The following is a 1,018,145-nucleotide window of genomic DNA, read 5'->3' as shown; positions in this document are numbered from 1 at the left end:
CGCTCCGCAGGGGCAGGGGGGAGGGGACGAAGCTACTCGCCGCCATCTTGTTTATGGGCTGCCTCCAGGCGCGGCCTCTGCGCCGGGCCGTGGAGACGTCACGCGGGAGGCCGCGAGCCGGCCAGACGCTCCCTCTTTTTCACAACAGGTGCACCCAGCCATTCGCCGACGGTTGTGGAGGTCTCGCTAGCGGGTGGGCTTGGCTCTCTACTCGTTGTCCCCGAGCAGCCCTCAAGTCTGGATGTCGGTGAGCCCGAGGAGGACAGCGGGGACGGGGACGACCCCCCGCCCATCGCTCCCACCCCCGGCAGCCTTGTCCTGCCGTCCCCGCCCCCGCCCCGGTCTGGCCTGCCAGCGCAGGGTGAGCCCGGTCGGGTTGTCACTCGACGCCCACTAGTGGCTGAGGAGGCTCCAGTGCGCAGGCTCGGGGCACCGGATAAAAGTGGAGCTGGCGAGTCCGGCGCCGTCACGATGGAGGAGCAAGAAACGGAAGAGGTCAGGGGGAGAAGCCGCAGAAAAAAGTGCAGCCATCGTCAGCGCCGCCTCCCTGCCACCGTGTACGGGGTAAAAGCCGCCGTTGCCGCTGCCGGTGCCGCCGCCGCCGCCGCCGCCGCCTAGACTCCTTAGCGGCGGGGAAGGATTCCCCAGCCGCGGAACAGTGTGCTGGGGGGGGAGCGGGAGTTCGTTTGTGTGGCGGTGATTAAACGGGGGAGGGGGCAGAGCTGCTTTCTCGGAGCGAAAAGGGGATACCAAGGAATAAAACGGGTTTCCCCACTAAAGTCACACAGCGATCACGGATCTGGCTTTGGGGCCTTTCCCCGAAATGGCGGTTTCCGTCCTCCTGGCCCACGGCACGACCTTGGGTGCTCTGGAAGAGGAGTGGGGAGAGGCAGAGCGGTGTCGGCAGCCAATCGGCGCCTGGTGGCTTGTGTCGGGTGCGTCAGGATTGGCTGGCGATGACCTCATGCTGCAGCAGCGGGTGGGGCCAGAGTCGCCGGGGGAGTCTGTAGCGAAGGCAGAGAGGGAGAAGTGATGACGGCGATCGTTGTCGCCGCGGCCTCTTTGGAACCCAAGCAGTGGCGAAGGAAGTCTCAAGGCTCTTCCCTGATCATTTGCTCCTCTCCCTGCGCGAGGTGAGGGCCATGGCTCGGCCTCTGCGAGACTTTGGGGCGCTAGCGCGGCCGTGGAGGCGCAGTTTCTCCTATGACTTTTGTAACTGCGTCAGGGCAAGATGGCGCTTGGTCTCCTTGGGGCGCGGGGGGAGAGGCACGTCCACCGCCGCCGCAGCGCATGTGATCGGCTGCATTCCTGTGGGGTTTGGCTGCGACCCAGGCTGGGGCGGGGGAGGGGACGGTGGCGCGGTCGGCGTTGGCTGCCTCAAGAGGAAGAAATGACTGTTTGAAAGCGCTTCCCCTCCCCCGCACAGCGGAACAGCTGCGTCTCCCGGGGGAAAGCCCCCAAGAGGGACACTCCTTTCGGGGTGTGCCAGCTGTTAGTGGAGGAGAAGGTTTGACGCCCTATTTCCTCGTCTGCCTTTCTCCTTGCTAGGTGTACTTATGTAAGGTGACAGTTCCCTCCCGTGAACCAACTGGGAAGCCCCGAGGGTCACTGGGCTGGGTAACAAGGACAGGCTAGACCTGTTGGTTCTTTCAGGCAAAACACGAGGTTTCTCAGCTCTGAATAGAATAATACCGTGTACTCAAAGTTTGGAAGCAAGTGAGTAACACTCAGGAACACTTCAGTTTCCTAGACTAGACAAGCAGTGAAAGACTGTATCCTAGTCAGAATTTAAGGGCCCTTTCAAACTTTCTTTTTCTTATATACTTTGTATTCATTTCCCTCCCTAACTGAACATCCGGTTTGAATGTTGAACCTCTTACTGGTGAGGGTTGCTTTTCAAATATAGGTATCCTTAGTAATAGGGAATGCCAGCTGCTGGTATTTTGTTCTGTATGAAACCAAAAGGTCGTTTTCAATACCTGATATTGCATTTATATCGTCCTTATTTTTAAAAATAAAAAAAATGGAATTACAGATGCTTCTGGTAAATATTATTCGCTAAAGTTCTCGAACCTGCATCTTTAAAGCACATTTGTAATAGCATAAGGTGTATTTTTAGTGGGATATAAGGGATGAGGGTGAGATTGGGTTTTGCTTTTTAATAGTCTAGGCTGGATTGGAACTCACACGCCTGCTCACTCCTATTAATAGGATTGCAGATTCTATCTACCTGGGTTAGACAATATGTTACTTCCTTTATTTTTTAGTTGTAGGGTCTTTTTATAGTTGGAAAACAAGATTTGGTTTGTAGCATTGTTTCTGTGGATGTTTTTGTTGTTAAGTAACAATGTGAGTGAACTAAAAGAAACAGTATTTTAAATGTAAATAGTTACCCATACAAAGAGTTGAACAAATTCATAGCTCCCCACCCCCACCCCTTTATTTAAACCGGTATTTTGTTTTCTGTGTGTAAATCCCATTGCTCCTTTACAATCATTTTTTTTTAGAAAGAAGTTAAATAGGAAGACATAATTTTTTCCAAAGGATTCTCAAATTTTGTTTTAATAAGGAAGAGAAGCCATTTTCTAGGCTAATGGAAACAAATCCTTTGTACTCCTTGCTCTCATTCTTTCTGATTGTTGACTCCCATGAAGTTCATGAACTCTTAATTTTTCTTTAAATTTTTTAAAATGGCATTTTCAAACTCTGGAGAGCTGGGCATGGTTGCACAAGCTTAATCCCAGCTTTTGGGAAGCAGGGACAGGAGAATCATGAGATTCGAGAACATTTTTTTCTACACAGTTGAGTTAGGGGGCCAGCCTATGCATGTGACCATGTCAACAACTTAGGATTACTTTTCATTCATCATATAAATTTTCTCGTTTTGTGACTATTCTCACTTCTATTGTTCTAGCTTCGGAGCTGTAGATTCATTGTTAAAGCTTCAGGGACTAGAGGCTTTCTGAAGTTATTAAAAATTCCAAGCTTGTTTCTTGTATTAAGAACTTTCTTTTTCGTCAGGCGGTGGTGGCGCACGCCTTTAATCCCAGCACTCGGGAGGCAGAGGCAGGTGGTGGATCTCTGTGAGTTCGAAGCCAGCCTGGGCTACAGAGTGAGTTCCAGGATAGGCTCCAAAGCTACACAGAGAAACCCTGTCTCGAAAAACAAAAACAAAAACAAAAAAAAAAGGAAAGGGAAGGAAGAAAAAGAAGAAAAAAAAAAAGAACTTTCTTTTCCAGTAATCTCAAAAAATTGCCATATACCACCTTTATTTTTATTTAAATGTTTGTCTCTTGCTTGCTTGTAATCTTAACTGGGACCATACATAACAGATTTGCTGATGTGCTAAAATACCATCTCAAAATGTCATATCTGTGCATTTGTCCCACTGTCTGGAATAAACCATCCCACTTCCAGATGACGCAGCATTACCATGCCTCTTAAAACTTCTCTACTCCTAAATGCTTAGAACCATTGTTCATATTGGTGACCAGTCCCACTGATGAGTGTTTGGGTGTGCATGCTCCTTTAGAGATTATAAGATTAAACACTAGTGGACTATAGACTGTAAAAATACTGGCTCTCAAACTTTTCAAAAAGCTGTTTTGACCAGAGTTTCGATGAGAGGAAAAGATAATGTGAGGCAAGCAGGGCGGGCTGGGAGCAGCTGATGGGCCAGAGATAATTCTGCAAAATGCTGAGAAGAAAAAGTATTTTTAGTGTTCTTATTAAATGTAGAGGGCAGTTTCATCTACAGACTTAACAGTAGTATATAAAACAAATGGGTACATGGATGGGTTTATGATTTCTTGATATATTTGGAAGTTTATCAAGGTAAAGAGCATTGTTTACTCAAATATTAGATTCAATTTGCAGTGGCCTTGTTTAATTCTGTTGCTTAAATTATGTCAGTGTGACAGCTTCTAGTAGCTGTGGGTTTTAGTGAACAGAAGATTGCTGGTCCAGTAAGAGGGTTTATTAACATGATAGATAATGTGAAACTGAAAACTCAATCAAGTCTGAATATTGCATGTTCATTGTCTGCTCTTAGAGCTTTGTGTGTATATTATATGTATTCATTTGACACATTTACCAAAATAAATGAGACATTCAGAGTAAGAAAACATTCCACGTTAACTTAGAACTGGTCTTTTGAAATTCCTCTGTATGTTTCACCCATGCCCCTGACATTTAGTGTCCTCTTGAAAATACAAACGATGTAGAGCTTCATATCTGAAGATGATTGGAACTGAAATCATTTGATAGACAAATACGATGTTATGGTTCGTTGGGGTTGGTGGCAGATGCCTGTAATCACAGTGCTTAGGAGGTGGAGTAAGAGATGTCACAAGTTCAGGGCCATCTTGAGCTACATGAGATCCTGTTTCAGACAGATTATAGCACATTATATGCACATGGTCTTTTGAGTTTGTCTTTTAAGAAGATGAATTAGATGTTACCTGCCTGTTCCTGGATAATATGTTTTAATAGTAACTACTCAATTCCATATTTGCAGATAGGGCTCTTAAGATCCTTAAATATTTAATAAGAGTTGTAGATACCTTGAACCCAGTTCTATTTTTTGTTTGTTTTTTAATGAAAAGTAACCCAGCAGAGAGGTGGAGGCAGGAGGATCAAGGGGTTCAAGGCCAGCCTGGGCTACATGAGACCCTGTTTCAAAAATAGTTACAACAGAAAAAACAAACAAAAAACAGTAAATTTATTCCTAAATAACCAAAAACATCTTGGAAGTTTTCTACATGCTGCTAGCCAAAAGGTGGATTCCATAATCCCTGGGCCATTTTAACGTTTAGATCATTCAGCTGCGCAGTAGTGGTGCAAACCTTTAATCCCAGCACTCAGAGAAGAAGCAGGCGGGTCTCAGTGAGTTCGAGGCCAGCCTGGTCTATAGAGCTAGTTCCAGGACAGCTAGCTAGGGCTGTTAAACAGAGAAACCTTGTCTTGAAAAACCAATAAAATAAAATAAAATAAAAACTTTAAATAATTCTGTTTCTCAGAATGGAATTTCATCTGAGAATGAAAGGAACCAGTATTATACCATTTCACTTAAATGAAGCAAAATAGGAAGGTAACAAGCATAGAGACCCCATAGTTCTCTGAAATTATTTTTAGGTGAGCTAATGTCATATTTATTATTCTGACTCTAAAGCTTTATACTTCTATAAATATGTGTTAACCATATATGTAGTAAAAAAGAGGAGGGGTGATTCTTTAATATCCAGTATAAATTCTATACTTTGAATTCTGAAACAGCTAGTAAGGAAGGACATTCGTTTGCTTGGAGAAGTGAGCAGTACTTCAGATAAAATTTCTAAATGTACAAAGTTTGTGAGTATTTTGTCCTATTAAGAGTTTATGGTTGGATTGTTTCTGATTTTGTGTTTCTTGGCATTTTCCTTCCATGGTTATGTTGCCATAAATGTTACATTATGCATTTATATATTATATATAACGTAAAATTTTTGAGTTTTGTTTTTTTCTCCTTTAGTGTAAACACTGCTACAAAACAGAATTTTCTTTGTATATATTTATGTGTTTGTGCACACACAGGAGCCATAAATGTGTGCAGATGTACACAGAGGCCAGAGGTCAACAGCAACAGTACCATTCCTCAGCTGCATCCACTTTTTAAATGTTTGAGACAGCTTCTTACTCCCTTAGAACAATTGGGCCTGGCTGGCTGGCCTCCAAGCCCCAGTAATCTTCCTGTCTCTCCAACACCCCCATATACCCTGGTTCTGAGGATCCAATTCAAGTACTTAAAAACATGACAATACTTTACCAACTAAGCTATCTCTATCCCTAATAACTTTTTATGTATAGCAGTTTTTATATAATAAACCGAGTTGAGTATAACCTATAGTTAGATGCTGTTTTATACAACTTAACCCAAAATTGTTCAGTCATTATAGGAATTTATTACTAGAGATTGTGATTTTAATAGTCCTTGTTCTCAAGAGATTTTATTTTAAAATTGTCTTTCCCAAGTACATCAGTGTTAGTGTCAAAGCTATAGTCTGGCTTTCCCCTCTATTTCTGTATTCCTGAGGAAAATGGGCACTGTGGCCTTGATTTCAGTCAACAGACAACCAAATTCCTAGCTTTACATCTTAGGTTGATTTAAGCTAAGTAATTAGAACTTCCAACCTTCCTATCTAAATGTTTGTCATTTCCTTCTAGTCTTTATTTTGCCTGTTAAAACTTAGCTCAGTTTTTGTGCCATTTGCATTTCCTAATGAATTGTTTGCTGTGTTGCTAACAACAGCAAAGCTAAAGGAATGATCACTGGTTAATGAGAGTCTTGTTAATTTGAAGTAAGAACTTGTTATGAGACTTTGGGGTTGTTTGTTCTTTAGCTAGGTGGGCCACCCCAGGTTATTGATAGTGGTTTAGTGAGAAGTTTTTGTTTCGTTTTAAAGGCCAGAACTTAGCAACTAAAGTTCTAGACAAAGTGAATGAACCCATTTACATTTAAAAAGTTTTCTTTATAGACCATTTATTCCCTTCTATAAATGCTAAATGTCACACTCCTGCTGTATTTTTGACAAGCTTTACTGTTGAATCAAGAAAGAACCTCTTCTTCAAGGTTAGCCTCATCTTTATTAAATTTTTCAGGCCGGGCAGTGGTGGCGCACACTTTTAAGGAGGCAGAGCCAGGTGGATCTCTGTGAGTTTGAAGCCAGCCTGGTCTACAGAGTGAGGTCCAGGACAGGCACCAAAACTACACAGAGAAACCCTGTCTTAAAAAAAATTCCATGAAAGGTCTGCTTAGATGACAGCTTACTCCAAAGAAAACTTGAAACATCAAATTAGTTTGTTGTATTTTTGTTTGTTTTGTTTTTCTTTTATCTAGTAGGTGCTCTGTTAACTGATACTTTGATTTTGTGTACCTACTTTGACCATTTAAAGAGCAAATGAAGCAAAAAGAATTCAAGAGGATACCTCAAATCCTTTTTGTTTTGGCCTGCTGAGGCTCAAATCCAAGGTCATCTAAGTGCAAGTGCTCTACCACCAACCTACATTTCCACCTCACTTGTGTTGTGTTATATTTTGATTGCATTTTGACAATAAAGTTTAGTTTGAATCAGAGAGTGGAGCTAGCCACTAGCTGACCAAAATTAACATTTTGGAGGACTGAGGAAGTAGTAAAGCGGGCTTAATTAGGATCTTGGCCCCTTTGTAAGAAGGAACTGAAGAGGTAGCTTCTTTGATCATTCAGGTTCTTACTCCAATATCTGACTCTGATTTTTTTTATTGATAAAGAATAATTAGTTAAATGCTTCACACTTTGGAGATTTTAATAGTAAAAAGCTGACTTCTTTTCCACAGTTTCAAGTAGGGAAATGGCTGACTAGAATCTCAGTGGACTAATGAATGGAAAGCTAGGCTTGGACTTCAAAAAAAAAAAAACAAAACCAAAAATGCTGTTCTAATCCACATAGAAAACAGGGCAGCCTGTAAAAGCTGTAGTGTGCTGGGTTATAGATTTCATTAATTCCTAATCTTGCCCTCCTCACCCCACCCCCACCCCAGGACTGGAAGGAATTAAGGAAGAGGATCAAGTTACAGGCCAGCCTGAGTTACATACACATGAGTTCTGACATTTTAAATTCCATCCTTAGAATCTATGCAACAGACAAGTCTGTATTTAGCAAAAGCCAAAACTTAACCATACATTTTGCTCCTGCATCAGAAAATTCTGATTTTTTTTTTACTGATTTTATTCATTCTATTCTCTTACTAAAGGGTTTCATGGAGTGGGCAAGATATAGGTCACTGGGTAAAGGTTTTTGTCTTATGATTTGAGTGCTGGGATCAAAAGGTATGTAACCATACCTGGCAAGAAAGATAACAGCAGCCATAAAAACTGGTGTTTTAGAGCTCAGTAATTAACGATCATACCAGCTGACTTACTAAATTAGGGGCTCTGTAACTTTCAGATAAATACGCAAGCTTATAGGCCTTCTTTAGAGCAAATAAGAGTTTTGGTTGAGTGAAGGTCTCATTATGTAGGCAGGATAAGTGCTGGGATCATAGTCCTCCATTGTCATGTTCAGTCCTCTTTCCTCCATCCCACATCTATATCTCCATCTCTTTTCCTTGTTTGTTTTTAGATAGTTTTGACATTGCAAGGTTTTGACATTGCAAGGGCATACTTTGATTGTAAACTTTGCAGCTTTTCTGGAAGAACTGATCTTGTTTATTTTGATAGTTGATACTTGTCAAGGAGAGCATTGTGGATTAAAAGACTGAGCTGCTTGAGGGGGACGTGCTTAGATAATAATGGCAGGGTACTTATTAATCATAATACACAGTCTTTGTCAAGTTATATAAATGTCTTATTTATTAGTCATAATTAGTACCTTGATAGCTTCTAGACAAGTTGGATTGTTAAAAGCAGGGGTGGAATGATAGGAAGAAGATATATATATATATATATGAATGAGATCCATTAGTATAAAGAAATGAAGGGATCACTTTCTCTGGGACCCAGAATACAAGTGTTCAGAACTGGTTAATGGATAGGAGATAATTACATACATTATGTCCCAGCCATTAGGTGGAATAATATGCAGTCATTAAATTTATTGCTTGGTTGAGCGGCTGTGGTGCACGCCTTTAAGCCCAGCACTTAGGAGGCAGAGTCAGGCAGATCTCTGTGAGTTTGAGGCCAGCCTGGTCTACAGAGTGAGTTCCAAGACAGGCACCAAAGCTACACAGAGAAACCCTGTCTCAAAAAAACCAAAAAAAAAAAAAGTCTATTGCTGGGTGGTGGGACAATTGCCCATCCTATGTGAGACCCTGGGTTCAGTTCCTAGCACCACAAAAAAAGTAGATTTTATTGTCATATTTGGGGGTAGCCAGGTGATAGTCCCAGCACCTGAGAGGTTGCAAGCAAGAAGGTCAGGAGTTCAAGGCCAGCTTGGGCTGTCTAAGACTGTGTCGTTAAAAAGAAACCCAACAGCCCAGTAAGTTTAAACTGTGTTATTAATAAAAGATACACCATCACAGCAACTAGAAAATACAGGTATGCTAGCTGTACATCTCTAGCAGGGTCTTCTGTAACCTTATTCCTAGATAGTAGGTGATACAACAACATTCTCTGGGGTGTTACCAACATCTTTCCTGATTTTTAAGAAAATGCGAGCTAAAATAGGCTTGGTAAGTGAGGTAACTGATATTTATATAAAAAAAAATTGCTTTCTCACTGAGATTTGACCTTTAAGACTACAAAGTTAAAGTTTAATGCAATGAACCTACTAATTAGTATGAATACTTTATTACTTGGCAGGCTACTAATAAAGTTAAATCAGACATAATAAACACAGTAAAAATTTTCCCATAATATGATGGACTCTAACTGAGGCGTAAGCATTTTATAAAGTAATTATCAAAGCTATATTAGACTTAAAAATTGGCCATAAGCACATACCCCACAAGCATTTTTCCTCCTTGGACAGCCTTCAACTGTGATGCAAATTTTAAAAGCAAAGACTGTCAACCAGGCCTGGTAACACATGCCATATTAATCCCAGCATTGCAGAGGCAGGTGGATCTCTTAAATTCAAGGCCCTCAAGGTCTACATAGTTCCAGGTCAGACAGGACTAATGCAGTAAGACCCTCTCAGGAAAGTTGGGGGTGGGGGTAAGAAGGTGACAAAGGTGGGGTTGTTGGTTTTGTTTTTTTAATCATGGTCCTTAAAAGGAAAATAAGCATTTTTTTTTTTTCTGATTGCTTTGCAGATGAGGTTGATGCCTGTGTTTAAGTTGTAAAACTAGGACTGGAGAGTTGGCTTAGTGGTTAAAAGCACTTGCTTTGTCAGAGACCTTTGAAGTCCACCTCTTACATACACAGTTCACACAGTTGCCTCCAAAGATGGTTGTGTGAGAGGGGAAGGGGGAAGGTTGATTAAAAAGCCTTTCTTAGGTGGAGTATCTTAGCAATTGAGGGCAGTATACAAATTTAGCAAGTGTATTTTTATATGTACTCAGAAGAAGCAAATATCTGTTCTACCATGTGGGGACAAGCCTAGTAAGTGTTACGGAGGGACACTGCCATATGTGAAAGCATCAGTTTTATGTTGGGGATCATCTCACGTAAAACTGATACTTTCATAGATGGCGGTTTTATTGATGGTACACATTCTTACCTTTTTATTCCAGTCCTGCTTTATCCTTGAAAAGCCTTTTTTCCCCCCATGACTTGAGCTTGTTATCAGCCTAGGCCCCAAGTCAGTATTATCTAAAGTAATAAGAAATTAAGTTTTAAACCAGGTGTAGTAGCTCAAATCTCTTGAGTTCAAGGACAGCCCTCAGAGCTACATAGTGAGACCCTGTCTCCAAAACAAACCAAAAAGATTTTTTTCTTTTAATTTTAATCATGAATAAATAAGTAGTGGAGAACTTAAATTCATTTTGTATACTTGGGGTATATTGTTTCAGAGCTTTAGTGCCTTAACCAAGAACTTTTGTGGTATGAATTTTTCTATGAAAAGACCACAATTACAGATAGTCAAGTGCATGGTATAAACTAATAAAGAGGAGCATCTGTTGAGTAGTCACTGGCTTTTAGAGACCCTATTCTCTGTGCCTTTGAATGGAAAAATTGCATGCCTTAAAATCATATTTTAATTATTAGTAGAGATCAGAGACTGACACTTGTAAAGATTATATAGGGAGGGGATTCACCCACCCAAATGAATTAACAGATTAAAAGAAAGTGCCTGCTTCTGGAGGAGCAGCATGCTCAGTGGGGTGTGCAGTCTCAGGTGAGGTTGGTAATTCTTCTTTGTTGCCTCTTTAAAAACTTGGTGGTTATTTGCAGTTATTTCAGAATGATGTAGCTGCTTCGGGTCCTTTTCTCCTGGTCCCTGTGCTGGCTGACTCCATCCGAGCAGACATTCCTGGGGAGCAGAGGTGCCCAGCGATGGATCAGCTGTGGGAAGACCCTGGAGTCTTAGTTTTGCACATTTCTTTTTGAGAGTGTTACTTGAATCTGTTTGAATTGCGGGAGAGAATTGAGGTAATAGAGGAGACTTGACGAGTGTCACCACTGGCGGGGCCGGGTAGACAGAGGGAAGGAGCATGGGGCAGAAACTGAGGGCGGGAGGTGGTCCTCCTCCTCTTCCCTTGCGACTGTGTCTCCAGTCGGGGTGGCACTGTGTGAGCATTAAAGTCTGTGACCGCTTGTCACCAGCTGTCCCCCGTGTGTCTTCATTTCTCACTGTGCACTTGATGTTACCATATTTATTTTAAGGAAGCACTAAAATGTAATAAAGTAACGAGCTGGCTTTCTGTTAAAAAAAAAAAAAAAAAAAGTGCCTGTTTACATAGTTCAGTTCAGCATTAACTGTTAGGCTACAAGAAAAGGTCATTTATTGGGCTCTTAAAAAGTGTCCAGGGCTTTGGTTATAGCTTTATGGTAGGGCTTAGTATGCTTCAGGTCATGGGTTTGATTTCTGGCTTTGTTTTGTTTGGGGGGAAAGTGCTCACTGTGTAGTCCCTGACTGGCCTGGAATTTGCTTTGTAGACCAGGCTGGCTTCAAAATCAGAGATCACCTGCCTTTGAGTACTGAGTTTAAATATATTCTGTCATGCCTGGCATGGGTTTAAGAGTACTGGGGGAGTGGGAGGGGTTGGGGTTAGGAGCTTAGGTATAGCTCTGGTAAAGCACTGGGTTCTGTCTCCCACACCAAAAAAAGAAAAGTTTACTGTAGGGTAGTAGTCTGTGAGCCCAACCATAACGGAAAACAGAACTGGGCATAGTGGCTTAGCTTTGACAAAGTCAGAGCAAGGCTTTTAATAAGATTGGTTCCACAGTCCACAGAAAATGAGCTTAAATGACCTGACCTCAGAGTGGTTACTCTCAGTAGGTAACTCATACTGACCACCAACTCACTACCGCCTCGAAGGTTATAGGCTTGCCACAATACCCTAACTAGAAATGCATCTTTATTAATGCTTTTAAAATGTGGATACCTTCTTGGAATGCTGTTGTTGTGCATTACATAGTGCACACATCCTCTTAAATTCTACCTGAGCACTTCTGCTTAGAAATCTTTTGCAGCGGGAGGGGGGTGGGGTGGGGGGTGGGGGTCAAGATCATGCAGGAGGAAACCCAGAGACAGCTGACCCAAGCTTGTGGGAGCTCAGGGACTCTAGACCTACAGCTAGGGAGCCTGCATGGGACCAACCTAGGCACTCTGCATGTGGGAGACAGTTGTGTAGCTTGGTCTGTTTTGGGGCCCCTAGCAATGGGACCAAGATCTGTCCCTGGCTCATGAGCTTGCTTTTTGGAACCTACTACCTATGGTGGAATGCCTCACTCAGCCTTGATGGAGGAGGGAGAAGCTTGGTTCTGCCAAAACTTGATATGCCGTGCTTTGTTGACTCCCATGGGAGGCCTTACCCTTTCTGAATGGAGAAATGGGAGGAGTGGATGGGGAGGGATATAAAAGGGAGGTGGAGGGAGGGGAAACTAGTTGGTATGTAAAAGAAAGAAAAATCCTTTGCAGGGTGTTGAGATTCTAAGAGAACTGACAATGAACCTTAGATGGAATGGTGTTCCACGCCCTATATAGGTCAAAAGTTAATTTTTTTTAAGGTGAGATGTGATTCATGTAACTCAGACTGGCCTCGAAATCACTTTGTAGTCAAGGATGACGGTGAACTGATCTTACTATATATTGGTGTCTCTAGTGCTGAGATTACAGGCATGTACCACCACACACAGCTCTTCTAGTGACTGACTCCTACCATCAACTGACATATTAGAAACTAGTCCAGTTAAAGTGGCTGAAGTGAAAAGCTGCAGGGAGGGATTTTTCTTTAGTAAGAAATACTGAGGTTCCATCCTCTTGAGCCCGGTTTGACTGACGAGAGGTTCTGTAGCTTAGTTTTTACCTTTTGTGGCAAATAGTGCTTTTATGCATAATATTTATAATTGACATGTCCTATCCATGAACAAACCCAAGCTCCCCTGTTGGGGCTGCCACTTTACACCTAAGGAAAAACACTTTTTGGCGGAGCATAGAGTGGCTTTGTGCCACAGAGCAAGGCGTTTCCCCGGCACTGCCTGCATCACAGGGGGGGCTGCCTTTCCGCCCCAGAAAGGGGAAAGAAAGGGTGTCACTGGAAAGCGGCCGGGGTGGGGTGGGGCATCTGTGGGCCGTCTGTGAGTGCACCGTACTGCGATCTGGGGCCGCATTTTCCGGGACCTTCCCTGGCGCTTGAGCTGGGAAGCAAAAAACCTGGAGCTTACCCCTTTCTTCCTTTAGTTCTTCTCCCTTACAAGAAAGCACTGCCCTGCCACTCCCAAACCCTCCCCCACCCCCCTTGCTTCGGTGCTTACCGCTCACATTTTGAGCTCGATGCTGCCACCGTCTTCTGGAAATGCTGGTAGGGGCTAGTCTGTTAGTTGTTCTGTGTGGGAAATGTCTTTTTTTTTTTTTTTTTTTTTTTTTAGGTCTTGCGTTTGGCCCAACCCTCCGGAGTACTAAGGTTACAGACATACATCATGTCTGGTTAGTTTCTTGATGTTCAGTTTAGAAAAGCAGAAGCTGTGACCCTGCGGTGGGTCTGGCCTACTTGAATGCTCTCTTACAATTCTTGTACAGATTGAAAAGATAATTAATCTCTCTACGACAGTCTTTTCTCACTTAAGTTAGACTGGTGTATTAAATGAGATAATGCATGCAAAGTCGGTACATTATATCAGGCCTACAATAGTACCTGACAGAGTAAACAAGGGGAATGGAGTGATGCATGTATCGCCACCTAAAAATGAGGAGGAAGAGGAAAAGCTACGGGAAAAGCTACGGAGAAACATGCTGTGGCCTCTGACCTGTAATACAACAACATATATTTTGACAGCTCTTCAATATGGCTGACCTATCCAAAGCAGTCTTTACTTGTCTGTTTTCTAAAGATACTTCTTTTTTCGTGACTTACTCCTTTTTTGTAGGTCTTTACCGAAGGAATATATTGTAGGGTGATGGATAAGTCAAAGTTTGGTAGTTCCATCATGGTTCTACTTTACAGGAAAAAACAAATTTAAAATACATTGTAGGTTTTTAGGTGATGGCAGGCTGCACTACCCTTTTTTTTCCCCACACACACCCTTTTTATGGTGTTGCTTCATTATATTGTAGCTAGCTAGTTTAGAATACATTAGGGGGCAAAAGGAAGAGAGAAAAAAAATTTTAAGGTGTGCTGATGATGTAGCAGCTGTCTGTAATTGTGATAAGTTACAAGGCAATGATGAAGATTTAAACACTAGAAGAGATTATTGTATGCCACCAAAAATAAATAACCCGAAACTTATGATTTATCCCTGATCCACTGAGTCTTAATATACTTAGGAACAATTTGAGCATTTCCATTTTAGGCTCTGTTGTTAATCTCTGCAGAAGATCAAACCATGATTCCCTTTAGACACTATTCTCAGGGGCCCATAAGATATTGAATGAGGGGTGGGAGAGATGAGATGGCTCAGAGGTTAAGAACACTGGCTGTTCTTCCAGAGGTCCTGAGTTCAATTCTCAGCAACCACATGGTGGATCATAACCATCTCTACTGGAATCTGTTGCCCTCTTCTGGCATAAAGTCCTACATGCAGATAGAGCACTCATATACATTAAATGAATAATCTTTTTTTAAAAAAAAGATACTGAATGATACAATTAACTACAGTTCACAGTGAAGTAAAAATTTCAGATCACCTCATCAATTGAACTGGAGGTTCAATTAGAATGTTTAATGGAAAAGTGTATATGAACTTTAAAAGTGTAAGTACTGGCCGGGCGGTGGTGGCACATGCCTTTAATCCCAGCACTCGGGAGGCAAAGCCAGGCGGATCTCTGTGAGTTCGAGGCCAGCCTGGGCTACCAAGTGAGTCCCAGGAAAGGCGCAAAGCTACACAGAGAAACCCTGTCTCGAACCCCCCCCCCAAAAAAAAAAGTGTAAGTACAATCTATGATAGGGATTAGAAGAGCCCTTGTGTTTAAAGCCGTATTGATGAGGAGGAAGCCATAGGATATAGCTGTACATTTGCATAGAATAGTTGACCTAATAAATACTTAGGACATGCTTTTTTTTTTTTTTTTTTTAAATTAGAGGCTTGAGCCACTACCCAGTGCAGATGATGGCTTATGCCTGTAATCCCGGTAGTGGAACACTCTTTTTTTTTTAATATTTATTTATTTTTTTATTTATTTATTATGAATACAGAAGAGGGAGCCAGATCTCATTACAGATGGTTGTAAGCCACCATGTCAGTGCTGGGAATTGAGCTCAGGACCTCTGGAAGAGCAGTCAGTGCTCTTAACCTCTGAGCCATCTCTCCAGCCCTAGGATATGCTTTTTTATGTAAGCTATGTTGATGGTAAAAATACAAAACAAAAGCAAAACAAAGGTGGTGGAGAAATGTGGCTCAGTGGGTAGCCCTGCTGGCAGTGCTTTAAGAAAAAAAATTTTAGATATTATGATGTTGCTGGGTGGTGGTGGCACACGCCTTTAATCCCAGCACTCGGGAGGCAGAGCCAGGCGGATCTCTGTGAGTTTGAGGCCAGCCTGGGCTTAAAAATCAGTTCCAGGAAAGGTGCAAAACTACACAGAGAAACCCTGTCTTGGAAAAAAACAAAAACAAAAAAATGTATGTATATATATGTGTGTGTATTATAATGTGGAAAGCTGGTTATCATATAGACTAATGAAATGATATAAGGTAATCCTATTTTTGCAAAACCCAGTTTGTGTATTTGTGTGCATGTATTAATATGTTGATGCCTGTACCAGTTGGCGTGGTGGGGACTTGCATTGCCTGTCTTTATTTCTGATCTTTAAATGTTCTGTGCTGATAATGTTTTGTAACAATGCAAAATAATAAAATGTATTTCATAAATCTGGTTGCTTGCAAAAGATGAGTATTCTGTTGAGGAAAGAAAAGATGGAACTTTGACAAATCAAAAAATAAAAATATTCAGAAATCTGGAATTCTGGGTAGATGTTTTCTCTAGATTTTAGTTAGGTATGAATATTTGCTTCAAGTGCGCATGTTTTATTTGTCTAAAATAAAATTTAAAAGATGAAATGTGTCTATATTTAACTTTTAAAAATTGTTTTTAGGGCTGGAATTGTAGCTCAGTAGTAGGGTATGTGCATTTCCCAGCACCGCACACTAAATAAATAGATGGTGTGAACTTAATTGAATAAAGTTATTTATTATAAGTTATAAAATAAAGTATTTTCGTCCAAGTTACTTGTGCTTTCTCTTTGCCACACACTTCGCAGGCAGAGCAAAGAAAACGCCTAAGTAAAAGGCACCTTGAACAGCAATCAGTATCAAGTAGAGACAAATTTTGAATTGCTCAAACTTACAGCATGAGGCTTTGTTTTTGTTTGTTTTCTAACTTAGTTGGAGGAATAAGAACACAACTTCTTAGTTACCATAAAATGCATCAGGCTTCAATTTGGTGAGGGCCTTTTTTGACTTGAATCCATTGCTGATTATCTTGTACCACTGCAGGAACTGCAAACAGTTGTCACAGTTTATGTGTTTAGCACCCTCTAGTGTTTTATTTTCTCATTACAAAAGCATAGTTTATTTTTACTAAGCTTTAGCTAAAAGAAATGTGCATTTGTTTGCCATCCTAGTGTGACTTGTTTTACTTTTCATTACATCCAAAGAGACTCCCTTGTGCTACGCTCCTCAATCTTTATAGGTTTCAGTTTGTTAGTGTAAAATGAAGTGCCAGGTTGGGATTGTCTAAGAATTAAATGTAAATAGATCCAGTCAATGTTATAGGACTGAAGATAAAGAATTGGGTGTCATAATCCTGCTAGTTGAGAGAACAAGAAAAGTAAAGAATAAATCCTAGGTATAATTCTAATTTCTCCAGTACCATCTTTATTAAGCTGTCGGGGGAGTCAGAGGACAACTTTGTAGAATCTGTTCTCTCCTACCTTGATGTGAATTCTGGGGATCAAAATCAGGTCACCAGGTTTGCAAGGCAAAGTGCTTTTACCTGCTGAGCCATGTCACAAGCTGGTTATTGCTGAGACAATTTGTACCATTTCTACAGTCTGGGAGCATGTGGTTTTATTTGCATCTGTCACAGTGCCTATAATTGCTCGTGCTCAACAACTAAACTTGTCTTTTAATGTTAAAATTTGACTGTATGGTTGATCTTAGAAAACAGAAGACAAAGAATGGTAGCTAATAGCATAAAATGGAGCCGGGTGCGGTAACAGCATCCTGTAATCCAGCACCCAGGAAACAGACACAGAAGGATCACAAGTTTGAAGCCTTGCCCATTCTACACAGCAAGGTCCAGGCCAGTCTAGACTACAAAGTGAGACCCTATCTCAAAACAGTAATAATAATTAATTGACTATTTTGATTCTACTTTCTGTTTTTCAAGCCAGAGGCTTTTGGAGTAGGTAACTTCTGAAAAGCTGTGAGCAAGGTTTGTTGGCATGTGCAAGCACAGTTAGCAGTAGCCCATGTGAGTCCTGATTTACAAACCAACCCTTGGTCACAGGCTGCCTGTTCTCACATGTTCTCTCATGTCCTCTCATGTCTAGTACTGCTGAACTACAGCTAGAATTTATTTCTCCAGGAACAGCCCAAAAGATACAGTCTCTGTAGTTCTTTTCCTTGGTACTTAACACTACTGGACCCCCCGGGAACCCATGTACCTCAAAAAAGGACTAGCTTGCTTATGACTTCTGAGTGCTCAGTCTTTGACCAAGCCAAATGTCCCTATGCCCATTATTCCTTTGTGCCATGTGTTAGCCATGTAACTATTGTCTCAGTTTCCCTTGTGTTGCCTTTGGATTAATGCTAACCCAAATTAGTTTTCTCATAAAATGGTTAATTTGAGCCCCTGTTAATATTAGGGTGTTATTACTAACTTTCACAGCTATGACTAGTATGATATACAAGGTATGGTCCCCATTTTCCACACAAAATTTCTAGTGGCTCTGTTAAGTGGCAGAGTCAGACTTCTAACCTGAAGTTGCCTTTGTTTAAAGCCAGCTATCAGAAACATTGCAAAGAGAATTTTGAGTGAAAGCGATTTGGGGAATTATGAGAATCTTGAAGCTTCGTTGAGGTACTAAGCCCAGTGGTTTTTTAAATTTCTTGATTCCAAGGAAGCCCACGTGTCTGACCTTGCTGTAATGGTCATTGTGGCTCATGATGTAGCCACACCACAGTTTTGGAAGGCTGGCACTCAGGTTCTGACATTTTTTTCTTGGGAACCTTTTGCATTTGTCATCCTCTAAGCTGGGGAGGCAAGCTCTTTTCTAGCAGAATAATGCAGCTGCTATTATTTATCCCTCAGGGATAAGCAGCAAATCCCAAGCCTTACAGCTGGGAAAACTTCGGTCTGTCTGTGCAAGCATATAAAAGGTGGGTTCACACGCCAGCCATCCTGCTTACAGTGCTTTGGGCAATGAGTTCTCTGAGGCAAGCTGTACTGCAGAACTGAAAGCTCTATCTTGATGGACATATATTCTGCAGTCCTTGGGGAGGGTGGGTCAGGGCAGGGAGCTCTTCTATACCCATGTTCCCTTTCACTTAGGCTAAGCACATTATTTCTTTTAATTACCTTTCCTCTCTCTGACATTCAGCCCTAACACTCCTGTTCTTAAAAGCTTTCCTCTGCTTTACACTTGAGTCTCTTTGAAGGATCTTAGTCAATGTTAGAGTTCCTGTGGGTGGGTGGTTAGCAATCAAAGCCACAGACACTGGTGTGGGGGTGGAACTAGTCAGGGTGGAGGGACCACAGCTTGAAAACAAATGAGCCTCTTTCATAATCCCAGTAAGAGTTTTGTGGACTTTTAAGGTCTGCTGTTTTGGCAGGGCACTAGAGTTTCTGGAACTTTTAGAAAGAATAAGCAGGAACTAGTTTCCCATCTCTAACAGTTTCAGCAAAACTTTTGTGTCCAAGTAAAGCCTGTTTATTGTTTTTTTGGTTTAGTTTGGTTTGGTTTTTAAGTCTGTTCCTCTTTCAGCAAACTAGGCTTGGCACTTTCAAAGCAGCATAAAGCAGAGCATCTAACCTGGAAGTTTTGCAGAATGATGAATGGGCTCAAATTTGAGATGACTGAATGTCTTTTAAGAAAAATCAAATCTGAGAGTGTTCAGTATATGTGCTAATGGAGGAACCAGAGAGAATCCCACAGAGCCTTTAATTCACTGTTCATTTGCACTTGAGGTTATGAGACACTTTGGTAATTAACATTTTAATATGGGTGTGCCTGTGGTTCTGGAAATTTACAGCTGTTTACAGCAAATAACAAAGCTACCCATTGAAGATGCTGACTGGGCAGGAATACTATCTAATGACTTTTCCAGCCTCTGGACCAACTCAGGTCTGGAAACAAAATGAGTTTTGGCTTCACATGGAGCTTTAAATTCTGATGCTTTGCAACTTTTCAGATTTCTCCTTTGGAAACAGAGGAAGTGAAACAATAGCAAGCACCTTTCCCTGAGGTCAAAGAATGCCCTCAGAAACTTTGAGAGAATTCTCTAGGCCATGAACTGCATTTGGCATTCAATTTGTAATCCCAGTGAGTTGGCAAACAACCCTAAATCTAATGGGAGAGCTTGAAATCAACCCATCTTTAAGTTATGGCACTTTAGCTGAAAATTATAAACCAGCCCCTTTGAGACCCAGAAAGGTCCCACCCAAAACTCTCTGGCCAGTGAGCAACCTCAGCTAGGAGAGCAAATATATTTTGTACTCCTAGACCCAGCCCCCAAGTTGAAGATTTCTATTAAGTTGCTGTTGGCTGGAGGACCTAGGTTAAGTGTTTCAAGGTAGCTTTTAAAATGTTGCTGCTCCATAGTTTGTCTTATCTGTGTGCTAAGACCTGAACAATTGCAACCACCAAATTCATTTGAATTGTTATAATAGGCTTGAGTTCTCCAACTTAGCCTAAGAGGCCAGGTGGCAAGAAGACTCACTTGCACAGCTTTCCTGCATAAACCTCTTTGTTCCAGGTACATTTTGTCTTGAGGAGCTGGTGGTAGTTAGACTCCAGAAGAACTGGAAACTTAAGTGCCCAGGTGTGTATGATCTGAAAATGTGACGTGCATTCTGTTGTGTCTTTCCTCTCCCTATTACATCACACACCACAGAGTCAGAAGACACTCCATTACTAAAGTAGAATTGGGTTCTTGTGCCCGAACACAAAGCTTGATAAACAGAAATATACATTCTTTCCACAAAGCACATTGGCTTTTAGGTCAGGAAGTCAGAGCACTGTTCTGTTAAATGTTCAGGTCTGGTATTACTTTGGATATGTGTATAGACAGATGGTATAATACAGCACCAGTTCAGTAATGTCAGGCTATGCTCTCATTTTCAACACATGGCTTCCATTTTGCAGTTCAAGATAGTTCCAGCTCCCACTCTGTAACAGAAAGGGAGAGAATGAAGACACTCCTCCCCTGTAAGGGTAATGGACTCCCACCTGACCATATCTAGCTACAAAGGAGGTAGAGAAATTGCATGACCATGTGCCCACATAAAAAGTCTATTTAAGAAGAGACTGGGCAAAGAATGGCAATGACCCCTTGTAGTTCCAGCTGTTTGTGAGGGTAAGGCAAGAGGATCACTTGTTGAGACCAGCCTGAGTAGCACAGAGAACTCAAGAGAAAGCAAGACAGATACAGATTGGAGAAGAGCCACAATTCTCTCTTAGTGGTTTACCACTTCAGACATACCTATTAATAATTCAAAGTGTTGAGTTAGAAGCCCATTGTGTTCCTTGAATAAAAGAAAATGTTAAAAACTGGAAGTCATCCTATTCCCTCTATTTTTGGATAGCATAGAAACTAGGTGTTAGTAGAACTTAAGAATTATTGTCATGAGGGGCTAGATGACTCAGTGGTTAAAAGCACCTGTTGCTTTTACAGAGGACTTTAGTTTGGTTACCAGCCCCTACATCAGTTGTGTCATAACTACATGTAAATCCAGGCCCGGGGGCCCAATGCTCTCATCTGGTCTCTTTGAGCACCTGCACACATATGGCACATATATGTCAAATTCTAATTGGTCTTAATAAAAACCTGGAGTCGGATATTGGGGTAAGTGCTGAAAGAGCAGAGAAGTAAAGGAGCAGCCAAAGTCACCTCTTACTCTCTGAGCCAGGCTTCTGTCTCCACCCACCTTATATTCCCCTCTCTGCCCAGCCATATCACTTCTTGTCTGTACACCACTGAGGGGGCCTACCAACTACCCATCATGCATCTTCTCTGGCCAATGTGAGTGAGGAAGTAGGAGACCACGTAGTCAGATAGGAATATAAGGTCTAGCCTGAACTACTGATATCCCCTCCATCCACTTGTCAGCCTCGTGCTAATCAGCATTGCCTGGTTTTATCTTGTCCCTTCTATTTGTTCTAACCTCTGACTGGGAAGTGGGAAAACAGATTTACAGAAGTCAGTAAAAAAGACTATTGTTAAAAGGCACTGTTCCATTTCTAGATCCAAGAAAAACTTCCTGTTTTGTTAAGGCCCTTCTTAGGAGCGGAAACTAGCGCTCTCAAAAGAAAACCACAATAAATAATTTCACTGATGTACCCTATGTGTTTAGCAAGACTTAAATCCCAAGAGTTATGTGGTGAATAAGAAGAGAAACCATCAGATACAAACCACTGACTTCCTTCCCTCTCTACCACTCCCTGAAGGAACAGTGACAGCTCCAGAAACAAAGGCATTTAGGATAATCTCGAAAGGTAACTAGGCAAAGCCTCACTCAAGGACTGTGTGACTCAAATTGCTCATGCTTTCTCCATGTGGAGTTTCCGTTTTTTCCAAAAAGATCTAGAAAAGCTGCTGGTTGGCCTACACTTTCCTGTAGTAACAGAAGTTTGGTTCATCACAAGTTTGTATCTTGCTTTTGTTTTGTGACCCATCCTGACTGATGGTAGTATGATGTCGGTGACAGGGAAATGCCAGTCAAGAGCCCTGCTTATATATAAGTACCTGGACTTTGTATCTTCATCAGTGGAACCTTTGGCCTCCACCATCCTGACTATGGAGGAAGAAAATTCATATGTGCTCATCTGTGCCTCAGCCTAGAATTGATAATTCTGTCTTAGTGGTTGAAACAAATAAATGAAGAATGGAAGAGTTAAGGAACCACATGAATATTTAATGCGGGCAGCCTGTGGGGGGTTGGAGAGGGCAGTGCCTCTTCTACAACATTTTAATGAAACATGCTTTCTCCAACATGTTAAAGCATCAGATCATCTTTGTCTTAACTAATACTCAACTAGTCTCTAAGCATCCTAACAGGCGGGCCTAGGGTGAAAAATAGTCTACCCCACTTGAGGGTGGCTTCTATGAAAAGGTTTTATTCATGAGCAATTCTGCTGAGTTATTTTCTTTTTTGTTGTGTTGTTGTAGTCTAATTTGCTGCCCCAGAGGAACTAGCAGCTCAGTGCAGGTCTGACATAGCTTGTTGTCCTGAAAATATATTGATTAGTAGCTGAAATCAAAGGTAGTGTATATGTGTGTTTGTTTATTGATCCCAGAGGTCAGGTATGATAGTTACATGCCTATTATCCCAGTACTCAGGTAGCTGAAACAGGAGCAGCACATACTCATCCTGTGAGTATGAGGCCAGTCTGGGCTACAAACAAAGACCATCTCAAACTAGACAAATTCTTAACCATCCATATTTAATGTTAAAATAATGACAGCAGCTGGGTGGTAGTGTTGAACATCTTTAATCCCAGTACTCAAGGGAAGCAGAGGCAGGCAGATCTCTGAGTTCAAAGCCAGCCTTGTCTACAGAGTGAGTTCCAGGACAGCAGTGCTACACAGAGAAATCCTGTCTCAGAAAAAAAAAAAAAAAAAAAGCCAATAAATAAATAATGATACATAAAACTGAAGAGTAGTGGTGGTCAATGAGATGGTTCACCAGGTAAAGGCGCTTGCTACATTTGCCTGGTTATTTGAGCTCCTTCCCCAGAATCCATGTAAAAGTGGAAGTAGAGAAGTGACTCCACAAAGTTGTTCTCTGATCTTCATACACATACATGCTCCCCTCATGCAATAAATAAAATAATAAAAATGTTTTAAACTGAAGAATGACACCAGTGCACACAATAGAGCTCTAGACTCTGGGATTAAAAGATAAAGAAGGGATGTGAAGTTGGGAGGGAAATGTGTTGGGGGTTGAGGGGAGTTGAAAGGGAATTGAGATAAATACCAAAACACATTGTACATATATCTGAAATTCCCAGAATAAATAAAAAAAAAAAATAGAAAAAAAAAAAAAAAAACTGAAGACGTCCTGAAGGATTGTTCACCAAACTGTTCAAAATATATGATTCAAGCTTCCTCTTACTGTTGACTCATGTTTGACTCTTGATGGGTGTCTTGACATCAGGGAGAATGCTCTGTGTTCATCACTATCATCAGTTACATAGGTACACAGTTCACACATGTGTACAGTGCTCGTGAATGAGCTTGAATGCCTTTGCCAGGACAGTTAAAAATCCTCCAACTGGCAGTCTTACCAGGGCTCGGGCTTGCTCTGGAGACATTTTGTCATTCACTGAAAAGGCAGGAGAGCAAAGGAAATACGGATGAGTTCAAAGCAGGCTTACTTCACAGGGTGGGTCTCTGCTGCTTTGTTTGAGTTGGCCTGCTTTGGAGCTGTTTCAGGACATGAGGCTCTCCAACCAGGAGGCCCTTTCCAGACCTGATTTCCCCTTGGAACGACACAGTATCCTCCCTTCAAATGTGGCAACTGTAAATTCCTGTCTGGGGAGCAGCAATTGCTTTGAATTACAAGCTATTTGGATAAGCCAGTATTGGGTTAACAAGGCTACACTGTCCTGCAGCCCTTTATTGAAATCTGTTATAGTCATTTCTGATGACATTATATTCCTCTGCCTAGCATTTGACTGCAAAGGAATACCTTTTCTACGCTTTGACTGGATCTTTTTTAGTTGTATGTAATAGAAACTTCTTTTCACCATTTTATCAACACTGAACATAAAATTCTGGTATCTTTTTTTTTTACTTTAATTTTTACTTTTTTTTTGACATCTCTGATAATTCTATGCCTTAGAGATTTCTCAGATTTGAGGTACCCAAAATAATACTTCATAATTGTTATGCACATACAGTGGGGCACCCAGTATATTCACCCAAATTAAAATTTTCTTCTTTATAATGTGTGCATATTCTACTTACTAAATAGATCCACGGGAGCCCAGATTAAAACAGCAATAAACCTGCTCATGTTACACTCTCATCATTGCTTTGCAAGCACTTTAAATATGTTTTCATGGGGCTGAAGAGATGGCTTAGCATCTAACTGTTCATACTGCTTTTGTAGAGGAACCAGGTTTGATTACTAGCATCTACATCCATTGGCTTACAATTATGTGTAACTCTAGCTCCAAGGGATCTGTCTGCTCTGGCCCCTGATGTCTGTGGGCACCTACACTTAATATGCAAATATCCACATATATACATATAAATATGTATATAAATAATTTTTAACTTTTATTTTTTGGGTGTAGGTGTTTTATCTGCTTATGTCTGTGCACCATGAGCTTGTAGTGCCCACAAAGACCAGAAGAGGGCATCATTTCCCCAGGAACTGGAGTTATAGAAGTTGTTAGCCACTATATGGGTGCTGGGAATGAAACCCTGTCCTCTAGAGAAGAGCAACCAGTACTCTTAACTGCTGAGCCATCTCTCTCCAGCCCCTAGAATAAATCTTTTAAAAATGTTTTTTGAGGGTTGGAGAGATGGCTCAGAGGTTAAGAGCACTGCTTGCTCTTCCAAAGGTCCTGAGTTCAATTCCCAGCAAACACATGGTGGCTCACAACCATCTGTAATAAGATCTGGTGCCCTCTTCTGGCCTGTGGGGATATGTATAGACAGAACAATGTATACATAATGAATAAATAAATCTTTAAAAAAAATGAAAAAAAATGTTTTTTGATAATTGAGGTCAATCTACATTTAGTTAAACCCACCCCCCCTTTCATTTTTTTTTTTTTTTTGAGAAATGGGGCCTCATTGTGTAGCCCTGGCTGGCTAAAACTTGCTGTGTAGATCAGGCTGACCTCAAACACACAGACACCTGCTTGCATTTGCCTCCAGAGTGCTGAGATTAAAGCTATTGGATACCAGACTTGGCCCCCTTTCTATTTTCATTCAGTCAGAGACTCAAGCCACTGCCCACCTTTAGGTTAGGTCTTCTCCTTGACCAATGTAATCTAGATAATCATCAGATAAGCCAGACATTTTTCTTCAGTGATTCTAGATCCTGTAAAGTTGGCAATATTAACATAATCCTATTCTTTGTCAATTTAACACCCAAACATCACTTTTAGGCAATAGCCTTCATCCCCTATCCCCATAAGTCCATGGCCATTTCATAATGCAAAATGAATTCAGTCCAATTTCAAAAGTTGCTATGGCTGGGTGTGGTGGCGCATGCCTAGGCAGGCAGAACTCTGAGTTCGAGGCTAGCCTAAAACTGTAGAGGAACAACTTTACAGAGTGAGTTCCAGGTAGCCAGGCCTACACAGAGAAACTCTGTCTTGAAGAACTTTTTTTAAAGTTGCCATGAATCTTAACAATTTTAACACTGTTTTAAAGACCAAAGTCTTGGGCTGTGAGATGGTTCAATGGGTGGAAGCAAGCCTGAGTTCAATCCCTTAGAAGCCATGGCAGAAGGTGAGAACTGTCTCCCATAAGTTGTTCTCTGACTTCCACATAGGCATGCATCAGCACTCAAACACACATTATATAGGAAATTTTTTTACATCCAAAGTTTCTTCTGACACTCTCTTAACTGTACCTATGACATCACAAACAAGTTACATTCTTCCAATATACACAGAATAAACATTCCCATTCCAAAATAGAGAATTGAGGTACTACTTCTGCAGCAACATGTCTAGTATCTAGAGTTTGTAATGGAATCATCTGGGCACCAAAGGGCTTAACAGTAGCCCCACCCCTCCAACTCTGCTCCTGCAGCACACTCAACTCCTCGAGCCAGCTGTACTAGATCCATGCAGCTATCCTTGGCAAATTTGCCCTTGGCAAATGTTCTGGCATCTCCAATACCTTGGTGTCTTCATTGCAACTTGGGCTTCACCTTTATGGTTTCATACAATGGCCATGCAAAGCCTCCTTGCAGGAATTCCAGCTTTACCACACTTTGCCTGTCCTCAGCAGTCCTCCAAAACCATGGTCCAAGATTCCATGATCCTCTCAATGTTGCATCTTTCATAGCTGCATAACCAGTACCATTTGGGTAGTCAGCTTTAGATGGAACCTGACCCTTTTGGATCACAGTTTATAGCAGCCTCTGTGCTGTGCCTGGGGAAATACTTCCTTAGATAGTTGCTTTCCACGAACAGGGCAGCAGCATCCTCAGTTCAGATGCTCTCCTTTCAAGTGAATTCACATTTTCAAATTTCCATGGGTATCTCCCCCAACCCATCCCTCACCCTCCACCCCCCATGCAAAGCAGGAACTTCTCTTTTTAACAGTTATGGCCACTTTTTCTGCAGCTTTAAACACACGAGCTCTTTTCCATGAAAAACTACACACTTTCTATATCTTCCTGCCCCACTTGTTAGTGCTTTTCACTGTAGTTCTGAATAAGAATGGTGAGCAATCACCATCTCACAGCCTGCATGCTGCTATCCTCCACCATACAAAGTGTCATCATCACTCCTATATTGAGTGTCTCTTGTCTTTTCACGACATGGCCGGAATGCAGCTGGATTCTTTGCCATAACCCAAGTGACCTCTAGCCCAGTTTCCAATGGAGTCCTTGCTCCTCATTCTGAAACTTCATGAACCAAGCTTCCATTTTATACATTTCTCTTGATCCTCTGGCCCATTAAGTTCTGCTTGCAGAATTCAAGAGCTTTTCTAGTCCAAAGTTTCAAACTTTTCCATATTCTTCCTTCAAGTCAGTTACAAAGGCCTACCACCCAGATGGCCAGGTTCATCACGGCAGCAGTCCCATTTCTCTTTACCAGTTTTTTTTTTTTTTTAACTAGGTATTTGTCTTGTCACTGTAACAAAATACCTAACAAAAGTGACTTAAAGAAAGGGGTTTATTTTGGCTTAAAGTTCTAGGAAGTCCAGTCCATCCTGACAGCGATTGGCAGGGCAGCAGAAGCAGGGGCACATCTTGTTCACATCCGGGAAGCAGAAAGTGATGAATGTTCTTTGTTTGTTTCAACCTTCACTGTATATCCCTAGCTGTCCTGGAACTCAAAGATCTGTCCACCTCTTAGGTGCTGGGATTCAAGGTGTGTGCCCCCACACCCAGATGAATGTATTTACTTTTTGATTTTGAAATAGTCTCTCTCATCCATCCCAGACTGGCCCTGAATTTGAGTTGCAGCCACCCAGTCTTCCAAGTGTTAGGATTACAAGCATGTGCAGCCATTCCTGGATTCTCTCTCTCTCTCATATATATAAATGCAGTAGACTTTTTTTTTTTAAATAACCCCAGCTACTGAGAAGACTGAAGCAAGAGGATGGAAAGTCTGAGGACATCCTGACTACACAGCAAATTCAAGACCAGATTAAACTGCACAGGGAAATGCTCAAAAACCCAAAGACTGTACATTTGTTTAGCATTGGCAAGGTCTTGGGTTCCATTTCTGGCAATACAAAACAAAAGAAACAAGAAAAAATCTAAATAAACAATGATTATAAAAGTACAATTTGAAAATATTTCTTTCTCGGTTTTTTATTTAATCATCTACAAGTAAAACTTAATATCAAAGAATAGACCTGCCAATATTTACTTCCTAACTAGCATTATTTCTAACAACCCAACTGGAATCTGTTTGCAGTGATAATTGCTGAAGGTAGGACAGCAAAAATACTGATGCCAAGATATTTAACAAGGCTTTAAGTAGCCAATAGAATAGACCTATAGGAAAGGTTCTGGTTCAAAGAATATAAAACCAATATATTAAAGCCATCATAGAGTCTTTTCTAGCTGGTTTTGGGCCTGTTAAACCTAATAAGGATTATGAAGATAGAAACTTGAAGCCAAAATAAGCATTGAGAACATTGTGTCCCATTAATAGTAATGAAATTAAATTTGTGTACCACTGAATAAAAATATAAACTCTACTTACTTATCCACATAGAGTATCTGGGCTTACACTGCTGTCACTCCTCCAACAATAACAGCCTGATACCAGGTAGTGTTTTTGAAACAGGCTTTGATAAATGCACAAAGGAGTAATCTTAACCACTTTGTACCCAAACCATCTTCCCAAATCTTATGTCTTAGATGAAACTTTTGTGCAGGATGAAGTTGAAAGATATTTCAGATATAGTTATATTATCAGAAGTACAATAGACTATTTTGAAGTCTTTAGACAATGACCATGAACACTTCACAGAAACAAATCTGTCATGCACCCGAAGAATTTTACTCCATAAAGTAGTAAGCCAGCATCTCCCATTTTCCAAGCCAGAAACTGTTTTGAAGCTTTTCTTTTTGTTTGATTGTTGAGGCAGGGTCTCACTATATAGTCCTGGGTGAAGCATTTCATATTAGAAAAAAAGAGATAAGTGATTATTGCTGTTAATTATAGAATTAGAAGATCAATAGAACTGCTTCTTTTAGTGTCAGGTCCCAAAGATATCTGGAACAAGGTTCACATAGTACCTGTGGCTCCTCCAGGCACTTCTCACCCCGCTCCCTACCCTAAACCTCTCCAGCCCAGGGGTTGAATCTCACATCCCTTTCCCCAGCTTCTCATTCCTATATAAACCTGCCATTTTAGCCATGTGTTCTCTTGGTCTTTGGTCTCTCCCCTCTTGGTCCCTTGCTCTCTCTTCTCTTCCTCTTTTGTCCTCTGTTCCACTCTCTCTTCTCATGGCCCAGTTCAGTCTGGACTCCTCCAGATCCCTCATGAAGGGTTCACAACACGCCCCCATGGTCGGGCGTGTTTGCATATGCCTGGCGGACACTTCCGCCTAGCCAGTTCCAGGTCAAGATAGCCATTTCCGGGTCAAGGCGTCTCGCGTGACCAGGGTCCGTGACGTTTCATGGCAACATAAGCGTGCAACGTGGTCATGTGATCTACGCACATGCATGGAGTAGTGACATGACCTGGGCATGCCCAGCCTTTAAAAAAACAGGCGCCATGTTTCTGGTTCCTCCTCCTTCTTCTTCACACACGTGTCTCTCCCACAGGCCTGCGCACTCTGTCCCTTTATCTCTAATAACACTCTTATTAGCATATTCTGTCGTGTTTTGTGACATTTCCTTGCAGGGTAAGAACACAACGTGGCCAAATAACACCTCATGTCTACAATAAAACCTTCTCCTTAACTATACCTTGGAGTGGTCATGGCCTCATTTTCATTCATTTGGGAAACTCATTTCAAAGTTGAATTGTAGCTAAATTCTCATGGCACACATTTTAAGTCAGGTGACTTAAACAGACATTTGACTCATAGACAACATAAATCAAAAGCCCGTAAGGTTAAATAAAGACACAGATAGAGGACAGATATTTTAAGCTATTAGCCTAAAGAGACTTTAAAACAAACCAAAGAAATCTCATAAGCAGTTAGAAAAATCAGTCTGAAATATAGAAAAACTGCCGTCTAGCTGAGATTTTTTTTTTTCCCTACAGGAGTAGTTCATGCCTTCAAAACAAATAAGTAGAAAAAGAAAAATGACAGGAAATTTGAAACACAGATTTCCAGGCTACTGCCAACACAGTTTGTAATAGACTCCTGTATTCAGAGTTGCCTCTAAATTAAAACAAAACAATAACAATAACAACAGAAACATTGAGCCCAGAGTTTCTCATATTTGGTAAACTATTTGGGAAATTTCACAAAATCTGCAGGCCAAGTGCTTTTGTTTACTCTCAACAATCCAACCTTTCCATTTTGCTTTGTTTTCAGCCATTGTAATAAAACCAAAGAGACAGCTGGTATAAACCTAGGCACTCTCTTTTCTAAGAACAGATGACACATATATCCTAGGCATATAAGAAAAGTCTTTTTCTTCCACATTCAGGCCCTTGTTACTGTTGAGAAATGCTTTTCACGTTCCTGTTTGCTGCAGATTGCCATGTCCTGACCACTTGTGCCTCCCAGAATACCGGATTACCATCCATTAGGAGCTGTGTTCTAGCAGAGGGACAGCTCGCACTGAGTCACTGGTAGCCACAGCTGCTTTAGCAAGGACCTGGGAGGCTCAGCCCCACCAAGCTTATAATTAGCTTCATAGTTTACAGGAGAGCTTTCAGAGCCCAGCAGATCTCCCTTGTTGCCCAGCCGACCTTCCACTATGCAGCGACCTAGTTCATCAGACCACCCACTGCCTCAGTTTGTCTTCTCAGCATGGGAGCCTTGCCCCTTGCCTGGGGTAAAGTCATCCTATTTTGCTTTTAACTAGAGACATGCCTTCCTATTTATCTTCCAGCTTCCCCCACCTGGCTGGGACTCTGCTTAAAGTGAGTCAATGCCTAAGAACTTTTTTTAGGTGTTGGTATACCATCCAGACTATCCCAATCATTCCAGCTTAGTTTGCTCTCCAAAGATCCTATAATTGCTCAAAGCCGGTCTGTCCAGCCAGGTGAGGTTCCTTGTGGTAACCTATCACCTGATTCTGGATCCACCCTACTCCCACCAGCTGGTGTTGTTAAAATGTTGATGATGGCAGCAATCAATGCTAATTAAGACCTTTGTCAGGAACTGTCTCTGGTACTTGATGTACTTAAATTCCTTTCATTACAATTACTATGCAAGGAGAAACTAAGGTTGGAAGAAGTACATTGGGTTGCTCAGGCTTACCCAAATAGAAAGAAGCACAGCCAGGACTTGTTTAGACTTGGGATGCCAAGCACAGGCCGAGGGCTCTACATGTTCACTTTGCTTCTGCAGCATTCCAATACACAGCACAGTTGTTGAAGGGTGTTTCCTTCAGAGCTTCCCAACAGGCCTTGAGTTTGGACAAAGGCACTGTATACCATCCATTAGAAGAGTTTGCTATCTCTGCCTCTTAATCACATTCTTCTTCAGCTGGCTTCAGTATTGTCTTAGTTACTTTCCTCTTGCTGTGATAAAACACTCTGACCCACGCAAAGCTACACAGAGAAACCCTGTCTCAAAAAAAAAAAAAAAAACAAAAAAAACAGTGACTCAAAGCAGCTTGGAGAATGGGGTTATTTTGCTTTTAATTCCAAGTCATACTCTAGTGTTGAGGAGAATCAGGTCAGGAACTCAAGGCAGGGAATCTGGAGGTAGGAACCATAGAGGAATATTACTTACTGACTCACTGGCTCATGCTCACCTAGCTTTCTCATGTAGCCCAAGCCAACCTGCCTAGGGATGGTGCCACCCACAATGGGCAAGGCCCTCTCACATCAATCATTAGTCAAGACAGTCTCTCACAGACATGGCCACAGGACAATCTGATTGAAGCAATTCTGTGATTGAGGTTCCCACTTCCCAGGTCACTTTCGGTTGCATGGAGTAGACAATGAAAACTAACCAGGACAACTGCCAACAGGAATGCTTTATTGTCAACTATCAAATGTCATTGTTTAGTGCAGTCATTTGTCAGGCCTCTGAGGAGTACAAGTTTCCCTAGCATCTCCAGAAGCTCCAAATCATGAGGTTCTAGATCAAAGCCTTCTATGTCAGTACTGAGAACGAAAGCTAGAGAAGTAATTTGTTTTAGGTTTTACAAAGAGTTAATGGCAGAACTACCTTATTAGTAACTTGTTCCATTGCTATCATGAAATAGAAATGATACAAGTAATTTAAGAAAGGGTTTGTTTTGGCTCATGGTTTCAGGGTATAGTCATCCCTGCAGGGGTAGGGGTGTTGGTCATGGCTTTGGAGCTTTGAGGCAACTCTTTACATGGCACCTACAGTCAAGAGCAGAAAGATGAATTCTTGCAGTTCAGGACTTCAGCCCATGGAATGACTCCTTTCTCAATCCAATCTAGATAATAATCTCTCACAAACTTGCCCAAAGGCAACCCAGTATAGATATTTTAAAGGCATGCTCAGATTCTTTTAAAAATGACCTCTGTCAGTCAGTCAGGCAGTGGTGGTGCATGCCTTTAATCCCAGCACTTGGGAGGCAGAAGCAGGCAGATCTCTGAGTTTGAGGTCAGCCTGGTCTACAAAGCAAGTTCCAGGACAGCCAAGGCTGCACAGAAAAGACCTGTCTCAGGGGGAAAAAATGACCTCTGCCTCTGAGCTTTAATCTGACATACAGCAGCAAAGGGGGGCTAGCTAAAATGATAGTTAATGTAGTTTATAAGGAAAAAAATTGTTGGGCAAGTGTAGCTAGAGTTTTCCTGCCTTGCCCACAGTCAGGACAAATCTTTGTCACCCACCAGTCCCACAGCTGCTCAGACCCAAACAAGTAAACACAGACACTTATATTGCTTACAAACTGTATGGCCGTGGCAGGCTTCTTGCTAACTGTTCTTATAGCTTAAATTAATCCATTTCCATAAATCTATACCTTGCCACGTGGCTGGTGGCTTACCGGTGTCTTCACATGCTGCTGGTCATGGCGGCAGCTGGCAGTGTCTCTCTGCCTCAGCCTTCCACTTCCCAGAATTCTCCTCTCTCCTTGTCCCACCTACTTCCTGCCTGGCCACTGGCCAATCAGTGTTTTATTTATTGACCAATCAGAACAATTTGACATACAGACCATCCCACAGCAGGCAAGAATTGCTGTTACCAATCTGTCTCTGGCAAAGACTGGGAACTTCTGTGTCCATATACCAGTCTAGAGTCCAGAAAAAGGCTCACAAGTTTATTTGTATAACTATCTCATTTATACCACAAGACAAAAATCAGTATCATAATAAAAGCAACCTTTGAGAGAGCCAGATATGATGTCTCATGCCTGTATCCCCAGCATTCAGGAAGTTGAGGCAGGAGGATCAAGAATTTGAAGGCAAGACCTGGAAATAGCTCAACAGTTAAGAGCACTTCTAGAAGATCAGGATTAGATTCTCAGCACTCACATGGTGTCTCCCAACCATCTGTAGCTCCAGTGCCAGGGAAACTGATGCCTTCTTCTAGCCTCCTCAGGCACCAGGCACCCATAGAGTGCACAGGCATACATGTAGGCAAAACACCCCTACACATGAAATTTTAAGAATTAATAATAATAAAGATTTTTTAAGCCAATGTGGACAACATATTAAGGTTCAATTTTTCTTAAAGCACAGAAAAATAAACAAAAGAACTAGTAACCCCTTTAACACTTTACTACATGCCGGTGAGTGCTCCAAAGAAGCACTCCTGTGTACTAGTTTATTCCCACAGTGAGCCTAGGAAGTTGATGCTTTGTTATTCTCATTTTATGGATAAGAAAACAAGGAGCCAGAGATGGTAAAGAATGTGTCTAAGACTACACAGATGGAGGGACACAGAACCAGGATCTGGATGAAGCTGTCTTCTTCTTCTTCTTCTTCTTCTTCTTCTTCTTCTTCTCCTCCTCCTCCTCCTCCTCCTCCTCCTCCTCCTCCTCCTCCTCCTCCTTCTTCTTCTTCTTCTTCTTCTTCTTCTTGATGAAGCTGTCTACTTCTTCTTCTTCTTCTTCTTTTTCTTCTTCTTTTTTTTTTTTTTTTTTTTGGTTTTTTCGAGACAGGGTTTCTCTGTGTAGCTTTGTGCCTTTTCCTGGAACTCACTTGGTAGCCCAGGCTGGCCTCGAACTCACAGAGATCCACCTGGCTCTGCCTCCCGAGTGCTGGGATTAAAGGCGTGCGCCACCACCGCCCGGCTCAAAGCTGTCTACTTCTAAGCTCCACACCCCTAACTCTTACTCCAGATTAGCTTTCCTAGGAAACACGCATGGGAGGTTTGAAGATGCTCAGAAAGATAGAATGACCTGAAACCTTCTGTCTTGGAAGAAGAGCAAATAAATACCCAGTAGTCACAGGCACTCACAGCTCCTCAGCTGAAAGTTTACCTACCTGCTGAGTGTGGACCTTGGTGGTCCTCCATGAACTCTTCAGGGTTTATCATTTTACCCCATATGGTGTCTAGGCCACTCTCAGAGTGCTTTATAATCATTAATATTCCTGAGTTTAAAACTTAGAGCACACAAGATGCAGAGAAAGGAACCAAATAAAACTAACAATAAACTTTGGCAATTTTCGATTTTTGTTGCACAACTCCTTGCTTGGGAAGAAATGCTCAAAGATCAACAAAAAAATAAAAATAAAAAACAGGATGTTAAAAAGCACTTTTATTGTTATGTTTTCAGTAGTTTACTGCCAGACTTAGACCACTCCTGCCAAAAATAACTGCTCTCTCCTACAACCTACACAATTTTGCATTTGCTAGGAATTTGTTAGGATTTTCAACATGAGACCATATTTTATTTAAAAAAAAAAAAAAAAAAAAAGAATGTCCCAGACATTAGCAAAAGGAAAGAACCCCTGGGTGGAACTAGGAGCCCTGCAGTCCCAGGAAACTTTGAGATCAGCATCTGAAATGGAGTTTCTTTGGTGTGCTCATAGTTGTTTTGGGTATCTGATTGAAGGTTTCTATTCTGTGGGCTAGTAACACAAGATGAAACCAGATCAAAAAGATGTGGGAAGGACCTGAGACCAAGAATTAAACAAAGCTGAGCTCAAATCCCAGGATTAACAGATTCTAGTGGTGTGACCCTTCTGAACATCTACCCCTTATATGTAAATGAGAAGCAAAGTACCATTCTGTGGTCATGAGGGTTAAGGAGGTATTGTGTGTACACCTAGAAGGGGGTGAGGACCGTATAAATAGTGATTATAATCATATGTGCACTGCTCAGCAAAGTGTCGAAAGTTCTAGAGAAGGTTGGATAGACACAAATGATGAATGCTAAGAAGAGACAGAGGGAAACAGGCAATGAGCAGAGGGTTAAGGAGAGAAGACTAAAGTTTGAAAACCATTGTTCTAGGTCCTTAGTGGACTGGAGAGGCCTTCAGCAAAGCTCATTAGCAGGTCTAGAAAACAACTACAGGCTGAGGGCTGACAAAGAAGAGAGGTGATAATGCAGACATAGGGACAGGCAGATAGGGCTAGATCTGAGTGCTGACCTATAGCTAAGGAAGCTCTAACTCTGACCTATGCTAAATGGCAATGCTAAGTGACAGGCAAAAGAAGATGTTGGGTCTTGAGACCTCACTATTCTTTATGGAGGATCTCTCTTTGATACATCCTGTTTATTAGCCCTGGTGTTGTGTGTGTGTGTGTGTGTGTGTGTGTGTGTGTGTGTAGACTCCTAATGTTATAGCAGGGAAGAGAAGGATACTGAGTTGATTTTGGATATAGCTAAAAAGAACCAAGTCAAGGTTACCCCTGAACCCAGACAAAGACAATTATTAACCATTGCTTGTACTGGAAATGACTGACACTCAGCATCCATTCCCACCTCTTTCTAGGGTATCCTGCATTGAAGAGGCTGAACATTTTTAAAACTTCATTTTCCAGACTTCCTTGCAGTTTGGCTATGCAAGTCACTTACTGAGTGAGTTTCAGATGGTGGGGGTAAAGCAGAAATCATTAGCCACCCTTCTTGGCTTATTTGGTCAAGTTTTATGCCTATTACTAAGTAACAGAGGGAAATTGTCTCATGTTCTTGTGTTCTTGGCCCCACTTGCCTCCGGTGCAGTTACTTCCTCACAGTCTCTCTTCTAGGTCCCTCTCCCCACCCTTTATATGGTCGCCTCTGAAAATCTTGTGTAGGAGTTGAGGATGAAGCTCAACGCTAGACTGCCTGTCTAGCATGCACAAACTGCTGGTTTGATCCCCAGCATCCCACAGATTTTAAACAGAAGTATATGCCTGTAATTCTTATACTCAAGAGAACCAGAAGTCAGGCTGCATGAGTTTGAGGCCAGCTTGTGCTGTGTGAGAGCCTGTCTCAAACATAACAGCAAAATCATGTATAAGAGGAATGAGGTAGAAGAGGAATCCTGGGCTGGAAGTTATTTAGGGAATGCTGGGCTTAAAATCTGTTCTCCCAAATTCCCAGCTGGTATCTATCTTCAGACCAAACTAGAAAACTCCTTTTTCCCTCAGTTACTTCCACAGTAACTTTCCACTTGAGGGTCTGGGATATTTTTCCAGCCTCCACCAACACCTCAGCCTTGAAACCCAAGTTTAGCCAAACACTGTCCCTCCAGCTCATCAGCCTTCCAGGCACCAGCACATGTCCCAAACTTCCTGAGTCCATATGTGTGGTTGAATTGAGCCATGGTGACATTAGTCATGTTTATTGTTTATTGAAAACAAGGATATGTAGTAGCCAAGGACTCACTGTGGTTTCTGACTTCATAGTTGCTCACTAACTATAACAAGACTATGAAAATGACCAAAATAGACACTAAGTATATAGTAAAAGTAGATAGGATAAGAGACTAGACTCTTCTCTGCCGGTAGTAAGAAAAGGGGTGGGGGATTTTCTCCTTTACTATAGTGAAGCCATGTAACATGTCTTACTCAATTTCACATGAATATTCTTGTTTTGTTTTAACATTGGGTTTTGATATTTAGCCCAGGCTGACCTCAAACTCACTGTACAGCTAAGGCTGACCCTGAATTCATAATCTTCCTACCTCAGTCTCCCAAACTGAGATTACAAGCATTTATCATCAGACTCAGCCCATTAAAACAACAAAGCTAAGCCTGGGGGGTGGCTCAGAGGTTAAGAATGCTCAATATGTAAGGAAGCACAGGGATCTGAGTTCCATCCTAGAACCATGTGAAAAACTAGGCATGGCTGGCCACACAGGCAACTGTGACTCCAGGGCTGTGAGAGGCTGAGGCAGGAGGATTACTAGGGCTTGCTGGCTACCAGTCTATCTGAAGCAGCAAGTTCCGGGTTCAATGAGAGATTCTGTTTCAAAGGAAAAAGGACAGCCAATGATAGGACTGACATCCTCCCCTGGCCTTGGCGTATGAGCACAGATGAGCAAACACACACACACCCTTCCCTCCTGCCCCCCATGAAGTAGCTCAATTGATAGAATCCTGCTTGACCAGCATGCACAAAGCCCCAACACTGCAATCCCAGCACCTGGGAGATGGAGGCAGGATGATCAGAATCCAAGGCATTCTTGGCTACATAGCTAGTTCAAGGCTAGCCTAGACTACTTGATACAAAACAAAAAGTTTCATGAAGATACAATTCACATTTCATACAAATTGTCCATATAAAATGTACACTTTTTAAGTGACTTTATTTGTGGAACCCAATTATAAGACATTTTATAAAACCATATGTCCAGAAGCCTTTACATCTATATCCCTCCAAAATCCCCAGACCTTAGCAGAAATTAATTCTAGACACTTGGCTTTCTTAATAAAATTGTTTAGATTCATTTGTTTTATTTTAACAAGTATAAGAGTATTTTTCCTGCGTGTATATATGCATACCATATGCACACCTGTTGCTAGAGTTTTCCTGCCTTGCCCACAGTCAGGACAAATCTCTGTCACCCGCCAGTCCCACAGCCGCTCCGACACAACCAAGCAAACACAGAGACTTATATTACTTATAAACTGTATGGCCGTGGCAGGCTTCTTGCTAACTGTGCTTATAGCTTAAATTAGTCCATTTCCATAAATCTATACCTTGCCACGTTGCTGGTGGCCCACCAGCATCTTCACATGCTGCTGGTCATGGCGGCATCTGGCAGTCAGTCCTTCTGCCTTCCTGTCCTTTTATTTCTCCTCTCTGTTAGTCCCGCCTATCCTTCCTGCCTAGCCACAGCCGATCAGGTTTTATTTATTGATCAATCAGAACAACTTGACATACAGACCATCCCCCAGCACAGCCAAGTGCAGACCATCTCAGACACCTGCACTCAGGCCCATGGTCCTAATCATCCTCTATGCGGACCTGCTGGGTAACGCCACAAAGAACCCAAGAAGGGCTCCCACAGGACATACAGAACATCCCACAGCACACACCTGGTGCCAAGGTAAGTCAGAAGAAGGTGTTAGATTCCCTGGAATGGGAGTTACAGAGGGTTGTGAACCATGGAGATGCTGGGAACTGAACCTGGGTCTTATGCAAGAGCAACAAGTGCTCTTAACCATGAAGACATCTCTCCAACCCATAATTCCAGAACATTTTCTATAAATGGGATCAGACAATATCTGGTTTTAACAGATTTTTTTTTATAAAGGCAAAATATGCTTAGCTCTTGTTACAAAGTCAAGAAAATTAAATGAAACTGGAGATGCCAGGTAAATGTGACTTTACAGTCAAAGAAGGACTTAAGAAGACTATTGGTGAAATTATTAAGGCCACTCCATGTAGTTAAAAGGAGGTTTATTTAGTGGCATAACTTACAAATGAAGGGGTAGGTAGGTTGCAGGGCCTGGGAAAGACATAGTGCAGTCCGGCAGTGTTCTCTGGAGAATTCTGCTCAGTCTACCTCAAGCATCCAGGGTCCAGAAACCAAGAGAAGGCGACACATCTGGATCTTGGGTCTTCAGGGCCCTCTCTTGGCCCCGCCTTGTAGGCGTGATTGTTACCGAAGCCTCAATGGGGGTTGGAACTTCCAGACCAAAGCTGGAATGGCTTCCCACTACAGAGGACTTTAATGAGCAAGGCATTTTCATATGAAGATCCATCAAACATTCAGTGGGGGCAGTCTGGGTGTTTGTCCAGTTTCCTACAGGCCAGCTGTACTCTTTAAAGTGTGGTTTTTGAGGGAAATTAATTCTGCAACTATTTGCAATATACTCTCAAGGGGGCTGTATATATTAATTTTCTCATTGGTGTGATGAAATACCTGATAAAAAAACAACTTAAGGAAAAATATAGGTTTATTTTGGCTTACCCTTTGAAGGAATATGGTCCCTGTCTTAGTTAAAGTTCTATTGTGAAGAGACACCACAGCCATGGCAACTCTTATGAAGGAAAATATTAAATTGTGGCTGGCTTACAGTTCAGAGGTTTAGTCCATTATCATAATGGTAGGAAGCATGGTGGCATACAGGAGACATGGTGCTGGAACAGGAGCTGAGAGTTCTACATCCAGATTGGTAGGCAGCAGGAAGAGAGAGTGAGATACTAGGCCTGGCCTGAGCATCTGAGACCCCAAAGCCCACCCCCAGTGACACACTTCCTCTAACAAGACCACATCTACTCCCACAAGGCCACACCTCCTAATAGTGCCACTGCCTATGTGTCTATGGGGGACATTTTTATTCATGCCACCACCGTCCATTATGGTGAGAAAGGGAGAACATGCATCAGGGGACCTTACATCTGGGCAGAGAGGAAGAAGTGCTGGACTTCTATGGGCTTCCTCCTTTTCTTCTTATTCAGTCCAGAGAACCCAGCTAATATGATGATACTACTACACACATTTATGATGGGATTTTCCCCCTGAGCAAAAACTCCCTGGAAACATTCTCAAAGTCGAATCCAGAGCTATGTCTCCTAGGCTGTTCCAAGTCCGTCAGTTGACAGTAAAGACTAATCATTACAGGGGTTTTGCTAAGTATGAAGTAGATGTGTTTTTTTCACACCCAAGGACATATGGGAGTTACCAACAGTGTTATGCAGCTATATGTCCTGTGAATCAGCAATGGCATAGCGGCTCTAATTTATTGGGGATCACCAACAGCTTTCTAGTTGCACTTCGGGACCACACAATAGGAGGGAAGGCACACTTGATACTGTAAACCTAGCCAAAGATGTAGCTGGAGGGATCCTAGGTCCTAAAGGTGACTCTACTACTATCATCTTGATAAATTAATATAGATCCCAACTGCCTTCTAAATATTTATTCTTATTCTATAGGCATGTGCACTCTCACCCCTCATTACAGAAACTCCATTTTGCAGTGGACAGGGGCTACTACAGACAACTAAAACTAGTCAAAATGCAGAGAAGAAGAAACCATGGAGTGTCCAGCCTGAAATGGAACATACTCAACACAATCCCTACAACCAAGGCTTAGGGAACATCCAGAAATAGGGAGTAGAAAGACTGTATGAGCCAGAAGACTGGGAGGATTGCAGTGAGGTAGTGTCTTCTGAACATGCAGGGATGTTGCATATATTAGCTCTCAACAGCATGGTTATCTACACCAGTTGAGGTGTCAGCATGGTTGTGGGAAAGGTTCACAAGGTCAACTCCACCACTAGTTGAATAGCCAGATAGTCAATGACAGCTAAGAGTGAGTTTTCTTCTGGGACAAGCACTCTGATAAGTTGTCCAAGCCTAAATAGACAGTGCTAAACACGTGCACACAGGCAAAACTAACTGGACTCAATAGTGTGTATGTGAGTGCATGAGCACACATGTACTTTAGTGTGTGTAGAGATAAACAGGTCAGAATTTGAAAGTGGGTATGGTGGTGGGGGTGACATGAGAGGAGTTGGAGGGGAGAGGAAATACTGGAAATTACATAAATATAGTATACTCATGTATGAAATTCTCAAAAATTAAAAAAATGTGAGGGCTGGAGTGGTTCATTGGTTAAGAACACTGACCGCTTTTCCAGAAGACCAGGATTCAATTCCCAGTGAATGCACATGGCAGCTCACAACTAACTGTAACTCCAGTTCTAGGAGATCCAATGCCCTCTTATAGCTTCCAAGAGCACCAGGCATGTGAATTGTGTACATACATACATGCAGGCAAAACATTCATCACATAAAAATAATAAAATTTAATAAACTATTCATGAGCAATGGGGGGGGCACATAGGGTGTGTAAAGTCTAGTGTACATCTTGGGAAATCATAGCTTCTCATCATAACCCCGTAATTAAGATTCCAAATCATTTTTCCCTCCCTTCCTCTCCCCTGGCTGCCTGCTGTTGGGAGGAGAGCTAACCCAGCCCCCCACCAACTGAAGCACTCAGGATATCAGGCCTGCACTTTGCCTAGGCAGCACAATAGAACTGACCCTGTTGATGGGGGCACTCATGAGCCAGCCCTGAGAACATGAGAGATTTGGCCCCATCCCTCATCTGCCAGAGATGGTGGGCTAGGGAGAGATATCCTCCCTGCACCCCCCCACCCCCCCCACTCCCACCCCCCACCCCCACCCCCGCCTATGGCTGGTAGAAGAGCTGTCCCTTCCCAGCACCAGCTGCAGCGCAGCACTTGGGAAGAGTGGTCCCTGCATCTCACATGGGCAACAAAGTAGAGCTGGCCCTGGTGGTATAGGTGTGGGTGAGTAGGCCTTAGGGTGTGAGAACAGGAGAACCAGCCACACTCTGTGATTTTTAAGGCATAAGGTGAGCTAACTGGAACAGTGCTGGAGAGCTTACCCTGGTGGTGAGAATGAGGGAGAGCTGGGGCGGGGGTTGACTAACCTAGCAACTACCCAGGCCCAGAACCAGGGCTATGAGTTGACCCATTCCAACATCCACCCACCTATGATCTCCTGGAGCTTGTGAAGGGACTGGTCCTACAATCCCCAAATTGCAGGATCTCCATGACAAGGGACAACAGAATATGTTCCAGTGAGAGCCCAGTATTGATAGTATAGCAGAAACCAGAAGCTTAGAACCAGACCAATAACTCATTGCAATGAACACTTTCAAATAAAGATGTATGGACTAAAGGGTATAATATGTGACTCACTGTGTCACACTACATGATGAGATTTTTCTTTCTCTTTTTTTCTTTTCTTATAAATTTTATTTTATATTTGAGGGTAGTTTGCAAGGACAGAGAGCAGATGTGAAGGGACAGAGAGATGAATGGGATCAAGATGCATAATTTGAAATCCCCTCCCCCAAATTAATAAAAAGTTAAATTAGAAAAAAAGCATCCAATTCAATCCTATGATGCTGTACATCTAATAATTAATAAGAACAAAAATCTTGTAAGTTATAGTAAGTGCTTTAAAATTATGAGACAATTAAGTAGCAAGCTTTAAATTATTTGTCTCTTAGGAACTCCACTGCTCTGGTGCAGTCCACACCAGCTGGCAAGCAGGTGAGAGACCCACCTCCAGGCTGCACCATCACCCTTGCCACCCACTGGACTCTGTCCCTTCAAGACCCACTCCAACCATCAAACCCCATGCACCTGAACATCCTCCCCCATGGCCAGCCCTCCCCTGCAATCCCAGCAGACTACATAGGCACAGGCACAACCCACACCAGTTAGAAGAACAGATGAGTAAACACCAGAGTAAGAATAAATTCAACAACTGAAAGAGCAATGTGGCACCACCAGAACCCAGTGATCCTACAACAGCAAGACTTGAACATTCCAATGCAGCTGAAACACAAGAAAATGACCTTAAAACTAACTCTATGAAGATGATAGAGGCCTTTAAAGAGGAAATGAAAAATTCCCTTAAAGATATCAAGGAAAAGACAAACAAAAAATTTGGGAGAAATCAATAATCCCTTAAAGATAGCCAAGAAAAAACAAACAGGTGAAGGAAACAGTTCAAGACTTGAAAATTGAAATAGAAACAACAAAACATGAACTGAATTCTGGAAATGGAAAATCTGGGGAAGTGAACAGGAACTACAGATGCAAACATCACCAACAATGTAGCAATAACGCCCGCACTACCACCACCCGTTCACCATGTCTGAGCGAAGGGCTGTGGATTGAAAAACAGAGACAAAAGACAGCGGGTCATTCGCCTCAGCAGAATGCCAAATGCCGTTTATTGAAAGAGGGGGGAAACCTTAAATACAGGCTTACATCACAATGGGAGAACCTCAGAGGGCAGAAGTTCGCTACTGAACGTTCTACATTCTTGCATCTAAGTTGTTAATGCCCAATATGCAGGATACACAAACAAGGAACTTCCCTTAAGTATTCAGGAGGGTGGATACCGGCAGGAAATTAGCATAGGGAGGACATCTGGTCAAGGTTGGCAAGCAGGCAAACAGTTTACTCAAACATGGGGAGCCAGGGCCCTACAGATCCCCCCTTTTTACTAAAAAATGAGCTTCTGACTTAGGTTGTGTGGGACGTCAGCAGGTCACCTTACCCATCATGGAGAAACCTGCCCAGGCCACACAAGTGCTCTGTCTTAGGTTGGTGAGCACCCCCCCCAAGCATTACCCGTCTCTGAATACTCATCATCATACAGACTCAACCACATGAGCTGTAGAGTAACTGCTGCCAAAGATCTCAAAGTGGTGCTGGGCTTGCAATCTGTGCGACACAGAAAAGACCAACAGAAGTCCTAACCCACCCATAGCCAGGAGGCTAAAGGCAATTGAGCCATTCCCTTCCTTCGAGCCTTATGCAAATTGGAGTCCTCATAAGATGGTATCCCAAAAGCAAATGGAACTTGAGTTTTAAATTTTACAACTTACAAAGCCAATTCAAATGTATATAATTGTTGAATTAAGTTTATCATGCCCAATAGAATGAAAGATTAACTGTGGTAGCTACTTTTGCTGCCAGGGTCTCCATTGTGCTAGCTGTAGTAACCAATTATGAAATAGCAATCCCAGAAACAGTAGCAGCAGTGGCCACCACCGCTATGATGGCAACAGCAATGTCAGATTCTCTTCTGGAGCGTGTGGGCATCCACTGGCATGGACACGACTCCAGGAACACAAACCACCAAGGCCCATTTTTCTTGATCCCCGCACGACTTAAGCTGGCAGCTCTGCAAAAGAACAACTAAGAACCATAAAGGAAAAAAAGACAGCACACAAGGAGCAGAACTAATGGTCTCAATAATGACTACATTCAGGCTCACAAATTTTAAAGGTGTCTTCAAAGGAGGCTAAATTAATTTCAAGAGGCCAATAAATGTTGCACTCCTGAAAAGTAGGTACTACAACAGCTAGAAGAGGATTGCAAAACGTGAAAAGGCTTAGCTGGCATGCTATTGTTAACAAATAGAGGTCAGTAACCTTCATGGTTATCCTTAAACTCCCAGGTGTCTGGGTGACACATTCTCAAACATGCTTGAAAGAGCAGTTACCAGCCGGGTGGTGGTGGCGGCGGCGGCACACGCCTTTAATCCCAGCACTTGGGAGGCAGAGGCAGGTGGATCTCTGTGAGTTTAAGGCCAGCCTGGGCTACCAAGTGAGTTCCAGCAAAGGCACAAAGCTACACAGAGAAACCCTGTCTTGAAAAACCAAAAAAAAAAAAAAAAAAAAAAAAAGAGCAGTTACCATACATTACCTTCTGAAGAATCCAACCACATGGCTACAGTTCCTAGGCTTATGTTAATGTTTGCCAAGGCTAGCCATATTGGGCTCTCAATCCCCATTGGCATCAGAAGGGGAGAGTTCTTCACAAAGGCCCAATAAGTCTCTGCCATGTTGAGATTCAGCAGCAGCCACAGGGTGCACACAGCACTCAGGAGCCCAAAGAGGAACCTCATTGTCCTGCGGGAAGATACAAACAGATCCCCAGGCCCACACCAACACCGGATCAGGTCCCCTCCAAGTGCCAGTAGAAAGATCCTTCCATCGCACCAGAGGGTGATTTGCAACAGGAGCCCTCCAGTGCTTATCTGCAGCGGATACTCCAGCAGAATCCACTGCTAAAAAATTTAAAATATATAAAACAAGGGAAAGAATAGAATGTGGAGAGGAGAGATGAGCCCCTAGCTCCCCCCTTCTTACTTTAGCAATATATGCTTTTAAGGTATGATGGCAGCATTCTACTATAGCCTGCCCTTGAGGATTATAAGGAATACCAGTCTTATTAATGATAGAAAAAATCTTGGCAGAGTTTTGAAAATCCCATACTGCTGTAGGTGGGACCATTATCAGTCTTTATGCATTTTGGCACTCCCATATAAGCAAAAGCATGAAGACAATGATTCTTTACATTCTTAACCTTTTCCCCTGAATGGGCAGAAGCAAAAATTAGAGAAGAATATGTATCAATAGATACATGGACATATTGTAATTTTCCAAAGGAAGGCACGTGTGTGACGTCCATCTGCCACACATGATTAGGTAAAAGTCTTTGGGGATTAACTCCCAAATAGGAAAAGGTAAAAATTCAACACAAATAGGACATGTTTTAACTATCTGGATGGCTTGTTCCCAGGTAATGCCCGTATGATGATGAAGAGATCCAGCATTAAGATGATAACGTTGATGCAACTGAGTAGCCTTATCAAAGGCAGAACAAACTAATGTGACAGCCATATGAGTAATGGCATCAGCCCTCTGATTACCTTCGCTTAGAGGTCCGGGCAATTGAGTATGAGCTCTAATATGGCCCACATAAAAGGTTATGTGAGCGGGACCATATGAGTCCTTGTACTTGCAATAAATATTCATGAATGGGAGAAAGAGATGGTATGTAGGCTGTTGTCTCCAAAGGCATAATGGCATGTGCCACATATTGACTATCAGTATAAATATTTACACTCTCATCAGAAAACATCTGTAAAGCAAGCAACAGTGCCTGTACCTCTGCTATCTGGGCAGAAGTGCCCTGGACTTTCATTTTCTTCACTATGTTACCAGAAACCACCCCAGCAAAACCACGTGAAGTGCCATCAATAAATACCACACAGGCCTGAGGAATAGGAGTCATCTGTACTATCTTGGGAAATACAACAGGATGCAATTTAAAAAAAATTGACACACATCATCGGAGAGGTAGTGAGTATCAAACCGACCCTGCATGGAGCATGTCAGTATGGTCCAATCATCATTAGCTTGCAACCATGCTATTTGAGACTGGGTGTATGTGGTCACCACAATATCTGGCTCCTTACCAAAAGTTTGAACACTGATTTTGATTCCCTTAAATATAATCTGAGCAACAGCCTGAGGATAAGGAGTGATGATTTTTGCTGGAGAAGCTGGGGAATGTACCCATAGAATAGGACCTGTTTGCCAAAACACTCCAGTAGGTGAATGAGAAAAACAAAATATCAAATACAATAAGGGAGAAGAAAGATCTATATACTGCATGTGAGCGTGTTCCAGGGCCTCTTGCACTCGTTGTAGGGCTACACGTCCTTCAGCTGTTAATTTACCGGGAGATAAAGTGTCAGGGTCGCCCTTTAAGACATCATACAAAGGACTAAGTTGACCTGTTGGAATCTTTAAAGTGGACCGAAGTCATTGAATATCTGCCAGAAAGGTTTGGAAATCATTAAGCGTGTGTAGCTGATCTGTATGCAGAGTAATCTTTTGTGGACGTATGCCTGTGCGTAACAATTCATGTCCTAAATAATGATAGGGAAAGGATACCTGTACCTTTTCTGGGGCTATTTGTAAATTAGTCAGGCTAAGAACTTCTTGTAATCTAGAAAAGGCATCAAAAGCAAGTTTTTTATCTTTAGCAGCCAATAATATATCATCCATATAAGTCAGTCACAATTAAATGTCAATGCTTAGAAATTGCCACAGGGCCAGGCAAACCAGGCTGTGTTGCTCCCATGAGAAGTATGGTTTTATTTATAGCTCTAAGATCTTGTAATAGCCACCATTTTTCTGACTTCTTTAAGAGGCCAGTTGGGATCTCAGGATTCTTGTGAAATTATAGATATATCCAGCACCAGAATCCAATAATCTTTCAATCTCAATCCCATATAATTTTATTTTTAATTTAGGCTGTTTATCACTGATAACTGTTTGTCAAAACACCTTTTCTCCTGTACTTCCAAAGCCTCCAGTTCTACATATAGACTCCATTTTGCATTTAAAATATGAAAGCAATAATAATTGAACAATTCCACCATCAGCTTCTATTTCTATGGTCCTTTTTACATGTGCCAATTATAAAAGCATTAAATACAATCTCTATAGGATTTGAAGAAGTAACTTTAGGTAATACTCTTCTAGAATATTTTTATAAAATCTTAAAAAGAGGATCCTTTTTTATAGATTTCAAGTAACACATTAGTACAAATAGCCAATTATTTACAATGTGAACCAAACAATTTATTTGTATTTTATTTACTGGAAAAATAATTTTGTAACCTCTTTATCAGTAAGAGATTATTTTTATGGGTTTATCTTAGCAATATTATTTAATAAGCTAACAACCCAATACATTTTAGGTGTTAAATTTCTATAGAGTTCTAGAAAGCAACTTAAAGAGCAGAGCCAAATTTTCAGTAGTGATCAACAGACAAGAGCATACCTAATATATAGTTAAAAATTATGATTTCTGTTCCTTTAGTTTATCTACCATGAAAATCAAACATTCATCCAAATATTTATTAAGACAATCAAAAGAACAGAACATCCTTTATTCACACAGCATTGACTTAGGGGTCCATGTCTTGACCAAAACCATTTTACACCAGAAGTTGGGCCTGTTTATACTTTTAGCTCTAGTCCCTTCCCATGCCTCTGCTCGCTTGGAGCAAGCTGAGGCTGCAGTTTAGCTTTGGCTCCACGGGCTCTAGTGCTGGTGCCTGTCCAGGCCGCGCCCCATTGCAGCTCTGCCTCCCACTATCACATACCTATCCGCCCCCTGCTCCGGGCTATCTCACACACGCCTTTGTCCGCTGCCACACTGGGCATGCGCCCCTCGCACACACAAACTCACGTTTAAACTTCCTACTCCCATGAAGGGACTACCTAATAATGAGTTATTCCCACCATAAGGGAAAAACAGAAAAACATTTCCCATGACGGGATCCTAAATTGAATTATTCCCACTCTGAGGGAAAAATAAACATTTAAACCAAAATAAGCAAACAGACAGCAAAACTTTAAGCTCTGGGCTTGCTTGCTGTTCAGCCAGCAGCAATGAGGCCTACCTGCCGACTCTTTGTAATTCGGATGCTGGCGTGCTACACTGGCAGGCAGAAAGAGCTCAGAGTTTCAGCTATCCTGAAAATTTTATATTGGAAAGAGACTTTTCTTCCTCCATTACCACTGGGAAGAGGTTTTTCTCTGTCCTTCATCCTTCCTCTGTGGGGCCTTAAAAATCTTTAGGCCTAGTTTCAAAATTTTTCCCCTATTTACGGGGAAAATCTTTTTTTCTTGATTAAATTTTCTCTCCCTTTTCTAATGGGAAATTTCCTTTGCTTCCCTCTTCTCTATTGGGAAGATTTCCTTTTTTATTTAAAATCTTTAGCTGTCTTGCCCTATCTTAACTTTGGTGCTCTCCTGCTTCAGCAGTCCAATTAACTGACCGTGAGCTAGCTGCACCGATTTCAATTCACCCTTATCTTTTCTTTTTTCTTTAAATTGCTGGCCAGCCTTACCTTTCGGGTGTCCATCAGTGATGTCCCTTCTTTCTCAGATCTCGGTAGGGACCTCCATTTGTAGAGATAATGCCCGCGCTGCCACCACCTGTTCACCATGTCCGAGCAAGGGGCTGTGGATCGAAAAACAGAGACAAAAGACAGCGGGTCATTTGCCTCAGCAGAATGCCAAATGCCGTTTATTGAAATAGGGAGGAAACCTTAAATACAGGCTTACATCACAATGGGAGAACCTCAGAGGGCAGAAGTTCGCTACTGAACGTTCTACATTCTTGCATCTAAGTTGTTAATGCCCAATATGCAGGATACACAAACAAGGAACTTTCCTTAAGCATTCAGGAGGGTGGATACTGGCAGGGAATTAGCATAGGGAGGATATCTGGTCAAGGTTGGCAAGCAGGCAAACAGTTTACTCAAACATGGGGAGCCAGGGCCCTACACAACAGAATATAAGAGAAAGAAGAGAGAATCACAGACACTGAACACTTAATAGAGGAAATAGATTCATCAGTCAAAGAAAATATTAAATCCAATAAATTCCTAATACAAAACATCCAGGAAATCTGGGACACCATGAAAAGACCAAACCTAAGAATAGGGATAGAAGAAAGAAGAATCCCAGATCAAAGGCACAGAAAACCTATTCAACAAAATCATAGAAGAAAACTTTTCCAACCTAAAAAATTCTCAACAGAATAATCTCAATGGCTAAGAAACAGTTAAAGAATTATTCAACATCCTTAGCTATCAGGGAAATGCAAATCAAAATGACCTGAGATACCAATTTACACCTGTCAGAATGGCTAAGATCAAAAACATTAATGGACAGCCTATGTTGGAGAGGATGTAGAGTAAGGGGAACACTCCTCCACTGTTGGTAGGAGTGCAATCTTGTACAGCTACTCTGGAAATCAGTATGGCAGTTTCTCAGAAAATTGGGAGTCAATCTACTCTTGGGCATATACCCAAAGGATGCTCAATCATACCACACTTGCTCAACTATGTTAATAGCAATGTTATTCATAATAGCCGGAACCTGGAAACAACCTAGATGCCCCTCAACCACAGATTGGATAAAAAAAAAAAATGTGGTGCATACGCAGAGGAGTATTACTCAGTAGTAAAAAGAATGACATTTTGAAATTTGCAGGTAAATGAATAGAACTAGAAAAAAAATCATCCTGAGTAAGGTAACCCAGACCCAGAAAGACAAACACAGTATGTACTCACTCAAAAATGGATATTAGATGTAAAGCAAAGGATAAGCAGGCTACAGTCCACAGCCCCAGAGAAGCTAGCTAACAAGGAGGATCCAAAGAGGAACATATGGATTTCCCTGAGAAGGGGAGATAGATGAGATCTCCTGGATAAACTGGGGGCAGGAGGTGATGGAGAGGAGGGGATGGGAGACAGGAACATGAGAGATCGGGTTGGTCGAGTTGTGGGCAAAATGAAGGGGGAGAGTAAAAACAATTCTTATAATCCTGGGGCATAGTTATTTAATTTGTTGTCATAACCTTTGTATTTGCACCTTTGTATTTTAAGTTATTCAGTCATAGCTACAAAGTATAATGATACATGGTGAGCTACAGGAAGCAAGTGAGACATCTTTTTACTTAGGGATATATTTGTGAATTTTCAAACTTAAATTTGTCTGATTTAAATTTTCACCTTAAATTTCATGTCTTATGTAAAGGTTGATATATATACTGTAATTTTATTATAGTTTTAAATTCCAAGAAAAAAACTGCCTCTATGGGCCATGGAGTATTATCTTTCTTTCTCATATATTTAGAATTATGAAATATTTGTTAGCAGTAAATGTAACTTGGGGCTGGTGGTTAAAAGCATTTGTTGCTCTTGTAGGGGACCTGGTTTCAATGATTCCCAGCATCCACATTATGATTCACATATCTGCAGCTCCAGTTTCAGGGACTCTGCCTCCTCTTCTGACTGCTGACGGCCCTTGCATGCATGTGGTACATATACATATACACACAAAATACATAAACAAATATTGTTATAAATAAATGTCACTCGAATTTTAGAATCCTTTGGTAAATATATGCAGCCAATCAAGGACTTACATCTGTAACAAGGCTCACTACAGCCTTCACAGCATAGAGATTCCAGGAGGTTGGCTCATTAGGAAGAGCAACTGTCTAGTTACATGAATTTTAGCTTGAAGTGAAGGAGTGATTGAACTAGTGCATGAGCAATGGCTGAAGTGAGAGAAAGGAGAGAAGGGTAGAGAATGTCCCTGACAGTGGCTTGTCCCAAGATACAACATTCACTCTCAGTAAAATGTTCCAGTGACGTCTGAGGCCTGTGCAGAAGGCCCTGTGGCAGAAGAGCATGGCCCTCTCTTCTCTGCCATAAACATGAATACAGTTATTTCATAGTCCCTGAAAAGGGCCAGATTGCCTTCTTAGCCCCACACTCAGTCAACAAGAAATCATGAAAGCAAATCACTGTCTAACTAGTTACTTAATCTTGTAGACAAATGTAAGTCCTAGTGAAAGGAGAAATTGGAACATGGTAATAACCATAACTGCACACGCACTCATGAGCATACACACATATGACATTTCTCACACACACTTTTTTTTTTTTTTGGTTTTTCGAGACAGGGTTTCTCTGTGTAGCTTTGGCACCTTTCCTAGAACTCACTCTGTAGCCCAGGCTGGCCTCAAACTCACAGAGATCCACCTGGCTCTGCCTCCCGAGTGCTGGGATTAAAGGTGTGCGCCACCACCGCCCGGCGACATACGACATTTCTCAATCACTACCAGGAAAATGCAAAATACCACCTCACCTCAATAAGAATAACTCATCAAAAAGATAAAAGATAATAAGTATTGGAGAGGATGTGAAGAAAAAAAAGAGTCCTTGCCCACATTGTTGGTAGAAATGTAAATGAATACAGTTCTTATGGATATAATATGGCAGTATTATATATTGTGCACAAGTGTAATTTTAGCACTCAGGAGGTGGAGGCAGGAGATCATGAGTTTGAGGCCAGCCTGGGCTATATATTGAGTTCAGGATATCCTGGGCTACAAAGTGAGATACTATCTCAAAAAAGCCAAAAGGGGAGTGGTGGAAAAAGGTGAAAATAGAACTACAATTTGACCTGGCAATCCCACTACAGGGTATATATTGAAAGGAACTAAAGTCCGTTTGTTAAATATCTACATCCCATGTTTATTGAGTACTATTGATAAAAAACAAAAAGAGAACAACTTAAATGTCCACCAACTAATGAAGAACCAGGCACCCAAAGACAAGCACCAGGTTATCCCACTCACACATGGTGGTTTTCAGCGGTGGTGAGAGGAGAGTGCCATGGTGCACGGTTTAATCATTAGGTACTAGGTTACAATTAGCTAGGAGCAAGACTTTCTGGTAGCTGCTGTGCTGCTGGTAGACTGCCTGCTCCTGCCTCCTGAGTGCTGGGACTAAAGGCGTGCACCACCAACACCCGGTGGTATCTCTTAATATATCCAGTTTTTATACTTTTGTTCCAGCTAAAATTAATTTAATCAGACAAACGACAGGCCTCAATATATTTCAGGGATCGTTATTAACACACAAAGCAACTTGTCATTGCTTTTTTTAGCTGCAAAATATTCTATTGTGGCTGTCTTGTACAGCTGGACAATGTATTGTTTCTGGTCTTTTACTATTGCCTAAAGTGTGCTTGTAGCTTTCATACACAAAAGAGAGAATTTAATTAAATCTGCCAGGATCCTCCACCCATCCTTGTTTCAAAGTTCACGTGATTGCTAGAATGTTGTCATGTTTCACTTTTTGGTTATCTTACTTTGCATAGGAAAGAACTCAGCTATTACATTCAAATAACGCCCACAGAGTTTGTTTGGAAGGTGGGAAAGCAGCAATCGATAGTTCTCTATGTTACTACTATTCAGCAGACTGTCCTCACCTTTAAGGGCCAGTCAGGACTATACAAATGCCTTGTTTCAAGATTCTTAGATCTGCCTCATCCAGTTCTCAGGAGTGAGATCACATTGCCTAAGTGCTTCGTCCCCACAGCGGTGTAGAAAGCTATCTGCTCTACTAACTTCAACAAATCTAGAAATATGTACTGTGTGCAAGGCTCCATGTTGTGTACCATAAAAAACAAAACAAAAACAAAAACAAAAACCAGTGACTGTGGCACACACCCACTGTCTGCTCTAGACCCCTGATAGCAACTCTAAGATGCTGTGACTGGCTCAGCCATTTCAGTCAACACACGGAACATCACTTACTTACTTTTTTTTTTTTTTTGGTTTTTTGAAACAGGGTTTTCCCGTGTAGCCCTGTCTGTCCTGGAACTCACTCTGTAGACCAGGCTGGCCTCAAACTCAGAGATCTGCCTGCCTTTGCCTCCCAAGTGATAGGATTAAAGTCATGTGCCACCACAGCCTGGCCCCTAATTTTTTTTTTTAAAGTGCAAAGCCTCATCACATTGCTACTTTCCTGAGATGAACATCATGCTGTTTCTCTTCATTTCTTGGAAAGTACTTGGAAAGTAATGAAAAGGGGCCCATAGAGTTTATTACTTTGAGATAGGGCTTCACTCCCAAGGGTAAACTAGGGACACCTGCCTCCCACCTGCCTCCCAGCTATCTAGAGTCTAATTCTAAGGAATAGTAACTGTGCTGGCTTGTTTTATGTTAACTTGATATAAACTAGCATAGTTAGAGGGAGCCTCAGTTGAGAAAATGCCTCCTTAAGATGAGGCTGCAGGCAAGCCTGCAGGGTATGTAGATGTAAGTCTAAACAGTCTTATTAAATAAGAAACACAGAGCCAAATACAGAGTTAAAAGCCCAAGAGGTCAGAGCACTAGCAAATAGTCTTTAGCTTACCAGCTGCTGCCGTCCGTCCTTCCCCTGAGAAAAGAGAGCTACTTACCATGTGTCTGTATTTTTTATTGACTTTCTGTCTTGCCTTCTCATTGGTTCTAAACTCAACCAAATGACTTCTTCCGTCACTGCCTGTCTATACAGACCTCAAGGTCTCTATGGTTGGTACTTGGATTAAAGGCATGTCACCAAGCTGGCTGTGTCCTTGAACACACAGACTTGGCCTGCCATGTGATTGGATTAAGGGCATGTGCTACCACTGCCACACTTCTGCTTGCTATTAGCTCTGACCCCCAGGCAACTTTATTTATTAACATACAAATAAAATCACATTTCAGCACAAATAAAATATCACCATAGGGTATTTTCTGAATTACTGATCAATGGGGGAGGGCCCAGCCCATTGTGGGTGGTGCCACCCTGGGCTGGTGGTCCTGGGTTTTATAAGAAAGCAGGATGAGCAAGCCAGTAAGCAGCACTATGCTCCTGCTCCAGCTTCCTGCTGCTTATTTTCCTGTTCCGACTTCCTTCAGTGAACTGTGATATAGAAGTATAAGCCAAATAAACCATTTCTTCCCCAAGGGTGGTTGTGGTGTTTCATCTCAGCAATAGTAATCCTAAGACAGAAATCAACCTTTCCTTTACACACCTCTCTAAATCAATTATGTCTCATTCTTTTACATTTATTTTGCTTTGAACTCCCAAGTTCTTTTTATTATCATAGTCACTATGCACTAAATATTTACTGGGTTCCAGGCACCATGCCAATCCTGTATACTAAAGTCATGTAATCCTCCCTGATAAAGGGTAAGTGCTATTATATATGTTGTGAGGAGGAGGAAAGCTGGACTTAGTGAAGTTGAGTAACTTGTGTGGTGATAGATTGTGCACCCGAGTAAAGCTTGCATGGGGATCAGAGGACACAGTCAGCCACTAGATTAAACATAGAGGTCAGGCAGTCGTAGCTTACGCCTTTAATCCTAGCATTTGGGAGGCAGAGATCCATTCAGATCTCTGTGAGTTCAAGGCCACACTGGGAACAAAGCCAGACATTGTGGCACACACCTTTAATCCCAACACTAGGAAGGAAGGAAGACGGCAGGGCACAGAAAGGCAGTCTTTCTCCTGAGGCTGAGGATTTCATAGAGATAAGAACATGGCTGGATTGTTCTGTTTCTCTGATCTTTCAGCTTTCACCCCAATATCTGGCTCTGGGTTTTCTATTAATAAGTCCGTTTAGCAATTTGTGTTACAAACTTGCCCAGGGGTGCATGTAAGGATTATGTCCTTAATTACATCAACAGCCTGCAACAGCGTCCCAGCCTAAAAAGTGGGCGTGTCCTCTCTGTGCCCCCCCACTGCCCCCCATCCTCTCCTTCCATATTCTCTCCCCTCCGCGAGGTCTCTCTCTCTCTCTCTCTCTCTCTCTCTCTCTCTCTCTCTCTCTCTTCCTCCCTCCCTCCCTCTCTTCCTCCCTCCCTCCCTCTCTTCCTCCCTCCCTCCCTCCCTCCCTCCCTCCCAATAAAGCTCTAGAAAGGTAACCATGGCTTGTGATTCTTCCATCACTTCCATGTGGAAGAAGCACCCATCTGACTTGTTCCTCCCCTGGAAGAGAGGTGAAGTGCTGACAGAGTGGTGGTGGTGGAAGAAAGTGGAACTGGGAGAGGAACAAATTCTTATTCTGCCACCTCCTCTCCTCCTCCTTCCTTTTCCTCTTCTTCCTCTTCTGCCTCTTCTTTAATAATGTGATTCTTTATTGGTTCTTTGGGAATTTCACATCATGTACCCCAATCTTGCTCATCTCTCAGTCACCCCATGCCCTTCCCTCACCTCTGTAGCATACCTCCCCCAGAAGAACCCCCTCCCCCAATTAATTAAAAACAAAACAAAAAAACCCACTTCACTTCTCCATCTGTCCAGCACCTCTTCATCCATCCTAGTGGCATTTGGTGCTGTTGTATGTCACTCAGGCCCACCCACAAATGTTCATTGCTGAGTCACTGGTCTGGTTCAAGGCCTCTGGCACACCATCATCACTAGACTCTCACTGAAACTCCTCTCTGATATCCTGCTGTTGTCCCAAGTCATGGGGATCCTGCAGTTATCATTGATGGGGTAGATGTTAGGGTGGGCCAACCCAATGCCCAGGATGTGGGTCTGGGTGGTAGCTGAACTGGTTGGTCTTGGTCACTGGGACTGCCCCCCTCAGGTGAGGGGCAGAGCCTGCTCTCCTAGGCCCAAGCCATTAGGGCCAGCTTTCTGATGCCCATGGTGAGGTATGGGGCCATCTCTCTGAGAATGTATGTGTGGGACTGCTCTCCCATGGGGGGTAGGGTCAACTCTCCTGCTGCAGTGTCCAGCAAGGTGCAGGGCCAGCTATTCCAAGGTCAGCGAGGGGTGGGGCTGGCTCAGCACAGCCCTCAGATTTCATCATGCATGGTTCCTATGATCCCCTGTGGCAACATGGGCCATGGACATCATCACAGATCCCAGCTGCAACAGGAACATAGACCCAGACATGGCCCTTGGTAGCAGCAAAGACCTCAGACCTTGGCTGCTGCTGGGCCATGGATTCAGACATGGCCTTAGGCAGAACCTTAGGCCTGAATGATACCATGGCCCTGTGTGTAGCACAGGCCACCCAGATTGGCAAGAGCCCGGTGGTAGCATGGCCCTCAGACACCATGGCCAAAGGTTGCAGCCTGGACCTTGGGCATCCTTGTGGCCTTTGGTGTGACTATAGGCCATGATATCAACACAGCCCCTGGCTGTAGTAGGACCATGGACCCAGACATAGTCCTCAGTAGCAGCCTGGGCCCAGATGTCAGCATGGCCCCAAGTAGCAGTGCAGGCCACCCAGATTGACATGGCCCCCATGGCAGTGTGGCCCCTAGACACCAACATGGTCCCAGGTGGCAGCCCAGACCCCTGGCCTTCGATAGTATCAGGAGCCACAGACATCAACACAGACCCTGGCTGCAGTAGGACCACAGACTCAGACATGGCCTTGGATAACAACCTGGGCCCAGGTGACAAGCAGGCTACCAATATCAGCCCATTCCTCACTTCTTTAGTTCTGCCTCTAACCATAGCACATGAACCATTCTGCCTTTCTTTTTCTCCCATTTCTCCACCATATACCTGCTCATCAGAATGGTACCTACCTGCCTAGTGCCACAAGGCAGGTGGATGCCTTCAGGCAGCCCAGACTGTGAAGACCCAGGCTGCCTCATGGGTATCTTTCCATTGCCTGAGACTAATGGCCAGGAGCAATTTCTCAATTCTGATTTGAGGAGAGAACTGGGAGCATGTAGCTCAGACACTCTTTATCAGGTGGCAGCCAGACTGCTCCTGCCCTACAAAGTTAGTCCCTAGAAAGCAGGAAGGGAGAGAACAGGAGAGGTAAGGAGAGGGAGAGAGAGAGAGAGGAAGGAGAGAGAAACCTGAAGTATACAAAATCCCAAGGGTGAAAAAGGAGTAACTCAGAAATTATAGTAAGAGGTGAGTAGATCCACGTCTTCCTTCTGCTCTGAGGAGAGGGCATAGGGGTCACTGAAGTAGCAGAGGAAGATTTGGTGTCCATCAAGATTGTCCAGTGAAGTTTGAGAAAGACGTTGACTTTGAAAGTGCAAATGCACAATCCGCCCCCCCCCCCCCCGACAGGGTTTCTCTGTTCTCTGTGTAGTTTTGCACCTTTCCTGGAACTCACTTTGTAGACCAGGCTGGCCTCGAACTCACAGAGATCCTCCTGGCTCTGCCTCCCAAGTGCTGGGATTAAAGGCGTGTGCCACCACCGCCCAGCACAAATGTACAATTTAACAAGGAAATTAACAGAGTCAGAGAGTTTCATAATAAACAAGTTAAAAGAAGAGAAACTTCTCTTTGTAAGGCTCCTAGCAGTGAGATCAGGACCTGTCCCTGGCGCTTAGCAGCCTTTTGGGAACCTGTTCTCCATGCTGGATTACCTTGCCAAGCCTTGATGCAGGGGGAGGAGCTCAGTCCTGCTTCAACTTGATGTGCCATGAGCTGCCGGCCCCTTTTTGAATAAAGATGGAGGAGGAATGGAAGGGGAGGGGTAGATGGGAAATGGGGAGGACTGGGAGGAGAGGAGGGGAGGGGAACTGCTGTCTGTATGTAAAAGAAATGAAAAATATTAGTAGTAGTCACCAAGGGACCTTCACTGTCCCTGGAATGGATTCAGAGGCAGTCATGGAGGCAAAGAATTTGCAGATTTTGAATATAGGAAAGACAATAAAGTCACTGTATAGTCTACAGGCAAGTCTTTGAAAACAGGTGACTCCTAGTTCTTCATCGTTTTGGAAAGAGGCTTCAGTCTTTGTGAAGAATGAAGAGGTGAAGTTGCTGCTGTCTATCACCAGCACCAAATGTCTATTTTCCCCTTTATTTCAAAGCTACACTACAGTTGCTTTGGGAGCAGGAAGGCTTGTCTTAAAACATGAGCCCAAAGCATATATGAAGCAGTGGAAGGTTGTGGTAGAGTAGCACAGAGTTGAACAAAAGCGAGCTGAGAGGAATTGCTAACTATTCTTTCATTACTGAAAGGATTTTATCACTAATAGTATTTGGCAATTACTGTGAGTTGTCTACAGATACTGTGGTTTTTAACCACAGAAGGTTGTAATTGTGTTTGTGTGTGTGCGTGCATGACTATCTGTATCTTTTTATTCCTTTTTGGAGATCCTATGAGGTAGTTTATTTCGACAATTAGAGCCCTGGATGGTAGACAGATGAATGGTAGACGCATAGGTAGATATTGTTTCTTAGGCAAAGGCAACTTTTTTACACAGTTGTTAAATTACATTATATTCTGTTGCCAGTGAAACATTAAGAACTTTGTATAGCTGTTTAAAAAGCAACTAATTTTTTTAAAGAATAGACGTTTTAAAGTTTAAAAGGCAGGCAGGATTGGGGCGTGGGGATGGGGGATGAAGGGGTATGTGTGGGGTGTCTGGCTAGCTGCTCTTGGCAGTTCTTTCCTGCTCAAACGTTCTGACTGAGAATCAATGATGACTAGACGTTGACAGCGTCCTCTTGGCTTCCTCTGCGTCATCGAGTCCGTTTAAATGCTGACATTTCCCCGTTAGAGTTAGGCCCAGTCCCTAGGGGACACAGCCACTTGAAACTCCCTGCGGTTTGAATGGGCTAGCCCAGCTGGCGGAGGTCTGCAGCTGTGTTGCCTTTAGTTGCATAGCAACACAGTACCCCACCCATCTCCTGTTCCTCAGAGCTGATGATCTAGCTAGGCTGCAATGGCTCTGTCTGCCCTTGCTGCCTCACAAGGACCAGATGAGAGGAAACACCAGTCAGTACCGGGGATTTGTGATGGAAAAATATTTTCCCATTTCGGCTAAGTCGCCTTCGGGAAATCACTCAGGCTCAGTATTGAGACTGATTCAGGGCAGTGAGTGGTGTTTTCGAGCAGATTTTTTTGCTTGTCAAGAAATGCCTGCCCTTCAAAAAAAAAAAAAAAAAAAAAAAAAAAAAAAAAAAAACCGATTGGCATCAGGCAACCTAATTGACAAAGCTTGGGGCAGGCCTTTGATAAATTTCATCTGCTTCTGAAACTCGGCGGTTTCACACCTGAACACTGCAAAACAGACAAGAAACAGGAAGTGGAAAAACTATTTCTACCTAATGGAAACTACCTTTCGCTCACCTGCCTTCCTGTGCAACATCATTCAAATTAGCGCAGATGTCTACTCTTCTAGGGACTATCTCCAGATGGTATGTACCCTAGAGAGGCTTTGTCGTTGAATCTGGTGTCAGAAGACCGTGTCTTCTTCCTGTCACCACAACAAAATCTCTCATTCTCTTTTGTCCTCCTCAGAAAAGAAACAGCTTGCCCATTGCCTGGAGGAAGTAAGTTCAGAGCTAGGGCAAAGTTTTTTTTTTTTTTTTTTTTTTCCGAGACAGGGTTTCTCTGCGTAGCTTTGCGCCTTTCCTGGAGCTCACTTGGTAGCCCAGGCTGGCCTCGAACTCACAGAGATCCGCCTGGCTCTGCCTCCCGAGTGCTGGGATTAAAGGCGTGCGCCACCACCGCCCGGCTAGGGCAAAGTTTTAAACCAGCGCAATAAACTTGTTTATTTTTATTTTTTTGAGACAGGCTCTCTGTAACCTAGGCTAGCTTGGGAACTCAGCCACACAGCTGAGGATGACTTTGAACTCATCTGATCCTCCTGTCTTTACCTCCCAAATGCCAGGTTTATAGGCATGCCCTGTGCCACCCTGGCTAGCTTCGAAGCTCTTCCAGTGTAATTGTTGATTAGCTCCTGAATAGTGAAGGACAGAGATGTGGTTGTCTTTGGCCAGTGAGGGGGCAGAGACAAGAAGAGTAAGATGAGGTCAATTTGAAGGTGTATGTCAGAGGGTACCAAGGGAAAAGACGGGCTAACCAGGGTAAGAACTCCTTTTCCTCTGATACCTGCCTTCACAGAACCTGCCAGCACCAGCATACACCTTCTCACTAAGGTGGGGGAGGGTGGCTGAGGCCCTTCGTGGCATTGTGCCCAGAATAGAAAATGTGGTTTTTGGCAACCGTATCAAAGGCCACAGCTCTGATCATCCAGAAACCTTTACACCTCTGATTACCAGATCACAGAGCTCAAGGGGCCAACCAAGGCCCGTGGAAACTTTGGAACAATACCCGTCCCCGTCCCCGTCCCCTTCCCCCCCCCCCCCGCCCGCCCCTGCATGTCACCTATGTGTGTGTTAGCTTTTTCTCTTTAAAGATGGGATCTGGATGCTCTTTCAATGTACGGCAGTTCAAATCCTAGCACCCACAAGATGGCTAACAAGTGTCTGTAACTCAGTTTGAGGGCATCTGATGCCCTCTTCTGGTCTCCTTGGGTAGTGTGAAAATACGGCTCAAAGACATAAGAGCTTGCAAAACTCATACACGTAAAATAAAGATTAAAAAAATACACATATAGGGGCTGGAGAGATGGCTCAGTGGTTAAGAGCACTGGCTGTTCTTCTAGAGGACCTGGGTTCAATTCCCACATGGCATCTCACAACTGTCTGTAATTCCAGTTCCAGGGCTTCTGACACCTTCACACAGACATACATACATGTAGGCAAAACACCAACACACATAAAAATAAATAAATCTTAAAAAACATAATAAATATACATAATAAGTAAATACACATAATAAGTAAATATACATAATAAATAAATACACATAAAATAAAAATAGATAAATATTGGAAAAAATTTAGTTTTTTAATTTATTTATGTGTATGAATGTTTTGCTCCCTTGTATGTCTGTGTACTACATGCATACATGGTGCCCATGGAGATCAGATGAGAGCATCAAATTCCTTCTCACTGAAGTTACAGATGTTTGTGAGGTACATGTGGGTGCTAAGGCCTCTGCAAGAACAACCAGTACTCTTTTTTTCATTAAGAAATTTTTTTTTGTTCATTTTACATACCAAGCACAGATCCCCTCTTCCCTCCTCCCACCCCTGAAGCCTCTCCCCAACCCACCCCTCATTCCCTCCTACAAGAAGGTAAGGCCTCCCATGGGGAGTCAGCAGAGCCTGGTACATTCAGTAGAGGCAGGTCCAAGGCCCTCCTGCTGCCTCAAGGCTGTGCAAGGTGTCGCACCATAGGTAGTGGGCTCCAAAAAGCCAGGTCATGCACCAGGGATGAATCCTGATCCTAGTGCCAGGGGCCCCTTAAGCTACACAACTGTCTCGCTTATGTAGAGGGCCTAGTCCAGTCCTATGCAAGTTCCACACATGTTGGTCTAAATTTCATGAGTTCCCACTGTTAGCTATTTGGCGGCGCTCTTGCCCTGCGAGGAAATGTCATGAAACACGACAGAATCCACTAACAAGAGTTTTATTAAGATAAGAGAGAGAGAGACAGACGTGACAGGCCTGTGGGAAAGACACATGCATAAAGAAAGAAGCCGGGAATATGGCGCTGGCTTATAAAGGCTGGGCTGCGCATGTGTACACAGGCTCATGTGGCTACTTCATACATGTGCATAGATCACATGGTTGTGCTGCACATTTTACGCAACCATGCAAAGCCATGGGGTTCTGGTCACGGAGATGTTTTGACCTGGAACTGGCTATTTTGACCCGAAACTGGCTATTTTGACCCGGAATTGGCTAAGCGGAAGTGTCTAGGTCCACCGGGCATGCCCAACTGTGGGGGCATGTTGTGAATCTATCACCTACTAGTTTGATTTTATTGTCCCTATAGGTTTCCCCACCATGATCTTGTTGCCTCTTGCTCATAGAATCCCTCTTCTCTGTCTTCAACTGGACTTCTGGAGCTCGGCCTAGTGTTTGGTTGTGGATCTCTGCATCTAAGAGCAGCTGGTACTCTGAAAAACTAAGCTATCTCTCCAGTTCCACACCCTCAATTATTGTTTTCCTCAATTATTTAAAAAAAAGATTTACTTTTGTGTGTGTGTGTGTGTGTGTGTGTGTGTGTGTGTGTGTCTGTGAACACTCATGCATAGGTGCCCACTAAGGCCAGAGGGGGATACTGGATACTGTGGAGCTGGAGTTACAGGCATTTGTGAGACACCTGTGTGGGGGCCAAAGAGGTCAGATGAGATGTGACCTTACTCAAGGCCACAGAATCTGAGCTTGCTTTACCCAGCAGGGCTGCATAATGGGATGATTTGGCTATGGGTGTGGTTACCAGGTGTTTTGAAGGGTCTACACTTGGGTGTGCATTGTGCTCTGATCTTGAAAGGGGAAGGTCTTTTGCCTCTCCCCTTGGTAGTGTATAAAAAGCCCATGAGAATAAAGGATGAGGTGACTAGGTATTGACCCAGGGACCTCCAAAAGCTATCCCATGTCTCTGTTTTTCTTTCTGTCTAGGTCTATATTTTCTAATACTTCTTCCTTCCTCTCTCCTCCCCCCCAAAACCCTTCTACAGGTGGGAGCTGGTCTCCCACGGACTCCTATACACCTGATATGGATGCTGAGGTCCAAACTCCAGGTCTCTGATACAGCCATAAGTGCTTTTCGCTGCAGAACTGTCTCTAGCTCCACCAACTTTTCTCTGCTTAGGTCTGCAGGGCCTCAGGTAAGTGTCTTAACCTCTGAGGGTTTGAGTGTTGTCTCTGTAGAGAGTAGCATCACTTGTTGGACTGTACCAAGCACTAGGATGCTACATCTGGAGCAGGTTCACCTGATCAGGTCTGGAAGAGGCTACTGTGGCCTGATAATTCTGACCTGAAGGTATTTGAGCCCCTAAAATCCCTTATCAGCCTGAAAACAGAGCTTCCCAAGGAACTCAACTCTTCTTCCCTTAATCGCTTCTTTTAGACAAAGGAAAAAGTGGCAATTCTAGGGGGCTTGATTGTAGATGTAACAGTCTTGTTAAATAAGAAACACAGAACCAATGCAGAGTTAAAAGCTCAAGAGGGTCAGAGCAGTAGTTAAGAGCTGATACTAAAAAACCTTTCTTACCTTTTGCTCCCACTATCATCCTTCCCTTCAGAAAGAGACCTACTTCCTGTGTCCTGTCTTTTTATTGACTTTCTGTTCTGCCTTCTCATTGGTTGTAAACCCAACCACATGACCTCCTCATCACTGCCTGTCTATACAGACCTCAGGTCTCTGTGGTTGGCATTGAGATTAAAGGCATGTGTCTCCATGCTGGCTGTATCCTTGAACACACAGAGATGTGTCTGTCATGTGATCGGGATTAAAGGTGTGCACCACCACTGCCCAGCTTCTGCTATGGTTTGCTATTAGCTCTGACCCCCCAGGTAATTTTATTAACACATTTCAGTACAAATAAAATATCACCATACTTGATAGCTTCCTTGTATTTTTTTTTAAAAGCGTCTGGATCTGTCCATCAGAAGGCTGCCTGTAGCCTTACACTGCTGACTTCCCCTTCCAAATGCAGAACTAAAACTTTTCTTGGAGATGTTTTCAGTCTTAGGTGGGCCAACTCCTGACCAGCCACTCTCCCTAGCTGTTGGCTCTTTGCAGCCTGGTTGTGGTTCCTATCCTCCTGGCCAGGGAATCTTGGAGAGTTTTGCCCTTGGAAATTGTGGCCTCTGATTTGGAATGGGCCTTCCTTTGAAGGCCCTTGTGTTGCTTACAGAAAGGATCTCAAGTCTAGTGGGTGGTGCATATATCTGTAGCCCCAGCTACCAGGGAGGCTGGGATAGGAGAATGGCTTGAGGTAAGGAGTTAGGGTTGATGTGGGGACTATAGAAAGACCTAGTCTCATAAAAAACAAAAGAGAACAGTACCATACAGTTCAGCCTGGGAGGCACAGAACAATAGAAATGTATTGTCTCATGGTTCTGGAGGCTAGGAGACCACTAAAACTCCTCTGGGATATCCTGTGGTCACCTTGATTCATGGAAATCCTACAGATATTGTTACAAAGGATCAGTCCCTTCATGAGCTCCAGCAGGTCCTAGATGAGGTACGTGGTGGGCCAACCCAAGGCCCAGCTGTGGGCCTGGGTGGTAGCTGAGTTGGTCAGTCAGGGCCACTGGGACCACCCACCTCAGGTAAGAGGGCTGAGCCAGCTCCCCTATGCTCATAAAATACGTATTTATTTACTTTTTAAACATATATATACCTTTGTGAGTTTATGTGCACCACATGCTTGCAAACCCACAGAGGCCAAAGGAGGACTGTGGGTCCACTGCAACTGGAGTTACAGATGTTTGTGGGCTGCCAGGAAGGTGCTGGGAATTATCTTCTACAAGAGCAGCTAATGCTCCTAACTGCTGAACCACCTCCACAAACCCTATGGCCCTTTTCTTAAGTGTTGTCCTAAATATATAAACAAAACCTGCTCAGTCTATGTAATGTTACTTGAATGTATATGATTTCAGGACTGACTACTTGGAATTAGATTACATATTGCTGTGCTCTTTCTTGGGGAAGTCTATTTCTTCTACTCTTTTTTTTTATTAAGAAATTTTCTAAGCCGGGCGGTGGTGGCGCACGCCTTTAATCCCAGCACTCGGGAGGCAGAGCCAGGCGGATCTCTGTGAGTTCGAGGCCAGCCTGGGCTACCAAGTGAGCTCCAGGAAAGGCGCAAAGCTGCAGAGAAACCCTGTCTCGAAAAACCAAAAAAAAAAAAAAAAAAAAAAAAAAAAAAAAATTTTCTACTCACCCTACATATCACCCACAGATCCCACCTTCTCCCTCCTCCCACCCCCAACCCTCCCTCCCAAGCCACCCCACATCCCCACATCCTCCAAATCGAGGTCTCCCATGGGGAGTCAGCAGAGCCCGGCACACCGAGTCAAGGCAGGTCTATTTCTTCTACTCTTAGCATTCCTAATTTGTCTGTAAATCTTTGTTTAGGGTTGGGGCCCTGGTGAGGTTTTCCCCTTCCATGTTAGCATGTCTTATCAGGAGTGATTGTCATGAGCTATTGCAGGCCATGATGTAATCACAACTTATAGCAATTGATAATTCAGATGTCAACTCACCAGAGGAATCATTCTCTTGATGGGGTACCCTGTCAGCAAGGCTTACATATCACTGACTCTGAAAACTGTTGCTTTCACCTGTAATTTCACTTGTGATAACAGCTATGATATCTCCCCATTTATCTTTCATTTTCATGTAATGTGTATATGTAATCTCATGATTACATCTTAATCTTATGGGCACACATATTTGTGAATGCTCAGGAAGATGACTTCTAATTTAACCGTATAATTTTGATGAATAGAAACATTCTAAAATAAGCTTCATAACTATATCTATTATTCCATGTGGACTGAAGACACTTAGAAGTCTTGTTCTCCATCCTTGGCTTGCTGACAGGGCAAATTGGCCAAACAAAGTGTCCTTGGGGTAGATTACAGGCAGAACTTTCACAGCTTTTATTCATGAGCAAAATTACAGATGCATCAAAGTCCTTCAAAAGATTTATGGTAGACTAGAGTGATATTGCAGGTGTCTGGCCCTGTTATATTTTAGGCCTACAGCACCTATGTTGCCCTAAGCTTCCTCCACTGGCACCTTCCACTCTGATTCAAAAAGCAATTAACACTTTGCATATACTTCTACACTAGTTTTAATGCAAGATTTTAGGCTCAATAGACTGTTTAGGTCCTGAGATTCAGGTGATTATTAGGAAAAGGCTATTAATACACTAACCATGTCCTGATATTATTAATAACACTTAAAAAATGTGATATAGTACACATATTCTTTGCCTCTTTCTTAGACCTTTCATTGGTTCAGTTCCTTCCCTTTGTAACCCTTGTAACTATCCCTTTAAGGGAGAGCCAAAACTTTTATAACCTGCAGCTGTTGTCAGGCACTAATTAAGCTGACCAAGCTTTTGCCACATGAGACTCTTATCGTATCTGCAAAGAATGCTGGTCCCTGAGAGTTTGCTTTGTAGTTTTTCTTTTTATTACTAACAAGTTGTTAATGAATGGACATATACATACATACATACATACATACATACATACATTTGGGAATTTGTAATGGGTAGAAGAATAAAGGTGAAGAGAAGAGAGCAAAGATGAAGAAGAAATAAGAACATGGAATAATAAAGAGCACACATGTGAGCTAATTCATTACCCTCAGATACTTTGCTTTGCTGTAGTGTCCAAAGTGAACCCTGGAAGGGGTCCTGGAGCTGGCCCTGAAAGACACTGAAATTGTCTGCTGGTGTTCTCCTTGTTCAGGTCTTATTTAGGCAGCCATGTTGAGACTACATGAGTGTAGCTTCTCTGACATTTCTAGGAGACACAACCTCACAGCAAGCTTCCTGTTGCTCTAACTCTTATAGACAGTCTTTCTGTCCCCTCTTCCAAGATGTTCTCTGAGCCTTACATGTAGGAGTTGTGTTGTAGATGTATGGGTTGGGGCTGAGCACACAATGGTGCATTTTGATCAGTTGTGTTTTCATATAATATGAAAAGGACCAGCCTTAATATTATACTTTCCAGGGGCTCAGAAGAGAGAACTGCAAATGGTGAGAATTATTTTTGGGAAACAAATCTAAGTACACCAAGCTCTTTGCCTATCTGCTTTATTCCTCTGAGATAACATCCTATCTACACAGCTTCTGTTCTTGTGCCTAGCTCCTTTCTTGCCTGATTTCTCTCTGCCTTTATCTACTGTTCCCTCTAAGTTCTACCTTATTCTGCCTCATCTAGGTCCTTCTCATCTCATTCTTACCCAGCTAGTACTTCCCCATTTGGCTCTTCCTCATCTTCCATCTTGTCCACATGTTCTCTCTGGTGAAAATCCTCCTTATCCCTCTCAGTTCTCTGTCCTCAAGTTCTCCACTCTTGTTTTCCTCTCCAGCTCCTTAAACCTCTAAGTCCTCTCAAGTCTATGAGGTGTTCAGTTATAAACCCAGGCAATAATGATCCTCTGCCAGAGCAAGGTCACCAGGCTTGAATTCTTATGGGGTCATAAAGGTAGGTAAGAATTTTCCTCAGGCAGTGACTGACAGGCTTTCTTTTACAACCCAAAATGGGAGTGGTAAAAGACAAGGTCAACTGAGTGCTAATGACCGGTTAGTACATCAAAAAGGGGATCTATGTGCTTAATCTACATTCCTAGAAGTGATTAGGTAAGAAGTTAGGGGTCCATTAGTAAGGGTGTATAAGAAAGGAGGGTCTCACCCTAAATAGCACAAGAAATAAAGCTATCCACCTGACCTAGAAGACAGGTGTTGTTTCATTTGGCCGCAGCTACATTTGTCTGCAGGTGTAAGAATAGCTATTTAGAATGTAGCTAGGAATTATGCTAGTAAATATTTAGTAAAGTAGTGGTTAGTTGTAGGACCTAATCTCCTTTTAGGTCCATGACTTTACTAGCCCTATGTAGTTGACTAGGTTTCTAGTACCAGACATGATTTCCCTCTTGTTGAGCAGGTCTTAAGTATGACTAGAGAGCTGTTGTTTACCTTCAGTATATTTCTGCCACTGTTGCACCCTTAGGGTTATTGTATGGTGCTGGTCATTGTTGTAGTTCATAGACATCATAGCTGGCTAGGACTAATGGTTGTTTCTCTCCCTTGGAAGCTTGCCTGGCACTTTTTGGTACCATGGAAGTTAGGTCTCAGGGAGGAGGCTTTCAGGTCAGATCCAGCTCAGGCCCTCCTGGATCCTGTGTCTGAAGCACATGGTGTTTTCAGCTATAGGCATGTATTACTTTCAATCTCTGGGAAGCAACCAAGAGCAACAACAATAGTTTATTTTGGGGGTCTCAGCCAACCCTAACTGACAATTTTAAAAATAAGCTACTCATGCCTGGTATTGGGGATTTTGTTAGATAATCTATGGCTCTTGGGGAAAACGTTGTCAGTCCAGGTGGGGAAATTTCATTTAAACTCTATGTGTTTGTGTGTGTGTGTGTGTGTGTGTGTGTGTGTGTGTGTGTGTGTGTAATATGTAATTTAACTAAACAGATAATATGATTCCTTATGACTTTTTCAGATGTCCTGTTATTTTACTCTCCTCCCTCACCCTCCTTCTGTATTGACCTCTCCTTCTCTAAAGTGCTTCATTTTCCTCATTTTCCCCTTCAAATCACTTGTACCTTGCTATTCCCTTCTGTATTGCCCCCCCCTTACCCAGTCTCTTTTTACTTTACTGTTGTAGGCATTTACTCCAAGTTGTATACTCATGTTTGAAGAGTTAGAGCTAGTAATCATGGATAAGAGAGAACATGGGATCCTTGTCTTTCTGGGTCTGTGTTACCTCACTTACTATGTTCCATCTATTTACCTACAAATTTCATACTTTTGTTTTTCATTACAGCTGAATAGTATTCCATAGTGTATATGTACCACATTTTTATTACATTTTATCGGTTGAAAGACATTTAGATTGTTCCCATTTCCTAACTACTGTGACTAGAGCAGCAGTGAACATGGCTGAGCAAGTATTTGTGGAGTAGGATGTGGAGTCTTTTGGGCATACACCGAGGAATGGTATAGTTGAGTCATATGATAGATTTATTTTAGCTTTTTGAGGACTCTCCATACTGATTTCCAGAATGGCTGGACCAGTTTGTAATCCCATCAACAGTGAATGAAGGCTCCCTACCCCGACATCCTCTCCAGCATTTGTTTTAGTCATCAGATCTGTAGCCAATTTCTTGAATGGGTCTTTTGGTTTTGTGACTCTTTGTTTTCTTGAGCTCTTTATATATTCTACATATTAATCCTCTGTCAGATGTATAGCTGGCAAAGGTTCTCTCCCATTCTGTGGACTTTCTCTTCACTCAATTGTTTCTTTACCTATGTAGAAACTTTTTATTTTTATGAGGTTCTGCTTGTCAACTGTTGGCTTTAATGCCTGGGCAAATAGAATCTTATTCAGAAAGTCCTTTCCTACACTTATGTCTGGTGGGGTACTGTCTTTGTTTTCTCTTGGATCTTTCAGTGTTTCATGTTTCACATTTAAGTCTTGATCCATTTGAAGTTAGTTTTTATGCAAGGTGATAAATATGAATCTGATTTCATTCTTCTACATGTGGAGTCCAGTTTTCCCAGCACCATTGTCAAAGGTGCTGTCTTTCACCCAGTGTATGTTTTTGGTATCTTTGTTGAATATTAGATGGCTCTAGTTACACATACTCATGTTTGGGTCTTTTATTTTGTTTGATTGTTTTGTGTCTGTTTTTGTATCAGTAACACATTGTTTTTATTACTATGATTCTGTAAAATATCTTGAGATCTGGAATAGTATAAGCAAAAAAGACCCTTTCCTCCCCAACTTGCTTTTTGGTCGTGATATTTTCTCAAAGCAATAGAAATCCTAACTAATACAAGTTGGTACCAGGGAGTGGAGTATTGCTGTGACAGATTTTACTCTGTTTGGGGTAGGATTATAGAAGGATTTTGGAACTTTGGGATAGAAAAGTCACTGAGTGTTAAGAGCTCAGTGGGATGTTCTTTAGTAGCTTGAAAGATAAGAATGTTGAAAGCAGTGCAGATGATAGAGGTCTGCCTTGTGAAGTTTCAGAAGGAAGCAAAGACTCTGTCAGGGCTATTTACTAATTTGAATTAAGATCCTGTAGTTCTGGTCAGCTGGGACTGAAGAGTCAGCTGTGATTAACAAGAGACCAGCACTATTGAAGTGAAAGCTTTACGTTACTGGGACAATTGATGCTGGTCAGGTGGAGCTAAGAAAGTAGTGGTGATGAAGAGACGAGCATCATTGAGGTGAACACTTCTGGGAAGTTTTCTCAGGGTCAGAACACAGAAGCTGTGTTCCCAAACTGGCTGAGGTTGTATCTCATGCTGGCAGTCAAACTTAGTAGTGTTAAGTGTCATCCAGGTGGTACTGGTTTTGAAGGCATAAAGGGGTCATTGAGAGCAGCTGAGATTTGGCACTGTGAGAGGCCAGAAGAGGCCATTGGTGAAGGTGCAGCCTCAGTGGTAGTTGAAAACCCAGGACTGAAGGGGTAATGCGGAGAAGTTCAAGTTTGGCACCACGAAGAGAACCTATGAGAGGCTGCAGCAGAAGACTCCAGTATTTTGGAGATACCAGCACCATGGGATGATCACCAAGAACAGCAGTAGCCTTGGAGTAGAGCCAGCTGCAGTTTAGAAGACAAGCTATTTGTGCTGCAGAGGACAGAGCTGGAGAAGTGACCCAAGCCTCCTGGAGGAGCCCAGAGAACTGTGAGTGGATTCACATATTGGACACTGAGTTATTTATACTTTTGGAGTTTGGTTTTGCTTTGATTTGGTTGTGACTCTGCCCTAGTTCTTCTCTCTTAAAGTAAGAAAGTATTTATTTTTGATTTTACTACAGCCCACAGTTGAGAGAGAGACTTTGGATTTTACAAGATTTGCTATTTTAAAGGGGCTACAATTTTAATGTATTTGAATTTGTAAAGACTGTGGGACTTTCAAAGTTATTTATGATTTTAATGTGAGATCTTGGAGACAAATAAGAAATGAAGGGTTGTGGCTTAATAGTGATGTGTTTGTGTGTCAAGTTGACAAGGAGTCAGTTGTGCTGGCTAGTCTTGTGTCAACTTGACACAAACTAGAGTTACCTGAAAGGACGAGGAACATCAATTGAGGAAATTCCTCCATCAGGTCCAGCTGTCAGGCATTTTCTTCATTAGTGATTGATGGGAGAAGATCCAGCCCATGGTGGATGGTGCCATCCCTGTCCTGGGATCTATAAGAAAGCAGGCTGAGCAAACCATGGAAGCAAGCCAATGAGTGACACCCCTCATGGCCTCTGCATCAGGTCCTGCCTCCAGGTTCCTGCCCTGTTTGATTTCCTTTGATGATGAACAGCAATATGGAAGTGTAAGCCAAATAAACCCTTTCCTCCCCAGCTTGCTTACTGGTCATGGTGTTTCCTCACAGCAATAGAATAGAAATCCTAACGAAGACAGTTATCTCTCTAGTATTATTCTTTTTGCACAGAGCTGTTTTGTCTATCTGGAGTCTTTTATGATTTCATATGAATTTTAGTTTTTTTCCCCCTTTTTCTGTGAAGAATGAGATGGGGAGTTTGACTGGGATTGCATTGAATTTGTAAATGGCATTTGGTAGAATGTTTTCACAATTCACAAATATGGGATGTCTTTCTGGATCTTTCTTCAGAGATTTAAAAGTTTCATTGTAGAGGTCCTTCACTTTGATTAGGTTTATTCCTAGATATTTCAATTTCTTTGAGGCTATTTGAGAATATTGTGATCTCTTCTCTGTTTCTTATTGGTGTATTTAAAAAAAGCTATTGATTTTTTTTTTAAGCTGACTCTTTATCCTGCCACTTTGCTGAAATTGTTGATCATTTCCCAAAGATTTCTGGTTCAATTTTTGGGATCTCTTATATATAATATCCTATCATCTGCAAGTAGAGATAGTTTGATTTCTTCTTTTCCTATCTGTAACCTTTTTATTCCCTTCTCTTGCTTTGATTGCTTCAGCTACTACTTGAAACACATTATTGAACAGCAGATATGGAAAGCATAGTCCCATTCTTGATTTCAGTGGGATTGTTTCAAGTTTTCCCTCTAGGATGTTGGCTATGGGTTTCTCATATTATTATATTGAGGTGTGTATTCCCTCAGTCCTACTCTAAGACTTTTATCATGAAGATGTTAGGTGTTGCTAGACATATTGAAAGTCCTTTTCAGCATCTATTGAGATGATCATGTAATTTTTGCCTTTAAGTCCATTTATTTGGTTTGTTACATTTATTGATTTATAATGAACTATTCTTGTATTTCTGTGCAAAGCTAACTTGGTCATGGTGGATAATCTTTTTTATGTATGTCTGTGTTTGGTTGACAAATATTTTATTGAGAATTTTTGAGTCTATGTTTATCAGGGATATGGACCTGTAGTTTTCTTTTCTGTATTTTTTCCCCATAGCCTATTTTGGGTATTGGAATGATACTGACTTAATTGAAGGAGTTTGGGAGTGCTCTTTTAAAAAAATTTAAGAAGCATTGGCTGTAGATCATTGAAAGTCTGGTAGAATTCTTCTGTGAGTGCATCTGGACTATTTTTTTTTTTAAGCCAGGAGGCTTTTAATTATGGTTTAAATCTCATTTGTTTGGGGTCTGTTTATGTTGTTGATCTCTTCTTGGTTTAATTTTGGTGGTTTGGATGAATCTAGAAATTTGTCTATTTCTTTTGCACCTGCAAACACACACAAAAAGAAGCTGTACTTGGACTGGGCATGTAGCTCAGCTGGTAATTTAACCCCCATTACCACCTACTCTGGGCATGGTGGCACACACCTGTAATCCCAGCACTAACATCAGAAAGTGAGGCAGGAACATCAGGAGTTCATCAGCTTTTCCTCCTCTACTACATAGTGAGTTTGAGCCAGCCTGAGATACACAAAAGCCCATCTGAAACAACAAAAGAAAATAACAACAAAGCCCAATCTGAGGAGGAGCATCAGTCCTGTGCTCTCAAACTCCTTTGACATTGGCATGCAGTGTCAAATGGGGCAGAGTTAGACTCACTGTGTTCAGCCTGCAGGTTCCATCCAACTGTTTTTCCTCTGAAAAGTGTGAGCTATGACTTTGTCTCTTTATGGACACTTTTTGTCTCCCAGTGTAAAGGCTCTGGAGCAGGCTTGCTCTAGTATATGTGTACTTGTGTATATATGTTCATGTCTTAGCATTTCTTCCTCTCTGTAGGTGTTTCAGCTCCCCGATAACCAGTTGCAGGGTCTCCAGTCTAAGCAGATGGGAAATTCCAATAGATGTGTGTGCATGTTCACAATGAAATAGGGAAATTGAGTTCCACTATACAATACTACATTCTGCAAATACACTTCAGATGAAGCCACCTGTTTGCCTTAGCCATGGTCTGTTTTCTTTAAGAGATAAGAGGAAGAACAAGTAAGGTAAGACACACCCTGTAACACATTTATGGATGGAGCACAGACAATGAAGCATCTGAAATTCTGCCAGGTTAAGCCTAGGCAAACTTATGCAGAAATGCAGAGTAGCCAAAGTGGACTGAGTCAGTAGGCTGGCTGGTGGGTAGGATAATGGGGTTGAGGACTGTTAAATAGGATGGGAAATCACCTCCTTAGTCTCTGCTTGATACTCCAAAAGGAATTTAAGTTTTCTTACAAGCAATCTAAATCTAAATGCATAGAGACAGGGAATTGATTTAAACTGTTATCTCTTGTGCATATGATAAAGCATACCTTAACCATTTAGAAGAATTAAATAGTAAGTTTGTTGATGAGGAAAAAGATGTATATGCTCTATTGTTGGAAATGTGTTTTATCTGGTTTTTTGTGCATGAAAACCATGCATATGAAATGCTAAAAGTGATTACGTGCCTATTATATTATAGCATATATTCGTATATGTATTAGAGTCATGTGATACTATTAAATTATAGTATATATTCTGTATATGTATTAAAATTATTTACCTATTATATTATAGTATACATTCTGTATATATATTAGAATTCTGTGATATGTGATTTCTATTTTTTTCAATGAAAAAATATGCCCTCCTTGTGCCATCTAAAAATAAATAAAATCATTTAATAAAAACATATAACCCTTGTGGCTGCATTCCTGCTGAGCTGCACCTGGCCTGGCTCCAGAGAGTAGCACCTAACCTTAATCCATCTTTTGCTGAGAAGACACCTTTTGTTTCCCTTGTTGCCCTCTATGTGAATCCTGTCCCCAAGGATACAAAGGCCTATGCAAAACTTGGTTCAGGAAACCTGGAAAACTGTGGTACCTGACAAATTAAGGAATTTGCACTTGGCATTGTATTGTTGGGAGCTCCTTTCAGGTTGCTTTGAGCATATGGAAATTAACTGGCTAAATTGTAATGGAGAGAAATAAAAATACCCAAGGTGAAGGAAAGGGGCTTCAGTCCTTCGAGGCTGGACCCTCCTGCAGCCATGAAAGGCTGTATTTATTCTTAAAATGCCTCTGAGTCTTCATTCCACAGAGCCGCATGAACCCACACACAGCAATAAACCCTTAAGGGTATTTCTCTGGTATTTAATTGGAAAGTGGAATTACACAATGTGTGTTCTTGACTGTGGGCCTGGATTCTTCCCCTCCCCTCCTGATTGCTTTCCATCTCAAAGCTCCTTTTCGTGGATCACCCCCATAGAGCCCCTCAGTGAAGGGTGGGAGCTGTGATAAGTACTGTCTCCTTTATTAGGAGAGAGGACAGGAGGTCTTAGGCAGGCTGAGACTGGCTTTGAAATCTCCAGTCCAGCCATCTGTAGGAGGTAGAGCCTGGTCTGCCTTCCTTTTCTCAGTCTGTTTCCAGCTGCCAGCTGCTTCTCTCATGAATAGGTTTTCTTCTGGTTTCAGTCCCATGACTTTGTTTTCCCAGTGCTATTGTGCTGGACATCTAGCTTAACAGGACTGGTTTTTAGGATTAGAGGGCCTTTAGATCACACAGGGGTTAAGAACCACAGGAAAGATTAAAAAAAAAAAGAATGTCACCAGAAAATTAGAGAGCAGGGCTCGGGTGAAAAGAGATGGGCGGGGCTCGGGTGAAAAGAGATGGGCGGGGCTCGGGTGAAAAGAGATGGGCGGGGCTCGGGTGAAAAGAGATGGGCGGGGCTCGGGTGAAAAGAGATGGGCGGGGCTCGGGTGAAAAGAGATGGGCGGGGCTCGGGTGAAAAGAGATGGCCTCCCTGGATATATGTGGTCTGAGCTGGAGGTCAAGATGGTGGGCTGCCAAACCCCTGCAGTCAAACCTTCCGTGCCTGAGGTGTTCTTCTGAGAGCCTTTGAGAAGTTTGAAAGGTCTGTCAGTTACTTGACATCAGCAGCTGCTGTGGATATTGTTCTATATAAATAAAACACTGATGGCCAGTGACCAGGCAGGAAGTAGGTTGCCAGACAAGAAGTAGGTGGGACAAGGAGAGAGGAGAATTCTGGGAAGCGGAAGGCTGAGGGGGGAGACACTGCAGCCACTGCCAGGACAAGCAGCATGTGAAGACGCTGGTAAGCCACCAGCCACGTGGCAAGGTATAGATTTATAGAAATGGGTTAAATTAAGATAAAAGAACAGTTAACAAGAAGCCTGCCATGGCTATACAGTTTATAAGTGATATAAGCGTCTGAGTGATTATTTTATAAGTGGATTGTGGGACTGCGGGGCTTGGGGAACCTGGAGAGAAGCCCTCCAGCAACAAGCAGCTCAAGGAAGGGTTTGCTTTGCTTCTAGTTTGTGTGTCCAGATCATGTGAGAAAACTGTGACAGCAAGAATAAATTCTGTGATGACAGGAGAGGTGGCTGGTCACAAGTCTGTAGTCAGGAAACAGGTTTTCAGGTCACTTTCAACCCTTTTCCCCTTTTCATTCAACTGTGACCCCAACCCAAGGGGTGGTGTTGCTCATATGCAGGAATGTTTCCCTCCTCATTTAGACCGCTAAAGAAACATTCACAAATGCAGAGGGCATGATCTTCAATCCAGTCAAGTTGATAGTCAGCCACATACTCGGCCCTGACGTGCACTCCAAGGGGTTTTGGACCGCCAGAAGCTCCCGAAACAGCTATGTTTAGTAACTGGACTGCTTACTCTTGGTCTCAGTGTCTTACCCAGAAGAGGAGCTCTGAGAACCCCCAGACACCTCAGAACCCTGGACTGCATTTTCTTAAGATAAGTAATGCAGAAAACATGCAGATAACTGATAAAAAACTATTTATTAAAGGATTATATTGGGGGGGGACTCACTAATACAGGATATGTCAGATCCTGGATGGCTGAGAACCGGTTCTACACTGCTTCATGCTGCCAGATTTGATCTCCACCATCCAAGAGCATGGGAGAGAAGGGACCCTTGTATGTGCTCCCCAGGTCTTAAGCTAGCCAAGAGGCCACACCCTAGGGGCTGGTACCCCAAGGTCATAGATGGAACGAATACCACTACAATTTCCCCTTTTTGTCTAAATAAGAAAGTTCTAAACCTAATATAAAACTACACACAATAAGAATGATTATCAAATATTGTCCAGGAGAAGGAAAAGGTAATAACAAACAAAAATGGAAATACAACCAACAAGAACAACATCAAGCAAGAAACACATGTTAAATGTCCAGACTATAGTTAAATGACAAATTACAGAGATTACTCCAATAGCTGTCATATCCTAAATCTAGTATTTGATATGTTCTTAGCGAAGATATGAGAGGATTGTAGCTATAAGTATCTAGTCTTCAACCCTATCATAAGACCTGAGAAGGAAAATATTACCTGAGTAAACAGGAAATGCAAGCGAGCAACTTCTGAAAAATGGCAAGAACTGAGAGAGACACCTGTCAGCTTGGACAGTCACCTGATGTTTCTCAGCACCATTGGAGCATCCATTTTTTGGCTATAGGCCTAGAATATCTGACAGATCATCTTCAGAAGCAGGAATTTTGAGAGACTGTCTTACCCTGTCTTGGCAAGGTTCAGCAGTTGCTTTTCCTTGTGTCCTGCTTGTCCAGATTGGAATGTGTGCTTATTGTCAGCAGTTGAGGCAAGGGCAGTTTTTTGCCCAACAGGCCATTTTTTTTTTTTGCCAAGAGGAAGATAAATTCCATATGGAGTGTCTTCAATGCCCAACATCATCTCAGGAGTAGATCGGCGCTCTCATGTCAACAGAATTCTAAGTTATTAGAACATTTAAATGCCAAATTCTCTAGGTCTATGAAGTGTTTCCTATCCATCTGACATATATTTCTGTATTATTCCAAATTGACATGACTATAAATATAACAAGCATGGGTGACTATTAACCTGTAAATCTTATCAACCTAAATAGCTTAGACTAAGGCTTCACATTATAAGAATAAACAATCTGTAAACAGATGTACAGTATAAATACAATGACCTTGAAATTGTGACAATATACAAAATATCTTAATCAGAGGTAGAAATGTATAGTGTGATATGACAACAATATCCTTAATATGTATCAATATACAGAATATCCTAAATAGGTAGAACATGATAGGAATTCCAGCCATGCCCCCATGGTCACTCATGCCCCAGTGGGACACTTAGTCATTATTTCTGGGTCATATGTCCTACATAACCCATGCGCGGTCACATAATCATGTACGGCATAACCACATGATTTATGCGTATGCATGGAGTAGCCACGTGGGCCTGTGTGCGTATATGCAGGGTAGCCCTTAAAAAGGCAGGCCTCATGTCCCTCCCACCCCCTTCTCCCACATGTGTCCTTTCAGCAGGCCTGATCACATCTGCCTCTTTCTCCTTGTCTTAATAAAACTCTTCTTATTAGTGGACTCTGTTGTGTTTTGTGACTTTTCCTCAAAGGGTAAGAACGCCACTAAAAACCTTCATTGATGCCGTGCACAACAGGCACTCTCGGCACTTTGCACCTGGGAACCTGTACCAGGGGAGTCTGCTCCGTCCACAACAGCCCACTGTCCATTTGCCTGGCTGTGGGATCCTACACACAACACTGGCCACTTTGATTGTGAGATTTGCCAAAAAGCAGACCCCAATACCAAGTACAGAAGTCAGCCTTTTCCCACCCACCAGGCTAGAAGTTCCCTTCCAGGGACTGAATGGCAGCTCGATTTTACCCATATGCCCACCATCAAGAAATTAAATATCTCCTTGTGATGGTGGACTCATTTTCAAATTGGGTGGAGGCATACCCGGTTTCTACTAAGAGGGCTCAGACAGTTGCAGATCTCCTTCTCTGAGAAAATATTCCTCGGTTTGGGATTCCTGCCTCCCTTCAGTCTGACAATGGCCCGGTGCCACACCAACTCCAGTATCGTCCGTGTGACATGAACAATTATGTCAATAAAAGCAGACGGGAGATACGTGTCCCACGGGACTAAGTTCCCTGGAGGTCCCTGGCAGAGTGCCCGCATTATGCCTCCTTCTTGAAGGAGACGTGCTTCACAGATCATGAGCTCTCTGGGCTATGAGTTCTATATAACTGCTTTTCTGATAATGTTCTAATTAATTTATGAAGCACAGCCAAAATTAATGAATGCTTGGGTTGTGAACTATGGAGGGAAGGGGAAGCTGGACATGGACTTTATTTAGATATAGCAGAATGAGCTATTCCTTAAAGACCCCAAGCCGCTAGATAACAGAAAGTATAATAGTTCAGGCACTTCTAGGGAATGAACACTCACCCACTAGGAATCCTTTAGGAATCCCAACTAAAGCGATTTATGGTAGAAAACATTATCTCATAGGAGGCAGATGGTGGGCCCCTCTGTTGAGGAAGTTCAGCATGGGAAACTTAAGGACTACAGCAGAACCCCTCCCCCTTACAGGTGTAAAAGTACAAGAGTCCATATTCCAGCAGGTAAAAAGTTTTATATTAAAACAGATATGTGAGCCGGGCGGTGGTGGCACACACCTTTAATCCCAGCACTCCGGAGGCAGAGGCAGGCAGATCTCTGTGAGTTCGAGGCCAGCCTGGGCTACCAAGTGAGTTCCAGGAAAGGCGCAAAGCTACACAGAGAAACCCTGTCTCAAAAAACCAAAAAAAGAAAAAAGAAAAAAAAAAAACAGATATGTGATAAAAGAACTGAAGAAAGACTTAGGATCTGCAACATCCAAATTGGCTAAATGGGTCATGAGAACCAGAAAAGTAAAATGAATAATAAACTAGCGAGCAGCTGAGATAAAGATGAAGGACACAGCCACAACTGCAAAGAAGCCTTCACAAGTCTAGGGACTGTACTAAGTTTAAAAAACACAGACTGCTCTTTGGGTCATAAAGTTCTTGTGAGTGAAGGAATATGTCTAGCACCGATTAATAACTGTGTGCTTGATGTTTTTTTAAAGATGATGTAATTGAATTATTGCCAAGCTCTTGTTGTTCCTTGTATGACTTGATAGTTTTCTTTTCTGTATATAAACTACTGATTTGCAGAAGTGAAATTGCAGCAGATTCAAACCACTTCTGAGTGTGTTGTCTGTCATTCGCCGAATCCTTGCCTTCCTGACTACCTAAGCCCTGGTCCCCCTACGGTCGTGGTACCCCCGATGAGCCAGTCCGTGGCAGCCTGGAGTTCATCTCTCAGATTTCTCAGATACTAGCTAAGGCTCTTAACATTTCTTGGCATTTTCATATCCCATATCATCCTCAGTCCTCAGGAAAGGTGGAGTGCACCAACCAGTCTTTAAAATCTATTCTTACTTAAGATGTCACAAGAACTTCACCTCAACTGGGTAAGATTATTGCCTCTAGCTCTTCTCAGGCTCAGAGCTCTTTGTAAAAAGCCTCTTTCACTTTCTTCATTTGAACTAATGTATGGAAGGCAAAATCTTAACACCAGGCTTTCTATCCAACCCTTCAACCATTCCAGACAGGCTGTTAGCTCCCCTGCTGTGTCACCTAAGGTCTGTCCTGTGGAACTTCACAGACCATTCCTTACCTCAGCCATGTGACAGTCCTTGCCCACCGACAATCCACATTGGGGATCAGGTTCTTCTTTCCCCTCCAGGCCAGCACCCTTCCCTGCTTCCCCCTAAATGTCAGGGACCCTTCAAGGTAATTCTTGTAACCCCACAGCTGCTAAACTTGAGAGCTTTCCTTACTGGGTTCTCCTGTGTCATCTGAAACCTTGTATCTCACCTCCATTCCAGAAAAACATATACATATACATATACATATACATATACATATACATATACATATATCACTCCATAAGCTCTTCCTTTCCTAATTAGCCACTCAGCTAATTGTTATAGGGCCACCACAGAGCTGGAGGCAAAAGGACCATCAGATGTATCCAGTCAGTAAGGAAAAAACAGTAATAATCAAAAGGTATTTATACCCCCAGACCCAAAAGTGTCTGGGCTCTGCAAAAACAGACTCTATTGTAACAGTCTATCACTGTTGAATGCTCTCAGCAATTAATCACCTGTGTCTCCTGAATGCTAAACTAATAAAGGAAACAGGTGCCTTAAATAATCTACCTCTAATAAAGCTTATCTCAGGTAAAAGTTAAGCAGAGTACCAAACACTACAATGGTCACTAATTTTCTCATGGCTGCTTCTTAACATGTTCAAAAATTTCCCTAAGCTCCAGAAACCAGCTTAAATCCATCTGGACAGGTCAGATCTACTTTAGGTAAGTGCCAAACTCAAACTTCCCTGATCTGGGAACACTCCAAAGAAAATAAAAATAATGATGATTCTTTTTTCCTAAGCTTTTTCTGTCTCACCAGTATCCTGTCAGCCAAAAAGTTCCAAGCCAGAAAGGATGGGCAACTCCAGGGCAGCAGACAACAGTCCACAATCCCAGGACACCTGTCTACTTCAGAAGCCCCCTTCCTTATCTCCCCCAAGACCAACCAACACCCACCAAGTCAGCTGGAAGCAGTTTTTTGGAGAAATGACACCCCATACCCACTCATCTTTGCTGGGGATGTCTTTCTGTTTGCTGTGAATGTGTTGCTCTGATTGATTGATCAATAAAGTGCTGATTGGCCAGTAGCCAGGCAGGAAGTATAGTATAGGCAGGATAAGCAGAGAGGAGCATTCTGGGAAGTGGAAGGCTGAGTCAGGAGACACTGCCAGCTGCCGCCACCATGAGAAGTAAGATATAAAGTACCTGTAAGCCACAAGCTATGTGGCAACTTACAGATTAATAGAAACGGGTTAATTTAAGATACAAGAACTAGATAGCAAGAAGCCTGCCACGGCCATACAGTTTACAAGCAATATAAGTCTCTGTGTTTACTTGAGTCTGAGCAGCTGCAGGCCTGCATGGGACTGGAGAAAACTCCAGCTACACATCTGCCATCTTTATAAAAACAAAGAGTCTGGGATGATAGGAATTCCAGCCACAACCCCATGGTTGTGCATGCCCTGGTGGGACACTTTGTCATTTCTGCCTATTCATTTCTGGGTCATATGTCCTATGTAACCCATGAGCAGTCACATAATTGCATGCTGCATGACCTTGTGATCTATGCGCATGTGTGGAGTAGCCATGTGGGCCTGTGTGTGTGTATGTGCTGGGTGGCCCTTAAAAAGGCAGGCCCCATGTCCCCCCAATGCCCTTCTCCCACATGTGTCCTTTCAGCAGGCCTGATCACATCTGTCCCTTTCTCCTTGTCTTAGTCTTATATGCAGTATGACAAATACAATTTTACATTTGTATCAATATATAAAATACTTCAAACAGGAGTAGGAACATATGTACTATATGGCAAATATAGTTTTGTATTTGTATCAATATACAAATTATATTAAACAGGAATAGAAAGATAATTTTACTTTTGTATTAATATACAAGAACCTATACCAATGCAAATTATCTAAAGTGGATAGTTACTGATTTAGTTTACAAGTAGATACAATAATCTATCTTATTATCCTATCCCATCTATTTCCCCCTTTCTTTTTTTTCCAAAAGAGAATTCTGAGCCTATATTATTGTTCTATCCCCAGCCCTAATATAATTTATAATCAACCCCTAACAGAAGGGACCCACATACATGTTCCCCAGGTCTTAGGCTAGTGAAGAGGCCATGCCCTAGGGGCTGGTACCCCAAGGTCATAGATGAAACGAATACCCATTACAGATAAGGACTTCCATGGGCTAGAGGTGAGGATGGGAAACACTGAGCTGATTCAGAACTCTGCCCTTCAACTGCCTGTGGCTTTGGGCTAGTTATGTAATTTCTCTGAGCCCCAGTTTCATCATATGTGAAAGGACATTTCTTTCTTCTTTTTCTCCTTCTTCTTCTTCTTCTTCTTCTTCTTCTTCTTCTTCTTCTTCTTCTTCTTCTTCTTCTTCTTCTTCTTCTTCTTCTTCTTCTTCAGATTTATTTATTTATTATGTATACAGTGTTCTGTCTGCACATATCCCTGCAAGCCAGAAGAGGGCATCAGATCTCATTACAGATGGTTGTGAGCCACCATGTGGTCGCTGGGAATTGAACTCAGGACCTCTGGAAGAGTAAGCAAGTGCTCTTAACCTCTGAGCCATCTCTCCAGCCCCTTCTTCTTCTTCTTCTTCTTCCTTCTTCTTCTTCTTCTTCTTCTTCTTCTTCTTCTTCTTCTTCTTCTTCTTCTTCTTCTTCTTCTTCTTCTTCTTTTTTGGTTTTTTCAAGACAGGCTTTCTCTGTGTAGTCCTGGCTGTCCTGGAACTCACTCTGTAGACCAGGCTGGCCTTTAACTCACTGAGATCCACCTGCCTCAAAGGTGTGTGCCACCACTGACTGGTCGTGAAAGGACATGTTTACAGTACATGGTTTGACTGCTATGAGGTAATGTATCATAAACAATTGAGATGGCAGTGCTGGGATCATACTAAATGAGATGAACTTGAAAAGCTTGTTAGAGCAGAGGCAGTATCCCTCTTTTTATATGAAAGGTCAAGACTGTGCACAGCAGATTACAGAGGCTCTTTGGGTGCTGGGCACTAAGCCACTGATGGCTAGATTATGAGAAATTTCCTTCCAGAGAGAGGCTATGCGAAGAGAGGAGGGGTGCACTTATCAAATCTGAAGTTGTTTAAATAATTCAATAATTAAATATGACTGCATTCTACCTTAATAGTAATTATATTTTTAAATATTAGTAAATAGTCATTATTAATATAAATATTAGTTATGGGTTTTTTATAAGCTAGATTCTTTTTTAAAAATTATTTTACTTTTGTGTGTATGAGTTCTTTGTCTTCATGTAAGTATGTGTACCACATATGTGCCTAGTGCCTGCAGAGGTCAGAATAGAGCATAAGGTCTGCTAGAATTGGAGTTACAGACAGTTGTTACCATCATGTTGGGGCTGGGAACTGAACCTGGATCCTCTGCAAGAGCAACAAATGCTCTTAACTGCTGAGCCAACTCTTCAGCCCCCATAAGCTATATTATTTCTCTCCAGCATGTCCTTGCATGAAAAATGAGGACATGATGCTCCCAGATTTGGTTGAGGAGATGGTTTATTGTAGATATAAAGAACAGCATTGGCAGAGGCATCTGGAAGGGTCCAGAAGGAACCAGGTAAACAGACTGAATTGAGCCATGAGAGGAGAGAGAGGAAGAGAAAAGGAGAGGAAGAGAAGAGGGAGAAAGAGGAAAAGACTGCACAGGAACCAAGAGACCAAGAGCACAGAGGGGATGTGTAGCCAAGATGGCTGAATTATATAGGGAAGAGAACCAGGGGGAAGGGAAATGAGGCTCGAGGCTGGGAGGTTGAGGGGTGCAGGGTATGCTAGCCAGGAGGATGCTGCAACAGACTGCTAGTCAGTATTGGCTTTGATATGTTAAATAGGCACCTTAATTAGCCACTTGTCCTGAGTTTCTTTGAAACCTGACAATTCTGTCTCCCATATCTTATTAACCTTTTTTGTTTGTTTGAAACAGTGGCTTACTGGGTAGCCCTGGCTGACGTGGAATTTACAGAGATCTGCCTACCTCCACCTCCTGAGTGCTGGGATTAAAGGCGTGCACCACTATGTCCATCTCTTATTAACTTTTGAGACAAAAATCCTAGCAAGCACAGAGGAAAATGAAGGCCAACAAGTGTCACAGTTGAATTCCAGATGTTCAGATGGGTGACACTTGGGGATCCTGGACATTGCTTCCTGATAGTCAAAGCTTCAAGTGCCAGCTGTCTGGGTTCTGCTTTGTGTGGACTCTGCAGTTATCAGGCTGTTGTTTCATGGGGAAATAGAGTGAGTAATGAGGAAAGACTCCATTGCTTTGCTGGCAAATTAGGAATTCTATATTGTTCTGTTAGGTACTGTGGTCTGAATGTCTGTATCCCCTCGAATTCATAGAATGGAACTTGACACCAAATGTTATTAAAATGCATTGCCATTACAATGTAAAATACGCCAAATGAATTAAAGGCCATGGCCTTTTCAAATCATGAGACCACCCCCATTTACCTAAGGGGTAAGAGTCTATCATCATATGGTAGGTTTTGGGATTAAGGTAGCAAGCTGAGAGCTCACATCTTTTGTTTTATTATTTGAGACAGAGTTTCTCTGTGGAGCCTTAGCTGTCCTGGAACTCTGTAGACCAGCTGGCCTCAAACTCAGAAATCTATCTGCCTCTGCCTCCTGAGTTTAGGGTTAAAAGTGTATGCCACCATTGCCCAGCAAGAGCTCACATCTTAAAATTACAAGCAGGAAGCAGAGAAAGTAAACTTGAAATGTGTAAATTAGGCACGGAGGCACTGTCTGTAAGGCAGAGAGCAGCCCTCCCCTAGTCCTGATTCTGCAGATGCCTTCCCTACCCACAGAGTTCTGAGCAATACATTTCTGTTGTTTATAAATCAACCTCCCACCAGGTGTTTGTTATAGTATCCTATATAAAAGCACCAGGGCTGCCTTAAGAACATACCACACACTGGGTGACTTCAACAATAGAAATCAATTTTCTCAGCTGTGGGGATAGAAGCTGTAGTCATGTGATTTTATTTCCCACTGGATGGGGCATAAGGTAATCCTTTAACTTTACTCAGAACATTTTAAATAATGTACATTTAAAAAAGTATCTCAAATTGTTCTGCAATCTAACTATGCAACATGTTGATTAACATTTAGAAAGTAAAAGCCAGCTGGGTGGTGGTGGTGATGCATGCCTTTAATCCCAGCACTCAGGAGGCAGAGGCAGATGGAGCTCTGTGAGTTCAAGGCCAGCCTGGTCTACAAAACAAATTCAAGCTCCAGGACAGCCAAGGCTATACAGAGAAACCCTGTCTGGAAAAACAAAACAAAAAGAAAAAAAAAAAACAAGTGTAAAAAGACAGATTAAAGCAACTGGAACAACACATGATTGTTATAGAGCAGATTTTACTGTTTTCTTTTCTTTTCTTTCTTTCTTTCTTTCTTTCTTTCTTTCTTTCTTTCTTTCTTTCTTTCTTTCTTTCTTTCTTTCTTTCTTTCTTTTTTTTTTTTTTTGAGACAGTGTTTCTCTGTGTAGTTTTGGTGCCTGTTCTGGATCCCACTCTGCAGTCCAGCCTGGTTTCAAACTCACAGCAATCCACCTAGCTCTGCCTCCTGAGTGCTGGGATTAAAGGAGTGTGCCACCACTGCCTGGCTTCTGTTTTCTTTTCTTTAAATTTATTTTTAATTTTAATTGTGTCTATGTGTTTGTCTTTGTGAATGTGTGTGAATATAAGTACAGTCGCCCATGCAGGTAAGATGATTGAGTGGGGATATTCTTGGAGCTGGAGTTCCAGGCAGTTGTTTTTATAATTCCCAGCCACTCCCCAGCTACATGACCATTCATGCACTGCCCATCAGCAGGCAGAATGCTTAGTCATCCCATGGTTTTGTGTCCCACATAATCTGTGTAATACACGATCATGTAATCTGCGTGCAGTGTAATTATGTCATCTACATGCATGGGTGGCACAGCTATGCAAGCCCACATGGGCATGTGCAGGATGGGGTGGGGCTCTGCCTACAAAAGCAGATTCCATCTGTTCTCCCGCCCCTCTCCTCTGCACCATTCATTTCTACCTACTACACAATTCCACTTTACCCTCCCCTAATAAAACTCTTATAGTGGGGTTTGTTGTACCTTGTGTTTTCTCTCGAATGGTAAGTAGTGCTGCAAATAAATAACAGTTATGAGTTGCTGGAGGCTGAACTTGGGTCCTCTGTGAGAGCAGTGAACTCTCTTCACCACTGAGCCATCCCTCTAGTCCCTTTATGGTTTTCTTTTCTTTTCTTTTTTTTTTTTTAAATAATGAACAATTCTTTTTTTTTTTTTTTTTTAAAGATTTTATTTATTTATCATGTATACAGTGAGTGTTCGGCCTGCAGGCCAGAAGAGGGCACCGGATCTCATTGTAGATGGTTGTGAGCCACCATGTGGTTGTTGGAAATTGAACTCAGGACCTCTGGAAGAACAGCCAGTGTTCTTAACCTCTGAGCCATCTCTCCAGCCCCCTTTATGGTCTTACTGCATCAACATCATCAGAAATCTGTTTATTTGCTGGTTCCATTGTTCTGTCTTTACTTTCCACTTATATCCAGATCCATCTGATATTCGATAATATCAATCTAGAGCCTTGCTCTGAGCTCTGTGCTCTGCTGTACCCCATTCCCCAGTCTCAGACATGACCTCTGCACTGCGTTTCGCTTGGAAGATGCTACAGTTCTCAGTTTCCCCAGCCTTTCATTTCTTTACAGTATTTTTTTTTTCCCTGGCAGCTAGCCTTTTCACTCTAACTGTTTTTTAACTTTACTGTCAGAATTGCTTCCTAAGAGCTTGAGGAAACAAGTTTCCTCCATTTAGACAGGGCTCTACTTCGGCTAATAGTCTGCTGCTCATTCTCCTGTTTTGGTTTTTAGAGGCAGGGTCTCTTATGTAGCTGAGACTGGACTCAGACTTACTTACTATGTAGCTGAAGATGACCTCAAGCTCCTGATCCCTCAGCCTCTGTCTCTCCAGTGCTGAGTTCAAGGACATGCACTACTGTTCTGCTGGAAGCCTCACCTTTATGCCCAGACCCTGCCCCTCAGAAAGTCCCACCAAATACAGCTCTTCCCCAGAGCTGCTTAAGACCACTCCCACAGAGTATTTAAACTGCACCTCAGAAAACATACATGTGGGTTTTCGGTCTCTTGTCCCTGTCTCTTCTCTGGGGGGGCCAGAGAATCACCCAGCAATGTTTTACCCATTAAACTGGGGCTTTTTCTAGCCGGGCGGTGGTGGCGCACGCCTTTAATCCCAGCACTCGGGAGGCAGAGCCAGGCGGATCGCTGTGAGTTCGAGGCCAGCCTGGGCTACCAAGTGAGCTCCAGGAAAGGCGCAAAACTACGCAGAGAAACCCTGTCTCGAAAAACCAAAAAAAAAAAAAAAAAAAAAAAAAAAAAAAAAAACTGGGGCTTTTTCTAATTTGGTCTGATTTGGATTGCTGCATCGACAGAGAGGCTTATTGGGGTCCAAAAACTTTTCATCTGCAGGTCCATCAAGGGGGCTGATTTTCCCCCCACGGGCCCAGGGCCATGTGGTGGGAAAACATCTTTCTCTCTCATACCTGCTTTCTGATAGACAAAGATTGGCTTTCGACTGGGTAAGTTGTCCATTCTGAGTTATTGACTTAGAGGCTCAGGACCTCCTCCGATTTTCAGGGTGTCCTGCCAAAGATGCAGCTGTGCCAGGCCCCTGACCTGTTTCTGGAGCAAAGACCTGCCTTTGTTCCACAGGACCCCTTCTTTAGAGGACGTTCTGTTGAAGGGAATTTCCCACACTCCCCTTTTTTTGACCCAAAGCTGACCACAGTGGACACATTGCACTAGGCTTCAGGTCCCAGCACAGACTTGTGAAACAGGCACTTGCAGTTCAAAGCCAGATCCACAAACACCTACAATCTATTCAAATTAGGGCTATCTGATACTATCTGTCCTAATTGCTCCATTTCTCTGAGCACTAAGGCCTGGCCACAGTACACTCTTGACAACAAGTGGGGTGGCCTCCAGAGAGAACCTTGGAAATTTCCATTCTCCAAGATCTTGAAAATTTTTGTTGGCATGGAGATAAATGGACAGAACTGCCCTATGGTCCATGGTTTTTGAGTTCTGTATTCCTGCCCTCCTTACAGTAGCCAGTGTCCCACAGCACTGGTCTTGTTGGCTAGGGTCATGGCACCTCCAATGTCCCACTTATCTGGGAACTGGGATCCAGAAAATTCTGCCCTGACCATGCTGCTAGAGACACTGGTCCCTTCCCCACTTTCCCAAGCTTTACCTACCCACCCACTCCTATACGGCCACATGTTCCATTCAGTGGTCAGCATTCCTTAGACTGCTCTCCTCTATCCCCCAATGCCTCAACCTACATCTTGGTCCCCTTCTGCACACTGGACTAATGCCCCCGAATTTTCCCCAGTTTCTTCTCATACTCAGTCTCACCAGGCTCCTACCCTACTCTGCCCTCTCTGAGAGATAGCTGGAGATGATGGAATTGTCCAAGTCCATGAGTCCTTTTCTCTTCTGGATCTCTCACAAATAGAAAAGCAATTGGGTTCCTTCTGTGCTAATCCTGTTTATATCAAGGAGTACTATTATCTGTCCCAGGCCTATGATCTGACTTGGCATGACTTTTATGTGATCTAGGCCTCCACTCTCACTCCTGAGGAGCTTACTTGAGTTTAGGCAGCAGCTAGGAAGTATGCAGACCAAACCCACCTAGTGGACAATATAGTCCCTGTGGGTGACATGGTGGTGCCAGCTACAGAGCCCTACTGGGATTACCAACCAGGTCTAAATGGCTGCCAGAGGAGACCTCATGGTTCATTGCCTCCTCCAAGTCACCTAGGAGGCCATGCCCTCTCTGCTGACATCCTGGACACTGGAGATCTGAATGCCCCCATGCAGGCTCGTTCTCTATGCCACATCACAGAGCTCCAGCCTCATCAACATTGGCAACTGAGACTCCTCCGGCCTTTGAACTTCTAAGCCTGTTAGAGGACTGACAAGGCCAAGATTTGGTGACTCCCATTGCCCTCTTTGAGGCTAGGGTGATGCTGCAGATGGCAGGCAAGTCCATTGACTTTCTCTTGAACATGGGAGCTACTTATTCTGTTTTGATATCTCACTCGGGTCCTACAGTTTCCTTGCCAATTTCTGTCACAGGGGTGGGTGGGATCCCTTCTTTCCCACTTAAGACCCAGTCACTTCTCATTTTTGCAGGGTGATTCTCACACTGTTTTTCCAGTCATACCTGCTTGCCCCACACTCTGCTTGGTGGTAATATTCTCAGCTGTTTGGGGACCACACTCACTTTGGCCACTATGCTCTCTTCTGAGCATTTCACAGGTGTGTGCCAAGGCCAGTCCACAGGAGACCCTCCAGATGTATCAGCCTCTGCATCAGCTTTGAGGATACCAACTGGGCAAAGATTGGAAGAGAAACAGCAGATTTGGTGGCCCAAGTACTCCTGGAACATATCGTTCCTAGACTTGGCTTGCCACAGACCATACAAGTGGACAATGGGCCAGCCTTGACTTCCAGGGTCATGGAGCTTGTGTCGGGATGCTCTCAACATTTCCTGGAAGCTTCACATTCCTTATTGCCCACAAACCTTGGGAAAGGTTGAGAAGGCCAATGGATTCATCAAACAACAGCTCACTAAGCTCTCCATTGAACTCAGGTTATCTTGGCCCTCCCTTCTCCCCATTGCCTTACCTGCCTCCAGGCCACCCCACGTTGTCCCATAGGCCTGAGCCCGTTTGAGCTCCCTTACAGAAGGTCCTTCTGCAATCATCACCCCCCAGCTCAAACTCCCCCACTGACTGGGTACCTCTCCTATCTTTCCATTCTGAGGTCCTTTTTCTGTTAACATGCTGACAGCTATCTCCCTACCCCGACACCAACAGACCCAACTGCCCCTGAGCCTGGCCCACTCTCCCCAGGGGACAGAGTACTCCTCAAACAGCTAGTTCCTAAGTCTCTCGAGCCCTGATGGACAGGACCTTATACTGTGATCCTCACCACCCCCTCAGCTGCCAAGCTTCTGGGACATCCAAGTTAGTACCATCTCTCCAGGCTCAAGTGGGCACCTATTCAGAATACATGGTCTGTCCAGCGGCTGGGACTCTCCACCCTCCAGTTTTCCAAGATGTCCCAATGAAGGGCCTATCTGCTCTTTTGCTCTGTACATTCATCTTTACAGTACAACTAGGGCAGATGTTAATGATCTATTTTTTCCCTAGCAACTTGCCTTCCCTTCTTCAAGAAACAGATGCCTGAGGTCTCCAGGATGACAATTAACCAGATGCTCCTCCACTCACACCTCCTGCTGTATGTGGGCCACCACCTCATGACTCCTCCCTTTTCCGCATCACTCCATGCTCAGAGGAAGTAGCTAGATTTGAACCAGCACCCCTATACCCAAAGGGACTGGAATGTTCTGGTGGAAGCTCTACCTCAGCCCCTGGCACCCTGGCATCCATATACCCAAAGAGTCTGGAATGTTCTGGTGGAAGTCCTGCCTCTGTGCTCAGACCCTACCCCTCAGAAAGACCCACTAAACACAGCTCCTTCCTCAGAGATACTCAAGAACACTCCCACAGGGTATTTAAACTGCATCCCTGTCTCCTCTCGGGGGGCTGGAGAATCACCCAGGAATGCTTTACCCATTAAATCAGGGTTTTTTCAAATTCGGTCTGGTTTAGTCTGATTTGGATTGCTGTGTCAGCAGAGAGGCTTATCAGGGTGCAGATACTTTTCAGTTATTACTCTTGGTTTATATGATTCCTAGGGAATAAATCACAGGGCTTTGCCTGTGCTGCTAGGCAAGCACACTACCCACTGGGCTGTATTTCCAGTCCCCAGAATTCTTACACTGTCTTCAAAATGTCTTAGAATTATTTCCTTCAGACCAGAAACATCAAAATTCATGTATTACAAATGGCTATATCTCCTCAATGCCTTTGTTGTCTTTTATGGTCATGAGGATCCCCAATTCTTATTTTTATGACATTTACTCTGTATACATTAAGCCACATTAGTATGTTCCACATTTGGGATGGTTTAGTCTTCTCTCTTCAGGCAATATTTTCTTTCAGGAAGCTATAATAGACACATTAACCATTTATTATTTAAAAAAATTACACTTATTTATTTATGTGTATAGATTCATGTGTGTCGCATTTTTGTTTGTGTGTGTATCTGTGTGTGTGTGTTTGTGTGTGTGTGTGTGTGTGTGTGTGTGTGTGTGTGTGTGTGTGTGTGTGTGTGTGTGTGTATAGGTCAGAAAACAACCTTCAGGAGTCACTTCTCTTCCACCATGTGACTCCAGGGCTAGAACTCAGGTTGTCATATTTGGCAGCAAGCACCATTACCTTCTGAGTCCTCTCATCATTCTCAAATCATTTATTTGCTGTCAAATAGTTATTGAACAATTTAGTGTGGCATGTATACCTATAATCCCAGCACTTGGGATGTGGAGGCACCTATCTCCCCTCAAAACAAATCAAACCATTGTAATTTACACAATAACTGGGGTTTATTCTATGGCTGACAGGTTCATTTCTCCTCATTCCTCAAAAGGCTTATATTCTATTTTGTTAAGTCTATAGTATATTTTTTAAATTGCTAATCCTCTTCAGATCTGTTCCTTGTAAATATGCAGGAGAGCTAGTAGGATGGCCCAGGGGTTAAGAACACCAACTGCTCTTCCCAAGGACAGAGCTTTGATTCCTAGCACCTACACAGAAGCTCACAGCCATCTGTAGCTCTTGTCCTAGAGGATCTGATGCCCTCTTCTGGCCTCCAGGATCACCAGGCATGCCTGTGGTAGACAGACATACAAGTGGAATAAAAACTCAAACATCTGATTTTCCAGACATATCTGCTATGGAGGCTGCAGTTAGTTGTTCCAGGGAGCCTCTGCAGAGTGCTCTGTTCCTTTAAGACAGCCATAGTTTAAGGGTGTCCTTACTTTGACAATAGCAGGAAGTTTATTGCACCTTTTAAAGTGACCTTGGCTTTCCCCAAGTTCCTTTGGTATTTTTGCAAGTACCTGCCAATGTTTACTGATTGTCAAGCACTGTGCCAGACAAAGTGAGAAGCCCAAAGAAGTCATTTATTGTAACTCATAGAGGATAGGATGTATATAGATCCTTATTTCTTTGAGGTCTCAATACCACTTGAGTCCAGGACTTGAGCAGACTCTCCTAGTAATATTGGTGGAAACTGATATCCAGAAACACCATTGAATGGCTGCTCCTAGGTATAGTTGAGAAGGGTTAATTGTAGAAATGAGGGAGAGCACAGCCAGAGGTATTTGGAAGGGTCCAGACTGGATCAAGCCAGTAGAATAGATCTGGTCACAGGGGTTGTGGAGGTGAGAAAGGAAGAGAGAGGAATCAAGAGGCCAAGAACAGACACAAGAGCACCAAGAGAGCATGTAGCCCAAACAGTTGAGATCACATATGAAAGAGAAGCCAAGCTTAGGGTCTGGAGAGGTTTAGGGTAGGTTTTGTGTGTGTGTGTGTGTGTGTGTGTGTGTGTGTGTAGTGCTGGGAAGAGCCAAGACTGTGTAACAGGCACTGAGAGATGCTGGGAGAACCTGGTTGGTTGCTAGTGTCCACTTTGATATTAAATAGGTGCCTCAGTTAGCTGTTTGTCTTGAGTTTCTTAAGATCTGACAACAACTGTTTTTAATGATTGTTTATTGTTCAGGTGTCATTGTATCTTAGTGAGTTCTCACTTATATTCGCAATATGAGTTTTAGTGTCCATGCTTTTTTAGAGCAGACACCTTTTCAGAGATGCTAAGTAACTTACCTTCATTTCCATTACTGAGGAGAGAATCTAAGATTTGAACCTTCGTCCTAAACTCATTCTTTAATCATATGTTTCATTATCTGCACTTTGGTCCTTGAGCAGCAGAAAATAAGACTGGAAAAACCTGCTGCTAAACACAGTGAGGGGCAAGAAAGCTGGTCACTGTGATCTCACTTCCCTATTTTTCTTGACCCTAGGCTGAGGTGACCTCAGAGAACCTCAGCAGCTAGTGAGTGCCCCTAACAGTTCATAGCTCAGCAGCAACACCAGCTGGCCACAGAGGCTTCCTCCAGGAGGTCTCACTCACAGCTGCTCCTGCTCTGTCCTGGCTTAAGGAAAGCATTAGAATCCTGGTCCCACACAGCCTGCAAGAACTCAGGGGCTTATTCAGTTAAATGCATAGGGATCTGTCAGCAGAACTTTTTCCCACCCAATCGCTGCTGACTCTGCTAATGGGCTGGAAAGACCGTCCAGGGTGCAGTCTTTTTGAACTTGGAAGGGCAGTGTCTAGCTCTGGAATTGTGATGTTAGGGAGTGAAGTCTTGGGTTCAATCTCCATCACTAAAACACCAGCTAGCCAAATAACAAAGATTCTGCCCTGAGCTTGAGGAGATCCTTGAAATTCTAGACACACTTTGCTTTCTGGGGAAGAGGAACCCCAATTATTATCAGAGGGGACCTTGGCTCCTTAACATTAAGAATCATTACTTTGGGGTTAATTCAGGTATGTTCTGTTGACACTATTAGCTTGAACTAGTTGAGTTTATCTTTCCTAAGAGATTTGTGTTCAGGTGGCTTGGGACCTGACTAGGTGCCAGGAAATGTTGTACAGAGTGAATGGGTATCATCGATTAGCTAGTGGAAGCTTATGTTTGGTTTCAAGGCTCTTCCCTTGGTCAAGCTATTTAAGTGCTCTGAACTTTGCTCTCCTCTGTATGAACTTACACAGTATTAGGTAACTCCTTCATGGGGTGGGGATGATGACCGCTGCTACTTCATAGCATTGTGAGGAATGAGATGAAATAAACAATGTCGGTTAGCACCATACAAGGCGAGCCAGTTTATTGTTTGTGGTCTCATTTCCTCCATATGTCAGACAGGCTAGTTTTCCCATCTCAGCCACTTTTTCTCCTCGTGGACCACGAGGACAGTGTCATCAAATCCAGCATGTTGAAGAGCCACACCCCCAGACCCCTGCTTTGTTTTTTAGATAAAGTTGTGTTGTCCAGCTCTAGCGATTGTCAGGCTTCAGCCATCCCTGGGTTTAATCCTTAGCCCTACGGACCTAACTAAAATAATAACAGCACTATACCTCCCAAACTACATTCTCAGTATGTTCCAGTACATGTCACATTGTAGCTCAGTCTGTAAGCCAGACTAGACAGCATCTAGTCCCCATATAAAAGCATGCATATCGATTGTATGTTAGAAATGGAATGTTCTTCCTACACTAAGTATCACGCCCCCACCCCTCATCACTTGGTAAGGAATAAGTCTTAGCTAAAATGGAGAAGTGATTCATTGGTCTGTACAATTGTTTGAAGCATACCTTAAAAAAAAAAAACTTCATTATAGGCAAGTGATTTTTTTTTTTTTTGAGACAGAGTTTCCCTGCATAGCCCTGGCTGTCCTGGAACTCTGTAGACCAGGCTGGCCTGGCCACCTGCTTCTGCCTCCAGAGTGCTGGGATTAAAGGTGTGTGCCACCACCGCCTGGCGTGAGTGATTATTCTTAAATCCACAAAGCCAGTGACTAGCAAATCTGAGATTAAGGTCCATATAATCAAACCAGCTCAGCCTGCTGTATTATTTAATATTTACTTTCTTATATCTTCACTTACAATGTTATAGTATTGAGATATTCATGTAATGTCTTAAATTTTTTAGTTAGTACACAAAATAACAGGTTTCATAATATTTTCATACATATATACCATTATGTCCTGTTCATATTCATAGCCATCCTACTGGTGTCCATTCTTTCCCCTTCAGCTTTCATGTCATATATGTGTGTGGATACATAAATATTTAACTCTAATTCCAAGTATGGTAGAAAACAGGTGCTATATTACCTTTCTCTCCCCACTCCTATTACCCTCTGATTCTCCTTTCCTCACTTTCTTTTTAAATAAATTTATTATAGGGGACTGGAGAGACAGCTCATAAGTTAAGAGCACTTACTGCTCTTGCAGAGAATCAAGGTTTGGTCCCCAGCACCATCAGTTAACCCTCTGGCTTCCAAGGACACCTGCACACAAGTAGCACACTTAAACTCACACAAGCATGCATGGGTGCACATGCGTGTGGGGGGCCACACACACAAATGCTTACAAATCTGAAAATTTGTTTACTGTGTGTGTGTTTGCTGGAGTGGTGTCACAGTGTGAGTGTGGAGGTCAGAGGACATCTTGTGTGCACTAGTTTTTTAATCTTTTATGATGTGAGATCTGGAAATTGAATACAGGCTGTTGGAGTTATCAGCCATTTGTCTTCTTTTGAGAATGGTGTGTTCATTCATTTGACCATTTATAAATTGTATGATTCTTTGATGTTTGATTTTTAGAGTTCCTTATAGATTTTAAATACAAATCCTTTGTCAGATGCACAGTTGGCAAAGATTCTCTCCCATTCTATCTCTTAACTAGTCCATCTCTTAACTAAGGTCTTTTTAAAAATTCTGTTCCAAAGCTTTTTAATTCCATGCATTCTCATTCGTTAGTTTCTGAGGCTATTTCCTGAGCTATTTGAGTCCTTTTCAGAAAGTCCTTCCTGATCTTGTGTGTTGGGCCATCACTGGATCATGGTCAACCTACCAGCAACCATACCCTTAAAGATTCCCTTTCTCAAAGGTCGTCAATCATCAACTGCTCCTTAGTTAGGGGTGGAAGCTTGTAACCCCCATCCCTCTTTCATTCTGGAATGTTGACTACCTTGATGATGTGCAGGTCTATGCAGGTAACCCCTCTGCAGTGAGTTCACAGTGCAGTGACTCCATCACGTCCAGAAGATACTTTTGCTCTGGTCCTTGCTGACCTCTGGCTGTTACAGTCCTTCCTCTCTGTCTTCCACAATGGTCACTGAGCCTTGGGGGTGGTGGTAAAATACCTGTCACATTTGCAGTTGAATACTCCAATAACATTTATTCTCTTTGCTTTGATCAGCGGTAAGTTTCTGTGTTGACCCCCATGCACTGTGTGAAGAAACTTACCTGATGAAGACTGAGAGCTATACTAATTCATCTATGGGCAGAGAGATACAAATTCAGAAAGCAGTTTGATATGTCTATTTAGCAGAATAGTAGTAGTAGTAGGTTCACCCTTGGATCTGTGAGCTACCTAACCATGGGTTCTTTGTCAAATTTATAGTACCAAGCACGTGTTTACTCCTGTTGAGGAGGCAGAAAGCAGTTGGTTATTGCAATTCACAGGGTCCGCAGCTGGATGACTTCTCCCTGCCAGCAGCCAACATAGCACCTTCCAGTACTATGAAAAGCTAGGCAGCAGGGGGAAACTTCCCAGTCATTACCAACTTAATTTGTGTTATAAATCAGGTGCTCTGTCAGTCTGCCCCTCAGGAACTCAGTGACTAAGCAGCTGCATCATCATTAGTTGTCAACCCTTTAGAAGGTCCCCACCATCTCAGATTGCTCTCTCATTTTCTCTGTCTTCCAATCTCTCTTTCTGTCTGTCTGTCTGTCTCTATCTCTATCTCTCATGTCTCTACTCTGAGAAAGCCTTTGCGCCCCCTTCTCTCAATAAACCTCTTAGGAGAGATCTGTTGTGTGGTATGACCTATGCAGCATACTTTGGCTTGGACCTGCCAAGGTGCCCTGTAGTGGGTAGCCATTCCAGCTTTGGTCTGGAAGTCCCAACCCCCATTGAGGCTTTGGTAACTATCATGCCTACAAGGTGGGGCCAAGGGAGGGCCCTGAAGACCTGAGATCAGAATGCACCGTGCTCTCTTTCTTCTTGGACCATGGATGCTAGAGGTAGACAGAGGAGAGTTCTCCAGAGTCTTTCACAGAACCCGCCACCTACCTATCCCTTCATTTGTAACGTGTAGTGGCCTTAATAATTTCACCAATATCTGGCGCTCACGTGGGGCAAATTCCAAAGGCCTGGGTGGCTTGCGCCCTCAGCTTCCTCCCCAGTTGGCGGGTGCTTGAAGCTGCAGGTTATTGCCTGCAGAGTTCCATGAAACCAGGAAAAACCTACACGGTTCCATTCCTAAAAAGGAACTAATCCTGGGGCAAGTTTAGCCCCAGACCAGTGGAATCGCTGTGAGTAGGGCTCCCTGAGTGCTGGCTCCTTGCCCTAGCCTGAGGCTTCCATAGTTTCACCTAGTTAAAATAGACAGGGCACTGTCCTTTGCCCCAGCGGGGGTTTGGAGCCATGCCTGCTGGCAGATCTATTGTCTGTAGAGGCAGAGAGGGGCTTAGATCAGCCTGGAAGTCTCCACGCCCTGAAGCTCCAGGGGGTTACTGGAAAAACTGCCGGCTGACTGTGCTCACTCTGCTGCTAGCCAAGGCATTCAACAGGACCTGCTTCAGCGCTATACCAATGCCTCCTTCTGCCTAAAAAGTGCTACTACACCCCCCAGAACCTCGGAAAGGTAAGATTAGGCAAAGCAGTGTCTTATTTCAAGTAAAAGTACCCTTCACTGATTTTTTTTACAAAGGCTGAACACAGCTATAACAAAAGCTGTATCAGATAAAGAATTAAGAAAAGTATTAACTGAGTCCTTGGCATTCGACAATGCTAATGCAGAATGCAAAAGAATACTTACACCATTAAAGATCAGGTCAGCTCTTTTGGAAGAATGGATTCAGTATACTAATGGTGTTGAGTCTCTTAACTACAGTAATGAGGCTTGGATAAGAGAGACAAATCCCAGAGGTGAAAGAAGGCCCCATGGTACCAAAGTTTTAATTGTGGTACACTAGGTCATATAAGTAAAAACTGTACTTGGGGTACTTCTAGAAGTAATACTCCTTTTAGGAATAGCCTAAACAGGAGACCCCAACCACCTCCTGGATTATATAGAAGGTATGGCAAAGGCCAACATTGGACCAGTGAGTGCAGATCAAAAATAGATATACGAGGCAACCCTTTACTGACGGGAAATGCCTCAGCAGGCATTTCTTCTTGCAGGCCCCCAAATCAAACATAGTATGAACATTCCCAGCCACTGTGGAAGAAATTCCTCTCCAGGACAACTGAATAAACCAATACTTAATGTAAAAACTGATACTGCAATGGATAATAAAACAGCACTGATAGATGGATCACAGTTTACAAAGAACACTGTAAAACAAATATTCTGGAAGACTTCCATAAATGAACAAAGACCAAAGCTTAGAATTCGAATTAATGGCCTGGTTCTGGAGGGCCTGGTAGACACAGGTGCAGATGTGACTATAATTACACCAAAATCATGGCCTACGAATTGGCCTCTTCAAGAGGTAGATGTCCAACTTTTAGGGATTGGCACCCTATCTCAGATAAAACAGAGTTAGAGATGGGTTGAATGCATAGGGCCAGAAGGACAGAGAGGAAGGCTGAAGCCATATGTAGCAAATGTAGCAGTAAATCTTTGGGCCCGAGATCTGTTACAACAGTGGAATACCTAGATTAAAATTCCTACACTCTCAGAAAAGGAATACAGACCAATGCATGTTTCTAGGAATAATATAAATGCTATAAAAATCAGTCACCAACCATTCAGGCTCTACACAAACAGAGCATGGCTGCTGTTGAACTCTCAGAAATACCAACTGCCTTACCTTTAAAATGGCTAACTAATAAACCTGTCTGGGTTGGACAGTGGCCTTTGACACTACAAGCTTTAGAACAGTTGGTTCAAGAGCAGTTAAATGCTCAACACATTGAAGAATCTACCAGCCCTTGGAATTCTCCTGTACTTGTTATTTTAAAAAGTCTGGTAATTAGAGAATGCTGACAGATCTGAGAGCTATTAATAAAGTAATTCAGCCAATGGGCTCCCTACAGACTGGGATGCCCCTGCCTTCTCTGCTACTCAAAGAATGGCCTGTAATAGTTACTGACTTAAAAGACTGTTTCTTTACCATACCCTTACAAGAAAATGATAGAGAAAAATTTGCCTTCACAGTACCTAATTATAACAATTCTCAGGCAGTCAAGAGATATCAATGGAAGGTCCTCCCACAGGGAATGTTAAACAGCCCTACTTTGTGCCAATACTTTGTGCAAAATCCACTGGAGATAATTCATGTAAAGTTTCCACAATCCATAATTTATCACTATATGGATGATATCCTATTAGCTGATCCAAAGTTAGATACATTAGAAAGCATGTTTGAAGAAGTAAAAAAAGTTTTTCCTTGCTGGGGAATGCAAATTGCTCCTGAAAAAATACAAAGAGGAGATTCTATTAATTACTTAGGATATAAGATAGAGCTACAAAAAATTAGACCCCAAAAGATACAACTAAGGAGAGATCGAATCATTGAAGACTCTTAATGATTTTCAAAAGTTATTAGGAACCATTTCCAACTTACTGGGTATCATGGGAATACCCAAAGATGGACTACAAAATTTGGCTAATACTCTAGAAGGGAACAAAGAAATACATAGTCCAAGAGAATTATCAGCCGAAACTGAGAAGGAATTGGCTCTAGTAGAAAAGACAGTTCAAGAAGCACATGTGGATCATGTGGATCCAGAACTTAACTACATTCTTGTCATATTCTCCTCCAGACATTCCTCAACAGGTATTTTGATGCAGAGGGAACATGTTATATTGGAATGGATATTCCTACCATGTAAACCAAATAAGAAATTAAAGACTTATATAGAAAAGATCTACGATTTGATTCAAAAAGGTAAATTAAGACTTCGCCAGTTGACAGGAATGGACCCAGCAGAAATTGTAGTACCTTTAACTAATGAGAAAATTTCATCACTATGGAAAGATAATGAATACTGGCAGAGAGCCTGCATTAACTTTTTGGGAGAGATCAACAACCACTATCCCCAAAGCAAGAGAATAGAATTCATAAAGAAGACTGAATGGGTCCTTCCTCACACTGTATGACAAAAGCCAATTTCTGGAGTCCTCACATTCTATACCGATGCAAATTAATCAGGGAAAGCAGGATATAAATCAGGAGACTTAAGTAAAGTGGTACAAAGTCCATACAGCTTTGTACAAAAGGCAGAACTGTATGCCATTTTTATGGTACTGATGGACTTCACAGAACCCCTCAATATAGTCACTGACTTTCAATATGCAGAGAGAGTTGTTTTACATCTTGAAGGTGCTGAATTTATTCCTGATAATACAGAATTAACTTCATTATTCATACAATTGCAGGAAATCATCAGAAAAAGGGAACATCCTATATATATAACACATATCAGATTCCATACAGGTCTGCCAGGACCTCTAGCACAAGGTAATGATGAGCTTGATCAGTTCCTAATAGGTAATGTGCTAAAAGCCTCAGAATTTCATAAGAAATACCATGTAAATAGCAAATGTTTGAAGAAGAATTTCTCCATCACTCGGAAACAGGCTAAGGATATTGTGAAAAAATGTCCTACTTGTTCCATCTATAACCAAACTCCATTACCTGCAGGGAGCAATCCAAAAGGTATACAAAGAAATGAAATTTGGCAGATGGATGTGTTTCATTTTGCAGAATTTGGAAGATTAAAGTATGTACATCATACCATTGACACCTATTCAGGATTTCAATGGGCAACTCCTATGAGTTCTGAAAAGGCTGATTCTGTGATTACACACCTATTAGAAGTTACGGCCATCATGGGAATACCTGTACAAATTAAGACAGACAATGCCCCAGCATATGTCTCCAATAGAATGAGACAATTCTTTGCTTATTACAATCTAAAGCATGTTATAGGTATACCACACAATCCCACAGGCCAAGCAGTCATAGAAAGATCCAATTGACCTTTAAAGGATATGCTAAATAAACAGCAACAGCTAACAATGACTCCTAGAAATAGATTGCATAGTGCTTTATTAACCTTGAATTTTCTCAATGCTGGTGAGAAAGGAACAACAGCTGCAGAGAGACATTGGATGACATACAAAACTCCTGAGCTAAACCAACCGGTTTATTTCAAGGATGTGCTGACCTCAGAATGGAAACCTGGATATATTCTATGTTGGGGAAGAGGTTTTGCTTTTGTTTCTGCAGGAGAAGAAAAGCTATGGATACCAACAAAATTAATAAAAATTCGATTGAAACAGGAAAAACCCCTTGATGAAGAGAAGTAAAAGATCATCCACCAATGTGACATCTCTACAAGTTGTAAGAAAAATTTAATAATCAAAGGTTGTGGTAGGGTTCTGTTTCTGTCTTTCCAGGATAATGGGAATACCCATCTACCAGAAATCATAAGGCCTTGGATATCCGGATGTTTAAAGCAGAAAGAAAGAATCTATTGGTACCAATCTACACACGGTAAAATCTCACTGTCCAACATCTATATCTCTATCAATCTAGAAAAGTTGTGGTTCCAATTCAATTATAAGCCAAGCTGGCTTTGGAGATGAAATTGTCTCACTTCTTCTCTAAACCCAAGCATATTGCTAAAAGAAAAGGTTGAGAGATTCTTCAGTCCCATATCAGAAGAGCCCTCTGGTTAATAAAAAGGGACCATTGTCTTCAAGATTTAAATTCTCTCCATGCTTACTCTTGATTTCTCAGAATCCTTTCTTACATGTTATGTCCTTTTTAAATCTAAACTTTCCATTTTGATAACAAATAAGTTTTTCTAATAGCAATCTCTGAAGTCTCCAGAAGGAAGATGGGACCCCAACAACAACAACTCTACCCAATCCAGAATGATACTATGGTAATCATCATACTACACTTCTTGCCAGAATTTCAGACACTCTTACCCATTACTCTAAGACTTACTGTGGAACCTACAGTTAGTCTAACTGAGATTTAACTATCTGAGCTTTCTCACAGTACCCAACAGAGATATCATCACCCCCTAAACAGCAGGAAGCAATTCTAAGAAAACGATGTCCCTTCTCCCTAAGATTTCATATTTCTTAGGGTTATGGATGATGGTTATAGTGTTGGGGATGGAAGAAAATATTAGACTCAGTATTCTAAAAAAAAAGGAAAAGAAGAAATGGAATGGATAGGTATAAGATATTATGGTAGATTATTGTATATATTAGTAAACAAATTTAGTAAAATAGCAGCTTTAGATAATTTGCACTGTTACGGATTCTTATATGTTGATACAAATGTAAACTATTTTTATATTCCTGTTTAAGATAATTTGTATATTGATACAAATACAGAACTATATTTGTTATAATGTACATATATTTCTACTTTTATTTGAAATATGTGTATATTGATACAAATGTAAATTTATATCTGTCATACTTTATGTATGTTCTACTTCTGTTTAGGATATTCTGTATATAAATATATATTTAAGATTATTGCCATATTGTATACTTCACTATATATTCCTACCTCTGTTATAAATATCTTGTGTATTGTCACAAATTTGAAGTCATTGTTCTTTACAATACATTTGCTTATAGACTGTTTACCTTGTTTACATGAAGCCTTAGTCCTTAGGTTATTTTAGTAGGTAAGACTTACATATTTATATCTATGCTTGTCATCTCTATAGTTAAGTTAGTTAGGTTATCCAGATTTACAGATACATAGGTCAGATGGACAGGTAATCTTCAAACACTTCATAGACCTAGAGAATATGGCATTTAAATAATTTAGAATTCTATTGATATGAGAGAGATAATTGCTCCTGGCAGCACCAATTTGATCCCAAGAGAATGTTGAGCTTCTAAGACATTTCCATTTGGAAGTTTGCCTTCTTGGCACAAAATGGCCTACTGGGCAAAGAACTGCCCTTGCCTCGACTGCTGACCGTACGAATGTTGTCCTTTCTGGACAAGCGGGACACAGAGAAAGAGACCACTATACTCTGCTAAGGCAGGGTAAGATGGTCTTTCAGAATTCCTGCTTCTGAAAATGGTCTGTCAGATACTCTAGGTCTGTAGCCAGTTTGAATGCACCAACAATACTGAGAAACATTAGGTGACTGTCCAGGCTGCCAGCTGTCTCAGTCTACTCTTGCAAGATTCCTGAAAGTTGCTTGCATCCATCTACCATTTCTCAGGTACTATTATATTCCTTCTCATGTCTTTGATGGGATTGAAGACTAGCAGTTATAGTTACAACTTTATATATATATATATATGAATCTTAGATAGAACATATTAAGTATTAGATTCAGGTTCTTTAGGATAGGACGCCTTTTGGAATGATCTTTGTAACATACCATTTACCTATGCTCTAGACTTCTCTGGATTTTAGTATGTGTTTCTTGCTTGATATTGTTTGCATTGTAGTTCCATCTTACTTAGGTCATTATCCCTCATTACTCCTGAACAATATTTGATAACCATTCCTTTGTATATAGTCTTGTATTAAGTTAGAACCTTCTTATTAAGACAAAAAGGGGGAGATGTAGTGGGTAGCCATTCCAGCTTTGGTCTGGAAGTCCCAACCCTCATTGAGGCTTCGGTAACTATCATGCCTACAAGGTGGGGCCAAGGGAGGGCCCTGAAGACCTGAGATCAGAATGCACCGTGCTCTCTTCCTTCTTGGACCATGGACACTAGAGGTAGACTGAGGAGAGTTCTCCAGAGAACATCGCCGGACTGTGCTTCATCTTTCACAAAACCCACCACCTACCTATCCCTTTATTTGTAAGTTATGCCATTAAATAAATCTCCCCTTTAACAATGTGTAGTAGCCTTAATAATTTCACCAATAGTGCCCTGCCACTAAATCCTGTGACCAAAGTGTCCAGCACGCCTCTAGTATTCTTGGAGTTGGAGGTACCCCCCAGCCATGGACTTTAAGGCTACAGTTGACCCTTTTCACTGACACCCACTTCTGATCATTTCCCTTGGATGGGGCTTCATTTTTTAGCTCAGTTTTCACCTTATGGCTTCAATTGAAAGTTCTGGTACCAGGCATTCATCCATTTTTCCTTGAACTGTAGGTAATGACTCACTGTTCTACTTGTGCCTTTATTTCTTCCTCCACAAGTCCTTGGGATGCCTTGGACTTCCAGCCTTAGACCTTCTCGTCTACTTCACCCATGGGAACTATGTCCTTGACTGGACCTCCAGGCTCCCCCTTGGGATGCCCTTTGGAGAACCTCCACCCTTCTACCTAGTGCCCAACTTAAGGGCCTTTAAACTTATCCACTCTTCCAGTCGAATCTGGCTTCAATATCCCTTAGATAATCAATTCCAATGTAGCCGACTAACAGTACCCTAGATGCCATTATCCCGGACCCTTACAAATACTGCAAAAGATAGGTGAGTGGCAAAAAATCCCCCATTCCTATTTTTGTGTTTGTCTGGGCTTCCTCCCAATATTGTGTAAATGTCCTGTCTTTAAGTTATGGCTGATGGATTTGTAAGTTTGTTGTGAAGTGGGAGCTGGAGCTGGACCTAGCAGGGACAGGGGGAAAAGCAAATGAGCAGGCCAGCTGCAGGTGCACACACCTGCTCTTCCCACAGTGTCAGCTCTGAATCAAGTTGCTGATCTAACTCTAGGAACACACCTAAACAGTCTTGCACTTTTGTATTTCCTATCTCTCTGCTACAAGCCACAGAAATATGAAGTAGGGATTCAGCTGGCAAAAGTTATACCTGGAAAAAGCCAAGCCTTTTGGAGTCTTGGTGATACTGGCTTTTTGAATATTAGCTGTTTCCTGCTGTAAATTTCTCGTGTGCTATTGATCATTCTTTGGGCACAGTTTTTCCCTATACAATTAGGTATTTGGATAACCGTCACACAGGCAAGACTTCCTTCTTCCCGTTTTTTTTTTTTTTTTTTTTTTTTTTTTTTTTTTTTAGCACTAGAAACAGATATCTCCTTTAGCTAGCATCCAAGGCCAGGGCCCACTCTGGACAAAAGCATTTTATCTGAGATACCTCTCAAACATCCAAGGACAAATGGCAGGCAGAATAAGAATTCCAAACTACCTGCTACTCTCTTAAATTAAAATAAATGTCTATACAGAGACACTTCCTAGGCAAGATGGACATTAGGTTCATAGCTTTGTTTCTTGTGCAAATTAAGCTCATACCCTTCTTTCTTACACAGTCTTAATGGTATCTCTAGACTTCTTATTTGACATTTAACTTAGAACAAAAGGGCTTTTGCATACCAGGTACATCAAGCTGTGACACAGGTTGCCTAACTACCCCTGCCCTGGAAGATAATAATGCAGCGAGTTTTACAGGGACAGTTGTGGCCCCTAAATAAATATAGGCAGTTTTATTTTTACTCATGATTTATATTAACATTGTAAATGCCTAACATTTTACTTAACCACTTCTAGGAATGTAGTTTGAGCACATAAGTTCCCTTTTTCTGACATAGTAACTGATTTTAGGTCTTAATTGACCCCACATCCTTGAACCACTCCCTTTTTGGGTTGTAAAAGAAAGTCGACAGTCACTGCCTGAGGTAAACTCTTGTCTGCTTTTATGACCCTGGAATGATTCAAGCCTGGATGACCTTGTTTGGCCAGAGAATTGTTGCTTTGTATGGGTCTATAACTGAAAGCCTCAGAGACTTGAGAGGACTTGAAGAATGAGCTAAGATGAGGAATGAAGATGAAGGAATGTAGATAGAACAATGAGAGGACAGGAGAGGAAGGGATAGAGAGGAGCTAAGTATGAGAACAGAACTGAAGCTGTGTAGAGAGATTTTGACTTAGAAGAATAAAGTGAATGGACTAAAGACTTTCGTGTATGTAGATTCATTTGATATCCTTCAGATTAGTATCCCAGCCCCTGTACTGTCTTCTCCAGAACTCTGGGAAAAATCTCCTCAGGGCAGGCACCTGAGGGGAATTTGATACCTCACTTCCTCCATAGACTCATATTTTATTATGGCAGCTTGGCCTCAGTACAGATCAATGGCCAAAAATTATTCTCCTCTCATATATTACATCCTGATTGCAGTTTTCCCTTCCTCCCTTACCCCCACTTCTCCTCTTCCTCAGATTCCCACCCCCTTGACTGCTTTCCCTCAGAAAAGAGTAGGTCTCCCAGGGACATCAACCAAACATGGCATAAACAAGCTACAATAAGACCAGGCACATACCATCACATCAAGGCTGGCTTCCTCCCCATTCTCCACAAGATTCCCCTGAGCTCTGCTTAATATTTGGCTGTGGGACTTTGCATCTGCTCTCATCAGTTGCTGGATGGAATCTTTCCAGTCTTTTTGATGACTATTCTGCAAGATCTGGTCCCAGAACATTCTGCAGGTAGGTGAAGATTTTGTGGCTGAGTTGGTGTCTCAACCATTCCACTTGAGGCCTTGCCTGGTTATAGAAGATGACCAGTTTCAGACTTCATGTCCCCTATTACTAGGAGTCTTTGATAGTTTTTTTTGTAAATTCCATGGAATTTCCATTGCACTAGGTTTCCACCCTATACCTGAAATGCCCCCCAATTCTAGTTGATTCTCCTCCCAATTCTAGTTGATTTTCCATTCACCCACTTGATCCCTTCAGTTCACAACCCCACCTGTGCCCAATCCACCCAAGAAATCTATTCTATTTCTCCTTTCCAGGGAGATCCTTGAATCCTCCTTTAATATTCTTGTAATAGGATGGAGTGCCTTTTAAGTATATGCCCAGGAGTGGTATAGCTGGGTCTTCAAGTTGACAGATTGCCAATTTTCTGAGAAACTGCCATATTGATTTCCAGAGTGGCTGTACAAGTTTGTACTCCCACCAGCAGTGGAAGAGTGTTTCCCTTGTTCCACATCCTTGCCAGCATGAGCTGTCACTTGTGTTTTTTATTTTATTTTTTAATTTATTTTATTTATTTTTTTATTTTATTTTATTTTACAATACCATTCAGTTCTACATATCAGCCACGGGTTCCCCTATTCTCCCCCCTCCCACCCCCTCCCCTTACCCCCAGCCCACCCCCCATTCCCACCTCCTCCAGGGCAAATCCTCCCCTGAGGACTGCAATCAACCTGGTAGACTCAGTCCAGGCAGGTCCAGTCCCTTCCTCCCAGACTGAGCCAGTGTCCCTGCGTAAGCTCCAGGTTTCAAACAGCCAACTCATGCAATGAGCACAGGACTTGGTCCCACTGCCTAGTTGCCTCCCAAACTGATCAAGCCAATCAACTGTATCACCTATTCAGAGGGCCTGATCCAGCTGGGGGCCCCTCAGCCTTTGGTTCATAGTTCATGTGTTTCCATTCATTTGGCTATTTTTTTCAATAATTGAGTAAAACCAAAATTTATTATAAGCCACAGTCGTCCTAGGGACCTCCGTGCTATATATATAGCCTCCATGGTTCTATGGGTTGTGGTCTGATTGTTATTTATATCTAGAATCCACTTATGAGTGAGTATATACCATGGCTGTCTTTCTGGGTTTGGGTTACCTTACTCAGGATGATTTTTTCTAGTTCCATCCATTTGCCTGCAAATTTCATACTTTCATTGTTTTTCTCTGCTGAGTAGTACTCCATTGTGTATATTTTTTTTCATCCATTCTTCCATTGATGGGCATCTAGGTTGTTTCCAGGTTCTGGCTATTACAAATAGTGCTGCTATGAACATAGCTGAGTATGTATCTTTATGGTATGAATCAGCATTCCTTGGGTATATGTCCAAGAGTGGGATGGCTGGGTCTTGAGGTAGTTCAATTCCTAATTTTCTGAGAAACTGCCATACTGATTTCCACAGTGGTTGTACAAGTTTACATTCCCACCAACAGTGGAGGAGTGTTCCCTTTGCTCCACATCCTCTCCAACATTGACTGTCATTGGTGTTTTTGATCATAGCCATTCTGACAGATGTAAGGTGGTATCTCAGAGTTGTTTTGATTTGTATTTCTCTGATGATTAAGGATGTTGAGCATTTCTTTAAATGTCTTTTAGCCATTTGTGATTCTTGTTTTGTGAATTCTCTGTTTAACTCTTTAGCCCATTTTTTAATTGGACTGTTTAGTATTTTGATGTCTAGTTTCTTGAGTTCTTTATATACTATGGAGATCAATCTTCTGTCAGATGTGGGGTTGGTGAAGATCTTTTTCCATTCTGTTGGCTGTCTTTTTGTCTTATTGACTGTGTCTTTTGCCCTGCAAAAGGTAGTGTCTGTATCTGAGAGTGCCTCCCTTGTTCTAATTTTTAGTCTTGTATCACTAGGATTTCTTGGTTAAATTGGTGCTATTGGGCTGTTTCTTCAGGGGCAGCTGATCTCAGTTGGTGTTGTATATACTTATAATTCTGGTGATCTGGTTTGGTGGCTGGGCAGTGCCTTCTTCTGTATTCCCAAGTCACGTTTTGTTTATTTGTCAACTCCTCAGCTGATCTTGTTTCTTCAGACTTCAAACTGTAGGGATCTGAATCCTCTCTCTGATGGATTTCAGCTGAGCGGGGTAGTCTCACCAACACCTCCAAGTTGTTGGTTTTTGCAGGACCAGCACCTAGGCCCTGGGTTGTCCTCAGATGGAGTGTTCAGATTCGTTCTGGTTCTGTCCCATGGAGATAGCTTCTTCCCCGGGTGTTGGGGTTAGAGGCGTCCCTGTTCCAAGCTTTTGATTAAGAGTTTGTTTTCACTAGCTCTTCAGTGGGTAACAGCTCTGTTTCTGGTCTTTATTGTGACTGTGTTTTGGCTGTCACCTGCTGTGCCTGCCTGCCTCCACTCTGGGCCTGCCTGCCTCTGACGGGCCTATCTACCTCTGCGGACTGCCGCCAGGCCTGTATGTCTCTGCCGGCTGCCGCCTTGGGCCTACCTGCCTCTGCTTGTCACCCACTGTGGTGCCAGTCTAGCTCTGTGGACCGCCGCTGGGCCTGTATGTCCCTACCGGCCACCGCCAGGCCTGTATATCTCTGCCGGCTGCCGCTGCGGGCCTACCTGCCTCTGCTTGTCACCCACTGTGGTGCCCATCTACCTCTGTGGGCTGCCGCCGGGCCTGTATGTTTCTGTCAGCGGCTGCCGGGCCTGTATGTCCCTGTAGGCCGCAGCCGCTGTGTCCGTCTACCTCTGCGGGCCACTGCTGCTGGGCCTGTATGTCTCTGCTGGCTGCTGCCTTGGGCCTACCTGCCTCTGCTTGTTGCCAACTGCGGTGCCTGTCTACTCACTTGTATTTTTGATTCTAGACATTCTGGTAGGTATAAGATAGAATATCAAATTACTCTGTATTTGTATTTCCATGATGGCTAAGTATGTTGAACATTTCTTTATTTCTCAGCCATTTTAGATTCCTCTGTTGAGAATTCTCTGTATCCCATTTTTAGATCTGTACCTCATTTTTAAATTGGTGGTTTGTTGATGTCTAGTTTCTTCAGTTCTTGATATATTTTAGATATTAGCTGAAAGGGAAAAATCAGTAGCCATCTTAAGAGATGCTTCTCCCTCCCCTCCTCCAAAGGTATTTGCTGACCAGCAGTTTTAGAAGTGATAAAAAATTGAACTTATAAGGCTGGGATAATAAATCTATGTATCCTGGACTTGGAAAAACAAGATATGGGAAGTAATGGACTCAACTGACCAGAAGTTGACCTTAGAGGACTATAGGACTGCAACAATAAATCTGAATATGTCAACAAAAGCAGGATAGGGAATAAAAATTTATGTCTCTATAAATACCCTGAATCCTGTTAGCAATTAGTAACCTTATGCTTACCTTACTCCTAGCCCCCTTGTCCAATTCCAAGCTGCATGTAAACTTTTCCTATATAAACTCCTTAAAATGAGTGCTTGGGGCATTCTCCTCCACCCACTGTGTTGGATGCTGGATGGCGGCCAAGCTTGTTTTGTTAAAAAAAAAAAAAACACCTCTGTGTGCTTGCATCAGATAATGGCTCTTTGGTGGTCTTGCTTGGGGTCTTGTGACCTGGGCACAACATTAGCCCTATGTCAGATGTGGGGTTGGTGAAAATCTTTTCCCAATCTGTGGACTGCTGTTTTATCCTATTGACAGTGTCCTTTGCCTTATCACAGAAGCTTCTCAGTTTCTTAAGGTCCCATTTATTGTCAGTCTTACTGCCTATGCTATTGCTACTCTGTTTAGGAAGATGTCTCCTATGCCAATGTGTTCAAGGCTATTCCCCACTTTCTCTTCTATCAGGTTCAGTATATCTAGGTTTTTTAAAAAAGATTTATTTATTTATTAATTATACAGTGGTCTGCCTGCATGTATGCCTGCAGGCCAGAACAGGGAACCAGATCTCATTGTAAATAGTTGTGAGCCACCATGTGGTCGCTGGGAATTGAACTCAGGACCTCTGGTAGAGCAAGCAGCCAGTGCTCATTACCTCTGAGCCATCTCTCCAGCCTCAGTGTTTCTAGTTTTATGTTGAGGTCTTTCATTCACTTGTATGGAGTATGCAGGGTCCAAGGGCTTAGCTACATCTGACACGGGATATTTGAGAGAAAAAAAATCGACGTACACTATGTTCTTATGTCTGTTAGCTTTATTCCTCTAAGACAAAATTCTATCAGTACAGCTGTAGCTCCATCAGGCATTTAAGGCAGGAATAACTCTAGACATACCAAGCTCTATATCCATCTACTTTATTTCTCTGGGATAAAATCCTGTCTCCATAACTACAGTTCCATCCAGTTCCCTGCTCATAGTCCTGCTAACAACTATGCTTCCAGCCTCATCTTTGTCCTCTGTATTCTCTTTCTCCATCTCTGCTACTCTCCACTCCTGACACTCAGAAAACTCTACCCAAGATCTGCTTACCCTCTACAGAACCTCTGTCATCCTCTTTTCTTTCTGTTCTGTTTCTACAGAAAATGCCTGTCTTTTCTTTCCCTGGGCATGTGGTTCTCTGCCTCCTCAGGAATGTTGTTTTACTTCCCACCTAGGTATGTAAAAACATCTTTTGTTCTCAGTCAATTGCTTTGGAGAACCACTAGTCTTCCTCAAGCTGAGGAAATGGTCTGAGCTTCATTAGCACAAGAAACAAAGCTGCCAGCTTGTCTCCTAAGCTTAGCAGGGCAGTTAGTAACTTAGTAGGTTTAGCAGGTCTAGGGAGCTGAACTGTTTACCAATTGGCCTGGGCACACAAGGATTTCATAGCAGAAGACAGCTGGACTATTAAAGGCTGGATAACACCAAATTTTCGTAATAAATGGCTTTGCCTTTTGAGAGATCCATGGCTGGTCAAAGTTTAGCTTTAATACACAACTGAATTTCTATGATATATTCTTGCAGCTTGCAAGACACTTGGACTTGAGTTTTGTGTAGGGTGATTATAATATGAATCTTAAAAGATCTTATTAACAGAAAACCCAGAGCCAGATATTGGGGTGAAAGCTGAAAGATCAGAGAAGCAGAACAGCTAGCCATTAGCTTACCTCTACAAAATCCTCAGCTTCAAGAGAGAGAGTTACTGTTTCCTCATGCTTTATACACCTTTCTTTGCCCAGACATCACTTCCTGTGATGAAAGATGTGTGTGCTTTCCAGTACTGGGATTAAAGGTATGCCACCACTGCCTGACCTCTATGTCTAATCTAGTGGCTGGCTCTGTCCTCAGGCAAGTTTATTAGGGAACACAGTATATCACCACATTTCCCCTTTTTTGTCTAAAATAATAGAAAGGTTATAACTAATATAAGAAAAACTATATACAAAAAGTACAATAAGTATATACAATATATACAGTCAAGAATTACATTAACAATATTCAGTCCATTAACATTTGACAAATTCAGAGAAAACACTCCATTATTTATCCTATTTTGGTGAGTCCAAAATGTTGTGTCTAATTCACTTCCTATCCTAACTTGTATTACCAACTGAAAATTATCTTTTGATGTCTTTCAATCTTATACACTTTACACATTTTTAGTGAGTTTCTTTTCTGCATTTGTTAACAAGGAAAACTATAACTATCTAGTCTTCAACTCCATCAGAGACCTGAGAAGGAAATAATAACACCTAAGTAAACAGGAAGTGCATGAAAGCAACTTCCAAAAAATGTGAGAAATGACAGAAACAGCTGGATGCCTGGACAGTCACCCAAGGTTCCTCTGCAATGTTGGGGCATCCATCTTTGGCCTACAAGCCTAGCATATCTGACAGATTCATTTGTGAAGCAGAATTTTCTGAAGGGCCTTCCTATCTTGTCTTGGCAAGGTTCAGTGGTCCTTTCTTCTGGGACCTGCTTGTCCATTTTGGACAGCATACCTTTTTTTTTTTTTTTTGGATTAAATAGTTGTTTTTTGTCCTATCATTTCTGTATCATACATTTTTATATCATATCCCCCTTTCTTCTTTTAGAAAGAGGTTGACTATGACCAATAACAATTTGTAACCAACTGCCTAAACAAAGACAAACATCAATAATCCATATCTTGGAAATGTGGGCTTAGTGTTCCAGGCTACTTCCTGCTGATTAGGGGTGCTGTTAATCTATCCTGACTAGATTAATCTGTGAGGCTGGATCATCTCAGCCAGTTGCCTTGAAGTTGTTCTGAATGTTGGATTATCTGGAAACCTCTCATGGGGTCTTCCTTGATGGAACCATATTAACCTGGAAGGAATCCACAGCTTCTCCTCTTCTGTGGAAACAAAACCAGAACCACTTTTCCAAAGCAACATCTCCCTAGACCCACATTTTGAAGTAAAAAATACCATATATATATATATATATATATATATATATATATATATATTTAACTCATCAGACTTTACAATCAAATGTTTCTCTCGAGTTAAAAATCCCAAAGACAATATAATAATATGCAGTATCCAGATTCATTATGTAAGTTCCATCTTTATGTGGCTTAACTTTTATATTACTTTTACTGTCTCTTTAAAGACTTTATTTTTTAAAACCATTTCTTTATATAGTCCTTTTCCTCTCTCTTATAAGCCTGTGCACATTTTTACATCCCTTGTAAACTGTAGCTGGAAAGTTTCTCTCTGAGTCCTACCAAGCCCCTGCAGTCCTGCAGCCTACTTATAAAATAATCACTCAGAAGTTTATATTAATTAAAATTGCTTGGCCATATCTCAGGGTTATTATTGACTAGCTCTTACACTTAAATTAACCCATAATTCTTATTTACGTTTAGCCACGTGGCTTGGTACCTTTTCTCAGTTCTACCTTCACATCTTGCTTCCTCTGTGTTTGGTTGGCGTCTCCTGACTCAGCCTTACTCTTCCCAGAATTCTCCTTGTCTGTTTATCCCTCCTATACTTCCTGCCTGGCTACTGGCCAATCAGCATTTTATTTATCAACCAATAGAAACAACACATTCACAGCATGCAGAGCACCATCACCCATCAGTAAACTGTTTAGAATTTTTTTTTAGTCTAAATCTGTCCTATTGTCTATTTGTAATTCTGCCTGACCAGGAGAGATTTTAAACTGTTAAGCTGCATGGCTAGGATGAAAGTGGCAGCAGCCCTGGCTGCTGGTTCCACCCTCTTGGCTTTTCAACATGGCATAGTTACCGAGTCATGCTTACCTCCTTATTCTGGGAAGCAGTATTAAACTGTATGCCTATGTTCTTAAGCCCAAGGCTGTGCTCCTAAGCCTACAAGCAGTAGTTGGGCAAAGCCTTTTTGTATCATGACTTGTGAGATACTGCAGGAGCCTACCATGTTGCCACTGAAGACAACTGCAACGAGGGGACATGTCTCTGTACTGTTGCTGTTCTTGGCTTCATTCCAGACTCCTTTTTTGAGTTTTCTCAGGTTCTAGGTGGAAACTCTTGCACCACATATGGGCACCATTTGTAGTCCAATGTTCCTTGGCCCTGCCTGGTCCTGTGGTCTGGACAAATCTCTTCTGTCCGTGGTCTCACAGCCACTTATAAAATAATCATTCTTAGGCTTATATTAATTACAAACTGTATGGCCTATGGCTTCAGCTTCTTGTTAGCCAGCTCGTTCATCTTAAATTAACCCATTCCTTTTTATTTTTATATTGCCATGTGGCTGTGGCATTACCAGTCTGTTAGCATTTTGTTGCTCCTTGGGTGGCAGGCCGGCATCTCTTTCCACTCTCCTTTCTTCTATCACTATCTCTCTTGGATTTTCTTGCCTGGCTCCATCCTGCCCTGCTATAGGCCAATGCATCTTTATTTATCAACCAATCAGAGCAACACATATTCACAGCATACAGAAAGATATCTCACAGCAGTATATTTTGTGTTTGGCTGAAATGTTCTGTCATTATCTGTTAGGTCCATTTGAGTCATAATGTCTGTTAGCTCTACTATTTCTCTGTTTAGTTTTTGTCTGGATGACCTGTTTGTTGAAGAGAATGGGGTATTCTTGCACTATTAATGTGTGAAGTTCAAAGCATGATTTAAGCTTTAGTAATGTTTCTTTTACAAATGTGGGTGTCCTTATGTATGTGGTATAGATGCTAAGAATTGAAATGACATTTTGGTGGACTTTTTTATTGGTGAGTATGAAATATCCTCTATCACTTTTGATTAATTTTAGTTTGAATTCTAATTTGTTAGATATTAGAATAGCTACACAAGCTTGCTTTTTGGATCTATTTGCTTGGAAAATCTTTTTCTTACTCTATCTGAGGTAATGTCTATCTTTGATATAGAGGTGTGTTTCATGTATGCAGTAGAACGATGAATCCTATTTTCGTATCCATTCTGTTATCCTGTGTCTTTTTATTGGGAGAATTGAGTTCATTGATATTGAGAAATACCAATGGCCAATATTATTAATTCCTGTTAATTTGTTGCTGTGGTTGTGCACGCTCATGTGTGTTTTTTCTTTTGATTTGCTGGTGTGAGATTATTTATTTCCTTTGTTTTCATGGGTATAGTTAACCACCTTCGTTGGAGTTTTTGTAGTGGGTAGCCATTCCAGCTTTGATCTGGAAGTTCCAATCCCCATTGAGGCTTCAGCAACTGTCATGCCTACAAGTCGGGGCCAAGGGAGGCACCTGGACACCCGAGATCTACCTGTCCCTTCATTTGCAAATTACCCACTAAATAAATCTTCCTTTTAACTATGTAGAGTAGCCTTAATAATTTCACCAATAGTTTTTCTTCTAGCACCTTCTTTAGGGCTGAGTTGGTGGAGAGATGCTGTTCATGGAATACCTTGTTTTCTCCATCTATGGTATTTGAAAGTTTTGATGGTTATAGTGGTCTGGACTAGCATCTGTGGTCTCTTAGAGTCTACAGAACAGCCTTCTGGGTTTTAGAGTCTCCATTGAGAAGTCTGGTGTAATTCTGACAGGTCCGCCTTTATATGTTAATTGATTTTTTCCCCTAGCAGCTTTTAAAAAAAACATTTTTTCTTATTTTATGTAAATTGGTGTTTTGCCTGCATGTATGTCTGTGTGAGGGTGTCAGATCTTGGAGTTACAGACAGTTGTTAGCTGCCACATGGTTGTTGGTAATTGAACCTGGGACCATTGGAAGAGCAGTCAGTGCTCTTATCCACTGAGCCATCTCTGCAGCCCCTCCCTTACAGCTTTTACTATTCTTTCTTTGTTCTGTAGTTTAGTGTTTTGATTATTATGTGGTAGGGGGACTTTTCTTTTCTAGTCTGTTTGGTGTTCTGTAAGCTTCTTGTACCTTTATTTCCCTTTTCAGGTTAGGAAAACTTTTTTCTATGATTTTGTTGAAGATATTTTCAGGGCCACTGAGCTAAGAATTTTCTCCTTCTATTACTATTATTCTTGTTTGGTCTTTTCATAGTATCCTAAATTTTCTATATGTTTTATGTTAGGATTTTTTTTTTTTAGATTTAACATTTTCTTTGACTGATGAATCTATTTTTTCTATTGTATCTTCAATGTCTGAGATTCTCTCTTCCATCTCTTATATTCTGTTGGTGATGCTTGCATCTGTAGTTCCTGTTCATTTTTCTATTTTCAGAATTATCTCAGTTTGTTTTTGTTTGCTTGTTCCTTTTATTTCCATTTTCTGGTCTTGAACAACTTCCTTCACCTGTTTTTTCTTGGCTTTCTTTAAGGGATTTATTGATTTCTTCCAAATTTTTATTTTCCTCAATTTCTTTAAGGTTTTTTTTATTTCCTCTTTAAGGACCTCTATCATATTCATTAAGTTGGTTTTAAGGTTGTTTTCTTGGGTTTCAGCTGTGTTAGGCTATTCAGGTTTTACTGTCATAGGATAGCTGGGCTCTGGTGATGCCATATTGCCTTGGCTGTTGTTGATTGCTTTTTCACAATGGTGTTTAGGCATTTGGGTTTGGGATGATTATAAATCTAGGTGCTTTTTTTCTGAGCTTGTCTTTGTTGGATGGGTGTTTTCTTCCTTGGCTTCTTTTACTCTTTGGTCTTCTGGTCTTTGTGGCCTGGATTTCTGGCAGCCAGAGTGACCTCTGATGCCAGAGTCTCTATCCTAGTTGGGGCGGGATTTCCAGTATTTAGCTTGGCCTTTGGTACAACAGGGGGTCTTTGCCTGGGATATGGTGATGAGGAAGGTCGTGGGGGTTGGAGGCACTGAGTTTACCTATCTGTTTTTCTGGCTTGCTTGGCCTGCACATGTTCTTATAACTGACATAGCTTGCTCCTGGGCGGTGGAAATCTGCCTGAGTTGGGGATGGGGGCACAGCAGCAGGAGGGATTGCAGTGGGGTGGGATGGGGAGGTGGTGGAATGGGACTCTGGGAACTGGATCTAGGGAGTGGGGCAGTTCAGCTAGCAGGCAGGTAACCTACCTTTATGACTGCTGTAGCCTGCACCTGAAGAGCAGAAGGCCTTCAGGAGTTCGGAGCATGCTGTAAACTCTGATCTTAGGATTTGTAAGTTACTCATCAGGTATGGTTTAAAATCTATATAATCTGTAACAAAAGTTGGCTTTAAAATTGTAACAAAGGCTTATAATAAAAAATCTCTACATTGATATATATGTATACATATACATATGTATATTATAACTTTTGTTTAGGATGTGTGTGTGTGTGTATGTGTATGTAACTCAGATTCAACTCTGTGTATATGTGTATGTAACTTTGATTCAATTCTCATTAAAAATCTTTCTCTCTCTCTCTCTCTCTCTCTCTCTCGGATGTTTTTAAATAGCACTGTGTAGCTCTCCTCCTCTCCTCCATCCTGCCTGATGACCTCATCAAGATATAAGCAACCACTTGGCTAGCAACCATTTGTACTAAGGTGAAAGAATACATGTCATGTGACTTAACTACTGTCTTCAGATGACCATGTGGTGTAGAGCAACAATTGTAAAATTTCTTAGTCCTAATGAGTTCTCTGTTTATTGTGGTGATATTTTAATTGTGCTGAAATGTGATTTTATTTGTATGTTAATAAATAAAGTTTGCCTGCAGATCAGAGGTCACATAGAGAGCCATAAGCAGAAGTCTGGAGGTGGTAGCACACGGCCTTAATCCGATCACATGGTGCCCCGGCCAGCGGGGTGTCAATGGGGGCCACCCACCTGTGGGAGAGAATGAAAGGGATGGGGAGTCATGAAGGAAGACAGCAAGACAGGGTTCTGATCAAGCTGCAAATTTTATTCTCCTCAGCAAGGCTTATATAGCATGGAAGGGAGAGGGGGCAGGAAGGAGGGAAGGGGTGCACGATGTGCTGGACATGCAGGTGAAGGGAGACGGGTAAGTTGTGAGGCTGCAGGGTGTTGTGCTAGGTGGTAAGATCACTGGTCAGGGCCCATTGTTCTGTTGCTATGCTACCTGACCTACCTGACCTGTTCTTTATTTTTCAGGGCATCTGGCTTATGGCCTGTGGCTTGTTCTCTGGCCTAGCTAGTACTTTTCCATGGTTCATGTTTGGTTCCTGACAACACAGCAGGCAGAATCTCTATGTGGTCAAGGACACAGCCAAGTGTGGTGACATGAGCCTTTAATTCCAGTACCAACCATAGAGACTTGGAGGTCTGTATAGACAGGCAGTGATGAGGAAGTCATGTGGTTGGACTTAAGCCAATGAGAAAGCAGAACAGAAAGGCAATAAAAACACAGGTTACACAGGAAGAAGCTCTCTCTGGGGAAGTGACGGCAGTGAGGTGGTAAGATAAGGTAGTCATGGCTCTTTGCTAGTTCTCTGATCTCTTTGGCTATCACCTCTGTATTTGGCTCTATGTTTCTTATTTAATAAGACTGTTTAGAAATTTGACTACAGTTTATCATTGAACCTCTTTTTAGACTAAGGAAGCAACAAGTCTCAAATATTTTGAATTGGTATGGACTTTTTATATGATGATAAAAAGTTAAAGTTATATTTACTGTAACATACTATATATGTGATTTCCCTCTGGCTTAGAATATAATGTATATGATGATAAAACTTTAAGGTTATAAAGGTCTACTTAGATTAACAAATGCTGGTTTAAGATATATGTCTAACTACTTATGTCTTTGCTAACTGGTCAACACCAAGCTACTAGAAAATTTAGACAAGTAACAACATATATTTGATAAATTAAATGTATTTGATAATCAAGATTATAAACTCCTAAGGTCTACTCAGGTTCACAGCAATATTTGCCTAGCTTCTTCATCTTTGTTCATTTTGTTAAACTTTAGATATTTAGATAAACCAAGCCAAGCAAAAACTGCAATATTCCATAATGGTGCACTATAAAAGGATCAGCAAAGTTGCCAGTCTCTCTATGGAATGTATCTATAATTGAAAGTTTTATTTTGATACTAGAAGAGCTTCAATTAAAAAATTGTTATTTTTAAGGGTAAACCTAATAGGGATGGATGTAAAGTTCTAGTCTCATAAAAGCTACTAACTTACTGTAAATTGTTAAGAATAATTAAGACATACAAGTCACCTTATAAATCATCAAATTCTTTAATGTGTTCAGACTAATATAATTAATTACAGCAATAAGGCGTATTTAGCCTCACATATATATTTTTAAAGTTAAGCCTAAAACAAGTAACTAGAAACAAGCAAAATCTGTTTAGTTTAGATATACCTAATAGACAGATGGTCCTCAAATGTTTCAGAGATCTGCTGAATATGGCATTTAAAATGTTTAATAAAAAAGACCCTTTTTTGTAATAGAGAGAAGTGCCAGCACCTGGAAGCACCCCTAATCTCCTCCAAAGAAGATGATGGGGTGCAGAAGAACCTCCACCTGGAGTTTGCTTTAAATGTGGCAAAGTAGGCCACTGGGTGAAAACCTGCCCTTTACCTCACCAGACACTGGGTTGTTGATTGTCTCACTCTGCCTAGACATAGTAGATCGGTTCCATCAAGTTCCTATTCCACAAGAAAGTCTATTGGATCATTTTGACCTCAAAGCTGAAGACTGATGCTTCTCTGGGACCTCTGTCCCCAATGACCATGGAGGAAACTAGGTAGCCAGTAAGTCTCTGTTGTCCTTTTCTTTAAAAAAAAAAATTGTTGTTGCCTTTAAAGCCACAACTGTCTAAATCACCAACTGCAACTCCACTGCTACCAGCAGCGGTTAGGCCACAAGGACATTAGCCAGAGGGAAGTCTCTTCCCTCAGACTCTGACTCTTGCAAAGCTATGAAGGGAACTTAACTAAATCTCTGTCCCTCTAAAGAACTCAAGATTCAAAGGTTAAAGTGAAATTCTGATCTTCAGAGAGGCTGAATATGAAGTAGCTCACCTCCTCTCCTTGCTTGTGTTCTCCAAAAAGCCCTCATGCTTCTCTTTGCCCCTCCTTAAAAACCTTTCTTCACCTGGCTCCTCCTTACAACTTCCTGTCAGCTAGTTGCTGACTTAACCTCCTGATCTCAGGTGAATTTTATTTAATCAAACACATCTTTTCATCATTAAACAAATGTTCCAGAGCATAAACAAAAGTGACATACCTTAAAACAATATTCTGCAACATTTCCTCCTTTTTGTCTAAACAAAAAATGAAAGGTTTTTAACTTTAACATAATAAGAATATACACAATAAGAACAATTACCAAGTAAAGATTACATTCACAGTGTAATGAATTCCAGTTCATTTGCATTTGGCAAATTAACAGAAAATACTCCATTATCTATTCTATCTTAATGAATCTAGTTTTATACCTAAATTACTCTCTATAATAACTAAGGAAAACTGCAACTAGTTATATTCTGGTCTTTAATTTCATCAAGAGCCCCAGAAGGATAATATTATTGGAGTTGACAAAAAGTGCATTGCAAACAACTTCCAAAACTCTAGCAATAAGAGAGACATTTGACTGCCTGGACAGTCACCCAAAGTTTCTTCTGCAACATTGGGGCATCTATTTTCAGCCTATAGGCCCATAGTATATTGCAGACTTCTCACTGAAGCAGGAATTTTGAAGGACTGTCCTGCTTGTTTTGGCAAAGTTCAACAGTCGCTTTCCTCTGTCCTACAGAATATCTGACAGACTCTTCTGTGAAGCAGAATTTTTGAACGACTGTTCTGCCTTGTTTTGGCTAAGTTTAACAGTCTTTTCCCTGTGTCCTGCATGTACAGTCTGCACAGCATATTGTCAGCAGTCAAAGGTAAGAGCAGTTCCTTTGCCCAGTGTCTAACCTTACCACAATGATAGCAAACTCCATAAGGAGTTTCTTCAATGCCCATCATCTTCTCTGAAGTAAATTGGTGCTGCCAGAAGCACATGTGTCTCATTGTCATGAAAATTCTTAAGTTAACAAAACATTTTTTTTTTGTGATTTTTTTTCCCATCACAGGCAATTTATTTTGTTCTATTCATTCACAGTTAATACAGAAAATACTTGGAAACATTTCCATATAATGTTTGACACAGAAATCATCAAATAGAAGTATACAATGTTGACAGGAGACAGTACATTTATAATTTATAACCCCAAATGTATTTATAAATTAGAAATGGAAAGATCTACAAATGAAATTATGAAGGTTCACCAAAGTCATTTAATCTGTCAGTTTCTCATTCATTTTTATGTCTTAATAATATTCTATTGTATGAATAAGCCACATTTTATTTCTCTCCAGTATTTGATAGCTATTTGAGTTGTTTTAACTTTTTTACTATTAGCAACACACTGCTGTAAACCTTCATATACATGTTTCATAGGTGCACATTTTCAGTAGTTTGAGGATATATTCCTAAGGGTAGAATTGTTGAGTAACAGAGTAACAATGTTTTGCATTTTGACCAACCACCAAACTGTTTTGCCAAAGTGGCACACCATTTTACAATCTCACCAAATCCTTGTTTTTAAGGCTCTGATTTTTGTACAAAAGCATTCAATCGTTCTGTCAGACCAAACCAGGAAAAGTAAGCTATAGTTCAGAGCTGTTCTATTCCATTTACTATGCAAAGCCATTCTTGGCGTTTGCAACTCTCAGCCCTTTTGAGTATTCTTGCAGTGTTCACCTTTTCCTCCACCACTTTTTTTTTCTTCTTTTTTTCTGGTTTATTTCTATCTATTACAAATGTATAAAAAATCTCCCATCAACGCTGCTGTTAGCAGCAGAATCTTGAGAAATATACCTTTGGTTTGCCTCAGAAAAGGAACACATATTGCACTGTAAAGTTTATAAAGTTGGCGCAAAACATTGTGATAATGTTACAATACCAGTTTTAAGAGTTCAGTGACTAATGGGGAGCCGATGGGATACATACAGAACTGTGAAAGCGATCTCACTTAGCCAGCTGTACACGTAGACTGTAAATCTACATTCAGATCATTTCTGAACTAAGACTATCATCTCAGTTTATCTGTTGAGGTCAACCAGGGAACCCTAGAATATACCTTGATTTTTGCAAAAAACAAAATAGGGGGAGGGGTTTCTTCAGCATTTCAGTCCACGAGTAACAGTATCCTAACAGGCAAAGTGTTCTCTCACTGTCAACATAGAATGAATTGCTGCTGGAGGTCAACTTGGGCTTTAATTTGCATTAGCACTTACATGCATAGTAGTCCAAGTTGTTGACCTCATGACTTTAAAAAGTAACTCTAAAAAAGTAAAATGGCCCTTCTTGGAAGACTAAAGAAAGACATCCAGCCACAGTTGTAAAAAGTCTCATCAAAACAATATACCCTTTTATGAATTATGCCTCAATTAAAAAAAAAAGTAGCCCCAAATAAGAAGCAGCTCTGAAAAAGAAAATATAACTTAAGATATTTGAAAAAAACAAGGTGAATACAGGTTCAAAAATAATTAAGATACATTTTCTTAAGGCTACCTAGAATTAGGCTTTAAAGAATTCTACCATTTCAAGTTTACCACTAGTTACTAGATACCTATTTATAAACAAGTTGTTGACCTTTTTTGTTCCTTTATCAAGAGAAAAATCTACCTTCAGACTATGAGGGTGGTGATGGGGAGGGACTAGAAAACAAGATTCAAACAATCCCATGCAAATATCACATTTTTCAAATGGAAGAACTCCAAACTGCACTAGAAGTTCCAATCACTAAGACACTTTCCATTGAAATGATTTAAGTACAACTACATGGCACCAAGGTTTAGGCCTAATATAGGCCTGACAACCAAGTCCTTGTTTTCTGGAAGAAAGGCCTCAAAAGTCCCACTCAATTCCACATAACAATACTTCAAAGATCAATTAGGTTTTCCTTTCCTTAATATTTTTGTTTTTGACTTCTAATCTTAAAGACTAGATTAAAACTTAGCTCATTTCCCAGAAGGCATTGCTTCCCTTTGCTCTATGAAAGAGTCCACCAAGACCTCTTCCTCAAAACCATCTAGCCCCCAGCCTCCAGCCTGTGCTTGTGATGCATCTTTCTCAACATCCTGAAAAGGTAATGCAGGTAAAATATGCTCATAAACATTAAAACTAGTTGTTAGAAAGACGTAACTAGCTTTATAATTTAAGTTTTAAAACATAAATACTTGCAGCTTAATCTGCACTGACAATGATTGTCGAAGCCTAGAATTCAACATTTACAAATTCTCATTCACACACACAAAACATACTATTATCATACAACTTGTGTCTTGAGAGAATCTTCTGCTTTTTAAATCTTTGGCCTCCCAGTCAATCCCAAGTTCAACCAACTTTTCCGAGTTCTGGTAGTTACCTGGACCACTGAGGCATTGCCACAAGACTTCTTCTCTTTTGAAACATCCTTTTTCTTTAGATATTAGGATAGCTACACCAGCTTGTTTCTGTGGTGTGGGATTATCTATTGCTTGATTTTTCATGGATGTGTTTAGCTTCTTTGGGTTGAATTTTCCCTTCTAGTGCTTTCTGTAGGGCTGGGTTTGTAGACAGGTATTGATTAAATCTGGTTTTATCCTGGAATATTTAACAAAACATTTTAAATGCCATATTCTATAGGTCTCTGAAGTATTTGAAGACCATCTATCTAAAAATATATCTATTTAACCTAGAAAACATACCTAATATATCTACAAATTTGATTGTTATGAATGACTAACTACTGATCTATGTTTCTTGATTGTCCTATATAGTTTTATATTTATATTTATATAAATTTTATAAATTTATAAATATATTTATAATAATCACTTTCAAAAACTAGAACTTTACCTTACATTTTTAAATGAACTGCATGGGTACAATACCTTAAACAAGAGTAGAAACATATACATAATGTGTGGTAATTAAAGCAATCTTAAATTTGTATCAATACACAAAAACCCTTTAGACAAGAGAAGAAACATATATATGGTATAACAAAAATAACTTTAAATTTATATCAATATACAAAAATACTTTAAATAAAAGTAGAAATTATATATATATAATATACAGTGTGTTGTAACAAAAATTACATAAAAATTTGTATCAATATACAAAAATCCTTATAAATACAAAATACTTGACATCAATAGTTGTCTCTTAGTTTATATTAGATTCAATAATCTACCCTATTATTTAAAATAGATTCAACAATCTACCCTTCCATCTTATCATTCCTATATCCTGCTCTCTTTCTTTTTCCTTTTTTCTTTTTTTTCAAAGAGATCCCTGAATATAATATTATTTTCATAACTTCTTCTCTTGCCAATACCAGTAACAATTAATAAACAACCCCCAAAATAATGACAAGCATCTATAATATACAAAATGTCCAGATACCATCCTCCCCACTTCTGAGGAATATGGACATCATCCTCAAAATTACTCCCTGTTTTCTGGGGATGATGATTTTCTGAAAGAACTGAAATGTTGGCCAAGTCCTGAGAAAATATTGTTATCCATATAGAATCATTGTTGTGGGCCATATCATCTTCTTGAATTCGGAGATTGCTGTTAAGGGAATTTATTGTTCACTGTGGAAAACCAAAATATTATTAATATCTAAATGGAAAGTTTAAATTTTGAAAACTAATATATTATTAATATCTAAATTGAAAGATTAAATTTTAAGACAGTAATATACCTAAAGAAAAGTTTTAAAAAGTAAAAATAAATTTTAGGGTAAAGAAATTTGTGACAACAGTAGTCCTTAGATTTTGGTTTTCTTCTGTCCCATACCATGGCTCTTCCGATATGAGACAGAGACTCTGAATTTTCTTTTATAAATATGTTTGGGTTTAGAGAAGAAGAGAGCCACACTTCAACTCCAAAGGCAGCTTTCGCTTATAATTGAGTCAGGACAACAAATATTTTGAGAGCTAAAGAGATTTTCCTCTGTAGAAAGTAATTATATCATCATACCAGATTATTTCTTTTCTTGGTATTTTTTTTTCTGGACAGTTCTCCCTCCTTCTTTAGATGTCTATCTGTCCAAAGGTCCTTGAAATCAACATGGATATATTTTCCTGAAAAGATAAAAACAAGACCCTGTCCCACCCCTAATTTTGTGCGTTTTTCCTTTTGACATGGTAAATTGCCACCTTATTTGATGAACTATAAGTCTCCTGATCAAAAAGTCTCTCTTGTTTCCTGTGGAAACAAAAGCAATGTATATATCCTAGTTTCCATTCTGAGGTCAACACATATTTAAAGTACACAGGCTGAATTAATTCAGTAGTTTTTTCTACTGTCCAATATCTCTCTGCAGCTGTCGATCCTTTCTCATTAGAATTTAGAAAATTTAAAATTAACAAGGCATTATGCAATCTATCTCTGGGGGTATTTGTTACTCCCTTCTGTTTATTAATCATTTCTTTTAAAGTTTGATTAGACCTTTCTATAACTGCTTATTTTGTAGGTTTGTGCCGCATACCTGTAATATGCTTTGTTTTATAATATAGAAAAAACTGTTTCATTTTAGTAGACACATATGCTGGAGCATTGTCACTCTTAATTTGTACAGCTATCACCATAATGGCCATGACTTCTAATAGATGTGTAATTACAGAATCAGCCTTTTCAGAACTCAAAACATTTACCCATTGAAATCCTGAATATGTATTTATAGTGTGGTACACATATTTTAATTTCCCAAATTCTGCAAAATCAAACATATCCATTTGCCAAATTTCATTTCTTTGTGTACCCTTTGGGTTACTTCTTGCAAGTAGTAGAGTTTGGTTATACAAGGAACAAGTAGGACATTTTTTTTATATTTTCCTTGGCTTGATGCCAAGTGATGGAAAAATCCTTTTTTAAACTCTTGCTACTGACATGATTTTTTTTTTTTATGAAACTCTGAGGCCTCCAGCACATTTCTCATTAATAACTGATCAATTTCATCATTACCTTTTGCTAGAGGCCTGGTAGACCTGTATGGGATACAAAATGTGTTATATATATATGATACATGTATATATATATGATGATTCCTATTCCTATTTCCTGTAATTTTATAAATGATTAAGTTAATTCTGAATAATCAGGAATAAATTCAGCAGTTTCAATATATAAGACAACTTTTTCTGCATATTGATAATCAGTAATTATATTAAAAGATTCTGAAAAATTTAATAATACCATAAGAATAGCATATAACTCTGATTTCTGAACTGAATCATAAGGACTTTGAGCCACTTTACTTATTTTTCCCGACTTATAACCTGCCTTTCCTGATCTATTTGCATCAGTATAAAATGTAGGGGCTCCAGAAATTTGGGTGCCTTTTACTATATGAGGTAAAATCCAATTAGTCTTTTTTATAAACTGAAATCTCTTACTTTTTAAATATTTGTTACTTATCTCTCCTCAAAATTACTGTAGGCTCTTTGCCAATTTTCATTTTCTCCCCATAATGAAGCAACATCAGCATTAGTAAAAGGTACTACAATTTCTGCTGGATCTATTCCTATCAATTGACAAACTCTTAATTTTCCTTTTAGAATCAACTCAGACATCTTTTCCACATATGTCTTTAATTTTTTACTCCATGTGGTAAAAATATCCACTCTAAGATAATATCTTCCTTCTCTATTAAAATCCCTGTAGGGGAATGCATAGAGAGTAAAATAACCAGGATGCAATCAAGCTCTGAATCCAAATGATCCACATTCTATAATTTTTTTTTCCACCAAGCCAATTGTCTTTCAGCTTCAGCTGATATTTCTCTTGGACTATTTAAATCACTATCACCTTCTAAGGTTTGAAACAAATTACTCAGGCCTTGAGTTGATACTCTAATAGGCTCTAGATAGGAAATATCTCCCAGCAATTTTTGAAAGTCATCGAGAGTCCTCAATTGTTCTCTCCTTTATTTGTACCTTTTGGGGTTGAATTTTTTGTAAACCTATTTTATATCCTAAGTTATCAATAGAATATCCTCTTTGTATTTTTTCAGAAGCAATTTGAAATTTCCAGCAAGAAAAATTTTCTTTACTTCTTGTAGTCAGAAGGTTTCTCTGGTCCTGACCAGCCCCATGGTCCCACAACCGCTTATAAAATAATCACTCAGAGGCTTAATATTATTTACAAACTGTGTAGTCTATGGCAGACCTCTTGTTAACTAGCTCTTATATCTTAAATTAAGCGATTTCTATTAATCTATGTTTTGCAATGTGTTCTGTGGCTTACCAGTCTGCTGGCATGTTGTTCCTTGGGTGGCAGGCTGGCATCTCTCTCCAGACTCTGCCTTTCTCTTTCCTGTCTCTCTCCTTTCCCACCTGCCTGAGTTGCCTTGCCATAGACCAAAGCAGCTTATTTATTAACCAATAGGAGCAACATACATTCACAGCATACAAAAAGATATCCCCTGTAACATGAATCTTAAAACGTCTTATTAATAAAAACAAACCTGGAGGTATTAGGGTGAATGCTGAAAGATCAGAGAAGCAGAACAAGCCACAGCTAACCTCACTTCGCCAACTTCTCAGCTGATCCTGTTTCCTCAAACTGGAAGCTTCAGTGTCCTCATCCAAATGGATCTCAGCTGAACTGCTGCTAAAAGCCTAAAAGCTTAAAAATCCTAAAATAGCCTCTAGTTCCTGGTCCTCGTGCCTTATATACCTTTCTGCTTCCTGCCATCAGTTCCTGGGATTAAAGGCGTGTGTCATCATACCTGGTGGTTTCCAGTGTGGCTTGAACTCACAGATGGATCTCTGCATCCCAAGTGATAGGATTAAAGGTGTGTGTGCCACCATTTCCTGCCTCTATATCTGTCTAGTAGGTGTTCTGTTCTCTGACCCCAGATAAGTTTATTAGAGTGCACAACATATTGGGGGACACAATATCACCACATCCCCCAGTACTTCCCCTTTCCAATCTCATCAAAAGGTAAGGTTTTAGCTTTAATATAGTAAAATTATATATAATGAACAGTTATCAAGCAAGAATTACAGTTACAATATCTAGTGTATTTGTATTTGGCAAAATTAAATAAAATATTTTATAATCTATCCTATATTTTTGAGTCTAAAGTTTCATAGCTAATTTATCTTTTATCATAACCAAGGAAAATTATAACTATCTAGTCTTCAACTACATCAAAGACCCCAGAAGAATATAATTTTACCTAAGTAAACAGGAAATGCATTGTAAGCAACTTCAAAAAATCTAGAATGACAGATTGCCTGCCTGGACAGTCTTCAAGGTTTGTCTGTAACATTGGGGTATCCATCTTCAGCCAATAGGGCTAGAGTTTTTTAGTCACTTCTCTCTGCGTCCTGTGGAATATTTAACAGTCTCCTCTGTGAAGCAGGAACCTGAAGGACCATTTCACCATATTTTGGCAAATTCAGTGGTCATTTTCCTATGGGTCCTGCATGTTCACTTTATACAACATATTATCAGCAGTCCAGGAAAGAGCATCCTCTTGCCAAAATGGCTATTTTTGCCAAGAAGAAGATAAACTCCATATGGAGTGTCTTTGATGCCATCATCTTCCTTGAAGTAATTGGTGCTGCCAGGAGCAGATGTCTCATTGTCCAGAAAAGTCTGAGTTTTAAAAATATTTTAAATGCCTTATTCTGTAGGTCTTTGAAGTGTTTGAAAATTACCTACCTTAGTGAAATATGTCTATGTATATCTCGAAAACTTTAATATGACTACATGTGTAATTATCATAGATGACTAATTATTAATCTGTATTTCTTAATTATACATTACAATTCCAAAGGAGTTGCATAAACATAATACCTTACACAAAAGTAGAAATATACATAGTATAACAAAATTAACTTGAAATTTGTATCAATAAACTAAAATCCATAGCAATGTAAAACATTTTAAACAAGTTGTTGCTCTTTAAAAGTAGATTCAATAATCTACCCTTTTATCCTATCCATATCTATAATATTCCCCTTTCTTTTTTAGAAAGAGATTGCATTTATAATCAACCCCCTTTAAATAAAAATAAACATTTATAAATAATATTTTGGGAATTTGGGCATAGCTTCACATACTACTTCCTACTGGTTTGGGGTGCTGGTAATCTTATGGGGATCCTGAGAAAATTAAGAATTGTAGTTAAATCTTGGCTGTAGTAGTCTGTGAGGATGGATCTTCTCAACCAGTTGCTTTGAAGCTGATTTTCAGGGCGTCTTGGCTGATCAAACAATATTAGCCTGGAAAAAATCCACAGGTTCTCATCTTCTGTGAAAACAAAAGCAGAACCTCTTTTCCACAGCAACATGTCCTTAGACACAAATTTTGAAGTCAAGATAATATATATATATATATATATATATATATATATATATATATATATGTATATATTAACTCAGCAGCCTTTACAAACAAATTTCTTTCTGTAGTAAAAAAAAATCCCAAATATAATCCAGACTCTCTGTGTAATTTACATCTTTATGTGGCTTATTTTTTATATTATTTTTATTGTCTCTTTAAAGACTTTATTTTTAAAAATTATCTATTGTTTGATATAACTGTATGTCCTTCTGTTCCAAGACTACATTCATTTTTACATACATTATAAACTGTTTAGAGTTTATTCCATCTGAATTTGTCTATTGTGAATCTATTGTTTTAAATTATAGTATGGCTAGGACTGAAGTGGTGGCTTTGGCTGCTGATTCCTCCCATCTTGGCTTCCCAATATGGTGGAGGTACCTTGCCCACCAGCTCTGGGAGCTAGGTGCAACACCAATTCTCAGAAGCAGTGGGTCTATGCATCCATCAAAGTAGAAACCATTTTCTTCTTTACTAGCAAAAGCTAAATCTGACAAGTGGCTTGGAGATGCCTCTGTGTGCTGCATCAGGAATCTGCCATGCTGTATTCAAGCTTGCATGCCCTGAGCTCACCATGTTGTAGCTCATAGCTTGCCTCAGACACAACTAGGAAGCTGTTTTTAACTCTGTTTTAGACTTTAATCCCAGCACTCAGGAAGCAGAGGCAGGCAGATTTCTGTGAGTTTGAGGCCAGCCTGGGCTACAGACTGAGTTCCAGGAAAGGCTCCAAAGCTACACAGAGAAACCCTGTCTCAACCCTACCCCCCCCCCCAAAAAAAAATAGAATCTCTTATTAAGTTCTCTCAGGTTTTATGTAGAAACTCAAGCCAACATATTGGGCAGCCAAGTGTAGTCAGAAGGTTTCTCCAGTCCTGCCTAGCCCCATGGTTCTGTAGCCACTTATAAAATAATCACTCAGAGGCTTAATTTTATTTACAAAACTGTATGGTCTATGGAAGGCTTCTTTCTAGCTACCATTTATATTTTAAATTAAGCCATTTCTATTAATCTATGTTTTGCCACATGTTCTGTGGCTTGCTGGTCTGCTGGTATGTTGTTCCTTGGGTGGCAGGCTGGTGTTTTTCTGCAGACTTTACCTTTCTCTTTCCTGTCTCTCTCCTTTCCCACCTGCCTCTAAGCTGCCTTTCCATAGGCCAAAGAAGCTTATTTATTAACCAATAGGAACAACATATATTCATATCATACAGAAAAACACCCCCAGCAACTTCTTCAAACATTTTTTTCTAACGTGTCTACATTTGAATCAGCTAATAAGATATCATCCATATAATGATAAATTATATTGATTTAGATTTTCTAATCTATAAATTAGATTGAAGAAACTGTACAGATATTATTTCCAATGGCTGTCATACAAAATATTGGCATAGGGTGGGGCTGTTAAACATCACTTGTGGGAGGACCTTCCATTGATATTTCTTAACAGGCTGACAATTATTATAAGTAGGCACTGTGAAGGCAATTTTTCTCTATCTTGTTATTGTAATGGTATAGTAAAAAAGCAGGCTTTTAAATTAATCACTATAATAGGGCATCCCTTAGGTAAGAAAGAAGGCAAGGGAATTCCAGACTGTAAAGAGCCCACTGGCTGAATCACTTTATTATGGCTCTTAGATCTGTTACCATTTTCCATTTTCCAGATTTCTTTTTAATAAAAAATACAGGAGAATTCCAAGAACTGGTTGATTCTACAATATGTTGAGCATTTAACTTCTCCTCTACTAGCTGTTTTAAGGCCTGTAATTTTTCTGATGTAAAAGGCTATTGTTCCACCCAAACAGATTTTTCAGTTAACCATCTTAAAGGTAGGGCTGTTGGTCGCTTTGAAATACCCACAGCTTTTGTGTCTTGCTTATGTACAGCTTGAATGGTCTGTGACTGTCCTAGAGAGTATCTTTTGATATTTCTCTCATAAGTATTCCTTATTTTATAGCTTGTTTCTGAGATTGGGGGAATGTTAATCTACATTTTCCATTGCTGCAATAAATTACATCCCCATAATTTCATTGTTACTTTAGCCACATATGGTTTCAATTTTCCTATCTTTCCTTCTGGTCTTATACAGTCAACCCATCTTGCACTTGTTGTATTTGAGAAATACTGCCAATCCCTAAAAGCTGAACCTTTTTTTTCTTCCTGAATGCCTTGATTTTGGTGAATTACTGTTATGTCTGCACCTGTGTCTACCAAATCTTCAAGTTCTATGCCATTTATTTGTATTTTTAACTTTGGCCTTTGATCATTTATAGAAGTTTGCCAAAATCTTTGATTTATGGTTTCTCCTGAAATTTTTGTTTTATTTTCTAAAGCTGTTCTGACATCCAGAGCCATGTGGTTTTTAGCAACAGGCATTATATCATTTAATCATTTGATGAAGGGTTTTCTCCAATGCTGGCAGGAAATTATTGAACTACATTTGATATTGGGGCCTGTGTGAGGTACCACATGGTGTTTCCCAATGATAAAGGGTTATCTTGCCTGTCTCTTGTTGATCTACATTCACTAGTCCAATGCTGGCCTTTGGCACACCTTCTGCACACTCTAAAAGTCTGGGGCCTCCTTTTGAATTATTTCTATAGTAAACATTATTTATAGGAGTAATTTGCCTTCACTCTCTTTTTACATGACCTTGTCTACCCCAATTAAAACCCCTAATATTAGGTTTTTCTTCATATTTTTAGATAGTAATGCTCCTATCCAAATATCATCATCATAAGTATGGGGGCCTGTGTTGATATGTTGTGTACCCTATTAAAGCTTTCGTGAGGATCAGAAGACAGAACCAGCCACTAGATTAGACACAGAAGCCCGACAGTCCTGGCACACACCCTTAATCCTTTCACTTGGGAGACAAAGATCTGTCTAGATCTAGGTGAGTTCAAGGCCACACTGGAAACAGAGCCAGGCAGTGGTGGCACACAGCTTTAATCCCAATACTGGGAAGCACATATTATTTTAATCTCAGGAAGTGATGGCAGGGTGGAGAAAGGTTTATAAAGCATGAGAAAACAGGAACTACAGCAGTTCAGCTGAGATTCTTTTGGATGAGGACTCAGAGGCTTTCAGTCTGAGGAAATAGGATTGGTTGAGGAGTTGGTGAGGTGAGTTTAATTGTGGCTTGCTTTGCTTCTCTGATCTTTCAACTTTCACCTCAATATTAGTTAAAAGAAAGTTTTTTTTTCCCACATTAAAATATGGGAAACATTTTACAATGGAGAGTGTTTGGTCTCTGATAATATAATTGATGTTCTGAAAATGGAACAATGAAATGAGAGAATAATTAATGTTGATGGGATAGATGTAATATAAATTATAAATATTATTTGTTTGATCAATTTTGTTTTATTATTAAAAAAGTTGGTTAATATGAGTGCCAAGGTAAAAATTTTTAGAAACACTTGTTAAAACAGATCATAGAGAAATTGAGACCCAGACAGAAGAATTTAAAGTTCAACCAATCTCAGCATTACATTATACAGTAACAGAAACAGCCTAAGGCTTTCAAACAGCCAACCTTAATCTATTCAGTAACCTTATAGGAACTGCCAAATGCTCAAGGCTGTGTAAGAGCTGACTGGACTCCTATGCAAATGTTGGACTAGAGATTCAAAGAAGCTTTAGTGTCATATGGTATACATTCCCCATTTGTGAAGAAGATGTTAAACTCACGGTCAACTTGTAATATAATTATCCCTCAAGACTGGAAAGACTGGGATACAGCTGTCTTAGAAGCTGGTCCCTAATTACAATGGAGGATCTGGTAGCAGGATGAGGCTAATACCATTAAACAATGATGTAGTTCTAGAAGTATAGAAATCTGCCAAAATCAACTTCTTGGAGAGGGACATTATGCTATTGTAGAAAGACAGGCTTATATGATGACTATACCCTAGCTTTATGCCAAATGGCAGCCTTGAATGCTTGGGACAAAATTGAGGAAGTAGGAAAGAAATTTGAGTCATTTACAAAAGTTATACAAGGCCCAAAAGAAACCTTCACTGATTTCTTACAAAGGCTGTCTTCAGCAGAATACCAAATTAAGAAGCTAGACAGATAATAGTTGAATCTGCACAATGCAAAAGGATAATTAGGCCATTAAGGATAAGATCAAGCACCCTTGGAGGAATGGATCTAAGATACAATGAATATTTAATCTCATGACCATGATGATACTTGCATAGAAGAGGTGATTTCCACAGGTTCGTAGAAAAATAGTAATGTCACATGTTTCAATTGTGGTAAACAAGGTCACCTAAAAAGGGACTGTAAACAGGGCATTCCTACAAACAATGTTTTTTCAAGGAACAATGGCAACAGAATGCCCCTCCCTTCTGGATTATGCAGAAGGTGTGGCAAAGGCAAACATTGGACTAATGAATGTAGATCAACAAGGGACAGACAAGGCAATCCTTTGCCTTTGCCATCAGGAAACTCCCTAAGGGGCTTCTTTCAGGGCCTCCTGACAAATTCAGTTTAGTCTTTTTCTGTCATCATGGAAGAAACTTTTTCCCATAGCAATTAAGGAACCTAATTCCTATTGTAAAAAACCATACAGTTTGGGGTGATAGAACAGCAAAAGAAGAGAGAACAAAAAATTCGGGGGAAACCACAAAGTGAATTTTTGGCAAACTTTTATAAATGAAAAAAGAGCAAAATTAAAAATACAAATAAATGTTGTTCTCATTGAAGGGCTTGTATACATAGGTGTGGATGTAACAACTGCACCAGAATCTTGGTGTCTAAATTGGCCTCTTTAGGAAGTAAATGTCCAGCTTTTAGGGATTGGAACATTATCCCAAGTGAAACAGAGTGCAAGATGGGTCAAATGTATAGGGACAGAAGGACAGAGAGATAAATTAAAGCTATATGTGGCTAATATAGGTATGAATCTATGGGTCCATAATTTATTACAACAATGGAATACTCAAATTAACATTCCTCTAATCTCAGAAATAAACTAACATATGTTTCTGAGAAAAATGTTAGAAGGTATTATAATGAACATTCAGTGACCATCAAGATTGTATAAGAACAGGGCACAACAGCTGCTGATCTTTGAAAGGCACTAACAGCCCTACCTTTAAAATGCTTAACAGTCAAGATTGTATGGGTTCAGTAATGGCCTTTAGCAAAAGAGAAATTACAGGCCTTAGAAGAGCTGGTACAAGAGCAGTTAAATGCTCAGCATATTGAAGAATCAATCAGGCCTTGGAATTCTCCTGTATTTGTTATTAAAAAGAAATCTGGTAAGTAGAGAATGGTAACAGATATAAGAAATATTAACAAGGTAATTCAGCCTATGGGCTCTCTATAATCTGGAATTCCTTTGTCTACTCTATTACCTAAAGGATGGCCTCTTACAGTTATTGACTTAAAAGACTGTTTCTTCTTAATACCCTTACAAGAAAAAGACAGAGAAAAATTTGCCTTCACAATGCCTACTTATATTAATTCTCAACCTGTTAAAAGATATCAATGGAAGGTTCTTCCACAGGGAATGTTAAATAGCCCAATCCTGTGCCAATATTTTGTACAACAGCCATTGGAAGTAATATGTAAAAAAATTCCTTAATCTATAATTTACCATTACATGGATGATATTTTACTAGCTGATTCAAATGTAGATACTTTAGAAAGAATATTTGAAGAAGTAAAGGCAATTTTGCCTTGTTGGGGATTACAACTTGCTCATGAAAAGATACAAAGAGGAGATTCTATTACTTATTTAGGATGTAAAATAGGATTACAAAAAAAATCAGACCCTGAAAGGTACAAATTAGGAGAGATTGATTACAGACTCTTAAACTTTTAAATTTCATTAGGAGACATTTCCAATCAATGGACTGCTAATGGGGTAAAAAAAATGGTGAACTGAGTAACTTGTTTAAAACCTTAGAGAGTGACAAGGACTTAAATAGTCCAAGAGAATTATCAGCTGAAGCTGAGAGAGAATTGGCTTTGGTGGAAAAGAAAATACAGGATGCACATGTGGATCATTTTGATCCAAAGTTTGATTGCAATTTGGTTATTTTACCCTCTAAGCTTTCTCTTACAGAAATTTTAATGCAGAGAGAAGATATTATATTGGAATGGATACTTCCACTAAATAAACAGAGTAAAAATATAAAAATTATGTGGAAAAGATTTCTGAATTGATTTTAAAAGGAAAATCAGGACTTCAACAATTCATAGGAATAGACCCAGCAAAAATTGTAATACCTTTAATTAATAATGAAATTGACAAATTATGGGCAGAAAGTGAATCTTGGCAAAGAGCTTGCTGTAAATTTTTGGGAGAGATTAACAACAAATATTCCAAATGTGATAGAATTAAACTTATAAAGAGAGCTAACTGGATCCTGCCTTGCATTGTATGGGAAACACCCATATCTGGAACCCCTACATTTTGTACAGATGCAAATAAAAAAGGAAAGGCAGGTTACAAATCAGAAAATTTAAGTAAAGTAGTTCAAAGTCCTTAAATTCTGTGCAAAAATTAGAATTATATGCCATTCTGATGATATTAATGGATTTTTTTTTCAGAAACTCTCAACATAGTTACTGACTCTCAGTATGCCAAAAGAGTGGCCTTACATATTGAAACTGCTGAATTTATCTCTGATGAGTCAGAATTAACTTTGTTATTTATTCATTTACAATAAATAATCAGGAATAGGAATCATCCCTTATATATAACTCACATCCAATCTCATATGGGTCTGCCAGGCCCTCTAGCACAAGGTAATGGTGAGATTAATAAACTATTGATAGGAAATGTGCTGGAGGCTTCAGAATTTTATAAAAATCATCATGTCAATAGTAAGGCTTTAAAAAAGGTTTTTTTTCATAACCTGGCAACAAGCCAAGGAAATTATAAGGAAATGTCCTACTTGATCTTTATACAATCAAACTCCACTACTAGCAGGATGTAACCCAAATGGCACTCAGAGGAATGAAATCTGGCAGATGGACATGTTTCATTTTGTAGAATTTGGAAAATTAAAATATGTATACCACACCATTGATATCTATTCAGGATTTCAATGGGCAACTTCTCTGAGTTCTGAAAAGTCTGATTCTGTAATCATAAATTTGCTATAAGTTATGGCCATCCTGGGTATACCTGTACAAATTAAAATTGACAATGATCCAGCATATGTCTTTGGTAAAATAAAACAGTTTTTTGTTTATTGCAATATAAAGCATATTACAGGTATACCTTACAATTCTACAGGCCAAGCAGTCATAGAAAGATCAAATCAAACTCTGAAGAATATGCTAAATAAACAGAAAGGGATAACAAAAATGTTGCTGTATATTGCGAAGTGGGTGTGTGAGTTCATGCAGATCCATGAAATGAAGATTCAGGGGCATCTTAAGAAGGAATCTAGCCTTTCATGGCTGCAGGGGGTCCAGCCTTGAAGGACTAAAGCACTATCCCTTTGCCTAGGACATTTCTCCTCAGTACATTTTTGCCAGTTAATTTCCATATGCTCATAACAACCTGAAAGGAGCTCCCAACAATACAAATCCAAGTACAAATTACTGGATTTGTCAGGTACCACGGTTTTCTGGGTTTCCTGAATCAAGTTTTGCACAGGCCTTTGTATCCTTGGGAAACTCTGAGACAAGATTCACATAGAGGGCAACAAGGGAAACAAAAGGTGTCTGCTAAACAAACGATGGATTAGGGCTAGGTGCTACTCTCAGGAGCCAGGTCAGGTGCAGCTCAGCAGGAATGCTACTACACAAAAACACCCAGAAATAGATTACATGATATGTTATTAACTTTGAATTTTCTCAAAGAGACAACAGCTGTGGAGAGACATTGGATATTAGAAAAAAACTAAAGAATTAAATCAGCCTATATACTTTAAAGATGTGCTGACCTCAGAATGGAAACCAGGATATGTGTAATGTTAGGGACAAGGTTTTGCTTTTGTTTCCATGGGAAAAGAATTGCTATGGATACCAGCAAAACTGATAAAGATTTGAACAAGAGAGACCTCTTAATTAGAAGAGGTGATTAATAGTTCATCAACTAGCACGACCATTCAATTTAAATTAACTTATACAACTAACAAATGCTTTTCAATTGCTCAGCTATAACTTGCCAAAACAAAACCCCCCAAAGGGTTGGGGAAGAATTTTGTTTTTGTCTTTCAGGAGAATGAAGGCTAAGGAATCTGAAGAACACTGGACAAATGAAACATGTAAAGAAAAAGGACAAATCATCCACAAAAAAAAATGTCCCAAGAAAAAAGAGTAAATTGGCCTATTAGTATATCACATATCTAACAGGATAGAATTTCTGCTGTTCTCTACAGACATATAATACAAATAGTTTTTATGTAGTTCCAGTTCAATTAAAAATTAAATCTGGCTTTGGAGTTGGAATGTGGCTCTCTCCTTCTCAAAACTCAAGCATGCTTGTTAAAACAAAATGCAAAATCTCTGTTGTTGAGCCCTGACTCCTCCCTCTCCCTTGGTTAGCTGTTGCCTTGCTTGTTGACCTTGATCAGATGTCCTCCATATGCTAATTCCCTGCTGGTTTCCTTCCTCCTACACAGCTTACCAGAGGTTCCTTGTTTGTGTATGCTGCACTTTGGTGTAAACAACTAGGATGAAAGAATGTAAAACATCTGTAGTGAACTTCTGCCCTCCAGGGTTCTCCCACTGTGCTGTAAGCCTGTATTTAAGGCCTCTTCCCTCCTTCAATAAAGGGCATTCTACTGAGACAAATGACCCACTGTCTTGTCTCTGTTTTAATCCTCAGCCCCTCACTCGGACATGGTGAACAGGTAGTAGCATGGGTGCTACACTCTATATCATGTCAGAAGAGCCACCTGATATAGGACAGAAGAAAAAACAAAATTAAGGGACTAACCTTTGGTTTTATTTTGGGTCTTTAAAAATTTCCTAAGGTATGAATTGTATATCAAAATTTATAAGATTTATACACACACACGCACACACACACACACACACACACACACACACACACACATACATTAAACGTTGGTCATGATATTAATGGTCATATAGAGTTAACTAATCATAGAAAAAGGCTTCATCTAGCTTTATGTACATGATTTTGGGTTTGGGTCTCTATCCATTTTCTGCAGTGAATCATGACCATGCCTAACAGCAACTTTGAAGTCCCCCAAAAGGTGATGGGACCCCATAACAATGATTCCATCAGGATTATAATACCGCTAAGCTGACAAACACTACCCAAAGATCAGCTTTGGACTACAAACTGTTCAGGACAATTTTGAGATAGCTAGCTGAGATGATCCAGCTTTAGACTACTTGAGCAAGGACTTGAGACAAGTCATGAAGTTTCCCATTATGCAGAGAGTGGACAACAAATGATATAGCTACCTCTCCCAGGACTTGACAATTAACCCTAAATTTTTCTTTTTAGGATCCCCTAAAGATGCCATAGCCACCAGACAGCAGGAAGTAATTTTAAGAAGATGACACCCACATTCCCAAGAGGTGGGGTGGGTAGTTTTGATCATTTAATGGGTTATGGATAATTGTCATTGTTTAGGATAGTTGGTTACAAGTTGTTAATTGATAATGATTAGGAAAAAGCTAAACAAAAGAGATTAGATTCAGGGTTCTTATCTGAAAAAAAAAAAGAAAAGATATAGATAAGAGGCAGATCATTGAATCTACTCTAAAATATAGAAATGATGGGATTAAAGGGTAGATTATTGAATCTACTCTAAAAGAAAAAAAAGAGGATATAGATATGATAAGATAAAAGGTAATTATTGAATAATCTACCTTTAGAAAGCAACTACTTGTTTTCAATATTTTACATTGGATTGGAGTTTTGTATATTGTATATAAATTATATGATACATATTTGAGATTGATTTTGTTAGAAAATATGGTACATATATTTCTACTCTTGTTCAAGGTATTGTACCTATACAGCTCATTTAACAATGTAATGCAAATTGCTAGTCCTTGAAAGTTATTATTACCAACTATTAGGATATAAAGAAATGCAAGTTAGTATTTAGTCACCTGTGGGAGCCCGTTCTGGGGTTCCTCGTGGTTTTACCCAGCAGGTCCAAATAGAGGATGATCAGGACCACGGGCCTGAGTGCAGGTGTCTGAGATGGTCTGCACTTGGCTGTGCTGGGGGAGGAGGTCTTTTGCTCCACCCCTTGGCGTCTCTATAAAAACCCTGGACCAGAGACAGTCCGGGCCCGTTGGAATAGGTTCCAGGCCCTCTCGAGGCTATCCTTTATTTTCTATCTGTTTATCTCCACAAGATTCTCCACTATAAATCCTTCTATCTAATATTTCCTGCTGCTCGCACTCAAGAAAACTCTGGGAAGCTGTGGGGGTGATGGGTAAACGCCCCACAGTCACCTAATACAATCCAACTTGTAGTCATGTTAGGTATGTTTTCAAGGTCAAACCAAAATATATTTTGGATAAATAAGTGATCTTCAAACACTTCAGAGATCTACAGAATATGGCATTTAAGATGTTTTAATAAGATAGATTTTTAAAAAATTTATTTTAATTTCTATGTTAAGAAATTTTCTACTCACTCCTCATGCTATCCACAGACCCTCCCCCTCCTCCCACCTCACAGCCCTCTTTCCAAAGCCACTCCACATCCCCACATCCCCCAAATTGAGGTCTCCTATGGGGAGTCAGCAGAGCCCAGCACACTGAGCCTAGGCAGGTCGAAGCTCCTTCTCACTGTACCAAAGCTGTGCAAGGTGTCACATGACAGGCACTGGATTCCCAGATGCCTGCCCATGCACCTGGGGCAGAACCCAATCCCCCTGTCTGGGTGCCCCCCAAACAGTTTGAGCCAAACAACTGTCTTCCATGTCTAGAGGGCCTAGTCCAGTTCCATGGGGGCTCCACAGCCACCAGTCCACAGTTCATGGGTTTCCACTAGTGTGGCCAGTCATCTCTGCACATCCTCCCATCATGATCTTGACGTCCCTTGCCTGTAGTATCTCTCCTCTCTCTGATCAATTGGATTCCTGGAACTCAGCCTGGCACCTGGCCGTGGATCTGCCTCCATCTGTCACTGGACAAAGGCTCTATGATGACAGCTAGGTTATTTGCTAGGGTGGTCACCAGAGTAGACCAGTCCAGGCACCCTCTGGACTCCTGCCAGCAGACCAAGGTGGGGTCAACCTTGTGGATTTCTGAGAGCCTCCCCAGAACCCTGCCTTTACCTATTCCCATGATGTCCTCATCTATCATGGTAATAATATAGATTTTTTTTTTATGACAACGATACATGTCTGCTCCTGGCAGCACTAATCAATTTCAGAAAAGATGATGGGCATCAAAGAAACTCCATATAGAGTTTACTTTCTTTGTGGCAAATTAGCACTGGACAAGAAAATGCCTCTGTCCCAACTGCTGATGGTGTGCTTTCCAAAATGGACAAGCAGGACACAAAAGAAAGACTGCCAAACCTTGCCAAGACAAGGTAGGAAGCCCTTTGGAAAATCTTGCCTCACAGATGAGTCTGTCAGATACGCTAGTCCTATAGGCTGAAGATGGATGCCCCAATGTTGCAGAGAAATCTTCAATGACTGTCCAGGCATCCAGCTGTTTCTTTCATTTCTCACATTTTTTGGAAGTCACTTGTTTGCATTTCCTGCTTACTTAGGTAATATTATTTCCTTCTCGGGTCTCTGAGGGAGTTGAAGATTAGATATTTATAGTTATAGTTTTCCTTGTTACTTACTGAAGAGGTGTAAAGTGTATAAGATTGAAAGACATCAAAAGATATATTTTTTTTTTTTTTGGTTTTTCGAGACAGGGTTTCTCTGTGTAGCTTTGAGCCTTTCCTGGAACTCGCTTTGTAGACCAGGTTGGCCTCAAACTCACAGAGATCCGCCTGGCTCTGCCTCCTGAGTGCTGGGATTAAAGGCGTGTGCCACCACCGCCCGGCCAAAAGATATTTTTGATTGGTAATACAAATTAGGATAGAATGTGAATAAGGTACAACACTTTGGAGTCACAAAAATAGCATAGATAATGAAGTATTTTCTCTGAATTTGTCAAATGTTTTTGGATTGGACATTGTTAATGTAACTCTTTAATATTGTACATATTATTGTACTTATTGTACATAGTTTTTCTTATATTAGTTATAACCTCCTTTTATTATTTTAGACAAGAAAGGGGAAATGTGATATACTGTGTACCCTAATAAAGCTTGCCTGTGGATCAGAGAACAGCACCAGCCACTAGATTAGACACAGAGGCCAGACAGTGGTGGCACACACCCTTAATCCTATCATTTGGGAGGCAGAGATCCATCTTGATCTCTCTGAGTTCAAGGCCACACTGGAAACAGAGCCAGGCAGTGGTGGCACATACCTTTAATCCCAGTACTGGGAAGCGCATATGATTTTAATCTCAGGAAGTGATGGCAGGGTGGAGAAAGGTGTATAAAGCATAAGAAAACAGGAACTACAGCAGTTCAGCTGAGACTTTTTTGGATGAGGACTCAGAGGCTTTCAGTCTGAGGAAACAGGATTGGGTTGAAGAGTTGGTGAGGTGAAGTTGGCTGTGGCTTGCTCTGTTTCTAAGATCTTTCAGCTTTCACCTCAATATTTGGCTCTGGGTTTTTTATTATAAAAATAGTTAACTTTTAAACAATAGGGGCCGATATCAACTGTATGCATGATCCATTCTTCTATGGATACTGATTTTGCTCATAAAGGCCTAATCACCATTTTACATTCCACATTAGCATTTTCAAAAGCCAAAGATTCAATTAATATTTGCCTAGTGTCTGGATCATATATCATTCTATTTACAGTTGATGTTAATCCATGCAAAAAAACAGTGAGAGCTTGTATAAAGGCCTTGTGTAATATTAGTAAATGATTCAATACTTTTTCCTGACTCTTCAACCCTGTCCCAAACATTCAAAGCTTCTATATGACACAGAATCAGAGTGTTATGATCCAACATACACTGTCTTTGCAAATCAGCATACTGACCCTCACCAAGAATTTGGTCATGACCTCTATCCCTACCTCATTGTTCCAAGGCCCTAGATTCCTCTCTCCACCAAGTTCTCTATTGTAATTGAGGACCAGCTTCTAATACTTCTGAAACTAAGTCCTTCCAGTCTTGTGGAATAATTCTATTCTTAGTTGCCCATGAATTTAACATCTGTCTTACAAAGGGTGAATGCATACCATATGAAACTACTGCTTCCTTAACTCTCTTTAAGTCTAACATATCTATAGGATTCCAATTAACTTCTGAGTAGCCTTGGGGCTACATATCATCTGGTTGTGGTTGCTGAACAGTAACCGGATATATTAAAGTTGGTGTTCCAATAACATTAGGCCATTCCTCTCCAGTTTCACAATGCAATAGTATGGCAAATTATGCTCTAAATTCCTCAATTTGTGTCTGAACATTTTTTTCCATTAATATATCTTTCCAAGGCCTGTATCCTATTAATGCACTTGTCATAGTTAGCACAAAAAACCACTGAGGCTATTATTGATAATATATGAATTACCATATTGATAGTATGATCAGTATTATATCAGTGTAAACTAAATCATCAGTCTTCCCATATTCTGCTTCTAACTTTAAGCCTTCTGAGGTAGCAGTATGGAGAGCCCTAGCACGCTGCATTGTTATGCTTCCCATTCTTAACATAGAAAAAATAATTCTCTTCAATATTATTTAATTCTCTCCTATTCCGCTAAAGGATTTACCAAGTCTCTTACCAATTTTGTTGACTTCTCTGGGCAGGCAGCAGCTGACTGCTAGCATGGAGAAGTTCGAAAGGCAGATGCAGCAGAGCTGGCAGTTGAGAGCCCCAGATGTCAAATACAGCTGAGCCAGCTGGTGTATCTCCTCCTTTCATGTGGTTCTATCACCCTTTGGTGCACCAATTGTTATCCTTTAAAAAATTGTTGTTGCCTTTAAAGCCACAACTGTCTAAATCACCAACTGCAACTCCACTGCTACCAGCAGCGGTTAGGCCACAAGGACATTAGCCAGAGGGAAGTCTCTTCCCTCAGACTCTGACTCTTGCAAAGCTATGAAGGGAACTTAACTAAATCTCTGTCCCTCTAAAGAACTCAAGATTCAAAGGTTAAAGTGGAATTCTGATCTTCAGAGAGGCTGAATATCAAGTAGCTCACCTCCTCTCCTTGCTTGTGTTCTCCAAAAAGCCCTCATGCTTCTCTTTGCCCCTCCTTAAAAACCCTTCTCCACCTGGCTTCTCCCTACCACTTCCTGTCAGCTAGTTGCTGACTTGGCCTCCTGACCTCAGGTAAATTTTATTTCATCAAACACATCTTTTCATCATTAAACAAATGTTCCAGAGCATAAACAAAAGTAACACACCTTAAAATAATATTCTGCACCAGGCAGTGGTGGCACATGCCTTTAATCCCAGTACTCAGGAGGCAGAGCAGGCAGATCAGGCATATCTCTGTGAATTTGAGGCCAGCCTGGTCTACAGAGCAAGATCCAGGACAGGAACCAAAACTACACAGAGAAACCCTGTCTTGAAAAACCAAAAACAAACAAACAAACAAATAAAAGTATTCTGCAACAAGTCTGTCATTTTTAATAGATTCAGAGCGGCTTGGTCTGTACTTCCTGCTTACTCAGGTAAGATTTCCCCTTCTCTGGTCTCTGATGGCCTTGATGACTTGGCTAGTGACAGCTTTGTCAGTTTAACAGCAGCAACCAAGGCTTCAGCTGCCTCCTCAGTTCTCTTTATATGTAAAAATCAGGCCTCAGGCCTCACTTTCCTAAAGTAACTACTAATCCTAGATACAGTTTACTTGCTAAAAGTAAAACCCCCAAAAGCAGATAGCCTCACAAAACAGATTTCAAAGTAACTTTTTTCTATTCCTTTATTTGACAAAACTCACTTTACAATAATTGCTCTCAGTAATCAACCATCTGTGTCTTGTGGTGAATGACAGGACAGAAAAAGGTAGAAAGTTTATGTGAGGTCTGAGGATATGAAAGCTTTAGTTGTGATAAGAAAGTGACTTAAGGAATGTAAATGCAATTTGTTTTTTTTTTTTTTTTTTTTTTTTTTTGGTTTTTTCGAGACAGGGTTTCTCTGTGTAGCTTTGCGCCTTTCCTGGAACTCACTTGGTAGCCCAGGCTGGCCTCGAACTCACAAAGATCCGCCTGCCTCTGCCTCCCGAGTGCTGGGATTAAAGGCGTGCGCCACCACCGCCCGGCTGTAAATGCAATTTGTAAAGGTATAAGAAAGTGACTTAACCCATACTTTTAGTCCCAGCACTTGGAAAGCAGAGGCAGTGGATCTCTTGGTTTGAGGCCAACTTGTTCTACTGAGTGAGTTCCACAACAGCCAAGGATACATAGAGAAACCCTGTCTCAAAAAACTATTAAACAAGCAAGAAAGAAAGAAACTTAGGTATTAAAAAAAATGAATACTTCAGATTTCTTTCTCCTTCTGTTATTGTTATATTAAGACTTCAAAAGTTCAGAGTTTTATCATTAACCAATGGAGTTCTGATAAGGTATTAAATTAGTTTTGGTAAACTCTGACATAGTCACAAGCTCAAGATTTTAAATTTCCTTTTGTTGTCTTCTAAGTAGAGCCTTAAAAGTGATTCTCATTGTGCTAAAAATGTCTGTCTAATCTACGTACACCCAGTCTTCTGGATAGAGAAGAAGGCATGGCATATATTTATATTGACAATCAAGATCAATCCAGCTTTTGCCCTTCTGCTCCATAGGAGGTTTCTGTCCTCTCTGAGTTTGCCTTGAAGAGCATTCATGCTTATTGGTGGAAGTATTAAGGCAACTCTACGTAGTTAAAAGGGAGGTTTATTTTGTGGGGTAACTTACAAGTAAAGGGATAGGTTACAGGGTCCTGGAAAGGTGTAGCGCAGTCCAGTGGTGTTGTCTGGAGAACTCTGCTCTATCTACCTCCCACGTCCAGGATCCAGGAACCAAGAGAGCAGGCACATCTGGATCTCAGGTCTTAGGGCTCCTGTCTCGGCCCCTCATAGGTGTGACAGTTACCAGAAGCCTCAATGGGGATAGCACTTCCAGGTCAAAGCTGGAACAGCTACCCACTACATCTCCCCCTTTTGTCTAAATAAGAAATTTCTAACCTAATACAAAACTATACACAATAGGAATGATTATCAAATATTGTTCAGGAGGAATAAGGGATAATGACCTTGACAAGATGGAACTACAATCAACATGAATAATATCAAACAAGAGACACATACTAAAATCTAGAGAAGTCTGGAGCATGGATAGATGGCAAGTTACAGAGATCATTCCAAAAGGTACCCTATCCTGAAGAACCTGAATCTAATACTTAATATGTTCTAGCTAAGTTAGAAGATTATAATTATAACTGTTAAGTCTTCAATCCCATCAAAGACCTACAGAATACAGCATTTAAAATGTTTAAAAAATTTAGACTTTCTGGATAGTGAAATGTGTCTGCTCCTGGCAGTACCAATTTACTTCAGAGAGGAGTATGGGCATTGAAGATACTCTATATGGAGTTTATCTTCTTCTTGGCAAAAATAGCCATTTGGGCAAGAAACTGTTCTTGCCTGGACTGGTTGATCAAATGGACATGCAGGACCCATAGGAAGGTGACCACTGAACTTTACTTGGCAAAATGGTCCTTCAGGTTCCTGATTCTCAGAGGAAACTGCCAGACATTCTACAGGACACAGAGAGAAGTGACTGAGAGACTCTAGGCATATGGGCTGAAGACAGATGCCCCAACTTTACAGAGGAACTTTAGATGACTGTCCAGGCTCCCAGCTGTCTCTGTCTACTCTCACAAGACTCCTGAAAGTTCCCTGCATTCTTCCATTTCTCTGGTAATAGTATATCCTTCTGAGGTCTTTGATGTAGTTGAAGACTAGATAGTTATAATTTTCCTTAGTTATGATAAAAGATAAGTTAGATATGAAACCTTAGACTCACAAATATAGGATAGATAGGATATCTTCTTTAATTTTGTCAAATACAAATAGACTAGATATTATAACTATAATTCTTGCTTGATAATTGTTTTGTTATATGTAATTTTACTACATTAAAGTTAAAACCTTCCCTTTTGAAAAAAAGAAAAGGGGAAGTGCTGTGGATATCGCTCTGTGCGCTATGGATGTGTTGCTCTGATTAGTTAATAAATAAAGTGCTGATTGGCCAGTAGCCAGGCAGGAAGTATAGGTGGGACAAAGAGAGAGGAGAATTCTGGGAACAGGAAGGCTGAGTCAGGAGTCACCAGACACAGAGGAAGCAAGATGTAAAGATACCAGTAAGCGGGACATTCAGGCCCGGTGGCAGCCGGCAGAGACATTCAGGCCCAGCGGTGGCCCACAGAGGTAGACAGGCCCAGCGGCAGAGACAAGCAGACGCAGGTAGGCCTGTGGCGGTGGCCCGTGGAGGTAGACGGGCCCAGTGGCAGCAGCTGACAGGGATACTCAGACCCAGCGGCAGCCGGCAGAGACATTCAGGCCCAGCGGCGGCCCACAGAGGTAGACAGGCCCGGCGGCAGAGACAAGGAGACGCAGGTAGGCCTGCGGCGGCGGCCCGCAAAGGTAGACGTGCCCAGCGGCGGCAGCCGACAGGGATATTCAGGCCCGGTGGCAGCCGGCAGAGACATTCAGGCCCAGCGGTGGCCCACAGAGGTAGACAGGCCCGGCGGCAGAGACAAGCAGATGCAGGTAGGCCTGTGGCGGCAGCCCGTGGAGGTAGATGGGCCCAGTGGCGGCAGCCGACAGGGATACTCAGACCCGGCGGCAGCCGGCAGAGACATTCAGGCCCAGTGGTGGCCCACAGAGGTAGACGGGCCCGGCGGAAGCAGCCGACAGGGACATTCAGTCCCGGCTGCAGCGGCCGACAGGGACATTCAGTCCCGGCTGCAGCCGGTAGAGACATTCAGGCCCGGTGGCGGCCCCCAGAGGCAGACAGACCCAGCGGCAGCAGACAGGGACATACAGGCCCGGCGGCGGACCACAGAGGTAGACAGGCCCAGGGACAGAGACAAGCAGACGCAGCTTGGAACAGGGACGCCCCTAACCCCAACATCTGGGGAAGAAGCTGTCTCCGTGGGTCAGAACCAGAACGAATCTGAACACTCTGTCTGAGGACAACCCAGTGCCCAGCTGCTGATCCTGTGAAACCCAACAACTCGGAGGTGTTGGTGAGACTACCCTGCTCAGCTGAAACCCATCTGGGAGAGGATTCAGATGCCTACAGTTTAAAGTCTGAAGAAACAAGATCAGCTGAGTAGTTGACAAATGAACAAAACATGACCTGGGAACACAGAAGAAGGCGCTACCCAGACACCAAACCAGATCACCAGAATCACAAGGATATAATTCACCGATTGAAATCAGCTGCCCCTGAAGAAATAGCCCAATAGCACCAATTTAACCAAGAACCCCTACTAAACCAAGACAAAAAATTAGAACAAGAGAGGCACTCTCAGACCCAGACACCACCTGCACCGCACAGAGGAAGAGATGAGTAGACGCCAGTGCAAAAATACAGGCAACAACATAAAGACCTATATGGCAACATCAGAACCTAGTGATTCTACACCTGCAAGACCTAAACATACCATGACAGAAGAAACAGAAGAAATCAACCCTAAAAATGACATTAAGAAGATGATAGAGGCCCTTAAAGAAGAAATAAAACATTCCCTCAATGAGGAAATAAAAACTTTCCTTAAAGAGGAAATGAAAAACTACCTTAAAGAGGAAATAAAAACTTTCTTTAAAGAGGAAATAAAAAACTCCCTTAAAGAGGAAATAAAAACTTCCCTTAAAGAGGAAATGAAAAACTCCATTAAAGAGGAAATAAAAAACTCCCTTAAAGAAATGGAAGAAAAAACAAACAAAAAATGGGAAGAAATCAAATCAAGCCAAGAAAAAGCAATTAAACAGATGAAAGAAACATTCCAAGATCTGAAAAATGAATTGGAGACAATAAAGAAAACACATGCTGAGGGAATGCTGGAAATAGAAATCCTGACTAAACGAACAGGAACTACAGAAACAAGCATAACCAACCGATTGCAAGAGATGGAACAGAGAATCTCTGACACTGAAGACACGATAGAGAAAATAGATTTGTCAGTCAAAGAAAACACTAAAGACAAAAAAGTCCTAACACAAAACGTCCAGGAAATTTGGGACACCATGAAAAGACCAAAACTAAGAATAATAGGGATAGAAGAAGGAGAAGAATACCAACTCAAAGTCACAGAAAATATATTCAACAAAATCATAGAAGAAAACTTTCCTAACCTAAAGAAAGAAATACATATGAAGATACAAGAAGCTTACAGAACACCGAATAGGCTGGATCCAAAAAAAAAGTCCCCTCTCCACATAATAATCAAAACACTAAACACACAGAACAAAGAAAAAATATTAAGAGCCGCAAAGGAAAAAGACCAAGTAACATATAAAGGCAAACCCATCAGAATAACACCAGACTACTCAATAGAGACTATGAAAGCTAGAAGATCATGGACAAACCTCATGCAGACACTAAGAGACCACGGATGCCAACCCAGACTATTATACCCAGCAAAACTCTCAATCACCATAGGCGGAGTAAACAAAATATTACAGGATAAAACCAGATTTAATCAATACCTGTCCACAAACCCAGCCCTACAGAAAGCACTAGAAGGGAAAATCCAGCCCAAAGAAGCTAAACACATCCATGAAAAATCAAGCAATAGATAATCCTACACCAACATACACCACAGAAGGACAACACAACACAACCACAAAAAATAACAAGAATTAACAATCACTGGTCATTAATATCCATCAATATCAATGGTCTCAACTCACCTATAAAAAGACACAGGCTAACAGAATGGATAAGAAAACAGGACCCATCCATATGCTGCATACAAGAAACACACCTTAATTCCAAAGACAGACACTACCTCCGAGTAAAGGGCTGGGAAAAGGTTTTCCAAGCAAATGGACCTAAGAAATAAGCTGGTGTAGCTATCCTAATATCTAATAAAATAGACTTCAAACTAAAATCAATCAAAAGAGACCAGGATGGACATTACATATTCATCACGGGAAAAATCCACCAAGATGAAGTCTCAATTCTAAACATTTATGCTCCAAATACAAAAGCACCCACATTCATAAAAGAAACACTACTAAAGTTTAAAACGCACATCAAACCCCACACATTAGTAGTGGGAGATTTTAACACACCACTCTCACCAAAAGACAGATCTACCAGACTGAAACTTAACAAAGAAATAAAGGACCTAACAGATGTTATGACTCAAATGGACCTAATAGATATCTACAGAATATTCCATCCTAACACAAAAGAATTTACATTCTTCTCAGCACCCCATGGAACCTTCTCAAAAATTGACCACATGCTTGGACACAAATCAAATCTCAACAGATACAAAAAAATTGGAATAACCTCCTGTATCTTATCAGACCACCATGCCTTAAAGTTAGAACTCAATAACAACAAAAATTATAGAAAACCCACAAACTCATGGAAACTGAATAATGCCCACCTGAAACATCAATGGGTCAAGGAAGAAATAAAGACAGAAATTAAAGAGTTCCTAGAATTCAATGAAAATGAAAGTACAACATACCCAAACTTATGGGACACTATGAAAGCAGTGCTAAGAGGAAAATTCATAGCTCTAAATGCACACATAAAGAAGATGGAGCAATCCCATACCAATGAATTAACAGCACAACTGAAAGCTCTAGAGCAAAAAGAAACAAACTCACTCAGGAGAAATAGACACCAGGAAATAATCAAATTGAGGGCTGAAATCAACGAAATAGAAAACAAGAGAACAATACAAAAAAATCAATGAAACAAAGAGTTGGTTCTTTGAAAAAATAAACAAGATAGACAAACCACTAGCCAAATTAACCAAAAGGCAAAGAGAGAGCACCCAAATTCACAAAATCAGAAATGAAAACGGAGACATAACAACAGACAATGAGGAAATCCAGAGAATCATCAGATCATACTTCAAAAACCTGTACTCCACAAAAAATGGAAAACCAGGAAGAAATGGACAATTTTCTGGATAAATACCACATACCAAAATTAAATCAAGACCAGATAAACCATTTAAATAGACCAATAACCCCTAAAGAAATAGAAACAGTCATCAAAAGTCTCCCATCCAAAAAAAGCCCAGGACCAGATGGTTTCAGTGCAGAATTCTACCAAACTTTCAAAGAAGAACTAATACCAATCCTCTTCAAAGTGTTCCACACAATAGAAACAGAAGGAACACTACCAAACTATTTTTATGAGGCTACAATTACCCTGATACCCAAACCACACAAAGATGCAACAAAGAAAGAGAACTACAAACCAATCTCCCTCATGAACATTGATGCAAAAATACTCAACAAAATATTGGCAAACCGAATCCAAGAATACATCAAAACAATCATCCATCACGACCAAGTAGGATTCATCCCAGGGATGCAAGGATGGTTCAACATACGGAAATCAGTCAATGTAATACACCATATAAACAAACTGAAAGAAAAAAACCACATGATCATCTCCTTAGATGCTGAAAAAGCCTTTGGCAAAATCCAACACCCCTTCATGATAAAGGTCTTAGAAAGATTAGGAATACAAGGAATAATTTCTAAACATAATAAAAGCAATTTATAGCAAGCCAACAGCAAACATCAAATTAAATGGAGAGAAACTCAAAGCGATACCACTAAATTCAGGAACAAGACAAGGCTGTCCACTCTCCCCATATTTATTCAATATAGTACTAGAAATTCTAGCTACAGCAATAAGACAATAAAAGGAGATCAAAGGGATACAAATTGGCAAGGAAGAAGTCAAACTTTCACTATTTGCAGATGATATGATAGTATACATAAGTGACCCCAAAACTCTACCAGGGAACTCCTACAGCTGATAAACTCCTTCAGTAAAGTGGCAGGATACAAGATCAACTCAAAAAAATCAGTAGCCCTCCTATACACAAATGATGAAAGGGCTGAGAAAGAAGTCAGAGAAACATCACCCTTTACAATAGCCACAAATAATATAAAATACCTTGGGATAACACTAACTAAACAAGTGAAAGATCTTTTTGATAAGAACTTTAAATCTCTAAAGAAAGAAATTGAAGAAGATATCAGAAAATGGAAGGATCTCCTATGCTCATGGATAGGTAGGATTAACATAGTAAAAATGGCAATCTTACCAAAAGCAATCTACAGATTCGATGCAATCCCCATCAAAATCCCAACACAATTCTTCACAGACTTGGAAAGAAAAATACTCAACTTTATATGGAAAAACAAAAGACCCAGGATAGCTAAAAGAATCCTATACGATAAAGCAACCCTTGGAGGCATCACCATCCCTGACCTCAAACTCTACTATAGAGCTATAGTAATAAAAACAGCTTGGTACTGGTATAAAAACCGACATACGGACCAATGGAATTGAATTGAAGACCCTGACATTAATCCATGCACATATGAACACCTGGTTTTTGACAAAGGAGCCAAAACTATACAATGGAAAAAAGAAAGTATCTTCAACAAATGGTGCTGGCATAACTGGATTCAATATGTAAAAGATTACAAATAGATCCATATCTGTCACCATGCACAAAACTCAAGTCCAAGTGGATCAAAGACCTAAACATAAATCCAGTTACACTAAACTTAATAGAAAAGAAAATAGGAAGCACTCTTGAACGCATTGGCACCGGAGACCATTTCCTAAATAAAACACCGACAGCACAGACCCTGAGCACAACCATTAATAAATGGGACCTCTCGAAACTGAGAAGCTTTTGCAGGGCAAAAGACACAGTCAATAAGACAAAAAGACAGCCAACAGATTGGGAAAAGATCTTCACCAACCCCACATCTGACAGAGGATTGATCTCCACAATATATAAAGAACTCAAGAAACTAGACATCAAAGCACTGAACAGTCCAATTAAAAAATGGGCTAAAGAGCTAAACAGAGAATTCACAAAACAAGAACTACAAATGGCTGAAAGACATTTAAAGAAATGCTCAACATCCTTAATCATCAGAGAAATGCAAATCAAAACGACTCTGAGATACCACCTTACACCTGTTAGAATGGCTACGATCAAAAACACCAATGACAATCAATGTTGGAGAGGATGTGGAGCAAAGGGAACACTCCTCCACTGTTGGTGGGAATGTAAACTTGTACAACCACTGTGGAAATCAGTATGGCGGTTTCTCAGAAAATTAGGAATCTAACTACCTCAAGACCCAGCCATCCCACTCTTGGGCATATACCCAAGGAATGCTGATTCATACCATAAAGATACATGCTCAGCTATGTTCATAGCAGCACTATTTGTAATAGCCAGAACCTGGAAACAACCTAGATGCCCATCAATGGAAGAATGGATGAAAAAAAATATACACAATGGAGTACTACTCAGCAGAGAAAAACAATGAAAGCATGAAATTTGCAGGCAAATGGATGGAACTAGAAAAAATCATCCTGAGTGAAGTAACCCATACCCAGAAAGACAGTTATGGTATGTACTCACTCATTGGTGGATTCTAGATATAAAATAAAGAACAATCAGACCACAACCCATAGAACCATAGAGGCTATATATATAGCATGGAGGTCCCCAGGACGACTGTGGCATATAATAAATTTCAGTTTTACTCAATTATTAAAAAAAATAGCCAAATGAATGGAAACACATGAACTATGAACCAAAGGCTGAGGGGCCCCCAGCTGGATCAGGCCCTCTGAATAGGTGATACAGTTGATTGGCTTGATCAGTTTGGGAGGCAACTAGGCAGTGGGACCAAGTCCTGTGCTCATTGCATGAGTTGGCTGTTTGAAACCTGGAACTTATGCAGGGACACTTGGCTCAGTCTGGGAGGAAGGGACTGGACCTCCCTGGACTGAGTCTACCAAGTTGATCACAGTCCTCGGGGAAGGACTTGTCCTGGAGGAGGTGGGAATGGGGGGTGGGCTGGGGGTAAGGGGAGGGGGGAGAATAGGGGAACCCATGGCTGATATGTAGAACTGAATGGTATTGTAAAATAAAATATATATATATATATAAAAGATACCAGTAAGCCATGAGCCATGTGGCAAGGTATAGTTTTATAGAAATGGGTTAATTTAAGATGTAAGATCTAGCTAACAAGAAGCCTGAGCCATTAGGCCATACAGCTTTAATTAATATAAACATCTGTTTGTTTACTTGGGTCTGAACAGCTGCAGGACTGGTGGGTGAGAGAAATTTGTCCTGACCATAGGCCAGGCAAGACACAGGAAAACTTTAGCTACACATGCTTTTAATCTATTTTCTTCAAAGTCCTCCCATGATACAAAGGTATGAGTCTACTGACTTTTCTACAGTATGGATTTCTGTACAGATTACTAACAGTGGTAATGCTAGCATATCTAGAACTCATCTCTTTTTGTAAACTTACTAATTTCTTGTAAGCTTCAGGGAATTCGCTTGAATCCACCTCCCTTGGGTCAAGTGGACTCCAGATAAGTACTCCTGTCAATCAACAGCCTGTTCCCCCCTGCCTATTCCACTTACACCTTAGGATGGGATCTCCCCCTTTCCCTAGTTTTGGGACTTCCTTCCCTCAAGTACCAGGGCCTAAAAGTTTCAAATATACACCTAAGGAAAAAATGTCCCCCTAAACTTCTTAACTTTATCTTTCGTCCCTAATATATATATATCTGTTCCAGCATCCTGCCATCTCCAGGTATTTCCTTCAAATCTGCATCCTGGACAGCTTCAAAATGTGTAGCCCCAGGTGGTCCAGTCTCACAAAGTGCTCCAATTGCTGCCTGCGCTTTCCTACCCCCAGAAAGTTCTGCAGAACCGTGACAACAAATGAAATAGTCTGCTCTTCCAGGACTTGGCCAGCATCCCAGCTTTCTTGGTTCCCCAAAAAAGTCAACACCTCCAGGCAACAGGAGGTTGTCTAAAAAGAACAACATCCCAATTCCTGCCTCACCATCACCCCTTCCTATTTCCTTACCTTTTATAATAAACAAAAGGGATGACTATTATAAATCAGGTGTTCTACCAGCCTCCCCGTCCCATCCCCAGTTCATGTTAACTGCTGTGTATTTTATTTTTCCACATTTCTGCCTTTCCAAACAGTGTGGGCATTGAATTAATCAACCACAAGTTGAGTTTATTTGTGTTAGAGAAATAAACTTATGTGGGACAGTTAAGGTAAAAACCAAATATCTAAGAAAAAGCAAGAAGCCCATTAGTTTCTATGGTCTATGGGAATTCTGGTTTTTTTCCCTGTATTTATATTAATTTTTTCTTAGTCTATAAAGCATATGGGAAAGCTAGATGTCTAATTTGTAAGTATAATCTATAGTTGTTATTTCTCCCCACATTTTAAGGATTTATTTCTATTATTTTAAGTTATATGTGTGTGTATCTATGTGTGGGTATAAGCACATGAGTGCAGGTGTCCAAGGCAGGGCACTAATCCCCATGGAAGAGAGAGAGAGAGAGAGAGAGAGAGAGAGAGAGAGAGAGAGAGAGAGACCCAGCCCCACACATTCTTTGTCCCTATTTCCTTCCATTATTACATATATATATATATATATATATATACATATATATATATATATATATATATACATATATATATATATATAGTAGCTAGTCAGGGATAGCAGCCAGGATACAGTAAGAGCTCAAAGAGAGCCCATAGTCTTTTGAGCTTACCCAACACACACACACACACACACACACACACACGCACGCACACACGCACGCACGCACACATGCGCGCGCACGCAGTCACCTTTTTTCTATTACCTCTTGATTGAGGGAGGAAGAGGAAGCAACTTTCTCGAGTCTTGGAGAACTGTTAGCATTTAAATAACAATAGTGCTTTGATTCTAATTTAAACCTTTACTTTCCTCTGTTGCTGGTATGGTATAAATATTATACTTTTTTTCCCCCTAAGGCAAGGTCTCATCTATAGTCTAGGTTTGTCTGGAACTTATGTAGCTCAGGCTAGTCTTGCTCATGACAATCATCCTGCTTCAGCCTCCCAAATGCTGATATTACAGGTGTGAGCTACCATTCCTAGCTAAAATTAAATGTTTTAAGAGAAGGAAAATATCAGATCATAATTTTATGTGCATATATTTGTGTGCACATAAAAATATATTTGTGTGTATAGCATTGGATGAATATGGACACTTTCAGTGCCTAGTGATTAATGCTATGACACAGCATAAATAAACCACTGAAACAAAAACAAACCAGATCCCCCTGGAGCTCAAGTTACTTACATACAGTAAGTAGTTATGAACTGGTTGATATGGGTGCTGGGAACTGAACCTGGGTTCTCAGTGTCCAAGTTCGCTTTTTATTGCTATGAGAAAATTCTAAGATGAAAAACAACTTGGGGACAAAATGGTTTATCTCAGTTTACATTTTACAGTCCATCTGAGGTGAAGTCAGGACAGGAACTGAAATAGAAGCCTTGAAGAGTGCTGCTTACTGGCTTGCTCCTGCATGGAGAAAGCTCGGCCTGTTTTCTTATAGCACCTAGGACCACCTGCCAAGGGGCAGCACTGCCCTCAGTGGGCTGGACCCTCCCACATGAATTGTTAACCAGACTTGCCTGTAGGACAATCTGACAGAGGCATTTTCTCAGTTGAGGCTCTCCTTCCCAGGTATTTCTAGGATTGTATCAAGTTGACAAAAATGAACCAGAACATTCTCAAGAGCAGCGTATGCGCTAACCATGGAGCTCCTATTTTCACATTTTTAATGAGTTTTTTAAACAAAGTGATGGGTTCCATTATGGCATTTCATAACGCTTTTCTATTGCTCTGCATGTTGGTGTTAGCCCCCCCCCCCCCAAAGCCCTCTCTGCTTTCATGTCACATGTACTTTGTTATGCTGCTGTTGGTTGCTTTTTTTTTTTTTTTTTCTTTACTCCTTTGGCTCTTTGCTCTTTGGAGTTTTTTTGGGGCCCACCACCCAGTCCCAAATAAATCATGCATGGAGGCTTAGTCTTACTTATGAATGCCTAGTCTTAACTTGGCTTGTTTCTTGTTAGCTTTTCTTAACTTTAAATTATCCCATCTACCTTTTGCCTCTGAGTTCTTTCCTTTTCTTACTTCTGTAACCTTACTTTCACTCTTCCTCCGTGGCTGGCTGTGTGGCTGTGTAGCTAGGTGGTTGTGTGGCTGTGTGGCTGGGTGGCTGGGTGACTGGCCGGCTGGCCTCCTCTCCTTGTTCTCTTGCTCCTTCTTCTTCTTCTTCTCCTCCTCCCAGATTTCTCATTCTATTTATCCTCTCTGCCTGCCAGCCCTGCCTTTCCTTTCTCCTGCTTTGCTATTGGCCATTCAGCTCTTTATTAGACCATCAAGTATTTTAGACAGGTAATGTAACAGCCTCACAGAGTTAAACAAATGCAACATAAAAGAATGTAACACATCTTTGCATCATTAAATAAATGTTCTACAGCACGAACAAATTAACACATCTTAATAAAATTACCCTCATTTTTTTTTCGACAAGTTCTTACTATATATCACTGGCTGGCCTAGAACTTGCCATAAAGGCCAGACTAGCCTCAACTCATACGTATCTGCCTGAATGCACCACCATGTTCGGTTCTTCTATTTTTTTCTTTCCCAGCCTTCTCTTCCCTACTCTCATGGTCCCTTTTTTTAGTTTCATGACCTACACAACCCCATTGTGTTTATTTGTTTATATTTTTTAACTTTCTTTTTTTATTTATTCTTTGTGTCTTTTATGTCATACTTCTTCATCTCATTTATTTCCCCATCCCTTCATATCTGCCCTCTGCTTTTGCAACCTCCTCCCCAAATAAAATAAAATTTAAGAGAAAAAAAAAAGGAGAACTGGGTGGTGGTGTACACCTTTAATCCCAGCACTCAGGAGGCAGAGGCAGGCAGATCTCTTATGAGTTCAAGGCCAGCCTGGTCTACAGAGTGAGTTCTAGGACAGTCAGGGCTGTTACACAGAGAAACCCTGTCTCAAAAAACAAAAACAAAAACAAAAAAAAGGGAAAATATAAAAAAGAAAAATCAACCTCGTCTTGGAAGCTTCAGTGTGACATAGTGAGTCATACAGTAACCCCCTTTATCCATATATCTTTACTTGCACGTGTTCATTGTAATGAGTCTGGTCCGAGGCCTCTGGTTTCTGCTACACTAAACATGCTGATCCCTCACTGGAACTCCTGTTAGATATCCTATTGTTGCCCTGTGTCATGGAGACCCTGCAGCTTTGGATCTGCAGGACCTGGACCCTTCACATGTTTCAGCAAATCACAGTTGGGGTGGATGCTGGGGTGGGCCAACTCATAACTCTGGTTCTGGGCCTGGGTAGTTGCAGGGTTGGTCAGCCTGCCAGCTGTCCCTTGTCTTCTCCACTGGGTTGATGTCTCTTGCATTGCCCCTGCTAGCTCATGCTATGCTGTAGTCAGATGCTTTCCTTTGGTCCCTCTGGCCCCGAAGTCCTGCAGCTGCTTATAAAATAATCACTCAGAAGCTTATATTAATTATAACTGCTCAGCCATTAGTTCAGGCTTATTACTGACTAACTCTTACACTTAAATTAACCCATAATTCTTATTTACATTTAGCCACGTGGCTTGGTACCTTTTCTCAGTCTGCCTTGTCATCTTGCTTCCTTTGTGTCTGGATGGAGGCTCTTGACTCTGCCCTTCCTCTTCCTGTCTCTCTCCTGGATTTTCTACCTGGCGATAACCTGACTCGCCATAGGCCAGAGCAGCTTCTTTATTAACCAGTCATAGCAACACATATTCACAGGGTCACAAAGACATCCCACAGCACTATGTAGCAATGAGCAAGGGGCAGGGCCAGTTCTCCTGCATTTATGCTCTCAGCGTTGGCTCATCAACACCTACAGCATCAGGGCCAGCTCTACTGTGGCTCTTATGACCTCACAGCCAGCTTTCCCACCTGCCACAGGTGTTGACGGGCTGGGGTGGGGTGGGCTGGGGGAGGGCATTTCTTCCCTGCCCATGCCACCACATGGCAGATGAATAATGAGTTGGCTCCTCTGTGCTGCTCAGGCAAGGTTAAGGGACTCCTCTCTCGAGAGTTGTGCATGTATTTATAACACACATATAAAATTAAAACCAAGATCTACATACAAGAAAAATGTTCAGTATTTGCATTTTTGAATCCCTAATGCTTCCTTTAGCATAATAATAAGCTCCATCCATTTTTCTATAAATGTCATGATCTCATTTTTTTTTTTTTTTTTTTTTTTAGACATTGTTTCTCTGTGTAGCCCTGGCTGTCCTGGAACTCACTTTGTAGACCAGGCTGGCCTGGAACTCATAGAGATCCGCTTGCCTGTGCCTCGAGTGCTGGGTTTAAGACATGTGCCAGTGCCACCTGGTCACTTCAATTTTCTTTATGGGTGACTAAAATTCCACTGAGTGTTTGCATCATATTTTCATTTTCCATCTGTCTGTTAATAAACATTGAGACTGTTTCCATTTCTTACCTTTTGTGAATAATGCAGCAGTGAACATGAACACACAAGTGCATCTGTGGAGTATTCAGAGTCCTTTGAGCTGTACTCAGGAATGGTGTGACTAGTTCTATGCTAGTTCTATGGTTGGTTTTTTGAGAGACTTCCATACTATACACCTGCTATTTACAATGTATTATTTTGCTGCTCTAAATATAGTGTGTTGAACTTTTCATTTAATGGCTAGATGTGGTGATTCACTTCTATAACATTAGAGTTTTGGAGGCAGAGACAGTAGGATTATTGTGAATTTAAGGCTGGACTAGAATTGAGTTGAGACTGTGTCTTAAAAAACAAACTAAACAAACCTAAGCCAACACTAAAACCAATTTATGGAAATACATCACTAGATGGCGGTGCAGATCAAATTTTAAACCATCCAACTGCTTTCAAAGCTGCAGCAAATTGAAGAAAGTCATTTTTGATGTCAGCGCAGTTTCACTTGTTACAGAATATGCTTTAATGACTTAGAGGAACTCTTGAGCTTTATTAGGCAGAGGACATTAGAAGAAGTATACAGCTTTTTTTCGCCCCCAAGACAGGGTTTCTCTGTGTAGCCCTGGCTGTCCTGGAACTCACAGAGATCCACCTGCGTCCGCCTCCGGAGGGCTGGGATTAAAGGTGTGCTTCTCCATAGCTGCTCCACTATCACTGGCAGATTTTTTTTATTTGTACCAGCTTTTAATTAAAGCTGCTTCTGGGGCTGCAGAGATGGCTCAGTGGTTAAGAGCACCGACTGTTCTTCCAGAGGTGCTGAGTTCAATTCCCAGCAACTACATGGTGGCTCACAACTATCCGTAATGAGATCTGATGCTCTCTTCTGGCCTGCAGACATACATGCAGACAGAACACTGTATACATAATAAATACCACTGTATACATAATAAATAAATACATGTTAAAAAAAAGCTGCTTCTAACAGTTTTAGACATTCTTTCTTTGAAGGAAGATGAAGTTTTTTGTTGTTACTTCTTATCTGTTTGTTTTTATTTTTTGAGACAGGATCTCATTCTATAGTCTAGGCAAGTCTGTAACTTACTACACAGAACAGTCTGGCCTTGAATTTGTGGCAGTCCTTTGAGGTTCTGAGATTGTAGGGCTGTGTCATGATGCCCAGTTTACGGAGCTGGAAGGTAAGAACTGTGATGCAAACATATTGACTTGGGAACTTTTGCATCAGCAATGCTGCTATCCACTATTCTTTGATTCACTAGCTTTGTTTGGCTAAGAATCAGTAGTTAGTTCAAAACTGCAAATAAAGCAGCCAGCTTAATTCTTGGGAATTTCCTTTTGGTTGATGGCAGGGGAAATCAGTGCTTAAGTAATTTGTGAAGTTAAGACTGACTTTTAGTAGGTTGTTTTGACATTTGGGCCTCTATTTAAATTAACTTTTGGTTGAAATAAGGAAATAGATTTTTCCTATCAGAAGGAAATCCCATTATTATTATTATTATTATTATTATTATTATTGTTATTATTATTATTATCATTATTATTATTATTTTATTATCATTTATAGTAGTAGGTAGCAGGCAATGAAAGGGAAGGTAAGTTGACTGATCTCAGAACACCAACATTTGGCAGTCATAGGACAAATCCAAATGACTGTGTTAGTAACTTTTCTGGCTGGTTCATCAACTGAAGGGAAGGGGGCTTATCTGGGTTCATAGTTCAGAAGCTTTGGTGCATCTCAGCAGAGTAGGCATGCATATACTGAACTGGTGAGGAGGAAGACTGTTCCTTACTGGAGCTCCAGAGGCACATCCTTAGTGACCTGCTTCCACCTACTTCCACATCATTTTTGCTTCATCTGCCATGTGAAGTTATTAGTCTCTTCCAGAAGGATTACAGGACACCATCATCCTGAAAACAGAAACCAGTTAATCCCCCAAGGAGCTGAAGTTTCAGGACATTGCTTTTGAAAGGCAAACAAACATTGGTTAATTCATTTTTACACAGGACACCAGTGACCAAAAATATACCTGTAAACCGTCGTGAAAGTCAGCAGGTGAGTCTGCCAGATTCAAACAGACATAAATGACTTATTGTAAAAGTTGTCCATGTTGCTATTTTTTTTAAAAAAAAGATTTATTTGGAGCTGGAGATATGGGACAACAGTCAAAAGCACTGGCAGCTCTTCCAGAGGACTGGGGTTCAACTAGCATCTACATGGGGCTCATAACTGTCTCTGTAACTCTACTTCCAGGGGATCTGATTCCCTCTTAGGGCCTTCAAGGGTACCAGGCATACATGTGGTGCAGACATGCATGCAGGTAAAACACCTATTATATAAAATAAAAATAAATAAAAAAAATTTAAAAATTCAGTTTATGTGTGCACACATGTATACATGTGCTGTGGGGGTCAGAAGGGTATGTCAGATTGCCTGAAACTTTAGTTACAGGCACTTGTGAACTGCCTGATGTAAATACTGGCATCTGAACCTGAGTCTCTGCAAGTGCTCTTAGTCGATGAACCATTTCTCCAATCTTAATTTTTTTTTCCAGATCACTGCTTCTATTGTTATTTCAGCTACTTCAGGAAGACACACTGTATCACTAGTAACCTCCAAATGGTCTTTTCTTTGTCTTGCTTTCAGGGCACTTTTTTCTCCTTCCTTCCTTCCTTCCTTCCTTCCTTCCTTCCTTCCTTCCTTCCTTCCTTCCTTCCTTCCTTCCTTCCTTCCTTCCTTCCTTCCTTTCTTTCTTTCTTTCTTTTCTTCCTTCATTCCTTCATTTCTTCTTTTTTTTTTTTTTGTCACAAGATTTCAGTTTGTAGTCTAGGCTGTTCTGGCACTCACTTTCTTGCTGTGTAGCCTAGGGTGGCCTCAAGTTTATGGCAATCCTCCTGCCTCGGTCTTGCAAGTGCTGGAGTTACAGACATAAGTCACCAGCATTTGACAACCCCTCTACCTTTGGAAATAATTCTCTCTCTTCAGGATTCCCATGTTGTGTGTCCTTCTTGGCCTCTTTTGTTGACCGCTGTTGTCTGTTTCACTTCTAAAGTCAGAGTCTCTTGGGCTTGGTCTGAAATTCCTTCTGTAGTTGTATATTCTCCCTAGATCTTTATATTGAATGCCTGAGCTTTAAAAACCATCCATTTGCTGAGACTATTAAGCTGGGTTCCTAGTCTACATATTTCCCTAGAACGATACTTTAGTTTTTTCTTTTCAGTGCTGATGTTGGAACCAGAGGCTCCATGAATGCTAGGTGAGTTGCAATGGTTTGAATATGATTGTCCTCTATAGACTAAGGTTTTGATACTTGGTTCCCAACTGGTGGTGCTGTTTTGGGAGGTGCAGCCCTGCTGTAGAGAGTACATCACTAGAGGTGGTCTTTAAGAGCGTTAGGCCTCACTCTGCTCCCACTTCACTCTTTCTGCTTCATGCATATAGTTCAAGATATGAACGTTCAACTTTCTGTTCTAGCTGCCATGCTTGCTGCTTGCTACCACACTGGCCCTGCCATCATGGACTCTAACCCTATGGAACTATAAGCCAAAATAAATTCTTGGCTTCTCTTAATTGCTTTGGTCATGGTGTTTTATCACTGCAACAGAAAAGTAACCAGTAGGCAAGTGTTCTACCCATAAACCCCAGCCCCAGCTTAGAACCCTACCTGTCTATTCCTGACTGGTTACCTAACATTGAATAATGGATTGAAGTTTTATGTTTCTTGAGTTAAAAAAATCATAAGAGAGAAGTTTGGGGTTTTCATCTACTAAACCCACTCCTCATCTTCCTTTCATAGCTCATGGCACTGTTATCCTTCAGAGCAAAAAAATCTAGTCACTCTCTCTCTCTTTATCTTCCACATTCAATTCAACGTCAAGTTCACCAAACTCAAGGTCCTCCTTAGGACTGGGTGGCTGGAAGCCTGCATCTCACAGCTCTTTATCTTATTTGGAAATTTCCCTCAGCTGAAAAGAGTCACCTTGTCCAACATCACAGCTGCTGTGGTCCAGCAGCTTCTGGCAATATGAGAGGTTATAGCTTATATCTTGCAACAAAATGCCTGCCTGTTACCAGCCTATTTTGTAGTCACAGGGATCAGGAAGCTATATCCTGAGGGAAAACTCCCCCACTAGTTACTAGAAACTTGGTATCAGACTTTGTGGATACCTTCAGGCCCACAGCAAGGACAAACTCCATTTTCACCGTTGCAGTCTTCTGCCAGTTGTGAACAACCCAGGAGCCATCTGTAACTCATAGAAACTGGACCCTGCAACTCTTCACTTTCCTTTGAAAGGCTTTTTGCCATGTGATAAGGATCTGTTTGAACCACAGGATGCTTTGTTGAGATATGTATTGGAGCAGCCTTATTCCAGGGAGATGGTCTGCAATATGCTAGGTTTAAATAAGCAGTTTGCCAGTTTTCCACATATGGTTCTTTCTCTCCATCAGAAGTTAGCAGGGTGAGGACTGATTAAAGGCAGAGATCATCTGATGTAGGCTCTGATCCAATTCATTTCTGGAAGTATTCAGAAAAATGCACTTAGTTTTTTTTTCCTGTCATGAAGTGCTTTGATCTACTGTATCCAGAAAAGGAATGTATTCCAGTTCCTGATATTAACACACCCCAGTCAACACATGCCTTTGCAATGACTTGCATTGGATTTATCTTAATAGAAAAGCTCAAAATGACAACTCCAAGCTCCAGATTACAAATCCCATTCCCTGAAGCTTCACCATGAGTTCCTACAGCAGAGTCTGAAGAATAAAAGTTTACAGATGAACGACTATAAGATTGCCCTGTTGTGTAATGCATAATCCACAAATTCAGAGTGCTATATGCTACATATGAGGGTGGTAGTAGAAATTATCTAGAGAAATAGAATTATGAGAGTACCTTTTCCTGGAACAAGCTGCCTGACTAGCTCAGTAGGTAGAGCATAACACTCTTAATTTTAGGGTCATAAGTTTGTGCCTCCCATTGGGCGCCAAATCTTGTTTTATCTTTGGCACAGTGGCTGCACCTTAATCTACTGCTATTTCAGCCAGCAACTGCAACTCTGCAGTTACTGGCCTGCTTCTGTGGCCTGGCTGCTCAGACTGTAACCTGGTGGGTATTCTATTCCTGCAGGCACTTGCCCTGTCACTGCTGCTCAAGGTAGCTTTATTTAAATTTCTATCATTCTACTTATAAGCGAGACTCGAGATTCAAAGACTGAGGTGAAAACCCGTGAGCTGAGAGAGGCTGAGTAGCAGCTAACTAACCCTCTGTCCTTGTTGGCATCTCTGACAGCCTGTGCTTCCACTTCACAAAAACAGAGAAAGCCACACCATTCCAAATCCCTCTGCACTACTTACTTCCCGTGTCTCCTGGATGCCCTCTGATACTCTATGGTTATTTTCTGTCAAACTAGTTGCTAACTCAGCCTCATGATCCAAGGTTAATTTTATTTAATCAATGCAAATGCAAACTCAGACTTCACAGTGTGATCAAATATCCCCCAACACACAGCCTCCTATGGTTGCCAGCATCCTACCTACCTAGAACTGATGTTAGACAGCACAGCCTGTGACACAGACAACTCTGAAGTGTGATTCTAGCGTTAGAGCTCCTGTGGGGTCCGCTGAGCTTCACTGAGAGTGCCTCACAGCCCAGATCCCCTTGTTTCATCTTTTTTCCCTTCTCTTCCTTTCTCTTTCACAGTTGTTGATCCTGAAAATCCTGCACAGTGAACATCTTGCCCCTCTGTCAGTGAGCTATCTGTTGACTGGGGTTTGTTAATATATGCTTAAGATAACATAAAAGGAGAATTTATTTTGGCTCATAATTCCCGAGGTTCTAGGCCATGGTGGCTTGGTGCCTTGGCTTTGGGCATGTGGTGTCACAGCACATCATGATGGGAATAGAGGTGGAGGAGTCTGTTCACCTTAAGGTGTCAGGAAGCAGAGAACTAGGGGAAGGGGCTGGGTCCCGGATCTCCCCATTAAGGATTCCCTGGTCTCCTCAGTGATATAGCTTCCTTCCACTGGGCCCTTCCTCCTAAAGGTTCTGTGTTTTCCCAGTAGTGACACAGGCTACTCACCTAGGCTTTAGGGATATGTAAGGTCTTAACCCCTACTATCAAGCTAGTCCTCAGAGTCAACATTGCAGATAATCCAACTTGTAATACTATCCCAAACACAGCCACCTCTTTATTTCTCCACTGTTATTACATGAGTGTAAGCCATCACACTCTCACCTTGGCTGCTGAAAGAGCCTCCCCCAAACTCCCGATGCTTTTGTTGGCCTCTAATATCTCTTTTACTCATAATTATTATTAATATTCAATTTCTTGTCATAATGTTCAACTGAATTTATTTATTTATTTAGATTGAGACAAGGTTTCTCTTTGTAGGCCTGGCTGTTCTGGAATTTGCTCTGTAGACCAGGCTGGTCTTGAACTCAGAGATCTGCCTCTGCAGTGGAGGAAATTAAGGCCTATGCCAACACACCTGGCATAAATTTTCAGTTCAATTTATTTTATCATATTTCATTTCACTTGATTTTTTTTTAGATAGGGCATTATTTAGTTCCAAAGATGACCTTGAACTTCTTATCTTCCTGCTTCTATTTCCCTAAGTGCTAGATTATAGGCACATAATATCACATCTAGTTTATATGTGCTGCTGGGGATCAAATCCAGGGCTTCATACATAGAAGCAAGCACTCTACAAATGGAGAATATATCCCTAGCTATAATTGACTTTTTTTGTTTGTTTGTTTGTTTTGTTTTTTTGAGACAGGGTTTCTCTGTGTAGCTTTGTGCCTCTCCAGGAACTCACTTGGTAGCCCAGGCTGGCCTCAAACTCACAGAGATCTACCAGCCTCTGCCTCCCGAGTGCTGGGATTAAAGGCGTGTGCCACCACTGCCTTTGAAATTAACTTTGAAATGAGGTGTGTGGTGTGTGTGTGTGTGTGTGTGTGTGTGTGTGTGTGTGTAATTTCATAAAGTAAGTGAAGTTATGAACTCTGATATCTACTTAAGCTCTCAACTACTGAGTGATCCATACAGCATTCTCCGTTTGCAACCCATATTTACTTTCTAAGAATGTCTATTGTTCACTCAACATTATATTATGAATGTAATATGTTGATGTTTGTAACTGAGGTTTATTCATTTCCATACTTATGACAGTGTTGAATGAATTAATTATACGACAAAATCTATAATTTATCTATGCCTTATTGATGAGCATTTGGTTTTTCTTTTTTTCTTTCCTTTTTACATGCTTTTGATGTTTATTTGTAAGAATTTCTTCAGTATTTATAACTGAAGCAGAAGAATTTAGTACATGAAAATGTTCCATTTATTTTTATTTATATATATATATTTTGTGTGTGTGTGTGTGTGTGTGTGTGTGTGTGTGTGTTTGTGGTTTGTATGTGTGGTATATGTTTGTGTGTGTGTGGGCCTGTATGTATAGGGAGAGGCTAGAGAAGGATGGTGGTTGCCACTCTGTTCCTTTGAGGTATGGTCTGTCACTGCACCCGGAGTTAGGCCATTGGTCTTCTTGTCTCCATAGAACTGGGGTCGCAGCTGTGTGGAGTCATGCCTGTTTTTTAATATGGGTTCTGGGGATTTAAAAATGCATTCATTTATTTTACATACATTTGTTTATATATGATATGTGTACATGTGAGTATGTGTTTGTGTGTGTGTTGGGGTATGTGTAGTCCATGGCATGCCTGTGGAGGTCAGAGGACACTTGGGTATTGATCCTTGCATCTCACCTCGTTGTTTGCCACTGTCCTGTGTGCTCAAGACTAGCTGGCTTGTGCTTCTGGGGGGACTTTCCTGCCTCTGTCCCCAGTCTCACCTCTGGATTACAGATATGTGTCACCATGTCTGGCTTTCATGTGGGTTCTGGTAATCTGAACTCAAATTCAGGCTAGATACCATCAGCCCTTTCACCTGCTGAGCCATCCCCCAGCTCCAGATCTTCAATATTATAAGCTAATGCCACTGGTGCTTGGTGTGGTCAGACTTTTAATTTATGCTAATCATATGATACTATTATTTTATACATGTAATTCATATTTGGTTACTAAATGGGAGCCAAGGAGGAGTTATCATGAGTGACTGTCTGGTATGATTGATGTGCTTGGATTGTATGAACTTTTGCTGACTGCACATGTCCCTCCCCATGATGCTCAATCAATGCATAGGCATAAGATGGTAAATAGGGGTTATTCCCTGAGTTCATTCAGAGGACACAGTTGGCATTTTTATGCATGTGCTCCAAACCAGTTTTATCAAATTGCCTCCCTGGCTCCCATACCTAGATTTATTCTGTAGTATGTTAGAATGGAAACTGATGACAAAATGGGAGTTATTAATGGTTGTTAGGGGAGGGAACATTTATTCCATTGTTTTGAGTGGGGTACATGTGCAGCTTTATGCACATGAGGTACCTATGTTGTTGGGTGCACTATCAGAATCTTCCAGATGCCATTTTAATTTTTTTAGTGCATAAACTATGGCTACTTTATATTCATTATCTGGCAATTCCAGCTTCTAAAACCTTTGGGGCAATACACCTGTTGTTAGTTATTTCTGCCAATTATTTCTTATGATTTATTGCTATATTTAGCAATTTTAATATCATGAGTGCATATCTTGCTGAGGTTAGTTGATAAAATTTATATTACAGGTAATTTCTTTCATTTTCAATACTTTTGTCACTGTGGCAACTGTCTGAAATAAACAACTTAAAAGGAAGAAAGATTTATTCTGCTTCATGATTTCAGAGGTCTTAGACTATGGTCAGCTGCACTCCATTGTTTCTAGGCCATAGAAAGGCAGAAGCTCATGCCAGGGAACATATGGTGGAGACAAGCTGTTTACCTCAGGAGGCCAAGAGCAGGAGACTTGGAGAGAAATTTTCCTGGGACAAGATAGTGCCTTCAAAGACATTCTGCCAGTGATGCACTTTCTGTAATAGTCCATTCAGCCATGAGACCATAAATGGATCAATTAATTTCTGGCTTAAAGATTTTCCAGGGTCACTATTCCTAAGGTTGCATTATCTTTAAGTATCCTGGCTTACAATGGAATCGTTGGATTTAGCTCTCCTACTCCCAATGGTCCAAGACTTAATCTTCCATTCCATGTTCTGATACACAGATTTATCTTTGGTTTTTGCATTTGTTTATACTTCACACTCAGGTGTCAGCCCTCTTTTTTTCTCTGCCATTCTTAGTCTTTAGTGTTCTTCTTACTTCCTTGCAAGCTAAGCCATGTATTAAAAATAAACTCATGGCAACTTATCGGAGTCCCTTCAAGGGTGTTGAGTTTAATTTGTCTTAGAGCCTTTAGACCGTGGGTCTGCTTGCCTGGCACCCTTTCTTTTGTTCACATGGCTAAGTTTGTATTACTGAGCTTTCACTTTAAACAAGGCTTTTACTTCTAGCACCTACATAGCTCTGTCATATCACCCTGTTTTGGTTCTTTCAGGACATCTCTTTGAGAAAGCCTTTATCATTTATTGTCTGAATTCTATTAGAGCACAAAACCTGTGAGAGCAGGAACTTTGTGGGCATCGTTCTCTTCTTCTGACTAAAATAGCTCTTGGCATACATAGCTGTTTATCCCTTTGGACAGACAGGTCCTGGTCTCTTCAGGGCCCCATTGTTCCAGGCTTTCCTGTTATCTTCCCTGTGGGAGCCCACAGAAGTTTCCCTGTGAGATCTGAGTTTGCATGACACAGCAGAACTGCATAAGTGGATGATTTGACCATGGGCAAGGTTGCCAGGTGGTTGGAAGGGTCTGCACTTGGCTGTGCCTGGGGGAAGGTTTTTTGTTCCTCCCCTTGGCATTCCTTTAAAAGCCCTTTGGCAGATACAGCCAGAGCCGGATGGATAAGGATCCAGGCCCTCCCAAGGCTATTATGTGCTTCTGTCTGTCTCTCCTTAGCTATTATTCTATCTAATATTTCCTTCTGCTCTTGCTCCAGAGTACCCTGGGGGAAAAGTGGGGGTGGGATGGCCCCCACAGATGGCATCAGTAAACAGGGACAAGACAAAGACAAAAAGAAAAAGAAACCAGAGTACTTGGCAAAAGCGGGAGTTAGGTCTTGCAAGAAAGCAGTTGGATCTGTTGGGTTTTGTAGTGAAAAAAGAAAAATGAGGGTTTATCCTTGGAAGAAAAAGAAAAAGAAAAAAGGGACTGAAAGGGATGTCCAAAAGAAGGCTGCAGCATACAACCTTCTTTATCAAGGTTTCTTTCTTTCTCTTTCTTCTAACTTTTATTTATAAAAATTAAGGAAGGTAGAGTGTAGTAATATAGTGTAGAAAAAACTTAGAAAAGTAGAATGTAGGAATGCATCATAAATAAAAAAATTAGGGTAAAGTAGGATATAATAAGCAACTAGACATAGAAACTATGTTCTTGATTTTCCAACTATGAACGCAAAATCCTGGGGAAGAATTGAAAAAAAAAAAAACAACTCTATCAAAGAGAAGAAATGGGGAGAAAAAGATTCCAGTGGGAGCTTTTGGCCTGGGGACAGCAAAAAATGCTAAGTCCCAGCAGCTGGGGAAATAATTTTCCCTGAGGCAAAGGCAAGTGAAATAAAACTTTTCACTCTGCAGACATTGCCACTGTATGGAAACACTGTACCATCAGAATTAGTTTCTTCTTGGCCATGAAGCCAAAGTTTAGAGAACAGAAGCCTTGGGAAAATGTGGTGGTCTTTCTCTCTCAAAAACTAAATGCTTTCTTGGGAAAAACTTGATCTCTCTCTAAAAACTAAAAGCCTTTCTGAACTTTCTTTCTCAGATTTCTTTCTGTAAGGACAAATTTAGATCCACCTGGATCTCTATGGGGAAATCACCTGTGGTTCTCTCTAAGAAAAAACAAAATGACCTCTTAGAACTAGACAAATTTTCTCTGCTAGCACTGTCTCTTTCAAGGTGAAGGGAGGGGCTGCTGGTGCAGAGGAAGCAGAAGCTGAGCTGTGGCTTGGGCATCAGATTCAGTGTCAGGGACTCTATCTGGGGGAGGATCTGAGCCAGGACAGGACAGAGAAGGGACAGATTGCTCCCCAAAAGGTGCAGGAGTTGGAGAAGGCTGCTAGCATAAAAAAGCAGGGTCTTACTTCCAAGTAGTAGCTGCAATGGCAGCATGGGAAAAGCTGAGGTAGAATCAGCGAGAAAAGCCCCTACCTCCAGAAGCAGTTAGCAGAGGAACAGATACCATAGCAGAGGTATCTGAAGCTCTGAATCCGGGGAGAAGGAACAAGCAGGATGAGATAAAGATCTAGATCTAACATGGAAAAAGTCTCTTTGAAATGGCTGTGAAAAATCTTTATCTTTTTTTTTTTTTTGGTTTTTTCCAGACAGGGTTTCTCTGTAGGTTTGGAGCCTTTCCTGGAACTCACTTTGATTCCCTAACTGACCAGGAGAACAGAAATCTCCTGATCTCCTCTGGTGAAAAAGCAAAAAGCTTGACTCAAACTCACCCCCCATCCCCACCCCTCCCGTGCTGAAAGCAGAAACTTGACTTTAACTGTGTAAAGTGGTGGGCCCAAGAGGCATTATGGGAAAGGTAGTTTGTAGCGTGCCAATATAGAGAAAGGCAGCTTGGAAAATGAAGTCTGAAAATTAGCTTTGCTCTAGAGAAAGGCATCCTGGGAAATGTAGTGCATAGAAGCAAGACAGCACAGGCAAACTGGTATGGAGAAAAGGCAAACTGGGACAAAAACTTTCAGACACTCATCTTAAAACATTGCTTTCTTCCAAGCGCTGCTAAAAAGCTTGGCTATACCTCCCTAAAAACAAGAAAAAGGTGATCAAAAGCTTGCCTCTCAGGAGACATTTTGAAACCCTTAAAGCAAAGGACAGCGATTCCTACACTGGGGAATTAGATATGGGAAGGACGAATTAGAATAATCAGAAGTTCTGCAGGAGTGATTCTGTTGCAAATCTAATAGGGGAACAAGGAAACATACATTCAGTAACAAATGATTGAGTTACAGATGGGGATCAAACTCCAGAAAATCTAGCTGTCTTACTAAAAGCTGAAAGGCTACAACTACAGTCTGAATTAAATAACTGATGGTTAGAGTATGTCACAGCTGCTAATAAAAATAACACCAGGGTTTGAGAAGCTAATGAAGTGACAATACTAAATCATGAAAATGTTCTTCCTCAAAGTATGAAGGATGCATTTCATGAAACATCTATGTTCTGGACTCCTTTGAACAGTAGCAGTTTTGGTGAACAAATAACCTTGCCAGAAATAAAAATCTATCAGAAACATCAGCATTGTTAAAAGAACTCTCATGGATGATACAGTTTTAAAAAATTAAGGGGGTGTGTGTGATAATTGTCTGAGAGTTTGGTAAGGATTGTAGAACAGAGGAAGGTCAGCTCCAATGATATTCTTATAGAAGAACTGGAATGAAAATGGCTGAATTAGTGTTTCTGACATTAAGATCCCATCTCAAAGTTCTGGGGAAGGCAGGAGACTTAGAGGGCCCTCAGACTGTTGAGGATTTTTGGAATGGAGGTTTTGTCACTGCTTAATACAAACTAAAAGGAAACGGACCTTGGAGTTGCATGGCTTTTGATCAGCAGTGGATTGATAGAGGCTCCTTTGAGAATGTGCCTATATTGCCTAATAGCTGCTCAGAGTGTTTTTTATATGGTAGTTTCACCTTGCCCTAAACAGGTGTTTTTTTTTGTTTTGTTTTGTTTTGTTGTTGTTTTTTTAAATAGTAGTTGGGTGAAGGTAGCAATGGCTGTTTGATTGTTTGATTTGTGGTGATCAGGGGAGCTGTGATAAGCTTGGGAAAAATGACAGTCCCTAGCTAAGAAGCCATCTACTGAAGGATACTTCTCTGCTGGTTTTGGAATGGCTGAGAGAACCTGGTAGGAAAGGTGACTGGGGAAAAATAGCTTTATTGCAAGGATTACAGCCTTACCAATGATACTATATTGTACAAAGAGCCACCTATAAGGGCAATGAAGTCACTTAGATATATATTAAGCTTTCAAGGCAAATAGTCTAGCAGGGGAACCTGCTGAATGACGCAGGTTTGGAACCCCATTCCCACTTAGACAATCATGGAAAGTTGACTGTTGTAGATTTGCTAACTGAGCAATTCAGAAACAGAATGTCCTTAGTAGGTTTTTCTTCTCCTTCTCTTTTCTTCCTTTTTGGGTTTGATAACTGTTTAGTCTTATTTCTACTTTCTAAATGAAGTCCAAAGAAAATTACTCTCTGTCTTGTTGGAAGATAATGTAACATCTTTTCTAAATGTTAAGAAATCTTTTCTAAATCTCTTCTAGGTGTTAAGAAATCTCGGGCCGGCAGAGACAGGCCCGGTGGCAGTAGTCGGCAGAGACAAACAGGCCCGGCAGCGGCCCGCAGAGATAGACAGGCACTGCTGCGGCGACAGGCAGAGGCAGGTAGGCCCGGCAGAGGCAGACAAGCCTGGTGCGGAGGCAGGCAGGCCCAGCAGGCGGTGGCCAAAACACAGTTGCAATAAAGACCATTAACTGAGCTATTACCCACTGAAGAGCTAGTGAAAACAAGCTTTTAATCAAGAGCTTGGAACAGGGACGCCTTTAACCCCAACACCTGGGGAAGAAGCTATCTCCGTGGGACGGAACCAGAATGAATCTGAACACTCTGTCTGAGGCCAACCCAGGGCCCAGCTGCTGATCCTGCAAAACCCAACAACTTGGAGGTGTTGGTGAGATTATCCCACTCAGCTGAAATACATCCGGGAGAGGATTCAGATCCCTATAGTTTGAAGTCTGAAGAAACAAGATCAGCTGAGGAGTTGACGAATGAACAAAACATGACCTGGGAACACAGAAGAAGGTGCTGCCCAGCCACCAAACCAGATCATCAGAATCATAAGTATATACTTCACCGACTGAGATCAGCTGCTCCTTAAGAAACAGCCCAATAGCACCTTAACCAAGAACTCCTAGTGAACCAAGACTAAAAATTAGAACAAGAGAGGCACTCTCAGACACAGACACCACCTGCACTGCACAGAGGAAGAGATGAGTAAACGCCAGTGCAAAAATACAGGCAACAACATAAAGACCTATATGGCAACATCAGAACCCAGTGATTCTACACCTGCAAGACCTGAACATACCAAGACAGAAGAAACAGAAGAAATCAATCCTAAAAACGACTTTAAGAAGATGATAGAGGCCCTTAAAGAAGAAATAAAAAATTCCCTTAAAGAGGAAATGAAAAACTCCATTAAAGAGGAAATAAAAACTTCCCTTAAAGAGGAAATGAAAAACCCCATTAAAGAGGAAATAAAAAACTCCCTTAAAGAAATGGAAGAAAAAAAAAAGGGAACAAAAAAATGGGAAGAAATCAAAGAAAGCCAAGAAAAAGCAATTAAACAGATGAAAGAAACATTCCAAGATCTAAAAAATGAATTGGAGACAATAAAGAAAACACATGCTGAGGGAATGCTGGAAATAGAAATCCTGACTAAACGAACAGGAACTACAGAAACAAGCATAACCAACCGATTGCAAGAGATGGAACAGAGAATCTCTGACACTGAAGACACAATAGAGAAAATAGATTTGTCAGTCAAAGAAAACACTAAAGACAAAAAAGTCCTAACACAAAACGTCCAGGAAATTTGGGACACCATGAAAAGACCAAACCTAAGAATAATAGGGATAGAAGAAGGAGAAGAATACCAACTCAAAGTCACAGAAAATATATTCAACAAAATCATAGAAGAAAACTTTCCTAACCTAAAGAAAGAAATACCTATGAAGATACAAGAAGCTTACAGAACACCAAATAGGCTGGATGAACAAAAAAAAGTCCCCTCGCCACATAATAATCAAAACACTAAATACACAGAACAAAGAAAAAATATTAAGAGCTGCAAAGGAAAAAGACCAAGTAACATATAAAGGCAAACCCATCAGAATAACACCAGACTTCTCAATAGAGACTATGAAAGCTAGAAGGTCATGGATAAATCTTATGCAGACACTAAGAGACCACGGATGCCAACCCAGACTATTATACCCCGCAAAACTCCGAATTACCATAGGAGGGGTAAACAAAATATTCCAGGATAAAACCAGATTTAATCAATACCTGTCCACAAACCCAGCCCTACAGAAAGCACTAGAAGGGAAAATCCAACCCAAAGAGGCTAAACACATCCATGAAAAATCAAGCAATAGATAATCCCACACCAACATACACCACAGAAGGACAACACAACACAACCACAAAAAATAACAGGAATTAACAGTCACTGGTCATTAATATCCATCAATATCAATGGTCTCAACTCACCTATAAAAAGACACAGGCTAACAGAATGGATAAGAAAACAGGACCAATCCATCGGCTGCATACAAGAAACACACCTTAACTTCAAAGACAGACACTACCTCCGAGTAAAGGGCTTGGAAAAGGCTTTCCAACCAAATGGACCTAAGAAACAAGCTGGTGTAGCTATCCTAATATGTAATAAAATAGACTTCAACCTAAAATCGATCAAAAGAGATCAGGATGGACATTACATATTTATCATGGGAAAAATCCACCAAGATGAAGTCTCAATTCTAAACATTTATGCTCCAAATACAAAAGCACCCACATTCATAAAAGAAACACTACTAAAGTTTAAAACGCACATCAAACCCCACACATTAGTAGTGGGAGATTTTAACACACCACTCTCACCAAAAGACAGATCTACCAGACTGAAACTTAACAAAGAAATAAAGGACCTAACAGATGTTATGACTCAAATGGACTTAATAGATCTCTACAGAAAATTCCATCCTAACATAAAAGAATATACCTTCTTCTCAGCACCCCATGGAACCTTCTCAAAAATTGACCACATGCTTGGACACAAAACAAATCTCAACAGATAAAAAAAAAATTGGAATAATCTCCTGTATCTTATCAGACCACCATGCCTTAAAGTTAGACCTCAACAACAACAAAAATTATAGAAAACCCACAAACTCATGGAAACTGAATGATGCCCACCTAAAACATCAATGGGTCAAGGAAGAAATAAAGAAAGAAATTAAAGATTTCCTAGAGTTCAATGAAAATGAAAGTACAACATACCCAAACTTATGGGACACTATGAAAGCAGTGCTAAGAGGAAAATTCATCGCTCTAAATGCACACATAAAGAAGATGGAGCAATCCCATACCAACGAATTAACAGCACAACTGAAAGCTCTAGAACAAAAAGAAACAAACTCACCCAGGAGAAATAGACACCAGGAAATAATCAAATTGAGGGCTGAAATCAACGAAATAGAAAACAAGAGAACAATACAAAGAAATCAATAAAACAAAGAGTTGGTTCTTTGAAAAAACAAACAAGATAGACAAACCCCTAGCCAAATTAACCAAAAAGCATAGAGAGAGCACCCAAATTAACAAAATCAGAAATGAAAAGGGAGACATAACAACAGACAACGAGGAAATCCAGAGAATCATCAGATCATACTTCAAAAACCTGTACTCCACAAAAATGGAAAACCAGGAAGAAATGGACAATTTTCTGGATAAATACCACATACCAAAATTAAATCAAGACCAGATAAACCATTTAAATAGACTAATAACCCCTAAAGAAATAGAAGCAGTCATCAAAAGTCTCCCAACCAAAAAAAAAAAAAAAAAAAAAAAAAAACAAAGCCCAGGACCAGATGGTTTCAGTGTAGAATTCTACCAGACTTTCAAAGATGAACTAATACCAATACTCTTCAAAGTGTTCCACACAATAGAAACAGAAGGAACACTACCAAACTCTTTATGAGGCTACAATTACTCTTGATACCCAAACCACACAAAGATGCAACAAAGAAAGAGAACTACAGACCAATCTCCCTCATGAACATTGATGCAAAAATACTCAACAAAATATTGGCAAACCAAATCCAAGAATACATCAAAACAATTATCCATCATGACCAAGTAGGATTCATCCCAGGGATGCAAGGATGGTTCAACATACAAAAATCAGTCAATGTAATATACCATATAAAGAAACTGAAAGAAAAAAACTACATGATCATCTCCTTAGATGCTGAAAAAGCCTTTGACAAAATCCAACACCCCTTCATGATAAAGGTCTTAGAAAGATCAGGAATACAAGGAACATTCCTAAACATAATAAAGGCAATTTATAGCAAGCCAACAGCAAATATCAAATTAAACAGAGAGAAACTCAAAGCGATACCACTAAATTCAGTAACAAGACAAGGTTGTCTCTCCCAATATTTATTCAATATAGTACTAGAAGTTCTAGCTAGAGCAATAAGACAATAAAAGGAGATCAAAGGGATACAAATTGGCAAGGAAGAAGTCAAACTTTCACTATTTGCAGATGATATGATAGTATACATAAGTGACCCCAAAAACTCTACCAGGGAACTCCTACAGCTGATAAACTCCTTCAATAAAGTGGCAGGATACAAGATCAACTCAAAAAAATCAGTAGCCCTCCTATACACAAATGATAAAAGGGCTGAGAAAGAAGTCAGAGAAACATCACCCTTTACAATAGCCACAAATAATATAAAATACCTTGAGATAATACTAACTAAACAAGTGAAAGACCTTTTTGATAAGAACTTTAAATCTCTAAAGAAAGAAATTGAAGAAGATATCAGAAAATGGAAGGATCTCCCATGCTCATGGATAGGTAGGATTAACATAGTAAAAATGGCAATCTTACCAAAAGCAATCTACAGATTCGATGCAATCCCCATCAAAATCCCAACACAATTCTTCACAGACTTGGAAAGAAAAAGACTGAACTTCATATGGAAAAACAAAAGACCCAGGATAGCTAAAAGAATCCTATATGATAAAGCAACCTTTGGAGGCATCACCATCCCTGACCTCAAACTCTACTATAGAGCTGTAGTAATAAAAGCAGCTTGGTACTGGTATAAAAACTGACATACAGACCAATGGAATCGAATTGAAGACCCTGAAATTAATCCATGCACATATGAACACCTGGTTTTTGACAAAGGAGCCAAAACTATACAATGGAAAAAAGAAAGTATCTTCAACAAATGGTGCTGGCATAACTGGATCTCAATATGTAAAAGATTACAAATAGATCCATATCTGTCACCATGCACAAAACTCAAGTCCAAGTGGATCAAAGACCTGAACATAAATCCAGTTACACTAAACTTAATAGAAAAGAAAGTAGGAAGCACTCTTGAACGCATTGGCACCGGAGACCACTTCCTAAATATAACACCAGCAGCACAGACCGTGAGCACAACAATTAATAAATGTGACCTCTCGAAATTGAGAAGCTTTTGCAGGGCAAAAGACACAGTCAATAAGACAAAAAGACAGCCAACAGAATTGGAAAAGATCTTCACCAACTCCACATCTGACAGAGGATTGATCTCCACAGTATATAAAGAACTCAAGAAACTGGACATCAAAATACTAAACAGTCCAATTAAAAAATGGGCTAAAGAGCTAAACAGAGAATTCACAAAACAAGAAACACAAATGGCTGAAAGACATTTAAAGAAATGCTCAACATCCTTAATCATCAGAGAAATGCAAATCAAAACGACTCTGAGATACCACCTTACACCTGTCAGAATGGCTATGATCAAAAACACCAATGACAGTCAATGTTGGAGAGGATGTGGAGCAAAGGGAACACTCCTCCACAGTTGGTGGGAATGTAAACTTGTACAACCACTGTGGGAATCAGTATGGCGGTTTCTCAGAAAATTAGGAATCTAACTACCTCAAGACCCAGCTATCCCACTCTTGGGCAATACCCAAGGAATGCTGATTTATACTATAAAGATACATGCTCAGCTATGTTCATAGCAGCACTATTTGTAATAGCCAGAACCTGGAAACAACCTAGATGCCTGTCAACAGAAGAATGGATGAAAAAAATGTGGTACATATACACAATGGAGTACTACTCTGCAAAGAAAAACAATGAAATTTGCAGGCAAATGGATGGAACAAAAAAAAAATCATCCTGAGTGAGGTAACCCAAACCCAGAAAGACAGTCATGGTATGTACTCACTCATAAGTGGATTCTAGATATAAAATAAATAACAATCAGACCACAACCCATAGAACCATGGAGGCTATATATATAGCATGGAGGTCCCTAGGACGACTGTGGCTTATAACAAATTTCGGTTTTACTCAATTACTGAGCAAGCCTCAATGAAACATCTCACTATTAAGATAAGGATACAGCCGGGCGGTGGTGGCACACGCCTTTAATCCCAGCACTCGGGAGGCAGAGCCAGGCAGATCTTTGTGAGTTCAAGGCCAGCCTGGTCTACAGAGTGAGAGCCAGGAAAGGTGCAAAGCTACACAGAGAAACCCTGTCTTAAAAAAACCAAAAAAAAAAAAAAGATAAGAATACATACTCTATCAAGATGATAATAGAAAAATAAACAAATAAATTTTAAAAAATAAAAAATAAATAAAAATAGAAAAATTTAAAATATTAAACAAACAAACAAACATTTTACTAAAGTTAAAAAAAGGAGAACTAGGGATTCATCATTCCTCTCCACATTCTATTCTTTCCCTTGTTTTATATATTTTAAATTTTTTTATCAGTGGATTCTGCTGGAGTTTATTGGTGGATTCTGCTGGAGGATCTGATGCAGATAAGTACTGGAGGGCTCCTGTTGCAAATCACCCTCTGGAGCGATGGATCTTTCTACTAGCACCTGGAGGATACCTGATCTACTTTTGGTGTGGCCCCGGAGTTTGGTTTATGTCTTTCCTCAGGACAATGAGGTTCCTCTTTGGATTCCTGAGCACTGAACGTGCCCTGTGGCTGCTGCTGAAGCCCAACATGACAGAGACCTAATGAAAAAATGAAAAAATCTACCCTTCTGATGCTAGTGGAGATTGAGAGCCCAATATGGCCAGCTTTGGCAAGCATTAATGTAAGCCTAGGAACTGTAGCCATGAGATTGGATTCTCCAGAAGAACTGCCAGCCAAAGTCATGCTGGGATGAAGAAAAACGGGTCTTGGCAGTTTGTGTTCCTGGAGTTGTATCCATGCCAGTGGATGTCCACACAATCCAGAAGAGAATTTGACATTGCTGCTGCCGCTGTTGCTGTTATAACAATGGTGCACACTGCTGCTACTGTTTCTGGGATTACCATTTCATAATTGCTTACTACAGCTAGCACAGTGGAGACCCTGGCAACAAAAGTAGCTACTACAGTTAGTTAATCTTTCATTCTATTGGGCATGATAAATTTAATTCAGTAGTTATATACATCTCGATTGGCTTTGAAAATTATAAATTTATAAACTCAAGTTCCAGTTGCTTTTGGGATACTATCTTACAAGGACTTCAATGTACAGTATGGCACGATAAGGAAGGGAATGGCTCAGTTGCCTTTAGCCCACTGGCTGTGGGTGAGATAGGACCTCTGTTGATCTTTTCTGTATCGAACACACAGATTGCAAGTCCAGTGCCACTTTGAGATCTTTGGCAGCAATTAACTATGCAGCTCACACACGATTGAGCCGGCATGATAATGAGTATTCAGAGACGGGTAATGCCTGGGGGGCACTCACCAACCTAAGACAGAGCACCTGTATGGCCTGGGCAGGCGTCTCCATGACGGGTAAGGTGACCTGCTGACGTCCCACGCAACCCAAGTCAGAAGCTCATTTTTTAATAAAAGGGGGACCTGCAGGGCCCTGGCCCCCGTTTTGGGTAACTGTTGCCTTGCTTGCGGACCTTGACCTTGATATCCTCCCAATGCTAATTCCCTGCCAGGTTCCACTCTCCTGAATGCTTAAGGGAAGTTCCTTGTCTGTGTATCCTGAATAGTGTGCATTAACAGCTTAGATGTAAGATTGTAAAACATCAGTAGTGAACTTCTGCCCTCCGGGGTCCTCCCATTGTGCTGTAAGCCTATAATTAAGACCTCCTACCCCCTTCAAGAAATGACATTAGACATTTAAAATTAAATATATATATATATATGTATATATATATATATGTGATTAATATCATGAGTGTAATTTAAAAAATAAATAAATAAATTTTAAAAAAGGCAAAAAAAAAAAGAAATCTCTTTTAGGTGTTTGCTAAGTTAGATATTTGCTAATGGTTGTAGCTCTATAGAGAGGCTTAAATATAAGTTGGGTCTGCTAAGAGAGTCTTTCTAGTGTAAGCTAGTTCTATTAAGAGAGTCTTTCTAATAGTTCTTATCAATATAAGTTTGTAAAATAAATCTATAGATTTTCTTTATGAATATAAGCTTATAAGAGGAATAAATAAGCATATGTTGAATGTGAATTTTGTAAGAAGTGTAAGTGTTGAATGTGAGTCTAAATGTTTAATGCAAGTTTGTAAAATGTAAATATGTATAGTGATAATAGTAAATATGTATATTGATGATAGGTCTGTTAGAGAGTTGTAAATATGTATTGCAGTGTTCAGAATTATGTTGGTATTACTGAACCAGAGCTGGGCAAAAAGCTAAGGGAGTCTTTAAGCTTGATGAAGTTTATCTGATGTGGATTGCATCAAGAGTTTTTAAGAAAGGGCTTGGCAAAGCTAGGGCTGTTATAGACATCTTAAAACCCATTCCAATAAAGATATACCATCTTTATTGGGGGTGTGGCAGCTATGGAGATCGCTGTGGATGTTTGTAAGCTAAGGGGAAACGTGGGCAGAACTGAGATAAGCTCCCCTCCTGACAGAGGCTGAGTACCCAGGAAGACAGATCTCAGTCTACCAAAAGGGGCTTGAGAGGCTCTTTAAAAAATTAAAAGGGGGCCGGGCGGTGGTGGTGCACGCCTTTAATCCCAGCACTCGGGAGGCAGAGGCAGGTGGATCTCTGTGAGTTCGAGGCCAGCCTGGGCTACCAAGTGAGCTCCAGGAAAGGTGCAAAGCTACGCAGAGAAACCCTGTCTGGAAAAACCAATAAATAAATAAATAAATAAATAAATAAATAAATAAATAAATAAATAAATAAATAAATAAATAAATAAAATAAAAAATTAAAAGGGAGCCGGGCAGGAAAGGCGCAAAGCTACTCAGGGAAACCCTGTCTGGAAAAACCAATAAATAAATAAATAAATAAATAAATAAATAAATAAATAAATAAATAAATAAATAAAAATAAAAATAAAAAAATAAAAAACTAAAAAATTAAAAGGGAGCCGGGCAGTGGTGGCGCAGGCCTTTAATCCCAGCACTCGGGAGGCAGAGCCAGGCAGATCTCTGTGAGTTCAAGGCCAGCCTGGGCTACCAAGTGAGTTCCAGGAAAGGCGCAAAGCAGAGAAACCCTGTCTCGAAAAACAAAACAAAAAAAAAAAAAAAAAAAAAAAAAAAAAAAAATTAAAAGGGGCTAGGCCTCTGGATAAGCGAGACAGTTGTTTAGCTTGAACTGTTTAGAGGGCCCACAGGTAATGGGAACGGGACCTGTCCCTAGTGCATGAGCTGGCTTTTTGTAGCCTAGTGCCTATGGTGAGATACTTTGTGCAGCCTTGGTGCAGGGAGGAGAGGCTTGGACTTGCCTCAACTGAATGCACCAGGCTCTGCTGACTCCCCATGGGAGACCTTGCTTTGGAGAGGGTGGGAGTTGGGGTGGGGCGGGATTGGGAGGATGGCTGGGGGGTGGGAGGAGGGAAGACAGGGGAATCTGTGGTTGATAATGTAAAATGAATAGAAAATCTCTTAATAAAAAAAAAAAAAGGAGAAAAAAATTAAGAGAGTGACCTGTGGGAGCTCACAGAAGTTTCCTTGTGAGTTTGCCTGACAGAGCTGCATAAGGGGATGATTTGACCATGGGCAAGGTTGCCAGGTGCTTGGAAGGGTCTGCACTTGGCTGTGCCTGGGGGAAGGTTTTTTGCTCCTCCCCTAGGCATTCCTTTAAAAGTCCTTTGGCAGATACAGCCAGGGCCCGATGGATTAGGATCTAGGCCTCCTGAAGCTATTCTATGTTTCTGTCTGTCTTCTAGCTATATTTCTATCTAATATTTCCTGCTGCTCCTGTTCAAGAATACCCTGGGGATAAGTGAGGGTGGGATGGCTCCCCACACTTCCCAGCATAGTTGGCCTTGTTAATCTCCTTATATATGGGGTCTCAGTATGGATTTCACTATGTAGCTCTGGTTAGCCTGAACTCACTACATAGACACCCTGGCCTCAAACTCACAGAGATATGCCTACTTTCTACCCTGTAAGTGTTGGGCTTAAAGATGTATGCCACCACACCCAGATTTCTTTTATTCTTTCTTTTTTTTAAGATTTATTTATTCTTATTTTATGTGTATAGATGTTTTACCTACATGTATGCCTGTTTACCTGGTGCCTGTGGGGGCTAAAAGAAAGTGTCAAATCCCCTGGAACTGGAATTACAGATTGTGAGCTATCATGTTGGTGTTGGGAACCAAAACTGGGTCTCCTGTAAGAGGAGTCAATGTTCTTAACCACTGAGCCATCTCTCCAGCTCCTTTTTTTGTTTTTAGTGTCATACATAGTAGGAAGTGGGAAGAGGAGGAAAGAACATACATTGAATATCTCCTACCTGTCAAGCACAACATTCTGATTCATTTTATATATTCACAACAATACTGTATGACTGAATATTATTTATATTCATGTTGTAGATGAAAAAAAAACAAAGGTTCAGAGTTTTATAGGGTAATGTAATAAACCAGTATCTGGGATTGAAATACACCTGAACAATACATAACCTGTGTGAAGTATTGTGCAAGGCCTGGCTGCTCATATCTGAGGTACAAGAGTAGAGATTGAGTAATTGGATATTTCAGGAAAGCATTATTTGAGCAGCTTAGCTATTTATTTAGTTGACAGTTTCACTGGACCCAATGGAAGTATGTCTGTACTGGGTAGAAGAGGGAGGCCTTGGAGATGATGATCATGTCCTACACATGAGTGCCATGAATATCTAATCAGCTTCTGTTATTGGCAACATTATGGAATGCAAGGAGAGTTTCTGAAAATTGTTACTTCAATCGAACCATTAATTCACACTGATGTGGTAGTTTGGATTTGAAATGTCCCTTGTAGGCTCACATGTTCAAACACTTGGTCTCCAGCTGTTGCCAACATCTGGAAGTTTGTAGAACCTTTAGGAGGTGGAGCTTTGCTAGAGGAAGTGAGTCATGACAGGCCATGAGGTTCTGCATAGTGGCTCTACTTCCTTTCTGCTGTCTGCTTCCTGAGTGTGGATACAACATGACCAGCAGTCCCGTTGCTTTGACTTACTTTTCATCACTGACTGTGTTCCTTCTTAAATTTATTTTGTAAGCCAAAATAAAACTGCACTCCCTTAAGGTGTTGTTTGCCAAGTATTTATCATAGCAATGAGAGATACATAATATGCAGGATCACTGGGCAAAAAGGAAAATGAATGAGTACATGCTGCCAAGTATTTCTTTTTTAAGTAACAAAATCTTATTTTTATTTTTTTACTGAAATTCAGATATTCCAACAAATTTCTTTACATTTCCTGGACCTTAAAAAAATTGCACACAACTTTTGGACATAATATAACAGAACAGAATGAGAAAGGGTTTTTTTTTTTTAAGATAAAAACATATTTCTTATACTTAACATTTGGTGATTTACATGTGTATTATCTATATACAAATGGTATATCATCAATGATCCATTTTCATAGCACTATGGTATGCTAAATTACACTTGGGTTTTATGGCAAAAACTTATTAAAGACATTTGCATGTGGAGAGGAAGAACATTTCATTTTTTAAAACAACACTTCTAGTGATGTAGGACCCCAGACAGAACCATAATTTACATGGGTTAGAGGAATCTAATACCTTCTGTTTTTAGTGTATATATAGAGATGCCTCCCCTTAAATAAAAATAAATTTTTAAAAAGTTGTGTGTAGTTTGAGGCCAGCCTGGTCTTCAGAGTGAGTTCCAGGATAGCTAGGGCTACACAGAGAAACCCTGTCTTGAAAAATGAAACAAAACAAAAGTTGTGTGTAATTAAATTTAGTAAGTAGGGTATTCTGAATGCATCAGGACAACTACTACTTTTTAAGCAACAAATGGCCCCCAGAAGGACTATAGTTATACTATAGTTATAGAGACTAAGTGTCCCCTTAATACAGCTCCTTATGAAAGCCACACCTCTGTGAACTGGGTTTACTTACTTGAGCACTTGAGTGTACCTGTAATATACTTTTAGCCATTTGAAACATTTGGTTCACGGTGAAAACATGGCTAAAAATATGAATGTGGCCTTGTGCAAGCACAGGAGAAGGCAACCCTGATTGTTTGTTATGCTCCAGCTGATGATCTAGTGACAGATGCTAATTCAACCCTATTCTGAGCCTGTGAGTGAAGACATTCTATATGTGTGTTTTCTGCTCAGGTATATAGTATGGGCCGGCTTCCACTGAGCCCCCTACATGTGCACTTCAGCTTGTGTTTATCCTTAGACAATGGATTACTTCAATATTAAATGTTTCTCTGTTGTTGGATTTAGGCAAGAGATGTTATGAGGGCAATGGTTAGGGGATCCTGGGAGGAAAAGATCCTTTAAAGACAGCTGGTTAGTTGTAACTACTACCAAGTATTGGCTAACCAAAAGGAAAAAACAAGATATGAGAATTTTCAAAATCATTAATAAACAAAAGGTGATTTATTCCTATCAAGTTCCTTTGACATGTATAAGTATATAGTTATTTTCTTCTAAGGCTATAAAGTTTTTATTTATTTTGTTAGTACCACTTACTACCATTTAGAAGTAGATTTAATGGAATAATTTCTTTTATCAAAACAAAAATGAGTATATGTCAGTAAAGGAAATAAAGGATATGGATTTCTAATGACATATGGAATGAAGAAATAGAAAACTCATATTTTAGATATCTATTTATAAAGTATATTAAATTCCTATGCATATACTAGGGGGGATTAGAAAAAGTGTTTATTTGACAGCAGTCTATTACATGAGAGAGCATTCAAGTGAAAATAAACTTTCTATATTGTTCAGAGTTCCTTGATGATGTTTCATCAATGACAGGGAAATCTATGTTGTTTGGGAACCTATGATGTAATGGTGTACTTCCTATGATTCACAGTTTTGATGGAGTGGTAGCACATGGCAGAAACATTTCCTTGGTGACAACTCGTACAGACAGATTAAATTGAACACACACTTGGTAAGAAGGTTGAAGGGTTACACTCTTAATAACCAAGTGGTGTAATTAATTGCACAGTGAAATGAGTGGACAGTAGCGATGAGGAACCAAGGATCAGAGGCAATTCTCAATAAATGACATTTGATCAGCCTCTTGGCTACTGAGACAGGAATAATCTAGAACTAACTGCCCCTTTGTTTCTTTTAATATTATTGAAAGATTAAAGCTTTTTTTGTTTTCGGTTTGATTTAAAAAGGACAGTTTATAAACCTCAGTACATATATATTTTACACATTAATTCTAGCACGTTTGTATTCTTCTTTCTTAAACTATTTCCTGAATATGATTTTAATGAATGCTATCTGATCTTATTTAATGACAGTTTCCAATGAGCTGGTGTTTAATCCGTGATCATAGCTCCTTCCAGAAAATCACTTGCAGCTCTGCAGATCTAGAATCAGAAGGTGCTTTGACGAGTGGATGTTTCACTTTTGTGCATATTCGTCTCTGGACTCTGATCTCTCCCAAGTGTCTTCCTTCTTGATGTTGATGTACAAAGCTGTTTGTTTAGCTGTTATTTGACTTGTTTTGTGCTCATTCTAGAGAATATTGGCTTAGCAGAACTGTAAAGAGGAGGGGCAGGAGAGAGAGAAAGGGATGGGGAAAGAGAAAAAAATACATCATTTTCTGATAGCAAGATTTTCACATATTCATCATGGGACAATAATACCACAACTGGGCCTAGGTAGAGGGCTTCCTTAGCATGCACAGGCATGGTGATGCATGCTTGTCGTTCTAGCACTTAGGCAGTGGAGGGAAGAAGCTCTGAAATTCAAGCTCATCTTTAGGTTCATAGTAAGTTTGAGGCCAGCCTTTGCTGCATGAAGCCATGTCTCAAAAACAAAATACCCTTCTCATGCCAATATACCACTCAAATGCACTTTGGATTTACTACCAAAGACTTTGTGCAATCTGTTCCATTATATACACAGTACATTATTCTCAACAGGGGGCTTCATAAAATCCAAATATCCATCTGAGTTGAGACTGTAGGCTGCTTCAAAGAAGTGGGGAAGAACACAGAGCTATCCCAAGCATCACTATCTTGCCTGGCATAGGAAAGGTTTTCTATGTTTCAGTTGTTTTCCTTTTCTTTCTGTTTTATTTATTCTACATGATGCTGTGACATGTGCAAAAAATGACTATATCACTCACAAATCCAATCACCTTTAAATACCAACTGTTTTGTTCTCATGTTTCTTTATATTTCTTATGCAAATGTGCTCTTATTTTATAAGGTTGGAATCACAGTACAGATGACACTGTTTAACATTTTTCACATTACATTAAACAGTCTATATCATTATATCAGCTTCTAATGGCTGTATAAGATTTCATTCTACCTTTTTTCAAAAGATGCTTGCTACCAGGCCCGACAACTTTATAATTTATTTATTTTTTATTTTTATGTACATTGGTGGTTTGCCTGCATGTGTTCCTGTATTCGGGTATCCCCTGGAGCAGGAGTTATAGACAGTGGTGAGCTGCCATGTGGGTGCTGCAAATAGAACCTGGGTCCTCTGAAGGTCAGACAGTACTCTTAACCACTGAGCCATCTCTCCGGTCCCCTGCCATTCTACTTTCCTTTCTCTACAATCTTGTTCAACATTCCATTCTCCACTATTCCACTATTTTCAGATCTCCAGGCAGATTTTGATTTCTTTCATCTTAGGGGATGATGTTTGTTGAGATCACAGGGTCTCACTATGTAGTCCAGACTGGTCTCAAACTCATGATCATTTTGCTTCAGCTTTCTGAGTTCTGGAATTTCAGATGGTCTCCTGCACAACAAGCTGGCATAGATTTTTATTTGTTTGTTATTATAAACAATGGACCTTTTTGCATCTAGAAATCTTTGTTCTTTAGGAAAGAGTCTTAGGGAGTGGATGCTGTTCACTTTCTCCAATAAATTGAAGACTATACTTGTGTTGCCATAACTAGACCCTCAGTTGTATGGTCAGCTCTTTGCTTGGGTTGATTATCATAGACTTTGGCTCAAAGATACTGTGTAGAATGGGGGTTTGGGTCTGTGGACTAACTGGCTGTGGTGTGTCAAAGACCACAACCTGCTCGGTGTTGCAGCACAGTACTTAGAAATGCTGCTGAAAGATTCTGCTGTTATCTGCAGGGCTTCCTCCCTCAACTTCTGCCACCCTTAAGACATCTTGGTCACATTATGATCTTAATGAACTTGTCTCAGCAAGACAATTTGGTAACTTTAATGTACCCAGAGCACAGATTATAATTGAAATATGTTCATGTTATAATGATGACAATTTTGTGAGACTGAGTCATGGTGGCAGAAATCTTACAGAAAGGAATGCTATCTTTAGAAAGCATTAAAATTATACAGGGAATGGTGGTTTTTATACAGTGCTGTACACGGTCCTGAACTTCAAATGCCCTGCTGTGCCACCTTGAGCAGAGCCCAGAGCCTAGGTTTGTGGGTCCAGGGTTCTACTAGGTTTGGATACCTTACTCTAAAGATCTTATTATTTAAAGTCTACATAGATGAATGCCTAAGTTTTCCAGTTGGATTATGTCAAGTGCTAGCCAAGGATGGGAGAAAAGGAAACATAGGAAGTGCAATATGGAAATGGGTGTTTAAAAGAGGGTGGTGGGGGCTTGAGAAATGGCTCAGGGGTTAAGAACACTGGCTACTCTTCCAGAGGACCAGGGTTTGATTCTCAGCACCCACATGGCAGTGGGTAACCATCTGTAACTCTAGTCCCAGGGGACCTGATTCTCTCTTCTGGCCTCCATGGGCACCTGATATGAACGTGAGGTACAGACATATATGCAGGCAAAAGTAACCATATACATAAAATAAAAAATGTTGTTGGGCAGCGCATGCTTTGAATCTCAACACTTGGGAGGAGAGGCAGGTGATTCTTTGGATTTGGGGCCAGCCTGGTCTACAGAGTGAGTTCCAGGACAGCCAGGGCTACACAGAGAAACCCTGTCTCAATAACAAAAGCAAGCAAACAAGCAATAAACAAAAACAAAAAGAAAAAGGAAAAAGTTTAAAAAGCAGTTAGCCACATGGAGGAAATGATAGCACACCAAAGTGCTGGAAGTTCTGCTTGTGTGTGATGAAGAGCTAGAAGATTCACAGCCGCCCCCCCCCCTTTTGATGGTCATAAAGACACCAACCACTATAGAGAATCATGCTTTCCTCTGAGTCATTTGTGAATAACTATGAACTAGATACCATTTGTTTCTTTTCCTTTAGCTCTAAGCTGCTGAGATTGGCTTTATGTTTACAGCATCATGGCATGAAGCAAAAATATGAGGTTATCAGGGAGGAAGTGGGCTGGATAAGGTCCAATCTCAGTGGACTGGAAGAAATGGGTGTTGGAAAGGATTTTGATCATCCCTCAGAGCAGTATGCTCATACCCAGAAGAGAAGGAAGCTATCTGCAGGGTAGGTGTCTCTTTGTGAAGATCCTGAGCCTTTTTGTGGGAACAGACACTTGTGGTTAATCTCATAAGAGCCACATAGCCATCTCCTCACTATCTGGGCCCACATCCTAGTGCCTAGCTAGGACAGATTACTGGTCAATTAGTCTTTGGTCTCCTTTTTCTTGGCTCACCTATGGCTTTCACTTGGCTAAATCTCTTACTGGTTCATTATCAACCACTCAAGTTTTATTCTCCTAAATGGTCTGGTTTGTTTTTGTTTGTTTGTTTTTTCCTTTACTTTGATGAACACTGGGTCTCCTCACCTAGAGTATCAAGGAGCTGAGGAATGAATGGGAAAATTATGGCAGGAGGCCAATGAGTTGGGTTTCTATCAGGACAAAGCAAGTTCAGTGCCTAAATTTCAAATGTATTCTGTATTCTGAGGTTGACTCATGTCAGTCAGGGTAGGATGTCCTCACATTTTGTATATCAGGTGTTCTACTTGCCCATCCTTGGTCCTGGCCCTGCATTTCCATGCAGGTTGCTCATTATAAGGTTTCCTGAGCATGTTTGCCTGAGTCTGAATTACTTATGCCTTGTATTTTTTCTTTCTAGTGCACGACACCACTATGCAATGACAACCTCAGGGCATGTGAGAGTTCTGTAGATCACTCAGCTGAAAATAACCAGAGTATTGGCTCCAATGGGGCTCAGAACACAAACAAAAGCCACTTCGCTTGGGAAGTGATATTAGAATGTTATTACTCTTGCTCACACCAAGTACACAGTGGGGCATTCCCACCTGAAAACCTGACAAGGGCTAGCTCTTCACATAGGTTTGTGAAGGGTGTAGGCAGAAGGGAATAATAAAAGGCAAGGCTTTCCTCTCCTCTTGTGACCGACCATTCCTCCTCCTGTTGTAAGCTTATGAGCTACCAGGGCAGTCTGCAGAACTAACTGGGAACCTCAATATGGCCACACTGTAATCACTGCCTTGTAAAACATTCTGCTCTTTTCAAAGTTTTGCTAACATTTTTCATGCACCATGGATATCACTTACTATGGAGGTAATTTAAAAGATGTCACACTCTCCCAAATTTGTACTGAGCAGGGCTGAATAAATAAGTCATTTAATGCTGCTTTAGATCTTTGTTCTGTCGGGTTTGACCTTGTAACATGTCATGGGCTCTGAGTTGCCCATGTTCCACTGTCAAGGGGCTCTTTGCAAATTCTTTCTGAGGCTGTCATTTGAATCACTGCTCATGAGAGTAGCATGTATAATAGCCTCACTGTCCAGGCCATCTAAACAGTACTTTGTTAACTTTTCTACATGTTTATGAATGCCGAAAGGTCTCCCCCAGTTGGTTCTTGCTGACAGTTCCTATCTAACCTATATAATTAGGGTCTGGAGCTGCCTCAGTCAGGACAGCTAGGGGGGGGGGGGGCGGGTCCTCTGAGTAGTGAGGGAGGCCAGGCTTTTTGGGACAATGGCTAATGAATCCCAATTGTGAAAATGAGTAAGGGGGGCAGATTCCAGCCTGCTTTTTCTCATCAACAAGTTTTGCCATTTTCTCCTGCTCTAGTGTCTGGAACTATGTCTGCTTCTGACAGGGACCTGTGAGTCCCTTTATCTCTAGAAGGTGGATTACAGTCCCTCATGATCAGTTACAAACTGTCATGTTTTCTCTTTTTCCATTAGCAGAATTTGATCTCTCTGTCAAGGTCTTCTGTGTTCCAATCCCCCAGTTCCAAGCCAGCCAGTCTGATCTTTAAGTGCTTGCTGAACAAATGGAGGAAAGTAGAAATAGAAGAATCCTTCCATCATTAACAGCCCATTCACTCAATGCTTCTTATGCCTCAATATGCATGAGACTCACCTGGGTATCCTGTAAAAGTGTGAAGATTTTGACTTGGTATTTCTGGAGCAGGCCTGAGACCTTGTATTGCTAATCTCCCAGGTGTAGCTGATGCTGGTGGTCAAGTACCAGGCTCTGAGACATGAGGCATTAGACTTAACTCTGCATGGCAGAATGGTCTACACATCTTTGAATTCTCAGCCTAAAAAGGTGCTTGATATAACTCAAAATGTATTTGTTGAGGTGGCACACGCCACCTGTAAACCTCTGGAAGCAGGGGCAGGAAGATTTCTGTGTTGGAGGCCAGCCTGGTCTACATGTGAGTTCCAGGCCAGCCAAGGCCACATAATGAGAACCTGTCTCTAAACAAACAAGCAAGCAAGCAAGCAAGCAAGCAAACAAACAAAACCAAAACCAAACAACAACAAAAAACCTCCAAACCAAAAAAGGTATTTTTGAAAATGCACAGGAATCTACAACAATCTGGTGATGAAAACCTTCATCAACTGGTAGAAGCCTGCTGCTTCAGAACTTCTGGAACTTATAATTCCTTTAATTCCCTCCACATCTACTAATGTCCTGAGCCAAGGGAACAAAATGGGTGGGGTGCTCTCTCATCCTGGGTCTACATGGGAAGATTTTTCCCCATCTTTTTTTAACACTAACTTTTCCCCAGTGTATATAGACAGGCATTGAAGAAATGGGCTAAAAGTATATGCCTTGAGATAGTCCTATGACATTTCTTTCTTCCCATAGCTTTATTTTTTTAATTAAAAAATATTGCATTCATTTGTTTTCAAGGCTGTGGGTCAGTGCATGCCATGGCATGTATGTGTAGGTCAGAGGGCAGCTTGTGGGAGCTGATTCTCTCCTTCCCCATGTGAGTTCTGGGGGTTGAAACTCCAGCTGGAACTCCACCTTGGAGTTAAGAGCCTTATTTACCGAGCATCTTACCAGTCCCATCTTCTCTGTACAAATCTGCACTCTTCCTGGCCCTCTTCCTTGTCACATTTCTTTGTCTCCTAATTCTCAATCTGATGTACTGAAGTTAGCACAAGCATAATGTGTGCTAAAATGACCTTCTGGCCACTGTGCAAGCACTTTGCTGGGAAGGGGTGAGTCTGGGTTACAATGGGCTGGTCTGTAAATGTGTGACAATTAGACTTGGGTGCCAGGCACAACGTTTGCTCACATGATCTTTCTCACCAAGTAACTCATGAGAAGGGGTTAACTCATGAAGCTCTTTCTCTTTTTTTCCTTATCCACATTAGGGAAATCTGTAAAATCTATTAAAGTGAGAAGACAGGCCCACTTACTTGGTAGACCTTCCCTTTGCATACCGAGTGGATTTGTTACTGATATGTGAGTCTAGATGATATCCTCTGTCCAGGCCGAAAGGCTCTCCCTACAAGGCCCACAAGAAAGGCCTAAAGCAGGGTGAGACTATAGAGTTCTTGGCTTTCAGTATGTGTTCAGGTGACTTAATGTGCCCACCTATGTCTACATCAGGCAGCATTAGGCACCCACTTGCTATCTTTGTAAGCCCTTTGCCTTCCCATCTGGTGATCTAAACCACAAACACTTCACCATGTCTGTGGCCATCCTTCAGAAATATAAGTGAACCAAACTCAATTGGGTGTTACCACACATGGAGTTCAAATCTGAATTGGATTTTCTTATAATAAACCCATCTCTGTTGCCATTGAATAGTCAGCCTCACATACCTCCTCTGTACTTCCTTCCTTTTCAAGGCTACTGGTTTTCTCTACTGCTCAAACTATTCTTCTGGTCTGTGGGTTTTTGTTATAGCTCTCCTTTCATCTTCTTCTCACCCCAAATGTGACAGACAGACAGACAGACAGACAGACAGACACACACACACACACACACACACACACACACACTTTGTTTCTTTTTGCAAACGGTTCTAATAGTAGCTGGTTGACCTTCTTTGAGACTGTCTCCTGCTTGTCTTAGAGGCAAGCAGTTTAGTGGTTTAGTGTTTCCAAGCTGGATGATTTCCCTCCTTTTCATGCTGCCTTCCTTTCAGTTACAAAATAACCTTCTGTCATGAAGACAGGAGTGGCTTGTTTTGGGTATAAAAGCAATTAACTAATACAGTGATTGGGTAAATTTAGGAAGCAATACATGGTGTAGTCATGTATCTTACTTTAGAACTGACTATTGTCTATCTTGAGAACTTGAATATAATTGGTTGTATCAGTTTGACTATATAAAGAAAATATTTCATCAATTAAAAATGGGGAACAGAAGCCAGGCAGTGGTGGCACATGCCTTTAATCTCAGCACTTGGGAGGCAGAGGCAGGTGGATCTCTATGAGTTTGAGGCCAGCCTGGTCTACAAATCCAGTTCCAGGACAGCCAGGACTACGCAGTGAAACCCTGTCTCCAAAAACCAAAAATAAAAAGGAGGGGCACAGATTTAAAGAGAGAATTCTCAATGGAGGAAATTCAAAATGGCTGAGAAACACTTAAAGAAATACTCAACATCCTTAGTCATCAGGGAAATACAAGTCAAAACTACTTTGAGATCCCATCTTACATCTGTCAGAATGGCTAGAATCAAAAACACAAGTGACAGCTCATGCTGGCAAGGATGTAGGGCAAAGGGAACACTCCTCCACTGCTGGTCTGAGTACAAACTTGTACATCCACTATGGAAATAAATATGGCAGTTTTTCAGTAAGTTGGGAATTGATTTACCTCAGGATCCAGCTATACCACTCCTGGGCATATACCCAAAGGATGCTCCATCCTACCACAAGGACACTTGCTTATCTATGTTCATAGCAGCTTTATTCATAATAGTCAAGAATTGGAAACAGCCTAAATGTTCCTCAACTGAAGAATAGTTAAAGAAAATGTGGTGCATTTACACAATGCAATATTACTCAGCTGTTAAGAATGACATCATGAAATTTGTTGGCAAATGGTTGGAACTAGAAAATATAATCTTGAGTGAGGTGATCCAAACCCAGAAAGACAAACATGGTATGTACTCACTTGTAAATAGATATTAGTTGTAAAGTAAAGAATAATCATGCTACAATCCACAGACCCAGAGAGGCTAAGTAACAAGGAGGGATAAAGGGGGAGTGGTGGTGCATGAATTTCCCTAGGAAGGGGAAATACAGTAGATTTTGTGGGTGGACTGGGGGTCAGTGGGGATGGGAACAACAGGGATCAGGTGGGGGTGGGGGTGGAAGGGACAGAGAAGAGCATTGGGAGAGATGACTGGAATTGCGGGGCATTTTGGGGGTCATGTTAAAACATAGTGCCATGGAAACTCCCTGGAATCTACAAGAGTGACCCTAGTAAAGACTCCTAGTAATGTGGGGTACAGAGCCTGAACTAGCCACCTTCTGTAACCAGGCAAGGCTTCCAGTGGAGGGATCAGGAGACCAATCCAGTCACAAAGCCTTCGACCTTCAATTTGTCCTGCCTGCAAGATGTGTTCCGGTAAAGGTGGTGTAGAACTTGTGGGAGTGGCCAACCAATGGGTGGCCAACTTGCCACTATGCCAAGGATGGAGCCCAGGCCCAACACTGCCTGAAAGGCCAGGAATCACAGGCTGGACAGCCCAGAGACCTAGGATAGAACCAAACATGACAGGCACACACAAAAAAAGTTAATGAAATGATTCCTAATGATGCTCTGCTGTACTTGTAGACTGGAATCTAGCACAAGAGAGGCTTCATCCAGCAACTGATGGGAGCAGAGACCCACAGCCAAACACTAGGCATAGTTTGGGGATTCCTGTTGAAGTAGAGGATGAAGGATTGTAGGAGCCAGAGGGACCAAGGACATCACAAGAAAATGGCCTACAGAATCAGCTAACCAGGGCTCATAAGGGTTCACAGAGACTGAAACAGCAATCACAGAACCTATATGGGTCTGAGCTATGTCCCCTACATATAAGGCATATCATATGGTTGTGTAGCTTGGTGTTCTTGTGGGACTCCCAACATTGAGAGTGGAGGGTGTCTCTGACTCTTTAGCCTGCTCTTGGGACCCTTATTCTCTTACTGGATTGCTTCATCCAGCCCTGATATGAGGGTTTATGCTTAGTCTTATTGTAACTTGCTATGCTATGTTTGATTGATATTTTTTGAAGGGAAACAAAGGAGGAGTGGATCTGGGGGAGAGGGTAGGTAGTGAGGAGGGACTAGGAGGAAAGGAGGGAGAAGAAACTGCAGTTGGGATGTAATATATGAGAGAATAAATAAGAAAATGAAAAATAAAAATAAAAGAAATTCTCAGAGAGCTATAGAATCAGTTTTACTAGTAATCAGATGACTAAGAATTACCCATAAAAAACAAATGATGTTCTCCCCTTTCCATTTCAACTATTCTACTAGCTTCAGGGATATTGTGGTACGATATGGCTCTTCAAAACTATGCTCATATATGCAGGAGCTGTTACATAGATGGGGCTGGGTTCTATTTGTGTAGGTGTATGTATATACATATGTACATACATATACATGAAACAATATTGATCAGAGAAAAAGACCTGGGAGAAGGTGATGGGAGGAGTGTGAGGGAATGTCTCTGAAGGGGGCTGGAAGGGAGGAAAGGGAGCTGAAAGTCATCTCTAATTCTATTTGAATAAAAATATTAAAAAACCTCACATTCATTCCTCCAGGAAGCTGGATAATTTCTCAATTCACAGAACTGTGGTCTTGAACAAGTCTAAGTGGGCAGAGAGTTCAGAATCATAAGGCTTTATGTGCCTTTATTATCACAAATTTAATTAATAGTCTTGGTCATAATTGCCCATATGAGTCTTTGCTGTAATGAAATAAGACTTTAAAGTATGATGTTCCCCTCTAGAACAAAGAAAGTGGACTGCAGAGTCTAGAAGGCAAATTATAATCAAGATCTAGTGAAACCTACCACCTGGGCCCCTCTAGCAACATAACCAAGAATGAAGGCATTTAGTAGCTGTGTAATCTATCTCTATCTAGCTACAATGGTTAGCCACAAATGATGGAGCAAAGGCAGCCCGAGATGGGCTAACCCACAGAGGTTTGGGATTTTCTAAAATACAAATGTGACAGATTGTTCTTCAGCTTGAAACTCTCTAGAAGCAACACTTTGCTCCTGGTTAGTCCAATCGCTTAGCACAGTCTCTTGTAGCCATGCTAACTTCACTATGACAACCTTCTTCTCAGGTCCCCACCTCATCATGTCCTAATTTAGACTCTGTTGCCTTCTGTTGGGAATGTAGGGTAATATTACATATGATTCAACTCCCCAAATTGTTTCCTGGACTGCTCCCTTCCCTTTCCAGGGTTCCAGTCTTCTTGACAGCGGGTGCCGGGGCAGCACAAATGATGTTGGATATACCTGTATCCCCAGCATGTGGTAGGCAGATGCCTAGACGAGATTACCAGATGAAAAGCTGAGAGTAGAATCCAGCTCCTCTAAACAGTGCTCTCCAGTGCATCTTTTCATTCCATTTAAGAGCTTTTAAAAGCACGTATTTGAGGAATCCAGCTCTGTGTATAAAACAGACCTGAGGGTGACCACTCCAGCTAAGGGGTAGAGCTCTACCTTCCCAGCCTTGCCCTCCTTCCCATTGCATTGCTGCTGCTAAGGGATGAGGGAATTATTTTAGGAACTACTATATAGCCCCATGCTGTGCCTTCTGTACAGGTTCACAGGCTTCTCCGTTAGCGAGTGCTCTCACACTGACTCAGGGCACTGGAAACCTGTGGAGAAGTAGCAGAACCAACTGTTAGTAGAGGATAAGGCAAGCTGGATTGGGGATGTATGATTAGGGCTTCAGAGAGACTCTATCCTGAGGGTAGTGCAGGCTGGCATGCAGCTTGCCAAGTCTTGAGTCTCCAGCATGGCAAAACAAACTCAAACAAAAACTAAAAGCAAATGGGATATAGCAGAATCGTCCAGAAACCAGGCAGGGATGACTCAAACTTGATCCTGAATGTTTTTGTAAGTTAGCTATCGAAAACACATAGCTATACTGAAATTTTTGGAAAGTTTCTTTAATGATGATCATAAAAAAAAAAGCCTTGGTCTTAGGGAACTCTTCTCATAAACTAGACTCATAGCTAAGGAAGTGCTTTTCTAATTGTGGCCCCTGTACCTTCTTAGCTCTTAGTTACATGAGTACTTGTGACTATGCAGATCTCAGACTCCCACCTCAGCCTACTAGATCAACAGCAAACACTCTGAGAATGCTCATTCAAGTTCAATATTTAGAGTGCCTGAGTTTAGAAAATTTGATGGGGATTTGGATCTTGGGTTGTCTGTGGTGTTTCGCTTAGCACAGCTTCTGTTTTTCATTTGGAAAATGAACATGGCACCTATCTCTTACAGTGCTTTGAGGAGTCAAGTTAGCATTTAAATATTTTCTGGTAAAAAGAGAAGGGAAGGAACAAAATAGTGTGGAATTGACAACATTTGTATCCCTGGAAAGTCTTTATTTTAATAAATGACAAAGAAATCTTTTGAGTTTTTCAGGATTATTTGAAATGAAGCACCTAAAAATAACTCTCGAGGGCTTTGTAGGATGATGTCCCAGGGATAGGGACACACTACCTGTGGAAAGCCTCTGCCTGGAAGGTAGAGTCAGATGCCAACACATTTTACTTCAGGGGGGAAGTGTTTAGTTTCACTTTTTTTGAGACAGGGTCTCACTATGAACCCAAGGATGGCCTGGAACTTGTGATCCTCGTGCCTCAGCTTACCAAGTTTTAGAATTCCAGGTGTGAATGACCGTATCTGGCTTGTTTTCTGTTTTATGGGTATAGTCAGGTCAGTCTCAGTTTAGAAATCAGGGAGATCCCTGTTGCCTTAAGATCTTTGGCTGAGACTAAGGTTTCTCTGGGAGGATGCTTGCTATCTTTGCTAAGCACTGGTCCAGAGCCAGATAGCTATGTTATTGAATGTTATGACATTCAATCTCTATAAACAATTTCAAGGTAGCAAGTTGCTGTGGGATGTCTTTCTGTATGCTGTGAATATGTGTTGCTCTGATTGGTTGATAAATAAAGCTGCATTGGTCTATGGCAAAGCAGCTTAGAGGCAGATGGGAAATCCAAGTAGATATATGGAGAGAAGAAAGGATAGGGTACAGAAACTCCAGCCACCATGGAAGGAGCAGCAAGATGCCAGCAGACCAGTAATGCCAGGGCCAGGTGACAACTTATAGGTTAATAAAAATGGGTTAAGTTATAAGAGCTTCTTGCGGGCTGCAAGAATACATCATAGAGATTCAGCTGTGTATTAAAGCTGAACTTTGACTGGCCAAGGGTCTGTCAAATGGGAAAACCATTTATTATGAATATTTGGTGTTACCCAGACTTTAATATTTCAGCTGTCTTCTGCTATGGAATTCTTGTGTGCCCTGACCAATTGGTAAACAGTTCAGCTCCCCAGACCTGCTGAACCTACTAAGTTACTAACTGTCCTGCTGAGCTTAGGAGACAAACTGGCCAAAGCCCACCAGCTTTGTTTCCTGTGCTGATGAAGCTCAGACCATCCCCTCAGCTTGAGGAGGCCTAGTGGTTCTCCAGAGCAATTGACAAAAGAGGTTTTTACATATCAAGGTGGGAAGTAAAACAACATTCCCGAGGAGGAAGGGGGGGCCCAGGGACAGAGAACAGCACCGGGGGGGGGGGGGGGGGACGGACACGATGGACAGACGGACGAGAGAGGATGAGAGAGGTTCCGTAAAGGGTAAGCAGACCTTGGGTAGAGTTTTCTGAGTGCCAGGAGTGGAGAGCAGCATAGATGGAGAAAGAGGATATAGAGGACAAAGTTGAGGCTGAAAGCATAGGAGTTTAGTTGTTAGCAGGACTATGAGCTAGGGAACTGGACGGAACTGCAGTTATGGAGACAGGATTTCATCCCAGAGAAATAAAGGGATATAGAGCCTGGTATGTCTAGAGTAATTCCTGCCTTGAATGCCTGGTGGAGCTATAGCTAAATTGATAGAATTTTGTCTTAGAGGAATAAAGTTAACAGACATAAGAACATAGTGCATGTAGATTTTTTTTTTCCCCAAATATCCCACGCTGGACATAGCAAAGTCCCTTTGGACCCTGGGGAATCGATAAGAGCTAGCTAGGAAGAAGCCTGCCATAGGCCATGCAATTGCTAATTAATTTTAAGCCTGTGAATGATAAGTGGCTTCGGGGCTGGGAGGGACTGAAAAAACCTTCCAGCTACGGCAAGTGATATAATTAATTTCATTTCATTTATTATTATTTATTTATCTATTATTTTTTGTGGTGCTGGGAACTGAGCACAGTGTTTTCTCCTAGGCAAGAGCTCTAGCATCATGTTATGTGCCTGGTCCTAGCAATCCCATTTTATTAATGAGAAAAGCATTTGAGGCTTAAAAAGCCAAGGAATAGCTATACCACTGTAAGGACAACAAAGAGACAGGTCAGACAAGCTCTGAATTTGCTGTGTTCTTGAGCTTTTCAATGTGATTTCACTCCAGATGAGGTGACCTTTCCCACACTCATCCAGTCTCCTTTAAACACATGAAGACTAGGCTTCTAATTTGTACTGTCAGCTTGAAGTCTAATGAATAATATTCGATAAATTAAAAAAAAACTGGAGATAATTCTCATAAAAACATAATACAGTTGTAAACACAAGATTGTTTACTTATCACAGCCAAAAAAATTGAAAATAACTTTAATAGCTCAAAGAAGAAATTGGTTAAATAAGCTGTGGGGGTTTTATACATATATCTGTATAAAATGTGGAAGTTAGTATCTGATGGCACAGGAGTCTGAGGCAGGAGATCAGGCCAGTGTGGTCTATGTGGCAAGATCTACTTCAAAATATTAAGTAAAATTAGAGTTTGTAGGACTGTGATTATAGCTCAATGGCCAGCAGTGATGTACAAGGTCCTGGGTTCAATTCCCAGAACCGCAATATATATATATATTTTTTAAAAGATTGATTTATTGATTATGTATAGTGTTCTGCCTGCATGTACTCCTGCAGGCCAGAAGAGGGCACCAGATCTCATTGTAGATGGTTGTGAGCCACCATGTGGTTGCTGGGAATTGAACTCGGGACCTCTGGAAGAGCAGTCAGTGTTCTCAACCTTTGAGCCACCTCTTCAGCCCGAACCGCAATATTTTAAAATAAGTAAAAATAAAATAAAGTGACATTCATGACATTAAATAAGAAAAAGAAGAATATGAAATAGCATGTATGTAATCCTGCTTTGGAAAATCAAATACATTTGTAGTCATATATACATTAGAAGGTAAAAATGTTATATCCTATAATATATAGGCAGTTGAACTGTGAGAAATTATCCCCCCCCCACTCTGAGTATGTGTTACTTTTATAACCAGGAAAAAGTGTACCATTGCCACTCAGAATTTCAGAATTCTGTGCCTTGGAAAAAAAACAGAAAATAGAATGAAACATCCAGTATCTTCAGAGTCTTCATGGGTTTGGGTCTGATTCCCAAGCAAGTGATTAAAATGATTAGGAATCACTCTGAAAACTGGGCATCACTAAAGGCCAGCCTTGTGTGTGGTGATGTGTCAATAGACTGTTCAGGCTTCTTGTGTGTGTGTGTGTGTGTGTGTGTTGGTGATTGAACCTGAGTGTGCTCTATCATGGACACATACTCCTTGCCTTTCTATACATTCTTGGTGAATGAATGTTGTACACTGAAAGGAAAACCTGTGATCTACATGCCAAGTGTTGTAAAAGGAGAACACTTTGATAAGGACAGGAAACAGTTACAACAGTAAAGGCATGGCCCACTTTCTTTTTCTTATGATTCCCTGCAGAATTAATATGTTCAAAGTAACTAGATGAGGCAGAACAAAGTGGGATTGATGTCACTGTTAGAGCTGTTCCTACAGACATGTTGAACCAACCAATTTACACCATCTCTTTTCTTCATTAATGTTGCCTTTGTGGCTGTCACAAATAGAAGGGCTGAATGACGTCCTCAGCCATACAGGCCATTCTCTCTTCGTCCGTTGCTTGTTCACTGTTATAGGACATTCTTGCAAACATAGAACAGCTTCCTTGTTCACAGAGAGGCTTCCAATTCTAACCCATCCTTGATGACTCAGGGGACTGTCTTTGCCAATGAATGAGAATGGCATTTAAGGGACCATGCAAACCAGACCCTCAACTTGGCAACTGGATGCCTCTGACAGGAGAGGGAGCAAGTGTGGGAGTTTGGACCTAGATCTGTTGAATGGCTCTGCAGATTTTTTGCCACTTCTTTAATACATGTGTTAGGGCCGTGAGAAAAATAGAAATTATCTACATGGGGGAATTAAAATCAATAAAAGCAAATAATAAAATTCAGTGTCTGCCTCTCTGGGGCACGTCCTCTACAGGCCTTGTCCCAGGAGCTTCATTCAACTTCAGAGAAAAAGATGAAAACCATGAAAGTGGTTCTGGCTGTGACCTAGACCTGGTGTCAGCTTAGCCCCAAGTGAGGGAAGCCCATTTGTGAAGTGCCTTGTATCCCAGCTGTTCTTCAGTGATCACGGGCTTGGGTCATTCCCTATCTGTTGGAAGTTTGTCTCAGCTTAGGCAGTGTTCAGAATCTACTGAGGGGGCAGGGTTTCTTATGGAAAGGGGTAAGCATAGCACTTTACCAGATTCTCCCCACAAGTAAACCAAGGTGCTCCTGGTCAGGACTTATCTTCAAGGCATCAGGGCTGTTTGCCCCTGAGCTCTGCAGGCAGTTGCAATGCAGAGCCAGGGAAGAAGGGGCGAAGTAATGATTTGGATACTCTAGCAAAAGTTTGGTGACCAACTAGAGCCACCTTAGGGTCTCTGGTCTGCTCTGTAGGGGTGGACAGGGAAGCTTCCTCCTGGAGTTCTCATCATTCCAAGGAGTCAACAATGAGAAGAGAGGGAAGGAGGTGATAATTCTAAGAGGATTGTTTCTCTCTCTCTCTCTCTCTCTCTCTCTCTCTCTCTCTCTCTCTCTCTCTCTCATTCTCTCTCTTTCTTTTTTTTCTTCCAAGACATGGCTTCTCTGTGTAGCCCTGGCTGTCCTGGAGCTCATTCTGTAGACCATGCTGGCCTCAAACACACAGAGATTCACTGCTTCTGCCTCCCAGGTGCTGGGATTAAAGGTGTGCACCACCATTGCCCAGCTTGTCTGTCTGTCTGTCTGTCTGACTGTTCACCCCTTTCCCCCCTCTCTTTCCGATTGCTCTTTGGTGAGCAAAAACTGAACATTGAGATGGTATAATGTATCAGGTGGCACTCCTGAACTTGAATTTCTAAATATTTATTTTATCAAGGTGATGTGTATTTTTTTAATATCAAACTGTACAACCCTATTGTGGTGGTTTGGATAAGAATGGCCCCCATAGGCTCATAGATTTGAATACTTTATCACCAGGGAGTGGCGCTATTTGAGAGGACTAGAAGGTGTGGCCTTGTGAGAGGAAGTATGACACTGGGGGCAGGCTTTGAGGTTTCAAAAGCCCATTCCAAGCCCAGAGTTTGGCTTTTCCTGCTGCCTGTGGATCTGGATGTAGAACTCTCAGTACATCTCCAGCACCATGTCTACGTATGTGCTGTTCGACCCACCCTGATGAGAGTAGACTGAATCTCTGCAACTGGGAGCAAGCCTCAATTAAATGCTTTCTTTTATAAGAGTTGCCTACATCAAGGGTCTCTTCAGCAACAGAACCCTGACTAAAATACCTTCCCTACCCAGCCCGGCTCATTGGATGTGATGACCTCCTTTAATATTTCCCAACTTTGTGACATTAGTTACTTCAATGGTCCAAGAACATGTTATTCTTCAGAGTTCACTTGTCAACTCTAGGCAATGCCTAGAAATTTAAGGATCATTCTCTCCTTGTATTCATTCTCTCTCAAGTTTGAGTTGGTTGCCATTGGGAGTTTTAATAATTGCATCTCTTTTTGGGGTGACACTATTATGTGACTGTTCCTTTTATCCATCTACTTCTTATTGGTCTTTTAAAATAATTTTTAGGGGTTGGGGATATAGGTCAGTGGTAGAGTGCTTGCTTAGCAAGCACAAGGCCCTGGGTTTGGTCCTCAGCTCTGTGTGATAATAGTGTGTTTTGTGTGTGTGAATGAGAATTTGTAAATGTTGAATTCTAGGCTCCGACAATCATTGTCAGTGCAGATCAAGCTGCAAGTATTTATGTTTAAAAACTTAAATTATAAAGCTAGTTACGTCTTTCTAACAACTAGTTTTAATGTTTATGAGCATATTTTACCTATATTACCTTTTCAGGATGTTGAGAAAGATGCATCACAAGCACAGGCTGGAGGCTGGGGGCTAGATGGTTTTGAGGAAGAGGTCTTGGTGGACTCTTTCATAGAGCAAAGGGAAGCAATGCCTTCTGGGAAATGAGCTAAGTTTAAATCTAGTCTTTAAGATTAGAAGTCAAAACTAAAAATATTAAGGAAATGAAAACCTAATTGATCTTTGAAGCATTGTTATGTGGAATTGAGTGGGACTTTTGAGGCCTTTCTTCCAGAAAACAAGGACTTGGTTGTCAGGCCTATATTAGGCCTAAACCTTGGTGCCATGTAGTTGTACTTAAATCATTTCAATGGAAAGTGTCTTAGTGATTGGAACTTCTAGTGCAGTTTGGAGTTCTTCCATTTGAAAAATGTGATATTTGCATGGGATTGTTTGAATCTTGTTTTCTAGTCCCTCCCCATCACCACCCTCATAGTCTGAAGGTAGATTTTTCTCTTGATAAAGGAACAAAAAAAGTGAACATCTTGTTTGTAAATAGGTATCTAGTAACTAGTGGTAAACTTGAAATGGTAGAATTCTTTAAAGCCTAATTCTAGGTAGCCTTAGGAAAATGTATCTTAATTATTTTTGAACCTGTATCCACCTTGTTTTTTTCAAATATCTTAAGTTATACTTTCTTTTTCAGAGCTGCTTCTTATTTGGGGCTACTTTTTTTTTTTTTAAATTGAGGCGTAATTCATAAAAGGGTATATTGTTTTGATGAGACTTTTTACAACTGTGGCTGGATGTCTTTCTTTAGTCTTCCAAGAAGGGCCATTTTACTTTTTTAGAGTTACTTTTTAAAGTCATGAGGTCAACAACTTGGACTGCTATGCATGTAAGTGCTAATGCAAATTAAAGCCCAAGTTGACCTCCAGCAGCAGTTCATTCTATGTTGACAGTGAGAGAACACTTTGCCTGTTAGGATACTGTTACTCATGGACTGAAATGCTGAAGAAACCCCTCCCCCTATTTTGTTTTTTGCAAAAATCAAGGTATATTCTAGGGTTTCCTGGTTGACCTCAACAGATAAACTGAGCTGATAGTCTTAGTTCAGAAATGATCTGAATGTAGATTTACAGTCTACGTGTACAGCTGGCTAAGTGAGATCGCTTTCACAGTTCTGCATGTATCCCATCGGCTCCCCATTAGTCACTGAACTCTTAAAACTGGTATTGTAACATTATCACAATGTTTTGCGCCAATTTTATAAACTTTACAGTGCAATATGTGTTTCTTTTCTGAGGCAAACCAAAGGTATATTTCTCAAGATTCTGCTGCTATCAGCAGCATTGATGGAGGATTTTTTATACATTTGTAATAGATAGAAATAAACCAGAAAAAAAGAAGAAAAAAAGTGGTGGAGGAAAAAGTGAACACTGAAAGAATACTCAAAAGGGCTGAGAGTTGCAAACACCAAGAATGGCTTTGCATAGTAAATGGAATAGAACAGCTCTGAACTATAGCTTACTTTTCCTGGTTTGGTCTGACAGAATGATTGAATGCTTGTGTACAAAAATCAGAGCCTTAAAAACAAGGATTTGGTGAGATTGTAAAATGGTGTGCCACTTTGGCAAAACAGTTTGGTAGTTGGTCAAAATGCAAAACATTATTAATCTGTTACTCAACAATTCTACCCTTAGGAATATATCCTCAAACTACTGAAAATGTGCACCTATGAAACATGTATATGAAGGTTTACAGCAGTGTGTTGCTAATAGTACAAAAGTTAAAACAACTCAAGTAGCTATCAAATACTGGAGAGAAATAAAATGTGGCTTATTCATACAATAGAATATTATTAAGACATAAAAATGAATGAGAAACTGACAGATTAAATGACTTTGGTGAACCTTCATAATTTCATTTGTAGATCTTTCCATTTCTAATTTATAAATACATTTGGGGTTATAAATTATAAATGTACTGTCTCCTGTCAACATTGTATACTTCTATTTGATGATTTCTGTGTCAAACATTATATGGAAATGTTTCCAAGTATTTTCTGTATTAACTGTGAATGAATAGAACAAAATAAATTGCCTGTGATGGAAAAAAAATTAAATTGCCTAACATGCAAAAATAAATAATAATAATAATAATAATAATAATAATAATAATTTTTAAAATGAAGTTTTGGGTTAGTGTGCATTGCACTGGATTTGGATTTGTTCCGGTGTCTTCTCTCAAATGTGTTGTTACACTTTGTTCTCCTTTGTTTCCCACTCCACTTCTGTCCTGTGCCCCCCTTCTGCTGGTTCTCTTCCTTGTTTAATCAGTTCCTACTTTTGCTTTTTTATCAAATGTATTCCCATTGCTCTCTCACCTCCTTAAGATCTCTTCTCTTATCTCAAGAGCTCCATTTCATATCAAACACATACATAAAACAAACAAATAAAACAAACTTTAACTCTCGGGTCCACATATGAGAAAACATTCAGCATTTGTCCTTCTGTGTCTGGCTTATGATTTCCAGTTCCATCCATTTTTTTTTCCCTACAGATGTCACAATCTTATGTATCTGGGCACATACACATTACCTTGATTTTCTGATTTCTGAGCTAACCAGTGCAGCTCATTGGTAGAGTGCTTGCCCAAGATATATGAGGTGTGATCTCCAGTATACACACACACACACACACACACACACACACACACACACACACACCACCCCACACCAAATGAACCTTTCAGAAGAAAACAGAACAAACCCTTGACTATCCATATGGACATTTGGACAGATAAATCAGTGGAAACAATGCAGAGAAGAGACCTCTTCTTCCTCCTGGAAGACTTAGCCTCATTGTATATATCTAATTATCCCTTGAGAAAGTTTTTAAATGTTTATCAAGGTTAGTTTAAGATGTCTATCTTTTACATGTCTACACATGATTATTCATACATACGACAGTGACTCCACTCTAGCATGACATACCTGTTACTTACAGAGGCATCTTCTTTACTGACTTTGTGTGTGCCTTAATGGGAAGAATCAGCCATTTTGTCTTTTCAGTTCTTTGCACAGCAGGCCCTCATGCTATGTGAATGTGTGTGTGTGTGTGTGTGTGTGTGTGTGTGTGTGTGTGTGTGTGTGTGTTATATACATGTCTGTATGGGTGAGACCAAAATAGGAAAAATATACCTTGCAGGTTAAGGTTTCTGTTTATAGTTAAAAAATAAGTTCCAAAAGGGTTTGGGAGGGGGAAGATCTGCCTGGGAAGGAGAAATAAAAGAGATTTTGTGAGTGAGCTGTGAGTGGGTGGGGATGGGAACATGAGTGATTGTGGTGGTATTCTAATTGTACTGAAATGTGATTTTGATTGTATGTTAATAAATAAAGTTGCCCGGGGGTCAGAGCTATTAGAGCCATAGACAGAGTGTGGCGGTGGTGGCACACGCCTTTAATCCCATAGATCTCTGTGTGTTCAGGGATACAGCCAGCATTGGAGACATATGCCTTTAAGACCTAGGGGGCTGTACATTCAGACAGTGACGAGGCAGTCACGTGTTTGGGTTTACAACGAATGAGAAGGCAGAATGACTAGAAAAATGACTTACACACAGGAAATAGCTCTCTCTTTCACGAAGCTGGGACAGCAGGAGGAAGGGTGAGATTTTAGCTCTGAGTTCTGACCTCTTGGCTTTCTCTTTTACATTGTTTCTGTGTTTCTTATTTAATAAGACGGTTGGTTACATCTACAAGTGATCAGGCTATAGGGGAGTGGGGGAGAGAGAATATTGAAAGAGACTACTGGAAAGGAGGGGTATTTTGGGGTCAGGTAAAAACCCGGTGCAATGGAATCTTCCAGGAATCTACAAGGATGTCTTCAGCTAAGTCTAGCAATAGCAGATACATAGACTGAACTGGCCATTTCCTGTGTCCAGGTAAGACTTCAAGTGGAGGGACTGGAACACCAACCCTGCCACATAACCTTCAGTCTTTCCTGCCTATGGGATGTGCTGGGGTAAGGTGGCCTAGAGATTAAGGGAGTGACTAACCAAAACCCATGTCAGGAGGATAAGCCCACCCGATACTGCCTGGTACACCAGGATTCACAGGCTGGATGATTCAGAGACCTAAGATAGAACAAAACATGACTAGAGGGAAAAAATGTCAATGTAATGATATCTAACAATATTCTGCTATACTCATAGATTGGTGCCTAGCCCAATTGTCATCAGAGAGGCATCATCCAGCAACTGGTGAAAACAGATATAGACCCACAGCCAAACATTTCACAGAGCTTGGGAAATCCTGCAGAAGAGGGGGAGAAAAGATTGTAGGAACCAGAGGGGTCAAGGACACCACAAGAAAACCCATACAATCAACTAACCTGGGCTCATAGGAGCTCATAGAGACTGAACTGACAATGAGGAAGCCTGCATGGGACTGACCTAGACACTCTGCATATATGTTACAGTTGTGTAGCTTGGTCCTCTTGTGGGACTCCTAACAGTGAGAACAGGGATTGTCTCTGACTCATTTACTGGCTTTTGGGACCCTACTCCTTTTTGGGACCACAATGGGTCACCTTGCCCAGCCTTAATACACGGGGAGGTGCTTAGTCCTACTTGAGATGTCATGTTTTGTTGATATACATGGGAGACCTGCCCTTTCCTAAATAGAAACAGAGATGGAGTGGATTGGGAGCTGAGAACAGGGGTAAGGATGGGGGGAGGGACTGGGAGGAGAGGAGGGAGGGGAAACTGAGGCTAGGATGTAAAATATGTAAAATAAATAAATACATAAATAAATAAGAAAATAAGTTCGTGTTTGTCCTGTGCTAAGTCCTTGCAAGTTAAAGTTTCTATTAAGAATAAGTTCCTTTTTCTTAGATTTGATGTAAATTGCAAAACATGTTTTTCAACCTACACTAAACTTGTGACCCCATTCACATGATGTATATCTTGACCCTTGTTCCTTCCCTTTCATTGTATTTTTCTAACAATGTGTACCAGCTGCCCCTCTTGCCCCTGTGAACACCTTATCTCTCCTAGAAAAAGAACCTCAAGAGGCCAGCAGTGGCTGTACTTCAAATCCTGACTTAGAGTGAGACAGCTAGCTGGTCAGACCCTGGTGCACCCTAAAATACAGCTTGCTCTGATTGGACATTCATGGATTTGGACTCTTCTCCTCCTGATTCTCAGGCTTCACTGGGTGAATATACACCTGGGGGCAAAAGGATATCTCTGGAGGTGCTACTCAGTCGCTCCCGTCTTACTCTTTTGAGAATTATTCCTTATTCCTTTCAGTGAAAGAACTTTCACTGAACATGGAGCTAGGCTGGTAGCCAGCAAACCTTGGCTATTACTCCCGCCAGACCATCCCCAGATTCATTGAAGACCCTTATCTCACTTTCTCATCTCTCCTGTTTTCTGGAATTTACTTCTTAAAAAGATTCTTACATTTAAATCATTGGAATTCTAGATGAGAGGACTTATTACAGGGATACCCATGTTCATTATCTTTTTGCCTAAGTCTCCTGAGTACAGGGATTACAGGTACAGGCCACTGTGCCCAGCTGATAAGGCTCTAATGTGACAATCTAGATAGCCGTTTACCCTTCACCTCAGTTATTTCCTTTGAGGAGTCATCTTGCCTCTTGCCATGTACTGTGTAACAAATGACAATGGTAGTGGGTTAATGGCCATCTCTGTGCTCACATGTGTGAGGAGATGGCTGCCAACACAACAGGTATAAAAAGAGAAGACACCATGGCTTTTCTCTGAGGCTCAGGAAGAAAGTCCACATGTGGAGTCAGCCAGATCCACTCTATGTGTTGAAAGTGAGTGAGCTGCTCTGTAGAGTGCCATCAGTCTTCCCTGCCTGACCCTAGAGACACACAGAGGACTGAGAGAGTTCTAATGGGATTTCTGGAATGTGCTTAACTTTCAGCAAGAATAGTTCAGACCCTGGGAGATTCCATTAATATAATTTTGCAATAGAAAAGCTTCCTATTGCCTAATCTCATTAGTTCTGTTTTATGTTCAGCTAAAGGGTAAAAGCCGATTTCATAATTCCTAACACATAATTTTGAGCACTAAGAGTGTGGAATAAAAAAAGTTTTCTTTCTTTCTTTCTTTCTTTCTTTCTTTCTTTCTTTCTTTCTTTCTTTCTTTCTTTCTTTCTTTCTTTCTTTCTTTCTTCCTTCCTCCCTCCCTCCCTCCCTCCCTCCCTCCCTCCCTCCCTCCCTCCCTCCCTCCCTCCCTCCCTCCCTCCCTTCTTTCTTTCTTTCTTTCTTTCTTTCTTTCTTTCTTTCTTTCTTTCTTTCTTTCTTTCTTTCTTTCTTTCTTTCTTTCCTAATGTGTGCAAACAGGAGGTCCTGAACTTCTCAAATACCATTGATTAGAATGAAATAGGGGCATGCCTTATAGCTCATGTACCATAAATCATGAAGGGATAGAGAGAGCAAACAGTAGCTTTGCTCTTTCTTCCAGCTTTCCTGCTAGAACTTTCATGTAACTTTCCAGTCAGCAGCCATCATTCCTATATCTCTTAGTTTTGTTCCACTCATTGAACAGATGTTGACTGAGTACCCATGAGAGGTCAGGTACTGTTTGTTCTAGGCATGGGCATTCAGTGGTGAGCAAAAGAGAGCAAGTCTTAACTCTCATGAAGTTCATATTCAAATTGGCAAAAACAATAACGAATATATGTAGTACATATGGGAAAGTGATATGAAGGAAAATACATTGGGGCAAGGGGCTTGCTGCTTATTTTAGGGTAGGTGATCAGGGAAAGTGAGGGTGTAAGAAATACAGAGGCTGGGCACCTTCCGGATGTGGCATCAGTGAATCAGCAGGAGCAAAGGCAGGAGGCATGGTCAAAGCCAGGGGAGCAGGAAAGAAGAGAAAGGTGTCAGTGTTGATGTGCAAATTCTGGAAGACTCAGGCTGAGGTACCGCACTTTGAATTTCTGTTCTTTTCCATTCCCTTCCAAACCCCAGCACCAAGTATTGCATCTTGGGTCTTGTGCATACATAGTCTAAATGCAATGAAAAACCACTGGATTGCAAGAGAAGGGGTTTGGAGAGGAGAACTGAACTGTGGTGAGAAAGGCTCATGGCAGCCAGATTATAAGGGTAAGAGTGAAGGCAGTGAAGTGGTCTAGGTGGGAGATGCTGCTGCTGCTGCTGCTGCTGCTGCTGCTGCTGCTGCTTGGGCCAGGCTAGGAGCTGTGGGGGTGTCAGCTTCAAGGTGCTTTTTTAGGCTGGGTGTGATGGCTCATACTTGGGATACCCCAGCACTTGGAAGGCTGAAGCAGGAGGATTTGAATGAGTTTGAGGTCATCTTGGTCTATGTAGTGAGATATTACTAGATATTTGTGTAAATGTTTAAGTTGTAGATAGCAGGGTTTTGTGAGGGGAGTGTGTGTGTATATGTGTGTGTGTGTGTGTGTGTGTGTGTGTGTGTGTGTGTGTGTGTGTGAAAAGGGAGATGGTAGGGTTGGGAGGGAGAGAAGGGTAAGAGAAAGTTAGAATTATATGATGACCAAGTATTTGATCCTTTTATTTTATAGAAAGTGAGGTATCTGACCCCCACAATAGACTGCTGGCAATGGTCGAGAGACAGCCCGAACTGACCTACTCTGGTGATGGGATGACCAAACATCCTAATTGTCGTGCTAGAAACCCCGTCCAATGACTGAGGGAACTGGATGCAGAGATCCACGGCTAGGCCCCAGGTGGAGCTCCGGGAGTCTAATTAGTGAGAAAGAGGAGGGTTTATATGAGCAAGAATTGTTGAGACCAAGGTTGGATAAAGCACAGGGACAAATAGCCAAACGAATGGAAACACATGAACTATGAACCAAAGGCTGAGGGGCCCCCAACTGGATCAGGCCCTCTGAATAGGTGAGACAGTTGATTGGCTTGATCTGTTTGGGAGGCATCCAGGCAGTGGGACCAGGTCCTGTACTCATTGCATGAGTTGGCTGTTTGAAACCTGGGGCTTATGCAGGGTTGCTTGGCTTGGCCTGGGAGGAGGGGACTAGACCTGCCTGGACTGAGTCTACCAGGTTGATCTCAGTCCTTGGGGGAGGCTTTGCCTTGGAGGAGGTGGGAATAGGGGGTAGGCTGGGGGGAAGGGGAGGGGGGCGGGAGGGGGGAGAACAAGGGAATCCATGGCTGATATGTAGAACTGAATTGTATTGTAAAATAAAATAAAATTAAATTTAAAAAAAGATAATAAAAAGGAAAGAAAGTGAGGTATCTGAGGATAGCCATCAGATAGGCCATTAGACAGAAAGATCAGGATTTCAGGGGAGATTTAAGACTGGAGACACATATTTGGGAGTCATCAGTTATACAAAGAGTACTAAAAACTGTGAGAGTAGAAGAGTCTACTGAGGGGTGGTTGGAAGAGAAGGGGTAAGCCAAGGTGTCCTAGCTAGGGCTTCTTTTGCTGTGATAAAGCAGTGTGACCGTAAACAACTTGGGGGGAATTTATTTTTTTTTTTTTTTTGTGAGACAGGGTTTCTCTGTGTAGTTTTGGTGCCAGTCCTAGATCTCGCTCTGTAGACAAGGCTGGCTCTGCCTCCTGAGTGCTGGGATTAAAGGTGTATGCCACCACCGCCCGGCTGGGGAGGGAAATTTATTTCAGCTTACACTTCCACATCACAGTCAAAGGGAGTCATTGGACAGGAACTCAAACAGGGCAGGGACCTGGAATCAGGAGCTGATGCAGAGGCCATGGAAAGAGTGCTGCCTACTGGCTTGCTCAGTTTGCTTTCTTTTACACTCCAGGACCAGATGGCCAGAGGTGGCACCAATCACTAATTAAGAAAATATCTCACAGGCTTGCTCACAGGTCAATATGGAGAGAGCATTTTTTTTAACTGTTCCCTCTTCTAAATAATGATTCCAGTTTGTGTCAAGTTGACATAAAAGTGGACATCACACATGACCCAGATCCTTGCTGAACTTTTGGAGGGAGGAGAAGTGGCTTATGCTGTGGGCTGCAGGAATATATCATAAGAACTCAGCTGGTTATGGCAAAGTCACTACCTGGAGGAATCAGGGAATTCCTCCAGAGGAAGCCAAATCCCAAGGAGTTTTTGGTGTTACTTGGCTTGTTATATATCAGCTGTATTCTGTTATGAAAATCATGTGTGCCTTCATAGTTTTCCCAATTGATTTTTCCCTAAGAAGGGCTAACAATGTGGACTGATCACTCTTTAGACATACACATTCCAGGCATTTGGAGAACAGCCTCAGGAAAGGGTTTCTCTGGAATCAGATAACTCCCCTAGCCACTTTCAAGGACTAAAGGAGACATCACCCAGGTGGTCACCTAATTTCTGAGGATTAACAGTGATAACAACCCACAGGCGAGAGAACTGACTTAAGGTAAATTCCACAAGGAGACACCACCTAGGTCAGGTGGACGTTAAGTAATAGCTTTACACAATTTAGCTCAGACCCCTCCTTTCTTACAGCCTTACTAACTTTATAGACCTCTAACTACTTACCTAACCACTTCTAGGAATATTTAGATAACCTTCTGTGCTAACAGCTATGCTCAGCCAGAATTCCCAGTTCAAGCCTCACTGTAATTACCATTATTGGTAGCATCCGGCCAGGTCCATCACCAGATGGAGGAAAGTACCTTATCAGAGATACCTCTGTACTCTCTAAGAACAGACTTAAGCATCCAGGCTACCTGTTTGAGAAGGCCTGGTGGATGTGCTAATTAAGCTTAACTTCCTCCTTTCCCAAATCTTACCTCCAGTTCCAGATCTCCCTTTAACTATCACCAGAGGCATCTACCTGTACACAGGTTGCCTAGAGACTGAGCACACTTTCCCCCACCCTGCAGAAAAACGGCAGACAGCTTGGACAGATAGGAGCCACAGGAAAAAAGAAGACACTTTTATTTTCTCCCATTGACCTAGCAACTTATAGATTTTTAACATTTTCTACCAAACACATTTAAGATTATAGTTGTGCACGTAAGATCCCTCTTCTTAGATATTACCCATATTTAGCCTTTAGTTAATTCATTAGTCACTTCCCCTTTGGGTCACAAATGGTAATTAACAACTAGTGCCCCTCTTTGTAATTCTTATCAACCCTCCATTTGACCCTGATAGCGGACAATCACTGCCTGAGGAAGTTCAGACTGAGTGTCCTGGGTGGAGGGGAGGATTGTGATTTTGGGGAGATATATAACTGTAAAGCAGAGGACAGAGGGAAGAGAAGAGAATGGAAGAACTAGATGGGTAAGAACCTGAGAGGAACAAACTGAGATGGGGAAGAAGTAGATTGAAGGGCTACAGGAGAGTACTAGAGGAACGAGATGGAAGATGAGGAAGAGCCAGATGAGAGAGAAGGAGACAGGAGAGGAAATGATATGGGAAGGAACAAGATGGATGAGAACCTAGAAGGGGCAGAACTAGATGAAGGAATTAAGATAGAACTTAGAGGGGATCACAGACAAGTGCAGAGAGAAATCAGGCTAAAGGTGACCTAAATATGAGAGCAGAATATAAGCTTATAACTGTCACAGAATAATAAAGTATATGGACTAAGGAGTTTCGTGTACATAGATTCATTTCTTTTCATCAAAGATTAATTATCAGCTGGTTGGATATTCTTCCCGGACCCTGGGAGGGGACTATCGAGGGGCTGGACCCCCGAAGTCCACGATAGGCTTAGAAGTGGCAAAGAGCTTGGACTTCTGCCCCTCAATCAACTCAGCAGCTTCAACACATCATATGGATGTTTCAGGTCTTTCCTCGCCTGGCACACAGTGGGAAGGAAAGCTGAGGGTTCTTTCTATCTGCACAGGCTGGAAGCACTGACGGGGAGCTGGAGGATTTGAGAAGATTGTCCCTCTCTCCTGCTGCCTTTCCTCTCCTTCCACTCTTTCTCTATGTCTTATCCTCCTCATTGGCCTTCTGCCTCACTCCTCCTTTTCTCTATCAGTGAGCATTCTTGGGGCAGAATGTCTGGTGGGTGCAGGGCTGCCTGCACCTGCTACCAAGTTCCCCAGGAAAGCTTCATTCCCTGAGGCCAGGGCCACAGAGAAGGGTTTTTTGGTTTTTGTTTTCTTTAAACATCCATACCACACATTTCACTAATTGGAAATTCATTAGAGCTTGCAAAATGTCAAAATGCAAATTCTCCTAAAAGTGGAGTTTATTCGTTCACGGTTCAGTGTGAATTACTTTAATCAGTTAATCAACTAATTTCCCAGCTAACAGCTGGTTGAGATCACCTACACTACATTCTATTTTTAAAAATCTTGCTATGGTGCTCATGAGGTGACTGGGTGGGTGAAAGGCACTTGCCACCAAACTGAATGATCTGAGTTTGATCACCAGAACTCACATAGTGGAAGGAGAGACGCACCTTCTGCGAGTTGTGCCACATGCACTCCACGTGGCACATGTGCTATCCACATACACCCACACTCTCGAACACAAATAAACGTATAAAAGATTTTTAAAAAATCTCACTTAGATATAGCAGAGATTCTCAAGCTTTTCCATGTGTAAGATTCATTTAGAAAACCCATTAAGCGCAGATTCCTAGATCGTGTCTCTAGAAATTTCAGCTTATAGAGCCCAGATGCTTTGACACGGAGCGGCTTTGAACTGCACTGGGGCATGTTGAGGGAGGGAGAAACAGACCGAACTTTGGGGATCTGTGTGGGGAGGATCTGTATGAAAAGGTGCCAAAACAAAGACTTTCCGATGGACAAGTAGGTCTTAACATGAATCCGAGGAAAGAGAGGGAAGCCGAGAGGCCACAGAAAGGCGTGGAATCAAGTGTGGTGGTGCTGGCCCACCACGAGCTCACTACAGCTCCAGGTTTTGTGGGGTACTCCGCAGAATTGAGTGGCTAACACGCAACAGGTATAGTATTGGGGAGTAACCCGATTCCAGGCAGCATCTGGGAGTGCTTGCTCTCTGACTGAAAGAGGTCCTTATGGGTATTTGCATTCTAGAGAAGGCAGCCTGGAACCCAGTTCTCAGCTCAGCCACTATGCGCACTGTAGACAGCACAGCCAAGGTTATGAAGCCCAGTGACTGGTGAGGGGCAGGCAGCGGGGAGAGGAAGTGGTGATTCAGCCAGGCTAGTGCTTTCCCCTATGGGGCGCAAAGATGTCCTGGCGAGAACACTCAAGAGGAACTGAATCATAGTTCTGAGGAAGGAAATAGGAAAGATTTCTTTTCACCAGGATCAAGCTCAGGGATATGACCTCGGAGACCTGAACAATGACAGGAAGCCCCCCCCCCCCACCAGCTGTGTTTCCCAGCCTCTGCCTCGCTGACGCTTTGCACAGGAATTTCCGAAGTACATGACGCAGTCTGGTACCCCCATCACAGCTGCACACACCTTTCCTCCAGTCAAGGCTGGAGAACCTGCTTCATTTTCATTCATCAGCAAGGAAACCCTTCAGGCGCCCTGTCCTCTGCAGGCTGCAGAAACAGTGGGCTAAAAATAGAAAGGTTTGTAAAACCATTCAGCGTGTATCCACTGCCAGTATAATTTAATTTAATCCTATCCAAGATGAAATACCTTTAAGAAACACATTATTTCAAGTGACTATTAATGTCAGTTTTTTTTTTTTTTTGAGTTCTCCAATGCAAGCTCTTTGACAAATACTTTGGAAAGGAGAAAATATGAGAATGTTATGAAGAGGTCTGTCTAAAATTACCGTGTCACAGTCCTAGTGAAAGCTTTGCGAATGCTCTCTTAAACTGTGTTGTATTTTATTGATTGATTGATTGATTGATTGATTGATTGTGTGTGTGTGTGTGTGTGTGTGTGTGTGTGTGTGTGTGTGTATGTATCAGAGCATAACTGTCAGAAATCGATTCTCTCTACCTGGGACCCAGCTCAGGTGATGTCCAACTCAGGTGGGCCATCTTTCCAGTCCTCATCTAACTTAGATTCTTCTGGGTTCTTCTTGTTTCTAGTCCATAGTGAACATAAAGTGTGTCTGTATCTTTAGTACTTAACTACTTCATCACAGCGGAGATAATATTTGAAATGAAGATAGAACCAATACCTGATCAACCCAGGAATCCAGGTATGGTTGTTGAGTATTTATTTATTTTTGCACATCATGTGATTGAAAGACTCCTAAGAGGCTTGTTAAAATTGGGGTTGGGGAGCTCCATTGTTGTAACTAACATTAGCATCACCATTAAACATGTCTAAGACTTCAGAGGTCTTGGTTAACATGAGACTGTTTTGTCTGGAATTATCTGGGAGGAATTAACAAGCAATTAGCTGCTGGGTGGCAATTGACCATGAATAGACTCACTTAGATGGGCATCACTGTTTTGTGTTTGGATGGAGGGAAGGGGGCAGAAGATATGAGAATTTGGGAGTGGGGGATAGAGAGACACTGATTAAGGTCAAGGAAAGAAACCACAGGCAGACTTGAACTTCACAGCTGTGCCTGAAGCTTGCCATAGTCATGTGGAATGAGCGTTTTGCTTCATAAAACAGAGAGGATAATTAACATGGGTATGTTGTGAGGTAATGAGTGACCAGAAATTCACATGTGTATCTTGTGGCCCTGAGACACCCTCCCTCCTCATGGGGGCAGAGATCAAACCCATGTTGTTTCATATGCTAAGAAACACTCTACCACTCAGCTAATCCCTATTATTTCCTCTGTTTTTAAAATAAAAATCAAACAAACAAAAAACAGCACAAAATAACTAAGGGGACTAAGACACGGCTAGGTAATAGGGCAGCTGCCTAGCATGCCTGAGGCCTTGGGTTCCAGTCCTAGTATCTCTAACAATCAGAAAACACCCCAAACACTCCCATCTCCAAACTATAACTAGCACTTAATTACATGTGGCAGTGGAAAGCCGGGCTTGTCAGGAAAGGAGCCCGAGACAGCATTGCCTCTGGAGGAACAGCAATCAAAATGAAGATTACATTTTCCTGTTTGCTTCAGGCTGGATTCTTAGTGTACTTTTTATGTGTCAGTATCAAACCCAGAGACCAGGGTACAAGGTTATTTAAATATTTGATTTAATTTCCTAGTTCTTAGTGAAAACAGAAGGAGAGTGTCAGGAGAAAGAGAGAGAGAGAGAGAGAGAGAGAGAGAGAGAGAGAGAGAGAGAGAGAGAGAGAGAGAGCTAGAGAGTCAGAGAGAGACCCACCCACTAGCAGAGCTTGGAATTTCCTCTATAAATAATTTACATTCTAGAGGTAAAATATTCATCTTAAGTCTATGCTGTGCAGTCACCTCTTAAGGTGCTGAGCATGGGCCTGTTTCTCCCTGTGGGCTGTGGTGGGAGCAGGGAGCACCTGGGAGCTTTTGGGCATAGTTAACAAGAGGAAGAGGGTGACAGAAAGGGACCCTCCAAGTCCACCCTGCAGCTGCCTTTGAGACTGCAGTGGAGAGCTGAGGGCTCTGTTGAGCTTGTACATATCCACTAATTCTCAGGGTGTCATCATCAACGTCCTTTATTAGCGGTACAGTGCTTGTGCATATCCACTAATTCTCAGGGTGTCATCATCAACGTCCTTTATTAGTGGTACAGTGCTTGATCAGCCTGGATGAACTGACTTAGCAAACCATCGGTCTTCAGAGTAATAACAAACACACTGCATGAGTAACCACATCACAGCACCAATGTTTTTCACCAAATACCATCCATAAGAGGCCAGTATTATATACTCTGAAGACCTCTAGTTTAAACATCTTTATTGGCCACCAGATTTTCTCTTGTGTAAATTTCTTATTCTTTTTCTTTTCTGTTAAACAGTTACAGATTTTTCAAAAAAAAAAAATTCTTTTTCTGAGACTCTCTGTGTAGCCCAGTGTAGTGCTGACTGGCTTCAAACATGGAAATCCCCCAGCCTCAACTTCTCAAGTAGCTGAGATCATAGGCCAGCACCACCAGGTCTGGCTATATAAGTTATTATTAGTTTTAAAATGTGAGTTATTTACTTACTTATTTAATCTTATGTATATGAGTAATTTGCTTACATATGTGTATGTGTACCACCCGTGTGCCTGGTGTCTGTGGAAGCCAGAAGAGGGGATTGGGTCTCCTGGAACTGGAATTACAGGTGGTTGTGAGCCACTGTGTGTGTGAGTTGGGAACTGAACCTAGTTCTCCGAAAGAGCAGCAAGTGCCTCTAATTGCTGAGCTGTCTCTCCAGTCCCCATATAAATTCTTTACACAAAATCCATGTTCTGGTTTTAATCTGGGCTGTCCTCCACTGGTTCCTGCTTGAAACACTTGTCCCTCAGCTGGTATGCTGTTTTGAGAGGCTATGGAGCCTTCAAAAGGTAGGACCAGTTGGTTGATGGATGGACCTTTGAATGTTAACTGCCTGGCCTCTGATTATGGCATCTCTCTGTTTTCTTGCCCACCATTATGTGTTGTGAGGAGCCGTGTGTTTCTGTTTCCATGAATGCCACATGTCTTCCCACCATGATAGACTGGAACTCTCTGAAAACCACGAGCCAACACAAACTTCTCCTTCTTTATTTTTGTAAGATATTTTTGTCACAGAAGCACAAAGGAACTTCACCATCTGAATAAAGTCCTTAGCTGGTTGGGAAATATCTGGAAAAATATGCTTTCCAGAACTAACAGACTATCTTTTTGGATATAATATCATTGGTTTTACATAGAGACTGAAACTTTTAATGTAGTTATATGTACCACGATTTCATTTATATTTTATATTTTACTAAGACAAACTCTACACACATACACATAAAGACTGTATATATTTGGATTGTGTACATAGCAATAGTCTACATTTCTTCCAGAAGGTTTAAGTCGTGTACTCATTGTCTTTATATTCATTTGTAATTGTCGTGTGATGTGAAGCAGGGAGCCTTTTTCCTCCCATTTGGACAGTGGCTGTTCAGTATGAGTAATTAAAAAGTTCACCTTAAACAAGAAACAAATTTGTAATGTGACTTTTTGTCATATTCCAAAAATCTCTAAATATGTATATTTTAGGATTTTTGTGGTGTTCTTGATTTTTAATTCTTTTTTAAGATCAACTTGTTAAGTGTTTAGAAAGCCACAAAGCAATATCATCAAGAAGTGGTTGTATCTGCAGATCCATAATTTAGAATTGACACAGTTAAGATTATGAGTCTTTCCACAGATGGACATTTTCTAATGAGATGTTTATCTTTGTGGGTCTGCCTTTTTTCACTTAACAGGGTGACCTCCAGATCCATCCAGTTTTCCTAATGACACAATTTTGATCTTTATGGCTGAATAACATACACACATACCCCACATATCACAAACACCACACACACACACACACACACACACACACACACACACACACACACACACACACTTTGTCTGTTTACCTGTTGACAGTACCTAGCTGGTTCCATAATTTGCTTGTTGTGAATACTGTTACAACAAATATAGATATTCAGGTATTTCTATTGTATGCTGACTTTGATTTCTTTGGTATATGTCTAGAAATGGTATAGGTAGATCATATAGTAACTCCAGTTTTGGTTTTTTGGGGAATCTTGATACTGATTTCCACAATGGCTGTATTAAATTCTAGTCCTATCACTGGTATATACCCTTCTCTTCTCTGCCTTTCAAATTGTCAATACCTTTTGTTTTCATTTGTTTTTGTGTTAATAGCCATTCTGAGTGGGTGAGATGAAACCTTGCAGTTTTTAGATCTGCATTTTTTCATATATTTCTGCCAATTTTTTTTTAGTTATTTCCTTATAATGGATTAAGGAAATTCTCCTGTATTTCTAAGTTGTTTAATCTTAAATATTTTCTTAAGTTTATGGATATATTTTGGCTGTGGCATGAATATTGGCTTTTTCATATTTAATATGTTGCATGATGAGTTCTTACTTGGACATGTATTCATGAGTATGGACATCAATGGCAGACTTGAAAGGAAGAACCAGAATTTCCATTTCTACATACTCACTGCTTCCCTGAACACTCCATCTCATGTTCTGCTGCTCAGAGAGTGAGAACATTTCTTGTGGATCCATGCTGGATCAGTAATGCATGGAACCTACCACAGAACAGAGACAGCCCTTTGGACATGGCCATGGGATATCTCTTAGTTACTTCATGTTCCTACTTATGTCTACCAAGTCTTTCTTTGAATATTGTGTCTAGAACTGAAATCAGAACCACAGTCCCAAGTCAAATGCTGTTACTTAAGGATATTGCTTCCTTGCTCCAGCCAGGGATTTGATTTGCTTAAAAAACAAAACAAAATGATCTATCTATCTATCTATCTATCTATCTATCATCTTTTTTCCTTTCTCCTTCCCTCCCTCCCTCCCTCCCTCCCTCCCTCCCTCCCTCCCTCCCTTCTTTCTTTCCTTTCATGTGTGTGTGTGTGTGTGTGTGTGTGTGTGTGTGTGTGTGTGTGTGTATGTGTGTGCCTGCCATTGTCATTTTGTGCATGTCAGAAGAAAACTCTTGGTATTTGGTTCTCTCCTTCTGCCATGTGGGTCCTAGAACTGAAACTCAGGTCTTCAGGCCTGGTAACAAATATCATTATCAAATGAGTCATCTCTCCAGCCCCGATTTGCCTTTTCCTGTGTTCAAAATGACCTGGCACTTAACTGAACACAGCCTTTTCCTGTGTTCAAAATGACCTGGCACTTAACTCTAACTTTTGTAGCTTTTATTTATGTAATTCATGACATATGACCCCTCTAGTCACTTGTTTGGGAATTAAGAGCCATGGTTAGGTTCTTACATTGATTCTTGTAAATTTTTATTATAAAAATTTTTTATCAACTTGTCAATTTTAAAAATCAATATTCAGTTATGTCCTTCACACAGCTCTGTTCTTCTGAATTTGGTAGCCCCTAACTCCACCTGAGTCACTCCTGAGAATGGCAAACACAACAGGACTGCAGATAGAGTCCTGAGCTGTGCTGGTCTGAGGTGCTGCTAGGATGATGTTAGACTGTTAGATGCAATGAAAACTTGGGAGTAGAGTGTGGGTAAAATATTATCTGAGAATCATTGAGAGGCAAACCAAGGGACTTGGGTAATATAGAGGAGAGAGAAATAGAAGAGCAAAGGTCAGAAAGGGAAGGAGGGATAAGGGAGCTAGAGAAGGCATCAGATGTGTGTGTGTGTGTGTGTGTGTGTGTGTGTGTGTGTGTGTGTGTGTTGGGAATGGGGAGAGCCCAGGGCTAAGTAGCATGAGAAAAGATGGCTTCATGGAAGAGCTAATAATGATGCAAAGAATGCCTGAGAATAAATGACCGTTGTGTGTGCATGTGTGTACATGTCTGGGTGGTTGTAGTGGAAAGATTAGGGACAAAATTAAATCCTAGCCCAGCTAGAGAATATTGGTAATGCTTTTTCCCTGAAGCTACAGGATGAGTGTCCATGACATCATTATTTATATCAACTTTCTTTTTAGAGCAGTTTCAGGTGCACAGCAAAGTTAAGTAGAAGGAATGGAGAGACTGTATAACTTCTCCCTTCTCACACATGTGCACCTTCCTCCACTGTCAGCATCTGTAAATTTGCAACAAGCGATGAACTCATCGGTTATATTAGGGCTCACTCTCAGCACAATGATATGTTTCCACCATTATACACACTAAGTGGTTTCACTGCCCCCAAATCCTGTGTGCTCTGGCCCTTCACTCCTCTATCTATATGTTTTTGAGGACAGGTACATCAGAGTTGAGACAAAGTCTTATAGCCTAGGCTTGCCTCAAACTCACTAGGTAGCTGAGGATGAACTTGAACTTATCATCCTGCTTCCATATCCCAAGTACTAGGCTTACACACATGTACCACAAAACTTAGATTATATATACTTGTTTAAGTGTAAGAAGTATCTTTTCTCAAAACAAAAAAATAGTAATGTTAAAGTATAGAAAATAGTTTTTTTTTTTTAAATGACAAGGGTTCACTTTGTAGCCCAGGCTGGCTCAGAAGTCACTATATAGCCCAAACAAGTTTTGAGTTTAAGCCAATCTTCTTGCCTTTCAAGTGCTAGGATTACTGGTGAGTACCTAGCACTTGAATGTCTGGCTGAGTCCAATCCTTGTTAGGATCTGCCTAAGAACTCTGGAGGAAATACAGGATTTGGGGTAGAAATAGGATTTGAAAGAGAGACCAAATGATAAAGAAGTAAAAATAATAAAAAGTAAAGCAATAGAGGGAATTTGGAGAATTTTTGCTAGTTAAGTTTTATCAGTGTGTTGTACACAGGCTTGGGAAGAGAAGAGGTTTGGAGTCCCTTCTGGAAGTCGTGGGAGGTGCCCAGAAGGAAGGAACGGAACTGTTGTCAGTCAACAGGCAGCGCTGGTCAAGCTAAGTGTGGAAGCAGAGAGAAGCAGCTCTGCGGAGAGCCTTTATCCAGCAATGCCCTGCTGCACAGAAGTGGGAAGAGCCTGGGTGTGGGTGGTGGTCCTGCACTGAGGGCTTTCAAGGCGGCACAGTTTGGGGTGCTGGCACAGTCCATGCCAGTCAGGTTGAGCGTGGTCTATGTTGGTGTTTGGGTGTCTTTTGAGGTAGTTTTGTTCTCAGGGATCAAGGCGTGAAGGGTAGGAGGTGTGCAAATCTGTCTGATAAGCTTGTTGCAGATGCTGCAGCCTGGCAAGGAGTCCTAGGGTGGGGTTTGGAGCTGGACCATTCCTAGGAATCTCTGTAATGCTGGGGAAAATCCTTACAGGTTGGTTTGGGCTAAAAGAAATCTTCATGGCTCATTTTCCTCAGGACAACTCTAATAGGTCTTTAAGGCATCCTAAACAGCATTCATGTTAACAGTAAGATCTGGAATGGATTCATCTGTCAGAACAGGATGCAGCCTAGGGGACACAACTATAATTTGCCAACTTAATTTTAGTTGTAGAAGCAGCTGTGTAGTAATAATGATTGGAGATCTGGCTCCTTTCCTGCAGAATTTTTAGCTAGCCAACTCCTGTTGCTCTTGTATATGGTTTCACTCCTTATTTATTAGGGATTATATTGAGAGTGCCAGTTTGGGGAGCTTACTTCTAGCATTCAGAAAGAAGGAAAATGATGAAATCTCCGTACAATGAAAGGTGCTGAAGAAGTTGTTTTCCTTCAGATTTCACGACAGAGGGGATTTAGTTCTGAAATTCACTGACCCAGGAAAGATTTTGCTTGAGTGAGGCCAAACTGGCAGAGTTATTCTAACATCATAGGAGTGTAGGAGGGTTGTCAAGAGATATTCCTGGGAGTGTTTTAGAAAGGCAGGCCAGCATCAAAACAGCCTCAGGATTGGTGAAGAGGTTGGAGTTCGAGGGTCTGCCTCAGGATACCATGTGACTGAATATCTTTGAAACTGGAGCTTCTTGAGAAATATCTTTCTTCATCTTGTGTTCCCAGAACCTGGCAAAGCTTGGCACATACTGCCTGTTTCATAGATTTAAGGCAGAATGAATTGCCATTATGTAGAAATCAGGAGGCCACACGAGAGCACACAATGGTTGCTTGTCAAAGCATCATGTCCTAGAGCTTCTTATTTGGGAAAGGAAACCCGTGAGGTCAGAAGGGAGGTGAATTGAGTCTGTGTGCTGGAGACAGGCTGCCAGGAGCTTTGGGCATCTGTGAGATGGTGACAACAGGCTTGTAGGTCTTTCATGTGTTATTCTGAGAGTAGTCAGAATCCTGAGCACATAGAAAAATCACAGTAATGTGAGAGGAGCCAGGAGTCTCCCAGCTGATACTATCCTTTTGTCTCTAAAAATGTTTATGTGTGTGAGTGTTTTGTCTGTATACCATGTGTATGCCTGGTGCCCATAGAGTTCATAGAGGGCATTGGCTTCCCTGGAACAGTTACAAATTGCCATCTGAACCTGGGTCCTTTGCAAGAACAGTGCTCTGAAACCATAGCCACTTCTCCAGCCTCAGTATCTTTTTTTTTTTTTTTTTTTTTGTCTTGTCAAATCTTTCTTCCCTTTAGGTCTACCCGAGGTTGGCCAGTGTGCATCAAGCATGTAGGATGCCATTGTTCACAGAGAGACGGTGGTTAGTTAGCTGGCTCAGGTCTGTGTTTGTAGTGGGTCCTCTATCCTTGATGACTATGAAGAGAACTGTTGAAGAAAATTTGCTTTCAACTTCTGGCTATTTTGAGGCATACAAATTACTAAAAGATCTTACATATATAACCAATGCAATGTTTAGATTCTTAGATTTTTTTTATAAATACAATTATTACTGAAATTAATGAGACTGGCAGTTTGTTGTTTCTCAAATTGTGCTGAATCAACAGCCTCCTGCTTAATTCAGAAATTCCCAAGAGGTCAGAACAGTAGCCCTGGGCAGGGTGCAGGTACTACCAATTTACCATATTTCCTAGAGGGCTGTAGTTGTACACTTCAGGGAAGCTTCCAGATAGCCATTAAGAAATGCTAGGGGTTGTCTAAAAGTGGAGCAATCACTCATCTAAATATCATTTTCTTCTTTTCCTTTTCCTTCAATGAATAGAAAGATGACAGAATTATAGTTAATTACAATAGTAAACAGGTATGGTCTGGTATGATACAGGATGGACACACTTGGATCGTTCTGTAAAAATCTCAAGTTATTTAGATAAACATTTGTTTGAAAAATGTCCAGAAGGAAAATTTGGATTGGTAAGCTTGGGACCTCTCTTACTTTCCAATGTGGCATTTCAGGACAGTATTTTCTGCTTCAGGATTAAATGGAGAAATATTCCTCAATACTGTTATAAATAATTCAAAACCTAAGAGAGCTCAATGTGAACCATTAAGAATGTGACCTGCAGTCACTCACCAAGTACAAGAAGAAAGCATCTAGATCATATATTACCAGGAAATGGCGGGAGGCCCATCAGTCCACAGCGGAGTCCTTTCTGTGCATTTTTATGGCAGAGTTGTAAGGATTTAAACTATCCCAGAGTCTGGACTCCGCATTTAACCTCTAGTTGAGGTCATCAGTGTTCTCATGTCATCATGACATGGTGGTGCATGGCACAACTCTCCCTCCCCACTAAGCTGTCCTTGCAAATGTTGTCTCGAAAGGGTCTTAAGATTCAATTATCTATCAGAACCCATTTAGGCTGTTGATGCCAGGAATGATTTTTTTTTTCAATTTGCAAAGCTGGGATAAGCTGATCAAGGAGAATGGCATACTTTCATAGGAAACACATTAAGACTGCCAGGGTGTCTAAAGAGCTTACTGAGGCTTAGGTGAGTGCAGAGAAAGGTGTGTTTAGGTAGATGCATTATTAGGGAACGGAGAATAATTAAGAAGAATTTATAAGCCATAGTGAGCCTCACTTTAGATGAAGTTTCTTGACCTGGAAAGTAAATCACTTTACTTTCTCTTCTCAAAATCTCATTTAGAATGTAGCCCTGTGCAGTTTTACTTAGCAAATAGCACCTGATAAGTATATAACAGAAATGATGTTCTTTGCACTTAATTCTTTTTCTCCCCTCAAATTATGAACTTCTAGAAATGTTGTCTTCTGAGGTGCCAGACTTCAGACATAAAGGTGATGAATATCCTAAATCATTTGTGATATGCTAGAAACATACAATTTGTATTAAGCATAAGAATCTGTGTTGACTCAGAAGGACAAACATGGTATGTACTCACTCATAAGTGGATACTAGATGTAAAGCAAAGGATAATCAGACTGCAACCCACAGTTCCAGAGAAGCTAGATAACAAGGAGGACCCAAAGAGGGACACATGGATTGTCCTGGGAAAAGGAAATAGATTGAGATCTCCATGAGTAAACTGCGGATGAGGGGGCAATGGAGGGTAGGGGATGGGGATGAGAACATAAGGGAACAGGATGGTCGAGCTGGAACAGGGACAGAGTGGGAGAGCAGTGAAAGAGATACCGTGATAGAGGAAGTCATCATGGGGATAGGGAGAAACCTGGTGCTAGGGAAGTTCCCAGGAATCCACAAGGATGACCCTAGCTTAGATTACTAGCAATAGTGGAGAGGGTGTCTGAGCTGGCTTACCCGAGTAATCAGATTGGTAAATACCCTAAATGTCATCATAGAGCCTTTCTCTAGTAAGTGATGTAAGCAGATACCAGGCCGAGCTCCAGGAGTCCAGTTGAAAAGAGAGAAGAGGGATTCTATGAGCAAGGGGCATCAAGATCATGATGAGGAAACCTACAGAGACAAAAAAAACATGGGAACTCATGAAACTTAGATCAACAGCTGTGAAGCTTCCATGGGACTGGACTAGGCCTTCTGCATGAGCAAGACAGTTGTGTAGCTTGAACTGCTTACAGGCCCTCCTGGCAGTGGGATCAGGATCTGTCCCTGGTGCATGAGCTGGCTTTTTGAAGCCCACTATCTGTGGTGGGACACCTCGAACAGCCTGCAGGCAGGGGCAGGGGCTTGGACCTGCCTCTACTGAATGGACCAGGCTCCACTGGAGACCTTACCTTCTTGTGGGAGGGAATGGGGAGTGGGCTGGAGGGGGGAAAGCTGAAGGGGTGGGGTGGCAGGAGGGAAGAGGGGGATCTGTGATTGGTATGTAAAGTGAATAAAAAATTTCTTAATTAAAAAAAAAATCTGTGTTGTTAGTGAGTTCCAGGACAGCCAGGGCTACAGAGAAAGACCTTGTCTCAAAATACCAAACAAACAAACAAACAAACAAATAAAAAACAAAAACCCAACAACAAACAAAACAAAACAAAACAAAAAACCAAAAAACTAATACAAAACCAAACCAAACTAACCAACCAAAACACCTAAAACTATGTTGTTTGAGGAGGGTCTTTCATAATTGATGAGCTGAGCTATGGAATGGGAATACTTACTCTGCTTTCTGCATGTAGGAGGTGGGTTACCTTAAGAAAGAGGTGGGTGTTACAGAAGCCTTGAGTATACAATTCCAAATATACCTTTTTGGCATAAGAGAGATTTTGATTGGCTGGGTGGTGGTGGCACAAGCCTGTAATACCAGCAGAGGCACATGAATTTCTGAGTTTGAGGAGAGGGAGAAGGGAGAGGGGAGAGGGGAGAGGGGAGGGGGAGGGGGAGGGGAGAGGGGAGAGGGGAGAGGGAAGAGGGAGAGGGGAGAGGGGAGAGGGAGAGGGGAGAGGGGAGAGGGAGAGGGAGAGGTTTTGAGCTAATTATTTTGACACATTAGATGTAGGAGAAGCTCTGGAGAGTAGAAGCCATCTTTTGTGAGAGTCATTTATGTGGATAAAAGAATCACCTCTCTGCAACAGGGAGTAAAAGATGCCTCTATACATCAGAGACATGTGAGAACATGGACAACCGCGCAGAAGTCATTGTGGAATTCACTACTGAGTTTCTGCTTATCTCTCTATCACTGCCTTCTAGTTTAAAATGGTAAGACCAAACTCATCACATCTTTGAGATTTCCTTAGGTCTCTGTGTAGCTCCCACATATACACAGGTGTAGACATTAATAAACCTGTTTATGTTTTGTTTGTTAACTTGTCTTTTGCTTTGCAGGTATATCTCAACTAAGAGTTCAGGGTGATAAAAGGAATTATTTTTCTTCCTTTATAGTTTTGTTCTGTCATTTCTAGTTTTCTTCCTTTTCTTTTTCTTCTGTAGGTGAATAGGTAAGACATTAAAATTTAATGCTATTTTTAGTAGTATATACTAGGTATGGTGGCACTCGGGGAGGCTGAGACAGGAGGATTTTATGTTGGATGTTAGCCTGAGCTATACAGTGAATTTGAGGCCAGTCAGAGAAACTTAGTGAGGCCCTGTTTTAAAAACACAAAGTAAGCTCTCCATAGAAACAAAACAAAAACTTCGGCAAAACAAGACTGACAAAGCCTCAAAAGGCAGAAATGAGCTTCTCCTCATCTCTGTCACTGTGCAGGGACACATGCGGTCATCCTCAGTTCAGAGGAGACTGGCACTGCCTAGATCTGTGGACCAGGCACAAATGAAAACTTCAGAGAGCAGGGAAAAGTGCTAAGGAAGTATTGAACTATAAAACCTTTCCCTCCCTTCTCATGCACTCCTCCACCTTGTCACAGAGTTTTCATTTTTCTATTTAATGCCATTTTAAGTAAATGAAAATAAATTCTTATCATTTTGCTGTTCATCTTTACATTGGACAACACCTGCTTTAATTGCAAGTGTGTTTACTCATTTTTATAGTCACTAACATCTAAGTGGCACAGTCTGTATTTTGTCCCTGCAGGGTGTTTTGAACTAGCTAAGGAAAACAAACAAACAAGCAAACAAGCAAACAAGCAAACAAACAAACAAACAAACAAACAAACAAAGCAAAGTCAGGAGGCAGAATGAGTTCCCCTAGGGGCAAAGAGGCTCAAAACAGCTGCTCAGGAGTGCTCTACACGGCTTAGGACAGAGAAGACCCTCAGAGATTGTTGCTCAGGCCTTTTGGCTTTTCAAATTCACCTTCCTGTTAAGTCGTTAGTTCAACACATTGTCTCCTGTTTTGGAACACCCTAGAGAGGAAAGCTCCTCCTCACTGGTGTTATGTATAACCCATAGCAGATAGGTTGCCTCAAAGGTATTGGAAACTCCCTTACTAGGTAATTGGGTCAGAGGTGAGCAGTGGGCTTTCTTCTTCTTCTTCTTCTTCTTCTTCTTCTTCTTCTTCTTCTTCTTCTTCTTCTTCTTCTTCTTCTTCTTCTTCTTCTTCTTCTTCTTCTTCTCCTCCTCCTCCTCCTCCTCCTCCTCCTCCTCCTCCTCCTCCTCCCCCTCCCCCTCCCCCTCCCCCTCCCCCTCCCCCTCCCCCTCCCCCTCCCCCTCCCCCTTCTCCTCCTTCTTTTTATGTTTTACATAATTTTTTGATGTAAATTATATGGAAGTTAGACACTAGCATAGGTCATAATTTTTTTTCATTTTTTTTATTAAGAATTTTTTTACTCACCCTACATACCACCCACAGATCCCACCTCCTCCCTCTTCCTACCCCCCAGCCCTCCCTCCCAAGCCAACCCCCATCCCCACATCCTCCAAATCAAGGTCTCCCATAGGGAGTCAGCAGAGCCCAGCGCACTGAGCCGAGGCAGGTCCAAGCCCCTCCCCGCCGCACTTAGGCTGCAAGCAAGGTGTCCCACCACAGGCACCGGGTTCCCAAAAGCCTGGTGGCCTTGTTTCTTACTGAGCTGTGACATCCTGTCCACTGTCTACCAGACATACTGCTGCCCTGCCACCAACAGTTAAGGATGGCCACTTTGCTCTCAGTCTTGTCAGCAAAGGTTTAGCCTGATAGGTCCTGATGGTCCAGAGTGCAGGAAGGTAGGCAGGAACCTGCTCCGCAGTTGGAGGGGAGGTAGGAAAAGGAGTAAGAGGGACTCATCTGTTCTTTCTCTCCCTCTCTCCCTCTCTCCCTCTCTCCCTCTCTCTCTCCCTCCCTCCCTCTCTCCCTCCCTCCCTCTCTCCCTCCCTCCCTCCCTCCCTCTCTCCCTCCCTCCCTCCCTCCCTCCCTCCCTCCCTCCCTCCTCCCTCTCTTTCTTCTTTCCTTGCTGACTCATCATTTTCAGCGTAGAGCTGACCTCTCAGCTGTGTGTCTGTGACTGTGTGTGTATGTGTGTGTGTGTAGAAGTTTTGATGCTTTTCTGGATACAAAGAAAATTTCCACAAATGAATATTTCCCATCCTACATTTGTAGCTTCTCTGGACCGTACTTTTTTGCTATTCTCCTTTCCTTTCCCCTTTCTCTACCTCTGCCTTTTAATTATTTGTTTATAGGTAATTAAAAGTTCTCCTTTTCTGACTGGATGAGGTAGTCTCAGCGCTCAGTGCTGGGGAGGTTTCCATCTGGGTATATTCGGGGAGTGCTTGTTTCCCAGGACTGCAGGGAGCCCAACAGGAAGAAGGGAGAAAGCTAGAGCAGGGAAGGAAGAGTGGGAGAACAGATAAGAGCAATCAGGGAGAACAGAGAGAGGAATGGAAGTGGAAAGGAGGAGAGGGAAGAGGGATGGGAGAGGAGCCAGCCTCTCACTTGCTGTCCTTACAGGCTTTGTGCAGAGCAGGGGCCCTGCCTGGTTGAAGGCAGATGCAGTGGGAGTCCCTGGGTGGCCAGTGACCTCAAGTCTTACTCTGCCTGCTTTGGATGTTTGAAATGGTGACCACACACATTCCGAGTCTCTCCAGACAGACTAGCACTCTGAACAGGTGTGGGTGCCTGAAAAGTACTGGGGTGAGGATGGGCTTAGATGTTAAAATCACATGGAACAGAAGAAAAATGGTGAGTTCCACTTCAGGACTTCCCCTGAAGTCCTAGGAGGCGTCCACAAGATCATCACCAACAGGAACTTTTTTTCCAGTGTGACTAATGCCACAGCTGTAAAAGCCAAGAGTATTTATACCCCCCCCCCTTTTTTTTAAAGCATTGATCATGCAGTCCAGGTTGGCTTCCAATCTGCTGTGTAGCGTTGGATGACCTTGAACTTCTGATCCTTCTACCTCTATCTCCTCAGTGCTGGGTTATCCTGTGCACCACTTGTTAATATTCTGACCCCAAGGCGCTGGCCTGTGTCCTGATGTAAAAGCCTCATTCTAAGGAAAAACTCCTCCCCTTCCCCTCTCTCTCCTCTCTCTCTCTCTCTCTCTCTCTCTCTCTCTCTCTCTCTCTCTCTCTCTCTCTCTCCCTCTCTCTCTTGCACTTCCTCCTACAAGGTGCTTACCTCCTCTCTCTCTCTCTCTCTCTCTCTCTCTCTCTCTCTCTCTCTCTCTCTCTCCTGTCTTTCTCTTCATAACTCGATTATAATAAACTCTCCATGTGGATGCAGTGTCTGGGTTGTGAATTACTGGTGATGTACTACCCTGGTATTATCTGTGATACCTCAGTAAAACCCCCCACTCTATCCCCTACAGACAAAGAGAAGCTTAAACCAGGATTCCTAAATGTGGATAAGAACTTAGACCCCTTTTCCCCAGGTGGCTGTATCTGCTACAGGGACTTTGGAAAACACAGAGTCAGGATATTCAACCAAAAGACTAAAATAGGGAGGCGAGTTAAAATAAATTATATGGTCTGTGCCTTTAAGAACTAGCCTCACAAAGAAAGGGGTGTGCTCCTTCCAACCTCCCTGCTGCAAGTGAGAGATTTGGAATGAGCCTCCCTGCCAAGGCTTGTAAACTTAGAATATACCTTGCTTATGCATTCTGTACCTGAAGTCTCCAGTGGCAGCTTTGGGGACACGATCTGGGCATAACACAGGCCAGTTTGGGCTATAGAGATCCTGTCTCAAGACCAAATGGGATGGGAATATGGTGGCACATGCCTTTAATCTCAGCACTGGAGATAAAAGACCCAGACACAGTTTCCCCAGAAACCCAAAAGAGCTGAGGAAAGAGATATCTTAAAAATGAGTCAGTTCCCCCTTCCTGGAGAGGGTGAAGTCAGGTGTTTTCAAAAGAACAAAGTTAGGATGTCTGATGGTAACCAATTAACCACAAGATGCCCCTCTCCAGAGATAACATGACCAGATCCCGGAGATGAGTTGTAAAACTTCTGACAGGGCAAACAGATAAGCTAGAATAAGATAAAGTCCAGGCCCAGGAAAAACTGGACCAATCAAGGATGGACCCGTAGTAAACCCCTCCCCTCTAAGAAATTTTATGGGTTTTGCCTATAAAAACTAACTTCCCCAAGAAAGAGTAACTCTTCCCTGCCTCACTTGAGATGGCTTGAGATGAATTCCCTGTCATGACTTGCAGCAGAAGTAAACCTTGCTTTTGCATTCTGGTATGCTTGTCCTTGGTAGTCTCTCTGGGGGTTACAATGTGGGCACAACATTATCCTGTGCTACGGACTGAACCCGCAGCTTCATGCATGCTGGTCAAGCTCTCTATCAACTGAGCTACATCCCAGCCTATAACTTTAAAGTCTAAAAACTAATTAAAAACATTTTTTTTTAGTGGCATTACAATAAACTTTCCTCTTGGGCCCTGCTGGAGAGTGCCTGTAGGTGTGGGGAGAGAAAGAGGTACTCGTGCCTGGGTGAGACTTCTAGCCTGCCATGATTCTCAGTATCAGTCTAGAGATTCAGACACAAGAGCCGGCTCTGTCCAGAAATCCCCACGCACCAGCATCCTTGTCTTGCTGGTCTCCCAGCAGGGCACATCTCCCCTCCCCCACTGACCTCCAAAGCCTACTTCACTGTGATTCCCCTCTGGTGGCAGCAAGGAAGGACTAATTTTTCCAAAGGGCAATAGGATCCCATCTACAGTCCCGGAGAACCTGAGGTACTTCAGACTCTTCCAGGCCTGGTAAGAAGTTAGAATGTTTATTTCCATCTTCAGAGAGAATGCTAAAGAACTGCAGAGAAGGCTTCCTTTCTCCAGAGCAAAGTTTGTCTAAGTGGAGACTGTGGGCTCCTCTCACAGAATCACAGCAGACACTTAGTTAAGAATGGAGTTCTACTGCATCTCTGTGAAGGCGGTGCCAGAAACCACGTTTGAAGTAAACTGAGTTGCTCTCTTCTGTCTTGGACATTTGCAAATCAGTGTGTGGCAGTGGCCTCACACGGTCACTTGGACAGTACCTAGGACAGACTGCCAGCATGTTTAATTCCTAGGTCTGGAGCTTAATAATGTACATTTCGACCTAACTTCTAGATGATGCTGTTGCTTATCTGGGGGCTGTGTTTGGAGAACAATTAAAACAATCTGGACTCCTGTCTGTCAGGCATAATGTACTTTCCAGGAAGCCCCCAGAATCAGCGCTGGAGGCAGTAGTGGTGGCAGGTTTGCTTCCTGTCTGTGTGGAAGGGCAAGGACAGGGACTGCACTGCAAGGCCATTGCCCCAGGCATCAGGCCAGCCTGCAGGACTCTAGGTGGACAAGTGTGAGTGGGTTGACCCCAAGGTTCTGTGGGTTGTCTCTTGTGACTCTTGGAGGTCCAGTTTGGTTTCAGGCCTCCCTAGGAAAAAGAAACAAAGGACTGGAGAATCTAAAGCCTTCTCAGTAGGTCCCAGAACTGTTCTGGAGTAACTGTACATACTTAAGGTAGGCAGAGTTCTCTGTGATTTCTGAAACGATGGCTGGACGTATTCACGTGGTGAAAGGTGATATTCAGAGGTCTCAGGAGCAGTGCCTCCTTTCTTCCATCTAGGAGGAGTTTCAGGCTGAGGCTGTGGGTCAGCGGTAGGATGTTACAGGAGCTCATCTTCCCTCCCTTTCTCCCTTTCTTCCTCCCATTCCTTTTCTTTCCCTTTCTTCACCCGCAGTTCCCAATTTCACCACTTGAGGTCTCAATAGGACAGCGATTTTCTTAGACCTCACTTGCTTAGGATGGATTTGGAACAAACCTTTAAAAAATGAATAAAAAATAGCCCCTACTCCTTCCTAACTCTTTACTGGCTGATTAGTTCAGGGGGAGCTCTCTGAAAGTCAAAGAAGTATTGGGCAAGGAGCTGACATCTGATCTGTTCAGCATCCTTAATGGGATGACTGGCCCTGTGGCTTCCTGAAGATGCTGTTTTCCTTTTCCGAAAGTGGTATAGCTCTCCTAAGTGGAAGACTAGTAACACCAAGACATTGATGCTCCCTAACAAGAGGCTGGTAGATTATTTCTTCAATTTCTAGTTGCTGCAGTCTCCACATAACAGGTTGTATTTGTCAGTCTTAAGCAAAATGCCATGAGATGTAGCTTTAAGAATCCCTCCACACTTCCCTGCCAGATGGATCACTTCCAAGCCTCTTCTTGACCAAAATTTGGAGCTCAAATTTTATCCTGTCAATACTTCTCTAAGTCACAGTGTTTTTACTTTTCTGTATTTTACCCAGTGGCTTCTGAACCTAAGATGTCAACACCAAATTAACTCTGCGACATTCCATATCTGGTTCTCTCCTCCCAGTCAGCTTTTAATCACCATCAGATTCATGGAGGGTCCCTGCAAACTATTTTGGGAAAAGTTACATTTAAAACTAAAATGGGCCAAACTGTTAAATTCAGTGATGATTCTTTGCCCCTAAAAATGGTTCACCAAAAGGTCCATGTATTTGCTATGGAAAAGAAACCTATGAAAAGGACATTGCATATTTACTCAATATTTACATTTTCATAATTGTACACATGAAGGGATGTAGCTAAGAACTGAGGTGAACACTGACACATGTATGCTTCTATTGTTGCCCTTTTGGCTTTTAGGTTATTCTGTATTGCAGAGTTCCTGGCCTTCTTAATTTAACAACATACTGGAAAAGAGAGGCTGTGACCTTCACCTACTGGGTTCCAGAGCTCAGTTAGTGAGCAGTATCTTGGGAGATTGACACCAGTTGATCTGTACATTTCATAAAATGCTTCCAGATTTCAGAAATCAGATGGCTAAACCTGAAACATGCATGTCCATGTGAGTTTGTTAAGATCATGTCTCACTTGCACTTTTCCTCCTTGGCCTTGTTTTTCTTCAGTTAACAACAGATACAGCTCTTGTTTTTCAAGGCTGTCCCTACCTGCACAGCCTAACCAACTTTCCCTGTAACATACTGTGGAAAATGCAGGTGGAAGCTTCCCCCAAACCAGCCCAATGAGCAAGTTTGTGTTAATTAAGCAATTAATGAGCAAATTTGTCACATGTACTTCTTTTAGTCAGCTGTTCTGAATTTACAAACAAGGACTCCATGATTCAGAGAGCCACATTACCTCAGTTTGCCCATGTCTCCAGTGGCAGAGCCATGAAAGGACCTGGAACCCTTTCTGGGGACGCAGACCCATTTAGTTCTATTTTTACAAAGTTGCTCTGGAGCTCTGTATATTATTCTGTCCAGAGAGAAAGGATTTCTAACTCTGTACTGATGGGATGCTTTGGTGGAAAGGGAAGAATGAGGTTTTAATGTGCCTCCAATCTATCCAGGACAAACTACTTTCTCTTGTGAGGTCCCAATCAGTTAAGGGGTCGGAGCAAAAGATCCATCCCTAATAAGTTTTGGCTTTCTGCATGTCTAAACGATGGGTTGAGTTCTCAACGTTGCAGAGTTTGAGTCTCAAACACTGTTTGGTCAGATGTCATAAGAGCATTTTCAATTTTAAATTCTTATCATTTCAGAAAATACAACTCAATAAGTTCAACACACACTGAACATTTAAGTGAAATTGAGAACATGAGGCAGTTTTAGACTCCAAACTACCGTCAGGTATGTGCACACAGCAAGTGTGCAGGTATGTGGCAGGGAACAAACGGCAAGGCAGGACTGTATTTATTTTATGTGGGTGCTGGGGATTGAACCTGGGGCCTCATTCAAGCCAGGCAGGCGCTTTACCACAGGACTATATCTCCAGCCCCAGAGCTGTATTTTGATATTTCCAGATATACTCTTGTTAGATACAACTATCTCCCCTCATCAATTTTCTTATTCTAGAAATGTAACTTGCCCTATATTAAATTTACTTAGAGTGCAAATATAGTTTGTGTAGGATCAAGGGACACCAAGAGGAGTAGTGAGTATATGTGTGTGTGTACAGTGAAGGCCTGCTTTACTCATGTCTAACTTAAGGCCATTATCCTTTCTCTTTTATAATATGTTTTATTCTCCACATATGTGTGCTTGTTTATCACATACTTATGTGCAGAGAGAAAATAAATAAATGAAAATATTCCTACCCCTCTCCATATCCCGTTACCCGGTGTGATGGACTCCTATGGACAGAGCAGCAGTCCATTTAAGACCCCTGCCCCGAACAGGTCTGGGAGTTGGTGAAGGTCATGGCCTGTGTAGAGCAGCCTTTGCAGGTCTCCACCTTGGAGTGGTCTATTGCAGTTAGGCATGGGTAAATGCCTAGCATTCTTGAAGCTTACAATCCCCAACTTATTGCCAGATAATAGCAATCCATTGTATTCCCAGGACTCCTAGCTCGCCGGGAAGATACCAGGCAGACAGTTGTGTGTTCTCTGTTTCTTGCCCTGTGCTGGACTTTGTGTGTGGGTAAAACTCAAGTATAAAATCAGGAACAAAGACACAGGATCTATGGCTTAAAAAACAGTTCATGCGACCCAAGTGCCAAGCGCTGGAAGCGGGAATCGGAGAACAGCGGAGCAAACATGCGGGAACACAAGGCAGAAGCGCATAAAACATACGGTACCCACAAAGAGCCATGCTCACACTTACATGGTGTGGTCTCACACTACCTTAGTCTGCCTTAAGCATTTCCATCATCTGAGAGTGTGGGAGGGAAAAACAGAATAGTTAAAGGTAAAATAAGTTAAGAGCTCACTGCTATCTTCTTAGAGACCAAAAGCAACACTCCTGTTCATAATTCCATTCACACTATGCAGGGACACATATTGTGGGGGAGAGGTTTGTAATGAGCAAAAGCTCAGTCCTGAGAACCCGGATGCTGGGGTCATTCCCTGGCCCTGACTCTTGCTAGCTGTTTGACGCTGGGCAATTGTTTTTATCTTTTTGTTTTTTCATTTTCTTATCTGCAAATGCATCTAACAGTAGCACTTACCTCATGAGGTGAGGATGCCTGTTGAGTGTCACACATAAAGCAGCACTCAGGACAGTCCAAGTAAGTCAGTACCCAGAATTCTCCAAGTATTCAAAACAATGATGTCATTGTTAACTGTATCTTTGGCTACTTTTGGCAATGCAGCTGAGACCAGAGGAATAAAAATGCATAGGAAGCCAAAGACTCAGATAATTTAGTTATTTAGTAAGAAAAAGAACCAAGGAGAGGACAAAGTAAAAAAGGCATGGGGTGAGAAATAGCTGTGTGTCATTACAGTTCTTTGAGGGCATCGTTTCAAATTCTAGATTATCCCAAAGTAAATCATAGTGTGATTTGAAGAATAATAAATAAAAATCAATTGTATACACATAGATCAATTAGCCTGAAAGCCTGTTTCACACCCAATAATTCAAGCTCTATTTACATCCTCAGGTTTTGTACTCTGGTTAGATGAGATGCCATTCTGCATGTTCTCTGTTGCTTGAATCCTGTGGCTCTCAGAGAACTGCCGAAAGGTGCATGTGGAGACCAGAGTGGCAGTGAGTACCTCTTGCTGGTCCAGGCATACAGGAGGGAAGCCTTCTGTCTCCGTTCTTTCTCAGAGCCATCTAATCAGCATTCACCTCACTTGGCAGGGTCTTGTGGTCCAAAGAGAAAGAATGGGACTCTGAGAGGGAGGTGACATTTTAGCTTAAAGGAAACTTTCAAGCAAAATGCCCTTGGATGACCTTGATGGAGTGTGCCTCCTCTCACTATCCCCTGTGGTCATGTTGTGAAACTTTGTGCTCTGAGCATGGCATGGCTATGATGAAATAAGAACAGCCGTGATCACCCTTAAAAAAGATTGGGCCCAGTACTATTCCCAGTACTATTCCCTCGTGGGAGGAAGGGAGGAATCACCAGGCCCTTGAAGGATACACTGTTTAGGGGAGGGAGAGAAGATTAATAGGTTTTGTAACTGTTGGTACATTGACATGCCATGTAACTCTAGTCAAACAAACTGGCTCATCAGGCTGAACTGGGGTGGAATCATTTCTTTGGTTTGTTATTCTCTATTTCTCTGGGGTAAGCAGAAATAGACCATAACCCACAGAACAAGTGTTAGTTGGGCAGTGTACAATTAGTTCTTTACTTTTTAAGTGAGTTCCACTCTCTCCATCTCCCAATGGTAAACTTGTGCATGTACATGCCTTCAAAACTAGATCTCACAAAACACCCATGGAAATAGCATGGATCTCCCAGTAATGAGCTCCCTGTGTCCCAAGTATATGCAGTTCCTCCCTCTTCAGTGATTCTGGCTTTATAGATGTTCAACCCCCTAGCTTTCCACGTGATCCTTTTCTTTATGTTTTTTCTTATTGTTATTCTATATATCACCGATCTAAAAACATTTTCAGGGAAGAAGACCAAGGCCTGTTTTCTAACTGTTCTTTTTCAAAGTGACAAGAAAGCATGGAATTCCTGTGCTGGCTCATTTTCTGTTATTTGGTAAATGGCTCATGCATTTGGGCAAAGAGACTTGACTTTTGAAAGTTGGACACTAGAGCCATCCTTCATGTGAAATGAAAAGTCATTGTAAATTTACAGCTGGTGGACTGTAGAAGGGAAGGATAATGGAGAACATGCTAGAATATGTTTAGTAGTCTAGCTCTTTCCTTTTTGCCAGAACAGGTGAGACACAAGTTTGTCCCTGAAAGGACATAGCTGTCTTGTTCAGCTTTAAGCAGTGTAGCTTCCTCCCTCACACAGGGTCTGTGGTCCACTGTGATGTCCTAAGATCACTGCTTTGAGCAAGGTTTTAGTTTTGTTTTTTTTTTTTCCCTAGGAAATTGTGGGCTCCCAAGTCTATGCTTCAGTTTCTCATACAGCCTCTCACTATGCCAAGTGCAGCATGCCTCTTGCTGTGGGAGTGGCCTAGGGTGGCTGTGATCACAGCTTCAGGGCTACAGCATGGAAGCTGGCTTTTAAAAGACACAGTCTTAGATCTTTCCCATCACAGGTACTGTTTCAAGGACATGGATTACATTACTCAGGCTACAGAACACAAAGAGACACCTTGATCTGCTCAACACCTTTTTGAAGGGATTCCATTTGCATCAATAGAATGTGGCTCAGGCAGCAGGTACCTGGGAAGAAGGGACAGCGGAGACTCAAGGAAACAAGGGGGTCTTTCAACCTGAAAAACCAGGCCTAATGAATTGATACTTGCAGAGATAATGACATTTAAACAGAATTATTAAGCAATTAGTCAAATTATAGTTAGGATGGGAAGTAGGCGATTTCAAAGGAAATCATTAAAAGAAAGCTATTATTGTGCTTTGGAGTTTTCATCCTCCATCATCACCCTGCATTTTCTTCCACATGAAATGAAGGTCATTATTTTGGCCAAAAGGTATGCTTTTGTTTGTTTGCTTTCTTGTGGTACAAAGGAGCCATATCTCTTGGGGGTGGGGATGGTATCAGTGAGCTTCTTAGCTCACAGGGGCACACCTGAAGGTCTGTAGCCATTGATGCAGTGAAGACAACTCTTGGCATCATTATCAAGCACAGGATGCATTTTAGTAAAGTGTTCAATACTAGTGACTTTTGAGTTCGGTTCTGGCTCGCAATCCATTCCCAAGGCAAGTCAGAGGTCTCTCCAGGTATTAACTGTCAGCTTGACAGAACCCAGAATCATATGGGAGATTGGCCTCTTGGGACTGTCTTGATTACATTAACTGAGGTGGGAAGACCCATACAGTGTGAGTGGCACCATTTTCTTACTGGGATGCTGGACTGAATAAACGAAAAGGGAAACTGAGTAGAAGCACCCATGCATTGATTACTGCCATTTCCTGATGCATACAATGTGAATAGCTCTCTCAAGCTCCTGCTAATGTGACTTCCCTTCTGTGATTGAACTGTGAGATGAAATAAATCCTTTCTCCCTTAAGATGCTTTTGTCAGGGTATTTTTACATGTTAGTATCACAGCAATAGGAAAGGAAACTACAGCAGCAGGCATAGGCTGTTTCTATGGAGGAAATGATAGAACAGGTTTCACCACTAGACGAAAGCTGATGCCTGGGTAACCATGAGAATCTTTCTGTGTCCTATGTTCATCTCATCACAATGGCTGACTTTTTATTTTTAAAGATTCATTTTATTTTATGAAATAAATAAAAACAGCGACAGACAAAAACTGTGGTTTTTGTTTATCTCAGGAGCAGAAAAACCTGTTTTGCCTGCATGCATGTATATGCATCATATGCACGCCCCATGCTGATGGAACCAGAAGAGGGCATCAGATCCCTTAGAACTGGAATTAAGGACAGGTAGGAACTGCCATATGGGTGCTAGAAACTGAATTTGGATCCTTTGCAAGGGCAGCAATTGCTGTAGAGCTCTGAGGCATCTCTCCAGTCCCATAATAACTTAGTACCTTCTAAGGGGCGAGTGTGTGTGTGTGTGTGTGTGTGTGTGTGTGTGTGTGTGTGTGTGTGTGTGTGTGTGTGAGAGAGAGAGAGAGAGAGAGAGAGAGAGAGAGAGAGAGAGAGAGAGAGAGAGAGAGAGACCCCGGAGGACCGCTGGTTGGTGGCAGTTGGGAACAGTAATGAATCAGTCTCAGCCCTCTGTGTAGGTAGGCAGTGTAGGAAAGATGAAGTATTCATGGTGCAGAAGGGAAGGAGCACTGGGGAGATGAGGACGGGGAGGATAAACATGGGAGGGCAGAGCAGGGAGCGATCCCTCTGACTGTGCTGGATGATGGATGAAGACCTACCTGCCGTTTCTCATCCCCAATCTAGCTTTCTCTGATGTCAGGAATGGTGACATTGTTTTCCTGTGATCTAATGATAGCACAGAGAACAAACATGAGGATCTCATCAAGAAAGTGTAACTCTCTTTTGGGACTATGAGACACCTCATTTGCTACCTTTTTGAATTATAATAGGGCATGAAGTTAGCTGTTGCAGAAATTATTTTAAAGATCATTTCACTTTTATATTAGCACTACAAATAAGAGGTAGCTGGAAAACATATTGAGCTAGTCATCAGGGAGATTCATGGAATAGGCAGAAAAAGATAACAATGAAAGGTCTGCACACAGGAAGATATGTGTGGGAAAGGAGACTTCTAAGTGCTTAGGAACAGCTGCATAATGGTAATCAACACATGCATGCATAACACGCAATACATACTAGACTTCAGAGAGGACTGGGGTTGTAGCTCTGTGCTTAGAAAGCAGATGTCATTCTTGGTCTCACTCTACTTTCCACAGTTTCTTTTAAAGTCTTTTGCTGCATATTCACAAGGAGAGGCACAGGAAATGATGCTCCTGAGATAAACAAAGCAAGCTGACTAGGAGAGTCACCAGGAAAGTTCTACCTTAGCTATGTGGTCAGGCCTCAGAATAAACTTCCATGTCCCTTTGGGCCCTGAAAGTGATTCCTCAGACCATGGATCTCTGAGAGTTCTCACTGGAAAAAATATCTTTTATTTTTATCATTGGTAAGATAAAACACAGACATTTTTTTTTTCTGAACCCAAAGACTCCTATGTTCTAGCCAAGACAAAGGCAGTGGTGTACAGTTTTTATCTGTCTTTCCATAGTATGGAAGATGGGAGATGGTGGTTTTTGTTCATTTGTTCTTAGAAAAGGCATAGCGTTAACCCCACAGAAGGCAGTCTTTTTTGTGTATCTTACAGGTAGGCCTTTTTGCTAGTCAAAGGATTCACTAAACATAATAATAATAATAATAATAATAATAATAATAATAATAATAATTAACATTCTGAAATTCTGTTTATTAAATGGCATCATTTATAGTACCCAAGACATTAAAAAGACAGTTGTTATGTTTCCATTGATTTAACATGAGCTTGAGTGAGCAGCTTTCTCATTTATTTGAAACTTTAAAAAAAATAACTAAATGTCCCTCTGAATATTTTTATGTTTTACTTATTTTTTTTTTTTTATATCTGGGTGAGTTACAATACGCTCTAGGAGTTTGGGTTCTATGATTTAATTTTCCACTTCCCAGGTGGTGGTAGATAATAGGTGGAATGATGACTGTTGACCAGTTTTTCTCCTTCAAATGCCTTGCTTCCAGCCTTCAGTGTTTATTGGTGAAAGGGAGCCATGAAAAGAACATACATGAAATAAAGTCCTAGTGAAACTCATTTTCAGTTGAGAGGCCCCTCAGGGAAGAAATACAGGGGGATGCTACAATTTAATGTTGGAATCAAAGAGACCTACCTAAGGTTTGACAAGATCTTGGCCACCAATTACCCTGTCAGCTTTCTTCATTTTATAGAGTAGGAAATAGAAACTCTGGGCAGATATACCCTTCTGGGGACAGAGACAGTGGTAGACTTCTTAATTTAGGATCTAGGATTCCCTATCACAATGTTTCCCATTTTTTACTGTAGAAGAACATTTAAAAATCAATGATATAAATCAGGTAACTAGGTTAAATATCTATATCAGACATGCTTTGGACTAATATTTTTATATTTTAGAATATTTCCAAACACAAAATTCATTTGTTTTTCATGTACGCACAACCTCAGGTAATTTGGCACAATAGTTTTAGTTTGCCTGTTTGGATTGTGATTCATCTCATGAGGTCTGGTCTGGAATTTTCCACTTTTCACAAATTGATGCCCCAAAGTGTCAGATTTTGGAGGATTTGAGATATTTACACTAAGGATGTTCAACTTGTATAGTATGAGTAGTACACCGTGCTTGCCCTCTGAGTTTACAGAGATTTCATCTCTTTGTAAGGAAGCTAAGAGTAAAGTTAGAAAACTTAACTTTTCTGATAAAATAAAGGAGAATGGTGTTTCTTCCATTGAGATCACTACACTCAAAATCTAAACAAAACACAGACTCCTTTAGAGTCTTCTGCTAAGTTTTCTCAACTTGTATTTGAAAAACATTTACTTTAGAAATCTAAAGTTTTATTCTATACATGACTTTCAAATGAGAATTTTCATTGAAAAAAGCTCTACATTTTATTCTTATAATTAGTAAAGCAAAACAAAAACATTCTTATTGAGCCACGACTCCCCCAGAGCATATCCTTGAAGTTAAATCTAAGAAACACTGGTCTTGCTAGAATGTATTTCTGTTGTCTTCTCTTGTCTGTGAACTTCTTCCTTTAGTTTGTATTACTTCCACATCCACTTTTTTAGTTGATACCCCTCTTACATGAGATGGATTTGTTTAGCTCATAATTTTATGATGGAGCCTGTTTCCTGGATATTTAAAGGCTTATGTTTAAATTTACATTCATGGGCTGGACAGATAGTACAGTCAGTGGTCGGGAGCACTTGTTGCTCTTCCAGAGGATCTGAGCTTGAATCATAGCACCCACAAGGTGGCCCATAAACATCTGTAACTCCAGTTCCATGGGGTTTGACCCCTTTTTCTGAGCTCTGCAGGCACCAGGCATGTACATGGTGCAGAAACATACACTCAGGCCAAACACTCATAAACATAAAGTAAGATCAATAAATCTAGAAAAAGTTGGGGGGAAAAACATGATCAAAATATGCTGTATGAAATATTTTTAAATAAAGAAGATGAAAATTACATCTATCTATCTATCTATCTATCTATCTATCTATCTATCTATCTATCTATCTATTTATTTATTTATTTATTTTTGCATGTATGAGTGTGTTTGGGGGTGCGTGTGCCATGACCCACGTGTTAGGACCAGAGCACAGTTTGCAGGCATTGCTTCTATCTTTCAGATGGACACCAGGTTGTGAGGCTTGGCTCAGCAAGTGTCTTTACATGCTGAACCATCTTGCTGGCCTATGTCTGTATCCACTTTGTGATTATCAAAAATTTAACTGACAGTGAAAATCCAGCATAAGTCTGCTTTTATGAAGTGATGTTTTTAATGAAAATGTTAGCTTGATATAACACAAGAGTCTGGGTTTAGAGTCTATCATATAGGTGGCATGAACTACCCTCTGGGTTTCGGGAATGAAATTGTGTCACTTAAAATGCACCTGAAACATCTCATCAGGCCCAGGTTAGTAAACTTCACTGTTTTAAAATCCCACCAATTTAACACTGCCACCCTGTCCTCTCCCTGGGGTGACGTGGCTAAAAACGCATTTAGATTTTTCTCTGAAGAGTATTGCTTTCTCTTTGACAGTCTCTCTCTGTTGTGTGTCTCACAGCCGACTAAGAACTTGCCAGAGAGCTCCCTGAAGGAGGGTCCCTTCCCCGGCTAACTGCCTTTGTCTCCTCTCAGGTTAGAATCTTCTTCTGCTGTCAGAATTCATCCCCTGGTGGAAATATAAATGTGTTAGAATTTCTTTTGGGCTATTAGAGCATTGTTGCTGTTTTCAAAAGCCATTAAAAAAAAAAAGAATGTGTTTTTGGTTAAAAACATGAAAAGATGTTTCTCTGTATGTGTACTTTTTAGTAGTGTAGATATTAGCCACACATGTGTATTTAAACTTCATTTCCTAAGTTTCTCTAGACACATGCCATTTTCTCAAGGGTCACATGTGTCTTGGGTATGATATTAGGCAAACTAGATACAGAAGTTTTTCATCATTGTCTACAGGGCAATGCTGTTCTAAGACACTGATTGTACTTTAATAAAATCAGAATGTAAACTGAATACTATTACTACAAACTGAGTTCTGAAAAAGGAAAAATGAAATAGAAACATGTCACAATTCATCCATAAAATGCAGAAGATAATTATTTCAAGAACAATGCTTAGGATTCTAGTTATCTTTATGGACATGTGATCCTCACTGAGCCTCATCACTTAATTGAGAGCCCAAGAGTTCAGCCTTCAATTAAATAAACAGACAGAACTAACTTATACTAAAGCAGAGGTTCTTTTCAATATAGGTGTGTATGTGGTTGGGATACCTGGGAACTTTGCCAAACTAGATATCCTCTCCTATCTAGATAGGGTTGAGATTCCTTGGGGAATGAAGGTGTGGCATGAGGAGCTTTTCTGTAGATTGAAAAGACTCCCCACATGGGGCCTATGCATCATCTTTCCTTCTCCTTCAGTTAAGAACCAAAAGACAGCTAGTTTCAAAAGGACAAGGGATATTTATGTAGGTTAATAACTTAAGACTTTATTATAGGTTAAGCCCTGATTTCTTGGATTGCCTTTAAGAGCAGTTCTATACCATGTTGATAGCGTGGGTAAGACTTCTGGTTAGTAAGGTTGCATGGCTTTTCCAAAGCAGTGTGTTAAGTACTGAAGGCAAGTTAGGAGTAAACATTCATTTATTCTAGAATCACTTATTTAGAAACAGGAAGATTATGAGTTTAAGACTAGCCTGGGCTATATGGCAAAATTCTGTATATTAAAAAAATCACTCACATAGCTGGATATGATGGTGCCTACCTTTAATTTCAGTACTTGGGAAGCAGAGACAGGTGGATTTCTGTGAGTTCAAGGCTAGCCTGGCCTATACAGTGAATTCTAGGACAGCCAGGGCTACATAGTGAGACCCTGTCTCCAAAAATATCACTTGCTTAGTTTTCAAATAATGTCTGTCAAATACTATGACACATGTTTCAGAGTGTGGCAGCTAATATCTTACATGGGCTTTGTAGCCAACCTCTGTTTAAATTTGGTATTTTTTTCTGTATGTCCTGAGCCAAATTATTTAATGCTGGTAAGGTTCAGTTTCTTGTATTAAACTGGGGATAATGCTAGCACTTACTTCATGGGATTACTATGAGAATTAAATGATATAAAATGCAATGTAAAATATAGTCAACTTTAATGACTATAGAATTGCTGAAAAGTATTTAGGGACTGGGGTGTATTTCACTTATTTAGCTAGCATGAGAATCTGGGTTTGATCCCTAACATGAAAAGTAAATGTATGTAACTTAATGAAAAACACAAATCCACTTAATCCATACTTTTCACTACAGAAAGGACTTATTTGATTGATAACAAAGTGAAGTTATAGGAAACCAAAGGTATACAGTAATCCCTGTGTGGTTTGATTAGCTATGGGTAGACCAGATATCCCTGTTTGTAGCCCTGCCATTCTATAAATGATGATCAAGAAATCAGTGATAGTAAATGGACAACTAGACATTATGGTTAAGAATGATCCAAGATAATACCCAAGTGCCTTCTTTCAGAGATGAGTAGACTGGCAGAGCTGATGTACTTTTCCAAACTTTAAACAAAACTAACTGTTTGGTGAGCTAAAGTCAGAACCAGGGATTCCTGATTACACCCCTAGTGTTCATTGTGTTTATAGTGAACATTCCCTCAGAGAACAGAAATCTTCATCACCATGAAATATTGGGAGAGATGTTTGTTATCTTACTGTCATTGAACTGTGGGGTTATTTCCAAACATATTTTTAGGATCCAAATATCAGATTGGTACAATTTTCATTTGTCCTGAGGTACTAACTTGCTATCCCTTGAGCTGTGGTCTCAAAGTAGTGTCCAGCCTTTTCCCAGCTCTGATTGCATTCCACATTTCTCTCCCTCCTACTCACCACCAAGTTCAATCAAACTCTCCTTTCCCTATTCCTCCTTCTTATCTGTAATTGAATGATCAATCAGTTGGTTGTTGCACTTGCTCTTCCCTCTACCTGGAATTCCTTCCGTTTAATTTTTGTCAAGCCAACTTTTCCACATTTTAGATGAAGGAGGCCATGTCAAAGGTCTTCCCTGAATACAACCAGGGCAGTCACTTGGTTGCTGTCTAGTGTGTCACCTGCCTTAAATTCTTCATTCTCTGCACAGCACTTTTCGTTCTCAGAGATGATCTTGCTACTTAAATGTTTTTACTGTCTGCCTCTCTCATTAGACAACAAACTTCCATGTAATAAGATTTTTATATATTTGGTTCACTACTTTCTCCTCATTTTCTAAAACCATGTCTAGCACATAGTAAGTGAATTGACCTGAATTCATGAGAGTGTGTGTGGGTACCACTCCAGGATCACAGCTAGTCTATGCTTACCTTCTTGTTGGTAATGTTCAAGTCTATAGAGACTCACAGGCTCTAGATTCTGCCTAAAGCAATGTGTGGGGCATCAGGGAGAGAAACCCTGAAAGTCTCTTTAACTGATAGAGCACACAGAAAAAATATGGGTAAATTAGAAAATACTTAAGGAGTAGTTGTTCTCATTCTTGTTAATGAAAATCAGTGAGCTGACATCTAAATGGTTAAGTGCCTAAGTGCACATAGCTAATAAATTGAAGGGCCAGGCTTTGAACCTAGGGTATCTGACTTCCAAGAGTACACTGTTAACTGCTATATGAAATCATAGTAGGGGCTATAATAGTGAAAAATAAATACAAGGTAGGTCAAATGGCTAAGAGAAAATGAAAATCTCTAAATGTTTAATGAATATGTAAGGATACGAATTAGGCTATAGATATCTCCTACCTGCATCAAATTAAAAGGTATCTATCTCTACCTTCTCAAGGCTACAGGGGTCTTCAGTGACTTGAAAACATCAATGGAGATGAACACATTTTGCAGCACTAGAATTTTGATACAGGAAGTCCTTGGGTATGTTCTATCCAATTTATTATCAGAATTAAGCTCTCCTCTCTGCATTCAGGGCCAGGCAGGACATGCTGAATGGATCATGTACATGTGACTTGACTGGTAAGTCAATGGAGAGGTGGAGGCTGTGAGCCTGCTTTTATTTACCTCCCATTTGTACAATTGCAAGGATTTGTTTCTTACCTCGCGGTCAGACTTGCTATCTTGGTCCCCTGTTCAGCCAGATCCCAGTGATGTCTAACAGACCTAGACTGATAATTCTAAGAAGTAAATGATGCTGTGGAATATTGATGTCAGGATCCAGAGGCTGGGAGTCATAGAAGAGAGGGGTAGTGGGTGATTCAGAAGGAGTTGAAGGCTGGCCTCTGCTGTGATTTAGTTAGGACAGCTTGCTGATTAAGGTATCCTTACTGTCTTGTTTGACCTTTTCACCAAGAAACACTGAACAGAAAGATTCTAAGGCAAAATGGTGGGTCATAGGAGGGTAAGAGCTGTCTGAGGTGGATGTTATTTCTATATAAGAAATAATAGAGAAGAAAATGCTTTAGGACTCAATTCACTAGTTAAATATGCTTTACAGGGGTATTACTCTATATTGCATTTGGACAGAATGACCACTATTTGTGGAGAAATCCATCTCCGTCAATCTACTCACCTAATCTCTAGAAATTAAGGTCTCAGAGTGTGTTCTTGTCACTGAAATTTGGCCTTTTATAGTTGTTTCTTTTCTTAATGTTCAATGGATATCTCCCTATTAAAGGCATTAACATTTCCTCATTGAATGGTGGCCAATATAAGCAACCTTAGATTTTTTTAAAACCTTTTATTGATTCTTTGTGTTTTTCAAGACAAAGTTTCTCTGCATAGCCCTGGCTGTCCTGGAACTCATTTTGTAGACCAGACTGGCCTTGAACTCACAGAAACCCACCTGCCTCTGCCTCCTGAGTGCTGTGTGACCACTGCTAGATTTTTCCAACAAAAAATGGTGGTGATAACTAGCTACATGTGTTTATATCTCCAGTCTTTCCAGTCTAGCTTCTGTATTAAGCTCTTTTACTGGAGCTAAAATTAACACAGAGCAATTCTGATTTCTATGAATTTCACTCCATTTCAAACTTATTTTACTTTTAGCTTCATTTCACTAATATGCATTGAAATGGCAAAGAAAAAAGAACAGGAGAAAGGAAGCATCTGGAAAATTAGACACAGTGCTTACATCCTTAGTCTTCACATGTCAAAGAGAGGGGCTGGAGGTTGGCTCCTGTTTGGTGGGCATTTCTGTGATGGCCTGGAGAGCAAGTATCATTACCTCTTCTTTGACAGATGAAAGCTGTGGGCCCAAAGTGCTTCAGGCCACTAGCCAGGGCTACCCGACTAATAGCCAGGTTTGATGAAGGTTCAAATTCAGATCTAGCTACTGTAAACAGTGTTTTATGAATGCTCACCCCATGTCATCTGAGGTATCTTCTGATGTATGTAAGGTGTTCATAAAGCATTACTCCATGCATCTTCATGATCTTTTCTGTGAAGCAGGAAACCTTGGCTGCATTTTTTTTTTCCCAGTGAGAAAACTTGTGTGGGGAGATTCTCAGAAAGTCTGGAAATCCTACTGTGGTGCTTGGCAATTTTATAAGGAAGGTAGATGTTGGGTCTACGAGAGGAAATGGTGATCAGTGGTGCTCTGGAGGGGAGTGTGTGCCAGGGCTGCTGTTTTCTTCCCTTGTCTCTCCCAGAACAGGAAGCGGTTCTACCTAGGGTGACTTACAGCTCCAAGTTGTACATGCTGCTTCTTCCTTCGTCTTTTACCATTTTTGTTTTTTCTTAAGGAAGAAACAAACTCAGTTTTTCTTAAGGAAAAGAACACTTTTAAGAACAGAAAACTTTTGAGTGTGTAACTGACCACATTCTCTCCAAAGTTTCTTTACATGAGTTGGAATTACTTGAATCAAATTTTCTAGCAACTAGGAGAATGAAGGACCAGACAGACCACATTTTCATGGAAAGTCTCTAGCTAATTTCAGATTCACTTTATGCATGGATAATGCATTTTTCATTAAGAATAAAAGCACAGCTCAATGGTATACTATTTTGACTTAGCCTAAGTAAGAGTATAATTTAAGCTTTTTAAAATTATAAGTTACAGGAGAAAATTAAAAAAAAAACTTTTTTTATTTTTTCTAGTGTTTTCCAAAATAGTCACTATGTCATTTGTTGTTCAATCAAGTTGCTTTTGAGAGTAAAAGTGGGTGCTATTAATAGTCATATCAGATCCCAGCTGTCCTAGGTAAACGAGGATAAATACCCAATCTATCCAAAAGGAAAGCCTCTCTTTCTCCTTTGTATTTTGTGAGAAGCCCGCAATCCATGTCTTAAAGGGCACTAGACTCGTTAGCACTCTTCACAGTGGGCCCATTGATTTTTTTCTCTGGTCTCTTCTTTTAGATCACCCATTTGCCTCCTTCTGACCCTTAGTGACACCCCTTTGTGAGTGCCTTGGTGACACTGGGCCGTCTGCCTTGGGAATGAGAACTAGGCTTACTTTGGCACTAGGATTGAGCTACATCATGCTCTGAATCTTGAGTCTGAGTCGGGGCTTTGCAGCAGTTATGCTTTCCCACACCCACCGTTTACCAGTGGACTTCCCTGCTGCTCTGTCTTTTGGAAGAATCATCACACAACACCCCTGCAGCTGGGAGACAGGAGGACCAACTGGCTGTGGATCTCTGGCTGTGTCTCCTTCTGGGAAGGACTACCAGAATACTCTTTCCTCGCCCTTGGCCCTGGGAACATTGATCTTTTGCTGGAAGGGCATTTTGCAGCTCTTGGCTTAAGATACAGGGCAAAGCTGGGTGGAGGTGGTGCACGCCTTTAATCCCAGCACTGGGGAGGCAGAGCCAGGCGGATCTCTGTGAGTTCAAGGCCAGCCTGGTCTACAAAGCGAGACCCAGGACAGACACCAAAACTACACAGAAAAATCCTGTCTCAAAACAACCAAAACAAACAAACAAACAAACAAACAAACAAACAAACAAACAAACGAGGGCAGAGGTACTTGCTGGGGTAGTGGTGTTCCCCTGCCCATCCTGTAAGCCTGTGTTCTTGGCCCTCTCACTTGCTAGTTCAGGGAGCAGACCGTATTCTCTGGCTGGCTTGAAAGTTTGAACATGGTGGCCCTGAGACTCAGGGGCTCTGTCTCTCTGCTCTGAGGGCACAGAGTCCCCAAAGATGGACAGTTATTATTATTACTATTTTTTAAGATAATCTCATAGAGAGAAGACTGGATTATCTCTAAGCCTTTGATAGAGTTCTCCATGAGCCAGCTATGCAGGATGAAACTGCAAGGCAAGAGCACTTAACTAGGGGACTGACAGGCCACCTCTGTCACTTGGTCCCCAGATCTGTACTTTTATGGTCATTGTGGGAGCCATACCCCAAGGAAGTTCTAGTCCTGAGAAGACTGTTCAGGATTTGTGACAACAGAGGACCTGTCAGTCTGAGGTTGAGGTGATGTGCTGAGCCCAGGACAACTCTTCTCACATCTGCAAAGGCTACTTACTGTATGGAAGAGGGTCTTACCTTCTCTTGTTTGGTTTCCATTTGGGGAAATCAGCATAGTGGATAATTCAAGTGTTTTCAAAATAGCTTCAATAGTAAATTAAACCATTATAGTTATGCTCCAAGTTTTTTGTTTTTGCTGGGCATGTTGTACACTACCAAAGAGACTAGTAATTAATGGTCTAAAATCTATCTTCTTTTTCTCCCTATAGTGTTGGGGGTACCAATATGTCCACTTAAAGTCTAAACTTTTCTAGTTCCCTTTGAAGATAAGTGTGACCAGAGAGTTATAAGTAGAAGGTTGTTGAGTGGGGACATCCAGAAAAACTCTTTACAGGGTGTTCATTTCACTGAGAGACAGGTTTCTTTTTGTCTTTTTTCTCTGTCTGAAATGTTGTCATTTGTTCACCATTTTAAGATTACAAATTGATCTTGAGATTGACAGCTATGCACTATAGGCGGCACAAAAAACTATGAGGCAGCTGAGGCATTTCTGGTACTGTGAGGCCTTCTGCTGAACCTCTCACGAGATTTCACATTATATGGATGAAAACCAATCTCTATTGTGTTATTTAGATATTTTGTGCTATACATAGCTGAATCAATCTCAAAACACACATGTTATTTCATTTAATCACCAGAAATTCCAAACTACACATCTTTGCAGCTTCTAGTGGGTTAAATAGCTTGTCCAGGACCACCAAACAAAAAGTGACAGATCTGGGTCATTCTGATTTCAAGTTCAAGAGCAGCTAATGTGTGACAGCAAATTCCCTATCAGTTCTTTGCAGACACTTGCTGTCCAAACATGCTTCAGTCTATTGGTTCACTGTTGCTGATTGCTCAAAGCCATCTTGAGTGGGGAGAAGTAAAGGTATTTGTATTCTTCTGACCCCAGTCCTAGGTCCCTCCACGGTCAGTCTCTCTGTCACTCTGCACCCCACAACACCTTCCTCTCTCAGATCCATATATGTCTGTTGAATGTGGATAAAACTACATGCTGTTTGAGTCACAAAGCTAGAATAATTCAAAGCAGACAAGAGATGAGTCATCAGCTGGGGCCTTGTGCTTTTCAAGCTCCTAAATCTTGTGTGAACAGTTCATTAGGTCTCTTTCTCCCTGTCCCTTTCCTTTTCTGATTAGTGGCCACATCAGCAAACATGTAGGTTGATTCATAGTTTGTACTTGTGTGCTCTTTGAAATGAAGTGAAAAACTAAAAAGCTTATGTCAAGCCCGTTCATTCACTCAAGACCAAATTAATTTTAAAGCATTTATGGGCTCTTTAATGTTTTGGGTTGTGCTTTATAAATTTGTAGTGATGTTTATGGCAGAATGTCTATTTCAAGCCAAAGCTATTACAAACTCAGAAATATAATTTTATATAAGACATTCTGGGATTAACTGCATCATAGGATGGGAAATGAATCTCAGAACTGATGGAACCTCACACTGCTTATTACACTAAATGCAATCATTTGAAGTCAACCAAAGTTCTCGGAGTCATAGGTCAGCTGGAAAGTCCTTAGCAGCCATCTGCCTAGCCTTCTCATTTTAGAAATGGAAGAGCCAAGGTCTAGAGCAGCTGATTGACATAAAGAAGATAGGGACTGGACTGGGTCCAGACCCTGGGGCCCTCAAACCCTTCATGCAGAAGATACCTATAGTAGGAAACATTTCAGCAATAGGAAACATTTGGAATGAGTAATTTCTTCTTTATCTGAAATGACTATTAAGCTTGGGTGTTACTAGTCACATTCTTCACACTGTACTCAGGGCCTTACCTAAGTCCCACAGTGCACATTGGTGCATACCCTGTGCATCTGTGTATCACACACTACTATGGACTGTTCAATTGTTGGACATGTCTAACATGACTTCCTCATGTAGGCTGTGGTTTTCTAGGTTGAGGATTCCATTTCACTCTGGTTTTGTATTCTTCACATGGTAGACACTGGGATAATGAACAATGAAAATGAATCCAGGTATAGGTGTAAGCCTCTTTAATATCCTGCCTTTAAACATTACCTTCATACTCACTGCTTTCTGCCCTTTGGTTCTCTTTGCCTTAACTCTTTGCTGAAGACAATAGTTACTTTGGAACGCTGGCCCATCTGGGATTCCTCCAGGCTTATGTGGTCTACTTGGTTTTGGGGTGTCATAGGGTGCATGGCCATCTTTATGTGTGTTAGAAAGAGTCACCCCTTCCTTAAAGAGAATGCCTTCTTCCTGGTTATCAGCCAGGAGAAATTTTAGGGGGACACTGGCCAATGACTAGGGACCTGTGTGGTACAACTAATAGAGGACAAGGGCACTACACAGTGCCTTACACCCATAGGGAAACTTCTCATGGAGGAATTAGCCGGGTAAAAAGCCTTGCAGCACAAGCTCAGAGTAAAGCTGGCATAAATTTCATGGATTTTGTTAATACCTGATAAACATAGTAAGTTGGGACGCCTGTATCAGATACCCACTTATACCAAGACCCAACACAAATATAGATATTGGTTTTTTAGAGACAGGGTTTCTCCCTGTAGCCCTGGCTGTCCTGGAACTCCCTCTGTAGCCCAGGCTGGTCTCAAACTCACAGAGATCTGCCTGGCTCTGCCTCCCGAGTGCTGGGATTAAAAATGTACACCACCATTGCCTGGTTCTGTTTTTATATTTTTTTTAATGTACCAACATTATAACTCTAGATTTGCCAACAGCTTTTCATTTCCCACCTTTGAGACAAACCCTTGTAACAGCATTGCTCTGGAACACAGCATGAGCAGGAGTCTAGACAGCACGAGCAGGTGTCTGCTGAGATCAGGCTCCATCACCAGTCTCTCAGGAACCCCTGCCCTCTGCCTATAAGAATATAGACCAACACACTGTATCATTCAAAGACCCTTTTCTGCCCCTTTCTTCTTCCGGGTGACATTCTCTCTGATTTTCAAGTTACAGACCCCTTAAGCTTCACGAAATAACCCTCTTTTCTCCAAGGGGTTGATCTTTATTTTTTCAAAATAATTTTCCTTTATATGTATAGGTGTTTTGCCTGCATGTATATCTGTGTACCACATATATGCATTGCCCGTGAAGGCCAAAAGAGGATATTAGATGTCCTGGAACTGAGTTCCAGATGGCTGCTATGTGGATTCTGGTAATCTAAACCAGGTCCTCTGGAAGAGCAGTCAGTGATCTTTAACTACTGAGCCATCTTTACACTCGAAGCTGATATTCTCAATACAAGCAGGAAGTTATCACTATCCTACAATCTGGGCAGCAGAGTAGCTCTTAACTCCTGTTAAGTTTACTAGCCTTTGATTACAAACAACCTGTGTTTGTAAAGTGTCTTGCCTATGTCCTCTCTGCATAGTTTCTTGTATTTATGTTTCACTTGGACCTGGAAGAACTGGTGATTTTGCTCAGTCTCCATCATCCACTGCTTTCAAAGATGGCAGATGCAATTAGAGCAGTGAGCTGAAATGGAACACAGCTTATGTCGGGTTTCCAGACTTTAACATCCTACTCACATGGATGCCTTTAAAAGGGGCCAATCTTCATTTTCTAGAACTTTGAGAACATAAATTTCTAGTTACTGGGACTTGAAGGTTTAGTATTTTTCTGGAGAGTAGCAGACAGATAAATGTACTTGAGGGGCACCTCAGAATTTGATTTCAGAATCAACAGAATATTCTGTACTTGAGCCCTTAACCTCATTGTAAATTTGCATTAAATTGTGTCTTGCTCAAGTGCTACTGAATGGGAACTCTCCACTTGTCTGTCTGTGTTCCTGAGCATAGGCAGTATCTCAGGATGGAGTTTCCGGAGGGAGGTGGACAGTGCTATTCCAGAGTGATCCACAGAGCCTGGGGGAGACATGGTCTACTCATGTCCTTACCACTTAGAGACATAGCTTGGATATTCCCTGGTAATCACTTCATGTCATGTGATGATATTTTATTTGTATTCTAATAAATAGAATTTACCTGATGATCAGAGGACAGAGCCAGATTAAACCTAGAGGCCAGACAGTGGTGGCACCACACCTTTAATCCTAGCATGTGGGAGGCAGAGATCCATTGGATATCTGTGAGTTCAAAGCCACCCTGGACTATACAAGATTAATCCAGTCTAAAAGAGAAACAGAGCAGGGAGAGGTGGCATACACCTTTAACCCTAGCACTTGGGATCTCGTGTCTTTGCTCCCTGTATTTGGGAAGTACACACCATTAATCCCAGCACTAGGAAGGTTGAGACAAGAAATGATATGGCTGGGCAGAGAAAGGCATATAAGATGGGAGGAGACAGGAACTCAGTCTTTTTTGGCTGAGGACTCAGGGCCATGCAATCTGAGGATTTGTGGAGATAGGATCTTCCCCTTTAGGCTGAGGAGTTGGCGAGGTGAGAAGTGGTTGTGCTTGTTTCCTCTGATCTTTCAGCACTTACCCCAATGTTTGGCTCTGGGTTTTTATTATAAGACCAATTAGGATTTGTGCTACAATGCCACATTAAAAATAATTGAACATAATGATGATGGAAGTTTTTAAAAGCAGAAAACACAGGATCAAGATTAGTCTCAGGGATACTTTGGATGTTTTATTCGGTGAATGAGCAGTTCAGGGTTAGCACGGAGAAGTAAGTACCTGTCAGGTGTTTGAAATTCTCAGGGGAAGGTGAAACAGTTTGATGTATCTTTTTAGGAGCCTCTTCTGCGACCAGATCCTGGAGAATCTTAAGAGCAATGCCAGGACAAATTGGTTACGAAGTTAATGGTTTGCTTTCCTAGGCAGTGGGATTATTCTAAGGAGTGGAAGGTATTTTTCCTCTATCCTCTGGAGAATGTATAGCAAGAACCTTATAACCAAGAAGTCTCTTCTTTACCTGGTGTGGGGTTTAAAGTGTCCACTACAACTGTGATCACTGAGGCAGGGAAGCGCAGCCTGACTTGGAGTGATGGAGGCTGCTTGGTGGAGGGAGCTGAACTCTCCACATCTGTGGGAGAGTGCTGGTGCTGTATTTCTGTACGTGCTGGACCTTTGTGCTTTTCTTATTCTTGCGGGCCACAAGAATAGAGATTCAGCTGTGTATTAAAGCTAAACTTTGAATGGCCAAGGGTCTGTCAAAAGGCAAGCCATTTATTATGAATATTTGGTTCATAATGTTCATATTGTTACCCAGACTTTAATATTTCAGCTGTCTTCTGCTATGGAATTCTTGTGTGCCCAGACCAATTGGTAAACAGTTCAGCTCCCCAGACCTGCTGAACCTACTAAGTTACTAACTGCACTGCTGAGCTTAGGAGACAAGCTGGCCAAAGCCCACCAGCTTTGTTTCCTGTGCTAATGAAGCTCAGACCATCCCCTCAGCTTGAGGAGGCCTAGTGGTTCTCCAGAGCAATTGACTGAGAACAAAAGAGGTTTTTACATATCAAGATGAGAGATAAAACAACATTCCTGATGATGCAGAGAACCACATGCCCAGGGAAAGCAAGGGCAGGCATCTTCTGTAGAAACAGACAGAATGGCATGGAGAGAGAGAAGAGAGGATGACAGAGGTTCCGTAAAGGATAAGCAGATCTTGGGTAGAGTTTTCTGAGTGTCAGGAGTGGAGAGTAGCAGAGATGTGGAAAGAAGATATAGAGGACGAAGATGAGGCCAAAAGCATGGGAGTTTAGTTGTAAGCAGGACTATGAGCTAGGGAACTAGATGGAACTGTAGTTATGGAGACAGGATTTCATCCTAGAGAAATAAAGTAGATGGATATAGAGCTTGGTATGTCTAGAATTATTCTTGCCTTGAATGCCTGGTGGAGCTATAGCTGAATTGATAGAATTTTGTCTTAGAGGAATAAAGTTAACAGACATAAGAACATAGTGTATGTAGATTTTTTTCCCCTCAGATATTCCACGCCAGATGTAGTTAAGCCCCTGGACCCTGGATACTTCCATATCTTATGAAATGGAGAAAGGTGGGCATGAGGTGAGCTGCTTAGGATCCTGGGAAACACCCAGCCATCAGCTTATTGTTTGTGCCACATGCTTCAGTCCAGCTGGACACCCCTGCCAATGTAATCTTGGTCTGGTTTGACAAGATGTGGTTGTTGGTTTATAAAAACATATCCTTGGCATGCAGTTCACATATCTTTGTGTATCTCCCTTTCTCTAATCAAAACTCGGAGAGGCATTGCAGCTGTTCAGAGGCTGAGCAGAAGCACTGGGACTTTAATCTGGAGCCCTGGTACATTATTAGCACTTGGCTCACCTTTTCATTCATTGGCTTTTTTTCCCCAGAAGAAGCTGCCTGTACAATTTCTTTCACTGAGAATGACAAATGGGCTTGGCGTTTCCCACTTCTAGATTTTGCATGCTCTGTGAATGCACTTTCATTTTCCAATTTTCAGATATAACAAGTCCAGATGTGTGTGAGTGAGAAGGTGCAACATCCCAATGAGCTCAATTTTCCTGGAGAGAATTCTGCAAGACAATACAGTGTTCAAATTGAGGGACATATAGGCGAAAGAGCAGAGATGGAGCTTCCTCACTCATTAAAATAAGTCACAATTTGTTCATTAAAAAAAAAAAGACATTATTTTGATCCATCATATTAAGACCCTGGTGGAAGCTGGGTAGCCAAGCCATGTGGGTTTCTATAACATTTGCAACTGCTTGCCCCTTGAGGAACTGAGTGCCCTTAAAAATACAGGCTGCAGTGATGGGTCTGTAAACATGGCCTGAATCTATTAAAGTGTATAAATACCAGCAAGCACCAACATAATTGGCTGGAATTTTGAATGTTGTGATTGCTTTCCAGCAAGGGCTTCCCTGAGAATGGCATTTAAAGTGATTAATCTGTCTGCTAGGATTTGGGACATGAGGAATGAGACACATACATTATAAGAATGATGCAACTGCTGGGATTTTTTGTTTTTGTTTTGAGAAGGCAAAGGCACAGGCTTTTTACACTTGGGATATTGAGACATAATTCAGAAGGGAAGGTCAGAACTTGTGTGTATAATCAGGTGGGAGGCCGCTGAGCAAGGCTGAAAGTAAGTGATTGAGAGAACAGCATTTTCTTTTCTAGATCTAAATGGTCAAGAGGAATGTCATATTCTGTGTATCTGTGTGAGTGTGTGTGAGTTCACGCATGTGCAGGTGTGCTCACACATGTGGGCACATATGGAACACAGGGTTGACCCTGGGCATCTTCCTCTGTCATTCTTCACTGTATTTTTGGTCTTTCAGTGAACCTGGAATTCAGATTCACCAGGACTGGCTTGTCAGAGAGCCCCTGGGATCTGCTGGCCTCTGCCTCACCCTCAGGACTGGGGTTTGAGGCACACCCCTCCACACTGGCTTTTATGTGGTTGCTGGGGGTCTGAACTCAAGGGAGGATGCCTGCACAGCAAGCATATTATCACCACACCATCTCCACAGCCCTGGAACATATTCTTTTCAAGGCGGATAAAGGCAGCAGGAGATGTTTGCATGGAAGTGAACTGTGGTGAGCCTTGGTGAATTTGTAGTGGTGAAATGATAATTGTAAGTAGGTACCATCTGTTTTAGTGTTATTAATAGAAATGAAAACACATTCTTTGTCATTTATGTGATTTACTATTTTTCTTAGCAGGATCAAAATGAAAGATTCTTGGTTGCATTTACAGGGATCGAAGTAAGTTGATTTTAAATCCATTTAGTAATGCCATGCATGATTTGGGGCTTTGCTTAATGCTTGGAGTCATGAGAAATAAACATCATGGATGATGACAGGGGTCCATGACACATTTTCTCTCAGAGCTCTATATTGCTATAAATTATACAGGCAACTTTTTCTATGCATCTGGCATATGATGAGAGAAAGAATCTCAAAGTTGGTGATGACAGGACTGGAGAGAGGAAAAGAGGAGAGAGACAAAAAGTGAGTAGTTAAAGATGAATGAGAGAGAGAGAGAGAGAGAGAGAGAGAGAGAGAGAGAGAGAGAGAGAGAGAGAGAACTTTCAAATGACAACATAATCAACAACACACAAACACATTCTCAAATACAACACACAAAGAACCAGCACCACAGAGGACATGGAATGTCTTCTTTGTTCTTCTGGCTTTGCTCCAGGCTTCTCTCTTACAGTACTTTTGAATATCTGAAATTTAGGCCACTGAATATTTTATTTATAAACTGAGGTCGGTGATGACATGCTCACCTCTGGCTCATGTATTTAGAACTATCTGTGATGTGATGTGTAACCGAATGTGCAGCACCTGGTTTAAAAATCACAGATGTGCAGATCTTGGAGTGACCCAGTCAGCTGCTCTCTGTAGGCAAGGAGTTCTATGGACAAGTCTGAGAGTCCAGGCACAGCTCCTTGCCCATGCTGATCCCAACAGTTCTGGTAGATTCAACAGAGGGTGGTCAGAAGACTCTTGTTGAAAGTGGTGGAACAGGAAGAGGACCCACTTTACTTCTCTGAGGACTTCAGGTGCAGACATTCCTAAGAGCCTTGAAGTGAATTGTGTGGTCTTTGCTGGCTCATTATAGCTTTCCTGCTGCTCCCTCATTCTGTTTCTTGCTTGGGTCATGTCAATCTCATCATTCTACCTCCTTCTTTTTAAAAAAATTTAAAGTTAAAATTTTATTTGTGTATATATGTGTGTCACAATGTCTGTGTGGAGGTCAGAAGACAACTTTGGATGTTAGTTGTCTCTTTCTACCACCAAACTCAGACCATTAGGTTTGCTACAATTGTCTTTGCCTTCTAAGCCATATGTATTGTTCCATTTTTAAAAATGTTAGTGAACATGTAATTCTGCACTGTCCAAAATGGTAAGTCACATGTGTCTATAGGGTACTTGAAATGTAGCCAGGATGACTGCTTTGGAAACCATATTTCAGCTTGAAAAATTTGAATTCAAATAGCCAGCCTAAGTGCCAGTCTAAGTGCTTGGTATTGGAATAGAATTTTAACTAAATATTTAAGATGAGTCAGCCAAAGGAGGATTGCAAAGGACAGTTGACAGTGTGGTTCAAGGAAGGACCGTAGGGAGGAGCATTCATGGGAATCAAATCAACCAAAAGTTCTGAGGGAGGAGGCTTCTGTGATGCTGTCAGTGAGTGAAGGTGGTCTTGGAGTACCATGAGGTATGAGAGTCTCAGGCACACACACACACACACACACACACACACACACACACACACACACACATGCACACACACAGACCACACATGCATACACATACACGTGCACATACACACCATTATTATTTTCCTCAGGGATCGTTGAAAAATGAGAATGGGAACAAGATAGAATAGAGTATTTTATTCACCTAAACACAATCACTCAAGTGTTGTAGGAGATTCAGAAAATGATGGGTTTCAGAGACTGTTGAAAGGTAAGATCACTGAAAAATATAGAAGATGCTGTTTACATGAGAAAACTCAGGGAAAGGAAGCCCTTCTCTTTTCTGATTTGGATGGGCAGGACCAAGGCAGCAGGCAGATCAGATGAAGTGAGGAGGAAATACCCTTCCCGGGTTGAATGCTGTGGGTTGAGGTTAAAAATAATTGGCACCTGGTACTTGGTACAAGGACTGGCGTAAATAGCAATGCAAAATGGTAATCTAATGGAATTGAATCTAATGCTTAGAGAGACAGAGACAGAGAAGCATCCAGCCTCACATCAGGCAGGGTCCTTGTGGGCTACGGTGTCCAGGATATGATGAAACGGGCTGAGTAGAAAGTGGAAGAGGGAGAAAGAAAAAAGGTCCCCAGGATGACAGGAGAAGCTCGTCATTTGAAAATTAGGTCATGATCAGAAATTAAGCCTGGGCCAGAAGATGAGGGGAAGGGGAAGACAGGCTTGGAAAATGGATTTTCTTGATAAGTGTAGTGGTGTTAAAATGGTCACAAGTGGCCTGAGGGGAGGAGTTACTTGTGGCAAGGTGAGATGTTTTCATACCCGAGAAAAGGCTGTTCAGGCTTATGTCATTGTCACAGTAGTTCTGACAGCTTTTGAAGGCTGGCTCTGACTTTCATTTTATATGTGAGTTTCTACCCAGACCAGTGCAACATTTCAGATGGGGCTTAAGAGATTAACCCAACATCTTCTTTATGCAACTGCCCAGAGCAATTGAAAGAAGGATTTTGGAAACCATGGTTACTATAGAGGACTAAAATTAAGATCAAAGGTGATGACTTCAAATCCAAGGAAACAGAATAGGTTTGAACTACAGCTGGCATTTGAGCATTGTATGGACTATCTGCTCATCTTTGGTGAATGCATCTCATTATGGAGCAATATCAGCAGACAGGGTGGTTCATGCAGCCCTGAGACTTAGTCAGAGTCCCAAGTCTTGGGCAGCAAGATGGAATCCTGTGAGGCTGGAAAGAAGCCAGTTTTAGAATCTGTGTGATTTTTTTTAGGCATCTGAGATTTTTTTTTTCTCTTTTTCTTTTTTTTAAATACCTTAGACTCTATTGGCAAACATGCTTTCTCTTAAATGTTTTTCCCCTGAAGAGGTTTAAGAATGAAGATTTCCAGTTGGGCAGTGATACCTTTAATCCTAGCACTTGGGAGGGAGTGGCAGTCGGATGGATCTCTGTGAGTTCAAGGCCAGCCTTGGTGAATTCCAGGAAAGGCACCAAAGGTACACAGAGAAACCCTGTCTCGAAAAACCAAAAACCAACCAACCAATCAATCAACCAACCAACCAAACAAACAAACAAACAAAACCCAAAAAACCCCAAAAACAAAACAAAACAAAAAATAAATAAACAAAGATTTCTCATGAGATGTAGTTTTTAAAGCTGTTTGGACAGAACCTCTATCTTATATTCAAAATTAGAGTGAAAACTGTTGTATATCTCCCAGAACAGGTAATAGCACACTGTGGAACTAAATCCTGTTTGACTGTGGGAGGGTTGTCCTGTATGGAGTGTGGTCAGCTGCAGGAAGAAGGGGTTTGGTGTCTCCATTCTGAATAACAAAGTAGTTCCAAACATGAACCCCTCATTCTTTGGACAGTAAGATGGGAGGTATCCTTGAGAGTCCCAACCACAGACTCTCTTTCTCCATGTACTGGCATGAGTTTGGTGCTCACATTCCCATATTCTGCAAGCCAGGCCTGCAATTTGTTAAGAAGTGACCTCCCTGTGTACCAGAAACCAGTACCAAGAGAGAATCCAGGGCATGGAACATGGGTAGAAAGGGCCTCTGGAAAGGAGGAGAAAGAGGCCCAGCTGGAGGAGCCTTTGGACAAAGCATTGTAATTAGAACATTAAAATGTACATATTTAGTTTCTCCCATATCCCTAGTCACATGGTCTTTTTATCATTCTGAAAATTTGTGTTTGTGTATGAAAAAGTACCCTTTCAGACAAGTACATAGAACACAAGTACACACTCTAACAAGTAGCTAAGTAGTGAACACATGTGTAACCCCTGGCCAGGTCAAGAGTTAGGACACTGCATTGCTATTATCCTAGAAATTCCAAGTCCCTTACCAGTTACAGGTCATATTTTTCTCCTGAAGTAACCATTATCCTGACTTTCACAATAGTCTCCTCCTTGGATTTCCTTGTGGGGTGGTCAGTTATGTCCATATCCCCCAAACACACCAAGTCCAATTTTGATCTGTATGTATTCTTTTCATTTTCTTCTTTCACTAAGCAGTGTCCATTCACCCATGTTAATGTAGATACCTATGGTTCCTTTATTTCTCCTGCTGTATAGTGCAATGTCATTGCAGCTGTTTCTCTTTCCTTTTGAGATCATGCCATTCTCAGCAGCTACTGACTGTCTGTTAGTGGTAGTCATGCTAATAAACAAATGGATTGAAGTTCAGATGTAAACATTCTAGATCACAATGAAGATCACCAAGAAAGAGTTATCAATCCCTCTCCAGATGAGACAGCATCTACAATAGAAACAAGGCTCATGGTGACTCGTGGAGCGAAGCCTAAGTGACTGTGATGGCTACTCTTGAATGCCCACTTTTTTCCCCCTTTAGAAGCAATCCTTTGTATTATTACACTCAGGTTAACAAATTATTACTGGTGGAACATATTGGTTCTGCAGACTCATTGTAAAAATCCTCATCGTTGTATGCATTGCTTTCTCTCACATTTTATATAATCCGCTAGGAGGTAACAGCATTAAGTACCTTCATTATATTTCAGATGATCATGAACTAAAAGTGGAAAGAATTTTAATGTATGCATCCATTTGTGCTAGCACTGGCAAGGACTGATGCTTAGCACCAGCATGGCATCTGTCATAATAATAATGATAATTGCTAATGACTGCAACAGCCACAGAAAACATGCTGTCATCTAGACAGAAAATGATGCCGTTAATGCAGAGTCAGTACACTGTCTCTTTTTTTTTGACCATTTTTTTTTTCCTTTTTGTGATTGAGAGGGAATGTGTGCTTATCAGCCTTTGCTTTCTTGGTGGGCCTCCCTTAGAAGGAGGCAGAGTGCCTTTTATCAGATTTTATCCTGACTCTAGCTTCAATACAAAGATATTTGCCTTGGGCACACACAGGATATTTTGGACTATTGAATATAAGATGCACTATAAGGAAATGACAAAGCAGTGATCTTCAGATGCCCGTTCTCTTTGGCATTTATCATGACAACATCCATAAGTGTGCCTTAATTAAACATCACAAAGCAATTGGAAACAATTTCCTTAAATGGCTTCCTGATGGAAAACACTTCAGTAATTTCTTCTTAAGCTCAGAACCATACATCTACTGTCTGCTTGGCATCTTCATTTGATTATCCTAACTTTCTGTGTATATCTCATTGGTCTCTCTTCAATATATCATGCTGGAGATCATGATTGCTAGGGATGGATTTAATTTATGTTGCCCCTTGCAGCAGCAATATTATATTTCATTTCTAAATATGTGCCCATTTGGACAAAAATGATGGAGTTACCCTACCAAAAGTAACTTATACCTCTCTCCATGTACTCTTCCTCTGCTTCCCCAACTTACTGCCCAATGGATACGCCTTTTCTTAGTCACCTGAAAATCATCTTTCCAGTGGCTCAAGCCTGTGGAGTCTACCTCAAGCCTCCTTTCAACCAAGTTTTTCTCTCCATGTCCTTCTTACCTACTTCTCTACGTATCATTTTCTCTTGCCTGGGCTCCTCAATGTAGCCTCCCCTTGAGTACCCTTATTTCTAGTCTTGTTCTCTGCAACTTGGTTTCCATTTGTTTCTGGGCCTTAGTGGGATCATACCACCTGATTTAACCCCTGAAATGATTTAATTGTTGCCCTTGAGATCCTTATCCCACAGGGCACGTCATGGAGAGCCTCTGTCCACTCTCTTGCATCCTCATGGTACCCTTGCCCTTGCAAGCACTGGGCTCCTCAGGAACTGCTATGTCCACATATAGCCTTCTTCTTTGCTATTGGAACATTTATTACCAGTTACTTCAATTGCTTTCGTGTAGACTATGCTCTTTGGTGGAGCTGTGTCCATTTGCTCATCATTGTGTCCCAGCACCTGACACTGCATAGCACATTGCTACTGCTCAGAAAAGATTCACCACCCAAACAAATGGATGACATTCAACACAGGATATCTGAGCTTTGACAACAAGGGAGTTCTGTTAGGATCCTGTACATGTGTAGCATCAGGGGGCGCGGGCAACTACGTGGTCACGCAATCTGTGCCTTAAAATGTGGGATGCAGACACCACCCTCTCTCTCTGTTCCCTCTCTGCTCTCTCTCTGTACCCTACTTTGCCCAGCTCCTGTCATCTTTCTCTTTCTCCAGGGCTGACTCTCCCTTCTATCCCCTCCTTCCTCCTAAAGCTCTCTATAACTCTGGCAGTCGTGGCTGTGGCTCATGACTTTTCCGCCACCAGCACTGTTCATCCTATCCAGTCCCCTCTATGCTGATGGATCAGACTTCTTTTGCCTTTCACAGTAAAGTTTTTAGGCTATTCATATATTATATACACATAATATATACATAATATATTATGAATTTCATTTGATATATTACAAAAGATTATCCATAGGAAAAATAAATGTTAATAATTCAAAGTTTGCTATTCTAAGGATGCCAGTAATGCAGTTTAAGAATCAAGCTGAATTGGTCAATGTAGCAGTCTCTGGTCAGGGCTTCAGGACTTTCCTAGTGGAAAATTTCTCTGCATCCAGTCTCAGACTCTCAGGGGCAGACTGTGGATGGCCATACAGTATGGACGGCAGCATTAGCCTGTCTGATATCTCAAATGGAAGGTAGAAAGCACTTTTCACATTTTGCTCACTCTCTTACCACATGCTAAGATTTCAAAGCATATGTGTGTCTTCTGCCTGTCTCAGGATGTGATTCAAAGAAAAGGATGTTAAATAAGGAATATATTTTGGCGTTGAAAAACCCATATTTTCATGTTTTCCAAGTGTTATTTATTTTAATTAAAATATAATTACATAATTTTTCTCATTCCAACTTCTCCAGTGTCAATTCCTCTACTTCCTCTCACAACTCTATCCCCTTACTCTATCTCAAATTCATGGCCTCTCTTTTTTTTATTATTACTTACATATATTTGTGTTTTATACATAAACACTTAAATACAAACTTGCTGAATCTTTTAGTGTTGCTTGTGTGTATATGATTTCAGGACTGGCCACTTGGTACTGGACAACCAATTGGGACTCATCTGCGGGGAAGGCTGATTCTCCTTCTCTCAGCAGTAGATCTTTGTCTAGGGGTGGGGTTTGGGAGATTTTCTCCTTCTATATTAGCATGTCTGTGTGTTGTCACTGTTAGGGGCTTGTTTAGGTGGCTATCTTGTTGATATCCTGCGTGTAGCTTCTGTGTCATTTCTAAGAGATATAATCTCACAGGATTCTTCCCCATCCTCTGGCCCTTAGAAATCTTTCTGGCCACCCTTGCAAGATGTTCCCCAAGCCTTAGGTGCAGAAGTTGTGATGTTCACAGACCTATTGAGGCTGGACATCCAGTAATCAGTTTCTCTGTATTCTGACCAGTTGTGGTTTTCTGTGATAAGACTAATATTTTATATTTGTTAAAGCTTTTCTTTCTTCTTTAAAAAAGGATTTATTTTTATTTTTATTTATGTGTGTGCTTGTATGAATGTATGCTACTGTGGGAATGTCCATGGAGATCAGAAAAGCTGAGCTTGCAGGCAGCTATGAGCAACCTGACACTGGTTCTTGGAACCAAATTTGCACCTTCTGGAAGAATAAGAAGTGCTCTTAACTACTGAGCCATCTCTCCAGAACCACAAAATACTGATTACCAGGGATGTTATCAGGGGCAGGTGGATCTCTGTGAGTTTGAGGCCAGCCTGTTCTACATAGCGAGCTCCAGGACAAACAGGACTACATAGAAAGATCCTGTCTCAAAAAAAAAAAAAAAAAAAAAAAAAAAAAAAAAAAAACCCAAAAAAAAAAAACAAAACCAAAAAAACAAAACAAAACAAAACAAAAACAAAAAAACAAACAAAACCAACCAACAAACAAAATCTTTATTGATCACGTAGGCATAATTCCAGGTATTGGGCTATAAGCATGTCAGTTATAAGTAAAAATCCCAGGTCTGGACTGCCTAATGTCCCTGATATTGATGTTGGGCAATCCAATCTTGCCATCTATCTAGTATTTTTTGACCTGGGAGTAATAAATAATACTAATACTTCTTCCATGCTGGAAGTAGGGCTTGGTAGGATCAAATAGAGAAATGAGAACAAAGAAAGGATCTGATAGTATTTTGATGTATCTAGCAGATGTTTGATATAGTACCATTTTGAATAACCTGGGCACTCCGGTTCCTGTAGGCCATTGACATCTATGCTTCCTCATTTCTATCAGAGGGAGCATGTGGCTGAAGGGGAAGAATAGGCTGAGAGTCAGAGCACTGCTGCTTAAATCCCCAGACAGCTTTTGTTTGAACTTACCAGCCACCTTTCTTCTTTGACTTAGAGAACAGGGCTAGTAATGAGGCAATGTTTCCAACCGACTCAATAATTTCTTACACTGAATGCACAAAGAGTCTAGGAACCATGATTTCCTCTCAAGGGTAGCCGTTTGTGAGTAAATTCCAGCTGTCCACCAGTGTGCTCAGCAAGGACAAACATTCCAAAGATTCAATAATGAATCTGCTTGGGCTTTTGATCTGGGGATGTGTGTGTGGGTAGAGGAAGTGCAAAGACAGGAAAGACATATATCTGGCTGAGGCTGTTTACATTTTTTATACCTCACATAGAGGATCCAGGCTGGCAGATTCATTCTTTTCTTTGTGCTACTGCTGATTTTCTTCCTCTTCCTGCCTCTTCTCCTGCACTAGTGCCGGCTTCATCTTCAAACAGTGATAATGGCAACAAGGCATTGGTGGCAGCAGTGCCATGAACTCTTCATTCTTTTTGTTTCCATGACAAGGTCTCATGTTGCGCAGCTGGCCTGTAACTCACTATGTAGTTGAGGATTCTGAATTCCTCACCCTTGTGCCTCCACCTCTAGAGTATTGGGATTACAGGTGTGGACCATCACACTCAGTTTATGCAATGTTAGGACCGAATTTGGGACTTTGTGCATGCTTGGCAAGCACTCCACTAATGGAGGTATGCATTAGGCTAAATAAACCCTTCATATGAGTTTGAAAAACTTGTGTGTTCCTTTGTCAGTCAGGCAGTTTGAAAGTTGTGGTTTCTATTCTCTCCCTCTCCCTCTCTCTGTGTGTGTTGCAATTGGGCAGTTTGGAGGAGGATTTTGAACTGGAAGTAATAATTCAAAAGTTGGAGCCCTGAGTTAGTCCTCTTGTGTTTCCATAACAAGAACCACAGATGGTGTGTCTTATACACCAGACATTAATTGTCTTACAGTGCTGGAGGCTTGATGTCTGAGATCAATGTGTTGGCAGGGTCAGGCTCAGATCTTTCTGAGGATTGAGACAAAGAAGCTGTCTCATGCCTCTTCCTAGCTTCTGGGACAATGCTGACAGTTCCTGACATTATCCGGCCTCTGTAAGCATTGTCCTGGTCTTTCCTTCCATCTTCATATGTTCTTCTCTCTGTATGTGTCTGTCCAGATAACTCTACCTTCACCTTTTTGGAGTCTACATAAACAGTACTATGTCAACTGTAAAGACTCTATTTCCAAATAAGTTCACATTCTGAGATACTAAGGTTAGGATTTACTATTTTCTTATGGGTTCAATTCACAGCAGGTTGTAGAAATAGATGAAATTATCAGGAAGAAGCAGAGAACTGAGAGAAAGAGAAGAGAGTTTCTAAAACATGCTTAATGCATGAGATGAATTATGTGTAAAAGGAGGCCGGGGCTCTGGCAGTTGAGTAGTAAAGGCCAAGGCTTGATCTCAAGTATGGTGACACCAAGTCTTCCCTGGGCAGCCTTTCAACACTCATTCCATGATAGGCTCATTGTAAATATTGTGTTCACACTGAATGAAGGCAAAACTAATTGCATGCATATAACCTTGATTCTAGAACTATCAATAGAATTTAATTCATTTGCTGACTTTTTCATTTTAAAACCATCTAGATGTTCACATCAGAGAACTTAATAGATATGCATCCTGAGACAATCCAAAGCTCCCACCTAATAGACACTAAAGAGAAAATGATCACAGTGGCCAAGGCAGCACATGTTGTGACTATGAGGAGTTTTAGACTCTTGGTTTCCCAGTGTCTAGAAATTGCATATGTATCAAACACAACTTTGGGATAATGCAATCCTTTTTATCAGTTTAGTAATATCTAGAGATATAACGACTTAAGAATTCTCTGAATAAATTGTGGTAAAATACTTTCCCGTAACGGAAGGAGTTTTATCTGGACTTAATAATTTAAAAGATGTAATACATTTATTTAAGGAATCTAAGAATAACTTACTCCAAAATTGTTTCTGACACATCTGAGTGAAATCATTGTTTATGGCATGTAGGTATCTAAATGACTTAAATTTCACTTAAAAAATTAGGCAGCTTCCCTAACTCTTGTTCTCCATGTAAAACTTTAAGGAGCAATAGTCATGTGACAGGCAGAGCTGCTTCTTCACTGGGATTGCTGTATTTCTGCACTGTCAGTCTTGTACATTTTAACACTGTGCAGTGGGCTTTAATTACTCACAAATGTACCACGTATCTCCTTTTTAGTACTCATCACAAAAGATATCACTATTTACTGTGCAATGAGATTGAAACACTGTGCTTAGTTGCAGAACCATAGACTCTACAGAAGAGAGGCCAGAGTTCAGGTAAAACAATGGGGTGGTGTCCTATTCTCTGAGGGTTATTTAGTGGAATCTGGTCTGAAAACTAGCTTGGATCAGAAAAGAGATAGGTATGAGAAAAGACAGAGTTTGGGTTTAGTCTAAAAATCCACATAAGAAAGCTCCCATGTTGGGTGATAGTTTCCCAAAGATGTGGGAAACCATGAAGCCTGGTTGAAGGAAAGGTCTTGTGATTTGGCAGTTGGAAGCTTTTGTGCAGCCCAGGAAACCTCTTTCGGCACTTTGGTCTGGGCCCTTTGAGGCTGCATTCCTGGAAGCAGAGAAAATCAGGGGCAGGAAGAAGCTGAAAACAGAAGGAAGGCTGGTATGGGACTAAGTAGATCAATTCTGCCCTTCCATGTGACTTTTAGATTGGAGGGAACCTCAAAAAGACTGACATGTGACAACTGTTTACTTCATTAAAGACAGTAGCAATAAGCTACCATTAAGAAAGACTACATATTCATTTTAGTTATTTCTTTCTCAAAAGGAAGTTTTGTTGGAGTTCTAAATTCTTCCATATTTTGTAGCTTTGTACCCTTACATGATGTGATCAGGCACTCCCCTTTGTGGTTAAGCTTAAGGGTTTCAGGAAGCTCCCAGATGCTATCACTGTGACAGTGTGATTCTTGCTTGGATGAAAACAGAGGAACTTCTGACAATTAGCACTGTTAGATGTGTCCTCTGAATAACAAACTGAGGTCAACACACAGGGACACAGAGTACTGGGCCTTTCCTGGGTTCTGGAAACCTACTTGGAGCCCTGTAGAGAACTTTTTGGCTTCTCATATTAGGCCTGGGTACTGGATACAAGTACCAAAGCACATATGAGGAGACTCTGCCTGGGCTGTGGGAAGGGAAAGGGCTGTGTTAGTTGTCTACTTCTGTGTAACAATGCTGTCACAAGCCTCATGACTTAACACGCATACACATTGTTACCTTAGTTTCTATAAATCAGGAGATGGTCAAGGATTTTCTACTTCCATTGCCAAAGTATCTTTCACAAGACAACAATCAAGGAATTGGTCAGGACTTATTTATCATTTAAAAGCTCAACTACATTGTTAGCAAGATTCATTTCTTTGAGGGACAGTGGATAAGATAGCCTCAGTTCCTAGCCAAAGTGTCAACATCAGTTCCTTGCAATGCAATTCTCCTTAGCACGACATCTGACTCCATGAAAAAATTGTAAGCCAAGAAGAAAATAAGAGTCTATTACCAAGACAGAAGTCACGATCTTATCTAACTTCATCATGGAGGTAGTATCTCATACTTTTTGCCACATGCTATTGGGAAGAAGTGAATCACAAACTTCAAGTATTCTCAGAGGGAGAACATTACAAAAGGACAGAATTCCAGCAGATGGGAATTCTGGGGTCACCTTGAGGCTGCCTGCCATGGAGAAGAGGGAAGAATGGCAGCCATCTGCTGTTTTCTCCTGGTTGCTATCAATTCATCCTTCTAGCAGCTATGTCTAGATTTTCCTTTGAGGGACAGCTTTCTTAATTTTGCTAAAGATTTCTGAAAGTTCCAGAGTAAATATATGACTTAAGGCCACAGGCCAGGGTATCACGTATTTGGGCTCGTTGTGGTTAGTTTGGAAGTATACATATGACCTACCAAGAGCCAGTGAAACTTCCTTGGAAACCCTGGAAAAATATGCTCCATATTTTAGAATGACAGAAAACAAACAAACAAAAAATTAGAGAGGGGCTAGGAGCTGAATGTGCTGATATGAAGTCAAGATTGGAGATGACAGTGTGGGAGAACCAAGAGTCATATGGAATCCTGATGCCACTGTCCAGAGAGTTTTGAATTCAGTCATAGCTCAAGTGAATTATTCCTAGAGTGCTCAGTTCAGCTTAAACCAGGCTTTCTGTGAGCTGCACTCAAAGTGTATCTTATGTTGGCCTTGAACTTCCTAAGCAGACCAGTCTGGTCTTGAATTCATGACCCTCCTTGCTTATGTCTCTCAGATGCTCAGATGTGTATGACAGCATATCTGGCCCACATCTCTTTTGAAGACAATTTCTTTCCTCATTTTAATTTTTATTTGTGGGGCGTGTGTGTGTGTGTGTGTGTGTGTGTGTGTGTGTGTGTGTGTGTGTGTGTGCTTGCCTGTGGAAGCCAGAAGAGGGCATTGGATATCCTGGTGCTGGAGACTACATAGGTGCCAGAAACTGAGGTTGGGTTCTCTGTAAGATGAGCAAGTGCTCTCAACAACTGATCCATCTTTCTAGTGGCCCTAAGCAACTCTTACAGTTTTTTATAATTTTTAAAAATAATTAATTTTGTTGAGAATTTCTTATATGAGTGCACTGTATTCACATTTCTATCCCTCCCTCTTCCCCTCTAATTCCTTGTTTCCCCACTTATATCCTCCTCTGTAATCCATGACCTCTTCTACTATAGTTATTATTTTTACACACACACACATGCACACATACCCACACACACCCTACTGAGTCCAATTAGTGTTGCCTGTGTGTACATATGTATAGAGATAACTCATTGGGACTGGATAATTGGCTAGGGGGCTCATCTCTGAAGAAAACTGATTATCCCTCCCTCAGAAGCCACTGACTGTCTATAGATCTTCAACTAGTTGTGAGGCTCTGTGAAATTTTCCTATATCTATGTTGGCATGTCAGCTGTTGTGGACATTGTGTAGATCTTGTGCAGGTAACTGCATTGCTTAGATTTCATAGATTTCATCTCTGTCCTGTCTTGAAGATACCATCTAACAGCAAATGTCCTGGTCCTTTGACTCTTTCTATCCCATCCTTTATGATGTTTCCTGAGCCTTAGGTGTACAGGTTGTATTGTAGATGTCCCAATCATTTTTGGGCATATTGTGGTCATTTATTTTCTGTATTTTAACCAGTTGTGGATATCTGTAGCAGCCTAAATCTGTTTTTTTTAAAAGTTTCTTTGTTAAGGAGTGAGAGCCACACTTATCTATAAATGTAAAGCTAAGTATTTAGTAAACAAGAAAAATGGTAGGTATATTCTCCTCTACAGTCTATTATCTCTTTAGTCATGGGTTTCTTGGCCAGGTTTATAGCACCAGGCATGAGTTCTCTTCTATTTAGTGGATGTTATGTCCATTTAGGCAGCTGTTGGCTATCTCCATGATGTAAGTACCACTATTGCACTAGTCATATCATCCACAGTTTTATTTAGTGATAATGTACATTATTTTATAAAGGATGATATATTTAACGTATAGAGATTTTCCTAAATTGAGGCAAATAATGTTTCATCCAGTTATGACACAGTTATATTTTATCAGTTACTACATTGCTTCTGTAATTTCACTTTTACTCCAGTTTTCACTTTGGTTTTGCTGTATTTTTAGTAGTGTAGAGAAATACAAGGGTATTGGGATGCTAGAGGTATATAATTACATTTCCTACAAAGATTTTCTAAATGCTAATCTGCTTGTTAGTTAGAATTAGTATACTTTTAAAAAGTAGTACTCAAGCCAGCTGTGGTACTTGCATAAGATCTACATGAAATAAAGCCAATCAAAATTCTAGCATAGACAGGAGGTGCTCTCCAGTTCTACCCTTTACTGAGGAGTTAGCTACTGAGGGAGGAAGAATCATATCTGCATATCAAATGTGTTGCTCTGATTGGTCAATAAATAAAACACTGATTGGCCAGTGGCCAGGCAGGAAGTATAGGTGGGACTAACAGAGAGGAGAACTGAGAGAACAGGAAGGTGGAGGGAGACACTGCCAGTCACCACCATGACAAGCAGCATGTGAAGACGCCGGTAAGCCACAAGCTTACAAGGTAAGATTTATAGAAATGGATTAATTTAAGATGTAAGAACTAGATAGCTAGAAGCCTGAGCCATTAAGCCAAATAGTTTAAATAATATAAGCATCTGTGTGTTTATTTTATAAGTGGACTGTTGGTGGGACCGGAGAGAAAACTCTCCAGCTACAGTTTTCCTATGCCCCATTGGATGGTCCAATGGTAATGCTCATGAATATATTAGCAGCACTAATTGGACTTAGTGGGTTATCAAAGAAAAAGATACAAAGCTTGGGGGGGGGCGTGGAATAGAAGGATTTAGGGGGAAATTTCAGGAGGATATGATTGTGCTTTTTATATGTATGAGTTACATTCTTAAGAATAAATAAAAATTATTAATACAAACTGATAATGTAGTTCAATGTCTTTCTTGATGTACATTGTTCCTTTATAGGTCCTGAAACCTTCCTTTTGATTTTTTTATAATATGAATGAAGGGGCTAATTTTAGCATGTAGATTTATTTAAACTCATGTCAGTCTTTTGTTGGCTTTGCCCGTGTGCTATTTGCTGAGTGAGTGAACAAGTTTTATAAGTGGTGGGGGCACATGTAAACTGATTGAGTTTTAGAGCCATTAGCAAGAAATAAGCAGATGTATAATTTAATAAGCCATAAATATATGGGCTGTTATTTTTATGATGCAGTCAATTAGGACCTAAAATCTAGTTCTTGAATATGGTTCACTTATTTTCAGCAACAAGGCAGGGTTAACACTTACATTGCAATTATTAAAGGAATTGTAGTACAATTTCAAATATTAGCTCAAATATATTTAATAAACACATTGGACACCTATGCTGAATGTATGCTACAATAAGTTTTTCAATCATGCTGTAAATACCATTGCACAGTAACTCTCTATGACTAAGACCAATAGTAATTTATCAATGGCATATTAAAGAATACTGTATGACTCTTTCCTATAGTAGAGTAGTTTGGGCACTGTGCGTAGGTACACACTCAAGAAGGTAAGTCAACCTTTTGTCTTACTGTGAGAGAAGATCATTCTTGGGCAGGGTGTTGCATGTTTGGAAATTGGCCATGTTCCCCTGCTTAACTGAATGTGGAAGGAGTAAGCAGAATGGAAAAGTGTGGCTGTGAAGAGAAACACATACATGAATCATAGTTGAGGAGTTTCATTATGGGCAGTGTTAGATGTGCCAACTCAAGATCAATGCTAAAATATGGTAATGGCCAATAATCATTCTGGAACATGTAGAACATGCTAGAACTATAAGTTGAAGAATACAGTTAACAGATAGTTTCCTTTCTAATTTGTGAATGAAATAGAATATTTGAAATTGGTACTGATGGCTTTCTGATTTTCATAGATTTAAATAAGGGAACAAAGGAATTGGTGATAAGTTTGGGGAAATACATGACAATACAGATTTCAGTGAAGTGATATAATTGTTCTAGATCTTTACTTAGATTTTAAAACAGGGATGTAATATTTTAGAAAGATCCAGAAATGTGAACAAAGATAAACTTCAGAGGAACTGGAGGATGGATATCATTCAGGGTTATGCCATACAAAAAAGAAATGCCCAGGGTGAATCTTGATCCTGGGAATGGAAAGAACTAAACATAAATGTGAGCTAGTTCAGAGATATGGTCTGTGCTAGATAAAGGTTGTCTTAGTTCATGGGGGTTGTGATGAAAAATGCTTTACACTGGAACATCAGTAACAGAAATTTATTTCTCACTGGTACTGGTAATTCAGTGTTTGATCAGGAGCTGTTCCTTATAATGGTGTCCTCTCTGTTTCCTCATGGAGGAATGGGGGTAGATCCTCTCAGTTTCTATTATAAGGATACTCAATCCATTCATGGGAGCAAAACCCTTATGGCATAGTTATGTCCTAAAGGGTCTACCTCTTAGTATTATCACACTTCAGATTATGTTCTAATATTTAAATTTTGGGTAAGGAGGGGGGTGGGGGAGAGAAAATAGCTGTGATACTTTTGGTATAGCAATATCAAAATCATCCTACTACAACTCAAGTCGGGACAAATGAATAGGTTTTTTTAAATTGCCTATTGGTTGGCTAATTATTCTTGATAGTTCTTTTTACTTTTTTAATATGAAGAAGATATTTTTATTTGTGTATCAAGGATTCTTAGTTAACAGTTGGTGTCAAGACAAAAAAGGTTTGAAAAGCAATAGATAATCACTGTTGGCTTCAATCTCCCTTGATTATTTTACAGAGCATTTGATGGGCTCCCAACTGAAACACGGTGTGTCCAGATGACAGAATCAGGGCTCCCTTCCATTGGTCCTCAGTGTCTTTTTTTCTTTTTCTTCATTTTTTTTTCTCTACTAGGAACTGCTGTGCTGTGCATGGCTCTTCCTTGGAAAGTGGCTCTTCTTTAATGTGTTTCTTTTTATCCTTCTTCTTTACAGATGGCTCCTTTTCTACAACCAATTCTTTCTCCTCTGCTGCCTCTATCTGCACCTCCTCCTCTAACTGTGATAGTTTTTAAATGTGGTCAGGAAGAAAAAACATGAACCAATGAGAGGTTCCAACCACAGGTGTCTCAGCAGATTCTAAGGTGAAGCAGTTCCTTTCAGAATAACTCCTATGTCCTCAGGTTACACCTGGACTCCGGTTTCTTTTTCCTTTGTATTACACCCGTTGATTTCCCTGGTGTGCTTGTGGAGGCAAGCTTCTCTGTCTTCATGGTCATAGGGAGGGATGATAGCTGTCCTGACTATGGGAGTCCTGGCTGGGACATTTAAATATTATATATATATATATATATATATATATATTAGATTGGATAACCAAGATTTTTACCATGCAACTCACAAGAGGGTATAGTGTACAGTGTAGATATACTGGGCTTCATATCCCAGACAGAATGGAGTGGAACAAGTGAGATTTCATCAGAGAAGTCTAAAATTTCAAACTTTGCACTTATTTCTGGGTTTTTTGATTTAGTGTTTTGGAACTTAGATTGACTGTGAGTAAATGAAATCCAAGAAGGGAAACTCTGGATGAGGACGTATGCTGTATCCCAAGATACCCTGTACTTGGTAATTGGGAATAAGGTTTAGAGATCAAGGTGGCTGTGGCCTGAGTTGGCGGTTATGGATATTACAGCAATAGACATGGATACATTTAAGGAGGACACACAGGAGGAAGAAACGTCATTCAAGAGGAGATGGAGCTGAGGAATGGCTGGGGAAGTAAGAAGAGACCACAAGGCTCTCATGTTCATTCTTTCAGGAGTAAAGCTGAAGCCTGTGGCAGGCCCCAAACCTCAGAAATCTCACTTAAACACCAGCCCTTACAGTTCATTTTTTTCCTTTGGACTAAGGAAAGAGTGTGCTAGACAAGCTGAGGTGTAGACTCTATTATATGTAGTAGAATTTCAAAGGAAGGCAACACTAGCCTTAGTTTTTCCCTTTCCTTTCCTTTCCTTTCCTTTCCTTTCCTTTCCTTTCCTTTCCTTTCCTTTCCTTTCCTTTCCTTTCCTTTCCTTTCCTTTCCTTTCCTTTCCTTTCCTTTCCTTTCTCCTTTCCTTTCTCCTTTCCTTTCTCCTTTCCTTTCTCCTTTCCTTTCTCCTTTCCTTTCTCCTTTCCTTTCTCCTTTCCTTTCTCCTTTCCTTTCTCCTTTCCTTTCTCCTTTCCTTTCTCCTTTCCTTTCTCCTTTCCTTTCTCCTTTCCTTTCTCCTTTCCTTTCTCCTTTCCTTTCTCCTTTCCTTTCTCCTTTCCTTTCTCCTTTCCTTTCTCCTTTCCTTTCTCCTTTCCTTTCTCCTTTCCTTTCTCCTTTCCTTTCTCCTTTCCTTTCTCCTTTCCTTTCTCCTTTCCTTTCTCCTTTCCTTTCTCCTTTCCTTTCTCCTTTCCTTTCCTTTCCTTTCCTTTCCTTTCCTTTCCTTTCCTTTCCTTCCCTTCCCTTCCCTTCCCTTCCCTTCCCTTCCCTTCCTTCCTTCCCTTCCCTTCCTTCCCCTTTCCTTCCTTTCCCTTCCCTTCCTTTCCCCTTTCCTTTTTTTCCTTTTCTTTTTGAGACAAGGTTTCTGTGTAACATTCTTGGCTGTTCTGGAACTCTGTTTGTAGACCAGGCTGGCCTCAAACTCACAGAGATTTGCCTGTCTCTGCTTCCCAAATGCTGGGATTAAAGGCGTGCGCCACCACTGACCAACTCAGCCTTAGTTTTAAGGAAATCTTGGGTTTGGGGGACTGTGGTAGGGTTAGGGTTAGGGAATTCTACAGGCCTGCCCTTGTAGTTATTTTAAATTTCAGCTCATATCATAGAAAAGGAGCAAGCTAGTCCTGGCACCTTACACTGGCCAAAAAGAAGATTGCTTAGAAAGGCGAAAGAAGAGCCCCTAGCCCTTAATGGATGTGGGTCTGGAGAAGGAAGGCTGCTGTGTAGATGCTGAGAAGAAAAATGAAAAACAATTCTCAGAGCTCATAAGAGCTTAGTGCTTGCCTGAGCAGTGACTAGAGGATGGAGTTGTGGGAAGGTAAACTTATGAAAGGCATTAATTAAGCAAAAGGAAAATGAGATGTTTCAAGGCACAGTGTGTGGGTAGCCGCAGCAAGATGGAAATTACTATGTGAGATGCCCACACCTTCCCTGTCCAGAAAGCTCTTTTGTCAGTAGGGTCTCTGCTTCCAGCTCCTGTGGTAGGATTATCAGTTCCAGGCTGACCCCAGCAGAGGCGTTCCTTCCCCATCTGTGCCATGAGGTAGGAGGAGACCAGGGTTAGGAACATTGAAGTGTTTCCTCCCAGGCTGTCAGGAGAGAACTCTGCAAGGCATGGGTAAAGTTGGTGCCTCCCTGTTGAATGGACAGATCCATGAAGGTCATTTGTCAAAGGACAAGTAACTCTTCCCAAGAAGAGGCAGGTTCCTGGATGAAATGCTCCAATTTTCCTAGCAGCAAGCCTCACAGATTTTATCTCCATCCATTCATCCCTGCCCCCTAGGACTGGAGTCCAGGGCCTGAGTCTCTTGATTCCTAGGTTATAACCTTTGCAAAGCTTGCATTCAATAACAATTTTATGTCTTTATATTTTCATCCCTGGATGGAGGATAGTAAAAACAGCACACAAGTACGGAATTATGATCTTATTGAATAAAAAAATGAAACATCTGAAAATTGAGCATCTTGTCACTAGGCAATTGTTATGTGTTTTGAAGATTATGACCTAATCAGAGCCACCCAGGTATTCTGTGCTGGAATTTCACAATAAGACTGGATGTCTTTGAATGCACTAGTAGGAATTATTTATAGAAAAAAACCCCACTGAATCTTAAACAGAGAGCGGAGTGGGGTGAACTCCAAGTCATTCTCAGCTAAACCAAGAAATTTTACACAATTTGTTCCTGTTGATGTGGGTCATGAAACTGGGTACTATGCAAGGTCACTTAAACAGTAGTACTTAACCTCAAAAAGCAGGACTTCAGAAAGAAACATGTTGGCTTTAAAAACTTTTTTGAGACAGGGTCTCCTGGTATAACTCAGCTATGATAGAACTTTCTATGTGGCTCAGACCTCCATTGACCTGCTTTTGCCCCTCAAGTGTGAGGGTTAAAGGTGTATATCACCACACAAGGTCCTAAACAGTTTTTTAAAAATTATATGGGTGAGATTATAGAATAAAATAGTTCTTCATCTCTATATTTGAAGATTTTAATACTTTTTTCCTTGAAAAACAGGCTTTTAGAAATAAAAATATCCACTTTTTTGGATTATGATAATTTATGCTGTTATGTTATTATGTTAGATAATTTCTCTGTTTTTCAGAATATTATAATTTTAGAAAAAAGGTAAATCATTATCAACTTAAAACTTTTTTAAGTTGACTACACTAAAGTGACAGATATTATATGTGTCCAATATCAGTGACAATGTTCATATTTTAAAAGGGTATTTCCAAAGCCTAAAATGTTTTGATAGATACAGTACTTAAAATCTTCACTTTCTACTTTTGAGTCATTTTTACATGGCTATGTTTTTTGGGTTTCTTTTGGTTATTACTCTTCTCTGGACCCTGTGTTCAATAGTTTCAGCCAGGTAGGCGAGATGAGCCCGCTGGGGCCACGGTAGCAAGTCTACTGCAGCAACAAACAACCACTCTCTGAGTGGACTTGATGTCTGCTCCACAGGGAGAAATTCTTGTTTGGTGTCCTAAACCTGGTCAAAAGTCCAAGGCTGGGAGGTCATAGGCCCTAGTGGGGAAGCTACCACTGTTGTTTTGTTAAATAGACATGATATTCCTGTCAAATTGCCTTCCAAATAAGCATGTATATTTACAGAGTACAGTGCTTCTGTCAGCTTTGGTTAGAGAAGCTTCCTTTTGCAGTGATTGGTTGGTAGTGATTAGAGACTCATAACTGGTTGAAGCATTGAGAATAAAGGATTGCTAAGTGCCCAGCCATAAGTGGACCATTTATATTAACCCCCCCAAAGGCTCAGGGAATGTCAGAAAATAATGGACAGAAGAATGTAAGAATTGCAGGGGTGAGCAAGATGGCTAAGCAGGCAAAGGTGTTTGCTGCCAAGCCTGGTGACTTGATTTCAGTTCCCAGAATCTACATGGCAGGAGAGAACTGACTCCCCCCAAATGTTCTCTAACCTCCACATACATGCTGTGTGCTCGTGTGTGCGTGTGTGCATATTGTATATACATGCTGTGTTGTGTGTGTGTGCATGTGTGTGTGTGTGTGTGTGTGTGTGTGTCTGTATGCACAATAAGTAAATGTAAAACACTTAAAAGAATGTAAGAGCTGGATGAAGATGGGGGAATAGGGGTGTAATACTGACTTGTAGGCATGATACGAGTGTTGCACTGTTGAATTCAAAACGGTTGTGCTTACCTGTAAAGGATCTATACAAGACTGAACCTGTCAACACCTTTTCATGGGTGGGGGAGGGGCTCTTAGTAGCCTAACCTTCTGTGAAGATGTATTTGCAGGTAATGATGGGGAAGTGGGCGGGGGTGGTGGTGGGTTGCGGGGATAACAATAGACTTTCTTCAGTGATGTAGCCATGGGCAATTTGCCCATGCTCCTGCAAACAAACTCTTACCTACTCCTGTAAACAATCCCGATAATTCATAGGGATGGACACACACACACACACACACATACACACACACACACACACACACACACACACAGAGAAAAACACACACATATATACACACATACACACACACACAAACACATACACAGACACAGACACACACAGACACAGAAAAACACACACATATATACACACATACACACACACACATACACACACAGACACACACACAGACACAGAAAAACACACACACATATACACACATGCATACATACACACATAGCATGAAAGTGGAAGGGGTTATTTGGGGAGAAGAAAGGTATTAATGGGAGTTGGAGGGGGACAAGAGAGGATAATGTGGAGTGAAGATGAATGAAATTCATTCATTATATGTGTGTGCATGTGAAAATGTTATAATGAAACTCACTATTATTATTATATAATTAATATATGTTAATAAGAAAGTTTATAAATAAATGTTAAAAGAGAAGGGACTTTGAATGGTTTTTAGAAAACAAGCCCAGTGTTGGCTCTGAGAGGATGCCAGGGTTGCAGCCATCTTAGAGAAGGGTTGGATGGGGGCAGCAGGCCCTGGGACAAATTGTTCTAAAAAACCCACCGGAGGAGGTGCTGCCCCTCCGCCCCTAGACCCAGACAATTAGGAGCTGCCCAGTGGACATTTCCTGCCCTAACCTAAAGGATATATTATAACACAACTGTCATAATAAACAAAGCACCAGATATGTCCTGTGGGGTGTTTTCTATTGTTATGGATTGTATACCATAGCTATCAGAGGGAATGAGTTTCCTGCAGATAAAGATGGGAAGTCTAACTACCAGAGGAAATGGATCTGCTGGCAAAAATATATACAATAACACAGATTGATAGAGGAGATAGCAATTTTCTTGCAGCTGCAACTCTCCAATCAGTTCAAACCAAGTTTCTCTAACCTGAAGTGAGCACCAATCCTGAGCTTGTAACTATCTAGAGTTGGAATTCCCCCAGATCCCTTACCCTAACCATTATAAAAACCCTGCTTGATTGCTATTTAGGGTCTCTCCTGCTCAGCTCCTGCATCAGACAGATGGAGAGACCCAGGCTAACTCGCAACAATAAAAAGACTCTTTGCTGGATTTGGTCTCTTGGAGGTCTTTGAGGGACGCTGGGTACAACAGGCTACATCATCCTCCCCAACTTTGCATAGTGGCTTGTTAGAGCAAGTATAAAAACTTTTAAGTGGTTTGTCAGCAGCCCTCCCTCTCCCCCTCCCCTGTATGTGTGTTGGGAGCAAACCAGTAAAGCAGTTCTTTTAATTGTTGTTTCCTGCTTCTTGGACAGTGCTGACATATTGTACTTATTGAACAAATAAAACAATGACTGGAAAAATCATCTACTTATTCTAGTCTCCAAGCAAATAGTTTATAAAATACATAAAAAGACAAATTTGGAATAATCTTTGTTTTGTTTCTCTTGAGGAAATGGACTAAAGGCATAGTCCTGTCCAAAAGAAAAAACTCTCAGGGAAACCAAACTTTTCTAAGTTGCTTCTATTATGTACTCGTACCTAACTGGTCTCATAAAGCATGTGATACTGGTATCTTCTTCATGTAGTCTCCTAACCCAGAAAGAGATGCTGACATCAGTCAATGACATGCATGTTGTTCATAGTTGGATCAAGGATAGATTAAGTATGTCCAAAGGAAAAGTTATCTTAAGTGGATACACACACACACACACACACACACACACACACACACACACACACACAAACACACACACTTAGACAGGGCCTCACTATGTAGTCCAGAATAGACTTGAACTCATAACCTTCCTGTTTTAGCCTCCCGAGCTATGTGCCACTGTGTCTGGTGTTAAGTAGATTTTATAACAGATGTATTTCTTGTTTATCATCATTATGATTTGGCTAGGGGTGCTGCTCATTCAGTCATGTGTGCTGAAGGGATAGCTACCATCTTGAACACTAAATAATCTCTAAAGTAGCATTGGAGATGGCTTCTCCAGATTCACTTTGGTTTTTAGTTTCTGGATTGGTGGTTGCTCAGAATTCATTGGTTGCAATGTACTCAAGGCCCATTTACCATTAGCAGCCAGGAAGTTGAATGCCAGGAAGGTGGAAGGTAGGAAGCCAGAAATGGCTGTTAAGCAGCATTTATGAATATGGCAATTGTCCACTCATCATACACACTTCTTTCTTCTTCCTAGGAGATTTCTGACTTTGATAGTTATCTACTTCTTCCTCCAGGCTGCTCATTCATTTTGGCAAAGGTGACTCCATTTCCTGTTCCAGGAATGGACTTAGACACATGCAAATCATAAAGCCAAGTGGTCCTTGCTGTGATTGGTTTAGGAAGGAGCACAATTCAGGCCAATGGTGTGTTGCAAGAATGTTCCTACTTATTGTCCCATGACATTCTCCTAGACACACCTCCAAACACCTCCACCCCTTATTCCCTGGATGCCAATGAGAAAGATGGAAATTGAGATGAGACCGAAAAAGAGAATCAGTCACACTATGAAGCTGACACCAGGGTACATGAATAGATGAAAAGTCCTTGGTGAATTATAGGTCATTGTATCAGCCACAGTCTCTTGGCCCCCAAACTGTGCTCAATGCTTTAGATTCTTTGAACTGAAGTCTCTGTTGCCTGCAGCCCCAAACATCTGCATTTCTATGCCCCTTAGCTAGAGGTTCTGTCATCTTTCCTCTTTGCTTTGCAGCATCTGCTTCCAAGTTGGCCTCATTGTAAGTACCTTCCTGGCTGCCAGTTTCTTTCTTCTCACGGTTAACTTGGAAATAGAATATGGACTTCAAAGGTCTGGTAACATATGCGTCCCTCCTCTTTCCTCAGTTCATGACCTTCAAAAATGGTCCAAAATTTACCTCTGCCAGGTTCCTCTAGCTACTTGGACCACTCCTCACCTTCCTTGGCTAGAAGCTTCCAGTCTAGTGGTAACAGGGAGGCAGGCTTTTTTGCTTGTTGAAGAAATACCTGGAACTAATTGGGAACAGGTAAGGAAGGCCCCATCTCCAGACTGGGCAGACCAGTTCTATAGCCCCTAGGCCCGGGGGCACATTCTATGCCCCTCCACCCATCCATTGGAGCCCCAGGTACCAGGCAGCTGCCTCTTCCCCCACCCCCTCTCCAAGCCAATCATCCCCTGTAACACCAGTGACCACTGGAGCCATAAGACCACCTTGTACTGATTGGGAATAGGTAAGGCCCCATCTCCGGACTGGGCAGACCAGGTCTCTATCCCCTAGGCCCTAGGGGCATGTTCTGTGCCCCTCTCCCTGCACCTGAGCCACTGCAGCCCCAGAGACTAGGCAGAAGATTCCTCCCCCATCCTACTTGCAAATCCAATCATCCCCCATGGCACCAGTGACCACCAGGGGCATAAGCCCACCCTGCATGGATTGAGAATAGCTGCTTCCTGAGTCAGAGCCACTAGCACTGATTGGACCAAGAGCTCCGATTAGACCAAGAGCTCCCATAGGACCAAAAGAGGCTCCCTCAGACACAGACAATGCTCTTGCACTGAGTGGAGGAAGAGATGGGTAGACGCCTGTTAAAAAATACAGTCAACAACATAAATATCAATATGACACTACCAGAACCTAGTGGTTCTACATCAGCTGTCTGCATCTACATCTACATCTGGTGGGCCCCTCCATTGAGGAAGTTCAGTGTGGGACACTTAAGGACTACAGCAGAACCCCTTCCCCTTACAGGTGTAAAAGTACAAAAGTCCATATTCCAGTAGGCAAAAAGGTTTTATATTAAAAGAGATATGTGATGGAAAAACTAAAGAAGGACTTAGAGAGGGTCTGCAGCATCCAAATTGGCTAAGTGGGTCATGAGAACCAGAAAAGTAGAAGTGTATAATAAACTAGATAAGATGAAGGACACAGCTGCAACCACAAAGAAGTCTACACGAGTCTAGGGACTGTATTAAGTTTAAAAAACACAGACTGCTCTTTGGGTCATAAAGTTCTTGTGGGTGAAGGGATATGTCTAGCGCCGATTAATAATTGTGTGCTTGCTATTTTTTTAAAGATGATGTGATTGAATTATTGCCAAGCTCTTGTTGTTCCTTGTATGACTTGATACTTTTCTTTTCTGTATATAAACTACTGATTTACAGAAGTAAAATTGCAGCAGATTCAAACCACTTCTGAGTGTGTTGTCTGCCTGTCGTTTGCCAAATCCTTGCCTTCCTGACTACCCAAGCCCTGGTTCTCCTATGGTCATGGTACCCCCAGTGGGCCAGTCCATGGCAAACATCCCAACACAGAAGAAGCAGAAGAAATCAACCTTAAGAATGACTTTAAGAAGATGATAGAGGCCTTTAAAGAGGAAATGAAAAATTCTCTTAAAAAATCAAGGAAAAGACAAACAAAAAATTGGAAGAAATCAATAAATCCCTTAAAGAAAGCCAAGAAAAACCAAACAGGTGAAGGAAACAGTTCAAGACTTGAAAACCAAAATAGAGGCAATAAAGAAGACACAAACTGAGGGAATGCTGGAAATGGAAAATCTGAGTAAACAGACAGGAACTACAGATGCAAGCATAACCAACAGAATGCAAGAAATGGAAGACAGAATTTCTGGCATTGAAGATATGATAGAGGAAATAGATTCATTAGTCAAAGAAAACACAAAAGCCAAAAAGCCATAACACAAAACATACAGGAAATTTGGGACACCATGAAAAGACCAAATATAATAATAATAGGGATAGAAGAAAGAGAATACCAACTCAAAGGCACAGAAAATATATTCAACAAAATCATAGAAGAGAACTTTCCAACTTAAAGAAGGAAATGCCTATGATGATAAAAGAAGCATACAGAACATCAAATAGACTGGATCCAAAGAAAAATTCCCCTTACAACATAATTATCAAACCACTAAACATACAGAATAAAGAAAAAATATTAAGAGCTGCAAAGGAGAAAGGCCAACTAACATATAAAGGCAGACCCATCAGAATAACACTTGACTTCTCAATGGAGACTCTGAAAGCCAGAAGGTCCTGGACAGATGTTATGCAGACACTAAGAGACCATGGATGCCAACCCAGAATATTATACCCAGCAAAACTTTCAATAGCCATAGATGGAGTAAACAAAAAATTCCATGATAAAACCAGATTTAAACAATACCTATCCACAAATTCAGCCCAAAGAAAGCACTAGAAGAAAAACTCCACCCAAAGGAAGTTAGATACACCCGTGAAAACACAGGCAATAGATAACCCCACACCAACAAATACCAAAGAAAGGAAACACACAACACTCCCCCCCCCAAAAAAAAACCAAAAACCAAAACCAAACAAACCAAAAAACCAAACAACTAGGAATTAACAATCACTGGTCATCAATATCCATTAATATAAATGGTGTCAATTCACCTATAAAAAGTCACAGGCTAACAGAATGGATACAAAAACAGGATCCATCCTTCTGCTGCATACAAGAAACACACCTCAACTACAAAGACAGACATTACCACAGAGTAAAAGGCTGGGAAAAGACTTTCCAATCAAACGGACTTAAGAAGCAAGCTGGTGTAGCTATCCTAATATCTAAAAAAATAGACTTCAAACTAAAATCAATAAAAAGATATTGGGAAAGACATTATATATTTATCGCAGGGAACATTCATCAAGATGAAGTCTCAATTCTGAATATTTATACCCCAAATACAAGGGCACTGACATTTGTAAAAGAGATATTACTAAAGGTTAAATTGCACACCAAACCCCCCACACTAGTAGTGGGAGATTTTAATACCCCACTCTCACCAATGGACAGGTCTGCCAGACAGAAACTTAACAGAGAAATAAGGGAAATAACAGACATTATGACTCAGATGGACTTAATAGATATCTACAGAAAAGAATATATCTTCTTCTCAGCACCCCATGGAACCGTCTCTAAAACTGACCACATGATTGGTCACAAAGCAAATCTCAACAGGCACAAAAAAAAGAAAAATTGGAATAACTTGTATTTTGTTGGACCACCATGGCTTAAAGTTAGATTTCAACAACAACAAAAATTACAGAAAGCCTACAATCTCATGGAAACTGAATAGTGCCCAACTGAATCAGCAATGGGCCAAGGAAGAAATAAAGAAAGAAATTCAAGATTTCCTAGAATTCAATGAAAATGAAAGTACAACATAACCAATGTTATGGGACACTATGAAAGCAGTGCTAAGAGGAAATTTCATAGCACTAAATGCCCACATAAAGAAGATGGATAAATCTCACACAAGAGACTGAACAGTACAACTGAAAGCTCTAGAACAAAAAGAAGCAAACTCACCCAGGAAGAATAGACACCAGGAAATAAGCAAATTGATGACTAAAATCAATAAAATAGAAACAAAGAGAACAATACAAAGAACCAATGAAACAAAGAGTTGGTTCTTTGAGAAAGTCAATAAGATAGACAAGCCCTTATCCAAATTAATCAAAAGGCAGAGAGAGAGAGAGAGAGAGAGAGAGAGAGAGAGAGAGAGAGAGAGAGAGAGAGAGAGAACCCAAATTAACAAAATCAGAAATGCAAAGGGAGACATAACAACAGACAATGAGGGAAACCAGAGAATTATCAGGTCATACTTCAAAAACCTGTACTCCACAAAATTTGAAAAATCTGAAAGAACTGGACAATTTTCTGGATAGATACCCCATACCAAAGTTAAATCAAGACCAGATAAACTATTTAAACAGACCATCAACCCCTAAGGAAATAGAAATACTCATTAAAAGTTTCCCAACCAAAAAAAGCCCAGGACCAGATGGTTTCAGCACAGAATTCTACCAGGTTTTTAAAGAAGAGCTAATTCTATTACTCTTAAAATTGTTCCACACAATAGAAACAGAAAGAACATTACCAAACTTTTTTTTTTAATGAGGCTACAGTTACCCTGATAACCAAACCATACAAAGATGCAACAAAGAAAGAGAATTACAGACCAATTTCCCACATGAAAATTGATGCAAAAATACTCAATAAAATATTGGCAAACCGAATCCAAGAACACATCAAAAAATTATCCACCATAACCAAGTAAGCTTCATCCCAGGGATGCAAGGATAGTTCAACATACAAAAATCTGTCAATGTAATACACCATCTAAACAAACTGAAAGAAAAAAAAACCCACATGATCATCTCATTAGATGTTGAAAAAGCCTTTGACAAAATCCAACACCCCTTCATGATAAAGGTCCTAGAGAGATCAGGAATACAAGGAGCATACCTAAACAGAATAAAGGCAATTTACAGCAAGCCAATAGCCAACATCAAATAAAATGCAGAGAAACTTGCTGTGGATATCGCTCTGCATAAATAAAATGCTGATTGGCCAGTAGCCAGGCAGGAAGTATAGACGGGACAAGCAGAGAAGAGAATTCTGGAAACAGTAAGGCTGAGTCAGGTGCCAGCCACTGCCATGAGTACCTACATATAAGATACTGGTAAGCCATGGGCCATGTGGCAAGGTATAGCTTTATAGAAATGGGTTAATTTAAGATGTAAGAACTAGATAGCTATCAGCCTGAGCCATTAGGCCAAACAGTTTAAATAATATAAGAGTCTGTGTGTTTATTTTATAAGTGGGCTGCGGGACTGATGGGGCTTGGCAGGAGCTGGAGAAAAACTCTAGCTAGAAACTCAAAGTGATTCCACTAAAATCAGGAACAAGACAAGGCTGTACACTCTCCCCATATTCATTCAATATAGTACTTGAAGTTCTAGATAGAGCAATAAGACAACAAAAGGAGATCAAAGGGATAGAAATGGGAAAGGAAGAAATCAAACTTTTTTTTTGTAGATGATATGATAGTATACATAAGTGATCCCAAAAAATTCTACTAGGGAACTCCTACAGCTGATAAACTCTTTCAGTAATGTGGCAGGACACAAGATTAACTAAAAAACAAAACAAAACAAAACAAAAAACCAGTAGCCCTCCTATATACAAATGATAGATGGGCTGAGAAAGAAATCAGAGAAACATCACCCTTTACAATAGCCACAAATAATATAAAATACCTTAGGGTTACTCTAACTAAGCAAGTGAAGGAACTGTATGATAAGAACTTTAAGAAACTTTCTCTGAAGAAAGAAATTGAAGAAAATATCAGAAAATGAAAGATCTCCCATGTTCATGAATAGGTAGGATTAACATAGTAAAAATGGCAATCTTACCAAAAGCAATCTACAGATTCAATCCAATCCCCATCAAAACCCTAATACAAAAAAACAAACAAACAAACAAAAAAAACCAAAAACCAAAAAACAAAAAAAAACACCTAATACAATTCTTCAAAGACTTGGAAAGAACAATATGCTGTGGGATGGTCTGTATGTCAAATTGCTCTGATTGGTCAATAAATAAAACACTGATTGGCCAGTGGCCAGGCACGAAGTAGGTGGGACAAGGAGAGGAGAATTCTGGGAAGCAGAAGGCTGAGGCAGAGAGACACTGCCAGCCGCTGCCATGACCAGCAGCATGTGAAAACGCTGGTAAGCCACCAGCCACGTGGCAAGGTATAGATTTATGGAAATGGATTAATTTAATCTATAAGAACAGTTAGCAAGAAGCTTGCCATGGCCATATAGTTTGTATGCAATATAAGTCTCTGTGTTCACTTGGTTGGGTCTGAGCGGCTGTGGGACTGGCGGGTGACAGAGATTTGTCCTAACTGTGGGCAAGTCTGGAAAACTCTAGCTACAACAATACTCAACTTCATATAGAAAAACAAAAAACCTAGGATAGCTAAAAGAATTCTGTACAATAAAGCAACCTCTGCAGGCATCACGATCTCTGACCTCAAGCTCTACTATAGAGCTATAGTAATAAAAATAGCTTGGTACTGGCATAAAAACTGACATGTGGACGAGTGGAATAGAATTGAAGACCCTTATATTAATCCACACACCTATGAACATCTGATTTTTGACAAAGAAGCCAAAAATGTACAATAGAAAAAAGAAAGCATCTTCAACAAATGGTGCTGGCATAACTGGATGTCAACATGCAGAAGATTGCAAATAGATCCATATCTGTTACCATGCACAAAACTCAAGTCCAAGTGGATCAAAGACCTCAACATAAATCCAGTTACACTGAACTTGATAGAAGAGAAAGTAGGAAGTAGTCTTGAGTGCACTGGAGACCACTTCCTAAATATGACATCTGTAGCACAGACACTGAGAGCAACAATTAATAAATGGGACCTCCTAAAACTGAGAAGCTTTTTTAGGGCAAAAGACATGGTCAATAAGGCAAAATGACAGCCTACAGAATGGGAAAAGGTCTTCACCAACTCCAAATCTGACAGAGGGCTGATCTCCAAAATATATAAAGAATTCAAGAAACTAAACATCAAAATACTGAACAATCCAATTAAAAAAATGGGCCACAGAGCTAAACAGAGAATTATTAAAAGAATCTCAAATGGCTGAAAGACATTTAAAAAATTGCTCAACATCCTGAGTCATCAGGGAAATGCAAAACAACTCTGAGATACCATCTTACACCTGTCAGAATGGCTATGATCAAAAACACTGATGACAGCTTATGTTGGAAAGAATATGGAGCAAGGGGACCACTCCTTTACTCTTGGTGGGAGTGCAAACTTGTACAACCACTTAGGAAATCAGTATGGTGGTTTCTCAGAAAATTGAGAATCAATCTTCCTCAAGACCTAGCTATACCACTCTTGGGCATATACCCAAGGATTGCTCAATCATATCACAAGGACACATGCTCAACTATGTTCATATCAGCATTTTTCATAATCACCAGAACCTGGAAACAACCTAGATGCCCCTCAACTGAAGAATGGATAAAAAAAAATGTGGCAAAAATACACAATGGAGTACTACTCAGTAATAAAAAACAACAGTATCATAAAATTTGCAGACAAATGGATGGATCTAGAAAATATCATCTTAAGTGAGGTAACCCAGACTCAGAAGAACAAACATGGTATGTTCTCATTCATAATTGGATACTAGGTGTAAAGCAAAGGATAACCAGACTACAACCCACAGCTCCAGAGAAGCTAGTTAACAAGGAGGACTCTAAGAAGGACACATAGATAGCCTAGTGAAGGAAAAATAGATGAGATCTCCATGAACAAACTGGGCATGAAGGGAGGGTAATGGAGGGCTAGGGATGGGGGATGAGAACATAAGGGAACTGGAGGTTTGAGCTGGAACAAGGACAGAGTGGGAGAGCAATGAAAGAGATAGCATGATAAATGAAGACATCATGGGAATAGGGAGAAACAGGGTACTAGGGAACTTCTCAGGAATCCACAAGGATGACCCCACCTTAGACTACTAATAGTCGAGAGGGTACCTGAACTGGCCTACTCAGATAATCAGATTAGTAAATACCCTAACTGTCATCATAGAGCCTTAACCCAGTTATTGATGGAAGCAGATGCAGAGATCCATGGCTAGGCACCAGGCTGAGCTCCAGGAGTCCAATCGATGAGAGAGAGGAGGGATTCTATGAGTAAGGGACATTGAGATCATGATGGGAAAATGTACAGAGATGGCCAGCCAAACTAGTGGAAATGCATGAACTGTGGGCCAATAGCTGTGGAGTGCCCCATGGTACTGGACTAGGCCCTGTGGATAGGCAAGATAGTTATTTAGCTTGAACTGTTTAGGGGACCCCCAGGCAGAGGGATTGGAATCTATCCCTCAGGCATAAGTAGGCTTTTTGAAGCCCAGTGCCTATGGTGGGATACCTTACTCAGTCTTGGTGCACGGAGGAGGGGCTTGGACTTGCCTCAACTGAATGTACCAGGCTCTGCTGACTTTACATGGGAGACCTTGCCTTGGAGGAGGTGGGAATGGGGGGTTGAAGTGGGGGGGGGAGGTTTGGGGGCAGGAGGAGGGAGGAGAGGGGGAATCTGTGGTTGGTATGTAAAATAAATAGAAAATTTCTTAATAATTAAAAGAAAGAAAGAAAAAAGAAATACCCTTTTTTCTTGCTAAACTTAATTTCTCCTACACACTGGTTCAAATCAAGCAGCCCATCATGCCAAATGCTATGAGACACAAAGGTCAGTAGAGTTGACCTCTACTGTTTTGGCTGCATGTACTGTCACTGACTTAATGACTTGCTCACTTGAGCCCTAACTCAGGGCTGTACTATTCAGGCCTCATTTAGCTGATTGAAAGCTGCCACTGGCACATTCCATCAACTCCCTACATGAGCTGATGAGTGACAGGGGATCTAATTTTTATGGTACTTGTCACAGCAAAAGACAGAAGTCCTGGCACTAATTTGGCAAGGACATGTTTTTTAGATCTAGATTTTAATGGGCACATTTTAGATGAATTCAAATACACATTTTGTACATATCCCAGTCTGGCTCATTTAACACTATAAATGTAAAAAGCTATGCCAAAAGTAACTTACCTCAAATAGTTTGGGAAAATTCAGGAACAAGATAATGCTAGAAGTATTAGAGGAAAAAGAACTATTCTAGGAGCTGTATACAGGTGGAGGGACAGTGGTCCTCCTGATGTGACTAGACAGGTGGTGTGGAGCTGGTCTTTTCTGAATTATTAATACTTTCTAAATCACACCACAGAATAATTGGACCTTTTAGATTTACTGTCCTTGCATCCAACAAGGGCAAATCCAGAAAGATTTCTGGCAGTTTCTATGAAGTCATTCCAAGATTGACAGTTGCTTTAGGGAATAAAAAGACAGCATGTGCCTGCTCTTCTTTTTTTTTCTTTTCTTTTTTCTTTTTGCCTTTTCTTTAGCTCATTTTATGTAGTCATACTTCTGTAGCAGAGCTTTCACTAGTACAATTGGGGCTTGCAAATGGTTGGAAGGATCGCTGCCTCAATAAACATCATTTACAGAGCAGAGGAAGAAAGGAAGAGACAAGCAGCGAAGAGAAAGAACAGAAGGCTGTTATCTTCTCTGTTTGGCTCTCTCTCATCCAGAAGCCTGACTTTCCGGCAGTGAAGAAGGGAGGTGGGTCAAATTATGGTAATTAGGATCTTATGTGGCAGCTCATGATTTGCATTTCCTTCATTTCATTGTTTCTCTTTTTGTTTGCTGGAAGACTAAATAATACACTTCTATGTTTGTACCAAAGAATTTTCCTTGGGATTCCAAAGAGGAAGGGTCATTGTGCATATTCAGGCTGTCTTTTACCGGAACTGTTTTCAGCGGGATCGAGGCAGGTGTCTGAACTGAATCAGGTGACTGGTTTCCAGCGAACTTCAGAGACTTCAGAAAAAGATCATGAGATTGTAAGGATCTATTATGCAGGTGCTGACCACCTTGTTTGTGCAGTGGATTATTAAACGTTGTTTATTTTTCTTTCTGCCTCTTGCTAGACATTTTACTTTCTGAGAGACTCACATTGTAGGAAAAAGTCCTAAGGAGATGTGCGGTTCATTTACTTATCAAGTGGAGGTCACAGTAATTTCTCCTGTCACTTTTCCAAGTATCCTTTAGTTCAGGATTCTGGCTTTTTCTTATTTACTGTGAGATGTAATTGTCAGCTTCTCACTGACTGTCCTTTTCTGCCAATCAATCACCACATTTAAGTTCGCATTATATTAAACAAGAAAGGGAAAAAAAAACTGCTTAAAATGAGGAACTGAAGGGTTGGTGGAAAGTCCTTATAGTCTGTTTTAACAGGAGCATAATTCCCAGCAGCTATTTTTGAGAAGAAGCTATCAGAGAAATACTGGCTATTGAATTTAAGGACTCACACCTGGCACCAGCTTCTTGACGAACATCTACTTCTAAAGTGTAAGCACACACTGAAAGCCCTTCATTCTCCTTTGCTATCAGCACGAAGCCTGTAGTGCCAGTGACTCAGTATCATTCTCCCTGTGGAAAATTTATGCAGCCTACAGTTCATTGCCTTTTCTTAAAGGCCTGTGGCAACTTTGCCCATACTCTGATTCTGATTCCAGTCACTGATGGCAGGAACACTAATGCTATTCATCATGTGCCAGTAATGGTGGTGCTGGAAAGCAGCTCCAGGGCTGGGTCATCTTGTCTACCTTCTCATTTTGTAACACATCCTAAAAAGGATTCAATTGACTGCTCCTACATCTGTGGGCTATTTAAACAAGATCTGGAGAAAGAATGCAAACTATTTTTAAAGTAAATAATTGAAGTCTAATGTCCACCATACTTCTGTAGCATATGTAATGAAGAGTGCAGGTTTATGTGAGTGCTTAAATGAATTTACAAAGTGACGGAACACTCATTTCATCAGTGCCCAGCTCTGAAACCAGAACCAGGAACCTTATTGTCTCTTGTCTGCCACACTCCTGTTACCTTACATTGATTTACCTCAATTTCTTTGGGCTCCACATTATCCTAACAAAGACAGCACAAAAGAGGTGAGTTCCTAAAGAGAGACTTGGAAGAAGCAAACAGTCTTGCTCACACATTTCCATCATGCTTTGCTTGCATTTCAACAACCTCTTGTCATTAAAGACATGACTGCTTCATTAGAGTCAAAATGTGGAAAGCCCCCAGATCTACATAGCTCAGCTCCTGTCTGGGCCATGGTGAGTGTGGGTCTATGTTAGTGCTGCCTGGCTATTTTGTTGACAGTTCTAATTCTTTAAGGGTGGGATCAAATCATTCTTTAGAAGAATTGATTACGTGTGTGTGTGTGTGTGTGTGTGTGTGTGTGTGTGTCTGCTATTGATTCTCACTCTGTTATATTACTATGCTTGACAATATCACTTTTTCACCACTGACATCTTATTAGAACCAGAGACAGAAATATCACTAGACTGCTTTCAAATTTTCTGCACAATGAACAGCCCACTTTCTGCATTTTGTTCTCTGTAATGTGATGTTAGCCATTCTGTTCATTTTCATTTTGATTTAAACACTTAGTTTTCTATTATAGACATTCCCCATTGCTCCTCTGTCTGATACCCTCAATTTCTAGGAGGCATCATAAGTCTATATGCTTTATCTGCCACCCAGTGTGTTGTGGTTCTGGCTATATCTTACACATGACAGCAAATAACAGGATCAGATTCAACTCCACAGTCAGCTCACAGGGTAGGCATCAGATTTGCTTCTGTTGTTCACATATTTCTCTGTGCAGTCAGATACTTACTTCCCAAGGCAGATTTTTTTTTCTGATTATATATCTAAATTATTTATTTAGTATTTTAATGCATACTATTTTCACTACAGAAGATGATGCTGAGTTTCCAAGTCTTTTCCCTATGGAAGTCCATTGATGCACTCAGGGTTATGCACGATTACCAGAATCACAGGAATAATTTCTCTTCCTTTGTGGTCAAGAAAGTACACCAGAATGTGAGTGAGTGACAGCAATATTATATGAGTATCCTTGAATTCTCCATAACGTTTAAAATCACAGGAGACAGTTTACCAACTTCAGTACTTATCTTCGGTAGTTTAAACCAATCGTTCTACATTTCAAAGCCGGTGATCACAAGCTCAGTAGAGCCCACAGGGACGCGGGTCCTATTTAAATCATGGAGATTTAATTTTATTTTTTGAATGGAAGATGGAACTTATTTTAAGATAGTTAGTTTTTCTAGTGCTCCTCAAGTTATACAAGAAGGCATTAAAAATATGCTAAAAGATACATAGATGCAGGATTCAGTTTGCCAGCTCTCCAAAATCTTTCAGCATATCCAAGGATCATCTCATTGATTTTGCTCTGCAAGTTACTGAAGATGGAAAAACACAAGAGACTGTCCAGGTTTAGTGAACGAAGGGCAAAGTGACAGCAGTAAAACATGTAAAACACTTAGCAGGAACAAAATGTCTGGAGACTCTCCCAAGGGCGTGTGTACAGCCAGGTACCTTCTTCCTCAGAAACAGCAGAATCGGAGCTTGAAGAACAGGAAAAACCAATAGGGGACATTTACAGTCATGCATCGTACTGTCCCAAATTGAACTACCATAAGCAGCAATGACAGAGGAAATTAATTCATTTGTAACTGAGTTTGGATTCACAGAGAATTCTGGTAGGTTCAAATGGAAGAGAGAGACATGTGACTTCTGGTCCAGGTACTAGAATGGGTTATCCATTTAGAATTTTTTATCTGTGTTATGAAGGGCTGTCAGCGTTCTAGCTGAGGAGGAGGCTAGAAACACATACCATTTTCTACTTTCTTTCTCAAGAACCTGCATGCCTTTTTATTAGTTGGGTGATTGGAGATAGCAAGCCTCTGTAATGGGGGTGAGGGAAGGAGAAAGAGTGAGCAAGTCAACAGGATGTCACTAGTGGGGACAGTCTGTCTTTGACTCTGAGAAGCAATGTGATGCTTTCCTTACAAACCTGCTACTGAATATTTGCTGTTCTGAACTTTTTAAAGGCATAGTACCTCCCTATAAAATTCATAGCAATCTCCAGTGTGACTAAATCCATCCAGACACACTCTTAGGATCCTGGGAACATAGTATCTGAAGGAGAAAAACCTGGAATTGTCTTGTAGCCACAACAAAGGCTCTCTCTTTCTTTCTCCCTCCTCCTTTTCCTGTCCCCCTCCCCCTCTGATTTTTTTTTGTTGTTTCATTTTTTGAAATAAGATTTTTCTATGTAGTCCTGGTTGATTTACTATTTACTGTGTTCTTAAATTTGGAGCAATCTTTCTGTTGTGGTTTCCAGAGTGATGGTATGCATTGCCATGCCTACCCTGGAAGCTCTCTTAAGAGCTGACTTGTAGATGCCCTAGTCTGATAGACCATTGCAATCAAGGCATACTCAGGATACAAAGTCCTGTGCTGCTGGGGGAATAATACTTTCAATCAGGGATTCTACCCTCAAGGTCCTTAAAATTAGTTAACTTTTTTTATTTTATGTGTATGTCTGTATGTCTGTGTCAGTACACGCTACATGGATGTGGGTGCCCAAGGAGGCCAGAAGCGGGTGTTGGATCTCCTGGATCTGGACTTGTGAGCCACTTGACATGAGTGCCAGGAACTGAACTTCAGTCCTCTGGAAAAGGAGCAAGCGCTCTTAATCACTGAACCGCTTCTCTAGCCCCAGGCTGCTAATAATAATAATAATAATAATATAAAAAATTCTTTGGCAGAAATGACAGTAGTCCAAAGAAATTATGACTGCTAAGGGTGACAAGGGAACCAGCAGTTCAGGCTATCCTCCGGAGATCCAGAGAAGACATAGGCAGAAGGACCCTCACAGAGACCACACAGTTGAAGGCTAGAAATACCAAGAGGCTTACAATAATGAGAGAGAAACAGTTTCTTCCAGGGTTCTAATGCTCTCACCCTGAGAATGTAAATTCTGTGATGAATTAAATTCCTTAAATTATGCCAGAATTAGCTCTGTCAGTAGAAATTCTGCCCACAGGCTTGGTTCTAGGCCCTTTAAACTTTTCTTTGTCCTTTTGTGTTTGTTTTGTGAGCAATCAGAAAGTTTCCCTGAAGTCAAAGACATCTGAGCCAATGACCCCCACTTCCTTAGACTAGGGCACACAGTGGTGATTGCATGGTTATTGGAGAAAAATCACCTCAGAAAAATGGCTCAAGTTACAGCATCAGGAGGTATAAAAGAAAATGTTAGAGAAACCATAAAATGTGAAACATAAAAACAATAATAAAGGCTAGAATTTGTGTAAGATCCCCCAGAAAGCTCATGATATTCCATCTATGTTTATGGCAAGAGTGTGGAGAAAGACAGGTGACTTGACATGCAACCATTTGAACTGTATTTTAAAGATATGAATCCCCTCTTTATTGTCCTATCTCATTTGATGTCTTTATGTAAACCTGGGAAATAGAATGGCATATACTTCACACATACTCCTCATTTTGTAGATCAGGAAAATGGAACTTGAAAACGTTATATGATTTGTCCTTAATTATCAGTGACCAGAAATCTGTCTTCCAGCAACTAGCAGGTGTAAATTTCAGTGTGATAGGATGGCCAAGTCTTTCCTGTTCAACATATTCTAGAAAGGGGAATTCTTTAATGGTCTTGGTATCCTGCCATGATTCAAATAATAACAGAGATGACTCTGGCCTGCTGTAGGCTCCATGAACTTCAAATGAGAATAAGATGTGATTCACAATCAAGATGAGGAGAAGGGTCCTGAGACAAGATACTATAAAATGAAAGAGGTGAGGGAGAAGATGAGAGGGAAGAACATTTCAGAATTGAAACATGAGGATGGCAGAGAGGAGGCAGGAGCCACATGAACTAGGGTTATGCCTCTGGGGAGTTAAGTTCTCTTTATGCATTCTCTTCTAACACCAGATATTTATCAAGAAGGTGGGTAGGGGGCAGGAGACATAGGGAGGGTGGGAAAGAGGGAAGGAGGGAGGGAGGTCTATTTATGGATAACAGTGCTATTAGTGAGCATCTGAAAGGAGTTGTGTGTTCTACTCTTTTTCAACCTATCTCAGTTCTTCTGTGCTTTTCTAGTGTGTCTTATTGTGATGTATGTTTTCAAATTTAAATGTATTTATTTATTATTTGTTTACTTAAAAGAAAGTCTATGAATACATGAAGGATGCTCAACCAAAACATGGTAAGTGCTTTCAGTGTCGGTGGAAAGACAAGTTTGTTAAACTCAGGAGAGATGCCAGTGCCCTCTTATAGGGGTTTCAGATGTGACTTCAGCACTGTGCAGTGTTTTCCTTGTTTACTTATTTTAGACTTAACCCACAAGCCTTGTGTAAATGTAGTCTTGTGGAGAATGATATATGGAATGAATGAAATGCCGAGGACCATGGAAGTGGCCAATGTGACTAGATAACTCTCCCTCACGCTGGTGAAGATCCTCATTCTAGTGGTCATCTGCCCCAGTGGTTGCTGTGGGAATCTTCAGATTTCAACAATTCTTACAACTTCTCACAAGAGGAAGGCAGGGAGAAGGCAGCTTATTCCCACTAAACAAAGAAAATAATGAATGCTACAGACAGGCCTTGGTCTCTAAGGGGCGTGAAAACTTGAACTCCAGACTTGGCTTATCTTCTCACATGCAGAATTTAAGATTGAAATAGGCAACTTTCTCGAGCATATGAAAGCAATGATAACAGAAAATCTGGTCTTATGACTCTGTTGGATGAAGCCTTATGACTGATGGAGAAGATGAGGCATTAAATGGAATGTGGCAAGAATGAGCTGGGTTAATGGAGGAGTTAGTCTGAGGGGCTGGTGCTGGCAGGGTTCAGGATGGTGCCTCATTGATGTCTTCTGAGGAACAGTCTGGAAAGCCCATTTGATTCCCTCGGCACTCATGTCTTGAACTCTTGTGGTCATGTTGGAAGTGAATCTGCTTTAGTTATTAGATCACACATTGATTGATCTGAATTTAGTTATTAGTATTAGACCATACATTGATTGATCTAAATTGTGTGCCAAAGATTCTAGGACTAGGACCAGGAAATCTGCTTAAGAATACTTTTCTGAAGGAATCACAATGCCTCCCAAGTATGAGTAGTAAGAAATGGTTTCTACTCTTGCAAGTCATGATGTACAATTTGTACAAGTAGATCAAATCTTGATTGAGTTTCAGGGCTTAAAAACCCAACGAGAACAATTTCAAGGGGGATAATTGTTATAGACAGAATGCTGTGTTCTTCAAAAGTGTGTTGAATTCTGAACCCTCAAGGCAATGGTAGAGACTTTTAGGGTGGTTCAGTTAGGACTGGAGAGCCTCATGGATGGGATGAATGGTCTATGAAGAGAGACCCTGGAGAGCTCTCTAACTCCCTTCATGCCCTGTGCCTGTGAAGATGCAGTCACAGATGGTCATCTATGAGTGAGGAAGTGGGTCCTTACCAGATGCTGACTCTGTTGGCAACTTGTCTTGGATCTCTTAGCCTCTGGAATTGTTAGAAACTAATTTTTGTTATTTTAAGCCACTTTTTGTGATATTTTGTTACAGTATCCAGACTAATACTAAAACTATCCCAATCTGCAGTTTTCATGATCCCTAAAGTTCCAGAACTCCCAACTGCATTAACAATCAGATGACATTAATTTCCTGCCACACAGCTGCTTTGTGTCCACAAGTCACCTGAATTATATTGAAGGCAATGGCAAGGTCTTCCTGTAATTGGGCCTGAGAACATATGCAGAATAACTTGGCTTCAGTCACAATTTTTTTCCTGAGAGGTTCCTAATACCACTGTGAGGACGGCTTATTTTGGGATTGGGAAACTGTTGTAAAGCCTTGTGGTTAACAAAACAAAACAAAACAAAACAAAACAAAACAAAACAAAACAAAACAAAACAAAACAAAACAAAACAAAACAAAACAAAACAAAACAACCAATTAAGAATAATCAAACGTAAGTAGAAGCAGCCTGTAGTAGCATGGGTGTACCACAATAATTTCAAGTTGCAAACAAGCCAGGCTGTACTCAGGATACAGGCAAATAATATAAACTATTGAAAGCTATTGGGATCCAGCCTCTTGATAGCCTTCACCCACAGTTCCAGAAGTGATGTTACTGGTGGTGGATTAATCTGAGGGATTCACTAATAAATCTATGTACACACTTTAGTCCATGCACTATTCTTCTGAGTTAGTTCTCTCTCTACACAGCTTCTATTCTGCTCTCATGCCTAGCTCCTTTCTTGCTAGATTTCTCTCTACATTTATCTGCTGTTCCCTCTAAATGCTATCTTGATTCCTTCATCTTAGCTCTGCCCCATTTTGGTCTTTCTCATCTTATTCTTACCCGCCTAGTTCTTCCCAGTCAGGCTCTTTCTCATCTCCCATCTTGTCCTTCTAGTTCTCCATCCAGTTCTCCAATCAAGTCCCCCAAGTCTCTGAAGTTTATAGTTATATACCCATGTAGTAGCAGTGCTCTGGCTAAGGCAAGGTCACCAGGCCTGAATTCTTACAGGGTCATAAAGGTAGATAAGAATTTTCCTCTTATCTACCATTAGGCTCTCTTTTACAACCCAAAAGGGGAGTGGTAAAGGGAGGAGGTCAACTAAGAGCTAAAATTGGTTAATATATCAGAAAAAGGGAATTTATGTGCTCAAACTATATTTCTAGAAGTGGTTAGGTAAAATGTTAGGAGTCTATAATGTTAGTAGAAATACCACTAAGACTGTATAAGAAAGGAATGTCTGGGCTTAATTTGCACAAGAAACAAAGCTATGCACCTAATGTTTGCCTGTCTCCTAGGCCTAGGAAACAGGAAGTGTTTCAGGAGACTCAGTGGTTGGTCTGAAATGCTTTGTCCTATCTGCCTTCAGGCTTTGGATGCTAGAGAAGTATATTAGATAAAATACACTGTTAGAAGTCCTTGGGGAAGGTATGAGAGCACATAAGAAATTCATATCAGGAAATAGCTGATATATTAAAAGTTGAATAACACCAAATACTCCTTGAGATTTGAGTTCCTCTCGAAGAATTTCTTGATTCTTTGAGGTGGAGCTTTACCACATTCAGCTGAATTCCTACTACAGTCCTGTGGCTCATAGCAATAAATAATATTATTTTATTTTCCTTTCATTTTCTCCTTCTACTCTTTTACATTTTTAAAGAAAATACTTTTAAAAGATTTATTTATTTTTCTTTTACATATATGAGGTGTTTTTTTTTTTTTCTCCTGGCATGTATGTAAGTGGATAACATGTGTGCAGTTCCCATGGAGGCCAGAAGAGAGCATTAGATCCCCTGGAACTGGAGCTATGGATTGTGAACACCCATGTGGGTGCTAGGAATTGAACCTGAGTTTTCTGCAAGATCAGCCAGTTCTCTTAACTGCTGAGCCATCTCTCCAACTGCTTAATTTATTTGTCTCTCTGTGTATGTTCCTGCCATAGCATGTGTGTGTGGGTCAGAGGGGAGCTTTCAGGAGTCAGCTCTCTGTGTGTGTGTGTGTTCCTTCCATAGCATATATGTGGGTCAGAGGGCAGCTTTCAGGAGTCAGCTCTGTGTGTGTGTGTTCCTTCCATAGCATGTGTGTGGGTCAGAGGGGAGCTTTCAGGAGTCAGCTCTCTTTTCACCATGCTTATTCTAAGATTGAACTTAGGCCATCAGTCTTGGCAGCAAACACCTTCATCTGCTGAGCTACTTCTTTCTTCTTTCTCCTGCTCCCTCTCTTTCCCTGTGACAAGGTTTACCTCTGTAACTAAGAATGGCCTGCGGCTTACTACACAGTGCAGGTTGGCTGGGAACTCATAGCTATTCTCCTGCCTCAGCCTCCTTAATGCTGCTATTAGTGACATGAACCAACACCAGCAGTTTTGTCAGAGAATTTTCTAGAATTTTCTGGTTGGTTCTGAACAACTTTGGAATATTAGCAAATAGATAATTTTATTTCTTTAAAGACCATTTTTCTAATAATACAAATGCATCCATATGATCTGGGCAATTGAATTAATTATGCAGTTAAAACAACGAGGAGAACTAGGCTTGGATTAACCATATTTAACAGAATGATTAGTTACATAAGTCTTCAGGATTTACATGAAATATACACACATACATGGATGTGATTTTGTCTTGCCTTATTGGACCTTGAATCTTTATCTTAGCATGTTTAATGTAGCACCTGTTATTTTCAGTTCTCTTACTCCTTTGCCTACAAGCAATTACACAGTGGTGCTAGAGATGATAATGAGGTCTGTTAGTGATAATACATGCCTCAGCAGTAGATTAAGAGGGCCGATTCTATGATAATAATAACAACGACTTCCATTTATGAAGATTACACCACACCAGGTGTTGGGTTAACCACTATGTATTCATTAACAATGTGGACATGGGCTACTCTGTTACAGGTGCTGTTAATGTTCTGGGTTCTGAAAAATATGCTACACTGATACAATTAATTATTATACTAATAAAAACTGTTACTTCACACCTCTGCTCCATGTCCTTGCATCTTTTCTTTGTGATACCTGAATTTTGCAAGAACATTTCAGTCTGTCAGGAGGTAGGGTGGCTGGACCATTGTGCTAGGGAAGAACAATTTTCCAGATTAAATTGCTTCCATTATAGCTGTGTGGCTTATTTTTGGGTGCATATTCAATGCCCAGGCAGCATGAGCTGTTTCCAGGAAAAGAAGGCTAGAGGCGGTGGGGAGCCTGTCTGTAGTATACATAGAATTACAGAAGTGGGTAGTGGAAGGAGAGTATCCAGAAAGAGTGGGGGGCAGAATAAGGGGTTTGTAAGCCCTGCTGAGTGTGGAATTGACTCTGGACAGACAGAAAACTATGATGGTACTTACTGGCTACATGATGAGATTTAATGTTCAGAAAGGAAAACCTATCATGACTGGAGAATGAGATTAGAGGAGCAAATAGAGATTAAGGAGAATGCTCCTGGAATTGCCCAGCTGATAAGTAATGAACTCCAAGACAAGGAGAAAGGTGGCCAGATCTGCAAGACACCTCTAGGGAAAGAGCAACAGAGTTTATACACCATGTGAGAGCAGATTGAAAGAATATTGATGAAAATATTGCCAAAAACAAGAGGAGGGATTTAAAAATTTCCCCTAGAAGTTAAACAAATTAGGGTTAAGATATGTTAAATTTGGGAGACCCATAGGATAGTCAGATGGAGGTGGACAGAAAGTGGTTGGAAACTGTTCTAGAGCTTGATCTGGATAGGGAATGGGGAATCAGTTGCTTGTTTGCCCAGCACATGCACAGATCATGGTTTAGACTTGGGCAGAGCAGTGAGCAATAGTCATTTGCATGTAAGGGGCAGACAAAGCTGGAGAATTAGATGGAATCAGGTGTGAGAGCAAAAGGAGAGGATGACCCAGAGTGAAACTTGGCAACTTCAGTTACTCGCCAACAAGTGGGAGAGGTGAGTGAGGGGAGGGGCTGAGAGAGTGGAAGGGGCCAGATCATATGGTATTAGAGGGAGCACATAGAAAGGACTGAGTTTAACTTGTTCAGTGTTAAAATTACATTTTAAAAATGTGGTGACAAAACTCCCACATAATCCCAAACTTGACATTTTACCTATATTTTTAAGTGAAATGTTTAAGTAGTATCTGCACACATTATGCAATGGATTTCTCCAACTTTTTTTGATTTTGTAAAATTGAACTCTATACTCATTGAACAACTTCCTTCCCCATTACCCACCAGGTAATTATCATTCTATCTTCTCTGAAAGTTTGACAGTTCTACATATATGTGACATCATATAGTATTTGACATTTTGTGGCTATATTTTTCACTTAGCAAAATATTCTCTAGTTTCTTCCACATTGTAGTAGCATGTGACTGTTTCCTTTCTGTAAAGCTGAATAACATTGTATTATGTGTGTAGTCATTGCTTATCCTTCCATCTGTCAATGGACATTTGGATTAACTTTACTTCTTGGCTATTATGAATAAGTATGTGCATATCTCTTTGAGATTGAAATAACCTCTTGGATTACTTTAAATGTATACTTAGAAATACGATGACTGAATCATATAACAATTCTGTTTTAGTTTATGAAACTGCCATGTTGTTCTCCATAGTCTGTGTGTGTGTGTGTGTGTGTGTGTGTGTGTGTGTGTGTTTTAATTTAATTTTTTTGAGACAGGGTTTTATAGAATCCAGAAAGGCCTTGAATTTGTTATATAGCCGAGGCTGGCTTGAATCCCTGATCCTTGCCTTTTCCTCCCAAGTGCTGGGATTACAGGCATGAGTTACTATGCCTGTTGTCTAATTGGTACTTTTAAATTATGTTACTGTCTAGTTTTGAGTAGGAAGAACAGGAAGATAGTTACTTTGCATATTAGCTACATACTTGTTAAAGTACGTGCAATGTACTTTACTTATTACCACTCAGAAGAGCTTTAATTATTGTGCTGTGAAGTCAAAGAGCAGAAATGCTCACTAGGTCACACAGTTAAGATCTGAGACTCATTCAGCTCTCTTGATATTCAGAAGCCAATTTGGCATTTCATTTCTATTTGAGAAGGGGTCCTTCTTCCCAAGTTCCCAAACAATTCATGAAATGTTTTTCATGATTTGTAGAGCACTTTGTGAACAATAAGGTTGTATTTAAGAGGACCAAGAGCCAGTAATTGTATCACTACACTCATGAGTCTAACCTCCAATTCTTAAATAGTCCTGTCTGCCTAAGCAGAATGCAGAGGCAGTTCATTCCTACTCACTGTTGACAGCACTTCAGGTTCACACCACATCGAGTCTCCCATCTTCAGCTTGGTGTCTGCACTGTACCCGGTTGCTGTTACTGTCCAGTATTAATGAGTAGTTGCAAACTAGCATAGCTTCTGTGGAAGTTGATAGACATGTTAATTATACCTTATTTAGATTTCACAGTTGCATGATTCAGATTCTTCTTTTCTGCCAAATTTTGAAAGATTCACTGGCATTGTGGAAATGCCAGTAAACATAGTTAGTATATTAAAATGCAAGCAATGGAGGAACTGGCCATGCAGGGATGGTGAACTATTATCTTGGGTCATCTGACTTTAGGCCTAGAGTCTTGTGGCCCATTTTCAGGGCTTTAGGTAGAGTCAACAGCACACATAGTTGTCCTCCTTTGTGGTTATATACTCTGCACCTACTCAGCACCTCCTTTCCAGTATATGAAAGTCTATATAGTACAATAATATCAGAACAACAAGTCCACTGAATCCTGATCTTAGCTGCTGGCTACAAATACCCTCAGTGCATGGCACTCTTGTTCTTGGTGTTTGTAGTATATCTTTGTATGAGAGTGGGATGAAGGCACATGGCTTCACAACTTCTCAGCTCTTACTGTGGTATGGGTTGTATAGATGCTGGAGACACAGCTATAAACAGGGTCGAGACTGTGAGAGGGGGAGGGAGGGAGAGGGACAGAGGGGAGAGGGGGGTGTTAGTAAACTATTTGGCAGTTGTACCAGCTTGTGATGAGGGCTATGATTAGGTTAAGGATGAGACACAGAAACATTCAAGAAAGTGGTAAGACACAGTCATTGATGAAGAATTAGGGTAGAGAAAGTTTCCTGGAGGAAGTGCTATACAACCCAGTGATTCTTAGATTTAGAGTGCATTAGATTCACCTGGGGGAGAACTGCTAAAATCATGACTTCTACTTAATCCTTTACCATTTAATTTTATTTATATTGTTAAAGATTTTGTACAAGAATATATTATATGTTGGGTGTATTTTACCTCATACAAAAATTATAATTTCTGAGCCACACTTAGAAAGCTTTTTAACTCGTCCATTAAATAGAGAATAGGGCCTGAAACTTTGCTTTTTCTAAGGTGTTTCCAATCAATGTTAGTTTTGTCTGCTCTGGGACTACAAGAGATTTAAGAGGTTGAAAGAGGACAATGAGTGTGGAAGTGTGCATTTGTGCTCACCCATGGGAGATGGGGCATGGGGCAGGGTGATGGTCAGAAGAATATCCCAAAGGAAACAATACAAAAAGGCTTGGAAATAAAAGAAATCATGACATGCACAGAGTTAGAGTTTAAGAGAAATGTAGTAAAAGGTGAAAAATTTATACGAGCTGAAGAGAAACCAGAGTATTGTTTGGCTTGAACTGTTTGGGGGCCACCCAGGCAGGGGGATCGGGATCTGTCCCTGGTGCATGGGCAGGCTTTTGGGAATCCGGTGCTTGTGGTGTGACACCTTGTGCAGTCTTGGTGCAGTGGGAAGGGGCTTGGACCTGCCTAGGCTCAGTATGCCGGGCTCTGCTGACTCCCCATGGGAGACCTCAATTTGGGGGATGTGGGGTGGCTTGGGAGGGAGGAATGGAGGGTGGGAGGAAGGAGGAGATGGGATCTGTGGGTGGTATGTAGAGTGAGTAGAAAATTTCTTAATAAAGAAAAATGAAAAAAAAAAAAAACAGAGAAAAGTAGTGAAGGTAAACGCAGAGGTCGTTGTGTGAAGGAGTTTGGGCTTTCCTCTAAGGTAATGGGCAATGTAAAAGAGCTTTAACCAGGTGAGCGACACGACGTGATATGTGTGATTCAAAGGCTGCTCTGACTTCATTAGGATAACAAGATGGAAGGGGCAGCATGGAGCAGGAGATAAGAGGACAGTATAATGTTCCAGGTGGGCACTGACAGGGACTGCAGAGATGAGGAGAAGGTGTCTGTAGTACTATAGGTGGCCGCAGATTCTTGGCTCTCCCTCTCATTGGGCATTTCTATCCCCTCCTCCTGAATCCACAGAATCAGGAGTACTGCTGTGCTGGACGCAGGCTTAGGTCCTTGGTCAGTCAGCCTTTCCTTTCTGTCTCTTGCAATATCTGTTTTTGGATTTTTGAACTGCCTTATGACAAGGCTGGCACTCTTGCTGGAGAGATCATGCTGAAAAGCTGCAGAGACATAGATTTCTAACTTTCTGATCACTTCTGCCAAGGTGCCCAGAACCACTTTATTGGCCAAACCATGAACTGAAAGACTACGTGTGTTCTATTCAATGCTATGGGGAGCAGAAGAGTTGCTATAGTGCCTGGCCCCTGATGTCTTGACCATGATTGCTACTTTAGGACACTGAGTTTTGGGGTCATTTGTTCTATGATAATAGCTGGAGCAATCTCTCTTTCTCTCGGGCCCGTGGTGCCAGCAAGATGGGCAAGTGTCATGGTCTCCGTACTGCCAGGAAGCTCCGCAGCCACCGATGGGACCAGAAGTGGCATGATAAACAATACAAGAAAGCCCACTTGGGCACAGCCCTGAAGGCCAATCCGTTTGGAAGTGCCTCTTATGCCAAGGGAATTGTGCTGGAAAAAGTAGGGGTTGAAGCCAAACAGCCAAATTCTGCCATCAGAAAGTGTGTCAGGGTGCAGCTCATCAAGAACGGCAAGAAGACCACAGCTTTCATGCCCAACGATGGCTGCTTAAACTTCATTGAGGAAAATGATGAAGTTCTGGTTGCTGGATTTGGTCGAAAAGGTCATGCTGTAGGTGATATTCCTGGAGTCCGCTTTAAGGTTGTTAAAGTAGCTAATGTGTCCCTTTTGGCCCTGTACAAAGCCAAGAAGGAAAGACCAAGATCCTAAATTTTGACAGCGGAAATGCAATAATAAATTTTCATATTCTGAAAAAAAAATAACTGGAGCAAGTTCCAATCATTGAATCACAATGAACATAAATATTAAGTGGCAAACAGAAGAAGCAAGGCCTTCCAAGCAGCAAGAATTCTAAAGAAAGAGGAAGTGGATGTGATATGAGAGAAGGAAAAAGGAGAGAACTTTGAGTAAGAGGGAACAGTGGTCAGGGTTCAATACTGCAGAAAAGGACTGAAGAGCATCCTTTGGACTTAGTGGCACAGGCATCACTTGTGACATTTGTGAGCATCTTGTACACAAGCCAGAGACAGTGTGCAAGTTAGGAAGTGGCAGCTGAAGTGAAAGTGACTCTGTCAAAAAGTTTCATGGTAAAGAAGGAGGGTAGAGATGGAGTGAGAAAATATTTTAAAAATATTTTTAAATCATTAGACTCCAGGACATTTCAGGGATATGGAGAATGTGCAGGAAAGTGTAGGGGGCACAAGGTCCTTGCATTCACAGATAAGCACTAGAGAAACCAGGAATGTTCAACATGCAGGGGTGTCTCTTCAAAGGAAGAGATGTATACCTGTTTTCTGTCCAGAAGGCTAGGAATGGATGTAGTTGACAGCCTGGTGACTTGTGCTACCTGTAGGGCCAGGAAAACTGAGTCCCCCAGACTGTTATGTTTACCTCAGACTCTACTTCTCCAGACCTTTATTTTGAACATCGCTTCTCAGTCAGTAGAACCCATCTTTATGGAAGAGGTCATATGTAGAGAGCTGCGTGCAGCCGCGCCTCAAAGATGGCGCTGGCTTCCGCCTTCCACCCTCCCAACGGTGAGTGCTCTCTGTGATAAACAACTCCTTATTTGGCTAAGGCTAAGGATTTGGCTTGCTTCTGCGTACCTGGACCTATCCGCAGTACCCACGTGGCAGATTGGGGTTGGCTGCCCAGAAGCTATTTAGGTTGTGGGTTGGCTTTCTCCAGGGTCAGAAGTCAGAAGATTGTTTCAAGGTTCCTGAATAAACTGCTTGGAGAAGAGCCTGGTGTTGCGTCTTCCTTGCTGGTCGAGGCGGACGCGACAAGTGGTGGCCCGTATGGGGAGCCTTTACCTTCCCTGTCTCTTGAAGGCTCAGAACTCTTCGCGGTCAGGGCAGTGCACTGGTAAGTCCCCAGGTAAGGTAGGGATCCGCAACAAAAGCGGGGATATTGCTCTTCTCTGTAGACAAAGAGAGAGCGAAGAAAGTTCGCATTGTGGCGAACCGAAAGTAAATAGGTCGCGGATGAGCGAACCAAAAGGTAGATAAATTTTAGTACTAATTATGGGCACCTCTTCTTCGCATTCAATTTTTTTGGCTCTTAATGAGCTGCTCAGATCAAAGAACTTAAAAGTCAAGAAAAGTACCTTAGAGAGATTCCTAGAGGAGTGTGACGTTGTATTTCCCTGGTTTGCAGTTTCACAGATTAATAAGATTGGTATTAAAGCCTGGAAGTCACTCCCAAACAAAGGTGAAGTCAGTGGCAATCTTACCAAGATCTTACAGGGCCCTACAGAGCCTTTTTCAGATCTTGTAGCTCGCATGGTTGAGGCTGCAGGCAGAATTTTTGGGGATCCTGACACAGTCATGCCCCTGATTAAGCAACCGATTTATGAGCAATGTACAAAATAATGTAGGGCTGCCATAACCCTGTATAAGAACAGGGGCTAGAGGTATGGATGAAGGTTTGCCAAGAACTAGGGGGGGGGCCCTGACTAATGCTGGTCTAGCAACAGCTGTGGTTCAGCTAACTCAAAATAAAAGAGGAAGTTCAGGTGCTCGCTTTTTATGTTGTTAATGCTCTTAAGGTATTAGAAGCAGCTGGACCTATTAAAAGTTCTAGCCCTGTTTGCTCTTTATTTCAACAATTACAGCAGTTGATTTGGCAAAGAACACTTCCCTTTTATCTTATAATTTCACATATGCAGCAAATTTATCTAAAGAATTGTCTAGCTATCTTTTAGGTAATTGGTCTGGAGAATTTGACAATATGATGGAGCAATTGAGGATGGCCATTGTCACTGTGAATTCTACCTGAGTGGACGCTGGACTGGCAGAGGGACTGTCCTCGTGGAACTCGATGACCATGAATCATCTTAAGGAATGGGCAGGCATAGGGGCTTTAGCTGGCCTTCTGGTGCTGGTTTCTCTGGTTTGCCTATGGTGTATCTGCCGGCTTAGGATCTCTCAGCGTTGCAATGCAGCCATGATCATTCAAGCCTTTACAGCTGTCGAGGCGGGCCAGTCCCCTCAAACATGGTTGGCCACCATGAAGCATTAAGTTCCCTAGCACAGGATGCAAGGCTTAAGCACTGCACTTGGGGCCCATTGCATATCGGACCCCAAGGAGAGCACGCCTGATTGCATGTGGGTTGATACCTCATGTCCCACCTCTGTGAAAAGGGTATCGGACAGGTCTGGCACTAGGGTGGCTGATGCCTGAGTGAGAGTCAGTACAATGTCCCTGATTCATTCTTATAGAGATCAGGCCTCTACTCTTGCCTGTTGCAATAAATAAAAAAGGGGGAACTGTAGAGAGCTGCGTGCAGCCGCGCCTCAAAGATGGCGCTGGCTTCCGCCTTCCACCCTCCCGATGGTGAGTGCTCTCTGTGATAAACAACTCCTTATTTGGCTAAGGCTAAGGATTTGGCTTGCTTCTGCGTACCTGGACCTATCCACAGTACCCACGTGGCAGATTGGGGTTGGCTGCCCAGAAGCTATTTAGGTTGTGGGTTGGCTTTCTCCAGGGTCAGAAGTCAGAACTGAAAGTGATTTCAGAGACTGTTAGAGTGCTATATAGCCTGCTAACCTCTTTTTTTTTTTCAGCATAATATTTTAATTGATTATTTGGGAGTCTCACATAATGCATCCTAATCACATTCAATTCTCCATATTCCCAGGTCCATGTCCCTTCTCCTGTGACCTCCCCCAAAGAAAAGAAGAATAAAAGAAAAAATACCAAGTCCAATTTGTGTTGCCTATATACTCAAGTGGAGCATGGTCAAACTCCCAGTGGCCAGCCCCTTAAAGAAAACCAAGTCCTTCCCACCCCACCCCATCCAGAAGCCATCAACTGTGAAGAGCTACACTTCAGGATCCCTATCACAATTTTTAAGAGTTGTCTTAATGGATTCCTGTCTAGATTGTTTCTTTTGGGGGAGTGGGAGTAGGGAGAGAGGTTCTCACAAAAGCCTTCTATGTTTCTCATTCTCAACTGTGACTCTGTAGTCATAAATACCACTACAAAAGAAGCTGCCTCTCCCTTTGCAGTCAGTTACAGCACAAGTCATGGACATGCTTTCTGGAAGCCTTACAGACCACAGATATCATCATGGTCCTTGGTTACAGCATGGACCATGGAAACCATCATAGCCCTTGGAGGTGGCAGCACAGGTCATGGACCTCAATTTGGTCTCTGGTGGCAACATTGGACACAGGCCTTAACATTGTCTCTGGCAGCACCATATACTATGGACATCAACATGGACTCTAGTGGGACCAGAGGCCATGGACATCCACATGGCCTCTGTCTGCAGCATAGAACACCATCATGGCCCTTGGTGGCTGTCTAACCATTTGAACCTGGTTTTCTAGGAGCCTTGGGAGTAAAACCTCAAATTTGGCTCATTTCCAAACTTTAACAAGTAAATAGCAGGGATCCAGTAAAAAACATCCAGACAACACTGACCTTTGAGAAGTTGTTGAAGGAAAAAGACAACAATATTTCCATATGTCAAGGCAGAAAATGAAGACAAGGGAGGAGACTGCTTTTCCTCCAGCCACACAATAATCTCTAAGACCACACGATAATCTGTGATGTTGTACGTAAGCTCTTAGCATCTTCTCCCCTTGGCCTAGACATACTGAGACTACTAGAGAGGATCATGCTCTTCAGAGGACATGGGAACAACATTTCTTTAGATGAAGGGACCCCATAGAGAGTTTGCTAAACTGAACACCATTTCAATTTTTAAGTGGGGGTTTTCATAGTTGAATGGCAGTGGGGTGAGGGGCTAGTGGTGAGGAGTTTCAGCCAGAATTAGGTTATTTCTTTCTCTCCTTTTAAAAGTCTGTTCTGGTGATTTATAATAACATGGCACTGATAACACCTTTTATCCTGTCTGTGGAAAAGGAAACCAAATAGAAATACACAACAAAAGTGACACACCTAAATACCACTATAATCATTTTTGTGACTATTGAAATGGCACTCTCTTGTTCTTTTATGACGGAGGTTCTCAAAGTATGGTTCTGGCAATAGCAGACCCTGCCAACTCAGCCCTTGTTAGAAGTGCACGCTCACAGGTCTCACCCTAGACTTGCAGAACCAGAAACTACCAGTGTTGACCAGAAGAGGTGGGAGCTCAAAAGCCACTGGCTGAGTGTCAGGCCTGCTGATCTGTGAGGACCCCTGGATAAGACAGACATGAGTAAAGATGGAACAGTTAGAAATTCTCCCTCCTGGACAAAGATTTTACAGTGTTTCAGACATGGGATATTTTTTCTATGCTGCATGTAGTGATCTAAAGGAACCATTCTATACACCACTAAAACTATGTGTACCAGGCTAACACATCATATTTTCAAATGCACTTTTCTTATCAATATGGGCATATAGTTTTAGTAGTAGCCTAAACAACTTTGGGCTCCCTGAGGGACTTCTTACTTGTTTATATCTAGGACATGTCCTGCATTCAGTCAATTAAAAACTCAATGACATTTATATTCATCATTTTCATTTTAAAGGTCTGGTACAAACCAGTCTGTACACCTGAACTTGAAAATATAGGGATAGGCTATTTTGGAATTAGGTTTTTTCCTTCCAAACAATGCATTTCCAGATTCTGATATAAGCGAGACACCTTTTAGAATACACATGGACAATGAAGAGCCAGAAGGAACATGAGCATGAATTTCTTTATGTTCTGATAAGCTGAGAAAAAAAGATGTAAGAGAAAGTTCAGAGACTCTAGAAGAAGAAATCCTGAATAAGCCTTTTATGTTGCTTTTATTCAAAAGATTTACATTTTTAAAGTTGGTGACTAATGTAATAAAAGGTTCCAGTTAAATTATTACAGTAGCTGCTTGCTTCAGGGCAAGTAGAAAATCTTTGAGGTTTTAAATTATGTTCTTCAGTCTAGCATGAGAAGATATTTCAAACTCCTGCAAACTATTTCTAACATTATAGAAAGTTGTACTCCCTAGCTTTTCTCTATCTGGTTCTTAATTCTCACAAAATTATGGTAATTATTTTTCTTTGTACAAAAACATTTTGTATTGGGGCACAAATTGGTAATACCAAGAGATAGGAGAAGCTCCAGTTCTCTTGGGAATATTATCTGGTTAATAGGCTATGAAACTGATAGCTGTGTTTAACTGCCTGAGGTGCAGCATGTGATGGTTAACCTGAGTTTTGAGCCTTGGTGGCATGGAACCTCTGACTTGTATGCTTGCACAGGGCCAGACCCTTGGAATCAAACTTGCTCCAGAAAAGCCAGCCATTTGCTGTGATGGCTTTACCCCGGTAAAGAGGCTCACTGTTGGCCTTGCATCAAAGGGGAGGCCAAGTAAAAATTTTACACTGCAGATCTGCTCTAATGTATGAAGATATGAAGACTTGCATCCTGAAGAGGTCTTTAATCCTGCATGCTCTTTTTACTGCAGAGATCCTCAGAGCAAATGCCATAAAAGGAATATGATCAGAAAGAACCAGCTATAGAAAAGTACTTGAATAAGTTGGATCATATCTTGATTCTAAGTAATCAAAGCACTCTTTTTTCTAAAGAGTGGATGTTTTAGAAAAACACTGGGGCACAGTGACACACATTTGTTTAGGGGCTCCACTGAGGTTTAATCACTGCAAAGCCGAGGGGTGTATTTGACCTTGCTGTCCAGATGCTTTCATCTCCCAGTGGAAGGAATGGAAATAGGTAGTGAAGTGGTTACAATTGGATTCTGAATTGGCTGCCAGTGGCCAAGTGCTGGCCACACTGAGTTTTAGGTGTGTGCACTGACATGTTTTATAAGTGTTTATGTTGGCTTCCACATCAGTACATTGAGGATTCACCGTTAAGGTTAGGGGATGGGTCACATAGCAAAGGCTTAACAAATTTAGCATTTTTGGCCAATATCCTTTAAAATTTCATTTATGAGAGTTCTACAAAAAATAGGAGAGGGTACATTACATCCTCTCCCATTTTCTCTTCCTCTAGCCACCCTTCTCTCTTCCCATGTCATTTCCCCATCATCTGCCAAGAGGGTTCTGAAGATGAGCTGACACTGGGTGTTTGGTGAACAGAGCACGGGCTGCAGGCCAGAGGCTTGATTTCTCTCCCTGGCTTCACTGCTAACTAGCTGCTTCACTCAGGGAAGCGGTCTGATCTTCTGGTTAGTTTCCTAGGGCGGCTGTAACAAAATACCATAACCTGGTGACTTAAGCAACAGCAATTGATTGTCTTAGGGTTCTGGGGGTTAGAAGTCTGAACCAGTTTGGTTCACTCTGAAGGTTTCCAAGGAGAAGTTATTATACCCTGTGTCCTAGCTTCTGGTGGTCTGGTGAAAATCTTCATAGTACTCTATCTTGAGGAAGAATACTTCTGATCTTTGTCTTCAAGTTTACACGGTGTCCTCCTTGTGTGGGTATCTCTGTCCACATGTTCTTTTTTGATGAGGCAGGGTTTCACACTATGGCTCCAGTTGTCTGGAACTCAGTATGCATCTCAGGGTGGCCTCAGACTCATGGCAATTCAGTCCCAGTCTCCAGAGTGCTGGGAACACAAGCATGAACTATCATGCCTGGTTTACATTTCCTCTTTTTATATGGCATGGATTAAGAGCTCACACAGCATCATTGCAATCTTAACTAATTTCACATGTGACAGCCTTATTCTCACATTCTGAGGTTTGGACTTCAACAAAGGAAATATTTTGGGGAGACACAATACCAATCAGTAACAGCAAGGGGCAGAATCAGAATCCTGTGAATGTGGCTATGCCTCACAGTTCTTTAAGAGAAGCTTGAAGTCTGCCTCATGTATTCTCAAATTTACCTAACAAGAGAACTGTAACTGCAAAATCCTGGAGGCTTCATGCTAAGATTACATGCCCTCTTTGGGGTTGCTGATCATGAATATGGACAACCAGGGCTGACTAGCCAGACATAGGTAGTCTGTCTTTTGTCTCAGGGCAGAACTCATCCAATCCCTTCCCTAGTGGTACCCTGATGTCCTTGACTAGCTTGCCAGGTGGTGGTGCCTCACTGCCCTGACAATTCCTGGGTGAATAAGAAAACCATCAGGGAATTTCCCTGGCTCAGAGGCAGCTGGCCTGGATGACAGGGAGGCTGGGCAGCTGCATTTTCATTTTAACAGCTGTGGCCCCATGCAAAGGACAAGGGAAAGCCCAAGGGGGAAATGGCTTTATAAAATTTTAATAAATGGTAACCCTGCCTCAGCTTCTCTTTGTATTGCTGTCAGAAAGCACATCTCTTGTAAGCTGACATCCTCATCAACAGTGATGTCAAAAGCACTCTAAATCAGGTAATTACCCAATAAAGTTAATGTTACTCAAATTGCAAAGAACTTAAATTAAAAATATATCTGATTGCAGGATGGAAGCCTGAGTCATGAGTCTTATCCACCAAACACTGTAATCTGCCTGCCTGAGAGTGGGAAACAGCATGGGAAAAGAGGCTGCCATTAAAATTCTGGAGGTGAACCCACCCTCAGGAGGAAGAGCCCAAAGAATGCTTTCTTCTCTACCTCTAGGCAGCAGGGGAATGTGATTTTTGCTTTCTTCCTTATCTGTCCTGACATTTCCATCCTCTGTAGTGCAGCTGTGCTGTCTAACACAGCCACTCTTTCCCGTGGTGAATGAGCTGAGGAGGCAATGGGACCAGAAAGGACTCTGCTGCTGAATCTGAAGTCCTTGTGGGTTGTCATGAGGAGGCAATCTGAGCTCCATATCCTGAGAGCTTCCTGGCTGCCAGACAACACATAAGGCCATAAGGTTTGAGCAGAATGAATGAAAGACTGGATCAAAAGACCCTCTGTTAGGTTGTAGGGTCCAAGAGGGTGATGCTGAATGAGGGGTTCCTTTCAGACAAAGGTCTTTAATCATGGTGGCTGCACATCAGTGTCTGAGGTAGGGAACTTCAAGCCAAAGAGACTAATCAAGGTGTCTTCTATTAGAGGTCTCTGAGGGGATAGCAATGAAGTGGAAGGACTTCATCATGAAGAATCATATTTAGTTAATATGTGGCCTATGCTACCTGACAAGCGTCACTTTTTCTCTGAACAGGAAATAGGGACTTGTGGGACATGAAAGTAGCCAGAATGCTTTCAGCCTCTAGGGGGGCAGGTGCGTGTTCTTGTCCTGGTGGCCATCTGAGGGCCAGGGTTCTAACAGGTTCTAATAGTGACTAAGTCAGTATTCAGTAGGATGACTTTGACAAGTCAGTCCCCTTTTAGGTACCTCCTCTTTTCCTTCTCATCTGTCAAATAGAGGTTACAAAATTTGCTTCTTTCCTCTGGATTGAGATAATACCAATAAACAAAGAAATGCTGTAATTATAAGCAGTTATTTATATGATTAAGTAAGCCAACATTAGCCAGTAGAGAGCTAAAAAAAAAAGTGACAAAACCAAAACAAACAGGTATTGAAAATAAAACTGAAGGAAAATTTTGGATATAAGGAGAAAGAATTCAGTCTTGTAGAAGAGTAGGGAAATCTTGCAGGGATAAGGGCTGTGAGTAGCCTGAGCAGTTTTATTAAGTACAAAATGGGGGCAAAATAGCAATATTCATTGGGCTGAAATACTAGTTTTCTTTTAAAAATATCTAGTAAAATACTCAAAATATAGTATAACCACAATTGTACAACTAGTCTATTATTTCTGAACCCTATAGACTGGACTAATATGACATATACTTAATGGAGGCAAATAATGTCTCAAGTGGTAGCAGCATCTAATGAAATGAGCTCGGTCTTGAGCAGACAATGTGACTCCGACACAGACAAATGAAGAGAAAACCACCTCTGTGACCTTGCTCCTATGCCATAGTCTCTGTGAGCTTACATGCACACCAGTCCTGTAGTGTCTGGAAGACACTGTTTCCTTGGAGTCCTCCATTCCCTCTGACTCCCAAAATCTTTTTGCTTCCTCTTCCACATGGCTTCCTGAGCCCTGAGGGGAGAGATATGTTTGATGAAGATATCTCATTTAGGACTGATATTTCTATACACTGTTCAGTTGTCGGTCTCTGTATTGGTTCCCATCTACTGCAAAAAGAAGCTTCTCTGATGATGGCTGAGAGAGACACTCATCTATGGGTATAGCAGAATACTGTTAGGAATAATTTTATTACTATGTTTCTTTAGCAGAACAGTAGTATTTCCCCCCTAGACCCATGGCCTATCCAGTTTCAGGTTTTGGGCCCCAAGTAGGAGTCAGGCATGGGTTCCATCTCACAGAGTGGGACTTTAATTCAATCAGAAAGTGGTTGGTCACTCCTACAACAGCTGCACCACTATTTCTTGCAGGCAGGTTACTGTTGTAGATTGTAGGGTTTATAGCTGGGTTAACAGTTAACTGTTCTCTTCTGGCAATGTGTTGTTATTCTGATTTAATTCAGTAAGCATGGATTGAGGGGTCACAGGTAGAGCGAGACAAATTAGGTAGATATGTTACCCATCTTGTGTGGATACATGAAGCAAGAGGATAAAGAGGTGGATTTTCATTGCTCTTAGCTGCCTATGAAAACTTGATGGTAAGATCCTGTTACTGAAGATACCATACATATTAGTCACAGAACATGGAGACATCAAATTGGTACTGACCAGAAAGCTTCTTCTCTCCTGGCCAGCTTTCATAGTATTGGAAGGTTCTATATAGGCTGCTGGGAGGAAAGTTATCAGTAGTCTTATCCAGCTGTGAATATAGGCTGCTAGAGGAAAAAAAATCATCAGCAGTCTTACCTGACTATGAACCTAGTGACTACAATAATGGCCAGTGTGACGAGATAAACCAATGGGTGCAATAGTGGCATGAGATAGCCAGTTTCTTTCTGATTGGGTTTATGGACCATTCTACAGGAAGAAACACGTGCCTGGTACTATAAACTGCCCCCAAGAGCTCATGGTTGGGGAGATAACAGTTCCATTTATTAATCTACTACTACTACCATTCTAGTATATAGACACAGTATCAAATTGCCCTCTAAATTTGTGTCCCTGCCTATAGATTAGTGAAGCTCTCAGACATTGTAAGAGAAGCTTCTTTGTAGATGGCAGTTAATATTACTATTCACAACTGGTCCAAGAGCAGAGAATAAGTGCCAGTGGAGTGCTCAGCTACAAATGGGACCTCTGTATCACCTCCTTTCTCAAGGCTCAAGGACCATCATGGAAGGAGGGGGAGACTGTAAGATGCAGAGGCCAGGGAGGATTGGAGGGAAACTGTCTTCTGCACATGGCAGGACCTCTACACTTAGGAACTCACAGCAGCTGTGGTTGCCTGCTTAAGACTTGTACAAGATGAAGCCAGTCAACATTCTAACATGGAAGGGGAAAGTGTTCATGAGCCTACACCCCTAACTGAGGAGCTATGGATGGCTGATGAATTCTCAAGGAGGGAGGGTTAGTTTTCTTTAAGGATGTGGCCCTTGATAGGCCATTCATACTTCAGTAGATGACCCAGAAGTGTATGGCCAGCACAAATTCACTCCACAAATTTTAAAAGAAAGAAGAAATGAAGTTGGGGGTTAGGAAGGTGAGAGTAGGTCTGGGAGTTAAAGGGAGAAATAGAAATGAATATTATAAAAATACATCATATGAAATTCTCAAAAATTAATACACATATTTTTATGAAATAGCTTTTCATGAGGAGGGCTGGGGAGGTTATGTTACAGAGATGAGTTACTGAAAACTCTATACAAACAAAAGATTTAAACTATTGAAGAAAGGTTTATTTATCCTATAAATATTTGTTGAGCTCCAAGCCCTTGACAAGCACTGTTCTAGGTCCTTGGGAACTCATCAGTGAGCACAAAGAAGATTCTCATGTTTAAAGAACTCGTTATAGCAGAAGAAGAAGGCAAAGTTGAATGAAGAGACATTAAGTTGCAAAAGCAAAGAGATTTTATTAAGAAGAAGATAACAGCTTTAACACTGGAGGGGATCTCAGCAGCAGTCTAGAAAACAGGTTGTACCTTTGCCTTTCCTTCAGAGTATGTGCTAGTGGCTCTTACATTGAGGATGATTTTGAAACTTTTTTCTTGCTTAGGTGAAAGACTACCAGGATTGATTAATTATGTCTGTCGTGGTTGTGAAAGTGGAGAACTGAAGCATCTATGTTTCATAGTTGTCACTCCCAGGTCCCCTGTTATATCTGTGCCATTCTGGTCTGTTTTCTTTCGGTCTTTTGAGAATGTTATAAAGCTCAACAAGGAAGAAGTATTTATAAAATATAGCATTCATGTGAATGTAAAAGTTACTTGGATATTTTAAATATTAGAGTTAATGGCCAATTCCTTCAATCTTTATAATTTTTACAGAAGATTGCAAAGAGGCAATCTTAACAAAATCAAAGTAGCTACTTTTGCTTGTTCGCTTTTTGAAAAGGCTTTACTTTCTGCTCAGTCCTTAATGAGACCAAGAATAGATGCTTGTTGACCTCTTTTCTCCTCACATGGGGAGCACTCCTGGACATCCTTCAGCTTAGCTTTTAAAGTAACCTGAAGCCTCTATTGTATTCACTGGTTGGATAGAAAAAGTATTTAATGAGAAACTCTCGCAATGTTTGAAATGATATCCACATATCTACTTCTTTCCCAAATGACAAAGAACATTTTCATTCCTGTATTAATTATTGACTAATACATGTGTTTGATAGTTTAGGGGTTTCTTCAGGAAAAGTAGGCTGGATGTTTTGCCCTGGTACATATGTACATGTGAATACTGAGATATATATATATATATATATATATATATATATATATATATATATATATATATATATGATGTTGTAGTGGATTCACAATTGTATGAAGGACTGCAGTCAACTAAACTAAGAGTGCTGCAGATTCTGGAAAAAGGAATTTTCAGTTTGACAGAGATTGGCAGCAAACATGTCTTCTAAAAGGAGGTCTGCTGTTTTGTTCATAGAAACAAGTTAATCCAGTTGCTTTGTGCCAGGGGCTCTGCTAGACCCATTTCTTACCATCTGACAATTGCCAGTTGTGGAAAGTCAACCAGCTGCCAAATTAGGAGATTCTGTCTGCTGGGGAGTTCTGTATAAGTGACAAGGAGACACTAAGGGCCCTTGGGATTTTTTTAAACTTTCTTTTTATTTATTCTTTGTGTGTTTCACATCATGCATCTTGATCCTATTCATTTTATATCCCCGTGTATCCACCCTCTGCCCTTGCAGACCACCCCCCCCCTATAAAATTTAAGAGAAAAAAGAAAAAAGGGTGGTGGTGGAAATCTCATCATGGAAGCTGTAGTGTGACACAGTGAGTCACACAGTAAACCCCTTCATTCATATATCTTTACTTGCAAGTGTTCCTTACAAAGAGTCATTGGTCTGGTTCGAGGCCTCTGGTTTCTGCTACACTGTCAATGCTGGGCCCTCCCTGGGACTCTTCTTGGATATCCTGTTGTTGCCCTGTGCCTTGAGAATTCTTTGCATTGATATCTCATATAGCATAGCTGCAGAACACTTCAGCTGTGCGCTGAAGGAGGCCCAAGTTCAGATCTGCCGATTTCACTATGGAAATACAGGTGGTGAGAGTTGTTTTCAGTCCCCAGAGAGTATAGTGTGAGTTGTGAGTTCAGTTCACAGAAGGTCAATGTGATGTTGACCTCTTATGTCAGCTTTTTCTCACTGAGGAGGAAAGCATTTCCAGCAACTTCTAAGACTATTTTAGTCAACTGACCAGGTCACTGCACTCAATGACAACATAGAAAAATGAAGATCAAGATGAAGAAGCCATATATTTCCAGGAAGAGGAGAGAAGACAGAAGGAATGCTTCTGTCCCAATCACTTCCTCCTCCCTTTCCTCCCCTCCCCTCCTTTTCTCCTCTCTTTCTCCCCTCCCTCCTTACCACTCTCCTCCCTTCTCCTCTTCTTTGAAAAATTTCCAAACTAGAGGAATGAGAAGAGTGTTTGGATGTCCACTTCAGTATTTCACAAATAGTCCCCTTGAAGACAGAGGGGAAGGCATCACAGCTCCCTTTTCTTAGCTGGAAAAGTCATTATCTCAGAGATTCAGGGGTTAGAAAACAAGATGCCAGGAGGTGGGGAAGACAGGATTGGAAACAGAAGCTATGAGTATTTGCTTTTAAGCACAGATGAAATCACATAATGTTTCTTTCTATGGTTCTCCCATTTCTTTAAAGGTGATACCACATGAAGATAGTGTACACACAAATTATCTTACATGTGGGAGAAATACATAAATAAAATCTGATAGTGGGATTGATCAGCGAGGGAATTGATGCCAATGAACTTGTAGCTTTTATTTTCAACCCAACCACACAGATTTGGTAGGACAGTGTGGTCATTCCATATTCAACTTTTACATCTTTTCCAACAAAATCACTCCTTCCTCATGATAAAGTTGTGAGGTTGATTTAATCAATGTTTTGTATTTTGAGAGGCTCAAAGGAAAATACTTAAATATATGAGGGAATAGCAAGTGGTATAAATCAGAATATTTTATGAAAATATTGAAAACCGTACATAGGGCACATAAAAATAATTTTAGAGGCGACAAAAATGTAAACTTCACCAGAGACTACCTAGATACCAGGTACAGAGACTGAAATCAGCTTCCCTGGCTCTCACCCAACAGAGATGATCACGGGCTGTTCACTTTGAGTCTCTGACTGTCACCTGACTCTGCAGGCTGTCTTTCTTGGAAACACTTCAGGGGTTTGAGGCCCCCAGCATTGGTGGTACATCTTTCCCGCTCACACCCTGACTGCAGGGCCAACTATCCATCTCAGCCTCATCTCACCCAGCAGCTCCAGTCCTGACAGCTTCTGTTTGACCTCTGCTACTTTCGCTACTGAAGGCTTAAACTAGATGACTGCAGAGTCTGCACCGTGGTTACCTTGAAAAATGTCACCTTCATCACATCCTTTGCCATCAGAACGTAATGACTTCACACATAACTTAGAGACATCCACTGGTTCCTTTGGCTTTTTAAAAAGAAGCCTCAAATTTTTTAAGATAAAGGTAAGTAATTATAATACCATTTAGATTATAAACTGCTAAATACAAGTAATAATGGAAATATGATAGATTTTTATGCTAAAACCCCTTGAAGTGGTTTTCCTTTCCAAAAATATAACTTCATATGTTTTTAGTAGAATTTTCTATTACAAAATCATATTTTATTAGTATGATTGCACAGCAATTATTAATTTATTGATTGATATGAACTAATATTAATATTATTCTGTTTTGTATGATTTTCTATTATTCTCTCAAAACCCTCATTTTGAATGAGATAGAAGTAAGACTGAGGGAAAAGGATCTTAGTGAGGGAAATTTGGGTGTGAAGTAGAGGAGAGGATGAAAGCAGAAAAGGATAATGACAAGCTCCTGACCTTTATCTTAGGAAACAGACCTTGAAGGTCACACATAAGCATAATCTGAAGTATAGTGGTGGTTATAGCTGTGTGCCAAGGAATCCCATATGGCCTTCTCATTATGGGGAGAGAGGACAAAGCAAAAATGGCATTCTTGGGAGAGAGTCAACTATAGTTTTTTAGGCAAAATTCAACCCATTTAGTATTTCAGGTTTAAAGTTGAAATCAGTATAAATTTATATATATATATATATATATATATAATATAGAAGGTGGGAAAAATTAACATCAATTAGAAGCAGCCCCCAACTGGCTGAACTTTTCAAATAGATCTAAGGGTCTCACAGAGGATCACTTTCTGCCAAACTGGTATCTGGCAAAACCTTGCATCTGTGAATTCAGATTTTCAAATACAGTCATATCAGATCTGATGACCCACTCCCTCATTGTCTCCTGCATCTTATGTTTCCTTTCTTCTCTAGAAAACTAAGATGCTAACTGTTGTGGAATATTTAACTATGCAAAGATGTATTACATTTGTTTATGCTGTGGAATATTACTTTAACTATGTAAAGATGTGTTACATTTGTTTCTGCTGCATTTGTTTAATTATAAAAAGATGTGTTGCTGTTTCACCTTGCCTGCCTAGGGTACCTGACCGGTCTAGTAAAGAACTAAATGGCCAATAGCTAGGCAGAAGAGGGACCGGTGCAGTGGCAGGCAGAGAGAATAAATAAGAGGAAAAATCTAGGCTTGGAGAAGAAAAAGAGAAGAGAAGAAAAGAAAAGAGAAGATTAACTAAGAGAATGAGGGAGAAAAAGAGGGAGATGCCCAGGTCCAGCCAGCCAGCAGACAGACAGACATGGAAGAAGCAGGAAAAGTAGCACATACAGAAAATCAAGGTAAAGAGATCTAAGGCAAAAGAGAAATAGGCTAATTTAAGGTAAAAGAGCTGGCCAAAAGTTAGCCTAAGCTAGTCTGAGCATTCATAATTAATACTAATTCTCTGTGCCATGATTTGGGAGCTAGTTGGTGGCCCAAAGTGAAAGCCTGCTACAGCTAACTGTGGTAGTTTGAATGTAATTGGCCCCCCTAATCTCACAAGGAGTGGCACTATTAAGATGTGTAGCTTTGTTGGAGTAGGTATGGCCTTGTTAGAGGAAATGTGTTACAGTGGGGGTGGGCTTTGAGGTTTCCTATGATCAGGATACCGTCCAGTGTCTCAGGCAACTTCCTGTTGTATGCAAGATGTAGGATCTCAGCTACTACTCTAGCACCACATCTGCCTACACACCACCATGCTCCCTGCCATGATGATAATGGACTGAACTTCTGAAACTATAAGTGAGCTCCCTCAGTTAAATATTTTCCTTATAAGAGTTGCTGTGGTTATAGTGTCTCTTCACAGCAATAAAAACCCTTACTAAGACAGTAACAAAATTCAACTTCACCATTCATAGAAATTATTTTATAGTAATTTCAGAGGATCATAGATTTCTGCCCCAATTCAGGAACTTACAGGAGATTTTGTTATACAATGATGTTATAGCAGAAAAGACACCAAAGCAAGCCACAATACAGTAGTTTTAGCAAATCATGACAACTGATTATAATGAAAAGGCAAGACTGTGATGGAGGGTTTGTTGTTGTTTGTTTTATTTTTGTTTTTTCAAGACAGGGCTTCTCTGTGTAACCCTGGCTGTCAAGGAACTCATTCTGTAGACCAGGCTGGCCCCAACTAATAGAGATCCACCTTCCTCTGCCTCCCCAGTGCTGGGATTAAAGGTGTGCACCACTACTGCACAGCCATGCAGGAGTTTTAAATAAGCTTTCAAACAAGTCTCTAGGTATGGTCAGAAGTGTGATGATTTGAAAGGTTTGATGTTGTCAAGGAGATGTGGGAACTTTTCAGGAGGATGGGGCTTCCTTCAATGGACCACAGAGTAACCTGATCTGTATTGTACATAGATGATGGAGAGGGGAAACAGAAATGCCTACTGAGGGCCCTGATGCAGGAGAGTTATAGCAATAGCCTTTGATTCTAGTTTAGCCCTGATGCCACAGGCTGTAACAGGAGATGCAATGGAGCAGCTTGTAAGAACTTTGAAGTAGTGGTTCATTTGCACTTCTGGTATTGCACTTCTTATGCTCGCAACTCAACCATCAGGTAAAGATGAGGCATGGAATGTTTTTGTAATTTCTTCAGAGAAATGACTTTCTTTGAAAAAGTTAGGTTGAAAGGAAAGCATAATTACCTTTAAAAGTCATGGCAAGAAGCAAGGATGAATGCTTCATGCTAATGCACTCCCTAACCAGTAAAAACCATTCCCAAGGTATATTAAAATTGTAGGTGATCTAGTTATCTCTTCATAGATCAGCAAAACTACCATAAAGTTTTTGGCCAAATGGTAAATCAACAGAATTATACAGTCCACACTGGGCCTTAAACTCTGGGGAAAAAACCATCTAATCACTATTTCTGGCATGTTTATTCATTCACATTCTTGATTTGCTTTGGGTCAGGGAGAGGTGTTGCAAGAATCCCTTTCTGGTATCCAGGTGATTCTTTCCCTGGTTGTTGAGCCAGCTCAGGGACCTGGAAAGAGCACAGCCTATGAATCATTTGTTCTGCCTATTACTAGGTGAGGACTTTAGGTCAGATAAGGAATCTTTCTGAATCTTGGTATTTCTTTAAATGGAATAGAATAAAAATGTCTTCTGCACAAATCTTTGAAAACTATATGAAACAATGCATACAGAGGCCTTTGTAACAGAGGCTAGCAAAGCATGCATACTAATGTTTCTTTAGAGCTGAGTTTCCATATCTCTGAGCTCTACTACATTTTGGAAGCTCTAGCTTTGGAATTGAATCCTTATCTGGTTATCTTTGCTTTGATATGTATCTTAATTCTCTAACATCCTTTGTCTTGACTGGGATCCATGTCTCTTTTCTGTCCTCTCCTTCGCCCCCTTATCTCCTCTTCACTTATGTGATTAGATAACTGCTGCTCAGAGACAGGTTTCTCAGCTGCCTGTCTGCACCGCTATCAGCATTTAAGAGCCTCCATTGCACACAGCATTTCTTCAATGACCATGGCATCTCAATTTCTACCAGTCACACTGTTGTCAAGATGCCGAGTCCCACTGCTTTTCTCTTGTCTCTTGTGGTTGGGTCCTTACTTTTCCTCCTCTTACCTGCATTTCCTGTCTTCCTCTTCCATTCCAATGAACATGTCAAGTTTTAGATCCTGGATCTTAACCATCTCACTCCAGGTGAGATGATATGAAACAGAATTGTTTGCTTGCTACTGACAATGTCCTGTATTTGTATCCTTGGAGCATATTAGACATGCAGAATCTCCTAAACCAGAGTTCACATTTCACAAGATTTCAAGGTGGTTGACAGACATGAAAGTTTGCAAAGTACTTTGCTATCAGCAAAGACTTGTAGCTAGATTAGAAAGCAAATCTCATGATGCTCTACAAATGGCTGCTTCCTAATATGGCTTGCTGGTAGTTATAGTAAAAGGACTAGAATATGTTATTCTTTTCATCCAGGGCTCAGGTTTTGTGCTTAATGGCTGAAGTCCAAGCTGAGTCAAGGTATAATTAAATGAAAATTCAGGCAGGCTACTGATTTGAGGAAATTCATTGTAAGACTATTGTAAGGATTATGTCCTTAATTACCTCACCAGACTGCAACGGTGTCCCAGCCTAAAAAGCAGGCATGCCCTCTCTCCCTCTCTTTCTGTATCACCTCTCCTTCCGTATTCTCTCTCCTCCACATGGTCTCTCTCTCTCTCTCTCTCTCTCTCTCCCTCCCTCCCTCTCAATAAAGCTGTAGAAACCTAACCATGGCTCGTGACTCTTCCACCACTGCAACATCTGTTGGCATGGCTGTGAGTACCACCGCTTAATCAACAACTGTTCTACCAGCTTTTGAATCAAACACATCAAATGAAGGGATTATGCATTCTTGAACTGTGTAATGAAGAGGAAGAACTCTTGATATGCAGTTTTTTAAATCTACAGTGTTTCCTTTCTTCATTTCCAAACGTAAGTTCCTCTGGAAGCAACACCTGAATACATAGCAGAGCACAGTGGTTGTGGGCAAAATAGGGAAGACTTTGAGGAGTGTCAAGTACTTTGAGAGACATGTTTGAGTGGGTGGCCCTTTCTCCTAAAATTTTCATTCAAAATGTCTTTGTGACAAGGTCATTATTATTCTTTTCTGTTTATTATTATTCTGTTTCTTTTATTCAAATGCATCCTGCTATGGTTTGATAACAGATTCTCCTCAGGTGCCTGCCCTGAGGAGATTTCTACCAGGGTCCAGAACAGATGCTACAGGCAGCTGGGATACTAATTTGAGGGATAACAAATGAATCTAAGCACATTGAGCTCTTTAGTCCATTCACTTTGTTCTTCTAAATCAATTCTATCTACAGAACTTCTTTTCTGTTCTTATACTTAGCTCCTCTCTGTCCCTTCTGCTGTTTTCTCATTGTTCTAAACTTAGTTCTTCCCATCTTCATTCTCAACTTCATTCTCCTCCAAGCATCCACATCTATCTATCTATCTATCTATCTATCTATCTATCTATCTATCTAACCATTCATTAACAGCTTGTTAATAAAAACTACAAAGTAAACTCTCAGGGACAAGTATTCTGATAAGAGTCACACTTGGCAAAGACTTAGTCAGCTTAATTGGTGACTGACAACAGCTGTAGGTTGTAAAAAGTTCTGGCTATCTCTTAAATGGGTTACAAGGAAAGAAATTAAACCAATGAGAGATTTAAGGAAAAAGCAAAGAATATGTGTACTATTTTATGTGATAAATAATATCCAGATATGGTTAGTCAGTTAACAGCCTTTTCTGTTAATCACCTGGATCTCAGGACCTATACATAATTAGTCTACTGAGTCTAAAATCTTGCATTAAAAACTGGTGTAGAAATAAATACAAAGTGTTAATTGTTTTTTGAATCAGAATGGGGGAGGAGCCTGTGGAGGAAGCTTAGGGCAACATAGGTGCTGTTGATCTCTTGAAGGACTAAGATATACCCAGGCCAGACACCTGCACTGTCACTTCCGGTTCACTATAATTCTTCTGAAGAGTTTTGATCTAACAAGGCCAGGCACCTGCAATTCTGTTTTGTGAAAGTTCTATGAGGACACTTTGGCCAATTTTGCCTTGTCAGTGGCTAAGAATGGAGAACAAGACCTCTGAGTGTCTATAGTCTACATGGAACAATAGACCTAGTTATGAAGCATATTTTAGTATGTTTCTAATTATAGAAATTGTATAGTTAAATAAGAAACCGTCTTCTAGACTATCCACAATTATGTGTACCCATAAGATAGAGATGTAATCATGAGATTACATGTACACATAACATGGAAATGCATGGTAAATGGGGAGATATCATAGCTGTTATTGCACAAGAAGTTTACAACAAGAAACAGCCAATTCATTCAAAAGGCAGTAATTCCATAACACCTTGCGTGATGGTTTCCTCCAACAGAACCTGTGGTTCTTATAGGTTGACCTTCTGAGAACTAGTTAGTTGTCACTTGCTGTATACTCCCATGGTCTTTTGCTACCAGCAGCTCTCAATAGTTTGAATCTGAAATGCCCCTATAGGAATCACATTCTGTTTTCCTATTCTCCAGCTTGTGGCACTATTTTAGGAGGCTGAGCCTAGCTGGCAGAATTAGGTCACTTCTGGTGGGCCATTGAAGGCTATACCTGGCTCCTAGTTCTGGTCTCACTCATTCTGTTTCCTTATCTGATTTGATGTGAAAGGCCTCTACCACATGTTCCTACTGCCCTGAACCCAGCTGTCCCACCATGCCATCTCTGCCTTGAGGGACTAAAATTCTTTGAAGCCACGAGGTAACACACACACACACACACACACACACACACATACACACACACACACACACACGCACATAAACACATTTTCTCTTTAAATTGTTTCTGTCATGAAAGTAACCAAAACACACCCAAGCCCTGCCCTTTTCCTTGTGGGTATGAGAGCTATAAGAACAATTATCACAGAAATCTTAACCCTTCTTCTCTAACATCAAACAACTCACATTCTGATGAAGAAATAGTCTTAAAGCATGTGCTATGAAAGGCCGATCTAGGCTGTGAATGATACTGAAAGTTCTAGGTGGCCTTTGCAGCTGGAGCTCACCATTTCACTCTTTTATATTGTTATTTAGATGACTGAAAAGAGAACACACAGCATGTCTCTTTTTTCAGTTTTGAACATACTAATGTTCTCCATGTTTCTGATGTACCATCTATTAAAGATGACTTCAATTATTTGTGCCAATATCAGTTTGACCTTATCTTGTCCCGGTAGTACACCTGGGTCCTCTGTCATCTTATACTGTGATGGGCTCCACGTTAGGTGCAAGTAATTTTTTTTTTTTTGATGAGGCTTGGGAGATGAGATAAAAGAAAAGGCTTAAAGTTATTAGAAATAAATAAAAGGAATGGAAAGGATGGCTCTTGCAGGAGTGAAAAGGACCAGAGGTCAATGGCTAAGAAGACTGAAAATGTCTCCAAGCCACTTAATAAATCAAAAAGTGGGAGAACTTATATTTAGGTGAAATTGTTGCTTCTCTCGCATAGCAGTAGTGGTGGTTAAAATATAATATGTTACATTTAAGACTTGGATAGGACATTTATAAACTGTAGCACTATGCAGTGACTATCATTACTTGTAAAAATGTCACCAGGAAATTTATGATGTGACTATACCCTAGAAAAAATGCTATATGAACTTTTCAAAAGTAATGATGACTTGAAAGTGTATATACTTTGAGAAAGACTACCAAATGTTCACATGGTCCAAGTCATTTCTTCTTATATGAGGGAATTGAGTGAGGGGATGAATGCTTTCTTATTGTAATAAGGGACTTTAGTTCAATGATTAATTTAAAATGAAAAAGAGGGGGGCTCATAACGGGTGTACCCATTCCACGTGCACTATTTGGTTCCCAGTTTGACCTGACAAAGGGAAACAACAACAGAGTAGATCAATAAATCAAAGTTTGGTTTCTGAAAGTATAGGTAATTATCAATATTAGATTAAAGCATGTGGACTCCTATTCAAGTAATCATATCCCATCTCTCCAGCCAACTTTCAGTGTGGTCTGAGGAACTATTAGCATTAACATTTCCCAGGAACTTGGCAGAAATGCAGATATTCAGGCTCCAGTCTCATTTGCTGGATCAGAAACTGTGGCCTAGCAACCAAGCCTTTTATAGACATCTTTCCCATGATTTAGATGCCTCCCAGTCTAAGAACCACTGCTACCCAGCAGTCTCTGGGAATGGTGAGAAGTCTTGAGTTTCATCTTAGCTTTGCTATCATTAGCTGAATGACTTTGACAAGTCCTTGATTCCATGAACCCTAACTTTCTTCTCTGCAAAATATGGGTCATCTTTTGTGCTCCATGATATGCTGTTGGACAAGAGAGATTAGATAAGCTCTTGTTCTCAAACTAGCTGCTCAAATTACTCTATTTCTCTTTCCTTTCTTGAAGCTGAATTCCTGATGAAAAGATGTCAGAGTTAGGAGTTATCAATATTATAGAGAATTAAAAGTGCCTTTACAGACTTGGGAATATTACTCAATGAAAATCAGATGTTCTGTGTAATCTGTTGTGCTGTACTATACAGAACTAGCCATACCTGAATTGAGATGAACTAATGTATAAAATACACATTGGATAAGGACAATATGGAAAAATTAACTTAAATTTGTATATTGTTGTAGGCTCTTGAGATCTTGTTCCTCAGGTGATGGCATTATTTTGGGAGGTTCTGGAAACTTAGAACATAGAATTTAGCTGAAAGAAGTATGTCACTGGAGGTAGGTCCTTGGGAGTATCCTGTCTCTAACTCCTTCCTATGTGCTCTAATATGAACTGCTTTCTCTTCCATGATGGAATAAATCCTCTGAAACTATTAGCAAAACAAATCTTTTTTTCTTTTTGTTGGTTTTGCAAGTATTTTGGCTGTAGCAAATGAAAAATTCTTATAAAAATGAATACCAGAGAAGTGAAGTCACTGTTGTGATTAAACCTGACCATACCTTTAGAAATTATTGATAGGAGGAATTTGGATGAGTTCAGAGAAGGTGAGAAAAAGGCTAAAATGCGATAAGTAGAGTTTTATGGGCAGTTCTTCTAGAAGATCAGATAATTAGAGTGCCAGTGGGCATAAGAAAAGTGAAAGTCTTTTGCAGTTTCAGATGGGAATTAGACTCTTTTGGAAATTGGTATACAGGTCATGCAGATTACATTCCGGCCAAGAATTTGTCCAAATTTTGTCATTGTCCTGAGACTTTGCATGGAGTTGAGTTTAAAGATGACAGACTTGTTCATATGGCAGAGGGAATTTCATATATGACCAATTTTTGAGTTGTGGCATGGCTATTGTTGGATGCTTTTAGACAAATTTATAGTAAGGACTGGGAATAAAAAGAAAAACAGAAACTCGAAAGGATTGCAATTTAGGAAAGATGGTATAAAGTTGGGACTAAGGAAGGCAGTTTCTATTTTTGGTTGTGAGCCTAGCCTTTAAAGGCTGAGCCATCTCTCCAGCCCAGGAAGGCAGCTTCTAAAGAGTCTAGTCCATGAAAGAGAAGCCAAGTTATTTGCATCAGAACCATAGAAAAGATACTTTGAAGGTCCCACAGGAATTAGTACTTATGCACTCTAGGTTTAAAGGTTTAAAATAAGTAAATAAATAAATGAATGGTAAATAAATAAACTACCTTGGGAGAGAGTGTTTCTTAAGTGTTCTGCTCATGCAGGACCACCTAGAAAGTTATTTTTCTGGGTTTCACCTTGCAATATTCAGTCATCCAGGAACTCAGAGGCTGCTGCAACTATGGCCCAAAGAGGCATGGCTACTGCTGGAGCTGATGGTAGAACATGGTGTTGGTTGTATGATGCTGGTTTTGCAGGCATGCAGAATGCAAGAGTTTGGACTCAGTTTTCACAGAAAGGCATGGGAGGTTAAGCAATGTAGTCAGGCTTTGAGAGGTCAATGTGTGAAGTTGTGGGTTGAAGGCCAAGCTGCAGTTGAGAACTCAGGAAATTAGAGATGCAGGAATCTAGAATATTTGCTGAAAAGCCACAGGTAGGGAGTAGAACCAACCCAGGAGAGAGGATGAGTGTCAAGGTCACAGGGGCAGGAATGCCCAAACCCATTGGTGCTCTCATACCACAGATGCCAGGCATGGAGCTATGGATTTAGTGTTTGCCTGGCAGAGATTCTTAGTCTAAGCCTTTGTTCTGCTTCTTTGTAATAGGATCATTTATTCTATGCTATAGTATCTTTGAAATAGGTAACTTTCTTTTTAATTTTATAAGGGTTCACAACTAAGAGTTTGCTTTGAGTCTCAGAAGAGATTTTGATTTGGATTTTTGAACAACATTAGGACTGTCAGTATTTGAGTACTTTTCAAGATTGACTGAACGAATCTTGGATTACAAGATCTTCATGGGTGTTTAGAGACTGGGGCAGACTGATAGGCTATATCATCTACAGACACATGTCTTAGGGACTTGGTCTTCAGTTGGTGGTGGTATTTTAGGATCTTCTGGAAACTTTAAGAGGTGGGATGTGGCTGAGGAAGAACCCTGGGGTTGGGTCTTTGGGAGCAATGTTGTCTCTAGCTCCTTCTCATTGTATTCTCTGCTTTCTAGATGCCATGATGTAAGCTGTCCTATCACCATGGGCCACATCCTGTGGAGCCACAAGCAAAACAAATTTTCCTTTTTTGTTTTCTCAGGTATTTTGATAACAGAACATAAAGTCTCACTAACACAGAGTACACATCAAAGTGAAGTTTGGGATGACAGTAAGCTAAGTACATCATCTTTTTGAGACTTTAAAAATTTGTATACTGGGGGGCTGGAGAAATGGCTCAGTGGTTAAGAGCACTGGCTGCTCTCCCAGAGGACTTGGGTTCAATTCCCAGCACCCACATGGCAGCTCACAACTGTCTCTAACTCCAGTTCCAGGGGATCTGACACCTTCATACCAACACACATAAAATAAAGTTAAATAAATAAAAAAAAAATTGTATACTAGGAAATGTGAAAGCATGTGGTTCACACCATATGTCTGTTTGGTGATACTGGTCTAGATGTCTTACGGTGGTGTTACTTCATTGTCTTACTGGCAGACCCCAGGACAAAGGAAGAGCCATTCGATAAGAATTGTTAGTTTTTGCTGGAGAGATGGCTCAGAGGTTAAGATCACTGACTGCTCTTCCAGAGGTCCTGAGTTCAATTCCCAGCAACCACATGGTGGCTCATGACCATCTGTAATGAGATCTGGTGCCCTCTTCTGGCCTGCAGGGATACATGCAGACAGAACACTGTATACATAATAAATAAATCTTTAAAAAAAATTGTTAGTTTCTTGGTTGCAGATCTCCACACAGTTTTTCCTCATTATTTATCTTTGTAGTGTTTTGTAGCTGCGAAGAGTTCCAGAGGGTTTGCGTCAATTATTCTTCATGATACATTCATATGGCAGGCCACTGCTGAATTTGGAACCCCATTGGAGAAATCTTCATGGTTCTAAGTTCAGTGGATGTATGTGTGAATATGCACAAATGTGTGCATGCACATACACACACACACACACACACACACACACACACACACACACACACACACATACACATACACACTCACATGCATGGAAACATGCACATACATACACACACACACACAGCACATGCACACAGACCTGCACACACACACACACACACACACACACACACACACACACACACACACCATTAGGCCACAGAATGATGAAACTATTTTGAAAGAACCACAGACCAGAGGCTTGAGTGGGAAGCAAATGCAGATTGGAGCTGCCCTTTGGTAACTGAGGCTGTTAACAATGCTCTTAATGATCACTGACAAACTTCTGTGTAACTTGCATTGTGCCTGCCCCTTCCATGGTGCTTTCCTGCAGGCAGACTCTAGAGACTTGATTACCTCTGCAGACATTTAGAGTTCTTATTTTGTCTTTCTTTTTTTTTTAAAGCCCACTCTGTCTTCCTCCACTTAATGAAAGGCAAAGAAACAGCAGTTCTCCCAGATGTCTGTTTGTCCTTGGCTTGATTTTAAAATTGGCTGTGGAAATCATCTGCCAATCAAATACATTATAGAGAGAAACTCAGGAACTACCTGAGTTGAGATGTTTCAGATGGCAACTTCTTATTTGCACTTCTTCAATTATTCAAGACAATACAGACCTGCTGTGATCTTTAAAAAGATTTTAGGATTACAGGAACCTGCAGTTTGTGTTTTAAATATTTAGTCTTATTTTACAAGCTCACTCTTATAGGAGACGCAGACTCATTCCAATAATGGAAACAAGCCCCTCTGTGTGGGGATGTGGGACTGGTGATCGGAATCTGTTTCTTGGCTTTCTTGGGGGATGGTGCACTGTGAAAAGCAATCCGTTACATGAGCAATGGGCCAGATGGTAAAGACAGACGGCTCCAAGCCTGGAGAAGCGCAGGAGAAATGGTTTCATTCCAGTTATTTTCTTTTTGGTGGGGAGGGCAAGTTGGTACAGAAAGTTTTCAGTTAGTGAAACTCAAATAAACAGGGTTTTGCCAGATATTAGTACAGTAGAAGCAGACCAGAAAGAGACAGAGGCCTACTTCTGTCTGGATTAAAACAGAACTAGATGTCAGTCTCTCTGCATAGCTTGATGGTGACTGGGTTTCACCTATAGGGCTCTCTTCTCTTTCTACTTGGATGGCACCATTTTGATACAGCAGTGCTACATTTTTAAAAATTAAAAGTCATATTTAAATTAAATTCTAGCAGAAAAATACATTTTGCGCACAGCAGAGGAAAAAAATTCATCACAATCTGGAGCTGGCATTCAAACCAGGAATGTTTTTTTTGTGTGTGAATGAATGTTTCCCTGAATGCTAAAACTGAGTATTTTATATTATAATGGGTCCATATTTCAAACTGTTTAAGATGTCCTTACCTTGGGACAAAAGATTGGTTTTTGTTTTTCGGAAGACATGGTAAGCTGTGAATACTTATTCATCCACTAGAAACTGACTATTTTGTATTCATATTTTGTATGTGCTAAACTGTATCTGTTGATATTAGGACAAACATCATTAGGTTGTGACAATAAAGCGATCAAGGGTGGGAGTAAAGGATGGTTAGTTAAAAGTCAGGAAGAACTCTAATATTTGTGAACTTGTCTTGGCCCTTAGTGAATTCCTTCATATCATCCATTTTGTATTCTAGAAATTATTCTTATTTGTATTCTAGAATTATTATTTTTAATCTTTCCAAATAGTGCACTTTATTCAATTGTCTACTTCCTCCAGGACATCTCCATACCACTCCAACCTCTGGTCCTATCTCAATTCTGTCCTAACTTCAGTTACCAAGCTAATACAATGTGTACATTTTTCTTTTTCTCTCTGACTCACTCGCTTACTTTCTGGCTCACCTCTACTGTTTCCCTCTCTCTAATGTGCATGGGAGAGCGAGAACACGGGGGCGTTGGTCTTCTTTTTGTGAGTTGGCTTTGAAACAACTTCCTACTTCCCAGCTGTGTGTTTCTTTTCTCCTGTCATTCCTAGAAGACTGTGGCTCCCTGAGTTGACTACATGAGTATCCTCAATTCCACCCCCTCTTCTGTGCCTTCTTCCTCTGTGTGTGGATTCCAAGGCCACAACAAGTTGGCAAACAGAATGTGAGACACAACAGAAATTTCACAAGTCCTTGGGATGTTTGGTTGACTGTTCTGTGTCCCTGTTATCAGAAGGACAAGGTACAAGAAAGCCTGTTGCCAGGCAGCAGTGGCATACGCCTTTAATCCCAGCACTTGGGAGGCAGAGCCAGGCATTTCTCTGTGAGTTCAAGTCTAGCCTGGGCTACAGAGTGAGTTCCAGGAAAGGCACCAAAACTACTCAAAGAAACCCTGTCTCAAAAAACAAAACAAAACAAAGCAAAACAAACAAACAACAACAAAAAGAAAGCCTATTAATTCTAGGAAGAGTCTAGGAGGCACAGGAGGCTCTAGAATTGCCTCCCCAAGGTGTGTCCAGCCCAAATACTCTAAGTCTCAGGCACAGGCTTGGGAGTGTTGGGACGGTCTCCACAGCAACCAACTTATTCTTTTTTCACACATTTTCACATTTTGATTTCTTTTCTTTCCTGTATTACTTCACTCTGCCCTAACACTGGATGGCCAAAGGTCAGAATTTCTGAGAGAAGAAAAGGAGGGGAAAAAAAAAGGTTAAAAGGAGAAGAACATGTTTATGCCAACCATGGGGTCCTTATAGGAAATACAGAAGTTTCATGGTCACATAGCTTCTCTTGCTTCCAAACCTGCCACCCCATAACCTTTTCTGACCTTAGCCCTCACTTCCCATCCTTCATTTTTAGTGTTCCCATTACTGACCTGCACAATGAGGCTAGGGGCCTGGCTTAGTTTTTGCTAACATTTACTGAACAGTATTCTAGATTAAGCACTGAGCTGAGTGGTTTATTTGGATTATGTCTTTTAACCTTCTCTCTGATACTTTATTCCTTCTGTGAAGTGTTTTGTCTTCAAGATCGTTGGAGGTTGCTATGTGCTCATTTAATTTGTTGTGCCTTCATTGCTGCAGAGTACTGCATGGTTTCCAACTGCCTTGAATTCATTATCCTCTCTCTTCAATGAACAATTAGATTTCTTGAAATTACCTACTACAAATAATGCTTCAGTAAACAACACCATACATAGTCTGTTATTGCCTTAGAAAGAAATTTCTAGATACAAGTCTAGAAGTGGACGAGGTAGGGCAGAGGGAGTATTTGATCAGTTGGATTGGACTTTGGTTCCCATGGCCTATATTCCACTAGCACTACAAGAAGGCAAATCCTTGCCTACCACCCTGTCTAAACTCTGCCAGCATAGCAGGTGTGAATTGATGGCTCATTGTTGCTTTAATTTGCATTTCTGTAATAATGAATGATTTAGGACAATTTACTTCATATGCTGATTTTTGAGTTTCCTCTTCTACAAATTACCCCTTCATAGTCTACTCATTTTGTAATTTATAAATGAGTTTTTCCTTCTTATTGGTTTGGAGGAATTCTTTGATTATTACAAGTAATTTTCAATTTGAAAAATTCAAGATAAAATCCACCAGCACTTTGTTGTTTTCATGACATGGCCCCTATTTTGATATAATTCAATGAATACACATTTTTGGCTTATAGTTTGTACCTTGGAAGTTTGGTTTAAAAGTCTTCCTTGCCACTAATTCTTAAATACATTATTTTTTGGGTGTGTGTGTGTATGTGTGGCTTTTACATTTTGTCTGTAAGCTTTTTGTGTTTACACACACACACACACACACACACACACACACACACATATTGTTTTTTCGAGACAGGGTTTCTCTGTGTAGCTTTGTACCTTTCCTGGAACTCACTTTGTAGTCTAGGCTGGCCTGGAACTCACAGAGATCTGCCTGGCTCTGCCTCCTGAGTGCTGGGATTAAAGGCGTGTGCCACCACTGCCCGGCTGGGTTTACATTTTTTAATGTCTCTCTCTCTCTTCTTTTTTTAATGTGATTGCTTGAGTAGTCTTATTTCTGTGACATTGTAAGTAAGAGACTCAAGAGATCCAGTGCAATCCTTGATAAATTTTTAGTAAGGCACAAGGACTAGATTTTTTTTTATGTCAATTGTTTCTAAGAAAAATATGTGCTCTGACTTCCCAAACATCAATTTAGAAGTGGGATTTGGAGCAGAGCTCATTTAAAAATTGAAGGTTGCCAAAATATTTCTAAGGAAGAACATTAAAGTAACAACACTGGCCTGCCCCCCAGCCATTGGCGTCACCATCTTTATATTATAACTACACTATTAAGATTATGTATGACCTACAACATTATTGTTTAAAGGGACTGTGGTCCTCAAAAAAATGTGTCACATTTCTTAAAGTGTTTGGTGAAAATAAAGATATCATTTGTCAAAACCCATAAAGCAAGTTGGGTGTGGGAGTGCATACTAGTAAACCCATTAAGATCAGCTTAGGCTATCTCTATCTTAACTCTTTCCCTTTCTCCAAAAAAAAACCCACCCCCTAAAAAACCCCACAACAACTAACAAACAAAAACAAAACCCATAGAATGCATAATATGGAGTCTTGATTAAACATGCCTAACACTGGTTCTTCCATTGTAGCATGGACCACACTGACACTGAGTGCTGTTGAAAGGGAGGTGAGGTGATAGAGAAGGGAATGTGTTGGGAATCTCTTTACTTTCTGTTCAGCTTTTCTATAAACCTAGAAGCTCTGTATGAAATTAAGTTCATTAATTACAAGAGATTTCAGAGCTGTCCTTCAGAATAAATGATTAAAAGAATTTCTTTTTGAAGACAGGGTCTTGCTATGTGACCTAGGCTGGCTTTGAACTTTCAATCCTTCTGTTTCTGACTAAAGAGTTCTGGGATTCCAAGAATACCCAGGCAAAATTTGTATTATAATATAAAATAAGCATCCCTGGTAAATATTATACATACAGAAATGTGATGGTTACTGCTTGAAATTTATTATCTTAATCATAATGATGATTATTGCATGGCTTGCTATAGAAGCTACTAAGTGGATGTGAACTACCTAGTAAGAAAAAAATCGTGTTAAATTATATCCCGAGAGACAGCCAAGGAGAAATAGGTTTTTAAGAGGTAGAATCTCCCAGGATTTATTTTAACTTCTAATAAAACTTTTATTACTTATATTTGTTTCATACGACTTTTATATGAAATGTTTATGGTGAAAAAATAAAGATGTGTTTTGACCCAAAATACAGAGACCTAGTAGACAAGTTGATATTAATTTTTATTGCCCCATGGATGAACTAAAGTGATAGTTCCCCTGCATTCAGGGGGTTTTGTCTTTACTGCTGCTTCTGCCTGGGAAGAATCTCTCCTCTCTACTGCTTTTGAAGGACACCTCTTTAGACATTTTTAAGACTTGACGTTGCTCCTCATCTGTCTGACTATACTACAAAGGAATTCTCACCTGGACTGAAAATGAGTAACATTGTGAGAAAGTCATATTTCTATCAGGGAAACAAGTGCTCTCCTTGGTGATTGTCATTGAACTCACCGAAATAGTTACACGGTTTGAGTTCTGTGGATAGCAAAGGCTGTAGGGCAACAAACATTGCCAAAGAGTACTCTTCTGATCCCTCCTCTCTCTAGATACAGGCATATGTGAGAAGACTGCAGAGAAACATCTAGCCAGCTGACATACTTACCCTAACTAATCCCTAATTAAAGCTATGCAATGTCCATGACATGGAAAGGCACTCTGCAAGCTACTAAACTAGAAAAGTAAACACAATCCAACCACAAAACCTTTGCTCTCTAATCTGTCATGCCTGCAAATTATGCTAGGGCAATGAGGGTACAAACGTTGTAGGAGTAACCAACTGACATTTGATTTGACTTACAGCCACTTCATTGGATGGAACCCATATCCAACACTGCTTGGGTGACCAAGAACCAGAGTCTAGATAGCCCAGAGACCTAGGGTAAAACCAAATATTCCTGGCAAACAACAACAACAACAACAACAACAACAACAAAAACCCAAATACAGAACAAAACAAAACAGAACGAAAAAAGCCACCCAGCACCACCACCACCACCACCAAAACCAAAAAAACTACACACAAAGCTACCAGATGACAAAATCATATTTAAGCAAGTGGAAGAAGCGAACCTCATCTCTTAATGGGGCCTCCATTAAAACTAAGTGTAGCTGGGAACAAAGAGACACAGCAGGGCAAAGTAGTTAGGGGCATGGGCTCTCCATGACACAAACCAAGCACTATTTGTGAAATATAAAATACAAAGAATAACAATACCCATTAGATGCTAGGCATTATGGCGCTTTATATACTTTTCCTAATTTCCCCCTACAGAATCCCTGTAAGTCAGGCTCTTTGGATGTCCTTTAGAGATGAGACAAGTTAGGCTTGTCCAAGTTTTCAGAGCTAACAGGTAACAAATCAGTTTCCCTAGGCTAGAAGAGAACTATTTCCCAAAAAGCCAGCAATGGACTCTTCAGAGAAGTGGATGTTTTAGCTTATTACTGACTGAAGCTTACCTGGGGCATAGACTGCCAACTGGTCTCAATTATAGTAATTCCTATTGTGAGATGTCCTTCATTTCCTCTTTCTCAGCCTTAGTCTCTTCTATAGAGGAAGGAATAGGTGAACCCAATGTTCCTCCACCCTGGCTGTACATTAGAATCCCCTTTAGAGTTCTCTCTCATATCTGGACTCACTTCCTGCCAACTGAATAAATGCTTCCAGGATGAGACCCTGAACTGGAGTAACTCTGAGAGCTCCCCAGATAAGTGTAAGGTTCCAGGGTCTTTATGTGTCTAAGCATCTGCCCTTTGTCATCACCATACCTGTAGCTTGATCCCCAGCAGAGTTGAGAAGACATCAGAAAGGCCTTTAAAATTTACCAAATATAAAACACAAGAGCTGCTCATGCTCTTAGAGCATTTTTCTGAAAGAGGGGGATATCTTCATCTGTTACCAGGGATCAACACACACAGTCTCTTTGTAATACATCCCCTAAAGTCTGGGAACACCATCAACTGCATCTCTCTTACCTGACAGAGAATGTCTGAGGTGTTGTATGTTGGCACCAAAAGGCCAGCCTCTCGTGAGATGTCAGGCTGTAAGATGGCATCTGCTTGTGGAACTTTACTTGTCACCTTCTCTTGTGCAAGAGATCGTTATTTTAGACTTTCTTTGGAGAAGACCTGTCTGTCTTTACAGGGCTCTGCACCAGAGCTGGTTTCAGTGAGCCTGTCTGCGCCCTTTTCCATTTGGATTCTCTCCAGGAAGCCATCTTGTCTAGCTGCTCTGTCAGAACACTTGTTGGGGTTGTTGATTTGCACACCACAGCTGCTCTTCTTCCTGGTCTTGGGTGAAGGTCTCCCCATCTCTTGACAGTGTTGTCACTCTTGCTTGTGTGGATACTGACAGCATATCACTTTGCAGATACATCTCAGAGTAGTTGCTAGCTTTCTCCTTTTACTTTTTGATTATTCTAGGTATATCAACTGAGGTGAATGGTCAAGTTAAGCTAGAAAGAGTGTCTCAAGTCAAGCCAAGCTTCATTTCCATGCTAGTGAATTTGAGGCCTTCTGTTTGTCCAGTGCAGTGCATGGATCTAGCACCTGCCTGTACCTGCTGCTGGCTATCTTCAAAGATGTGACCAAAGAGTCATGCTGGCAGTTACAAAGTACTTTCTCCAGTGATGTTTATAGAGATAAAATGTTAAGTCATCTCTTGTGAAATCAGTACTTCAAGTAAAAGACTTCCTCACCTCTGCTCTGCTTCTTATGCTTTCTATTGCACAATATGTCTATAATATTTTCCATTTTTCATCATTGTTCCCCCCTTTGCTTTGTTTGCTACTAATAATATACTAATAATACTCTTATTTTTCCTACAGGCTAATTTTTTCAAAAGCCTCCCAGAAGATGAATATTTCTATGTCAAATTATCCTTGGGAAGTAGTCTCTGCTTATTAAACCATAATTTTTCACTGATGCTAGTGTACATCAGCTGTTAGCAAAGAGCATTCACTCATTTTAAACAGAGATTCCCCAATAAGGTGCCTTTATGAATCTGTAAATGTCAGAACAGAACTGGATTTCAGAAATACACTTAGTACCCACAGCACTAAATGCTCTCATCAAAGATGATAAACCCTGTCCAACTCAATTTTGAATCCCCCAGGGATTGTCAACAGACATGGCATGCATTCTGTATATAGGAAATGTTTGGTGGGGTCCAGTTGAATGCCATTTGTTGTCCCTTACATTGAATAAATGCAATGTGCATTTTTGTGGCTCCTAACATAAGAGCCTAAGAAGTGAGTTTGCTTACCTAAGGAGGCAGAGTTGTGTATTGTTCTAATCAACCATATACCTGCGGGATCTTTTTAAAAATATTTTATCAATTCTCCAAGGGAAGACACAGATTAGCAGACCAGATTATAAAACAGGATTCATCCTTTTCCCGCCTCTAAGAAACACACCAAACTATCAACAGTATATACCACCTTAAGGTAAAAGGATGGAAAAAGGTATTTGGAGCAAATGGAACAATGAGTCTTTAAAAAAATCCATGTTGCTAGCAGGTAATTTACAGTTGAGTTTATTTCCTTTGCAAACTGTTTCTTGTATGAAAGAGGTAAGTGGAAACATTAACAATTTCCATAAAGTTTTTTTTATTAAATTTATTAAGTAGCAAATGCTAAGGTTTATTCAGACTTCTATAACTAGGAATTTAAACACTGGATATAACATGAAAAAGATACAGTTTCTTGCTTGCTTTCAAGACTCTGAAGTGTAAGAAGTGGATCTACAGGTTTATTTTCAGGTGGAGACAGATTTGGGGAAGCATTTCCAGAGACAATACATTTCTGTCAGTAGCCCAAATTCATTTGCCATGACTGTATTTTGTTTGTCTCTGTTCAGAATGAGGAGAACAACCGTTTCTCCCTTGCAGGGGCAAATGAGATGAAATGATTGTATCTATGTCTATGTGTGCTTTGACCTCAAAGTGGAGTCATTGAATATATGGTAAGAATGGAGAGATCTGTTTTTCTAAAAAAAAGTTTTATGAACATGAAAAAAATTTGAGTAGAGAACCTGGAGCCCCAGGGGATTGACTAGAATTATACTCATGGAGACTAGTATTTTCTTCATGTATGCTCTTCTCTTTACAAGGTACATCAAGAAAAATCCAGAGACTGCAGCATGGATGAGAGAAGCTAGCAGGGGAAACAAATAAGATCAGTGAAAAACTAAACTGGCATATGTTGTTAGCATATTGGAGAAAAAGCTTTAATAGATATAATTATGGTAGAAGCTTAATGACTACATCTATTGAAAGACTAGAGCCAGTCATGTTGGTGCATGCCCGTGATCTCAACAGTCAGCAGATTGAGGCAGGAGGATCACCAGTTACAGCTACAGCAAGATGCACAGCAGAAGCTGGCTCAAAAAGCAATAAATAAATAAATAAATAAATAAATAAATAAATAAATAAATAAATAAGACTAGAAGTGTTGATTCCAAATAGAAGTAGCTGAATTAATGAATGGATTTATGTTATATGTTAATTTATAAAGAGAAAACTGATCACTAATGCAGCTCAAATCCTAAATTGTCTGGTGAAGCTACATGGGGCATCCTGTCTTATGAAAGAAAACAGGACTGTGTACAGATAAGTGACTTAGAAATAAATACAAGTCACTGTAACATGAAATTCTAATAGGTCTTTTAATAAAAAAACCTGGAGCCAGATATTAGGTAAATGCTGAAAGATCAGAGAGACAAAGGAACAAGCCATTTCCACATCTTACCTCTAAGACTCCTCAGCCTGAAAAGGCTTTAGTTCTGGTCTCCTTTCGCCTTTCTCAGCCCAGCCATCACTTCATTCATAGTGCTGGGATTAATGGAGTGTGTGCTTCCCAAATACGGGGATTAAAGGTGTGTGCCACCACTGCCTGGTTCTGTTTCTCTCCTAGACTGAGTCAATCTCATGTAGCCCAGGGTGGCTTTGAATGCACAGAGATCCAGACAGATCTCTGCCTCCTGAATGCTAGGATTAAAGGTGTGTGCCACCATTGCTTGGCATCTTTGTTTAATCTAGTGGCTTCTTCTGTCTCTGATCTTCAGGCAAATTTTATTAGGGTACACAATATATCACCACACTCCCCCTTTTTTGTCTAAAATAATAAAAGATTATAACTAATATAAGAAACACTATGTACAATAAGTATAATACATATATACAATATATAAATGAAGAATTACTTTAACAATGTCTAGTCCATAAACATTTGACAAATTCAGAGAAAACACTCCATTATCTATCCTATTTTGGTGAGACCAAAATGTTGTATCTAATTCACTTTCTATTCTAACTTGTATTACCAAACGAAAACTATCTTTTGATGTCTTTCAAATGTATACACTTTACACCTCTTTAGTGAGTTTCTTTTCTGAATCTGATAAAAAAGAAAACTATAACTATAACTATCTAATCTTCAACTCCATCAGAGACCCAAGAAGGAAATATTAACTGAGTAAGCAGGAAGTACGAACAAGTGACTTCCAAAAAAATGTGAGAAATGACAGAAATAGTTGGCTGCCTGGACAGTCACCCAATGTTCCTCTGCAATGTTGGGGCATCCATCTTTGGCCTACAGGCCCAGCATATCTGACAGACTCATCTGTGAAGCAGGCTTTTCTAAATGGCCTTCCTACCTTGTCTTGGCAAGGTTCGGCATTCCTTTCTTTTGTGTCCTCCTTGTCCCATTTTGGACAGCATCTGTCAGCAGTCGAGGCAAGGGCACTTTCTTGCCCAGGGGCTTACTTTTGCCACAAAGAAAGTAAACTCCACATAGAGTTTCTTTGATGCCCATCATCTTCTCTGAAGTAAATTGGTGCTTCCAGGAGCAGACATGTATTGTTGTCATAAAAAAGAATCTATGTCATTAAAATATCTTAAATGCCATATTATATAGGTCGCTGAAGTGTTTGAAGATGACCTGTCTATCTAAAACTAAAATATATCTGTTTGACCTTGAAAACATACCTAATATTGCTACAAGTTTGATTGTAATAACTAATTACTAACTTTCATTTCTTTATATCCTAATTAGTTGGTAGTAATAACTTTCAAGGACTAGCAATTTGCATTACATTGCTAAATGAACTGTATAAGTACAATACCTTGAACAAGATTAGAAATGCATGTACAGTATTTTCTAACAAAATTAGTCTCAACTTTGTATCAATATACAAAATTTGTATACCTATATAAAAGTCCAATCCAGTGTAAAATATTTAAACCTAGTAGTTGTTTTTTAAAAGTATATTCAATAATCTACCTGTTTATCTTATATCCATATTCTCTTTTTTCTTCAGAGTAGATTCAGTGGTCTACCCTTTTATCCTGTTATTTCTATTTTTTTCCAGAGTAGATTCAATAATCTACCTCCTTTTGAGCTTCATAAAGATTGGTCACATTCACTGTTTCCATTCCTTGAGAGTAAGATGCCAAATGGGGATGGAGAGGAAGTCTCTCTGTCTCTCTCTGTCTCTGTCTCTCTCTCTCTCTCTCTCTCTCTCTCTCTCTCTCTCTCTCTCTCTCTCTCTCTCTCTCTCTCTCTCTCTCTCTCTCTCTCTCTGTCTTTCCCTTTCTTTCTCTCCCCTCCTCCTTTTCTCTCATCCTCTGCCTTCTTATTCTTTCTCCTTGTCTACCTTTTCCTCTTAAAAACAACAAACCTCAAGTTCTTTCCTTTCTTTTAACTGGTTTGATATTTTCTGAGAGATTCTTGGCTCTCCAGGCCTTATTTCAAGGACCAAAAATAGCATTGAAATGGTAAATTTTTTTGGTTCTGGAAACAGTTGATAATGGTATTGCTTGGGTCAACCTCTTAGTCAGCTCTGGCTTTGTTTTCAGATTCCTAAGCAACTTCAACTGGAAGTCAGCTACTTGGGAAAAACAGAGCAAATCTCCACAACTGGAGGTTGGGTACTGGTCATATAGGAAGCTCTCTTTTAGAGCAAACCACAGCGCATGAATGATTTTGGCACATAGTTTTTGAATGGATGACAGTGTCCTACTTTTAGATGTTTTCCAAGTTACCTGTAGCCTAGAAGGGTAAATCAAAGAAGACAATCTCCAATTGCATATTTGTAAGCAGTTCCCGTGAAGTTCTCCTACCACCACCGTTAGCATTCAGGCACTATGCTGGCCTGCACAGGGTTCTCACATGCAGCCACTAAGAGCACCCTCTGTGTGCACACACTTGCTAACATTCAGGCAGGTACACTAGCCAGTCCAGGGTCCTATGGCCATTGAGTCACTAAATAATCTCTGTGCGCATATGCCAAGCCCCCTTTAAAACTGAGCTCCATCCATTCCCCCCTCTCTTTTCCTGCTGCTTCTCCCCAGAGGCTGGTCTCTGCCCCCTTTCCTTTCTCTCAATAAACCTCCCACTGTGTTTGTTTGGTGTGATTCCTTCTCACTGAAGATAACTCAGCTGGCCCTCCTGGTGCTCCCTCCTGCCCACCAGCAGTCTGAGGCACACTGGGACCCTGGACCTAGTCCACCTGTGACAGCCTCAGTTTTCCAATTAACCATCACTGGGCCCACCATCCAAAACCAGCACAGTTGGTGAGTTCCCCTTATCCCTGTCAGTATAAATGCTTTCCTGAGCCTGTGGGAGTGATTGTTGAGCATCTGCCACCCCACTGCTGCCCTTGGAGACGGGGTTGGGGAGGAACCACAGGCAAAGCTATGTAAGAGCTTAAAGCATAAAGAGGCTATGGGCCCCTTCACCGACAACCCCTGGCCATTCCCCATGAGTGAGGCTCTCAACCATGTTTTCTCACCTGCCCTGGTACCAGGCATCCACATATCTCTCTTGGGGCTCAGAGCCCCTCAGCCCCTGCCTTTTGGGTGATGACCCAGCCTGTGCCTCCTCAAATTGATCCTCACTGAATATTTGGGATGCTAGAAATTCTAGGCCTTTGGATCTTGCTTTTTTCTGCCTCACTCATGGGAACTGTGCCTAGCAGCATAAGCCCAACCTCCCCTCTGGGATGCTTTTTAGAAAACCTCAAACCTCTTTGCTTAGTGCCCGACTTAAGGGCTTCTAAATTTATCTGCCTTTGCAGTCAGACCTGGCCCAAATACCCTTTAGATAACAATCAAAATGGCCACCTAGTGGCAGTTTAGACCCCAATGTTATACGAGATTTTTCCAACTTCTGCCAGTAGTCATATAAGTGGAAAGAGTACCCTCCATTCAAGTCTTCTCTTACCTGAGCTCTAAACCAGCCTCCCTCCCTCTGTTCTTCCTGCTCACCTACTCACATCCTCCAGGCTATGCAGTCTGAACTAGAGGAACCCTCCACGACTCTGGACCCTGATAATGAACCTCCACTATTGCGACCTCAATGTACAACCGCTCCTTCAGCTCCTCTAGCCCCTCCTCCTCTCCAGTAATGGGTTGTTCTAACCCTTTGACTCTGGAACCCACTTTCACTCCTCCTGCTATTTGCTCTTGTGCCACTATGGGATCCCTCCATCCCTCTCTACCCAACCCAACCCAGCAACAGTTCTCCCTTTGTGAGAGGCTGCTGGGGAATATGGACTGGTTAAGGTACATGTCCACTTCTCATTAAGTGAACTCTCTCAAATAGGGAAAAAACTGGGGTCTTAAATGTCCAACTCTACCTCTTTCATTAAAAAATTCCAATATATCCCCCAATCATATAGTGTTACCTAAGCTTAAGCATCTGGAGAGAGGCCCCTAACCCCACAGGCAGAAGTCTCAGTGCTGGCCTTTAAGGTGTACTTGGGAGAGACGAAAAATCCCATAAACAGAAACACCAAATGCTAGCCAAGGCCATCTGACCAGCCTCAGTGACTGCCCAGGCTCCCTTAGCCCCTAGGACTTGAGTCCCTGCTTCAAATGTGGTCAGGAAGGTCACTGGGCCTGGGCTTGCCCTAATCCCTGCAGGCCACCCAGGATGTGTTCAAAGTGCCACTAAGAGGGACATTGGGCTGTTGACTGCTCCAGCACCCCTCATGGCATGGGGACATCAGACACAGACCCCCCACCAGCCAACCTTTTAGGCCTGGCCATTGATGACTGAGGGGACCCAGCCTCTCTTGACCCAACCACTGTCATCTCTGACAGGGAGCCCCAGGTACTCATCACGGTATCTGGGGGCCCATCTCCTTCCTCTTGGCCGCTTACTTAGTCCTGAGTGAGTTTAGGGGACTCACCTTTCCTTCTCATCTCCCTATTGTTGAGGGGGCAGCCTTACCTACCTCACCAGACCCCACCACTCAATTGCATTTTCAGGGGTGTTCCTCTAACTTGTTCATTTCTGGCGGCATCAACTTGTCCTGTATCCTTAACTGAGAAGTGATCTTTTAGCCAAAGTGTGAGCTTCTATTTCTTTTGCTCCCCCCATTTGCCTGACCCCAGACTCACCAGCAGCCCCTCTCCTCCTCCACCTAGCCACCCACCCTACTGGTTCCAACATGTCATTTCCTATGCCAGCCTCTCAGGTGGACCCCCAAGTCTGGGACACCCAAAATCCCTCTGTTGCTCAATACCATTCCCCCATTATCATCCAATTACAGGACCCTACCTGGTACATTACCCAAGCCCAGTACCCACTCTCACTCCAGAGCCTTAGAGGACTTAAACCTATCATCTCTGACCTCCTAAGGAAAAAAAAAAAACTACTTTGTCCTACATCTTCTTCTTTTAACACCCACTATACTTGTAGTTAAGAAACCTAAAGGGACCTATTGCCCGGTTCAAGACCTCTCTATCCCGTGGTGCCTAACCCTTACACACTTCTCTCCAGTATCCCCTTGGGAATCTCCCATTTCTCAGTTCTGGATCTCAAGGACTCTTTCTTCTCTATCCCTCTTGGCACTCAGTCTCAAAATATCTTTGCTTTCACCTGTACTGACCCTGACATCTACCTCTCCACCCAGCTCACTTGTACTGTCCTACCCCAGGGGTTCTGGGATAGCCCACACCTATTTTGTCTGACCCTAGCTTCTGATCTTTGTCTCTCCCCAAATCTAAACTCATACAGTATATAGATGACCTCCTCTGCAACCCATCCCTAAAAATTAGCCAAACTAACACCTCTGCTCTTCTAAATTTCTTGTCCAACTTGGGTTATCGAGTCTCACTTTCCAAGGTCCAACTGTCCCCTCCTCAGGTCACCTACTTGGGACTAACTATTACCTCAACCCACAAAGCCATTACTTTGGATAGAAAACACCTAATCCAGTCTCTCACAGTCCTCTCTACTAAAGAGATTTTATCATTCCTAGGAATAGCTGGCTTCTTACGTTGTTCCTGGATCCCCTCTTTTTCCCTCCTTGCCAGCCCCTTATATGAGACAGCCCTTGACCCCTCACATGATCACCCCCATTACTAAGCCCTTTCAGAAGCTCCAATAGGCCATTCTCTAGACTCCAGCACTTCATCTCCGAGACATAATCCATCCCTTCTCCCTCTATGTAACAGAAAAGGAGGGATGTGCCCTTGGGGTCCTAGGTCACCAGCTGGGACCTTCCTTTGTACCCATAGCATACCTGTCAAAACACTAGACTGTAACACCCAGGGATGGGCACCCTGCATATGCACTTTAGCAGCTGCTGAGCTCCTCATTCATGAATCAAAGAAACTACCCTCTGGGTCACCCACCACTGTCTTCTCCTCCCACAACCTGTCCCATCTCTCAACTTGTAAAGGCTTACAAACTCTACCTCCTTCCCAGGTTCTTTTTCTTCAGGTGGCACTAGTAGAAGATGCCACACTTATTTTCCAATTTGCCATTTTTCAATATCTCAGATCTTCCTTGACCAAACACTGACCAATCCCCATCTCATTCTTACATTGAAACTGTAGAGGAACTATGGCCCCATCCTGTACACATACAGGAGGGCACATTACCTCAGGCCATCTGTACCTTGTACAGAGATGGCAGCTTCTTTTTACATGAGGGGACCCGAAAAGCAGTCTATGCCATACTCAGATATTGGGGTGATTGAGGCACAGACACTCCCCACCCATACCACTAGCCAACAGGCTCTCACCTGTGTCTTCCAATTGGCACAAGGACAATCCCTAAATGTTTACACAGAGTCCTAACATGCTTTTCATATCCTCCTGTCTCACACTGCCATCTAGAAGGAGTGTGGGCTACTTAGAACAAAAGGATGGTCCATAACTAACTTAGGTCAAATTATGGACATGATAAAAGCCAAAGCTATGGATTATTCACTGCTGGTCTCATCAGACTGACAACTCCATCACCTCTAAGGGAACTAACCAAGGTGATGAGGCAGCTAGAGCTGTAGCCCTCCAAGGCCCAGACTCACCTCACCCACACGGGATCCTTGCACTACAGCCCACCGTCACTCTCAGACACTCGACGAATTCTGTCCTACCTACACCGGCTCTTTCATCCTGATAGCCAAGCTCTGTCTCACTTTGTCAAGGCTCATCTGCAGCTTACCCCTGAGGACTTGCATCTCTTAAGAACTATTACTGCCTCTTGTAAAATCTGTCAAATGTCAGACCCCCAACTCCAGAGACTGCAGCCCCCCTTTTCCTACCCACCAGGCCAGAGGCTCTCTCCTGGTGACTGACTGGTAACTTGACTTTCCCCACATGCCCACAGTTAGATGAGTTAAGTGCCTCCTGGTGCTAGTGGACACATTCTCAGACTGGGTGTAGGCATTTCCAACCACTAACAAAAGACCTCCTTCTCAAGGAGATTATTCCCCCTGCCTCCCTTCAGTCAGACAATGGTCCTGAATTCACCTCACAGATTTCCCAAACCTTATCTAGTGCCCTCAGCATTCCTTGGCATTGTCATATCCCACACCATCCCCAGTCCTCAGGAAAGGTAGAATGAAATAACCACTCCTTAAAAAACACTTTTGTTAAAATGTCAAAGGAACTTCACTTTGACTGGACAAAGCTCCTGCCTCTGGCTCTTTTCAGGGTTTTGGCTCTCCTCAAGTGACCCCTTTCAATCTCTCCATTTGAACTCATGTATAGGAAGCCAGTTCTAACCCTCTCTCTCCCATCCAAACCATCACTTCTCCTTGATCACCTACTTACTCTGTCAGCTCTGCTCTCTCTTATGGAACTTTACTGATCACTCCCTACCCCGACCATGCTCTAACCCCTGTAGATCCCCAGTCAACATTGGGGATCATGTCCTTCTCTCTCCTCCAGACCAACATCCCTCATCCTTTTCCCCTAGATGGCAGGGCCCCTTCAAGGTAATTCTTGTAACCCCCACAGTTGCTAAGCTCGAGGGCCTCTCCCATTGGATTCACTTATCCCACCTCAAGCCCTTTACTCTCCCACCTCAAGACAAACCTCCTTCATACACATCAACCCCAACAGGACCCTGCTCCCTTAAGTTTTAGAGGACAACGAGATCAACCGCCTTGTCCACAATTCCAGAAGAATGAGACTTCACCCCACAGCTGTACTCAACTCTACTGGATTGGGAACTCCATATGGAAGTGGATGCTTTCCTTCCTGACCTCTCTGTATTTTCCTGTCTCCACTAATCACACCCTGCTTCATCAAGTCCTTCTCTGTATATCTCCAATGACATATTCAAAATCTCCAATTAAACAATGAATTAGCTGTTGTTACGGGACTACCAACCATTAGCCACAGAACTAGAGGCATGAAGACTACCAAACATGCCCGGGTGGTAAGAAACAACTACACCCAGCAGATATCCACACTCCCAGACTCAAAAAAGGAGACTCACGGAACAGATTTCAATATAACTTTTTACTATTGACTGCCCTCAGCAATCAACCACCTGTGTCTCCTGGGCATCAAAGTGATACTGTGGTGATGGGAAAGGAATAGGTGCACTGTTTATTTATATGAAGATAGAAAAACTTTAGTGATGATAAGGAAAAGTGATTTGAGATGTATAGAAGAATGAAACATGCTCCAGATTCCTCTTTCTCACTGTGTTACTGTTCATAACTTTAACACTAACTGATGGAATTCTGACAAGCTGTTAATCCAGCTCTGGAGAGCACTACCCATTATACTACACCACTGTATTACCACAGCCACAGCTCAAGATTTTAAATTCCCTTTGGTTGCTTTTGAATGTGTCTAAAACTTACCTCTTTTTGTAAACTTGAAACTTCTTATAAGCTCCAGGGAGTTGACTTGGATTCACCCCAAACAAGTCAGATGCACTCCAGGTAAGTACTATCCCCACCTTCCCCTGGCCTTGGGACTCCCCTCTACCAAGTACCAAGACATAAGGAAAAATAACACCTTTTTCCCCATAAACTTAACTTTATCTTCTGCCCTACCAGCATCTTTCCAGGTCCAAATGGCGCTGGATGGTTCCACAGAGCCTGGATAGCAGTGAAACAACCAGGTTCCACAGGACATGGCCAGCACCCCAGCTTCCTCAGGTCCTCCAAAGATGACTGACTTCCCCGTAGGTCAACAGGAAGCAGTCTTGAGAACTCAGTGCCCTCATTCCGCCTTACCTGCTACCCTTAATTCCTCACCTTTTTATAATAAACAACAGGGAAGAATATCAGCATTCAGGCACTATGCTGGCCTGCACAGGGTCCTCACTGCAGCCACTAAGAGCACCCCTTGTGTAAACAAATGCACTTGCTAACGTTCAGGCAGGTACACTGGTCAGCCCAGGGTCCTACAGCCACCGCGTCACTACATAGTATCTGTGCACATGCTCTAAGCCCCTTTTAAAAGCGAGCTCGACCTGTTCCCCTCTCTCTTTTCCTGCCACTTCTCCCCAGAGGCCAGTCTCTGCCCCTTTCCCTTTTTGCCAATAAACCTCCCATGTGAATTCTTTGTTTGGTATGATTCCTTCTCGCTGACGCTAAACCACAACAATCACAATTTTTGTTGTCCTCTCCATCTCCCTCGTCCCACCACACCTTTGGATGTTCTCTCCGCCCCCCTCTTCCCACCAATGGTGGTGCTCATCCCTAGTTCCTTTTTGTGGGTAGTAGACAGTACTGACAACATGATGCTAAAAACCATGGCACCCCGTGTCCTGGTGAATGTGTTATCATACCTATTACCAACACAGTAACTATTTTTGAATAACTCAGTGGTTTAAAGTAGAAGAGAAAGCGGCAATGGATAGACATTATAAAGAAACACATATCAACTCCACCAAAGCAAACCCTTTTTATGCTTAAGATCTGTGCAACCATATTATGAGAGGAGGGATGGAATTCATTTAGTAATTCACTCATTTGACATGTAGCCATTGAGAGTTGACATATGCCAGATATTATTCAAATATTGAGTATTTGCAGTAGTAAACAAAAGAGAAAACTCTGCCTGTGTCTTCCCTGGGGAGACATAAAATAATTAAGATGAGGCAGTGTGCTCCTCAGAGAGGTGACATTTGGGTAAATCCGAAGAGGAGGCGGGAACAAACCTTATGGTTTTGCAGGAGAATATTCAAGTAAGAGGAAATAACAAAAGCAGAGGCTGGCACTGGGAGTGGCCCCAAGTATCTGAAGAGCAAGAAATGTACAATGGTTAAGAAGAGAACTAGATGGCAAAGATGAAGGGAAGTTTGCCAGAGCTGTGTAGAACACAGAAAATGACTTTTGATTTTTGAGAGTGAGATCACCAAGTCACCAGAGATCCTTAAGTTGAGAATAGTGTGAGCATTGCCTGTACGTGCACCATACTGGATGTCCTGGGGTTAAAACAGTGTGGCCATTGCCTGGACCTGCACCATACTGGATGCCCTGAGGTTAGACTGAAGAGGACAAGGATTCTAGGGGTTGAGGATGATAGTCTGGACTGGGATAGCAACAGGTATGGGGGTAAAGTGTTGGGAAGTGTTTACTCTTTCTTTTTTTTTTTTTTTCAACAAATGGCTTCTCTGAGTAGCCCTGGCTGTCCTAGAACTCACTCTGCAGACCAGGCTGGTCTCAGACTCAGAGATCTGCCTGCCAAGTCCCACGTGCTGGGTTTAAATGTGTGTGGGAGTTGGGTATGTAAGATCAGACTTCATTGGAGAGGTGTGTGTAGGAGTTAAACCTGGGAGTCATAAGAATATAAATGTCGTTTAAAAGCTATGGTACCAAACAAGATCAGCAGAAAGTAAGTGCAGCTAAGGATACCCCAGTGTGAGTGGAAGATGGGGAAAACCAGCAAAGGAGTTTGTGCAGGAAGAGCTGGAGGCAGGGTAGTTTGGTAAGGCCATCCATAGGACTCCAATCAAGTCACAGCTTCAAGGTGTGAAAAACACAAGTTTTGAAACTGAACTATGGAATCCAGCAGGCAAGAGGCTGGGAGGGATGCTTGACAAGACGGTGCCTGTGAAATGCTGAGGGTGAACTGCATGGTTCAAATGTGGGAAGAGGAGAACAAGTGCAGTACAAGACAGCCGTCCCCACAAGGACCCCTCAGCTTCAGTATCTAGCATAGTTTTAGCCCCTCTGAAAAAGTGCCAGGATGCATACAGTCTCCATTCAGGTCCATTCTAAGATCTTGTGAAGACAACAAGGACTATTGTTTCCATTAGGAAACAGGCAATTCACTGTGACTTCATTTAAGTTTTAGTTCAAAACAGTTGAAGATGCTTTCCCCCCCACCCCCACCCTATCCCCTGGGTTCCTGATCTTACTTCGCTTGGTTTTAACAAAATTTTATAGCTCAGTAGCAACATGGATTTTATAAACTGTTTTCAAGTGTATTAAACATTGGATTATATAACCTTTTTCTAAAAAGCAACCAAATGGAAACAAGACTGAACTTCACTGCTTCTGCGGGGCTCACTGGTCAAGTTGAAAGCAATAGAAATACATCTTTTAAGAATGGATTACATGATGCTGGACCAAAGACAAGACTTGAAATTATGAGATAAACGAGTTAAGCCCATTCCTTCTTATCTCTGAAAATGTAGACACTATCTTTCTGTATACCACAGGGCTCGGCAGAACTGGGATGATGGTGACTCTTATTTTGAAGGTCACATGAAATTTCTCATGAAAAGCCGATGCTAGCCCTCTTGCTGATAAATACTCCCACCCTCAGGCTTTGGTTGAACTCTTGCAGTAAGCCTAAGAGGTAGACTGGATACTCTCATTTTACTGAGATGAGGCTGAGGCTCTGAGATGCTTAAGGACTAAACCAAAGGCACTGAGACCAGAAACAAAGTATCTGTCCTGATATTCAAGTCACAATCAAGATGCCCACATGTGTGGTAATATTGTGTTCCCCAAAATATTGTGCGCCCTAATAAACTTGTCTAGGGTCAGAGAACAGAACAGTCACTAGATATAGAGGCCAGAAAATGGTGGCGCACACGCCTATAATCCTAGCATTCCAGAGGCAGAGATCCATCTGGATCTCTGAGTTCAAAGCCACATTGGAAACAGCCAAGCATGGTGACCCACACCTTTAATCCCAGGAAGTGATGGCAGAAAGGTATTTAAGGCGTGAGGACCAGGAACTAGCCTGGTTAAGCTTTTAGGCTTTTGAGCAGCACAGTTCAGCTGAGATTCATTCTGGATGAGGACACAGAGGCTTCCAGTCTGAGGAAACAGGATCAGCTGAGGAATTGGCGAGGTGAGGCTTGTGGCTTGTTCTGCTTCTCTGATCTTCCAGCTTTAACCCCAATACCTGGCTACAGGTTTGTTTTAATTAATAAGACCATTTAAGATTCATGCTACACACATGCTTACCACATGGTGCCACAATCTGCTAACTCTGACTCACTCTGCTCTTGGGACTATGAATGAGCCAGTGAGTGATGAATAGGTCCCTGGGATTGCACACGCTGGAGAGAGAAAAGACTCAAGGTATTCCAGAACCTCATCCCTTGACCTCTGAATTTCCCTTTCTCTAGACACCCCTGCCTCCCAACAAGCTCTAGAAAGTATCAGTTGTGTTCACGGCTGTGAGGACAGGGGCCCTTACCACCCTCATATCTCTGAGTCCTGGGAAGAACCTCAGATGCTGCTTGTATAAGCACTGCATTTTATGGACTAGGAGGGTTAATTGTGGAACCATCAAGGTGTTGGTCTCAGCTAGTATCAGGGATAGTACCACTGCTGGGCAGCTAGAAGTCCGTACAATTTTTTTCTACTGCACTATACCACACTGTAACTCACAGTGTGGTCATAGCATAATATGATATCTAAAATCAAAATTCCAAAGGACTTCTCAATTAGGTAAGTAAGAAAAATTTATTCTCCTTCCCCTATTATAGCATTAAAAGGTGCTTAAAGCACTTAATAAATGGTTGCTTGAGTCGCCTCTAGATCAAGTTTCCTTATTTGCAGTGCTGAAAAGACAAAGTGACTTCAAGGCTGCTCATGAGAGGACTCGATTATCTGAGAAACACACACACAGAAACACACACACACACACACACACACACACACACACACACACACACACACACACAGACCTCTTCATAAATGATGTCTGACAAGGAACGAGACGTTTGTAGCATAGGAGCTCTGGAAAACATAATTATTTATCCTTTCACAGCTAATGAAAGAAATTGAAATTGAAGCTTTCATTTCAAATCCTTTTTATCTGGGTGAAACTTTAATTTTACATAATTAAATTGACTTCACAGTTCAGTGTGTTAAAATATGCAATTAAACAGCATATCAAGGTTAAATGCCGACTGCTGTTGGCTCATTTAGAAATCATGCTTCTGCACTCCTAAACAAGAAGAAACACCTGTCTAGCACTGTAATCCCTGTGCTGGGGACCACACAGCCTGCAGGCCTGTGTCCCCCACGTCCCCCGCGTCCCCCGCATCGCATGGTCAGAGCAGGAGGAGAGGCTGGTTTTTTTTTTTTTTTTTTTTTTTTTTTTTTTTTTTACCCTAATGGGCCAAATCTGGTACAAGGTTAACTGGATTTAAAATTTTTATTTCCCTTTGTTTTTCAGTGGAACTTTTTTCCCATTAAAAATTACTCTGTCACTTCCATCAAGCTCCACACCCGATCCTCTATGAGAACACTTGGATCTTCCAAGTAGTGATTTTCTGTAAAACAGAGATTGTACACAACAACTAAACGTTAGTTTAGTTGAAGGTATGGAAAAATGCCTCTGCTTTCATTTTTTTTCCACTCCACAATTTACAATCTGTTCCAGTTGAGGTGTCTTTCAAGTGATCTTTGTGCCTCTGGAAAAGGAGAGCCTCAAGAAATACTTCAGGATGTGCTGAAGAGGGCCTGGGGCAAGGACACTGGAAATGTGTTGTGGGAGATGGCTGTAGCTGGCTGAGGTGTGGACTTTTAGTTACCTGCCCCTTCCTTGTTTTCTTTGTGGTGATTAATTTATGATTCAGTAGCATCTTATATTCCCTTTATCTTAAGATCCTATGAGTGGAGGAGGGTCAATAATGAGAACCAAGTTCCTTTCCTTGACTGATTCTATAACTGATGTAGCAGTGATTTTGTTTTATCTCATTAGAGTGGCTGCTAAGCAAGATTCATGGATCTAAGCATTTTCTTGCTATAACAATACACAGAAAACCTAGATCTATACGGTGGCTCTTCCACATACAGCAGGGGATATGTGTTGAGTTAATTACAGCAGCCCCAAAGAAGACATGGTCCTTAGAGTCCTTAGTGGTCTATTACATGTCATGATCATATCTTGTTCCTTGTTATGCATCTGCTACCTATAAGATACATGTTGATACGGCTGGTAGGCTATAACACTGAAAGATGATAGAAGATGTTGCAATGTGTAGTGATACTGATATTAAAAATGTATAAATTGTTTGCTCTTTTGAGTCATGGCTTCACATATAGCACTGTCTGGCTCCTTAGAACCAGAAATCATCCTAGGACATATACATTCTTTTACAACAACTTGAGGTATATACATTCTTCTGAAATTCTGAGCCAGGACTAGGTTCATCTACAGTTCAATGTATTACCACAAAATCAAAACAAAGATTTCTTCCCCCAGTGCACATTTTGGTATTTTTATCAGTAACAACTACATAGTGGAAAATACTTTTATTAGTCCACAGTGATATTAGTATATCCATGAAATTATAATGTTGCCAATTCAGGATTGTAAATTAGGCTTATGCCCATCACATATAGAGTCATTAGTTGGTCTCAGATAATCTGAGTTCAGAAGTTTCAACTCTGAACAAATTATTAAGTAATACCAAACAACAAAGTTTTCTTGTTAAATTTTACATGAAGCTTAGAAATCTGACTTGATTTATAGAGAATCCAGTGCATAAGGTTCTGACAAGTCTGTAGTGCAAAGCTTTTATCTTCCCAGAGCCTCACATTAAGGATTTTGGATTGAGAAACTGAAATGTTTCATTGTATGGTTTGATGCTTTCTGTATTTCCTTGGATATCTGATCTGTGCCAGATGAATGACTACTGACTTTAACTTTTCTGAATTCTCTTGTATTGTGGTCAAAGAAGATCTGTTCAATGTTCAAAAGTTTTCAGTATAACTTTGAACATCAAAGGAAAAAATACCATTCTGGGCCATACTAGAGGCTGGAGGAATTCAAGTATTTGCAGAACAAATTAGCCATAACTCATTCCTTCCAGAAATGTAATTTGGCAAATTTCAGCTATTCTTAAATCTGAAGCAAAGAAGACAGAAAACCAAGTGTATCCAACAGACCACAGAGACAGACAAGAGCTCCACACAATGAGTGCATGACTAATGTGTATGTACCTATGAAAGCAAATGTATGTGTGGGTACTGTATAGCATACAGAAAAGAGAAAAAGACAAGCTAAATACAAGGAGATGAGAAAGAACTGAATGCAGGTAATGGGCACAAGTTATGAAAAAGAATATAAAGCTATTTTTTTCTAGTTCTAATTTTATCATGGATTTTTTTTTGGTTTTGGTGATGGGTAAATACATAAAATATATTCAATACTGAATGTGTAAAATCTAATGTGAAGCATCACAGCTTCTATTTAGAGTGCTAATTCTAACTGTATATGAGTTCTTTAAGTTGTATAGACTTTGGGTCTGGTTAATTTTAGTGTGTGATGTTTTTTATTTATTTGAAAGTTTTTTTTAAAAAATAAGTTTATAAAAAATGACTAATGAATGCACAGAAAGTACTAAATCTGTAACATAAAACCATAATTATTATCTTCATATTGAGTGCTTTTTTTTTATAGAGAGGGGGTAACTCTGAGGGAAAGGCTTTTTTTTTTTTAAGATTTCTTTATTTAATGTGCACATTGGTGTTTTGCCTGTATAAACTCTGTGTGAGGGTGTCAGATTCCTTGGAACTGGACTTACAGACAGTTGTGAGCTGCTATGTGGGTGCTGAGAATTGAACCTGGTCCTCTGGAAGAGCAGCCATGTCTCTTAACCACTGAACCGTCTCTCCAGCCCTGGTAGTTCTGTTTTTAGGAAGTTTTAGCAGCATTCCCTGTGGAAGTTATTTTTGTGCTTAGAACATTCTTGATAGGATTAAGTAAATAATGCATTCGGTGTCTATACACCAGGGAGTGAAAGTTTCTGGGTGTCTGCTGCCCTCTTGGTGACTTCATTTACCTTTTCATAATCCTACTTGACAAGCATGGACAGTGATGGCTACCTGTGAAGCTGGCTGTGTGACCATTACATGAGATGTTCATTAGAGGCCTTGTTAAAAATAGTGAGGGATGCTTCAAATTAACAGCTACCTGTAGCTAGAGTTTTCCTGGTCCTGCCTGGTCCACGGTCAGGACAAATCTCTCTCACCTGCCAGTCCTGCAGCTGCTCAGAGCCAACCAAGTAAACACACAGAGACTTATGTTACTTATAAACTGTATGGCCGTGGCAGGCTTCTTGCTAACTGTTCTTTTTCTTAAATCAACCCATTTCTATTAATCTATCTATAGGTTGCCACATGGATCGTGGCTTACCGGTATCTCAACATCTTCTCATGGTGGTGGCTGGCAGCTCTCTCTGCCTCAGCCTTCCACTTCCCAGAATTCTCTTCTCTCCTTGTCCCACCTATACTTCCTGCCTGGCCAATCAGTGTTTTATTTATTAACCAATCAGAGCAACACATTTAACAAACAGAACATCCCACAGCAGCTACCTGAAGTAATATCTAAGTTTTATAATTCAAGGATGGATTTAGCTTCTTATTAAGAACAAAAAGCTATAAGGAGCCACTCAGCTGATGGCGATAATGTAACTGCAAAGCATAAAGATTAAAGATAACATGCAGAGCCAGGCATGGTGGCACAAGCTCAGTCTGGGGACTGAGGAGGCTGCATGAGGAGAGGGAGATCAGGGGTGTGAGGTCAATCTGGGTTACAGAGCAAGACCTTATCTCAAAAATCAACCAACCACCAACAAAAGGAACCCCCAGCTTCATGGGGATTAAATACATTAAACAAATCTAAGGCTATAACAAATACTTGTCATTAAAGTTCTACTGCAAAGAATAGGTTTAACAATATGAAAGAAAAATTACAAGATTTCACCTTGAATAATGACATACTCTTAGTCACCTACTCTAATATACTCTGGTATATTAGGACACCAGTCAATGTCCTATTCTTTCTCTCAATTTCCTAGTATGTCACTAGACAATTTCCTTTTGGGAAGAAATCTGAGCAGTTGGTTACCCAGATAACACATTGAAAAGTCCAGCCAATTGGGGTACTACTGTAATCTCTGTAACTACTTGGGGGTGGGGATCTCTCTCTCTGATAGAAAGAGTTTGAATTTAAATCCAGTGGTTATGATGGTTGTGAGAGATTTCTCAGATATTTATTTTACTCTAGAAAAATAGCTGTATCCACAGAGAGGAAGCACATTCCAGTCATTCAAACAGACACCCTTCCCCAAGTGTTGCCTCCTATTCATTAACTCCTGATACCTAAGGCATTAGAGAGAAGGAAGAGGAAACTGGAAAAATACTTAAACAGTCACAATGGACTTAGAGAGTACCTAAGAAGGATGAGAAAATGCCATGCTGTACTTCAGTCTTGCAAACATCTTGAGGCTATGGAGAAGTCTTAGACTCCAGGGCATTAACATGAAGCAAATGAGAGCTTTAGGGAAAGAGGACCTGGTGGGCAAGATTAAGGACTGCTGTTTTGGGCTATGTTTTGTGCTTGAGGCATCCACTAAGAATCCCTTAAGTAATCTTACCTTTGTTTTCTGCCTTCAGTTCCTCCGCCATCAAGCTGTCTTGTCGGTTCCCAAGCACAAATGCGAGAAATGAGAGGATCAGGGCATCCAATATTCCAATGATAGCCAGGATATACGCCCAGCGGACAGAGCAGGCCCCAAGAGTGTACTTGTCTGTCTTTTCTCCACACATCCGTTTTACTTCATCTGAATCCCAGCCATCAGGGAAAATCATACAGCCAAGCACAAGACAGGCAGCTTAGAGAGAGGAGGACAAAAGGAAAAAGAATTAAGCATTTTGTTTAAAATTTTTTTTCCATTGTTTGTCAAACATTTCAAATGATTGATTTTGAGAGTAGCAAGTCTCAGTACCATTTCCTGCCCACCCCCTCCTTCTTAACAGAAAAGCAGGCCCTGAAGTCTGCAGCAGAGAAATTCAGGGCCTGGACTATATGAGCCCATGCACTCTGAGATAAGTTAACGTGAATTTAGCTATGAGAAAAACACTAAGAAATTGAATTTTTGTGCATGTTTGCAGGAAGCCTTCCATTGCAAATAGCCCAGAAGGAATCATCACACTGCAGGATGACAATTCAATGCTGGCTTTGAAGAGCAGTGACAGCAGCCAGATAAGGATTTAGGATAACATGGAGAATATCAGAGAGTTGATTGACTTTGACTCTTTGGGAAACATAACATTGTGATCCTCATCTCCAGTGTCCAGACATTTCTTGAAATTCTTACCATTGATACTTTCTATTCTAGTCTCTATTTTATTTCATTTTTGAAACATATATATATATATATATATTTCAATTATAATTACATCATATATTCTTTTCTTTCATCCCTCCAAACTCTACCAAGAACTCTCTTGCTCTCACTCAAATTATTGGTTCTCTCTCTCTCTCTCTCTCTCTCTCTCTCTCTCTCTCTCTCTCTCTCTCTCTGTGTGTGTTCTGTCTATAGCTCTCTTTATCTCTATATATACATTTCCATTATACATTCCTAAATACATAAATACAACCTGCTTAGTATGCATCAAGCTACACACATAGTTCAGGGCTGACCATTTGCTATTAGATAACCAATTGCTATGCTCTTCCCTTGAGGAGACCATTTCTCTTATTCTCAGCATTCCTTAGCTGCCTGTAGTTCTCTGTGTAGGGCTGAGGTTTCCTGAGCTGTTCTTATCCATGTTAGCATGTCTAATGGTGTTATCCTTGTTTAGGTCATGTTTAGGTGGCTCTGCTAAAAAAAAAAAAAAAAAAAAAAAAAAAAAAAAAAAAAAAAAAAGCCTGCAAATCACAGTAGCACAGTGTGACAATGCAGACTTTTAATAGAAATTAACAGAGCTAGGGAGAGAATTATTTTCTATATTTCAAATATCACTGCATATGGATACCTCCCCCTTTGTGTGTATGTGTGTGTGTGTGTGTGTGTGTGTGTGTGTGTGTGTGTTGTGTGTGCATTCATGCACTCGTAGATGCATGTGCAGGCTGGAGGTCAATGTCATGTCTTTACTCAGTTGCTGTCTACCTTTATTTTTTTTTTTATATATTTTAAGTTTATTCTTCTCTCATACATTACATCCCCACTTATCCAATCTCAGATCTTTATTGCTTGTGTATCAAGGACTTTTCTGACTGAACCATTATATCACATTGCCCTTTTTATTTTCTTTTGAGACAATCTGGCTATGCAGTCCAAGCTGGCTTTGACTCATGATCTTTCCACCCCAGCCCATGAAGTTCTGTGATTACAGGCACATGCTGTTATACCTAGTTCCAAATTCTTTTTCATTTAGAACACTGTCCTTCTAGGAGCTCTCACAGCTGTTGTTTATACTTAGCTTAGAACCTTTGTTCCTCTTGTGTGCTGTTAAGGTTATTTATTTATAACTACTGTCTCAAATAAAAGACTTAGCTTCCCAAGAAAAGAAACTTTGGTCATTTGTCGTATTTATAGAATGTAAAACAATGTCTTGAACAAAACAGGCACTAAAATACATGTGAATGGGGAAAATGGAAGATAAATGGATTATAATATCTGGGCCCTATACTCTAAAATGTAGTTAGTAGCAGTCAATACCACTACCATTAGTCAATGGCACAAATCTAGTGAAAGAGAGATTTAAATTTGGTGGCATTCATAGCCAGTTTTGTTATGACTATACAATAAATTACAAGTACTTGGGGTGGATTTAAATACAGTGAGCTGGTGAATTGAAAATATTTTCACATCGTGGCTTTGTCTTAGAACTTAGTACATAGCATGCTCTTTACAGCATTATTTAGAACAGATTATCCACAATCTAAAAAAATATGGTTTACATGAACAGAATTAATTTTATTTTGGACAATGCAGAAGATCTTTGTGTCTAAATTATATTTGAAAAGTTTCTAAATTACTTTGAACATTCCAAAAATATTATATATATATATATATATATATATTTTTTTTTTTTTTTCATCAGTTGAAGGACATCTAAGTTTTTCCCATTTCCCATCTATTGTCATTAGAGCAGCACTGAGCATGGCTGAGTAGGGGGCACTGTAGTAGTCTATTGAATTCTTAGGGTACATGCCAAGAAATGGTATAACTGATGAAAATGTGATACATATACACAATGGAATCTATTCAGCTGTAAAAAAATGAATTCATGAAATTTTCAGGTAAATGGATAGAAATGGAAAATATTATATTGAGTAAAGTAACCCAGACCAAGAAAGACAAATGCCTCATGGTCTCTCTTATTTCTGCATCCTAGTTCCCAATTGAATCTTTATATTTGATTATATAACTTGTAGTTACTTGTAGTAACTGAAGTGTGTGTGTGTGTGTGTGTGTGTGTGTGTGTGTGTGTGTGTGTGTGCGCGCGCGTGCATGCACAAACTCTAGAGTTGGGGATAGTAGGACACAGGTACTGTGAAGGGGGACACCAGAGCAGGGAAACTAAAAGAGGCATAGAAGAGAAGCAGAGATAAATAAAAACAAGGATGTTTGACAAAGCCACAGGGAAACATTCTTTTATAAGCTCACTTAAAATACATATATAGTATATGCATACATAAACACACACGCACGCGTGTGTGCGCGCGCGCGTGCACACACACAGAAAGAGAGAGAGAGAGTTTAAATGGAATTATACCACACAGAATAACATTCCCTCTGCAACAGCCACAAATTATTTAACAAAAATCCTAGTGTCGGGCATGGGAAACTTCTCTTTGCATTGTTGGTCACAGGGATTTGAGAGACTCCTTGCAAAATATAGGCTATTGCCATTGCCTCAATTGTCTCCCAGAACTTGAAGATAAGATCCTACTGCTGAAGACACTACACACCTAGAATACAGGATTTGGAATAATTGAACTCTCATAGAATCAGAAGGTGCTATACAAGTTGTCAAGGGAGGAAAACCATCAATGGTACTCCCTAGCTGTGAAGTCTGTGAACCACCACAACAACTGACCTGATGGAATAGAATATCCCTAATGGGGCAATAGTGGTACTTTTATCTTGGGGGCAACCAATAGCTCTGGACTGAAGTCCAGATCAATGGGAGTGGATTTGTGCCTGGTACTGCAAACCTACTGGTGCTGGCCACATCATATACCTGAGAGGACACCCAATTACTGCTATTTTCTAAAAACCAATATAATTTCTGACTGTATTTTCAATGTTTACTTATACCCATAAATAAGTGTAGTTCCTACTCTTCACCAAAGAATCTTCTTTGTGTAGCAGATAGAAACAACTACAGAGGTCCGCAACTGGAGGGAAATCCAAAATGGAGGGAATAAGTTACTGTGGAATGCCTAGCCCCAGTTAGTACATCTAAAACACAACCTAAGGCTTAGGGAGCATTGTGGAAGAGGGGGAAGAAAGATTATAGGAGCCAGAAGACCAGGATTTCTGTGAGACACTGTCTTTTAGACATGACAAGGAAGTTTGCACCCATGAAATCTCAACAATAAAGTTGCCTAAACAAGATGTGCACAATGACAATACCAGTTGTGCTGGCTAGTTTTATGTCAACAGACACAAGAAAGAGTCATTTGGGAAGAGAGAATCTCAGTTATGGTTTCTATTGCTGCAACAAAACACCATGACTGAAAATCAAGATGGGGAGGAAAGGGTGTATTTGGCTTACACTTTAGCATTGCTGTTCATTACTGAAGGAAGTCAGGACAGTAACTCAAACAGGGCAGGATCCTGGAGGCAGGAGCTGATGCAAAGGCCATGGGAGGATGCTGCTATTGGCTTGCTTCCCCTGGCTTGCTCAGCCCACCTTCTTGTAGAACCCAGGACCACCAGCCCAGGGATGGCACCACCTACCATGGGCTGGGACCTCCCCCATTGGTCACTAATTGAAAAAATGACTTATAGCTGGATCTCATGGAGACATTTTCTCAACTGAGGCTCCTTCCTCTCTGATGATTCTAACTTGTGTCAAGTCAACACACAAACCAGCCAGTATAGAAGGCAAGCTGATCAAGCTCTGAGAAGCAAGCCAGAAAGCCACACAAGAGTGTGGTCTCTGAGTCAGTTCCTGCCTCTAGATTTCTGCCTTGAAGTTTTGCTCTGACTTCCCTCAGTGATGAAGTGTGACCTGAGAGTTATAAAGTTATAAGGTTAAATAAGTCCTTTCCTCTCCAATAGCAGTAGAAACCCTAAGATACATACATACATAGAAGCAACACCACATGAATTTGGGAGGTTATATATATATATATATATATATATATATATATATATATATATGTGTGTGTGTGTGTGTGTGTGTGTGTGTGTGTGTATAAATGTAATTACATAAGAAAGGTTCTTGAATTTAAGAGTGGGGGCATGGAAGAGTTGGAGGAGAGGGAGGGGTAGAAATGATGTAAATAAAGTACTCATATATGAAAATAAAAAGAAAACTGACCATGCAGAAACACCTTTCTCTTTTGAATACACAAGCCCCTGTAGGTTTCCTAATGCCTGACTGACCTGACACAGCTCAGAACAACGAAACACATCAGGGCACAGATGAACAATGCTCATTTAAAGTCCTTTGTGCTTCATTTCTCCACCCAGAAGGCAGGAGAACCAGGCCTCCCTGCTTGCCAATCACAGCACAGTAAGAGATTTTGTGTTTTCTTTCTTAGATCAATTAGATCCATGTCATTTGCTAATGCAACCAATTTCCTAATGCTTAAGAGCAGTTAATATCACATAGAGAAATACTTTGGGCCCAGCTAAGCCTAGAGTAGGTTTCTGGGCTCCCCACCCTGATTGTCTCCATAGGGAAGACCAATGTGCCCGACTCTGAACATGATGAGCTGCAGCTGGACACCCGGACACTTTAGGACAAGTAGAACATGGTGCTAGTAGGGATACATACTGGGGAATATTGAGGAGCATTTCAACAATTTCAAAATTAGGTAGTCTTTACAGAATTGAGTTAAAACAAATGGTCATAATGGAAAGGTTAAGTGTCAGAGAAGTACACAGCCACAAATGGACAGCCTGGCTAGACTGCAGGTTTGGGGGATGGTGTCATCAAATAGACTTTTTTTTTTTAAAGCTCTTCCTGCTTCAAAGGTAGACTCAACTATCTTTTAAATTTGTATTTCCGCAAATTCTGAGTTACAACTTGCAACTGACAAAAAAGTAGAGGTGGAATATCCCCAAACCACCAGAGAACTGGAATAGAAATCCAGTGCTCTCTTTTCCAAGTGCATCACTCCCCACATTAAGTTCTCAGTGAAGAACATGCAAACAGATGGACAAAACAGTGTGTAACTGTTCTTTGTGCAATGGACACTTTCCTGAAAAACTGTGGTTGCAATGTTCTGAGATGATTTTTGTAGCTAGAGTTTTCCTGCCTGGCCCACAGTCAGGACAAATCTCTCTCACCTGCCAATCCCGCAGCTGCTCAGACCCAACCAAGTAAACACAGAGACTTATATTGCTTACAAACTGTATGGCCGTTGGCAGGCTTCTTGCTAACTGTTCTTATATCTTAAATTAATCCATTTCTATTAATCTGTATGTTGCAAAGCAGCTCATGGCTTACTGGTATCTTTTTTTTTTTTTTTTTTTTTTTGGTTTTTCAAGACAGGGTTTCTCTGTGTGGCTTTGTGCCTTTCCTGGATCTCGCTCTGTAGACCAGGCTGGCCTCAAACTCACAAAGATCTGCCTGCCTCTTCTTCCCGAGTGCTGGGATTAAAGGCATGTGCCACCACCGCCGCCGACTTACCCATATCTTAACATGTTGCTTCTCATCATGGCGGCTGGCAGTGTCTCTCTGACTCAGCCTTCCTGTGCCCAGAATTCTCTTCTCTGCTTGTCCCACCTATACTTCCTGCCTGGCTACTGACCAATCAGCATTTTATTTATACAGAGTGATATCCACAGCAGATTTTTATTTTCAATAATCTAAAGGAGGTGGGGGGTTTAGAAAAATTATAAAAAGCTGAGCAGGAAGGTTAGGGTTTGAGCTCCTCTAGAAAACTGTTTAGGTCTACCTGGCTAGGACACCCTGGTCTCATACAAGCTGTAGCACCCTGATATGTACCCAGGTTTTCCATTTTTTTTTTGTCAACCTTTCCTTAACATGAACTTTTTGATATTTTCTAGTTGATCTGTTTTGAAATGTAAATTGATGTAAATTAGGATTAAAAATACCACAAATGCATTTAAATGCTTTAAAATTGAAGATAGCTCTCATATAACAAAAGCTCCCCCAACAATGTATTATCAAAACATGCTTCTTTACCTTCCTCCTTCTCCTTAGCTGTTTTAGTTGTGAAAGGGAAGGCCCTCCAATTTTAGTGCATTTAACTTAAGTTATGAAAACAGATGAGGCTCTGTTGGCTTCCTTGAATCAATGCTTGGGTGCTGTGATAAATCCTGTTTTCTTGCAATCTATTAGCCATACTTTCCTAGTCTGCATGATGTGTATAGTCAATAGACACTAACAGCTGTTCTCAGTCCTGAGTAGGAAGTCCCTGCAAGACCCCTAGCTGCCTTAGTTGGAATAGAAGAAACAGTGCTCTTCTTGGCTTTATATTAACTATTTGTAAGTCAGTCAACCCTAAGATAATGTGCCATCTCTACAGTAAACAAGGGTCCAGAATATCTGACTAATTCACACATTGTGTCCTGACCACCAGGGATAGGAGAGAATAAATCCAATTGGGAAATTATTTTTTTTTTTAAAAAGACTTTTTTATTATAATGCCTAACTTCCTTGCAACTAGATATTCCTTCATTTTTGCAACAACTTTACTGGGTGTATAGCAGAGAACATTCTTCAATGCTCAGGAGAAACTGAAGCTCACATGTTGGAGGTAAGCATGCAAAGGTGGAAAGAAACCACAGCTCTATTATATGGTGCCATATGTCCTCCTGATTTAGAAGATGTAAGGTGTCTTTTTGAGGGTTTCAGTGTGTTCCAAGTGATTTAAAAGTGTCCACATTCTACAATGGCACTCTGATCAAGGCTGCTGATCCCACATGAGTTCTGAAATAGTTCAGAAATGGTTCCCAAGAGCCACTAATTACAGTGGCATTTTTCTTGTTAAAGAGCTGAATGTGATCTCTGTGGAGGAAACATCCTTAGATAAACCCACAAGCCTTTGCAGTAGGCTCTGTCTCCAAAGGGAAATGGAGGAAGATGGGAAAAGCAGCGAAAGGGGGGTTTCTTGGGTCTGCTTTTGTGCTTGTCTCACTGTCCCACCAGGGCTTTGAAGGCTGTAAACTAAGAACTACCCATTTCTAAACAGAAAGAGAAACCTAAATTCTTCCTTTAAGGAAATCCCTGAACTGCTCACAAGCAAGATAAATTGCCTCATGTTGCTGAGGCACTTGAGGGGAACAAGATAAAAAAGAGGGACCAGCATTCACTTAACTCTATCAATTATTTGGGCATACAGTTACTGGAAAAATAGATGCTGGCAGAGGCTTCTGGGCCATGGAGGGCAAACATTCACACAGGATTGTCACTGAACACCTGGTAAAAAGAGACAGATGCCTCCCTCCCACCACTTCCCCATCAGCTCATGGCCAGCCATCTTGAGCTAGGCTATTTATATCTCTGGAGAAAGGTTTAATATTTACAGCTCAGTTTACTTCTGGAGTTACTTGATGACCCAGGACATGAACTACTGTGGTTTTGAGTGTGGCTGAGAAAACAAGTTGTATCCTGGAAGATTATGGTTTTATACAACATATTTTTGTGGTCATTTAATTTGGGGTCATAACATGAAAGACATAATAGCTTTGAGAATGGTTTGGTTAAGAGAAAATATAAACAGATTCTAGGTTGTCAGAAGATGAGAGTCAGTAAGTGGCATCTAGTGATAAGAAAAGCTGCTATACCCTGCCAGCCACTTAGCTCCAACTTTCTTGAATAAAGGGTTCCATAATATAATACTAATGGTGTTGTGAGAATTTGGCATCCACTCACACCTGCAGAGACAAGCTCTACAGTTAGTGGAGAAAAAGTTTTTTATAGAATAGGATGCCAAACAAAAGGAAAAGTGCTTGATTGTATGATATCAGTTTAAATCCATCTAGGTCTTGAGGGTTAGCTACATAAGAGGATAGTGGTATGGCTGAGTCAGACAATACTTGTCTAACATCAGCAAGGTACATGGCTCAACCCAGCCTGGAAAAAAGTCACATATAATAAAAATTAGAATCTAGAATGTAAAAACATTTAAAAGGCCATTCTAATCAGCACAACACTGCTAGATGAGTTGATTTATAATGTATCACAGGTCCAAATTATATGAAATCCTGAATGTTGTTGTTGACTGTTTTTCATTATTTACAGTGGCTGTCCCTTAAGCAACTGCTGTCCTGATCAGAGACTGAACCTCCACTGTTACTAGCAGTGGTTCAGCTGCAAGGGTCATAGCCTGAGGGAATTCTGTTCCCTCAGGCACCCACTCTTTCAAAGCTAGTAAGGGAAACTTTAACTAGATCTCTATCCCTTTAAAAAAACTCACTGTTCAAAGACTGAGGTGGATTCTGTTCACTCAAAGAGCCTGAATAGCAAGTAGCTAACCTTCTCCCTTTGCTTGTGCCTTCCAAAAAATTGGGCGTCTCTCTGCTCAGCCCCCACTTGAGAACCCTAGCTACAGGTGGTTCTTCCTTACCACTTCTATCAGCTACTTGCTGACTCAGCCTCCTGATTGAAGGTTAATTTTTTTTAATCAAACAAATGTAACACATCTTTGCATTGTTTAACAAAAGCAGTAGGAAAAAATGCAACACAAAAATAATATTCCACAACAGAATGTGGTATCATTAATAGAAAATACAGTGTAAGAATAGCTACTGTTTATTGAATGCGTCTTAAATATGAGTACACTTTATATGAATTTTCTCATTTAATCCTTAAGTAAAGATCAGAGAAACAAGAGAATTCTTCTTTCCAACTCAGTCTGTTTCCACAGAGAGGCATTTTCCTGTAAACATTCTCAACCCCTTAGCCCCATTCCTCATCTTCCACAGAGGTAATATATGAAGGAGAGAACTGGGCTTATCTGCCCCAACCCCTTCCTGATTTACCTTATGAGTTTTTGAGTTCTGCCTGTATCAACCAGTTTTGCACTACTCTAATGAAATGCCCAAGGCAGCCTACTTGTGAAGAAGAAAGGTTTATTTACTCTATAGCTTTAGAAGCTTTTAGTTTGGGTTGCTCTGTTAGTTAAGCTTCTGGTGAGGCCCTAATGGTGGAAGCATTCTGGTGGAAACAATTGACAATTCAAGGCAGTAAGCCTGAAATAAAGCCTCAGAGTTAGGCTCAGTCTTTTACAACTTACACCCCAGATACCAGCTTTCACTTTGCTGGCAGAACTCTTAACTAAGGGCTTCCCACTAGGCCCAAGCTCTTAGAGATTTTACCACTTCTCTTTTCTTTTCTTTTTTAAACTTTTTATTGATTCTTTGTGGATTTTCCATTGTGTATCCCAATCCCATTCACCTCTCCATCCCTTTATAACTGTCCTCTGCCCTTGCAACCTCCCCCCATTAAAATAAAATTTAAAAGAAAAACAAAAGACAAAAACAAATAAACAAACAAAAAAAGAAAGTAAAAAGAAAAAAAGGTCTCAGCATGGAAGCTGTAGTGTGGCACAGTGACACAGTTTACCCTCTAGTCCACACATCTTTTCTTGTAAGTGTTCACTTCAATGAGTCATTGGTCTGCTTTGAGGCCTCTGGCTTCTGCTACACTGCCAATTTTAGGCTTTCACTGGGACTCCTCTTGGATTTACTGTTGTTGCCTTGTGTCATGGAGATCCTGTAGCTTTGAATCTGCAGGTACTGCCCCACCACATGCTCCAACAATTCATAGATGAAGTGGATGTTGGGGTGGGCCAACTCATAGCCTTGGTTCTGGGCCCCGGTTGCAGTTGAGTTAGTCATCCTGCCAGCTTTTCTTCATGGTCACCCCCAGGGCAAGCTCTCCAGCACTGCCCCAGCTAGTTCACCCACTGCAGCAGGCAGCAGGAGCCAGTTCGGTTCTCCTGCTCTCATGCCTTCAGGTGGCTCGCCTACACAGCACCCACACCTCCATGGCCAGCTCTATTGTTTTGCTCAGGTGAGGTGCAGGGCCCACTCTCCTGAGCTCTGCATCCAGTGAGGTACAGCACCAGCTCTCCCACTCTCATACCTTCGGGCCAGCTCAGATCTATAGTGCTGTCCAGGTGAGGTGCAGGGCAAAGGGTCAGATCTACAGTGCTGTCCAGGTGAGGTGCAGGGCAAAGGGTCAGATCTACAGTGCTGTCCAGGTGAGGTGCAGGGCAAAGGGTCAGATCTACAGTGCTGTCCAGGTGAGGTGCAGGGCAAAGGGTCAGATCTACAGTGCTGTCCAGGTGAGGTGCAGGGCAAAGGGTCAGATCTACAGTGCTGTCCAGGTGAGGTGCAGGGCAAAGGGTCAGATCTACAGTGCTGTCCAGGTGAGGTGCAGGGCAAAGGGTCAGATCTACAGTGCTGTCCAGGTGAGGTGCAGGAAAAAGGGTCAGATCTATAGTGCTGTCCAGGTGAGGTGCAGGGCCAGTCCTTCTGTGTGCTGCAGTTGGTGACCACCTTTCTTAATGGCACCAAGTCTTCAACACTTGTCCTAACCAACAACTTTTCATGACAAAAATTCTCAATAAATTAAGAATAAATATAATATGACACAAACATAATAAAAGTCATCCACAAGAACTCACAGTCCACATTATACTCAATGATGAAAACCTGAAAGCTTCTAAGATCACAAGACATGAATGCTTATTCTTATTATTTCAAGTCAACATCTACTTAAAAGTAATATTTTAATGTTTTCAAAACTGGAAAGTTCAAAAATTGTTTAAATAAAATGCATGAAAATATTGTGTACTAAAACTACTGGAAATGTAACTAATCTCAAAAGAAGACATTCTCTTGCCACCCTTCATCAGAAAGGACCTTACTTAGGGGGACACCATATTAATACATGCACACATTGTAACAGGTGAAGGGACTCTGGCCTTCTCGAGGGTGGGGAGCGTGGCTCTGGCAGACTGGGCCCTTCTCTCCCATTCTCTCTGCCTTGCTAAAAACCATCAGATTACATTTCTGAAGCAAGGCCCAATGTCTATTCCCTTAGTTGGCCACTTCCTCCTCCTGAGGCTGATTGCCAAGGTCCAGCTATCAAAATGTTAAAATCCAGCAATCAATCCCTTTGGCTCACCTAATAAATGTGCCCAATCAAAATGTGCCACCACATTCTAGACCATTCTAACACAGACCTCCCCCTTTTCTCTTCTTAAGAATGACACCTGCGAGGTCATTGGCTGCTGTTTTTCTGCCTGAGTCAGAAAGAAGCCACTTTAACATTTCCTCCCCACTTAATAAAGGAGTTCTCTGTGAAAATTGGTGTTTGCGTGGGGTTTTCACCCCACCAGATTAGGGGTGCCTAATCTGAAGTCCAGGAGGAAGTCCCTGTTGTGCAAGGTGGAGGGGGTGTCATCTCCTTCAACAGATACCTAGGTGGTGCTTCTTCACACAGTTCAGTCTTTCTCTTCCCATGTACACATACAAACACCCACCCATCCAATCCCCACTCACATCCCCTCCCCAGTTCATACCCTCACAACCACCCCCACACTCATTCAGAGCTCCTTACCCTCCCACATCTACCCAGCCTCCCCAACACCAACATATATGTATACCCTTCTCTCTCAAGTGCTGGTCTTTACAGTTTAAGAACTGCATAATCTGTACAGCAGCTGTCAATGTCCCTATAGAGAGAGCTAGTTATGTCATTCAGGAAGATATAATCCAGTCTAGATCTTGATTTTTCACTGGAAAAGGGTAGAACAACACCATGGGTTTTGGATACCAAAACCTTGAGCGAACTGTTCCCTGTAATTTTCTTGTCTTCAGTTCCATGGGATTCTTCAATCTCATCTCATAGGTGCTTAGAGATAAAGGTTATGAAGACTCCAAGGGGCTGATTTATTTATTACATTTAAAACAAAAAACCGTGAGTTGCCTCAATATTTTTTTTGTCTCTATACTTCCACTGCCCCTTTGCAACTATTTATTGGGGAACTAAAAATAAGTAAGATATACAGGTAAGATTTTCCAGTAACTTCTGTGTTGAAAATGCTGTTTCTTTAGGATAAGAAGCTGTCCCTGGAAGAAATAGAATTGGAAAGGCAATAGGTGTGAAAAATATTGGATAAAAACCACAGAAGAGAGTAAGAAAAATCAGCATGCTAAATGTTCTGTCAAAAAATTTTCACATATCTTTCAACTTCATATTTTAGCAGCAGTAGTCAAAAGTTTATAGATAGAACCTCACCAGTAGGACATTTGAAGAATAGTGCCTGAGTCAGAACAATGCCTTCCTTTGACTGAAATGGAATTTGACCCAGTCATTCTTAACTGGCCTGTGAAATGTCCAGAAGGTGATTTTGCTTTGAACATGGGTATTGAATGGCTCCAGGCAGAGCAGTCAGGAGGTTTTGGAAGATGCACGGGGAGCTAAGATTTGCATCCTGCCTTGAGTGATCCTTGTTACCTTGGTACTTGTTATTTTTGTCCTTTAACCATTGCCCCCAGGGTCCTTCATGCCATTTGAAAATCTGCTGTGATTCATTCATCACTCTCATGAGACTGGGCTATGGCTGATAGAATTATAGACTTTGATGCTCTGAAGCATTTTAAATTCTGGAATGCCCTTATGTGAATTACTGGCAAACTTAGAGGTATTAATTCTTACTGGGGATCAGCATATGGTCATCAGTAGCCCTTCAAGTTTCTTCTTCTTCTTCTGCCTCCTCTTCTTGTTAAATGAAAACTGAGACCATCTAGAACAGCCAGAGTTGGTCTTGATTGCTCGTTTCCTGGCCACAGTGATAGAAAAACATGTATTTACTGTTGTCTAATGCTGCCCACTTCCTCTCTCCAAGGTATTGTTTGTATTCTTCAAAGGGAAGTTGATTCATGCATTTATGTGTGGTGTGTGTGGTTTATGTACTTGTCATATTGGTGTGTGCATGTGCATGGGGAAGCCAGGGCTGATGTCAAGTATTTTTCCTGATTGCTTCCACCTTCAGTTTTTGAGACAGGGTCTCTCACTGAACCTAAAGTTAATTGATTTGAACTTCAAGAATCCACCAGCACTGGAGTTATAGGATATCTGCTGCCATGCCCACTTTTTTCCTCTAGGTGCTAGGGATATGAATTTAGTCAGGTTGCTTTCATGACAGGAATTTTACTGGCAGCCATTTCTTCAGCCCTGGAAGTTGAGTTTTATATACAAAAGAAATACATTGGATTTTGTTGATTCTAAAACATCAATAATACATAGGTTAAACATTTTCTAACTTGTGATATGTATTGATTTTCTGTTGCTGAGATAAAAACCACTGAAAACACAATGGCTTAACTTACATAATAGGAGAAAATCTTTGCCAGCTATACTTCTTCAGAAAAGGGATTACTATCTAAACTACATAAAGAACTATAAAAATCAAACAGCAGGGAACAAAACTTCTATCTAAGGAATAGGCTAATGAACTCAACAGACAATTCTAGAATGAGAAACATAAATGACCAATAAATATTTTTAAAAAGATTCAACATCCTTAGTCATCAGGGAAGCATAAGATTAAACCACTTTGAGATTTCATTGGGTATCATCAAGGAAACAAAGCCAACAAATGCCAATAAGGATATGGGGAAAGAAGAACTGATTGGACTTTAATTGGTGCAGCCACTATGGAAATCATGTGGAGGCTTCTAAAACATAAAAAGTAGAACTACATCTGATTCAGCTATACCATTGTGGGGAATGTACACGAAAGATTTTTACCACTAAGATATTTGCATTGCATATCTGTGTTTATTAATGCTCTAGTCACAATACCAAGAACATGGAATTAGCTTAGATACCCATCAACATATGAAAGGATAAGGAAAACAAGGCTAATATACACAATAACATTTTATTCAACAATAAAGAAAATAAAGCTTAAGGTTCACAGGAAAATAATTAGATCTGGAAATTACTAAATGAAGTGACTCAGACTTACAAAGACAAATACTGCATATTCTCTCTCATATGCAGACACTAGTTTTAAATATGTGTGCATGTGGTGGAAATACGGGACATGAAAAATAGGACATGAAACTAAACGGGACAACTCAAAGGGAAACAGGATTTGAGGAAGGATTGACAGGATATGAAACAGGAATAGTCAACTACTGGGTCTAAAAGGAACAAAAGTCTACAGAGGAATCAAGGAAGGAAGATCACAGAAAATGTGCAGAAAAATGCTGTAATGAAATCTATTAATTAATTTGTAAAAAATCTATTAATTTATACACACAGAACATTTATGCTTTAAAACAATATACACTTATTAGCCTATTGCTTTATAGAACAGAATTTCAACATGCATCTCAGAGACAAAAATAATGTTTTGATAGGATTGTATTCCTTTCCAGAGGTTCTAGGGAACAATCTACTCCTTTCACTTTTCAGCTTCTTAATAATTCACTCTCAAACATCCCTTGGGTCACAAGAGCATTCATTTTCATCTTTAAAACCAGCATTGGTAGCTATGGTGGGTTGAATGTTCGTATATCCTCTGAAACCAAACACAGAACCCTAATCCCCCATGCAATGGTATCTGGTGGTGAAATATTCGGAACATAATTAAATTATGAGGGTAGAGTTCTCATGAATGGAGTTAGCTCCTTTATTAAAAGAAACCACACAAGGCAATAATGAGAAGACAGCCATCTTCAAAACAGGTACCCTCACTGGACACTGGAACTGTGGCATTTTTATCTTGCATTTCACACCCTCTAGACTCATGAGAAATGTATCAGTGGTTGAAGGTGTCCAGTACAAGGTACTTTGTTATTGCAGTCTAATGAAAAAAGAGTGTGATTAGTCTGTCTCATGTAGCATTTCTCTCTCTCTCTCTCTCTCTCTCTCTCTCTCTCTCCTCTTTTACCTTTACCACTGTAAAGGCCCACTCAGATATTATAAACTCTCCATCATAAGGCCAGTTGATTAGTCCCAGACCATTACTCTTTCAATCAGACCCAAGAATTGGAAAGGGAATGAGGCTTGGGGACTAAGAGTTACAGAATGGAAAAACAACATGTGAATGTGTGTGTGTGTGGGGGGGCAAAAGTTGTTTAATTAGAGCATGTAAATACTAAAATACAGGTGTGAATACAACTATTAAGAATAGGAAGATAACTAGCATCAACAAAAAAAAAATACAGTATAGCTGACCATCTTAAGGGGAGACAAAACAAATAGCTTTTAAATGCTAATAATTATAGCCAAAGAAATGAGATCTTACTAGTAGACTCAAACTGAGGAGATCTAGGGTTGTACATTACACAATAACATTTGAATTCAATCTCTCTACATCAACATCAGTGTTTATCTCTTCTACTGGATGTGTAGCAAATACCAGAATTGATCAGGAGTGGCCATCTCTAGTCAGGGTATTTTTCCTGGATAGATTCCTCCAGATAACAGGAAAAAAATGATTTTCCATTCTTGAATTTGGATGAGGAAACTGTATATATTTTTCTAGTGTCAGGTCATAGAATGCTGCCTAGAAACCTCAAGTGATGCATGGATTGCAGAAGCTGGCAAGGACCCTTGGGCCTTCTATATAGTGACAAGCATTTAGTTTCTACCAACCAGCCAAGCTTATCCTTGAGAACAGGGAAAAGAATTCTAGACACAAAAATGTCTGCCTTCTTCTTGCCCTTTCTTTGTTTCTGATATATTTTAAGTCTTTGGCCTCTCTGATTTGCCTTAGAATTTCCCTGTTGCGGCATATTAGTTAAAGATGTGTTACATTCTTTAATGCTGTGGAATGTTTGCTCAATGATGCAAAATTGTGTTGCATTCTTTTATGTTGCATTTATTTAACTCTGTAAAGTTGTGTTGCTTTGCCTGTCTAAAAACACCTGACTGGTCTAATAAACAGCTGAATGGCCAATAGCTAAGCAGGAGAGAGAAATAGTTGGGGCTACAATGTAGAGAGACTAAATATGAGGATCAAGAAAAGGAGAAGGAGGAGGATGCCAGACACCTGCCACCCAGCAGCCCAGCCACCCAGTCAGCTATGGAGTAAGAAGAAAAGAAGGGTACATAGAATGGAGAAAGGTAAAATCCGAGAAGCAAAAGATAGATGGGGTGATTTAAGTTAAGAAAAGCTGGCTAGAAACAAGCCAAGCTAAGGCTGGGCATTCATAAGTAAGAATAACCTCCATGTATTTATTTGGGAGCTGGGTGGCTGGCCCTCAAAGAGTAAAACAAAACAAAACAAAACAAAAAAAACAACTACATTTCCCTCTTATTAGTTTTGTAATTAAACAATGTTACATGGTTTTATACTATTCTTGCCTCTCAGCCATGGCCATGTTTGACTTGGCATTATGTATGACTAAGCATTATGCTTAAATCTCCAGCTCCCATCCTCCAAACCTTACCTCATCTTGGATGCATCCCTTTCTGCATTGGGTAGAGAATCTTATTGATTTCTTACATTCTATTCCATAGGAAGTTTTTTCAGTCATTTCAGTGGGATCAATAGAGAGCTCAACAAGGCCTTTATATCCCAGAAGAGAGCTAAATATAGAAAAGTCTAAAACATGACTAGAGGAAGCAGAAAAGACACAGTTCCATGTAGAATTTCTCCAGTGATGGAGAGGAAGTGAGAGACAGAAGGATGGACAGACAGACAGACAGACACACACGCGCACGCGCACACACCCACACACACACCATCTGAACACCTTTTGTGAGGACCCATTAGGGTGTCTGTCAAAGACAGTGAACTGAAGACACCAGAGGCCCCTTGAGTTTCTCAGTGGATGTGGCCTTTTCAGGACACAATTGCTGTAACAGATTATTTTCATCTGGTGTGTGGTCATTGTGTTCTGGTGGTTCCTAGAAGGACCCAGTTTGTATGTCAAACTTCATCAGGGAATTTTCAAAGCTGGTTGGGAGTGGGGTTTGTTTTTTTATTTCTGGCTGACAGCCCTGAACTTGCTGAAATACGTATTTTTAGTGTACTAGCTGAAATGCTAGCTTCTGTTGTTTCTGATTCTTACCTGACTGAACATTATGTACTCTATTAAGTGGTGAGCTCTAGAGTGAATTAAGCCTAATGGAGCGTGAACCTAGGTCTCCATTTATTGCCTGTCAAGCACATAGCTGTACTGGATTTGATTTGACATGGTGCTTTAGATGTGGCTGACTGATGATGTAACTGCTCCTCTGGATACTGGTCATCATCATATGCTAGTCTATCTGGATGTCTCCATCATATGCTAGTCTATCTGGATGTCAGCATCATATGCTAGTCTATCTGGATGTCTGTCCTTGTTGACATCATCTCTTTTTCTCCCTAGAATGTCACAATTGAAGTTACTCAGGCTTATTAGCATCTTTTTTTTTCCTTTTTAAATAGATGTTGTCAAGAATTGGATGTTACAGGCTGCTTAATCTCCAATGCTATTAATTAATTTTAATACTGGTCATTCAAGTACAATCATAAAAACAAATATTATCCATATAATTGTCCAGTAGATATCTAACTCCCATTTTAGAGCTAGTATACAAAGTAAGTTGTCATTAGGTGTTTTATAAATATCCTTTCTCCTTCAACCTGAAAACTGACTTCCTGTTAGTAATTTACCTATAGACTTCTTAGTAGCCTGATCCAGTAAGTTCTTTTACTTAAAGAAGGGAGAAAGTAAACAATACTTTTAAAATGTGATTCTTTGATGCTAAGATAAAAACCAACAACAAAAAGGAGATGATTGAATGTTATGGTTGGGGAGGGGAAACAGCCTAAACTTCTGTCAGCTAATGAATGGATCATAAAAATGTAATGTATTTACACAATGAGCTATTAGTAGTTAAGAAAAATGAAATTATGAAGTTTGCAGGCAAATGGATGAGCTAAAAACAAACATTTTGAGAAAGTAACCAAGATCTCAAAAGAAAAACATTGAATATTTTCTCTCATTTGTGAGTGTGAGCTTTGAATTTTCAGATACATATGATTTATTTGGAACACACAAATAAGTCAGGAAATTAGTAACGGTCCATGGGTGTATTTCAAAAGAAGGGAGATAGAATACAGTGTTACAAAGGATTAAAAGGAATGGTGGAAGGAATATGGAGAGGGCAACTAATGATACACGTTTTGAAAAAGTCATATAGAAATATACTACTGTAGAAATTTCCTAAATTATATACTTATACACATATAAAAGTAGTCTAAATGAAGTTTCTCTATAATGGGCCATACCCCTACCAGAGGCTAACAAAGAAAAGTCCAATGTCAGGAACGGTTTACCTCTTTTGAAGTTGTTGGTCAATGAATTTTCATAGATCCACAAATATTACTAGTTTAGGTTATTGCCAATGCTCTTGGTCACTTTCTAGACCCAATTTCTAAAGATACAACATACTTCAGTCATAGAACATGGGAAAATCAACCTGATATCAACCTGGAAGCTTCATCTCTACCAACTAGGTTTTATAGTGCTGCAAGATGCTATGCATGTAACCAGAGGAAAAAGTCATCATCAGTCTTTCCCAGCTGCAAACACTGTGCGTCAACAATGACTGGCCTTACAAGACATGCCCATCAGTGCAATTGTGGTACGGATGTTATAGGAATAACCAACCACTTTTTGATTGCATTAAAGGCCCATTCTACAAGATGAAACCCACTGTTAGTGGGCCTATAACGTGTGGCCAAACAGGTCATAGGCTCTAGGGAAGAACCTACTACTATCATTCTGCTAAATGGACCTAGTATTAAACTGATTCCTAGTGAATTATTGGTATACTCGTGGATTGGTACATCCCTTAACTCTCACCAGAGGAGCTTCTTTTTGTAGCACATGAGGATTAATATACCCACAACTGGTCAAGGAAGGTATAGAGAACACTCAACACTAAATAGGATATTTATATCACATGTCCTTGTATTGAGCTCAGGAGTCATTGCAGAAGAGGGGCGGAAAGATTGTAAGAGGCAGAGGCACTGGTGAAGCTGTTCACTTTTATACATGGTGGAGGAATGCTGTTTTGACCACAGCTGCGGGAGCAAAGGTGAGCCCTGGGAACTGAAGTCCATGGATTAGAACTTCCAAACTAACCAAAGTGGAACAAGGAGAGAGATGACAGGACTCAAGAGTAAGGAGAGTTGAAAAGAACAAAGTATGCTAAGCAGTAAATCTAAAATACACAGAAGAAATAGCTAGAAAACCAGTAACCACAGTAAATACAAACATCTTGGATTTCCTTCACCAAAATGTTTGTCATATCTAGTGAAACAATTTTTATGTAAATGTTAAGTGAGAATCAGAGTTAAAAATAGTAATAAAGTTAGATTGAAAATAATGGTACAAAGAAAACCTAGCAAATAAATGAAAGGAGAGTAGAAGAACTCAGAATAAAAGACGTGAGTAGAGTGAAGTAGTTCAGGTGCTGATAAAGATGCTTTCCTATAGTGGTATTTGCTCCGCCCATGACCTTGGGATACAGGACCTGAAGGAAGCAGTGCTTCCTGCCCTTGTATATAACCTCTTATAAGGGAAGGGCAAAGGGTCACATGCCCCTCTCTCTGTTCCTGCCCGCGAGGTGGATTCGCTCCCAGTAAGATCAGAGGATGACTTCACTTGTCTACTTCATTCTGTATTCGTGAATGTGTTTCCTCAATTTATATCTTAATAAATTCTGTTACCCATTTAATAGGCTCACATGGATTGATTGTAATAAGTGGTGCCCATGTGATAAAAAGACCCCATACTCCCTGTAGCTCCTGCCTGCAGCCTCTGCAGCAGCGGCAGCAGGTTTTTTGGACTCACTAAAATATGATAAATAATGGAGTATTTTCTCTGAATCTGTCAAATGTAAATGGACTGGACATTATTAATGTACTTCTTGACTGTATATATTGTATATAGTTATTGTACTTATTGTATATAGTTTTTATTTTAGTTATAAGCTTCTTTTCTTATTTTAGACAAAAAAAGGGAAAATGTGCCAGGCGATGGTGGCACACGTCTTTAATCCTAGCACTTGGGAGGCAGAGCCAGGAGGATCTCTGTGAGTTCAAGGCCAGCCTGGTCTATAGAGCAAGAGCCAGGACAGACTTCAAAAGCTACACAGAGACACCCTGTCTAAAAAAAACAAAAACAAAAAACAAAACAAAACAACCCCCCCCCCAAAAAAAAAACAAGAAAGAAAAGAAAAAAAGGGGAAATGTAGTGATATGTTGTGTACCCTAGTAAACTTGCCTGGGGATCAGAGGACAGAGCCAGCCACTGGATTAGACATAGAGTCCAGGCAGTGGTGGCACACACCCTTAACCCTGTCTGTCACTCGGGAGGCAGAGATCCATCTGGATTTCTGAGAGTTCAAGGCCACGCTGGAAACAGAGCCAGGCAGTGGTGGCACACACCTTTAATCCTATCACCTTGCTGGCACCCCTGAGCCACTTGGTCCCAACCACGTGGATCTGAGTGAGCCCCACATGTCCCCACTGGGGCTACTTACATGACCAAACTCTAATGCACATGGCAGCTGCTGGGAGTCCGTGCAGCCCCAAACCCCCAGAAATGGCCTGAACCCTGCTTAGGTGAACAGTTGCATACAGCAGCCCTCCAGGGAACCTGTAGACCAGGCAGCTCATGTGGCACGTGAATCAGTCACTCTCTGGCCAGACAACTCAAGGCAGCAGTTCTTGTAACCACTGCCAGAAGCACATGCATTCTGTGGTGGATAGAACCAGAGAAAGGTACCCGCACTAGGTGCCTTTCCAGTTCTGTGCTTGTAGAGGCCAGATCGGGTCAGACCCCCGCCTGGTTAGAGACTACCAGCAGACTTTACTTTTAAAACTGATCCGTGTAGCTGCTGCCGACTCCATCTTTTGGAACTCCTGCTGCCGCTGCCATTTTGTGCCTCTGCTGCCATTCTGTGCACAGCCGCCACAGACTGCATGCACGCAGCCAGCCCTGCAGAGTGCCTGCAGGTGTTCCAGGCAGTGCTTCTGATTGTTCATTTGGTGTATTGCCTCATCTGTTGCGATCCCGGCAGCTCTGCCTAGTACCAGGTGGGGGTTGCCTACTTAAGTGCTTAATTCATAGGAGCCATCCAGGGAGCCTGAGTCAGCTCACATCAGACCTGTTTTGGTGCTAGACCTGCGACACCTACTGGCTAAGCAACAGTACTACATCCAAAAATTATCGAATGAATCAGCCATTTCCCTACTGGTTAATACCAGGAACATCTGGACACGTAGGACAATCTTTCAAGGATTTTATCCGAGATAAATTACTTAATAATTTTACACTTTAAACTGATTAATAAAGAAACAAATTAATGAAAGTTTTCTTTACAATTTTTTTTTTTGGTCGAGTCAGGGTTTCTCTGTGTAGTTTTGTGCCTTTCCTGGAACTCACTCTATAGCCCAGGCTGGCCTCAAACTCACAAAGATCTGCCTGCTTCTGCCTCTCAGGTGCTGAGATCAAGGGTGTGCGCCACTACTGCCTGGCTTTCTTTACAAATTTTGAATATTTCTCAAAAAAGGGCAAATAATTTCACCACTCAGGGATTTAAAAACCTTTTGTTTGTACTATGAATGAAATATTACAGGACATATAGGACCTTCCTGGGACATATATAATGTTCATTCAGCATGCTAGCAACAAGTATAGTCATTCAGTTCATACCACTGAAAAACTGGTTTAATAATAACCACAAAAATGAGACATTAATGGGACGGATACAGGACTTAAATAGAAAGATTCTTTCTTTGGAATCTGCTAATTTACCACAAGAATTTCAGTCCATTAATAATAACTGGACATCTGGATTTAATTCTATTGACCATAAATATGAATACTTAATGGGTAAAACAATAACTCTTCAGAGCAATCAATGCCATTCAGATAATTTATAAGGAGGAAAGATCACCACTAATTGATCTAATAAAGTCTGTGGAATTATATGTTTCTGATGAACATAAAAAATTGTATGATTTCATGAAATCTCTAGAATCCTTTACAACACAGGAGCTTAAAACACTACAGAAAGTGGTAGTTAATTGATTTCAAACTCTGGAGGAGTCTCTCAGTAAGGATAATAAAGGAACTAATAAGCAGAAGGGCAGAGCCATACAAGTAATAGCATCACCAGGTAGCTCTTATAAAATGGCTTATCCTGTCACTATCTGTGAGAAGCCATCCTGAAGAATATATAGAATATATCTTGCAACTTGTTCATATGAGAGATTTAAAAAAATATTAAGGAAGTGATATTCACCTATGGAATACATTCAACATATGTAAAACAGTTGTTAAATACATGGTCTTCTAAAAATAGAGTTATACCAGATGACTGGAATCAGTTAGTCTCAGCTGTGTTAGAACATAGCCAGCAGTTACAATGGAAAAGCTGGTTTAGAGAAGAGGCTAAGGTCCTTGAACAGCAAGGTAAAATCAGAGTTTTTGAGAACCCCCAACATTAAATTCTTGGTGAGGGCCATTTTGCTGATTTAAATGTACAAACTACCACGGGTGAGCATACATTATCCCTATGTTGTATGGTAGCTTTAAATGCTTGGGAAAGAATTCCAGAACCAGGGAAGCCAACTGAGCTATATTTGAAGGTTTTCTAAGGGTCAAAAGAACTGTTTACTAAATTTTTACAAAGGCTGACCACAGCTGTAAACAAGGCAATATCAGACCCATAATTAAGATAAGCATTAACTCAATCTTTGACTTTTGATAATGCTAATACAGAATACAAAAGAGTAGATAGTTCACCTTTAAAGGTCAGGTGAACACCTTTGGAAGAATGGATTCAACATACAAATGGTGTTGAGTCTCTTAACTATGGTAATGAGGCTTGGATAGGAGAGGCAATTTCCAAAGGTGGAAGGAGGTATCAAGGTAACATGTTTTAACTGTGGTACACCAGGTCATACAAGAAGAATTTGTGCACAGGGTGCTCCTAGAAGCAGTGCTTCTTCTAGAAATAACCGAAACAGGAGGTCCCAACTTTCTGGATTATGCAGAAGATGTGGCAAAGGCAGACAATGGACCAATGAATGTAGATCAATAAGAGACATGCAAGGCAAGCCTTTACCCATTGAACATGGTCCAAATATTTCCAATCACTATAAAGGAAATTCCAGGACAATTAACTAACCCAGTGCCTAACATAAAGAGCGATACTGCTCTGGATGATAGTGCAACTTTGACAGATGAATCAAAAATTCTAAAAATACCATAAAACAGATATATTGGCAGACTTCCATAAATGAACAAAGGCCAAAGCTTAAATGCTAATTAATAACATTTGTCCTTAAAGGATTAGTGGACACAGATGTGGATGTGTCTATAATTACATCCAAATCATGGCACCTGAATTGGCCTTTTCAAGAGATAGATGCCCAGTTCCTAGGGATTGAAACCCTATCTCAGGTAAAACAAAGTTTGAGATAGGTTGAATGCATAGTGCCAGAAGAACAAAGAGGAAGGCTGAAGCCATATTTGGCAAATGTAGCAGGGAATCTTTAGGTCTGAGATCTGTTATAGCAGTGGAATACCCAACTTAAAATTCCTCCAATTTCAGGTGTGGAATATAGACCAATTCATGTTTCTGGGAATAATATTATAAGATACTATAAAAAAAACCAGCCACCAACCAATCAGGCTGTATATAAACAGAGCATAACTGCCACTGAACTCTCAGAAGTGCCAATGGCCCTACCTTTGAAATGGCTAACTGATAGACCTGTCTAGGTTGGACAATGGCATATGACACAAGAGAAACTACAAGCTTTAGAACACTTGGTTCAGGAGCAGTTAAATGCTCAAAACATTGAAGGATCTACCAGCCCTTGGAATTCTTCTGTATTTGTTATTAAAAAGAAATTTGGTAAATGGAGAATGCTGACAGATCTTAAAGCCATCAATAAAGTAATTCAGCCTAAGGGCTTCCTATGGAATGGGATGCTCTTACCCTCTCTGTTACCTAAAGAATGGCCTATTATAGTTATTGACTTAAAAGACTATTTCTTTACCATACCTCTACAAGAAAAGGATAGAGAAAAATTTGCCTTCACAGTATCTACTTATAAAAATTCCCAGCTAGTCAAGAGATATCTATGGAAGGTCCTCTCACAGGGAATGTTAAATAGCCCTACCCTGTGCCAATATTTTGTGCAAAAACCATTGGAAATAATTCATGTAAAATTTCCACAATCTATAATCTACCATTATATGGATGATATCTTATTAGCTGATCAAAAGTTAAGTACCTTAGAAAACATGTTTGAAGAAGTAAAGAAAGTTTTGCCTCACTGGGGATTACAAATTGTTCCTGAAAAAATACAAAGAGGAAATTCTACTAATTACTTAGGATATAAGATAGATCTACAAAAAATTAAACCCCAAAAGTTACAACTCAGGAGAGATTGATTGTGGACTCTTAATGATTTTCAAAAATAGTTAGGAAGCATTTCCAACTTATAGACCATGATTAGAATACCTAAAGATGGACTAGTAAATTTGACCAATACCCTAAAAGGGGACAAGGACTTAAATAATCCAAAAGAATTATCAGCTGAAGCTGAGAAGGAATTGGCTCTAGTAGAAGAGAAAATATGAGAGGCATATGTAGATCATGTGAATCCAGAACTTAACTGCATTCTGCTCATACTTCTCTCCAGACATCCCCACCACAGGAATTTTGATGCAGAGGGAAGATATTATATTGGAATGGATATTTCTACCACATAAACAGAGTAAGAAGTTAAAAACTTTTGTATAAAAGATCTCTGATTTGATTCTAAAAGGAAAATTAAAACTTCATCAGTTGACAGGAATGGACCCAGCAGAAATTGTGATACTTTTAACTAATGAGAAAATTTCCTCTTTGTGGAAAAACAATGAATACTGGCAGAGAGCCTGCAGTAACTTTTTGGGAGAGATTAACAACTGTTATTCCCAAAGCAAGAGAACAGAATTCATAAACAGAACTGAATGGGTCCTTCCTCACATTGTACAGCAAAAACCAATCTCTGGAGTCCCCACCTTCTATACTGATGAAATAAATCAGGAAATGCAGGAGACTTAAGTCAAGTGGTTCAAAACCCCTACAGTTCCGTACAAAAGGCATTCTGTATGCCATTCTTGTAGTACTAATGGACTTCACAGAACCTCTCAATATTATCACTGACTCTCAGTATGCAGAGAGAGTTGTTTTATATATTAAAATTGCTGAATTTATACTTGATAACACAGAATAAATCTCATTATTTATAAATTACAGGAAATCATAAGGAATAGGGAACATTATATGTATATATATACACATCAGATCCCATATGGGTCTGCCAGGTCCTCTGGCACAAGATAATAATAAGATTGATCAGTTATTATTCTGTGCTAGAAGCCTCAGAATTTCATAAGAAACACCATGTAAACAGCAAAGATTTGAAAAAGGACTTTTCCATCACTTGGCAATAAGCTAAGGAAATTGTAAAAAAAATGTCCTACTTGTTCCTTCTAAAACTCCATTACCTGTAGGAAGAAATCCTAAAGGTGCTGTGGGATGTCTTTCTGTATGCTGTGAATATGTGTTACTCTGATTTATTGATAAATAAAGCTGCACTGGCCTATGGCAAGGCAGCTTAGAGGCAAGTGGGAAATCCAAGCAGATATACAGAGAGAAGAAAGGAGAGGCAGAAGAGATGTCAGCCACCACCAAAGGAACAGCAAGATGCCAGCAGACTGGTAATGCCAGGGCCACATGACAACTTGTAGATTAATATAAATGGGTAAAGTTATAAAAGCTAGCTAGCAAGAAGCCTGCCATAGGTTGGTAATTAATATTAATCCTCTGAATGACTATTTTATAAGCAGCAGAGGGACCATAGGACTTGGTGGAACCAGAGGAACATGGGACTGTAGGGCTGGGTGGGACCTGAAAAAACTTACAGCTACATAAAGGTATACAAAGAAATGAAATTTGGCAGGTGGATGTGTTTTATTTTGCAGAATTTGGAAGATTAAAATATGTACATCATACCATTGACACCTATTCAGGATTTCAGTGGGCAAGTCTTATGAGTTCTGAAAAGGCTGATTCTGATCATACACCTATCTGAAGTTATGGCCATCATGGGAATACCTGTACAAATTAAGACTGACAATGCTCTAGCATATGTCTCAAATAAGATGAGATAGTTTTATGCTTGTTACAATATAAAGCATGTTACAGGTATACCACACAGTCCTACAGTCCAAGCAGTCATAGAAAGATCTAATTGAACTTTAAAGGATATGCTAAATATACATAAATACATAACAATGACTCCTAGAAATAGATTACATAATGCTTTATTAACCTTGAATTTTCTCAATCAATGCTAATGAGAAAGGAACAACAGCTGTGGAGAGACATTGGACAACAAAAAAAATCTCCTGAGTTAAACCGACCAGTTTACTTCAAAGATATGTTGGTTTCGAAATGGAAATCAAGTTACATTGGGGAATGGGTTTTGCTTTTGTTTCTGCAGGAGAAGAAAAGCTATGGATACCAACAAAATTAATAAAAATTTGCTTTGAGCAGGAGAAACCCCTTGATGAGGAGAAGTAAAAGCTCATCCACTGATGTGACCACTCTACAAGTTGTAAGGAAAACTCAACAAACAAGGGTTGGGGCGGGGTTCTGGTTTTTTTTTTTTTTTACAAGATAATAGGAATAACCATCTTCAAGAAATCATAAGGCCTTGGATACCTAGACATCTACTGCATAAAGGAAGGACCTATTGTTACCAATATATTCTATGGGGTAATATCCCACTGCCTAACATCTATATCTCTTTAATTCTACAGTAGTTGTGGTCCTGATTCAATTATAAATCAAGCTGGTTTTGGAGTTGAAATGTGGCTCTCTCCTCTAAACCCAAGCATGTTGTTAAAAGAAAAAATTAAGAGATTCTGTCTCATATCAGAAGAGCCAACTGGTGTGAAACAGAAGAAAACCAATAATCTAAGGACCATTGATATCAAGATCTTTTTTTCTCCATGCTTATTCTTGATTTCTCAGAATCCTTCCCTACATATCATGTAATCTTTAAATCTAACCTTTCCATTTTGATATTAATAATGTTCAATTTTTCCTCAGTGAAAAATAAGTCTTCCCAATAGCGATGTCTGAAATCTCCAGAAAGGAAGATGGGGCCCCACAACAAAGATTCTACTTAGTCCAGAAAGATGCCATTACACCTAAGAACATTACTCAATGATCAGCCTTGGACTGAAAATTCTGTCTATTATCATAAGAATTTTGGAAATTGCTTCCTTGCATTTTCAATTTTCTCAGGTATTATTATTTTCCTTCTCAGGTCTTTGATTATAGTTACAGTTACAGTGTTCTCATATTAGAATGCATAATACTAGAGTTAGAGTCTTCAAGATAGGACAGCTATTAGAGTAATCTTGGTAATTTGCCATTTACCTATGTTCTGGACATTTCTGGACATTTAGCATGCCTTGTTTGATGTTATTCTTGTTGGTTGTAGTTTCATTTTTGTTTATGTTATTACCCTTTGTTTTTCCTAGACAATGTTTGATAATAATTCTTATTGTATATAGTTTGCATTAAGATTAGAACCTTCTTATTTAGACAAAAAGGGGAAATGTAGTGGTATTTGCTCTGCGCATGACCTTGGGCTATAGGGCCTGAAGGAGGCAGTGCTGCCTGCCATTGTGGTGACCTCTTACAATGGAAGGGAGAAGACTCATGAGTCCTTTCTCCCTGCTCCTGCCTGCAAGGTGGATTTACTCCTGGTCAGATCATAGGACGACTTCAGCTATCTTCTCCACTCTGTATTCATAAGTGTATTTCCTCAATTTATATCTTAATAAATTCTGTTACCCATTTAATAGACTCACATGGATTGATCACAATAGCTTCCATAAATGAAAAACTTTTATGCACAAACACAGAAAGAAAAATTTTCCAAAAAGTTTGAAGGGAAGATGACAAATCCACAATGGGATATTTTGATAAACTTCTTTCATGATTTGTAAGATAAACAGACTAAAAAAAAATTCCAAAGGATTTGAAGAACATAATTAACAAGGTTAAGTTAATTGACACTTATAGAAATTATATCCTACGAAAAGGATACATGATCTAAGCCCACAGAATACTTACAAACATCAATTCAGTGATAAAAAGCCCAACTAAATTCATTACAGTTGGGATTTAAAAAGCTACATCTTGATTTGAAAAGACAAGAAATCAACAATAGAGAAATAACCAAAAACTACTTGGAAATTAAATAGACACTTGAAGTGAAAATTAAATAGAAGAAATGAAATGTTTACTTCATTGTTCTCCTGAGACACTAATTAAATTGACAGTACCAGAAAAAAGATATATTCTCATACTAAAAGGGGAAATAGATGAGATGGAAAGACTGTTATTGGCAGCTGAGTACTTTTGGAATTTTCTTGAAGCTGGAAGCAGTTGGCATAATGGCAAATGATGAAACTAAGGAAGAGACCACAGCTGAGAACATGAGACAGGTGACCAGATGTGGGGCCAGACACAGACACCAGGAAAGCCAGACAGAACTGTGGTGAGAGCATGACTTAAGGTGTCTATAGGAGCTATTGACCCGTTCCTTTCCTACTTCCATGATTACAGCTGATCAGGAGTTTATGGCCCAGGAAAAAATTAGAGAGTTTTCTCCTAGAAATTGGGCAAATTGTTAGAGAACTAAGACAATCAGTAAGTACTGGCCTTTAAGGGCAAAGGTCTCCTTGTTGGAAGTATTTCTGTTCCTTAGCCCAGTGGTCAGCATACTACTTGCTCATTCTACAGAGAAGCTCAGCAATTAATAAGCCCTATTTAGGGTTTATCAGGGATTAATTTCTCCCCTTTTATGAGTTTTGAAGACAAAATTAGAATTAGAAGCTACTTGAGGAAAGCTTGTGTCATGAGTGAGAGCAAGAAAAAAAAAGAAGAAGAAGACAGGGAAAGAATGAGAAATTACTCAGCAACTGGATAATCCAAAAACACAATAGAATAGAATTCAACCTGTTATCTTTGACATACAGAGAAATTTATGATTAAGATCTTATAAAGAGTTAAAGATGTCACAGACTCTAAAACAAAAGGAGTTTCAAGAAATTTAAAACTTGTCAGAGAAGAAAGATGTGAAGTCTTAAAGTGAAAATTTACAATGTGCTGAACAGGAGGAACAAAATACATGATACAAGAGTCACAAAACTGGAAAACAGCACAATGATTCTTTAAATATTCTAAGGAAAAATGTTCTCAACCTAGGTTTTTACACCTGGACCAACTGTTCATCAAGTGGGAGGCAGGGTAAACACACTGGCAGACAACTCAAAGGTTATCATCCACACACCTCTTCTTAGGACACAGTTAAGTAAATGCAGATGAAGAGGAACACAGGAGATCTGAAGCAGTGGCTCCACACCTGGTGAGCAGCTCATGGATACCAACTTATGGAATGTGCAGTGTGGCTGGAGGCAAACGGGGACAGCATGGATAGGATGAGGGGCTCTAGAAAAAAGGAATTGGATAAAACACACTAAATTGGCCGGGCGGTGGTGGCGCACGCCTTTAATCCCAGCACTCGGGAGGCAGAGGTAGGCGGATCTTTGTGAGTTCGAGGCCAGCCTGGGCTACCAAGTGAGTTCCAGGAAAGGCGCAAAGCTACACAGAGAAACCCTGTCTCGAAAAACCAAAAAAAAAAAAAAAAAACAAAAAAAAAACAAAACAAAAAAACACTAAATTGATGCTCAGAAAAGACGAAGGATACTGGATAACATTGAATAATGGAAGACAAAAAGTCAGTTAACCAGGAAAACCAAAACTGCAAACAAAACAACAGCATGAATTTAAATAACTAATGGATTATGAGAAAAATGAGTCCATTAACCACAGTGCTAAAAATACATAGAGAAGGAAATGTAATCAAATACACCATGTGGTCCTACTCGGATGACATTTGCAAGTCATATCAACATACAGGCACTTCATACATTTCCAACTTTTTGATTCAGCTAGTAAACAAAGTACAGGTTACTTGATTATTCTTTCAGGACATGTCATAGAGGAAGTCACATATTTGCTGCATCTGGTGAAGGAGTGGAGGCACTTTCCTGCTAGTGGAATCAAGAGAAAAAGAGAGCCAGGGTTAATGAGTGAAGAAAACTGAAGACTTGCATGAACCAAGGAGCTCTGTCAATATGTCTTTGATTGTTAATCAATTGGAGATTATGAAACTCAGGTAGGCTAAGAAGGCAGCCAGAAAATGGATGGGATAAGCTCTCTGAGACAACATGGGAAAGAGAAGGAGAAAATTGAATGGCTGTATGGTATGTTGACTCAAGAAAGAACTCAAGTGTTTAGTGCTTCTGTATGACCTGTAGAGTCTAGATGGTTCTCACATGTGGGAGGTGCTGGCATGCTGATTGATGTGTTTTTCAGCAGGAGGGGCCACTGCAAGAAAAGGTGAAGAGATTTTATATAATCAAAGCCTGTAGGGAGACACCTACCCACTGAATGAATAAAGAATGCAGTTGACCCTAGAATATATATTGTTAAAATTGGGGGCTACTCATTAGAGGAAGACAGCAACTTCTTTGAGAGGAATAATCCTGAGAAAAGATATTATAATGTTGAAGGCAGTATGGACATAGCTCCCTGAGATGGAGACACTTCAAGTGATGATAGCATGTAAATCAGGGAGCTGATACCAATGTTATGAAGCCAACCAAGTTTTCTCTGATAAGGGCCACCAGGGAGCTGGAAGTAGCAGGGAAAATTGGCAAATGAGGGAAAAACTGCCCTTAGGGTTATTTTTATGGTAAAATACATATAGCTAAAGTGTATCTCAGGTTATTTTAAGTGTAGAGTTCTATACTATTAACTACACTCATATTGTTATGCAATTATCTCCACCATACATCTCCAGCACTTTCTAATGATTCCCAACTAAAACTTCATACCAGTTATGCACCACATTCTATTTATCTTTCTCCCAGTTCTTGGCAACTGGGATGCTGATTCATTGATTGGATGTTCTCTTCACAGCTCATGCTCCATGAGAAAAAATTAAAGGTGCTGTTAAACTGGCATTTCCCCTTATATTTAAGAACAAATATTCTATTAGTACTAGACTAAAACTCAATAATGAAGACAGGTTAGATGAAAGCTCAAAATGAAAACTTTGTTCTACACTTTTGTAAAGCTCCAAAATGAAATCTGGTGTAGTTATTTTTATTTATGAAAAGTCAAATGATTATCATTTTTACATTCTTGCCCTGCTTTATAGCCAATTTGTTTTCTGTTGTATTTGTGCTTCTAAGAAGGTTGCAATATTTTTGTAAGGAAACATCAATTTGTACTTTATTTATTTTAAATTGTATTATTAGTACACTCAGGCAGAAAATTGTTCAGCCTCTTTTTATGGTGCTCAAGACACGTCACTTATGTGATACTCCTTATATATCTGCTGGCTTGTAATAGACTTCAGGACTAGTGTTCCAACACTCACATTGTTTAGTCATTCTTTGCTCAGAAACCTTCATTGACTAATGTCTTTTTTTTTTTAAATTTTCAGTGAGAGGCTATTTGTTATTGACTGAATATTTGTGCTCCCTCTCTATTTATATGTCAAAAACCTATCCCCTAAAGTAATAGTAGTAGGTGATTGGACCACAAGGAGAGCCCTCTTGAATGGAATTCATATCCTAACAGAAATTAATGCACAGAGCTCCAACATCCTCCCACCATAGAAGGACCCTATTTGAAGACAGCCATTCGGCAACCAAAAAGTCATCCTCACATCCAATCTGCTGGTGTTGAGAGTTTGGACTTCTCAACCCCTAGAAGTGTGAAAAATAATTTCTACTGTTTATAAGCCATCTAGCCTAAGGCACTTTGTGATAATAGCCCAAATAGATGGGCACACCTTGGCACGTTTTATCTGTTTGTTTATAAAGCTACTCAAATGTCAACTCCTAAAAACATTCTGTTTAGAACTGCATAGGGAAGTGGTTCTCAACACTCCACCCACTTAGCTAACGTTCCAGCCACTTAGCTAACTGCACCCATATATACCCAACACTCATTTTCAGTTTAACAGCAATAAAAATCTGTGAACCCCAACTCCATCCAGCATACATTAGATATTGGTTCTGAACAGATTATGTATTCTTATTTAATCCTCAAAACAGTCTTGTAAATGGTGACTAATCCTGGCTTACAAATGAAAGATTTCAGATTCAGAATTCAAGTCAGCTGGCAAAGGACCCCACATACAGAGTGTAGGGTAGGGACATGAGCCTGCCTGCATCCTCCTTTCATAGCTATTGTTCTTGCACTTGGCGTTTCATAAAGTTTCCAGACCTCCTTGAGGCTTATTGTCTGTTTTAGTTTGCTTGTCCTTATTTATCTAAGCTAGATACATTCTATATTTAAGAAGTTTATTGTCTATAAGTCCATTGTGTAGGTGGTAATCTTCCTTTGGACACTTCCTATCCCTCGTCACCTTATTTCATCTGTGTAGACCTCACCCAAGAGACAATATGTAGATCTCCCAGTCTGGAACACTTGGGTGCAAAGCCTCAGCAATTTCCCGTCTTTGCTTATAAATTAGGTAGTTTGCTCCTGTTTAACAGTATTTTCCATTAACCAGTTGATTGTTTTTTAACCAGAAAACCAAGGATCCAAAAGGCCAGCAGGTAAGGCTATAACCTCTTGAGAAGGTGTTCATCTGATGTGCTTTAGTATACATTTGGTTTGGGACAGTTCTGTGTTTAGATCTTAAAAATCCCTAGAACTTCCTGAGAAATAAAAGTGTCTTTTGTTTGTTAGTGCAATGACTGGTATCTGAGGTCCCTAGACAGCTAGATGATCATCACCGGAGAGAAAGGGGGAAAGAAAGCCTCAGTCCTGCCTCCCAACCTCTACTGAGGGGAGAAGGGCTAGAAGTATGAATTGCTGGCCAATGATTTCATCAGTCACACCTACCTAATGAAGCCTTATTTTGAAATAAATATGAGAGAAGAAAGTTCTGAGAGCTACTGACAGCTGAGTACAAGGAAGTGCTCCTGGAGAGAGCACGATGACTGCTACCTGTCCTATACCTTGCCCTGTGAATCTTCTCCATTTCTATGAATTGTAATACCCTTTATAATAAATGGACAAACATTCGTTTTGATGGAAGTTGACACTATATCCCTTGATTTAGTAACCCCTTTTCTTGGGGGAGTCCTTACTAAGAAGTCATCAACAACAAAGACTCATGAAGAATGCTCATCACACATGATTTAAATACTGAACAAAATTAGAACAGACTCTCTCAATTAGGGGTGGCTAAATTTTGGTAGAATCAGAACAATAGAGATTCATCTAATTATACTCAAGTTACACAATGTTCAGACAGGTAAAAAATGTCAGATAATAAGAGTTATAGGTAAAATTTCATTTTTGCTTGAAATAAGATTAGTAAAAACATGCCAATCAGTAGTGTGTGTTTTTTTAGCTAGTTTATAATAAGAATGCATTACTTTTATACTTAGACATAAATAAGTATCATATAAAGAAAATAATTCCATATGAGCCAAATACAGACTTGAATTTAAGATTGCATATAAAAATCAATGTCAAAACACACAGCACTGTTGATCTCTCACAATGGCTCAGCAATTGAGAGGATAAAAATAAGCTTGCAAATACAGAGAAGAGCAGCAGAAGGGACCACATTTATTTCCAAACCTGAGTCTCACTGGCACCATTGCATTCCAGGGTTGCTTAAGGCCCGACCCTTACATGCATCTTGTAGCACAGGAACACTTGGATCTCCCCCAGAGGTTCCAGGTTACTGTTACTGCAGGAATGGAGGAGGTGTGAGAAAAAAAAATGCTTCACTGGTACTAGGTCAACTGTTTGAATGCTCACATTTGCCAGCTGTGATAGCTGACCTTAAGAGCTGGGTTTTTCAAAATTCAGCGTGTCAATGAGTCACTTTTGTGTATATATGCACATGTGGATATGTGTATGCATGTGTACATATGTTCACATGCGTATGGACATGAGAGGTGGATGTTGAGTATCTTTCTTAGTTGCTTTCCCTGTGTGTGTATGTGTGTGTGTGTGTGTGTGTGTGTGTGTGTGTGTGTGTGTGTATTACCAGGGGTCAAACCCAGGGCTTCATGTATTCCAGGCAAATTTGGCTAGGCTGGCTGGCCAATGAGCTCTGGGGATCGGCTTCTATCTGTCTTCAAAGTTCTAGGAGTACAGATGCACATTCAGGCCTTTGTATGTGAGAGCAAATCTGTGGGTCTGGCATGAGCCTGGAGATTGCATTTCTAGCAAGCTCCCAGGCGAATACTATGCTGTAGGTTCATGGAATGCTTTGAAGAACAGAGGCTCACAGAAGGGAGGTCTCTTGTCCAAAGGTGTACAGCTGGTAAAAATAGGAGTGATAATCTCTACTTTTTTGACTGCTATTCAAAAAAGCAAAACGAATATGAGAAGAAGGAGATGGGAAACATGGCTGCCTACATGAAGCATTTTCCATAGCAACATAGGCTACTGTTAGTGATGTTTGTCAATTGTATAGTCTGTTATGATTTTAAGGCCTGTCTATAACTATTCATTTGCTAATCTACCAATTTTTCTTTTTTTTCATATTTGAACAGTTTAATAAAATTTGGAGCATATAATGCTCAGCTTGTGTATGTCACAGAATTTATAAATCACATTACTTAAACATACAATTACAATAAGAGATATATTCTTCGTCTTGATCACCTGGTTTTTTGTTGTTGTTTATAAAATTAATCACAGTTAGCAGGGCAGAAATCGCTTTGAGCTTCGTGAATGACTTCCAAGAGATGGGAAAGGATTAGTTCTCAGTTGCTGCCAGTTATAACGCCAGGTGGCTTTTTCTGCAGTGAAGGTGTTACCGATAATCCCATTAAACTGGTACTAAATCTTGCAGACATCAAAATTATCACCAAGGTTCCTTTTCATCCCATCCTTTCCAAATGACTGGAAGAAAGATGCAGCTGTTTGCCAGAACTCAGCACTCCACTCTAGATCAGCCATGTGGCCATGATGGCTTTCTCACAAGTGATATTCTCTCTAGTTTAAATGATAATCATGTTGGGCTACAGATTTGCTATTTCCAAGGATGACTTGGAGTTCATCACTCATCACTTGATTTGAGTAACCATCCCAACATCAACCATCTATTGAAAAAAGAAACTCTTCAAAGAATGACTTCTCACTCTGTAAGAAATAAGCTAGAAACAGCAAAGTAAAAAAAACTCTAATGACTGATACTGAGATTAAATTGTGTTCAATATGGGATCTAGTGGCTTACTGCAAAAAACAGACCCGGAGAGCTGTAGAATTACACATATGCTCACCATCAAAATAACTTACATGAAACTGCTTCTGGCATAGATCAAGAGGTTAAGATTAAAAAAATAAAAACAATGGATTGAACATGCATGTTCCATTGCTCATAAACTTGCACACACTATTGTTCTGCAAAAAAGACAACTGCAGCAAAGAAAAATGGCCCTTTTGCAAACAAGCCTAAAAGTAACCCCCAAAAAGAAAAAAATAACATGCATATATGTATAAAGTGTTACTATTAAACACAATGCTACCTCTGGGGGGGGGAATTAACTGCATAGGTTAAAAAAGAAAAACAAAAAACCATGTGCAACATTTTAAGCCAGTAAAGCACCAAAATTTAAAAAAAAATTTTTAAAAACCCACCAAAAATCACATTTCATAATGATTAACATAGAAGCACAAAATATCAACCATAAGTCAGGAAGCAATTACCTGGACAGATACAATATCCACTGTTGAAAGAATTTTTCTTCAATTTAAATGTCTTTTCTCATCTCTAAAGAAACCTTAAAGTGCTAACTTTACTTATATAAAGCAGGCAAATTCTTCAAGTAATTTGCTACACCAATTTTTATCAGCCTAAACAAGGAACTAAAAATAGCAAGTGAAGTGAAAAGGGCAGAACACCCGACCGGTTCCACACAGGTAGACACCCCGGAGAACGTCACCTACCATCCCACCTTTCTTCACTGCACTGCACAAGCTAACAGATTAAGTATCTGTTTTCTTACATTAACTCCCTAGGATTTGCTAAGGTTTTTGCAAGTCACTAGGTAACACATACAGTCCTAAGGAAATAATGTCACTTAAAAATCAGCACTGGACATTAATTAAAGCGAGCTTGTGTGTGTCTACTGCCTTAAACTAAAAGTGAGGCATTGCTTACAAACTGTGACGAGCTGCCCTCCACTGGCCGGCTCACTACTCCTGCCCCTCGGCTGCTTTTTCAAGGAAGTATACATTAACCAGATGGCGCTTGAGGTGCTTGCTGTAATCCTTTTCCTTTCTGAAAGACCGATCACAGAAAATACAAACAAACTCTCCCTCGGTTATTTTAACTGCCAACCCCTCCTTCCCACTTTTTGAACTTGCTTCTTGAGGCACTGGCCGAGACCCATGCAGCCCAGAATCATCACTTCCCTCAGACATATTATCACTCAGGTCACTTCCATCATGGCTGTGGATGCCTTTGTCTTCATCAATGTCCGGTGACTCGTTTTCAGCCAAAGTGATAGGAGGCGAGGCCGTTATGGTTGGTGATGGGACAGGAGGCAATGGTGACGCCGGTTCAGGTGCTGAGGCTTTCAAAGGGACACTGTCTGGGTTCTGCTCAGTGTCCACTTCCATTTCACAAAGCCCAGCTGAACCAGTCTGACACTTAGCATGTAATGTTTCACCACCTGACCCATTTGAGTTTTGTTCCGAGGATAAGACACTGGTAGATTCCTTGGGAGCAGCAAGCATAGCTAGACTCTTGCCAGCTTCCTCTGTTCCCACTTTCTTGAGAGGGGCCATTTTATTTCCTTCCCCATCAGAGCCAATTTCTTGGTCCTTGGGTGTCTCGTCTCTTCTTGAGTTTCCCTTTGGAAGATCCTGTGCGCTTCTGCTTCCCTTCAGAAGCTGGCTATCTCTAACAGGCACTAAGCCAACTTCAATAAGGACTTGCTCCTGCTGCACCACCTCACTCCGCATGCCCGACTTCTCCTTGGTACTCTCTTTTCGGGAAGAAGACCTGTTGGTGACTGGTTTCACTTGAAGAGGTGGCTCCATGACAGCAGGAGGCTCCTTCTGAACAGATCCCATGTGAGGAGGCCCTGTCTGAGCAACCTCCACCTGAGCATGGTCCAAAGGACAAAGCAGCTTCTTCTGACAATGTCCCCGCTGAGACTCCATGGGAGGAGGCGGCTCCATCTGATCAGGCTCCATGGGAGGAGGAGGCTCCATCTGATCAGGCTCCATGGGAGGAGGCTGTTCCATCTGAGTAAGCTCCATGGGAAGAGGCTGCTCCATCTTTGGAGGCTCTGTGGGAGGAGGTGGCTCCCTCTGAGGAAGCTCCAGGGGAGAAGGCAGCTCCCTCTGAGCAGGCTCCAGGGGAGGAGGCAGCTCCCTCTGAGCAGGCTCCAGGGGAGAAGGCAGCTCCATCTGAGCAGGCCCAGTCTGAGCAATATCCATGGGAGAAGGAAGCCCAGGCCGAGTAAAGCCTGTAGGGGTGACCACCACCTGAGTGAGCACAGGACTGGAAGAGACCTCCTCCTGAGCCAGCTCCATGGAGGGAGGCTCTGCCGGAGCCGTCTCCTTCTGCGTCTCCTGAGCAGGTCTGCTGCCTTTCTTACTTGATTTACCTTTTTGAGGTTTCTTCTTTGCACCTTTTTTAATGGAAGTATTTTGCTTTTTATTGTCCCCCATAGTCTCCTCCGTCTTGCTGTCATCCTTTGGCACCTCGGTACTATTTTTGGATTTGCTTTCCATCTTCTTTTTCTTTTTTGTCACTGGTTCCTCGTTCACAGGCTCATCTGACGGATGGGCTTCAGCATCCACCTTTCTTTTGTTCTTCTTGGCTTTACTGACTTTTTCTTTATTATTTCCTGTATGTACATCTATGTGTTTCATCTCTGCTGCCTCAGTCTCTGTCGCGGATTTCCGAGTTCTGGTAGTTACCTGGACCACTGAGGCATTGCCACAAGACTTCTTCTCTTTTGAAACATCCTTTTTCTCTAGATATTAGGATACCTACACCAGCTTGTTTCTTAGGTCCATTTGCTTGGAAAGCCTTTTCCCAGCCCTTTACTCGGAGGTAGTGTCTGTCTTTGAAGTTAAGGTGTGTTTCTTGTATGCAGCAGATGGATGGGTTCTGTTTTCTTATCCATTCTGTTAGCCTGTGTCTTTTTATAGGTGAGTTGAGACTATTGATATTGATGGATATTAATGACCAGTGATTGTTAATTCCTGTTATTTTTTGTGGTTGTGCTATGTTGTCCTTCTGTGGTGTATGTTGGTGTGGGATTATCTATTGCTTGATTTTTCATGGATGTGTTTAGCTTCTTTGGGTTGAATTTTCCCTTCTAGTGCTTTCTGTAGGGCTGGGTTTGTGGACAGGTATTGATTAAATCTGGTTTTATCCTGGAATATTTTGTTTACTCCGCCTATGGTGATTGAGAGTTTTGCTGGGTATAATAGTCTGGGTTGGCATCTATGGTCTCTTAGTGTCTGCATGAGATTTGTCCATGATCTTCTAGCTTTCATAGTCTCTATTGAGTAGTCTGGTGTTATTCTGATGGGTTTACCTTTATATGTTACTTGGTGTTTTTCCTTTTCGCCTCTTAATATTTTTTCTTTGTTCTGTGTGTTTAGTGTTTTGATTATTATGTGGTGAGGGGACTTTTTTTTTTGGATCCAGCCTATTCGGTGTTCTGTAAGCTTCTTGTATCTTCATAGGTATTTCTTTCTTTAGGTTAGGAAAGTTTTCTTCTATGATTTTGTTGAATATATTTTCTGTGCCTTTGAGTTGGTATTCTTCTCCTTCTTCTATCCCTATTATTCTTAGGTTTGGTCTTTTCATGGTGTCCCAAATTTCCTGGATGTTTTGTGTTATGACTTTTTTGTCTTTAGTGTTTTCTTTGACTGACGAATCTATTTTCTCTATCGTGTCTTCAGTGTCAGAGATTCTCTGTTCCATCTCTTGCAATCGGTTTGTTATGCTTGTTTCTGTAGTTCCTGTTCGTTTAGTCAGGATTTCTATTTCCAGCATTCCCTCAGCATGTGTTTTCTTTATTGTCTCAAATTCATTTTTCAGATCTTGGAATTGTTTCTTTCATCTGTTTAATTGCTTTTTCTTGGCTTGATTTGATTTCTTCCCATTTTTTGTTCATTTTTTCTTCCATTTCTTTAAGGGAGTTTTTTATTTCCTCTTTAATGGAGTTTTTCATTTCCTCTTTAAGGGAAGTTTTTATTTCCTCTTTAAGGGAAGTTTTTATTTCCTCTTTATGGGAGTTTTTCATTTCTTCTTTAAGGAAAGTTTTTATTTCCTCTTTAAGGTAGTTTTTCATTTCCTCTTTAAGGAAAGTTTTTATTTCCTCTTTGAGGGAATGTTTTATTTCTTCTTTAAGGGCCTCTATCATCTTCTTAAAGACATTTTTAGGGTTGATTTCTTCTGTTTCTTCTGTCATGGTATGTTTAGGTCTTGCAGGTGTAGGTTCTGATGTTGCCATATTGGTCTTTATGTTGTTGCCTGTATTTTTGCACTGGCGTCTACTCATCTCTTCCTCTGTGCAGTGCAGGTGGTGTCTGTGTCTGAGAGTGCCTCTCTTGTTCTAATTTTTAGTCTTGGTTTAGTAGGGGTTCTTGGTTAAATTGGGCTCTTTCTTCAGGGACAGCTGATTTCAGTCGGTGAATTATATACTTATGATTCTGGTGGTCTGGTTTGGTGGCTGGGTAGCGCCTTCTTCTGTGTTCCCAGGTCACGTTTTGTTCATTTGTCAACTCCTCAGCTGATCTTGTTTCTTCAGACTTCAAACTTAGGCATCTGAATCCTCTCCCAGATGGGTTTCAGCTGAGCAGGGTAGTCTCACCAACACCTCCAAGTTGTTGGGTTTCACAGGATCAGCAGTTGGGCCCTGGGCTGTCCTCAGACGGAGTGTTCAGATTCGTTCTGGTTCCGACCCACGGAGATAGCTTCTTCCCCAGGTGTTGGGGCTAGGGGCGTTCCTGTTCCAAGCTGCGTCTGCTTGTCTCCGTCCCTGGGCCTGTCTACCTCTGCGGTCTGCTGCCACAGGCCTACCTGCGTCTGCTTGTCTCTGCCGCCGGGCCCTTCACTGCTGCTGTTGTCCTTCCCTGGCACTTTACATCTTCCTTGTCCTGGCGGCGGCTCCAGGCAGTGACTCCTTCTGCCTTCCTGTTCTTTTATTTCTCCTCTCTGTTAATCTTGCCTATACTTCCTTGCTAATAGCAAAAGGTAGACTATTTATCACCTTTAAAGAAAAGGGAGACTAAGCTGGACATGGTAAAATATAGTCAACAGTCTCAGGATGCTTGAGTCCAGGAATGTGAAACCATCAATAGTTAGACTCCCATCACATAGGTCTGTTCTACAATTCATTCAACTTCAGCGTAGTTGTAAGCCCTCCAGGAAAACTGAAATCTAAAGCAGGTCTTGAAGCATATGTGAGTCATCCATGGCTATGGAGTCCTGCGTCCCCCAACACCAACAGAAGTTCCTCAACCAGAACTCAAGCGGACCTCGTTCCCAATTTTTCTTAGAGTGATAACTACCACTGTCTGTGCATTATGGTCCAGTTAATTGTATACAGTGTCTCCAGAACCTCTCAATAACTGAAGGCAGAATCTGGATTAAACTCAAGATGCTTGAGATAATGTACAAGGGATACACATTCGAGGATCTAAATCAGGACCCCACGTCCCAAGGTCTGGCCTGTGTATACCCTAGTGCCGTGTCTCTAAGGAAAGAAGAATGATGTTTATTAGAAAATATATGTGGGAAGAAAGCCCTTAGTTGGAGATGTGTTTTAGGCAATTAATTTGCTTTCTAAGTCTCAACATCTTTATGATGCCTACCTGCATCATAAAGACTGACAAAGTGCTGGGAGGATCACGTTTGATAATACATTATTCACCTCCCTCCTCTCCCTATCCTGCCCGCCCTCCCACAACCCCCTTTCTGTCTGCTGCACTTGGGTTTGGTGCGGGGCTTGGCGCTCATCCCATTGCTTTCCTTCTTGCCTGTAACTCTTAAGGCAACATTTAGCTTTAGACATAATGGGTTTGAGAAGGTGATTGGTCATCTCAGGGGCATGTTGATCTGACACTACACACGTCTGCATCAGGGAGAGCCCTAGGCTCCAGGTAAAAATGTGAACTTGGCTGAATTGCATGAGACACTCAGGGAAAGTATAAGGGTAAGAGTTATTTCACACAGATGTCTGTGTTTGTTAGCACAAATACACAGGGTACCCACTATCATAGTCTCTGGCCCTTTTCTTAAGAAATGACACATCTGAGTTTTCTTGAGCTTTCATTCACGAAGAATCTTGTAGAAATCTTAGAATATATTTTCCTTAGTGGGAAAATAGGAATCAGACAATATTATGACTCTAGTATGACAAGCCTTGGAACACTGGGAAGAAATACATATAGCTCAAATCTGAGGTTTGGCCAAATCTCAGAACGTAAGTTCTTCACAGATTCAAAGTATACCTTAGGCTCTTAGGTCATAATGTAACCAAGACTGACCCATCAAGACAATAAACAACTGAACTGGTACTTTACTCAGTGCTGTGACTGGTTTATTTTGGCTCATGCTTTGAGGATCTATTGTGGTGGGAAGATATAGCAGCAGGAGCATCTCTTGACTGTGGTCACAAGAACATGAGGCTTCTTGTTCACAACTGGGAAAACTGGGAAGCAGAAAGAAGGAGAATGCTCACACTCAGCAGGCTTTCTCTTTTTTATTTAGTCTGGGCATCCAGCCCATGGGATAATGCCATCTGCATTAAAGTTGAGTACATGCACACACACACACACACACACACACACACACACACACACACACACACGCTTGTGTGTGCACACACATTCCTAAATATTTACATACAACCTGCTCAATCTGTATAATGTTACTTATATATATGTTTTCAGAGCTGACTATTTGTTCTTGGATAACCATTTGGTGTGCTCTTCCCTGAGGAAGACTATTTCTCCTCCTCTCAGTATCCCTTAGTTGCCTGAGTTCTTTGTCTAGGGTGAAGGCCTCTAGAGTTTCTCCTTCCACTTTAGAATGTCTATTGGTGTTCCCCTGTTCAGGTCATGTACGGAAGAGAGGCCCATATATTGACATCACGTTTTCTGTAGTCAGAAGGAACTGAGTTGTCTTGCTAACAGTGACATTGGAAATGCTCAGGTTCTGCCTATGGATGATCACAGTACTGACTGACTGACAGTCTAACTAAGGACTCAGGCAAGGTTTGAGTGACCACCACTTGATTAAGCTACTTGGGGATCCTCACTGTTGTTGCTTGAATACAAAATATCCTTTACAGCTCCAGAAGAGGTCATCAGGTCCCCTGGAGCTGGAGTTACAGATGTTGGGAACAGAACCTGGGTCCTCTGCAAGAGCACTAATTGCCCTTCACCACTGAGCTATCTCTCCAGCCCTAAAATGTCCGGTTTGGTGTTAGATGTCTAAACTGGACAAGATCTAGAGCATTGGTCCCACTGGACTTTGACTCCTTACCAGACTCCTAAGAGAAGCTAGTTTATTTCCAAGCTCTAGTGTGTGGACTTTCCACTCTGTAGACTTCAGAGATGCATGTAATTTAGGTATTAGCAAAAACTCCTGTGGTGATATTTTATTTGTGCTGAAATGTGATATTTTATTTGTGTGTTAATAAATAAAGTTTGCCTGGAGATCAGAGGTCATAGCTAGCCATAAAGAGAAGTCAGGCAGTGGTGGCACATGCCCTTAATCTGATCCCATGGCAGGCAGAGTCTCTGTGTGCTCAAGGACACAGCCGAGCATGGTGACACTCACCTTTAATCCCAGTACCAACCATAGAGACCTGGAGGTCTGAATAGACAGGCAGTGACGAGCAAGTGAGGTGGCTGGGTTAAGAGTCAATGAGAAGGCAGAACAGGAAGGCAATAAAGGCAATAAAGACGCAGGTCAGACAGGAAGAGGCTCTCCTGGGAAGCTATGGTGAGGTGGTGAGCTAAGGTTACTTGGTGGCTATTGTTCTGATCTCTATGGCTTGCACCCTTGTATTTGGCTTTGTGTTTCTTATTTAATAATACTGTTCAGAAATTCATCTACAAAACCCCACTCTAGAGTGTAGACTTTTCTTAGTTTATATATTTGACTGTTATCATTTTTTAATTTTCTAATTATAGAACTTTTTCAAAGCTTTGTATGAAAAGAATTCTGGATAGGGTGAATGCTCCCTAACACTACAGACTAGATTCTGGTGTATCAAGTAAATGACTAGCACACTTTCCAAATGTTAGTTTTATTTTATTTGCTGTTTGTTTTTCTAGAGAGAGTCTTGTTATGTAAGACTTTAACTCACCTGGCAGTGGTGTCGCATGCCTTTAATCCCAGCACTCGGGAGGCAGAGACAGGGAGATCTCTGTGAGTTCGAGGCCAGCCTGGTCTACAAAGTGAATTCCAGGAAAGGCACCAAAACTACACAGAGAAACCCTGTCTTGAAAAAACCAAAAAAAAGACTTTAACTCATGGCAATATTCTTGTCTGTCTCTCGAGCAGTGGGATTACTGACATAAGACATTATGCTCAGTTCTAAGGTTGCTTTTTATTAGCAATGCATGAGTGATAATGAGTAGAGTGACATGATGAACTACCTTGGAGTGGCCACTTAAAATAAACAGAAAAATGTTTCTTTTCCTGGTCCCTATACTTCAGCTTGTATTTTAAAAGCTGTTTTTCTCCAGGTCAAATTTAATATATTTAAGAGCTTTAAAAAGTACATACTCTCTTTTCTTCACTAGAAAAAAAGACACAATTCTTAATTCTTTTTAACCAGGATTATTAGATTTTATAGCACTTAAGATAATATATCTATTATACTCTAATGGGAGCATAATGTTTTAGTAATAATGAAATTATGGCAGAAGCATTTAGACGTAATTATATAGCCAGAATAAAATTTTCAATTAGGCTTTCATTATATTGCAATTAACTCTTCATTTGAACACTAACATTAGTGTGGCTAGTTTTACTTGTTTCTTGCCTTGTAAAAATTGTACTTTTTTTCCTTTTTTGTTCATACTGGTCTGAGGAGGTGTCTGGAAGATTAAATTAAAATATTGGTGATTTTGAAAACATGAACAGAATGTAAAAGAAAACATATTTCAAATTACTCTACTAATTTTGTGTTGTGTGAATTATCTGTTGCTGTTTGGGAGGCAGAGGCAGGTAGATCTCTGTGAGTTCCAGGCCAGCCTGGTCTACAGAACAAGTTCTAGGACAGGCAGGACTGTTAAACAGAGAAACCTTGTCTGAAAAGAAAAAAAAAATAAAAACAAACAAGCCTTCATTGGTTAAAGCACTTATAGTCACATGGATGGGCTCCTGCCTGAACATGGTACACAGAAACTCATGCAGGCACACACACGCATCACATAAAAATAACAAATAAATAAATCTTAGAAAACAAAACTCAGATTCACTTATTCTTTTCTCTATGTTCCAGGCCAATTCACTACAGAAAACCAATGTCCAGTGCAGTTGTGTCTGTCTGTTCATGTGGATCCATAAATTTAAATCAATAGGTTAAAATCACCTTCTCCATAAACAAAGAAGCTTGTTCACTCAATATCATTTTTGTCACAAGCATCTAAGTCTGTGCTGGCCTTAAAAAACAAAAGGAATTTTTATTCTTGTTCATTAGGAACCCCCCCCCCACCCCCACTTCTTAGCTGAACTAGTCACACTGCACATACTCAATAGGCAAGTGGGGTGGTAGTTAGGCTCTGGACAGCACAGATATAGACTATTTTCCTCACTGCAGAGCAATCTAACAGACAACACTACCCTAAATGTTGCTTTTGTGTCCTCTTTGCATAACATCTCTAGCCTTCTCTGTAATTGCTCCATATGCAAATGTAATTAATAAGTATATGGTAGTCAAATTAGAACAGAACACATTATATGCATGTGTTAAATTCTCAATTCAATAAAAAATTCAGAACAATCAGATCTAATAAACTTAAAATCAAGAGTGTGCCAGCACCCAGTTGGACTAAGAGGTGAGTCTTTATCCTCATACCCAAAGACCCCAGCCCCTAGGCTTTGGGCCCAGGGGCACAACCCTGTGCCCCTACCCACCACTCATTGCAGTCCCAGTTTGAGGCCAGTTGGCAGGCAGACCCCCTGCTGACAGGTCAGACTACCACCATCTACCATGTGCTAAAACTGCACGGAGGCAGAGTACACTAGCACCAATTGGACCAAGAGCTGCTCCCTGAGACAAACAGTCCATCAGCATCGACTAGACCAAGAGCTCCCACTGGACCAAGAGTATCGATCAGACCAAGAGAGGCTCCCTCAGACACAGACACTACTTGCACCAAGTGGAAAAAGAGATGGGTAGATGACAATGGAAAAATACAGTCAACAACATGAAAACCAATATGGCTCCATCAGAACCTACATCTGCAAGACCTGAACATCCCAACACAGAAGAAACAGAAGATATTGAACATAAAAATGACTTTAAGAAGATATTAGAGATCTTAAAAGAGGAAATGAAAAATTCCCTTAAAGAAATCAAGGAAAAGTCAAACAAAAAATGAGAAGAAATCAGTAAATCCCTTGAAAGCCAAGAGAAAGCAATTAAACAAGTGAGGGAAGCAGTTCAAGATTTGAAAAATGAAATCGAGACAATAAAGAAGACACAAACTGAGGGACTGCTGGAAGTGGAAAATCTGAGTAAATGAACAGGAACTACAGATGCAAGCATAACCAACAAAATGCAAGAGATGGAAGAGCAGATCTCTGGCATTGAAGATACGGTAGAGGAAATGTATTCATCAGTCAAAGAAAACACTAAAGCCAACAAAGTCATGACCCAAAATGTCCAGGAAGTTTGGGACACCATGAAAAGACCAAACTTAAGAATAATAGGGATGGAAGAAGGAGAAGAATACCAACTCAAAGGCACAGAAAATATATTCAACAAAATCATAGAAGAAAACTTTCCCAACTTAAGGAAGGAAATGCCTATGAAGATACAAGAAGGTTACAGAACACCAAATAGACTGGATCAAAAAAAAAAGTCCCCTTGCCACATAATAACCAAACCACTAAACATACAGAATAAAGAAAAAATATTAAGAGCTGCAAAGAGAAAAGGCCAAGTAACATATAAAGGCAGACCCATAAGAATAAGCCTCAATGGAGACTCTGAAAGCCAGAACATCCTGGACAGACGTTTTGCAGACACTAAGAGACAATGGTTGCCAACCCAGACTATCATATCCAGCAAAACTCTCAATCAACATAAGTGGAATAAGCAAAATATTCCATGATAAAACCAGATTTAAACAATATCTCTCCATAAATCCAAAACCACAGAAAGCACTAGAATGAAAAATCCAACCTAAGGAAGTTAGATACACCCACGAAAACACAGACAATAGATAGTCCAACACCAACAAATACCAAAGAAGGGAAACATACAACACTACCACCAAAAAATAACAGGAATTAACAATAACTGGTCATTAATATCCATTAGTATCAATGGTGTCAATTCACCTATAAAAAGACACAGGCTAATAGAATGGATATGAAAACAAGATCCATCCATTTGCTACATACAAGAAACACCTAAAGTTCAAAGACAGACACTACCTCAGAATAAAAGTCTGGGAAAAGACTTTCCAATTACATGGATTTAAGAAGCAAGCTGGTTTAGCTATCCTAATATCCAATAAAATAGACTTCAAACTAAAATTAGTCGAAAGAGATCTGGAAGGACATTGCATATTATCACAGGGAAAATCAGACAAGATGAAGTCTCAATTCTGAATATTTATGCCCCAAATACAAGGGCACCTACATTCAAAAAAGAAACATTACTAAAGCTTAAATCGCACATCAAACCCCATACACGAGTAGTGGGAAACTTCATCTTCCCTCTCTCACCAATGGACAGGTCTGCCAAACAGAAACTTAACAGAGAAATAAGGGAATTAACAGACATTATGACTCAAATAGACTTAATAGATATCTACAGAATAGTACACCCTAACACAGAAGACTATACCTTCTTTTCAGCACCCCATGGAACCTTCTCCAAAACTGACTACATCCTTGGTCACAAAGCAAATCTCAACAGATACAAAAAATTGAAATAACCTCCTGTATCTTATTAGACCACCATGGCTGAAAGTTAGATTTCAACAACAACAAAAATTACAGAAGCCTACAATCTCATGGAAACTAAAAAATGCCCAATTGAATCACCAATGGGCCAAGGAAGAAATAAAGAAAGAAATTAAATATTTCCTAGAATTCAATGAAAATGAATGTACAACATACACAAACTTATGGGACATTATGAAAGCAGTGCTAAGAGGAAAATACATAGCTCTAAATGCCCATATAAAGAAGCTAGAGAAATCTCACACTAGTGACTTAACAGCACAACTGAAAGCTCTGGAACAAGAAGAAGCAAACTCACCCAGGAGAAACAGATGCCACGAAATAATCAAACTGAGGGCTGAAATCAATAAAATAGAAACAAAGAATACAATACAAAGAATTAATGAAACAAAGAGTTAGTTCTTTGAGAAAATCAACAAGATAGACAAGCCATTATCCAAATTAACCAAAAGGCAGAGAGAGAGAGAGCATCCAAATTAACAGAATCAGAAAAGAAAAGGGAGACATAACAACAGACAATGAGGAAATCCAGAGAATCATCAGGTCATACTTCAAAAACCTGTACTCCACAAAATTGAAAAATCTGAAAGAAATGGACAATTTTCTGGATAGGTACACCATACCAAAGTTAAATCAAAACCAGATAAACTATTTAAACAGATCATCAAACCCTAAAAAAATAGAAACCGTCATTAAAAGTCTCCCAACCAAAAAAAGCCCAGGACCAGATGGTTTCAGCACAGAATTCTACCAGATTTTCAAAGAAGAGCTAATATCAATACTTTTCAAATTGTTCCACTCAATAGAAACAGAAGGAATATTACCAGATTCTTTTTATGAGGCTACAGTTATCCTGATACACAAACCATACAAAGATGCCATAAAGAAAGAGAATTACAGACACTAATTTCCCTCACGAACATTGATGCAAAAATACTCAATAAAATACTTGCTAACCAAATCCAGGAACACATCAAAAACATTATCCACCATGACCAAGTAGGCTTCATCCCAGGGATGCAAGGATAGTTCAACATGCAAAAATCTGTCAAAGTAATACACCATATAAACAAACTGAAAGAAAAACACCACATGGTCATCTCATTGGATGTTGAAAATCCTTTGACAAAATCCAACACCCTTTCATGATAAAGGCCGTAGAGAGATCAGGAATACAGGGAACATACCTAAACATAATAAAGGCAATTTACAGCAAGCCAACAGCCAACATCAAATTAAATGGAGAGAAACTCAAAGCGATACCACTAAAATCAGGAATGAGGCAAGGCTGTCCACTCTCCCCATACTTATTCAACACAGTACTTGAAGTTCTGGCTAGAGCAATAAGACAACAATGGAGATCAAGGGAATACAAATTGGAAAGGAAGAAGTCAAACTTTCGCTGTTTGCAGATGATATGATAGTGTACATAAGTGACCCCCAAAAATTCTACCAGGGAACTCCTACAGCTGATAAATTCCTTCAGTAAGGTGGCAGGATGCAAGATTAACTAAAAAAAATCAGTAGCTCTCCTATATACAAATGATAAATGGGCTGAGAAAGAAATCAGAGAAACATCACCCTTTACAATAGCCACAAATAATATAAAATACCACTAACTCTCACTAAGCAAGTGAAAGACCTGTATGATAAGAACTTTAAGTCTCTGAAGAAAGAAATAGAAGATATCAGAAAATTTAAAAATCTCCCATGCTCATGAATAGGTAGAATTAACATAGTAAAAATGGCAATCTTACCAAAAGCAATCTACAGATTCAATGCAATCCCCATCAAAATCCCAACACAGTTCTTCACAGACTTGGAAAGAAAAATACTCAACTTTATATGGAAAAACAAAAAACCTAGGATAGCTAAAAGAATCCTGTACAATAAAGCAACCTCTGGAGGCATCACGATCCCTGATCTCAAGCTCTACTATAGAGCTATAGTAATAAAAACAGGTTGGTACTGGCGTAAAAACCGACATGTGGACCAATGGAATTGAATTGAAGACCCTGACATTAATCCACACACCTATGAACATATGATTTTTGACAAAGAAGCCAAAACTGTACCATGGAAAAAAGAAAGCATCTTCAACAAATGATGCTGGCTTAATTGAATGTCAACATGCAGAAGACTGCAAATAGATCCATATCTGTCACCATTCACAAAACTCAAGTCCAAGTGGGTCAAAGACCTCAACATAAATCCAGTTATACTGAACTTGATAGAAGAGAAAGTTGGAAGTAGTCTGGAACGCATTGGCACAGGAGACCACTTCCTAAATATAACACCAGTAGCACAGACACTGAGAGTGACAATTAATAAATGGGACCTCCTGAAACTGAGAAGCTTTTGTAGAGCAAAGGACATGGTCAACAAGACAAAATGACAGCCTACAGAATGGGAAAAGATCTTCACCAACCCCACATCTGACAAAGGGCTGATCTCCAAAATATATAAAGAACTCAAAAAAGCTAGACTTCAAAATACTGAACAATCTAATTGAAAAATGGGCTACAGAGCTTAACAGAGAATTCTCAACAGAAGAATCTCAAATGGCTAAACGACGTTTAAGGAATTGCTCAACATCCTTAGTCAACAGGGAAATGCAAATTGAAACAACTCTGAGATACCATCTTACACCTGTCAGAATGGCTAAGATCAAAAACACTGAAGACAGCTTATGTTGGAGAAGATGTGGAGCAAGGGGAACACTCTTCCACTGTTGGTGGGAATGCAAACTTGTACAGCCACTCTGGAAATCAGTATGGTGCTTTCTCAGAAAATTGGGAATAAGTCTTCTTCAAGACCCAGCTATACCACTCTTGGGCATATACCCAAGAAATGCTCAATCTTACCACAAGGACACATGCTCAACTATGTTCATAGCATCATTATTCATAATAGCAAGAACATGAAAACAACCTAGATGCCCCTCAACTGAAGAATGGATAAAGAAAATGTGGCACATATACACAATGGAGTACTACTCAGCAGTAAAAAACAATGATATGAAATTTGCAGGCAAATGGATGGAACTAGAAAATATCATCTTGAGTGAGGTAACCCAGACTCAGAAGGACAAACATAGTATGTACTCACTCATAAGTGGATACTAGATGTGAGGGAAGGAATGGCCAGACTGCAGCCCACAGCTCCAGAGATGCTAGCTAACAGGGAAAGACCCTAGGAGGGACACATGAATGACCCTGCGAAGGAGAAGTGGATGAGATCTACATGAGTGGACTGGGTGTGTGTGGGATGGCTGTAGCATGAATCTTAAAAGTTCTTATTAATAAAATCAAACTTGGAGCCAGGTATTGGGGTGAACGCTGGAAGATCAGAGAAACAGAATAAGCCACATCTTCCTCACCTTGCCAATTCCTCAGCTGATCCTGTTTCCTCAGACTGGAAGCCTTAAGTTCTCATCCAAATGGATCTCAGCTGAACTGCTGCTAAAAGCTGAAAAGCTTAACCAGGCTCTAGTTCCTCGTCCTCATGCCTTAAATACCTTTCTGCTTCCTATCATCACTTCCTGGGATTAAAGGCTCTTGTTACCACGCCTAGCTGTTTCCAGTGTGGCTTTGTACTCACAGAGATCCTGATGGATCTCTGCCTCTGGAATGCGAGGATTAAAGGTGTGTGTGCCACCATTTTCTGGCTGCTATATCTAGTGGCTGTTCTGTTTTCTGACCGCATCTAAGTTTATTACGGTGCACAATATATTGGGAACACAGTATCACCACAGGTGGCAGTGGGTGAGGAGTGGGGGAAGAGAACATAGGGAAATGGGAGGGTCAAGCTGGAACAGGGAAAGAGTGGGAGGGCAGGGAGGGAGATACCATGATAGATGAGGACATCATGGGAATAGGAAGAGGCATGGTGCTGGGAAGGCTCTCAGGAATCCACAAGGTTGACCCCACCTTGGTCTGCTAGCAGTGGTCCAGAGGGTGCCTGTACTGGTCTACTCTAGTGTCCAGCTTAGCAAATAACCTAGCTGCCATCATAGAGCCTTTGTCCAGTGACTAATGGAGGCAGACGCAGAGATCCACAGCCAGGCACCAGGCTGAGCTCTGGGAATCCAATTGATGAGAGAGAGGAGGGATTCTGCAGGTGGGTGAGGTCGTGATCATGATGGGAGGACATGCAGAGATGACCGGCCATACTAGTGGAAGCCCATGAACTGTGGACTGGTGGCTATGGAGCCCCCATGGGACTGGACTAGGTCCTCTGGTTATGGAAGATGGTTGTTTGGCTCAAACTGTTTGATGGGTACCCAGGCAGGGGGATCGGCATCTGTCTCTGTTGCATAGGCAGGCTTCTGGGAATCTGGTGCCTGTTGTGTGACGCCTTGCACAACCTTGCAGTGGGAAGGGGCTTGGACCTGCGTAGGCTCAGTGTGCTGGGCTCTGCTGACTCCCCATGGGAGACCTTGATTTGGGAGATGTAGGGCGGCTTGGGAGAAAGGGCTGGGGGATGGGTCAAGGGAGGAGGGGGGATCTGTGGGTGGTATGTGGAGTGAGTAGAAAATTTCTTAATAAAGAAAAATGAAAAAAAAAATCATTTATCTTTTCTCATCAAGACATGGGTATGGCATTTTGGCATCTTTTATCTTAGTCTATTTTCTAGGCATATGTAAATAGAGATGAGTCATGCAGTCTCATTGTATTAGAACATTTTTATGCCACTGATTCTGTGATACTGCTTTTAACTGCTATGTATTATTTTATCATAAGACATTCTAGTGTTATTTAGGCAATTTTATACTGACTATGTTGTGTGAAACTTCAATTTATATTATAATATTATACTAGATAAATTTGTCCTCTTCTGTAATTGATTCTCCCAGAATCAGAACTTTTAATCAAATTAAAATTTGACTTCTAGGGTCTAAGAAATTGCCAGTTTGCAGGATTTTGATATAAATTCATACACTCACCAAGAAAACATACATGTTTATAAAACATCAGCATGATTTCAGAAAAACTATTTTTCTGTCTTATCAACTCTGAAATTATTTTTGTCCATTTTTGGATTCTATGCCATTTTGATATACATTTATTAATAAATGAGGGTAAATATTCCAAATCCTCACCAGTGGCATTTCTAGGTGGCTTTGCTTGACCTAATATAGCTGTCAGATGATTTTGTAAAAGACCAGGCATGCTTGATAAAATATTTTATATGAGAAAAGAATGTGTGCATCCCATCCACATCATACAGGACAGCCACTGCTGAGACTTTTCATTCCAAATTCATCCTTACACTTGGTTGAATACTTAAGTTTTTTGTTTTCGTTATTTGGAGGCCAAATAACTTTAAATTATGTGTATATGTATGTCTGTGTGTGAATGTGTGCATGTGAGCATAGGTGCCAGTGAGGGCCAGAAGAGGGTGTCAGATCCCCTGAAGCTGGATTTACAGCTGGTTGTGACTACCTGCTATGGGGGCTGGGAACTGAACTTGGGGTCTCTGAAAGGGTAGCAGGTGCTTTTAACTGCTGAGTCATCTTTCCAGCTCCTAAACTTACAGGTTTTAAAGTAAAAAGATAATAAACTAGAGTTTGCAATTTTCTGACTTCACATTTGCTCAAGTTTATAGGCTTCTACTGAAGTGCTAAAATGCCTCAGGGAGTTTTCAGTTCTTTATGGACCAGGGACATTAGCCCTTTGTTTAAAGTTTTTCTTTTGATCTTAGTCTTTGTCTTTAGATTGAACATGTAGTAAAAACACTTCCTAAGCATACATGACTAAGGCAACACAAAGCATTGGAGCAAATAATGAAGCCATGCACCTTTCATCTGTCTGCACAAAATGTTACTCTTCTATGTTTTTTTTTTTGTTTTTTGTTTTGTTTTTCCCACTGATCCTGCTCATCTGTTGGGCTCTCGGTGTTGCAGCAGTAGTCAGGCTGAGATTCAGTGTTTCCTTTCTCTTTGTATTCACCACTTGGCAAAGATTATCTCTTATTCCAGGCTTTAAAAACATCCATAGCCCAGGGACTTCCCATGCCTACCTAAAGTCCTTCCCCTTACACTTAGCTCCAGACTCCCACATTCAATCGATTTGGAGGCATACCTCAACTGTAACATATCTATGAGCAAATTGCTGATGTTTTTCTCTCTCAAGCCACTTAGTTTTCCCAAACCTGAAAATCATTCATCTGCCTGAGCTAAAAAGCAAAAAGTCAAAACCCAGGTGTTATTCACTTCTCTTTTCCACTTTCTGCTTTGGATCCTTTAGCAGTATTTGTATTATCCTCCTGTAAAATTAAAATCTGATGACTTCTTTCCACCTTCTCTGTTATCACTGGTCCAAGCTGCTGCAATATGTGGCAATTGCCTCCTAATTGCCTTCTCTTATTTAGCTTTTGCTGCCTCCATCAGTTTCCCACACAACAAATGGAATGGCGATCCTTATAAACTTTAAGCCATGTTTTGTCAGTCCTCTACTCAAAAAAATAGTAAGGCTTCCATCTCTCTCTTTCATAGTTAAGGCAGAAACTCCAGAGTGGCAGGGCAGAGCTGATTGCTCTGTTGTCCTGACTCACTGGCCACTGCTCTCCCATCTCTCCACTACGCTCTAGTGACTCCTGCTTTGAAGATGATGCTCCAGAGTCAGCCGTGGGACATTTCAACTTGCTGTTGCTTATTAAAACCTCTATTTCAATACTACCTGGCATGTATTTCTGCTTTCTTTCTTTCAAATGCTACCTTCTTAGAGAAGTGCACAACTCACCCCCAGGCCTCTTTCTATTCTGCTCAATTATTCTCCAAGTTATATCACCATCTGACACATTATCTATTTAACTTTTAAAATTTGTTCTTCATCTGATTTTCATATCAAATATTTCCCCTATTCTTCTGTCTGCCATGATATCCCATGGCACAGAGGAGGTCTCTGATGTATATTTGGTGTTTGCATAGTGAGTGCTTTTGTACGTCTTCTCCTGTGGACTTCTCAAATTAGCCACTCTCTTCCTTTTTCAGCTTTCAAGGTTTCTTCTCAATGGTTTATAGGACTGGTTTATATTTTGAATATGTTAAATTTGTTGTTGGAAATGGCTATAGTCAGGATTTAAAAATGTCCATATCTTTAAGGTCCTTGGGCTGGTGATATTGGAGGTGTTGAACTTTAAGATGTCTCCGGGTCACTGAGGACATTCTCTGAAGGGGTCTGTGGACCTTGGCCTCATTCTTGTTCTTCCTCTATTTTTTCATTACCTATTTGAGAGTTTCATATAACATTTTTGATCATATTCACTCCTTTCCCCAACTCTAGATCTAACCCCTTTCTTTAGCCACCCAACTTTGTGTTCTTTAAAAATTACACACACACACACACACACACACACACACACACACACACACACACACACGTATAAAAACATATGCATAATTGAGAGCGCTATGTGACTTGGGTTAAGTGGAAGTCAGGCCTCTTTTTTGTGGCACCTTCTAGGCAGTCGGCTGTGTCAAGATGAAGCTGAATATCTCCTTTCCTGCCACCAGCATCAGAAACCCATTGAAGTATATAATGAGTGCAAGCTTTGAACGTTCTATGAGAAGTGCATGGCCACAGAATTAGCTGCTGATGCTCTGGGTGAAGAGTGCAAGGGTTATGTGGTCCAAATCAGTGGTGGGAATGACAAACAAGGTTTTCCCATGAAATAAGGCATTTTGACCTATGGCAGAGTATGCCTGCTCTTGAGTAAGGGGCATTCTTGTTATAGACCAAAGAGAACGGGAGAGAGAAAGTACAAGTCTGTTCGAGGATGCATCGTGGATGCTAATCTCAGTGTTCTTAACTTGGTTATTGTAAAAAAAAAAAAAAAAAACAAAAAGGAGAGAAGGATATTCCTGGACTGACAGATACTATTGTGCCTCATTGGTTGGGACCTAAAATAGCTAACAGAATCTGGAAAGCTTTTTAATCTTTCTAAAGAAGATGATGTCTGCCAATACATGGTCAGAATGCCATTAAACAAAGAAGGTAAGGAACCAGCCCAGCACCAAAGCACCCAAGATTCAGCGTCTTGTCACCTACGTGTCCTGAAACACAAACACCATCATATTGCTCTAAAGAATCAGCAAACAAAGAAAAACAAGGAGGAGGCTTCAGAATATGCTAAACCTTTGGCCAAGAGAATGAAGGAAGCCAAAGAAAACCGCCAGGAACAGATCGCCAAGAGACATAGGCTGTCCTCTCTGGGAGCTTCTACTTCTGAGTCCAGTCAAAAATAAGTCTTTAAAGGTAACAAATAAATGATCATACCTTAAAAATATGCATATATTTTTTGGGATTATAATCCAATTACATCATTTCTCCCTTCCCTTTTCACCTTACAAAACCTTCATTGTTACCCCCTTCATTTTGATCTCTTTTAAATTTATAGACTCTTTTTCATAAATTGTCATTACACACACACACAACTTTCTTGATTGTCTAATGTTACTTGTAATTATGTGTTTTTAGGGCTGACCCAATTGATGTGCTCTTCCCTAGGGAAGACCAATTCTTCTGCTCTTAACATTCCATTGTTGCCTGTAGTTCTTTGGAACCAGTTTCCATATGCTTATTTCAAAAGGTCCTTAGTGTTATTTGTGCTTCCCTATACTTCTCTTCTACTCTTCCCATCCCAGTTCAGCCCATCTCTTCTCATTATTGCCTTACACCAGTGCATCCAGTCTCATCTCCCTTGAAAGCTCCTCCTCACAGCCCTGAGTGAGTTCCTGACCTCTGTGGGTGTTCCAAAGACCATCCCTCTTGTTTTGCTCTCTGGCATGTGCTGTAGACAGGATGGCTCTGTTGCACATTCCTCCATGACAATGCTTTCCCACAGGCCTAAAGCAATCACATCAGCTGATCATCAACTAGAATGCCCAACACCATTAAGCAGAATAAAACTTCTCTCTTTATAAGTTTATCTCAGGTATTTTGTATACTGACAAAAAACTTATTTACATAAAAACATTTTTCTAATTTTCTAAGAGCCATTTCATGCATAAGACTGTATAAAATCAATGGCCCTCCAAAAAGGGTAGGTGAGAACACATAGCAGAGACCCTTTCAAGTTATCTTGTATTTAATATTCTAGTTTTGGAACTTCTTAAATCAAATAAAAACTTCATATCATGTGTAGCTAAATCATCCTGGATTTGTATATAAAATCTTTTCTATTTTCCTACAATGTTAAAATTGTTTTTTTATTCAAATTTTCTTTATGATATTCTCTGTAGTTTGGAGACACTAAAATTTCATGTAGTCATTTTTCACCATAGTTTAACTCTTGACTTTTAGGCTGCAACAAATCACTTTGCCATGTCAAACTGAATCAAATAACTACATTTTTTTTAAAGAAACGTTTTTAAAATTTTGAGCTTGAAAAAGAAATACCCTGTCTGGGATCTCATTTGCTGTGTGGTGTGATTGGCAGTGAGACTGGTATGTGAGAACTGACCAGACCAAGAAGAAAAGCCAGGGATTTCAGAACATACGATTGCTTCTGGAATGACAGAATGTGTTCTGAGCTTTTCCTAACAATGCAATGACAGTGTCCTAGTATCTGTTGTTGGGCTCTCATGTCCTTGAAAAGCCTCAACTGCAAGAAGGTCTGGCTGAAAACTGAGCACATCCAGTCAGTCTCCTTCCCAGGGACTGTAAAAGACTTTAGCTGCTAAAGTCTTCTTCAACAACCCAGTTTCTTCATTTCTTAGATGGGACAGGCAGTAATGTTTGGTGGACTGTAGTGGGTAGCTGCTCCAGCTTTGACCTGGAAGTACTACCCTTAGTGAGGTTTCTGGTAACTGCCATGCACACTCTGGGGTGGGGCTGAGATGGGAGCCCTTTGGACCTGAGATCAGACTTGCTGGCTCTCTTGGTTCCTGATGATACTGGATTCTGGATGGTAGGCTGAGCAGAGTTCTTCAGAGAACCCTGCTGGTCTACACCTCACCTCCTCCAGATCCTATAACCAACCCCTTTACTGGCTGTTAGTTACCCCAAAATAAACCTCCTTTTTAACTACGTGGAGTTGCCTTGTTAATCCCCACAATAGTGTACTGGACATGCAGAGGAGCTGAGAGCCACACAGACAGTTCTAACACAGATGGGCTACAGGTGCTACATGGTTTTGTCACTCTCTGGGACAGTGGAAGCTCTAACTTCAAAACACAAATATTTGTCTTTATCATTTTCTTGAAGTTTGAAGCTTTTGATACCACTTGACAATGGTCTAGCTTTAACCTGTAAGACCCACCACTTTTTATGAGCAATGTCTTCTAGCTCATATGGCAGTTACAGTCTAGAGACTGTAACAGGTAATCACTGGATCGTTTCCTAGAGTGTGCTCTCTTTGTTCCATGTGTGATGCCCATTTCCCCAAAGAAAAACAAAAGCTCCCCTTCCCATCCAATATACATTGCTTTTGAAAAGCATCAGAAAGCCTCACATTTGGCTTCACTGAGCTCAGATTTCATGCAGTGCATGTGGCAAAGGGTAGAGATGGGTGGTAACCACTAGCCAGAAGGTTCCCTGCATGCTGCCTTTGATCACAAGGGTCTCTGATCGTGCACCAGCCATTTCAAGCATAAGACTGTGTAAAGTCCATGGCCCTTCAAAAGTGTTAGATGAGAACACACGGCAGAGACAAAAGCAAGTTATCTTATATTTAAAATTCTAACTTTGGAACTTCTTAAATCAAACAAAAACTTCATGAATGTGTAGCTAAGGTCCTCTGCTCTTGTGTATAAAATCTTTCCTAAAGTTAAAAATATGATTTACATTTGATTTCAAAGCATTCATAGCCTTTTAAACTATAAAGCCTCATTTGAAGGGCAAGCTGTGAACTCACGAGAGGTCTGTTGGCTAGCATAATGAGATTCATACATAAATATAAATTAATCAGTAAGAGAGCAATAACTGAAAAGGTTAAGTGGGGAGCAATTTTTGCAGATGAGAATAAGTGAGAAGTGACATGTTTTCTGTTTTTTTTTAAATTTTTTTATTCATTTTTCCATACCAATCACAGATCCCCGTCATGTTTTTGTTTTTGACTAGGCAGAGAAAAAGATGCAGGAATCCCAAGAGTGTGGTTGCTCTCTGCAACAGTTTTTGTAACAGTTTTTATGAAGGCAGGGACAGGGTGGTGGTAGCGGGAGTGGTGCAGGGGAAAGAAAACTGAACAAACTCCATGAGAGTTGAGGGTGATTGGCAAGGTGTCCACATGTGCCATGACTGCTGCACTAAGCTGTGCTCAGGCCCAAGGTGCGTATCTCCACTTGACTGAAAGGACAAGAGTGAGTCACTGGCACTGGGGCTAAGTGTCTGGCAGAGTCACCATCTTACAATGCTATTTCCTTCATCATCAAGACAAAGGAGAGGAGCCTGAGTCGTCTTTGCCACTTTCTAGAAGGTAACCTGGAAGAGATTAGTCATTGCTCTCAGCCTTAGCTTCTTGTCACTCTTCAGTCATTTATCACTTACTCAAGCTTTCATTAAATACCATCACTGTCTTAGGGGCAGAGAATACAAACAGGAAGTAGGATATGAACTCTGGCCTCAAGAGCTGCCCCATCTATCTATAGACCCTTTCTAGCAGCTGAGTTATAAAATAAGATGGTTATTGTAACTAGAACAGAGCAGTTGTGTGAGCTAAGATCATTTATCCCAGATCAAAATAAAAAGTAGCATGATGCTGATGAGTTGGAGGGGTACAGCTGTGAAAAACCAAACTGTCCACCCACCACCTCATACATTCCATGCTCACTGCTGAGCTGAATGTTAGTCCTGTATACACCCTAGATTAAGTTGTTCCCTGGAATTTTTAATAAGCAACTACTGCACTCCCAATAAAAAAAGCTGGAAATTAAAGTCAAAAATTTAAATGATATTAAAAGTAAACTTTTTCCTACTTTCTTGCATGAACAACTCTTGTATATGTCCACTATAATCTATTAATGTAATGGGAGGAAATAAAAATTACTATAAATAAAATATGGTACCAATGCTAGAAGAGAAGGAGAAATGCAAACATCGATTTACCACATAAATTATAAAACTAGTATAATAATGTCTTGGTGGATCATTAGAAACACAGTAATGACTAGAGAAAGGCCATTCCCATCCTTAGTCCCTGCAGATCCTGAGTGAATTAGGACTATTCATACTTTTCTCTTTCAGATAGGAAAACTGAGGCTGAGATGGGAAGTTTAAAAAACTGATTAGTCGTTAGTATGGCTAGTGCTGGAGCTAGACTTTGATGTCAGTATATGACCATACAGCGGAAAGGTATACAGAGTAAAAATACTTCTATAAGTTGTAAACTGTTATCCTTGGCTGTGGTGATAAGTTCAATGTTGTGCACTAAATGAATAACAAACATTAACTGTTCAAGCTGTTGACTCAGTTATGGAGGCCTTACAGGAAGATAAGTTAATCAGGCCACAGGTTCATCACTCAGATGGTTTTGATCCTACTTGGGCAGCTAATCTAAATTACAGGCACAAACACCCAGGGGATAGAAGCGGCCACTGGGATATGAGCCTTGAAAAGTCAAATCTATAAAGTGACAGCAATGGCCCATGGCATGTGATATTTAATACAGGCAGTGAGCGTGAAAGTGATTTGCGACGACAAGAATGTGGGCATAGCCACCATGGAACACCTTATGTGCCTTTATGTAACAAGTACCACACAAGCCAATTAGGAAACCCCCCTCTTGAAAAGAATAATTATGGGAGGGGATCTGCCATAGCAAATTTGCACCTGTATAAAAGTTCAGCCAGGTGGTGGTGGTGGTGGCGGCGGCGGCGGCGGCGGCGGCGGCGGCGGCGGCGCACGCCTTTAATCCCAGCACTCGGGAGGCAGAGCCAGGCGGATCTCTGTGAGTTCGAGGCCAGCCTGGGCTACCAAGTGAGTTCCAGGAAAGGCGCAAAGCTACACAGAGAAACCTTGTCTCGAAAAACCAAAAAAAAAAAAAAAGAAAGAAAGAAAAAAAAAAAGTTCCATCAGAAACTATTTCAGTGCTTTGAATCAGATTCGTAAAGGTAAAGCAAAGAAAACCTGCCACAGGTTTGTGGTTTAATGTCTAAGGGAGAACTCTGAGCAGGACATTAGCAGTTTGGAGCAATCACAACATGACACAGAGGCAGGAAGTCTTCCCTACTAGCTAAGAAAAAAAGTCAAGACAAAACAGATCCATTCTTCCCTCATTCATAGTCCACGGGAGATAGGTCATTCTTTTCTCACATATATAAAGAAACTCAGCTTTGAGTAGAGATGACACATGTAAATCATTACAGAAATGTCTCATCTCATGCCAAACAAGCTATGACCAAAGCGTATGTGTGAACTGATTTACGCAGTCACAGCTCTTTCTGCCTTAGACACAGATCCAGTCTTAATACAATAGTTTTGTAGTCATTCAAAACAGGATTTACATACATGGAAGATTCAGTCACTGAGCAAATTACTTACAATTTCTTGATTTTTTTTTTTAAAATGAAAAGTCTCAATATTATAGTTTTAATTGAATGAAACTAATACTAGGCTCTGCTATTTAGTCCGAGACATATTTTTCTTTTCTCCTACAGGAAGCACTTTAGTCACAAAAACACTTCAGTGTGATCTTCAGTCTTTGGACTCACCTGTTGAGTAGTCTAGAGAAAACTGTATAGAAGAGCCAATTGGTAATTATAAATACACAAACCACTGCTGCGGTAGTTTGAATGAGAAATGCCTCTCAAGGGTCCACATATTGAACACTTGGTTCCCAGTCAGTGTTGCTGTGTATAGAGGTTATGGACCCTCTAGGAGATAGAATTGTGCTGGAGGAACGTTGTCACTGGAAGCAGGCTTTGAGGTTTTGTAGCATGGCTCCACTTTATGTTATCTCTCTCTGCTTTTTTCTGAGTAGATAAATGTGATCTCTGCTTCCTAACTCCCAGGTCACCCCCCAGCCTGCAGCCACTCCTTCACTGCTGAGATAGGAGCTAAAATAAACTATTTTTTCCTTAAAGTTGCTTTTGGTCATGGTATTTTATCACAGTAACTAATAATACTTTTTATTTCATACTACATTCATAGATTAATAACAATCTTTCAATTAAAACCAGAAAACTAGTGATTAAGTGCTAAAATATGGCATTGCTGTTAAGAAATCTGGAAGTCAGTGTGCATTCCTCTTATAGGGCCAACAGGACCATTGGTATGAATGTGATATTTCTGTGGCTGAGATATCTAAATGTCTGTGTTTCTCTTCTGTGATGTAGAGCTGTGTTGGGAAGTGGCTTTCCATCTACATGCTACATTTCACAGGAACCAGTGCATAAGGATAGAGCCGAGAGATGCATAAACACTCATCAGTGGAAGATGAATGTGGCACGTCGCAGGCCAGACGGTTTCAGGAGAGAGAGTGTTTGTATCTCTTCTTATATTCTAACGAGGACTCAAAGACCGAAGGGCAGGGGTCAGCAAACCACAGCATGTGGGTGGAACACAGCAAGCTACTTGTTCTGTAAATAGTTTTACTGGAACAAACCATGCTCTGTCATTGTCTTCGGCTGCCTTCTGGGTTAGGGATACAGACTTGAGAAGCTGTTTCTCCAGTCCCTACAGTGGAGCTCCTTATAGTGACTTAAAGAAAGGAGTGAGTAAAGTTACTATGGGTACCCAACTGGCTAATGTCCCAGGACAGTAAAAATATGACTTTTTGGTTGTCTTTTCTATGGTACACATTTTTTTCTATTTGTACTGGATAAAATTCATTGCAATATTATCACGCTAGAATGATTTTTATCATGCTCAGTCTTCTGAATGCCTGTATCGGCCTCTAGTCTATAGTAAATAGCAAGTCACACCAAGGAGTGTACACCTAGAGAATAGATAACTCCAGAGGAGATCTTCTGGCTCTATGTCTATCATTACTGAAAACACACAAAATAAAGTCTTTTGTGTATTTTAAAATTTGGATGCTCTTATGAATACAGTGAACGAAAGCGGTGTGAATAACGTAATACTGAGCACCCATCTCCAGTGACCTCTTGTTCACATAGGCCTAACTCTAGAATACAGGTTTTCTGTAGCAGCAGATGTATTTGTTTTTATAATATATAAGATCTCAGATTTTTAGCTTTCAGGTTGTTGTTTCTGCATGTGGCATGTACTTAGAAGAAAGGATTCCGAATGTTTTCACCATACAGAAATGATATTTAAGGAGATAGGTATGCTAAAACTAATTTAAAACCACTTATAATATATACATGGCAAATATCACATGATCACTAATATGTATAATATAATTTTTATGTTTTATGTATTAGTTAAAAATCAATTCAGTTTTAATTAAAATAGCACACACACTTTTTCTGTGTTGTTTCCTAAACTTTCCTACATGGTTACCTGGACAATTTGGCATATATTCCAACCTCATCCGGTTTCTTGATGATGATGCTGCTAGCAGAGAATCCAACTTCAGAATGTATGGCCATGTTTCATTTGTGATACGCAGATTGGATCAACGCTGAGTGACAGGTGAGTGAACAGTGGTCCTTCTCAAGGTGAAGCATTGCAGACAAGGTTGGGCTTGGTGTTTAGCTGGGAACCTCTAGAAGAATGCGCAATTCTTCCTAGGTTTGAGTGCTAACATATACTACCCATAGATGCTGGGGGAAAGGGGCTCTTGTTCCTGCATTTGCTATTGTAGATTTTTGTAGGATTTTGTTTTGTTTTCTTTGTTTAGATGTATGAATGGGTCTTATCTATAGTGTGTAGTTAAAATAACTGTTTTAAGAACTGTACAAAGAATATATGTACTCTAAATGAATTTACCTAGAAATGCAAGAAGATTAACTAGAAAACTTTCAAGTTCCTGAATTTGGTCAAAGTTACTATTTGATTTTCTGTTCTGTAATTAGCTTTGGTAGAACTAGAATTCAAACAAATACTGTGTTATAATATCAATCATGGTTAAGTTAGAGAGGTTATTGATCTTAATTAAATTGAAATGAATAGAAAAGCGTTTTTAAGCAGCAATGGCTATGACAGTTGAGATAACTGTGAGACTATCAGTTCTGAAAGGCTATAGTCTTTCTGGAAAATTATATATTTTGTTTGATTCAAAATATTAAAAATCAGTTATTTAATAGCAACCACACATTGATTTTTGCCATTAAGTTATGCTGAGCCAATATTTGGGAAGATCCTTTCCCCAAATTTACAAAGTGTGAATTAAAAGATCCTTACAAACTCAGGGCACCCATTTTCTCTCTGTAAGATAGTCCAATGTACTTGCATTTGTTCTCTCTTTGCATCGCCCATTAGACAACGTTCTACCAAGTGCCTAGACATTGCTCTGTGTATTTCATATGTGACACATGGGCACAAAAATAACTGTCTCAGAAGATAAGCTGACTGAATTCAACTCTAGGTACATCATTTATTAGCTATGTAAACTTCTAAATCTTATCAAAAATCTCTGTGCCCTGCGTTCATCTGGAAAATAGAAATTAACAATAACAGCATCTATATTGTGTCCCTGGGAGGATTAACTAAAATAATCTTTGAAAAACACCTGGACCACTGAAAGGCACCCCAAGTAGTAATAGATGTCAACAATTATCATCTGTAAGAAGCTTCAGTTTGAGCACACCATCAGAACTACACACACAGCTGTGATCTGCTCTCAAGGTGTCCTTTATGTTAAGAAGGACACCAACTACTGTTCTGTGTCCTCATCTCAAAGTAGCACAGGAGTATCTTTTCCTCCTCTCTCAACAAGGTAAATTGAGACAAGAATCAGGGCTTAGGTACTTTCTCTTCTGATTTCATTGTAGTTCACAGGAGAAGCATACAGGAGGGGTGGTCAGTATTCTTCTCATTTTGTCCAAAATGAGTCAGGGCATTTTGCTGCAATATTGACACTGCACTTATTTAAGAAAATGTGTTCCCACTACTTTGGTTCGGTCGTCTCTATGTTTCTCCATCATGATCTTGATGCCTCTTGCTCACAGAATCCCTCCTCTCTCTCTCTTTGACTGGACTCCTGGAGCTTGGCCAGGTGCTTGGCTTTGTGTCTCTGCATCTGCTTCCATCAGTTACTGGATGGAGGCTCTATGATGACAGCTAGTGTGTTCACCAATCTGATTACCAGAGTAGGCCAGTTCAGGTACCCTCTTCACTATTTCTAGTAGTCTAAGGTGGGGTCATCTTTGTGTATTCCTGGGAACTTTCCTAGCACCCTGTTTCTCCCTGTTCCCTTGATGTCTCCCTCTATCATGGTATCTCTTTCCTTGCTCTCCCACCTGTCCCTGTTTCAGCCCAACCATCCCATTCCCTTATGTTCTCATCCCCTATCCCATACCCTCCATTGACACCCTCACCCCCAGTTTGTTCATGGAGAACTCATCTATTTCCCCTTCCCAGGGCAATCCCTGCATCCCTCTTAGGGTTTTCCTTATTAGCTAGCTTCTCTGGAGCTGTGGGTTGTAGTCTGGTTAGCCTTTGCTTTACATCTAGTACCCACTTATGAGTGAGTACATACCATGTTTGTCCTTCTGAGTCAACACAGATTCTTATGCTTAATACAAATTATATGTTTCCAGCATATCACAAATGATTTAGGATATTCATCACCTTTATGTCTGAAGTCACTTTGAGCCTTTGAGCTTATAATTGAAGTTGTAGGAATTTATCCTACAGATAGACTAGAACATCTAAAAAAATATATTTAGTAGGTTAGTTGTTGCAACTTTAAGGTATTATAAACTAAATTGTCATCAAGTGGGAGTAGTTATATCATGATACATTTAGACACTAGAATATAGTGCATTTGTGAATGGCTACAAGGTGAATGAAGTATGTTGAATGCTTGGAGTTAAAGAATGTGTGTGTGTGTGTGTGTGTGTGTGTGTGTGTGTGTGTGTGTGTGTGTACATTTGTAGTTATTTGGTTTTGCTTTAAGTCTCTCTGAAAGACTAGAAACTAACTTCATCATCTTCACCTTATTAGTGGAAGGAGAGCAAATGAAGAGATGAGGAGAGTGGTAGGAGGTAGGTATATATAATCAGCATCAGATTTTATATCTGAGCCATACAAGATATTACACTCTAGTCAAAAATCTCAATAGCTACATCTTTGAAAAAATAAGCCTAGACACAACATGTTGGTCCAAAATGCATTTGCATACATTTTTTTTTGGTTTTTCGAGGCAGGGTTTCTCTGTGTAGTTTTGAAGCCTGTCCTGGATCTCACTCTGAAGACCAGGCTGGACTCGAACTCACAGAGATTCACCTGCCTCTGCCTCCTGAGTACTGGGATTAAAGGTGTGCGCCACAACCACCCAGCGCATACATTTAAAAAAAAATAAATTAAAAGGAGCTGGGAGATGGGTATTTGGATAAAGTGTTTGATTTACAAGCATGAGAACCTGAGTTTGAATTTCCAGAAGTCATGTAAAATTGGGTAGTGTGCTCCTGCAATAACAGTGCTGCTATAGGGAGATGGGAGGAGAGACAGCAAAACCTTCAGGAGGTTGTGAGCCAGCTATGTGGTGTGCTTCGCAGGGAAAAAGAAAAAGATCCCATCTTAGACAAGGTGGAATAAAAAGACAGAAACCCAAGGCTGTCCTCTGATATCCACAGGCACCCACCCACACATGCACACACAATCAAATACACAAACACATACACATAAGCACATACATACACATCATACACACATAAAAATTAAAGCAAGTGCCTTCATGTTTTTATTAATTTAATACTAATCTTGATCTGTTTTGATTGACATTCTAAATCATACATAGCCCTAGTACTCAGTGAAATCATTCCATATAAGTTCATTCTTCACTGGACCTTACTTAGAAATAAAAAACTAGACTAATGCCTGACTTGCCCATATAAAATATAATTGCCTGGTTTTAAAATATTCAATTGATATATATGTCCCCTAAGAATCACTGAATTAAATAAATAAATAGTGTAAAGTATTCTGTGAAGGAAATTATTTATATACATGGCAGAGACACATGTCTACATCCTGGTGGGAAGTGGAGGAACTCTCCTGACATAGCCCATGGAGTGAGTTTTCCTAAGGCAGAATGTTCCAGCAGGCCTGCGCTTTGGAATCAGGCTGTTTATTTTCTGAAGAGCCCCTCTTCAGCTATCTGGACAGGATTTTGTAGTGGGAAGGGTTGGAGGCTGGACTTGACTCCAAGCACTACCTCTTACTAATTGAGTAACCAAGAATGAAGTCCGGACTCTCTGATCCTCATGATGCTTTATAGTCATTGTCAACCTGATTGCATTTGAAACCACCTAGGAGACACACTTCTGGGCATGTCTGTGAGGGTGTTTCCAGAGTTTTCATGAGGAAGGAAGACTCAGCCTGGATGTGGACAGCTCCATCCCATGGGCTGGGGTCATAGACTCAATCAGAAAAAAAAAAAAAGCAGGGGAGCAAATGGAATGCCATGCCAGTATTCATCCTTCCTGACCAAGGATGCAGTGTGACCAGCCACTCTCTCCTTCCACCAAGCCTTCTCTAAAGCCCTTCAAACTGGGAGGCAGAATAAGCCCTTTCTCCACACTGCTTCTGTCGGGTGTGTTGTCTCAAAGATGAGGAAATAACTGATACACCTGGTTATATCTGTAAGATTTTAAGGAGGTGATAATGCTATTCTGATTTCATTCTGTTGTGAGACAAATGACATGACCAGGCTTATATTCCCAGGTCACGGGCTATCACCAAGGGAAGAGTAAGAACTCAGCAGAAACTGAGGACAGGACTTCTTGCAACATTACCTTCAAACAGGGAACCCACAGCCACAAACACAGAGCAGAAAGCATGGAGAAATGTTGCTTGCTGTTTCACTCCAGGCTTATGTGCAGATGGCTTCCTATTCAGTTAAAAACTACCTGCCAACTAAACAGCACTCCCACACCAACTAACAAGAAAAATATCTTCCACAGGTATGTCCACAGGCCACTCTGACCTAGCCAATCCCTCAATTGAGAAGGCCTTTTCAGATGACTCTAGGTTGTGTCAAGTTGAGAGCTAAGGCTGATGCAAAGCTCAAGTAAATTAGGCAGAGCAATGACTCCAAAGCCAGATGCATTGTAAGTGCATCAGTAAGTCAGCTGTTTGGTTTACAAACATACTTTAAAAATTGGTAGCTGCTTATTTGGACTCTAAGTTTTCTTTTGCGTAGTATACTTTGTGTACCATTAACATTCTCTGAATTATCAGTAGCATCATTGTAAATGAAGGAAAATAGCAATATATGTATATACTGAGGAATTATGAGTCAAGGTTTATTTCTGTGAAATAGAATACATGAATTGAAAATGAAATCAGAACTGTTAAGCTGGCATTATCTGGTTCCTGTTGGGAAAACAGATCTACACTCAGTGAGAAAATGATTTGAACTGAGAACACTCTCCAAGCTTACTGGTAATGTGCATCATGCTAAAGCAAATTAAATGGACAGGCAGGTTTCGTGCTTGACCTAATCTAACATCAACATAATTACAGAAGACTGTGTTAGTAAATGTGTGTGTGACCTGCCATTAGTCACTAGGCTGATATTCTACAAGTATAATATGTTCAGAGGACAGCAAGGAAACTCAAATTACCAACTCACTGCTAATATAAAATGCTTCTTTTGCCACGTGGTGGTAGCACACACCTTTAATGCCAGTGCTCAGAAGGCAGAGAGAGGCAAATCTCAGAGTTTGAGGCTAGCCTAGTCGATGTAGAGAGTTCCAGAACAGCTATAGCTACACAGTGAAACCCTCTTACAAAGAGGGGGGGGGGAGAAAAGAAAAGAAAATAGTGCTTTTCCAAGGTTTTCCTGTTTGACAAAAGGCTTTGATAAGCTTTGAGAATATATATTTCCTACTTAAAACAGGCAACAACAAAATAAAAGTGAAATTCAAAAAAAAAAAAAAAAAGAAGAAGAAAATAGTGCTTCTCTTATTCAGTCTAGGCAAACCTCTGCTGAACACCAGACTGCACTAAGTACCAGGACACTGAGGCGAATATACCTAGTTCCTGTCCCACCCTCCATCCTCCAGGCACTTGTGATGCCAGGAACATAGGAACATGAGTTCTATAAACATAAACAGGCACTGTTTACCCCAGAATCATGAATCCTGTCCTATGCCAAGTTAAAAGTATCATAAATGCCATCAGTACCTGGGGCAGCTATGACGTCTAGGAGCAGATTTGTCCAGTCATTCCTTTTCATTTATCTGATTGGCAACATCAGAACACCTTTTCACTATGTAACATAGCAGCTGAAGCTATGGGTTGTTCACTTGAGTTTTCAAGAATAGGAAATCCATTTGTAAGGGTCAGGTCTAGAATGTTGTATACACATGCGCGTGTGCGCGCACACACACACACACACACACACACACACACACACACACACACACACACACCCTGCTGAGAAATGTCTGCAGTCTTCAGCACTCAGTGCAATACTCTGAGCTATCACAGACCCACTGCCAGTGCAGAGCAGTTCTTGACTTTTGAACACTGAATTTAGCTTGGGCTAGTGACTCCTGCCTAAGGAAAATATTTGTCAAGCCTCCAAGGAAACACAGGGAATTAGACTTGACCTAAGCCTGAGTTCTCCAGGCATCTGGGAGGAAACGTGAAAGATCTGTCTGTCTTCCTTTTGCTGCATTGGTCCATATCACATTCACAGTGCTTCCCCACACATTTGTTTCTTCTGTGCCATATGATTCAAGAATGTGTTCTGATGTGAGCAGCAGTCAACCAGGGAAACTCAAAGGGTCTTAATTTCTTCCATTCTAAGAACTTAAAAACAGCCAGTGTAAGAATTTCCTCCATTCTCCTATTTTCCTCATTGTCCTTGGTAATTGTAGTTCCTGACATATTTCTTATGTGCCTTCAGGGAAAATGAGGAAGAGAAATGCATGACATTTGAAATAAGAAAGCAAAACTTGCTAGAAAGCCTACAGGATACATTTGCTAACAACCCAGTGGCTACACAGGAGGAACATAGCTGAGAAGGGGGATGGGTCAGCCAACCACTTTCAAGGCTCCTAAAGAACTCCTGATCAACAGGACACACTGGGTGGAGCAGACTCTGCACATTCATCTCACAGATGCAGATGATTTGAGGTGGATGGACAGAGATTAAAATAGATTGAGTTCTATTGGCACTGCTGTCTGACTTCCCAGGAAGGCTTCAGTGAGCTGACTGGAAAGAAATGCCAGGTATCTAAATATCTGATCTCAGCTTCTTTACTGACCCGTGTTGGTATCTCCAGATCAAAGCATGGAGATAATTATCCCTGAAGGACCACTTTTCTATGCAGGAAGCCATTGGCACAGTACTGAGCACATTACTCCAACTTATTGGCTGCTTAGGTTCTCAACAGAGACAGTAACAGCTGTGTGCCCTGTGTGCTTACTGCCATACACTCTGTGTTCAGGAGCTCCCAGGGAACTGTTCATGAGCCACACTGAGCACCAACACTTCCTCAGTTCTGAGACACAGCTCTCCTGTGACGTGTTCTGTTGACATCTTCTTTCTGTAAACCTTCACAAAAAGGAAGTTTGCCCAGTATCAGTGAAGCATCAGAGGATTAAGAAAATGTAATAGAAACTAATAATAATAAAATAATAAAATAATAATAATAATAATAATAATAATAATAATAATAATAATAATATAAATTGTTCCTATCTGATGTTTTAAAGATGCCAAGGTAAAGTAAGGTTTGCTAACTTCTCTTGTGTCTTTCCAGCTGGAAACCAAGCTTGTTTTATTAGTCTTTCTCAAGGGAATGGTAATAGGCAACATGATAACTACAATATGGATGATGCTTACTTTGTGCCAGCCCTGACATACATGCTGGTCATACATAAACCTACAGCTACCTGTAGGGAGCTCTATCAGGCAAACATGTCTTAAAATTAGCTTTGCTTGCTCAGACTTCAGCCAGCCCATCTGATCCATGGTGCCATTCTCTTCATGGCAATGGAGCACTGCCCCTCAGCAAACGTGTAAGAATATGTCATCCTGCCACATTTGATACATCTTTTTAAGTGCCCGGTCCCAAAATCACAGGATCTGTGTAGACAAATCTTGCTTGGACCTTCCATGTTCTTGTTATTTGTCTTCACTCCTTGGCTGCTTATCTATTGGGCAGATGGACTGCTATGGGATGTTCTGTATGTCAAATGTGTTGCTCTGATTGGTTAATAAATAAAACACTGATTGGCCAGTAGCCAGGCAGGAAGTATAGGCGGGACAAGCAGAGAAGAGAATTCTGGGAAGTAGAAGGCTGAGGCAGAGAGACACTGCCAGCCACTGCCATAACAAGGGATGTGTAAGGTACTGGTAAGCCATGAGCCACATGGCAAAATATAGCTTAATAGAAATGGGTTAATTTAAGATAGAAGAACTAGATAACAAGAGGCCTGCCACAGCCATACAGTTTATAAGCAGTATAAGTCTCTGTGTGTTTACTTGGTTGGGTCTAGGCAGTTGTAAGACTGGTGGGTGACAGAGTTTTGTCCTGACTGTGGGCCAGGCAGAAAAACTCTAGCCACAATGGACAGTAACAGTGGATGGTGCCATGCAATCTAGGAGTAAAGAGAGAGCTTCACTCTACTGATGAGCCATACATTTGAAGGCAGAATTCCCTTTATTCCATTAATTTGAAGAGCAGAGAAAGGCACTGGGTTGTGTTCTAGGAGTGACAATGTGCTATTAGAGCATATAGAGCATATAGAGGAATGGAATAGGGAAATGAAGGAAATAAATCAGACCTGCCCAGGAAGCATTGGAAGAAGAGAGAAGTTAGCAACCCTGTCTGGGGAATCCAGAGAGCTTTCCAGAGAAGGTGCTGTAGGTCACTCAGCACTCAAGGCTGGGTGAAAAAGACTCCTGTTAAGGTGCAGTATGAACAAGAACCCTGAGGAATGCAGGAATGGGGTGGATTTTGGTACCAAGAGATGGAAGAAGCTGAACCATAGTGAACTCCCAGTTCACTATTTGCTTCCAGGAAGGCGAGTGTGACAAGGGATGAGAGTGGGACATCAGTCCAGAGAAGTAGAGGCATAATGTTTTGACAAACTGACTGCAATTTCCTGTTTGGAGGCCACAAGAATGTCATTTAAATTCTAGGGGAGGAACTAGAAAGATGGTGAGGGGGAGGGAAAGATCTTAGGGGCTGGGAAGTGATGTGATGAAATGTGTGTGGCAAAAAAGGGCAGAAAGGGTCTCTTATAAGATGAAAGGGAATCAACTGGAGATCGGAGGCATGGAAGAAGGCAATAGAAGAGGGGGGTAAATGGTGAGTGACATAGATGATGAAAAGATGCCGTGATGAAACTAGTTGCTTTATATTCTAGTCTTAAAAGTTAAATTTTAAAAATTAAGCTTTGTGCCAGTGAGCTGGCTCATTGTATAAGGGAGCTTGTCACCAAGCCTGACAATGTGCATTCAGTCCCTGAAACTAACATAATGGGAGGAAAGAACTTACTCCTACAAGCACTGTGGCATGTGCAACACACACATACACACATAAGCACTCAGCACTTGCATGTGCACACACTAAATACATTAAGTAATTTTTTAAGTTAAGCATCTAAATAAACAACTTCAAGGAGATGAGTCATGTAGGACAGCAGGTAGAGAGAAAGCACTTCTGTGTTCTAAATTAGAATCTGAACTTTCCTTGAGGGGCTCCACTTAGATGCTTTCTATGGTGTCCCGGTGTCATTGAACCCAAGGCCTTAAATTCAGAAGTGTAGTAGTTGGTCCACATAGACAGAACTGAAGTGTGTTTAAGAAAGCAGAATCTCAATCCTGTCTGAGAGACCCGCTGAGCATCTCAGCAGGATCCTTACAAAACTTCAATGAGCATACTTAGTAGATCTAGGAGCACTTGTCTAGCACCCAGAGGCAGGGAGAAAGCCTTGTCACAGCCCCTTTTTTAATGCCCTCCAAGCAGTTAGTTCCAGTAGAAGGTTTACATGCAGGAAATACAGCAAGGGGAATACACACCCACAGCTGCCCATATGGAGGGAAAGAGTTGTGATCAGATGCTCTGTGCTATGGGGCAATGAACTTAGAAGCAGCATGAACAAGAGCCTATCCTTAAGCCACCATAATATGAAACTGGCTTCCTCAGGTGTGACAGGAATTGCTAAACAGTCTTATTAATAAAAAATCTAGAGCAAGACATTGGGGTGAAAGCTGAAAGATCAGAGAAACAGAACAAGTCAGCCACATTCTTACATCTATGAAATCCTCAACCTCAAGAGAGATAGTTCCTGTTTATTCATACCTTATATACCTTTCTGTGTCTTGCCATCTTACTTCCTTCCTAGTACTGGGATTAAAGGCATGGGTCACCACACCTGGCTCTGTTCCCACTGTGGCCTTGAACTCACAGAGATCCAGATGGATCTCTGCCTCCCGAATGCTAGGATTAAAGGCATGTGCTACCACTGCCTGACCTCTATGTTTAATACAGTGGCTGGCTTTGTCCTCTGATCCCTAGTCAAGCTTTATTGAGGTACATAATATATCACCACACTCAAGGACAGATGGTGAAGCCTCAGAAGATGCTGGAGAACCATACTCGCGAGCCTCCAGGGAAGAGGCACATCAATAGACAGCTCCCATGTACAAAGAACAAGGGTAGAAAGAAGTACTATTCCTCAGTGCTTCCTCCTTTTTAGTGGATAGCTTTTCTAGAAGAGCTCACTAATTCTCTGCTTACTAGATCTGCAAGCATTTTATAGTGAAAACAGTGACAATATATGGCTGTCACTAAGCAAAATTACAGTACCATCCTTATAGTTAGTAAATTCATGCTGAAAGCATAGTCTCCATCACTCCTCAGTACTAGAGCCTGTAGACTCAGAAGGCTTTTTCAGCCTGATGAAGGAGAACATTCATGCTGTAAGTTACTGGCTGACTACTGCTGTGGGATGGTCTGTATGTCAAATGTGTTGCTCTGATTGGTCAATAAATAAAACACTGATTGGCCAGTAGCCAGGCAGGAAGTATAGGCGGGACTAACAGAGAGGAGAATTGAGAGAACAGGAAGGCGAAGGGAGTCACTGCCAGCCAGCACCATGACAAGCAGCATGTGAAGATGCCAGTAAGCCATGAGCCACGTGGCAAGGTATAGATTTATACAAATGGATTAATTTAAGATATAAGAATTAGATAGCTAGAAGCCTGAGCCATTAGGCCAAAGAGTTTAAATAATATAAGCATTTGTGTGTTTATTTTATAAGTGGGCTATCAGACTGCCGGGGCTTGGTGGGACCTGGAGAGAAAACTCTCCAGCTACAGACTACCCTTTGCTTTTGTTTAAAAAGAAGTTTGGAGAGTAGAGACTCACAACACATAAAGAACAAATGGTGCCCTGGAAAACATGGGGTTAATGTAAAAGAAGCCAACCACAAGAGAAAGGGGAGAGGTTGTAAAAATGAAACAGGCAACGACTTAAAGTGATTCAAAAATTCTATGGGGCATCACAATGGAATCTGTAAATGAATGATTCATATTGTTAGAGTTTGGGTTTAAAAAAATCACAGTTGTCAGTGACTTGCTTCAGTATGAGTCTGTCTTCATCTCAAAGGACTTTTAAGAGTCTAACTAACCATCTTCATGTGACAGCAGGGTCACTTCATAATGCAGCAGCTGGGTATGGGAGCAGCCACCACAAGAATAAGTCAGACTGCATAACCCAGCAGGGGTTATAGGATGAGTGAACTTGAGGGAAGCCATAGAGAGGAGTTTATCAGATCTTTGAATAGTGGGAACCAGGCTGCAATTTAATGGACCACACTGAGAAGTACATTCTGTGATGATACGATTTCTTTCCAAGAGCTAAAATTTCAAACTTCCCCAAGCTCTATAACTGGTAGACATTTGAGCAAAAATTCGATTGTCTGGACTGCTTACAGGCAGGATTTTGAAAAGATCTTTAAGAATAGGACAGCTGACATTGACTAGAGTCACTGTGATCTGTGTAAACCCAAGGTGCTCAAAGGACTGACAACCCCATCCTGAGAAACATGATGGTGTTCAGCAGTACCTTGGGGCCTTGCCACCTGCTCCATGGTACCTCTGGGCCTGGCAAGAAATCAAACTCTTTCCTTGGCATTTGCTTGGCATATAAAGGAAAGTGGGCAGGAGCCTCCTTTGTTTTTCATGCAGGTATGGCTGAGTTTCTGAGATCTCTGGCAACATAATTATTTCATAGACATATATAAAAGTGATGAAGTTATATGAGTCACATATTCACATGTTTGTCTCCAAGTCTGTGCTGTAATAATGATACATTTTGGGTTTCACATTCTACTCTTCCAGCTTATATGATCTCTTTGATCTTGCCCATGGAGCACGTGCTAGCAAACATTCCTGAGTACCTCTGTCCTTCATTAGCAGTGAGCTTAGAAAAGTAAGCTCATCTGAGCCTCAGTTTGTATATTTATAAAATGGTAGACTCAGGAGTTGTTGTGAGGATTGATGGCATTACATGTGTAAAGTATAGAACATGGTAGAGGGTAAATAGAGTTGGTTGTCTATATTCCCTATAAGATTTTGGGGATTTTATAATAAGATATGGTAGAGGAGGGACAGTTTGAATTTTAAGTGTCTGAATATCTAAGACTGGCTACTAGCTTAATAGAGATGCTCTTAGCTGAGAAGGGAAGTACAGGATGAAATCTGGAGACAAGAGGGTATTTGGTTTGACACACTAAATTTGACAGAACAAGATGTTCACATACTTGAAAATTGAATTGGTAACATAGAGATATAGGTGATGTTGATTGAAATCATTGGTTAGGGTGTGGAGCATGTGGAAAAGAGCTCAGGCTAGCCCCAAGCAGCATCAATGTTGAAAGGTAGATGTAGAAAAGAAAACAAATTATCAGAAGCAGGTATAAACCCAGGCGGTGGACACTTAGGGAGATTCATAAAAGAAATTCTGAGCACAGGTCCCAGTAATTTATCCACTCAGGAATATATGTACTAATAGTGACTTCCGAAAGGTCAGAGATTATGGTGTTCTGGAGATATATCTCTTATTTCTATGGATTCATGGGGTGTGTGGTAAGAGCTGGTGTATGAGGGCCACTGCAAAGCCAAAGATGCAACAGTTGTGTCAGAGAGAAGCACTGGCTAAAGGTGGTAAAAACAGATTTTGCTCATAACTGTGTTGGGATGAAAATCCTGTGAGAAGTAAGCCCAGACTATGCAGCGGTGACCAGGCATCTTGAGAGAATGAGAAAGGGGAATCAGGACAAGCAGAAACTGGAGCAGAGCTATGCTGTGGGATGGTCTGTATGTCAAATTGTTCTGATTGGTCAATAAATAAAACACTGATTGGCCAGTGGCCAGGCAGGAAGTAGGTGGGACAAGGAGAGAGGAGAATTCTGGGAAGTGGAAGGCTGAGGCAGAGAGACACTGCCAGACGCCGCCATGACCAGCAGCATGTGAAGATGCCGGTAAGCCACCAGCCACGTGGCAAGGCATAGATTTATGGAAATAGATTAATTTAAGCTATAAGAACAGTTAGCAAGAAGCCTGCCACGGCCATACAGTTTGTAAGCAATATAAGTCTCTGTGTTTACTTGGTTGGTCTGAGCGGCTGTGGGACTGGCGGGTGACAAAGATTTGTCCTGACTGTGGGCAAGGCAGGAAAATTCTAGCTACAGAGCTAGCCAAGTGGAAAATCACAGACACCAGGGAGATAAGCTGGCTGATAAGGTTGACTGTCTGAGTCTATTAACTGCTGTTTCTCAGAGCTGGGTTCCTACAGGACACCAGGGTTCTAGCCCAGGGTTGGCTGGTCCAACAGTCATTCCAGTCACATGGCCTTGAGCTACTAAAAAACATGAATGGAGCCATTCAGTGTGTGTGGTCCTTACCCTAGTATTGAAGATATCTCAGTAGAGCCTGAGTGAGGGCAAGGAGAGAGCTTAACAGAGAAGGCTGAATTGTAGATGGAAAGATTCTATAGAGAAAAAAAAGATGGACACAGAAATTAATGTCAGGTTTTAAAAAGTGACCATACATCCAGTACGAGGCCCAGGAGGGACCACAGAAGCATGGTTCAAAAAGACCCCTGAAGTTTTTCTTTGAAATATTGGATAGTAAATATTCTAGGTCATATGTAATCTTTTATAATCTTTCTTTTCTTTTATCATCCCTTTTTAAATGTAAGCATTATGCCAGGAAGATGGCTCAGCAGTTAAGACACTCTTCACACCAGGAAGAGGACTGTGGTTTAGAACCCCAGAACCCATGTCTGTGCCAGATGGGCATGAGAGCATGCCTATTATTCCAGCCTCAGAAGCAGGGATATCATTGGATCATTAAAGTGGCTAGTAGTGTGTAGTGTGTTTGATAACCCCGACTCAAAGAATAGGGCTGAAGAGCTCTTGAGGAAAATTCCTGGGCCCACACACACACACACACACACACACACACACACACACACACACACATATACACACACACATACACACACACATATACACACACACACATATACACACACACACACACACACACACACACACACACACGCACGCACACACGCACACACCTGTGCACATGTATACACACATGTGAATACACATATACACACAAATACATACCACACACACAAGCATGAAAAGAACAAAAGAAAGTGTAAAAGCTACTGGACAGAGTAAAAATCCCAGCACTCAGGAAACTGAGGCAGAAAGATTACTGTGAGTGTGAGACTAGCCTGGGCTATAGTGTGAGACCCTGCCCAAAGGTCATTATTAGCCTGTAGATTGGTTCACCTAGAAAGACTGCAGCTGGACTTAGTATCTTCCACCTGCTCGTCTCAGACATAGATTGGCTTGACCCAATGTACGTAAGAAACTCACCTTTTGCATCCCTCACACTCGCACAAAGAACACTTTGGCATTCCACCTGCCTATGAGGATTTCTCAGAACATTTACCCATAAAAGTTCACCCCCTTCTTCCAGCCAAGAAAAAGAAATTACAGCCTCATCTTCTAGATGCAGAACTAATTTGTTGCTTGGCATTGCCCCAAGTCCACAGGCCTGATTCACTCTGTCAAGCTGTGTGCCAGCAGTCTCTGTTCAAAGCCAGGTGATTCTGTGTCTCTGGAGACAGTGCTTTTTGCCCACTACTTAAGCTTAATTGGGAGCAACTTCCTGCATGACAATGCTCACATTAAAAATACCTTAGGATGGCACCTAAGGTCTGCACATTCACTTGGTGCCAAGAAATTCCTGACTTGATTCCAAGCAGCAACCACAAGTTGGCAGCTCCAGGTCCCCTTGGGTTCCACTGCACATGCCCTGTAATTAACCGGCTTCTTAGTCAGTTGTTTAAGAATGGAACTGGGAAGCAGGTGTGGCACTCATTGTGCTGTTTCCTTCACTTGGTAGCATTAGTGGGAACTTCAAACCCTGGCTTCTCTCAAATGATGAGACTGTTCAATATCTTTTGTTTTGTTTTGTTTTGTTTGTTTGTTTGTCTTGTGGATTTTGTTGCTGTTTCTTTTTTTGTTTGTTTGTTTGTTTGAAATATACAGACATGTTTCCAGGACTAGAGGGATGAAAATGGCCTGACATGAGCAAACGACTTCTTGAAATCAGGAGCCTCTGAAATGGGTCTCCCAGGAAAACAGTGTCTTATAGAAGGTATTGTGGTTTGAATGAGAATGCCCTCATAAGCTCATGTATTTGAATACTTGGTCCCCAGTTGGTGGAACTGTTTAAGAAGAATTGGGCCTTTTTGGAGGAAGTGTGTCCGGGAGCCATTCCATGTTAGTTCTCTCTCCCAGTTACTGTCTCAAAATGTTAGCTCTCAGTTACTGCTCCAGAATCATGCCCTCCTGCCTGCTGCCATGTTCCCCACCGTGATGATCATGGACTCTAGCCCTCTGAAACTGTAGGCTCAAATAAACACTGTCTTGACTAAATTGCCTTGGTCATGATGTCTTCTCACAGCAATAAGAAAATCTCTAAGTCAGAGGGAACAGCCTAGTTTGGGAATTGGACTTGTATCTGCAGTCCTGTGTCAGGCCTGTTTGACCTTGGAAGTCAGCTGACTTCTACAAAGCATAGCTTCTCATCTGTAATATGGGATAGTTAGTTGTATCTACCTTGTGAGATATGAAGACAAGACATACTATTCATAACCTTCTGAGGGAGGTTCTTGGCACCCAGAAAGCACTTGATAAATGTTGTAATAATAATATACATATGATCATAGAATCTCATCTCAGAAAATAGAAAAAGAAATGAGGTGACATTTATGTATAGTGGTTTGCATATTTGTCTGCCTGGAAATGAAGGGCTGTTTTATTTTTTCTAATATTCCCCTTCCATTCCAATTCTATAAACATCTAATCACATGCTTCTTTACCCCACCAGCTCTTACCTATAGTTCAAATTACACTGTATGAAAAGCTATGCAAGCCTTGCAGCACACACATACACTTGCAAACACACGTTGGCACACTCATTCCCTTGCCTCAAGCACTAACTGTTCACAATTATTTCTAAGGAATCACACCTGACATACTTTCCAATTAGAATCTTCTTACAGCTGCTTCTAGCCCCCGTCTCTTCTTCCTCCTTCAGCTCCTTGTGGAGGTTGCCCAAGTAAACGCTGACTCTTGTTCCACTCACCACCTATCCACACACTGTGTGCAGCTAGCTGGAAAGTACAGTGCCTATTTTCTGTTTTTTGTTTTTTTTCCAAGTCAATTGTTTTTATTCCCACTGTATATTTGCCATGTCTCTTAAGTGTGGTTCCTGAGCCCACAGTGCTGTTTCTTCTTCTCTTATCTTTCTACTCCATGGACAGTTGGCATACTGTGACTGATTTTGACTGGTCATTAAAATGCATCAAGATAGCTGTGTGGAAAGGCAGTTGGATCTGCATCTTGAATTAGCATAATTGACAGTGCTATATTCAAGGAGTGAAGACTTGGTCATCACAAAAGCAAGTCAGTATTTAAACATTTGGTGTTCATGTTAGAATGACAATCCTTGAGAATGAAACTGGGTATCCCTAAAGAGCCACAGACAGAATGAAATACCAAATTGGCTTTATTATCACTATAACTCCAAAAGTTAAAGATATGTATTACCATGTTGCTGGTAACTGTGGATTTCATCCAAGGAATCGGGAAGGTGTAGCTTGTGCAGGTACTACCTCAGTCCTGCCTCAGTACAGCTTTCCATGTAGTGGGATTTAACCTGTGTTGCTTTATCTTCCTCCTGCTTCTTCTTATCTAGCTTTGAATGAGTTCCAGTGACACTCAGCCATTCGCCGTTAGTTTCCTTGGTTACCAAAGGTTTTCATTTGTAGGTTTCTGGTGTTAAACAAAATATCTCTCTGCTTTTGTGTTGTATTGAAAAAGGTTAGAATGAGTGATGGTGCTTTTGTCTCCAGAAAAGCATTGCATTTTGTTTTTTCAATAAAATCAGTACAGTAACAAAAGACTAGAAAAGGCCCATGGGAGTCTTCCTTGTTGGAGAGTTTCATTTCTCTTGTCACAGATTTCAGAATTTTGACATTTAATTTAAAACTCTATATAATCAGTCTGATTGTGCCCCAAAAGAGCAATTTGAGCATCTCTAACTAAATAAAATATATAAGACTACCACTGCTAATATATATATATTTTAAATCCAACCTCCTTGAAAGGGCTAAATGTGCTTTATGTTAATTCTAGGGGGAGCAGGTGAAATGGAAACCAAGGAGTATGGATAAGGCATACATTTTGGTGCAATTGCTAAGTACCACTCTTCACAACAGTCATTTTAAATGAGCTTTGCCCTAGTGAAACCAGGCGTGGGCCACAGTGAAATGAACTGGAATGGCTCTTGCTGGCAATTAAGTGTCTTGGGGCTGGGAACTGCTTTCCAGAGCATGACACTGCTGATTCACAAGCCCTGGACCTGCTGACCAGATCTCCCAGAAGAAGCTGATGTGCAGCTCTGGGGGAGTGGGGATAAGTGACCCCTTCGTGCTTCCAGAGAGGACATACAGGGTGTCCTTATGGACACAGGCCAACATGAGGAGGGGCTTTCCAGAGGAAATCCATAGCTGGTGACCACAAGTTTATCCAGACCGCCCACCTTGGAACATGTACCTTTGAACTCCTTAGACTCCTGGAGACTCATTGAAAGGCACGGGCCTGTCTGGCTGAATGCCTCCCAAGACCATTCTCAGACATAGTTTATTTTCCTTTCAAGATGCCACACAGCTAAAGTGACTATTGTCCTAAGACAATAAAATAGCAAACACTGGTGAGAAAGGGAGCCTTTCGATTCTGTTTGTGGGATGTAAATTAATACAGCTACCATGGAGAACAGTATACAGAGTCTTCAAAAAACTTAAAATAAACTGCCATGTGCTCTAGCTCTAGTACCTGAGGTGTAAATGAAATCAACATATCAAAGATTTAGCTGTGTATTGATGCACTATTTGCAACAGCCAAAATATGAAATCAAGCTAAGTGCTCATCAAAAAAGGAATAAGATACAAAAACTAAGTTACACATAATGGAATGTTATCTGACCACAAAAAAAAAAAAAAAAGAATGAAAGCCTATCACTTGCAACAAAATAGATGGAACTGGCGAACACCATTTTAAACAAATCAGCACAGCCCCAGAGAACAAGTTGTAATGGTTTGAATGCACAAAGTCTCCCATAGGTTCCTGTTTGAACACTTGAGCCCAAGCTGTGATGCTCTTTTAAGATGTGAGGCCTAATTGACGGAACTAGGTAACTGAGGAGCAGGCCTTCTGAGCTACAGCCTGGTCCACGTCTTCCCACTTCCTTGTCCATTGAAATGTGAACAAGTGGAGCCTTGTGTCCCTGCTGCCATGAGTTCTACTACTCCTCCATGATGGAACCAGAATAAATTCTTCTTCCCTTAAATCGTTCCCACGAGTCCTTTTGTCATAGCAATAAGAGGAGTAATGAACACACAGTGTCACATGGTCTCTTTCATATGTGGAAATGTAAACATTACAAAAAGGAAAAGAAGAGAGGAGAGCTCAAGAGACAAAGAGGAAAGTAACCTTCAGGGAAAGAGGGATTTCTAAGGAAGGGAAGCTGTTGGGCGTGAGAGTGGAGTAGAAGAATGATGGGTGGACATGATCAATGCAATGGTCCTGCTGGTTTCTATAATCAACTTGTTTTAACAGTTGTAGTTAAGAACACCATGCAGATGAATTTTCTGTGTGGACATCATAGTTCATTGCTCTTTTAAGGGACTGTCACAGTGGACATCACTTCCCTTTGGAGCCCAAGTCACTCACATTTTCTAAACCTTTGTCTATCTATAAGTCCATACATGATAAAATGTACATAGCTAGAAATTCCTAGCCTCTTGCCTACCCTTCTTGAAGGTAATTCCTCCTGCCTTAGCTTTGTGAGTGTTGTGATTACAGACATGTACCACCAAGCCTGGCCTTGCTGATTCTGGTTGCTCAGTGTCTCCACATATCTCTATCTATCTATCTATCTATCTATCTATCTATCTATCTATCTATCTATCTATCTATTTTTAATTATGCATAACCTAACAACTGCTAGAGCTAAGAAGTTTGGTATGCATGCTAACTGTTGTTTTGAACCTCTTCAAGTGGTCTTCAAGCATCAAAATATTGTCACCAACACATTTTATAGCCAGGTATACTTTAAAATAGTAGCAATTTATATAACCAGTCTTTGAAAATTTTAGAATAAATGGGATGCTGCCCATAGAATCTCTGCCTCTAAAAGCATGCCCTGGTACCTGTCTATCAGTAGCATCAACTCTTCTAAGGCTTGTGGAATTGGGAAGGTTAAGTTCAAGTTTGATTGTTTGGGCAGAAATCTACTCCAAGTATCAAAAATAAAATCTAGTTTTTAAAAGTTTTCTGTTGCATGTATAGAATCTAGCTTAAAAGCTACCCTTTCTTTAATGGGGACAAACTGCAAACTGAATCTTCAGAGCAGCCCAGTGAGGCAGACAGTGTTCCTGTTGCACTGGAGAAACTGACACTCATGTAGCTGATTGCTTGGCCAAATGCAGAAGGCACCTGAATGACAATACTACCTTGCTTCTAGCCCCACAGCCTTTCCAAACTGACTTATGACCCCATTTTCTAATCTCCTCCTCTCTCCACCCCTCCTCCCTCCCCATCCCTCTGACTTCACACACACACACACACACACACACACACATACACACACACACACACACACACACCTCTTCCTTTCTATCCCTTCCACCTGCCTCCTCCCTCTTTCCCTCTCATCACCTTCCACTCTCCCTCACCCTCATCCCTCATCTTCCTTCCCCAAAGCCCTTTTCTTAATCTACTACAAACCTCCCCTTCCCAGATCAGAGAGGCCATAGCTTTAAACTCTTTCCACTGTGTTGAAAATGCCCGTAATCATATTCAACTTGAACTACTGTAACAATAGTAAATCCTCTGTTCTGACAATTGAATAATAACCCATTTTATTTGGCTAGTAACTTGCCAGTAGAGAGCAATTATGGTGATATGTGGGCCACTTAATCAAGTATTTTTACAGACATACTAGTACAGTTTTCTCAATGCTAAGATTTTTGCAGAAAAAAAAATAAGGGCATAATATTAAATCAAAGTGTTCGGTGGAAGAAAAAATACATAATTTCAAGTAAAATTATGGAGAGCACTCAAACTCCTTGCTGCTCTGAAGTTAGAATTGCTTAGTATTTAGTGCTACTTATATAATATTCATATAACACTTTATGTATCATTAAATATAGATGCACACACAAATATATTTACTCTTGCAAGTTCTCAGTTCTGACGACTTTTAAATATAATGTTCATTTTTAAGATAGACCAGGAAGGAAGACCCAGGGGAAATACCTTTTCCTAATGTTGTACAATACATCTTTCTATATTTTTTGTTCCAGTATAACTATTTATTTTTATTTTTATTTATTTATTTTTTGTTATGTTTTTTGAGACAGGGTTTCTCCGTGTAGTTTTGGTGCCTTTCCTGGAACTTACTCTGTAGCTCAGGCTGGCCTTAAACTCACAGAGATCTTCCTACCTCTGCCTCCTGAGTGCTGGTATTAAAGGCGTGTGCCACCACTGCCCAGCTCCAGTATAACTTTAAAACATGCTGACCTAGTCCTTCAACTACACAATGAGTCTGTGAAATCAGTTTTGCTCATCTATGAATTACTCAGAATCTGCACGGATGGCCATCAGTGGTCCTCCATCTTCAGTACCTGGAATATGTATTTTAAAAGGCAGCTCATTGGGTTACACCCCCCAGATTCAAATTTAATGTATCTATATTGGACTCAAGAATCTGAATTTCTTACAAGTACTCCAGGCAACTCTGGCACCAGTAGTCCCCAGATGCAACTTCAAAAAATGCTACATGAGATGAAAGAGCAAATACAACAAACCCTACTTATTGGATTAAAGACTGTATGTGAGGTTGAGATTTACTGAGGCTCACAGGGGTCCTTCTCCTACACCAGCAATCCAGAGCGTGCCTGCACTACAGTTGTGTGCCTTGCCACATGATCTTCCCATGCTGAAACCCGCTTCTTCTCCTATGCGTGGTAGAAAACCCAGGTGTACCTCAGAGCCACCTTGGGATAGTCAGAGTGTAGCATCTTTTCACTACTCAAAGCATCTTGCCTTGTTCTGATATTTGACATGTGCCACATTGAAAATATGGGTAGTTCTAGATCCATGCATGCCCCATTAATTGGTTGTTCCTCTAGAGCAGGCTTCATCTCATAAACACAGTGATCCTCTAGCCCTCATGCCTCGAACTTAGAAAGTGTCTCCTATGTATACACCCAGGCTGTAGAGCTACAGTCTGGTCCGCCATCATCTTTCAGCTGCTTGGTGCTCTTCTGACAACACAGCCCCTAGTTTTCCTAGCCCTTTGGACATCCATAGTCATCTCATTTTGCATAAAACTTTCAGATGCCCTCCAGGATAGCCCTTGACGTATGGATTAGCCGTGTGTGTTTTTTCTCTGGATGCTGTGCTAACCTAAATACACAGATGTAGGGGAATTTCTTAGATAAATTAGGGGAATTATTTGAGAATCCCAAACAGAATGCTTTTCAATACAAAAATAAAAACCACTAGCCTAAATACCCTAGTGTAATGCTTTAAATGAACAATTTGGACTGAATACTAAATGACCTTCTCAGCTGTTGCTTCTCAAAACCCCAGACAGCACAATCAGAGTTTAAGAAGCTGCTTTTCTTCAGCTTGGCTTAGCCACAGCCAGACAGTACTTCTATTAGAGGGAAAGTTTAGAAATAGCCCCTAATGTGCCTGTTCTGACCATCTCTCCCCTCATTGTCACATTCTTCCATGATCATAATGAGTTGTTGCACATATGTTTCTTTCCAGTCCTTGAATTTCTCATCTTTTTGTGTAGTTGAAACTGATACACAGCAAGTGATCAGGTCACCATCTGCTTTGTCAGCACAACCAGCCTACCTCCCCATCTCCGATTCCTGGCTGAGATCCTTTCTGAATCAATTTTGGCTTGAAGAAATAATGCGTTTTTCCCTTCACCAGGATTGGGAGGTTATTAGTCATGCAGTACTGCCTGTTTGTACTATGCCAGGTTGTCTATTTCTATCAACTAGATACAAGTTTAGCAGAAGGTGCATGATTTGTGGGTCGGAGTGGGTTAGAAAGTTGCTATACAAATACTGCAGTGTGGACTTCCTGTTCACCTTCTGTTGTGTGTGAAGGAATAAGTTACTCATTAGTCAATGTCAATAAAATCATCCTTGAAGAGTTTCATCTTTGCCCTGAAGGTTCTATTTATAAACACATTTGCATAGTTTTTTTTTTTTTTAAATTTTCCAAAAACTGCTACAGCTGGCCTCACAACATAGCCCTTTGGACATCCATAGTCATCTCATTTTGCATAAAGCAGAAGTCAAATGGTTTCCCAAGTACTCCAGCAAATACCTTTATTCTGCTCCTCTTTTCATTATACTAGACCATTTTCTCTAAAGCAGATGCCACACACATATGCACAGTACACTAAGAACAGAACCTCAGGTAGCCTGGATCTTAAGACTTGAGCTGTTGCTTGCTGGCTGTGTGGTCATGGATATACCTTCTATTAGTGACACAGCTGTTTTTCCTGGTGGACAGTGTGCTTCAGTAGCAGATTGTGTGAGCATTGGTTTTAGGAAGGCTCAGCATGGGCTGCAGAAATGGTCCATGAGGTTTTTGAGCCTGTGATTCAGTGGCAGTAAGACGATGTCAAAGGAAATTTAGGTTCTTGTGAGGAGGTAATGGCAGCTGATGTGGTTGTGAACTACACAGAGAAACCTCATTGGTTCCTGTCACCTGATAAACACATTTGCATAACATTTTTTTTTTTTCCAAAAACTGCTACATTTGGCCTCACGGCATAGCCATTTGGGCATCCACAGTCACTTCGTTTTGCATAATGCAGAAGTCAAATGATTTCCCAAGTACTCTATTATACACCTTTACTCTGCTCCTCTTTTCTGAGGGGTGGCTGCCCTACTACTATTAGGATAAGAATTTGTACTGTATCAAGCTGATAACAGAAAAATAAATAAATAAATAAATAAATAAATAAAAATGAAAAAAAAATTTCCTCCCTCTACTTCCTACATGCTGGGATTCCTGTGTACCTGAATGGCCCAACCTTATTTTTCCCCTTAAACAAAAGATACTATTCATCATAGAAAATAAAAATGAGAAACCATTCACTAGCTTATGATTCAGGTACATGTATTTCTAGATCTTTTTATTTATAAATGTTCCTTAAAATTAAAATGATTTTATGCTGTACATACTATTTTTGTGTGTATAATGGGTGTTTAAGGTATGTGTGTGTATGTTCTGGTGAGTGCTTACTAAGGCACACATGTGGAGGGCAGAAGATAATCCCAATTGTCAAAATCCACCTTTCATTGTGCTTAAGATCTCTGCTGTACATGCCAGGCCAGCTGGGATGTGAGCTTCAGGATTCTCCTGTCCTGACCTCCCATCTTACTGTAGAGACGTTGGAATCACGGATGTTCGCTCTCTCTTTTGCCTGTTTTTTGTGTGAGTTCTAGGGATGTGAACTTAGGTTCTCATACGTGCACAGTAAGTATTTTGCCCACTCAGCCATCTCCTAGCCCTGTGCGTACCATTATTTGATGTAATCTTGTTTATTCGAACTTATTAGCATGCATAGTATGACAGGAGTTAAATTGACTTTTTCAAAATTGCATTAATTGTCCTAACACCACTTAAAATAATTATTACTTTAATTGTACAAATTTATAAGGCAAAATATAATAGTTCGAGACATGGATCTGATATGGAATGATCAAATATTTCCATTTTCTTAAATACTTAGTGTTTTTGTTAACATATAATAACTGTACATATTTATAAAATCATTTGTTGACTAGCTCATCCTATTGATGCACAGTGTTGTCTTCTGTATATAAATGTCATATATATGGTGTCTATTGTTGAATTCTTTATTTGTTTTCTTTGGTGTGGTAGTTTATTCATGTTCTGGTCTTTCCTAGGCTGCATGCTTTCCTCTTAATCCTATTGAATATCTTGGGATGTTCTAGGGAAAGTCAGGCAGCTTCAGGGAGTTGATCAACTTAGCCAGTTAGTGCTGCCATGTAAAATGATTGATCCTAATTCTCTAATATGGAGAAATTGAAAAAACAAAACCCTCCAAATTGAAAAAGTCTGTTAAAACTTTTAACAGTGATAGCAATGAACTTCCATTGCATTCTTTTTTAAAAAATATATTTATTTAAATTTTTTCATTTTGCATATTAATCCCAGTTCCCCTTCCTTCCCCTTCTCCCAGCCTCCCCACCTCCCCCAATCCCATGCCCCATCTACCCCTCAGAGAAGGTAGGGCCTCCCATTGAGTTTAAGCATTTTGTGTATTGTCTCATTCAGTAGGTACACCAAGTCAATCTTGTTTTATGGATGTGGACACTGGGGCAAAGGTAGGTTAAATAAGTTGCCTGCTCACTGTTTGGAGAAAGTTAAGGTTCAGACCCAGGCCCTAGAGTTTCTTACAGGAGCTTCAGGGCCTCCATTATTTCCTTTACCTCCTGAGAGATAGCGGGAAAGGTTAAGCCACTTTGTTCTGGAGGCTAGTGTGTTCTTCTGTGCTGTACCCACCAGGCTTCCTGGGGCAGATCTCTTTGCTGTCTGCTCTTGGATAGAAGAGATAGGGTAGAGGAGTTAGCCTGAGTAAAACATGCAGTCATTCAGCAAAGCTTAGCCTGACAGGCAACAGGTCTGGCTACCAAGAGAAATGAAATTGTCCTCTCTCAATTCCTGCCCCCAAATTTACAGATTCAGTTCTCAGATCTTGACCCAAGTCAAGTTCAATCACTTGAGGCCAGGCCTATGTTTCATAAAACATCCATGGGGATGTTGCCACTAAATGTGGGGTTGGAGGAAGAGGAGGGCCCAAAGGAAGAACTAAACGTACAACTTTGGGCTGAGGAGACAGCTCAGTTGGCAAAGCACTTGCTATAGTAAGCAGGATGTCCTGAGTTCAATACACTCACATAAAAAGCCAGGCACGGTGACATACACTTGTAATCCCAGCACTGGAAAGTGATAGCACATGATCCCTGGAGCTCACTACCCAGCTAGTCTATCCCAATCAGTGAACTTTGGGTTTCAATGATAGATCCTGCCTCCAAAACAAACGAAACAAAACCTAACCAATCAATCAGATAACAAGAATAAAACTCAAGATGAATGACTCTTGAGGAATGACACCTGCAGTGTACATGCAGGCATGGTGTGCATACACTCACAAACATACACACAGGCATACACACACACACACACACACACACACGCGCACGCGCACGTGCACACATACATACACACAAGCACACACATGCATACACGCACAACACACACACACAAACACACACACAGACATACATACACACACATGCACACACACACACACACACACACACACACACACACACACGCACATGCACACGCGCGCACACACACACACATGCACACACACACAGGTCCACAGAATATGCATATGTACATGCATATGCACATCTTCACTTACCCTCACATATACATGCCCACACATCTTCACCCAAAATAGAGAATTTATGCTATAGGTACAACCCTTTCAAATCCTTAAGAAGGGGCTGGAGGATTATTTACTATGCAAATAAGTATCTGCGTTTTTCAGGAGTGCACACAACAGTTGGCATTAAATGAAATAGTTATTCCACAAAACAAACGCAGAGCTCCCTGACACCAAGTCCCTGTAAGATGAGGGATGCTTCTGTGCCCTTAATCTGATTTCAAGAGCTTATTGCTTTTTTCATCTTTGGGTCATATCTTTCCAACACACCCTTGACCCAGTTTTGTTCCTTTTATAAAAAATGACAATAAGTAGGAAGAACAATAAACAAATTAATAGATTAATTGCTAGGCAAAATTAATTTTTGTGAATCAAAATAGTATAGGAAAATAAAATGGGAGTTAAGACAATTCCCATGATGGAATTGTCTCTGGTGTAACTTCTTTCAGGAAGTGTCTAGCCAACCCAATGTTACTCTGCAGATGTGTGATAAACAGGACAGGCTGTGTCTCCACAGGCAAAGCCATAAAGAGAATCTAGACAATCAGATATAAAGTTCAACTGAGAAACTTGGAATGATGGGAATAATTTCTTTATTGTGTTATCAGAGCAAAGGCAGGGAAGTTCACAGGGGATGTGGGATGGGATGATGGAGGAGAGACACGGGTCTGTGAACCTCAATAACTGATACTTTTCAAAACCGGAAGGGCAGTTTTTAAAAAATGCCAGTGGCTAGAGTTTTTGTTTTATTGATCTGGCAATGAAGCGTGGAACTCCCATAGTTTAAAAGTTCCACTAGTTTAGATTTGGTTGAGTCTTGGAAACAAATAGGATGGATGATAGACATGTGAGCAGCAGGGACTGAGGAGACAGAGTGTCCTAAGGGAAGTAGGGGCTCTGACAGCTACAGTAAAGGATTCCTCCTGTTGAATGGTGCATGCTGCTGGGTACCAAGGAATCTTTCTACAGTCCTGAGCATCATACAATGTTCAGTTTGGTACATGAAGAAAATAGTACTAACTAATGTCTTAGAATTGATTCTAGATGTTGCTTTCTCAGGAGTGAGCAGAGGCTCATCTTTGCTTTAGTGTGTCAGCACTCTCATAATCATTCCATCCATTTCTGTGGTGATGTTCTTGGCAGTGACTGGGAGAAAAGGACTCCTTGGGAGTCTGTGGAGTTAAAAAGATCTAGTAAAGAACTCTGAGCATTGGCAGGCTGCACTCAGACGTGCTGGGATGAGAGGTCTGAGTGAGAAGATGTGGAGGAGGTGAGGTTTTATATCTGTAGCCATAAGATTAACCACTCCCCAGTTCAGGTGTCATAGTCTATTAGAAAGATTAAAAACTTCAATTGTATTTTATGATGGCACCAGTGAAATATTTATCTGGTAAGGAAAAAGACACTTGACAATTAGTATTTTAACTAGTTTGTGACATTAGTGACAAGCTATTTTGATTACTGACAATTCAGAAATGTGAAATATTTTATCAATGGCTATAGGTAATATTCAGCAAAGATGACATTCACTAATAATGCTTGGATCTGAGTGACTTAAGCTTACCAGGCCATTAAGTGATTTTGCAAAATTTTCCATGGAGAAGATCATGGTTCTGTGATTAGCATCCTCTATCAAAAGACAGGGCAGTTCACAACAGAAGTAAGAATAATTCCTTTTGAATTGACTATGTATTGGTATCCTTGGAAGGTAAAATGGTAAAAATGTATCTGTTACTCAAATGAACCTATTGTAAAGAGAAACTGCTGTGGATGATTGATTAATAAATAAAACACTGATTGGCCAGTAGCCAGGCAGGAAGTATAGGTGGGACAAGGAGAGAGGAGAATTCTGGGAAGTGGAAGACTGGAGAGACGCTGCCAGCTGCCGCCATGAAAAGCGAGATGTAAGACACCGGTAAGCCACAAGCCACATGGCAAGGTATAGATTAACAGAAATGGGTTAATTTAAGATAGAAAAACTAGATAGGAAGAAGTCTGCCACGGTCAAACAGTTTGTAAGCAATATAAGTCTCTGTGTGTTTACTTGGTTGGGTCTGAACAGCTGCAGGACTGCCGGGTCAGGGAAATTTGTCCTGACCATGGGCCAGGCAGGAAAACTCCAGCTACAAGAAACAGCAGTTTCCAGCCATGAGTACCCATTGGAATCACACACGGAAGTTTTGTTGGGCCCAGACTGCATTCCATACCAAATAATTTAATACCTCTTGGGGTGGAGTCAAAGTACTAATGGTTTATACAGTTTCTGTATAAATTATTCTGACATGCAGCCAGGATGAAGTTCTACTCACCTACAGCCCTTTATGGGATACTTAATTTCTTTAGTGCTCAAGTTTTACTCTGGAGGTCTCAAGATAAAGGTAGGAATTTCAAGAAAATCCATATGAAAAATGATAATGGAGATGCATTATGACAGGCTGTCATGACAGTTAAAAGTAGCAAGATAATAATGCTAACATTATAAATGATCTCATTCATCCTAAGAGAACACCAAAGCAGATACTATTAATGTTCTTTCAGATGTGCAAACACTGTTTTATGTAAGCTGTGGTATCACTAAGAAGATTCAGAGAAGCCTCTCTTCTGTATTCCTTTACAATTTTCTGTGTCAGACAAGGGGTTGACAGGAAACAAGATCCAGAAAGGTTTCCTTCTCATAGAAGAGGCAGAAGAATAAATCAAAGGTGTACCAGCAAGAGTGATTTAGGGAGATTTGATGGACCAATGCCTTCTTGATGAGATGTTAAACAACGTTTAGATGGCAACTTCTGGTAGGTATTTCTGCCACCTCTGCAGAGCAAACACAAAACTGAGTCTGTATGGAAAATACTTTGAATAAAAGAAGTAAACAAGAAATTCCAAACTCTTGGTTCAATATAATTGATGTTAGAAATGAAAGAGTGTAAACTTTTAAGTATATAAGACTGAAGAAAATCACTGAACTTTGCAAGATTAAAAACACCCCTAAGGAGGCAGTGGCTCTGATCCAAGTGCTGGGTTGTGTAGTTCAATGGCCTTTAGGCATTCAGAGTGCCAACTGGTAACACAGCTTTCAAAAGCTGAGACCATGCCTTCAAATCTCCAGCACATGGAAACTAGGCATACCCATCCTCTCCTGTCACTCCTGTGTAGGGGGTGGGGCCGAAGTTATCGGGAAGAAGAAGGGGGTTTTGTCTTTTACACAGAAGGAAGAATTTTTACAAGGAAGAAGAAGAAAAGAGAAAATTCACAAGAGCCGCTATTTTGTAAACATGAGACATAATGGTTCTGGAAATTCAAGCAGAGACTAAAACAAAAGTTTTCAACTGGGACACTTTCACTTGCATTTGTTTTCTGTTATACTTATTTTTTGGAACAACCAGATTACTCCAAGGAAGGAATGAAAAATCCCACCACAAAGCAATTTAAGCATTTCTCCAAAGAAATTTCAAGGAGCAAAGCCAAAATTAGTATTTTAGCATTTGTTTTTACCATGTCTGGGCACAAAACTTGGGTTGCTTTTAATCATCTTCAGAAGCATTAGCTAATACAGTAAGGAGAGGAGGCCAGATAGCCACCAAATCCATGAGGAAGTTTTGTTTTGCTTTTCCTCTCTCAGAAAACAAAACAAAACGAGTTTGGGTAGAACCTAATTCCTGGAGGATGTGAGTAGGTAGTCCTGTCAACATTTCGGCACAAAGCTTTGATTGCTACCATTTGCCTTTCCTTTCAGGCCATGATTGCATCACTCAGTTTAAGAAGGAAAAGGTCACTAAAACTGCATTATTTATTAGTGACCAAGGAAACCCCCTGATTTTTTTAAACTTATGGGAAATTTCCCAGAAAAAAGAATTATTTCCTTGGAGACTGTCTCGCCAGAAGAAATCAGTTTTGGTTTCTAGAGTACCTCAAACGAAAATGGAACAAATAAGGACTATTGAGTGAGAGATGTACTAGTATATAATTATTCCTTATAGTTATTCCATAGCATTGGCCAGGCTATCCTTAAGACACAAATGAGCTCATTCACGTACCTCTGCACGTGATATCCTAACTCCCCATGGCTATGCTAAGCTAAGCACACTCCCACTCAACTGGGAAGCTACTCATAATTCTAAGTTGACTCATGGGTTGGTGATATAAAGTTGGGCCTTGTCAGCTTTTTCTGCCATATAACTTGTCTGATATATTTGGACATTCAAACTTTATTGTTGTTGGTTATTCATAAGTTTTTTGCCATCCTATTTGGAAAGAAGATGGACCAGAAAATGGTGCTTTATCAAAACGTTCAACACACACCTAGATTCATAGTCTACTAACTATTACCTTTCTCTGGGTCCCTCATCCACAGAATATGTTCTCTTGGAAAATAAAAGCCCTCCTTTAACATTTGTTTTCCTAAGTAAAGATCATGTAAGGGGCAAATATACTTCAGAGGTGATGTGATATGTCAGTATCTAACATAGGTATTTTTTCATTCACTGTTTCAGGTGATCTGTGCAAGGTCCTTCTTGAATAGAGTTAACTAAGAGTTGACAGTCAAATGTCCAGGATGACTTCAGATTATCCTAATTTAGGGAATAAAGCCTTTTACAGAAATCATGCAAACTCTTAAGGATTGCAGGTTTCTCAAGAACTCTGATTCTGTCAAAAACCCTGTGTCATTTATAAGTGCCTGGTGTCCAGCTGTGCTTCAGAGGAGGCTGGTATAGGTTGTCTGATGGAGCATTATTTCCCCATCATACTATTTTCCTAACACCTTAAAACAAACAAATAGACTTCCCTGCTAAACCACAAGCCATACCAGGTAGGTTACCCAAAGACATTCTCCTCTTTCTCTGTTCCCCGAGACCCAAATCTGCAGTCTTGTCCCTAGCTCTGTAACAGAACACCAGATGCAGCTTTCCCTCTCCACTACCCACTGTGGATCCCACAGACCATCCCCTCTTAACCTCCCTCCCCCAGACCCCAACTCCAGCAGACACCTCCTGCTAATCCAAAAGCCTATCCTCCCAGGGCAACCATAAGGAAGAAGGCAGACCCATACCTCTCCTATTGATCTTGAGATCCAATACCTTTAACTCATCATTCTCAGCTCTGTAGCAGGAAACTTGCTTTGGTTTCCCTTTCCTCTCTAATCTCATCCCCAATGGGTCATAAAGATCTTCTCTTATCTTCCTTCCCCCAACTCTTCTAGTATCGCAGCCACTAATAACACCAGCAGACATTCCCTGAGAACACACCAGCTGAACACGCCAGGAAAACATGGCAACACACAGCTATCACACTCTTTAAAAATCCAGAAAGGAAACAGAAACCACAGAACAAAACATCTACCCACCCAACAAAGATAAATCCAGAAATCAGCACCTAGACCTTTAATCACCCCAAAGCCAGATGCTTAGATGCCAACATAAAAACACAATCAACAACAGCCAGGGCAGTATGTCTCCATTAGAGCCAAGCTAATTTACCACAGCAGGCCCTGAATAGTCCAACATAGCTTAAGCATAAGAAAAAAGACCCCAAAACAACTTTTATGATGATGATAGAGGTATTTAAAGAGGAAATTAATACATTCCTTAAAGAAATCCAGGAACACACAAACAATGTAATGTAAGGATATAAATAAAGCTGTTCAAGACTTGAAATTGGAAATAGAATCAATACAGAAAACCCAAACTCAGAGAATTCTGGAAATGAAAAATTTAGGAACTACAGAGGCCAGCTTCAACAACACAAAACAAGAGATGGAAGAGAGAATCTCAGGCATTAGATACAATAGAATAAATGGATATATTAATCAAAAAGAAAAATGTTAAATTTAAAAAACTCTTCACATAAAACATCCAAGTAATCTGGGACGCTATGATAGGAATAGAGGAAGGAGAAGAAAGCCAGCTCAAAGGCCCAGAAAATGTTTTCAACAAAATCATGGAAGAAAATTTCCTAACCTAAAGAAAGAGATGCCCTAGAAAGGTACAAGAAACATACAGCATACCAAACAGATTGGATCAGAAGTGAAAATCCCCTCACTACATAATAATCAAACACCAACGTACAGAAAAAAGAAAGAATATTTAAAGCTACAAGAAAAAAGACCAAGTAACATATAAGGACAGACCTATTAGAATTACACTGACTTCTCAATGGAGACTATAAAAGCCAGAAGGGAGTGGACAGGTGTGCTGCAGACTCTAAGAGAACACAGACACCAGCCCAAACTACTATACCCTGAAAAGCTTTCAATCACCATAGATGGCAAACACAAGATATTCCACGATAAAGTAAAATTCAAACAATATCTAGCCACAAACCCAACCCTACAGAGGTACTAGGAAAACTCCAACTTAAGGAAGTTAACTACATCCATGAATAATCTCACACCAGTGAAACCAAAAGAAGAGAAACACACATCACCACCACCACCACCACCACCAACAACAACAACAGCAAAATAACGGGGATCAACAATCATTAATCACTGATATCTCTTAGTATCAAGTGTCAAATTCCCCAATAAAAAGACATAAACAGAATGGATGCAAAAATGGGATTCATCCTTCTGCTGTATACAAGAAACACACCTCAAAATCAAGACTAGACATTGCCTCAGGGTGAAGGGTTGGAAAAAGATATTCCAAGCAAATGAGCCTAAGAATTAAACTGTGTAGCCATTTAAATATGTGGCAGTTTGAATGTAATTGGCTCCCAAATCTCACAGGGAGTGGCATTACGAGGAGGTATAGCTTTGCTGGAGTGGGTATTGTATTTGGAACATTTCTCCAGTCCCACCCAGCCATGCAGGCCCTCAGCTGCTTATACAATAATCATTCAGAGGTTAAATATTAATTGCCAACTGCATGACCTATGGCAGGCTTCTTGTTAGTTATCTTTTATAACTTAACCCATTGCTATTAATCTGTAAGTTTAATTGTGGTCACAGCATTACCAGTCTCCTGGCATCTTGCTGTTCCTTCCAGGGTGGCAGCTGGCATCTCTCTCCCCTCTGTCTTTCTTCTTCCCTATCTGTCTCTCTTCTTTCCCATATGCCTCTAAGCTGCCTTGCCACAGGCCAGAACAACTTTACTTATTAGCCAATGGGAGCAATACATATTCACAGCATATAGAAAGACACCCCTAGCAGGATATGTTCTTGTTGGAGGAAGTGTGTCATTGTGGATGCAGGCTTTGAGGTTTCCTGTGCTCAGGTGATGGGGGATATTGCCAGACATTCCAAAGGACACAGAGAAAAGTGACTGAGAGTCTCTAGGCCTATGGGCTGAAGATGGATGGATGCCCCAACATCACAGAGGAACTTTGGATGACTGTCCAGGCAGGCAGCTATCTGTCATTCTAGATTTTTCAAAGTTGCTTACAATACACTTCCTGTTTACTTAGGTAATATTATATCCTTCTGAGGTCTTTGATGTAGTTGAAGACTAGATAGCTATAATTTTCCTTGGTTATGATAAAAGATAAATTAGATATGAAACCTTAGACACACAAATATAAGATAGATAAAAAATTTTATTTAATTTTTCAAAATACAAATAGACTAGATATTGTAACTGCAATTCTTGCTTGATAACTGTTTTGTTATATGTAATTATAATAGGTTAAAGTTAAAACCTTCCTTTTGCTTAGACAGAAAAGGGAAAGTGATGGGAGAATGTCTTTCTGTAGGCTGCAAATCTGTGTTTCTCTGATTGGTTGATAAATAAAGCCACTTGGCCTATGGCAAGGCAGCTTAGAGGCAGGCAGGAAATTCAAAAGGAGAGACAGGAAGAAGAGGGGAGACACCAGTGAGCAGCCCAAGGAGCAACATGTAATGGGACGCAGATATGGCCACAGAACATGTGGTGATACATAGATTAATAGTAATGGATAGAGAAGCCCTTATCCAAATTAACCAAAAGGCAGAGAGAGAGAGAGAGAGAGAGAGAGAGAGAGAGAGAGAGAGAGAGAGAATCCAAATTAACAAATTTAGAAATGAAAAGGGGGACATATGATAGACAATAAGGAAATACAGAGAATCATCAGGTCATACTTCAAAAACCTGTACTTCACAAAATTGAAAAATCTGAAAGAAATGGATGATTTTCTGGATAGGTACCCCATACCTAAGTTAAATCAAGACCAGATAAACTATTTAAATAGACCAATAACCCCTAAGGAAATAGAAACAGACATTAAAAGTCTCCCAACCAAAAAAAGCCCAGGACCAGATGGTTTCAGCACAGAATTCTACCAGATTTTCAAAAAAGAGCTAATACCAATACTCTTCAAATTGTTCCACACAATAGAAACAGAAAGAACATTACCAAATTCTTTTTATGAGGCTGCAGTTACCCTGATACCCAAAGCACACAAAGATGCAACAAAGAAAGGGGATTGCAGACCAATCTCCCTCATGAACATTGATGCAAAAATACTCAATAAAATACTGGCTAACCAAATCCAGGAACACATCAAAAAAATGATCCACCATGACCAAGTAGGCTTCATCCCAGGGATGCAAGGATGGTTCAACATATGAAAATCTGTCAATGTAATACACCATATAAACAAACTGAAAGAAAAAAAACCACATGGAAATCTCATTGGATGCTGAAAAAGCCTTTGATAAAATCCAACACCCTTTCATGATAAAGGTTGTAGAGAGATCAGGAATACAGGGAACATACCTAAACATAATAAAGGCAATTTACAGTAAGCCGACAACAAACATCAAATTAAATGGAGAGAAACTCAAAGCTAAAATCAGGAACAAGACAAGGCTGTCCACTCTCCCCATACTTATTCAACATAGTACTTGAAGTTCTGGCTAGAGCAATAAGACAAGAAGAAGATATCAAGGGGATACAAATTGGAAAGGAAGAAGTCAAAATTTTATTATTTGCAGATGATATGATAGTATACATAAGTGACCCCAAATATTCTACCAGGGAACTCCTACAGCTAATAAACTCCTTCAGTAAGGTGGCAGGATACAAGATTAACTAAAAAAAAATCAGTAGCCCTTCTATATGCAAATGAAAAAGGGGCTGAGAAAGAAATCAGAGAAACATCACCCTTTACAATAGCCACAAATAACATAAAATACCCTGGTGTAACTCTCACTAAGCAAGTGAATGACCTGTATGATAAGAACTTTAAGTCTCTGAAGAAAGAAATCAAAGAAGACATCAGAAAATTTAAAGATCTCCCATGCTCATGAATAGGTAGAATTAACATAGTAAAAATGGCAATCTTACCAAAAGCAATCTACAGATTCAATGCAATCCCCATCAAAATCCCAAAACAGTTCTTCACAGACTTGGAAAGAACAATACTTAACTTTATATGGAAAAACAAAAAACCTAGGATAGCTAAAAGAATCCTGTACAATAAAGCAACCTCTGGAGGCATCATGATCCCTGATCTCAAGCTCTACTATAGAGCTATAGTAATAAAAACAGGTTGGTACTGGAGTAAAAACTGACATGTGGACCAATGGAATTGAATTGAAGACCCTGACATTAATCCACACACCTATGAACATATGATTTTTGACAAAGAAGCCAAAACTGTACCATGGAAAAAAGAAAGCATCTTCAACAAATGATGCTGGCATAACTGGATGTCAATATGCAGAAGACTGCAAATAGATCTATATCTGTCACCATTCACAAAACTCAAGTCCAAGTAGATCAAAGACCTCAACATAAATCCAGTTACACTGAACTTGATAGAAGAGAAAGTTGAAAGTAGTCTGGAACGCATTGGCACAGGAGACCACTTCCTAAATATAACACCAGTATCACAGACACTGAGAGTGACAATTAATAAATGGGACCTCCTGAAACTGAGAAGCTTTTGTAGAGCAAAGGACACAGTCAATAAGACCAAACGACAGCCTACAGAATGGGAAAAGATCTTCACCAACTCCACATCTGACAGAGGGCTGATCTCCAAAATATATAAAGAACTCAAAAAGCTAGACATCAAAATACTGAACAATCCAATTAAAAAATGGGCTACAGAGCTTAACAGAGAATTCTCAACAGAAGAATCTCAAATGGCTGAAAGGCATTTAAGGAATTGCTCAACATCCTTTGTCATCAGGGAAATGCAAATCAAAACAACTGTGAGATACCATCTTACACCTGTCAGAATGGCTAGGATCAAAAACACTGAAGACAGCTTATGTTGGAGAGGATGTGGAGCAAGGGGAACACTCCTCCACTGTTGGTGGGAATGCAAACTTGTACAGCCACTCTGGAAATCAGTATGGTGCTTTCTCAGAAAAGTGGAAATCAATCTTCCTCAAGACCCAGCTATACCACTTTTGGGCATATACCCAAGGAATGCTCAATCTTACCACAAGAACACATGCTCAACTATGTTCATAGCAGCATTATTCATAACAGCAAGAACCTGGAAACAGCCTAGATGCCCCTCAACTGAAGAATGGATAAAGAAAATATGGCACATATACACAATAGAGTACTACTCAGCAATAAAAAACAATGATATCATGAAATTTGCAGGCAAATAGATGGAACTAGAAAATATCATCTTGAGTGAGGTAACCCAGACTCAGAAGGACAAACATGGTATGGACTCACACATAAGTGGATACTAAATGTGAGGGAAGGAATGGCCAGACTGCAGCCCACAACTCCAGAGAGGCTAGCTAACAGGAAAAGACCCTAGGAGGGACACATGGATGATCCTGTGAAGGAGAAGTGGATGAGCTCTATATGAGTGGACTGGGTGTGGTGGGATGGCAGAGGACAAGGAGTGGGGGAAGAGAACATAGGGAAATGGGAGGGCCAAGCTGGAATAGGGACAGAGTGGGAGGACAGGGAGGAAGATACCATGATAGATGAGGACATCATGGGAATAGGAAGAGGCAGGGTGCTGGGGAGGCTCTCAGGAATCCACAAGGTTGAACCCACCTTGGTCTGCTGGCAGTGGTCCAGAGGGTATCTGGACCAGTCTACTCTGGTGACCAGCCTAGCAAATGACCTAGCTGCCATCATAGAGCCTTTGTCCAGTGACAGATGGAGGCAGATACAGAGATCCATGGCCAGGGATCAGACTGAGATTCTGGAATCCAATTGATTAGAGAGAGGAGAGATATTGTAGGCCAGGGATGTTGAGATCATGATGGGAGGACGTGCAGAGGTGACCAGCCACACTAGTGGAAGCCCATGAACTGGTGGCTGTGGAGCCCCCATGAGACTGGAGTAGGCCTCTGTATACAGAAGATGGTTGTTTGGCACAAACTGTTTGGGGGATACCAAGGCAGGGAGATCGGGATCTGTCCCTGGTCTATGGGCAGGCTTCTGGAATTCGGTGCCTGTGGTGTGACACCTTGCACAATCTTGGTGTAGTGGGAAGAGGCTTGGATCTGCCTAGGCTCAGTGTGCTGGGCTCTGCTGACTCCCCATGGGAGACCTCAATTTAGGGGATGTGGGGTTGCGGGGTGGCTTGGTAAAGATGGCTGGGGGGTGGGAGGAGGGAGGAGGGAGGAGGAAGTTTGTAGATAGTATGTGGAGTGAGTAGAAAATTTCTTAATAAAGAAAAATGAAAAAAAAAGGAGGTGGGCTGAGCACTAACATGTATCTCTTTGTTCTCAGGCTGTAGAGGCAATATAACTAGTGATCTCCACTTCCTCACTATTGTGTACTGTATCCTCAAACTTGAGATTAAATAAATCATTATTTCTTAAAAAAAGAAAATTATTGTGTTGTCCAAAAATTTTGGACACTCCTTAGGACATTTATTCTGGCTTTGGCTACTTTTGCAATTACTCACAAAAACTGAGGAATGTTGGTAGCCTCAAAATAAACTTTAGATTCGTGTGTGTATGTGTGTGTGTGTGTGTGTGTGTGTGTGTGTGTGTGTTGTGACATATTTCCCATGTCTGCACAAATGATCAAACCAAAACTAATGAAGAGATAGGGAAGGATACTTCATACTCATCAAAGGAAAAATCCATCAAGATTGTATTTCAATTCCTAATATCTATGTCCTGAACAAAAGGGCACCCACTTTTGTAAAACAGACACTATTAAAGCTTAAATCACATATTGACCCTCACATACCAATAGTGGGAGACTTTACTCTCATCAATAGACAGGTTACCCATACAAAAACTAAACAAAGAAATATTGAAGCTAACAGATGTTATAAACCAAATGGACCTAGCAGATATTTATGGAACATTTCACCCAAACACAAAAGAATATACCTTTTGCTCAGCACCTCATGGAACTTTCTCCAAAATTGACCTCACACTTACCTTAACAGATGCAAGAATATGGAAATAACCCCTGGATCCTATCAGATCACCATGGATTAAAACTGGATTTCAACAACAGAAAGTTTATAAACTCATGGAAACTGAACAACTCTTTACTGAATGAAAAATGGGTCAAGACAGAAATATACAAAGAAATTAAAGACATTTTAGAATTCAATGAAAGTGGAAATTCATCCCCAAACTTATGGGACACCATGAAAGCAGTGTTAAGGGAAAGTTCATACCACTAAGTGCCTTTATAAAGAATTTGCAGTGATTTTACGCAAGCAACTTAATAGCACGCCTGAGAGTTCTAGAACAAAAACAAGTAATGACAGCCAAGATCAGTAGATAGCAAGAAACAATCAAATGGAAGGCTGGAATAAAATAGAAACAAAGAATCAATGAAACAAAGTCTTGGTTCTTTGAGGAAGTCAACAAGATAGACAAACCCTAATCGAAACCAACTAAGACACAGAGAGAATATCTAAATTAGCAAAATCAGAAATGAAAAGGGGGACATAAAAATAGTGAGGAAATCCAGAGAATCACAAGCACATACTTTAAAAATCTGTACCCCACCACATTGGAAAAATCTAAAAGAAATGGTTAATTTTCTTAATAGTACCACTTATGAAAGTTAAATCAAGATAAGATAAACAATTTAAATGACCTATAACCCTTAGTGGAACCAAAGCAGTCATTAAAAGTCTCCTAACCAAAGAAAAGTCTAGGGCCAGATGGTTTTAATGCAGAATTCTACCACACTTTCAAAGAGAAGTTAATGATAAACTCCTCAAATTATTCCACAAAATAGAAACAGAAGGAACACAAGGATGTGTGGAGAGAAGAGGCAATGATTGAGTCACTGGCAGGGCTTGTTTGTGTAACAGCCCTGGCTGTCCTGGAACTCACTCTGAAGACTAGGCTAGCTTGAAACTCACAGAGATCCACCTGCCTCTGCTTCTTGAGAGGGGGATTAAAGTTGTGAGCCATGATCCTCTGAGACCACAGCTGCTCCCTGAGACAGACCAAGAGAGCCTTCATCCAGTAACTGATGGAAGCAGATGCAGAGATCTACAACCATGCACCAGGCTGAAGAGTCCAGTTGAAGAGAGGGAAGAGAGATTACATGAGCAAGGGGGGTTCAAGATCTTGATGGGGAAATCTACAGAGACAATTGAACCAAGCTCAAAGGAACTCATGAACTTTAGAGCAACAGCTATTTCCATAGCCACATGTTACCAAACTAGACCTTCTGCATGTGGGAGACAGTTGTGTAGCTTGGTTTGTTTGAGGGGCTCCTGGCAGTGTGATCAGGATCTATCCCTGGTGCATGAGCTGGCTTTCTGGATCCCCTTACCTATGGTTGGACACTTTGCTCATCCCTGATAAAGCAGGGAGGGGCTTGGTCCTGACTCAACTGAAGACACCAAGCTTACTTAGCTATTCTCCCATGGGAGAACTTACCATGTTGTATGAGGGGATGGGGAAGTGGGGAGCAGAAGGAGGGATGAGAGGAGGATCTATAGTTGGTAAATAAAATGAATTGAAAAAAAAAAGTTATGAGCCACCACTGGCCACTGGCCTTGAACTAAAAATATGGAATGCTTTATAAATTTTCATGTTCATCCTTCTAATCTAATCTTAATAGCAATCTTATTAATCTTACTATTAATCATATTAGATTAATTTAAATCTAATTAGCCATTCTAATATTCTCTTTACCATTCCAATTATAGTACATGTGTGGCAAAAACTAGCACATCAGGCACCAAAATGTTGTGTTTTGCTAAATTGTTCTATTACCAATAAACAGTGTAGAGTCAGAAAAAAAAAATAAAAGGAATGTTTCCAAATTCATTTTGTGAGGCCACAGTTGCCCTGATACCCAAACCACATAAAGACTCAACAAAGAAAGAGAATTACAAGCCAATTTTCTTTGTGAATACAGATGCAAGAATACTCAATAAAACATTTGCAAGCTGAATTTAATAACACATCAAAAAGGTCATCCACCATGATCAAATAGTCTTCATCCCAGACATGCAGAGATGGTTCAACATACATAAATCAACAAGTGTAACTCACCACCATATAAACAAACAAAAGACAAAAACCACACAATCATCTCATTAGATGCTGAAAAGGCCTTTGACAAAATTCAACACCCCTCTATGATAAAAGACTTAGAGAGATAAGGGATATATCTAAACACAATAAAGGCAATTTACAGCAAGTCTACAGTTAACATCAAATTAAATGGAGAGAAACCTCAAAGCAATTCCACTAAAATCAGGAGCAAGACAAAGTTGGCTACTCTCTCCATATCTATTCAATATAGTAGTAGAAGTTTTAACTATAGCAATAAAACAACTGAAGGACATTAAGTAGATGCAAATTGGAAAGGAGGAAGTCAAAGTATCATTTCCAGATGATATGATAGTATACATAAGTAATCCTAAAAATTTCATCAGGGAACTCTTAGAGTTGATAAACACTTTCAGCATAGTAGCAGGATAGAAGATTAACTAAAAAAAAAAAAAAAAATAGCCCTCCTATATATGAACAACAGATCAACTGAGAAAGAAATCAGGGAAACAATACCTTTTACAATACATATGATGATATTTTATTTGTGCTGAAATGTGATTTTATTTGTATGTTAATAAATAAAGTTGCCTGGGGGTCAGAGCTAAAAGCAAGACATTTAGCAGAAGTCCGGCAGTGGCAGCAGGCAGAGTCTCTGTGTGTTCAAGGACACAGCCAACCGGTCACCCGAACCTTTAGTCTCAGCACAAAATATAGAGACCTGGAGGTCTGTATAGACAGGCAGTGACGAGGAAATCATGTCGTTGGGTTTAAAGCCAATGAGAAGGCAGAACACAAAGGCAACAGAAAGGTCACACAGGAGAAGGTCTCTCTCTCAGAGAAAGGATGGCAGTGACTGGTAAGCTAAAGACTTTGCTAGTGCTCTGATCTTTTGGGCTTTTAACTGCATTTAGCTCTGTGTTTCTTATTTAATAAGAACGTTCAGAATTTCATCTATAAATACCCTCAAATAATATAAAATATCTTGGGTAATCTAACTAAGCAAATGAAAGACTTGTATGATACAAACTTTAAGATATTGAAGAAAGAAATTGATGAATATATCAGAAGATGAAAAGATCATGGATCAGTAGGATTAACATAATAAAATGACCATCCTACTAAAAGCAATCTACAGATTCAATGTAATTCCTATCAAAATTCCAACACAATTCTTTACAGACCTTGAAAAGACAATTCTCAACTTCATATGGAAAAACAAACAAACAAACAAAAAAGCCTAGGACAGCTAAAACAGTCCTGAACAATAAAAGAACTGCTAGTGGTATCACCGTCCCTGATCTCAAGTTGTACTACAGAGCTATAGTAATAAAAACTATGTGGTATTGGCATAAAAACAAACACATTGATCAACAGTATTGAATTGAAGACATAGACATAAATCCAAACACCTATGGACACCTGTTTTTTTTTTTAATAAAGAAATCAAAAATACACATTGGAAATAAGACAACATCATAACATGTGGCTGGTCCCACTGGATGTCTGTGTGTAGAAGAATGCAAGTAGATCCATATCTATCACCCTGAACAAAACTCAACTAAAACCGCATCCAGGACCTCAACATAATATCAGATATACTTAACCTGATGGAAAATAGTGAGAAATAGCCTTTAAAGATTGACACAAGAGACAACTTCCTGAACACAGCACCTATGCACAGGAACTAAGATCAACAATCAATAAACAGAACTTCATGAAACTGAAAAGCTTCTGTAAGGCAAAGGACATTGTTAATCTGATAAAGCAGCAGCCTACATATAGGATAAGATTTGTACTAACTCTACACCCAATAGAGGACTAATAACCAAAATATATGAAGAACTCAATAAACTAGATATCAAAAAACCCAAATTATTCGATTAAAAAATGGGGTGCAGATCTAAACAGAAAATTCTCAGTAGAGGAATCTAAAATGGCTGAGAAATACTTAAAGAAAATATTTAACAGCCTTAGCCATCAGGAAAATGCAAATCAATACTACTTTGAGATTCCAACTTATACCTGTCAAAATGGCTAAGATCAACAGCACAAGTGACATGCTAGTGAGGATGTGGAGCAAGGGGAACCCTCCTTCATTGCTGGTGGGAGTGCAAACTTGTACAGCCACTGTAGAAATCAATGTGGCTGTTCCTCAGAAAGTTGGATATCAATCTATCTCAAGATCCAGCTAACCCATGGACATATACCAAAAAGATGCTCTATCTTATCACAAGGACACTTGCTCAACCATGTTCATTACAGCTTTATTCATAATAGCCAGAAACTGGAAATAACCTAGCTGTACCTCATCAGAAAAATGGACAAAGAAAATGCAGTGTATTTATACAATGGAGTATTTCTCAGCTGTTAAAAATGACATCCTGAAATTTGTAGGCAAATGGTTGGAACTAGAAAAGAAATTCTAAGTGAGGTAACTCAGAACCAGAAAGATAAATATAGGATGTATTCAGTTATAAGAAGATATTTGCCATTAAGTAATGACAGCCAAGCCATAATCTGTAGACCCAGAAAGGTTAGGTAAAGAGGGGGTCTAGTGGCGATGCAGGGATTTCCCTGGATGGGGAAATAGAGTAGATTTTACAGATGGACTGGGGTGGTTGGTGATAGGAATGAGGGAGTCAGGGATAGGAGGAGATGGAGTAGAAGGAGAAAGTTTTGGGGAGAGATGGAATTGGAGGTGATGATGGTATGGAATTGGGTGATATGGAAACCTAGTGGAACGAAAACTTCTTGGGATCTATGAAGGTGATTCTAATAAGGACTCCTAGAAATGGGAGATATGGAGTCCCAGCCGGCCATCTCTTGTATCCAGGCAATGCTTCCAGTGGTGAAACTCAGTTAAAATTCAATTGAGTTGGTGAAAGTAATCCCACAGATAGTCCCTAAACAACCCAGGTTGTATGTTAAAACAAAAGGTTCTTTGAAATCTGGCTCCATTGCTAGGACAACACTCACATAAGTCACTGAGCATGGAGAAGTCAAGCTGGGTCCTATATGGAGTCCTCACCTCCACATTCTAGACTTTTTGGTGCAGAAAAGTACTTTTTAGGCTACTGAAAGAGAAACAAGATCCCAACCCCAATGCAATACCTTTGACCTAAAATCTGTCTTGCTACAATATATGTTAGGGCAATGGTGGCACATGACTTGTAAAAATAGCCAACCAATGTCTGCTTTGACCTAAGGCCTTCTCCATGAGGAGCTCATAGTCTACATAGCTTGGGTAACTAAGAACCAGAGACTAGATAGCCCAGAGACCTAGGATAAAACCAAACATTACTGAACCAAAAAAAAATCAATAAAATGTTTCCTAATGATATTCTGCTATACTCATAGATCAGTGCCTTATCCAGTCATCATCAGAGAAGCTTTCTCTGGTAGCATATGGGAACAAAAGCAGAGACCCACAGTCAGTTATTTATGTGGAAAGAGAGTCTAAATTCGAGGTCTTCATCAAATCCCTCCCCTCAGTGCTCAAGGAATTTTGTGGAAGAGGAGGCAAAAAGACTGCAAGAGTAGAGGGGATGGAGCACACCAGGAGAACAAGACCCTCTGAGTCAGCTAACAAGGCATGTATGAGCTCACAGAGACTGAAGCAGCAAGCACAGGGCCAGCGTGGGACTGCACCAGGTCCTCTGCTTATATATTACGGCTATGAGCTCAATGTTTTTATGGGACTCCTGAGAGTAAGAACAAATGGGTTCCTAACTTTTGTGCCTGCTCTTGGGACTTTTTTTATCCTGTTGGGCTGCTGAATACAATTTCAATAAGATATTTTTTTCCTTCATCTTATTTTATTTTATTTTGCATGATTGGTTGTTATTTCTTAGAAGTCTGTTCTCTTCTAATGAGAGACAGAAAGAGAGTGGATTGAGGGAAGAGGAAGTGGGTAGGAACTGGGGAGGAGTAGAGGAAGGGGAAATTATAATCACCATATATTGCATGAGAAATAAATCTACTTTCAATAAAAGGAAAATAAAATAGAAAAAAATAAAAATAAAATTTCTTTCCTTAAAAAAAGAAATACTACCTTCTAGCTACTGTGTTAATGTAGAAAGAGTTGATTGATAATTTGTGTTTCAGCCAATGATGTAGATTTATAGAAATTTGTCTCCAATAACTGAAATAATAAAAGCAAGATTTAAAAACTAAACCAACAAACAAAATCTACATTTAAGGAATGTGACATGTGGAAAATTCAGGTATATTTCCCAATGTACAGCTTAGAGTAATATTTGATGTCAATAGCTTTTATGTGATTATTCAAGTGAGATACCTGCATATACTTAAGGAAATTTAATTAATTTCCCCCTTTGTCCTTATAAAAGAATCATTGGTGTATTTCTGTATCAACAGAAATTGACCTTGTATATGATTAACAACAGATCTGTACTGCTGACATTATCATAGGCATTGGTGGGTTAGCTTAAGTGGAATCATCAATGGACTTCTTTGTCATAGATATAGGTGATAATTCCCACTATGGAGTTGACAATGTCCATCAAATACTTGTCAACCAGCTGCAACTCATATTAGATGTATTGGTCCCAGAATCTATAACAGGTGGACATATCTAACTCATATTAGATGTATTGGTCCCAGAATCTATAACAGGTGGCACTTCTTGAGATAAGTAAAGCATAGCATAATCTAGTGGTTCTGGGATTACAGGCATGTATTCCCTCTCTTAGCTATTGTTCAAGTCACCCAGTTGTGTATGGTATTTTTTATGTCAACCTTAACTAGTCAGCACATGAAGAGACCTTATATTTCTTTGAATAAATGTTCAACTCTTACATTTTCCATACATTCTAAATGAAATTAATAAATTAACAAGATATGAAGATATTCTCACAAATCTCAGGATGATAGTGTAACTTAAGCATTACAGTGTAAGAATTACTCAAATTTGTGGATAAATAGATAGGGATAGTTGACACTATCAAAGTAGCAATTGTATCTAACACCAGCTGTGGGTGTCATAAGTGGATCATCTTTCCAGGTTAGGGTAGAGAAACATGGTAGAATGGTAAGGACAAAAAGTAGACACTCCACTTTTAAATAAATCAATTTAGTGATGGCAACTTCAATAGTGAGTTTAATAAACAAGTATGCATAGACAGCAAAGTTTTCTGAACTAAGAGTTCACGTCTAGCACAGGCTAAACTGAAATGAAACAACCTCCATTAGAGTACTTGTGCAATATATAAATAAACTGAACATGTCTGAATATGACTTTCCATTGCTAGAACAGAATGTAGACAAACAGATGGTCTATCTTCCATAAAGTTTAGGAAGGAAGCAGACAGAGATGGCACCAATAGCTAGTTCCCTATTGAAAGAGGCGGGGTTGGGTAGATAGGACATAGTTGAGTAGTTTAAAAAGTACATTCAGTATGATATTGAAAGAGGTTATTGATATTGATAAACTTGGGAAATGGCAGGCAAGGTGTCTCACTTATCAACTGTAAAGTCATACTTCTTTGCTTGTTTAGAAAAAATTTACCTGGTCATTTCTAATAGCTTCTCTTTGCCAGAGAGTGTCATCGTAATCTACATACATTATACTGCAGAGACTTTGAAGGGGAGAAGATGATCCCTTGTTAGTAACTTTTCTAGGCAGCCAAGGGCAGATTTCTCTACAAGCATGGCACAGCACCACATGCCAGTCAATGAGTCAAAGCGTTTTCCTCTCCAAAAAGTCCTGGGTCATAGTCCTAGGAGATGAAGAAGAGGCTTTTCTTCAAATACTCATGTCTGTAAAGTACCAAAAATCTTCAGGAGACAGATAAGACAGGGTAAGCAATATTTAGTCAATCTTTCACCCTCCCTTCATTTCTTCTTTTTTCTTCCTCTTCTTTTTCTCAGAGCTGGACACTAAATTTGGGGCCTTTTGCATTTTGGTTAAGTACTCTGTCACTGATACTTCCTTTCTTTAAGCTGCTTGTGTATAGAGGGATTCAGAGAGCAGAGGATGGAGGTCTCTTACCCATGCTCTCCCTCCTCAATGGGTACAATTTTCTGCTGTTATTTTCAGATTGTAAGCAGCCTTGTACTAACTATGCTCTTGAGGGCTGGTGTACATTTAGTCTCAAAATGAGATTGTGACACTCACCCTTTTCCTACAGGGGTTTCCAGTTTCTCACACTAACCACCTTCCTGGCTGGTTTAGTCTGCCTTTGGCTATTACGCAACTTTCCAGCCTCTGTGGTCATGTGAACCAATCTACCGAAATCCTGCAAATATATGTGTGGGAACTCTAATATAATATTCGATATAAAATATGAATTTAAATGTTTGAAATATCCTTTAGACACATGTTAAGACTCTGCCAGTAAGTGACCCAGTACACCAAAGCAGGGACTTTGTCTTTTCTTTCTCCTGTATTTCTTCCTTGAGGGACCTGATACTTTGCTCATTGGATGCTTTTTGCTGAGTTGGATCTAACAGAATAAGGAAAAAAGGTGGGACCTTTAGTCTGTTGGTTCTTTGAAAAATAATGTGCTGAAAGCTGCTGCAGGAGAAGAATAACACAAAAAGAAGCATCATACTCTTGAAGCATATGCAACATTAAAAATATACATGGTTCACTTGAAAAGTTGCCTAGCTTGTCCAGTGGAGATCACCAATACATTAAACAGAGGAGTCAAGTAAAGTGGACACATAGGGACCATTTTTAACAGGCTAGTGTAGCTGGGATGTACACTGCCCATGGAAGTTACCATAAGCATAGTTTTCTCAACACCTTTTACGCATCAGTTGGCAGGTCTGAGTCATGAGTAGTGAGCTGGAACACAGCCATCCCATCAGCACTGAAGCCAGCACTGCTATTTTGCTGGCTCTGTAGGGCTGGACATAGACAAGGACAGGTTACAGAAGGCTTGCTCATGAGCTTCCACATAGAGATGGGCAGGGAGGGCAGGACAGATGTGATGAGGACCTCTTGTAGAAGAGGAGTTGCTGCTACCAACTCAGTAAGTCCTTCAGGGTGAACAACACTGGCTTGTTGCTCTCAGAAACAAATGAAATGATTTTGAACTATGGGGATCCCCCAATTCTAGACATTAAAAGAAGAATTATAAAATTGTTTCCCATAGACACAAAGAAAAGATTGCTGCTGATCTGCATTCACCACACACTGAACCACACTGATCTCAGTGACGACATCAGTGACCTTTGAATACAAAGGACTGAGTGAGAGAGGCCACTCTGACAAGAAATAAGGAACACTGACACTCCACAAAGAGGACTTTGCCAGCTACCAGCTGGTAACACGAATAAGCTATTTTTGGCTACATAAATGGCTATATTACGTTCATACAAAAGAAATAAAAGGAATAAATCTCAAACAAGGTATGTTTGACAGAAAGCGAGGTGGTATTTTAAAGTAACATTTCAGATATTTAGTTAAATGATACTTTTAGAATATCTTAAGTTAATGTTTGCTATAACTATTGCAGAAGACAGCCATTGATCCCTTGGGTTTGAGAAGCGTGCTTCACACTCAAGATCAGCAAACTACCACATAATGAATAGCTTCTAAAATTTCTGACCTAACTGGCCAAAGATATCATCATTAATAAATGAGAATAGAATTGGAGTCTGCATTTAATGTCCTTAAAAAGAGAGCTAATTTTTAATTAAAATCACATTGAAAAAACCTGCAAAAATGATATATTTAATTTGGCAAAGCCAAAATTTATCTCTGAGGAAATCTCAGTAAGATGGCTATATCTGTCTGTCTCTCTTTCATATAATATTTCTACTTACTCACAATGTTTAGAAAACAATGCTACTTATTGCCAATAATCCAACAATTCTGCACATACAATGAACTCCTTGACAATCGCACCTGAGACTAAAGGGGAAGATTTATTAACCATATTTAGCGTTCCAACAACAGAGGCTCAAAGCAAATGTTATTTATGTTATCACTGGCAAGTCTCCAAGAAATATTTGATAAATATCCTTGTTATATCATCAGATACAAACTTATTGAGCATTTGATTTCTTTCATTTGTCAAACTCTACAGCTTGATTTTCCAGCATCTGAGGACTATGTATGTTGGAGCTGTACTATTTTGATTCCTAGTGCTTTCTCTTAGCTGTGTTGGCAGCAATTTAGAGAATGCTTTATATTGATTGGCAATGTACCTCATACACCATTATAATGAGAACACACACACACACACACACACACACACACACACACAGAGAGAGAGAGAGAGAGAGAGAGAGAGAGAGAGAGAGAGCTACCAGCACAGATAAAGAGCAGGAATGGGCCACATAAACCTGATTTCCAGTGGAGTGTGAGAATGGTGGTCATTGTCACACACCTCAGACTTGTGTTCCTTTCCCCCTATTTTCCAAGCTCTTTCCCACAAGGCATTCAGGAGTTACTTGGAGCATCTTCCCTGACCTTAGAAGCATGTTTTTCACCACTTTGTAGATAAAAGGGCACTTAATCTACTTTATTTAATGGGCTATTAACAGCTATCTTTGACCATTTACAGTTACAGTGATTTCTCACAAACAACCCCTCCTTTCTTTTGGAAGAAGTGCATCCTCCCTCCATCCACCCTTCCTATCTCCACAAAATGTAACTAAAGTGCCTTTTAAAAGAGTTTGTTCTGGTGGAAGTACAGTGTGATCTGGCAGTGTGATCACAGCTGAAATTTAGGTTAGAACTCTAATAAAAGCGCAGGGCAGGACCTGTCCTAGGTGCTGAATTTTCCCTGGTTTCTCATGCAGAGATCCTTGAGCAGAAATAATGAAAGTATGAAATTTTCAAGGGAACGTAACAAAATTCTGGGAATTACAGCCCATGTAAGCTCTATTTTTGTCTTCTGACATAATTTTTGGTGTAGTTGTTCAAACAGAGGTGCATTGAGCTAATTGCATATTTGTGTGTGTGTGTGGCGGGGGGGGGGGGGGGGAATTTTCTCCCAAGCCTTTCAAACTCTTTAGAATCAAAACAAACAAGAAAGTCCAATTTATTTGAAAGAATAGCAGGCAACTTCAATGGTCATGGCATGACATCAATCTAAGTATTCAACAGATGAGAAGATGAAGTAATTTTGCTATACGCACAATGGAATACTACTTAGCTTTACAAATGGCAATTCTCATTTTCAACAACATGTACAAACTTAGACATCATAGTAAATAAAATAGTCTGAGGACAGAGGGTCCTGCTCCATGTCTTTCCTACCTTGATGAACTGTATCATTTGAACCACAAGGTAAACAAACCTTTCTTTCCCGAAATGGGTTCTTGTCAGGTATTCAGTTCTAGCATCGAGAAAAGTAACACAGTGGATATAGTTAATAGCAATGTGTTGTTCACTCAGAAATTTCTAAAAGGTGCTCTCATGATAAGAAAGTAAGTAAGGTAATGAATGTTAATAAGTCAGCATCAATTAACCATCCATAACATATTAGAATGATATGCTGCCTTTAATCAACGTGGATAACCCTCGTGTGTCAATAGAAAAACACAGAATAGCAGATGATGTGGTAGATCTCAAGATGTATAGCAGCAGAATATGAGACTAACATAGCCTTCCAAACTGAAGGAAAGGAGGGGTCTAAAAAACTGCTCTGAATAAATCTGCTCACTACAATTCTGTCTAATATTATAGTGTCTGAAACTTCTCCTCAAGGGTTTCCAACCATTTTGGCTCATATTCCAAGATTGTCTACAAAAGGAGCATGAAAGATTCTGTATCACCAATTGGTTAACTTTGTTTCTGAATGTTACTAAACAAGGCACTCTGCGTTTGATATCTGAAATTCTTCATGCTCTTGTAATATCCTAAACTACATAGTTTCATGTACTGGACTGGGTAGGAATCCCAGGTTGCTATGAAAAGGAAAGACCAGATAGAAGATAACTATCCTAAAATTCTTAACTGGGAAAATAACAACAAAAGAGGTAGGGCAAAAAGAAAAATCTGCTTATTTGTAGAATTCATTTTAGAAAACAAAAACAATAGAGAGCAAATCTTTGCACTTGTAACTCTAAATAGCTGGACTCCAGAGGCAGGAAGATGATGTTCAGGGACCTGTCACTAAATGTCACTGAGGTTGATCATGAGTCATATACATAATACTTTTTGGTAAGAAAGATTGTAAGAAAGCAGGCTCTCATGTCTTAAATGTTAGGACCACCAGCTAGTACATATCTTCACTAAAATTGGAAAATTGCACAAGTTCAGAGATTTTCCCTCCATAACAGTGCTGTCTTATTTATATGAGAGGGAGAACTATAGTATATTGTGCTGTTTACTCTTTCTGAATATATGCCAAGTGTAACCATGGAGGCTATTAAGTTTTATCAGGTGAATTGGCTGTGGCAGGGTCATAGGAGGGATGATTACAGCTGGCTGGCTAAAGTGCTGATTTGGAAGCTCTAAGGAACATTCATAATTTGAGTGCCATGTGAGCATTTAAAACTCTGGGCTCTTTGTATGGTAACCTTGATTGCATCTAGTTATCAAGGCCACATTCATTGAATGAAAGAGTCTAAGAACTGGCAAAACATATCCTTAAGCTTCCAAGCTGACCTGTTGGTGATGGAGTTTTTGTGATTTGTAGATGGAAGACAACCAGTGGGAAAGAAGGGGCTGGTTTTGACTTCACAAATGGTCATTGCAAATGACTAGTTGAGTCTCAAAGACTAAGGCTGAAAAATACAATATGGTCTTTGCTTCCTTTATGGCTAAAGTACAAAGGAACAAACATAAGGGGAGTATGGAAGATACTTTGATGATAGAGAATGGCAAGTGTTAATTTCTCTTTCTGCTGTTCATTGCTGCTAGCTTTGTGCCCATGATTTGGGAGGCTCTTTGTCTCTAACACTGTGGGACTAAGCCACATAGCATTTTAGTCAGAGAACAAAAAGGCAGTGTTTGTTGCTCAAACTAACTGTTTTCTGTAATAGGAAGCCCTTAAAGCCAAATGGAGTTACAGTCATTATTTTTGAATGAATGTCATAATTAAATGACACTGAAGGGATACCTTCTTTTTCTGTTTTGTTCCATGAAGAAAGATGAGATATTCAATGTTATCATTGTCTTTTCTGCTGTGGATATCACTATATGTAAATAAACTCTGATTGGCCAATAGCCAGACAGAAAGTATAGGGGGGACTAACAGAGAATGGAGAAAGGAGGAAGGAAAGGAGAGACTGCCTAGAGCTGCCGCCAGGACAAGGAAGATGTAAAGTACCAGTAAGCCACAAGCCACGTGGCAAAGTAAAGATTAATAGAAATGGGCTAAATATAAGAGTAAGAGCTAGACAATGATAGGCCTGAGCTAATGGCCAAGCAGTTTAAATAATGTAAGAGTCTGTGTGTTTATAAGTGGGCTCTGGGACTGGTGGGACTTGGCAGCGGGAGCTGGAGAGAAATTCTCCAGCTACACTTTTCAGTAAATGCATGGCCCTGAAAACTATCATGAACTATGAACCAAAGGCTGAGGGCCCCACAACTGGATCAGGCCCTCTGAATAGGTGAGCAGTTGATTGGCTTGATCTGTTTGGGAGATATCTAGGCAGTGGTACTGGGTCCTGTGCTCATTGCATGAGTTGACTGTTTGAAACCTGGGGCTTATGCAGGGACGCTTGGCTCAATCTGGGAGGAGGGGACTGGACCTGCCTGGACTGAGTCTACCAGGTTGATCTCAGTCCTCGGGGGAGGCTTTGCCCTGGAGGAGGTGGGAATGAGGGGTGGGCTGGGGGGAAGAAGAGGGGGGGGGAATAAGGGAATCTGTGGCTGATATGTAGAACTGAATGGTATTGTAAAATAAAAGGAAAAAAAAACTATCCAGGTAGAGACTTAGTGTGAGGTCAGTGTTAATGAAGAGCTCCTCTGACCATATATATTTTCCAGTGATATTTTCATACATTGCAATGTGAAGGGCCCTTTACAGGTCACCTATTGGCTTCATAATCTTTAAGGAAGTAAAAACACAATGCTGATTATATAGTAAGCCATCTCACTAATTAATATCCACAAAACCAGAATATCCTTTTTAAAACCTGAACTGAGGCTTTTTTCCTCTTTCTGTTTAATACATTCTTTAGAAATAAGTAGATCTTGGGCAGGAGAGATGGCTCAGCTGTTAAAGACTAGGCTCACAACCAAAAAGAAATTATAAGAAATAAGTAGATCTTACACATAACAAGCTATCCCATATTTTCCAATAGGCAAAGAAAGAAAAGACAACCCACACCAGTCCTGCTGGACCACTTTCCTGTTACCTTTACCCTTTAGTCAAAAGCATATCATTAGGTGGTCCTTCTAAGAAAACTACTCTTCCTCTGTCTCTCTATCCACCCACCAGCCATTTTCTTTCTTTGAGATAAGGACTTCTTTGTTTCTTATATATACACCATATGGATGCATATGGGTGTTGTGGCTGAGGGATGGGGATAAGGAAGCTCAGTCACTGGCCTTGTCCTCTATCCCATCCCTGGTGTCCTGGCCAGAGATGAAGCTGAATATCTCCATGAACCCCAGGAGACTCTGGAGCTCAGGAAAAAAATGAGGTTCCAGGAGATAGTGACTGACAAATTCACAGAAGTTTTCTAGTTTGCTACATATTTTTCTGTATTTATAAAGCACAGAAATTAACTGGAAATGTCTTTTATTTTCATCATTTGGGCATGTTATGTCTGACTTGGTCTTTGAATATATAAAGAACTCTTAAACTTCAATAATAAAATCATTCACATTAAAAAGTTGAGCAAAGGCCGGGCGGTGGTGGCGCACGCCTTTAATCCCAGCACTCGGGAGGCAGAGGCAGGCGGATCTTTGTGAGTTCGAGGCCAGCCTGGGCTACCAAGTGAGTTCCAGGAAAGGCGCAAAGCTACACAGAGAAACCCTGTCTCGAAAAAAACCAAAAAAAAAAAAAAAAAAAAAAAGTTGAGCAAAGGACTTGAACAGGCATTGTACTTTCAGTAATGTATGAAAAGATGAGCACTATGATTAACCATCAAAGAAATGCAAATAAAACCACAGTGAAATAACATTTCATACTCTCCAGGAAGGGTATAATAAAAAGCACAGATATTAACAAGTGTTGATAAGGCTATGAAAAATTTAAAGCCCCACTCTCCATGAGTGGAAGTAGGCAATTTTTGGGTGCTGTGATGGTTCCTCAGGAGTGCAAACAGAGGAGGTAAGTGAGGCTTCCCAGCCTTGCACCTCTAGGTGAAAACCCAAGACAAACCTGTAAATGAACGTTCACAGCAGCATTGCTCACAAGGACTCCCCAAAACAAACAGCCTATGGGGCCATCAACACAAACATAACTGAGGAAAATGTGGTATATCTACACAGTGGAATCTTACTGGACACTGAAAACAACTGAATCACTATTGCATGCTCAAACATGGATGAGTCTTGAAAATATGCTGAGTAAAAGAAGTCAGTCAGTACTTGCTACATATTACATGATTCTGTTTATGTGATGTATCCAGACAGGCAAATTTATTAAAACAGAAAAATTAGTAGTTTCCCAGGGCTGTGGTGTTGAGATAAGGAAGGCGAAGAGAGGGGCCATTAATAGACATGAGGGTTTTTTTTTTTTTTTGAAGAATGTAATGAAAATATTCCAAGTGAAAACTAATCATGACATGATTCTACAACTTTTGAATACATTAAAAACACTGGATGACATATTTTAGATGGGTAAATTTTATGGTGTGTGAATTATATCTCAGAAAAGAAAAAAATTAAGATGAAGGATGTTGTTGCAGCCATCTCTAATGCGAGTTCACTACGTATACTGAAAGACCTCCATAGTTGTTGTCATGCTAGAGTAAACATGAAGTGCTGAGAGTGTTTTAGTGGAGAAATGATGTTTTCTGTCAGAGTTATGGAAAGGCCAGAAGGTGGAACATGCAAGGCCTATTTTTTACTTCTTTGTGACCTTGTGATCAGAATTGTTACAAAGCTAGAGTTTTGTGTGATCTATCTGCAGAGGGGTCATTTCTTCCAGCCTTCTTCCTTTTAACAATTATGTGACAAAGCAAAGGGACTGAGGTTGGAGTGTGCACATCGCTAAACCCTTTTCTAGTGCCAGATAAAACTTAAAGGACCATTACAACACCCTGCAAGACAGATAACAATTTCCTAGTATGTCATTATCTCCACAGATGGCAACAAGATGAGGTGATCTGCCAGCTCCCTGGAGGGAAAGTTATTGATGTCAGCAGCTCTGTCTGGAAGTTCTGGCAGAAACTGTGTGCCCTTTCTCCTGCCAAGCACACTCTTTAGTCATCTTTTAGTGAACCCAGTGCAGTGGGTGGTAACTTAGTGTGCAATGGGTTAACTCTGGGCAGATAGGCATCTAGAAGTAGAAAATGTCTAGAGAAAGTGTGACACTATAGATAAAAAAGTCTATATATTTCTATTTGTCCAGGGGTGCTGCATGTAACAAGAGCCAAGTCAGAGGATTTACAAGGCCATGAGACAGTTTAGAACTGATAAGTGCCTATAAAGTGAAATGGATGTTGATTTATGAAAATATTCAATGAATCACAAATGGAAAGGGATAAGTGGAGACTGTCATGCAGCGATAAACAGTCAAAACAGAAGCAAAATGTGCTCCACTTGACAATGAGGTAAGAGGTGAGGTAGAAGCAGAGATACCACACAGGGTAGATAGACACAAGAGTTTATTCATCACTGTCTGACCCCAAACTCAGCAAAACCTTTTGTAAATCCATAGACAAGTCATTTCTAATGACCTCCAAGCTCCCTCCAAATTGTCTAAGATTGAATTAAACTTAAAATGTGTTTCCTCTAGTGATCAAATGCTGTGTCATAGGCTTTTGTGAATTCTTCTTATCATATGACTTTCACCACAGTGCACATTCATTGTATAGCACCCTCAAGTGCGCCACAAATTCCTTTGGGATCAAATCATGATGGTATTATTCTCTACCATCTAGTACACTGCCTTAGCCAGCTAATAAGTATCTTCTAGTTCTAAGAATCATTAAATGATGAGTACATTTAACTTACTTGAATTATTTGAAAACTGATACTCAAGTGTATTGATTTAATAAGTAAGTAAAATTCTGCCAACTAGGATAAATATAGAATCAAGCACTCTCTTAACCAGAAAGTTTCTCCTCCCAATCATTTTGGAGAATGAGAACTATAGTTGACTTTCAAAAAATGAAATTTAATGAGCACTGATAAAGAAAATTATTAAACAAATAAAAAGGATTATTGTTGCAAATTGACATGTAATATCAAAGCACCATCAATATTTCACTGAGTTGTAGAACAGCCAGGTTAAAAGGACTATGGAAAAATAGCATCAATACAGAGAATGAATAAGGAAAAACCACAGAATTAAGGAGACAAGAGTTTTTATACTTTGGCCTAAAATATTCAGAGAAGAAAATATTAGTGACAAATAAAGGGGATTCTAAGTTGTGACTATAGAACTATGTGAATATGAGAAAGCATGTTTTCTTCTTATTAAAGTCACACACACACACACACACACACACACACACACACACACACACACACGTATGTATATATAACATTTGTACCACCTTGAAAAGCCTTTTCAGCTCTCTGAACTCCCCAGAGCAGGTGTCAGGCCATCTTCCATCTCCCTTCTCAGAAGGCCTGAGAAATTCTCTTGATTAAAAAAATTCACAGCTAATGGCTTTGTTTGATCATAAAATGAAAGATTACTAGGTAGGGACAAACTGAGATGCTACAAGGGGCCTGTTCCTTGCTGTCCTGTATGCTCTCACTTTACTTGGTGTGCAGGGCATTATGTGTGGTTCTGAACTTAATTAAAAGAGATGCCAGGATAGGTTAATGCTAGTCTAAGCTATATATCTGAGGAGCTGTGGGTCTTGGTCAAGTCATGTGACCATTTTGGATCCTGTGAGCCACACATTATCCCTTCTTTTCAAATGCCTAGTAGAGGGCTGCCTGCTTCAGTTCTCTAAAAAGAACTGAAAAGGCAATGGACTGTTTAGATCTATGACATAGTCCTAGTAAGGTTTTTATGAAAAGTGGGAGGGTATGTAAAGCTACCAATTGGACTCAGCAAAGTAGCACTTTCAGAGAAAGATGAACTAAATTGAAGTCTCACTTCTGGCATTTGACCATTTTGGGAACTTTGGGGAAGGCCTGTACATCTCAGTCTCCTCACTTAGAAAATAGAGACATCAAAAACAATCCTTTCCTATAGAATGTGGTGAGCCCCGTGAGAGTCACTGTCATGAAGCACAGGTTAAGCATTGGGTGAAGCAGTGGGGGTTAATCAAGCATTTACTCATCAAGGTTCTGATGAAATTATTTTCTTCATTGCAGAATTTCTTTGTGCGTGTGTACATGCACATTTATGTGCACAGCATGTATAGACCAGAGGACAATCCTGAGTGTTGCTGTCAGGTATTGTCCATATTGAATTTTCTTTTTAGGAAAGATATCATTTTGTAACCTAAGCTAGCCCATAAATTGCAATCTTCCTGCTTCCTGCTTCAAGAGCTAGAATTAAAAGAATGTGCTACCGTGTCTGTCGCATTTCTTTATTCTTTGTCCTCCCCCACCCCCATGATTATAAAACACATAGTACATCAAAGAATCATACCAGGCATTGAATTCCAGAAAGGAGCCGGAAAAGAAAAAAAAATCCCTTTTTTCCCCTGAGGCTGTTGGATCCCAGTCCTGAGGCAAGGGCAGATGTCTGGAAGACCACAGGCCCAAAAGGATGGATAGTGACTACATCTTGATCCTCCACCTTCAACTAGTCTGCAGTAGCCCATCAAGGTATTCCATGAGATAGTTAGATTCCTCAGTGCTTAAGCTTAAGGTCTAAAAGTCTTTGAGTTTACTTTTTTATGATTTGGAGTAGTAGTTTGAACGAGGATAACCCCCATAGGCTCCTATGTTTGAATGCTTGGTCATCAGGGAGTCACACTACTTGAGAGGGATTAGGAGGTGGGGTCTTACTGGAGGAATTGTGTCACTGGAGGTGGTCTTTGAGGTTTCAGAGGCCCAAACTAGACTCAGTTCCTCTCTCTCTTCCTGTTGCCTGTGGATCTAGATGTAGAACTTGAAACTACTTATTTAGCGTGTCTGCCTGCGTGCAGCCATGCTTCCCGTCATGAATATTTCAGACTAAACCTCTGAAACTGTAAGTGAGCCCCATTTAAATGCTTTCTTTGATAAGAGTTGCCATGGTTGTAGTGCCTCTCCACAGCAATAGAACACTGACCAAGACACTTGGTACTCACAAGCATTTGGATTGATATAATGTATACAGATTGCAAATTTCAAGTTTCAAGTTATGCAGACATTGACTCAGATTTTTGTCAACAAACTGAATAATCACTATTATTATACATATATAAAAAAACCTGTAAAAATCTGAAGTCAGAAATTGAACCCATTGTTCAAACCACAGAACAATCAGCTTTGGGGCCACATGAAGTTAGAGCACTTGTCAAAAATAAAACCATTTAACTTTGTTGATAATGTGTGTCTTTGTGATCACACATTTGGACATATCTGAATTTTAGGAATAATCTAGGAAAATATAGGCAGCTACTGCTTAGATTTTAAAAAATATATACAGGCGTTTTAGCACTTTGTATTTATGAGTTCTATCTGGAAAAATAAAATATATGATGCCATTATTAGAATGCTTTCAATTCTGAAGCTCTGGAAAGGTCAAACTAAATATAGAAAGAACAGTGTTGTCCTTATAGTATGTTCACAGATTGCTCTTAGTCAATATGAAAGACACTGTTTGTTTTTCAAAACAGGGACTTCCTCTGTAACCCAGGTTGACCTGGAACTGACAATACTCTGACCTGGAATTAAAAATATGTGCCACCATGCATGGGTAGATTCATGCCACTGTTTCATATCATGCATGAGAAAACCTGAGTGATTTTTGGAAGCTAGAAAAAGCTTTAATATTTCTGATTCATTGTTTTTGTTTACTTGTTTTCTCTCCCACTATTCTTCTTCTTCCCACCTCCCTAACAGAGTATCACTATGTAGTCCAGGCTGACCTGGAACTTGCTATGTAACCCAGGTTAGTCTCAAATTCATGCTTTAGACTCCTGGATGCTAGGAAGACAGACATGAACCACCACTTCTGTTTCTTTGTTAACAATATCCTTTTCACTGGACCCTCATTCAATTCATAGTCATTTTTACTTTAAAAGGCAGCTATGATTAAATTTAGGGAAATTTTTCTATTTAAAGTGCTTGAGTTTGAGGTTCTGAAATATTTAAAATTTCTTATAACAAGTATTTTTCTTATCCAGGTAGACTGGAGTGATTATTTAAAATGGTTATAGAAATGCAAAGACAATTTCTGAAAAACAAGTGATGGTTAACACTTTCACTTGTTTTGGAAGAAATGTTATTGAGAGGAAAATAGTATTAGTATTTTTTCCAAATAATTCTTTAAAGAGACCTGTGACAGGGCTGGAGAGACCTGTATCAGTGGGTAAAGTGCCGTTGTATCAGTATGAGACCCTGAGTGTGGTTCTCCAGCACTTGACCATGTAAAAAACCAGGTGTGATAACACACATCTATAACTCTAGTGTGTGTGTGTGTGTCGGGGGGGGGGGTGGCAGGTGGTTAAAGCTGGTTAAACCAATCAGTGAGCACTGGGTGCAGTGAAATACCCTGCTCCAAGAAGTGCAATTGAGAAAGGCACCCAAAGTCAACTTCTGGCCTCTACATACATGTGAGTGAATCTGAACAGAGAGGCCTATGTCATTCTTTTCCCGTAGTCATCTTTATAGCTGAAAAAAATATTTTAAAAACGGTCACAATTCTTTGAGCCAACTCATATATGTAAAAATGTTTCCTTTATCTGTGTATAGACTTTTGGTACAATGTTAGGGATGATACTAACTAGATAGGTTCACATTCACTGGACAGTCAATTTTTTTTTTTTTTTTTTTTTTTTTTTTTTTTTTTTTTTTTAAGAAAGGCCTCACATAGCCCACGCTAGCCTTGGACTCCCCGTAAATCTGAGGATGGCCTCAAACTTCCCATCCCCCAGCCCAACTTCCCAAGTGTTGCAATTAAAGGAAGGCTCTACTCTGCTAGGTTTCAAATGAACATTTTAACCCTCTAATGTAAAGAAATTCTTGGGGGAAAAGTTTTTTTCCATAATTTTGCATCATTCCATAAATAGTGAGTACAGATTATGTACCAAGTGTTCTGTATCTAGTCTATATGAGGGATACCCTGGTAAGTAAAATAAGACATAATCTCTAGCCAAAAGGACAGGTATTCAACAAGTTGGTTACAGTGCCCAACACAGACCCTGTGACATGTTTATCAAGACCTCTTCTTCTTCTTCTTTTTTTTTTTTTATGATTTTTTGAGACAGGATTTCTCTGTGTAGCTCTGGCTGTCCTGGAACTCACTCTGTAGACCAGGCTGGCCTCAAACTCAGAGATCTGTCTGCCTCTGCTACCTGAGTGCTGGGATTAAAGGTGTGTGCCACCATAGCCCAGCTCAAGACCTCTTCTTAAGCTTGTAAATTCTCACACCTTTAGAGACACAGTATACAATTACAGTCCTAAACAACATTATAAAAGCGGCAGGAGATCAACTAACATGCAGGAGGATGCCTACAATGTCTAATGTTTCATTCCTTTTGACTAAACTTTTTTCTTCCTGACTGTGGCCCTTGATGTCCTTAGGCCATTTGTTTTAGAAAACTTGTTAATTGTTTCTCTTCCCCTTTGATATATAAACCTCCCAGTACCTTGTGAGCTCTAAAACACAGGAATGTCCTCTAGATGAGGGGCCAACATTCATTTGAAATGTAATCATCAAGGAATTAATCAGGCAGGATGCATGTCTAATCCCAGCACTCAGGAAGCAGAGGCAGGTCGATCTCTGTTCACCCAAAGCCAACCTGGTGTACATAGCAAGTTCCAGGACAGCCAGGGCTAAAAGAGAGATCCTGACTTAAAAACCACACCACACCAAAACAAAACAAAACAAAACAAAATGCCAAAATCAAAGCCAAAAATCAAAAGAAGAAAGGATTGAAGGAAATTAAGTGCTTATTTTATAGACAGTTGCTTCTGAAGTAGCTGTGCCTGGGCTGATCAGGCAGCTACACCTGGGTATTGGGCTTTATGGAGTTCTAAGATTGGCATCATTTTGAACAGACTCCTGTAAAAAGGGTAAGTGGCTGTCTTTGAAGGTGACACCAAAGAGCAGAGCAATAATTCAACAGGGAATGCCTTTGCTGATCATATTCCCATCTTGAGAGACTCACTGAAAACATCCAACACACAGCAGTTAGCTGCTCACTTATCTAGCTCCCACTTGTATTCAGGAGGGACTTTCACTGTAAGTGCTGCAATTGCTAAATACAATTATTTGCATATTTATTTCCAAATGAATTGCTCCACTTCCACCTCTGGAAGTGCATGAAGGCTGGTGTAGCATGGGGAAACATTGATATGAAAAGTTCTGGAGTATGCATGCCATGATTGACACTATGGCCTGTAGAAGGAAAAAAAAAAAGAATCATTTATCTCAGCAGATAGGAAAATGGAATGCCAGTCCCTCTGGGTTAAGTAGTGCCACTGCCCTACCCAGGTGTCAACCTCCCTGTTAGTGGCCTACAGTTCCACAGTTAATTACTTGAAGCTTGTGGAAGTCTCAGATCTCAGCACAGGCACCTTCACAGCTTTCCTTAACAGCTCTTTCTAAAGTTTCTAATTCATGATCATATTTCAGAAGTCAAACACATCATATTACCATTCAAATACTTCTACTACTACTAACATGTATTGAAGAGATGGTGGTGTCCTCTAAAAAGCCAGACAACTTCTCTTGAGTTTCAGTCTTTGATATTCTTAAGTCCATTCATTTCTTTTTGTAGTGGCTAAATTTTACTTCTGTTTTCAATAATCCACCTCTTTATTATTTCCCTTTTACCAAGGTGTCGTGATAATATCTGACTCATGTCTTTTTCATCCAGTATCTGACTCATGTCTTTTTCATTCAATGTTTACAGTAACCAGAGGTGGTTTTAAACACTAATTTATAAATAAAACAACTGAGATTTAGAAGGATAGAGCAACTTACTTAACATTATAGAGCCAATAGGTGGAGGACTTGAGATTAAAAGCTAGTTTTAATTATAAGGTCCATATTTATCTTTGGTCTTGAATTTCCAAATACATTTAAGTATTTAAGACACTTAATATTTCATATACCATATAACTCTGAAAAAAGAAAATTTAGACTCTGACCTACTAATGGAAAGTTGTAGTGATCATCTACCTCAGTGCTGAAGAATCACCATATTTCATTGAGTGTCAGAAGCCTGCAACACACACAGAAGCATGTAGCTCAACAGCCTTTGTGCAGCCCAAAGTACACAATGCTATCATCTTTTAGACAGGGCACAGCATCTGTTTTCTTTTTTCAAATGAACTAAAAATAAATGTAATTCATACAACTATAACTGCTCTTATTCTATTGTCCCTATACAAAAACTTTCTGAAATTCTAGAATTTTCTGCCTTTTTATAAAATGCCTCATTTTTCATGTTCTGTTCCTTCTTTTCTTTCTGTAATTAATTTCACCTGAGGTAATAGAAAGATTAAGTGGAATAATCTTTTACTCGGCTTTATCTGCATTACAGCATAGACTATCCTCACTGTCAACTTTTCTGCATTGGGTTTTGGGGACCCATTTCTTGGTTTACCCTTTGACTTGCACTTTTAGATATTCTAACATTTTCCCTTTAATTGGCTAAAGCAACACCTTTAATCCCAGCACTTGGGAGGCAGAGCCAGGTGGATCTCTGTGAGTTCCAGGCCAACCTGGTCTACAGAGTGAGATCCAGGACAGGCTCCAAAGCTACACAGAGAAACCCTGTCTCAAAAAACCAAAAAAAAAAAAATGGCTAAGGCAAAATGGTATTTATAGCATATGACATGTGCCAACATAGAGTGTTGGCTTTGTTTTAACCAATAAAAAAAAACCCAAACAAAAATCCAAACATAAAACAGCCAAATTGATTAAGTTGTCCAAATACTTAATGAACCTTTTAGATTTGAGGAAAGGCTCATTTATAACTAGGAATCCAACATCCCCCAGGTTTTAGTTCTTTGTATTGAATCTTTAGCCACAGGTAAATAGTTAAACAATCATGGGTAGTACAAAAATGAGGACCAGTAAAAAATACTTGAATATAATTTTGGATTTTGCAATGGTTATAAGACCAGATATTGATGACTATTTAAACATAATGGTGAGAAATAATTATTCTGTTACTTTGGGAACTTATGCTAGTTTGAATAGTCTCATAATTAGAAATTAAAGAAGAAATAACCATGTTTTCTCTTCAAAGCTCCAAATGTCTCTATTGGAAACGTTTGGAGACCCAATATTGTGTCCTCCCAGAATAGCTGCTTCCTTTTATCCCATCAGAATTTCATTATTTAATTACTGTACTTTTAAATCAAAATATTTTTAAACTAATTAGACACTATTTTGTTTTAACTGTTTTTCCAGATGTCTTCTTTGCTTACCAGCCAAATTTAGGAAGCAAATGAGCTTGGCAGGAACTGCATGTGTGGCTTTTTTATGGGCACTGTGTGATGCTCATATTGTCATTTTAAATGTGTTTTACTTTTCTTCTGGGATTTTATGTTCTCTAAACCATTTTCATTTCCAGCAAATCTTGATTTTTCTCTCATTTAGACAGAGGTTTCATAGAGTGTCCAATCTCTTGCACTTTTGGTGCTCCTTTTAAAATTTTCCTTCAAAACAAAAAGTGTCTATGCATGCAATCACAGGGTACACCTGTGTCTATGCATGCAATCACAGGTACACCTGTGGCACAGAGGAGAGGGTTCTGTCCTCCCAAGAAACAGGGACTTTCTTCCAGTTAATTTACAGACAGGCAACAGAGGTAAAAGAGTCTAAGATTAAAAAGATTAAGATAAAAAGATACACATAAAAGATCAAAGATGATAAAATAGAAGTGGTTATAACTTGTTTTATTGTAGATATTGCTTGATGTTACTTTATACCATTTTGTCCTTTAAACAGCTCATTAAACATGCATTGTTACTACCTCTATTTTATGAAGAATAAGAGGCATAGAGAGAATTTCTCACATATCCACATAGGTGAACAATTGGAATCTAGATTTTAAAACTATGTTATAGAGACTCGGGGGTGTAGCTCAGCTGCTGGAGGTCTTGCCTTCCTTCCATGAGGCCCTGGGTTTGATCTCCAGTACCACGAATGAATGAATGAATGAATGAATGAATGAATGAATGAATTAGTGAATACTACTTACCAGGCTGATTTGAATCCAACATATTTCACATATGGTTCATTCCCATTTCTTTTTTTTCCTTTTATTTTATTTTACAATACCATTCAGTTCTACATAACAGCCACAGATTCCCTTGTTCTCCCCCTTCCTGCCCCCTCCCCTTCCCCCCAGCCCACCCTCCATTCCCACCTTCTCCAGGGCAAAGCCTCCCCTGAGGACTGAGATCAACCTGGTAGACTCAGTCCAGGCAGGTCCAGTCCCCTCCTCCCAGATTGAGCCAAGCGTCCCTGCATAAGTCCCAGGTTTCAAACAGCTAACTTGTGCAATGAGCCCAGGACCTGGTACCACTGCCTAGATGCCTCCCAAACAGATCAAACCAATCGACTGTCTCACCTATTCAGAGGGCCTGATCCTGTTGGGGGCTCCTCAGCCATTGGTTCATAGTTCATGTGTTTCCATTCGTTTGGCTATTTGTCCCTGTGCTTTATCCAACCTTGGTTTCAACAATTCTCGCTCATATAAACCCTCCTCTTTCTCGCTAATTAGACTCCTGGAGCTCCACCGGGGGTCTAGGCATGGATGTCTGCATCCAGATTCCTCAGTACTTGGATGGGGTTTCTGGCACAACTATTAGGGTGTTTGGCCATCCCATCACCAGAGTAGGTCAGTCCCGGCTGTCTCTTGACCATTGCCAGCAGTCTTTTGTGGGGGTATCTTTGTGGATTTCTGTGGGCCTCTTTAGCACTTTGTTTCTTCCTTTTCTCATGTGGTCTTCATTTACCATGGTCGTTTATTCCTTGTTCTCCCTCTCTGTTCTTGATCTAGCTGGGATCTCCCGCTCTCTTTCCCTCGATTCTTGCCCTTCAGTATTCCCACTCATGTCCAGGTTGTTCATATAGATCTCAGCCATTTCTCTGTCATTGGGAAATCCTCATGTCTTTCTTGGGGGTTCATTCCCATTTCAAAGAAATGTGTCCTAGATAACCACCAGATGTAGCTCCTTCAGTCTCAGGCTGCCAGTGGGAGCATATCTTCAATGATCCTTGAATCCTTACTCTTACTAGACTGACAATGGTGATGTTTTGTACATGAAATATATCATACCAGAAGTTTTGTAGAGCCTTTGGTGGACATAGAATTGATTGGTCTGAACACAAGACTCCTCATGGAGTTAAGGTTTCAGGATGGCTTGATGTATTTTGGGGGGTAGACAACTCTTTGGAAATCATGAAGATAAAACTGTGCAGGGATTTCTGGGTTTCAAAGACCCTTATCATTTAGGATATCACTTGATTCTTTGCAAAACCGTTTCAGGCAGGCAGACTGATGTTTTCATTATCCCCATTTTTTACATTTTTTTAAAATTTGAAGAAATCCAAGGTTCAAACAGACAAGTGATTTCCAAGCTCATAAAAGATGAAGTATTTTAAAAAAAGTTATTCCTTATATCCCTGGTTAATTGTTTAAAATAACAAAGATAGCTGTTTATAGACATGGCCAAATGAGGAAGTTACAGAAAAATGACAAAATTAATAGTAGCTTTAGGTATTTGTATTTTCCTGTTTCCTAGGTCTTCTCACTACTGTCTTGCTAAGGCAGGTGGAATATGGACAGCAAAGTGGTTTGTGTTGAAAGCCTTTATCAGCACCCAGACTCTGTCATCTGAAGGTGCCTTTGTGGTATATGCTACCCAGTCAAGTATCTTTGTATCTTATGACAAATGCCTGTCAAAATCTGTCATACTGGCAGCTTTTCCATATTCTTAAAGTATATCTTTCATTTTAATTTTGAACAGCTTCAAAAAAGGAGCTGAATTTTATGTCCTCTTAATATGAAAGCCTGCTTTCATTTTTGTCCTTGCACTGACAGAAGTAAACTTTACTTTATATGATATGTAGGCTTTAAAAATTGTCTGCAAAGTGAATTGTGTGGAGTTAAGTCTTATTGAGTAAATAATTCTTTTTTACTTTTTTTTTTTTTTTTTTTTGGTTTTTCGAAACAGGGTTTTATTGTGTAGCCTTCGCTATCCTGGAACTCACTCTGTAGATCAGGCCAGGCTTGAACTCACAGTGATCTGCCTGCCTCTGCCTCCTGAGTGCTGAGATTAAAGATGTGTGCTACCACCACCCGGCTAAGAAATCTTTTATGAGAACTATTTGTGAGTTTACAATTTTGTATTGGTTTTATCAAGTCAGAATAGACCTTGGGTTTTTTTTGTGTGTATGAATATATATGCACATGTATGGTTAGTTAGAATATGCTGATAAATACCTTTCACGCACTGCTCCGTGGTCAGTGTTCTTAAGGTGTGACACTGCTCAGCAGTTACAGGGATGTGGGGTACTTCTCAAAATTGTCCTCCCTTCCATCCATTTGTTTGTTTGATTAATTGTTTTTGTTTTTGTTTTATTTTGTTTTTGAGACAGGGTAGCCCAGGTTGGCTTAAAACTTTCCATTTAACCAATAATGATCCTAAAACTTCTCATCCTTTTGCTCGTGCTCTCCAATGGCTGCTATGATAAGCATTTGCCAGCATGTCTGATCTGGTGAACACGGTTTTGAAAGACTTAATCAGTGATATCACTCTGGCGAGTTACCTATGCTCCACACCCACAGCCATGCAGGTGGCCCAGGTGGAACTCAGTGGATCACAATGCAGACACAAAACCAAAAGACACAACAGTGGAAGAAGTATTTAGGCTGATGGGAAGGGAACAAAAGTGTGGGGCAGTGAATGTGACCAGAATAAATTATATACATGTGTGATACTGTCAAAGAGTAATTATTAATTTAAAAAGGCTTAACTAAAATCGGTTAAGCTGGCCATTGAAAGAATTCCTAAGTGCCTCCTGCTGTCAGCAGATTACTTGAGATCAGGGAATTGGCTATTTTCCTCTTTGTCCCACCTCCACTGGATGTAGTACTGTCTGTTTGACAAAGACAGTGTGACATAGAAGACTGGGATTCAGTTATACCAAGAAATGTGTCAAAGGTTACATTGCTTTTAAGTAACAAGTGTTCAGTTCTAGATCTTTTTGAGATAAATCGTACAGGGCCACAAATGTATTGAGAATAGTAATGAATATCATCCATTACTGCTCTAATTCTCAAATATGTTTATGAAAACAGTATACAAATATTTAATTATTTTGATAACTATTATATAACCCATGTATGTTGACCTTATAGTCTCATTATTCTTACATAAAATTGCTATACCAGTAATACATGTATTCACTTTTAACTATCTCAAAGCAAGATATTTTTAATTTAAAGTTTTTCCATACAATATGCCTTGATATGAAATTCCAACATAATTGAAAAAAACAATCTTCAACTTCATATGGAAACATGGAAAAACCCAGGAGGGCTAAGGCAATCTTGAATAATAAAAGAACTGCTGGAGGCATTTCCACTTTTGATTTCAATAAATCAATTTCAATAAAAGTATACAATTATAGCAATGAAAACGGCACAATATTGTCATAAAACAGACATTCTGATTGATGGAATTGAATTGATGACCCAGACATAACTCCACAAACCTACAGACACCTGATTTTTGACAAAGAAACAAAAATTACACACTGGAGACAAGACAGCATCTTCAGTGAATAGTGCTGATCAAATTGGGTAGTTGCTTGGGGAAGAATGAAAGCAGGTCTATATATATATATATATCACCCTGCACAAAACTGAACTCTAAATGGATCAAGGACCTCAATGTAAGACCAGATACCATGAATCTGATGGAAGAGAAAATGGAGCATAGGCTTGACTTCACTGCACAGAAAAGGACTCTCTCTTTCCTTCTTTCCTTCTTTCCTTCTTTCCTTCTTTCCTTCTTTCCTTCTTTCCTTCTTTCCTTCCTTCCTTCCTTCCTTCCTTCCTTCCTTCCTTCCTTCCTTCTTTCCTTCCTTCCTTCCTTCTTTCTTTCTGAGATACATTAGCCTCAATCTCTGGCTCCTCCTGCTTCAGCATTCTGAGTGCTGAAATTGCAGGTGTGCTAACATGCCTGCTTCCCCACTTGCTTAACAGGATGAGTCTTTACTTCTTTAGTCCTTTAGTGAGAAGGTGACCTTTTGGACAATCAGATAATTGAAAATGAAAGGAAAGCTGAAGTGTTGACAATGTGAAATGAAGTAAAATCATTATTTTGACTAAAAGTGTCAAAGATCTAAGACTTCACTACAGATACAGCAGCTGAAGATAACAGAATCACATTCATTAAAAGTCATTCCAGAACCTTGAATGATGAAGAATATGGCTGGGAAATCCCAGCAGGAATATGGCTACTTTCCCTCAGTAAAGAACATTAATTCTGATGTCCTTGGTGACCACTTTGAAACATTCCATGGACTCCCTGGGGACTGACAATCCTGATAACTTCATTCTGCAGTGGTGCAGTCCTGGAGCAGTCCCGCATGGCCTAGCAGCTCCGGCAGCTGAATAATTGAGTGGAAAAATCCATTATTTGAGGAATTTGATCTTCCTGCTATTTGCTTTCCCCCAAAGTTGCAAAAAGAGTAGTATCATAGCGATGGGGACAGCTAGTCTATTCCCCAAGAGGAGCTGGCTTTGGAGGTTTTTTGCCAACTTGGGAGGATTCAAATGAGACACTCACACATTTAAAACAAAAGACCCTCAAGATGAAATCATCTGGATTTATGTGGATTTCAAAAGTGGTAACTGTCATTTTAAAGCTCCCAAGTTAGAAGAGTATCTGATCAGCATACTTTCATGATAATGGACATTTCCCAAAACAAAGGATAACTAATTCAAAGCCTAAGTCCCCAGAGAGAACTTATCTTAGAAATTCAGTTTGTCAAAATGTATCAATGCCAAGAAAGTAAATTTCAGAGTTAGGAAAAATGGATCAGAATACAATAAATTTTACATGAAAAGATATTTACTGTCTATGTACAAGACACTGTGGAAACTATGATGGAGAAAAACAATCACCTGCCATCACACAGAGATGAAAAAGACAAAGCTTCAAATTTAAAAACACAAAAGGACAATGCACTATAAATGTGTTGTCTTTATAGATATACCATGTCTTTCAGAAGAATAGAAATTGGTTGATTTCAACTTTGGGTCAGCAAGGAGATGTGTGTAAACCTTTACCTCCATCAGATAGTATGGTAGATTCAATGAGATTGACCCTCCCCCATTGGCTCATATATTTAAATACTTGGCCCCCACTTGGTGGAACTGTTTGAGAACGATTGGGAGGTGTGCTGTTGTTCAGGAAATGTGCCACTTGGAGTGGGCTTTGAGGTTTTAAAAGACACATGCCCTTCCCCATGTCTCATTCTGTCTCATGATTGTGAATAAAGATGGAGCCTCAGCTGTTCCTTCCCTCTGTCATCATGGACTACAACCCTCCAAAACCATAAGCCAAATTTAACTATTTCTTTTATAAGATACCTTAGTCATGGTGTTTAATCACAGCAATAGAAAAGTAACTAAGACAGCTTCCGTAAGTTAAAGGTATGTATGCTTTTTAAGTTTGGCTTTGTGAAAAACTAGCTACAGGATCAGAAAATCTCTCTAATAGGTTCAAGAATTTTCTCTTTGTTCCAGTATAGACTATGCTTAGTAGAACTGAGCATGATGACTTTTGTCATGGATGTGTCAAAGGATATACCCAGGATAATTATAGTTTGTTTTCCTTCCTACAGGCAGAGAAAATGATGCTAAGTTGAAATATTTCCCTAAGGAGAGACCTTTCTATTACTGTATCACAGATGTTTTAGAGTAGGGTTTAAAGTTTAGTTTTCACTTACAGAAACATGAACTTGGCTTACATTCACCACAAGTCTTAGACTCCTAGACATAGACTCCTAGTCTTAGACTTCAGGAATTGGTTTGCATGAAACCTGTCTACTGAGTAATGCTGAAGAAACTGCTAACTCCATGTCTTTGCAGTTTAATTACAGGAACTATTACCACACAACCTCTTTCTGTAGTCAATTCTAGTAGAACTTATTTGCTAGTCACAGTAGATGAAAAGCTATGGGCTTACTTGGATTATAGGCAATCCAGCCAAGGAATCCTAAGCTAAGCTGCTCTTGGGACTCTTTTAGCATCCCATCAGGATGGGGGAAAAGGGATCTGGGTCTTTAATGAAGAATGAATTTAAAAAATGACTGATAAAAGTGCTTCTCTACTTTGGAAAATTCTGACATTCTAAAGTCAATCAGTATGAGTCAGGGGCCACCCTTGCTTAAGACAGAATGAGCACACTTAAAGATTTTAGGAGCTTTGGGTCAACACACAGGCCTGGCTGTGATCTCGGGTTATGTAGACCAGAGTCAGTTTAAACTTTGGCACTAGAAAGGCTGGTGAGGACCAAGCCTAACTAGTGTTCTGAGTACCAAGCAGTGCACTGGAGGTGGAAGATAAATAGCCTGAGTTTATGGTAGGCAACACTGTGTGTGGCTCCACAGTGTCAAGGCCCCCTGTGGACAAGCAGATGCCTGAATCTTGTAAACCTCAGAGAGAGTTTTCCTTGGTATTTTGTCTGGAAGCCACACTGACTAATTCATCATAAATAAGCTCCTGACACTTACCTAGAAGAAATGCTTCGTGAGTGTAGGGGCATCATGGATGTTGTTCACTGTTGAACATATATCACCTAGAATACATTTGGTCCCTGCAGATTCTCACAGCACATTTTGTTGGCAGGATAAAACAGAGACAAATTAGATCTTTAATAGGGACATCTTTAAAAACTAAATGACATAGTTTAGTCATCAGTGAGGGAAGTGTACTAACTTTCTTGTCAAAGCCTCTCTTTCTGTGTCTCCTCCCTTCTCCCAGAAGACTCTGATAAATCTCCCAAGAGAACAGACCTCTTTTGAGACATCTCTGCAGTATAAGGAGAGACATTACCAGTGATTGTGTGCCTAGCTAGTAAATGAAGACAGGAACAAAACCAAGGGTCTCTGGTTTAAAATAGAAAACATTAGAAAGGAGTTTAGGAACTGGTTCCAAGACTGGAAAGAGAAGACCTGAAGCAATTTGTTGGTTAGCTCTTCCACCAAATATGGATAATTTTACTTCATTCAGAGACTGCCATGTGATTAAATGAGACGTTATAGTGGGTGCACCCAGCAGAGTGCCTGGTCAAAAGTAGTTGCCTAACACTTAAAGTAGCTCTGACTATTCAAGACCTGAGGGAGCAACAGTAGCTCTGTGTACTTTGATTTCCTTATCTATAAAATTGTGGTCACTCCTAAAGAGGTCCCTATGAATTCTGAATGATAAAACAGTACACGTCTATTGGGTGCCTGTCAACCGGAGAGTCTCTAATCTTGCCCTTGCCATGAGCTAAATGGCTTGGTCAGTCTGTGGTGCACTTGCATTTTGCCAATAGAAAGCACATCTTATCTGTGTAATCTACCACATCACCCTGAACACAAAATGAGATAATAGTTTGGAAAACAGTTTGTAGAAGTTAAAAGGATTATAACATATGAGTATTTTTGCCATAATTTTCATGAGCTTCAAAATGCTGCCCCACTAGCCCCACTGAGCAGTAGAACCCGGGCTGCAATGATCTAGTCCCAATGTAGAGATCAGCCTAGTGATATGGAACATCTACAGAATTGATGCCAGGTCCTTTGCTCCCGAGGGTGTGATTCTCCACAGAGCAGAGCTCAGAATCTCAATGAATATTTGTGGAATGGAAAGGGTGAGATAAACTCTTCAGAAGTAAACAGTTCAGAAAGTTGTTTGTTTGTTTTTGTTTTTTTGAGACAGGGTTTCTCTGCCTGTCCTGGAACTTGCTTTGTGGACCAGGCTGGCCTTGAACTCAGAGATCCATCTGTCTCTGGCACCCAAGTGCTGGGATTAAAGGCATGTACTATCACTGCCTGGCAGAAAGTTCTTAATAATAAAGTTCTTATAATAAAGTCTGCTTAGAAATCCTATAATTGTGAATTTGCATCCCTTCTCTGCCCCTTGCCTCCAATCATGTCTCTTTGGTGTGCCAGGTTACAAATTCAAGCACTAAACACAACCTAGAAGTGTGGTAAGGAACCTAAAAGGTGATTAGTGGCCACCAACATCACACTGGCGGCAATGTGGCAGCATTTCTTGCCCGAGGCTTCTGGTGTAGGTGGTGAAGGTGTAGAATGGCAAGTCTACAGAGTTGGCCAAGGGAAGGAGTTGAAAAGTTATGGAAGTCCTTTGTGGTATCTGAAGATGTGAAACCTGAAACTTGTACCAAGCTTTAAATGAGAGTACCCACCTATGCCTGCCTCCCCAGACTTGTTGATTACTAAATGGTCTCACATGAGACCATTGGTGATATGTGGTTGGTAGAGGCACTCTGGCTGGTTGGATAGGAAAATAAGGGAGACCAGGCCACTTGAGCCCCTATACCCCTGTTGCCATGAAGATAAGCATTCTCAGCTTTAGTCCCTCTGGGAAGTTTTCCTAATACTTCATGTGTATTTGTGTCTTCCTCAATTATATCTGAGCATGAACTATCTGATATTTCCCTCTTCAGACAGTGTCCCACTCCTCTTTTTATTCCTAGAGCTATGCACCATCGAAAGTGCTCAGCCAATCCTGGTTGAACGCACTAGGAAGAAATAGCTGGATGTTAGGATATCAGGGATTGAAGACAAGAGAGGAAGGAAAGGCATTGCTGAGGGAATTGGGCATGAGAGAAGCAGTATTTGACTCTTGGTTCTCAGGACCTGACAGGACTATATTCACAGAAGAGTTAAGGACAAGGTTAATTAAACAGGGACCTTGGGGCTAGTATGGGGCTTTAGTGACCTTGCTGAGCCCAGTGGTGGGTCATTATCTTTACAAGGTAGAGGAGGTTTTGGCAGATCTAAATAACTTAGAGTAAAATGTAAATCTAGCTTGTAAAGTGCTGAAGTAATCAAAAGAAGAGGAGGGAAGGGAGAGCCAGACAAAGGTGTCTAATCAGATACTCAAAAGCAAATGTGGTGAGATTCACATTGAGCTAGAGTTGATAGGCAAAAGCTTCATAGGAATCCAAATGCTGTCCTTGGGACCATCAGAAAGGTTAAGACCTGACTGCTAAAAGGACTTTGTTAGCAGAGTGCTAACAGGCAGGTGCAAGTAACATCCATTGCTTCTTGGGATAGAGAAGTCATTCTTAGTGTTTGGCAGAGACTTGAAGAATGGCAACATAGGATGTGGTCACAGAAGTATTCAGGCTCAGAAAAACAGCACACAGGACAGTGCCTGCCACACAGTGGGCTCTCTATAAAAGTTTGTCTGGTTAATGATATAATGGCACATTCTTCATGGTCCTCTGCCAAAAGTAGCAAGGTTGCCACTCGCCTTCAAGGTTCTGACTACATTTTTGTTGCTGGAAGCTCTGCTGCAAGCTCCACAGCATTTCAAAGAGGAATTTCCACTTATTATGAAGGGCAGCAGGAAGCCTTCTGAGAATCACTTCTCACTGGTAAGAGTCAATTTCTAAGGGATCATGCCTCTAGAACAAGGTAACTTCAGGGAGTCAGCAGAGCACATGAAAATTCCCCTAAAATCGAGGCCTTACAAGGGTAAGGCTGTATCACTGGGTACGAATTTAGTCACATGTCATGCAGATAACAGTCAAAGGTCATAGTGAGTGGTCCATATTCATATTCCTCATAATGTACAGATACTCTGTTCTAGTTTTTTTTTAATAACCAAAAGTCAATTATAGAATGTTTGTCAGGAAATCAAAACCTTCCAGAAGTAGTTTGATACCCTCTATACAATAAGGCTCAAAACACCAAAACATGAAAAATGTCACTTCTTTGGATTAAGTGATTCTTTTCCCTCCAAACTATACCTTTTGAATTTTATTTTTCCTAAAATCTTAATGAGGCAGTGGCTGTGTAGTGTCTGTGCTCTGAGATATGATTGAGAGGGAGATTTTGTTAGTTATTCAAACAATAATAAACATGTGTCTTAGTTATGGTTTCTATTGCTGCAATGAAACACTGTGACTGAAAAGCAAGTTTGAGAGGAAAGAGTTTATTTGACTTGTACTTCAGCATTAAGGAAGGCAGGACAGGAACTCAAACAGGGCAGTGTCCCAAAGGCAGACGCTGATGCACAGACTGTGGAGGGGTACTACTGCTTCCTGGCTTGCTCCTCATGGCTTGCTCAACCTGCTTTCATTTAGAACCCAGAACCAGCCCAGAGATGGCATCACTCACGATGGGTTGGGTCCTCCTGCACTGATCACTAGTTAAGGAAATGCCTATAACCTGATGTTATGGAGGCGTCTTCCCTCCTCTCAGATGACTCTAGCTGTGTCAAGTTGACAAACTGTCCAGCACAAACTGTTAACCAGAAAGTCTATCACCAGCATCTGAAAGTTTTGAGTCCTTGAGTGACAGAGTGATATTCAGAACCATGGTCAATTTGTGTGCAGTATTCTTGTGGAAAGCAGTGAGTGACCTTTTTAGTGTTTTAGCTGCTGTGTAATGTGCTGATGCAATAGAAGACCACTAGGGGTCCTCTTGTCTACCATTCCACTGTACCTTCCCAGCAACTATCAAAATGTAGCCAGAATGTATTATATACAAGTGTGAAAATGCCAAACAACCAATTTTTTTTTATTTATAAATGAATTTTGTTCTTTGGCAACTTCACAGTTTTTTTGTGCTTTTGTATATTCTTCTATCACAGCACTTATAACACATCACTGCATTTTGTTGGTTTACACAAGTCTGTCTTCTAGACAGAGACCTCTCTGATAGATGCAAAACAATATTTTCACATTCATTCTTACTCTCAAGTACCCAGCAATAATGCCTATAACATACTAGACACCCCCCCCACACACACACAGAGAGAACAAACATGGATAATTCAAATGTTCACCTCTTAACTATCTTCTGCCATTAAAAAATAGGTAATTTCTCTGTCTATTTCACACTTACACATGGAAGGTTTATAATTTAAGTCTTTGAGGTGGAAAACAATGGGCTACAATTTACAATAGGTACATTTTTAAGGACCATTGCAATGGTTCACATGCCCAGAACTGTCTATTGATTTTTGCCATCAATATTTAACTATGGGGTACCCAAGAATTGTTTTATTGTGCTTGGTTAGAAAAGGTTTTGTAAAACCTTTGCTTGCTGTCCCTGCTCCTCACCAGCTGCAGCACCTGGAAGAGTGGTCCCTACACCTCACCTGGGCAACATAGTAGAACTGGCCCTGAAGGCATAGGTGTAAGAGAACTGGTCATGAGGACATGAAAGTGGGAGAACTGGCCATGCCCCTTGATCACGGCTACAAGGGGTGAACTAGCCAGGGCAATGCTGGAGAGATCACCCTGGTGCTGAGGACAAGGGAGAGTGGGCAGGCTCACCAACCCTGCAACTACCCAGGCCCAGAACTAGTGTTATAAGTTGGCCTACCCCAATATTCACCCCATCTGTGATCTGCCAGAGCACATGAAGAGATCTGTCCTGCAGACCCAAAGCTACAGGATCTCCATGACACAAGGCAACAAAGGATAACCAAGAGGAGTCCCAATGAAGGCTCGGCATGGATAGTGTAGCTCAGAGGCCTCAAACTATAGCAATGACTCATTGTAATGAACACTTGCAGGTAAAGATATATAATAAAGGGATTTACTGTGTGACTCACTGTGTCACACTGCATTTTTCATGATGATATTGATATTTCTTTTCTTTTTTCTCAAATTTTATTTATTTATTTATTTTTTGGCGGGGGGAGATTGCAAAGGCAGAAGGTAGATACAAAGGGATAGGGAAATGAATGGGATGGAGATGCATGATGTGAAAGGTACAAAGAAAAATAAAAAAGAAAGTAAAAAAAACCAAACACCTTTGCTAGAATTTCAGAGAAGAAACACAGCTGTTTACCAAGTCAATAAGTTTTATTTTTATAGTTACTACACTGTTGTAGTTGCCTTCTATGAAAATGTAGCCAGTATGCAATGCTAGTTGTGAAGTATGAATGATGCTTTCATGTTGGAGCTCACAGAGCTTTCCTAATGAGATCTGAGCTTGCTTTACCAGCAGGCTTTCACAAGAAGATGATTGGACCACAGGCCTGGGTACCAGGTTTTTGGAGGGTCTATACTTGGCTGTGTCTAGCAAGGGGGAGGTCTTTTGCCTTGCCCCTTGGAATTGTTATAAATAGCCCTTTTGAAAAAAGTTCTAGGACAATGGATAAGGATCCAGGCTCTCACAAGGCTATCTTGCTTTTCTATATGTTTCTCTCCCTTCTATATTTCTATTTAAATCTTTTAGTCCTTGATCCTCAAGAGTACCCTGGGGGAAAATTGGGAGCAGGTACCCCACAAAAGGCACCATGAACAGGGATCGGGGATTTAGCAAAAGGAGAGAGGGGGCATTATGGGTATAAGGAGGCATGCCGATATAAGGAATTGAAAAATAAAGGTGATAGTATTTTATTCTCGGGAGTGAAAGTAAAGTAGGCTGAAAGATGACAAAGTGAAGCTGCAGTGTATATCTCTTTCTATCTAGATTTCTTTTTTCTCTTTCTTAATCTCTATCTATATACTAAAATTAGGTTTAAAATGGTAGTATAAGTAAGTCATAGAAATGTAGGCTTAGGTATATTAGGGTAGAATAAGACTTAGGTATAATAGAAATTTAGAGTAGAGTAGTTTTTACCCCCAAGCATGGATGGGACCTGGGGCACACAAGGCAGTGTCCAGGACCTAGCAGCCACTACAAACTTGGCAGTCTGACAAACTTAGCGTCCAACAACTGCAGACCCTAGAGTCAGCACAAGCTGCTCTAGTCAGGTATCGGCAGCTGAGACCCTTGGGACATCAATGCAGTGCAGGTAGCAGACACATGAGACAGCATGAACAGCAAGATTCTGCAAGCTTTATGCAGTGAAAAAGCTGCAGCGAGGAGCAGAGACACCTCACGGTGAGAAAGGCTAATGGTGAGCAGTAGAGACTGGTGCTTCAGGTGGAGAAGCTATGTCAGTGGCCAGACAAGCAGCTGAGACTCGCTGGAGCTCAGGGAGCTGTGGAAGTGAGAGCTGCGCTACAGACAGAATGGCAGAAATGCTAGAATCTAGGCTAGCCCAAGCTCCCAGCAGTAGGGTGTGGCTGGAACCACGGAGTTGCCTTAGGGCTACATTCAGTCATGCACTCTCAGAGAGACTCCCAGCAAAGCAGGTAATGGAGCTGTGTGGCTAGCAGCAGCATTTGGCCATGCAAATGAGGCAGAGTGCAGGATGCAAAGACCACTTGCAGAGCAGGTAACGCAGCCAGGGTGCAGTGGCCATGACCCCAAGTGCTGAGAGCAGTGGCTCATAGCAGCAGGGTCCGCCTCTTGAGCTTGTGTGGCATTCGATGATTGAAAGCCCTCAGGGCATCAGGACGCAGGGGTCCTGGGAATGGCCGAGTTATGGAAGGCACAGACAGACCATGACTGTGAAACCCTGAACATATTTAGCAGATAAAGCCATGCAGTTTCTGTTTGCTGGCTGTAAAAAAGTCTCTTTTGAAAGGACTCTGCCCCAGCAAGCTGATAGCTTTTGCCCTGGAGCAAAAATGGTCTTAGGGGAAGGCTATAGACTGCAAAGTGAAAATTTCATAGAGACTTGTTTGAATTGAAAAAAAGTTTTGGTTATGGGACTTTTCCTATTTGGAGCTGTTTGCTTCAGAGTAATTACAAGTGTGACAGCTATACAAAGACTTAAGGGCAGCTGATGACACAGGCCCTGATTTTGAGTGCTCAGGAGAACTTTAAGACTGATATCAGAAGGTTTTCTGGAGCTTTAAGACTGGCAATAGAACTGTTTTTTTGTTTGTTTGTTTGTTTTCTTTTTACTTTTCAGACTTAAATAGGATGGACAGAAGTGATTTCATTGCAATGGGACAATTTTGACTTTACCTACACATTATTACCTACACATATTAACTGGTGATTTACAAACTGTTTTGTGTTAAAAATGGAACTGTTTTGTGGAACTCATTTTATGTAAAAATGGAACTGCTTATGGAACTGGTTTTGTGTTTGGGTTTTTCTGCCTAAGCTCAAGATGCAGCTTAAGAAATTATAAAGAAAAGGGGGAGTTAATATTCCCCCTTTATTTAATTAATGTATTTAATTTAATTAAAAAAACATTTTCTTGCCCCTTGAGTGGACTGATGTTAACTTGAGTAAACATACCCTAAGTTTGTATAGTTCTATTAAGAAATTGCTTTTGAATTTTTGCCAAAGTTTTAAAGTGTTAATGGTTATATTGAGAGTATTGCTTTTGGATGTAGCTTTGTAGGAATTGTAATTATGTATAGCCATATTTATGTCAGAATTATGATGTTAACCTGTTAATGTTAGTGATGAAGCTAAAGGAGTATTTAAGTTTGATGTGGATGCATCAGAAGCTTATTGATTTATTTGATGCAGTTGCATCAAGAATTTATTGATTTAAAAAAGGGCTTGGTACAGCTAAGACTTCTATAGACATCTTAGATCCATTCAAAAAGGGCATCCCATCTTTATCATCCTCTACTCCTTTACTGAGAGGTGTGACAGCTATGGAGATTACTGTGAACTCTTAATGGGGACCCCTTTAAAATATTAAGAAGGGGGGCCTGTTGGAGCCCACAGAGGTTTCCTAGTGAGATCTGAGCTTGTTTTACCAGCAGTGCTGCATAAGAGGATGTGCAAAACAAATATTAAAATGTCTTATAATAAAAAAAACCCAGAGCCAGATGTTGGGGTGAAAGCTGAAAGATTAGAGAAGCAGAACAGCTAGCCACTAGCTTACCTTTAAGAAATCCTCAGCCTCAAGAGAGCGAGTTCCTGTTTCCTCATGCCTTATATACTTTTCTCTGTTCTGCCAACACTTTCTGGGATTAAAGGCATGTGTGCTTCCCAGTACTGGGATTAAAGGTGTGTGCTACCACTGCCTGGCTCTGTTTCCAGTGTGGCCTTGAACTCAAAGAGATCCAAATGTATCTCTGCCTCCCAGTGATAGGATTAAGGGTATATGCCACCACTGCCTGGCCTCTATGTCTAATCTAGTGGCTGGCTCTGCACTCCAATCTCTAGGCATTAGGGTATACAACATATCACTACAAGGATGATTAGATCATGGGCCTGGGTACCAGGTATTTGGAAGAGTCTGCACTTGGCTGTATTTAGAAAGGTCTTTTGCCCCTTCCCTTGGCATTGTTATAAATAGCTCTTTTGAATAAAGTTCTGGGCTGGTGGATAAGGATCCAGGCCCTCTTGAGGCTATCCTGGGTTTCCGTCTGTCTCTCTCCCCTCTATATTTCTATCTAAATCTGTTATCTAAACCCTCACCCCTCAAGAGTATCCAGGTAAAGGTGGAGGCTGGTTCCTCACACTTTAACCCATTGGAAATCATTTAAAAAATGTTTAAAGTAACTTCATTTAAAAGAAAACCACCCAGACCTTTCTAACTTTAGGAAAGGAGAATCGAGGAATATGATAGAGACTAGAAAAAACATACTTGGCAGCTCAACTTCCTATTTTATAATGCTCTGTATAGCCCAACATTTTTGAGGAATTAATATAATTGATGGACTGTATTATCCCTTCATTTAAAATGTGGAGGAAGAGAGGATACAGGTCCAGCCCACCACCATGCCAGCACCACTACCATGAGCCAGTGTGTGGTGGGGAGATGGGAGAGAAAGAGAAGCCTAGTGGTTTGTCCACTGTGAAGAGAGGTGGAACTGGAGACCCAATGGCAGTGAGAAACAGCCTAACATGAGAGGTCTGAGCTGCCAATCAAGGCCATGGTGATGTCTAGGCTCCTGCTGCCTCCAAGGGCCATGTCTGAGTCCATAGCCCTATAGCAGAAGGGATCTGTGTTGATGTCCTGGCCTGTGTTACCACCAAAGGTCATGCTGATGTGGTGGTCTGGGCTGCCATCTGAGGACATGTTGATGACCCAGTGAAGTGCTGAGATGGCCCTGCCCCTCACTGACCACTACATGGTGGCACCAGCAGGTAACATAGGCTGGGAGAGCTGGTCCTTTTTCTTACCTGGGCAGCCAGAGAGAGTTGGCCCTGATGGCATGAGTAAGGGAGAGCTGGCCTTGATGGCATGTGTATGGGAGAGCTGGCAGGCTAACCAATTCAGCTACTCCCAGGTCCAGAACTAGGGTTTTGAGTTGGCCTACCCCAACATCTACCCTACCTATTACCTGCTGGGGTGTAAGAAGTAACTGGTTCTGCAGAACCAAAACGGCAGGGTCTCTATTACTCAGGGCAACAGTAGGATATCCAAGAGGAGTCTTGGTGAGGGTCGAGTACTGATGGTGTAGCAGAAACCAGAGGCCGCAAACCAGACCAATGACACATTGTAATGAACATTTGGAAGTAAAGCCATTTGGACAAAAGTATATACTCTATGACACATCATGACACACTGAAGCTTCCATGGCAAGATGTTTTTATTTCATTTTTATTTTTATTTTTTATTTTCTATGTGGGGAGGTTACAAGGTTGGAGGGCAGACATGGAAGGACTGGGTAATGAGTGGGATTGGGGTGCATGATGTGAAAAATCACAAAGAATCAATAAAAAATTATGAAAAAAAGATATGGAGGAAGAAATGAAAGGTTTTCATGTTGGTGACATTGGGAGGCAAAAATGTGTGTGTGTGTGTTGGGGGGGGGTCTGCCTCACAATAGTTGTTTTTATACCCAAAAATGAGAGACATAGGTGTAAGAATAAATAATGCCCTACCTTTTTTCACTTGCTTTTCCAATCACTCTTATCTCATCTCTTTTATTCTACCAGAATTGCCTGATCCTTAAGTTTCCCCCAAGCTTTAATTTCTACATACTTTCTATTATTTCTTCCTTCTGAATGAAAATAAATGAATTTTATTTTCATGGTTCATTTTCTCCACAATTTATGCACACTGATATCCTAGTTCAGACTCTCATTCTATTCACTTTTAATTTCATTTTCAACTGACTGACCCTCTTCATCTGTAATTATTACCACAAAAGCTTTGAATGTATTTAATTCTTCACCCAACTGCAGTAACTTTAAGGTGATTTGATTAATTTGGCAAGGCACTGGTAGATACAGACTTTCACAACTTGAAGAATTTATGCATTAACTATTTTGCAGCAACTAGATACAACAGATAAATGAAATCCTTGGAGACAAGATTTTAAAATTCTGATTATTTCCCTGTAAAATTTTAAGTAAATTTGTTAAGCTTCCAAAAGTGCATTTTAAATGATTTTCCCCAGAATTGCAAGCAGAACATTCCTCTACATTTCCATATAGTCTTGGTTCAATAACTTCATTTCCATAGAGCTTGTATATTTCCAGTGCTTGCTAAACATTTGTCTTTTTGGAAAATATAATGACTCTGGAGTAGGAAGAGTTACCAAGAAATATGTTGTAGAATAATACAGCCTTCCCAAGCCTAAACCATGCAAAGGCTCCTGCTCTCTTTGGCACAGTTACGGGACAAAACTGGGTGCTAGAAGGAGGAGTGGAGAACAGAGAGAGGAGGGTGGAAGAGAGAAGGGGTGATTTGTTCTTCTTTCCCTAATAGCTGCATCATCTTAGAATATAGTGACCAGATAAAAATGCTGAGGAGGCTGATATGTGATGTTTACTTTTGATAAATACTAACTTTCCTTTGAAAGATCAAAGAATTGGCTAGAACTCTCCTTTTGGTATTAACTATCTCTCCAGGTAAAGTGACACCTGAGAGATTTCCAGGTACCATGGAAAGCTGTGATAGATCATGACACAGAGGGCAGATAGGAGAAGGAGGAAAGGAAGGCTGGGTGTTGAGAGGACAGAGGACAAGAGAGAGGAGAAAGTGTTGATCATGACAGAGAGCAACAGGGCCCATAATATAGAGGAACCACAGTGAAACAGAATATCTTTCTCATATATGTGCATGAGATTTTCATGTGTATATGTAAAACATGTGCATACAAAAAGACAAACACCATGCAATAAATGCCACCCATGCTGTTCTATTTAGCACTTATGACTGACTCAGGTTATTCCAGTTTACTAACTCCTATATTGCTTCCTGCTTATTATGTGGCCCACTATCACCCATGAGTTCTTATTTCAGGAATTCTTAATGATTCTTTTATTTTGATAGTCATTGGGCACTACTATTCAAATTTCTTCTAAAACTAAATATACACCTACCTTTGACCCTATGTGTTAGCTTTTTACCTCAAAGAATTAAGGCATATTCACAAGAATGTAAACAATAACTTGGTTTATTAAAGCATAAATTGCATATAACCTACAAGCCCATGAGCTTGTATTAACCTACAAGCTCATGAGTTAATAGACCAGGTATATTCATATATTAGGTGCTACCCAGTGATAAAAAAATTACTATACATATATCAACTTGGATGAATCTTCTAAACATGATAGAAGGAAGCTTTACACAAAGAAGTAATATTCGGTTAATACAAAGTTTTATATCATATCAAACTAATCTGTACAAAAATAAGAGAAGTGATAGCTTTGTGAATGTTGGGATGGGAAATCCAATGTGATAGATATTTATAGGTATTTGTGGTGCTGAGGTATATGCATTTGTCGAGACTCATTGTCTGGAATGCTTAAGATTCATACATTGTATATAAAATGGAATACTGAGCTCCAGTTAATTATATGAATGCTGAAGTGCTTAAGCATGAAGGTGTCTGCAACACACTTTGACATATGTAAAAGAAATTAAGATAAATTGTTGGGTGGATAGATGACCAGGTATGTGATAAAGGAGAAACTTGTTAGTCTGTAATCTAGATGGTAAGCACACAGGCACAAGTCTCTCAGTTTTTCTTGTGTTTGATAATTTTCACAATGAAATGCTTGGGAAAAGGAAAGACTAGCATGTACTTCAATTGCCACTTTTGATAGACTATACTCCTGGGCCTTCACAAATAGTTACCAATAATTTACATACATCAGCACTAAAGAGGGAACTGAATTGTCAGCTGAAGGGGTTTGCTATTAAAATATTTTTACACCTTATTTTGATTAAAGGTGACTTATAACTCAATTGACTCTGGCTTTATCTGCCAATGTGTCCAAATAGCAAATCTAAATCTTTTAAGACTAGAATGCACAGTGAGAAAGATAAAGTCCAGAGCAGTCCCTGCTAGTTGAAGTGGGTGGTTCCTGGAAGGCAGCAGCCATCATATCTTGGGTAGTTGCACAGGTGAGCAGGACTGAGGACTAAACACCAGAAACGTCAAAGCAGGCTTAGGAATATAAGAGAAGGTCAGAACCCTGGATATAACATGAGACGGCACAATCCAATAGAATAGCAATATAACATTTTCATGCTCTAACTATTTTTCAAAGGCTTCATTGGACCCCCAGAATGCTTGTTTGGAACCCATAGGTGAGGGTAGGAGCTACCTATGCTTGAAGAGCATTAAGCAGGAGTATGGCAGCAGAATACTAAGCCTGCCCTTCCTGAATAGGAAACTCCAGTGTTCAAATCCTCATGAAATGGGTGGAAAGTGCCAAAGTGACACCAACCTAATCAAGCCCATCAAAGGCATCTCAGTGGGGTGGGGGTGGAGGGTACTTGCTGAGAATCACCTGTGTAGCAGGAAGCCTTTCAGAATGAGTCTAGAATTATGAATTCCAAAACACAAATCACAGGTCCCAAAGCCTGTTTCCTGGAAATGCTTGTAGCCCATAACTTTTCTTGTCACATGGGACAAAAAACAACCATTGTAAGTGGTTTGGAAAAACTATCTTAAATAATGTTCTCTATCACATTTCTTTATCAGCAATACTATTTCCCTGATACTCTTTATATGCCACAACAAAAGATGATGGACTAACAGAATTTCCATCTAGAATTTATTTTTTCCTCCACAGAGAAACAGACTCAGATATATTTTTCTCACTTTGTTATGGTTGAGGGGACAAAGAAAGCCTTTTTGACTGTGGAAACATTTTAAGCAGTCATTAAAGACAGAATGTTAGGAACCTTGGGCAGATGGATCATTTTATAGAAAGCACAAGATTGTAAAGAGAGTGACCACTTATGACTTAAGTCAAAGCTTAATGTACCTCACATTGTGAAGAATCAACTATGTCATCTGCTTGGTGATTGACGTGTATAGAAGGTATGAGTTTTTACATTTTTCATTATTTTAGGTATATAGGTGTTTTTGCCTTTAGGTATTTCTGTGTACCGTGCACATGTAGGGCCCAAGGAGTCCAGAAGAAGGCTTTAGATCTCCTGGAACTGGAGTTACAAATGGTTGTGAACCACCATGTGGTGCTGGGAATTGAACCCCAGCCTTCCAGAAGAGTAGTCAGTGCTCTTAAGCCCTGAGCCATCTCTCTGACACCTACACAATATAGTTTATGAGACAAGAGAATTCCTGCCAAACAGTATCATTGGGACACTAAGATACCACTTATAGATGTAAACCCTTCGTATGAAATAAGAATCTATTCTGTTCAGAGGGAATACACACATGAATCTACACACGTGTATTTTACACATATGCATTTATATGAAAACAAACCAGCTAATCACACTCCTACTTGGATACTGCTTGAGTTGAATTTCCTCACTCCATGCCCAAGTGTGAATATCTCTGGCCTGGTGATGGTCTCCTGACCATGGGGAGCTTCACACTCACAGATTGATGATTATTGTGTGATTCATGGTAAAAGCTTTCTTCTACGACACCTGTCCTGTTAAGCCTTACAACAATTATAGATATTATAGATAATTGGTATCTAAGTAACTTAAATGAAAAGTATACAGAAGGAAGGTTTCTTGTAAATTTTTATGGGTTTTTAATAAGATGCTGAGTTAAGCCACTGATTAAAATCCAATGTATGTTTTGGCATTATTCAATGAGAGTAAACAAGGTATTAAACACAATGTCTGGTGCAGATGATGCATTTGGTAAACATTTGCAGAATGAAATTCAACAGCTCTTCCTAACGTTATTATGAAATAGAAAATGTAAATGCCAAATGGTTCTATTTTAGACATAGAACTAGATAAAATGCCCTACCTGGTTCAGGCAGTTAATTCTGTGTCCCTGAGGTCCCGTTACATAGATGATGTTTTGGAAGACAAGTCACCACAGTATAGACCGAGAATTCAGGACTGAGTCCTTTCTGATCTAGCCTTGTGACTAGGGTGACAGCTGCTGCAGCCCCGGCCCCTTCCCCAAGAGGAGATTGGAACCAGGTGAGCAGTAAGATATCCTGCAGTTTTAATGTGGATTCTTTAAAACCAAGATTATCTTTACACAGGATATCATGAGGATATCCAAAACTGAGCCTCCTTGTACCCTCAAAGAGACTTCAAAAGATCATTCCTCAGACTGTCCGAAAATCTCTTTCAAGGGTAAACTTTATACAAAATATTCTATCTTTGATAAGGAGTTAGACTTCTAACAAAAATAGTTTCTTCAAATAAAAAGCTATAATGATTTTAGGTAATTAAATGTGTAGGACAAGGAAATATATCATTGGTATTTACAGTTCCTGCTTGCTGGATTGGATGCCTAAAATAAGAAAATACATGAGTATGGTTCATATAAATTTTTTGACACAGGAGCCTTCATAAATATTAGAGTTAGATCTTAAATATCCCCAGAGGCCCATGTATGAAAGGCTTGGTCTCATGCTGATGAAGATGGTGGAATCTTTAGGAGGTGGGGCTTGTGTAAGGAAGTTGACCATTGGTGACATATCCTTGAAAGAGCTATTGGAACCCTGGTCCCCACTCTGCTCTCTGTTCTCTGGCTATCTCACTATGATATATGTGTAGCCACAGTCCTGAAGAAACATGGCACAACAACCATGAATTAAAACTGTTGAAGCTAGGAATCAAAACAAATCTTTTCTTCAGTTGATTATCTTTGGCATGGATTACAGTAATGGGGAGCTGACTAACACAATGAGGAAATGAAGGCCTTGGGAAATGGCTGTAGACAAATGGAAAAGCACAATACAGTGAAAGTGTATAAGCTAAGGGTTTTGCCTGGGGGAAGATTTAGTGAGAGGCCTGTCTGTTCAGACTCCTCTCAGCATCTTCTCACTACAGGTTGAATTGTTCTTTCTTTTGAGAAGAAGGAAAACACCTCTCACAGGAGCACCTCACAGGGCAAGGTCAGAGAGGCCTTCTTGCACATTTCTAACTCTTCTCAGCTTCAAATATTCAATGTGTCAAGTTGTACACCCCAAATCCCATCTAATGCTGTTTCCTGACAAGCACATGGTTTAAAGAGGAACCACATGGTTTAATTGATGGCCTTACATAACCATACAGCTGACCACCATATCTCTCTGATGGGGTTCTTCGGCCATTTTCAGGTAAAGGAATGTTGTTTCTCTGCTTGACAGCCCTTTTTTTCACCCTTCTAAACACCCCAGAAGGACACACTCATGTGGAAAACTGCCCTCACCTCACACTCGCCTAAATTGCCCATTACTGGTCACAATCTGTTCAGAGTAGAGAGTATATGTTCACTAATAAAAAATGCCATTTAGAAATACAATAAGAAAATTTCTGGCACAGCCAAAGTGGTATAAAAACCTTAATTTAAAATTTTAATAGTTTATCTTTCAGCAGGAGCTTAATACCACAGCAGGCAACACTGGCTTCTCAGGCAGGGAGAATAGATAATTCAATTTTCAATTACTAGGCAGAGGGGAAATTTGTTGAAAGGTTAAAATATTTTAAAACCTTGATAGAAAACAAATTACATGTAGTGAAATCAGTGGCCCCTACTCGAAGTCTCTGTAAACTCAAAGGTTAAAGTACAAAGCAAAAGGAAATGATTATTTTCCTCTCATACACCAAGAGAACTCTAAGTAGAAGCTAGAGCTTTCAATGTCAAAAGGAGGTTAAGAAAAAACAACTTGGAGTGACTTCAAGGAAAAGTGGTTGTAGTGATTAGTGCGAGGTGATTGAGTTATGAACAAGATGCAGAATATGTGGGGGGGGGGGCAGGCAGGCCCACCACAGGGGAGATGGTCAGGGAAGGGCATGCCATCGAGGGTATAAGAGTGGGAATCCCAGTGTTACTTCATATTTCTTCATATTTACTTATTAGGAAAACTGAGGTACACAAAGATTTCAGGCCTGACCTTAGAGCTTCCATCAGTAGTGCTTTGAAAATAAAAACAATTTCTAAGTTCTGTGTGTATTTTATCAACTGAAACAATCTGAGAAAAATCTAATTTGTATAAGACGTTCTCTCTTTGTATAAATGCAGAGAAATCTTGAACTCTCCAATTATTTTCATTGCTATTTCTGGACTCGAGGATGTACTAATTACTCCTGTATAACATTAGTCAGGTGCTTATGGCTCTTGGCTCTGAACTATTTAAATCCCCAAGAACGAATGAGCTTTCCAAAGCAGAAATCCAATAGTGGTATTGCCCCCACTTGCCTTTGCCACCCTAGTCTGATATAGGTAAAAGTAACCTCCTATGACAGAGATCACCACAATGTGCTTCAAGACCACCACAATGTGTACAATGATAGGACAGTCTGCATCTGCCTCCACCATGAATGACTTACATGTAGCACACAGACAGGGCACTTGCTAGGTGCTCATAAATTTTTATTGAATGACAGAAACCACAGACTTTCTAACAAGTTGTACAACCTGCTGCCATTGCTCTTGGTTGTTCACTATAATTAGATGTTAACCCTATTGCTGAAGACACCACATGCTTTGGTTGTAGAAATTAGAGAAATCAGTCTTGAACTGACTAGGAAACTCTCCCTGCTGGCTAGCTTTTATAGCACTACCTAGTAGGGGAAAAATGCATCAATGTTATTATTCAGTACTGGACCCTGCATGCCACAGTACTTACTTGCCAGGTATGATGTACCTACAGGTGCAATAGTGGCACCATTTATGGGACCAACCAACTGCTCTCTTGATTGGAATCAAGGCATGCTCCACAGCAGAGAATTCATGCTTCATACTGTAAACATGGCCAGAAACCATGGCTAGGGAGTTAATATGGGAGAACATATCGATGTTGCTTTTCTAAATGGTCATGTTGTCAAATTGTCTTCTAAATATTTATATTTATATCCATAGATTTGAGCTGATCCCAGCCTTGGTCAGAGAAACTTCTTATTGAAGTGGGTGTGGTTAATGAAAAGATACATTACTAATCACAGTGCTGAGAACAAATGACTATGAGCGCTTGGTTGTAAATCAGTTCCCACTAGGCTCAGGGAACAACATAAAAGATAGAACAGAAAGAATGTAAGAGTTTGAGGATGGGGAAAACTGCCGAGAAATGTTGTCCTCTGGACACAACACAGTTATGACACTTGTGAACTTGCAGTAGCTGTGATTACCTGCATAAGACCTGCACAAGATCAAGCTAATTAAAAATTTCAGAATGGATAGGGAGGGGTCCCCTGAGACCTTACCCCTACTGAGGAGCTATGAGTAGTTGATGATATCTAGGGAGGGAGAGTCACCTCTTTAGGAGTATGGCACTAGAAAGTTCTCCATGTGCCACTGGATGGCCCAATGCCCATGCACATATGGGAAACACTAATTGGATTTGGTTAAAAAAATTGATATTAATAAAGGACATGAGTTTGGAGAGAGACATAAGAGGGAGTACTGGGGAAGTCAGAGGTGGATATGATCGAGAAACATTGTATATATTTATGAAAATTTCAAAGAGTAAATAAAACTAGATGTTTCAAGGAGAAGTTGTCAAACTAAAGGGAATATAGTCTAAATCAGCAGTTTTCAACCTGTGGGTCACTACCCTTCACAGGGATCGCCTAAGGCCATATCGCATATCAGATATTTACATTACAATTGACAACAGTAGCAAAATTAGTTATAAAATAGCAACAAATATATTTTGTCACCACAACATGAGGAACTGTATTAAAGGTTTCAGCATTAGGAAGGTTGACAACCACTGAGAAAGATGATCATCCTAGATTATTCAGTTGTCTCAGTCAAACCATGTGAACACAACCAGAGAGCCTTTCCTGTCACATCAAGCAGAGAGATGACTCTGGTCAGAACCATAGTCACTGCCTTTTAAGATGATGGGAATGGGCCAGAAGCCAAGAAATTCACATGGCTTCTGTAAGCTGGAAAAATTGAAGAAACAAGTTCTTCCCCAGAGCATCCAAAAAGCAGTACAGCCCTTTCTACACACCGACTTAGCTTAGTTGGGCCTGCATCAGATGTCTCACCTACATAAATATAAAATAATGAGTTTGTGAGGTGTTCAACAACAGAATTTTTACTCAAACATTATGGCAATAGTAGGACACTGAGAGAGTGGGTATTCCAAGTGAACCCAAACTCAGAGTCAATTCAACCACTTAAACCAGAGATCTTGGTACCAACTGCTCACGTGCAAGGCTCTTTTCTACAAAGGTGAGGAGGTGGTGATGGTTTTTCCTATATAAAGAAACAACAGGTAAATCAAGCATGATTAATGGAAGGAAGGATTGCCTCTGGTGTGGGGCAAACAATTTTCAGTGTTAACTTAGAATAAGGAGGAGTTCTCTAGGGAACAACAAATTGGATGAGGGTCTTTAGGGTGGAGATCAGAGGATCCTGGACTAGCAGCTGCAGATCAAGGAAGAAAATAACATTTTCAGGTCTGATTGGGCAGAAAATGAAACTAGTAGTTCTCAAACTCTGGTCTATAATAAAGTCTTCACCAACTCTGCTTCCTCAGAAGCAAAGAACAAGGGAAGAATCCTTCAATAAAGCTGTCATTTCACTTAAGCTGCTTTCTTTTCTCCTGAACTATGTTTTTTCTACTTTATAGTCTTAAGATTCCCCCTGATTAATAAAATCACTGAGTGCTATTGACTATTGTGTTTGAAAGGGTCTTACCTGGCAAAATACAAAGTTGGAAACCTGACCAGAGAAGTTTTTGCACAGCTGTGGTAGAACATGGGTGGGGAGATTCTTGGCTCATAAGTATAGAAGTATGGAAGGAGAGTTTCAGCACTATGAAAGATCGTGAGATCAGGCTGGAGCACTGAGGAGTGAGTCATACAATGGGGATTGCTGGCCTAGGACCTTAAGCCTTAATGTCTCCACATTAGAGAGACAATGAGTGCATTTGAAAATTCATCCATGTGGCATTCACTCCTGAGTCTTCAGCATTTTGCAATATATGAGTAAATTATGTGATGTGATAAGAAGTCATTCATAATACACACTACTTGGCTGGGGCCAGTGACTGAAAATGATAAAAGTTTTATTTTTTCCTTTGTTTTTGAGTCAGGGTATCATGTTGCTTAGGCTGGCCTCAAACTCAGTATGTAGCTGAGGAAGACCCTGAACTCCTGGCCCTCCTACCTCCACTTTCTGAGTGCTTGAGATTACAGGAATATACACCATGCCTGGCCATCTTGGATTAGATTCTTTTGATGAAGGAGAGGACAATTTCTCCAGGACAGATGTCCTGTGTGCTGCAGAAGTCAGCAGCTGCCCAAAGGTAGATGCTCGAGTCTTTCTTCATGGTTAGAGCTCAAACACTTTCTTTGACATTAAATACTCTTAGACATCAGTTAAAATATAGTTGGCATTAGAATAAAAGAAGCTTGAGATCTTGTTTTTTCTATCTGTTCAGAATCACAGATGAACTTTAGATCCAGAAACGAGGGACTTGGGAGAAAGGGAGAACACAAGAAGGACTCACAATGAAGAGAACAAGAGACTAGAATGTTAAAATGTTGGTCTCTTACTGACACACGTCACTGGTAACTGGGAGCAGGTCTTTGAAAACATTAACACAAAAATAAGTCTAACTTTCTCACTGTCAGTTTCAACCGAATTGACCTCTCTACTCTTCCTGTCTGTGCATCACACCTGCTCAGCTACCCCACCTCCTGGAATGGATCGGGTAACTACTCCAGTCTTTCATTTGGTTATAAGATCTCAAGTGACCAAAGGTTTCCTGAGAAGTTTTCCCTGGTCAATGCCTTTATTCCCTATCTCCAGGTGTCTCCGTTATCTTTCCCCTCAATAGAGACCCTGACTCACTTCATACGGGGTCACTGGACACAATCTCACACAGATTGTTTTCTGTCTTCCCAAATTTCCCTATATCGAATCCATCTTCATATGACAATTCTAGTTTTGGGAGATTTTGTGGATCATGTCCAGTTCTCTATGCCCTTGGTCACATCTTACCCAAATTCTATTTTCTCTGCCCATTCTAACTGCCTGTCTATCATCACTACCCTTTCAACTCCCGTCCCTCTATTTTCTGTTTCCCCCTACTTATCACTCATTTCCTTTTCCCCTTTTACCCAACCCGACTTTCAGATGCATACCTACTTGTTCAGTTTACCTAGGCATGCAGAGTCTGCCCATTGCAAACTGAGTCTTACCTGTCTTCTTACTACTTCTAGTAACAGTGTCTCGACACTGGCTGACATCTAATGAGTACTTTCCTCTTCAAAACACTGAACCTACCTAGTGGACTTGAAACTGGCAACAATACTTTCATTTCCCAAACTGCTTTACCTCCTTTCCTTTCTTACTACAAGTCTCCTGGCTTCTCCCAGTATCTTTTTAACTTTCTTTCCTCTTGTTTGTTTTGTGAAATAGAGTTTTTGGTGTATATCGCTGGTTGTCCTGGAACCCACTGTTTAGCCCAAGTTGGTCACGAGCTTGCAGTGATCATCCTGCCTCTGCCTCCAGTGTGCTGCTATTAAAGCTGGATAAACCTTCCTTTTCCATTTCTTTTTCCTTTCTGCTCCATCCCTCCCTCCCTTCCTCCACCTTCTTTTCTCTATCCCTCTCTCTCTTGCTCTATTTTTTCTTTAAATGTGGGTCGTTCCCAGGGTTTTGCTCTCACTTTACCTTGAGTCTTTGAAATCTTTCTGGCAGGATTACTCACTCACGTATTTTCAAGTATTAATTAACTTGTCTGCATTTCTAATTGTGCTCTACACTTACATATATGAGTGTCCCTTGCTTTCAGACATTAATCCATTAGTCTTCTTGTAAAGCTGCTTCAATGCTTACTCTGGCCAGAAGTCATCCCTCTCCACCCAATCTTTACACTGGTGTCTAATGCAAATTTGGCTCCTGCCTCTTCTTCATATACCCCAAGGCCAGTTAATCATAAAGTTTTTCTTGACTTTCATGTAGCTCTCAAATAGCTTTGCCCTTGGTCAAGTTCAGACCTGTGTAACCTTTTTAGTGATTTATTTTTAGATTGTATCCACAGTCTCCTACTTATCTCCTTCCTTCCAGCTTTGTGCATTTTAATACATTCTTCATTCTTTACAGGGAGTGCTTTCCATAGACCACAGTTTGGTGTACTCCCATCCTCTATCTCCCTAGTGTTGACCTCTACTCCTCTCAACATTATGTGCTCCCAAACATGTTTTGAAATTTGCCATATGCTTTTGGCTGATTCTTGCATCCCAAGCCTTTGCTAAAATCTTTCCTTCTTGTGGTGATATTTTATTTGCGCTGAAATATGATATTTTATTTGTATGTTAATAAATAAAGTTTGCCTGGAGATCAGAGGTCATAGCCATAAACAGAAGTTAGGCAGTGGTAGCACACACCCTTAATGCAATTACATGGCAGGCGGAGTTCAAGGACACAGCCAAGTGTGGTGACATATACCTTTAATCTCAGTACCAACCATAGAGACCTGGAGGTCTGTATAGACAGGCAGTGACAAGGAAGTGATGTGGCTGGGCTTACAGTCAATGAGAAGGCAGAACAGGAAGGCAATAAAAGTGCAGGTTAGACAGGAAGAAGTTCTCTTGGGAAGCTATGGAGAGGTGGTGAGCTAGGTTAGTTGGCAGCTATTGCTCTGATCTCTATGGCTTGCATCCCTGTGTTTGGCTAAGTGTTTCTCATTTAATAAGACTGTTTAGAAATTTGTCTACAACTGGTACCCTATGTGGGGCTGAAACCCATGACCCTGAGATTAAAAGTCTCATGCTCTACCAATTGAGATAGCTGGGTTTATAATAATTATCCACCAGTTAAGAGATATCAATGGAGGGTTCTCCCACAGGGAATGCTGTATAGCCCAATATGGTGATATTTTATTTGTACTGAAATATGATTTTAATTTTATGATAATAAATAAAGTTGCCCTGGGGTCAGAGCTATTAGAGCCATAGCAAGAGCGTGGTGGTTAGAAGAGCTAGGTAGATTTCTGTGTGTTCAGGGATACAGCCAGTATTGGAGACATACACCTTTAAGACCTGGAGGGCGGTACTTACAGGCAGTGATGAGGCAGTCATGTGGTTGGGTTTACAACCAATGAGAAGGCAGAACAGAAAGACTATTTAAACACAGACAAACAGGAAGTAGCTCTCGGGGAAGCTAGGAGCACTGCAGGAGGTAAGATTTTATCTCTGAGCTCTGACCTCTCGGCTTTCTCTTTTACATTGGCTCTGTGTTTCTTATTTTAAAAAGACGATTGGTTGCATCTACATCTGGCGCCCAACGTGACAAGAATCCATTAAAAACTGCTTGGGGGCGGCTCCCTAGCCGAAGCAGCGGGCTCCCTAGCCCCGGCCCAGGTCTGCTTGGCCTCAGGCCGGACTGTGAGCTGCTTGCTTAAAGCCAGTGCTACAAACAACTCAGGCCTGCCCTGCTAAACAGGGCCCCTGCCTGTAAAGCCAAGCCTTGACTCGGCCCAAGAGGGAACAAGTGGCTGGATTTAAGCTTTAGCCAGCTACGCTTTCACTTTCGCTTTCGCTTTTGCTTTCTCTCTGTCTCTCTCTCTGTCTCTGTCTCCGTCTCTCTCTCTCTGGATTCACACCTAGGACACTAGGTGGCTGTTTTGAAATTCGCTCGGATTTCTACTGTTCTACGCAGATTTGGTAAGTCATAAAGGAAACTATTTAAACGACAAATTTTTTTCCACATTAAAAAAAATGGGTTTCCTGTGTACATTGGAAGAAAATTGGGTTTTGTTTGAAATTTTAGGCAGTCTGACAATGGAACAACTATATGAAAAGATTAGTATTATGGGAATTATGCAGTTTATCACCATGCTTATTCTCATTTTACTATTTAAAAAGATAGTCGATTTAAGTGCCAGGATGACAGCTTTAGAAAAACTTGTTAAACCTGTAAAAATTCAGACAGAAGAAATTAACAGTGAAGTTGGTTCAAGTTTGGATCATAAGGTTACAGAAAGAAAGCCTGTTTTCACACAGTCACCCTTAATTTATCCTGTAACCGTACAGCAGATGCCTGATCAAATGGCTACACAAAATATTTGGGCTCCAATTGAACTGATGGATTTTAAAAGGTTTAAGGATGCAATAGTATCTTATGGCATGCATTCCCCATATGTAAAGCAAATGTTAAACTCTTGGTCAACATATAATAGGATTGTACCACAGGACTGGTGGGACCTTGCACAAGCTGTTCTGGAACCCAGCCAGAGACTTCAGTTTCTAACGTGGTTTAAGGAGGAAGCTAGAAATGTAGAAAAACAATGGAGGGATAAAGGAATACAAATTTGCCAGGATCAGCTTATTGGAGAAGGCCAATATGCTTCGGTACAAACACAATGTTTATATGATGTCCAAACCCTAATTTTATGTCGAATGGCAGCCTTGAATGCATGGGACAGAGTTGAGGAACCAGGAAAAAAACCTGAGTCATTTACAAAGGTTATACAAGGCCCAAAAGAATCTTTCACAGATTTTTTAGAAAGACTGGCTTCAGCAGTACACAGAATGGTCTCAGAATCAGAAGCTAGTAAGGCAATAATTGAAGCTTTGGCATTTGAGAATGCGAATGCAGCATGCAAAAGAATAATCAGGCCATTAAAGGCAAGATCTGCACCTTTGGAAGATTGGATTAGAGAAACAATGTTGAGGCTGATGAGCATGATGATACATGGGTAGGGGAAGTAATTTCAAAAGGTTTGAGGAGTGTTAGATGTTTTGGATGTGGAAAGCAAGGACATTTTAAAAGGGACTGTAAACAGGTCATTCCTAGAAGCAATGTTTCTTCAAGGAACAAAGGCAACAGAATGCCCCTTCCTTCTGGAGTATGCAGAAGGTGTGGTAAGGGAAAACACTGGACCAATGAATGTAGATCAACAAAGGACAGACAGGGTAATCCTTTGCCTCAGTTTTTGGGAAACTCCCGGAGGGGCCTCATGCAGGCCCCCATAGCAAAACCATTTCAAACCTTTCCTGCAGCTGTAGAGGAAATCCCTGCTCTGGAGAGCGATTAAATAACCAAATGACTATTGGAATAAATCATGCTGGTCAGGATGATGAAACAGAGAGAATAGAAAATTCAGGAGAAAACATAAAGAAAATATTTTGGCAAACTTCTATTAATGAACAAAGACCAAAATTAACGATAAAAATAAATGGTGTTTTGTTGTCTGGTCTGGTAGACACAGGTGCGGACGTTACTATAATTGCACCAGAATTTTGGCATCCAGCTTGGCCTCTTCAGGAGGTAAACGTTCAACTGTTAGGAATTGGGACATTATCTCAGGTGAAACAGAGTGCAAGATGGCTGGAATCTATAGGTCCAGAAGGACAGAGAGGAAAATTAAAACCATATGTGGCTAATATAGCTATGAACCTGTGGGGTCGAGACTTGTTACAACAATGGAATACTCAGATTAAAATCCCTCCAATCTCAGAAACAAATCATAAACTAGCACATGTTTCTGAGAGAAATATTAGAAGGCATTATTTTGAGTGGTCACCAGCCATCTATATTATACAAGAACAGGGCACAACAACTGATAATCTTCCAAAAATACCAACAGCTCTACCTTTAAAATGGTTAACAGACAAGCCTGTATGGGTTCAGCAATGGCCTTTAACAACAGAGAAACTCCAGGCTTTAGAAGAGCTGGTAGAAGAACAGTTAAATGCTCAGCATATTGAACAGTCAACCAGCCCTTGGAATTCTCCTGTATTTGTTATTAAAAAGAAATCTGGTAAATGGAGAATGGTAACAGACCTTAGAGCAATTAACAAAGTAATTCAGCCGATGGGCTCTCTACAATCTGGAATTCCTTTGCCTACTCTGTTACCAAAAGAATGGCCTCTCATAGTTATTGATTTAAAAGACTGTTTCTTTTCAATACCCTTACAAGAAAAAGACAAACAAAGATTTGCTTTCACAGTGCCTACTTATAATAATTCTCAACCGGTTAAAAGATTTCAATGGAGGGTCCTCCCACAGGGAATGTTAAATAGCCCAACTCTGTGCCAATATTTTGTACAACAGCCATTGGAAGTGATACGTAAAAAATTTCCTAAATCTATAATTTATCATTATATGGATGATATTTTACTAGCTGACTCAAATGCAGATACTTTAGAAAGAATGTTTGAAGAAGTAAAGAAAATTTTGCCTTGCTGGGGATTACAAATTGCTCCTGAAAAAAATACAAAGAGGAGATTCTATTAATTATTTAGGATATAAAATAGAGCTACAAAAAATTAGACCCCAAAAGGTGCAAATTAGGAGAGATAGACTACAGACTCTTAATGACTTTCAAAGATTATTTGGAGATATTTCTCATCTACGAACTATTGTTGGGGTAAAAAATGATGAACTGACTAATTTGTTCAAAACCTTAGAAGGTGACAAGGACTTAAATAGTCCAAGAGAATTATCACCTGAAGCTGAGAAAGAATTGGCCTTGGTAGAAAAGAAAGTACATGAAGGGCACATGGATCGTATTGATCCAAAGCTGGATTGCATTTTGGTTATTTTACCTTCTAGGCATTCTCCTACTGGAATATTAATGCAGAGGGAAGATATTATATTGGAATGGATATTTTTACCAAATAAACCAAATAAAAAATTAAAAACTTATGGGGAAAAAATCTCTGACTTGATTTGGAAAGGAAAATTGAGACTTCATCAATTAGCAGGAATAGACCCAGCAGAAATTGTCGTACCTTTAACTAAGGAGGACATTGAAAAATTATGGACAGAAAGTGAACCTTGGCAAAGAGCTTGCAGTAATTTTTTGGGAGAAATTAACAGCAAATATCCCAAAAGCAACAGAATTGATTTTATAAAGAGAGCTGAATGGATCTTGCCTCGAATTGTACGGCAAAACCCCATATCTGGAGTTCGTACATTTTATACAGATGCCAACAAACAAGGAAAGGCAGGTTACAAATCAGAAAATTTAAGTAAAGTGGTTCAAAGTCCTTATAATTCAGTTCAAAAATCAGAATTGTATGCTATTCTGTTGGTATTAATGGATTTTTCAGAACCTCTCAACATAGTAACTGACTCTCAGTATGCTGAAAGAGTGGTATTACATATTGAGACTGCAGAATTTATCCCTGATGCTTCAGAATTAACTTCACTATTTATTCAATTACAAGATACAATCAGGAAAAGGAGTCATCCTTTATATATAACTCACATCTGATCTCATACTGGTCTGCCAGGCCCTTTAGCCCAAGGCAATGATGAGATTGATAAATTATTGATAGGAAATGTGCTGGAGGCCTCAGAATTTCATAAAAAACATCATGTCAATAGTAAAGGTTTAAAAAAGGATTTTTCCATAACCTGGCAACAAGCCAAAGAAATAGTAAAGAAATGTCCTACTTGTTCCTTCTATAATCAAATGCCATTACCAGCAGGATATAAGCCAAAGGGTACTCAGAGGAATGAAATCTGGCAGATGGACGTGTTTCACTTTGCAGAATTTGGAAAATTGAAATATGTACACCACACCATTGATACTTATTCAGGATTTCAATGGAAAACTGCTCTGAGTTCTGAAAAACCTGATTCTGTAATCACTCATTTGCTAGAAGTTATGGCCATCATGGGTATACCTGCACAAATCAAAACTGACAATGCTCCAGCATATGTCTCTGTTAAAATGAAACAGTTTTTTGCTTATTACAAAATAAAGCATATTACAGGTATACCACATAATCCTACAGGTCAAGCAGTTATAGAAAGATCAAACAGAACTATAAAGGATATGCTAAATAAACAGAAAGGAGTAACAAAAACCCCCAGAAATAGACTGCATAATGCTCTATTAACTTTGAATTTTCTGAATGCCAATGAGAAAGGAACAACAGCTGCAGAGAGACATTGGGTAATAGAAAAAACTACAGAATTAAATCAGCCTATATACTTTAAGGATGTGCTGACCTCAGAATGGAAACCAGGGTATGTATTACATTGGGGACAAGGTTTTGCTTTTGTTTCTACAGGAGAAGATAAGCTGTGGGTACCATCAAAATTGATAAAGGTTCGATTTGAACAAGAGAAACCTCTTAATTAGAGGAGGTGATAGTTCATCAACCAGCATGAACATCCAATTTAAACTAACTTGTACCAGTAACACATGTCTTTTCATTTAATCAGATAATAACTTGCCAAAAGGGAACATCCCCAAAATTAGTCTTGGGGAAAGGTTTTTGTTTTTGTCTTTTAGGAGAATGATGGTTAAGGAATCTGAAGAACACAAGACAAATGAGACAACTGAAGAAAAGGGACAAATCATCTATCCCAGGAAACAGAGTGAAACAGCGTATGGGTATATATAATCTAAAAAATTTTATGTCTTCTTAAATGTTTGTTTCTGCTTTTCTCTAAAGATTAAACACTATTGGTCTTCTAATAGTCCCAGTTCAATTAAAATTTAAAGCTGACTTTGGAGTTGGAGAATGGCTCTCTCCTTCTTTAAACTCAAGCATGTTGTTAAAAGGAAAATACAAACTCCCTGTATCATGCCAGAATAAAAGAGCCATTTTCTGCTGTGGGACAGGACAAAAGCCAAATTAATTAAGGGACTATTCTATTACTAATCTCAACTCTTTGATTCTATTCTGATTCTTTAAACTTTTCTTAAAGTATAAATTTTGTATCAAAATTTACAAGATTAATATATATTTATACATTTTAAACTTTGTTAAGATATGAATGGTCATATAGAGTACTAACTAATTCTAGAAAAAAGGCTTCAATTAGCTGCATATATATGTCTTTGTGTTCGAGTCTCTTATCAGTTTTCTGCAGGAAATCACGGCCAGGCCTAACATCAACTGAAGTCTCCAGGAAGAAGATGTGGCCCCACAACCACAACAACAACAATTCCACGTGGACAATAATAATATCACTAAGCTGACAAACATCATCTACAGATCAGCTTTGAACTACAAGGATAAAGATAACTTCGCCCATACCCAGCAGGAAGCAATTTTAAGAATGATGCCCACATTCCCAAAGAGGTGGTGTGGGGCGGGTGGTTTTTTGGTTCTTTTAATGGGTTTTGGGTCTGGGATAATTTTCATTGCTTAGGGGGGTTGGTTACACGTTGTTGTCAAGGATTAGGAAAAAGGCTAAGCAAAGGAGATTAGATTTAAGGTTCTTGTTTTTTTTTAAAAAAAAAGAAAAGAAAGAAAGAGAAAAGAAAAGAAGAGAAAAGAAAAAGACAATTACTAGTTTTAAATACTTTACATTATTACCAACTATTAGGATATAAAGAAATGAAAGTAGTTAGACATTACAATAGAAATTGTAGTCATATTAGATATGTTTTAAAAATTGAGCAGATATATTTTAGACAGGTCATCTTCAAACCCTTCAGAGATCTACTGAATATGGCATTTAAAATGTTTTAATAACTTAGAAATTTTTCTTTTTTGAGACATGTCAGCTCCTGGCAGTACCAATCTACTTCAGAGAAAATATGAGCATTGAAGAAACTGCATATGGAGTCAACTTTCATTCTGGCAAAAGTTAGCCACTGGACAACAAAGTATCCTCAAATCAACAGGACAAAATGGACAGACAGAACACGAAACAAAGGACTACCAATTCCTGCCAAAACAAGTGTGGTTATGGCTTTATCAAAAGGCATCTTCTAAGCCCAGGACAATATGGCCCCATCCCTGAAGTGGCCTTCACAATCCGGAAAAGGTACAGTGCCCTTTTCTTCGAAGGCAGCTGAACAGGCAGTGGGCCGATGGCTTCTGTTGTGCAATGGAAAAGCAACTGAAAGCTCACGCCTCTCAATAGTAGACTGGTATTTAATAGAGGGATGTGGAGAAGAAGGGGATGCTGAGATGAAGCCATATATACATAGCCAAGAAGAATGGACAGCTGAATTCAAAAACCGTCAACAATTTCCAGAATTTAAAATCCTGAATCATGACATGACACTAGTGGAATTCAGGTGTTTCTGGTACATGGACTGCTCTCACCCAATGTGAGGTTGAACTGTTGACCTTGTGTACAACCTACTTAACAAATGAGTCTGTTAGATACGATAAGCCTATAGGCTGAAGATGATGCCCCAACACTGCGAAGAAACCGCAGGTGACTGTCCAGGCAGCTGGCTGTTTCTGTCAACTCACAAAATTTTTGGAAGTTGCTTTTGTGCACTTCCTGTTTTTATTTTTGTTAGCTAATATTATTTCCTTCTTGGGTCTCTGAGGGAGTTGAAGATTAGTTTGTTATAGTTGAAGATTAATTAGGATAGAAAGTGAATTAGATACATTTTGGACTTACTAAAATAGGATAGATAAGGGAATTATTTTCTCTGATTTGTCAAATACAAATGGACTAGACATCGTTTAGGTATTTGTTACTTGTATATATTGTATATAGTTATTGTACTTTTGTATATAGTTTTTCTTTTGTTAGTTATAACCTTTTGCCTTTTTTCTTTTTATTAAAATAGAAAAAGGGAAATATGGTGATATTTTATTTGTACTGAAATATGATTTTAATTTTATGTTAATAAATAAAGTTGCCCTGGGGTCAGAGCAAGAGCGTGGTGGTTAGAAGAGCTAGGTAGATTTCTGTGTGTTCAGGGATACACCAGTATTGGAGACATACACCTTTAAGACCTGGAGGGCGGTACTTACAGGCAGTGATGAGGCAGTCATGTGGTTGGGTTTACAACCAATGAGAAGGCAGAACAGAAAGACTATTTAAACACAGACAAACAGGAAGTAGCTCTCAGGGAAGCTAGGAGCACTGCAGGAGGTAAGATTTTATCTCTGAGCTCTGACCTCTCGGCTTTCTCTTTTACATTGGCTCTGTGTTTCTTATTTTAATAAGACGATTGGTTACATCTACAGCCCAACCCTGTGCTAATATTTTTTTTACAACAGCCATTGCAAGTAATACATAAAAATTTTCCTAAATCTATAATTTATCATTATATGGATATTTTACTAGCTGACTCAAATGTAGATACATTAGAAAGAATGTTTGAAGAAGTAAAGAAAATTTTGCCTTGTTGGGGATTACAAATTGCTCCTGAAAAGATACAAAGAGGAGATTCTATTAATTATTTAGGATATAAAGCAGGCCTACAAAAAATTAGACCCTAAAAGGTGTAAATTAGGAGAGATCTGCTGTGGGATGGTCTGTATGTTAAATTGCTCTGATTGGTCAATAAATAAAACACTGATTGGCCAGTGGCCAGGCAGGAAGTAGGTGGGACAAGGAGAGAGGAGAATTCTGGGAAGCAGAAGGTTAAGGCAGGAGACACTGCCAGCCACCACCATGACAAACAACATGTGAAGACGCCGGTAAGCCACAAGCCATGTGGCAAGGTATAGATTTATGGAAATGGATTAATTTAAGATATACGAACAGTTAGCAAGAAGCCTGCTACAGCCATACAGTTTGTAAGCAATACAAACTGTGTTTACTTGGTCGTTTCTGAGTGGCTTTGGGACTGGCAGGTGAGAGAGATTTGTCCTGATTATGGGCCAGGCAGGAAAACTCTAGCTACAGAGGTCAATTACGGACTCTTAATGACTTTCAAAGATTATTTGGAGACATTTCCCATCTACGAACTATTGCTGGGGTAAAAAATTGATGAACTGAGTAATTTGTTCAAAACCTTAGAAGGTGACAAGGACTTAAATAGTCCAAGAGAATTATCACCTGAAGCTGAAAAAGATTGGCCTTGGTAGAAAAGAAAGTACAGGAAGGACCTGTGGATTGTGTGGATCCAAAGCTTGATTGCATTTTGATTATTTTACTCTCTAGGCATTCTCCTACAGGAATGTTAATGCAGAGGAAGATATTATATTGGAATGGATATTTCTACCAAATAAATAGAGTAAAATATTAAAAACTTATGGGAAAAGATCTCTGACTTGATTTTAAAAAGAAAATTGAGACTTCGCCAATTAGCAGAAATAGGCCCAGCAGAAATTGTACCTTTAACTAAGGAGGACGTTGAAAACTTATGGGCAGAAAGTGAATCTTGGCAAAGAGCTTGCAGTAATTTTTTGGGAGAGATTAACAACAAAATATCCCCAAAACGATAGAATTGAACTTATAAAGAGAGCTGATTGGATTTTGCCTCACATTATATGGGAAACACCCATATCTGGAGCTCATACATTTATACAGATGCAAACAAACAAAGAAAGGCAGGTTACAGATCAGAAAATTTAAGTAAAGTGGTTCAAAGTCCTTATAATTCAGTGCAAAAATCAGAATTGTATGCTATTCTGTTGCTATTAATGGATTTTTCAGAACCTTTCAACATAGTTACTGACTCTCAATATGCTGAAAGAGTGGTATTACATATTGAGACTGCAGAATTTATACCTGATGCTTCAGAATTAACTTCACTATTTATTCAGTTACAAGATGCTATCAGGAAAAGGAGTCATCCTTTATATATATAACTCACATCTGATCCCATACTGGTCTTCTAGACCCTCTGGCACAAGGTAATGATGAGACGGATAAATTACTGAAAGGAAATGTGCTGGAGGCCTCAGAATTTCATAATAAAAACCATCATGTCAATAGTAAAGGTTTAAAAAAGGATTTTTCCATAATGTGGCAACAAGCCAAGGAAATAGTAAAGAAATGTCCTACTTGTTCTTTTTACAATAAGACACTATTACCAGCAGGATGTAACCCAAAGGGTACTCAGAGGAATGAAATCTGGCAGATGGACATGTTTTACTTTTTAGAATTTGGAAAATTGAAATATGTATACCACACTATTGATACTTATTCAGGATTTCAATGGCAACTGCTTTGAGTTCTGAAAAAGCTGATTCTGTAATCATGCATTTGATAGAAGTTATGGCCATCATGGGTATACCTGCACAAATCAAAACTGACAATGCTCCAGCATATGTCTCTGGTAAAATGAAACATTTTTTTGCTTATTACAATATAAAGCTTATTACAGGTATACCACATAATCCTACAGGCCAAGCAGTTATAGAAATATCAAACAGAACTCTAAAGGATATGCTAAATAAACAGAAAGGGGTAACAAAAAAACCCAGAAATAGATTACAAAATGCTCTATTAACTTTGAATTTTCTCAATGCTAATGAGAAAGGAACAACATCTGCAGAGAGACATTGGATAATAGAAAAAAACTACAGAATTAAATCAGCCTATATACTTTAAGGATGTGCTGACCTCGGAATGGAAGCCAGGATATGTGTTATGTTGGGGACGAGGTTTTGCTTTTGCTTCTACGGAAGAAGATAAGCTGTGTATATCATCAAAATTGATAAAGGTTCGATTTGAACAAGAGAGACCTCTTAATTAGAAGAGGTGATAGTTCATCAACCAGCATGACCAATCTAAATTAACTTATACCACTAACAGATGCCTTTTCATTTAATCAGATGTAACTTGCCAAAAAGGAATCTCCCCAAAGTTAGTCTTGGGGAAAGATTTTTGTTTTTGTCTTTCAGGAGAATGAAGGCTAAGGAATCTGAAGAACACTGGACAAATGAGACATCTGAAGAAAAAGGACAAATCATCTAGAAAAAATGTCCTGAGAAAAGGAGTAAATTGGCCTATTGGTATATCATCTATAAAATTGCATAAGTCTTCCTAAATGTTTGTTTCTGCTCTTCTCTAAAGACACATAACACAAATGGTCTTTGTGTAGTCCCAGTTCAATTAAAAATTAAAGCTGGCTTAGGAATTGGAGAATGGCTCTTTCCTTCTCTAAACCCAAGCATGTTGTTAAAAGGAAAATGCAAAATCTCTGTATCATGCTAGAAGAAAGAGCCATCTTCTGATATGGGACAGAAGAAAACAAATAAATAAATAAATAAATAAATAAGGGATTATTCTTTTGCTACTAATCTCAATTCTTTGGTTCTATTTTGATTCTTTAAACTTTTCTTAAGGTATGAATTTTATATCAGAATTTATAAGACTTAAATATATATATATATATATATATATATATATATATATATATTTTAAACTTTCATTGTGATATTAATGGTCATATAGAGTACTAACTAATTCTAGAAAAAAGGCTTCAATTAGCTGCCTGTACATGTTTTTGTGTTTGAGTCTCTATCAGTTTTCTGCAGGGACTTACAACCAGGCCTAACATAGAATTTAAAGTCCCCAGAAAGATGATGGGGCCCCACAACAATGATTCTACATGGACAATAATAATAATACCACTAAGCTGACAAATATCACCCACAGATCAGCTTTGAACTACAAACTGCTCAAAACAATTTCAAGATGGCTAGCTGAGATGATCCAGTTTCACTGACTACTTGAACAAGGACTTGAGATAAGCCCTGAACTTTGGCATTTTGCAGACTGGACAAGAAATGATATAGCTACCTTTCCTAGAACTTGACAACTAACCCAAAATTTTTCCTTTCAGAATCCCCTAAAGATGCCTTTGCCCACAAATAGCAGGAAGCAATTTTAAGAACATGACACCCACATTCCCAAAAAGGTGGCATGGAGTCTTTCAATAGTTTTGGGGTTTGGGATAATTTTCATTGTTTAGGAGGGTTCGTTACAAGTTGTTGTTGTTAATAGTTAGGAAAAGAGCTAAACAAAGGAGATTAGATTTAAGGTTCTTGTTTGAAAAAAAAAAGATATATAGAAATGACAGGATAGAGAGTAGATTACTGAATCTACTCTAAAAAATAAAGAGAGGATATAAATATGATACAGATAAAAAGGTAGATTATTGAATCTACTTCCAAAAGACAATTAGTAGTTTTAAATACTTTACATTGGATTGGATTTTTATATATTGTATACAAATTATATATATTGAGATTGATATTTTTAAAAATTCTATATGCATTTTTTCTAATCTTGTTCAGGATATTATACTTGTACAGTTCATTAACAATATAATGTGCTAATCCTTGAATGTTATGATTACCAACTATTAGGATATAAGGAAATGAAAGTTAGTTAGACATTACAATCAAACTTGTAGTCATATTAGGCATGTTTTCAAGGTCAAGCAGAGATATATTAGATAGACAGGTCATCTTCAAACCCTTCAGAGATCTACAGAATATGGCATTTAAAATGTTTTAATAACTTAGATTTTTTTTCTTTTTTTTTTATGACTATGAGACATGTCAGCTCCTGGCAGCACCAGTCTACTTCAGAGAAGATACAGGCATTGAAGAAACTGCATATGGAGTTAAAGTTAAAGTCTGGCAAAAATTAGCCAATGAGGAACCAAGTGCCCTCGAATCGACTGCTGACAGTGTGCTGTCCAAAATGGACAGACAGGACACAAAACAAAGGACTACTTATCCTTACCAAGACAAATGTGGTTGTGGCTTTAGCAACAGGTGTCCTCTGAGGCCAGGACAATATGGCACTATCGCTGAAGTGCTCTTTGCAATTTGGAAAAGATGCAGTGCCCCTTTTTTTGAAGGCAGCTGAACAGGCAACGGACCAATGGCTTCTGGTGTGCAGTGGAACAGTAGCTGAAACAGTTATTCTTACAAGAGTAACTAGGCTAACAGAGTCTAACCTCTCAATGATAGACTAGCATTTAATAAAAGAGACGAAGCCACCCACAAACCTGAGAAGAATGGACAGCCAAATTCCAAAAACACCAACAATTTCCAGAATTTAAAATCCTGATTCGTGACAGAACACTGGTGGAATTAAGGTTTATCTGGTACATAGACTAATTACACCAAATGTGAGGTCGAACTGTAGGCCTTGTGTACATCCTACTTCACAAATGAGTCTGTCAGATACGCTAAGCCTATAGGCTAAAGATGATGTCCCAACGTTCCAGAGAAGCCCTGGGTGACTGTCCAGGTAGCTGGCTGTTTCTCTCAACTCACGTTTTTTGGAAGTTGCTTGTTTGCACTTCCTGCTTTACTAGGCAATATTATTTCCTTCTTGGGTCTCTGAGGGAGTTGAAGATTAGACAGTTATAGTTAGTTGAAGATTAGATAGTTATAGTTTTCCTTGTTAAGAATTTCAGAAAAGAAACTCACTAAAGAAGAATAAAGTGTATAAATTTGAAAGATATTATAAGATTTACTCTGTAGGTAAAATAAGTTAGGATAGAAAGTGATTCAGGTGCATTTTGGACTTACCAAAATAGAATAGATAATGGAATATTTTCTCTGAGTTTGTCAAATGCAAATGGAGTAGACATTGTTCATGTATTTATTGTGTATATTATATATAGTTATTGTACTTATTATATACAGTTTTTCTTATATTAGTTATAACTTTTTATTCTTTTTTATTTTTATTAGAAAAAAGGGGAAATGGGGTGATATTTTTATTTGTGCTGAAATGTGATATTTTATTTGTATGTCAATAAATCAAGTTTTCTTGGAGATCACAGGTCATAGCCAGAAGTCAGGTGGTGGTAGCACACATCCTTTATCTGATCACATGACAGGCAGAGTCTTTGTGTGTTCAAAGACACAGCCAAGCATGGTGACACATGCCTTTAATCCTAGTACCAACCTAGAGAAGTCTGTATAGATAGGCAGTGACGAGGAAGAAATGTGGCTGGGCTGAGAGCCAATGAGAAGGCAGAACAGGAAGGCAATAAAAGTGCAGGTTAGACAGGAAGAAGTTCTCTTGAAAAGCTATGGTGAGATGGTGATCTAAGGTTAGTTGGCGGCTATTGCTCTGATCTCAATGGCTTGCACCTCTGTATTTGGCTCTGTGTTTCTTATTTAATAAGACTGTTTAGAAATTCATCTATACCTGCTACCTGGATACTTTTCTCTATAATCTGTTTTCTACCTACTTATTTCTTAATTTCTTATGACTGACTTCTCCCAGAAAATTTTTCTTAAAAGACTTAATTGTGTTTCTGCCTGTTTCCCTTAACATCCCTAAACAAGTATTGTGCATCTTCTGGTACTCAGTGTCTAGTCACCTGTTTAGTAGAGGTGTCACACTTTCTTTCTTAATAAATATCTTTATTTTCACATTATTTTTAATTGTGTGTGTGTGTGTGTGTATGTGTTTGAGACAGAGTCTCTTACTGAATCAGAAGCTTACCTAAGTGGCTTGACTGCTTGGTCAATGAGCTCTGGGGATCTTCTTGTCTGCTCTGTACCTGTTCAGTGATGGAGTACAGATGCATGATTCCAGCCTGGCCTTTACAAAGGTGTCAGAAATCCAAACTCAGGTCCTCATGCTTGTGTTTCAAGCACTGAATCAATTGAGCCATCCTCCCAATCTCTCTCTCTCTCTCTCTCTCTCTCTCTCTCTCTCTCTCTCTCTCTCTCTCTCTGATTATACTTTTATTATATGCATATGTGAGAGAGAATGTGGGTTTGTGCATGTAAGTACAATGCCTATGGAGCCCAGGAGAGGATGTCAGATACCCTGGAGCTTGAGTTATAAATAGTTCTGAACTGCCCTATGTGGGTGCTGGAAACCAAATGTGGGTTCTCTGCAAGAATAGTCCATACTCTTAACTGTTGAACAGTCACCTATATGTCTCTATTTTAAGGGCTAGAATGCAGTCTTTATATCCTTAGACTTCCAGTGCCTGATTTATATTTGTTATTCAATAAAGTTTATCTAGCATATAAAGCAAAGAAAGATTGGATGCTTTTCTTGCAATACAGCAAATCTGAGGCTATCTGGATTCTTCTGATTTTAAAGTATTTTACAATAATGAGATTCACTGGAAGGCCCAAGGAAGGTAATAACAGAACTTTTGGGGAAAGTTTCTTTGTGAATAAGGACTCCATGTAGGACTGGCAGGAAGTTTAATACATTTGGATAGATCTCTGGGGAGCCATTACAGACAGGACTGATGGGTTTAGAGATTTTGGAACTAATTCCTTTCTTTTCAAAACTTGAGATCAAGATGTGAAGGTGTAAGACTGCTGATTAAAGGGGTAGCATAGTCTATGAAACACACTCCCCTCAGGGATAAAAAACAAATAGGAATACATGTGTTCACTACAGTACTGAGGTGGGCAAGTTTATCCTATTGATTATTCCCAGTGGCTGGGAGGGGTAATAAGGATTCAGGTTCACCTATAACCACCACCAATTCTCTCTACAAAAGATGAACAGAGTGAATACAAACAACATATTTGCAACCTTAGCTATAAAACAAATTCCCTAATAGCTCTTCCCAAAAGGATTGCTTCCCTTCAATCCCTTCTACACAGAAGTTCTGAATACACAAATACAAGACTTTCAAGAGGCTAGCAGGGGTACGGGGTGGTGGTTTATTTCTGAAACCCTATACTTGAGAGGCAGAGGCTGGAGGATCACTACAAGTTTTAGACCAGCTTGGTCTATGTAGTGAGGTCCAGCCAGGCCAGACCTTATCACAAACCAACCAGCAACCATTTTGCAAAGGAGTGGAGAGGGTCAAGTGTCCTCTTCCTACTTCAAGGATGAGGAAAGAAGCCCGGGATGCAGACTCAGGGCAGCCGGCTATTTCTATTTTCTTCACCCTCTCAGGGCATTGTCAGCTGTTTTCTCACTCACTTCTCACACATTAAAAATAAGCTTATTTGTTAATAATGTATAAAACTTGCATATAACACCTGCAGTAAAAATTATGGTTAGAATAATTTAGCTAGTCATATGGAATTTATAACATTCAAATTTCTTCTTGACATTTATTCTTTCTGGAGTAAGTGGACTTTGTGCAAACGCTTAACAAGAATTCATAAAAGCCAGGAAGAGGGAGAAATAATATCATGGAGGAACACTGTTGGAAAGCTTGGAGTCTTGACATCTAACCTTGGTTCACTGGATAATTGAGGCAGATATAATCTCTCTGGGTTCAGTTTTCTGATTTGCTATTCTCAGAAAAGTAGCTCCCTTTAAGGCTTCTCCCATTTTTCAAATGTGAAGAATTGTTAATTTGCAAAATATCCCCAACCTCTGTTATTTATTTACTTGGGTGCTAGGGATTGGATGGAGAGCTTTGTATCTGCTAAACAAGGGCTCTACTGCAAATGACAGTCCCAGAGCCTTTTTTCTCATTTAGTTTGAAGACAGAGTCTTACTAAGGTGCGCAGGCTGCCCTTAAATTTGTGATCCTGCTGTTTCGTCTTCCACAGTAGTTGAGATCACAGGTGTGTACCACAGGGCCCAGCACCAACTTCTTGTAAAAAGAAGCCTTCTGTTACAGGTGTTGCATTTTCTTTCTCTGAGGCAAATGCATGACTGATTTATTAATATAGTAGGCATTTATGAAGTTACACCAAAAGCAGTGATTATTTTCTAATGAAACCCTCATAGGTTGTCTTACAACCACAATGCCCAGGTATCTGCTCTCACTCTTCTTTCATGTGTGGAGTGTCACAATTTCTGTTGGACTTCCTACACTCCTTTTCTTTTAACCCCAGTTGTACCCTTTCAGCATGTGAACAACATGTGAGAAACATTACTGATGGCAAAACCTTAAGAGTTTTGCAAGATAGAAAAAAACATATAACCTCTTAAATAAGATTTATAATGTCAAAAAGACTCCTTGTCATGTATTATTTGAGAGTATTTAGGTGTACTCTAATTGCCAAGAAAACAAGGATTTTCACACTTTATGCTTGTCACTCTCAAATTCTTCCTGCACATTTTTTTTTTAAATTTTTTCTTCTGTAGAACATCTCCTAAGTTCCTCTTGTGTGCTCCTTAAAATCTCTACTAGAACTGGGCACTCCATGCCCTGTTTGCTACAGGAAGTCTTTCATAGATTTGTCATTTGCCAAAACTTCCACTTCAATAATGTAGTGAAGAAGCTGGAGAGATGGCTGAGCAGTGAAAAGTGCTTATCTCATGGAGAACCTGGGTTCGGTTCCCAGCACCCACAGGGCAGTTCACAACTGCCTATAACTCCAGTTCCAGGGAACCCAATGCCGTCTTCTGGCCTCTATGGGCTATTGCATTCATATGGTGCACAAAACCTAATGAAGAAACACACACACACACACACACACACACACACACACACACACACATACATAAAAATATACAAATAAATCTTTAAAATGTAAAGAGCTCTCTCTGAATAAAGAAATGATAGATATACTTTCTGTATAATTATGTGCTAAGTATAATTTATTCTTTAATAATTCTCTAAAGCTCAGTGAGTCATTAATATTAAAGCAACTTTGTTCCTTTGCTAGCACAACTTGTTCCTATCCCTGTTCTTGATCCTTAGTACAAGTTAGTACACTAGGTTGTGCTGGTGGACTCATGAGACATTATCTTTTCGAATAGCATTGAAGTAGTGGCATTCTGCATAGACAATTGAATCTTCCCTTTGATTGGGCTTTCTTAAGTCAACAACCATGAGTGCTCAATATAATAATCAGGCTCACTTGATAGGACACTTTCATTATTTGGAACTTCCATAATTTCTTCATTTGGTTCATTTTTTTCCCTTAGTCACCAATTTAATGAGTCCAGTTGTACTGCCTGGACACAATCACAAGATCTAATCTAGCAGTAAATAATTTCCACACAATAATCTTTTATTCCACGTGCCAGTCCTTCTACTCTCAGCCTATCCCAATTTGTGCTCTTTTGAGGATGGAGGTCATCTTCACTGACACACAAAAAAATGGAAGCCTTTGTATTTTTAAAGACAAAAGAGAAAACATAGATGGGCAAGTTACAAAGAGAAGAGGAACATGAAGTATACAGTTGAGCAAGGTGAGGTACACAGTTGGGCAGCACAGATGGTGGTGTTGAGAGACAAGGGGGATGCTTCCACATAAAGGCTGCCTCAGCAGCAAAGGCATTCCCCGGCCCTCACTTAGGCCATAACTGTTGGGAAGAAAGTATTGCTTTAATGACTGACAAGGTGTGAATGTAGCTGTGAACATGAAAGACAAATTTACAATGATCCAAGTCCCAGGAGAAATGATCTCATCCTAGTCAATACTTCATTTATTCCCCAATTTCCTAAGATGAGCTATATACCACTTAATAGTGGTTTTTAAAAATTATCTCACATTTCTTCTCTAAATGGGTTGATTCAAAGGAAACGCCCTCTAGTCTTTTATCACCTTTAATGGGAAGTGAATATCAACTTTCATAAATGCAAAGAGATTATTAATGTAAATGCAGTGCAAGTAAAATACCTGTAATTCCAGATAAACCCTGTAATTGGGCAAAAACCGTGGCTAGACAGACCTGGTCTTTTTATACAAAGTGGAGATGGTTAATGTTATAGAGGCATCTAAGGCATGGTAGTATGGCAATATTTTTCTCTTAATTAACAGGACTGAATATATACCTTTTTCACCTAAGATTCAATGTTATTCAGCATGGCCCCTAAAATACCTGTTTTATGATGAAGTTCCAGACTTAGGAAAACAGTGGTACATTTTAATCAACACTGAGGACTGATCTTTAGAGCCAGAGCACTGCTGGGAAATGCATGCTAGTAGGAGATTGCTAACTAATTCAGTAATGCAGAGGCCCTTTTTCTCCTTTGCAAAATTATTGAGTAAATATATGACACAGTAGGTGACATCTTTCAGAGAAATAGAAAATGTAATTTAAAAAGTTGGGTTATACAAAGGTACTTGGAATTTATTATGAATGTTCCTAATCTTTCAAGGGAAGAAGATCCTCCCACAAACACTTGATTTCAGCACCCTCGCTTCTGTGGTGTGGACCTGGCCCCCAAAGGCCTGTGTTAGAGATTTGGTTACAGTCTGTGACATTACTGGCAGGTGCTGGAATCCTAGGAGATAGGACCCAGTAGATGGAGTTAGGTTGTTGGAAATGTGTTTTTGAAGGGTATATAGTAATCTTGTCCCCACTCCTTCACTTCTTGCCTGGCATAAAAGCACAGATCTTTGTTCCATGTAGTGCCACCATGATATACTGTGCTGTCACAGGCACACAGTAACAAGATAAGTGATTATGGACTGAAGTCTTGGAAACCATGAGCTCCGATAAAACTATTTTCTTTTTAACTTAACTATCTTGAGTATTTAGTCACAGTAGCAGAAAATTGACAAATACACCTAATTAAGGCTGTGAACATAGAAAATTCTTACTCTTCCTAAGCAGATTATTAATCATTTTGAGCTAAAAAAAAAAAACTTGGTCATTTGTCTAACTTAAATCTATATCTTTTAGTCCCAAGACACATTTTCAAAAGACTGATCACAGGTGAACTTAAAAATTTAGTTGTAAGTTATTTTTAAAAATTAATATTTTAGCTAGACAGTGGTGGTACACACCTTTAATCCCAGCACTCCAGAGGCAGAGGAAGGCAGATCTCTGTGAGTTCACAGCCAGCGTGGTCTACAGAGTGAGTTCCAGGACAGCCAAAGCTACACAGAGAAACTCTGTCTTAAAAAACAAACAAAAATATTTTAAACTGGGCATTGTGGTGTACACCTTTGATCCCAGCACTCAGGAGGCAGAGGCAGGTTGATCTCTGGGAGTTTGAAGCCAGCCTGGTCTACAGTGCTAGTTCCAGAACAGCCAACAATACACAGAGAAACCCTGTCTCAAAAAACAAAATAAAACAAACCTGTTTTATGGCTGGAGAGATATCTCAGCAGTTAAGAGCACTCACTGGCTACTCTTTCAGAGGACCTAAGTTTAATTCCCAGCACCACACAATGACTCACAACCATCTGTAATTCCAGTTCTATGGGATCTGGCCATAGAACCAGCACCCTCTTCTGGCCTCTTGAAATATTGGCACACAAGTGGTGCACAGACATACATAGAAGCAAAACACCCATACACATAAGTTAAAAATAAAGGTTAAAAATAATATTTTAGCCAGGCAGTGGTGGCACTTTAACCCCATTTAGGGAGGCAGAAGCAGGTGGATCTCTGAGTTCGAGGCCAGCCTGGTCTACAGAGTAAATTCCAGAACAGCCAGTAATACACAAAGAAACCCTGTCTTGAAAAGCCAAAAAAATTAATATTTTAAATAACAATAAGCAGATTAAAATGTAAGAGAAAGAAATACTTAACAATAGTAACACACTTTTTAATGTGGACATTTTGTTCTTTCCAAATTGAAATGGCACATATTTTGAAGGGAACAGAATTATTTACTTGGAAACTTCACATTAAGACAAACTACTGGCTAGAAAACTATCTGTCTACCAAAGGGATCAGAATGGTTTTATCTCAGGGTACAGAGGATGCTTGTAAGTGGGAGAGACTCTGAAAATGAGTGGTCTGCAAACCCCTACAGGGTGCTGGGATGGGAGGGCAAAGAGACTGCCATGTGTGTATTTCATCTGTGTACAGTGTTGATGAACAGAATAGGGGAAGGGGTTCTTTTTTCCATTCAAAATGGATTTTTTTAAATAGGCTGAGACACCTATCAGTGTTTTTGAGTATGTAGATTCCTTTATTTTATTGATGTGCTCATGAAAAGTTTGGAAACCACTTTCCAGAAGCTTGTTGCTACACACTGAGGAGAGAGGAGGAGCTGAAGGCTGCAGGTCTTCCAGATGGAAGAGTGGGCCATAGGTGAATGTATTCTTCATCACATCCTCTGCCACTGAACATAGATTGAGGCATACAGAAGTGTTGCAGAATATTATTTTAACATGTGTTACATTTGTTTACGCCGTGGAGCATTTGTTTAATGATGCAAAGATTTGTTGCATTTGTTTATGTTGCATTTGTTTAACTCTGTGAGGCTGTTACTTTGCCTGTCTAAACCACCTGATGGTCCAACAAAGAGCTGAATGGCCAATAGCAAGGCAGGAGAAAGGAAAGGTGGGGCTGGCAGGCAGAGAGAATAAACAGAAGGAGAAATATGGGAGGAAAAAAAAGAAGGAATGAGAGAAGGAAGAGGATGTGCTAGCCACACAGCCACCCAGCCAGCCACAAAGTAAGAGTGAAAGTAAGACATACAGAAGTAAGAGAAAAGGAAAAAGTCCAGAGACAAAAGGTAGATGGGATAATTTTAAGTTAAGAAAATCTAGCAAGAAACAAGCCATGCTAAGGCTGGGCATTTATGGTTAAGAATAAGCCTCTGAGTGTAATTTATTTGGTAGCTGGGTGGCAGGCCCCCCAAATGAGTAAAAAACAACAACCAACAACATTTTGGTGTTCCAATGTGGGGCCATAGAAAGCAGAACAACACAATGGAGACAGTTTGGTTTAATCGAGACATTATTTTTGGTCTCTTGACTAGATAAAATATTTTAAATTTTGATGTGCCTTTCATTATGGAGTCTACAGTAGACACTTTGGGACACCATGTAAAAATAGGTTTTGAGAAGTATGAATTACTGACATCATAAATTATTTAGGGTAAAGTTGACGAAAAGGTCTATAAGAGCTTTTTAACATTGAAATGAGGGGAATTTAAGTGGAGTGTCTAAGTATAATCAAATTAACATTTAATTCAGATATTTATTCCACTCATACTTGTTGAGTTCCCTAAAGGTGTTCTTTTCAACTGGTGACGACTAGGGGCAGGATGTCAACATAATGTGGAAAAGTCTGAGTCTTCTCAAGATGAGAACAGCCAGCATTCCAGGTTATTATTCCAGAGTGATTAGTAAATTGAACAGCATCATTATTTTTTGTTTTTTTGTTTTTTTTTGTTTTGTTTTTCGAGACAGGGTTTCTCTGTGTAGCTTTGCGCCTTTCCTGGAGCTCACTTGGTAGCCCAGGCTGGCCTCGAACTCACAGAGATCCGCCTGCCTCCGCCTCCCGAGTGCTGGGATTAAAGGCGTGCGCCACCAACGCCCGGCGAACAGCATCATTATTAGAGGTGGTGTGTCTCTGTGCAAGTGAGGACACTCAGAACCAGCATAGAACTTGTTTAAAACATGCTAGTCAGAGGAAACTGATAATCACAGAAATGGCTGCTAGGCACATGATCTAAGAGAAGCAGGGATAGATACCAGGAACAAATTTGCTTCAGACATATAGAGCCTGGTGGTAACATATTACCAATGCATTTTATTCCATCAATTCTGAGATATGTTTGAAAGTACATTTCATTGATTAGACAGAGATGTCAACACATACACAGTTGAATATTTTTTGTTTTTTGTTAGATTAATGTATTTTTATTTTATGTATATGGGTGTTTTGCCTGCATGTCTGTGTACCACATGCATGCAGTACCCATGAAGACCAGAATGAATGTGTCCAGATCCCCTTAGAACTGGTGTTACAAATGGTTATTAGCCACCATTTGGATGCTAGGAATCAAACCCAGGTTTTCTGGAAGAGCAGCCAGTACTCTTCACCACAGCCCCATCTCTTCAGCCCCTGAGTTGAGCTTAAGTTCTAATGTAGGAAGTCATTCTTTTGAATTCAGCACTCACATATACACATCATCCAATGGAAGGCTATATATTGTGAAACATATACACAAACCACATTTAGCCAAAATATGGGGCCATTGCCAAGGGTATAATATGCTGGTGACTTCTGAGAATGTGGCAGGCATGAACAGATTAGGCAAAGGGTGAAAATGAGAAGCCTTCTATCAATCAATCAGTATTAATTGCCTGTTTACTCTAATGGAAAATTTCATTTCATCCACCCCAGAATTTCCCAATGCCTGGTAGAATTACAGCTTTTCCAACACAGAAACTGTCTAATTTAACTCAAGACAGCACTTTAAAATATGTAAGAGCAACTGTATTTGGGAGAAATTAGCATTTTCATATGACTGGTGTTTCAAAACACAGTAAATCATATTTCTGTTATATCAAATATTTATGCTTCCAATGGGCTTGTCTTGAAGATAATCAGGACTATTGGATGCAAGGGAGAACTGTCCGTCTGGCACAGTGGTTGAGAACACAGTCTGCAGTGACAAAAAGAGATGAATTGGAGTTTTATTTCCATTCCTTAGAGGCTGTGTGGTTTGTTACAAACTACTCAGCTTTAGTAAGTTCTGGTTTTGTACTGTGTTCACAGGGTGACCTTCAGCATTTACCTTATATGGCTTGCTGTCAGAATTAAATAATATCTACTACCGAGGAGTGTGCTTGGCACACATAAGTCCTCCCAAAATGCTAGCCATTATTATGAAGATTCTATGTGTACTTATTGCTATGAAAGATCATTGATGGTAAACTGTAAAGCCATGTGCAATAATTTCTATCTTTGCAACACAGGTTAGGTGCCATTCATTCATTATAGTGCTGTGTCAGGGGTGTCACACCAGAGAGGAACACAAGTGACACTGTGGCCAGATATTGGGACTTAACCACCTCAGTCACCATATTACCAACAGCCGTCCATCTGTCAGCCACAACATACATGATGAGCTGGAAAAACAATAAAAACATGCCATTAGAGGTTTTTGGGTCCTCTAATGAAGCCTGATTCCACACCTAGAAATTCTTGGAAAGAGGTTATTTTGTCTTTGCCTGAACACATCTCTATTAGGGTGTTACTGTCATGCATATCAAACATGATCAAACACTTGGTTCATGCAAAGCTTTTCCTATTCACATAATTCAAAACAGCAACAACAACAAAATTATTCCCAGGTATTCTAGAATTTAAAAACAAAAGGATTCTTCTCCAAATTTTAATGATTAACATCATACTCTTCTACATATGATTGGAAATTTGACTGAAATTTGAGAAAGTTATTCAAACTGTTGCTATTATTTTATGGTACTTTGAGGGAACAAATACTGATTTCATTGATTTCTGAGAGGAATACTAGCAATGAATTTGGGGGAGATAAACATCTTCATCATGCCATGAGTGATAGGAGTAGATGCAAGTAGAGAATTGGAGAGCCAACAAATGGGTAGTATGAATCTTCCTGTGAGCAGAGAGGGAAGCTGAAAACGCACCTCAAGGCCACAGGATAAGGCTATTGGCTGTTCAGAATAGTAAAGAGAATAGTGGACTGACAATGGGATGATCTTAACCATTAGTGTCCACCATGGGACACAGTCATCATATGTGTCTGGTTACTGATCAACAGCTGGCTTCATCAGTGGAAGGAATTCTCCTTTTCCTCTGTAAACATTGAAAAGCTTCCATAGATCACAGTACTAGGATTCAATGAAAATCAGAGCATGGTCTCTGCCTTTAAATAGCTCATAGTTTGGTAAGGAAAATGGACAAAACACAAGCCCTTTAGCAGAAGAGGAAGATTGTAACATGTTAAATTAAAAGATGCTTAGTCAGGGCTCACATCAGAGTTACTCTTGGAATTCTACTCCCATGATTACCAAGTTAGTTTCTCCAGATGGAGCCTGAATTTGAAGAACTTGAAAATTCGCCCACATGATTCTCAAGTACCTATATATTGAGTTATGTTGTAAATGTTTGGTCTCCAGGGTTCCTTGAAGTTCCGTAACAAGATATAGTGGAAAAGAAGGGTTATCCTAAGAGAAGAATTAGATGTGTACTCTCAGGCCCTACTGTGACACCTATAAGCCTAAATGGTCAAGCACAGCTTCTTTGGGAGGAGCTGGAGTTTGTGTTTTGTAACTTAACTAGGGGCTAAAGCTGTGAGTGATAAAAGAGAAAGAATCACAGTTGTAGAAGATGAGGGAAGGTCTATAGGCGGGACCAGAAGGAGCAGATTCAAGGCTTAGATGTTTTTGGAAACGCCACAAACAAATCTAGAGAGATGTTTCATATTATCACCTCCACTGCCTTCCCTATCTTGCCTTCTTTTTTTCCTACATCTATTTTACTGATATATAATCAGTACACTATAAATTCCCCCATTTAAAGTATACAATTAAATGAAAAAAGCTTTCTCATACCATCTAAAAGGGAAATACATCCACAAAAGGGAAATGGATTAACAGGCAGCAGAACACCCTTGTCCTTATCATGTGTTGATTTTGGCCCCAGAACTCATCCAGGTGATCATTTGATGTCTCAATGGGCCAACACACCTGCTTTGGGGATTCCAGTATATTAAAAGAGAAGACTATAAAAACATCTACATCTCCTCATACTGTGTAGGTATAATCAGGTGAATGAAAGCTGCCTGGACCTCCTAAAGAAAGATTCCTCAACAAAAAAGTTGTGGGTTATAATGACTCATGCCTTTATCCCCTGGAACTTGGAAGGCAGAGGAAGGCAGATTTTGTGAGTTCAAAGCTATCCTTTGCCACATAGTACATCTCAGGCCAGCCAGGCTATGTAATAAAATATTGGAGAGAGGGTGGGGTGGGGACAGGAGGATGAGGATAAGGCAGGTCCTCCCACAAGCCAGAAGTGTCTGCCGAGAATGGCCTAAATGACTAAACGCCATCCTTGGCATATGTGTCCTTTTAGACATAATTAGTAGGAATTAATCACTGAACTTATTGATAAAGGAAACAGAATCATTTAAAGTATAGATGCTCTCTCAGCTGATAGAAATTGCTTTGGAAACTTGCTTTCACAAAAGTCAAGTGAGTAGAAAGACAACATCAACCCCAAACTTAGTTTGATATAAAGCTGACTGTTTTGCATAAAAATTATAGCTGTACTGAAGAAGCTATGCAAATGAAATCAAGTTTGAAGAGAGTTACAGTAATCACCGGGGTACAGAGAGGATCTAAGAATTAGCTATGTTCATTTCTTAAAGAATAGAAACCCTAACCGAAGGTGAGAATTTTTAGTTCTTTTGAATGGCTGTAACATTTCTCCTTATAAATCCCTATGCAAAGCAGATATGGAATGGGGACTTAACTCTGAGAGAAAAATAATATGTTCCTCAGGGACTTGGATAGCCAGAGAAATACCACAGATAAGACTGGATCAGCTTTGTGTAGTATTTACTCAGACATTGAATCTTTTTAAAAATGCAATTAATCTTCATTAAATAGGCAACACAACTGCTTCAGATCATCATTGGGACTCTCTATGAACTCAGCTGACTCATGAGACTCCAAGCCCATGTGACAGATGTCTCCACAGCTACCAGTTTCAGAAGCATGAGTAGTCTTAGGTTCTTACCTAAAAATTCATCATTTTCCTATTTTTCTTTCTTAATATTAAGAATAAATCTCTAAATCTTCTGTGCAAATATTTATTATTCACAGCTCAATTTCTAAACATAAGTAGCTTGTCATGAGAAGTCAGAGTATTTTCTCTTTCAGATGTGGAGAGTGAGAAGCGAGGAAAAAAGATACTGTTGGAGTCACAGGAGTACTTAGGGCCCATTCTGTTTGGCTCTTCTAGTGGGAAACACATTATCCCCTCTGGCACGTGGATCTCATTGGGCCATGATTGTTGGCTCTGTCACATATAGTCACAAGCAGTCATCACTCAATCATGATAGTCTCACGGTGGGTGCCTAGAGTTGCTGTGGACTAAAACTTTAATGGATATGAACAGGGAAGAGTTTTTGAAATGGTCTTCCATACCTGTACAGGTTCCATTTCTATATAGAAGCACATGTCTACAGCCATGGAAATAGAGAGGGTAGTTTTGTCAATAGGAAGACAAGAACTGAGAGTAACTGTTATCTAATGGAATGAAGTACACATGTTTTTGAAAGGAAGGACTTTATTCACTAAAGAGCCAAGCCATAAGGAATTTTGTATTTCAAATTAGTATTTTCCTAAGACATAACATTCAGATAGCTTTTATTTTTACACTTCTGCTTTCTGAAAATTCCTCCTTCTCATTTGGTGTTAACACAATACTTTAATTAATAGTCAGATGTGGTCCTGATTCTTAAACACATATGCTTTAGATAGTGATCAAATAAATGACATTTTATCTTATGCATTAATCTCTTAATTTTATTATTTAAACCACAGATATTTATTAACACAAAGTGGACTCAAATTGATGATTTTCTGGAGGGCTTCAGTTTCTTTCAAAGTATCCATTACACACTGACTAAAATATCTCCACAGAACTTAATGTGTTTCAATGTATCTACCATCTCATATGTTTGAATGTTTAAATGAGTTCCAAGATTTACTTGTTCTTTTCTCAAGACTACTATTCAATTATAATTTTAGCTCATTAGCAATACTTTCTATTAATAACAAATTGAGCCATTTACATATAACTTTTCATATCAGTGCAAACCACATGTGGTCATTTAGTGTTCCAGGTTCACAAGATTTCATCACTGGCACGCTTCAGTTCACATTTTTGTCATAACATAGTGGGAAGTCACTGCTGATGGAAGCAGTACATATGGTCAGTCATACTCACAAAGCCAACACCTGAGCTGCCACACCACTGAAAGAAAGTGCTGTTTTCTTTCCTAACCTCCTCTACCCCAGGAAACCCTGGAACACTTCTTTGTACCTAGAGTCATGACCAGTGTCACGGAGTGCTACTTTTAAGTTTCAGAACCAGACATATCAACAATGGACTGTAGCTTTGGGATCAATATTCATTTCCATCCTTAGCTCTTCCCATTGCTTTTTGAAGCTGATGAGGTCCACATTACTCTCTGGTGGCTCAGTTATTATGAACTTAAGCCAAATGATGCAGAGAGCTTAGCACTCTATATCCAAACTTGCCTGTTTTGTTCTCTTCTCACACAAAACCTCAACTTTTATTTAGTTCCAATTCTATGAGGTGTCCAGGCCAATTTATTATATTATTTACATATCCTTGTATCCACAGAAACAGCTAGCTTTAGCTCTTACTCATCGCAGGGCCTCAGTAAAAATTTGTTAAACTGAATGAAATCAAGTTGCATCCTATTTACTGGCTCTTTCATTTACTGTGGTGGCATGTATTATAATCCACAGAAGAATTTTCCAAAAGTGGTGCCACTCCATCTAGAATCATGGAATTTGGAGCTTGATAAGCAAAGCTGTGGCCCTAATTCAGACCTCTGAACACCAGGAACCCATAACATGGTGGTGTGGGAAAGATTTTAATGTGCTTATAAATCCCCATTCTACCAGGTAATCTCTATCATTCAGTATTCTCTGCTATAAAGTAAGAGTAGTCATGTCATAATGTTCTTAAAGTATCAAATAAGGTATGGTGTATAAAGTGTTTATGCCTGACACACAATAAGCAAATGGTAGTTATTGTCATTTTGATTGGACATGTGGCTAGAAGACCAGTTAAGGCAATCACATTTTCTTAACACCCAAATATGAATTTCTTCACTGAATAAAAATTTTAGCATTTTAATTTACTCAGCCACCTTTGTCTATTCAGGCTGCTATGGCAGAAAACTGTGGACTTGCAGATTTGGTGTATGATAAGCCCCTACATCCTGGTTATTTTGTAATAGTCTCCTGTATGTCCTTCGGTGATAAGGTCCAAGGAGACTTTCTGGAGTCTCGAGTAAGGTTATGAACCCAGTTCAAAAGACTCCATTCCTGCAACCTAACCACTTCCTGGGACTCACTTTAGGTGCCAACTTGACTGAATTAATGGGTCCACATAGTTAGTAATTCATTGTTTCCGGGTGAAGCTGTTAGAGTATCTCCAGAGGAGATTTTCAGGTGAGATAAACTAGTGGGAAAATCTATCCTCAGTGTGACTGTGCATCATAGAGCCATCCACAAGTCCAGGTAGAATGAAGAAGCAAATGAAAAGTGAATCTATTCCCTGTTTGCCTGTCTCTGCAGGAGCCTGAGCACCCTTATTATCCTGCTCTTAGTCACCTATATTTGGTCTGTGATATTCACATCCTTGCATTCTTGGGCTTTTCCCTTGCACTAGTTAAAGTAAAACCACTGCTTCCCTGGTTCCGATGGCTCTGGGTGTAGAATGAGATTTTCTTCTTTCCTCCCTCCTTTCCACCTCTCCTCCTTCCCTTCCTTCCTTCTGTTTGTCGTCTGTGGGCTGACTGTCTGTTGGCTTTCTCTCTTAAGAACTCTGACAATAATACATTGGGGTTTAGTGCTTCAAGATATGAATTTTAGGGCAGACAAGCATTCATTCTCTAGCACTAGCTGACTTCATTTATATTGATTCAGTCTTGTATGCTATGTTCAGAGGGCTTAAACATGCCCCAGGGGTCTTCCAATCAGATTTCTAGCTAGAAATTCAGTTAGAATGAATCAAATTTGATTAGAGCAAACATAAAAAATTCCCCTCTTCCACCCAAAAAACAAAAAACAAAGCAAAAACAAAAACCAAACAAACAAAAAACCCCTAGCAAAACAAAATGAAATCAGCCCCAAATCTCAAAGTATTAAACTATTTGTTAAGGTGAAAATGACAAAGACAATTCATTGTAACATCTATTGGCAGTATAGAATAGCATGTAAGGGCTCAAAATTTATCGCTGATTAATTGTTATCAGCCAGAGAATGTCACACCATGAGGAATTTCAGTGTTATCTGTGATGGGCTTTGCGATAGAACCCAGGGAGGGAGAGTAAGTCAGCCTTACTCTACAGAAACTCACACTCACACAGGCGGAACCAGAACCCCTGGTGTTTCTGGGAAGGAGGGTTCCTATGGGCCTGGTGACCTAAGCTCTGGTGTTTCCTCCTCAGCATGCAGTGTCAGGGACAGCAGATGCTAGCATAGCACAGATGGACTTGCTTACTTGTAGAATGTACAATGATTTCAATGATCTGGGCTTTTAATTTGTAAGCTTCCTCAAGGCTGCCAAGGAGTGTGATGTGAATCAGTAAGGCTCAGCCAAGGGAAAGTTTGACTGAAAAGGAAAATTAAGGCTAAGTAAGCTTATTAGTTCTATTTAGATTTGTTTTCCTAAGTACACTTGGCTCAAAGGCAGTTATATACCTATTGAGAAATGCTGTTAGCAAGAGGCTGTGGGGGTATACAGCAGGTGACAACTAGTGTTCAGCAGGTCAACCCACCAGACTCTCTGATGGGGAGCCCCACCTGGCAAGATAGCAGAGTTATTGTTAATGACCAGTTGTTCCTGTCTATAATTTCTCTCATATGCCATTTCATTTCTTCCCTAAAAACAGCTGTGGGTATTTCCCCACTGCTGGTGTGTTTATCTCATGTATATATTCCATCTATTGGGCACACATATCTGTGGATGGTCAGAAAGATGGCTTCTCATTTAGCTGTATAAAACTGATATGTAGAAAATATACTAGGATATGCTTCATAGCATGAGGACTTGCAGACCCTTAAAAGCCTGCTTTGTTCCTTTTACTCAGACTGATTGCACACATTTAGCTCATTTTTACCTCAGAGCAAATTCAAACTAGACTAATGGCTTTGTATATAGATTATAAGTTTAAAACTTTACAATTATGCACAAAGTCAGAGTTGCATATGTCCAACCAAGGTTATCACATAAAGCACCCCAAGAAAAGCATGCCAGTTCTTTGCTTGCCAAGTCTGCTGATAAAGAGCCAGGTCTTAGAGTTTGTTGCACTGAGCACTGTGTTCCCTCCCTCTGGTCCCGAGACCTGGGAACCTTGTGTTGTCATGGTAAATGGCTCTGCCCTTATTGTTTACCCTAGGATGTGCTTTTGACCAATGAGAGGTAACTATGTAATTTTTTCTATTGCTTCAGGTCTAAAAAGAAGACTATTTAGGTTAGAGGAGAAGAAGCCAGGAAAGATTCAGAATTAGGACAAGAAAATTAAATGAACAGGCAGAACAACAAAGAGACATGCTAAGAAGAAGATTAATTCACTCTCAGATTCTTAGGTTTCCCTCATTTGCTGTAGCATCTTTTCTGGGCCCTGCAGGGGATCTTGAGGCTTGACCTCAAAGGACCCATTATATACCCAACCAGGAGTCCCAAGAGTGAGAAAATTTTCTGAAAGTTGCTCAAAGATTAGGAGGTGGTATATGATTCCAAGTCATCCCTTTCCATGTGAGCTGACAAAATGATGTAAGTTTACTTAGGCTGAAGACATGCAATATTTTGTAACTTTAAAACAGCAAAAGAGCAAGAGAGAACATGTCTTTGTAGCTTTAGTAGATTTTCTGTGGCTGTCTTCTATCCCAAAGGCTTCAATTCAAGGGCTGTGAATTCTGAGAACATGAAATGTTCCTCCTGGGGAAGGATATTTTTTAAAAAATCTATAAAATATGATCTAATTCTTATTTTAAATTCAGTATCAAAACAACATGATAAAAACACTGTATACTGAGCTGGGGGAGTGGGAAATAATCTTACAATAAAGAAATGATACATCTAAATAATCAAAATCATACACAGATTAATATTCAATGAAGCAGCAGCCAAAGTACATCATGAGTATTAACCTACCAAATCTTTAAAGTAACACTATAAACTATGCACTATTCTTATCCTCATTTACAGAGGGAAAGGTAGAGCAGAGAGAAGTGTTCACAGAGGTTACACAGCCACGAAAAAGCAAGACAAGGAGCTGAAATAGGAGCTTTACTTCTACTTTATATTTCTAGATAATAAAAGTCATGAGTTAAAAAGAGACTAAACATGAAAATTAGGAGACAACCATTTTCTTCATTAGATTCATAACATTGTAACTAGATTAAAAACCCAATGCTTGTAAAATACTTTAATACTTATATGCAAACTTCATAAAATGGATTAATTATAGGCTTCATAGAAATATTCAAGAGCTAAATTTGTTCTAAGAGGAAGGAAGATCATGCCTTCCCACCTCTACTTGTCCTCTGGGAAACACCTACATCAACTCACAGCACCCACTGGTATCTCAGTTGTAACAGGAGACCTAAACACTTCAACTTCATGCATGGTGATGCTTTGGATTCCATGAAAATACAGGGAGCCCTAAACAATCAAAAGGAAATGTCTACTGGAGTAACTGAAAAGACAAACCTCCCCCTCTGGGACACCTCCTGGCTACTTGGAGCTGTCCACGGTACTCACTGAACTCTACTGCTTTCCTGTCTCCCATATATGCTGGGTCCACACCTTCTTCACTTGAGTGCTATCTGAGGAACCTTTGATGCCTTTGTGGAATTACATTCTGTGATTTTGATAACTAATAGCCCTGTTCTAAGAAATGGAGGCTTGGGAGAATGAATGATTTGCCAAGATGTCCAGCTCTTTAATGTCAGTCATGGCAGTCCCTGAACAGAAGCTGCTGAGGCTTAAGTGGCAGTAACACAGAACTGGGCAGTTCTGTGGAGGAGAAGGTGGCTAACGAGCAGAGCACATTGTGAGGGCTGCCACGGGCCAGCTGGCCATAGCCAGCAAGAATCTCTTTGTGGAGATGGATGTACTGCAAAGTAATTGTCTTCTTATTTTCACTCTCGTCCCTGGGAGAATTTACTTCTAAGAATAGAATTTCCTGATTTGAGATAATCTTTTTGAGTACTTATGTTGCCAACATATGGAGGGCATACCTGGTCTCCTACTCTGACATCAGTGCCATAACTAGTATTATTGTTAATTCTATAAAAATACTATGGTGTATTCTGCATTAAAAATATCGTGACAGCATTACTGAATCTTGTTTAAGCAAAGCAAGCCTACATAATGTGAGGGAGCTTGGTTGTGGGCATAAAATAAGGAAGTGTTCATGCTTCTGAGAAGAAGATTGTATACCTATAGGGTTAGCTCTGCATACAGAGCTCACTGGTAAACCAAATCATAGCTGAGAAAGAAAAGCAAGAATGCTATTCAACATAAGATTGACAGCAATTGGAAAGATGCCAATATTATTCAAACAGAAAGAAAAGCTTCTCAAGAAAAGAAGAAATGCAAATCTATGCTTTCCCTCAGCCTAAAGAAAATAAAGCCTCTCTAAAGCTAATTTTGTTTGCATAATTACAAAACATGTTTCCCCCTGGATTCTAACTCAACAGTTATTTCCCAGAAAGCCTCCAAACAAGAATTAGTATGTGGACAAATGTGACTTTGTGTGTCTGTGTGTACAAGGTCAGGGTTGGATTCACCCACCTCATTCAAGTCTATTAAGAAATGCTTCGATTCGTGCATCATGTCCTGCAGTCTATTGAAAAGGTCAAGGTCTATAGCAAGGCTAAATATAACCCAGTGAGTGAGCAATCAAGGAGAGCTCTGAGAATTTCTGGGGGGCTTTCATACTATTTTGAAGATAAGGACATTTTGGAGGAGATTTTGTTCTTTATTATGAAATGTTTAATTGAAAAAAGAAGTATCAAGGCCAACTCTAACTTCTTATACAAGTAGTTTTAAAGGAAAATCTATAATAATTTCTTCCTTTTGAAAAAGTCATAAAATGATGCTGTATTCCTCTGTTCTCTCTTTTCTGTAAGGAACTCAAGTCATATTCACAGGTTTCAATATAGCTGGCAATTTTATGTTGTTTTGAGAATGGAGGTCAGTGTGACCTTCCTAACACACACACAGATGGCCAGGATACTTGTTACTAAAACCCCAATGACTCACAGTGGTCTTAGGATGAAAATCCAAACCCCTTTGCCATGCAATCACAGTGCTTCATTCCTGTCTGCTAATGTCCCCAGATCTTCTTTCATCATTTCCTTCCACTTATGGTCCTTCACATGACCCATGATGTAAGTGCATGCTTTTCAGCAATGTCCCCTCCCACAATGCCCGCAGACTGCTTCCCACTGTTGAACTCTTATTCCCTCTACTCACTTGATTGCCTTGTCGCCTTTTTGTTCTTCCTACTAGGGCAAAAGTAATTGCTGTGACAGCTAATTTTGTGGGTCAACTTAGTTGGGCAATGGTTTCAAGAAGTTTGGCCAAACATTATTTTGGATATCTCTGTGAAGATTTGGGAGATGAGATTAAGATTTTCACTGTTGGACTTTGAGAAAAGCTGATTTCTCCCTGTAAATGTATTGATTTTCTCCTCACTGTGTTTAAAACACCAGAAAGACATAACTTGAGAGAAGGATAATTTTAGCTAATGGTTGGAGGGTACAGACTATCATAACGGGGAACAATAGTGGAGTTTAGACACACTCATGGCTGTGGCAATAGGAATGTTCTCTAAAGAAGAAAAAGTGGTGAAGAAATATCTTTTAAAATGTTCATTATTTCAGGAAATGGGGAAATGTAAATCAAAACAACTTTGAGATTTCATCTCATCCATTCAAAACATCAAATATCAACAAACCAACCAATACCAAATGCTAGGAATGGTATGGGGAAAAGGGCACTCTCATCCACTGTTGGTGGGATTGCAAAGTAGTGTAGTCTTTATGGAAGTAAGTGTGGAGAATTCTCAAAAGCTATAAAAATAAGTATATCATATGAGCCAGCTATACCACTCCTTGGCAGATCCCAAAGGGCTTGATAGAACATCTAGAGTATTTATTGTATCTATTGGTTAACACTTCTGGCCTTCCCCTGTAAGTTTCAGGAGGCCCAGATCACTTATTAATGGTTTTCTAGTGCCCTCCTCATTCAGTGTCAGTCCAACATAAGAAGTTGAAATATAAACAGACAAGGTCTCATATATATATGGGATATATATACATACATACATACATACATACATATAGGATGATATATATATGGGATGATATATATGGATTATATATATGGGATTATATATATATATATATATTAACCCAGAAATAAGTGAAAATTATATTTGCAATAGACAAATTCAGAAGATTACTAAAGAGGCTGTATTTCTTATTTCCTAATTTCATCACTTCCTTACATTATCCCACAACTATATACATAAAATGTTGACAGCAATGTCCCTTCTTGGTTCCCATGACCCCAATACACAGTTTTTTAAATATAGTTTTTATTTATTATTTAAGAATTTTATACAATGTATTTCATACAAAATAAATAAATTGGCTAAGGACTTTTTGCTTTATATTACATTTAAATGTAGAATGAAAATACCAATTGGGACCAAAGTGACACTTTAAATTGTACTAATCTCTTAAGCTTTAAACTTGTGTGAATTGTATACATTTTTACATTTGCTTAGTTGCAGCTCATACATCTGAAAAGTCATGTTGTGTCACTCTTCCAGACTTGAAACAACTGGGCTTTATCTACTATTTACTGTGAAAACAAAGGAAACATCTTTTTGTCTAAAATTTTGAGACTGTACATGATGGTTATACTACTTTTCATTAGATACATTCAATATACATAAAGGCTGAAAAGGGCTGGCTTCTCAGGCTACTGGAACTCGAAATGGATAAATTTCTATTTCATTGACTTCCTTTTCTTCATGTTCTGTGCTATGAGAAATTGTCAACCAGTTGATCTGCTTGTTGTCTGATAATAAACTTGGGGATGGTGAGTAGAAACACAGCCCCCCCCCCACCATATCACCATCATTAGATATCATGACTTACTTATACAGAATGCACATATGTGAAAACTGCTTTAAGATTTAAGGGGCATCCATAAGGATCACCCCAGAAACATAGAACAGTTGAGAATTTATATTCTTTATGGTTCCTATGTTCCCAAGCCCAATTCCAAACACTGGATACACAATTGTGAAGTAATTGTGCTATATTCTTGGAGTGTTTTGAAGTAACCAATGTAACCTTCTAGACTGTCAGATGAAAAGGTGATTCCACCAGGAAGCAAGGAGATTAACTAATGTGGATTATACATAAAGCGTTCTATACATAAATATTAGAAGTTTGTCAATCCTTGCCAAAAAAGTGCCAGAAAACCTGACATTTTTCGCACTAAGCCCCTTTAACAGCTTGGAGGGATGGATACAAATTTTAGAAAAAAAGAAACTGAGGCTCAGAGTAAGGAGCAAGGTCATACCATTGTCTAAGAATGGTCATGAACAGGCCATGATGTCAGCATCTGAATTCTGTTTTCCAATTCTGAAGCACAGACTCTTACAGCTCATCTCTGGAAGATTCCAACACTTGCTGTAAGTGATGATCTCTGCATGATTTCCTACACTTCAGTGTCTTACACATCCAAAGCATTACTGGGGATAATAGCATAGTGAGAATTTGTGCTATAATCAAAGAAATCTACATAGTCACATTATTATGATGGATCCACAGTTAAGAGAACAATCCTCATATTACTCATGCATTTAACTACTTGCCTTTCTTTTGAACAAGTTTTTGTCTTTTTCTTCCTATAGTGCTGGTGTCTTATGAACCTTCACTAAACAGCATGTATTTCTAAGCAGTTGGCAATCATCTTGACTTTCCAAGGTAAGTTAGCTTACTGATCCAAAGGTGTTAGATTAAATATTTTGTTATGGATCCGTGTGTTTCTATTGTAATATACAATTAAATACAAACTACAAATGAGGTGTTAAATCAGATCCCATGGTCCATTATTTCTTTCAAAGTCAGGTTCTAAACAGTTTATATCCACTAAAGACCCATTAAATACATTCTTGTCAAAAAGACAGCTAAAGGATTTATATTGCCATATCACATGGACCAGTAGCTTGGAACCAGTCTCTGAAATAAAGACTTAGCTTGCTGATATCAGGGCAAATTTTTCCTCTGTTTTTGCTTTCAACTATCCTAAGGTTTGTAGCTTACTGTGGCACCTGGGTACCACAATCCTTTAAATATGTGTCTAAAGATTTTTACATGAACTGGGAAAGAACAGAAAGATGCCTGTCCATCCGTAGCAGAGAGAAGCATTGCTGTGGACCAAGTTTCCTTGTCTGTCTAGGAAGCAGTCTGGGTGAAGGCAGGAGGCTGATCTGTGAAAGGACCATTTCCTTACTTTTTAACAATCAAATAGGTTTGTATAAGCAGTAAACTCCAATCAAAGGATGAAGAGCAGGAGCTGCTGCTTGGAAGGATTAAATGGGTACACTAGGCCCCTGTCCCCAGCACATGAGCATCTGAAAGGGCTGCTCATAGCAGTGGGAGGAGAGGTGGGTTGTTGTATGATATTCAATGTCCAGCCTGGACAAATTCACCTTGCTGAAGGCACTGGAAGATTAAGACCCTCTTTCATATTGTTTATGGAATTAGCAGGCCAAGGTACGGAGGAACCGAACTGATTACTAACAAGGTTTGTATAATTCCTGGAGGCCAGTGGGCAAGAGTAAGAATATGAGGAGATTTTGGAGGGTGGGAATGGTAGGGAAGCGTAAGTAGGTCTAAAACAAACCAAACAGAGGCAAAATGCAAGAGGCCACATTAGGTGCTTGCTGTCTGCGGAGACTCATTTGGTATTCAGTCTTTTCTATTGTGTGGGCAGCTAGAGCCAAGGAGAGGAAAGGCTGAGCGGGCAGTGATTGTGGATAAGGATGTGGATACAGGAATGATGAAAGGGGAGACAGTCTTCACACTATTCAGTTGACTCTAATCAAACTAAAGAAAAATGGATTATCTTAAAAGGTAAAAAATAATTTACAGCATGTGTAGGAGCAAAAAAGACATAAAGATTTGAATTCAAGATGCAATGAGGGTATTTCTATTTTGGTTTAAATCTCAATGGAAAAACTGTTAGGTTTTATCTGATGTATCTGACTCAAAAATCCTAAATTTGGCACAAGTGTTGCTGTCCTTTGTGAAGTCAGATACACTTTCTAAAAGGATTTTTTTCTTGAGTTTGAGAATCTGTTTTGCTTTGTTTTCAATCATCTTACTTCCTGTAAGGAGCAGGGAGAGAATCTATGATTTCAGAGGCCCACAACTGTATACTTCCCTTTGGCTCTAGTCACTTCCCACTTTCCATGTAAAGAATGAGTTTCTTTTCTTCTTAAATAATGGTTACAGGCACATTGAGAATCCAGCATACAATACTGAGAGGTGGGGGAGCTGGCCTATGATAGACCATTTCTGTCTTTGTCAAGAGACCTCATCACTGATGCTCACTCATCACATCTCAGCTAAAAGTCCTGCTTGTCCTAGAAAGAAGGAAATGATTCAGAGCTCCAGGTTAATGGGAAAAGATGTTACATTTCTGAGGGAGAAGACAACAGATGCCCTATCAAAATGCATCTGATCCTGTGATGCTCTGAATTCCTGTCTTTGTGGAGGACAATGATGATCTTCTGGTTTGTCAAGTCACCACTTACCAAAAAGTGTTTTGTGCTGCATGATACATAACTTACATCCCAAGATTGACCTGCTGCCACACAGATATCCCTCCAAACCTACCAATGTGAGTTAACTATTTGAATTACTTCAAGTATTATAAACATAGGAACTTAAAATCTATTAGAATTATTACTAAAAGGAATTATAATTCTAGTTACTGCAGACACTTTATGACACCCCACCCCAAGCTTGTGAATTCTATTCTACTGATTTCTAGTTGTTCTGAATGGTACCTACCTCAGCTAGAGAATTAAAATATGGTACCTACATCTGTGGATTGAATGAATTATAAACTTTGGACACCAACTAATATTTATAGGCCCCTCCACTGGGAAAAAAAGATACAGAAGGCAGCATCATCAATTTTTCATAACCCAATGTCATTCCCTGAGAGGATGAAAGACTAATTTCTGAGTGAGAACCATGGGGTCTCAACCGAGATTGTACACTGGAGAAGGTAGAGTCGTAGTGGAGCAGACTCAACAGGATTAGCTTGAGAAAAATAGACTCAGCCTGAGATCTGGGACTTTGTTTTAATAGCAATTCTCATACCTGCTTCTGATCATTATGGCTACTCCTTGCTGACTCTTTAAGATCATGAAAACAAGTGGAGGGCTACATTTCTCACTAGTTGTATTGCTTTAGGGAAACAAAGGAAAACAGTGAACCAAAGCCTCAAATATCCAAGCTGCCTCCTGCTTTGAAGGACGTCATTGCTCCATCCTGGCACTTCTGTTTATCAGGAAGAAACCTTGTGGGTCAAGAACTAGCTCAGTCTCTGGGCAGCTGCACTGAGATAACCACTTCTTGTTTTAGATTCTGACCTCTTCTGGCTCTCACAGTATACTCTGGTTTTGTGTGTTAACTTGACATGAGGTACAGTCATCAGAAAGGAGCTTTAGCTGAGGAAATGCCTCAATGAGATCAGCTGTAAGGCATTTTCTCAATTAGTGATCAATGAGGGAGGGCTCAGCCCATGGTGGGTGAGGCCATCCCTGGGCTGGTGGTCCTGGGTTCTATAAGAAGGTGGGCTGAGCAAGCCGTTGGAAGCAAGCCAATAAAGCAGCTCCTCTCCATGGCCTCTGCATCAGCTCCTGCCTCCAGGATCCTGCCCTGCTGAGTTCCTGTCCTGACATCCTTCAGTGATGAACAGCAATGCTGAAGTGTAAGCCAAATAAACCCTAGCCTCCTCAACTTGCTTTTTTTGGTCATGTTGTTTCTTTGTAGCAAGAACATCCCTCACTGAGACACCTTCTGTCTTCTGGGTCTCATCTTATCCCTGGGTGTCTGTTGCTTACTCTCACCAAATTCCTCTAGGCAGCTCCTCTTTTCTTCATCACCTATACTGTTCATGGTCCTTTAGGTTTGGCCCTAGGTTCACTCCCCCTGCTCACTAGGCTTTCTCCCCAGAGGACCACGTTAATTCCTGTGGTTTAAATACTATCTATGCTTTATGTGGATTGCTCTATTACAGGAGTCATATTTAAGTTCATTCAGTTGTTTGTGTTACTGAGATTTTATGCACAGAATATGCTCCTAAATTGTAATTTATGACAATCTTAGCATGCTGGTCCTATACACTTTTAAACTTAAGAATCTTTTCAATACATGTGACGTGAAAGCAGAAGAGGACCATTACTGAAGGGAGAAGAGAGAGCATGGGACACAGGAGAGGGCAGTGGGGAAGTCTGTCAATTAGAGGAGCATCACATTTGAAAATTCCATGATGAACATTACATTGTATGCTAACTTAAAATGATCAATAATAATAATAGTGACTCAAAAACAAAGGAAAAAATATAACTTTTATCACTTTCAGTCACTGGCCCCAGCCAAGTAGTGTGTATTATGACTTCTTATCACATCACATAATTTATTCATATATTGCACAATGCTGAGGAGTCAGCAGTGAATGCCACATGGATAAATTTTCAAATGCACTCATTGTCTCTCTAATGTGGAGACATTAAGGCTTAAGGTCCTAGGCTAGCAATCCCCATTGTATGACTCACTCCCCAGTGCTCCAGCCTGATCTCACGATCTTTCATAGTGCTGAAACTCTCCTTCCATACTTCTATACTTATGAGCCAAGAATCTCCCCACCCATGTTCTACCACAGCTGTGCAAAAACTTCTCTGGTCAGGTTTCCAACTTTGTATTTTGCCAGGTAAGACCCTTTCAAACACAATAGTCAATAGCACTCAGTGATTTTATTAATCAGGGGGGAATCTTAAGACCAGAAAGTAGAAAAAACATAGTTCAGGAGAAAAGAAAGCAGCTTAAGTGAAATGACAGCTTTATTGAAGGATTCTTTCCTTGTTCTTTGCTTCTGAGGAAGCAGAGTTGGTGAAGACTTTATTATAGACCAGAGTTTGAGAACTACTAGTTTCATTTTCTGCCCAATCAGACCTGAAAATGTTATTTTCTTCCTTGATCTGCAGCTGCTAGTCCAGGATCCTCTGATCTCCACCCTAAAGACCCTCATCCAATTTGTTGTTCCCTAGAGAACTCCTCCTTATTCTAAGTTAACACTGAAAATTGTTTGCCCCACACCAGAGGCAATCCTTCCTTCCATTAATCATGCTTGATTTACCTGTTGTTTCTTTATATAAGAAAAACCATCGCCACCTCCTCATCTTTGTAGAAAAGAGCCTTGCACGTGAGCAGTTGGTACCAAGAGTGTGATCTCTGGTTTAAGTGGTTGAATTGACTCTGAGTTTGGGTTCACTTGGAATACCCACTCTCTCAGTGTCCTACTATTGCCATAATGTTTGAGTAAAAATTCTGTTGTTGAACACCTCACAAACTCATTATCTTATATTTATGTAGGTGAGACATCTGATGCAGGCCCCACTAACCTAAGTCAGTGTGTAGAAAGCGCTGTACTGTTTTTTGGATGCTCTGGGGAAGAACTTGTTTCTTCAATTTTTCCAGCTTACAGAAGCCATGTGAATTTCTTGGCTTCTGGCCCATTCCCATCATCTTAAAAGGCAGTGACTATGGTTCTGACCAGAGTCATCTCTTTGGTGAACTCAGACAGGAAAGCTCTCTGGTTGTGTTCACATGGTTAGACTGAGACAACTGGATTATCTAGGATGACCATCTATCTCTTCTTTCTTCATTCAATTACATCCACAAAGTTACTTTTACCAGGTAAGTTAATGTATTCACAGTTCTAAAATTCAGTCCATGGACATCTTTGATGACTATTGTTCTGCTTATCTGATCCACTCTAGATGTTCTTTATTGATATGTAAGCTTTATCTCAGTTAAGAGTTCCATTCATCATTAGAAACTTACTGATGAGTACAAAAATAATAAAGAAAAGAATCAAGCTTTGCAATCATGTCCTCGTAAGCTCAAAGCTACTTCCCATTGCTTTTATGATACAAGACTGATACATATATGAACTCACAAAGACTGTGGCAGTAACTCACAAGACCTGCCTAGGCTCAAATCAGACAAAATCCTAGCAGTAAGAAGGAGAAATGGACACAAAGGCCCACCTCTAACCAAGAAGCTATTGGCAATTGATAGCTACTGGGAAGGGGACAGTTGTTTTTTTGTTTTGTTTTGTTTTGTTTTCCCCAATGAAGTGCCTCTTCATATATCAACCAGATTCCATGGCATGCCCCTTGCCCAGAATTAGTTAGTCCATACAAAATGGACTCCATTTGTGTGTGTGTGCTTTTTGTTTTGATTTTTGTCTTATTCTTTTGTTTGTTTTTGTTTTTAGATTATTGTTTTTTTCCTTTTGATTATGGAAAATAACATGTAGTTTGGTGGGTGGAAAAGAAAGTATATGATCAAAATATGTTGCAAGGAAAAATTATTTTTTAAAAGAAAACAATGGCAAACACATTTGCCTATATACTGGCTGACCACCATATAGAATGGATAATGAGGCTATGACAGCAGTCAACTTTGAGATGTATTCCTGGTGGTATTTAAAAATGCATTGATGCTTTCCTCAACATGTGATATATGCATTCAGGGAAACCATTCATAGCCACTAAAGACATACAAGAGGCAGATTCTTCTAAATTGGGCTCTGGCTTTTATAAGCTTAGTTCTGCAAATTTGAACAACACTCCCCCTAAGTGTCAGTGTATTTCTAGCATAGTGAGACCTTCACAGTTAGACCTTCTGTGCTGTGTGCTAAGTACACATTTCTCTAAAGCTCCTCTTTAGCTGTCTCACTGTTCAGATCCAAAAAGCTGATATAGAGTAGAAAGGGCAATTTTTATTTAAAAATTTAGATTGATTAAATAGTGATGACTCAGGTCTTGGGTACTTCAAGACTTAACATCGTAGTGTGGTAGGTACTCTTTGTGGCAGAATTCATCAGTAATTTTTACTGAACTGAAACCCAAAGTTTAGAGTTTCATTTTTCCTAGCAAGTCTCAGCAGGAACTCTTTCTGGGCTATTCTTTGGACTGATCTTTAGTCTGTTGAAGCAGTCATACAACATCCCAAACTTCTTTTGGCTTCAGAAAATATTTACCTATCCAAGGAGAGACTTAATGGAGGATAACTATTTATTGATAAGCAGGACTATGTTCAAGTTGTCCTAGATGGGTTTCTTCAACTTCTTTTATCCATTTGGATGGAGGCTACCATGGAAAGAGCTGTGAATTAAGCTAGCAAAGCAGTGTCACTGATGAAGACATCAATACATGATACACAGGACCATCTGAGCAACACAGTAGGGAATCAAAAGCTTTTGTGTAAATTGGGCAAAGCTGACAGGTACATCATGAGTTTTCATGCACTACCCTTTGGCAATCATCAGAGCAGATAAAATAGTCAAGATCTGGGTGATGGGTGAACAGGCTTGCTCTGTTCCAACACATGTGTTCCAGAGAAGGGCAAAGTACTAGGAATATCAAACAACTAAGGCAGAATTCCAAACAATTGGGTAGGAGGAATTGACATACAAACAGGAGAAAGGTAGGTCTAAAGCAAGGCTTGACAGAAGAATATCTTATTTATAAATAGCCTAAAGATTCAACAATAACCTCAATTTCTGAAAGCCCTACACGGGAAATAGAAGTGACAGAAGGAGCAGGAAATGTGAAAAGAAGCTGAGAGCTTTTAGAAATAATTACTGTTAACTGGAAATGTCACTCTCCCCCACATCCCCATGTCTCTTTTTAGATTAGCAAGCAGAAGTGACCAGATGGAGGCTGTGTATTGAAATGCTTTCTGTGACAAGGGCTAACCATTTGCAGGCATTGCACTCCCTTGAACAGATTGATTGCCTATATCTTGTGTTAAAGATCAGCCATGCTCATTAAAGAAACTGCAAGGGTTTACTGGTTAGAACTTCTTTTAATCTTCACATTGGGAGTGACAGAAGCCTTATATGCTACTTTAAAGGAGGTTTAGGTGGAATAAGGAGATTGAATAGTCACTGCCTCTGATATGCAAGGACTATAGGGGAAATATAGGAGGAGGTTGAATTCAGTGGTCATTTAAAGTCTGTGCTGTTGCTTGTTGATATGCTTTGACTTTTTTTTCATGTTCTATAACAAATGTGGTGTCTTGAAAGAAATTTGTGGAAAAGTTTTTGTGTACATAAGAAATATAAGCTTAATTTAAAACTGTTCTGAGCTAGACAACCTACAGCTGCAGCCAGTGAGCAAAGGCAGAGACATCTTACCATCACCGTAAAAGTATTAAATTAAAACAGAAAATCTGAGGCTGAAGCTTGGGGAGTCAGGTGTCAAAGGCTATACCTGCTGGTGCCTGAGTGAGATCCAGTGACAGAAGATTGGGTCAATAGCTTCCCAACAGAACTATAACTTCAATTAATACTGAGGAAGAGTCAATCATTTATTCTTATTTTTATAGAACAGCTTGATGTAATGGTCTGGAAAACTGTACTTAGAAAAACTTTTAAATGTCTCTGGAGATTAAACAATATGTATTAAAGTGGAGGTGTAATACTCCAAGGATGTGGGTTGGATTAAACATTTGAAGAATATAGGAATGAGCCCAAAACATTTTTCTTTTCTTTTTTAAAAATTTATATTTAATTTAATTTTACATATCAGCCACGGATCCACCTGTCCTCCCTTCTCCCATGCCCCAGCCTTCCCCCCAATCCCCTCCCATTCCCACCTCCTCCAAGGCAAGGTCTCCCCTGGGGATTCAGCTCAGCCTGGTAGATTCAGTTGAGGCAGGTCCAGTCCCCTCCTCCCTCCTCCAAGGCTGAGCAAAATGTCTCAGCATAGGCCCTAGGTTCCAGAAAGCCAGCTCATGCACTAAGGACAGGTCCCAGTCCTACTGCCAGGGGGCCTCCTAAATAGTTCAAGCTAATTGACTGTCTCACTTATCCAGAGGGCCTGATCCAGTTCCATGGGGGCTCCTCAGCTATTGGTTCATAGTTCATGTGTTTCCACTAGTTTGGCTATTTGTCCCTGTGCTTTTTCCAATCATGGTCTCAATATCTCTCACTCATATAATTCCTCCTCTCTCTCGCCAGTTGGCCTCCTGGAACTCCACCTGGGGCTTGGCTGTGGATCTCTGTATCTGCTTCCACCAGTCATTGGGTGAGAGTTCTATCATGACAGTTAGGGTGTTCTGCCATCAGATCACCAGAGTAGGTCAGCTCGGGCTGTCTCTCCACCATTGCCAGTTGTCTATTGTGGAGGTATCTTTGTGGATTTCTGGGGATCTCTCTAGCACTCTGCTTCTTCCTATTCCCATGGGGTCTTCATTTATCATGGTATGTTTTTACATATTTGGGTTATAGATGTTTTATCAAATGGTTATACATTTCACTTTTGATTCTCTAGTTTTTTCATTTGTATTAGTCCTTTGAAATTTTTGTACAATGTGTTTTGATTATATATTTACCCCTCCCTCAACTTCTCCTAGAACCACCCTCTCTTTCCTTATTCACCTGACTTTGTGTCTTTTCTTTTTAATCCCATAAAATCCAGCTTGTGCTGCTGCAACATTCTGATGTGTGGCCTTTTACTGGAGTGTAGTCAGCCTACCAGGGACTACCTTTTTAAAGAAAACCAACTCCCCTCCCAGCAGTCATCAATTGCCAATAGGTCTTGTCTGGCTATGGGTAGGTCTGCCTATCTCCCTTCTTCATGCTGGGATTTTGTCTGTTTTGAGATTATACAGGTCTTGGGCATGCTGTCACAAATGTTGTGAGTTCATAATACAGCTCTCATGCTTTGACCACAAGACACTGTTTATTTGTAGTCATCTACTGCCTTTGACTCTCACACTCTTTCTGTTCCCTCTTCCTCAGTGATCCTTGAACCTTGGAAGAAAGGAGTACGATATGGCCCACTTAGGGCTAAGCATTCCAAGTCTCTTATTTTTTGCACCTTGACCACTTGTTTGTTTCTGTGTTAATTGCCATCTACTACAAATAGAAGCTCCTCTGATGGGTGTTGAGAGATGTATTAGACTACAGGTATATAATCTATAGGTCCTAGGGGTTGATTTAATTTGATTTCTTTGTCAAAGGTCTTATTCAATATTTTAAATTTAGAAATTTGTAATATGTAGTGTTTACTTTGATGTTTAACTCAACAGAGAAAAACATGGTTTTTTTTTCTCTCATGGTATGCATTTGGGTTCCCCAGGTAATTATGGAAAAAAAAAAAACCTGTGGCTATAGATGTAGGTGCTGAGGGCCTGAGCTACAGGAGGAAGTAGCATTCTACTTCAGTTTGTGGCAGAGCAGGCCTTGCTGTGATAACATGCACTTACATGGCTGCCCAAGTGGCTGAGGTATGAGTTGATGTCACATGTTCTCTCTTTCTCAGGATGTAGCTACTCTGTATTCTGTCTTTCCACAGCTTCCATTAGGTTTAAAATTGTCATTGTTATCTCTATTTTTTTCTTTTCACTATTCTCTTTGAAGATTCTTTCTTTTTTGTTTCTTTGGATGTTTTCATTTCTTCCATGTCTTCAGCTCTCAAGACTAGTTATGATCCCCCCCACCTCTGCACGCACGTGCACATGTGTGCTTTCTTGTAGGGTATGATGTATGAGTGGTTGTATGTGTGTGTGTGTGTGTGTGTGTGTGTGTTATACTAGAAGACCAGAAGTTGACATCACTTGTCTTTCTTTATTGCTCTTCATTTTATTCTATGAGACAGGGTTTCTCAGTGAACTCAGAGCTCAAAAATTTGGTTAAACTAGCTAGTCAATAAGCCCAAAGAATTTCCTTCTCCATCTCCTCAAGGACAGTGTTCACCACAATGCCTGGCATCTTTTGAACTGGAGATATGTCTTAGGGTTTCTATTGCTGTGAAGAGACATCATGACCATGGCAACTCTTACAAAGGAAAACATTTGATTGGGCTGGCTTACAGTTCAGAGGTTCCGTCCATTATCATCATGGTGGGAAGCATGGTGGCCTGCAGGAGACATGGTGCTGGAGAAGGAGCTAAGAATTCTATATTTTGATCCACAGGCAACAAGAAGTAAACTAAGACAATAGGCATGGCTTGAGCATATATGAGACCTCAAAGCCCACCTCCACAGTGACACACTTCCTCCATCAAGGTCACACTTACTCCAACAAAGCCTCAGCTCCTAATAGTGCCACTCCCTATGAGTTTATAGGGGCCAACTACATTCAAACTACCATAGGATTTGGCTTAGTACTTGAGTGACTATGCCCCAACCCCCAAGACTAGATTGATCTTAATGCTGATCTCCCATTGGCATGGAAATTTTCTTTGTAACACATAAACAACCAGATACAATGTTCTATGTCTGAAATTTAGGAGTTCTGTGGAATTTAATCTTCTAGGCTCAAAACTTACTCTTTTGCTAGCAAAATGTTTTTTCATATATACCTGAAAAGAACTGGATGATGGAGTTGGATGCTGCTGGTAGAGGAGGAGGAATATATACAGACTATTAAAGAATTACTGGACTATATTCCAGGTTTTTTATTTAGTTACTTAAGTCATTCAGACACTTGATGAAAATTTTTTTTTCAGTTCCTACACAGGCATGCATAGAATCAAATGAAGGGTACAATTCTGAATGCCCTGCAAATTGCACTGTGAGACTTCATTGGGTTGCAGCCAAAGTATAACTTCATGTACTAGAGATCCAGAACAACAGTTTTTACAGCCTGATGGAAGTGTCATTTGAGATTTTGGCAAATTCTCATCAAATTATATAATGTATGTGATCAGTCCCTTGAAATGATGTAAAACAATGCCAAGGATTTCAAGTCCTCCTAGGTTGATTTTCTTAATGTATCCAAAATAAACATATGATAGTTAAAACATCTGTGTAACAGTAAGGATCATATTATATGGGTTAATAGGACAAGGAAAAGAAAAGACAGGAAAGTAGTCATAAATTACAGTCTATTTAGTTATTTTTTCCTTTTGCTGTGATAATCTATTCTAGCACAATTAACTTGAGTAAGAAAGGGTTTATTGTGACTCCTCTTTGAAGGGTACAGCCTGCCACTGTGGGAAAGTCAAGATGGAAGGAGTTGGGAGCAATCAATTACATCCCATCATAGCCAGGAAGAAGAGAGCCATGAATGTCTAATGAATGTCTATGCTCAGCTCATTTCTCCCTCTAATGCCATCTAGAACTGCAGGCCAGGAAATGGTGCCACCTTCAGTGCATGGATCTTTCCACTTCAATTAAAATTGACTGGAGATAATCTTCCACAGGCATATCCAGAAACCTGTCTCTCAGGTAGTTCTAGATCATATCAAGTTGACAAGTGAGATTATTTATCACAGTCTTTATTTCTTTCTAATAAATCTTCTCTTTCTTCCCCTCCCCACATTTTATGGCTATGTCAATGTCGAACATAGTAGAAGTAACAGGAAGCCAACATTATGATTTTCAGCCAGAATTGTTATCTTCAATGGTCTTACAATTTATTATTCCAATTTGAGAGCCTTATTTAAAAAATGGAAACAACTGAGGAAAACTCCCCTTGTGGAGAGAGAGATTTCTGAAGTAGTAGTGTAGAATCTGAGTGCATGGTGCTTACTTAGGTGATGACTAAATGAAACTATGAAAGCGATCTATAAATACACTAAAGGTGTAAATACCATGTAGGGCAAGGAATTATTTCATTTAATACTTTACAGAAATAGCACCAAACAGGGGACTAAGAAAAGAAATACACTGAATTATAGTGTGAACAACCACAAAAAGATTCTTTTAACTATGGCTCCAGGGTCCTTAACAACCTCAAAACTATCTCTGCCTCTTTGATAGAACTTGCTGCTATCCTGTGGTTGGCCAGTTGATGCCATTGAACACTGGGCACTATAAAGGCCCCGGGGACACAGAAAGGCACGTTTCTGTGTCTGAAACGTAGGAGTCCTGTGGCTTTTAGTATTGCTGAGCTCCAGCTTTCGTGAAGGTAAAAATGTGGGTATAGGGAGGCCATGTAAAGGAGCTTGCATCTCTGTTACCCAAAGATATCTTTCTACTAATGCTCTAGCCCTCTTAAGTTACTACTTCTTGAATTAAAGCCAAGAGCCTCATCCTTTAAATAGTCTGTGGATTTCGATTTGTTCTTATAAGACATCAAGATTGCAGATATCCACTGATAGATTTTAAGCAGAAGGATGATCAATACTTTTTTGTAGCTAGAGTTTTCCTGCCTTGCCCACAGTCAGGACAAATCTTTGTCACCCACCAGTCCCACAGCCACTCAGACCCAACCAAGTAAACACAGAGACTTATATTGCTTACAAACTGTATGGCCGTGGCAGGCTTCTTGCTAACTGTTCTTATAGCTTAAATTAATCCATTTTCATAAATCTATACCTTGCCACGTGGCTGGTGGCTTACCGGCATCTTCACATGCTGCTGGTCATGGCGGCAGCTGGCAGTGTCTCTCTGCCTCAGCCTTCTGCTTCCCAGAATTCTCCTCTCTCCTTGTCCCACCTACTTCCTGCCTGGCCACTGGCCAATCAGTGTTTTATTTATTGACCAATCAGATCATTTTGACATATAGACCATCCCACAGCACTTTTTTTTTTTTTTTTTTTTTTTGGTTTTTCGAGACAGTTTCTCAGGGTAGCTTTGCGTCTTTTCCTGGAACTCAATTGGTAGTCCAGGCTGGCCTTGAACTCACAGAGATCCACCTGGCTCTGCCTCCCGAGTGCTGGGATTAAAGGCGTGCACCACCACTGCCCGGCTTCTTTTTCTTTTTTTTTTTTTCTTTTTTTCTTTTTTTTTTAATACTTTGTTTTGAACAATCATTCTTGCTGCCAAGAAAGAACAGAGCAAGAGACTGGAGAACACTTGGAAAGTGTTTAAATAATTGTGGAAAGAGAAGATTAGGGCTTCAATTAAATTCATGTCAGCAAGTATATCAAGCAGAATGAACAGGTTCAATGATGGCTCAATTGTTAAATTGATGTGGTAGGAAGTTGGATGTCTATCTCATCCATTATTGGAGTGGGGACGAGCCAACAAATCTTGGTGATCAAGATAGTTTTCTTCCAAGATTTCTTGAAACTGTACAATCAAAGAGATAGGAAAAGCCAAACAATGAGCATGGAGCTGATGTCCAAGACAGTTGAAGAGTAGCATGCTAACAGGCCCAGATGCAAACAGAACACTCACTGGGGTCTCAGAGATAGCTAAACAAAGGCAATGACAAGCTTTCTAGGAATAAATCTGGAGAAATTCAAGCAACTACTGAGAATAGATATTATCTTTATGTGCATAGATCATTGTTTAAGAATCAAGGTAGAGATTACACCTCTGTGATTAATAAAAGGAACCATAAGGAGGAGTACAGATTGGCAGAACCTGAAGTTAAGCCTTCCACTTGGAAATGAGGGACATGGAGAATTGAAATTGAGGTGTTTTACACATATTTAGATATATGGTTCCAAGCTTTGGAAAGCTGAGCAGGAATGAGCCTTTAACAGACTGCTGGTGGTTAAATTCTTAGAACAGGGAAGGTCACCCTGTGAGAGAAAACGAAAAAAAATAATGGGTTGTCATTGCATATGGATGAGTATTCAGAAAATGATAAAGGAAAAGGCACTAAGAAAGATTTCAAAGAGAAGAGATCATAAGGCTGGAGAATAACAGTGAGATAATATTTCTGTGGGTTCAAGGGAGAAAGGAATTTGAAAGAGAATGGCCACTAATGTACTATTAATGCTATTGTTACTTCTTAAATATAAATGAATCTTGACAAAGCCATTGTGGGCAGAAGATTTAGCTAATGTTGCTGGATGAAAGGTGGGTACAAAACTATATAGTGCTGTGTGTAGACACAGTATGGTATGGGGAGAGAAGATCCTTGGAAGAATTTTAGGAAGCTGATTTCTTCTTCACTCATGTCCTCTGCAACTCATTAAGCTCAACATAATATGGTTTATTTTACTTTGGAGTTTTGTCAAAGTCATAAATTACTCAATGTAATAAGGTCTACAGTCCCTTTGGTGGAGTGTTTTATCCCCTTACACAATCCCAGTGCAAAATTAATCACCTAGCCACCTGATTTTGAAATGCATTTAAATGTCTACACCAGGATAATCTGTTGTGACAGTTAAAATTTTCATACTATATTTTCTATATTCTCTTACTCCTCAGGGAAAGAAAAACTGACTACAGAGAGAAACTTCTTCCTTGACTTTTCTTTCCAGAAGCAAGACTCACAAAGAGAGTTGCAATATTCAAGGAAGTGATCATACCTAAGAGGAAACATGGAGAGAGAAAAAGGTTTCCCCAAGATAAAAGAGAGTACTCTATGTATACATTTGACAGAAATACAGAGACAAAAGCAAGGGAACAGATTGGGTAAAAGCAAAATCAGATTATCTAAGCTGAAAAGGGACAGGCACACATGGCCTGTGAGCAGCAGGATTTACAAGCTCATCTCTGACAACATCAAGGAAAAGAACCTCAGAGCAATCAGTATCCAGAACTGTAAGCGACTGTTGCAACTCTGGGGGAAAGGTGTCCTGACTGCTCCGGGAGTGAGGCAACACCTTGAGCTGCTAGGACATCTCTGGCAGCTGGAGCTGCAATGGGACACCTCAGCTCTGGAGGGAAAGGTATCCTGACTGTTTGGGAGTCATGCTTTACCTGGAGTTGGGGTGTGGTGAAGGATGGTCTCCCCACAGGATATAGCAATCTTGTTCCTCTTCTGAAGAGCCGCTACAGCTGAGCTTTGCTCAGCCCCCACTTAAGGGGGCGTCCCAGCAGAGCTCAGCTTTTTCTCTCTGGTCCAAGATGTTGCTTCTTTTGCTTCACTCTGCTAAAGGGGAAACCCCTGCAGAAATGTAGCAATCTCCTCCAGCTCGGTCAAAAAGTTGTTACTTTTTCTGCTCCACCTTACTTACCCCCAAGGGATGTCTCTGCAAGGGTTTTTTTTTTGTTTTGTTTTGTTTTGTTTTGTTTTTTGTTTTTTGTTTTTGTTTTTCTGCTCAGTCCACTAAGGGACGTTTTAGCAAGGTTCTTCTCTGCACCAGTGAATGAAGATCTTCACACCCAAGACTCTTGTGAGAGATTTATTTGGTAAGGAGAGTGGCTGCCTCTACCTGGGTGAGAGAGAAGACCGGACAACTGAACAGGCAGGGTGGTTTTTATAGGGTTTCTTAGAGGTGGAGTTTCTCCAGGGAGAAGATTTTCTATCCAGGGATTGGTTAGTTTCATTGGTCTGGGGCAGAGATGGCCCTGATTTCAGAGCCAAACTGTGTTTCACTGGTCTTTCTTAGCCTTTTGGCTCTAATTCTAAAGCCAGGGCATATTTCTTTCACTGGCTCTGATTCCAAGGACAAAGTGTGTTTCTTTGGCACTGGTTTCAGTGTCAGGGCAAGTTCTTTGGTTCTGGGTTCAAGGATGAAGCATTTTTTCCCTGGCTCGAGTCCTAGATCTAGGCTGTGTTTCTTTGACTAGTTCTGGGCTCCAGAGTCAGGGTGGGTTTCTTTAGCTGGCCCCTTTTCCCTACATGAACTCCTGGTCTTGGATGGTTTGAAGCCAACAATCTACATATTGATGACACAGGTTTAATGTCAGGACAGATGCCTGGTGTTCAGGTATCATGTTCTATCTCACCAAACCATAGCAAAACCACGATGGGCAGAGGGCTGATGTTTCAACTTGTCAAAAGTGCACTGTACTGCAAAGTAGGATATAAAGTGTTAACAGAAAAATACATAAAGATTATGCTTGCTTTCTGTACTCCTGAGTTTATAATCCTCTGTCCATACTTACTGCATACATGCTTTTCCACATAGATTCCTCTGTGATACACCTGGATATTGGTGTATCACACCATTGGAAAGTCCTGGAAAATAGGGTGGCTGCAAACAGTTAGGAGAGGCTGCCTTTGTGGGGTTTTACTGTCTAAAACCAAATAAAAAGTGTCATCTTGAAGAATCACTGACAGTAAAGTTCTCATTTCAAGATCAGTAGCATAAAAGCATCAAACCAGAAAGTTCAACAGAATCCTCTTTGTGATAATCAGCAGAAATTTAACCCTCCCACTAAGAAAAATAATCAATTCAGACCTCATGGTCCTTTCCAACACTTACTTTATCTAGTGGCTAACAGATGTTGTGGTTATCAGCTTTCAGTGACTGCTTACATCTTCACTGGCATCCTATACTTCTCTGAAGTTCTTAGTTAACAGAGTCAGTCTGTCTGGATGTCTCTTGGGGTAAGAAAGTGATATGGAGGGGAGGCAAGACCTCTAATTTCTGACATAAACAGGATTAAATGAAAGGAGATGCAATAATTATCACAAAAATGTACTTTGGTGACATTTAGCTCAATGTGGGTATCCTTTGATGCTAAATAGCACTTTGTAGCTCAGTCCTGCCCCAGGTCTAGCTCCAACTTGCAAAGCTTTGTTTATTTTAAAATAGAAGCAATATTTTTTTGTTTCAGATGTGAGATAATTGTAAAACACTCTACACTAGAACAGCCGAAGAGCATTATGCCCCTGCCATGGAAAGAAAGCACAGATGTAAACTGATATCATATATCATAAATTACTGTGTATTACCAGGCAAGCAAATGAATGCCTCAGAAAGTGGACTTGCTTGCATGGAGAAGGATTAAAGAATGTTTATTGTTGCAATCTAAAACCTTAAAACAAACCCCTTGGAGGTAGAAAGACAGATTTTAGTGACTCTATTACTATTCCACAATACAATGTGAAGTAAGTTCTGTTTCTTAAAGCAGCTAGTAATTTATTACACAAAATATGTCGTGCTTGTCACTTGTGAATTCAGCATCACACAACTGTTAAATTTGACGAACTATGGTTAGGAAATGAATGAACAGTCATGAGCTTCGTAAATCAAATGCTCAAATCTACACTGTGTTTGTCTTGAATTCTAAATGTGTTGACAAGAAGCCCAGCTCCACCCCTCATTGGCCTTGTCATACTCAGTTTTACAAGGACAAGCAAACAGCCAGCCTTACATTGTGTCCACCAATTCCAGCTGTTGCTGTGCTGGGCCCTGGGTGCACCGGAAGTATGACTGCTGGTGAAAGACCCCCGCTCCATTATGAGGACATGGGGCTTTGGGCCAATGAAATGCTCCCCCCCATAACTTAGCCTAAGAAACGCCATTCTGTAGGAATCAGAAAAACAGGAGTTCACAGCTGTGACTAACTAGCCAGCCGGCCTTGGAAGAAAAAGATAACTATGGCCAGCCATCGGGCCTAAGATAGGGGATAATTGGGTCAGCGGCCTTGGGAGTAAGACAGTTGATATTTTATGGCGGGCCCCTGGCCTTGAAGAATAAGCAGCTGGCCTGGACAAGGCCAAATCAGCCACACACATACGACCCCAAGTTCACCCTGGCCTTCTTTGAAACAACCAATAGGGACCCTGTAACTATGCTTCTCGCTTCTGTAACCGCGCCTCTGCCCCTGGGATCCCATAAAAAGTCCCCCTTGCCCTAGGAAAGCGCGCAAGTCCTCCAAGAGACTTCGCCCCAGGTACCTGGTCTAAATAAACCCTCTTGCTTTTGCATCTGATCTGTGGTTTCGGTGTGTTCCTTGGGTTTGGGGTCTCTCCCGGAGGAAGATCTCAGCCAGGGGTCTTTCATTTGGTGGCCCGTACGGGGATTGAGACCCCTCCCTGAAACCACCGACCCACCATCAGGAGGTAAGCCGGCCGGCCTTGATTTATGTCATCCCTGTCCAGTCTGAGGGTTGTCTGTTTGTCTGAATGTTAAATGTTGTTTGTTTGTCTCCGCGCCTGCGTCTGATAATCTGTCTGTGTCAGTGGATCTGAAAGAGGAGGCCGACGGGCCTGGACTTCGCCGCTGAACCCTGGGAGACGTCCCAGGGGAATCTGGAACCCTGGAAGAAGTTCCACGGTTCATCTGAAGTGCCCTCTGTGGCACGGTCTGAAGACCCCTCCGGGGGCACGGTCTGAAGACCCCTCTGGGGGCACGGTCTGAAGACCCCTCCGGGGGCACGGTTTAAAGACCCCTCTGGGGGCACGGTTTTTCTGGTTTTGCTTTCGGTTTGGAACCGAAGCCGCGCAGCGAGTGTTAGTCTTATTTATATTGGTCTGTCGTTTTTTTTGTTTTCTGTTTAACCGTTCTCCTCCTAGAAACAGCCATAGGACAGACTGTCACCACCCCCTTGAGCCTCATGCTTAAACACTGGTCAGACGTAAAGACACGAGCCAACAACAAAGGAGTCGTAATCAAAAAAAAAAAAATAGATCACTCTTTGCGAGGCCGATTGGGTTAAAATAGATGTAAGATGGCCTCGTCAGGGAACCTTTAACCTCAGTCTTATTTCACAGGTGGAGAGAAAAGTTTTTGCTTCCAGTCCCCATGGCCACCCGGACCAGGTCCCATACATTGCCATGTGGAGACTCCTGACAACAGAACCTCCCCCATGGGTTAAGCCGTTTCTCTTCCCCTCAGCCCCCCCCCCGACAGCGCCGGAGGGACCGGCGGCTCCTGCAGCGGCCCCCAAACAGCGGAGGATGAGTTTCCTGCTTCCTCCCCAATTGCCGGTCGCCTACGAGGAAGGCGGGACAAACCAGCAAAGGTAGGGAACACCTACGTCTCTATTGCCAGTTGCTCTTAGCGGGTCTCCAAGGGGCTCTAGACCCCCTACCGATTCGGCTCAGGTTACCAGAAAGAGACGCCGGCAGCGCGTTTTTAAAAAGACTTAGAGAGACACGGAGGGAAAGGAAAAACAAACAAAAAAGTCCTGGCCACTGTAATGTCTCAGGGACAGGTCAGAGAGAGAGTTAGGAAGTTAGGACGGGAGATCAAAAAAGACACTGCTTGACAAAGACAAAGTGCTTAGTGTAAACAAAGAGGACATTGGGCTCATGACTAATCAAAAAAAAAAAAAAAAAGCCTCCAGGGTCTCGGAGACCTAAGCCAAGGGTCCTCAATCTGGAGGATTGGGGAGGTCAAGGCCAGGAGCGCCCCCCCCAGCCCAGGCTAACTCTCAAGATGGGGGGGCAGCCAGTGACCTTCCTAGTGGACACCGGGGCTCAACATTCAGTCCTGACCCATACCGGAAGCTCTCTCAGTGACCGCACAGCTTTGGTCCAGGGGGCCACAGGTAACAGGAGGTATCGAAGGACCACTGAGAAAAAGGTTCAGCTGGCATCTGGACAGGACCCAAAGGGACCCCCCTACAAGTCCTAGCCCTTTGAACTGTTCGTGGACGAGAACTCAGGCTTTGTAAAAGAAATGCTGGTACAGAGACTGGGGCCATAAAAGCCCGGTAGCTGCAGGATGGCCCGCCCCCTGTCTGCGCGGGGTAGCCGCTATTGCTGTTTTGCTCAAGGATGCAGGGAAACTGACTTTGGGACAGCCATTAACTGTGTTATCCTCCCATGCGGTGAAAGCTCTGGTCCAACAGCCCCCAGATCGAGTGGTGTGCAGACCAGTTGTCTCCCTCAACCCCGCAACCCTGCTGCCTGGTACACGGATGGGAGCAGCTTCCTCCAAGAAGGAGAACGGAGGGCCGGAGCAGCCGTCACCACCGAATCGGAGGTAGTTTGGACCTCACCACTGCCACCTGGAACATCGGCCCAAAAGGCAGAGCTGATCGCGCTGACCCAGGCCCTCCGGATGGCGGAAGCCCGGAGGACCAGGAACTAACAAAAGAAAATGGGGGCGAAATGGAGCCCCGAGCGACAAGCTTACATCATAGATGGACAGAGGCCTTGCCTACCAAGAAAAAGACCGCTAACGTGGTAACCAAAAAAAAAAAAAAACTCCTAGATGACATCTTTCCCAGGTATGAAATACCCCAGATATTGGGGTCAGACAATGGGCCCGCCTTCGTCTCCCAGGTAAGTCAGGAGGTGGCCAGGCTACTGGGGATCGATTGGAAACTTCATTGTGCATACAGCCCCCAGAGCTCAGGACAGGTAAAACGTACAAATAAAACCATTAAGGAGACTTTAACCAAATTAACGCTTGCAACTGGCACTAGAGATTGGGTGCTCCTACTCCCCCTAGCCCTTTACCGAGCCCGGAACACTCCTGGGCCTCATGGCCTAACCCCGTTCGAGATCATGTATGGGGCTCCCCCACCAATTGTAAATTTCCTTTACTCTGATATCTCCTCTTTTGCCACTAGCCCTCCAACTGATACAAAAGACGGTGTAAAAACCCCTGCCTGCCGGGAGCAACTGAACCGCCCGGTGGTGCCTCACCCATTCAAGATTGGGGACTCTGTCTGGGTCCGACGCCATCAATCCAGGAACCTAGAGCCGAGGTTGACGGGACAGCGGCTTGGGTCCACACGTCGCATGTAAAGGCTGCCAAGGAACCCGACGAAGCTGAGGGCACCGAGACATCTAGTTCAACGCTCTCCAAACCCACTAAAGATAAGACTCACCCGGGGGTCCCCTTGATCCCCCTAATAGTCCTCCTGACATTGGGAGGGGCATCACCAGAGAGCCTGTTTCCCTGACGCTGGCCCTGTTACTGGGAAAAATTACCATGGGCGGAATAACTGCTGGGTAGATACAAGACTGCAGCCCTTATAGAGACCGGCCAATTCAGACAGCTCCAAGTAGCCATGCTCAACAGAAATGATTTAAAAAATAGTTCCAAAGGTCACCATGGTTTACGACCCTTGTCTCCACCATTATGGGCCCCCTAATCGTCCTCCTGCTCATTTTATTGTTTGGGTCATACATCCTCAACAGATTGGTGCAATTCATCAAGGATAAGGTTTCTGTTGCCCAGGCTTTGATCCTAACCCAGCAATATCAGAGGCTCAGACAGTCAGAGATAGAGTTAACCCCTTATTCTCCATCCTAAAATGAAAGATTTCATTTGGTACAAAAGAAAATGGGGGAATGAAAGACCCCCGCTCCATTATGAGGACATGGGGCTTTGGGCCAATGAAATGCTCCCCCCCATAACTTAGCCTAAGAAACGCCATTCTGTAGGAATCAGAAAAACAGGAGTTCACAGCTGTGACTAACTAGCCAGCCGGCCTTGGAAGAAAAAGATAACTATGGCCAGCCATCGGGCCTAAGATAGGGGATAATTGGGTCAGCGGCCTTGGGAGTAAGACAGTTGATATTTTATGGCGGGCCCCTGGCCTTGAAGAATAAGCAGCTGGCCTGGACAAGGCCAAATCAGCCACACACATACGACCCCAAGTTCACCCTGGCCTTCTTTGAAACAACCAATAGGGACCCTGTAACTATGCTTCTCGCTTCTGTAACCGCGCCTCTGCCCCTGGGATCCCATAAAAAGTCCCCCTTGCCCTAGGAAAGCGCGCAAGTCCTCCAAGAGACTTCGCCCCAGGTACCTGGTCTAAATAAACCCTCTTGCTTTTGCATCTGATCTGTGGTTTCGGTGTGTTCCTTGGGTTTGGGGTCTCTCCCGGAGGAAGATATCAGCCAGGGGTCTTTCACTGGAAGAAAGTGTGCTTGCTATTTATAGTTATAAAGGGGCCACAACCTCCAGTGCAAAGCCCATTTGGCTATACTTGAGTCATTGGGACGTAGAACCAACATCTCATCTGGAAGTCTATAGAAACAATCCTTATTTTCTTTCTGTGGGATGTAAAATGACATAGAATTAAGGTCAAACCTCTGAGTTATAATCACACTGATTATTACATCTTTTACTTCCAAAATGTCTGACCCTGTTCTTTTACTATGTTACTGTAAGCATTTCAATAAAAGCTTTACCAAGCACTAGGTAGGTTGGGAAGATAAAACCACAGTCTACCATATTCTCAGATGGAAATCATTTGTTCAGTTTTGTCTTGGCTCTAGTACCTAAATGTCCTTCCTCATGTTACCATGTCCACACACTTCAAGTCTCAGGTCTGACTCTAGTAGTTTATCCCAGCTGTAACTGTCTGGCTTGGGACTTCCCTCTGCCACATCCATCATCTATGCTGATTTGGCCTTTTCTGCAATGGCCCTGAATAAATACTTTCCACCTCTACCCTGCCTCATTCTTGCCACCTCCTCGATTAGTCTATCAAATTGTATAATTGCATGTTTTTCTGTCTTCTTTAGAAAAAAATAGTTTTACTGAGGAGGGTGCTGTAGCCAGTGACTAATATATGTTCTTACTACGTTTTTGAGAAGATGGAAGAAAGGAAGTAGTATTGTCAGCAATGGGAACTACATAGCCTCAATCTCATAGTCCTGGAAAGGGCTGCGTTTTCTAGAAAAGAAGCAAAAACTCCATGTGATCAGAACAAAGCAGGTCAGTCAGTTGCAAAAGATGATGATAGGACATCTGAGTATCTGTTGTTTTTCAGCCTAGGGTCTGGAAAATGGAAGCATCAGATCTTTTCTTTATATTAATATTAAAATGTATTTTGTTACAAGATATAAAATCAAGTATTATTTTAACTGGTACAATATGATCAGATATGGAATATAAAATACATCCCCACAGTTTTTCAGTCATACAAATTCCTCTTCAGTTGTAATCACCTGAAACATTTTTTTTTTTTATTTTGGTTAATAAGTAGTCTAAGGCATAGTCCAAATTCCAGTTTTTATAAACTTGTCCATTTAATATTATAATAGTGACTTCTAGCACTGAAACACATAGAATTTAACTCATATTATCAACCCATTTACCCTCCTCTTTAGTTGCTACTAAAAACAGAAGGTAATTTGAGTCCTTTTCCTAATCACCTATATGTGATATGTTACCGCTATGGCAGAGTACTCTGTCTCCCTCAGAGACAGGATGAATCATCGTTTACTGACCTAATGCTCAGGAAACATTGCAGAAAAGGGGGTGGAAAGATTGTAAAAACCAAAGGACCCGGGAGTTTGCTTTGACATTGTGTCTACCAGTAATGTCAGAAGCTATACTTACAAGGTCTCACCTATATGTGAGCTGAACAAGAACACCACCAATGGACTTACCAAAACAAACAGGCCTATAAGGCCTAAACCCTACACAAAGAATTACAGACAGCAGAGGAAAACTGGGAATGTGAGAGATGGTCTTCCTTGGGTAAATGCATATCAGTGCCAAGTCATCAGCCCTGAAAATGTATGAACACAAGAACACACAAGAAACATTATACAGACCAAACGTGTGTGTGTGTGTGTGTGTGTGTGTGTGAGAGAGAGAGAGAGAGAGAGAGAGAGAGAGAGAGAGAGAGAGAGAGAGAGAGAGAGAGAGATACTGGATGTCCGGCTAAGGTGTTTGGGCATGGGAGCTGCATCCATTAGGACTATCTCAATCACTGCTGAAGTCATTATGACCTTTCATTGTCCTAAAAGAGGGCTTCTATGTTCAGGGAGCAGAATAACTCTCTATGACTGGAACTTTCTTTGACATGGTCTGTTGAACCAGGTTTAATGCTTAGTTATATATTGTTTTAGATCATTTCTCATTGGTTCTTAAGTACTGGCTCTTGTTAACTCATTCAGCTCTTAATGATCATTCTGAATGTTCCACAAAATCCTCTGCACAGAGGAAAGATTTTTAAATTGTTTATCTGTCTGAGGTAGGAGAAAACGATGAAAAAGGAAAAGCAAAAGCCTGTAACTACTATTCACCAAAAGTAACTTTAGTCCTCTCATTAAAACACTGTTTGTGTTCCAATAGTAAACTAAATGACTCTATTTACATAACTTTTAAGTCATCTTGCTCATATATATGTTTCATCTAATTATGACAACTCAATTGCCTTGAAATATGTTGATAAAGTCCTTGGTGGCCATTGTACCCAAAAGAAAATCAGCAATCCCTTTAAAATAATCAAATAGAGTTTCCAATGTAAAAGAAATTTCCTTTAGAAAAATGTACACAGGGATTAAAAGGCTATTAATTGAATCGTACTGCTTTTACATGAGTTCTATGTGGGGATGAAGTCCCTGGTGGATGTGTATTGTTGACATGAGCAGGGCCATGTCATGAGTTACCCACTCAGTAATTCTTCATCCACATGGCTCACACCTAACAGAGATATCAGGAATGTCTTAGAACTGGTTACCACACTGGTTACTCCAGTGGTAGCTTACTACAATTAGAGTACAGACCCAGGCCCTAGCCATGGGCCACAAGGCCATGTCTGCTGCTCCAAGCTCACCCCCACCACCTACTGCAGTAGCCCCACCTTCACCCCCACCCTCAGTGTGAACACACCACTCTTGCTTCTTCCTCACTGACTTTGCCTTCATGCTTGTCTCCCAGGTTTCTGTGACAGTAGTCCTCATTTAAGTCAGGATCATCTGATCAGAGCAGCCTTCCTCAGCCTTCATCTAAAGAGCATTTTTGTTACTCTTTTCACCCAGTTTTATTTCCTTTATGTGAACATCTTATTTTGTAGGTATATGCTACTCTGTCTTTTCTCTGGAGTGTGAGCTCCCAAGGATAGATAACCAGAGTTTCCTTTATCACAGGTACAGTCTACGCCACTTAGTGGGCATGTGATACAGTTGATGGGAGACCAGTTCATTGTCTTTGCTAATAATAATTTAATGAAATTAGTACTGAGTTCATGAAATCAAACTAAATGCTACAATCTTAGATCTCAAAAGTGTTTCCTTGCCTGTGTGTCTGGTCCACCAAAAAGTCTTAATTGCATTTTCAACAAAAGTTTAAATAACATTCCCCAGCTTGTCAATAGCAAGTTTTAAAGAATGTTTTAAAGAATGCATAAGTAAGTTCATACCATGTTTGTCCTTCTGAGTCTGGGTTCCCTTACTCAGGATGATATTTTCTAGTTCTATTCATCTGCCTGCAAATTTCATGATCTCGCTGTTTTTTCAATACTGAGTAGTACTCCATTGTGTATATGTACCACATTTTCTTAATCCATTCTTCCGTTGAGGGGCATCTAGTTTGTTTCCAGGTTCTGGCTATTATGAATAATGCTGCTATGAACATAGTTGAGCATGTGTCATTGTGGTAAGAATGAGTACTCTTTGGGTATATGCCCAAGAGTGGTATAGCTGTGTCTTGAGGAAGATTGATTCCCAATTTTCTGAGAAAGTAGATACTAGTTGTAAAGCAAAGGATAACTAGACTACAGCCCACAACTCCAGAGATGCTAGCTAACAAGGAAGACCCAAAGTGGGATGCATAGATCGCCCTCGGAAGGGGAAATAGATGAGATCTCCATGAGTAAACTGGGGATGAGTGGTGGGCAATGGAGTGTAGGGGATGGAGGATGAGAACATAAGGGAATGGGGTGGTTGAGCTGGAACAGGGATGGAGTGGGAAAGCAGTGAAATAGATACCATGATAGAGGGAGACATAATGGGGATAGAGAGAAACCAGGTGCTAGAGAAGATCCCAGGCGTCCCCAGGGATGACCCCAACTTGGTCTACTAGAAATAGTGGAGAGAGTGCCTAAATTGAACTAGCTTGCCCCAGAGATCAGATCAGTGAATACCCTGTCATCACAGAGCTTTTTTCCAATGACTGATGGAAGCAGATGCAAAGATCCACAGCCAGGCACCAGGCAGAGCTCCAGGAGTCCAGACAGGGAGAGAGAAGAGGGATTCTATGAGCAAGTGCATCAGGATCATGATGGGGAAACCTGCAGAGATGACCAAACCAAACTAGTGGGAACTCATGAAAGTCAGATCAATGGCTGTGTAGCCTGCATGGGACTGGGTTCTGCCCTCTGCATGGCAAGACAGTTGTGTAGCCTGATCTGCTTGGGGAGCTCCCTGGCGGTAGGATCAGAATCCATCCCTGGTGCATGAGCAGGCCTTTTGGAGCCCACTACCTATGATGGGACACCTTGTGCAGCCTTAAGGCAGGAGGAGGGGCTTGAACTTGATCTTGCTTCTACTGGATGTGCCTCCTCATGGGATGCCTTGTCTTCTTGTGGAGGGGAGTGAGGAGTGGGTTGAAAGAGGGAGGGTGGTGGGGGTAGGAGGAGGGAAGAGGGAAATCTTTGATTGGTGTGTAAAATGAATGGAAAAGTTTTCTTAATTTAAAAAAAAAATGCCTAAGTAGGGCTAGGGAGATAACTCAATGGTTAAGAGCACTAGCTGTTCTTGCAGAGGACTCAGATTCAGTTTCCAGCACTCACATGGCACACAGCTGCAGGGGAATCAGACCCCCTCTTCTGGACTCCAAGTGCACTAAACCTATGTGGTACACAAACACACTCACTGAAAAAGAAACACTCATACACACAAAATAAAAAAAATTAGAGTCTAAAAAGAAGAGAAAGGCATGCCTAAGGAATATCACATAGAAATATGATTTACCAATTGATATTACCATGGTCTCCTAAAAATTTATTTCCAAGCTGACATTGGCCCTTAGTCATGAATATACAAAGGCACAGCTCATCTAAGTAGCTAATGACCTCATTATTTGAAGCGTAGAGAGATGGGAATCTTGTAGTATTTTCCACACAAGCTATGCTATCCTGCCCACATTTATATTTTTATAGCACCATTACTATGCCACACAGATATTTGTGGACATTTTCATAGAACCACATATCCTAAATGTAGCTTTTATATGCATTTATTTTTAATTTGGCTGTTTTTTCTTTGCTTTATAAAATCATCTTTCCCCCATTGTATTGGGGTTGCTAGCTACTAAACAAATTCTTGATGGCATTATTTGGGAATATGAATTTTCAAAAGTACCCGAGCTATGTCTCATCTGTAATAATAGCTGTGAAACTCTGATTGAGGGGCTGGAGATAGGGCTTCTGTGGGATACATATGCTTGCTTTGTATTAGGATTGGCAAGCAGAGAAAGTGTGACTGGATCTTCTAATAGTCTTATTCTTAATTAAGTGGAGAGAGCAAACCATCCCCATGAGAAAGCTCAGAAGACAAGAGGGATCAAGAGAAGATGACCTGGAGGCAGTTCCTCTGCATGCGTCTCCAAGGCCCCATTCCTTAAGTTTTCTTTCCTCACCCTGTCTGCTACGTAGCTGACAGTTTGTTTGCTAGGTGAGTTGACTTGTATTATTGTCACTCACACCCCAAATTACCCTAGAGTCAAGTAAAACACAAAAACAATACAGTGGGCAAACAAACAAAACCATCAAATTCAGGAGAGTTTGTAATAGTTATACATGTTCATAGTGATTCTCTTGTTCATTCTAGATGTAATATTTGATTTCATTCCATTCCATCATGAGTGACACACTTACAAACAGAAATGGTGAGCCAGGCATTTTAGCAAGTTGATTTCTGGGGACAATTTGAAATTGTTGGGTTTTGGCGCTAAAGCAGTAGGAGCATATTGAGATTTAAGATGTGTGGTACACATTGAAACAAACACACCCACCACAGCTTTAAGGGAACATGCTGCAGAAGCTGAAGGAGTGTTGCATCAGCACCACCTGGACCCACAAGGATGCATATGGCTCCAGCTTGTTCTGCTTCTCTAGCATGCCAGCATTGCTGCAGACATCCCAGGTGTGTGTGTGTGTGTGTGTGTGTGTGTGTGTGTGTGTGTGTGTGTATACATGTGTGTGTGTGTCTGTGTGTGTGTGTGTGTGTGTGTGTGTGCATTCATGTGTGTGCACTCATGGGTCTGTGTGTTTCTGTGTGAGGGCCTGTGTGTGCATGTGTGTACATTTGTGTGCATGCATGCATGTGTGTGCACACATGGGTCTGTGTGTTCCTGTATGTGAGGGTTTGTGTATGTGTGTGTGTGTGTGTGTGTGTGTGTGTGTGTGTGTGTTATAATTTCTTAGTTGTCAAAAGCACTGCAGAAGCCAAACTGGGAAAATGAATAAAAAAAAATTTTAAAGCAAATTGCTGGGAATGAAAAACAGAACAAATAGGACTTTATATAGGTACTTTAGGAAAGGCATAGAACCTACACATTTTGAGAGGAGTCTGAGGAGTTGTGAGTCAATACAACATAAAACAAACCAATTCCCAAGTGCAATGGATACATTTCTTTTTATTCTTTCATTTTTTTATTTTTATATTTTGAAATTATAATTGCATCCCATCTACCTTTTCCTGTACTCTCTCCAAACCTTCCCATGTGCCCATTTGCTCTCTCTAATTCAAGGTCTCCTTTTCTTTAGTTGCTGAGATACACACACACACACACACACACACACCATATTCATACACACACACCATATACACATAATTACACACACTATATACATATACAAACACAATATACACATACATGCACACACTATACACACACACACACACACACACACACACACACACACACACCCTGCAGCACCCGCACAACACCTGCATGCTAACACAGAAGAAGGAAGGCTCAAGGGACCTCAACCCTAGATAAAGAACTGTGGTCAATGATGAGAATACTGAGAGAATAGAACTAGCCTTCCCTAGGGAAGAGCACATGGTCAGCCCTGAAGTCACATATAGTCAGATAACATAATACAGACTACGTTTCTTTCTTCAGGGTGTTGATTTTCCCACCTCCTCTCCTAAATTGGTTTTAATCCTATGCACACCTATCAAAGTAGCAAAGCAGCTACATCAGAAATACCTTGAAATATTAAATGCAGCACATTTATAGTGAGGTTAGTTCCTTCAATCATAAGCTAATTGGCCCACTAATTCAACTCCACTCGGTGAGTTGCCTGCATCTTCCTCTGGCTGGCTTCCTCACAGTCCTGCTCTGCAAATCTTTCATGCTCAACACATGCTTTGGAACTTTCCCTCTTCTCTCTTGGGCCTCTCTCCCTGCCCGGAGATTCTCCCCATAACACTATTCCTGGGTTATATTATTGTTTCCGGGAACTCCTACAACAGGGAAAATATCTTCAAGAAGCATGTGATTAATAGTGATCCTCACAAAGCGAGCTGGTGTACATCCTGAGGGAGCTTTCTGATCCGAGGGAGAGTTTCGCTGGGAGAGCTGCTGAAGCAGAAGACCACTATGCTCAAACATCTCTTACTCAGTTTTTGGAATATTGTGCATCTCCTTCACATTTTCAAATAAAATGCCTAAATTTTATTATAAATTTAAGTAGCTACAAAGAAAATATATTACCATTCTAAAATAAAAACTTGTAATAACTCTCTTTAATGTGCCTAGTGGAACTTAAATGAGATAGAGATTGGATCCCCACGATTATATATTAAAACAAAAACCAGTCCCAGTTCTTCTTAGTGAGAATTTCTGCTTCATTCCCTTTCTTCCTTAATTTATGTTTGCCTTCTGCTTCTCCTACTATTACTCAAACATGATACATTTTAAGTTACTGGTCAGGGAGGCCCCAGAGGTCTTAAAAATAGCACAGGCTAATGAAATTGCCCTTGGCTGCCCACCATAACTACATGATAAGACCCAGTTGCTGAAGATACCACACACTATGGCTGCAAGACATAGAGAAATCAATCTGAACTAACTGATGGGCTTCCTTCCTGCTGGCTGGCTTTCCTATTACTAGAAGGTGTTGTGACCAACGATAAAGGAGGAGGTGATGGTCTTACTCATTACCAACCTGCCAGGCCAGACATGCCCACTGGTCTAATAACTAGTTTATGGTTGAATTTGATGCCTGCTCCACAGGAGAGAATTTCATGACTGAAACTGTAATCGCAGTTGAAAATAATGTCTGAGGGAGGTCATAGGCCCTATGGTTGAACATGCTATTGTTAGCTTGCGAAATCATCTTGTTGAATTGCTTCTAAATATTTATGTTTATACTCACAGACTTGGCTGCTCTCAAGTTCAGCCAGAGAAGCTTCTTTTTGCAATGGGCACTAGTCATGGCTGATCAAAGTGCTAAGAATAAAAGACCTGTTGTTCAGCCCCAAATGGGACATTTTTATTACACACACCCCTCTTCAAGGCTTAGGAAACTTTTTGGAAGAGAAACCAGAACGTATATAAGAACTGAAGGATGTGGAGGAGTGTTTTGGAACACTATCTTCTGAGCATGACATGGCTATCACAGTCACAAATTCATAGCAGGTGTGATTACAAGGCCTCCACAAGATTGAGCCAGCCCAAATTATAGTACAGATGTGGGAGATGCTCTCTGGGCTCCATTGAGGAGCTCAATGGCAGTTGATAACTGCTGGGGGAGGGAAAATCACTCTTTGTTGATGGTAGGACTCTGATAGGTCTCTCATGCTCCAGTGGATGGTCCCACACCCATGCACATGCAGGTGGCACGAACTGGCCTCAGTGGGTCATCAAAGGAGGAGAACAATGATGAGGATGAAAAATATGAAGTTGGCAGGGGAACATATGAGAGATATGGAGAGACTTGAAGGGGAAAAATAGGAGGGTAGATATGATCATATTTCATTGAATACATTTATGAAATTCCTAAGAATTTCCCAAGAATAAAAATTGGAAAAATTCAAATATATGTATTATATTAATCTGCTTGTACAATTATTGATTTAACATGGTAGCCCCATATATCAACATGATATATTTATGTTATTTATATAGAAATTACTTAAAATTTTATTTTAAAAAATGAATGTTCAATTATCCTTTGTTAGAACTATTTAGTTAACTAAAATTAATGATTAAGGATAATATTAATGATTAACTCCTATAATTAACTTCAGAAGATAAAAGTTGTCCCTTAAAAGCTCTTGATAGAACTAAAGAGATAGCTCAGGTAGTAAAATGCTTGCCCTAGAAGCACTAGGACCTTAGCTGAGATATACAGAACGTATGTAAAATGCTGGGCATAATGGTGCATGCCTGTAATCAGCCTGTGGGAGTTGGAGACAGGCAGATTCCTGAAGTTCATTCATCAGGAAGTCTAGTTGAGTTAATGGGCTTCAGCATTAGTGAGAGACTGACTCGAAAAGCAAAGGCATTGAGCAACAGTAGAAAGAAACCTAGTGTTGACTTTGGGCCTCTACGTATACATGCATGCATACACATACATGTACCACCCACAAACACAACACTCAGAATATGAATATGACACACACACACACACAGAGTGGGGGAGGAGACAGAGTTCTTTATGTTTTTATGCCTAATTTCCTTTCGTTTAACTCTACTCAGAAATGGTTGAAACATTAACTTCTGTACCAATTTTCAATAATTTTTATAGCATCTTAATTTTTTGTCAAAATCTTGGGCTTCAGATCCAGCTGATTGGAGGATGTCCCTGATACAGCATAATTAAGTCAGTCCCTGATGCCAAACAGTTAGTTTGACAACCTCACTTTTTTGGTAGAAACAGTTTGGCCTCACATTTTAGCCCTAATATATGTATTAATACACATCAGTGTGTCAGCCACCTCACTTTACATTTAATTCTCAGAGACAGGCAGGGCACAGAGCTCTCCCAAGTGTATACTGCAAGGACAAACTAAAGTGTGGCTGTCCTCAGTACTTAGCTTTATTTGCTTTTTTTTCACAAGAAGCTTTTGCTCAGAAGCAACACACTCTCTGATGAGAAGTGAGGAGGGTGGTGAAAATCAAAATCATTAAATTAGAAAGCCATCACTATGAATTCAGAGCACGTCCACAAAGCTCTGCACCATGGATGGTCTGTGAGAGGAGAACTGTGACTGAGCAGGGAAGACATGAGCCGTGCCATGCCTAAGTGCTTTTCTTTAGGGTCCTTTCCCAGCTTCCATATAGCCATTTGATTTGTGCCCGACGGGCCAACATAGTAAGATGTTTAAAGAGGGAAAGAGAACTTTCCTTTGTAAAGCAAAAAACATGTCTGCCAAAGGGTAGGAAAGGAAAAAATATGTTGAAAGTCTGCGCATGGTAACTATGAGCCCTCTCCAGGTGCGGAGGTCAGGAAATGGATTCCCTCACTCAGTCTTTTTCTGGAATCACATGTAAACCAGTGTGTCATCCTCTAGCCTTAGGAAACTATGGCAAATAGAAAGTAGTGTTAAAATCCTCTCATCTCCAGTGAAAGAGACCAAGGTATTGCCTACACTTTGGCCACTGTAAGGTGGGGCAGCCCCTAGAGTCAGTACAGGACTCACCAGTCACTGAGTTCTCAGCACGAAAGGCGATTTATTACCCTGGAGGGGCAAGGAGGGTGACTGCCTCTGGATCGGGCAAAGGCAGACAGCAAAGAGCAGCAGCAACAGCAGCGTGTGCTGTTTGTTTGTTACAGGAGTGGGTTTCTTAAGGAGAGAAGAGGAGTCTGTGCTGCTTGAGGTGGTGAGTCCTGACTGGACATGTAAGCCAAATAATCAATTCTGATTGTTGGACCCTGGTGTTCAACCTCGGGAAAGAGTCAATGGCCGAATATGCAAACGGACCTTGAGGGCTAGCTTTAGGAATGCAGTCTAATTGTTTAGCAAGGGGGAGAAGGGAAAGGGACAAAACCTGTCGGCACTATGTTTACCGTGCCGGGCCGGGCCGGGCCTGCCGGAGCCCTGCAGTCACTGCACAAGCTCTCCCAAGGTCAGCCATGCTTCCCATTTCATTACATTGAAAAGAGAACTTCACACCTTCCTTCAGGAGTGTACAAAGCCACGTAGTAGCTGAAGCTGGGGAGATAGCTCAGAGGTGAAGAGGCAGGTTTAATTCCCAGAACTACATGATAGCCCAAAACCATCTGTACCATCAGTTCCAGGGACTCCCACACCCTCTGTGGGCACTCGTGGAGCACAGAAATACATGCAGGCAAACACTTATAGACATAAATACAATAATTTTTAAAAAGAATGTATAAATTTTACTATCACATAGCTAAGTGGTGACTCTCAATTTCTAGGTGACATGCATGTTTGTTCTAAATGGCTTCAAGTCTGGCATGTCTGACATGGCCCAGTCCTGTCCTTCACTCCTTTATCTAGCCATTAGCAGCTCTGACTGCTCCACAGTCTATGAGCTTCTTCCACTGTAGGCCCCCACTTCTGTATACTCTGAAAGTAACTCAGTACTTCATTAGGCCCCCTATCCAGAATTCCCATTTTTCTATATGTCTAACTCCCCTGAGAAGAAAATCAACCTGGTTTTCTAACTTAACCTAACTGATTCTAAGGTGTGAATGACCACAATGCTTAATGACATGTCTCTGAGATTGCATTCATTATAAAAAGGGGGTGGATAGTAGAAACGGCCCAGGATCCCTGAATCCTTTTTTGTATGTTTGATTTTTGGAGTATGTGTGTGCATGTGTGTGTGTGTTTTTATGTATGTGTGTGTGTTTGTATGTGTGTATGGGGAGTGTGTATGTTTCTATGTGTGTTAGTATGTGTCTGTGTGTTTGTGTATGATTGTATGTGTGTAGGAGTGTGTGGTGCCTGTGGGTGGTATGTTTGTGTGTGTATTTCTATGTGTGGGTATGTTGGAAATGAATAATGGAAAGCTTCTTTATTTTAGGTCAGCAACTGATTTGCCTTCTCCCATCAACAAATAAAAGTTTTCTGTGTCTGCTACACGTATGTTGAGATGCTATCTGACAGCAGTAACTGAGGCATTCCGGGAGATTCTACGTAAGGAACAAAATCACAGCATTATGGGCTCATGTCATTCTGGTTTCAAGAAGTGGACAGAATGCCCAGGCACTTCTCTGAGAATCGATGTCTTAGGCATAGAAACAGACTCACACGCACCAGTTTGTATCCAATACGACTCATCCTTGAGCAGTGTCTTTGCTATCTCACTACTTAAAGAGTGAGTCCTGACATTTTCACATGCAACTTTCAGGCACCCCACAAATGAGTAGCTGTGGAAGTGCATGAATTTCAGGGGTGCAATGAGGTGGAAACAGTGTTGTTTTCATAGTGTTGGTGTTTATTATATCAATTGACTTTTTCTAATCAAGATGAAATACAGTATACCAAAGCACTATTCCTTTATAAGCTATTATTCTGTTATTATTAAACTGAGTTTGGGCTGGGAATGTGGCTCAGTTGGCAGAGTGCTTGTTTAGTATGTCCAAAGCTCTGTGTTCAAGTTCCAGTACCATATATACTGGGATAATGGTGCACACTTAGAATCTAGCACTTGAAGGAGGAAGCAGGAGTTCAAGGTTATCTGTTGACTACATAATGGGTTTGGGACCAACCAACCTTGGATACATGAGAGCTTGTCATAAAACAAAACAAAATAATAGAACAAGGTTTATGACACAATCCAGGAGCTGGACAATAAAAAATAATAAAGCGAATTAGAGGAGGTGGAGGAAGGGTCCCCAGTTTTTCACTTCGAAAGCAGCTTTTTGGGATCCTGGGTCTTTGAACTGCACACTGCTCTGCTAGAAATAACATCAGCATCTAATGAGTTCCTTTATATCTAAAAGTTAATTACCACTAAAAAGTGACAACAAATGAATTTGGCACCAGACTATTTTTAGTACTGAATATTAAAACTGCAACTATGAGACTATTAAAAATGAGACATCTCCGGGACTAACCTACATCAAAGATTAACCCCTCTGGGATTTGGGGGCAGAAAGATGTATTTTTAAATTGCTGTTTTGAAAGTAAGAATGTTGATAATCAATAGAATTTTTTTCTTGCTTTGTTTTTGTGTCAACAGTCATTTTCCAGTTTCCTTGCATTTCACATAAACACTGACATGATTGGCCATAGACACCTTTTACTCAGTATATATTCTCAAGTTATTGTAGATTGGTTTTTTTTAGAGTGCAAATGATCCTAATCTAAGAGGGGAGTGTTCCAAAGGGAACACCATCCATCTCTAGTTCTAAATGCTCCCCAATTCTACTAGAGGCTGTTTAGATCATTTATTTACCAATCAACTGCAATTTATCAGGCACTAGGCTTGTGAGTGTGAATAAAATGGTGAACAAAAACAGATGAGATCTCTGTCTTCATAGAAGTCAGACTTAAAGGAGAGGCAGACAGTAATGGAGGAGAGAGAAGACAATTGTAAATAACTTTGATTCATGTAGGGCACTGGACATTCATAAGAAATAATTTCTCTAAGCAAGTGACTTCTGAATGAAATTTGAAGGGGAAGTCAGTGACTTAGACAAAAGAGGAACCAAGGAATGGAAAAGAGGAGGAAAATGGAGAGAGGAGGAGACAGAGGGAACAGGAGAGAGGGAGAGAGAGAAGGCAAGGGAGGAGGTGAAAGAGAAGGAGTGGGAGAGGGAGAACATTCTTGATCTCCTTAGAAGGGCGTGCACTAAAAGGCAGGGCAACGTAAAATGTTGAGAAGCTGAAAAGGTTATGATTCAGGGAAGACTTTGAAGTACTTATCACACCAACACATAATTCATAACCTTTTTGCTAACACAATGAAATGAATCTCTGTATCTTAAACATATAAACACAAGTGAGTGTCAAACAGACAGTAGGTCTTTATCTGGTCAGGAATCCTCAACAGGTTATGTATTTGACAATTACTTGGAGACTTTTAGACATATTGATTCCCTGGAGATATCCTGGACCAATCACATTTTTTAGAGATAGAATCTCAGCACTAGTGTTTGTTAAAGATCTCCTGATATACAGCCAAGAGGAACAATTATTCTAGGCTGAGGGCTTCATCAAGGCGAATACAGGGAGGGAAGAGATAAATTGTAGTTGAAGTTGCCACACTCCAACTTTATTGCCTCCAGTTGAGGCATCAGGACTCACCATGTAATGCAGATCTCCTCTGTGTTATCACTTCTTCCTAACAGCTGGATTGAAATTAAAACTGCAGGGATGCAAGGAAGTGATCTTAAATATAATGTAAAATTGTAATTCCCTTCTTGTCTTAACTCATTCCATTTCTTATTGGTTTTATGTTTTAAATAAAAAAGTTTATATTGAGATCACTATAGATGCACATGCAGTTGTAAGAAATAACCAAGAACTCCTTTATACCCAGGCTCCCCAAAAGCTAACATTTTTACTATAGTACAATATTAAATTTTGGATGTTGACATCAATTCATGCAAGATGGAGAGCATTTCTGTCACTCCAAGGGTCTGTCATACGATCTTTCAATAGCTGGAAGTCCCTATCCTCCATCTTAACCTCTGGCAACCACTAATCTGTTCTCTGGTTCTATGGCTTTGACATTCGAAGGATGCTAGTAAAGTAAAGCCATAAGAGCATAATTTCATGGGACTGGTTTTTATTTTCACTCAGCATCACTTTATGAATATATAGTAGACCTCCATGACTGAACCTGAATCAGGAAGGAATGCTTCATCTATACATGTAGAGATGGAAGCCTAGGTTCTTCCTATGATCTCTAGATGCCATCAGTAGAGGAGAGGGTTGGAACATTTTTCCTACTTGTCAGTTGCTGGTGTGAAGAAGGAGGCAGCCACATTTCATCTGCAGTGTTTGTCTTGAGAGTAGAACAATTATCAATCTAAAGTATTCTGCCCTACTCAGTTGTCCTTTTCCTGGTCTATTGGCAAGAGAAAACTGATTGTTGTTAGTTCCTGTTGTTTTGTACATGTCCATGGGCATTTCTATACTCCTAGACTTTTTAGGTTCAAGTTTGGGATAATAGAGAGAACTTACTTAAATTTTGTACTTTAAGGCAGAAATTCCCTCCTTGTCTTCCTTCCTTCCTCCATAGTCAAAGCCTGCTTCTGTTTTTTGTTTATAATGCTGGGGATTAATAGGGAAAAATTCCCATACATAGAAACTGGCAGCATGTTATGGATCTTTACTGTTTCTGTTCTGAAAAAAAAGTGTTTTTTTAAAATTTATTAATATGCTTTTAACTAAAACAGAATTACATCACTTTCCCCATGCTCTCCTTCCTGAAGTCCCTCCCAGCTACTATCCTTCAAGTCCCTCCCATACTCCCCCTCTCAAGCTGATATCTTCTTTTTGTTTAATTATTATTGTTTCCTTAGCATACTCTCTTAATGATCATTCACATTTTGGTGCCTTCTTGTGGACTGCTTTGTCATTAATTAGTCTTTTCTTTGGCAATTAATTAGTTGTTTCTATGACTTCTCTGCAATTTCAATTTTCTCTAAATGTCTTTCCTTTCTCAGTCTACTGCTGAGATTTCTCCTAGAGATCATGACTATTCCAAAACCCCTTTCTTTTAGCTACATCAAAATGTCTACTGCAGTTTGTAGTGGGTAGCCATTCCTGCTTTGGTTTGGAAGTTCCAACCCCCATTGAGGCTTCAGTAACTATCACACCTACAAGGCAGGGCCAAGAGAGGGCCCGGAAGACCCAAGATCTGGATGCACTGCCTTCTTTTGGTTCCCAGACCCTGGACGCTAGAGATAGTCAGAACAGAGTTCTCCAGAGAACACCACTGGACTGTGCTACATCTTCCCCAGACCCTGTAGCTTATCACTTCATTTGTGAGTTACCCCACAAAATAAACCTCCCTTTTAACTATGTGGAGTGGCCTAAATAATTTCACCAATAGCAGTTGAAATTGTTTAGTTGGTCCTGTTAAAGTTCTATTTCCCTCGATTCCTATGACCAAATGTTTTTAATGACAGCTCTTTCACCTTCTGCAAAAAACAAAACAAAAACTTTGAAAACCTCATCTTCTTCACTATACAACTAGGATTGTGATTTTTGACCTGTGCTTTTTAGAGTTGAATTGAGGCCCAATTATGATTATGTATATCTAATGAACACCAATTAGAGTCAGACCTTGAGTATATAGAGTGAATTTAGCAAAACTTTAGGAACTTGCCACAGTCTACATGTAGAGACCTATAAATTGGCAGGCATGGGAACAAGTAGAAACACATTACACACAACCATGAGAACACTCAGGGATCTGAGAGCTGGGACAAGGCTTTCCAGAGGCGTCTCAGCCACCTCCTGAGGAATGAACAGTTTAGTAGTGGAACAATGCACTCGCTGAAACACCAGAGGGAAGAAAGCAAGTCTTTGTGTTACTTCAGTGAGCAAATTACATTCATTTCCAAAGAGATGTGTATTGTGAGTAATCAAGTCCATTCCAGACTTAGTACTCCTGAAGAAGAGAGAGTATAAGATGTCTTTTCACTGTGTAACTTCTGGTGTATAACTATAGTGCTCAGAAATGGAACAGAGTAATTTTTAAAGACATTATCCATATATCTGAGAAAACTTAGCTTTTACACTACAAATGTATGCTGTGGAAATTTTAACAGTGACTAATTCCATTAATTGTATTTGTTCATAGTTGAGTGAGTTCTCCTATGACCATTCATTTATCACATTGAGCTTATCTCATTTTGATATATAAATATACTTTATGTATGTGGTAATTAACTGATTGTGATAGTCCCAACCAGTTAAATTTTTCCCTGTCAAACAAAACACCTCAGCTATCCATCCCCTGACAATTTCTCCCACGAAATGAAGTGCTAGTGACACCATCATTCTGCCTTCATCACTGGGAGTTCATTAACAGCTCACCACCCTCCATCTTTACCAGCTCCAACTTTTCAGTCTTGACTTTCTCATTCCTTCGGGTTCTATATACCTGAAGAGAACACAGGGTTGAACTTCGAAATTATTTGCTTCTAATTTGCTTTTCAGTACCAGCTATGTGAAAGCTTTTCTTTTCTGTATCTCATTTGAGTAAGTTGGCTTTTTTAAAAGTGCAGACACATAAAATGTTTTCCTCTGTTCATGACTGAATATAATCATAGAGTTAGGAGATACAAATTCCACTGCTTACATTTCCTTGAAAGCTTCTTTTTTGGAATACTGAGTTTGGGGGCTATCACCATTTTGACATAATTGTCACTGTTGAAGAAAAGTCCTCCATGGTAAATAAAAGTAGAATTTACATCATGCTGCATCTACTGTATTTATTTTTGTACTATTGCCAGACAATAAAACAAAAGTATAGTGACTCAAGTAATTTATCATGAGTTCTTGAAATTTTGCTTATGCTATATACAAAATGTTTCATCAGTTAGGTGTTTAGTGCCAGCTGCAATGTCAGGAGACAGCTAAATCAAGGATGTTACCTGGAGGAAGAGTGATATAGTATGTATCAGAAGAAGCTCTGAGCCTGCAGTATTCATATTCAACATTCATGACCCAGAATCAGGAATGCACTTACCAGATCTGCTGAGAATTTTCAATCAGGAGGGAATACCCTTGATTTAACACCACTGATTGAATTCAAATGACTTTGATATTTTTGAGAAAACTTTCTATCAAAAGTGTAATTAAAAGCTCTAAAGGTAAGCATATAAATGCAAAAACATTCATGCAAATATCTAATATCAGACAGTAAAAATTGAAGCAAAATATATGAAGAAAGTTTAGGCAAAAATAGAAAGCTTTGAGAAGGTTTAACTATTTATAAACATAAGGTGAATACATAATTGGCAACGACTTACAAAAACATCCACTGCTCTTAGTAGGTAAATGACACTAATGACTCCTTCCCAGGGAATCTGTTTTAGTCACATTTCTCTGTGATTGACAAGTATGGTCACTGCTTTAAATTCTACAGGAAGACAGCAGCAACTGTTCAGAGATGAACATGTAAAGATGAAAGGAATAGAAAGTAGGTTCATGATGAAAGATGAAAGGAATGGGGTCTAGTTCGTCAGAAGAGAAAAAAAGGAGCAACAGATTTGATTTGATTACTATCTTCAAATACAGGACAGACTGTGTGAGCATGCAGAGTGGTCATTGTCCATTATAAACCAGATAGAAGCAAAACAAGTACCTAACAAAAAGGAACAAGCATACATGAGTGTTAACTGTTAGGTGGACTTAGCTGAAAACTCGACATATGGCAATGATCAAAGTATGAAGCAGGATACTCAAGAGCTTTGCCTAGAGCCAATTAGAATGTTTTTTTTTTGTATCCTATAAAGTAGTAGACATCATTATAGGAAACTTTAGAAAGAACATGAGTGAAGTGTGTGTGTGTGTGTGTGTGTGTGTGTGTGTGTGTTATCTATAACTAATTCCACAAGCAAAGGAGAACTATTTTTCTTGTCTTTTCACACACACACACACACACACACACACACACACACACACACACACACACCTGGATAAGTAGAACTGTCTACAAATGTTTTCTGAAATTGGAGATTTTAGCTGTTTACATGGTAGGAGTTCAGATGGCTTAGCCAATATGTAGACATGATTTTGTGTTCAGCATTTTCCTGCATATCACTTTTCCTTCAACTACAAGGAATTATCACCTTCTCCTGAACTTGCCTTTAGAAGTGAAGCACCACGCAGTGTTTTATACTCATATAGGGAGAAGTCTAGTTTGTTTCTAATCCTCAAACATAGGATGATGACAAAAATTTTAGCCACTTCAGGTGTTAACAAGTTGAATGCATCTTGTATCAGTGTATAATGTAGAAAGCAAGACACTATGTAGTCAAAAGACTCATGCATAGTTCTTTGGACATAAACAGTTCAGAATTAATTTTTAATAATCATAAAATCTCAATAATTTTATCTATAAATGATTCTTGTCTCTTTTCACTAAATCATTTACTTATACCTATCTTTACAAACCTGATTTACACCCTTTTGTCCAATTGCATTTATAATACGTGGACTACAATCTGTTCTGAAGTTTCTTTCAGTTAATTTGATTCCCAGAAGAATACAATTGCTCAAATTTATTGCTCAGAAATCTAGTTATTACATCCAGAAAAAGAAAACATGCACACACACAAAAACACCTCACATCAAATCACCTCTGATAGATCCAATTAAATAGGAGAATCTTAACGTAACTATAATAAAATATGGTTTTATTTAGGGTTATTCCTTTCTCTCCATTTCAAATTGGAACATACCATTTCTACAATTCTCTATTATTTTTTAAAATGATCAAACCCCAGACTATCTCAGTTCACATTTGAACTTTTGAATCTATGATATTTTATGATGAGCACATGGGAAGAGCAGGATCTGGAAACACAGCCCTCCTAGACTCCCCACAAAGGAGATGCCAGTGCTTGGGAGACATGTGTGTCCTTAATTCTACAGTTCACTATAAAAACACATGCAAAGAATGTAGTTAGACAGAGCGCAGAATTTTGCTAACATTTTACTTGCTCTTAACTTGAAAAGTAAAAATATTAACTACAGTTTAAATTGTATTAGCAATCGTACAGAATACTAACTGCTCCCAAGCAACTGTAGCAGTTCAGCTGACGGGTTTTGAAGGCTTCGTCTTACTTAATAGTTCTTAAATTTCTAGTAGAACAAATGCTGAAAGGAAAGCAGCATTAAAGTACTCTATGGATTGTGGTGATATATTATGTACCCTAATAAACTTGCATGAGGATCAGAGAACAGAGCCAGCCACTAAATTAAACATAGAGGTCAGGCAGTGGTGGCTCACACCTTTAATCTCAGCACTTGAGATCCCATGCCTTTGCTTGGGAAGCACAGACACTTTTAATCCCAGGGAGTAATATGGCAGGGTAGATGAAGGTATATAAAGCATGAGGAAACAGGAACTCACTCTCTTAGGCTGAGGATTTTGTAGAGGTAAGAACTAGTGGCTGGCTGTTCTACTTCTCTGATATTTCAGCTTTCACCCTAATATCTGGCTCTGGGTTTTTTTTAATTAAAAGGTCATCTAATATTCAAACAACAATGGTCTTGGCTCATTATATTGTAGGGAATCTGTAAAAATATACCTATGGTAACCAAGGGGAATAATATTTGAAATTCAAAATGATACATCAAATCATGCAGCTTCTTCCTTCCTCTGTTTTTTCTTCCTTCACTCAATCAGTATCTGTTGAGCATTTTTTTTTGGGCGGGGGAGACAGGCACTATAATGAACTGCTGGAATATATTCATGATAAAGATGTTGAGATGAAGTAAATTCAGCGTTGCAATAAAAAAATGATGAAGCACACACCAAGGTAGCTGCTACCTCGACACATGGAGGAGGTGGGGCAAGGCTAAGCCAGCATCTCAGGGACAAGTGACACTTGAAGGATGATAAGACAGTCTAAAGGTCAGGCAGAAAGTATCCTAACTCATGGAGGAAGCTGTGAGACATGAAGGAAGGGCAAAGATCACATCTGAAGAGAAGTGAGGGTTTGCTCAAGAATTTTAGATGGTGAGTTATCTGATTTGTGTTTAGAAAACTCAATCAGTCTTCTGTAGGGAGAGGAAATAATAGAGATAGAAAGATATGAGGCAGAGGAACAAAGTAGCCATTAATTACAGTGGCCTAGGTGAGAGAAAGATAGAAGTTAGAAGTAGCTCAGAGCAACAGGAAGACAAAGAGCTAACACGATATCATCCATGGGTTATGCCTTGTAGGCTCCAAAATCTCTCTCAGTGGCCAAGTTATGATTCTCCTGCTCCTGCTCCTCCTCCTCGTCCTCCTCCTCCTCCTCTTCTTCTTCTTTTTCCTCTTCTTCCTCTTCTTCCCCTTCTTCTTCTTCTTCTTCTTCTTCTTCTTCTTCTTCTTCTTCTTCTTCTTCTTCTTCTTCTTCTTCTTCTTCTTCTTCTTCTTGTTATGATTCTCCAGCTCTTCTTCTTGTTCTTGTTCTTCTTGTTCTTGTTCTTCTTCTTGTTCTTCTTTTTCTTGTTCTTGTTCTTCTTCTTTTCTCTCTCTCTCTGCTCTAATTTTCATAAAGTTGAAATGCTCATATTTTCAGCTTTTTGAAAGAATACTCTGTAATTATTGATATAATTACAAACTATTTTTTCAGTGTTGTTATGTGATATGTTGTGTTGATCACCACCAAGATATTGATAAAATCAGCAGGCTGATGGAATAGTTTCCAAAGCTTCCTGTCTTTCTCAACTCTTTCTGAGAAAGCTAGACCTCAAAAGAGCTAAAACACTCAAAATAAAAGGCTTGTGATATTTGTGAAGCTCCAAGGTTTCAAAATCTACCCTCGTTCCAAATTCTCCACTGAAACAGCCACATAATCAGGAGGTGACATATGGTGAACATGCACATTGACCCATCTACCTTCATGGCTGTCTTTGTGAATCAAGCTCTGTTTAAAAGTAATTCACTCACTAAATCCAGAAAAATCAAAGTTGCAAATCTGTTTAATTTGCTGTCCTAATTTTCATGTTTTTTAATTTTCACAGAATTTTCTTTTTCTTTATTGAAATATAATGGAATCTTACAAGATAATTTATCAAGTTTTATATCATTTGGGGATTAAGTGTGACTGTAACTGCACACATTTTGTTAACTTGCATAGAGATATGGATTAGATCATTAGTTTAATGATTTAAACTTCCCAGTAAAAGGAAGCTAATGTAATAGATTGACCTTATTCATCTTATTACTACCCACCAGGCCTGTTCAGCAAGGGAAAACACTGTAATTAATGATCAGTATACCAAAAACTAATGCAAAAATACCATCATTTTCTCTTCATCATCCAACTCTCCAAAGGCTGGGAGAAGGCACTGAAGAGGACTGGGTTAGATTGTTCTTTATGGCCTGTACAGGAGTGACCTAAGGACACTTTTGGGATAAGATCTCAGCTGTTTCATTACAGCCTTAACCATTTCTGCCCAATGAACAAATACTAACAAAAGTTCAAACAATATAAGCTTGGTATCAGATTAAATGTTTTTCACTTCAAAACACATTGTCATAAATCATTCAACCTTATGGTAAGAATGCTTGCAGGATGAATCAAGGAAGTGTGGCTCATTTGCATATAAGGAAATGGGCAAATATGGGTGGAGTGGCTTTTCTCAACTTTACTCAACCAAACCAATACAGAGTAAAGACTAGATTCCTAATCCCTCACTTTATCTATCCTTTTTATTCATCATAAAGCAGATAGGATGGTCCACTTGCCCTAGAAATAAGATCAAGGGGAATGAATGTGCATTACTTCTGAAAAAAAAGTTATTTTCTGTTGTGCCCCACTCTTATTGAGTTCAAATGAGCAACTTTAGCTGGAAAAGTCTCCATCTAAAACTTAGATCTATTGTCCTCATGGAAGGAAGTTCTTTGAATGTTTATGGAATTCGTCAAAGGAAGAGTAGAGTATATAGCTTTCTATTTTAAAATAGAAGTTTTAAAATAAAGTTTCACTTTAATGTTCCAACTTTAAGCTTTGAGTTGACTATGGACCCATTTCCATCCTAAGAGGTAACATTTCTAATCATGCTTATTATCAAAGAAGAGGAAGTCTCATTATCAACTTTTTCCATGTATGAAGAAGAAAGTACATGAATGAAGACTGAAGCCACTTGTGATCCCGTTGGGTCTTGAGGATCTACATTGGTTCCACTTCCCCAAAACTAGTACCTCTGGACCCTGGCTTCCCATGTACTGTGTGCCAGTCTATGGCACACTGGAACACTTGTAACTCAGGAGTTTGTAGTCACAATGGACTCTGCAGTCTCTCCTTCATTTTAAAATATCTGTTGCCTTCCCTAGTGACAGACTAAAGGGCAACCCTGGAATATGAGTGCCAAAGGATCCTGAACATACTCTAGGCAATTTCCTTTAAAGGTCCCTACAGTTTAGAAGGGGTGTGTTAAATAATTAAATTTATATTTGTAGTCTTGCAGTCTGCTTTCTTCCCTTTTCTTATTGGTGTGTGCAAGGATTCTGTAGGATGGTAACCATAGTAACAGCAGAACAAGAGAAATGAGATTTTACCCCCCTAAAATGCATATCACAGGCTGTTTACTAAAAATGGAAGGTTTGTCAGCTCTCACAGATGAAGACAAAGACATCTGATGTGGCTTCCAGTTGGATTAAATTATTATTCTGTATATATATATATATATATATATATATATATATACATATATATATATTAACATAATGTACATTAGCATATTTTTTGTTAATGATGTTTGAAAAGAAATTTTATTTGGGGATTAAAACCACTTTATGAGGTAATGAGGAATACTTTTAAAATATGAATCTTCTCACCATATTTCTGTGTATATGTATTTACATTGAAAATGTTCAAACGGAAATTTTATTTTGGGGGTTGAACTCTAAGAATAACCATTCATTAGCCATGTTTTGTTCTAACAAGCAAGCAAACCTTGATAATGCACCAAACATGCCCTGGGAAAAAAGTTTTTATCTTTTGCTTTGTCAATCACATTTCATGACAATGAATAGTCATCAGACTATCTGCTTTGCCACTGTAGCATTCCAGCATCTCAGCTACTTAGCAAGTCACCTGTCACAATTGGTGCTCAGTGCAGAAACAGGTACTAGGGAGGTTGGAAATGCTTGGGTAGGAATAAATACTAAAGCCAAAAGACATTTTTCTTCACTTTGAGTATTTAATTTTATAGTATATGGAGACAATTGAAAACTAATTTGGGGCTTTGTAGAGTTTACAAAAGTTTAGATTAAGTTTTTCTTTTCTCTCTTTTCACAAATAGTTTGCCTTAACAACCTATATGCACCAAGAATGGCCTTGCTAGCATGTGGCAACAATGAAATGTATAGTTAGTAGGATATTACAATCACATTAAACCAATCCAGGCTAATGACTAAACATAAATTTAGGAACCTGTAAGACGGTTTAAAATCTTGGGTTGTCTGTTTGCTAGCTGTGTTATCTCCATTAGTTATCTTATCTACACAATAGTAACGCTAAATGAGACCATGGACACCAAGCGCCCCTCCTGCCCATTGTGTAATGAGAACAAACTAGAGGAAAGGGCAGAGGTGCAAGGGTTGAGCCATCTCTGTGAAGTCTCACAGGTCATAGAAACTCCATTGGCGCTCACCAAGGTTTCCTGGTGGCTCACGCAGCAGGGCTGCATAAGAGGATGATTGGACCACGGGCCTGAGTGCCAGATGTTTGGAAGGGTCTACGCTTGGCTATATCTAGCAAGGTGGAGGTCCTTTGCCCCTCTCATTGGTATTGTTATAAAAATCCCTTTGGAATAAAACTCTGGGCTGGTGTATAAGGATCCAGGCCCACCCAGGGCTGTTCTGCATTTCTATCTTTTTCTCTCCCCTCTTTATTTCTACCTAAGTCTCTTATTCCTCACTCCTCAAGAGTTCCTGGGGTAAATAAATGTGAGAGCTGGTCCCCCACAGATGGCACCAGTGAACAGGGACAAAGACAAAAACAAAGAAAAAATAACCCTAGGACTTGGTGAAAAGGATGAGGGGGCATTGCAAGTATAGGCATGCTGATAAGGAATTGAAAAATGAAGGCAATGGTATTTGATTCTCAGTTGTGTAGGTTAGGCAGTGAAGTTCCACAAGGCTACAGCATAGACTTTTCTCTATCTAGATCCCCCCTCTTAATTTCTACCTATAAAAAATTAAGGAAAAATATAAAGTAGAATATAGGAAAATAGTATAGGAAGAAATTTAGAGTAAGGTAGTATATAGAAATATTGAATTAGGAATATAGTTTAATAAAAAAAACTTAGGGTAAAGTAGAATCTATCAAAGAAGAGCTTAATTGGCAGAAAAAAGATTCCAGTGGAAGCTTTTGGCCTGGGGATGGCAAAAATGCTAAGTCCAAGCAGCTGGGGAAATAATTTTCCCTGAGGCAAAGGCAAATTCGGATGAAATTAAACTTTCACTCCACTGGTGCTACCACGGTATGGAAACACTGTACCATCAGAATTAGTTTCCTTTTGACCATGAAGCCAAGAAGTTTTGGGAAAACTTGGTGGTCTTTCTCTCTTAAAAACTAAAAGCTTTCTAGGGAAAAACTTAATTTCTCTTTCTCAAAACTAAAAAGCTTTTCAGAACTTTCTCAGTTTTTCTTTCTGTAAGGACATAATTAGATTCACCTGGAGATATCAGTAGGGGAGAATGACCTGTAATGGCTTTAGAAACAACAAAACCTCTTGGAGTATGGCAAATCCTCTCTACTAGTAAAAACAGCAGCGAGAAGTTCCCTGTGGTTAGAACCTAGCCATAGACATGGGATAGTGCAGGCAGAGGAAGCAGTAAAGCCGAGCTGCGTCTGCAGCAGCACTGCCACACCAGGGACACCGTTTGGGGAGGAGCTGAGCCAGGACAGGATGGAGAACTATCCAGGAGAAAGTTCTTTTCTCTCAGGGAAACTTTGCTTCAAGTGCTTTTGGTTTCCCTCACTCATCTGGTGAGGGGAGAGAGTGAAGCCCTGAAGGGTCTTTGCCTCTGGCAATAAACCACCTTCTAAGTGTGTGAGGACAGATGGATGCAACAAGCATCAGGTGAAAGGCTAGATTAGGGAAGTACACCTGTTCTAATGCAGCTTAGGGAAAACAAAAACCTCCCTTGATAAAAAAGCAGAAGCTTGCTTTCAGTATGAATATAAACCATGCAGACCCTGTAAACAGAAATGGGAAAATGGCATACTTGAAAGGCGTGATGGGAAATGTAGTTTTGAAAAAGTAGCTTGGAAATGTAGCAATAGCATGACGCTATAGGGAAAGGCTTTCTGGGAAACATAGTTTTCAGCTAAAAATGATGGTACTGCCCCAAAATTCTGGGTTTTTCAGCTGAAAGTGAAATTTCTTTCCAAAGCAATGCTAGAAAGCTTAATTTTACCTCCTGAGAACAGGTGAATAGCTTGCTTCTAAGGAGATAATCATCAATGTAGATTTGAGACAAGGCCTAATAGCTGCGCAAGAAGTTTTTGCTAAGAGATTTATGGCAGCTCAATATGGTAATTTCATCCTCACCCTGAGGCAAAGCTTCTGTGGCAACTGAATGAAGTCAATGGTGTTTGTCTGAATTGAAGCACCCAGGGGAGCTGTTATGAATTTGGGTAAAGGGACAGCCTCTAGTTAAGAACCGTCTGTCTGTGACTGAGCACATTTCTGGTGGTTCCAGAATGGTTGAGAGAGCTCAGCAGGAAAGGTGACTTTGTCCGAGAGTGTTACAGGCCCCTAGCAACAAGTGTTACAACTCCATAGCCACAGCACTCACCAAACACCAGGGTTGAGAGAGCCATTGACAAATTACACTCTTGTGTCCAACTGTCAGGAGAACTTTCAGAATGATATCAAAGCTGACTATAAACTATGAACTTTATATAAAATCTGAACTTTAGAAATGGTTTGCATACTTCTTGTCTTGTTAATGGTGTAGTTAAAAAAAATCTCTTCTAGGTGTTAAGAAATCTCTTATAAATGTTTGCTAAGTCTTGTTAGAATCTAGTAGTTCTATAGTTTCTTCTTAAATATAAGCTTGGTAAATAATTCTTCTAAGAGATATGTGCTAATAGTTTCCTTAGGAATATAAGCTTGTAAGAAATATAAGTATAGATGTATGAAGAGATTCTTTCTAATGTAAGTTAATTCTGTTATAAAGTAGTCCTAAGATGATAATAATTCAAAGATCTCTTCTAGATGTTAAGGTTTATAACTCAGTTCTAAAAATATAAGTTTAAATAAGAAGTGTAAGTAAAGTAAGTCATAAAACTGTAGGCTCAGGTACATTAGGGTAGGATATAGACTTTACATCTAGGAACATGATGAAGGTTTAATAGAGGGATTATATGGTGAAGGTTTAATAAAAAGTAATTTAGAGTAGAGTAGATTTTTCCAACCTGGGATGCAGAAAGTAGCATCCCTAGACTGCAAACTTGGCAGTCTGAGCACCTTCAGAAATCCAGAGGCCGCCAACAAGAACAGGCTCCAGACCCAGTGCAGGTGGCACCAACTAGGTGTCCGTGGCTGAGATCCATGGAGCATCATAGCTTCCCAAGCAGCAAACACCAAGAGCCAGCAAAAGGAGAGCCAGCACGAGCGGCGAGGTTCTGCAGGCTTTCTTCAGTGAAAAAGCCACAGTGAGGAGCAGAGACTACACCAGAGAGAGGGGCAAATGGCAGGCAGTGGCTTGAAGAGCCCATTGGCTTGCCTCACCTCAGGAAGGGTCAACAGCCAGAACCGGCTCTGTGGGAACTGCTGAGAGGCAGCCCAAGCTCCCAGGGTGTGGCTGGAACCATGGAGTTGGCCTGGGGCTACATTTGGCCGGGCCATGCAACAGGACAGCATATGGAGGTTTCTGGGATCCAGGATGCTGAGCATGGGACCGCTGATGAAGCAGGTAGTGGGACCCTAGGAAGCTGCGGCTCATAATGGCTGGATTTCCTCCAGGACCCTGGGTGCTGAGCGTGGCAGCTCATAGCAGGAGCAACCTTTTGAGCCCATGTGGCATGAGATGATTGAGAGCCCTCTAGGCTCAGGACACAGGGGTCCTGGGAACAGCCCCATTACAGGAGGTACAGACAGACCAGGACTATAAAAGCTGTAGAAGCCTGAAGAAAACTAGTGGCGAAGGCTTTGCAGTTTCTGTTTGCTGGTTGCATAGAGAGCTTTTTGGAGGAGCTCATAGCAGCTCAGTTACTATAGCAGTTACTTCTCCCTGAGTGAGGGAAAGGTTCCTCAGGGAAACTGCCATATAATGCTGCTGTAATTGAAGTGTCTCTGGCCTGAGAACAAAAGGTGCAGAGACACTTGTTTGAACTAAAATTGTTAACTGCAAAAATATTGTGGTTGTGAGAAATGTTTCTTCATATTTGGAAGACCTGGTATCAGAATTTATTCTTTTGAACTTTTTGAACTTAAGAAATGAAATGGACAGTAGTGATTTCATTACAATGGGACAGTTTTAATTTACTTACACATATAGACTCTATCAACTCTGGTGATTTATGGAACTGTTTATGTAAAAATGGAACCGGTTTTGTGTTAAAAATGGAAATGTTTAAACAGAGAAGTTTGGATTTTTTTTCTAACTAGGCTTGAGATTTAGTTTAAAAAATTATAAAGGAAAGAGAGAGTTAATATTCGCCAGTCTATTTAATTCAAAGAAAATATTTTCTTGTTTCTTGAATGGATTAAGATTAGGTTTTATATAGTTCTATTAAGAGACTGCTTTTGAATGTGTCTAGGAAAATGTTAATGGTTATATTGCTTTTGAATGTAGGAATTATAAATGTGTATAGTAATATTCATGAGTTATTATGTTAACCTATTGATATTGATAGATGGTTTGGTGAAATTAAAGAAATATTTAAGTTTGATATAAATACATCAGACGTTTATGTTGTGTTAGCAAGAAATTCAAATGGTTCTATTAAGAGTTTGCTTTAAGATGTAAGATTGAGAGAATTGTATTTATATACAGCAGTATTTATGTTAGAATTATGCTAACCTGTAAATGTTAATGATGAAACTAAGGTAGTCTTTAAGTTTGTTAAAAACTGTGAGGTATGCAGTGAATAATTACTGTACTTCAGAAACACAGATAAATAATGATGTAAGGTTTCTTTATTTTGGTGAGGTTTTTTGTTGTTGTTGTTGTTGTTTTGTTTTGTTTTTTGATAAAGGGTTTCTCTGTGTAGTTTTGGTTCCTGTCCTGAAACTCTCTTTGTAGACCAGGCTGGCCTCGAATTCACAGAGATCCACCTTCCTCTGCCTCCTGAGTGCTAGGATTAAAGATGTATACCATCACTGCCTGGTTAATAATTTTTTTAAAAAAAGAAAGTTCTGGGATCAAAGAGACTTATTCTCACTGCTTTTGTAAATATTCAGGAGGAGAATCAGGTGGAATAACAGGGACGTGTCTAAGGTGAGGAGTGGTGGTACATGGCTGCAAGCCCTCAAGCAACAGTAATACATCACATCAAAGGTGTGCAGGAAACAAAGCAAGTGTCTGTATCCTCTTATAAGGCAGAAGGAAAAGAAAGAAAGAGAACGGGCGAAAATATAGATATTCTAAGTTGGGAAACAAGAAACCTTAGCATTCTCATATTTAGTAGGCATGGTAGTTACAAACGAATGTGGAAGCAGAATATATTTTTTATAGGATTTACATAAAACTCCTGAACCATATGCCTTGAATATTTATTATCATACAACATTTATTAGGCTCCCCTGTAAAGGCTCCTGATGGCAACACAGTGAACAGAATAGTAAGGATGTGTCAGACAAAACCAGAAGATATTGCCTACTGATGCCTCACAAAGTATTAAAATCTCTTTTGCTCAAGCTTCATTCAGTGTGACAGACTTCCTGTTGCCTACAAGATGTAGGACTCTCAACTACTCCAACACCATGCCTGCCTGCAAGCCAATAACGGACTGAACCTCTGAAACTGTAAGCTGCAGCCTCAGTTAAATGTTTTCTTTCTAAGAGTTGCTGTGGTCATGGTGTCTCTTCACAGCAATAGTAACCCTTACTGAGACGGACTTCATAGACCATGTTTTAATAATTCTTACCATCCATCCTCCAACTCTTCCCAGGCTTCCCTTTTTCCCACCCAACTCTGTGCACTTTTTGTCCCCCTCCCCTCAAGGCCAGTCTGTGCTGCTTAAATAATTCTTAGATGTGTGGCCTTCCACTGGAGCACAGTTAAGAAAAGTAAATTGTAACTGAGAATAAGAGAGTGCCAATATCTTCTTCTGTTACAGGAATATTGATACTGCCCTTTATTAACTTCTTATAACTAGGAGAAGGAGACCAATCTATTATGAAACTCAAAAAACTCCTAATAATCCCAATTTGCAAAACATTGTTATTCAAGCACTTCTGTAGTTCTTCAATACTGCTGAGAATTTATCCTAGAACAGAGACTTCCTTAACAATTTTAAAATGAAGTAACCACTAGTGAAATCAACACATGCTACATGGGAGAAACTCTCAGGCCAAAGCTTCCACACAGACCTTCTAACACTGTTGTAGGAATGAATGTACACACATACATGGTGTGTGCACACATGAATTTGCACATACACACACAGCACACACATGCATGGTGAGTGCACACATGAATTTGCACATACACAGCACACACATACATGGTGAGTGCACACATGAATTTGCACATACACACAATATAGCACACACATACATGGTGAGTACACACATGAATGCATACACACACAGCACACACATACATGATGTGTGCACACATGAATGCATACACACACACAGCACACAATACATGGTGAGTACACACATGAATTTGCACATACGCACACATCACACCCATGCATGGTTAGTGCACACATGAATTTGCACATACACACACACAGCACATACATACATGTTGTGTGCACACATGAATTTGCACATACACACACAGCACACACATGCATGATGAGTGCACACATGAATTTGCACATACACACACACAGCACACACATACATGGTGAATGCACACATGAATTTGCACATACACAGCACACACATACATGGTGAGTGCACACATGAATTTGCACATACACACACACAGCACACACATGCATGGTGAGTGCACACATGAATTTGCACATTCACATACACAGCACACACATACATGGTGAGTACACACATGAATTTGCACATATGCACACAGCACACCCATGCATGGTGAGTGCACACATGAATTTGCACATACACATACACAGCACACACATACATGGTGAGTGCACACATGAATTTGCACATACACACACAGCACACACATACATGGTGAGTGCACACATGAATTTGCACATACACACACAAAGCACACACATACATGGTGAGCACACACATGAATTTGCACATATGCACACAGCACACCCATGCATGGTGAGTGCACACATGTGTAGCTAGAGTTTTCCTGCCTTGCCCACACTCAGGACAAATCTTTGTCACCCACCAGTCCCATAGCCGCTCAGACCTAACCAAACCTAAACCAAACCAAACCTAAACACAGAGACTTATTTTGCTTACAAACTGTATGGCCGTGGCAAGCTTCTTGCTAACTGTTCTTAGAGCTTAAATTAATCCATTTCCATAAATCTATACCTTACCATATGGCCGGTGGCTTACCGGCAACTTCACATGCTGCTGGTCATGGCGGCGGCTGCAGTGTCTCTCCGTGTCAGCCTTCCACTTCCCAGAATTCTCCTCTCTCCTTGTCCCGCCTACTTCCTGCCTGGCCACTGGCCAACCAGTGTTTTATTTATTGACCAATCAGAGCAATTTGACATACAGACCATCCCACAGCACACATGAATTAGCACATACACACACAGCATACACATGCATGGTGAGTGCACACATGAATTTGCACATACACACACACAGCACACACATACATGGTGAATGCACACATGAATTTGCACATACACACAGCACACACATGCATGGTGAGTGCACACATGAATTTGCACATACACACACACAGCACACACATACATGGTGAGTGCACACATGAATTTGCACATACACACACACATAGCACACACATACATGGTGAGCACACACATGAATTTGCACATACACAGCATACACATGCATGGTGAGTGCACACATGAATTTGCACATACACACACAAAGCACACACATACATGGTGTGTGCACACATGAATTTGCACACACACACAGCACACATACATGGTGAGTGCACACATGAATGCATACACACATTTTGTTGAAACAGAAACCTACTTTTTTATGACTCTTCAGTGATAATTTTGTGACAAAATGTGATGGGATGAAACTGGGGGTTATAAATTAGACAGCATAAGACCAACTCTAATTGGTAAACATGTATTTTGATTTCTGTGTTCTGTAAATTGGATAGGAAATTTTGTTTTGGAGATATGTTAAATGTTTAATTTGAAGAATAGAAGGCCAAACAGAAGATTTCCACATTAGAAATCACTTTTTAATGTAGAGAATTACAATTTGGCTCTTTGGAAGTTTGTTTTGTATGAATTCCTCCCACTCCATTGCTTAGCAGCTACAATGAGAAGCAAGATTGAAGGAGAACCCAGGGCATCTGGCCAATGGATCTCCACCACCACGATCGTCCCCCACCTACCATGAGACAATGTGAGGGCTGTTGTTTTTATGCTCAGACCACAACACCATCTCTAGTTTTGTTTTTTAACATGGAACATTTCTGGGTATGTCACCAAAGATGGAATTATTTCTCCAATTCTAACAGTAAACAAAGGTACAAAAAGGAATGGGAATGTGTGTACTGGCTGGTTTTGTATGTCAACTTGACACAAAGTTGGTACAGTCATCAGGAAGGAGCTTTAGCTGAGGAAATGCGTCCATGAGATCCAGCTGTAAGCCATTTTCTCAGTTTGTGAGCAATGGGGGAGGGCCCAAACCATGATGGGTGGTGCCATCCCTCGGCTGGTGGTCCTGGGGTCTATAAGAAGGTGGGCTGAGCAAGCCCTGAGGAACAAGTCAGTAAGCAGCACCTCTCCATGGCCTGTGCATCAAGTCCTGCCTCCAGGATCCTGTCCTGTTGAGTTCCTGTCCTGACATCCTTCAGTGATGAACAGCAATGCTGAATAACTTTCCTCCCCAACCTGTTCTTTGGTGGTGGTGTTTGGTCTCAGCAATAGAAATCCTAACTAAGACAGTATGGCACTCCAGTTATAATCTGTCAGGGGGAGAGAGTAATACACATCTATGTGATGCAACTCCCCATGTCTTGATCAGAAGTGATTATTTCCCATTTTATTCCCCCAAACTATGTATCCAATAGGGACATCCAGTACTGACAGAATTCTTGTTCATCTGATTGTTGGTTTGAAGTATGAATGGGGTGGGTCAAGACAGAAATTAGTAAGAATGTGTGATCCAATAGAGACTCTAATTTATCTCCCAGGGCCATGGTTTGCACGAGGCTCGTGGCTCCTGGCCTCTGCAGCCATGCTTTTCTGGACCTGAGTACCCCAGGGGTAAACCTATGCCCTTGAATATGATTTGCTAGCATTCTGCTAAGAATTTTTGTATCTGTGTTCATTAGAGATTTTTATCTATGATTTTATTTGTTGTGTCCTTGTTGAATTTCAGTACCTGGATAATGATTAAACAAGAAAGAGCATATTCTAATAAAATGAAATCCAGACTCATACTAAGGTGAAAAGTAGAATTAATGGCAAACTCCCAGAAATTACTTTAAAAACCTCAAAATTGCCTCATAAGTGCATAATAATGAGGCAGGCTTAGAGTTCTGGTTTTGGATGGTTGGCATGGACAAACAGATTTTCTCATGAGTACCTCCAGCAGACCTGCAGTGGACCACTGTCCTCTGGGCAGGAACGGGGGAGGCTTACAGTGGCCGCTGTGAGGGGCACGGAAAGTGACATAGCTGTTTGTAGAGAGTCAGACAAAAATAAATATTAGCTTATCCTCCCCCACGTGGCTTGTTTTTACAGTACCCCGTGAACCTGAAGGCCGTAGCTCCCTGGATTTGGGGTAGCCGGAGGAGTCGTGCCCCGAGAGTTAAGCAACACTTTGCTTTGCTCTCCCTCCTCCTGGCAGGAGAACTTAAAGAACTCAAGGTCAATTAGCTGGACCCTGCACTCTCCTTCTGGTGACGTGCATTAATTTATTAAATAAATATATACTGATTTATCCTAAGCGATGAAGGCAGGAAGGAAAGAGAGGTCATTTGTGTATTTAAACATAAATGTAAAGGAAGACTATGACTTCCTTGGGCTGTGTCCTGAGTTATGCACTTTATCTGCAATAAAGTTTTAGAACTTGGCAAATAAAAATGCAGCATCCCTACTTAGGAAATTAATATACAGAAAAGTAGTCACCTAGGCAGCAGCTTCCTCTGAGGGTGGGATGCTGTCACTGTCCAGGCCTAGTGCTCATGAAGGCTGCCCTGGCTACCAAATTCATCCCCTTTGCTTAAAAATCAGTCATTTAAAAACTCAGAACCTGGTTTCTTTCACTATTTTCCCATTCATTGTCAGTGTAACAATTTGGATCTCACCAAATGCTGACTGGCTTTACTGGCTGCCCAGGACAGTTCTCTCAATGTGGAATATCACTGCAGTTGTGCCTTCCTGGCACACGTTACCTGACCTCAACTGCTGTCTGTGAAGACTCTAGATGACACACTGTTACCTGACCTCACCTGCTGTCTGTGGAGACTCTAGATGACACACTGTTACCTGACCTCACCTGCTGTCTGTGGAGACTCTAGATGACACACTGTTACCTGACCTCACCTGCTGTCTGTGGAAATACTCTAGCTGCCACACTGTTACCTGACCTCACCAGCTGTCTGTGGAAATACTCTAGCTGCCACACTGTTACCTGACCTCACCAGCTGTCTGTGGAGACTCTAGATGACACACTGTTACCTGACTTCACTAGTTGTCTGTGGAGATACTCTAGCTGCCAGACTGTGCAGACCTCTCATGACCATGTGCACTCTCTTTTGCCTTGGACCAGAGGACAAGGAGGGCAGAGGAGAACAGACATAACTCAAGCAGATGCCTTTAACTTCCTAGGCTCTGGAGATGAAGGAGACAAAGGAAAGAAAAAAAGAGGGGATTGCATAACTGTAGCCCCAGAAAAGAAACATCCTGGGATTATAACAGCAAGCAGACCAGATGAAAAGCAACGTGACTGTCTCGTTGGCCTTTTCATCTCAAACAGCTTATCACTCCTCAACGGAATCCATGAAAAGAGAGTTGCTTCCTAAGGACCAACAAAGAATTCTGATATATATGATTTTATAACTTGGTATTGCCCCTTCTCTTGGAAACCACCAAAAAGTACACTGTTTTCTTTTTCTTTTTGCAAAACTGGGAGGAAAACTTCCAAAATATTTGTAAGCACCTCCAAAATCAACTGGACTTAGGAGTTGCATGGAGGAACTGGAGAGAATCCGAGTGCAGATCTCTATGGCAAGCACTCAGCTGCGGGAGGTCTCCAGATCTATGGAGGAAGACATTTCCTGGTGTAAAAGGCCCGTTTGCAGCAGCCCAGGCAGGAATGGCAGTAGGTGATCAATTTAGTCCTTAGCACCAGAGAGGAACTAGATGTGAGTCATACAACCACTGGACAGACAAGCCACATTTTAGGGAGTAGAATGTTTTGGTGGCAGCCAAGAAAAAGAGAGCTTCAAGTGTGTAAATGTATCGTGTATATAATGATTACATGACTAAAATACTAACATTTTACTAAAATATAAACATTTCAAAATGTCTCAGGACAACACTTGTTTACTTTTACATCACCTTTTTTGAGAAAATTAGTAAAAATAACTACTTTTAGAAGCTTATATATGATATAACCTCACTCTTTAGTTGAGACAGTAAAGGAAATTACAGTTGAACTTAAAATTTATGAAATGGTTAGAGCTGTCATACTGATTTACACTTTTCCTGTTTAATCTAAGCATCCTGAACAGTTACTCTGGAATCATTAATTGCTGAGGATTTTTTTCCATCTCACTTTGAAAAGAACAGTATGTCTAAGGGAACAGATCAGGAGTAAGAGTCACAGGAAATGACTAGGTCCTATGCTTTGATCCATTGCTGCAGTAGTACTCAAATGTGGTACTTTAAAAACCAAATCACATTGAAAAAATCTTTACAGAATCAGTTACCTGCCATCTAATTTGGAGTCAGTACCTCAGTTCTTCAATCACACCCAACTCTGCAAAAAAAATGGGGTCATGAGCATCCAAAGGTCATGAGTAACCCTCTGGATGATCGCACATGTGTTTAATGAGGACCCAAGGCTCACCCAACAACATCCCATAATCATATGTGGATAGATGGTAATCATTATCCTACAGACTAAACCCATATGCGACTTGACCTCATGAAGAATTATGCTGAGCTCCTCTTCCCAGGTCTTCTCTCTCCCTTAGATTGGACCGCCGCCAGTGTGTGAGCTGCCAGTCAAGAGGCAGAACACCTGCAGTAGGTGAATGTGACAGATGCACACTGGGTGGCCTGCCAGCTGCCTTTCAGACTCTAAATCTGTTGATGTTCATGAGATGTAAGCAATTGCTGCTTTGGAGTTTGAGGAGGTGGTAGGGGAAAAACCACAGGAAGAGCCGAGTTCAAAAAGATAGTGTCTTCATTTAGCTCAGTATGTGACAAATGCCGGACTCATTCTGACTGCTATGAACACCAAAAAGGATGGTGGTGTGGGGAGGGGATCACAATTACTGTACACAGAAGTCCTGAAAGACAGACTCAAAGAAGAGCCTTCCTAACTACATCATGGATGTTCAGGGTAAAAACAATGACTGGAAAACAGCTCTTCCCAGGGAAGCAAATGATGGGCAGCAACCCTCTCTAACCCCTTGATTAGAAACATCTGACATCACAAGAGGTCTCCAGCCCACCAGCATGTCTTAGATTGGATTCCTAGAACATAAGTCCAGGCAGAGAGATTTTGCAAGTGATTTTTGAAGGAAGAGACAAAGTTGTCAGCGATTTGGGGGGAGGGGAAGGTGTGTGTATTGGGGGAAAGACAGGATAATTTCCCCCAAAATCTGACCCCAGCATGGTCACCAGGAGAGCATGTGAAGAGCAAGTACCAGTGTGTTATTTTACCACAAGGAAAAAGATCTGGAATTCTGAGTCCCTGTATCGATTGCCTGTCACTCACAGACTACCCCCACCCCTAAATGAATAAAGTGTAGAATCACTCAGACAATGTAATTCACCTTCACCAAGGGTCACACCCAGTGGAAAGCACAGGTGTGAATGGTTAATTATCAGCACTGGTGGAGTAGGACGGAGGGCAGAGATACCATATAGACCCCTGTAACCACCACTACACGTTGGCATACCATGGACTTAGTGTCTACCACTTAGTACTTGAGCCTACATACTTTCCAAAACAACTGTGCTAGCAATGTCTTGTACTAATACTCAGATATGCTCTCTAGTGTCTCAAAGGAGCTTAAAATTTTCCACTTCCTTTTACGTACAGCAATATTCTTCATATACTTTCATGATTGCTCTGGATTCCTCAGTATGTCCCAAAGCCTCAGCATCTTCTTTTCTTTTCTTAAAAAATCTAAATTATCATACAAGGTATTGGAGAACACTATGGCATTTTCAGATGAAGTGTGTTTTAGTGGATTCCCCCCTCTGGTACCCCTACCTCTTTGTAACTTCCCCCAATCTTTTTCCTCTTTCATGCCCCATGTGCCCTCTGGCCAGCACCCTGTCTTTCCTCATCACCTGTTTTTAATCCTCTCTTAGTTTCTTTTCCAGGTTTTAGCCTTTGCACGCACGCACGCACGCACGCACTCAGACACACTCATACATACATACCTATGTATGTATATATTACAAGCTAGGATCTGTATATGATAAAGAATACAAAGTTTTTCTTTCTGAGTTTGGGAGACATTGCCTAACATTGTTCTTTCAAGATCCACCCATTTTCCTGCAAAATTCATAATTTCACTTTCCTTTACAGATGGAAAGAATTCCACTGTGTATATGGACCTTATTTTCATTTTCTTATTCATCTGATGGGAGACTTCTAGGTTGGTTGTATTTCCTTGTTGGCATATATACAGTAGCAATGAACATGGACATACGAGTATCTCTGTGATAGGACATACAGTATTTTGAGTATATTCCCAGCAGTAGTATAGCTGGGTCATATGGAAGTTCTATTTTTAGTTTCTTAGGAACTCCCATAATGATTTCCATGATGGTCATACTAGTTTGCACTCCCACCAGTGGTGAGTAAAGATTCCTCTTTCTTTCATCACCTTCTTCTCTGATACCCAGTGTCCAGCAGTACTTCACTTTTCTGTATACCTAGACTTCAGTGCCCTACAATTATTGCTCCTAGTAATGGCATCTATTACTTTATAGAAAAAAGTGTACATAAGAGCTTAGAATTTTCTCCCTACAAGAGAAAAATGTGAGCAGAGAAAGCTTCCTCCCTACACAAGTAATCTCAACAAAACCATAAGCAGAACTACCCTTTTGTGTGAGTAGTCTGTAAAGACCATTGACAAAGGTTGAGTCTGCAACTGGAACCACAATCATTCATTTGTTTTTCACTGCATAATGGTTTTTGTTGTGTGAAATACAGCACCTACCACTGGAGACAGATTTATTTATGAGATAGCGTTCTTGCCCTTTGGGGGCTTAGTCTAGGGAAACACAAACACAGAAGAATGCCCAGGCAGAGAGAGGATCAAGGGCAAAGGGTCCTTAGAGGCAGGAAGGTGTTGCTAGAGTTTTCCTGGTCCTGCCTGGCCCATGGTCAGGACAAATCTCTCTCACCTGCCAGTCCCGCAGCGCTCAGTAAACATACAGAGACTTATATTACTTATAAACTGTATGGCCGTGGCAGGCTTCTTGCTAACTGTTCTTATATCTTAAATTAACCCATTTCTATTAATCTATAAGTTGCCATATGGCTTGTGGCTTACTGGTATCTTAACATCTGCTTCTCATCATGGAGGCTGGCAGTGTCTCTCTGACTCAGCCTCCTTCCACCCAGCATTCTCCTCTCTCCTCGTCTCGCCTACACTATCCTTCCTGCCTGGCTACTAGCCAATCAGCATTTTATTTATCAATCAATCATAGCAACATATATTCACAGCATACAGGACATCCCACAGCAGGAAGGAATTATCCAGGTGTGCTGAAGACCTGTAAGTAATTCTGTGTGATTAGAACTAGAGAGCAAAAGATATGAAGCAGGAAAGAAAACAAAGACCTTAAACACCATTTAAATACTTCGTACTGAGAACAACAAAGTCTTATAGTCAGAAAGTGACTTGTAGAGCTTGGCACTTAGAGCATTCTCTACTTTAAGCATACCTGAGGAAGGAACATGGGGGACATGGAACTCAATCAGGATATGGTAATAACCTTGGTGAGGAAGGACAGGTCTGTGAATTAAGGAGTTTTTTGACAGATAGTGAAGTACACTGGGGATCAGTGTTTAAATACACAGAGGTTAAGTGATTAATTATAGTTTCCATAGCACTGAGTCACAGTGGACTTTGTAGTCCCCCAAGGCTCCAATGTAGCTACTGTACAACTCTTTTCTCTATACCTGCAGAGATGCTTCATGGAATCCATAAAAACTGCTTCCAGCTGTCTGATCTAGCACAAAACTGTGAGAGATGAATAGTGCTTAAAATGTGATAGCTTTCATCCTAAAGTGATCACTCTCTGTTTTACTAAAAATAATGAAAACTATTTTACTAATCTCACATACAAATTGTGAAGATGAGATGGCATGACTGAGAAAGTTCTGGGTGTCAGGAGAAAAGCCTGTGCCACAAACGGGTGTTAGTATCTGTGCAGTATTCAGTAAGCACCATGCATTAGACCATTTTCATGGCTCTAGTGAAACACTGGGAACTGATAACTTTATAAAGAAAAGGGGTCCAGAGTTGTGTAATTCAAGGGAAAGGTGCTGGTCTCTGCAGAGATCTCATGGTAGATGGCAGAAATACAGACAAGTACAGAGATCACATAGAAAAGCAAGAAACAAGACATGCTGTCATGCTGCAGTCTCTTCTGAGTCTGGTCTCCAATTAACCCGAGGACTTCTTAAGGATCTCGCATCCCCCATCTGTGGAGGCTAGGGAATGAGCACATTTCCCGCTTGAGAGTATTTAGGGTCGGTCAGCCAGGGAGGAAGAGCTACACCCTACCTTCTCATTCTCTTGACACCTCAAGGTCATCCATTGGGCGGCATGGAGGTACTAGGATTAAGAACCTCCATTTGGTCCCTCAGATGACCTTCAAAGAGTTAGGTTGGGAAAAAACAACTTAATAAGTGCCGTTACTGGTACAAGCTACTCTTCTATGAGGTCTTCAAAGTGACTACATTTTAGAATATTGAACTACATCTTTCCCCCTTTCAGATAACAGATCAGGCTGAAGGGTTCCTTTGGGTATGATGTCAGTTTCCACTAAGTGAGCCAGAGACAACAGCCAGCCTAGATTCTTCCAGCCCCAACACACAACATTAGTCAAAGCTGTGTTTTCTTTGGACTGCTTTCACTCACGCATGAAAGAACGTCTCTTGTCACAACACACACGTGTGGTTTTGCCAGTTATTTCACACGCCCTCAGAATATTTGACCATATTTTGCCCTCTACCTTGTGTTCTGAGGAAGCAACACCCTGCTGCTATCTTACCTCCATACAGGACTCTGTCTTCACAGGACATTTTCATGTACTCCGGGATCCTTCATCTGTTTATTGGAATTGGAACCTAGCAGTCGAGAGCTGGGTGTGCAGCTACACACCAGTGTGTGTCTGAAACTTGGTAATGTATTCAATTAGTAGCTTTTAAGTGTTTATCTGACTTAAGATTCAACAACAGAACACAGAGAGCATACCTGTAAAATATCACATAGTGTCAAGTTCCTGCTCCCTGAGACCCTCATCTTTAGGACAGGGTGTTATAAAACAAGTGAAAGGATGAACCACTGGCCACAGATGCATACAGATGTATTGGGATGCCTTGGTTGTTTCCTAAACCCCTACTTACTGCCATTTTGTCTTTGGAAGGCTGTACTCTGTGCCTAATAGTTTATATATCCAAGTAAGTGGCAAAATGGTGAGGGGAAGAGGAAGGACCAGCACCCACACTCAGGAGTTGTAGCACATAAGAATCATGGGTGTCAGTTTCTCATAAAATTGGGAATCAATATTTCTCAAGACCCAGCTATACCACTCTTGGGCATATACCCAAAGAATACTCAATCTTACCACAAGGACACATGTTGAACTATGTTCATAGCAGCATTATTCATAATAGCCAGAACCTGGAAACAACCTAGATGCCCCTCAACTGAAGAATGGATAAAGAAAATGTGGCACATATACACAATGGAGCAATACGAAGCAGTAAAAAAAAATGATATCATGTAATTTGCAGGCAAATGGATGGAACTAGAAAAATATCATCCTGAATGAGGTAACCAAGACTCAGAAGGACAAACATGGTATGTACTCATTCATAAGTGGATACTAGATGTAAAGCAAAAGCTAACCAGACTACAACCCACAGCTCCAGCAAAGCTAGCTAACAAGGAGGACCCTAAGAGGGACATATAGATAGCCCAGTGAATGAGAAATAGATGAGATCTCCATGAACAAACTGGGGGTGAGGGGGGTAATGGAGGGCAAGGAATGGGGGATGAGAACATAAGGAAATGGGAGGTTTGAGCTGGAACAGGGACAGACTGGGAGAGCAAGGAAAGAGATATCATGATAAATGAAGACATCATGGGAATAGGAAGAAACAGGGTACTAGGGAAGTTTCCAGGAATCCACAAGGATGACCCCACTTTAGACTACTAGCAATAGTGGAAAGGGTGCCTGAAATTGTCTACTCCAGTAACTAGATTAATGAATACCCTAACTGTCATCATAGAGCCTCCATCGAGTTACTGATGGAAACAGATTCTATAAGCAAGGGACATCTAGATCATGATGGGAAAACATGCAGAGACTATCAACCACACTAATGGAAACCCATGAACTGTGGACCAATAGATGTGTAGCCCCCATGGGACTGGACTAGGCCCCTTGGACACATGAGACAGTTGTTTAGCTTGAACTGTATGTCAGGGAGGCTGGGGGGCAGGCAGGGGGATTGGGATCTGTCCCTGGTGCATGAGTGGGCTTTTTGGAGCCCAGTGCCTATGGTGTGACACTTTATGCAGCCTTGGTGCAGGGGAGAGGGGCTTAGAACTGCCTTAACTGAATGTACCAGGCTCTGCTGACTCCCCATGGGAGACCTTGACTGGAGGACATGGAATGGGGTGTGGGTTAGGGGGAAAGGCTAAGAGGCAAGAAGAGGGAGGAGGGGGAAATCTGTGGTTGGTATGTAAAATGAATAGAAAATTTCTTAATAATAATAAAAGAAAGAAAGAGAGAGAGGGAGGGAGGGAGGGAGGGAGGGAGGGAGGGTAGAAGGAAGGAAGGAAGGAAGGAAGAAAGAAAGAAAGAAAGAAAGAAAGAAAGAAAGAAAGAAAGAAAGAAAGAAAGAAAGAAAGGCCCAGACCACCTCCATTCTTGCCCAAGTAATTCTGTAGAAGTGGAAAACAGCTCTTAGCCAATCGGCAGTTTTATGAGCACTTAAAATGCTAAGAGACTTACAAAAAGGTTCCTAAGAGATAAGCTAATAAAAATTCTTTTGATTTATGGAGGTTTTTTTTTAAGGTTTTAACTTGTAAAACATTGCATCTTCACTATAAAAGAACAAGCATAGAAACAGAAAGGCCAAGAAAGTATGAAGCACATTTGATATCATTGTCCTTATTCTTCTGATCTGTTCTCTATTTGACATACAGACAACACTGTAGGGACTTCAGTAAATACTCTTCCGGGACAGGAATTCACATGGATCAACCCTTACTCCTCTTCATAAGATATTCCTCTGTCTTGAGTAATTTCCCCTTCTCTGACTCCACATTATTATTCGTTTCTCCTCTCAATTGAGGTCTGCTTCCCATGAGAAGCCCTCTTTATTCATCAGGTCAACATTACACTTGCAACATGATGCTCTTTTCCTTGAAAAATGAGCACGACTCATACCCATCACCACCAACTTATTCCTATGATTTGATTAATGATCATCTTCCTCTCTTAACAATGGTAGACTTCATAAGAGCAGATAATGTATTGGATTTACTCAGTGTTGATGGCCATTATGCACAGTGCCTGATATGTACCAAACACTTGGTAAATACTTACTAAAGGAATAAATTAATAATGAAACTTTCTGTCTTCTGTATTCTGTAGACAATGACATCACAATGAAATATTCAACACAGATCAACAGCAATTCATCAAATAATCTCATCAGGCATGTCTAGTCTGAGGCCTGCTGGCTGTATGAAGCTGATGATAGCTGTAATGAAAAACCAAAAACTTATTTAAACCATCAGAACATCTTGTGACTATTTTAGTAAGATGGGTGCATAATTCTTGAGCATGAACTTTGTAGATGACATCATATCACAAAGTCAAAAAGTTTGATTTGCAAAAAAGTAAAAAAGTTTCTGACTTGGAGACACATTATCTGAAAATCTCAAAGCAGATAATATTGCTCTAGTTGTGTGTGCTTATGAAGTATACTATTAAGGAAGTTTCTAACTTATTTAATGAAAAGATTTGAGTTATAAATTTTTCCATCCCTTCTCATTTATTAATAAAAAGAAGTGATGGCACATTGACCTCTTAGAAGTTTGTCATTCTAGAAGAGGGAGTTACAGAAAGTTGTGAGCTAACAAATGAGCACTAGGAATTGAACCCAGGGCGTATGGAAGAGCAGCCAATGCTCTTAACCTCCAAGCCATTTCTCCAGCACAAAGTTATTTTTAATTATAACAAAAGTAGTGTGTGTGTGTGTGTGTGTGTGTGTGTGTGTGTGTGTAACTAGAGCAAGTAAGTTCTAGCAGTGTAAGTTCTAGCTAGAGCAATCACACAACAAAAGGAGATCAAGGGGATATAAATTGGAAAGGAAGAAGTCAAACTTTTGCTATTTGCAGATGATATGATAGTACACATATGATAGTACCCAACAATTCTACCAGGGAACTCCTACAGCTGATAAACACCTTCAGTAATGTGGCAGAATATAAAATTAACTAAAAAAAATCAGTAGCCCTCCTATATACAAATGATAAACAGACTGAGAAAGAAATCAGAGAAATATCACCCTTTACAATAGCCACAAACAACATAAAATATCTTAGGGTAACTCTAACCAAACAAGTGAAAGGCCTGTATTATAAGAACTTTAAGTCTTTAAAGAAATAAATTGAAGAAGATATCAGAAAATGGAAAGCTTTCCCATGCTCTTGGAGAGGTAGAATCAACATAGTAAAAATGTTAATCTTACCAAAAGCAATCTACAGATTCAATGCAATCCCCATCAAATCCCAACACAATCTTCACAGACCTTGAAAGAACAATACTCAACTTCATATAGAAAAACAAAAAACCTAGGATAGCTGAAACAATCCTGTACAATAAAGGAACTTCCAGAGGCATCACCATCCATGACATCAAGTTTTACTACAGAACTATAGTAATTAAAAACAGCTTGGTTTTGGCATAAAAACAGACACTCGGATCAATGGAATCCAATTGAAGACCATGACATTAATCCAAACACCTATGAACACCTGACTTTTGATAAAGAGGCTAAAATGATGCAATGGAAAAAAGAAAGCATCTTCAACAAATGGTGCTGGCATAACTGAATATTGACACGTAAAAGAATGCAAATAGATCCATATCTATTCCCATTCACAAAACTCAAGTCCAAATGGATCAAAGACCTCAACATAAATCCAGCTACCCTGAACCTGATAGAAGAGAAAGTGGGAGGTAGCTTCAAATGCATTGGCACAGGAGACCACTTCCTAAATATAACAACAGTAGCACAAACACTGAGTGTAACAATTAATAAATGGAATTTCCTGAAACTGAGAAACTTTTGTAAGGCAAAGGACACTGTCAATAAGACAAAACAGCAGCCTACAGAATGGGAAAAGATCTTCATCAACCCCACATCTGACAGAGGACTGATCTCCAAAATATATAAAGAACTCAAGAAACTAGACATCAAAATACCAAATAATCCAATTTTAAAAAATGGGGCACAGAGCTAAACAGAGAATTCTCAACAGAAGAATCTCAAATGTCTGAAAGACATTTAAGGAATTGGTCAACATCCTTAGTCATCAGGGAAATGCAATTCAAAACAACTCTGAGATACTATCTTATACCTGTCAGAATGGCTAAGATTAAAAAACAAAACAAAACAAAACAAAATACTGAAGACATCTTATGTTTGAGAAGATGTGGAGTAAGGGGAATACTCCTCCACTGTTGGTGGGAATGCAATCTTGTACAGCCACTTTGGAAATCAGTATGGCAGTTTCTCAGAAAATTGGGAATAAGTCTTCCTCAAGACCCAGCTATACTACTTGGCATATACCCAAGGAATGCTCAATCATACCACAAGGACACATGCTCAACTATGTTCATAGCAGCATTATTTGTAATAGCAAGAACCTGGAAATAACCTAGATGCCCCTCAACTGAAGAATGGATAAAGAAAATGTGGCACATATACACAATGGAGTACTACTCAGTAGTAAAAAACAATGACATCATGAAATTTGCAGGCAAATGGATAGAACTAGACAGAATCATCCTGAATGAGGTAACCCAGACCCAGAAAGACAAACACAGTATGTACTCACTCTTAAATGTATATTAGATGCAAAGCAAAGGATAATCAGGCTACAATCCACAACCCCAGAGAAGCTACGTAAAAAGGAGGACCCTACGAGGGACATACATGGAGGCCCCCAAGATGGAAAAGAGTTAAGATCTCCTAGGTAAACTGGGAGGGGGGTAGAAGGGAAGGAAAGCAGGATGAGAATAGGAGGGACTGAGAAGGCTGAGTGGAGGGAGGGATAGAGAGGGAGAGCAATGAAAGAGATATCTTGGTAGAGGGAACCATTATTGAGTTAGAAAGAAACCTGGTGCTAGGGAAATCCCCAGGAATCCACAAGGATGACACCAACTAAGACACTTAGCAATAATAGAGAGGGTGCCTGAATTTACCTTCCTCTATAATCAGGTTAGTGGCTACCCTAATTGTCATAACCTACATCCAGTAACTGATGGAAGCAGATGCAGTGATCCACAACCAAGGACTGGGCTGAGCTCCTAGACTTCAGTTGAAGAGAGGGGGATGGGATGGGGGGAGGTGGGGTATGGGAGAAGGGGGGGAGGGAGGGGGAACTGGGATTGGTATGTAAAATGAAAAAAAAAACTTTTTTAAAATAAAAGTAAAAAGGAAGAAAGAAAGAAAGAAAGAGAGAGAGAAAGAGAAAGAAAGAGAGAAAGAAAGAAAGAGAAAGAAAGAAGGAAGGAAGGAAGGAAGGAAGGAAGGAAGGAAGGAAGGAAGGAAGGAAGGAAGGAAGGAAGGAAGGAAAGAAAGAAAAGAGAAAAAAACCTTAGCATCTCAACTATTTCCAAAAGTACAGGTCAGTGGTATTAAGTATACCCACATTAATGCAACAGATATTCAGACATTTTAAATTTTGTAAATCTGAAATTCTGTGCCTCCTGAATGACAACTGTCCAGTTGCTCACTCCAACCTCAACTCTCAGCCCTTGGCAATAGCCTTGCTGCCTTCTCAGACACAACTGTTATTATATCAAAGAACCAGAGTTTTAAGCACTAGTGTGACAATATTTAAGAGCTGGTTAATGAGAAATACTTAATGTTTTTCTTTGATTCTAATGGGCCCCATCATTTTAAATTCTATCTACACCATTACCCTCATGAGCAGCTGTTTTTAACCAGAGAATAAAAACTTGAGAATAATGTTTAAATGTTATTGAAAACAATGTGTATTAAGAACTTAAAGATACACAATTCAGAGCTGATAGAGTCTAACAGAGTGGGATATATTTTTTTCTTTTAAGAATTCTTAGAGAAGACTATTAGTAAATGGATTCTCCTTTGTTTCTCCTCACTGCAACAACCTACAAAAGATCCCATGACTTGTTACACAAAGAATAAAGATACTGCAGAAATCCTCTGTTCTTTGTGACTGTGCACTTCTTTTTTCTTAAAGACCAGGACTTCAGCTGTCTATGAGTTCCAAGATAATATACACCGTGTCTACATCCCTGGCCTCTCATCTCTCCTCTGGTTTTATCCTGGAATGTGCTTCCTCCTCATTCTTCACTAAGAAGAAAACACCCCTCTGCAGTCCTGAAACCAGCCTGGTATCTACTTCTTTATCCTGTAGCTCTGATATTGTTGAGGTCAAGGATAATACTTCTTTAATCTTTTTGTTTACCCTGGGCCCAACATAGTATTTTCATAAGAACAAACAAATGAAAACAAAGCGCGCGCGCACACACACACACACACACACACACACACACACACACACACACACACAAAATATTTTTTCAGTTGACTAGAACTGGACTTCCAAATTAACCTTTGAAGTAGAACAAATGCTAGTGTTCAGGGGTCACTTAACTCTTCATCTCCCAGCAGGCAGAGAGATGATTATATTGGGGTCTGAGTAGTTTTCTTATACTGTAGAGGCAGGAGAATTTTGGATTTGTTCTCATGGCTCTGCAGAACAGATGTGTGGCCCTGGCCCTGACTTGGGGAGTTTCCTGTTTTATGGGAATGACAACTTCAAGGTCAAGGAGGTGAATGTCAGGGTGTGTAGCACACAGCTAGTACATGAGAATAAGCTTTTTTTCTAACACCAAGTGTGCTAGCACCTACAAAGGAGAGGAGGGTGTGTCAGACAGCAACATAAACTCACCCCCAAGTAGATGTTTTACTTATTACTTGGATTGTATTTCATAATGAAGATAAAATATCAAAGAACATTTGTAGACCAATGCTTTCAGATGCAGTTTGTCAAACTCCATTTTAAAAAACAAATTTATTCTAAAATCAGTTTACTGATTGCTATGTGCCAGGTACTAGTCTAAATACTTTATACGATATTACATATAACTCTCACAACATGAGATTGAAACTATTTTATTCTGATTTTTACACCCAGGGGAAAACATCAGAGACATGGTGGCTGTGGAACTTGACCAATAATCACAGTAGAGGAAGGACTGAAAGCCAAACTCCTCTGATTCCCGAGCCTAAGATCACCACAGCTGATGGACAGAAAGGCCAGTAATTATCTTGAATACATATCTATTTTCTTGACAAGTAATAGAAAAATAATTTTGTGATGGAAGGGGAATTACAAGAACTAGGGATAATTGTGTGGAATATGATGTTGTTAGGTCATTTGCCTGCCATTTACCACCCGCTCATCCAGTGGTAAACACAAGTAAAACATTGTAGTGTGCTCTGTACATGTGTAGGTGTTCTGCTCTCAAGTCTAACTGGAAAGAATCTATGTGAGAGCAAAAATTATAAAGGCCAATCATAAATTGCATAGGAAAATATTTTAATGACTTAAAAAGCATTTGAATAAAGTATTTTGTTGATGTAACCAACCGTCTTATAATAGATTCTTGTCATGTTGGGCAACAAATGTAGATGTAACCAACCGTCTTATTAAATAAGAAACACAGAACCAATGTAAAGAAGAAAGCCAAGAGGTCAGAGCTCAGAGCTAAAACCTTACCCTTCCTCCTGTGGTGGTCCTACCTCTCCGAAAGAAACCTACTTCCTGTGTGTTTGTCTTTAATATAGTCTTTCTGTTCTGCCTTCTCATTGGTTGTAAACCCAAACACGCGACTGCCTCATCACTGCCTGTAAGTACAGCCCTCCAGGTCTTAAAGGCATGTGTCTCCAATGCTGGCTGTATCCTTGAACACACAGAGACTTACCTAGCTCTACCTACCAAGTACTGGGATTATAAGTGTACACCACCACCGCCCTGCTTTCCTATGGCTTGCTAATAGCTCTGACCCCCGGGCAACTTTATTTATTAACATACAATTAAAATCACATTTCAGTACAAATAAAATACCACCATAGTATTTCTTCCCTGCAGGGTTCAGGGAAGCAGAACATAGAAATAAGAAACTGGGGCCCTGTTACACTGCTTCTGGTTCCACAAATAATACAATCATAATTTCACTCAGATTAGGGCTGCTAGACACTATTATGATTAGTATTTGGTATCAGTCTCCTGGAGGGTCTAATGCAGGAGGTTTCTGTACTTTCACATCAGATTTTACTTGTTAGGCTTGAACTTCTCAGTCATGGGTTAAGCTGTAACATTTTACAATGAAACATCTTTTTTCTCCTTCTTTTGTGATGCTGACTGAACTCAAGGCCTTATGCTATGGTAGGAAAGCATTCTTCCACAGAGCTGTGACCTCTTCTGAAATTGCATTTATTTATTTATTCTTCTCTCATATAGTACATTCTGACTGTAGTTTCCCCTCCCTCCAACCCTTCCAATCCACCACCACACTTACCTCTCCTCTCCCCCATCTACTCCTCCTCCATTTCCCTTCAGGAAAGAGCAGACCTCCCGGGGATAGCAACCAAACACTGCATAACAAGTTTTAATAAGTCTAGGCACATACCCTCAGATTAAGTCTGCACAAGGCAACCCAGGAGGGGGAAAAGGGTTCCAAAAGCAGGCAAAAGAATCAGACACACACCCCACTACCACTGTTAGGAGTACCAAGAACAAAAGTACCAAGCCTCACAACCATGACATATATACAGAGGACATAGCTCTGACCCATACATGCTCCCTGATTGTTGAAGAGACTGAAATCACATTTTTTAAAACATTTTATTTATTTTTATTTTATGTGATTGAGTGTTTTCCCTGATGTATTCATATGTATCACCTATATGCTTGGTGCTCATATAGGTAAGAAGAAGACATCAGGTCTCCTGGAACTGGAGTTGCAGTCAGTTGTGAGCTACCATCACTTGGAATCAAACTCAGGTTCTCTGCAAAAACCTTAATTGCTTTTAACTTCTGAGCCATCACTCCAGGCCCAAGAAACTGAACTGTTTTTTAAAAAAGTATTGTGTCAAGTTAAAAGGGACTTCTAGAGTGATAAGAATATGTAACAATACTAATTTCAATATGCTAATGTACAGAAAAATATCAGTCAATTGGAGAAATGACAGTATGGACTTGGTTTTGGGGAAGATGAAATTTTATCTAAATAGAAAGAAAATTACTTGTTGAACTAATAGGTTACATAATAATGAGGGCAACACATGGATTAATTAAATATGAATATTTGTAAATACTTACACATATATAGTGTATAAAAAAGAATGCAGAATACAGCTCAGGAGGAAAGGCAACAGTGATGATCTTTGGGTAACATGAAAGTGATGTTTTAATTTTACCTTCTACTTTTGTTTGCATTACATTAGCCCGTAACAATTGTTCAAAATGATGGGTTTCACTGTGGCATTTCCATACTTGTATGTAGGACTGGTTCTGTTCACCTTCCATTGCCTTCTTTTATCCACCTCCTACATTCTTAATATTTCATAGAGCACATATAGTTGTTAAAGGTTATTTTAAAAATAGAATAAAGTAGTCTTGAGGATAATACTTTATAATATCTATTTGATGGAAAAGGAGATTGGACTCTTTAAAAAGCAGCTTTTCTCTATATCTCACCTTTGTTTAGTAAAGGTGTATATAATTCATAGTGGTGGGAGGTGGCTAAGATATGTATAAAACATAACCATATACCTATTATTTTAATTGCAGTGACTAAGATTTTTTTTTTACTAACTTTGTGTAATGAAAATTTTATATTAGACTGAAATATTTGATGGAAATATTCATGATTCAACTTCTCAACTAGAGTATTTATACATATGTATCAATAGAATTCAATTTCAAGGTAAAAATCCAAACAGAAAGTATTAAATATAAAACTGCATTCTGCATTTTTCTGGTTCTATTAGCAAAAATAAGATGCAGCCAAGAAGATGGGACACAGATCTCAAATATTAATAAAGGGCCAGCCTTAATAATATTCTTCCCGGGGGCCCAGAAGAGAAGCTACAAACAGTGAAAATTATTTTCAGAAAAAGAATCTCAGTACACAAAGCTCTTTTATCCGTCTACTTTATTCCTCTGGGATAAAATCCTATCTACACAGCTTCAGTTCTGTTCTCATGCCAGCTCCTTTCTTGCCTGATTTCTCTCTACTTTATCTGCTGTCCCCTCTAAGTTCTATCTTAATTCTCTTATCTTAATTCTGCCTCATCTAGGTTCCTCTCATCTCATTCTTACCCATCTAGTACTCCCATCTGGCTCTTCCTCATCTTCTGTCTCATCCTCAAGTTTTCTCTCAAAATCCTCCTTATCCATCTCAGTTCTCCCAAAGTCTCTCAGGAATCCAGTTATAAACCCAAGCAATAGCAATCCTCCCTCTCCAGCCAGGTCATCAGGCTTGAATTCCTACAAAGCCATAAAGGCAGGTAAAAATTTTCCTCAGGCAGTGACTGTCAGGCTTTCTTTTACAACCTACAAAGGAGTGGTTAAAGGAGGAGGTCAACTGAGAGCTATCAAAAAAGGGAATTTATGTGCTCAATCTATATTCCTAGGAGTGGTTGGGTAAGAAGTTAGGAGTCTATAATGTTAGTAAGTCTGTATAAGAAAGAAGGGTCTCGGGGCTGGAGAGATGACTCAGAGGTTAAGAGCACTAACTGCTCTTCCAGAGGTCCTGAGTTCAATTCCCAGCATCCACATGGTGACTCACAACCATCTATAATGAGATCTGGCACCCTCTTCTGTGTACATAATTAAATAAATAAATAAATAAATCTTTAAAAAAGGAAGGAAGGAAGGAAGGAAGGAAGGAAGGAAGAAAAAACGAATGGACGGAAGGAAGGAAGAAAGGAAGGAAGGAAGGAAGGAAGGAAGGAAGGAAGGAAGGAAGGAAGGAAGGAAGGAAGGAAGGAAGAAAGAAAGATCTTAGCTAAAATTGCACAAGAAATAAAGCTATCTGCCTGACCTAGGAGACAGGCATTGTTTCCATAAGGGTGTTACCTTAGTCCAGGAGATCATTTGGCCTTGGATACTTAATAGGTATTTTAGATAAATACACTGTTAGGAATTCTTGGAACCTAGCATAGGTTAAAACACATAGCATAAAACCATTGTATGAACCAGTTAATATATATATAAAAGCTAAAAATATCACCAAGACTTCTTAAGCCATGGCTTGATCTTTGGAAAGGTCCTTGACCTTTCCAAGTAGTAGCTTTTGTCATAGTAGCTGGGTTCTCTTACATTTTCCTGCAGCCTGCAGCACACAGAGAGGTTACATAACTTGCTCAAGGCTGCAAAGTAGAGAGCCTTTAGCTCGAGGTTCCCCAGGGTTTCTATGAGCTATTTTCATAGTTGTCAACACCTCAGGCTTTGAGTTGTTTGAGTCCTGAGTTTGGCATACTAAAGCTAGGGCAATCTCCCTAAAACATGAATTCAGGTGTAACATGATAATGGTAAAAATCATCTTATCTTGGTGATGAAACCTAAATGAAAGAGTTATCAGGAGTGTGGCTAGCTCACTGCTAACACTCAGTCACAACCGCAGATGGGGTGACAAAGGACAACAGAAAGGAAGCCATTTTGTTTTGTTTCAATGGCAACAAGAAAATATCCTCACATTCCCATCTCATAAACTTGGTATTGTCATTATGAATAACTGTTATGATTGCTGGAGGACTTCTTTGAACAGAATTGCAAATATGGCTCCTGACTTCTGAAGTTTAAGTGGCCATCAACGGAAACACATGGGAGATACATAAAAGCCAAATGCCGTGTCTTACGAAAAAAACTATTTGTCTTGTTCATATATCAGCAATATGAGAAATGATAAAAATCATGGGAATTTCATATTTGTAAGGAGCGATAGTCTTCTTAAAGCCCAAAATACCTTTTCAGAAAAGCTGTGTTTTCTGGGATGTATGGAAAAGTGTAGTAAGTTCAATAAGGAATGGACTGAAATAACCACTCAGTAGGCTATACTGGAAGCCAGTGTCCTCACTGTGATATGTATGTTGCACAGGAAAGGTACTGTCTGGATTATAGATATCAAAGTGGGACTAAGGGGAAAGACATATAGAAACCAAAGGAGCATTGGGAAGACAAACAATCATTTAAAAAAGGTGGCATGGCTGCATGTGGCTCTACTGGAACTTCAACAAGTTTGGGAACATAGACTGGGAACCAGTGTATCTGAATTTAGGTTTCCACCTGGCTCTCCCAAGCCTTGTATCCTGGTTGAGTTTCCTATGCTGTTTATGTCCTAGTTACCAACTGTGTAGCAGGAGAAATTGGGGTGGCTATCAGAGCCTGAAAATTTGTATTTGTATGTGTAGAGCTATTGATGTTTGTAGACTGAGTGTTCAAAAGCTGGTCAAATATGCTGCTACTCGTCCTGGTCCAGGCATGGGGGCAGTAGACACAATCTTTCTTTCTCCCAGCCATTTAGGTTTGAATTGAGATCTTAAAAATACCTTAGAATCCGGTTACACATTGTCTGAATAGGACTACAGGGGACAAGGGTCATGAAGAATGAGTAGTTACTGAAAATAAGAGGATGAAGAGAAATTAACATCTTCTTGTGAAATAGCTTATTTCCTCAAATTCAGAATTATCCCACAAGAAAGAGGAATGGAATTACCAAGAAAAGCCAGTTTTGGATAAGGCTATTTAGCTGATTCTTTTTCTCCTTTTCACTTTTGAAAATATGGGGCCAGTTACTAATGAAAACAGAGGGGAAAAAATGAACTCCAACAACAGCATCCATATTCTCTCATATCTCCCAGCTGATGCATTCTGCATCCTCATATAGCTAACTGCTCCTTCCTTCAGAATGAAGTACCAAACAGTTTATGTTGCAAGCACATGGCAAGGTCCACAAAGCACCCCACCTGGCATTTTGGCATTCTCAGAGTGCAGTTTCCAAATGCCACCATCTACTTCCTCTCGCTTTTCTGAAATTGTGCTTTAATTGTTCTCAGAAGTGATGTTAGATTAGGTCTAGATGTTAATGCAGCTCCCAATTAGGACAGCAATTTTACTTCACTTGTGCTCTGGAACTTAGGAAATATGGCGTTTGTGCAGCCAATGCAAAGTTCTATTGTGATTCAAGTTTTTTTCATGTAAATGTTTTTCTTGTGGACTCCTGGAAATCATCAGCAAATTTTATTTCATGTTTGGGGAAACTGAGTCTGACCACTGCTTAATGTAACTTATAAGGGAAAGTTTTCATTAATCCTGAATAACCCCAGGAGCTAAATTTCAGTGGGGTAAACAGGAAAAATATTTTTAATGTAAACTTTAGTTAGCTACTTTTGTCCTGGGATTAGATTTACAGCATGTTAGCTAAACCTGCTAAATAAAATTAAGAATGATGTGATAGGTTTTCATTTTAGAAGGAAGCTTTATAGATATGTTTTTATTGTTAGTGTGTGTTTTTGCCTGCACATATGTTTAGCTGGAGTTACAGAAGGTTGTGAGCTACCACGTGGGTGCTGGGAATTGAACCTGGGTCCCCTGGAAGACTGGCCAGAGCTCTTAACCACTGAGCCATCTCTCAAGATGGCTTCCCTAGAAGGAAGCGTTTATTAAGGATAAAAATCATAAATAAAATCCAGTTTGACACAACTCTTAAATTAATATCTACTAGGAAATAGTTCTGAAATGAGTCCCTGGCCAGTACTTCAAAACTGCATCCTAAGGTGTATTGATTTTTATGGGTCTTTTACACAAACTGGCAGAGAACTAAAGTGGTCCACTCCTCCTCCCACACACATGAAACGGCTTCTGGTGAGCTCGGAAGAGAACAGGCATCTGTGTTTATGCTCATTCATGAAAATCTGTGCTGACTCTAGACAGCCTTTGCAGCCATTGTTACAGAAAACCAGTGGGCTCCGAAGCTGCCATTATGTACATTATTTACTCACTGACGGGCTGGATCAAAACATCCACTTATCCACAGGGCAAAATTTTGATGTGAACATGTTATGATGGAGACTCCTGAAGAACAAATGGCTCAAACGAGACAACCAAAGCTCTGTCCCCAGGAAGGGCCTCGAAGGTCAAAGTTAGGAAATATTTTTGTAAGTTCTCAGTACTTGGGAAACTTGTCATTCTCCGTGGAAACTGCTCCATGCTGAAACATGTCTGTAAAACCAGCCAGTGTTCACAGCTGAAGCAACTGGCAGACAGCACTCGCTTCCATGGGTATGGATGGGAAATTAAAAGCAATGTTCCTAGGTTCCCTAGCAGCTGGCATTCTGGCTGCCAATGAAATACACATGCTTGATTAGCTGGGAGGGTAAGTATCTATGATCTCAGAAACTGGATTCTGTGTTACTGTGTCCATTCACTAGTTCAAAGGCTAACACCTGGCTGAAGGAGGAGAAAGGGAGGCCAGTCACAACCTCCCCCTGGTTGCAGCTGTGGTGGTTATGACCTTGAAATCAATAGTTCTGAATGGTTTCTTCTCCTTTAACACTTTCAGTGATTTCACAAGCATTTAACATAGGGAACTAAATCTTCTGTTTAAAATGCCTAGGACACACTGAAGACTAACAGGTACATATTTTTCTGGAGGAGAGTTGGGTCAGAACCTAACTCAGAAGCTGGGAGAAGGGTTCCTCCATACAAATGTGAGGACTAGGGTTCAAACCCACATTAATACTGGGTGAGTGTGGCAGGTGACCTGCAATTCCAGCCTTGGAAGGAAGGGACAAAAGATCCCTATTGCAAGCTTAGATTTGAGAGCCCCTGCCTCATTGAGTAAGATGGAACATGATGGAGGATGACTCCTGATATCAAATTCTGGAGTCTACATGCATACATACATTCATGTCTACTACTATGTGCGTGTGCGCGCACGTGCGCGCGCGCACACACACACACACACACACACACATACACACACACACACACATACACACACACACATACACACACACACACATACACACACACACACACACACACACACACACACACACGAGAGAGAGAGACAGACAGACAGACAGACAGACAGACACAGATAGGCAGAGACAGACAGACAGACAGACAGGCAGAGACAGACAGGGGAGGGAAAGAGAAAGAAATGGAAGGAAAAAGAAAACCTAATCCCTATTACTAATGTCATGGGAAGGCAAAACCCCTAGCCGCTAGGGAAATCTCTGGGTCAGCACAAGCAGTGCATGAGATGGGAAACATCTTGGAAGTAGAGAGGGGAAGAAAGACATATGAAGAGGAGGAGCAGGAAAGAAAGTAACCAAATTAGTTGATGCTTAAATTAATACTTTGATGCAAATTCTCAAACACTGCCAATCTATGCTCTCAATCTATTCCCAAACATAGCTTTGTCCTATCTAATTTCTTGATTGAATGTGGAGAAATCGACCCAAGTGTGATTATAAAATTGGATACGCAGCTATATGCAGTTTGCCAAATAACAAATACATGGTCTAGTTGTCATGCAACATAGTCTAGTGCATGCATAACAAAATGAATAATCCTCCAGAATCAATTTCCCATTGTTTTCCTAAACAGAAATAAGCTTCTATAACTCAAATTCTATAGACCTTTACAGAATACTAACTGCATTTACATATTATATTTAAATTTCTCTTCAGAAACTTTGAGAGGTGAGTGAGAATTATTGCCACTGCTGCTTCCCAGTTGGAAGACCACTTCTGGAGAACCCATGGTACTGTCGTCTGGTGAAACTAAACTTCTCTAGCCTCTGGTATCACATGCACTCCTCAGTATGCAGTGCTGCTTCCTGATGACCATCATACTAACTAAGTGATACAGATGGGCAATGACTGCTCCCCTGTCCAGCACCAGGAACTCATAAGGTCAAGTCAATGTCCTTGCCTTGCCCTTTAGACACTGCTATTGAACTTATACGGTACAAGTATAAGAATAAAAACTAGAGGGGGCATGTTGGGAAAGAGAGCAGCAACGTGAGACTAGGGAAAACGGAAACCTGGAAAACTGTGAGTTACTCCTGGTGAGGAGAGCTTAGGAAGGAGGTTGAAAGTGATAAAAAGAATTAAAGAAAAGCATCAGAAAGACAGTTCCTGAAGAAGAAATGAAATCAAAGCCAAAGTTTTTCCTACAACGCTGAATGTGGGCAGATGCCATATGTGAGCTTCTACAACATGTTTCCACTCGATTCCCATCAACAGATTTCAACTCCAGCTAAAATCCCTTTTAATCATAGGAGGCAAGGATTACAGTTAATTCAAACACCTGCTCTATTATTTATCCAGAAAGCCCTGGCCCAATGAAATAAATAAACTCACACATCAAAGCCAGTTTGTTTCCATTGGGCAATCTGGTAGAAACACAGGCACAACCGTGGCTGAACACAACTGATGGCAAAGTGGAGACAGACTGATGACGAGACTGTGAAAGTACAGTGGTCATGTGATAGGGGCGGAAGAACAGCTTATTCTCAAACTAACTTAGTATTCTTAGTGGAAGCATGAGTGTACAGTTGTCTGAAGCAACACAAAGTAGAATCACTTCCCTTGTTTCCAAAGCTGACATTTCTAGCCCTGGAGAAGGGCAAAGGTTGCAATAAAAGCACATTACACGATGAATTTTCCCGATTCCCACCTTCATTTCAGAAATACCCGCTGGCTCTCTCAGGTCTCCCAAAACCACATGTTTAAAAGACTGAAATCAGAAATATCTCTACATATTCCAACATATTGCTTTTTTGTAGTTAAAGAAATATAAATTTTCAGATTTATAAACTATTGGCAAAAATGTGACTGGTACAATTATTTGCAAATCTGGTCAAATAATTTTTTTTTTTTATGGTTTACACTGCCCTGGGAAATACTATACAAAGGGAATACACCTTGTTCAAAGGCTAGATCTCATTACTAATCCAGAAACAAACACAAAACAAATGGAAAACGAAGAGAAATACATTTAGCCATTTATTTCCCTTGTTTTCTCACTGGCACCTGTGACTAAGTGGCCTTTCACTCTTAGCCAATTTTCCAGTCTACAAGGGATGTGTGACCTAGCCAGGAAAAGGCTGGAGTAGAGCCAGGCCTAAAAACAATATTCTCGCTCCAGTCTTGCCTTCTGCTTCTTCCACAGCAGAGCTCTGGTTTATCAATGGTAGCAAATTGTGCCAAGAATTTTGAAATCAAACCCATGTCCGTCCCCCCCCCACACACACACACACTCTTCCGTCTCATATATTGGCTTCTTTGAAGAAGGCTCATAGTGAAGCCCAGTTCCTAACACTTTAATTTTGTTTCCTGTTGAAATCTGTTGTTTCAGGTAAATTCAGAGAAAACACTAACATGCTGGGCCTGGCTTACATTGTCAAGTGCTGAGTGATGCTTAAATGTGGGGTTGAATATATTATATCAGCAACTCATCAGAAAATGGAATCCACTCTCGACATTTATAAAATAAGATCTGGTCAAGGACTGCTTATGTGGGTATTGGAAGTGCTTAAGATGCCAGAGAACAAGATAAAGTAACAAAGTGGTCAAGGGGCTGGAGAGATGACTCCAGAGGTCCTGAGTTCAATTCCCAGCTACCACAGGCTGGTGCCCTCTTCAGGCATGCAGGCAGAACAACACTGTATAAATAAATAAATAAATAAATAAATAAATAAATAAATAAATAAATAAATAAATAAATAAATAAATAATAAAAAGTGGTCTATAACTGCTGGAGAATCTTGCTGTCATCAGGTAAAGGAGCAAACGCCATGTGTGTTGGTTAAATTAACCTGTAAACCCCATCTGCTCAAAGAATAGGTAACTTCCTGGAATGCTGGGAGTCATAGAGCAATGTTAGACCCTAACTTAATCTATAAGCCCTGCCCAAGAACCAGGTAACTTCCTGGGATTCTGGGAGTTGTAGTTCTCAGAAAATAACAACAAAGCCTCATGGGAAAGTATGTAAGTGTGTTGGTCCACAGGTTTTGTCCATGTGAGCCCCACCAAAATGTGCCTAGAGGCCACATTCCATCTAGGTCAGTATTTAAAATTTTAACAAAAGCTTGCTTTGCTTTGGCCAAAATGGTGGAACTGGTTTTTCTCTGGCAAATTTCAGGATTAACAGTGTCATGCTTGGCTTGTGAATCTTACCCCAGGAGCCTGTTTTGAAACCTTTGCTCCCTGCGCTGTTTTCTCCATGGCCAAGGCTGACAGTATGGTTGTGTTTACAATCTCCCAGAAACTGGGTGCCTCCCATCGCCCAACCACACAATCCTCCTCCAACAGCACTTCTTCACCAGTGGAATGCAATGTGAAGCCTGGTGACCACGAGAGAAATACAGTCTGAGTGTTGGGACTTTACAGGAGACAAACTGGCAGGGTAGATAGACCAGGAACATCACTCAGAGTTAAATAAACAACAACATCACAAGAAAGGGCTCTTAAAGATGAGCTGGACACAGAGGGTAACAAGCTTAGAATGTTTAAAGCTAACTGTAAAAGCATTGCACTCTTTTTTTAAAAAATTGAGTCATGGCAATATTCCCTCCTTACATATTGAAAGGTACTTTGAAACTGCTGTGTACTCTTACTAATTTAACGTCTCTTTCTTGTTTCACATTTCTTAAGGGGCTTTTTATTTTTTTTAAAAAATCATATATTTTTAATCTTTGATCTATGGCATTTTCCTCCTCTACTTCAGGCATGTATAAACCCAAATTTTTCTGAAGTCAAGGATCAATAGCTCTGTTGTGAGTGGTAGCAAACCTGTCCTAAAGGTTAGCATTACCCCCAAGAAATTCTATGCTGCGTGGGGGGTTGGGGTGGAGAGGGTAGAGGGGGAGGTGGGGGTGGAGGACAGGCTACCCAGGAAAAAGTTGTCTCTCACAGTTCTTAGAATTTATCTCACAGCTCTGGCTACAACTGCATATTTTCCCAAATTTGTTTTATCTTTTCTATAAATTGTCATTGATAGATTCACAACACACCCCCACAGTTGGGCATGCCTGGCAGACCTAGACACTTCCGCCTAACCAATTCTGGGTCAAAATAGTCATTTCCAGGTCAAAAAAGTCTTGAGTGACCAGGACCCCATGGCCTTGCATGGTTGCATAAAGCGTGCAGTGCAACCATGTGATCTATACGCATGCATGGAGTAGACACATGAGCCTGTGTACGCATGGGCAACCCAGCCTTTATAAGCCGGCGCCATATTCCTGGCTTCCTTCTTTATGCATGTGTCTTTCTCACAGGACTGTCACGTCAGGGACAAGGACAGAATCTCTAGTTAGTGGAAAAATACAGACATCCCCCCATAAGACAGGGAACTAAATCATCTTACAGTCAGGTTGCCTAGCAACAGGACATTGAGTCAGAGCCCTTGACCCTCTCACCCTGTAAACATCCTATACAAACATCCTGTTAGCTTGCCCCACCTTATGCAGATGACAGCTTCTTGCTCCCCCCACCCTGCAGAACTATATAAACCTTTCTGGAAGAAAAATAAAGGGCACCTTGATCAGAATCTAGACTTGGTGTCTTTTCCTTTGTATCTCCTGCCCTACATTCCCTCAGGGTGGTCAAGAACCCGTTGTAGCCCTGCAGGCGGGGCACTGTCACGTCTGTCTCTCTCTCTCTTATCTTTCTAAAACTCTTGTTAGTGGATTCTGTAGTGTTTCGTGACATTTCCTCGCAGGGTAAGAGCGCCGCCAAATAACTAACAGTCATGCTGCTAGGGGAGGCAAGGAGAAACTGAGAACTGTTCTTTCCCAGTTCTAGCCAGAACTGTACGTAGATCCATTCCCCCAATGACAAATACTGACTGAGCCTTAGATTCTGTTAAAAGAGTTATCTGTTCATAATTTTGGAGTTTTCAAAATTACAAAGCTTCATGCTGTGTAAAAACAACTTCAAAAGTAGGTGTTTTATATAGTTACATTATTCTCATCATTGGTATGGTGCTAAATTTGCAAAGGTACATTTCATTTATCTATGCAAGCCTTTACTAGTCAAATCAAAGAAAGCAGACTGCTCATAAGCTGCTGTACTTGGCAGCAAAAGGAGGGGAGGGAGAAAGGGAGAGTGGGCAGGAGGGAAGAAGGAGAAGGGGAGAAGAGAAAGCAAGCCATATCATCAGCTAAATAGATTAACATATGAACACTTAAAATATAAAATAATTACTATTGAATAATTGCCTGCCATGATTTATGAAAATAGAGTTTGCTCTGACATTTTGAATATTTTTTCTTATTCTTAAGATTTGTACAGTTATACAAAGAATGTACTTTGTCATTATCTTGAGCTGCCTAGTCTCAGTAACTTCAGAGTAATTGTTAAATATATATAATTGAGAGGATCTGGATGTACTTGGAGGAAGGTGTTAGGATTCTACTGCCACTCCAGCTGCATGATCCCACATGCACAGTTCAGGAGCTAAGCAAGAGGTCTTATGTCTCGCGTCATCCATGTGCTGCATGATTGTGCAAATGCACATGGTGTGATCACACATCAGTGCATGCATGGCATAGCTCCATAAGCCTACCTGCGCTTGTGCACAGGATCCTTAAAAAGCCAGACATAAACTCCCCCTCCCTCTTCTCTGCTCTCTACTCCCTTCTCTCTGTCTCTGTCTCTGTCTCTGTCTCTGTCTCTGTCTCTGTCTCTGTCTCTGTCTCTCTCTCTCTCTCTCTCTCTCTCTCTCTCTCTCCCCTCTCTGCACATGCTTCTTCCCCAGGCCTGGTTCTTTTGTCCCCACCCCCTTTTCCTAATAAAGCTCTGATACTGGGTTTTGTCATGGCTCGTGACCTTTCCACCCGGTAACCAGTGCCCCTTATCATTTTTAAAAACAGCATTGGTGCTGTGACAAGACAGGCTCTCTCGGCGCTGTGTCCAGGACTCTGCATCTGGGACCCTGTACCGAGGTTTATTGGACCTACAACTGCCCGATCCACTTTTTTCATTTGCCCAGCTGCCAGACGACTCTGCTAACCAGATTGGTGAGTTTCCCCTTGCCATTTCCCATGACGGTAGTGAGATATATTCCTCAAGCCGGACCCCCAGGGTGTCCTGGGCTGTGTACCATGACACATTCTCTCTTGACAAAGTATTGAATGCTGTCTGGACTCCCAGGGGGTCCTCCAGTATGTACGCCCCCCAGTCCTTGCCCCTCCCATGACGATGAGTGAGGTAACTTGTGCTGATGCTGGTCCACAGATTACCTATCCTCGGGGATGTCTGAGATGGGAGCATTTTAATTTTGTTATTTTAATTTTTTTTTTCTCTTGGCTACAGTCATGGGACATGACTCCTCTTGGTTCCACTCCTCCTTTGAAAATGCCTTAAATATCCCCAGATAGACACCAGTAAATTTGGCTGCATAACGGCTGCTTCAACACTGATATTTCGCGGGAATTGTCTAACTTCTGCCAGTGAATGGGCAAATGAAAAGAGTTACCTTATCCCCACACTTTTACCTAAGCTCTAAACCCTCCCTTTCTGATTCTCTCTCTCCTGCCCACTTGCATTCCTGAACCTAAGGAATCTCTGACTCCAAAGAATCTTATCTTATCTATTCTCCACTCTGTTCTCTGCTCTGTTCTCCAGCACTGGGTGGGCTGCTAAGCACGGACAGGTCTGGAAGCAGGATAGGATCATGCAAATAAGTTTATGATCAGGACCCACATTGGGATCATAATAATCTAGATGGCTCTTTAGCCAGAGATCAGTTTATATCCTGCCTCCTGGCGGGTCTTCCTAAAGCTATCCTCAAGCCAGCAAACTATCAAAAGAAAAAAAAAATTCTAGACACAGAATAAAATCTGTCTCTTGTCTCCCAGCTCTGACATTAGGGCTAAAATTTAAGCATCTGGAGACAAGGCTCCTGACCCCACAGGCATAAGTTTCAGCTGTGGCATTTAAGATGTACCATGGGAGAGATGAGAAAGCCCATGGACAGAATTGCCAAATGCTGGCACACACCATTTGAGTGGCTGCATAAGGGCTTCCAGGTCCCTGTTTTAGAAGGCTATATGGGCTAGTGCATGCCCTGCCAGGCCATCAACTGAGCCTTGTTCAAAGTGCTACCTAGAGAGATAACTGGTCAGCTGACTGCCCTCATGTACCCAGTGGCATGGGGACATCAAACCAAGACCTCCAGCAGACCTCCTAGGGTTGGCCATGGGTTCACAGGGAACCCAGGATGCAGCATGGGGCAATCCATTTCCTTCCTGTTGGACACCAAGCCACTTAATCAGCCCTGATGGAGATTTGGGTCCCACCTCTCCTCATTTCCCTATTGTCAAGGTAGGGGGACAGTCTTACCCACCTCACCAGACTTAATTGTATTTTCAGGGTTACTTAATGGAAAAAGATTTTCTAGCTAAGGTAGGAGCTTTCATTTCATTGCTCCTTCCATGTGCCTCACTCCAGACCAGCCAGCAGGGCTTCTCATGCACAGGGACACAGACAGGGCCCTGCTCTCTCTCAAGTTCCAGAGGACATTAGGATCCGTTGCCTTGTCACCAATTTCAGAAGAATGAGGTCTCACCCCACAAGCTTTTCTCTTCCTGGTTCCCTCTTCTAATTAACTACTCAGCTAATTGTTACAGGATCACCATAGAGCTGGAGTCCAAGGACCATCAGATGTACCCATGTGGTAAGAAACAGTAACAGTTAAAAGGTATTTACATCCCAGACCAAAAAGGGTCTGGGCTCTGAAAAAAAAAAAACAAAAAAACAACAACAACAAAAAAACAGACTTTAATATAACCATCTATTACTGCTAAATGCTCTCAACAATTGATCACCTGTGTCTCCTGGATGCTAAACTAATAAAGGAAACAGGTGCCTTAAAATAATCTGTCTCTGATAAAGCTTACCTCAGGTAAAAATTAAAAACCTCTCTCTCTCTCCTCTCTCTCTCTCTCTCCTCTCTCTCTCTCTCTCTCTCTCTCTCTCTCTCTCTCTCTCTCTCTCTCTCTCTCTCACACACACACACACACACACACACACACACACACACACACACACACATTAACCAGCAGAGTACTAAACACTACAATGGTCATTAGCCTAAGACTTTAATTTTCTCTCATGGCTGCTTCTTAATATGTTCAAATTTTTCCCGAGCTCCAGAAAAGCCACCTGGACAGGTCAGCAAGCCCTGGAGACAGCTTGAATCCACCTGGACAGCACCTTGTCAGACGATTTCTAAGGCAGCAGATGACCTCAGGATGCCTGTCTACCTCAGAAGCGCCTTTCCCTACCCGCCCCCCCCCCCCAAGAGTCAGTCGATGCTCACCAAGTCAGCTGGAAGCAGGTTTTCTGGGAGAAGTGATTCCTGTTCACCTGCTTTTTATAATAAGCAAAAAGTTTGGAATGTTAGAATTCTGCTGCCACTCCAGCTGCATGAACACACATACACAGTTCAGGAGCTAAGCAAGGGGTCTTGTGTCTTACATCATCCGTGTGCTGCGTGATTGTGCAAATGTGTGCAGCAAGGCCATGCAATCAGTGCATGTGTGGCATAGCTCCGTAAGCCCACCTACACATGTGCATGGGAATCCTTAAAAAGCCGGACACAGGCCGCTCCTCTGTCTTCTCTGTTCTCTCCTCCCCCACTATCTCTCTCTTTCTCTCTCTGCTCTCTGCACCTGCTTCTTCCCCAGGCCTGGTTCTTTGTCCTCCCTCCTCCTAATAAAGCTCTGATACTGGGTTTTGTCATAGCTCGTGACCTTTCCACCCGGTAACCAGTGCTGCTTATCATTTTTAAAAACAACAGAAGGGAAAAATATGATCAAAATATATTTAAATTTAAAAATTGTTTTAATATAATAAAAATAAAAATATATAGAATTAAGAGTAGAAATAATTTCTGAGTTGTGTTTTAGATTCTTTTTTTGTGAAACATGGCATATGTACATTCTCTAAATTTTAGAGGTAAAGTAGGTTTCAATTGGTTGTGCAAAAACTAATTTGCACATTATAGACCCAAGATAATCATTTCATGACTCAATTAATTTACCTCATCACCAATGACTCATTAAAACAAAATGCTTAATTAATGTGCATTTTAAAATCACAGGACTGTGTGCTGGTGAACAGGACTGTGTGTTGGTGAACAAGACTGTGTGTTGGGGATGAAGTAAAATGCTTCAATCCACACCTTGTTTGCATATAAATGAACCTTTAAGGGAAAACATTCAGGAGGATGAGGCAAATGATTGAGTCAAAATGAGGAGGGTAATTCATTGATCACAGCTAATGAAACAAGATAACCAGAGAACAAAGAATGGGATTTCCAAGGGCTTTGTACATTTGTAATATAGGAATTAAATAATCAAACAACTGTGAGATTCTGCACCCCTTGTCTTTTAGTCAAAGCTGAGTGGTTGCATTTGTGCAAGATGGGAAGGAGAGAAACAAACTTGAAATGGACTTGTTCTATGTGAAAGATCTGAGCCAGGTACCTCTATACACCATCTCACTAAGTTGTCCCAATAATAGCAAATGGAGTTACTATCCACACTTTACAAGTGAAGAGACAGCCTTAGTGAAAGTCAAATTGCTTGTCCATGGTACACTAATGAACTGGAGCCAGAACTCAGCTGTGGCTCGTTCTCACACTGCCATGTGACTGGTGAGAGAGTGGACTAACAGACCTTTAATTCTGAGGGACTAGTGCTGTTATTCCTCATATCTTGTAAATAAGGACCAACATGTACCAAGACAGCATATATTTTGACTGTCTGCTTTATTTACCACAACTTGAACAGGTGGCAGGTTTAAGGAGACAGAGACGCCTTACCTAGGGAGTGTGTGACATGTGCCCTATCCTTTTCCTGTTCGTTTCACTATAACAGTTTAGTTTGTATGTGACATCAACTCTAGCCTTTAGGTTCTGCTGTGGGGGCTGCCCAAAACAGCTTGACCACACAGCTGCCATGACAGGTTTAATGGCCCAGACACAGCTTTTGGCAGGCAAGGCCTGGATTCAGGAAAAGCCATAAGCTGACCCTACCCAGTGGGGCCTGCATCTAAGAGGAAATACCTGACATTCCAAACATTCCCTATACTAGACAAACGTTAGCCGATCAGTGTCCCGAACACTGGAAATCCCCTCACCCCAACCTCTGCTATGATAAAAGCCCCACCCTGCCTAGGCTCCAGGCTCTGCTCTCACCACTGCATCAGACAGAGGGCCCAAGCTCCGAGCTTGAAAATAGACTCGTTGCTTTTACATACGAGATTTCGTCTCTGTGGTAGTCTTTTGAGAGTCCCCGAGATCTGGGCATCTCATCTCTTCCTCAGTCTTTCACTTTGATTGCTTCCAAGGTCCTGAGAGTGATGTCATTCTCAGAGGAAGTAAACAGCTGAGCATTCCTCTCAGTCCACCTGCACTTCAGATTTCTCCCTGACTGTAGATCCCTAAACCTGCCTGTTAATTGTTTTTCTGATTTTATTTTATTTTACGTGTATGAGTGTTTTGCCCATATGTGTACCTGTGCCCCAAGTGTGTGCCTGCTGCCCCTAGAGGCCAGAAGAGTTTTGTAAATGCACTGTGGGTGCTGGGAATTGAAACCTGACCCTCTTAACTGCTGAGCCATCTCTCTAGTCCCCCCTAAATTTCCCTTTATTAAATACACTTACTTGAGGAAACTAGCAATTGTAAGTTCCTTTTGAACTTTTAAGATGAGAATGCTCTACAATTAGGAATGCCTTTCTTAAAACCCTGGGAGCCGCTTCTTTGAAACATCCTGATGGCCTTCACTTTACTCTTGGGCTTGCCTCCCCTCCCCCCCAAGGCCCTGAGAGCCTTTGCCAGGCCCCTCCTCTGCCCAACACTCTCTGCCTTTTAAAACATTGTTCAACTTGAGTCTAATCTCTGTTTCTGTAGAGTTAGCTTAAGTAAAATTCCCTTTCTCTTGAACTGGTCCAGGAAAAATTCTCTTTTACATAACATGTAAGTCTCAAATCAAGAATCAAACAACTATTACATGTTTCAAAACATTAAAAACTTGTGACATACATACAACAAATATGGGGTCAGTAAATACTGCATAAACAGAAAAATTCACAAAAGTACAAATAAAAGGATAAAGTAAATCTCAAAATATTGATAGAGAAAAGATATGAATGAATGACTAACATATGAAAACGTTAAGTCAGATAACCAACAGCAAAAAAGTAAAGTGAAGTAATAAACAGCTGCTTGTCACCAAGTGAAAGGCCATGCCCTGTGACACAGAAACTCCATGTCTAGGAAGTATTCTCAGGAAATAAGTTGAAGAAGTGAACCAAAGTTTTAGGTTTGGTTCAAGAGTTTCCACAATTCAACATCATCAAACTCATAAACAATTTACCGGCCCCTCAAAAAACAGTGAAACTTTAAAAACTGATGTTTGAAAGAGGGGACAGTGGGGAGGGAGCTGCTGCCTTGCTGTGGACCAATGAACAGCCATGTTCATGGAGACATCACACAGATCAGTGTAAGCCTGTGTGCACATAGCAAGCTGTCCCCACGGGAAACACAGCCCAGGGCAATGGAGATGTCTGGGTGATAGTTGGGGAGTATATACTACTTACATGTTTAAAATGATAAACTTGACCTTTAAACAAAATCAAGGCTATGTACTCTAAAACCAATTTTGTCAGGTACAGAAAAAGGGAAACAGATACTTTTGTTTGTTTATTTGTTTGCTGTGGATATCGTTCTATATAAAAAAAACACTGATGGCCAGTGACCAGACAGGAAGTGTAGGCGGGACAAGGAGAGAGGAGAATTGGGGAAACAGGAAAAAGGAGGGAGAGACACTGCAGCCACCGGCAGGACAAGCAACATGTAAAGACGCCAGTAAGCCACCAGCCATGTGGCAAGATAAAGATTTATAGAAATGGGTTAATTTAAGATATAATAACAGTTAGCAAGAAGCCTGCCATGGCTATACAGTTTGTAAGTAATATAAGCGTCTGAGTGATTATTTTATACGTGGATTGTGGGACTGCGGGGCTTGGTGGAACCTTCTGTCTTAGTCTACACTTATAAGATTCTCGAAAGTTGCTTACATCCATCTACCATTTCTCAGGTACCATTATGTTCCTTCTCAGGTCTTTGATATGGTTGAAGACTAGATAGTTGTAATTTCCTCAATTATAATAAAAGATAAGTTAGATATAAAACCTTAAACTCACAAATATAAGATAGATAGGACATCTTCTTTAATATTGTAACTGAAATTCTTGCTTGATAATTGTTTTGTTATATGTAATTTTACCATGTTAAAGTTAAAACCTTCCTTTTTAAAAAAAGAAGAAAAGGGGAAGTGCTGTGGATATTATTCTATATAAATAAAACACTGATGGCCAGTGACCAGACAGGAAGTGTAGGCGGGACAAGGAGAGAGGAGAATTGGGGAAACAGGAAAAAGGAGGGAGAGACACTGCAGCCACCAGCAGGACAAGCAACATGTAAAGACGCCAGTAAGCCACCAGCCATGTGGCAAGATATAGATTTATAGAAATGGGTTAATTTAAGCTATAAGAACAGTTAGCAAGAAGCCTGCCATGGCCATACAGTTTGTATGCAATGTAAGTCTCTGTGTTTACTTGGTTGGGTCTGAGCGGCTGTGGGACTGGCGGGTGACAAAGATTTGTCCTGACTGTGGGCTGCTGGCTATGCCCACTTCAGCTTCCCAACATGGCAGTGGTATGTTTTCTGCCAGTTCTGTGAGTCATCAAGTCTCAGAAATAGTGGGTCTAAGCTTTTATCAAAGCAGCGTGTAGCCCAGAAACTTTTTTTTTTTTAAATACTAGTAAAGACTAAATCTACCACACAGCATAATGTGCCTCTGGCAGACACCTCATTACTGCCATACTGCTGGTCAAACGCAAATACCAGGAACCCGCCAGTAGTTCAAACCCGAGTTTTGTGGTATCTAGCTGCCCTTATGAGACATGAAGCAGGAACCTGGTTTTGGCTCTGTTTAGAATTGGTTATTAAATATTCTCAGGTTTAAGGTGGAAACTCGAGCCATTGGGCTCCATTTGTTGGGGCCATTTGTAGCTACAGTTTTCCTGCCTGGCCCACAGTCAGGACAAATCTTTGTCACCTGCCAGTCCCACAGCCGCTCAGACCCAACCAAGTAAACACAGAGACTTATATTGCATACAAACTGTATGGCTGTGGCAGGCTTCTTGCTAACTGTTCTTATATCTTAAATTAACCCATTTTTATAAATCTATACCTTGCCACATGGCTGGTGGCTTACCGGCGTCTTTACATGCTGCTTGTCCTGGCCCTGGCTACAGTGTCTCTCTTTCCTTATTTCTGTTTCCCCAATTCTCCTCTCTCCTTGTCCTGCCTATACTTCCTGTCTGGTCACTGGTCATCAGTGTTTTATTTATATAGAGCGATATCCACAGCACTTAAGAACGGAGCCATCTCTTCAGCCCCTAGGGAGGCCCTTTTAATGCCGAGAACCGCAAATTTTGTTTTTTATGCCAAACTCCACAAGGAAAGTGACTCTGCCTCTTCCTTGGGCCTTCCTTTTACACTGAGAGTGAGTTCTCAGGAAAACTCACATGAGCACAGAAGTTTCTGAGAAAAGGAAAGAAGGAAGGAAGGAAAGAAGGAAGGAAGGAAAGGAAAGGAAAGAAAACGAGTTGCTGAGTAGTATCTATCATAAAACGATTTTCTTCTGGCCCTCTTCTTTTGCCTACTTCATTTCAAATGGGAACAGAAAACTGCGAAAATAAAACCAGACGGTTGTCTGAGCCAAATGACTCAGCTGAAATACTATAGGGAATTGGCCTTCTTGTATGTTATCAAATAAGAGAATTTAGGCTGACATCTCTGATTGTCAAACAAGCATTAATACAAGATGGAAACTTCACCATCATTTGAGGATAGCAGAAGACAGTGGAGAAAGAAAGTAGAGTTTGGAGCAATCATCACCCCCCCAAAGAATGATGGGAAAGTCCTATGGAGAAGCTGTTCTCCAGCCCAGGCTTCTGATTTGAGTAAATTGTACATGGATTAGTGAAATAGAATGCAATCATTATTTTAGATATTTAAATGAGCTAAGACAAACTTTCTAATGGCCAAAAAGATTTATGAGTCACTGTCAACTCATATGTGAGAAGCAGTAGAAATTTTAATCTCTGTCCAATCCTGTGTGGGATTCCATTTTGAAGTCCTTGCGTGATTTCACTCTAATTTCCCACTTCTTTGTGTCCTACTGAGATTTGCTAAATATGCTTAGATTATCACACCCATTCTTAATACATACAATGTCACCAGGGGAAGAAACAAGAAGCAACATGATATTTTCCATCCAGGCCCAGCAGCACAGTGTGGCAGAGGATGGAGACTCCATTGACCTTCTAATGCATTGCTCTGTTAGATATTCTTGCATTACCCATCACTACAAAAACAAGCTCACACTCCTCACCACAGTCTCCATAGAATTCTATCTTTGAGTTGGAAGTCAACTTCTGGGCACCTGCATCTAGGGAGATGTACCCCAAAATTCTATTGTACTACCATCCTGAAGGAAATGAATCTTTCTGAAAGATGAGTAAAAACACCATCTTAGCTTTAATCCCAAAAGCACCCCAGTGAGACAACTCCATTAGCACTGAGTACAATCTCCCCTTACACGCCTGTTTGTAGACAGTGAGGAAAGACTAAAAGCATCTTTTAAAATGGGTCTTATTATTTTGTCATTAATTTATTCCAAATTTAAGTGATCAAACAAAAATATTGCCAGAGCCTAAGCATAAAATCATTTCCTTCTATTTTTTAAAGACAATCAAGCATTTTGTTTCCATCAAAGCTATTCAGTTTAATAGTCTGTGTGCTATGTCCTCTTATCTCCAACACTGAGAGACTGTTCATAATAGAAATATCTATAAAAATAATCACACCAACTGAGTTTTACATAGAAATAGAGCATTGAACAGTTTCCATACAGTACAGTAATGGTTTTCCAAAAGAGGCTCAGAACACTCATAAAGGAGTAGAGGGAATTAGCTGAATATAGTGGATTGACAAGCTATCAACACAATAACACACAGTTTTCATGAAAATGGCTAAATCACTATTTACTTGATGAACTGCAATGTAATGGCTCTGGAGGAGGCATTTTTCTGCACTGGCTAAATAATGTGTGTTTACCAAAACTGGGTAATTATAGAGTCATCATATAAAGTACTGTCTGTGCCTGCCAAGGAACAAGATGAACCTGCTACTGGGTGAAGCCTTGAAATTCAGCTCTGGTTATTTCTAACTCTGGCACTGCAGACAAGAATGAGCAAATGATATGCAGAAGACAAAAGGAGGAAAGGGATGTCCCTCTGTTTCTTCCTAATGAACAGTCCTTAAGTATAGACAAAGAGTCCACCAGTTCGACAGTGGTTCCATGTTGCAGGTGTCCACAAGGCTTGAAGAGAAAGATATAGCTTTGACATATAACAATTTACTTGAAAACGACATTCTTTTCATTAAATGTATTGGGAAGTCTAACAATAAACCTTATTTCAACTTACATAAAAGATAGTTTTCCTATGTCAGAGGAGAAAAAATTAATAATAACATAAATGATAAAAGAAGCTGACAATATTTGATTGTTGAAAGGCAACTCCTTCAGAGAACATATGGACTTTTAAACCCAATAGAAAGTGAGTTACATAAGAAACTTGCCAAAATTGTATAGCCACAAGCCTTACTGTTCTTGGGTTTTTAATCCATAAAAACAATTCCTGGTTGACATATGTCAATTAGCAAGAACAGTTAGTAGTAAGCAGAGTTACAGACACCAGAAACCAAGGTTAGTGCATTTAGGGACGTTCCCAGAACTATGGACTGTGATGGATTAGGTCTTTGTTCTCATTTTGACACATATAGACATGTGCTGGGTTCTTAGGTCAGAATGGTGCGTTGGTTTCTCTAACATGAAGTCAGGTGTGCTAAGGTATATATTCCAAATTAACACAGTGTATTCTAGTTATCTTTCTGTTGCTGTGATAAACACAATTACAAAAAGCTACTTGGATAGAAAAGAGTTATTTAGTTTACAGGTTATAGTCAGTCATCATGGAAAGCCAAGGCAGGAACCCACAGACAGGAGCTGAAGCAGAGACCAGACACCAGAGAGGAATACTACTCACTGTCTTACTCATCCTGCTTCCTCATACAACCGAGTACCACCTGCCTAGGAATAGCACAGATCACAGTGGGCTGGGCCCTTCTATATCAGTCATTAATAGAGAAAATATCCTGCAGACATGCCCACAGTCCAGTTTTGATGGAGGCAATTCCTCAACTGAAGTTCCTTTTTCCCAGAAGACTCTAGTTTGTACTATGTTGACAAAAACTAACTGGTACAGTACATCTATAGTATGTATATAAGTATGTATGGTATGTCAATGTATATAGCATGTATATAGGTATATAGGCCCATTCCACTCAAGATTTGGCTCCACACATTTTAATTGACCAACAAGTAAAAATTTTAAACCCTTTCCAAAACACTGACAAGGAATAGTTATAATTTTTTAAAAACTATAAATAATGGAACTTTGTAGCACGAATCTTAAAAGTTCTCATTAATAAAATCAAACCCGGGGCCTGTTATTGGGGTGAACTGGAAGATCAGAGAACTAGAACAAGCCACAGCTATCTCACCTCGTCAGATCCTCAGCTTGTCTTGTTTCCTCAGACTGGAGGCCTCTGAGTCCTCATCCAGAATGGATCTCAGCTGAACTGTGTTGCTCCAAAGCCTGAAAGCTTAACCAGCCAAATGCTTAACCAGCCAAATGCTTGACCAGCCAAATGCTTCTAGTTTCTGGTCCTCATGCCTTATATACCTTTCTGCTTTCTACCACCACTCCCTGGGATTAAAGGCTTGCTTTCTGGGATTAAAGGCGTGAGTCACCATGCCTGTCTGTATCCTTGAACACATGGATTTCTGCCTCTGGAATGCTAGGATTAAAGGCATGTGTCACCACTGCCTATCCTTTATGTTTAATATTGTGGCTGCTCTGTCTCTGACCCCAGATAAGTTTATTAGCATACACAATATTTGGAGGAATACAATACCACAGAATGTATCAGAAGTTTTAGAGATAACTCTTGTTTTTCCCTATTATCTGTCTTAAAAACACAGCCAGGTAATTACCTGTGGTCTGAGACCCAAGTTACATATAATCTGCTCTTCAATCACATAATAGACTAAAAAAAGTGCAGAAATGGGTAAATGGTGTTAAAAGGCTGCAGTCAAGATTCAAATGTGAAAGTGGCCACAGGCTTTAATATTGTGCCTGCCATGGTAGTGTTTTCTGAGTTTCTGAAAATTCTCCTAAAGAATTCATCAAATTAATCAGAGTGAGCACATTGCTTTGGGACAGTTTAAAGATCCTTAGGTGATCCAGTCTGTTGTGTTGTTGTTGCTGTTGGTGGTGGTGGTGGTTGTAGTGATGGTGTGTGTGCATATGTATGTGTTGTTTGTGTGTGTGGTGTGTGTGGTGTTTGTGTGTATGTGTAGTGTGGGTGGGTGTGGTGTGTGGCATGTGTGTATATGTGGTGTGGTATATGTGTGTGGTATGTATGTATGTGGTGTGTGTGGTGTTTGTATGTATGTGGTGTGTGTGGTGTTTGTATATATGTGTAGTGTGTGTGGTGTTTGTGTGTATGTGTGGTGTGTGTGGTGTGGTGTCTGTGTAGGATGTGAGTGTAGTGTGGTGTGTATGGTGTGTGTGTGTATAGTGTGTATGTGTTGTTTGTGAGTATGGTATTTGTGGTGTTTGTGTGTATGTATAGTGTGTGTGATGTGTGGTGTGTATGATGTTTGTGTGTATGTTTGGTGGGTGGTATGTGTATGTGTAGTGTGTGGTGTGTGTGTGTATGTGTAGTGCATGTGGTGTGTGTAGTGTATGTGTGGTGTGGTATGGTGTGTGTGTGTGTGTGGTGTGGTGTCTTGTGTGTGTGTGTGTGGTGTGGTATTTGTGTGTATGTGAAGTGTGTGTGCTGTTTGTGTGTATGTGAAGTATGTATGGTGTGTGGTGTGTGTGTGGTGTGTGTGTATGTGTGTGTATGTATGTATGTATTAATATTCTAACAGTGCTCATGACCTAGATGGGTTATGATGAAGACTCTTTCTTCTCAGGGGTGTATACATACAAAGAGAACATTCACAGCTCTGCAGGATCTGGAAGTATCACCTCTGGGACCATTTGGATCTTTAGTTTTCTACCTGAGATAAGAGTTCCTCCTGTAAAAAAGACTATTCCAGAACAAAGGGCAAAAAACCACACAAGGAACTTATCTACTCACCCCACAAAGAATTTCCCCCCTTACCACATGGGGAACTTACCCCTTAAGTCATTTCATCTCAAGTCAATTTCTACTAAAAATGACTTCTCAAATACAAAGAATTTTCTTTTTCTTATTTATTTTTGGAATATTTCCCAGGCCTTGCAAAGCAAAATTCATAGAGACTGATATCTTGCTTTGTACAATAACTCTGTGTCCCTCTGAAGGCACTGACTAGTAAGCCTTCCTCACTATGAGAACAGTGTCTCCTGACACTTCTGCAGAAGATGAAACACATTGCTTTATGCATTGAATCAAAGGGCAGAAAGTGGCCCCACTTCCTACTTCCTTGTCTGCTGCCATTAAGAGATGCATAAGGAATACTAAGAAAAATGTCCAGAGTTGGAGCTTCACACCTTGTAAAGCCCCCTCAAAGCATGTGTGAGAGAGGATGATTAACTTCCCATACCTAGTCTTCAACTTGGCCTGGACACAAATCTGCTGGTTACAGATGAAGAAAAGGAGGCACCCACTTAGAAATCTGAATATTTTCTTGTTCTCCTTTCACATAAATTCAGTAATCAGACAAAATAGAATTAGCCATGTAGTTATACACCATCTTTCAGGACTATCAGTATGTAAACAATGAGATGATGAAAGTCAATTTAACACCAGATTAAACCCTAAAAGCAGATATTTTTAGTGTACTATTAAAACAATGAAGAATGCAGGGTATGGTGGCATATGCCTTTGATCCTTTGGAGGCAGAGGCAGATGAATCTCTGTGAGCTCAAGGTCAGCCTGGTCTACAGAGCAAGTTCCAGGACAGGTAGGGTTACATAACAGAGAGATCTTATCTCAAAACAAGCAAGCAGGCAAACAAAAATAATGAAGAAAGCAAAAACGAAGTAGCTCACCAAAGCACATGATAAAAGGAAAGTTGTGGGTGAACATAGGGACTCAGACTTCAAAATACATGCTCTTAACTATTATGTTAAAGATGGAAGCTTGCAAGCTTGATTATCTCAAGACCCACAAAACAGCAACCTATCTTTGACTAATATAAGACACTTGCATGTGATTGAGAATAAATACACATATAAGACAACTAAATACATACAGCTTGGCATATTTGAGTAACAGGGCATAAAAGACAGCAAGAACCACCATCACAAGCTACCCATGATAGCTCAAGCTATAAAACTCTGGGCTAACAGTATATTCAAATGAACAGAGAGTTTACCACACTTGTGACAAATAGTCTTTCAAAAAGTTACCAAGCTATCCACAAACCAAGTTGAGACAGAGAATCACAAGTTAGAAACTGCCAGTACACATTTGTAGCCCAGTAAACATGGTTGCTACAACTCAGAAATCATGGCTTAGAGTTATTGGACAAAGACAATGTAGGCAGGCACCAATGCAGTGGAAGCAATAACACCTCTACAGAGCATTCTTGAATCCCCTTAAACAAAAGCCATGTCCAGACTTCCCTAAAAACAGAATGATGGCTTCTGACATGTGTGCAAGGGATTTCAGAGCAACCCACAGCATAACACTTGCTTAACTGACACATATATTTATCTGCTGACAGCACATACGCAAACCCTGCCCAGAGTCATTGCTTGCTTTCCAGAGGAATGTTCTTCTAGCTATAGTCACCATGCCTGGATTCCTTAAGTGAAAGGCCAGGTCATGCTACAGACATATGAAAGATGCTCTCCGGCTGATACAAGTCTTGTTTTACTCTTATTCTCGTCTACATTTGGGAAGGCAAACTCTGGAGGGAATCCAGTTTTAGAGTATTTAACTGCATGTCAGATGGTTTTCTTCCCTACACAAAACATCCAAACAATCCACAGTGCTTGGTGATAATCATCTGACTGTTGGGAGGTGGATCCTGCATTACTCTTCTCAGCTCAATAACTCTATGATGCTGCTGCAATAAATAATCCTTGTATTACCAGAGTTTCTCTGCCTTGTTCTCTATATGTTCCTCTGTTACTGTCAGCACCTAAAATAAATGCCACTGCTCTGCTTTTTTTTTTTGGCCCCTGAAAAACATCTTCTGGCTTACTTTCATGACATGCAGGAAGTGTAAGCCACCAGCATTTAGAAAACACTGTGACCGAGGATTTACTCTGAAATGGAAAGGGGCATCGCAGACTCTTTGCTCCAACTCCTTCCCAGGCATCAAGGTCCAGGTGCTCTGGGAGAAGATATGTCACAACCACAAGCCCATGTTAGTGACACACAGTGCCAAGCCACTTGTTCTGGTTTTGTCTTAAAGTCTTTTGGGTTTTCTGTTAGATGATAGGAAGGTCTTTTTAACTCTGGATATTTCTGATATATGCATGTGATCTTTGGTGGTAGATGTGGTGACGTGGTGGTAATGAACAGAGTTTTCATGCCAAAAAAAAATTAAGTATTTGATGTCTAGTAACAAAAAAATGATCAGAGTTCGCAGGAGAATACAGACCTTGAGGGCCAAACATTCATGCACTGAAAATAATGCTCACTGACTCCTACATCTTCTGACACTTCATTCACTCTAACCTGTGTTCCCAGTGTTGACGATCCTGGTGTGCTAGTGGATGGTAATATTATACAATGCTCTCATGGACACTTTGAAAAAAGACTTTCCTATCTTCTATCCTCTTCAGTGGGTTATAGGACCACAAAACTTCCCATCCTCTACTAATCACATTGACCTGTCTCTTCTGAAGTTAATACAACTATGTTTTCTGAAAATGGAATCCTGACATGATTACCTATGGTCAGGCATAGATTATTGCTACTCACCTTAGATAAGTAAAGTCAGTGAGTGGACCCCTGACTCAGTCACTCACTGCAAGATCACTGATGATCATTACTACTAAACTACCTCTCAGTGCTGTGGCAATTCAGGCACAAGAAAGATCACAAGCAGCTGCATTGATGTAAGGTAGAGTGTGTGGCAAGGTCACAGAAGCCCAACCCTTGGCTCTCTACAGGCTGGGAGAAGATGGAGTGCTCTCTGAAAATCCTAGTGAAATACTTTAAAAATCAATCACTGTCCAAATCTCAGCAGTTTGCCAAGGAAGGCTTTAAAAAGGTACAGTGTGTTGCCAGAAAGAACAAACTTTAATAAACACAGAATTAAATAGTATAACTAAACATTGCCTGGTCAGATGGTACCTCATCTGCAGAACCATCTGGCTGAAGAAACATTCAGGGGATTATCAACCTCAAAACCCAGATTCTACCCAGTAGGCCACAAATCTGGATTCTTGGATATAAATTGCCCTGTTTTCATAACAGCTGATAAAACTTTAGAGTTCTACCCTTTTATATACACTCTCTTCTAGATTTTATATGTTTTTCCTTTGCCTCTGTAAGTTTTCCACTCCATTCAATTACACATGCAACACACCAATCCATTTATCATTTCAAAAAAAAACCACCTAAAACAAACAAACAAACAAAAACAACAACAACAACAAAAACAAAAACCTGTTTCAAAAGTCCATTTCACTGTTAGCCAGACAAGACTGGCGACACATGGCTAGAGTTTCCACTTTACTCAGGAAGCTGAGATGGAGGCCAAAACAGAGAATGGCAGTGAGGCTAGAATTGTCTTAGGAGAACTGAAATTAGATATGGAGTTAATATCCAAAATATATAAATAACTCTTGTGATATTTTGTTTGTACTCTAACAAATAAAGCTTGCCTGGAGATCAGAGTGTGGAGCTAGCCACTAGAGGTTGGGCAGTGGTGGCACACACTTTTAATCCCAGCACTTGGCATCTCATGACTTTGATCCCAGTACTTGGGAGAAGGAAACAGGAAGTGATATGGCTGGGTGGAGAGAGAAAGTGATAAGGTGGGGTGGAAACAGAAGCTCTGCCCTTTCAGTGTGAGGATTCCTAGAAGTAAGAAGTTTCACAGTGGCTGGCTGCTCTCTGATCTTTCAGCTTTCACCCTGATATCTGACTCTGGGTTTTTATTATTAAGATTGATTAGAATTCATGCTACAAACGCTTAAATAGAAAAAAAAGAAAAAAGAAGGAAAGAACAAAAAAAGCCCAAAAGATTGTCAATCATCAAGGAAATTCAAATCAAAGTTCAGTGCTTATGTACATGCATATCTATATATGTCTTCATACTGGCTAGGCTGGTTATCGTTAATATTTAAGAAAACAACAAGGATTGGTGAAGACATGAAAAAGCCAGGAAACTTGCTCACTGGGGATGGTAACGTGAAATGTTATCACTGCTATGGAAAACAGCATAAATGATTTTAAAAGGAGAATTTCCATATGATCTGGCAATCCTATTATTGGGTGTAGTGGCTGGTTTTGTGTGTCAACTTGACACAAGGTAGAGTCATCAGAAAATAAGGAGCTTCAGTTGAGGAAATGCCTCCATGAGATCCAACTATAGGGTATTTTCTCCATTAGTGATTAATGGGGAATGGCTCAGCCCATTGTGGGTGGGGCCATCCCTGGGCTGGAGGTCTTGGGTTCTATAAGAAGGCAGGTTGAGCAAGAAAGGGGAAGCAAGCCAGTAAGCAGCACCTCTCCATGGCCTCTGCATCAACTCTTGACTCTAGGATCCTGTCCTGTTTGAGTTTCTGTCCTGACTCCTTCAGTGATGAACAGTGATATGGAAGTGTAAGCCAAATAATCCCTTTCCTCCCCAACTTGCTTTTTGGTCACAGTGTTTCATCACAGCAATAGAAATCTTAACTAAGACACTGGGTGTATGTTCAAAGGAATTGAAATGAGGGTCTTAAAGAGATGGCTGCAGTCCACATTCACTATAGCATTTTTCTCAGTAGCTAAAATACAGAAACTATGTCCATAATGGCTATATGTACAGAAGAACATAATTTGGCGTTAAAGCAGAAGGTAATCCCACCATTTGTAGCAACATGAGAGAACTCAGATGTTATTACACTAAATGAATTGAGCCAGTTACAGAAGGACAGATACTGCACAGTTCCTGCAGTAAGTAAAATGGTCAAAGTCATAGAAGAGAAAGGAGTGAGGGTTACCAAGGACCATTAATATATATTAATGACTAAATGTATAAAGTCATTACAAGAATTATTCAAGAGACCTACTGCACTATGTACAACCTCTGCTAATGCTATGACACACACATATATATATATTTAATTTTTATGTATTTTATATATTCTTTATATATATATATGGAGAGAATAAATAAAGCACAAGGAAACTTTTGGACATAAAAGGTGTCTTTATTGCCTTGTCTATTGTATTTTCATTAATGTATACACACATCCTGCAAGCAGATACACAGTATTCCTTAGAAATAATGGTTCCTCTATGGGAAAACACATAATTCCTGTTTGTTACTTTTTTTTTTTTTTTTGCTTTATTTTTGGCTGAGAGTGCATATCCTTTTTCCTTCCAAATTTTGGTTATTTGCATTTCTCTCTTTTCTCTTGAGCAGCCATGCTGGAGATTTAATAGTTTTAGTGTTGCAACCTTCAGTTTTATTAGCTTTCCTCTGTTCCTTGCATTCCATTTCATCGATCTTCACTCATATTGCTTCCTTTTTTCCCTCCTTTTCTTATTGTGGGTTATTTTATTCATTTTCTTTTTCTTCCTAAGGGACAAACTTAAACAACTGATTTTTTTGTCTTTATAAAAATTCAATTTGTTGACAACTTCGTGCATGTATAACATGTGTTCTGACTACTCTTCCTGCTGCCATCTTTTATCTCCTTCCCACTCCTGAGGCCGCTTCATCCCTATGACCGGGTGCATGGCAGGGAGTGTAAGGCCTCTAGCTGCTCAGTGTGCTCAGAATAAATGACAGCTAAGTTCTCAGCCCTCAACAAGGCAAATATACCACTTCCTCTAAGGGCCAGGGAACACTGCAGAAGAGGAAACCGGAAACTGAAAGTGTAAGCAAGGGCTGGAGAGATGGCACAGCAGTTAAAGACACAGAACATTCTTGCAGAGGACTGGAGTTTCGTGTCCAGCACTTACCTTTGGTAGCTCACTGCCTCATAACCACCTGTAACTTCAACTCCAGGGGATCTAGCACCCTCTTTTAGCTTCTTTGAGTACTGTACTCATGTGCACAAATCCACACTGTGATACACACATATACTCGTAATTTAAAATTTTTAAATTAAAACCCTAAGAATATGTAAGAGCCAGATGATGAGAAGAGGGGCTGCCAGACACTGCCTTTGGGGCATCTGTGATTCTCTGATTTCACTGTCATCCACTGCAAGACTTCTTGTGACTGAGGCTGTGTATATAAACATTTATTTTAGAAGGTAGTTTAGTACCATGTCGGTTTAGTTAAGCAACAGTAGTAAGTCTCCTTATGGGGTCATGACCTGCTAATATCAATTTTGATTGAATTTACAGTACCAAACATGAGTTCCCTTCCATGGAGAAAGCATCACATTGAGCCAGATTGTCGGTTGAACCATAAAAGCCAGGCCACTATTGCACAAGTGGGCATATCTTGCCTGGTAGCTGGGTAGTTCGTGAGAAACAATCATCCCACGTCAGCTTGCATACCACTTTTAGGCACTTTGAAAGCTAGACAGCAGGAAGGAAGCATGCAGCTCAGTTCCAGCTTGATTTCTTTACGTCTTACGACCAAGGTGTGTATCCTCTTTAGCACTGTCTTTGTTAGGGTTCTTAATGCTGTGATGGAACACCATGGCCAAGAGCAATTAAGGAGGAAAGGGTTCATTTGGCTCATACTTCCACATTGTAGTCCATCATTGAAGGAAGCCAGGACAGAAACTCAAACAGGACAGGAGGCAGGAGCTGATGGAGAAGCAATGGAGAGGTACTGCTTACTGGCTGGTTCTTCATGGCTTGTTCGGCCCTTTTTCTCATAGAACTGAGGACCACCTCCCTGGGGTAGACCCACTCATAAAGCGTTGGACCTTCCCCCATCAACCACTAATTAAGAAAATGCCTTACAGGCCTACAATCCAATCTTATGAAAGTATATTTTAAATTGAGGTTCTCTCTCAGATGGCTTCAGCTTGTATCAAGTTGACATAAAAACTATGCAGCACAAGCATGGTGGTCTTTATGTCTAATTTTGGTGAGTAACAAATGTTACCTGCTAATTTCTTAGGAGGCCTGCTTATTCGTACAGTTTAGTGTAGAGTGGGTGACGACAAAGTTCATATTAGATTTAGGAAGAATGATATATTAATTCACAAGGCTAACTTTGTATGTTTGCAAAGGTTTCATTTGAGAAATAGACTGGCCTCCTTGAAGCTAGAAAAGAATATACTATGATGCTTCCTCCCTTCTTCCAAACCTCCTTCCACACCTTCATAGCCTTCACTAAATGCAGACACAGGCCACGTCCCTGGGTGTGATGATATTCTGTATTCAACAGACTGAATATCTTTGAAGTCCTCTTTTAACCTCAATGACCCAGTGTAAGAATTAATAGGCACTTAGGTGGTGTGTCTTATTCATTAGTCCCATTGTGGTTATTGAACTTATATACCATACATTGTGCCATGTTGGGGGTGGCAGGAGATTATGAACAAAATGCAACTCCCTCTCTTTCAAAAAAACTACATTTAGAAGACTGACAAATCTTACATAGCTCAGTTATGGGGCAAAATAGAGATTCAATCCTAAACTGGACATTAATGAGAACTTTTTTAACTTTCATTGTCAATTAAACTAGAAGACTTGTTCAAAGACTAAAATATACTTTCAGGAAATAAATCTTCAGAAAATAAATACAGGGAAAGCCACCTGTGGTACACACCTGTTTTCACATGCTTCGATCTGCTCTCAATCCGGGTCTTCCTACAACACCAACTTTATTTAGTGTCACTCTGTTTTGAAACTGTGTTTTGGAACACTGTATAGATCACTAGGTCAAAACTGCATCTAAAATAAACTTCTGAAATACCAATTCCACCATATACCAGAACCAGATGCTTAAACAAAATGCTCAAATGACAGTGTAGAAAATCTCATGCAATAAACTTGCAAATACCCCGAAGCTACCATATCTTTATGGGGGGGAGGGTAGTAATGCTTCATGCTCCATCACAAGGGTGAAGCTACAATTTTGCCATCATGAACAGAAGTAATAGGTAATATTGATAGAACAGCAATTCAAAAGACACTAAAATTTTATCTTCCATGTGTAGGTTAAGATGTTCAGGCCAATATGAGTGACTGCTGAGATGAGCCTATCTATTTTGTAAGTAAAAGTTAAAAGATAAAATCCCTCACTTAGTCCTCTCTGTGTGTCTGTCTGTCTCTCTGTTTCTCTCCCTTCCTTCCTCACTCACTTTCTCTCTCTCTATCCCTCTCTTTCTTTCTCTCTCTCTGTGTACACACACACACACACACACACACACACACACACACACACACACACACACGCACATGCCTTCTAGAAAATCACCCCATCAATTCATCTTCTATTAGAACTAAGAGTCCCTTAAACATGGTTGGATTTGGAAATACAAATACAACCGCCTCATCAATGCCAGAAACTAGCAATACAGTTAAGCAATATAGTTAATGCCAAGGAAGAAGTTGTATCTCTAGGGAAAGCATTTAAAATAAAATTTGCTCTTATTCTTTCATTTCTTGACCCTCCCTAACACTTGGATGTCAAAGTGGCAGATCACTAAAGTTGTTTGTCTTGTCATAACCTAGATAGGGATAAATACACCCAGGTACTTTGAGCAGCTGTATCTGAAGACACAAATCCCTTCAGCCTTTCGAGTAATCAAAGGAGGGAAATACCTAATTCGTAAAATGAGAAAACAAAATTAGCGTTAAAATTTGGATGTAAATTGTCTTCCATTGGCTCAGGCTTCACCTCTTGGTCCCTGTCAGTGGATCTATTTTGAGAGGTTGTGGAACCTTTCAGACTTTAGATCCTGCTAACAGAAGTTGGACCATTGGGTTTGTGGCTTATGGGTTATGGTCAACCCTGGATCTGGCCAAAACCTCTTTCTCTACACCCATATTTCTCACTTCACAAATCCCACCACCATGAAGCTGCATGCTGTCATACCTCCCTGCCATTATTGGTTGTACCCCCTCATGAACCCAAATAAATCCTCCCTCCCCAAGTTGCCTCTTATCAGGTGTCTCCATGGAAATGAAAAATCACTAATATTTTCAGGTCAATGAAGGTCATGATGCTACACAATGGGGAAAACCTCCTAGTCACATCTGTATGTATGTTTATAAACATGCTTTGCAGTACAACCATCTATACCAAATCCCAATGCCAGGCATGCTGACTTTCTGCTCCCAAACCTGCTTTCTTCATGTCTCCACTGGGGTAATTGTCTTTGGAACTGTGTTGGGCCCCGTTATCTACTGTTTGTACCATTTTTCTCTGTCCCTTGCTTTCCCCATGTTTGTACCTCTCTTTTCCCAGCTACAATTTTGTGCAACATTTAGCATTTCTTAACCTCAGCAAAATGGACTTTTGGGACCTGATAATTCTTGTGTGCAGGGATGGGGGGAGTATCCCTGTGTATTTTAGGTAGTTCAATAGTTTCTTTGTCCCTCCTCCTCCAACCAGCTGTGACAACTAAAAATGGTCTGGTTGATTAACCTTTCTGGATAAAGCAATATTTGGATGCATTGTGTATAAGGCTCCAGTATAGTTATTCAGTTAATCATCTTTTGTTGACCTTCTGTGGTCTTATTTAACCTTCTCTGTGATAGAAATCTGTGAGCATTTTGATACAAATTTTAAAGCTGTCTAGTCGTGCAACAGATCCCATAAGAGTCCCTCTGTACTTTGGGGGAAGGCCTTTCTTCTTTGTGCACCTTCACACAGAAACACTTCTGTGAATTACAACAGACAGCCCTCTGATTCCCCAGTAAAAGACCCTGTGATTCACTAGCAAAAGATCCTAGAGCCAAATGGGTCTTTGCCACCTCTTGCACTGCAAGTGTCTATAAAGAGACAGCTCAATTAGAAAGCCAATTTCTGCATTCATTGATATACTTGGTAAAGCAACCATAGTTTTAAGAAATTAAATATAAAATAAAAACATTGATTTCTTATTCAAAACACTGGTTCCTTTTTTGTTGTTGTTTGTGATTTTTGCCTATTTTTTTAAAATGAGGTTTTGTTTTAGAAGAGTGTTTTAAGGAATATCTTAGCTGTTTTCTTTGAAAAACAATGACAAAGTCCTACACTGGCCATTCTTTCTACATTCTAGTTTTTTGTGCAGTCTTTTTAATGGCTGCTGGCTCTTTTAAATTCTGTCACTAGGTGTGGGAAGCCTTTCCTGAAGAAGTTGTCCATTCCATGTCCAGTAAACATTGGATGGCTCATCTCTGTCTTGCTATGGCAATTCAACTCATGACTTCATAACCCAAGCATCTTATTTGGGGGTGTATGTAAACTGCTCTATTTAATGAACATCCTTCCCCCTCTCCACCTGGACATGCATTCCTTTATTTTATATTTGTTCTCTATTCCTGTCATAACAGGCATCATCACTGGTTAGACTACACTTCCTTTCTTTATCCCTTATTTTCTCTCTTCTTTCACTAGACTCCAAGTTCCATGAGGGCAGGATATCTCAGTATGCATTCTCATTTAGTTTGTTCTCAGCATCTAAGATATTGTATGAGGAACAGTAACTAGTTTTTCAAATAGTAAATTTTATTTTGTGTTGGTTTTCTCTAATGTATTAATATCCATCATAACATCCTGTGAGTTCCTTGAGGATACACACTCTATCTTATTCATCTTTGAATTTCCAATATATTTCATTACTACCGTCATCATTGTCATAATTAAGAATATTTAACAAATGAGTACTAAGTATCATTCCATGATCCTCCTTGATGCAATATACTTAATCTTCATCACTTATGTAGTTGGGATTGTATTATTAATACCTTTTGTACAGATTAAGCATCTGCAGCTAAGGAAGAACAAGAATAACTTACATATTTAATAAATGTTGTGCACAGTAGACCTGTGACTTGAGTTCATAGAGTAAAGCACCAGAACCCACGCATAGCCAGTCTATTGTATAATGAAAGTTAATCAAGGTAAGCTAGTCACTATAAGCCACAGATATTCTGACATAATTTACTTGGGGGTAGATGGCAATAAAGAAGCAGAAAACAATTATCTTAGTCAGTTAAGACTACAGTGAGGAAATCATAGAGTGGGAAGAGTGTAAACAACAGAAACATATTTTTCTCTGTTCTGGGGCTTGAATGTCTCATGTAGGGGGAAGAATGGTTAGGTTTTGGTGAGTTTTCTTCTAGGCTGCAGTCCACCATTGTTTTATATGTTTTCACAACAAAAGATGTCTGGAGAGCTCACTGGGACCCCATGTAAAGGCTATTAATCCTATTTGAGGACTCTTCTTATGACTTAATCACTTCCCAAAGTTTCCACCTCCTAAAGCCATCACACTGGAATCAGAGTTCGGGATGTTAATCTGGAAGCAGAGAAAGACACAAACATACTTTTATAGCCATTTCCTATCCATTTCTTTCTACTTTGGCAGATTACCTTATTCTTTCTCCTTTTATTTATTTTTGAGGGGGGCGTTCATTTACTGGCCTTTAAGTAATTTTCAGTGTTAACAGCTGCAATCATATCTCTTTCTCCCCTTGCTAAGGCTCTCCAGCACTCACAGAGGACTTCACTTCCTCTGCTCAATATTTTCTGAGTGAAATCATCTTTGCCTTCTCGTAGACATTCTCGCATTGCGTGTGCTGCTCAATCACAGAGCACATTTTGAACCCATTTCCTCTGCTCCAGTGAGTTCATTTGAACCTTTAATTCTTATGCACCATTTCCTAAAAATCAGTGGCAACATGGTAAGATTTTCCCTGTCATAAATTTTCTTATCTGGCAAGAACCTTTTGTCCACGCTACCCTCAATTTGCCTATGTCCCCCCTTAAATCTATAGGAATGCAGCAATTCTTCCAGGCTATAGTTATGTTTACTTTGTTTCAATATTTCTTCTTTTTTTGTAAAATTTAGTGATAGATTCTTTCTTAATACCATCCTGTCTCTTGCCTTTCAGGTTCTTTCTTCATTAAATCTGTGATTTTCCTTTTTTGCTTGGATAATCATGCTAGCTTGGCTGCATCCTTTTTTTTCACAGTTTCTTTATCTTCCAATAAATCAATTACAGAAACTATAAACTTCTCAGCCTCAATATGCCCATGAAGTTTGGCATATCTTTCTAATTCCTTTCAACTCAAGTCATCAAAGTGTAGTCTGTATTAATCACTTTGACACCTGCTTCATCTTCAATCTTATCAACTTGCTTTAAATCTACTACTCTACTAGATGCACCCTTTGGAAGGTCATCACAGCCATCTAAAACTTAATTAAAATCGGTATTCTCCTATTTTCACCTTCACATTGAATTTAGAACCATAGCCACCTCTCTTTCTAAGTTCCTCCTTTAAATAAGCTTCCTTGTTGCCCACCTTTCTATCCATCCTCTTTCTTTATTAAATACAAGTCAGTAGACACTTTGGTTTAAATCTGAAATATCTCCACATGTTTGCATTTCAGTGCCTGGTCTACTGGTTCTATTTTGGGAAGATGTGGAACCTTTAGAGCATGACCAACAGAAGCAGGTCAGTAGAGGTGAAACTTTGGGGGTTATTGCCCAATCTCTGATTCTAACCATTGTCTTATCTGCTTTCTGGTTTGTGGTGATGTCAAGAAACTACCACATAATCTTGCTGCCACAAATTCTGCCATGCCTTCCCTGCCATAACTGACTGAGACCCTCTGAAACTGTGAATCAAAATAAATCTTCCTTTCCCATAAATTCTTCTCATAATCATACAGAAGCAACTAGTCAACAGCTATAGCCATTCTATATCCCAATTCCCCATTTCCCCAATGAGAGGAGGGAAGGCTGCTGTGTATACTTTATTAACCACTATACCTGTGGATAGGGTCTCACTCCCCGATAGCTCACTGGTCCTCTCCCTTCTTACATCAGAATCACTAGGATTACATGAATATCAGTCTTAGAAGACAATGAAAATGCCTTCTACTATGTATAGTTCTAGGCTACTAAGCTTATCCAGCTAAGGAAGGTAAGAGTCATCCATAGACCTGGTTCTGGCCTCATGGAATTCATGGTGTTAGAATCAAAGCTTTAAGTAGTGAACTGTTCCTCTGTCTTGCTTTGATACTTTGGTATATTATTTCATACTTGGAGTATGCAGATGAGAATATATTTGTCTTGGACAGAACTAATCATTTCTGAGTCCCTTCTTTCAGTCCATCACAACAGCAAACCACTGGAACACACCACTACTCCTTTGCATAACTCCCTGAACCCTTCCCTTCCTGGTTTCCAGAGTCCATCTCATCCTTTTGTCTTTGGATCTGCATGTATCTAAGACTTCAACTAACACTTCAACTATGGTCTCTACTTGGAAGAATATCAAATCAATGTTAGCTTAATTTTAAAATCAAATTTACAATCTCCTTCAATGTACTCTCAAACTGTCTATATCATGTCATAATTCTTAGTCATCAAATCTAAGATGTAGATTTTTTTTTATTTCCTTCTCTTAACTTTGCATGGTCAATAAATTCTGGATATATTTCTTAAAAATGTTCAAAGTCACAGCTAACTTTCTTTTGGTTTGTTGATTCCAGATTCTTTCTACCTTAGCATTGATACCAGTGTCTCTTTCCAATGCAAAATTAGATTATTTTTCCAAAGAAGTGCCTTGAATTTGTCACTTTTCTGCTCAGAACACAAATGCACCCCTGCCTCTATTAAATGAACTTCAAATTTTCTTCCCAACAGTTAAGCTCTATCCATAGTTTTTAATCAGTATTGTCTTTTTCCTAATTTAATATTCAAGTTGTAACTTAAACTGTAGCAATATCAGATCTGTCAATTTTAATATAGCACACAGTCTCCTCCCATTTGAGTATGAACAAGATTTAATCTATAAACTCTACCACTTTAAGCTCTATGACTTTGAGTAAAATATATGACTTCTCTCAGCCTCAGTTTTCTTACCAATGAAGTGGAAACCATAATGGTTCCTGTCTTAGAGGCTTGTTGTCAGCAACTAACAATGCATGTACAGCATTAGCACAGTACTTGATACACCAGAAGGACTCATTATCTTTTAACTAGAATATTAATTATAAACACTTATTGCTCTTTGAACACAATTCATGCTTTCCAATATGCCCCTTTCTCATACCTTTTCTGCTCCATTTCTGTTCCTTGAAATCACGCTTTTCCTTGAAGGCTGTGAGAGTCTCCTGCATCCAATAACCATTAAAGTGGCTTCTCCCTTCTCCTAGATCCTCAGAACATCTTCCCATTACTTTAGGAAGCCAATCACATTGAAAGTTCTCTGTCAACTTTCCATTTCCTCACTTGGTTTAAAGCCCTTGACACATAGATTATCTGCTGTTCCTCATATAGCCTCTTGTTTTCAAAAGATCTTGAAATAATGAAGCTTTGATTCCATGTTCTTGAGCAGAACAATAGAAAGTACTAATAAAATAAAACGGTAATGGAAGGTAACACGCACTTTGTTGAATTCATCAATGTACTCATCATAGGCCAGATACTGTTAAGCATGCTACCACGTATCAGTCATGCTCAAGGATGGAACTGCCTCAGACAGCTTCTCAGTTAATGTAACTTGGGAAACTATTTTGAAGAAAAGAAATCTCTCACAGGGATTATTTTCTTGGATGTTTCATGTATCTTTATTATCTTTGGCAGCAATGGTAATGGTGACTTAGTGCTTCTTTTAAAGACAACCAGAAAAATACTTAGTTAATTATGCCCTTCAAGACAGTGAGACTCTCAAACAAAACAGAACAAAAAAAACTGAAAATTTTGAACCACTATTGGAAAAATATCATTTTCTTCTAAAAATCAAATTTTTGCCAGTCAAATAAACCTGAAGGTACAATTTTATACTTATTTTGTCAATTAAATTACAAATTGTTGCTGGAGGGCTTCTCTCCAGGTTCCACCAAGCCCCGCAGTCCCACAATCCAAGTATAAAATAATCACTCAGATGCTTATATTACTTATAAACTGTATGGCCGTGGCAGGCTTCTTGCTAACTGTTCTTATATCTTAAATTAACCCATTTCTATAAATCTATACCTTGCCACGTGGCTGGTGGCTTACCGGCGTCTTTACATGCTGCTTGTCCTGGCGGTGGCTCCAGTGTCTCTCCTCCTTCTTCCTGTTCCCTCAATTCTCCTCTCTCTTTGTCCCGCCTATACTTCCTGCCTGGTCACTGGCCATCAGTGTTTTATTTATATAGAGTGATATCCACAGCACAAATAGATTTTTTAAAGAAATCCGGGAGGCAGAGCCAGGCGGATCTCTGTGAGTTCGAGGCCAGCCTGTGCTACCAAGTGAGTTCCAGGAAAGGCGCAAAGCTACACAAGAGAAACCCTGTCTCGAAAAACCAAAAAAAAAAAAAAAAAAAAAAAAAAAGAAATCACCTGACATAGGGATTATGGTGGCTTAGGTACTACTCCCATGCTTTCTGGGAACTTGTAACCTGAGCAAAATATTTGGAAATTTGTGAACAGGTACCTTAGTACAAAGGCTGTAATATTTGGGTTGAGAAATGATACATGGTTTAATAAATCCATGGAGGGTTAAATTTACAGGTCTGCATATGTCACCACACAATACAATAATTATTTAATTAAATGCCTTAAAAAATAGAAAATAGTATTAATTATGATATTAACAAAATGGATTTTTATGTCTCTCTTAATGTTACTAACTTCAACACTGAATTAACAGGACATGTACCACTCTTCTTGTTTGCACAGCATGTGAACCTTGTCCTCATCTCTGAAAATTCCATACCTTATAAATTTCATGATAATGCCACATCCCTTCTTCCCAGCCTTCCGTTTAGCTGGGACAGGGACATGTATATCTGATTCACTATTCAAATGATTTGCAAAGCTTTCACAGGAGTGCTAGTGACTTGGAAAAGGAGGTCAGGAAACGACTCTCCCTGTGACGGTTGGAGAACAGCAAGTGACATAGTGGCAGGTGGGGTGCTCCCTCGTCACTTTAGTGAGGTACCACAAATTAGGTGGCTAAGAGCGTCACAGACTTCTTGTTGTGGAGCTTAGATGAGCACAGTCAAGCTTTAGTAGGACTGGGTGCCCTTTGAAACCTATAGGAAAGAACCATTTCTTAACTCTTCCAGATTCTGATGTTTGTCATCAGTCTTCTGACTTCTTTGACTAAGGACTATATCTCTCTACTCCTTGTCTCTGTTATCCTTCATTTCATTATGTAGACCAGGATGGCCTAAAACTCGGATATTTGCCTGCCTCTGCCTACTGAGTGATAAAAGATACATGCCATTATGCACAGCTCTCTCTACTTCTTCAGAGAATACTAGTCAATATTGTGTCAAGAACTACGTGAGTCGGGGACTACAGAGTTGGCTCAGTGGTTAAGAGCACTTGTTCTTGCAAAAGACACAGGTTCAATTCCCAGCACATACATGGAGGCTTACCACTTCCTTAGGCACCAGGCATGGATGTGGTGCACAGGCATACATGTGGATAAAGCATTCATACACGCAAAATAAAATACATCTTAAAAAAGAACAGTTTCATCTGCACCTAATTTCAAGTGAAGTCACATTCTGAGGTATTGCTGTTGGGACTTCAACATTCCTTTATGTTGTGGCCACATGTAATCCATAGCAGATGGCATCTATGGACTTGGCCCCTAAGTCCACTGCAGGCTGCAATGTCACATTTGGTCTTGGTGACAGTGGTAGGATGTCCTTACTCTTTATACTCTGGCATGTTTGTTTGCCCTCACAAAAATACTAGAAGTGAGTTTAATTTATTATCAGTTTTCCTACTTAAATTGAATATACTTCCATTTTTTCCACCAATAATGCTATACAACTTTTAGAAGCATAAAAATATTTCTTACAGCAAATGAAAACACAAACTAGAAGCTGGAATATATTTTATGGCTAGTGATAATTTTCTTAAAAGGAATGTGAAAACTGGTATTTTAAGAAAGGGGATTCATGTAATTCTTTGATGTAAGAAAGAAAAAGAATGAAGTATCATTGATGGTATGGTCAAGAGTACCAGCCACTTATTCAAGCTCTCAAGGAAAAAAATTACATCTGAATACTTTCTGCTGTTAGTACCTGACATAGGCATTACAAATAGAACATGTTCAACAGGCAGGTACTTATTGAGCTCTTAAATGATTAACAATTGTTTGAAAAAGCAGGTGTCCTTCAGGTAGCCTTAAAAAAATCCATTCTCTCATTCTTCTGTTTATATTTCCAATTTCCCAGATGGACATCATTTGATGATTTTTTTCATGCCCTTAAATCCGTTTGTGTACTTATTGTTTTTCAGCATGATCTCAATTACATACTAATAGGTGTTAACATTGACTAGCAGTGTAGCTATACAGGGCAATTTATTTTCTTAGGATGACCGTGAAAAAAAAAAAAAGAATGCTAACTACCATTATATTCTAAGCATTGCCAGCATTAAATATTAGATTCATACCCATTTAAGTGCTGGCTAACATTTTTAGAGGACAATATAATCTGTATTTCTCAAAGTTTTTTTTTTAAATCAGTAAGAGATTCAACCCTCAAAACTGGAATGTTAAGACTGCTGGGTGGTAGCATGAAATTGAATGCAATGAAACTGTTTTGGATCACTGCTTAGCTGCTGAGGTCAATAAGACCTTGTTTGTGCGTCTACAGTTTATGCATAAATCTAACAGCATAAACAGATTCTCTAGACAATTTATATTCTGAACACCAACTCTGCATTTACAAATTGTTTCTGTATTCTGAAATAGAGTGAGAAAAAGAACAATATCACTGATTGCACATAGTGTCTCCCAAACAATTTTCTTAAAAATATCAGGACAGCTGTGTTTCACTTCAGAATTCCCTGTCCTCAGATCTGGACATGATCATGTGATGCTCAAAATATAGAGATTCCTAAGAAACTCTAGGAAGAGCCTAACAATATTCTCCTTTTCTAGAATACATTCAGGAATGCACACTGGAATTGCTGTTGTGGAGATCTTGAACAACTTAACTGCAACTTCCTCTACTTATTCCTGAAACACTGCATGTTTGTTGAAAAGCAGAAGCAGAATTCTAATTATGACATTATGACACTGCTCCTTATATGTGACTGAGCTGCTCATTTGAGCAGAACTTTGATTCTCTACTATCCACATCAAATGCCAATGCGTCGGTTTCAAAGGGAAAAGAACACTTTTGTGTGATGCAGTTCTCATTCAGTGAAATAGCAGGAAATACAGTGTGACATTTGGAAAAGGTGAAGGGATTAATATTAAATGTTCTGTCTCTACTATAACATAATATTTATTGGGAAGCCTGTCTTTTCTGGTATATGAGAGAGACTTACATTTTAAGTTATATTTTGTGGTCAAATGGTAAGTAGAGGTATGGTTTATGTAAAAGATTATCAACAAAAACTCTCAGTCATCCTATACATAGGAAGCTTCAGCAGGTGTTTGACTCTTACAAGAATATATAAGGACCATAAACAACGACTCTGGATGCTGAAAAACAATGGTAGATGATGTTTCTATATGTAAATGAGAGTTTATAATTCACAGTAAAAGTTCCTCACCTCATGGCAAGGAATAAAAATGAGGAAAGAGGATGCCAAAATCTCCCTCAGAGGCACATTCCCAGTGGCCTGAAGAACTCCTTTTAGGCCCCACTTCCTACAGGCTCTACCACCTCCAAAGATTCTAGGAACCAAGACTCTAATACATAAGCATATAGGAACATCCAAGAAAATAATCCCTGTGAGAGATTTCTTCCCTTCAAAATAGTTTCCCAAGTTACATTAACTGAGAAGCTGTCTGAGGTAGTTCCATCTTCAAGCATGACTAATATGTAGTAGTATGCTTACCAGTGTTTGGCCCATAATATAATAGCTATAGGTATATAGGTATTATATGTGTACACACACACACATACACACACACACACATATTCACTCACTGATGTTCATTACTGCTATATTCACTATAGCCACGTGGTATCCAGCTTCAGTACATGCCACGGACCTCAGCATGATCTCAGGTGTCAGTACAGACCGCAGACATCAACATGACCTTCTACTGAAGCATGGGCCACAGACACCATAATAGCTCTTGGTGGCAGCACAGGCCAAGGATGTCAACATGGTCTCCAGGGCAACACAGGCCATGGACACACCAATATGGTCTCTGGTGCCAGCCTGACTCATGGACATCAACATGGCTTCAAGCTACAGCACGTATCACGGACATCTGTATGGCCCCAGTGGCAGCACAGACCATGGACATCAACCCAGCCTCAGGTGACTATGCAGGCCTCTTATATCAACATGGCCCCCAATGGTAGCATAGCCCACAGACACCAACCTGGCTTCAGGTGGCAGCATAGACTATGAACATCCCATAGCCTTAGGTGGTCACACAGGGTCCTAGCTGCAGCAGGACAACAGACCCCAACATGGCCCTCAGCAGCAGCACAGGCCTCAGACATCCACATGGCCTCCAGTGGCAGCCGAGATCATGGACATTCATATGCACCTCAGATTTCAACACGGCCTGGTACAGTGGACCACAGGTACTAACATGACCTCTAGGGACAGTATGGACCACAGAGGTCTTTTGAGGAGGTTCAATCTAGAAAATGAAGCATTCTTCCTCTTGAACATCCTATCATTGTTCAGAGTCAGGGCAGCATATAAAGGGGCTGAGTCTGTCCAAGCTTCAGGCTGCTGCCCACTACCCTGTCAGCCCAACTCAGCAATTACAAGTTTCCTTGTCCACTACCATTGAGTCTATATTTCCACCACTCTCTACCACTCTCTTACCACTCCGTTCTTTCATCTTTCCCACCACTCCATCTCATATTCATTTGTCATAGTGACAATGGAAACTGCAGTGTGTCACACAGTAGTATACATTTTATTTCCCAAACAGTTTTACATGCAAATATTCATTGCAGTGAGTCATTGGTCTGGTTCAAAGTTTCTGGTTTCTCAAGCACCATAAATACTGGACTGTCACCAAGACTGGTCTTGAAAATCATGCTGTTGCCCAGAGTCAGAGTGATGTTGCAGCTAGGCAGAACATCTGGGGGCAGGTTTCATGCAAGCTCTTGGCTGTCACACACCTCCCCACACTTGATATCTGCTGCCTGAGATTTGTCAGACTCCACCTTTGTGCTTGTTACCTCCAGGCAGCACCACTGTGCGCGAGCGCGCGCGCGCGCACACACACACACACACAGACACCTGCCCACCCCTTAGGGTAAGCAACACACAGCCACCCCAAGTTGACTGTTGTGCTTACAGGCTGCAGAGAGTACTGCTGCTCAGCAGGACCAGCAGCATAGGCTGTGGAGGCTCCACGCTGGGGGTTGGTCCTAATCAACACTGACCTGTTTCTGATGACAGAGTCCCAGGCTGCCACACGTCTCCCTATCATCAGTGCCAGCAGCCCCTTGGCTTATTGGGCAAGACCTTTGTATTTACAGCCTTCTGGCTGAGATGCATTGGCAAAGGGTATAGAACTGTCATTCTCCACTGTGAAGCTCTGTTCCACCATCTTTCTTTCCAATTTTGTGATTCCACTTTTAAAAGCATCTTCCCATAATGGTCACTGCCGTCTTTGTTTTCTCCCCAAATAAATGTTTGTTTGTTTTAAAAAAAAATAGGAATTCTCCTTCTATGCAAGTGCTGTGAACTGCACCCCTTAATCTACCCCTGCTGAGTTGCTCTTGAACTAGAGTAGATCCTTCTGCAATAACAGAAGCACTGGTGTGCTACACTAGAGGTCCTAGACCACTCTTTGCTTTGTCTTGCTCCTGTAAAGTATTCCACTGAAACTAATGGTAAAGTCTAATACTGAGCATGATTTCTACAACGTGTGACTATGACTTTACCAGTTGATATTTGGGTGTTATCAAAGCATATTTTTAATGAGTGAACACATTTTGTTTTCATTTTCCCCTTTTGGTGACAATCTTTACAAAGTAGCAAGGTGATTCCACATGAAGGTAAGTTAGGAGACTGATGAAGAGCAGATTCGATGGGTGAGTCCACTGAATTCTGGCTGTCTTTACCACAGCCTCCTTACCTAATACTGCAGACTGCCATGTCTCCTCAAGGAGTTGTTACGAAGACTAAATGAACACTATAATAAACACAAATGGCAAAAAGACAACTTAAATCTGTGGTAAGTCCTTTATAAACCACATTCTTATTAATATTAAAGGGAGAGAGAGCAGACTGATCTTAGATGAGTGATGTTTGCTGGCATGTAAAGAGAGAGGCAGTAACATGAGAAAGCTTTTGTTCTTTACACCTAATTTTATGCTAATGTCTTCCTTATTCTGTTCTTGTTTAGAGAATACAAAATCCTACAGATTTCCACAAAGAACTATACTTACACATTCTGAAACAAATTTAATTTTATTTTTCTTTGCCTTGTATGATTTCTGGAGTTAGCAAACCCAGCTCTACAGATTGTTAACCATTTAAATAAGTGTTTTCAAATAAACTTTTTAACAGTTGAATTACAGTATAACTTCCAAAAAGAATCTACTTCATTGGCAACTATCAATACCATCATTGTTTGAGCTTCATATGTGTTGAACTGCTGACAGGCTGATGATCTTCAAAATGAAATTAGAACAAACTTACAAGTCATAAATCAAGAGGCTAACATATTAGAACCAACTGATTATGACAAGAATGAAAACAAGATTTAATGTAATTAAACCCATATTAACTTAGATAAAATACCCCCCCACACACATACAAAACCTTATCTCTTTAGAGGATAGACTGCTTTCATGGGGGCATGATGAATACGTCTTCTGTAATTCTATGGTATGTAAATCATGTAAGTACTTTTGTTGCTAAAGTAGTTTTTGATTGAGTACTCTGGTTTTCATGAGTAATTCAGGAAATGAATTGCATTTCTGAAAATCACTCCTAATTATATTGACCCACTCAGAATATGTCAGCACTAGACATATTTCTTTGTCAACCCATCCTCGAAATGTTTTAGTTTGCATATTTACTAATATTATTTTTAGCTACTTCCTAGAAGACTCATTAAGATCAGCTGATTATATGACCCACATTAGTTAACATGATGTTAAGAACATTAATGCAATTTTCTCATCAATGCTGCAAATAATTTACTATTTAAGTAATATAATCTTACTATGTTAAAGTTAAAACTTTCCTTTTTAATTAGACAAAAATGGAGAAATGCTGTGGAATAATCCTTTTAGACACTGTGAAGATTTGTCACTCAGATTGGTTTAATTAAAAGCTGACTGGCCAGTGGTCAGGCAGGAATTATAGGTGGGACAACAAAACTAGAAGAATGATAGGGAGGAGAAGGATGGAGTCAGGGGAGATGCCAGCCAGCTGCTGAAGAAGCAGGATGTCTAGAAAATGAGATAACAAGCCATAATCCATGTGGGTATTTATTAACATTTAAGGAGGTCTGGTTGCAAGTTGTTATTAGTCAGGAAAAAAGCTGAACAAAAGAGATTAGATTCAGGTATCTCATTCCAAAAAGCAAAAGGGGGATATAGAAATGATAAGATAAAAGGGTAGATTATTAAATCTACTTTAATGCAAAAGATAACTATTAATCTTAAATATTTTATATTGGTGTGGATTTTAGTTTATTCACACAAATTTAAAGTTGATTTTTTATACTGTATGTATATTTCTACTCTTGTTTAAAGTATTATGTTTATGCAACTCATTACAAAACATAACGTATAATTAAAAACAGATAAATAGTCATCTATAATCATCAAACTTTTTTTCTTTTTTTTTCCTTGTTCTTTTTTCCTTTTATTTTATTTTACAATACCATTCAGTTCTACATATCAGCCACGGATTCCCTTGTTCTCCCCCGTTCTGCCCCCTCCCCTTCCCCCCAGCCCACCCCCCATTCCTACCTCCTCCAGGGCAAAGCCTCCCCCGAGGACTGAGATCAACCTGGTAGACTCAGTCCAGGCAGGTCCAGTCCCCTCCTCCCAGACTGAGCCAAGTGTTGCTGCATAAGCCCCAGGTTTCAAACAGTCAACTCATGCAATGAACACAGGACCTGGTCCCACTGCCTAGATGCCTCCTAAACAGATCAAGACAATCAACTGTCTCACCTATTCAGAGGGCCTGATCCAGTTGGGGGCCCCTCAGCCTTTGGTTCATAGTTCATGTGTTTCCATTCGTTTGGTTATTTGTTCCTGTGCTTTATCCAACCTCGGTTTCAACAATTCTCGCTCATATAAACCCTCCTCTTTCTCGTTAATTAGACTCCTGGAGCTCCACCCAGGGCCTAGCTGTGGATGTCTGCATCCAGATCCCTCAGTTGTTGGATGGGGTTTCTGGCATGACTATTAGGGTGTTTGGCCATCCCATCACCAGAGTAGGTCAGTTCTGGCTGTCTCTCGACCATTGCCAGCAGTCTATTGTGGGGGTATCTTTGTGGATTTCTGTGGGCCTCTCTAGCACTTTGTTTCTTCCTTTTCTCATGTGGTCTTCATTTATCATGGTCATTTATTCCTTGTTCTCCCTCTTTGTTCTTGATCCAGCTGGGATCTCCCGCTTCCACAGGCTCTCTTTCCCTCAACCCTCACCCTTCATTACTCCCACTCATGTCCAGGTTGTTCATGTAGATCTCATCCATTTCTTCATCATTGGGAGATCCCCGTGTCTTTCTTGGGGGTCCTGTTTTCCAGGTAGCCTCCCTGGTGAAGTGAGTAGCAGTCCAGTCATCCTTGTTCCACATCTAGTATCCTCCTATAAGTGAGCACATACCATATATGTCTTTCTGAGTCTGGGTTACCTCACTCAGGATGATTTTTTTCTAGATCCATCCATTTGCCTGCAAACCTCATGATGTCACTGTTTTTCTCTGCTGAGTAGTATTCCATTGTGTATATGTGCCACAATTTATTTATCCATTCTTTAGTTGAAGGGCATTTAGGTTGTTTCCAAGTTTTGGCTATTACAAACAATGCTGATATGAACATAGCTGAGCAAGTGCTCTTATGGTATGATTGAACATTTCTTGGGTATATGCCCAAGAGTGGTATAGCTGGATCTTGGGGGAGATTGATTCCCCATTTTCTAAGAAAGTGCCATATTGATTTCCAAAGTGCTTGGACAAGCTTGCATTCCCACCAGCAGTGGAGGAGAATTCCCCTAGTTCCACATCCTCTCCAGGATAAGGTGTCTTCAGTGTTTTTTATTTTAGCCATTCTGACAGGCATAAGGTGGTATCTCAGAGTTGTTTTGATTTGCATTTCCCTGATGTATAATCATCAAACTTATATTCATGTTAGGTATGTTTTCAAGGTCATGCACAGATATATTTAGATAGATAGATAGTTGACCTAAAGAATATAGCATTTAATATGTTTAATAACCTAAGGCTTTTCGAGACAGCAAAAAGAGACATGTCTGCTCCTGGCACACCAATCTACTTCAGAGAAGATGATGGGCATCGAAGAATCTCCATATGGAGTTTGTTTTCTTTATGGCAAAAAGCTAGCCATGTGGGCAAAGAAACCTTGCCTCAATTCTGTCCAAATTGGACCAGCAGGATGCAAGAAAGACAACTGCCAAACTCTGCCACGACAAGGTAGAAAAGTCCTTTGGAATTTCCTGCTTTATGGGAAAGTCTGTCAGATATGCTAGGTCTGTAGGCCAGAGTTGGATGCCCCAGTGTTATAGAGAAACTTTGGGTGACTGTCCAGACAGCCTGATGTCCCTGTCATTAGGTAACATTTCATCCTCCTGGGATCTTTGATGGAGTTAAAGACTAAATAGTTAAACTTATATTTTCCTTAGTTATGATAGAAAGCAAATTAGGCATAAAACTTTAGACTCACTAAGATAAATAAATAATAGAATATTTTCTCTAATTTTGCCAAGAACAAATAATTTGGATATTGTAACTATAATTCTTACTTGATAATTGTTTTTGTTGTATATAATTTTACTATGTTAAAGTTAAAACCTTCCTTTTTAATTAGACTAAAGTGGGAAAATGCTGTGGAATTTTTTATCCTTCTTTATACTGTGTCAATATATGCCACTATTATTGATTTAATAAACAAGCTGATTGGCCAATAGCTGAACAGGATAAAGTTAGGTGGGAAAGTCAAAATGAGAATGATGGGATGAGAAAGAGTAAAATCAGAGGAGTCGCCAGCCAGATGGAGAATGAGTCAGACACAAAATGGGATAGAGGTAAAAGCCATGAGCCTCAAGGCAGTAAATAGAAATGGGTTAAGATGTAAGAGATAGTTAGTAACAAGCCTGAGCTACTGGCCTAGCATTTACAAGTTTCTGTGTTGGTTATTTGGGAGCAGGTGGTCAGCACAGGAAAACTCCACCTACATACAGGTGCCCTAGAATGTTCTTCAATTGTAAATTTTTGCAAAGAGGAATAAAGTTCTTGTTTTTTAATTCTACCTATCTTAGGATACTGCCTTGGCCACAAAATCAATTAATACCTACTTTCTTCATTTTATTTTGCAGTCAGTATCCACAGACATTTGAAAAGAGGTGCTCTCATGCAGTGACAATGACATCTACATTTTCTTCTATAGAAAAAATTTGTTCAGTATAGTCATGGCTCTGAATCCAGAAAACCTGGGTCTGAGTCTGACCATATAACTATTGGCATTCTATTCATCCTTTTGGAGCATTAATTCATATATAAACAAAATAGGGTGATTTTGTGAAATGATAGGAATTATATCATTTTTTAACACACACAAAATAGACAATGTGTATTAGTTAACTCTTTGACCTTTTCTTGGATGACAGCTGCTAATGTAGGTTTCAAAACTATTCCCTGAACATTTTCAACGCAGTCTGTATTCAGTGCTTGTTCTATTTCCTGAAAAGATATTCACTGGTTCAGATCCATGATTTTTAGACTCCCAGTCTATTCCTGACAAATAGAAATAAACTTGCAGCACAACCACAGCTCCACTCATCCATGTCCCAGCTCACTCGGATGTCCTTAACCAACAGGGATCTGGTACAGAGCAGCTGGGCTATTAATGGAAAGCTCTCCATTAGAATGAATGACTAAAACTTGACAGCACATTTGTGAAAAGGTGTGAGATGCTGTCTAGAGGATGATGTAGGAGTCTTTTAGGCAAATATATTTAAAAAAAAAAACTTACTCTGAGTTTGAATTCTAGCACTTACATTTTGCCTATTTAACACAGGAAAATTTTATAGCCTCTTTAAGGATCCATTTCCTGGTTCATAAAATAAGAACAATAAATCCTGTATTTAACATCATTATAAGCATTAAACATGGTTATAGGAATAGAATGTTCCTGATTAAGGGTCTAATACAAAATAAGTAATTTATTAATATGTATTAAATACCAATTTTCTCCAACATATTCATGCTTTAAATATTATGCTGTGTTCTAAAGCTCTAAAATCAAAATTTATAATTTAAAGGTTATCAGGAAGATAATAACTGAGAAGCAGTATGATATTATGATTAAACATAGACTTGATGCTATGGATCTGAATTCGGAATCTACCATTATTACTATGTGATTTTTGCATAGTTTAACCCTTTTCCTTTTGCCTTGGTTTATAAAACACAGGTTGTCATAGCATCTACTTCACCAGATCATTGGAAGGATAAAAAGAGAAATTTTATGTAAAACATTTAAAGATACCAAGCATATATCTGCATATTATCTGCCATTCTCTCAGTAATATCTGGATCTTTTGTATACTTTGACAGCCACTGGAGAAATAAATGGTAAATGTATTACTAAGTCAGCACTGAAGAAATTTTATTTCTACCCAGTAACACATCATTAATGAATAAAAATATATAAGTTTTGGATGGCAGAGACAGAAGGTAGGGAAGGCAGAATGACTATATTGAACTTGCCTAGTTTGTCTTATACTTTCTGCCTCAGTTCTGGTCCCTCTTGTGGGCCGAGGGGTGATGAGTAAGATTTAATGCTATGAGTTAGAGTTGAAAGTCACTGACTGGTTTAAAAGCCAGATGTTACCTCTCAAAGTACTGTCTCTAAAATATGCCTGGCATTTTTCAAAAATTCTACTCTATTAAAAATGGATCTTTCATGAAACCATTATTGGTCTCTAATGAATCATGTAAACATTGAAAAACATTGCTTCATTTGGCTAAAATTCTAACCCCAGAGACATTTAATTAAATGCATTATATTTACATTTATATTACATATATAATATATTTTTATATGTAAAAATATACATATTGCATATTACATATTACATACATATCACACACACACACACACACACACACACACACACACACACACACATATATATTTCCACAAAAGGTGTGAAAAGGTCAGACATGCCTGTAAATGATTCTAGAAAGATAGCTGTTTAAACATTGAACATGTAGACCAAGTCACTAAATACTCCTCTGTCTATAGTGAGGTAGAATTCTATTCTTGTGTAAGACAGGGCTTAGCACCATAGGTATTTTACTTGTGACCTGTATCATCTTTGTCACAATCTGCAAATTAAAGACAGTGCACAGATCAATGAATGAGCATAAGTAGTCATCTAAAATACTCACTGATTGTAATCTTTCTTGATCACTTTCTTTGTTTCTTATGTATATGTTAGTTACTCCTGTGTGGCCTGATGCTGGATAGCTCCCTTTCCTTCTCGGTGTTTCACACCCACTCAATGTTTGTAGAGTTCACGCCTACACAATGTTTGAGAGTTGTTGTGACCACCCCTGGATGACTGCTTGGCAAAGCTGAGCATTCTTTGCTACTTTAATCTTTACTCATAAGTTCTATTGCTCTCTTAATAGTTTTTATTATTGTTTTACCTCATTGGATTCACTTTTTAATATTCTGAACTTTTTCAAGTTCACACTTGAGCCACCAAATAGCAGCAAGAATGAATATGTTTTCTTGCTGTTTTCAGAATAGATCTAGTTTGTTTTGGCTGATGTGTTCTCGATATTCTTTTCTAAATTGAATTTTTGAAACATTATCTAGCACTGGAAACCATTTCTTTCCTTAAATTAAATTTCAGTTTAGAATTTCTGCTTTTTTTCTTCAAATCCCAAGTTATGCAAAAGGCTATGCTCATGTTTTGCTCCTCTCTCTGTTGGTCTTTGTTCTTCTTTATTTGGTAAATACAAATTATTTCCTGGTCTTATGAACACTACTGAAATTGATTTGACTGTTTTCATTTTGCAAAAACATGGGCTTAAACATCTTTTTTTAAAAATTCCAGTCATTGTTTACAAGACTAATATTAAATAGCTACAGCTTCTGAAAAATTCACAAAATAGCATTTTCTCTCTTTTTATTTTTTGCAAATAATCACACATATTTTTATAAATTAATTTTGCATAACTATCAGGAATGGGCCCTGAATAATAATGTTCTGCTGTGCTTAAAGTTTGTGGATGAGGATCTAAGTTTCTCCACACATCAGTCTCCATGCTATTACCTATCACTCTGCAGAGAACAGTTTAATGACCACTTGTCACAATACTAATCTTGTGTGTGCATGTGTGCATGTTCATGTGTATATGCATATTTGAGTATGAAGATGTATATACATATGTACAGGAATGTGAAGGCCAGAGGTCAATATTGTTTTTCTCTCTTGTTGTTTACCGTGTGTGTGTGTGTGTGTGTGTGTGTGTGTGTGTGTGTGTGTGTCTGTGTGTGTGTGTGTGTGTGTGTGTGTGTGTGTGTGTGTGTGTGTGTGATGTGCATTGCTGGCCACAGAATACATGTGAGGTCAGAGGACAGCTTTCAGGCGTTAAGTGTGGGTTCCAGGGGTTGAACTCAGGCCATCAGGTTTGTTCAGCAAGTGACCTTAGCCATTGATTTATGTGACTGCCCTCACCCTCCATCACCATTAGTGCTCTGCTTACTGGCTACATGTGGTGAGCAGCTTTTCTCCACCATCCCCTTCCTCTACCATATTTCTTCAGTTTTGCTTACCATGGCCCTAAACACAGTGCAGAGGAGCCAGTGAAAATGGCTAACACAGTGAAAACATGATCCACAATGAGTCCTTTCTCCTTTAAATTGCCTTTTTCAGGTCACAACAGAGAAAAGTCACTAACATGGCCCCTGACAAGAGAAAGGAGAAATAACATGACAGCCACTCTCAAGACAATTTTCAGGGTAGAACATTCTACTTCATGGTAGAATGAAGTCTTGTGGATTCCTCTTTACCTGGTAAACCAGAAAATTACATACTTTTGTTACTTCTACAGGAGTCCAGTGTAAGTGTTAAATAGCTTTAAATTACTTCCAGCAATGTAATGAGGCACTTATTGAGAGTTCACTAAACCTGGGCAGATAGTGGTTGTCTGCACCAAAGGGGGCACTTATAACAATAATTCCAGAGGATGTATAATTTTTAAAAGTCAGCCAGTTTTTATGTAAGACTGAAAACGAGGGAGGCTAGAAAGTTTAAGGTGAGAAATATGAGTAAAATCTTTGAAATACTTGTGACTTGTGCAAAAACTAAAAATACTAGCAAAAATTGAGACAATGTAAGGATTGCATGAGTTTTTGAATTTGGCTGAATAGAAAGAACATTGTCTTGAAGCCACATTTCTAGATGTTTTTCATTTATTATTTGTGTAGTTTGGTTAAAAAATAAAGTAATAGGTAATATAAAGCTGGAACTATGAGATGGAATTACTGACCAACCATGGAACCTTAGAGTGACCTATGTAGAATATTTGATTCTTTTTTCCCAGCAAAATGGCAGCCAAAAGATTTACCATTATGCATTACCTTAAGAATATACCTCTAGAATGTTGATATAATTTATCTACCAGATGGGATTCTATGGTATCCTTTATGTTTTGAGAATAATCTACAAAATTCAACTACAGCTTCAGTAAATTTTGTGACGGACTGTTTTCTTCTCATATCCATTATTACAGATCTGAGATAATGCATGCTCTCTGCTTTAAACTAATGTCCCTCAACCCTGAGTAACTAACCACTAAGAGACATACACCTGCAAAATTCTTGGCAAATCAAGTCAATTCTGTCAGAATCTTTAGTCAGACCTCTCTAACTCAACCCTTTGGAGCCACTCCAAAGTGAAATAATAGCCTTAAGAACAAAGGAGCATAATGTATTTCTAGGTAATTTACCCTGGTCTCTTCTAGTAATAGGCTAGATATGAAAAAATCTTATGAAATATAATAAATTATAAATCAATGTCTTAAATTACTCAGTGAAATTGCAATTACATTCATTATAATTTTTCCTAATTGTGTATTGTCATAACCTATGACTGTACCAGGGGCTGATTCATTTGGGAATTGTAATGTCAAGAAAAGTAAGACGATGTCAGGGGTAGCAGCCGGCTCATGGAAACACCACCTGCCAGAGACTCACATGGAAAAGCGTCTCCCTCCACCACCATGCCACCTTTCAGCAGGATACAGAAACTTCTGAAAACCGATGTTTATACTTGAGCATGGTTATATAAACCCTGTCATTAGGAAGAAAGCTGGTCATGTTTAAGTAGCTACAATGTATCTGAACCTGTACCATACTCTCCAGAGAACATAGCAAATAAAGCCTGATTCTCTACCCCGGGAAACTATGGTCTGCAAGGGAGAAAACCAGGTAAACAAATCAGCCAAACTGTAATATGAACAGGTTGATTCACTGGGACTAGTTAGGGGGCAGGAAGGCTTCAGGGAATGCTTCCCAAAGGAGGTGACAGCAGAGCTTTTCTGAAGAAGAACAGAGTACGTGAGGGGTGGCCTGTGGCGGCTTACCAGGAAGCTGGAATAGCTGTAATGGTGAAAACATACAAGAGGACTTGGTCTTGTACTCTTTATTTATGTCTGGGAGATACTGGGAAGTTGCCCAATTTCTCTGTGTCTTACTTTTCCTTTCTGCAAAATTAACACAAGATAGATGTGAAAACTGAATGGGAAACTCATATAAAACAGCTTTGTAAACTGTAAAGCATTAGACATTTTAGTTTCTTCTTTTGCTGAGATGGTTTTCCATCTGTTCTCTATTTTGTCCTGGTTCCATGAAAAGTGGCCCCCAAAATCTACATATTACATGAAGAAAAGTATCTAGGTGCAGCAGAACTAATTACTAACTTTGGTAAGATTCCATCTTCATGTAAAATACCCATTTCTCATATAAGAAATGACTGTGAAAGCCATACCTGACCTTTGAAGCTCTGCCCTCTATTCTTCACACACTTCACATGGAAGATAAGACAGAGCTGCTTCCCAAGGGGTGGGGCCTGGCATGGAGTGAGTGGAAAGTGTAATGTGAATCTTGTACACAAGACAATGCAGACACATTTAGTTCATCAGATCATACTACACCCAACTGCTTATAAAACCTAGGAGAACTTGGTATAGTTGTGATCTTTATGTTCAAAAAAAGTTGTAGACAAATTGGAGAGGCCAAAAATAATGAGAGATAGATGCATATGTAGGTAAGTAGATAGACATAGATAGACATTAGATAGATAATAGATGATAGATAGATGATAGGTAGATAGATAGATAGATAGATAGATAGATAGATAGATAGATAGATAGATAGATAGATAGATGGATGATAGGTAGAGATTAAATTAAACTAAAATTAAAATAAGATGTATTTACTTGTTTTGTTAGTTTCTTGTCTTACATGACAAACAAGACTAAGGCTCCCTATCTGGAGGGACACTGAAGCGGTTCTGTTATTTCCCATCTCCACAGTTCTAAAATCCTCTGCTTACATTGCTATTTGTCTAATAGAATGCTCATTTGCAGATTCCCACTCTTTCATCATAGGCCCAGTCTACTGTGACTCCTTTTGAAAACACACACTCCTTGCTTCTGTTCCAGTGGTTATACCCTTTCTGCCTTTCTTGTAGCAGGTACTTGGTAAGCATGAGTTAAAGACATGGGCCACTGAAGGTAAGGAGTGTGCCTTCTTCTGACACCCTGTGCTGTGAGCATTCCTGGAGAGACTGCTCCCAGATAAGGAGAAGTGCGAGGTGTGCCTGGGAAAACCTGCAGAGGAATAGATATGGCATGGTTGAAATCCTCTTAACCAAATTTACATGTTTTCCCTATGCTTTATTCTGTAAACATGGCCATGAATTTACAGGAATGTCACAGGGATCTCAGGTTTTCTTAGGTGGTGTGGTCAATGGACAAGAATAAAATACAACTTAATCTATTTTCAAGCAAACTAAAAAACTAATGAAAGAAAATTTAGAAATTAAAATGACTGTGGTGAATTAATTGGGGCTAGAGAGATGGCTGAGTGGTTAAAAGCACTTGATTCTCTTCCAGAGGACTGAAATTCTGTCCTCAGCATCCACACCAGGTGTCTCTCAAGCACCCTTAACTCCAGCTCTGGGTATCTGACACACTCTTCTGGCCTCTTACATGGTGCACATACTCACATACATATGCATAAATAAAAATAATCAGATATAATCTTTTTAGGAGAAATATAGTGAATTGATGAGACCCAGCAAATAGTAACAACACTCTTTACACTTGAGGCTACAGCTATGAAGTGTTTTTTAAGATAAATATGTCATATAACACAAAATTATATTCCATAATTTTCATCTGAAAGTGTCTGTGTACTTTATTAATAATTATCATTTATTAATTATTTTAGTTACATATATTCTAATTCTGTAAGAATATTTTTATAAACATGTACTTTTTCACATTTTTCCTTATTTTCATTCTTCTCTGTTTTCTGGCCTTTCATAAGAATTTATTAGGTATATTAATTTGGTGTTTTTAACTTAATTGATTAAATAACACAACAAAACATTTAAGAAAATTAGTGAACATTTTTCATATTCCCTTCTCTATTGAAGTTTTTGCTCTCTATTTCTTGGCAAGCACTCGTGAGAGTTGATAAAAGGCTTGAACAGGAGAAGAGAGGACAGTGTTGGTGTCCCTGAGATGAACCCCTATGACCCTGCACGTTCTTCCTGTGCAGAACCAGGAGTCACAGCATTTTAGCTCCAACCTCATGGCCACATCCTGTACTGTCAGCCTGTTAGCCGGCCTCTTACAAACTGTCTTTGTATCTCACCATAACCATCACAGTACCATGGCTGTTGTATGTTGTCTTGTGTACCTCTGCTTGACCTTTCTGGCCTAGATATGGGTCCTTGGCAACCATTTTGCAATATTCCTAACATAAGGCAGATGATCAGAACAGCAGAGAAAGAGAGGGAGGGACAAAGAGAGATAAGGAGAGAGGGAGAGAGAGAAAAGGGGAGGAGGAAGGATATCTCTTAGTATGGACAACTTCCATCACATGTGAGTACCCAAGAAAAAGCACATTTCCCACAATATAAACCCAAGGACAGGAAAACCTCTCTGCAGAGAGAAAGGGATAAAAAGGAGGAAGCATGGTGAGTTCCAGTGTTCCCGCCTCTGGCTCCACCTGCCTTCCTGCACTGGGCAATGATGTGCCATCTTCTGGGCTGAGGCTTACTTGTCTATTCCTGACATCACAGTCTGAGAACTCTCACTACTGCACATTCAGACAGAGGAAAGCTCTATTTCTGAGAGTGTGGTAAAATCTAAAGCCAGCTGAATAGCACAAAGCATTAGAAAGTAAAGAGTAAATGTCATTATGACTTCATCCATTATGATTTTGTTATGAAGCCCTCTGATATTCTAGAAAAATCCAAGCTAAGAAAGTCTATTTGCAAAAAGTATTGGACTTTTGGGAAATCACAGATACTGAGACAGAACAATACAGAAGAAAGTCAGTGTCTCTGTGGGAAGAAATTTATTTCAACTTGTTGCACAATTACTCCCACGTTTCCTCCCACTGCCTCTCCTGTCAGTCAGTGAGTCCTTCCACTAACCAAGGACATAAGAACTGGGGAGAGTGTCTGTGGCAGGAGGGAGTGGAGAAGGCAGTCTGAGAGTAGGTGGCAAAGAAACTGGCTGTCAGCTTCAGAGAAAGATAATAAACCTTTTTTGCTTATAATGCTGCAAGTGACACTAAGTGGCAAACTGGCAAAAGGTGCAGAGTATGTGCACTTGGAATTTAGAAAGTGATGAGCAGCCAGGAGCCAGGACCACAGTGACAACCAAACTTCTCTGAGATTACGAACCACAGGTGGAGTTTTTCAAATGCCTGCAGGTACAGGCATTTGCAGGTACAGGCATTTGGAGAAAGGTTCAATGAATTAAAAACCTTCCATGTTAATCACGTTACATTGAGTCTTGTTTTAACAAGCTATCCAATACCTAATGATTACAAGCTCTTCTGTGGATCAGATCTTTAGAATCCCCCTTATTTTGTGCCTTTCATTGCAGTGAGGCATATAGCTGTGGAGTAATTGTGGAATTAAAATTAGCTCATTGGGCATGAACAAGTTATAACATATGGCAATGTTGATCCTTGGAAAATTATAGCTAGTGATTATAACTAACTAATCTTAATAGCCTCATAAGGTGATCCAGCATAATTAAAAAGGAAATATAAAACCAATAGCAACATTAAAGTATATATTTAGGCTTTCATGTATAATACTTCACAAAAATTAATTCTGATAAAAATGAATGTGATCTGGAAAGCTAACAATAGTTTAAAATGTGCTCACAGAGGGTTTCTTTTCCCTTTTTAGAAATTATGTATTTTTGAGTATTATAAAAAATATCTCAAGAAAAACTTTAGCGTATAAAAAGAAAGTCAAAATTACTAAAATTCTATCACAATGCTTATTGTTGATAATTATCTGAGATTATTTTTCTGGATTTGTTGGTTTGATAATTTAAAGAATAGAATAGAATTACATGTACTATTCTATGGGACCTTGTTAGAAATTCATGACATTCATTCTCATTTTTTAGATTATCTTTTCATTTTCTTATTGATATCCTTTGAGGCTTTAGAGTCTTCATGGATTAAGGATGGTATCACCAGCCAATCTTTATAGGTATCATTTATTAGTTTGAGGAAATTCCATGGTGTTAATTTGGTGTGAGAATGAGTGTGTACATGTATGCGGGTGTTACGCTAATTGGGGATTATATTTTGTCAAATGCTTTTCCTGGGTGTATTGGATGTAGTTATGAAATTTTTGTCTTTTATTCTACTTAGTATATTGACTGCCTGATGTCTAGCAGACTTCACATTTCTGAGACGAATCCCACTTCTTCATGGACTATGTGATCATTTGGTATGTAACTTTACTCAGTTGATAGTCTTTTGCTGGTGGTTTTGTGTCTATGTTTATAAAGAATGTTGTCTTTCTTGGGGTCCTGTTTTTCAGGTAGCCTCCCTGGTGATGTGAATAGCAGTCCAGTCACCCTTGTTCCACATCTAGTATCCTCCTATAAGTGAGTACATACCATGTTTGTCTTTCTGAGTCTGGGTTACCTCACTCAGGATGATTTTTTTCTAGATCCATCCATTTGCCTGCAAACCTCATGATGTCATTGGTTTTCTCTGCTGAGTAGTATTCCATTGTGTATATGTGCCACAATTTATTTATCCATTCTTTAGTTGAAGGACATCTAGGTTGTTTCCAAGTTTTGGCTATTACAAACAATGCTGATATGAACATAGCTGAGCAAGTGCTCTTATGGTATGATTGAGCATTTCTTGGGTATATGCCCAAGAGTGGTATAGCTGGATCTTGGGGGAGATTGATTCCCCATTTTCTAAGAAAGTGCCATATTGATTTCCAAAGTGCTTGGACAAGCTTGCATTCTCACCAGCAGTGGAGGAGAGTCCCCCTAGTTCCACATCCTCTCCAGCATAAGGTGTCTTCAGTGTTTTTTATTTTAGCCATTCTGACAGGCATAAGGTGGTATCTCAGAGTTGTTTTGATTTGCATTTCCCTGATAATAAGGGATGTTGAGCAATTCCTTAAATGTCTTGCAGCCATTTGAGTTTCCTCTGTTGAGAATTCTCTGTTTAGTTCTATAGCCCATTTCCTAATTGGACTGTTGAGCATTTTGATGTCTAATTTCTTGAGTTCCTTATATATTCTGGATATCAGTCCTCCATCAGATGTGGGAATGGTGAAGACCTTTTCCCATTCTGTAGGCTGTCGCTTTGCCTTGTTGACTGTATCCTTTGCTCTACAAAAGCTTCTCAGTTCCAAGAAGTCCCATTGATTGATTGTTTCTCTCAGTGTCTGAGCTAATGGTGTTATATTTTGGAAGTGATCTCCTATGCCAAAGACACGGGGATCGCCCAATGATGGAGAAATGGATGAGATCTACATGAACAACCTGGACATGCGTGGGGGTAATGAAGAGCAAGGGTTGAGGGATAGAGAGCTTGGCGGAAGCGGGAGATCCCAGCTGGATCAAGAACAGAGGGAGAACAAGGAATAGGAGACCATGGTAAATGAAGACCACATGAGAATAGGAAGTAGCAAAGTGCTAGAGAGGTCCACAGAAATCCACAAAGATACCCCCACAAAAGACTGCTGGCAATGGTCAAGAGACAGCCTGAACTGACCTAATCTGGTGATAGGATGGCCAAACACCCTAATTGTCGCAATAGAAACCTCATCCAGTGACTGAGGAATCTGGATGCAGAGATCCACAGCTAGGCCCCGGGTAGAGCTCTGGGAGTCCAATTAGTGAGAAAGAGGAGGGTTTATATGAGCGAGAATTGTTGAGACCAAGGTTGGATAAAGAAGCACAGAGACAAATAGCCAAACAAATGGAAACACATGAACTATGAACCAAAGGCTGAAGGGCCCCCAACTGGATCAGGCCCTCTGAATAGGTGAGACAGTTGATTGGCTTGATCTGTTTGGCAGGCATCCAGACAGTGGGACCAGGTCCTGTGCTCATTGCATGAGTTGGCTGTTTGAAACCTGGGGCTAATGCAAGGACATTTGGCTCAGCCTGGGAGGAGGGGACTGGACCTGCCTGGACTGAGTCTACCAGGTTGATCTCAGTCCTCTGAAGAGGCTTTGCCCTGGAGGAGGTAGGAGTGGGGAGTGGGCTGGGGGGAAGGGGAGGGGGCAGAAGGGGGGAGAACAAGGGAATCCGTGGCTGATATGTAGAACTAAATTATATTGTAAAATAAAATAAAATAATAATAAAAAACAAAAAAAGAAATTTGCATTGTGCAAACTTAAAAATAATAAAAAAAAAAAGAAAAGAAAAGGACACTCTCAACCCCGTTTATCTGCCTGCTGATGCTGTAAGTAATCCTTTATCAATATTCCTGTAAGCAACCCCAATAAAATTTATTGATCCACAAAAAAAAAAAAAAGGAATTCTGTCTTGTGCTTTTTTTCTTTTGATTTTTCTATCAGACTGAGACTGGCCTTATACAGTAACTTGGGAGCTTCCTGTTTCTTTTCTCTTGTTTAGGGAGTTTGTGAAAGGCTGGCATGGTATTCCTTTTTCTTTGGCCCCTTGAATCCTCTGCCCCATTGGCCTTAACAGTTTCTGGAGAAAGGAAGCTGATTTTCTTGAGATCCCTCAAATACGTTGGGCTGACTTTTCGTGACATGTTAAGGTCTCCTTTTCTCTTCCAATAGACTGACTGTGTGTCTAGGTAGAGCATATGAACTTGTCTTATTCTTCTTGTGTGTTTAGATCTATGGTTTTCATCTAATTTGATAAAGTTATTTGTGTAGTCAGTATTTTCCGACTACTCCTGCCGCTTCTCTTCACTCACCCTCTCATCCTAGCACACCACCGTTCCTCTTCTGACGTCCTGGGTCTTAGTATACCACTGTGCAGATTCTAATTTACTTGATGATGCTCAGAGGCCTCTGAGGAAACACTGTGCATATGCTGATGTATTTGATAATACTCAGAGGTATCCAGGGTACCACTGTGCATATTCTGATGTACTTGACAATATTCTAAGACCTCCAAGGTACTGCTTATTTTATTGTTTTCCTTTCTGTTGTGCCACCTAGATAAATAACCATGACTCAGCCTTCTTTAGTGTTACTGGCTTTTTCTTCTGCCAGCTCAAATCTGCTTTTAAATCTCTCTAGTAAAATTTTCATTTCAGTTTTCAGACTTTTCAATTCCTGAATTCTTGGTCATCTATTTTTATAGTTTATTATGTTAATTTTTGGGGATTCTTTATTTGACAAGACATTGGTTCATATTTTCCTTTGACTCTTTTTGACATGGATTCTTTTGGTTGTTTAGATGTATTTGTAACAGCCAATTTAAATCCTTTATATAGTAAATCTAACACAACAGTTCCCTCATAACTAGGCCCTATTTATCACTTTTATAAACTATAGTAACCTGCTTCTTTGTGTTTCTTGTAACATTTTTTGTTGAAGTTGAGATTTTAGGTAATCTAATGGGAAACTTTGTAAACCAAACCCTTCCCACTACATCTCGTCTTTATGTTGTCCTTTTTGTTTTGTTTCGTTTCTATTGTTCATGTTTGTTTAGTGACATTTCCCAGAATAATGCTGAAAAAATTGATCTCTAGGCTGTGTTCAGCTAAGGGAATTTCTCTTCAAATATCCCGGTGGTCTGTTACTAGCTGAACAAACCATGTGTGCCGTCTTGTGCTGATTCTCCCTTCCTTTGCTAAGGGCTCTCTGTGTGTGGCAGGGCATATGCAATGCTCCAGCAGTTTCCAGCTCTGCCTCAGTGCCTTCAAGTCCTGCTTAGGGGAGACTCAAGTCACAGAGATGAGAAAGTAGGGTATCTGGTATTTTCTGAGCGTGAGCACACCCTTGCCCATGCTCGTGACTTTCTAGATTGCCAGGACTACAGATCAGCTTTCCCTAACTTCTTTTGGTATTTGCTCTGATATATGTTGCTCTGCGTTTTAGTCAAGCCCTCACATTCCTGTGATGGTAAATAATTGCTGGTTACTATTTTCAAAAACTTGCTAGGTATAGTGAGCTTCCTACAATGGGTGCCAAGTATGATAATGACAATGCTCTGAGGATGGGGCTTTTCTAGAAAACTGTAGCACATCAAATAATGACAAGCTCTGAGGATGGGGCTTTTCTAGAGCCTTCTAAAGCTGTCAACTCTGGTGGCTGCTGTGCTGGTGTTTTTCAGTAGCTATCCAGGTCGTACACACATAGACACAGAGATGGGAGAAGGACAAGCACAATTGACACACAGATCACTGGTTCTCGCTGATGTTCAGCTTTTTATAAAAAATGTTTCTGAGATTTTATACTTTTTAATTGAGATTTTAAAAGTTTATTTTCATGGCTTCTGCCAGCATTCTCCTAACTTCTCTGGAGACATAATTTGGGGGTATCCTTACTTGCCATTCTGAAAATGCTTCTTTTTTTTCAGACTTTAAAAAATAACTACTTAAAATATATTTCTATATTAATAAACAAAATGTGTCAGTGGACTCATTCATCTACTATTATAATTATAACAGATTATAATATAATTGTATCATAGCATTGTGCAAGATGCCCTCTACTTCTTGACTGACTGACTTACTGAATGAATGAATGATTATCCATGTTCTCAGGGAGCTCAGACACCACCAGGAGGGGCAGGTTGGCTGCCTACCAAGATGCTGTCTAGAGAGGCAATCATTATCTCTATGATTTTACTCTGGTGCCAAGTCTGGCCTTCAGCTTTTGCAGACTCAGCTAAAACCCATCTGTCACAGCCTAAGTGGGGCCATATCTCTGAGACACTTTCTCATTAACTCAGAGCATATAGGTCAGAATACTGACTGACTAATTCATGATAAGAATGACAAATGACATGAGGACCATAATCATCATATCAGCATGTCTACTGTCCTTGATGTAGGAAAGCCTGTAAGACACTTTCAATAACATTCTAGGCCAAACAGAAACAAAAATTGCTATCAAACCCCAGTATTGTAATAAGGCCCAACTGTCTACTAAGATCTTAACTTCAGTATGTTCCCCCTGAGATAGGAGACTGGGAACAATGGAGAAGTTATCTTACCATCTATTATCTCAGGCTCTTCCTACCTGGAAGGAGAGTGTGGGGGATAAAGGGAATCAGCACCTTGGTTCTTTCATTTCATGTCTCCTTCAGCCCTTGTTTAGAAGAGGGAGCCTCACTAGAAGCTAGGCTGACACAGTGTCTCCTGTGGAAGGAGGAAGGCTGATGCTTTCCATGGAAAATGAGTTGTTTGACCTGCTAAGACATCCTTTCTTTGATGTTAAGAAAAATGGAAAGGGGACAGGTATTCCAAGAGTGTTTCCAAAAGGCACAGGCCTGTGTCTCCCTCTCAGGTGCATGGACATTCAGCACCAGTCTGCTCAGATGTGCCAGTTTTTCAAATGTCCCATTCCAGCTATGAAAGTGAAAGTCAAGAAATTAAAAGCCATTTCTCCATCATTGGGCGATCCCCGTGTCTTTCTTGGGGTCCTGTTTTTCAGGTAGCCTCCCTGGTGATGTGAGTAGCAGTCCAGTCATCCTTGTTCCACATCTAGTATCCTCCTATAAGTGAGTACATACCATATATGTCTTTCTGAGTCTGGGTTACCTCACTCAGGATGATTCTTTCTAGATCCATCCATTTGCCTGCAAACCTCATGATGTCACTGTTTTTCTCTGCTGAGTAGTATTCCATTGTATATATGTGCCACAATTTATTTATCCATTCTTTAGTTGAAGGACATCTAGGTTGTTTCCAAGTTTTGGCTATTACAAACAATGCTGATATGAACATAGCTGAGCAAGTGCTCTTATGGTATGATTGAGCATTTCTTGGGTATATGCCCAAGAGTGGTATAGCTGGATCTTGGGGGAGATTGATTCCCCATTTTCTAAGAAAGTGCCATATTGATTTCCAAAGTGCTTGGACAAGCTTGCATTCCCACCAGCAGTGGAGGAGAGTTCCCCTAGTTCCAAATCCTCTCCAGAATAAGGTGTCTTCAGTGTTTTTAAACAGGACCCCAAGAAAGACACGGGGATCGCCCAATGATGGAGAAATGGCTGAGATCTACATGGACAACCTGGACATGAGTGGGAGCAATGAAGGGTGAGGGTCGAGGGAAAGAGAGCCTGTGGGAGCGGGAGATCCCAGCTGGATCAAGAACAAAGAGGGAGAACAAGGAATAAACGACCATGATAAATGAAGACCACATGAGAATAGGAAGTAGCCAAGTGCTAAAGAGGCCTACAGAAATCCACAAAGATACCCCCACAATAGACTGCTGGCAATGGTCAAGAGACAGCCAGAACTGACCTACTCTGGTGATAGGATGGCCAAACACTCTAATAATTGTGCCAGAAACTCCATCCAACAACTGAGGGATCTGGATGCAGAGATCCACAGCTAGGCCCTGGGTGGAGCTCCAGGAGTCTAATTAGCGAGAAAGAGGAGGGTTTATATGAGCGAGAATTGTTGAAACCAAGGTTGGATAAAGCACAGGGACAAATAGCCAAATGAATGGAAACACATGAACTATGAACCAAAGGCTGAGGGGCCCCCAACTGGATCAGGCCCTCTGAATAGGTGAGACAGTTGATTGGCTTGATCTGTTTAGGAGGCATCTAGGCAGTGGTACCAGGTCCTGTGTTCATTGCATGAGTTGGCTGTTTGAAACCTGGGACTTATGCAGGGACACTTGGCTCAGTCTGGGAGGAGGGGACTGGACCTGCCTGGACTGAGTCTACCAGGTTGATCTCAGTCCTCGGGGGAGGCTTTGCGCTGGAGGAGGTGGGAATGGGGGTGCGCTGGGGGGAAGGGGAGTGGGAAGGAGGGGGAAGAACAAGGGAATCCGTGGCTGATATGTAGAACTGAATGGTATTGTAAAATAAAATAAAAGGAAAGAAAAGAAACTAAAAAGCAGAAGCCCAACCTCTTTTGACTAAAGATCATGTTGGATTCCTCATTATAAAACATGACTGAACTTTCTTTTCTTAAATCGCTCCTTGTCTGTAATGTTGTGATGTCTCCATCCTATAACGTTTGGGTGGATCTGGTCAGGGTCCTCCTTGTTGATGTCTTTATGTGTACAGGCTGGTCCTGGACAGAACCCCTTACATCAACCTCACAACCAGATGCTTTCTCAGAGTCATCACAGTGCTCAGGCAACAGCTCACCTTACCACCAACTTTTATAGTTATATAATTTTTTTATTAAACTAGCTAGGTGATATTTTATACCAAGATTACACAAAAATACTCTAGATTCTCTTTTTCTGTTTCCCAGTGAACATTCTTCTAGCTCCCTTTAATTCGGAAATCTTGTATTTCCTCTCCCCAGTTCCTGGAATTAATAACAATTTCTGACAAGCCTATTCACAGCTCTTCTACCCCCACCTTCATTGTTCCTTAGCAGTTGCTTTTCATATCCCCAGTCAACATCGTTGTCCTCTATTCTATTCTAACTTATTCTCCTGGCCACTCTGCTCCAATTATTCAATATTTTTCTTATTTTCATTTCTTCCACCTGTGCAGGTTGCAGATAAAACAGGCAAAAGTCAATAACTAGCACATCAAGATTCACAAGCCACTCTGTTCCTCTGAAATAAGGCCATTGCTCGAGCCAGACTGCTCATGGTATGTGCTGGAATATTTCTGTGAGGCATGCAAGGTGTAAGCTCCATTGACCACCAAGATTCAAAAATTTCCTTTAGTGGGTGTTCACAAGACCCTCTCCACTCCCTCCTGACAAGACAAAGAAAGGGAGAAGAGAGTGCCACAGCTTTCTCATTAGTTTGTAGTCTTCCCCATCTTCTGTTTAAAAGAGGACAAGAATCTGTTATCTTACTTTTGGACTTCAAGTACTTGTAATGGGTTCGTGTGAAAATATCTCTTACATTCAAAGAGACAGGAATTTTTGCTGGGCCTCAAAACCATGTTAATAATACATGTGGGGGTCCCTTAAGATTTAGCATGAAGTCTTTCTGTGTACTGAGGCTATTTGTTTAACCTGCCTTTAAGAGGAAACTATAACCAATCAATTTGCCCTGGATTTCCTATGTAGTCAGTGTTTAAAACCTAAGCTAAGGTGCTACTGTAATCATAAATTATGTATTATTCCATGCCTCTGACCCAGACAATAATTCATTTGGGTATGTATGCATGCTATGGCAACCATTTGCTGAAAGTAGCAAGCAGGTCAAAAGCAACTTATACAACAAATATCAGCCTTAAATGTTGGAAACCATATATGGGTATTGCTTGATAATGGCACATTTGTAGTTCTGAGTACTTTGAGGTCAGTAACTTAAATCCCTCGTAAAACTCTGTTAAGGATTTCCATAAGGTGTCTCCCATTCATTTCCTATGCTGCAATTTCTGTGCTGTCCAATAAATACAGAGCAAAACCCTTGGTTAGGAATAGCACTCATGCAATCAGAACAGGTCAGACAGACTTCAGGTTGGCCAAAAGCCATAGCTACAGATAGATGGAAGGCTTGGAAAGAGAAGTGGAGGCTTCAAGCTTGGGCTAACTCTTGGTCAAATTAATTCAGGTGGATATGTGAGCTTTCTTTCACTAATGTGACACCAATGGTTTGGGTCCTCAGGCTGTCTTTGATTCTTTCAACCAATGCACAATACCATTTAAAAAGCATCAAGCATACAGCAAAGTCCTCACTATCTAGAAATAAAGCACATTAAAAATGTTGCTCTGTGTGGTGACACACACCTTTAGTCCCAGCATAAGTGAGACATATGCAGAGGCAGACATATTTCTCAGTTCAAGAATAACCTGGTAATAGAGTTCCAGGGCAGCCAGGGCTATGCAGAGAAACACTGTCTCAAAAAAAAAAAATGTTGCTCCTTAGCAGAGAAGACTGTTTGTTTTACTGCAACACTTTGAAAGAGAAGCCAGGGGCTGTGTACTCAGCAAGTGAATGCTAATGCAATGCTAATATTGCTGAGCAAAAAAATTGATAATCTGACCATGTTGAAATGAGGGTTAATGAAATATATGGTTAAAAGAAATATACTTAGAGGAGCCAATTAGCATGCATATATATTATTAAAAATTCAGTTTAATTGTGATTAACAAGACTAGCCTAACATTTAAGGAGAATAAGAAGTCACTGAAATTCCTTGTGGCCCAAGACATTGCCTATAGTCTATATATTTGTATTACTTGGAAGTCCTCACATCAGAGGGAAAGAGTTGCACAGCAGTCTCCAGAAGCAGACACTAAAATGTGCATAATTTCCAGGAGGAAAAGGGGGAAAGACAGTACAGATATTAAATGACTACTAGGAATTCTCACGCACATACTAGGAAACCTCCCAAAGTATCAGTGTTAGTGTCACTAATGGCATGGTCGTCAAGAGCATGGACTTTAGAATGCACAGCTAAAGCCTGCCTCTGTGTTTTCATTTGTGAAAGGGAGCTCCCAACTAACGAGGGGTACATACAGATGAACCATTGCAAGTTGAAAATGCCATGAGTAGAAAATGAACTTAAGACAATTCACTCCCCTGACCACTAATCAGAGGGAGTGGGGAACAAAACACTCCTGGTCTTTACACAACTTTGTTCGGAATGTTTCAAATGATGGACTTTCATATTTCTATGCTCAGATTTGGCAGTTTTAAATCAGATTAACATCTCTCATTATTTTTGTGTAGCTGTGCCAATAAAGTTGCAATTTTTCACCCCAAATGAGACTTTCAATAAACTCAAAATCAGCAATCAACTTTTATTAGTCATTTACAAAAATGTTTTCTGTACAATGCAAATAGATGATCCAAGATTAGCCAGGTAAATAATGAAAATGGGAGTCATCATCTTAATTTGCCATTAGGTCTTGTTTTCCAGGAAAGCAAGGAACTTTGCTTCACTTACAACTTTATATCCAGAACAGGGCAGTGCCTGGTACAGAGGAACATTTAATAGCTACCTGGCAGGAAGAGGGAAGAGAGAGAGGAGAAGATAGGAAGGGGAACTTAGCATCAGCTCTGTCCCAGCTTCCTATTAAAGCTTGCTTGATCCTTGTCTTTCACAATAATCGAGGGAAGTTTGGTTAGTTTTTTATTGTCCTGAATTTGGTCTTCAAGAAGCCCAGGAGCATGTACCCCTCTGACTTGCCTATCGCATAATATGTCAGAAACAGTATGCCAGCACACTCACTGATGAGAAGCATGGCCTGTGGGTAGGCAAATGGGAACACTTGTGTGTCACTCAGCCACAGATTCCCCACCCCCCTCTGGCAAAAAAAGGCACTTGGCAGTTCACAGGCACATGTCACCTCCTTTCCTGAATTAGCTTCCTGGTAAGATGTTCCTTTAGGACAGGGCTCCTAAACTTTTCTGTCTGTGATCTTTTTTTTCCTCAATAAGTTTTTACACTTCTCTGTATATAAAAGAGTTTTACAATCAAATGTTCTTTATAACAAATTATAAAGAAATTTATTTTAAAACAATTGTTTGATTAAATATAATTTTACTACTAAAGATTAATGAGATGATTGTGCTTGTTTATTATCACATAGCAAATTAAATTTTGGCTGAATATTTGGTACTGAAAGATACAGAGCATCTTCAACATTTTTCAAAGCTGATTGATATTTTGATTTTGTAATCATGAGTGCCAATAATGTTACTTTACATGAATATGTAGTACAAAATGGCAGAAGTATGTTTAGGGTCATTTCAGAAATTGTTGGAAATTCTATTCTAATCCCAAGCCAAAATTCATTTAACAAATTTTTATGAAATTTGAATCACTAACTCAAACAGTAATTTTTAAAATCAAATATTCTAGCACAATTTAATCCAAAGATGTACTGGTTTGATATTTACATGCAGAGGAATGGCATTAGAAAAAATATTAAAAGCTTTGTTTTCCATAATTAAACTGTATGTTTCCAGAAGAGCAAAAACCTTTGTACATGCAGTAAAAAACACCGTGACAATAGACTCAAGTCTGAGCAGGTGTTTTAGGCAGAGTTGCTGGAGCTGTGTGGTATGATACCTTGCACAATGGTGTCATCAGAATCAACGTGTCAGTGAAGTTCCAGACAGCATGGGCAAGCTCTGCCAACAGTGCCCTCGGTTCATGACAAGTTTGCCTTTTAATAAAGTGCTGGCTGCTGCGTGTTCAGAAACTGCCCTGGTGATAAAATCACAGTTTATGAGGCTCAACCTCAGGACAAGCATTTGTCCCTTCTAGTTAGTGAGCTCATCACAGTAAAGTTCTTTCTTTACTGCCGCATTCCCTTCTGCTAAAACGGCTCTGTCCCATAGTAAGAAGACTTACCATGTGAGTGGTAAGAGATGGAGCCAAAACAGAGCACAAGGAGGAAAGCAATACAGGGTGGGAGGATTATTTATGCAATAAAGGGGACACTTCACAGTAAACAGAAAACATGTATGGAATAGCATTAAATGGATATATGAAATTAGAAAATTTTAGTAATATAAAGCAAAACTGCCAGAAGCCCAGTACTAATAGGAGAACTTTTGGAGACAAGCTAATGGCTGCTCATACATGTAGAGCCTGCTGAATTCTGTCACACAGCTTGATCTGTATTTGTCAGTACATGGAGAAATAGCAGCCATTTTAATTTATAGTATAGTCCTTAGTGAATTTAGTCATATGATCTTAGGTTAATCTTATCATCATGTTTTTTTTAAAAAAATTATTAATTCTTTGAGAGTTTCATACAATGTATTTTGATCATATTCACTCCCCACCCACTACCTTCTCAGATCCCCTCCTGCCTCCATACCGCCAAAATTTTTTGTCCATTAAAAAAAAAGACCCAATTGACTGCAATTTGTGCTCTCTATGTACTCTCTGATATGGAGCAATCCACTCAAATATAGTCAACCACCCAGGAGCCACACCCTTAAAGAAAACTGACTCTCCCTTCCCTAAAAGCCATCAACCTCATAGATCTCAGACAGAGGTGGAAGAACCTCTGGAGAGGTTCTTCTCACCCACGGGAGAATGTTACTGGCATGGTCTTGTGCAGGAGCCACAACTGCTGTGAGTTCACAGTGTGTCTGCCTGTCACAGCCACCTGTTCTATGTGTCTATTTGGTATAGTGTCTTTGCCTTTCCTTTCCAGTCTGTTCTTTGTAACATGATTATAGTTCATTTCTCTTTACTTATAAAAAACAAAACAAAACAAAATGTCTTTGGAGGGTGGACATCCATCAGGGGTTAAGAGAACTTACTGCTCTACCAAAGAACTGGAAGTTCAGTTCCCAACACCAAATAGATGGCTCACAAATATCTATAACTCTAGCTCCAGAGAATCAGATAATCTGATACCCATTTTTTACCTCCCTGGGCATCTGTGCACTGGCTCGGGTGCACACACACACACACACACACACACACACACACACACACACACACACTTAAATAGAAAATAAAAAAATAATTTTTATTGAAATATAATTTATATGCCTTAAACTCTCCTACTATATATTATACTTATTTTTCATCTCTATGCAATCTGGAAGGTATAATTTGATTTCAAATTCTACATCAAGCGGCAGTGGCACAGGCCTTTAACACCAGCATTCAGGAGGAAGGGCCAGGAGGATCTCTGTGAGTTAAGGCCAGCCTGGTCTGCAAAGCGAGATCCAGGACCAGCATCAAAACTACACAGAGAAACCCTGTCTCAAAAAACAAAAAAACAAAAACAAAAAATTTTACTTCTAGGTATTTCTCTGCTTAAAACACACACACACACACACACACACACACACACACACACACACACACACACATTGAAACTATGATGTTAGTTATTATTAGGAGAGTAAAATGGTACTTATTAACTCCTGTTTTTCTGATTAAAAAATTAACATCTGCACTATTTCCCTGCTTCTCACATAAACACTAATTCCCCGCTCTCCTCCATTTGACATTTTTTAAATGCAATACTTTTGAATCATCTTTCTAAATACTAAACTAACATTTATTTCCTTTTGTAAGAATTGCTAATGTAGTTCTATCTGGTAAAGAAATTTTCAACAGTCATATATTAAGCATGCAGGACTGATTTCAGTCTTCTAACAGTTTCTTTTGTACTATGAAGTGCCCTTTCCTGCTTTCTCTTGCTGTTGTTCATTTCTGTCTGGGCTAGAGAAAGCCTGTAAGTCAATTTTTAGCTTTGTTTATGAATGGCATGTTATCTAAGGCCTTCCGGATCTGAAGATGCCTTTTGGATCCACTCAGAAATTTGGGGTTTAAAAGTTTCTCATCATTAAAGGGTCTTTCTAACATTCCCATGGCTCCCATCTCATGGAGAGACCTAAAGTCAATGTAGCCCTTGCATTGAAGGAAACTCTGCATGATCCCCTGCCTTACTAAATGTCTGTCAGATTCTTCTTTTGAAATCTAAATATATTAAACAGAATATGTTTAGATGATATATATTTCCATTAACTTTTACTAAAATATGGTAACATCTTTCAAACTGCAGGTTCAGGTCTGATTTGAGTCCTGGAAAGGTGGTTGTCTGTTTGTATATTTAATTTTTTAATTTATATCTATGAATATTGTATCTACCATGTACTGGATTGTTATTTCCTATTGTTTTTATCTGACATAGAACTTTAAAGTAATAATTAACATTTACTATGAATTCACAATGTGCTAGGTAGATGAATTATCTCAATGAATCTTCAAAACACTTTATGAGTTAGATTCTGTAATATTCCCATTTTATAGTTGAGAAACTTGAGGCTTATGTAAGATACAATTATGTTGTCAGCGCTGTACAGCTCTAGAGTGGGCAGTAGTGGAAAGACAAAGTTTGACTTTAGAATCTGTGAGGTTAACCAACATATTCCTAATAGGAGTATGCCATATGCCAGACCAAACAGACTATGATATATGCAAGATGAATTGCTAAATTGTCTTTTTAATAAAACACCTGGAGCCAGATATTTGGGTAAAAACTGAAAGATCAGAAAAGCAGAAAGAAGCCAGCCACATTCTTACCATTTGGAAATCCTCAGCTCAAGAGAGCTACTTCCTGTATACCCATGCCTATATGCCTTTCTGTTCTGCATCTCACTTCCTTTCTCCACCCAACTACATCACTTCCTGTCTGTCTGTACAGACCTTCAGAACTCTATGGTTAGTGCTGGAATTAAAGTTGTGTGTCACCATGCCTGGCTCTGTTCACCAGTGTAGCCTTGAACTCACAGAGATCTGGATGGATCTCTGCCTCTCAAATGCTAGGATAAACAGTGTGTGCTACCATTGCCTGACTTCTGTGTTTAATGTAGTATATAGCTTTTTCCTCTGGTCCTCAGATAAGCTTTATTAGGGTGCACAATACATTGGGTGACACAATATATCACCACAGATATAATAGATCTAAACATTCCCATGAAACTGTGGCTTCTACTCAAATGGTTTTGGGGATTTCTGCTTTATTAGGTGTTGTCTTAGGACAATTACTTGGTGCATGCACAAAGAAGCCCGTCATCAAATACATTTGTTAGACTGCTTTACCTTTTAAATGTTCTTATTCATTGGAGCCAGCTTGGGACAATTAAAATCTGTGTCATGTTCAGGCTTTAAAAAGAGAAACACTTGAATGTTTCTCTTAGATGAGAGAAAGTACATTCTTCCAGATGCACATTATGTTTTAGAAAGTTATTTACTGGCCTAATGGAATAAAGGGAATGTTCAAGAAAGTACCAGAAATGTAGAGGCAGACTTACAAACTGATGAGGGAAACTCCAAATGCTGGCAATTAGTTTAGTCTAACTTAAACTGATTTTCACTGACCAAGGCCCAGGAAATGTGAACTCTTCTCCAATAATTATTTTTAATTCCCTGGGAGGCTAATTTGTCAAGCTGACCCTGTCCAAAATCTACTCATTGATCAATCTAGAGTTCCAGGCTTACCTTAGTGTGGCCCCTGCTGGATTAAACATGACAGAGAACAGCCAGGTTTGTACATTCACATCACCTGACCCCATTTCTTTCAGAATTTCTGTGTTTATGAAATATAAACACATTTACTTTATATGATTGGCTCCTGCTTCAGAACTGAAGAAAAAACACTAGATAATATTTTAGAAAACAAGAGTAAGTTGAACCTAAGCTTTAAAAGATGTAGAAAAGGCCATTGATAAAATCCAACAACCCACCTAGCAGTGGTGGTGCATGCCTTTAATTCCAGCACTACAGAACTCTGTGAGTTCGAGGCCAGCCTGGTCTACAGAGCAAGATCCAGGACAGTCACCAAAACTACACAGAGAAACCCTGTCTCGAAAAAAAATCCAACACCCCTTCATGATAAAAGTACTGGAGGGATTAGAGATACAAGGGACATACCTCAACATAATAAAATCAGTTTGCACTAACCTCATAGCCAACATCAACTTAAGTGGAGAAAAACTTAAAGCAATTCCACTAAACTCAGGAACAAGACAAGGCTGTCCACTCTCTCTGTATCTATTCAATATAGTACTTGAAGTCTTAGCTAGAGCAACAAGACAACTGAAGGAGATCAAGGGGATATAAACTGGAAAGGAAGAAGTCAAAGTATCTTTATTTGCAGGCGCTATTATACATACATACATACATACACATATGATACATAAATGACCCTAAAAATTCAACCTGGAGTCTCCAACAGCTGATAAACATTTTCAGCAAAGAGGATGGATAAATAATTATCTCACAAAAATCAGTAGCATTGCTATATAAAAATGACAAATGGAATGAGAAAGAAATCAGGGAAACACCTTTCATAACAACCCCAGATAATATAAAATATGTTGGAATAACTGCAACCAAGCAAGTGAAAGACCTATATGATAAAACCTGCAAGTCTTTGAAGAAAGAAATTGAAGATCTCAGAAGATGGAAAGATCTCCCACGCTCATGGATTGGTAGGATCAACATAGTAAAAATGGCCATCCTACCTACCAAAAGCAATCTACAGATTCAATGCAATCCCCATCAAAATTCTATCAGTATTCCTTACAGATCTTGAAAGGACAATTTTCACCTTCACATGGAAACACAAAACCTAGGATAGCTAAAACAATCCAATAAATAAAAAAATGCTGCAGAAGGTATCACCATCCCTGATTTTAAGTTGCACTACAGAGGTATGGTAATAAAACCCATGTGTTATTGGCACAAATATGACACATTGATCAATAGAATAGAATTAAAGACCCAAGCATAAATCAATATACATAGACACTTAATTTTTTTTTTTTTTTGGTTTTTCGAGACAGGGTTTCTCTGTGTAGCTTTGCGCCTTTCCTGGAACTCACTTGGTAGCCCAGGCTGGCCTCGAACTCACAGAGATCCGACTGCCTCTGCCTCCCGAGTGCTGGGATTAAAGGCGTGCGCCACCACCGCCCAGCGACACTTAATTTTTTTAATATATAAAGAAGCCAGAAATACACACTGGAAAAAAGACAGCATATTCAAGAAATGGTGCTGGTCAAATTGAATGTCTGCATGTAGAAGAATCCAAATAAATCCATACTTATCACCCTGCACAAAACTCAACTCCAAATGGATTAAAAACTCTAACATAAAACCAGATACACTGAACCTGATAGAAGAGAAAGTGAGAAAAAGCCTTAAACTCATTGTCACAGGAAAAGACTTTATTAACAGAATAATTAGGCACTAAGATCAGCAATTAGTAAACAGGACATATAAAACTGAAAAGCTTGTGCATAGCAAAGGATACTGTCATTAGGCTAAGCAGCAGCCTACAGATTGGGAAAAGATTTTTACCAGCTGCATATCTGATAGAGGGCTAATATATAAAGTATATAAAGTACTCAAAATGCTAGAAATCATGAAAAAATAACCCAACTAAAAATAAATTATAGACCTAAACAGAGAATTCTCAGAAGAGGAAACTCAAAGGCTAAGAAACACTTAAAGAAAAGTTCGACTTCCGTAGGCATTGGGGAAATGCAAATCAAAAATACTTTGAGATTTTTATCTTACACCAGTCAGAATGGTTAAGATCAATAAAACAAGTGACAGCTCATGTGAGTATGTGGAGTAAGGGAAACACTCTTCCACTGCTTGTAGGAGTTCAAACTAGTACAAAGACTATGGAAGTTAGTGTGGCAGTTCCTCAGGAAGATGGGACTGGATCTCCTTAAGATCTAGCCATACCGCTGTTGGCCATATACATAAAGGATGCTTCATCTCACCACAGAGGCATTTACTCAACCATCTTCATTGCTGCTCTATTTATAATAATCAGAACTGGGGGGCTGGAGAGATGGCTCAGCGGTTAAGAGCACTGACTGCTCTTCCAGAGGTCCTGAGTTCAATTCCCAGCAACCACATGGTGGCTCACAACCATCTGTAATGAGATCTGGCGCCCTCTTCTGGCCTGCAGGCAAACATGCTGTATACATAATAAATAAATAAATCTTTAAAATAATAATAATAATCAGAACTGAAAACAAATTAGATGTCCCTCAACAAATGAATGGATACATTTACACAATGGAATATTATTCAGTCATTAAAATAGAAATTATTAAATTCATAGGTAAATGGGTAGAACTAGAAAAAAATCTCAAGTGAAATATCTGATACCCAGAAAAATAAATATGGTATAAATTTACTTTTATGTGAATGTTAGCTGTTAAGCAAATGATAAGCAAGGTACAAGCCATAGAACCACAGAGGCTAAGTATAGAGTAAGAGTTGGGGGTAAGAGGCAGAGCTCCCCATGAAAAGGAGATAGAATGGAATAGTTATAGATGGATGGGGGCACCTGAACTGGGAGGATCAAGTATGGAGGAGGAGGGAAGATGAGGTGAGAGAGGTAATACAAGGAGAGATGGATAGAACTAATGGCCATTTGAAGGGTAGTATGGAAACCTGATATAGTAGACGCTTACTAAAATATATACATGTATGAAGGGGACTTAAATGAAATCTCCAAATAACAGTGGAGAAAGAGCCCCAACTGTCCATATCTTGTCACCAAATGAAGCTTTCATGTACCAGGATTGAGTTACATCTAATTGAGTTGTTGGCCAAAGGGTCCTACAGAAACTTCCAAGCAATCCTGGCCACTGGCAAGGCCAGAGGTTGCTCTCCACAAACTGACAGCAAGGCCCCCTTGGTGAAGATAACACCTACACAACTCATTGAACATGGAGAAGTTGCACTGGTGCTTTCACCCCAGCATCTAGTCTTCATTACAGGATGGCATTCTGCATGTTACCAAAGGAGAAATAGAAACACCAACCCAGCCACAAACCCCTTGATCCACAATGACGTTCTCCCTGAAAGATATGCTAAGGCAGTGGTAGCTCAAACCTGTGGGAATAGCAAACCAATATATGATGTAACTCAAGGCCCATTCCACAAGATGGAACCCATATCCAACACTGCTTAGGTGAGCAATAACCAAAGTGTAGACACCCAGGGACATAGGGTAAAACCAACCAACCAACAAATAAATAAAACAAACAATAAAACAACAACAACAAAACCCAGTCCATTAAAATGCCATTCTGATATACTCTTCCATCAATGCCTTGCAAATCCTTTGTGTATACTCTATGGCTTCCAGTTTGGTGTTTCTATGGTGTTCCTGAGTGTGGATCTCTAAATCTATACATATTTCATGTTCCTTTTCTTGGGCTCATTTCCCTTTGTTTGTTTTCTCCAATTAGAATGTATTCATTTTTGTTATATCTTATTATATTATGTTTTATTATTATCCCTTATAAATATGCTTGTTTTCTAATGGGAAGAAAAGGGATCCAGATGGGTGCGGAGGTAGGGAGAAACTGGGAGGAGTATCTGGAGGAGAAACTGTAATCAGGGTATTATATTATGTGAGGGGAGAGATATTTTCAAAGGGGGGAAAAAGAAAAAGACAGGTAAACTGAAATTATTTTTTAATATCCATTTTTTTTTCAATGGACCTAGACTGGGGAAAATATTCCAGATCTACATATCAATCAAAGAAGAATGGACTCAACAACACATTTGAAAAACATGTTCTAAAATAGAGGCTTGATGCTTTATACTATTTATTTTACTTATTATGAACTTCTGGAGAAAGCCAACTCATTTATGAAAGAGAGCAGTAATTTCCTAGGGTTGATGGTGGTGGATGTAAAGGGACAAGAAGTTTTAAGTGTGCTACAAGTGTTCTGCATCTTGATTATGATGGTGTTTAAAGATGTATTGGTTTTTCAAAACCCTGTGACCAGCATGCATGAAATGGGTGCATTTCCTTATATATAGATTACATCTCTATAGAGTTAATTTTAAAATGAAGATGAAAGAATTTGCCAATTGGGATAGTTCTAAATTGCTGTACTACATATATTTTATTTTTTCCAGATGGGGTTTTTACAAGAATTAAAGAACCCACAGGCAAGTGAACTCTAGATTTCTAGTTGAATAAGTAAAGGCTATACTTATTGAGAAGGCATGGGGAAACTTAGAAAACATTGTTTTTGAAATGTGCAGATGCAGTCTTTTCAGGAGTTCTGCAAGGCTAAGAAGATTCTGTAGGAATTTGGCCTGGGGAAGGTGGGCGGCAAGGAGTCACTGTGCTGTCAACTACCATAAGAAATGGTGACCTGGTTCTTCACAGGTGCAGGCAAGCAGTGAAGCTTTTGTCGTTTCTTTAAAAGTCTATTCCAAAGAATACAGAGATAATAAAGATAACTAAGAGACTCAGTTTAAAATGCTCCGTTCCTTCAGCTCGCTCTTTTTGCCCTGTTCATGTGTGCCTTTGTGACACATCCAAGTCTGATTTCCCCTCTTTCGTTGTAAAGAATAGAAGTCTACCCTCTTGCAATGATGAACAAGCAGGAGAACATTTCTAACAGGCCAGTGCATGTGTGAGGACTTCAGCTTTCTGTAGCCTCTCCTCCTTGGTCACCTTCCCCAGGAGAGTTTAAACCAGACACCTGTGCTGACAGCAAGTGAGTCAGCAAGTTCTCTCCTCCTGCTTTGTGATTAAACAAGGTGTGGAACTTTACAAGGTGTCAGGAAGCATCGAGTCCTCTGCCATCCACAACAACAGATTATTTGAACTGAACTGGGAACTGGAAACTGTCCAGATATTTGGGGAAATGCAGTCAATTTGCGGTTACCTTTTTGTCCTTACCAAGCACAATTTCCAACAAGAAAGCTAAGCTTCAGGGTACATTGTGCATCTGAATTTTAAAATCCTAATCAAGGAACTCTACAGCCCAACAATGCTGACCTTCTCGGCAAGATTCCTGGGACTTTCAAGGAAAGAGCTATATGATAAATCTTCAGATGTATAAATATAATTGGTGATGTGATTTGCCAGTCTATTCTGGAAAAGATAGGGAGAAATGTTGGCCAAGGCCTTCCTCCTTTCCCAGCACCTGCAGATAATTCTACAACTTTATTTGCTTCTTGGTATCCACCCAAAGAATATATTTTGACAAATACTTTCCTAGAGAATTTTTTGGTACAGATTCCACTTGCCATTCAGTCCTATCTTTCACCATGAAAGCCAATATCCTATGAAAAGTAGAGAGTTTATTATCAGAATAGGAAGGGGGAATTTGCCCCTCGTGGGAAGATGAATGATATGGGAAGTCTCTACTGGCATCCACCTTCTTTTGGTCTCATAACTTTTATTACATTACAAAGTTCTGTGTGAAATATTTCTCAGGTTTTGTTCACTAAAATGATCATTACCTGAAAATATTTAATTTTTATTTGTGGTTAATGAATCTTTCACAGTCAAATGTAAATTTGATTAGGATAGGATTTCCATCTTTTTGATTACCACACTCCCCAGCAACCTGAACAAAGCCTGGCCCATAACAATGTCCTCCAAGTGTGTGGAGTACTTGAACACACTGATGAATGAATGAATGGCTTAGCGCTGTCGTGGCATCCCGCCACCAATGGTACTGTTCACGTTCACATCAAATGCCAATAGTTGATATTTTTCAAAAAAGTGTGACTCCTACACATCATTAAACAGTAGCTCCCAAAATTTAGTTTTCATAAATCTGTGCTGAGTGGCTTAAATCATGGTGTGATGGCACTGGCTCCTCCCCTTAAGTTCTCACATCAGAGGTGTGTTTACCACCCTAACTCTGGGAAGTTTCTGGGTCGATGCCACCACCAAGAAGCATGCTACCCACTGCTCTTAAACACCATTTAAGTGTTTGGCAGCAGGGCCTCTCAAAAGAGCTACCTGTTTTTGCCACTAGCACTGAGCCAGGAAGCCATCTCTTAAAAGAGCTGTTCCTCTGCTCACTGCCAGTGAACAGGGCCCACTTGAGAAAATGCTGCTACCAAGAAGCTGTGCTTAATTATATTCTTTTGTGAATCCTCTTTTAAGCTTTGTCATGTTTAAAGTGGACATTTTAGCCACATGTTGGAATGCCATATGTAGTCAGACATTTCTCTTCTGCCAGCCATTTTCCAAATAACCACTCAGAGGCTTAATATTACTTATAAATGCTCAGTCAATAGCTCAGGCTTATTACTAATTAACTCTTACATTTTAAGTTAACCCATATTCCTTTATGCTTTGCCACATGACTCATGACTTGTTACCTCATTTTCTGTATGCCCTGCTTCCTCAATGGCTGGCTAGCATCTCCCTTGACTCTGTCCTTCTTCATCCCAGTATCCTCTGTGTTTGGCTGTCCCAACTATACTTCCTGCCTGGCTACCAGCTTGTCAGCTGTTTATTAAACAATGAGAGTAATACATCCTCACAGTGTACAGAAGGATTATTCCACAGCAAAAAAAAAAAAAAAAAAAAAAAGAAAGAAAGAAAGAAAAAAGAAAAAAAATCCTTACATGTTCCATATACTGCCTCCTTTCCAATTTATATTTCCTGGATTTCCTTTATTTGTGTTGTTGCTCTATCTAAAACTTCAATTACTGTATTGAAATAGGTATGTAGAGAGTGGACAGCCTTGTCTTGTTCCTGATTTTAGTGGAATTGCTTTGAGTTTCTATTCATTTAATTTAATGTTGGCAGTCAGCTTGTTGCATATTGCTTTTATTATGTTTAGATATGTTCCATGTATCCCTGATCTCTTCAACACTTTTATCATGAAGGGGTGTTGGATTTTGTCAAAGGCTTTTTCAGTATCTAATGAGATGATCATATGTTTTTTTTTTCTTTCAGTTTGTTTATATGGTGGGTTACACTGACCAATTTTTGTATGTCAAACCATTCCTGTATCTCTGGGATGAATTTTTTTATGTGCTCTTGCATTTGGTTTGCCAATATTTTATTGAGTATTTTTGCATCAATGTTCTTGAGCAAAATTGGTCTGTAATTCTCTTTCTTTGTTGAGACTTTCTGTGCTTTGGATATAAGGGTGACTGTGGCCTCATAAAAAGAATTTGGTAATGTTCCTTCTGTTTCTATTTTCTGGAATAATTTGAGGAGTATTGGTATTAGCTGTTCTTTGGAGGTCTGGTAAAATTCTGCATTAAAACTGTCTGACTCTGGGCTTTTTTTTGGTTGGAAAACTTTTAATGACTGCTTTTATTTCCTCAGGGGTTATGTGTCTAGTTAAGTCCTTCATCATATTGATTTAACTTTGGTAAGTGGTATCTATTAAGCAATCTGTCCATTTATTTTAGATTTTCCAATTTTGTGGAGTACTGGTTTTTGTAGTATTATCTAATGATTTTCTGGGTTTCCTCAGTGTCTATTTTTATATCCCCCTTTTTGTTTCTGATTTTGTTGATTTGGATACTCTCTCTGCCTTTTAGTTAGTTTGGATTCAGATTTATCTATTTTGTTGATTGAACCAACTCTTTGTTTCATTGATTCTTTGTATTGTTTTCATTGTTAATATTTTATTGATTTCACCCCTCAGCTTGATTATTTCCTGCCATCTACTCCTTTTAGGTGTCATTACTTCTTTTTGTTCTAGAGCTTTCAGGTGTGATGTTAAGGTGCTACTATGCGATCTTTCCAAATTCTTCATGGGGGCACTTAGTGCTATGAACTTTCCTCTTAGCACCACTTTCATTGTGTTCCATAGTTTGGTTATGTTTGGTTACTTTCACTGCATTCTAGGAACTCTTAAACTTCTTTATTTCTTCCTTGACACTGTGTGATAACTTAGTAGAGAGTTGTTCAGTTTCCATAAATTTGTGTGCTTTCTGTTTTTTCTGTTTTTGAAATCCAGCTTTAATCCATGGTGGTCTGATAAGACACAGGGATTATTTCAATTTTTTTGTATCTGTTGAAACTTGTTTTGTGGCCAAGTATATGGTCAATTTTGGAGAAGATTCCATGAGATTCTGAGAAAAAGGTTTTGTGTGTGTGTGTGTGTGTGTGTGTGTTTGGGTGAAATGTTCTGTAGATACCTGTTAGGCCCATTTGAGTCATAATATCTGTTAGTTCCATTATTTCTCTGTTTAGTTTCTGTCTGGATGACTTATCCATTGGTGAAAGTCTATTATTATGTGGGGTTCTATGTGTGATTTAAACTTTAGTAATATTTCTTTTATAAATATGGGTGCCCTTACATTTGGGGCATAGATGTTCAGAACTGAGACATCATCTTGGTGGATTTTCCCTTTGATGAATATGAAATGCCCTTCTCCATCTAACTTGATTAATTTTATTTGGAAGTGGCACAGCCATATCTGAATGGAATGGCAGAAGTCATAAAGCCAGCACAGCTGCTTGATGTGACTGAGCCACATGATGGCTGCCATGGCACCTTTGGTTTTCATCTCCACCTGTTACATACTTGGGGTACTTTTAATATTTGTACAATTTGAGGATATTGGATTGATGGAAAATTCCATTTATGCCTTCTCCCAGGAATGCTGCTTCTAAGCTTACCCAGGAAAGTCCTGAACATTGTGGTGATATTTTATTCCCCAAAACATTGTGCACCCTAATACACTTATCTGGGGTCAGAGGACAGAACAGCCACTAGATATAGAGGCCAGAAAATGGTGGCACACACGCCTTTAATCCTAGCATTCCAGAGGCAGAGATCTGTCTAGATCTCTGAGTTCAAGGTCACACTGGAAACAGCCAGGCGTGGTAACAAGAGCCTTTAATCCCAGGAAGTAATGGCAGAGAGCAGAAAGGTATATAAGGCGTGAAAATCAGGAACTAGGCTGGATAAGCTTTTAGGCTTTTGAGTGACAGTTCAGCTGAGATTCATTCTGGATGAGTACTCAGAGGCTTCCAGTCTAAGGAAACAGGATCAGCTGAGGAACTGGCAAGGTGAGGAGGCTGTGGCTTATTCTGCTTCTCTGACATTCCAGCATTGACCCCAGTACCTGGCTCCAGGTTTGATTTTATTAATAAGAACTTTTAAGATTCATGCAACAGAACATACTATTCCCCAACCACTTTAAGGGAGATATCTTTATCTACTTGAAGGTCTTCCTTACGCCTTGGAGGTTGTAACACATAAAGAAAGCAGAGGTCTCTTTATGAGGCTATGAGACATTCTTGAAACATCTGTCCCTGTACTTACACTGGAACAAGATATTCAAAACAAAGTAAATTCAAAAAGGTCAACAAGATTGGGTGGGCTAGAGGAGTTGGCCACAGTTCAGATTACAAAGCTATTCCCACTGTACTCTCAGACAATTTCATGGCATACAACTCTGCCCTGCATAGAGACATATTGATGAGCAAAAGTATGGAGTGGAAAGATGATAAAAGTATGAGGTGTTAGGACCTCCCTCTCAGAAGTCAGCTCATGTAGAGCCACTATAATGTCATATGACCAAGGAACAACAGAATGCCAGGATTAGACATATAGACAAATTCTATAAAGATATAAATGTGAACATTGATTTTATTATGCCAGAATTTGAATAATAACTGTAGCAGCTTTAGCCTCAGGATTTTTCCTGGGCACACTGACCACTAAGAGTTAATAATACACTGCTTGGGACATGGCAAAATGCCCAGGGTGGTTGAAGATTTTGTTTTGGTCTAGTGTCCCTGAAGCAACTAAAGCAACCAGCCTAAGCACAGACTGTTATATGCCTCTAGATTCTCAAACATTGGGGTTAATGAGTAAGAATGGTAACTCTGTTTATTAATGATGTCAAAACTTGAGGGAAAATGATTGGAAATGATAATTCTGTTCTGTCATAGTTTATTAATGATGACTAAAAGATGAGCAAAAGGAAGTAAAACACATGTCCAAAACCAAAAATGAGATGATCTATGTTTTGGAACATCATGAATGTTTCCCTGCTAACTAAATTCTATATAAATAAAGAAATACTCTGGCTGCTAGCCAGTCAGGCTGCAGGATTCTCCCAACCACCATAGCCTGGCTCACTTCCTTCTCCCACCAACTCCTTACACCCTCTGCAGGACCCATCCACCACTGGGGATGGCTCCCGGCAGGAAGTCTGTTGGGTATTAGGATAGCTACATCAGCTTGCTTCTTAGGTCCATTTGATTGGAAAATCTTTTTCCAACCCTTTATTCTGAGGTAATCTCTATCTTTAATGTTGAGGTATGTTTCTTGTATGCAGCAGAATGATGGATCCTGTTTTCATATTGATTACATTAGCTTTTATGTCTTTTTATTGGGAAATTGAGTCCATTGATATTGAGGGATATTAATGACCATTGCTTGTTAATTCCTGTTATTTTATTGTTGTGTGTGTGTGTGTGTGTGTGTGTGTGTGTGTGTGTGTGTGTGTGTGTGTGTGCTTTCCTTCTTTGGGTTTTGCTGATGTGAGATTAAATATTGTCTGCATTTTTGTGGGTGTAGTTAACTTCCTGGGGTTGGAGTTTTCCTTCTAGTACTTTCTGTAGGGCTAGGTTTGTGGATAGATATTGTTTAAATTTGACTTTGTCATTAAATATCTTGTTTTCTCCATTTATGGTGATTGACAGTTTTGCTGAGTATAGTAGTCTGGGCTGGCATTCATGGTCTCTTAGAGACTACAAGACAATTCAGGCCCTTCTGGATTTTAGAGTCTCTGTTGAGAAACTGAGTATGATTCTAATAGGTCTGCCTTTATATGTTACTTGGCCTTTACACCTTACTGCTTTTAATATTCTTTCTTTGTTCTGTATGTTTATGTTTAATGTTTTGATTATTATGTGGCAACGAGACTTTCTTTTCTGATCCAATCTATTTGGTGTTCTGCAAGCTTCTTATATCTTTATAGGCATGTCCTTCTTTAAGTTGGGAAAATTTTCCATTATAATTTTGTTAAATATATTCTCTGAGTTTTGGTGCTGGGTTTCTTCTCTTTCTTCTATTCCTATTATTCTTATGTTTAGTCTTTTCATAGTGTCTCAGATTTCCTGAATGTTTTGTGTTAGAAAATTTTTAGATTTAACATTTTTTGACTGATTAATCTATTTATCCTATCATATCTTCAACGCCTGATATTATCTCTCCCACCTCTTGTATTCTGTTGGTGATGTTTGTGTCTGTAGTTCCTGTTACTTACCCAGATTTTCCATTTTCAGGATTTCCTCCATTTTGTGTTTTCTTTATTGCTTCTATTTCCATTTTCAGGTTTTGAGCAATTTCCTTTATCTGTTTGTTTGTTTTTTCTTGGCTTCCTTTTATGAATTTATTGATTTCTTCTTCCAGTTTTTTGTCTTTTCCTCAATTTTTTTAAGAGATCTTTTCATTTCCTCTTTAAGGACCTCTATCATTCTATAAGTTCATTTTTAATGTCATTTTCTTGTGATTCAGCTGTGTTGGATTGTTCAGGTCTCGCTGTTGTAGGATAGCTGGGTTCTGGTGGTGCCATATTGCTTTTTCTGGTATTGGTTGTGTTCTTACACTGGTGTTTAGGTATCTGGATTTGGGATGATTATAGATCTAGGTATTGAGTCCTGCATTTGTCTTTGTTGGATGGGTGTTCATTCCTTAGTTTCTTTTTCCTTTCTGATCTTCTGGCCTAACTGGCCAAGGGTTCTGGTGACTAGTATGTCTTCAGGTCTAGTAGAGTGTACCCTCTGGAGTTTTGGAAATAGGGGTCCCTAAATGTGGCCTGACCTCTGACAAAGCTGATCTTCTTCTGACGTTGTAGACCAGGATATGGAGCAGGGGTTAGGGGTGGTACATTCATAGGTTGTTGAGCATGCTTAAAGGGGTTTTGTGGATAGTGGGTGGTGTCTTATCTGGGGTTCCTAGGACCAACCTGACTTCCAGTAAGGCTGTTGGGGCTGTGGGCCCTAGTGTGGAGCCCAGAGGAGGGGCTGCAGTCTGGGGTTAAGGAGTTTTGGCTAGCAGTGGGCACTGTCTTACCTGGGGTTCCTAGATCCTGCCTGGCCTCTAATAAAGCCAAAGACTTCTTCCAAAATACTAGGCTAGGATGTGGAGCCCTGGGGTGGGGGTACAATGAGGTTGCTGGATAGACTTAAATGTGTGTAGTGGGCAGTGGGCAATGTCTTCTTTGGGTTCTAGGACCACTCTGGTTTCCTCCAGTATAGCTGTCAGGGCTGTGGGCATCAGTGTGGAGCCCAGGAGAGGGGTGCAGTCTGGGGTTGCTAGATGGGCTTTAAGAAGTGTTAGTGGGCAGTGGGCAGAAGACACAGTTAGTTTAATCTAAGACTCAAATTGATACTAGGTTACAGCACATAATCATCAACAAACAGAAAGAAAAATGAACTTTTAAAATAATTAAAATGTATTTTGTATTTTGAACCAAAATTTCCTAAGCTCATGCAACAAAAATTTCATGAGCTTGCTTCAAATATGGCTGCTACTGTGAAAATAAGTAAAGAAATATTATATTCCATTTTTTCCAAATAAAATCCAGGCATCTGTGGTCTTGAGAAACTGGCTTAGGGCAGAATGGATAACAGTTAAATGGATACACTATTACATTAGCTATGATGTGGTTACAAAGGCCTTCATATGAGTAAGGGAAAGCTGCACTAACAAAGTTCACCAGAACATTTTATTGAATGACATATTGGAGTCTTTAACAGATCAATATGCTGAATTAATCTCTAGGAGGTGAGTGGTGCAATGCAGGGTTTCACAAGTTTGGATGCCCCACAAAACTGTCCTGTTAAGTATTTCTCAGGAAAACTTTGGGAAATGCATGTTTAAGCACTATTTTTCTGATCAAAGATATGCCCATTATTTAATTTGGATTATTTCATGATTCAGACACTCGCTGGAACATGTATAGGAAAAAACATTTTTAAAAATAATCTAATAAAGAACTCAGCACCCTGTAGGTTGCCTTTTGTCCAACTACTTATAAATTATCATATAAAGATGTTTATAACTTTGTGTTTTTGAAATACTTCAAAATTTACTACCTATTGTAATATTATCTCCCTTGGCCCTTAGAATGCAATAAGAAATCCGGGACCTAAGATCTCACAGGTCCCACTCAGGGAGATCTCAAAGGTACAGCTTGCATGTTAACCTATTGACATAAAAGGGCTTTCTCTTAAAGTCCAGCACTTTAACCACTGCATGTTGCCTCCTCAATGTATCAGAAGGCATCCCAAGCTCGTAGACCAAATTCCACATTGGTACCAATCATAACCATGTGGTTGTAGATACAACAGGATGTGCATAGCATCCAATAGGCAGAAACAAAGGAAATATCAAGAACTATGCTAATCCTTAAAAGCAAGAATTAGATTATTTGCTTCTCCTGGTCTCAAATCACATAATATGCTTAAAACTGTGACCCTGAATTTCCATTTTACAGGTTCTCTGATCAGGAAAGGACAAGAGTCTAAAAGTCAAAGTATACATAAGAAAATAGCTTCATCATCATCATCATCCCTGCTGCTTGGTGCTAGCATCTTTATGTTATGGTTAGACATAGGGCACCTTCAACTACAAAATGACAGACATGTTCAGGTAGCAGCGATTCTGACTACATTTGTACCATTTTTAAAATTCACATATAAAACTGTGCATATTTACAAAGCACCTATCTTGTGTGTAAAGTATGTTAAGAACATTAACAAACTGTCACCAAAGGTTTGATGGCTCTAAAAGCTCTAGGTTATTCTTAAATAGACTGTGACTTTACTGAAAAGAAATGCTGCTTCACTAGTCATTAACAATCCACTCTCCAAAAATTTCATCCTGCCTGGTTTCTATCCACAGTGATATAATTCTGGTTTGAACTGCTGGTTTGGATAAATCTATCAAGAAAAAAAAAATGTTCTATACACCTGTGTTTGTAAAAGAGGGAGACACTGGTGTGCTGTGCACACAATCCAGGCAGCTTGCTATATCCCTTCTCTATTTGTCTATGCAAATTTATTTGCCTATGCTGGTCTAAGTATTATAAAATGTCACTTTAGAATTCTAAGCGCCAGAGTATCACACAGCTGACTGAACTGATTCCAAATGTGGAGCATTTACACTGTGACTCATCTAGAAAAAAACTCCAAATCCACCTTGCTTCTTAGTTGTGGAAAGTCATGGTAATATCACTATTCCAGAATTTACAAGTTAAGCAATGAGAACTCTAAGTTTATACCCCAAATGAAAACAGTGAACCATATTGTGAAGCTCAGAGAACTAAAACTAGAAAAAACTTTAAAAACAGGAAAGATATAATTAACCAAGCAAAAGAAACAAACAACAATAACCACCCCAGAATCATGCAATTGCATCTAAATCACCCTAAGGTAGAAGCATGCTCAAATGATTCCCATATTGTTTCAACCGCCAGAGAAGAACCATGGGCCTTTTCAGGAAAGTTTCTAATGTTGTAAGGAGATAAAAATGAGAATTAAAGTTATAAATCAGTGGTTCTCAACCTGTGGGTTCTCCACCTTGGGGTCACACATTGGATGTCTATATTACAATTCATAACAGTAGCAAAATTACAGTTATGAAGTAGCAACAAAATCATTCTGTGGTTGGGGTCACCACAACATGAGGAACTGTATTAAAGGGATGCAACATTAGGAAGGTTGAAAACCACTCAATTTATATAAATAAAACTGGAGTCAACCAGTTGGGTTGACTTCTCTTAAAGCCTGAAGCAAGAGTTCACTGTCTGGGTTCTCTTTAAACAGTCGCATATCTCCAACTACAGTTTGTCTAGGTTCTGAAGAACTCAGTGCTAGCTCCTCCCCCTTTTATTAGCAGCACATGAGCATAGGCAATGCAAGAATATAGAGCAGAAAAAGTCATTAATTGCAAATTATATTTTATTTCATCATATGTTTGACCAGCAAGGCAGAATAGTATGTCAGGAAAGAAAATGGGCTATGCATCCAGACATATGAGTTCAGAATTCAACTCACATGTACTATGTGTGTTAATATATTGGAAATGTTACATAATTTTTTGATGCCTTAACTTCCTTAACTTCATCTTCAAAATGGGATAACATCATATCTGCCTGTACTGCAATTAAACTAATGTCTGTCACTGTAAAACACTCAGATTTTTTAATGGTAGAGCTGGGACTGAAAGCCACATTCCTGCTTTACCACCAGCTCTGGATAGGCTGTGTCAATGGAGAGCAGAGGAAAGCCTTTTAAAATCTGAGGGAGATGGGCAAGTGGCTTCCTCATCAGACTTCAGCTTCTCTTCTCCAATGGTGACAGCACCAGTAGCAGCAGCTGACCATCAGCAGTTCCAAAAAGCAGTCTCACCCACCTCTGAGATGCCATTAGCAGTTGGATAACTCCTCTCTTCAGGGAACTAAGTGTCAGAGCTGGATACAGGAGCCTGAGTTTAATCATGTCAGTCCCTCCCTTCTGTTCCTCCATGCTTAGAGGTTTAGCTTGTCTTGCAGTGGCTAGCAGCTTGATATGTCTGAATCCTTTGATGTTTCAATTTTCCAATAGATGATTAACATGTATAGCAACATGATAATACTTGAGTTAAAATCCTCTCTGTTTAAAGAATTAATAAAAGGTATAACTACCATTTATGAGAAAACATCTGTGAATTATATATTTGATAGACTAATATGCAAAATATATAAAAGTCCCTTACACCATAGCAATAAGACAAACAGCTAGCAGATTACTTAAGTAGTTAATTTACCAAATAGGACACATGAATGGCTAATAAGTATATAAAAATGTGATCAACATCATTTACTCATTTACAAATCAAAACCAAAATGAAATATCACTATAAACCTAGTAGTATCCTTATATCAAGTGTAGACAAGGACGTGAAGAAACTGTTCCTCTTGTACATTACCTGAGGGAGTGCAAAATAATATACACTCTAAAAGTAGTCTGGCAGTTTCTATGAAAGTTAAAAATAACCTTAGCATGTAACTCAGTAATTTTAGTCTTAAAAATCCATTCAAAAAAAGTTAAAACATATATTCACCCATTATTAGTAAAAGCCTGAACTAGAAAAAAATTCATGTCCATAAACTAGGGTATGATATATTTACATATATAATATATTTACATATAATATTATTTGTATATTATATTATATAGTGCAATATATTTCTATGTAATTCATTATATATATATATATATATAAAAATTTGTTCAGCAACCAAAACAAATGATCTTAAGATCTACACAGGAGCAGGAATGAAGCTCAAGGAAGCATGTTAGTAAATGATGCCAAGTGCAAAGGATCACATATTATGTGAACTCCCTAGAGGAGAAATTCATGGAAATATGAAGCAGATCAGTGTGGTAGAATATAGGGGAGAGAATAATGACTATAGACAGGCTTAAGGGTGTAGCTAGAGTTTTCCTGCCTTTCCCACAGTCAGGACAAATCTTTATCACCCGCCAGTCCCCCCGGCCGCTCAGACCCAACCAAGTAAACACAGAGACTTTTTCTTAATTTATTTTTTTATATTTTATTTTATTTTACAATACTATTCAGTTCTACATGTCAGCCACGGGTTCCCCTATTCTCCCCCCTCCCATACCCTCCCCTTACCCCCAGCTTACCCCCCATTCCCACCTCCTCCAGGGCAAATCCTCCCCCGAGGACTGCAATCAACCTGGTAGACTCAGTCCAGGCACGTCCAGTCCCTTCCTCCCAGACTGAGCCAAGTGTCCCTGCATAAGCTCCAGGTTTCAAACAGCCAACTCATGCAATGAGCACAGGACTTGGTCCCACTGCCTAGTTGCCTCCCAATCTGATCAAGCCAATCAACTGTCTCACCTATTCAGAGGGCCTGATCCAGCTGGGGGGCCCTCAGCCTTTGGTTCATAGTTCATGTGTTTCCATTCATTTGGCTATTTTTTTTTCAATAATTGAGTAGAACCGAAATTTATTATAAGCCACAGTCGTCCTAGGGACCTCCATACTATATATATAGCCTCTATGGTTCTATGGGCTGTGGTCTGATTGTTCTTTATTTTATATCTAGAATCCACTTATGAGTGAGTATATACCATGACTGTCTTTCTGGGTTTGGGTTACCTCACTCAGAATGATTTTTTTCTAGTTCCATCCATTTGCCTGCAAATTTCATGCTTTCATTGTTTTTCTCTGCTGAGTAGTACTCCATTGTGTAGATGTACCACATTTTTTCCATCCATTCTTCCGTTGATGGGCATCTAGGTTGTTTCCAGGTTCTGGCTATTACAAATAGTGCTGCTATGAACATAGCTGAACATGTATCTTTATGGTATGAATCAGCATCCCTTGGGTATATGCCCAAGAGTGGGATGGCTGGGTCAATTCCTAATTTCCTGAGAAACTGCCATACTGATTTCCACAGTGGTTATACAAGTTTACATTCCCACCAACAGTGGAGGAGTGTTCCCTTTGCTCCACATCCTCTCCAACATTGGCTGTCATTGGTGTTTTTGATCGTAGCCATTCTGACAGGTGTAAGGTGGTATCTCAGAGTCGTTTTGATTTGCATTTCTCTGATGATTAAGGATGTTGAGCATTTCTTTAAATGTCTTTCAGCCATTTGTAGTTCTTGTTTTGTGAATTCCCTGTTTAGCTCTTTAGCCCATTTTTTAATTGGACTGTTCAGTATTTTGATGTCTAGTTTCTTGAGTTCTTTATATACTGTGGAGATCAATCCTCTGTCAGATGTGGGGTTGGTGAAGATCTTTTCCCATTCTGTTGGCTGTCTTTTTGTCTTATTGACTGTGTCTTTTGCCCTGCAAAAGCTTCTCAATTTCGAGAGGTCCCATTTATTAATTGTTGTGCTCAGGGTCAAACACAGAGACTTACATTGCATACAAACTGTATGGCCGTGGCAGGCTTCTTGCTAACTGTTCTTATAGCTAAATTAATCCATTTCCATAAATCTATACCTTGCCACGTGGCTTGTGGCTTACTGGCATCTTTGCATGCTGCTTGTTATGGCGGCAGCTGGCAGTGACTCCTTCTGCCTTCCTGTTCTTTCTTTTCTCCTCTCTGTTAGTCCCACCTATACTTCCTGCCTAGCCACTGGCCAATCAGTGTTTTATTTATTGACCAATCAGAGCAGTTTGACATACAGACCATCCCCCAGCATAAGGGAATTCTTGGTGGTGATGGACATGTTATTAAACTACAGCTGCAACTCTACCAAATGTCTAGAAGTCGTTGAATTGCACATTTGTACATCCAATTCTGTATGCAATGTATATAATTTATAGCATACAATTACATGTCAAGAAAACTTTAAATGGACTGATACCACTTTGTCCCCTGTATAGAATCTGACTGGTAGCCCTCATAGGACACTGTGAATTTAAAAGAATTTAATAGACAGAATATGTATAGAATGGTGCTGGCACGTGGTAAGTGGTACAAATATTATTATTACCTTGTACTATCACAAGTTAAATATTATAAATATGTAATGCTTGGCACAATGGGAGATCCTTTTGAGTATAAATGATCACATCACAAAGCAAAGAATTTGACCCCTACACTGACCACCAAGTTCAGACGGTGGACATTTACAAACTTATTGCTTTGATCAAGATCCTGAAGTTCCTTGCTGGGCCAAAATCAGTATTAAAAATCCCAAACTGAAATATGTAGGTCCTCTCTTTCCTTTCCTTTGAACTCCTCCTTCAAAACTTTTTGTTAGGACATTGTGACTCAAATTAATATTCATATCACAATTACAATAGGCACAAATAAAAGACCAGGCAGTGATTTTCATCACAAGGAAATGTTATTCAAATCCAAACTTCATACTGGGAAAATTAAGTATAGGATTCATAGCCAATGCTGCCTGGTGAGGGTACCTTCAAGTTATATCACATATCTCAATGCTAATAAGCCCACATCTATGCTCACTACTTCTCTCCATGGATAGAAAATGCATCAAGAATACCCAGTGCTTTGTGAAAGGAGAACTGGGTTTATGACAAGATAAGACAGTCAAACTTTCACTCAGGCAAATTTCTAAGTGCTCTGGGCTAAATGTTTAACATGCAAAAGTCAGGGAGTGTAAACCTGGGGACAACAAACCGAGGATACATGTCTAGTATTTAAATTTTAGTCTCCAAACCTGGTAAATTCATTACAATATCAGTAATGTACAACTTCCTAAAGGTCTTCTTAGATAAAACTCAACGGCTGCAGAATGGAGCAGTAGGGCTCCAAGCATCCCAAACTTCATGATGCCGAGGGACCGTGTTTCAGGAAACTCATAAGTAAGCTATGAAGTATTACTCTAAGTATGTAATTAACAACTATGCATACTGGCAAAATGAAAAAAATTACTGTCAGCAATACTGCTGGCTGATTTGTTTTTTTCTTTCTTGTCTACCTTTCAAATTGAGCAATCCGAAAATAGACTACCCTGTCTCCAATGCAAATTAGCCAGGTTCTCATTTGTGCTTCATTCCCTCTGTATTATAGTCACTCTTTAGGAATGACTCTTTATTAAGAATGTAGTCAAAGCCATGGCTGTAAGATATATTCACACAGGCAAGCAGGAGTTTATAATTCTGCATTAGGATGACAACAAGAAAGAAATCACACACACACACACACACACACACACACACACACACTCTCTCTCTCTCTCACACACACACACATGCACACACACACACACACACACACACACACACACACACACACACACACCCTGTTCATAGACACAGAAGGCACAGCTGACTGTCACTCAGGAAATTACCTCTTATTTGTGGAATCAATCATAGAGGAAGAGAAGGTTCTTGAAGGCATGTTAGGCAGAATAAACTAGGTCACTTCCAGCTCATTTCTGACTTCATTTGTCACAATCCTAGATACTACTCATCTTTGTTTACAAGATTCATTTGAGCATCCCCCGTCTGGCAACATGCAAAGGGCTAGAAAACTAAAGTGAAGACCTTGATCCAGTCTGTAGGGAACTCCCACTCCAGCATGTACCCCTCTTCTCAATCTTCTCAAGAAAAGACTACCATCTGCTTCATTTATATTATTCATAGGTTTCAGGACTTCTTGGGCTTCATCTTTGATACGTGTGATTTTGCTTTCAGAATTCCCCAAGTATCTCAAACTCCCTTTCCTCAATCTATCCCACATTCTTGTAGCAAAGAATCTCTGCTCCCTCACCTGAATCTTTAGCACTTCCTGGTAATGGCTTCTTTTCTTAAGGTCCAAATATTCTAAGTCACTTGTAGCCTAAAACCAAAATTTCTCCATCCTTCTAGCTCTCTGAATTAAAAAATATCTTCAAAAATTGTGCATTGTTATTTTTAGACCTAGAATCTCTCCTGCTTACTCTTAAAGATGAATAGAGTGCAGTTAAATGACATGCCCAAGGTTATATGACAGGTCCATGATAGAGTGAACTGAATAGATACAAGGAAACCCTAGACTTTCACCACACAAGGTCTCACCTCCTAATAACCTGCCCTCTCTTGACCACAGCACATCAATCTCCATCCCTGAAAATCACCCCTAAGAAAAGGTAGTATTCTGGTAGAAGCTCTTAGGACTTATTAACAAGGCTGTATGGACTTTAAAAAAATCTGATATCTGCTATCTGTTAGCAGCTTTGTTGTTATTTGATCAAAGCCACACTTTTCTTGTAGTGCCACTTTGAAATGTGTATGTTAATAGATAATGGTCCCTTCACACATACTCTTGGTTGTTTTTTCAGTTCATGGAGAAAATACAATGGACAACAAAAGGAGTTGCTGGACCTCATACTGCAAAGGCCAACTACCCATCAGTCCCCCCCCCCCCACATATTCTCAGACTGTGCCTGTGGTCAGAGTCTCTTACTATGCATTCAAGATAAAAATCTTAGGGCAATAATTGTGTTCATTTGCTCTGTCTCTCACAACATAGAAGAAATGGCTAAGTCTTAAGATGAGCTTTCATGGCCCTACTGTAGCCAGGGTCTGTGTTCATGTCCAAGTTCCTGTTGCCATTGAAGGACATGTGGATGCCTGAGATCTGAAGCCATTTTGGTGTCCAAGGGCCATGATACCGCTGGGGCCTTGCCAATCTGAGTGTCATGAACTGCCACCTGGGGTAACGGCTTCATCTGGACCAGCTGTTGCCGAGGACCATGCCTAGACCAATGGTCCTACTGCAGCCAGGGTCTGTGTTGACCTCTGAGGCCCATGTTGAACCAAAGGTTGCACAGAGGCCAGGGGTCAGGACAACCTGTGGCCTTGTTGATGTCTGGGGGCCATCCTGCCACCAGAGCTATCCTGATCTGAGTGGCCAGTGCTTCCATCCACTCAGAACCAGAATGTCCTGGGGCCCAAGCTGCTGCTGAGGGCTATTTGTGACTTTGTAGTCCCACTACAGATGGTGTCTGTGTTGAGGTCTATGGCCTGTATCACCTCAGAGATAGGAACCATGCATGATAAAATCAGAGGGCCATACTGAACTGACCCTGATGGCATGTGCATAAGGGAGCTGGCTCTGCCCCTTGCCTGAAGGGCAGCCCCAGTGGTCTGGACTGACCAGCTCAGCTACCACCTAGGCCCACAGCTGGACTGAGAGTTGGCCCATCCTAGCATCTACCTACCCCATTCAGGACCTGCTGGAGCTCATGAAGGGATCGGACCTGTGGAACAATGTCTATAGGATCTCCATGATTGGGGAGGACCTCGGGATATCCAAGAGACGTTTTGATGAAGATCCAGGGATGATGGTGTGCCAGCGGCCTTGAACCAGACCAATGACTCAATGTAATGAACATTTGCAAGTAAAGCTAACTGGACAAAGGGGTATACTGTGTGACACACTGTAGCTCCCATGGCCACCAGGATGAATGAAGAGGTATTAGAGAGGCCAGGAAGATGGAGGACTGAAAAAGGTTTTTTGTTTGTTTGTTTGTATTTGTTTTGTTTGTTTTAATTTTAATTTTCTCTGCGGGGCACTGTAGGGATGAAGAGAGGATATGGAGGGACTGGGTGGTGAGCAGAATTAGGGTGCATGATGTGAAATTCCCAAAGATTCAATTTAAAAAAAAGATGAGCTTTGGGTGACTGATTATGAGGTAGGTGTTTTTAGGAATCACTCTCCTTTTATTCAATTTCTAATTCCCAAATGCAGAGGCTACAACCACAGCACTGGCTGCTCTGAATTTTCATGAGGCCACACAGCAAAATCAACATTTGAATTAAATATATTCCATGCTATGATGACCTGTTTTCTAGCTAAAACTTGTTAACCTATTAACAGGAAAAGGAGAAGGTTGGTGGAAATGAATTAAATCAAGCCTACTCTGAGAGACTTTATTCCTGTTCACCAATATTCAGTGTTCTTCATGCCTTTCTAATAAAAATGAACAGAAATATTGTTACTCATAGATTAAAGCATCATTGAGTCCTTGTCTCTCAGATGGGGTGAACTGTTCCAGGTGACAGGGTTTGAATCGAGGTTACTCAAGTGTTCATTATCAAGGCCATATAAATTTAAGGTTGGTTCTTGCAAACTTGTCTCAACCTGCAACTAGAAACCATCAGACAGCAGCTGTCCATTAATCCTAGATTCCCAGTAGAGATTCATACCAACAAGGAGTCATCTTGTCACCTACATGGTTATATAATGAGGGAAGGAAATGGTGGTTGAACTGCATAGCTCTGAGGTTACTTGGTACTACAGTTGAATATCATGACATGCCACCCATATGTCAACATTACAAATCAGCAACATTTAAAAGTCTAAACCACCAACTGATGAAGAGGCTACTACATACAGCATGAGGAAACAGTAATGGTTTCTCTGTTAAGGAAACCTGGATCTATACTGTAGGACTAACACTTATGGAACTAATACCATACTACAAGTTGTACCAACATCTCCAATTTCCTGTATATAAAATGTGAGTGAAGATATCTGTCTTGATTGTTTTGATGAAACAAAATGTATTAGGTAGAGCTCCTAGCATAATGTGTGGATGCAAAACCTGACAATGATTATTTAGGTCATAGAGTGACTTGATGAATTCCAGCCTCCATAGCTATGGTAGTCTGATAGTCTGAGACTTATCCCACAGATGGAGCCTGAGTTGCACACAGGTTATCTAGCCAAGGAACACACCCTTTCCTGGCTTTCTTCTTCAAGCCCTTTCTCATCTTACTTACTCAAGTCTTGTTTTGAGGAACATCTCCCAAAGAAACTGAAAATACCCAAATCCCTGTCTCATCATGTGCTCTGAAGGGAACCCACACTGGATTCTGGGGACACTGGATTCCAGGGACATGCCTAGGAACAAGCACATCTGGCAGGGCAGAGGCCAAAGCCCAAAACCACTTTTGTACCTCTAATATTCTAACTCCAAGACAGTCTAGCTGATGTGCTATTTGTGTTCCCAATGTGATTTCTGATCAATAGTCCTATTTATGTTTGTGGGGTCAAATTTTATATCATGTCAGGAAAGAAAAAAGTTTGTCTTCTTACAAATAGACTGTTACATCTTGGAACCACAATGATCTCTTTCATTATCCCTTGATTATCTTGTTCCAAACCTCTTACTACTTCGGCCCCATAACAAACATGCATCTAGTCATCAAGAGTAAATTATTTTGTGGAAATCTATTATTATGTGAGTCAGAGATCAAAGATGTGTTATTAATAATGCTGTCTTCTATTATGGAGAGCCCTTTCCCATGAAAATGGTCTATACATTATTACCTCATCAATCCTCAGGGCAACCATGAGGGATCATACAACCAGGGCCACTATTGACCACCCTGCTCTTCCCTTCTGAGCTCTCTCAGAGATGGAAAAGTCAAAAATTAAAAATTAAAATTTCAAGCTGGACGGTGGTGGTGCACGACTTTAATCCCAGCACTCGGGAGGTAGAGACAGGTGGATCTCTGTGAGTTCGAGGCCAACCTGGTCTGCAAAGCAAGTTCCAGGAAAGGCACAAAGCTACACAGAGAAACCCTGTCTCGGGGAAAAAAAAATAAAATTTCTTCCCCAAAATCAATCATGAGAGATTTTTCCAGAAGGTACTCAGAATGTGCCTTCACAAGGTACAATTATTCCAGACTCTTCAACCAACACAGATTAAAGAAACAGCCAAAATCAACAGGAATCTATAAATGTAATCATTATATGCTGCTGGAAGGCTCCTGAGACAATGGAAGCAAATTCCCGTTTTCTCACCAGCTTCAGAGGGGGTGCTCCTAGGGCTTAGAACAATGGTTGGCAGATTTTTCTGTGGGGAACCAGGTTGTAACGTCTGGGGGCTTTGTGGGCATCTAGCTTTTGCTGCAACTGCACAGTTCTATCCCTGAGACAGAAGGGCTGAGTGAAGGGCATGCCACAGCAACTGTGGAAATACCTCCTTTCTATATGCCATGAAATATCTTCCTTTTGCCTTTTTTACAATTAAAAGGTACAATTTATTCATAGCTTAACTTATATAGGAACTTACAAAAACAGGTTGTGAGGGAGATTTGGCCTGTGGATTATAGTCTGTTGATCCCTTAAAGGCCAAAGCGGGAGCTTTTGAACCTTTATAGCAGTGATCTCCATATATCTCACTCTCCCCCAATGTCTTCTCAAATCTTGGCTTACATTTTATTTGCATGTTATTTTATAACATAAATATAACACACACACACACACACACACACACACACACACACACACACACACACACACAAAGCATTTTCTCAGAAAAACAAAACAACCGCCCAATCTTACTAACACTGAAAACACAATGACTGGAAAGCTTGGGCTTTTTCACCATGATGTCTGTCTATCCATATGTACGTCAAGGCACACAAAGAAACAAGAAGCTCATCCTTAAGCTCATCCTGGCCTCCACATCACCTTCCCAGACTCCTCTGAGATGTACCTGGGTGTCTTTGCCTGGTGCAGTCATTAAAGTTCAGTGTTAGCCATGCTAAAGGGCAGCAAGAGTGACCACTGGGAGGAAACAGAAAGCACGGGAGGCGTGGCTAACTGCGGAGCGTGATCAGGAATACTGGGACCGCTTAAGCTGAGTAGGATGGCGTGGAGCAGACCAGACGCCGCTTGTTGCTGCCGACTTCCCATGGCTACCTGCCCAATCTCTTGTGGCTGACCACCCCTGTCAAGTCCTTGTCATATAGAACAATGAAGAAAGGAAGCATGAGGATTTGAAGTAAGTTCTGTGACAATATTTGGACATGTTACTCTCTGTTTTTATAATATAATAAATATTGGTAAAACTGTTAGGAAAATAAATCCACATGTATGAAACACTCAGCATCTTACGTACACAGCACACTATATCACACCAATAAAAAACTGACGTTTAATAGATGTCTCTGAGAGATAGGCAAGTTTAAGTGGAAGGTTCTAGGCTTGGCCACATGAACACATGCTAGAAGTAGAATTCTTTTTCTCATACAGATTGAGGGTTCTCATGGGTCGCTATGTACAAAACTCAAAAACCTTAATACATCAAAGGATTTCCACCATGCATGATTTGTCTGAGTCAGTTTTATAGAGAGGACCACGCCAAGTTGTACTGTTCTTTTAACATTTTCATTTAGCCATTTTGGATGAGGAAATCTGTATCTTAAAAATCAATTCCCTTAATATCAGTCTTTCAACTGCTGAAACCAGCTAACAGAGACATACAGAAGAGTAAATAATAATTTTTAAGTTTAAATTTTGTTTGTAAAATGACATAAAGGCCAACTTTCTAAAAGTCTTTTCATCTACAAATAACTAATGTCTCATTTATGCCAGTAAGTAAATTCCTCACTAATACATTCAGATATTTAATATTGCTCCCAAGGAGCTGAAAATATTCCTAAGGTATAAATCACTCTTCTTAGGGCATTAACCATCCAGTGTGCTGCTTTCAGGAAAGAAAGAGGCAATGGCAGGCCCTCAGAGCCTGGCCCCAGGCTCTGCCCCACACCTCCTCTTCCAGGTGAGGCCCTGCTTCCCTGGTGCAGCGCTGTCACCGTCTGCTTTCTTGGTGAGCCATAACTCTGCTTGGGAGTTCATCTATGTCCGTCAGTAGCAACAAATTTGAAAAACATTTCTATGAACTGTCACCATTGCAAAAGGATCATTATGCTGACATCCACCATACAGAGAGAGAGCTTGTGCTACACAGAGAGGCTCCACATATCACAGCTCTCAATAAAGAACAAGACTGAAAAGAATTTATAAGGAAGAAAAGAGCCACACCAGTACAATAATTCCAAGAAGCCCAGAACTGCAGCCCAGCTAAAATCTGTTTCTTTCTGACAGACTGAAGATTTGCGCTAGCCTCCTCCACCCGCACTGGCACACTCTAAACAAAGCTTCATGTGTCCAGGAGCTTCAGCAACAGCTAAGGGAAAGGCGCCCAACCCTGCTGGGCCTTTACTACTCAACTGCTGGCACGGTGTCACAGTAAAGCCTGCCTGCCACACCACCAGCTGCACATTCCCAGCCAACTAAATGCCACTCAGCGGTATGAAAACACAGAGGCTCACACCTGAAGTAGCTGCATCACTTGTTGAAGTAAACACATCATTTACCACTTTAACATACAGAGAAGCGTGTTCTAGTGTTGCCCCTGATCCAGGCACATCAAATAAGATTTGATTACTTTTAATTTCTTTTTTAATATAATATTTTCATGATTTCCTTAAAATTTCACACAATGTACTTTGATTATAATAACCCCCACTCCTCCCACTCCTTCCTTCCTCCTCCTCCTCACCCTCCTCCTCCTCCTTCTAAAATACTATTTGGCAACAGACATCCTGGTCCTTTGGATCTTCCTGTCTTTCTGCCCCTCTTCTGAGCTGATCCTCGAGCCTTGGGTGTAGGGTTGTTTGTACATGAATCATTGGGGACAGGCACCCTGAGGTCAGTTGTTCTCTACATTAAATACTTATGCTTATGTCCACAGGTAAGTGTGGCTCTCACCCTCATCAAAGAACTTCCTCTTTGCAGTAGATGGATGTTGTTCTAGAAAGAAACGGTTGATAAAAATCTAGTCTGATCTTGCCTACAGTGTGAGCAAAAGATGTCAAGTTTGCCTACCCAGTCTTCACAATAGTGTACACTAGCTCTTTGAACCACATCCCTTAATCTCTATCTCCCACTGGATTCATTTCTCTGATTATTCCATGGCACAAGAGGGGGAAAGAGGCTTAAATATGTGATATTACAATTTCTTTACTACACTGAAGCTAGCTGCCCCAAATTTGATGCTCATGTGGAGTTAAGGAGGTCCTCTTTCAGATTGATGTTTTAAACAGTTGCTCTAGTTTGTGTCTATGTTGGTATGATAAAACCCAAAACAATCTGTAGAGGAAAGGATTTATTTGGCTTACACTTCCAGTAGTAGTCAGTCGCTGGGGGAAGCAGGGCAGGAACTGAAGACTGTGGAGGAAATGCTGGTTTATGGCTTGTTCTGTTTGCTTTCTTATATAACCCGGGACTACTTATCCAGAGGTGGCACTACCCACAGTGGGCTGGCTCTCCCATATCAGTTAAGAAAGCACCCCCACAGTCATTCCTACAGGCAAATCCAACAAAGACAATTCCTCAACTGATGTTCCTTCTTCCTATGATGTTCCTTCTTCCTTCTTCCTTTTTCTTCCTTCAAACTAAATACTCTAGTTTGAATCAAGGTGATAAAAATTAACCAGCACAATAGACAGCCACCGAGTTGCTCCCCAAATTAATAGCTATTAGCTGTCATTAACAAAGTCAGGGTCTATCCTCAGTTCAACTCATATTCTCTAACTCATACTCTGTAACTGGTTGCCAGGACCACACAAGACTTTATGGTGATATTTTATTTGTACTGAAATGCGATTTTAATTTTATGTTAATAAATAAAGTTGCCATGGGGTCAGAGCTATTAGAGCCATAGCAAGAGCGTGATGGTTAGAAGAGCTAGGTAGATTTCTGTGTGTTCAGGGATACAGCCAGTATTGGAGACATATGCCTTTAAGACCTGGAGGGCGGTACTTACAGGCAGTGATGAGGCAGTCATGTGGTTGGGTTTAGAACCAATGAGAAGGCAGAACAGAAAGACTATTTAAACACAGACAAACAGGAAGTAGCTCTCTCTCGGGGAAGCTAGGAGCACTGCAGGAGGTAAGATTTTATCTCTGAGCTCTGACCTCTCGGCTTTCTCTTTTACATTGGCTCTGTGTTTCTTATTTTAAAAAGACGATTGGTTACATCTACAAGACTTTGTAGGGAAGCAAAATCTATTTTACAGCTCTGAGCCTCCTCTTCTGGCTTTAGAAAGCTGAGACCATGGGGCTAAGTGATTCCTTACCTAGTTAGCTTTTCCTCTCAGTAGAGCACACAAGGAACTCTCTGTGTAATGGCACCTGGATCTTCTCTCTGAAGTAACAGCTCCGTGAACACTTCCCCTGCTAATTCTTCCCTGTGGAAACACAACTCATCCTTTAAAGTCCATCTCAAGGACAAAGGCACTCAATAGTTCACCCCAAGTTCCCCCAAAATTTTTGGAGTCTTTCCTTTGAATTACTGCTTGGCATACCAGTCTGGATTTTCATCATCCATGGTGGGGTTAGGCTCTCTTTGCCATCACATGGGGTCCTACAGGATTAGCACAGTGTCATTTGGAAGATCATTTGTTGGAGTGAATTTTAATCTTCAAAGGTCAGAAGTTGGCTCTTTCAATGAATTCTTTGGTCTTCTGTCTGCTCTCCCTAATCTTACATGTGTAATAGCTAGAAGATAACATTGCGATTTCTGGCCACCACAATCACAGTGCGGCTATTCTTGGAAATGTCAGAAATAGAAGGACTCGAGGGTCAAGTAAGAATGGTTCTGGCTCTACATGTATTGCCTTCCCATTCCTGATTACTCCTTTTCATCATGTATTTCTCATGTGGACCCTTAACCCTTATCAAACTCATGGGTTAAATTTTCTCAGGTGTACCATCAGAGGCAGGTTTAAGACAGCACCAGAGAGTAAGAAGAAACAAGGAAGAATTTGTTTTATTCTGGTCTTTTTATTGCCTAGAGTCTAAAATCTGATTCCTATTGTCTTGCCTTGGCTGAGCAAGCCTGGAAGGTGACTGTAAGTAGCAATCACATTTTTCTTTCATGCCTTTGCTACAGTCTGTTCCTTTCTCTTGTAGGAGTTATATCCAATGCCCTCCCATTGGTGCTGTACTGACCTGCATCTTCACAGTCTTTTCTGTTAATGCCTACTATACTGCAGGAGTATCCCCTCCTTTTGTACTTTTTGTTAGGACCTATAACAATAATATCAAGATGGAGATTTATCTTGTCCTATCATTTATTACTTGTTAAAATGAGAGTATGAGTTGGCTTTGCTTTTGTAGTAACATACATAAACTTGTGTCAGATTGTTAATGGTCAGATTATTTTACTAATTCATCTTAGATAGTTGCTAGTTGTAAAAGAGGGTTTATCAAAAAATAAACGGGTCTACAGACTTAAACTACAGTTTTTGTTTTTTTTTTTTTTCTGGGGATGAGTCTGTGGAAAGCTTGGGAATGAGTAATGTAGAGGGAAACTTACTAGTTTATCAGAACTAATTTTATCAGTCCAGGGAGGCGGTTCAGCAAACAAAGGCACCTTCCATGCAAGCCTGATGACCTGAGTTTGATTCCTACAACTCACAGTGGAAGGAAAAAAAATCTGCCTCTAAAAGTTGTCCTCTGACCTCCACACATGCCTGTGTGTGTGTGTGTGTGTGTGTGTGTGTGTGTGTGTAGAAACAAAAATTTAAAATAATTTATCCTCTATTTTATTACAATTACTTAAAATTATTATGAGCTTTTGTTGTGTTTCACAGTTTTTTTGTCTTATTGGTTTTTTATTATTGCTGTTTTGATTTTCTTTTTGTTGTTTTCTTTTTCTGAGAGAGGGAGGGAGGGAGGGAGAGAGAGAGAGAGAGAGAGAGAGAGAGAGAGAGAGAGAGTGAGTATTTGAGGAGTGAGAGAACATAAAGGTAGATGGCTAGGGAGATCGAGAGGATCCAGGGGATCTGGAAAAGAGGGGAAACATGGTCAAAACACAATATATTAAAATATATGACCAATCTGTTTATAGATAGACCAAATATATGGTGGATTCTTGAAAAGTATCAGCAGATTACTAACTACACAATGAATAGTTCTTAACTGAGTCAAAAATGTGACTTCTACAAATGTAGCCTGGAAATAATGAGAAGAAGGTAACATCCATCTCTGTATTCCCCCATTGATCTACATCTAGGGAGTCATGTAGAGCTGAGAAGATGGCTCCATGATGAAGAGATTACAACAGAAGTATGAGGACCAGACTTCGGACCCCGAGACTGTGTCAAGAGCCAGACATGGTGGTGTGGACCTGCAGTTCAAGCACTGGGGTGGGTAAGTGGCCAAGACAGGAGGATGCCAGAGCTCAATGGCCAAGTTTGTCTCAAAAAGTAACACAAAGTGGGCTGGCAAGATGGCTTAGTGGATAAAGGAGATGGCTATCAAGCTGAAAACCTGAATTTGATCTTTGAGATCTACATGGTGGAAATTAAGAACTGATTCTTAAATGTTTTCTACTGAAAACTTCCACATACACATCATGGCATATCCATACCCATCTACAATAACACACATGTTGCTAGAGTTTTCCTGCCTTGCCCACAGTCAGGACAAATCTTTGTCACCCGCCAGTCCCACAGCTGCTCAGACCCAACCAAGTAAACACAGAGACTTATATTGCTTACAAACTGTATGGCTGTGGCAGGCTTCTTGCTAACTGTTCTTATAGCTTTAATTAATCCATTTCCATAAATCTATACCTTGCCACGTGGCTCATGGCTTACCAGCATCTTCACATGCTGCTTGTTATGGCGGCAGCTGGCAGTGTCTCTTCTGCCTTCCTGTTCTTTTATTTCTCCTCTCTGTTAGTCCCGCCTATACTTCCTTCCTAGCCACGGGCCAATCAGTGTTTTATTTATTGACCAATCAGAGCAATTTGACATACAGACCATCCCACAGCACAGCCAAGTGCAGACCATCTCAGACACCTGCACTCAGGCCCGTGGTCCTAATCATCCTCTATGCGGACCTGCTGGGTAAAGCCACGAGGAACCTGAGAACGGGCTCCCACAGGACATACAGAACATCCCACAGCACACACATAATAGACAGACAGACAAAATAGAAATAATTTAGACCGGGTAGCCTGCCTGCAGATCTTCTTTCTCTCTCTGTTCTCAATGAACCCCTCTGACTCATTGCTAGCTCTACAACAGATCACCAGCTGAAGCTTCCTTCCCCCGGCCCACAACTCCTGTGGATCCCACATCTTCTTCTGGCCTCCCTCTCCACACTCATTGCTCTATCTCAGCCCCCCTCAAGATAAAATTAAATGCCCCTTTATGATAAAAGTCATAGAGAGGTTAGGGATACAAGGGACATACCTCCACATAATAAAAGTAATTTATAGCAAGCCTATAGAAAATATCAAATTAAGTGGAGAGAAACTCAAAGTAATTCCACTAAACTCAGGAACAAGACAAGGTTGTCCATTCTCTCCATATCTATTCAATATAGTACTTGAAGTTTAACTAGAGCAATAAGACAACAAAAGGATATCAAGGGGATAGGGAAAGGAGAAAGTCAAAGTATTATTTGAAGATGATACAATCATATACATAAGTGACCTGAAAAATCCCACCAGGGGACTATTACAGCTGATAAGTACTTTCAGCAAAGGCTGGATAAATAATTAACTCACAAAAATCAGTAGCATTACTGTATATAAAAATGACAAATGGGATGAGAAAGAAATCAGAGAATTTTTCCCTATAGCCTCAGATAATATAAAATATCTTGGAATAACTTTAACCAAGCAAGGGAAAGACCTGTATGAAAAAACTGCAAGTCTTTCAAGAAAGAAATTAAAGAAGATATCAGAAGAGGAAAGATCTCTCATGCTCATAGATTGGTAGGATTAGCATGGTAAAAATGGCCATCCTACCAAAAGCAATCTACAGATTCAGTGCAATCACCATCAAAATCCCAACACAATTCTTCACAGATCTCAAAAAGACAATTCTGAACTCCATGTAGGGGAAAAAAAACACCTCAGAATAGCTAAAAGAATCCTGAACAATAAAAGAACTGAGGTATCACTATGCCTGATTTGTTTGTATTGCACATCTATAATAATTAAAAAAACACATTGTATTGACATGAAAACAGACAGACTGATCAATGGAATCAAATTGAAGATCCTGAATAATCCACACACCTATGGACATCTGATTTTTTTTTATAAAGAAGCTAGGAACACATACTGGAAAAAAGACAGCATCTTCAAGAAATGGTACTAGTCAAATTGGATGTCTGTATGTGGAAGAATCCCAATAGATACATATTTATCACCCTGCATAAAACTAAGATCCAAGTGTGTCAAAGACCTCAACATAAAACCAGATGCACTGAACCTGATAGAAGAAAAAGTGGGGTATAACCTTGAATACATTGGCAAAGAGAACAACTTCCTGAACAGAACACTGACAGTGCCGACGCTAAGATCAACAATTAATGAATGGGACCTCATGAAACTGAAAGGTTTCTATAAGGCAAAGGACATCATCTATAGGACAAAGCAGCAGCCTACAAAATGGGAAAAAAATTTACCAACTCCATATCCAACAGAGGACTAATATCCAAGATATATAAAGACCTCAAGAAACTAAATATCAAAAAAATCCAATTAAAATTTAAAATATATAAAATTTTATAGGAAAGAATTTTAATACAAAATTTTATACAAACACATCGGGACACAATAGGCTTATCACAATGCTTTGGTAGTAGCTGAAGAATCAATGAAACTAGAAAATGAAGAAATCAAGATAAAAGGGACAAATTAGAAAAAAAATCATAAAAGAAGAGCTCAAAAAAATCAAGTCAGATAGATGGCTCTGAACAAGTCACAGAATTTCTCTGGGCTTCAGTTATATCAACAAGAAGTAGCAAAATAACATTGAAGATATGCAAAGACAAAGTAAGGTGCTGTGTATAAAGCAGCCGGCACCATGCTGGTATATTCCAGGGTTCCATAAACAAGATGGCTTACCTGGTGTCATGCAGGATATCCCACATGCCCTGTTAAGCACTGAAGCTCATCGCTTGTTTAACTGTATTAACAGCACTGATGGAGAAAAGAAAGCGCCACAGTTCAGATTCAGGTAGCCATGAAAGACTATCCTTTATCTTACTCTAATTCAGCAGATACTTCTGACATCTAGAATCTGATGTCAACATTAACATATAAAGGAATGGTTTATCATGTTTCAGAAACAGAAACCTGAGCCAAAGCCTAAAGAAGCATAAGTAGAAGGACTAACGTGGCTCAATGACAGAGTATCAAGAACTTTTAGGAAATTGCGACCTCTCACACACAGTACCCCTAGTATCTTTTATGTCACTTGACATCACAATATAGCAGCATGGGACACCTGCATGACCTCTGTTCTGTGCAACTGCCTATGAATACAATTGGTTTTGAGGTGTGGGGCCCATCCCCCATTAGCTGCTAAATTTCTTACTTCTTAGGCTAATCCATGGTATGTTATTTTTTAAAATAATATAAAATGAACAAAATACTTACTTTCATTACAATTTGGGGGATTTAATGCTTTCTCACAAATATATTGCAAACAAAATTCAGTAAATTTTAACTCCTTTGGAGCTCCTGTGAGCCACACAAGCCTGCAGAGGAAAACCAGCCTTTCTGGGTAATCATCACAGGCTCCCCACTAAAATCAGGCACTTGCCCAGTGCAGTTGGATACTCACTCATTCTCAGTTGCCAATTTTTTGGTTTTTCTGGACTGCTTTTAAGTGGAATTGGGGAGTCCTACTGTTACTGGAAGAGAAGCCAAAAATGCATGGCTAAATCTACCTGGATCCCATACTCACTGGACCCAGAATTCTTGGCTTGAGACTTGGAGATAGGGTCCACAAAATCTGCCCTAAACTGAGGGGAAAGGGTAGAAAAACCTCAAGCCCCTGGAGAAAAAGACAGATTGTCCTCTGCCCTGAGTCCTTTCCATAGAATATAAAATGCTTGTGGTGAAAGAAAATCTCAGTATATGTAGTGTAATGTTTTAAAGTTGTTTTTCTTGAAGGAGGGTGTTGCAGAAAGAATTGAGAGTGTCAGGACAAGAAGCAGTGTATTTGAGCTGTGCAGGACACAGATATGGGACTGGAAGAAAGTGGGGTAGAGTATGGTGTGTTTAGAAGAGACCTGCTTCAGTGAAGCAGAGAAAAGATTAGAGTGTTGAATGTAAAAATGATAAAAGCTAAAAATTTTGGAGTTCTTATCATACATGATTCTATTCTATAAACCCTATGTGCAAAAGTACTTTATTGTAAAATGTTATAATATCAGTATAATATTGTATGTGTATTAATGCATTTTCTCCTTTCAGTGACAAATAGGTAGAAGAGTACCAATGGTCATCTGCTTGAATTATGTCATAATAGAGCCAGAAGCACAGACTTGGACCTAATGTTCAGACTAAGCAGTGATGGCCAGGAAGGGAGTCCATGACACAGAGTTTTAAGGACCACCCTAAGCATCAAGCCTTGCCTACTGCTTGACCAATGAAATGGTGAGTTTATCTCTGTGGTGTCAATGTATTGTCATACTGAAAAATTTAACTTTGCTTCAAGACTTAGAATTCTGTTTCATCAAAGTACTTATTAAATTCCACAGGTTGTTTTTAGACAGTGTGGTGGTTTATTTTCATCTTACTTTTCTTCTAAAAATAAATTTATCAGCATCTCCTTGCATATAGTAACCTCTGACCGGACAGGCTTGTCACTGTTTGTTGGGTGGGACCTTAAGAGGAGAGACTTTCCAACAGAGATGATCCTGCAACTTCAGGTCAAGCTCAGCCACAGGGAGAGGGAAGTTTTGGACTGTGTTACCAAGTGGAAAAACTACAACATCAATGTTTATTAATGAAGTAAAATGGCCTCAACTGGTGCAAATGAAGGTGTAATAAGTCTTGGAATAAAAAGTGACATTAGACCAAGGGAGAGAGAAGAAGCCCAAACAGAAGATGTGTGCCAGTCAGAAAGCAGAGGAAATCCTTTGCATGTCTGCCATTTTTGTGGTACTGAATTTACTGGCCTCTGCTACCTGAGTCTCTGTACTGTCAGCCCACTGTGTATGTGGCTCCTCTTCAATGTCCTCTTTAAATGATGCCTCACCAAGGAGACCTTTGCATCAGCACTTCCTAACGATACTTACTCTGACTGCCTTTCTGTGGTATGTGTCACTCCCTGACGGATTGCATGGTTGATTTGTCTATGTCAGTCTAATATGGGTAAAATCAAAGCTCTATGAGGTCAGAGAACTCATCCTTTGGGTCCACTTCTGTATCAGCAGCATCTAGGACAGTATTGCTCAATGAATGTTTATGAACTGAAGGAAAAAAGTTCCCACTCACTCTCTGTCCAGCTTCTTGCCCTTTATCCTATGGGTTAACATCAGTTCACAGAATTTCTACACAGGTACCTCAATTGTCAGCAGAAGAGGGTTCTGACTCAAGTCTGGACTAGAAACACCACAGGACATGGACTCAAGCCCAGCCCTACTATTTCTCTTGTGTGCAGTGTAAACTTCTTAAAGATAGAGACATTCTGCTCTACAATATCCAACATTAGTCACATGGACCAATGGAGGTCTTGAAGTGTTGGTAGGGCAATTAAAAAACTGAAATTTTAATTTAATTTCATTTGTATTAATTTAAAGCAGCCACATGTTCTTAATGCTACTGCACTAGACAACACAATCTAGCTGTGTGATCCTGAGTAACATGTCTTAATTTCTCTATCCCTGTATTTCCTTTTCAATAAAATGGAAATAATAATAGTACCTCATAATATTATTAGGAATCAATCAGACAATGTGTAAAGCCCTGGGGTATATATCATGCGCCTCAGTAATCACACTAAAGACAAAAGGAGCTAGTTTGCAGCAATATTAAGCCCTTACTCAGATATGGTAATAATGTATATCTAACATATAAGGAAGCATACAGAAACATAAGCAATGCAAAGTAATAAGATCATGTCAAATATGTGATAAGTTGGAAATTAGGGTAAAAATAAGGGAAATTTAAGAAGATGGGCCAACAAGTTGGAATTTGAGTTGACTATAATGCTGATTTTTTATTAAAAAGAAATCAGTACAGTAGCCAAATACCACAAAAAAACATTTCAAAATCAAATTTAGTGGTTATCTCTTTAAAGAAGTTATGAATACAGTTTGTGTAATATAAAAGAATGCCCTTGTGTGCTTTATACAAAGAAGAATTTATATACCCACATTTTTCTGTAGCTTTCAATATCTACTTTAAAACTGCACTGGAGGGACAAGAGAGAGAGCTCAGTAATTGAGAGTACTGGCTGCTTGTCCCAGAGGGCCAGGGTTCAACTCTCATCATCAACATGGTGGCTTATAGCCAGCCACCTGCAAGTCTGGTTCCAGAGGCTCCAGCACCCTTTTGTGCCATCTGTGGGTACCAGGCACGTGTACAATACACAGACACACATGCAGGCAAAACACCCATACACATAAAATAAAATATAATTTAAAAAAGGATACCCAACATGCAATATGCTTTTCTTATTTATAAATTATATCTTGTTTTAAAAATTAGCAACAGTGAAAAAGGCAAATAAGGTATAATAAAATTATTATAAAGCATCTCTGTGGCTGTACTTTACAACTGCCCTAAGTAGCAACAAACTGATGTTACTGTGTTTTGAAGGTTCCTTAAAATTTTTATATGATTTTGTATCATCTTTTTGTTAGCTTCTAAGTAGAATGTTCTTTCTTTACCTACATATTGAGAGAGGAAGAAGAGGGAAATGAAGAGGAGGAAGGAGGAGGAGGGGAAGAGAAATGGCGGAGGAAGAAGAGGAAGAAGAGAGACGGGGAGGTGGTGAGTGAGAGGTTCTCTGGCTCCTGCTGCACGGCACTTGGTCAGCCCTTCTCCCACAGCCGTTATATAAATGTCTGCAAATGCACGGGGACTGCTCAATGGCACCGCGCTTCTGTCACATGGTAGTCGCATCTGTTTCCTGCCTTCAACTGTCCCCACGGTGCCCTCTTTGTCTTTTCTTTTTGTCCTCTAGATCTTCCCACATCTCTTAGCTCTCTGATTTGAGGACTGTTGGCCTGAAGGCTAAGAAAAGAATCTCTTTTGGAAAATAAACTATTTAAAGACAAGGTTGATACTCAAATATGTTAATGTTTATTTGGTTTCATAATGGTTTCATGTATTAAGATCAAACATACAAACCATAGGATACACATATCTGATTTTAACAAAATACTTATTTCCATTTCATCTTTTTTTCTGATTAAGGTGAGTCATTTAACATACATAGCATTTCATATTCATACACACTAGATACTAAGACATAATTGAGTTTGTTTCATGGTTCATCATTTAGAAACATTAAATAAGAAAATAGAACTTTGGAGCCTGCAAGATGCCTCAGGGTCAAGGCATTTGCTGCCAAGCCAGGTGACTTGAGCTTGATGCCTGGGACCCCCATAGCAGAAGGAATGAACCAAATCCTGAAAGTGGTCCTCACACTCCTGCAGTGTCTGTGGCACCTGTGCCCCCCACACCCACAGATAAGATGCAACGAGAGGAAGTAGGACCTCTTTTCTCAGACAAAGTTTGTCTTCTCCAAACATGATAGGATCTGTTGCACAGTCTGTGGGATAGTCCACTATGTTGACCTTTTCTCGAAGCAGAGCTGAGAAACTGTCTTTAGGGCAGAGCTTTGGAAACAGCTTTGGGTTGTGGCATGTTTCATACTTGGGAGGGCAAAACAAACTGAAAAACAAGCATCCTTGACTATGAAATGTTACAATGGCCTATTTGAGGGGCATAAAATCCCCTCCTTGGGAAGCTGCAATATAAAAGTCACAAGGAGCTGCCACTGCTGACAATACACTTCCTTTCTGGGCCTCAGTAGGTACAGACCCCAATTCCAAAAGAAGTCCAAATGGGAAACCACCCCAGGGGTGGTCACACCTTCCTGTCTTCTGCTGACCACACCAAAACCACCCAAAATGGCTAGGGTAGAAAGGAATGGCCTCACTCGATTTCTAAAAAAGTATTATAATGCAATCATTAAATGGATAAATCCAGAGTGCACACAATTCCTTTTCAAGATTAAAAATGAAGGAAAATATTGAGGTCACGTGGAGTTTGTGGAACAACCACCAGAGGGTTCTTTGTGCATCCCACTCTTCTGGGATTGCCCCCCTGGAATGATGATGATGATGATGCCGACAGTAGTGGTGGTAATAACGATGGCCACCATGTCCCTATGCGTGTGACAAACACAAGATGGGACTACATTTTATCTTCATTTCAGAAATGAAGAAACTGAGGCAGAGACAGAGGAAGGGGTCCAAAGTTAGGCAATGATCTTGCAAATGAAGCCACCATCACACAACCAGATGCTCTGGTATCAGAGCTTACCCACTTATCTAACATGGATGGCTGCCTCCATGTTTTTCTCAGTAAAGCAAAATTTTTTACAATAGGAGGAAAAAGCTAACCATAAAGAGGCCATAAAGATTAGGCAGTGTTTTAATCCTCCATCTTCCCTAGTAACACATATGTATTCAACAGGGGGAAATAGATGAATGAACGAATGAATGAATGAATGAATGAATGAATGACTCAGATGCAGTTTTCTGCTCACCTCATTTGATTTTTTTTTGTAGTAAATTTACTAGATTCCACAATATGTCACTGGAAATATAGTTTATCTTAGAACACGATGGTGTTGATTGACCATGGGAGGCTGTGGCTCTGAGTAGTGACTTCAGATATTACAATTAGTTTGCACACAGCCCACGTCTCCCATTCTTTCCCTTTCAGCAGTGGCACAAACAGGGAACTGTGTCCCAGCGTTTGGAATCTTTGCAGCCATACCACTCCAGCTAAGTGCAGGCCACAAGGCTTGTATTTGGGGAAGCAGGTTGACTAGGTGATTACTCCATATTTCTGACAAACAGAATACCTAAGGTTTCTAGGGAAAAAAATTCAAAATGTATTTTTTAATGTGACAAATTATGAGGAATAAGAGGGGAAAATGTTTTAAATCTAGAGAGGTAATTGAGCATTAAAACTGACATTAACTTAATAAATGATATTAATGGTCAAGAGTTTGTCACATATTTTTCTTATAGAAAATCATATTACAACAGCAAGCACATAAATAGAACAATATTTGGGAGCAACTTTGTAAAAATATGTATTGCATCTACTATGCATGGCATAAGAACAGAATATATTCAATGTTAAATATAGTGAACACATATTTAATAGTAAACATATTTAATTTATCTAAATCATGCCATTAAAGTGTTTATAAATGTTTTATGAAAACAATCATGTTTTTATGAATATTGTTTTTACTTTCTATTCTGCTTGACATGATTTTATATAATCCTAATCACAATGTTTAGGGACTGGAGAGATGACTCAGCAGTTTAAAGCACACTCTCTACTCCTCCAGAGGATCTGAGTTCAATTCCCGGCCCCCACATGGCAGCTCACACCCATCTGCAACTCCAGTCCCAGTGGACCCGATACCCTCTGCTAGCTTCAATGGGAACCAGGCACACACATGGTACACAGACATACATCTTGACAAAACACCCATACACCTAAAAGTTTAGTTTTTTATTATATTTTGAACTTAAAATATAATTACATCATTTTTCTCTTTACCCCTCAACTCCTCACAAGTATTCAAATTCTTGACCTCTTTTCCTCAGTTCCTACAATTTCATTCTGTATAAACTTATTCATATGTATGGATTTCAGGGCTGACCACTGGATAACCATCTGGAGAGCGCTTCCTTTCAAAAGCTATTGTCTCCTGCTCTCTGCATTCCTTGGTTGGCTGTAATTCTTTGTCTAGGGTTGGGGCCATGTGCGATTTCCCTTCCCATATAAACAAGTCTGTTGGTGTTATCCTTCTTCAGCTTTCCTTCTGGCAGCCAAGCTGCTGAAACATCATGTGTGTAGGCCCTGACTCTGGACATTTTTAATGATGTCCTCTTCAAAAATATTACAACTGATAAACAGATGGAGGGCTTTATTTCTCTAATAAAAATTTGAAGGAACTCCAAAGTTAGTCATTTGATAACAAAATTAGGAAATCATAAAAGGTACAGAAGGCAAAATCCAAAGAAAATTCAGGAAAAGAAAAAAATCCAAAGCAAAAACTCTTGTCATGAATAAGAATGCAATGAAGAAGAAAGTTTAAATTGATTGTGTCAAAGAGATAAATCAAACAAATCTTGGCACAAAGTGAGCCAAATACATCTACACACAATCAGCCTGACTGTTACAGTGCTTAGATTGTGGAAAGCTTTATACCAATACATTTGAAAATGTAAATAAATTGATACATTTTACCAAAAATACATACATATATATATATATATATATATATATATATATATATATATATAATATATATATGATAAAAATTTCAAAATCTGAATGGTTCTGTAACAACAGGAGAAATGTTAGTAGTGGTTTAAAAATCTCACAACAAAGAAACAGTGGCCCAGACAGCTTCATGAAAACTGTATTAAAACATTCAAGGACAGATTATTCTGGTCACATACAAGTCCCTTCAAAGAAAAAAAAGAGAAAGATGCCTTAGCTGTGTGTCTTACATAACCTTGGCATTCATACTAAATAAAGATGGTTTGACAAACACAGAAAATGATAAACTTTACGTGGGGAGACATCTTAAAAATAGCCAATCATTAGAGACCGAGTTTCTTACAGCAAAGTTAACTTTATTTTTTAAAGGCATGATTACTTCAACATTAGAAAACCTAGCATCATGACACATATCATCAAAACTATTAAGTAAAGCAACATAATCATCTTAATAAAAGCAGGAAATATATTAAATAAAATTCAACATATACAATTTCTGTTCAATGAAGGAATATAAAAGAAGTTCTTTAATCTGATGAATAGTGATTGCTAACAATAAAAATATATGGCATATGTCACAGTGAATAGTAAAATATTAAAATAATTTCCCTTAAAAGCAGATAAAATTCAACAATTTATTATGAGTGAGTATATTAGTGATAAAACTACATCTTATAGTTTTAACAGCACAAAATTGGAGAAAGTAGACAGTGATTAGCAGGTTAACAAATGGTCACTTTATTCCTCCTTACATATACACACAAGCTGGCAATAATGCTCAGTGGTAGAGTACTGGCCTAGTATTCGTGAGTTAAGGACTTCAGTTCCCAGCACCACCATTCTTCACACAAAGCCAACACCAACAAAAAACAAAACATACACATAAAAGCCTCAGTATAACACAGCTCAGAGACAGAGCCCTTCCAGCATATGTGATGCCATAGATAAGATGCCCAGCAAAACGCACTAACACAAATACATACCCAGAATCAAGAGCAAACGTGAGTGTGTGTGCAGGTACAAACGCATCCACATGGGCACTTACACACAAAATGTATAGCACATTTTTCATAATATGTTTGCAGATGAACTGAAACAATAATTCATTTTGTTAAGTGTTAAACAAAACAAAAATGATGAGTAAACTAAATAACGTATCTACAAAAGAAAATTTAAGACCCTCTCATGATGTTAAGTCCAAGCTTGATTTCCTAAAATTCACATTTCTACAGTTAACATGGGCAACATTTGGGGAATAAATCTAAATGCAATAATTGCTCATGTTAGCACAACTTAGAGATGAAAAACGGTATTTTAGCTTGTTCAATGTCCTCAAAAAATCTACTGCAATTAAAATTTCAGCACTGAAGGGTCTCCTTTGAAATCTTTAGATTGGTTTTTTTTAGAGACACTTCATTTTTTTTTTTAATCTTTTTTTTTTTTTTTTTTGGTTTTTGGTTTTTGGTTTTTTCGAGACAGGGTTTCTCTGTGTTGCTTTGCGCCTTTCCTGGAACTTACTTGGTAGCCCAGGCTGGCCTCGAACTCACAGAGATCCATCTGGCTCTGCCTCCTGAGTGCTGGGATTAAAGGCGTGCGCCACCACCGCCTGGCTTCAATCAATTATTTAATAGGCAACAGAGGCACAGTCTTTGTCAGATTGACTTACATTGACTGCAGAGATTCTCCCTCTGTTCTACACATTAAATTCTGCCAAAAAAAAAAAATCTACGTTTTCCCACTGCTGTGAGGATGTGCTGTGCTGATGTGCTGTGTACAGTTGGAGCATTCATTTGGTTTCAGATTTTCAATTTGGTTTGTTCAGATGTAGGTGCTCTGGTAGGCCCTGGGATTGTGGTAGGGCATCAAAGGCTAATGAGGGGGGTTCTAGAGAGGATTAACAAGAACTCCCTAAGTATGAAATGGAAAAGAAAAGCCTGACATTGTGCCGAAAGAGTGCTTTTAGGTGGTTTCATCTAAAGAATTGTCTGCCCAGACTCACAAAGAGATCAAATAGGAACCAGATAATATTCAGGAACTACTTTGCAGGTAGAAAAAGGGAGACGGAATTAATGCTTCCTTTGAGTAGCATCCAGAGAAGAAAGTGGGAACTCATTCTTTTTCTTTTGTTTAAGGAAATTAAACTGAAATAAGTAGATAAATGCCAGTAGCTAAATCAGATGATCAGTGTTTCATTTTGAACACGTGAAGCAAGTATCCTTTTTTTTTTTTTTTTTTTTTTGGCCTATGACTAAGACCCATGGTGTTTTAATTTGAAAGTCTCAAATTTTTCTTAAGAAATGGAATTTCTCTCTGTTTTCTAAGTTTGCAAAACACTGTCAAGGTTACTGCCGAGATCCAAACATAGTACCCAGTTTATGGCCATCTAGACTAAATGGCTGTTTAGAGCATTGTAGTTCTAAAATCATTAACTCGGTTTTTCAGTGACTTGCCGTAATGTCCTGAAGAGGAAGGTTTTACCAATGATAGGAAGTCACAATAGCTTATTCAAAGTTCTAATAAATCATAGAAACTGGTTACTCTGAATTTTAACACCAAAGTAAGAAACTAAAAGAATATTCAAGAGGAGTAGACATTTATTTCAGGCTTCCTCTGGTACTGCACATAACCTGATTAATCCTTTCTTCTTTTTTCTCAGCTTTCACATGTTATTCTGCACTCTCAGTCCTCCCAAATATTACCTGGAGAATAACTTCAATTAGAAAATGTGTTGGGGCCGGGCGGTGGTGGCGCACGCCTTTAATCCCAGCACTCGGAAGCAGAGCCAGAAGGATCTCTGTGAGTTCGAGGCCAGCCTGGTCTCCAAAGCGAGTTCCAGGAAAGGCGCAAAGCTACACAGAGAAACCCTGTCTTGAAAAAAACAAACAAAACAAAAAATAAAACAACAACAACCAAACAAACAAACAAAAAAAGGAAGTGTAGACAGGACCTTGTAAAAGGCAAAATCCCAAAACACAGGAGATGGGCGGGCTGAAGCTCCGGGTTGGGGGATGCTGGTCCATCTCCTGGTTTAAGCTCCTCTCTTTGAAAAGCCCTTAGGAACATGGAAGTTAAAAAGAACAGGGGTTTCACTATAATCTTACAAGACACTCCAGTCATGCTGGCTGCCATCCCCAGATCTGATGGAGCATGCCTATTTGGTCAACTCTCCTGTTAAGAGCAACACTAGACAGTCACCACACAAGGGATCTTGATATTTTGTGGAGCACAGAATGTTCACTTGTCCATTGTTCAACCCTCCTTTGGATCATAGCCAGATATGTAGTCATAGCAAACTTACATTCTCACTTCACAATAACCTGATGGTCCAAACTAAAATAAAAAATAGCTTACTTTTTAAAGCAAAATAAACATAAAGGTTTAACATGTTTATAAATAAATGGATCTTTATTTTGCCACATTTTCTTCTTTGCTTAGAAAAATAAGACTCAATAATGAGGACCCCAATTTTCCATGTATCATAACTATATTGAAAATAGCACAGAAAAAACAAATATTTTACCTCTAAAATATTTTCATTAAATGATGTCATTATAGATTCAAGTGTTCAATTTTGGTTTTGATAACAGTGAAAAGTATTTACCAGTTGGAAGAGCTTCATATGAAGACCTTAGTGCTTTATTCTTGAACAGTTAAAAAAATGTTCCACAAAAGTTTTAAACATGGCTTCCTTTTCCAAGTTTCTGCCATTGAAGTTACAAAATAGTTCATGATTATCTCCAAAATACATTCCTCCCCCTTTGAATTGCTACTCCAGACAAATAAAAGGGTAATGACTAGACCTATTAACACAAAGTTAAATTCTTAACTGAATATGCCTTGTTAGTAATGTGTACAACTCAGTTACAGGAATCACAATGAGTTTTGTATAATGCTATACAATGTATTCACCATTTTCTCTCTTAATCCTCAGAACAGGGTAGATCAATCACATATGTGACATAATTGTCACCTGCTAGGTGGCACACCATGGCTGCAATTGTTTCTGCATACTAAATTCTGTGACTACTAACAACCATTTCTGAGCTTTGAGCACACAGCTCTGAACCATAATGTACATTTCCTCTTTCTGTCCTGTGCCAATGTATTTTTAAGTCATTGACGATACCAAACTTAACAAGCTTCTGATGTTCTCAAATTCCAGAGGCCCTTCAGTCTTGAGCCTCACCATCTCTTTGTAATGATGGTTCACTTATTTTTGGTATCCTTCTTCTATGTCCCTGTCAGTCACCACAGCTTGATCAATTTTCCTGTTTGTTGAATACTGGACCTCTTGTCAATGTTACACACATTTCCCTTCTCAGTTTTTCAGTACTCCATCTTGAGTTTCTTTGAAAGCGACTAAGAACCATGGAGATCATTCTTCCCACACCCAGACTATTTACAAAATGTATTTAAGTCCTATGGCTCATTCTGTAGTTTAGATAAAGCTGAGGACTCTTTCAATTACTCTCAGGTATTGTTTTCTAATAGGGCAAATAATGCGAAAATTATTCTTTATTAGTTAAGTTCTGCATGCCCACTTCTGAGTTAAGGGCACTTTTCAAATCTACCACTATTTAATGCTAATTTCTATTACCCTTCCTTACCCCTCCACTAGTCCTTTCATTGATAAATCATACTCTCAAAATTATATATAGTTGTGAAACTAACTTCACTCAGACTAATCTTCAGTATCTTTCTGCCTTTTGTACATATACGTAGGCAGCTCCTTTGCTGTTAGAGATCTTGATTTCATTAGGCTAAGAAAGATGCCAGAATTAAGCAAGGCCAACTCCATACCAGCAAATCTACTTCAGAAAAGTGTGCCTTCTGATGCCGGAGATATGGCTCAATGGTTAAGAACACTTGCTGCTCTTCCAGAGGACCAATGTTCAGCTTACCACCACCTATAACTCTAGCTCCAGGGGATCTGATACCCTCTCCAGCCTCCATAGGCTCAATCATTCACGTGAGCACATACACACAGTGGGGGGAATACATATAAACAAAAATAAATGTTAAAAAAGAAAAAAAGAAATATCTTCCTTCTCTAGTCTTCTAGATAGAGGTTAGAGTTTTTGTCTCTGTTGGAAAAAAAAAAAGCACTTCCTCTTGCAAGCCACTCAGTTTTCTATTTTATCTTAGCAGGAAAGAAGAGAAAGATGATTGAGATGACATCTAGGGTGATCAAAATTTTGAATGGTCAGAATGCTGGACCATTGTCACATCACAAAACATAACCACAGTCACAATTTCAAATTGTCCTTAACTACGATGTTACTTATGTTAACATCCAGGATGTGTTCGGGTTATTCTTATTTAGCTTCTAAATGCTCCAGTGACTTCCATAACAGCACTGCCTTTAAGTCATTAAGTCGCTTATCTACTATTTGTATCTGAAGCAGACTCTCTGTCAGCATTAATATCTTGCCTGTTATTATTAAGACTAAAGGTCAGCCTTTCTGTCTTTCCCCATATCAAATAAAAATTCTAGTTGACTCATTATGATAAGGAAAACTCACATTAATTAAAGATGGTGCTGACCCCCAAAGTTCAACTATGTTATGGAAATTATACTTTAAAAGCTCTCTAGTTATCATGCCACTAATCCCTTAAATTAGAATTCTCCTGGAGTGTTCTTTGCTTCATGTCAATGTATTCCAAAGTTCTTTCTATACACACTCTATATACACTCAGAAGTGGTCTGAGTCACATACCACAATACTAGCCATAGGCTCTGTGCTTTTTTTTTTTTTTTTCATTTAAAATGTGGTTTACCTTGGAAGATTTCTGAGGTATGTACAGTATAGCATGTTGCCCTGCCTATTTGGACTCTTTCCTGGGTCATAGCATCATTCCTAAGCAGCAACTGCTGGGTAAGTATTTTCACACTAAGTTTCTGTTATTCCACACTCTAGGTAGGCTTTCATTATATTTATTAATTACTTGTGAATAAATAGATTGTTGACATTTTTACTATAGGAAAGCTAATATGCAGTTTTGTGCCAAGAATGGTGAAACTTGTAACAGAATGTCTGTCATATGGTTTATGTGGAACCTGTTATATTTCTCAGATCTTCACTTCAAATCCTACTGTTATAAAAATTGTTTGTTTTGACATTTGCATTAATATATTTTACAACATCACTTCAATTGTCACTTTCCTTTTCATACTACATATAAGAAAAAGAAAAAGTTTCTAAAATTATTTCAAATAAATTTCCTTGCCTGTTTGGAGTGGTGAATAGAAAGTTCTTTTATCACTGGATGTAGGATGGACTGATTTCCCCTTGAAGGTACTTCCTGACACTGGATGTAGTATGGATTGGCTTCTCCTTGAGGCAAGAGCTTTCTCCCTAAAGATGCTTAGCACTAGCCGAAAAACACGGCTTTTGATTGTCCTGAACTCTGAGCTTGCATTTGAGTAAATGCCAAGCTCGTCCCGTTTTGGGAGCTGCCCCTTCTAAGCCCTGCACATACCACGTCTGAGCAGGTACTACAAGCTTTCTGGGAGCCCAGTGAAAACAAATCTGCACCAACACCCAAGATGAAGAAACCTAAAATCCTGGAAAACACTCTCTGCTCTGGTCCTGATTGCTCTTAGTGTTCATAAGAAAACAACCTAGAATAGGCCTGGATCTTCAAAGACAGCCAAATCTCGTGATTCTCACATAAAAGCATAATTCTGAATAGTGTTATTTGTTGCTGTTGTTTTTCTTTGAGAGACTAAATGGTAGTAGAAAAAAATCTGTTGAAAACTGAGATATGATTGATTGTTTCCTGGTGTTGTAATAAAGATCATTACCTGAACATCAGAAGAATCTTATCACAAAACAGGCCACCAAGTCACAACCATAGCCATCAAAGGACAGGAAAGTGTTCCTTTAGTGAAGTTGCTGCTGAGGCCACAGAGGAAGATGAGTATCATGACTCTCACAGCCATTTCCTTAAGACTGCAGAACATGAGAAATTTAACAATCCCTCCTTCTTCAATGCGATAATTTTCCTCTTCAATAATTAACTCAACAAAAAATTATTGAATATATAGTATTACCATTTATATAATACTACTATGCACCTTGATAAGATGACAGCAACCACACCTAACAGTCCTAACAGTTACATAGTGTTGTTTTGGTTTTGTTTTACCTTGAGCCAGATACTGATATATACATTAGTTTATTCTATTGCACCAATCTCCCAAAGTAATTATCACTATTGGCTAGTGAGCAACTTAGGCATAGAAAGCAGTTTCCAGGCTCACAAAATAAGTGCCAGAACAGGGCTTACTTACCCCATTCATCTTTTAACCTCAACATGCATGCATATCTTTGACCTCTCTAATATATATATAAAATATTTATATATATATATATATAAAAGTGAGGTCTGACTTTCAATATTCTGGGGAACAGAGTCATTGAATAAATATATGAGCAATCTGTAATTTCAAATGCTGACTACAGCTACAGAAAAGAAACATGGTATCATGAAAGAGTGAAATACAACACTGCAAAGACTCTGTGCGTAGACTCAGAGCGATAGCAATGACCTTTGGTGACTCTCCTCACACCTAAAAAAATGAAGGAGGTATGCTGGCAAAAAATACTTTTGAGGAAACTAAGACTGAGAAGGTGGGAAGCACTGAGGCAGCAAGCCAGCACTTGCTTAACCCTCACTAGACAGCCTTGCCAGTATGTGCTGCTTTCTCCTCACACATTCCTGAGCCGGGATGGGCTGGGGGAGGCGAAACCCACTTCTGTTCTATTACCTCTTGAATAAGAAAACCCCACCTGGGTAAGATCCCCCTACCTCACAGATAAAAGTGAATACTTCCTTTTCAGCTGTTTTCCACTAAGAAATCTATAGCAGAGACAATGCCTTAAATTCTATCATATCTTAATTGGTGAAAAAGAAAATATCCCCATGGCCACATAAGCTTCTAGAAACAAGATAGCACCTACAATTGGTGAAACAAGCCAACAAAACATCTCTGTAAAATGGACCTGGAAACAGATTGGAGCATTGCTTTAGAGAGACGGAGATAGAGAATGAAGTTTCTGGGGAGGGAAGTTTCCTTCTGTGTTGATTTAAGGAAGAAACGGGGCTTCATTATCTCACTTGACAATCACAGATGCGTTTCCCCCCTTCGTTGTTACAGAAATCACAAAAGGAAAAAAAAGTTTATCTTTTCATTTCAAAGAATTTTCTGTCTGAAGATATGGGAAAGGTTTAAACCTCTGGTTTACATTATTATTTATCCCATGCATTATTTTATGTCCCCAGTCTCTACACTAGGCATAGTCTCTCTCTCTCTCTCTCTCTCTCTCTCTCTCTCTCTCTCTCTCTCTCTCTCTCTCTCTCTCTCTCTCTCTCTGTATGATTACTCCCAAAAGCAGAGTGACCTACAGGGGTGTGGATAGTACAAGGTTTTCATGTTGTTGATAAGTACATCACATAAATAGACATGTGAGTAATACAATTTTCAGGTCCAATAAATTAAATATTTTTTCTAATTCCTTGTTCAGAACTATTAAAAAGTTGTTGTTGCCATCCTGTGCTCCCCCTTCCTTCTCTTCTTCCTCCTCCTCTTCTTCCTCTTCCTCCTTCTCCTTTTCTTCCTCCTCCTCTTCCTCCTTCTCCTCTTCCTTTTGTGTTGTTTTGAGATTTTTGGGTTTGTTTGTTGTGTTTTGTTTTGTTTGGGGACAGGGTCTTTCTTCAGAGATCTGGCTGTCCTGGGACTCACTATGTAGTCCAGGCTGACCTCATACTTACAGAAATCCACTTGCCTCTGATTCCTGAGTGCTGGGATTAAAGGCATACACCACTGTGCCAAGCTCCTTAAAAATTCTGGATATCATATTGCTATAAAACAGTCTACATTTATTATCTTAATGTATCATTTAAGACTCCATACTTTACCTGACTTAGGATACTACCATGTTAAAATGATTAGATAACCACACATACAAGTTAGTTATTTAGCTTCAAATAAAGGTTAAAGAGTATCCAATAGTAAAATACTACATTAAATCTCACCTTTCATATTTAGAAAATGCCCCTTGTAGCAGTAATCTTAAAAGTTCTTATTGATAAAATCAAACCCAGAGGCAGGTATTGGGGTGAACTGGAAGATCAGAGAACAAGCCACAGCTAACCTCACCTGGTCAACTTCTCAGCTGGTCTTGTTTCCTCAGACTGGGAGCTTCTGTGTCCTCATCCCAATGGCTCTCAGCTGAACTGCTGCTCGAAAGCCTGAAGCTTAACCAGCCAAATGCTTAACCAGCCAAATGCTTCTAGTTTCTGGTCCTCACGCCTTATATACCTTTCTGCTTTCTACCATCACTCCCTAGGCTCGCTTTCTGGGATTAAAGGTGTGTGTCACCATGCCTGGCTGTTTCCAATGTGGCCTTGAACTCACAGAGATCCCAGATGGATTTCTGCCTCTGGAATGCTAGGATTAAAGGCATGTGCCTAACTAGTGGCTTTTCTGTTCTCTGACCCCAGATAAGTTTATTAAGGTACACAAGATTTTGGGGAACACAATACCACCACACCCCTTAAGATTATTCTGGGATGGGAAAAGATCTTCACCAACCCCACATCTAACAGAGGGCTGATCTCCAAAATATATAAAGAACTCAAAAAGCTAGACATCAAAATAATGAACAATCCAATTAAACAATGGGCTACAGAGCTTAAAAGAGAATTCTCAACAGAAGAATCTCAAATGGCTGAAAGGCATTTAAGGAATTGCTCAAATCCTTAGTCATCAGGGAAATGTAAATCGAAACAACTCTGAGATACCATCTTACACCTGTCAGAATGGCTAAGATCAAAAACACTGAAGACAGCTTATGTTGGAGAAGATGTGGAGCAAGGGGGAACACTCCTCCACCGTTGGTGGGAATGCAAACTTGTACAACCACTCTGGAAATCAGTATGGCAGTTTCTCAGAAAATTGGGAATAAGTCTTCCTCAAGACCCAGCTATACCACTACTGGGCATATACCCAAGGAATGCTCAATCTTACCACAAAGACACATGCTCAACTATGTTCATAGCAGCATTATTCATAATAGCAAGAACCTGGAAACAACCTAGATGCCCCTCAACTGAAGAATGGATAAAGAAAATGTGGCACATATACACAATGGAGTACTACTCAGCAATAAAAAACAATGATATCATGAAATTTGCAGGCAAATAGATGGAACTAGAAAATATCATCTTGAGTGAGGTAACCCAGACTCAGAAGGACAAACATAGTATGTACTCACTCATAAGTGGATACTAGATGTAAGGGAAGGGATGGTCAGACTGCAACCCACAACTCCAGAGAGGCTAGCTAACAGGGAAAGACCCTAGGAGGGACACATGGATGACCCTGTGAAGGAGAAGTGGATGAGATCTACATGAGTGGACTGGGTGTGTGGGGGGGAGTGGTAGAGGGCGAGGATAGGGGATGAGAACATAGGGAAATGGGAGGGTCAAGCTGGAACAGGGACAAAGTGGGAGGACAGGGAGGAAGATACCATGATAGATGAGGACATCATGGGACTAGGAAGAGGCAGGGTGCTGGGGAGGCTCTCAGGAATCCACAAGGTTGACCTCACCTTGGTCTGCTGGCAGTGGTCCAGAGGGTGCCTGGACTGGTCTACTCTAGTGACCAGCCTAGCAAATAACCTAGCTGTCATCATAGAGCCTTTGTCCAGTGACTCATGGAGGCAGATACTGAGATCCACAGCCAGGCATCAGGCTGAGCTCCGGGAATCCAATTGAGAGAGAGGAGAGATACTGCAGGCCAGGGATGTGATGGGAGGATGTGCAGAGATGACCGGCCACACTAGTGGAAGCCTATGAACTGTGGATTGGTGGCTGTGGAGCCCCCATGGGACTAGACTAGGCCCTCTGGATATGGAAAACAGTTGTTTGGCTCGAACTGTTTGGGCACCCAGGCAGGGGGATTGGGATCTGTCCCTGGTCTATGGACAGGCTTCTGGAACCCAGTGCCTGTGGTGTGACACCTTGCGCAGCCTTGGTGCAGTGGAAAGGGGCTTGGACCTGCCTAGGCTCAGTGTGCCGGGCTCTGCTGACTCCCCATATGAGACTTTGATTTGAGGGATGTGGGGATGCGGGGTGGCTTGGGAAAGAGGGCTGGGGGGGGCAGGGAGGAGGGGAAATCTGTGGATAGTATGTGGAGTGAGTAGAAAATTTCTTAATAAAGAAAAGTGAAAGAAAAAAGATTATTCTGGGTAGTTAAACTATAAACATGAAAAGTTTATGAACATTAAAGAGCACTAAAAAAACATTTAAAGTTCAGCACTTTCAGAGAATGTTTATACATTACATGTCTAAATATGTTACAGTTCTTGCATCCCCAAATTAAGGAAAACTAAAACCCATGTTAAATATAGCATTCTTCATAAATATCTTCTAGATCTCATTTCTTTAAAATTTGTAGATATAATTGACTTAATTCTTAATTGATCTCTTGTCATAATCCATCATTTTAGTAACATAGATAATTAACAAACAAAACTGGAAATAAAATAGCAAATTTCAAAGAGTTTTAAAAACATAGCCTGTGGTGATCTTAAATTCTCCTAATGAAGAAAATGCCCTCATACGTACTGCCATACAAACACTATCATCACACTTTAATGGAATGAAAGTCAAAATAGTACATTTATGTCCTGTCTGCATATACAGCATCATGTTTCACTATTCCAGTGTTTATTGTGGTCTGTGATCTATTTCAGGAAAAGGGAAAAGGCTACGCTAAAGCTTATGCTGATTTCAAAAGTGATCATCTCCCCCAAAAGATCATTTTCTTTATTTATTTTTATCTAAAAATACAGTTTTAGAATATAAAGTCTCATCAAAATAAAATATTAAACTTCGTGTTTTTGGAGAATTACCACAAACTACTCTCAGTCCTTTGAAAAACAATCTAATTTGAATCACTAGTCTAAATAGGTCATTTAACTTAGAAGAATTAAAATTAGCAGTGCAGGGTCAAGTCTTTTCCTAAAACATGTGCATCTGTTTGTCCTGTTCTTTGCAAAGTCAAAGCAGAGGAAAGTATCATGGACAGACAGAATATATGAGTCTACTGTGAATCTCAGTTAGTTTGTTCCTGAAACACCCATAAAATTAACAAAGTAAAAAGAAACAGAGCAAGGAATTTATTCGAGTTGGGGAGGATAGAGTGGCAGAAGGTAAATTGGCTCATTTACGTGCAGGAGGATGATAGCATGCTCATTCCTTGTTTTTCACACACATGCTTTCACAATAAACGCAAATCAAAATCAGCAAGACAAACCTAAAAGTAACACTCCAATACACCTTAGGCTCTCATAAGCTTTGCTTCTTCTTCTTCTATGAAACTAACAAGATCGCAAACCTTTCCAGATAGATACAGTGCCTGTGGCCCCAGCACTAAGAAGACTGGGGCAAGAGTATGGGAGTTTGAGGCCACCCTCTGCTACACAGAGGGTCCCAGTCTCACAAGACAACAGAACCTTAGCATGGCCCAGCACCTTTAAATACTGACTTATCTTACACTTCCTGATAAACTCAAATCCCTCCTATGCCGGAAAGCTTCAAAAATGGAATAAACAGTATCTTAAAACTCAGTTACTTAAATAATGATACTAATAAAACATAAATGAAGATGTTTAACTGCCGGAGACATTCAAGATCCCTCCAATCCAAGGGATTTCAACAGTGTGTCAATAGCTCAGGAACCCTTGACTTCAGAGGAGAAGGCAGGCAAGGCGTCAGAAGCGCAGTAAGCCAGTTTTGTTTCAACATTCTTCAAGGCCACCAGAAAATGCACTCATCATTCTTTCTTGATTAAAAGTAACTTCGATGCTGGGGTGGGGGTGGGGGGTCTTTCATATTGCTCAGCTGACAACAGTCTACTTATAGGAGTGATGAGGATACCGCTGAAGAACCCCGCTTTCCCTTTACCTACTTTGCTAACACCACTTCCCCAAAATGAGATCTTGAGAAATCCCGACTCCCTCAAGACCTTCCTATCTGTTTAGAGACAAATTGGAAGGACCTTGGCTGACAAGGAGACTCTGGGGGTGTGGCTTTGGGAAACTGCTAAGGAGCACTCTAAGCTACATTTTTTTTTTTTTTAAGAAAAACGCAAGGTGGGGGTGCTAAGCAAAATTAAGATTTACTCATCACCAGATGGATGATAAAATATTTATGGTTACCCAAGACAAATTTACACGCCCACCTCACACACACACCCTGGAGCAAAGACAGAAATAATCCCAGGAAAGGGTTGAACAGGCTGACTTGATCCTTCTACTACAGCATCTCTAAATCGGCTTTTCACCCGCTTGTATCAGTCTTCCCTAGTCCCTCAGCGTGCGCGCGCACGCGCGCGCGCACACACACACACACACACACACACACACACACACACACACACACACACACTGTCTCTAAGCGGCCACTTCTCCGCCCCCTTTCCCCCCCATCTTCAGTTCTGGGCGGACTTTATCCAACAAGGGCTCAGCCTCCAGGGCGTCCCTCTGGGTGGCGTCCCTAGCACTCAGGAGGTTCGGAAAAAGCCTGGAGACCTGGCGCCGGTGCCAAGGCTGAGGAACCCGGGGTTCCTCCTTCCACTCTCCTCAGTCTGAGAGAAGATTAAGTTGTCCGGACCGCAGAGCTCAGGGAGCGGTCCCTCCCACTCCAACCCCTCCCGAGCTCGGACACCCAAGGGTCCCCCGCCTCCACGGAGGTGAGCGCGCACTCACCGGAGGTGAGCTGCATCCAAGCACAGATCTTGTACACGGTGGCTGTGTTGCAGAAGAAGAAGAGGGTAAAGCAAACGATGCAGGCGATGATGAGCATCATGGAGAGGCCGATGAAGAAGGAGGCGGCTTTGAAGGCGCCCGAGGGCAGCGTGGAGAAGTCCGTGAAGCTGCCCCTGCAGGTCAGCTCCCGGGAGAAGCCGTTGCCGATGCAGTAGTGGAAGAGCCCGAAATAGCCGGCTTGCGGGGTGTCCACGCCGTCGCCGATCCAGTAGGGCTGGATGAAGCACACCACGTTGACGATGGCAAAGCAGATGGTGAAGATGGCCCACAGCACGCCGATGGCCCGCGAGTTCCGCACATAGTTGGTGTGGTATAGCTTGGCAGCCTCCTGAGCCGGGAGCATCGCGGCGGCGGCGGTGGCAGCTCCAGGCATTCTCCCCCTCCTCCTCCTCCGCCTCCCGGTCCTCCGCCTCCCCCCCGCCTCTCCGCTCGCAGGAGACACACTAGCAGAGCCGCGCGCGTTGCAAATCCCCTGCCTCCGCCTCAGCCCAGCAGCACCAGTTCTAGAGTCTGCATCCTCGCTCCCGGAAGGAGGGCGGGGGAGCGCAGAGCACCCCTCCGGTTCGCCTGGCACAGCCTCCCCCCTCTCCCCGTTGCCTTCTCTCCCTCCCTCCTGGCCCCGACTCCAGCCCTGCTCAGCACCCTCCACCCCTCTGCCCGCTGCTGCAGCTGCTGCAGCTGAAGCCTAGGAGCCCTCGCGCCCCCCATTTCCTTTCCCGCCTCTGATCCCCTTTCCTGCCAGTGCTGCTGGTGCCCCAGGGCGCAAAGGACCGTAGGTACCCTGAGATGCTCCTTAAGTGTCAGACAGGAGCCGGAGAAGCGGCTGTGGAGTTGGGGGAATCTAAGAGCGCACCCACAGGAATCCTAGAGGCACTCCCTGGATCCTGGAGGGTGTGCTGCCAGCCAGGAGGCTGATCCTGGGAGCTTTTCATCACCGCACAGGAACGTGCTTTGACCTCTGCATCTTGCAGAGAAGAAAGAAGCAGCATGGCAGGAGCAGGTGAAAAAAGGAAGATGACTAGGACGTGATGCCCTACAGAAGCTTCCCTGTCAAAACCACAGATTTGCCCCTGGCTAATTCTTCTGGTACCTCAAGTCCACAGATGGAGACAGGAGAAGTTGGGTAGAAACCTGTCAGACAATAATGTAGGAGTCAAGCTTGGAGGCTGATCTTCTATTTCTAAGAAGCTTATTTCTCTTCCCACTTTCCCACTATTAAACCAGATGAACTATGGCCAACTGAAGCCCCATGCTTCACTTTCAGGCAAGCCACTTCTCTCCCACAGAGCTTGCAATAGATGGGTCCTGCATGCACGGAAGAGATCGTCACAGAATTTTAGAGTTTGTTTGAAAACATCCCATAGTTTGGCAGGTGTTCCATTTATTACACAAATATTCATTGGCAGCTAGTGTGTGCTAAAGACGAAGAGGATGGCAATGGATACGTGTCTTAATGGTGGAAGTAGTCTCACCTCCCCCACAACCCAAAGCTCCAGTTAACCAGACTATTATCTTAGGGTAACTTCCCTGAATCATCTGCAAATAATGCCTCGCATAGCTGGTATGCACCTTTTACTGTTCCCCTGTTTGATTTATCCAGCATTGTCATTGCTCTTTGTAACAGGCCTATCTACCAATGAGTTTCTCTGTTGCCATTGCATTCTATGGTTCCTTCTGTGAACCCAGAATGCTCAATAGCAGGAATATACTTTGGTACAAATCATTTTAAACCCCATGATTGCTGAATTCTTTGAGCAAATGGAAGGCGGAAGTCTGTACTATATACATGAATCTTCAATTAAAATAGCCCAAAGTCTAAGTGATAGAGACTAGTTATGCTCTTCATCTGACACCCTAAAGACCTGCAATTGTGTAGGGGCAGGAAAGGGAACGACGGGCTTGGGACAAGGGACACACGAGATAAGGAAGGGGCTTCTGCTTCAGCTGTGAAAGATCTGAAAGTGTGAGTGTGGAATTTTACAATGAGGTCTCCTATAGGTATGGAGTTGAGGTATTACAATTATAGTTCAAGACCCATCAGGGCTTTGAAAAGAGGGCACCATTGAACAGATCAGGGGACTGTTAGCTAGGGTAAAACAGAATTCCTCTCAGGTGCAGCTGTAAACTTTCAGAAAGCCTTTAAAATATCAAAGCGATTTAGGAGATGCAGAAGGTGACATAAATGTGGACCAGTCCAATATAATACTTTATGTCTTTAAACATGTAAGTCAAGAGGATACATCTTCCATGTATTGGTGGTGGTGAAAGGTCAGAACTTCTGTGAGGTTTCATTCTGAATTCCCCTACACCTGTTGGCACACCAGCATTTTAACTTGGAAGCAGGATGAGGAAAGAAGTAATGAGATTTGTAGGGCCAGTTGACAAGCAGTGTGTCCTAGGGCAGTGAAAGCTTCAAGGCAAGAATTGGCAGTAATGTCTAGAGACTCTTGCAAGTCCTCAAGTCCCTCAGCCTGCTTATATAAAGTGGTCTTTCTTTGAAAGCTTCCTTACTGTTGCTGGGTTGGGAATGAGTTTGGAGGTTGCTGAGAACCAAAGGGCCTAGTTATATCTTGATGCTTAAATTGCCTTCATGGGACAAAGAAAAGACTGGCAAGTGACTCAGACTCAAGGGCTGTGAGTCATGCCAAAGGAAGGCCTTATTCTTGTTCCAGGCTCAGAATTGCCTCTGGGTTCGTGCTCAGAATCCTTATTGTGCCAGAAGGCACACTCAAAGGTGTCCACTCTTCTCAACAACCACTGAGAACAGTCCAGAGCTGGCAAGCTGTTAAGGTGCTCCTGTGCATTCCCCCTAAGAATTCATCATTTCCTCCTTCAGGTTAGGATTGAGAAAGTGTGAACTGGACCACGTCAATAGACCTTCTATTTCCACAGTGCCTTGTACTATAGCAGATTTTCAGACTGACATGGGGTCCTCCAAGAATGTCATAACTAGGGATGAGCTGGAATGCTAAATTCTATTTTAGACTATGCCATCAGTGAATGTGTTCTCTACCAGTCTTCAGACCCCTTTGCCACTGGCATTCCAATCTTGTCCTTTGCCACCAGGAATTTCACAGATAAAACTGATCCCATCCTTCACGTGAAATTTTTACTTGCATCATATAGGTCAATTGCTCTCAACCTGCAACTCTTTAATACAGTTCCTCATGTTATGGTGACCCCCAACCATAAAATTATTTCATTGCTACTTCATAACCTTGATTTTGCTACCATTATGAATCGTAATATAAATATCAGATACACAGGATATCTGATATCATTTGACCTCAAGGGATTGCAACCCATAGGCTGTGAACCAGTGATATAGATAGACTTTAAGAGTCTGAACAGCTAAACATATGTGAAACTCTGCAATCATCCTGTGTGACCAGGACAGCTGTTTTGGGGAGGAGGAAATAACAAAACTAGCCTGATTCATGCTACAAAGTTGCTATTGATAGAAAGGTATTTTGAAACTATAACATGATTCATAAGTGCTAAATAACTAGTAGAAGTCTGTCGTTGACAGCATAGAATTAGAAACACTGAATGCTCAAATTTCAGATCTCACTGTTGAAAATGCCTTTCTCTTACCGCCACAAAAAGGGTGAGTAGTGAAACTCCATCTTCACACTCTGTCTCAGTGCATGTTAGTTGGGACTATAAAAGATAAAGAAACCGAACAATAGTTGGGCTGTGTGACCCTCCTGAGGTCCTCAATGAGGTAAAGAACTAATCTGATGCAGCACAGGAGAGTGCAACCTCAGGACCCAGATCTAGTCTTTTCCTTAGCACTAGAAGCCTAGGCTCTTGAGGGGCTCCATTTCTCTTCTCTGCAATTTGGTGAGGAAGAAAGGACAGAAGATGTCTTCTCAGATCCCTTACTATAGTAAAATTCTATTTTATAAAGACTAAGATGATTTATTTAGAAAAGTTAAAAGAGAGAAACAATCTAGCATTTGAAAAAATAAGAAAAATCTAAAGAAGGTTTATCAGATTATGACACATTAAGGTTTATCAGATTAAGCACACATTTTATTCAAAATTGAAAGCCTTTCTGAAATTGTGTAGATGTAATTTTGCAAGCAATGGATGCTCAGAATTTCCAGATGAGTCATTGCTTGTGAGCAAGGTAATAGAGAGAGAATTTCTAAATTCTGTTGATTAATTGATTAATAGAGTTATGTCCAAGGTCAAGACTTTAGGGCAGAATACAAAGATTCTAATGGCTAAAATCTTCTCACCCGTAAAGGACTCCCTCTCTCCCCTTAGCCATTCAATTTTCTTTGGGACTTTAGACATCAGGAACCACCACTTAGTTAATCAATCACTGGGCTAGCAGAGGCAATCAGATGGTCTGAGTGTTTCAGCACTTTCTGAAAAATCAAGATCAAGTTGAGGGTCAGGTGTACTGGGTAGTTTCGGGTCAACTTGACACCAACTAGAGTTATCAGAGAGGATGGAGCCTCAGTTGAGGAAACGCCTGCATGAGATCCAGCTGTAAGGAATTTTCTCAATTAGTGATCAATGCAAAAGGGCCTAGCCCATTGGTGGGTGGTGCCATCCCTGGGATGCTGGTCCTGAGTTCTGTAAGAAAGCAGCTGAGCAAGCATGTCACATGAAGCAAGCCAGTAAGCAGCTCCCCTCCAGGATCTCTGCATTAGCACTGGCTCCAGGTCCCTGCCCTGTTTAAATTCCTGTCCTAACTTCCTTCAGTGATGAACAGCAATGGGGAAGTGTAAGGCAAATACTCTTTCCTCCACAACTTTTTTTTTTTTGGGGGGGGGAGTCATGGTGTTTCATTACAGCAATAGAAACCCTAATTAAGACACCAGGTAAGATGGTTCTAAGATAAAGTGACTTGATGACCTGAGTTGGCCCCCAGAATCCACATGGTAGAAGGAGAAAGCAGACTCCTGCAAGTTGTCCTCTGATCTCCATATATACACCTGCCAGGACATGGATGTGTCCACCCTACTCAAACAAACAAACAAAAATAAACCAAATACGTAAATGTAAAATATCTATCATTCATTCTGAACTGGTCTCTTGGAGTTTTCCAGAAAAGGTACAGCTTATTGAAAATATACACTTTCAACTTGGGGTTCATTACTGGAAAGCACCACGTGGATTCTCTGCTATGAGCACCTTTATATATAAATCTTGTCTCTCTATTTGGCAATCATTTTGGTCATTGAAATCTCAGGTTCAGATTTTTTTTTAAAGAATGTCTCCAAATAACATAACCCAAAATTTTAAATCTTACAATCCCAACACGCTTCTAAATAATAAGAAAAACCTATCCACAAGGTTTTGTTTCTTACCATAGTCACACAAAAATGTTAATACTGATGACTCAGTACTCTGGGCATAAGGGCACATGTCAGTGCCTTCCAGGTTGGGCTGCAGAAGCTGTTCAAACTCTCAACAGTGTATAACCACAGCCGTTTTTTTTTTTTTTCCCTAATCTACACCACATGATCATTCCCAGTTGGCTGTGGTTCTCTTCCATGCAGTGGGCCTGGCTGTGGATTTGTTTTGTGGTTATCGGGTTTGAATTGAAAGAGAAGCTCCTATTTGCTTCATGTTGTTTGAAGGAAGAAACTAAAAGTTGAAATGGCTCAGGCAAATTATATAGGCCTACAAATAAAACTGTAGCCTAAATGTGTTGTGATGCATGATATATCACATTGCATTGGCCAAAGCAGATCAAAGAGAAGCCAGAAGGCAACGTAATAGTGACGAGAAGTTCTCACAGGAAGGAACTGAGTGAAAACCTAAGAGGTTAAATAAAATCCACTATATTCACTTTCAATTCTGATAAAAACTTTAGTGTCAACTTACTTTCCAAATGGTCTCTAAGAGTATATTCATATATGTGTTTTATTTAAATTCTGTGATTATTTTATTTCAAGTAACCATTATATCCCATCTGAATGAGAAGAAAGTGCACCTTAGTGGGGCTTACAATGAAAAACATTAACTAAGTGAAGAAAGGCTGATAGTCATACTGTATGATTAGGCCTGCTAAAAATAAACTTAATTTTTCCTTTTATTAAAATTAGCTTTCCCCACCACCCATCAAGGCCTGTAGCAAGTGGGAGAGTTGGCCCTGGGGTCATAAGAGCTGGAGAGCTGTCCCTGCCCCTCATCAGCTGCAGCTCTCCAGAGAGTGGCCCCTATACTTATCCTGAGCAGCACAGTAGAGCTGGCCCTGAAGGCGTAGGTGTGGGAGGGCCGACCCTGAGGACATGAATGAGGGAGAAATGACCAGAGGAACACCTCTTCACTGCAAGGGGTGAACTATTCAGGGCAATGCTGGAGAGCTCCCCCTGGTGGTGAGGACAGGAGAGAACTGGGAGGGTGACCAACCCTGCAATTACCCAGGCCTAGAGCCAGGGTTAGATGTTGGCATACCCTAACATCCACCCCAACAGTGATCTCCTGGAGCACAAGGCAGGTTGGGGGTGTGGTTTGAGGGTTGGTCCTGTAGACCCAGGGCTGCAAGATCTCCATGACAAAGGGCAGCAATGGGATGTCCAGGAAGAGCCCCAATGAGGGCCCTTTGGTCTATGGTGCAGCAGACCAGTGATTCTTTGGATGAGGGCCTGCCTGTAAAAATCTAGGGATAAAGGGGTTTACTATGTGATTCACTGTATCATACTGCAGCTTCCATGATGAGATTCTTCATTTCTCCCCCCCCCACCACCACCACCCTGCCTTTTTTCTCTTCAATTTTATCTTATTTTAGGGAGGGGAGAGAGAGATGAGTGAGATTAGGAGACATGATGTGTAGGCATGATGTGAAAGACACAAGCATAAATAAAAAGAAAGTAAAAAAAAAAGAACCTTTTTTTTCTCACATAATATACCCTGATTATTGTTTCTCCTCCATCTAATCCACAAAGTCCTTCCCCATTTCCCCTACCGCAGTTCCACCTTTCTTTCTGTCTCTCATTAGAAAACCAAACTTCTAAGGGATCATAATAAGATTAAAATAACATAATATAATAAAAACATAAAACAAAAACTAATGCGCTAAAAAAGGATGAAACAAACAAAAGGGAAAGCAACCAGGAAACATCATGAGAAACAGATGCAGACGCAGAAACCCACTCACTCAGGTGGTCATCCATAAAAACACCAAAGGAAGCCATAATAGATGCGCAAAGGACATGTAGTGTAAAAAGAGAGAAAACACCATATATGAATAAGAAATAAGATGAAAAACAAAACAAAAACCCTGATATGACATTATGAGCCTAGGAACTTCCACAGATGCCATGGACTTAGTTTTCTGTTGGTCCTCTAGTGCTAATGTTAACAGTAGTTTGTTTCACTAGTGAGACTCCCTTGAATAAAAATAAAATTTCATTTGAAAGTGGTTATCAATTGAAATGCTTCTGGGTTAGGGGTGGAGACATGTGTCCATTTCACCTTTCAGATCTAGGGTCCCATTGTGCAGGCCTGTGCATTCTCCCTTGGTTTTTGTGAGTTCATACGTTCATCAATCCTGGTAATTTAGAGTCTTGATTTCTTGGTGTACCCATCTACTCTGGCTCTTACATTCTTTCTAACTCCTCTACCTTAGGGTTCTCTGAGGTGATGGAGACATCCTGTTTAGGGATGAGTGTTCCAAGGCCTCTCATTTCTTTGTATAATGTCTGGCTGTGGATCTCTGTATTTGTTCCCATCTGCTGCAGGAGGAAACTTCTCTGATGATGGCTGAGAAAGGCACTGATCTAAGTGTGTAGTAGAATGTCTATAGGAGTCATTTTATTGCTACTTTAAAAATAAAAGAGTTAAAAAAAAAAACCCTAGGTCCCTGGGCTGTCTAGTCTCAGGTTCTTGGTTACCCAAGAAGTGTTGGATATGGGTTCCACCTGGCAGAGTGGGCCCTAAGTCACATCAGATGTTGGTTGGTTACTCCCACAAGCTTTGTACCACCACTACACTAGCGTATCTTGCAGGCCAGACATCATTGTAGATCAACAGGTGGCTGAGTTGATATTTGTTTTTCCTTTGGTAATTTGCAGAGTACCTTCCTGTACCAAAGAAACCAGAATGTAGGGGTGAAATTCTATATAGGTACTAGCTCCATGTCTTCATGTTTGATGAGTCCTATAGATGTTGCCTTCTGCAATAGGAACTTTTGGTCAGTCTGTGGAGTGCAAATGTATTTCTAAATATTGAGAACTGACACTTAGGAATGGGTTTGGGGTAGAAGAGGGATTCGTAGAGGGTTCACGGGTGGTAGGAAAGCAGAGTATTACACCAAAATCTGCTTAGTTCCCTGAGAATGGCATGGGGGGGGGGGACACAGTAGGTAGCATAAAACCAGAGAATTTGATATAAAGTGAAGGTCAGAAGTTGGCCTATTTGCTTCTCTGGCAGCCTTGGCCAGAAGGTTTCTGGGGAATGCCCCCTGGAGTTGGGGGCTGGCATAAATCAATGAGTAGGGGGAAGAAAGTTTGGAGGAGACAATCTGTGTGATCCACTGAAGATGGGGGCAACAGAGAGGAGAGACTGCAGCAGGTGGTCTGCTACTGAGCTGGGGATAAGCCAGGAAAACTGGATTTGAAGGAGAAAAGAGAGAGGTGAAGATCCAAAATTAGGCTACCTGCTTCCCTGGCTGGAATAATAATTTATTTTTGAATGAAATTTACTTTCAAAGTGAAAAAAATGTGTTTTCCTAAGAATTTTCAGTAGTGCTAGTGAAGTTGTGTATATTGGAGGAGAACCTACAACCAGTATTTACTAAACCAGCATAATTCCTAACAGCAATCTAAACATTTGACCTCATACCCAGAGATAAATGTAATCTTCACCCCTCATCAAGAAAATGTGTCCTTGCAGCCGATGGAGACCATTATAGAAAACCACAACCAATCAAAATGTAGAGTTGTGGGACTTGCTCCTAGGGCTAGAAAACATTGTGGAAGAGGGGGCAGAAAGTTTGTAAGAGCCAGAGGATCAGGGAGTTTGCTGTGGGATTGTGTCTCCTAATAATGTAAGAAGCTATACTCATAAAGTTTCACCACCAGGACCACACAAACATGAGCTGAACAAGAACAACACCAATAGACACACCATAATGGATGGAGGAAAGCCACAACCCTACACAAAGAACTATAGTCAACTAAGGAATGCAGAGTAGAAGAAATAGTCTTCTCCAGGAATGAGCACACCAATGGATTATACAATACAAGTAAGATTATACAGACTAAGCAGGTTATAGTTAAAAATACATATATTTAAAATATGAAATAACCATTAATGAAAATATGGGTCATGAATTTGAAAGACAGCGAGGAGAGGTACATGGGAGGATTTGGAGGGAAGAAAGAAAAGGGAAGGAAGGGAAGGGAGAAATATAATTACATTATAATCTCAAAAATTAAAAAATAATTTACAATATGTTTCAAACTTGAATATGGATTATTTTCAAAATACAAGAAATTTTTCAGAAAACTAGTGGACCTATAATAATAACTTACAGAAGTATTACTTTAAAACTATTTAAATATACAGGCTAAATACTATATAACATAAAACTTAATCAACTCTCACTAACAGAGACATGAAAAACTCAATGAACCTCTCCTGAAAAACAAGTTAACTGGAAAAAAACCAAAACAGTCATTGAGGCTCCTAAGATTGGTCAAAGGCAAACAAGTCCAGAGGCATTTACTCATGAAGAACTGCTAGACTTTAAATTCATAGGGTGGCCAGAGCTGTCCCAGATGAATAGCAGTGAATTCAAGGACTGGTGACTACCCAAGGTGGCGGGAATAAAAGTTGGCTGACTACCCGTCCCTAAACAAGACTTTTACACCATCTTCTCTAAGGCCCAGGGAACATCTCCAAGTGGTGAATGTAATGGCAAAAAGAACGTGAAACAACAAAAACATTATGAGACACAAAAATATCAGGAAAGTGTCACCTTTCATTGGGAGAAAAGATTCATTCTGAGTGGACCCAGATCACTTTCTGAGATAAAACCTTGAAACAGCTTTTTAAGATATATTTTCAAAACTAAAAGAAACCATGATTGAAAGGCTTGAAAGAAAACATGGTAACTGCCATTCAGCAAATAGAGAATCTCACTAGAGAAACTGAAGCTAAAAAAAAAAAAACACACACAGAAATTTTTAAGTGAACAAAATGTACAATAACTAAAATGAAAATTCACCAGATGTATTTAGTACAAGGTTTGATAGAGTATATAAAAAATATCAATGAACTTGAAGATAAATCAACAAAAATTTTCCTATGTAGAAAAGGAGCATAAAGACACATACACACACACACACACACACACACACACACACACACACGAAATAATCTATTCTTACAAGGAAGAACCTGGATGGTTCTCTATGCTGAATGAAAAGGCCAATCCTAGTAAATGCTGTATTGTTAAGTACAACAATGTTGAAATGACAAAATCACAGAAATGGATAATCAATTAATAGCTGTCAGGGGGCCATCAGTGGTGGGACTAGGAAGACAATGACTATGACTACGAAAGGTTACACGAGGGCTGTCCTGTGCTGGTGGCACTGTCTGTGTTGGCTGGATCAATGTCTACCCCAGTTCTGCTGTAATGCTATAGCTTTGCAAAGTGTTACTAACTGGAGGAAAGTGAGTAAATGATACCCATGAATCTCTGCATATTATTTTGTATGATTTAATGTGAATTTATAATTGTCTCAAAATAAAAAGTTCAGTTCTAAAATTATATATAGCAGAAATGTATACACATTTTCTAAGGAAGTGGATGGACCAAATACATTAAACTGAAAAGAAGTTTTCAAACCGCCAAGGACAAAAATCTAAAATATTCATCATCTGGAAATAGTTAAACAAAACGTGTTTGATCAGTGAGTGCAATGAAATTGGCCCAGAGCAAAAAGAAAATGATAAAGATGTGGATTCAAAGCATTGCGCTAAGTTAAAGATGCCAAGATAAAATCTTGTGATTGTGTTCTATGACATTCCTAAAATTAGGAAAACCAGTAGAGAAAGTGGATCAATGAGTGCCTGGGGCTGGAAGCTAGAGCACAGATTGACTTCAAGTGGCACAACAGGGCACTCCTATTCTAAAACTGGTGTATAATAATGTTTTCACAATTGTGCACATTTGCTAAGATACCATTAAACTGCACATTTAGAATAGTTTAATTTTATGGCAAATTATACATCAATGAAACTACTTACAAATTAAAATTAAATTAGTACTTATATCTCTTATAAAATCCATTTGTGAAATTATCATCCATCGCCAAAATTTGTAAGTTAAATTAAGTCAAGCTACCAAACTAATAAAATTTGGATAAATATTTACAGAGTGTAACTGATAACATTCCAAGTATCACCTTCTTATTGCATATTATTTATTCACTTACCCAAATGGTACAAGTTAACATTCAAAACTATAATATTCATGAAGATTATCTCATGACTCATTTGTCACTGTGAATTTGGTCATTGGTGAGCTGGCACAGGCTTTTGGCTTGTAGAAGACTGTAATGTCTAGACTACAGTAGGCTCCAGGCAGCATCATGTGCCAGGTGGGTCTCAGCTTAAGAAGCACTGACCTAAATCCATTTGCATTTCACCTGTAGTGTTTCTCAACTTTGTGAGTATTCATTTTTCATTGATATCCTCATTAAAAGCACAAAGTAGTGCTTCAACTACTTATTCTGTTGGGAGGGGTATTCTACTAATTAACTTTTTTGTTGAAAACACCTGCTTTTCAATATTTTTTTTTTTCATTCTGAGTTTTTACTACTGCATCATACAGGGGAAAATAGAAAATATAAAAACACACCTTGGGCACATGTGCATGGTGGGTGCACATCAGGGAAGGACACAGGGAAATGAAGGTTGCTCACTAGCAACCTTGGCTCCACCCAAATAGAGGCATGACAGCCCTTTTGGGAAGACTAGCTGTATTGCAAAATGTCCTCCTCAGATGTTGGCTCTGAATTTGGGACTTAGACATACAGAATACAAATTAATAAACCATGTGAAATAGTGCATTACCACTTGAAAAATTATCAGAGAATTCTTTGAAGATTTTATACCTCAAACCTCATTTTAAAGACAAGGTATCTATATTTTTGCTTGTAAATCTAGCATTTAATGGCTGAGCGGTCTTATACCAGGTCTTCAATGTATATATTATGGCTTCCAGTTTAGTGTTTTAATGGGATTCCTGAGTGTACAAACAAGTGAGTTTTTGATTCTTGTGTCTTCTCTTGGAGTCTTTTCCTTCTATTTGTTGTCTTGTCCAAATTCAATGTGACAGGTTTTATCTTATTATATTTTATTTTGTTATATTTTATTATTATCTCTAGAAGCCTGATCTTTTCTAATGGGAGATAGAAAGGGAATGGATCTGGATGGGAGAGGAGATAGGGAGGAATTGGGAGGAGTAGAGGCTGGGGAAACTGTAATCAGGGTATATTATATGAGAAAAAAACTTTTTTCCTTTTTTTTTTTTTTGTGGTTTTTCAAGACAGTTTCTTTGTATAGCCCTGACTGTCCTGGAACTCACTCTGTAGACCAGGCTGGATTCAAACTCACAGATCCACCAGTCTCTGCCTCCTGAGTGCTCAGATTAAAGGTGTGCACCACCACCACCTGGCAGAATCTATTTTCAATATGAGGAAAAAAGTAATAAAGACATGATATTTGAGAGAACATCAAAAAGACAAGTTTGAGATTAGTCAATGCAATGCTTCCTTCACTGGTATAAATAAACACTAACTAGTGCTGCTGGAAGATGTGCACTAAGTTAGGGGCTGAAGTTACAGATGTTAATAAGACATAATAAACTCCTGATTGAAAGAGCTCACAAAACCAGGCATAGGAGAGAGATAAATTCAACTATGGCACTACAGTGTGGTAAGCGCTTACATTCCATTGAGATGAGCTCTGGGGGCACAGAGTGGATGTCTATAACTAACCTGAGACTCTGAAAAGCTCCCTTGATGAGGGACAGATTGGTGAGGCGTGGTGAATGGTGTTGAGAATAAGTAGGAAGGATGGTATGAAAAGAGAAAGCCATGCAGCAGAAGGCCCAAAGGCAAGAGAGAGAGCTTGAGAACTCAGAAGTGAAATGAAGAGAGGTGCCTATTCTCATTCACGTCTTGCCATCATGCCTGTCAAGTATATTATCTTTAAATTTCAGACATTGGTCCAAGTGGTATGGATTCAAAGCATAAGATTTGAACCGATCTTATTCTGAAGAAACAAGAATCTAGTGTATCAGTGCTGCAAGCCACAGGAAAATGTAATGGAATCCAGCTACTATCACAAAAGCTACTACATGGAAAGGTCAAGAACTTTTCCAATGGTCAAGTCATGGCTTAAGAAGTCTTGGTGACATTTTAGCCTTGTATACATGTTAGCCAATTCCTGCAATGATTTCCTTGTATGCTATATGTGTTCTCATAAACTCATAGCAATGTACTTTATCTAAAATACCTGTCAAGCATCCAAGGCCAAATGATCTCCTGAACTAAAGTAACACCCTTATGGAAACAAGGCCTGTCTCCTAGGTCAGGCAGATAGCTTTATTTCTTTTGCAGTTTAAGCTGAGACCCTCCTTTCTTACACAGCCTTACTAACATTATAGATTCCTAACTTTCTTTTTTTTTGTTTTTGTTTTTGTTTTTGTTTTGTTTTGTTTTTCGAGACAGGATTTCTCTGTGTAGTTTTGTGCCTTTCTTGGAACTCACTGTGTAGACCAGGCTGGCCTTGAACTCACAAAGATCCGCCTGCCTCTGCCTCCCAAGTGCTGGGATTAAAGGCGTGTGCCACCCCACCCCCCCCCCACCCCCCCACCCCACCCCCGGCGGTTCCTAATTTCTTTCCCAACCACTTCTAGGAATGTAGTTTGAGCACATACATTCCCTTTCTCTGATATATTTACCAATTTTAGCTCTCAGTTGACCTCTTCCTTTACCACTCACTCCCCTTTTGGGTTGTGAAAGAAAGCCTGATGGTCACTACCTGAGAAAAACTCATGTCTGTCTTTATGACCCTAAAAGAATTTAAGCCTGGTAACCTTGCTTTGGCTAGAGCACTGCTATTGCATGGGTATAGAACTGTAAACCTCAGAGACTTAGAGAGGATTTTGAGGATTTTAACTGGAGAACTAGATGGCAAACTAGAAGAATGAGATGACAGATGAGGAAGAGCCAGCTGGGGAAGAATGAGATGGGGAAGAACAAGAGAAGGAGGGGCAGAACTAAGATGAGAGAATTAAGATAGAACTTAGAAGGGACAGCAGATAAAGGTAGAGAGAAATCAGGCGAGAAAGGAGCTAGGCACAAAAACAGAACTGAAGCTGTGTAGATAGGATTTTATCCCAGAGGAATAAAGTAGACAGACAAAGCTTGGTGTACTTAGATTCATTTCCTAAAAATAATTCTCTCCATTCCTAGCTTCTCTTCTGGGTCCCTGGGAAGATTATTAAGAGATATCAGGAGATACCTTAATAACATAGGACCTCCTATTTCTTTCACGTTGCTAGTTTCTCCATAATAAGGAACCCAATGTTTGGTTCACCATTTAATCATTTTTAAATATACAGTCCAGTGCATTAAGTATATTCACAGTTCTACAACAAATCTGTAGAACATTTTCACCTCGCATAACTGAAATCCTATGTCCAATAAACATTCATTCCTCCTGTCCCTTTCTGCTCAGCCCTTGACAGCTATCACCCCACTTCCATTTCCTGGGCCATTTGTGACACCTCTCAGTACCTCACGTGATTTGAATCACCCAGTGTTTGTCCCTTTGTGACTAGCTTGTTTTAGATAGTATAAAGTCTTGGAGGACTCATCAGATTGTACCATGGGACAAAATGTCCTTCTTTCTGAGTTGCATAATGTCCTACTGTGTGTTTCTTCCAAGATTTCTTGATCCATTAATCTGTCCATGGACTTCTAGGTTGCTTCCTTCTATTGGCCATTATTAAGTAGAGTTGAAATGAATATTGATGTGAGAATATTTCTTCAAGACTCTTCTTTAAATAGTGTCTGGTATTTACTGACAAATGTGATTCTTGCATAATTTTGTGGTGGTCTTTTTTATGTCTGAGTAAAAGACATAATGTTGTCTATAATGGCTGCAGCATTTTACATTTCCACTTAGCAGTACCATTTCTATACCTTCTTTGAAGACTTCTTTGTACCCATGTCCTTTTTAGAATCAGTTTACTTGTTTTAGTGTTGACTTGTAGAAGTTCTTTATACATTTTGAATATTAGGCCCTTACCAAATCTGTAAATATCTGTAAATATTTTCTCTCGTTGATAACTTGCACTCATTCCAGTGCATTCTTCCTTTGGTGTGCAGAAGTTTGAGAGTTTGGTATATTTCTCTATGTCTACACTTGTTTTGTTATCTGTGCCTCTGGTGGTGTAGTCAACATGAATCATTGCCAGATCCAATGTCCTAAAGCTTTCCCCTGTTTCTTTTATTGTTTGTTTAATTCTGTCTGGAGTCTTACTTGCACATCTTTATTCCATTTTGACTTGAGTTTTGTGTATGGTATAAATTAATAGCCTGATTTCTTTCTTTTGCTTATGGGTATGAAATTTCCCCATAACTGTTTGTTGATAAGATTGTCATCATTTTGTGGTCTTGGTACCTTTGTTGAAAAGTACTCTGTGGTACACATAATGATAGTTATCATTATGATATTAATCAGCATACATAGGTCTTTATGCCCGGCAACCTATCTTGATTACTTTTGGTTTATAGTGTGTTTTGAAATGAAGAAATATGGAGTTATAAACTTATTCTTTTTCCTCATTACTTGGGGTCTCTTGAAATTAAAAAAAAAATTAGGATGCTTTCCCCATTTATGCATAGTATACCACAGGAATATAAATAGGAATTACAATGAATCTTCAGATTGCATTGACCAATAGTGAAAATTTAGTACAATCAAGCTTTATAAATTTACAAACAGAAGATCATCACCTGTATATCTGTATGTTCTTTGAAATCTTTTACTCATGTGTTTTAGTTTTCAGTCTATGTTCACCTCTTTGTTGAATTTATGCCTCAGTATTTTATCATTTGTAATACTATAGTAGTTAGGGTTGTTGCTTTTCAGATTGTTTGCTGTTAGTGTTAGAAATTTATCTGGCATTATGTATTGATTTTTCCTTCCTATCTCAGAATCTTTATTAGTCATAACAAATTGCTGTGTAGATGGCTGGGGTCTTTGGGTTCTCTATGACCCTTGCCCCAGACAAATTTGGAAGTGTTCCCTTTTCTTCAATCCCTTGGAAGAGTTTGAAAAGATGTTAGTGTTAATTCACCTTTAGACATTGGTAGAACTCTCCAGTTAAACCATATAGTTTTGGGCTTTTCTTCACTAGGGTGTTTTTTTCCTTAGTATTTCAATATCATTACTCCTTACAAGTATGTTCAATTTTTTAATTTCCTGTTTATTGAGTCTTAATAAACAGTTTCTAGGAATTTATATATCATTACATTAACCATTTTGTTTACATACAGTTGCTTCTTTCTGCTTCTAAAATGCTTCATTCTGTCTACCCTCACCCTGGAATTTTCTTTTGTCACCTCATTTCTGCGTTACTGCAGTAGCCACCATTATTCTTGCTTTCATTCTCTCTCATTTATGCTTTAAACTAAGGACATTTAAAATACAAATCTGATCATGCTCTACTTAGAACATCTACTTAGAACCTTGTATGTTTTCTGAATGCCCTTAGGTGAAAGACAAAATATAGACCCTAGCATTACTCTGCCAGCTTTGATTACTTCACCAGCCTCAACAATCTCAACTATAGAATTCTCCCTTCCTCAAGCCTTTCTTCCCCACGTAAGCCTCTCTGTGTCTTTGCTCTCACTACTTCCCTTTACTTTCATAGGGCTTTCCACATGTTGTTCCTTTCATTTAAAATCTCTTTGAAATGTTTAGCTTTCTTTTTTGTAATGGCTAACAGCTGTCGACTTGACTGAATTGAGGGATGTCTAGAGAATGGGTAAAGGTGTGTCTATGAAGGTACTTCCTGTGCATTGAGTGAGAAAGGTTCAGCTCACTCTAATGTGAGTGATACCATCCAATAGACTAGAATAGAAAGAAAAACCAGAAGAGAGAGGGTGCCTCTCACTTCTCCATCAGGCAACTTCTTTTGCTGCTGTCAGTGACAATACACTCCTGCTTCTTCAGTCACTGAACCAGATGCATGTGAACAGCTCTCTAGGTATATCTAGGCCTTTGCCCAGGACCAGGGCTTAATCCTTGGCCCATCTTTCTAAGGCTTCTGGCTTCTCAGGGTTGAGCAGCTACCAGTTTCCCCAGTTCTCCAGTCTTCAAATCATACTGCTGTGAGATATCATTCTGTACACTATAAATATGTGTTGCTCTGATTGGTCGATAAATAAAATGCCAATTGTCCAGTAGCCAGGCAGGAAGAATAGGCGGGGCAAGCAGATAAGGAGAATTCTGGGAAGAGGAAGGCTGAGTCAGGAATCACAAGCCAGATACAGAGGAAGCAAGATGTCAAGGCAGAACTGAGAAAAAGTACCAAGCCACGTGCTAAACATAGATAAGAATTACAGGTTAATTTAAGTGTAAAAGCTAAATAATAATAAGTAATAAGTAATAAGCTTGAGGTAATGGCCAAGCTGTTATAATTAATATAAGCCTCTGTGTGTTTACTTGGGGAACATGAGTGGGAGAGATTTGCCCTGACTGCTAGATGGCTGAGACACAGGAAAAACTTTCCAGTTACATTTGGCTGCCCAATGAGGGGCAAGAGTTCCCACATAAAACCTGAGAAAGCTTTAAAATATAGGATTCTAAAATGGAGCTAAAAACAGCTTCCGAGTTGTGTCTCTCAGGCAATCTGAGCTACAGTATGGCAGGTTTGCACGGGCATGCAGGCCTGAGCGCACAGCAGATTCCCACTGAGTTACATAGAGGTTTCTCCAAGCCGTGCAATGCACTGCATGGCAGATTTAGCTTTTGCTAGTACAGACAAAAAAAAAAAAAAAAAAAGAGGTTTCTGGGCTACACGCTGCTGGATGAGGTGTGGACCCACTGCCTCCCAGAGTCAGCAGAGAGCATGGCTCCCAGAGCTGGCAGTGAGTTACCTCAGCCGTGTTGGGAAGCTGAGGCGAGTGGAGTCAGCAGCCAAGGCTGCCGCTTCTGTCCTGGCCATGCTACAGTTTACAGCAATAGATTCACAGTGAGACAGATTCAGATGGAATAAAACTAACTGTTTACAGTGTGTGTAAAAATGTACATTGGCTTAAAAGAGAGAGAAAAAGGAATATATGCAGTTATATAAAGAAATTGTAGTTTTAAAAAAATAAAGTCTTTAAAGAGACAGTAAAAGTAATATAAAAATAAGCCACATAAAGTTGGAAATCACACACAGAGTCCAGAATATATTGTCTTTGGAATTTTTAACTGCAGAAAGACATTTGAATGTAAAGGCTGTTCAGTTGAATCAATAAATATATTTTTAAGGTATCTTAATTTAAATTTGGATCTAAAGATATGTTGCTTTGGAAAGGAGGCTCTGCTTTTGTTTCCACAGGAAGCAAAAGGCTATGGATTTGTTCCAGGTTAAGATGGATCAGATTTGATCAAGTGAGACCTCCTGAACCTTGATAGATGGTATCAATCAGCAAGGTTATAGCTGGTCTTCACAGGACTTGACCATTATCTCAAATTTTCTCAGGAACCCCATAAGACTACCAGTGCCCCCCATCAGCAGGAAGTAGCCTAGAATACTATACCCACATTCCCAAAAAATGGATTATGGATGTTTGTCTTTGTTTAGATTGTTGGTTACAAATTGTTATTGGTCATAGTCAATTTCTTTCTAAAAGAAGAAAGGGGGATATAATATAGAAATGTAAGATATAGATATGATAGGATGAAAGGGTAGATTATTGAATCTACTTTATATATATATATATATATATATATATATATATATATATATATTACAATACCTTTCAGTTCTACATATCAGCCATGGGTTCCCCTATTCTCCCCCCTCCCACTCCCTCCCCTTACCCCCAGCCCACCCTCCATTCCCACCTCCTCCAGGACAAGTCCTCCCCTGAGGACTGTGATCAACCTGGTAGACTCAGTCCAGGGAGGTCCAGTCCCTTCCTCCCAGACCGAGCCAAGTGTTCCTGCATAAGCTCCAGGTTTCAAACAGCCAACTCATGCAATGAGCACAGGACTTGGTCCCACTGCCTAGTTGCCTCCCAAACTGATCAAGCCAATCAACTGTCTCACCTATTCAGAGGGCCTGATCCAGCTGGGGGGCCCTCAGCCTTTGGTTCATAGTTCATGTGTTTCCATTCATTTGGCTATTTTTTTTTCAATAATTGAGCAAAACTGAAATTTATTATAAGCCACAGTCGTCCTAGGGACCTCCATGCTATATATATAGCCTCTATGGTTCTATGGGTTGTGGTCTGATTGTCCTTTATTTTATGTCTAGAATCCACCTATGAGTGAGAACATACCATAACTGTCTTTCTGGGTTTTTACTTTTAAAGAACAACAGCTTATTTGAAATGTTTTACAATGCTATGGATTTTAGTTTATGATACAAATTTAAAGTTAATTTTGTTATACTGTATGTATATTTCTACTCTTATTAAAGGTATTATGTTTGTACAGCTCATTGAAATTGTAATATATAATTAAGAAATACAGATTAATAATTAGCCATCTATGATAGTTAAACTTATAGTCATGTTAGTTAAGTTTTCTAGGTATACATAGATATAATTCAATTAGGTAGATAATCTTCGAACACTTCAAAGACCTAAAGAATATGGAATTTAAAATGTTTTAAAAACTTAGACTTTCCTGGACATTGAGATACGTCTGCTCCTGGCAGCACCCATTTACTTCAAAGAGGAAGATGGGTGTCAAAGACATCTCATATGGAGTTTATCTTCTTCTTAGCAAAAATAGCCATTTGGGCAAGAAACTGCTCTTGCCTGGACTGCTGATAATATGCTGTATAATTAGACATATAGCCCATAGGAAAATGACCACTGAATTTACCAAAACAAGTTAAAATGATCTTTCAGTTCCCTGCTTCGCAAAGGAGACTGCCAGACATTCTACAGGACACAGAGAAAAATGACTGAGAGACTAGGCTTATAGGCTGAAGATAGATGCTCCAATGTTGCAGAGGAAGTTTGGATGACTGTCCAGGTAGGCAACTGTCTCTGTCATTTTCAGAATTTTGGAAGTTGCTTACAATGTATATTTCCTGTTTACTTAGATAATATTATATCCTTCTGGGGTCTTTGATGGAGTTAAAGACTAGATAGTTATAATTTTCCTTGGTTATCATAAAAGATAAATTAGATATGAAACTTTAGACTCACAAATACAAAATAGAATATTTTCTTTAATTTTGTCAAATACAAATAGACTATATATTATAAATAAACTAGATCTTGTAACTGTAATTCTTGCTTGACAACTGTTCTGTTATATGTAATTTTACTATGTTAAAGTTAAAACCTTCCTTTTTGATTAGACAGAAAAGGGAAAGTGCTGGGGGATATCATTCTGTATGCTGTGAATATGTGTTGCTCTGATTGGCCATGTTAACTATTCTTCCCAAAGCTCCATTTCTCTAGTTGCTCAGTGTGTACATAGAGGTAGCACAACTTGCAGATTTTGAGAAAGGTTACACCAGATAGATAGACCACATGAAGCACAGCCACAGGAAGTGCTCAGGATTGCATTGCACTGACTTGTAGAATACTAGTCGAAGATGTGTTACATTTGTTTATGCTGCAGAACATTTGTTTAATGATGCAAATGTGTTACATTCTTTTATGTTGCATTTGTTTAACTCTGTGAAGCTGTGTTACTGTGCCTGTTGGTCTAATAAAGAGCTGAACAGCCAATAGCAAGACAGGAGAAAGAATAAGCAGGGCTAGCAGGCAAAGAGAATAAATAAATAGGAGGAGAAATCTGGGACGAGAGATGGAGGAGCAAGAAAAGTAGAAGGAGAGGACGACATCAGGGGCCAGCCACTCAGCTACACAACCAGCCACAGAGTAAAAAATAAAGAAAGTATATACAATAGAGAAGGATAAAGGCTCAGAGGCCAAAGGTAGAGGAGATAATTTAAATGAAGAAGAGCTGGCTGGAAACAAGTCAAGCTAAGGCCAGACATTCACAAAAAAGAATAAGATTCCATGTATTTATATGGGTGCTGGGTGGTGGGCCCCCAAAATACCAAAGAAATAAGATCAAAATAAATAAATACAATTAAAAAACCTATACTGACTCATGACTCCTTGGGGACCGTTTTACTGTAGATGGCCAATGGTCAGTCTTTGCATGACCTTTACTTCAAAAAATGATGAGACTACTTCAAAATTAGCAAGCAAGTTTAAAATTTTTAAATCTTTCATTATGTTCAACCATCTACTCCCTTTTCTCCCTCTGTTGGTGTCTCATGTTTGTTGGAATTTTATTACAAATCTATCAGCTGAAAGACAACTCTCTCAGTTAATTTGCATATAGCTTGAGGAATGATGATATCACTAAGTATTCAGAACACTGAATAGTAACATAGAATTTTCAACTAATTTCAGAGAACTCATATCTTGCTTTCAGAGAATTGGTTAATAAAACTTCAGGTCCATCTAGATGATAATGTATTTAAATGTGATCACAAGAATTACTTCCTAGTGGGTGAAAAGGAAAACAATGTAGTATATTTCCTTTTACTATGTCAGTGCCTACCTAGTACAGTGGAGTTTATTATGTTAAATAACAATTGATCAGATATAAAAATGTACTAAGACTGGATATTTCAAATCAACTGTGTTAACAAATTACATGCTTTCTAGTCACAGAGATTCTGGACAAAAAGGACTTTTCTTTTTTCACGTCATTCCCTGACCTAGGATTTCCACATGATCTCAAATGGTATTAGAAAAGCATATTTCTGTGAAGGTTAATATGAGCAAATTAATTATTTCACTCCATGATGTGATCCTATTAAAACTGTAGTTTTATCACACATATAATTCAACCTGGGAGTAAAATAATGAGTAACACTTTGATAGTGTCATGGAATAGTATAATATAGTCACAGTTTGACACAGCATCCATTCTCAGCGCTTCACACAAATGATTTTATTTCATCTTTAGAATATGATCATGAAGAAGATAAGATGACTATTCTCATTTTGTAGGTACAGAAGTTTGGGCTTACAAGGATAAAATAATTTTGTTATGTCACACAGGGAAAGGAAGAGTCAGACCTGGGATGCTAACCTATATCTGTCCAATTTCAGAGCCTTCCTTAATCACTATGTGTTGACAAGTTGAATTGTATTAACATTAATAACTTCTGTCTTTCAGAAAGAACTATTAAGAGCATTTATTAAAAGCCGGCAAGATGTCTTAGTGGATAAAAGCACTTGCTGTGCAAGTGTGATGACCTGAGTTTGATCCTTGGAGTTCACAGTGGAAAGAAAGAACCAGCTCCCAAATGCTGTCCTCTGACCTCTGACATGTGCTGTGTGGGGTATATGAATGCCCACATTCCCACACATACATCATGTACACACATAATAATAATAATAATAATAATAATAATAATAATAATAATAATAATAAAATTTTAAAGTTTTTAAAGAAAGTAAAAAGAGGAAAATAATGTTTGAAAAACAGAATGTCAGTATCAAACAAAGGAATTACATATAGCAGATACATAGAGGTAGATAGATATATTTATATATACAGATGTCATATATAAAGGCACAGATACAGACATATATTAACTAAAATATGTAGGAATAAGACAATAAAATAGAAAAAATGGGCAAAGTGTTCAGATAGAATTTTTATAAAAGAGGTTAATGAGTGTGAAGAAGCAGCAGAAAGCAGCAGATATGCAAATGCCATGAGCTGTTGTACCCCTGCTATCTTAGGTTTCTGTTCCTGTGATAAAACACCATGATCAAAAGCAATTTTGGGAGCAAAGGTTTTATTTCAGCTGAAAGTTCCACATCACAGTCCATCACTGAGGAAGTCAGGGCAGGAACCTGGAGACAGGAGCTGGTGCAGAGGTCATGGTGAGGAAGGTCTTCTTACTGGCTTGTTCCTCATGGCTTGTTCAGCCTGATTTCATAGAACACCCAGCCTCGCTAGCTTAGGGGTGGCCCCACCCACAGCAAGTTGGGCCTTGCCATATCAATCATCACTCAGGAAAATGCAACTTGCCAACAGGCCAAACTGATGGGGCAATTTCTCAACTGAGGTTCCCCTTTCCAAATGACATTAGGTAGTGTCAAGTTGACAGAAAACTCTCCAGCACACCTGCATTCAGCACCTATGCCCCCAGCTCCCACCTAGCCCTATTCCCATCACTGCTGCCATGAGCAAAAGAAAAACTAATGGAGATGCTAGAATAAACAAAGGTAAGGTAAAAGGTGAGCCACAAAGAAGATCTGCAAGGTTGTCTGCTAAATATACCCCTCTAAAGCCAGAGTCCAAGCCTCAAATGACCACTCTGGAGAAGGGAGAGAAGTACCCAGGAGGGAAGAGCTGGTGCTGGGAACAGCCCTGCAGAGAAATGACTATGCTGCAGCAGACCAGGCAAAGGAGGTGGGAGAGCTGGAGATGTCAAGCATGTGTGGGCATTTCTGATAACTGCGAGTTTCTCATGACTGTACTGTGAAATACTGTTCCCATCAAGTTTAATAAAATGCAGAATTTTGTTCTACTTTTTTGTGTGTGCTATGTTGTTAGCACACAGAACAGCTCGCTGTTCAGAAGAGAGTGGGCAAAAACGTGTGTCATTAACAAAATGTCTCCCAAGCCAAAAGGATATGAGAAAAACACCTGTACCCTGACAGTTTTGAAAAATTGCTCTTGATTCCTAGGAGGGATTTCCTGATGCTGACACACATGGCATAAAATGCACTGTAGTATGGAAAAAGATGGGTATTTATTCTTTTTCCCTCCACTGTCAACATAGACTTAATTCCCTTAAAGCCAGAGACCTGTTGGAACCTCACTCCCTAAAACTAGTTCGCCAATATGTCGATGTTTTAGTTTCTGTGGTAACATCATTGGAATGGTATTCCTCAGAAGAACAGTTGCTGTGGGATAATGCTTTTGTACACTGGTTTAATAAAACTCTGATTGGCCAGTAGCCAGGCAGGAAGTATAGGTGGGATAAGCAGACATGGAGAATTTTGGGTAGAGGAAAGCTGAGTGAGGAGACGTCAGCCCACCATCCAGAGAGCAGCATGTAATGACACACAGGTAAAGCCCCAGAACACGTGGCAACATATAGCTTAATGGAAATGAGCTGAGTTTAAGTGTAAGAGCTAGTCAGTAGTAAACCTGAGCTAATGGCCAAGCAGTTTTAATTAATATAAGCTTCTGAGTGATTATTTCATAAGCAGCTGTGGACTGCAGGGCCAGGCAGGATCAGAGGAAAACTTTTAGCTACAAACAGTATTTCCTTTTCTAAAAGATTATGGGTCTTCTGATTGGTAGTGCTGCCATTTTCATTTAATTTCCTGAAAATCAAGGTCAGCTTGTAAAAGTTGTTACATAATATGCTTACATGAAATGTCAGCCCTCGTTCCAATGTTCCCATGTTGAAAGCATCAAATATACATCTCATTGGTTTCTACTATGGCTTTATGCTTTTGGGAGTTCATATAAGAATATTCTTTTATATAGTTCATGATTGTCTACCATGTCCTTCCTGAAATAATATGATTATTTATTTACAGTGTCTTTAATAAAGCTGAATACCGTTTGACTTTCAGGATTCCACAGCTTCTCCGTCAGAGCACCTAATCCTCCTAACCCCAGTTTTTTCATATGTGTGTCTGTGTGTCTGGTCTTCATTCCCTCACAGTCCAGTTAAAACAATCCCTGGAGTCATGCAGAATGTGGCAGTAACTCAAAATATGCTTACCTCAACAAAGCCTGAACAACACCAATGAACATACTAACATGGAGTGGGGAAATATAACTGTGCCCCACCCCTAAACAAAGAACTACGAATAGCTATGCAATGCTAAGCGTGGGAGAGATAGCCTTCCCCAGAAAGGACCCCCTGGTTGATTGCCCAACACCAATTAGTCAGTCTTGAAATTATATACATAAGAGTAACACTAAGTGAACAGGGCAGTGTGTGTGTGTGTGTGTGTGTGTGTGTGTGTGTGTGTATGCAGCTGCCCACGGATGCCCAATCTCCTATAGTTGAGTAACAGTTGTGAGACTTCTGATATGAGTGCTGAGGCCCAAACATGGGTCATCTACAAAAGTAGTACACACTCCTAACCACTGATCCACCTCTCCAGCCATTCACAAGCATATTATTGGTCAGTAGAAATTTAATAGAAATACATGTTGTAATAATTATCCTAATAAAATTAGACCAATTTAATCAATAATAATAATTTAAAAAATAATTGACATTAAAAGTAGTAGTGTCTAGGAAAGGGACTAAGGTGGCTTCCATTGTGTTGACTGTATTTCATTTCTTAATCCAAGGAGCAGATACACAAGTATGTTCACTTTGGGGAAATCTGTCCTTTATATACAAACAGATTTTTTTCTGTGTATATCTGTACTCAGGGGACAAAAAGAGCAAGCAGCTTGGCTCAAGTCTACAAGCTAAGGCTACAGGTTTATACTTTAGGGTAAAGCGAACATCTTCAATTCTCCAAATCCATCTCCAGTGTACTCTTAGAGACCAGGGACCAAGGGGAGCACCAGGTGACTAAGGAAGACATCTCTTTGCTTCCTTGAATAAGTAGACACAATTAGCCCTACTACAATTGTATTTCAACTCAGACCTTTCCCAGTCTTGTTTTCACTCTCAACAAATTCTTTGGGAATTATCATATACTCTTTTATTGGCTTAACTTTGGGGTAGCTCTGCCTCAATCTCTTATTTTTATATTCATAACTTCCATAATTATATACCCTATTTATCTGGCTTATCAAACTGCAGGCAAAATAGAGATTGAGGTATACTTTGGCATGCAGAACTTGCTGGTCCTGAATGTTATTGGGGTTTAGGCAGAAGCAGGATAAAGCCTAGAGAGCAATAAGTGAAGGATGGCATAGTGGTCTTTGGTTACAGTCTCCAAGTACTAACTGAGAACTAAAACATACTAATTAAAACTAAAAACACAAATAGAATTATGTGCCTGGAAATTACAATTGTGAGGACTCTAATTTTTCTGTTTTCAAAAAGTGCTTAAGACATCTATGATCACAGGCCATGGGCAGTATATAATTTATAACACTAATAAATTAATATTTGATGTGTACAATATATACTAGGTGTTATATTAAGTACTTTTAAACTCATATCTCATTCAAGCCTTCTAGCAACTCTATCAGGTATTATAATTATCTCTGTTTTACATATGATACATTTGAAGCTTGGATTATTAAATAAATATTAAATAATTTACACAAGACTTCCCATTAAAAGAGTAACAGAGCTGGAATTTAAATTTAAGTATATCTGATTTGTACTCCACCATTCTTACTAGTATATTATACTTCCCAATTATTTTCCAATAGATAAGTGAATGTTCAGTACATACTGTGGCTGTAATGACATAATATTTTAGAGAAGTATCATAATGATGGCTCAGAATCCAGAGATGGTATTGCACATGATAACTTTCAAGCTTGATATGAAAAGGCCACCAGTAAAATCAACCATGTGCCATATTATTTTACTTTTATGGAATCTGGATGTATGGTATATTCATCAAAGATGTCTCTAATCCTTTAGAAACTCAAGGTTGCTTCATGTGTAAACTAAGACTAATTTATAAACATTATGGCTTTTACACATCATCCAGAACCATTCTCTACTACTGGGTGCCAAGACTAGGAAAGAGGAGAGAGAGAGAGAGAGAGACTTATTTTCCTGTATTACTGTTGTCATGGCAACTCCAGGCTCTCAGGAGCCAAAACTATCATAAAAAAAATAATAAGTTTTTCATTTTTACCTTCTGTCATTGACATTTGCAAGGTTTTTTACTTTAAGACTCGTGACCCAACAAACCACATGACATGAATAATCATCTTAGCTATGTTGGAATCACATTCTTTAGTTGGTGTAATTCAGATTTTTTTAGAGACATGAAAATAATTATGGTACTTCCAATTCAAATTTATGCTGTGTTGTGGTTGAACTGATAATAGTATTGGTTGGTTCTAAAATATTATGGCAAAATCAACAAATTACCCAGAGCAAAGCTTTCTCATGTATTGAGGTTCAGTGTGGAGGACAAGGTTGCCTATCTGAGTGGCAGAGAACAGAACTGAATGTGGAGACTGGCTGGAGGGACTACAGGCCTCCCCATCTCACCAGAAATTACCTCCCCTGTTACTTGCCACAAAGGACACTACTTGAATTCAATTCCTGACTACTGAGAGATTTCTATTTTTGAAAAATTGGTGGGAAACATGATAATTTAAAAAAAAATTATTAATTTTACATACCAACCACAATTCCCCCTCCCATCCCTCCTCCTGATTCCCACACCCCCCACCCCTGTCAGCCTCTTCCTCCTCCAACCCACTCCTGTCCACTCTTACAAAAAGGTAGGACATCCCACAAGGAGTCAACAAAGCCTGGTACATTCAGTTGAGGAAAGACCAATCCCCTCCCTGCTGCATCAAGGCTGAGCTAAGCGTCCCCATAGGGAATGGGCTTCCAAAAAGCCAGCTCATGCACCAGGGGTAGATACTTGTCCCGCTCCTAGGGGCCTCTCAAACAGACAAAGCTACACAACTGTCTTCCACATACTGAAGGCCTAGTTTGGTCTCATGCATGTTCTACAACTGTTGATGTAGAGTTCATGAGTTCCCACAAGCTTGGTTCAGTTGTCTCTGCAGGTTTCCCCATCATGATCTTGACATCCCCCACCCCCACGTGCTCATATAATCCCTCCTCCCTTTCTTTGACTGGACTCCTGGAGCTCAGCCTGGTGCTTGGCTGTGGATCTCTGTATCTGCTTCTGTCAGTTACTAGATGAAGGTTCTATGAAGACAGTTAGGGTATTCACCAATCTGAATACAGGGGAAGGCCAGTTCAGGCACCCTCTTCACTATTGCTAGGAGTCTTAGCTGGGTCATCCTTGTAGATTCTTGGGAATTTCCCTAGCACCACATTTATCCCTAATCCCATAATGTCTCCCTCTGCCAAGGTATCTCTTTCATGAATCTCCCTCTCCATTCCTCCCCTAGCTTGACCATCCTGTTCCCTCATGTTCTCATCCCCCATTCCCTCTCCTCTACCACCTTCCCCTGGCCCCAGTTTACCCAGGAGATGGATAATCAGACTACAACCCACAGCTCCAGAGAAGCTAGGTCACAAAGAGGACTCTAAGAGGGACACATACATTGCCCTGGGAAGGAAAAATACATGATACATATTTAAATGCATACAGTGATAAAGTTTGACAGTTGTAGTCATTATTAACTGAACATTTGGATAACCAAGAAATTGAACAAAACATCAGTGGCCCTATCAAGACTTCTTCATGTGAGCAACACAATTCACAGGGCCTCACTCTATCTACAGCTGACAGTACTTTAGATTGCTATAGTTACAATGTCCTTGCTTGTCTTTATACTTTTTCAGCTATTGTGTTGTCTTAGACACTATTCTATTTCTGTGAAGAGATTTCATGACCAAGGCAACTTAAAAAGAAAGTGTTGATTTGGGCTTGTCATTCCAGAGGGTTAAAGTCCATGATTTTCATGGCATAGAGCATGGTGGCAGGCCAATAGCATGGTACTATAGCAGTAACTAAGAGCTTCCATCTGATCCACAAGCAGAGAGAGAGAGAGAGAGAGAGAGAGAGAGAGAGAGAGAGAGAGAGAGAGAGAGAGAGAGAGAGAGAGAGAACTGGGTGAATGGGCATATTTTTGAAGCTTCAAAGCCAGTGGCACACCTCTCTAACAAAGCCGCACCTCCTAATTCTTCCCAAACAGTTCCACCAACTGGGGAGCCATTGGGATCCATTCTTATTCAAATCACCACATAAACATTCATAAACAATGTAATTATATTTTGCCATTAAGAAAAGTGTATACAAAGGGAACTATGGTATAGTTGCTCCTTTAATCCTTGCTTCTTTAGCAAAACATTACATTTGTTTGTTAATATACTATTTTGTTCTTTGAATTTAAGAACAAATATTTATATGGTATATTTTGATGATATTCACCCTCAGTCTTCCCTCTAATTCATTCTAGACCTACCCCACTCCTCCTAACTTCATGTTACCGTTCATATTCCCTTATCTCTCTTACACGCCATGGAGTCTAATTTGTACTGGGGTCATGTGTGGAATATGGCTCACATATCAAGGTCACACCTTTAAAGAAAACCATCTTTCCCTCTACCAGTAGCTGTCAACTGTCAATAGTTCCTCAGTTGTGCACAGTGCGGGAGATGAGCTCCCATCTGTCGAAGCATTCTTAAGGGAAGCAGAGAGGAATGAGGAAGTATTAGATAGAAATGTAGATGGAGAAAAAAGACAGAGACACCAGATAGCTTCAGGAGGGCCCTGGGTCAATACCCAGCCATCCAGAGTTTTATTTTAATGGGATTTTTATACACTACCAATGAGAGAGGCAAAAGATCAGTGCACAACATACAGCCAAGTGTAGCCCTTTCAAAACATCTGGTAACCACACCCCTGGCCAAATTATCCTACTATGCAGCCCTGCTGAGTAAAGCAAGCTCAGACTTTCTGACCTTGAGTAAGGCCTTACTAGGGAGCCTCTGTGAGCCCCCACAGATTCCCCCTTCATTATAATATAAAGTTTGCTCAAACTGTGTACTGCCAGCCTCTGGCAAGGAAGGGTGCAGAGATTAACTCTATGCAGCTCTGAATCAGCTTTCCACTAAGAGCTTGCAAGTAGCTGGAATAATCATAGCAATACACCTGCTCCTTATGGCTTCTCTACCTCCTAGTAAAGGAATAGAGGATGATCAAGATGGAATGGCCTCTTTAAATGGGTCTAAGATGACTATAGCAATTTTAGCTGCATCAAACCTTTTTTAAATCAATAAACTCCTGATGCAACCACATCAAGTAAATCGGTAAACTCCTGATGCAACTACATCAAATCTAAGGACTCCTTAGCATCACCATACCATGGTTCATTAACATTAACAGGTTAACATTATAATTCTAGCACACAATTGGTAAGGTTATAATTCTCACAAACACATTCACAAGCAATCTCTTTAATAGAACTATTAACATTTTCTTCTAACAAACATAGGGTGAATTAACACAGGCTAACATTACTCTACTCAAGGGACAAGAATTTAAAAAATAAAATTAAAGAGACTGACAAATATAACAACTCTCCCTTTCTTTATAATTTTTTTTTTGGTTTTTTTATTATTATTATTATTATTATTATTTTACAACACCATTCAGTTCAACATAATAGCCACAGAATCCCCTGTTCTCCCCCTCTCGCCCACCCCTCCCCCCAGCCCACCCCCCATTCCCACCTCCTCCAGATCAAGGTCTCCCCCGAGGACCGGGGTTGACCTGGTAGACTCAGTCCAGGCAGGTCCATTCCCCCCTCCCAGACCGAGCCAAGTGTCCCTGCATAAGTCCCAGGATTCAAACAGCCAACTCATGCAACGAGCCCAGGACCTGGCACCAATGCACAGCTGCCTCCCAAACAGATCAAGCCAACTGACTGTCTCACCCGTTCAGGTGGCCTGATCCAGTTGGGGGCCCCTCAGCCTTTGGTTCATAGATCCTGTGCTTCCATTCATTTGGTTATTTATCCCGGTGCTTTATCCAACCTTGGCTTCAACAATTCTCGCTCATATAAATCCTCTTCATACTCACTAATTAGACTCCCAGTGCTCCACCAGGGGCCCAGCCGTGGATGTCTGCCTTCAGATTCCTCAGTCCTTGGATGGGGTTTATGGCATCACTATTTGGGTGTCTGGCCATTCCATCACCAGAGTAGGTCAGTTCCTGCCGTCTCGCGACCATTGCCAGCAGTCTTTTGAGGGGGTATCTTTGTGGATCTCCGTGGGCCTCCCTAGCTCTCTGCTTCCTCCCCTTCTCACCTTCCCATGTGGTCTTCATTTACCATGGTCTCCTATTCCTTGTTCTCCCTCTCTTTTCTTGATCCAGCTAGGATCTCCCACTCTTTCCCTCGACTGTCGCCCTTCATTGTTCCCACTCATGACCAGGCTATTCATGTAGATCTTGTCCATTTCTCCGTGTCTTTTTTGGGGTCCCGTTTTCCAGGTAGCCTCACTGGTGATGTGAGTAGCAGTCTAGTCATCCTTGTTCCACATCTAGCATCTTCCTATGAGTGAGTACATACCATATTTGTCTTTCTGAGTCTGGGTTACCTCACTCAGGATGATTTTTTCTAGATCCATCCATTTGCCTGCAAACCGTGTAATGTCGTTGTTTTTCTCTGCTGAGTAGTATTCCATTGTGTATATGTGCCACAATTTATTTATCCATTCTTCAGTTGAAGGGCATCTAGGTTGTTTCCAGGTTTTGGCTATTACAAACAATGCTGATATGAACATAGCTGAGCAAGTGCTCTTGTGGTATGATTGAGCATTTCTTGGGTATATGCCCAGGAGTGGTATAGCTGGATCTTGGGGGAGATTGATTCCCAATTTTCTAAGAAAGCGCCATATTGATTTCCAAAGAGGTTGTACAAGCTTGCATTCCCACCAGCAGTGGAGGAGAGTTCCCCTAGTTCCACATCCTCTCCAGCATAAAGTGTCTTCAGTGTTTTTGATCTTAGCCACTCTGACAGGCGTAAGGTGGTATCTCAGAGTTGTCTTGATTTGCATTTCCCTGATGATTAGGGAAGTTGAGCAATTCCTTAAATGTCTTTCAGCCATTTGGGATTCCTCTGTTGAGAATTCTCTGTTTAGTTCTAAAGCCCATTTCTCAATTGGACTGTTGGTCCTTTTGATGTCTAATTTCTTGAGTTCCTTATATATTCTGGATATCAGTCCTCTGTCAGATGTGGGGTTGGTGAAGATCTTTTCCCATTCTGTAGGCTGTCGCTTTGCCTTGTTGACCGTATCCTTTGCTCTACAAAAGCTTCTCAGTTTCAAGAGGTCCCATTGATTGATTGTTTGTCTCAGTGTCTGCGCTACTGGTGTTATATTTAGGAAGTGATCTCCTATGCCAAGGCGTTCAAGACTATTTCCTACTTTTTCTTCTAGCAGGTTCAGAGTAGCTGGATTTATGTTGAGGTCTTTGATCCACTTGGACTTAAGTTTTGTGCACAGTGACAGATATGGATCTATTTGCAGCCTTCTACACGCTGATATCCAGTTATGCCAGCACCATTTGTTGAAGATGCTTTCTTTTTTCCATTGTACACTTTTGGCTTCTTTGTCAAAAATTATATGTCCATAGGTGTGTGGGTTAATGTCAGGGTCTTCAATTCGATTCCATTGGTCCACATGTCGGTTTTTATGCCAATACCAGGCTGTTTTTATTACTGTAGCTCTATAGTAGAGCTTGAAGTCGGGGATTGTGATGCCTCCAGAAGTTGTTTTATTGTACAGGTTTCTTTTAGCTATCCTGGGTTTTTTGTTTTTCCATATGAAGTTGAGTATTGTTCTTTCCAGATCTGTGAAGAATTGTGTTGGTATTTTGATGGGGATTGCATTGAATCTGTAAATTGCTTTGGTAAGATTGCCATTTTTACTATGTTAACCCTGCCTATCCATGAGCATGGAAGATCTTTCCATTTTCTGAGATCTTCTTCAATTTCTTTTTTCAGGGACTTAAAGTTCTTGTCATATAGGTCCTTCACTTGCTTGGTTAGTGTTACCCCAAGGTATTTTATGTCATTTTTGGCTATTGTGAAGGGTGATGTATCTCTAATTGCCTTCTCAGCTTCTTTGTCCATTGTATATAGGAGGGCTACTGATTTTTTTGAGTTGATTTTGTATCCTGCTATGTTGCTGAAGGTGTTTATAAGCTTTATCAATTCCTGGGTGGAATCTTTGGGGTCACTCAAGTATACTATCATGTCGTCTGCAAATAGGGAAAGCTTGACTTCTTCCTTTCCAATTTGAATCCCTTTAATCTCCTTATGTTGTCTTATTGCTCTGGCTAGAACTTCAAGTACTATATTGAATAAGTATGGGGAGAGTGGACAGCCTTGTCTCGTTCCTGATTTTAGTGGAATTGCTTTGAGTTTCTCTCCATTTAATTTGATGTTGGCTGTTGGTTTGCTATATATTGCCTTTATTATGTTTAGGTATGTTCCCTGTATTCCTGATCGCTCCAAGACTTTTATCATGAAGGGGTGTTGGATTTTGTCAAATGCCTTTTCTGCATCTAGTGAGATGATCATGTGGTTTTTTTCTTTGAGTTTGTTTATATGGTGTATTACATTAATGGACTTTCGTATGTTGAACCACCCTTGCATCCCTGGGATGAAGCCTACTTGATCATGGTGGATAATCGTTCTGATGTGTTCTTGGAGTCTGTTTGCCAGTATTTTATTGAGTATTTTTGCATCAATGTTCATGAGGGAGATCGGTCTGTAGTTCTCTTTCTTTGTTGCATCCTTGTTTGGTTTAGGAATCAGGGTAATTGTAGCCTCATAGAAGGAGTTTGGTAATGTTCCTTCTGTTTCTATTATGTGGAACAATTTAGAGAGTATTGGTATTAACTCTTCTTTGAAGATCTGGTAGAATTCTGCGCTGAAACCATCTGGTCCTGGGCTTTTTTTGGTTGGGAGACCTTTAATGACTGTTTCTATTTCCTTAGGGGTTATTGGACTATTTAAATAGTTTATCTGGTCTTGATTAAACTTAGGTATGTGGTATCTATCCAGAAAAATGTCCATTTCTTTTAGGTTTTCCAGTTTTGTGGAGTAGAGGTTTTTGAAATATGACCTTATAATTCTCTGGATTTCCTCAATGTCTGTTGTTATGTCCCCCTTTTCATTTCTGATTTTGTTGATTTGGATTCTCTCTCTCTGTCTTTTGGTTAGTTTGGATAAGGGCTTGTCTATCTTGTTGATTTTCTCAAAGAACCAACTCTTTGTTTCATTAATTTTTTGTATTATTCTCTTAGTTTCTAATTTATTAATTTCACCTCTCACTTTGATAATTTCCTGGCGTCTATTCTTCCTGGGAGACTTTGCTTCTTCTTGTTCTAGAGCTTTCAGATGTGCTGTTAATTCACTAGTGTGCGATTTCTCCAACTTCTTTATGTGGGCATTTAGTGCTATGAATTTCCCTCTTAGCACTGCTTTCATAGTGTCCCATAAGTTTGGGTATGTGGTGTCTTCATTTTCATTGATCTCTAGGAAGTCTTTAATTTCTTTCTTTATTTCTTCCTTAACCCATTGGTGATTCAGTTGAGCATTATTCAGTTTCCATGAGGTTGTAGGTTTTCTGTAGTTTTTGTTGTTGTTGAAATCTAGCTTTAAACCATGGTGATCTGATAGAACACAGGAGGTTATTCTGATTGTTTTGTATCTGTTGAGATTTGCTTTGTGGCCAAGTATGTGGTCGATTTTAGAGAAAGTTCCATGGGGTGCTGAGAAGAAAGTATATTCTTTCTTGTTAGGATGGAATGTTCTGTAGATATCTATTAGGTCCAATTGGGTCATGACATCAGTTAAGTCCTTTATTTCTCTGTTAAGTTTCGATTTGGGAGATCTGTCCAGTGGTGAAAGTGGGGTGTTGAGATCTCCCACTATTAATGTGTGGGGTTTTATATGTGGTTTAAGCTTTAGTAATGTTTCTTTTACATATGTGGGTGCTCTTATGTTTGGGGCATATATGTTCAGAATTGAAACTTCATCTTGGTCGATCTTTCCTGTGACGAGGATGTAATGTCCTTCTTGATCTCTTTTGATTGATTTTAGTTTGAAGTCTATTTTGTTGGATATCAGGATGGCTACCCCTGCTTGTTTCTTAAGACCATTTGATTGAAAAGTCTTTTCCCAGCCTTTTATTCTTAGGTAGTGTCTATCTTTGAATTTGAGATGTGTTTCTTGTATGCAGCAGAAGGATGGGTCCTGCTTTCGTATCCATTCTGTAAGTCTATGTCTTTTTATAGGTGAATTAAGTCCGTTGATATTAAGGGATATTAATGACCAGTGATTCTTCATCTCTGTTATTTTTGGTGGTAGTGTGTGTGTACTTCTCTTCTTTGGGGTTTACTGTTGTGGCTTTATCTATTGCCTGTGTTTTCAAGTGTGTATCTGACTTCCCTCGGTTGGAATTTTCCTTCTAGTGCTTTCTGTAGGGCTGGGTTTGTGGATAGGTATTGTTTAAATCTGGTTTTGTCTTCGAATGTCTTGTTCCTTCCGTCTATGATGATTGAAAGTTTTGCTGGGTATATTAGTCTGGGCTGACATCCATGGTCTCTTAGTGTCTGGATTACATCTGTCCAGGTCCTTCTGGCTTTCAAAGTCTCCATTGAGAAATCGGGTGTTATTCTGATGGGTTTACCTTTATAGGTCACTTGGCCTTTTTCCTTGGCTGCTCTTAATATTCTTTCTTTATTCTGTACATTTAGTTGTTTAATTATTATGTGTCGAGGGGACTTTTTTTGGGGGTCTAGTCTGTTTGGTGTTCTATAGGCTTCTTGTATCTTCATAGGCATTTCCTTCTTTAAGTTGGGAAAGTTTTCTTCTATAATTTTGTTGAATATATTTTCTGTGCCTTTGAGTTGGTATTCTTCACCTTCTTCTATCCCTATAATTCGTAAGTTTGGTCTTTTTATGGTGTCCCAGATTTCTTGGACATTTTGGTTCATGACTTTGTTGGCTTTAGTGTTTCCTTCGACTGATGGAACTATTTCTTCTACTGTATCTTCAATGCCAGAAATCCTCTCTTCCATCTCTTGCATTCTGTTGGTTATACTTGCATCCGAAGTTCCTGATCTTTTACTCAGGTTTTCTATTTCCAGCATTCCCTCTGTTTGTGTCTTTTTCATTTTTTCAATTTCCCTTTTCAGATCTTGGACTGTTTCCTTTGTTTGTTTCATTGCTTTTTCATGATTTTCTTTCAGTGCTTTATTGTTTTCTTCCAGGATTTTAATGTTTTCTTCCAGGACTTTATTGTTTTCTTGGAGGGCTTTATTGTTTTCTTCTAATTTGTTTGCCCTTTCCTCTAGTTGTTTACAGCGTTCTTCCAATTTTCTTGTCTTTTCCTCTACACACGCCTCTACCTTCTTCATGAAGTTACTCATAAGGCTACTTTCTTCTGCTTCTTCCAATTTTTGGTGTTCAGGTCTAGATGTTGGAGGCGAGCTAGGTTCTGGTGATGCTGTATTGCTCTTCATTTTGCTGTATGTACTTCTGCTTTGACGTCTGCCCATCTCCTTGTGATTCCTTCTTGGTCTTTTCAGTGGACTTGTTTCACAAAGATCTGACAGACTCAGGAGGACTCTCTCTCTTGTCCAAAAGGGAGTTCTCTTGTCCAACTCTTTGGTCCAGAAGGGAAGTCTGGGGCAAGCTCTGGTCCAGAATGGCAGTCGGGGACAGGCTGGGAGCTGGGGGCCGGTCTCTAAGTCTCAGGAAGTGGGTGGGGTCTTGGGCAGATGGGCGTGGGGGCAGGGCGCGGAGACTGCAGGGGCTGCCGGGGGCTTGGAAATGGGGATCCCTCCCGGTGGGGCTAGAAGGGGAGCTGCCCGGTGGCCAGAACCCGGCGCCAAGCTGGGCAGGTCCTCCCGGGGTGGCTGGTGGCCAGGGATGGGGTCCGGGCTGGACCCAGGCACTCACCTCTGGTCCAGAAGGGAAGTTGTCGGGGGCAGGCTGGGAGCTGGGAGCCGGTCTCTAAGTCTCAGGAAGTGGGTGGGGTCTTGGGCAGATGGGCGTGGGGGCAGGGCGCGGAGACTGCAGGGGCTGCCGGGGGCTTGGAAATGGGGATCCCTCCCGGTGGGGCTAGAAGGGGAGCTGCCCGGTGGCCAGAACCCGGCGCCAAGCTGGGGAGGTCCTCCCGGGGTGGCTGGTGGCCAGGGATGCGGTCCGGGTTGGACCCGGGTACTCACCTCTGGTCCAGAAGGGAAGTCTTCGGGGGCAGGCTGGGAGCTGGGGGCCGGTCTCTAAGTCTCAGGAAGTGGGTGGGGTCTTGGGCAGATGAGCGTGGGGGCAGGGCGCGGAGACTGCAGGGGCTGCCGGGGGCTTGGAAATGGGTATCCCTCCCGGTGGGGCTAGAAGGGGAGCTGCCCGGTGGCCAGAACCCGGCGCCAAGCTGGGCAGGTCCTCCCGGGGTGGCTGGTGGCCAGGGATGGGGTCCGGGCTGGACCCAGGCACTCACCTCTGGTCCAGAAGGGAAGTTGTCGGGGGCAGGCTGGGAGCTGGGGGCGGTCTCTAAGTCTCAGGAAGTGGGTGGGGTCTTGGGCAGATGGGCGTGGGGGCAGGGCGCGGAGACTGCAGGGGCTGCCGGGGGCTTGGAAATGGGGATCCCTCCCGGTGGGGCTAGAAGGGGAGCTGCCCGGTGGCCAGAACCCGGCGCCAAGCTGGGCAGGTCCTCCCGGGGTGGCTGGTGGCCAGGGATGCGGTCCGGGTTGGACCCGGGTACTCACCTCTGGTCCAGAAGGGAAGTCTTCGGGGGCAGGCTGGGAGCTGGGGGCCGGTCTCTAAGTCTCAGGAAGTGGGTGGAGTCTTGGGCAGATGGGCGTGGGGGCAGGGCGCGGAGACTGCAGGGGCTGCCGGGGGCTTGGAAATGGGGATCCCTCCCGGTGGGGCTAGAAGGGGAGCTGCCCGGTGGCCAGAACCTGGTGCCAAGTTGGGCAGGCCTCTCAGGAGTGGTTGGTGGCCAGGGATGCGGTCCGGGTTGGACCCAGGCACTCACCTCTGGTCCAGAAGGGAAGTCGTCGGGGGCACTCTTTATAATTTTTTAAGCTGCATCTTGAGCTTGGGTAGAAAAAACAAACTTCTCTATTCTTACACAAAACAGTTCCATTTTTGCACAAAACAGTTCATGAGTCACCACAGTTAATAAAAGTATGTATGCATACACAAAAAAGTTCCATTTTTACACAAAACAGTTCCTAAGTCATCACAGTAGATAATGTATATATATGCATAGGTGAAATCAAAACGGACCCATTGCAATTGAACCACTCCTGTCCATCCCATTTCTTAAGTCTGAAAAGTTCAAAGAGCCAGTTCTGATACCAGTTGAATGTTACACTAAAAGCGCAAGATCATGCCTTGGTTCACCAGCTGCCCTGTAGTCTTTGTATAACCGTCCAAGTCATGATGAGTCTGGAGCAAAAAGCTCCAAATATGAAAAGACCCACAACCAAAAGCTTGTTGCAGTTCCCTTGAATGCAACAACCCAGTTCAAACAAGAGTCTCTGAAACTTCGCTCTCAGCTACAGAAGTACTTTGTGACTAGTAGCCTTCCCTTAGGCAATCTGCCCCAGGGTGAAATTGGCCTCACCATAGCTGAGCCACTGAGGACCCCTTTGAAAAAGCCCTCCTTACAGCCAGCATGAACCAAGAAAGCCATTTCTTAAAGGAGCCATGCACTTGTTCACCACCAGCAAACAGAAGCAGTGGGGCTTTGGCTGCTATCTCCATCCCATTCAGCTTATTTTACAGTTCCAGTCTATCTGCACCTCCAGTCTCCAGCCCACCATCCCTGAGACGCCTGTGTCCTGGGGCCTGAGGACTTTCAATCGCCACATGCTGCAGGAGCTCAAGGTGCTGCCGTTTCCATTCCGCACCCTGGGTCTCATTACCCTCTCTGCCAGTGGCCTTGAGTCCTCTGTGCACTGCCTTACAACATCTCTTAGGGCAGCCCCATGGCTCCGCCTACCCTGCTGCTGGGAGCCCAGGCTGGCCTGGCTTCCAGTGCATCTCTACTGTTCAGCCTGGAGTGTGGCTCTGCTTCACCTCAGCAGTTTCTGAGCTACAGCCACAAGGAACTCAGACCCAGCACTTTCATTGGAGGAGTGATTTCAAAATCTCACTGCACTCTCCATGCTAGGGCAGCTCCTGCCCAGGTGTGCTGTCAGCCCGCGGCCTCTCTTGGGTCCACAGCACTGCTTCTGCAGCTATTCGCCTGCTGCCTCTTCTGTGGCGTCTCTGCTCAGCTCCTCAAGGTTGCAGAGCGTAACCTCCAGCCATGTCAATCCTGCTCTGGCAAGCGGCATTCTCTCCCAGGCTGTTCTCATCCAGGCTCCTTCATGGCAGAAACCTCACAGCCCTCACTGCTGTGCTGTCTCTCTCAGTGTCTGCTGCCTATGATTCAATAATACCCCTCGGGTCTCAGCCACGGCTCCTGCTGCGGCTTTCTGAAGCTGGCAGTCTCTGACGTGGCTTCTTATTCTAACACTGCTAGGTTCACAGTGGCTGCTTCTTCCCGGATGCTGCTTTTTCTATTCTGTGTCCAAGGTTCCACACTACTGTACCCTTACTTATATTACAACTTGATACTTAACTTAGGCCTGCATCCTTAACATTTAAACTACTTTCTCAGACCTAATTTTATGACTTTCTAGACCTTTGCAATTTTCTTAGCCTGTTCGAGGAAGGGAGGGAGAGAGAAAGAGGGGGAGGGAGGGAGGGAGGGAGAGAGAGAGAGAGAGAGAGAGAGAGAGAGAGAGAGAGAGAGAGAGAGAGAGAGAGAGAGATGCTTCAACCTAACCTTAGTTCCTCTAGCTTTTAAAATATCTTTAAAGAGCTGTCTATTACTAACCTGTTCTATATTTACAATTTTACTCCCAAAAAAGAAAATCACCACACCCCAATTAATTATTGAGCATGCCCACTTAACCTGTGGTGTTACATCTTTTTATTCTCTGTACCCAAGCTCCATCCTGTTGAAGGGTTCTTGGGGGAAGGAGTGAGGAATGAGGAAGTATTAGATAGAAATATAGATGGAGAGATGACGAGAAAGACAGAGACACAGGATAGCTTCAGGAGGGCCCTGGGTCAATACCCAGCCACCTCAATTTTATTCATGAGGGTAGTTTTATACATCAGCAAGGGGAGGAGCAAAAGACCTCCTCCTTTTAAGATCAAGGTATAAAATACCAATAAGTGTAGACCCTTCAAAACATCTGGTAAACACACCCCTAGCCAAATCATCCTATTATGTAGCCCTGCTGGGTAAAGCAAACTCAGACTTTCTGACCTCGTGTAAGGCCATACTAGGGAACCTTTGTGATCCTCCACAGGGTAGCAGCTCTTGAGCCCCTCTCCATGCTGGAATATTGAGTGAATTGACATTGTGCAGGTCTTATGAAGGCAACCACACTTGCTATGAGTTCATGAGTACAGAAGTCCTGTCATGGCCAGGAGACATTGTTTCACTCAGTCTTCATCTCTGGCTCTTACAGTCTTTCCACCTCCTTTTCCAGGATGACTACTGGACCTTGAGGAGAGGGAATATGGATATCCCATTTATGGCTGAGCACTGCTTAAATAGATACTTGTTCCCTGTTTTCAAACCACTTGTGACTTTCTGGGTTAACTGCCAACCGTTGCACAAAGGAACTATTCTGATGAGATCTGAGAACTGCCCTAATCTATGGATATATGGACACAGATCTAGAGGTCCACTTAATACTATATACACTTAGCAAAAATAATAATAGCAGGTTCAGCCCTAGGGCCTATGAATGCCCTAGCCATGGGTTCTCAGCCATATTTATAGTATCAGATACGTTTTTTCTACATGTGAAGGAGGTCTTAAATATAATCAGAAATCAGTTTGTTACCTCCATAGCATCTGTGCCACTATAGCATTCATAAACATATCATGTCACATTGGTTGCTTTGGTAGTTCATAGGTTTATAGCTAGGTAAGATTATTGATGTCTTCTCCCCCAACAGCCTATGTATCACCTTTCAGTACTGTGAAAGTATCTAGCAGGGAGAAAGGTTCCTGGGTATACTGGCTGATTTTGTGTGTCAACTTGGTACAAGCTAGAGTCAATAGAGAGGAAGGAGCCTCAGTTGAGGAAATGCCTCTGTGAGATCCGTCTGTAAGGCATTTTCTCAAATAATTATCAATGGGATAGGGCCCAGCCCATGGTGAGTGGTACCATCCCTGGGCTGATAGTCCTGGGTTCTGTAAGAAAGCAAGCTGGGCAAGCCATGTGAAGCAAGCCAGTAAGCAATGCTCCTCCATAGCCTCTGCTCTAGCTCCTGTTTCCAGGTTCCTGCCCTGTTTGAGTTCCTGTCCTGACTTCCTTCAGTGATGAACAATAATGTGGAAGTGTAACCAAATAAACCCTTTCCTCCACAACTTGCTTTTTGGTCATGGTATTTTGTTGCAGCAATAGAAACCCTAACTAAGACACTGGTCATTACCAACTTGATTTATCCATGTCCTATGACCAAAATACGTGGTACCTTTAGCAATAGGATCTTATCAGCATCAAGTTCTGGTGAACAACAAAGAACAATGACAATAGCCTTTTGTTCAGCTATAATTGCTCAAAGGGTCTCTGGGACACAGTGACCAAGAACTCAAGGGGAGGTATCACATTGGGATTTTTATATGGCAATCTATGGTTACTGAGAGGAACACTGTCTTCTGTGTAGGGTAATTCCAATTCCACTCTTTTGTATTGTAGGTAGATAGATAGATGACAGACAGATAGATAGATAGATAGATAGATAGATAGATAGATAGATAGATAGATAGATAGATGTAGATGTGAATATATCTTATAAAATTGTGGGGTTCTGTTGGGCTTTTTCAAACATCTTTAGTGTTAGTTATTTCTTTCCCAACTCCCTCCTCTGCTCTACCCTACTATCCATCTCCCCACTTACACCCCCTTCCCATCATTCCTCCTTTCCCTTTTACTCTTTGTAAAATTCACCAATGCTGTGCCATTTGTATGTTGTTTTTTCACTACCACTGATGACTAATATTTCATTTTACTATACTGTTTAATGAATATTTGTGCTTCATTTTCTTCATCTTCTGAGTTGTCTACAGGACTTTTCTACTTTAGTCTTTTGTTGCTATGAGCCATGTTTTGGTTGAATTTTACATTCTCACATTACAGTCTTGCATTCCTGGGTTTCTCAATAATTTTTGTATGTTAAGACTGGCCTCCGTTTCCCCCTTCTCATCTTATCCTTATTGAGTTTCAGAATCAGGGACAGGTTGTCTGATCCAAGCAATTGAGATTTGTTTCCTTTTTCTACTTTCTGCATGAGTTTGTATCAGGTTAATTTTTTCTTCACCAAATGTTTGGCAGACTTTCCTGGTAAAGAGATTGATCTCTATTCTCCTAGTCCTGAGGCTCCTGAACAAAACTCTGGAATCCTATTATCAATCTTAACATTGGCAGGTGCCCTAGAGGCAGCCTGGGTGCTTTGTTCCTTTCTTTACTTCTCTAAGGTCAGGCTTCTCCTCAGACTTTGACCTGACAGTTCTCCACAATTTTGTCAATACTTCAATGTTTTAATGTATAGTTTTAATATTTTTGTTTTTGTTTGCCTTCAAGTCTAAGGATAGCAAGTCTAAATAAGTGCTCTATGGTAGAAAGAGTCTACCATAAAATGCAAATGTACTTATAAAAGAAAACCCTTTAAACCCAAACTCATTTCACTGTACTTCCAGGATGTTCCAAAATAGAGACAGGTAGGACTACTGAAACAAAAGCAAAATGTGAAAGCCTATGGAAGCCTGGAAAGGGAGTGGCTCTTACCCCCATGCCATATCATCTCTACTGCAGGTGTTTCTGCATTCAGGGACCTTCTAATATGGACATTTTCCATTTGGATTCCAAAATAACTTTAGTCTTTAAGGCCACCTGCTGTTTCCACTCCTAACTCCACTCTGCTTTGGCCCCAGTTCCACCAACCAACACAGCTCCCAGCTTTTCTATACTCTTAATCTTTTGTACACCACAGTTAATTAGGCTTAGAAACCATAAAGCCACCTGTTCTGTGAACCTTAGAGATTTCACTTCAAAAGCAATAAGTCCTTGGAAGGATTTAGGAAAACCATGACTCTCCAGTGGAGGGAAGGGGACAACTTTGTGGAGTCAATTTCAGGGTGTGGTGGCTAGTTTCAAGTCAAGTAGACAGAAGCCAAAGTCACTGGAGAGGAGGGGATTCTCAATTGAGAAAATGCTTCCATAAACCTGGGCTGTAGGCAAGGCTGTAGGACATTTTCTTAATTAGTTATTGATGTGTGAGGCCACCTCCTATTGTGGCTGGTGGTCCTGGGTTTTGTAAGAAAGTCATCTGAGCAAGCTATGGGGAGCAAGCCAGCACTCCTCCATGGCCTCTGCATCAGCTCCTGCCTCTAGGTTCCCTCCCTGCTTGAGTTCATGCCTTGGATTATACTGTAATTCAGGATATGTAAGCCAAGTTGCTTTTGCTCATGGTGTGTCATCTCAGCAGTAGAAACCCTAACTAAGACACAACGATTGAACTCAAATCCGCAGTCTTGGGTAATAAACGCCTTCACCAACTAAGCTATCTCATAGGCCCCAGAAACTTATAAGTTTTCATCTTGCTGAAGTGTATGGGCTGTTTCTTGTACCTATTTCTCAGGATATGTTAGAATGTAGATATCCACTTTAAACAAGCTCATATTTAATAATATGTAACACATGTTACATCTTGCCTTGCCCTTTTTAAATCACTAGGAGTAAATAGAGAAAATACTTTAAAATTCTATATTTAGATGTTAGGTATCTTGCTGAATATAAAAGCTACCAGTTTGATTATCAATTGATGTGAACGCCAGTCCTGATGCTAGGTGTTCAATGTTGGAAGATGCCATTTAACTTGGACTTTGTTTCCATTTATTAAATCATAGTTTTTAAATTTTCTTTTATTTTTGAGATTATGATATATTACATCATTTCCCCCCTTTTCTGCTCCCTTCAAACATTCTCATATATTCCTCCTTGCTCTCTTTCAAATTCATAGCCTCTTTTTTCATTAATTGTTTTTACATGCAAACATGTATATACATATGTATTTCCTTGTTCAGTCTGTATAATGTTACTTGTATGTATATTTTCAGTGCTGGCCATTTTTTATTGAATAACCAGTTGGTGTGCTTCCCTGTGAATAACCAGGGAAGACCCTGGGGAAGACTATTCTTCTCACTCTCAGCATTCCTAGGTTGCTTCTAGTTCTTTGTGTAGGGTTGAGACCTCTGGGCTTGCCTCCATCTGCTTTGGCATTACAACTGGCTGTAAAGTGCAGCTCTCTGAGAAGAGCAAATCAGGTGTCTCTCCCACAAGAGGCCATTTATCCACTTGCATTCAGGGATGAGGACTGAGCTGGCCTCACAATGTCTTGAGGACAAATCCAGCAGCCCCCTTCTGAGTCACATCTGGACTTGCCCAAGCTTGTGCAGATGTGTCCAAAAATGATAAGACTAAACCTCAGCCAATTGGAAATATATTAATGTAATTGCTGCTTGCTTAACGAATTATGTAACTGTCTCTGCTACTTGCCTTAGCTGTGCTTAAAAGGAGCCTGCACACCCCTTTCTAGGACCTGTCATTTTGTACAAATGTTGACCCTGCATGCTGGAATTTTAAAAGCTCTTTGTTCTTGAATATTATTTGAGTCTGGGGTCTTCCTTCAGTGTTTCCTCAGACCCTACATCTATTGTTGTTGCCTTGTTCAGATTGTGTTTAGACAGTCACGTTGGTGAGACTTTTAGAGAGTACCTTCTGACATTGCTAGGAGATGCACTTTCACACAGTTCCCTGATATTGTGGCTCTTGTGAACTTTTTGCTCCCTCTTTCACAAAGATCCCCTAGCCTCGGGTATGGAATTTGTTCTGCAGATGTATCCATTGGGACTGGGCTCCACAATTCCACATTTTGACTCTTAGTAGATTTCAATAATGGTCTCCATCTTGTACTGGAAATTCCCAGTAGCCAAATACCCAGAGCTAGTGATGTCATGAATCTTTGAGAAGAACCTAGAACCACCATTTTACTAAGCCAGTATAATCTCTAAATACATTCTAAATTCTTGGCCTTACACCCACAGATAAGTATAGTCCTCACTCCTTATCAAGAAAAATCAGGATTTTACTGGATTATATGAAGAATATTTTGGTTATCAATGGAATAATAAATCCACTTATAAGTGCCAAAGATGAGCAAATAGATATTTTTCATTTGAGTTGGATATTTATTTTGGAGTTATGAGTCTTGTATGACATGCTGTACTGTTCAGAAGAAAGTGAGTATCTCATTCAGTTGTCTACTTGACCTTCAAGCTCTCCACCTGAAATTATTGACCTTCTCAGCACTGAGAGAATATAAATGCCCCAGAAAGAGAAAATGAGTTGCTGTAACTACTGAAGAAGCTTGCAAAGAAAACACACACACACACACACACACACACACACACACACACACACACACACACTTAAACTTATTTTACAATGTCATTTTAGGTACCAAACTTTAGCTTTAGATGTCACCTTTGGACTTCACTCTGCTTCCCTTTCACCCAATACACTTTGATCTTCTAGTCCACTATATAACTGATATGGACAGGCATAGAGTGTGTTTTAGAATGCACTTCTGATAACATGCAGTAAGACAATAGGAGCTTGTACAAGGCATGGAAACCAGGCCTCACACTCAGCTGTGTAATAAACATCAGTCTTCTGCCTCTCTTAAGATTTCATTTTTAATTTTAAGCCCATATCACTGTGCTTGCAAGAAATTCCAACAGCTACTGTGGAGCTTCCCCACAGACCATACACCACCTTTACCATCAAAGGGTACTGAGACCTCAAAAGCTGCCATAGTGCATGACCCCAAGTTTGAGAAGTAGAAAGCATGATACATTGATTATCAGTTATTGGTTTATGTAATTCATCATGTTCAGACATTTTCTCAGATTCTCAAGGTTCAAACACTCTCAGCTGCTTCTTTGTTTTAAAAATTTAAAACAAAAGCCAGAAAATTTAAACCCTATGGTTTGTCTAGACCACTTGCTTATAATTGGAAGAATTTTGTGTCCTCCCACCCCAAGGCATGTTTGGCAGTTTTTTTTTGATGTGATTAAAAGTGAGAAGTTTCTGGAATCTGGCAGTTAGAGGCCAAGAATTCCACTGAAATACAAATGCAAAAAAAGTATTTTCCCCATTTCCAGCTCCTAATGCCAAACAAACAATTACTCGCCCAAATATTAATACTGATAAGGTTGAGAAAGGCTGCTCTAAGCAAATGAATCTGTCTACAAATCATCTAGAGAAGCTGTTGGAGAAATGTGTATTTCTGTAGACAACCCAAAACATTCAACCCCCAAATATTTGGAGGTTGCATTATTTACTTTTCTGTTGTTGTGATAAAACACTATGACTGAGGACACTTACAAATACGAAACATTGAATTGAGCTTATGGTTTCAGAGGTTCCAGTCCATGACATCATAGCTACAGCAAGGCTGCAGAAACAGCTGAGAACTCGCATAGCAAACCACAAGTAGAAGGCAGAACACACACCAAGAACTGAGTGAGTCCTTTGAAATTTCAAAGCCCATCTCCAGAGACTCATGTCCTCCAGTAAGGTGATACCTCCTAATTCATCCCAAACAATTCCACTAAGTATTCAAACATATGAGCCTAGCCTATGAGGGCCATTCTCATTCAAAAGACCACATAGAAAGACTTAGACATTTGGTATATGTACAAATTCACACTCAAAGCAAAACAGATCATCTGATGCATTAGCCATGATAGAACACCACTGTTTGCAGCAGTTTTCCTTTGGAGTTTGGCCATCTCTTCTCTGAGGCACTAAAGGGCAAATATTTTCTGCTCCAGAATCTTGGAGCTCTATTTTATCAGAAGGGGGCCTCTTTCCTTTTTGCCTATTCAAGTTTATTGTCTTACTTATACCTTTTCCAGTGAATATGTGCTGTTAGTGGTACTAGATCCTAAAAGTTGCTTCTGGGCATATTCCTTGCCTTTTATTCTCTCATAGGCAATGAAGCACAGAATCTACTGTTCAGTTAATAGAAGGAAATGGACAGGAAAATGCCATGGGAACGTTATGCACTAATATCTCTAACTATTACTCAAGCATAAACTTCACAAACACTCCACAGCTTCTTAAAAATCACCACTATCATCCTTCACTGAAGCACCTGAGTAGGTTCTAATTGGTCCCTTAAAAGGGATCCTTTCCAGGTTTAAAGTTTTATAGTTTGTTGAATGCTCTTCTGAGTCTATAATTTCACATTTATGAGCAGTAAGGGACAATTCCAATGTGCTGGTCTACCATCAGCTCACATTTGATACTGCCAAACCAAATTCATTGTTCTGTACTTTGAATGTTTCCATTCTCTTCTCCACATCTTGCTGTTTTTGAATTGCCTAAAAGAGGATAACTCTTGGAGGGTAGATTTGGCCCTGACAGTTATCTTTCTCCTTCCATGACTCCAGATTCTAATGTTATCAAGATGTTTCTAATCTTTTTTTAATGTGTCTTACTATTGCATCATTCCAATTGCCATAGTTGCCATTTTGATTCACAGCCCTGTTACTTCATGCCTGTGTTATTTTCTATCATCTTGAGCCAGATCTTTGGTATGTTTCATTCATTCTATGTTTGGTATATTGTTGTCATGAGGCCCTGCTCTTATCAAGCCATTGTTCTGATCAAAAGTTTTCACAAGTTTACCTACTGTGTGTTGGATTGATTCCTCTCAGGTTTCTTCAACTTCTTTATAAATTAAGTTGATTGTTTGTTTGTTTGTCTGTTTTTAGTCCACCTATGTGCCTCCAAATCCACAAATCTACTAACTCAGCCTGGCTGTGACTTCATTATCACCAACACTTGCCATGGTGGATGGTCTGTCATGGAATTATATCTGAGACTCCTGCCACTATAACAGGATGATTGCTTCTCTGGATGATGTTGGTAGTTAGAACTTTTACACAAAAACCAGTCATGCATTTTTAATAGAAGGCATATTAGAAAATGAAAATAAGACTAAGACTTTCTACCTTCTTGAGCCAAGGAGAATTTTTATCACAACCCAGAGCCAATGACAAGATTAGTGCTATCCCTAAAGCTATAGAGATACAACCCACCATATTCACGTATCATTCAATAATCTGGCCCCTAAAAATTAGATATATCCCAGTGAATAAAATGGGCTACCGGAATTCAACCAAATAGGAGGTACAGTGCCAGGTGTAGCATGCTGTCCAGGACATATTAATGCAGTTTATGTATATAGCCATTGGTCGAGTAAACATTCTTTTTCATCCTTGTCAGAAAGAAGGATCGGGAGTTAGCTGTATTGATGTTGTTTAGACAACAGTACATATTGATATCCTGATACAGAATGGTGTTGATTCTCTTCTGTCCTGCTTTGAAGGAAATGAACTATCTGGACATAGTTTCTTAGAATATTCACTTTAGTCTTGTAGGCCAATAAAATTAAACTAATTATACTTGTTCCAAAGGAAATAGTAAGTGCACTAGAAACCTTAGCAAGGCATATATACCCTGGAATGTAAAGATATTGTGATGATATAGTTCAGCCTGTCTCCCTTGCATCTCTAAGGGACCACACTGAGGGAACATGCCACCTTCAACCTTCTCATAAGCTATCTGAGGCCTCTTCATAGCTGGATCAGACACCAGTTTCTCCTCATTCTAACTGTGATTTCTTCACTACCATTCACATGCTTTTTATTGTGTAGTCGTCAATAAACATCCATGCAAGTATCCTATAGAGAGTCAGTTTCATGGACCTGAAGTAATTTCACTAAATTATGTGGGGGAATCAATAGGTATTGTCAAGTAGGAGAGATAGAGATAGTAGGTGGCAGATTCTGATGAGTCAAAGTCCAAGCTGGTGTTTTGTGGGAGGAAGGGAGAAGGAAATAGTAGCAATGAGAAGTGGGATTATTTCCCACTGCAGTGGTATAGAAATGAAAAAAAGAAAACAGACTCACCTGAGACTCCTGAAGAAACTGCCAAAGTTTATTGACAGCATGGGGGTGAAGTATGTTTATAGGAGACTAAAATTTTTCAAGGATATATCCTAAGTTTCCAAGAATTGATTAATTGGAAAGTAATGTGGGAGAATAATCCCCTTCTTCCTTGGGGATTATTGGCTACTGGAATGGAGGGAGCAGAAGTAGGGAACAGGGTTCAGATGGCTGTGGATATGACAGAGATAGCCCTCCGGCAATGACCTCAGTGAGACAGCTCAACTTTATTCCAGAGTATAGGAAATATATAGGACTGGGGCTCCTGGGGACAAATCCTAATTTGCATTAAGTGGCACACTCTTATCATATAGCTGAATTAGTGGAAGCACAGCCCTATCAAAATGCCTAGAGTCTCTCAGTCACTTCTCTCTGTGTCCTGTAGAATGTCTGGCAGTCTCCTCTGCGAAGCAGGAACCTGAAGGACCACTCTGTCAAGCAAAGTTCAGTGGTCACCTTCCTATGGGTCCTGCATATCCAGTCGATCAAGCAGTCCAGGCAAGAACAGTTTTTTCAAGGTGAAGATAAACTCCACATAGAGTGTCTTTGATGCCCATCCTCCTCTCTGAAGTAAATTGGTGCTGCCAGGAGCAGACATGTCTCACTATCCAGAAAGTCTAAAATTTTTAAAATATTTTAAATGCCATATTCTGTAGGTCTTTGAAGTGTTTGAAGATTACCTATCTATCTGAAATATATCTATGTATACCTAGAAAACTTAATATGACTATAAGTTTGACTATCATAGAAGACTAATTGATCTGTATTTCTTAATTATCCATTACAATCTAAATGAGTTACATAAACATAATATCTCAAATGAGAGTAGAAATATATATACAGTATAACAAAATTAAGTTTAAACTTATACCAATAAACTAAAATCTATACCAATGTAAAACATTTCAAACAAGTTGTTGCTCTTTAAAGGTAGGTTCATTAATCTACTCTTTCATTTATCATATCTAAACTATCCCCTTTTCTTCTTTAGAAAGAGATTGTATTTATAATCAACCTGTTTTACATAAAAACATTGGTTTTTTTCTGTCCCACACGAGAGGGCTCTTCTGATTTGGGACACAAGAATCTCTTAACCATTTTTTAAAGCAATATGCCTAGGTTTAGAGAAGGAATGAGCCAATTCCATCTCCAAAGCCAGCTTGGTATATTTGGGAATTTGGGTGTAGCTTCTCTTACTACTTCCTGCTGGAGGGGGCACTGTATCTTATGGAGACACAAAGAAAATTTTAGGATTATGGAGTAGTCCATGAGGATTTATCGTCTGAGCCAGTTGCCTTGAAACGGTTCTAGATGTTGGATCATCTGGGCCATGGTGTCATCGGAGACCTTTCAGGAGGTCTTCACTGGTCAAACCTGATGTATCTTAATCTGGAACAAATCCATAGCCTCTGGCTTTCTGTGGAAACAAAAGCAGAGCCTGCTTCCAAAGCAACATATCCTTACATCCAAATTTTGAAGTCAAGGTACCTTTAAAATATACATATTTGTTTAGCTCAACAGCTTTTACAATCAAATGTTTTTCTGTAGTTAAAAATCCCAAAGACAACACAATCCAGATTTTCTGTGTGATATCCATCTTTATGTGGCTTATTTTTTATACTAACTTTACTGTCTCTTTAAAGACTTTATTTTTTAAAACTATGTATTTCTTTATATATATATATATATATATATATATATATATATATATATATATATATATATATATATATCACTTTTTTTTTCTTTCAAGCCTACGTATATTTTACATACATTGTAAACTATTCCGTCTGAATCGGTCTTATTGTGAATCTATTGTTTTAAACTGCAGCATTTCTAAGACTGAAACAGCCTCTGTGGCTGCTGGCTCCACCCACCTCAGCTTCCCAACAAAGTGGTGGTACATTTACCGCCAGCTCTGGGTCTGGAGCCATGTGTACCATCAACTATCAGAAGCAGTTCTATCAAAGCAGCATGTAGTCCAGAAACCTCTTTTTTCTTTGTACTAGCCAAGTCTAAATCCACCATGCAGCATAATGCCCAGCTTGCAGACGCCTCATTCCCGCCATACTGCAGATCAAGCAAGCACGCCAGGAACCGGCCATAATAGCTCAAACATGCAGGCTGCCACTAACTTGAGAGAGACAACTAGGAAGCTGTTTTTAGCTCAATTTTAGAATGTTTTTTCTCAGGTTTTAGGTGGAAATACATTGAGTGCCATTTGTAGCTAGAGTTTTAGAGTTTTTCTCTCCAGGTCCCGCCAAGTCCCGGCAGTCCCATAGCCCACTTATAAAATAACATACAGATGCTTATATTATTTAAACTGTTTGGCCATTAGCTCAGGCCTACCATTGTCTAGCTCTTACTCTTATACTCAGCCCATTTCTGTTAATCTATATGTCACCATGTGTTCCATGGCTTTACCTGTACCTTACATTTTCCTTGTCATAGCGGGGGCTGGCAGTGTCTCCCTCTCTGCCTTCCTGTTCTCTCAATTCTCCTCTCTGTTAGTCCCACCTATACTTCCTGCCTAGCTACTGGCCAATCAGTGTTTTATTTATTAACCAATCAGAGCAAAACATTTGACATATAGAACATCCCACAGGAAAAGGCCTTCCCCAGTTTTTCAGAGAATTAACTATAAATATCTAGGGAGGAAAGTTCTGCATTCTAAGACCATGTTTTCCCTCTAAGTGATTTGATAAGAAAAATCATTGGTTTATTTATTCATTCATAAAACAAATACTTATGTTTCATGTTCTGCACTCAATCAAGATTTTAGAGCTATAGAGATTATAGTCCTGTTCTAGGCAATCACTCAAATGAGATTCTCCTCTCAGAAGACACTAAGTTGTGTCAAGTTGACAATTAAAGCTAACTAGGACAGGCAACTACAGTATAATGTGGTAGGTATTGATGGAGAAAGTTAGGTAGCTCTGTATGAGTAAGCACATAGGAGGGTTCCAACCTTCAGTGAGTGTTTAAAGTGAAACACACAGAAGCAATAGCTCCAGAGAAAACTCACAACAGAGAAGATTTCCTCAAAATACAAAATTCAAAGTCTTACTGGCTGTGGTGGTTGAATGAAAATGGCCCCCATAGGCCCACAGCAAGTGACACTATTAGGAGTAACCATGTTGGAATAGGTGTGGCTTTGTTGGAGGAAGTGTGTCACTGGGGGTAGCCTTAAGGTTGCAGATGCACATGCCAAGCACAGTGTGGCATTCTCTCTTCCTGCTGCTGCCTATACAGATGCAGAATTCTCAGCTGCTTCTCCCAGCACCTTCATGCATGCCACCATGCTTCCCACCATGACAATAATGGACTAAACCTCTGCAATGTTCAGCCAACCCCTATTAAATGTTTTTCTTTATAAGAGTTGCCAAACAGGCCTGGCAGCGGCCGGCAGAGACAGACAGGCCTGGTGGCAGCAGAGACAGGCAGAGGCAGGTAGGCCCGGCAGTGGCAGCAGCCAGCAGGGACGTACAGGCCCAGCGGAAGCTGGCAGAGACATACAGGCCTGGTGGCGGTTGGCAGAGACATACAGGCCCAGAGGCGGCCCGCAGAGACATACAGGCCTTGCAGCAGCAACAGGCCTCTCACCAAAAGACAGATCTACCAGACTGAAAGTTAACAAAGAAATAAAGGACCTAACAGATGTTATGACTCAAATGGACTTAATAGATATCTACAGAACATTCCATCCTAACACAAAAGAATATATCTTCTTCTCAGCACCCCATGGAACCTTCTCAAAAATTGACCACATGCTTGGCCACAAAACAAATCTCAACAGATACAAAAAAATTGGAATAACCTCCTGTATCTTATCAGACCACCATGCCTCAAAGTTAGACCTCAACAACAACAAAAATTATAGAAAACCCACAAACTCATGGAAACTGAATAATGCCCACCTGAAACATCAATGGGTCAAGGAAGAAATAAAGAAAGAAATTAAAGAGTTCCTAGAATTCAATGAAAATGAAAGTACAACATACCCAAACTTATGGGACACTATGAAAGCAGTGCTAAGAGGAAAATTCATAGCTCTAAATGCACACATAAAGAAGATGGAGCAATCCCATACCAATGAATTAACGGCACAACTGAAAGCTCTAGAACAAAAAGAAACAAACACACCCAGGAAATAATCAAATTGAGGGCTGAAATCAACAAAATATAAAACAAGAGAACAATACAAAAAAATCAATGAAACAAAGAGTTGGTTCTTTGAAAAAATCAACAAGATAGACAAACGCCTAGCCAAATTAACCAAAAGGCAGAGAGAGCACCCAAATTAACAAAATCAGAAATGAAAAGGGAGACATAACAACAGACAATGAGGAAATCCAGAGAATCATCAGATCATAATTCAAAAACCTATACTCCACAAAAATGGAAAACCAGGAAGAAATGGACAATTTTCTGGATAAATACCACATACCAAAATTAAATCAAGACCAGATAAACCATTTAAATAGACCAATAACCCCTAAAGAAATAGAAACAGTCATCAAAAGTCTCCCAACCAAAAAAAAGCCCAGGACCAGATGGTTTCAGTACAGAATTTCAAAGAAAAACTAATACCAAAATAAAGAACAATCAGACCACAACCCACAGAACCATGGAGGCTATATATATATAGCATGGAGGTCCCTAGGACGACTGTGGCTTATAATAAATTTTGGTTTTACTCAATTATTGAAAAAAAATAGCCAAACAAATGGAAACACATGAACTATGAACCAAAGGCTGAGTGGCCCCCAGTTGGATCAGGCTCTCTGAATAAGTGAGACAGTGGATTGGCTTGATCTGTTTGGGAGGCAACTAAGCAGTGGGACCGAGTCCTGTGCTCATTGCATGAGTTGGCTGTTTGAAACCTGGAGCTTATGCAGGGACGCTTGGCTCAGTCTGGGAGGAGGGTACTGGACCTGCCTGGACTGAGTCTACCAGGTTGATCGCAATCCTTGGGGGAGGCTTTGCCTTGGAGGAGGTGGGAATGGGGAGTCGGGAATGGGGTAAGGGGAGGGGGTGGGAGGGGCAAGAACAGGAGAACCTGTGGCTGATATGTAGAACTGAATGATATTGTAAAATAAAATAAGAGGAAAAAAAGAAAAGAAAAAGAGTTGCCATGGCAGGGCAGTGGTGGTGCATGCCTTTATCCCCAGCACTTGGGAAGGAAAGCCGGATAGATCTCTGTGAGTTTGAGGCCAGCCTGATCTACAGAGCAAGATCCAGAACAGGCATCAAAACTACACAGAGAACCCTGTCTTGAAAAAACCAAAAAAAAAGATTTGCCATGACCATGGCATCTCTTTACAGCAATAAAAACCATAACTAAAACAATGCCTGATGTTGGGGAAGGAATTGCTAGAGTTAAAACCAGATAATATCAGATTGGTCTTCATCCTGTGGGTGGTGAGTCACTTACCACATTGGCATTTTTTTTTTTTTTTTTTTTGGTTTTTCGAGACAGGGTTTCTCTGTGTAGCTTTGTGCCTTTCCTGGAGCTCACTTGGTAGCCCAGGCTGGCCCGGAACTCACAGAGATCCGCCTGGCTCTGCCTCCCGAGTGCTGGGATTAAAGGCGTGCGCCACCAACGCCCGGCCACATTGGCATTTTTGAACAATCACTTCCTCAAGTGCGAAAAAATAGATTATAGAGTGAGCATGATTAGATAAGATTATTTGATTTCTTTTAAGATTCTCATCCCAGTACAAATATTCCATGATTTAATGAGATGAGATAAACCACATGTATGTTTCATAAATAATCACAAGGCCATTCAAACCAGCCATAGATTATAACAAGCCAACTTCTTGTTGCAAAGCCACTATAGATAGATGGCTGTTTTAAGAACTTTATCAATACATTTAAAAACAATGACAAATACTCTATTTGAATTATCGTAGTTTCTACATTACAGACAAGAGATGAGACACAAGAAGTGTAACCACTCAGCAAGTGGGAAAGTTTGCAGCAGGAGGTCAGAGTACAGTGCCTGGGCTCTTACACTGTGAGCTGTAAAAAACTGGATACTCTCATTTCCATGATTTAGAAGTCTTATGTCCTGCATAAAGCATTCCCAAGGTGATATGAAAATGGATTTTCTTTTATGACTAGAAGTGACAAGTGTATAATCTGTATCCAAATTTGGGATACACACCAGTAAAAAAGTTAAAAAGATGAAGACAGAGATGGGGGAGAAAATCCAAGCCAAATTCTTTCAGTGGTTGAGCTCAAAAATCAAAACCATTCTTGACAAACAGTAAAAGTTTCTGATTGGGTTACATAAAGCTTTTTGAAAACTCCCCCACCAACATCCAATTAAAATTGGGTTAACCAAATGCTCTTTTAGAGTAATAACATCAGAAGCAATGTGAGTCTATGATCATGTTCTTTACAAATAATTAGAGGGTTATGTCCTTTAATTGTAATTATTCTAGATTTTCAGCAGAACTAAAGTGATTTCAGTAAGTGAATTAAACACACAACAGATAGAAGCCAGGCTTGGAGAGTCTAGACTTGGTGGTGCTAAGTGCTACAGTTCTTGTCTAAAATTAATATTTAGATTATTGCTACTAATGTTATTGCTATTAATAACAGCTTGGAAAGCCAGTAGTTTCTAGGAAGCCTGATACTTGAAGGAATGAACTCCTCACTTCAGTAAATTTTTTTTCAAAGAATTGGTTTCTGAATATTGGAAGCCATTAATGTGCCACCAGTTCATAAAAACTACCTGTAATTTATTTAATGTCGCAATATTTGTCACATGGTCAACATTTTAAATCCCTCTGTGTTAATTCAGCCTTGTCAATCACCAGTGACCTAAATAGGAAATGTCTCTGATCTTGTTGATTGCTCTGGTAAAACATGATTCAAGAACCGAAAAGCCTATGGGATTCTTCTTTCTTCATCATCCATTCTGACCTCTACTCCCCAGCTCTTAATTGTGTGTTATCCATAAAAGAGAATACATATATGCAAAAATGTATATACATACCATGATATATCTTATTTAACACATTTTGAATCTGGTTCTTTGCCTGTCTAAAATTCTGGACCTTGCATGTGTCCAAATACTTTCATTGTTTAAGTCTAGGAATTGATTTTAATTTCTTTTCTTTAATTAATTTAATTTAAAATTTATTGACAATTTATAATTTTATTTTTAATTTATATTATATATTTATAACTTGTATATATAGCCATCAGGGAAATGCAGATCAAAATGTGTCAGGGACAAGGACAGAATCTCTAGTTAGTGGAAAAATACAGACTCCCCCCCCCCATAAGACAGGGAACTAGATCAGCTTACAGTCAGGTTGCCTAGCAATAGGACATTGAGTCAGAGCCCTTGACCCTTTCACCCTGTAAACATCCTATACAAACATCCTGTTAGCTTGCCCCACCCTATGCAGATGACAGCTTCTTGCTCCCCCCACCCTGCAGAAACTATATAAACCTTTCTGGAAGAGAAATAAAGTGGCACCTTGATCAGAATCGAGACTTGGTGTCTTTTCCTTTGTATCTCCTGTCCCTACATTCCCTCCTTAGGGTGGTCAAGAACCCATTGTAGCCCTGCAGGCAGGGCAAAAATGTTAAAATGACACTGAGATTCCATCTTTTTTTTTTTTTTTTTTTTTTTTTTTTTGGTTTTTCGAGACAGGGTTTCTCTGTGTAGCTTTGCGCCTTTTCCTGGAACTCACTTGGTAGCCCAGGCTGGCCTCGAACTCACAGAGATCCGCCTGCCTCTGCCTCCCAAGTGCTGGGATTAAAGGCGTGCGCCACCAACACCCGGCTGAGATTCCATCTTAACTTGTATTTTTTGTGAGACTCCTGACAGTCAAAGCAGGGGTTGTCCTGGACTCTGTTGCTCACTTGTGGGACCCTTTCCTCCTACTGGATTGCTTTATCCAAATTTAATAGAAGAGGAGGAGCCTGGTCTCACTGCAACTTGATATACCAAGGCTGGCGGATATCCATGGGAGGGCCACCTGTACCTAAAGAGAAACAGTAGAGGAGGAGTGGATGGGAGGGAGAGGGAGAGGCAAATTGGAAGGGAGGAATTGGACGGTGGGAAGGGAGGGGAAACTTTGGTTGGGATGTAAAAACAAAGAACAACAAAAAAGTATTTATAATTTATATCATATATTTACAATTATATATAAAATATATATCAATTATATCTAATATGTAAATAACTTATAAATTATTAACTATAAAAAATTGAACTTAATTCTTTTAGTTTAATTTCTTAAAATCCTTAGTGAATTTTTATGTGGTTGAAGGCTGGTTCCATTCATTTGAAAATGTTTGTATCTCTGCTGCTCTAGGCCACAAAATGGAGATTAAGAGTAACTTTAAAAGTCAGCATACAAAATGAGAACTTTTGAGGTGATAGGTAAGTTAACCTGGTTTTAATATCCACACAGCATAAACACATTTTGAAGCATCACATGCTACCACATTGCTGTGCACAATCCCTATACTTTTATAAGTCAGTTAAAAATAAATCCAACTTAAATTTGAAAAAGAAAGAAAATAATTCTTGCCTTCAAAGGTACTGGTCTGTTTGAGGGATGTGTTGGTACTATGGTGAAAGCAATCCCATAATGCCAGGAAAAAGAGAAATTAGCAGATTTGGAGTTTCATCTTCCCAACTTGTTTTACTTTCCTAATGAATTTACCACAAGCTACCACAAATTTGGTGGCTCGAAGAAGCAAATTTACCTTGTAATTATGAAGGAGGAATTTGCAATGTGACTCTCACGGAACTGAAGTTAGTTTGGGTTTGAATGTGAACTATGCCCACAGGCTCATGCATCGAAGGCTTGGTCCCCAGCTTGTAGCTCTATGCTAGGAGGTTCTAAACCTTTAAGTGGTGGAACCCAGCTACAGAACATAGGTCACTGAGATTATGTACTGAAAATCCTTCCTCTTTCTCTGCTTTCTGTCTCATAATCCCACAGCTGTTATTACTGTGGGTCCAGAATCAGAGCCAACTGACCATGGTCCAAATCCTCTGAAAACATGAAATAAAAGAAAGAATTGCTCTTTTTAAGTTATTTTATGAGATATCTGGTCACAGTGATACTAAAAACTTAATCAAAGTGTTAACAAGCTTGCATGTCATCTAGAAGTCCAGAGAAGGACCTGTTTTCTTGTCTGCTTCAGTTTCCAGAACCTCCAGCATTTCTTGGCTCATGACCCCCTTTTATTTTCAAAGCCAGTGATCACAGTTCTCCAATATCTGTCCGTGGTTCTCTGTTAGATTTTATCTATCTTGCCTCACCTTTCACTTATAAAGAAGTTTTTACACTGAACACTTTTGAAAGTACAAGGTAATTTTCCATCTCAACATTTGTAATTTAATAGTGTCTACAAAGACTTTTTGCCATGTTAAGGAAGTATATTTATATGTTCTGGGAGTTTAGATATTAACATACCCGAGAGTTCTCTGTCTATGAGTTTCTAAGTCACCTTAGCCTCCTCAAGAGCTACCTTGGTCCTTGATAACACAACTTATTCAGGAGGTAGGCGGCATCTCTTGATCTTAGCAGAATCAGGCACCCACACAACCCCAAGAGATGAAAACTCACTGAAAAAGAAATGCCTTACCTCTTTCTTCTTGCCTTAAAACAAATAGAATATCTGGAGGTGCAGTAGTAGTCACCATAGGGTTGGAAAGAAGGCAAAAAAAAAAAAAAAAAAAAAAAAAAAACAAGAGAAATGCAATGATCCTGCCTACTGATTTAGTGTCCCAGAGCCAAGGGCAGCAATAACCTGCCTCCAGATTCCATATTACAAGGATAAAATTAAAACCCAGTATGTTTGCTATCTGTTGGCAGGTTTTCTGTAACTTCAGCCAAGTACTTTTCTAGTCAATATGGTTGGATTATGTTCTGTTGCACATCTGGTAAGAGTACGCACTTATGTCCATCTCTTTTCCTTCAATAAACTGGGTGTTTACTGATGTCAAGAAAAACGTGTCCCAGTACAAAAATAAAAGGCTATAATTTCTGAGATCAGGTTACCAATGATTGTAATGTCCATATTGCTGGATGTTATGGACTAAATTTTCCTGATTCCTCTCTAATATTCATATTTTGGAATGTCAATACCAAATATGATACAGTATTAGGAGGTAAGCTCTTTAGGAGGCAGTTGGGTTGTGAGGATGTAATCCATGAAAATGAGATTAATGTTTGTATAAGAAACATGAATTTTACTTTGCTTTCTCTGCTGTATGTTAGGTGTAGATATAAGACGGTCCAGAAAAGGCCTGGGGTTGGAGTAGGACTCTGCCCGAGACCCTAACCGTGTCAGCATCCTGATCTCAGTTTCTAGCCTCCAAAATTATGAGCAATTATTACTTATTTAAATCACCTAGCTTATGGTATTTTTGTTTCTGCAGTCCACATGGACTAAGATCTTTGTCTCCCCACCCCACCCCATCCCTCTCTCTTCCATGTACTTCTCTGATAAAATAGGCTTTCACAGTCTGATCTAATCTGGTAGAGATCAAGGATCTTAATGCGTCAAGAAGAACACGAGTCTCTCAGCCTAAGTTCCCAACAGCAACTCAATTTTGACACCCTGAGTGAGTGTGAAGACAGATTTCCCCAGTCAAATCTAAAGTTGGCTACAGCACTAAAAACACCTTAATTTATCAGGCGAGAGCTAGATAAACTCCATAAACTCATGACTTTTGGGAATTGTCACACTTTAATAAATTTCTGTTTAAGCCATTAAGTTTGTGGGTGATTTGTTATGAAGTAGTCAATAACTAAGTTGTTATCCAAAAAAAGATGTGTTGAATAAAAATAAATAGTTTTTAAAATTTTAAGAATACTTTAAATGGTAGAAGTGGGATAATGATGAGGAGAAATGTTAGGAAAGACTCCATGGAAAGGGAAATACATGAGCTGATGAGTAAAGTACACAGAGGAATCAGTGTGTACAAGGCAGGGTGATGTTAGGACAGGTGAACTAGAAATTTACCAGCAAATAATTTATGAAAGGAAGATGGAGGGAAAGTGAGGCACTGGAGTAAGGGGACCATGCTGAGAGCGTTGTTCTCTGCACACCGCGAGCAGAGATTTTCCAGTATGGAGGGTGCACCAGCGACAGACAGCTGCAGAGGGAGACGGAATGGGGGTGGGAGGAGAAGTGGCCGGAGGCCGACCCACTATCGAGAAGACTAATGAAAGTTATCGAGAATGGATTGAGGCAGTCCAGACTACCATGAAGAGGATAGAAAATCCAGAAGACAATTGATTTAAAAGATTCTAGGACAATGAGACCCCAGGTGACAGTAAGGACAAGTTTGTTTATTGTGTGAGTTATGGGCCTTGAGAGACGTTATGTTTTCTTAGAAAAATAGAAAAGCTGAACTAGAGAAATGATTTAGGGCACTCTCAACACAAAGGTGAAAAGCAAGGCAGAGTGGGCAATTGATAAGCACATACTTGTAGCAAGCCTGAGATTGTCTCTTCACTTACAGTCTCACATTCATTTCTTATGAGAAATTATACTAATTAGCCTTATCTTATGGATGACAAGGAAGCAGAGGTTCAGAGAAGTCAAGGCATCTGGGGTCACACTGTTAAGAAGTAGTAAAATCAACAAGTAAACCAATGTCCTTGTCCCAACATTACTCTATTTCTACTTCCCATAGTGTCCAAAGAAATTAACCAAATAAGAGGACATTGATGGAATCCTAGGAAAAAGAGGAAACCCAAAGTGCTAGGTAGATAAAGAAATCAATCATGAGTCATGTGAGATGGAAATCTGAAGGGATTGGTGCCCCCAGAAGCAGGGATAAGAGAGAGCTTCAAGATGGAGGAAATTATCAGGATGGACCCTACAGCAATGGGATGAGAAGGAAGAGTGGATGTTGGCAACATCTGGAGTGAGGGTAGTAATGTAGTACTAAATTGGTAGTACTTGAAGCAACAGCTGAATAAATAAACAGAAGCAATAAATTTAGACAGCTCCTTCCCAAAGCATGTTTATAAAAAGCAAGAGAAAGATGGAGGGATGCAGAAAGGATATCCAATACTCAGAAGCAGGTGGTAGATTATGAACAGGGGTATCATTGATGGGAGAAAATGTGTTATATGATAGGAGAAAACTCAGTTTTATGATGTGAATGTCCCTATTTCATTCTCCAAATCCAGTACCTTCTCTATGTGACCAGTAATGATACTGATTTTACTGTCTGAAGGACAGTGGCCTTTGTTGTTCTATTATTCCTTGTGTTCATACAAATTTTATATCTCTAAACCCAGTTTAAAACTTTGCTCCTGAAGAACTGGTAACATTTCAAAAGAAGCTCAAATAACACCATGTATATTAAGATTCTCTAAAGCCCTCCCCTCTGCTTAGTTTTGGCTCTTTCCTATTTCCTTCTACTCAGAGATATTAAGAATTCAAGAGATGATCATGTTCCTGTTTATGTCTGCCTTAGTCTGAACAGACTCAGCATGTCTGTTCACACAGTGGGTTTATAATAAATGTGCTAATGTACATGTCACTATAACCCTCTTGACAAAGTCTTATTTTTCTGACATAAGAGGAAACACTCTATCTTTGTGTTTAATCCCTGTGAACCACATACTCCGGGTGAGACCACACCATTATATCAAAAATCCTTTATCAATTTTTTGTAAAGGATTTTATTCTGGAAAATGGTTATAGTGACATCCGAACAGACTGTGATTTAGAAGTAAACAGTATCTCTAGAAGAAATGCCTGGCTCTTCTCTCCTTCCAGCTATGGAGATGTGCTTTTATCAGCATGAAGGAACAGGGTCATTTTCAATTCTGTCTGTATCAGAAAGTTATTTGTAAGCGGCCATTACCAAAAGGAACGAATTAAATAATAGCATTGTGATGGCAAGCTGATCAAGAAATTTGACCCAGAGATAAATCCATTAGTGTGCTTCTAATTTTAGAATTCTATCAAATGAATGCAGCTGTGAGTAAAATGATCATTCAGCTCAACATAAACTGTATCCTAGTATCCTGTATCCTAGATTTTTTCATCTCTGTCTGGAAACCTAATCTACTATTGAAATTTAAAGTGATGTAATAGGCATAAGGTTGGTACATGCAGGATAATCAAGCTAGCTTGTGAATACAGAACAAGCTTACAGCAGGAAGACAGAAAGACATATTCAGTTGTCCACATAAGCATCTTTTGGTATACTGCTGGAGTTACTTCTTTTTGTTTATCACTTGATATGGCTACTTTCTATTGGGTAACCACAGCATCTCCACACCTAAAGAAACACTGCCCTGTCTCCCTTAGTCCTTGGTAGCCATGAACATGGAAATCATAGAAAGAAGTGGTCAGAATGTTTCTTGAGCATTTAGATTCAGGATCAAATTAAATAACAGTAAAAATCCCTGCTACCCTAGACTAAAAGACATGATATGAGTAACATCCTTCACACTCTCTTCTACTTTTGTCACTTGGTAGATAGTCTAGTGGCCAAGTCCTCTTTCAAGCTTGAGTCAAGAGGGTAAGGATGAGGGCTGCCTTTGTGAAGCCCTGAAGAACATCTTTTGCTGTGTTGTAAATTTTCATTGCTGGAGTATTTAGAGGCTGTGTGCCTGAGGGGGTTGTCCATCAGCAGGGACTTAAAGCAACACTCTTGAATGCATGTGATCAATAAATATCCCTTGGCCCTTCCATGAATAGCAGAGATGGTGACCTCAGTGTCACAGAAAAGTTCTAATTTGGATAATTACATTCTGCTTCTCCCTGTTGCTCTTGTGGCTTAAATAGAAAATTGAACTCTTCATTTTTGCTCATCAACTGCTGCTTAAGTTGCACTGCTGTGAGGTGCTGCCGTGAGCTGTTAAAACATCTGTGGAGCCCTACTTTGGAGGTGGCTGCTTTTTAATTGAATTTACTTTAATTGACTTGAACACACTACATAGCTAATAAATCTGTTTGCAAAATGCTTTCAAGCCTATTTAGATAAAGAGATTCATATAAATATCAAAACACAATAATTACCTTTTAGAAAGATATTTGGGGGATATGCTTTTCTTAAAAGATATTTTGTAAAATTTGAGAATAATAAAATAATAAAGGATACATTTTAGTGCTTTTCTCTACAAAGCCAAGAGATTTCAATTAACAAATCAGTCAATTATTGAGTATTTTCTTAACACCTTCTTCACAGATTTGGACTCAGGCTCTTGTAAAGAGACTTTAAACAAGCTGTTCCCACTAGAGGTCAGACCTTTTCCAAAAAGGTAAGCATTGTAAGATAAAAAAAAAAAAAAAAAAAAAAAAAAAAAAAAAAAAAAACAGGAAATGGAGACAGGTGTTCTTCTGCCCCCAAACCCCCAAACCACCTGTCTCTTTAGTATTACACAAATATCAAAAGTCTCACTACTAAAATTCTTTACAAGATCTTTTGAACTGCAAATTTATGTCTGGAAAGGATTTCCAAACTGTTATGTGATCCTCCAGGCTTCCATGGGTTATGTTCTAAGTCAAGGAAAAGTGGAAAATAATGCAAACAGTCTATGTCAGGAACTGGGAGAGAAGAAAGAACAGCAGCTGCAGACAGCGGTTGATGTTTGTTTGTTTGTTTTCAACATGGGAAAAGATAGAATTAGAGGGAAAACTCTGAGCCCAGACAGAGTGCTCAGCCTTTAAATGAAGAAAGGATAGAACTAGCAAACTTCTTTGGCTACTACAGTGTTTGTAAGATAGACAAGAGGCAGTGGGTGCTGTGGGGGTGCAAGACTGATGGATTCTTGGAGATTGGTGCTCAGTAAAGGCTATGTGAGGAAAGTGAAGACTAGCTAAGGCAAGCAACAAGCAAGAAAACCAAGGATTAATGTGTCCCATTAGCTGTGGGGCCTTTGAAAGAAGAAATTGAGGATAAGTAGAGCATTGAATCATTTTAAAGACAGAAAAATGACTTAGAATAATTTTTCTCCCATGAAGAAAATACTGTGAAAAGTGCAGATTAGTCACTAGTCAAAGAAATAAACCACAAAATAACATCAAGGAGGTGCTAGGCCCTTAGAGAGGTGGAGAAGGCTATAGTGGGAGAGTTTGAAGAATAAATGGTACAGACATTCTTAAAATTATATAAGCCTGAGTTGAATATAGAGGCAGTTATGCCAAAACTCTGCTTCAGAAAAATATGTTAACAATATCAGCTTGATAACATTTATCTGAGGAATCTACCAAAAGATATTAAATTAAGGTGATTTTTCTCTACAACCATCATTCCCTTGGACCTGGGCATCCAAATGTCCTCAGCAAATTGTCCTCCACTGTTAAAATTATGAATACAATTGCAATGGTTTCACAACCCACTATTACGTTTTGATCTATAGTTTAAAGAATGTTCTTTGGGATTTCAGAGATTCATATATTCTTCACTTAAAATATGGTGAAGTTTTATTGTGCTCTAATATCACCAGGAAACATGTTGAACAGCAAAGAGTCTGATGAGGAAGAACAAACAAAGGCAAAACTTAATGAAAAACAGTATCTCTGAATAAAGAGCTTCACATCAGTTTTGCTCCCCCAAACCTAAAGTCTAGAGGGTAAGAATAGAAAGAATTTGAAAAGCAAGAAAGTATAGGAAGGAGAATATAGGAGGAAAAATCTTTAAAGGGGACACATTCTGGTCCTTACAAAGGTGATTCCAGACCATCCCTGATAGGATATCTCTCACCCAAACCTGACCAGCAGTCATTTTGCTGGAAATAATTAAGTAGGGATTACTTCTGAAAGCAGCAGGGACATGTGGTCCTCTGGTACTATGCCAGGTGCTTATTTGAATTGCTGATGGTCCATGATGAACATCTTATTTGAATTACTGATGAGGTTGGATCTAATTTTGGTATGCCAGGAGTTCAGAAGTTTAAGGAAGTCCATCTTAGGAGAAAAAAAGGCAAGTGATACCTAAAGTATTAAATATTTGTTACAAATATCTTTGTTCATCTTGTTTCCTGTCCTTTCTGCATTCTTTTGAAGGATCTCCACTTTGTGTCCTCACACCACTACTCCAGAGATGAAGACTTCAAAGAGAGCAGAGAGTGCTGGCCTTGAGACAGGTTTTCCAGAATGAAGGGTCCTACAGCCCCTGCAGCACAGCTCAGCTATGGGGCTCTTTGTTTACAAGCAAGAGTAAAACAACAACTTAATCTGGAGAAGAATAAAGAAGGGCTGGAGTGGTGACTCAGCAAGCAAGAGCATGGGCTGCTCTTCCAGAGTTCCCGAGTTTGGTTTCCACCAGCCACATGGCAGCTCACACAGGTCTGTACCTCCAGGCCCAGGGAATCTGATGCCTTCTTTTGACCTCAGTGATAACCAAGAATGCACATACTACACAAACACACATGCTGGCAAAGCACCCATATGTAGAAAAAGAAAAGGAAGAAAGAAGATTGAGAGAGCAGTACTGATTAGTTGATTTACAAACTGAAGTAAGTATGCATAAGAAGAGGGTCCAGAGAATGGTGAGGATCTCAGTCTAAAAGAACCAGTAGAAATGTCTTCAAAGGGCTATCACTGTAATGGTTCAGTTCCATATATGTCTCTGTCTAAGTTAGTCTCTGATGGCCTAGGCTGAGTTATCCTATGGATATCAGGATATCCTCTTTTGCTAAGGGATTGAGTGATATCTTGATTATTCCACCCAACAAGTCTGTGCCCTGTGAGGGAAGGATAATCTTCTAGAGCAGTGGTTCTCAACCTTCCTAAGGCTGCAACCCTTTAATACAGCTTCTCATGTGGTGGTGACTCCCAACAATATAATTATTTCACTGCTACTTCATAACTGTAATTTTACTACTGTTTGAATTGTAATGTAAATATCTGATATGCAGGATAACTGACATATGACCACCCCCCAAAGGAGTCTCAAATCACAGGTTGAGAATCACGGCTCTAGAGCAAAACTGGGACATAACTGGTGGAATAATGCCTGAATCCTGGGTAGAGAAGTATCATAAGATATATACCAACCGCCTTCAGTGAACCATGGAAATGAAGAAGACGGTCTTGGGAATTCTTAAGAGGCCAGCTGTAGATGTAACCAACTGTCTTATTAAATAAGAAACACAGAATCAATGCAAAGAAGAAAGCCAAGAGGTCAGAGCTAAGAGCTAAAATCCTTACCCTCCTCTCACAGTGGTCCTACCTCTCCGAAAGAGAGCTTCTTCCTGTGTTTTTGTCTTTATAAAGACTTTCTGTTCTGCCTTCTCATTGGCTGTAAACCCAACCACATGACCACCTCGTCACAGCCTGTCTGTAGAGACCTCCATGTCTTCTATGGTTGGTATTGAGATTAAAGGCGTGTGTCTCCATGCTGGCTGTATCCTTGAACACAGAGGTCTACCTAGCTCTGCCTACCAAGTGCTGTGATTAAAGGCTTGCACCACCACTGCCTAGCTTTCCTATGGCTTGCTAATAGCTTTGACCCCCGGGCAACTTTATTTATTAACATACAAATAACATTTTAGTACAAATAAAATATCACCATAGTCAGCTGACATGGGATCTATACATGTCTCAAATCCAAGGAAGATACACTTGAGTATTCACATTCATTTGCAGGACTGAATTTGGAATTCAAATTAAACCATATTTGGATGGAAGACATACAACTTCACTGGACCATTTTAAAAAGAAAATCAAAGAAGCTCTTTGTAAATAAATCATACTGCTGTAAGTGTTACATAAATCTTGAACGACTGTAATGGCTACTCAATATGCAACTGGGTTAAGGTACAATTAATAGCAAGTGCTAGGACATTGCTGAATATATATTTATATACATACGTATGTATATACTCTTTCTTTTATTACTTCAAGAAGTAAAGAGGTTGATTTCCAGAACTGGGAGTTAGGGAACAGTTTGATCTAGTCTTCCCCTCATCATCTACCATGTGGTCCTGTATTTTGAATGAACTTCAATGTAAATTTAGCTTTCCCCAAAACAAACATAGATCTTTATTTAGAATACTAGTTCATTTTAAAATCAACAGACTACAGACTGTTTAAAGGTAAAACATTTCTGTAATGTCACTTGCTTAAATCAGTAAACACCATATACAACTTGAAATCCACCTCTTTGTAAGTTTTTTTTAATTAAGAGATTTTCTATTCATTTTACATACCAACCACAGATTCCCCTGTCCTCCCTCCTCCCAGCCTTCTCCCCCAACCCATCCCCCATTCTCACTTCCTCCAAGGCAATATCTCCCATGGGGAGTCAGCAGAGCCTGGTACATTCAGTTGAGGCAGGTCCAAGCCCCTCCTCCCTTCACCAAGGCTGTGCAAAGTGTCTCACCATAGGCACTAAACCCCAAAAGGCCACCTCATGTACTAGGGACAGGTCCCAGTCCCACTGCGTGGGGGCCCCCCAAACAGTTCAAGCTAAACAACTGTCTCATTTATCCAGGGGGCCTAATCCAGTACCATGGAGGCTGCTCAGCTATTGGTCTACTGTTCATGAGTTTCCACTAGTTTGGCTAGTTGTCTCTGTACTTTTTCCAGTCATGGTCTTGATATCCCTTGCTCATAGAATCCCTCCTCTCTCTCATTGATAGGATTTCTGGAGCTCCACCTGGGACCTGACCGTGAATTTCTGCATCTGCTTCCATCAGTCACTGGATGACGGTTCTATGATGACAGGGTATTCAGCCATCTGATCATCCGAGTAGGTCAGCTCAGGCACCCTCTTGATTATTGCCAGTAGTCTGTGGTGGAGTCATCCTTCTGGATTCCTGGGAACTTCCCTAGCACTCTGCTTCTCCCTATTCCCATGGTGTCTTCATTTATCATGGCATCTCTTTCCTTGCTCTCCCACTCTGTTCCCATTCCAGCTTGAACCTCCCACTCCCCTAAGCTCTCGTTCCCCCATCCCTTGCCTTCATTACCCCCCCTCACCCCCAGTTTGCTCATGTAGATCTCATTCATTTCTCCATTGCTGGGCGATCCATGCATCCTTCCTAGGGTCCTCCTTACTAGCTAGCCTTCCTGGAGCTGTGGGTTGCAGTCTGGTTATCCTTTGCTTTATATCTAGTATCCACTTTGAGTGAGTACATACCATATTTGTCCTTCTGAGTCTGAATTACAAAATCACTCAGGATTTTCTAGTTCCATCCATTTGCCTGCATGAAGTCATTGAAGTCATTGTTTTTCTCTGCTGAGTAGTACTCCATTGTGTATATGTACCACATTTTCTTTATCCATTCTTCAGTTGGGGGCATTTAGGTTATTTCCAGGTTCTGGCTATTACAAATAATGCTGCTATGAAGATAGTTGAGCATGTGTCCTTGTGGTATGATTGAGTATTCCTTAGGTATATGCCAAGTGGTATAGCTGGGTCTTGAGGAAGATTGATTCCCAATTTTCTGAGAAACCGCCATACTGATTTCCACAGTGGTTGGACAAGTTTGCATTCCCACCAACAGTGTAGTAGTGTTCCCCTTGATCCACATTCTCTCCAACATAAGCTGTCTTCAGTGTTTTTTATCTTAACCATTCTAACAGGTGTAAGATGGTATCTCAGAGTCATTTTGATTTGCATTTCCCTGATGACTAAGGATGTTGAGCAATTCCTTAAATGTCTTTCCGCCATTTGAAATTCTTCTGTTGAGAATTCTCTGTTTAGTACCATAGCCCATTTTTTAAATTGGACTGTTAGGTATTTTAATGTCTAGTTTCTTTTGTTCTTCATATATTCAAAAACCCAGGATAGCTAAAAGAATCTTGTACAATAAAGTAACCTCTGGAGGCATCACGATCCCTGACTTCAAGCTCTGCTATAGAGCTACAGTAATAAAAACAGCTTGGTACTGGCATGAAAACAGACATGTAAATCAATGGAATTGAATTGAAGACCCTGACATTAAGTTCTGCACATGCATGAACTTCTAATTTTTGACAAAGAAGCCAAAACTGTACAATGGAAAAAAGCAAGCATCTTCAACAAATGGTGCTGGCATAACTGGATGCCAACATGCAGAAGATTGCAAATAGATCCATATCTGTCACTATGCACAAAACTTAAGTCCAAGTGGATAAAAGACCTCAACATAAATCCAGTTACTCAGAACCTGATAGAAGAGAAAGTAGGAAGTAGTCTTGAAGACATTGACACCGGAGATTACTTCCTAAATATAACCAGTAGCACAGAAACTGAGAGCAACAACTAATAAATGGGACCTCTTGAAACTGAGAAGCTTTTGTAGGGCAAAGAACATGGTCAATAAGACAATACAACAGCCTACAGAATGGGAAAAGATCTTTACCAACGCCACATCTGACAGAGGGCTGATCTCCAGACTATATAAACACACTTCATAAGTTTAAGAAACACACTATAGGCACAAGCATAGAAATCCAAATGTTTACATTAGTGCCATTGCTTCTGCTTCTGCAACTGTTGCATCCTCCATGCTGTGTCCAGCTATGGCTGAGAATGTTCTTTTGATCCAGTATATGCTACAGAAGCTGCTCTTTGGAGAGGCTGAATGCATGGCCTGTCTTTACTAAGATCTAAAATCCTCTGATTGCCACTCACTTTATGGTTCCTGGTGCTACTGTTTGCCAATCAGCCACTGCTTTTGTGTGAAGACAATGAAAATTCTTTCATTGTTGTTGTTTTGGTTTTAGTTTTTTGAAACAGTTCTGGCTGTCCTCACATTGTAGACCAGGCTGACCTCAAACTCATAGAGCATGTCCTGCCTTTGCCTCCCAAGTGCTAGAGTTAAAGACTTCTGCCTCCACCGCCTGGCTTGACAATGAAAATTCTTAAGCTAAGTCAGCACTTGATGCTATGTGAGACAAGCCAAAGTATAAGCATTTCATCATGAAGTTTAAGATTAAAGGATCTCCATTTTCCAACTCCTGGACTACTTGATTTTGCCAGTACAGAGTTCGCTAATGTTGTATATGATACCTGTAACTCTCTACCCAACTAAACTTGCTTGCCTGAGTGGTAATGGCTAGCACATTCCTTAAGACCAGCTTCCAGGCATGTATTGAGGGATCTAAGAAGGCCATGTGCTTTCCATAAGTGGAATTAAGTATTATGGACTACAAACTGCTCAGGAAATCATTCATTCACTTGCATTTGGCAACTTGACAAACCCCTGACAGAATGCCAATTCCACTGAAAACTGGACTTGTTTATTTACATAATGGCTTTCATACCTCCTTCTGGTTTCAATTTCCTTGAAAATATACTAGTATAAATGAATGAAGATGAGAAGTTTGTAGACACACTGCCTCCCTACCATCCTAGGGAAGACTACATATATCTGAGTAGACTATTTTGTGAAGGTCACAGAAATCCCAGAATCGTGGGATTGTCTTATCACCAAGAATGAATGAACCAAACATAAACTTCCCAGATATTCCCATAAGAATGTGATGTAGTTCAGGTTGCTTGCCTTGCTTATACATTGTAATAATTATGGGTACTCACTGTCTCTTTGTTTTTTCAAGGAACAATGGCAACAGAATGCCCCTGCCTTCTGGATTATGCAGAAGGTATGGTAAAAGCAAACATTGGACTAATGAATGTAGATCAACAAGGAACAGACAAGGTAACCTTCCCTTTGTCATCAGGAAACTCCCTGAGGGGCCTCTCACAGGCCCCCATGACAAATTTCGTTCAATCTTTTCCTACCATCATAGAAGAAACCACTTCCCCAAACAATTAAAGAACCTAATGTCTTTTGTAAAAAACCATACTGCTCAGGGTGATAGGACAGCTATAGAAGAAAGACCAAAAAATTCAGGAAAAATCATAAATCAAAATTGATAAAAATTAGATTTGGAACCTCCCCAAAGTTAGGGTTGGGGAAAGGTTTTGTTTTGTCTTTCAGGAGAATGAAGGCTAAGGAATCTAAAGAACATTGGACAAATGAGACATCTGAAGAAAAAGACAAATCATCCAGAAAAAAATGTCCCAAGAAAAAGAGTAAATCAGCCTATTGGTATATCACATATAAAATTTTATAAATCTTCCTAAATGTTTATTTCTGCTTTTTCTCTACAGAAATATAAGGCAAATTGGCTTTATATAGTCCCAGTTCAATTAAAAATTAAAACTGGCTTTGGAGCTGGAGCATGGCTCTCTCCTTCTCTAAATCCAAGCATGTTGTTAAAGGAAAATGTAAAATCTCTATATCATTTCAGAAGAGCCACCTGATATGGGACAGACAAAAAAACAAAATTAAGGGACTATTCTATTGCCACTAATCTCATAATTCTTTGGTTTTATTTTGACTCTTTAAAACTTTTCTTAAGGTATAAATTTTATATCAAAATTTATAAGATATATATATTAAGCTTTTGTCATGATATTAATGGTCATGTAGAGTATTAACTAATTCTAGAAAAAAGGCTTCATCTAGCTTTCTGTACATGATTATGGGTTTGAGTCTCTATTGGTTTTCTTCAGGGAACCATGACCACACCTAACAGTAACTTTGAAGTCTCTAAAAAAGTGATGGAGCCCCACAATGACAATTCCATAAGGATGATGATAATACCACTAAGCTGACAAACACCACCCAAAGATTGGCTTTGGACTAAAAACTGCTCAGGACAATTTTGAGATGGCTAGCTGAGCTGATTTAGCCTCACAGACTACTCGAGCAAGGACTTGAGACAAGCCCTGCACTTTCACATTATGCAGAGACTGGACAACAAATGATATAGCTACCTCTCCCAGGACTTGACAATTAACCCAATTTTTTTTTCAGGATCTTCTAAAGATGCCATCACCCCCAGACAGCAAGAAGTAATTTTAAGAACACATTGCCCACATTCCCAAGAGGTGGGGTGGGTGGTTTTTGGTCATTCAATGAGTTATGAATAACTGTTATTGTTTAGGATGGTTGGTTACAAGTTTTTAACTGATAATGGTCAGGAAAAATGCTAAACAAAGAAAATTAGATTCAGGGTTCTTATTTGAAAAAAAAAGATGACATAGATAAGAGGTAGATTATTGAATTTACTCTGAAAAAAAAGATGTGGAAATGATAGAATAAAGGGTAGATTATTGAATCTACTTTGAAAAGAAAGAGAGAGAGAATATGGATATGATAAAATAAAAAATAGATTATTGAATCTACTTCTAAATGGCAACTACGATTTTTAAATATTTTACATTGGATTGGATTTTTGTATATTGTATATAAATTATGTATATTGATACAAATTTGAGATTGATTTTGTTAGAAAATATTGTACATATATTTCTAATCTTGTTCAAGGTAGTGTACTTATACAGTTCATTTAACAATATAATGCAGTTTTCTGGTTCTTAAAAGTTATTTCCAACTATTTAGGATAATAAAGAAATACAGGTTAGTAGTTAGTCATATGATCAAACTTGTAGTCAGATTAGATGTTTTCAAGGTCAAGCGGAAATATATTTTAGATAGGCCATCTTCAAACACTTCAGAGATCTACAGAATATGACATTTAAGATGTTTTAATAGCATAGGGTTTTTGGGTTTTTTTTTGTCTTTTTTTATGACAGTGAGACATGTCTGCTCCTGGAAGCACCAATCTACTTCAGAGAAGATGATGGGCATTGAAGAATCTCCATATGGAGTTTACTTTCATTGTAGCAAAAGTTAGCCCCTGGGCAAGAAACAAGCTGGTGTAGCTATCCTAATCTCTAGCAAAGTAATTTTACTTCAAAGTAAAATTAATCAAGAAAGATGAAGGATATTTCATATTCATCACAGGAAAAAATACATCAAAATGAACTCTCAATTCTGAACATTTATACTCTAAATACAAGGGCACCCACATTTGCAAAGGAAGCATTACCACAGCTTAAATCACACATCAAACCCCACACACTAATAGTGGGAAACTTCAACACCCCACTCTCATCACTGGACAGGTTTGTCAGACAGGAACTTAACAGAGAAATAAGGGAACTAACAAATGTTATGACTCAAATGGACTTAACAGACATCTGTAGAATATTTCACCCAAAGACAAAAGAATATACATTCTTCTCAGTACCTCATGGAATCTGCTCTAAAATTGAACAAATACTCAGTCACAAAGCAAATCTCAACAGATAGAAAAAAATGGAATAACCCCCTGTATCTTATCAGATCACCATGGCTTAAAGTTAGAATTCAACAACAACACAAATTACAGAAAGCCCACAATCTCATAGAAACTGAATAATGCTCAATTGAATCACCACCAGGTCAAGGAAGAAATAAAGAAAGAAATTAAAGATTTCCTAGAATTCAATGAAAATGAATGCACAACATACCCTAACTTATGGGACACTATGAAAGCAATACTAATAGGAAAGTTCATAGCACTAAATGCCTACATAAAGAAGTTGGGGAAATCTCACACTAGTGACTTAACTGCACACCTGGAAGCTCTAACACAAAAAAAGCAAATTCACCCAGGAGGACTAGATGACAGGAAATAATAAAACTGAGGCCTGAAATCAATAAAATGGAAAGAAACAAAGAGAACACTACAAAGAATCAATGGAATGAAGAGTTGGTTCTTTGAGAAAATCAAAAGACAGACAAATCCTTATCCAAACTAACCAAAAGGCAGAGAGAGAATATCCAAATTAACAAAATCAGAAAAGAAAACGGTGATGTAATAACAGGCACTGAGGAAATCCAGAGAATCATTAGGTCATATTTCAAAAACCTGTACTCCACAAAATAGGAAAATCTAAAAGAAATGGATCTGGATAGGTACCAAGTACCAAAATTAAATCAAGAATCAAGACCAGATAAATAATTTAAATAGACTTATAACCTCTAAGGAATTAGAAGCAGTCATTAAAAGTCTCCCAACCAAAAAAGCAAAAAAAAAAAAAAAAAAAAAAACTAGGACCAGATGATTTCAATGTAGAATTCTACCAGAATTTCAAAGAAGAGCTAATATCAATACTCCTCAAGTTGTTCCACACAATAGAAACAGAAGGAACATTGCCAAACTCTTTTTGTGAGGCTACAGTTATTCTGATACCTAAACCACACAAAGATGCAACAAAGAAAGAGAATTACAAACCAATCTCCCTCATGAACATTGATGCAAAAATACTCAATAAAATACTGGCAAACTGAATCCAAGAACACATAAAAAAAATTATCTACCATGAGCAAGTAAATCATCCCAGAGATGCAAAGGTGGTTCAACATACTAAAATCTGTCAGTGTAATCCACCATATAAGCAAACTGACAGAAAAAAAACCCACATGGTCTTCTCATTAGATGCTGAAAAGGCCTTTGACAAAATCCAACAGCCCTTCATGATAAAGAAACATACCGAAACATAATAAAAGCAATATACAGCAAGCCAGCAGCCAATATCAAAATAAATGGGGGAAAATTCAAAGCGATTCCACTAAAAAAAAAAAAAAAAAAAAAAAAAAAAAAAAGACAAGGTTGTCCACTCTCTCCACATCTATTCAACATAGTGCTTGAAGTTCTAGCTAGAGCAATAAGACAACAACAGGAGATCAAGGGAATACAAAAAGGAAAGAAAGAAGTCAAACTTTTGCTATTTGCAGATGAGATGACAGTCTACACAAGTGACCCTAAAAATTCTATCAGGGAACACCTACAGCTGATAAACACCTTCAGTAATGCGATGGAATACAAGATTAACTAAAAAAAAAAATCAATAACCCTCCTATATACAAATGATAAATGAGCTGAAAAAGAAATCAGAGAAACAACACCCTTTACAATAGCCACAAATAATATAAAGTATCTTGGGTTAACTCGAACCAAATAAGTGAAAAACCTGTATGACAAGAACTTTAAGTCCTTAAAGAAAGAAATTGAAGAAGATATCAGAAAATGGACAGATCTCTTATACTCTCGGATAGGTAGGATTAACCTAGTAAAAATGGCAATCTTACCAAAAGCAATCTACAGATTCAATGCAATCCCCATCAAAATCCCAACACAATTCTTCACAGACCTCAAAAGACAATACTCAACTTCACTTGGAAAAACAAAAAAACCTAGGATACCTAAAACAACCCTGTACAATAAAGGAACTTCTGGGGGCATCACCATTCCTGTCTTCAAGCTCTACTATAGAGCTATAGTAATAAAAACAGATAGATATTAGCATAAAAACAGACATGTGAGTCAATGGAATTGAATCAAAGACCCTGATATAAATCCACACACCTGTGAACACCTGATTCTTGATAAAGACAAAACTGCATGGAAAAAAAGAAAGCATTTTCAACAAATGGTGCTGGCATAACTGGATGTCAACATGTAGAAGAATGCAAATAGATCCATATCTATCACCACGTACAAAACTCAAGTCCAAGTGGACCAAAGACCTCAACATAAATCCAGTTACACTGAGCCTAATAGAAGAGAAAGTGGGAACTAATCTTGAAGGCATTGGCACAGGGGACTACTTTCTGAGTATAACAACAGTAGCACAGACACTGAGATCAACAATTAATAAAAGGGACCTCCTGAAACTGAAAAACTTCTATAAGGCAAAGGGCACTGTCAATAAAACAAAATTGCAGCCTACAGAATGGGAAAAGATCTTCACTAACCCCACATTTGGCAGAGTACTAATCTCCAAACTATATAAAGAACTCAAGAAACTAGACAGCAAAATGCCAAATAATCCAATTAAAAATGGGGCACAGATATAAACAGAGAATTCTCAACAAAAGAATCTCAACTGGCCAAAAGACATTTAAGAAATCCCTCAACATCCTTAGTCATCATGGAAATGCAAATCAAAAGAACTCTGAGATTCCATCTTATATCTATCAGAATGGCTAAGATAAAAAACACTGAAGACAGCTTATGTTGGAAAGAATGTTAGTAAAGGGGAGCACTCCCCCACTGCTGGTGGGAATGCATGCTTGAACAGCCACTTTGAAAATCAGTATGGCAACTTCTCAGAGAATAGGGACTCAACCTACCTCAAGATCGATCGAGCGAGTGATACCACCTTTGGGCATATACCCAAAGGACGCTCAATCATAGCACAAGGACACTTGCTTAACTATGTTCATAGAAGCATTATTCATAATAGCCAGAACCTGAAAACAACCTAGATGCCCCTCAACTGAAGAATGAATAAAGAAAATGTGGTACATTTACACAAATGAATATTACTCAACAGTAATGACATCATGAAATTTGCAGGCAAATGGATAGAACTAGACAAAATCATCCTGAATAAAGTTGTACACCACACCATTGATACTTATTCAGGATTTCAATGGGCAACTGCTTTGAGTTCTGAAAAAGCTGATTCTGTAATCACTCATTTGCTAGAAGTCATGGCCATCATGGGTATACCTGCACAAATCAAAACTGACAATGCTCCAGCATATGTCTCTGTTAAAATGAAACAGTTTTTTGATTATTACAAAATAAAGCATATTACAGGTATACCACATAATCCTACAGGTCAAGCAGTTATAGAAAGATCAAACAGAACTATAAAGGATATGCTAAATAAACAGAAAGGAGTAACAAAAACCCCCAGAAATAGACTGCATAATGCTCTATTAACTTTGAATTTTCTGAATGCCAATGAGAAAGGAACAACAGCTGCAGAGAGACATTGGGTAATAGAAAAAACTACAGAATTAAATCAGCCTATATACTTTAAGGATGTGCTGACCTCAGAATGGAAACCAGGGTATGTATTACATTGGGGACGAGGTTTTGCTTTTGTTTCTACAGGAGAAGATAAGCTGTGGGTACCATCAAAATTGATAAAGGTTTGATTTGAACAAGAGAAACCTCTTAATTAGAGGAGGTGATAGTTCATCAACCAGCATGAACATCCAATTTAAACTAACTTGTACCTGTAACACATGTCTTTTCATTTAATCAGATAATAACTTGCCAAAAAGGAACATCCCCAAAATTAGTCTTGGGGAAAGGTTTTTGTTTTTGTCTTTTAGGAGGATGAAGGTTAAGGAATCTGAAGAACACAAGACAAATGAGACAACTGAAGAAAAGGGACAAATCATCTATCCCAGGAAACAGAGTGAAACGGCGTATGGGTATATATTATCTAAAAAATTTTATGTCTTCTTAAATGTTTGTTTCTGCTTTTCTCTAAAGATTTAACACTATTTGTCTTCTAATAGTCCCAGTTCAATTAAAATTTAAAGCTGACTTTGGAGTTGGAGAATGGCTCTCTCCTTCTTTAAACTCAAGCATGTTGTTAAAATGAAAATACAAACTCCCTGTATCATGCCAGAATAAAAGAGCCATTTTCTGCTATGGGACAGGACAAAAGCCAAATTAATTAAGGGACTATTCTATTACTAATCTCAACTCTTTGATTCTATTCTGATTCTTTAAACTTTTCTTAAAGTATAAATTTTATATCAAAATTTACAAGATTAATATATATATATATACATTTTAAACTTTGTTAAGATATGAATGGTCATATAGAATACTAACTAATTCTAGAAAAAAGGCTTCAATTAGCTGCATATATATGTCTTTGTGTTCGAGTCTCTTATCAGTTTTCTGCAGAAAATCATGGCCAGGCCTAACATCAACTGAAATCTCCAGGAAGAAGATGGGGCCCCACAACAACAACAATTCCACGTGGACAATAATATCACTGAACTGACAAACATCATCTACAGATCAGCTTTGAACTACAAGGTGCTCAGAGCAATTTTGAGATGACTAGCTGAGATGATCCAGTCTCAAAGACTACTTGAATAAGGACTTGAGATAAACCCTGAACTTTGGCTTTATACACAGACTGGATAATAATGAAGGATATAGTTACCTTTCCTAGAATTTGACAATTAACCTAAATTTTTCTTTCAGGATAAAGATAACTTCGCCCATACCCAGCAGGAAGCAATTTTAAGAATATGACACCCACATTGCCAAAGAAGTGGTGTGGGGCAGGTGGTTTCTTGGTTCTTTTAATGGGTTTTGGGTCTGGGATAATTTCCATTGTTTAGGGGGGTTGGTTACAAGTTGTTGTCAAGGGTTAGGAAAAAGGCTAAGCAAAGGAGATTAGATTTAAGGTTCTTGTTTTAAAAAAAAAAGAAAGAAAGAAAGAAAAGAAAAGAAAAAGATAATTACTAGTTTTAAATACTTTACATTATTACCAACTATTAGGATATAAAGAAATGAAAGTTAGTAGTTATAGACATTACAATAGAAATTGTAGTCATATTAGATACGTTTTAAAAATTGAGCAGATATGTTTTAGACAGGTCATCTTCAAACCCTTCAGAGATCTACCGAATATGGCATTTAAAATGTTTTAATAACTTAGAAATTTTTCTTTTTTGAGACATGTCGGCTCCTGGCAGTACCAATCTACTTCAGAGAAAATATGGGCATTGAAGAAACTGCATATGGAGTTAATTTTCATTGTGGCAAAAGTTAGCCACTGGACAACAAACTATCCTCGAATCAACAGGACAAAATGGACAGACAGAACACGAAACAAGGGACTGCTGATTCTTGCCAAAACAGGTGTGGCTTTATCAGAAGGCATCTTCTGAGGCCAGGACAATATGGCACCATCCCTGAGGTGGCCTTCACAGTCCGGAAAAGGTACAGTGCCCTTTTCTTCGAAGGCAGCTGAACAGGCAGTGGGCCGATGGCTTCTGTTGTGCAATGGAACAGCAACTGAAAGCTCACCATGCCTCTCGATAGTAGACTGGCATTTAATAGAGGGATGTGGAGAAGAAGGGGATGCTGAGATGAAGCCATATATACACAGCCAAGAAGAATGGACAGCTGAATTCGAAGACCATCAACAATTTCCAGAATTTGGGATCCTGAATCATGACATGACACTACTGGAGTTCGGGTGTTTCTGGTACATGGACTGCTCTCACCCAATGTGAGGTTGAACTGTTGACCTTGTGTACAGCCTACTTCACAGATGAGTCTGTCGGATACGATAGGCCTGTAGGCTGAAGATGATGCCCCGGCGCTGTGAAGAAACCTCAGGTGACTGTCCAGGCAGCTGGCTGTTTCTGTCAACTCACAAAATTTTTGGAAGTTGCTTTTGTGCACTTCCTGTTTTTATTTTTGTTAGCTAATATTATTTCCTTCTTGGGTCTCTGAGGGAGTTGAAGATTAGTTAGTTATAGTTGAAGATTAATTAGGATAGAAAGTGAATTAGATACATTTTGGACTTACTAAAATAGGATAGATAAGGGAATTATTTTCTCTGATTTGTCAAATACAAATGGACTAGACATCGTTTAGGTATTTGTTACTTGTATATATTGTATATAGTTATTGTGCTTTGGTATATAGTTTTTCTTTTGTTAGTTTTTACCTTTTGCCTTTTTTCTTTTATTAAAATAGAAAAGGGGAAATATGGTGATATTTTATTTGTACTGAAATGCGATTTTAATTTTATGTTAATAAATAAAGTTGCCATGGGGTCAGAGCTATTAGAGCCATAGCAAGAGCGTGATGGTTAGAAGAGCTAGGTAGATTTCTGTGTGTTCAGGGATACAGCCAGTATTGGAGACATATGCCTTTAAGACATGGAGGGTGGTACTTACAGGCAGTGATGAGGCAGTCATGTGGTTGGGTTTAGAACCAATGAGAAGGCAGAACAGAAAGACTATTTAAACACAGACAAACAGGAAGTAGCTCTCTCGTGGGGAAGTTAGGAGCACTGCAGGAGGTAAGATTTTATCTCTGAGCTCTGACCTCTCGGCTTTCTCTTTTACATTGGCTCTGTGTTTCTTATTTTAATAAGACGATTGGTTACATCTACACCTGAAAACAACCTAGATGCCCCTCAACTGAAGAATGAATAAAGAAAATGTGGTACATTTACACAAATGAATATTACTCAACAGTAATGACATCATGAAATTTGCAGGCAAATGGATAGAACTAAAAAAAAAATCATCCTGAATAAAGTAACCCAGACCCAGAAAGACAAACATGGTATGCACACACTCATGAGTGGATAGTAGATATAAAGCAAGGGATAACCAGGTGTAGATGAATTTCTAAGCAGTCTTATTAAATAAAAAACATGGAACCAAATATAGGGGTGAAAGCCTTAGAGATCAGGGAAATAGGAATAGCGACCAGCTAACATTACCTCATCACGCAGCAGCTTTCAAAATGTCACAACTTCCTGTCTACCCAGGCTTTTATTGCCTTGTTGTTCTGCCCTCTCATTGGCTCTTAGCCCAGCTACCTCCCTTCCTTGTCACTGCCTGTCTGTACAGACCTCCAGGCCTCTATGGTTGGTAGTAGGATTAAAGGTGTGTGTCACCACACCTGGCTCTGTTCCCTAATGTGGTCTTGAACACACAAATATCCTGCTTCCTAAGTGATAGGATTAAGGGTGTGTGCTACCACTACCTGACTTTTGTGTTTACTTAAAATGGCTTGCTATTTCCTCTGATCTCCAGGCAAACTTTATTTATTAACATACAAATAAAATATCACCACATTTCAGCACAAATAAAATATCACCACAACCAGGCTACAGTCTATAGCCCTAGAGAAACCAGATAACAAGGAGGACCCTAAAAGGGACTCATGGATAGCCCTGGGAAGGGGAAATAGATGAGATATCCTGGGTAAACTGGGGGCAGGGGGGTGGGTAGAGAGGAAGGGGATGGTGTATGGGAACATGAGGGACCAGGTTGTTCAAATTGGGGAAGGGACAGAGAGGAAGAGCAAACGAGATATATTGATAGAGGTCATTATGGAGTTAGGGAGAAATCCGGTGCCAAGGAAACTCCCAGGAATCCACAAGGATGACCCCAGCTAAAACTCCTAGCAATAGTGGAGAAGGTGCCTGAACTGGCCTTTTCTGTAATCAGATTGCTGACTACCCTAATTTTTCTCATAGAACTGTCCTCCAGTAACTGATTGAAACAGATGCCAAGACCCACAGCCAAGTATGGTGATATTTTATTTGTACCAAAATGTGATTTTATTTGTATGTTAATAAATAAAGTTGCCCAGGGGGTCAGAGCTAATAGCAAGCCATCGCAGAAGCTGGGCAGTGGTGGTGCATGCCTTTAATCCCAGCTCTTGGGAGGCAGAGCTAGGCAGATCTCTGTGTGTTCAAGGATACAGCCAGCATGGAGACACACACCTTTAATCTCAATACCAACCATAGAAGACCTGGAGGTCTGTATAGACAGGCAGTGACTAGGAGGTCATGTGGTTGGGTTTACAACCAATGAGAAGGCAGAACAGAAACACTATAAAAAGACAGACACACAGGAAGTAGCTCTCTTTCAGAGAGGTAGGACAACAGCGACAGTGAAGGGTAAGGTTTTTAGCTCTTAGCTATTGCTCTGACCTCTTGGCTTTCATCTCTGTATTGGCTCTGTGTTTCTTTCTGAATAAGATGGTTACTTCTACATTTGGCGCCCAAATGTAGGCAGGAAAACTCTAGCTACAGCCAAGCACTGGGCTGAGCTCTGGGATTCCAGTTGAAGAGAGGGAGGAGGGATTATATAAGTAAGGTGGGGGGTGTCAAGATCATGATGGGAAACCCACAGAGATAGCTGACCCAAGCTCATGGGACCTCACAGACTCTAGACTGATAGCTAGAGAGCCTGCATGGGACTTCTGTATGTGGGTGACAGCTGTGTAGCTTGGTCTGTTTGTGGGGCCCCTTAGCATTGGGACCAGGATGTGTTCCTGGTGTATGAGGTTACTCTCTGTGACCTATTCCCTATGGCGGGATGCCTTACTCAGCTTTGATGCAGAGGGCAGGAGCTTGGTCTTGCCTCAACTTAATATGTCACACTTTGTTGACTCCATTGGAGGCCTTACCCTTTCTGAGGAATGAAGCAGGGGTAGAAAGGAGGTGGGGGGAGGGAACAGAAGAAGAAGGGGAAGGAGAAACTGTGGTTGGTACATAAAATAAATTTTAAATTTTTTTAAAAAAGAATGTTGACTTACATCACAGAAGACAGTTGTGCAATATTTATATTGCTACAATTCAATATTTACAATATCAATAAACTACAACATTAGATTCAAATCTGTATGGTGAAATTTAATATAAGTAAATGATAGTTCCTGTATTTATCATTTAAAAAATATTCCTTAGAAGTATGACCTAGAAGCAAGCTATTTAGCATTCAGAAGAACCCTTCATGTGAGTCAGCATTAAGCAATATGACTATATGACTATGACCTGAAACATCTTTAAAAAATAAAAGGAAGCAGAAAGATTGTAAGAGCCACAGCATGGAGAAAATTGCTTGAAATGCTGTATTTTGGACTTGACTTGACCATTTCAAGAAATCATGAAATACAATAACTGTGGCTACCTAACTGCCTGAGAGAGAGAGAGAGAGAGAGAGAGAGAGAGAGAGAGAGAGAGAGAGAGCGCAGGGGCAGTGTTAAGTGTGAAGATCATGAGAACAAAAAAGTCTCTTGACTTTTAGGTTAAGGAGTTCAGATGTGGAGTATGGTACATTGCTGTCTTAGCATCACATTTTAAGGAAGATTGATAAATATTGAAGTGTCCACTTTTTATTGGAATATTCTGTAAATAATATTTAACTGAAGACCATCAGAAGGCTTAGTATAGGGAAACGACAAATATCCATTACTGAGATCGTAAAGCATAAATAGTGGTTTATGACTGTAAGTGGTTGCAGGATGAGCACCATGATTTAAAGACTAGCATGGAACATGTAGTGAGTTCCAGGTCAGCCTGAGCTCTAGAGACAGACATGTTTTCAAAATAAAACAGAGTAACAGAAAAAAGCATACAATTGAATAGTTTTTCTAGAGAATGAGAGACTATATTTTTTTTTGTATTACCACAAATAAGGAAAAGAGTGAATCAAGAAAGTTCCATCTGAGGAAATACTGGAGTAGCAGGTAATTCATAGGGATGTCCAGGAAGCAAAGGCATTTCTTTGTATCACAGAGATGAGATTTCCATTTCATCACAGAGATGAGAAATGGCTACCACAACATCATATGTGCAGTCAGTAGACCCAACTTGAAGGCAAGGGCATAGATTAAAAAAGGTCTCAGAGTATAGACTCCTGAAGATATGAAGGAAGACTAGGAAGTGAGTGGGAAGGACAAAATCTAGGATTAGGAGATGATAGAAATAAAGGAAGGAAGGAAGAAAGAAAGAGGGAGGGAAGGAGAGGGGGGTAAGGAAGGAAGGAAAAATCATTTCTTGAAGTCAGAAAAAGATACCAAGACAGAATAAAATGGTGAGTAGCACTGGATACTTGAGTGGTCAAGAAAGATAAGAACCCCAGACTATGGCCTTCGGATACTAGTACATTAGTGATTAGCAATTCAGGAACGTACCAACCACATTGAAGGTTGTGTTGTGAGGAAATGAGAGGTGAGAAATAGTATCTGTGAAGGTTATTTTTATTCCAAATTGTTATCTGAAAACCTCCATAGTAATAAAAATAAGGGCAATGTTGTGACCTTAACATTTATGTTCCTCCCAACTCCAAGCTCATGCTGAATCCCTAAGCTACTATATGATGATGTTTAGAGATGGAGTGCTAGTGAGAAAACTAAGGTTAAATTAGTTCATGATAGCAAGATAATTATGGCAAGGATTAGCTACCTTACAGAATGAGAAAGAGATTGCTGGATGCCCAATGAGTACTAAGATTTTTTAGACATGAGTAAAAAGTTCTAGTGTGCTATTGCAAGGTGGCATGACCAAATAGTGCTTACACACTATGCATCTCAAAAAGCTAGAAGAAGGGATTTTTAACATATTTGCTATAAAGAAATGATCAATTTTTGAAGGCATGTTTAAACAGATGACACAATGATTACAACACTGAACCATCACCATCATGTAGTGTGTATAGTTTGTCTGTTTTTCTATATCAGTTAAAAATAAAGTTAACTTAAATAAAACAAAAAAATGAGTCAGAAGTGGTGGTACATGCATTTGGAAGGCTGAGGCAAGGGATCAAGAGTTTGAAGCCAATATGGGATTTATAATGAGACTATGTCTCAAATAATCTAATTTTAAAAAAGAAGAAGGGGGATCAACAAGCAAGGAAGTGCGTCCTCATCAGAAAATAATCAAGCCATGAGCTAGGTCTCAGACCTCTAGCATCCAGAGCTCTGAAAATTCTATTATTTAAACCATTCAGTAAGAGATTGAGAGATGGCTGAGTAGGTATGAGTGCCTGCTGCCCAGCCTGATGATTGAAGTTCAGTCATTGGCACCCAAATGGTGGAAGGAGAGAGCCAACTCCCCTGAGTTGTCCACACACAATATAGCATATGCATATGCATACACATATAGGCAGTTGTTGGTGAAATTATTAAGGCCACTCCATGTGGTTAAAAGGGAGGTTTATTTAGTGGTGTAACTAACAAATGAAGGGATAGGTAAGTTGCAGGGTCTGGGAAAGACACAGCGCAGTCCGGCAGTGTTCTCTGGAGAACTCTGCTCAGTCTACCTCCAGCATACAGGGTCCAGGAACTAAGAGAGACAGCGCATCTGAATCTTCAGTCTTCAGGGCCCTCTCTTGGCCCCGCCTTGTAGGTGTGACAGTTGCCGAAGCCTCAATGGGGGTTGGAACTTCCAGATCAAGGTTGGAATGGCTACCCACTACATCTCCCCCTTTTGTCTAAATAAGAAGGTTCTATCCTAATACAAGACTATATACAAGGAAAGGTTATCACATAATGTCCAGGGGTAAAGAGGGTTAATGATGTAGATAAGATGGAAACACATAAAGTTATAAAAATGTAGACCATCCAGTATATGACCTTTTTGTTACAATAGTCAAAGTTCAATATAGACAACAACCAAAATGAGATTATACATTGAGATATAGGCTTTTATTTATAATTATTATTTAATATTGGCAAGATGGGTGTTTAAAGGATGAAGAGATACCAATAAACACAACATAGAAAGGACAGTTTAGGAAGCAGAGATCTCCCAAATCAGTAGGAAGTAGTATAAAGAGCATGGCACAGGAGTTAATTTTAAACCAGAAAAACAATGGAGTATGAATAAAGCAGTCTGCAAAATCACCACTTGGAATCAGTTTTTAAATATTTATTATTTTGTATGCAGGCAGTACTAGAATAAAATTCCAGAGTAGGGAAAAATGGATTTCCACAAAATGACTAATTGATGGGAGGGAGGAAATAGGTGTAAAGCTGATTACAACATACTATGTGCATGTTTGAAATTCTCAAATGATAAAAAAAGCTTCCTCTTCCAAAACAAATAATTAATGTCAATTGTGAGGTGTGCTAGTTTACTACAAACCCTCACAAATGGTTTCCCTCTCTTATATAACCCTCCAACTATTTATGGAGACAAGGTGAAAATTTATTTACATTGTAGCTATATAGTTAAAAAACAGACATGCTAGTTAAAAACATAAGTATTTAATTGTTTTTAAGTGCAATTGATGAAAGGAGGCACACATTTATCTATTAGAGTCAATGAAAATAAATAAAATATGAATGGTTCTGTACAGCACACAGCCAAAAATACTCCTTAGAGATTTTCAATGTAAATCTGAGTGCTAGAAATACCTTTCAATGATATAGGAGAAGCTCACCTTTTCTGGGTCTAACAAATGTCCAGCTTTAGATAAAATTTAATTTGTATTGTGCTATATTTCAATAATGGATTCTTTTAAAAACACAATGCTACCTGGGCTTTATTATTCTATGCTTAAAATACATTAAATAGAGCTATTTGAACTTTGTTTATCTCACTAACCCTGATCTTTCTAGCTCCCAAGTTCCTCATGCACTCCCCTCTAATATCTAGCAACTCTCAAATACACATGAAGTTAGCAAATGTAGGTTTCATTGCTCTCCATCATTCACCCAGGAATAAGTGAGGAAATCAAAACATGGCTGTTGTATATAAACTAATCTATGTAGAATATAAATAGTCTGGCTCTTGCATATAGGCTAATCTATATATAATATAAATAGCCTGGCTTTGCATATAGACTAATCTATGTATGATATAAATAGCCTGGCTGTTGTATGTAGGCTAATCTATATATGATATAAATACCCTGGTGTGGTGATATATTGTGTAACCCAATAAAGCTTGCCAGAGGATCAGAGGACAAAGTCAGCTACTAGATTAGACATAGAGGCCAGACAGTGGTGACACACACCCTTAATCTTATCCCTCAGAAGGCAGAGATCCACCTGGATCTCTGTGAGTTCAAGGCCACACTGGAAACAGAGCCAGGCAGTGGTGGCACAAACTTTCAATCCCAGTGCTGGGAAGCATACACACCTTTAATCCCAGGAAGTGACATGACTGGGCAGAGACAGGTATATAAGGCCTGAGGAAACAGGAACTAAAGCAGTTCAGCTGAGATCCTTTTGTGTGAGGACTCAGAGGCTTTCAGTCTGAGGAAACAGGATCAGCTGAGGAGTTGGTGAAGTGAGGTTGGCTGTGGCTGCTCTGCTTCTCTGCTCTTTCAGCTTTCACCCTAATATTTGGCACTGGGGTTTTTTTTTATTAAAAGGTCATCTAAGATTTGAACAACAGCCTGGCTATTGCATATAGACTAATCTATACATAATATAAGTGGCCTGGCTGTTGTATATAGACTAATTTATATGTAATACAAATAGCTTGGCTGTTCCATATAGACTAATATATACATCATATAAATACCCTGGCTGTTGAATATGGACTAATCCATATATAATACAAGTAGCCTAGCGTCAGATAATCATCGAGCCATCCTATTTGCAATGGGAGGAATTTTAAAACACTGCCATATACTGCAGATGTGAAAACTCCATGGACATTTTACGAACTAAGAAATAAAGTGTAAGGGGCAATGCCATATCCTGCAGTCCCCACCTCTAATAGTAAAGTGCTGAAGATGGCTTCAGATAATAATTAGAAGGCATTGCCCATTGAAGGTAAGCGTATATACAAACTGCTACAGCAGCTTTGAGAACAATCAACCTTGTTCAAAGGCAAGAATGAAGAATGCTTATGGTCTCTGACATGTCTGGTGAAACCAATGTGTTTGGCAAAGTATTGCTGTCATTCTCACTCACTAAATAATAATCACCTTGAACATTGAGTCCACACTGAATTTTAAAAATATCCTTACAAAGCCTTCAGCGAAACTAAGTAGATTTCCCTCTGGCTTTTAGAGTCCTTGAAACTCTCAGTTCAAGGAAGGTCAAATAATTTTATCATAATGCATACAGACAATTCATCTTTTTTCTACAGTTTTTTATTATAATGAAGCTGCTTTCAGCAATATATTTAATTCACTGACTCTTTATATCTCATTTGAGTGTATATATTTGGCAGAAATTTTTATGAGTATTATCTATAGGGCCTTTATCACCTTAACATCAGGAAAAAATAACATTGGTTAAATTAAAGGAAAAGAATATACTTTCTTTGTTGAGTCTCCATTTGTCTAGGGAAAATTTGTTATCTAAACTGCAATCAAATGTATGTGTTTGTCTCTCACTGAACTGCATGATCTACTCTTTGGTTTTGCTGTTGTTATCCAGGAGCATACACAAGGAAAGCATCTCTCATGATTTCCACTGGTGAGACAAACATAAACAGACCAGATCCACAGCCTGATGACTCCACCGATCAGAACTTTAGAGTCTCGAATGTTTACCCATTACCTTTCACAGGCTTCTATTTATGTATGTACCATGAATATCAGACATTTTATCCTGTTGCTAACCTATTCTGTTAATCATTAGAACAAGCAAATTTTAAATGTGTAGTAAAAAATTCTGTATCACTTGAATCTGACATTTTAAACAAGTTACATAGTTTTAGTCATTCACTTCTTGGATCCCTTAAGAAAATAATGAAGTAACACATAGAAATAATTACAAATTAATAATGCCAAATTACCAAAATTATTCTCATAAAGAAACTATTTACTTGCTGTGAGAATTAACTTTATCAACTTAACTGTATGTACTTAAACATTAATTTGATCCTGTTGTAAGGATTTTTTCATCAGATAAATATTTAAATTGGTGGACTTTCTGTATGGATATTGACCTCCATTGTGCTAGTGGGCTTCATGCAATCATTTGGAGACCAAACTAGAACAAAAGGCTGCTCTGACCAGGGAAGGCGGCATTTTGCAGTCACCAGCCTTTGGAGTTGAACTGAAGTCCTGGGATTTCTTGGGTCTCTGGACTCCCAACACACCCTGGAGATTCTAGACTTGTCAAAGTTCTTATGTACATGAGTCATTTTATAATGTAAGCATCTCTATATGTACACATATCCTAATGGTTATTTTTCTAGAGGGCTCTGACTAGTACACCTGGTGGCTAACCTTTGAAATTAAAGATGCATGTTCTATTAGCCAAGATTCCTCAACATCAAGTGATAAAATCTAACTCTAGCTGACTTGGTTGTCTTCCATAAGCCCAGTCAGTCATGGACTTGCAGAGGGACATGGGTCACCTTGCCTTCGGCTGAGGGATCTTTAGTGGGACCCGTGCTAAGAATTCACAGCAGACAATCCAGAAACTCTGGTAGGTAGCCCCATATTGATAAACTTAGACCAATAAAAAATTATATATTCCCTTTTTATCTCACTTAGAACCCCTCCTGTCCTGTCTTTTCTTCTTTTCTCTCTCACAGCTTAGTGAAGTCTCTTAGTTCTTTTGGTGTGTGACACTAAGATTCTCAGGTTTGACTTTACATTTGCTTAGCTCAGGATTCTGTGATCTGATCAAAGTGAAATTGTGGTGGCAGAGGGAGACAGTGCAGGCCTGGCTGGAAAACCACTGGCTTCTCCTGATGAGGTAGTTCAAGTGAGATCATCAGTCGACCCCTCCCTTCAAGGCAGACGGTGCTTCTCCTGGAGGAAAGTTCAGAGTGCTTGTGGATCTGAAGTACTCAGCAGCTAAATCCTTCTGTAGATAATTTCATTTGGGTTTCTTGCTTTCTCTTAATTATCACAAGATAGATATTATGTGGCTCAGTAATAGAGTGCTTGTCTACCATTCTAGAGTCCCTGTGTTCAATCCCCAGCACAAAAAAAAAATAAGATAAGTTTAAGTTAAATTTTAAAATAGGCATTTTATTCTAAATGGCAGAAGGTGTTAATTGTATATCCTAATTGAAGCAGCTCTTTTATGGTTGTATTTGTGTCATGTGACAGCAGAGTCTCTTTTCTAGGATAAGGAGACTTTAGGAGTCACAAACCTAGTTGATTCATACAACCCATTCCAGGTCCTCTATTTGTTTTGTGTTTTGGTTGTTTGAGCCTTTTTAAACTGAGTTTTGTATAAAGAATTCCTACTCATAAGGATAAAACTGTTGTTTATTCAGATATTAAAAAGCTAGTGAAAGAGGTTTGAAGCTAATCCTTTAGGGAAACTGCCTCATACTTCAGGGTAAGGAAATGTCTGCATAGCTCTTATCCAGCAGAAAGGGCCAGAATCTCAACATCTGAAGCTGTTGCTACTTTGCTTTCAGATACTGAACCTTGCAGCCACCATCTTCCCTCAAAGCTGAGCAGCTCATATGTTAATCTGGGTCTTCCTAGAAGCAGGTACAAAGGGAAAATTAAACGAGAGGAAATACCTGTTAGAGAAACTTGTAGTCTGGTGGAGCAGTAGGAGCAATGCCCCAGTGAAGTCCAACAAGGGAAGGGAGAAAAACGTAGTGGACAAATGCTAAATTACCACATGCTCTAGGAAAGTTCTAGGTGGTTCATTCACTGAAATCATTTGAGTACAAGAATAGACCTGCCTGGGTATCCTGTAGCATGCACATGGAGAATGTTACATCTGAAAGGTTACAGTGGATTTCAAAGACAGCAGCTGGGCCCTGTGATCAGTTACACTGCCCAGTGTTGGAGATCTGAGGTGCACTTTCATGGTGGCCACACATCTGCCATCATGCATTGCCAACCCGCTGTTGCTCATACTTCAAGTTGCTCTTTTGAAAATCTGAATTACATGTGAGTCTTTTGAAATATAAATCAAATACCTGAGATTTAGTTGGTAAATAAGCAGGGAGCCAAATCTCAATATTGCTAAAAATATATATGTTGGGCAGATAGAAAACAGAAGATCTCCATCACAATCATGGAAATAATGTTCATAAAAGATTTGAAATTCTGTATAGTTAACTATTGCATTAACATTTCATGAATGGTTGAAAAGAGCATGGTTTGTGAATGTCTTACAGCAGTAGAAAGGCAAAGACAATGGAGGACAATTGTGGGAAAGAAAGGAATGGAGGTGAAGGGAAAAGGTGGAGGGAGAGAGAAGAAGATAAAGGGCAGATTGGCAAGGGAAAGGGGAGGCTAGTTGCTGGTCATGAAGGGGGGGGAAACTAGGGGAGGGAGAAAATTCAAAACCAGCACCCATACTGTTAACCATAATCATCTAATATTACACACATAATATGTGGTAGTTGAACTTGAACTTAATTCTATTTTAAGTCTATGTTTTGAGGAAACTTTATTCTGTCAAAATACTTCCCAGAAAAGGTAACAAATACAGAAAGTTTTGTTCAGTAAGTTTTCATTTGATTTGGTACATAGAAAACTTACAGTCAAATATAAGTGAATATAGAAGCTAACTAATTCGAATAAATTACTCAGTTGACACACAAAAATAGTGTTGAACTAGATCCTTAATTATGTGTTTTGCTTTACCTTTTGAGACCTTGCTTTTTATATGTCCAGGTTCCAGAAAGTCACAAATCAGTTTGTTTGTTGTTAACTAGACACTCATAGTACTAATCTTTGTATAGTCTGAATAACCTATAAATGGCACTTGAATTTGTCTTTCAGTTTTCTTTCTTTCTTTCCTTCTTCCTTTCTTTCTTTTTTAAAGACAGGGTCTCACTATGTAGAACTTGCTAAACTGAAATATGTAGAGATTCACCTGCCTCTGATACCTCCCATTTTCTATTCTCATTCATACAATTCCAATAGGACTATATGATACACAAATCAAAGACAAGTCATTTGAATTAAGTCAAATGCAAAAAAAAAATGTCCGTATTTGGATTGATTTTTTTGTGTGCAAATTCTCATTCCATTTAGGCGAGATTGATAAGAGTTTTATAACATGATTTTCAGCCTCTGACAGTACTGTACTGGTCCTGAGGTAGTAAGTTGGATTTTATGTACTAGCCATAACAATCAGTAATAGTTTATAGCTATATGATTGTTTTTATAAATATTAATTGTCATTATCAACTGTTCCTTGACTACCAACATTTATTCTCAATTCTTTTGGCTAAATGAGGATATGCTATAGTAAAATCTACTTATTACTATCTATGTAAAGCAATGTAAAATACTTCAATTACTTCAATTCTTTCTATTTTTAATGAATGATAGTCAGAGAAATAGACTGTTTTGGATTTGGAGTCCTGTTTTTTCTCTTCTATTATTCATGTAATTTCAGGCAACACTTCTCCATCCATGTAGAATATATTACTTCTAGCTATTCTGCTGAGAGAAAAAAAATAAGTTATAGTAGGGTGAAAGACTTAATATGTAAAACATTTGAACCAGAAAGGTCTGGACAATTATGAAAATTTCAAAGTAAGTTTATTCTGTTTAAAATCAATAGCAGTGTATGAACTGCTTAAATAAGGCCCCCTTAACAACAATTGCTGAGCACTCCTTAGAGTATAAGTGGACCTAAAAATATTTAAACCTGAGGTACTCACCAGGAACTTGCAGGCTACTTAGGCCAGGGAAGCAGGCAGAATAACCACAGATCTTCACCTCTCCCTCAGCTCCTCCAGAACCAATCCCCTAGCCTCATTTCCAGCTCTGTAGCACACCACCTGCTGCAGTCTCCAGTATGGCACAAAGAGCTACACCTCCAAACTCCTTTTCCTACTCATTGCTTTATCCCATGCCCCAAATCCAACAGGCAATCCCTGGGAACTCACGGACCATACTAACCAGCAAAGCAGACAGTCTAAGTACAGATCTTCACCTCCCCCTCCATTCTTCCAAGTCCAAGTCCCCAGTCTGGTCCCCAGCTCCATGGCAGACCACCTGCTGCAGCCTGTCCTCAATCTATGGCCTCATTCCAAGGGGAGTAGCCAGATGCTGGTGAAACACTCTGCTTTTGTCCCTCCTGTGGAGCACCTGTAGGTCCTCTGTTGTTTCATGGCAGAGCAGCTGCCCCAGAATATGCTGCTGTTGTGGCTCTGCAATCACTGCCCCAGTGCTCAGGCTAAGGCCCAGTGGAACCCACCAAACTGCCTCTGCAGCCACATGTAGTTTTTAACTAAATCTCTATCATTCTATTATACCAATAAAGACTTGTGAGTCAGATACTGAGGTGTAACCTACTAGCTCAGAAGGCTAAGAAGCAACCATTGACCTTCCTCCTTAGCTGGAGGAAGGAAGAGAGAGTCTCTTCCACCATCTCAAACCAAAAAAGACTGCCAAACTCAAAGTCCCTCCCTACTACTTCCTGTGAGTGTCTCTATCCATTTTCCGAACTCCCTCTAACTCTTCATGGCTACTTCCTGTCAACTAGTTGCTGGCTCCACCTCCTGACCCAAGGATTTATTTAATTAACACAAATTCAGGGTTCACAGTGTGATCAAATACCCCACAACAGTCCTCCCTTATAACCTATTTCCACTGAAACAAAGGTCAGTTCTTGAAAAGATCAATGAGATTGACAAACCCTAAGCCAAATTAAATAAAAGGCAGAAAGAGAATATCTAAACTAACAAAATTAGAGATAGAAAGGGAGACAAAACAACAGACACCAAGGAAATCCAGAGAATAATAAGGACATATTTTGAAAAGTTTCTATCAAATTGGAAAAGCTAAAAGAAATGGATAATATTCTTAATAAATACCACTTGCCAAAGTTAAATCAAGATCAGATAAGCAATTTAAACAGACCCATATCCTCTAGTAAAAATAGAAGCAGTAATTAAAAGTCCACCAACCAATAAAGCCCAGGGCCGGATGGTTTAGCACAGAATTCTACCAGATTTTCAAAAAAGAGTTAATGCAATATTCTCAAATGATCCCACAAAACAGAAGCAGAAAGAATATTGCCCAATTCATTTTATGAGGCCACAGTTTCCCTGATATCCAAACCATATAAACTCTCCAAAAAAGAGAATTATAGACCAATTTGTCTTACAAACACAGAAGCAAAAATTCTCAACAAAATACTTGTGATCCAAAATCAAGAGCACATCAAAAATATTATCCACCATGATCAAGTAGGCTTCATCCCAGAGATGCAGGGATGGGTCAACATATAGAAATTGATAAATGTAATCAACCATATAAACAAACTGAAAGAAAAAAAACACATGATCATCACCTTAGAAGCAGAAAAGGCCTTTAGCAAAATCCAACACCCCTTCATGATAAAAGGCCTGGATACAAGGGATACAAGGGACATATCTAATCATAATAAAGGCAGTTTACATCTAGCCCATAGCCAACATCAACTTAAATGGAGAAAAAATCCAAAGCAATTCCTCTAAACTCAGGAACAAAACAAGGTTGTCCATTCTCTCCATACCTATTCAATATAGTACTTGAAGTCATACCTAAAGCAATAAGACAACTAAAGAAGATCAAGGGGATACAAATTGGAAAGGAAGAAGCCAGAGTGTCTTAATTTGCAGATGATATAATAGTATAGATAAGGGACCCCCCAAAATTCTATCAGGGAACTCCTATAAAAGACAAATCACATTTAGCAAAGTGGCTGAAAACAATCTCAACTCAAAAAAAAAAATCAGTAGTTCTCCTATACACAAATGACAAATGGACTGAGTTGGAAAGATCTGACATGCTCATGAATTGGTAGGATTAATATAGTAAAAATGGCCATCCCCAAAAAAAGCAATCTACAGATTCAATGCAATACCCATGAGAAATCTAGCACAATTCTTCACAGATATTGAAAGGACATTTTTTTTCTTTTTATTATTATCATTATTTAAAATGTTCTATTCATTTTACATACCAACCACAGATTCCCCCTTTCTCCTTCCCCTCAACTCCCAGCCCTCCCTACAATCCACCCCCCTTCCCACCTCCTCCAAGTCAAGGTCTCCCATGGGGGGAGTCAGCAGAGCCTGGTACATTCAGTTGAGGCAGGTCCAAGCCACTCCCCCCTGCACCAAGGCTGCACAAGGTGTCACACCTTAGGCACTGGGTCCAAAAAGCCCGCACATACACCAGGGACTGATTCCAATCCTCCTGCCTGGGGGGGCCCCAAACAGTTCAAGTTAAACAACTGCCTTGCCTATCCAGAGGGCCCAGTCCAGTCCCATGGGGGCTGTACAGCTATTGGTTCATGGGTTTCCACTAGTGTGGCTGCTCATCTCTGTATGTTTTCCCATCATGATCTCAATGTCCCTTGCTTATAGAATCCCTCCTCTCTCATTGATTGGACTTGAAAGGACACTTTTCAACTTTGTATGGAAACACACACACACACAAAAAAAAAAACAGGATAACTAAGACCATCTTGAATAATAAAAGAAGAGCAAAAAAAATCATCATCTTTGATTTCAAGTTGTACTACAAAACTAAAATAATAAAATAACATGGTATTAGCACAAAAACAGACACATTGATTAATGAAAACAAATGGAAGACTCAGAAATAAATCCACACATCTAGAGACACCTAATTTTTTTTAATCAAGAAACCAGAAATATACACTGGAAATAATACAGTATCTTCAACAAATGGTGCTGGTCAAACTAGATAGCCGCATATGGAAGAATCCAAATAGATCCATACTTATCACCCTGCACAAAGCTCAACTCCAAATGGATCAAAAACCTCAACATAAAACCAAATACACTAAACCTAATAGAAGAGAAAGTGGGGGAAGGTCTTGAACTCACTTGCACAGGAAAAGACTTTTTCAACACAATACTGTTAGCACAGGCACTAAGACTGACAATTAATAAATGGTACCTCCTGAAACTGAAAAGCTTCTGCATGGCCTTTGCAGAATGACACCATCATTTGGACAAAACAGCAGCCTACAGAACTGGAAAAGATTTTTACTGAGTATACATCCTATAGAGGACTAACATCCAAAATATATAAAGAACTCAAAGAACTAGATATTAAGAAAACCAGTAATCCAATTAAAAAATGTGATAGGCATTTGAACAGAATTCTCCAAAAAGAAAACTCAATGGCTGAGAAACATTTAAAGAAATGTTCAACATCCTTATCCAATAGGCAAATGCCAATCAAAACTACTTTGAGAGCACATCTTATACCTGTCAGAATAGATAAGATTAATAAAACAAGTGACAACTCATGTGTTGAGAAGGTGGAGTAAGGGGAGCATTCATTGACTGCTGTTGGAAGTGCAAGCTTTTATAGCCACTATAGAAACCAGTGTGGTGGTTCCTCAGGAAGATGGGAATCTATCAACCTCAAGATCCAGCTACACCACTCTTGGATATATACCTAAAGGAAACTTCATCCTACCACAGACATACTTGCTCAACCCTGTTCTTTGCTACTGGCTATTCAAAATAGCCAGAAATTGGAAACAATCTAGATGTCCCTCAACAGAAGAATCGATAAAGAAAATGTGGCAATTTACACAATGGAGCACTACTCAGTTGTTGAAAAAAATGAAATCTACTCTGGTACAGTCTTCACCACCAGGTAAGCAGAAGAATGATCTGCCTGCCAGCTGAACCACCCCCAAAGACCCGCTCCACTACCCAACACCACCCATGTAGGCATGTAGAAGAATGCAAATAGATACATACCCATCGCCCTGCACAAAACTCAAGTCCAAGTGGATGAAAGACCTCAACATAAATCCAGTTACACTGAAACTGATGGAAGAGAACGTGAGAGCTAGCCTTGAATGCATTTGCACAGGAGACTACTTCCTGAATATAACACCAATAGCACAGACTCTGAGACTGACAATAAATGGGACCTCCTGAATCTGAAAAGCTTCTGTAAGGCAAAAGACACTGTCAATAAGACAAAATGGCAGCCTACAGAGCAAAAAGATCTTCACCAATCCCACATCTGACAGAGGACTAATCTCCAAAATATATAAAGAACTCAAGAAACTAGATATCAAATAAAACAAATAAGCGGCCGGGCGGTGGTGGTGCACGCCTTTAATCCCAGCACTTGGGAGGCAGAGGCAGGCGGATCTCTGTGAGTTCGAGGCCAGCCTGGTCTACAGAGTGAGTTCCAAGAAAGGCGCAAAGCTACACAGAGAAACCCTGTCTCGAAAAAAACAAAACAAAACAAAACAAAAAAAGCCAATTTAAAAATGGAGTACAGATCTAAACAGAGAATTCTCAACAAAAGAATCTCAAATGGCCAAAAGACATTTAAGGAATTCCTCATCATCCTTAGCCATCATGGAAATGTAAATCAAAAGAACTCTGAGATTCCATCTTATATCTGTCAGAATGGCTAAAATCAAAAACACTAATGAAATTTATGCTTGAGAAGATGTGAAGCAAGGGCAGTATTCCCTCACTGCTGGTGGAATACTTTTTTACCTTTCTTCTGCCGCCCAGGCCCAGCTGTCCTGGGTGACACCTCCCCCTGTTGGCTGGGCCTTCTTCCTACATCAATCATTAATCAAAACACCTCAGACATGCCCACAAACCAGTCCAGTAGAGGTCACTCTCAACTGAGATTCCTTCCCTCTTTACAGATTTGTTAAGTTTCCAACCAAAACTAACCATCACTGAATGTGTTCTTGAATGTCTAACAAATATAAGAGGCTGAATTATGCTTATTTTGAAATATTAATGAAAGTAATAACAAATGTAAAAGACATTTGGAGCATAATGTAGGGTAGAAAGTAACACTGATTTATAGATGGAGCCAAAAGTTCCAGGCCAGCCTGGGCTATAAAGTAAGACCCTTTCTCAAACAAACAAGCAAAGAATAGACAGAAAGTATAGAATGGAAATCTATAAACTATGTTAATCTGAAAGAGGAAATGCAGAGTCAGGGGATGGCGAGATTGACAGCATACCTACCTGCTTAAGGATGTGCTCGGAGTTAATGATAACCACATAGGGAGGATTTCTATTTCAGCTCCAGCACTGAAAGCGCTTGGAACTCATGGCTCTCATCCTGATAAGGAAGAAGTGTAACAAACTAACATTTCACCAGCTTCCTGAACTCCACAGAGAGCTGAAATCATAGAGCAACTTGACACCCTGAAACCTAGAGAATAACAGTTAAAAACCTTCTTGTGTAGAACAGGATCAGTTGGGGCCAAAACCAGTAGGAAAGTGACAAGTTTCACAGATTTCAGCAGAGTAAGCATGAACCGGCCTGAAGTGAGAAACTGCTAGCAGTCAATGATGGAAGGATCCCACACTTCCATGGGTTGTACCTCCAGGAACCTCATGATGTTTACATTACTGGAGAAAAAGCCCTCCTATTTCAATGCAGGGCATGGCAAAATAACCATTTTATAAGACACCAAGAATATTCTTTAAAAGACCCACCCAAAATTGGGCAACTGCAACCTCCTTGAGCTTTCCATTTTTTTAAATTTTATTTTTATTTATTTATTTATTTATTTAAGCCTAATCTTTTATTGAGTCTTTGGGAATTTCACATCATCCACTCCAAGCACACACATTTCCCAGTCCTTCCATACCTGCCCTTCACCCTAGTAGGTCCCCCATCTCACCAAAGGAAAACTTAAAAAGAAATAATAAAAATTAAAAATACAAAATTAATTAAACAAACAAAGAAAAACAAAAACAAAAGCAAGCAAACGAACAGAAAACACTGCCCCACCCCCACCCCTTGCCACCTGTGGGAGGGGAGGGAGCTCAGCTCCCCCTGACCAGATGTAGCACTCTGGAAAGTGAGCCCTGAACCTCCCTGAGCAGCACAGTAGAGCTGACCATATTGACATGGAGAAGGTGAGCCAGCCCAAGAATGTGAGCTTGGGAAATCTGGCATTGCCCCATATCTGCCATAGGGTGGTGTGGGTGAGGTGAGATGCCTCCCACCCTGCCCCTTGCAGCCTGTGGCAGGTGGGAGAGCTGGCCCTGAGGTCATGAGAAGGAGAGCTGTCCCTGCTCCTCACCATCGGCAGCACTCAGGAGAGTGGGTGAGCCAACCCTGAGGGCATGAAAGCAGGAGAACCCCCCACCCTCCACCCCTTGTTCATTGCTGCATAAGGTGAACTCACCAAGGCAATGCTGGAGAGCTCATCCTGGTGGTGAAGACAGGGGAGAGCTGGTGAGCTGACCAACCCTGCAACTACCCAGGCTCAGAACCAGGTTTATAAGTTGGCTCACCTCAACATCTACCCCATCTGTGATCTGCTGAAGCACTTGAAGGGACTGGTCCTGCAGACCCAAAGCTGCAGCATCTCCACACAAAGGGCAACAGCAGAATATCCAAGAGGAGTCCCAGTGAGGGCACCGTATTGATGGTGTAGCTGAAATCAGAGGCCTTGAACCAGACCAATGACTCTTTGCAATGAACACTTGCAAGTAAAGATATATAAACAAAAGGATTTGCTGCGTGACTCACTGTGTCACACTACAGCTTCCATGACAAGATCTTTCTTTCTTTTTTTTCCTCTTTTTTTCACTTTTTTTCTTCTCTCTTAAATTTTATTTTATTTTATTTTGGTGGGGAGGTTGCAAGGGCAGAGGGCAGATGTGAAGGAACAGGGAGATGCATGATATGAAAACCACAAAGAATAAATAAAAAGTTTTTAAAAAGCAAACCAAAAACAAACAAAAAGAAACCACTTCACTCTTCTGTATTTCCCGCCTCTCCATTGCCTTTTCATTCATTTTAGTGGCATTGAGAGCTGCTGTGAATTGTGCAGTACATCCTTTTGTGCTGACAGCTTTAATTGCAAATGTTCGTTGTGTAATGTGTTGTTGGTACGGTTCAAGGCCTCTGGCCTCTGGCACATCATTGACACTGGATCCTCACCAAAACTCCTCTCAGGTATCCTGTTGTTGCCCTGAGTCATGGAGATCCTGTGGCTATGGTTCCTCAGGACCAGTCCCTTCATGGGCTTGAGCAGGTCATAGATGGAGTAGATGTTGGGGAGTGCCCACTCAAAGTCCTGGATGTATGCCTGGGTGGTAACCGAGTTGGTTAGTCCAGGCCACTGTGGTAAGGCCAGGTCTTCCATGCTGGGGTCATCCCAGGGCTGGTGAGGGGCAGGATCAGGTGTCTCTGGGCCAGTGAGGGGAGGGACAAGCTCAGCACAACCCGAATTTCAACACATGGTTCACATGGGCCCCTGTGGTAACATCAACACAAACCGTAGCTGCAGCAGGACCACGGAGCCAGATGTGGCCAGCAGCAGCAGCTTGAGCCCAGAAGCAGTGTAGTTCCCAGACTCCAACATGGCCCCAGTGGTGGCCTGGACTCTGGGCAGTCGCACAGCTTTCAGTGGTAACAGGAGCCACAGACATCAACATAGGCCCCGGCTGTGATAGAACCACAGACCCAGACATGGTCCTCAGCAGCAGCCCTGGCCCGGATCCCGGATATCACCATGGCCCCAGGTGGCAACACAGGCCACTCAGATCAGCATGGCCCCAGCAGTGGCTCATCCCTTGAATCCCAACATGGCCACAGATGGAGGCTCAGAACCCAGGCATCCTGTGGCCTCTGGTGACAGCATAGGCCATGGACATCAACATAGACCCCAGCTTCAGTAGAACAATGGACACAGAGTCTTCCAGTCTTAACAACAGGGACTGTAAAAGAGCAGAAACACTTCTGATTGCCATAGTCCAGGGACTCAGACTCAATAAAAGACAAAGAGAAGTTCAAGTTTACTAGCTTGCTTCCTGTGCCCCACACCTCACCACCACAGGAACAGGACCGTAACTGGGAATTAAAATGGAAAAAATAGTGCAAGACACAGATTCTAATTTAAAGGTAGTCCTTGGAGCTGGGGAGATGATTCCATGGTAAGAGCATGAGGACCTGAGTTCAGATCCCCAAAACCAGTGCAATAAGTCAGGTGTGGGTCCAAGCCAGATGGACACCTAGCATTGAGACAGGAAGTGAACACAAGCCGTCATCCCTAACCCAGAAGCTGACAGCTGCTCACAAAGGACAACATAGTTTTCTCCAATGGAGTCTCATTGTGTTATACAACCCACACTTAATGGCAGGCCCCATGCTCAGCAGTAGATGCCCAATGCAAAATTAACTCAATGGTGTTTTTGAAGATGTTTTGTCTCATAGTGCCTTATTTAGATACTTTTTGACCTTTCTTGTCTTTAGCTTATGTATTATGATTTCCAGTTTTTGTGTTTTTATACATTTTGTGTGTATATGTGTGTGCTTTTTCTTTGTGGTTGTTTTTTCTCTGTTTGCCTTTCTGTTTTTCTGGTTTGTTAGTTCTTTAATTGCCCTGTTTGTTTTGTAAAAAGAGAGAGAAAGAAGATATGAAGTTGGATAGGTAAGGAGTTGGAGTGGATCTCGAGAAAACAAGGGAGGGGAAACTGTGATCAGACTATACTGCATAAAAACACAATTATTAAAAAAGAAAAAAGTCAGGTGTGGGTGCCCACACCTGTCATCCCAGAGCTGTGGAAGATGGAGCTGGGAAAATCCCCAGGCTTGCTGGCCTCGAGCCTAGTTCTAGGTTCAGAAAGAGACTCGGTCTCAAGTGAATGAGGAAGAGGGTGATAGAACCAAATACTCAGTCTTCTTGTGGCCTCTGTGTGCACCTGGTCACATGCACCCACAAAACATGTGCACATCCACATGTATACCACACACATGCACACACACACATGAACGCATACACATGCACACATGCACATGCACACACATAAGTCTTAATAAGGACAAAAGACAACCAGGGAAGAAAACAGACAACAACAAAAAGAAAAAACCCACAAGGATGAAAATAAGTTGAAGTCTTTGGCATGTACATTACAGAAACCATTAAACACAGTTCAGTTTCTAGCCAGACTAAAATAAAATCTCACAGTAAAGGCCTATGTAACTGATACGTAATGTCTGGATTCCTAGAAAAACAATTGCAAGAAATGCTAAAAGGTAAGAAAAAACACAGTCTAAAAAGGTAAAACAAGAATTAGAATCATATGAGATTCATTCTAGAATTACAAGGTAGCGTATTTTAAAACTAGGATGTTAAGGACTTGACTGGAGAAAACTGCCAACATGCACAAGCATATAGGTGTTGTAGGCAAGGAAATCACCCAAGAAGCCAAGAGGAGAGAAAAGCACCTCCACTAGAGAATAAAAGCTCTGCTGGTGAAAGAGAGGAAGGGAGGCAGGGAGCGATGGGGGGGGGGGGCAGAAGAGTGCAAGGAGATGCTGGAGTCTTGAAAGAGCAGTAAGGTCAAGCAAATCGCCCTCCAAACACAGCAAGACCACGGGGTTACTGGCAGGCATGGTCTTGGCAGTTTTCTCTTTCACACCAGGTCTGATGCATCAGGCAGTTGGATTGGAATAGCATTTCTTCATGACCCTTTGCAATTGGGTCTGAATTCTCCTGAGATGCTGGCCTATGAGAGGTGGGGCTCGGGACTGTGGAAAATGAGCAACCTCATTCTCACAACTTCCTCTGATTCTAGAAGGTTGATTAGATTGGCAGGTGGAGGCAAGGGAAGGAGGTTGGAGGTATCAGGTCCCGGAGGCCTGAGGACTCGATGGGTGGAGCTTTCCGGCCAGCTCAGGTTCTTGGGGTATTTTTTTAAGTAAGAAGTAGGACCCTGGGCATCTTGGCTAAGAAAACTCTTCATCTCTAAGCATGAATATTTTACTTTCCAGTCTAAAACTATGCCTAGATGATAGGGAGAAGAGCTATCTTAATCATTACTCAGCTCAGAAAGAGAGTGAGAAGTCCAGCCCATTGAATCCGATACCTTTAGAAAAAGCTGCTTCTGTGCTCTGCCACAGAGGCTCAATCACAGTGGCCAAACCCCGTTAGTCCTGATAGTTGCCTATTTTTCAGGTATCTGGGCTTGGGGTCGCTGGATATAAAACTTTAGATTGAGAACCTTTCATATTTAAAACCCTGCCAGTGGCCCTTAATTCTTAAGGACTCATTTTATAAATTAACATCTACATGGAAAAAATACTGTGTAATAAATGATATTCAAATTATGGGAAACAGTCCCAACTGTATAGACAAAGACAGCCAGGCATATGAGTAAAAGCATGGTTAATATATTAAGTGCCAACCACACAGCAGAATCTGCCAAGTGCAGAAGAAGCGCCATATGGTATAGATGCTGTTAGCATGCTCATTTTGAAAGTGAGGAAACAGTGCTTTTAACCACAGGCACCCAGCTACTAAAATGGCACACACACACATTCTCCTGTTTCTTCTTCCTCTTGCTTCTCAGTTTCTAAATTTTCTTCAGTAAGAGTTTATACTTTTTATGTGGAAACATTACATTTTAAGTGATTCCTTCAGAGAAATAGAAAGTGCTTTCCCTGTGCTGTGTCCCTGTCTCAGCAGCAAGGGTGCTCTGGTGTGTGGTGATGACAGCCAGGAGTGCTGGGCGGATCGAAGAGTGTGCAGAGAGAAAAGTGCACTTCTGATCCTTCACACACAGATCAGGTGTTTCCAGAGCCATTTGTCCACAGAAGCTCAAGAGCAGAACTGAGCAGCAGACTCCCAAACCAGGCACTCCCACACAGAAGTGAGGAACAGAGGCCAGTGTATGTGTGTGTCCGTGTCTATGTCTCTGTGTGTGTCTCTATGTGTGTGGACCTATGTGTGTGTGTGTGTGTGTGTCTGTGTGTGTCTATGTGTGTGTGAATCTGTGTGGACCTGTGTGTGTGTGTGTGTGTGTGTGTGTGTGTGTGTGTGTGTGTGTATCTGTGTGTGTGTCTGTGTGTTTGTCTCTCTGAGTGTGTGTGTGTGTGTGTGTGTGTGTGTGTGTGTGTGTGTGTGTGCAGACATACACACAGGTGCATGAAGAGGCCAGGGATCAATATCAAGTGTCTGCTTCTATTGCTCTCCATTGCCCTGACCTACATGACTTAGTGCTGGGAACCTGCAGGGACAGCTAGGTAATGAAAGAACAGAGGTACAGACACAAATACAGAAAACATGGGATCAGGTGGGCAGTGCTTACTTTGATGGAGAGCACCAACAACCTGAAACCTCAGCATGTTTATTATATACAGCATTGGGGTGAGGAGGAGCAAGCAAGAGAGGGGAGTGAGCGAGCCTTGGCAGGAGGCCTCTGTAGCTGATTGGTGTCTCACTGAGCCTAGAGCCCACTGATTGACTGGGCTGTGTGGCCAGCTGGCTTCAAGGAGCCACTTGTATCTCCAGAGCTAACCCCCAACCAGGCTTTGTGTCCAGCAAATGAGGCCATTTTAAAAGCTGAACTAGAGAGGTACTTCCTGCTTTCTGCCTGCCTTTTAATTTGACTCCTGGTGTTAACCCCACAGATTCGAAGAGAAAGATCACTGACCCAAATCATGGCTAAATTAATCAAAGCAATCAGTTAATTAAAGCAAGCTTGTTTTATTTGTGTGCATAACCTGTTAGAATTCCTAGCCACTCTCCCAAGATGGCACATGCACTGGCAAGATGCTTAGTTATCCCAGGGCCTTATGTTTTACGTTCTAAGTAATCTGTGTGCAGCATGGTCACATCACGTAATCTATGTGCATGCTATGTGGCATAGCTATGTGAGCCCATATTTGCATGTGCGGGGGGGGGGGGGGGGATCTATAAAAGCAGGTTCTGCATATCCCTCCTCCTCTTCCTGCATGATCTTTCCATAGGCCTAAGCACATCCCTTCTGTCCCCTTCCCTTAATAAACTATTTTAGTGGGTTTTATTGTACCTCTTGGCTTTTCTCACATGGTAAACAGCCCTGCTTAATAAATAACATAGTGCTACTTAATAAATAACAACCTGTCTCTCCATAAAGGTGGGGTTCAAGAGATCAGAACTGGAGGTGGGTAAGAAAAAGGTTTTTATACTTTAAGAATAAGAGGTTTCTAAATGGTGGATTTGGCAGGCAAACAGTGGTTACAGAAGCAGACATACTGAAGAGCTCTCTCACAGGCTCAGGCAAGGCAAACATGGCACCAACAGGCTTTGCCCTTTCCCGCCTTTCCCTCACCCTTGCTGAAAATGTTAAATTACATTTCTAAAGCTAGCCACCAAGTTCCATTCCCTTATGTGGCCACCAACTCTTTCCTGAGACAAAATCCCAAGGTCCAACTGAAAGCCCGTGGAGGCACATGAGTGGCCAGGCCTCTTCCTGTCACTGTTGTTTTTCCTCTTTTGGGGTCCACCACCCAGCTCCCAAATAAATCACACATGGAGGCTTTTCTTACTTATAAATGCCTGGCCTTAGCTTGGCTTGTTTCTTGCCAGCTTTTCTTAACTTTGAATAATCCTGTCTGTATTTGGTCTTTTATCTCTTTCTACTTCTATATATCTTACTTTCACTCTTATTCTGTGGCTGGCTGTGTGACAGGGCGGCTGGCCTCTAGTGTCCTCCACTCCTTGTTCTCTTACTCCTTCTTCCCTCCCACATTTGTCCTCCTATATATTTTCTCTGCCTGCCAGCCCCACCTATCCTTTCTCCTGCCTTGCTATTGACTATTCAGATTTTTTCAGACCATCAGGTGTTTTAGACAGACACAATAATACAGCTTCACAGAGTTAAACAAATGCAACATAAAAGAATGCAACATATCTTTACATCATTAAAACAAATGTTCCATAGCATAAACAGACATAACACATTTTGAAATAATATTCTACAACACCTTCCCTCAGAACCTCCAATTGCCAGGTTCCACTCACAGAACACTCTAACTTTTCTAACTGCTGGACCCTGCACACACACACACACATACACACACACACACACACACACACACACACACACACGCCACAGTAAAAAGCCCAAGCTCTGGATTTGAAATCTCACCAATCCCCACCCTGGAAAGTTTTCCCCACCCCCCACCAAGAAACTTTATATTATTCCTGCCTTCTGTTCAGTTTCCTGCTGTTTTTCACCTGAGCAGAGGCATCTACTGTCCTGATTTTTTCACTCAAAAAAAAAATCCCTTGAGTGAAGTTTGTTGTGTAGTGTGCCTTTGTGGTATTCCTTGGCTCCCGACTGCCTTTCCATTTTAGCTGTAACACTTACACCAACAATCAAAATTTGTTATTTGGCTACACTGGTGAATCTGTCCAAACAGGACTTACCAACTCACCTTAGCACAGACTCCCCCTTTTTCTTCTTAAAAACCTCCTCCTGCAAAGAACACCCACTGCTGCTCACAGTCTGCCTTGGTCTGACCCAGAGGCAACCTACCCGCTCCTTGCCCTTCTGGGGTAACACATTTCCCTTGGGCTGAGAATTTGCTGTCTGGGTGTCAGGGGTTGTGGGGAGGACTGTCTAGTATGCTGAGAATTTGCCATCTGGGTGTGTCTAGTGGGTACACACAATCCCTTACATTGGGATTCCCCCAAAGACCACCAAGAGACTGAATCCAATGCAAAAGCAGAGTCTTTGTATTGTTCTGAGTTAACTCAGGCCTCTGTCTGACGCAGCAGTCTCTTGTCTCCACTGACCTTTAGCAGACTTCCTTTTTCCACCCTCTCTCTCCTTCCTTAAACTACACACACCTGATTTATATGTTTTCAAAGTTAAGCCTAAAATACAGACATACTAGATAGATGGTGCTCAAACTCTTCAAAGATCTGCTGAATGTGGTATTTAAAATGTTTAGGCTTTCCATTATAGAGACATATTCATGCCTAACACAAACTTTATGATCTCCAAAGAAGACATATAGGACTGCACACATTTAGCTTATTTTACCTCAGAGTAAGTTCAAAGTAGACTAAAGGCTTTTGTAAATACATCATAAGTTTAAAACTTTACAGTTATGCACAAGGTCAGAGTCACAGTTGTCTATCAAGATTATTAACACAAAGCACCCTAAGAAAAGCATGCTGATTCTTCCTTTGCCAAGTCTGCTGACAATAGACCCATGTCTCAAAGTTTGTCTCATTTGGGTGCTATGGCCCTCCCTCTTACTCCTGAAACCTTGAAAATGTGTGCTACCATGGTAAACGGCTCAGCTCCTTATTGCTTACCCTAGGAATGTGCTTTTGACAAATTCTTGTAACTTTTTCTATTGCTTCAAGCCTCCTGTGAAAGAAGAATTATTAGGCTAGAGTAGGATGAAGGAAGATGAGAAAAGAGAATTAGAGCTAAAAAATTATAGACAATTAGGCCAAGAAAATTAGGAAAATAAGAGAGAGAATAAAGAGACAAGCACAGAAGGATCACGGTGTTAGCACATTCATTCCTTTGCTTATTGTAGCATCTTCTTTGGGTCCTGAAAGGAGGTCTTTAAGGCTGGCCCTTAAAGCCCCCCATTAAGATTCCCCCTTTTTCTCCTTAAAAACCCACTACTGCAAAAAAAAAAAAATCTGCTGCTGTCATTGCCCAATCCAGAGGCAGCCCCAACCCCTTGTCCCTTCCCAAGTAATAAAATCTCCTTTGTGCTGAGAATATGGTGTCTGGGTATGTTATGTGCTGACTCTGAGGCCCCTTCAAGGTAGTTATAACAAGGTGATCATAACAACAGGTGTCATAACAAGCAGTCATAATAATCTTTGAAAACAAAGATTGCCATCTCCTGGACCAGGCAGTACAGAACCATTTGCAGTTAAGGTTACAGGTGGTGAATAGCCAATCCTTGAGAAACAGATTTAATCATAAACAGTAATGAACCAAGTTTGTCTTTACTGTAAGATGGCTTTTAAGCCTAAGATGGAGGCAGGCTGATAAGCCTAAGATGGAGGCAGCCAGTGATAACTGGCTCATTTGGGTGAACTAGTGGTCTGTGGCAGTTTGAACATAATTGGCCCCATAATATTATGGGGAGTGGCACTAGTAGGTATGGCTTTGTTGTAGTGGGTATGGCCTTGTTAGAGGAAGTGTGTCACTGTGGGGGCGGGCTTTAAGGTTTCCTGTGTTTAGGATACCACCCAGTGTCTCAGTCAACTTCCTGTTGCCTGTAAGATGTAAGACTCTCAGCTGTTAGTCCAGTACCACATCTGCCTGTACACTGCTATGCTCCCTGCCATGATGATAATGGATTGAACCTCTGAAACTATAAGCAATTAAATGTTTTCTTTATAAGAGTTGCTGTGGTCATGGTGTCTCTTCACAGCAACAGAAATAAAACTAAGACATGGTCCTTTTTCAAAACAGCTATTAACATCTTTGCATATGTAAATCCATCCAGATTTCTTTCCTTATTCTCACACAGGCAAAATCAAATACTTTGGAGAAGTGGGAGAGGCTAATCATTTTGCTTCCTAGAGCATCTTGGGACAAGAAATCTACCTGGAACATGATTTAGATCACTGAGTTCTGGAGGAGAAAAAGGAAGGTAGAAAGGCAGAGGGGAATTTCAAGCACAAACCATCAATGCCTAAGAAAAGAAAAAAAAAAAACAGTGAGGAAAAATATTGTGCCAAGAATAATCAAAACCAGTTTGTTACTTAATCACATTTACTTACCCAAACAGTATTCTCCCACTTTTCAGATTAAATAGCAATCACAAAAGAAACCCAGAGACTCAGCAGAAGAGAATAACCTGCGCAAGACAGCTGATTTGTTTTCCTTCCCAGACTTTCCCCCACAATGGGACTTAGGATTAGAATCTAGCCATCCCCTGAAAGATATGTCCATGAAAAAAATATGTAGGTCTATTTTGATGTTGTTTTGCTTTTGTATTTTGTTTTTTGAAATAGGAATTTTTGTGTAGCACTGACTGTTAGGGAACCCACTTAATAGACCTCAGACTCAGATCCTCCCAAGTGCTGGAATTAAAGGCATACTTCACCACTCCCAGCTACTTAAGAGGCAGAGGCACGTGGTTCTCTGAGTTCGATGCCAGCCTGGTCTACAGAACAAGTTCAGGACAGCCAAAAACTCTGTCAGAGAGAGGGGTGGAGGGAGAGGGAGAGAGGGAGGGAGGAAAAGAGGGAGGGAGGGAGAAAGGAGAAGGGGGAGGAGGAGAAGAAGAGGAGGAGGAGGAAGAGGAGGGAGGAAGAAAGAGGAGGAGGAGGAGGAGGAGGAGGAGGAGGAGGAGGAGGAGGAGGAGGAGGAGGAGGAACTAGGTCAAGCAAGTATCTGAAACCTAGGTTGCTGTCTCTGTTTCTCTTGACCCTAGTGCTCTTCTTTGCTCTGGGGCAGTTCAAGGTTCTTTGAAGTATACCAGAATGACCAAAAACTCGCTTTGTATCAGTTTCTGCTTTTAGATAATCTCCCTGAAAATGAGGGCATTCTCTAAACAAATATGTGCCTGAGTGTTCTTTAATTAACCATGGAGCTATGAACATTGTGAAATTCAAGTTTACACATGTTTTCAAACAACATATTTTAAATAAAATTATTTGCAACCAGAAAAGAAAGCTCACTCTTTCAGGGTTCATTTAATGACTACTGTCTAGTGACATGTCTGTGCCAAGCACTGCAGTAGGATGGCAGCTTTAGCCTTTCCTTAAAGAGCCCACATCTCCTTAAAGCCTCTTCAAGAAAGTTTGAGGTATTTTTATGTTAGTACCTTTGTGGGGTAAAACTTTAAATAAGAATCAATGTATTGAGAAAAAAAGGCATGGAAATACCCTATCTAGCACATAAAATACAAATCATGTCTAGATTTTGCTGCTCATCTGGTGCACTTAAAAATGTTTCTTGGATGAATGCCTATCGTTCAATCAGAAATCCCACATCTTCTCTGCATGGGTTGCAGTGGGAGAAATCACACACCCTTGAGCAGCCTCTATTATAATGGAAGAGTGTCTGTTTCAGACAGGCTGAAACAAACAAGAAAGCTCTAGGTCATGTGTCAGCAAACATTTTCTGTAAAGGACTTGACTTTACAGTTCTAACATCATGCTTTCTGATGCATGCAGTGTCTTTTGCATTGCACTTTCTTAACATTGCCATTATCATATGAAAACAGCCATAAGTAATATGTGAACAAATGAACCTGTCTGTGTTAAAACAGTCATTTATAAAGGCAACAGGATGTTCAGCCAATAACAACATAATTTTACTATGACATGTAGCTTTCAGATGATGATCAACACAGTGGAATATGTAGGCTTCTGTTTCCTCCTCACTAGGATCCATGTTCTTCCAGGAAGTACAAAGCCATATTCCTAAGCAAATAAGTTAAACATGAGTTTCCTGGCAAGTTTCATTTTAACTTTATACAAGCTAGAGTCCTCAAAGAGGAGGGAGCTTCAATTGAGAACATACTTCCCTAAGATTGGGCTGTAAGGAAGCCTGAGGGCATTTTCTTAATTAGTGATTGATAGGGAAGGGCCCAGCCCATTGTGGGTAGTCCACTGGTCCTGAGTTCTATTTAAAAAAAAAAAAAAAAAAAAAAAAAAAAACATGGTGAGCAAGCCATTGGGAGCAAACCAGCAGGCAATGTTTTTTCATGGTTTCTTAGTCAGTTCTTGTCTCCAGGTATCTACCCTGTTTGAATTCCTGTCCTGACTTCCTTCAGTGATGAACTATGGATGATATGGAAGTGTAAGCCAGATAAACCCATTTCTCCCTAACTTGCTTTTGGTCATGGTGTTTCATCACAGTGATAGTAACCCTAAGTAGGACAATGAGTCACTGCATTCCTGTGTTAGGATTTCCCCAAACCACACACCAGACTTTAAAAACAAATTTTTGAGAAAATTGTTGAGAAAAAGTGAAGAGTTCCTTGCAATGGGGAAACGAGCTGGCCCAGATTCAGGAGAAGTAGAGTCTGGTGGTCTGAGAACAGCTTAATGGAGGAAGCCATGCACGGGCATGGATGACAGGACAGAATGAATTGTTGCAGTAGGAAATTTTTTTACATGAAAATTGAGTGCCCTGTAACAAGGGACAAATTCAGAATAGAAAGAGATGAATCAGGAAGAAGTTGGAGTCTGAAAGGCAAGAGAGAGCTAGGTCAGTAGTCTAAGCATGGCTTGAGAAGAGCAATACTCCAATTAATGCTATAGCTTACTTCATGGGTTAATCAAAAGACCTGGTGAATTACAGATGAGAAACTAAAGGTAAGCGAAATTTTAGAAGCTGATAAACTTGGCCAGTCTGCCTAATCTGCCCACACCAGGCCAGACTGTATTGGGTGACACAATCCCAGTCAGGCAATTTATTTAGAGTGCAGAAATGGACTGAAGGCCACGGTCTCTTGATGAGCATCTCATGCCAGCAGTCAGGTAGCCGATGTCATCCTTGATCTGGTACACATATATGGCAGATGGCTTCCAGTTAGCCCAGTGCCTGCTTCTCTAATAGTCTTGGGTATTACTTGCTAAAGAGTACTACTCAAATGCCCTGCTTTTTTAATATGGGCTTCCAGGATTTGCTGTCTGGGCTTTAGGAAACATTCCATTTTTTTCTTCCCATCAACCTCATCAGTTGGAGACTTAGCTGCTCAGGGGACTGACTGATGTATCTGATTGGTGTTGAGTCTTTGCTGCTTTCATGTCACTATTTTCTCTTATTGAGGTTAATTACAAGTTCTACTTGGCCACTTATTTCCACATTTGTTTTGCTTTTATTATTCTCTTCAGTTCCATGTCTGTTTCTCCTTAATATCTACCCTCTCTTAATGATCTACTTCCTTTCCCATCTGGTTAAATTAGACACAACAAATGCTTATAGAGCATTTAGTGTCCCAGACACTTTCTTGAACTTTGGAGATAAAATAATGGAGTAGGATACTACATTGATTCTCAGTGAGCTTACCAACAAATAGCAAGCATTTGAAGTCAATATCCAGATATTTATGTATACTTTATTAGACATTTGTTGTGTTGCATTTATTATTGTAATAGTAAGAGTTTCTTTTAAAATATTAATAATAATTATAATAGTTTGCATTTCCTTCAGCAAGACTGCAAACTCAAAAATCCCAGAGCAGAGCAGCTTTTGAAAATTAATGAAATCTGATAGGCATTAGATCCATGGAGGATGGCCATTCATTTGAGGGGAAATTTAAAACATGTTCTGTCAAAAACCAAGCATGTCTGTGGGCTACGTGACTGAGGCCATTAACTTAGTAATTTTTTTTGTAATGAAATGAACTCATGTGCTTTCAGTTGACCATCTTGAGAAAATGCATTTGTATACTTACTTTATCAAGAAGTCAACAGGTTCTGACACCCTTCTATTCCCCTGGGAGAAGTGGGAACTATTATCCTAGTAAAATAAACTAAGGAACTCATCGATAAAGTGATTACTATCTGGAAAAGACACCTTGTGAATTTTGACTGTTTAGAATAATAGGTATGTGACAATGTACTACATGGAATGTGATCTTAATTATCTAGAGTCAGAATTCTGATTTTTCCTTCAACACATCCTGATGAGATATGGCCCAGTGAAGTGGCCTAGAGAAATGGCCTCTGAGTGCCACTCAAGAAATCACTTAACACATAGAATTGGCCTAGGGACTAGTGCTTAGGCATCCCTGAATATTCTGGTTGACAAAATCATTCTCATATATCAGTCTGTGAGAATAACCCAGGGTATAATAAATGTTATTCTGCATCTAGACTCATGAATGAAATACATCCGTGAAACTATAATAGGAATCTGCTTCTGTGGTTGGGAAGACAAGGGACATATGGACTAGACATATTCAGTCACCATTTCTGAATGTTGCTTCTGAAAATGACAATAGTTGGGCTCTAAAGGGAATGAAGCATGTTATATGTGAAGTCTTGAAAGGCTCTGATGCTCATAAAGGAGACCACTAGTTCCACACAATTTTGTTGGTGGAAAGACTTAATTTATCTCTATAAATTCTTACATGCTTCTGCAGAAATAGAGGTGAAATAAGCATGTTAATAAAAAAAAAACCTGATTAATCTTCTGTGTGTTATGAGAGGAATGTAGCCCCACAGAGAGAAACTGTGTTCTGGCACTCCACTACCCAATGGCAGTGATACCAGAGAAAACATGAATGATTGAGACTAAGAGATGATGTCAGACCTGATGGACCTCTACCTAGAAGATGATCCCATGAACAAAGTGAGCTAAAACCAACAGCTTAAGAACCCTTAGGAAGACACAGATCCCAGCTCTGGGGATATGGGAATAGCAGTACAAAAAGAACCACCCTGCAAGTCTGTTTATTATAGAAATGTCATGAGTTGAGGTCCTCAGGGTAGAATCTCAGTTTATTGCATAGATTTATTAGGAAGAATCTTTGATATTAGTAGCTATGGAAGGGAGAGGCAGGAATCAGATCAGGAATGAAGGAGATTGGGACCGTGATGAAGGCCTAATGAAGCATGAATCTAAGTAGTCTTATCAATAAAAACCAGGAGTCAAATTATCAGGATAATAACCTGAAAGTTCAGAGAAGCAGAGGAGCAGTCACCAGTGACTTCTTACCTCTTGAGATCCTGTCTCTGCTCCACCTTATCACTTCCTCTCTCTGCCTCCTGAGTACTGGAATTAAAGATGTGAGCCTCCCAAATACTGGGATTAAAGGAGAGAGCTAGCACCACCTGTCCTCTATGGTTAACTAGTGGCTAGCTCCGCCTTCTGATCTCCAGGCAAGCTTTATTTGTCAGAACACAAACAAAATATCACACAACAGCCTAACGTCAGCTTTGACTGACCAGACAAGGACTACTGGGGCTAGAACAGATCTTCAACATGGCCTAGCTTGGGTCAAGAAGCCCAGGCCTTTATATTCCCAAGTCAATTAATTATTAACTGGCCTGAAAAGAGTAATGACCTTGAGTGAAGCTCCTGTGGGCAGCTGAGCCAATCCTTGAGAAAGCCTAGAGGTGAAGATTGTCTGCAAACAGCATTCCTAGCAAGTAGGTCAACAAACCTTCACTAAAGAAGAATCTGGGAAGTGCTTCCAGGCATCTAATCCAGTGGACAATTGGTGCCACTTGGATCTCCTTCTTCATATGTTTTAGAATTAGCCCTTCCAGGTTCTGATAGACTATGCCCCATGGGAAAATTTAGCAAGACAACCAACCTGATGAATTATGACCTTGTTGCTTCTCTGGTCTCAAAATGACAACTGAGGCCATTATAGATTTTCCTCCCTATTCATTCTAGTTCTTCATCCTCCATTTGTAGTTCTGCTGGTCTTGATGTCATATCACTCTGATGAGGTTGTGCTACAGCTTTTCATTCACCATTAAAATTGGGCATGGAAGTGTGGTGGTAATCTAATTGTACTGAATTATTATTTTGATTGTATGTTAATAAATAAAGTTGTCTGGGGGTCAGAGCTATTAGAGCCATAGCAAGAGTGTGGCAGTGGTGGCACACGCCTTTAATCCCATAGATATCTGTGTGTTCAGGGTCAGAGCTATTAGAGCCATAGCAAGAGTGTGGCGGTGGTGGCACACGCCTTTAATCCCATAGATATCTGTGTGTTCAGGGTCAGAGCTATTAGAGCCATAGCAAGAGTGTGGCGGTGGTGGCACACGCATTTAATCCCATAAGATCTCTGTGTGTTCAGGGATATAGCCAGCATTGGAGACATATGCCTTTAAGACCTAGGGGGCTGTACATTCAGACAGTAACGAGGCAGTCATGTGTTTGGGTTTACAACCAATGAGAAGGCAGAACAACATACTATAAAAAAAACGAACCGACAGGAAGTAGGTCTCTTTTCGCGAAGCTGGGACAGCAGGAGGAAGGGTGAGATTTTAGCTCTGAGCTCTGACCTCTCGGCTTTCTCTTTTACATTGTTTCTGTGTTTCTTATTTAATAAGACGGTTGGTTACATCTATATCTGGCGCCCAACGTGACAAGAATCCATTAAAAACTGCTTGGCTTGGCGGCAGGCGGCCCGCGGCGGCCGGCAGCGATCGGCTTCTTAGTCCGAGCAGCAGCTTCTTAGCCTGGGTCTAGTTCTGCTTGACCTCAGGCTGGACTATCGGTGAGCTGCTTGCTTAAATCCTGCTTGCTTAAAGCCGGTGCTACAAACAACTCAGAGCTGCCCTGCCGAACAGGGCCTTGCCTGTAAAGCCAACGCACGTGGTCGGAGCTTAAGGAAGCCAGACCCAAGCCTTGACTCGGCACAAGAGGGAACACGTGGCTGCATTTAAACTTTAGCCAGCTACGCTCTCTTGTTCTCTCTCTCTCTCTCTCTCTCTCTCTCTCTCTCTCTCTCTCTCTCTCTCTCTTTCTTTCTCTCTTTCTCTTTGGATTTACACCTGGGACACTAGGTGGCTGCTTTGAAAATCCCCTTGGATTTCTACTGTTCTACGCAGATTTGGTAAGTCATAATATATCAGATATTTTAAAGGAAACTATCTAAAAGAGAATTTTTTTCCACATTAAAAAACAAATGGGTTTTTTGTGTACATTGGAAGAAAATTGGTTTTTGTTCGAAATTTTAGGCAGTCTGGCAATGGAACAACTATATAATATTAGTATTGGTGGAATTATGCACCTTATCACTATAATAATCCACATTTTAATATTTAAAAAGATAGTCAATTTAAGTGCCAGGATAACAGCTTTAGAAGAACTTGTTAAACGTGTAAAAATTCAGACAGAAGAAATTAACAGTGAAGTTGTTTCAAGTCGGGATCATAAGGTTGCAGAAAGAAAGCCTGTTTTCACACAGTCACCCTTAATTTATCCTGTAACCGTACAGCAGATGCCTGATCAAATGGCTACACAAAATAATTGGGCTCCAATTGAAATGTTGGATTTAAAAAGGTTTAAGGAGGCAATAGTATCTTATGGCATGCATTCCCCATATGTAAAGCAAATGTTAAACTCTTGGTCAACATATAATAGGATAGTACCACAGGACTGGCGGGACCTTGCACAAGGTGTTCTGGAACCCAGCCAGAGACTTCAATTTCTGACTTGGTTTAAGGAGGAGGCTAAAAACATAGAAAAACAATGGAGGGATAAAGGAATACAAGTTTGCCAGGATCAGCTTATGGGCGAAGGCCAATATGCTTCAGCACAAACACAATGTTTATATGATGTCCAAACCCTAATTTTATGTCAAACGGCAGCCTTGAATGCATGGGACAGAGTTGAGGAAACAGGAAAAAAATCTGAGTCATTTACAAAGGTGATGCAAGGCCCAAAAGAGTCTTTTACTGATTTTCTACAAAGACTGGCTTCAGCAGTAAAGAGAATGGTCTTGGATTCAGAAGCTAGTAAGGCAATAATTGAATTTTTGGCCTTTGAGAATGCGAATGCAGCATGCAAAAGAATAATCAGGCCATTAAGGGCAAGATCTGCACCTATGGAAGATTGGATTAGAGAAACAATTAATGTTGAAGCTGATGAGCATGATGATACATGGGTAGGAGAAGTAATTTCAAAAGGTTTGAGGAGTGTTAGATGTTTTGGATGTGGAAAGCAAGGACATTTGAAAAGGGACTGTAGACAGGTCATTCCCAGAAACAATGTTTCTTCAAGGAACAATGGCAACAGAATGCTCCTTCCTTCTGGAGTATGCAGAAGGTGTGGTAAGGGAAAACACTGGACCAACGAATGTAGATCAACAAAGGACAGACAGGGTAATCCTTTGCCTCAGTCTTCGGGAAACTCCCAGAGGGGCCTCAGGCAGGCCCCCAGTGCAAATCCAGTTCAAACCTTTCCTGCAGCCATAGAGGAAATGCCTGCTCTGGAGAGCGATTAAATAACCAAATGCCTATTGGAATAAATCATGCTGGTCAGGATGATGAAACAGAGAGAATAGAAAATTCAGGAGAAAACATAAAGAAAATTTTTTGGCAAACTTCTATTAATGAACAAAGACCAAAATTAACAATAAAAATAAATGGTGTTTTGTTGTCTGGTCTGGTAGACACAGGTGCAGACGTTACCATAATTGCACCAGAATTTTGGCATCCAACTTGGCCTCTTCAGGAGGTAAACGTTCAACTGTTAGGAATTGGAACATTATCTCAGGTGAAACAGAGTGCAAGATGGCTCGAATGTATAGGTCCAGAAGGACAGAGAGGAAAATTAAAACCATATGTGGCTAACATAACTATGAACCTGTGGGGTCGAGACTTGTTGCAACAATGGAATACTCAGATTAACATCCCTCCAATCTCAGAAACGAATCATAAACTAGCACATGTTACTGAGAGAAATATTAGAAGATATTGTTCTAATGAGTGGTCACCAGCCATCCATATTATACAAGAACAGGGCACAATAACTGATGATCTTCCAAAGACACCAACAGCTCTACCTTTAAAATGGTTAACAGACAAGCCTGTATGGGTCCAGCAATGGCCTTTAACAACAGAGAAACTCCAGGCTTTAGAAGAGCTGGTAGAAGAACAGTTAAATGCTCAGCATATTGAAGAATCAACCAGCCCTTGGAATTCTCCTGTATTTGTTATTAAAAAGAAATCTGGTAAATGGAGAATGGTAACAGACCTTAGAGCAATTAACAAAGTAATTCAGCCAATGGGCTCTCTACAATCTGGGATGCCTTTGCCTACTCTGTTACCAAAAGGATGGCCTCTCATAGTTATTGATTTAAAAGACTGTTTCTTTTAAATACCCTTACAAGAAAAAGACAGAGAAAGATTTGCTTTCACAGTGCCTACTTATAATAATTCTCAACCAGTTAAAAGATTTCAATGGAGGGTCCTCCCACAGGGAATGTTGAATAGCCCAACTCTGTGCCAATATTTTGTGCAACAGCCATTGGAAGTGATACGTAAAAAATTTCCTAAATCTATAATTTATCATTATATGGACGATATTTTACTAGCCGACTCAAATGCAGATACTTTAGAAATAATGTTTGAAGAAGTAAAGAAAATTTTGCCTTGCTGGGGATTACAAATTGCTCCTGAAAAGATACAAAGAGGAGATTCTATTAATTATTTAGGATATAAAATAGAGCTACAAAAAATTAGACCCCAAAAGGTGCAAATTCGGAGAGATAGACTACAGACTCTTAATGACTTTCAAAGATTATTTGGAGATATTTCTCATCTACGAACTATTGTTGGGGTAAAAAATGATGAACTGACTAATTTGTTCAAAACCTTAGAAGGTGACAAGGACTTAAATAGTCCAAAAGAATTATCACCTGAAGCTGAGAAAGAATTAGCCTTGGTAGAAAAGAAAGTGCATGAAGGACACGTGAATCGTATTGATCCAAAGCTGGATTGCATTTTGGTTATCTTACCTTCTAGGCGTTCTCCTACTGGAATATTAATGCAGAGGGAAGATATTATATTGGAATGGATATTTTTACCAAATAAACCAAATAAAAAATTAAAAACTTATGTGGAAAAAATCTCTGACTTGATTTACAAAGGAAAATTGAGACTTCATCAATTAGCAGGCATAGACCCAGCAGAAATTGTCGTACCATTAACTAAGGAGGACATTGAAAAATTATGGACAGAAAGTGAACCTTGGCAAAGAGCTTGCAGTAATTTTTTGGGAGAAATTAACAGCAAATATCCCAAAAGCAATAGAATTGATCTTATAAAGAGAGCTGATTGGATCTTGCCTCGACTTGTACGGCAAAAACCCATATCTGGAGTTCGTACATTTTATACAGATGCCAACAAAGAAGGAAAGGCAGGTTACAAATCAGAAAATTTAAGTAAAGTGGTTCAAAGTCTGTATAATTCAGTTCAAAAATCAGAATTGTATGCTATTCTGTTGGTATTAATGGATTTTTCAGAACCTCTCAACATAGTAACTGACTCTCAGTATGCTGAAAGAGTGGTGTTAAATATTGAGACTGCAGAATTTATCCCTGATGCTTCAGAATTAACTTCACTATTTATTCAATTACAAGATACAATCAGGAAAAGGAATCATCCTTTATATATAACTCACATTCGATCCCATACTGGTCTGCCAGGCCCTCTAGCACAAGGCAATGATGAGATTGATAAATTATTGATAGGAAATGTGCTGGAGGCCTCAGAATTTCATAAAAAAACATCACGTTAATAGTAAAGGTTTAAAAAAGGATTTTTCCATAACCTGGCAACAAGCCAAAGAAATAGTAAAGAAATGTCCTATTTGTTCCTTCTACAATCAAACGCCATTACCAGCAGGATGTAACCCAAAGGGTACTCAGAGAAATGAAATCTGGCAGATGGACGTGTTTCACTTTGCAGAATTTGGAAAATTGAAATATGTACACCACACCATTGATACTTTTTCAGGATTTCAATGGGCAACTGCTTTGAGTTCTGAAAAAGCTGATTCTGTAATCACTCATTTGCTAGAAGTTATGACCATCATGGGTATACCTGCACAAATCAAAACTGACAATGCTCCATCATATGTCTCTGTTAAAATGAAACAGTTTTTTGCTTATTACAATATAAAGCATATTACAGGCATACCACATAATCCTACAGGTCAAGCAGTTATAGAAAGATCAAACAGAACTATAAAGGATATGCTAAATAAACAGAAATGGGTAACAAAAACCCCCAGAAATAGACTGCATAATGCTCTATTAACTTTGAATTTTCTGAATGCCAATGAGAAAGGAACAACAGCTGCAGAGAGACATTGGATAATAGAAAAAACTACAGAATTAAATCAGCCTATATACTTTAAGGATGTGCTGACCTCAGAATGGAAACCAGGGTATGTATTACATTGGGGACGAGGTTTTGCTTTTGTTTCTACAGGAGAAGATAAGCTGTGGGTACCGTCAAAATTGATAAAGGTTTGATTTGAACAAGAGAGACCTCTTAATTGAGGAGGTGATAGTTCATCAACCAGCATGAACATCCAATTTAAACTAACTTGTATCAATAACACATGCCTTTTCATTTAATCAGATAATAACTTGTCAAAAGGAAAAATCCCCAAAATTAGTCTTGGGGAAAGGTTTTTGTTTTTGTCTTGTAGGAGAATGAAGGTTAAGGAATCTGAAGAACACTGGACAAATGAGACAACTGAAGAAAAGGGACAAATCATCTATCCCAAGAAACAGAATGAAACGGTGTATCGGTATATATTATCTAAAAAATTTTATGTCTTCCTAAATGTTTGTTTCTGCTTTTCTCTAAAGATTTAACACTGTTGGTTTTCTAATAGTCCCAGTTCAATTAAAATTTAAAGCTGACTTTGGAGTTGGAGAATGGCTCTCTCCTTCTATAAACTCAAGCATGTTGTTAAAAGGAAAATGCAAACTCCCTGTATCATGCCAGAATAAGAGCCATCTTCTGCTATGGTACAGGACAAAAGCAAAATTAATTAAGGGACTATTCTATTACTAATCTCAACTCTTTGATTCTATTCTGATTCTTTAAACTTTTCTCAAAGTATAAATTTTATATCAAAATTTACAAGATTAATATATATATATACATTTTAAACTTTGTTAAGATATGAATGGTCACATAGAGTACTAACTAATTCTAGAAAAAAGGCTAGCTGCATATATATGTTTTTGTGTTCGAGTCTCTTATCAGTTTTCTGCAGGAAATCACGGCCAGGCCTAACATCAACTGAAGTCTCCAGAAAGAAGATGGGGCCCCACAACAACAACAATTCCACGTGGACAATAATAATATCATTAAGCTGACAAACATAATCCACAGATCAGCTTTGAACTACAAGGTGCTCAGGGCAATTTTGAGATGACTAGCTGAGATGATCCAGTCTCAAAGACTACTTGAATAAGGACTTGAGATAAACCCTGAACTTTGGCATTATACACAGACTGGATAATGAAGGATATAGTTACCTCTCCTAGAATTTGACAATTAACCTAAAATTTTTCTTTCAGGATAAAGAAAACTTCGCCCATACCCAGCAGGAAGCAATTTTAAGAATACGACGCCCACATTCCCAAAGAGGTGGTGTGGGGCGGGTGGTTTTTTGGTCTTTTTAATGGGTTTTGGGTCTGGGGTAATTTTCAGTGTTTAGGGGGGTTGGTTACAAGTTATTGTCAAGGGTTAGAAAAAAGGCTAAGCAAAGGAGATTAGATTTAAGGTTCTTGTTTAAAAAAAAAAGAGAAAGAAAGAAAAGAAAAAGACAATTACTAATTTTAAATACTTTACATTGGATTGGATTGTTTTATATTGTATACAAATTTGAAATTGATATTGTTAGAAAATGCTATATGTATATTTCTAATTGTATTTATACTATTCATTTAACAATGTAATGCAAATTTCTGATCCTTGAATGTTATTATTATCAACTATTAGGATATAAAGAAATGAAAACTAGTAGTTAGACATTATCATAGAACTTGTAGTCATATTAGATATGTTTTAAAAATTGAGCAGAGATGTTTTAGACAGGTCATCTTCAAACCCTTCAGAGATCTACAGAATATGGCATTTAAAATGTTTTAATAACTTAGAAAATTTTTCTTTTTTGAGACATGTCGGCTCCTGGCAGTACCAATCTACTTTAGAGAAAATATGGGCATTGAAGAAACTGCATATGGAGTCAACTTTCATTCTGGCAAAAGTTAGCCACTGGACAACAAAGTATCCTCGAATCAACAGGACAAAATGGACAGACAGATCACGAAACAAGGGACTACTGATTCTTGCCAAAACAAGTGTGGTTATGGCTTTATCAAAAGGCATCTTCTGAGGCCAGGACAATATGGCCCCATCCCTGAAGTGGCCTTCGCATCCGGAAAAGGTACAGTGCCCTTTTCTTCGAAGGCAGCTTAACAGGCAGAGGGCCGATGGATTCTGTTGTACAATGGAATAGCAGCTGAAAGCTCATGCCTCTCAAAAGTAGACTGGCATTTAATAGAGGGATGTAGAGAAGAAGGGGATGCTGAGATGAAGCCATATATACACAGCCAAGAAGAATGGACAGCTGAATTAAAAAACTGTCAACAATTTCCAGAATTTAAAATCCTGAATCATGACAGGACAGTAGTGGAATTCAGGTGTTTCTGGTACGTGGACTGCTCTCACCCAATGTGAGGTTGAACTGTTGACCTTGTGTACATCCTACTTCACAAATGAGTCTGTCAGATACACTAAGCCTATAGGCTGAAGATGATGCCCCAACACTGCGGAGAAACCTCAGGTGACTGCCCAGGCAGCTGGCTGTTTCTGTCAACTCACAAAATTTTTTGGAAGTTGCTTGCATGCACTTCCTGTTTTTATTTTTGTTAGCTAATATTATTCCCTTCTTGGGTCTCTGAGAGAGTTGAAGATTAGTTAGTTATGGTTGAAGATTAGTTAGTTATAGTTGAAAATTAATTAGGATAGAAAGTGCATTAGATACATCTTGGATTTACCAAAATAGGATAGATAATGGAATTATTTTCTCTGATTTGTCAAATACCTGTTTAGGTATTTATTACTTGTATATATTGTATATAGTTATTGTACTTTTGTATATAGTTTTTCCTTTGTTAGTTATAACCTTTTGCTTTCTTTTTCTTTTTATTAAAATAGAAAAGGGGAAATGTGGTGGTAATCTAATTGTACTGAATTATTATTTTGATTGTATGTTAATAAATAAAGTTGTCTGGGGGTCAGAGCTATTAGAGCCATAGCAAGAGTGTGGCGGTGGTGGCACACGCCTTTAATTCCATAAGATCTCTGTGTGTTCAGGGATATAGCCAGCATTGGAGACATATGCCTTTAAGACCTAGGGGGCTGTACATTCAGACAGTGACGAGGCAGTCATGTGTTTGGGTTTACAACCAATGAGAAGGCAGAACAACATACTATAAAAAAAACGAACCGACAGGAAGTAGGTCTCTTTTCGCGAAGCTGGGACAGCAGGAGGAAGGGTGAGATTTTAGCTCTGAGCTCTGACCTCTCGGCTTTCTCTTTTACATTGTTTCTGTGTTTCTTATTTAATAAGACGGTTGGTTACATCTACATGGAAGTCCCAAATGATATCAGAGTAAGTCATCTACATTTCAAATATATCCCTCTCTTCTCCCATTCTACACTATTGCCTTTTTCTAGAAAATCAGAGTCAATTGCTGCTGCCAGCATGGTGAATCTCTGTCATGGGCACTTTCAGAAGTGCCCAAACAGCAGCCATAGTTTGCAATGAAACAGACTTTTCCTTTGTTTTGTAGTGGACATATTTTCCCTCTTAGAATCAGTATCTCTGAATCTACAAAGATTATGGGTGTACAGATATGACACTGGGTCACTGGGGACAGGGCTTGAGGTCATATAACACATCCTCTCTTCTTGTCTATTCTCTATTTGTATGCCAAACACCTCGCATATGTATGCCAAATACCTCACATGGAAAGTGGTGACACTCTCTCAGGACTTGTGAGAAACACATTCCCTCCTCTTCATACCTTTGGTTATTGGAACCATCTATCCTTCCTTCTGGGAACACAGCACCTTATTAAATTATCTATTTACAGAATCATTGTGTTGTTAGTGGTTGTTTTTTACTCTTTTGGGGGCTCTGTCACCAAGCTCCTAAATAAATCACACATGGAGGCTTACTCTTAATTATAAATGCCTGCCCTTAGCTTGGCTTGTTTCTAACAAGCTTTTCTTAACTTTAGATTATCCCAGCTACCTTTTGCCTCTGGACTTTTTCCTTTTCTTGCCTTTGTAACCTTTTCTTTTCTTCTTACTCTGTGTCTGGCTGTGTAGCTGTGTGGCTGGGTGACTGGCCCCTGAAGTCCTCCTCTCCTATTCTCTTGCTCCTTCTTTCCCCATTCCCCAGATTTCTCCTTCTATCTCTTCTCTCCACCTGCCAGCCCCACCTACCCTTCTCATCATTGACTGTTCAGCTCTTTATTAGACCATGATATGTTTTAGACAGGCACAGTAACACAGCTTCACAGAGTTTTAAACAAATGCAACATAAACAAAAGTAACACACCTTAAAATAATATTCTATATCATTGTAAAATGCTGTCTCAAACTTTATGTCAGCTATCCTTTTCCTGGTCACTTCTCTCATTGCTCTTACAAAATACCTAACAAGAACAACTTAAAGAAGCCACAGTTTATTTGCAATTGTGGTTGAGAAGACATATAGCTTGTTATGACCAGGAAGGCATGGTAGAGGGAGTGAGCATGAGGTGGGTTGTCACATTGCAGCAGAGCAAATAGAGAATAGACAAGAAGAAAGGATGTGTTATATGACCTCAAGCCCTGTTCCCAATGACCATCCTTTTCCAATGAAGGTTCAACTCTTAAAAGTTCCTCAACTTTTTCAAATCAGTGCCACCAGCTTATACACTAAGTGTTCAAACATGTGATCCTATGCTTCATATTTGAACTATAACACCCTGAGGTTTGGGAATGGCTCAGTGGGTGTGCTTGCCACACATAGGGTCTTTCATTTAAATTGTTTCCTTGATTTTTTTTTGCTGGATTTGTCTGGCCTCCCCCTTTATTCTTTCTTTGAGAACTTACTCTACAACATTTTTTCTGCTCTTAATCCTTCAGCACTGTTGACATCCTTTCTTTCTTCTGCATACATTCTTCATGAGTGAACTTATTTATTACTGATATTTCATTCATCCATTTTCTACCAATGAATTTCAACTCAAAAATGACTATCCTCTTGAATTTCTGACTCAGACATATTTGTGGGTTGGAAAAATAAGCTACTGTATATATGTATTAGAAAAAAGCAATTGGAAAAATGTAGAAGATAGAGCCACCGAAGCATGATTCATCTATTCAGTGAGTGCTCATTGAGTTCCTACTACTTAGAAGGAGAGGGGAAATTCTAGCAGCAAAGAGACAGACACACAAGCAAGCATTGGTTGGAGCTGCAAGAATGGATGATATTGTACAAAACCTAAATGTAGGGATAAGCTAAGGCAAGCAAATCTGACTGTAGGATTCATCAGTATTTAAGAGACACGCAGCACATGCCTCCTGAACCTGATAAACTGAAAAGGGCTCAAATTCAGCATGAAGAAAAAAGAAACTAAACTAAATTCTGCTTAGGTGAACTCTTCCTTTTGATCTTTTGCCAAGCCTCTCAGTTTGTCACGTTGGAGACCTAGAACTCATCAAGCCTCACCATTATCACCTTCATACTCTGTATCCAATTAGTGACTGAGTCTTGCTTTACCTGTTATACAGGCAGAAACTACAGCACTGATGTTTGTTTATTCTTGTGTAAGCTTTTACCCACAGGTGAAATTCATCTCTTTGCTGTCTGGAACAAGATCAAAGGACTGGAGAAATCTGCAATGAGAAATACACATTGATGTGAAAAGTCTTGAGGCTGTGCCAAAATGCAGCTTGTAACTAATTGTTGCTCTGCATCTTCCTGCCAAATGAGAAGTCTTAATCGGAATGGCAGTGAATCAAAAGGTCAAGGGTTGGGAGGACAGTCAATTGGTGTGACAAATTGAAGAAGCTGTGTGTGAAACCACAGATGCACATGTGCCACTTGTAAAGCTAAATGTGTGTTCTGATTACCCATGGAAACAAGAGCCTGATTTTGAAATACTGACCTGGATGAGGTGTTGGTGCGTCTGTGTTCCCTAGCTGGTCCCTCTTCACACATGGTACATGAGAGTCATCATAGAACAGTCTCCACACTGTTACAGGAACAACTTTGTTCTAAAGCCTGGCTTAAAATGCTTTAGTCATCTCCGCTGCCTTTAGCAAGTTAGCAGTTGATAACCTAAAGATTTTGGCAGAGGGTAAAAATGTGCAGGGAGTCTATGAATAGTATTGATTTTGTGTATCTAGTATGATATACATGCATTTACTGAGGCTATTACCTGGTTTCCACCCATCTTTCCCTTCTCTCTGGTTACGCTCTAATCCTTCAACCCCATTCTAACCAAACTCAACTTCTTGCCACCCTCAAATACTTTACACAGACCCTACATGTTTCTCTAACACTTCTGCCTGCTTATGAGACTACTAACCACTCCCTGCTCCTCAGCTTCAACATCAGACACTCTCTGAGGTTTATTTGGGCTGTCTTTGCAGAATTAGACTTCTTTAGCATTCAGATATATTTCCATATATGAACTTTACACACTTCTTTTTTTTATTATTATTATTATTATTATTTTACAACACCATTCAGTTCAACATAATAGCCACAGAATCCCCTGTTCTCCCCCTCTCGCCCACCCCTCCCCCCAGCCCACCCCCCATTCCCACCTCCTCCAGATCAAGGTCTCCCCCGAGGACCGGGGTTGACCTGGTAGACTCAGTCCAGGCAGGTCCATTCCCCCCTCCCAGACCGAGCCAAGTGTCCCTGCATAAGTCCCAGGATTCAAACAGCCAACTCATGCAACGAGCCCAGGACCTGGCACCAATGCACAGCTGCCTCCCAAACAGATCAAGCCAACTGACTGTCTCACCCGTTCAGGTGGCCTGATCCAGTTGGGGGCCCCTCAGCCTTTGGTTCATAGATCCTGTGCTTCCATTCATTTGGTTATTTATCCCGGTGCTTTATCCAACCTTGGCTTCAACAATTCTCGCTCATATAAATCCTCTTCATACTCACTAATTAGACTCCCAGTGCTCCACCAGGGGCCCAGCCGTGGATGTCTGCCTTCAGATTCCTCAGTCCTTGGATGGGGTTTATGGCATCACTATTTGGGTGTCTGGCCATTCCATCACCAGAGTAGGTCAGTTCCTGCCGTCTCGCGACCATTGCCAGCAGTCTTTTGAGGGGGTATCTTTGTGGATCTCCGTGGGCCTCCCTAGCTCTCTGCTTCCTCCCCTTCTCACCTTCCCATGTGGTCTTCATTTACCATGGTCTCCTATTCCTTGTTCTCCCTCTCTTTTCTTGATCCAGCTAGGATCTCCCACTCTTTCCCTCGACTGTCGCCCTTCATTGTTCCCACTCATGACCAGGGTATTCATGTAGATCTTGTCCATTTCTCCGTGTCTTTTTTGGGGTCCCGTTTTCCAGGTAGCCTCACTGGTGATGTGAGTAGCAGTCTAGTCATCCTTGTTCCACATCTAGCATCTTCCTATGAGTGAGTACATACCATATTTGTCTTTCTGAGTCTGGGTTACCTCACTCAGGATGATTTTTTCTAGATCCATCCATTTGCCTGCAAACCGTGTGATGTCGTTGTTTTTCTCTGCTGAGTAGTATTCCATTGTGTATATGTGCCACAATTTATTTATCCATTCTTCAGTTGAAGGGCATCTAGGTTGTTTCCAGGTTTTGGTTATTACAAACAATGCTGATATGAACATAGCTGAGCAAGTGCTCTTGTGGTATGATTGAGCATTTCTTGGGTATATGCCCAGGAGTGGTATAGCTGGATCTTGGGGGAGATTGATTCCCAATTTTCTAAGAAAGCGCCATATTGATTTCCAAAGTGGTTGTACAAGCTTGCATTCCCACCAGCAGTGGAGGAGAGTTCCCCTAGTTCCACATCCTCTCCAGCATAAAGTGTCTTCAGTGTTTTTGATCTTAGCCACTCTGACAGGCGTAAGGTGGTATCTCAGAGTTGTCTTGATTTGCATTTCCCTGATGATTAGGGAAGTTGAGCAATTCCTTAAATGTCTTTCAGCCATTTGGGATTCCTCTGTTGAGAATTCTCTGTTTAGTTCTAAAGCCCATTTCTCAATTGGACTGTTGGTCCTTTTGATGTCTAATTTCTTGAGTTCCTTATATATTCTGGATATCAGTCCTCTGTCAGATGTGGGGTTGGTGAAGATCTTTTCCCATTCTGTAGGCTGTCGCTTTGCCTTGTTGACCGTATCCTTTGCTCTACAAAAGCTTCTCAGTTTCAAGAGGTCCCATTGATTGATTGTTTGTCTCAGTGTCTGCGCTACTGGTGTTATATTTAGGAAGTGATCTCCTATGCCAAGGCGTTCAAGACTATTTCCTACTTTTTCTTCTAGCAGGTTCAGAGTAGCTGGATTTATGTTGAGGTCTTTGATCCACTTGGACTTAAGTTTTGTGCACGGTGACAGATATGGATCTATTTGCAGCCTTCTACACGCTGATATCCAGTTATGCCAGCACCATTTGTTGAAGATGCTTTCTTTTTTCCATTGTACACTTTTGGCTTCTTTGTCAAAAATTATATGTCCATAGGTGTGTGGGTTAATGTCAGGGTCTTCAATTCGATTCCATTGGTCCACATGTCGGTTTTTATGCCAATACCAGGCTGTTTTTATTACTGTAGCTCTATAGTAGAGCTTGAAGTCGGGGATTGTGATGCCTCCAGAAGTTGTTTTATTGTACAGGTTTCTTTTAGCTATCCTGGGTTTTTTGTTTTTCCATATGAAGTTGAGTATTGTTCTTTCCAGATCTGTGAAGAATTGTGTTGGTATTTTGATGGGGATTGCATTGAATCTGTAAATTGCTTTTGGTAAGATTGCCATTTTTACTATGTTAACCCTGCCTATCCATGAGCATGGAAGATCTTTCCATTTTCTGAGATCTTCTTCAATTTCTTTTTTCAGGGACTTAAAGTTCTTGTCATATAGGTCCTTCACTTGCTTGGTTAGTGTTACCCCAAGGTATTTTATGTCATTTTTGGCTATTGTGAAGGGTGATGTATCTCTAATTGCCTTCTCAGCTTCTTTGTCCATTGTATATAGGAGGGCTACTGATTTTTTTGAGTTGATTTTGTATCCTGCTATGTTGCTGAAGGTGTTTATAAGCTTTATCAATTCCTGGGTGGAATCTTTGGGGTCACTCAAGTATACTATCATGTCGTCTGCAAATAGGGAAAGCTTGACTTCTTCCTTTCCAATTTGAATCCCCTTAATCTCCTTATGTTGTCTTATTGCTCTGGCTAGAACTTCAAGTACTATATTGAATAAGTATGGGGAGAGTGGACAGCCTTGTCTCGTTCCTGATTTTAGTGGAATTGCTTTGAGTTTCTCTCCATTTAATTTGATGTTGGCTGTTGGTTTGCTATATATTGCCTTTATTATGTTTAGGTATGTTCCCTGTATTCCTGATCGCTCCAAGACTTTTATCATGAAGGGGTGTTGGATTTTGTCAAATGCCTTTTCTGCATCTAGTGAGATGATCATGTGGTTTTTTTTTTGAGTTTGTTTATATGGTGTATTACATTAATGGACTTTCGTATGTTGAACCACCCTTGCATCCCTGGGATGAAGCCTACTTGATCATGGTGGATAATCGTTCTGATGTGTTCTTGGAGTCTGTTTGCCAGTATTTTATTGAGTATTTTTGCATCAATGTTCATGAGGGAGATCGGTCTGTAGTTCTCTTTCTTTGTTGCATCCTTGTTTGGTTTAGGAATCAGGGTAATTGTAGCCTCATAGAAGGAGTTTGGTAATGTTCCTTCTGTTTCTATTATGTGGAACAATTTAGAGAGTATTGGTATTAACTCTTCTTTGAAGATCTGGTAGAATTCTGCGCTGAAACCATCTGGTCCTGGGCTTTTTTTGGTTGGGAGACCTTTAATGACTGTTTCTATTTCCTTAGGGGTTATTGGACTATTTAAATAGTTTATCTGGTCTTGATTAAACTTAGGTATGTGGTATCTATCCAGAAAAATGTCCATTTCTTTTAGGTTTTCCAGTTTTGTGGAGTAGAGGTTTTTGAAATATGACCTTATAATTCTCTGGATTTCCTCAATGTCTGTTGTTATGTCCCCCTTTTCATTTCTGATTTTGTTGATTTGGATTCTCTCTCTCTGTCTTTTGGTTAGTTTGGATAAGGGCTTGTCTATCTTGTTGATTTTCTCAAAGAACCAACTCTTTGTTTCATTAATTTTTTGTATTATTCTCTTAGTTTCTAATTTATTAATTTCACCTCTCACTTTGATAATTTCCTGGCGTCTATTCTTCCTGGGAGACTTTGCTTCTTCTTGTTCTAGAGCTTTCAGATGTGCTGTTAATTCACTAGTGTGCGATTTCTCCAACTTCTTTATGTGGGCATTTAGTGCTATGAATTTCCCTCTTAGCACTGCTTTCATAGTGTCCCATAAGTTTGGGTATGTGGTGTCTTCATTTTCATTGATCTCTAGGAAGTCTTTAATTTCTTTCTTTATTTCTTCCTTAACCCATTGGTGATTCAGTTGAGCATTATTCAGTTTCCATGAGGTTGTAGGTTTTCTGTAGTTTTTGTTGTTGTTGAAATCTAGCTTTAAACCATGGTGATCTGATAGAACACAGGAGGTTATTCTGATTGTTTTGTATCTGTTGAGATTTGCTTTGTGGCCAAGTATGTGGTCGATTTTAGAGAAAGTTCCATGGGGTGCTGAGAAGAAAGTATATTCTTTCTTGTTAGGATGGAATGTTCTGTAGATATCTATTAGGTCCAATTGGGTCATGACATCAGTTAAGTCCTTTATTTCTCTGTTAAGTTTCGATTTGGGAGATCTGTCCAGTGGTGAAAGTGGGGTGTTGAGATCTCCCACTATTAATGTGTGGGGTTTTATATGTGGTTTAAGCTTTAGTAATGTTTCTTTTACATATGTGGGTGCTCTTATGTTTGGGGCATATATGTTCAGAATTGAAACTTCATCTTGGTCGATCTTTCCTGTGACGAGGATGTAATGTCCTTCTTGATCTCTTTTGATTGATTTTAGTTTGAAGTCTATTTTGTTGGATATCAGGATGGCTACCCCTGCTTGTTTCTTAAGACCATTTGATTGAAAAGTCTTTTCCCAGCCTTTTATTCTTAGGTAGTGTCTATCTTTGAATTTGAGATGTGTTTCTTGTATGCAGCAGAAGGATGGGTCCTGCTTTCGTATCCATTCTGTAAGTCTATGTCTTTTTATAGGTGAATTAAGTCCGTTGATATTAAGGGATATTAATGACCAGTGATTCTTCATCTCTGTTATTTTTGGTGGTAGTGTGTGTGTACTTCTCTTCTTTGGGGTTTACTGTTGTGGCTTTATCTATTGCCTGTGTTTTCAAGTGTGTATCTGACTTCCCTCGGTTGGAATTTTCCTTCTAGTGCTTTCTGTAGGGCTGGGTTTGTGGATAGGTATTGTCTAAATCTGGTTTTGTCTTCGAATGTCTTGTTCCTTCCGTCTATGATGATTGAAAGTTTTGCTGGGTATATTAGTCTGGGCTGACATCCATGGTCTCTTAGTGTCTGGATTACATCTGTCCAGGTCCTTCTGGCTTTCAAAGTCTCCATTGAGAAATCGGGTGTTATTCTGATGGGTTTACCTTTATAGGTCACTTGGCCTTTTTCCTTGGCTGCTCTTAATATTCTTTCTTTATTCTGTACATTTAGTTGTTTAATTATTATGTGTCGAGGGGACTTTTTTTGGGGGTCTAGTCTGTTTGGTGTTCTATAGGCTTCTTGTATCTTCATAGGCATTTCCTTCTTTAAGTTGGGAAAGTTTTCTTCTATAATTTTGTTGAATATATTTTCTGTGCCTTTGAGTTGGTATTCTTCACCTTCTTCTATCCCTATAATTCGTAAGTTTGGTCTTTTTATGGTGTCCCAGATTTCTTGGACATTTTGGTTCATGACTTTGTTGGCTTTAGTGTTTCCTTCGACTGATGGAACTATTTCTTCTACTGTATCTTCAATGCCAGAAATCCTCTCTTCCATCTCTTGCATTCTGTTGGTTATACTTGCATCCGAAGTTCCTGATCTTTTACTCAGGTTTTCTATTTCCAGCATTCCCTCTGTTTGTGTCTTTTTCATTTTTTCAATTTCCCTTTTCAGATCTTGGACTGTTTCCTTTGTTTGTTTCATTGCTTTTTCATGATTTTCTTTCAGTGCTTTATTGTTTTCTTCCAGGATTTTAATGTTTTCTTCCAGGACTTTATTGTTTTCTTGGAGGGCTTTATTGTTTTCTTCTAATTTGTTTGCCCTTTCCTCTAGTTGTTTACAGCGTTCTTCCAATTTTCTTGTCTTTTCCTCTACACACGCCTCTACCTTCTTCATGAAGTTACTCATAAGGCTACTTTCTTCTGCTTCTTCCAATTTTTGGTGTTCAGGTCTAGATGTTGGAGGCGAGCTAGGTTCTGGTGATGCTGTATTGCTCTTCATTTTGCTGTATGTACTTCTGCTTTGACGTCTGCCCATCTCCTTGTGATTCCTTCTTGGTCTTTTCAGTGGACTTGTTTCACAAAGATCTGACAGACTCAGGAGGACTCTCTCTCTTGTCCAAAAGGGAGTTCTCTTGTCCAACTCTTTGGTCCAGAAGGGAAGTCTGGGGCAAGCTCTGGTCCAGAATGGCAGTCGGGGACAGGCTGGGAGCTGGGGGCCGGTCTCTAAGTCTCAGGAAGTGGGTGGGGTCTTGGGCAGATGGGCGTGGGGGCAGGGCGCGGAGACTGCAGGGGCTGCCGGGGGCTTGGAAATGGGGATCCCTCCCGGTGGGGCTAGAAGGGGAGCTGCCCGGTGGCCAGAACCCGGCGCCAAGCTGGGCAGGTCCTCCCGGGGTGGCTGGTGGCCAGGGATGGGGTCCGGGCTGGACCCAGGCACTCACCTCTGGTCCAGAAGGGAAGTTGTCGGGGGCAGGCTGGGAGCTGGGAGCCGGTCTCTAAGTCTCAGGAAGTGGGTGGGGTCTTGGGCAGATGGGCGTGGGGGCAGGGCGCGGAGACTGCAGGGGCTGCCGGGGGCTTGGAAATGGGGATCCCTCCCGGTGGGGCTAGAAGGGGAGCTGCCCGGTGGCCAGAACCCGGCGCCAAGCTGGGGAGGTCCTCCCGGGGTGGCTGGTGGCCAGGGATGCGGTCCGGGTTGGACCCGGGTACTCACCTCTGGTCCAGAAGGGAAGTCTTCGGGGGCAGGCTGGGAGCTGGGGGCCGGTCTCTAAGTCTCAGGAAGTGGGTGGGGTCTTGGGCAGATGAGCGTGGGGGCAGGGCGCGGAGACTGCAGGGGCTGCCGGGGGCTTGGAAATGGGTATCCCTCCCGGTGGGGCTAGAAGGGGAGCTGCCCGGTGGCCAGAACCCGGCGCCAAGCTGGGCAGGTCCTCCTGGGGTGGCTGGTGGCCAGGGATGGGGTCCGGGCTGGACCCAGGCACTCACCTCTGGTCCAGAAGGGAAGTTGTCGGGGGCAGGCTGGGAGCTGGGGGCCGGTCTCTAAGTCTCAGGAAGTGGGTGGGGTCTTGGGCAGATGGGCGTGGGGGCAGGGCGCGGAGACTGCAGGGGCTGCCGGGGGCTTGGAAATGGGGATCCCTCCCGGTGGGGCTAGAAGGGGAGCTGCCCGGTGGCCAGAACCCGGCGCCAAGCTGGGCAGGTCCTCCCGGGGTGGCTGGTGGCCAGGAATGCGGTCCGGGTTGGACCCGGGTACTCACCTCTGGTCCAGAAGGGAAGTCTTCGGGGGCAGGCTGGGAGCTGGGGGCCGATCTCTAAGTCTCAGGAAGTGGGTGGGGTCTTGGGCAGATGGGCGTGGGGGCAGGGCGCGGAGACTGCAGGGGCTGCCGGGGGCTTGGAAATGGGGATCCCTCCCGGTGGGGCTAGAAGGGGAGCTGCCCGGTGGCCAGAACCTGGTGCCAAGTTGGGCAGGCCTCTCAGGAGTGGTTGGTGGCCAGGGATGCGGTCCGGGTTGGACCCAGGCACTCACCTCTGGTCCAGAAGGGAAGTTGTCGGGGGCAGGCTGGGAGCTGGGGGCCGGTCTCTAAGTCTCAGGAAGTGGGTGGGGTCTTGGGCAGATGGGCGTGGGGGCAGGGCGCGGAGACTGCAGGGGCTGCCGGAGGCTTGGAAATGGGGATCCCTCCCGGTGGGGCTAGAAAGGGAGCTGCCCGGTGGCCAGAACCCGGCGCCAAGCTGGGCAGGTCCTCCCGGGGTGGCTGGTGGCCAGGGATGAGGTCCGGGCTGGACCCAGGCACTCACCTCTGGTCCAGAAGGGAAGTTGTCGGGGAACTTTACACACTTCTAATTGTAAATGTCTTTATTGACCAAATTTGGGGCTTCATGACAAGAGAGACCATTGTATTTTCCTCCATCTTCCCCAGTATCTCAGTGTACACTCGAGGAATTAAAAAGCAGCTCCCACATGTTTGCAGATGGAAAAGGCTTGAAATTATATTTAGCTATCTGTAGAGGTAATTTTCTAGCTTCTGAGTGGAGAAGGTCAATCAGCAGAAATAGAACATATTCAAAGGTACTTTATGCCAAAGGCTTTCAAATACAAGGTTGTAATTATGAAGTAGACCATTTTCACTTTCTTTCTTTGTTTTTTTTTTTTTTACAAGTAATTAACATTTCTGTTTGAACCAGAGATGCTAAACTTAATCAGCTTACTAGGCCACAACAATTTAAACGCTAGCTACTTTTTTAAAAAATACAACTACAATTACACATTGACCTTTAGTAATATTCCACTGGCTCTGCAGGGACCTCCTAGCAGGCAACGTGGTCATCTGCTAAAGCTGAGTACTGTTGTCATTGACTTAAGTGCAGAATGAAAGTGGATACTCTTACATGACATAGTAAGAGGGATGGAAATGCTTCACATGTCAGCAGATGCCTTTTGTCAACTGAAATCTTAATTTGGTTTCTCTTTATGCTTAATTTCTAAAATTATTCTTATGTGCAAACCACAAAATTATTGTTAGTATTTAAATATCACATCTAATTGTAGTTGATGAATAAAGCTATAGAGCAAAAATCTATTTTAGTCCAATTTTCACAAAGTTCTAACACTTAGAGACTTAGACTCATATCCTAAATATACAATACACGGTAAAGGAGAGCAGTGGAGAACAAAAATGGAGGGAGAGCAGTAGAGAGGGAGGACGGAGGAGAGCAGTGGGGAGGGAGGATGGAGGAGAGCAGTGGGGAGGGAGGATGAAGGAGAGCAGTGGGGAGGGAGGATGGAGGAGAGCAGTGGGGAGGGAGGATGGAGGAGAGCAGTGGGGAGGGAGAATGGAGGAGAAACTATCACACAGGCTATGCAGCAAGCTTCAGCTGCTATGGACTCTTCAAATATTCTGTAAACTTTAAGCATATGATTATATTGAAACCTAAAGACACGTTATCTTAAGTTCCTGTAGTTTGTGTGGTTAAAAAAAAGAGAGAGAGATTTTTTCTAGGTTTTGGAATAAAACAAAACTACGCATAGACTGTTTAACCAGCAACTCTGACCGTGTGGTTTATTAGCATACAGGAGGTCTATTCGAGGATGGGTAAATTTGGACCCAATGCCTGAAGGCAGCTGCATTCAACTGCTTCTCCTATTTGCAAAGAAAACAATTATATAACTCCAAGCAGCACTTTGGTTCACATATATTTACTTTCTTGGATGAAGATCCCTGGTTTATTTTTCAAACTGCAGGACAGATTTTTTTTTCACATCCAGCTTATTAAAACTGTTTAGACAATGTGATGGTTAGTATTGATTATCAACTAGACAGGGTTGAGAAATACCTATGCAACAAACTGTTTTATTATCACAAATGGGGGATTATCTAGATTGCATTGTCCTCCAGTCATGACTGTGAGAAATAATCTTCAGTAAATTAGCTGAGCTGGGAAGACCCACCCAAATACTGGGTAATACCGTTCCCTGCGCCTGGTTTTCCTCAGTTGCACAAAAAGGAAAAACTGAGTGTCAGCATTCATCACTCGCTGCTTCCTAACTGGATGCAATGCTTTGGCTAAGACTTCCCCGCCGTGGTGGACTTAATCTAGAACTGTGAGCCAAAACCCGTTCTGCCTGGAGTTGCTTTGTTGGGATATTTTATCACAGCATCAGGAGCAACCAAGACAGTATGGCGCCCGTTTAAGGCATTCTATGACTTTACACAAGTGAAGAGGGATCCCAATCGCATCGTGAGTCTACAGGGAAAACTGTATTCTACAACTTCATGCAGAATTCAGGACCCATTTCTCCTGCTGGGTTTGCTAAAGCAAAGAACCCCGTGTCTTAAGGACAGAGCATCTGCAGTCTTCAATTTCCCCACCGTCTGGCTGTTCTGACTTTATTAACCTTTCGTAATTGACAGCGAGATACCTCCGAGTGAGACATATTTTGTATTTCTCTAATTATGGAGCTATCTTGACAATGACAGTCACTGCCTGTAATTACTCATCCTGGTTTCCTGGGAATCTGAAAAAAATAAAGTAGTCAAGGCTGACAAGTTACAGTAATATTTCAAAAATAGTTATTTCCTTGGGTGTAAAAACGTCCCATACTCGCGCCCCCGTCTAGTCTGCCTACTTGATTGTCCCCATGAACCTTCCTCTCTTCTCCCAAAAGGTCTTTCCTAACTCTTCACAGAGACTACACATTTTTCTTGCCCCTGTGACCACTGCCTCAGAGCCCCTGGACACAGAAGAGAAGAGTGTATGCGCTTGAGGGCAGTGTTTGTCTCTGCAGCTATCCTATAACTTGCTGCAGTTTCCACTAAGGGGAGCAGTAGAGGAAGTGTAACGAAAATACATTGAGACACCCATCTCCCAGACAAAGGGTTTCAAGTCTGCCTGTCACCTTAGCGTTTTTGTGAAAAACAATGATCACACTAATAAAGTATCCTGAAGTGTATAAAAAGGAAGATAGACACAATTCTGCAGGGGTAATGAGACTTATCTCTGTGGGTTTTCTTAAATTAATGACAGAAATATGTGATTTTTCATAAAGAATGAAAATTTTGGGCAGGAGAAATTACTTAAGAGAGATCACCAAGGCTTTGTATTATCACTTGTCTCATTTCTAATTTAAATTTATACTCTGACGCAGGAAGTGTGACACTTCTGGATGCTATAAATCTCTGTAACACAAAGCAAATGTAATCATGCAATTTCCCCGCACCTTCCCCCTTTGCTTCCACACTATTCTCTTTAAACACCCGTACTACTTGAATAAAAGTTTGTTATTGTGCAGACCGTCCTACAGGTGAGGGTGTACACTGAGACATTTTAATTCATTTATTGATGTTCCTTTGCTAGAAGCCTAGTTTGGAATAGCAATACCACATGTCCTTTCCAGTCATCACCATCTATATTGCACTACTTATCTTTAAGGCAGTCAACAAAAGCAGAGTTCACATTTTACATGTGACACTATATCAGTTGCTAAGAATTCAGTCAAACAGAGTGATCCCTAGGAACACAGAGCACTGAGCATTAGTACATGGGGAAACACTACAGAAATTATATAGACTTACCCAGTTATTAGTCAGAATCACCTAAGGTCATTTTAAAAATTACAAGTACCTGGGGCTGGAGAGATGACTCAGTGGTTCAGAGCACTGGATTCTCTTCCAGAGGACCTGGGTTCAATTCCAAGCACCTACATTGCAATTGACAATCATCTGCACCTTCAGTTCTAGGAGAGTCATGACCTTCTGGTCTCCAAGAGACATACATGTAAGCAAAATGCCCGTATGCATAAAATAAAAAATAATTACAAGGACCTGCTGTAGTTACACTCATATAACTTTTGATTCAGAAAAGGCTAGTGTGGTGCTCAGGCATCTCTGTTCTTCCCATTTTAATTTTGGTTTAAGAGAGGACCCTGAGAATAAGCAAGCACAGTGAACTACCAACTTGAGCCATTTCCCCTATTTCAGACAAGAAATAAACTGAGGGTAATAGAAACTTTTTTTGAGATTTTTCATGAATCATATATCCATTGTGTGGCACTGTTAGGCCTAAATCCAGGCTTTTCAACTCCTTCTTCCATGTTCTTTGGTTGCAAAGAGGAAAAAATACCCAAAGTAAACCATGGGAAGTTGAGAGAGAGAGAGAGAGAGAGAGAGAGAGAGAGAGAGAGAGAGAGAGAGAGAGAGAGAGAGAGAAAAGAAGGAAGGAAGGAAGGAAGGAAGGAAGGAAGGAAGGAAGGAAGGAAGGAAGGAAGGAAGGAAGGAAGGAAGGAAGGAAGGAAAAGGTTTTGCTAATGAAGTAGAAAATTTTGAAATAATACTTGGGACTTGGATTGTCATCCTTCTTACCAAAATCTCTCCAATATATCCATGGGTAGCCTTAAATTTGGCCTAAAACTCATGTGTTATCATCTAAGCCACTTTGGTGGGAGGAAAGGGTTGATTCTACTCTCTGATATACAGTGCACATAAAATCCAGAGGAGGACTCTGACTGGACAGACTGGTATCTTATGTGGTTTCCTCAGATGGTGATTTTAGTCCAAGGAACTATGCTTATAAATGGTTCTATTGCCCAAAATAAAGTAGGACAAGAAATTAGATAAACAAAATGAACAAATGTCTACTTAATGCCTAACCTACTCTGCAATCTAATTCATGGCCTTTATATTAGAAAGGGTTCCACAGAAATGAAACTGACAGTGTGTGCACACACTGTATAAGGGGGGGGGGGGCGGTAAAAGCCAGATATCTCAGCCATGCCAACCTAAGGCTGAAGACTTGGGAGAGGCCAGTGAAGTTGCTAGTGTTTGGTTTCCATGAGAAAGCTGAAGAGGTTAGAGTCTGATGTAGGCAAAGGAAAGCAGCAAGAACAACAGCAGCAGGAATAGATTATTCACCAGCAAAAATCAATCAATCAATCAATGCCAGTAAGCAATGCTGCTCTTTCCTCAGACCTCTCTATCTCTGTACACCACCCATTTGGAGGTGTCTGCTTCTCAGTGTCTTCTCCATTCAGTTCATCCTTTCTGCAAACACTTGTACAACCACCCAGAGATGTGCCCCTTAGTTGAAGACTGACCCCATCAATTTGACAACCAAAATTAACCACCACAGCCTTCAAAGGTTTCATTTATAGCCTACATTATTAAAAAATATAGTTTTATCCTATTACTCTCAACTTTTGTCAAGAGTTTCACAAAACAACATTCTGTTTTATGATACATGGTGATATTTTTCACTCTCTCACATCCTACTTCATTTTGTTTAAAACCAAAAAAAGAAAAAAAGAAAAAAAAAGAACCCTGACTCATTAAAGCATTTTTAATACCTGTAACTGGTTGGGAACAATGTAAAAACTGTTTTTGGCTGATTTGATTTTCAATTTGTCAAAAATTCACTGAGTTGTCTAGTATGTGTATACAGACGTTAAATGAATTATATGGCAGTCTCTTGTCTCTAGATATATAAATAAGTGAGGAGATGTTAGGTAGGACAGCACAGCACAGAATGCTAATCAGAGAAAACCCAAAAATGCATTATTTCTCAGAAAGATGATCAAGGGGCTGAGGTATACTCAATCTATTCAGAGATGACCCTGGATAAGAACCAGAGTTGTTCTACTGATTGTCCTGGCAACCTGCCAGTAGCCTCTGAGGAGTTGCTAGGGAGAACACCTCCTAGGTAGGAAAACGGAAACATTACCTAAGTCTTACTCTGATCTATTTATCAAGTAAGCCTGAAATGATTCCACTTCTTTCTCTGCCTGTTTAATGGGCACCATGGAGCAAACACTAGTCTAGAATATAGAGTTAACAAGAATCTCTACAGGGTAGATAGATTTCCAATCACTAAGTGGTTATGGAAGAGTTCTAAGCTAGTCAACTCTGTGGTGAATTTTTACAGATCATAGTAATGTTGTTACATAAGAAGGATGCTGAAATTTTCCATAGAAGTTTTCATATACATTACGGTAGATATTTTTAAATGATACTTGTTATCTATTTATGTATCCCCTGTTCATCAAGGCATTGGAACCAGTGGAGTTAAAACTCTCTCTTCACATTGTATATGCATCCTCAAGCTGTGAAACTAATCCCTAGATAGATATCTTTCCAGGTTTTGAAACAGCTGAAAGAGGAACCACTCTGTGAGCGTCTTCCTTCTTGAGTTTCTTGGATTCTTGTCTACATCTTCTTGGAACATCTCTTTAAATGTTAGCTCTAGTCTTCTCTATAAAAAGTAAAGCGTTTCTGACAGAAATGCAGTCCTACTCAATTTTGTTCACAGATTTACTAACTACTACTTCTTTTTCATATATAATAATTGTGTGGTCTGTCTCACTATGAAGCTGTGTGGGAAGCTGAAAGACCTAGATTTTTGTTCCAAATCCTGAAATACTACTTTCTACTAATAAGCTCAGGCTGGGTCACAGTGACTGAATACTCACTTTTCCTACCCTTGCCTTCCTCTTGAAAGTTTCCATTTCAATCCCCAGTGCCTGAATACAGTCTAGCCAACACACAGCTGCTGCTCTCCTGGATATATCGCTGCCCTGGCTGGTAGGCTTATATGCTCCATAGAGACCCCAGGATGGCCAGTACACACTACCTTCCCTCTCAAGCTTTTGCCCTAGGCTTCCAAATTAACTAACCTCCGGGGTGATTATCCTTTGCCTCTGCTTGGATGTTTTATTTCCCTCTTGTTGGAAATAATGGCTTAAGTTTATCTGGAACAGTTGTTCTGTGTATGAACCAATGTGATAAAAAGTATGGTTCCACAATCATCTTTCTAAAATCTTTACAGTTAAATCTTTTGGAATTTGGAATTTTGAGGGTTTCATAAAAAAAGCATAGTACATAAACCATCCGTAACTTCACACTCCCAGCAAGTCTGGGTGATAACAAAGTACACTGTTCTTTTTTCAACAAGATAGAAAACTAGTTACATAGCATAAATAAAACTGAGAACATAATTGCTTCAAGTCAGATTAATTGTTTCTTGCAAATTACAGAAAGTTTCAGCTTTCAGAGCTTACTCTTGTTGTTGTTACTATGGGCATGTATTAAAGACAGTAGCTAGCAAAGAGCTCCTGATCAGTGCCAGTTGCAATGGCTGGTGACTGAATTAACTTTAAAGCCCGTTTGTTTTTCCTGGTGGCTTTACCCAGCAGGTCTGCATAGAGGATGATCAGGACCACAGGCCTGAGTACAGGTGTCTGAGATGGTCTGCACTTGGCTGTGCTGGGGGGAGGTCTTTTGCTCCACCCCTTGGCATTCCCTTAGAAGCCCTTTGGCAGAGACAGTCAGGGCCTGGTGGATTAGGATCCACAGGCCTTCCCAAGGCTATTCTGTGTTTTCTATCTTTTTCTCTCATTCTAAATTTCTATCTCATATTCCCTGCTGCTCCTGCTCCAGAGTACCCAGAGGAAAAGTGGGCCCCCCACAGATGGCACCAGTGAACAGGGACAAAGACAAGACAAAGACAAAAAGGACAGAAAATTCAAGGTACTTGGTGAAAGCAGGAGTTGGTTCCTGCCAGAAAGCAGTTGGACCAGTCTGGTTTTGTAGTGAAAAAAGATAAATGAGGCAGGAAGTTTTATCCTTGGGAGAAAAAGAAGAAAAAGGGACTGAAAGTATGTCCTAAGAAAGCTGCAGCATACGGGCTGGAGAGATGGCTCAGAGGTTAAGAGCACCAACTGCTCTTCCAGAGGTCCTGAGTTCAATTCCCAGCAACCACATGGTGGCTCACAACCATCTATAATGAGATCTGGTGCCCTCCTCTGTACATATAATAAATAAATAAATCTTTAAAAAAAAAAAAGAAAGAAAGAAAGCTGCAGCATAGATTTCTCTCTATCAAGGTCTGTCTCTCTCTCTCTCTCTCTCTCAATTTCTATTTATAGAAATTAAGGAAAAATATAAAGTAGAATATAGAAAAATAGTGCAGGAGGAAATTTAGAGTAAGGTAGTGTGTAGGACGAAGTGCTAAACAGTCTTATTTAAAAAAAAAAAAAAAAAAAAAAAAAAAAAAAAAAAAAAAAAACTGGAGCCTGATGTTAGGGTAAAAAGCTGAGAGACCAGAAAAGCAGAAAGAACCTAGCCACGTTCTTACCACTTGGAGATCCTCTGCCAAAGAGACCTGCTTCCTGTATATCCATGCCTATATGCCTTCCTGTTCTGCATCTTATTTTCTCTCTCCATCCAGCCAAATTAGTTCCTCTCCCTGCCCAGCTCTGTCACTTCCTGTCTATCTGTACAGACCTTTATGGTTAACTAATGTTTGAATTCAAGGTGTGTGCCACCATGCCTGGCTCTGTTCCCAGTGTGGCCTTGAACTCACAGAGATCCAGACAGATCCCTGCCTCCCCCCTCCCCCAGGGATAGTATTAAAGGCATGTGTTACCATTACCTGACTTCCATATTTAATATAGTGGCTGGCTTTTTCCTCTGATCCTCAGATAAACTTTATTAGGGTGCACAATATTTTGGAGGACACAATACATCACCACAGTGGTATATAGAAATATTGGATTAGGAATATAGTTTAAGAAAGAAAAATTATCGGGGACTATGGGGGTTCAGCCCCTCAATAGTACCCTCCCAGGGTCTGGGAAGAGTCTACAACCAGCTGATAATTAATCTTTGATGTAAAGAAATGAATCTATGTACACGAAACTCCTTAGTCCATATACTTTATTATTCTGTGTCAGTTACAAGCTTATATTCTGCTCTCATATTTAAGTCATCTTTAGCCTGATTTCTCTCTACACTTGTCTGCGATCCCCTCTAGGTTCTATCTTAATTCCTTCATCTAGTTCTGCCCCTTCTAGGTTCTCATCCATCTTGTTCCTTCCCATATCATCTCCTCTTCCATCTCCTCTCTCCTCTTCTCATTCTACCTCATCTTGTTCTTCCCCATCTGGCTCTTCCTCATCTTTCATCTCGTTCCTCTAGTACTCTCTTATAGCCCTTCAATCTACTTCTTCCCCATCTCAGTTTGTTCCTCTCAAGTTCTTACCCATCTAGTTCTTCCATTCTCTTTTCTCTCCTCTGTCCTGTCATGCCCTGGGAGTCCTGGTATATATACACTTACAAGCAGTATTCCCTTAGCAGTGCAAAACCAGGCTTCCAGGGTCAAATGGAGGGGTGATAAGAATCACATAGAGGGGCAATAACCATTAATTATCACTTGCAACCCCAAAGGGAAGTGACCAATGGGGAAATGAATTAACTAAAGGCTAAATTCAGGTAATATCTAAAAAGAAGGATCTTATGTGCTCAACTATAATCTTAAATGTGATTGGTAGAAAGTGTTAAGAATCTTTAAGTTGCTAGGTCAATGGGAGAAAATAAAACTGCCTTCTTTTTTCCTGTGGCTCCTATCTGTCCAAGCTATCTGCCGTTTTTCTGCAGGGTCAGGGAAAGTGTGTTCAGTCGCTAGGCAACCTGTGTACAGCTAGATGCCTCTGGTGATAGTTAAAGGGAGATCTGGAACTGGAGGTAAGGTTTGGGAAAGGAGGAAGTAAGGCTTAATTGGCACATCCGCCAGGCCTTCTCAAACAGGTGGCACGGATGCTTAAGTCTATTCTTAGAGAGTACAGAGGTATCTCTGGTAAAGTACTTTCCTCCATCTGGGGATTGACCTGGCTGGATGCTGCTAATGATAATTACAGGGAGGCTTGAACTGGAGTTCTGGCTGAGCATAGCTGTCAGCGCAGAAGGTTATCTAAATATTCCTAGAAGTGGTTAGGTAAGGAGTTAGCAGTCTATAAAGTTGGTAAGGCTATAACAAAAGGAGGGTCCTAGCTGAATTGTGTAAAGCTATTACTAATGTCCACCTGACCTAGGTGGTGTCTCCTTGCGGAATTTGTCTTAAATCAGGAGACTTGCATGTGGACTGTTATTACTGCTAGTCCTTGAAAGTAGCCAAGGGAGATATCTGATTCCAGAGAAAGCCTTTCCTAAGGCTGTTCTCCAAATACCTGGAATGTGTATGTCCAGAGACTGATCAGTCCACACTGTTAGCCCTTCTTAGGGAAAAGTCAATTGGGAAAGCTAGGAAGGCACACATGATTTTCATAACAGAATACAGCTGATATATAACAAGCCAAGTAACATCAAAAACTCCTTGGGATTTGGCTTCCTCTGGAGGAATTCCCTGATTCCTCCAGGTAGTGACTTTGCCATAACCAGCTGAGTTCTGATAATATTCCTGTGGCCTGCAGCAAAAAATCTTAGTGTAAAACAGGATAAGATAAGCAACTAGACAGAGGAACTGTGTCCTTAATTTCCTAACTATGGGGCTATGAGCGCAAACTCCTGTGGAAGAATCAGAGGAAATATCTATCAAAGAAAAGCGTAATGGGGAGAGGATTCCTGTGGGAAGCTTTGAACCCCAAGCAGTGGAAAATAAGTTCCCCTGACGCAAAGTCAAGTGAAATAAAACCTCACTCTGCAGATGCTCCACTGTATGGAAACACTGTACCAACAAAATTAGTTCCCTCTTGGCCATAAAGCCAACGTTTAGAGAAAAGAAGTTTTGGGAAAATTTAGTGGTCTTTCTCTCTCAAAAAATGAAAGCTTTCTGGGGAAAAACTTAATATCTCTCTCTCTCTCTCTCTCTCTCTCTCTCTCTCTCTCTCTCTCTCTCTCTAAAACCAAAAGCCTTTCTGAACTTTCTTTCTCAGTTTCTCTTTCTGTAAGGACAAAATTAGATTTACCTGTTAATGACATCATGGGAACTTCACCTGTGATTCATTCTAAGAAAAAACAAAAAGACCTCTTGGAACTGGACAAATCCCTCTGCTATGCCCTGTCTCTCTAAGGCAGAAAAATAGCAGCCAAAAATCCTCTTGAAGCTAGAACCTAGCCATAGAACTTGGGAGAGTGCAGGCAGAGAGCCACAGAGAGCCAAGTGGGGCAAGAAACTGCTGGCATGGTAGAATCAGTAAAACTGAGTCTCTCAGCTGTGGGACTCTCTGGGGTGGGGGAGCTGAGCCAGAACAGGATGGAGAACTGTCCAGGAGGGAAACTCTCTGAAAAGACATTTCTGAAAAAAGCTTTGAGTCCAAGTGCTTTTACTTTCAATTACTGACCCAGTAACTTGGATGAGCAAGCACCAAGGGATTTTTGGTATCAGGGATGCCTGCCTCAATGCATGCTAATGAGCAGGTGCGATCCTGATCCAGGGCCAAGGTCAGATGAAAGAGAAACATTTATTAAGGCCAGCTCTGGGAGAAAAGAAAACTTTTGACTCAAGAAACCTCCCATAGTGAAGAGAAAAAGCTCCTTTGCTCTTGATTTTCAATATGAAAACAAGACCAATAAAGGGAGCCAGAAGTTGGCTCCCAGACCTGAAAGGAATTATGGGAAAAGTAGTTTTTCATAACAGCAGGCTAATAGACAAAGGAATTGTGGGAAAGGTGGTTTTCTACTAAAAATGGAAAAAAACTACCATAAAATGCTGCTGTAACTGAAAGAGACAGAGGTCCCCAAGAACAAAGGTTTCAGAGAGGCTTATTTGAACTGAAAAAAAGTTTTGGTTAAGGAACTGCTCATATTTTGAGCCATTTGATTCAGAGTCATTATGACTGACAGCTATCCAAAGACTTAAGGGCAACTAATGAGCCGGGCCCTGATTTTGAGGGCTCAGAGGAACTTTTAGGAATGGTACCAGAACTCTTTTTGAACTTAAGAAATGAAATGGACAGTAGTAATTTCATTACAATAGGACAGTTTGAATTTACTTATGCATATAGACTCTATCAACTCTGATGATTTGTGGAACTATTTATGCAAAAATAGAACTGGTTTTATATTAAAAATGGAACTGTTTAAACAGAGGAGTTAGGGTTTTTTTTTTTTAACTAGGCCTGAGATTTAGTTTGAAAATTATAAAGAAACAAGGGAGTTAATATTCCTCAGTCTATTTAATTTAAACAATATTTTCTTGTTACTTGAATGCATTAATGTTATGTTTGTATAGTTATATTAAGAAATTGCTTTTAGATATTTTACTAAAGTTTTAAAAGTATTAATGGTTTATTGAGAGTATTGCTTTTGAATGTAGGTTTGTAGGAACTATAATTGTTTATAGTAATATTTATGAGTTATTATGTTAACCTGTTGATATTGATGCACCATGGTTTGATGACATTAAGAAAGTATGTAAGTTTGATATGAATACAGCAGAAGTTTACACTATGTTTTTTTAGCAAGAAATTCAAATGGTTCTATTAAGAGTTTACTTTTGGATGTAAGTTTGAGGGAATGTAATTATGTGTAGCAATATTTATATTTAATTATGTTAACCTGTTAATGTTAATGATGAAACTAAGGGATTCTTTAAATTTATGTGGTTGCATCAATTTTTTTTTTTTTTTTTTTAGAAAGGGCTTGATGCAGCTAAGACTGCTGTAGTCATCTTAGATCAATTCCAAAATAGAAATGCCATCTTTATCATCCTCTACTCCTATACTGGGAGGTGTGACAGCTATGGAGATTGCTGTGAGCTATTAATGGAGAATGTATATATATATGGAGCTGTTGGGGCCCATTTAATTTTCCTAGTGGCTTTACCCAGCAGGTCTGCATAAAGAGAATGATTGGACCATGGGCCTGTGTATGAAGTGTCTGAGGTGGTCTGCATTTGGTTGTGCTGGGGGGAGGTCTTTTGCTCCACCCCTTGGCATTCCTTTAAAAGCCCATTGGCAGAGAAAGTTGAGGCACAATGGATTAGGATCCATAGGCCCTCTCAAGGATATCCTGTGTTTTCTATCTTTTCCCTCTTCCCTCTAAATTTCTATCTAATATTTCCTGCTGCTCTTGCTCTTGAGTACCCAGGGGGAAAGTGGGGGTGGGATGGCCCTCCACAGTCTGCTGAGATCTTTGCATTGCTAGCACTGGTAATTAGGAATCTTCAGCTAGGATCTTCACTTACCCTGCAGTGTTTTGGAGTCTGAGACACATACGTACTTATTCCTGTGTCACCTGTCTGTGGTTTATTTATGGTGTTGAATCTAGCTAGGTTATGCAAAATTTCTTTGAATTTAATGCAAGTTATATTTTTGAGATATTAACTTATAACTACCCAGAGTTTTCTCCAATCCATTTCCAAGAAGGTTGTCATTCTCCACATGTTTCTCTCTTCTGTGTAGACACCCTCCATCTGTTACATTTGTTTTCTAAAAGTTTGAAATCTTTGGAACAGGGGTATGAATTGGAAATAAATGTAAAGTGATAGTTTTCCACTTCTTTTTATTTCTTCTATTATAATATTCTCTTTTCTTGATGAAGAAGAATCATTCCCATAATGTACTGATATGACCCAATAGGACAAAACTAGATGAAAATTTGGAAGCTAGAATTAACTTTATATAAGATGAAACAGTAAGACAAATAATCTAGTAAAGCACATTGTGGACATTTCTACTTGAGGACACTGACTATTGTTTCCTCTCCCACATGGAGCTCTGGCTTGACCTGGAATGTGGCTCCAGGAATTGAGTAAGGGAATGGGCAATTGGTAGATCCATACTTTTTGATACTGAGCCAACAACAAATAACAGTGGGAGATGTGAAAATATGGGTGAAGTGGTATTCCATGTCCAATATTAGCAGGTAATGTTACAGCTTTCAGGACAAAATGGATGAAGGATAAGCCTTAGCAGTTATATGTTGAGGACCAAGACATCACACGTGTAGCCTATGAAGATGATAAGACCATCAGAGGATTCTCCAGTTACCATCCAGCATCCCTAATGGGCCACAGATACCTAACTAGGAAGTGTTGTTAACAAGGAGCAATGCATAGTTGGCAGTCTTCCTCAGGCAAAAAAAAAAAAAAAAAAAAAAAAAAAATGTCCAGAGTTCTGTTAGGACTTCCCAGCCAACTTACCACCTTCCCATCCTCTAGAGCTAGCTCCCTGAAAATGATCCTAAGTAAAGTGAGAAATCCACAAAGTCTGTTTGAAGGGCAAAGAATTTATTAAGGGGAAAAACTCACTGTACAGAACAGAACTGACACAGGTTCTGTAATGCTGTTCTGGCTTTCTGGATCAGTCCTGCATCCAAGTCCCACGAGGAAGTGAAGAGGGTGATGCCTATGTGCATCTCAGGTCTTAAGGGTCTCAGAGAGGCCACACCCCTGGGGCATGTACTTCAAGGTCATAGACAGGTGGAGTAGTTATCTGCTGCATCTCTAGAGGTGGTGCTTCAAGGTTATAGACAGAACAGTTATCCACTACACCTAAGGGTTATGTGAGTGTTACTTCCAAGTGACTTCCACTGAAGCAAATTACCCCCAATGTTTCACACTTGTATTTATGTCTATGTATTCATTTTTAGATGAACTCGTGGTTTCTGGAAATTCTTGCTAATTTTCTGTTAAATATGTTGCTGGAAACTTATTACCATTGTCACTTTGGCAGCAATATCCTTTCAAATTATATTTTTGAACTGCTTCTGTTGTGTGAAAATGTTCTTGACTTTCAATGTTGTGAAGCATCTCTGAGTGTCCCTTTAAAGGGAATGAGGTGGTTTTTTGGGGTTTTTTTGTTTTGTTTTGTTTTTTTACCAGTGTTACTTCCTCTGGGACATCTCCATACTTTTCATTGTCCATCATTTGTTGACAGTTATGTCTCCTTCACAGAGCTCCCTGCCTGAATTGCTTTAGAGTTTCCCAAATAATATCAGCACCCACATCATCTCTTCTCAACCTGTTCTGATGGGTGATTCATTTTCATATTCTCACCCATCACTTTTACTTCTTCCTTGGACGTTTTTTGTTGCCCAAATCCACTCTTCTGAATACCCATTATGTAAAATATGTGAGTTTATCACTGGGAGACTAGGAAGCAATAAATACATCTACATTATTCTTCTGTCCACGTTAACAATGAACAGGCAATTGTCAGTCATGAGCAGACACAGGAAGAAGTCATGTGGCTGATTGCTGATGAGGATGCTCATGTGCTCTTCATGAACTGACTTGTGGACTCTGCACTGCATATACTCACTTCCATCTAGCACTTTGCAGTAACTGAAACTGGAGCCAAAGTTGGGAAACTTTGTTCTAAAATAAGAATGTAACTGGTATATGTGCAGATTAAAACTGTCCAAAGTGATGACTGGTTACTGAAGTGTAGTATTGCTGATATCTATAAAATCCAGAGCAGAAATAAAAATGTATATCATAATCTTGCTGTGGATATCATTCTGTATAAATAAAACACTGATTGGCCAGTGGCCAGGCAGGAAGTATAGGCGGGACAAGGGGAGAGGAGAATTCTGGGAAGCAGAAGGCTAAGGGAGACACTGCCAGCTGCTACCATGACAAACAGCATGTGAAGATGCCGGTAAGCTGCGAGCCATGTGGCAAGGTATAGATTTATAGAAATGGATTAATTTAAGATATAAGAGCAGTTAGTAAGAAGCCTGCCACGGCCATACAGTTTGTAAGCAATATAAGTATCTGTGTTTACTTGGTTGGGTCTGAGAGGCTGTGGGACTGGCAGGCGACAGAGATTTGTCCTGACTGTGGGCCAGGTAGGAAAACTTCAGCTACATAATCTAATTAGTAAGTTGGTTAAAAAAAAAGAGATATAGGAAGATTTAATAATTATCCTATGTTTATAATTCATGTAAATAGAATAAAAATGAAAAGGAAAAACTTTTATCAATAATTATATATTAGTGGAAGACAGAGATATAAAGACATGGAAACAGCAAGATCCAGTATTCTATAAGTGTTGTTCTTCTTCCAACTATGACTCCATGTAACTTCAATTTAAACAAATAGGAAACTCCAGGCTGTTGATTTTCAAATTTTGGAATGAAATAGTCATAAATTTAAGTCATTAAACAAAATATTAATAAAGATTACAATTTAAAAATTAATCTCTTACAATGAAAAAAATCTACTTCCAAATCCACAAAAAAGATACAGACAGAATCCCAAGGACAGCTTTGTATTATATGTAACAGAAAAAGACTAATATTTATTAACAATATAGAAAGAGCACTCTCTCTCATCAGCAGTGACATGGGTGAATTTTAAAATAATTATGCTAAGGGCAAAAGGCCAGATCAAAAGATACTTTATTTATAAACAGTCCAAGTCCACTTGTATAAAACAAGTACAAGTCCATTTATATAAAACTCTAGTAATCTAGTAACAGAAACAGATCAATGGTAATGCTGGAGCAGAACATGAGAGTGCAGTAAAGAAGAGTCATAATCAGTCTTCATCAGGTGATAGTGAGAGTTATGATGTAGATTGTGGTAGCAACTTCACAAATACTACTCAAAATTTATCCATTATGTACTTCAAATGTGTGAATTCTACCTTTAAAAACTTATTAAATTAACTCAATATGACTAAATACAAATAAAAATAAATAAAAGATATAACATAGCCAATTCACAAAAAAATAAGTCAATAGTTAATAAGGTACTTCCTTAATAATCTAAAATAATGAATTTTAAAATTGATTTTGTTTATCAGATGGAAAAAAGCCAGGAATATTTAACATTCATTGTTGAGGGGTATGAAGGCAATACATGTTTTCTGTAAAACTGTGATTTGAAGAAAAACTTATCTGCACCTATGAAAATTCAATTGTATATATTATCTGATACATTTCTAAGAATCTATCCTTAGGAATAATTGCACAAAGGGCACAAATATATGTATTAGAATATTTATCACAACATTATTTGTTAAGTAAACATTTTAAGAAACAACAGCAGCAATAATAAAATTATCAATAATATACTAATACTTTATCATTAAACAATAAAATACTGTGCAGATGTTAAACAGAACAAGCTCGATATGTGTGTACTAATTGATACAATATCCATAACTATTCCTGAGTGAGAAAGCAAATTGAACTTATTTCAGTAGAAATTTATGCTGCATGCATAGTGCTTTATAACATTGAACAACAACATGCTGAATGCAAATGACAAAGATTTTCAATTTACACTTTACATATTTCTAAAGTTTCTTATTTGCATTGTCTTTTTCACTTATGAAAGTTCACCAAAAAAGGAGATTTTATCTTCACCAAGGAATATTTTTTAACTCTACCAAATCTAAGCTGATATCTTAACTCTATTCCACTATGGAAAACGGACTTTCAAACACTCACTTAGACCCCTAACAGCTTACTTGCTTCTACCCTGCATGTTATTCATGTCCCATATTTTAATCTGTCCTTTTTAAACCTCACAAATTAGATATTACTTCTACTATTACTAGCATTTTTTTCAGACATTCTTATTATATTACCCTTTTTTCCTCACATGGCCCCTTGCATTTCATACATTTCTTCTGATAAGTTTCTTAAGTACAACTTCTACAGAATCAAGTTTCTTTTTATCAGAGATAATTTTTTTTCCTCTCATGTTTAGAAGAATTTTTTTCTGGTTGCTGAGAGCATTTTCTCTCTGTAGTCATTGCTTAGAAGGCTATCTACTAACCTATTTGTGGCTTATGTTAGGTGTCTGATTTTTTTTCTTCCTGCTTTGATGATCTTGCCTTTGTGTTTGTATTCAGCAATGTGGTGATGTAGGTAATAGTGAATTCTGCAAGAACATGTGGCCTGACTAAGGAATAAGCAGTCCAGGGACCTATACAAGTCAAACCTGCGTGTCCTGAAGCCTTGTGGGGCATGTGATACCTCAGTAAAACCCCCCACTCTATCCCCTACAGACAAAGAGAAGCTTAAACCAGGATTCCTAAGTGTAGATAAGAACTTAGACCCTTTTTCCCCAGGTGGCTGTATCTGCTACAGGGACCTTTAGAAAACACAGTCAGGATATTCCACCAAAAGACTAAAAAGGGAGGCGGGTTAAAATAAAATATATTGTCTGTGCCTTTAAGAACTAGCCTCATAAAGAAAGGGGAGCGCTCCTTCCAACCTCCCTGCTGTGAGTGAGAGATTTGGAAGAGCCTCCCTGGAGGCTTGTAAACTTAGAAAACACCTTACTTTTGCATTCTGTACCTAAAGTCTCCAGTGGCTGCTTTAGGGACACGATCTGGGCACAACAAGACCCTCACTCTATTGTCTCAAAAAAGGGGCCTTAGACAAAGATATCTCAATATAGATAGACCCAGGCCAGTTTCAAGTCCCCAGAAATGATGGCTCCAGCCCCAGGAACAAAAGAACAGAGTCAGGATGTCTGATGGTAACCAATTAACCACGTGATGCCCCTCTCCGGAGATAACATGACCAGACCCCGGAGAGGAGTTGTAAAACTCCTGACAGGGCAAACAGATAAGCTAGAATAAGATAAAGTCCAGGCCCAGGAAAAACTGGACCAATCAAGGATGGACCTTTACTAACCCCCTCCCCTCTAAGAAATTTTATGGGTTTTTCCTATAAAAACTAACTTCCCCAAAAAAGATTAACTCTTCTCTGCCTCACTTGAGATGGCTTGAGATGAGTTCCCTGTCATGACTTTTAACAGATAAACCTTCTTTTGCCTTCTGGTATGCTTGTCCTTGGTGGTCTCTCTGGGAGTTACAATCTGGGCACAACAGGGTACACATGTTGGAGGGGGACACCTGCCTCTTCATAGGGTGAGCCTGAGATTTTTCTCAGTGAACAACCGGTTTAATGCTCAGGAAATGCTAATTCACATGCTGGCTGTTTACAGATGCTTTCTGAGAAGCTTAACTCTTTGGATGCTCTTGGTCTGGAAGTCGTAGCCTCTCCTCTCAAGTTGGAGTTAGCTCCGGGTCAAACTGGGACAGATGAGAGACACAGACTTCTCGGAGTCACAGCTAATTACTGCGCTGCATTCGCACTCACTAATATCTCTTGTCACATATCTGACTTAGGAAGAAAGAAAGCAGTCATTTGTGTCTAGGGTTTTCTCCTCCGGGAGGCGAGCTTCCACCGCCTTGGCTTGGAGTAAGGAACACTTCCTGGAGCCAGGAATTGGTATTTTGATTCCAAGAGCGACATCTAGAGACGGAAAAGTACAGCTGCGAGGCTACCTCCCCTGCCCCAGTCCCTCAAGCTGAAGTCCTCTTTCCCAGGTGACAGGAACAGTAGCCAAGGGCCAGTTTCTCCCTTCTTCACATTCCACACTGCATTTCATCCAGACTTGGTCCTCCATTCTAAAAGCCATTATCAAGGAACCACGGTGAGCTGTCACACTGTTCAGCCAATGACTCCAAACTAAATCCGCTAGTGGAGTTAGTTAATCCTGGAGGAAGAGAGATGGATCTTAGAGATGGAGAGTGAGGAGGGCAGGTAACCAGGCCCCAGCCTTGTCTTTCTCTAATCTAAACAGAGCTGAGCAAGACATGGGTCCTCGGGCTGCCTGCTGACTCTGGTTTGCGAAACAGTACTAAAGCTCAGGGGGTTACTGTTATCTTCCTGGACTAGGAGGCAAATCCTTGGGAGGCCAGAACAATGTGCCCTAATCCTAAAGGGAACAGAATCTCCTGGTCTCCTTGACCTCCTCTGTAAAGGTCTTTCTCGTGGCTTTCTTCCCTTCCAAAAGGTGGCAGGTTTTTCCTCAGAGCAAGATCCAGGACCAGTACCAAAACTATACAGAGAAACCCTGTCTCGGAAAAAAAACAAAAACAAACAACAAAAAAAAAAAACTGGCTTTTGTCTTTCTTATCTCATCAGTCCAGCAACACTTGTGGATCTGCTCATCGATGTCTCTCAATCTTGTCGTGCTTTCTTTCTCTTTGCTACAGCTGTGGCAGCCTGGAAACATCCAAGGAATTCAGCTCAGGGCCTGGAACTCACTACTGTCCCAACAATCTCTGCTCGGCTGCGGGATTTTACTTCTTGACCAGCTGCTGCCAATGTACAGCCTCATGCTGAGAAGTTATCCTCTCTAGCTAGGAAACCGGGAGGGTGTGCCCGCCCCACCGCACTGGTCCGTCTAACAATACAATATGTTGCAATGGCAGGCTCTGAAAATGGTTGACCTTAATCTATTGAGTCTTTGTCAGATGGCTTTAATTTTTTAAAAACTTCATAATTGTATGTGTGCTCATGATGTGTGAATTCTGGGGATGGAATTTGCATGGTGAGGCTTACACAGCAAATGCCTACCTGTTGAGCCATCTTGCAGACTTTTCTTTCAAGAGGCTGTCCACTCACTTCTACTGGAATCAGACATCATTATTGACTTGTGGCCATTCACCATATACCAGACTGCCTGGTTCTAGGCAGAAATCCCAGGTTTAGCTTAACTGTTATATTGATTCCCACACTGTCTTTCTAACTTCTCTTTGCATACAATCTCCTTGAGTGAGTTAACCTATGTGAGTTTAACAACCACCTAAATGTTAATGAGCTTAAATGACTTTCCCTAAGCTCCAGAACCATTTAGCCAAGGCACCATTACCATTTGAATGTCTTCCAGGTCCCTAAAATTCAGTCTGCTGGAAACTGAACTCTTCCAAGCCTGTCCTCCCCAAAGTGCTTGGCATTTGCTCATTCAGTGATGGTCAGTGCTCCTCTCAGAATCCTGGACATCATTCTTGCCTCCTCTAGAAATAAATCTGTCACTTCTGCCTTCTAAATAGCTTTCTAATGTGTGATTTTTTTTCTTCATTTCAAATCTCTTCCTGGTGTTGGATTATCAAATAATAGCTAAACTGCATGACTGGCAGAGTGTGGAGCCCTCAGAAACTCCCATCTCTTTGGCTGCTTGTCATGTGAGAATGTTAGCTTCATATTAGGCCAGCAAGAGAATTCAGCAGGTGAAATCACTTGCTGCCAAGACCGACACCATGCCAGATCTCAGTTGGTGGAAGAAACCAATTCCTACAAGCTGTCCTCTGACCTCCAAAAGCACTGTGTGTTATATGCTTGTATACACACACACACACACACACACACACACACACACACACACACACACACACAATAAATAAGCAAATGCAATTTTAAAAAAATTTAAAAAGAATTTTACTTACATCTGATAAAAAGATGACTTGATAAACAGAAATCTAAGGTCAAAATACTAAAGTGTCTGAAATATCCTGTTCCCAAGAAATAATTGATAAGTAAATGTAAACAGAAGAAATTACTAAATAGATGTTCTTCAGAATCTTTTTAACTTCCTTAGTCATGGGACTTTTTGCAGACTTCTTTGTTTCTGACTTTTAAAAGGGTTGAGAGAAGCATCACTTAGTGTCCCAAATAAGAAGGAAATTTTGTACTCAGGCATTCTGTCAATCTCACATGTAAAAGGTGTAAAAAGAGAGGCCTGAGTTACGCAATCATCATCCTACTTCCCAAAGGAGCAAGAGCCAAATCTTGTCCACAGAGTTTGATTATGCAGAGATGTTTTCCTCATATACTCACAGAAGGAGAAGCATTCATTATTAGTGTAAGTGTTACAACTCTGAAGGGAGTTGTAACACAACCTTGCAGTAGGAAGTCAAGCAATATCACAGAGTCACACCATACAACAAACCCCACATAAGAGATTTACTGGGAGAGACAACGAGGGTAGTTGCCTCTGCTTGGATGAGAAGTACCAGGAAACTGAGCAGGAGACAGGCTTATATAGGACTTCTTGGGGGTGGAGTTTTCTAGGGTGGAGATTTCTAGGATGGGAATTGGTGGGATTTCAAACTCAAGAGACTGGTGGGGTTTTGTGCTCAGGAATTGGTGGGTTTTAGCAGGTTTTCAAAATGGGCTCAGACCTTTTATTCTACATTTCTCCCCCTTTTTAAAAAATTAATAATAAGCAGTCAGTGGCTGGGAAAGTGGGAAGCATTACCTTAGACCACTTCTTCCTGATTGGGGGCGTCAAAGTCCTTGGGGTGAACTTGACCTATAATTGGGAGTTGCAAGCCTCTGGCTTTGTAGCTGGGGGCCAGTAATCCTGTAATAGTAACTGATTAAAAGTCTGGTTAGAAATATTTGAATCTGTTAATGAAGAAATCTAGATAAGAAATTTATAAGGCAGAGTGAATCTAGTGAGATTAAGAAAAGGAGGAGAATGGAGGTTAATAAGGCAGTATCCAATTCCATATTGGACTGTCAAAGATTCACTGGCCAAAGGCTGTTCCCTGTGTTTTTAAAGATCCCTCTAGAGCTGTTGAATCTTATCTTTTACTACACCTGACATAAAAGCAGCATTCCTCCCTGAAGAAGAGGCAAATACCACCTTTCTCTGTTAATCAATCTAATCCTCACCAATTCTGTAACACTATGGTGGACAGTGAATCTATTTGGCCATGGAGGGTAAGGATGGTCTGAGACACTGATTGGAGATCCTGGATACTGGGAGGAAAACTGATAATAGATAGTTAGAGAAGTAGTTGGTTTTTCCAGGCTTTTTCTTTTGGGGCACCAACCAGCTCCAAAATCATGACACAAAGATTTCTTATTAGTTATGAATACTTGGCCTAGCTTAGGCTCTTTCTTTCTTTATATCTTACTTTCCTGCTATCTCTATGTCTGGCTGGCTGGAGGCTACCTGGCTTCTGGTCCTGGGCATCTCTTTCATTCTCTCCTCTCTTCTTCTCTTGAGCCTAGAGTTCTCCTCCTATTTATTCTCTCTGTCTGCCAACCCTGCCTATCCCTCTCCTGCCTAGCTATTGTCCATTCAGCTTTTTGTTAGACCAGTCAGGTGCCTTAGGCAGGCAAGGTGAAACAGCAACACATCTTTTCATAATTAAACAAATGCAACATAAACAAAAGTAACACATCTTTACATTGTTAAAAAAAAAAGGCAGCAGAAATGAATGTAACACACCTTTACACGGTTAAAGTAATATTCCACAGTATAAACCAAAGTAACACATCTTTACATGGTTAAACATTCCACAACGATCAGTCCCATGGCTTAGTGGCAATGTCAGTGGTTATTACCAGGGCCACAAGAAGGGGTAAGACCTAAACCACTCATTTGTCATGCTGTGCCACTATAAGCCCTGTGTTGGGAACCAGCAAGGGTTCCTTACCAGGTACTCCTCCTAATTTTAGGAAAATGAATGCCAGAGCACACGTCCCAGACTACACAGGGGGTAGGCATCAATAGAGGATCTAGGTAGACATTGTGAACATTTGGACATAAGGGCTGGCTCAGGGTCAAGGCATTATTACAGTTCGAGGAATCCAGTGTGCCCATAAACTGTGTCCCTGAGGAGTTAAACAGTCTGCAGTACCAAAGAGAGAAAGATGGGTGAGATGAAGGGAGGACAGTGATATTTGGCTCAGAGAAGTTAATAAGCAACAAGGTGAGAGAGTCTAGTAGTCCAATGAGTGAAGCTATGAAGGGTGGCTGCAAGTTTGACCCAGGAGGATTCCACAAACAGCATTCTCTACACTGGCCAGACAGAGTGCTGTTTAGTAATTGATAATCAGAGTTTAAGGTCAGAAACAAGAGATGAAATGACCATGAAGACAGAGTGGTGGGGTTTATATCATCTAAGATAGGTGATGTTAGGGATATAAGGACCCTTCAGGGAGAGTGAACCACTTCTACCTTGTCTATACCTAATGGTAGAGAGAATGGATCATTGTATTTTGACCATGCCAGATGGACAGCTGTGATAGGTGCTATAGTAAAACTTACCCATGACTCCTATCTCCCACCTGGGGTGCCATGGGTTCTTAATTAGGATGCAAAAATCACCCATTCTGCATAAAAGGTAGAACACCTTCCTGAACATGCATTATGTCTCCTACAGGACCAGTAATGGCAACTTCCCTAACTCTCTGGCCAATGCCAACAGTAATCTCAAGTTTGATCATGAAGGAAGCAAGCATAGGGGACAGGTGCCTTAGAAATCAATATATATGGTTTAGGGATTAGTATCTCCTTTTAGCAACCTGCTGGTGAGCAATTTCCAGGTCCCACCATGTGGGCGGTTTGGACAAATTGCTGAGTATAAGTTTCTTGAATCTCAAAGCTCCATACATTAACCCTGCCACTGATGGGAGTGTTAGGGTCTGAGAATCCAGAAATAATCCATACAAAACACCGAGTTTGAGCAAACCAAAAATTTATTTAGAAAAACTGATATCAGGGAGGTGGCAGAGTTCAAGCTACAAACTGCACCCCAAAGGCAGGGGCAGCAGCCAGTTTTAAAGGGTAAAACTACAAAGAAACAGCTCCCAAGTCCCATCCAATCATAATGTAATATGGGGAGACATAGTTGGGGACTTTACATGGTAATAAACTTTCAGCCTGTCAGGGAGTTCTGTGGTTTGGTGGTTTGGACCAGCTCTGGGCCAACCAATCAGAAGGGAGTGAGTAGAAAGGTTGTGGTCTATACCTGTGTGAAGGATTTGAGGGGCTGCAGTCTAGACTCAGGTATTATGGGTAGCAGCTCAGGGCAGAATGGCAGACTGGGACAAAATGCTGATAACTAAGAGCTAAAACTCCTCCTCTTCTACTTGGTCATCAAATCATTGATGTCAGAGGTCTGGGTCCTACAGGGGGATCATATCGGGCCCAAAGGACTAGGAACTTAAGTGCATTGATTCTCCTTTGAATGAAGTGGGAGATAGAGTTCAGCACCCAGGATGCATATAACTTGATTATAAATTGCAACTAAAGGCCTCACCATTCCTTTTTTTATTTGTTTGTTTTTTGAGACAGGGTTTCTCTATGCAGCTTTGCACCTTTCCTAGAACTTGCTTTGTAGATCAGGCTGGCCTCAAACTCACAGATATCCACCTGCCTCTGCCTCCTGAGTGCTGGGATTAAAGGTATGTGCCACCACTGCCTGTTTTTTGTTTGTTTGTTTGTTTGTTTGTTTGTTTGTTTTGTTTTGTTTTTTTGGTTTCCCACCATTCCTATTATCAATTGGCATTAAAAGTTAACCATTTTGTCCTTTATGTCAGGGAGTTTCCTTTCAATTAAGCCTTTTTCAGCATGATATGTGGGCAGGGATGGTGTACTCTCTTCTGTAGCTACTTCCAGCTGAATTGGGGTGTTGATTGTCAGAGTCCAGGAAAGCTGAAAAGTGAGTCAAAGGCTGGGCAATGGGGCATTTATCAGAAGCATCTAGTTAGCTGATCCAGATGAAGGGACAGGGAGCAATCACATCAGCTGGACTGGTCCACATCAGCTTTCAGCAAGTCTAGATAGAGCTCAGCAGCTTCTAGTTTGCAGGTGCTGCCTGGGTAGTGTGTCGGTCAACCAAGTGGAAATCTGCTGAGATATAGACTAGGGACAGAGGTTAAAATTCAGGAACTTAAAGAAAAACATTACATTCAGAACTTTTTAATTTGACCTGTGACAGGTGGATCCAAGCCTATGACTTTGATTCCTTGAATCTTCCATGAATTTTAGTTTATCAAAGATTCCTTGAATCTTCCATGAATTTTAGTTTATCAAAGGAGATAAAAGCTGTAGATATATTAGCATTATAAATTCATGTAGGCAGAGTTTTCCTGTCCCAACCACCTGCTGTCAAATAACCAGCAGCCACTTCCCAAATAACTGACTTGGAGACTTAATATGAATTATAAATGCTCAGCCAATTGCTCAGGATTGTTACTAACTGGCTCTTACATTTAAATTAACCCATATTTCTTATCTATGTTTTAACATGTGTCTCATAGCTTGTCACCTCATTTTCTACACACCCTGCTTCCTTAGAGGCTGGCTGACATCTCCTCTGACTCTGTCCTTCTCCTTCCCATCATCCTTCTAGTTTGGTTGTCCCCCTATAATTCCTGCCTGGATACCAGCCAATCAGCTTTTTATTAAACCAATCCAAGTGACAAATCTTCGCAGTGTACAAAAGGATTATTCCACAGAAAATTCACATTATAGAAAAAGCAGTTCACAAGTGTCTGTAAAACAGCTAGAACAGATTCACATCAGGAGTCACAGCAAAGGCTGTGGCTTTGAGTTAAAAAGTGTCAATTTTTTTTACCCTCAGAATTTATTTAAGTTTTTACATCCTCAGACCTTTATATATCTTAGAACATTTTTTTTGGAACATCAGCACAGAGACTATGGACTTGAATTATTTACCAAAGACATAAGTAGTCATTAGAGAACAGTCATTGTAAAGCATGTTCTCTTAAGATAAAGTTATACCTGAAACTGTTTATCCTCTAACAGGAAGCCTGTGAACAAGGCAAACCTGTCTGTCCCTTTTAAAACAAGAAACCTAATAGCTTTAACTAATAATGAGCTGAATAATGAGCTAACAAGGTGGCTGCAGCCTTGGGAGAATGAGCTATTAAACTGACAAAGCTGTCATTAGCCTAGTCGTCAGACATCATCAGAGACCTGAAAAAATGACCAACCAAAATGACAGAGACCTACTGGCTACCTAGATAGCCACCCCAGATTCCTCCATGGTCATTGAGCAGAGGTCTGAGGGCGGCATCAGTCTTTGGCTATTAGGTACAGAAGATCTGACAGGTTTTCCTGTGGAGCAGGAACGTGAGGGGACTGACCTACTTTGTCCAGACAAAGCAGGGTAATCAATTTCTCCAGTATCCTGAATGTCCACGGTCTGGACAGGATCTTGGCAAAGTTGAGGTGAACAGAGTTTTGTTTTTGTTTTTGCTTTTCTTTGGCCCAGTGGCCAGCCTTGCCATATTTAAAGCAAGCTCTAAGTGGAGGTTCTTCTGTGCCCATCATCTTCTTTAAAGGAGATAGGGGTACTTCCAAGGAACCAGCATGTCTCTCTGTCATGAGCAGCTTTTTTCACTAAATGTTTTAAATGCCGTATTCTCAGATCTCTGAATCATCTGAGGACCATTATCTATTAAGTTTAGTTTTAAACACCCTGAAAACATATATAAGAAGCTCATCTGAATATATCAAAGAATTTGATCCTTTATGAGGTGACTGTAGCTGGAGTTATTTCCAGTCCAGCCCAGGCCGGCAGCCACTCAGACTCAAATAAACACACAGATGCTTGTATTATTTAAGCTGTTTGCCTAATGGCTCCGGCTTCTTGTTATCTAGTTCTTATATCTTAAATTAACCCATTTCTATTAATCTATACCTTGCCACGTGGTTCGTGGCTCACCGGCATCTTCACATGTTGCTTGTCATGGTGGCAGCTGGCAGCCTCTCCTGACTTAGCCTTCCTCTTCCCAGAATTCTCCTCTTCCTTATCCCACCTACATTATCCTTCCTGCCTGGCTACTGGCCAATCAGCCAATCAATCATAGCAACACGTATTTACAGCATACAGGACATCCCACAGCAGGTGACTGACTATTAGTATCAAGATAAGATTTTTTTTGTTTTGTTTATTTTTTTGAGACAAGGTTTCTCTGTGTAGTTTTGGTGCCTGTCCTGGCTCTCACTCTATAGACCAGGCTGGCTTTGGTTCTGCCTCCAGAGTGCTGGGATTAAAGGCATGCACCACCGCTGCCCAGCTCAAGATAAGGTTTTTAATTCATAAACATAGTTCATAAGGAGACTGGGAACATTCCTGATTCTTATATATTATACCATTTTAGAACACAACAGTTCCCTGTATGACTCAGTTTATGAAAATAGCTACAGCTTAACAGTGCTAGCAAAAACAAGGGGTTTAGACAGAAACCTTTAAACAAGTGGTTTTCAACTTTTTGTGGTGCATTGTTATGAATTGTAATTCAAACATCTAACATGCAGGCAACCCTAGAATATTCCTGCAAAAATGTCTTTTTCTCCCCAAAAGGTCATGGTGAAAAACTTCTGCATGCTCTCTTACCAGACTGTTTAGGCTCACCATCTTACTGCATCATAAGATAGGAATATTCTAGTTTCTGTTGCTTAACAGTTGGGACCCTAATTTTAGTTGACCAGTGACTGACTTGGTGTTTGGGATTCCAGTGCTGTCTGGAGTCTTTCTCAGGGTGAGCCTTGAAGCCTAAAAACCATGTTTGGGTTGACATTTTTCAGTTAAGGAAAATAGTTACAAGCAGAACTAATGAGGTTAAAAAACAAGGTTAGTATATTTGAATACTTGCTTAGAACTATCAACACTGATGAATTCGGTCTTTGTTTTAAAATTGCCTATGTAACTTTGATTATTAACACTGTGTTTAAGTTTTGATTTAACATTTTTGTTGTGAATATTATAGATTTTTAACCATATCCAGTAAACTTATAATTTGTCCTTCCTGCCCACCAATTTTTGACCCTGGACACGGACATAGAGACTTTAAAAGCAAGTCTGTGTCTGAAAAATAGTGAGCCAAAACCCAATTCCAGAGCTAGCTCCACAATAAAAAAGAACAGCATAAAACAATTTTAATATTATTCATATTGAATTGGCATTTCAATCCCTATTACATCAGATCCAATGACCAGGGCACCCAGAGATAAATTCTGAGCCCTGGTAGCTGGCTGCAGCAGTAACAGCTGAGCTGCAGCCAAGACACACGGAACACAGTCAACTCATACATTCTAGACCAGTCAGAAACAAAAGTTCAGTGGCCACATCCATGCATTCAAAACAGACAGACAACACTTTTATTACTTCTTCTAGCTGCAATTTCAGTTCCCATGGTGTTGTAGTGGTATGGGGGGTGAGAGAGGGGAAGGATGCTGGTTTGTCCTTAACCACAGCAGCTTTTGAGTAAATGGAAGGTGAAGCAAGAGGGGGAACTCCAGAAGCCCCAGTGGGGGAGGGAGCCCAGGCAGCCTCTGTGTTTGCCTTTTCTTATGGAGGTACATAAGAAAGGGTGAAGGGCTCCTCTTCTGAGGGAGGCATGATAGATGTTCTCTATGCATTGGCCCCACTGGTGAGACTGGAGCCATTTGGGCGGGGGGGTTAAAGAGGCGCACTCAGGCCACAATAGAAGGCATTTGGTCAGGGTGGCCTGGGCAGCCAAAGACTTTGGTCTGGACTACAAGAGAAACAGCTAGGTTGAAAATGTCCCCATGAAGCCAGTCAACTGTGAATGTTGGCCACTTGAGCTGACAGAATGCAGAACTTTCCAGGAAAGACAGAATCTCCGGATCCCTGAGCCTTCTTGAGGTCTTTAAAGTGATGTAAAACAGGGTCTAGGGGAGAATTAGGGCCCAAAGATGGAGTTTGTCCTATGATCTTGAAATAATCAAGGAGGACAATAGTGGCTGGTCCCCAGAACACAGATGGCCAAACACTCTTGGCTGGGAAGAGCTAGAGGTCAGATGACTCAGCCTCAGAGACCAGATGATTTAGATGCTCCCCCAGCGGGCCTGGAGGCCCAGTTGTCTCTTTGACTGAGTCCCCAGAGAGGGTCAAGACTTCGCTCATCTCCCTTTCACCCCAGGAGCAAAACTGTGTCCAGTTTCTCCTCTTTTGGGTCCCAGAAAAAAAAAAGCCACCACACCCAAAAATCTCTAGTGTTTACCTCCGATGATTGCCACAGGGGCTAGGAGCAGAGAGCCTAGGCAGAGACTCAAACCTGTAGACCTTCAGATTCTGCCCAGATAAGGCCCCAAATGTTAGGGTCCAAGAAACTGGTAAATAATGCACCATAAAATACTGAGTTGGAGCAAACCAAATTTATTTAGAAAAAATTATCAGGGAGGCAGCCAGGTTCAGGCTCCAAACCATGTTCCCAAGGTAGGGGCAGCAACTAGTGTTAAAGGGGAAAACCACAGAGAGACAGCTCCCAAGTCCCATCCAATCATAATGTAATATGGGGAGAAGCAGTTGGGGACTTTCCATGGTGACTTACTTCGGTTCTGTTAGGGAGTTCTGTAGTTTGTTAGGTTGGACCAGCACTGAGCCAACCAATCAGAAGAGGGTAGAATGTTTGTAGTTTACTGTAGGGCCCTGACCCCACACCCCACACCCCACCCCCTCACCCCATTTTGGGTAGCTGTTGCCTTGTTTGCTGACCTTGACCAGATGTCCTCCCTATGCTGATTCCCTGCCAGTTTCCTTCTCATCTTTGTTCCTGTATCCTGCATTTGGTGTAAACAGCTTAGATGCAAGAATGTAGAACATTGGTAGCAACTTCTGCCCTCTGGGGTTCCCCCATTGTGCTGTAAACCTTTATTTAAGGTTTCCTCCCTCCTTCAATAAACAGCATTCCGCATTCTGCAGAGGCAAATGACCTGCTGTCTTTGTCTCTGATTTTTGATGCACAGCCCCTCGCTCGGACATGGTGAATGAGCAGGCTTTGCTGCAACAGTTTACACCTGTGTGAGAGGTTTCTGGGGCTGCAGCTCAGGGCAGAATGGCAGAATGGGACAAAATGGAGGTTCTGCTGATAATTAGGGTCCAACAGGAGTAAGAGGAGGAGACAAAAAGAAAGGTAGGGCATGACCCAATAGTCAGGCTCAGGTCTCAACAGATGTGTGAGACTTCATTCTTTTGAAACTGCAGGCAAGCTGGTCCACCTTGGTATCTTCTGAAATTTAAGGGAGTGAGGTCTTGTTGGGGATGAAATGTAAAAAAGAAGATTATCTTGAGACAATGATATAAAGGGTTTGAGATGAGAAAGACAAATCCAGTGGGGGAAACATCAAGCTTAGTGGCGATTGGTAGTAAGGACGACCCTGAAGGGGCCTGTCCATTTAGAAGAAAGAGGAAGGGACTGTGACTGGGAGGAGAGAGGAGGACCAAAGCCCCGATGTTGACTGAGGAGGAAAGGGGGTCGAGGATGGGCCTGAGTTCCAAAGAAGAGAGTGGAGATAGCATAACAAGGGGTAAGAAGGTGATCGTGGTGTGGTGACAGCTGAGACATGAGACCAGGAGGCAGAGCTGGCCATCCACACACCAATTCAAAAAGGGGGTAATGAGGAAAGGTTTCCTTGTGAGGGTTCTTGCTACAGACAGTAGTAATATGAAATAGGAATTCAGCTGACTATGGCAAAGCTATTACCTGGGAGAGTCAAGAATTTTTCCAGAGGAAGCCAAGGCTCAAAGAGTATTGATGTTATTTGGCTTTTTAATATATCAGCTATTTTCTGCTATGAATTTCATGTGCACTATTATAGCTTCCCCAATTGATTCTTTTTCCTAAGAACTTCTAAACAGTGTGGATTGATCATTCTTTGGGCATAGTTTTTCCATATACAATTAAGGTATTTAGATAACAGTCACACAGGCAAGGTTTCCTTCTTCCAGGCTTTTTGTTTCTTCTTTTTAGCATTATAATCAGATGTCTGCCTTCTGCAACTATCTCCTTTAGCAACCATCCAAGGCCAGGCCTAGCTGTGGATAAAACCATCCAAGAACAAATGGCATTACAAGGACATCCAAGGACAGAATAAGCATTACAGACCACCTGCTAGTCTCCTGAATTAAGGTAAACAAACATCCATACAGAGATACCACCTAGGCCAGGTGAACATTAGGTACATAGCTTTGTTTCTTGTGCAAATTAAGCTCAGACCCCCCCACACACACACACACTTCTCTCACAGCCCAAGCAGCACCTATAGACTTCCCCTAGAACAATTTCATTCCAGGTGTATCAAGCTGTGATGCAGGCTACTTAGCCACAAAGTATTCGTCCCCCACCCTGCCAGAAAATGGTGACATAGGAAAAAAAGTTAGTTTTGTTTAGTGACTCTTAACATTTTACCTAACCATTTCTAAGATTATAGTTTGAGCACATTCATGACTTGATGACTTCTAAACTCTGAACAAAATCCCCTTTCTGATATAACTGATTCCAGCCCTTAATTGACCCTACCTCCTTTATTCACTCCCCTTTTGGGTTGCAAATGAAGCTGACTATCACTGCTCTTGTGGGGACCTTGAAAGTTTTGCATTGTATTGTAAAATAATTATTGCTTGTAAGTGTATGAAGACTGGTTCCCTGAGAGAACTGGCAAATTTGGTCTTGGAAAAAATAAAGTGAATGGACTGAGAGCTTGGTGTACTTAGAGTCATTCCCTCAGATTATTTCTTGCCACTGGTAGCATCTCTTCTGGAACCCTGTGAAAAGACTATTAGAGGTTGGACCCTAATAGTCTTTAATAGGTTCTTAGTAGTAAAAGAGCCTAAGAAAGAAATTTTGTCCAATCAGTATGAAGCTCTTGTGCAAGTTTGATAATTGTGATACCAAAATGAGCCATCTTAGAAATAAGACCAAAATGCTTTCACACTAAAATTAATGCCTAAGATTTCTCCTTTTGGGAATAGGCCATTAGTTACTGAAACCAGTCAGTTCAGATTCCAGAAACCAGGAAGTGTAAACGTACAAAGTCACAAGGTAGTCACAAGGTAATGCCTGCCGGACTATGGAATGTCCTCTCCCTGGTTTCCAGGGTAACTGACCACAGAAATGCCCCCACCTGAAGGTAGCCAATGAGAAATGGTGGTGGGCAACCACTCCCTTAGAAGTAATTTCTAGAAGTCCCTAGAAGCGAGCCAATCAGAATTGTACCCGTACTAGCACCCCTAAATGATGTAACCTTGTGATTTTTCCCTTTAAAAACTGAGCTTGCAGATAGGTGGGCACTTCCTCCAGCTTCCACTGTGTTGGATGTATTGGACAAAGTCCCTGCCTAGGCTTGTATATCCAGAATTAAACCTTGCTTTTGCATTCCGGCATGCTCGTCTTTGGTGGTCTCTCTGGGAGTCTCGATCTGGGCACAAGAATAATAATGTTTTGAGCCAGTGATTGGTTCATTTGTGCTTGCCTGAGGAATGAAGATGATAGGGGACATAGAAATGTCACAGGATATTGAGAGTTGACATAAAGTTTGAAAGATTTGAGAAGTAAACCCAGGGCCATTATCTGATTGAAGGGAAACTGGAACTCTGAAGCAGGGGATGTTTTTCCTAAAAAGGAGACCAGAGACTGTGATCTTTTGTTGGTGGTGGGGAAAGCTTCTACTTATCCTAAGAATGTGTCCTCCAGGACCAAAAGGTACCTGAAATTGTCTAACTGTGGGTATGTGGGTGAAGTTGAGCTGCCAATGTGACCCAGAGAGGGATGGGTGGGGCTCAGTGCCAGGAGATAGTATTAGAAGTTTGACACATTTTACAAGAAGCAATGATAGATTTTAGAAAAGATAGATTCTCAGGAATAGGGTGGAAATAGGTTTTAATGAAATGAGACAAAGCTTGGCTACTAGGGTGAAAAAAACTAGTTTAGGGATGATAGCATAGATGTGGTCTGTAAAGTTTGGATGTCCTTTGACATGTGTGAGTGATTGAGGCCTCCCCAGAGCAGCAAGTCTAGCTTCCTCATCCACTCAGTTATATCCCTTGGAGACAATGTAATTGTCTGCTTGTTGCAATTTGCAGTGGATAATTCCTATGGCTGTGGAAAGATGAAAAGCCTCTATCAGGGCCATAATATGGTCTGAGTTGGTTATGGACCCTGTTTTTGTTGTTAGTAGCCTACACTGCTTACAAACAGCTGCATGTGACAAGAAAGTATAAAAAGCACACTTTGGGGGGAAAAAGAAAAAGAAAAGCGTACTTGGAGTCTGTTTTGAACCATTGCTAGTTGAAGGGCACAAGTAAGAGCTATTAATCCAGGCTGTTGATTCCCGGTACAGGCTGGAAGGGCTTATGTTTCAACCACCATAGGGGCAGAGACAATGGCATATCTCAGACTCCTTAATGTAGAAAAGAGCTATTTACTGTCTGTACCAAGTGTTGGTGGCCTGAGGTAGTGCTCCCAAGTGTTTATGCATGGAATGAGGTAGTAGCTTTTATAGGGTCTCAATGCAAGAGTGAAGTGGGAAATATCCTGGGGTTGGTCAGGGGAGAAAATTTAAAATGTTAAGAGATGGGCATCGCTGGAAGGTAAGTGTTGTGTCCTCTCTCAATGCTACCCAAAGAAAGAGAATTCATTGTTGCAAGATATTTGATTACACTATGTAAAGATATGTCACTATGATTGGTTTAATAAAAAGCTAAGTGGCCAATAGTTAGGCAGAAGGTATAGGCAGGATTTCTGGACAGAGAGAGCTCTGGGAAGAAGAAAGAGGGAGTCACCAGCCAGACAAAGAGGAAGTAGGACATGCAAAAGGAGAGGTAAAACCCATGAGACACATGGCAGCACATAGAGTAATAGAAATGGGTTAATTTAAGTTATAAGAGCTAGTTACAAACAAATCTAACCTAAGGCCAAGCTTTCATACTTAATAAGAAATTTCTGTGTCATTATTTGGGAGCTGGCTGGTGGGACAGAGAAAGATTCATTACATGTGCAGTCCAATGTCCAGCCATGTATATAGGCCTGAGAAAGCTGAAAGAAGTTTGGAATATGGAGTCAAATGTGGCTTCCTGGTACAGCTTCCTGGTGACTAAGGTCTCTTGGTTGGCTTGGTGTACAGAGATATGACTACCAGCTGCTGCCTGTGGGCTGGAGCCAGGCACCAACACCATGTGCTAAGCTGAGCCATGCAGTAACTGACATAGCAGTTTAAGATTTGTCTCACATGGTCAGAAAATGCTGCAGGTGCTTAGTAAAGCCAGGTACAGACACAGAAAACCTCTAAAAAGGTACGGTGTGTTTAAAAAGATGCTTAGATGTTGAAGAAAAAAAGAAAATGGGTATACACAGTCACAGAAAAATAATAGTTAAAAATAATAAAGTCTTTACATAGTCAAGTAAAAAATACATATAAAAAGCCACATAAAAATGGGAAATACACAGGGCATCTGTATGTTGTTTTATTGACTTTGAATTTTTTCAAATGGTGATAAGTGAACAGCAGCTGCTAAGTGGCTTGGATTATGGAAAGGATTGCTGACTTAAACCAGCCTATATACTTTAGACATGTCTTGGCTTCAGAATGGAAGTTGAAAAATGTGTTGCACTGGGGGAGAGGTTGTGGTTTTGTTTCTACAGAAAACAAAAAGCTATGGTTTCCTTCAAAATTAATAAAGATCAGATTTGACTGAGGATACCTCCTAAAGATTGTGGCTATGGACATGATCAAAAAAGCCAAGAAAGACTACAAGAAAAGTGATGTGTAAGCTGATCCCTTGACATGGGAACACCTCTGAGACTGGATAAGATATGATAAATCTTGTTGGGTATAGAGTCCTCATGACTTATTATATGCCATCCTTTCATACAGCATGGATAGAAATTTATATAACAGTTTGGTTATACAGTATAAACAAACTTTTAAAGTTAACAGATGCCTTTTACGTGCTCAAACGTAAAACAAAAAATGATCTTTACCTGACTTGTGCACACTGCTCATTTCATACTTGTGTTAATGCAGATATGTATGTTACCTTTAAAAGTTTATGTGTTTTCAAAACAAAAGACCAGATGCCAATAAAGACAAGTAGCTCAGGTGATCCAGCCTCTCAGAATGCCTCTGTTGCAGTTTCCTTAAAATTCTGCATCCAGAACAGCTTCAAGGTTGCTGGCTGAGATGGTCCAGCCTCACAGATTTCTTCAGCCAGGACTTCAGATAAGTCCTGCACTTTCCCATTACACAGATACTGGACAATAAATGATACAGCTAGCTCTCCCAGGACTTGACCATTATCCCAATTTTCTAAGGGTCCCCTAAAGATGCCATCACCCCCAGACAACAAGAAGCAGTCTAGAGAACATGACACCCACATTTCCAAGAGGTGAGGTGGGTAGTTTGGGGTCATTTAGTGGGTTGTGAATGTTTGTCATCATTTGGGGAATTGTTTACAAGTTGTTATTGGTAATGGTCAGGGAAAAAAGCTGAAAAAAGGAGATTAGATTTGAGGATCTCTTTCTGAATAGAAAAGAGGCTATAGGAATGATAGGATAAAAGGGTAGATTGTTGAATTTACTTTTAAACTACAAAAAGCAACTACTAGTCTCAAATATTTTACATTTGTATGGATTTTTGTATATTGACACAAATTTAAGGTTATTTTGGTTATACTATATATGTTTCTAGTCTTGTTTAAGATATTTTTGTATACTTATACAAATTTAAAGTCATTTTTGTTATACTGTATATATGTTTCTATTCTTGTTTAAGGTCATGTACCTATGAAGCTCAAAATGTTATTGAAGTTCCAGTCTATAAAAGCTATTATTATAAACCATTTAGGACAATTATGAAACACAGGTTAGTAGTTAGTCATCTATAACAAACTTGTCGTCATGATAGGTATGTTTTCAAGATCATGCAGAAACATATTTTAGATAGATGCTCTTCAAACACTTCAATGACCTACAGAATACGCATTTTAAATGTTTTAATAATGTAAGGCTTTTCATGACAGTAAGACACATCTGCTTTGGCAGCACCAATTTATTTTAAAAAAAAAGATAATAGGTACTAACGAACCTCCATATGGAATTTACTTTCATTTGTGGCAAAGTTAGCTATTTGGGCAAGAAACTGCTCTTGCCTTGACTGCTGAGAGTATGCAATCCAAACTGGACAAGCAGGACACCAAAAAGGATGACTGTTAAACTTTGCCAGGATAAGGCAGGATAGTCCTTCAAATTTCCTGTTTCATTAAAAAAAAAAAAAAAAAAAACTTGTCAGATATTCTAGGCCTATAGGTTGAACATGGGTGCCCCAACTTTGCAGAGTGGGTGCCTGTCCCTGGATGTGCCCACCTGCGAATGATATTTCTGTCATTTCTCTAATTTTGGAAGTTGTTTGCTCTATACTTCCTGTTTACTCAAGTAATATTTTATTCTTCTTGGATCTCTAATGGAGTTGAAGATGAGATAGTTATAGTTACAGTTTTCTTTGCTACAAAATTTAAAAAAGAAACTCACAAAAAAGAAACTCATAAAATGTATAAGGTTGAGAGACATAAAAGATTAAATCCTTTATCTAAAGAAAAATGTTTTCAGGTCTAAAAAGATATTTTTAGGATGGTAATCCAAGTGATGATAGAAAATGATTTAAGTACAAAACTTTGAACTCATCAAGATAAGATAGATAACAGAGTAATTTCTCCAAATTTGCCAAATATAAATGGACTGGATACTGTAAATGTAATTGTTATCTGATAATTATTCTTATTATACATAGCTTTGCTATGTTAGAGTTAAAATCTTTTCCTTTTTATTTTGACAAAAAGGATGAATGTTGTGAGATATTTGATTATACTGTGTAAAGATATGTCACTATGATTGGCTTAATAAAAAGCTAAATGGCCAACAGCTAGGCGGGAGTTATAGGCAGGATGTCTGAACAGAGAGAACTCTGGGAAAAAGAAAGAGGGAGTCACCAGCCAGACACAGAGGAAACAGGGCATGCAGGAGGAGAGGTAAAGCCATGAGCCACAAAGAAGCACATAGACTAATTGAAATGGTTAATTTAAGTTATAAGAGCTAGTCAGAAATAAGCCTAAACTAAGTCTGAGTTTTCATAATTAATAATAAGTCTCTGTGTCATTATTTGGGAGCTGGCTGGTGGGACAGAGAAAAATTTGTTACAAGTTATGAATGGGGCAGCATTTGGAGACCCTTGTATGTTAGAAGGCGGGTCAGATAGTAAGGAGAGATGACAGTAATATGTGGCCCAAAGGTCACCTTCTTTGATTTCCATATAAAAAGCTCAGCTGTGGCCAGAGCACACAGGCAAGATGCCCATCTTCAGATAGTATGGTCTAAATTTTTTTCCATAAGCATTCAATGGATACAAAGGAAAGTTCCATTTGGTGACCCAAGACCTGAAGAGCATATCCCTCCTCTGTGACATAGAGTGAGAAGGGGCCAGTCAAATCTGGAAGGTGTTAGACTGGGAACTGGAGAAGGGCCTATTGAAATTACAAAAGGTCTTAGTAATGGGTACAAGGAGGGTTTTGTGGGGGGTGGGGAACAAAGGCTGCTTCATAATGAGGTGGACGAGAAGAGAGAAAAAAGGAACCCAAGAGTGTGAGGAGCCAGCCATCCGTAGGAATGATAGATGTTTGTCTTGGTGGTAGGGACTATGAAAGACTGAATTAAGTGTTTTCTATCTAGGGTAATGGTCTTATGAATTGGAGAAATAGCTAAGCCCAGATAAGTAACCTGAGGGGTAGACAGATGGACCTTAGTGAGTAAGACCCTATATTGCTGGCCAGACAGAAAATTTAATAAAGTAAAGGGATTGGCCTGGCTAATTTGCAGGGACAGACTACAAAGAAGAAGGTAGTCTACATATTTCTTGTATAAGCTTGGGTTTCTGAAGAAGCAATGAGAATAAGTCAGAGGCCAGGGTGTGGCCAAACAGATGCAGGCTGTCCAACAATCCCTTGTGGATGATGGTCCAAGTGAGTTGGGTAGAAAGGTGAGTATCCAGGTCAGTCCAAGTAAAGGCAAAGATATTTTGCAACTGGTGATTGGAAGGAATGAAAAAGAAGGTATCCTTGAGGTCTAGGACAGAGAAATGGGAGGTCTCTGAGAGGACGATGGAGAGGAGAGTATAGGGGTTGGATACTGATATGAATTCACAACACACCCCCACGGTTGGGCATGGTCACGCATGCCTGGTGGGACTTAGTCACTTCTGCCTAGTCATTCCCAACAACAGAAGATCAAGAGGGTCCTAAAACTCTGTTAGGACCAAAAAAGTGGCTCTGACATCCAGAAGGAAGGAGATGAATCACCCTGAAACTGTGATGACTACCTGAAACTCCCTGCCAGAGATGGCAGTGGTTAGGCCAAGGAAGCTCAGGACCCCTCAGACATCTATGGCCAGACCTAGGGGACTGGCTGAAGGATAATCTTGGCCTGATGTCCCCATGCCCTGAGGGACATGAGGACAGTCGGTCACCCAATGTCCCTCTCAATGGCACTGTGTGCATGACTGAAGTGGTTTGTGAGAGTCAGACAGACCTGTGCCCAATGACTCTCCTGACTGCATTGAAGCAGGGACCTGGAGGTTCTCTGGCTTTGGAAAGTCAGGGAGCCTGGGAAGTTGCTATGGACAGTCAAAAGGCCTTCATTTGCATCTGGTTATAATGAGAAATCCACAGTCTGTTTAAAGAGCAAAGGATTTATTAAGGGGGAAAAATCACTGTACAGAACAGAATTGATACCCACTACATCTGATATACAAAATATCTTAAACAGAGGTAGAAATGTATAGTGCAATATGCAATATGACAACAATATTTTTAATATGTATCAATATATAAAATATCCTAAACAGAGGTAGAACATATCTACAGTATGACAAATATAATTTTTCATTTGTATCAATATGCACAATATTTCGATCAGGAATAGGAATATATGTGGAATATGATAATTATAGTTTTTATTTGTGTCAATATACAAATTATCTTAATAGGAATATAAAAATAGCTTACATTAGTATCAATATGTAAGAATCCATATCAGTGCAAATTATCTAAGGCTGACATTTTATTAAGTCAGTTTACTAGTAGATACAATAATCTACCTTAATATCCTATACCTATCCATTCCCTTTTTTCTTTTCTGAAGGAGAATAGAAGGTCTAAATTTTATTGTTCCACCCCCAACCCTATAACCATTTATCCATAACCCTAAGAAAAATGAAACCTTTGGGAAGGGGGGCATCATTTTCTTAGAATTGCTTCTTGCTGTTTAGAGGCGATGGTCTCTCTGTGTGATCCTGTAAGAAAGCTTAGATTGTTAGGTCTCAATAGGGCTAGCTGCAGAGTCTGTAGCCAGTCTCAGAGTAATGAGTAAGATTGTCTGAGATTCTAGCTAGAAGTGCAGTATAATGGACCATCTCATCTTGGAACTGTCCTGGAGAGTTTTCAGTCAAAAGCTCATTGTTGAGTAATATTCTTATGTACAATGGCTTCATTCTAGACTAGGTAGAGTTGTTGTTGTTGTGGGGCCCCATCTTCCTTCTGGAGAATTCAGAAATTGCTATTGGAAAGACATTTCTCACTATGGAAAACTTGAACATTATTAATATCAAAATGGAAAGTTTGGATTTATGCTGAATAAAGAAAAGATTCCCAGAAAGCAAGGACAAGCATGGAAAGAAATAGAATCTTGACAACATGAGACTCTTAACCTCAGGTGGTGGGTTCATGCCCCCTTCAGATATGAGAAATCCTTGGAGTCTGTTTAAAGGGCAAAGGTTTTATTAAGGGGAAGAACTCACTGTATAGAACAGAGTTGATATAGGTTCTGGAACGCTGTTCCTGCTGCCTGGATCAGCCCCACATCCAAGTCCCATGATGGAGCAAAGAGAGTGCAAATACCTACATGCATCTCGGATCTTAAGGGTCACTAAGAGGCCATGCCCCAGGGGCATGTACTTCAAGGTCATAGGCAGGTGGAGCAGTCACTTGCTGCATCTCTAGGGGTAGTGCTTCAAGGTCATGGACAGAACAGGTACCCACTACATCTGGTATTTTTGTTTTCAAGCTTCTTCATCTCTCTTATGAAACTCCATAAAGGCCATTACAAAGACTTTTCTATGCCTGTGAAGTCAGGGGTCCTTTCTCTAGACTTTTAAGTTTGGCCCTAATATAAGGGAAACTCTTGGAGGAGAAGTATGTCAGAAGGAGTTACTTCCCATCTGGGGTTCCAGGACCCAGACTGTTGTATTGCAAGATGATCTTTCTAAGGCATTTTAGGAATCTGAGACAGTATTCATGTTGATCCTGGGTGACCTCTTGAATCTTTTTTTATAATTTATTGTTTTAAGGCTGCCTTTGTAGAGACTGGCCAGGTGGGGCAAGTTATAAATTGATCCCTAGCAAGGGTGCCTCCTGAGTATTTTAATTCCATTCAGGGTCCCAGTCAGGGGATTGCCTCAGTCCCATCTAGGCAGGTGGCATTAGTTCGGTGGATTTCATCTGCATGCACCCTACCCCTTGGTCCCAGATTCATCTAAGCTCCTCAGTGAGATTGTTGGTGAGAATCATATAAACATCATGCACAGTAAAGTTAGAAGATTGAGGAATATATTGGAATTCTTTAATAAAGGTGGAAGAATTAGCAGTGTAGGACTCCAATCTCTTTTTTATTTTATGAGAAAGGGACATGTACAATGACCAAGCTATCCACCACTATGGTGGTATTTTATTTGTACCGAAATATGATTTTAATTGTATGTTAATAAATAAAGTTGCCTGGGGGTTCAGAGCTATTAGAGCCATAGCAAAAGCTGGGCATTGGTGGTGCATGCCTTTAATCCCAGAACTTGGTAGGTAGATCTCTGTGTGGTCAAGTATACAGCCAGCATTGGAGACACACGCCTTTAATCTCAGTACCATAGAAGACCTGGAGGGCTGTACAACAGAGAGTGAGGAGGCAGTCATGTGGTTGGTTTTACAACCAATGAGAAGGCAGAACAGAAAGTCTAGATAAAGACAAACAGACAGGAAATAGATCTTTTTCGGAGAGGTCTCTTGGCTTAAGAGGCTAGCTGCAGCAGGCGGGTAAGGCTCTTAGCTCTGATCTCTTGGCTTTCTTCTTTGCATTGGTTCTGTGTTTCTTATTTAATAAGACGGTTGGCTACATCTACACACCCCAGCAAACTCCCACAAAAGGAGAACAGGTAGTGAGAGGTAAAGGTAGCACCATGGTAGAGCAGGAGTGAGTAGCAGGAGGACTAAGGGCTGACAGTGGGTTGAAAGTAGGTTCCAGGGAGAGTTGATTTGGGTGGCCTGTCATTGAGGACGGAGAAACAGAAACCCGAGAGGTTAGAGGAGAAGGGTTTGTAGGTTGAGACTGATAAGGGGAAGGCTCATTAGCTGTATCAAAAGTAGTGGATGAATCATCTTGTTTAGGTTTTATGGCTAGAGGAGCTGAGTTGGGAAACAGGAAGAACAGAGGGAAGTCTTGGAGCAGAGGTAACAGAAAGTTTGGATGTAGGAAATTTCTTTCCATTTCCCCAATCTCATAGTATTTGTAAAAGGCCCTGAATAATATTGGGATCTCAAGTGCCACTAGGAGGCTATTTGGGGTGGCTCTCTATGGGGTATTGAGGCCAAATTTGGCTGCAAAGGCAAACAAGTTTAGGGCCATTCAGGTTTTTTGCCAGCCAGGTGGAAAGCCTGGACATTTTCTAAAAGGCATCACAAGAGGGAATGAGAGGATACAGAAGACACTATTCCCAGGGATGAGAGAGAAGGATAAATGTCACTGCAACCTATAGTCACAGGCATCTCCAATATTCAGAGAGGACTCAAGGAAGACACAAGCCAGTCAGGGGCTTAGCCTGGCTAAGCCTGAGAGACTCATGTCTGGTACCAGGGCTTTCATGGAGGCCAGAGGGTGAAGATAAAAATCTTCCACAGAAAAGGATCAGGAGTGAGGTGATTGCAAAAGCCATGAGGGCCTAGAGGAGCTGTGAATTATGGGAAGCTCCAAAAGGGAGGCAGAGAAGAGGGCAGGAAAGGGCACAATAGTCCAGTTGGACCTAAGGAAACTGCAGGATTGCAGCCCCAAGGGTGGTGGGATGGGGTCAAGGGAGGAGGGTTGGCCCAAGAGTACCAGAGGGCTATCAGACACTCACTGGTCACTTCCTCAGACTCGGGGAAGCATTTACACTGGTTGAAGAAGGAACTTACCAAATTGATGCTGGTAGATGTGTTGCCAAGTGGTGAGCCAGAAGGTGAGTCTGTTGCAGGTACACTAGAGGTGAGATGGTCCCAGTACAGCTCAGACCCTGAGGGGGAGCACATGAACCAGGATATCCCAACCAAGTCACGGAACCAATGTAAGTGTCACAGCTCTGAAAGGAAAGGTATCTTGGCAGTCAAGAGCCAAGGAATAGCACAGAGTCATACCACAAAACAAACCTCACACAAGAGATTTATTGGGAAAGACACAAGAAGGTGGCTATCTCTGTTTGGGTGAGAAGCATTGGGGAACTGAGCAGGAGACAGGCTTTATATAGGGTTTCTTGGGGGCAGAGTTTTCTAGGGTGGAGATTTCCAGGATAGGAATTGATGGGATTTCAAGCCAAGCCCAGGTATCAGTAGGTTTTCAAACTAGGAAGTGGACTCAGACCTTCTACCCTACAATTAGAACTATGAAGTGTTTTGAACAAAAACAAATCACCTGTAAAACAAAATGAGAAACCAGTGTATAGGTGGTATCTGACTGTTATTATGTTATGTATGTGCATATGCTTGTAGATGTGTATAAGGTTGTATAAGGTTGGCCAGAAGTCAATGCAGATGTCATCCTCTGCCATTCCCCAAATTGATCTTGGTGTTACAGCTAGATTTGATGGGCAGCACACTCTTGGTGTATTAGTTAATTTTCTGTTGCTATGGCAAAACACCATGACCAACATACCAGGGATCCACCTGCTCCGGGGTTCCAGGGCTCTCTGCTGTGCTCAGGTTTTATGTGGATGCTGGGAATCTGAGCTCATATTCTCATGCTTGCATAGTAAGCTCCTTGGTCTCTGAATCTCCGCAGTCTTCCAGTCATTACATTAAAATGTCACATAAAAGTTCAATGTATTCCAAACAAGATGATAATTTACATTCTGACAAATATCTAACCAATAATTTCTCTAAAATATTGAGAAGAAAAATAAAAATCAAAAATGTGAAAGAATTTAATATTTGATTCATAAGAAGCCTATATAATCATCAAATACTAGAACACAATTGAGTTTTCATGCTATAGTTTTTAAATCCATCAATGTGTTGTTATTTGAAATGCAGGAAAAAGAGTTGAGTACATTATAATTGTTGCAGTATTCTCGTCTTTACTTTGACTAGCTTCTCCCATTGCCTGAAAATTTTGTAACTTCTAAAGCATTTTGCTAAAAAGAGATTTTTAAATGCCTTTGTGCTCCCAATCCTATTTGATTCCATAGCTGTGTAGTAGTTTCCTCCAAGACCAAATCATTCCATTCTGCCAAGAAGCTCATTAAAACAGGAAGTAAACAACTCAAAATAGCCCCAGGAAATCCCTGAAACTGACCAGAGTAGGGGCAGCTTGAGAATGAAGAAAGGACAGACACACAAAAACATGTACAGAAATGCTGGGGTCAGGTGGGATGTAGGCACTTTGATAGAGCCACACCTACTACCACAGAAACCCAGGACCTCAGTCTGTTTGCATAATAAAGGGGGAAGGGTTGGCTAGTTTCAGGTGGAGTCTCTGAGGATAGAAATCTCAGGACCCAGTAACCAGTAATTCTAACTGGTTCATCTTGGTGAACTCTCAAGCAACATTCTTGTTTAAATTTGCTCATTTTTGCTGGGGTTTTTTTTTTTTCCATCTTAAAAAAAAAAAGTGGGCAACTCCACTTGGGACTGGTCCCAAGCACATGACCTCAGAAAGTTGATGGTGATGGAGTAATAATGACCAGGCCTTAAAACCACAGACAGTGGGAGAAATGTCTATGGAAGAAAGCTGCAATTGCTAGTTTTAGTACACACTGAATATGAGGTGCTGCGGGATGTCTTTCTGTATGCTGTGAAAATGTATGGCTCCCGTTAGATAATAAATAAAGCTGTTTTGGCCTATGGTAAAAAAGCTTAAAGCCAGGCAGGAAATCCAAGGGAGATACAGAGAGAAGGGCAAAGTCGGGAGAGATGCCAGCTGCCACCAAAGGAGCAACAAGATGCCAGCAGACTGGTAACACCACAGCCACATGGCAGCATATATATTTATAGGAATAGGTTAATTTAGATGTAAGAGCTAGTTAGCAAGAAGCTGAAGCCATAGGCCATAGAATTTATAATTAATATAAGCCTCTGAGTGATTATTTTATAAATGGCTGCAGAACCGCAGGGCCAGGTGGGGCTGAGAAACTTCCAGCTACATTTGGTGCCCAGACGTGGTAGCAAGTATTTCTACTCCAAACCTGAGACAGCTTTAAAAAAAGATTCTAAAATGGAGCTAAAAAGAGCTTCCTAGTTGTATCTCTCAGGCAAGCTGTGATACAGAGACACCATGATGTGCGAGCTTAAGCTATAGTATAGTGGGTTTGCAGTGTGTGGGCTTGACCTACAGCAAGGCAGATTCCCACTACGGTATACAGAGATGTCTCCAAGGCATGCAGTGCACTGCATGGTGGATTTAGCTTTTGCTAGTACAGATCAAAAAAAGGTTTCTGGGCTACACGCTGCTTGATGGAGGCACAGACCCACTGCTTCCCAGAGTTGGCAATGAGCATGGCTCCCAGAACTGGTGGTAAATGTACCTCTGCCATGTTGGAAAGCCAAATAGGGCAGAGTCAATAGCCAAAGTCCTAGCCATGCATCTTAACAGTTTAAAATAAAATCTCTCCTGGTCAGAGAAGGATTATAGATTCACAATAAGACAGATACAGATGGAATAAAACTCTAAACAGTTTACAATGTGTGTAAAAATGTATATAGGCTTGAAAGAGAGGAAAAGGAGTATAGGCAGTTATATAAAAAAATAGTTTTAAAAAATAAAGTCTTGGGGCTGGAGAGATGGCTCAGAGGTTAAGAGCACTGGCTGCTCTTCTAGAGGTCCTGAGTTCAATTCCCAGCCACCACATGGTGGCTCACAACCATCTATAATGAGATCTGGTACCCTCTTCTGGCATACAGGCAGAACACTGTATACATAGTAAATAATAAATAAACCTTAAAAAAATGCTTTCAAAAAAAAATAAAGTCTTTAAAGAAACAGTAAAAGTAATATAAGAGTTAAGCCACATAAAGATGGAAATTACACAGAGAGTCTTAATTGTGTTGTATTTGGAATTTTAACTGGAGAGAGACATTTGATTGTAAAGGCTAATGAGTATATATATATATATATATATATATATATATAAAATATATTGACTTCAAAATTTGGGTCTAAGGCTATTTTGCTTTGGAAAGGAGGCTCTGCTTTTGTTTCCACAGGAAGCAAGAGGCTATGGATTTGTTCCAGGCTAAGATGCATCAGATTTGATCAAGTGAGACCTCCTGAACCTTGACAGATGGTATCTATCAGCAAAGATTATAGCCAGTCTTCCCAGGACTTGACCATTATCTTGAATTTTCTCAGAATCCCCATAAGATTAACAATGTCCCCAACCAGCAAGAAGTAGCCTAGAGGACTATGCCTACATCCTGTGCCCCCCAAAAATGGATCATGGATGTTTGTCTTTGTTAGGGGTTGGTTACAAATTGTCATTGGTCATAGTTAATCTCTTTCTAAAAGAAGAAAGGGGGATATGATATAGAAATATAGGATTTTTATATGATGAAATAAAAGGGTATATTATTGAGTCTACTTTTAAAAAGCAACAACTCATTTGAAATGTTTTACATTGCTATGGATTTTAGTTTCTTGATACAAATTTAAAGTTAATTTTGTTAAACTCTTGTTTAAGGTATTATATTTATGCAATTCATTTAAAATTGTAAAATATAATTAAGAAATACAGATTAATGGTCATCTATGATAATCAAACTTATAATCATTTTGGTTGAGTTTTTAGGTATGCAAAGGTATATTTCAATTAGGTATGTAGTCTTCAAACACTCAAAGACCTACAGAATATGGCATTTAAATTTTTTAAGAATTTAGATTTTTCTGGACAGTGAAACATGTCTACTCCTGGCATCACCAATTACTTCAAAGAGGATGATGGTCATCAAAGAAACTCATTATAGAGTTTGCTTTCTTTGTGGCAAAAGTTAGCCACTAGGCAAAAAGTGCCCTTGCTCTGACTGCTTGACAGAATGCTGTAAAAACTGGACATCAGGACCCATAAGAAGGTGACCACTGAACTTTGCAAGGTGAGATGGTCCTTCAGGTTCCTGCTTCATAGAAGAAGCTGCCAGACAATCTACAGAACACAGAGAGAAGTGACTAAAGAACTTTTCCAGAATGAGTAGAACAGTCCTTGAAATTTCCTGCTTCACTGAAAGCTATGACAGAAACTCTAGGTCTGTAGGCTGAAGATAAATGCCCCAACATTACAGAGGAACTTTGGATGACTGTCCAGGTAGCCAGATGTCTCTATCATTTCTATAATTATAGAATTTGTACTTTCTGTTTACTCAGGTAATATTATCTCTTTCTGGGGTCTTTGATGGAGTTGAAGACTAGATAGTTATTATTATAATTTTCCTTGGTTATGATAAAAGATAAATTAGATATAAAACTTTAGACTCACCAAATAGGATAGATGATAACATATTTTCTTTAATTTTGCCAAATATAAATAGACTAGATATTGTAACTGTAATTGTTGCTTGATAAATGTTTTGTCATATATAATTTTACTATGTTAAAATTAAAACCTTCCTTTTTGATTAGACAGAAAGGGGTGAAGTGCTTTGGGATATCTTTCTGTATGCTGTGATTGTGTGGCTCCCATTGAATAAAAAAACAAAGCTTTCTGTGGCCAGAAAGCTTACAGCCAGGCAGGAAATCCAAGAGAGATACAGAGAGAAGAAGTGCCAAGTTAGGAAATACACCAGCTGCCACCAAAGGAGCAATAAGATGCCAGCAGACCAGTAATGCCACGGCCATATGGCAACAATTAGATTTATAGGAATAGATTAATTTAAATGTAACAGCTAGTTTGAAAGGTCATAGAATTTGTAATTAATAAAAGCCCCTGAGTGGCCTTGGGGCTGAGCAGGACTGATAAACTTCCAGGTATAATGAGGGGACACAGCAACACCATGGCAAGCTTCTTCTGGTTCCAGCCTCCACTAGGCCTGAGTTTTAACTTAGTTTCAGTTTCGGTTTCTGTACTCTGTTAAAGCAGGAAAAGGAACCCCAGGCAATCATGTTCAGGATTACCTTATTCTCTCCTAGTTGCCTATAAAAGGAGCCTGTGAGCTTGTTCAGGGTCACAGCCATTTTGTTGTCTGGCTCCCAGACCACTGCATGCTGAAATAAACAATGCTCTTGTTGATTGCATATGTGAGTGGTGGTCTCTGTTTTGTGGGCTGTTATGCAGACCATAACAGAATAATCATCCTTTAAAACACACATACACACACACACACACACACACACACAACAACAACAACAAAAATCCCACATAATTGAGCAGAGAAAAGCCTCACTGAGCCTGACCAATATAGGGAATAGCTCTGACAATTTTTGACAAAGGTCTAATGCCTTGGAATCCCTGGCATGGCTATGCCAATATCAACAACACATGAGACTTCTGCTCCTACACAATACCATGTCCTTAGTTACTGCCACCATTGTGATGGTTCCAAGATTGCAAATATCCAAGCTTAAAATGCCTAGGAGCCCCCACAATCTTCAAGGTCATGTCTGTACTCTACCATACTATGCATGAACTTACCAATAACCTGTATACCTCTAAACATTCTCCTCCAGCCTTCTGCTGTTTTTTTCTCTCTACTTTGTACCCAACACCCTGGATGCCCTGAAGCATCTCTGCTTTTCTAATGCTTTGGTACTCCATGACTGAGTCTGGACACTTTCTTCTCAACTATTCACTGGTATGTCAGTATTCATAACAGACTTCACTTCCTGCAGAAAGCCTATGATTTGCATTTGATTCCAGTATGGGTATTTTATGTCAGCTCCCCAAGTCCCATTTCCCACAGAATAACCAGATGGCATTAGCACAGGCCCAAACATAAATAATAATTCTGTGGAATTATTATTTATGTATATATGTATGTACATATATATTATACATAAATACATGTACATATATGTATATATGTGCATATATATTTGTGCACGTTTGTGTACATGTGTATGTATACATGCATGTGTATGTATGTGTGTACCTATGTGTTTGTGTGTAAAAATATCACTGATCTCACAAAGTAGAAATCTCAGAGTCTTCAGGATGAGTTTATCTCTGTCCAAAGGACTTCCTCTCCTCATGCAACTGCTTCAAAAGAAGGCAGGTTTTGTGTGGTTCACTGAACACTCCTGAGCCTGACAGTGACTAGCACATAGGAAGTTCTCAGTCCATAGGAAGTGAATGTATGCAGTATCCTTTAAATAATGCTCATCCCATGGCAAATATACAATAAGCATTATTACTATTTTATTGATTCCTTACCCTGACCAAACTCAGATGTTAATACTTGACCTTCTGTTTCCACAATCTTTCCATTTCATTAAATTGCCAGTGTTTTTTTAGTCACTCAAACAAAAAAAAATTAGAGATCTTATATTTATTCATCTTGATTAATACTTTCCAACTCCTTTATTATTCCTGGATTTTTCTTTAAAATATAGTTGAAAAACATGGTTGTAAAGGTCTCTGAGAGTTCTCTATGCTTTGAAAATAAGGCATCAATGGTCCTTTCCCTCTAGATTTTGCATGTCAGGTTGTTTATCTAACAGACAGCTTTGGAAGATAGATATGATGTCTTCCTTGGAAACAAGGAGACAGGCACACATTCTGTCTAGCATGGCAGAGATAATGCCTCTATTGGAAGCCAAGAGTAGGTCTGTTACTGTCCAGTACCACACACACACACACACATACACACATACACACACACACACACACACACACACACACACACACACACACACTTTATAGATGAAGAAACAAGCTTTAGAGAACAAAGATGTTGAAGTCACAGTTACCTGGTATTTGAGAGATGATTGTGACCTAAATCTCTTGTAGTCTAAATTCTACACTGTATTATTTATTGTCTAAATAATATATTCATGTCTTTTTTTAGTAAAACTAAATATAATATCTTTTAATGTGTTAAGTTAGCCTGTCAAATAAGTTGTCCTTAGACATGCAATATTAAATTTTTAAAAAAGAAGTTATATGAAAAATTGATCTGGCTGTTCGAGTGAAAGATGTAACTAAATTTCCTTTTCAACTTAATTTGATTAATTTCACTCTGATGTAGAATTTTCTTATAATTTATCACATAAATCGCTTTTGACTGTCCTTTTATTGCATTCCCTCATTACTTTTTTTGAGATTCAATTTTTAAAAAACTGTATCATTGAAATAAATAAAATAAATTTGAGTTAAGATGAACTGAAAAATATCTGCACTATTCAATGGAATAGAAGACTTTTAATAAATGCTAGTACTCAGAAAATATGAAGTATAGAAACTGTGGTTCTCCACTTAAAGATACATTTTGATAATTTGTCCAATAAAAATAAATGTTTTATAGGACTATAATGAATGAAAATCCAAAATAATAATTGAAGGAGATTCCCACATAGCAGGGGCTCCCTTTCAGACTCTAGATTAGGCACAAACCCCACCCAAACAGAGAGAGTTTCACAGAGAGTTCCTTTATTAAGTGGGGAGGAAATGTTAAAGTGGCTGCTTTCTGAGTCAGGCAGAAAAACAGCAGCAAATGACCTTGCAGATGTCATTCTTAAGAAGAATGGACTAGGATGCAGTGGTGTATTTTGATTGGGCATGTTAATTAGGTGAGCCAAAGGGGGCTTCTGATTGTTGGATTTTAACACTTTAATAGGTAGACCTTGGTAGTCAGTCTCAGGAGGAAGAAGTGGCCACATAAGGGAATAGAAATTGATGGCTAGCTTTAGGAATGAAATCTTTAGGAATGGTTTTTGGCAAAACAGAGGGAATGAGAGAGAAGGGCAAGGCCTGCCAGAGCTGTGCTCACCATAATTGAGCCAGCCAGAGTCCCTTCAAAAATATACGGAACACTATATTTTCAGTTAAATGTAATATGAAGAGAAAAGTAATTGTAAAAATGGATTTTTCATGCATATATTAAACAACACAGTGCTGTTTTATTATTGGTACAGCAATTGCTGTATCTACTCCTGTTCTAGTTACTGATGTGGCTCTGCAATCACTGCCCCAATGCTCAAGCCAAGGCCTGGTGGGGCTTCTGTGTTCCGCCAGAACTGCCTCTGCAGTCAAATGCAGTTTTTTTCTCTTTTTTTATTTTATTTTATTTTACAATACCATTCAGTTCTACATATCAGCCACGAGTTCCCCTATTCTCCCCCCTCCCACCCCCTTCCCTTGCCTCCAGCCTACCCCCCATTCCCACCTCCTCCAGGGCAAATCCTCCCCCGAGGACTGCAATCAACCCGGTAGGCTCAGTCCAGGCAGGTCCAGTCTTTTCCTCCCATACTGAGCCAAGTGTCCCTGCATAAGCTCCAGGTTTCAAACAGCCAACTCATGCAATGAGCACAGGACTTGGTCCCTCTGCCTAGTTGCCTCCCAAACTGATCAAGTCAATCAACTGTCTCACCTATTCAGAGGGCCTGATCCAGCTGGGGGCCCCTCAGCCTTTGGTTCTCTACCATTCTATTTTACCAATACTCAGGAGTCAGATACTGTGGGGAAAACCTACTAGCTCAGAGACCGAGAAGCAACCAACTGACCTTCCTCCTTAGCTGGCAGCCCAACAAGAGACTCGCTTACACTGTCTCAAACCAGAAAGGACCACCATCCTCAAAGTCCCTCCCTACTACTTCCTGTGTGTTTCTTTATCTCCCAGACTCCCTCTAACTTTCTATGACTATTTCCTGTCAATTAGTTGCTGGCTCTGCTTCTTGACTCAAGGTTTTATTTAATTAATGCAAACTTGGGGTTCACAGTGTGATCAAATATCCTGAAAAAACATATTTATTGTCAAGATGTTTCTAACAATTGCTGTTTACTGGGGCTTAAGATGAGTTACACTCCATAAGAACTTCTCCACCTTCAGTCTGTCTTCCTGTATGACTGTAAGTTTCATAAGTGTTATTTATTAAGCGGTGCAATATTGTTTACTAAGCAGTGCTGTTTACCAAGTGAGAGAAGCCACAAGGCACAACAAAACCCACTATGAGAGTTTATTAAAGTAAGGGAATAGAAGGAGCGTGCATAGGAGGAAGAGAGGGAAGGAATGGGTGGAACCCACTTTTATAGGTTCCCCCACACACATGTGCATATGGGCTTTCATAGCTACACCACACATGCACATAGATTATGTGACCATACCGCACAAGGATTATGTGGCATATAAGGACCTAGGATGACTAAGCATTTTGCCTGGCTACTGGACAGTGTATGTACAGTCATGTAGCTGGGGGAGTGGCTAGAAATTCAAACATTCCAGACTCTTTGTTTTTATAAAAAATGGTGGGTGAGTGGGAATAGGGGTGCCCTGTATCCTGAAACAACTTCCAGCTGATTCAGTGGGCACTGGTTAACTTTTGGAGATATGGAAGGGAGCTGGCTCTTGGGGTAGCTAGATGTCCTGAGGTAGTAGATTGTCCTCTGCTGCTTTGGGCTCTGTGAAATCATCTGTCACCACTTGGATCTGACTGTTTGGGTCTGACAAGGTGCTAGCAAGGCAGAAGAGGAAGTTTAGAAAAAAATTTAGTTGGGCGTGGTCCCTGAGGAATCCCAGGGTGTGGGAGGGGGCCCCGGGACCAGGAAAGTTTGAATTATATGTATGTGAAGTGGATCTGACCTGTCCAGGTGGATTCAAGCTGCTTTGTGTGGGCGCCATGGGCCCTGGCCCCTGACTGTGAGTGGCTGCAGCCTTGCTTGCTGACCTTTACCAGGTGTCCTCCCTATTCATATTCCCTGCCGGTGTCCTTCTCACCTAAGGATCACCGGAGAGCTTACCGGAGGTTCTTTGTTCCTACATCCTGCTTGTGGTGTAAACAACTTAGGTGCATCCTGTATTTGGTGTAAACAACTTAGATGCAAGAATGTAGAACATTGAGTCTAGAATGTAGACCATTGGTAGCGAACTTCTGCCCTCCGGGGATCCTCCATTTGTGTTGTAAGCCTGTATTTAAGGTTTCTTCCCTCTTTCAATAAACGGCATTCGGCATTCAGCCATGGCGAATGACTCTCTGTCTCTTGTCTCTATTTTTAATCCGCAGCCCTTCGCTAGGACATGGTGAACGGGTATCGGTAATGCGGGCATTACCGCTACAAATGGAGGTTCCTACCGAGATCTGAGAAAGAAGGAACCAGCTGACGGACACTCTTGGAAGGCCGGCCGGCATTTTAAAGAAAAAAGAAATAAGGTAAGAGTGAATTGAAATGGGTGCAGAAACAGGAAGGCACCAAAGTTAAGTAAGGGCAAGACAGCTAAAGATTTTAAATGAAAAAGGAAATCTTCCCAATAGAGAAGAGGGAAGGAAAGGAAGTTTCCTGTTAGAAAAGGGAGAAAAAAATTTAATCAAGAAAAAAGAATTTTCCCTGTAAAAAGGGGAAAAATTTTTGAAACTAGGCCTAAAGATTTGGGCCCTGTAGAGGAAGGATGAAGGAAAGAGAGAAGCCTCTTCCCAGTGGTAATGGAGGATGTAAAGATTTTTTCCAGTTGTAGAGTTTTCAGGATAGCTGGAAACTCTTGAGTTTTTTCGTCCTGCCAGTGCAGACCGGCAGCATCTGAATTACAAAGAATCGGCCGGTAGGCCTCATTGCTGCTGGCTGAACAGCAAGCAAGCCCAGAGCTTAAAGTTTTGCTGTCTGTTTGCTTAATTTTGTTTCAAATGTTTTTTATTTTTCCCTCAGAGTGGGAATAATTCAATATTTAGGATCCCTTTGTGGGAAATGTTTTTCTGTTTCTCCCTTATGGTGGGAATAACTCGTTATTAGGTAGTTCCTTCATGGGAGTAGGAAGTTTAAACGTGAGTTTGTGTGTGCGGGGCACGCCCAGTGGCTGTGGCGGACAAAGACGTGCATGAGATAGCCTGAAGCAGTGGGCGGACAGGTACACGCCGGTGGGAGGCAGAGCCGTGATAGAGTGTGAGTGCGGCCCAGGCAGGCGCTGGCAATGGAGCCTGAGCACTGGACAGAGCCAGGGAGCTGAGGCCTGGAAGGGACTAGCACTAAAAGTTTAAACTGGGCCTAACTTCTGGTGAAAAATGGTTTTGGTCAGGACATTGAATGCTAAGTCAATGCTGTTGGAATAAAGGATGTTCTGTTCTTTTGATTGTCTTGATACATGTTTGGATGAATGTTTGATCCTCATAGTAGATAAACTAAAGGAACCAAATTCATAATTTTGAACTATATATTAGGTGTGCTCTTGTCTGTTGATCATTACTAAAAATTTGGCTCTGCAATTTAAGTTGCTTTCTAGAAATTCTTGGTTTAATTCTATAAAAATATAATACCTAAAATAGATTGGGTTATTAGCTTATTAAATAACGTTGCTAAGATAAACCCATAAATGATAATCTCTTCCTGATAAAGAGGTTACAAAATTATTTTTCCAGTAAATAAAATACAGGTAAATTGTTTGGTCCACATTGTTAATAATTGGCTATTTGTGCTAATGTGTTATTTGGGATCTATAAAAAAGAATCCTCTTTAAAATTTTATAAAATACTACTGAAAAGTCAGGGCTACTGCCCAGACAGAGGCTTAGGAAAAATGTTTCAAGGAGGCCCACAACCTACGGCAGACAAAAACTGTGTCACTAGAGGTCCTGGGGATACTAAAGGATTAGGGTCTTTTCCATAGAGGTCACTGCACAACAGCCTTTGATTATACAACCGATAAAAGTCACTTGGAAAAGTGATGACCCTGTATGGATGGAGCAGTGGCCCCTTACTAAGGAAAAATTGGAGGCTGCGTATGCATTGGTTAAGGAGCAGTTAGATGCTGGACATATCATTCCTTCCACTTCACCTTGGAACTCACCTATATTTGTTATTAAAAAGAAATCAGGAAAATGGAGGCTATTACAGGATCTTAGAGCTGTAAATAAAACCATGCTTCTCATGGGAGCAACACAGCCTGGCTTGCCTGCCCCTGTGGCAATTCCTAAGCATTGGCACTTAATTGTGGTTGACTTGAGGGATTGTTTCTTCACCATTCCTTTGCATCCCGAGGACAGTCCTCGCTTTGCTTTCAGTGTTCCTTCAGAAAATCTTAAGGAACCTTATCAGAGATATCAGTGGGTAGTATTGACTCAAGGAATGGCCAATAGCCCTACTATATGTCAAATTTATGTGTCTTTGGCCCTAGCTCCAGTTCGAAAAGCTTTTCCAGGTATTTATATAATTCACTATATGGATGATATATTAATGGCTGCTAAAGATAAAAAACTTGTTTTTGATGCCTTTTCTAATTTACAATAGGTTCTTAGCTTGGCTAATTTACAGATATATAGATAATACCCCAGAAAAGGTACAGGTATCTTTTCTCTATCATTATTTAGGTCATGAATTGTTACGCACGGGCATACGCCCACAAAAGATTACTCTGCGTATGGATCAGCTACGCACACTTAATGATTTCCAAACCTTTCTGGGAGATATTCAATGGCTTCGGCCCACTTTAAAAATTCCAACAGGTCAGCTTCGCCCCTTGTATGATGTCTTAAAGGGCGACCCTGACCCTTCATCTCCCGGTAAATTGACAGCTAAAGGACGTGTAGCCCTACAACGTGTGCAAGAGGCCCTGGAACAGGCTCACGTGCAGTATATAGATCTTAATTCTCCCTTATTGTATTTGATATTTTGTTTTACTCATTCACCTACTGGAGTGTTTTGGCAAACAGGTCCTATTTTATGGGTACATTCCCCAGCTTCTCCAGCAAAAATCATCACTCCTTATCCACAGGCTGTCGCTCAAATTATATTTAAGGGAATCAAGATCAGTGTTCAAACTTTTGGTAAGGAGCCAGATATTGTGGTGACCCCATACACCCAGTCTCAAGTAGCATGGTTGCAAGCTAATGATAATGATTGGGCCATATTGACATGCTCCATGCAGGGTCAGTTTGATACTCACTACCCCTCCAATAATGTGTGTCAATTTTTTAAATTGCATCCTGTTATATTTCCCAAGATAGTACAAATGACTCCTATTCCTCAGGCCCGCATGGTATTTACTGATGGCACTTCACGTGGTTTTGCTGTGGTGGTTTCTGGTAACATAGTAAAGAGAATAAAAGTCCAGGGCACTTCTGCCCAGGTGGCAGAGGTACAGGCGCTGTTGCTTGCTTTACAGATGTTTTCTGATGAGGGTGTAAATATTTATACCAATAGTCAATATGTGGCACATGCCATTATGCCTTTGGAAACCTACATACCATCCATTTCTTCCATTCACGAATACTTATTGCAAGTGCAAGGACTTATATGGTCCCGCTCACATAACCTTTATGTGGGCCATATTAGAGCTCATACTCAATTGCCTGGACCTCTAAGTGAAGGTAATCAGAGGGCTGACGCCATTACTCGTATGGCTGTCACATTAGTCTGTTCTGCCTTTGATAAGGCTACTCAGTTATATCAACGTTATTATCTTAATGCTGGATCTCTCCATTATCATACAGGCATAACCCGGGAACAAGCCATCCAGATAGTTAAATCATGCCCTATTTGTGTGGAATTTTTACCTGTTCCTCATTTGGGAGTTAATCCTCGAGGACTTTTACCTAATCATGTGTGGCAGATGGACGTCACACACGTGCCTTCCTTTGGAAAATTACAATATGTCTATGTGTCTATTGATACATATTCTTCTCTAATTTTTGCTTCTGTCCATTCAGGGGAAAAGGTTAAGGATGTAAAGAATCATTGTCTTCATGCTTTTGCTTACATGGGAGTGCCAAAATGCATAAAGACTGATAATGGTCCCACCTACAGTAGTACGGGATTTTCAAAATTCTGCCAAGATTTTTCTATTGTGAATAAGACTGGTATTCCTTATAATCCTCAAGGGCAGGCTATAGTAGAACGCTGCCATCGTACCTTAAAAACTTATATTGCTAAAGTAAAAAGGGGGGAGCTAGGGGCTCATCTCTCCTCTCCACATTCTATTCTTTCCCTTGTTTTATATATTTTAAATTTTTTATCGGTGGATTCTGCTGGAGTATCTGCTGCAGATAAGCACTGGAGGGCTCCTGTTGCAAATCATCCTCTGGTGCGATGGAAATATCTTTCTACTAGCACTTGGAGGGGACCCGATCCGGTGTTGGTGTGGGCCCGGGGATCTGTTTGTGTCTTTCTGCAGGACAATGAAGTTCTTCTTTGGGTTCCTGAACGCTGTGTGCGTCCTGTGGCTGCTGCTGAATCCCAACATGGCAGAGACCTATTGGGCCTTCGTAAAAAACTCTCCCCTTCTGATGCCAATGGGGATTGAGAGCCCAATACGGCCAGCCTTGGCAAACATTATTGTAAGCCTAGGAACTGTAGCCATGTGGTTGGATTCTTCAGAAGGTAATGTATGGTAACTTTTTTCTAAAACGTTGAGAATGTATCACACCTTGGAGATTAAGGATAACTCTGAAGGTCAATGAACTTCATTTGCTAACAGTAGCATGCCAGCTAAGCCTTGTTCGAATTTTGCACCCCTCTCAAGCTGGTGTAGTACCTACTTTTCAGGAATGGCTCTGTGCAACATTTATTTGCCTCCTGAAATTCATCTAGCCTTTTTGAAGATACCTCAAAATTTGTGAGCCTGAATGTAGCCATTATTGAGGCCATTAGTTCTGCTCCTTGTTTGCTGTTTTTGTTTTCTGTTTTCTTTATGTTTCTCAGTTGTTCTCTTGCAGACCTGCCAGCCTAAGTAGTGCTGGGATCAAGAAAAATGGGACTTGGTGGTTCGTGTTCCTGGAGCCGTGTCCATGCCAGTGGACCGTGGCAGCTAGACACAGATGATACTCACACGCTCCAGAAGAGACTCTGACATCGCTGTTGCCGTTGTTGCTGTTATAGCAGTGGTGGCCACTGCTGCTATTGTTTCTGGGATTGCTATTTCATAATTGGTTACTACAGCTAGCACAATGGAGACCCTGGCAGCAAAAGTAGCTACCACAGTTAGTTAAATCTTTCTTCTTATTGGGCATGATAAATTTAATTCCACTTTTATACATTATAATTGGCTTTGTAAGTTGTAAATTATTAATACTCAAGTTCCATTTGCTCGGGATACCACCTTACAGGACTCCAATTTGCAGTAAGGCTCATTTAAATAGGGAATGGTTCAATTGCCTTTAGCCTCCTGGCTATGGGTGGGTTAGGACTTCTGTTGGTCTTTTCTGTGTCGCACAGATTGCAAGCCCAGTGCCACTTTGAGATCTTTGGCAGCAATCACTCTACAGCTCATGTGGTTGAGTCTGTATGATAATGAGTATTCAGAGATGGGTAATGCTTGGGGGGGCTGCCATCAACCTAAGACAGAGCACTTGTGTGGCCTGGGCAGGTGTCTCTATGACGGGTAAGGTGGTCTGCTGACGTCCCACACAACCTAAGTCAGAAGCTCATTTAATAAAAAGGGGTGACCTGTGGGCGCCATGGGCCCTGGCCCCCGACTGTGAGTGGCTGCAGCCTTGCTTGCTGACCTTTACCAGGTGTCCTCCTTATTCATATTCCCTGCCGGTGTCCTTCTCACCTAAGGATCACCGGAGAGCTTACCGGAGGTTCTTTGTTCCTACATCCTGCTTGTGGTGTAAACAACTTAGGTGCATCCTGTATTTGGTGTAAACAACTTAGATGCAAGAATGTAGAACATTGGGTCTAGAATGTAGACCATTGGTAGCGAACTTCTGCCCTCCGGGGATCCTCCATTTGTGTTGTAAGCCTGTATTTAAGGTTTCTTCCCTCTTTCAATAAACGGCATTCGGCATTCGGCATTCAGCCATGGCGAATGACTCTCTGTCTCTTGTCTCTATTTTTAATCCGCAGCCCTTCGCTCGGACATGGTGAATGGGTATCGGTAATGCGGGCATTACCGCTACAGCTTTGGAGCTCAGAAGAAATTTTAAACATATTAAGAAGCAGCCACAGAGAATTTAAAATCTTGAACTGGTAACCATGATATTATAATGTTTAGTACTCTGCTATCAGAATTTATTGGTTAGTGTTACAAGAGAGAGGGAGAGAGAAACCTGGAACATGCTTTTTTGTCTTTTGTTTTTTACAGACAGGGTTTCTCTGTATAGCTTTGGTGCCTGTCCTGGATCTTGCTCTATAGACCAGGCTGGCCTCAAACTCACAGAGATCTGCCTGGTTCTGCCTCCCGAGTGCTGGGATTAAAGGTGTGTGCCACCACTGCCTGGCCTAGAACATGGTTTTAACTTTCACCTGAGATAAGCCTTCTCTGAGACAAACCTCAAGATACCTGTTTTCTTTATTATTTCCAGGAGACATAGGTGATCGATTACTGAGGGCATTTAACAATAATAGATTGTTATATTATAACAATATCTGTGTTTTTTGTTGTTGTTGTTGTTGTTGTTTTGTTTTGTTTTGGTACAGTCCAGATCCTTTTGAGTCTGGTGATGTAAATACCTCTGGACTATTACTGTTCCTTACTGTCTGGATATATTTGATGGTCCTTGGCCTCAAGCTCTATGGTGATCCTGTAACAATTAGCTGAGTAGTTAATTAAAAGTTTGACTATGTTATTAGAGACACAGAGGAAAACTGATGAAGCAGAATATGGCCAGTAGAGACAGGGGAAGGAACCAGGAAGGAAAAACTTGTAGGATGAAACCTCATTCTTCTGGAATCAGTGACAAGGCAGTTAATATTGGTGTCCCCTGGAACTTGAGAGAGCAGGGCCCTGTCTGTGTCACTGTGTATGAGGAGGAATTCTCCTGGGGTGAGGGTAAGATAAAAGGTTTCAGGTGAGACAGGTGAGTCCAGTGGGGAAAGCCCTCGAGCTTAGAAGCTGTGGGGGTCACAAGAATTACCTTGAAGGGTCCCTGCCATTTAGGGGAAAGAGGTGGGGGGCACTGGCCTGGAGGGGAAAGAAGGACCTGATCTCCGATGTGGATTGGGGGTGGGCATGGATTATCACATGGCTGGGGTAAGGAATGGTCTGTGAAATTTCACGGGAGAGAACAAAGATGACAGAGGAGTTAGGCGATCAGGGAGAGGTGACTGTTAGGAGGCCCAGTGTTAGAGCAGGTCTCCCATACATGAGTTCAAATGGGGAGATTGAAAGGGGCCACTTGGGAAGGACCCAAAGCCTGAAAAGAGCTAGAGGTCATAATTTTACCCAGTCAAGGTGAAGTTCCTGTGACATCTTAGTAAGAATAGATTTTAAAGACTGGTTGGTGTGCTCACCTTCCCTGAGGACTCAGGACAGTATGGGATATGAAAATGCCAAGGAATATTAAGAGCCTTAGCTAGTGTCTGGGAAATATAGGAGGTGAACTCCGGACCATTATCAGACTGGAGAGAGGCAGGAATCCCAAACCAGGGAATAATTTCTGAGAGAAGGAGATCCACAACTGTCTGAGCCTGCTTATTAGAAACTGGATATGCCTCAACTCAATTCAAAAATGAGTCCACCATTACGAGGAAGTATTTACTTCACCTGACAGTGGGCATATGGGGAAAATCGAGCTGCCAGCCAGTCCCTGGAAGGGAACTTCTAGCCGGTGGGTGGGAAAAGGTTGACTTTGATATTTGGAATTGGGATCTGACTTTTAGCAAATTTCACAGGAAGCAGTAATAGTTCTTAAGAACTGTAAGTCCTCAGAGGTGGGCCACAGGTGGGCCTTTATGAAATGAGATAAAGCGAGACTATTAGGGTGAAAGAGCTGATGTAGATAGGATAGAATTTGCCTAGTGTCAGGGGTTGCCTGTGAGGATGTGAGCTGCACTGTATGGATTCCTTGCAGTCGGTGGGGTGAGTCTGGGCCTGGTCAGCCCAGTTATTTCCCTTAGAGATGATGGAGCTGTCGGTCTGATGAGATTGGCAGTGGACAATTCCTGTAGCCTTGGGGAGATGGGAGGCCTTTAGCATGGCCATTATTTGGCCTGAGTTAGATATGGATTCTCCTTTTGCTGTAAGGAGCCCATGCTCTTTCCAGATAAGCAGTATGGGACAGGACATGAAAAGCATATCTGGAGTCTGTGTAAACATTTAGAGATTGTCCCTGTGCCAATTGGAAGGCACAGGTGAGAGTTACCAGCTCAGCCTGTTGGTTAGTACTGCGTGTGGGTAATGCCTGTGCTTCTATTACCTCAGTATCTGACACTGTTGCATAGCCTGCTTTATGGGTCCCCTCATGTAAAAAGGAGCTGCCATGTGTATACCAGGCATAAGTGGCCTGAGGCAATGTGCCCTCCTGTGTGTGTGAAGGATGGGGCAATAGTTCCTCTAAGGTTTCAGTGCAGGAATGAGATGGAGAATAGTCAGCATTAGGTCGAGGAAGGAGGCTTGAAATATTAAAGGGTGGACAGGTCTAGAAAGTAAGTGTGGCATTTTCCAGTAATGCCACCTGGAGAAAAAGAACCTGGGAAGGAAGTAAAGCTTGTAAGCCTTTATAAGTTACGAGATGGGACAGGTTGTGGTGAGAGAAGACATTAATAGGTGACCCAAAGGTTAGTTTCTTTGACTCCCAAATAAGGAGCTCAGCGACTGCTAAAGCACAAATGCAGGGTGCCCATCCCTGACAGGCAAGGACTAGCTTCTTAGACAGGTATGCTACAGGTGCAAAGGAGGGTCCCAGCTGGTGCCCTAGAGTTCCCAGGGCAAATCCCTCCTTCTCTGCTACATAGAGGGGGAAGGGACAGGTTTGGTCTGAGAGATGAAGTGCTAGGGCCTGGAGGAGAACCTGTTGGAGCTTCTGGAAGGGTTTAGTAATGGGGTGAAGGAGGGGTTCATGCGGGGAGCCCAGAGCTGCCTCATATAAGGGGAGAGCAAAGAGAGGAAAAGATGGAACCCAAGACTGTAGGAAGCCAGGTATTCCGACAGAATCTCCTGTAGATGCTTTCTATCTACAGTGATAGCCTTCTGGATTGGGGTAATGGTTAGACCCAAATAGGTGACCTGGGGAGTGGACAGCTGGACTTTGGAAGGTGAGCCCCCAGCTGGAAAAGAAATTTAGGATGACAGAGATGTTAGTTTGGCTCAGTTGTAATGACGGGCTGCAGAGTAGAATGTCATCTACATACTGTATGAGTTGAGAGTCAGTGGGGACAGAGAAAGCAGGTCAGAGGCCAGAGCCTGACCAAATAGGTGAAGGCTGTCCCTGAATCCCTGAGGCAGGACAGTCCAGGTCAGCTGTGTGGACAGATGAGTGTCAGGGTCAGTCCAGGTGGAAGCAAAGATATTTTGAGACTGAGGACTGAGAGGAATAGGAAAAAAAAAATGTGTCCTTGAAATCGAGGACTGAAAAGTGAGAGTTCTCTGAAGGGATAGTTGAAAGAAGAGTATAAGGGTTAGGCACTACCAGATGGAGGGGGACCACTGCAGAATTAATGAGCCAGAGGTCTGGAACCAGGTGGTAGGTTCCATTAGACTTTTTAACTGCAAGTATGGGGTTGTTAAAAGGCGAAGAGGTTGGGTGGAGCAGCTTTTTCTGAGAAGGTCAGAAATGATAGCCTTAAGTCCTCTTAGGCTCTGGAGTGAGAGAAGGTACTGAGCTTGGGTAATGTACCTGGTCGAGTCCTGTAACTGGATAATAATAGGGGGATGGTGCCTAGCAATAGAAGGGTTCTGGGTGTCCCAGACTTTGGGGTCTACCTGAGAGGCTGGCAAGGGAAATGAAATGTTAGAGCTAGTGGGCTGGGTGGCTTAGAGGAGGAGAGGAGCTGCTGGCAAAAGAGTCTGGAGTGAGGCAAATGGGGGAAGAAAATTAAATAAGAGCTCATACCTTAGCTAGAAAATCTCTTCCCATTAGGGGCACAACTAAAAATGTGTGGGTGAGGGGGATACCCCTGAAAATACAATTAGGTGGTAGAGTCTGGTGAGGTAGTTAAGGCTGTCCCCCTACCCCAACAATAGGGAGATGAGGAGAGGTGGGACCCCAGAACTCCCTGAAGACTAAGTAAGTGGCTCCAGTGCCCAAAAGGAAGGAAATGGATTGCCCCAAGACTGTAATAGCTACCCTCAGTTCCCTGTGAGAGATGACTGTGGTCGGGCCAGGAACAGGGCACCTTTAATTGTCCATCGCTAAGCCTAGGAGATTGGCTGGAGGGTGATCTTTGTTTGATGTCCCCATGCCATGAGGTACACGGGGGCAGTCAATGGACCAGTGCCCCTCTTGGTGGCACTTTGGACAAGGCCCAGATGGTGGCCCACGTGGGGCAGGCCACACACGAGCCCAGTGACCTTTTCTACCACACTTGAAACAGGGACCTGGAGGCATTTGGCAGTTCTGTTTAAGGGCTTTCTCATCTCCCCCATGGTACACCTTAGATGCCACTGCTAAGACTTCTGCCTGTGGGGTCAGAGGCCCTCTCTCCAGACGCTTAAGCTTAGGCCCTGATGTTGGGGAAGCTCTGCTAGACAGTGGGTCATAGGGAGCCTTCTGCCCTCTGGGCTCTCAGGATCCAGACTAGTATATTGTAAGACAGCCTTTGTAAGCTGTTCTAAAAAATGAGACAAATATTCTTCCTTATCTTGAATTATATTTTTTAGCTTTTCATAGTTTACTTGCTTATAAGTAAAGTTTACAACCAAGTTTACTGCTTGAGGGCAGCCTTATAAAGACCTGGCAGGAGGCAGGTTGTAAACTGATCCCTAGCTAGAGAGCAGCCTAGGGTATTGTAATCCCAGTGTGGGTCCTAATTGGGAACCACCTCTGCCCAAGGTTTATGTACAGCATTAGTTTGATGAATCTTGTCTGCATGTGTCCTAGCCTGATTCCAAACTCATCTGCACTCCTCAGGAGGTAGGTTATTAGCAAATATCATATATACATTATGAAAGGTGAGACTATAAGATTGGGTAATATATTGGAATTATTTAATAAAGGAAGCAGAATTAGAGGTATAAGAGCCCAGGTTTTTTTTTTTTTTTTCTATCTGAGAAAGTTCCACGAGGGAGAAAAGAACATGAACCTTAACCAGTCCATCCACCCTGGCCACCTCTTGCAAAGGGAGAATGGTTGCCAGGTTGGCATGGCTGGAGTCGGGTTCCTTAGCAGTCTGAGAACAAATGATAGGAGGTGTAAAGGTTGAAGCAAGAGTGGGGCAGTTGAACAGCCCAATATCAGAAAGGAGGATCCAACTCATGTCACTAGTGTTATTTATTAAGCAGTACAATGTTATTTATTAAGTGGCACTGTTTACCATTCGAGAGAAGCCACAAGGCACAGCAAAACCCAGTGTAAGAGTTTGTTAAGGGAAAGAAATAGAAAGGGTGTGCATAGGCCTATGAAATGACCGTGCAGGAAGAGAGGGAAGGAATAGTTGGAACCTGCTTTGATAGGTCCCCACTGCACATGCGCTTACATAGCCACGCCATGCATGCGCATAGATCACGTGATCACGCAGCACATGATTACATAGGATTTAAGGCTCTCGGATGACTAAGCTTCTTGCCTGGCTACTGGACAGCGCATGCGTTGTCATGTAGCTGAGAGAGTGGCTAGGAATTCTAACAAGAACAGTTACAATGTCTCTCTTGGCTATATTGCATTCCTGGCCCAACCAATGTTAGGTCCACAGGAAATGCTATAGTAATGAGTGAGGGAATTTATAAACAAATTAGAATGTTTCAATCTAGGTGGAGACCCAAAACACAAAGAGAATACAAGGTCAAATTTTAGATGTGATTGTGAATATAAACAATCAAGTTATGGGCTTCAGAGATTTTTTTTATTATTTTTGATAAAGTTGGAGAAGTTTCATGGTGTTGGAACTGAAAAGTTCTGCACCCCAATAAACCTCTCTACCTACAAAGCAATCCAAATCAGACCAAATCAAACTGAATTAGAACAAGCTCCCACTTAATGGGTAAACAGCTCCCAGATGATTTTCTGCCCCCCCCCCCAGAAGAGAGAGGGAAGAGAGACTGAAAAACCACATGTCTGTTTTCTGGGGTACAGTTTAAATACTCCTGTGGGAGTGGTCTTGAGCATCTGGGGAAGGAGCAGTGTTTGGCAGGCCTGAGACAGGGTAGGGTTTGGGGAGAGAGAGATGGAGGAAGGAAGTTGAGGTGGAGCTTCAACCAGAACAGGAACTTGGACTGAAAAGAAATATGGATTTCTTAGGTTTGGTTTCCTAGAGTACAGCTTCTTAAACTGTAGGTCATGACCCCACAGGGGATCACATAAGCAATTGCCAACTACAAGTTTTCTGAATGTGAAATGATCAAAACTTAATTCAAAAATCAAACATGAAGTGAATCTGAGGTATTTCTGTCAGCACTCATACACTGCACAGGTCAACTCACCACAGGCTTGGTTCTGAACACACAATGGGATCATCTGCACTGAGCATCTCACCACACTATGAAATATCAACAATATTGCCTCCACTCAGATTTGACACATTTTATTTTATGTATTGCAGTGTTTTTAGTGTGTGTACAAACTTTTCTGCTCTTAAAGAAATGTAATTGTTTCATAACCTAAAACAATCAAAATTTCCTGCTACTCCTTGACATGAAAATATCAAATTAATATAACTTTGGATCAGAGACTATTTGATTTTTAAAATTTCCATTTGAGCTGATAATTCCATTTTTATAAAAATGTTTTAAAATGCATTTCTGCTTGGGACAAGAACAGAATTTCCAACACTCTGTTGCCATTTTGAACTACATAGTTATGTAAAGTGGCATTCTCATCATCAATAACCTGTAAGATCAAAATTTTGATCATTTTTCAACTCTGGAAAATGTTAAAGATGCTTTGGGTGCTACAATATTAAATATTCTGCCAAAACTTAATTGTACACATAAAAACTAAGAGGCAAATCCATCACATCAGTGTACAGAATTACTTTTGTCTTTAAATAGTGATAAAATTATATGAATAACAAAGAATTGTTTTAAATACATTTCTTTACGATTATCACTAAATGTTTGATTTATGCATCTAGTCTATGTATTTATATACAGAGAGGGCATAACAATTTATGAGCATAAAAGGGTTATGAATGAACAGGGTTAATAAGTTCTTAAACTTTTTCAGGAATCAATAATCAAAGTTATTTCAAAATTCCAACCAAGAGTACAAGGATGCATGGGGTTGGTGGTGGCATGAGACAGGAGACATATGAACCTATATTTTAAAAATAGCTATCAAGTTCTACTGTATAGAATGTGAAAACCTGGAAAGACCATCACCCCCACCCTAACAACAAAAACTGGGTAAATGTTTAGCCCATCAGAGAGCTGAGATCACAGAGAAACCAAGTGGTTTAAAATTTGGAAATAAACAGGCGCACAGGAAGACAGTGTGGTTCTGGAGCACTCTCTTACTCATGTCAGATCAGGGTGGTGGGACCAACATATGCGGTACAGACAAGTTAGGGCACTCAGCCACACACACCCAGCAGCTTATCCCCAGGACACACATTAAAACAAACATTTGAAAGTGCTGGAATAGAGAAATAAAGAAAGCCTTGCTTGAACCCCTGTCCTATAGGAAGCATAGCCATGAGCCTTTGGCAGAAAGGCAACAAACCTTGTCACTAGCCATTCATTCCTCACTGTCAGCCTAAAGAACACTAGAGCAACTTGGAAGATGAAAGAAGTCTAACTCAATCCTGATTATATGTGAATTTTTCACATTAATAATCTTTATGCACAAATACTATTTACCCCAGTCTCTACTGCTCTGAACATGATGGATATTGTTCAATAAAAATGTATAAAACAGCCACACTTTTTTCTGTTTTTATTACTTTTTTGTTTGTTTGACAGGATGTGGTCTTGCTAACTCAGGCTGGCTTTGAACTGACAATCTTCCCGCCTCAGCTTCCTGAGTGCTGGGGTTCCAAGTACATATCAGCCTACCTGCATAAGACATACAACTTCAGTAAACAATAAAAAACAAGCCACTGTAAAAGACAGGCAAGCAATAGGATTGCTGAGACGAATGAGGTGTGCGAGGCATCAGATGCGGATTTAAATAACTCTGATTAAGAGACAGAGTAGCTCACACCTTTAATTCCAGCACTCAGGAGGCAGAGGCAGGTTAATGTCTGAATTTGAGGCTATTGTGGTTTACATAGCCAGTTCCAAGCCAGTCAGGACTACATAGTAAAACTCTGTCTCAAAAAAAAAAAAAAAAACCACCAAAAAACAAAACAAAAACCTATGATCAATAAGCTAAAGAATTTGCATAAATGACATAAAGATGAATATCAGATGGCAAATTTTTAGGGAGATAGAAACTATCCCCAAAGATGAAACAAAAATGCTAAAAATATTCCACCCATACTGTAGTTTGGATATAGGATGTCCCCCAAAGGCTCATGTGTTTGAGTTGATCTCCTGAAGATGACACTGTTTGGGAAGCTATGGAACATTTAGGAAGCAGAGGCTACTCAGAGGCTGGCCCCGTGGCATATGACTCTACCTGGAGGAACTGGATCACTGTAGGGGCTGGCCCTGTGGTGTATAACTCTGCGAGCTCCGAGCTCCGATTCCTGATCCATTCAGTATAAGCAAACAGCCTCATGCTCCTGCCTCCAGAGCTGAGAGCTGCTTCTGCTGCCATGCCTTACCACCATTTTGGAATTCACCCACAATCAGGAGCCAAAACAAACATGTCTTAAAGGTGCATAGTGCCAGGTGCGTGGTCACAGCAAGAAAATTAGCATGCACACACACAATAGCAGATAGTGAATGCCTTTGATAGTTTCACCAGTAAACTTGAGAAAACAAAGGGAAAAACACAGTCAGTAAAAACTTGACTGCAGACCAACAGAAATTACCAAGCTTGAAAAGTCCTAAACTAGTGAGTGTAGTTAACGAAATTAAAGCACCAAAATGGAACATCTAAATTATATTCAATAGAATCATGTGTAACTGAAATTTCAGAAGGGAAGAGAAAGAAAATAGAACTATTGCAGAGAGAATGACTAAGAATTTCTTTTAAAACATTGAAAAATCAAATTAAAGATCCTATAACCTCTGAGAAATACTAACAGGAAAACAGAATTAAAATAAAAGTTATGCTCATCACATCCAAAATGTTGAAAACCACATAAAAAGAATAAATATTTTGAAGGTGGTTTAAGAAAAAATATTCTCTAAGTGGGAAATTAATTAAGCATATACATTAAATGGAAAAAAAATATAATTTTCTGTCCAAAATCATTCAAACCAGAAGTCAATGAAATGGTAACTTTAAACGCTGGGGAAATCAAAGTCCTCTTCTCAAAATTCTAAACTCAGCTAAAATATCTGCTGGAAAAGAAAGTGAAAATGAGTTTCTTCTCAAACAAAAGCTGAGGGAATGTGTTACCAATATACCTGTATTAAAAGAGATGAAACTCAGATTTGCACAAGAAACTAGTTGCAGAAATAGTTACATAAAGGCTAATATTTTTCTGTATCCATTCCAAGATATTTAACTACCAAAAATCTGTGCTGTTCAATATGACATGACATGACAAAAGTCATGTACAATTTAATTATATTTTTAAAAGGTAAAATTTTGGGCTATCAGTATGATTACCAACATTTAAAAAGGCAAATGGGACCCATGAGCTAGCTAGGTATTTTAACTGCCCTGATTACAGAAAGTTTTTCACTACTGATAACACTGATTTAGAGGGGAAAAAATGGTAGCAATGTTTTATAAATTATTTTTAAAAGGTACTACAATAAAAGTACAAAATATGTAAGTGAAGACCAAACTCTTAGTATTCTTCAAACAATAAATGTGCACAGTGATCAACTAAACATGTTATCAACTCTATGGAAAAGGCCAAACTGCTTTTAAAAGGGTATAAATAGCAGGAGAGGGGCAGAGCTGGTTATCAGCAAAGCACCTGCCATGCAAATGTAACATTGAGTTTAGATCCAGGCACTTCTGCACAGTGAGACCTCACAGTCACAGCCTCTCCTCCTCATGTGACATTTCTCCAGACTATAGCACTAAGTGTCTCAGGGCAGCCCATGAAAATACCCATGACATTTATCTCTAACCATGTGGATACAAAGGAGTCTACCTGCAATGGACTGTGTGTGTGAGAGACTGCAGGCTAAGTCTTCACACTGGGTGTCCTCCTCAATGGATCACTACCTTACTTTTTTCCAGACAGGGTGCTGAAGAAGGAGCCTAGAGTTCTACATTCAGATAGGCAAGCAGTAGGAAGAAAGAGAAACTGGGCCTGGTATGAGCATCTAAAATCTCAAAGTCCTGCCGGGCGGTGGTGGCGCACGCCTTTAATCCCAGCACTCGGGAGGCAGAGCCAGGTGGATCTCTGTGAGTTCGAGGCCAGCCTGGGCTACCAAGTGAGTTCCAGGAAAGGCGCAAAGCTACACAGAGAAACCCTGTCTCGAAAAACCAAAAAAAAAAAAAATCTCAAAGTCCACCCCCAGTGGCACACTTCCTCCAACAGGACCACACACCTAATAGTGCCTGCCACTCCCTACGAGCCTGTGGGGGCCACTTTCATTCAAACCACCACACCACCACCAACAAAAAAAAAAAAACTACTTTTAAAAAATTGGTTCTACATTATCAGTTTGGGAAAACCAGATTAATTTTAATAAACATAATTCTCACAACACAGTACAGTTATTTTTAAAAATGTCCTTTTTAATCTTTTAGTAATTTTTTTTATAGTTTTAAGTATGCAGGCCTCACATATATTTGGTTCATTTATTCCTAAGTACTTCATACATGTTTGTTGCCATTGTATGGAGACCGTTATCTTGCACCTGGAAGCCTTGCAAGTTAACTTATTAGAGATGGGCTAGTGTCTCTTTTGGAGAAGCAATTAGATTTCCTCCACAGGCTACTGTATTGCTCAGTAATACATAGTGGTCCTCTTTCTAATCTGGGTGCATTTGTTTTCTTTGTCTTTCTGCACTGCCTATAAAATCTATGTGTAGCAGACACTATGTACGTTATCTTTTATTCTTAGAAATAATCCAACATTGTCCTTAATTTGTATATTGGAAAGTTTAAATGAACAGTTCAAAGATTCTCCCAACGTCACAACGTTCAGAAATAGTTAAGTAAATGTCACCAGACCAATTTTTTTCAGGACCCTAAAGCCCTGTCTTTTAACACAAATTTTCCTATTTCTATATTCTCTTTTGATTTTTCAAGGTTTTACTAACATCTTGCTTCTAGGTGTCTTACAAATACATACACGAGAAGGAAGGCGTATGCCGAAGATAGCGTTATTTTTACTCCTATTGCCCTCACCGACACTCTAACACTTCTAATGCTCCAAGCTTGCAAAAACAAACAAAAATTACATTTATTAAATCTCACAGTTAGTTCCCTTTAGCGCTAAATGTCACCCAGTTCCCACTTCTTGCCAGGGGGAAGCCTCGTTTTATAAGAACACTTGTTCCTCTCTGTACTTGAGGTTCCCGGCGGAAACTGAAGCCACCGCAGGAGGGTCGTGAGACGCCCAGGCATGCCTCCGGCCCTTCACCTTGTCCTGGCCAGCGTACGGAGGAAAGCTGAGCGCCAAGGGAGAACAGCTCCGGCGGAAACTGAAGCCACCGCCGGAGGGTCGTGAGACGCCCAGGCATGCCTCCGGCCCTTCACCTACTCCAGGCGGAGAAAAGCGAGCGAGCCGCGGACCACCGAGAACTGGCGCCTGGAGGCTAGAGCGGCGCCCTCGCTGCGCGGGCTCCTGACGTCACCGGATCGCGCCGGCCCCCCCACAGCCTAGCGTCTGCGCTTCCGGGAGGAAAGTTACGTGTTGAGTAGGGTGAAATACGCCGAGAAGTAGACTCCGCGCCGACTGGCGGCCAACCTGCAGTCTTGGGTGGTGCCCGCCAAAATGTCGCACATGGAGAGCATGGTGCTTTGTCGAGAGGCCCAAGTGTCCACCTTGCAGTCCCTGTTTGGAGAGGTATTGTGGTCAGACTGTCCCAAATTCCAGAGGCCAACGCGTCCTTGGTCTGTCGGGGAGCAGTGTGGGAATGGCGAGGCGGTAGACTATCAGCTTACGTTAAGATTATATTAAGATGGAGGTGCTGTAGGTCTGTTCCACACTTACCCAAAGAAACTCCTCAGTCCATTTCAGAGGAGACTGCAGAGGAAGGGTTGTCCTGCTCTGTGGGACATTACTTAGGAGGTAGTCCTTTTACTGGGCCATACATTGGAGATTATGTGAGCCCTGAATAGCGTCTGCAAGGTTTATGTAAGAACAAGGTTTATTTAAGAAGTCTGTTTGCAGAGTGTTTCTTAAATGCAGGTTCACCTATTGCAGTGAGGTATGATTAAGTCAAATACAGAGAGGTGGTTGGCTTCAAGACCACTTAGGATAACTCTGTGTTTTAGCCTTTAAAAGCCAGGAAAGGTCTCATTTGGATTTCTCTCCCTGACTAGTGGATGAGATTCTTTATAGGGGAGAGGTCCTCTGAAAGGAACGCGGCTAGAGCTTCCCTTTGATAGTCAGGAATACTATTCATTTTCTTATATGTCTTTTGCATTGTACTCATTCATTAGAATTAATTGCACTTGGATCTTATCTGGAATGTGAGTAAATACAAGTAATCATTTAGGTTGCTTTAAAAAAATGTACTTTCAACCAGCTGAGTGTTGGATGTGAGTCTAAGGTGACCTGTGAAATATTAGTGGAAAAGTACCTCCCGCCATCAAAAAGGGTCTCGTTAGTTAAGATATAGGCCAACTGTATCTACTTTTCTAGTTACAGTGCTTTCAATTAGAGTTACCTATATTATTGACATACATACTTGGTTATGCTCTATGTATTCCTTCACTGGACTTGATAAACTCAGATTACTCCAACCAAAAGTACTCAGAAAAAGGAGTACTTTTTAGCAAATAACGGTGGGTAGTGCTGATTTAGTAGTAGATTACAGAAAAGGTTTTCGCTCTTGCTCTTGCTTCAAATTATGTTTAACAAAAATAGTGTTTTTCTTCAAGGAAGTTTGCATGTGGAAAATACAAAGAGCTACTATAGCAAATAACTACCAAAAACAACAACAACAAAAAACAAAAACAAAACTAAACTAGCTCATGTTTCTTAGAAGATTGTTTAGCAAGTGTGTATTTTCTGAGCACTTTCTCTGTGGAAGGCACTGTGCCAGATTCTGGCTTGCTACAGATGTTGGGGAGGTTTGTGAAGATGAAAAGTAACAGTATAAGAGTTCATTTTAATTCTAGGTAACAATATAAAAGTCGTTATAGAGGGGGGATGTGCTGGTTACTGTTGTTATCTGGGAAGAGAGAACCTCAATGGAAGAAATACCTGCAACAGATTGTCTGTAGGCAAGTTTGTAGGGCATTTTCTTGACTAATGATGGATGTGGGAGGACCCAGCCCTCTGGGGAAAGTGGTCTGAGTGGTAAAGAAATCAAACTGAGCAAGCTAGGAGGAGCAAGCCAATAAGCAGCCTTCCTCCATGGCCTGTGTATCAGTTCCTCCTCCCAGGTTCCTGCCTTGAGTTCCTATCCTGACTTCTCTTCATGATGAACTATAAATGTAAGCTGAAATAAATCCTCTCCTCCCCAAGTTGCTTTTGGTCATGACATTTATCACAGTGGTAGAAGCCTTGCTAGGGCAGGGAACAGTGTATTAGGCACCAAATCGTAGATGTAGACAAGTGTGGTAGGATTCCAGAAAAGCAGATTTCATCAAGCTTTGAAAAAAACTGTTGAAGGTGGTTATAAGCTTCCTTTTTGCTTGAGAAGTGATATCTGAAATAATTTTTAAAATTTATGTCTCCCCAGTATTTTGACTCTTCAGAGTCTAACCTGTCTTTGACTGGTGTCTGTACTGTTCAGTATCTTATAGTTTTTAGCATTTAATGGCTATCTCATAAATATTGATTTTCATCAAATAAATAAAGCATATTGATGTTATAGGATAGGCCAATAATACCTTTGACAGTTTGCTTCTGACTTAGTGTATTACAGAACCTTCTGTGTGTATGCATTTTGATTTAACTTTTTCATGGTGCTAGGGATCAACTAGGACCTTGCACATTCTAAGCAATTGATGTACCACTGAACTATAACCCTGTATCCAATATTGTTATGTAGATTTCATCAATGTTTGATTTGATGAAATATATACACTTATGCCAAGGTAAATGATTATGCATAATTCAGAAGTATTTAAGATTTCTCGGAATAAGACCTCAAAAATGTCTATTGTGTTCTGTTGTTTTAGTTTCAAACAATAAAATGTATAATGAAATTGTAGCCTACAAGAACATTAAATTCTTTTCAAAAATGATTAAAAATGTAGTATAGACAAAATTACCCTTGAAAATTCCCTTAAATCTCTTAGAAAGTTGAGAATACAAGAGTTTGTATGTGGAAACCCATGTAATAATAAAAGTACAGTTATATAATATATAGCCACATGTAATTTTACAAGATAATTTCATAAAAGAAAGTACTATGAGTTGAATTTAAGTTCAGAATATTAAGAATTTACCTGTATGCACCACTGAAATAACTTGGATTTAGTATTATACTGTACCAATAAAACTTTCTTACAAGTTAATAAATATTCATTTCCGGTTTCATACAGATAAAAACTAGTCTTTTCTTTCCTAGAGACATCATTTCAGCTTTCCGTCCATCTTTATTTATGGGCACACTGCCAGTGGGAAGACCTATGTAACACAAACCTTGTTGAAAACTTTAGAGGTAAGGGTAACCCTGAACCTGATATTAATGGACCTTTATTCCTACATTGTAGAGAGGGAATCAATCTAGATGACTTATTCTAATTTTCCTTTATCTAGAGTATAATCAGCTACATAAAGCATTTCTGCTCAGATCTTGTTGTAATACTTTGAGTGTGTATAAACTTCAAAAGCTATCAGTTATTAAGTAACTTAAACTCTGACATTAGAAAATTTTAAATTGAGCTAAATTTTTCTCTCTTTTGTTGCCCAGTAATTGGCCACGCAAGTAATAGCTTCTTTTAGAAATACTAAAATTTACTTTTTAACATTATAAAATATTTCTTTTTCACTTTTTATTTATAATATTGATTCTGATAATTCTGATTTTTCACACATGTAAAACTGCACATACTTTCATCTTGCTCTTTTCGTATTTCCTATCTGAATGATCTTAACCATTAGTACAGTTGGCTGAATCTACTTAAAAAACAGAAACGAAAAACTCTTCTTATCCTTAAGCCAATCCAATACATACATTCCATCGTGAAGACAGGACTTCATCTGTATTTACTCATGTCCATTGCTGTCTCAGTTTCACTATATTATCATTGGTTTTTCCTAGTATTTCTGCATAGTGCCTTCCTTGTCTAAAATGGAGCAAGTAGTAACAACTGGTGGAATTACGATAAGTAAATGTTAACACATGAAAAATGCATTCCAGTATAGTATTATTAGCAAGTATTAAAATTTAGATGCTATTTATGAATATTACCACACATCTGTTTATGTCCTAAGCCAGCAGTAAGCAATAACTATTTGAACGGACATGGCTATAATCTTCAGCAACTGAGTACAGAGAAACAGATGTGCAGGCCACAAGCTTTGGTTTGCTAACTCATCTTACCTTACCTCCAGGGATGCATGTTTAAGATGTCCCACTGAATTGCATATATTTCCTGCTCTCTTTCAAATTTTGGCCTGTGTTGCTCCTACTTCTTGGAATGACTTTCCTCTACTCAACTTGCTCTCCTTATAATATCCTATTGATTGACAAATGCAGATTTAGCCATGTTTTTTTCTACTTCTCTGGGAAGTGCTTCCTGACTTCCAATGCTATGTTAAAATGTACCCCTATGTTGTGGCTTCAACTCTTTTTAGTTTTATTGTATCACAATATTTAATCTTTTCAGCTGTAATTTTTTGTTATGTTTCCTGGCTATGATTTTCTAAAAAAAATACACACACACACACACACACACACACACACACACACACATCATCCCCACAAGCACAGTGCTTGGCACACTTTAAGTTGTAGATATTAGTCTTGGATCCCAAAGATCAACTGGCATTTTAAACACAAAGATGTCTGAGTTTCATATCTGACTTCAGAATGTAAATATACGAGGTCTTTGGTCACCAATTTATATTTGAAAGCTTGTATATGAAGTATCCAGAAAATACATGTTGAATAAAAGCATGAAAATCTAGTAAGGAAGTTTTATATTTAAGGAATGTGTTATGTTTTTAACATTGTATTGTTTTTGCAGTGACTTAATCAGTGTTAGATATGACTATTACTGCTTCTGTTATAGATACCCAAATATGTGCTTAGAAAAAAAATTGTTGTTATTTGAGTCAAGAGTAGCACAAAAGTAAGCATGATACTTATTCTTAGTAGACATTATGAGCGCTCTACATAAGGAAATACTGATGGCCCCTCTCTAGTAAGTAAATGTAACCCCCTAGTAAACAAATTCTCTAGTAAGTAAAATTCCCACTAGGAATTTTAACATTCAAAAGAATTTGGTTTCTTTATAATAATACTTAGAGGAAAATACAAGTTTACTTTGAGTCTTAGAAGAAAAGGGGTGACAAACTCAAATCCCGGAAGTGAGTTTAAGAAAGGGACTGTTTATAGAGGTTGAGGAAGTTTTAAGGGAATCAAGCAGGGACAGTAATCATCATGGCCCTTATCACCCCCGAGGCTTCAAGGAAACTTAGAGAATCACTATCACTAGAACCCAGCAAGACCAGTAGCCTTACAAAAAGGGGTACCTAGCTGCAGCTCTGGCCTTTTGTAGCAGAATGTAGACACTGCGAGGGAAGAAATACTGAGCTTCTTCCCTCAGCAACTTTGCTTCCGTCCCTACCTGCTTCTTCCTATTGACTTCTCCTACCAGGGCCTGATGATGTAATTTATATTGGCCAGGTTCCTGGGGCACAGTGGGGATGGGAGGGCAGCAGGGTGGGTGTAGGTTCACAGAGGTAATTAGAGACTGTCCAACAGAAACTTTATGTGTTTTTGTTTATCCTGTTTTGGTTTTTGTTTTCAGCTCCCACATGTCTTTGTGAACTGTGTTGAATGCTTTACTTTGAGGCTACTTTTGGAACAAATTCTAAACAAGTTGAGTCATCTGAATTCTTCAGTGGCAGGATGTCCTACAGAAATAACCTGTGAAACATTTAATGACTTTGTTCGATTGTTTAAGCAAGTGACCCATACTGGAAATCTCAAGGATCAGACTGTATATATTGTAAGTAATTGAGCATGATGATATCATCTTTAATTTAAAAAATGACTGCAATAGATCCACTTCCATTTATTTATTTTGAGTCTTATTTTGTATAGTGCTCTGTGGAAGGTGCTTTTGTGATACAAAAATGTGTTAGAACTGCTGTCAAAAGGGGGCTTTGCTTAACAGAAGAGTTATAACAGTTATTCACATATGACCACATGCAGAATACCACATGCAGCGGTAGCCGTGGCATGCAGAATACTGGTGTAAGTGATCTGGTACACCTTTGTGAGGCAATAAGATTTACAACAGACCAAAAAGAATGAGTAGATTACTAGTTAATTTTCTCATTGTTGGGATCAGGTCCTAACAAGCAACTGAAGGGAGGACAGTCTGGTTTTGGTTTCTCGTTGGCCCTTTTGGTCTGCACCCACTGGTTTTCCTCTGTGTCTGAAATATGTAAGACAGAAACACAAACAAGATGATGAGAAAGCTGTTTGCTTTTTCTCTATAAGTTTCAGAGATTTCATATTCAGTGTTCTTAGTTTGACTTAGCAGGAGATTAGGACAAAACACATTTTTCTGTCTTGTAAGAAGTGGAAGTCTTTTTTGTTTTAAAATTTATTTATTTTATTTTATGTGTATGGGTATTTTGTCTGCATGTACATCCATGTACCACATGTATGCCTGAAACCTGCAGAGGTTAGAAGAAACCCTTGGATTCCCTGGAACAGCAGTTATCGTTGGTTGCAAGCTTCTATATGGGTGCTGGGAATCCAACTCAGGTCATCTGGAAGAGCAGCCAGTGCTGGTAACGTCTGAGCCATCCCTCCATTCCCAAGTCAATTTTTAAGTTTTTAATGCAAAGCATAGTGAAGAATGCAGTTACTGCTAATAATTACTACAATTTCTTTGATGTATGCTAAGGCAACTCTAGTTTAATTCACTGTTGCTTATATACCAACAGTTCAAATGTTTTCAACATGATGAAAAAGGCAATTGGCATTTTAGTATTATGAAAATAGTCTCATAATGTAAGAACTAAATGTCTTGCATATTCACAGAGGGCCGTCTCTGTAGAAGTTGAAATATCTAAATATATAGAAGTTGTCTTAGAGAAGGATGATTAAAAGATGTAATTGATAGAAGATGAGGAGGATTGGTCCGAGAATATATGGCTGCCTTTAGCAAATATAGAATTTGCAGGACTAATTAGATTAGGAAGGCGAGAGAGCTGGCGGAAGGATGGGAGAATACTCATTTTTCATATCCATACACCGTGGTAAGTACCCAAGAAACATTTGTTATTGGCTAAACATTTGGGGAGAAAAGTATACAGGTGTTTAGAACAAGTTTAGACTGGTCTATAACTATAAATCTGTACTACTAAAACTACAATAAAGTGTGGGGCAGCTACCCACCAACTCCACAGTGCCCCAGAGTTTTCTTGAGTGAGAGTAGCAGGAAATATTAGATAGAAGGATTTAGAGTGTGGAGATAAACAGATAGAAAATACAGGATTGCCTCGAGAGGGCCTGGAACCTATTCCAAGGGTATTTATAGAAACGCCAAGGGATGGAGCAAAGGACCTCCCCCCAGTCTGCACAGCCAAGTGCAGACCATCTCAGACACTTGCACTTGGCCCATGGTTTAATCATCCTCTCTATGCAGACCTGCTGGATAAAACCACTAGGAACCTGTAAATGGGATCCCACAAAAAAGTAGCTTTACTACTTAGAAAATAATGTAGAGAGTTGGCTAAGAATTTTTCTGTTTCTTAAAATTTTTCTGCTTATTGTGGCTTACAAATTGAGAATCTACTAGAATACTTTACTATAAATCATTAAGAAAATATTTACAGCCGGGCGGTGGTGGCGCACGCCTTTAATCCCAGCACTCGGGAGGCAGAGCCAGGCGGATCTCTGTGAGTTCGAGGCCAGCCTGGGCTACCAAGTGAGCTCCAGGAAAGGCGCAAAGCTACACAGAGAAACCCTGTCTCAAAAAACCAAAAAAAAAAAAAAAAAAAAGAAAATATTTACATCTCAGTTTTTCCTTTTGAATCATAGTTATCTAATACTAGCTTTTAATGATATTAAAATGGATTCCTTTTTAGAGAAAAGGACTTTAGTTCTCCACAGGTAATGCACTAAATAATGCACAGAACATCTTGTCATAAAGTTAGGAAACTATCAATGACTACTAGGGATATGAAAAACATGGGAGTCAATTTGAAGAGGATCATACTGCCCAAATATAAGACAATTTGACTATTTTAGAGTGAGTTAAGTCAAGCTGGTACTACCCTGGAAGCTTTCCCCTCTGCCTAGCTTTCATAGTATCAGGTGCTCTGCAGGCTGTTGGGGGAGAAAGGTCGTTAACAGTCTTACCTAGCTGTGAACTCTGTGAGCAGCAGTAACAAGTAGCCTGGCAAGATATGGCCTTTGGTGCAATAGTATCTTCAATGCTTTGGGATATCCAGTCACTTTCTGATCAGACTTAAGGCCTATTCCTCAGGAGGGAACTATACTGTAAGCTTGGTCAGAGCCTGTGGCTGGAGAAGTCATAGGCTGAAAGGAAGAACCTAGTGTTGTTCTTCACTAAATGGACATAATATCAAACGGCCTTCTAAATACTTACCTTTCCACCCATAGATGGGTACAGCTAAGAGCTCGTTAGAGAAGCTTCTTTTCCCCAGTGGATGTTTATGAATATAGAGACTTACAGTTGGTCAGAAGTACAGAGAATGAGTGACTGTAGAATGCTCAGCCATATACAGGACATCTGTATCAATACCTCCATGCAAGCCTCAGAGAATAGTATAAGAGCCAGAGATTGGGAAAACCAGGGACACAAGTGTCTTCTAGATACAATCATGAACTCACAGTAGCTGTGGTTGTCCACAGAAGATCAAGCCAGTCAGCATTCCATGTTTGAGGGAGGAGCTCACGAGGGCCCTATCCTATTGGTAGTTGGTGACAGCTAAGGAAGGAAGGGAGGGAGGGAGGGAGGGAGGGAGGAAGGAAGGGTTAGTTTTCTTTAGGGTTGTGGCCCCTGGTAGGTTCAAGTGGGTGACCTCACACTCGTGAACACACAGGCAGCACTAACCTCACAGTGGGTTATATAAAAGAAACAAGACCAGAAGACATGGAGTTGGGAGCAGGACATGGTAGGATGGCATTCCAGGAGGAGTTTAAGAAGAGTGGGGATGCCCATGGTTAAAATCATGTGTACATGTGTGAAGTTCTAAAAGAATTAACTTTAAAATTTTTAATGAGTTAAATGAGTGGGAACATATTAGATAAATAGTTAAAGATCACAAAACTAAATTTCTGGGTTTCCTTGAAAATGTAATATACTACTGCACTGCAGTAGGCAAGTAATAGCCCCAAGAAGACACCAAGTCCTAACCCTGAGCACCGGAAACACGACTTTATTTGGAAAAAGGCTCTTCACACGTGAAGTTACGTGAAGGATCTTAGGGGTGGAGATTCACCCAGATTATCTGGGTGGAAACAGACTCTAATCCTAAACGTCAGTAGACAAGAGAAGCATACGTAAGTGCGCTGCACAGTGGGCAATTCCAGACCGCAGAAGCTGCAGGAAATCAACCAGAAGTTTGAGGGTATTTGCCTTTAAAGGATGTGGGTAACAAGCCACATTACTCCAGTACCACGGCCATCTGGACCAGGCTACCAGAAACTGGAAAAGGCAGGAATTAGATTATCTCCAGGAGCCACTGGAGTTATAGTGCCGCTGATACCTTAATTTTGGCTCAATGAAACTGTCCTTAAATTTTTGGCTTCCAAGAACTATGAGAAAATAAATTTAAAGTCTATTAAGCCATTAGGTCTCTAGTAATATTACAAAAAAAAAAAAAAAAAAAAAAAAACAGGCAAAAACTCAGAATAAGAAATTGGTAATTGGGGGAATCAAGTATTTTTCCTTTTGTCCTATATGAACTCATACATTCATGAATACTGAATCATCCATGCTACTAATGAGACATTATTGGGACAAGTATGAAGAAATTTGAGTATTGGTTCTTTGATGATATTAAGAAATAATGGTAACTTTAAATGTATGATAATGTGGCTGGTGATATTTTTTAAAAGAGTACCCATATGACCTCATTAGTCAGTTTTAATAGTTATTAATGTGACCAACTCATCACCATTCTGCTGTTCTATATTATATGATGTTATCCATAAATGTTTACTGTATATATCTAATGACTGTATGTTTTAGAAAACATTATAACAAAAGCATTATAACACTGAACAAAACTCAATCTTTGAGTTATCCAGCAGTTTAAACATTGTATGTGTAGTTGTTGTAAAGTTCAATGAAGAAAAGTTGTGTGTGATGAATTTTAGTGTATACTTCTGTCTTTCTTGGGTAATAAAGACTTGTCATTTTTTAAGTGGGGGAAAATGGAGTCAGAGTACTTCACACCATGTTTGAGGAACTACAATTAGAAAGCAGCCTTTTAAATGTAACAGTAACGTGTTTTCTCTTTGGATATTTGGATTAAAATATATTATTAGTAAACTGTTTTTTTAGCTTAATCTGTTTGAAATATCTTTACAAATGTAAATAGCCTTGTTGAAAGTAAATTTAAATTTGCTTTAAAAAGTTACGTTTTTTTCTTTATAGCATGGAAAGTTTAAAAATCTTACAGTGTGTCATGCTTTATAAAATACATTATGAATTGATTTTCATGTAGACATCTTTTTTTAAAGGTTCTAGATAAAGCTGAATATCTAAGAGATATGGAAGCAAATCTTTTGCCTGGGTTTCTTAGGTTACAAGAGTTGGTAAGTAATATATGAGAGTGCTTTTCCCTCAGTAGATCAGAAGATATGTTCCCTACCCAATGTGTTGTATTGTCATATTTCTCTGTCATGATTGAAGTTCAGTCTTTTCCCATAGTAATATTAATTTATGATTTGATAGACTTACTAAATTATTTTAGTTTTAACTATAAAGTAATTTGCTATCTATTAAAGAATTTCAAGTGTTTAGTCATTAATGGTAGAGGCTAGACATTGAATTCTACAGTAATTCTTAACTATCATTTCAATCTACAAAAGCCATGATGTAGTTATTCTGATCATCTAGATTGCTGTCTGCTAGCCACTCAGTGTCAGTATACAACTCTTCACTCTACTATTGTGATCTCATTGAACTGTTTTAAAACAACTGCAATTGTCATGGCCTAATGCAAAACATAGTAGGAGAGATTTAATATGCATACTATCAGATAAGAGAGTAATTATCTGATAGGGGAAAAGCACAACAATTTGAATAATTTGAAGAAAGAAAATTGATGAGAGAATTCAGTCCTCACCAGTGTCCATGCAGGAATGCTGGGTTCAGGATAGTTATGCATATCCCCATTAAGGTTTTACTTACTAAGTGCAAAGAGCTGGCTATGCAGAACAGTACCATTTGTCCTCTTCAGTTAAGAATAATTTAAATTTGGTTGATTTTTGTGGTTGATTTATATGGTTTTCTTTTTTTTAATCAGTGGTTTGAACATAAATAGATTATACTTTCTAACTGTATGTTCATTTGTATGAAAGTGTTAAGTAACATTGTACTGAGAGCCAAGGTAGAATCTCACCCTTTGAAAGTTAAATGCAGTATCCAAATATGAGAAACTCCTCACATTAATTACTGTTCTGCTGCTGTGATAGAACAATAACCTTGGGGAGAAAGAGTTTACTTTGCCTTGCAATTCCAGAATGGATACTGCCCATTGGGGAAGGCATAGCAGCAGGAGTATGAGGCCAGGCTAGCAGCTAGGAAGCCACTAATTACATTTCATCCCTATACGGGAAAGAGGGAGAGAGTATAAATGGAGGCTTTCTCTGTCCCACCAACAACTTCCAAATATCCAGCAGCTGCTTCCCAAATCACCATTCAGAGGCTTATATTAATTATAAATGATTGGCCGATGGCTCAGGCTTATTACTAGCTAGCTCTAATATTTAAATTAACTCATATTTCTTATCTATGCTTTGCAACTTGGTCCATGGCTTGTTACTTCTTTTTCTACACATCTTGCTTACTCAGCAGCTGGCTGGCATCTGCCCCGACTTTGCCCTTCTTCATCTCTTTAGTTTGATTGTACCGCCTAACCTTATTCTGCCTCACCATTGGCCAAACAGCTTTATTATCAACCATTGAGAGCAACACATATGGACAGCATACAGAAAGGCATCCCACAGCATTTCCCCTTTTCTGTCTAATCAACAAGGAAGGTTTTAACTTTAACATAGTAAAATTACATATAACAAGACAGTTATTAAGCAAGAATTACAGTTACAATATTTAGTCTATTTGTATTTGACAAAATTAGAGAAAGCATTCAATTATCTTGTCTTGATGAGTCTAAAGTTTCATACCTAATTTACTTTCTATCATAACTAAGGAAAACTATAATTATAACTATCTAGTCTTCAAGTCTATCCAATACCTCAGAAGGATATAATATTACCTAAGTAAACAGGAAGTTCATTATAAGCAACTCCAAAACTCTAGAAATGACAGAGACATTTGGCTGCATGGACAGTCACTCAAAGTTCTTCTGTAATGTTGGGGCATCTATTTTCAGCCTGTAGGCCTAGAGTATTTGGAAGACTTTTTAGTGAAGTAGGAAATTTGAAAGACTGTCCTGCTTATATTGGCAAAGTTCATCAGTCGCTTTCCCCTGTGTCCTGCAGAATATCTGGCAGTTTCTTCTGTGAAGCAGGAATCTGAAGGCCATCCTGCCTTGTTTTGGCAAAGTTTAGCAGTCACTTTCCTGTGGGTCCTAAATGTCCAGTTTATACAGCACATTGTCAAGCAGTCCAGGCAAGAGCAGTTTCTTGCCCAAATGGCAAGCTAGCTTTGCCACATTGAAAGCAAACTCCATAAGGAGTTTCTTCAATGCCCATCATCCTCCTAAAGTAATTGGTGCTGCCAGGAGCAAATATGTCTCATTGCCGAGCAAAGTCTAAGTTCTTAAAACATTTTAAATGCCATATTCTATATGTCTTTGAAGTGTTTGAAGATTACGTATGTAATTGAAATATATCTTTGTATACCTAGAAAACCTAACTAATATGGCTATAAGTTTGACTATTATAGATGACTATTAATCTATTTTTAAATTTACATTATATTTTTAATTGAGCAGTATAGACACAATACTTTAAGAGTAAAATATAAAAATGTGACAATAAATAAATAAATAAATAAATTCATACCAATGTAAAATATTTTGAGATTAATGGTTGTTTTTTGGATTAAAATAGATTCAATAATCTACCCTTTTTTCCTCCATTATAATAATCTACCATTTTCCCAATCATTTCTATATCATACCACCTTTTCTTCTTTAGAAAGAGATTAACTATGACCATTAAAAAATTTATAATCAACCCCCTAAACAAAGACAAATATCCATAATCTATTTTTTGAGAATGTGGATGTACTTCTCTAGAACACTTCCTGCTTATTGGGCCCGCTGGTAATCTGATGGGGACCCTGAGAAAACTTTAAATTATAGTCAAGTTCTGACAGGTATTTTTGTGCGATTGGTCCATCTCAGCCAGCAGCCTTAAAGCTGTTCTGGATACAAAATTCTGAGGAGACTGTAACAGGCATTTTGAGATGCTGGATCACCTGGGCCATTCGTTTTTATTGATATCTGGTCTCCTTGTTCTAAGAATACATAAACTTTTAAAGGCAACATACATATTTATATCAGTATAAAGTAGACTGCATTGTATACATGTCAGTCAAAGATGTTTTTTTTTTTGTGTTTGAGCAGGTAAAATACACATCACATGTCTTGTAGTTCTTTTAACTTTATTTCTTTATATCTGCAATCAGAATTTCAAAGGGTCTTCCTCAATAAAACCTGATTTTTCTTAATCCAGAATGAATCCATAGTTTCTCAATTCCTGCAGAAACTAAAAACATAACCTCTCCCTTAAATTAGCATATCTTTTGACTTATGTGGCCCATTTTTATATTATTTTACTATTTTTTAAGGATTTTACTTTACTTTATGTTTTTTATCATCCCCTGCTCCTTTTTTTCTTTATTAAGAAATTTTTTGTTTATTGTACATACCAACCACAAATCCTCCTCTCTTCCCTCCTCCCACTTCCCAGATTTCACTTTATTATTTTAAAACTGTATATTTCTTTTTTATGACTGTTTATACATTCTCTTTTTTCCTCAAAAGTCTATGTATATTTCTAAACACAGTGTAACCCTATATTTTGTTTTTTGTTTTTTGGTCTGAACTGACTTTATCGTGTTTCTTTAACCCCCTCTTTTTTTTTTTTTTAATTGGTATGAGAAAACCCTAAATCTACCATGTGCGCAAGCTGATGACTTAAGCTGGCAGGCAGGGGCTGGGAGAAGCCTCTCTGTATTGTGGTCCCTGTGAGAGACTGTGGAAATCGGCCACGTGGCTTAACTCAGGGTGGTTGGCTGCCAGCTCCATTTTGGGGGCACTGCAGCCGGCATGGGAGACTAGGAAGCCCAGTATGGCGCCGTTTAGAACCTTTTTTAAAGCTTTTTTAGGTTTTATGTGGGTCCATGCCCTACTGTGGGCGCCAGGAGAGGAAAAGAAACAGGACGTGGGTCCTTAAAGTTTGTTCCAGTGACATCTTTCCTTCTTTCAGTAAGGTGCTGCCCCTAAAGGTTCTAATAGCCTTCCCAACTGCAAAACAGGTGGAGACCAATTGTTCACATACAGGAGCCTATTGGCGATATTTCTGATTCAAGCAATTACAGTGCTAAAAGTTGAAGAGACTTCCCAAGTGCCACTGAAATCATTGTGTCCCAAAGGTGGACTCATGGCTCACATTTAGTCAGACTTGGTGGTGGAGGGCTAGAGGTAGCATTGTAGTAGGTAGGTATTGGGGTCTGTGGTTAACTCTTGGTGTTTACCACTGTTAAAGGTGTTGTCTGTTTTTAGTCCCCCTTTCCGTTTCTGTCTGTTTGTTTTGTTTTTGTTGGCGTTTGTGGGTTGTTTGCATGGTTTCCGACACTGGCTGCCTGTTCTTACCCTTCATGTTTTTCTCAGTATACCTAGTAATGGTGTTGAGGTGATATTGACAGAAATTAGGATTTCACTTTTGTTTTAGTCTTATAGAAACTATTTGGAGAAAATTTAAGGTTTACTGTAATCTCTACTAGAAAAGGGAACATTTAACATTTCTGAAAAGATGTTTTATCTTGAATTGTATTTCATTTCAGAGGAACTTAATAAAAATATTTCCTGTTTTTTACATTAAGTGTCTAAGTCAAATGATATTTAAATTATGATAAAACATTGTATACTGGAAGTATTTACGATGAACAGTTGAAAATATTACCAATTTCAAATCATTGATCTTTTTTTTTCAACTTCTCAATATATGTTTAACTGATTTTATAAAATGCTTTTTTGAACGGGCAAGATGGTTCAGTATTAACAGTACTTGCCACCAAAGCCTGGCGACCCATATTCATTAACTGGAACCTGGGTGATCAGAGAGACTCAACTCTCACAAGCTGTCCTTTGGCCTCCACACTCAGGCTAGTGCTCAAGTGGAGCCTACACATGTGAACACACTAAGTAAGTAAAAATAAATGTGATGATTTCTCATGAGCTTTGTAATCAGGAATGTGGGTAAGGCATACTTTTAAGCCTAAGGCAGGGAAGCATTGGGAAGAGATAAGAATGAAAACCCCCTGCGGATTGACTTCCTCAACCTGGATCGGACTTCAGGGAGTCTCAGGTCAGGTGGTTCAATATCAGCATATTTAAAACACAGTGCAATTTGGGAAGGTTTCCAGGCAACAAGCAGTCCAATCCCTGGTGCACAATAAAGCTTAAGGTGTGATGTAGCAAGCTTTTTTTTTTTTTTTGGTCAGGCTATCTTTGGATTGCCAGTCCCCAAATAATGACATGGAGACTTATTATTAAATATGAAAGTTTGACTTTACGTTAGGCTTGTCCCCAACTAGCTCTTATAAATCAAATTAACCTGTTTCTGTTAATCTACGTTCTGCCATGTGGCTCGCTTACCTCTGTTCTGTTCGGTATGTCCGACCTCTTCAGAGTCTCACTGGTGTCTCTCTGGCATAATCTGCACATCTAGATTCATCCTCTCCTTTCTCTCCTCAGAAGTCCTGCCTATCTCTCCTGCAGATATCTAGCTCTTCATCCTCTCCTTTCTCTCCTCAGAAGTCCTGCCTATCTCTCCTGCAGATATCTATTGGCCATTTAGCTCTTTATTAAACCAATCACAGTGGCACATCTTCACATAGTGTAAATAAATATTCCACAACAGTGTGACAACATAGAAACTTTTACAAAGTAGAATCTAGTGTGGTCTCTGACTATAGCATAGAGGTCGGCAGGCCATAAAGTACGTGTGACATCTCCACTAAGGATGGGTAATGGTCTGCTGGGAAAGAGTCTGGGATAATCATTCTGGGGAATGTGGGTGAGGTCTGCCTCCACAGGTAGCAAAAGGATCACCACGTTGTTGACAAAATCCACTCTCAGCTCTCTGGATGGAAAGCAGGTATTTGATTTTTATCTCCTCCCTTGAGGAGATACTCCTGTGTGATTAACATTCCTGGTTCTTTTAGTACTTCTCTGTGAGTACAGGGACCTCTGCCCTCAACATCTTCCTTTCTTTCATAAAGATGATCAGTTTTTCTGTGGAATTATTCATTCATTAAGTTCAACTGTTTTTGTTAATCAAAGGAATTACTTTTCTAAGTAATGCAAAACAGCATGCAAGAAGCACACGTGCTAGGAATCAAATAGTAAATTATCTTCAAGTATAGTACAATTGGTATATAAAATTGAGTCCTAAGGATGCTTATAGACCAGAAGAGATACCACATCTGCATTGTTAGCCAAAAAGAATACAGGCAAATGAAAACCTATGTGGAAAATTAAGCAGTATGCAGATGAATTCCAGCTGGCGTGCACAGGTTTGTGATCAGTCTGTTAAAGAATAATGGACACATTCAGCTTTTTTTTTTTTTTTTTTTTTTGGTTTTTCGAGACAGGGTTTCTCTGTGTAGCTTTGCGCCTTTCCTGGGACTCACTTGGTAGCCCAGGCTGGCCTCGAACTCACAGAGATCCGCCTGGCTCTGCCTCCCGAGTGCTGGGATTAAAGGCGTGCGCCACCACTGCCCGGCTACATTCAGCTTTTATTATCATTATTGGTATACTAAGTGTAATTTTTAAAATATATTTCAAAAGATACCTCTTTTACTTTGTATTGATGATTTAGGGGGATATTACTAGTCATAATTATTTGTATTTTTAATATATAGTGGCCATTAATGTTTCTCAACAATTTGAAAACAAACAGAAAACTTTAATATTTCTTAATAATATGAAGTTATACAATATGGCAGATCTACTTTTATCCAACTCCATGTTTCCTTTTCTCTGAGTTGCTGTAACTATTTTAATGATGAGAAATGTTTTTTGTTGTTGTTGATTGAGCAAAAGCCTATCAAGATTTTTAAAAATTCTCACAGAAGGATTTCCTCTTAATTTTTCCAAGCAGGTGTGTTTCTTAGTATCTACAAAGTAAGTTCTTGTGTGACTGCCCTAGTGTTCATGAATAACTGAACTGTTGATTAGCCTACAGTTTTATGGAAATTCCAAGTAATTATGTATGAAAATTTGTAAATAGTTGAGCTCTCTGATTAGGTTTTTTAAATATGGTTTATTAATATGCAAATAATTTGTTGCATATGTTAAGCTTTGCTGAATTTAGTTGAAGATAAATCCAAAGGGAATTACTGCCCTCATATTCTTAAATGCTAAATTACTTTTTTTCCCTTTCCTTTGCAGACTGACAGAAATGTGACAGTTATTTTTCTCAGTGAGATTATTTGGGAAAAGTTCCGTCCAAATACTGGATGCTTTGAACCATTTGTCTTATATTTCCCTGATTATAGCATAGGTAAGTTTTAATTGTTGGAACAAATAATCCTTGTCCTTTGTTCAAAATGTTAAACTATACCATGTTTAGAATGGGATACTTTGGGCCGGGCGGTGGTGGCGCACGCCTTTAATCTCAGCACTCGGGAGGCAGAGGCAGGCGGATCTCTGTGAGTTCGAGGCCAGCCTGGGCTACCAAGTGAGCTCCAGGAAAGGCGCAAAGCTATGCAGAGAAACCCTGTCTCAAAAAACCAAAAAAAAAAAAAAAAAGAATGGGATACTTTGGTATATTTAACTGTTTAGGTTTGTTGCCAGTCACAAAATGCTTATATTTAGCATTTACAGAAATTTTATTTTGAAACGGTGAAGGGACTGCTGTCATAGTCACTAAATGAGCAGGTCTCATGTGTTTGCTAACGGTATACTTTCATCAGCTTTAATTCATTAATGTATATGTATACTGTGATTATAATGTCCACACAAGTAAGTATCGTGCTAGATTGGTAACACGTTAGAATCTTTATCATATACATTGCATTGATTAAGTACCAAGTATCTTGAGTCTACAAATTTTATTTGTCATTGCTATAACTCTTACTGTGCCAACTGCTAGTTCTTTTGTTTATTTTCTTGGAGTTTATATTTAATCTTAAATTTTATAGGTTCTAATAATTTTTCTCTTTGAAAGAACATAGTACTTTTGTATTGTTTAATAGCCTTGTAGATTAATTTTGAGCTATGACTATAAAAGATGATACTGCTGATTCAGAGATTATAACTGTGAAACATAAGGTGCTGTAGCAAGCTGTGAGAAATAGCATCCCATGATCCTGGCCTTACTAACACTGTCCCTCTCAGCTAATGAGCTATAAACATTCATTGCCAAGAGCAACACATTTTTGCCTGTTTTCACAAGAACAGAAGCCAAATAACACCTCCTGCTTTAGCTAATTAACTGTTTTTTATTTAAAGGAACTCAAAATAGATTAAAAAAAAAAACCAAACTTATTTTTAATAGCTTCTCATCCATACAAATCACAAAATAAGGAAAGAAAGGCTTAATCAAAGGATTTCAGTAAACAATTGCTTTGGAGCTGTGTCCCAGCAAACTGACTTTTTGTGCCGTTTTAGTTTCAAATATTGAAAAGTTATTTCAAAGTTAAAAAAAATTATGAAATTGTATTGGTTTTTCTACATCATGAAAGTAAAAGTATAATATCATTGTAAGATCTGGTTGTTTTTTTAAGATATCAAGCAGCATTGATGGAATTTCAGGAAAAAATTAAATATAGTAATCTTTCTAATTTTGTCGTGTAGGAAAATAGACCTGTTAACTGTAATGATAAATGGAGCCATGTTACATCTGTTTATTAAGTTTTAGGGCCTTTTTAAGAATAGCATAAGCACTATAATCATAAATTTTCTACTCAAAACTGAAGCATTAATTGGTAAAACAAACTGTGTGTAGCATGAGATCAGAGCAAAAGGATTAGTGGCTAACGGGGCCTGTTGTGTTAGCTTGATAGACATACCATATTTAGGGATTTGGTTTTGGTTTCAAGGACACCTCCTTCCCAGTTGTAGCCAGGGATCCAATTGAAAGTCTTTATCACATGCCAAAGGTTACTGTCCTTTAGCAGTGGTTTGTTTGCTTTGTTTTTCCTCTGAAGAGATTATGATGTGCTTGGTTAGATTTGGTTTAGTTGTCAGCATAGGTTAAGTCCTGCTCTGATCACAATTAGAAAAAGTCAGTGACTCACAATTTCCTACTGCACCAACTGTGTGTTCCACCCGAGTTTTCCTTCTTTACTGTAAGTCCCTTGGTACTATTTTTACATACCTGTAATATTCTTTCAGTTTTAATGAAATAGAAATAAGAAAGAGAATAGCTTTTACTGTATATTCTACTATGTTTTTGTTATCCTAGGTCTATAGATGTATAGTTCCATCTAAGCCAGTGGTTCTCAACCTTCCTAATGCTGTGACCCTTTAATTATTTCTCATGCTGTGGTGATCCCCAACCATAAAATTATTCTTCTTGCTACTTCATAACTATAATTTTGCTAGTGTTTTGAATCATAATGTAAATATCTGTGTTTTCTGATGGTTTTAAGTGACTCCCTTGAAAGGATTGTTCAAGCCCAAAGGGGTCACGACCCACCTAAGCAAACTCTTTAGCCAGGATTTCTTCCTATACTTTGTCCCCACTTAGAACTCCTAACGACTGCAGTGTGAAGTCAGACGACACTACCGTGAGGAATGGGTTACTGCTCCATGTAGAATGGCTAGGAAATTTGAATAATAAATATACATTGCTCACTATTTATTTATTTGTTTAGCTCTGTCTATTTTGGAACTCACTTTGTAGACCTGCCTGGCCTTGAACTCTGGTATCTGCCTACTTCTGCATCCCAAGTGCTGGGGTTAAAAGTGTGCACCACCATGCCCAGCTAACTACTTTCTGTTAGTTTCAGCATGCTGAGAAATGAAGTTAAGACCTTACATATGTAATATAGGAAGAGTTTGAGCTATGAAAGAAACATCTTTGTTATCTTTACAAGATATCTCACAAAAGGAGTAATGAGAAAGGACAGGTAGAGACTAGGTGGTGATTATAAAAAACACGTTTAATGAATGTTATTTAAACTAGTGAAGAGCATTTCCTAGATTGTTGGGAGTTTTTCTAGTTGATAATTCTTAATAGGCAAAAACAAACTAAAGCCCGTATTACTTCTCATCGTTGCTTTTATTTTCCAGTAGTAAGAGTCTCGAGCTTCTCTCTGAGTGTCATTGTTTTATATTTGTTGTAGTCATTTAGATTCTTTTTAGAACATTTGTGGGGGGTTTTTGTTTTTTGTGTGTTTTTTTGTTTTGTTTTGTTTTGTTTTTTGAGACAGGATTTCTCTGTGTAGTTTTGGTGCCTGTCCTGGATCTCGCTCTCTAGACCAGGCTGGCCTTGAACTCACAGAGATCCACCTGGCTTTGCCCCCAAGTGCTGGGATTAAAGGCGTGTGCTACCACTGCCCGGCCATTTGTGGTTTTTTTTAGCTTTACTTATTTTACTCTTTCTGGATTATTTCTTCTAAAAACACTTCTGATAACAAATGCTGCGGGTTTTGTTTTATTTTTTTTCTCCATCCAATAACCAATTATTTAATTTCTTTGTCCATTTTGACAGTTGTTTGCCAATTTCATTGAAACTTTCTTCCAGAAATTGGTATAGAAACCTTACAGGTTAAGTGTCTGTCACACCGAGCTGCTTCTCCTGCAGATGCCAGCTCCCAGTGCAGAACTGACTTCTGAAAACTGACTGTTAATTGGGGTATCCATGGTCCTGTCTTGTGGTTTAACAGTTTATCTGTAGGGCTCACAGAGCCAAAAAAGCACCGTACTTTTTCTAACTACTGTAATTACTGCTGTCAGATCATTGTAAAAGATTAAAAAGGAAGAAGGAGAGATATGAACAGTTGCATGAAGAGATACATTTTATCTGAGGTTCAGGGAGGTCCCAAGCCTAGAAACTTCTTTCCTTGCAAAGCTGAGGTGTGTTTCCAGCATGTGGATTCATTTACCAGTCTGTGCTGTATCTGAAGTTCATGGAGCTTCTTTTACATTGGTACAGTTGACTAAATGGTTGTCTCTTGGGGATGAACTTGGCCTTCAGCCTTTCTTTTCTCCCTGAAGGTCAAAGAAATAGGAATGTGCCAGGCAGTGGTGGCACATGCCTTTAATCCCAGCACTCGGGAGGCAGAGGCAGGCGGATCTCTGTGAGTTCAAGACCAGCCTGGGCGACAGGCTCCAAAGCTACACCAAGAAGCCCTGTCTCGAAAAACCAAAAAAAAGAAGAAAAAAGAAAGAAAGAAAGAAATAGGAACGCTAACCACTAGTTTTTACCTGTAAGCTGTCTAGAGGCTCCAGTCAGGTCACCTCATTAGTGTAGCTCAGGTATGCTTGTGAGGGACTTAACGCATCATTTAAGAATTTTTGTGCCATGAAGAAAAAGAGATATATATTATTCTATCATAGAGTTGGACCTAAATATTTGTTTTTTTAAAAAAACATTTATGAAATTCTAGAACATAATGATTATGTTTATGTGCTGATCATTTGAGTTTGTGTCCTGTGAACAGGGAACCTTCAAAAGATCCTGTCCCATGATCATCCTCCAGAATATTCAGCTGATTTTTATGCTGCCTACATTAATATTCTCCTTGGAGTTTTCTACACTGTCTGTCGAGATCTGAAAGAGCTCAGACATCTGGTGAGTGAGCATTTTGTGTGTGTGTGCACACATGTATGTGTATGTCCTTTAATATTTTCACATTCAGAAAATTTTGAGACAAGCCAGAAGCTGAGAAAATGCTTCACAAATTTGGATAAGGCTTTTTTGAGGCTAATATACCTTACAAGGATTGATATCTGTGGGTTAGTGCATACTAAACCTGATGAGAAAATTTGCATTCATTGTCAGTTACATGTTTTCATTGTAGTGTGTGTGTGTGTGTGTGTGTGTGTGTGTGTGTGTGTGTTATATTGGTGTACATGTGTGAGGGGTTGTGCACACAGAGGCTTGAGGAAGCTGTTAGTGTCCTGCTCTGTCACTTACTCTCTGGAGGAAGGGTCTCTCTCAGAACCTAGAGCTTACATTTTTTTCTTCTGGGCTGGTGTGAGGAAGCTCCAGTTATCCTCATTTCTCCACCCTCCTCATTACTGTGTTACAGGTGTATGTGGCACCACTCCAGCTCCTTATGTAGGTGTTAGCATTCAAAAAAACAAGTACTTTTAATTACTGAATCAATCTCTAGTTGCAGAAACTAAAAATCCATTCAAATAAAAATGAAAAATAGCAGGGATATGTAATAACAAGCAATTTAGCATCTCACTGCTAATGTTTGTAATACCTTTCTCCAGGTTTTATTCTGTAGTGATTGGCCTAGGAGCTTTCCATTTGAGTATGGCAAAAAGCTTTAATTACAGATCTTCACTGGCTAGTTATCTTGAGTTAGTGATTTTGTATAAAAGGCTTGAACTTTGAAAAAAGACTAGAATAGTTGTTTGTGTTTTGCTAGAAGTTTGGGAAATGATCGTGCTTAGCTTTTTCCCATTACTTGCTTTTGGAGTTGTGAAAGGAAGGCAAGAATGTCTTGTTTCCTTTTAGACACCTTCAGTTAAGGGGCCAAGGGAGATGACTGAGGGGGTAAAGTGTGTGGCACCATATGCATTTGTAACCCCAACACTGAGGGTGGAGACAGACCTTCCTCCTCTGCTTCCCTAGGAAATAACCTGTGGTTTGCCACTCCTTAGCCCCTGGGACTCTATGCAAGAGGGGAAAAATCAAGGAAAATACCTTCAGGAAAAGAAAGTAAATGGGTGAAAATATATACTTCAATATATAAGTTTCTTTGTGCTTTCCTGGAGGTTAATTTTTAATAACAATACAACTTTTCTGAACATCATATTCATCAACTTGAAGTATGCTTTAAATCTTTATACCACTGGTAATGTTAACAAATTTAAAAAGTCCTTATGTATTGAAGAAAATATAGCACAAAAGTGTTCTTATTTTTCTCCATATCTAGAACATAAAGGAGTCAAAGCATTTATTTTCCATCAGATGTGTACTGTTAATTGTTTCAAAGTTTGTAAATGGTTTATTTCTTGAAAATGTCATAGTAACCTATATAAGGTCCTTTTCAAGCATTTTTTTCTGTGTGTGCTTTTAAATCTGCTTTAGGAAGTTGTATTTGTGTAAGTATGTTTTAGAGGCTACCTACATAGGCAGCAAAGACAGGAGAAAATAAAGTGATATTTTGAATATTCATTTAGATTTGCTTTCTCTGAGAATGCATTTGGTAGTCAAACAATAGTAATTGTAATTGTTAGAAAAGCCAGCTAAAGGGGTTATTTTATACTCATCTAGATGCCAAACACAGAATAGCCAATTTGCTTAACCAAGTTAATTGCTTTCAGTTGCCTTGATTGTGGTGCTTTGTCACATTAATAGAAAATTAACTAAGACAAAATTCTAACACAGAATAGTAGAAATTTGCTGATATTTGAGAACTAAATGTAGGAGAACTGGGCATGATGTTGGAGAGCACTGCAGAATTTGGCTGGGCTATTAACTTGCTTTGTTACCATGATGCCTTAGTATTACTTTTCAGGACTTAGGTCTGAAAAATCTAAATTAATGCAAGAAGCTGGCGAGTAGCTCTTTTATTCCTTTCTCTCTGCAATCACTTGCAGTACTTACTGTTGTCCTCTGCATTTGAATTTACACTATGATTATGCCTGTTTCTTCTCCAGGCTCCATTATTAAATCTTTTCATCATGAAATACTTGAGATTAGATTAATGTTAATAAATGCACATACTTTACTAATTCACTAAAGCTGCATTTCAGTAGGATTCTAGTTTGGAAAAATATTAAGTAGTTGTGATTCATTAATTCTTCTCACACTTCTTAATGCATAGAATTCCTGGAGAGCTTGTTAAAACATGGAGTAGATTTTGAGTCTTATCCTCTGATTGGTTTAGTGTCCCCGGGATAATGCCAAGAACTCGTATGTGTAACAACCAGTGCAAACACTTTAAATAATCCTTAATTAGGTGATGCTTAATTTATGGTGGTATTCACATGCTGGAAAACAGCAGTTAATTGTCTGGCCTTGATGTTTTTATTAAACATCATTATAGCTAAGAGTACAAATTATTCTTTATTGTGTTATATGAGTTTAATGTATTAGGTAGGATTTAGGCTGTAATGTGTATGCTGTTATACTACCATTATTGATATTTTTGTTGTTTTATTGTAGTAATAAGCTAGAATTATCCTTAATAGATTTTAAATAAAATTGCTTAATTTGTAATAAAAGTTTTATGTGAAAAATTCCTAACTATATATTCCTGCTTTTTTGTCTTCTTTTTAAATTCATAGGCAGTGCTTAATTTTCCCAAATACTGTGAACCTGTAGTTAAAGGAGAAGGTAACCAGCTATAATCATTAATATTTCATTGGAGAAAAATTATACAAGATTTGAATTATTGAAATTTTCTCCTGGGAGCAGCAGGTGAACGTGATACTCGGAAACTGTGGAGAAATATTGAACCTCACCTGAAGAAAGCAATGCAGACTGTTTATCTCAGGGAGATATCAAGGTAATTATGTGTTTAACATGTTAGATATCACTTAGCCTGGTAGGGTCCTGGAGAAGTCCCACAAAAGACCACCATCCACGTATGCAATCAGCAAGAGTATTTATTATTCCAGTATGCTGGGGCCTGCCATCCTACACAAAGGCAAGATGGCAAAGACCCCCAAGAGGAAAGTGAGGGTTTGTTTTAAACCTAACTAAGGGGAATGTCTGAGGAAATTAGTTCATCTTAGATATGATTGGCTTATGCAAGTGGCAGTCATGTTAGTAACTCTTGAAGGACTTAATCTTTGGGTCTCGGTGTTCCGATCTGATCATACACACTGCAGTTGCTTATTCCACAGATTAGAATTAAAAAAAATAACAAGAGGACCAGGTCTGGTGGTATATGCTTTGAATATCAGTACTAAGGTGCCAGAGGCAGACAGATTTCTGTGAGTTTGAGGACAGCCTGGTCTATATAGTAAATTCCAGGCCAATCAAGGCTACCTAGTGAGCCCCACTCCACCCCCCCCCCCCAAAAGAAGCAAGAGAAGTAGGGAGAGGGGAGAGAACATATTGCCCTATCAGTAAGAGATGAGAGACAAGTACATAAAAAGCTAAAACTGTTGCTCAAAACAGTATACTAAAGCTCCTTTCTTTATCCTTCTAGCCTGTTGCTAGCCTCCTGTACAGTTTCGGGTTTTTCTTCCATTTCTTCCTTGAAAAATATGAATTCATTAGTCTGACTGTGTGCTCTTGAAGGACTTAATCTTTGGGTCTCAGTGTTCCGATCTGATCATACACACTGCAGTTGCTTATTCCATAGATTAGAATTAATGTACAGTTGTATCCAATACAATGATTGGAACTGTTGGGAGCTTTACTGAGTGGCTGATGGTATTTATTTATTGTGATCAGAGTAAAAAAGATAATTAAAAAATTAACATTGTGTATTTTGTTGCACGTTAATATATATCAAATGATTTTGTACAGATACAAACATGTATTCTGTGTGTATGTATTATTCTATTTTCTAACTTAATAAATGAAAATGATACATTCTGTAGGGCCCTTTTTATTACAAGATATTGATTTCTTATATTTTCAGTCTTATTTTTGCTCTTCTATTTTATTTTAGTTCCCAGTGGGAAAAGTTACAGAAAGATGACACAGACCCAGGACAGCTAAAAGGTATCAAAGAAAACACTGAGCATTACCAGGGCACTGTTTAAACTATGACAAACATGGTGGTTAGTGTTGGAGTTTATAAAGAGTTTCCTTTTCAAGCTAGATATTTTCATTAATGATTTTCCTTCAACTGAATACTATTTTTTTGTTTTCTTAGATTCTATCATAATTGGATTCTACCATGTGAAAAACCAATATTTCTTCTAGAGTTTTCACCTAAATAATCCAATTATATGATACAACTTTTACTTAGAATATGTAATAGTTCATGAATTTTATGAAATAAAAATCCAGCTTTATACTAGCTCAGTTTAGGGATACTCTTTGGTGGTTATACTTTCAAAGTGCTTTTGTGTTCTTTAAAGAAGGTATCATTTTGCATTTTTATCAAACTGAACAGATTTTACTTTTAAAAATGTCTAAAATATTATTTTTTCTTTTCAAAAATTTAAAGATTTCTATTTAGGAAAGGGTATGATATGATGGTATTGAAGTTGTTTTGCCTCTTGGTTTCTGAGTGCTTCAGCTGATTTACAAGTGGTTTCTAGTAGTGTATTGTAGGAGAGAAAGATGAATAGAGTTACAGCTGCTATGATTTATCAGTACTCTTCCTGTGGGGCTTCAAACTGGGCTGTCTATTCATTTAAAAAACGAGAGGACTAGCTAGCTTTAAATTACTATGAAGATTTTTAAGTAATACTCATGTAAGTTCTCCCAGTGTGTGACACACTTTCTTATGTGCATAGAATTGTAGGTATAGAAAAAACAATATACTAGATATGGCTTCTTTGGTGGAAAGTGTCTGTCCGTAGCGTTATTATTTGATCTAAGTAGCTTTTAACATATGACATAATAGTACATGCATGGGGTCTTAGAGTCCAGGGGAAGTTTCCTATATTGTAGTCATATAAGGCCTTCAGGGAGAGTGTAATGGAGAAAATAATCTTAAAGGGAAGAAATAATAGGGCTTACACTTTAAATTGGGAAGAGCTGGTCAAATAGAGCAAAGTCTGCCGTTAATAATGTTCAGCAGTACGGTGCTAGGTCAGCAGTAGCAGAGCGCAGTTATGGCCGTCAGAAGGTAAGTTGGAGAGTATACTTAACACCTCTTGGTAGCCTGATAAATAATGTCATGGATGTTTTGTTCTGTAGGTCTCTCGGCATACACCCATGTGGAACTACCATATTACTCTAAGTTTATTCTTATTGCTGCATACCTTGCCTCTTATAACCCAGCGAGAACAGACAGGAGGTTCTTCCTTAAGGTAATAGTAACATACTTATTTTTTTATTAAAATCCCAGCAGTACATTTGGTCTTTATGAGGTTCAAAAATATTACATATATACTGAACATGTAAAGACATTTTTTTCTGATCATTATTCCATAAATAATATAATATATAAACTATTTTTAGAGCATTTAAATTATATTAAGTAATCTAAAGATGATTCAAAGAGCAGAGTATATTATACAACTAGCATACTTATTTTTTCATGAGGAAGTTGAATATTTTGGTATTGGTATTTGGTTTGGTCTGAATGCTCTTCAATCCTCTGTGGATACCAAGGAATGACTGCTTTGAAGTTTCTCTATAAACTTCTGCGGGACACAGGTTAGACTAAGAGATCACTGAGTACACAGGACCTATTTGTTAACGGCTCTACACACAGTCTGAACTTTGGGAGAAAGCAGTGCTTTACAAAAGACGGGAAATCGGGAATAAACTGTTAGTCTAAAACCTTTCCACTCCCTCACATTCTTTTTGTTTTCCATTTTCATGTGTGTATGAATATCTTCATATTTGTATGCACATGTGTGGGCAAGGTGAGCATGCATATGTGTGCACGTGAGTGTAGAGTCTGATGTTGGAAATCATCTGGGGTCTCTTCATCAAACCTAAGCTCACCAATCTAGTTCGTTTGGCTAGCTGGCTTCCTCTGGGCATCCCTGTCTCTTTGCAAGGCTAGAATTAGAGGTAGGCTGCCACACCCATCTATCATTTATGTAAGTCCTGGGCATCTGAACTCCAGCCCTCACGTAACCCTGCTTAATTCTCTGGATGGAAAATACTTAGTAATTAGGCTTTGTTGTTGTTGTTTTGTTTTATCATCTGTTACTAGTTTTGGGGGGACGAGGACAACCCCATCCCGACTATTGAGTCTTGAGTGCTCAGATGTTTTCAGCCAGTGTGTAGTATATGAATTACGATCCTCCTTTAAGTGATGAATGCACTTTTGTTTATCTTTGGAAGTTCTGTTTTTATAGCAGTAAATACGTAGTACTAAGATCATTGTAACAAATTCTTTTAAGAATTATCACTATTGTCTATTGTGTTTCATAACCTTTGTTTATGTGCAAAAGTAATCCTGCATCCAGTCTAAGCCCCCCTAAAACATATCAGAAGTAAAATAATAAGTAAAATAAAACTCCTGAAAATCATATATATATATATATATATATATATATATATATTATATAATATATATATTATATTATATAATTAGCATTATGTATGCTATCTTTTCAACAAATTGCCTTTTCTAGTTGAAGCTTCTTAATCTGAAAATTTATTTTCCTTAATTATAGCATCATGGGAAAATCAAGAAAACCAACTTTCTAAAGAAACATGAGAAGGTATTTATGTTTTAAATTCCCTTAACTTTTGAATTTAGAGAAACTTATGAATTTAGGATAATTAAGGAAATGGATGAATGTGTAATTATATTTGCATATGAGAACTTTTTCTGTTGATAATGTTACCATTTAATGCAACGGTATTTTGTTAAGTAGTTCAAAAGCAAACTGAAAGAAGTCGGTGCTAGAGATAAAACTGAGTTGATGGAGTTTTTAATAACTTACTTAATGAAAAAGTTCTCCCTGTATTATTTAGTTAAACATAGTGGATAAACTCAGTTACCTTTTTCTTTTCCCCTCTTAAATACCTAACAAAAATTCCATTGATGAAATAAAAATGGGAAACCCATAAACACTAAGCAGGAAAGAGATTTCTACAATTTGAAACTTGGAAGTGCTTGTAAAATCTCTTTAAACTATGGGTCTTGACCTCATCTATCAATAGTAAAAGATTTCTAAACATACAGCAGTCAAAAATTAATTTAAAATCAAACATGCAATGATCTGAGGAGTCATGCCACCATGCTATGTGAAGCACTTATGTTCAGATTTGAGAAAATTGTTTGTTGTGAATTGCAGTGTTTTTACTACACATAAAGTTTCCTGCTCTTAAAAAATATAATAGCTCAACTACAGGAAATGACAAATCTTTAATATTTCTCTCCCATTATTTTTCGGCATATAAGTATCAATTTAGTTTATTTTTGGATTGTTTCATTTTGAATACTTGATTTTTCAGAATTACTATTTGACCTTTTTGTTTGTGTTAAATGAAGTTTAGATTGGGTTTGGGACAGAATTTCAGGCAGTTTCTGAAAATACCTTAAGCATACTTCTGCCATTTTGTCTGATGTGTGTTTGCAAAGTGATGTTCTCAAAATATTGATCAACTTGGTAGAACACTGAAGCTGCTCTACATCTTGCATGGAAAGATTTATTTATGTAAACAAATATACTTCATAGTTATACAAATTAGCTTGTCTCTAATAAATGGCAAGAATTCAACAAAGAATGGTTTTTAAGTGAATTTATTTATGGTTTATGTACCTTTTGATGTATTTAATCTCAGCACTCAAATTCAGGAGGCAGAGGCAGGACCTTGTGAGTTCAAGGCCATCCTGGTCTACATAAAGAGTCCAGGTCAACCAGTGCTGCAGAGTGAGACCCTGTCTCTCCAGTGTGAAGAAAGGGATCACAAGTGGGAACATTTATGAGATTGCGCAGAATAGATGGATATTCTGGCCAATAAGCCGATGGAAGGATGTTAGAACCACAGTCAAAACCATGCTAGTTTTGTCTGAAGAATCTAGAAAAGTTCAGTTATTATACTCACCAAGTACTTTTTAGCAGTAGGTTAGTGAGTCCAGGTTAAAATCAGTGCCTACAGCATTTAGAAGGTAGACAGCTCCAGCTATGTGTGTGCCCAGAACTTGGAACTGAAGTCCACATTGCTAATGCTGTGGGTTGTTTTCACTCAGTCTTAAAAGCAGGTCAGTATACACTTCTCAGTTACTGGTGTTTTCAGGACTTTAAGAAGCAAAACTTTATTTTACTATCTTTTGCCTTTCACTTTTATTGCTATGAAAAAGCAATCCCCTCCCCGCTTTATGTCTCTATTTTCTACTGCTCATCAGTTGCTTCCTTTGTTATTGTTACAGTTGTGCTATAGTGTATCTCGGGTTAAATTTCTTTTTATCTTGAGTTAGTTTTGCCTCTGAACATTAACTTGTCATATGTTGCCACTTCTCCCTTTATCTAATATGTCTTCTTGAGACATTGAGTAGATACATTCGACATTATTGTCCTTTTCAAAATCGTTTTCATTCTTCATTTCCTTTGGTCGCTGCATACTTTATTCCAAGGGTAATTTTTCCAGCTCCATCTTCTTTTCCGTTTTAAGGAGATTCAGTTATTTCCTCACCTTTTTAGAGTTTGAACCAGGATCCAGTTATAGGCCTACACCAAAGCCTTCAGTTGTGCTTCGTGCTCTCCTGAACCCATAGGCAAGCGATTAGAATGTGTGGCTGTTTTCACAAAATGACAAAACAAGTGAATGATACAAAAAGAAACTTGAATAATAACAAACATGGTATAATTCCTGTCTTCACTAATAAGGTGCAAATTATAACAACAGTGAGACATTTACACTCTTGAATTGACAAAACTGACAAATTTTGATTCTAAGTGAAAGTGACACCATCAATCAGTATGAAACAGCCTGACTGCTCTGTAGGTTAACAATATCTAATCGGATTTGTATATTGGTCGAGGCTAAGGCTAGACTGCACTGCAGAAAAAAACCGAACACAACAAGAAAACAAATCCCAAAACTTTTGAGTGGCTTATACAGCAGAATTTTACTTGACTATAACTGAATATGAGTTGGATAGCTTCTTGCATCCACTGGGATGTCAGGTAAACACAGTGGCCTCTGAAGTTAACAACGAGAGCAAGGAAAAACAGATCCCGTGGTACAAAAAGTCCTTTCTTGGAAGTCCTGGTGGCGTTTCTACCCATATTCCAGAGCTCAGTTAAATGGCCTCTGTCAATCTGTAAAAATGGGTATGTCTTCCTAGATGCCCAAGAAGAAGAAGAAAACAAAACAAAAACACTGTTGACCAACTCCCAGCAGTGTCTTTTTTCTCCTTGTACAAGGAAAGATGTACAAGATTGTCATTTGTACCATATCTGTAGAAGTGATGGCTTTCTTAAGTAGATGTGATAGTGTTATTATCATAAAAATGGAAAAAATAAAAAATACATTTGGGCTGCATTTAAAATTTGGACAAATCTCAGAAAATAATTAAAGGGAAAAGGCAAGATGGTAAAAAGATGCATCCAAAATAATATAATTTATATGGAACTTAAAGTCATACAGTACTGTATACTGCTAATAGATATGTAAGCACTGGCATTGTGAAAGCCAGCATGAGAATAAGAGCGTCACATTGTAGACTGGAATGCTTTCCAGGGACAGACAGGGACAGTGAGAAGAAAGGGTTCAGTGGGTTGTAACTGACTAGTAACATCTGGATTTGATAAAACTAGGTAGTGACTACGTAGATATTTTTTGTATTAAACCTCTGTTCATTTCTAAATGTTTGAAGTATTTGGTAGAAGAATCACACAAGATTTAAGAACAGGAAAGTAATCTCTAACCTATCTCTTATCTGTAAATAGCTGAAGTGAGTGCTGTGCTTTGTGCTTTGATCAGGTTTTTTTTGTTTTGTTTTGTTTTGTTTGTTTTTGTTTTTGTTTTTGCTTACAGCCATTCTTCTTTTAAATATTAAATATACTCCTATGCATGTACTTTCCAATTTACTTTCCACTGTTAAGATGAAGTCCTTAAATTCCTAACCTGCTTTTAAAATTATCTGCTAATAGAATGGAATTTCAAGTATTGTGATTTCCTAGTGACATGTGATTATACCATATGAATATGATATTCATAGTCTTTAAAGTTTTTATAAATTTTAAATTATTTTAGGCTGGCAGCTTATTCACTAATTAGAGAGTTTCATTACTTCCCTAAATTAAGATGGTACTTTGAATCATCAGTCTTTTTAAAACTATGTAGAACTTTGTTAAACTGTATTTAACTCTTTTGAAACTGTCAACTAAATGTTGAACAGTGTATTTTCAAGGAATTGGTCTGAAGAGGAATGGTGGGAATTAACTAGTATATACTCTAGTCCAGAAATTAAGAGCCTGGTTTGGGGGCCTGGAGAGATAGCTCAGCAGTTAAGAGCACTTGGTGCTCATGCAGACCACTTGGGTTCATCTCTCAGAACCCAGATGGTCCTCAAGACTATCTGTAACCCCAGTTTAGGGAATCCAGTGCCTCATGAACCTCTGCAGACACCTGCATGCCTCTCTCTGGTGCACATGCACACATTCAGGCGCGCGCGCACACACACACACACACACACACACACACACACACACACACACACACACAACACACAACACACAACACAACACACACACAAAGAAAAGTCTTAGTTTTGGTTATACATTTTCTTGAAAAATCATTTGGCAAAATCAGCAGCAGGATAGCAGTGCTCAACTGCAAATGGCTGAGTTCTTTCATGTTTATTGGTACAGAGAAATTTTTTTAGTAATTGATAAAAGATAATGGCATTATCTGCACAAGATAGGGACCTTCAACATGGAGTTGTTGGGGTCTTGGCTCCCCTGCCTGGGAATTTATAGACAATTGATAGTTGCTGGAGGAGGGAGAGACATTTCTTCAGTGGTGTAGCCACTGGTAAGGTGCCTATGCCCAGTAACCCTTTGCCTATGCTCCTGTAAGTAATAACAATGAAACTCACTGGGTAAACACAATTAACAGATGTAAAGGAAGGCTAAGTAGGAAGAAGAGGATCTGCAGGCCTGGGAGGTGACAACAGAGTGTAGTGGGTGGGTGTGAAAATGATCAATGATTAACAACAACCTGTGTGTTAAAATGTCACAATGAAACCCACTATTGTGTATAACGGATGCTAATAAACATGGCAGAAGATAATCATGAGATCAGACAATGTTTTAAGGACTGTAGGTTAAATTTGTTAGTATGTTTGAGAGAAAGAATATAAATATATTACTACTGGGTATTAATAGTGTAGAAATCATATGTTATGGTATAAGAAAAAGTTTCATGTTCTCTTTACAGACAAGCAATCACCTCCTTGGACCAAAACCATTTCCATTGGACAGATTATTAGCAATATTGTATAGTATTGTGGACAGCAGAGTGGCTCCGACAGCAAATATCTTTTCCCAGGTAGGCCTCATCATAGGATCTTTCTGACCATTTCTAGTCAATTCTTCAGGTAGTATGGTTGGTGGAAATCTGGGTATAGGTGTTTGCTCAGTAAATGCTAATATTTTAACTGGACAATGAATACTGTTCTTGGTAAGTACAGTTGGCCCCTTGTATGGCATGGTTTGGAATTCATTGATTCAACTAATTATAATCAGAAAAAGAAAACAATGACTTGCTTCTGTACTGAGCATGTGCAGGCCTTTTCTTGTTATTATTCAATACAAAATGTAGTATAGCCGGGCAGTGGTGGCACACGCCTTTAATCCCAGCACTTGGGAGGCAGAGCCAGGCGGATCTCTGAGTTCAAGGCTAGCCTGCTCTACAGAGTGGGATCCAGGACAGGCACCAAAACTACACAGAGAAACCCTGTCTTGAAAAACAAAAAAAAAAAAAAAAGGAGTGTAATATCTGCTTCTGTTGTACTTACATTGAATTACGTTTTATAAGTAGTAGGGAGATGATTTACTAAAGATGAGGTTCGTTGTGAGTGTGTACTGTTCTGTACATGGGGCTTGTGCATCTCAACTTTGACATCTCTGGGAGCCCTTCAGCCAAGCTCCCGAGGATGCTGAGGGCAGCTGTGTTGAAAATTCCAAACCCAAACTCTTCGGAGGTAATCCCAGAACTTACAAGTATAACTAATGACAAAAGCAATTTAATGTTTCTTCTTCTTTTTCTTTTTTTAGTAAAGGAATTTTAAAAATCATTGCTGTTAAACAAGTATCTTGATTATTAAATTGATGACTTATAATATATAAGCATGATTTAATGAAAACTTTTTAAGTGTGTATGAAAGTGATGTATCATGTCTTTATTTCTCATATATATACTTTTCAGGCTGATGTACCCTTTTTTTTAATTGGTTTGTTTTCCAGAATAACTAAATTTTTAGTATCTCACTAGGTGGCAGCATAAACCCAGAAGTAGAAAATGAGGATTCCGGTTTTGGAATTTTTATTTTAACTAGTTATGGTGTCTTTTTTTCCCATTGACATTTAAAGAAAATTGCATAACTGTAGTCATATTAGATTTCTTTTTCTTTTTTTTCCTGGTTTTTCAAGACAGGGTTTCTCTGTGTAGCTTTGTGCCTTTCCTAGATCTCGCTCTGTAGACCAGGCTGGCCTCAAACTCACAGAGATCCACTTGTCTCTGCCTTCCAAGTGCTGGGATTAAAGGCGTGCGCCACCCGGGTTGTGGTTTTTTTGGTTTTTGGTTTTTCAAGACATGGTTTCTCTGTGTAGTTTTGGAGCCTGTCCTGGATCCCCCACTCTGTAGAGCAGGCTAGCCTTGAACTCACAGAGATCTATCTGGCTCTGCCTCCCAAGTGCTAGGATTAAAGGTGTGTGCCACAGCTGCCTGAAAATAAAGGCTCTTTTTTTTTTTTTTTTTTTTTTTTTTTCCCCCAGAGCTGAGGACCGAATCCAGGGCCTTGCACTTGCTAGGCAAGCGCTCTACCACTGAGCTAAATCCTGGGCTTAGATTTCTTAAATGATTCAGAAAGACTAGGCATATATTATGAATATTAAAGGCAAAATGATGTAACTGGCATCTCAGAATACAGTCATGCCAGATATGTAGTGAGCAGTTTGTTTTGTGGTTGGTAATATGTAAATAATTAAATTTACATCATAATTACATCACTATAAATTTGATCTCAGAATGACTGTCAGACTTCTGATCTCAGAATTAAATGTTATTACACAGATGTAATGTGATGATAGCTTTTAATTCATTAAATAAGACTTAAGGTACCAAAAATAGATAGTAATCTCAGCAGTCTTGAAATTGGATCTATATCATTGTTAGAAAGTCAGCATTTGTAGAAAATTAGTATGTACATTGAGTATGCAGTTGAAAGGTATTCTAGTCAGTTATGCTCTATAAATAATCAAGTGCTAATAATTAAAAAAACTTAATTCAGTTTTAATCTATGTTAAAAGAGATTTTTCCCTATAATTTTAAAACTTGCCGTGTCTGAAATTCTGATCATCATCTAGTCAAGCACAAGACTGTGGTGTACCTTCCTGCTTGATTCTTCTGTGGAGACAACACCTTTGCTGTGTTGTCCTCTTTCCATCCGAGTTCCGAGTATCACCATGTGTCCAGTTTCTTTCTGCATACAGAATACATGGTTTCTGTTTGTTTCTACTGCAACAGTAACTGGACATCAGGAGCTACTATCTTTAAACAGATTCAGCTTATATTAAAAAGAAGTTAGAGAAAGATGACTTCCAAACAGAAAAGAAACAACTTGACAGTGTATATGATTATAATTCTTAGATGCCCCCAAATTACCCTTTTGAGAAGCAAACAAGGGTAATTAAGGGTGATTTTTTTAGTAATTTCCTTTTGGGAGTTTGCAACTTATTTGTTGCGCGGGGGGGGGGTGGAGGGGTTGTTACATAAAAATAATATTAAAAGGTTGTAAACGAATACTTGACACTGCTTTTAAGAGGCTTTAAGAAGAAAATGATTACTTCTTCATTGGGCAGGCTGTAAGAAAGACGTGGCAGTTAAGGTGCAGAATGGAGCTTGCCTGGAAAGAGTGAGCCAAGTTGTTTTGTTGTTGTTGTTGTTTAGTATTTCTAATTTACTTAATAATCATTGTGCAAAAAGGAAACGTAATGAAATCAGTTTCATTTGGGAGAGAAAAACATTAGGAATGGATGCAGTTTAAAGACGTAGAGAGAGGGGAAGTAGGACAAAGTTCTGGAACTAAGCAAAAGCTAAACAGTGTCACCTGTAGGAGCCTGGTTGGCAGTGGATGTGGCTGTATCATAATAGTAGTGGTCCTGTGGCCATCATTGTAACACTAGTGCTGGTATTGCTGTTCAGAGTGCCACCCCCACCTACCTCCCATACGGTCCTCGTGGACTGTGCCTCTAGTTCCTAGGGCATCTTACTTGTTTAGAAATAGACTCTTCAAAATTTGACTCTAAGGAAAAATAAAACAGTTACAAACTGAGGTTTCTGATGTAGAGATTTACTAAAACTGTTCTGAGTTTTGACTATGCTGAACAGTACACACCTATCTTTGTGTGTACATTACTGGTACTAATGTATTTAGAAACAGCTTGGCCCAAGGTGTGTCTTTATCTGGCAAGAAGTAAAATTGTTTCACTGTTCTTGGCAGTGAAAATTATTGACCTTTTTGTTTTGTTATCTCTTCTCATTAACACTTGGTGTATATAATGTTTCAAATATTTAAAGCATATAAATGAATGTTTGTTTATAAAATCTTTTAGTAACTTGGTCATTCCAACTATTAGGATATAAAAGATGGAAGAAAACATGGGGATAGATATCCCTAAACTTAAGGATTTGATCTTTGCTTTTGCTTGGTCAATAGATTATCGAAGAAAAGAAAAAAAATGTGCTATATTGAAGAATAAAATCTGGCGGGTGGGAATCACATCCCAAAGGAGATTGTCTCACATTCCTTTTTCATTTGGTTGGCAGTGACTCTCAATGCCCTGTTCTGTTTTTCTTTCGCCTTTTATCCATCTGTCAAATGTACACTTGCCCACCCATGTAAAATTAACTTAAACACAGTAGTGTTCCAAGTCCATTTGTACTGAAGTTCTTAGGTTTACGAACACTAGATGGCAGTGTTGTTGCATTGTCGCTTCAAGGTGCAGTAGAAACCAACTTAACTTTGTCTCTAATACTTAAAAAGAAGGGATTTTAAACTTTTTCACATTTGGTTTGTTTGAGTGAAGGCAGAATGACTTGAAGGAATTAAGTATGTGCTATGTGTATTCAGCATGTGAATGCCCTTTCATGAAAAGTAAGTATGATTGGTAAGAAATTAGGTTGTCTATGTGAGATGATATACTTTTCTATTTATTACCTTTTAATTTTATAGTAAGATGCTATTTCGTAGTTTGATTTAACACTTTATATATAAAAATGTTCATATAACAATTGATCATTTATGGTTAAATGATCAATTGTTATATGAATATGTTATATGTTACATTTAAAATTATAACAAAGAAAAACTTGTTATTTTATTTCATTTCGATTACTTTTATATTGAAACTATAAAAATAACATATTAAGGAAGACTTAAGTTTTTGAAGTCTGAGGATAATTCATGATGGTAATACTAATCATTGTCATGGGTATTGTGAGTTCACTCACTGATGCTTTGGTGTCTAGATGAATAGACAGTAGTAGCAGCACATTCAACATCTTAAAATGTGTGAATGTTCAGCTTTACTGAACTTTAAAAACATTTTAAATGTTTCAGACTTTTAGATATCAGTCATACCTAATTTTTATCCTTATATACCTTTTAATCATTGTCATGAGTCTATTTTAAAGTTTTCATTAAGTGCAGCTTTCCTTGGTAAATGCTGTGGCTGACAGACTTTCAGTTTGTTCTTATCTCCTTCTCTTGGTTGCATGTGTGCGTAAAGTTCATAGGCATTACCCTCACATTTTTTTAGTTCAGTGAGATGGTACTTTGGAAAACCATCTTCAAAGATAAAATATGGTTATCTTTTTTCCAGAAGCATATTAAAACCACATTATGATTTTTATGTGTTTTTTTTCCTTTTCCCTTATTTGAAAAAAAAATGATGAACTTGTTTGGAATATTTTGACTACTTTGTTTTTTTAAAGCAGGAATATAAGTACAGTTCTTTACATTTGCCACATACCTCACTTATTTTAAAATGTTAGGCCACATTCCCCAAAGGATGACATTACTAGTTTATTTCTAAAATCATTGCTACAAAGTTGTAAAGTGATTGTGAAAAGGGAAAAAGAAATTGTAAGAAGTAGAGACATTGATTTGTACATGTTTACATAATTTTTGAAAAATAAATTTAAAACAATTTATTATCATTTTTCCATGTAATTATTTAACATGACAGTTATTTTATTATTATAAAGATTTGCTAGGAATTAATAGACAGGAGCTGTTGAAAGGTAAGGAAACACCTAATTATTATAAAATAGTTTCATACGCCATGCTGACAAGTTATATTTTCAGTAATGTACAATTTCTGGGTGATTATACATATTGAGTTGTACAGAATTTAATAAAAATATTTAAAATGAAAACATTTTAGAGCATGAGTTACTATATGAATTTTATTTTTTAAAATAGATATTCCTACCTTCTCTGTATTTAATTGACATTATCCTTTGTGTTAGGATATATTTGCATATATTTGCTTTTTTATTAAAAGCTTAATCTTTTCTCCCAAATGTTCAGTAATCATGTTTAAATAACCTTAAGGTTTCTGCTCATCTGATGTGTTTTATTAGCTAAATAGGAGCTCAGTAAGTAGAGTGGAAGTTGACTCTTTATCACCAGAATGTTGAAGCAGGGGCTCCATCCCTCGCTCCCGTAACTGCAAGGATGGGTTCTCTGCTGCTCAGAGGCGCTAGCATGTTATTTTACTAAAACCAGAGTTTTGATGTTTTCCTTCAAATACAGATGGGCATGCATTGTGTTTGCTTCATTTCCATATTATAAAGGTGGGAGTTGTTTAATATTTTTTTCTGTCCTAAAGCATATGAAGTTTACTTTAATTGAATTAGATTTGAAAGTCAATACTTTTCCTTGCTTGTAATTGAATTTTTCTTTAAATTAAAATTTAAATTAAATTAAAATTTCATCTAATAGATATTTGTGTCAGCTACACTTCAAGCACTGTATTGGGTGAAGAAAATAAAGAAGAAATGAATGTGTCTGTCGCTTCCACAGCCTTTTATGTGTCTAATGGAGACAGTCGGTACTAGATTCTGTTGGTACTAGACTGCTGTAAAGCTTTCTCTTTGTTATTTCTCTGCTTCACCTGGCTTGTGCCAGGATCACATGTCTCAGCATTCCTCACTGAAGTGCTCGGTGCTATTCAAGTGAATTTATGTAAATCACAGAAAATAACTAATTGCTAACATTTCCTCATCTTACGGTATCTTTTTTCCCTTTCTCCTGAGCCACAACAGATTTGTATGGCATTCCGCTCCATACAGGGTAATGGAGAGGCTTACTCAATGTCCACTTTGCTGATGCATAGGTCAACAGGGATGCTGTTTGAGAGAGGCTGGCTCTTATTTAGCAGCTAAGACACCACCATGATGCACACCTCCACTGGTGCAGCAGATGAGGTTCTGAAACCTACTGCTTGCCCTGGTGTGGGTGCATTGCCAATTCCACCACTGCAGTTCATGCTGGTCTCAGAAGGTTAAAAAAAAAAAACAGTTTGGGGATGCTTTATGATTGGAAATGGTGAAATTGACCAATGATTTCCACTAGCTGCACTCTTGGCATTAGGAATGCTAATACTGTTCATTACCATTATGCTACTGGTGCAGGATAAAATGTTTTTCTTGTTCTCATTTGTAAAAGAACCGTTTTTTTTTTTTTCCTGCTCTTCTTTTAAATTTCTTCAGCATAAGTACTTTACCTTTGTGGATGTGGCAGTCTAACTCGAGGTGTTTTTACTGATTTCTAGAAAAATAGAACCATTGCTTAACAGTGACATGTAAAATGCTAAGGGATAAAAAAACTGCATAAATTATGCTCTCTACTTTTGTATAATACATTGGTGTCTTATTTCTTGTAGGCAATATTTTATAACCGTTTTTTTTCAGAGCATAGTATTGCTTCTGATAAATATGCCAAATGTTTATCCATTATTTATATTTAGTTGGGGAATGTATTCAACACAAATACACTTTATTTAACATGATACATTTTGGGCTGAAGCCATGACGTTTGTATGGATATTTTCTTGCAAATGCATATTTAAGAAATTCCACACTATTGCCATAGGGACTATATATAGGTAAATCTATACATTAGAACTAGATTGTTTTAAAGAGAAAAGGGAGTTTGAATAAGTATGGGTTAAGGAGAAAATTACTGGGGATAATCTCCACTATGGAAATGTGTGTGTGCTACATTTTAAAGCACTTGTAAATATATGATAGAAGAATTGGTGCTGCTTAAGGGAGTTTCCCATGACAACTTAGTATTCAGCTCATTGGCATTCTTTCTTTGGAGGAGATTGGCCACACCAGGCATCCATAGACCTACCACACATGCACATTCACAGCCTGCTGTTGGCCATTCATACACATGCTACTGCAGGAAAACTGTCTTTTCCCCTTGACAGAAAATTAGGGTTCTTGGGCCCAAGTCACTTAGAGAACTTAATTGCACCTTCACCTTCCGACAGGTTGGCATGTTGGTAGTGAGTTGAATTCTTAGAATGGTAGGTGAACAAGCTCGTGATTGTTGAGAATAAGGAAGAGAGCTTCTCTACAACTGTCTTATATATTTCCCTGGTGTCAAATGCTACTTAAATGTTAATGGTATATGGACTATGTATTTATATCTCTTATCTTCTTATATCCCTGTATCTCAACTTCTCCATCCAAATTAATGACTGAATTTGAATTGATCTGCATATTCCAAATAAATCTTATACTGGTATGATAAATCAGATCATTCCCTAAAACTTTTCTGTGGAGTTTCAGCCTTAAATCTTAAAACTGGTCATAAAAATAAACAAATTTGTACAATAACAAAATAAAATAAAGCTGGTAATCTATTGATTCACCATCTGCTGAGTGTGTGTCTGTGTGTGTTAATGTGACACACAGGTAGGAAAAAAATGAATAACAATGTTTCGAGATTTTACTTCAGCAAATGGTGAAGTAGCTTCTGAGTTTTTCCTTTATCCTGCTTAATTGACCATATCCAATATGCTTTCCCCCCCAATACTAAGTCTGCTTTATTCCTTTCAGCACTATTACAGTTGTCCTGCATCATGAGCTTCGTCAGAACTTAGTCCTCCACTAGCTCCTGTCTGGGCTCCTTGGTTCAAGGCTCTTTCTATAAAGGCACCAGCACAAACCTTACAACTGAGTTTGATCTTTTTGTTTTCTTTTCTTTGTCCTTATTTTTCTTACACTTTTTAATGAGTTACATTGTCTGAAGAACCAGCTCTCCATTGCATAGCCTATCTTGTAAGGCTCTGCTCGGGTCTAACCCAACATTTGCCACTTTGTTTCTCTTCCATCCCACTCATGATAAGCTGTTCCTGATGTCATACTAACTCTTCTTGTCTTGGTATTGCTGCACATAGTGTCTGTCACTGTGTATGCTTCATGGTCTGCCCAGTAAGTCCACACTTGACCCCATTTGCTATTAGTTCAATCCCTTCTCTAGGATCAGATACTTGTGTTCACTATATCATTAACAGAACACTGATCTGATTGCTGCCATTTACTGTGTATTTTTCTCCAGCTTTCTTTTTTCATGTAGACTTTTTCACACATGATGTCCCTAAATGAATGACTTCCCATTCTCCTTATCTGTACTTAGCCACTAAAGGTTTCCAACCATTTCCAGAGACAAAGGCATTTCTTTTAGTTCCTTCATGTAAAAATACACACCATTTTTTGGTTACCTGAGTATGCTTCTCCTTTTGGAGGTAAAACAAACAAAACCAGCAGTGAATGTTTCAAACCGAACAGCTCTGATAGTATTTGCCCATCTCTTCCCAGTGCTTCCATCTACCTCCTCTGAGAGTGTGTGTGTGTGTGTGTGTGTGTGTGTGTGTGTGTGTGTGTGTGTGCGCGCGTGCGCGCGCACGCACGCAAAAGTCTAAGCCAAACAGCTGATTTATGCCACAAACCACTACAACCTCTGATACCAAACCAATTATAGTGTTTTCTGAGTTGTCTGGAACTCACTTGGGGACACTTAATGTTAAGTTTATTTAAATAATTTAATGAGTTTTAAATCATACAATTTTCCCAGAACAGTTAAAATGTGGGGTATTTCATAAATCACTTGATCTATATACTATCATATAGAAGTATAAAAATAATGAGCCTGTTAAAAATTAATTACAGTTGTAAATTGATTTCCTTTTGTTGGCAGGAAGAACAGTTTGTTAGCCCAGGAACAGGTTCACACTGTTTTTACATTAAGCATTTCCAGCTGAAGCTTGTTAGTGACTGCCTCGCAGATTAAAAAAAAAAAAAAAAAATCCTCACTGTGGTACATGAACTCCTATTGTTAAGATCTAAATAATCAGCTCATCTCCCTCAGGAGTGAGAACCAGGCATACAATAACAACACAGTGGAGATGAACTAAGCAAATAATGTGCATGGCTCCCTTTAAGACATGAATCAAAACATTGTAGAGAGAGATTTTCATTTTTAAATTTTTGTGAATATATTTTATCATAGGAGCTATTTAAAGAAAAAGGATTATATACTTAAGTTTTTTAATATAAAAGACTTATTCTTGATTGACATATAATTCTGCACATTTATGAGATATAATGTGATAATTTAGTATGTACAGTGTATAATCCAGGCAGTAAGCATCCGCTTCCTTTCATGCTGACCGTTTGTTTGTGTTAGGAACCTTTGTACTCATCTCTAGTTCGTTGTACAGTACCTGATGAAACTGTTGTGTCATATGATGATGAAGCCATTCCTCCCGTCCAGCTAGATCTTGGTACTTGCTATCTGACTTCTCTGGCCTTTCCTAGCATAAATGTGACTTTTATTCTGCATTCTACTTTTGCAAATTCAAATTTCTAGAGTTTATATATGATAAGGAACTTGCAGTATTTGTCTTTTTGTGCTTGGCTGTCAAACTAATATCCTTTAGTTCCATCCATGACACAGCAAATAACAGAATACTTCAGTTTTTAATCAGATTACTTTAAGGTAAAATAGAGTAAAAACAGTGCTCAAATTCCAAAATAGCCAGGTGAATACTATTCATTTTGTTAGCAAGATGCTTCTAATTTATAGAAATTTTTGTATATCCCTGAACTGAAGGGGAAAAGACAGAATTTTTATTTTGAGGAAAACCATCAATGATAACACAGTTAAACACTTAGGAGATAAAGTAAGACATTTAGGTCTGGAGTGATAGTTTGGGGGTAAGAGCATGTGTTGTGCTAGCCAGAAACCCTGAGTTCAGATGTCAGTGCCCATGCAAAAGGATGGATGTGGTCATCCAAGTGCATATAGCCCCAACACTGTTGGGCTTGAGACAGGAGGATCATTGGGGGTGTGCCAGCCACCAACCTAACTCCAGGTTCAGTGAGGGATCCTGTCTCAAAGGAACAAGGTAGGGATTGATGGGTAAGACACCAAACATTAGAACCAGTAACATTCCAACTCAATACTCTTCTGCTCTTCGCTCAGTAGCATCAGCAGCTTACCAACCTGGCTAGGTGTTTCTGAATCTGGAAAAAGAGCTGTTTTTTAGTACTTAATTAGCAGAAATTGTGAGGCCTAGAGAAATTTAGGCACCTAGCACAGGGGCTGCAGAGAGCCTAGATAAGTGACACATTCCATTGTCCATGCCACTTATGTCCTATGGTTACTAATATTAGTAGGTAGTTCTCTTAGCTCTTTTCCTGTTTCTCTATGCATGCTCTTGATTCGGTCCTGAGGAATGAGTAAATACCCTTTTACATCTATGTTTACTTTAGGAAGAGTGAAAGAGAAGAAAAAATAAAACAGGCTAACACGGGACTTTTTTAAATAGTAGACAACCTAGCAAACCATTTTTCAGTAGTCATCACTGAAAGTCAGACATTATTTTGGCTAAACACTTTTAATATGTAAAGTAGTCTGGACATGAAATGCTTAACTTGAAATTTTGTTCTAAGAACTCTAAAGTGTTTCTAGTTAACCTAGAAGATGGCATATATGGACTTTCATATTACATAATTGTGAAACTTAATAGTTGGCCTTGAGTAGCTGATTGGGGACTGAAAATGCCCATCATCTTTTATAGTGTGCTTTCTAAGGTTTCCATATCCTATGAGCTAGCTCAAATTTTCTTCTTAAAGACTTGTTTATTTTATGTCTATACATGCTACTGTGCATACAGAGACCAGAACAGAGTGTGGTCCCTATAACTGGAGTTACAGGTTGTGCGTCACTCAGTGTGGTGTTGGAATTAAACCCCGGATCCTCTGTTAGAGTAGCAAGTGCCCTGAACCTCCAAGCCACCTCTCCAGCCCTCAGAAATTTCTTTTGCAATTTTTACCATAGAAATTTTTCTTTTTATATACTTAGAAGCAAGTGGTTTGTATAGCTCCTAAACAAAAATAAAACTTTTGTCATTTTGAAGAATAGAAATAAAAGTTAAGAATTGAGGGGGGGGGACCACTCAGGGTAGGGTTACACTATAATCCTCCTACAGTATAAAGAAACAATGTTTTGCCTGCTCCAGTCTGACAAATTTGTGAAAACCAATATGGGCTTAGAGCATGGAACTGTTAACTGCAAGACCTCCTTGAGGCTAGGCTTCAAAACCATAAATAATGGTGTTCCTTTAAGGAGATAATCTTTCTATAATGTTTAAAAACTTACTCCAGTGGTTCATCACTATTGTAACAATTGCCTTCTCTGGCTTCCCCACTTAAGGCCATATTGTATCAGAATGTTTAAAGAATCCTGATAAATATGGGCCCAATTTATTTAATGTTTTAATTTTAAAAGATTTTTGTAGCTTCATAGATAAACATTTTGAAATAAAGATAAAGGTTTGTAGAGTTTCTGAACACCTTATCTGTGTTTATATTTGCTTTATTCAGCTTTTGACTACAAGCCCTGGGTAATTATACATTCGCCTACAGTTGTAAAAGGTGATCCAGACCCTGTCTTCCCATGTGCTCTTCACTAGTGTCCCCTGGCAGAGACATTTTGTTAAATGTGTGGTGGCATTGTGTTTCCCAAAATATTGTGCACCCTAATAAACTTATCTGGGGTCAGAGACAGAACAGCCACTAGATACAAAGGCTAGAAAATGGTGGCACTCACACCTTTAATCTTAGCATTCCAGAGACAGAAATCCCTCTGGATCTCTGTGAGTTCAAGGCCATATTGGAAACAGCCAGGCATAGTGACTCACGCCTTTAATCCCAGAAAGCAAGCCTTTAATCCCAGGGAGTGGTGGTAGAAAGCAGAAAGGTATATAATGTGTGAGGACCAGAAACTAGAAGCATTTAGCCTGGTTAAGCATTTGGCTGGTTAAGCTTTCAGGCTTCTAGCAGCACAGTTCAGCTGAGAGCCATTGGGATGAGGACACAGAAGCTTCCAGTCTGAGGAAACAGGACCAGCTGAGAAGTTGGCCAGGTGAGGTTAGCTGTGGCTTGTTCTGGTTCTCTGATCTTCCAGTTCACCCCAATACCTGGCTCAGGTTTGATTTTATTAATAAGAACTTTTAAGATTCCTGCTACATAAATGTTCAGCCAAAAGTATCACAGTCAAGAAGTTGGCATTGATGCAGTCTACTGATCTTATTCCAGTTTCCCACTCTTCATTTTCTGTGTGTTTGGGGTTGTCTGTGCTTGTTACTATTGTTTGGGGGACAGAGGTGTTGCTTTTTAAAATGTTTGTTTTGTTTGGTACTAAGGATCAAACCCTGGGGACACTACCCCTCCAACCTCTACATCTGTTCATCTTTATGTACATCTCTGCATCTTTGGTTAAGGAAATTTTTTCCCTCTGTAGGTTTGCCTATTTATCACCACAATCACCGTACAAACCATTTTCACCATCATAAGGATCTGCCTACCCTATTTTCCATTGATAGTTGTACCCTCAAATCTTCCTTTTCTTCCCCAGTGTGTGGGAGCTGAGATTTACCTTTCACATATCAGTAGTTTGTTTGTGCCTGTGTGCAGGTGTGTATGCCAGAAGTCAATCTTAGGTGTCTTCTTCCTCTGTCATTCTACCTTATTTTCTGAGGCAAGCTCTCTCACCAGTTAGCTAGACACGCTGGCCATCCAACTCTTGGAATCCACCTTTCTTCACATTGCCCAGAGATGGGATTGCAGGTGCACATTGCCTTGCCAGCTTTTTATGTAGATGCTCGGGAATCCTAACTAGGTGTCAGGTTCCTTATGCTTGTTAAAAGCAAGCACTTTACCCACTGAGCAGTCTCCTCAGACCCTTTGTTTTTATTGCTTAATTTTCTGTGATGTGATTGTACCATGAGCCCATTGGACATAGAAGTTATTTAAGTGTTTTAGTTTGGAAGTTGTTGTTTTGGCTCTTATAACTGAAGCTACTCTGAAATTTGGTGTGCATGGTTTTATATGAAGCTGTTCACTTGCTCTTCTACTTAGGTCTTTACATTTACACTTTAAGTAGCAATGCCTTGAATATATGATGCTGCTACAGTTTTGTTGTGAAATGGAATATTTGCTTAACTATGTAAAGATGTGTTGCATTTGTTTACCTTGCCTGCCTAAGGCACTGGATTAGTCTAATAAAAAGCTAAACAGCCAATAGCTAAGCAGGAAGTATAGGCAGAACTTCTAGGCAGAGAGAATAAGTAGGAGGAATCTAGGAGGGAGGTGGGGGGAGGGGGAGAGAGGGAAAAGCTAGGAGCCAGTGAGCCAGACATAGAAGCAGCAGCAAAGCAGGACATATAGAATGAAAGATTAAAAAAAAAAAAAAAATCCTGAGGTAAAATATAGATGAATAGAAACAGGTTAAATTAAGTTAAAAGAGCTAGTGGGACAAGCTTAAGCTAAGATCAAGCATTTATAATTAATAATATGTCTCCTTGTCATTTTTTGGGAGCTGGTTGGCAACCCCCCAAAAATTCCAACTATACAATTTTTAATCAGATATTAGACTCATAAGGAGCTGTTGCTTTTTTCTACCTATCTGCTCTCTGTTGATATTTTTTCTTTTTGATGCTCAATGCTCCTTTTAGACTTTTGTTTAAAGAATTTCCCTTGGTTTTTCTTTAAAGGTAGGTCTGCCAGTGGTAGGTCTTGCATTCCTGGCTTGCACACCAGCTGTGCAAGACCTGGCTTCCTTTTTACTGTTGCAAAGAATTTCCATCTTTTTCCCTTTGTATTGCTCCTCCAGACCTCGTGTCTCTGCATTGTCCACTGTCCTTTCCCCTTTCCCAGCCTCCTTGGTTGACCCTTATACTATATCCAGGTTTCTCATTGTACTCAGCAGGGAGAAGCAATGTATCTGAATCTGTCATCTTGTTGGAACTGGAAATTTCTTCTGCTGTGGTTATCATTTACCAAACTCTGTAAGCCTTTGTTAGTATTTGATTCTGAAATATGTTCAGGGTAATTCAAAACTCAATTGAATGACAAGCCTTCTGTAAACTAGATAGTGCTAAAAATAGATTACAGTGTTCGAGGACTGTATGGCTTATTTTTGTGTAGGGAACTTTTCTCCAACAAAGATTAAATCCCTCTAAGATGTTAATTTATAGCCTATATACTTTCCTCTGTTGCTTTTTCTTGCTGGAACTAGAGGCTGTATAAATCAGTTTCTGCTTCTAGGAGTGTAATGATAGGAATGACTCTCTTGTGTGTCTCTTTCTTGGGTGTCAGATTTGTCACTGACTCCTCAAGAGCTGGATAGGAAAACAGTCTCATCTCTGTCTTATGCATGCCCATGCATGTTTGCTGGAGCAGAGGAGCTTCCTTGTGTAGAAATGTCTGCCATGTGCAGCTATCTCTAGAAAAGTGCTTGCTAGTATGAAAACCTAGATTTGATCATCATCACACACATGAAAAGCAGAGCTTGATGGCACACATTTGTGATCTCAGAGCCTAGGAGACAGACAAGCAGATCCCTGGAGCTCACTAGCCTACCAAACTAGCCAAACACATGAGCCTTGGGTTCTAAAAGGAGAGACCCTGTCTCAAGAAAAACAAAACAGAAAACACTTGAATGTATTTTTGGCCTCTATATGCATGCACACTCAACTGCGCTCGCATGCTCATGTGCGTGTACATACACACACCCCTGAATCTACACACACATAAATGATGTTTAAATGAGAAAATGCTATAAATATTTTGAGTCATCTGTTAACACACTAGGGCTCTTTAATGAGTACCCTTCATTGTTAACTAGGATTTTAAACATACATACAAATTTGGGTGTACAAAGCTTAAAATACTTGTATTCTTTGTGGATTCATTTATATCTTTATTAGTAGCACTGTAAATAAATAAAAGTATTATTTAATCTCATTAAATTTTCTCATAAAAATATCCTTTCAATTTTAGATTACCTCCCTAGTGACTCTACAGCTGTTAACTCTAGTTGGTCATGACGATCAGCTTGATGGACCAAAGTACAAGTGCACAGTATCACTAGATTTCATCAGAGCTATTGCACGGTAAGTTTAGATTATCTATTAATGCAAAATGTCACCACTATGCAGATGATGTGCTAAATAAGAATATCCTTTCTAAATAATAAAAAGTCATTTAAATAAGAAGAGATCCTTTAAGGGCCAAGAATAACTAAGTTCCATTGTAACATTCTCTAGTCAAATTTACCAAGGATGTAAAGTTAGATGCCAGAAATAAAATTATTGAAATACTTTTGGAAGGTGAGATTTAAGAGATGATTGGAGGACAGGGTGGTGGTGACGCATGCCTTTAATCCCAGCACTTGGGTAGCAGAGCCAGGCAGATCTCTGTGAGTTCAAGACCAGCCTGGTCTACAGAGCGAGATCCAGGACAGGCACCAAAACTACACAGAGAAACCCTGTCTCGAAAAAAAAAAAAAAAAAAAAGAAAAGAAAGGGAAATGACTGGCTGTGAAAGTTCATATGTGTTGAAACATGACACTTTAGGCTGTAAACACACCCACTTCCCACATCTGCTCTCTTCTACTCGTGGGTAATGTTTTATGCTTTTTTTGTGCTGATTTGACCTGTTTCTCTTTCCATCCTATGAGCTACAACTGTCTCCCAGTTCTCTTCCTTAACTAAACCTGACTGTGTATATACTACTGCCGTTGCAGCTATCTAGTGGCAGCAATTTCTTCTCTCCAAGCCAAATCCTTCAAGACTTTCATTTTCCAAAATCATTTCAGTGGCCTCCTTGTTCCCACTCCTGTACTGCACTGTCTGTCCCCAGCTTCAAGACTGGTAATCCACATCTGCCTCCTTACTCTCCTTAGGAATGATGACCCTGCTTCAGGTTCCCAGCTACGGCAGTGTAGGCGTTGAGGAAGAAGCTTGCAGTTTATAGCATTCTCTCCTGCCTACTAGATTCTTGATTTTCTTTAATCACAATGTCTCTGTTTCCGCTTTTTATGTTCCATTCACAAAGTATTGAAGCCATCGGCTTTATTTCCTTTCTGTGTGTGTATATGGTAGGGATAGGGACCTAAGGAGTTCTTCACCTGTGCTCATAATTCTTCCTCCTCCGTTTCCCTAGAGCTCATTCCTCTCAGACTGTTTCTCAGTGGCACTTGACACCACTGACCACTCTATTCTTAAAGCCCCGTTCTCTCTTAGAAACCATGATTGCATGGTGCCAGCTTTTCTCTTTGTTCTTCCACTGGTTTTGCTGAGGTTCATTTGCCAGCCTGTTCTCCCCACCTGACCTTTAAATGGAGCTGTTCCTGGGGGCTTGATCCTGGCGTCTTTCCTCATTGTACATTTCCTTCTGAGGCAATTTTAGCTACACCTGCAACTTCAGCAACCATCAGTAATGCCCCTTATTATTAAAGGCCATTTGGTTTTTCACAGTTTTGACCTTTATTGGACATTTACAGTCTAACTTGAGACTGAACTCAGAAATTCTCACCTGTTTCCACACACCAACAGGAAAGATTCGACTTTCCTCCCAGTGTTTCCTGCTTCAGCAGTCAGTCCTGCAGTCGGCCATGCTGCAGAGCTCTAGAATTTGAGAATGATCTTGTCATTTTTTTTCTTCCATACTGTATTAACTAGGGTTTCTGTTGCTGCAACAAAACAACTAAGGTTTCTGTTACTGCAACAAATACCATGGCCGTAAAGCAAGTTGGGGAGGAAAGGGTTTACTTGGCTTACTTTCAGCATTGCTGTTCATCACTGAAGGAAGTCAGGACAGGAACTCAAACAGGGCAGGATCCTGGAGGCAGAAGCTGATGCAGAGGCCATGGAGGGGAGCTGCTTACTGGCTTGCTTCCCATGTCTTGCTCAGCCCACCTTCTTATAGAACCAAGGACCACCAGCCCAGGGATGGCATCACCCACAGTGGGCTGGGCCCTCCCTCATTGGTCACTAAATGAGAAAATGCCTTATAGCTGGATCTCAAGGAGGCATTTCCTCAGCCGAGGCTCCTTCCTCTGATGACTCTAGCTTGTGTCAAGTTGACACACAAAACCGCCCAGTGTACGTACTGTCCATGTCTGCTCACTGTTCCGTTAGGTCTGTAGTCTCTTATAGATCACAAATCTGTGACTATATCACTTTGTGATGTTTCCTCATTCTTGAATAGCTTCCTAATTAATTTTCTTTCTATTCCTATGTCCTTATAACCCACTGCCTTCACTACAATCAGGAAGATCTATAAAAATTGAACCTCACTGTTCTAGTAGCAAATCTTCTGTATTTTCCTTATATTGTATGGCCTTTACCCTTGTGGACTCACACTTCAGCCACACCTGCATTTTCTAGTTTTTATGCTTCCCCAGTTCTTGTGTACAGTTTTCTCCACCTCTGTTCATCACACAATCTTTTTATTTCAGTGGGAATGTCTGTTTCTTAAGCCTTTTCAGACATGCATACCATAGCTATCCCCGCCACTTCCTCTGCAGTTGGGAAGATGCCATTTTGATTTATAATATGCTTACTAGCTTAAATTTCATCTTTCTGAAAATTAGCCAGTGGAATTGAAGCTAGAACGTCTTCATGTCTGTGGCTGGCCTGTCATCGGGCTAGTGCAGTGCTGTCCTGTCAGTGTGTACTGTGTCAGCATTGCAGACACTCCTGTGCTTCCCACCAGCGACAGAATGGTAGGCAGGAGGAAAGCATATGGACTTGTTTCAGAGGTGACAGCAAGAAAGAGTGAAAAGGACGGTCTCGTTCAAAACAGGTGTGGGCGAAGGAGGAAGTCCCTGGTTATCAGGGAGGTAGATGGTCCTGCTTTCGGGGAGTTATCAGAGGGAGGTAGATGGTCCTCCTTTCGAGGAGTTATCAGAGGGAGGTAGATGGTCCTGCTTTCGGGGAGTTATCAGAGGGAGGTAGATGGTCCTCCTTTCGAGGAGTTATCAGAGGGAGGTAGATGGTCCTCCTTTCGGGGAGTTATCAGAGGGAGGTAGATGGCGCTACTTTCGGGGAGTTATCAGAGGGAGGTAGATGGCGCTACTTTTGGGCATCTACGGCTGTTCTAATTTGGTTTCTGTTGCTTTGAGAAAGATCATGGCCAAAAGCAACTTGGGAAGGAAAGGGTTTATTTGGCTCACACTCCTGAGCACAGTCCATCACTAAGGGAAAGCAAGGCAGGAACTCAAGCAGTGCAGGAACCTGGAGACAGGAACTCATGCAGAGACCATGTGGCTTTCCATGAGTCATTTATTGCTTTTTATACCACCCAGGACAGATCAACCAATGGATCGTTAATAAAAAAAAAATTACCCTGCACACTTACCTATGGACCAGTTTGATGGAGGCGTTTTCTCAGTTGAGCTTCCCTCCTCCCAGATTACACTAGTTTGTGTCTAATGATCCCGTGTTGCCTACACCAGCCTCAAACTTACTATGTGGCTGAAGCCTTTCAATTTCTGACCTTCCTGCCTCTAGCTCCCTGGTGCTGAGACCACAGGCCTGTCCCACCATGGCTAGAGCACTTCTGGAGACAGAGTGTAAGGCAGTGACACACAGCTGAGCTCAAACCTAGTTGGTTTTTGAGAAAGTGTCTCGTGTAGTTAAGGCTAGACTAGAATTTGCCATTTAGCAAGGATTGACTGAATTCCTGATCCTCCTATCTCCATCTCCCAAGATCTGTGTTTACAGGTGTGTGCCACCATGTCCAGCAAGTAAGGTGATGTTGGGATAAGATTCAGGAGGTCCCCCAGTGAAGTAGGGTGATCTGAACCTCAGAGGAAAGCCAGTGAGACTGGAGTGGATAGGGCAGGAGGAGTTTGGGGTTCTGAGCTTGGGTTTGGTGAGTTCTATTCTTTCTGATTTTGTTTGGTTTTTTGAGACAGGGTTTTCCTGTGTAGTCCTGGTTGTGCTGGAACTCTGTCTTAGATCAGGCTGGCCTTGAATTTACAGACTTGCCCCGGATCATGCTAGTTTTTGTCTAATTGAGCAAAACAATAACAGCTAGCCAGCAAAATAGCAAAGAACAAATTATTAGATTGATCAATTTATTTTCTTAGGAGAAATACTGTGCAGTTATTAAGAATTTTACTTTTGAAGGAAAGAAAGAGTAGGGAAGAGGTCATGGTAGAACATAAGGGAATGAAATAGTTATATAGAGTTACATGTATGAGGAACTCTCACCTGTCCATAAGACTAAGGAAAGGGAGCACGTAATCAGAGTCCTGATCTCAGGAGGAGCACTCATTTGTAATGTCAGCACTTGGAGTGGTGTGATAGGGTAGAAGTCCCATTCCAGTCCATTTGAATCATGTTGATAAGTAGATGCAACAAGCACAGGTTTAGCTTTTGTGCTTTCATAAACTCAACATTCATGATCCCATTGTAAACAAACATAGTATTAGGCTTTTCGAGATACAGAAACAAGTATGACGTAGGTGCAGCATGTGTGTGTTTAAGTAGTTGTGCTTTGAAGATGTGAATATATTTAAATGCTGAGGAGAAAACAGAGGAAAGTTAATGATACAAAACAAAAAGGATAATTTAAAACACAAAATCTTTGCAGCACTATGTAAGCCTGGGATGTAGAAGGGAGTTGACAGAGCCCAAGATGGGAGACAACACTGTGCTCTGGCCTCAGAACAGAACAGCATAGAGTCAGGTGCTGAGTTTGGCAGCAAAAAGTTGAAGAAATTCTCACCTGATTCTTCTGCTTTCTCCATGAAGGAGGAGGCAGAAATTGTGACTAAAGCAGAGCTAGTAGCAGCTTGAGAAAAGTGTGTAATGTTGGAATCAACGGCCATGTGCATGGAAGCCCGTGCTCACAGGAAAAAGCAACATGCTGAGAGGGCTTGAAATTCTTGACCCTGAGTTTACAGTGGCATCAATCTGTGAGGCCTGTGATCTTCTCCAGCAGCATTCCATATGCTAGATACCAGGGCTGCAAAGAATAATAATTGAAATCACATAATATTGGGATCTTGCCAGATGAGTTCAGTAGATGCTAGCAAGTGAGCTCGTGATGAACCGTGGAGTCTGAGCTGGACAGAAAGGAAGGCAAAGCAGCCGGGAACCAAGAGTTTTATGTCTAGCACATAAACACTCAGTACCTGTAGGTCAGAATAAAATGAAGGGGTTTATAGCCTAATTATCCCTAGGTGCCCCAGATACCTGAAGTGGAACAAATAACATCTCAGAGGGTATGTTTTGAGAGGTAGGATATTTCTCAGTATGTTTACTAGAGATGGAAAGACAAATATGCAGTGAATTTACAGGTCTTAGGATGCAAAGCCTAGGTGCTAATTTATTCAGTGACTAGGAAATGGTGACAAGGTAGAGAGAAGGGTAGTGACTGGGACGGTCTGAGTCTCAAGGGCAGGGTTTTTACACAAGGACACCAACTTCACTTGACTGAACTGTCTGGCATATAGAAGAGAGATGGAGCTTCATTAGCAAGAACTGAAGAGAAAACTGTGCCCTTCAGGGAGAGCCATGTTTTAGTTAATGCCTAGAATGAGAGAAGCGAGATTCATTGAAGACATAGAGGACCAGAACAGTGGAAAGGTTTGGTTAGAAAAGCCACTGGAAAGTGCTTCCAAAAAGGAATCAGAATGTGGAGTAGAGAATGAAGAGAGCTTACCTCCAAGGAGCTTTTGAGGAGGGGTCTGTGGAGGGGTCTCACTGTGAGATGAGAGTTAGGTGTGCAGCTCTCCCTGGGGGCAGACACTGCCCATGTCTCAAGGCTGTAAAGTAAGTGTGTGTTTTTAAGAAACAGTACTAAAAGAAGCCAAACTCAGAACTACCCACAAAGTATGAAAGCATGAGAAAAAGGCCTTTTCTGTGAGTAAAAGAATTGACAGATACAGATAAAACTAAATCCTTAAGTTTGTTACATGGATTAGTTCTGTTCTCAATTCTGAGTTAAGAATTACCCCTAGGAGTGCTGAGGAGATGGCTCAGTGAATAAAATGTTTTTATACAAGCTTAAGGACAAGAGTTCCAACCAGAACCAGGTTAGGGCTGGGCAGATGTGGCAGCTGCCTGTAATCCCAGCACATGAGAGGCAGGGATAGGATGTTTGAGCAGAGCTAGAATTGGTGAGGTCCAGATTCAGCAAGTGATTTTTGCCTCAGCAAGTAAAGTAGAAACTGATCAAGGAGACACAGTGTCAATCTTAAGCCTCCAGGTACACATGCAAGCCTGCATATACACATATATTCCACATATACATACATACAAAAAGAATTACAGGAAATTGTCATCCACATTGTATTTTCCTATTTTTTTCTAGCTGCTTCCTTTAGAAAATAGTTTATGTTTCATGGGAAACTGAACCTCCTGTACTCAATAAATGCTATCCGGAGTCTTAGAACTGTATTTATATGTGTCTATTGTGTATCTAAACTCAAGAAAAGCCAGAAGCAAACACATGTTTACAGTTGCCACCGACCAAAGCTTTCTTTAAAATGGGTTGTTTGCCCTGTAAGCAGTTATTGTAGTTACTTGCAGCATGGTGTTTGATATTGCCTCTGTGGTTATGCTGTTCAATTCTGACTTGCTTCAGAAGATGCATATGGGGGTCAATTAGCAGGTCACCTGCTTATTGAGGGCTGGGAGGAACTATAGAAGTATTTGGACACCTTGGTTAGTAAATGCAGTATAAAGTAGTGATCTTACACATTCAGTTCCCTGGTCACTTAGTTGTTTTTTGGGGTATAAAATTCTGACAAGGGCACTGGAGCAGTGGCTCAGTGGTTAAGAGCACTTGCTTGCTGCTCTTGCAGAGGACCTGGCTTTGGTTCCCAGCACCAGCATGGCTAACAGCTCACAATTATCTATAACTTCCATCCAGGGGATTCAGTGCTTTCTTCTGGGCTTTGTAAACACTACGTATAAATCTGTTGTTTTTAAGTGGATCTCCCTGAAACCAGAAATACAGACAGTTGTGAGCCACCAGGTCTGGGTGCTGGAACTCTAACTTGGGTCCTCTGCATATTCTTAACCACTGAGCCATCACCCATTCCTAAATAAATCTTTAAGAAAAAGAAATTATACAGTATGATTTGATTTTCTTGGTGCTGGCTTACTGACAGAGTGGAGACATGGAATACAGTTAATCTTTTATAAATGACTGCTTTTAAGTTGCTTAGGGTGTTTAAATCATACCATTTATTCTATTAAAATTTCATTGTATAAACTGTGCTATAGCCAGACAAATTATTACTGAAACGTATAAAAGAATCCTATCACAAATTAATCTGTTTTCATTTGTCTATGCATTTTTCTAGTACTAGCCCATTAGATGAACATTTTTCAGTGGTAACTGCAACACAGTTGTGATTCTGTGTTCTCTCTGTACATTTTTATTCTTAGTATGTAGATGTGTCTTCATATTGATCATTGTAAGTAAGGCTTTGGAATATAAAGAGCCTCGTAATGCTGTAATTGAGTTGTTTTTAACTTCTTCAGAACTTTTTGTTTTCACATAGACCTAAAAAGGGGGGGAGGGTATTAAATCCATTTTACTCTGTTGGTTTATAATTTAAACCTTAAAATTCAAAGCCATCAGAGGGAATGTGTTCAAAAAGGTGTACAAATACATCTCTTTTTTGTGGATGAGGAATTGTAGCCTACCGTATATCTGGATTCTCTCAAGACCCTTGATAAATCAGGTTACTGGCTGAAAAGAGTTTTTTGTTTGCTTGTTTTTTGTTTGTTTGTTTTGTTTTGTTTTAAGATCATCTTAATTGGGACTTGATTGCCAGTAAATTTGAGAGGAAAGTAAAAGGACATGAAAATAGAGCAATGTTGTGATGTCACACACGTCTGTGCAAGGGAGAGCTTACTTTTAGTTAGCATTTTGGCACTCTTGTCACTGCTGATGGTGACAGGATATCTTTATGCCATTTAGAAAGTTTTGGTGTTTTTCATGGAGGCACTGTTATAATGACAGTCTTCAGTCTAATGTTGGGTACCACAGGAGCAGAGCATCTCACAATTTGAGCTATTTTTAAATGTGTTTTCAAAAGCAGTATCTATAGTTCCCTATCCATATTTAAAAAAATATTTAGTATGTCATTTGTGTAGAAACTTTTTTAGAAAGTATATTATAAAGTGATAGACAGAAAAGAATAATTGGTGATAGTTTAATAAATAAGAATGTGCAATTAGTGACTATAAAAGGCTGTTCTCACATGGATGATTATTTTTACAGAACTGAATACTTAAGGCTTTAATTTTATACTTATTGCTAGATCATTATATCTAATTATTTTGACCATTTAGTCAAATAATAAACCTCCAAGTCTGAATATTTATAGTGAAGAATGAGTTTGGAGAAAGGAAAATAATTATATGTCTCTTCCTCTGTTATTTTATTCTGCCTGCTATAGAGGATAAAAATACACATCTACGTCATTTGTTGTATCATATTCTTGGATCGTACAGATTTAGTTGAAATGTGCATACAGGTCAGCTGCTGTTAAAAGACTGAAGATAATCAAAGCTACAAATGAGGACAGATGAGCTGTACATTATGTGAGGATAAAACAGGTGTTTGGAAGATGAAGTGTTCTGAAGCAAACAAGATTTAAATACTTTTGCATCTCTAATTACTTTATCCTTATTATTAGGCAGGAAGCAAGTGGCTTTCAAATACAATCTAAACTTTCTACAATATACTTCAAATACCAAATATTGAGGAGCTCTAACTTTGTTTTTAAGTAAAATTAACTTTCTATTTGGTCAAAAATTGGTTTGAAAATTGTGTTTTCTGTTATATTTAAAAAATTCATGCCAGCCCTATCCTGGTGCCTCTGACAGCATCATCCAGTTGTAAATTACTTCCCACATGCTTTGCAGTCATACGAAGCTGGACAGTAGAGGGTGAGGGTACTAACATACTATCTGTTTTTGTTTCTAGGACGGTGAACTTTGACATAATAAAATACTTGTATGATTTCTTGTGAAAACAAGCTTCAAAGCCATATGGACACTGTGACAATGACTAAGCCAAGCTGTGTTCATCCAGCTACTTAGCTGGCCAGGGAAAGGAGTTCTTTGGCTCTATTGGATTTGTCCAAACAGGTGCTGGCCCAGCATGGAATCTGATGAAAATACTCTGATTGGTCTGGGTAGATGTGAGCAGAAGACTATTTACCAGGGGCCCGGGAGTATTTGGAAGCAATGTGTTAATTATAAACAGCAGGGTTTGCACACAATCTGTTCTACTCTTAATGATGTTATCTTAACACTGAAATTGCCTGAAACCCATTTACTTAGGACTGTGTTTTGCTCTATGAACTCTCCCCTGCGCTTTGAATGTGCCAGCAGCCCTGGTTTATATGCCCAGCCTTTCCACTTCCTCTCCACAGGAGCCCTTGCAGTGTCTTGCCAAAGCAGATTTCCTAAGGCCACTATTTTAAAAGATCATACTTGCAAAATGTATGTTGTTTTTTAAAACCTAAGCTGTATATGCTTATTTTTTTATCCTAATTTTCTCAAATACAAGACAGCTTGTTTGAATGTACACACACCAGCTTTCTGTCTAGCTCTGCTTGCTAACCTGACAGTGCTTATATAAGAAAGATTTATCTGGTCACTCTCCCAGTTAACCACCCCAGCTGACTTTTTACCAGCATATTGTTTTCCTTCCTTCCTTCTGTCCCTCTCCTTTCTTTCCTTTTCCTTTACTTTAAGTTGTTAGCTTTTGAAAGCTCTACAATAAAATCCTTCCTATTATATTAGTCCTGTGCTTTGGTTCTGACTGTCTTACTTGTTTATATTTTTAAAGTAGCTTTCTGTTACCGTTGAATACTTGAAAATGAGACAAGTTTAAAGTGCTTAATTATAATCTAGTTTAAGTTTCGGTGGCAGTTTACTCCATTCCATCTTTTGAAGAAAAATTCTCACAGTTGGCATTCCTAGGTAGGAAGCCTTTTTATGTAATGATTTTCTGACACTTTCTTGTTCAAAGAAAGCAAGTCGTTTCCCTCTCACTTTTATTTTGAGGTAAGGAGTAGAGAGAGGAGGAATGAAATTGCTTTTTGCCTTACGATGTAAGATGGAAACTCTTCAGTCAGAAGGTACTACCCACAGACAGCTGGTGAGGGTGCTTTGTCACCCTCTTCCAGGAAGTTGTTTCCCTGCTTCCAGGGTGTTAGGTGAAGGCAGGACCAGGGAAGAGCTGTGCACAGTACAGAGCCACGTGTGGGTTTCCAAATGCAGAGATCTGTGGAGAATAGACAGCCCTTAGGTAACCATTCAGAGCAATGCCCCCTGGGACAGGTGCTGAGTGACCTGTCATGATCACGTTGAAGTGTGAGGTAGAAACAGATACCAGAAAGGGGCACAATTGGCAGATAAGAAACTGAGGATAAGAAGAGACAGGGGCAGAGTTTCTGGTGGGAGACACCATTGCTCCTCATGGCAGCTGTCGCCTATACAGCACATTTCTTGTCCTGAATCATCCCATGCCATATTACCAGCCCTAGAAGTAGCTTTCTCCACAATACTAAATTACATGTCCCTGCCCTGATTGGGCCTTCAGAAGTTTGCTATTTTGTAATTTACTTGCTAATAGCTTTGCTAAGTGAATCAGTAATGTGATCACTTTATTTAAATGAAGACTAATAGAGCTTAATACACATATTAGCATTTTAACAAGGGTCATCTGCAAATGAAATCGTCTGTTTGGAAGATATATTTCTCCAATTATAGGAAGAAATATAACAGTGAGAATTATGCTAGCTAGTTTTGTAAAGTGGTGTGCGAGAAGCCTTGGCGGACTTGAGCCAAGATGCCCTGCGGCAGGTCGCCAAGGAGGCATGCCATGTAGACATGGCTGGCGGCAGCCTAGCATGGTGGAAAGTTACTCACACTGTGCAGACATGGCATCCACATGGAAATTTTATTATTAAAGGTGGAGGGGAGAGGGAATAGAGAGAAGGAGAGAGAGAAAAAGGGAAAGAGGAAAAGCAGAGGTGTGCACAACCTTATGGTAAGAGGGAAGAAGGAAAAGGGGGGAGGGGTGATGACCTCAGGATGCTGGGCAGGTCCCCAAGGGGTGGTTTTGAATACTGACAGCTGGTAAGCCAGATACTTCTGTGAAGAATGGAGGCAACTTACGTTATACTGTCTACTCTACCTCGGTCTAGTCTAAAAGTATTATAAGTGGTACATGATGAAAGTTACTAAGCTGTAGGTTTTTAGGGTGTGTGTGTGTGTGTGTGTGTGTGTGTGTGTGTGTGTGTGTGTGTGTGTGTGTGTGTGTAAATCTTTAACTATACACTCAATTTAGCAAGAGCAGGCCACACAGCTAAAGGTCACCTTTCTTCCTTCCTTGTCATTTCAATCCCTGACCAGCCTTCATAGATGAGGAAGTTCTTTTCAACAGCTCTGGAAAGGGCAACGGCACACCAGGACACACTACATTAAGCCTGAAAGTCACAAAAGGATCAAGTCTGCATAATAAAGCCAAAATAAAGACCTGCCCTGGAGTTATGAGGTCTGACTGCCTTGGGCCAAACCAGCTATATCACTGTGGCTTTGTGACCCTAGTCACGTTATCTAACTTCTCTGCACCTCTTGTCTTTTCATTGCCCTGGTTGGGATAAGTGCCACAGCATCATTAAAAGCTTGTCTCCAGCCTGAAGCTCTATTGCAAGGCAGTGGAACCTTTGACCTTCAGCATAATGGGTGGAAGTTAGGTCACTGAAAGTGTGATCTTGAAGGTGATCCTGAGAGTCTAATCCCTTCTCTGTCCTTGGGTCTTAGTTGTTGTGAGTGAGTAGCTTCCTTCACACATTCCCTTCCTTAGTATGCTGCTCAGCCACAAATCCCAAAGCAGTTGGGCCACATGACTTGAACTCTGAGCCAAAACTCTCAAACTGTGTGCTATAATAGTTTTTCTTTTTAGTGGTACTTTGTTACAGTAATAGAAAGCTGATTGATAATCATTGGAGAATATTGAGTTGGTTCACATGATTAAATAACTTCATATAGCTAAAGCAGTTGTTTTCCAGTGGGGGCAAATTTGCCTGCTAGGAAGCATTGAGCATTCCTAGATACATTTTAATTTGTCCAGTTGGATCATGTATAGGGAAGCAGAGAGGCTAGAGAAGTTGACAAAGCCCCAACTAGGTATCTCTCACCACCAAGTAAAACCTCCAGTACCAGGAAGGATTACATCTTATTGAATTGTTGACCAAAGGAACTCCATGGTAACCCCTAAACAACCTAGGCTATTGCCAAGACCCTCCACAAATTGATGATAAGGCTCTATTTCTGTAGACAACTGTAACACAAATCTTAAATAGTCTTAGTAATAAAAAAAAAAAAACTGAAGCCAAATATTGAGGTGAAGGCTGAAAGATCAGAGAAACAGGACAAGCCACAGCCAACCTCACCTCGCCAACTCCTCAGCTGATCCTGTTTCCACAAATCCTCAGACTGAAAGCCTCTTGAGTCCTCACCTGGAAGGGACTCAGCTGAACTGCCTAAAAGCCTAGGAAATCCTCAGCCCAAGAGCCTCTGAGTCCTCACCTGAAAGGGTCTTAGTTGAACTGCTTAAAACCCTCTAGTTCCTAGTCCTCATGCCTTATATACCTTTATGCTTTCTGCCATCATTTTCTGGCATTAAAAGTGTGTGTCCTTCCCAAGCAAAGACATGAGATCTCAAATGCTGGGATTAAAGGTGTGTGCCATCATGCCTGGCTCTGTTCCCAGTATGGCCTTGAACTTGCAGAAATTGGATTAAAGTGACAGGATTAAAGGTGTATGCCACCACTCTCTGGCCTCTATGTCTAATCTAGTGGCTATTCTGTTCTCTGACCCCAGATAAGTTTATTAAGGTACACAATATATCAACCACATAACTTACATAAATCATTAAACAGAGAAGTCAAGCTATTGCCTACCTAGAAGCCATCACTTTACTGACTAGTGTTCATGGTAATTAAATGTATTCTGCATGCTACCAGAGGAGAAATGTACACAAACCCAGCTACAAACCCTTCGGTCTACAATGTTGATGTACCTGCAAGATACACTGGTGTTTTAGTGGCACAAAGCTTATGAGAGTAACCAACTACTATCTGATTGGTTTTAAGGTCAGTTCCATAAGATGGAACCCATGCCTGACATTGCTTGTGTGGCCAAGAACATGAGACTAGAAAGGCCCTGGACCTAGGAGGAAACCAAATACTATAGCTCTGCTAAAAGAGCATAGCAATAAAATGACTTCTAAAGATATTCTGCTGTACTCAGACTAGTGGATTGTTCACCCATTATTAGAGAAGCTTTTACCTGCAGTAGATAAGAATGAATCCAAAGACCCACAACTAGACAAAGCAGAGAGTGAGAGACCTTGGAACACTCAGTCCTAAGTGGATGTCTCCATCAAATCCCTTCCTTCAGGGCTCATGGAACCATGTAGAAGAAGAGGTGGAAAAATGGTAAGAGCCAATGAAGATGGAAGACACCAAGGAAACAAAGTAGTCTCTACACAGCAAGACCAATGCACACAGGAGCTCACAGAGACTGCGGCAGCATGCATAGGGTTTGCACAGCACAGATACTGCGGCAGCATGCATAGGGTTTGCACAGCACAGATACTGCGGCAGCATGCATAGGGTTTACACAGAGCAGATACTGCGACAACATACATAGGGTTTGCACAGGCCTAAGCCAGATAGGGTCCCAGTGCTGTGAGGGGAGCAGACACAAGCCCCCATCTCTAACCCAGATACTCTCCCGATTGATAGCCACTTGCAAGGGAAAACTTATTTTTCTTTAAAGGAGTCTCACTGGGTACAAAACACACTTAAGGGTAGGCTCCAAGCTCAGCAGTTAGATGACCAACACAAAACAAACTCAATGGTATTTTCGAAGGATTGTTTCTTTATTCTTTCAGGGGGTTTTGCTGTTGTTGTTTACCTCATAATGCTTTGTCTGGTCTCCCCACCCCTTACCCCTTTACAGGTCTTTGTTTACATAGTATGGTTTCTGATTTAGTGTCTTGTGGGATTTCTATGTGTGCCAATATGCCTCTGTCTAGATGTTTCTTGTGCTTTTTCTTTGACTCTGTTTTTTTTTCTATTAATTTGTTTTTATTTTATTTTATCTATTTCTTTTTTTTTTTTTGAGACCTTTGTTTAATAATGAGAGAGCAAGAAAAAGTGTAGATCAGATAGGAGCTGGAAGAGTTGAGGGAGGGGAAACCATAACCAGAATATATTGTATGAAAAAAATCTATTTTTAATAATAAAAACAAAGAAATGTCTGTTGTACCAAGGTTGAAAAGCCCTGACCTAAGTAAGTACTCGGCACATAACAAGTGTTCAGTTAAGTGTTAGCTGTCCTCATACAAAGGAGTACTGTACCTCAAAAAATTATGTCATAAAAATTTGGAGTTACTCGTCTTTCGGGTCTTGGCTCCAAGATGACCAAAAAAAGGAGAAACAATGGTCAGGCCAAAAAGGGCCGCAGCCATGTGCAGCCCATCCGCTGCACGAACTGCGCCCGGTGCGTGCCCAAAGACAAGGCCATTAAGAAGTTTGTCATTCAGAACATCGTGGAGGCCACCGCTGTCAGGGACATATCCGAAACCAGTGTCTTCGACACCTGTGTGCTTCCCAAGCTCTATGCCAAGCTGCATTACTGCATGAGCTGTGCTGTTCATAGCAAGGTAGTCAGGAATAGATCCCGTGAAGTCCACCAGGACCGGACACGCCCACCACGATTTAGACCTGCTGGTGCTGCACCGTGACCTCTACCAAAGCCCATGTAAAGAGATGGCTTCATAAAGACAGAAGAAAAAACACCTTCGAAAAATAAAATGGGACTTACACTTTTTGAATGTGTCTGTGCCAGGTGTGAATTGTGTGTTATTTCATTTTCTGTGTGTGCTTCTGGAGACCGTAAGGCAGAACAAACCTGGTGTTGTTTTAGGCTCTGTGTACCTTATTTTTTGAGGTAGTCTGTGCAGGCTAGCCAGCTGGTGAGCTCCAGGGTCCTGTTTATGCATGAGCCAAATTCAACCTTTTTACGTGGGTTCTGGAGGATAAACTGAGTCAGCCAAGATTATCATACTCCTGGAAATGTAGGGAGGGCACTCACTGTGGCTTCCAGCCCTGCAGACTATAATTTGGTCATAGAATGCCAAATTTTGAGCCATCTTCCTTTTGAGACATGATCAGATGTTTTGCTGGCTTTGAACTTAGGTCCCTCTGCCTCTGAGTACTAAGATTAATAAAGATATATGTCAACCATAAAAAAAAAATTGGAGTTACTCAAATGGTCATAGTATCATGTATGTTTTGGATTTGAAGTGATCCACTTCATGTGTAGACTTCATTACTTGCTTTTTCAGGATCCAATGAGAATGTCAAAAGTTTAGCTAAGAGATCAAGTCAGAACAGGCAACCTGGGACTCACATTGTTTGCTCTCAAGTGTTATAAGTGAAAAACTAGAATGTATATGTCCAACAGGCTGAATTAAACAACTATGTTGTATGTAATTAATATTTTCTAGAGTGTGAGAAACTAACATAGTAGAACAATCTATTTAGTGTGTACCACTCTGCTCATGCATGCAGAGAAGAACAGTGTACCAAGTCCAGGAACAGTGCATCCTTTATCACATTAAGCACCCAGTAAGTTTTAAAAAATAGTAGACAGAATACAGGAATGACTGCATGTGCAGTCAGCTGTGACACTTCCTCCAGTGCTACCTGAAGTCTCTCACTGTCAAGTACGTAATTGCTTGCATGTCACACCTTACCATGAGCAGAGTATTGGGTTGGAGGCAATTAGAGGTTGATATTCAGCTTCATCTCCTGCATTTTTTAAAGTTTCTTCTTTACATGGTGCTGCCTATCATATGTGAATAGTGTTGATAATTTTGCATGTAATTTCAGTCTGCTGACACAATTTGCTTTCAAAAATGCTTAGTAGAGCTCAAGGAAATCTTTTCTATCAAGATAGCAACATTTTGCTCAAATTTCCCATTAACTGCCCTGAATACACAGTTAGTGCTCATTTTCCAACAGTGGCATGCATTCATGAGGCACAGTGTGAGAAGTAGGGATTTGGTAGAGCAGAGAAAATTATAATCAATTCATTCATTTAACTGCATGTTGATGCACAGTAATGACAGGACTTTTCAAAGGCATTCCAACTGTTTGAGTAAATAGCGGTAGCTTTGGGACAGTGGGAAGAGCCTGGGCTTTAGAGGCATTAAAATTTTGCTAGGGTTTGGGATAAACTAATCTGTTTCATTGCACTTTCAAGAAGTTGGGGTGTCTGATATAATGACAGTTTCCATAATGTAGCATGTGTGCATAAAAACTAAATACCAGCTACATGCCATACAGTGTGTTACATGCAAGGGGTACAGCAGTGAGCAATGGAAGCAGATCTGTGGATAGCAGTTGATGCCAGTATTGGTAGAGCTATCCTCTGAAACAGGACCTTCTGGGGACCACCAAGCCTACGAAGTAGAGAAGATTATGGGTTCAGTGTTGGACATGTTACCACTGAGATTCTTAAGTGAAGCAAGTACTTGGATCTATAATAGGGAGGAACCACCAGGATAGATGCAGTTATTTCATGATTAACATGTGTTAGTCCTCCAAGTAATACCCATGCTGTGATTAGGGGAAACCAATCTAGAAGGTAGCCATGAATGTTCTTCAAGAATTGCCTGTTACCTATGCTTTTTGAACTACTAATTCTGTACTATGTATATTACTCCTTGTTCCTTTCAGTTCATGAAGTAATGATAAACTAGTAAGCTCTATTTATTTATGGCCCCAAAAGAAAAAAACAAGCTCAGTTGATCGTAGTTCCTTGGAGAATCTTAGATCATATGGTTGCTCCCTATACTTATTCACCTTTCTTCTGGCTGGGTGATGAGCGAGGAGAGCCAGCGTGCTTTCAGTGCTGTGTTTGCCCAGGCAGTAGCTAAGACCTACAAGACCTGCCCTTGCATAGTAGGAAAGGAATTAGACCAACCACTGATGAAAGAGGTATAGAAGAATTTGTAGATATACTGGGTTACTACATAGAGCATAGTATGCTGAAAATAGAAATGCATAAAGTAGTATGTGATCTCAAAATTGCAATTAGTATGGTGGAGGCAGCAGGTTCCCACCACAGTCACCAAGTGTTTTTGCCTCCCTGCTTCCCAAACACAGGATACAAGATCAGTGTAGGTAGAACACAGGAAGCAAGGACAGTGGGTGTCAGAAAAGGAATTAATGGTGCTAAGAGCAGGTTGTGGGGCATTTCATATCTTGGTTCCAGTTGTTTGAGTTGAAGGTGGAGAGCATTAGCAGAGGAGTCAGATATCATGCTTAGATTTTGAAAAGGATCACTACATGCTATAAAGAGAGCAATAAGCTTTAAAGAACCAAAAGAAACAGGAAAGACAGAGAAATATTGGTGGCTCAGATAAAAGTATCAGCAGGGACTGAGGTGAGATGTTGGATTCTGAACAAAATTTGAAAGAAATTTTGATGTAATGTGTTAAATAATTTGATGTTAATTGTGAAGGAAAAAGTAACTGGTAACTCCAAGTTTTTGGCTTGGTTGTCTGGAAAGACAGTTGATTGTCTGAGATGAGGAAGACTGAAGGACCAATTAAGATAGGTTAACTATAGTTTATATCTCCCAAAATCATGTGTTGAAACTCATCACCAATATGATGAATAAGG

At 40.2% G+C, this 1,018,145-nt stretch overlaps 3 protein-coding genes, 2 long non-coding RNA genes and 3 pseudogenes across 10 annotated transcripts; 6 read left to right on the top strand and 2 right to left on the bottom strand.

The window, feature by feature from the left end:
* The first annotated feature begins 58,396 nt into the window (after window positions 1-58,396).
* On the top strand, window positions 58,397-62,868 carry LOC143272292 (uncharacterized). The gene is made up of 2 exons (XR_013049727.1): window positions 58,397-58,801; window positions 61,980-62,868. It is a non-coding gene; the product is annotated as an uncharacterized LOC143272292 (long non-coding RNA).
* Window positions 62,869-181,752: 118,884 nt separating this feature from the next.
* On the bottom strand, window positions 181,753-750,149 carry Lhfpl3 (LHFPL tetraspan subfamily member 3). Of its 2 annotated transcripts, XM_016008807.3 has the most exons (4): window positions 749,441-750,149; window positions 357,209-357,445; window positions 234,198-234,245; window positions 181,753-184,204 (listed from the first exon to the last, which is right to left on the bottom strand). In XM_016008807.3, the coding sequence occupies exons 1-3, from the start codon at window positions 749,871-749,873 to the stop codon at window positions 234,229-234,231; spliced, it is 687 nt and encodes a 228-aa protein (XP_015864293.1). In that variant the 5' UTR covers window positions 749,874-750,149; the 3' UTR covers window positions 181,753-184,204; window positions 234,198-234,228. The 2 variants fall into 2 exon arrangements, with proteins under 2 accessions (XP_015864293.1, XP_015864292.1); XM_016008806.3 differs by lacking the exon at window positions 234,198-234,245 and having other exon boundaries at window positions 181,856-184,204; window positions 749,441-750,062.
* Window positions 304,244-304,780, top strand: LOC102928855 (small ribosomal subunit protein uS12 pseudogene; annotated as a pseudogene).
* Window positions 412,611-413,374, top strand: LOC102929162 (small ribosomal subunit protein eS6 pseudogene; annotated as a pseudogene).
* On the top strand, window positions 566,385-570,900 carry LOC143272111 (uncharacterized). Its single transcript, XM_076565947.1, has 3 exons — window positions 566,385-566,586; window positions 567,981-568,126; window positions 568,944-570,900. The coding sequence occupies exons 1-3, from the start codon at window positions 566,385-566,387 to the stop codon at window positions 569,859-569,861; spliced, it is 1,266 nt and encodes a 421-aa protein (XP_076422062.1). The 3' UTR covers window positions 569,862-570,900.
* Window positions 750,150-840,889: 90,740 nt separating the features above from the next.
* Window positions 840,890-888,740, bottom strand: LOC121828271 (uncharacterized). 4 transcript variants are annotated; one of them, XR_013049584.1, is made up of 4 exons: window positions 888,604-888,740; window positions 873,989-874,161; window positions 873,601-873,716; window positions 840,890-841,021 (listed from the first exon to the last, which is right to left on the bottom strand). It is a non-coding gene; the product is annotated as an uncharacterized LOC121828271 (long non-coding RNA). The 4 variants fall into 4 exon arrangements; XR_013049583.1 differs by lacking the exon at window positions 840,890-841,021 and adding an exon at window positions 848,688-849,282; XR_013049586.1 differs by lacking the exons at window positions 840,890-841,021; window positions 888,604-888,740 and adding exons at window positions 848,688-849,282; window positions 885,564-885,696.
* Window positions 888,741-952,103: 63,363 nt separating this feature from the next.
* Orc5 (origin recognition complex subunit 5) lies at window positions 952,104-1,010,177 on the top strand. Of its 2 annotated transcripts, XM_042272881.2 has the most exons (14): window positions 952,104-952,323; window positions 955,004-955,096; window positions 957,414-957,614; window positions 962,336-962,410; window positions 969,466-969,577; window positions 973,686-973,816; window positions 976,492-976,540; window positions 976,622-976,712; window positions 977,829-977,881; window positions 979,031-979,143; window positions 980,467-980,514; window positions 985,187-985,297; window positions 1,000,397-1,000,509; window positions 1,009,355-1,010,177. In XM_042272881.2, the coding sequence occupies exons 1-14, from the start codon at window positions 952,252-952,254 to the stop codon at window positions 1,009,398-1,009,400; spliced, it is 1,308 nt and encodes a 435-aa protein (XP_042128815.1). In that variant the 5' UTR covers window positions 952,104-952,251; the 3' UTR covers window positions 1,009,401-1,010,177. The 2 variants fall into 2 exon arrangements, with proteins under 2 accessions (XP_042128815.1, XP_042128816.1); XM_042272882.2 differs by lacking the exon at window positions 1,000,397-1,000,509 and having other exon boundaries at window positions 952,133-952,323.
* A 4,556-nt stretch (window positions 1,010,178-1,014,733) lies between these two features.
* Window positions 1,014,734-1,015,295, top strand: LOC102905616 (small ribosomal subunit protein eS26 pseudogene; annotated as a pseudogene).
* Window positions 1,015,296-1,018,145: the final 2,850 nt, after the last annotated feature.

The sequence above is a fragment of the Peromyscus maniculatus genome, chromosome 3 (genome assembly GCF_049852395.1).
Source record: "Peromyscus maniculatus bairdii isolate BWxNUB_F1_BW_parent chromosome 3, HU_Pman_BW_mat_3.1, whole genome shotgun sequence".
NCBI classification, from domain to species: Eukaryota; Metazoa; Chordata; class Mammalia; order Rodentia; family Cricetidae; genus Peromyscus; species Peromyscus maniculatus.
Note: the sequence above shows the minus strand (reverse complement) of the source record. Positions and strands in the feature narration are given on the sequence as shown.

Bases quoted from the DNA above. Each gene is read 5' to 3' on its own strand.
- LOC143272111 (XM_076565947.1), top strand. From the start codon at position 566,385: ATGAACAGTCATGAGCTTCGTAAATCAAATGCTCAAATCTACACTGTG. The intron at 566,587-567,980 runs GTATGACTGCTG...CCATGGGTTAAG, and splicing joins GGGCCCTGGGTGCACCGGAA to CCGTTTCTCTTCCCCTCAGC. The intron at 568,127-568,943 runs GTAGGGAACACC...ATGCGGTGAAAG, and splicing joins GGCGGGACAAACCAGCAAAG to CTCTGGTCCAACAGCCCCCA.
- Lhfpl3 (XM_016008806.3), bottom strand. From the start codon at position 749,873: ATGCCTGGAGCTGCCACCGCCGCCGCCGCGATGCTCCCGGCTCAGGAG. The intron at 357,446-749,440 runs GTGAGTGCGCGC...CCTCTCTCTAAG, and splicing joins TTGGATGCAGCTCACCTCCG to CTGCCTGTCTTGTGCTTGGC. The intron at 184,205-357,208 runs GTAAGATTACTT...TCCTCTTTACAG, and splicing joins ACTGAAGGCAGAAAACAAAG to TTCTGCTAAGCCAATATTCT.
- Orc5 (XM_042272881.2), top strand. From the start codon at position 952,252: ATGTCGCACATGGAGAGCATGGTGCTTTGTCGAGAGGCCCAAGTGTCC. The intron at 979,144-980,466 runs GTAATAGTAACA...CCTTAATTATAG, and splicing joins ACAGGAGGTTCTTCCTTAAG to CATCATGGGAAAATCAAGAA. The intron at 980,515-985,186 runs GTATTTATGTTT...TTCTCTTTACAG, and splicing joins TTCTAAAGAAACATGAGAAG to ACAAGCAATCACCTCCTTGG.